The sequence below is a fragment of the Tamandua tetradactyla genome, chromosome 18 (assembly GCF_023851605.1).
Source record: "Tamandua tetradactyla isolate mTamTet1 chromosome 18, mTamTet1.pri, whole genome shotgun sequence".
NCBI classification, from domain to species: Eukaryota; Metazoa; Chordata; class Mammalia; order Pilosa; family Myrmecophagidae; genus Tamandua; species Tamandua tetradactyla.
In genome coordinates, this window is record NC_135344.1 from 46,484,920 (window position 1) to 47,544,064 (window position 1,059,145).

The following is a 1,059,145-nucleotide window of genomic DNA, read 5'->3' on the forward strand; positions in this document are numbered from 1 at the left end:
AGAAAGTGGTTACATAAACTCAATTAGGTGTAATCTACAGACCTAACTCTTGGCAGGTTGCAGGGTCTCCTGCAGAGCTTAAGTCCATCAAGTAGTAGTTGACTTATTCCTGCTTGAAAGAAAAGAGCTCCCCGTCTCTCAATCGGTGGGGATGCAGAAGGAGGGGAGACATAGTCACAGAGGCCTATGAAGTGAGCATACTATCTTTGGCTTTGCCGACAACACAACTTCATTTTCTCTCAAGGTCATGTACACCTAGAGTCAGCAGTGTGAGTCAGAGATTTTGAAAGCAAGACAGTGGAATTAGTGACCTGATGTTCTTTCACCCCTAAAAATATCTGCTGCAATAATTTAGCTTTCCCGTTTTCAGAAGCAGAAGTTCTTCATGAGAAGCCATGTGACCATAGGCCAAGGGGTTTCAGGGGAAGGGCTCTGCCCCTACCTGAGAACCAGCTTCTCAGCACTGTTCTGCTGAGAGACCCCTGAAGCTCTTTCCCTTCTGGAAACCTTAGCTCTTGATGACCTGTACTTGAGTGACAAGTGCTAAGTTTGTGATTCTGAGCTTCTCAGTAGACAAGCTTAAAATTTCCCATTTTGTTTGGTTACTTAGTACATTTTTCAGAAAATGAATTTTTTTCCTAAGAAGTGAGTTGTACAATAGTTCAGATTTTTAAAACGCCACTCTAATTTTGGCTTCAACATGACAGTGGAGGAAAACCAACCACCTGGATAAGGTATCATGCCTAATTGAATCAATTTTGGTGTTATTCCTTCTACCACCACCTCCACTAACAACAAAAAATACAAAACCCATGGGACCTGAAGGGCATTCTAAGCAAGGGTCCTTCTTTTGAAACTGAGGAAGGGGTTTTGCTGGATCAAAAGGAGATAAGCCCAGGTAGCTAAAGGCCCACACTCAGAAGAATAAATGTTTCTGGTTATGGCATTAAACTCTATTTATTTAGTATTTAAAACGTGTACATTTATGAACTTGTATAAACATTTAGTACATCTAAAATCCACAACTGGCAAACAATCTGTGCTTTCTTCTGTGTATAATTTTGGAGTTTACATCTGGACATTTTGGTGTGGTGGAGACCCAGTCCGTGAATCAAATTGCTTCGTGGTATCTTAATAACTGTGACAGAAATGATTTGCTGCTTAAAAGGGATGGTCTTTGTAAAAAAAAAAAAAAAAAGTCATCACACTTTGGAACTACTAAGCCAGGTCTCAATGAAACAAGAGAAATACAGCTGACACGATGAAGATATCATATGACAGAGACTTCCAATGATCCATGTCAATGCATATCGGGCAAAAAAAAAAGCCATCTGGTGACACCTCGACACGAGCACTCCTTCTCAGAACTGCATGATGTCATGTAGAGTCTCCCTTCCCCACTGGGGGGATTCTGTCCAGTGAGAGTTTGTACCCTCCAGGGGTACACTTCCTAGGTCACCCCATAGCTGTCACAGCTGCAACTCAGAGGTGCTGACCAGGCCCAGTGCTCTGGCTTCTTCTGGAGTTAGGCCGCTCTTCAGGGTCCTTCTCACTGCAGTGGCACCGGCAGGTCAGTCACAGGGGTGAGAGGAGAACAAGGTGTTAGCGGTGAGGCGTAGGGCAGTCAGGACCCCAATCCCCCATCCCCTGCTTGCCCAGGGAAGCCACAAGGCTCAGAGACGCTCTGCACCGTCCTGGTCTTGCTGAAGCACCCTGATAGGCAGGGCCAGCAGCTTTCTTCCAGGGCAGGAAGAGTACTGGGGCTGCAAAGGGCTGACCCCAAAATACCCCAGGGGCTGACCTGGAAGGCAGGGAGAAGGGGAATTTTAAAGAGAGGAAGAGGAGGGAGAAGCCCACCCTCATGCTTTCCGAAAATTGGGTGCAAACTGCAAACATGGGGCTGGCATATTGGCACCTCGGTGTCTTGCCAGCATAAGGAATGTATCCAAGCACAAGTAGTACAGGGCATAGGAAAATGTGAGTTCTAATGATGTAAGTTAGATAGATAGGGCATGACAGGGTTTCAGCAAGGTCTAACGACTCTGCAAATGTGCAGGAGCAGCAGTGATGCCAGTGATAATAAAGTGTTAACAGAATCCAGGGCAAGGGGTAGACGCTGGGACAAGCCCCTCCATGAGCATTGCAGGTCTTTGTCTGAGTTCATCAAAGGGTCTCTGGAGAGAATATTAAAATAACCAGTAACAACCAAGCAAAAAGCTGCCAAACTTCAGAATGGATTTGTTGGCTGTTCTCTGTGAGGCACAGGAGGTTCAAACGGGGCCAGTAGCCACCTTCACTGGGGATTACAATTGACAGTTGGAGGGACACTCACATGTAACTGACTTCAAATCTGCTTGTGTTTAGCTTGGCATGATGTTTTTCCCCATTGTTTAGTGCTGATCAATTTTGATGTCAAAATCAAGGCTGGATAAAGGTGAAAGGAGACGCAGCTACCCATTTCAAAATACATACTTTCATTTGAAAGTTCACCTCATTACGTTTCTTTAATTCATAAATTATATTTGGTCTTCTCTATATTTCTTTAAAGACAGAGTTTAGGGTATTTATTCTGTTTCTATTTTGATAAATTGTAATGTTGTATTCCTAGGTAAATCTACTTCCACCTGAAATCCCAAATCAGCCAGAGTCCCTGAGATAACTGGGGAAGCCCCAGATCAGTGTGGAGAAAGCAAAGCACACCCTAATGTCTTCCCATCTTTCTTTGCCAGACTCAATTTCCCTCTCCTTTGGCCCCTCTAGGACCAGGGGAGCTGGGTCCTCTAGGCCCCCTCCTCATCTACCCCCAGGCCAAGGTCCCGCCCAGGGTATCTCTGTAGGTAATGCCCCATATTCTATGCCTCCGTCATCCCCCAGCAAAAGCTACTTAGCCTATGGACAAAGGCTCTGAAAGATGAGGACCATGGTGGAATTAACAGCTGCTGATATCTGGTTATAAATTACTTGGAACAGGGGCCAACACCTAATCCATTTTCGATCAGTCAAATAATCTATGGAGAAGCCATTTATATTTGGATTTAACTCAAAAAACGGAAACTCTAGCAGAAGACTCATAGGCAACAAGTATGGATTTTTATAGAGACACAAGGGTCTGGAACGAGGGTTGCCCTGAAATAATGTCACCCTACACTGCTACATTTCCAAGCCCGGCTTTGGGACCCAGAGCTGTCCATCTGCAGTTGCTTTTGCACCAGTTCCATCCACCACCCACGCCTGGCTTCTTGAGCTCCAGACTGAGTGTCTAACTTGTCCAGACAAAATGCTTGGCTCCAAAGACTTGGCTGGAGCCAGATTACACTTAAATAAGTAATGGAATTTGTTCTAGGGGACAGCAATAAAAATACTAGTTTGTAATAATCTTTAATGTTCTTCAAACACTCCTTAACATGTTTTTTAAAGAAAGATAATTTTAATGGCATAAAATAAGATAAAACATCTATCATTCTTGACAAAAAGGACTGCTAAGACCTCTTAACCAAGATAAAAATACTGCCCATGCTATATTAGGAGGACATCTTGGCTTCCACCAGCTAACCTAGGAGAAGGTGGAAGGGACACGTGTCTATGAATTGTCATCTTTGTGTGTTTAAATATTCATTCATTCTAGCCCAAATGGCAACAGAAGACCGCTCAGATCAGCGGGCATCTTACCTGAGAGAGCATTTATAGGCACTTCTTTTAACGCTTCATACATTTGCTTTGTTCTATAACTGAACTGTAGTGTTTGGTTCATTAAAATAATTGAGTCAGGAACCTGGCACTTCTCCCACCTGGGCTCCTGTGTTCTCTGCTTTGTGGAAAAAGCCAGTGCAAGCTTAGTTCCCTTTGCATGCTAGACATGTCCTTGAAAAGTGGGTATTCGCAGACAAATTTGTCCCATTTATGAAATCCTACTTTCTACAGGCCTTCATGATGATCTAGCTAATTACCTTAGAAATGTAGTAATCCCTTAGCATAATGAAAAATACCTTAAGAATTATACTCCCTCCTTTGTTAAAAAGTCCAAGTTAACTCATTTTACTACTCTAAAGAATGTATGAAACGAAAGTAGTCAGTTGAAATCAGTTTTGTCCCCTAATTCAAGTCATTGCATGGTAAGGGCCTCTTTGGGTGTCCACTTATCCATCTGTCTGCTCGTCGGTTCATTCAGTCAGGAAATGTTACTTATGTGTCTACCCTGACATGACTGTGGGGATGGAGGCTCAGGGGTCACCAGCGGGGGACGCAGGGAGCTGAAGGGACGCAGTGTGAGCAGAAACAGTCAGGGAAGCAGACCCTTTCAGGACAGGAATTTGGCCCTTGCTCAGAAAGTTTCTGGAAAGCAAAAAAGTGCTCAGGAAATAAGAGAATGAGAGGACTAGCAAACAGGGGCAGGCAAGATATGGAATTGTACAACCCTAACTTCTATAGTAGAAACAAGTCTTCCATCTAACAGATCTTCTCAAGTGTTGGTGGATGTGTATGGGGGCTGGCCCCCTCCACTCCTCATTTCTGCCTCAGGCTTGAATGCTCTGGCTGAATTGTAGCTCCCTTCCATCTTTCACGGGTGATTCACTCCCCTCCCTGGCAGTTGCTCCACAAACAGCAGACAGTGGGGGTGCTTATACCCCTCGGACAGGGAGGCTCACTCTGTCTGTACAAGCAGACACTCTGTACGCCAGGCACTGGGGGCAGCACCTCGTGATGCAGCAGTGCAGGGGGATCTGACATGGGTGCCTCTGCCATAAGCCTACAGCAGTGGAGTATCTGGGGGCTCAGGGAAATCCCAAATACCCGCTTCCACTGGCTCCCCCACCTAGAAATGATAACCTTCATAAATCCTACAATGTGCTCTCAAGATGGGCCAAATCCGAGAATAGTGGCCATGGAGGCTGCTGTTAAATTTAAACACATTTAAATCCATGTGTTTACAGGGATTATTTCATTCAATCTTTACAGAAACCCTATGAGATGGGTACTATTATTGCCCTTTAATAAGTGAGCAAATACTGGAACAGAGAGGAAGTCAGTGACCCAAGGGCACAAGGCAAGTAAGTGGTAGAGAAAGATTTGAGCCAAGATGTTTGAATCACAGCCTGCCCTAGAAACAGTCGTGCCTGCTGAAGTCTTGCAGGATATTTTCCGACAATCCTTCGTCAAAATTGATGGGCATTCTAAAAAAAAATAACTGAACTGTACTTTTCAAAAGTGTAAAGGTCATGAAATGTTAATTGTTCATTGTGATTAACTGTAGTGTCATTATCCAAGGTGTTAACATTAGGGGAAGCTAAATGAAGGATATAAGGTAACCTTCTAGTTCCACAACTTTTCTATAAGTCCAAAACTTTTTTAAATTAAAAAAAAAGTTAAAGAAATAAAACCTGAACAAACAATCAAGCAAAGGTTCTCAAATCTGGATGATTTAAACTCCAACTTCCTGGATTCAACCTAGACTCATTGAACCAGAGTCTTTGTGGGAGTCACCCAAATTTGCACTCTAATCATCCCCAGGAGAGTCAGCTAGTCTGACAGGTGCAGAGGGCCCCTGCATTAAATCCCTGCCATCCAACTGAGACTCAGGGAAAGGCGGGGTACATAGGACAATGATGGCCTTTTGGTGATACAGTTCAGGTCTCCAGGTTCTGCCTAACTCAGACTCAGGGAAAGGCGGGGTACATAGGACAATGATGGCCTTTTGGTGATACAGTTCAGGTTCTCCAGGTTCTGAGATTGCTCTCAGAAATCCTTATAGTGTTGGGCCCTCTCAGTAGCCCCAGGTCTGGCCAGTTTCCTTGGCACAGCAGAGCCCTGCCACGCTTCCCTCTTGTGTCTTTGGCTACATTAGTATCCTAACCAGGTAGTCTTTGGCTACATTAGTATCCTAACCAGGTAGGAAGCAAACAGAAAGCAATTGGTTACAACGCAAAAGTAGACTGCCTAACATGAATCAAGTTGCAGATGAGGTTGGAGTTTGGTCTGGGAGGAAAGAAGTGAAACTGAAGTTCTTGAAGCAGGACAAAATAGGACAATTAAGTTCCTGGCCTCCTATTCAGATCTGAAAGAGTTAACAGACACTTGCAAGTCTCCTGTTTCTTATCTAGTTCCAAAGGAAATAATACAAACTACAAACTTCAGCTGTAAACTTCCTGGGACAAAAATTTCCCCAAAGCCCCGGAAACCTACCAAAACCATTAAAACCTCCCCAAAACCATAAAAGCTTATAAAATCCTGGGCCCAAAGCAAATTCTTAACGATAGGAAGCATAGGGTCATAAAAATTGTTAAACATTTGCCCAAAGACAAATTTTAGGTATGTGACAACAAACCACAAATTCTGCTAGCTATGTCCTTCTATAACAAAGATAACACCTAGTATTCAAAAGTTACTGTGGAAACCTGCCACCAGTAAAACTTTCCTGTAAAAGAAGCTAGACCACTCAGTGTCTGTCCCTCCCTTGGGCATGTCTGCGTTAACCTCCTTAACGTATACACTTCTCTTTAATAAACTTTACTACTTATCCCTACTGACCCTCTCCTCTCTACATTCTTTTAATGTTGAGATTAACAAACCTGGAATAGGGCTCAACTGGCACCATTGCCAGCTGGGCAATGGTTACATTCTCTCCATTGTTTCCTGGGAGAACCTAAACAATTGGGGACTTATACAGATGAGAAGGAGAGGTGGCTCAGGAATGCAGAGGATTCAGAGTTTTCAGCAACACCTCGAATCCTAGGTGAGACAAAACTGCCATCCCCCTTTCCAAACAGAGTCTAGCTCATTGGGTCTCTGTCTGGAGTTGCAAGGACACTAGACAAGTACCTAGTTCACAAGCTAGCCTCCATGCACACAGGGGCAAGCCCATTAACCTAGCACTCTGGAGAAAGGAGGTAAAGACAAGTCTGGTCTACTAATTATAGTAGGCCAAGGTGGGGCGGATCATGGTGGGTAGGGAGTACGGTCAGTGGTAGCGCAAGACAACTAGGTAGGTGTGATTTATGTGCCTAGAACCTCACGTGACTTCGACATAGCAGTCCCTGAGCATCTGCAGGCAGCTTCCTTCCCCCAGCACTGGTCCCAGGGAGGGAAGGGGGGAGGAACTGATACTTGGATCCTGAGGTACCTGCCATAAGGCACCTCAAACCCTCACAGCCACCCCAAAGCCAATACTTCTGCCCTCATTGTTCGGAAGGAGACTGAGGCTCAGTAGGGTCAAGTCCTTTGAATGGGATCCAACCTCTGCCTCTGTTGTATGAATGTGCAAATTCCCTAGCCGGGAATTTGGCAACAAAGAAAGTAAAATACTGTAACCTCCCATTGGTGAGGTGCTTTGTACTTTCCAAAGCACCCTGAAGGGAACCCTCTTCTTCAGAACAGCTCTGGGAGGCAGAAGGACAGGTTCTAGGACTCCCTTTTTTACTGATCTACCTTCTTCCTTTTGAAACTCCCCTCTGGTCCAGGCACACAGACCGACATGGGAGGCTCTACAAGCCAGTCCCTCCATCAATATGCTTGTTCCCAGTTTGGGAGGATCATGTGTCTGAAAACAAAACTGCAGAGAACCATTCAGTGCAGTGAAACAATTCAAAACTCTTCCTACATCTGTGTCTCTAACCTCGAGGCTTCTACCTGAGCCCCACATTTCTGACTTGGCACATCAGAGCACAGGGCAGCACCTCTGAGGGCTCAGGTACATGGCCTGTACGTCCTTGTTTTGGTCCATTCCCTGGGACCCAGGTGATCTGTGTGGTCTATTTGTGGTTCAAATGGTGTCTGCTCTGGCTTGGGTCTCATTTTCCTCCCCGTTCCCAGACTCAAAATATGTGGCCCTCTAACCCTCTTCAAAATCGCTTTCTGTGTCTATCATCTCCCAACCCTGGACCTCCAAGACCCTCTCAATGCAGGGCAGAGGCGGCAAATGCCCACTTCACCTCCCAGTGTTTTTATTTATTTATTTTTCTTTAGGGAAAAGGTCCTAAACCCACCACAGGCTTAGGAAGGCCCCACTGAATCACAGAACCACTGTCAGCGGCATCCTGGTCTGGTTAGTACACTCAGTAGTCTGCAGGGCACAGGATGCAGCACAGACCTCCATCTGCAAAATGCAGTGTCTCCCAACTTGGGTGTGGGGAAGACTTTCCGTTCTCTCTTGGACTTGTTTTATTTAGCTTCCTGTCCTTACGGAAGGACATGTGGGTGTGTGCCCTCAGCCATCTTTAGAGGAGGGGTCCTTTCATCTATAATCAGGTGCTGAGTAAATGTGGATGACACTGCTGTTTAGAAGACAAGAGTTTGAGAAACTTTGGTCTTTCCTCTGACACCTTATTTTGGAGTATTACAGGGTCATTTGTTTTAAAGTCATTGGCCTAGTGCCACTGTTGGCCTGCCTTCTAAAAGAACAGATAATTGGCTCAAGATAAGGAAGAATTATTTAAATAAAATTCAGGAGAACTTTTCTTCATGGGATTAGTGGGAAAATTCCTGGATATTTTCAAAAATCACTTTGAAAAGTAGAAACACATGACTATGTAGTGCACTGGTTAGGTCCAGGGCTGAATTTAATATTTCATGAGACAGATGCCGTTATCCCTAAAGGATTTCTCAGACTTGACCATTCTCTTTCTCCAGGAAATTCTACATAGCAAATAACATGGCTACATCCCTCAATATTCTATAAAAGAAATCATATAAGATTTTAGTTACATCAAAAAAATGTGAACTATGTCATGTGCCCTTCCACTGCAATGCTGAAACTTTAATAAGAATCACACAGGCAATGAAGAGGTTGAGAGCAGGGGAGTCAGGACATAAAGTCTGCCTCTGCTTTCTTTCTCCAGTAGTCTCTGGAATTGGACTTCTAGTTCTTCCCACTGAGAGATGTTCTTGTAAGGGTGACCAATCTTAAGCTCTTGACTAGCTAGGAAACTCGTCCATTATTTGTAGGTCACACCAAAATGATGACATCTTTATGGAAATATGGCCTTGCATCCAAAACTTCATGGCACATCACAGGTGACATTCAGACACCCCCTCAGAGGGAAATTCAGCAGGAAAACGGGCACCCAGCCTCTCTCAATTGTGAAAAGGCCTGGCCTTCTCCAGGAAAAGAGAAAAGGCAGAGTGTGAATCCATATTTTCAGCTCCACTCATTGACAATCACAATAGTGGCTACATGCAGGCAGCCAGCTGGGCAGAGGCCCTCTTCCAAACGCAGGTCCAAAAGAAAAGAGTTCAAGAGGAGGGGATCCTCTCCTCCCCAGCCACCACAGCCTGTCCTGCTGAATTAAACTGCTATGGCTACCTCAAACACCATTTAACTGTGGATATGGAAGGAAGGCGAACATCCAGGGAGCCTAAAAGGAGACTTGACTCTGGGGCAAAATACATACCCCAGTATGATGAAAAGGGAAACCAAATCAAGAAGAAAATAAAAAGTGAGAAAGTTCTCCCCAGTTGATTGGAGGGTCTTGACTAGAACTTGAGAGAGTATACAAGGCAAGTTAGATCAACCATCTCATCGGCTCAGAATCAACTGGGACACTTTGAAATATTTTAATTACTAAGACCCTGACTGGCACCAGTTGGAAAAGCAGAACTGAACGTGGGAACCAGTGGAAGCATTAAGATGCCTTCAGAATAGCCCCTCTGACCCCAGATTTCAGATGCTTGCCACGTGGAAGCCTAGTCATCAGCACCAAACATGAAAGCAGACATTTGATCATTCCCAAGGATCCTCAAGTCACTGGTAGGTCATAAATTTCTAGGTGATGGGATGGATTTTATTTAGTTTCCTACAATAGCCAGACTATTACTGTCTTTAGCTAAATGAGTTATGGCCCAAATATGTCAGTTGTTCATTATCCACTTGCCTCATCACCTCTATTCAAGCATCAAGTCAAACCCAGCATTGTTTCAGGGTGAATTCCAAGCTGCTAAAATTCACACTGATTTTGCAAATTATTATTTTTTCTTATTCCTCCAACCTCTTGTTAAAAGTTGGAGTGTATCAGCCTTTTATAAGGGAAATCAAAGCTTAACTTCCCTCCTCTTAAATTTCTGTTGACAGTGCCATTACTAATAAATTGAACCCATCACAAATAAACACATGCATGCAGTGCTATATTTGTTGTAGTTACTGCATCATAGAATACAATCTGTTTGGCTAAATAAAAAGAATGTATGGCTGTTTTGCACAATATTGGAATAGAAATGATACCACAGGAACTTGTTTTATGTCAACCACAAAAACAGACAAAATAGCTCTCTGGCTAGATTGAGGAGAAAAATTAATTGTGTCTGTGGTATTGTTCCCAGTAACATCATGTGTCTTTCTAAGATTCTGGCTCTCTCCAGCCCAGACGGTGGGTCCAGCACTGTTTGCCAATGCAGATGTTTAACCCGTAGGAGGAGCGCATGGTGTGGGCCTCCAGGGCTGGTCTACTTTACTGTGGGCCTCACCCAATCCCACCCACCTTCTGTGAGGGCGTCCTGGCCTGGCCCCCATTCTCTACTCCTCTGCCTTGGCTTCACCTCCTCAGAGGCTTTTCCTAGCAGCTCACACAGGGGGTTCTTGCACTGAAGTCTGCCCATTGCAGTAAGACCAGGAAATAACTGGTTACGAGGTTTCTGCCATCTGGTTACCAGTTTATTGAAGTTGGCCAGCAGGAGGGCAATAAAGGGTAACAACTGAAGATAATCTACTTAAGAGCTCAAAAAGCCTTTCAAGAATTTCAGAGAAAAATCTTTTCTTACAAAGATCTGTTATCCTGAAAAAGAAGAATTAAAAAAATGGGCAAACGACATGTACAAGGCATACATAGAAGGAGAAATGCAAAGAGAAAGAGACTCCATCTTTCTAGTACAGGGAACTGCAAATGAAAACCACAAGGAAATGCAATTTCAGGCCCTTCAGACAGGCGAAAGTGGAAGTGTTGGTTCGGCCCAGGGCAAGTGAGATCCAGCACACAGTGTGGAGTGAGTGTGGGTCAGCCCCCTCCCCAGGCAGAAGAGTTTGTCACTATCTAGGGAGGCTGAAGATGTCCCTTGCAGCAAGTCCACCCCTGACCTCACACCCTGTGCTTCCCCACTTCATTGTGCACAGGCATCACCTAAGATCTTTTTAAATGCAGATTTTGAATGGGTTGCACTGGGGTGGGGGCCCATGAATCGCATTTCTAACCAGCCCCCAGGAGATGCCCATGTACTCTCTGAGGACCACACCTTGAGTAGCAGCAGGTCCCCAGCCAAATTCTTACATTGGTGCACCAAGAGACAGGCAACATTTTCATAGAAACACTGGGGGAAGTATCAAAATTTTGGGGGAAAAATTAATGTAAAGATGGAAACTACAAAGAAAATATCAGAGAATATACAAGCCCATAGAGACAAAAATTAGAGTTGCCAGGGGAGGTGGGAGGGGGGAAGGGGAGTTTCTGTTTGGGAAAGTGGGAAAGCTTTAGTAATGGAAGGTGATAAAGATACCTTGATAGTGTAAGTGTGATTAATCATATTGAGTGGCATGCTTGGGAATACCAAGGAAAGTTTATATTGGATGTTTTTGCTTCCACAATAATTAAAAAAAAAAAACCAACCAAAGAGACAATAATAATTAAATGCAATACATGATCCTGGATGGGATTTAGCAAGGGTGGAGAGAAGGTTCCAAGGGACATTATTGGGACATATGAAAACCTTGGAATATAGACTGTAGGCTTTTTGTCAATGTTGGATTTCTCGGGCTTGGTAGCTGTACTTAGGGTGGCTATGTGGATGGGTGTCCTGCCTGGGGAATGTACATGGCTGTGTTAGGTGTTCGGGCAGCACGATGTATAAAACCTGAACTCAGGTGCTCAGTGTGTGGGTGGGTGGGTAGAATGATGCGGTGGATATGGCTGAGTGCTGCAACTGGTAAATCTGGGTGTCTGGAGGTAGTGAGGATGTACTGGAGTTCTCTGGGTGGGGTTTGCATTACTTCTGTCATTGTTCTATTTAATTTCAAAGTATCTCAAGGTAAAAAGTTAAAAAAAAAAACAGAGGAAAAATAATGGTTAGGCCTAACATTGGAACCCACAAACATATTTTGAAGGTTTAAGGCGCCGTCCCCATGGATGAGAGTTTGACATCTAAACAACAGAGTGTACATTAGAGTGGAGGGAGAGCCCACCTCCTAATGCATCTGAACACCCGAGGGGCAGGGACCCGCCTTCAGGGCCCCACCTCAGAGGTTCTGAAGTAATTGGCCTGGGTACAGGCCAGAACCTGGATTTTAAAATTTTATTTTAGAATAATCACCTATAATTTATTATGTATATTTGACTATTTTCCATATTTAAAGCAAGTTTATGCTATAGACAGCTGGATTTTTAAATGCTCTGCAAAAGAGTCTCATGTGTAGCCAAGGCTGGGAACCACTGCTCAAAGGCCTGTCACTCAGAGTATTGCCCAAGAACCAGGAGCATCGACATCACCTGGGAGTATTTCAGAAATGTAGAGTCTCAGCCCCACTGATCTTCCTGAATGAATATTTCTCCATACCCTGTGGTTTGAGAAGTTCTTTTTTCTCTCTGGCAGAGGCAAGTGTTATTTTCCTTTCTGAGGAGAAATTCCAATAAGAAACTAAAGCTGATCATGTAAAAGGAGCAGGGTCTGACAGTCTGCAGCAATTTGATTTTATCTCCTTTATTCTAGAAACAAGCCATGTCAATGGGTCAAACAGAATACTGGATCCAGTGTATGTAGTCCAAATCCCAATCATCTCCTGTGTGACTCTCAAGAGAGGCAGAATAAGCTGGGGGGTTCTCTCTCAGTTTGAGTTCTTGCTAAGATGCCCTATCACTTCTCCTTCACTTTCTGGTGCCAGAACAGGGAAGGCAAATGGGCATCTTTCTTGTGAAAGGTCACGAATCCCTTCCCTAGTCATCAGTCCTTATTACCGGAGGACACACACCCTCCCCGTGTCTCTTGAGTGGCCCAGCAGCTGGCCAGAGCTTGTGGGCGGAGCTCTCTCCTGAAACGCCCAAGGGCCACAGCTAATGCAGGCAGACATCAAAGGATTCACCGGGATCCAATCTCTCTATGGAGAGCAGTCCCTGTGCCTACAAGGCAACGCCGTACTGATCACATCAGTGGGCAAGAGCAGGTAGGAGGCTCAGAAAAAACAATCACTTTGATTTAGGTGAATTCTCTGTTTGCTAGGAAAAGAAACTAAACTGCTCAACTTGGGCTAACATTAAGTATTTTAACCATCCTAGTGAACATAAAATCACCTGGTATCTCCGTTTTTGACCTCCAACGTATTTGCGGGCAGCAGTGTAGACACAGTCTGTGACCCCTGGGAGAACAGTCTCTAGCACACTAAGGGACCCCTGATGCTGAGTGAGGGGTGGAAATAACCTCTAGCAAAGAATCTGGGGCTGCACTTGGCAATGGGCCCCACTGGGCCCACCTCTCCTTACCAGTGACATTTAAGGGCCTTTCAGATCTTCCTGGGGATAAAGTGTGGATTGAGGAGACCTCAATTGATAATCAAGCATGAAACTTTTCATTGATGAGCACACGCGGGCACTCTGGTAGCCACTGAGGATTCTTTGGCGCCGGCCTCAGGGTCCCTGCCCTTCCCTGGGTCACAGTCACTGCTCAAATGTACTTACGAGATTTCCTATTGGCCCGGGATCGCTTCCTCTCCCGGGGCACCACTCGTTGACTGGGCACCTGGGTGGCCGACTTGACAATGCGATCCATGATCTCATCAGCTGCGTCATCTGTGACATTAGGCGAATCATCAATTCCCATAGTCCATGAACTAGAGGATCCTGGAAAATTAAACAACCAGAGAGTGCAAGGGACTCAGAGAAAAACAGATCACAGAGAGAGGAAAAATATGCAGCATGGCTTCTCCAGAAGCCGACTTCTGTCAGCAACAGATTACAAGCAAAGGACAGAGTGACAGCCTTGGCCGGACAAGTCAAGAGTGCTAACCTTCCCGCTGCAGGGAGTCCCCACTGTGGCTGTCACCCTCCTGGCTCTGAGCTTCCACTCACATGTACTTGTGGTACTCATTTCACACCACCCTATAGCACAGCAGCATCCTTAACTCAGTATCATTTATCTGTCTACTCCTGGATGTGTTGTTTCCATCTGCCAGGTCCTATAATCATTTGAGGGCAGATCAGCCATGCTGTAGCCTGCTGCACACATCACAGATACCCAGTAATCAGTAATATATATTTGCATTGATGTGTTAAATCAGCTTCCTCTTCATCAGTAGTTGTATATACCAAGTGAATGCCAACTAATCCTAACTTCTCATTAAGTTAAAGAGAAACCAATGGATTTTGTAACATACAGCTTATCTTTGCATAACCAACCTTTTAAAAGTTATCACAGGATCACCTCTTAACCAGCAAATGGGAAGGTGACATACATTTTTCTTTGGTACATTCATGTGCTCCCTAACCAAAAAAAGGTGTTTATAAAAAATCATATGTTAAGACAGTCCAAGTATAGCATAATGACATCTGCCTATAGACAAGCAAGAAGGAATCACCACCAATTCATGGATTCCCAAGTAATGGTAATGATAGCGAGAAATTAATGCTATCTTAATAGATCAAGTACTATGCCTTTGCAATAGATCAACTTCTTCATAAACACTCTTCTTTAAGATGGTATATGCTTCTTTAAGAGAAAAATGTAAAATAAGCTCAAATTTGTGAATTTCCTCCATCTGAACTTCACTATGTAATAAATGTAAACTTCAAAAGCTTGTAAGTGAGGCTTCTTAAGCTCTACACCTGTGGAAGACAGGTGCTCAGGAGTCTAAGGGCCCAGTGAAGCTGAAGAACAGTCAGTTTTCCAACTTTCAGGGAAAAAACATTAGATAGGTTGGTTAGATAGATAGATAGATAGATAGATAGATAGATAGATAGATAGATAGATAGATAGATAGATAGATAGATAGATAGATGATAGATAGATAGATAGATAGATAGATAGATAGATAGATAGATAGATAGATAGATAGATAGATAGATAGATAGATAGATAGATAGATAGATAGATAGATAGATAGATAGATAGATAGATAGATAGATAGATAGATTAGATAGATTAGATAGATTAGATAGATTAGATAGATAGATAGATAGATAGATAGATAGATAGATAGATAGATGACGTTCTTAAATTTTGAGTTCTTCTCCCATACAAAACTTTTAAAAGTTTTGGTGCTTTCAACCACGTGGTAGAGTATGAACAAGAGCAAGCAGATAGTAATGGAGATAGTTGGGAACAGACATCATGGTTCAGTAGATTGTGATTTTCACAGACACATGTCTGTGGTTGAGACTTCACTGCAAGTATGTAGTACATTGTAATTGAATCATAATTTTTCCTAGTAAAATTACATCCTTTTAATATTAAAAAGTTTGTCTTCGTTTCTAAAAGATAACCTCCCTGGGTTATGGACTTCTAGGTCAGCAGCTTTTTTCTTTTAGTACTTCAAAGATGTTATTCCATTTTGTTGTGGCTTCTATAGTTTCTGTTGGAAAGAGAGCCATAAATTTTTACTGTTGCTCCTCAGAGGGTAATGTATCTGCTTTCTCTCTGGCTATTTTAAAGATTTTATCTTTATCTGTACTTTTTTTTTTTTTTTTTAGCAGTTTTTGATGTGCCTAGGTATGGTTTTCTTTGTATTTATTCTGCTTGGGATTTCCTAAGTTTCCTTAAACATGTGAGTTGATATCTTTCTTCAGCTCTGGGAACTTCTCAGCCATTATTTCTTCAAATATTGCTCCTTATATATCCTCTCCTTTCTATCCTTCTGGGACTATAATTACACACGTATTAGATAACGTGATTGTGTCCCATGTTTCTTATGTTTTGTTCTGTTCTCTCCATCTTTTCTCACCATTTGCTATTAAGCTATTTTTAGTTCACCAATCTACTCTTTAGCTGTGACTAGTCTGCTGTTAAACTCATCCAATGAGTTCCTTATTTCAGATATTTTGTTTTGCACTTCTAGAATGTCCATTCAATCCATTTTTATAGATTCTAATTCTCTGCTGAAAAGCTCTACCTTTTATCTATTTTTTGTCTATTTCTTTATTTACTATATTTATAACAGTTATTTTAAGTCCTTGCCTGCAAATTTCAACAGCTGGATCACCTGTGAGTCTGCTACTATTGTCTGCATTTCCTCTTGATTGCCCAGTGCATTTTCCTATTCTTCCCCTGGCTCATGCACTGAACTTTGTATATAAAAGACCATGAAGACTGAAGACAATGTCGTTTTCCTCCTGAGAGTTTTCACCCTTTCCTCTGTCGGGCAGAGAGGGTGGGATGAGGCACTGGATGGGTCAGGCTAGATGGCAGTTTTAGTTAAGATCAATCCATCCCTGATTTTGAATGTCTCGAGGCTGAGTTCTATATTTGTGTACTTGTTCAAGAACTTGCTATAACATGACTTTGCTTCCTCAGGACTGCAAGACAGCAGGAGATTTTCCCTTTGTCTTTCTGACCTACCTTTCCGACACTGCCCTGGCACTCAGCGAAGTATCCTGGGGGAAACTGTCTGCATTTGGGGTTCCTCTAGATGTCAATCACTTATGCCAGTTCACATGGTTATAAGATCTGCTGGTTTCTCCTCCCAATTACAGTAGCTCTACCCACAGCAAGCCCAGGCTTGGCGAATGCCCCCAGGGAAGCAAATGCCTGGCGACTTCAGCTCATCTAAAAGGTTCTTTTTGCTCTGGAATTCTAGTCTGTCTAGTCCTCTTTCCCATCACAGTTCTCTAATGTCTTTTAAAAGAAGGCTTCTGAAAGCTATCTGGGTTCCTTTCTATTTGTTAGCAGGGCTAATGGCTTGCTGCTGCCTACAACGTCCCACCAGGAAACAAAAGTTCCACTTCAGATGGGTGTGGATATGCAGAGAAAACGAACAGCTTCCCTTTCTAATCCCTTTCATCTGTCTGCAAAAACGAACCCTTATAGTACAAATCCAGCAACTTTTTTTGTCCTTTCTGGTCAGGAAGAGATGTCCACCTTCTCTTTTAAAATTAGCATGATCTATTTTCACCCCAGTAAAGAGATACAGGGTCACGTAGCTCAGGACAGCTTCCACCATACTACCTGTGCACACACTGAGGTGCAGGGGCTCAAAACCCCACAGTGCAGGCAACAGTGCTCCCTTGACCCTCCTGCTGGCCATGTTCACTGTAGCCCTCTAAGCCTGCAAGAGCTGCTGGGGTATAGAGAGACTCCCATGTGGGACGTCTCGGGCCTGCTGGGGTACCACAGGGTACGAGTGATTCTCCTTCCTGCACCCCACAAACACTGCAAAGCTGCTTCATTCTCATCCTTGTTTAACAACAGTGTCTACTGCTTGCTGTTTAACGACATTTTGTTCCTCACTTTCTTTTCTCTTCTCTTCTTTCCTGTATATACCTTTTCCCTCTTGTCATTTCTGAGAAATAAATGCTTTTTATAGACAGCACTGGCCAAGAAGAGGGTACCTTTGCCTCCAGGTAGCAGGCAATCAGAATGAACCACGCAAGACGCTAGGGCTTTGATTCCCCTCAGCTGTGTCTTTTGACTGTAGGTCACTGAACTGCTGCCTTTTCACTGCCAAAGTACATTATTAATTTATTTTCTAACTCCACATCCAAAGCTATCTAGAAGCTAGAGGGCCTGGGAAAACTGAATCCCAGAGAGCCTCATCTTTGTCTTTGATGTAATAATAATAATAATGTATGCAAGTATTTGGGGTACAGTTTGAGAATCAAGGTTGTAGTAACAGATTTGACTTTTCTATGTGTCATCTGCAATTGTTGGTTTAACATTGGGTGGGGAGAGCCCTTCTTCTGGCATATGCTTAGCCTTATATCAAAGTTAAAGGGGAAAGACAAAGGTCCAGTGTTAAGACAGAAGAAGAGTCAGTAAACCGTAGTCACATGAAGAAAACCATTCAGTAACTTTATTAAAAAGCCTGAAATTTGGATCCACCTGGGAATACCACATATTCCTTAGGGACCTGGAGCACAGCCAGGAAGCCCATCAGAGATCATCTGTGGCCTTTGGTTCACAAGAAGGTCCTAGAAACCACATACATTGCATGACAATGACCTACATCTTCTGAAGAAAACTTGGAACTGCACTTACATTTTCTTTCATGTTGCCATTCTTATTCCTATCTATTTATATATGTTTAAGAAAGTTGAAAATGGCAGGATTTCCAAACTGCTGGTCAATCAGCAAAGTCAACTAGAAGTCACTGATAGGCCATCTCAGTGTGTTTCCAGATTGTAGCCTTTAGATTCTCACTGCCCCTCTGTCATCTTGTGAGTGTGAATGTTCATTAGATGCCTGGTGGGTGATGCACTCAATCACTGCTGGGTGTCTGCGAGGCACTCGACACTTACAGGGCAAGTCCAGTGTTACATATTGTCAGGGCATAATTCTTACTAGCACCCACTCTCATACTCCAAAAACATCTCAGTTTCGGACAATTAGTCACATGGTTTGTCCTTGCTGTGCTAAGCAGGCACTAAGAGGAGAAAGCCCATCCTCCAGGGGCTTAAATCTCTCATGATACTGTGTTGCCTTTAACAGGCCTAAACCTATTAGGCCTAAATCTAAGTAAGGTCTCAGGAATACATCAAAGGGAAAGAGTGGAATGGAGAGCCAGGGACTACCTGGGCGAGGCAGCCTCTGGAGGTGAATGGGAAAAGGACAGGCAGGGGAGGGGCACTCTAAGTTAAGGTGGGGGGGGAGATGCATGAGCAACAGGGAGACTCAGAGATGCACAGGGTGTTCAGAGCAGGGTGGGGCCAATAACATGGAGACAAGTGAAAGCAAAGTTGGGAGACAGGCTAGGGGCAGACCACAGAGGGCCTTGAATGGCAGCATGGGAAGTGAGGGCTTTGTCCGGCAGGCAGTGAGGAAACAGGACGGTTAATATAGGGCAGTGTGGGGCAGGCCAGCCCAGGGAAACACAAGTCAAAATTCTTGGGTGTAAAATACATTTTCATTTTTCATTCAGTAATCTGTACCCTTTGATGGGCCTAGAAGATGAGCCCTGCCCTGATCAGGAGTTACCTCGGCTTGCACGGCTGCGCGTACGGACCCCCAGAACAGGGGTAGCATCTTCCGTGGCAGGGGAGGAGATTTTCAGCACAGCCTTCATGTTCTCATGCTCAGCCGCATCCTCAGCATAGCTCAGGCCCTGTGGCTGGCTTGGAGGCGCTGGAGAACTGCCCGCGAACTTGCCGGACTGCAAAACCAAAGGGGAGTTAGGATGGAAGGTAGACTCCCCTCAGAACCATCTGAAGCTCATAAACCTTTCAGTTCAGGAACAACTTTTCTTCTGTTTGTGTGCATTCTGCAGACATGGCCAATTAACTAAGGAGAAAACATTTGCCTATGTAGGACATTCTTCTCTTATAAAACAGAAAAGCCACTGGTCCCAGAAGGACCACCACTCCTTCCATCCATTCTAGTGGCTCTCACGTGGCTCCCCAGAGACTGTCTTTGTGAGTTCCCACTGGGGGAACTAAATCCAACTCAAGGATCAAATGTTTTACTAACACCAAAGCCCTGATATGAATGGGCAAGTACATGAGAATGGAAACACGCCTTGTTAATCCAATGTATTGACTTTCAGTTTTCTGATTTAGTGCCACAGAGCGGTCAATGTTTTTTTTTAAATATCACTTACGGTGGTGGAATATTAAAAGTGGGATTCAATCACAGCCTCATACAATGTTAAGAGCTGGGAGATGCTTTTCCAGATCTGCTTGCACAAAGAAGGAAAATGAGGCCTCCCCAAGATTAAGTGACTTGCCAAATGTCCCAAGAGGAGTTAGTGTCAGGGCCAGATCAAAACATGGTATAGAAATTTATGCTGAAACTGAGTTCAGCAACATTCACTACATATAATTGTGTCAAAAATTTAGTTTCAGTAAACATTGCAAACACATGATGGTATGCTCTAATTCTAACTGAACAAAGAGTCAGGGTACATATGAGGTATAAAACAGGTAGCTAGAACATCAGGCCATATGTGCACAATGCCAAACACCTGGATGAAAAATGAAAAGTCAGTTAAAGTTTGCAAACAGCAGCTCCACTGGCTCCCGGCTTCCTCTTTTCATTCGGTGGCTCAGTTGTGGCAGAAGAGCCCAAGGCACGCTTGGGGCTTGGACCACCTGCACTGTTTCTTCTTCATCTCCTGTAGCCAGTCACCTCCACTTTGGTCTTAGGTTCTCACCTCTGCACCCAGGCTCAGGAGAAGCACCTCCATCCCAGCACCCCACACACCGATCCCATGGGTGCCATCCAAGAATATGGACACAAGTCGGCGCTGCCCACAGGCTGGTGACAGCTTCTCTGGCCTGGCTCTTAGCCGCTGCCCCATTTCCTTTTTGTTTTAGGGCTCCTTATGTGGTTATTCTAGAATCCAGTTTTCCTATTTTAGTTGCCAAAAGGCTCAAACAAGGAGCTGGAGAGAAGCATCTTTGTCCGCTTTTCCCAGCAGTAGGGAGAGACCCACAAAACCTGTCACTCCTGACAGGGCTACTCCTCAGCCTGGGCCTCAACCCGTCAGTCTCTGGCACACCCAGCAAGGCAAGAACCCTGTGAGGTGGTTAGTGGTCACACGAAAACCAATGAGAAAATATTCATGCATGATTTAAAGCACTGGGTAGTGCTGACACTTCATGCTGCTTATGTTAGTTTAGACTCTAGCGCACTCTTGGGAAGATCAACTATGGCATTCTTCATGTTCATGAACAGTCATACCTCAACTTCATCCTCTTCATCCGTCTACCCGAGACATCAAGACAGGACAGAAAAAACAGAGGGGATTCTTAGAAGGTGAAGAAGTCAACAAAGACGAGATCATCTCAGTATTACATAAAATTCTAAATAAAGGAACCAGTCACCACAACTGGACACACCCTCTTGGTGTGGAAGCTGCCAGATCTGCCTCCATAGCCCTCCTGCCCTCATCTGGTCACTACCTCTGCAAGCTCCATGACTGGTCTTGACCCAACAGGAGGGGCACAGAAGGCTCCAGGCCAACCTCCCGGGGCCCTGTCCTCCTGGAATACTGCCCGTGAAGTGGCTAACTAACCACTCTTCCACTGCCCTGCAATGTGAGAGTCCTGGAATTTACAAGCTCGAGTTCTCATCACCCATCTAGAGTATGATGCCAGAAGAAAGGGCCATCAAAAGGGGCAGTTCTGAGCTACCCAAGTCAATAGGCCATGCCTTCGATCATGAGGTTTACTCTTATGATGCTTGTAGGTAGCGGAGAAGTTTAGACTACTTATAGGCATGCCTAAGAGTTACTTTTGGAAGACCTCTTTTGTTGCTCAGATGTGGCCCCAGTCTCTCCAAGCCCAACTGTGCAAGTGAAATCATTGCCCTCCCCTCTAGGTGGGACAAGATATCCAGAGGTGAACGACTCCCTGGCGATGTGGGAAAGGACTCCCAGGGATGACTTCAAACCTGGCACCATGGGATCAGCAATTACATCCTGACCAAAAGGGGGAAAAGAAGCATAATTAATAATGTATCAGAGGCAGAGAGACTTCAAATAGAGTCGAGAGGCTACTCTGGAGGTTGCTCTTATGCAAGCTTCACATACCTGTCACAACCTGCCAACCACCAACCAGGACCATTCCAGTCAATCCTAAAGAACACCTAGGGCAATATATAAGATTCCACAAGGGTTCCAGGCACTAGAGTAACTTTCCAGACACCTACAACCTCCAGATGGGGTCCTGGTCCAGATAAGTTGTGAAACCTAGCCTAGCCTCTCAGAACATCAGAAAGTTCCATCTGCCTACCCCATATTAGTGACAGACTAATATCAAAAACTTAGAATTGCCACGGCCCGAACAACCCCAAGGAGAGGTATGGAAAGATCAAAGATGATGGTGGAAGTATACATAGATGATAGGACTTAACAAATGAATATGAATGCTGAATCATTAAACTGATATCTCCCTTAGTCTCCAGTATTTTAGAGCAGCTAGAAGAAAAACCTAAAATTGTGAAATTTTAACCCATGTCAAAGTCTGAAATATGTTCTACAACTAATTGTGGTGCTATGCTTTGAATTTTATAGCTTTTTTTGTATATATGTTATTGTTCACAAAAAAAAAAAAAAAGAAGGAAAAATAGTCGATTGTGTTGGTAGAAAAAGTATTTAAGCCCTCTAGCCTCCTATACTCTGGAGCAGCTAGAAGGAAAAATATGAGAGGATTGTATGGTATCCCATGACAAACCCTGGAATCTGTCCTGTAACTACGTATTGAAGAGTGCTTTGAAAACTGTTGCTTTTTTATTTCTTTGCTTTGTATATATGTTATACTATACAATAAAAAAAGTTAAAAAAAAAAAAAAAAGGAGGAGTACTGCCCTGTCCACCATTTTGTTTAGAACTAGTTTTGGGCTCAAGGATGAGGAATTACTTGTTTTTTCATCGATTCTTACCTGAAGAATGGATTATAAAAAAGGAAGCTCAGAACCAGGAAGAGGAGGAGGCAGAGGCAAACATAGAGCTGACCCAGGAGTTATTCTATGGATATAGGGTCTTTAGGTTTTACCTGGACTTCTCTGTATCTTAGAAAACAATGGTTTTTCTAAAAGCATCTCTGTTTATTTGCTACTACTTTAATCCTTGTTCTTGTCAGCAACTACCATTAAAAATGATTGTGGTAGTTAGGTTTAGGTGTCAGCTTGGCCAGGTGAAGGTGTCTAGATCTATTGCTGTGGACATGAGCCAATGGCGTGTGACCCTCATCTGTTGCTGATTACATCTGCAGTCAGCTAGGAGGCGTGCCTGCTGCAATGAATGATGTTTGATTTAATTGGCTGCATACTTAAATGAAAGAGCTCAACGTAGCACAGCCCAAGCAGCTCAGCATACCTCATCTCAGCATTCGCAGCACAGCCCAGGCCTTGGGAGATGCAGAAAGGAATCACCCCATGGAAACTTGTTGGAACCCAGAGGCCTGGAGAGAAGGCCAGCAGAGATAGTGCTGTGCCTTCCCTCATAAGAAAGAACCTCAGTTGTAAGTTAGCTGCTTTTCCTCTGAAGAACTAACGAAATAAATCCCCTCTTACTGAAATCCAATCCGTCTCTGGTGTGTTGCATTCCGGCAGCTAGCAAATTAGAACAGTGATTTACTACAAACAGTTTTCTCTAAAATCTTTTCCAGCTCAATTGCTCAGGGGCTCCATAATCCTACATCTATTGCCTGGTTTTGTTTCCCTGGGTTTAAGTTGCATATATGCAATTTTACTGATGGAGTGAGACATCCCTGAGTACAAACTCATCTTTTATGGCACTCATATCTTCTTCAAAGGCCGGTGCAGTGCTGGCAAACGGTTGTTGCTTTATTAACTGAGAGCTGGGAAATGTGAGGCTGTGCATTTTGCCTTAAGTGACAATATTTTGATTCTCCAGCAGATGGCAATCTCTTTACACCCATGATGCCACTTCGAGAATGATTCCTGAAGAAGCCTGTACTGTCAAGGTTTTAATGGTAATTTTAATATTCTTGAATAAAAATCTAGAAATATTTACCTGTTTATAATCAGGAAAACCAAATAACTTCAGAGCAGACAGAATTAATAAATTAGTGGGATCTTTAAAAATCTCAAGAATGTAGCAACAAATTTGGCTGTGTTTTCATAATGACAAGCACATTGGGCTTGTTATTTTTCACCCTCCAATGTAACTCATTTTCAGAAAAATAAGTGATCCCTTTTTAAAACCTTTAAAAATAACTCTCTGAAATGAAATATGGGTCATAGTTTACCCAAGTGACTCCAATTTGCTTTCTGAATAGCTGTCCTCGGGGAGGAGAAAGATCCACGGGACCAAGCTCGGGAAAGAGAAGGAAGACTCGCAGCCGCTTACCACTGGCCTGCGGAACTTTCCGGGGAGACAGAAGGGGCCCCTTCCGTAGAAAAGTTTCTCAGCACGCCCTTAGAGTCCAAAAGATTCCAAGGAAACGGAATTGGGGAGGATGGAACAATGGGAAGATGATTTCACTGTTCTCCTCAGAACTGTCTTAAAATCACAGAAAAAAAAATGTCTAAGTGCACGTGTCTAGGTCCCTTAAGGAATCCATTCTCTTAGAGAGCAGGAACCCCGTGCCCTCTGTTTTGCCTAGAAGACAAACAGACATTTGGGAACAGGAGGCAGCCCCCATGAGCTCTTATTATTGATTTTATTCATCCTCCCCAAATAAATCTTCCTGGCTTGAGTTCTGTGGAGGCTTACAGCCCCCAGGGTGATGGTACTCAGAGGGCTGAATCTTTACTGGTTCCATTCTCTCTGTCACTGAGAGCCCATGTACTTCTCAGATATATGCAAAGATGGATTAAGTTCATGGGCATCAACACAAACAGACAAAAACATTTCACTGAAGAGTCCTTCAATAAATTGCGTGTATGGTCCATCAATGCCAAAAAAAAAAAAAAAAAAGATGACTTTACTCCCCTCAAGTCTTTCCTTGTAAAAATAAATGGAGAGTAAAGACAGTCCCCAGAAAATTTATCCCTTTTGTCTGGAAGTTACTAGTAATGGACAAGATAAGTGAGATGACAACTTGGTTTCTGCACCGTGTCTTTGTCTCCCTCTGGCAGTTTCCTGCACCCCTTCACCCTCCACGTACTGAGCACCTGCCACCTGAAGGCCCACTGCACCCGCTTCTGGGTGGCTCAGGGCTGAGGTGGGGGAGAAGGGGGAAGAGCATGGGAGCAGAGGAGACATGCAAGTGTGCAAGGTCACCCCGAGGTGCTGGGGGGCAACTCTGACTGGATTCACTGCCTCTAGGGTCTCTTTCCAGACTGCCGAGAACCCATCAGATTATCTATGAGCAATCACATCACTATCTCTCATTGAGGTGCCTAGAATGAGTCAATTCCCAAATCAGCACATTTGTTTTTCTGTGATAAGCAGCATGTTCCTTTACATTTTTTTTTCTTCTCTTCTAACTTCACCCACTATCAGAGAACTTGGAAAAGGGAATTAAGCATTTAATCATCACCCAACAGGCCAATACACCTCCACCAGCCACCCATCCAACCGCATGTCCTTGAATTTTTAATATTCTAGAAATTCTAATATTTCAGAAAATTTTAATATTTCTTAAACAGCACATTTTCGCAGGAATGGTGGAGAACAGCTTAAGACCACTTTTTTAAAGAGGGAATTTTTTTCTCCACAATCCAAAAGCAAAATGGCATCGTCCCTAAAACTGGGGTGAGGTTTTACAGCTGATCTTACTTTCAAATTCAATGGCATAAAGACATTGATTTCATGACACTTACATCGGTGATCATCTTCCCTCTGGTCTTGTTCCTCTCTCTGTGGTTGGCCCGCTTCTGTTTCTGCTGCAAAACCCTTTCCCTGGTGGTGCGATACTCTAGTGCAAATTCACTAATAATCCTGCAGAACTTGTTTATGTTCACCTCCCGAATCGCATAAGGTGGATGGCCCATAAAGAGCAAAAAGGAGTGGAATCTGTAATGAAAAAAACAGTAATGACACTCACTTCAGTTTTAAGGAACAAAAAGAAATTGCCTAAAAACCTTCAGTAAGACTAAAACAAGCTGAACTCTCTACTGAAAAACAGCGCTTCTTTATTTCTGCGGCTCTGAGGATGAAGAGTCTCCTTAAGCAAACATGCACACAGAAGTTGAGTTCAGTTCATGTTTTCACTGATGGAGGACACGTCTAGGTGGTAGAATTCCAGGAGATGAATTACATTTTTCTTTTTGCTTATCTGTGTATGCTGGTTTGAAGCTGTTATGTACCCCAGAAAATGCCATGTTCTTTTAATCCATTCATGAAGGGGCAGACCTATTGTGGATGGGACTTTTTGATGAGGTTGTTTCAACTGAGATGTGACCCAGCCAATTCAAGGTGGGTCTTCATCCTTAACTGGACTGCTTTATGAGAGGACAGAGGACAGAAAAAAGGCCAGAGTTCAGAGAGAAACATCCAGAGAAGGGTGCAGAGAGAGCTCGGAGAGAAACACCCAGAGAGGGCCCACAGATGCTCAGACAGAAAGCCACTGGAATCAGAAGCTGAAAGCAACAGAACCAGGGAGTAAAGGACCAGCAGATGCCAGCCATGTGCCTTTCCACATGACAGAGGAACCTGATGCCATCAGCCTTTTTTCAAAGAAATACACATCAGCCTGTTGATGCCTTAACTGGGACATTTGCATGGCCTTAGAACTGTACATTTGTAAACTATTAAATCCCCATTGTAGAAGCCAACCCATTCTGGTACACAGCATTTCAGCAGCGTTAGCGAACCAAAGCACTGTGTCTTAACATTTTTCTGCAATAGATATGTAAAATATTTATAAGAAAAAGTGACAAAGTACTATTTTAAGTAAAATATTATAGTTTCTAGATAATTCAAGACTCAAAATAAGAATAAAGAAATACTGCTTAGAAAATCCTTGGGAACCTGCATTAATGAATACTTGGAGAAGACATCAACAGGTTACGAATAACATGTTAACTGATGGTTTATAAAAAGATGCTGGTAATTTTTGCAGAGTAAATATTCTGAAACATTTTCTTGCAGTATTAAATACAATCTTTAGGTAATGAGTAAACAATCTGCACAAAATAAATTTATTCAGCTATTCAATTTGTAAGTTCAAATTACTGAATTGGACATTAATTAGCTTTAAAAATGTAAAAAATAAATTAAATGAGCCAAATACCTACTTTTTAGTTGCCAGGATATGAGAAAGATGATACTGGGAAACAGTGAGAACTTTTTATCTAGAATAAGCAGTATAATGATACCACTATTTATAGACAAAAGCTTTTGTTTCTGATCACTCTAATTTGTACAGTACAAATACGGGTTTTGTTTTCTTTCTTTTTGCCAAATGAAGGACACTGGCTTATTCTTTTTGTGGAGAATAAAAAGTAAGCATACAACTTTTATTTAAAGTAAAGAGGGCTACATAAATTACTGCTTAAAACCAAAAAATGCTAGCTAGAACTATAAAACTCTTAGAAGAAAACATATGTGTAAATCTTTATGACCTTGGATTAGGCAGTTATTTCTTAAATATGACACCAAAAGCACAAGCAACCAAAGAAAAAACAGATAAATTGGACTTCATCAAAATTAAAAACTCTTTGTGCTTCAAAGGACACTATCCAAAAAGTGAAAAGATGACCCCAGAGAATGGGAGAAAATATTTGTAAATCATATATCCATTAAGGAGCCAGCTTCCAGATTTATAAAGAACTCTTACAATTCAAACACTAAAGACACAAATAACCCAATTCAAAAACAGGCAAGGGATATTTCTCCAAGGAAGATACACAAATGGCCAAAAAGTACATGAAAAAATAGTTAACATCATTAGTCACTGGGGAAATGCAGGTCAAAACCACAATGAGGGAGCAAAAAGGGTGGTTGGCCAGGTGGGTGTCCTCATCTCCTCTCCCCAAGGAGGTCTGGGGGTGGGGACAGATCTGCCTGGGCTGAGAGGCTGCCCTGGAGAAGGGGGCTCCTATCTACCTGACTTCAGGAGGCCCCTGTGTAGGACAGGGTCACCAAAATGGAGCTGTTCTGGCAGAGTGAAAAAGGCAGCCTGGTGAGGTGAGAAAGTGAGAGGGGCTGGCTGGACTCACTGGTTCTCACCTGATCCTGTGGTGTATCAGACTCTGGGGAACAAGGAGGGTGCCGAGGTGAGAGCCTGCAGGACCTGAGGTGCTGGGTGGAGAGGACCACAGGCCCTGATGGAGCAGAGAGGAAGACCCAATTGCAGCAGGAGGTGGCATCAAAGAGCCAGGCAGAACCCATGCTGCCCTGTCCACGCGGGAGGCTAATGAGGTTCCGGAGGGCACCACCATCTGAGAACATGTCTCTCCTGCACCACCCCAAGGTGCAGAAATTGCCGTCCTTCCCTAAAGCCAAGTTGGAGAGGAGTATCAAGAAGAGTCCACTCCTAAAGACTAAACATTCAGGACACAAAACGTTTGGCTGTTTTGTATTATTGGCTGGGTTGGCAGACTGCTCCCTCACCAGGCAGTGGGGCATAAGGAGGTTGAGCAAATGCTGAAATAAAGCAAAGCCAACTGCTCTGCATGTCTGAGTGTCGTGAGAATAAAGGTGCAGCTTTGCTACCTGTGGAGGTGTAACTCCAGGAGATATATAGATATCTATGGGAACCCGTGAAGTAACAACTCCTTCTTAAAAATGGCTTGTGAAGTGAATTCCGAATCACAAAGATAAAAACATAACTTTCATACTCACATCTGATGAAACAAAGATGAAGGTCATGAGGCAACTGCATAACCACCTGCAACTCTCTGATCAGGAGCCTTATATTTGGGCTGACCCGCATGGCCAAAATGAATATGCTGGATCACAGCAGCCCAAGGACAGGCTCCTGGGGAATGGTGGGGCAGGGGGAAGCAGAGCACAGCCACAGGGTTTCTAAGACCCCATCCTCGCTTCAGCAAGATATCCCCACTTCAATCAGTTTTATGCTCCTGCTAAAGACTTCATTGGAACCCAGGGTTCTGTGCTTCCAATATCCTGGATTGGCCACCATGGGAATTCCCTTTGGCCAGGCCTCTTTAACTTCCCACCATAACAACAGTGATTTCCCACTGGGAAAGGATTCAGGTCAGACAGGAATGACCATTAAGAAGCATGGGACAATGTGAGCAGATGGATTACGGCTAAGGTATAGCCACATCACCCAAAACCAGCTTTCATGTTTGGGATAAAATGGTTATTGTGATCAAACACAACAGCTTTACAAGACATTCATAAAATTACTCTGGTTTCCTGACATTCCAAATGGAAACTATTTGTTTATTTTAGTTGTTTCTTTAAAGCTGGCAGTTGTTTAGATCATACAAAGTATGGAGGGCCAAACCAACTCATTCCCTGCCTCCCCTTTTCAACCATAGTAAAAGCATAGTGCACTTTGATTTCAGTAAGAAATCTGTCAAAATCTCTTAAAATTTATTTCTATACAGAGGTCGCTACGAGGTCACAATTAGGGGATTTATAGTTGAACAGCTAAATTCCAAAAGTCCTGATTAGTAATAGTTGTTAATCTGAAGGGAAGGTTCTGTTCTTTATCCTGTCCTGTCTGGTATTTTAAAATTATCCTCAGAGTCTGGATCAAGACCCAGGAAGTAAGACTACCAAGGCAGCAAAGGACACTGGCCGGGAGAGGCTCATGCATTAGATGAGAGTTAGGTTTTTTAAAGTTCTGGATGAGCTCAAGGAAGGTGAAGGAGAGGGACAAAAATAAAACACTAAAAACATGAACCATACAGGAATAAGTGAAAATCGCACATATTTGTTTACAAAAACAAAACAAGACAACAACAACAACTAAAGTGCCCCAGCAGAGGCCAGGGTCCCCTGCATCCTGGGAAAGGCCTGCTGGTCCGGGATCCCAAGCTCAGCACGAGCGTCTACACCAAGGCCTCTGGGCGGGCTCCACGAGCAGAACTAGAGAGTGGTCTTGTTCAAAAGGGTCTGTTGTCAGTGCACCTGCTCCAGGTAGACCGCAGTCTACAGGGCCGTGTGGCCCGTACACCTGGCCACCAAGCTGTAAGGCCCAGGAAAGAGCATGCAGACCCCAGAGGCCAGAGCAAGGGTCCAACAACCATCTTCTATGATGAAGCAAAGGAAAAGAAAACAGTGGCATGCGGTAGGAGATGCCCAGGCCTGGGAGGTTAGAAAACTGGGTTTTAGTCCCAGGGCAGCCACCACTCACAGATATAGAATTTCCCTGACCAGCCACTGAGCTTTCCCACACAGAGTAAGGCCTGCCCACCACTGCTGTGCATTGCAGTGCTCTCCTGGATCCTGTGATTCTGAGGACAGCCGGTCCAGAGGATGGCTATGCAGTGGATCCCAGGCCTGCCCCAGACTGGCTGTGGGGCAGAAGCGTCCAGCAGAGGATCTACCAGTTTGAAGGTTCTTAGAGGGCAGATTTCAGATCGTATAGCAGAGAAGGTCTCTAACAAATAGAGCTGGCTCACAAGGGAGTGTGCTCACTGTAGGTAAATTGTTCAAATAGATGGAGAAATGCGGGCTCAATTTGTCAGTTTATTGACTTTTAATAAATGCAATTCCTGATCAAGTGGAATTTTAGGGTCAAATTATCTCCTAGGTTCCTTCCGACTTCAAGATTCAACGGCATTATATTGTTGTATGTGTGTGTGTAAGAAAACTTAAGTGCCCATGAAATCGTTAAACATCTGCACCCGAAGTGTATTATTGCCTACCAAGAATTTATAGCAAAATTTTTGCAAAGTTAACCTTCAGATCTTGGTTTACACAATACTGTCAACATGTCATTGTAAGGATATACATAAGTTCCTTGATCCACTTACCTGTTAATTATTCGTCTATGGACAATCTTTAAAATTATAATTCGCTCTGCACAGTCTTTTAGGAATTCTGACATTCGTTGTTTTAAAACTGGTTTCATTTCATGTTTTGCAATTGCCTTGAGGTGATCCCATGAAGCTTTGCATCTTCTCTCCATCTGACATAAATTATCATGAAGTTGATCAAAGTCAACCTGAAAATCAGAGAGCGAACACTGCAAATGTGCTGAAACAACCGGACCCCAACCTGAACTGCGAACTTGACTGCCTCCGGGAAGAAACAAACATCAAAACCAAATTTACATCTTGAAACATAAACATCGTTACTGCCTAAAAATCACACACATGTATTTGTCATTACCTTAACATCAAATTATTTTATGATATAACTTTTCTCCAAATAAACCCAACAAAAGTGTCACCTATTTTTTTTTTTTTGCCATTATTTGGAAAGAAGTCTTAGGAAAGTCTTTGTGAACTATAAATTAATATGTGACTTCAAGGAACACTAGTACAAGATGAACTGAGTGGCTGTCTTGTAAAAGTTTTCACAGCACTCTTGTTCTTCAAAGATCTATTTCACTTGTGTGGAGGAACACACCATAGACATACATGGCTCTGATATGCTAGGGCCAGCCAGCTTTTTTTCATGAAGATCCCTTTTACACTGGTGGCAAATCATTTTATTCAATGACAAATTCATTCATTCAACCAATACTCATGAAGAAACTAGTGTACACCAGTCCCCATACATCCACTAAGAACACAAAGACATGAGAGCAAGTTTTTCAAGGAGGCTCTTCATTTTGACAAGTAATCATCAAGCACTGAAGGATGTGCAAAACTCACCAGCATTCTGCATGTGTGTGTGTATGCATGTGCATGCATGCTTCTCTGTGCGTGTGTGCCTGTCTGTCTGTCTGTTGGGGGAGGGGGTCTTGCCAGCAAGGCAAGCCACGTGTGCAAAGAACACATAACGTAGCACTTGCTGTGTACTCAGGGAAGTACAGATAGTTTGGATTGAGTGAAGTGGCCTGAGATGAGGTTTTCTGAAGCTAATTCTTTTATAGAATTTCAATACTAAAAATTATGTGAATCAGAGTTAGTCATGAAAAAATGTACTTGAGGATCATATTTAATGGAGGGAGATGTGGGGTAGGGGAAAAAATTGAAAAGGATAGGAGGGGAGGAAGAAATAGATCAACAGACATACAGGGAGCTGGAGGGAAGGGACTGGGGTACATGTAGAATGAGAGGTGGCAGGAAAGGACAAGAGTAAGGGAGTTAAAAGTCAGGAGAAAGAGGAGCTGTGTGCAAGTAAGCTGCTATGGCCAAGATGCCAAAGACTGTGGTCATGAGGGCAGAGTCTAGATATGATGTCCCACAGGTGACTTGCTGGAGTGACCCCAGACTTCCAACCCTACCCTCAGGACAACAGAGGGATCAAATGAACAAAGCTCGAGCCTGTGAGAGACACTGTGGCATAAAACAGGATGAAGACATGCTGGGCACAGTGGATGGCCAGAGGCCAGTGAGGATATCATGTGTCTTGGATCCCTTGGGTCCTACAGAGCCAAAAAGGAGACAAGTTTAGGCAGACCTCTGGGATTCAGGAAAGTAGGGGCTTCTTGGGACTTTGAAGAAAATGAATTTGTCTGAAGTTCAAAGGAATTCTGGGACCAGATAGAAAGGGACTCACCTTTCCCCACTATGGAACTGAAAACAAACAAAAAAGGATTTGGTCTTCAGACCGAGGGTAAAAGGAATGCAAATTTAGGCAAGAAAGGACTGTGCAGCTCGAAGAACAAGGCTGGAAGAGGACCCAAATGGCCTGGATTGGTAAGCAGTGTCAGGAGGCTGAGGAGGCTTCAGGCCAAGCAGAACTGAGTAAAGTAACTGGTAGAGCCCTAACTCTTTGAATCTGTCCTCGTTTGCATCTGGTAGCTCCCTCGGTCTTGCTAAAATAATTCACCTCCAACACGGACAGAGCAGCTCTGTGCACTCAAACCAGCTGTTGCTTGCTCAGTGCACACAGGACAGCAGGGAAGACACAAGCAAGGGAGGGAGTTGGAAGGAGAAAGTCCAAGGTGAACCCTCACCTGTGCAGATGAGAGCAACCATGCTGCCAACAGAAGCCAGGGGTTGGGCTTTGGTGGAAATGTGGGAGAAGGGTTGAGCTTAATGTGGCACCTCTCCGGAAGGCCTAGAAAGCTCTCTCAGCTGGCTGCCCACTGGGGTAAATGCACCCAGGCACCATGCTCAGCCTGGAAGGCACACATAGTCTGGTCTCCACAATAAAGTTACAAGCTCAGACTCTATTACCAGTCCCACTTCACAGGTGAGAAATGGAAGCACACAGTGGGTAATGTGTGAAGAGCCACACAGCTGCTAAGTGGTGAGGTGGGATTTGAACCCAGGTCTCTCTGGGTCCAGAGCCTAAGTTCTAAACTATCATGCCTAGGTTTATCCTAAGAAGATCCCACCCAATGAGAAAGTCCGGCCCTTGGTTATGAGAAGGCAGGCCTCTCCTGAGGATTGCTCCACTGGGCCCCTTTCTGTGTGCAGGAAGCCAGGCAGGCTGTGCTGGGAAGTAAAGCCAAGTCTTATCAAGTCAGTCTGGGATGCTGGGGGACAACTCAGGGATGAGAATAGGGGCTGTGAGAAAAATGTGCAGTGGAACGCATATGCTATGAGTAGTGTGGTGTTTTAAGAAAATGTCACAAAACCTTTGTTACTCCCTTCAAAACCGTAGGGTCTAATGCCCCCTCCATTTGAGTATAGCAGCTGCTCACAAGACAGGTGAAGGAGCTTCCAGTTCTCAGGGCAGGGCAGAGGGAAGTCTCCTTGAAGGAGACCATAGCAAAACCCCAAACCAACCCTTCCTGCCTCCATCTGCCACTCGTTCTCTCCTCTGTGCATGCTAGATGCCAATGATACTTGAAGTTAAGTCTTTCTGATTTCGGAAGCCACTCCCCAGCCTGGGTGTGTTTCCAGAAGTTTACTCCAGATTGGACTGGCTCCTCAGCTCTGTTTAAATCCCTCCCAGCTGAGTTTCCCGTTGTTCCCAGGACTTTCACAGGCTCCAGTGTTGGCGTGACTACAATCCCTCTCTTTTCTAATAAGCCATAAGCTCACGAAGAAATCAACTCCATACTAAATTTATGAGTTCACAGCTGAGGGGCCAATGCTTTGTAGTATTTACAGCCCCACAGCAGCCTTCCCTGTGCACGAGGTCTTAGGAACGGCCCGTCTGTGAGATGCACAGGCAGGCACAAACCCCATTTCTTTGTTCCACACCTCACTCAGGGTCCTGTGCAAGGCATAGGAGGAACAAAATAACGTCTCGACATTTCTGCCCACCTAAAACAAGCTGTGGAGTTGTGATGTTTTGGAGAATCCTGATTGGCAAGTAACACTGCCCAAGAGTAGATGCAGCAGTCATGACTGGGAGGGCAGGCTGCCGTATCTACCTCAGTAGGAAAGAATCTGACAGAGAACCAGAGATAGGAAAAGGGTCTGAAAAATTCATTAGAAATGGCATGGAACGAATCAGGTCTGCAAACTCTCTAGAGCAGGAAATGCAGGCAGCACTTGAATGCTCTACTTAAAAGCATGTGTTCCTCAGAGAGGACTGATAAAGATCCAGTATCTGAGGCAATGGCATGGCCTACTCCTCTAGATCCACAGACCTACCTTGGCTGACCTGGTGATGGCCCCAATCTCCGAGTACAGGTCGGAGCTGTCTGGGAAGTTTTCCACCACCATGGTGCACACATGGTGGAGAAGCGACTGCTTGTGCACTGTGTCTTTGACTTCTGGAACCTTCTCGAGGTAGCTTAACTCAAATGCTTTGGCCTGTTTGGTAAACATTAAACAAAAGATGGGAAGAACTGGTTTTAAGCAGGCTTTTGGGAGGACACAAACCTACCATGGTTAGAATCAATGCCCTGCAGTTGTAACCCAATATTTAGTTTTTCTGCAACCGAAGTTCCTCAGGCCACATGCTCCATTATCCTTAGCTGGTTACACATGGACCAGCCTCACTGAACACAAAATGAGTCTGCAGCCCTTTCACATTCCAGGGCTCCAGCCTTAAGCAGTGGGCTGCAGGGCTGGGTCTCTGTCACCTGGGTATATGCTGCTTCTTTCTTCCCTTGCCCTGCTGTTTTTCTACTTCTTAGCCAAAGCTAAGCCAAATTTAAAAGCTGTCTTATTTTTTTTAAGTATCAGAATGCATACAAGCACAAATATTTTAGTGATAAGCTGAAAAAAAAAAATAAAACCTCCAGAATAAAAGAAAATATCCCCACTGTCAATTTGAGAGTAGCCAAGCTTTGCAAAGAATAGTGCACTCATTTTCCACAGTTTGCTCATTTATAGCAAGATACAAGTTCAAATAAATAGGCCCTGATATTTTAAGGACAAAATCCCATGCTGATTTTTCAGCAAGAAGATGCAAAATTGTTTGATAGTGCTTTGGAGAACTGGAGGTATAACCTCCAACAAAATGAGGTTTTGTGATTAAAAAAAAAAAAAAGGTAGGAGGAAAAGGGATGAGAAGGACTTACATTAGTTCCATTTAGAAAGTTCCCAATGGCTAACAGAGTAGACAGGATAAAGCCCAAGGTTTTATTGTTCTCCAACTGGTCTATTCCTTCCTTCAGGTCCAAAAGTGGTTCTGCTACTTCCTTTCAGTTAAAAAAAAAAATTAGAAAAAAATAACAAATGTACATTTTGGTCTTATTCTGATTTTTCATTTCTTTTCAAGGTGACCCCACATGACAGGCATTTGTTCTCAGATGTGCAAAGTGCCATGAGGCAGCAGGGAGTCTGCTTAACCCCCAAAACCTCTCCAGCAGAAGTCAGAGGTCCAGCTGTGGTTAAAGGAGCTTGTGCTCATGTGGCAAATGCTCTTTCTCCCATTCCTGCCCATCACTCAAGCCCAGGCAGGACCCTTAGGCCAAACCCTCCCCTTTCTCTCTCCTGACCATGGCTGATTCCTATGACACTCTTCCTTCAACTGCTCCTTCAGAATCTGGACTGCAGTCTTCTTCTTCCCCCTTCTGCTTCCATGCAGATGACACTGGAAGCTGTGGCCTCGCTATCCCTAAATCACCCAAGCTCTCCTCTAGGCACTCTCTAGCCTGTCCCAACCGAGGCTCTTCCCCAGCCTGGAGCCAAGGCTCGCAGGTTTCACTTCTGTCTCTCCAGCCTAGCTTCTGCCAGTCTGGCCCTGCTAACCCACAACTGAGGCTGACCCAATAATCTATTTTCTCTAAGATGTTACCTTGCTTTGCTAGAGAAAGTCACCTGAAAATGCTGACAGGTTTGTGACCAAGTCAAGCCAGTCATTTCAGTAGACCTATGTCTTATCTCTGGTTGATTCCCTAATGAGGTAAATGCAATAGTTCCCTCCTGAAACCCCAAACCTACCACCACCTATCTGGCCCTCAGCATAGGACCTTGCTACCTTCCTTTCAGGAAGATGGAGACCATGCAGCCTCTGTACCTACGCTAATAAATCAGTCTTCCAACTCTTCTTTTTCCTCTCCATTGGTTCCTTCTGCCCAGCCTGCAAAAACACTCAGTGTCCCAGTTCCAGAGAAGAATCTGTTTCCTCCACTTTCTACTCAGGATGAGCTCCCCTATCCCCTTCGCTGTCAAGGTCCCTTTTCTTCTATTCTCCCTTCACCCTCTTGCAATCTGTTTCATCCTCAGCTCTCTACTGCAAATATGTTCTCATAATAATCATCAGAGTGAATAGCATGTGGAAAGATTATGGGTGATTTTCTATATTGTGCTTTTCTGTATTTTTCAAATTTTCTACAATAAGCATAGAGTTTAAAAAATATTAAATAGTTTTTTATTTGTTTTTTTTTTTTTTTACTAGTCATCTGGTGCTCACAATCAAGTGTCTAAGGCTGGTGTGAGGCAGATTTTAGAATAACCCCCAGCCTTTATAGGCTGTCATGACTTAGGATACACAAGCGTATCATAATCAACTCACCCTTCAAATAGTGCCTTCAAGAGTGATACATCCTACCTTCAATAAAAAAATGACTTTCTCAGCAAGGAGGAAGAAAGAATGGCTGCCCTTCTTACTGGGTGCTTACCTTTTCTGTAGTTTCATAATCCATCTTGAAGGCCCAGAGGTGGAGCCGCGCAGAGAGCTCGCTGATGGAGGACAGCGTGAGCAGGAACTGCTCTGCACTACCCAGGGGCACTTCAGGGTTGGCCAGCTGAGCTTCCTGGATCTTCTGCTTCTCCTCGTCAGTGGGAATCATGGTTAGAATTTTCTGGAAAGATGGGATAACAGTCTATTTTCTCTCAGTGATAGATCCTATCCCACCACTTTTATGTTTTCAGATCCTATTGCAATTTTTCAACCAGGTAGTAGAGATATTCTGATGTCAGTGTTTTATGAGATATAGGTGTCATGCTGTTGAAAATCAAATATACTTTAGAGATGGAAAACTCTATGAAGCATCTACATTTGCATTCATTTGGTCTAAAATTACTTTTTTTCTCTTTCTCTTTTAATTTTCTCCTGTTTCATAAATAACTTAAGAGACTTGCCCAAGGTTTGAGGGGTCTTGCACCTGAAAGACATTCTAGGCAAGTATTATGGGTTGAATTGTGTCTCCAAAAAAAAATACGTTTAAGTCCTAACCTCATCCCATGGATGTGACCTTATTTGGATATAGTGTCTCTGATGATGTGATTAGTTAAGATGAAGTCAAGTGTCCTAATAAGGAGGGGTAAGTTTGGACACACAAACAAAGAGGAGAAAGCCATGTTATGACTGAGGCAGAGACTGAAGTGTTGCAACACCAAGGCAAGGAAACCCCAGATTGCTGGCAAATGTCAGAATCTGGGACAGAGAAGGCAAGGCTCTCCCTACAGGTGTCAGAGGACCAAGGCCCTGCCAACACATTTGATTTCAGACTTCTAGTCTCCAGAACTGTGAGACAATAATACATTTCTGTCTTTTAAGCCACCAGGTTTGTGGTACTTTGTTATGGCAGCCCTAGGTAACTAATTCAGCAAGACAGGGCGATGGGAGATGGGAGAAAGTTGAAAGAATGAGAGAAAAGATTAGAGAACAGGGAAAAGGAAATAAATGTGAATATATGTTTTCCAAGCACTTCTCACGGATTTACTTAAGAGTTTATAGAAATTAACCATTTCTAAGAACTCAGATTGATTTTTGTACATAGGCATAGTTCATATTTTCATCATTTTACCTATATTTCAAAACATATATAGAAATAACACTTCAAATAATATCAGACTCAAGTCTGGTTGAGGAAAAACTGGTTATGGTATTTATAAAAAGCAATACCTACCTACTAGCCAAAAATATATAAATTTTATTTGCTTTTAGTAAAAATTAATCATGGAAGGCAGGGAAGGCAAAAAGATATCGGAATGATTAAGATTTTTATAGGCTCAAATTTCTTAGTGACAACATTTTAAACAAAGGCAAAAATTCCCAAGATATGACACTTCATATATCACCCCATTTGTGGTAGTATACCTTTTTTCTCTCCCATTTCTCCTTCTCTTCCATGAAAGCACAGAAACACATATTGTGCCGTGATTTTCAGTAATTAATGTTAATTCATTAATTTTATGTGGCTGTGGTCACTGTACAATGGCAAACATCTGGATAAAAAGTGGGAAGGAGTTCCATTTCCAGATGAGATGGAATAAGTCCATCCCAACCTGCTTCTCGCATGGAACGCAACACTAAAACCCGCACAGCGTGCATGGGCAGCTGTTTGAGTGAACGGTGGTGGTGGACTGGGGAAGAAGACTAGAAATGGAAGTACAACCAAATAGCTGCGAGGTGACCATTTTTCCTCTGGTATTCCCCAGCCTGGGCTCCTAGCAGCCCAAACCTCAAAGGAGGCAGCAAGTTAAGACAGAGAGCACTCCCGGGGAACCCTCTAGTTCCAACTTGCGGAGTGGGAAAGGAGTCTCTTGGCAGCAACAGAGAAGTGACCTAATAGAGGCAGGCACCCAAAACTCTGAGGAAGGGGAAAGAGCTTTGGTCCCAAAAGGGTGGGGCAAATCCCCATAACTTTTTTCCCTTTCTCTGTTCTTTTTGGCCTCAGGCATGGATATAGTCACAAAAGGCTTATAGTAAAGTGAGATAACGAGAGTCCAACTTCCAGCTGGAGGACCAAAAAGGTAAGCCTCATAGAACCAGAAAGTATTGGGAAAATCACAGAAAAGGAAGAGCTTGGGAAAGCAATACATAAAATTGTTTAAGAATTCCTGGAATCACCCCTAAGGTATGTGTGTGCATGAAACGAAGCTGACAGAGGGCACCTTGGAACCTGTGATCTGAACTTAAACAAGTGAGAGAATACTTCTTAACTGGGTTCGTGAGATGGCAATCACCTCAGTGCAAAAACTAGACAAAGGCAGTACAAGAAAAGAGAACTTTAGATCAATATTCCTGATGAACCTAGTTGTAAAATCCTCAACAAAATATTTAAATTTTACAAATATCACAAAATATAAGCAAATTAAGACACATAAAATATAACCACAACCAAATGGGATTTATTGTGAGAATGCAATGTGGGTTGTTTCAATATACAAAAATCAATCAATATAACCCACAAGATTAAGAGTTTGAATAAGGAAATCACATAATCATTTCAACTGATAGAAAAAAAAAACATTGAATTGATAAAAATTCAATGATTAAAAACTCTCAGTTAACTCTCAATTCATTTATGATAAATGACAAAAAAAAACCCTACAAATACAAAAAAGCTCTACAGCTAACATCATACTTAAGGATGACAGACCAAATGCTTTCCCTGTAAGACTGAGAACAAGGCAAGGCTATCCACTTATGTCATTCCTACTTAATATGGTACTAGAAACCCTTGAGAGGCATGTAAATGAAATAAGACAGACTGGAAAGGAAAAAGTAAAAACTGTCCCTATTTGTAGATTATGTGATTGTCTATATAGAAAACTGTAAAAAATCCACCAAAAAAAAAATTCCTAAAACAAGTAAATGAGTTTAATGATGATATAAGGTAAATACCCCAAATCAATTTTATTTCTATATATTGATAATGGACAGTTAGAAACTCAATTTAAAAATACTATTTACAATGAAATACTTAGGTATAGATTTAACAAATCATGTGTAGGATCTGTGCTGAAAACTAGAAAATGCTGATGAAAGTAGTCATAGAAGATCTATAAAATTGGAGAGATATGTTGCATTTATAGATCAAAGGACTCAACATAGTCAAGCTGTTAAATTGTACAGATTGAACTCAATTCCAATAAAAATCCAGCATGATTTTTTGTAGATGTAGACAAGCTTGTTCTAAAATTTATATGGTAAGGCAAAGGAATTATAACAGCCATAGCAATGTTGAAAAGGAATAACCTTGCAGGAATCACATTTCCTGATTTTGAGACCCACTATAAGGCTGTAGTAATGAAGACAGTGTGGTATCAGCAAAGGCTTAGACACAAAGTTCACTGGAATAGAGTATGGAAACAGACCACACAAATATGGCCCACTGATTTAGACAATGGGGAAAAGGCTAGACAATGGAGAAAGGATAGAATTTTCAACAAATGCTGTTGGAACAACTGGAATCCATACGCAAAAAAATGAATTTGAGCTTAAACCTCACACCTTTAAATAAATTAACTGAAAAGAATCACAGAAATAAGCATAAAATGTAATGCTTTTAGATGAAAATATAGAAGAAAATCTTTATAATCTAGTGTTAGGCAAAGAATTCTAAGTCATGATACCAATATCATGATCCTTACAAGAACAGATTGATAAATTGAACTTCATAGAAATGAAAAACTTTGCTCTGTGAAAGATACTGTTAAAAGAATGAAAAGACAAGCCATAGACTGGTAGAAAATATTTGCAAATGACATATCTAGCCATGCATTTGTGTCCAGAATACATAAAGACCTCTCAAAAAATGATAAGAAAACACACAACACAATTTATAAAAATGTGCAAAAGATTAAACAGATACTGCACCATAAAGGATATAGGGATGGCAGATAATATATGAAAAGATACTGAACATCATTAGCCACTAGGGAAATGCAAATTGAATGTGTGATAAGATACCCCTACACACCTATTAGAATGGCTAAATTTAAAAAAATCCTGACAAAACTAAGTTCTGACAAGGATGTTGAGCAACTGGAATCCTCATACCTTGGTGGTAAGAATGGAAAATGGTATAGCAACTCTAGAAAACATTTTGGCAGTTGCAGAAAGAGTTAAATATAGAGTTACCATATGACCCAACAATTTCACTCCTGGTATTTACCGTAGGAAAACAAATACTTACGTTCACATAAAAACTTGTACATGAATACTGTAGCAGCTTTATTCATAATTGTTAAAAAACTGGAAGAAGCTAAGTCTTTTTCAGTGGGTGAATAGATAAACAAACTGTAGTACACCCCTACATTGGAATGCTACTGAGCAATAAAAAAGAACAATGTATACATAAACACAGCAACTTGGCTGAATCTCAAAGACACCATCCTGAATGAAAGCAGTCTCAGACAGTTACATAATGTGTGATTCCACTGATATGATATTCTGAAAAAGACAAAACCAGGGTCATAGGGAATAGATAAACAAATGCCAACTGGTCAAGTCTGCTAGCTGCCAGAATGCAATATACCAGAAATGGAATGGCTTTTAAAAAAGGGAATTTAATAAGTTGCTAGTTTACAGTTCTAAGGCTGAGAAAATGTCCCAATTAAAACAAGTCAATTGAACTATCTAATCAAAGGTATCCATCCAGAGAAAGATAGCTTGACTCAAGAAGGCCGATGAAGTTCAGGGTTTTTTCTCTCAAGTGAGAAGGCACATGGCAAACACAGTCAGGGTTCTCTTTCATCTGGAAAGGCATATGGCAAATATGGTATCATCTGCTAGCCTTCTCTCCTGGCTTCCTGTTTCATGAAGCTCCCCGGGAGGCGTTTTCATTCTTCACCTCCAAAGGTCGTGGGCTGGTAGACTCTCTGCTTCTCGTGGCTATGTCATTCTCTGCTCTCTCAGAATCTCCTGGCTTTCTCTCCTGTCGTTCTTTTATAGGATCCCAGTAAATTAATCAAGACCCACCCAAATGGGTAGAAACATGCCTCCACCTAATCTAGTTTAACAACCACTCTTGATTAAATCACATCTTCAGGGAGATGATCTAATTACAGTTTCAAACATACAGTACTGAATAGGGGTTAAAAGAAATGGCCACTTTTACAAAATGGGATTGGGATTAAAATATGGCTTTTCTAGGGTACATACCACCTTTCAAACCAGCACACCAACATTTAGGGTGGGCAGCACAAGAATTCTGGGGGGAGATGGGACTGTTTTAAATTCTGATTGCAATGATCATTACATCAATCTATACATTATTTAAAACTCACAGAATGGTATGCCAAAAAAAGTCAATTTCACTCAATATTAATTAAAAATAAATAAATAAAAAACTGGACACCTGACAACATAATCACCAACCATGCAGATGTTCACACAATTATAGATTACATATCAGGATGTATCTGGGTGGAGTAGACTTGGCTTTGATGGCACTGTTGTAGGTAGGGCAGTCTCAGTAGCTCCTCGGAAGCCAGGGATGCAAAACTGCATTGAAGACATGTTCTGTGTTCTAGGCCGAGTCAGGTCACCAAAGGGGAGGCTAGAAAGGCCCTCAGATACTTCCTTTTCTTCATGGTCCCTATCACTGAGTTACACAGGTAGAATTTCAGCATTGGGGGAGATATTTAGGGACAGTGCTCTTTTCTTTCCCACTACTTGGTCCATGCCCTGCAAGTTCAGGCTATGGAGCCCACCTGTGTGCACAGATGGTATTAAAATATATAACCAATGGATGCACAGGTGGTTCAGTGGTAGAATGCTCATCTTTCATGAGGGAGACCAGGGTTCAATTCCCAGACCATGTACCCCCACCGCGCCCCCCCCAAAATAATAACCAAAACAATTCAATCAGATGTTGCCTCTTTAAATCCATCTATAATATGAACTCAACTAGTTTTTAAGATGACAACTCAACTAAAATTTGTATTTCATTTCAAATCATTTTAACTATGTACAAAAATACCAAAACAAAAAATTGTTAAAGCTTTTTATCCTTCTTCAGAAGGCATTTTCCTGCAATGGGTTGTGTTGCTTTTTTTCCTTGAGAAAGTAATCACTTACTTCTGTTTTTCACTTCTCTGACTAATTTAAACCATTTGTTCACTGTTAAGATTTATGAGGTTGCCATCTGCCCGTTTATTATATTTTTTACACATCACAGACAAAAAAAATAGCCGCAAGACAGTAACACAGCAGGTCAGAGCGACTCCTATGAGCTGATGGCCTGTTTTTCCATGAGATGACAAGACAAGAAGATGAATATACAGAAGAACTTTGAGTCGACTTTTACATGCCTGCAGACTTATTGATGATTTCACAATCACCACTTGGTTTCGAAGGAAGAAAAATATCAAACAAGACCCATACATAAGAATGCTTCAGACTGTTCCCTCCAACTGCTCTAACATACTCACTTTAATAACTGAAAGTGGTATTTAAGAGAAAAAAAAAAGCAGGTCTCTGTTTTTATGAACCCCAAAACTATACGGTTTGGCCTTCTCATTCCCCTGCAGATGAGACCACAAACAAGTAATTATTTAATTCTGAGAGCTTGGAACAGAATGTTGGCCACAGCTTTTGCTGAGAATCTACAATAAGGATTTTGGTGAAAACAGCAGAAAGTCAGTGTCCGTAGACCTGTTGGTTGCCTGGTCTGCAAGCATGAGAAAATGGCTTTCCATTCAGGTAACTGTCTTCAAGAACTTTTTTTTTCTTCTTTTTCACTTCTCAAGGTCCTTGATATTATCTTCTGTCATTCTCCTGACTACCCAGTGAGGCACAGGGAAAGAAATTATTGCATGGAACCTAGAGATGAAATGACTTGCTTGCGGCCAAGCTGGATCAGCAGAGGAAGACCTGGACAACAACCCAGGGCCTCCTAGTTTCCTATTCCAAATTCCACAGGCCAGTGGGCTTTGGGCAGAAATGCAAAACTGCCTGCGTTAGCTACACAACCAAATCATGGGGAAGTTCTGGCTCCCTGCTGTGGCTCCCTGCGGTCAGACTCACCTGTGCACATGGCCCAGCACCTGCATGGACACCTACGGACAGGGCTTGAGCAATACAGACTGACTGAAAAAGGTTCGTAGTTAGTACTTGCGGCCAAACTTTGTTTCTGGAATGTTGACAGATCTGGCAGCCAAACTGGGCCAAATTAATGGTATTTTGGAGCCATTCAATAGTGTGACACTTTGAACAGAGACAGAAGCCATAAAAATTAGAAAAGCAAGCAAAAAGAGGAACGTGCTCCATACTTCCATTTGTGATAACTTGATCATATTTTATGTAGGAAAATATCATTAATGCTACTATTCACTTCGTGGCTGCATGCCCCCCAAATAATTTTCTAGAGTTTAATATTCTTATAAAAAACTACTTCCTTAATTAGTTAACTATACCCTCAAGTTTTCGTGACAAGACTAAATACATACCACTGACTTGCTAAGCAAAACCTCAGTCACCATTTAATAATCTTAATCACATTCAGGTAGACAGAACCTTCAAACAGCCCTATGAAGCCGTGCTGTCATGCTACAGTGCCTGTATCCTAGAAGCAGTTTGGCACTGGGTCCTTTAGGTGCAAGCTGGAAATCTTGTTAGCAAAGATCTGTAAGTACACAACTATCACCTCTTTTTAGCCTTGATTTAACTCTTGAACAAGCCTAGAGAAAAAGCGCTGGGTGACTGGCCTCAGAGCACCCGGATCTTGGCCATCCATCTATGCCTCAGATATTCCTAAGATCAGCGATCAGAGCAGCATATGACAGCCGAATGTGCCCTGGATTCCACTTTCTCAAGAAGGCTGAAATTCCCGAGCCTTCTCTGCCATGCCTGAGAAGAGACAAGGGATCTACACAGTCCCTGGCAGTCTCTAGAGCCGTGGTTCTCACTGAGGCAATTTTTGCTCCTGGGGGACATTTGACAATGTCTGGAGACACTTTGGGTTGTCACAAGTGAAGTGGTGCTACTGGCGTCTAGTGGGTAGAGGCCAGGGATGCTGCTAAACATGACAGCCCACCAAACAAAAACTGTCTAGCTCAAAATATCAACAGTGCTGAGGTTGGGAAACCCTGCTTTAGATGAAGACTGTTTGATAAAAATAATGTAACTCCAAGTGTGGTGGTGCCTAAACGGCACCATGAATTTATTGAGGACTCACAAAACAATATAATCTCAGTAAGGAGTCCCCAGTGTTTTCTGTACCTGCGTCTTCTCACTTGTTCCATACATCAGCTACTCTCAGGGGAGAATCCCTTGGCAGCCCCCTTGGACTGCGTTGCCTTGTGCATGCTTCTCACTCCCTTTTCAGACTTCCCTACATTCTTTTTGACACACAAACCCAGGCCCATGGCCTGAATTCTGGACTCAGGCTCTGGAGCACATATTCCAGCTCAACTGCTCAGCGGGTTGTGGCCTTGGGCATGGACTGATGCCAGGGCTCCTTTTCCTCCCGTGGGAGATGGGGACATAAATGGCAGGTGCCTCATAAGGCCTTGGTGAGAATTTCTGTACTGCCCCTACCTGCCTGGACAACAGTAAGGAGACTATGACACTCAGATTGGTGCCACGTGGCTCTTCCTGTCTCCATTATCCTATCCTAATTATTATCATTATTTCCTCTTGGATCAAAACAGGTGCTCAGCTAGAAACCAGTCAGAAAAGAAAATGTAATGGCTCGATTCATTAAAAAATGTAAGTAACTTACTGTATTTGCAATTTTCCCCACCCAGAGAGAGCTACATTTCAGGAAAAAACAAAGGCAAAACTTGAAGGACTCAATCTTTCCTTGATGGACTTTTCCATTTTCATGCAAGGAGGGAAAATTGTCATGCTTTTTCTTCAATCAGGCTGGCCCTGGCCATATTTGAAACATCTCTACGTTTCAATCTGAAGCTTGTGCAATGTCTAAATGACTTTTGTAAGGGAGTAGGGCACCCAAATATGCTGTCCCCTCCACGTTGTCTCTCCCGGCTTACTAACACTTTATACCTGGCCTGGCCAGTTCAGCAGTTCCCACTCCCACAACGGCAGGCCTCTGTCCTTCTGTCCTCTTGCCCCTCTCGGGGGTGGGAGGGTGGTGTCCCACTGGCAGCCTGGCCTACCACTTTCTGCTGTGGTAGCTGCCCACTGGCCCCCTCTGTCTCTGTCTGCTGCTACCATGCTCACCCCTTTATGTCTCCTGCCCTATGCTCCCCTGCCCTGGCTGCTCCCCGGATAGATTGGCCTACTCTGCTCCTGACCTAACTCTAGGCTCGAGTCAACTTCCTCTCCAGCCAGGAGGGAAATGCATCTCTCTTTTTGTACCTGCTCCTGGAACAGGTGATGTGGTCTGTGTGTGTGAACGTGTGTATGAAAAAGCCTATGAGTTTGTGTATGTTTGAGAGCGTGAGTGTGTCAGAGCAGAACCACGTGGGCCTCTAGGAAGACAGTTCTTCTCGAGTCTTTTCAAAGTACACGGGAGGACGTAGCTGGCTGGTCTCAGGCCGCACCTCCCGCCGTGTACACCACTGCTCCCTCCCGCACTCAGAGCTGGGGCGAGCCTGTATCTCTCTGCAGTCCCGAGCCCTTCCTCACTTCCTCACTGCTGACTTTCCTGTCGAGGGTTCACTCTCCCTCACTGCAGTAAGGCTTCATTAGCAACCTCCACCCTCAAGTATTCCAAATAAGACTGTGCACAAAGGAACCCAACTATGGGGAGGCCGTAAAGGAATCCAGAGCTCTTTGCCAACAGGAAGATGGGACAGGCAGTGCCCAACGCCACCAAGCAGTTTCTCCAGACCTGGCTCAGACCCAGCAGACCCTGAGGCTATATCATCCTTCTGCTGGGCCACTGGCGCCGTTGACGCTTTCTCCATTATTTGATTATGAGATTCAAGCTGCTACAAGCTGGCCATCAGCCCACGGTGAAGGGGGAGCATGGCCTCATAGGAGGGGTCTGGATTCCTGGCAGAAAAGGGTGAACTGTAGCTCCACGCAGCCATTGATCACCACGAAGTCACCCAGTTTCTCTCCCCTTTTGACATTCGGATCAACAAATGCTAAAGATTCAGCTCACTCTGGCCATCCGGCTTATCAAATGAAACGCATTTCTACATCCCGCAACGAGTCCCACGACAGAGACCAAGTTACTGACACAGGCGTGAGCCTGTGTTGCACAGCCCACTTTTGAATCACTTGCTAACATATTTAACTTGAAACAAGGTGAGTGAAAACCCTAACAGCCTCCTTGGGAAGTTTTCAAATTCTTCTTCCATTCTCGGGTAGGCAGAGGAGTGTGGTCAGAGATGCTCAGTAAATGAACCAGAAGAGTGAGGATTTCTGAACTTCAAGGCCAAGTGAGCTCCCCCGTCCGCCAAGAACTTTAAAAAACGTGAGAATTAATCATGCTATTCAGAGTCTGGCTGAGGAGAAGAAAATGGCAAGTCACCCCGTGGAGAAAATCACGCTGGACACAGAAAGTCTGCACAATGCAATGTGTTACAGAACGAAACAACGCCCGGCAGAGCGTCTCTTACCTCAATTCCTTCTTTGTTTAAGGCATATTCATCAAAATTCAAAATGGCTATCTTGATGGTTCTCGGAGGGGGCAGCACCGTCAGACCGATATTAATAGCATTGCTTCTCTTCGAATCCAGCACCGTGACCTCCTGCCTTTTTCCATCTGCAGCCGTTTTCTGGGTGATAAAACAAGGAGAATCCAACATTCATTTATCATCGTTGGTCTTTTCTGTGTTTCATTATTAAAAGCAAACTCTTCTAACTCACTGTTCATTTAAAGACGAAAACAAATGGCTCAGATTCAGCGCAGGGATGACTGGCTAGTGCTCAGCACAGAAGAAAGAGATCAGGGATTAGCTTGGAGAAGCTGCCAAGCTTGGGTCAGCAATGGAACTTTGCAAGTCAGACATATTACAAAATAAAATTGATTTTCCTTCAATTGGGAAAAATGTGATCTTTTGCAAGAAAAAAAAAACCTGTTTTTTTCCATGGAAGCAGTAGAAACAAAACCAAGACCATTGAGAGGTCCCTTCTGTGGACTGCAAGGTGTCACACTGTGCCTCAGCCGGCCTCGGCATGAACGGCATGGCCCTGCCAGGTAGCATACAAGCAAGGGGGACAAGCCCAGCGAGGACAGCTGTCCTGGCCTATCAGCACCCCCAATTCCCAGCTGCCTCCTCTCGGGTGTTCCCTCTCACCATTACTCACCATTCAGACACCCTATGCCCCTTTCGTCAAGACAACCTTTCTTTGCTGAAACACTGAACCTCCTGTGCAGCCACAGGCCTTCCAAGGCAGGTAAAGGAGAGGGCATGTGTTGCGTAAGAAGAGGGAGAGGAGATGAACAGGTGGAGTGGCCAAGGAGGGAGATGGGATGTGAGGTGTACTTGTTTGAGCAACTTCCCTGCTGGCCTGGCTACATCTCAGGGGCAGCTTCTGTGGAGCTGGAGCTCAATAAACACGGGATGTGCTGAGCCAACACTTCACCAGGCCCAGAGCTGGTGCGACGAGGCCCCATCTTCCCCCCCATCCCTCCTTCTGCTTGGGGAAAGTTAAGGGAGGGTAGCAACAGGCTGCAAGAGGGAGGAGACCTGGCTCAGCAAGCTGCCAGCAGTGCTCAGGTTTCCCTGGAGGTAGACATGGCTGGGAGAGCACCTCTCTTTTCAGTTCATGTCACAAACTGCCCAGCTGAGCGAGACAGAGATGACTCAATACAGTGGCTCTCTTGAAGGAACAGACAGGAATACAGTGACAGGAGGGGATCTCACCATGGGAGGGGCCGGCTAACTTACCTGGTAAAGGTGGGGGAGGATGGTCAGATCTCTTCCCTGGGGCAGCAGAGAGAAAATGAAGAGATAGGAAGTGGCTTTGTTTGGGTTGCTGAGACCTGCCTAGGATGAGGCTGGCCCTTTGGTGGACTGTAGAGGGGCCCCCAGAGCCAGCCCAGGGCTCTGCTGCACAGGCAGCCCCAGCCCCAGGGCCTCACCCTCTCTTCCACTCCAGGGAAACCAGCTGTTCCCAGGAGGAATTGGGCTGTCCTGAGCTGCAACACAGAGCTGCCCACCAGGGTTTGCCAGCAAGAGGAGACTGGCAAGGAGAAGAGAACTGTGGCCTTCAGCACTGTTGTCACAGAGCCCCTTAACCTGCCATTGGGTCCTTTCCAAATTTAATTGCTAAAATTCTATTTTAGGACCTTAAACATGCATTGGGGAATAAATTCAAATTTCGTCATGAAGAAAATAACTGAAGCATCCCAGCTGCTTTGGGGCCTGCTGGCCAGGAGGGGCAATTCCTCCGTGCTGTGCTCAGCAGCTTTGGACAGCAGGCTCCCAGGGACATGTGGCTTGACCACATCCCCGCTCTACAGGCCACGCTGGCCTTCTACATATTTAATCAACTGAACTTATTCAGGAGCCCTTGGAAATTCCCAATTTACCTTTTGAATTTAATTTAAAATATCATGCTGGATATGAGATGCTAAAAATGAACAAGGACATTTTGATAAAATGCTGAACAAAGGAAACAAAGGAAGATATTACAATTTGCAAAGCCAAAACTGGGTGCTGGGGTGCCTGCTTCCCCAGGCACTGCAGGGCCCCTACCCATCACCTATCCCCTCCTCCCAGCTCACCAACATAGCACAGTGATTTTGTTCAGTCTGGTAATGTGTCCTGTTAATATCAACCACCTCCCTGAACCCCTTGTAGGAAGGGCTGGCCCTGGAACTAAGTTTTGGCATTTGTTACTGAGTTCTGGCATTTGTTTCCCTGATTACAAAGGGCAGACTCAGTAGGCCATGCCTCTTGCCTTTGCCCCTTCTTCCTGCCCAGAACATGAACCTGAGGCCTGGAGCTGCAGCGATAGACATCTTATGGGCATAAGGAACAAAGCTGCGTAAGGATGGCAGAGTGGAAAGACAGAAGCAGCCTGGGACCTGGCATGGAGAGAACTAGCCACAGTCAGGATCCAGCACAAAGCGTTTATTGGAAGGCAGAGATTCCCTGGTAATCATCAGCCCCTAAACCCTCATCCTTACAGCTACCTTACCTCTATGAGTCTGGAGAGATGCCTGAGCAGGCCCAGCTAGCCTGGTGGAACCCTTTGTGCAAATGAGAAAAAGATGGTCCCTCTGGGGACTGAGGTCCCCAAGGCAGACAGATTGGGAGAGAAGCACCACTGGGAGCTTAGCCCGGCCCCCCAGCCAGCGTCCACGCGCAGTGACAACCTACACTGATCCACCTGGTGGCTCTGTGTCCCCCAGGCCCTGTCCCCATTTCAGTAGAACTCAGCTTACACCAGGAGACGCACGTGCACGCACAAACACGCACACACACACCTCTGTAAGTCAGGGAGGGCAAACCATCAAGCATCCTGTGAGAGCAGAAGAAATGGCCCCACAGATAATCCCACACGCTTTCAGAGCACTGGCACCCACATTGTGAAGGAAAGAGTAAGAGTTAAAGAAATACCCAAAACAGAATTATTCAATCTTTAGATTTTTCTCAAATAGGTGCTTTTAAGTGCTGTTTTACATGTTTAAAATAGGCCCTCACCAAATGCTACAGCGCAGTGGAGCATTTTCCAGTCAGTTCTGCCAGAGACAGAGCCGAGCCGCGTGGGGCGCGCGCTCCTCCGCCAGCCCCTCCCACGGGGTCGGGAGGACGCGTGCGGGCGCCGGCCTGGCCATCGTGAACGCCGGCTCATTTCCATTGCTCCTCTGGGGTCAAAGCCCCGGATAAGCAGCGGGCACTCCACTGTGCCCTCTGCACTGCCCAGTCTCCTTCCATGAAGCCTCTCAGCCACCCTCCCTCTCCTTTCCTACAGCCTCCAGCCCGAGCCTTCCCCTTACTGCACTTCTGGGTGAAAGCCACAGTGATTGTCCACTGCTTGCAATTACAAAAATAGGAAATTGAGCAGTAATGGAAAAATGGATATAAGCAGAGAGAAGGGTGAGAGGAGGAAGAAGGGTTCTCATGAAGGTTAGAAATTGTAAATGCCCCTCTGGGGGTAGGTGGAAGGAAGGAGGCAAGATGTGATGGGGCAGAAGTGAAACAGGGGCTGGGAAGACGCGTCTGATTTCTAGGCAGGAAATCAGAAAGTTGTTTTATATTTAAAAGGAGACCAGAAACACCCCCAAAACAACACCCACACAAGCAAACAAAACCCATAAATATCAGTACAAGGCTACCTTGTAAATGGTAAAACTCTGGGGATAATAAAAGATATGAATACATGAGAAACATCACATACCTTGAGAAAGCGTCAATATTGTAAAGATGATCATAATTTCCCACATAAGATACAAATTTAAAATAATTCTAATCATAGTCCCAAAAGAGATTCTTTTTGGAATTATAAAAAATATTATAAGGTTAATACGAAAGAATACATGGGTAAAACAAAACAAGAATAGTCTAACAAAATAGAGTTATATGTAATTATCAAATCAGCTATAAAAACTAGAAAGCTGATGTGATTAAATTGTGTAGCTCAAGTACAGAATAGCTGGAATGAGAACAGAAGTAATTCTATACAATAATCCAGGGCATTCCAGCAGAGACACCAAGATTCGTGATTCAAGATACAACATGAAAGAATGATTTCTCACATGGAGCCAAAAAGGTTAACATTGCAACAGACTGGGTTGACTGACATCTTCCTTCTTAAGAAGAAAAAACACCAGAAGGGACACCAGCTGTAGGGGACCGGCTAGGGGTCAGCTTGGCAGGAGTCCTCCATACCACAGAAGGCCCTCTTGCTAACTAGGGCATGTCCCTGCCAGGGAAGCCCCCCAGTGACTGGGCTCTCTAAGACATCATCAATGATTGCCAGTGACATCGGGCCCTGAGGGGAAGCAGGAAAGGAAGCTGAGACAAGCTCAGTCCTGGCCAGTCTCTTCCTGATGGCCATGTCTTCACTTATTGATTGCCTGTCTTTGATATGTGTCCCATTTTCTTTAACAGATTCTTCCTGAGTGCCTGTTATGTGCCTAGCCCTCAAACAGGAGCATTTTTATGGGGATGAACAAAAAATGCCTACCTCTGGAGGGCAGGGCACCCCCTGGGACGGATGGGCGGTTTGGGGGCAATAGGAAATAAGGGATTCCATCACAATTCTTTGACAAAAGGCCCATCAGCAAAATGTCTGTCTTCTTCCTTGGCAGATCCCAAGGACTGTCAGGGAGGAAGGGATGACAGAAGGTGGCTACCAGGCACAGGGAGCTAGATTAGACATGACAACAGGATCAACGATCTCTGGGACAAGTCAGCAAAAGGATGGAAGTGATACCGTGTGGGGAAACCACTGTGGGGCTGTCTCTGGACATGCTACTTTCCCAAATACGTCTAGACATGTTTAAGAGAAGAGGGGTACTTGTTCCTTTATTGGGGAGGGGAGACCTGAGAAGAAGCCATGTTCTTTTTTAAGTTCTAGAAAGGCTGGTTAAGCTGACGTCTAGAGCTGAAACAGGCAGAAACATGGAGCATGGAGCAAAGTACCTCCTTCCAAGCTCCAAGGATTAGGGAGCCTCCTAAATGCCAACAGGAGTCCTTCTCCAACAGGGGAAATATGATCTCTGGAGAAATAATTCAGTCATGGATGCCATGTAGGGCTTTTGTGGTTTTTTGTTTGTTTGTTTTGACTCAGCCAAGCACACTGCAAGGGAGGAGGAGGGGAAGACGGCCAAGATGGGTGAGAGACAGAAGTCACCCTCTGTGGAAAGAGATGCTACCACAGTGAGCAGAGTACTCAGAGAGAAGGAGCAGGAAGGTGGTCACTAAGACAATGCAACCCTTTACTCTCAAGCTGCCCAAAAGAGTGAAGGTCTAGTTTCCAAGAGGACAGAAGTAAGACCTTTTAGGAATCTTCAAATAGACCACCCACAGCCAAAAGACTGACAGGATTTCTGGGAAGCACAAGCAGAGGCAGCAGACTTCAATAGTGATTTATAACCACCAAGACTCTGGGGAAGGGCTGGGCTGTGCCTTCTGCAGCCCCAGATTCACCTGGTGGTCAGCAACCTGGGTTGGGGTCTGATCACTAGGACCAGTCAGCCCCAAGAGACTGGTCCGTGCAACTTCAATCACACTGGGGGCAGAAAGTCTCATACAACAATAGGATTATTTTAAAGAATGGCTAAGCCAGGTATGAGGTTTAGGTTGAAATGAGGGGATCAGAGCCACGAGTGCACAACCCCATCCTCAGCAGAGATGAGTTATGTAAATGCCTCCTGGGGAGGAGACACACAGGTCAGTTTGGGGACAGAAGGAGACACACAGGTTAGTTTGGGGACAGAGCAAATTCTTGCCTCCAAGAATAAGTGTTTCAAAAACTGCATCTAAAGTACTTGGTTCTCAATGGTTACAGGGGTAGGTGAATATCACATAAAAGTAGCCACAGCCCGATGACATTCAATGTCTAGGGGCAGGAAAAGAGCACTGTTCCTCCTCACAATCATTCAATTTTGGAAAAGAGAAGGATGAGAATTCAGGTAGAAATTAGGAAAAAGTGGAGAAGAAAATTAAAATGGTAAATGACAACCATTAAGCTTAGAGGCTAATTAAAAATCTGTTGGAATTTCAGGAAAGTCGTGTGACAAAGGTTAAGAAAATCAACAGCACAAACAGGACGGGCTTGTTAATACATCTACAAGGCCACATGCAGCACACAAGCAGGTTCACCAGGTCTTACTGGATCCACATAACCACCCTGAAGTTCAGGAGTGCGGGTTCAGGACTGGTTTTTGTTTTTTTTTTTTTTTTTGACCCTATGGGAGAAACAGGTTCAGAGAGGTTGGCCAACTTGCTCAAGGTCACACAGTAGCAGAACCCAGACCAAAGGAAATTTAAAATCAGTAACAACCAAACAAAAAGGTCATGTAGGGGAGGAGAATCTTTTGAAAAATGGCAAGATTGCCCAAGGGAGGGACATGATGTGCAGAGGGCATGAAATGGAACGATGGAACATAGTGGGGACACCCAGGGAATCCTGAAGAATGACTCTAAACATTCAAAGCAGCAAGTCACACGGGTAGATCAGTGGGATCCATTTACTCACTACCTTGGCAAGTCATGAGACATCTCTGTGCTTCCACTTTCCCTCGGCACCCATCTCACAGGACAGGTTGAGGATTAAATGAGATAAGAAATGCAAAGCCCTGAAAACTTTGCCTGGCCTGTGGTAAGCTACTACAGAAGTGTTTGCCAGGGCTACTAGAGTACTATTATTGGTATTAACACAGGTAAAATGCTCAGAAAAATTGGTACATAGTTAAGTGCTGTCTAAGACAGCTATTGGTCAAGGTGAGAGAGAGGAGAGGTGATACGTTAGCCTGCAGAGCTGTCTCCAGTAACACCTTCAATTTGTGAAAGACTGAAAATAGCTCCTGGATACCCATTAGAGTCTTGGCAGCCCCCCAGGCACATGGAATTCCGGGGTGGGAAATAGATGTAGAACAAATTTACACCCTGAATATGACACTGACAATCTTCTGGCAAAGAAGATAGTAGTGAATGTCTTGGATTCTGTGTTTATGGAAGAGACTATTGGGGTGATTTCCACACTGCCAAATTCCCTTCTGGCACTAAAAAACCAGACTGCAGACCTAAAGGAAAGGAGTTTCTGGAGAAAGATCAGGGAATTCTACCTCTCTGCCAGGAGACGTGGCCACTAACTGGGAGAAATTCAACTTCACTTCACAGGTCTGATCAACCTACTAGCATCTTCTGAAGGAAAATCAGAAAATGTAACTTCTTAGACAGGTGGCTTACAGTTTTGGGTGCACAAGAGAATCCCCGAGGGCATTTTTAAGCAATAGTGCCTGGGTCCCTCCTCAGCACATTCTGATTTACTTGTTCTGCAGTGGGGCTCAGGTACCACTAATGTTTAAAAGATCTTTTGTGCAACCAGAGTCACTGATCTAGGCTTTCAGAAAGTCTAAAGACTTCTGAGAAAGGATGGTTGGGTAATTGAGAAGGTGTCAGGAGGAGGAGTACATTTTAAAAACAGGAAACGAGGCAGGGATAAGAGACCATCTAAGGATGGAAAAACAGTTACAGCTTCCCTGGATCCTGAGATATAGTGAGGACTAGTCTGGAATCAAGCCCCCAGGGCTATCGATAATGGAGGGAGGTTTTGTTTTTTCTTTGTGTGTTTTTTTAATGGCTGCTAAAAGAGCCCTGATACATACAACAAATGGTATGGCCATGGACAGCTAAGCTGTCAGGGGCTGAGCAACAGAGAGTCCTGGGATTATGTACAGCTGACTCAAGACAGGGCCACCCAGGGTGCTGCAGGTAACACCTGGCAACTGTACTGTGGGGTGGTCTCGGGAAGTAAAACAAAAAACACTGCTCCACCTTTCCCTATGGTCAGGAGGAAGGCACAAACCTCCCCAGCAAGGGGAGAGTAGGAAATAGGTCCAGTATGGAAGGGGGATATGACCCAAGGCTATGGAGGCAGGCAGACTGGGCAGGTGAACAGAGCTTGTTTTTTCCCAAAGTTTCCTGAAAAACTGCCAGGAAGGAGCAGTCCTTTCAATTTTTAAAGAGCAATTTTACTAAAATTAAAGAATATAATTTTAAAAATGGGTATTCGGCACATAGAACTTATCCCCCAGAGGGTGGGTGCTGTGATTGCAAGTAGAAACTAGGCTGAAGATATGGTTGACTAAGAAAACTCAGTGTGTCTTGAACATCCTTCACTTTAAAAGCATTTCCACGAAAGGGGACTAACCTCTCAAAACAATTCTCAGCGTCACTGTCAGAGGCCATGGGTCTGGCTCAGCACAGCATAAGTTCTAAAATGGTAAATCATTCCTCCACACACCCTGCCAATTGCCAAAAAAAAAAAAAAAGTAATGCCATAGGATATCTTCAAAACTGTCCATTGAGAAGATAACAATTACCATAATGCAATGACACAGATGCCACAAAAAGACATGATAATGAAATTTTCCTAAAGTTCTATAATAAAGGACATGGGAACACAGTAAGGCAAAACAAACAAAAAAGCTATATTTATATAAAGGCTGAAAACCCTCTAGTTAGGACTAAAGTTTCTGAGGTACTTGCCAGAATAGGCTTGGTTGGTAAACTTAAGGGAAATAAATTTTAATCTCCCATCTTTGCCCTGTGAGTCTTCTACAGCAGAGGCCGAGCTTCAAACAGGTTTCCAGTGTCAATTTAGTTTCTCTATCGTCTTAACCAGGTCACTTTTGAGAGTGACAGGGAGTACTCTAGATAATTCTATCAGGATAATGGGCATAGACCAGGACTGTCCTGGGTACACTAGGACAGGCTGCCACCCACTTATGCCCCAGCTGTGTGTGGAATTCCCATGCAGAATTCAGGTGGTCTGAGGCCGCTGTTAAACAAAAAATGACATTTCCTTACATCCCGAACTTGAACACAGTGTAGGAAGGTTCTCTCTCTTCTCCTCAGGATAAAACAAGGGGAGTCAATGTGGAGAGGAAGTGGTAGAAAGCACAGTACTCCCTCAGTGTCTCAGTTTTCACTTTGAATCAGTGGTTTAGAACCTCGGCTGTTTTTTTTGAATTATCTGGGGAGCTCTTTTTTTTTTTTTACCTCCGCATGGGCAGTTACCGGGGATCAAACCCGGGTCTCTGGCCAGGTGAGAACTCTGCCTGCTGAGCCACTGTGGCCTGCCTGCCTGGGGAACTTTTGAAACAATCTCAGGCCATAGCACAATATTGTGATTAATTCCTACTGAATGCTGTGTGGGAGTGATTGGGATGGGAAATTTTACGTTTATATATGCTTTCACAATGAAAAAGAGAGACAGAGAAACTAAGGAAATAACAGTTGAATGCAATACATGGATCTAATAATGGAGGAGAGAAAAAGTCCAAAAAGACATTATTGGGGCACAGGAAAAAACTGGGAAATGGACTGTAAGCTTTATATCAATGTTAAATTTCTTGAACTTGAACTTATTTAAAGGAGTTAAGTAAGTGACAATCTTTGGAAGTCACGTGGAAGTATGAAGTGTTCAAGGAGAATGATGTATATGACCTAATCTCAAAAATACAGAATATGGGTGAACAGATGGAGAGATAGGTAGAATGATACAGCAAAAGTGGTTTTTCGATTTGGGTACCAATTTAGGTGGTATGTTGGAGAGCTCTGTATGGGTTATGTATTATTTTTGCAATTGTTCTGTAAGTTTGAAACTATTTCAAAACAGAAAGTGAAAAATAAATAAATAAGTAACCCAGACCAGGATTCACCCCCAAACCAATTAAATCATCCTCCTCAAAATTTTTAAACAGTCACTGCTATATTTCAGAACTTCTGAGTAAATAAAGGTCAATGAATATCTCCAGATCCATTCTGGAGTCCCTTCCCCACGACAAACCTAACGACTCCAAAGACTGGGAATAAAGACAGCATTTGGTTCCTGAAGGGGAATCCAAGTCCCCTTCCCCCTTCTGACCTCTCACATTCTACACCTGTCTTGGTCTGGCTGTACTTGGGATGTAGAAGTTGCTCATGGGGAGGAAGAAAGATTATGCCGCCTCTGAACTGGCACAAGGGTTGCAGGCCACTTTTCTGGGGCTCTTCCAGGCTGATGCCAATTCCACAGAGGGTTCTCCCCGTAGTCTCCAGGTTTTTCTGGGTCTCTGGGGTCACCTTCACTGGAATCACATTTCTGTGTGATTCATCACATCTCAGACCAGCAGTAGAGACAGAACATGAAGCTTAGTACAATATTTCTTTCTCTACAAAACTTAATAAAAAGACATCCTACTGTTGCAAATATGGAAAAACAAGACAGCCATGGGACTACCCATTCAGTCTAGAAAGATCCGGATGATTCTGCACAAGTAAAATGGCTTTAGATTTCTATATACCAATTCATCAGCAGCTAACTGAGTGTTGTATGATAGCCCTTCTCCAAAGCAGAGATGGAAGGTTCTGGTTTCACCACAGATTTTCTACTTATCTCATTTTGGAACCAGCTTAGATTCCAGGTGCCTTTTATATATAATCTTGATTCTTTTGCTTTTTAAAAAATAATTCTGTTACATATTTAAATCCCTTATTTTAGTCAATGATTCATGTCTAATATTATTTGAATCATTTGCCATTATAGAAAGAGAAATACTTGTGTTTTAAATAAAACTGACGTAGGAAAAAAAAAGTCATCTTACTAAAAAGCTATATATTTTTCCTGCTGAGAAAGAAAAGTGGATCCAGTTTCTGAAAATATTTGGAAAGGAAACAAAAAAAGTGCATCTTTCTTTTCTTATTTCCATTTAGTGGTCACCCCAGCCTTGGATTTGGTGCATGAATCTCTGTTTTGGAGGTGGCTCCGACAGTCATAACCAGGCCCTATAACTCTGGTCTGGTGTAAGTTTTCTGACAGAAACTACAATCGATTCCTTTTGCTCTGTGCTGCCTTGTGAATTCTATTTCACTTTATTTTTACTGTGCTCTATTGTGTTTAATGAAAAACTTCTCATGAGGCAAGATTAGGAAGTGGCTATTTATGGCTGTGTTTTATGAAAATCACAGTCAAGGATTAGAAACAGAAGGGAAGTTAGTTCTATCTGTATTGGTAACATATGCAAAATGGATTCAACTCTCAATGTGATGTGTATTAATCCTAATTTGCATTCTTACCTTTTTGATAACATTTTGCAAATGAACCCTGTTCTTATTTACTTTGAGTAAATCAAAGGTATAGGCTCTTAGGTCTCTCATTACAGAACACTCTGGAATCATTTGGCAAATTTTTCAACATATTATTTTTCCCTTATGAGTCCATATAAGATAAACTAAGCAAACATTCATTAACCAGGCAACAAAGTATTTTAAGAGGTCACCTTCAAGCAAGACTGGAACTTTGGGCTACTGAGAGGGCATGAACCAGACTTTTATCACCATCCAAACCAGCAAGATTGTGACCAAGAGGAGGAGGGAGGGAGGTGGACTATCCATCATGTGAGGTCTTCTCAAGGTGCTATTTAATCTTGCCATTTCCATTTTAAAAATGAAGTTAGAAGTGCCTTCACTACTAAACTGCTGCTCCCTTTTCCTCCTCCCTACCCTGAGGACTGGGCTCTCCCCAACAGTCTACAAGGGTGACTTCTGGGGCCCATCCAGCCCAAAGGGCACGTGAGAGAATAAAGAAGATAAAGGAGAGTAGCCGATTAGAGTGGGTGGGCTAGTGTGGTTTTGTCCAGGTCAGGTCTTGGGGACCTCCTGGCAAGCACTGCTAACTTGCTGTCTTAATCCCAACCATTCCCCTTTCAAATGCAAGCCTAATTGTAAAGAGAATTGGAAGGTATCCTGTGGATGGCTCAGAAGCACATTACCAGTCCTGGAAAAGTCAGGATACAGAGACACCAACAGTGAGGGTCAGACGTTAATTTCTCCTTTTCTAGAGAGGACAATTGCTGGGTCTACTTTTCTTTTTTATTAGAAAGATAGGACAGTTTGGGTATGATTTTCCTTACTGGACCCCAGCACTTTGGATTTATAAACAGGAGAAAGCTTTAATTCTGACTTGGGATTCTGGAGGCTGGACATGATTTAGATTCACATTCTTACCAAGACTGGACAGAAATAGACACTGGGGTAAATGCCAACCAGTCAGGAACCACAAATAGTTTAAGAATCCCAGCACACAATTAAAAAGGAAGTCACCCAATGAAAGTCCCCTAATGGCCTTTCAGCATCACACAGTGACAACAGGCTCAAACTGCCACTTGGCTCCTTGTGTGAAAGGCTTTCTCGTCCTGAGGATGCTGTGCTCGTCAACTTTTTAATCAGTGTCTGACTGGGTAGGTCTGGGAGCCTGACTCAGCATTATACTCACTTGAAAGGATGATAAATGGAGCAACACAATGAACTAAAAATAATAAACGAAAATAAGCTCTGGCATGTTTCCTTTCAATTACAGTTTACTAACTGCTTTTCTATACCCCTAGTTCCTAACCAGAGAGGATATTCTTATACCTGTTTTAAAACTATAATATACCCAGAATCGCAGGTGATTTTTTTAAATCAGTTTCTTATAATCTATCCTCATGAGCATATGAAAGAAATTCTAATTATGTAGCAAACCATTAGAAATAAAGTCTGTGGTTCAATATCCTGGAGTTTCTTTATCAGTGTTCATTAGCGATGATTTTAGCTTTGATGCCCAATGATTTCTTCAACAGCATTTCCCATCAATGAAGTTGGATATCAGATCTCTGTTAAAAGTAACATCGAAGGAGCAAACGTTCGTGAGAAGTAAATCTAGATGCACATCTAATGTTTATGGGATGCTAACTATTTAGAAACATCTAGCTAGCTGCAGTATGCCGACTCAATCAAGGGGTTATCCAAAGAAATGTTGGGTGGATTCACCTTTGGGAAAGCCTCATGTGGTGACAGCTGAAATTCATACTGTACTATCAACCACAGCCAATGCAGGTCAGATCAAATAAACACACATAGTGGATAACACCCACATGTTTGGTCAGTCAGCAACTCCATTTTTCTCTCATTAACGTCAACACCCTCTGCTGGGCTAGCGCTAACATTCCTTGGCTGATCTTTTTATCTTTTCCTCAGTGTTTATTTGGTTCTTTGAAAACTACTTGGCCTGATGTTTTAGTAAGCTGCTGTCTGTGTTAGCTAATAAAGAATCCTTTACTTACCTTATACCTAGCATGTGGCACAAGGGGACATTCCATTAAAGATCAGATTTTTGCACCAATGGACTTCTTAGTAAATAGCAAAAGCGACATAAAGAAAGGTATTTTATATGCTGCAAATCTCTTCAGCCCTCCCCAACAGTGAAAAGTAACTCTGCAAATCAAGAAGCATGCTGGATGCTAGTGGTACCTTTGTGACAGACAGTTCCTTGGACTTAGACTCAAACAGGTGCTCCAGTCTGGAAGTGTCCACTTTTATGGGTTCCAGTTTTGACCACAGGAATTCTCTGCAGCGCTGGTTATTTTTACATGGCCACTCAAAAGGCCGAACTTCATTCCAGAACAGACGGATAGTCTTCTTTTTTTTAGCGAATGCCGGCTGCCCCTTGGGCACCTGGGGCCACCCTAAGCCCTGAGGAGCATTGAACACTGGAGGAGGAGCCAATAAATTACCGGGGACTGGAGGGGGAGGCACACTGTCCAACAGTGGTGGAGGGGGTGGGGGCGGCAAACCCAGAAAGGTGGGTGGGGGCGGGGGAGGCGGGCCCGGGGCCTCCCTGTGACCCAGGTCCATGTCCAGGACGTCAACGTCGTCCTCCTCCCCCAGGTCGGTGAAATCCATGTCTTGGATTCTGAGCTCCCTCGGATTGGCCATGAGCTGGTCCCAGATGTAGTCAGACTCTGTCTTGGGCTGCACCGGGGCCTTCTCCGAGGCCTTGTCATCGGGCTCGGCATCGGAGGAGACGGAACTTCTCCCCAGGTCCCCGCTGTTGAATTTCTCGGCAAAGGCTCTCACACTGCCCCGGCCGTCCAGACAGCCGACGTCCACCCTCCTGACACTCTCATCCTGGGCCTGAGAGTTGGCCTGTAGAGTGGAGATCCTGCTGGCGAGGCTGGCTACCGCCTCTGCCCCCTCCTCGGCCCCGCCCGGCTCGGCCTCCTCCTTCTCCTCGTCATCCGTGGGTTTTCTGTTATGGGCATACAGCATGTCCAGCATGAACCGTTTGTTGGTGAGGATGTCCCCACGCTGCTCGTTTACACTGGCATCCTGAACGCCCGCAGACCACAAACCTGCAAGGATACAGGAGGGAAGAGATGAGACAGTGGCAGGGGTCTCTACACGGCAGAAAAAACAAGTAGGCAAGAGCGGGCTTCCCAAAAAGGGGCGACTTCAGGGGAGATGCCAAAATAATGCAATCAAAGCATGAGGGCGCCATGGCTCAGATGCTCCTGGCCAGGAAGATGAGTTGCATCAGTCCCAGTGACCCACTCGAGGGTGCACAGCTGTTTCAGGCACGATGACCCCACAGCTCCCACCTCGACTCAGGTGTGAACTTCCTCACCCTTTCCCACCTACCTGTGGGAGCTGGTCAGGGTCCAACCAGCCATAGGTCACTAAAGGGCCTCTGTTCTTAACTGGACACAGGAAGGCAAGGAAGATGCTCTCCCACCCACAGGCAAAGGCTATGGGTTACTGCTAGATGTCCAAAGATATCTTCCAATGCCCCTTTTCTACCGGCATCTGAGCCCCAAGAGGTGACCTCCCACCCACTTTCTTAGTCATCACCTTATCTAGTCTTAAATACTATCCATGAATGGGTTCTTCTGACCCCCATGTCCCCATTCTCCTTACTGAAAGGTCTTCTCCCACAGTCACTTCCTATCTCAGACATGACAAACTTCATCCATCTTTCTGTCAGTTCTCAAAACCTCAGAGTCATCCTTGGTTCTTCTTGTTCTTTCATACCCCACATTGTAGCAAGGCATCCATTGTCTAAACCCTCATGCTATACCCAGCAACCAGCCACTTCTGCCATCACTTCCACTGCCACGACCCTGGTCCAAGCCAGCCTGGTTTCTTGCCTATAATATTGTAGGGGCATCCTAATTTGTCTCTCTGCTTCCACTCTTGCTCTGGTACAGTCAATTCATAATGCAACAGCCACATGATACCATTAGATATCTGATTGTATCTTTCCACTTGAAATCCTTCAAAGGTACTGTATTAGTTAGGGTTCTCCAGAGAAACAGAATCAACAAGAAATATCCATAAATAAAAAATTTATAAAAGTGTCTCATGTAACCATGGGAACATAGAGACCAAATTCCATAGGCTGTGAAGCTGATGACTCCAGTGGAGCGTCTGGATGAACTCCACAGGAGAGGCTCACTGACCGAAACAGAAAGACAGCCCATCTCTTCCAAATCCTCCTAAAAAGGCTTCCAGTGGTTAGATTAAGCATCACTTATTACAGTAGACACTCCCCTTGGCTGATTACAAATGGAATCAGCTGCGGATGCAGCGGACATGCTCATGACTTAATTCTATGAAATGTCCTCATAGCAAAAGATAGGCCAGAACTTGCCCAACCAGACAAACAGGTACCACCACCTGGCCAAGTTGACAAATGAACCTGACCATGACAGGTACCATGTCTCACTCAGAAAAAGCCAGTGACCTTACAATGTTCACAAGGCCTTGCCTGATCCCACCTTACTTTTCTATCCCTCCACGCCCACCTACATATCAGCTTTGTCAGCCACAGTGGCTCCTTGCCATTCCTTGAACTCACTAGACATGATCTGGCCTTAAAGCTTTTATCCCTCCTGTGCCAAACGGCCCTGTTAACTGCACAGTTTGCTTCTCTACCTTCCTTTAGGTCTTTGCTCAAAGAATATCTTCTCAATGAAGATGGACCCAGCCACATTATGTTAAATTGCCCAACCTTCCCCCAACATTGTCTATCATCCTTTCCTTATTTTTCATGATAGTATTCATTTCTGCCTAATCTTCCACACATTCTACTTTGTTTCCTGTCTATTTTAATCTCACCACTGGAATAATTATAATTACTTGTTAAATTGTTATCTTCACTAGCATGTAAACTCTATGAGGGAGGGGATTTGGGTTTGTTTTGCTCACGGTTGTATCCTCTGCACCTGAAATGACTGAATGATTTTTCAGGAACATTATTCCTCTGGGTGTGTTTCTCTGGGCTATGTGGAGGCGGCAGGCTCTTCAGGATGTAAATTCCATCAGATGTCCAGGGCTTCTGTAGGTACTTGTATTAGGATGGGACAGGAGACTACACTGTGGGTGTCAACATCAGAAGCTTCCATTCTGTTGTAGCAGAACACTAGTTTCTGCTCACTTGGCCCTGCCTCGATTCTGGAGGAGACACAAAGGCTCCAGTGGTGCCCAGTTTCTTCCAGTAGAGCCTTGTTCTCCAGGTTCTGATCAACAATGGCCTAACCTGACCACAGGGCCCGAAGCCCCATCAACGCCAAAGCAAGCAGTTTGTGAACACTCTTTTAGGTTTCACAGACAAAACGCACTTAGGAAATAACCACTCGCAAAGAGAGGTGAGGTGATAAAAGAAAAAAAAAGAGAGAGAGAGAAATGAGATGGTTTTTGAGGATAAGACTGAAAAACATGTTTATTTGGAGTCTCTACCACTGGTCAGATAAACAGTTTTGCTGTTTACAGTCTTGCAGCAAGGGGGCTGCAGCATGTAAGCTGGCCAAGCCATTCTCAAAAGACTGCCTTACTTTTTTCTCAAACGTTGGAAAATGTTGGCATTTTCTTATTTTGGCAATGGGGAAAAGAGCATAATCAGATAAGATTTTAAATGCTGGTTTTCTTGCTAACTGTCTTCACTCATTATGCCTTCCCAGTGAATTGATCCTTTTCTCGTTATGTTACCTCCCTCCTCGTCCCTGGTAATTTCTTTTGCTCTGAAGTCAACTTTGTCTGGTATTAATATAGCCACTCATGATTTTCTTTGGTTAATGTTTGCTTGATATATCCTTCCCCAAATTAATCTACCTAAGTCGTTATGTTTGAAGCGAGTTTCTCGTAGACCACATCTAGTTGGGTTGTACTTTTTATCTACACTGTTATTTTCTATCTTTTAATTGGTATATTTAGACCATTCGCATTTAAAATAATTATTGATATATTTTGGTTTAACTCTGACATTATTATTTGTTTTCCGATTTTTTTTGTTCCCTTTGTTTCAGTTCCTATTTCTCTTTCTTGGCTTCCCTGAAGGATATCTGAATATTTTTTAGAATTCTGTTTTGATTTATAGTGTTTTTGAGTACACTGCTTTGTATAAATTTTTTCTTAGTTACTTTAGATATTATAATATACATACATAACATCATAGTTTGCTGGTATTGATGCTTACCAATTTGAGTGCAATGTGGAAAGCTTACTTCTATTTAGATTCCTTTACCCTAAATAATTTTTGAATGTAATTGTCTCCTATATTGAATACTATACTAAATAGTTCCACAATTTTTTGCTTCAACCATCAAATATCATTCAAGAAACTCATGAGAGGAAATAAAGGCTATTTACTTACCCCTATTTTTACCCATTCTGTTTCTCTTTCCTGTCTGAAATTGCAAGGCTTTCTCTGTTACTTCATCTTTTTGGGAGAACTTTAGCCATTCATTATGGGTTGGTCTACTAGCAACAAATCCTCCTAATTTTTTCATCTAATAATATATTGCTTTTTCATTCCTAATAAACTTATTTTCTTTAATTTTCAAGTTCATTTTAACAAGTAGTTGTAGAACAGATTTTAAAGTTTGGTATGGGTTACAGTTCCATGACTTTTCTTTTTTTTCTAGTTGCTGGAAGACACTGGAGACCAACAGAAATATCAATATAATGATTCAGCAGATTTAATTCATTTGTTAAATCCTACCTTCTCTGTTATACTCTTCCTTCTCTTTAAATAGCATATTGATATAAAAGCAGTAAATGTCAAAGTACATTGCAACAATTAGTTGCAGATTTCAGAGTTTGGTATGGGTTACAACTCCATAATTTTAGGTTTTTATTTCTAGCTGCTCTAAGGTACTGGAGGCTAAAAGAAATATCAGTATACCAATTCAACACTCACACTCATTTGTTAAATCTGACCTTCTCTGTACAACTCCACCATCACCTTTGACCTTTTGATCCCTCTCTTTAGGGGTATTTGGGTTATGTCCATTCTAACTTTTTCATGTTGGAAGGGGCTGTTGATAACAAAGGATAGGAAGATGGAACTAGTTGATGCTCTGGAAGGGCTGGCCACTCTGCATTTCAGGACTTATCTGGTCCAGGGACCCATCTGGAGGTTGTAGATTTTAGAGAGTTACTCTAGTACATGGAACATTTATAGAATCTTATATAATGCCTAGGTATCCTTTAGGATTGGCAGGAATGGTTTTGGTTAGGGTTTGGCAAGTTCTGATAGGTATGAATGTCTAACTGAAGCTTGTGTAATGTGACCTCCAGAGTAGTCTCTCGACTGTATTTGAACTCTCTCAGCCATTGATATCGTATTTGTTACTCTGCTTTTCCCCCTTTTGATCAGGATTGCTTTGTGATCCCATGGTGCCAGGGCCAGGGTTTCCCTTGCAGTGTTGGGGGGAGGGAGAGAGAGAGGGAGAGAGGGAGAGAGGGAGAGAGGGAGAGAGGGAGAGAGGGAGAGAGGGAGAGAGGGAGAGAGGGAGAGAGGGAGAGAGGGAGAGAGGGAGAGAGGGAGAGAGGGAGAGAGGGAGAGAGGGAGCGGGGGAGAGAGGGAGCGGGGGAGAGGGGGAGAGGGGGAGAGGGGGAGGGGGGGGGAGAGAGAGAGAGAGAGAGAGAGAGAGAGAGAGAGAGACAGAGTGACAGGGAGACAGAGAGACAGGGAGACAGAGACAGACAAACAAAAGAGGTCTTTCAGAGGTAATTCTGAAGGCATACCTATAGGTAGGCTAAGTGTCTCCACTACCTACATAAGCTTCACAAGAGCAAGCCTCAAGATCAAGGGCTTGGCCTATTGATTTGGGTATCCCTAATGTTTGGCATATCCAGTGTTTCCCCAGTGGTAAAGTTTAACAGCTCCATAATCTTTCTCCCATCCCTCAAGGGACTTTGCCAATATTTTCTGATTATCTGCTTAATATACTCTGGGATGTATCCAGGCATTACATTAAGCTAGTATAGGATTAAAGGTTCTCATTCTTATTCTGGGCTCCCTGTGTTTGGATTGTTTAAATTATCTATCCAGACAAAAGTTCCTAATGAACTTTTGCAGAATATAGAATTATGATTGGCAGTTCTTTTCTTTCATTTTCATTAAACAACATTGTGCCCTTTCCTTCTGGTATCCATGGTTTCAGATGAGAAATATCCTGTCATTTGAATTGGTGTTTGTCCTAGTTTGCTAGCTGCCAGAATGCAATATACCAAAAATGGAATGGCTTTTAAAAAGGGGAATTTAATAATTTAATAAGCTGCTAGTTTACAGCTCTAAGGCCAAGAAAATGTCCCAATTAAAACAAATCAATAGAAATATCCAATCAAAGATGTCCATCCAGGGAAAGATACCTTGGTTCAAGAAGGCCGATGAAGTTCAGGGTTTCTCTCTCAAGTGAGAAGACACATGGCAAACACAGTCAGGGCTTCTCTCTCAGCTGGAAGGGCACATGGTGAACACGGCATCATCTGCTAGCTTTCTCTCCTGGCTTCCAGTTTCATGAAGCTCCCCAGGAGGCATTTTCCTTCTTCATCTCCAAAGGTCGCAGGCTCGTGGAATCTCTGCTTCGTGGTGCTGCAGCATTCTCTGCTCTCTACGAGTCTCCTTTATTCTCCAAAATGTTTCCCCTTTTATAGGACTCCAGAAACTTATCAAGATCCACCCAAATGGGCAGAGACTAGTCATCACCTATTCCAGCTTAACAACCACTCTTGATTAAATCACATCTCCAGGGAATGATCTGATTACAGTTTCAAACACAGTTTTGAACAAGGATTATTCTGCCTTTATGAAATGGGATTTTGATTAAAACATGGCTTTTCTAGGGTCCATACATCCTTTCAAACCAGCACAGTGTTCACTATAGGAAATGTGTCTTTCTACCCAGCCTCTTATGCAGTATTTTTTTTTTTTTTGTCTTTTGTTTTCAGAAATTTCATAATCATGTATCTTGGTGTAAATTTCTTTGGGATTATCAGGTTTGGGGTTTGGTTGGATTCTTATACCTGCAGATTTATTCTTTTTGCCAAATTTGGGAAATTTTAAGCTGGGATATCTTCAAATATCTTTTCTCCTTTTCTTCTGAGACTCTAATGAAACAGATGTTAGATCTTTTATTAGTGTCAGGTCTCTGAGGTTCTGTTCATTCTTTTTTCAGTCTATTTTCTTTGTTATTTAGCTTGGGCAATATCTACAGATGTGTTTTCAAGTTCACTAGTTATTTCTTTTGTTGTTTCCTATCTATCAATCTATTATTGAGTCCATCCAGTAACTTATTTTTTATTATTTTTTTAGGTGCATGGTGAGGGAATTGAACCCAGGACCCCGACATGGAAGGTGAGCATTCTACCACTGAACTACCAGTGTACCCTAGCAACTGAATTTTATTTTGGTTTTTCGTACCTTTTTTTTTTTTTTACATGGGCAGGCACTGGGAATCAAACCCATGATTTTGGGTCTCTGGCATGGCAGGTGAGAACTCTGCCGCTGAGCCGCAGTGGCCCGCTCATTTGTATTTTTTTTCAGTTCCATAATGTCCCTTTGGGTTATTTTTTATCTAGTATTTCTTTGCTAAGATTTGGTATTTCTCTGCTAAGGTATTTTCTGGCTGTTTGTAATTACTTGTAGACACATTTTTATGACAACTACATTAAAATCTTTGTCAATAATTCTAACATCTGACTCATGTCTGTTGATGTCTGTTGTGTTTTCTCATTCAAGTTGTTACCATCTTAGTTCTTGATATGATGAGCGATTTTTTACACTTTGGGTAAAATTTGTGATACTCTGGATATTTAATCTTCTCTTTTAGCAGGTAGCGTCTGGGTGGGGATGGGTGTTAGCCCCCTGCTGAGTCCTGCTGTCACCACACCAGAAAGTGTGCCGACAGCCTCACTATAAATGGGCAGGGTGGGAGTTCAGCTTCCCACTCAGCCCCACTGGCATCTTCCTGGTGAAAGCAGACACCAGTTCACACCGCCTCATTGCCTCTGCGTGGAGGTGGAGGCTCAGGTCCGTGCTGGTCATCACTAACCCTGGTGTGGGGGACAGGAGAAGGCTGACTGGCCCTTTCTCCCCCTGCCTCATCCCACTTTGTTGATGCTGGGTGTGTATGGAGGCTCAGCACCTTCCTGGTGCCACCAGCATCAGGGAGAGGGGACAATACACTGCTGACTAACCCTCCTGCTGCTGCCTTGTTAAGTCTTGTTGCTGCTGTGGGGAGTACAGATGCAGATCCCCACCGAATCCTAGGGGCACTACCCCAGCAGGGGATGGAAAGCAAGTTCCCCTCATCCCATCTAAGAAATCAGAGCATGGGCTGCTTCAGCCAGGTTAGGGATAGAAAACTGGCTGCCTGCTTGGCCCCACTGATGCTACTAGGTCAGGAAACAGGAACACTGCTGCTCCTGCTTTCTCAAGATGGGAGTGAGGGATATCAGCCTCTTCCTTGGCTCCACGGAACCAGAAGAGGTGGAGGAGTGGTTTTTGCAGTGGTATTTGGCTTAGGGTAGGGTTCTAATAGGCTACCCTTTTCCCAGTCCTTTGGCTAGGAGGAACAGCTTTTCTTGGAGCTTTTTTTTTTTTTTTTTTTGCCTCTGCTTGTTGGCAGCTTTAAGTTGAAGGCTTCTTCGTGTCCATCTGGGGTGTATGGAGGCAATAAGGAAATCCAGGGAACTCACTGCTATGTTATTTCTGCTGCCTTCTTTCTACCTTTCAGAATCTTCCTATGCTGATTTGTTCTATCATATCCAGGGTATTTTACTTTCAAGAGGGAGAGCTGGAGGAAGGGGGCTCCTCCACATTGACCAGAATCATCTTCCTTCCTTCATTTATTCACCAACAATTTCCTGAGGATCTACCCAAGTACATTATGTTCTTTGTACCCTTCAAGAAACTGGGGACTCATGAGGAACCAGACAGCTATTCCGTCATCACAAAGCTTATATTCAAGTAGAGATACAGGACAGTTATATGAGTAATTAAACAAAGTGTGATGCATGGTATGATAATGTCTCACATCAATGCCATAGAGAAGAAAAACCATGAAACAAAGAAAAATAAAAACTACACAGTTGAATGAAAGTTGAGTCTTTTTCAAATCCTACAAATCCATTTTGAGTGGTAGATATGATCATTACAAATAAGATTGGGAATAATTCTAATTGTTTTTAAGGTTCCTTTGTGATTTAATTGAGAAGATTCTGAAAAGCAAAAACTATCAACAAAGAGTTGCCTGGACTCCACAGTTGCCAACAGTGACTGTAAGCAGTGGGGCTTTTTAGAAAGCAATAAGCTACAGCAAATAAACATGACCAACTCTTTCAACAGTTCCAGAGTGAAACAGAAAGTAAGTGCAAAGCTCTAGTGCCTGAAGCTATTTGCTTGGACACCCCTCACTACTTAGTGGAAAGTCAATGCTTCTTAACTAGGAGCAAAGACTCTGCTTTTAGGAAAAATTTCCTTATTTGGAAGAATACTGGAAAATCTGACCCAAGAAAGTTCAGTTTCCTAGCTTATTTCTTATTGATCTATCTTGTTGATCTATTTTAGGACTGCTAACTTGAATAATTTTTTAAGCTATTCATAATAAGTCAAACATAATTCAAGGCCAAACTGATCAAAAAGTCTTACACTACACCCTGTACTGTGACCATAATTACATTAAATGTGAATAACGAGTAGTATTTGCGAGACTAAACATAACATGATTTTGAAAGAAATGAAGTATACACAAGACCACTCAGCACGTGCATCTTGAACCAAATTAATACATGCACTTTCAACATGATCATGCCAACCCAGCGGTGTCACAGATTCTATGAATCACTGATAATTCTAGAAGTCTCTGTAGCACCCACCCCAAGTCCCTGATGGGTTCCTTTCTGGTCAAACCTATAATATAACATTCTAATTGGTTCCTGATCTTCTACAGGTAAATTAAATGAATATCAGAGTATAAACCAAAAAGATAAAATTCCATAAGGGAAAGCACATACATACTTGTAGTAAAGAAAGGAGTGGGCTTGAGTATACTATGGAAAATTATTTAAATTATGCCTATTTCAGTAGAGAATGTCAAACTGACCTCAGCACGCTAAGAACTAGAACTTTTTGGAAGTGCTCATTCAATTCATTAAAAAATCTGATATGGGCTGAAATGTTGAGTCATAATGGTTTAACATACTTCATTAAAAAATATTGTAAGTGGGTAGATTATAACATGACATGTCTCCAAATTAGAAACCAAGAAAAGTTACATTTCCTAGTAACATTTAACCATTCAGAAGGAAATAGGAGCTCCTATCTCAGGACCTACTCTTCAGGCGAGTCCTCTGATGCCTTGCAATCTGGGCCCCTGCCTCCCCCTGCAGAGGTAATGCGTGCAGCAGCACGGCGGAGGGCTCAGGGCTACCTTTCCGAGGGGCAGGAAGCTGCTGGCTGGCTGGCTGACCATGAGGCCCATTCATCACCTCCAGATACCAGTGACATCCCCATGGGTGAGTTGACCCAGCAGGCCACCTCAAGGCCAGCTTGGGGACCGGTTCTGTAGCCAACCAGGTCCCCTGCCCTGGGGTTCTTTGTAGTGTGTTTATTAAGAAAAGGGGCTTTATTTACCAGTTCCCCTGTCCCTGGAGAGCTTGTCCTCCTTCTCCTCCCTCTCCAACGTACTACTGGAGGATGAGATACTGGATGCGGAGCAGTTGTCCCTCTCATTCACCTCCTCGTTCTGCCTCTCTTTCTCACTGAGGGAGGCTCTCTCTTCCGGCTCTTGCTCCAGTGCCTGATCTGCCTCGCTCTCTGCTCCCACTTGGGCAGGGGCTATGTCCCGACCGGGCTCATCAGCAACCTGCCCCACCTCGGTCTCCAGTTCCGGCTCTGCCGCGGGTTCAAGCTCAGGCTCCCCGACACGTGCTGGTGGAGACAACAATGGAGAGATAGTCACAGCAGTAATTTCTCGGAAGTGTCAAGTAAGGTGTGAAAATAGATCTGAGGTTGATTTACCTGTGATCAATGGCAGGCAGAATTCTAAAGATGACCCCCTAAGATTCCAATCTGTGGTTATTCAATCAAACACTCATTCAGGCACTGCTATGAAGGAATTTTTGCAGGTAAAATTAGTCCTAAATAAGATGACCTTAAAGTATGGAGATTATCCAGGTGGGCCCTGTCCAATCATGTATGCATTTTAAAAGCAGAGTTTTCAAACTAGTAGCAGAGAGGAAATCAGAGAGATTAGAAGCTTGAGAAGCACACCCTTGCTGACGTCGAAAACGGAGGAAATCACATGATAAGAAATTCAGGTGGTCTCCAGAAGCTGAGATGGACTCCTGGACAATCGCCAGCAAGAACGCAAGAACCTCAGTCATGAAAATGCTAGGAACTGCATGCTGCCATAAGCTGAATGAGCCAAGAGATGGAGTCTCCCCAGGGCCTCTTGTCAGAGCCTAGCCAGCCCAAATCTTGAGTTTGGTCTTGTGATACCAGAGCAGAGAACCTAGATGAGCCACGCTGGACTTCTGAGCTACAGAAACTAAGATAATAGATGCAAATGTTTTTTTTTTATTAATTAAAAAATTAACACATTTAGAAATCATTCCATTCTACATATACAATCAGTAATTCCCAATATCATCACATAGATGCATATTCATCATTTCTTAGTACATTTGCATCGATTTAGAAAAAAAAATAAAAAGACAACAGAAAAAGAAATAAAACATGAGAGAAATAAATAAATAAAAAAAAAACTATACCTCAGATGCAGCTTCATTCAGCGTTTTAACATATTTACATTACAATTAGGTAGTATTGTGCTGTCCATTTCTGAGTTTTTGTATCCAGTCCTGTTGCACAGTCTGTATCCCTTCAGCTCCAATTACCCATTATCTTACCCTATTTCTATCTCCTGATGGTCTCTGTTACCAATGCCATATTTCAAGTTTATTTTCTAATGTCGGTTCACATCAGTGGGACCATACAGTATTTGTCCTTTAGTTTTCGGCTAGTTTCACTCAGCATAATGTTCTCTAGGTCCATCCATGTTATTACATGCTTCATAAGTTTATTCTGTCTTAAAGCTGCATAATATTCCATCGTATGTATATACCACAGTTTGTTTAGCCACTCGTCTGTTGGTGGACATTTTGGCTGTTTCCATCTCTTTGCAATTGTAAATAATGCTGCTATAAACATTGGTGTGCAAATGTCCATTTGTGTCTTTGCCCTTAAGTCCTCTGAGTAGATACCTAGCAATGGTATTGCTGGGTCGTATGGCAGGTCTATATTCAGTTTTTCGAGGAACCGCCAAACTGCCTTCCACAGTGGTTGCACCATTTGACATTCCCACCAACAGTGGATAAGTGTGCCTCTTTCTTCGCATCCTCTTCAGCACTTGTCATTTTCTGTTTTGTTGATAATGGCCATTCTGGTGGGTGTGAGATGATATCTCATTGTGGTTTTGATTTGCATATCTCTAATGGCCAGGGACATTGAGCATCTCTTCATGTGCCTTTTGGCCATTTGTATTTCCTCTTCTGAGAGGTGGCTGTTCAAGTCTTTTTCCCATTTTGTAATTGGGTTGGCTGTCTTTTTGTTGTTGAGTTGGACAATCTCTTTATAAATTCTGGATACTAGACCTTTATCTGATATGTCGTTTCCAAATATTGTTTCCCATTGTGTAGGCTGTCTTTCTACTTTCTTGATGAAGTTCTTTGATGCACAAAAGTGTTTAATTTTGAGGAGCTCCCATTTATTTCTTTCTTTCTTCAGGGCTCTTGCTTTAGGTTTAAGGTCCATAAAACCGCCTCCAATTGTAAGTTTCATAAGATATCTCCCTACATTTTCCTCTAACTGTTTTATGGTCTTAGACCTAATGTTTAGATTTTTGATCCATTTTGAGTTAACTTTTGTATAGGGTGTGAGATACGGGTCCTCTTTCATTCTTTTGCATATGGATATCCAGTTCTCTAGGCACCATTTATTAAAGAGACTGTTCTGTCCCAGTTGAATTGGCTTGACTGCCTTATCAAAGATCAAATGTCCATAGATGAGAGGGTCTATATCTGAGCACTCTATTCGATTCCATTGGTCGATATATCTATCTTTATGCCAGTACCATGCTGTTTTGACCACTGTGGCTTCATAATATGCCTTAAAGTCTGGCAGCGTGAGACCTCCAGCTTCGTTTTTTTTCCTCAAGATACTTTTAGCAATTCGGGGCACCCTGCCCTTCCAGATAAATTTGCTTATTGGTTTTTCTATTTCTGAAAAATAAGTTGTTAGGATTTTGATTGGTATTGCGTTGAATCTGTAAATCAATTTAGGTAGAATTGACATCTTAACTATATTTAGTCTTCCAATCCATGAACACGGTATGCCCTTCCAGCTATTTAGATCTTCTGTGATTTCTTATAACAGTTTTTTGTAGTTTTCGTTGTATAGGTCTTTTGTCTCTTTAGTTAAATTTATTTAGGTATTTTATTCTTTTAGTTGCAATTGTAAATGGAATTCGTTTCTTGATTTCCCCTTCAGCTTGTTCATTGCTAGTGTATAGAAACACTACAGATTTTTGAATGTTGATCTTGTAAGCTGCTACTTTGCTGTACTCATTTATTAGCTCTAGTAGTTTTGCTGTGGATTTTTCAGGGTTTTCGACGTATAGTATCATATCGTCTGCAAACAGTGATAGTTTTACTTCTTCCTTTCTAATTTTGATGCCTTGTTTTTCTTTTTCTTGTCTAATTGCTCTGGCTAGAACTTCCAACACGATGTTGAATAACAGTGGTGATAATGGACATCCTTGTCTTGTTCCTGATCTTAGGGGGAAAGTTTTCAATTTTTCCCCATTGAGGATGATATTAGCTGTGGGTTTCTCATATATTCCTTTTATCATTTTCAGGAAGTTCCCTTGTATTCCTATCCTTTGAAGTGTTTTCAACAGGAAAGGATGTTGAATCTTGTCATATGCCTTCTCCGCATCAATTGAGATGATCATGTGATTTTTCTGCTTTGATTTGTTGATATGGTGTATTACATTAATTGATTTTCTTATGTTGAACCATCCTTGCATACCTGGGATGAATCCTACTTGGTCATGATGTATAATTCTTTTAATGTGTTGCTGGATTTGATTTGCTAGAATTTTGTTGAGGATTTTTGCATCTATATTCATTAGAGAGATTGGTCTGTAGTTTTCTTTTTTTGTAATATCTTTGCCTGGTTTTGGTATGAGGGTGATGTTGGCTTCATAGAATGAATTAGGTAGCTTTCCCTTCACTTCAATTTTTTTCAAGAGTTTGAGCAGGGTTGGTACTAATTCTTTCTGGAATGTTTGGTAGAATTCACATGTGAAGCCGTCTGGTCCTGGACTTTTCTTTTTGGGAAGCTTTTGAATGACTGATTCAATTTCTTTACTTGTCATTGGTTTGTTGAGGTCATCTATTTCTTCTTGAGTCAAAGTTGGTTGTTCATGCCTTTCTAGGAACCTGTCCATTTCATCTACATTGTTGTATTTATTAGTATAAAGTTGTTCATAGTATCCTGTTATTACCTCCTTTATTTCTGTGAGGTCAGTGGTTATGTCTCCTCTTCCATTTCTGATCTTATTTATTTGCGTCCTCTTTTCTTCTTTTTTTCAATCTTGCTAAGGGCCCATCAATCTTGTTGATTTTCTCATAGAACCAACTTCTGGTCTTATTGATTTTCTCTATTGTTTTCATGTTCTCAATTTCATTTATTTCTGCTCTAATCTTTGTTATTTCTTTCCTTTTGCTTGCTTTGGGGTTAGTTTGCTGTTCTTTCTCCAGTTCTTCCAAGTGGACAGTTAATTCCTGAATTTTTGCCCTTTCTTCTTTTTTGATATAGGCATTTAGGGCAATAAATTTCCCTCTTAGCACTGCCTTTGCTGCATCCCATAAGTTTTGATATGTTGTGTTTTCATTTTCATTTGCCTCGAGATATTTACTAATTTCTCTTCTAATTTCTTCCTTGACCCACGCGTTGTTTAAGAATGTGTTGTTGAGCCTCCACGTATTTGTGAATTTTCTGGCACTCTGCCTATTGTTGATTTCCAACTTCATTCCTTTATGATCTGAGAAAGTGTTGTGTATGATTTCAATCTTTTTAAATTTGTTGAGATTTGCTTTATGACCCAGCATATGGTCTATCTTTGAGAATGATCCATGAGCACTTGAGAAAAAGGTGTATCCTGCTGTTGTGGGATGTAATGTCCTATAACTGTCTGTTAAGTCTAGCTCATTTATTGTAATATTCAAATTCTCTGTTTCTTTATTGATCCTTTGTCTAGATGTTCTGTCCATTGATGAGAGTGGTGAATTGAAGTCTCCAACTATTATGGTAGATGTGTCTATTTCCCTTTTCAGTATTTGCAGTGTATTCCTCACGTATTTTGGGACACTCTGGTTCGGTGCATAAATATTTATGATTGTCATGTCTTCTTGTTGAATTGTTCCTTTTATTAGTAAATAGTATCCTTCTTTGTCTCTTTTAACTGCTTTACATTTGAAGTCTAATTTGTTGGATATTAGTATAGCTACTCCTGCTCTTTTCTGGTTGTTATTTGCATGAAATATCTTTTCCCAAGCTTTCATTTTCAACCTATGTTTATGTTTGGGTCTAAGATGTGTTTCCTGTAGACAGCATATAGAAGGATCCTGTTTTTCAATCCATTCTGCCAGTCTATGTCTTTTGATTGGGGAATTCAGTCCATTAACATTTAGTGTTATTACTGTTTGGGTAATACTTTCCTCTACCATTTTGCCTTTTGTATTATATATATATCATATCTAATTTTGCTTCTTTCTACACTCTTTTCCACATCTCTCTCTTCTGTCTTTTTGTATCTGACTCTAGTGCTCCCTTTAGTATTTCTTGCAGAGCTGGTCTCTTGGTCACAAATTTTCTCAGTGACTTTTTGTCTGAAAATGTTTTAATTTCTCCCTCATTTTTGAAGGACAATTTTGCTGGATATAGAAATCTTGGTTGGCAGTTTTTCTCTTTTAGTAATTTAAATATATCATCCCACTGTCTTCTTGCTTCCATGGTTTCTGCTGAGAAATCTACACATAGTCTTATTGGGTTTCCCTTGTATGTGATGGATTGTTTTTCTCTTGCTGCTTTCAAGATCCTCTCTTTCTCTTTGACCTCTGACATTCTAACTAGTAAGTGTCTTGGAGAACGCCTATTTAGATCTATTCTCTTTGGGGTGCGCTGCACTCTTTGGATCTGTAATTTTAGGTCTTTCATAAGAGTTGGGAAATTTTCAGTGATAATTTTTTCTCTTAGTTTTTCTCCTCCTTTTCCCTTCTCTTCTCCTTCTGGGACACCCACAACACGTATATTTGTGCGCTTCATATTATCATTCAGTTCCCTGAGCCCCTGCTCAAATTTTCCCATTCTTTTCCCTATAGTTTGTTTCTTTTTGGATTTCAGATGTTCCATCCTCCAGTTCACTAATTCTAGCCTCTGTCTCTTGAAATCTACCATTGTAGGTTTCCATTGTTTTTTTCATCTCTTCTACTGTATCTTTCATTCCCATAAGTTCTGTGATTTGTTTTTTCAGACTTTCCATTTCTTCTTTTTGTTCATCCCTTGCCTTCTTCATGTCCTCCTTCAATTTATTGATTTTGTTTTTGAAGAGGTTTTCCATTTCTGTTCATATATTCAGAATTAGTTGTCTCAGCTCCTGTATCTCATTGAACTATTGGTTTGTTCCTTTGACTGGGCCATATCTTCAATTTTCCTGGTGTGATTTGGTATTTTTTGCTGGTGTCTGGACATTTAATCAGGTTTCCCTGAGTGTGAGACCCAGCAGGTTGAAAGACCTTCCTGTGAAGTCTCTGGGCTCTGTTTTTCTTATCCTGCCCAGTATGTGGTGGTTGTCTGTCTGCGGGTCCCACCAGCAAAAGATGTTGTGGCTCCTTTAACTTTGGAAGGCTCTCCCTGCTGGGTGCATGGTGGAGACAAAGGAAAGGTTGTAGGCTGATTTTAATGGCTTCAAATTGTGAAGTCCTGGGATCTGAATTCCTTGAGAGAGGGATTCCACCTGAGTTGCGTTTCACCCCTCCCGTGGGGAAGCTTCAGGTGGTAGAGAGCCCTGAAAGCAGCCTGTTACTGCGTTTGGGGCAGTTGTAACCTGTGTAATCCCGGTGCTGAGTCCAGAGGCGACCAAGCCTCCTTAGAAACAGCCACAGAAGGCTCTGTTTTGCCCCTTTTCCTCTTTTTCAGTTAGCCCAATAGGCGACTTCTGCCTTGATCAGTTTTTCCTGAGCTGAGGGCCTATTTTTAGTAGTCAGAATTTGTTTATTAATGCACTATTGGTGTTTGGTTGGACTCAGTCCGTGCTACTGTTGGAGACTCTTTACTTTCCCTCCAGGAAGCCGCCTGTGGGGGAGGGACACCAGTCACCACCTCCGCAGCTTGGGGAACTCGCTGATCTGAGCCTCGCAGCCAGACCGGGAAGCCACCTGTGGGGGAGGGGCGCCGGTCTTCGGCTGCCGCAGCTTGGGGAACTCGCTGATCCAAGACTTGCGGCTGGTCCGGGAAGCCGCCCACAAGGGAGGGGTGCTGGCCGCCGCGGCTTGGGGAACTCACCTCTCCAAGACTCTCAGCCGTCCAGGAAGCCACCCGTGAGGGAGGGGCACCGGCCGCCAGCCGCTGCGGCCCATCGGGGAACTCACCACTGCGGAGTCTCGCAGCCGGTCCAGCCGGTCCAGACTGGGGTACACTGTGTGTCCGGTCTCTGTCGTGGCTCCGGGAGCTGTTCTGTACTGTTTCTGGTTATTTAGTAGTTGTTCTGGAGAAGGAACTAAGACGCGCGTACCTTACAAAGCCGCCATCTTGGCCCCTCCCTGCAAATGGTTTTAAATCACTAAGTTTGTGGTAATTTGTCAGGCAGCAGTAGAAAACTAATACCTGATCCTTTTGCCCCTTCAAGGCAAGAGAAAAATAATCTACAGTGAACCAAGCTAACAAGCAAATATTCTGAAATCAGTGACTAACCAATGAGGCCCATCACCTTTTGCCTAAATTACATTTGTTTGTAATATATGGAGTTAAGCCAAATTTTGAACGCTATTTAGAAGAATGACTCATGGGCCCAGAACTATGTGAAAATCTATCAAGGGCTAAGATTTGATGGCTGTACCAAGAAGAAATGCTCATGCCCCCACCTGGGTGACCCTCAGAGAGAAGGGAAATGGCAGAGTCAGGCTTTTGCCTGTTTCTGCTGAGCAAAAACTCCCAGTCGTGAGCTGATACCACAGGGATGGGCAGAAAAATGAAGGATAATGTGAAAATTTCTGAGGCAGCTGCCACATGTGCAGACCAGGGGAAGACAGAGTCACCCCCGAGAGGGAACAGAGCTGGGCCATAGCCATGTGGTGTGGAATCCCAGCAGGGCACCCTGGGAGTGAGTGCTCGAGGCCGAGGCACACACCACTGGGGCAGCAGAGAATTCATGCTGGACCTGCCTGGGCCAGGACTGCAGACATTCCCAGGCCCCGTGAGGACAAGCTGCTCAGGGTGGTCTCCCTGTGTGCAGGTATCCTGCCAGCCAGATGAGCAGGGACAGTTGGCAATGGGTGTGCAGAGCGAGTCCCCCAGCAGGCCAGGCACTCCCATTACTGTAGGGGAGAAAAGCTCAGGCCTCACTGGGCAGGGGGCCCAGCTGTCCTCAGCTTCCCAGTAAGAAATGGTTTTGTCAGGACTCACTTGGCCCAAATCATCCCCCACTACACCCCCCCAGGCTGCTCCCAGATTGCCTTTCTCTGAGAATGAGTCAGTTTGCTGTGGAGGGAAGGAGTGAGTGATGGGGATGAAACACCAGACTTCCCTCATGTCCTTGGACAACTTCCAGACATGTCAGGACAGAATGACTCCTCTATAGGAGTCCCCCAAGTGCCCTCCAGGTAGGAACTAGGCCTGGAGCGAGGGCCCCTCCCCTCCCTCAGCCTAGGCAGCTTCTGAAGCCACAGCTGGATTCCAGGCTCTGCAGGGGACTCTCAGCCTAGTACAGAAACCTGCATCCTGGGGAGAAGGAGGGGAAAAGAAGGATGCGGTACCTGCCCTGTATCCTCCAGGGGGGAGGATTTCAGAAGCAGCAGTGTGAGGACTGGGTTTCCAGGCAGAGATACACTGGCAGTACCAAGAAAGCCAAAGGACACACCACTGGGCACCCACATGCCAAGGAATGGGCATGCCACACACTTTTCCTTAAAAGCAAAAACTGGGCTTGGTAAAGGGAAAGAGTGAACATGCCTTTCAGAAGAATTCCCTTTGGTGTTGAAGGAATTTTTATGGTAATTTCTTTTTCATCTGATAATAGAGTATTTAGCCGAGAGATACAAACCCCCATTAGTTTTACAGGAATGGCAAAAGCATAGTTTAGTAATGGCAGTGTCATCCATTTGGTTGACAGAAAGCATATGTTTTTGCACACATTTACTTCAGAATAGCCACATCAAAATGAAAATGTGTTTCCAACAGCCTCGCATGTGGCATGCATTTAAGTTTTAATTGGTGAGCATATGGTGAAAGCTGGCAATGGTGCCTCTTCTGGCTTTATCACTGGTGGGAGTTGGGGTTGGGTGGTTGCCACAAGCTTGTGCCTCCTCAGATCCCCGGAGGAGACTGGGCAGGCGAAGGAAGTGGGATCCACCTCTTGCTGGTTGTTTCACTTCAGCCTGAAATCTATATACCTGCTCCTTGGTCGTGCTGCATTCCTCTTATTACACAGACTCTGCTCAAGCAGCGACTCTGGCGCCCTGATTAGCCAGTGGTGGCATGGACAGGTGTGGTAATGGACACGCGAGCTGTGGAAAAGCCACCCGCTCCCAGGAATAACAGTGCAACTGCATCCCAGTATGTTAGACCCTAAATCACGGAGTCAAAACACTAGGGTGTGTTTTTTCATCACTGCTAGGGAGCTAGTCCTCTCCCAAACTACCTCCTGACCAGAACACGACTCAACCTCAACAAGCTCTGAGTGCAGATCTGCAGCATGTGAGACTATTTTCCTAATGAACACATTAAATAACGTCCACATTCAAATCAAACACATCACCCAAAGACTGAGAGTGACAGTAACCGATGAGAGCAGAAAGGCTCCCTGCTGACTCCCGGGGACCATCACTGTAAGTCCCAGCCTAGCTCTGGGTGAGCACAAGGCCTGGCTAGGGTCTCAGGACACAAGCAAAAGGGACACAGTGGCATGGCAAGCCAGGGCATGGCATAACAGGGGACAAGGATGGCATGGAGCGAGGACTGCAGGGCCCCGGTGCTGAGCCATTCTCTAGCTATACTGATAATGGAGGAATGACAAGGGGGAAGGCTCTCTGATGATCCACGCTTCATCTCTTGTCTGCCTAGTCCCAGGGGCAGCATCTGTCCCCAAAGTTCTTGTGGACGCTCAGGAAGCCCCTCAGATGGCCCTGAGAGTCCACGTGCACTGTCTGGATGTCCCCTCCTCCTTTCCCGATGTCTTGTCAGGAACCCCCGGCCTACAACTCCCCACCCCAGCCCTTCCTGATGCTTCACTGCCCCAAGCCAGGCCTGGGGTCCTCTGGGCAGATTCAAGCAAAGAATCCTCCCTTAGCTCAGTCTGCAGGAAACAGGAGGAAGCATACAAGTCTGCAGGCAAAGTCCTAAAGGGGGCTGAGACACTTGTTAGCACCGGGCTGAGACACTTGTTAGCACCGAGCAGGGGCCAGTGTTTTCACTTCCCACTGGTGCTAGTCCCAATGGTTAATGAGCTTTTTACAGTCTGATGAGACCAGGCCAGTGGTGAGAGCCACAGTGATGAGACACAGGGAAACACAAGACGGACCCAGCTCCTGTCATCACGGAAGTTACAGAGGAGCAGGGAAAAGGGACCCCAAAATGTCACAACATGGTCTCTGTGCATGGAAGGTGGGTGAATCCTCTACCTAATGGACACAGGAATTCTAGCCCCACAGCCTCCTACCCGGCACAGTAACAACAAATACACCAAAGAGTATGTAAATGGGATGGGTGTTCTAGGATCTCAGCAGGGCTCCCTGGGAGGGTACAGTGAGAGTCCTTAGCGAGGTCTGGGAGGTGAGGTACCTGCACCAAAGCGATATTTAAACAGAGGGTCCAAGGACGCAAAGGAGTTAAAAAGGGGCCACGAGAACATCCCAGGCAGAGAGCTGGCACGCAGTGTGCCTGAGGAACTAGAAGACGTTAGTGGGCCAGAAGCTCAGGAAGCCAGGAGAGCCTGGGGGCTGCCAGGGTCAGGGAAGAGGGCTTGTAAGTGGAAGTCAGACCTGGGATGCACCCCGAGGGCAGTGAAGTCTGCATCTGGCAGACATGGGCCCCTGGTCTGAGAAGACCCCTGCGTCATAGGCAAACCGTGTTTCCTGCAGGGAAGAGCTTAGGCTGGCTGTCAGCTATGGGATGAGGCTGCTAGTTAGTGTGGAATAGAGAGTCCAGGGAGCAAGCCCTGCAGACCAAGGGCCTGGAGAGGAAGAGGTAGCTGCCAATCAACGCAAGAGAAAGAAGACTGAAAGCACAGCACCCTGGAAACTATGCATGGGTAAGTGACTGAGATTCTGGACAGTGGGAAGAATTTTTCCATCCCAGATATCAACTGGGGGAGGAATTATGCTAGCACTCACAGGGAGGAGAGGGTCTACAGGGCTGCTGGCTTCCTATGAGGAACATTTACTGAGCATGTCACGTTGAGTGTCTAATTTAACCCTCAAGACCTCCCTATGAGGAAGGTCGGGTTACTGCCCTCAGAAATCCTGGGCTGCAGAGACCAGGCCAGGGTGGCCAAGCAGGGAGGCGGGGGGTCCACTTCCAAGCCTGGGCACACACAGGTCCCAACGCATGGACCTCAAGAACCCAGCCCTGCACATTAGGCTGGCCTGGGCTCCCACACTTGCCCATGACCCCCCATGCCTGCCAATGACCTTGGATGGACAAAGGCAAGGAACTTCAACTGCATCTCTGGGGCTGAGCAAAAGAAGTGGGAACTGCAAGGACCTGAGACAAGTGCCCAGGCCCTTCTCCCTGGGGTGGGCATGAGTTTGGAAATGAAAGGAGGACATGGCGAGGAATGCCTGGCAAAATAGAAGGCATCCAAAACAGAGATCTGTCTTCCTGGAACATGTCCTGACAGAGCAGTTTGATGGGATCTTGGCATAGTCAGAATGCAGTTAGCCAAGGCCAGAAAAATGCATTTGGCCAGAACCTGTACTGACCTGATTAAAAGGGCGTTAGACCAAATTTTAAGGTTGGAGTAGAAGGAATAGAAGAGGGAAGGGAAAAAATTAAACTGCAAAAAAGAATATGATAGTGGACAATACATGCAATGAATGAAGAAATCAGAAAAGAAGAAGTCCACAGCATCCTCAGAAGGAAGTAACAAGGAACCTGGTCACACCATCGCTGTGGGGAAGTACCCATAACCAGAATGTGGCCACAAAAAGGAATTTGTTATTCAAAAGAAACAGACATTACAGGAGGTGGAGTTGGGGGGGCTGGAGGAAACTGCACAGGCACCCACCAACACAAGAAACCCAGGGATTGAGGGAAAACCCCGGTATGTTGAGAGATTATTAAGGGCTGTCCAGTCAGAGGGAGAATGTGACTGGTGCTTTTCTCATGCAGACAGCCAAGCTGGGAGGGTGATGAGGAGAGAGCAGGGCTTGAGGGGTCCAGCCAGCCTGCCCTCTGCTCCAGCTCAGCCAGGGCAGACATTCACTCCTGCTGTCTAGTGCTCTGGGTCCCTCCAAAAGCCGAGCACCAACTCCTCATCTGGTCCTGCAAACCTCACTAGAGATCAAGCTCTACTTGGCCCCTAAGTGAAGGAAAACTAAAAATGATTATGTATTGAGTGCCCTCTACACAATGATGCTGTGTGTAGAAAGAACCATACACACACTACCACACTTAGTTCTCACACCAACCATGTGAAGTCTTCACTGACTTTAATGTCCCCAAGTGAGAAATAGGAAACACATTCAGAGAGGTTAAGTAACTTGCCCAGCGCTACACAGCAGGATGGAGACTCTAGGTCTGCTCCCCCAGAGCCATTCTCTGTTCTGCTCATGTACTGGTAGGCTGACCTCTCCCAAGAACAGCTCCTGTGTTTGCTCACCCTCAGACTTGCAGATGGGTTCAGCCTCTAGGAGGTACCAGAAAAGACTGAAAGTAAGAAGGAAAGAGAGGCTGAAACTTACATGTCCCTGTTCCCTTCATGCAGGGCCACAGATGGGCAGGGTTGTCAGCCACTACTTCTGTCCCATGGTACCTTCTCATGGCTATACTTCTCAACAAATCCCAGCCATTCACCAAGTGCCTTCAGGCCTAGCGGTGGGAACACTATCTACAGCTCCTTATGCTGCTTGCTCCTAGGTGCTTCACCATCCTTGGTTGGTCCCTTGCCACCCCCACCCCCACCCCCCACCCCCTGCTGCAAATAGTCCCATAACTGAATGCCTTTGGTCACCCTCTTCGCATGCACCACCTGCTTCCAACAGGACATCATTGACAAACACATCTGATGACAACAGGGCTAGATTTGAACCTAGATCAGTCTAACTAAAAAACTGGGCTGTTAACCATGATGTGACACTGTGCAGTGGCTGACTTAAGCCTCAAAAGAGAAGTATATAATCATGTCCTCACCCTTCCCTCCTTAAAACAACAACAACAACAAACAACAAAACAACAACCCATACAGTGAACAAGACCTTTCCAACTTTGCTTTCATCTATGTCCCTGATAGATGAGTCCAGAGGGCCTAATTGGAATCTCTGGTCATCCAATTTTTCTTTGAAGAGATAAATTGCCGGTAGAAATGTCTGAACTTACTAAGTCTTTGAGTGGCTTCACCTGATTTCCTTCGGTGATGGCTGTCTCTCGATGACTTTGCCAGGACTCAGCTTTCTGGCAGGCCTTATGAAACCAGGGCTGAGCCAGCCAGTTCTATAATAGTTGCTCCAAACTGTATAGATTCCAGAGACCTCCCCAGTTCAGAGCTAATAATTAACACCATCTACTCTAAACTTGTGCTTTAAATGACATAAATCTGAAAAAGCTCCCAAGAGAAAAAACTCACAACTTTGAACATTCTTTAGACATTGCCTTTGGTGTTAGGCCAGTTCTTGCTAAGCTGTTCACTGAGATTCACTCTGGAGTAGGGTTTCTCAGCCTCAGTGCTGAGGATATTTTGGACCAGATAATTCTTTTTTGGGGAGTGGGGTGGGGGGGGGGGGGTGCTGCCCTGTTCATTGTAAGATGTACTGCAGCCTCAGGAGCCTCTACCCACAGATGCCAGGAGCACTTCTCTCTCCATCTTCTCTGCCCCACCTCCCGCTGTGACAACCAAAAATGCCTCCAGACATTGCCACATGTCCCCTGGGTGAGAATCTGTGGTCTAAAGGAACAGTTTCATTAGGATGGGCTACTCGAAACTTTACAAAAGAAACACTTTATCAGACTAACTCATCGGTCTAATTTGTCAGCCTTTAAAATTAAACCTAGTTTGTCCTCAAATCTCAGAGCTAGATTTTCCAAACAGTTTGGGGCATAAGTCATCTTTGAAGACAAAACCATACATGGTCAAAATGACCTTCAAACATCCCTGTGGAAGGGGCCACCTTATAGATTCCATACCCACCTTCCATAGTTCTACCAATCAAGTTTTGTGTTTAGTTTCGGTGGACATCTCTTTATAAGAAGTACTGGGCCATTTTCATGGACCACATTACCCTCAAATGAAAATCCATAAACTTTAAAATAATATTTGATACATTGGTCACTCTATGAGAAGCACATTGCAATCAGGAATGGCTCAAGAAAAAACAACAAAGCAAAACAAAATAGAGCCATGTCCTCTGTCTTATGCTCATTCAGAGACAAGCACATGAGTTGAATGTTGGATGGGATTACCAGCATTAAATTGTAATTTTCACTCCCTGCCTCCCACATTTATTCCACAGAGCATGCTTCTGACTGAGTTCACTTGGTTAAACTGTATGTGATATGATACAGTGCCACTGTAGTATCATATAGGATGAAAATGATAAGTCAATTTCAGGTCTAATTATTCTAATATTAATAGACATATAAACTTTATTTCATACTAAAAACAGGAAATGAAAAGTAATTTAAGATTATCAATAATTCACTGTATCATTATCTTGAATCCAAACCATATGACCCTAAACATCAACCCCAGGATAGAAAAGCCTCGTCTAGGCTCGTTTAACTACCTCTTCTGAAGTGAGAGTAGACAGGCCTTGTTTTAACTCAAACAGGGTCAAACAAGATTGACTCCACACCTCATTTGCTCTTCCATGTCCCGGATTGACTAGGCACCATTTTCTTGCAACAGCAAACAGGAAGACGAATCTCTCCTCAAGGATTAAGACACTAATTCCATCTGAACAGCACCTCTAGATCTCATCAAGTCATGGACAGATATATCAATGACATCAAAACAAAAACCTCTATTTTGGAAAATCCAGATACACTAGCATTGAAATCAATAGTCCCAAATAGTTATACCTAGCAAGTAAACTGAACCAAATGATGTAGATATATTATCTCTTGCAAAAGTTCCCTCTGTACATTAGTCCACCATCATATCTTCAGTCTTGGCAAAGGGGCTTGGATAGTCAAAGACTTGCCCCTTTGTCCATGGCCCATGTGGTCAGCTCCTCACTGAGCTCAAGGGAAACAGACGTGTAATCTGCTTTATCATTTTTGTTCATTCATTTGTTCATTCTTTCACTCATAAAGCATTTGCTGAAAGCCTATTCTGCTCCAAGTACCAGAAGATAACAAAGGTGAATATAGGCAGGGGCCCTTCCCTGAGGAAAATGCAGATGACCACTAACCACATAATGATATAATCAGCCCTGAATCCCAGGTATGCATGAGATGTAAGATAAACACAAAAGAGGATTCAAAGGAGACTTCAGAGAAAAGAAGATGCTTTGACTAGATGGGTAAGAGTTCAACGGACACCCAAGGGCAGAGGGCACTCCAAGCACAAGGGATGGCATGGACAAAGGCACAGAGGCTCGCCTAGGTGACAAAGCACATTTCAGGTACTGAAAGTGGTTTGGTGCTGATGGAGCATAACGCTGGGGAAGGAATGGTTGTGGGGAAAAAAAGACTAGCTGCAGGGACTGGATAACGAAGGGTCTTGAATGCTACAAAGGTCTGAACTTCGTGTTGTGGATGTTGGAGAACCACTGGAGGATTTTTAAAAGCAGGGTATAGATATGATCAGATTTACTTTTACAGCTTTGTTTGTCAGGGTTGCCGAGAAGAGCCTTGAAGAAGTGAGATATATTAGAAGCTACTGAAATGGTCCAATCCAGAGATGGTAAAGGCTGGGACTGAAGAAAGGGAGGAAGGCTGGTATGAGAAAGGAACTCTACAAACACTTGGCAATTGACTGACGGGGGTGGGGAAGGGTGGGGTGAATATTAAGGGAGGAGTCAAGAATTTTATGTAGACTTCCAGGTTAAATGACTGGGCCAAGAGAGAGAGTTTTAATCAAAGAAGACTGGAGGGTAAGGGCAGGTTTGGGGATGGGGGTTTTGGGTGAGGAGCGACTTCTCTGTCTGAAGGCCCCTTGAACTGGCACCTGGAAAATCTGCAGTGTCTGAGGGCCATTCAGAAGATGGATACATACAACCTGAGCTCAAGAAGGCCAGGGCTGGAGTTCAAGACCTGGCAGTTAAAACAGATAGGAGGTAGTTAAAAATCACAGGTATGCTCAGAAAGAGGGTATAGCATCCAAAGGGAAGGGATCTGAGGAAAGAATCTTAGAAAAACCCCACACTTAGAGGGTGGACACAGTGCCAGTGAGAAGATTAAGACAAGATGATGAAAAAATTAGGACAAAATGAAACGATGAGAGGGTGATACGATGGTGGCTCAGGAGGCAGAATTCTTGCCTGCCATGCCAGAGACCCAGATTCGATTCCTGGTGTCTATCCATGTCCATGAAAAAAAAACAAGAAATGATGAGAAAACATGATGAACATGTAAAAGACATGAAAGGCAAATAACACTTTGAGCCTGGAGATTATCTGGAGAATGGAGAGGGCTCAGAGCTACTGAATCCAAAAAGTTAATAAAAAGCTACCAGAACTTCTCTATGGATCTGGCGGAAGCAGCTTTCTCAGAGGGAGCTCCAGCTCCAACAGGCTCTAAAGAAGATTGGAAGACTAATATGTGATTATCTTGCCACACTGTAGATATTGTGTTATTGTGTGCAATTGTGTTATAGGAGTGATGGGATGGGGGAAGACATGGGTGCTGGTGGGGATGGAGTGGTACAGATGGTAGAGAGGAGATTAAGATACTGGCACACAGAGAAGGGTGTTAGAAGGAGCCAGAGATTCATTCTTCTATGCTATTTCCAAGGTCTCAGTCATTGACCCTGGAAATTCAAAGGACTGCACTGACTGAAGAATCCTCATTGTCTCTACACATGGAAGCATTCACCCATGGCTCCCATTGGGGTGAAAGGCACTGATGTCTCAGCAAGCCAGATGCCCTGCTAACCTCTCTGGATTCAAATAAGCTTGTTCACTCTTGGTGCCTGCTCCAGGCTCAGTCTTGATATTCTTTTGTTTTTGTTAAATAAGCTATTCAAAAGTTGACATTTTTGTTTATATTGAACAAATTTTAGGAAGCAAATTTGGGAGTAAAGAGTAGCTAAAAACCATCCTACTTTATGTTGGGAAGCAATTCTCCATGGATCTCTCTTGCTTCTGCACATCTTGAGTGCAGAGGGACTGATAGCCTTTGGTCTGGACTATCTTTCTTTGGCTGTGTGCATAGAAAGTAGCCTTTGAAAAGAGAGATAATGTCTCCCTTCACAGCAAAGGGCTGGTCTATTCATTGTCCAGTGAAACATAGATAGTCTCCTCTGGGTAAAGGGCAGGCCTGCCAAATGTTCATTATAGAAGATTTGGGTTCCCTAAGCTCAGGGTTCCTCTTTTCAGGTTTCTCACATTGTGTGCAGGTGTCACTTGGCCCTGTTTACATCATCCCATGGGAATCAGGGCTTGGGGGAATGGCACAAAGCTGATATTCTGACTGCTGCTTTTGCTATGAGCAATAAATTCCTTTTTCTCTGACCCAGGAGTTGTTTGGCTCTGCCAGCACCCATGAAATTTTGGCAAGCTAATTCATTAGCTTACAAGTAGGCTAAAGTTTGAAGATCCTTTACTGTTCTTGATACCCTGATGGCTGCCTGTGAAGACAACATGTCAATCTGATAATGCTCTTCTTTAACTACTTTATCAATGCCATTCTACGCCTTATTTTTACTTAAATTTTACACTTTGCCTACATTCCAAAGGACTCAAGGATATTTATTGTTTTAAAATACGGTGCAAGAAAACAACTCTGCAGGCAACTGTCATTCTCTACAGGGGGAAAAAGGAAGGTTTTAAGTTTTTCTATTTTTAGAGGTTGAGAAATGGCGAAATAGAAAAATTCAGCGATTTGCAAGGTTCTCAAGGTCCCACAGCAGGTGTGGCCAGCAAGGCCTTGGCCTCAAGAAGGGTTCCTGAGAGCTTCTGCCTAATTTACCAAATGGCATCAAGTCACATCAGTCAGGTGAGGTATGGTGAGATGGGGCAGGCCTGAGTCACAGACCACAAGGAATCTAATGTCCTGCCAATTCATGAAATACTGGACTGGAGGAGTCCAAAAGCTTTATGTCAGGGAACCAGCATGCATTAAGCTGGTGACTGATGATATTCCATTGCTACCATGCCAGTGGAAATAGGATCCCAGATGTTTCTGGTTTCTGCCATGCAGATTAGGTAATCTAGGAGAGTGCCTACACCTGAAGGAGAATCAAAACATGTTGCAAGAGTGACAAAGAGGTTCAGCCAATGACAAGTGACAATGACAACAGCCATGATGATGAGTATATGCCTCTATAAAAAAATGACTATTCATTAAAATGTACTGAACATCTCATAATATAATATAATACAATATAATACAACACAATACAATGTAATAATATAATATGATATAATATAATATAATAAAGAACTATCTATCTATAGTTTATTTTCAGTCTTGAGGATCGAGAGGCTAGAGAAATTGCCAAATTTACCAGTCCTTTAAATGCTTGGATCTCCAAGAGGAAATAGCAATATGCCATGTCAATAATTTCTATAAAAGCCACCAGGTGAGTAGACCATGGCCACAGAGGCCACATTTTGTATCTCTAGGACCAAATAGTGAGACACTTGAAAATACCTAGGAATCAAATTACAGATAGAAGAAAAATCACTCTTAAACAATATCTTTCCTGATATAACATTAACATAGTGTGCTGGTTTGAAAGGATGTATGGACCCTAGAAAAGCCATGTTTTAATCAAAATCCCATTTCACAAAGGCAGAATAATCCCCATTCAATACTTGTATGTTTGAAACTGCAATCAGATCATCTCCCTGGAGATGTGATTTAATCAAGAGTGGTGGTTAAGCTGAATTAGGTGACAACATGTCTCCACCCATATGGGTGAATCTTGATAAGTTTCTGGAGTCCTATAAAAGAGGAAACATTTTGGAGAGTAAGTGATTCAGAGAGAGCAGAGCAGAACAACATCGCCATGAAGCAGAGACCACCAGTGACCTTTGGAAATGAAGAAGGAAAATGCCTCCTTCATTTCATGAAGTTTTATGAAATGGAGCTTCATGAAACAGGAAGCCAGGAGAGAAAGCTAGCAGATGATGCCTTGCTCACCATGTGCCCTTCCAGCCAAGAGAGAAACCATGACTGTGTTCACCATGTGCCTTCTCAGATGTGAGAGGGACCCTGAACTTCAATCAACCTTCTTGAACCAAGGTATCTTTCCCTGGATACCTTTGATTGGACATTTCTATAGACTTGTTGTAATTGGGATATTATCTCTGACTTAGAACTGTAAACTAGCAACTCATTAAGTTCCCTTTTTAAAAAGCCATTCTGTTTCTGGTATATTGCATTCCAGCAGCTAGCAAACTAGAACATATAGTGTGGCAAATTTTTCAAATGCATCTCTAAAGTACTATTTTCTGTGAGCACTTTGGACCATACAGAGTAAGAACAGTAACTTAAACATTACGTATGTCCTCATGGCAAAAGCCACTTGTAAACTCTTGACGGAAGCTTCTTTCTATTGGAGGGTTCATTCTCTCTACCCAACATCAAGAGAGACTCAGCTGTGCAAGGGAGGGAGTGAGGAGGGGACAGTTGTACCCCCACCCACCTCCAGAGCAGGCAGTGCAGCCCTGCGACACCCCACAGGGAGCACCATCGATATCTGGTTTTCTGCTGAATCACTTTACTCCACTGCATTTTCATGAAATAGGTTACCTGGATCTGATGCCTATGGGATGACCAGTCACCTTGTGATACTGATTTTCCTTAGGAGCACACGGATTATTATTATTTTGAATCCTCAGTAATTTTACAAAGAGTCAATAAATCTACTCCAGTAAGAACACTGTACCTTTTTCTCTGATTAGTGAGAACAGCATATTTGTTTTCAGAGTCATCTGTGAGTTTCTTAGAATAACAGGAAATAAGCTTATTAGATAGACATCCTGAAGTATGCCACCAGGACTCAGAGAAAATAAGGGAAGGATAACACCAGAGCAATGGAGGAAGAGAAAGAGCCTTCCACATCTATCCAAACTTTGGGCTTACTGTCTCAGTTAACCACTGCACACTGCAAATGAAAATGCACACACGTGTGAGCCTCATTTGGTCCTGATAGTTGCGCACAGAGGAAAAACACTCAGACCATCACCAGTGAGTCCAGGCAGTATCGGGACAAACATCTGCTGTGAGCCACAAGAGGGCCAGATGGAAAAATAATTCAAGCATATGCTGCCTTGATGGTTGGGGGTGGTGGCATAAGTCATACGAAAGTTACCCAGATTTAGCTGGGAAGGTTTTGGCTGAGAGATCTGGCTGGATGGCATACCATGTTAGTGGTGTTTTGCCATTAGCCCCTTCCTCCTCTTAAGTGTAAAAGAAAAAGAGCTTTTCACGTTTTCATGTCTTCTGCTTTTAAAAGTTTTTCAAAACCTCAGTAAGGAGTATTAATAAAAGAACACATAAACTGACTTTTAAGCCTGAGGCATAGATAGTTCAATAGCAAATATCAGCTTTCCATTGTTTTGGTAAATACAATTCTTAAATCTTGGCCATGACTTTTGCAGATACTGGGGAGAGGGATGAGCAAAGGGATGTTCACAGCATTCCTAGGAACAATAACACGAATATGATGGCACCACAATTCCAAACTAAATGGCTGGAACAAGAATGAACACTGGTTCTACTTCTAGTGCTGTGCCAACAAGATCTCAAGCAAATATTCCAATCACTTTGAGCCTCAGTAAAATATGGATAACATTTCCCCTACTTAACTCAGATGCAGAATACAAGATTAAATAGGAGTGTTTGGAGAGGAAGGGACAGAGCAGTACAAAACTGCGAGGTGCATTATTATCATGATTCCATAAGGATAATGAAACAGGGAGGTGATCCCTGGGACATTTTACATAATGCCAGGTGTCTGGTGCAGGACAAACATCTGGACGTCTGATGGAATTTTTTATTCTTCCTCCAGATGTTGAGATAGTATAACTGTTAGGGGTAAGTAAAAAATTTCTTTGAACATTTGAAAATGTGACCCTGGTAAAGAGACTGTTAATTGGATGTCAACAGACCATCTTAAAGAACAATAACAAACTAGGCTGAGAAAACTCTTTCTGTTATACCTCAACTTGTATTTTTGTCACAAGTGCAAAGCTCTCTAAATCAGAAGGAAGCCTCAGCAGTTCTTTTCCAGACCACCCTCTTGCGGCATTTCTTTTAAACATTTGTAAGTTCCTATTTTATAATGCAGTCACATATTGGGACAAGGAAGTAAGAAAACATTGCTGTTTCCAACTGGCTTTGATCATAAATACTTAACATGTTGATGGACAGGCCTTTAGGTTCAAAAAGCCATTAGCTTTTTTTTACAGAAAAAAAACAAACACCACATAATGCTGCTTCATTAATCTGTAATTATGGCTACATTGAAGTCCACTATTTCTTTTTCAGGTACAGATATTGTGTGGTTCCAATCAAACATTCTCTCAGTCTCTGTTAAGTCTTTTTAACATTTGCTATTTATCTTTCTAAGAGTCTAACTGAAATAACTTCATATTTTTTCCCAAACCATGTTGTATATATATATATATATAAAACAAATATTCTCTGCTTTCTCACTGATATTTAAACTATTCCATTTTCTTAATTGGAAAGAGTGGCCTAAAGTTCAACCATAGTTGGAAGAAATACTTGAAGAATTGTCTCTTTGCAACAAACAAACATCAAGTAGATTAAACATGAGGAAAAACAGTACTTGTAAATACTGACAATCCCTTCTCAGCTCGGGGCTATTCTGTATGTTAGTTTAGACCACCATTCTGTAAGGTGCTGGAGGTACAACCCTTAGAGTTAAAAGTCAAGGTTAGTTGCTGACCTACAACTCTGCAGGGAGGAATTTTTTATATTGCCTCTAGAAATATCACGATTTAGACACAGCAGTGATATAAGGCAGAGTTTGGAAAGCTTGGGGCTCTTCGAGAACAGCCTGTTTTCTTGATTCTCAGCATCTCAGTATTTTAAGACCGACCTTATCTCATCTATGACTAAGCCATCTGCCAGGGACAGTCTTCCATGGCTCAGGGACCAGGACTCCCTGGGCCCTGAAAAACTGTGGCGGGGCCAGCCTGCTCCTGCAGCACAAGCCCGAAGGCTAGGAGAGCCAGAGGAGAATTGGACTGACGACATCATTCTGTTACATCCAGTTCTGCTGAGCTCATGGAGCCCTGCCTTGTTTAGATTAAACTTTACACCATATTTAGTCAACCCTCCTAGAGTTAAAAGTTTAGTGTCTCTGTTTTCTTCAGTTGGCTAAGTCTACATCAGGCTGCAAGCCATAACACGTGATTAAATCAAACAGTCATAGCTGCAGGGTTAATCAACACACATTGCGTAGCAGCTTGTGCCCAGGAATCATCCTCTGAGTTAATACGAAAGAAAACGGACCCACAATGCACAGAGTGATCTGGAAAACAGCTGATGCTGGAAGGCTGCAGTGTACAACATTGTCATTTTTCCCCAAATAAAGCTAAGAAGACAGAGCGTTTCTCCAGGGAGTCTGCCTGTCTGCACATAAGCATGTACACACATACTCACACAACGTGCCAGTCATTTTTACTAGTTAAAAATTTTTTCCTTCGATATTTAACTTCTATTTTCACCAGTCAGTAGTTTTCTTTACTGGCTTTCATTAACTTTATTCTCCAGCAGCATAATTTGAAGTAGACCAACATTTCCTATGGTAAGAACACTCAAAAGTTGTGACTTTAGTGGGCAGATCCGCATATCCAAATAATAAATTTATGTTCATGCTCTGTGATTCAGGATTGAATGTCAGAGTATTTTATTTGCATAGTCCCCTTTTCAATATTCATACACTGACAACCTTTATAAACAAGTCTGTCTTAATGCCAGCTGTTCTGAAGAGATCTACCCTTATACGAATGACAGCACACAGGTTGCGGACACCCCCTAAACTTAAGCTAAGTAGCTGTCTCAGCATCAGCTCGCCCGTAGCGACTGTCACTGCTGCCCCGGAGTCTGTCTGATGCTGCTGCATCAGTTTTCCCTTTAATCTCCCTGCACTCACCTTGGGAATGCCGAGGGGTCCCAGGGGAGGAGGAGGATACGGTAAGTGCCTCTCGACAGTCTAGAGATGAAGGGCTTCGGCTCAGAGGGGCGGAGGAGGCAGGCGCTGCCGGCGAGGTCAGGTCCAAGGAGAGGGCAGCTCTGCCCCGGCTGGCACTCCGGCTCCTGAGCTCCTTTTCGTGCGCCTCGGCCGCCAGCTGCTCCAAGTACTTGTATCTGAAAGTTAAATTCCAAAGGGTTTCCGTAAAAAGAAAGAGGAGCCCGTGGCTGATGCTTGTTTATGGATGAAACACCTGCAGAGTGGGCTGGTTTCCTGATGCCCAGAGCACAGCGCAGAGCTGACTGGAGGGTCAGTCTGCCAAAAACACCCAGCCAAGCCACGACGCTAATGACTAAAAAACCCGCACCATTCATAACCAAACAAATGGGGGGAAACGGCAACATCACACAGTGCCCAAAGCTGGCTCACTGCTACAGAATCCTATTTTGTTCTTTTAGGTTACATTTGTACAAATAAGCAAAACAGCAATAATGACCATCAAAACAAGCAAACAGAAAAGCCTCAGCAGTGACAGCTGACAACCAACAGCTCCGAGACCTCAGGGCTGTGATACAAGAGAGTGCCTCTGTGTGGCAGAAGGAAACAGTGGCCCCAAAGTGCCAAGAGGGATTGTTTGGACCAAGGGCCTCTCTGGATTTCTGAACCTGCTTCAATGCTAACAGCAATGCAACTGGAATTCACTTTGTTCTCTCAGTGTCTACCATGGAAACTTTTTTATATTCTAAAATATTTCTGAGCAGGACTCAGACATCCAATAGCTTGGACCTAACGTCACATATAGTTTATTCATCAAAGTCAGTTTAAAAGAACAAAGATACATCTGTTTTGCATTTCAGGCAGGCAGAACCCACTAACTGTTTATTAAGACCAGCTACCAATCACAGTCCTCATAGTGCACTTTATAGATCAGACCAAAATAACTTTGAATTATGTGCCTCTTCCAGATGTCCGCTAATTTTACCCACCATTATTTGTTCAGGAATAAATTTATGAATTCAGCTGTAGCAGGTTTCTATCTTACCCACACCTGAACTCTTAAAAAGCTTAGTCAAGACCCTCACTCTGCCTATATCCAGATTCACAGCTAGTCCTTCCCCATGGGCAAACCCCTGCCTCTGGCCTGAATGGCCCCAACCCAGCCACCACGCAGGCTGCTCCCACCCACTGGGACACAAAAGGCAGAGCACATCTTTAAAGCCTTTTAAACCAATGCATTTCAAAAACACACATTTCTTCCTCCTATCCTTAAAGTGGGTGTGTTTCCCTCAAGTCTGTAATCATCTCCCTTTCTCCCTGCCCATCCTAAAGCAATCCGCCCTGTAGGCCAAGCTTGCACACGCATCTCCCACCGTGAAGCCTGCCTTGACCACCACAGCTGGAAGTGATCCTGGCCTTGCCTCGGAACTCATGTCGGATATGTAGTCCATTCAACTCGGATGGCATTTTACATTTACTGCCTGGTATATTTAGCCATCTTTTCACATGTGCATGTCTGATTTCAACAAGCACATAATAGGATTTTTGTGAACACGAAGATTATCCTCCTTTTGTTCTTTTCTTCGGTACTTTGCATTTGTTGACTGATGGAAAACTAGCAAAGCATGCTGTAAGAAACCCACAAAGCAGCACTCTACTTGCAGAAGTCTGCCTGCAGCATGGGGCTTTAAGGGGCAAATGTACCCTATTTCATTTTCATGGGGAGTAAGCTTGCTTTAGCAGCAAGTCTCTGATAAAAGATGGGCAACGGATCTCTATATGCAAGCCCCTGAGCATGGAGTGGAAAGCAGCTGCCTTGAGGGCACAGGAAAAGGTGCTCCTCATAAAGACTCAGACTTGGGACTTCCCTTTCCCACAATGTCCCCTCTTCAAAAGGTAGGAGAGGTAACAAAAGGAACGTGTTTCTGTACTCAGTTCCAACCAGCAACATAAAACTCCCTAGCTGTGCAAGTGACAGGAGTGTGGAAGAAGGTAATCTTAAGGAAAAAAAGTCCAAGTTATAGCAGGAGGCAAACTTTAAGTTGGGTAGTAGCAAACTTGAGGACAGGAATGCTGTAGAGCTGTGAGTTTGTGAGCACAGGCATTTCTGTGTTTGTCCAAGCCTCCTGCCATAGCACAAAGGAGCAAGCAAGGAATGAAGTACAAATAAGGGGATCTGGGTTAGTCCAGCAGATCAGAATCACAGAAGGAAGGCATCACTCAAACAAAATCAGAAGAGTTAAGGAATGCTTTGTATGAAAAGGCATCATCAGGCCAGGAGGACAGTCCATTTATGATCTTCCTTTCAGCTGGCCCCGTCCTGGTCCTGGCCTCTCTACACACTTCTTATTGTGGGCAGCCAGGGCTGGCAGGGATGTGCTGGCAACCAAAGGGATCACCCCAGCTTTCTGGGGAGGGGGATGGGGGCCCCAGGGATTGCTCATCCTACAGTCTGAGCAGATGTGACTCAACGCCTATCCCTGTGCAACCTTGCGCTTACTAATGCCATCTCTGAGGAGGCATGAAATATAGGAAGAGTCAAGGGTTTAATCTAAAGTGTCCCAAAGAGTGAAGATGTTTCGGTTGTAGAAAAAAGTAGCAGGGGCAAGGAAGCATGGAGGTCAAGAGCCACAAAAACTTCCTAAAAAAGCAGCAGCAGTATTCACTTGCAATGGGTTGGAGCAGCGAGGGGGACTGGTGGCTTAAGAAGACCCACACCACCTGGAATTTAGAGCTTGACAGCTTAATAACTCCTCTAGCCGTGTGAGAACCTCTGCAACCCTAGCACAGAAGCAGGACTATATCATGATCTCAAGTGGCACTCAGGGTCCCAGAAGGACTGAAGCTGGGGAGCCCACCAGCCCACGCAATGACTTTCACACATTGCTGCTGCCATGCAAAGCCACAGCCAACCCACAGATCTCCATGGAACCTATGTGCAAAGCGCTGGGTTTTCTACCCATGAGCCATGGCCCTAAGGAAAGACTTTTCACCTCTGCTGCCTTCATCCAAACATCCCCATTCATTCTACCTCTTCCCTATATCACTGGCTTATTTGTTCATCTTTTCATTTATTGAACACTTGTCGAGAGCCCATCATGTGCAAAAAGCTGCACTGGGCACTAGGGATATAATAATAAACAAGAAAAAATCCTATCTTCACGGAGGTCACAGTTCAGTGGGAGAGAAAGGCAAATAAACCATTGGGTTGAACTCAAACATCCACTGGGGGCACAGGGGTAGGTCAGGGCTCACACGATGGAGGCAGGGGCTCACGCTTTTTCTCCAGGATCCTGTAGAAACCCTGCTTGATGGCGGGCTGATTTAGATGAACCTAAACCTAAACACTGATGACTTTCTGCCACCATCCTACTCGGAAATTCTCCCATACATTAAAATCTGGCTCTAATTTCTAGTCTGTCCTCAATCCATTTATTTAATGCTTAGAAGTCTCGATTACTGTTCCACCGAGCATTTTTATACATTATTCCTAAAATCCTAGTCAAGGCATTTCCTCTTCATGTCTTGTCATCCTCCTCAGACTAACAAACCCAAACAGAATTGATCCTTCGGCTCCCACACTTCCCTACCCAGCCTGGATCCCATCCTTACCACCACCCCTTCTGAGATGAAATAAAATGAAATGAAACAAAATAAAATATAATAAATAGCCATTCATGTCTTGATGGCCATTTATACTTCAAAACAGCAAAATGGAACTCATCTTGGACTCTTACATATGATGCCAAAATCAAATACCATGAAGATTTTGACTCTGTCCCTTCTTCTAGAGTAAGAAGCATGGAAGCCAGCAAGCATGCCCCACCCTGTCTTAAAGAATTAGTACGTGGAGTCTTCCTTATTTCTGTACTTCCTTCCACTTTTCATCTCCATTAGCTTCCTAATCCATTCCCAAATTTTCATTATAGTTGGAAACCTTATCCTTTCCTGGCTTACCAGGCACCCCCAACAATTCATTTCCAAACAGAAATGAAAATATGTCTTCCTCACTCCCATCTTGACCAGGTAATTCAAGAAGCAAACTAACCAAGAAAAGTGACTGGTCCAAACCAAAGGAAAATGCTTGGCTATTTTCCCAAACCTCCATGTAAGCAAAGAAATCCACATGGGGCTTGCAGTACACCAGCTAAGGCCCAGGCAAATGGGCAGCATTTGGCATGGGGGAAGAAGACAGGAGCAGAACAGAGAAGAGAGGAAAGGAGTGGCAAACTCATTTGCACAATTTTTCCAGGCAGAATTGGAGCCATGAGGCTTTGCTTTGGAAAACAAAGTAGTAAATATCCAGAAAGAATTGTCCTCCAATGGTTCTGGAAAATTTTAAGATTAGTCTGGGCCAATTCAGATCTTGACACAGCACCTATGACATCTCCCCAGAAGCTTCCAAGCCTCTGCAGCTTCTGTTTGTCTGAGTGGACGTAACCTGATAGCGGGCTGTCAAAAGCTCAAAAGAGCTCAGAATTCGGAAGAAGGGCTTAAAAAAAAAGTTAATTCCTTAAGCCTGATACAAAAATCTACACCATTTTCATGAAAAGTATGTCACGTCCCCCATATTAGTCAATTTGCCATACTCACCAAGGAACAAACAGATATTAATTAGAGAAAAATAAGTTTCTTATTTCCTTACCAGTATCTTTCACTCTAAATTTACCAGCCATGACTGGTTATTAGGATAGCAATAATCTAATCAAATATTAGAGCATACCAAGATTTATTTATGAGTCTGACCTAAGCTTCTAATTTTTAAATTGAATACAGGCAGTCGCCAATCTTCCCTGCCTCAGACTGACCTGATCTATTTAGCTGATGGTGTCTTAAAAATTAGCACAATTTCACTTTTCATTGGCACAGTTCAGAGGTGATTAGGTTCCCAGCAGGCTCAAAACCATCCTTTCCAGTTCTCCATGCAGTACCCCCACCTGGTGGCAGAGGGAGCAACTACAGGCTTTATGGCGCTGGGAGGTTAAAAACTAATTTTTTACGGATATACTTCCAAACAGTTTCCTTTGCTCATCTAAATTTATTAATTAGACACTGAACATATTAACTTTGTATCTTTTATTGGATTCAAAGCGTATTGTCACTGAAATTACTGATCGCTATAAAGTTTGAATATTTTAAATAAAGCCATTGGTTCATTTATTTCTTCCATATATCTTTTTCCGAGTACCTACGAGATGCCAAGCACTATGCCAGGCACTGGATATACCAAGGAAAATCAGGCATGGTTCCTGCCATCAAAGAAAAACTGTGTACAGCTCAGCAGGGGGAGGGGGGGAGAAGGGAGTCTCAGGTATGTATGGCACCCAGGGAATGCCTGGCTCCACGTGTGTGCTCAGATATTTCTTGAAGGAATGCTGAACCAGTGACAGGGAAACACAGGCAGGGGCACCTAACTCAGACTCAGTCGTGGGGATGTGGTATTCAGAAATATACTACATGACAATATTCTAATACTAATGTGCTCACTTGGAGAAGATTCTTGGAGGCAAAGGCATACATTTCATATTAAGATGATACTAAATGATAAAGTGTTACTTTCTTGGAAAATTTAGATAACCAGAACATTCTGTTCTACAAAATCCCAGTTACCCAAGGTGATAGGTGTTTTAGGTGTCTTAAGTACAAGCCATTATATTTTAATTAACATAGTCTCTGCATGCTTGATTAAAAGTGCAGTCATGTGCCATTGGATATAAAAGGAAAAAAGATATATACAAACCTTTCTTCTCTTGCTTGTCTTTGCTCCTCTCTTTTGTCTAAATATTCTCGGCTAATGGAAATACACAGAACAAAATAGAGAAAGAAAATAAAAGATTATATGCTCAGAAAATTGCCAAGAAGTCATTACCAGTTTATCATGGAAGCCTGCTATTGCCTCAGAAATGGAAAATGGTTGTAGTTGAATTTTTCAAATCATGTTTAAAAGCTGTACTTTAAAATTACTAAACACAAGGGGTTTTCTAAAAAATTGCAGGGACATCTAAAAACACAGGATTACTGGCTTCACTCAGAGTCAATACTAATTACCTCTTCAGGAAAGAAGATTGTGTGATTATGGGAAGAGTAAATAATAATGAAAAAATACATAAATGAAAGATTGGTGCAATGGTGTCTCAGTGGCAGAATTCTCGCCTCCCATGCCGGAGACCTGAGTTTGATTCCCGGAGTCTGTTCATGCCAAATAAAAGAAATACACACACACACACACACACAGATGAAATATGGCAATTACAAAGGACTAATAGCTTTAGGAGGCAACAATCATCCAGTCAAGCTCTGGTAGCTCCACAATGCCCATTTCAAGAATTAAATCTGAGTGGGCCCGAGTGTCTTGGAGATTTTATGTCGCACTCCATGGTTTGGATATTTCCTTCCATAACTCAGAATTCCTCTCTCTGCAGCCCTCCCATTCTCAGTTTTTATTCAGGGATCACTGGAAACTCTTGCTTTTGTGCATTCTCTTTTGTCTGCCCCGATGAAGTACTCAACTTTATCCAATTTTGATGATTTGTTTTTTATGTTACTGCTAGTCAGCTTCTAACTTAGAGATTTAAGACTGTGTGGTCAGCCACCTCCCAGCGGATTATTCATTTTCTTGGAGAATTCCAACACAACAGATTTCTAATAATGGAAAATAGAATAATAGAAAAATAGTAGCTTACATATTCTGCCCTTCAGTGCACTGGCAGCTTTAGTCAGGGAGACCAAAGCACCAGAGCAAATTAGGAGGAGAAGGAAAAGTAACAAAAAAATCCAGATTTGTTAAAATTTATATTTATTCTCCGATCACTTTCTACCCCAAAATAAAACATACCATATCCCATAAAACTGATACCATATTGAACAAAATAACAGATGAATAATTTTTAGATGCTTTGCAGGGCAAAAAGCACAAGGAGCATGAACAACTTAAATCAACGAAAGGGCAGATGAAAAGCGAGATCTGAGTAATTTCAGGGACCGAGTAAGATTCATCTGGGGCCAAGGGTGAATGGTAAACAGTTATCAGCTTGGACTCAACACAGGTTACTTGACTCTAATCCTTACCCCACCACTTGCTGGCTGCGTCACCCTTAAGACAACTGATTGACCTTTCCATGACTCAGTTTCCTCACCTATAATGGGATCATAGTAGTACCCACCTTGCAAAGTTGGCATGCAGATTAAACAGGTTGCATATGTAAGGTGTTTAAAAGCATGCCTGGGGTGGGCAATGGTGGCTCAGCAGCAGAGTTCTTGCCTGCCATGCCAGAGACCTGGGTTCAATTCCCAATGCCTGCCCATGCCAAAACAAAAGCATGCCTGGCCTATCATCATGGCAGGCTTGCTGTCATGGTTAGGGACAGGTGTCAACTTGGCCAAGTTGTGGTACCTGTTCATCTGATTGGGCAAGCGCTGGCCTGTCTGTTGCAATGAGGACATTTCATAGGATTAGGTCATGAGCACGTTAGCTACATCCACAGCTGATTCCATTTGTAATCAGCCAAAGGGGAGTGTCTTCTGCAATGAGTGATGCTAAATGCAATCATGGGAAGCCTTTTAAGGAGGACTCAGAGGAGACAGGTTCCATTCCTGCTTTGGCTGGTGAGCCTCTCCTGTGGAGTTCGTCCAGGCCATCCATCGGAGTCATCGGCTTCGCAGCCTGCCCTGTGGATTTTGGACTCTGCGTTCCTACGGTCACGTGAGACACTTTCATAAATTTTATATTTGCAAGTGGTCCCTGTTGATTCTGTTTCTCTAGAGAACCCTAACTAATACACTTGCCATCATTCAGCATTTCCACAAGTGCAAGTTTCATTTTGATTCCCAATTTGCTGCTTGCCCAAGCCCCTGCTCATTACTGTGTTACAGTGTGACAATGTGGTTACATGCGATGGTCTATTTTATGTCATGTCATCTATGGCATATTATTTTGAGTTTCCGTATGAGTCATGATTTTACCTTGCTTCCAATTATTTAACAATTACAAGCAATATATACTTGATCCCCAGAACTGTGCCATGAATTACAGAGTGTTAATGAGGAAAGCACTAGGCATGGCTTCTGTCCACAGGGAGGCTGGAATCTCCCCAGGATATCAGGAGAGACCACTGATGTTAGGACCCTCAGGGCAACATAGCCATGTCAAACTGCGGGCAAGGACAGCAGGGCTGTCATTACCACCCACGGCCCAAAGGAGCCTCAGAGAGATGACAGGATGATGTAACAAGAAGGCTGCCAGGAAGCAGAGGTAACCTCGTCAACTTTATCTTACAGATAAGTAAACTGAATTCCAGAGAGATCATGTTGCTAACTCAAGGTTACAGAGCTGGTTAGTAGGAGAACAAAGACTAGAATTAATAGTAATCAACAACATATAAGCAATATACACTGATACAGGAAGGTGCTCCATTGTGTGGTACAGATAGAAAGGAATAGATGGGATGGTATAAGATACTGCTGCAGTGTTAAGGTAAGAAGGCAATTCATCAGGGAAAGCTTTACAAATGAGGCTCCAGAGATATCTAGAAAAGGCAAGATACAGTGAGCAGGAAAGAGACCTGCTCTGAATTGCAGGGAGGGAGGAGCTGTTTGAATCATCATCTTTTATTTGGTGATAAGAACAGCACATCGAAGGAGGTTCACTGTATGTCTGACCTGGCCAGGCCAATATTTAGTTAAGTTTCTACTCCCTCATCAGAAGTATGCATTATCTATCACGTCCAAGCTTCGTTCTTGGCTCTGGAAACCCCTACTCTGGACGGGGCTGGAATTTGACTAGGAAAGGTGCTGCTGAGAAGCCACTTGTTCAATTATCTGATCAGACTGCCTGAAAAAAACAAACAAGGAATTGCCCCCTTTGAACATTAGCAGTTTCCTTTGCTGATCCTCAGTTTGAGAAGAAAGCACTTCTCTTGGTATTCTTTGGGGGTACTTTGAGTACAGGCCAGGTGATACCGGAGGAAAATTAGGTAAACTCTCTACTAGTTTGGTAGAATTTTGAATCTACTCTCCTTTGCCAATCCACCTGCTGCATTTTGCATTTCAGAGTTTCAGAGCTCCAGGCATTCCGGCTACAATTTATGGTCTCATTCAGTGATGCAGTGGGAGAGATGGGATGGAATACGTTGATCTCATCCTCTCCAGAACTGGCACCCCATTTTAAGAGGTTTTCAATCAAAAACTTTGCGTGTGTAAGCTAACCTTTGAATTTTCCGTCTGTTTCACAGTAAGATTCTCTGCTCTTTGGCAGCAAAATATGCAAATCTCTCAAAAAGCCATGAATCAGGAAACATTTAATCTATCCCTGTGGTTTTCCAAATTGGTCTTTCCAAAATGACAACTTTCAGAACTGGCTCACAGTGCATACAGCTCTGGGGTTTCCATATACCATTTGGTAGAAATCTGACAGCTCAGGCATATCATACAGTCAGGGAGGTGAATGATGCTGACTTACTTCATGTGGCCATTTACCCATCTTACAAAAGCTAGGACGAACATTTCCCCCAGAGGCCTGGGGTATTTGTTTCCATGTGTTAGTAAGTTAGATTTAAGGCAACCTCACAACTGTGTTCATATTTTGATCATTTCTATAAATATTCAACTCTTCCTGCCTGCTGGAAAGAAACTAAGTTACTGAACTTGTTAATCCTCATTGACAATGCTTCACGTCCTTTGTACAGTAGGAATACTAGAGAATTCGATAGAAATATTGCTTACCGAACAAACTAGGGGAGCAGGAAGTAGGGAAATAGGAGAGAAACAAAAAGAAGAGTGGACATAGAAGCTACAGGAATGACGACAGGGAAGATGAAGATGAAGAGTAGATGGAGAAGGTGGAAGGGGAGGATGGGACAAGAGGAGGCTCAGGAAAAGGAGAAGGAATGAAATGTGTAAGGGAAGACTCAGCAAGTGAGTGTAACCCATAAAATACCATACAGCATGAAGCCCAGGAGAGAGGAGACACAAAGGGACACTAAAGGACAATGGACACAGCAGGAGGCAGACAGTCAAAAGATGGAACCTGGAGTGGACTACACCCAGGAACACATCCTTGGAGCTGGATAGAAGCCAAAGTAATCAGGGGGCAATGGGCTGGGATTGATCAATACAGTGACTTTTTCCCCCATAGGAGGATAATTTTTTTTTTAGGTGGAGGTTGCTATGTGAACAGGAAGCAAACCAGAAAATGGGAAAAGCACTTTCTTTCAGGCATCCAAATGAATATGAATAATACATGAGGACCTTTAGGGGAAAATGGCAAATTAAGTTAAGGCAATTAGGCTCTTGGCATCAGGAAGGCCTGGATAAGACCATTTTAGATAATAGTGGGCCCAGGAATCCACAAGTCACTAATTGCGTTTGGCAGACTCTCTGCACTTCCTGTCATATGGTTAGAGGAAAAAAGGCTATAGCAAACCAGATCCAGACCATTTCAGGTACATCTGCTCTTCCTGGAAACAAATACATTACTTCCTAACACATTACTACCAGCATTAATCATATACAGCCATGAAGGCATATGCTTTAATTTATTACTTTTTTTTTTAATCTTAAAATTCTTCTTACTTGAATTTGTTTCTTTCTTCCCGTTCTATCCTCTGCAACCTTTCTTCTCTCTCCTGTCGCCGCCGCTCTCTCTCTGCTGCCAATGACTCTTGGTGCTGCCTAAAGGATGATGTCAGAAGACCAGTTGTTGATGACCTAAAGACACAATGAGTTAATGTTTTGATTTCCTGGCCCATGACTAAAAGTACTGAAATAGGAATCAGTTTGACCTTCATTAGAATTGAAAGTCTGCCAGTTCTTTGGTAGCGCTTGGGGGAAATTGTTAAGTCTCTCTCAGGATTTGTTTCAGGATCTTCATCTGTAAATGGAGATAAGTAACTGCTTTATGTACTGGGAGGACAAAAGGGTGGTAATGGGGAGGGCCACGGTGGCGCAGCAGGCAAGAATGCTTGCCTACCATGCCAGAGGACCCGGGTTCAATTCCCGGTGCCTGCCCATGTAAAAAAAAAAAAAAAAAAAAAAAAGGTGGTAATGTATTTAAAATACTAAACAGAACACTTCAGCATAGAAGCAGTGAAAGACATGTGTTATTATTATCTGAAACACTCCACAAATATCCACAAGTACTTCATATATATGTATCTTTGTTTAGGATAAGACTTTGATGAGCTGGAATTACCTTTCAAATCTAAAACTATTTTCTATTATACATGCACTAAAGATTTTTTTATCATATCAATTCCTCAATATATATGCCTCAAAATAATTACATCATCTTAGACAAGGTACTGGGATGACAGACGAGGAGAAAGAAGCGCAGCAGTGATCTGATATCTGTATAGAATTATGGAAATTCCATCCCACATCAAGAAGCATCCAAGAACACAGTGTGTTCAAAGGACCGCCCTGGACCCTGCTGGCACTGCCACGCCAGCAATCATATACCATGTGCTATGCCACCAAAGACGGCACAACTGGGATGGTCAGTGATGTGGTGGCCTCAGCTGGAGGCCACCGTGGGGAGGACTCATGAAAATGTTTCAGCAGGAGAATGGGTGGGAGAAGGAAAAATTAAATAATTAGATGAAAAATAAAGAAGGGGGTTAGCTGGGAAGAGGAGTATGTGGAACCTTAAGAAAACAATAATAAAGTCTCTTATGGACAACCAGGCCCTCACTTATGAAAAACTAAGATGCAAATATGTTTGAATTATAGATCGTCAGTTTGTTTATCCAGGCATGTAGCCTGGGTAAAATTCTATTTGAAAATATGCTGGCATGGTAGGGGAGATGTGTTCTTTCCATCCTAAAGCCTACAGCCTTGCTCCTGAAAGAAGACAGGTTTCCTCTGGCTATTAGTCAAAGGTGGTGTGGGAAGCAGAGGGAAGAAACCATGTCCCTAAGAAGGACAGGGAGGGAATAATCACATCCTATATTCACGGCCCTACTATGGAGCTACTCCATCAGCCTGGGACACCTGTGCAACCTTCAGAACTGCATTTAGCTTTCACATAAAAGAAGTCCAGACTGCCTTGCTTCATTTTGTATACCTTCTATCTTGATTAAGTTATTTACTGATATTTTGGGTTTTTCTGTTATATGCAGCCCAATCTAATCTGCAATCAAAGTGAAGGGATTTATGATACCTGTCACATAGTGACTGATAGAAAATGATTACAGATAGAATAGATTTGGTTAGCCTGATTAATGGGTTCTATCTAATGAATGAATGTATATGTAATCAAGTACTCCAAATTAGAGAAAGCACATTCTTCTCAAATATACGTGAACTATTAAAAAAACTGACCACAAATCCTGCTACAAAGCTCATCTCAATGAATGCCAAGAACTGGTTTTATATAGCCCACCTTTCTGCCCAGAATGCAAATGAGTTAAAAACAAATAAGGTGAATTAAAAAATACATGTTACTGGAAATTTTAAACACTTTTATATAACTCAGGCTAAAGAAAAATAAAGGAAACTAGAAAACATGTGAAAGGTATCATACTGAAAATGCTACAGATCAAGATTTGTAAGTTACTTCTAAAGTAGTATTTAGAAGGAAACTTGCTGGCTATATCACTGGGTATTCCATTGGGTTGTCTGTGGCTACATCGGGTCACAGGAACACTTCTCTGAAGCAAACATTCCTGTAATTTCCTTGTTTAAGTAGCATCCCATGTGCTCTGTCTTTCATGTACAGATGATCCTCTGCACACGTGGACCTTGCACAGGCAGATCCCACACGTAGCTCGGGGGCAGAGCACACCAGCCAGCAGAGCAGCAGGCAGCATTCATACCACTGTGAGATTCCTTGAAGACTTCAGTACAAAAGAACTGAAATATGAGTTTCTAATAGAAAGTAAAGAGGAATACTTCCTCTTTTCCTAAAATGGAGCAAAACACCTTGAGCAAGAAAAGATCCACTCTCTTCACTGCCCTAACACAGATCTCTGGAGCAGGAAGGGGAATTAAAAGACTCCTAAGAATTTAATTGTCCTCAATGCATATACGCCACTTGGATCAAACTGGAAACAAAGGGATATGAATGTAATAATAATAAATAAAATTTCTCCAGTTTTTATGCTACCTAGATAAGCCCAACATGTGAGAGTACAAAATCTGGTCCAATAAATCCTGTTTCTGGAAATAGCCTCAAGGTATAATACCAACGCTAGACTGTATTCACATCATTCAAAAGGAATTTCCCAAATTATGATCTAAAAATGTCCTCCAACTTCAAGCTAGCATGGTAAATCCTTCTCTTTATAAAGGCACCTTTAGCACATTTTTATGTTTCATACTAAGTTCTCTAGGAAAACACGCTCAGTAACTGAAAGTTGTTTCAATGTTTAATCATGGCAGGCCCTAGGAGCAAATATAGCAAAATGAAATGAGCACAGGGCATAGAATGAGTAAACTTGAGTGTGGCTGGTCACTTGACCTCTCTGAACCTCATTTTACTTATATGTACAATGGGGATAATTACACTTGCAACTAACTAGGAATCCTAAGCTTTAAATGAGAGCATTATATATAAAATTACTTAAAATAGCAGCTGGGCCGAGTAGGCACTCAGGAGATACCGCTTTATCTTGGAAATCTAAAATCTGCAGATAGGTGGCTTGCACTGCAGTCCCCAGGGCCAGATTTGGAGGATGACACTGGTAGCGCCCAACCTGAGACGTTAGAGTGGGCTGGGGGGTCTGATCTGAAACTTCCCATCATAGCCAACAGCTGGTCAGTCATCAGGATTGTGTGCTACCTGGGAATGCATCTGGAAAGCTGAGGTCATCTGATGTTACAGCAAGATAGCTGCAACCAAGTGAAGTCAGGTGAGAATGCAGGTGGTGAGAGATTTTGCAAGGGAGAAAATTATATGCTCTAAGTGAAAGGAGTTGCAATGTTTAATCTTGGCATTACCAGACCTCAAGTGTGCAGAGGATCATCTGTCCCAGAATTCTCACCTGGTTAAAGCTTCCCTGACTGGGACATCTGGAACAAGAACTTTATATCAATGAAACATGGCTGGTAATAATAATTCATATTGATGGACGTGATATGGTGTGACTAGGTACTTTACATGCACTATTTCTTTTAATACACCAATCTTTTGTGCTAGAGTCGATTATTCCTACTTTATAAACTAAGAAACTGAGGCACAGAGAAGTTAGACTTGGGCTGTAGCAGAGCTGGGCTCTAAAGAGGCCCAGCAGGCTCCAGCTAAAGCCCCAGCCCTGTGCAATCCCACCCCCCACACACACACCCTCCTCACATCATTTAGCAAAGTGCCTTTCCTGAAGCACTTGTTACATTACATGTATTTTTCAGTGCTTGCATCTCCTAGCAGTCTAAGATTTTGGATCAGGTCCTGTCATCTGGTTCATCTCTGCTCCCAGGTACATAGAAACTTCTCACCAATGTCCTGAAAATAATTAGTTCTCACCAATGTCCTGAAAATAATTAGCTATTGAATAAATAGCATATTTCAAGTCAGAGTAATCTGAATACACAATGCTCACTGCTTCTTGTGCTTTCAGGCACAAAATCTGGTTCCCTGGCAAAGGTTGAGCAAATGCAGAGAGAGTTCATGCACTGAAAGCAACCCATCCAAAGGCAGGCTGTGCAGAGGCTGAATCAGTCACAGGCAGGCACCCAGTACTTGGAATGGGGGAGAGAATAGGCACCTGGGAGCAGTAGAAGCTCTTGGTAGATGCAAATCAACAAAAAAACTGTATTAGTATTAAAAACTCAAGAAACAAATATTTCAGGGAATAAATCCCAGAGTTAACATTTTAATATACTAAAATATATAAAGTACAGCAAAAGACTACAAGAAAAAAAAATAGGAAATGACAGCCCATCCGAAGGAGGAGAATTAAAATCCAGAAAACATCAATGAAGAAGATTATAGACATACCAGACAAAGACTATAAAAAAAGATCTTTGATATACTCAAGGAGATGACGGAAAACACAGAGAAAGAACCAATGAATATCAGGAAAACAATGAATGAAAAACCTGGGAAGCTCAAACAGATAGAAATTTTTAAAAGGAACCAAACAGAACTACTGGAGTTGAAGACAACAACAACTGAAATGAAAAATGCCCAGGAGAGTTTCAGCAGCAGACTGGAATTGGTAAAAGAAGGAATCAGAGAACTTAAAGACAAGACAATCAAAATCAGTCAGGCTAAGAAAAAGAAAGAAAAAAAAAATTGTAGAAAGTGAAAATAGCCTAAGAGGCCTCTGGGACACCATCAAGCATATCAATATACACATTAAGGGATTCCCAGAGAGAGAAGAGACAAAGGGGCAGAAGGAACAGTCAAAGAGAATGACAGAAACTTCCTGAACTTAGTAATAGATGTAAATATACACATTCAAGAAGCCTAAGAAACACCAAACAAGATAAACCTGAAGAAAAATTATTAAAAAAACACCCCATCACATACTGATAAAACTGTCAAATACAAACAAGGAAAGAGTTTCGAAAACTGCAAGAGAAAAGTAATGAGTTATGTACAAGGGAGTCCCAATTATATCAAGAGCCAATTTCTCATCAGAAACCATGGAGGCAAGAAGGCAGAGGGTTGAAATACTGAAAGTGCTGAAAGAAAACAACTGCCAACCAAGAATTTTATATCCAACTAGACATTCAAAAACTGAGGGAGAGATTAAGACATTCTCAGATAAAAGCTGAAAGAGTTTATCACAACTAGACCTGCCCTACAAGCAACATTAAAGGGAGTTCTTCAGATGGGAAGGAACTACTAAGACAGTGGTTCAGAGCAGGAAAAATAAAGGCTTCCTGTAAAGGTAACCATTTGGGTAATTATAAATACCAGTATAATTGTGGGGTTTTTTTGGTATATAACTCCACTTGTTACTCCCTACAGATGCTAAAATACAAATGCATAAAAAGTAACAATAAATCTATGGTTCTGGATAGACAATTCACAAACATATAAATGGTAACAAGTACAAAAAATAGGGTGGATGGAGGAGTATAGGAAAAGTACATGTATAAGCTACTGAAGTGAAGTTGGCATCAAATCACATGACTATCATATTTAGGATGTTACATTTTAACCCCACGGTAACCACAAGGAAAATGTATCAAAAATATACCCAGATAGAAATGAGAAGGGACTCAATACAGTACAATACAAAAAAATCAAATCAATATGAAAGTAGGCATTAACAGAAGAATTGAGAGATAAAAAAATATAAGCTTACAAAGACTAAAAATAGCAAAACGGCAGAAGAAAATCCTATGTTATCAGTAGTGACTTATTTTTTTTCAAATGAGAAAAGTTTGTCAAAGAAAAAGAAAGTACACTCTCAAGGTGATGTGAGTGCGGCCATGCTCAAGGCAGAGATGCACCTCAGCAGTGACTTTAAATGGAAATGGATTCAATTCTTCATTCAAAAGGCAGAGACTGGCAGAATGGATAAAAAGTATGACCCAACTATGTGCTGATTATGAGAGACCCACCTTAAATTCATAGATATAAGTAGGTCAAAAGTAAAATGATGGGGAAAAAAATACACCATGCAAGTACAGCTAGGGTAGTTAAACTAATATTAGATAAAATAGACTTTCAGTTAAAAACTGCTACAAGGACAAAGATGGTTATTATACATGGATAAAAGGGTCAATTCAACAAGAAGATATAACAATTAAATATGTATGCACCTAGCCGAGCCCCAAAACATAACGAAGCAAATATGACAATCTGAAGGGAGAAAAAGATGGTTCTACATTAATAGTAGAAGACTTTAATACACCACTTTCAATAATTGATAGAACATCTAGATAGAAGACCCATAAGGAAATAAAAGCCCTGAATAATATCCTAAACCTACTAGACCCAACAGACATATGTAGAACACTTCATCCAACAACAAGAGAATACGTATTCTTCGCAAGTACACATGGATCACTCTCCAGGATAGGACATATGCTGGGTCACAAAACAAGTCTCAAATTAAAAAATACTGAAATCATACAATGGAATGATGCTAGAAATCAATAACAGAGAGAGATGGAAAATTCACAAATATGTGAAAATTAAACAACATGCTCTTTTAAAAAATACTTTTATTGAGAAATATCCACACACATACAGTCCAACCATGTTATACAATCAATGGTTCACAGTATCATCAGATACTATCCTCACCACGATCGTTTTTAGAACATTTCCATCGCTCCAGAAAAAGAAATAAAAAGAAAAAAATGAACTCATACATCCCATATCCAGTACTCCTCCCTCTCATTGACCCACAGTATTTCAATCTACCCAATTTTTACCCTTCATTTCCCCCTATTATTTATTTATTTTTATCTTTTTTTTTTTAGTCATCATCCATACCTCGATAAAAGGAGCATCAGACACAAGGTTTTCACAATCACACAGTCACAGTGTAAAAGTGTAAAAAGTCACTGCTGAGGTGCATCTCTGCCTTGAGCATGGCCGCACTCACATCACCTTGAGAGTGTACTTTCTTTTTCTTTGACAAACTTTTCTCATTTGAAAAAAAATAAGTCACTACTGATAACATAGGATTTTCTTCTGCCGTTTTGCTATTTTTAGTCTTTGTAAGCTTATATTTTTTTATCTCTCAATTCTTCTGTTAATGCCTACTTTCATATTGATTTGATTTTTTTGTATTGTATACTTGTGCAGTCCTCTTCAAGAATCAAGGCTATAGGAACACAGTTAAACAGTTTCAGATACTTCCCTCCAGCCACTTCAATACACCATAAACTAAAAAGGGATATCTCTATAATGCTTAAGAATAACCTATAGGCTCTATTTGAAATCTCTCAGCTACTGAGACTTTTTTAAAACAACATATTCTTAAACAACCAATAGGTTAAAAGGGAAATCACAGTGAAATTAGGAAATAACTTGAGAGGAATTAAAATGAAAATACAACATATTAAAACTTATGGGATGCAGCAAAGACAGTGTTGAGAGGGAAAATCATAGCTCTAAAAGCTTCAAATTTCTAGGAACACACAAATTACCAACAATAACTGAAGAAAAAAATGGAAGAGCTCAACAAACCAGTAACTAGTAAAGAAGCTGAATCACTAATCAAAAGACTCCCAACAAAGAAAAGCCCACAGGGCGAGATAGCTTCACAGGGGGAATTTTACCCAACTTTCCAAGAAAAATTGAAACCAATCCTGTTCAAATTCTTCCAAAACATTGAAGAGGTGGGAATACTCCTTAATTCATTCTACAACACAAACATCACCTTCATACCAAAGTCAGATATAGAGAGCACAAGTAAAGAAAATTACAAATGAGTATCTCTTATGAATATAGATGCAAAACTCAACAAAATATTAGCACACCAAACCCAACAGCACATTAAAAGAATTATATACCATGATTTTGTGGGATTTATCCCAAATATGCAAGGGTGGTTCAATATCAGAAAATTAATATAATACACCACACCAACAGAATGAAGAAAAAAAAAAAAACCATGTGATCCTCTCAATTTACAAAGACAATTTATTTGACAAAAATCTAGCATTTCTTCTTGATAAAAACACTTAAGAAGTTAGGAATAGAAGGAAACGTCCTTAATATGATAAAGGGCATATATGAAAAGCCCACAGCTAACATAATACTTAGCAGTGAAAGATTGAAAGCTTTCCATCTAAGATCAGAAACAGGACAAGGATCCTTATCCTCACCACTTACTCCAATTTGTAACGTAAATTCTAGTCAGAGCAATTAGTCAAGAAAGAGAATTGAAAGGCATCCAAATTGCAAAGGATGAAGTAAAACTTTCCCTATTTGCAAATGATAATATTCTGTACCCTGAAAAAAATCCATAACAAATCTCCTAGAGATAATATATAAATTCAGTAAAGTGGCAGGGTATAAGATCAACACCCCAAATCACTAGTGTTTATATACAGCAGCAATAAACAACTGGAAGAAGAAATCAAGAAAAAATTCCATTTAAAATAGCAACAAAAAGAATCAAATACCTAGGAATAAATTTAAGCAAGGATGTAAATGACTTATATGCAGAAAACTACAAAAACACCACTAAAAGAAATCAAAGACCTAAATGAATGCAAGGACATTCTGTGTTCATGGACTGGAAGACCAAATACTGTTAAGATGTCAATTCTCCCCAAAGAGATTTACAGATTCAACACAATCACAATCAAAATTCCAACAAATTTATTTGCAGAAATGGGAAAGCCAATCATCAAATTTATAAGGGGCTTTGAATAGCCTTATTGAAAACGAAGAAAGAATTTGGAGGATTCACACTTTCTGATCTTAAATCTTATTATAAAACCACAGTAATCAAAACAGCATGATACTGGCACAAGGACACATATATAGACCAATGGAATCACACTGAGCTCAGAAATCAACCTTCACACATATGGCCAAATGATTTTTGACAAGTGGGAAAGACCCTTCAACTAGAAAAGACAGTCTCTTCAACAAATACTGCTGGGAAAACTGGATATCCATTTGCAAAAGAATGAAGAAGGACCCATACCTTACACCTTATGCAAAAGTCAACTCAAAATGGACCAAAGACCTATATATAAGAGTTGGATCTATCAAGCTCTTAGAAAAAAATTTAGGGACGCATCTTCAGGGTTTTGTGTTAGGTAGTGGTTTCTTAGCCTTTACATCCAAAGCAATAAAATAAAAAACAGATCAATGGGGCCTCCCAAAATTAAAAACTTTTATGCCTCAAAGAACTTTGTCATGCAAATAAGATGACTATCGACCAATGGGAGAAATTTTGGGAAACCACATCTCTGATAAAGATCTAATATGCAAGACATATAAAGAAATCCTTCAACTTAACAACAAAAATACAACCAAACCAATTAAAAAATGGGCAAAAGACTTGAATATACATCTCTCCAAAGAAGAAATAGAAATGGCCATAAAGCACATAGAAAGATGCTCATCATTGGCAATCAGAAATATTCAAATCAAAACCACAATGAGATATCATTTTACACACACTAGAATTGCTATCATTAAAAAAAACCCAGAAAATTAAAAGTGTTGGAGAGGATTCAGAGAAATAGGAACATTCATTCATTGTTGGTATCAATGTAAAATGGTGCAGCAGCTGTGTAAGACAATTTGGTGGTTCCTCAGAAAACTAAGTATAGAATTACCACATGACCAGCAATCCCATTTATGGGTATATACCCAAAAGAATTGAAAGCAGGGACTCAAACAGATATTTACACACCAATGTTAACAGTGGTATTATTCACAATTGCCAAAAGATAGAAGCCACCCAAGGTCCATCAACCAATGAATGGATAAACAAAATGTAGTACATATATACAGTGAACTATTATTCAGCTGAAAAAAGTAACGAAGTTCTAATACATGCAACAACATGGATGAACCTTGAAGACATCATGTTGAATGAAATAAACCAGACACAAAGGAACAAATATTGTAAGATCTCACTGATAAGAAATAACTGGATTAAGGAAACTCATAGAGTCAGGATTTAGATAGGTTACCAGGGGATGGGGTGGGGATAGGGAACAGGGAGTTAAGGCTTAAAATATAGAGTCCCTGTTTGGAATGATGGAAACGTATTGGTAACGGATGGTGGTGATAGTAGCACAGCACTAGGAATGTAACTAATACAACTGAAATATATATATCTGTATGTGGTTAAAAGGGGAAATGTTAAATTGTACATATCGTAATAGAATAATTTCTTAAAAAAACATCTATGGTACTGCACTACATAAACAGTGAACCCTAAGTTGAGCCATGGACTATAGTTAATAGTGCAATTATAATAATATTCTTTCATCAACTGTAACACATGTACCACACCAATGGAAGGTATTAATAGGGAGGCAAATGGGTATCCTGTATTAAGCGTAAAGTGTTTTAATTATGTGATGATATGGACTTTTCCTCCTGTGTAAAAAAGACTGAAATCACAGTGGAAATCAATGGTAGAATGAGATTTTAAATATAAATAACCGTTAAACACATATTTAAGAAGTATAGTTGATTCTCATCATTCACCGCAGTTATGTTGGTTAAAGTCACAGCGAACAGTGACTTAGTGAATGGTAAACCATTGCTCCTCATACAAATACAGGGTTAGGTTCCCATGAGCCTCTGGTCACAACATTTTCATCAACTGATTGATACATACCCTTATTTTATGTCTGTTTAAAGACACCATATTTAGTATATATCATTGATTCATTACCATTGAACTCATGGCCAACAGCACTTAGAAGTCATGCCCGAATGATGTTTATCTAATACACATATTTTTCTCTGTGCGTATCACAGTCTTTTGGACAGCACTTCAGCACTATGATTGGGGAGGGAGGGCATTTTAAACAGGAAAATCACTAAAAAAATTATGGCACTAAATATACAGCAACCAAGACACTTGTTTACAGTATGAGCTCAAACAAGACGGCACTTTCTTCTGGTTCAACTTCATCTGAGAATGTGCACGCTGAGTAACTCAAACTTTTTGCCACTCTGCACGTCCGCAAATGGCTGCAAAAGAGCTGTGAGTGTTGATTTTGGGGGTACAAATAAATTTTAGCAAGTGGAATTCACAAATACAGAATATGCGAATAGTGAAGATGGACTGTATATATATGCCACAGCAGGATATCCATCCATGAAGCAGAGTGATGGAAAGAGCAGAATTCAGCGAGAAGGAAAGAAATCCCAGTTCAGCTTTGGCTTCTCTTTATCTGTCTGGCCTTGGTATTGGCCACGGGGCCTCTGTGAAGTCATGTCATCCCATGGGTTATAGTAGCAGATCCTGGAGCCCATGTCCAGACCTCAGCCCAAGTTTACAACGTCATGGTCTTCAGCCATTTCCTTCAGCTTGTCCAGCTGCGTTCTTTCTGGGAGTCTTCATTATTGTCAGAGACACAGAAAACAAATCTACTTCATGGTAATTAGCAATTAGGAATGTTTAACTTAGGTTAGCTTTTCCTAAGCTATGCCCCAGATTTTAAGGGAGAGAGGTAAAGTCAAATGACTTACACTGTTTTTCTCACAGGAATTTACTATAACTTCCTTTAAGCTGACTTGAATAATAACAGGATTGGTCACAGAAAGAGCCCAAATTATATACTCAATAATGAGAATTATTTCTTTGCTTCAGAAATAAACATTACATCTGTTCCATAACACAATGGGGTTTTTAAATACATGAGCCAAACGTCTCCTTCCTGCCTTTTCAATGCAAAAGTGATCTGTTGGAAGAACACCATCAGACAACCAGTCCAATCTTGACCTTAAGTAATGTGGAATGTCTCCTGGCTCTTAACAGAACAACTCACTGCCCAGGCTTGAGCAAAGGCAACAGAGATGACTTGACCAAAAGCTGAGGGGATGATTTTATGTCAACTACAGTCTTTCTTTTTCTATGATGGCTTGGCACTTTGTTGATTTAATAATCTGCAAATAGACTAAACATAAAATAGGAAATCTTTACAAAGATAAGGCTAAGAGAAATAGAAAAGGAGAGACTGAAATACATTAGTTTCATTTTTTAAAACATTTGAGAAGAACCATTTAAAATATAATTTGTTTGTCAGCTAGCCTGCAATTATTATTTGAGCAAAACGATAACTTTAAACCCAACAGTCAGCAGTTCAAAGTTCACTCTTTGTTTATTGCACAATACAACTGGACAGCTTATCAAAACAGACACAAAATGTTGCAGGTTTTCTTTACAAAAGTTAGATTTTCTCCATTCACTTGAAACTACAACTTGTTTTGGCCAATGTAGCAAAACAGAAATGTGATATAAGTAGAAGATTGAAAAATGCTTGCATTCTGGGGTTTGCTCCATGCAGCTCTTGAGAACCCTACAAGAAGTCTGGGCTAGGGAGCCGGATGATGATGTATTTTCCCCAATTACCCTATCAAACCAGTTGACAAACAGCCAATTGTCAGATATCAAGAAGGCTATTAAGGTCACCTAACAAGGGCCAGATGACTACACAGTAACTGCTCAAGTTTAGCCTGACCCAATTTACCAACACTTACATCATGAACTAAATGCGTGGTATTTGTTTTAAGCCACTATGTTTTGGTGGTTTCTTATGTAGTCAAAAGCTGCCTGAGATGGGTTTTGAAACACATGCTCTACCTCTATTAGAGGAAGTTTGCTACATTGTTTTTTTGGTAGGTTCCAATAAAATCTGAAATACAGACACAATTAAAGCCATCTCACAATCTGACCTACTAGCTAAACTCATCTCTCACTGATTTCCAATAGGTAAATCTCATGCCAATCAAGCCATTCATCTTCTTATTAATCTTGTTCCTTTGCCTGGTAGTATGCCTCTACCTGAAACATTTTCTCCCTACTCTTTCCTTAAGTTCTTTAAAATACCTTCCTTGATGACCATCATGGACATGGCTTTCTTTCTTTCTCTAAACTCTTAGAGGTGTCCTTTTAGCACTTCATCACAGAATGGTTGTTTCACTTTTTTTTTTTAACCTATCTTGTGAATGATATTATTTCCAGCAAGGTTGTAAACTCAGTGCATTGTCTGTGTCTTCCAATTCTCTTTCCTTCCCACCCACCCCTCCAGGGCACCTTACCTGTTATATGTCTAGCTTAGTGTCATCAGCCCACACTGACTGAATTCAGTTGTCTATGTCAGTGATTCGGGCAACGTCCAGCAATTAAATAAATGTATATCTGACAAAACCCATAATTTTTACATCACTTTCTTTTTTCTTTCTCTTCACAAATCAGTAATTTTTCTAATAAAAGTTACCCATAAAATAAATGTAAGCACATTAGACTCAACTTTTACCACAGATTTTCTATACAAAATTAGAGACTTATTTCAGTGGAAGAAAGGGTAAGTTCTTGGACTTCCATTTTCCTTCAAGATGGAGTAACAGCCAATTTACCTATACCTGAAACCACTAAAAAAAAAAAAAAAAAAAAAAAACAGAGTAAATGTATGTGGGAAAAAAGGCACTCAAGAAATTAAACATCGGGTAAAGAAGGACAGTGATTCTTAGAGTTGAGATGCAAAAGAGGTGATCCTTAGTATTGCCCAGGACTGCCTATAGAAAGTTCCCAGTGTTATCATGCAGCTGTGCATTCACCATCCCAATTGAGTTTTGAACATTTTCATTACTTCAAAAAATATAAAAGTGAAAAAGAACACCAAAGCATCCTATATCCCCTCCCTACTTTATTTTACTTATTTATTTATTTATTGTCTCTCTTCTTCTTCTTACTCATAAGCTTTTCACAATAACACAGTCACACCTTAAGAGCTCTATTGGTATTCAACCTCTTTTAAGAATAAAGGCTATTGGATTACAGTTCAACAGTTTCAGGTATTTCCCTCTAACTACTCCAATACACCAAAAACTGAAAGGGAATATTTATATACTAGATAAGAATAACCTCTAGAATGACCTCTCAGCTCCATCTGAAATCCCTCAGCCAGAAAAAACCCAGGGGACATGGCTCCAGGGGACAAGATTGGTCTGGTATATGGAAGTGAGAAAGTCTCCTGGCCAAAAGGGGGAAGAGAAATGAAACAAAGTACAGTTACAGTTGCATTTCGATCAGCACATGCATAAGAGGAAACTACCTGAGGCTGCTGAAAGAACCACCCAAAAGGATTAGAGAGATTAAAGTAAACAGTACCTGGAGATCATACAGGGCAGAGAGAGGGGCTTCCCAACAGTCAGAAAGGAAAACATCATTCAGGGGGCATCAGTTACACTTCTGAGAAAGGTAGAATACATTAGACTAAATATAGTCCTTGTCTTGTCTAATTGAGCAAAAAACAAGAGATGCAAGATCAAATTGTTTCTGAGTTATTTAATCACATCCTAGAACAAAGCTGAAGAATATTTAAAAAAAAAATACAACAGTATCCAGCACTCAACAAGGTAAAATTTATAAGGTCTGACATAACAGTTAAAAAAAAAAAAAGACCAGTCATGCAAAAAAATTAGAAAATACAACCCGTATTGAGGGGGAAAATCAGTTAATTGAAGCCAACCCAGAAATGACAAAGAGGATAAAATTAGTAGACTAGGCCATTAAGACAATTATCATGATTATATTCCATAGATTCAAAAACCTACACAAAAGCTATAATACGTTAAGTAAAGACATGAAGGAGACTAAAAAGAGCCCAGCTCAAACCATAGATTGACGTTGCAGAAGAAAAGATTAGTGAGCTTAAAGATGTAGCAACAGAAAGTATTCGAAATGAAACACTTTCAGGAAAAAAAGCTAAGAGCAGTAGTGAATTGTGGAAAACTTCAAGGGGGTAAAATATACATGAAATTGGAGTCATTGGAGAAAAAGAGAGAGGAAAAGTACCAAAAAATATTTGAAGAAACAAGTGTGAAGGTTTTCCCAATTTAATGAAAATTATAAACCCACAGATTCAAGAATAGCAACAAGACCAAAGCATAAAAAACATGAAGAAAGCTACCCTGAGGCACATCAAAATCAAACTTCTTAAAATCAATGATAAAGAGAAAATCTTAAAAGCCGGCAGAGGAAAAAAGACAAATTATAAGCAACGGTACAAAGAGAAAGATGATAGACAATTTATTGTCAGAAACAATGCAAGCTAGAAGAAAGTGGAACAAGAACTTGAAGGTACTGAAAGAAAAAATAGTCAACAAGTACTTCTTTACCTACAAAAAATATCTTTTGAAAATGAAGATGAAAGGAATGAAGACTTTTTCAGACATATAAAAACAGAAAGAATTCATCAGCAGCAACCTGCACTATAAGAAATGGTAAAGAAAATCCTTCAAACAGAAGGTAAATGATACCACATTGCCATCCAGCTCTACACAAAGGGATAAAGAGAACCAGTAAAGATAAAGACATGCATTAATAAAAAGTTTTATTTTTAAATATCTTTAAAATATAACAGTATGTTTAAAATAAAAAAAATAACAATGCACTGTATAAAATTTAAATATATAATGATACTAGCATAAAGTCTGGGAGGGCAGAAATGAAAGTACACTGTTGTAAGGTTTTTATACCATACATGAAATAGTATATTATCATTTCTGTAGATGGTAATGTTAAAAATGTATACTGTAAGCTCAAAATCAACCACTAAAATAGCACAACAAAGAATTATTACAAATAAGGCAACACAGGAGATGAAATGGAATTACAAAGAATACTCAATCAAAACAAATGCAGAAAAAAGGAATAAAAAAGATGAAACAAAAAAATTTAGCAGAAAGACTTAAATGGAATCAAACTAATAATCATATGAAGTATAAATGTTCTAAACACTTCAATTAAGAGGGAACAGTTGTAAAATTGGAAGAAAAAAAAGCAAGGCTCAACAACATGCTGCCTACAATAACACTTACTTTAAATACAAAATGTTAATATGCTAACATAAAAGGGTGGAAAAGATATACCATGTCCATACTAATTTTAAAAGGTGAATTGGTTATTTTAATATGAAATAAAATAGATTTCAGAGTTAAGTATATTATCAGCAGTAAAGAGGGTCATTCAAAAATGAAGAAAATGTCAAGTTATCAAGAGGATATAACACTTCATAAATATGTATGTTCCTAATAAAAGGGCTTATAATTATATGAAAGAAAACTGATAAACAAAGATAACAAGAGATAAACAAATCTAAAGTTATAGTACAAGGAATACTCCACTTACTCTCAATAATTACAGAAAAAGTAGGTAGAATATTACTAAGGATACAGATGACTAGAACAATACTATCAACCACTCTGATTAAATTCACATTTATAGAACATTCTACTAACAACACCAGGATACATATTATTTTCAAGTGCACACAGAGTATTTTCCACGATAGACCATATTCTAGGACTACAACAAGTAGTGATAAATATTAAAGGATTCAGTCACACAAAATATGTTTTCTGCTCAAATTGTTATTTAAATTAGAAATAAATCACAGGAAGATATCTGGAAAATTCACTAATATTTGTTAGCTAAACAAACATTCTGAAATAGTTCACTGGATAAAGAAGAAGTCAAAAGGGAAATTATGACTTAATGACAATAAAAATACAACATATCCAAATGTGAGGGAAGCAACTACAGCAATACTTAGAGGAAATTCTATAACACAAAATTCCTATATTAGAAAAGGCAAATATCTCAAATCAATGATTTCATCTTCCAACTTAAGGGATGAAACAGTAAATTTCACCCAAAATAAGCAGAAGAAAGGCTAGAAGAACAAAAATCAATGAAGCAGAAAAGCAAAAAAGAAAGTTCTTTGAGAAACTCATTCTTTGAGAAGACCAATAAAATTGATAAACCTCAATTGATAAAATTGCAAGGGTAGTTCAGTGGTAGAATTCTCACCTGCCATGTGGGAGACCTGGGTTCAATTCCAAGCCCACATACTTCCTCAAAAAAACAAACAAAAAACCAAACAAACAAAAATTCAACAAAATGGTACTGCAATAATAGGATATTAACATGGAAAAAGAATGAAATATGAACCTCGCCATACAGCATACAAAAAAAAAAAAAAATTGGGCAGTGCGATGGTGGCTCAGTGGCAGAATATTGTCTGCCATGCCGGAGACCCAGGTTCATTTCCCAGTGCCTGTCTATGTAAAAAAAAAACCAAAACAAAACAAAACAAAAAAAAATTGATAAACCTCTAACCTGACTGATGACAAAAAAAATAGAGAAGACACAAATAACCAATATTAGGAATGAGAGAAATGACATCACTGCAGAGTGCACAGATATTAAAGTACAATAAGGGAACATTATGAAAAATTTTATGTCAATAAATTCAACAACTTAGTTGAAATGTGAAAATTCCTTATAGGACAAAAAATACCATAACTCAATCAAGAAGAGATAGATAATTTAATACAGACTGACATTAGATAAACATCTATAAAGAATTTGAATGTGTAGTTTAAAAGCTTGCCATGAAGAAAATTTCAGACCCAGATGGCTTCACTGGATTCTAAGAAATACTTAAGGATACTAATTCTATACAACTCTTCTAGAAAGTTGAACAGGAAAGAATATGTTCCATAACTTTTTGAGGACACCATTACTCTAAAACAAAACCAGACAAAGGCACCATAAGAAAAGAAAATTAGAGATGATATTCCTCAAGAACATGTATAGAAACATTCTTAAAATTTTAACAAAAGAATAGTATACCTTGACTATGTGGAATTTATCCCAGGAATGCAAGGTTGGTTTAACATTAGAAAATCAATCAATGTAATTCATCATAGTAGCAGACTAAAAGAAAAATTATATGATCATCTCAACAGGTCCTGAAAAAATATTTGGAATAAAATCTATTATCTGTATAAATAGAAAGGAATTTCCTCAACTGGCTATTGGGTTCTATGAAAAACTTACAGCTCATATCATATTTAATGGAAGAAGACTGAATGTTTTCCCTCTATGACTGTGAACAAGGCAAGAATGTATGCTCTCACTACTTTTATTTAACACTCTATTATGAGGTTACAGCCAGTGCAGTAGACAAGAAAATGAACAAAATTTACCCAGGTTCAAAAGGAAGAAGTGAAACTGTCTTTATTCATAAACAACATAATCGTCTTTGTAGAAATTCCTATGACATCTATAAAATTGCCACTAGAGATCATAAGTGAATTTAGTAAGTTTGCAGGATGTAAGATCAATATATAAAACCAATGTGTTTCTATACAATAGATATTAACAGCCAGTAAATAAAATAAAAACAATTCCACTTATAATAGCATCAAAAATATGAAATATTTAGGGGTAAAGCTGACAAAATACATGCAAGACCTGCTACTGAAAACTACAAAACATTCTTGAAAAAAATTAAAGACCTAAAGAAATAGAGGGATAGACCATGTTCATGGATCATATGACTCAATATTTCTAAAGTGTCAGGTCTCCACAAATTGACCTACAGAGTGAACACAATCCTAATCAAAATCCCAGTAGGCTTTTTAAGATGTTTACAAGGTTATTCTAAAATTTATGTAGAGTATACAAGACTCGGAATGGCCAAATCATCTTAGAAAAGGAAGAACAGCATTGAAAGACTTATACTAACTTACTTCTTATAAAGCTGAAGTATTCAAACAGTGTGATGTTGCTATCAAGGCAGACAAATGGATGAATGGAAAAGAATAAAGAAATTCATATAAATGGTCAATTAATTTCTGACAAAGATGTAAAGGCAGTGAATGCACAGGAACAATTGGATTTTCAAATGCAAAAAAAACTTTTTTGATTCATACCTTGTATCATATGAAAAAAAGTAACTCAAAAGTGATATTAGACTTGGGGGTGCAAGGGTAGTTCAGTGGTAGAATTCTTGCCTGCCATGTGGGAGACTCGGGTTCAATTCCTGGTCCATGTAATTCCCAAAAAACAAACACACGAGCAAAACAAACAAACAAAAATTCAACAAATGGTGTGCAATATCAGGATACTTACATGGAAAAATAATTACATGTGACCCTGCCATACAGCATACAAAAAAAATTGATATTAGACCTAATTGTAAAACCTAAACCTAGACAAATTATAGAATGAAACACAATAGGAAATATTTTTGGCCTCGGGTTGGGCAAAGAGTTCTTAGATATGACACCAAAAACACAATTCATAAAATAAAACTTGATAATTGGACTTTATCAAAATTAAGAATTCTGGCCCTTTGAAAGACACTGTTAAAAGATGTAATGAAAAGCCACACAATAAGAGAAAATATTTGCAAATCTACTACCTGATAAAGGTCTTGTATTCAGAAAGTATAAGGAATTCTCAAAATTCAGGAAGAAACTGAAAAAGCAATTAAACACCAGGGAAAGATTTGAACAAATACTTCAACAAAGGAGATATGTGGGTATCTAATAAGTACATAAAAAAATGCTCAACATCATTCGGCATTAAGGAAATATTAAAACATGAAATACTATGACGCAGCTATTAGAACGGCTAAAATTTAAGGACTGACCATACCAAATGTTGATGAGGATGTAGAGCAAATGCAAAAAAATATTTAGCAATATATTTAAAAGCTAAATATGTACCTACCATATAACTCAGCCATTTCACTCTCAGCTATTTATCCGAGAGAAATGAAAGCACATGCCCATACACAAGACTTGAACAGAAATGATTATAGCAGTTTTACTTGTAACTTTCCAAGCTGGAAACAACTGAAATGTCTAACAATAGGTGAAGGAAATGAAAAATTGTAGTGCATCCATACAATGGAATACAACTCAGCAACAAAAAGGAACTATTGAAACAACTAAATAGATAGATCTCAAAATAACTATGCTAAATAAAAGAAGCCCTTTCTCAAATGAGAATACATGCTGCATGACTCCATTTGTATAAAATTCTAAAAAATGTAAATAATCATCTATAGTGACAACAGATAAGTGGTTGCCTGGGGTTGGAAATGGGCAGCGGGAATCACAGAGGAGCATGAGAAAAGGTTCCAGGGAGATGGCTACGTTGATTATCTTGATTGTGGTCACGGTTTCACTAGGGTATACATATGCTTAAACATCAAATTTTACACATTAAGTATCTGCAGTTTTTTGCATGTCAATTATATCTCAAAAGACTTTTTAAAAATAAATTTCATTGGTAAGCTCGAGTTAAGTAAAACCTTATTGTGAAAGAAGCAAATTTTTAATATTTTCCATTTAAAAAATAAACTATAATCTCTGGTTAATTATTCTTAGAAATCCAAATAAGCTTACAAATTATCTGTTATTTAAAATTATCATTTAACTCATAAGTAGTTCATTTACTATGAAGACTCAAAGGTAAGAAAAATAATAATAACAAAAATGCAATTGACTGATATAGAACAATGAGATTGTCCTAGCAAACTGGTTACAAAATTGGAGGTCACTTGAACTAACGATGACTACAGAAGAGGTGGCTTTGGGTTATGCCCAGCTGGAAAAGGCATCTATCTGTTAGCCTTGAAATGAGAATATGAAAGAATCTCCCTTCGCACCTGCAGGGCGACAGCCCAGCTCTTGTGATGAGGAGGCCCTGAGAAACAGACAACTTTTCTCCATTACCACTGCTACAACCTCTGGAGACATCTGCTGTCAAAGACCAGATGGGGGATTTCAGGCTTCCTCCTGCTTGTGCTTTTCCAGCTAGTCACACACATTGTGTCAGTGCAGATCTTAGCTTCCTGGCCCTGGAAGGGAAATTCAGGGCCTATGCAGTGTGCTGCAGAGACTGGTCCCACATGGAGTCTCATGTTACCGTGCTGGCTCACACGTAGAGCGTGAAGCCATTCCCCCAGGCCCCTGCTGCCATTACACTTTGGCCTGTCTGCTGGCCCTTTCTACAGGCCCTGACCCCTGGCATCAAGCAGTTTTTACCCATCCCCTCGTACTTTCCATGCTCCTGGCCAAGACCAACTGAGTCCTTCAGCCTAAAGGAGGCCAGCTCTCTGCTGTCACAGCTCCAGGTTCTCCCGTTTAGCTTCACAATGCAGCCATTCTGCTGGCAAAAGCAGTGAGGGCCATCAGCACCTCCTGTGTCCCATTGTTTCCAGGCCCTGCTAGCCCCAGAGCGAAACTCATACTTCCAGTATTCTCTCCGCCTCTCCACTCCAGGGCAACTCACCCTTCCTTCTCATGCTTGGTTCTTCTTTAAACACCAAACTTATTCCCACACAGATTCACAATTCTCCAGATCATCAGGATCTTGTTTTGAGGAAAGATTTGGGTTTACTTTATTTCCTTATTTCCATCTTCAATTTTCCTCCCCCACAGTAGCAAATCTGGGGGCAAATCGCAATTTGTCTAAACATTGGTGACTCAGTTTCCCAGACCTCTTGCTAAAGGAATCCCTTTTAAGAACAGAGCACTTGGGTTGGCTACCACTTTGACAGCCTCTCTCTTCTCTGATGGTCCATTTTCTTCAGTCTTCACTGCAGTGGAAACTGTATAATTATTTACTGATGGTTTTGTTGATAGCGACTTATCTTCCATCTCTACCACTAGAGTATGGGTCCAAGCATAGGACCCATATTATTAATAACATAATGAGAACACAATAAGTTATTTGCTGGATGAACTATATATGATTACGCAGGAGTCGCGTCTATGTGTACAAACACACACAATTTCCAAAATCAACACCAAAAACTCCTTCCATTAAGATAGTAAAAATTATTTATAATTTATTTCTGGGCTTTGAGGAAAGAAATGGGGGGAATGGATAAAGAAACACATATCAGGGACAAAGAAATACAATCTTTGGAGGAGAAACCCTCCCTCCCCTTACTCATCCCTTTTCATCTGGATCTTCGCATAATGCCAGTACAAAACCACCTGCAGCTGATGACAACTGGAACCAGGGTTGCTGGGTGCTTACCCACCAGGAGAAGGTATACGGCAGGGTTGCGGGCACACAGGGCTCAGTCCACAGCACCTAGCAGCTATAGGCACCTACAGCGCCATAGCTGCAGGTGCTCCAGGCACACTTTTCAGTGAGTAACAATTACACTTCCTTGTTACAGACCTCACCTAACTTTAAGTGTTACATATGGTATTCTCACTCGCAAATGGAATGACAAGACATACCTCTGATGGTTGTTATGTAGATCGTTTAAACAAGGATAAGAGAATTGCCTAATTAAAAAACCTAATCTAATCCCATTTTCCAAAGGAAGAAAACAGGATTCAGAGAGGTTAAAAACTACTCATGAATTCATTGACCTGGTTACTTGACCAGAGGTCTGGGAGCAACTACTCTTGGCCAACCTCTGAGCAAAATTTTGGGGAGGAAGGTAGGGTAGGCACCGTTCCTGCCCCAAGGCTCTCACAGGCTCATGAGGAAGAGACACAGAAACAGGTGGACGCTCAGTAGTGAAGAAGCCCCAAGACAGAAAGAAGACAAGGACACGGAAATGCCACATGCTGCCTCCCTACAAAATCAGCACACTTCATCTTTAAATTTCTTGTGGACACTGGATTCTTCCAAGTACAATCCTGCTGGTCTTCATAAAGATGTTTCCCAAACCTCTCAATAAGACAGCTGGTCCAGGAGGATGAATCGACTTCATCCTGTGGCTTTGTGGACCCCAAGTATACTAACAAAGACCACTGGAGGTACAGGAAGCCCATTTTAGAAATCTGTAGGTCCAACTCTGCAAGTGAAATCACTGCCCTCCCCACTATGTGGGACATAACATCCGGGGTGAAAGTCTCCCTGGTGGCATGGGAGATGATTCCCAGGGATAACTCTGGTCCTGGCACTGTGGGATCAACAACACATCCTAACCAAAAAGGGAAAAGAAGTATAACTAATAAAGTACCAGCAGCTGAGAGAGTTCAAATAGAGTTGAGAGGCTACTCTGGAGGTCATTCTTATGCAAACTTCAGTTAGACATTTATACCTATCATAACTTGCCAAACCCCAACCAAAACCATTTCACCAATCCTAAAGAACACCTAAGGCAATACGTAAGATTCTACAAAGGATCCATGTACTAATATAACTTTCCAGTAACCTACAACCTCCAGATGGGTCCCTGGACCAGATAAGTCCTGAAATCTAGAGGGTTCAGTCTCTCTAGAACATGAGATAGTTCCATCTCCCTATTCCTTATTATTGACAGTCCTTCCAACATGAAAAAGTTAGAATGGGCATAGCCCAAATACCCCTCAAGAGTGGGAGAAAGATCAAAGTGATGGTGGGGTTATACAGAGAAGGTAGGGTTTAACAAATGAGCCTGACTGCTGAATCATTAAATTGATATCTCTTTTAGTCTCCAGTATCTTAGAGCAGCTAGAAATAAAAAGCTAAAATTGTGGAACTGTAACTCATATCAAACTCTGAAATCTGTTCTACAACTAACTGTTGCACTGTGCTTTGAAATTTATTTTTTGTATATGCTATTCTTCACAAAAAAAGAAAAAAATGATAACAATATATATATTCCTTCTAGACTCCAATGTTTTGGAACAGCTAGAAGGAAAAATCTGAGATGATGGAATGGCAGCTCATTACAAACTCTGGGATCTGTCCTGTCACCATTTGTTGAAGAATGCTTTGAAAACTATTGCTTTTTTCTTTCTTTGCTTTGTATATAAGTTATATTATATAACAAAAAAGTAAAAAAGAAAGAAAGAAACAAATTGATAAACACACAATGATTCAAAGGGCTGAGGGCTGTAATAGAAGTGTATGGACCAAAGAGGATGCCACAGTACATTTTAAGGAGATCAGAGGATTTTATAGACTAGGTGTCGCCTACTTGGGTCTAGAAAGATGGAAGGAACTGGAGAGCCTGGTCTGTTCCTGGTGAGAATCTCTGTAGGGCTAGAGCACAGGGAGGAAGGGAGACATCGAAAGGCATACGGACCCATACATGAGAGATCCCACATGTGGTGGTGAGCAGGACGGGCTGAACTGGCAGGGAGGAGGGAGTCATGCAAGGTTTCTAAGCAGGAAGAGTGACCTGCTCCGATCTCTATTTCAGAAAGGCTATAGAACCTATTTTACTGCAGTCCAGGCATGACAAATAAACGAAAGCTGTGGTAGTAGGAATGGTGAGAAGGAAACAGGGAGAAAGAATCTCCAGGGTCTGTTGAGGACCCAGAATTTCCTAGCAGGGCAGAAGGATGAGGCAGAGCCCACATCTTCCCTGATGCCCACATCTTCCAGGAAGCTGCCACCAGGGAGCCAGCCTCGAATGCTCCCTTGCTGAATCAACGGGACCGGTGTTTCTCCCCTTGTGCACTTTGGATGTAACCCAAACAATTAATTAGGACCACATTTTCCCTTGCAGGGACTCTTATTGTGTGTAACAAGATTGCTATCTGGAACTGGCGCTGGGCAAGTAGGAAGAATGGCTGTTGCTGTTTGGTGTACAAGGAGCACAGGGCGTCTCAGTTTGAAGGCTCAGGTATCAATCAGCAGTGGTAATACCTCTTATTTCCTGTTGGCAGGTGTGGATTAGGCGCTAGGAACTGTGATCACTGGAAAGGCAATGCCTTTTATCAGGTTTCACATGCTACTCAAATTTCCTTCTTGACTTTTTAAAATTTACTTTGATCAACCAATTTAAACATTTCTAGCTGGTGTAAGCTTATGTTTATAGCTATAAAAATCCTTTAATTTTTAAATTCTTGAGGAATTTTTAATTTTTCTTGAGAAAATTATAACCTTGTGGTTGAAAACCAGAAAACTCTCTACACCCACACCGTCCTATATGGTAGCTACTCGTGGCTAGTCAAATTTAAACTTTAATTAATTAAAATTAAATACATTAAAAAATTCAGTTCCTTAGTTGAAACAACCACATTTCAAGTGCTTAGTAGCCACAGGTGGCTAATGACAACAGTATTTTCCTGTACACATTTAGAACATTTCCATTATGGCTCTAAGTTCTACTGGGTGGTGCTGCTCTGGGCCCCAATGACACAGTTTTTAATATCTACAATATTATGTAGATCAAGGGATGGAGCATAGCCAGTAAGTCATTGGGATCCAGAAGAGCACACAGATCACATATCTGGAGAAAAGCAGTGATGAAAAATCTAACCAAGCAAGCAGAACCTAAAAGCACATACAGATATATAAATGAGTCAGGGGAAGAACTACACTCAAAACCAAACCAGACTGGAATGGGAAGACGCAGTCCTCGGATCTACACCCAACAGGCAGTGCACCTGGGGGAGGAGACCCAGGTACAAGCGAGTTACACAGGATGAAAATCAAAAGGCCTGAGAACTAGGGGAGCAATAGTAACTGAAAATAGGCAGGAAATGCATGAAAACAGACATCTGAATTCTAAAGGAAGAGCCACCAAACAAATGGCGGAGATAGGTATTCACAGAGAGTCAGAGGAAGTGATACCCACAGGGGGAGCTACTGTGGGAGGAGAAGCCACCTCTAAGAACAGTCCCAGCTTGCCAAAATACTAACCCTTTTCTTTATTCCAGCACTGTCAAATGCCATACAGAATTTCAAAGTAGCAGATAACAGAAATAAAAGGACTGCTTCAAAGTAGCATGTGATACAGTCATAGTAAATAAACGAATGGTTATGATGAGAACTGGGAGGAGACGAGCTCTCAAAAACAGAGAATGGTAGGCCAGGGGAGGTGGGCAGAAAAAGAAACAGGAGATGCTCCTAAAGGAACAGTTTGAACGCAGAAACACACAAACAAACCTGATGCCTACTGGTCTAAGACACATTGGTTGGATCTCTACTTCACATTATATGCCCAATAATTTCCAGAGAGATAAAACATTTAAAGTGAAAAACAGAACCAGAGCACTATGAGAAAACATGGGGTAAAAGGCCTTCATCAGTAGGAACACAAAACCAAAAAGAGAAAAAAGATGAATAAATCTAACTATACAGATATTAAAGTATTTCCACAGAGCAAAAGCATCTTAAGATACACCAATGACTAAGGAAAATAATTGTTATTGATACCAAAGTTGATAAAGAACTTCTGCAATTTGGTAGAAAAAGACAACTCAGTCACCATGAAGAAAAAATTCACAGAAAAGGAAATATAAAAGGTTCCTGGACATACAAAAAAATATGCAATCAAAGTCATAATGAGAGAAATACAAATTAAAATTGTATGACATAGAATTCTCCACTACCAGATGAGCTAAGATTGCAAAGATTGACTCTTTGGTAAGGTTATGGGAAAACAAGCTCTCTCACACTGCTGCTGAGAATCTTTGAAATTGATACAACCTTTACGAAGAGCAATTTGGCAAAAATCAATCAAAATTAAAAACATGGAAGCATTCTGACATAGTAAATCCATTGCTAGAAATTTATCCTAGAGATAACCACACAGTTGCAAAATGACATGTACAAGAATGATCCTGTCATATTTGTAATAGCAAAAGATTGGTGAAGTCACAGACACACTCAATGGTCATCTCTCAGCCCTCATCGATCACCTCCTTTTCCCGGCTTGGTTTTTCACACAGGTGTTTATGTTTCCACTCTTACTTGTTTGCATGCAGGCATTTGGAATGTTTTTATTTCTTATTTGTGCAGGTGTTCTGTATATTTCCATTTTGCAAGAGATCACAGGCAGCTGGGGGAGATGTTACATCTTATCCATCCTAGCTACTTGCTGGGGACAGAGTTTGTTCACTGGCAGGGCCCCCTTCCCCTGGAGTGTATAAAAGTTCAGCACTAAGTGCAGGTGTCCCTCATCTCAGACATGAAGTGAGGCATGTATTGCAGCTGAACACTTGGGCTCCCCAGGCCACCAGCCACAATTGTTTCTTCATCTCCAGCGTGAAGTAGGGTATGCACAGCTGCCATCCACCAACCTCACCTGAGAAACTGGCCTCCCCATGGATTGGCTATGGTGGAATCTCTTCCCCTGTTCTTTTGGACCCCATATCCTGTATGAGTAATAAAGCATTCACAAAAATCTCTGCTGTGCCTAAGCTTGTGTTCCCACAGTGAACTGGTAAAGAAACTCACTCCACAGTTGGTGAAAACCTAAATGCCCAACAATATGGAACTGGTTAAATAAAGTTCGGAGCATCAGAAAAAAAGTAATGTAATAGCTACAAGTACTGCTGTGGAGAGAGAACTCAGACATATTTTTTAAGTGAAAAAAATATGGTACAGAATAATTTGAGTAGTGTGACACTATTAATGTAGAAATATATTAAATATATCCTTTTATAAACATAACATATCTCTGGAAAGATAAGAAGGAACACCACTTCTCGCTTTACACCGCTTTGTATCTTTCAGATTGTGTACTGTGTACATGAAATGCCTAAAACAATAAAATAAAATTTAAAATCGCATTCATTATCCATCCCTTATCATCCATTATTACTCCCAAGAAAGACGTCATTACTTATAACTGGGTTTATAGCCTCTCAGGAATAGGAAAAACTCTATGGGACAACTATGAGTAGCAGACAATTCCCAAACTCTCCTCAAGACCCTTGGCAGTCATCTGTAAAACAGGCATCCTTTACAAGGGGAAAAGGAACAGAATCAATGCTTAAGACATATGTGGATCCTTCAGGTTTTAGCTCAGCCTGCCACGCCCCTGGGGAAATCCTCCTGGCTTCCTAAATCGAGGTCTGAGGCTCCTGCAATATGCTCCAATCATGTACGGGCTTATCCTTACCTATCAAAGGACAGGGGAGGGGATCACACTCCTCGTATCCTCCTTTGCACCAGCACGAGAACTGACGGCTCAACAAAAGTGGTCACCTTCAGGCACCTTTGGCCCGGGCACTGGAGTTAACAGTCCTTGCAATCACCCTATTAATTGCTATTTCTTAACAACACCAAACAAGCCTCCAGCCTCCATTTCTGAAAAGGCCCACCAGATGGGGATGTATCGCAAGGATGGAAAGAGAATGTGCTCTGCCCTTTGTTTCCAACTTCCCAGAATTGAAAATTTATTTATGGCATGGCTATTGCTTGCTTGTTTGTTTCATTGGAATACTTAAACATGAATGGTTTAAATATTCCTGTAATTATGTTTTCTTTTAAAAAGTAAATATTTAGAACTTTTCCACTCAAAAAGTACATTTTCAAAAGTGAAGCATTTTTAGTCTGCTTTTATTAAACAACTACATCTTGTACCCCTTTGGGCCTTTGCAAATAGTTCTGCTTTTCTTATTTTGTTTTGTTTTGGCACAACTCATGTTCCAATTTCATGAAAATTAACGCTGCACTCTTTGTTTCTAAAAGAAAGCCCTAGAAACAAAGTTGTAATAGGAGATATGGAGACGGATTCATTTTAATACCCTTGTCTTGACTTAATTTTGTATATTGTTTCTTCAGTTCTTCCTTTCCAGGTCAATTTTTCATTCCAACACATTCATATGCTTTATTAACATCCAACACACTAATGCGCTTGGGGAGAAAAAAACAACAGGAAACTCTAGGCTCACAACGATGCCCAGTTGTATTTCCAAAGTAGGCCAATGTGCTTGAAGGGGTGTTTTCGTTGGAGTGATTTTCCTAGAACTTCACAGAATTTTGTCTCCAAATCAAGGCAATCGAGTTGTTGAGCTCCCTGATATTTCATGGGGTCCTGGAATGCTGTTGATTAGTCAGGACTGTGTTGATAGAAGATGTGACCTCTTATTGCAAAAATGCAACTATTATCATAAAACTTCAATATCTTTCCTAAGAAGAGAGTTCTCTTTTTTGGGCTTAGTTAATATATTGCCATATAAGACACCTCAACAACAAATCTTACAAACTCTACTGAAGTATAAAAACAAGCATAATATCTCATAGGGCAGAAACTTCATAACTTTTAAATTTGATGATGGATGAGATCTGGAGACTACTGAATCAATTGCAAAAAATGAAAAAAAATTAACTGCTTAAGTTTATATTATTGTAAACGAAATTGGCATAATATGTTTGGGTGAAGCTATACAAATATGATTTGGGATTGGGAGCCCCTCTTATTTATCTTTTCTTACAGTCACAACACACAAGAAAGAAAGGTGAGGATAAGAAGTGGTAATGCAGCCAGGCTTGGTGGTATCCTGGTCTTAATAATGAAACTGTACATCTGGTATTTCAAATGATTCATCACTTGCTTTTACATAGTTTTTCAAAGCCACTGATGATGACGGTTGAAAAAAAGCATGCAAATGTAAAGGGAGTAACAAATTCTTTACAGCTACTTTTAGTGGATACGGTAAATGGCAAAGGGAACCAATTTCATCTTCGTAAAAGAGAAAGGGCTACTTGAAGAAGTAGGACTTGAAGAAGTCCTACTTTTGCTATTCCCCCAGGACCTAGACTAGGTGCGCAGGTTCTCTCAGTCATTTAATCCCAGCGCCCATGATTTTCAAGTGTAGGACTGCTCCATCCATCCTTTCCCAGGGCCTCGCTGACATCCCCATGGCGTCAGGCAGACTCTCTGAGCTTTGCATGCCCAAGGCTGACCGTCTCCATCCTCAATTTGCTTTTTTTCCAGGATCTTCTTTGTCAGTTCCTGGTTTCCAACATCCACACACTTGTACAAGCCTAAGCTGTCACTCACTCTGAACTCTTTCCCTGCTCCAAGCAGCCACCAAGTCTGCCCAAACCCACTGTCTCCTCCCAAGCCTATGGCTATAGCTCTTGTTGGGTGGTATCATCTCTTTCAGACTCCGAAGAAGCTTCCTGGAGGCTCTCAGCCCTGTAGCTTGAACCCTCTGGCTGGTGTTACACAGCTGACAAATTAGATCATCACTTGCTCCAAACCCCAGATCGCTCCTAGAGTCTCAGGATAAAGCCCAGCCTCCTCCACAGGAATCAGGGCCTCCGGTATTTAGCCCCACCCTTTCTTGTTAACTCCCCCCTTAGGAGATACACCAGCCAGTCCCAGCAGGTGGAAGCTACAGATAGGAGACCCTCGGGAACCTGCACTCCTGGACCTTCTAAACTCACTCTTGGACCTGGGTTTTTTGGGGCCAGGCAGTGGGCAGAGGTAGGCTGCCCCTTTAGAAACTGGAAGGAACTTCCCCTCAATTCTCCTGGTGTTGGCAAACCTGTGGGTCTTCTGTTACTGCAGCGTCCAAGGACCTCCAACTTGCTCCCCCACTAATGAGGAGATAATTCTCCTAAGCCTTTAATAGTGTTTACCGCAGCTCTACTACAGCCAGGCCCAGGGAGTGTGGGGAACACAACAATGAACAGAACATGGTTCCAGCCCGAGAGGGCTAGCAGCCTAGCAGGTGAGAGACATGTGACATACTACAAGTCGGATTCTAAAATTTCTAACATTGGCCCCAAATCCTACACTCCACGTAGGACCAGGGGTATCTCTGTGGTGACCTGTCTAGGACCATAGGTAATCTCTGCTGTTCCCAAGATGAGATACCCGAGGGTAAAAGCAACAGCTACAGGTGGGCAAGGGTGGCTTCAGGGTAATCAGTATGTTAATTTATTACCAAGACCCAACTATGGACCATGCTGGGCTGTGGAACCTAAGAGTAAGACTCTGGAGTTTACGTGCCATCTGAAACATTAACAGTGATGGGTGCTCAGGCAACTCCCCTTTGACATCGCTTCTTCCTGAGGCTATCAGGACTTTCCTGCTTTACCTCACCATCAAAACTTCAGTCACCAGCAGCATACAGCAAAACACACTTCAGAATACACAGGACAGGATCACAATGTGGAATACAAGTCAGATTTGCATAAAATGTGGGATATGAGGCAAATTATCTTGAAATTGCTCAAGTCTAAATTTCTGATGACCCGCTGGCTACTGGAAGTTCTAACCCATTCCTCTCTACATGGCCACTTCCCACCTGCTCCAGATTGGTGTTTACCATCCTTGGTGCTGCTGCTTCCCTCTGGCGCCATCGGAGGGATTTCACACAGCACTTCCTGGCCTCCTTTTAAATTTGCTCATCAAAACAACCCTGTAAGGTAAGGGCTGGCACAATTGGCATTTCACCCCCAGGGATTCAATGGCTTCCAAGTATATGAGTTGGAATCCTAATCACTCTTTTCTTGTCTACCTCAGCCATATAAGGCTACCTGTTTTAATTGTTCTAAAATTGCAGTCTTACCTTTCCCTTGTAAACAGATCCTTGTGCAATCACTTGCTGCTAAAAGTAATAATTAGGTTCTGGTGGTCTAATTCTCATGCCAGATTAAATTTCTTCCCTGGAGCCACATAATTCTTTCCTCTTCTGGTAGGTCCTGGACTATACAACACTGTAATGGCCCACAATCCCATGATTTACACAGATTTCATTATTCAAGGGTGAAAATCGGCATGCCTTAGGCAAATCACGGGGCTTGCATAAAATCTAAAGTTGCCTTTAAGGGGTGAAGGGAAACATCTACCTTTACATATTTATAGAATAAATTTTTACGCTTTCTATAAAAAGTATGGAGGAGGATAAATAATAAAATATCATCTCTAATAAAACAGTCATGTATCAAAGAGTGTGAAATAGAAATTCTTGTCTTTGGACTCTTTCCTCTACTTCTGATTATGCCTCTTAGTTATATTTTTCCTTTAACCAATTTTAATGGAACTGAAACCCCTCACTTGAAGAAGCTAGTGAAGCCATCAATCAGCATACTTCTTATAACACCCACCTCTCTGGCCTGGCATCCTGTGGGGGTGAGAAAGACGAGGCGGGGGTGGTGGGCACACCAGTTCCCGTTGCAGGTCTTGAGGAGTGGTAAGAATTGCTGCCAAAGTTGCTGTATCTAACATGTCCAGGGTTTAAGTTGGGTGGAAGAAAGACATAGAAATGAATACAAATCAGTAAATTAATGGTATTCAGCCAACCATCCCAATTTTTGCAAGAAAAAACAGGTCTGGAAATGCTAACCCTCATAGTGATCGTTCTAATCCAAAGATTACTGACTGTTTTGTTTCGATCATTTCTCAGAGAAATTTCCCAAAGTCTGAAACTATTGGGCAGCAGGACTTGACTCAAAGGATTAAAATAAACCCTCATATTTCCTGTCTTTTTTAAAGTATATTAAAATTATTTGTTGACATAAATTAAGAATTCAAATTATATTCACTCAAACCATGAAGATTTTTTCTTGCCTCCTTTAGTGGGTACAATTAGCATTAATTCCCATGGAAGGTCTGTAAAAAATACCATTGAAGAAACATCTCTTTAAAAACTTAGCTCTACGTGCTTCCAAATCAATTTCTTCATCAAATGTAATCCCATCACTGTACCCAGTGGCCAAGGAGAAGCTGCTCCCAGGCCTTCAGGGTGGCCTGCTACTTACAGACTCATACATCCATGTTTTCATCCAATCTTTCCTCCGAACCAAAATTAAAACAACTAGGTTTAAAAGACTTTTTATCATTCCCCAGTCATCTCTAAATGGCAAATAAAGTTTCAGGATTTTTGTAAAATTCTTGAGTTCTCTTTTCATTTTTCAGAAAGGATGTCCTTTAGTGGTTTGTTTTCAGCTGTCATCACTCAACTTGCTTCTGGAAAACAAATTATTTGAAGTCCTTATGTGAAGGACAGATGCTCATGATTAGTTACAACTAATGAGGCTGGGAGAGCTTGCTGCTGGATCTGCTCAGTCATGGCGGTGCCAACTGCTTTCCTTGACCTGGTCAAGAGCAGTGTGGTGGGTATGCGGGTCCAAAGGCCATTATGGTTCATGTGCACACAGACCGTCCTGCACACAGTAAATCCAGTCCAAACCCCATCAGCAGTGGGGGGGCTGGCAGTCAGCCCTACCCCTTCTGGAAAAGAATCTAACTTCAAAATGGACATATCCTTTGATAGCATAAATCCACTTTTTTTGAATTTAAAAGAAGGAAATAACCTTATGATTAGTTATATACTGAAAATGTACTCATTGGCGCATCACTGAGGCCACAGTGGAAAATGAAACCATCCAACCAGGTGTCACTGAGGGACTGGCTAAGAAAGTACGATAGTACAATATATTCTTTACTCAGTGGAATATCACGTAACCATTAAAACTAATTACTGATTTTATTAGTGATAACATGGAAAATCTATTTATACAAAAGCTGAATAAAAAATCAGGATATGATATTATGCATAGAGCTTCTGCTCAAGTCTAAGAATATTCTCAATGGTTAAAAACTAGGCAAAGAAAAAAGCGCATAAAAAGACCATCTTTTAAAAAAGTGTACAAGTACAGAGATGAGATTTCAGTTTTCAGTAATAAATTACATTATTATAAGGAAAAAGAAAATATCTCTATTGCTTGACATCTACTCTGCATTGCCAACTCAGGTTTGCTTGGCCATGGCTCCCCTTATTTGCTCATTTGGTATTCCATGCTAGCATGTGCTCAGAACCAGACAGATGGAGACGCAGATCACACAATTTTATCCCTGTCGCCCTTCTCTGTTAACACATCCCCTTCATGGGACTTGGTTTCTTCTGAAAAACCCAAGTTCTCTATGGCCAGCAGGTTAATTGCTCCTCCAAGTGCTGGCTGAGTTGTCTAAAGGGCCCCCAAAGCACAGCATAAGAAAAGGCAGAAAAGCAGAGATAAAAGGAACATACAAAGAAAGTGAGAAACAGAGAAGGGGAAAAAAAAACACAAAAAACTAAAGAGCAAAGAAGAGGGAGAGGAAGGGCACAGCAGGTGCTGTGAAGCAGGAGGGAAGGAGCCTGCACCCACCCCCCAGTCCTCGGAAGGCAGGGCTGCCCCCAGCCACGCGGAGGGAGCCTATTACTCCAGCTGAGCAGCAGAAACAATCTCCTGACCAGAAGTGGACATCCTGCAGAATGTTTTCACAGGATTACTTCGCTAAAAGCATGTTTAAATGACATTATGGAAATAAAACAATCATAATGAGTTGTTGTTTTTTTTCCCTTCCTTCCTTTGTTTTGTTTTGTTTTTTAATGACTAAGCAATGAATTCAAATGCCTCAAAGTCCATCTGGTTATGCTTCTCAATCTCAGCCAAACTAACTGGACCATATAATTCAGGGCTCAGTTTTGTTGTTTCGTTTTGTTGTTGTTGGTTCTTTTTAATGACTAACTGGTTGGTGTCTATTATAATCCATTCATAACTGCAGTCAAATCTGGGGCCACAAAGACCCACAAAAGCCACAGTGAGTACCAGAAAATTCAATCGTTCAAATAATATTTGTATAGTCTTCAAATTCTTGTCCGACAAATGATTAAGAAATTTTAAACTTGGCTCAGTTAAACCCAAGTCAATCTTCATTTGCAAGCATGTGGTAGTTTTTCTCAATTTAGGTATATATGAATTTAGGCAATTTGTATGTGTCGACAGCTCCCATCTTCCAGGACTATAAATAATCATGGGAGGGGCCTGGAGCCCAGGAAAGTTCCATCAGAGGCCCTAGGGCTGTCACAAGAAAGCAGGATCACTACCAGAGGCTAACAACACCCTACTGGGAAAGATGAAGCTGCCAAGATGTTTTTACTCTGGTCAAATATACAGTACCTAAATTGCACATGGGTAATTGTTCTTGGAGAACATGAGAATCATGCTGAATGTGTTCCATAAAAATTGTGTGAAAGATTACAACAGTCCCAGTATTTTAGACCTGGAAGAGACCCATAAAACATTTCCGGTTTAGAAGTATTCAAACTGGAGTTTACATACTCTTTGAGGTATACAAAGTTGTTCTATAAAAAAAGGAAAATCAATTTCCAGATCAAGTTCCGTATCTGTTCTTCCTTTTCTGATGCCCCTCCACAATTGCCTTCCTTCGGCTTTTAGGAAAGAAAGAAACATTCTCAACCAGACTGATTCACTGAGGGACTTGCTTTGAGCTATTAATCCTCCAGCGTGCCAAGCAAAGGGATTACCTGGAAAAGCATCCCTACTGAGAAGGAGGTTCCTTAAGAAATACTGAGGAAGGAGAAGACGGTGCTTTTTATTATTTTTAATCCAGGGACAAGCTCAGAATAAGGCCTCAGGCCTTATCTCTATTTACTGGCTTCCCTGCTGTGAATCAGACCCCAGAAGTGAGATGGTGGTCACGGGGATGTCTAGTGCCTTGCTTACTTGAACCAAAACATGAAACTAGGATTTTTCTTTCAGAAATTTGGTCTCATCTGACTGAGGACTGGCTTTGCTAATTAGGTGTATGTAGGTATTTTTTTGTAATTTGAAAATTTCAAAAAGATAAATTTAAAGCACATGTATATTACACAAATTACATCCTTCACAATTATTTAAACTTATGGAAAAAGAAAAAGAAAAACTTTAGATGGTCTTCTTAAAGTTTTAAGGAAAGTTTCAAAATTCTTTTAGGTTGTATTTAAGAAAAAAAAAAGTAGATGACTACAACTCTAGATTAATTATTCTATCTATTAAATAGAAGGACTGACACCCACAGGGAATGGTCATTTTCATGGTGTGAAAGCGCTGTCATCCAGGACCAGGTTCCATAGGCCTTATTCAAACACAGGCTCTGGAAAAAGCATCTTGCTGACAATGACTTGCCTGGAAAACCTGCACGCGGCAGCCAGGGTTAAGGTTTGCAATTAGAAATTACATAGATGAGTCCATTCAGGAAGGAGGGTGACAGACTGCCTAAAACAGAAGCAGCAATGTAATCTACTGGACCAGAGAGATTCTAGAGCAGGCTGCCGAGCTGAAATCACTCTTCTACTTATTGCTGAGTGACTCTGGCCACATTACTTAGTCTCCACCTGCCTCAGTTTCCTCATGTGTAAATTAGGGTAAGAGTAATTAAGGATTAAGTGATACTTAAAAGCATTAGTTTCATGAAAAGCACAGGGCCTGGCTCATAACACTTGCTCACTAAATGTTAGCTATAATTACTCTATGGTGGGGTGCCCATCAGAATGAACAAATGATTGTGCAAGACATACAATGCTCTCTGCCCCATTCCCCACTCTGGCAAAAAGTTCTTGTATCAAGATGTCTAGAAGGGCAGACATACCATCAAGTACCTGTTAAAAATTTCCTGGGGAATTCTGATTTGTACACTTTCCTCGGCCCCATCTCCAATTTTTATGCTGAAAAATCACTGAAGTGTTCCTGGTAAATACTGATATTATATTAATGCCCATGAAGTGATTCAAACTGCAACTGTTCATCATCTTGTGAAAGCAATGAGCAATCTTTCAAAAGAAAAGTGCATACAAGAGAATACAAAACAGAAAGCCATAGAAAAGAGAAAGAAATAAAGACACCCACCTATTAGAAGAGAAAGACCGGAAGTTGTAAGGTTCAGAGGCAGAATACGTGTTCAAATGGGCAGACTCTGAGGAACTGTGAAAGGAAGGAAGACTCCATTCAAAATGTCACATGGACAGACGGCAAAGCTCCTCACTGCATTCTGTAGGCCCCCCAAATCTAGGCCAGATGGACGTGTGAGACATGTATAGAATTTGATGACCATGTATATTTTTTAAAATCTCACTTTCAAAAATCCATTATTTGTCATTATATCATAAAGAAATTCTTAGTTCAACCAGATGGTAATTTGCTTCTGCATCTTAATGCATGGAAGTATCTAGTCAGTGGTTAGGAAAAGAGGTGATGCCACAGACACACTCTGCTCTGAAATCCTATCCACATAAACATGGCAGAAGACATCCCAAAGGGTATAGTTAATACTGTGCTCGTCTTCCCTGGGTTGGCCTCACACAGGGCCCTGTCATGGGCCCAATCTACCTGTTTTCCTTCTGGGACTCAGCTTCATTTTCTTTGGTGGCTAAAGGAGATTCCTCAAAGTCGTAGGAGAAGAGGTGGAAGGGGCTGTGGGGCACGTAGGGCAGCTTTTCTAGGGATGGTGATGCCTTCGGAGTGCCAGCTGCTGTGGGGGAGGGCCGAGAGACCGAGGCAGGGGTGGGGGGTGACAGGAGAGCAGGTCGTGTGGCCCACACCGTGGACTCAGGCCCAGGAGACCTGCTGCCTGAGGGGTCCCCTCCTGTGGTGCTTGAGGCAGCCGGGAGAACTGAACTCTTGGGAGTAGCATCCTTTCCAGTGGGATTCTGCTCTGAGGCGGAGCTGGCCTCGCTGCAAAGAAGAGGCCAGTAGTAAGGAGAGGAAGGGAAGGGAAGGAAGGAGAAGGAAGGGGAAGAAAATAAATGTGAACAAGAGGGAAACAAAGCTAAGGAAAGAGAAAAAGACAAATAAAATTCCACTCTACTGTTAAGGTCACTTACTTCAGAATCCAGCAGAGTCTTTTCAACTGCAGCACAAAAGCCTACCCCAGCAGCTTTGGTTTGCCCAGTTGATCCTGGTGGTCTGGGTTTGCCAGTCTGGGAGGTAAGACTTGCAGAGCACAAGGAAGTATCTCTCCAGATTAAGTCTGCCATCTGGGCATTTGGAAGCCTTTGGAGGGGATGTAATGGGGTTCCAAAGGCTCTTCTCCACCCACCTTCCAACCCCTGCCAAGATTCCCTGCTGGTGTGCTGGTGCCTGAATTTCCAGTTTGAACTTTCTCTGTCCAGGTCAAATGGAGGCTCTGTCCTCTTGCTAAAAAGCTCAGCCTCGAGGAAGAGGTATCCAAAAAGCCCTATACTTCAGTAACGGCTTTCAGATCCTTTTTTGAAAGCAGATATGGATAAGAGGAAAGGAGAAGAGATGCCAGCAAGGAATGGTGAGAGCAAAAAAAAAAAAGACCTAGACAATGAAAACAAATCTTGCCCATTTTACCTTTTCTTGGGGCCTACCCCTACTACTAAGCCAGGTGGATAGGTTTAATTCTGCCACAATTAACAGTTACAAAAACTGTCCACTTCGGGGGACTTGATTTACAGTACTTTTGACACCTGCCTTTATTACCTGAGCATTTGTGTTAAACTCTGCATTTTCAAAACCACTGCTCCCTTCCCAGAGAATTTTGCTCTTATCAGTGGAAATCACCTCCAGTCATGTCCATCTGGACACTGGATGTGAGCTGATTCCTTTCCTGCCTTGTATGCCGAGCTTCACCTGGGCTGATGGGAGGACTGGGTGAGAAAGCCCCGCACCCCATTCAGGGCTCAGCCCGGGTCCTGGCACACGTGGTGGAAGCAGCGGGAAGTCACCAGGCAAACAGAATTCACCAGAGAACAAATGACGTCCACCCATCAAGGTTAATGAATGCCTTGGGTACTATCAAGATTGTAAGTGCTGGTCTTTAATAGGCATCCCTTGACTTCCTGAAATGGGAAAGCTTAACCATAGTTTCCATTCAAGGATGCTCTCATTAGTATGGTCATAGATTCTGGAGAAGGCACTTGAGACCATCAGATAAATAACGTTCTACCTGTGCAAATTACAAGCCTACGGAGAGAAAGCACGCTGCAAGCAGGCATGCCTTTGAAGTCTCCCTTTCTAGTGGATTCTTCTGTTTGGTCTGTAGGCACTGCTGCAGGGGAGGGTCACAGCACACACACTGAAGCACATATCTGGCTTCATATAAACCAGTGTATTTATCTACCTGAGGCAACTGTCAACTGAAGCCCCTCTCCTCCCAGAGCACCCCTAGCGAATGAATCACCACCCCCAAGCCCTGCAGACCAACACGGGCAAGAGGTCTGTCTGCTCAGTGCTGATCTCCATGCACTTCTCATTCTGACACACCATTAGCGCAATTCCATTCTTCCCGCTACACTAGCCCTGCTGGCTTTTTTTTCTCAGATATTTCCAAAGCGGGTAAATAAGGAATAGTTAGTCAGCCTATTCAGGAACAATTATGTGTACTTTTGGCATGGCAGATGAAGCATCATCTATAAGGAATCGCATTAACTTTGAAATTGGCCAGAAAAAAATTAATTCAAGATGTTTTTAATTTGGCTTACTTGGGGGAAAACAATGGCAATAAAAATATCAATGTACAGTGGTAATCAATTAAGTGAAGGAAACCACTTAATCTTAGAATTACTTTTGAATATTAGAAATTGAAATTATCTATGGTCAATTTTTACTTTTATACAGACTTCCATGTGGGGAAAATACCTACAAAATAGAAAAATATCCATAAGGTACCTGTATCTGTTAATATTGCCTGAAGATAGAAAGAATATATGTTGGTGAGGTGAACAGGGGGCAGCAAACTCCCCACAGGACTTTAGAGCTACGTTCCTTGTTCTAGGCATGAGAAGAAACACTGTGAATTTTTCTATGCTGTGTGGGGTGAAAAATCTTCCTGTGCATTTGGACAAACTTAAATTATTAATAGAATTCCCCACATTTTCACTGACATTGTACTGGTCATACCATTAGGAGGAAGGGAACACAAGGAATCAATCTCACTTTCAGCACTGCTGAAAGAGCTAGGATTTTCTGAGCCAATATGATAACCCTTTTAGTCACAGCCAGTCTGATGGAGCTAAAGCATTCCATGAGGAGAGCACAGTGGGAGAGAAAACCAGTTGGGTGATTTTTCCGTAAAGCGCAGTACAGGGAGGCAGTGCTTGAATAAAAAGTCCAGTACCCTAGTGTAAGCGTGCTCAGTTATTGCGACAGAACCAGTCACTCCACAGCGATACGTGCAGGGTAAGTCAAGTCTGCAGTGGGAGCCAGCGAGGAAAGGAGTAGGTTACTGTAAGGTGACGGCAAACTATCAATGAAGGAGTCTCAGGCTCTTAGCGTGAGCCCAGAGGGCCAGGCCCCCAGTACCTGTCCTCGCCCTGACTGCAGGCGTCTTCCTCGCTTTCCTCCTCTGAACTGGGCTCTGTGACTGGTGGCTCTTCCTCCACCTCGTCTTTCTCCACTCTGAGAGGTGAACAGAAAGAGGAACACAAGCAGAAACGAGATGGAAAAGCAAGATGAGCACTAAAAACAGGAAGATGAAGTAAAAACAGGTGGGGAAAAATGGCCGAAATGAAAAGAGCATGCTGAACCTGTTAAGGGAGAGAGGTCTCTTCCGAAACGGGGTACTTTAAATGTGGGGTAGAGAAGCAATAACCCAGCACAGGCCAAATTCCTTGTCAAGTTGGCTGAATGCCACTGCTGGGCCCCAATACGCAGGCAGCTCTCCTCCACACAGAAGCTTCCAGGAATGTTCTTGCTGGTGACCAGCCTCTAAGCAACCACAGAATCCTTAAGTTTTCCCTGCACCCTCTCAGTTAGAAACTGCTGAAGCTCACACCAACCTGGCACTGACTAACTTCCGGGAGGGACAAATGATTTTTGCCTACCACTCCCTCGTTCTCAGTGACTATGGCTCAGGGGGCTGATCCAGCCCCACTCCAAGGTCCAGATGGAGCCGACCTGTGTCAGCCCTAGGTACCCTCGGGAATGACCATCTGTTAGGACACCCTAAGTCTGCAGCAGCCTGGGGTCTTCATGAGAGGAAAGCTGCTTGTGAGTTAAGCCCACCCAAAGGACAGCAGGGGGAGGTGGGGTGACTAGGAGAGAAGTCCCATACTTTTAACACCTGGATCCAGCAGGCAATTATGAGACTCCTCCCCACACCCTTCTCAGGGATTTAAGTAACAGAAGGTAAGAAAGTTTCATTTTTGCTTAAGTGTGTTTTTGCCTTACTAGCTAAATAAGCAGGCCCAAGATGATAACCAGGTCATTTTGTCCTCAAGTCATGTCAACCTCCTGGCTAACTATGCCATCCGCAAAGAAGACCTACCGGGGCACTGCTGGGCTTCTCAAGTCCTAGCCTTCTTCAACTCCAGTGACCTTCACTCACACTCTGGAATTCACCATCATCTAGAACTAGTCCATCTTAGAAATCTTACAACCAAATGTCCTATCACCTGGCCACAGGCTCCCATTTACCCAGATCTGCCATTCCTTTCATCCCACTGTATCTGTTCTTCAGTCCCATGAAGAGTGTCCATTCTTTGATCCTTCCTCTACTTTCTAAATGCCCATCAGCTCCTTCTCTCTCCCTATGAACCCACTATCTCTCACTCCAGGCATCATTCTATCAAGATCTCTAACTCTTTTGCTCCCTGTCCTTCAGCTGCTCCACCCCCCACCTCTTTTACTGAGGTGTAAAATACATACTACATGCAAATAGTTGAATTTTCACAAACAAAACACATTGGCATAAGCAGCACCCTCTTAATGCTCCCTTCTGATCATGTCCCTCCCCCACCTTACATCTAATAGCATGGATTAACCTTGTCTTCTTTAAATCAGTGTACCTAGCTTCTTTAGCTCAATATCACCTTTGTGGAATTCATCCACATTGTCACTTGTGTCTGAGGATTGCCCATTCTCATTGCTACAATACTGTACTCCCTTGAGGGAAAATATTACAACTTAGTTATCCACTCTACTGCTGATATTTGGGTAGGTCTCAGTTTGAGACTATTTTGAATAGTGCTGTTCTGGACATTATAGCATATATCTTTTGGTGAACATACATATATATTTCTGTGCAGTACATATCAGTGTAGAATCAAAACATATGCTTGTGCTCACCTTTATTAGGAACTACGGAAGAGTTTTTTAAAAACGATTAGACCAACTTACATTCCTATGCGTATAGAGCATTCTGGTTGCTCCATATCCTTACCACAATTTGGTCTATTTCATTTTAGTCATTCTGGTTAGTGTGTAGTCATGTCTAACCTCCACTTTAATTTGCATTCCCTGATGACTGAGTAAGTTAGGCACACTTTCATACTTTTAAATGTCCATTTGGGTATCCTCTTTTCTGAAGTATCGACCTCCTTTGCTTATTTTTCTGCTGAGTTGTCTTTTTCTTTTGATTTTAAAGAATTCATTATATATTCTAGATACAAATCCTTTCTCAGATATATGTTTCACAAATATCACTTTTCTTTCTCTGGTTTGCCTTTGTATTCCCTTCACAGTGTATTAATTTTAATGAAATCTTATTTGCCACATTTTTCTTTGGTAGTTATGTTCTGTTTAAGAAATTTTTGCTTACTCCAAGTTCTTGAGGCTATTCACTGATGTATTCCTCTAAAAGTTTTACTATATTACTTTTCACATTTAGATTTGCAATCCAACTGGAATTGATTTTTGTATGTTATGTGAGGTAAAGTTCAGATAAATTTTCCCCCTGAATGGATAGTCCAATTAACCAAGAACAATCTAGTGAAAAGGCCACATTTATCCAAAGCAGTATTACTTTTATCATAAATCAGGTTAAATATATTAATCGGTGAATTTCTGTACTTTCTCAACAATGGTCAGTTTATTTACCCTTCCATGAATATTTAATTACTATTCATCTATCTTAGTTACTATAGTTTATGATAGGTCTTGACATCTAGTAGTGTAAATCATTGACCCTTTGTATTTCAATGGGAATTTTTTTAAGCCAGTTTGTCAGTTTCTACAAAGAGTTTGCTGAACTATTGATTTAATTGTATGAGATTTATATACATATTTGGAGAATAACTGACATCTTCCCAATACTGAATTGTCTAATCCATGATTATGGTATATCCTTTAATTAGGTATAGTCTTATGACAATCTTCTTTAAATTCTCTTAATGTTTTTCATTTTCAGTAAGGAAGTTTTACACATCTTTTGTTAAATTTCTAAGTATAACTTTTGATGTTACTATAAATATCAATTTTTAAATGTCATTTTCTATTTATGCATTAATGGTATATAGCAATACAACTCATCTTTTAAATTTACTTTATATTCAGCAACTTTTCTAAATTCATTCATTAAACAGTTTTTTGTAATTCCTTAAAATTTCCTATGTAGATGATTTCATATGTAATAATGGTTTTATTTATTTCTTTCTGATTCTTATACCTCTTTTTCTTGCCTTATTACACTGGCTATGACCTCTCATATGATGTTGCATTGAAGTGATAAGAGTAAGAATTCTCTTCTTGTTCTGAATCTCAGGGAAAAGTATAAGGTCTATTAAATTTTTGGGTGTTCTTGTTTTTTTGGTAAATATTATTTATCAGAGAAATTTTCTTACTATAATCCTAGTTTGCTCAAAATATTTATGAATTATTAAATTCTCTCACGCATTTATCAAGTTAACCATATGATTTTTCTCCTTTGTTCTGTAAATGTGATGAATTACGAAAATTCATTTTTAAAGTGTTAACCCAACCTTGCATACCTGAAATAATCCCCACTTTGTGGTAATATATTATCTCTTTTACATTTTGCTGGATCTATTTGTTAATATGTTATTGCTGGACTCTATTTGCTAATACACTATCTACCTATCATCTATCTACCTATCTACCTACCTACCCATCTATCTATTCATCTATCTTCAGGAAAGATGCTGATCTGTAATTCCTCTTTCTTATAATGTGCTTCTCAGGTTGTGGAATCGAGGTTTTTCAGGCCTCATGAAGAGTTAGGTAGTATAGAAAGGATAACAAGAAGGAACCATGGACGAAGATACGGATTTTAAAAAGATCAAAGCAGAAGATTCGGTTGACCTTGGTGAATGATGACATATGGTCAGAAAGGGATGATTACATGCATCAGGAACCTGGGCTGAAAGGCAGGTGCTGGGATTGGAAAGGCCAAAGCAGCAGTGAGGGACGCATCCCTCATGTAAAGCCATGAGCCACAAACAAATAATCTGTCCTTCCAAGCCTGGCACAACTCTCAATACAGGCTCAGTCTCTTTATTCCACCACCTTCTTGCCAGAGCAGTCAAGTTTAAACCATACTCACAACCTGCATCCTAAGGCCATCTTGGCTCAGCTTGGTCAGCAGTTTGCAGATGTTACTGCTCTGCTTTCTACCATGCCAATCCAGGGGCATTTCTTCTTTAAAACCAAAAACTGAACCCCTGCCCCCAAAATGAATTGACTCCATCTGCTCTTCCAGTTGGTAAAATCACTCAGAAGCAAACTCTGCTGAAGTTGCAGAGGCTTTGAAGCCAGGCTACCTGGGTTTGCATTCCAACCTCACCATTTACAAGCAGTGGGGTCTTGGGCCTCATTTTCCTGATCCACAACATAGGGACAATAGCAGCACCTGCCTCCTAGGAGGATCAGGTTAATACAGGGAAGCACTTTGAAGTACTTAGCACACAGTAAACAACTCAGTATATTTTATCTATTGGTTAGCATTGTCATCATCACTGTCTTTAGGGCTCTCAGGAAATCTCTCTCCAACATCCCTCACCTACAGACAGAACTTCACTCTCTTCCCCTTAAGAGAAGCACTTTGCACAAATAATGAAAAGCAAAACTTCCACTTTTATAACTTCCTCCTATGCAAGCTGACTTTTTGGTCACTCTCTCTTCCATGTAGCCAACCCACAGAGGGTTGAAGACAGCTCTCTGGACCAATATCCCAAGCTATCTCCTATGGGCTCAGCATCCTCGGACCCTGTAATAAATTTTCCCATGACTTGTATGTGTGGTAGCATTGCTATCATGACTAGGGGGGCAGGCTCAAGGGCAGGCAGTGCAGTGACTCACATGGTATCAGTGATTGGGAGGGCCAGGATGCCCAATGGTCAAAGCACTGGCCTTGTCCTGCAACACAAATGGGTGGAGAAGGAAGTGCCCCCTTGTAGGACGTAGGACTTTTTATCCTTGGCTTTATAATAAATCAGACAAACTGATTTTTTTTTAAACAGATACTACTTAAGACTGAAGAATTAATTCATACAATTTTGCTTTTTCTTAAGCTGAATTATCTCTTAAAGTATAACTTAACTTTGTTTTACTTGTTGTGCTAGTTTGAAAGGACGTATGTCCCCTAGAAAAGCCATGTTCTAATCTAAATCCCATTTCACAAAGGCAGAATAATCCCTATTCAATACTGTATGTTTGAAACTGTAACCAAATCATCTCCCTGAAGATGTGATTAAATTAAGAGTGGTTGTTAAGATGGATTAGGTGATGACATGTCTCCACCCGTTTGGGTGGGTCTTGATAAGTTGCTGGAGTCCTAAAAAAGAGGAAACATTTGGAGAATGGAGATTCGGAGAGAGCAGAGACTGCAGCACCACAAAGCAGAGTCCACAGCCAGCAACCTTTGGAGATGAAGAAGGAAAACACCTCCCGGGGAGCTTCATGAAACTGGAAGCCAGGAGAGAAAGCTAACAGATGACACCGTGCTCGCCATGTGCCCTTCCAGCCAAGAGAGAAACTGTGACTGTGTTCACCATGTGCCTTCTCACTTGAGAGAGAAACCCTGAACTTCATCAGCCTTCTTGAACCAAGGTATCTTTCCCTGGATACCTCTGATTGGACATTTCTATTGATTTGTTCTAATTGGGACATTTTCTCAGACTTAGAACTGTAAACTAGTACTTATTAAATTCCCCTTTTTAAAAGTCATTCTGTTTCTGGCATATTGCACTCTGGCAGCTAGCAAATTAGAATATTTGTGTTAAGGAATTCTGGATTTTTGGCCTTTGGCTTTCAAATGCCATGTGAGGTCTTAACCTGCTTTGGGTTTGCTTGTTTTTAATTGATAAAGAATTACTCTAGGGTACAGGGCTGTTCTGAACAACTCAGGTATTTTGCTTTTTACCACAAACAGTTCCAGATTTTAGGCCACCCCTTTCACTTTGGAAAAGCCACCCAGAGACCCAAAGTCTGACAAATTCTGCAGGGCATAGTTTCCATCAAAGCCAACCTAACTTTCTCAAGTTTGGGTTGTAAGCCCATGTCATGTTTCTTAGGCTTCAAAAAACAAGCAGAAAGGAAACTGAATGTTGCTGAGCTGTTTCAAAAGCACAGTAGAAACATTTAAAACAAAGTTAAAGCATGTTCTAGGAAAATAAATCAGTATAAGGGAAAGTCAAGCAATAAACCGAGAGAAGGCACTGTAATACATCTAATGGTCATAAACTTGTATCAGGTATATATAAAAGCTCATTTTCAAAAGATCAATAACACACTTATAAAAGTTGACAAAATACATGAACATGGCCAGTAACTTATATGAAAAGAAATTGAACCTCAATAGAAAGTAGGGAAATATCAAGACCACAACAAGATACCACTTTATGTCTATTAGGCAAAAATTCAGAAGTATAATACTATATGCCCCAAGGACATAGATCAACTGGCTCGTATATATTGCTGATAGGAGTATAACCAGTATGGCAAAACAAGTGGTACTATCCTGTAAAGTTAAACACTCACAGTAAGACCCAGCAGTTCCACTTGTAGGTGCATACCCTAAGGCAGTAACTCTGAACCAGGGTGATTCTGTTCCCTAGGTACCATTCGGCAATGTCTGGACACATTTTTAGTTATAACAGCAGGGGGCAAGAGTGTGCTACTGGCATCTAGTAGGTAGAGGTCAAGGATATTGCTAAACATCCTGCAATGCAAAGGACAATTGCTCATGACAGATAATTACTTGGTCCAAAATGTCAATTGTATCGAGACTGAAAAACTCTCACTAGGGACACTGAGTCACACGTGTACCAGTATATGAGTCCAAGGATGTATCAGCAACCTCGTTTTCATCCAGAATGCCCACCATCCAGAAAAAGGATAAATATAGATTATGGTATATTCCAGGCAACATAAATGGAAAAATTACAGATCCACTTGACGATATGGATAATGTTAAAAGTGCAATACGGAGTGATGAAAGCAAGTCCAAGAAGGCACATTCAATTTGCAAAGTTCAAAACAGCGAAACTGTACACCATAGTGTTTAACTATACCTATATGTTTGATGATACTAAAAAACAAAAGACAACAACAAAACTCCACAAGGTAACAATAAGCACACATTTAAGAGTGTTGCTTGCCTCTGAGAAGAAGTCCAGGGATGGAAGAGTTCAGAGCCCATAGACAGATGGACATTAGAAGGAATGTTCTAGTTTTTTAGTTAGGACATTGTACCAGTTTGAATCTGTTATGTACTCCAGAAAAGACCATGTTATTTTAATCTATTCGTCCTGTGGGTGCAGACCTATTGCAGGTAGGACCTTTTGCTTAGGCTATTTCAATTGAGATGTGACCCAGCACATTGAAGGAGGCCTTAATTCTTTACCAGAGTCCTTTATGAAGAGGATAAAAGACAGTAAAAGACCAGACAGCTTAGAGAGAAATGCCCTAGGAGAAACAATAGCCCACAGAAACCGAGAGAGAAAGCCATTGAAACCAGAACCAGGAGAGAAGGATCAGCAGACATCATGTGCCTTTTTACTTGGCAGAGGAACCCAGGATGCCAGCAGCCTTTCCTCAGAGAAGGCCTTCTCTTAGTGTCTTAATTTGGACATTTGCATGGCCTTAGAACTGTAAATTTGTAAATTAATAAATCCCCATTGAAGAAGCCAACCCACTTCTGGTTTTTGCATTCTGGCAGCTTCAGCAAACTGGAACTGCCATAGTCTCATTGGTGCTTATGTTAATAAATTAATATTACATAAAAATAAGGAGGGCCACACATAGACCAATGGAGACAATGTATCACAAACCCAAGGATTATGATTAATCTGATTCTGTACAATGAGCTTTTTAAATAAGTAAAACAACTTTTAAAAGCAAGTAATCTGTACTATGCGGCAGGGGCTCTATCTACTTTTATTAAACAAATGTTTTTGAAAACCTATTGTGTGCAAGACACTGGGATACAGATTTCTATAACTGGAATATACAGGCTGTTGGGGGAGGGAGACAGTAACAACTAATTGTACTAGAAAGCACTGAAACCAGGGGTCTGACATGGCCTGAAAAGTGAGGAAGGCTTCCCCAGTGCTATTAGAGCAAAACTCACAAGACCAAGGAGAAATTAGTCTGGAGACAAGACAGATTTTTCACATATTTCCCTGATCAAACAGTCTACTAACCTTAGCATCAAGTTTAATTTGCCAAGGTTGATTCTCCTAACCCCCATCACCTCTCTGACCTCATCTCCCACCCTCTCTTCATGAACCTCTCCCACCTCGGTCTTAACTGATCTATTGATCTATTGCTTTTCTACCCAGTACTGAAGGTATTTCAGCTGTGGAGTCCTTGTAGGAGCCATTCTCTTTGCCTGGAGTTACTTCCCTTGATCTGCTCTCCAAGAGACCCAGCGCAGGACCCCTCCAATTGAAGATGGAACCCTCAATTCCAGCCCACAGTGACACCCAGTTAGTTCTTGCTGCCTGCTGCAGCATTTTGGCACTGTGGGCCCAGCACAGCCCTGAGCACTGAAGCACTTGCTATAGATGGTCAAAAAACAAGACTGGGCAAAGAACTTAAAGATGACCTATATACTACCCATTTTTTTCAGATAAGAAAGATGAGGTCCAGAGAGGGCACAATCACACTGATGCCAGTAAGAACGCCAGTCTCCAGATGTCCAGGCCAGTGTCCTTTCTGCCATGTCCCATGAAATGAAGCAGATTCTAAACTGGCTTCATCATTCTATCATCACTGCTCCACTCTTCTTTTCAGCAAGTCTCCTGAGGCTGTGCTTCCCAGTGGTCTTCTCACGCTGCCTACAGACAAAATCACCCCATGTGCACAGAGCACCAGTTACTCTCAACGGACAAGGCTGTTTGGGGCCCCAGGAGACCAGGCCAGGGGCGTAGTCACCTGAGGACTGAGGGGCTCTGTCTTACCAAAGACAGGACCCATCTGTGACAAATAGTGAGAAAGCTCAGTCTTAGGTTTAGATAAACTGCTATCTTTAGGTCTAGATTTTAATGCACGCATAATTCTATAAAATGGATTTGACCTATATCATAATTAGATTTAACAATTTCATAGAAATACTTGAAAAAAATTTATGGCAGGGGAAGAGTCCCCCTTGGGCTCTGTCAGCGAATACTCAAACCAAAGCTTGAACTCACAGTGACTCATATTTTCTGTTAACTTTAAGGTTGTTTCTAAGTTACCAAGGACCCAAGATGAGATATGAAAATTTCCAATTAGTGATCTTAATCAAATTTCTGACCAATTGAAGCTGTGATTTTATTTAAAGAGTGTTTTATCTGCCAAAATTGAAAAAAAAAAAGACAAGTTCCCTCAAAAGATTTTTACCAGCCAAGAGAATGAAAAGACATCTAACAGAGCCCAGCTGTTGCTCTGATGTTTCCATGGTGAGAACCCAAAGTTAGACAGGAAAGTATTTATTGTCCCTCTAACATACAAAGTTTAAAAGGAGTACAAAGTACAGCCCATGGACGCCAAATATACCCAAGAAGCTGGACCAGAGACCATGCCCTTAACTCATGAGCCATGATTTTGCTCTATTCAGAATAAAATATCAATGGATCCAGCACATTATTCCTACTGGAAATATGGGGCGAGGGGACTTACTATAATAGAATTCAAGTCTGCAGAGTATACGCATCGATAGGACAACACATTTAGCTGGGCTGCAAGTTTATCCAAATGTAAAGGCAAATCAATCCGATGATAACTGTACATTACAAGGTGTCTTACTACTTTCTTTCCTGCACACTTCGATTTTACATTTTTAAAAACTACATTGTAAGCCATAGATATTAGTTAGTTGTATTAAACGTTCCTCAGAAGTCTGAGGCAGCAGAAGAGAACTCAGAATGAAGGTAAATTGCGATTCTCCTAAGAACTGCTGGAAATAGCTAGGAGGCCAAGAGCAATCCCAGGCTGGAGTTTCAGGAAGGTGGTTGCTGGAGGTGAAATTAGCCCTGACCTGGATCTGCTAGAAACCTCCCCTGAGGCCGTCTTATCTCACCCATAAAACAAAGTAGGAAGTGGAGTGGGAGCCTCCAAACCTGGTATTCCATTATATCTAAAGGAACGAAATTATGCAGATATTAGACAAGCTCTTCCAATTACAGTAGTAGTATAATTACTAGTCTAATATGTGGTTTTTGGTCAGGCTCACTTTAAAATGTTTCAAATAACGGCACTTCTTACTCATACATATTCTATAGTATCGCGCTTTTCAGAAATGGGAAGGAAAGGATACTAGAGTGTGTAAGACCCCTAGTTAGAAATGAAAGACGAATTTAAGAAGCAGATATCACATATAACCACCACGAAGAGTACAGACACGTTTCAGAGTTTTAGTGTGCAGCGATATCATTCTAACTCATGACCAGTTTGATTCTGGATCTTCTAATTGCCTTTTCTCATCGTTTAGTCTTCAACACACCCCAATCGACTCTTAATATGGTAATAAAGTACAGATAATTAACCTCTAAAGAAAAACCTTGCATCTTATATTTCAGCAGAGTTCTTCCCACCAACCTCATTCTCTTTTTCCCACCTCCTCAAAAAGCCATGCCCCCAAATTACCAACAGTGACCATACAGACTTGTTTAGGGAGCACTGGCTTTCTCCTTCACTGACCATCTTCTAGTGGAGAAGTCAGTGAGCAATGAGTTGTCTAAAAAGGAAGTAACAGGAAGAGAAAGTAAAGGGCCAGAATTATCCACAAAGACTATCACCAAAGGATCTGAATGTATATCACAGATCCACATGTCACCCTCCACACCCACACAGCTTCCAGGGGATCCCAGTTGGATTTGGGCTCAGCTGATCCAGGAGGGGATCCTGCGGGGTCCAGCAGCAAGAGCTACTGATTCTTTCTCTAGCGTGTCTCTCAAACCCTCCACATTTCTAGATGGCCACTAGAAACCTCTAATCCAGTGATTCTCACATCTTTTTATAAATTTAAATGCTCAGTGTCTACCTTCTATTAAACTGTTCCGGGTTGGGTCCCAGAGTGTGGGTAGTTGTAAGTGCTCTTCCGGGGTTGAGAACCACTGCCAAAGAACAAACTACCCACTTCTTCCAATAGTTCTGCAGCAATAGCCACCGGCCTGCAGCCCTGTTTCCACTCTCCCTCACCCCCAGGCTTCTCCATGCCTGGCAGCCAGGCCTCTCTTCTGGACACAGCTGACCCTTGCACAGCAAACCACGTAAGATTCCATCGTATGGTTTACAGGCCCTGCTTGACCAACCCATGCATAGTGTGCAAGCTCACTTCACTCCAGAGCCGCGCCTCTCCACCTCCAAGCTCTATAATCGTGCTTCTCAAGGCTCCTAATACTCAGATGCACCGCTTCCTCCCTTTGCTACTGAACATGGCATTCCCTCGTCCTGGGCTCATGGCCCCCAACTCTCAAAAGCTAACTTTTCTCAACTTTCAAGATTCTGCCTAAATGTCAAAAAGAAGCTTCTGGACAACCTCTCCCCATTGTTCTCCTTTCTAATTTTTAAAATTAACATTTAATTACAGGAATCCCCAGTCCCTTTGAAACAGTTTACTGCTATTGATAACATTAAGTTTCCTTCAAACAGAGAAATCTGCTATCATAAATCTAATGGGTAAAATTCCACATTTTAAAAAACATATAAACACATTATATATCGTTCTACAAACGTTTTACCCAGCAACTGAGGGGGCGAGTATGTTGGCCCTTCTGTTTGAGTTCATTTCGTATAACTGCTGGCTACATTCCATCACATGGCTATGTCACATTTTATTTATCAAGCCATTCCGTAATTCTTTGCTATGACAGGTGATGTTGTAATGACTATCCCCTGTGTACTTCTGCAAGTTCTCTTCAAGAGGATATACTTACATCCCTGTTACCCAATGCACAGCCCTGTTTGCTCCCTCCATCAGCCCTCTTCCAAAGCTAAGCACATTTACTTGCTATAATATTTAATTACCCACAGTCTTATGAAGCTCTAAGGTTCATGTCACCACTGTAACCCCACGACCGAGCATATGGGAGGCACTAAGGAAACACAAGTTGGAACAAATGAATGAAATTTTGCTCCTTTAGTTCCATGAGCTAGTATTTCTGCCTCAACAAACTCAGGTAAGTAATGATAATACCAAAGTTCACAAAATGTACAATTCCAAAGTTCATAAGAAGTCTTAATGTAAGGTTCTTCTGGGGTAACATGCTCAGAATTAAGGGTTTCTCCTCTAGGAATCTGGGGCTTGCTCATTTACTTACAGACAAAAGCTATTATAGATGTGAAGCCATGTCCCAAACATCTTTTTTTTTAACATGGGCAGGCACCGGGAATCGAACCTGGGTCTCCAGCACAGCAGGTGAGAACTCTGCCACTGAGCCACCGTGGCCTGCCTCCACACATTTTAATACTAAGATAAGGTCAGAGGCACTTCATCTTTGCTTCATGATTTTTTTTCCATTCATGGTCAAAATCATTTATCCTTCTATTTAGAAGACAATTTCACAAAACTTGTCACAGGTGAAAAAAATTTTCAGGAAAAACACTTTTTAGGTCAGTATTTGTGTCACCTCAGAAAGCTCACTATACACAGCTGTGATGGACCCACTCCATCCCAGGCCCCTGGGGGACAAATGCCTGCTTGCAGCAAGCCCTGGTGGCCACATCCTCATGGGGGTTCACGTCTGGTCAGTTTTTAATCTCTTATTTACAAGACCTGAAACACGAGGCTGCGTAAAAAAAAAAAAAAAAAAAAAAAAAAAAAACCCTCAGGAATGAAATTATTTCTCTGAGGCAATGTGAGTACTGTAATTGATTATTCATGAAGTGTGATACAATTGTCTCCAAATATCTCACTGAATTATGCTTTGAGCAATATGCTCTATCAGCATGATCAAAAGGCACTTAGGCTGCAGATACCTGCCCCAAATGTGCCTAGAGTTCTGCAAGACACTCTCCTAGGGCAAGGGGTGGGCTTCCCCCCTTCTCCGCTTTGCTCCACCTAACAGGGATCTCTTCAGGGACAGCAGGCTCTCCCTGGGAGGGCTGCATTCACCCATTTATTTTATTTATTTAGCAAACTCTCTGTCAAGCGCTCTCATCCTAGACACTTTACATGGCTCACTCATTTAATCCTCTCAAGAACCACCAAGACAGGTGCTATTATTATACCCTTTCCAGATGAGGCACATGAGGCTCAGAAAAGTTGAGGAATTTGTCCAGGGTTGCCCAGCTAGTAAGTCAGGATTTGAACACAGGTAGTCCAACATCAGCATCCATTTTCCTAACCGCTGTGCACACTGCCTCTGCCTAGGATGCTTTCTCTGTGGCTGGGGAAAAATGCCTCTCTACTTTAAGGATGAGAAGGAGTCACTGATCTTTCCTTTTTTTCAAGGCCTTTCTTGAATGCCAACAGTTCTTCTCACCATATTAATGTATAGAGGGCATCTACTAGCTCTCACTCCCCACCTATCTCCATTCCCATCTGCAACTCCATATCCACTAGGAGGGGAACCAATGCCACCCAACCTATGTGGACCACAATTATATCCCATGTTCATCCTGGCCTTTTTGAGAGGAGCATTTGTTGGCTATACTGCAACTAAAAACTATCAACCAGGAACATGAAATGTCTGGAAACAATATCATGTGAAGACTAGAAGATAAAATTTAAGAAGCTATAGATGGATGTCTTTTAATGGCTGAAAGCCTGTCATGCTCCAGAAGGCAAAGAATTGGGTGAAAATTTTAGGGAAGTAAATTTTAGCTCAACACAAGAAAGAACTTTTCATTAACTCAAACTGCCCAAGCATGGTCAGGGCTGGCAGGAAGCGGCAAGTGTGTGAAGTCCGTGACCTCCTGCCAGCTCCGCTGCACAGGACGGAAGTCTGAACTGCGGCCCATCACAAGCCAGGACCTTTGTTTCTGCACACTGTGGTTGGCTTCCTTGACCTGCAGTGACCTCAATATGGTGTTGCAGCCTTGGCTTTTTGAGAGGACAAGACCATAAATCAGGACTCAGAAAAGCCACTCCACCCTACCCTCATTCTACGCGTCATTGTCTCCACAAGGGGAGCCCACTATCGCAGTGTCCACTAACAGTCTCCTCTTCCCAAAGGCTTTATCTTTAGGAAAAGACACTTCCGAGGGCTGCAGAGTAAATTCCATTGAGTAAATGAATAAATCCCACCAGTGTGTCCAACTCCACAGGGAGAAAAGGAACAAGAAGAGAGAAAATAAAATAAATTTAGTCATATATCAGTCAATGCCTCAAATGGCTGTACAAGGAAGTAGCCTAGGTAATCATATGCTCTGGATTTTGTTCTACTCCACAAATGACTTTCCAGTTCTCAAGAAGTTCTTTTACCCCTGCCAATCTCCTGACTTAGGGCTTCAGGACCCGCAAACACCTCAGGAGATCCCTGACCCAGAGGGGAGGATAATATGGATAACGCAGCAACAGGATGTATGGGGAAAACAGTCTTTTTGCCATCATTTTGTTGCCAGTTTAAATCTGACCTCAAAAACTCAGTCATTGAGTCCACTCCTAGGTGTACACTCGAAAAACGTGAAAGGATATGTCCATGCAAAAACTTGTACATGTTCATAGCAGCACTTCACAATAGCCCCAAAACGAAAACAATCCCATGTCCATTAACTGATGAATAAACAGAATGTGGTATGTCCATACAGTGGACTATTATTCAGCCCCAAAGAAGAACAAAGAGCTAATACATGCTATCACATGAACCTTGAAAACATTATGCTAAGCAAAAAAAGCTATACACACAAGTCCACATATTGCATGGTATCACTTACATGGATTGTCCAGAATAGGCAAATCCACAGACACAGAAAATAGATGAGCAGTTTTCTAGGGCTGGGGGTGTAGAGAGGCAAAAATAAGTGACTGCAAAATGGGTATGGGATTTCTTTTCAAGAGTGATGAAAATATCCTAAAAGTGATTGTGATGGCAGGTACACAACTCTGTGCATATATTAAAAACCATCAAACTGTGCATTTTAATTAGGTGAATTGTATGACATGTGAATTACATTGCAATAAAGCTGCTATCTAAAAATCAGTCTCTGACACATAGAAATGACCTCATTTTAAATAAATGTTTTTCCAACATGAATATTATGTTTGTGTCTTTGCATCGGCTCACTGAGCACAGGGTGGGAACAGAGACTGATGCTAGGGTGGGTAAGTGGCCAGGTCAGATCCTCTGCTTTTGGACCTTTCCTCCTCATTTTCAAAGGGTTCCCTCCTGAGCATCACTGCCAGACTTCTTTACTGCTATGTCAGAACTATACTCTTCAATTACATTTTCAGGCAGTTTTTTGTTTGTTCAACTTTCATTAGTAAAGAGTTACTATCAGACTCTTACTTACAGGCAGTTACTCACTGACTCTTGTTATGTAAAGTTTCAGTCCTTCTTTCATGCCTAGATTCAATCAATTTGGCTTAGTAATCATTAGCGAGCTCCTGCTTTTTCCAAAGGTATCCTGGCGGTTGCATGAGTTACAAAGAGGGAGACACTTACTCTCTACCTGGTGCACCCACACGTGTAACCACACAAACAAGCCAGGGAAAACCGAGGCACAGGTCAATCTAAAGGGTAGGGCTGTGAACCTTCAGAACATGGGAAAAGCGTGGATACAGCAAATGTAGAAACAGGTCAAGAGGACACGAAGAGAGAAATTCTCAAAGCAAGGCAAGGGTTAAATTTTAAAAAGGAATCCTTTTCTTCTCTCTGAAGTGCCCTTACCACCACTCTCAGAGGACATGGCTTATCTCTTCCTGAAACATCACACCAAGGTAAAGCCACTCCAGCCTGGGCAGAATTTATACTTTAAGATAACCAATTTCAAGGTTCATTGACTTGGTATGCGGGTAAAGTTCTCAATGTCAGCATTTCATGAGACAGTGGTTCTATGATCTCTTTTCTAATATTTTATCCATCTACTTTTCTGCTCATTTTATTTTTTCCTGGGTTATAGCACTTCAGTCTGGGCTTCAACCATCACATGCATAACTTTTGAATTCCACATCTGAGATCCAGAAGTGCCTATACCACTGACTATGGGATCTTCTACTTTTAGTGCCTCAAAGTTACAATGCCCAATGCTTACTGAGTGTCCTTCTAGCCATCTCATCACCCTGAGTGGCCAGTGGGGTGGGAATCGCCTCAGCATTCTTCGTGTTTCTCATCATACAGTCCAGTCACGTTCTGCAAACTGCATCCTCTCTACATCTCATTACCTTCAACTGCTCCCCATCCTCCCTGCCACTGCCCCAGTCAGGCCCCCTCCACTTTTCCCTTGGATTTTCCCAACAGGCCCTCACCAGACTCTCTGACTGCAGTCCGCTCTCCTCCAGACCATGCTCCATGAAACAGAGGGGCACCAGACACCACCAAGCGTCCGCCAGACTTTAACATAACAACTTGAGGTCCACACTACACACAAACTCACCAGAAGCTTGATTCACATAATAGCAGGATAATAAGTGTGTATTACCTTCCAGCCTGTTTTCACTATTAGGGTTCAGGTATGTGTATATATATTTTTTATTTTGTCAATTTCTTAGAACCTAGAAAGATTCCCAAATTCAAATTCAGCAAAGTCCAAACTCCCAAGAAATCTTCAATCTGATCACAGTGAATCTTTGAGAAACCAGAAATCAAAAGGAACATGCCCTAGTATCTCCACCTTTATTTGGCTCTCCCATTTCCAAACTCTCTTCTCTCCAGTCCAGCCTTCACCACTCAATACTGGGAAGCCAATTAGAACCTTCTGGACATTAAGCGCCAATCGCTGGCTATATTCCAATCAGGCCTACCTCAGGAGGACATACCCCTTGTCAAAGAATCTCATTTATAATGAATCGCCTACCATCAGATAAATCCTCCCAAGCAGGTACTTGCCACTCATGGTACTGATGGTTGTTAATACGGTTATTGTGAAATCCTTTAGTATATTTATGCCAGTACACAAAATAGTCTTTCCAGTTCATGTCCATATTTATTTTGCAATTACCTTCTCTCTCTATTAGAATGATATCCAGGAAAGCTCTAGGGCACATAGTCTGATGATAATAATAATAATAGCACTGGACTAAGCATGCAATTGTGCTGTTTCCCTTAAACCTCCTACCATCCTATGAAAGAGGCATACTTATCTGAGTTTACAGATGAGGAGAGTGAGGTCGAGCCTGAGGAGGAAGCCGGGTCTACCGTTCCAAAGACCGTATCTATGCTCACAGCCAAGGCATGTGGCCTTCCACATGTAGCCAACCTACCTCCAGAAGCCAGTGCTAAGGCCACCTGCATCGTAGAACTTGCACGGTATAACTGATGACATAGCACCCTGGGGTGTGAGAAAATGTTTCTGCTTACACATCCATTGTCCATGGGTAAATGTTGCAGAGTAAGAGAAAAGTCAGGGTGCTGTGCTATTTCTGCCCCAGACCCTGCAGCTAACCCTGTGGTCCGTGAATTCTATAACCCCTGGCAATGATGTTCTGTGGCCAAGGCCTAAGAGTCTAGTGGGCAATGAACCTCCCTTAGGTATACAAACGCACCTAGCTCTGGTCAAAACCTGGTAGGGAACGTGAACTCACCCACACAGCAGGGTTCTGTAATTAGGCCCCCTCATTTTCCCATGGGTTACTGTGACTAGTGGTAAAGTGTCAACACCCTTTTCCGTTCCTGCAGGAAAACAGAAAATACCATCCTCTCCTATCTCCTCCCTCCAACCTCACCTCTGGAGCCCCAGCCTCCCTCTTACCATCACCCGCTGGGTCACCAATTGGCATGCATCAGTTTTAACACCCCAAAAGGTAGGGACAACATAGCCTCTGAGAGTTCATAGTTAATAGTGGCTTCCTTTTAACCACGGAGCCTGTTATCCACACCTTCCTTCCTTCCCGCCATCACCAAGGTTATGGCTGCTTAGTCGTTATCTGGAAAAGCTTCCTCCGATATTGTAGTTATTGCTCTGACACATTTTCAGAACTCCACTTTAGGAATTGTCTTCCGTGCCAACTTAGGAAGAAAACAAGCAAATCAGCATGATTATTTTGGGATCAAAATCAAACAGTGACTATAAACCAGCTCATTAGGATTACTAAGCTCCAATAAACATCTGGCTCTGAATGATATTTTGCTTTCTCAACAAATTTAATTCATTCTCATAAGATAAATTGTTGTCACTGAGCAACACTGAGAATGTCTGGTTCTGAGTGCAGGCTCTAGACTGGGACTGTCCAGGTAAAAACCCAGTGGGCCACTCACTCACCAGCTGTGAGATGCAGGACAAGTTCCTTAGTTCCTTTCTGCCTCAGTTTCCTCATAAAATGGGAAAAATGCTACTACCTTCTTCATGGAGTTTACAACACACATCAAACTGCTTAGCACAAAAAATAAATAAATAAATAAAAATAAAAATAAAAAAAATAGAAAAAAAAACTGTTTAGCACAGTAGCTGCCACAACGTAAATACTCCACAAATGCTGCCTTCTCCTATCACTATTGCTACTACTATTGATGCCCTAAAGAGTGAAGGAAGAACAGCAGAGCATTTTCCCAAGATGACATAAAGAGGCTGCAATTAGAAAGAGGGCACAGATTCCTGAGCAAGCTGGACACCAAAAGCCACTTAGGAAAGGATTTACAAGTTGGACACTATAACAATAGAGTTGACGCATGTAGCAAAAGATGCAATCAATTAAGTTAAAAGATACTAAGACACTTGAGAGATAGGGAGAGAATATGTGTGACATATTACAAAAAGTTAATAACTATAATGTAGAAAAATGTCTATATTCTCTATATTTTCGCATTTGAAAATTTCCATATTAAAAGAAAAAGGGGGTGTGGTGCAAGGGTAGTTCAGTGGTAGAACTCTCGTCTGCCATGCAGGAGACGTGGATTCGATTCCTGACCCACGCACCTCCCAAAAACAAACAAACAAGCAAGCAAAATAAAACAAACAAAAATTCAACAAATGGTGCTGCGATAATGGGATATCCACATGGAAAAAGAATGAAATGCGACTCCCACCATACAGCATACAAAAAAAAAAAGAGAGAGAGAAAGAAAAAGAACAGTTGGCTATCAATTGAAACAGATAGGCCATCAAGGAGACAACTGAGCAAAGAATATGAATAGGCAATATCCAGAGAAGGAAATGTCAACAGCCAATAAAGAAAAGATAGATAAACTCAGCAGTAATCAGGAAATACAAATTAAATGCTGAGCACCACTCTTCAGGATTATTAAAAAAACTGAAAATCTCATAACATCCAGTGCCGGTGATGGTGTGGGCAAACAGCCAAGCATATACTGGTGATAGGTTAGCAAATTGGTATAGCTTTTTAAAGGGAAATGTGTCAATATCAAAATTTAAAATGTTCGCGTCCTTTTATCTAGAATTCCACTTCCAAAAATCTATCCTAAAAGAAGGCTGATATAATTGTAACATTTGTGTACAATTATATGTGTGTGTATATATGCATGCTCATTATAGCAAGTTTGGTACTAGGAAAAATTGGAAACAAGGAATAGCAAAACGAACAAATGTATTATAGCATATCCACGTAATGGAGCAATAAGTCATAATTTCAAAAAACATTAATACGGAGAATCTAGAGATAATATAGAAAGACAGCATTATGCAATTAATAATTTCTTGACCAACTGCTAAATACCATATACATTTCTTTTATTTCCACAGAATCAAAGAAATAAGGACAGTTTAATGAAATGGCAAAGGGCAGGAACTCTGAAGCCAGATTATAATACCAGCCCCACCATACACTTGCTATGAGACCCTGGACAATTACATTAATTCCCTGTGCCTCAGCTTACCCTCCTGTCAAATGGGGACAAGAGTACCCACCTCATGGGCTTATGGTGAAAACAGAGGAGTTGATACACCTAAGACCTTAGCCTAACGTCCAGCAGATAAGTGCTGCTGCTAGTTAGACTTTTATCGTCTTTGAACTATACTGCCCAGCAATCTTTTCTTACATCTGTGTAGATAGTGCCACATCTTTAAATCCTATATCATGCTTCTGGTGTAGAAAAAGATTTCAAGTAAGATTTCTTACTTGCAAACAGAGTTGCCATTTATTCACCGCCTACTATGTGCCAGGGTCAAATAAATTGGCCCATAGCTATTAGTGGTGAAGCCAGGCCCTCGACTCCCCACCCTATGCCCACAACACCTCGATTTCGTCTCATCTACCACAATGATTCCAAATACCACCCAGGTGAGGATTTGTAAAGCCTGAGTGCTTCTATGCTTCTTGAGCACTGTGCTGGTTTGACAGGAGGTATGTACCCTAAAAAAGTCATGTTTTAATCCTAATCCCATTTTGTAAAGGCAGCCATTTCTTCTAATCCCTATTCAGTACTGTATGTTTGAAACTGTAATTAGACCATCTCCCTGGAGATGTGACTCAATCAAGAGTGGTTGTTAAATTGGATTAGGTGGAGATGTGTCTCCACCCATTCAGGCGGGTCCTGATTAGTATACTGGAATCCTATAAAAGAGGAAACATTTTGGAGAATGGGAGATTCTGAGAGAGCAGAACAATGTAGCCGCGAGAAGCAGAGAGTCCCCCAGTCTGTGACCTTCAGAGATGAAGAAGGAAAATGCCTCCGGCGAGCATCATGAAACAGGAAGTCAGGAGAGAAAGCTGGCAGATGATGGCGTGTTTGCCACCTGCCCTTCCAGATGAGCAAGAAACCCTGACCATGTTCGCCATGTGCCTTCTCACTTGAGAGAGAAACCCTGAACTTCATCGGCCTTCTTGAACCAAGGTATCTTTCCCTGGATGCCTTAGGTTGGACATTTCTATAAACTTGTTTTAATTGGGACATTTTCTCAGCCTTAGAACTATAAACTAGCAACTTATTAAGTTCCCCTTTTGAAAGCCATTCCATTTCTGGTATATTGCATTCTGGCAGCTAGCAAACTACAATAAGCACCGTGGCCTACTCCTGATTCCCAGGGGCAGACTGAGGGGAGGCTGAGGCCACCAAGATAGCTGGTCTCCTTGCTCTGCCCCCACACCAGATCCCTGGCCTGACTCGACCGCCCTGCAGCACAAGTGGGCTAGCTATACACTGCAGCACTCATGGCCTCCAGTCCACTCCAACTTAGTCCCAGAGCCCCTTCTGGTTTCCCCTTTCTCCAGGACCTTCGAGAGTGGGAGGGCCACATCTCTCCTCTGCTGCTTGACAGGCAACACGTCTGAAGGAGGAATATCCATGTCCATTTCTTCCCCAACTGGCTCGACACCTAGCCATAATTCTTGTCTCCTCTAGCAGCTCATTTACATCCTCCTTTCTTTGCAATTTACTAGAAAGAGTATTCCTGGGAGATATATATTAGGCAAATCTCATTTTAATCCCTAGTCTAACTTATATGGACAAAGGAGCAATTCTTGTATTTCACATTTTTATTTCTTGACTACCAGCTGCCAGTACTGCTAGCCAAAAAGAAAGCACCCATTGTTTCCTTTCAATGCTGAGTCCTCCCTTCCACCTGAATATTGTGAACTCAGGTTCCAGGGTGAGCAGAGGTAGTTCTGGTGAGATTGTATTCTGTGGTCCTCTCCCTCTGAACAGGTTTACAAAGCCTGCTGTGGATTATCACACCCTTTGCTACAGAATTCTTGTTTTGTCTTGCCAATTTTCTTACTGCTGGTGTCACACTCTATTATGCCAATTCTTTGGAATGTGATGGATGTGAAGTGGCTTAGAATCAGATCTGCTGGATATTCTGGATACTAAGAAAAGCACAAGATTTAACTGAGCCTTTGGTTTCCTAAGAGGGCTCGGCATATTCTCTGAGAATTGGAAATGTAAGACTTAAAACAAAAGGATTCTAGTGTAGAACTATCTGCGTACTAGCGGAGAGTAACCAATCAGCTGTGGAAGACATTCCAAGTCTCCTCTCTTTCTACGAAATACTGTCTCCATAACATTTGTTTGTCAAGTACCAACAATCTTTTTAGCTAGAAATATCTCCTATAGACCTGTGTTTAGCCAATTTATTACATCCTCTGGAAACATTCCACCGTAATCCAGGCTGAGAGGCTGAAAATACAAAAGGAGCATGACCAGGGAACACTGAGTTACGGCACCCAGTCTAGTGACAGGCACACACTACCACAAGCAGCCAACGAAGTCAAGCCACATCCCAGCAACAACCGACCCCAAGTAGCCAGGACATGATGACTAGCTGACAGCTTCACTAACATATGCCCCCACTTCTAACTTAGAGCCAACCAGACAAAGCCAAAGGTACGTCGCTAACCGCTCATGTAGGAAGGATGTCTAAGTTCTAGTTAGTCCACTTCCAGCTTCCCCAGGCCACGAGCCTCCAATCCAGACATACGTGACGTCTTCCTTTGCTCTACAACAGTGCTTTCCCACACCCCTGCCTGCCTTTCAGTCTCTGCCACAGCAAGTGTGGTGGTTGACTCCCTTGCTACAGCTCTAAATAAACAACCTTTGTTTGCTCTCATTGGGGTATTTTTCATTTCTCTCCACAATGTACATGAAGATTTCATGTAGATCTACAGAGTTCATATGTGCTTCTAAGAAAGTTAATCTTCCCAGCAGCTAAACCTCCAAGGAGGAAGTAAAAGTAGAACCAATTATCTTCTTTCCCTTAAGGTAGGGTTTCCCAATTTCAGCTCTATTGACATTTTGGACCAGATAATTCTTTGTTACAGGGAGCTGGCCTATGTAGGGTATTTAGCAGTACCCCTGGACTCTATCCACTAGATGCCGGTAGCAAGTCCCTGCATGTTCCTGAATCTGACTTATCACTGCACTTCCTCAAGCCCCTAAATATGACACTGTGCCCTGGAAACTCATGAGCAACCATCAGCATAATCCCTTTTAGCTTCGACCTCATGGTGCAACATTCCCTTTATTTTCTTGCTTTAACTCCAAACCTGAGGACACTGTTCCCAAAAGGCCTCTTACTGAGAGTTCCACACCTCACATAGTTTTCTGTCATTTCCAGGCCATTCCTCTTTCCACCTTCCTCAAGAATCTCAGCCCTTTAGAACAAGAGTTGGCAAACTACAGCCTGTGGGCCAAATTTGGCCTGTTTCTCTACAGCCTGTGAGTTAAGGATGATATTTGCATTTTTATACGGTTGATAAAAATAAAAATAATATTATATAACATAAAATTTTATGAAATTCAAATTTCAGTGTCCATAAATAGAGTTTTATTGGAATGCATCCATAGTCATTCTCTTAAATGATGCCTATAGCTGCTTTTGTGCTACAATGGCAGAGTTCAGTTGAGTACTTGCAACAGTGACCATATGGCTCACAAAGCCTAAAATATTTAATACATGGTCCGTTAGAGAATAAGCTTAGAAGCACGTGGCAGAAATCTATACCAACCACTCCCAACCAGTTGTCACCACCCACTCTCTGCCAGCCAGGTCGCTCTTCTGTGCACACTAAAATACACACATGACGGAAAGCTGGAAGGCACAACTGCTTGACCGAATGAAGTTCCAAATTACCTCTACTGGTTGGAATGCTGTGTGGAAATCAACAGGCTGAGATCTAAAGTTCATATGTTAAGTCTCATGCACTGTTCCACAATCAGAAAGACCAACAGACAGTACAGGAATGAGACCTGTTGTGTGTTGACAGATGCAAAAACCAGAGTGAACAGGGAAACATTTTGAGGAGGCAAATTTAGGTCTGAAGACTTTCCTAACAAGCAGAACAGTCCAAGGTTGGAATGGGGTACCTCAGGGAGAAGCGTGCCGAGGTTGGGAGTGTACCCCATCCCTCAGAAATGTTACACAAAGGACTTCTGCTTTGTGCCTGACAACCTTTAGGAACATCTCAGTCCTAAGATGATATACTTTTATCAGGGTTAAATTAGATGCCCAAAATAATTTGGTGCTTAGTAAATGAAAGCACCCAATTTTTCCTTTCTTCTAATCAAATCTGTAAATTTAAAGTGCAGAGATGAAACTCATTCACACAGAGATGTTTACGGGATAGATGACCAGCAAACACATACCATACTTGTAAGATGCTCAGTGCGAAGTTCTATTTTTTTAAGAAATTAAAGCAAACCAATCCAAGATCAGGGTTTTATTCTTAGTTCTCCTTAGAACTGAAACACAGAGCCTCACAGGCTTAAGTCTGTAGGGAATGTTTTCTCTTTTTTTCAACTTCTCTTTGAAGTTTTATTATTTACCTCAATAAAAATACATTCGCATGCTATGTTAAATCAAATTCCCTCTCTAACTGATTAGAGTCAGAAGTGTGACTCTGGCTCACTGAATATGTTTAGGAGCAGTAGCTTGGAATGTGGTTTGCATGCTTCGGGTACTGGGAGGCAAGGGCCTAAAACGTGAGTTGATGTCCTATGGCTGAGCATTTCTCTTTATCCCCATCCTACAACCCAGCACAAGTTACCTACCTTCTGTTTTCTCACTGTTCAAATGAGTTAAAGACACTTGCCCTGCCTGAATCCTACAGAGGACTACTGTGAAAACTGAATTCAAATGATGTAAAAGAATTGTCTGAATAAAGTGCTATATATATTTTATAGTCTTTTTCTGGCCTTTAATATATTTCTAGCTTCTTCTCAAAAGTTTTTGCATTAGCTGGGTCCCAGAGTTAGAAAACACAGTTTAAAAATTTATCCTAAATGGTGTATGCAGGCATCTTGCTACAAGTTTGCAGTAAATATGGTCACAATGTCCACACAGATTAAGGAAAATCTAGGTCAGACATGTTTCTTTGTGTCTCAAGGTCTAAAGGGAACGCAACACAATGAGGTACTTGATTCTAAGGTACTATACTGAGTTACAGATGTTGAGCAGGTGACTAAGCAATGCATGCAGGGATTGTTTCCCATTTTGCACCTCGTCACCCTTTCCTCCTATATCTCACTCCCACTTCTGCCAAAATTGCTTTATCGCTTTGGGACCACAGGGTAGAATCCCTCCAATAGGCTTCAGTTGACAATCATCAATCTACAAAATGTTATATAGTTTTACAAGCAGGAACGTGTATTTTCTCAAGTACATGCCACTAAATTTATGCTAAAGCAATAATTTAAGGAAAATGAAAAAAACAGTCTGAACGCATGTAGCACTGAGAGCAGCATTTGTGGCCTCCCTATCCAGATTCCAATGAGCCCAGCACCCAAGAACCATGAACTGCTCCAAATGGTTCCCTCCACTGTTGTCATCCTTGTCAACCTGGGAAGTCACAAGGCATTGTCATCTGAGCTCATAACACAGGGACCTGAAAAGTGTAACAACACATTTACTAGGAACAGACAGGGCAGACAGAGAACACCAGGTGCTGCTAACCAGTCCAATTCACTCTCACCCCTCAGCATCTTCAGTGATTTAAAATATAGATATTTTCAGTCCATTGTGTATGTTTTTCTCGAAGCTTTGCACATATTAACATCTCTGTGTTAACTTCTCCTACCGTCAGCTAGGAGCCACGCTAGCAGAGAGCTTCAAGTGTCCTTGGTTTGAGAACAGCCTGAGTTTGAGTTCATCGATCACAGTGCACAATTCTCACAGCAAAAGCTCTCATTCCTCAATCTGTTTAGACATGGGGGTCTTCTTTTCAATAAAATAGAACTTGCTGAACACAGAACACGCTCTAAGAAACAGAAAAATCTATAGATGGAAGGACCCTAGTGCTATGTAGGAGATGAGGGGTGTGAACAAACATAGGCCTCGGAGAGCAGCGCCTTCCCTTCTCCTTGCAGTATAGGAGTCACCCGAAGGTGACAGCTGGTTCATGCTCAACTGATTCCTGAGAACCAGACTGCTCAGGGCACTTCTCGGTGGTATTGATGATGGAAATTCCAGTTAGGAATGGAGAGGAAGGGATACATTTTGATAGCTCTCTTTCTTAAAGTCCTCCAACCTCTGAGTTTTCTTCAACAGGCAGCCAGTTGATCTAAATTTGACAGGTGGCTCTCCATGAAGGGGAAAAAAGTTTCAGTCAAGTGACGTGAGCACTGCTTCTGACTCGGCCAGCAGCAGGGAGTGAGGGGCCAGCTCTCCCATGCAGCAGTCAGTCCCTGTGGGCCTGGTTGGTATGGATTGGTCCACAGAGCTCCATCATGCCAGGGAACTGATAATGCCCATTTGGGAAAATACCAGACACTTGGACTCAGAACCCAAAGCAGCGTGGCCACCCTTTAGCTGCACCTCTGTTTTATGCAACGACTTCCCATAACAATTTCTCATGGGATTATCCTCCCATTTCTTCTATTGCTCCTCTATTTCTACTACCTTTCTCATTCCTACTTTCTCCCACTGCACCAGAAGTGAACTTCATAAGGACAAGTCCATACCTTTTCCATTTATTTATCTTCAGAGCCTTGGATGGTCCTGGCTTATAAGAGACACTCGATAAAAATGTTTGCTGAGTGACTCAATAAGTGATGGCATTAAATACAGGCAGATAGATAAACAGATAAAGATACAGGTGGAGAGATACACTGTTTATTCACACAGGTAGCATTTAACTAAAACCACCCTCAAATATGTTTTATCCACAAGCGTCAAAGACACTTTTATCTCACGTCCGTACTGGGACATACTATCTCTTTCTAGGCCAAAGATCTGTGTTTTGGACTCTCTTCATTTGATAAAGCATAGCTTTTATGAACATATATTAATTGAGGTGTTAAATAATATGAAAATACTACTTAATTTTTTATTAAAATTAATAGTGGCTGAAAAAGACTTCATGGGTTGGTAAAGTGAAGTCTGTGCATGCCCCAGTGGGGCCGTCTTGCCCAGGAGGTTCCATGGGATTTTCAGACAGCGGTTTAACGCCGGAGAAGAGGCAGGAAGCCAGCCGAGGGCCCTGCGGGACCCAGGGGTGGGGATGGCAGTGGGCACCTGTGGGGCTGGGGCCTGCCTCTCTCCCTCCTTGCTGCACCCCGTGGCCCTCCGCGCTGCCAGGTGAATGCTTACTTTTCGCTGGGGTCTCGCACTGGGCTGGGCGTGAAGCGGGGCGCCGACTGGGAGCAGGGGCTGGTGGGCGCCGACAGGGCGCTCTTGGCAGTCTGCACCGAGTGCCTGCGGCTCCGCCTGCGGTCCAGGCCCCGGGGCTCGCTGCCGCTGCCCGAACACACGCTGGCCCTCCTCCGGTCCCGGCGCCCGCTGGGGGGCGGCTCGGCCGCGTCGTCGCCATCCTCGTGCCTGAGCGCCACCTGAAAAAGCAGAGACGCCCCAGGGAAGGTCAGACGTGGCGCCCTGGCTGGCCCTCAGCACCCCCTCACGGTCCTCACAACCCCGAGTCCCGACTCGTGGCGGCTAACCGAAAGGTGCCCACCAACGTCATGAGCAGGCCTGGGAAATGTTCTGTAATGGGCCGGAGTTACCAGGAGCCCAGCAACTCTACTTCCTGGGGTCTGCATCTCTCCCTCCTCACTCTTTGCTCCAGGAGGCTGCATCCCTCAGCTGATTCCTGAGCTTGCTTCCCCACAGAGGGTGCTCAGAAGAGCACAGCAGGGATTCTGGTCAAAGGAAAGAGCCACAGGCTCCCAGAGACAGGGACCTGGCCTTCCCAGTAGACATTCTATGCTGCCTGGCTACCCGCATGCACACATGGATTGGGTCACCATCAGCAGCCTGCATATCCGAGGAACACACGCACACACAAACGATAGGAATAAACTTGATTCCTAGAAAAATATTACCTTTTAAAATTTCCTTTTAAAACTGATGTCTATTTGTACAGAAGCATAACTGGTTTGCATTCATCCACAACAGCTTTCTTGTGTCACAAGAACCAACTAGCACCATAGCCCTACGGCCCTACCTTCTCCTGAGGGATGTTTCAGTTCCCTCAGGGGTCCAGTTTGCCCACCCCTTATTCTCAGTCTATCCTGAATCCCATTACTCAGCTCTATTGCCCCATGTTAAAACTGACTCTGTTCTTTTGCATAACTACCCTCCAGCTCTCTTCTGGGAGCCAGCTCTGCTCCTTATCTAGAATGGCTCTTTCCAGCTGAGAGCTATACTTTCTGTATCTCTAGGCTTTCTTCTCCAAAACTGGACAGTTAGAAGAGGACATGTTTCAGCGCTGGCTAATTTCTGTGTGTGTGTGTGTGTGTGTGTGGATGCTGGCTGGGCCACTAGTAAACCAGGTGTGATCTACAGTAAATTACTCCAGCTTACCAAATGAGGATGATGGTGTTGCATTTTCAGGTTTGTAGTAAGGTTGAGATAAGATAACCTAAGTAAAGCACCTAGGGTAGGGTCTTCCCTATGGCTGTTACTCAATAAATAGGACTGCCTTTATCCTACCTTCAGGTAAAGTGGCCTAGAAAGCTTATAAATTCCTCCATGACCCAGAAATGACTGGACAGGCTGTCTCATAGCCCAGAAGAGCCAACAGACTCTATGACTTGGCAACCAGGGAGTCACACACTGCCAGCTCCACAAGCCGAGTTCTCTATCCTTGTGGGTGTCCTGAGTCACATCTCAGAATGGAGAAGTCATGAAAAGACCCAGATAGCTAACCATACTACATGGCATTAACATCAGCTACTGACAGAAGACCTTGCTACTACAAGATCAATCCCCTATCTCCACAGTTTGGGCAGCTATCTTCACCGCGCAAAGAGAGCCTGGCCGGGACAAGGCCAGGCTGGCCATTCATCAACTAGTTCCCAGGGTCCTATCAGCACTGGAGGCACATGGCCTCTTTAACTGGCTACCACCCACCCTTTCTACACCCCACCCCCAGTTTCCTCCAGTTTTCAGATAAGATCGATTCAATGAACTCTTTCATGTGCCATATGTATTTTACAACACACTGTCAGATATACGGACACTAATTAATTAATACAAAGACTACCTTATTCCCCCAGAATGTATTAGTCAGATACAATCTAGGAGTGTTTAAGGTAAGAATTTCTAAGAGTTCAGCCAAAGCTGTATCTACCAAATCTTCTTTGAAATTCCATTTCCAAGGAGTCTCTTCTGCAGTTATAACTACGAGAACTATGAAAGAAATTACGCATTTGGTCAATCACATTTATCATCACAACATTAACACCATAAATGGCATCCTCTAGGAATAGTTTAAAAATTATTACACACCTAACCAAGGATAGCATTTTCGAATATTTCTAGCCAGCTACTTTTTTCTCCATTTTTAGATATAAAAATTCAAGACCATTTGAACTTATTCTGACCTGAAGTATCATCGATTCTTCTTATTAAACACACATTTGGAATGATAAAGATTTTAGGGGCTAGAGTAGAGTTCAGATATTTCTAATTCCTTGTCTAACCTCAGAGGTCCAAGGATCAAATAACATTCCTCACACAGTTCCTTCCACAGAGGCAAGGCAGAGTGTGCTCAAAATGAAATACACTTTAACTGCCTTTTGCTGAGGAAGTAGAGATAATTAGAAAGTTTAAATAAAAAGAAAGATCTGGAAAATTATCAAGGCAACACCATAAAACAGAACTCAGATGGGTTTTTCCAAAGCTCAGCTCCTTTACAAAACATCTACCTCTTTCAAAAAAAGAGGAGAGTGCACAGGGGCTGAGGAGAGCACAGAACCCCAGTTGATGCAATGACAGCCTTAGCCTTGGCAGATTGGGTCAATGTAACATGAGATTTGGAGATGGTGTTTGCTAATGGTTTGGCTTGTACAATAAGAGTTCTAGAATCACCAGTGTCTGCTGATGACAAGAAGAGAGACTTCACTTGCACATAGAGGGCCATCATGGCATTTCCAAATTCTAAGCATCACAGCTCAGAGTCAACGCTAAAAGCTGGAAAACACTTGGAGCTCTTAACACAAGATTTATTTAGAATCTGTGGTGAGATCACTGTCCTTGAAGACCTTTAATCTCTCAAATAATGGAGTGGTTCATTTGCTAGACCCCCCCCTCAAATACCTTCTGGTCTTTCAACTAAATGTAGAACACTGCCAAGCTAAAACCTCAGGCGAGGAGCAAGCAGGCTCCAGGATCCAGCACTGATTGCTTTTACAATTTATCCCACCTTACTGAGAAATCATTTAGCCACAGCTTAAGGGGGTATCTATGACAATGTCTACCAGTCTTTGAGGCCACTAAATGATCAGAACATTCTTTTTAACTTTTTATTGGGGAAATTTTCAAACATAGAGGAAGTAGGGAGAAGAGTAGAAAGACTATGATGCACTCATCACACTGGCTCAACAATAATCAACTCCCAGACAATCTCGTTTCATCTATACTCCACTTCTTGCACCTGACCCCCATTTCCCAAGCCAGATTTTTTTTGAGATAAATCTCAGAGCATATAATTGCATCTTTAAATATTTCAGTTATGTATCCCTAAAATATAACTACCGTATCATTGTCCCGCTTAAAATGGTTTCTTCATATCATCAAATATCCAATAATCTGAACATTCTTGATGGCAATCAAAAGCTATTAACATTTCTTCTGAGTTTATAGTCTTATACTGCTGCTGACATCCATGACAGACAGGCGCCTTACATAACAGATAGTCTTTTTCCAAATTGCTATCCCACACCGTCTTTTTAATTTATTTCTATATAACCTGATTTAGCTTTTAGGTGAAGTGGATGTCAGCACTAGTGCCATTTCAAGGAACTACAGTGATGGCAGACTACAGCAGACTGCCACAATCCGCGCCCCATCCCCCACCCAAGAATCATACTTCCCTGTGTTCTCACCCTTATGTAGTCCCTCCTTGCAGAAGTCTAGGCTTGGTCATGTGACTAGCTTTGGCCACTGGGACACCAGCAAATATGACAAAGACAGAGACTTGAAAAGTCTACATGTTGGGACTCGTGCTTATGAAATGCTGTTACTATGTGAAGAAACATAGAACAGCTTGCTGAAGACCCCTGGGCCTAGCCACCAGCCAGCACCACCTGTCAGACCACATGACTAAGGTCCTCTTAGACCATACAGCATCAGAAGCAACTAGATAACTCCAGCCACATGAGCATCTCCCAGCTTAGTCCAGCCAAGTTTGTTGAGCCATAGAATCATGGGCAATGACAGTTATTTTAGGCTACTAACTTTTGGGGTTTTTCCTATGCAGCAATATTTAACTGATACATGTTTTTTTATCACTTTTGACAAGGATGGACCATAAAAAGTTGGCCCTTTAGCTAATCATTCCTAAAAGTAAGTTATTCCTCACCCCTAAAAATCTTCTGCTTTAATATGCCTTTCCAAATACTTGGGACCACATTTTCTGAATCAAAAGTTTGAACACATGATTTGACAGAAGATTGTTATTTTGATTTGTGAATTTATGTATTTGAAAAGTTATGTGAAACTATAAAACTTCAAATGAATCGAATTAAACATGGATTAAATCACCTTTCTTAAATGGAATTAAATCACATGAAGTTGGGTCTGTCCCCAGAAAGTCCAGGACATATGGTCTCCAGACATTCTCCACTTTTAGGAAGAATTCTAGAAATCCAACTAAGTTCTCTGCAATCACTTCAGAACATTCCGAGACTTGTGAGGAAAGTACTGTTCCTGCCTGTAGGCCTTCTTGCCACCCCTGCATATACTGAAGTTGGCTGCCCTGTCACAATAAATGTCACACTTGCAGAAGGAATTAGCTTTCAGAAAGGGAAAAAAAACCTAGGCTCTGCTTGCTATCTAAGGCATTCACTCTCATCTCCTCTTATCACCCAGGGCATCTGCCCCTTAAGGTAGGTGCTTTCTCATTAAATCATGAGCTGCATTTAATCCAGCATCTAGTAAACACTATCATAACACTCTATGGGAACTCTAAAAGAGACCTTCATTCAAGCACTTATTTAACTTCTACTCTGAGCAAACGCACTGCTCAGCTCTGGGGTCAGAGAGTAAGGCATATGATTTAGGGGGGGGCTCATGGACTGGAAGATATGTTCTGAGACCTACTGGGTCAGAGGTATGGACACAGGCAAAGCACTCTTTCAGGGGTTATAAACAAAGTGCAGCAGGACCAATCATGGGGAGCCCCTTTTACTTTGCCAAAGAAGCTTCATGGAGGAGCAACACCTACAGAAGGGAGAGTAGGAGCGTGCCAATTTGAGAATGGGAAGGAAGAACTCTCCAGACAAAGAAAAGAGAATGAGTAAAGGAAAGCTCCCCAAAGGACCTGACTTGAAGTACCAGGAGAAGCTCAGTGTGGCTGAAACTCAGCAATGGCTGGAGACAAGGCTACAGAGGCAAGAAGGCCACAGAATACATAGGGCCCCTGTACCAAGCTGAGGAGTTCAGGTTTCATCCTTCTGGCTGTGAAAAGATTCTTTAAGGAAAAAAATGATTTGCTTTCTTGAACAGAAGAATGGCATGGTCAGATTTGACCTTAAGGAGGATCACCCTGTTTCCAGTTGAAGGGTATCAGGAACAGGGAGTGCCCAGGAAAAGGCCCTGAAAGGCTACAGCCTGTGCAGGATGCCAACACCCCTGCTCCCACCATGCTCCCAGGCCACATCCTGCCCCCACCGTGCTCCCGGGCCCCATCCTGCCCCCACCGTGCTCCCGGGCCTTATCCTGCCTCCACCGTGCTCCCGGGCCCCATCCTGCCCCCACCGTGCTCCCGGGCCCCATCCTGCCCCCACCATGCTCCCGGGCCCCATCCTGCTCCCACCGTGCTCCCGGGCCCCATCCTGCCCCCACCATGCTTCCAGGCCCCATCCTGCTCCCACCGTGCTCCCGGGCCCCATCCTACCCCCACCCTGCTCCCAGGCCCCATCCTGCCCCTGCCATGCTCCCAGGCCCCATCCTGCTCCCGGGCCCCATCCACAGTCACACCACCCTTCCTTCTATTCTTCACACTGCCAAGCCAGAGCTCCTCCATTCTCTTTATATCACTTCCATATCACCTCAGAGAGGCCTTATGGGCCCCTGTGCCTCAATTTGTCACCCCCACCTCATCCTGTATCTTTTCTTCATCTAAGGTTCTCTGCTTACTCACATACTTGGCCACCGTTGGCAGGCCCATCTGAATGTGCTCCCTCCTGTCAGTGGCCTTGTCTGTCTGGCTCACCACCATGTCCTTGGGGCCCAGAACATTTGGTACCTGGCACATAGTAGGTGTTCAATAGAGTTTTGTTGAATGAACAAATTAACAGATAAACAAATGAAAGAGAAAATATTGCTATAGTCCAGGCAAGAAATGATGAGGGTCACAGCTAAGAGAATGACAATGGGAATGGAGAAGAAAGTATAGTTTTAATCAGACTTCTAAATGTAGGAGCACAAATTGAGAAAGGAAAAGGAGTTGAGGACACGTTGAAGTTTCTAACTCGGGAACTTTTCTGTTTGTAAAGATGAAGAACTGAAGATATCTGTTTTTGTCATGAGGGGTACACAAAGGGTTTATTTAGGGCTGATTGCATTTCATATGAGACTTCCAGGTGGCCATGTCAGAGAGGCAACTGGGCTCCCCCTGTATCTTCTGCGTCCTCTGCATCATTACATTCAGTTTCCTGGTGGAATCAGTTACCTGCTTACTTTCAGCTGCAATATGGAAGCTACCTGAGGGCAGGATCAGATCTTTTATTTCTGTATTTTCAACCCCAGCAGAGTATGCAACATTCACATGGTCCAGAATGAATGTCTAAGCAGGTAGAGAGAAAGGTAGGAAGAGAGGCAGCAGCCATGGGTCTTGGAAGGAAGCTCAGGGTCCAGATATCAGCTATCAGCCTTCAAGGTGGCTGAAATCACTGGAATGAATCATAGGGCCAGTGATTCAGATCAAAGGAGGAGGTCTGATAAGGTAATTCCAACACTCTGAGGGGAGACAACACAGAGGGAGGATCCAGAGTGGGGTGACGGCATGAGGAAGAGCAGACAGAGAGGGACTCTGCAGATGCCCATACTGTTGGCCACCAAGAGTAATGTACAAGAGGGATCAAGAATTATTTTATGGTGCTAGTGTAACACTGATATCCAAACTGAAAAAGATGGCATAAAGAGGCGGCCGCTGTTGCTACTACAGGCCAGTCTTATTTATGAATATTGGAGCAAAAATTTTAAATTAGTATCGAACAGAATTTCAAGAGTACACTTGAAGAAAAAAACACATCCTAATCAAGCAGATCATATTCCAGGAACACAAGGCTGGTGAAGGGAAGAAAAGTACAAGCGCACTCATGGTAGCACTTTTCGGCATGGCAACAAAACCAGAAACCACCTGATAGCCAGTAAGAGAAGTTTAAGATGAATCCATTGTGCTATATACATCAGCAGTGAAAATGAACAACATAGACTGCACCTAACAACATGCACAGGTCTCAAAAGATGTTGAGCTGAAGAGCAAACTGTAGAGGAACACAAATGATATGGTTCCATTTATAAAAAGTCCCAAAACAGGTGAAACTGAAACAGTATGTTGTTTAGGGATACAGACTAGGGAGGAAAGAGTTAAACTTGAGGTTTGTGATCTTTTCATTCATTTTTACTGGACAGATGCTTATGGGGAAAGAAAAAGGCAAGTGATCAGTTTAATCTCTTATAACTAAACCAATAACTAGGCCATCTAATAAAAATCCATGATATCTGCAGAGGGGAGTTCTTCTCTCTCTCGAATGTCCTTAGCAAGATATTCCTGGCTAAGGATTATTTATAGCAAATAAATTCCTGATTTATGGATTTATGAGCCATGACTCTCTGGACTATAAAGTGGAGATCTTTCATAACTGAGCATCCCTTCCCAAGCAAGCAGACCCACGAACCGCTCTCAGAGGCCACACTTATGGTTCTGGATCAGAGACCACATGTCCAACACATGAAGAAAGGACCTGAGGAGTCACGAGGTATGTTCTAGATCTCTTCTCACTCCATCTGAGGCTCTCTTTGATCTGTATACTTGAAATTCTTAGTACAGCTACATTCTGGACAAGATCTTGACTTGTTGAGTCTGATTTGATAATCTGATCCTCTGTGCTATCTCACAGGATAAGCTATTTTCAGGTAAAATTATAAAGAAAAGAGACTACTTTGGGGTAGTGGGATGACTTTGGAGAGGGCTAATTCAGGGCATGCTCAATTTACTGGCAGTATTCTAGTTCTTAAATCAAGCACATGGGTGTTTGCGCTATTCTTGTTCTTTAAATGATAGATATGTTATATTTGTGTATGATATTCTTGATGGTAAAATAGTAAGTACATGTAATATGACAAAAAGAAGATAGTACATATAGACTTTTGAAAAAGTCTGGTATGAATGGGAAAATGGAGATGGAAAAGCAGCTTAAGAGGCAGGTGGGCTGGAAGGAAAGTGTGCCTTGAAACAGAAAGTACTAGAAGGGCAGAACTGGTTTCCTGGAGGAGGATATCAAGGCCACTATTCAAAAGCCTCTCCCACTTATTCCCTAATGACAACATCATGTTGTTTGCAGGATATACACTACAGATTCCTCAGCGTTGATCATATAAACCCCTGGGTGCACAGTGTCCGGATTGGGAGTTCTGATCAGCGTGGAGATATTTGTACTGCCAAAGGTCCATCTTCTATTTCCATGTAACCCAGCTCTCTCTAGGTCTCTTTCTTCTCCATTTAGTAATCTTGCTCTAGGACATCTTACCTTTAAAAGTCATGAAAACAGATCCCTCCACTACTCAGAGGCTTCCCAATGCCGTGGGTTAACAATAATAAAAACAAAAGCAAATAATTGGATACCTGAGCAGATAACTGGGTAGCTGAGGCTTGGCTAGAAGAGAAGATGCCCAGAGCAGAGGCACAAAGGTCTAGGCAGTTATGGGAAGCCTTAAGCTAGGACAGAAGATATCTCTGGTTCAATTTCCTCTGATTTCTCCCAAGATCATATAGAGATAACTCCATTCAACTTGTAGCTTATCAAAACACTATTACCTCATTAGGAAGAGTTAGTAGCATGCCAATCTCTCCACTTCTGCCTGATAAAAATCATTTTGGAACCACTTGGCCTAGAAATATTTCCCCTAGGACTCTAGCCTAAGGAAATAGCCAGAGGTGTGTGCAAAAATTTATGAACAAAGATGTTGTCATGAAAACATATATAATTTCTGATCTAAATCTGAAACAACAGGAGATTGGTTATTTGATTATGGCACAAACATATAGCAAAATATTATCCTAATAAAATTAAGTTCCTGAGGATTTAATGACAAGAGAAAAATGGTTCTAATGTGTTTACTGATAAAAACTCAGTACACAACACTGTATGTAGACTATTACCTCCCTAGTTAAAAACATGCCTCCATGTATACAAAAGAGGTCAGAAAAAAATAGACCAAAATGTTAAACACGGTTAATAATAAAATCATTGGTGATTTTTTTCTCTTATACTTTTTGGTATTTTTTGAAATTTTTTCAATGAGTAGGTATTTTTATAACCGGAAGAAGGAAAAACTTTAAAAATATGTCACTATGAATAACAGTGATTGATTAGGTCATAAGTAGAATGATAGAATCCACAGAAAGTGAGACTATGTCTGCAAAGTACATATCTGGTAAGAGTCTAATATCCAGAATATATAAAGAAAGTTTACAACTCAACAACAAAAAAGTAAAATCCCAATCAAAAAATGGGCAAAGTATCCAAATACACATTTCTCCAAAGAAGACATACAAATGGTCACTAAACACATGAAAAGATATCCCACATCAGTAGTCATCATATCCACTAGGATAGCTATAATAAAAATATATATACCATAAAAAAAGTTGATGAGGATACAGAGAAATTGGAAGCCTCATCTGTTAGTGATGAGAATATAAAATGGCACAATTGCTTTGGAAAGCAATCTGGCAGTTCCTCTAAAATTTAAACAGAGAGTTATCATATGATCCAGCAATTCCATTCCTAGATATATACCCAAGAGAATAGAAAACAAAAATCAACGCAAAAACTTGTACACAAATGTTCATAACAGCATTATTCAGGATAGTCAAAAGGCGGAAACAATAAAAATGTGTGTCAACAGTGAAGAGATGAACAAAATATGTATAGCCATGCAATGGAATATTAGCCAGCAAAATGAATAAAGTAGTACAGGCTACAACATGGATGAGCCTTAAAAACATGCTAAGTGAATGACTTTTTCTGTTAAAGTAACACTGGTAGCTACCCAAGAGAAAACACGTGTCTCCAGATTCTATCCTCGGTCATGGAAAGAAACCGGGATGATTAAGGAGCACACTTACAAAATGTGTGTAATGCCCTAATCTTTCCCTAAAACCCAGGTAACATTCACCAGATAAGTAACATTAATGTGGGGCATTTGTCCTACAGTTAACTCACAGGAAACAGTTTGAACTCAAGTCAATAGGCTGTGAAGCCATGACATATAATCCAAAGCAGGACCAGTTGCATGCTCAGAAAGGTCCCGAGTTTGGTTTAATGCTCTGCTGCTGCCATCCTGAAATTTTTATTTGTTTTATCTTTGAATTTGTGTTTCATAAGTGAAGTCTGATTAGACAATGGAGCATGAGTGAGTGGAGGGAGATACGTATAAGATGCATGTCTGCCATTCCTTGCCACCTGGGAGCACAGAATTCTGGTTGAACCACATTCATGGTTCAGTAAGTATAAGAAAGTGTGTTGTATCTATGATTGATAAGCAGGAATCTAACAGTGGCAAGAGGCAATGCGTGCCATAGAACCAGAACTTGCTGTGAATACAGAGAGAAGGCAACCCAAAGAACCCTATTATATCCTTTCTCACCCATATTAATTTCCCGTATTAGCCAACATTTATGCTGAAAATGACAACAGAGAAGAAAAGGAAAAAAATAGTTCCTTTTCCTTTCAGCCTTTCCTTACTCATCAGTAAACTGAAGGTAAAAAGCATTAGTAGATTATGCACATATCAAGAACTGGAGTTAGTTTCTTGAAATGTTTCTAGTATTCTGGTAAGACTGAAATAATGTGTAGGAGCAACAAAAGATGAATTGTGTAATTCTGGTGATTCTACATATAAATTAAATACTTTTTATTTGCATTGTAGCTGGTATTCCACAACATAAAAAAGAACAGTAAAATTCATACTAGTAATTTTAAATTTTAATTTTTATTCACTTACGACATTAAATAGCAAATAAAAAGCAACATTTAATAAGTTGAGACTGCAGAAGAAAGTAAAAGACGTTTAGCACCTTGAACAGCACTTTCCCTGCTTTCATCAGCAAAGGACTTGCATTATTAATTTTGTACTGGACCCTACAAGTTATGCAGGCACCCTGCCTGAAGGTCCCCAGCCTCCAGCAGATGTAAGAAACTCACGTGGTCTCTCTCACTGAGTAAAGGTGCTGCTGACGACACCCACGTCCTTTAAAATAAAATCGTTAACGAGTTTCACCTAGACCAGTAATTCTCCAACTTAAATGTGGATCACTTAAAAAGCCAGAGGGCTGATTACAACACGGATGGCTGGGTCCACACCCAGAGTTTCTGATTCAGTAAGCCGGGTGGGGCGTGAGAGCTTCTATTTCTAACAAGTTTCCCAGATGATGCCAAAGCTTCTAAACCTCGCTCAGAACCGCTGGTCCGCGCTTACCCCCTGAACTTTGCAGAAGCCGTATGCATCAAAAAGGCATGCTCAGTTACCTCATAAATGTTAAATTGCTCCACTAAGTCCAGGTCAGTCCCTTTCTTGTTCAAGTGCCTCTGCGACACGGCGGCAATGCCCAGCTCCTCCAGGCAGTCCACCACGTCATAGAAGGTGTCTTGGTCTGGTAATCCTGACAGTGTCTGAAAGGAGAGAAGAACCAGACTCAGGCACGTTTTAGGGGGCTCTCTCAGGATCACAAGGCATCTTCCCCATGGTAGTCAGGGGCCACCATTATAACAATATGGGACAAAACAAGGCAGAGGACAAATTCATTTCGCTGAAGACTTCTTCAGTGTGGCAGGCAGCAGGAACCCCAAGACACTCGCCCCTGCTATGTATATATTATACACCCTCCTCCCCTCGAATGTGGGCAAGGCACTCTGTGGGTGGGATGTCACGCCTGTGATTAGGTTATGTTATATGGTAACGGTGGAGGGATTTTGCAGGTGAAATTAAGATCAAAGTCACTAGTCATCCTGGGCGGTGACATAATCCAGTGAGCCCTTTAAAAGAGGACATGGGTCTTCCTTCCCTACGAAAAAGCAGAAAAGAAAGTCTCCTGCTGGACTTGAGTTCTACAGCTGCAAGGATATGAATTCTGCCAACAACCACGTAAGTGTGGAGAGGAAAGTGGACCCTGAGCCTCAGCTGGGATCACAGCCCCAGCCGACACCATCAGTGCCGCCTTGTGAGACCCTGAGCAGAGGAACCAGCTACACTGAGACTGGAGTGCCAACCCAGAGAAACTGGGAGGTGGCAAATGGGTTGTTTTAAGCTGCTAAATTTATTGTAATTTGTTACCAGACAATAGAAAACTAATGTACTTTGTGATTCCAAACTCCTGTTAAAAATCCATATAACCATAGCTGCTATTAGGACGAATCAAGTATTCAATGTCATCTCAATTCAGTAGGTCCCCCTTTGCTCTATGAAATTTATGAGAACCGGAGAAATCTCAAAGCAGTAACCAAGAGACTGAAAGAGAAGCCAAGAAAGAAAAAGAGATCACTTCTCTTCAAAGTCTCCCTCTCTTAAAAGGAAGAAGAGATCTTGGAGCAGCCCCTGCATAGCGCTAGACTCCAGGCCAGAACACTTACGGTGATTTAGCCAAAGTCCCTGGGGCAGGAAGGGATTTGCCCAAGGTAGGGATAAAGCCCTGGGCTCAGAGCTGCTGCCCCAGTCTTCGCTCCTCACAACCCCACGTTTTCTACACAAATCGTTCTGTCTGGAATTTCAGATACAGGTCTTTACTTCCCGCTTGCTTCAGTACCTTTGCATTTCTAAGAATACTATATACCCTTCAAAATAGTTCTAAATATGGTGGCTTGCCTTGGAGGAAATAAGATCAACACTTTCATAAGGATCATTTCACAGCACCAACCTCACTTTTGCTCCGGTTTGGGGGCTATTAATACTGGAAATAAAGCCTCTCTTCATACCCCAAGTATTGGCTTTTTCCTTCCTACATTGAGCAAAGAGAATACAACTCACTGCTGTTGACATAAACTGATAAAAATAACAGTGATGTGGGAGCTTAATTAATTGGGGTTCCCAATAAGGACAGGGAAGAGGAGGTTGGGAATCCATCAGAAGCTGTCCTAAGGTGCTGGTGGTAGGTGGCTGGGAATGGAAGCCCATGTCACAGTCTGCAGGCCACTCCCAGACAGTGACAGTCACCTGAGCTGCCCCTTCTTCCAACACTAGTTGAAGAACTATGTATCCAAACAATCCTGCCATCAAAACAATTTTATCCTCTGGTTTTAGTGAACTCTAGAACTTGTTAAAAGATGAGGAGAGGGAAATGGTTATACAAGGTCCAGGCAGAGCTAACCATTGGAGAGGACTTAGCTGGCTGCTGACTCTGCAGAAAGCACAGTGTGAGGAAAGCAGTCGAGTTGGCATTTAGTGTTAGAATTTCAACCTTCTGATCAGCATGGGGGCCAGGATGTGGCTCACAGAGAGGCCTCTGGCAGACTTCTCATCTCCAGAGTCCCCTCCTTTCTTTCCCTTTCTCCCTGCTGGGACTCAACAGAGTTGCTTTCATTCAGAAGTTTCCAGGGGGTGACATTCCTAGCCCTCATCTCTATTGCCTCAGCAAGCCCAACCATAATCCAAGGGGGCGGGGGTGAGAGGATCACTATTAAATAATTAAACAGTTAGGTCTACTGAACTGAAATAGACCCAGGGAACCCTTGCTGGATAATTGGCCTAGATATGAGGGTATTAAGAAGTCATCTGTCATTTCCATGAGGAAAAAAAAAATCAGGCTTGAGCTATGTGGTTGCAGGGGAGGTGGTTTTCTGCCACCAGTTTAAACTGAACAAATACAGTGTCTTTCTCCCACACAGGGAGAGGACGACACATCCTAGAAATACACATTCGTCTATCTTCAGCTGATATTATCCACCAAGCCCAGCAAATTTCCACATTCCCATCTCTCCTTAGGCCCTGTCCCTTCCAATTCACCCCGCCACCCCTACTGCTAAACTGCCTGCTCCTGGCAAAGATGGCAGCTACTCCAGAAAACCTGTGAAGCAAATGTCTATTGAAGTCCTTTCGTCCTCACATGCAGGAGTGCAGCTGCCTGTCACCTGGTACCCCCCTCCTCCCACTCGCAGACTTTGTCTCAACAGGGCTGAACCCAAATAAGTCTTTCCAGGCATTTCTCCGAGGGGAAACTCTCTGTCCTAAGTGACGCTGTATTTTTCCCTTCCTGGGTTTTCACTGATACTATCAAATCTTTCTGGTACTGTAAAACCAGCGTGGCAAAAGCCTGCATGCAAACATTCACAGGAGAATCTTTGTGAAAGCCAAAAGCTGTAAACCCCCAGATCGCCTTCAAAGGGCAAATGGATAAACCAATAGTGGTGAAGCAATACGGTTGGGTAGAGGAGTGGAAAGGAGAGAAGGACTCACGGCAGCCTCCCAGCTGGATCTCCAAGGCACCATGCTGAGTGACAGGCCTCCGTCTCAAAGGGCAACACACTATACGACTCTCATTTGACATTCTCCATAAGACAAAACCAGAGTGAGAGAGAACAGACCAGTGGTTGCCAGGAGTTATGGGTGCAGGAAAGGTTGGTCACTATAAAAGGGAAACACCAGGGAGATTTGGGGGGAGATGGTACATCCTGTATCCTGATCGCAGAGTCTACTCTTTGCTATACGTGCACTAAAACTCACAACTACCTACCAAAAGAAAAAAATCAATTTTACTAAATAATTAAAAAGTGATAAAATTAAATGTAAAAGCAAAGGCAAACACTCTGCATAAATCCCATCCATGCCAATCCCCCAGCCCAGGGCTCCCTGGGGCTCTCTCTGCCTGGGCAGAACACTCTAAGCCAGCACCACCATAACCCCTCTTTTACTCATCTCCCCCACTCCCTGTCCGGCAAGGTGATTGACAACGAAGCTCCCAGAGATGCGGGACTCCTGCTGAGAGTTCAGGTCGATCAAAGCAGGGCGTTATGTAATGTCACCTTGGAGGGTGAGAAAATGGTCAATTTCTGATGTTCACTCAGATCTTCTAATGCAATGGGGGTGGGGCTGGGTCTGAATCTCTGGAACCACTTTAAAAGAAAGGGTAGACTTGTCTCAGAGCCTTAGGTTAGAGTTTGCTTGTCATAAAAATGCCACTCCTTTTTTCTTGGAACTCCATGTTATTAGACCATCTTTAATTTTGTTGCAAGCAAAAGTTAGAAACCACCTGACTTGAAATATAATTTCCTAGGTTGCAGAGTATGAATTCTTTCCGGGCCCATATTGAAATGTCAATTTGTATTTTATTTGGCATTTATCATCTCATTTGTTTCTTGTGGGGCCATAAGCACTACTAAATTCAACCAAACCAAAACGAAAGCAGTGTGGGTGCCAGAAGTCTGTTGACCTTTTCAAGCAAAGGATCACACTTGGAGCAACATCCTCACAGAGCTTCCTGGGGTCTCCTGGTCCAGAATGAACAGAATGAGACAGACTGCCAGGAGAGAGAGAGAAGGCGAGGAATTCCTACCCATGAAATGCCACCTGACGCCAAGCCACGGACTGCAAGGCAGCAGAGTGGCCCCGCCATGCCCGTGCTGCGATGCTCGGAACAGCCAGGTGGCCTCTGGAGATAAAATCTTACACAGGATGACGCTGCACAAGAGTGGGAATTCCATTTTTGCTGAATTCAAGGTTTTTCTAACACAATGTCAGTGACTGAAAATGACAGGCAATAGATGACCTGAATCTTTACTGGATGTGGGAAAGAGGTAAGGGTCTGGAAGTTATGCTTCTAAACCAGATATAAATGTAAAAGGAATTTTTTACATTAGATTTTTACGGGTACTAATAACTTAATGAAAATCTCTAAGTCAAAAAAAAAAGTGGAAGACAATTGCTTGAAAGTACATGGTAAAAATAAACTCAGAGATAGATTTCAAGAGAAAAGCAGAATTCTTTGGACAACCCTCCAGAAAAGGTGTGCTCATTTCCCACCAGGAATGTAGGGAGGGTTTCCATTCCTCACTGACAAATGGTGTTTCGTTAAAAAGCAATCATCACGTTCTAGAATTAATTACGGTGAGGAATGTGCAAGTATATGATGACACTGTGAGCCACTGAGCGTGCACTCTGCAGGGACTGGAAGGTGTGCAAATACATCACAGTAAAGCTGCATTAAAAAACAAAGAGCAATCACTGCCAAGGGGACCAGGGAAAATTGCCTGGCTGTTTCACTGTGTATTTCTCTTATTCTAAGTGAAATTCATGCCCTCTGTTTAACTAAATCTATTTAGGATAGTATTATTTTTTGCTCTATTTTTTGCCAACAATTTTCCAGTCTGTCATTTTTGTATTACAAATAATTTTACATAAATACTTAAGCTGCCACTTTATTTGGAATCTTTTTCATTTTTTTTTTTAATTAAAATAAACTTCACCTCTTGTTTCTTCACATTTTTATATGGTATACTACATTTAACTCTTTATCTGGGATTTATTTTGATATATGGTCAAAATATGCTTTTGTTTATTTCCATTTAGCAAAACTTTCCAAAGCTAATCCATCCCCATTGATTATAGGCATGGCGTAAGAGGCTATTCTGTCCCCTGAGCTCCTCTGCTCCAGCATCCATCCGCTGATGAATGAGCCAGGGCCACACTGTTTTAAACCTTAGGGTCTGCAGAACCTTTTTTTTTTTTTTTTCCCCACATAGGCACACACCAGGAATCGAACCCGGGTCTCTGGCATGGCAGGCGAGCACTCTGCCTGCTGAGCCACCATGGCCTGCCCTGAGTAACATTTTAATGTCTCATACGAGAAGATACTCCTCATAATTGTGTTGTGTTCTATTTGTCCCCCAGTTCATCTGGGGGATTTCCCCAGTTATATTTCAAAGAGACATCCTGGGGCTCTTCTGAAGAACCAGCCTCACTATCATTGTTCCCATCAGCTGCACCCAGCAGCCTGGAGAGGTCACAGGAAGGTCTCTGATGTGGCTGATGAGGGACCTGGGGACAGGGAAAGAAAGGAGGCGACCCCTAAATACTGAGGAGGAGGGGACTAGGCACTGGGATGAGGGAACTGCAGCGCCGGGACTGGTCCCATCCCAGGTCAATGTGTGACCCACTGCCACAGAGCAGCCCCTCTGGGGACGGGCGCTCAGGGCTGCTGCTGGCTGGCGAGGCGGAGACAGGAAAGAGCGTGGTGGGAGAAGCTGGGGCCCAGAAGTGCAGCTGCCATCATAAAAGACGAGCACCTGGTCCCACCTGGGGAAGTCTGCTCTCACCCCAGCAGTCAACCGTCAATTCACAAGACATGGACAAGAGCTTTTGCATTTCTCCCCAACTTGTGAGATTTCCTTAGAGTAAAACTTGCTACTAATATTCTTAAGGGAAATGTGTTTAAGGGGGCATCTTGACAGTAAAAATAGTCATGACATTCTCCCCGTCACCTATCTGGTATTATTAGGAAAGACTGAAGCACAGAAAGCTTGCCGACTCCCCAGGCGTCCACAGGCAGAGGCAGACCCACCTGGGGCATACCAGGGTTCGGTCCGTGAAGCAGCAGCGGCAGTGCCCATACCACCATGGGGCCCGCAGGGTGTGGCTCTTATGCAGATGACAAATTTTCACTCTACACATCAACCAACCTTGTTCACTAAGGTCATCGTGTAAATCAGCAGCTCTGTGTCGACCCCATCTTTTTCCTCCAGTATTTCCATGATATTTGTCCAGGGTTTGACTCCTAGGAGGAAAGCAAAAATCATTACAGACAGCAATATTTTTTAAAAATTAGTTTTTTTTATATTATTCATCAAATGTCAAGTTAAATGGTAGAACCATAGTTAACTCTTTTAAAAACAGAATCTTATTGTAAAGAATTTGATTAATTCAAATAAAAAACATTTGTAAATAAAACCATTATGCTACTAATCAAGAGATGACTATCAACGTTTTTGTATATTTTCAGTGCTTATTTCTTTTGAAAATTTGAATATATAACATATACAATATTTTTTGCTACCTATCATTTTATTGTAAACCTTTGTTACCTAGTCCCAAGAGCATACTTTTAGTGCATTCTATTTTAATTTAGAAAATATATTCTTTCTTTCTTTCTTTTTTTATCTTTTAACTTTAACAGGGCACAGTAAGCTTCTTCTGCTTGCTCATTTACTGGAAGGTTAGACATTCCAATCAAATGTATACATCTTATTGGTCCAAAAGTTACCATCTACCAAAACAATTAAGACAAATGTTAAAAAGATTAACTTTTACATAAATACACAGAGGCATTCTCTAAAAATATATTGCTAAAAGTTCTAAGATGCATTCTTAGGGGATTGGCTATTTGGGGTGATCATAGTGTTTTATACATCAAAGGATAGTAAGAGTACTGAAGTTGGGAACATAAGAAAGGAAAAGAAAAACCTAGGTTAGTAATGGACTTATTGCACAAGTAGTCTAAAATTTCTCTAGTATGGCCCACAGGAAGTTCATTCCCCATACAAAAAATAAATATTTCCACTTCAATCTGATTTTCAGGTAAAAGAAATACCCTTCCTCCACTTGACTAGATTTGCCAGCATTTCTTTTTAAGAATCTTAGCTTCTTTTCAGAAGCTTCCCTAAGTCATGAATTAGATTGTTGACAAGAATAGCAAGGGACTCTTTTCACTGAACTCAGAGCTTTTTCAATGTGCACATTAGGGAGAACCAAAAACATTGAAAAAAGAAAGAAAGATCTCTGAGTACAATAGCAATTGTCAGACTCTCATGTTAAAGTGAAGCAAAAGAAATGCTCAGTAGGAAAGCAAATTCTAGCTTGGTGAATATTATTGCTTAAACTAATCCTCATCCAATAAAAGATGTTGGACTTGGCAAAGTTCTTATACAATTTTTTGGCTAACAGATACTCTTTTTTTTTTTTTTGGCATGAGCAAGCCCTAGGAATTGAACCCAGGTCTCCAGCATGGCAGGTGAGAATTCTGCCACTGAGCCACTGTTACACCACCCTCACTTTTTAAGCTTCTATTTAAGTATCTTTCTATGAAGGATTATTTTATTCTTCTTTCATATCCATTGAAAATACTGGGAATCTAATCTTCTAGTAATCATCATGACCATTTAGTAATTATCATTTCTTAATTTCTAATTTTCATGGAATGCTTCATTTTATTCAAATCCAAAAAGGCAGGATTTTACAGAGGTCCAGAGTGACAGCTTTTTGTTTTATTGTTGCTTGTTTTTCAAATTAGAGAGGTTGAAGATTTACAGAAAAGTCATGTAAAAAATACATTACCATATACACTTCTATCGTTGACACTCATGCATTAGCTTGGTACATTTGTTACAACTGATGAAAGAATATTAAAATATTACTGTTAACTACAGTCCATAGTTTACATTAGATGTATTTCTCATATACCACCCTATTACTAACACTTTGAATAGTGTCATATATTTGTCATAATTCATAAAACAACATTCTCATATTTGTACTGTTAACCACAGTCCATCTTCCACAACAAAGTTTACTGTGTTATACAGTCCCATATTTTATCTTCTAATTTCCCTTCTAGTAACATACATGACCCCAAACTTCCCTTCAATCACATTCACAACATACTTCAACGCTATTCACAAAACTCACAATAATGTGTTATCACCACTATCCATTTCCAAACATTTACAATCAACCTAAATAGAAATTCTGCATAAACTGAACAGCAGCTCCCCTTTAACATGTCCTTACTCAACTCTCAATACAGGTTATTCTAGGTTGTCTCACCCAGAGTTCATTGGATCTCTGAGACTCCCAATTCCGAAGCTTGATACTATCCCCAGGGTAGACTTGAACACGCTTTTAATAAAGAATGTTTCATAATAGGCACCGCTATACAACATAATCCTTGTCGTCTTAAAAATGTACTCTTCAGCTGAAGATGTCTATCTACTTCGTCGAAAGTGTTCCTCTATGTTGAATATGTAAGTTTTAAAAATCCTCTCAGGTTCAACTTTTTCAGCCTTATGTTTCACTCTGCACATGAAGAAAACTCTTAATAAGTGTTCTCTGTATATTCATCTCAGCCTATGCACTGATCTTCTACAAGGAAAGCAATGGACATGATAGTGAAATGTCTACTGAGCATTCCAAGAACAGAAGTACATTAGGCACAAACACTGTTGAAGCATCTGCTAAGTACAAGGAACTGGTCTAGGGGAGGCTGCTCTCAAGAGGTTTAGAATTTTAATGGAGTAGTTAGGTGTACACATAAGAGCACATGTCAGCACAGAGGAAGTGACTCAGAAGAGGCAAAATCCCACCAGTTAGTGAGGGAGGTCACCTGCAGTGGAGGTGGCTTAGGGGGGCTTGGTATAAGAGGTAACTCCTGAATGGTGTTCAGCAGGAAAAGGCTCATGAACTGTTATCCCCAGGCTCCAGGAGAAGGCAGGAAAATGCTTCACCTTCCAGATCACCAAGCCATGGGCACATCCAAAAGGTGATGTGACCCTCTCACACTTTTTCCTATGACTAAGATAAATATTTGAAGTGAAATGAAGCATTGGCTTCTCCTTGCCTGGGAGCTCTTCCCTGCTTTTTCTACAAGGATCTCAAAAGTATTGCTTATTTTTCTTGGCAAAATTAAATTTTGAAATAACCTAAGACCAGTGGTTTCCAAATGCATGTCTTTGAAAAACTTATGCCATAACCACTTATAGCTTTGAGAACAGAAGTTTCCCAAGGGCAGATATGATATCTGTTTTGTCTCTGGGCTTTTATAAAGCATATCATATAGTAGATGTTCAGTAAAATGTCTGCTGAATAACTGATTGGGGAACTCTGAGAAGGCATGAGGAGGGTTTAGTCGGAGCAGTTTTAAAAGAGTCAGTGAGGTAGATACCACAATAAGTAAAGGAATGCCGACAAGAAAATTAAAAAGGAAAAAATAGGCATCTACTATGCAATGTGAAAGATACAGCTACAGTTAAACGTAGAAATCCATAGCCTCTCCAAGCAACTGAACAGAAAGCCTGTCCTGCTGACCAAGCTGCCCACCCAGTTAGAACTGGTCAATCTTCTTTAACCCTCTTTAAACATGGTAGCATGCCCCCTAGTCTGTTGACTGCTTTATTTTTTGATATTTGAAGTCAAAACCACAGTGGAACTGTTTTATTTTCTTTCTTTCTTTTTTTTTTTATGCTGTGTGGTGAAGTCACATTGCATTCTTTTTCCATGTGAATATCCCATTATTGCAGCACTGTTTGATTTTTTTTTTTTTTCCTTTTTGGAGTACATGGACTGGGAGTTGAACCTGGGTTCCCCACGTGGCAGGCAAGAATTCTACCACTGAACTACCCGTGCAAGCCAAGAACTGTTTTTTGAACTCGAGCAAAGTTGTGGTCTATGCCCTCAAGAGAATTCATCGGTCTGGTAAGTCTTGGGTCTCACTGTCGTGATGCCGTTCAAGAGCTCTGAGAGCCTCTGCTTGTGTTTATAACAGGTACGATGTATATCATCTACACTCGGCACCAAACTTCTACATAAATCACGTGTTTTAGTGGACCACCTTCATATGAATAAAAGGAAGGCTCTATGATCAACAGGCCAAGCCCTTGATCTTGAGGTTTACTCTTGGGAAGTTTCTGTATGCAGCAGAGAAGCTTAGTCTACCTAAAGGCATGCCTAAGAGTCACCTCCGAAGGACCTCTTCTCTTGCTCAGATGTGGCCTCTCTCTAAATCCACCTCTGCAGGTGAAATCATTGCCCTCCCCCCCATGTGGGACATGACATCCAGGGGTGAAAATCTCCCTGGAGGTGTGGGAAATGGCTCCCAGGGATGAGTCTTGCCCTGGCACCATGAGATCAACAATGCCAATCTAACCAAAAGGGGGAGAAAAAGTATAACCAGTGAAATAGTGGCTGAGAGAGTTCAAATAGAGTTGAGAGGCTACTCTGGAGGACACTCTTACACAAGCTTCAGTTAGACATTGCTACCTATCATAACTTGCCAAACCCCAACCAGGACCATTCCAGCCAATCCTAAAGAACACCTCGAGCAATGTGTAAAGATCCTACAAAGGTTCCATGCACTAAGATAACCTTCCACAAACCTACAGCCTCTGGATGGGTCTCTGGACCAGGCAAGTCCTAAAACCTAGAGGGCCCAGCCTATCCAGAACATCAGCTAGTTCCATCTCCCTACCCCGCACTATTGACAGCCCCATCCAATGTGAAAAAGTTAGAATGGCCATAGCCCAAATATCCCTAAAGAGTGGGACAGAAAGATCAAAGGTGATGGTGAAGTTATACAGAGAAGGGAGGGTTTAACAAATGAGCATGACTGCTGAATCATTAAATTGGTATTTCTTTTAGTCTCCAGTATCTTAGAGCAGTTAGAAGTAAAAACCTAAAATTGTGGAACTGTAACCCATACCAAACTCTCAAATCTGCCCTACAACTAACTGTTGTGCTATGTTTTGAAATTTATTACCTTTTTTGTATATATGTTATTTTTCAAAAAAAAAAAGTCAATTGGAATGATAAAAAAAATATCTATTCCTTCTAGCCTCCTATGTTCTGAAGCAGTTAGAAGGAAAAACCTGAGATGATGGTATGATAGCCCATGACAAACGTTGGGATCTGTTCTATTTGTTGAAGAGTTCTTTGAAAACTATTGCTTTTTCCTTTCTGTCCTTTGTATATATTTATATTATACAATAAAAAAGTTAGGGGGAAAAAAAAGGAAGGCTGTGTCAGGAAGAAACACTTAAGCTAACATATTGGAAATTACCAATGGCACTGGTGGGCCCAGAATCATTCCTGTTGGTTACTGTGGAGCCAAAGTTGCCACACAGAGCCCAGGGAAGGAAAAGCCAAGAAGCAAAGGCAGGCAGCCCAGACAGAGGGAAGTATCCAGGACGGACAGATGCACACGGACAGACGCGCGCGCGCGCGCACACACACACACACACACACACACACACACACACACACACACACACACACACACACCACTTTATCCTTTCAAATAAAAACACTCAAACACTGGCTTAATTTAATTGGAAAATGTATTCTTCAGCTGTGATCTACGACTCCCTAATTACCATTTAAGGATTTCTAAGTCTGGAAACTTGCATATATTCATACACCATTTGGATGAATGTTCACTTCCCTCTGATTGTTTTGGGACCAGAAAATGGGAGCTATTTGGGAGAATGAAGGGGAAGGGGAAGAAATGTGAGGTTGGACACAATTTTCAAGTTTCCCAGGAGCTGCCTCCTGTCAGAACTAAGCAATACCATGGCCAGTTTATCCTCCTTCCCTCTGCTTGCTCCCTACAGTCTTTAGAGATGGGTGGAGGGTGGGGAAAAGGGGCTATTATTGCATTAGAATCATAAACCATATGACCCTACCTCCTCACATGACAGAGAAAGAAACTGAGCCCCATAGTAGAATGAATGGAGGCTCAGGAGACTCATCTGTTAATATCTACCTTACAGGATTACTGTGAGGTTTCACTGAGATATTATACCATCTCTTTTCTTTTTTTATTAGTGCTGATGGAGTACATTAGAATTGGTGTGTAGGCTCTGGGAGAAAAAGAACAGGGATCTTGGTTTCAAGCACTTTGCTGGTACTCAAATATTTGTTGAATAATAAGTGATATACGTAAAATGCTTAGCATAGTGTCTTTTACAGATAGGCTCTCAAATTTTAGTTACTCTAATTATAAAGGTTGGTGGTGGTGGTGGTGACACCCAAGCGTACCCACTAGGTCTCCCACACAGGCTCCCAGCCCTCTTTCCACCAAACCACAGTGCCTGCCTATAAACCCGAATAAGCACCAAACGAATTGCTCAATACATTTCCCCCTGCCTTTCCCCTCAGTCTCTGCACTAAACCTAAAGGAAGATAAGATAGCGCCAATACCTTATACGTGCATTGGTCTAAACTCAAATAGAAGCTCCTTGCAGCACATTCCATGCCTTTCAACATGATTGATAAGCACTTTCTTACACTTCTGCTATAAGTAATAATGGAAGTAGAGCTTTTGTACTGTCAATGTCTAATTTCCACCATGGTTTGTGTGTTCTTCACAGGTCAATATATCTTCAGGCAGAAGTCAAACATGGGGTGGCTTGAAAGGATGGCTGGATTCTTTTTCTCCCTGCTAATCACGTGTATGTTTAAGTATTAGGTCATATCTCATCACCTTACATTCGAATGAAAAATGAAACATCTGCAAGAGCAATGCTGAATCAAATTAGGGGAACTTAAATTTGATGACTGAAATTTCGAAGTTAATCTGGTCATCTGTCTGAGAGACAAACCTGTACAGTCAGAGGGAAGGCTGTCCTACCCATGGGGGCAGGGGGCTCTCACTCAGTTTCCTGTGGACCACCACAGGAAAGAGGTCAAGGTGAGGGAGGCTGATGATTGTGCAATGTCAAAGCAGGACTCTCTCACAGGCTTCTCTGAGAGATTACTGCCACTCTCTCTTCTTGCCATCAGCCACTAGAAAGGAAAGTGACTTGAAGATGCCAGACAAAGAGAGGATCCAACAATCTACACAGACAAATGGGATGCTCTGTATATCCCACAGACTAATTCAAATCCACTTTTTCCATCCCAGACTCTCAGAAAAAGTGCCAAGTGCCTGAATCAAATGGAGCATTTTCATTCATGCAAAAATATTTATCAGTCTCCATGGTGGACTTCCATCCTTCCGGCTTTTATCCTTGCTCCCTAACTGGCCCACTCTTGGTTGGAGAGTAAGGTCCACACTAGGAAACGAACCCTCTGGTTAAGCCAGGTGCAGCATGCACATTGTTTATAAAGCAACCAGAGGAATTCATTCTGGGACAACTACTTTTGCTTTAGGCGGTAATGATTTCTGAGGACTCAAAGCTTATCTGTTGGTATTATTTGTTGAGTCTTTCAATCGGGTAATTTTCATCATTCAAAATGAATTCCTTTTTACTAAAAAAAGTATATATTTGAATTTGTCCATTCTGCACTCTTCATGCTTCTACCCTACCAGGAGAATAAGCCCAATGACACTCTGAGGGGTGAAATTTATGATTTATGTGTAGATTTCTGCAAAAATGGACATGCTTGGTTTGCCCTCAGTCACCTCTGGCATATGTCTGCTCTCACTCAGTTGAGAAGGAATTGGAGGGCTGCTTCTAAATCTGCTAGGTGGAAATGCACCTGGAAGTCATGCTACCCTCTACAGAACACCATGACATATTTATATACTTTATTCCACCCTATGATCCAGGAACAATTTTACTAGCAATAAAATAGGATGATGTTATATGTATGCCTTATAAAATCACAGCCAAGACCACACATGTCCATAAAGAAACATGCTATCAAAGCCATGTTAATAGTTATTTCTGAGTTTTTCCATTAGTACTTTTCCTTTTTTTTTTCCAGCTGCCTGTGCTTTGAATCAAACAGATGATACCAGTCACCAAAAATTTAATTTTATAGACAAAAATCTATGAAGTTGAGAAAATAATCCATTTACTTTCTTTTTTAAAAAATGTTTTACAAATTGGGGAATTATAGTCATCATTTGTCTTAGCACAGTGATTCAGGGCAGGAGAGAGGCTATGGCTGGGCTGTGGACAGAGATTTTGATGTGGAGTGTGAGGCCCTGGATTCATCTTCGGGTCACTGCTCTGACCCCAAATGTCATACCCTTCATGAACGTGGACAAGAAAGGAAACTGAACTTACAGCTCAGTGAAGCCAAATGAGAACCCCAAAGTCATGAGAAGGCTGCCCCCTTAGACAACAGCCCACAAGTTGCCTGAAATTTGATCAGGAAGATGAAGAGCCTATTAAATTGTCCTAAAACAGCGCCAGAGTTGGAGGATGAATGAAGGATTTACTTTACTATCTCCCCAAACTCCCACTTGTAGCCCTAATCCTAAAAAGCAGGCCTGGGATAAGCCAGTCCTGGTTCCCAAACCTAATAAACAGGCCTTGGAAGAGCCAGCCCTAGTTTCTGACCACTGGCAGTTTGCATTAAGGATTCTTAACCAGCTCCATGATGTTCTTGGCCAGAATATTTGCACTGGCAGCAGAAGGCAACGTGCAACACACTCCCGTCTGAGATCCACCTTCTGGACTCAGCCCCTGACCTCACACAGGGTTTGTCGCCTTCACATACCCCCACACATAGGCCTGGGTTGCCTCCAGGCCTGAGATCAACCATTCCTGTTGGCTCTCATCTGCCTGCGTGTCTTTTCTTTCTTTTTTTGGTATGCTATATGACAGGGTCACATTTCATTATTTTTCCACGTGAGTATCCCATTACTTTTTTGGGGTGGGAGGGGTGGCATGGACCAGGAATTGAACCTGGGTCTCCACATGGCAGGGGAGAATTCTACCACTGAACTACCCTGGCACCCCCTGCCTGTGTGTTCTTAGGAGAGGTACAGGAGCCCTGCTTGACCATCCTGGATGGCTTTCATTAACACGTCCTCAAACTTTCTAAGAAACTTTCAAACTGTTTCAAACTTTCAAAGTAAGCTACTTTCTCTCATCTCTGGATTCAGGTCTAGAAGGTGGGTCTCTGAGCAATGCTAAGTCAGAGACACAAATGCTTTGACTCAAAGAGTGCTATCTAAACCCCGAGTTCCTTTTTGACAGCTCTTAGCTGATTTGTGCATAAAGATACACACATGAAGCCATACACCAAGTTCACAGCATGATCTCTGTCTGATGAGATAACACACGATTTTTTTTATTGCCTTCTTTATACTGTTTTTTTATATTTTATTTTTTCAAATTTTCAACAATGAGTATCACTGTTATAATCATACAAAGAAAAAATAAATGTTGTCAAGTGTTTGTTGTTAGAATTTTTGTGGGGATAATAAAAACGGAGTCGTATTGGGCAGGAAAAAAAATTAAAAATCAAAACAACAAATTAACCAGCATTTTAGCTTCAGGCTTCATGATGTTTTAAGGGCCACAGTCTGTTGCACATTAAACCAGACCCAGAGATTATTTTTTCACCAAGTGTGTGGGGAATGACTGCCTCCTGGGGGGGCTGAGTAGGACACCAAGATGGGAGTTAGAGCCCCTGCCCTGGAAGAAGGCACACTCTCAAGGAGATACAGAGACGGTCAGCAATGACAGCCCAGCAAGGAAAGGGCAACAGGGGCCTTTGAGAGCACATGCTTTCTGACCCAAGGAGGGAGGGTGGCTGCAGAGCAGGCGGGAGATGATGGCAGGATGGCAAATAGTCATCCACTTGGTGACTCTTGCTTAAGAGGATGGGGTCTGAACTTTTTATATGCAAGCCCAAGGAAGCCAACTGCAGGTTTTAGACAGGGAATGATATAACCAAAGTTGTTTTAGAAGGGTTCCTCCAATAGAAGAGACTAGGGTAGCATTTTGTGGTGACAAAAGAGAGATAAAGGACCAGTTAAGGTGGGGCAATGACATGGAGGGATGGAAGGGAGATGGAAACGATGGAGGAGAGGATAAGGTGGGACAACCCCAGTCCAGATGGAAAACAGGAGAAGGAGCTGTTTCCATATGGTTTTAGCAGCATGGTGAGGTCTGGGGATACAGAATTGAGATAATTCTGTATTCATTTCCTGACTTCTCTAGATAAGTCCACAGTACTTTTCTTTAATTGTTATGCCACATGTTATCCCAGATCTTTGCAAACTTGCTATTCTAAAAAACACATTTCCTACAATGGGAAGTCCACACATAGGAAAAGAAACTTCCACTTAATTCTGTCTTAAACATAAGAAATGTGAAGCCTTCCTACATTAGACATTTTTACCTTATGAAACAGCAAGTAGGAACTACTTACCTCTCTTTGAGTCAACCTCAGAGACAGCCTGAATTAAAAGAGGTGCATTTGACTCCGAGTACTCCACAAAGACCAGCAGCAGCTTCAGCGCTGTCTTCACCACCAAACGGAACTGGGCAGAAAAGATAAAACCATCATGTGGCCGCAGATACAGCCCTGCACACCTGAAAGCAGCTTCCTCCTATCAGTGGCTGGCACCCAGACCTTACTTTGGCCTTGGCACTCTTATGGGTGATTTATACTGACTTCCTCATTACAGGTACCTGGGAGGAAGGTGATATTATTAACTCCATTGTACAGATCAGGAAACTGAGGCACAAAGTAACAGCTCAGGGTCCCACAGCTGGTAAGAAACAGAACCAGAATTTAAATCCAAGGCATTTGGCCCCAGAGCTCTCACTTGGAGGTCTTTCAACCACAACGTAATGTTTATTGAGTCCATGACTTCATTGTATCCGACTGTAGTACTGTAAAGAAGGAACGATTACAACTGCCATTTTTCTGGTGAACAAACAGGCACAGCAAGGCTGAAGATCACACAGCTAGCTCAGGATAAGCTGAAACCTGAACCAAACCCCCATTCTTAATGCCGGGCAGTAAAGGCATCTGGGACCTTAAAACCCAGACCCAGTGGGCCAGAGGTCTTTCTTCACGCTCCTGGGCTCTGTGCCCTCAGGAAGGTCACAGATTACTCAGACTGTGGAGAAAATATCCCCACCTCCCAGCTGAAGCTGCCAAGGATTCCTAACTTCAGTTCAGTCAGTCCTGGGGCTGCTAAAGCCTGGTTTGCTGCCTTCCCATCCCCCAGGTGCTGCTTCACCCTTTTCCTAAGTCTCCTTTCCTTGGCCCTGACCAGCTTTCTTCCCAAGGACCTGCAGGAAAAATGGTCTTAAGATTTTCCCAGCCTCACCTTCTCCTCAAGGAGCTCACAAACCATCATCATCTGTAAACAGGCTCAAATCTGTGCAGTCTGTCTGTCAGTCCCCCACTCTCCCCACCCCAGCATGAGCAGTAACCTCTTTGAAGGCAGGGGTGGGGCAGCCCATTTGCATTGTCTGTTGGGCCTGTAACTACACTTGGCACAGGATGGATGCTTGGAGATGTGTGCTCACTGAACAGATCAATCAATTAATGGCCAGATCAATCAATCAATGACAAAACAAACAGTCCCCCAGCCTCCAGTGACATGGTTTGGGAGAATCATCTTTGGGTTCTTCATTTTCTCTGCAGCCCAAGGAAGACCTAGTGCTTCCTGAAGGTATCTGCTCACATCAAAGTGTTAAGGACACATATTCAGTAATGTACAGAGAAGGCAAGGGAGAGACTGTACTGTACAGGGAGCAGCTTTAAAACAGCACCCATCCAAGTAATTTCCCCAAAACCACGTAAACACCGCTAGCCCCTTGCCCTTTTCTCCTCTGTCATCCCAACCAGCAAACCACCTGTCTTTGCTATTATTTCACACCTCCCTTGAGCCAGAGCCCTGATTCTAAGCTCCCCTTTATAGGAAAACTCAAAAGAGTTGCCATACTCCCTGGCTCCACTTTCTCATTTTCCATTTACTCCTCAACCCAATACAATAGGGCAACTTTCACCACCACTCAATCCGAATTCTCTTCTCCCATCAAAGTTGTCAAGGACCTTCACATTGTCAAATCTAATGGTGATGTCTCTGTGTTCATTATAGTTCAACCTCTCAACAGCATGTGACACAATTAGTTACTCTCTCCAGAAACAATTTCACTATGGGAGATCAGAGTCTCCTACCTTCAGTGGCCAATCCTTTGCTGGCTCCTTCTGGGATGTTCAACTGCTAAGCATGGGAAGGGCTCCGAGTTCTCTCCTATGCTTTCTTCCCTTCTCTTTCACACACTCTCTAAATAAATTCATCTAGTCTCTGTCTTAATTTCCATCTACAACCTGATGCTAAATGTTTCTCTCCAGGTCTAACCAAATTCCTGAGCCCAATGTTCATAAACCCACCTGATTCCAGACAACTCTACTCAGTTGCTCACAAGCACCTCAAATTCAATGTGATCTAAACAGAACTCTTGATTTTCACTCACATTCATTCCCTCCTGATGCTGCTCCCAGCCTGTTACGAGTCTCCCCATCTCATTAAGACACCACCACCATCCACTGAGTGGCTCAATGGGAGTCACTCTCCAACAAATCCATCTACAGTCCTGCCAGAGCTTCCTTCAAGACCTGCCCTGGGTCCATCCCCCATCCATCTTCCCTGGCCACCCTAGACCACCCTGAAAGCCCCCTAAGTGTTCCTAGTCTTACCTCCAAACTGCAGCCAGAGTGACCATGGTAACTTCCTCCTCTCCACCCTCCACACTCACACTCAGAATAAAATCCAACTCATGTGGGCTTTACCTCCTGGCCCCTGCCAAGCTCCCCCACCTCCTCCAATCACTCCTCTTGTCCAGTTCCCCCAACCACCTAGCCCTTTTTAGTCACGTATGTGGGTTTTTTGCATGGGCAGGCCTGAGAATCAAACCCAGGTCTCTGGCATGGCAGGGTTTTGTTTTTTTCACACACTGAATCTTGTTCATAATTTGGGAACATCTTATTGGCTGTTCCATCTACCTGGATCATACTTCCTGCAGCTCTTCACAAGATCAGTCTTTCTTTGTCCTTCAGGTTTGAGAAATTTCTCCTCATTGGAAATGCCTTCTCTAACCATGCCATCTAAAGGAGCCCTTTGGCCACTATCACATCATCCTGTTTTACTTTATTTACATCATTTATTATGACCTGAGACCACTATGTACACATTTCTTCACTCTGTTTCCCAGTGGCTCCCTAACAGAACATAAGCTACATGGTGGCAGACATGGTTTTATCCATACACACCTGAAACAGGACCTACTCAATTAGTACTGCACAGGTAGGACAGGCTGGCACATCCTTGTCACCCAGGCTTGGTCTTCAAATCCATCCTCTTTAAGTTGTGTAAAACAAGTCACCTTGGCCCCAGCTCTTATGTCCTACCCCATCGAAGTCCTCAGCAAAACCAAGGCCCCTTCACAATGGTGTTGAGGGCAAGCAGCGATTTGGGCTTCTGTTTCCATGACTATGTCCTTACTATACAAAAAACTGAATTCTTTTAAGAGTTTTGAACTCTTCAGAGTGTTTTCACCCTCATAATTTGAGTACTATATTTGGTCCTCTACCCTCTGACTAAGAAAAGACTAAATTCCAGAGAGCTTTCTCAACTACAAGGTTGGGGATAGAGGGAGGGAAATGTATGATACAAAAAACTGTGCTATCTTTGTGTATTAGTTGCTGAAGAAATTTCTTCCAGCAAATTAAAAAAAGACTATCCTAGCAAGTCCAAGCTTGGTGACTTCCTCAGGGAGTAGACTATTATTATGTGGTTTAAGTCTTCTAAATGCCTTCCTGGGAAAGAACCTGGCTGCTGCCCAACCTCTACTCCCTCCATTAACTGGTCTCAGCAGGGGCGCCTTATAACACCTCCTTCCGAGCATCTCTGCGATCCTGGGGCCTTGGCTGGCATGGTCCTAGGGATCTAGAAGGCTTGAGCCACACTCTCTAAAGAGGCTCTCTAATTAAGGAACCACTGTTTTCAAGCAAAACCTTTTCTTATTGGCTTCTACATGCCTGCTCATGTCTCGTTCTCCTGTGTAGTAACACTCTGTTTGGAGCTCTTTTTGGCATTGTAATTTTACTTCAAAAAAAAAAAAAATCTCCCAAGCTTTTGATTCATAATTTTAGGTCTCTATAAATTTGGCTTCTGTTGTATCTAAGTTCATGTTTATGTACATTTGGAAGCTTTACTATATAAAGAAAATAAACAGTTTGTTAAACTACTTTTAAAAAAAAAAGCATAAGAACATTGATTTTATGGAAATGCAAGGTACTAATTACAAACATGTCTTAACTAATCATCAGAATATATACAGCAGGACTCCTCCTCAGCAATACCTTGTTAGTATCACTGCATAGACTTGAAAGTCATAAAAGAATATTACTTCAAAAGAATTCTACATCAAACCCTCATTTATCCAGAAAGCATTCAAGTATCTGGAATTCGGTCAAAACCTTCCAAAGCCTTGGTGTGGCCACATGCCCACTCTTCCAAGTCTAAGCATGCTGTTCATCTCACAGCTCTTAAAAATCCTCCCTTGGTGCCACTTGCACTTATCTTAGAGACATTCTAATAGGAGCAGCTACTGAATTTCCCAGCCCATGTCTGCTGAGAAGAGGTGAACGAGAGGGCAGTAACACAACAGGCAGGAGAGGTGGGTCCCAATGGCAGCAAGCATGGGATCATGGATGAGGGGCAGGGGACGAGCTGCATAGATGCTGACAGTTTCTCAAATGGACACACCAGTACGATGCCTCTCCAATCTGAGCTGATTTCAGTTCTGCCTCACACAACTTCATGTTCTAGTGGAAGGTTCCAATGACTCATGGGTTCATTTGTCCATCTGTCTAGTACCAAGGGGAAATCACTAAGAATTGATGTTCTTTTCATGGAGCACCTGATGGCATGGCAAGACAAAGCAGACAGTCACAAAATAGTTAAACAAGGATATGTAACAAGAAAGGATCAGTTCCAGAGTGATCAGTCCAAAGATGGATGGGCTGACTTGGCTGGGGGGACCAAGTTCCCCATCTCTGGAAATTCTGAATGGCCACTTGCTCAGGCTGCTGGAGAAGTAATTCAGAACCTGGACAAGGAGTGGACTGGCTGACCCCATTGAAGGTTCCTTCCAATCCCAAGGTTTTCCGCCTCTCCTTTCAACATCTTGAATGCCTTCCAGATGCCCCACACCCAGCAAAGGTCTGTGAAGAAGCAACGAAGCCATGGCCCTGACTTCAAGGAGAGGCTCATCCAGCTGCTGAAAGAGCACCCAAACTCTCACTGCACTGCATAGGTCGAGGGGCCCTGAGAGTTGGCCCTGAAGACAGCAGTCAACAGACAGCACCTCCTAGAGACAGCTCTCAGCGTCATCAGAGCCAGCCAGGCTCAGTGCTGGACCTGGCCAGAACTGCCGGGCTTTCATAGAGTGCAAGAAATGCAAGAGATGTGAGGTGGCTCTTAGTTTAGCTTACACAAATAATCCCACTTTCTTTGTTCTAGAGAAAGTACAATAGGGGCTCTAGATTTCACCTTGGGCTACATGTTACCTCTTTTAATTTAATTACATTCTAAGAAATACTCATATTGTATTTTAACACTGTCCATTATAATAAAGGGAGAAAATTATACTTTATATTGTTCCAAAACATGCAGCTAACCATGCATATAACAGGATTCTAGTCAATCCCTTGTTTGAGGGGAAGACAAAGGATAGGAATGTGCAGCCAGCTGCAAACTGTTGTGCATCTTTAACTATTTTGTACGTTTGGGGAGTGACTGGGCTGAGCCTTAACTTTCCACTGCAGCTATCTTTCATACTCTTAGTTCCTGCTCAGCATAAAAATAGAGGTCATGAGTCTTCAGAGGAACAGAGATGTCTGGTGACAGAGGGAGTAAGATTTTTCAGGTCAAGCCTCAGTCTGGGGTCTGGTCTAGCCTCAGTCTGGGGTCTGGTCTCTGGGTCCCATAAATAACTCAGGGTCCCAATGTCACCTAAAGGCCAGGGAGGCTCTGCCGGAGTGAGGAGTAGCAGGATGATGTCAACATAGTGCTTTGTCGTTTTTATATTTTCCAGGGCAACTCACGGAGAGGGGGTGGAGTCAGCCTATGCAGAACCAGGGTGTATAGGTTTTAAAAAAAAACGTAACCCCCAGATGTATGGGAAAGGAATAAAAGATAGCTTTTCAGTAATTTTACACTTAAAAGCAAATTGGCATGGGGGTGTATGCACAACTATGGGATGATACTGTGAGCCAGTGATTATATACTTCGGATGGTTTGTGAATATATCTCAATCATATTGCATTAAAAAAATGTTGAAAATCCCTCGCATTTTACTGTAAGTCAGAAAATGTAAAAACTATACTTTGCAGGTCAAATATGCTGATCATTAAGTACAAATAAAAGTATCCCAAAAAAATCTTCAAATTCCTAAATCTCTTCTAAAAATGCAACAACCATAAAAAGAGAATTTCCAAACCTCAGGATTTAAATTACAAAGAAAGGGTTAGAAAAACATGCTTCATTCTGTTTGCTTCCTTTTCCACTAAAACAAAAACAAAAACAAATGCATGTTATATAAATGGATATTGGTTATTAAAACTGCATTCGAAATCTGTAAGATAATTTTGATATTTTAAGCTTTACCACCTTGTTGACAAGCTTCAGAATGTACTAGGCATCTAAAAAAAATTGAGTGCATTATCTTTAAGGACTCCTCATTCAAATATTTCATTCCAGTGGCAGATACTTAGCTCCAAATTCCTGAGCAAGAAGTTCTTTCTCAATGGACCCCAAGTCCTGGGGAACTGGTTATCAACAGCGCAACAGAGAGCTCAGACACCAAATCTCTCCCTTTCCAACCTCTAGGAGGTTTGCAGATTGTCTGAAAAATGAGGTGGATCATACCAGAAATAAAGTTGGTCCCCAAACAGGACTCTGGGACTTGACTAGCAGATGTCGGGGCAGGGGCAGGGGGGCATGCAAGCTTGTGCATCTGCCAAGATGGAAGTCCCCTGCACCAAAACCAGCAGCTGTGGCCTCAGAGCCTATTGGCCAACCTGCTTCTGCCTCAGTACAATTTGCAGAAAGGGAACAACTTTGTGACTGATGGAGCAGCCTAGCGTTAGGCTGGCCACCCTTTACGTTTAGACCCTTTAGTGGGTGGGAAATGTTACAGAAAGTAAAATGCAGCACACTATTTGAAATAATTAAAATTTAAAAACATAATAAATAAGGCTACAAATTAACGTTTTCTTCCACTGAGATAAAATTCTAGGGCCTAACTGGAGGTTTCCTTAAAGAACAATGAATAAAAATGAACAAGATCATTATATATCCAGTGTGTTGAAATTCCCTTAGCACACTCAAGGTAAAAACGGTCAGTTGATCATACCTAATGAAACTCGCTCTTTTTTTGTCAATAAAAAAATACCTAAAATTCTGCTCTGAAATCTTGCCTTAAGGAGCACCCTGACAGTATTTGCAGAACAAAGAAGGGTAAACCCACGGGTGGGCTACTTTTCCAGGTCACGGTATTTCCATTTTCAGATGCAAGAACTTAGCGGCTTCCTCACCTGTCTTGCAGCGAACTTCCAGAAGAAGGCAAAGAACAACACAAGTCAATCCAATTCTTTCTACTGTACCATGGAGATTCCCACCTTACCCACAGCTACAGAAATGTAAACCCCCAAAGGTGACAAATACTATTTTCTGAGTAATAATCAAGGTTAAAGGACTCCCTAGGACAAAACAATCAGCCCTGGAAACATGAGAATGGACACACACTCAACAAGCCTGGGGACTGTCAGCAAGAGGTTGGTGACCAGCTGACACCTACTTAGAGTGGGTACAGAGGGGTTGGCAGGTGAGTGCTGGCAGGTAGAATTAATTCTGGCAAAAGCAAACCTGAGCCTGCAAGGCAACCCTGGGTGAGCTCCTGAATCCTCTGCTTCTTATGTGCCCATCATCCATCCACTCTCCAAGAAGGAGGCAGCACATCCCTCCTCTCAGATACAATACACCAGCCACTCTGGAGTTTTTGCATCACCCCAAATGTTCTTCCACTAAGAGCCACCCATTCCTGCTCTCTCTGGCTGTTAGAACACAGCTGCTAACCTCTGACCACAGGCCCTACAAGGCAGAAAGGTAAGAGGCCCCCACCCTGCTTCTTGTGTGGTGGGGAGAATGTCGACGTAAGGTACCAAGCTGGCATTCTGGTTTATCAGCAAGCCTCCGTGGGAAAACCACAAATCAGCCCCCCAAACCCCAACATCTTGGGGTCGACTTAGGAAGCTGATGTTCTGGTCCTAGAGCTGGGGCTGATCCCAGACCGGGGGTCTCCTCAGCGTGCTGCCCCCTTTAAGGTCTAGAATGAACTTCTGGGCTCTTGCCCTGACATCTTCCTTAAACAACAATAAAATTTTCTTTTTTCCCCCCCGCTTTTCCTCTCACTGAGATTATCTTCAGATGGAGGTCTGAACAGTGAGCATTAGTTTCTGAGGATGCAAACCCAGATATGTTCCCAGCAAAACAGCGACAGCCCCCAAAAAAGGATCCTTTGCACCCAAAGTTTCTCTAACACAGATATTATATGAACATGCTGTTAAAATCCAAGGAATTTTAGAAATGGTCTAAGTTAACCTGGAAAAAATTCAAACACAACCTCATTTACTAAATATATTTTTAGGAAATTAGAAACAAAACAGCTCTTTAAAGATAGCATAGAATCAGAAACAATTTCATTACTTAACAAGAGAAAAGTTAAATGAGTTATAATAGAGTCACATAACTGATTATGTCGGCATTAAATAGCATGACTTAAAAACAATATAATTATACAGGAAAATGCTTATAATATACAGTTACCTATATAAGAAAAATTCAAAGAAAAATCAAAGGAAGAAAAAGTTAACCTTATATCTGTCCCAAATGAGATTTTTATTAATGACACAGAAGCTCTGCTTATTAAATTTATGTTGAATAAAGCTAGAATTAACAGCTAATATGATGAATGGCCAAAGCAAGATTCCTAATTATCTTGAGGCTGGAACTCTGGCCTGAAATTAATGGGAAAAATGCAAAACTCTGCATTTCTGCTGAAAACAAGCAATCACAGACATTGTGAATGGAAGAAACTGTGGAAACATGGAGGTGTGGGAAAAAAACTGGGAGATTTTGTGGGTTTTCAGCTTGATTTGAGCCAGCACCCGGGGATGCTGTTTACAAGGCTGATTCAGAGGTGGGACCTGTGGAAGAGCCATGTCCCAACCCAGGAGGCTACTACATCCTCTCCTCTGTACTGGTGGACAGAAAGGTTAGCAACCAGTAGGAGGAGGAATAGGAAATTATGTTCCTGAGGCTATCTGAAGAAACCATTGAGTTCAGCTTGCACACAATTGTATGATAACTACTTTCAAACACATCAGAGCCTTCACAGGGAAGTTAGCTTGTGTTGCTCCACAAAGCAACACACAAGCTTTTTTGTTAATGACAGAGAGGCAAATGTGAGTCCCAATACAGAAGGCTTTTCACCAAGTCCAGTGTCCAAGGGCAGGACTGATGGGGAAGCAGCACGCCTTCTGCCTTGAGAAGCATCAGGAGTGCAGCTGATGGATCAGGAACATCTTGACCATTACTTGTGCCGTTTCTTCAAGGTAGCACTTCAGAGCTCATCCTTGGGTGGGTCATCTGAGGGGGTCACACAACCAGGGACATGCCAGCAACTGTAAGACCAAAGATCTTACTGACTCTCATTCCTTGTCCAACGGCCAGCATCTCTTGGAACAGGGAGCACCAAGCACCTACTCAGCTCTCATTTGGGCCAGTCTTTCATCTCAAAATCAGCATGCCCAACGTTTTCCTGCCAACAGACATCTCTTTCCAGTATCTCTACTCCTGTTGAGGCGATAATATAGTCCTAGTTGCACAGATTCAAAACCATGACCCTATTTTTTTTATTCCATATGTTCTACTCATCTGTTGACAAGGTAGATAAAAGCAGCATCAGACACAAGGTTTTCACAATCACACAGTCACATTGTGAAAGCTGTATCATTATTCAATCATCATCAAGAAACATGGCTACTGGAACACAGCTCTACATTTTCAGGCAGTTCCCTCCAGCCTCTCCTTACATCTTGACTAACAAGGCCCGTAAGAATAACCTCCAGGATAACCTCTCGACTCTGTTTGGAATCTCTCAGCCACTGACACTTTGTCTCATCTCACTCTTCCCCCTTTTGATCGAGAAGATTTTCTCAATCCCTTGATGCTGAGTCTCAGCTCATTCTAGGGTTTTTCTCAATCCCTTGATGCCGAGTCTCAGCTCATTCTAGGATTTCTGTCCCACATTTCCAGGAAGGTCCACACCTCTGGGAGTCATGTCCCACGTAGACAGGGGGAGGGTGGTGAGTTTGCTTGTTGTGTTGGCTGGAGAAAGAGGCCACATCAGAGCAATAAAAGAGGCTCTCTTGGGGGTGACTCTTAGGCCTAAACTTTAAGTAGGCTTGACCTATCCTTTGTGGGGTTAAGTTTCATATGAACAAATCCCAAAACTGGGGGCTCAGCCTATAGTTTTGGTTGTCCACACTGCTTGTGAGAATATCAAGAATGCAACTTGGGGAAGTTGAATTTCTCCCTGTACTCACCAATCCCCAAAGGGGACTTTGCAAATGCTTTTCCACTCACTGATTGAATCACTCTGGGATTCACTGGGGCATCACTCTGGACAAACCAACAAAATCTCATGTCCTACCCGAGATTCCAAGTACATATGGTGTTCAATCACGCTATCTACATAAGTTATATTAGGAGATGCACTAGTCAAAATACAAATATCGTACCAAATAAACATTTTTTGCTTTAGTCTCACACATAAGGTGAAATTTTAAAATATTAATTACCATCTATTTTCAGCACCCTGCAGTAATGACGTTCCTTTGTTCTTCCTCATGCAAAAACATTTTTAAAATTTGTACATTTAGTCACTATTATTACACACTCTAGGCATTCCTAGATTACACCATCTCAATCTTTATTGTCTATCTTTCTTTGTGATTTCATTTGTGCTTCCAGCCCTCCTCCCTCTATTATTCTCACATGCAGCTTCATTCAGTGTTTTACAATAATTGTATTACAGTTAGGTAGTATTATGCTGCCATGACCCTATTTTTCATTCTTTCTTTTATTTTTCCATCTCCAGAAACAGAGTGCTGAGAAGTTATTCCCAAAAAATGTCTCCATACTTCCCATTATTTTCTGTGTCTGCTGCAGGCCTTATCATCTTACAGCTGTGACTGTACTGTGAGATGCCCTCCCACCCTCACTGTTACCTCCCCATTACTGTCAACTCTACCCCCTCCAATCCAATCTACCCACTACTTATTACTTCTCATCATCTAAAGTCCTGATGAGAAACCTTCAGCAGCGGCTGAAAGTGGCTCCCCAATGTGTGCATACAAAGGAAAGGTGGGCTATCCACTGGGCTGAGAGTGTGCACGTGTGTGTGTCTTTGTGAGAGAGAGAGTCGGGAGGCATAGTTGGGGCTCCACCCTGGCTCAGGGCAGCCGGGGCAAGGTGGGAATAGAGAAGCATGTCTATTACTCTCACACAAGTGCACAGGAAGTCTAGAGAGCTGGAATCAACGCCAAAGGAAACAGCTGGAAGAATTAGATTCAAAGGGGCCAGCAGAAAAAGAGAGAAGGGTTAGCAAATGTGGACATTCAGACAACAAGAGCAGGTTTGATGACAGTGTCAGGGGGTGTCCTTGCAGAGCTGGCAAGGAGGCTCCTCCCCGACGAGCTGGAAGAGGATGCACAGGGATAGAGAGGACCAGGCTTTCTGTCTGTCTCATGACAAAACGTGCCATACTGCAGGAGCTGAAACATCTTTCCCCAGTTAATTAAACACCCAAATGTAAGAAAACTGTAACTACATTAATAAGGGAAAAAGTCCACACCCTGAGATAAGTCAAAGGACAGGCATCTGCCTCTTACTTCTGACTGGGGAGTTAAAGATGAGCTCTTATAAATAGAATAAAACACTTTATTGAAAGCACTTTTTTCTTTCTTTTAGAAAGTAATTATTTGGCTGCAAATGCATCAGTTTCTCCTCTGGCCATGAGTCTCAAATATCTGCAAAAATGCATTGCGTAATGACCCTCTGGCAAGCTGCAAAATCACATCTTTTCGCCTTTCATGGAAAGAGAATGAAGAATTATGAAAATAAAATGACACAATTTCTCTAATGCAGGATTTTACTTATCGCCTTGGTGCCTGTTTAGGGTAAGCACAACAGGATCTCAAGGTAAACCACTGAGGGTAAGAGAAATCTGACCTTTCAACAAAAGAAAATCCCAGGACCCCTGGCTTTCTTGAGTTCTTCATTTCATTTGCACAGGGAGAGCCTATTGCGCTGTGCCACCCAATCTACGTGTCTAGGGAGGGGACCCCAGCTTCATTTTCCCAACCTAAGGTTCCAGCCTTGGCACATCCAACCTTCTTCTGGGTCACCCACTGACCAGTCCTGGGAAACAGGGGAGTGCCAGGGGAATACTGTCTCGGTTCTGTAAATCAGAGGCGATCTCATTAAAACTGCCCTGAAAATAAGTTCTGCTCTGCTGACTTCCGGCTGCTAGCCTGGAACCAAGCGCCCCCTGCAGAATTCTGCAAGGCTGTTCCCTGGCGTCACCACATCAGGGCATTGGCTGCTGGGTCACCCACCTTCTCCTTTCTAGCAAGCCTGTGAGCTCCAAGGCCCAGGGTTAACTCTTGGGTTCTCGTCTTCTTAGTGACCAGCTCAGCACTGGACACAGGAGCCAGGGGTACTGAGGGGCTTTCTTTGAAAGACTGAAAGACGGAGAAAGAAGTCAGCCCCCAATCCAGTGCTGCTACCACCCCAAAGAGCAGAGGCTGACTGATGCACAGCCCAAATCCAGGCCCTGAGGGAGAGAAAAAGTGTTTCCTCACAGCCACAACAGGATAAGCACATGTCTGTGCTATGCTAAGAAAGAGCCTGACGAACTGTCCATTCTTAGAAACTAATTCTGAGGCATTTACTTTTATGGTTTCTCCATGTTGTTTACAAATCTAATGAGAATTTTCCTGTGCGTTTCTTTTCGGGTGTCTGTTTTCCTTATAGAACGAGTCCAGAGAAGCATCACTTGGCACCGTCAACACTGAAGGCTCTGCGCCTTCCGACTTGCAGCTCTATGTCCCCTTTTCTCCTTTCCTCGTCTCTTCTTTTTCTTTCCCACCCCCGTCTTCTCTTTTTTGCACTCTTCCTCTCTGTCCTGTCCTCCCTTCTCACACCAATTCTCTTCCCTCCTCCCATCTCACCACCCCAGGTCCTGCCCTCACTCCATCCCCTTCTCATAAGGAGCTAAAACGGGGCCACATTTTCTTTCATAGGTGTGCTATGTGTTATTGCATTTTAGAATAGGGCTAGATGGGGGTTGCATCATGACCAACAGAAGCTATAAAGAGTTTTAATTCAACTGTGTCAGGTACCAAAAGGCAGTTATTACTGCAAAATCTCCTCCGATCACACTGGTTTTTGAGCCCACCGTAGTTTTCGGCTGCATCCAGAGAGCCCTGGGGAAGGAGTGGCTTCCAACTAGGCAGGCCCCCAGAATCAGGATGCTGGCTCCCAGGAGGAGAAAGAGAAACAGGATGCGAGATACAGATCTCCCCGCAGCCCGGCCAACGCAACCCGGTCAGCCCGCGTCCCACGCAGCGGCTAAGGTCAGCTACTTGACTTTGAAGACAGCCATTTCCATTTTCCATAGAAAACAAAGGCAGCCAAAAAAGTAAAAAGGCCTCAGTCCCCCGAGGAAAACTGCAGTTGTTACTATTATGAAACGAGGGGAAATTCTATCACTGATGATAAGGAGAAAAGGAAAATTAAGAGGAAGCTGTAAGGGTCCAGCAAGGAAGTGGGACCCAGCAGGTACCTTGACACCCGTGCCCTCCACAGAGACGAGGCACCTCACCACACGCGGGCAGAATCACCAGAGAAATTTGGAAAGGAAGACACAGCCTAAAGCTAGACTGTTCTCGTCACAAGGTCGAAGCAGAGCTGAGCGTTCCTGCAGTCCGGCGGAGTCCAGCGACTTCGGTAGCAGGTGATGTGGGAGGCCAGGCCGAGGAGAGGGACACACAGCGGGCCCCCAGCACTGCCGCATGCCAGGCGGGGGTGGGCAGCGACCACGGGGATGGGTAATGGCCAGGGCTCACCACGTGCTCTGCGGGGACCCCTAGAAAACTGTTGATTCTGTGAACGCTTCAAATCCCACTGATGGGCCCACGGATCCTACCTTCCTCTGGCTCCCGTCCCTTGGTCTCCTCTGACAGTTGCCCCCCTCTGCCCCCCATCCCTGCCCCAAGTTGACCTCACTCCAATCTGGGTGCATTTGTACCTGCTCAAGACAAGAGTCCTTCTTACTCCATCTTCCAAATGCCCCTCAGACCAGGTCCCTAAAGGCCCCCGTGAGACCCCAGCTTCGGGCACCCCCCACTGAGAAGGTGGATGAGCACTTCCAGAGAGTGGGGGACCTCACCGTCAAGGTGGGGCCAGACCCGCTGGGGCAAGGTCTATGTGGGAATCAGACAGAGCCTCATAACCAAGCACCTTATCTTCAAAACAGGGACAACATTACCGTACAGGGGTCTCATGAGGATTTAAGGAGACAGTGCTTGTACGACACCAGACAGTGCCTGGGACCCAGTAAATCCTTACTAACCGTTGGTTACTATAACATTAAAGTTGAAAGGCATTCTCAAATTATTTCACCTATATAGGAATACACATATACATATGCACAGCATATATGTACTTAAGTAACAACATGTATCAACGTGAAATACAGCAGGTAGGAAAGAATACTGTATCTGTGCTATAATGTTTTAATTGAACATTAAAAACCAAATGAGATAAAGGTATCTGGTCAAAGCTTGAAAGAATTAAAAATAGCAGTGCATTAAGACTTCATAAGCTATTTGCAATTTAGTAAGGTTTAGAAATCTATAAAGTAGTAGCCCTCATCCATATGTGAGGGCCTTCAACAAAGCTAAATAGGATTTCTTTCTGCAAAAGCATCTCAGAGAGGGTAACAAAAAGGCGTGTGATGTGCAAACCAAATAAGATATCCAACCGTAAATTTCTCTTACCTTGGACCCGACGAGGGTATACAGCCACTGGATGGTCTCATTGTGGTTGATGACTCCATTCATTCCATCCACGTACAGCATAATCTGGCCCAAAGCTATGGAAAAGTAAACAAGGAGATGATCGTAACGTCAATTGAGGTTTTCATACTTTAGGTACACAATGTGTTTAAGGACCAAATCTGAGCTCTGCAATGAGCTAAGTCTGACTTTAGAGAGAAACGTATTGATCACAGCAGAAGAATCAAGGGCAATTCCCAGAGTCTACAAGAGATGGCGATTAAGATGCCAAACCAATGACCGCTGTTCTTTGTGTCCTGATGCACAGAAGCACGTGTTGATTCTATATCTATGTGTCGCGCCAGACTGGGGGGCTGAGGGTAATGCCTGCAAAGTGGCCCCGGGGCTGTCGCCTCCAGCTGAGCCGTGAGAACAAATGAAATTCCCAAAAGAGCAACTTGCTAGTGCCCCAGCTTCTGTGGTATCGGCCTAAGAAAAGGCAATTTTATTCTTTAAATAAGGATCAACATGTACTTAAATATTTTTATTATTCCTTTTGAAGATTTTCAGACTAAAAAATATCAGAAATCACATACACAAAGTCATTTGTCCAACACGAAGTTCTAAACTCCTAGATTAGAAAAATATAGTTATCATATAGTGTCATGATTCTCCAAAGAGAAAATATTTTTTCCCCAAGGAGAAAAAAATATTTCATTATTTTTAAAAAATATTAACTTGATTTTTCACCTCCCCTACCATCAAAGTGAACTGGACTCTAGATAATGAACGAACAGTAGTTACATGCCCTAAATAAAGAGGTTTCCTTAAATCATGTCTTACCTCCTAAATAATATTTTACCCACACTCAACTGGCATGGCATTGACATTTTTAGGCAACATTCTTTTTTCTGGTGATGTATGACATCTCATTTTAGAAAATTAGAAAATATAAAAAAAAGTATTTTTAAGCGAAAATAATTCATATTCATTATCGAAGAATAATCATGCCTAACATATTTAAGTATTTTTGTAAATACTTTTGTGTACTATACACACACAAAATTTATATGTAGGTTGTAAGAAACAGATTCTCTGAAATGGTGTTGACTGAAAAAAGCAAAATACAAAGTAATGAGGATATGCTAATTATACATATTCAGAAATATTTTTAATGCTACAAAACCCATTATTATCCTAGCCATAAGAGATCAAATAACAAAACCACATAATCATTCTGGGAAAGATTATGCTCTTAAGTATGTAAAAACTCCAAGTTGAATAAATTAGATATATCCTTGACGCAATAAACATTCTATTTTTGGAAAAAAATTCATATCCTGTTTAATGGTAAAGCACTGGAGTTAATAGAATCAGGAATAATTTTTGAAATGATGTCTACTAATCCCATGAGTATTTAATACTGCTATGGAATTTGGGGCAAATTTAATAAGATACAAAAAATAACGGGAGGTAGAATAGTTGGAAATGAATATAAAATATTCTCATCATTAAGTAATAATATAGAACCAATTAAAAATTCATCTACAGAATTTATAATAACGAGAGATCACAATTAAATCACAGCTATTTCTCATCTTAAGGAGAAATGGGTGTATTATATAAAGAAAACAAAGGTTGAAATAAAATATATTAGATAAATGGACATAGGACAGCAACTATAGTAAACAATTTAATGACTGTTCAAACAGTTCAAACAAACTGATAATATGCAGGAAGAGAAGCAAAAGTATTTCATAAGAGACAAACTGATTTGCAACATGCAAAATTATTTATTCTGTATAATAAAAGAAACAGAAATTAGAACAATTAGGAGGTAGCATTTTCACTTAAATTGGAAGAGATATTTTAAGAAGAAATGATTAAGTATCAAATGCTCAAGGGGTTAAACAAGTAACTTCACATATTACAGGAGTCAGTGCAAATAGATACCAATCCTGCAGAATGCACAGCAAGCCAGGCAGCTGCTACAAAAGGTAAAGAAGGCAAAGTAACATTTGAGAGCCAATTTGAATTTCTATAAGCTTTTTCTCTGCAATCTGTTTCCCTGCAAAATTCTATTAACTGATCGCATTGGAGGAGGTTGGTCACCAGGAAATTAATGTCTGATAGAATTCAAGTTCCCAATCATATGATTTGTCAAAGCTTTCCCAGGATATCTTTCTTTTGTATCCTAGCCTAAGGCTAAAGCAATCCTCCTGTGAAACCCACTCCATACACAAGATGGCGCCAGATAGATTCAAGTAGATTCATGTTGTACAGCAAAACTACCAGCCTATATGAAGCTTGTGAGAAAAACCACACGCAAGCGTGAAAGTATGTATCCGAGTCCCAGGAGTCAAAAATGAGTGATTCATGTTTTTGGAAGAGTGAAGAGGATGAGACTATCAGAGTGGAGGGGAACAGCGCAGAAATAAAACAGGACTGCCCAGAGGCGATTCCTGTTCTCCCAGCCATCAAACTTAAAAGCACATCTATTACTTTCTCTGTGCCTCAGTTTCCACACCTCAGAAATGGGGATGGTACTACTACAGTCCCTACTTTACAGAGGCATTGTGGGGATTGAGTTAGAACAGTGCCTGACCAACAGTGAGTGTTCAATAAATGTCACACAATCTACCTCAACTGAAGTCAAACACCAATTACCTACTTAACAGAAGTGCATGTTGAATGTATCTCAAATACACAAAACGGGGGAGTAGGGCGGGCCGCGGTGGCTCAGCGGGCAAAGTGCTTGCCTGCTATGCCGGAGGACCTCGGTTCGATTCCCGGCCCCAGCCCATGTAACAAAAACGGAGAAACAGAATACAATAAAACAAGAAAATGTTTAAAAATGTTTCCCTTTCTTCCTTCCTTCCTTCCTTCTATCCTTCCTTCCTTCTCTCTGTCTTTCCTTTAAAAAAAAAAAAAAAAAAAAAACGGGGGAGTAAGTCCTATTTGGTCAGCAGTACTTGGCTGTTAGATGTAAGATGTAATGAAGAACTCCTTATCTGAACTGAGGACACAAAGGTTTTCTTCTAAAACTTTTTTATTCTCACCTTTATATTTAAATATATCATCAATTTTTTAGAAAATTTTTGTATAAGATATGCAGTTGAAGTTGAAGTTTTTTTCCCCCACAAGGATGTCCACTTGATCTAAAACCACTTGTTGAAAAGACCACCCTTTCTCTATTTCATGGCTCATGGGCCTTGCCAAAAAAACAATTGGCTATATTTGTGTGGATCTATTCCTGGATTCTCTGTTCTGTTCCATCAATTGCTGTATCTATCCATTTGCCAGTACATACTATCTTGAGTACGATAGCTTTATAGTAAGTCTTAAAATAAGGTAATATGATTCCTCCAACTTCATTCCTTTTCAAAACTGTTTTGGCTATTATAGTTCTTTTGATTTTTCATATAAGATTTAGACGCAGCTTATTTAAACCTACAAAAATTCTTTCTGAAAGTTTTGTGTGAATGGCATTAAATCATCTAGAGATAAATTTGGGGAGAATTAACATCTTTCCTATGTTAAATTTTCTAATCTATGAACCATTATGTCTCTCTGTTTATTTAGTTTCTTTGCTTTTTTCTGTGTTTTATAATTTTAACATACAGAGCCTATACATGTTTTATTAAATGTACAAATATTTCCTATTTTTTGGAGCGTGGTAAATACTGTTTTTTAATTCCTCATTTTTTTACTATTAGCATATAGGAATGAAACTGATTTTTACGTGGATCTTGTATCCTGCAACTTTGCTAAACATTATTTCTGGGAAGCTTTAAAAAATTAAAAAGATTCTCAGATTTTTTACACACAAAATAATGCTGTCTGTGAAGGATATATATTTTTTCCTTCTTTCCCAGTCCACATGCCTTTTCTCCCTTGCTTAATGCACCAGTTAAGACTGTGGCACAATGGTGAATAAAAGTGGTGAGAGTGGACATTTTCTCCTTCTTCCCAATATTGGGGTAAAACATTAGTCTTTTATTATTAATTGTGATTTTAGATGTAGGTTTTTGTTAAAGCAAGGAAGTTCCCCCTTAATTTCTAGTTTGCTGAGAGTTTTCTGATCATGAATGGATGTTGAATTTGTCAACTGTTTTTGTACATCAATTGATATGATCATGGGTTTCTTCTAACGTAACCAAGTTAAATTGATTGACTTTCAAACATCAAAGCAGTTTTGCATCCCCTGTTGGCCACTGTGCATATATATATTCCTGGATTTGGTTTGCTAAAGTTCTGTTGAGGATTTTCACATCTATAATCATGAAGGACATTGGTCTGTAGTATCCGGTCTTTGTCTGATTTTCATTCACTCATAATGCTGGCCTCATAAAATGAGCCAGGGAGTTTTCTCCGATTTTCTGTAAGGGACTGGGTAAAACTGATTTTACATCTTCTTGAAATGTTTGGCAGAATTCACCAATGAGACCACCTGAGTCTAAAGATTCCTTTTTCAGAAGTTTGCTAACTGAAAATTAAAGTTTGTTAATAGTTACAGTTAGTACAGTGGCAGGACTCAACAGGTTATCTATTTCATATTGGGTGAATTTTGGTTCCTTGTGGGAACTGGTCCACTTCATCTAAGAACTGGTCATCGTATTCTTTTTTGTGAGGATGCTGAATTTTTTATTGGCCACCCCGGGTCTGCTGCCTCAACGGCTCAGAACTTTGGTGTCAATGGTCTCAGACACTACTTTGCCATCCAGGATCCTGCAGGTGATGGTCTCGTGGATGGTTTGCATGGAGTAGGTGCTGTCCAGGGCGTCCCTGAGGCTGAGGTCCTGCCCGTCTTCTGGCAGGCGGCAGTAGGTGGCAATCTCAGCCTCCAGCTTGGCCTTGATGTCCAGCAGAGCCTTGTACTCTTGGACCTAGCACTTCCCCTCTGCAGGGGTCTGTGCCACCTCTGACTCCAGCTGCAACAGGACCCCATCGAGCTGCTCTGTCTGCAGAGCGTCCAGGCTTCCACCTCCCGCAGGCTGTTCTCCCAGCTGGGTTTCAGATTTCTCATGGAGCCCAAGTCAATTTCCAAGGACTGGGCAGTATATCTCAGCTCTGTGGGTATCATCTCAGCAGCTCCTATCTCAGCAGACTGAGAGGTGACCCCTGTGGAGTTCTCCTCAATCTGAGACAGGACTTATCCAGCTCCTCTCAGTTCTTTGAGGGCAACTCGTCATGCTGGGCCTGGATGTTGGCCATGATCTTGCTGAGGTCCTGAGACCTGGGGGCATCCACCTCCACAGTCAGCCCAGAGCTGGCAATCTGGGCCTGTAGGCCCTTTACTTCCTCCTCATGGTTCTTCTCCATGAAGAGCAGCTCCTCCTGAAATCCTTGATCTCTGACCACAGCTGCTGTCTCGTGCTTGACTCTGAAGTCATCAGCAGCCAGTCAGGCATTGACAATCTGCAGAAGGATGCAGGCATTGTCCATGGAATTTTCAAAGATCTGGGCCCTCAGTTCCTCAGTGGTCTTCTGGTAGCGGCCACAGTCCATGACCAGGGATCCCTTCTCTAGGTGTCCCCGAGTTTTGACCTCTAGTCTCCGATTCTCCATCTCCAGGCTCCTCATCCTGTCCAGGTAGGTGGCCAGGTGGTCGTTCAGGGCCTGCATGGTCTCCCTCTCGCCCTGGATGCCCTTCATTCCCGGCAGACCCCCAGCTATCCTGCTGGCCAGGCCCCCGGTTCCCCAGCCACCTGGGAGCTAGAGGAGCGGGAATCGGAGATCCAGGAGCCTGAGACCCTGGCGCCCACATAGACACTGGCGGCACTGCTGGTCAGCCTGACCCAGTAGCTGGGCAGCAGGGCAGAGCCCAGAGATTAGTAATTGGTAATGAAGGCGGTGGAGCTGGTGGAGTCGGTGGTGAAGCTCGAGCCGTCTGGGGAGGTAAGCAGGAGGCTGGAACTTGGGATATGGCCATCCACAGTATCCTTATTATCCCTTTAACGTTGTCGAGTCTAAAGTCTCTGCTTTCATTTCTGATGTTGACAATCAGCATCTACTCTTTCTTCATCCCTCTTCTCAATCAACTTTTTGTTTCAATGATTTTTCTCAATTATCCTTCTGTTTTCAATGTCATTCATTTCTATTATTCGTTATTTCCTCCCTTCAACTTGGGTTTATTTTTCTTTTCCTAGTTTTTTAGGGTGAGTGCTTATATTATTGGTTAGAGTCTTGTCTTCTTTTCTAATAAAAGCATTTAATACCATAAATTTCCCTCCAAGACTTGCTTCAATTGCATCCTACAAATTTTGATGTTGTATCTTCATTTTCATTTCGTTTAAATTTTTTTTTCAATTTCCTTCGAGAATTTCTCTTTGACATAAGGATTATTTAGAAGTGTGCCATTTAATTTCTGTTTGGAGATATTCCTGTTATCTTTCAGTTATTGATTTGTAGTTTAATTCCATTATGGTCAGAAATCATAATTTTACTTTCTTTAAACTTATTATTGTTTATTTTACGACTCAAAATATGATCTCTCTTTTGTTTCACACGCACTTGAAAAGAACGTGTACTCTACTGTAATTGAGTGAAGGGGTTTGAAAATGTCAATTAGATTTAGATGGTTGGTGTTGATGGTTCTGTTCAGTTTCTCTGTATCCTTGATGATTTCTACTTGTTCTATTGATTAATGAAAGAGGATCATTAGTCTCCAACTATCACTGAGGGCTACTCTATTTCTCATTTCAGTTCTGTTAGTTTTTGCTTCGTGTATTTTGAAGCTCTGTTGTTAGGTACATACACATTTAAGATTTCTGGGTAAACTGAGCCTTTATTATTACTTCTGTCTTTATCCTTCATAGTTTTCTTTACTCTGAACTCTACTTTCTCTAAAATTAATATAGCCACTTCAGTTTTCTCTAAATTAGTGGTTACATGGTCCTTATTAAAAGCAAGAAAATGCAGAAAACTACCTACAGCAATATAATTTCACGTGAGTTTCCTAGAAACAGCATTTAGTTGGATCTTGTTCTGTTTATCCATTCTAATAATCTGTCTTTCAATTGCTGTGCTAAGGCTAATTACATTTAATGTAATCACTGATATCTCTGACTTTCAGTCCATCATTTCTGTTTACTATATGTTCCCTTCGTTTTTATTCCTTTATTTTCCCTTTCCCGCCTTATTTTGGATGATTTCAACATTTTTTTTACTATGCTATTTTATGTTTCTGTTCTATTCCTTACATCTCTTTGTATAGATTTTTTAAAATACAGCTCTAGGGATTATAATATATATATAGTTAACTTTTCAAAGTCTACTTAAAATTAGTATTGTACATCTTCAAGTGGAATGGAGAAAACTTACCACTTCGTTCTCTTATCCTCCTGCCCTTTATGTTGCAGGTGTCTTATGTTTCTGTACTTTCAAGACATTAGACAATATTAATTTTTGCTTTCAATCAAATATATTTTAAAGAATTCAAGAGAAGAACAGTCTATTGTATTTACCAAGATACTTTTCTGTTTTTTTTTCATTCTTAAAGTTTCAAATTTCCCTCTCGCATCATTTCCCTTTCATGTGAAGAGCTTCCTTTAGTATTTCTTCATCTTAGAAAGTCTTTATATCGCCTTAAGTTTTGAAGGATACTTCCACTAGATGGACAATCTGACTTGACAGTTCTTTTCTTTTAGCTCCTTTTTCTCTCTGATACGTTTAGGTTCCCTGGGAGTCCCTGTTTTGGTCCTACAGCCAGAAAGCTGGAGAAACAGTTACCATGTGCTGCTACTTACTTGCTGTGAGTGCATCAGCTTATGGGGTCAGCAGTAGGACTGCACCTAACCCTGGTACCCCAGCACCTTCCAATCACAGGTTCAACCCCCCCAGACTCGTAGGAACTTACGTGCCACTGCAGCCACCATCACGGCCACTGCAGCCACCATCACGGCCACTCCCACAACCCTTTTCACCATGGGACTACTTAGAGCAGGGGTGCACGACAGCAGAAAACAGAGAAAAAAATAAAATGAAAGTCGGGGGATTTTTGAATGCTGAGTCTTTGGAGTTCCTTTTTCCTGGCTCTTTGACCCAGAACAATAGGGCTTCTTCTGGGGCTTTGTCCGCACGGGTGCCCACTTCCAGGTCTGAGCTGCTCTGGGTCCAAACCAGAGGACACCAGAGGAAGAAGAGTAAAACCACTATCAGCTCAGCAGTACTTCAACGTCAGTCTTCTTCCCTGATCTGCCTCCTACCATTTACTCTTCAGTCCTCAAATAGTTGCTCTACGCACTTTTTTAAAAAGCAGGATTTACAGTTGCATGTAGTGGAAGGGACAGGATCGTGTGTGTCCATTCCATCTCACCCAGAACCAGAACTCACTCCCCCCATTTATTTCTCCCCTCTTCCTCCTCTTACTTTTTTTTTTAAGCTAGAGGCCATTTACGCAAAAGAATCCTTAAAAGGAAGCCTAGCTGAGCACCTTCATTCTTGGGGGTCACCCTTATGAAGCTTATTCCTGCAGAGGAGAGGCTAAGCCTACTGATAATTAGGCCTAAGAGTCGGCCCTTAAGAGCCTCTTTTATTGCTCAGATGTGGCCTAAGTCTACTCAGCAGGTGAACTCACTGCCCTCCCCACTATGTGGGGCATGACTCCCAGGGGTGTACACCTCCCTGGCAATGGGACAGAACTCCCAGGGATGAGCCAGGACCCAGCATCATGGGAACAAGAAAGACTTCTTGACCAAAAGAGAGAAGAGAGAAATGAGAGAAATAAGAGAAAAAAAGTCTCAGTGGCTGAGAGGTTTCAGAGTCGAGACATTATCCACGAAATTATTCTTACACATTATAGAGATACCCCTTTTTAGTTTATGGTGCATTTGGAGTGTCTAGAGGGAATTACCTAAAACTCTTCAACTGTGTTCAGTACCCTTGATTCTTGAAGATGACTAACTATATAGCTTTTAGAATGTGACTGTGTGATTGTGAAAACCCTGTATCTGAAGCTCCTTTTAACCTGGGTAAGGATGGACAGATGAGTTAAAAAAAAAAAAAAGAATAAAAAATAAATAATAGTGGGAGATAAAGGGTAAAAAGTGGGGAGACTGAAATACTGTAGATCAATGAGAGGGAGGGGTAAGAGGTATGGGGTGTATGAGTTCTTTTTCTGGAGTGATGCAAATGTTCTAACAATGATCATGGTGACAAATACACAACCATGTGATGATGCAGTGAGCCGTGAATTATATACTGTGTATGGACTGCATGTGTGTGAAGATTTGGCAATAAAATTATTTTTAAAAAAGGGTGCACGAGTAGTTCAGTGGTTAGAATGCCTGTTTTCCACGCGGGAGACCTGGGTTCAGTTCCCGGACCATGCACCAAAAAAAAAAAAATTATTTTAAAAAGAGGAAATGGCAGTCATTGCTTGATGGGTACAGAGATTCTGTTTGAGGTTTGAAGAAAGTTTTGATAATGGATGGTGTTTATGGCAGCACAATGCAGTATTGTAAATGTAAAGAGCGCCACTGAATTAAACACTGAAAACAGTTTAAAAGAAGAAAAAAAAAAAGGAAGTCTAAGATATACAACAAATAACACCCAGATGCTTTGCTGGTCAGTTTGACCGCCTCCCACCTTAACACTTGCCCACCCCCCTATCTCCCAGCCAGAGGAGTGAGTCCTAAGGGGCCTGTAGCCTACGTAGCACCCAGACACAGGCTAGACACTGGAGCTCACTGAACGCTTGGATTTTCAAAAACCATTAGCGGGTTATAAAGTCAACTTAGGTGAGTCAAGAAAACAATAGAAAATATCAGAGCACATTGCATTTATTAAAGTAAGGATGGTTTATGTTTTTTTTCCATTTAAAATATTTTTTTTTCCTATAGGTCTCCAGACTCCTTCCCTTTCCTCACCCTCCACATCCAGTGAGTCACCTAATTCCTTCAACCTGCTGTCTGAATGGGCCTCAAATTCACCTTTGCCTTCCCTCCAGCAAGGCCTCAGGTCTGGCCTGCACATCTTTCCTGGATTACAGAAACTGCTGGTCCTGGCTGGTTCCCTTACCTCAACTTCCACAAAATCTTCTAGAGCATGAAATGCATCAGCTGAAGCTTGAAAGCCTCCTGGCTCCCCTCCTGCCTCGGGACAAGGCCAGGGTCCCTCACACCCCCAGCTGGCTGCTCCCTTTCAGCTTTTTGCCTGGCCACTGGGGCTCCTGGGGCTCTGAACTTCTCGGTACCATCTAAGGGCTTTGATTCCAAGACTTTCTATTTTTCTGTTATTTACATGTGCCTCCCATTTAAGAGAAGTCCTTATATATAAAATATATATTAGTTCTACAAACCAGAGATAGACTTTTTTTAAGAAAAAATTTCCTACACCAATGGAGAAATGCAAGAATACAATCCCAGATCGGTTATTTGCCTGCTTGTTCATGTCCTTTCCTTCAGCCAAGGATGCCTAAAATGCCACAAAAGAAGTTGAAAAATCATTCCTTCCTGGCACAGTCATCTGGCTTTTCAAACAAAGAGCTCTTAAATATTGCTACCCTGTGAAATCTTTTTAAAAAGCCCTTGTCCATTCTTTCTTCTTACTGTACATTACAATGAAATTATAGCACATGGCTCTCCTGTCAATGAGGACAAAGAGATCCATGCACTCCAGTACCTCTTGAAGGAAGTTGTTTACACTTGGGCCTAAGTATCTTTAAAGCATTGTAACTATACATATATTACAAATTTTGCCAAGAACCAGCCTTTTTTACATAATGGACAAAGCTTTGGTTTTTAAGCTAAGTATTCACTTGCATACTTGAGCCTACAGTTCAACCATGAAACAAAAGTTTCCTCCCACTGCAGTCTGAGTATTCCAGTTTGCCTTTCTGCATCGCCTTCACCCCCTGACTGGCTTTTCTTTTCATAAAAGCACCATGAAGGAAGGCCTATTCTAGAGCCAGTTCATAAGATCAGATATTCTACCACTGAGCAATGTGACTGCAAATAACTCTTATTTCTTTCTACCAGAAGTACAGAAAAAAAATAGACTAATGGTATGAAAAATAAAAGAAATATTACTGCATCATATGGGCAATTTTCTGCTATAAGCAAATATCAGAGGTCACTATGCTTTGGGGTTTTGTGGGAAGGGGGTGAACTGTGGCTTGCCCACTGGAGTGACAGTAGATCAGAGGCCTGTGCTGAGTGCCAAGAATGACACTGCTTTCTCCGACTAGAATAGAGCAGAAGGTCCGACAACCTGCAGTGAGAGTTTTTAAGGCATAGTTCTCCTCCAAAGAAGAGAAAAACAAAAACAAAAACACTACCATCCAAAAACCTTAATCTTCTGGGAAAGCATGATTCATTTTAAAGAAGGGATTTCAACCCTTCTTTAATCAGCTCATTAAAACCTACTCTTCTTAGCTCTGAAATGGATCTGCTTGTCCCTAATTTCCATTATTCACTAAAGCCCCAGTAAATATTGAAAAGAAGTTGATAATTGTGGCATTCTGGAACCGAGTGGAGACCCTGGAGTCCACCTTGTTATTCTCTCCCACTTAATTGTCTGCCTTAAAGAACAAGCCCAGGCCTGGTTTTTCCCAAGGGCAACTGTCAAAGAAATACTCTTTCAACACTGATTACTGCATGAAAATTAAGGAGAATAAGCTGCCAATTCTAGACTAAAGACAAGAATTTAATCAGCACAAAGAGCTCCAACAAGATGTCAAAGTTTTGAGTCCACGGCTGACATTTAGCAGTATTTGCAATGCAAATTTTCAAGCGCATTCTTAGAAAAATTGCCAACCTCTCCCTACCCGCAAAACACTCACGTCCCAAAAAAGGTCCCCCAGGTTACATTTTTAAGTAAGTTAGGCCTGTCTTAACCAGAGAGAGAGTCCTCCATCCAGGACCCCCTTATGTGCTTCTTTCTGATAGACCTGCCCACCAGGCCATCATGCAGCAAGTTCTCTGCAGCCTCTTCTCCCCTCTATCTCCACTCAAAGGACTGATTTGTTTCTGGCTTATTCATTTACCTTCTTACCAGCAGCAAAGTTTAAATTCCACCTTCTGATAGTAAAAGTTTAAACAAAGGTCCTCTCCAGCCACGGCCCTGGGAACAGCTTTCTCATAACCAGGCTGTTGGATCTCCAATTATACCTATGCTCCCTGGCCTCTCTCAATCCTTCCCACTCCACATTCCCCCATTTTTTAGATAAGGAGAAACCAAAGGAATGAAGAAGGGTTTAGTAGACTAGCAGGTTTTGAGCCTCTAACGTTTTTGGCAGGTTCCAGGTTTCTCTGTAGAAAGAAGAGTAGTAATTTTAATGATCTGTTCTATAATGCTCTTCCAGGACTTATAGCCAACGAAATACCGGTGGAAGTACTCAGCCTTCCCAGAGCGGCTCTCAGAGCCAGGGACAAAATGAGCCAGAAATGGGCCCTGCAGGAGCAGCAGTGGCTGGAACCCATCCTGCTCGCTCTTGTGTGTTTATTCTAAGCCTGGCTCTTCTCACAAGGGATCTGGGGTGGCACCATGAGTCAGTGACAAGGGCTTGGTCAGCAACCTGGGAGGCCTAGGGAGGTGACACACAGGAGATAAATATATGTGACAGCCACACACAAATGGCCTGCCTGCTTCCTGGTTGACAAAGGCAACCCACGTGGAGCTTGAAGAGAGCAATAAAGCCCAAGCAGAGTGGCGTAAAGCTCATAAATACCCCAAATCAGAGAAGGGCAGGGTTGGAATACGCCTGAGTAGTTAGAGAAGGTCCATGGAGAAAGGCTAAAAGAACCATACTTTGAAGAATGGGGCAAAGAAAAGACAGCTGAGCTTCTAAGACAGAAGAGAAAAGATACATGAGTGGTTCCAGCAATTTCTGTCGAACAGAGCAGCATCAAGAAAAAATCAGAGCTCAGACCCAGGGAGAAACTCGTTTGCATAGTGCCTTGACCATTTCCTAGGTCTAAAACTGCAAGCTACCCAGCTTCTGGAGCCTCAGTTTACACATCTATAAAATGGAAGGTAAATCCAACCTGAATCCCATGTCAGGATAAAACAAGACCACGTATTAGCACAGTATGTGGCTGGCAGTCAGACTTCTTGTGGATGTCATTATGTGCTAATTTCTCTGAGCTTCCATTCACTCATCCGAGACCTAACAGGGGTTTCACCTGGAGACCTCCAAGGCCCCTCCCCCCACTGCAATCTTCTATAGTTCCAAATAACAGATTACAAAGTCCTTTGCAGGATGTAATATGAAGTGATTGCACTAGGGGGCAAACTTCTATTACGTGTTTATATCTGCAATTTAAAGTACCCAGATGTGACTCCACAAATCTGGCTTTTTTTTTTATTATTATTTTTAATACACAACTTAATACAAATCAGCCCTCCCTAAAAATGAGAAACATGCTTTGAGATATTATATCCCAGTAGAATGGTCCTTTATTTCCCTCTACTTAGATAGCAGCACCTATAGAATCTTTATTTACTAAAACACCCCTCCAGCAGCTGCTGCGAATCTGAATCTAGGGACACATACCTGAGGGGATTCACTGCTGGCCACCTGCAGTCTCCAAGGTGTCCCTCCTGTGGTCCTCTGAAAAGGCCGTCTCCCTGTGTCCTGCAGTTACCTGGTTCCCAGCATCCCAGGTACCGACCCACCTCGGTGCAGGATCCTCAGCCAAGGCAGCTGAGGAAATTCATTGCCTTGGAAGCTCTAAACTACTGTCATCATCCCCTCCCCTTGGCTCCACCTCCAGCACCTGATTTAATTGGTCGAGGGCATGGACCTGACATCTGTGTTTTTCAAAGCTCCCCAGGTAATCTTCCTGCACCAGGAAAGGAATCACGGGTGGATACTAAACCAACCAGTACCCTAAGGGCTGGGCTTAGCCAAAGGCAGGCTCCCAAAGCAGCTGGGCTCTGGATCAGCAAAACCTGACTTTTTAACCAAAACTTGACTCAAAGGCAAACACATGACAAGCAGCGAGGCCCCTGCACCCTGAAGATCACCTGCCTTCCCTCCTCTGCAGCAGACAGTGGGGGCAGGTAGGAAGTGCTGATCCTCTAAGCCAGTCTGCTCCAGCCTCCACCCCCCAAAAGCTCCAAATTGCTGGCAATGGTTCCTGAGCATGATCTGGTATTTACCAAGCTTTACACAGCTGCATGTTTTGAGAGACATAGTTTCTAGCTTTTAATTTTAAGACTTTGTTTCTAAAACACTTCATGTAATACAGTAAATAATGTTCTTAGATAAACAAAACGGTCCCTAAAAGGACTTCCTTGTGAAATTCCATGGAGGCCTAATTGGGTTGCAAGGAGTTTTTAAAATGAGAACTCAGTGTCTCATCACTTGCCTGCCACACAGTCAAAGCTAAATTCTTTAGGAGTATTACAAGCTTGTCAATTGAACCTTTATGTAATATTAGGTGTATTTTATGACTTCAAACATAAAATATGCTCAATCTAGCCAAAGAATCAGAAAGCCTCCTATTGTGACCACATTCACTCGAGGCAGCCAGCCCTGACTTGATGATGTTCAAAGAAAATGAAAAATGATGACATTCCCTTCAAAAGAGAATAGCGATCAAATCTCTGTTGATTGTGAGAGTCCATTCAATAATCTGCCTTCCAAAAAATTGAAAGCAGATATGTGGATGCATTTTTAAAATCATTTCAGAAACACTATTTGGCTAAAGACTAATGGCCCAACATCCAGCACAGAAAATAATAAAAGTAAGGAAAACAATGTCTCTGGAGCCAGGTGGCCTGGGCTTGTGCTCTCTCAGTCGTGGGCATTTCCTGGGTTGTAGGTGGAAATGAGAGGGAGTCCTGCCCTCATGAGGCAGATGAGACCACCAGGCTATATGTCCATGGACTTCAAGGAAAAGGTTTATGTACCCTCTGTCTCCATGGCCGATGCATCTGGCTTCCATTTATTTAATAGAATCTCCTGGCAGCCGTAATCACGTGTTTGTTAGAACGGAATGTTTTACCATCCTAATAGTCATTATCAGCTGTCAATGACGAGAGCATTGTTTTCATTTCTATAAATACAAGCATTTCACATATCATCAGTTTCTGAAACTGAATAAATACTTTAGACCACGCAGTCTCAACAGAGGCAAGAACCAAGAAAAACTGGTTCTCGGGGACAGATAAAAACCTTCTGTGCCAGTTTGAAAAGGTTTATGTACCCTAGAAAAGCCATGTTTTAATCCTAATTCCATTTTGTAAAAGTAGCCATTTCTTCTAAGTCCTATTCAGTACTGTATGTTTGAATCTGTAATTAGATCATCTCCCTGGAGATGTGACTCAATCAAGAGTGGTTGTTAAACTGGATTAGGTGGAGACGTGTCTCCACCCATTCCAGGTGGGTCTTGATTAGTTTACTGGAATCCTATAAAAGAGGAAACATTTTGGAGAACGGGAGATTCTGAGAGAGCAGAGAAGACTGACAGAGCCACAAGAAAGCCACAACAGAGAAGCCGCAGAACCACAAAGCAGGGTCCACCAGCAAGTGACTTTTGGAGATGAAGAAGGAAAACACCTTCCGGGAAGCTGGAGAGGAAGTTAGCAGATGACGCCATGTTCACCATGTGCCCTTCCAGCCAAGAGAGAAACCCTGACTGTGTTCGCCATGTGCCTTTCCACATGAGAGGGAAACCCTGAACTTCATCGGCCTTCCTGAACCAAGGTATCTTTCCCTGGATGCCTCAGATTGGACATTTCTATAAACTTGGTTTAATTGGGACATTTCCACAGCCTAAAAGCTGTTAGCCTGCCATTTATTAAATTCCCCCTTTCTTTTATTATTATTATTATTTTTGCATGGGCAGGCACCAGGAATCGAACCTGGGTCCCCAGTATGGCAGGCAAGAACTGTGCCTGCTGAGCCACCATGGTCCGCCCTAAATTCCCCTTTTTAAAAGCTGTTCCATTTCTGGTATACTGCATTCCGACAATTAGCAAACTAGAACACATTCGCTTTCACAATGGTTTACTTTCCTCCACAGGGTAGGGTACACAAACATATAGCACGGGGTGGGGGCCACAGGGAAGGGCTAGGAAAGAACGTCAAAGGCTTCTTAGGTGGTATGCCAGCTTGAAACTGCTGTGTACTCCAAAAAGCCATGTTCTTTAATCCTGATTCATTATTGTAGGGTGGGGGATCTTTTAAGTTATTTCCATGGAGATGTGTCTCCGCCCATTCAAGGTGGGTCTTAATCTGCCTACCAGTGTCCTTTAAGAGGGAACCATTTTGGAAAAAGCTTCAGAGCTGACACAGAGACATTAGGAGATGCAGAAAGAAAACACTCCCAGGGAAGCTGTTGATAGGAGAAGCCAGTAGAGAAAGTTAGCAGATGTCCCCATGTGCCTTCCATCACCCTGAAAGCCATCGGCCCTTTCTCAAGTCAAGGTATTTTTATCTGGATGCCTTAGTTTGGACATATTTATGACCTCAGAACTGTAAACTTGAAACTTAATAAATTCTCTTTATAACGGGCTAACCCATTTCTGTATATTGCATTTCCAGCAGTATTAACAAACCAAAACAAGGGGATAAGAAGATAAAAGGTTGGCAAACACTGCTTTAGACCCTATAATTAAAGATTTTCTTTAAACCAAAAAAAAAAAGCAGCTCTTCCTCACCTAGAACCATGAAAAGAAGTTTGGATTCCCAACTGCTGTTCGGCCCGGCTGCAGCTCTCCCTCCAGTCTCTTAGCTCTGTGAGGGGTGTTACACTGCATTCGGCCCAAACCCTCTCGGTTTTTCTTAAGACTGACACCCTCACTCCCGTACACTAGCAGTGATGAGCATTTGTTCCGTGCCAGGCCCGCTGCTGGGGCTGTTTGGTGGAAATCCCCCCGAGCACTGTGCGGTCAGCAGTGGAGAATGAGGGCCCTGGCTCCACCACAGCCTCGGGGGGAGGGAGGCAGGCCAGGGAAGGGACTGAGGCATGGCCTCTGAAGCCAAGGAAAATTGTTTGAGCCCAACTGACCTTGCCACTTAAATGAGCAATTTTAAGCAAGTGATTTGAACTCAGTGCACCTCAGATTCCTCCTCTGTAAAACACAGAAATGCAATGGTTCTTCTGGAGCTGCACTGAAAAAAATCAAGTGAGAGATGATGACACACATTTGTCCTCTGCAAGTGCTAATAGCTAATTAATGCCTTCCCATGTTTAAGAAATATGGCAATATAGAAAGTACACTGTGCCCTGTCATAAAGGTGCCCTTTTCTTGCATCATTTCCACCAGTAGATGCCATGTCTCCACACCCTCCTCCTCACTCCAGGTCCTTGCAATCATCTCTTCGGATGAGCCCTGGCTTCAAGGTGAGCTTACACAAAAGGGGGCCCTAGCAAGTTAGATGCAAAACCCAGCCTCAAATATCTTCCCCATGGACAGAAGCAACTGCATACAGCATTTCTAAGTGGAGAATTTAACCAATGAGTATGCCTCTTGTTTATGCTAATTCATCTAGCTAATATGAAGCACCCCAGCTCCAGGCATCCAAGGACACACTGAAATGGGTCACTTCTTGCAGACTCAAAGTAACAAGCAGGGGGAGAAATCTGCTGCATACCGGGTATGATTTCAGGAGCCCCAGAAAGAGCAGGTCTTCAAAAAGTATGCCTCTCCCCAGCTCAGTGAAACTTTCTTTTTCAAAGCGTGCATGCTTTCATTCCACAAAGAAAAATAAGGCTCAAAAAGTGTACAATTCCTGGGAGGGGGCACAGGTTAACATAATTCATGCTAGGGACAGAGGTGTTAATAAAGCTAAAGCTCCCAAGCCTCTTGCTGCTATAGGCCCCTTCCAAGGCATTGTATGCTCCTGGCTCTAGAAGTATTTTTGTATATTTTGCAAAAGGAAGGGTTTTTAACCACAATCACTTAATTCTTAGGTCTCTAGCCGCACTGACTTCCCTCCATCTCACTTCCTCTGCTGTCAGGTGGCAGAATGGACATGGGCATTTGGGGGATCCAGTTACGGGAAGCAGAGCTGAAGTTGAGGGGATGTAAGGTTGAGGGGATATATTTACATGGTTCACAGTCCCTTCAGTGCATAGTTCACTGCTGCCCAATGTAGCAACTCTCCTGATTCTGTGATGTGAAGGAGCAGGACCAGAAGTCTCATCCCAATACAAATGTGACCTAAGTGGGAGGTATCAGTGTACAAGGAGAACCAGGACTTCAGACATAAAGAGCTAGAAGCCAGTCTGTGATAAGCTCTTGCAACTCTTGCAGCTCACAAGTGAAAGAAAATTAATAGCAGTTATGCCCACTTTAAAAAATTCTAGACATTTCTATGACATTACTATTAATGAGCTGTGAAGATGAAAGGAACAGTCTAAGCCAAGGGTTGGCAATCACAGTCCAAGGAAGCCAAATCTGGCCTACCATCTGTTTTTATAAATAAAGTTTTATTGGAACACGGCCATATTCATTCATTTACATATTGCCACTGATGGCTTTCACTCACAATGGAAAAGTTAAGTACTTGCTACAGAGGCCAGGTGCAGCATCAAGCCGAAAATATTTATTATCTGATCCTTTACAGAAAATATATACCAATCCCAGCTCTAAATTATTGATAATACAAAATAAATTTCAATCATATTAAAGAAAGGTGGAACTACCTTCCTGTTTTCTATACAGAAAATGATAAAAAGTCACTGTGAGGGCGGGCCGCGGTGGCTCAGCGGGCAAAGTGCTTGCCTGCTATGCCGGAGGACCTCGGTTCGATTCCCGGCCCCAGCCCATGTAACAAAAACGGAGAAACAGAATACAATAAAACAAGAAAATGTTTAAAAATGTTTCCCTTTCTTCCTTCCTTCCTTCCTTCTATCCTTCCTTCCTTCTCTCTGTCTTTCCTTAAAAAAAAAAATAAAAAAAAAAAAAAAAAAAAAGTCACTGTGATATGAAGAGACCAGAAACATGCAGCCAAAATAAGCAGAAAAAAATGGATCATGGAGGTAAATTAGTGAGTTAATATAACTACTAGAATTTTTTTCTGGGTTTTGTGATGTTTGTTGTATCTGTCAACTTTTTGTAATCTGTGAGTTGTTGTGATTCATTTTCTCATTCTAAGGATCTCACTTTTGTACTCAAAACTGTATTAGCTTTGGGTCATACAAAACCTGGAAATGCTCTTACTAATGTGTAAAGAATTGATACCTGACCATTCCCTGGGTCTTAGTTACGCCCAAACGGGGTTCCCTTTTGATTTTTATGGGGGAAGAAAATACTGTTAGGAAGAGGCAGTGAGGAGGCCACTGGGTGAAGCCAAGGCAGCTCAGACCAAGAGGGTGATGATAACCAAATCAGACATAACCTCAGGAACACAACCCTGCACAACCTGCAGCCGTGTTTAACCTCGGGCTCTGCTGAAGCTAAGTGCTAAAATGTGGAGAAGGACAAGGAGGAGGTGGAAGTACGGGAGTACTGGCAGGGGTATGTAATTAGTAAACAATCACCTGCAGATTTCAGCCTCTTACAAGGGAGGAAAGGAAAAAGTCAGCTGGCCCTATTTTAAACTATTTTAAAAAGCTTCCTTCTGAGTGGAGGAGGGACTGGTGTCACAGCCAGCATGGCCGCTCATCTGTTTTTTTTTGTTTGTTTGCTTTATTTGCTGAGCCAAGAAAAGCAGTGGCAGAGGGAGGAATGCCATGCCAAGGAGACAAACACCACTGTGGGGCTCTTAGTCGGCAGGGGGTCTTGTTTCAATAGAGAGGTGATCAAAAATGCAGAAGGGCTTTACAACCTTCCGGGATTTTCCACGTCATTCTGACCTGAAGATGCCCCAGAAGAATCCAACTCCATGGAAGTGTCAAGGAACACTGGAAAGGGATGCTTGACTAGTCCAAGGAGAAGTCCAAGATAGAAAAGAAAAAACTTTTCTACAGGTGAAGATAAGCGAGGTGGTTTTACCCAGGTGATTCCTCCCGTTGGCTGAAAACACTGATGGCAAGCGGATAGGATAGGTTGCCAGGGGCAGTGGGGCCGAAAGCCGAGCTGAGCACAGGTGTGGGCAGGTGAGCACCAGTGCAGGCAGGAAGCAATCAGGCACTGGAGCCCAACCGCAATGCAGCCTAAGGTAGGGTCGATGGACAAATCCCAAGGGCCTCACGATGCAGTGGCTTACACATAAGGAATCACTTCTGGGGCCAAAATAATACAGAAATTCTAAGAAAATCTCCTAATGCCAGATAAACAAGGTACACATCTCACTCTATATGGATAAACCACAAAGGTTCCAAATTGTCACTGACATCGTATTTAGTTGATTTGATTAATAATGCAATATATAGTCCTTTTCTTTTTAGGAATCACATGAAAAAATGTTTCTTAAATATGTACCTGGAGATATAAAGGAACCCTTCTTCCAGAGAACAGGTAAAACCAGAGAGGTTATGAAATCTAGCTCTGTAAAACATAATTATCCACCCCATGAGCCGACAACTTCCATCATACCTAGATACTCTAACCTAGAGAAACTCTTAATATGTGCAAAAGGAGGCATGTACAAGATATTCTTGTAAATAGGAATAACTGAAGCAACCTGAATGTCCCTCAACAGGAGAATGGATCATGAAATAGTGTGCACTCACACAAGGAAATGCCATACTGCTATAAAAATACATCCACAAGGATAAATATTCCAAATATAACACTGGGTGAAGAAGAAAGTCATAGAAAAAGCCATTTAATACAATTATGAAAAGTTTGCAAAGAAAAAACCATACTGTTGTGTTTGAATTGGCCTCCCTAAAATATGTTCAAGTTCTAACCCTGGTAACTGCGAATGTGACATTATTTGGAGACAGGGTCTTTGCAGATGTAATCAAGTAAAGTCTTACTAGATTAAGGTGGGCACTAATCCAATGACTACTGTCCTTATAAGAACAGGGAAATTTGCACATGACATACAGAGGGAAGATGGCCTAATGAAGATGGAGACAGATCACAGCTATGCTGCCACAAGCAAAAGGATGCCAAGGATGACCAACAACCACAAGAAGCTAGCAGAGAGGCACTGGATGGGACAGTTTCTCCTTCAGAGCCCCTGGAAGGAACCAACCCTGCCAACAACTTGATTTTGGACTTCTGGCTTCCTACACAGTGAGAGAATAAATATTTATTGTTTTAAGCCATCCAGTATAATAATTTGTTATAGCATCCCTAGGAAACTAATACAAAAAATATATAAGGTTTAGGGATAAATATATGTAATAGGCTAGCAGGTACCTCTGGAGAGAGGAGAAAACTGCAACTGCAGAGAACTACACAAGAGACCTTCAACCATGCTAATTTAAATTTCTTAAGGTCAGTAGTCTACCCACAGATATTTATTTTATTCTTCATACCTCTTTGAATGCTCTTAATATTTTGTACTAAATGCTTTGAGTTATCGAATTAACTCAAAATTGATGGGTTTTAATGAATGATAAACACATTTTTCAAAGTAAAGGAGAAAATAATCGTCTCTGTAAAATGCTGTATCATTTTGCTTATTTCCTTTGAGTCTTTATCCATAGGCATGCATACTTTTATGAGGTTCCAATCATTATATACCATGGAATACTAACATACTTAATGAATTTAATATTAAATATTGATCATTTTTCAAGGTTGAAAGTCTTTAAATTATCATTTGTAATAAACACCTAATATTTCACTGTGAAGCTGTCTTAACTATTCCCCATTTCTTAAACATAGATTTCTTCTAATTTCTCTATTATAAATTTAAAATGCTGTAGTGAATATTTGTGTGTATATAATTTATTTTTCCTATTTAGAATTAAGATAAACTCCCAGAGGCAGGATGATTAGGTCAAAAGTTTTATTTTTATGGGATCATTTTACACAGCCAATACATTTTAAATATAAATAAATTGTGAGGTCTCAGCTTCTGGTCAAAATAGTAGGAACAGGAGTCAAATTTCCCCTCCTGCCTGCAACTAACCAAACCTAGACTAAATTTAACAAATGTTTTCAAGACACTGGACATCAAGCAACAAAGGATATTGTTCCAGGGAATCAGGACGCAAAAGGGGTAAACCCTATGACTGAGTCAGCTTACTGCCTTGGGAAAATTTCCAGGCCATGACACAGGGAAGGGGGACCCAGGTGGAGCTCATCAGACTCCTAGAGTTGGGGGATCTGAGAAAGCACAGTGAATGGAGTTCACAGGGCCAAATAAAAGAGAGCTACTCTAACAGGGCTTTCCAGAAAAAGAGGATATATATATATATGTAAATGTCAAAAGATTCATTATATCATTACAGGTACGTGCTCACAGAACCATAGGGACTTACAAATCTGAATTTCACAGGGCAGACCCAATGGTGACACCGAGTTCCCCAGGCAAAGCCACAGGTTGGGAACTCCAATAAAGGTGATGACTCCCTAGGAGAAGCTGGCTGACAGAAGTAGAGAAAGAAATTCTTCTGACTGCTGAAATCCCCAGTGCTCCCCTGAAGGCCTGTAATTGCTGAAGGCAATCTCCTCTGTTGAGTGGAGATGTCATCAGCCATAAATGCAATCAACTGACTATTTAAATCAGCAAAATACCCTCACGGTAAAAATCAGGCCAGTGCTTGCTTGACCAAACCACCACATGCCATAACCTAGCCAAGCTGATGCATGAAATTAACCATCACAGCTATCCAGATAAAGAATTTGGAAAAAGAGGAAAATGTAACAAAGTATAGATAGGCCAAGTAGAAAACAAATAGCAAAATGATAGGTTTAAAACAATCCATATCAATAGTCACATTAAATATAAATGATCTAAATGCTCCCAATTAAAAGGTGAAAACATAGATTAGATAAAAAGGCAAGACCCCACTATGTACATTGCCCACATGAAACAAACTTAACTAAAGACACAAATAAAGAACAGTAAAAAGGTGAACCATGCTAATGTCACTTCAAAGAAAGCAGTAATAGGTGCATTAACATCAGACAAAATATTTCAGAAAAATTAATACTGCCAGGGATAAAGACTGTCACTTCACAAACAATAAAATGGTTAATCTAACAGGAGAATACAATCATAAACATTCATGGACCTAACAACAGAGTTTCAAAGTAATTAAAACAAAACCTGAAAGGAGAAATAAACAAGTCCACAATAGTAGTTCAACACTACTCTCACAGTAATTTATAGAACAAGTATACAGAAAATCAATAAAGATATAGAAGCCCAAAACAAAACTATCCATCAACTTGACCTAACTGACATTTATAGAAATTTTCACCTAATAACAGAAGCACATTCTACTCGAGTGCACATGGAACATATACCAAGGCAGATAATATTCTGACCCATATAAAAGGTGTCACTAAATTTAAAGGGTTTGATTCATACTAAGCAAGTTCTCTGACTACCAAGGACTTATAGATTAACAGGAAGAATTCGGAAAAACTCCCAAATATCTTAATCATAGATAAAATATTTCCAAATAACCAAAGGGTCAAAGGAAAATTATAAAGTATATTTTGAACTGAATGAAGTGAAAACAAAACATATCAAAATTATAGGTGATGCTAAAGCAGTACTTAGAAGGAAATTTATGGCACTAAAAGGTTATTATAAAAAAGAAAGGTCTCAAATCAATGACCTCAACTTCTCCCTTAAGAAACTAGAAAAAAAATAAATTAAGCCACAATAAGCATAATAAAGGCAATAATCAAGAGTAGAGGAAATATCAATGAAATAAGCAGAAAAAAATGGAGAAAATCAATCTGGTTCTTTGAGAAGACCAAAAAAAGTGGACACACCCTAGCTAGGTTGATCAGAAAAAGAGAGCGAGAGGGAGAAAAAAGACACATACCACCAATATCAGAAATGAGACAGACAGATGGCACTACAACAAATTCTGCCAATAATAAAATATGGGAATACTATAACCTTTATGCCAAAAATTTTGACAACTTATATGAAATGGACCAATTACTTGGAAGGCACAATGTCTCATTCAATAATATATAACCTGAAAGGCTCAAAATTCATTAAAGAAATAGAATTTGCAGTTAAAATTTTCCTCAGAAAGGAATCTCTAGGCCCAGGTGGCTACATTATGTATTGTACTAAACATTTAAGAAATAATATTAATTTAGTACAAACTCTTCCAGAAAGTTAAAGAAGAGCAAATATTTCCCAACTCATTCAATGAGACCAGCAGTTACCATGATCAAACAAGGCTACAAGAAAAGAAAACTACTGACCAATAACTCTCGTGAGTACAGATACAACAGACAAACCAAAAAAGAACAAGCAAATCAACTCCAACAAAATATAAAAAGGATAAAATGCCATAACCAAATAGAGTTTTCTCCAGGAATACAAAATTTATTTAATACTTGAATTAAAATTAATGTAATTCACCAAATTAACTAAAGAAGAAAACCTATATGTTATTTCAATAGATGAAGGAAAATCATTAAACGAAACCTAACATACATTCCTGACTAAAAAAGAAAAAGATCCCAGCAAACAAGAAATAGAAAGAACTTCCTCAACCTGATTTAAAAATCTATGAAATTCCTACAGACAACAGCTTACTTAACATTAAAGACTACATGCATCCCGCCCTTAGATGGGGAACAAGACAAGGATTTCAGCCCTTAGCTCTTCTAGTCAACATTATTCTAAAGGTTCTAACCAATGTAATAAGAAAAGAAGAAGAAATAAAAGGATCCCAGTTAGAAAGGAAGAAATAAAATTTACTTTAGAGACAGCATGATCATCTCAGTAGAAAATCCTGTGGAATCTTCAAAAATGCTCCTGGAACTGATAAGTGCATTTAACAACATTGCAGAACACCAGATCAATATTTAAAAATTCAATTGCATTTCTATGTGGTAGAAATGAACAATTAGAAATTAAAATAAAATAATATGAAATACTGAGGGATAAATATCAGAAAAGATGTGTATTACCTGTATACTGAAAATTATGATATATTGTTGAGTAAATTAAAGACCTAAATAAATGTGAAAATATATTGTGCTCATGGAAAAGATTCAATATTTTTAGAATGTCAATTCTCCCCAAATTGGTCTACAGATACAATATATTCTCAATCAAAATCCCAGCAGACTTTTTTCCTAGAAATTGACAAAATGATTCTAAAATTCATGTGGATGTGCAAAGGACCTGGTACTAGGCCTTTGAAAAAGGACAAAATTGGAGGACTTACATTCCTCAGCCTTATTATAAAACTAGTATCAAGACAGTATAGTATTGGCATCAAGAAACACAAATAGATCAATGGAACAGAGTCCAGAAATAGGCCTACAAATACAGGAACAACTGATTTTTGACAAAAATGCAGACAATTATATGGAGAAAGAATTATAGTTCTTTTCAATAAATGAAGCTAGAACAATCATTTATACATATGCAGAAAAATGAACTTTGATCCAGACCATATGCAAAGATCAACTCAAAATGGAGCAGAGCTACATATATAAAACCTCAAATGATAAACCTTTCAGGAAGAAAACCTGGGATTAAATCTTCGTGACCCTGAGTTAGCTAAAGATTTCTTACATATGATACCAAAGGCATGGGCCATAAAAGAAAAAAAACTGACTGGACTTCTGTCTTCTGAAAGTCACATTAAGGGAATGAAAAGACACATACAGGGAAATACATATTTGCAAATCACACATGTAATATCTAGAACATATAAAGAACTCTCAAAACTCAAAAAGACAATCCAATTTAAAATGGGCAGACTTGAACAGACATTTCTCAAAAAAAGATACACAAATGGCTACAAAGTACATGAAAAAGATGCTCAACATAATTAGCCACTAGGGAAATGCAAATCAAAACCACAATGAGATGCCATTTCATACCCACTAGAAATGCTACTGTTCAGAAAATTTTAAAAGTAGGATAAGACGTGGAGAAATAGGAGCACTCATTTATTGTTGGTGGGTGTGTAAAATGTACAGCCACTGTGGGAGACAGTTGGGCAGTTCCTCAGAAAGTATAAAACTAGTATGACCTGGCAGTCTCACTTCTAAGTATATACCCAAAAGACATGAAAGCAGGGACTCAAACAGGTATATATGCATGCTGATGTTCACAGCAGCATTATACACAATCACCAAAAGATGGAAGCAACCCAAGTGTGCATCAACTCATGAATGGATAAAATATGGTATATACATGCAATGGAATATTATTCATCCCTGAAAAGGAATGAAGTTCTTATACATGTAACAACATGGATGAACCCTAAAGACATTATGTTGCATGAAATAAGCCAGACAAAAATAGCAAATGTTTGATTTCACTGATACAAAATAAATAAAATAAACAAATTCATTAAGAGCTGAAAACTAAAATGCAGGTTACCAGAGGCCAGGGTGGAGGTATGAAATGAAATGGGCAGTTAATACTTAAATTGTACGGATTTTCTATTTGGTTGTTCGAAATTTTGGTTATGGATGGTGGTGATGGCGGGCACAACACAGAACATACATAACAGCACTGAATTATGTCTAAATGAGGTTAAAAGGGAAATTTTAGCTTGTATATATGTCCCTAGAAAAAAAAAATTTTTTTAAACATAGGACTGTACAACACAAACAGTGAACCCTAATGTAAACCGTGGGCTATAGTTAGTAGTACAATTCATCAATATGTTCTTTCATCAATTGTAATCACATGTATTAGGTGTTAGTAATAGAGTGGTATATGGGAACTCTGTATTTTATGCATGATTTTTCCATAAAACTAAAATGTCTCTAATAAAAAACTCAATAGTCAGAAACAGACAACCCAATTAAAAACTTGGCAAAGATTTAATGGATGCTTCACCAAAGATGATGGATGGAAGGCAAATAAGCACATAAAAGATGCCCAGTATCATTAGTCATTAGGTGAATGCAAATTAAAATCCCAGTGAGGTACCACTACTCACCTATTAGAATGACTAAAATTAAACAGACTAATCATACCAAGTATTGGAAAAGATGTGGAAGAACTGGACCCTCAGCCATTACTGGTGGGAATGTAAAATGGTACAATCCCTTTGGAAAAGTTTGACAGTGTCCTAAAAAGTTATAAACATACGTCCACAAAACAAAATGGAAATAACACCATAACAAATACATTCTCCTTTGCAAAGGACCATGCTTAAAAGAAGTTTGAAGTTTCTTACATCTCAGAACTCTTTGCACTCCCAGGGGCCAACATCGTGTCTGGCAAATTGCAAACTTTCAATTAATGCTTGTTCAGTGAGTGAACAAACTTGAGTTTCATTTTAAACACCCATCAAACCTAAATAAATAATTTTTTTATTTTTATTTTATTAGAATTTGTTTATTCTATTTATTTTATTTTATTATGATCTAGGCATTTCCTCTGAGGTATCTACCCAGAAGAAGTGAAAACATGTGTCTGCACAGACAGCTGTACAGAAACGTTCACAGCAGCTTTATCTGAAATGACCTAAAACTGGAAACACCCAAATGTCCAACTTGTGACTGGATAAGCACATTATGGTATATCCATACAATGGAATGAAACATTGACAACATACAACACAATGAATCTCAAAATAATTACCTTAAGTGAAATAAACCAAAGAATAAAAAGATATATACTATCTAATTTTATTTATATAAAATTCTAGAAAATACAAATGAATCCATGGTGACCAAAAGCAGACCAATGGTGGCATGGGGCAGGGTGGGTGGGACTGGTGAGTGAGCGTTATTACAGGGGTCATTCTAAGGAAAGTCTTTGAATGTTGGCTATACCCTCATCATCCAAATGCAATGACGGTTTCACGAGTGTACACGTACGTCAAAACTTATCAAGTTTTATACTTTATGTAGATATCATTAGCCCAACAAAATAAAAAAATACATATTCTATGAAACATAATGGAAATAACACCATAACAAATACATTCTCCTTTGCAAAGAACCGTGTCTAAAAGAAGTTTGAAGTTTCTTACATCTCAGAAATCTTTGCACTCCCAGGGGCCAACATTGTGTCTGGCAAATTGCAAACTTTCTATTAATGCTTGTTCAGTAAGTGAACAAACTTGTTTTATTTTAAACACCCATCAAACCTAAATTTTATGCCTCCACATTACACCCCTGCTGCCGCCACCACCACCAGGAACTAGCTTAAAAACTATTTCAGGGGCGGGCCATGGTGGCTCAGCAGGCAGAGTTCTAACCGGCCATGACAGAGACCCGGGTTCGATTCCCAGTGCCTGCCCATGCAAAACAAAGTAACTATTTCAGGAGGCACTTGCTTCATAGCCCTCACACTGGGCTCACTCAAGGTCATTGTAGCCTGGGGGAGAGGTAAAGGGATGTTGTTGCTGAGTGAGTATAGAGTATAGAGTTTCTATTGGAGGTGATGAAAAATTGGAGTAAATGGATGCTGGTGATGGTAGCACAGTATTGTGAATGTAATTAATACCACTGAATTGTATACCTGAAAGTGGTTAAAATGAGTTGCATATATTTTAAAACAATGAAAAGTCTATAATGAATTTTTTAAAGGCCACTGTAGGGTATAAGGAATAGAAAATGTATAAAGCTTTCAAAAGGCAAACATCTCCCACTGAGTGTCCCACAAATGTTTCTTCCCTTTCCTAATTTCTCTAGGGCTTCCTCCCCATAAAGCCCTTCCCTCCCACATTTTCTCTTTCCCCACTTTGTCTTATTGCACTGGTGGACATCATTGTTCAAGCTCCTTGTCCTTAGTTTTAAAATCAGGTGGTTAAACCTGTAAAAATTCTATCCCACAAAAAGAAAAGAACCCCAATATCCTTTTCTACATTTGGATGTTCTTCCATAAGTATTGACTACCTAGTCATGGTTGGAAGCAATGACCCTGAGGAGAAGAGAATGTGGAATCTTTTCTACCTGAGTCAGTGCATCCAACCTTGGACTCACCTGGTGCCTCGGGTTTTCCTGGGACTTGGCCTTTTCCCTTCCCCACCTCTACTCTCCTGCTCCTGCCCCCAAAGATGCCATCCCCTGCATGACTCTGAGAGCAAGTACCCACCTCCCAACCTGTCCATTCAGGTGAGGGGACGGGTGAAGACTCTTCCCAGGATAGTGGCTTAGGGCAGGGCAGCCACCAACCTCACCTTCCCAGGAGTAGCTCTGTGAGGTGGTACTGGCTGACACTATTCCAGAGTCCATGGTTGGTGGCCAGTATTGAGTTTAAAGTCCCCGGATCTCATTTCTTGCTTTGAGCTTCTATACTGGCTTCCCCATAAATGAATAAAAGAACAGATTAAGCATTTGAACCTCAAAGAGAAGCATTTAGCAAATATCTCATGACACTGCTAACTTTCTCAAGCCACACACGCCTGTCACCTTACGCATCCAGTGACTATTACATCTTAACTCACTGTGGGTAGTGGGAACACCAGCACACAAGAAAGCATAGCCCATCCATCTAAATTTACTTGAGATCCCAAAGTTTTGAGTCAGAAACAACACACTTCATCTAGCAGCAAAAGAATCTGCACTACTTAATGACCACCCCAGGCTGGCTCCTCTCCCTTCCTGGGGTTGCTTAAGGAACTTCCCAGAGTTGCCCATTAATGTCACTGTCCCTGCAGAAAACAATAGACTAACATCTGAAAACCTAATTACTCCATTCTCTGTTGACCGAACCCCAAAGCTTACAAGAGCCAACCTCCACAAACACGTTTAGTGTTGCTTTAAGGTCAACATTTAAATGAAATATCCAAAGCCAGAAGCACAAATGTCATGAACTGTTGCAGAAAAACAAGATTCTGTGATCAGAGGCTGAGTAAATAAACAGCTGCAGAAGGAAAACAGCCCCAAATGCCACTAAGTACTTTAGCAGTGAGCTCCTCTGAGGGGTAGTAAGCACTTTCTATCTGTAGTAACACCAAAAACAGGATCACCAGAAACATCTAAATATGATGGCAGTGGAATGACAGCCTACGGAAATGCAGAGTGAAATGCACCACTAAGTAGGGCGTCTCTGATGTTTAGTTCCAGCGCTTATTTCTCCATATGGGAAAACCTGACAACGCATCTGTCTAGACAGCTTTCACACTGGTTGTATTCCAGAAGGCAAGTCCTACATTACATTCAAGGGCTCTCTCTAGGAAAGAGGTTTCCAAGGCAACCCTCAGCAGCTGCTTCCAAAGAGCCTAGCTCTGTAACTTGCTTTTTTGATAGTCACAGGGGCTTTAAACTATTTTTAAACAGCATTTTTTTTTTACATGAAAGAAGCAGATTTTTTCAAGAAGCAAAAATAGGTAAGATTTTTACCCATTTCCTCAGGTCAGAGAAGCAACAGTTATTCATGACAATCTCTTAATAATAACTATCAACACTAAAAACCTCCAAATTCTTTACCTTCAGCATATGCTCTGCTAAACTGTGATGAGCTCTCCTTTCATAAAGGTAAAGTATACTTCTTACAGAGGAAAAGGCACTTTTCCTATACACATGCGTGGAGATAGACAGATTGTTTTTGGAACTTAAAAGAAAAAATTCACGATATCATCCTGGAGCTCATATGTTATCAGTGTTTCTGGTTAGTGAGGATTCAGTAACCCCCCAAATGTCTTAATTCATTCCTTTCATACTGGATACAGATTAAGTCTTTGGGGTCTCCGCTAAAATGTCACCACTTCAGAGTAGCCTTTCTTGTCCACTCTCAAATAAAATTGCATCTGCCTACCTCCGAGCTTCCACGCTCCATCCCCAAACCCTGCTGCATTTTCTTTCACGGGAGTTATCACCACGTGTGATTACTATATCCACCACTCATGTGTTCCCTGTCTGTCTCCTGGGCTGAAATGGAAAGCTCCACGAGGCAGGGCTGTGTCTGTCTTGTTCACTGTCCACCAAGGTCCTGGCTCACTGGGCACAAAATGAATCTTTATTGACCAAAGAGGATGGAGAGGGAGGAAGGCAGACTGAGCGGGGGTCAAACTTAAAATTCTGAAGCCTCAGGTAAAAAGGTGCACTACCAGTTGTGCACTCTTGCTACAGTATCTATCACAAGATCTCCTATAAGCATTGCCTCCTGGCACCCACAAAACAAGTAGTAGTAGACAGAGGTATTAGCCGACTCTTAAAGATGAGAAAGCTTGATTTAGAAAGTGTAAGCTATTTACCCAAGGCTTTAATCTAAGAAATCCCAACTTCTGAAGACACATTGTTTTTTGTCTAATTTTTGTTTGGGATTTTTTTTTTTTCAAATTTTTTTTTATTATAGCAGTTGTAGGATTTTAGAAAAAAATCATGCAGATGGTACAGAGTTCCCACACAGCCCTTATTAAAAATTTTTAAAGTTAATATCATCTGCAAAATGTCCCTACTTAAATGTTTACATGTTGCCAAAAAAGTACCCAGAACTCTGTTAAAGAAAATGTGTGGGGAAAATGTTGAAGGAGATGACAACACATTTGAGAGGTTCAGCCGGAAAAGGGGGTGAGTGGTACGTGGCTGCCAAGCCCCGGACTTGTCCTCACTCACCTGGATTTGAAGTTTCCTCCAAAACACATCGATTGCTCCACAAACCTGGCTGGTTCTCTGGAGCACTCTTCAGTCTGTGGCCAACTTTTCAGCTCACCAAAGCTTCTGTGAGTCCAGAGGCCTTGGGGTAGCTGCCACGACCAGGCACTGCGGCGCCTGCAGCCACCCAACTTCCTGGTGACTCAGGGCCCCAGGCACTGCACCCCAGAGCTGACTCAAGAGTCATCAGGCCCAGGGAATGCCTGGGCTTTGGCCCCAACTAATAAAACATTTGCCCACAGACTACATGTAATTAGACGGGAAACAAACAAGGTAAAATAAAAAGGAAAGTCAACATGGTGAGCTCACAGTGTGGGCTCTTCACCAATACCCATGAACGGGCTGAGTGTAACACTGCGATAAGAAGTGTGTGCAGGGATGCCAGGCAGGGCGCTTGTGCCAGCTTCTGGTATCTAACTCGACTAATCCACCTCTCTCCTTACAGAAGCATCTGGTCCAGGAACCCTTTCTTCAAGTGTAACATCCTACCTGATAAAAGCCACAAGGTCAATATTGCAAAGAAATAACATGCAGTGCTCTCTAGGGAGCAGCCAGAGATATTCTCATTCACGTGGCACTTTTACTGAACACCTACCATGTGCCAGGTGTCTATTAAAAAAAAAACTTCAAAAACTTTTTATGTGTTTTTATTTGAAAATTTAACTTGCAACCACTATATTCATCTCCCAAAGACTAACACTCTGCTATCTGGGGTTTGAGCCACAAAGTGCCCAGCTTTCATCCCAGGTAACTGGAAGAGAGTAAAACCATGACCTTTTCCCACAAACCAAGTTTAAGAAGCAGAACTGTTTTTGACACACCAGGTATTGACAACTGACCAGTTACCAGTTTAAAGGATTAGAGAGAACAAGTTTTGGGGAGAACAGGTATGTCATTACATTTTGGCAGCTTTCTCCATAACACTAAACTGGCCCTCACCTTGATGCCAACACACCAGACCTGTTCCTTTACTTCCACCAGGGTCCCTCATGGGTGGCAGGGCAACCAGGTAGCTTGGCTGCAAAAGCTTCCTCAGCATCTTGAAACTCCAAGCATATTCTGCTGTGCTCATACTAGGTGGACTACCTGATTAGGACCCCTTGGCTGAACACAGAAAGAAGAGTACACATGGAACAAGGTATGGTCCAAGGAAAACACCAGGCAGTTTCACTTCCTGATCACAGATTTCTCTGCTAGCAGATCTTGCTAAAAGGGGAACTAATGCACCACTTCACCTTACTTTTGTGCTTCCACATACAGTGAATGGTTTTATTTTTTTATAGAGAGAATAACATGCCTCTTAGCAATACAGGTAGGTACCCCTCACAACTCAGAAGCTTTATATACCATCATTATGTAAGTTTGCTCACTTTATAAAGGAAATCAAACAAATATCAGTTATCTTCTAAATATGCCGTTTCTTTCCTTGGAGAAAAAAAATACTAAACCTTTGAAAATAGAAAAAAAATGTTTTAATTAAGAAAAATTTCCCAATATAATTCCTTTTCAACAGATTGATTCTGGGAAATGGATAATAACTCAGAGAACACCATATATATATTTAGTAGGTAACAAGCTAAATGCTGAAGCCAAGAAATCAAATACAGAATACTCAATGGCCTTTCTTTTATCTTTTTTTTTTTTTTTCCTCATGGGCAGGCACTGGGAATCAAACCCAGGTCTCCGCATGGCAGGCAAGAACTCTGCCTGCAGAGCCACCGTGGCCCACCCCCTTTCCTTAATCTTTTGCATTTATTTTTAGAAAGGCTGCCGATCATGTACACCCCAAAGAACTGAAAACCGGTCCTCAAATACATGTCCCTGCCATTCACAGCAGCACCGCACACAATAGCCAAAGGGTGGAAACAGCCCAAATGTCCATCAATGGAGGCATGGGTAAACACATTGTAGTTCATACAACAGGATATTATTCAATCATAACAAGGGATGAAATATTCATAAATACTATAATGTGGATGAACCTAGAAAACATACTAAGTGAAAGAAGCCAGACACAAAAAGGTCACATCCTGTTTGATTCCATTTACATGAAATGCCTAGAAAAGGTAAATCCATACGGTCAGAAAGCCTCTGGTGGAGGGAAGAAGGAATAGGGAGCATTTGCTTAATAGGTGCAGGTTTCCTTCCAGGATAATGAAACCATTTTGGAGCTAGATAGAGGTGGTGGTTGCACAACATTGTACTGACCTAAATGTCACTAAATTGTTCACCTTAAAATGGTTAATTTTACGTTATGTTAATATTGTCATTTTATCAATAAATAAAGGATTTAAGGTTCCCTATCATTTTCCTTGGCAATTTATCAAAAGCTAATGGTACCTTTTTTAAGTTCTTAAAAATAAAAATATTCTGAAGGGACATATAAAAGAGATAAAGGCAACACTGATGCCCACACCCACTCTGGCATCCATGAAATGAAAAGCACATTAACTGCGGAAATCATTATAGGTTATACTTCCTGTTTGGGCTGCAGCTCTGAGCTGTCCATCTCCTCTGCACAAGACGTCTGTCTTCATAAAAAGGCAAGGATGGGGAACAACTCCACAAAGAGCTGTGGGGAAACCCTATTAAAATCATCCTCGTTATAAATAGCTCCATCCACAGTAGGCCAGTCTCCTAATTCCAGTGTCATAAACCGGGATCCAAGTTCCCATTCGTAAAACAGCTTTGATGTGCGGCTGGTGAGGACAGGACTGGCAAGGGTGGATATTTCCCAAGAACCTTTAGACGCTGACATCTTCTACCTCTCCCTCAGGCTAGTCTACTAGTAAAGGGAACTTCATAAGCACCGAATATTGTTATCTGAAGATCTCTAAGTACTTAAAAGAAAAGGAATCAATTTTCTCAGAATTCTCAAGGAGATAACCTGGAGATTTGGTTCAGTTACGTTTTGGGTTCAATTCCAATCTCGACCTGCAAGAGGCATTTCTGATAAAATGTCTATTTTTAAAAGGTTAGACTTTTAAAAGGTTTTAGGAAACTGTGAACCCTGAACTTCAACTACATAAAATCTTTACTGTTACTCTGAATTCTTGGTGCTAGCTCCACATTTTACCTGCTACCAAATTAACATTCCACTTATTTTATTGGAATAAACAAACACATACATCTGTACCTTGTTTCAGATTTCTGACTGCTAGAATTGAAAGCAAAAATATTTCATTTATAGCAACATTTCTTTAATAATCTCTTTGAAAAGTCATGCTGAAAAAGTAAAACAAATGCAACACATTTTTGGTACTGTCAAGTTAGCCTGGAGAAGAGGGTTATGGAAAGCTGGAGCCTGGAAGCAGGAATACCAGAGAAAGTCATCAGGTTGGGGACTGAGATGAGGGAAGTCAAGCCAGGGCTTCTTGCCCCTTCTGAGAAACCTGCTTTCCAGTCAACCAGCCTTTTGTGCCTTCGTTCACCCCACCTCTCCTCCATGCCTGCTTACACCACTGGGGACCATCAACAAGTAGAACCAACTGGTCAAGCACGCGTAGGCCTCTGTAAGGCAGCCTGGTCAAACCCATGGCTGAACTTCAGTTAGTCACCAAGTCCCCCTGTGTCTCTAAGTTGAAGTTTGAAAGTTCCAGCTGGGATAACCCCAGGTAACAGAGGGGCCTGTCACAGCATGGCTCAATCTCTTTTGTGGAGATGTCAGTCTTCTTGTCTAACTGGCACTCTTAGCCACCAAGTTCTGAGGGTCATGCACAAAGAACAATTAATGGAAACCATACTCGGCCCCTCGAGTGTGGGTGAATTTACATAAAGTAAATTATACACTGGTGCCTTGGCACCCCACGTCACCACCATAAATGGAATCTGGCTGAATTGGGCACACTTGAGATACAGAATGTCTTCCTTTCCTAAAGGCCCTACAAACCTGCCCAACATTTCACTCTGACTACCCCACGCCTGCAGTTGTGTGTCATCGAGGAATCTGCTTTGATCTGGGGCAAGCAGCCTTGTCAGAGCAACATAATGAAAGGGACTATTATTTAAGTGCAGGCTACATGAAGCCAGAGGCAGGAGAGAGCCCGGTCCATTCTGTGGGACCTCTCTTTGTTCAAGTCTGAGGCTTCCCAAGGATGAATAGGGCCCTCCCACAAGCTGCACCCCAGTGCCACATCAGGACCAATTCAAGTGTCCTGAACATCACTGCTCTCCATTCAGAGAGGGGGGAGACTCTAATAAGCAGGAATTAGAATTCTTAAGTTCTACCGTGCTTAACTGGTATTCTGATGGGACCAAAAAAAAAAACCAGAAAATCTTCCTATTGTGTTAACAGTCTCAAAATAGTGAAGATAGATAAATGATCTATTTTAAGGTTCTGTTTTCTTCTCTGAAGTGACATACCTAACTACACCCAGCTGGTGCTAGATTTTTTTCCATCACAACTTGGCCCACAGCCTTGGTGTGCCACCAAAAGGTGCTGAGGGGCCCCTTTTCTGCCACCTCAGGTACCCCTTGACAGCATCCCTGATGCCTGGTCACCCACTCTCTGCTTGTTATTCTAGAGCTGTGGGAGCAATGCAAGACCTGTGGCCTGTTTCTCTGGATAGTGACTAGAGTTGCCTTATCCAGAGCCCCAGGCTCACTCTGGTTACCTTTCATCTACTGACTCTGGTTGTGACCTCTGAGCCTATATGCAGAATAACTCACTGTTTTCTCTTATATATGTGAACTACTCAAATAAAATCTTAGCAAGCTGCCTCTGGCAAATCCTTCCTCAATTCCCTCAGTTGTTCACCATGGATTCCAGTCAGCTCAGGCTACAGAATCTAAATCCTAGAATAACTTCAAGACCGGCCTGATCAGCATAGTAAACGCAAAGACAGTAATGTTCCTTCACCTAAACCCGGCAAATTTATTAATGTCACCCCTGATAATTGTTTTATGCATAGTAAGCATGAGGACAATGATGTTTCTTCACCCAAACATGGCAAATTTATTAATGTCACCCCTGACAATTGTTTATTATAGGTGACATTATAAAACGGGAGTGGGTAGGTCTTCTAAGTAGCTAAATGACAAATGAAGCCCACTGACTTTTTATTTGAAATATAAACTGAAAATTGCAAAGGTCATACAGAAAGGAGCACCATATCACTTATCCAATGTTTCCCAACAGTTATATCTTACATAGTTAGAGCATAATACCAAAACCAGGAATGTGACATCGGTACGGTGTGTGTGAGTGGTTCTATGACATTTTATCACATAGGCACATTCAGATAACTACCACCGCATCAAGATATAGGACTGCTCCATCACCACAAAAGTCGCCCTCACGCTACCCCTGGCTAGTTACACCTGTTCCCCGCCCCCACTACCATCCCTAACCCCTGGCAACCCCTGTTTTCCATCTCCATAAAATTGTTGTCCCAAGAATGTTATATAAATGGAATCATATGGTATGTGACCTTTTGGGATCGGCTTTTACAAGTCCACACAATGCCCTTGAGAATTATCCAAGTTGTTGTGCATGCCACAATTCATTCCCTTCTACAGCCGTGTAGTATTCCATGGCATGGATGTATCATGGTTTGTTTAACCATTCATATACTGAGGGACATTTGGGTTGCTTCCCAATTTTTTTGGCTATTACAAATAAAGCTGGTATGAACAGTCATGTACAGGTTTTTCTGTAGACATAAGTTTTCATTTCTCTAGGATAAGTACTCAGGAGTCCAATTGTTGGGTCATACAGTAAATGTATATTTAGTTTATTAAAGAGACTGTCATGTCTGTTTTCCAAAGTGACTGTAACATTTTACATTTCCACCACCAATGTAGGATAGATCCAGTTTCTCCATATTCTCAAAAGTATTTGGTATTGCTATTATTTTTCAGTCATTCTGATAGGTGTGTAGTGATATCTCAATGTGCTTTTAATTTTCACTTCCTTAATGGCCAGTGATATTAAACATCTTTTCACAGTGCTTGTCATAAACATATCTCCATCAATGAAATGTCTCCTCATGGTTTTTGTCTATTTTTACTTGCACAGTTTATTTTATTTTAAGGAGCTTTGCAAGTTCTTTATACACTGTACAGATATGAATTCTTTGTCAGCTACATGGTGTGCAAATATTCTATCCCAGTCTATAGTTCATCTTTTTGTTCCCCTAAACCAGGTCTTTTTTGCAAAGCAAGTGTTTTAATTTTAAACAAGTCCATTTTATTAGTTTTCTTTAAAGGCTCATGCTTTTTATGTCATGCCTAAGAACTCTTCACCAAGCACTGGGGCCCAAAGATTTCCTATTTTATCTTCTAAAAGTTCTACTAAGTTTTATATTTAAATCCATGGCCCATTTTGCATTAACTTTTATAAAAGATGGAAGGTTTAGGTTAAGGTTCATTTTTTTTACTCTGTGATTATCCAACTGCTCTGGCACCATTTGTTGAAGAGATCATGCTTCCTCCATTGGATTGCTTTTGCATCTTTCTCAAAACTCAGCTGGTTATACTTTTGTAGTCTTATTTCTGGGTTCTTTTCTGTTCCACTTACCTATATATCTATCCCTCCAGCAATACCGCACAGTCTTGTTCATCTTATCTATACAAGCCTTGAAATTGGAGTGATTCCTCCCACTTTCTTCACAGAAAGAGTTTTAGCTATTTTGTTGACCTTTCCATATTTTTCCCCTATATTTCAGAATAAATCTGTCTATATTGACAAAAAGTCTTGCTAAGATTTTGATAGGAATTGAATTAAACCTGAAGTTCAGTTTGAAGAGAACAGGTATGTTTCTCCAACTCACGAGCATGGTATATTTCTCCATTTATTTAGATTTTCTTCAAGTTCTTTTATCAGCATTTTGCAGTTTTTAACATATAAGTCCTGTACATGTTTTATTAGATTTACACCTAAATATTTCTTTTTTTTTTTTTTTGAGTGACTGTAGATGGTATTGTATTTTTAATTTGGGTTTCTACATGTTCATTGCTAATATACAGAAAGTAGTTGATTTTTTTATGTTGATCTTATATCCTATGACCTTTTTGAACTCACTAATTCTCTAAGTTTTGGCTTTTTTTTTTTAAAACTTCCTTGAGATTTTCCATGTAGACAATCATGCCACATCATATAAAGACAGTTTTATTTCTTCCTTTCTGAATCAGCATAACTTTTTTTTTTCTTGCCTTATTGCACTGGCTAAGGCTTTCAGAACAATGTTGAATGAGAGTGGTAAAAGTGGTCATCCTTGCCTTGTTCCTGATATTAGGGGGAAAACATTTAGCCTTTCACCATTAATTATGGCATTAACTGTAGGTTTTTTGCAAACTCCCTTTATCAGGTTGAAAAAGTTCCCTTCAATTCCTAGGTTGCTAAGAGTTGTATGTTGTTGTTGTTTTTTTTTCTTTCAATCATGAAAAAATATAGAATTTTGTCAGATGCTTTTTTCTATACCAATTGCTATGATCATGTAATTTTTCTTCTTTAGCATGCTAATGTGGTAGATTAATTAAATTTCAAATATTGAACCAGCCTGGCATTCCTGGGATAAATCCCTCTTGGCCATGGTATATTATTCTTTGTATATATTGCTGGACTCAATCTGCAAATATTTACTCAAAGACTTCTGCATCTTTGCTCATGAGGTATACTGATATGTATTTTCCTTGTGTTCTCTTTATTCATTTTTCATATCATAGGAACCCTGGTCTTAAAAAATACATTGGGAAGCATTTCCTTCTCACGTTTTTTGGAAGCAAATATATGGAATTGTTAGATCTTCTTTAAACATTTGATAGAGTTCACCAGTGAAACCATCAGGCCCTGGAGATTTCCTTTTCAGTAGGTAATTAATTACAAATTCAAGTTCCTTACTAGTTTCAGGGCTATTTAAATTACCTTTATCTAATAGGTGAGTTGTGGGAATTTGTACTTTTCAAGGAGTCGGTCTATTTTATCAAAATTGCCAAATTTATATGTGTAGAATTATTTATAGTGTTCTTTCATTATCTTCTTAATGGCTACAGGGTCTTGCAGGGATATCTCATTTCATTACTGATAATAGTAATTCTGGATCTTCTCTGTCATTCTTACTAGACATTTGATTGTATTTATCATTCCAAATAACCAATATTTTGTTTCATTGATTTTCTCTATTGTTACACTTTTCAAGTTCATTGATTTCTATCTTTATTATTTCCTCTATTCTGCTGGTTTTCTAGTTTGAGGTGGAAGCTTAAATGACGACTTGGGATTTTTCTTCTTTTCCAATGTAAAAATGTAATGCTACAGATTTCCTTCTCCACACAGCTTTTGCTGCATCCCACAAGTTTTGACATGCTGTATTTTCATTTTTATTCATTTCAATGTTTTTTTATTTCCCTTCAGACTTTCTCTGTGACCCAGAGGTTATTTAAGAAGGACATTTTTTTGTTTCCAAAATTTGGGGATTTCCTGGTTATCCTTCTATTACTGATTTGCAGTTAGATTCCATTGTGGTTGTAGAACACACTCTATGTGATTTCAATTCTTTTAAATGTGCTGAGGTTTGCTTTACCCCAGTATATAGTCCATGGGCCCTTGAAGAGAATACACATTCTGTCGTTGGGCAGAGTTTTCTCTGTCAGTCAGACCCTGGCTGATGGTAATGTTGACTTCTATATCTTTGCTGATTCTCTAATTGTTCTACTGAGAGCGAGGGGTGATGAAGCCCCCAACTAAAATTGTGGATTTATCTATTTCTCTTTTCAGTTTTATCAGTTTCTGCCTCACATATTTTGCAGAGCTATTGTTTGGTGCACCAGGATTGCCACGTCTTCTTGGTGGACTGAACTTTCCATTGTTATATAAGGGTTTTCTCCATCTCTCGTAAATTTATTCTCATTATTACAACTGCGCACTGGTGGAAGTGCTGACCCTCCACTCAGCTTCCCCTTGCACACCCCAGAGAGGCGGAGGAAGGACTCCTCATTAATGTGGGTTGGGTGTAAAAGTCCAGGATCCCCACGTGGTCTGCACTGACTCCCTGGGAGGGTAGATGCTCCTTCCGGCCAAGCAGGGACCAAAGTCCCAGCTCCCACTTGAGGATAGCACTGAGAATTGTTAGGGGGTGGCCTGAAGTGATAGGAGATGCCCTGAGCAACAGTTTGCCATGGTGGTGACAAGCACAGACGCAAAGGAAGCTGGACAGCTTGCAAATCCCCACCCAACAGCAAGTATGAATGCTGGGGGGTCTCCGAGGACCTTGTAGGGCAGAGCTCCTACCCTGCAGTAAAAGAATGGGGGCAAGGGAGGGGAGTTGGTGCTGTATCTGTAGTGAAGACAGGCCATCCTAACCATTCAAAAAAATGAGCTGCAGCATGGAGGCTAAACCTGAAACCGGATTCAGCAGGCAAGCAGTGTGAGCCAAAGCGTTGGCTATAAAGGACAACAGCAAGGAAGGCATGGAAGCCTGCACTTAGGGCAAACCAATATCATGTCAGAGTCTAGTCAGGTCAGAATGTTTTAGTCAAGCTGTACTTTGAGTCTATAAGTTTAATCTTTCTCTACTTTTGTTTTTCTTTCCTCTTTTATTGTTATTTCTAGAAAAAGATTCCATTTGAAAAACTACGGCATTTCAGCTGAACTAAGGGGAAAAGGGAAATATTTTCCAGCCATTTGAATTGGGTCCAGGATTGTGAGAATTAGTGAGTCCCGCCTGGGTGGGTGTGATACAGCTGCTGCCTGTCACCTCTCAGGAAGCCTCTGTGCCACAAACACAGACAGAAGTGTGGGAATAAGCCTTTCCCCTCTCCTTCCTCCTTTGATCCTAGTCAGGATGCTGCTCAGACCCTGTCTGCCTCCAGCAGGGAGTCCCTGTGCTCAGGCAGCACAGCTTCCCGGGCAGGTGGCTGCAGTCAGAGGCAGGGCAGAGGGCCGGGGCCCATGTGCAGAGGCAGCTCAGGACCTTGATGGCAAAAGCACAGGGGAAACAAACCGCATATGGGAGGAGGAGCACAGTGATTACAAAATACCTAAATGGGCACAATGGGGCACTGACATCCTTAATTGCATTTCTGTGGATGGCAGGAAGTCACCAAGACTTATTTGTCAAGTTAACCCAACACATGGAGCAACAGTTTAAAATTAAAATGACCCAAAGTAGCTAAAAATTAAGAGACTATTAAATTCTGATAAAATTATTTGTATTGAGCCAGACAGAGCTGTATCAAGGCCCTACCCATGGGGAAGAGGGATGAATTTTCTAAGTAAATTATTCACATAAATCAGGGGTCAACAAAGCACAGCCCCTGGGCCAGAACTGGCTCACCACCCATTGTTGTGTTGCCTGCAAGCTAATGGTTTTTACAGATAAACATTTGCAATCAATTTAATGATAGGGAACACTGACTTTGAATCCCAATTAAGCAAAAATGTTAACTTCTCCATATTCACAAAAAAGTCTATTCTTATCATGAGTAGACCTAAATTATAAAATCACCGTATCATTATATTTTGAAATTAATAAAGAATTTGTGCAACTTTTTCTCTCTTGTTATAAAAGTACCTAAACAATAGCCTCAGTTTGGCCTCAAACTGCAAAACCTACAATATTTGCACGTTCCACTGCTGGATGGATCTTCCCCTCCAAGGGTCCTTCTGTTTTCAGGTGAAATAACTAACAGGGGACCTGATGAAAAGGGATTCCATTAAAAGCTTCCCTCATTGACCCAGACTTCTACATTTGAAAGCCTTCAAGTGTTTAGACCTTGTATTATCCCTTTACTTCTCCTTAAAACAAGTAGGGAGTAACTGTCAGATGGCAGAAGGGAGGCCAAGGGGGCAAAGCATGGGGGGGTTAGGAACCTGGGAGAGGGTGGGTAGGCTCCTGCCAGCCGGACACCAGCACGAGCTTGCAGTCCCCAGAGGTAGGCAGAGTCGAAAACCCCTGGTCTAGGGACCCATTTTGGATCTGCTAATCCGGGAGGAATTCTTCAGTGAACAAGATATGATTGGCTCTTGGAAAGCGAAAACTGCACATATAACTTAAGCAACTGACCAATCCACTGGGTGTTGTATTTAGCTCACAGCTCAGTGTCGCAGGCAGCCCAGGCAGCATGGTTTTGGTGATGCTAAATTTTTGTATTTGTTTGTAAGAGTGATTTTTTTTTTCCAGATTAAAAAAATAACAGTTTCCCTGGGGCGGGGGCAGGTGGAGTTTGAAGAAGCAAATGGGACAAGTAAGTAAAACAAGAAACACAAGAAGAAAAACATTATAAAGACTTCAAAGTAGCCCATGCTGGCTCAGTAGGGTCTCTGTGCTCCCCTCTGCCCCCATGGTGGGGTAAACCTTCACAGATGTTCCTGTTTTGAATGATCTTCTAAAACAGCAAATTTAGAGAGTAAAGTAAAGCTACACCTGGTATCGCAAGTTAGCACCAGGGAAACTGTCCTAAGGGGCTGGGACATGTCTCTGAAGCTATGTGGCTCAGTAGGGCTTTGGAAAATGGGGAAAGGTGAAGTAAGTGGACAAGATATATTTCCCCAATCTTCTGAAGACACTAATCAACAATAACAACCCACGGTGATTATATAGGCAGATGCTAGACATATGAGCCATACTTATAAAATTCCATCTCTGATGGTCACTCTGGTTGGAGAATACTCCTCCCAGAACCAGCTATGACAATGGCCCTACCTCCACATCAGCCTGTACACAACACCTCCTTCCGGTTGCCTAGGTAACAGTGATGCTTCCCAAATCGATAGGGCCTGCTTTTACGTCCCTCTGGAGTTTTAGACTCAGCTATCCAACTGCCCGCCGACACTTCCAAATAAGTGTTCTACGAGCAGCTCATACTCAAAGATAACTGTCAAACTGTTCCAACTCTGCCCTTTCCATCTAACTTAGTGAGGTCACTGCATGCTTTATGTTTTAGTTTGATAAAGCTGCTAGAATGCAATATACCAGAAATGGAGAAGCTTTTAAAAAGGAAATTTATTAAGCTGCAAATTTACAGTTCCAAGGCTATGAAAATGCCCAAACTAAGGCATCCAGGGAACGATAACTTGACTCAAGAAAGGGCAGATGACATTCAGGGTTTCTCTCTCAGCTGGGAAGGTACAACCCTCAGCTTCTTCCAACAGCTTCCCTGAAGTGTTTTTTTTCTGCAGCTCCAAACACCTCTTGCTTTGTGGACTACCTGCTCTTTCCAAAATAGTTTCCTCTCAAAGGGTTCCAGTAAGCAACCCCCACCTTGAATGGGTGGAGACACATCTCCATTGAAATAACTTAAAAAGATCACACACAACAATATTAAATGAGGATTAAAGAACATGGCTTTTCTAGGGTACACAACAATTTCAAACTGGGATACCTTAGTACTCAACCTGAACACTTCTCAGTCACCTGACACCTCCCTTTCTCTCAGCCCCCACCAGCAGGCACTGCTGATTTGACCTCTGTTTGGAAAGCTCCCCACCCCTACCTCACCGCTCCAGTTCAGGATCTTCTCATCTCTTGCCAACCTCCAAGCTTACTCTCCCCCTCTCCCCCTCCCACTTCCACCCCAATCCAAACCTTGGCCATGCCACTCTCTCACTCCGGTCCTTTAAAGGCTCTGCCCCTCCTTTTGTTCCTCTACCAGCATCCTGCACCCCACCTCCAGCCTCAGGGCTCCTCACTCCCTGTGGCCCCAGCACCTGGACGTTGTCAGTGGGCAGTGTGCTGTCCCTCACCTCTGGAGCTTGGCCTTGTCCCTTCTGCCTACCGTGGCCACACAGACCTCCCTCCCCCAAACTATCCATCCTTCAAGTCTCGAATTCTCACCTCAGGGGATGTGCACATAAGTGTCATGCTCGCGAGATGGTCCAGCTGCTCAAATGGGAGTGGGGAGGAGGCAGTGACCAAGGCAAGGACAGAGACTGCTCCAGAAACCTCCCTTTAGCAAGACTCCCAAATGATGCTCACTTGGGCAAGAGACACAACACTGTTATGGGAAAACTGTCTCAGCTTCTTCAACTCACCATTCCTGCACTCGGGGAAGGCAGGTGGGCAGATCACCAAGCCCAGCTACCAGGCTGGGGCCAGGGGATGACATTACCTGGCAGGGACCCCATTGTGGGGGGCCTTGAATGACAGTGAAGCCCTAATGTCATCACCTCTAACAACCTGAGACCTGGTAAACAACGGCAATTCATTCATGCAACGGAATACACTTGGGGAGTGAAAACGGGTGGACTGGGGCCATAGCATCAGCACAAGCGTAAACCTCACATGCTCTTCCCCCAGCACTTCCTAAGGGCCCGCGCGGTGCCCAAACCCTGTTCTAGGCATCAGAGACGTTGGCTGAATAAAGCAGGAGAAGGCCCTACTCTGTGACAGGGAGAGAGAAAAGAGCCCGCCATCAAGGCCCACCGGTGGGGTTACCGGCTGTGACCCGGCAGCGGGGCCAAGCAGGGCGGGAGGATGCGCTATTTACACAGGGGTCAGGAAAGGCCAAACCGAGAACATGTCCTGGTCACACCGTATCGCTGCAGTTGAGCTGTGGGTACACAAGGGTTCATCCGTCTTCCTTCTTAGGCCATTTCCTAAGTGGGAGAAGTTTCAGGTAATTTTTAAATTACAACATGGCTGATGAAGAAAGTAGTTAACAGATGAGGGTATAGTTTACCTTAAACTTTAACACACGTCCTTCTTCGTGTTCTCAAGGCCCCTGGCCCCCCCACCCCCACCCCCAGACCCCCTATGCTCTTCCCCGACCCTCAGCTCAGAATGGAGAGCTGGGCCCCAGAGACACACCCTGTGTCTGTGGCCCTCTGAGCCTCTGCACGCTGCATTCCCGTCCACACTCTCACCCAACCAATCTCCACGCGGGATGCTTGGCGTGTCTCAAGCAGCAGAGGCCCTCAAGGATGAGAGCGATGTTCCCAGAACCCAGCCAACCGCCACCCAGCTTGCTACACAGGGCCCTGCGGGGAGCCTTGTCAGAGAGGGAACCCCAGCATTTGGCAAGGGGATCTTACTCCCAATTGAGCTGGCTCTCCCACCGCCAGGCCACCTTAGGTTGCCTTGGTCCATCTGCAGCTCTCAAATAGGCATGACATGAAAACATGACCCCCAAATCAACATCTCTTTCATTTTTCATATTGGGGGTGAGGGAATAAAAGCAGAAAGCAAGATTCACTTGTTTAGTGAAGGCTTTACCTGCTGCAAACACTAAAGGGTTGACATAGATTATTGACGTAGATCTGAATCATGGAAAAAGACATGGCAACTGCCTTGCCACACAATACCAGCAGTCAGCTCTACAAAAAAGCACCCGACTAAATCAAATCAAATTCTGTCAGCCTGATTTTAAACCCAGGTGTCCTTGGATGTAGTCACATTCCCAAAACAACACAGGAACTTCTCATCGATAGGACGATCAGAGGTAAACACTCTAGTGTCGAGCTCCTTCTACAGAAACAACATCCAAAGCCAGCAGGAGTCACACCAATAGCTCCATCTATTTATGAGACTCCACATGAGCCATCTGCCACCTGCCCTCCAGACACCCTCTTTATAACAAATGGCAGTGGTGCCTGTCTGCGGCCAGAAATCCCCTCCCGAGAGCATGAGGCACCAAGTGTACTGCACGGCATTAGGTCCAGCTAATACCAACCCATCATCAAGGCAGTCAGTGCTCAAGGAGCGAGCAGGGCAGTAACTTGGCACAGCTGGCCCAGAAGGAGGTACAGGAATAGATGAGGTAATGAGCACCAGTCCAGCTGTCCAAAGGACAACAGCTATGCAGCAAAGGTGACTTTTTTAGCACCCAAAGTCTTCAAGGTATAATCTGACAATTCAGTTGGGTTCTCTGTTTTGATACCACAAGAAGTCTAATCATATAGATAACCCCTTTTAGTTTTCAGTGGATTAGAATAGCTAGAAGGAAACACCTGAAACTGTTGAATTGTATTCCAGTAACCTTGATTCTTGAATCAAGAATCAAGTTGTACAACTGTACAACTATGTAGCTTTTATAGTGTGACCATGTAAATTGTGAAAACTTGTGGCTGACACGCCTTTTAACCGGTATATGGACTGATGAGTGAAAAAATAAGGACAAATATTAAGTAATGGGGGGGTGTATGAGATATGTGATGTTTTGGGTGTTCTTTTTCATTTTTAAATTTTTATTCTTATATTTTTTAGAGTAGTAATGTTCAAAAACTGACTGTGGTAAAGAATGCACAACCATATGATGCTGCTGTGAACCACTGATTGTACACCTTGAATGATTATAGGTTATGTGAATTTATCTTAATAAAATTGCATAAGAAGTCTAATGAACAAAGAAAGCCAGTGACATTTGGCTGTGCCCGTGGAACTGGCTTTTCAGGAACACCACGCACATGAATCACTCAGCGCCCAGATGACCACAGAGGGGGGCTTCCCATGCAATCTACGGCTAAAAGGGAAACCCACAGAGAGGTGGGAGGGCCAGCCCTGTTCACCCGTGTTGGGTTATTTGTAACCTCAGGGGTGAGGGAACAAGGACATTCTGCAGTTGCCCTCTGGATTTCTCAGTTCTGTGCTCTCTGCATAAGAAAAAAGGAACTAAGTAATAGAAAGGTCGGCTTTATTCCTGAGAAACCAGGCCTCTGCTGAGGAAGCCAATGCACTCTGCTCCCAACAAACCATCCCAAGGGCACAGAACTGGGCTAATCATTTCCGGTTCCCATCATATAGCACAGTAGCCTAAGTGCGACAAGCCACACATGTGGCGCTTCCATCCGGTGTTCACACAGGCACAGACCCGGCTTGATTATGTCATATTCATCTGGAGGATCTTTTTTTTTTTAATATTTTTATTGACATCTTCACACACAATCATGCCATACATGGTATACAATCAATGGCTCACAATATCATTACACAGGTCTGTATTCATCACTATGATCATTTTTTTTTAAAAAACATGTACATTTGCTCCAGAAAAAGAAAAAACTCATTGTGCCAGTCTGAATCTGTGGTGGACCCCTGAAAAGCCATGCCCTCTGATCCTCATTCAATATTGCTGGGTGGGAGCATTTTGATCGTTTCCATGAAGATATGAGCCACCCAATTGTGGGTGGTAACTTTTGATAAGATGATTTCCATGGAGGTGTGTCTCCACCCACTGAAGGTGGAGTTGCTTGCTGGAATCCTTTAAAAGAGGAAACATTTTGGACCGAGTCCCTTTTGTAGAGCCACGTGAAAGCCAGCAGATGCCGCCATGTTCACCATGTGCCCTCCCAGCTGAGAGAGAAACGCTGAACATCGCTGGCCTTCTTGAACCAAGGTATCTTTCCCCAGATGCCTTAAATTGGTCATTTCTATAGACTTGTTTTAATTGGGACATTTTCTTGGCCTTAGAACTGTAACCTAGCAACTTATCAAAGTTCTCTTTTGAAAAGCAATTCCATTTCTGGTATATTGCATTCTGGCAGCTAGCAAACTAGAACACTCATACATCCCATACCCTTACCCCTCCCTCTCATTGACCACTAATATTTCCATCTACCCACCTTACCCCTTATCCCCACTATATTTGTTATCCCTATTCTTTTACTCATCTGTCCATACCCTGGATAAAAGGGGAATCGGACACAAGGTTTTCACAATCACACAGTCATACTGTAAAAGTTATATCTTTAAACAATCATCTTCAAGAATCAAGGCTACTGGAACACAGCTCAACAGCTTCAGGAACTTCCCTCCAGCCACTCCAATACACCATAAACTAAAAGGGGATATCTATATAATACATAAGAATAACATCATTTGGAGGGTCTTGCCATCTGTTTTTCCAGCTTTTGTTTCTACGACTTCTCTGTCTTATCCTCCTGGCAAGGATTTGTTCTGACATTCTCTGGACAGCAGTCATTGGTCGAATACTATTCCATAAACACTGACACACTGTCAACAACAGGCACTTTCCGCCATGCCCGCTCTGAGTGGGACACACGGGATCCAGATGCAAAGAAGAAAGTGTCTGGTCCTTATGGAGGATGCAGCCTCATCAGGGGGCCCGAGGAACTAATGGTTATGAATCCCTGTGAGGGCTCCTCAGTAGTGGTGTTACTGAAAGGGTGTCACAAGGGTAGAGAGACGCCTTGCAGTGAGCCAAAAGTGAGAAGGCGGCACGGCTTGGGCAAGGCAAAGAGATAGTCGAGTGCACAGCAGATACAGACACTTCTCATTGCTCAGACTTGCAGATACCCAAGCCTAGAGCCAGACTGGAGGCTGTGCTACTTCACTTGGAGTATAAATATTTATCTTCTCACTTCCACTGCCATGTGTCAGGCCAGCCTTCATGCTGCAGCGAAAGGGTGCTCACTACGGCAACTCTTCCGGGAGACAGCTCGGCACTCACACATCAGAGGCCGACAGGGGGCTCGGGAAGCTCTGTGTACCCACCACCCTTGCCATCGGCCACATGGGAAGGAGGACCACAAAACCACTTCTCCCTAGTGTCCTGCAGCCTGTGCAGGTCTTGCTGCCTGGCCATAAGCCTGCAAAAAATATAAAAATTACCAGAGACAAGCTAGTTGCTTTATTCGAAGAGTCCACTAGGCTAAAACACAGGTCCATTGCTACAATTTATCAAGCTTTTGGCAGAGTAGAAAACACTCACCGGTATTTGCAGCGCCTTGGAAAGACATCTCTTTCCGTGGGAAGTTACACTCATTTCTCAGTGCACGGCTGGTCAGAAAATCTTATCCCTGATGATTCAGAGGATGACATGTATCTCTCCTTTGGCTTAAAGAGCATGCATGATAGTGACAACCTTGCTCACAGCTTCCTGGGGAAGTCAGGAGGGTCTCAAGCTGCACAGGGCTCCCCGGAAGCCCTCCACCAGCTACTAGGAGAGCAGCCACAGGGCTACCCTGCTCCAGCATCCGGGCGTAGCCTCCACAGAACAGCTGCTCCTACACACAGGTAGGAACTGACAGTGTTTTCTAATGGCTTCGGAGGATCTCACCTCTAACTTACAAAAGGCTCAGCTACTCTCAGTTCTGTGCATCTTCCACAGTAGGATCTCAATTGATATGGAAGGATTTTGGAATCCACATGGAGCTCAGAAATAAAAACATAAAATCACATATTTCCTTTATTTTAAAGCCTGATGCTGCCTAGAAACCTTTTTGCAATCTTTCACCTACATGAAAATGAACAGTTGATTCAAGTACATTTATGTCTTATGAAATTCCCATGAAACATGATACATTAAGCTGATTCTATTTTTGAAAAAAAAAAAGAAAAAGCTGGATTTTGAAAAAGAATAACTAAAAGAGTCTCCTGAGTCTTTGAAATGGGTGATACAGGATGGGATTACGTGAAATCTGCCAACTATGTTTAGAAACAATGCTGATGCAAGCAAAATTGAGAGAAAAGAGATTATTTCAGGATGTTCAGTCTAAATCTCACTTAATACAGCATGTTTTTTTTACATCCATCCTTCCTGGATGGGTCCCATCCTGAAGGCTACTGACAAATTCCTTGTGTGAGGGCCAGTTCTCAGCACAGGGCACACGCTGGGTAAGTAACCAAGAGAAGGGGTGAACAGTGGAAATGCAGAGAAACATGAGCCACCTTAGAAGAAAAGCAAGGGTTGCCCAGTATCCTCATGTCCCAGCTACCAATCCCTGCCCATTACAGGTGAGGTCATCGCAAGATGACCTGAACAATTGCTTGCTAACTCATCTTCTTTTCCTAAAACGCAGCCCAATCTTCAGAAGGCTGACATTTTCTCATGACATGTCAGCATACTAGAAAAATTGTATTTTCTTCTGAATCACCACCTTCTTTATTATTCGTGTGCTGCAGAAAGACCTTTATTTGAATGAATGTGAACATCAGCAACAGGTGAGAACCCAAATGGGCAGCCACAGGTGCTTCACCACAGGTGAGGTCTGACCAGATCATATGAGGGCATCACACAAGAAGCCACAGCGGGGTTAAGGGGAACGCAACTTGATTAGATAATATATGGGGGTCTGAAAAGCCTAGGAAGAAAGTAAAGTCACTGCACTTATGGAACTTTCTCAAATTCTTACCCCCACTCCAAGATCTCTGCCTCAGCTGAGGTCACAAAGCATTTGGTACAATTTTAGTATGTTCAAATGGCTTTGCTTTGGAATATTTAATATGTATTAGTTTTCTTCTACTGTATAACATATTAAAACAGACTTCACAGCTTAGAACAACACATGCTTATCTCACAGTGTCCAGGGGGCAGGAATCAGGTATGATGTGGCTGGTTCCTCTGCTCAGGGCCCCAGAGGGATGGAATCAGGGTGTCGGTTGGGGCTCTGATCTCAGCTGAGGCTTGGGGTCCTCTTCCAAGCTTCGGAATGTATATCCTTGCAGCTGTAGAATTCAAGGCAACTTGCTTCTTCAAGGTCAGCAAGAGAGGGTCTCTGGCCTCCCTTTAAAGACTTTACTCAGTTAGGCCAGTCCTACCCAGGATACTCTCCCTTTTAATTAACTCAATCAATTGATTTGGGATTTATTACATCTGCAGAATCCTTCACCTTTGCCCTGTAACATAACCTAATCACCATGGGACACCCATCACATTCACAGGCCTTGCCCACTTTCAAAGGGACTGGTACCAGGAGGCAGGAATCTTTCAAGCCACCTTAGGATTCCACCCACCACAACATGTAAGTCACTTCCCCTACTAAATTTTAAGCTCACTCTCTAACATCTTATTTTTGAACCTAACACAACTTTTAATTACCTTTGTTTTTATTGTTCTCTGCTACCCTACACTTAGACTCCAAAGTGATTAACTCATAGAAGACAATCAAGGAACACTCACTGATGAAAGCACAGACCAATAAATCGGTGTTTGCTTATTGAGGTCACCATCTGTAGAAAATAAAAATTGAGAATGACAATCTGACAAAAAGCAATGAAATCTAGAATTTTGGGAGATCAATCTTTGTGATCCTCTAATTAAAGCCTGGAGGAGCTAAGAAAAGCCAGAAAGATGGCCTAGAAAAAAGGGTGTGGGGCAGCAAGATACATTCAGGAAGAGAAATTACTGGGAGCAGGTTGGGATTGGGGTGGATATAAAGGAAGCGAGCAAAGGTAAGGGTGGCCCTGCCGGTGGGCACTCTTGTCAGGGCCACCAACCTGCCTCTCCAGCCCTGCTTTGGTTTGACCAATGAGTTCAAGCCCATGGGGTTCCATGAGCCCTCCTGGGTTGAGTCCTCATGGAGAAGCAGCATTCATTGTCTCCTGTATTCCCAACCTCAATATCTGCACATGAATTCCAGAGCACAAAGCAATACTTGCACTGCTCATCCTTCCAGATCCTGGGGATCAACATGAATGACAGTCCTTTAATGACTAAGGGCAGTTCAGATACTCTTTTTTGAAATGGCGTGGCCGGGCCCTATGTCATATAAGCAGATTTTGAAGCCAAAACAGGATAATATATGCTTAATGATGCTAGCCTGGGGAACCTACAGCAGCTCATATAGAGTAGGTAGAAGAGGGAGAGTCAAGCAGCTCTGTTTTCTTCTCTTCTGCTTTCTACATTTTACTTAGAATCATAGAATCTCAGAGCTGGAAGGGATATAAGAGGTCATCTAATAGCACCCATCCCCCAGCCTAGCAGCCCCCAAAAGGTCATCTGGTCTCTGTTGGAGCATTACCACTGCAAAGTAGTTTATTATTCAGTAGTTGGAAAACCCTAATTGCCACACATCTGTCTGAAATTGACTCAAACATTTTGAAAATGCCTAGTGTCTTCCAGAATCAGCAAATACTATATATGGTATTCCTAGCCCCCTCCCAACCTCTCAAGCTGTTGACAATCATCACTAATCAGTCATAGGGGCACTTTTCTGCTGATGCTGGATGTGCCTGGAAATCCTTGCAGAATGCTCCAGAAAATCACCAGCGATTGGTTTATATTGGTGAGAGAAGGAAACTAATTTTCCAACTCGGTTCTTGGGAGCCTGTCTCCAGTCAAAAAGCACTTTCCTACAGCTCCTACTCATTACTCCTAGTCTGACTTTAAAAGCAACAAAGTTGTCCCCTCCTCCATAATTTATCCAGTTATATCTAAACATCTAAACTCATCCACACCCAACCTAAACCCATCCAGACTCGAGCCCAACCCCAAGGACAGAGTCACCTGGGCAGGAACAGAGTAAAGCTGTATTTCGGAGATGATCAGGGTGCCCTATGAGTGTTTTAGAGAATCTTGGGGGCAGAGACCCCTGTAGGGGTCTGAAGGGTAATATTCTGCCTGCCTGAACTGGCTCCAGAAATGGTTCAGGCCCACTGAGCACATGAGTGGCTTTGAGGAGAGGGAGGAGGGTCCAGTTTTAAGGAGCTGGGGAAAGAGAGGCGGGGTAAAGGAGGTAAGGGACAACTTGGTTGAGATAATGACACTGGAAACCAAATCAAATGGAAATATTCCAGATCACACATGATCATTTGTCATATTACTACTGCTTCTCATTTAAGATCTCCTGAAAACATGTGCCCAGTTTTTGATACAAAGTCATGCTTACCCATAACCACTTATGAAATACTGAACAGAACCAAGGAAAGAGCTCTAGGACATGGCTCTAGTTGTTCCCCTCCCACTTATTCATTCTTTAATTTCTTTTTTCCAAGTATATGCTTGAATTATCTATAAGGTGCTAAGGACCAGGCTGGTGCTGGGGCTATAAGGGATGGTTCTGACCTTCATAACCTATCTTTTTCCAGAGGCAGGTAAACAACAACTCCACATGCAAAACAGGTTATAGAATATAACCCATATTTCCATGTACTTTTTTCTGCAAAACTTGTGGCACATTTGAAATAAAGAGACACACTATCTTGATCTACTGAACTAGCAAACTTATCAAAAATTAAAATTCAGTAATTTGGTACTTTTGTCTAACTGCCAAAAACAAATCTACTTGTGCTATAGTGCTCCCAAGTAAGTTCCAGTTGGCTAACACTTCAGATTAGAGAACTGAGGCCCTTTCAAATTATTAGTACAAACTGGCAACTTTCTCAAGAGTCGTGAGTTCACTTTCCCTGCACATGTTCCATCATTCATGAATTCTCTCAGTCAGCCAGTATTCACTGAGCTCCTGAAACATGACTGGCATCAAGGACACCAGAGAACAAAGACAGAGACTGACATGCAAGCAGTCAAGTGTGGTACAGGGAATTAGCACAGGGTCCCTGGCCTATCGTGAACACTCAACAAATATTCATTTTCAGTGAGGTGTGTCAAGACCAGGATACGCACAGAGGGAGTCAGGGAGAACCCTGGAGAATGTGGTATCTGGCCCCATCTTGAAGGATGAACAAGAAGCAAGGGATGACACGTGAACCAGGTGAGGAAGGGTAAGTAAGGGTGTCCCAGGCATATGTCACAGTCTGGAGAAGAGTGCATACCCATGGACAGACATGCTAAAGCAGGACCAAGGGAGCCTCTACCCACACGGAAGGGTTAGAACTTTCTCCTGAGGATGAGAGGAGCCACTATGAAACCTGAACTGAGGCCTGAGGAAAGATTATCAGCTCCGCAGGTTTACGCAGCTCACAGGCAGCACCACAGACCAAAGGGAGACACAAATGAGAGCAGGGAGACTAACGTGGCGGCTGGATGAACAGGTGAGGAAGAAACACACAATGGCTGCAGCTCAGAAGTGGAACTGGGACTAAACAGAGGTTGAAGGACTTGAAAGGGGGTGTGGACTAGAGAAGACCAGCCTTGGCTGCTGACTGCACAGGTTGAAAGAGATGAAGATTCCTAGGACATGCCTGGTTCCAGGTCAGGCCATCACAGAGTAACCTGGGCTTCTGCAAATCAATGGTCAGGAAAGTGTCAGAAAAGAAGGGCACCTTGCTGGGAGGCTGGCCCACCCCATCGGGAGCTCTCAGGACCCAAAGTGCAGAAATTTAGGGACATACCAACTGATATTATCCCAGTAAGCCCCCACCAAGAAAATAGTTTTAATCCATGTTTGGGACTAGGTTTAAAATTTGCTTAAGACATTCTGTTCTATCATAAACCTGGATTTGTAAGTAGAAAGGCCATGTGTGAGATAAAGCTATAGCCAAGGAAATAACAACTGTGACTCAAGGTGCACTAGCCAGCAGTGCCTCTGGAAAAGTCTACAGGGCAAGAAGCAGACAGAGTGAGGAGGCACATCTTCTGTATGAACAAAGTGGAAAAATTCCTGATGAGCACACGGCAATGAGATTTGGTTGTGGAAAATTCCACACTCTGTACGGAATGGCCAAGTAACTATTTTTCTTTCCTCCTTCCCATGTCAGAGAGAAGGAAGAAGATGGAGGCTTCTAGTGGAAATCTGAATTCTGGAGAAATTTCCCTGGCTTAGACTGACAGGAATGGTTCATTAAGTTGAAGTGTTCAGAGACACCTTTTTTGTCTGCAAGCCAGGCTGAATTTCTAGAGAAATGTGGCTCTATATAGGTGCAAGATGAATTTTAAAGAAGCATCTAGTTAGTCCAGGAATGAATGGGTCGAGTTAAGGTTATGGTATTAAGTTAGATCATGAAACTTTGCCATTTTTGTAGGTTAAAAAATAAAAAGGCTAGAAATTGGCAATTACATGGTTCACTTCGTCATGCTCCAGGTTAAAGATGACATTAGCCAGTTGTACTAGCTGAGCAGGTGCAGATGGTCTTTTAAAGTGCTCTACCCAATGTGTTTCAATTATCACTTAGTGCTTGCTAGGTTCAGCACTACTAATAACCAATTTCTACTCTAGAAAAGTTAAAACTTGAAAGAAATGTCTTATTAATCATAAGCCAAAGCACCAAGAGGCAAGAGTTCTTTAACTATTGGGGGAAAATATCCGGGAAGTGGGTAAAGGAGGAGAACCAAAATCACCTTTAAAGTTGGAAGTACCTCTCTATGATTATAAACTGACGGCAAATACACTTGCTGTCAAACACAGCGAGGGGTTCAGAGACGTAGGGCCCCTCACTTTCCCTGGGAAGAGCTCCCTTGCTCACCTGACTCTCCCTGCTCCGGCAGGCCCCTATGTGGGGTGCGGGAAAGGAGAAATGTCAGGGCACAGAACACAAGTACCAGTAAATCACATAATTTAGTAACTTTCAGAAAAATGAGAACAAAAGAAGTCTCCAAACCACCCCCCCCCCCCCACCAATCTACCCAAATGACCAAAGAGAGGCACAAGCAGAACAGGGATTCCAAGAGCCCTGAGACCAGGCACCCACTCAGGCCTAGGGTTTCAGCCAGACACACTAGAAACAGCAGGAGAACACTAAGGGCCAGCACCCAACTCCCTCTCCTGGGAAATGTGGTGCTGGAAAGTGTAACGGAGAGAAGTAGGTGAGTTTGCTGCATGCCGTGGCTCCATGTTCTAGCCCTTGTAGCCCAATAGGCTAGAAGAGAAGCACACGACACAGTTCTCATCTATTCTCTGACCCACCTTTTAAAGAGGGATGCAGGCCTCATGCAAGAAGGGGGCAGCAAGAGCGGCCACAGATGAGAGGATGCTTGCCCACTCTGGGGGTAACGTTTCTGCCACCACGCACCCAGGACAGTGGATGGAGTGGCTCAGCCTCCCTCCCTTCCTTTCCCCAGATCAAACCCTTCATCGGCGTGGCTGGTTCATTGTAAAGGCCACACCCCAACACAGCAGGGCACATCAAGTGGGTGAGCAGAGTCTGGGTCAGACACAACCAGGGCAAAGAGAAAACTGGACGCTAAATGCCGAGGTTTCAACTCCAGGGGCAAACAAAATTGAAAACAGAGGCCATGTTCTCTAGCCAAGAGTGGGTCTGCTTCTCTACCCCATGGCCCACTTTTGGTGAATGCAAGTTGCCACCAAAACATGCTACTAAAAGGAAGCGTTTTAAACATGTAAACTCAGAGACAGAGTAGGCTTACCTCTTGGGAAAAAATACACTTCTCACATGAGCCTTCTGGTCTCCACCACGTGAAGGCATGTGATGGCTGAGGACCCAGGTCATAAGTCCCAGAAAGACCATTTAGGAGATGAAAATCCAAAGCTAAATTCATAAAATAAGTAAACAGGAAAAGGTCCCCAAGAGAAACCCCTTGCCCTATATGCGATAAAGAAGACCAATTCAAAAAACAAACAAAATAAATAGGACAAAAACAAATTTTAAAAGTCCTAAGGGATATATGCAAAATTTTGTAACAAAAGAGAAATATACTGATAAGGTATGCAAGTTAGACAGAGAACACATTCTTGAAAAGGATCTGTCCCAGGAAATGGAAGTATATCCAGGCAATAGTTTTCAATTCTCAAATAAAGATGTCAATTCTTCCCAAATTAGCTGACATATTTAACACAATGACAAACAAAATTACATTACTTTTTTTTATGACTATAATTCATCAATAGGAGCAAATGTGTCCTAATCACCAAGAATGACAAAGCTGATAAACAATAACCGTGAGCAGAAGCAGGCTCACTGGCAGGAGAGTAAATTCACATGGCCTTCCTGGAGAACAGTCAGTCAGAAACTGGATGTACAGGAAGCAAACGTGCAGAACTTCTCACCCAACAGCTCTACCCTAGGACTTCCACCCCGGGCAATGCCCAAATAACCCCAGAAGAGTTCTGTGCAAGGATGGTTACTGCACTGATAGCAGAGATTAGTATTAACAGTCAGAGCTACAATTCCACCCTTCATTTAGACCTTACTCTGGGTGCTTTCATCTTCATGACACTCCTATGAGGTATTCATTATCTTGCTTCTGCAGATGGAGAGAAGAAGGTTTAAGGAAATTTAAAAATTGTGTCAGTCTAAGAAATGGTATCACAAAGCCAGGACAGGGGCACAGGCTGTGGGCTTCTGTGCAAAGTCCACACTTTGCAGCCACATTTGTGCCACTGAGCTGGTGGCGGTCCCTTACAGGGGCACAATGCACAATGCATGTAAAGGGCAGTTCACTATGGAAGAGATATGCGAAGCAAGCACGGGAGCACATTTGGAGAAAATGCTCTTTATCTCTGGTTATGGGATTATGGGTAATTTTTCTGGTTTTCCCTTCTATGCTGTTTTTCACATAAGGTTCATAACTTTCACAAAAGAAGTTATAAAAGCTATTTTCACTTAAAGAAAATATCGACATCAGTTTTTATAGCTTTCTTTCCGGAATGCCTATCTTAGGTCACCTTCTTCCCCAGGCCGGGATGCTCTAACATTCCCCATCACCGGGCCCCACCTCCTCGGACACGTGGAGGGTCGGGAGCCACCGTGCTGGATCCCCAGGCACAAGATGCAGGACTGAGATGAAAGCATCGCCTCTCACACCTGTGGCTTCAACCAGTGTAGCAAGTTTCCAACCAGAATCTTCTCCACATGCTCTCGCCCTGGTCAGCAGCATCCCCCTTCTCAGCCTGTTTCCCAAGCTTGACCATTCATGCTAAAGGTCACCACTGTCCCTGTGGTGACAGAGTTTTCTATCTTTAGAAAACCATGTAAGGGCTTGGGTGGGGAAGGAGCCAGAATAGAGTGCTGGGCATGATGGTTGTTTGAAAACCATCTCAGGGGAACTCAAAACGTAACCTGTGCTGGACTTGAGCATTAAGCTTCAAAGTGGCATCACAACTTGTGTAATACAGCCGGGCTCTTCTACCTTAGATAACTAATTCCCACATCACAGACTGTGATAGCGTTAATCAGAGGTCTCAAACTTAAATGCTTACAAGAGGCAGAGAGGCAACAAAAACCAGTAGCACAATAAGGAGTGGTGGGGCCTACACTAAAAAGAGCCCCTATGCCCCATATAAACGGACCAGCTTCAACTTAATTATGGCTACGCAGCAAAGAGGGCCCTGTGTTGGTTTGAGTTTTCAGGTTTTCAAGCAAAGCCAAAAATCCATATTTTTAAATCAAATCTCCCAGTTTTAAACATGTTTGTAACTATTTTTAAATATTAGAGGAACAACAAAACACCTGCAAACAAAATTTGGCTGCACAGGCTGCCAGTTTGCCCTAGGTGACATGATCACTTACGGGGCATAGCTGCTGTTGCAGTGACTCAGCAAGAGGAGAGATATCCAGGAAAGAAGGACTCTGTCCACACTGGCCTGGTGACGCCATCGGGATGCTGTGCAACTGTGTCACCCATGCCAAAGCCTACCCACGTGGCTGCTGTTCTTAATCCCTGAAAATCTGACCAAGAGCAGAAAGCATCCTACCAAGAGGCCAAAGAGGCAAGTTTCTTCCCAGCAAGTTGGGTGCAATCTAGGACAGGTATAAGGGAAGAGAGAAGAGTTGGACTGGGAAGTCCAAGTGGAAAATAAGTCCAAGAGATCCTTGAATGTTAGCCAAGGTTCAGGCAGTTAAGAGGTCTGGTTCTGCTCCCATCTCCTGGCCTTATTGCCAGTTTGCCCCTTTCCCACCTCTACCCTCTAAAGTCTGAACCCAACCTCTGCTCTCCCACCTTGGCTCTGAAATGCCAAGTTACAAAGTATCAAATATTTCTGGGATGAAGGATGTTGCTTTAATTGCCAACTGATTATTTGGTATCATTGCCCTCTCCCAGTATAAAGTCTCTATGGTGTCTATAATATTTCTATTTCCAATGATGTCAGTGCTGTCAAAACCCATCTGATGGGAAGTCCTGATCCTCATTAAGAGATCCCCTAAATTGTACTGCATTTCTTTTTTCCCCATAGTTGAATATAGTCAAGTGATATTTAGTAAGGCACTAAGATTCTCTGGCTCCGATTCTTCCAAAGAAGACTAAAATCTGAATTTTAAAAAAAGTCTCCCAATTTTTAAATAGAAATAACCACTAAAAAGTTTTTAGACATTATGTGAGCAAACAAAATATCTGCAGTTTGCTTCTAAAATGAAAATGTGGAATTAGATGTATTCTAAGATCTTATCTAGTTCTTAATACTCTGATAAAGACTGGAGTGTTTTATGAGTAATGGGTATTTTGGCTTTAGGTGAAATCATAAAATCAAATTTCTTCATATAAAACTAGCTCTTAAGATGCCGTTTCCCTTGAGGTACAGCCAGAAAGGGCAGCTGGTCTTAACATTTCTACTTCTCTCTCTTTTCTCCCAAGATTGCATCATCTATATATAGTTTCTAAACATGTAAGACATATGCAGTACAGCACATAAAATGCTGCTTGGGTGGTATGTTGCAGGGAGCTTCTTCAGGGCAGGGGGGTATCTTAGCTTCATTGTCAAATCCTCAGCTCCTGGCACGGGCCAAGGCACACAGCAGAGGTACAGTAATGTGCGTGGAAAGCTTAAGTTCCCAGGAACACAGCACTCTAACGCCTACACTTCAATAAGAATAATTGCAAAGTACAAAATTCCACTGTAGCTTTATATTAAATACTAGCTATCACAAAAAACTTCAGATCATTAGCTATAGCCATCCAACAATAATAAGCCAGACAAATATTATTTTTACATGTTGCGCATTTAAGACCTCTTCCCAGCAGCCGACTCACATTTTTGGAGAGCACTTGGCAACACTGTAACTCAAAACCTATCTTTACATCTCAGCAGATACATCCTAACCTAACAGCAACAGATTCCTGGGCTTTAAAAAAAAAAGAGCTGTTAGAGAACAGAGTACAAAAATAAAGATAAATTAAAAGGGTTCTAAAAGCAGATGTGGAAAAGTGATGGGTTCCCCAAATGCTCATTTCATTTGGGCCTGCAGGACGTGTGTGGTCACACACAGCTGAATCCTGAGTAACCCCACCAAGGGGATGCCTCTCCAGAGCCATGTGACAATCAACCCACCTTATAGCTGGGCAAATAAAGGAGTCATCCAAAGCTAGTCCCTTGATTGCAAATGTCAAGTGGCTGCCAGCTGCAGATTGCTACCATAAAAGGTCCACATGAGAAGTTCTTCAAAGTCACCAAACAAGCAGGCTAGGAAAAGTGAGAGTTTCCTTGTACAACACCACAAAATCTGTCATTCACGTCCCTGAGCATGCACTTCCCTAGCACGGACTCAGATACATCAAAATGTGCTGATGTTACAGGTGGAGTCCCGTTTCCCAGGAATCTCCCAAGACTTGGCTGCTGGGGTTCACTGCACAGGTGGGTGCCTCTGTTCCATGGAAGCCAGGATATCTCATAGTGACCCACATGGGAGCAAACACTTGCTCACTTTCCAGATAACACACAGGGAACACTCTGGTCTCCAGGAAACAGACACTATTTAAAAAGCAAAATATGAAGGCCAGGAGCTGGCAGGGACAACATGGGTTTCTCACATCTCAGAAAGAGCCATCTGTAGCGAGGGTCTTACCTCGGTGGCATTTTCTGCAGGGTCAGAGCAGGCAAGTGACAGGGCTCTCCTCTGGCTGCGCTTGGGCACTGATTCTTAAGCATTTGGTGACTGCATTTGGCGTGTTTCTAATGCAGATCAGAACACTGAGAATTAATAAGCCACGAGGGGCTTACCAAGAAACATTTGCTAAGGTAGAAACCCTAGCCCAAGTACTCTAGACCAACATCATCTTCCACTGCTGGGAAGTACAAGCCACACAATTCACTATTTGGGAACTTTTAAGCTATTGAGCTTTATGTGTCACTCTTTCCCACCCCCAAGGGGCTCTAAGGGTTGAGGCACTCATGACTTCCCAATAGGCCAGCACACAGCTACCCCTCTAGAAAGGTCTTTCTTATGTCGTGCTGTGAGTTCTCTCTTTCTAACTCCCTGTACATGGCAGACACTGAGAACCCAAAGTTATGCCTCTCTCTCCTACAGAGTTCAGGAAGCCAAGTGCTCACTGTCCCAGCCTCCGTTGCAGCTAGAGGTGGTCATGTGACCCAGCTCTGATCCCTATGAGGGGGGCTGTTGGTGGATTTCAATGCTTTGCTTTTTTTTGATAAAAAGGGGCTAGCTGCTCCACTTTCCCCAGCCTTGGAGGTAGATGCTTTCACTAATGACCACCCTAGAAATATATACCTCTCCTCCTAAATAAGGGTCAGAAGAATAAATATATGGTAGTTATAATGCTTTTAGTTCTACAGTGTAGATGCATATGATGTGGATGACTTTTTTCTTGTAAATTAAAAGTGATACATGCTTTAAATATATTAACAAATATATATATTTGTTCTCTAATAAATGGACACAATATTAATACATACTGTCAGTTTGGACCCACAACCCAGAATTGGACATTTGGGTTCAGCTTATGAATGTCTATATTCTAAGTGACCTGGGAAATAAACTAGAAGAAGTTCTGCTCTTATTTCCATGTATTCCTTTATTCTAAGGGTTGCACCAGTGTGAATGAGAACACCAGGGTGAGAACCAAGAGTTGCACCTGTTTCTTCAGACAGACAGACAGCTGCACGCAGATGGGACGCAGCAGGCCAAATAGTTTACGGCTAACTTTTCTACACATACCACACACATTACCATATAAATGTTTTAATTATATTTAGGGCAGAAATCACAAAACTGATCAATAAAGTATTGTCATGATATCTACTGCCTGCCCAGGAAAACACTGAAAGTGGACAAAAGGACTTGCCTCTCCAGCCTCATGGACCTGGCAGCAAGAGCGGCCAGAGAACTCTCTCTCACACATTTAGCATTAATCAAAATGAAGGAAGCCAAAACGGACTTGAAAATACATCCTTAAAGAAAACAAGCCATAAGTTTTTCTCTTTTGCTTTTTATTGCTGTGGTACTTTAGGAGTGGGGGAAGGGGAAAGAGCCCAGAAAGTCAGAAATGTGGGACAGAATAGAGAAAATAATTTTGCCTGTCTCATTTAACTCTACCAACAGGCACTGGATGCTAAAATCACACAGTTCTTGTTTTTTTTATCTCCAACCAAAAGAAAAGAAGAGGGCGTTCTTTTTATTTTCTTACACAAACACCAAACACACAGTTTGTGGAGACACAGAATCTTTGTCCAGCCTCTACATGCCTGGAAAGTGGCTCTATTAAGCAAAACACCATCTTTTTCAGTCTCCATTCTTCCAACTGCAAAATGGGGATAATTATGCAATTTCTCATTTTTGTAGACTAAAACCATTGATGGCAGCAATTTTGTACAATCCAACCTGATAATTCCCGACTTGCCTGTTCAAAGTTGCTGTTTTGTTTTTTACATGATCAAATAAATTCCTATGAAGGTACACAACAAAAACTAAACAATGAGTGCTAGCTGTATGAACGCAAACAATAATCAGTGCTTTGAAGTCTACAATATGTAGCTTTACAAATCAAATAATGGACCCACCACTCAAGGACAAGCCACATGGGAATCAATTGCTCATTAAAATGCAAACTCCTAGGCCCACCACAGACACACTGACTCAGCTTCAGGGGCCACAGCAAGGAATGCCACCTTGACAAGCACCCAGATGGTAACTCAAGCTAGAGAAAATGTGTGTTCCTAAGAAATAAAGCAGCCTCTTTGGTTCTGGGTGAATCTGTTGCTGATATGAAGCTCTACCCAGGCCCACCTATTTGGTGAGGAGGGGAAGACACTAAGAGATTATAAGGAACCCAGCAAAGTTGGAGGCTGTTTTTCTTTAATAAACTGGTAGAGATTCCAGGTGAAAGTAATAAAATAAGCTCATCACTAGTTCATTACTAGGAGCTAGTCAAACCCATTGACAAGTCATTTTTTTCCATAGGATGTCTTTACCACCTTGCACCTGAATCCATATCTCTTAGGTGCAGTATTTCGGTTCCCGAAGGTGCCTCCAGGGCGGAGAAGCACACACCTAGTCGTGACTTACCCCGCAGAATGTAGTTCTGATAGTTCTGATCGGCTTCAGCTCCCACTTTAATCAGACACGTCAGACCTTCTGCCATTACAAATTCATGCACCAAATCTTTGTCATCCTGGGAGGAAAGAAAAGTTAAAAACTTCAAAATTCTTTTCCCATCTGTCCTTCATCCAGACAATATTGTTAAAACTGAATGCAAAGCTCTGAAACCAGAACAATTACATTAACTGCTGCCAGACTCACAACTAGTCTTCACAGTGTTCTTCCCCAAAGACCAGTCATCACCTCATGGGCAATCAAACAAAAATGCAGGTTCTGCTTTTCATTCTTCAAAAATTACTAGGGTCCCTGTGGACCGACCATACGAAGCTTGCTGGGTTTTAACTAGAGGAAACATTTGATTGCAACACAAACCATCGAGGGAAGGATTCAAAGTCACTCGTGCATCCCAAAAGATGGTGCTTTGGGATGCTGTTTACAGCAATGGTCTTACAAATGGCCTCCGAGCAGGCAGTCCTTTCTGCATCCGACCTCAGTAAGACAGGCCCCTTACCTGGAGCTCTGTCCTCAAAGAAGCGGTCTCTATTATGTGGCAGATCTGGCCCCAGGGGGCAGGTACAAAGCACTTTGGTGGTCCTCAGAGTGAAGTCTCCAGACTGGAAACTTGAGCCTTACCTTGGAGCTTGTTAAAAATGCAATTTATCTAGCCCCACCTCAGACCTGGTGAACAGGAAATGACAGTGGGGCCAGCAATCTGTGTTTAACAAGCCCTCTCGCCCCAGACTCCCTCACATTAGAGTCAGCTGGGGGGCTTTTAAAACAAATACGGGGCAGAACCCACCCAGAACGTTTAAACCAGACTATCTGGGGTGGGACTCAGGTTTTGCTACTCCACTCCCCAGGTGGTCCTAAAGGGCAGCTAATTTTGGGGAACCACTGCTCTAACCCTATCTTCTTACAGACTAAGACACCAAAGGTCCAGAACGACAAAATAGTTGGCCAACCTGACCTAACCAACTAAGGCAGGTCCCCAAGCCCTCTAATCCCAGGCTTAGTAATTTTCCACGTAGTACCAAGTTCTGTGGAGCTCTACAAAGATTTTTTTCCAGCACCATTTTAGATTTCCTCAATTGAACAGTGCCTTGTCTCAAATGTATCTAGGAGAAACCTGGAACATTCATCATAAATTAGAAAGCAAAAATAAACCTCAGTGATGTAAATAGTAGAATGCTTAATGGAATAATGAAAGGTTACCATCATAGAACTAGTGAGCAACCATGGTTTATCTCCAAAAGAAGAAATAAGTTAGACAAACTGGCAAAACTCTCCCAGCCCTACATGAAATCAGCCCCTTATTTTGATTTTATAACATTTTCCAAGTATATGGATGGGAGACTTGAGCTAAATGTGGGCAGGCGTGGCAGAGGCTCCCTCTGAACCAAGAAAGCACTTAATATCCTGAGAGGGCACTGGGGGACTAGGGAGCCATGCTTGCACCCCGAAGGTAATGAAAGACAGCTGTGTTAACTCAGACAGTTAAGATAATCATGGCTTTGGAAGAAATAAAATCGGACAATATCATGAGTTTTTGGAAAATTACTTTACACTCATGTAAAGAGGAAATAAAAAAATAATTCTCTCTCCATCCATATCCTTTTCCACCAGCATATGTGAAAAGTGAACATTTAGATGAGCTCATGTCTAGTCAGAAGGTTTTTCCAAGCATGTAACAAATGTTTATTACTTTAACTAAAACTAGATTCACACATGACTTCATGGTGAAAAAGTGAGAACAAGCTCTCAAGAAACCACTCAAGCTAATCACTAATATTAATATAGCAGAGAATTCACTGTCTGACAAAAGCACTAGGGAAAAATACTGACAAAGGAGTGTTTATAAAAATATTTAAAACCTTGCACACATGTAGAAAAGGCCTTTAGGAAACATATTTATGAAAAATAATTTGAGAATGCCTTCCAAATTGACAATGTACTAGATTTTAAATGCATATCTCAAGGATACCGGCACTGATTCTAAAAAAAAAAAAAAAAAAATTTGCTTTCAGCCCTGAATGAAATCAGAATGTTAACACTAGTTCATAAGTGATTTTTGAGGCATTTCAGAATTGTCTATGATAGCCATGCATTAACCTGTGATCAAGTTTTTAATGCTTCCTATTAATATTTGATATAATATTCTATATGACATTCAACTATTCAATATTATATTCAACTATTCAATTTAATATTCAACTCAATCCAGATGACCAATGTTGCCGTTTTTACACCTTTATAGCCCAGTTCCAAGAACCTCCACACTTATCAACAGGCGCCGGAGGACTTGGGGGCTTAGGAGAAGGTGGTCTTGCCAGCCAGCTGGTGGCTGCACAGTCCGTTCAGTCCCCTATTCATCGTGGCCCTCAGGTTTTGTACTGATTTGTGCACGTATGTGGTCATCCAACCAGATTATAACCTCTGGTAGCAAGCACCTTCTCGACATTTCTTTTAACTGCTCTTCTTTGCCTACACAGTGCCAACAAAGGCGACTCAAAAATACTTGTTTGATGAATGCACAGTAGAAATAACCTCCCTGAGAATTCAGAGCACTATGGCATGAGTGTGATGAAAGCATTAGCAACAATCCTTTGTTTTTCTTTCTTTTTTTTTTTTTTTTTAAGTTTTCATTATGGAAACCTTAAAACATATGCAAAAGGAAGCAGAAAAGCTTAGTGAATCCCATATGCCAATCAACTTATGCCAATCCTGTTTCTTCCGTAATCACCCCCTCCATCATACTATTTTGAAGCAAATTCAAGATATCACATCATTTATCAATATTCCAATGTCTCTAAAATGTCTTAAAGATATGTACCCAAGAAAAATAAAAAAAATAAAAAAAAGATATGTACCCATAATACCTAAATTAAAAACTAATATTTTCTTATTATCAATTGTCCAGTGGTCAAATTTCCAACTGCCTCAACAAATGCCATACTGTTTTTCACAGTTTGCAACAGTATCCAAATAAGACCTGCATGTGGTAATTAGTTGATAACTATGATGAATTAAGCACCTTTTAATTCTTAGGTTCTTCGCCATCTTTTTCTTCCTCGAAATTTGTGTGTGCTGAAGAGACTAGGTCATTTTCTCTATAGAATGTGGCTCATTGCCTGGATGCAGTTTAACCTGTGCCTCTGTCCTGGGTAATTTATAAATCAGTTATTGCTCATGGAGGCATGCTCAGATTCAGGGTTGACTTTATTGACTTGAGCACACGCCAATAAAATACCCATCAGTGGGGAAGGGTAGCTCGCCACGCATTTCTATTATTTCTGCAGCTCTTGATACTCAATATCTAGTCCTATTGATTCAACAGAGGTGGCCAAATGGTGATATTCTAGTTCTATCATTCATTCTTATGGATTAGTTAGAAAATTTCTATGAACAAAATATCCCCTCAACTACTGTTAATTATCCTAAAGCTCATACAAGAAATGTCTGATTTTTTTTAACTACCAGTTTTCAAAAAAAAGCTGATTCAGTAACATCTTCCAATAGGGACGAGCCTGTTATTTTTAGTGTCATTATGAATTCATCAATTCAAATGTATTTGATGTGTTTCAAATGCATAGCAATTAACTTCTTAATTGATGCTTATATTGTCCAATCTTTGGTCAGCCAGTGGGAGACCCTTCACCTTGCTCCCAAGTTCTTTCAGCCATGACCTTGATCACATTTGATCGAGTCCCTATCTGTATGATAGGATGTTCCAAGTTTATTTTATACATTTCCTATCCAAACCTGGAATGGGCCATTTCCCCAAGGAGCTGGTTCCTTTTTGGTATTTTAAGGCCATCACCTCCTGCTAAGCACACTTTTTGCTAGTGGGTTAATCACTACTTCTAGTTCTTTTCAGTGGTCGAGAAATGTTTGTTTGTCTGTTTATTAAGATAAACCACATCATGGGTTCATTTAGACACTTCCAATTAAATTTAGGAATACAGTTTCTTTACACTTGACCTCTTCCATCTTTCATCTTCTTTCTCCCACATACCAAGAATTCTAATCCTTAAGAACTCTAGGAATGGCAGAATTAGAATCTCTCTTATACACACCATTCTCAAAATAGCAATACCACCATCACCACCACCAAGATTACTATAAATATCTGACAACTTATTTTTGCAGTCCTTTTTGTTCTTAGGGTATATCCTACCAAGAGTGCATAGCCAAATTACACTGTTTTAAAGTCACTTGGAATAGCTCCTCTCTGTGTGGTTTTGTCACCAAGTGGATACACAATTAGGTGAATGCAGGTTTTGAAAGAAGTCAAAGCTTCACAATGGAGACAACAGGCAGGCTGAGCTACTAGAATGAATAAGGGTGGAGGGTGGCATGAACCATGCCCTCTAGCAGCACCATAAAGACTCTAACCCAGCTGAAGTTGAGGCTCTGAGTTAGAGAGGAAGAGGATGTAATAAAGGGTTATGAAGTTTTGTTTTCTTTTGCCAAGTAACAGAAAGACACACATACATCAAAAATGGAACTTTGGGACAATGAATGGCACAGCATTTACTGAATTAGAGAAGGAAAAATACCTGTTAACAGAATATTCAATTTACCCAGTACATGTATTTATTGTCTAGCAGTACCAGATACTGATAGGCACCAAACATCCAACAATGAAAACCCAGGGAGCTCACAGACTATGGACTCAGATAAATGCCCTACAGTATCTGAGTGCTATACTCAAGATAAGCACAAGCTACTATAGGGGTATTTGGATGGACCATGAATGGGGTAAAGGGATCACTTAGGGAGAGGATCCCAGCAGATAAAAATCAAGAGACATGGGGAATGATGTGGGGTGTCAAAGCATTCTTTGGTAGAAGCAATGGGTCCAAGGGCAAAGGTGAAAAGAGTAGGTATGGCTTGAATTTATAATGCAAATTGCGGTAGAATTTATGATGCAGCCAAGGACAGAGAGGTGGGCAGCAACAGCCACATCAAAAAGGGCTTCAATGTCCTGCTGAGAAATTCAAGTGTAACCCAGAAAGCAACATGGAAGCAGCAAGTGAACAACTTCCTCACATTCCTCCAGTAGGGGCAGAAGAATGGACTGGGGGCGGGGGGAAGGACAAGAAGCAGGCAGTGCCTCAAACAGCTGCTGCCAATTTTCCAAGGGAGAGAAGAAATGGCCTGAACCAAGGCAAAGCTCTAACCCCAGGGCACGTTTGAGGGAGCAAAGACCAGCCAGGTTCAAACCTGTTGCAATCGGAAGAAGAGGAAAAAGAGGGCTTGTCTCCAGAAATGTGGACACTGGGGAGGGACTGTGTTCTGGGGGAAAGATGGGAGTATGACTGAAAGAGTTTAAGGAAGAAAGGGATGAGGATGTGCAGATGGGATAGATTCTGGGCCTAACTTTGCCTACCATTTCTCAGACAGGCAGAGACAGGTGGCAGGGACTGACACTCGGGCTACAACTATCACCAACAAAGTAAGGCTTTTAAGTACGTGGATAAGAAGAGAACTGAGAATAGGAATGCAGCCCAGAGTCCAAAATCATATCAGAAAGGGATGATGAACCCAGGAGAAACTCAACACGAACGCCAGCTTGTTCTTGAACCCAACGCCTGATTCTGCTCTGGCACAGCGCCTTCTCCTCCTTCTCCCACAGCTCTTTGTTTTTCTCCTCTGTGGTCTCAGGTGGGTGACAGTCTTGGAGTCTGTCTGCACACCTCTCCCAACCCTCCTTACTAAGATCCTGATTTTCTCAGGGTAGGAATGGAGAGAAGGCTTAGGAGAGGAGGAGAAGACAGAGATCTGAGAGCGCCAGGAGATGTGGCCACAGCACCATGATTTATAAGAGCAAAACATTGGAAATAAACCAAAGTGTGTGCCAATAGGGGAATGAACAACACAACTGCGGAGCTTTTTCATACAGCTCTATCAGGGCTACCTTGATCATGATCACATCTATCCCTCTCTCAAGAAGCTAAGCTGCAGTACAAAAACATGCAACAGAATAACACATAGAGAAAGTCAATGCAGAAAAATTTACACATTGTTAGTGAATATATACCATTAATATGGAAACATGCTCATGCATGGTAAGCATTGAATTCCACATTTAGCAAAGAGAGGACCTAGGGACAGGAGAGGAAGAGGGTGACTGGAAGTGGGGAGTGGAACGCAGAACTTCAGTTATATCTGTAATACATGTTTTCCTTTTAAGAAGTCTGAGGAAAATATGGAAAAATATCATGATTTGATAGAATTGCCTTACTTTTTATTATGTTTGAAAATTTTCACATGATAATACTCTCGACATAATTTACATTGTGATTTTGAAAGATTTTTCTTTCGGTAATCAGTAGGTGACATAAACTCATCTGTATCTAGTTATACAAGCAATGCAGAAACAGGTTCCTAAGGATACATTTTTATTTTTTTTTACCTGAAATATCTGCTTCAAGGAGAAAAGAGCCCTTCTTAAATCTCTTCCATTGGAGTTATACAGTTTCTCTGAAATAAAGAAAACAAATTTTAAAATTAAACTAACTCAATGAATGGTAAAACACACAAATGATAAAATGAATGAGGAACTTCCACTGCAAAGGTGACTAAACAGATGCATTTTGATTAGGATACAGAATTTGCCTCTAACAGGCTAAAGAACATCTCACATGCAAGTCTGGGCCCTAATATGAGGGAGGGAACACATGAGATATGGAGAATGATGGCCCCTCTAGCCCCCTCTGCCCCTCACCTGCTCTCTCCAGATCTCTCTTTCCAGTTGTCTACAAACTATTTCCCTTGGTGGCCAGATAAACCCAGACAATGAACACAGCCCAAATGGAGTTCATCCCAGCTTCTGCACTAGCACTCCTTCCTGGTTTTACAGCCAGCCGCTGCACTACCAGGCTTTCAGCATTTGGGCTGGGAAAGGGGAGGTGCCTCCATCCCTCTGGGCAGGTTGCCTTCAGCACTCCTGCAGACCCAGTGCCTGGAGCCAGCCAAGGGTGGCAGAGTGACTCTAAGGCCAGTCGCCCAGAGGTGATGACCCTCAAGGCAGGAACACAGCCTCAGCTCTGCCTGTGGCCTCAGTTCTCACTCAGATTCAAGAATGGGTCCTGGCCCTGGGCACAGCATGAGACTTCTCTGGCTGGAGACTAAGAAAAAACATCTGTTACCCCATTGTTCAAATAGTTACAGCAATCAACATACACTAATTAGGCCAGGTGAGCACCACACTGAGACCTGCCCTCCAGAGGTCACAATACAACGACCAAAGAGTATGTCTCAACTACCAGTTAGCCGGTGGGCTGGAGTTACAAGGGCACACAGGAAGAAGGAGAGTCCAGCTCTCCTAACGTATGCAGGATGCCTGGAGTCTGGATTTTGCTCAGCTTCCCAGAACCCATGCTCGTCCTTGACCCAGGCAGCTCTGGGCCCAGGGTTGGGTTCCTGACACCAGATATCAGACTTCCCTGATGTAAATCATTCAACACATCTTACCGAGCCCCTTCAGGGCACTGTCCCAGGCACTGGGGGTACAGAAGGGAGTACTGGAGTTGAAAGTACAAACTATATAATGAGACTGCCTGCATTGCACATTAAGGTGTCACCACCTACTAGCGGGGCTACCCTAGGCAAAGTACTTTATCTCTCTAAGCCTTGGATTCTCCATCAGTAAAACAGGAACAGGCAACAGTAGATTTAGAGGGGAAAAATGGTTTTTACTGTAAACCAAACACTGATAAGATGAGTGGAATGCAATGCATATAAAATGCTTAGAGCAAAAGAGCTCAAAGCAACAGCATGCTGGTGTCCCACCCCTCTGACCTTCAATTCCAGCCTTTGGGGACTCAGGGGCAAAGCCACACTCTCCTCTTGTGTGAATGGCATGGATTGAGTGGAAGGGCTTATAATACATGGATCTAGAAGAATGTTTTTCAGTGTGTCACCCTTGGAAAAAAACCCAACATCCCTGGGGTGATCATTATTCCTTTAAGTTTCCATAGCTGGCATCTTGGAATGCTCTAATTCCAGAGAAATAGACTCCTTTTTGCCATTATTATTTCTAATCAATAAGAATAAAGCTATCAGTATAAAGCACGAGGCTACATGCATACAACCCAGGCCTATCCTGAAGGAGCAAGCCAGATTCATCTCACCAGAAAGAACATCAGCAGAGGACACAGTCCATTCCAGGTATGTCTTTGAAAGTTAAAAAGGCATCATTAAAATATCTTAAATGCCACTGGATGACAAGCAGGCATATGTCACAAGTGGACTCTCAATATCACAGTCATAGTCTCCCTTAGTTATTAGAGGTTTTTCATGGTTTCTGATTCATCAGAATGAAGATTATGGTTATTTGGGTTCTGACTGTTAAAGTTTTATTACTTACAGCTATAATCAAAATAATCATTTTTAAAAATAGACTATCAGTAGGATGGGCAATGGCGTCTCCGTGGCAGAATTCTCACCTACCATGACGGAGACCTGGGTTCACTTCCTGGAGCCTGCCCATGCCGGGGGGAAAAAAAAAAAAGGTTATTAATAGAAAAAAAATGTAGTGAGAATGACTAATACTCTGTTTTGGGGTTTCCCATCCATATTCACGAGGGATATTCATCTGTAGTTTTCTTGTCTTGTATCTTGTAATGGTTGTGATATCGAGGTAATGTTTGCCTTCTGCGTTGGAAATAGTCTTCCTCTTTTACTTTCAGAACAAGTTTGTGCAGACTTGGGATTGTTTCTTCCTTACATGATTGGTAGAATTTTCCAGTGAAGCCATTGGCCAGGAATTTTCTTTGTTGGAAGTTTTTTAAATTATGAATTCAATTTCTTTAATAAATAGAGGGCTTTCAGAATATCTATTTCCTGAACTATGAAAAAGCTTGAATGAGCTATGGCAGTTTGTATCTTTCCAGGAATTTACCCATGTCACCTAAATTGCCAAATGTATAGGCATAAGGTCGTTCACAATATTCCCTTATTCTTTTGATGACTGCAATCTTTTATCTCATACCCTGATATTGCTAAAGTCTGTTCTAAAAAAAAAGGTTATTTGGAAGCATACTGTTTAATTTCCAAATATTCATGGATTTTCCAGATAGCTTCATTATTGATTTCTAGTTTAATTTTTCATGGCCAGAGAACATGATGCCAAGTCTTATAAACATATTAAGGTATATTTTATGGCCCAGAATATGGTCTGTCTTGATGATTGTCTCATGTACGCTTCAAAAGAATGTGTATTTGGTTGCGATTGGGTAGACTGTTCTATAGATATCCATTAGATAAAGGGCTTTGAGGGGCCTTCTATATTGTCACTGGTTTTCTGCCTATTTGTTCTATTTTCATAAGGGGAGTACTGAAACCATAATAGTGATTTCTCTAATTTTCCTTTTAGTTCTACGAGTTTTGCTTGCCTTAGACACTTCGAAGTTCTCTTATCAGGGGCATCCACATTAGGATTGCCAGGGCTTTGTGGTGAATTGATTTTTTTTATTATGTAATTTGTCTATCTCTGGCAATTTTCCTTGATTTAAAGTCTATTTCTCTGAAATTAAGATAGCTACTTTCAGTGTGTACATGGGGTATCTTTCTTCCATCATTTTGTTTTTAACCTATCTACATAGAATTTCTTATAGGAATGGGACGTGCTCAGTCCTCAAAGAGAAATTCCAGTTTGTATAATTAGAAAGGGGGGGCATGGAAAAGTTTTTTGGAATCCCTCAAAGATATCTTTTGCATTTGTGCAAGGTTGTTTCTTACCAGAGGGAGAGAAGTACCAATTATAATTGTTTTTTATCCAACCTGACAATCTGCCTTCAACAGATGTTTTCACTTAGTAACAACATAACCCACTTCTTGATGGCCTTACTGCAGACAACCACAGGGAATCTTTGATGGTACCTTTTTCCCTCTGATAGGAAACAACCTTCTACAAATGCAAAAGACATCTTTGAGGGGTTCCAAAACACTTTACTGCACCTCCCTCCCCCTACCTGCATTTTAATTAAAACAAACTAGAATTTCTATTTGAGGACTGGGCACTCCCCATTCCTATTGTCTTTAATTTTCAGAGAAAAAAACCTGTACAAGCATTCATTTTATTTATTTAAATTGTCTATTCCAAACAAAGCCAGATATGAATAATTCTTCTGTGCAAGAGAATTATCACTACAGACTTCTGAGAGAGAATCACAGAGTTTAAGTATAGTCTGGTCTTTTTATATCAAGGCCTAAGACATCAGCCATCCTATATAAGAACACTACATATATATATATATATATATATATACACATTTTTTTTTTTTGACATGGGCAGGCACTGGGAAGACACTACATATTTTGGCTGAAATGTCATTTAAAACACTGTCTTTTTTCCCCATATGCTATAAACCACTAAGTGAGGTCTATATCAGAAATCATACCATCTGGCACCTGTTAAATTGTAACTTTTTAAAAATTGGAACTTGACTGGCAGTGAAGTTTCATTTGCATGGACAAAAATACACTTTTCTCCTAAAGCACTGCAAATCTTTTATTCTTCTGTGCAATTCGATATTTTAACAAATGTCCCATATCTGCCCCTACATCATATGAAAACAACACTGGAATCATCACCACAGTGGTTGAAATTAAAATGACCAAATATTAATTCAAAACACTGATTTTTGAATGACGACTCAACAATATAATCTCTCTCTACTAAGAGCCAGTGCCACAGTGCACAGTGAAATGACAGTGCTTAATTAAAATTCAAAACTGCCATCCATTTTTAAAAATAGTGGAACCACAAAAACCTCTATGCCCAACTTGAATTGCTCTGTTGACTTTTAACACACATTTTATGAGACACCACAGTTTATCTTGGAGCTTAGAAAGATCAGGGAGGAAGGATGCATGTAAAGGACACATGATTTGTCATTTTAAGAGACGAGCCATGAGATATCTCACCATGTTGGTCATCATGCCCAAACCAATGGCTGCTGAAAGCCCTTAGGTGTGGCTCAAGAAAGCCCCATACAAACCAGAGGCAAGACTTCTTTCCCACAGCCCAAGTCCTGGCTTCCTTGCCAGGGCTAGACACCATGGAAGGTAGAGTCTGAGAGGCACTGTGGAGTTCAAAAAACAGAGTTCCATTTGTGTTGCATTCAGGCAACCCTTTAGCTTAGCACTGAGGGCTTCCCCTTTAGCTTAGACTAGAATGTGAGGGGCTGACCTAAGCCAGCCTGACAGTTTCCCAAGGGTATGCTTGACCTCACTTTTGGGCCTGACCTTCAATCATTCCTTCTTGAGAAGCAGCCTGTGCATGCAGAATTTAGAAGTGATTCTCAATTCTAAGTTGTATGGGTGTATGCAAGGCTCCCTTGATGCAGAATGTCTGATAACCTTGGTGCTCTCTTGTTCTGTCATCAGTCACTGCAGACCTTTCCCTGTGAAGGGTATGTACATGCATATGAATGGGTCTGTTACATGCACGTACATGTGCATGCATGGCTTCAGCCTGTGGATGGTGGGGCAGAATCTGGAGATCCTCTGATCTTCCAATTATATTGTGCAGACTGTCCTAATGCGTCTTGAGTCCCAAGGAAAGAATTCCACATGGGTCCAATAGGGTGAAAATAGGCAATGCAAAAGAAAGTAAAGACTCCATATGGTAGCAGGAGGTGGGCCTGGAGCCTACCCTAAGCCAGCAAGAAGGCAGCTCCAGAGGCTTCACCTGTAGGTTATGCAAATTTCTCCCATGAGTTCACAGAGGTTCTCCATTCTCCTCTTTGTTCACGTTGGTTATGAATACACTCCAGTGAGGGTGGAACAGCCTACTAGAGAGAGTGCAGGGGAGGAGATGGTTCCTGCCACCCCAAGCCTCAGCTTGGGAGCTCAAAGACCATCAGGGAAAAGGTACCCAGGTGAGTAAGAAGTGAAATGGTTTGTTTTCCTGGTGAAAATTTTTTTAAAAAGCACAATGGTAATACTCAATGCAGAATCCTCACGTGTAAAATATGGGACTGCCAATTATCTCCAAGCTGGAGAATTTTCCGGTTATATTTCTTGTGAAGAAAACCCAAGCTGCCTTGACCAGATCTTTGATTCCTACCTTCAGACAGACACATACCTCTGCTCAAATCCATATACTCAAATCCACACAAAGCACTTGATGCTATTTCCCAGACAGCTTCCAGGCTGCCCCTTTCTGATTTAACCAGAGTCTGACCCCAGGATTTCCTTTGGATTCCTACACTCTTTCTGTCTCCCTAGACTATGGCTACTTGCCGGCTCTGCTACCTTCATATCTTTCCGAGAATTGCAGTCCCCTGTGCTCTGGGCACCAGAAACTGCAGTTAAACCTCAGAAGATGCTTCTAGCATCACCTTCCCTGGCACACCCAATACAACCACTTCTCCTTGGCCATGTCCTGTTGCCCTGTGTCCTGTGAGGCAGAGCACTTTCACACCATCAGGGTATTTTCCCTATCCACACAGACTATGTGAACTTTGCTCCCTCAGCAGCAGCGGCCAGCAATTTCTACAAAAGGGGAGCAAACTGCTGCATCTGCCATAGTTTATAGAAATCACATTAATTTGGAACATGGCATGCATGTATTTTTTTATATCTAAGGTGACACCTCAAAATATGCAACCTGTTAACAAAACATCACAAGCACAGGTTACATGTCACCATTTTCAATTTTCTGATGCTAACCTTAGGCATTTCTATGATATGAAGTACTCAATCCCACTCAAAGTACCACCCCTACTTTTTTATATGTGCAGTTAAAATTTTTATAGGGAACTTTCAATCATTTTTCCGCTCTATATAAGGAACAAAATATCTTTTATTAAATAATTTTATATTACTAAAAAAAAGTGTGGGGCTGGGATCAGTTGGAGTCCAAAGGATGACCACTTCCATGAAGCTTTAGGATTGCCAGGTGAGAGGTGTGTAAAGCAGTCATGGGGGCACAGCCTTTGAGTGTTCCGGCTATGGAAGGGCCTGTGCAAGGGGCAGTGCTGGGGGCTAGTGCTTATATCTTATTTTTAGGTCAAGCACAAGCTCAGTAAATGAATGAAGGAATGCAGGCATTTATTCTCCTGCCCTCCTTCCCAGCTGACACTACCCGGTGTGCAATCATCTATGTGGCACTTGCCTTTGAGTTCGGGGCAATCAGGAGCCTACATTTGGTGGAACAAGGAGTCATAAGCAGAACATTATTCATTAAAGTCTTTCTGGCTTTATCCCTCTCCTTCTCTATCCATGTTTCTTGTTTTCTGAAATTTGTTCCTTTGATAGATGCAATAAATGTATATACTCTAAACTAGCTTTAATAACGAGGAGTAGAGGGCAAATTAATTAAAGGCCACCAGAGACCATTCCTGCTTTGTCATTGAGAAACCTCCGACACGGCCCACAAATATCAGTACTAGAACAAAGAAAGGTCTCACCCAATCTCCTGCTCAGCCACCAGAGCACTGAAAAAATTTCAGTACAAATGGAAAAAAAAAAAAAAGACCAAAACATAAGAAGAAACCAGTTACAAAATTACAGCAGATTTACATCAGTGAAAGAATGTGGAGGGAAGACAAAATCATCTTTGGAAAATCACTCAAGGTACGTGGGAGTGAGAGAGACATCTAGAATACCATGCTTTCAGGCCCTTAAAAAATCACTGACTCTAAGACTAATTATTATAGCACACCCTTCTCTCGCCAAGCGTCAAACATATTAACCAAATGCTCCGTGAGAAAAGTTGGACCAAGACCCCAAGAGCCTCTGCTCTGTGCTGGCCAGACAATAACTTTCCTTTTAGTCTTGGGCCACTATAGAATATATCACATTTTGAGAGATTCTTCTTTGGAAAATGTCCTTGCCTACAAAAAAAAAAAAAAAAAAAAAAAAAAAAAAACCTGTTCTCACTAATGACAGAGAATCCAGCCATCATGATTTTCCAGGTGCAGCATGAGTAGTGGGTGCCTCATTTGTCAGGTGCTCAGCTACATGACCAGAGACAACTGGTAAAGAATGACTCTGTGAAATGTGACAAAGGACAGCCTCTGGAAAATCAGTGGCTTAGCTTGGATTATGCCATTTTCCCTAGCCAAGAGGCACATAGACCAAGTTACTGTCAGCACTAAGCGAGCAAAAGAATTCCTCCTGGAAATTCTTCCCACAAATTCAACTTGCCACCCAATCCATGCACAGTCAGGGCATACGGCCCATTTCAGCCTGCAACTATCGGTTCATTAGCCCATGCAAATATCTTAAAGAAAGAAAGGCATCATGAAAAACTTTAGTTTTCAGTGAACATACTGCTTGGTCAAACTTTGGAAATGTTTTTAAAAGTCCAGTGGCTTTTAAGCTTATTGCAGTCATTTGAAAATCATATAAAAGTTCTGGACAAGTGTACAGGCACACAAAATGTTACACACAGTTTCAGAGGGTCTCCTGAGCTTTCTGCAGACCTTCCAGGGATCCTATGGACTGTGGGGTAAAAATCCTTAATTTAACCTAACATCTTCATTTTACAGGTAAAGAAACAATCAAAAGAAGTGGAATGAGTGTCTCACATCAGAGTTGCTGGCCCCAGCACTGAGATTAAAGGCTTGGAGATGTGGGGAGAAGTAAGTGAAAACAGCTAAGAGAAATGGAATTGGCCATATGTTCTATTTGTACAATAAAAATAAGGCATAAAACTGAGCCACTGACACCTGTTCATACCCTAACCATTGACACATTGTCCCTACGTGAGCTCAGGGAGAAGACACACCCCTACAAAAGCAAGCGCTTTTGCTCTGGGGACTTTCTATGAAAAGTAGGGCTCATCACTTCCTCCTCTGGTGGTGATGGCGAGAGGCAGGTGCACTGTTAGCTGGAGGCAGCCCATTCAGCCTGAGGATGCAGAGGCTAATCCTGAGAATGACAATGTTGTAAGACCTTGTATAATAAGATCTCATTTAAACATGAATTCACTTGGAGTAGAATCACACTTTAAATATTATTAGTTACCCAATCCTTACAATGATCCTTTGCTGATTTATCTACTAAGCCAGAACTATGTTGGGCATTAGAGTTACAAAGGTAAATGCAGGCAGTCTCAGCCATCAAGAGTTTATGGCCTAATGAGGGAAGACGGACATGGACACAAACAGCAGCAGTGTCATGTACAAAGGGTGATGGCAGCACTGAGGGGACCAGAGGAAAGAGGTAAAACCTGTGAGCCCGGGGCTGGACAGTGGCAATTCGGAGAACGTAACATTGAAACAGGCTTGGATGGCTAATAAAAATTAACCACAGTGAGAAGTGCCAAGAAGCACTCCAAGGAAGAAAAACATCAGGTGTACAAGCTAAAGGGAAGCAAAAGGAAGTGGAATGTTTCAAGACAGCTGTCACATTAGCCTAGTCAGTACGTATAGCATGAGAGCAGCCACACTGGAAACCCAGAGAGGTCTCCAGGAGGGACTGCACCATGCCAGGCTGCAGAGTTTCAACTTCGTGTCTCATAGGCAGTGCTGGAGGGCTCTGGAGGGTTCTGGGGGCTTTTAAGTAGGGAAGGAATCTGATGAGACAGAGCTTTATCGAGTTAGCTTCCAGCATGGCCAGCCAGGAAAGATGGCATGAAAAAGGGAATAGCTAGAAGTAAGAAACCAGTTACTGGTTTGTTTGTTTTTTGTTTGTTTGTTTTTGCATGGGCAGGCACCAGGAATCAAACCCAGGTCTCTGGCATGGCAGGAGAGAACTCTACCTGCTAAGCCACTGTGGACCACCCTTTCTGGGGCTTTTGAATATTATGGGCAAGGGGTGATGGGTTTAAACTAGGACACTGAAGACAGTGAGCGGTTTATGTAAGAGAGATTCAAGAGATAGAACTGATGGAACATGGGGAATGAAGAACTCCCAGATTTCCAGCTTGGCTGACTGTGTTGGCAGGGAGGCCACTGTTTGAGAGATGGGACATTTCTTTCATCAAGCACTGCCACAGACTGGAAGAGGGCCCTCTAAGACAGTAGAATGCTGTCCTTAACTCTTGGGGTACCAATCAAGGGTCAGATGAAGCCTTGCCCTGGGGGTTTTGTGCCCCACCCTGGAACAGTGTCTTCCTGCTCTTCCACCTCGCCCCTTCTTTGCATACCTACTCAATCCTTCCTGGAGGAGCCCTCTCCACCCTCCCAATCCCCTTCTCTAAATTCCCAGCATTCACCTGTATTTCATACTCACCATGTAGGGCTGCAATGACTATTTTTTTTTTTTAATTACATGGGCAGGCACCAGGAATTGAACCTGGGTCCTCTGGCATGCCAGGCAAGCATCCTTGCCTGCTGAGCCACCGTGGCCTGCCCTGCAATGACTATTTTTTAAAAAAATTTTTATTGTGAAATATATATATGCAGAAAAATGGTAAGTTTCAAAGTACAATTTAACAAGTAGTTATGGAACAAATTACAAAGTGTGGTATGGGTTACAGTTCCACAATTTGAGGAATTTTCCCCTCGCTGTTCTAATAAACTAGAGACTAATAAGAAATATCAATATAGTGATTCAGCAGTTTCAATCATTTGTTAGATCCCTATCTTCTCTGTTACAACTCCTCCCTCTCATTTGAGCCTTCTCCCAATCTTCAAGGATATTTGGGCAATGACCATTCTAACTTCTTCATGTTGAAAAGAGGTATCAATATTATAGGGAAGGGAGATGCAACTAGTGGATGTTCTGGAGAGACTGGTGCCTCTGGTTTCAGGGCTTATCTGGAATGGGAACAATCTGGAAGTTTTAAGTTTCTTAAAAATAAACTCCGTAAAACATTTATAAAGCCTCAGAGCTCTGTGTATTCTTTACGGTCTTCAAAAATACTGTTGGTTGGGGCTTGGCACACCATGGCAATAAGCAACATCTAGCTGAAGCTTGCATAAGAGTCATCTCCAGAACAGCCTCTAGACTAGCTGAAATCTCTTAGCCTCTGATACCTTATTTTGTTACATTTCTTTTCCCTCCTTTTGGGGGTTGGTCAGGTAGATATTGTCTACCTGACAACGCCAGGGCCAAGCTCTTCCCTGGGAGTTATTCCCCATGTTGCCAGGGAGACCCACACCCTTGGAAGCTATGTCCAATGTAGGAGTGAATGTAATGATTTTACTTGCAGAGTTGGGCTTATAGAGAGAGGCCATATCTGAGCAATGAGAGAGGTTCTTTGGAAGTGACTCTTAGACATAATTATAGGTAGACTTAGCTTCCCATTACAGAAATACATTTCATAAGAGCAAGCCTCAAGATCAAGGGCCTGGCCTATTGACTTGGGAGTCCCTAATATTAGAAAGAATCAAGGATTTCCCAGGTGAGGAAGTTTAATAGTTCCACATTTTTTCCTCTAGTCCCTCAAGGGACTTAGCCATACTTTTTAATTATCTGCCCAATATACTCTGGAATGGATCAGGGTATTACATTAAATTGTACAGAATTATAAGATCTCATTCCCAATTCTAGGCTCCATGTGTTTTGGTTGTTTAAATAAAACTGGCCAGAGAGTTTGAGTTACAGTGTGTGCTGCAGAAAATTTAAGTTTGGGACAAAATAAACATCTCTTCCTTTGGTATCACACAATAAGTTCTAAAATACAGACAATATCATCCTTTACCCTATCTTCTGATTTCCTTAGTCCCAACCAGATCAGCTTCATTCTTATATCTAATTGAAGTCTGATTTCTTTTTAAGCTTCTTTAACAGTTGCTGTATGGAGCAATGCTGACTCTCAGAACTGCAGAACTCCAACTCTGAGCCTTAGGTGTCACATAGGGATCCAAAGTTCCAGGGAAACACTAAGTTATACACATAGAGCACAGCATTTCAGAATTTAGAAATAAGACCTATAGCTCAGGAATAAATGTGACTGCCATAATGAAATGACTTTTGATGGTTTGGTCTCTATTTTAGTCGTTTCCTCTTTTACCCTCCAAATCAGCCATTTTCATAAAGTATTTGTTCAGATATTCCCAATAGGTAAGAATTCTTTTGCAATTCTACTCCTTCACTAAACGGTTAGCTCACTGATGGTAGGGATGAATTGTTTACCTCTATATCCCCAATACCTAATACTGAATAAATGATTCCTTAGATTAGAGCCAACTTGATTGTTGGGCTGGAAAGAATCCAAGAGAATCCCATATCAGTCAGTTTCCCAGTGATCTAAACTTCTGGCCTGTTTTACAAGTTAGCTAAGAATATTCTGGAGTCTTGCCCTTCTCCAAATGGGTCCAGGCTCCCAAAGTCACAGCCTCACCCTGCCAAGTTTCAGGGCCCACGGTGCCAAAGAAGAGGATATGAAAATCATATCTAAAAGCAAGCCCATGAGAAGAGAGAGGCCATAAGCCTGGAGACTATGAAGACATGCTATTGTTTACAATCCCTCCTGCACCCAGGAGGTCTCAGTCCTGGGACTTGGTATATTCTACCCTGAATCACTCACTAGTCATTACTCCATGTATTCTGAATACCAGAGGGGATTCTTATCCATGCTGGCTTCCCTCTAGGCCCTGGCAGTTCTGGCATAGGGTTGGCACTTGGTAAATACAGCTGAGGCATAGATACACACACTCTCTACTGTTTAAGGTAGGGAACTGTTAACCTGGAATCCCTGAAAGAGGGCCCATATATGAATTTCAGTTATGTCTACTCATATGTTTGAAGCCTTCTCTGCATCTCCAAATGGCAGGGGACAAAGGACTTTAAGGACCCTGGACATACCAGGATGCTCCTCATAGCCTCCAGCAGGCAATTCTGACTCCTTTCCTCCTCTATCCTTCACTGGCCACTTATATGTTCCCACGGCTGTGCCAGGCAGGGAAGGGAGCAAGAGGCATGACCCAGGTTTTACGAAGCTCACTGTCATAAAGATGATGACCAGTTAACAAAGAGGACAGCCTAGCACTGCAGGGTCTGAGTTCCAGAAGAACACTGGGCGATGCCAGATGTAGGAGGAGCCCCTTAAAGGGCAGATACTTCCACGGAGTTGATTAAGAGACTGCGAAAGACTAAATTTGGCAGCTATGTCCAAGGTTCTTGCCTGACCCACCCAGCTCCACACAATTTTTGACTTGTGACCTTGAGAGCCACCCAACCACCCTTCCTTAATTTCACTGAAGAAGGCAGTCCAAGCAGATGGATTTACCTCCAGTGCTGAATTAGTTTTAGGATTTCTATCTTCCTCTTTGAATTTGAAGGAGTGGGTTAGCTTCTGGGTCCCAATTGAAGGTATTGAGCAGACTTTCATCTGCTCCCTTCTCTGCCTTTCCTAAATTGTACCTTCTCAGAGGCAAAAGGCCAGAGTCAACTAAGGTGGGCCACAAATGAACTGACTTGAAAATTTGTTAAATACTTGCCTTCTGTTTTTCCCCAGGACCAAAAAATGTTAGAGAGAGAAGGGTCCTCAGAGACCCTCCAGCCCTCCTGCCTCCCTTTGCAGAGAAGTTAAACCCCTTGCCCAATCCCAGGGAACTCATACACATGTGCCAAAGAGGTCAGCACCTTGACAGGGCCCAGTTAAAAAGGCTGCTGACCCAGGGTAATCAGATCATTAGCATCAAAAAAGCAGGAAACACACCCTGAGACAATCGGTGGTGTGAAAAAAACAGGTGATGTCATTCACTGGGGACTCTCTTCCAGGCTACAGATCCCTCCCTCCTAAAAAGGACTCAGCCGCCCACCCTCCTGCCTTCTCCCCTGGCCCACTAAGCAGGCCTCTCTGTACTTTTCTCTCATCCTTTGTTCTCGTCCCCTAATTAGGGATCTGGAGAACTTAAAATATTTTATTTATGGGCTTTTATAATTTCCTTTAATTTTAAAATTAAGCTGATACGTTTAAATACAGGTAATCTTTTTAAAAGTATAGACTTCTTTTTCTAGTACTGTTCCAGAAACAAAGAAATCTCACTACAAAGCTGGTTTTGCTCAATTTTAAGGTGTTTTCCACTTGAGCCCCACCCCCACACCCTACAGCTGGCTCCTTGCCACTGGTCAGGGCAAAGGACAGTGGGGGGGGGGCGGTCTCCTAAACAAACGCATCCAGGCTGTCTCAGTTCTTTAAAAAGCATCCCAAGCCCCTGGTGGCATCCACAGCAGACAGACCATCCCTGTCAGTCGCGTGTAAGGTACAACTTTGCTTTACTCTCATGGGAGAAAATCGAGGAGAACAGAGCCATTCCCATACAAGAGGCCTCAGCAGCAAAGGCCCAAAACTTTATGCCACAGCTCTTGCTGCTGGATGCACATGGAAAGCTATTCCATGCTCTCACCCATGTACCACCTGCAGCCAGGACTAACTGACCTTATCCTGACCTATGCCAAGCAACCCACTCTCTCCAGCTTCAGCTCACAGGACCTGCCACCCTCAGTCCCCACCCTTCTCTCTCACCCACCTTCTGGGGCATTTTTAATTCCTTCAGAGACCCTCTCCTACACTTACAGCAGGCAAGGTCCTCCCCCTGTGTCCTGTTCTGGTTTGCTCTTAGCCCTCCCTGTACCACTTTGCCATACCCTTGGACCCCACCACCATTCAGACCCCTAAATCTCCACCTGCATTACACAAGAGATTCCTCTCTGTGCCTCAGTTTTATTGTCAGTCAAACAAGATTAAAAAGACATTCTGAAGCAATGAGATGATGAGTGCAATAATGTTGGCAAAGTACACAATACCTCTTGTTATAGAAAATAACAAGTTACGTGCATGAAAATGTATCACCAAGACCCACAGCAGCTTTATACATGATGGTGTGTGCATGGACACATGCACACAAACCTACTGGAAATAACCCAAATGTCCATCACTTGGCTCTTAAAGCCTTTAGTGCCACAAAGTCTACTTTTCCTCTCCAATCTCACAGGCTTCAGTGCCATTTCTAAAAATTACCAAAGGCTCTCTCTACAGGGAAGCAGTGAGTCCTTTCCCAGGTAGAGGCCTCTCCCACCACCCATCCTATCCTGAGCATCTGATGAGAAGGTCGCCTGGGTTCAAACAGCCCTGGCTGGGCCCTGGGGGCTGGACACCTCCACAGGGCACAATCGTTCCCTTGAAGAGAGTGCCTTTTCCTCCCTGAGGTCAATGGCTCTTGACAGGGAAAATGTTCACCATCTCTGCTCGGAACGCTTTGAGAAAAAGAAGCAAATGTCTAATCCTTGGAAAGAAGATAAGGATCATTAGTCGAGGTCAAAAGGGAACACTCTGGCATCAATCATGTCACCAAGCAAGATGGCAAAACTCAGCAGTTCACCTGACCCACACCATGGGGCCAGGGCTCTTCCTTTAAGTATTTGTTAAGATGCAGAGAGCCTTTAGTTTATAGTGAGTATTATAATGTAAACAAAATTAAATCAGAGAAGAGATCAAGTTTTAAAAACAAATACTTTGATTAGAAGTTTAGTCAGTAACCAACCTATGGAGGGGTAAAAAAATACATACTTACATTTTCATATATCTATACCTGAACTGAAGGTTTATAAATATTAAAAAAAAACAAAAAAACAAGCTGCATACAAATTCTCTGACCTCCTGCCACTTTCCCTCTGTAATTTTTTCCAAGCTGTGGGATCTGTGTCAAGGAGGACTAAAGCTGAGGATGACACAGCTGCAGCCAGTTGTCACAGTGGAATCACAAAATGACCCGGGAATAACTTCATCCATCTTCCACTCTAGTTACAACTAGGTGAGGGCAACATATTTGAGAACATAATTAGGAAACAATTCGGATGTGGCTTCAAACGTCTGAGGGGCTTTAATTCCAGAAGAGAGAGAGAAAACTCTAGGGCTAGAAGCTTTCATGAAATCAATATTTCCTCACCTACTACCTGATCACTATTTCCTAATGCAATTGGCTATTTGCCTCAGTGTCACTCTCCCACTGGATAATGGAGTTGTAAAGTGACATCTTACAGAAAAGGGAGCCTTGTGATTCTGAGCTGCTTGTACACTGTCACTTGATGGAAAGGAGCCCCAGAGGAAACTGCATCCTGGCATCCAAGGCTAATAGAGCCTTCTAGCTCACCCCCAAAGGAGATTTTGGTTTCAAGGAAGTTAAGTGTATGAGGGAGTGGATGAGGGCAGAGTTGTGGTTGCAAGTCCAGCAGTGGACTATCAGCTCCAGAGTCAGGATGTCCGGGATTCTGCCAGGGCTCACCAATGACCACGTGCATGTCTTTAAGTAAGACCCTAACATCTCTGGACCGCTTGGGTTTTTTCCAGTCAAAAAAGATCAGAAGATGTTGACACATCACAGCTAGAATGGCTAAAAATTTAAAAACTTATCACACCAATTCATTTAATGTACCAAAATTTACTGAAAACAGAGCATCCAGAACTTCAATACCCTGCCGGTGGGATGCAAAATGGCACAACCACTCTGGAAAACAGTTTGGTAACTTCCTATAAACTTAAACACACACCTACCCTTTTGACCCAGCAAGTGAACTTCTAGGACTTTCCACAAAGAAAATGACAAGTTATGTGTATAAAAATATGTCGCCAAGATTCACAGCAGCTCTATATACAATGGTGTGTGTGCACATGGGCCACGCACACACACAAACCTACTGGAATTAACCCAAATATCCATCAACTGGTGAATAGATAAATGAGTTGTGGCACATTCATACAGTGGAACATTAACCAGCAATAAAAAGAAACTATCAATATACACAACATGGATGAATTTCAAAGTCATTGTGCCGAGTGAAAGAAGCCAGACACAAAAATAAGCATGTACATATAAAAATATATATTATTCCATTTCTGTGAAGTTTTAGAAAGGACAAATCTAATTTATAACAATAGAAAGCAGACCAGTGTTTGTTTGGATTGGGGATGGGGGTGACAGACTGGGAACGTACATGAAGAAACTTCTGAGAACATATTATATCTTGATTACGATGGTGTACACAGTTGTCAAAATCATTAAACTATTTAAAACAGTATATGTAGGGCATTTTATTACATGTAAATTATTCCTTAATAAAGCCGATTAAGAAAAGGAGGGAGGTTGATCCTAGTTGGTCTGTAGTTATTTTAGTTCTATAACAGATTTACATACCTCAAAAAACTTGTTTCCTTTCTACACGTCATACTCAAGATGCTATGAAAACTGATAAAAGGAATCACTATAAAATTCCTTATGGATAAAAAGCAAAACAAAGTTTATCACTGACCATGAACACATTCAGACAAAGTGCAGGTAGCATGAGCTGGTAGGCAGCAGGCTGCACTGCGAGGGCAGAGCCCACGTGCTGGGGCTGGGAAAGCAGGAGCCAGGCAGGGCTAACTTAGCAGGTGATGACAGCACCCCCAGGAGAAGCCATTGTTGCAACTGCAGCCCAGACCATGGCCACGGGAAGAGGGGGGAACAGAGGAAGCACTGCTTTGTCCGCTACCAGGTTGTTTTAGTCTGCCAAAGTTGCCAGAATGCCACACACCAGAGATGATTGGCTTTTAATAAAAGGGGGCTTACTTAGTTAAAAACGTATAGTTCTCCAGAGGAAAGGCAACTAACTTTCAATTGAGGTTCTTTCTTACGTGAGATCTCTGCTGGCCTTCTCTCCAGGCCTCTGGGTTCCAACAACTTCCCCCTGGGTGATTCCTTTCTGCATCTCCAAAGTCCTGGACTGAGCTGCGAGTGCTGAGATGAGGTTTGCTGAGCTGCTTGGGCTGTGCTACGCTGAGCTCTCTCATTTAAGCACCAGCCAATTAAATCAAACATTATTCATTGCAGCAGGCCCACTGCCTAGCTGACTGCAGATGTAATCAGCAACAGATGAGATTCACATGCCATTGGCTCATGTCCACAGCAACAGAATGAGTCACCTTCACCTGGCCAAGTTGATGCCTGAACCAAACTACCACACAGGTGCTCGGTACACAAAGATGAAGAAAGCATAGCACTCTCGTGTGTTGTTTAGAGTCCGAAAGGGGAGAGAGGTCCCTGAAGAAATAGGTTCGGTATAAGGTGGTAAGTATTATAACCAAGGTGGGGGACCTAGGAGGTATTCAGTAGTTGAGACCCACACATGGGAAGATGCATGGTAGTTACTTTGGTGAAGAAAAGCGAACAGGGCTTTCCAGGCTGAGGGAACAGAATGCAGTGGGCGGCGCCAAGGACTAAGAGTTGGATGGGCAGACTCATTTCACTTCTTGGGGCTGGACATGGGCTGTTTCCTGGGACAGCTGCAATCTTGCTCACAGCAGGCTGGCTAAGCAAGGCTTTTCTGATATTCTCCCAACCCATACCATGTTGCCCCTTGCGTGCATGCTGCACCCTAAGTTTCAGGCTCACTGAAGAGCATCTTTCCCCAGTGATGTCATCTCTTTCCAGCTCACAGCACTGCCCAGCACCCTCCCCCACCCACCCGCAAGGCCGGTTCTGGGACCGGACTCACTCTGACACCCTTTCCCCTCCAGGGACTGTGCCTCGGAAGCACCATCTCCACAATGGGTCCCACTGCTCCACCTGGCTCAGTTCAAAGAAATCCAGACCCTGGATTTTGAAGAAATGGGAGGGAGCAAGGGCTTGGAGCAGCGGAAGGAGTGGGCCATGCACAGGCTTTGGACCACAGATAACTCCCAGCCTCTCTCAAAGCGGGCTCCACTACCAATTTTGGTCCTGGGGTCTAAGCAGATCCAGCCTTTGTTTACAAGGGCCACGGCACAGGCCACTAAGGAAAGACAAGCACAGGGGCATGCTGTTATAACGGCCACAAGGTAATCTGCAGATTCTGAGGCCTAGCGGTGTTTGATTATTTCAGGCAAGGAAAGTGAGTAAAGCTCTGACCGGTACATGACAATAGACCGAGCAGGCAGGTGGAGGAGTGGAGCTTAAAGTATAATTTGCAAGAGATCAAGTTCTCCTGGGCTTGTGATGACCTGCCACGGACATCCCACCTCCAAATGCCCGGCTCAGGACCAAAGAGGTGTCCCAGTTGCTTCCCATGAGCTGTGGTCATACCAGGGATGGAAACAGGAGCCAGTGATTAAAGGGCATGAGGTTGGCTCGGCCACACCCACCGTATGAACTGTGAGCTTGGTGGCAGTGCAAGGTTGAGGGTAGGCGGCATTTATACCTGCAGGATCCAGCGAGAGAGGCAGCAGGGGAGGGCGGGCTCCCTGGGCGGCGTCCAGTGGGTTCTCTTAGCCTTTGCCCTTCTCCACCCAGGTCAGAACCACAGACGTGGGAAAAGTCTTCAGTAATCTTTGGGGTTCGACAGCAGGGACCCAGCCTTCACCACAAACCTCCAGGGGCTGGAGTTTTCTGTGGGCATGTATCGCCTCAGGGAGGGACATGAACGCCCACTGTTAGACCACTTGAAGGGTCCCTCTACACTGACTGCCGATAAGGTGCCCTGAGCACCCAAGCTGCTGCTTTACGCTGCAAGGAAGTAGAGTTTTCATCTGGCTTTTCCTTGTCTGAAACTCATGAGAAGGCCTGTTTCTTATACTCCCATGGAGACCTAAGGTGATTTGACTGTTAGCTTTAAGAAACTAGTTAATGCCTGTATTTAGAAATTATTTAAACAAAGTCAGCCTAAATTGGGGAAACACCTTTAGCATTTCCACGAATTAAATTAGGCTTTAAAGAACAACTCCTCCCTGTCCAGTCCTAATAGTGAAAAACACAAGAGTACAGGCTAGCCTACCTTTGATTGCAAAGCAGATCATCAGAAATGCAGGCAATACATTTGCAGTAAAGTGAACAGAAAAAAAGTACAAAAAAAAAAAGCAACAAAAAGGAAATTAGAAGAAGAGTAGGCCGACCACATCACATGAGAGGAGTCCTCGCCCTAAAAAGTTATCCACAGCTGGGACTGTCATATGGTTGCAATTTATTTTAAAATAGCCCAGCATAAATAGTTGGTGCTGCCTGATTTTTTACCTCTTCCCTTGGGCTGCCCCTCTCACACCTGAGTGTGCACAGGTATCACCTGGGGGCCTCATCCTGTGCTTCAGACTAGTGCAAATTGCAAAGAATTTGTGATTAGGTAGATCTGGGGGAGGGTCTGCATTAGATTCTGCATTTCTAACAAATGCACAGATTGTGCCTACTTGGCTGGCAGATAGTCTGAAGACAACACTCAAAGGACCACTGACTGTGGAGTGTTTAGTAAACGTCTGGAGTGAAGCTGAGACCACCCCACAGCAGGTGTGGCTATTCCAGGCACTTCTAATTTACTGCTATCCAGAGGGCTTATTAACCAGAATCCTAGATGACTAAATGTCTTCCCAATGGTGAAATGTATGGTATTTGAGACATAAAATTGTCTAGAAAGATTGTACAGGCACCTTCTTACTTCACCCACCCTCAGTCATCTCCAACCCAGTCCTTCATCTCAAAAAATGGAGGTAATATAAAACCTGCCTTGCTCATGTGAAAATAATTGGTAGTGAACTTTACTAGCATTAATGAGGAAGGACTCATTTCACCTGGAATTAAAGACCAAGAATGATCAACGAGGCATGGACTCCTCTGAAACATCCATGCTTTTCACAAACAATCGATAATCTCATTAACTGATCTTTCTATGTGTACAAAACACACAAAAAGATGATGGGTTTGAAAGAGTAAAGAGTGGATATGCACTGACTACCACTTCACTTTTCCTTTCTCTATTCAAAGAAACTGACTATGTTGATTGGCGCAGAGCATGTTGGTGCACTGAGCTCCATTCTACCTAGGAGCTTGGTTGGACATCTGTCAGCATCAACCAGAATGGCACCTGCTTTTCTGTCGGCCACACTGTCCTGCTGACCACCTTTGGGTTATTTTCAGATTCTGCTGCAAAATAGAATTGCTAGAGTGACTGGCCTTTGAACCAGAGGCTATCCCACCTGACAATATCCCAAATTCCTCCAGCTCCCCCACTCACAAAACTGAAGACGGTCTTTCTGGGCTGCTCTGAAGCCAGGGTGGGGAGCCTACCTTTCTTCCTGCTGCTCAATGCTCCCACCTCTATTTCTGGGACATAAGTGGGTCTGGTTGGCTCAGAGAAGATTCCAACACAGCCCTCGGCTATCATTTTTCCTGCAGGTGAGTCACGTTCTAAACTCACTGGGTCTTCTACAATGTTCTGTGCTTCTTTAGTGCTGATCTTGGAATCGAGTAGATTAAATTCAATCCAACAAAAATTTAGTGGACTCCATGAGGTGTGAAAGAAAGGTAAGAAAAGAAATAGGTTTGCCCCCAGGGAGCTTGCAAACACATGTGAAAGCAATCATTCCAGCTATAAAACAGGACGCACTGAAAGTCTTAGGTGACTGCTTCAGAGTCCACAGCAGACAGACCAAGGGATCAGATTTCAGGCTAGAAACCCTGCAGCCAGCCTTGCCACCTCTCTCTCCTACACCCTCAGGCTCATCTGGCAAGGTCTTCTACAGTGGACAGTTTCTTACTACTCCCTGTTACCCCATCCTAAGCAGTGGTCTCTGCTGAGACACTGCAGTGGCCTCATAGCTGCTCACTCTGCCTCAGACCATGTCCCCATATTGCTCACATCCTCAGCCCCGTACCCAAACATCCCCTTCTGGCTGCCCTATTTAAAATCTCAGAATGCATTCAAGTATACACTCACATTTCCAAACTGCTCTGCTTTTTCCTCATAGCATTTATCCTTACCACACTATATGTATTTTTTTCTTTTCTTTTCTTTTCTTTTTTTTTTTTTTTGCATGGGCAGGTACTGGGAATCAAACCCCAGTTTCTAGTATGGCAGGCAAGAACTCTGCCTGCTGAGCCACCATGGCCAGCCCCTTACCAAAGTATATATTACTCATTTTCCCTTGTTTATTGTCTGTCTTTCCCACTGAAGTGCAAGCCCCACAAGAGCAGGATTTTTGTCTGCTTTATGCATTGCTATGTCCCAGCACCTGAAACAGTGAGTGACACACAATAAATATCGAATAGATTTTTGTTGCGTGAATGAAAGAATCAGTACCCCCTCTTCCTGTTACTGTATGAATAGGGTATTTAGAGTCTGTTTCCATCCCCTTCTTTTTGATAATTTCTGAGAGCTGAGAATAACTTTCAGGAGCTCTGAAACAGATAAAGTATCACACACATTCACCTCTGCCTAATTCCTTAAAACTCCAACCTGTATCCTGGTGTAAAATCATAACAAGGTTCCTTTGCATTGGTTTTCATTGCCTGGAATTAAGGAAATATGAATTAATTTGTGTGTACTTTCAACTAGATTAATGGCAGAAGTCACAGGTTTAAAAACATTGCCTCTAACTTGGTAGAGTAAGGGCTTTTTCTTTAGTGAGTAGGAGGGAAAGGAATGCCTTTTAAAAGGCCAACCATCAGATAAAAATACTTTTGTTTTTGGTGCTTTATAAAAAATATGCTTAAATTGTTTCCAACATTAGTTTCGAAGTTTAACTGTATTGGAAAATGACAATAAAAATCCAGTTTTATCATTTACATTTTATGTTTATTTTGAGATGAGATGCTATTTCAAAATGTCTAGTGATGAAAATGTTTGCTTGGTATCTGTCCATGGTACCAGTGGAATACAAACACAACCCCATTTTCAGAATCTTTTAAGAAATCTCCCTGTTGCAGCCAGCTTGGATGGGGAGGGTGAAAGAGGAGAGGAATAGGGAGAAGAGGAGGAGTGGAAAAGGGCACCTTTTCCCCAGCCAACTTTCCAACTCCTTAAAGAAGTTCAGCAATCTCAACAGAAGAACCACATGATAATATTCCCTTCCTTTTCATTGTCTTCTCCCAAACCATGCAGCCCTAGAGCACATTTTGGATCACCAATGAGTTGAGTCCAAGAAGAGGCCTTTCTAGAGGAGATTACAGCTGACTGTGGAAATTCCTAGGCAATTTACTAAGAAAAGACATGCAGAAAGCAAAAACAGAGTGAAATGATTTTCCACCACTCTCTTCATTCCTTCAGTCATGTTACTTTTCTCTTTTAGTGGAAGACAAAGGCTGTGGGGAATTAAGGTTTATTTCAAGTACCAGCTAGAGAATGCCTTAAAAAAATAGGGTGAAGGGGGCAATTATTCTCTTCAAGGGAAAAAGACTCAATGCATGTCACCCCACACAACCCAGTGCAGCCCAAGGAAACTTCATTTGGAAAGAGCTTGGGTTTCCAGAGAAGATTGAATGCTTTTCTGATGCCAAGGAAGAGGAATATCTCAAGATAGGAGAGGAAAACTGTTGGAATTTCAACTCAAGTGACAAAAGTAGAGTGGGTAAATGGAGGCAATTTATGGTCTGATGAAACTTAATTGAGATTCACTAATGTCTATTTATCCACATGAAATGATATTTATCCTTAATATTGAGGTTGGTCTGTTCTATTGACCCAGGTTGCTACAAAGATATAAATTAAGGACCAAGAGCTGTTCACCTGTTACAGTGTGTTTTACACTTATCATTCAGTCACTGACAACAAACAAGATGACTAAAGTTACTTCCCCACATTTTTGGAGACTTTCAGAAACTGCTAACATCCCAAATAAAGTTAAAAAGTCAATGAGTAAAAAAGGCCGTGAATCACTGACCTGTCAACTAAGACACTGTCCTTGTAGTCATAGGTAAGGTCCTACTGCAGAGCTTAGCACTGCACGTTCCTAGGAGGAAGGAAGTGAGCATTCTCCCTTTTGAGTGTACAGTTTGGTTCTCCCCAGTTTTCTATGGACACCGCCGATGGACACTGGACAATGGACATCTCTGTGCATGTGTGCAAACATTTCTCTACAGAATAAAATAATATTTTGTCCACAGTTCTAATGTGCTTGCAACCTGGTGTTGGGACAAAGCAAATTAGAAGCAGCACATAAGGTGAGGTGTGAGGGGCAGGAGAAAGCTAGGGGGTATCTACAGCAGCACTGAGGAGTAGAAGGCATCTGGCCTACGGACCTCAGACCTGGCTTAAGGTCTTCCACTGGGCCACAAAGACAGCGCTGTGTGGAAGCAGACCACTGGGGAGGAAGTCAGTTCACCTAAACACAATGTACTCGTTGCTCCTCACTATTTATGAAGTTTTTAGCAATTGGTTGGATGCAATGGTTTTCACAGCTAATTCTTTATAGTTCTGAATGTTTGGTTTTTAGGAATGGTTAATTTGTTTCTGACACAGCCCCCTATAGCTGCAGCTCAGGGAGAATCATGGGAGAAGAGAGTTGCAGAAAGAGGGAACCCTTTTCTGGAAGAATTACAAAGGAGGGCATCAGCACCTAGCCCACCTGGACAGAGCAGGTGGAGGGGGCAGGTGAAGGCAGGGAAGATGAAGGGGGGTTGGAAATCAGTCTTGTTTACACATTTATGCATCTATTCCTTTGATTAATTACATTTCCTCCTAATAAAAACTTTTCCAAATAAAGAAATATATTTAAAATATTTATTCAATGAAGTCAAAAAGTTCTTGAGGATACATATCTGAAAATAATTAATATTAATTTTCATCAATATATAAAAAATTATATATTCCTAAAATGACCTTATGACCTTACTGATTGATCATCCCTTAAACTACTGTTATTAAGACAAATGTACAGCCAACACAAATGTAGCAGAACTCTTCAAAAGCTGAAAACTTTATACCAGTACAGACACAAATGGCTATAAGCTTCATAAATATAAAGGAAACAAGTAAACCTGAAAAAATTGACCACTAGGTAAAAAGGAACAGAGATCCACTGGACTCAGCTCTAACAAGGAACTGGAGTCCATCATGATGACACAGAAAGGATTATATTATGAATAGATTCAGTATTCTTTGTTTAACAAACAAAAGCCATATGGGAGGAAGTGTTCAATACCCATTGGGAAGATTTATACTAAATACCAGAAAAACTTCAAATTTTTGATATTTGTGAGATAATCTTCAGTTTTCTTGAAAATTAGCTTGTGTAGACAGCTCTTCCTACCACTGTAAAATAGAGGTTGCCCACTACATCTCTCATACATGTAAGCAACAAAACACCAAGAAGACACTCAAGGGATGACCACCCAAAGCTGAACTACAGGAAGTGAACAAATGAGGATAATTTGGCATGCTTATAATTTCATCTTAATTAACTTTCTGAAGTTAATAAAATACATCAAATCTGGTCTTTATACATGTAGAATAAGCAACATTTAGAATTCTTTTTGATATTTCTATTTGGAGCAAAAAATCCAAAATAACAATTCCAGTCTTTGTCTTAATAAACTAGAGTAGCAAAGAATCTTCATTAGTTTGAAGGAGTGGAGGGAAGTAGTAAGAGTTAAGGCTGGGGAGATTACCAGGGGAAATAACACGGCCAAAACCAATGGATGATATTAGGGAGAGTAGATTAAAACATAACAAAATCCACTGAGGAGTTTTAAGTAGAAAAGTGAGACAATCCAATGTGTGTTTTGCAAGATGGCTCTGGCTACATACAACATAGAGATCTATTTGGAGAGATCCAAAAGATACCTGATAAATGCTTGTTCAATGGACAGGAAGAAAGAGGGAGACCTGTTAAGAAGATGCTGCATTCATCAAAAAATGAAGTAATAGTGGCCTGGACCTAGGTACTTTGCCAACATTACAGGTGACAAGAGGACCAAGAAGAGTAACATTAAAGACCTTTAAATCATTTCAGGAACAAGCACCAGGTATTGTACACCTTCTAGAACCTTCTGCTCAAACCACCCCCACTGTTCACTGCCAACTGAATAGACCTTGCATTCTTCTGTGTCATACTTTGTCCTCTGTGATTTCCCACCTCCCCTCCCAGAGCTCTCCATTCTTTTCAGTCTGTACAAATCCTGCCCACGTGTCAAGACCTAGGAAGCAAGAGTGTTGAACTAGGGCATTTCTGCAGTCTTCAGCTCTGGCATTCTACAGTTCTTTGTCTTCCTGGGCCATTACAGGCCAGAGACTCTCCCACTTTGCCCTCACCTCCTGTACCAAGAACCATGCCCTGCCATGTGTGTTCATTATCTCTAAGTGCGTGGTTGACTTTTCACATACTTGTACCTTTTCATTGAATGGTGAGCACCTTGTGGCTAGCAGGTATTCTCATGGTTTGGTCTTTTGGTGCCTACTATAATACCTGATGTCATACCTAGCATATTTCTGGTATTAGCACACACACAAGCATATATGCACGCAGGCACTGACTGGTAATATACATACATTTTTTATGATTTCCATGTCATTGAAAAAAATCACTAAATATTTGGAGCTGAGTTACCTCCTCTGTAAATAGACGGTTTTAAGCTTAATGATCTCTTCGACTATTTGTGGCCCTAAGATTCCATGGAAAGTGATCATTATTCAACACCAATCCTTTAATATCTCTTTCATCAAGTTATTCCCACTTTCTGAACTTTCATTAACCCCTCTCTCCTGCTTCATCCAGTCCAGATGCCTCTACCCACCCAACCAGTTTGGATCTTTACATTTAGAAATGGTTGGTTTGGAAGGGAAGGAGGGTCAAGAGTTTGTTTTTCCTTGATGTATAATCTAATTTGCTTTCCAATTCCTGCTTTCCCCCCCTGCAATTTACTTTGACGTGCAAATAGACATGAAATTGCTGCTTTGATTGTGTAGATTCACTCTGACTCAGTTTGGATTCAAATTTGCCTAAGATCTGACTTAATCATAACAAGAACAGAGTATCCTACAGTGCTTTCCTGACTCCAGAGGTCCAAAATCCAGAGAAGATGCCTAAGCAACATCTTCTACAGTGAGTGCTCTGATCCTTCCCTCTTTGAAAGTCTTGAGGACTTTGAGAAAAGGACACTCAAAGAACAAAATGCTATTTTGCCTTCTTTAAGAAACTGCTGATTCTGTGGCATCTTTGTCTTCACTTAAGGCAGGTAGCCTCCAAATGGTTCACAGCTGCTCTCCCCACACACAGTTCTCAGGGCTATGGAAAAGAGGCACCCACTGGAACAGCCTTCTTAGACTTCCAGTTCAGGGCGCACTCATTCATACCTTTACAGTGCTCCTGGGTCTGTTTAGCTATCAGCAATTAATAAAACATAAAGGCTTTACCATTAGACTAGTTTTGAGGTTCACCCAGAGAGAATATGGCTTATTACCGTAGGTTCCCAGTTAGGAGATGCCATACAACCCTGACCTGGACAATCAAAGAATTTAAATCTAACCACATTATGATTAGATCACTTGATCTGGTCCAAAAGTCCTTATGAGACATTTTTCACTTAATGACCATTAACCCACAAAAACAAACACAATAGTAAAGAAAAATTTAATTTATTTCCTGTAATGAGGGATTTTTCAGAGGTAAAAAGAGAAAGCTTGCAACTCATCTGTATTTAAAATAAGTGGCTTCAATTTTTCGGTAAATGTGGCAAATAATCAAACATGACATTTCAGTGTTACGGTAACTGCAGACAAAAGGAGGGGAGAAAAAGGGATTTCAAGGGAAAGAGCAGAGAATCAGAAAGAGATGCAGAGGGAGGGAATAATAGGAGGGGAGCTTTAGTCTCCCATGGGGCTGAGACTCCCCCAGTCCAGCCCTTGCAAAGGTGACCCTCTACTAGGAGCCCACATGGAATGACATCACCTTCTTGGGTTCTCCTCTTTCCTGTCAATTGGGCCCAGTTTGCCCATGATGGAAGCCACAGCATACACCACTCCCCATTCACAATGGCTGAGCCCTCCTACTCTCTCAGCCTTGCTGCCCTGGCTGTGGTGGATTGGATGAGGCACAAGAAGACCATCCGATGTGGCAGGACGGTCTCCACCCCATAGCCTTGAACCTTGAGGCCGACAGGGGTATCTGTGGATTGGAGACAGACGCCCCTACCTGTCCACCTGATGATATCACCTTTTACACCAGTAGCAGAGATGAGATGCCTCTTGGGGCCACATGGCAGATGCACAGGTGCTCCTTACCAGCAGCATCCAGGCATAAAGGACCCCTTCACAACTTGGGGCATGTCCAGCACAGAACCTAACAAGTAAAGGGGTCTCCATAAAGGACTGCTGGGTTGGTGGATAGAATGAATGAGTGAACAAATAAAGTATGTAAGCTATAAATCACTATATTAGTGAAGGGCTTTTTAAAAATGAATTTCTATTGTCCAATCTTGGATTATATTTTTTCCTGACATACCTTGTGAACTCTAAGTCCTGATGTTGACTTTTTTTCTCAACTCGTAGGTTTTGTATAACTTTATCAAAGGCCGTGTTTTTTTGTTTGTTTGTTTGTTTAGTGTGCTATTCTCTCTGGTTAAAAAAGCAATACATTCCACTGTAAAAAAAAAGTTGCAATTTTACATTGAAAATAATAAAGCTCTACAATTACATAACTAAATTGATATATAAGGTAAAAACCCTCCCATAATCCCACCCCTGTATATTTAGGTATGTATTCCTTCAGATTTTTTAAATGATTAGAATGACATTAGATATACATTTAAACCAAGCAGAATGACTAAATAGTTCTGCACCCAATATTGTTAAGAGGATGTTTTGCTGAAATTGCTTTGTTGGACTTTATTTCCATGGTAGTTCTTTCTACTGGAATTCTCAATTGCCTGTTTCTTCTCCCCTCTCTGTGACTTGAACTGCTTGACTTGCCTATTTAAATAGCCCTCCAGGGCAGCCAATGAGGAGCGGCACCCACAGCCCTCACCAGCCCATGGCTGGGGCTACACGGGGACCACAGGGTGGCTGAGAGTGCCAGCCAGCCAAGCCACTAGGTCCTGTGGGACACCACTCCCGGGTGTGGCTTAGCGTGAGGGGCGCCACCAAGCTGCTATGGGCTCCCAGGACAAGCAAGCACTCTAGCCCATCAAGAAAAGGCAACAAATCACTTCCGAATGAGAGAGAGAAAAAGGAGATGAACTACATGGAGGCCACAGGGGATGGGAGAGTAGGACCAAGAAAGGCAGAATCTCTCACCCCATGTTGCAAGTAGAAACACTTTACAGATTAAATATCTGAGGAAAGAAATAGTCATAAATTCTTCATTTCTCCAAGTAGGAGGCATAGCCTTGTTTTGTTTGTTTGTTTTATTGAGATATAATTCACGTACCATAAAATTCATCCTTTAAAAGTATACAATTAAGTGGTTTTTTTAGCATATTCACGAAGTTGTGCAACCATCACCACTATCTAATTCAGAGCATTTTCATCATACCAAAAAGAAACCCCAAGGCCTTTAGTAGTCACTCTCCCAAGAAGATCTTGGTCCCTTGAATATTCTATTAACAGCTTACCCATCTTAGAACCTTCTGACATTCCACCTTTTCAAGAGACCCTGAAGACTTAGATGTGCTCCAAACATGCCCAAAATGCCTATAGCCCCAAGCAACTTTGGCCTTAACGGAAAACTGGCCAAACTTTCAAAAGTCCAGAGGACTTTCCTCCCTACCAGAGGAATCCAAGCTCCAGCAATCCACTCTGGCCCAAGAAGGAGAGACATCTTCTGCCCCAGAGGTTCACACTGTCCCAGGTCTGAGGCACAGTTAATGTAAGCAGTTGCTGAACCAGCTCAGCCAGACCTTAGCCACCCTTGGTTCTTCTCCAGATTCCCAGAGCTTGCTCAGAATTCTCATTTTACAGCCTACTGCTCCTTGACACCAGCCTTCCCAGGTTTATCCCTTTTAACCCTCCATATTTTCTGAGGACTGTCAGTCTCCAAGCCTCCAGCTGTAGACAGCTCCAAGCATTCAGTTTGCAGTTTCCTCCTGAAATTCAGCATCCCAACTGTGAGCACACAGATAACTGCCAGACTAGGATGAGAATGATTTTAATTGACTTTAAGGGCTTACTATAGAGGAGTCAGTAAAATAAAAAGGTAAATCTTTCAGTGTACAAATGTTTCTGTTTTACAAGATCTACCAAAAATCAAGATAGGGATCTCTAAGTCCCTTTCAAGATCTTTTTATTATTATATGATGCATAGATATCAGGGAAAAAAATGTTGTTCCCTAAAGTTCATCTTTAATTTAACTGTTTATATTAGTGGGAGAAGAAAATCAAAAATTAGGGAATATTTAAATAGAGAAATTACATGTCACTACCATATGACCATAACACAGAGCTTTAAGAGCAAGGAAGGGATTTGTGATCAGCAGTATTAGAATCAGGTTTGTTTCCAAAAATGAGTTCCAAGTATTACTAATACCCAAGGATGCTTCTTAAAAAATGTGGTCTGGACAAAAGCACTTTCTTTACCAAAGCATTCGCAGAGCCATTAATACATCTCCATGGAATGGAAATTTGGCAGACAGAGGTTAGGCAAAGTTGGCACCAAGCACCTTAAGGGATTAGCAACACACTCTAGAATGGTGAGGGATGATGCTAAATATCTTCATTTTAGTTTCACCTCTTCCATTGAGTCAATGCAGAAAAACTGTTGGTTTTTCCATATTTAATTTATTGATGCAAAGAGGAAATTTCTAATAGTTTACAGAAACACAATGTATTTAGAAAATTCATGTTCAGAGGTAATATGGAGGAGAAATTGGGAAATTAGGGCTCTATCCCTAGCTGTGTGACTCAACAGTGCTTCCCAAATTTTAATGAGTATATGTATCACCAGGGGTCTTGTCAAAATACAGATTCTGATTCAGCAGGTCTGTGGTGGTGTTTAAGATTCTGCATTTCTAACAAGCTCCTAGGAGGTGCTGGTTCTGGTGATCCAAGGACACACTTTGAGGAGCTAAGATTTGAGTACCTCATTTTCCTTCACTGGGTGTGTGTCCTGCCTTCATATGAAGGAGGTTTGGGATTAGACTCAAACATCTCTAAGGACTCTGTTGGAAAATCCTACCTTTCTTTGGAGGATGAGTGAAGTGTCAGGGAATGTCATTTGCATGCCAATAGCAAAGTGGTTAAGAGCCAAGTTCAAACTCCAGCTCCTTATGTTCACACAAGATTTATAGCTACAGTATTCATAATAGGCAAAAAGTGGAAACAACCCAAATGTCCCTTAACTGCTTAATGAATTAATTATATGTGGTGTAACAATAAAATGTAATATTATTCATCAATAAAAAAGAATGAGGGTCAAATAAGATGAAACACAAGATGTTCAGAAAAGAAGAAGAGCACCCCCACTCTTGCCGCAGGCTGATCTTCTTGATAGGAGGGCTAAACTCTGAAGGAAAGCACCCGCCAACACAGAGTCCATTTGAAAAGGCTATAAAAGATTATTTTTTTGCTTTGGCTTGTTTAGTTTTGTTACCTCCTGGCACTCAAGTATATCTCTGTCATACCACCAACTGGACACAAACTGAAGGAACAAACAGCTCAGGAACTAAATCCCTTAAAATATTAAACTATAGATAGATAACAAAAGACTACAAGACAAAGAAACGGTAAACAAGGGCCCATCCAATGGAAGAAGATAAAACTTCAGAAACCATCAATGAAGAAGGTAAGACTTTGGAAATGTGAAGGATTCAAAAAACGATTTTCAATATGACAAGGAAAACAAAACAACTAAAGGATATAAGGAAAACTATGAATGAACAATATGAGAAACACAACAAAAAGATACTGTTTTAACTTTTTTATTGTATAGTATAACATACACAAAGCAAAGAAATAAAAAAGCAATAATTTTCAAAGCACTCTTCAACACGTGGTTTCAGGACAGATCCCAGAGTTTGTCATGGGCTACATACAATCCTCTCAGATTTTTCCTACTAGGAATATAGGAGGCTAGAAGGCTTAAATTTTTTTTTTATCACCACAATAAACTTTTTTTCTTTTTTGTGAAAAATAACATATATACAAAAAATCAGTAAATGTCAAAGCACAGTACCACAATTACAGCATAGCAATTAGTTCTAGAACACATTTCACTGTATTCCATTCCACAATTCTAGGTTTTTGCCTCTAGCTGCTCTAAGAGGCTGGAGACTAAAAGAGATATCAATTTAATGATTCAGCAATCATATTCATTTGTTAAATCTTATCTTCTCTGTATAACTACACCCTCACCTTTGATCTTTCTATTTTTCTCTTTAGGGGTGTTTGGGCTATGGCCAGTCTAACTTTTTCATGTTGGAAGGGTCTATCAATAATAGAAGGTAAGGAGATGGAACTACCTGATGTTCTGGAGAGGTTGGGCCCTCTAAATTTCAGGACTTATCTAGTCCAGGGACCCATATGGAGGTTGTAGGTTTCTGGAAAGTTACTCTAATGCATGGAACCCTTGTGGAATCCTATATATTGCCCTAGGTGTTCTTTAGGATTGGTTGGAATGGTTCTGTTGGGGTTTGGCAGGTTAAGAGAGGTAGAAATGTCTAACTGAAGCTTGCATAAGAGCAACTTCTAGAGTAGCCTCTCGACTCTATTTGAACTCTCTCTACCACTGATACTTTATTAGTTATACTTCTTTTCCCCCTTTTGGTCAGGATGGAATTGTTGATCCCATGGTGCCAGGGCTGCATTCATCCCTGAGAGTCATGTTCCATGTTTCCAGGGAGACTTTCACTCCTGGATGTCATGTCCCATGTAGAAAGGAAGGTAATAATTTCACTTGCAGCGTTGGGCTTAGAGACAGTGAGACCACATCTGAGCAACAAAAGAGGTCCTCCAGAAGTAATTCTTAGGTATGCCTATAGGTATTCTAAGCTTCTCCACTACTGTTCCAGTCTGCTAGCTGCCAGAATGCAATATACCAGAAATGGAATGGTTTTTAAAAGGCGGAACTTAATAAGTTGCTAGTTTACAGTTCTAAGGCCAAAAAAATGTCCCAATTACAACAAGTTTATAGACATGTCCAATCAAAGGCATCCAGGGAAAGATACCTTGGTTCAAGAAGGCCAATGAAGTTCAAAGTTTTTCTCTCAAGTGAGAAAGCACATGGCAAACATAGTCAGGGCTTCTTTCTCAGCTGAAAGGACACATGGCGAACACAGCACCATCTGCTAGCTTTCTCTCCTGGCTTCCTGTTTCATGAAGCTCCCCAGGAGGCATTTTCCTTCTTCATCTCCAAAGGTCGCTGCCTGATGGACTCTCTGCTTCGTGGTGCTGCATCATTCTCTGCTCTCAAAGAATCTCCTTCATTGTCCAAAATGTTTCCTCTTTTATAAGATTCCAGAAACTTATCAAGACCCACCCAAATGGGTGGAGAATTGTCGTCACCTAATCATGCTTATCAATCACTCTTGATTAAATCACACCTTCGGGAAGATGATCTAATTACAGATTCAAACATACAGTATTGAATAGGGATTATTCTGCCTCTACAAAATGGGATTTAGATTAAAACATGGCTTTTCTAGGGGACATACATCCTTTCAAACCAGCACAGCTACCTACATAAGCTTTACAAGAGTAACCCTCAAGATCAAGGACATGGCCTATTAATTTGGGTGTCCCTAAAGTTTGACACAGTATCAGGGGATTTTTCCAATGCTAAAGTTTTATAGTTTCATATTTTTTTCTCTTATCCCTCAAGGGAATTTGCCAATACTTTTTTATTGTCTGCTTAATATACTCTAGGATGTATCCAGGTATTACATTAGGCTAAACAGGATTATAAGATCTCTTTCTATTCTGGGCTCCCTGTGTTTCAATTGTTCAAAATGAGCTATCCGGATAGGTTGAGTTAGATTATGTGCTACAGAAAATTTCAGTTCTAGACTGAATAAAAGTTTCTTCCTTTGGTTTCAAAGAGTATGTGTGGTTCTGAAATACAGACATTGAAAGACAGATATTTTTTAAAGGAACAAACAGAAATACTGGCATTAAAGACCACAATAAGACTTCTGGAGAAGATGGTAGCTTAGTAAGGTGCACATCTCTTAGTTCCTCCTTCAGAACAACTACTAAATAACTAGAAACAGTACAGAACAGCTCCCGGAGCCACGACAGAGACCACATACACAGTGGACCCCAGTCTAGAATGGCTGGACCGGCAACGAGACTCCGCTGTGGTGAGGTCCCTGAGCGGTGCATGATTCCCCAGGCCGCGGCGGATGGCGGCTGGCTCCCCTCCCTCCCTCCTTCGCAGTCCGGCTGAGTGACTCGGATCGGCGGTTCTCCAAGCTGCGGTGGCCGGCAACCAGAGCCCATCCCACACACGCGGCTTCCCGGGCCGGCTGGGTGCCTCAGATCGGTGGTTCCCCAAGCCGCGGTGGTCGGCAACTGGAGCCCCTCCCACACACATGGTTTCCCGGGGCGGCTGGGAGCCTCGGATCGGCGGTTCCCCAAGCAGTGGCGGCCAGTGACCAGAGCCCCTCCAACACACGCGGCTTCCTGGGCTGACTGGGAGCCTCGGATCAGCAGTTTCCCAAGCCGCGGCGGCCGGTGACCAGCACCCCTCCCACACATGTGGCTTCCCAGGCTGGCGGGGAGCCTCGGATCGGCGGTTCTCCAAGCCGCGGCGGCCGGTGCCCCTCCCCCACAGGCGACTTCCCAGAGGGAAAGGAAAGAGTCTCCAACAGTAGTAGAGACTGAGTCCAACCTAACACCAATAGTGGCATTAATTAACAACTTCTGACTACTAAAAATAGGCCCTCAGCTCAGGAAAAACTGATCAAGGTGGAAGTCGCCTATTGGGCTAACTGAAAAAGAGGAAAGGGGGCAAAACAGAGCCTTCTGCGGCTGTTTCTGCTGAAGCTTGGTTGCCTCTGAGCTCAGCGCTGGGATTACACAGGTTGCGACAGCCCCAAACACAGAGGCGGGCTGCTTTCAGGGCTCTCTATCACCTGAACCTTCCCCGCGGGTGGGGTGAAACGCAACTCAGGTGAAATCCCTCTCTCGAGGAATTCAGATCCCAGGGCTTCACAATTTGAAGTCATTAAAACCAACCTACAAGCTTTCCTCTGTCTCCACCACACACCCAGCAGCGAGAGTTTTCCAAAGTTAAAGGAGCCACAACATCTTTTCCTGGTGGGACCCAAAGACAGACAAGCACCACATACTGGGCAGGATAAGAAAAACAGAGCCCAGAGACTTCACAGGAAAGTCTTTCAACCTGCCGGGTCCCACACTCAGGGAAATCTGATTAAATGCCCAGATGCCAGCAAAAAATAACAAATCACACCAGGAAAATTGAGGATATGGCCCAGTCAAAGGAAAAAACCAATAGCTCAAATGAGATATAGGAGCTGAGACAACTAATTCTGAATATACGAACAGAAATGGAAAACCTCTTCAAAAACCAAATCAATAAATTGAGGGAGGACATGAAGAAGGCATGGGATGAACAAAAAGAAGAAATAGAAAGTCTGAAAAAACAAATCACAGAACTTATGGGAATGAAAGATACAGTAGAAGAGATGAAAAAACAATGGAAACCTACAATGGTGGATTTCAAGAGACAGAGGTTAGAATTAGTGAACTGGAGGATGGAACATCTGAAATCCAAAAAGAAACAGAAGCTACAGGGAAAAGAATGGAAAAATTTGAGCAGAGGCTCAGGGAATTGAATGATAATATGAAGCACACAAATATATGTGTTGTGGGTGTCCCAGAAGGAGAAGAGAAGGGAAAATGAGGAGAAAAACTAATGGAAGAAATTATCACTGAAAATTTCCCAACTCTTATGAAAGACCTAAAATTACAGATCCAAGAAGTGCAGCACACCCCAAAGAGAAGAGATCCAAATAGGCGTTCTCCAAGACACTTACTAGTTAGAATGTCAGAGGTCAAAGAGAAAGAGAGGATCTTGAAAGCAGCAAGAGAAAAACAATCCATCACATACAAGGGAAACCCAATAAGACTATGTGTAGATTTCTCAGCAGAAACCATGGAAGCAAGAAGACAGTGGGATGATATATTTAAATTACTAAAAGAGAAAAACTGCCAACCAAGACTTCTATATCCAGCAAAATTGTCCTTCAAAAATGAGGAAGAAATTAAAACATTTCAGACAAAAAGTCACTGAGAGAATTTGTGACCAAGAGACCAGCTCTGCAAGAAATACTAAAGGGAGCACTAGAGTCAGATACGAAAAGACAGAAGAGAGAGGTATGGAGAAGAGTGTAGAAAGAAGGAAAATCAGATGTGATATATATAATAAAAAAGGCAAAATGGTAGAGGAAAGTATTACCCAAACAGTAATAACACTAAATGCTAATGGACTGAATTCCCCAATCAAAAGACATAGACTGGCAGAATGGATTAAAAAAACAGGAACCTTCTATATGCTGTCTACAGGAAACACATCTTAGACCCAAAGATAAACATAGGCTGAAAGTGAAACATTGGGAAAAGATATTTCATGCAAATAACAACCATAAAAGAGCAGGAGTAGCTATACTAATATCCAACAAATTAGATTTCAAATGTAAAACAGTTAAAAGAGACAAAGAAGGATACTATCTACTAATAAAAGGAGCAATTAAACAAGAAGACATAACAATCATAAATATTTACACACCAAATCAGAATGCCCCAAAATACGTGCGGAATACACTGCAATTACTGAAAACGGAAATAGACACATCTACCATAATAGTTGGAGACTTCAATTCCCCACTCTCATCAATGGACAGAACATCTAGACAGAAGATCAATAAAGAAACAGAGAACTTGAATATTACAATAAATGAGCTAGACTTAACAGACATTTATAGGACATTACACCCCACAACAGCAGGATACACCTTTTACTCAAGTGCTCATGGATCAATCTCCAAGACAGACCATATGCTGGGTCACAAAGCAAGTCTCAACAAATTTAAAAAGATTGAAATCATACACAGCACTTTCTCGGATCATAAAGGAATGAAGTTGGAAATCAATAATAGGCAGAGTGCCAGAAAATTCACAAATACGTGGAGGCTCAACAACACACTCTTAAACAAACAGTGGGTCAAGGAAGAAATTAGTAAATATCTCGAGGCGAATGAAAATGAAAACACAACATATCAAAACCTATGGGACGCAGCAAAGGCAGTGCTAAGGGGGAAATTTATTGCCCTAAATGTCTATATCAGAAAAGAAGAAAGGGCAAAAATTCGGGAATTAACTGTCCACTTGGAAGAACTGGAGAAAGAACAGCAAACCAACCCCAAAGCAAGCAAAAGGAAAGAAATAACAAAGATTAGAGCAGAAATTAATGAAACTGAGAACATGAAAACAATAGAGAAAATCAATAAGACCAGAAGTTGGTTCTATGAGAAAATCAACAAGACTGATAGGCCCTTAGCAAGATTGACAAAAAGAAGAAGAGAGAGGACGCCAATAAATAAGATCAGAAATGGAAGAGGAGACATAACCACTGACCTCACAGAAATAAAGGAGGTAATAACAGGATACTATAAACAACTTTACACTAATAAATACAACAATGTAGATGAAATGGACAAGGTCCTAGAGAGGCATGAACAACCAACTTTGACTCAAGAAGAAATAGATGACCTCAACAAACCAATCACAAGTAAAGAAACTGAATCAGTCATTCAAAAGCTTCCCAAAAAGAAAAGTCCAGGACCAGACGGCTTCACATGTGAATTCTACCAAACATTCCAGAAAGAATTAGTACCAACTCTGCTCAAACTCTTCAAAAAAATTGAAGTGGAGGGAAAGCTACCTAATTCATTCTATGAAGCCAACATCACCCTCATACCAAAACCAGACAAAGATATTACAAAAAAAGAAAACTATAGACCAATCTCTCTAATGAATATAGATGCAAAAATCCTCAACAAAATTCTAGCAAATCAAATCCAGCAACACATTAAAAGAATTATACATCATGACCAAGTAGGATTCATCCCAGGTATGCAAGGATGGTTCAACATAAGAAAATCAATTAATGTAATACACCATATCAACAAATCAAAGCAGAAAAATCACATGATCATCTCAATTGATGCAGAGAAGGTATTTGACAGATTCAACATCCTTTCCTGTTGAAAACTTCAAAGGATAGGAATACAAGGGAACTTCCTTAAAATAATAGAGGGAATATATGAAAAACCCACAGCTAATATCATCCTCAATGGGGAAAAATTGAAAACTTTCCCCCTAAGATCAGGAACAAGACAACGATGTCCATTATCACCACTATTATTCAACATCATGTTGGAGGTTCTAGCCAGAGCAATTAGACAAGAAAAAGAAAAACAAGGCATCAAAATTAGAAAGGAAGAAGTAAAACTATCACTGTTTGCAGACGATATGATACTATACGTCGAAAACCTGGAAAAATCCACAACAAAGCTACTAGAGCTAATAAATGAGTACAGCAAAGTAGCAGGTTACAAGATCAACATTCAAAGATCTGTAGTGTTTCTATACACTAGCAATGAACAAGCTGAGGGGGAAATCAAGAAACGAATTCCATTTACAATTGCAACTAAAAGAATAAAATACTTAGGAATAAATTTAACTAAAGAGACAAAAGACCTATACAAAGAAAACTATAAAAAACTGTTAAAAGAAATCACAGAAGACCTAAATAGATGGAAGGGCATACCGTGTTCATGGATTGGAAGACTAAATATAGTTAAGATGTCAATTCTACCTAAATTGATTTACAGATTCAATGCAATACCAATCAAAATCCCAACAACTTATTTTTCAGAAATAGAAAAACCAATAAGCAAATTTATCTAGAAGGGCAGGGTGCCCCAAATTGCTAAAAGTATCTTGAGGAAAAAAAACAAAGCTGGAGGTCTTACGCTGCCGGACTTTAAGGCATATTATGAAGCCACAGTGGTCAAAACAGCATGGTACTGGCATAAAGATATATATATCGACCAATGGAATCAAATAGAGTGCTCAGATATAGACCCTCTCATCTACGGACATTTGATCTTTGATAAGGCAGTCAAGCCCACTCACCTGGGACAGAACAGTTTCTTCAATAAATGGTGCCTAGAGAACTGGATATCCATATGCAAAAGAATGAAAGAGGACCCGTATCTCACACCCTATACAAAAGTTAACTCAAAATGGATCAAAGATCTAAACATTAGGTCTAAGACCATAAAACAGTTAGAGGAACATGTAGGGAGATAGCTTATGAAACTTACAATTGGAGGCAGTTTTATGGACCTTAAACCTAAAGCAAGAGCACTGAAGAAAGAAAGAAAGAAATGGGAGCTCCTCAAAATTAAACACTTTTGTGCATCAAAGAACTTCATCAAGAAAGTAGAAAGACAGCCTACACAATGGGAGACAATATTTGGAAATGATATATCAGATAAAGGTCTAGTATCCAGAATTTATAAAGATATTGTCCAACTCAACAACAAAAAGACAGCCAACCCAATTACAAAATGGGAAAAAGACTTGAACAGATACCTATCAGAAGAGGAAATACAAATGGCCAAAAGGCACATGAAGAGATGCTCAATGTCCTTGGCCATTAGAGAAATGCAAATCAAAACCACAATGAGATATCATCTCACACCCACCAGAATGGCCATTATCAACAAAACAGAAAATGACAAGTGCTGGAGAGGATGTGGAGAAAGAGGCACACTTATCCACTGTTGGTGGGAATGTCAAATGGTGCAACCACTGTGGAAGGCAGTTTGGTGGTTCCTCAAAAAGCTGAATATAGAATTGTCATATGACCCAGCAATACCATTGCTAGGTATCTACTCAAAGGACTTAAGGGCAAAGACACAAATGGACATTTGCACACCAATGTTTATAGCAGCATTATTTACAATTGCAAAGAGATGGAAACAGCCAAAATGTCCATCAACAGACGAGTGGCTAAACAAACTGTGGTATATACATATGATGGAATATTATGCAGCTTTAAGACAGAATAAACTTATGAAGCATGTAATAACATGGATAGACCTAGAGAACATTATGCTGAGTGAGACTAGCCAAAAACTAAAGGACAAATACTGTATGGTCCCACTGATGTGAACCGACATTAGAGAATAAACTTGGAATATGTCATTGGTAACAGAGACCATCAGGAGTTAGAAATAGGGTAAGATAATGGATAATTGGAGGTGAAGGGATACAGACTGTGCAACAGGACTGAATACAAAAACTCAAAAATGGACAGCACAATACTACCTAATTGTAATATAAGTATGTTAAAACACTGAATGAAGCTGCATCTGAGCTATAGTGTTTTTTTTGTATGTTTTTTTCTGTTTTTTTAATATATTTTCTGTATTTTTTTAATTTTTTTCTCTATATTATCATTTTATTTCTTTTTCTGTTGTCTTGCTATTTCTTTTTCTAAATCAATGAAAATGTACTAAGAAGTGATGATCATACATCTATGTGATGATATTAGAATCACTGATTGCATATGTAGAATGGAATGATTTCTAAATGTTGTGTTAGTTAATTTTTAATAAAAAAAAAGAATTAAAAAAAAATCAAGACAAGACCCTTCACCAGAAAAAAGATTACAACTCACTGGAATCTAATGATGGCTAGCATTTTCTAGCAATAAAATGTTTTTTAATTAAAAAAAAAAGACCACTGGGGCGGGCCGCGGTGGCTCAGCGGGCAAAGTGCTTGCCTGCCATGCCGGAGGACCTCGGTTCGATTCCCGGCCCCAGCCCATGTAAAAAACAAAACAGGCAAACAAAATACAATAAAACAAGAAAATGTTTAAAGATGTTTCCCTTTCTTCCTCCTTTCCTTCCTTCCATCCTTCCTTCCCTCTGTCTTTCCTTCCCTTCCTCCCTCTCTCTTAAAAAAAAAAAAAAAAAAAAAAAAGACCACAATCACTGCAATGAAAAACTCCATAAATGATTTCAACAGGAAATTGGAGCTATCAAAAGAAAGAACCAGTGAACACAAAGAAAAATACAGTAGAAATGATTCAAGCTGTGAAGTAAAAAGAAAAAAAGAATGAAAAAAAAGAAAGACTGGGACTTCATCAAGTGTGTGAATATACACATTATGGAAGATCCAGAAGGAAAAGAAGAGAGAAAGGGGCAGAAGGAATATCCAAAGAAACAATGGCAGAAAACTTCTCAAATTTAATGAACGACATACACATTCAAGATCCCAACAAACCCAAATAGGATAAACTCAAAGAGAACCATGCCCAGACACATACAGTTAAACCGTAGAATGCCAAGGAGGAGAGGATTCTGAAAGCTGCAATAGAAAAGCAATATATTATGTACAAGGGAGATCCAATAAGTTTATGTGCTGATTTCTCATAAAAAACCATGGTGGCCAAAAGGCAGTGGGACAAAATATTTTAAATATTAAGAGAAAACAATTGCCAATGAAGAATTTTACCCCCAGTGAGACTGTCTTTCAAATATAAGGGACAGATTAAAATAGTTCCAGATATAGGAAAACTGACCTTCTCTACAAGCAATGCTAAAAGGAGCCATATGGATTGAAAGGAAAGGACAATAGACAGTGGATCAAGTGGCATAAAGAACTAAAATACCCCAGTAAAGGTAATCATATAAGTAATTATAAATATCAGTACTATTATATTACTTTTTAAATATAAATCCACTTTTTTCTTTTCAAAAGCTGCAAGAAAGAGTAATGATGAATCTACGGTTCTAAATATACAACGTATAAAGATTTGAAACAACTATAACAAAAAGGAGAGTTTAAGAAAATTTTGCATGCATTCTATTGAAATTAAATTGGTATCAAATTAAATATGATTGTACAGATTAAGGATGTTAAATTTAAGTTCCATAGAAACCAAACAGAAAAAAATCTGAAAAACATATATGGAAAGAAATGAGAAGTGATTCAAAATGGTATACTAAAAAAAATTAAATAAATATGAAAGTAAGAATTATTAGAAGAATTGAGGGACAAAATATTAAAATCAAATAAATTTGAAAATAGGCATTAATAGAAGAATTGAGGGACAAAATTGCAAAATGGTGGAAGAAAGCCTGGTATTAGCGGTAGTCACTTTAAATGTAAATGTATTAAAGACTCCAGTCAAAAAGTAAAGATTGGCAGAAAGGATTTTTAAAAAGTATGACCCAATTATATGCTGTTTCAAGACATTCACCTTAAATTGAAAAACACAAACTGAAAGTAAAAGGATGGAAAAAATATATAAATAGAAGCCAAAAGAGAGCTGAATGGCTATACTAAAATCAGATAAGACACACTTTAAGTTAAAAATTGTTACACAAAACAAGGTTACTATACACTGATACAGGGGACAATTCAACAAGAAGACACAACAATTATAAATATATATGCCCCTAACAGCAAAGCCCCAAAATGTGCAAAATCAATGTTAACAGATTCGAAGTGAGAAACAGACATTCTATGTATTAATATTAGATATTAATATCAATACACCACTTAATATCAATACAACACTTTCAATAAATGGATAGAATATCTAGACAGAAGACCAGTAAAGAAACAGAAAACAGAACAATACTATAAACCAACTAGGTCTAACAGACATATATAATACTTCACACAGTAGCAGCAGAATATGCATTCCCCTCTAGTGCACATGGGTCATTCTCCAGGACAGACTATATGTCAGGTCACAAAACAAATCTCAACAAATTTTAAAATATTGAAATCATACAATGTATCTTTCCCACCACAATGGAAAGAAGATAGGAATCAATAACAGAGGGAGAACTGGAAGATTCACAAATATGTAGAAATTAAACAACACACTTTTAAACAACCAATACATCAATGAAGAAATTAAAAGAGATATTAGGAAATATCTTGAGACAAGTGAACATGAAAATACAACACACCAAAACCTATGAGAGGCAGCAAACGCAGTGCTCAGTGTCAAATTCATAGCATTAAGCATTTAGATGCTTACATTAAAGAAAAAAAAGATCTTAAATCAAAGACCTAACATCACAAATAGAGGATCTAGAAAAAAACAGCACAAACTAAGCCTAAAACCAGCAGAAGGAAGACAAAACAAAGATTAGAGTGGTGATAAATGAAATAGAGAATTAAAACTCAGAGATTCAATGAAACAGAAATTGGTTCTTTGAAAAGATCAATAAAACCAACAAACCTTTAGCTAGACTGACAAAGAGAAAAGAGAGAGGATGCAAATAGCTAAAATCAGAAATGAAAAGGAGGATATTACTGATACCACATGTATAAAAATGATTATAAGGGAATAATATGAAGAATGGCATGCCGACAACTTAGAAAACCTAGATGAAATCAACAAATTCCTAGAAACACACAAACTACCTACACTGACTCAAGAAGAAAGATCTTAAATGTCTGATAACAACTAAGGAGATTGAATCAATAATCAAATACCTCCCAACAAAGCAAAGCCCTGAACCAGACAGATGGTTTCACTGGTGAGTTTTACCAAACATTCAAAGGAGAAATTAACACCAACCCTCTTCAAACTCTTCCAAAATACTGAAGAAGAGGGAACACTTCCTAACTCATTCCATAAGACGAACAGCACACATACACCAAAGCTAGATAAAGATACCACTAGAAAAGAAAATTGCAGACCCATATCCTTTATGAAAATGGATTTTTTTTAAATCCGCAAAACAAAAGCTACTACTAAACCAAGTCCAACGATCCATTAAAAGAATTATACACCATGATAATTTATCCCAGGTATGCAAGGCTGGGTCAACATAACAAAATCAATTAATGCAATACATCACATTAATAGAACAAAATGAAAGAACAAATGATCATTTCAATTGATAGAGAAAAACACTCGACAAAATCTTGCACCTCTTTTTGTTAAAAAAAAATTAAAACTCAGAAAACTAGGAATAGAAAAGGGATATGTGGAAACCCCACAGAGATAACATCATATTCAATGGTGAAGGTTTGAAAGCTTTCTTCCTAAGATGAAGAACAAAACAAGGGTGCCCATTGTCACCACTGTTTCTCAATATTATATGAGAAGTTCAAAGCACGTAGTCAAGAAAACTAAACAAAAGGTGTCCAAATTGGAAAAGTAAAACTTTCCTTATATGCAGATGACATGGTCCTATGCATAGAAAATCCTGAAAAATCTACAATAAATTTACCAGCGCTAATAAATGAGTTCAGCAAAGTGGTAGGGTGCAAGGTCAAAATGCAAGATTCGGTAGTGTTTCTATATATAAATAATGAACAATCTGAAGACAAAATCAAGGGAAAAAATTTCATTTGCAATAGCAACAGAAAGGATCAAATAAGTGTTTAGGGATAAATTTAACTAAGATGTCAATTGTACCCAAAGGGATTTACAGACTCAACAGAATGCTAATAAAAAGTCCAACAGCCTTCTTTGCAGAAATGGAAAAGCCAATCATCAAATTTATATAGCAAAGTAAAGGGCTGCAAATAGCCAAAACAATCTGAAAAAGGATCACTGAAGTTGGAGGACTCACACTTCCCAATTTTAAAACTTATTATAAAGCTACAGTAATAAAAACAGCAGGATACTGGCATAAGAACAGACATATAGACCAATGGAATTGAAACAAGAGTTAAAAAAAATAATCCATCACATCTATTGCCAATTGATTCTTGACAAGAACAATACATTACTCAATGGGCAAAGAACAGTCTCATCAACAAATGCTACTTGGAAAACTGGATATCCATATGCAAAAGAATGAAGGTTGACTCCTACCTTTCACCATATACAAAAATTAACTCAAAATAGATCAAATACCTAAATATAAGACTTAAAACTATAAAACGCCTAGAAGAAAACACAGGGAAATATTTTCAGGACCTTGTGTTAGGCAATAGTTTCTTATACTTTACTCCTAAAGCACTGCAAAAAAAAAAAAACAAACAAACTTGTGTACATCAAAGAACTTCATCATGAAAGTAAACAGACTTCCTATAAAATGTGAGAAAAATATTTGGAAACCACATATCTGATAAGGGTTTAATACCAGAATACATAAAGAAATCCTACAACTCAAACAATACAATTTAAAAATACCAAAGAGATATTTTTCCAAAGAAGATATAAAGATGCCCAAAAAGCACATGAAAAGAGGCTCAACATCATTAGCCATCAGGGAAATGCAAATCAAAACCATGAGATACCATTTCACACCCACTAGAATTACTACTATTTAAGAAACAGAAAATAAGAAGTGTTGGAGAGGATGTGAAGAAATAGGAACACCCATTCATTGTTGGTAGGAATGTAATATGGTGCAGCCACTATGGAAAATAATTTGGCAGAAAGTTAATTATAGAATTACTATATCACCCAGCAATCTGATACCTAAATATATACCCAAAAGACTTGAAACCAGGGACTTGAATAGATACTTTTACACTAATGTTCATAACAACATAATTCAAGTTGCCAAAAGATGGAAGCAATCCAAGTATCCATCAACCAATGAACAAATACACAAAACATGGTGTGCTGGTTTGAAAGGATTTATGGGCCCTAGAAAAAGCCATGTTTTAATCAAAATCCCATTTTGTAAAGGCAGAATAATCCCTATTCAATACTGCATGTTTGAATCTGTAATTAGATCATCTCCCTGGAGATGTAACCCAATCAAGACTTGTTGTTAAACTGGATTAGGTGATGACATATCTCCCTCCCCCCCATCAGGGTGGGTCTTGATAAGTTTCTGGAGTCCTATAAAAGATGAAACATTTTGGAGAATGAGAGATTGAGAGAGAGTAGAGCAGAACGACATAGCCACAAGAAGCAGAGTCTACCAGCCAGTGACCTTTGGAGATGAAGAAGGAAAATGCCTCCCGGGGGGCTTCATGAAACAGGAAACCAGGAGAAGAAGCTAGCAGATGACGCTGTGTTCGCCATGCATCCCTTCAGCTGAGAGAGAAACTCTGACTATGTTCGCCATGTGCCTTCTCACTTGAGAAAGAAACCGCGAACTTCACTGGCCTTCTTGAACCAAGGTATCTTTCCCTGGATGTCTTTGACTGGACATTTCTATAGACTTGTTGTAATCGGGACATTTTCTTGGCCTTAGAACTGTAAACTAGCAACTTATTAAATTCTTCTTTTCAAAAGCCATTCCGTTTCTGGTATATTGCATTCTGGCAGCTAGCAAACTAGAACACGTGGTTTATACAAACAATGGAATACTACTCAGCAGCAAAAAGGAATAGAGTTATGATACATGCAACAACATGGATAAACCCTGAAGACATCATGTTAAGTGAAATAAGCCAGACACAAAAGGACAAATATTATATGATCTCACTGATTTGAAACAATCAGAATAAGCAAACTTAGAGTCAGAATCTAAAATATAGGTTAACTAGGGGACAGGGTGGGAATAAGGAATGGGAAGTAAAAGCTTAAAATGTACAAGGTTCCTATTTGCAATGATGAAAATATTTAGATAATGGATGATGGTGATAAATGCAATTAACAACACTGAAATATATATCTGAATATGACTAAAAGAGAAAATGTTAGATTATATATATGATAACAGAATAAAAATTTTTAAAAATCCATGAACTACACTACATAAATAGGGAACACTAAGTTAAACCATGGATTTAATTAATAGTGCAATTACAAACATATATACATTTTTTTAGCTCCTTCACTTACCAAACATGTGAACTTGGACAAGTTAGCTTAATTCCTCTCATCCATAAAATGGAGATGATGTAAGAGCTACCCACATGTGATGACCGTGAAGCTGGCTGCCATTATATTACGGCCACCCGCCATGGGCTTCCCCCAACAAGGCCCTCAGAAGCATTAGCTGAAAATACCTCCAGATACTAATACACACTGAAAAGTGTGAATGGGAACCACACGGACCAAATCATTTACTTAGTTACATTTATTTATTTACAGTTCTTAAAATATGCACTGTGGAGAAGCAGAGTTTGCACTGAACATTCTTTATTCATTTTTGGTTACAGATGTCCAGTTTTCAAACAATATCATTACCTGAGTCTGAACATTTTACCCTCTGAACCAGTATTTGCTGAGGTTCTGGGAACCCTAGGTACTAAAATGACTGGAAACAGCAAATGGTTCTCCTACTGGTTTGGATTCTTTCACAGGTATTTTGCTACTACCCACAAAAACCATGAAAATCATTACTTAAACTACTTTTACTAGCTTAAGTAAAACTCCCTGGGATGGAAACAAAATTGTGCTCGGGAAGCTAAGTCCCTAAAACAAATATCCTTTTGTGTGCTGCAAAGGAAATATCACTTATACTGTGGATAACAAGGCAAGAGGTTGTGGGAGTAGCAGAAAACCAACTACCATTCAGTGGGATCATTTTCCCACAGGGAAGTTCTCGTTTACTGTCTTTGCCCTGGCGATTCTAATTTTCTACACCAAACCCTCAGGAAGAACTTTCCAAAGTCAGCAATCTGGACAAAAGAGTCTTTACTTGGAAAGGCGCTGAATAGACCATTGTGTCAATCCTAATTGCCACGGATGCTTCTTTGTTCTAAGTGAGAAGAGCGCAGGGGCCCAGGGGCCGGCACTGCAGGGCCCAGGGGCCGGCACTGCAGACGCAGCGGCTCACAGTCCACTCCTAGGACACAGGGGACCAAGGGAAGTATGAGGGCTGAGGGTGGGTTCCTACCCGTAACAGCCTTGCAGCCTTCGGGTTTCTTCCATAACAGCCTTGCAGCCTTGCAGCTTTCACATGGCTAACCATGTAAAACAAGAAGCACGCACACGGCAAAGCAGGATGCCAGGCCAGCCCAGGCAGTCAGGTGGGAGCGGGGCTGGGGTCTGCGGTGCAGATGCAGGAGCCCGCGTCTACACGGGGGAAAGGCAGCCCACCTAGCACCAGCTCATGACACTTGTACACATTCCTCACACTCCGGGACAGGGCAGCCTACCAGGGGTGGCACCCTCATCTTCTCAAATCACCCCCTCAACAGAGGAGACATTCCATTTGCTGGAATACCCTGACCACCTGGGAATTCTCGTGGGCAGGGAAGGTAAAGCAGCCCATACACATCTGATGCCGTCATCCCTCTGGCTGGCTGTGGGCAAAGACACCATGGGAAGGTGCCATCGCTTCCAAGTATAGCTGCCTACAAATGCCTCCTACAAACTACTTAGACACATTTGCTAAATGCCTATCACAGCCTAGGCTCTTTACTGTTACTTCCTGCACGAGAACATTAAGGCCCAGAGGGCATCAGTGCCTTGCCCAGTGCTCCAGAGCTAAGGAGCGAGCAGGAATCTGCACCAAGCCCAGCTAACTCTGTCCACTTCATTGCCCTCTGTGGCCAAGGTGTTTCTCTTATTTGATTCACCAAGGTATGTACAAAGATACTGAGTGGATCCAGTACCTGTTCAGATCATCAAGCATCATCCCAGTTAAAACTCATAAAATAATAAATTTTTAAATATTTTAATGACCTGTAATTATAGAACCATATGGGTGCTAGAGAGCACAATGACATGATAAGTCCCATTGGCGACAGGGAGTGTATTCTCTGCCACCCCCTCGCCCATTTCCAAGTGTTGGAGATTGAATCATGTCCCCCACAAAAGGCATGTTCAGGTCCCCTTATTTATTTGTAAATAGGACCTTAGAAGATGTTATTAGGTAAGGTGTGCCCAGACTGAATGAGGGTGGGCCTTAATCCAACAAGGCTGAAGTCCTTATAAGCAAAGAAAATTGGACATGGAAAAAGAAGTTACAGGAGAAGCAAGAGGCTGGAAGTTAAGGGAACCAGAAGAGAAAGGGGGAGATGCCACCATGTGTGTTGCCATGTGATGGAAAATCCAAGGAACTCCAAAGATTGCAGGCCAGAGAGAAGACAATATCAATAACCCTAAGAAGATGCAAGCCTTCTAGCCTCTGAAACTGTCAGCCAATAAATTCCTGTTAGTAAGCCAACCCACTGGTACCTGTTTTAGCAGCTGGGAAGTGAAGACACCATGTAAATCTCTGCCTCAGAAACCTCTCATCAGAGCTCTCCTAACAGTCACTATCAGAATAAAATCCTTTGGAATCTCTGAGCCAATCCAGTTCCTTTACATTATGTCCGAGGAACTACAGACCAGCATGATTGTAGGAGATTCATTTATATCACTAGTATTTACTGACCACCTACTATGTGCTAGGTACTTGATAGGCATTAAAGAGACAAGAGAAAGCAAAAAGGTGTAGTTTGTACTCAGTGGCAGAACAGAAACCCCACCTAGGTATCTCCTGACTTTAAAAGAGTATGCTAACACCACCCTATGTTAACATCTTTGTACTGCACCCCACTTTCCGTGTCTGTCATTTGCTGGGTTCTAGAAGAACAGGGTAGCACGGAAATGGCTTCTGCCTCAGGACATCCTACCCTCTTCTCCTACCCTTCGGAATTCCTGCCAGCCCTTCATAGCAGTGTTTCCTCGTGAACCACTCTCCTAAACTTTTAGGTCAGACTCTTGACAAAGAACAGGAACTAGTTTTCCAAAGACTCCTTCCCACACATATGCATTCCATAATTACATAGATCAGGACACAAGGGGAAATATGCATGAAAATGGCTTGATTTGTGGAAATAATAATGCTTATTCTGGCTTAGCCACAGAGAACTCAAACTTCCCCCACAGACCCACTGCCTCCCCCTTTAACCCTCCAACAACTTCCCTCAGGGCTTGCTAAAGCCCACAACTCCGGAACAATCTTAACCCCCTTAAAACCTGGTCAGAGCACCGACTGGTTTCGTCTGATGATCCAACGCGGTGAGGCCTCATAACCCCTCATCAAACCTGACATTCCTGCCAGGGTATTTCCATGCCAACATCAGTTGCCTCTTGGTCGCCCAATAGCTGAGCACGAAGGGTTTGATTTCTGGGAGCTTGTGAAGCAGTGTGGTCTCCGGGGCCTAAAACACACAACCTAAACTATGAGGAAACTGTCTCCTTAAGGTGCATGAAGACGGAGGAAACAGTCACCATCCCAGTTCACATGTCCACACATTGCATACAACCCAGTACCTGGTGACAGGGTGGCAACCGGTGACCAGGCATATGTAAAAGAGGTGGAAAAGTTCAGCCCAATTCTCAGGAAGTATCTGAGGAGTCACAATTTTTATGAGGAAACCCCCAATGCCAAGGGCCTGAGGCACGAAAAGCATCGAGTCCCACTTGTTGTCCAATTCCCTTTCTCATAATAATCACATCTGAACCTGGCCTCATCATGTGCTCGTGGCCTTGTTTACCGTCTTTCTTCCCGCCTCCCCCACACTCCAGGAGGGCACAGGCCTTAATTTCCCATAACCTTCCCAACAAGGGGCCCTTGACCCGTTGCCTTAGTAGGTGTGCAAGGATTATTTGTGGGATTGATAATGTCAGCTCAGCGGGGCTGCATTTCCCACCAGTGGGGGCAGGGGGCGCGGCAGCCCCCGGAGGGCGTGGCGTGGTGGGTGGGCGTGGCGTGGTGGGCGGAGCAAAGCCGAAGGGGCTGGAAGAGCTGGGAGGAGCGGGGGCCCTAAGCTCTGCCTCCAACCTCGGTTGCTCATCTCTAAACCCAGATTTCTCCCCCAGTCAAAATCTGAGTATGGCGTGAGGGTGCCCCAGGTGATCACTAAAATCCCGCTGGCTCTGAACCTGACGTGCTCAGGCTGCCAGGCCGCCCCTTCTTTCCGCAACGCACTCCTAGGAAGGGCTCCCGGCAGCTTCCCCCCGGTAGGCAGGGCCCGCCCCGCCCCGCCCCGCTCAGCATCCCAGCTGCGCATTCCTCTGCCGGGTCCCTATCTTATCACCCTGTTCTTTCTCCACTGCCTCCGCCTTCTGGTCCCCGACTGACGTCCCAGAGGATCTGGGTCCTTATCTCCCCGTCTAGCTATTCTTAGAACTACATTCTTCCCGGCCGGCGCTGTCCTCTCCGCTCCCCTGTCTGGGCCTCCCTGCTGCATTATCCAGACCAGAGGAGAGCTGCCCACTAGACGAGTGGCTTCGGTTTTGCAGACTCTCTAAAGTGGAAGGACATTAGAGACAGTCCAGCTCAGCCCGGGTCCCTGGGAGGGACGGGTACGGCTGCCCCCGCGTCCGCACCCCAAGTCCGAGGTTTTCTGATTCTCATTTTGGTGCTTTCCCCACCTCACCCAGAAGCTTCACTCGAGACCACCACTGTTCAGGACGCCTGGGGGCGGGGGTGGAGGGCATGGGGGAGTCCACATGTCACTGTCCAGCTGGGGGCAGGCCTGCCCTCTGCCTTCAGGCCATGCCCATCTTTCCGGGCTTCTCGTTGTTTGGATTTGTTTTGACAAATATCTCCATTTCGAAGGGACCGGCAGTGTGGCACCTGCGCCACAGGCAGCGCCCACCTGTGTGTGACGGTGCCATCTCCTCACCTGCCCGAGGGATGAGCGCCACCCATGTATTGAGCTGAACACTAAATAAGGGGCGCACGTCTTTGAGGGCCAGGAGGACGTACATTCAACAACACAAACCGCCAGGCGGGGCTGTGTGTGCGATGCCCTTGGCGCATGCTCTTAATGGAGCCTCGCAGCAGCCCCGTGGGTGCGTCATGGGGTTTTCCCTGTTTTATAATTGAGCAAACTTAGGCTAGGCTGTCAAGTGACCTTTCACCCACTGTCATCTGTGGAGTCGGGATTTCAACCCAGATAGTCAGAGCCCACAGGCTCTGCTGCTGACCCCGTGTTTCCTGGCCTCCCTCGGGTACTGGCACTGGGTCAGATTGAGCTCCCCCTCCCCTGAAGAGGAAGAGCAGTGCCCCCTCCCCAGGCTAGAGGGTCCCTAGGGGGCAGCCACAGGGTGGCCTTAACACCCTTTTCACCAGTTCCTGGAACACAGGGTACAGGGGAAAGGGCATGTCTAGCTTTAGATACTGAAGAAATTCCTCACACAATGACTTCCTAACTAGCCCAGAAGAAAAACTACTCTGCTGATGTTGGAAGACTAGCAACATGACTAGATGGCTAGAGGAGCAAAGCGAGATGGTGCTTCTGTCTAGTAAGACAAAGATGAGGGGCAAGAAGCACAAGAGGGGTGGGGGAGCATGGTTCTTATTTTCCTAGGGTCACCCCCCAAGGAATACTATGTCTTCTCTACCTACTCTGAAGAGCAGGAGCCTTGCTGATCACTGGAGTGGTCAGGGTCTGAGACAACCAGACCAGATGCCCAAACCCAAACAAAGCTTCATCCAGGGCTGGAAGGCAAATTCACGCATTTCCAGTGAGCTGTGTTTCTGTGGGTTAGCCTCGGATTCTCCCTCTCCCTGGGAAAACATGGACTGAAATAACTCATGCAGGGATATGGGCAGCTCTCAGTGGGAAGGTTAATAGGAACCCAGAGTTAACCCATCTTCATTCCTTCAGTTCCGCCAAGACAACAAGAGATTTGTAGATATAGTAGGGAAGGAAATGAGGAGAAGACAGGGGACAGGGCTTATAAGGGGGTAAAAAAAAAAAAAAAACAAATTGGCTACAAGCAACTGACAAGTGCTATCTACTTGTTCTAATTTTATGGTTTAGAATTGAGGTCAGATCCAATCTCAGATACAGTCTGAGCAGGTAAAGTGTACCTTTACATGGAGAAGAGAACGAGGAGAATGTAAAGTTAGTGTGATTTAGAAGAATTTAGGTTATGGAAGGAAAGATCACCAAGCTTGTCCACTATCCTCAAGGCAGGTAGCACAAATGGAACCCCCGACACCCAGACATAGATAGCTTCAGAATCATTCTTAACACAGCATCCCTGGGATCCACTATCAATTAATAGGTACTGGCACTTAAGATGAAACCTACTTGAAATCTGTGGATTAAGTTACTGTGTGGATAAACATTTCTCTAACATATGTTCGATGAACCTGGAAAGCTCAGGAGGATATCTGCCAAGCTATTTTCCATTCTGCTTCTGGATGGCCATGTCAGAGACAGAGCAATGGACCGGACGGATGCTCTGTGAGAGCTTAAAGGTGCTACTGCACTTTCTGTGCAAGCCCCCAGCTCCCACCCACGTGTGCGGATTTGGACCCAGGACAGAGTCTCATCCCTAATCAGCCTAGGCCTCTGGGTTTCTTAGGTTACTTCTGGTCCACATTTATTGTTTTCCTGTAAAATACTGTGATCTATGACTATTTATTGCTAAAATTGCCATATCACTTTATTATATATTTGTGTTTTACTCTTGTTTGAAGTTTTAAATATTCCACAGTAGTTTTCCTGTGTGTGCACACACATATGAGAGAGAGAGAGAGAGTCTGAGACTGGAGGGCAGCTGTCCTGTGTGTTAGGGCCTTCTCAATAAAGAATAGGAATGGGGGTGGGAGCAGAGAAGGAGACAAAGAAAAGGATTGAGAGATGGGTTTTTGTTCTTGTTTGCATTGTCAAACCACCACTGCCTACTCGTTGGGGCCTCCTTGTTTCACTGCCTCGTCCTGTTCCTCCTTCCCTCCCAGGGTCACCATCCCTCTGTCCTCCCCTGACTATGGGTCTCTGGCATTCACTCTCTTTCCCCACTTGCATACAGATCCTTTTCCACTTCTGCAAGTTATCACACTGGCAGTCTCCAAAGGAAAAGAACTGCAATGTCTCTTAACTGCTGGTTGATGGAATTTTTATCTTCTTGACCCAAGTTTCCCTGGCTGAGTCTGACTCACTTGCCAGGAGCCAATCTGTCCCTGGCCAGAGCCTCTTGGGTGCTGGGGCTGCAGCATAGCAGCCCACAGCACAGAGCATACCAAACCCGCAGAAGTATCCAGAAGTCTGCTCCACTGTGCATCTCACACAGCAGTAAGCAAGCTGCTACTAGAAGAATTTTAAGTACAGCAAAATGTCCTTCGGAACCATTCTGATGTTATTAATGAAAGGAATGTTTATTGCTCTGTAACGGACTTGTCCTTTACTAATCCTTTCCCCAGATATCTTTTATCAGAGAGGCACGCAGTTCGTTTCTTTGACACGTCAATATTGACACAATCATCTGAAAACTCAAGTACAGTGGCATGTTTCCCAAGAGAATTATCAACCTGGCCACAGATGTGGTTCAAGTTGGATGCCAGTTATTGAAGTATAAGGCTCTTTTGATTAAATAAAACAAAAGATGGTTGCTTTCTCCTATTTAATCTCATTGTAAAAATGACCTGCGTAATTACTAAATGAAAGCATTTCCAAATAAATGCACAGTATCGTGGGTCTATTTTTAGCTTAAGAATCTCTTTCTGAGCGAATTCTATGTCTCTTGCTATTTTATCAGTAAACAAAGTTACAAATAAGGAAAAATTACTCTTTTTAAAGACAATAATGGTATTATTAGTCAATCCATCTCTAAAGGACATTCATGAAGTGATTTGATTTTAATTTTTTCAGCTTCCAGTGTCTCCAAAGCCTGAAAACCCCAAGAAAGCTCAGAGAGCATGCTTGTCCCAGGTTGCAAAGCGATCAGAAATAAATTCCTATGCATTCAATTCTGACTGAGATAAGAAACAGAAAAGTAACACCTAATTTTCACCTTTTCCTGAAATTTTTCAACTCTTAATTAGTTAATCCTCTTGAAGCAAAGATGACCAATAATGAAGCTGTCAACTTTAAAAAAAAATCCAGAATTCATGTAAATCAGAGTTGAAATGGATTTATATGTAACAGGAGACAGATTACTCTTTGTTGCTTTCTTTAAACTACTAGGAACCTTCTAGGGTCAGTAACATATAATCTCAAGTAATGTGATATAAATTATTTATAGTCATCTTATACAGCAAATGTCAGAGAACTGAAAAAAGGCAGCTGAAGGGAAACCTATTTTCTAGTACCCAAACTGGCTTCACTAAAGCCACAAGGAGGTATATCTCCTTTCTTTTATAGCACCTGGACTGTTAACAATCCGATTGGGGAAATGGCTAGCATATAGAAAAAATTATGGCAGCTAGCACTTGCTATTGAAAAAAAAATAAGGCAATTTTAATGAAAACAGATTTGGAAAAATGGTCTAAAAATGACCACAACTACTTTCACTTTTGCATTTTATTCTGCAGTGGATCATAAGTTCTTGGATCTGAAAGGGATCTTTGAATCTTCTAGTCCAATTTGATTTTATTGAAAAAGAAATGAAAACCTCAAACTTTTAAGGGATTGGCTCAGGATCACAGTAATTTATGACAGATCCATGAGTAAGGCAGAAGCCTTCCAACTTCTGGTTCTGTACTCTTTCCACTACATCACCCTTTCCTTGCTGAAATACTGCTTTATCTTATACAACAGAGATGGAGAACCCCAATTCTGTAGCACCGAGTACCTATGTTCCAAGAACTTATTGGTAAATTAGTTACTTGGAATTCAAAAGAAATTTTCCCATGAAAGCAATGTTGCCAGCGTTGGATGAGCTCCTAGGTTACTCACTAAAGCTAATTTAATCTATTAGGAGCAGAAGCGGGTAGTCATTGAGCCCCCTGAGATTCCTTAATTCCACAAATATGTCTAATTAAGGTCCCAATGCCAGCCAAGTGCACTAGGTTCACTCATGAGCCAAGCCACTGTCAAACTGTAGGGACAAAGTGGGTAAGGACAATGGCTTTGGAATCAGACCAGCCTAAGTTCAAATTCAGGTTCACCTTATCTTAGCAGATAGTTAGAGATTTTATTCCCTCAAAAATATATAAGGGAAAAAAGTGGTGGGCGGGATGGAGAAAATCTTTCTACTCTTTGTGCGGGTGCCTACAGTTACTGATGGGTTACAAATCAATGCTACAAAGTTTAAACAAGTGAGGAGAGAAGAATGGCAAGAAAATGATATTCCACAGAGAGAGGAGAGGAGTTGGGCTCAAAAGCAATGGATGGTGGCGCTGGGAAGGCAGTAAGCAGCCGTGCTCAGAGGCTTGAACAGAGGCAGGCAAGCAGCTGAGGTCTTACAGAAAGGCATCTTCCAAGCCTTGCCCTCCTTTCTTCTACAGAGAAGTCCCTGATACCAGCTCTTTGGTCCTTCCTTCTCAATTCCCATTCTGTGTACCACTCCAAAGACTTTAGCTCCATCTTCACCACCTGCCAGCAACTTTTACCTGTCTACAAACAGAGGGATTGCCATCAGACCTCAGATTCAAGAGAGATTTCATTTTCCCTGATTAGCAGGTGAAGGCATGGGAAGTAGGGAATTTAATGATTCTCTGTTGCATGTCAGGTTCTTCACAGGCACCCCTTTATTTAGTTCCCACAACAATCCTCTGATTCAGGTCTTAATGTCCTGATTTTACTATTAGAAGAAGCTGATGCTCAGAGACATTTAGTGACTTGCCTAAGGTTGCAAAGTAAGCAACAGAGGAATCAGGATTCAAACCCAGAACTGAGTGATCACATTGCAGAAGTGTGTGTGTGGCAGGGGTGCCCCTGCCATCAGCCGGCACTCTCTGAATGCAAGTCTCATATAGAGATTCGGAGCTGCTGAGTTCCACTGTCCATTTAACGTGTGAAACAGACTGCTGAGCATATTCAGGGGAGCAGCTTATAGCCATGCTTCATGGGAAAATGAATCCAGTTTAGCCTTAAAAAGATTGTATTAATGTCTCCTGTTTGCTTAGTGATTTTTGGGTTACAAAGTCCCTGCTCAGAAGTAATACCAGATTATGACCCAAAGTATAAAATAAATATCCATGAATCCATACTGATATAAATACATGACTTAATGCATAAATACAAGAGGGAGAATTGACTAATTCCCGTGTAAAAGAATTCCAGTTTGGGCTGCACAATAGTGACATCCTTTTAAAGACTACAGTATGGAAAGAGCAGGGGAAGGATGACTTTGTAGTGGAGAAGCCTGATGAACTTTGCAGTGGAAAAACTGGACAAATGCAACCTCTAGGTGGTCACAGTAACATGAACCGTGTTGCCATGTGGATCGAATGTGCCCGGAAATGAGGTGATGAAAATGGCACTTGACCTCTGTGCTCCTCCTCCCCAGAACATGCTGCCCCAGCTGAATCATGAGGAAAACATGAGACAAATCCCATTTGGGGAACTTTATACAAAATGCCTGATACATACTTAACAAAACTGTCAAGGTCATCTAGAACAAGGGAAGTCTGAGAAACTACACAGCTAAGAGGAGCCTAAGGAGACGTGATTACTAAATATAATGTTGTCTCCTGGATGGGATCCTGAAACAGAAAAAGCACATTAGGTATAAACTAAGTAAATCCTGAATAAAGTATGGATTTTAGTGAGTAAAAATGTATCCATATTGGCTGATTGATTGTAATCAAAGTATCATACAATGGTAAGATGTTCATAACAGGGGAAACTGGATGCAGGGTGTAAATCTGTAAATCTACAACCATCTAAAATTAAAAGTTGATTTTTAGATGTAAATACAAACAAATAAAAATTCTGCTTGCAGACCGGATCATCCAATTCAGTGGCTTTCTGGTCACAGCTTCCTTCCCTCCTTGAAGGCCTGAGAATTAGAGATTTTGGCACAACAGGTCGACAGAGCTGTCTGAAGACCTGATCACCTTCCACGGTGAAGATCTTTAGGGAGGACGCACTGGCAGGTGCAACCAAGGACCCTCACAAGGCAGCCTAGCCAGGGTAGCAGGAATTCACCCAACTCTAAGTTGATCCGAGCGTCACTGATCCATCTCATCTGCAATCATCTTTACAGGCACTGTTCATGCTATTTATTCAGCAGCTTATTTTCCACCTTTTCTTTCTCTCTCATGTATCACTTGGGCACTTTCTCATACCTTGCCTTATTCACTCTTCCATTTAATCTCGCAACGAGACTGAAAGCTCCTTTTTAGCTGGGATGATGTCTTATGTCTTCTTTTGTACCCCAAGGGGGGCAGCAGATAAAGTGTGGACATAAAAATGCTTGCTGACAGAGAACTGGCAAAAGGAAAGGGCAAAGAAGAACAACCTTCTCACAAAGTAGAAAGATTAAACAGCCAGGAGACTTTCACTGAGCCCCTGGCTGCAGACCATAACTCCTGCCCAAAAAAACCATTCTGAGGCAAAACAGGGGTCAGGACAAAAGGCAATGGATTTAAGAAAAATTCAGTAACTGCAGGAAAACTCAGGAGTGTCTGAAAATGTGTGTGAGGATATGCAGATATAACATAGGTCAAGCTTCATAAAGAAACTGTTTTTTTGTTTAGGATAGACAGTACTAAAATATATTTAAAGATTAAAAGAAAAAAAAAGATGGGGTGGGATTCATGGAACTAGTTTGGCCAAGTCAACAGATGGTTCATCTGAGCCATTCTGGAATTTTTTGGGAGCAGGAAGAGGGGAAGAGTTTGAATTTTCCACAAACAACAACAACAACAAATGAATATGCTTTGTTATAAGATTTGGGACTTTCCCACCTCCCCTCACTGCAGCAAAAGGTCAACAGGCTGAATGAGGGGCAGGCTAAAGACCTTCAGCAGAGCCCAACACTTATTTTAATTCCAAGACAGTCATTCTTGATTCTGGTTTGCAATATTCTCTACAGTGACTAATGATACTCAGATACACCAGTAAAAGTGAGGAGGGGTAGGTGAGTGGTTGGAAGCTGCATGCTACCAAAAAATGTTTTTCTTAACTGTTCCCAGTGTTGTGCTGCCATCACCACCATGAGGAAACTTTCGGTTGTATGTATTACTAGAATTTAAATTAAAACAAAAACACACAGGACTGTACAACACAAACGGGGAACCTCACGTAAACTAGGACTACGATTAGTAGTACAATTATAATAATTTTCTTTCATCAATTGTAACAAATTACCACCCTGCACTAATGCAAGGTGCTAATAACAAAGCATATATATGGGAACTCTGTTTTCTGCATGATTTTTCCATAAACCTACAACTTCTCTAATTAAAAAAAATCTTTTCAGATATCTTTGATTTTAATTCTTATAGAACTATAAAGGGGAAAGAGGGTGAAACAACCACCTGGAAAAGTCAACTAGAGGGGACCCCAATTGTCTCACATCACCTGCTCTTCTAATTATTGATAAGTTTCCATGTTCTTCCTTCTTTCTTATAGCACCAGCTGAAAAGTTATTCTTGTGAGTTTACAAGGTTTCCTTGAGCTTTCTCAATACCTCCAGAAGGCAATTCATCTATTGGTCACTCACACCTCACTAGCAATTGCTTTAATCCAGTCTCACAGTCAAAGCACCTTTTGATACAGACGTGTGAGAAGAAATGGAACAGACGACATAGAGGCAGCCACCTGCTTTCTCTCCTTTCTCTATCTTTTTATAGATTCTCAGGTCTTCTCCTCCTTATTGGGAACTCCTTACCCATCAGTATAGTTTAGGGCTTCCTATGTTATGCAAATGTTAAGGTTAGCATTAATGTAAATAAGGTTTAACTTTAATGAAAATTTATTTTCTATAAGGACATAGACTATGAGTCTATAATCTGTCTACTTATATCTTTGCCTACTATATATCATACAATTTAAGCAGAAACAAAATTGTGTCTTATACTATCTCAAGGCTGTGACTTCCTGTTGTAAGTTAATTGCTCTAAGTTCTGGGGACCTTGCTCAGAGAAATCAAGAAAGAATCGATACTAAGTCTAAGAAAACCTCCCAAAGGCAGACACATCACTTTTCATCTGCCACAGCCACTGCTGTGGCTTTCTTCATTCTCTTCCTAGCAAGCAAAGCTGTCAAACTCTTTGGAATCAGTTTCAGCTCCACCAATAACAGCAAATCACTCAAGCTGCTCCTTTTTTTTTTGAAGATGCTGCCTTTTTACTGCAGGATTCAGACAACCTTACTATTTGAATTTAAGCCAAAGTTCTTGCATAAACCAGATGTTCTTTACAGAAGCTTGTGTTTACTATCGAGCTCCCTACCACATCTGAAGGGACTCCCCAGCAGACAGTCCACCGGTGCTGACAGCTCCGACTTCCCCCAGGAGGTCCCCAATGACCCATCCCAGGGCCCTAACCAAGTCGAGTGAAGTGCACAGCTGCACCTTACATGTATCGCATTCATAAAAAGCGCAAATCCAACAGCAAATTACTCCTCAATGGCTTTTTTAATCCTTACCGAAATCTCTTGAGCAGGCACCAACACACAGCAAAACATTTTCGAGATTTTCTCCTGCCTCTCACACCCCAATCACATGCAGCCTGCCAGCCAATCCCTGAAAATCTCGCTCCTCCTACCATACTCTGGCCCTTGCGTCTCATTTCCTGCCTCTGGGATCTAAAGTGCAGTTCCATCCTCCCTCTAGCCTGTCACCCATCATTCCAGTTCTTCTCTTCCTTGCCTCACAAAATGAAAGGTGCCAGAGCCAAATGGAGAAGCACAAAATCCACCATAAAAGGGTGATCCCTTCACGGGTGCATCCTCACACACCACCGCCTTCCTTCTCAGACTCATGCAATGGGCATCGGGTGGCACCGTGCCTGTTCACCCCTGGGCAGTGGGGCAGGGTGAGGGCCAGGTCTATGGTCCTGCTTCACAAGGGTGGGCAAGAGCTGGGTGCTGACCGCGCTCAGGAAGCCAGGTCAGCCCAGGGAGCTCCACACGGGAAGGCAGAGGAGTGAGTCCCTGTCTGACGCCTCACTAACTGCTGCCTTCAGTGCAAGTTGCCCAGGGGGGCCCATAGGCTGGAACCCCTTCCCCAGCCCTGCCAGCAGTCCGCAAGGAGCACCACGGGCCGCATGGAGCAGTCTGCACACTACAGGCTGGATGAAGTTTCCCGTATCCTCCCCTTTCACTGGCACATAGGACACAGGCTCAGACATTTTATTGTTTTTACAAGAAATGATTAACCCTGTTCAAATGCCTTCTAAGGCATTACAATCAACTGTCTTTTCTGCCTCCTTCTCTCAAGATGAGAATAAAACCAGTCAACATATACACCCTACAAACTCCTGAGCCGGTGCATCCGATAAAGTCTACAGCCCAAACTCCAGTTCTCTGGGCATTCATTTTCATTTGTCAGAAAACTACTCCTTCCCAATCACAGTCAGAATTTGGTTCGTCACAGACCATCAGAGCTTGTGCAAGGATGGAAAATCATGCATAGCTGAAGGCTGTGTTTGAGGCCCACAGTTAATTAGAATTGCACAGGGGGCCTGGGAGCTGGCCTCACCTGTCACTGTTCACTGCTCAGGACAAAAGGAGTTCAGCAGGAACAGAGGCCCCATTAACTCCAGGGGGGCCTGGCAGACACTGGAAAAGTACAGGCCCCGGGGAGTGGTGGACCCGAATGCCCGTGCGTACTCGAGGTGCACACATGCACCCGGCAGTGCTTAACTGCAAAGTCTGGGCGCTGCAGTGCAGCACCCAGGACGCGGGGCTCTGGCCGTTGACACAGCACATGGAGAGAGAGCAGCAGGGGAGGGCAGAGCCAAACTGCAGATGACGGGGGTGACCTGCCATTGTCCTAAAGGCTCCAAGCCCCCTCTGTGGACACCGTCCTCCCAAGTGGCAGCTCCGGACAGAATCAAAGTATGTGTAGCAAAGACTGCAATGTGCCCCAATAACTCCTCTTAGCCTGAGGAAGCAGGGACCATAGTGTGGCCTATATATATATATATATATATTTCTTTTACATTTATACCCATGATCCTAGACAGCTAAAAAAGGGGGTGAAAATTTAACCAATACTGTCAGCACCTGTCAAAATGGAAAACAAATTCTCAAAATAAAATGAGGTAGAGAAGTTTACCTCTGAATTCTCTGAAAGAATTGTGAGATACATTACTATAACATAGATATGATCAAAATCAAAGAGAAAGATCTAGTGTGAAACATTGAAATGCTTCCCTCTTTTTGTTCCTCCCACTCTGCCCCAAGATACTTCCCTGACAATCTTAGTTTTTTTTCCCTCAAACCCAAACAATCCATGACAAAAGACTCTTCCCTAGGCTCAAGGTTACAAGGTTGGAGGTGATCCAGCACTTTGGGTGGGCTCCCTGTCAGAAGCAGCAGCTCTACTGAGTGGAAAAGTTCTGGGATAGATACTGCAAGACATAAACTAGGAAGTCAGTAAGAAAAGGAAGTGCCTTTCAGGTAAGCATGGCAGACTGAACACATGTGTTCCAATTTCAGAAATGTTGCTGGCATCTCTAGTCTGCTGCCATTTCCTCTCCTGGATGTCTGCCTTTCTCTACTCCATAAAGAGTAAATCTCATGTTGGTGGGTTTAAAGAGCAAACAGAGGTAGGTGGGCATATGCTTTGACTTTACAGTCTAGAAAAAGCTGAAACACATGTGGGGGCAATAAGCAGCAATTCAATTCATAATGCAGAACCTCCAAAGGGCTCTAGAATATAGGAAGTGGGACAAGGTATGGTTAAAGCTGAAAACAGAAGGACAGGTACAAAGTTTTCAAAGGAACAGTTAGAAGCTGAGATACCCTCTCCCATGCCAAGGCACCAGGACACCAACTATGTCTGAATGGTAAAACCAAAAACGGGGAAGGGAGACAGCGGGGAGGGGCACACGACAAGGGGGTTTAGGGTATCTGGCAGAATGAACCCCAGGAGGAAAGTCTACAGGAAAATACTGGACTGATGAAAATTCTGGTACATCCAAACAAATTGAGAAAAGATACTTGTAACTCTGTCAGAGTTCAGTGATAAATTTATAATAGGAAAGAAAAGTATGCACATGAAAAAATAAGGCAATTATTAATTCCAAGAAAAATTCTACAAGAAAGGAAATGCAATCACAGTATATTTTGAAGTTTGGCTGAGAGTAATACTGAAATAATCCTAATAATATCAACACTAGATATTTATTAAAACAAGAAGTTCTTGGGGGGAAGCGGTACCCGTATGACTGTCTGTATCTGCATCTATGTTTGGTGGTGGAGAATGTGATGTGCACAAGTGAAAATTCTCCTTTTTATTGCAGGCAATCAAAGGAACCTTTCTAAAACCAGAAGATTAACATATTGTGGTATGACAAATTATTTAGAAATATGAAGACAAACACCATGAGAAACAGATAAATGATTTGAAAGAGGTATGTCTGGGAACTCAGAGTAGAAAAGAGAAAGCAAGGCTTGCTGATTCTCAGGGACTAGGTAATGTGTTAACAAAAATAAATTCAATTCAGAAATAAGAAACTGAGGGGAAGCAAAAACTCAAGAAAAACCATGAATTAAGGTGATTTTCAAACTTTTTTAATGAGAGAGGATTTTCTTCTACCACATTTTAAGACTTTTAATTTCAACCAAGCTCATCACTATTATCAAGTTTGGTATAAGTTCTGATCATTGAACAATAAAGTTTCAACTGTATTTATTCGATGCTCTTCCTTACCACCCATGCCTGTCACATTTAGCCAGTGCACTGAGAGATGGGAGAGCACATAGCGGTGAGGGCAAGAATTACCAACATTCGCTGAGCTCCTTCCAGGTGGAAAGGACTATATTTGGCACAATCTTCCCAAAAGCCTTACAGAGAAGCATTGTTATCCCCATGTTATGGGGAATGAAGTCAAGTCTCCAATAGGTTGTCCCAAACCCTCTTCTCTCTCAGAAGTTCTCAGAGAAGTGGGGTACAGTCAGCCCCGAATTTATGGATCCAGCCCCAACTCTATAAAAATGAAAAGAAATAGAATTTATTTTATTTCCGGCAGCTAGAATGCATATTTAACCAAGAGAAAAACCAGCACCATCATAAAAGATTTTTGCCCTGCTAACATGAGCATGTGCTACATCTGGTAATATCCTGAAAAGCTGTTGACAGGGTCAGGATGTTTTAAAGCAAAGTAGGAAGATGGGAGAATGAGAGAAGCCTGAGATCCTGTCAAGACACATCCCTCAGACAATTGGGATTTAATTGGCCTGGGGCCAGGCCAGGCATCAGGATTTTCTTTAAGCCCCCAAGGTGATTTTAAGATACAGTCAGGATTGGTAACTGTTGCCTTAAAGGGAAAAGGAGAAAGGCACTGAATTGTTCATTAGACTCCCATTTCTTTATCTCTGTTCCATCCTTTAACACAGTGCTTAGAAACATTGTTTATCTGTTCTAACTAAGAGTGATGCTTTTATGAAGAAGCTGGGGAGGGATGGCTCTGATCTGAATCACAGATAAGGTATGAGTCCCGAAGCTGAGGACACTCTCCTAACACTTACCAAGGAGTGCCCATTTCAGTTAAAAGGATTTAATTTGCTAGGAAAACACCCTTGGCTCCCTGCCATGTAATCTAGAGGTGTTCCTCTCCTCTGCTCTCCTCACACCACAAATCCCATTTAGATTTCTAGGCTTCTTTTCCTGCTTTCTGCAACAGAAGCATGAGTGGGAAATCACGGGTCATATGTTGTTAGTAGACTCTATTAGAAAATAAAGAAAAAAAATGGTGAAAGACAGAGCTGAGAATTGCCTTTAAAATAAAGGCAGAGGTGAGGGAAACTACCTCCTACCTCTAACTGTCTCCTCCCTACCATTCCCTCACTCTCCGCCCATCACCCTTCTTTCCCCACCAGGTGACAGTTGTCCCAGAGCCTGACTTTCTCCATCATCAGGCCTGGTACATCTAGAGGTCAAGAGTGGGAGCCTATTGAGAAAATACTTATAAGAAAATTGGAGTCTAGACTTAAGCTCTTATAGCATTCACATTTGCTTTGGAGTGGTAATTATTATTTCTGGATTTTGAGGAGCTGTTTTATATATGTATAACCTGATATTTAGAGATAACAAAGCCAGTCAAGTCAGGATTAAGGTAATTCAAAACACAGGGGTAAGGAAGACATTGCCTGTATTTTAAAACTTCACCTGTTCTTTGAGACCAAAGGAAGAAAGTTTTATTCTGTCCAGAACCTAAATTTTCAATAGCACATAAATCTAATTCATCCTGTCTGGATAGATCATTTAAACTATCCAAACACAAGGAGCCCAGAATAAGAGTGAGAGCCTTTAATCCTGTATAGTTTAATGTCATGCCTGAATACATCTGTGCCGATTTGAAAGGATGTATGTACCCTAGAAAAGCCATGTTTTAATCCTAATCCCATTTTGTAAAGGCAGCTGTTTCTTCTAATCCCTATTCAGTACTGTATATTTGAAACTGTAATTAGATCATCTCCCTGGAGATGTGACTCAATCAAGAGTGGTTGTTAAGATGGATTAGGTGGAGACATTCTCCACCCATTCAGGTGGGCCTTGGTTAGTTTACTGGAATCCTACAAAAGAGGAAACATTCTGGAGAGAGTTGAAAATTTGGAGAGAGCAGAGAACGCCACAGCACCACGAAGCAGAGAATCCACCAGCCAGTGAGTTTTGGAGATGAAGAAGGAAAATGCCTCCCAGCTGTAAAGGAAGCTAGCAGATGATGCCCTGTTTGCTGTGTGCCCTTCCAGCTGAGAGAGAAACCCTGACCATGATCACCATGTGCCTTTCCACTTGAGAGAGAAAATCTGAACTTCATCGGCCTTCTTGAACCAAGGTTATCTTTCCCTGGATGCCTTAGATTGGACATTTCTAGAGACTTGTTTTAATTGGGACATTTTCTCGACCTTAGAACTATAAATTAGCAACATATTAAATTCCTCATTTTAAAAGCCATTCTGTTTCTGGAATATTGCATGCTGGCAGCTAGCAAATTGGAACAACATCCTAGAGTATATTAAGTAGATAATCAAACAGCATTGGCAAAGTCCCTTGAGTGATGGGAGAAATAATATGGAACTATTAAACTTTACCACCAGAGCAAACCTGGATACTGTGTCAAACATTAGGGACACCCAAATCAATAGGCCAAGCCCTTGATCTTGGGGCTTGCTCTTGTGAAGCTTATGTATACAGCAGAGAAGCTTAGCCTACCTATAGGCATGCCTAAGAGCCACCTATGGAGGACTTCCTGTGTTGCTCAGATGTGGCCTTTCTCTCTCTAAGCCCAACTCTGCAAGTGAAACCATTGCCCTCCTCCCCACATGGAACATGACATTCAGGGATGAAAGTCTCCCTGGCAGCATGGGATATGACCCCCAGGGATGAGTCTGGCCTTGGCACTGTGGGATCAACAACAGCATCCTGACCAAAAGGGTGGGGAAATTTTAACAAATAAGGTATTAGTGGCTGTGCAAGTTCAAATAGAGTTGAGAGGCTACCTTGGAGGCCACTCTTAAGCAAGCTTCAGTTAAACATTGCTACCTATCATAACTTGCCAAACCCAACCAAAACCATGCCTGCCAATCCTGAAGAATACTTAGGTTATTATGTAAGATTCTACAAAGTTACTATGCAATAGGGTAACTTTTCAGAAACCTACAACCTCCAGATGGGTCCTGGACCAGATAAGTCCTGAAATGCAGAGGGGCCAGCCTTTCCAGAACATCAACTAGTTCCATCCCCTTATCCCATATTACGGACAGCCCCTTCCAACATGAAAAAGAATGGTCATAGTCCAAATACCCGAAAGAGTGGGAGAAAGATCAAAGGAGATGGTGGAGTTGTACAGAGAAGATCGGGTTTAACAAAAGAGTATGGGTGCTGAAAGAGTATATTGATTATTTCTTTTAGTCTCCAGTACCTTAGAGAAGCTAGAAATAAAAACCTAAAATTGTGGAATTGTAACCCATACCAAACTCTGAAATCTGTTCTACAACTAATTGTTGCAATGTACTTTGAAATGTATTGCTTTTTTTGTATATATGTTATTTTTCACAAAAATGAAAGAAAGAGAGAAAGAGGAGCGTAATAGAAAATATAGGATTTAACGAATGAATATGATTGCTGAATTGATATATTGATATTCCTTTTGATCTCCAGTGTCTTGGAGCAGCTAGAAGAAAAAGTGAAAAATCATGAAACTCTAACCCATACCAAACTTTAAAATCTGTTGTTAACTACTTGTTAAAATGTATTTGGAAATTTCTTGCTTTTTTGTATATTTTCTTTTCACAATTAAAAAAAAGAAAAAAAAAAGAGTTGGAGCTGCCTGCTTGTCACAAGCATTATAAACCACTCTGCCCAGGCTTCCATGATCCATAGTCAAACAAAACATTTGGATTTTAAAATATTGTAGGGAAGAATAAAATAAAAGAAAGAACACCATCTTGGATGAATGAATGGAATATTTTAAATTTATAACACAAAAGCTAAGAATAAGACCAACACTATAAGAATTGTTCAAACCCCACAAATGAGTGGGCAATGGTGGCTCAGTGGCAGAATTCTCACCTGCCATGCTGGGGAGCTGAGTTTGATTCCTGGTGCCTGCCCATGTGAAAACAAAAAGAAAGAAAGAAAAAGTCATAGATGCCAGCATTTTTTCAATTCCCGGTGTCTGCTCATGCAAAAAAATTTTTTTAATTAAAATTAAAATAAACAAAACCCACAAATGAGTCAAGCAACTGGTCAACCAACCAGTACATGAGCCTTAGATGATAAAACTTCCGTAATCGCACCTCACAAAATTCAACCAACATCGCAAGTCTAATCTTTTTCCTTCCTTGCTCCACAAAAATCCTTGACTCCAGCCTTGCCCATATGACACCTCCCCCTTCACCTCTGCCTGTGAAGCATCACCTTGCTCATTCAGACCCTGACATCTGCTAGCACCCAGCTCCGGCACTTCCTGGGCCCGTGTAGCTATGCCCTAACTATGAGCCCCACTTCAAGGCCATAGCAGAGTATGGGGGAGACAGAATTCAATGTGCAGTCCCAGGACTGAATGAGAAAATCCAGCTCCTCCTTTCCCACCAGCCACACATTCTCAAAGCTAATTCTCTGAGCCTCTTTTCTCAGTTCTTGCCTGGCCCACTTGACAGTGAGAGATCAAAATTACATAAATTTCAACCTTTGCTTAAAAAAAGGTATTTTGCACACAAAGTTGCATCAAGCCTGATCCTTTTATAATAATGTCTTCATGGCATCTGATCTGACACAAAAAGCTAATGGAAAATGAGCATGTGGTCGGTGCAACACCAAACTACAACTAAGCCTGACTTGTCTCTGGTAAGAGATACTTAGTCTATAAATGTAAAGAGGCAGTATCACTACCTCTGGTTTTTCTTATGACTTCACAAAATCTTTTGCCTTCTTCCCTTGATTCACACTGACAAAAAATGGTGAGTAATTCCAAGCCAGACTGGCCTGCATTTCAGGTTCACTCTTCATTGTTGTCTTAGGAAAACTAGTCATAGATCCTACAATTCTGGAAAGGTGGCACAAGTGCTGAAAAGGCTCATGAGAGAGACTTCTGGAGAAGACGGCGGCTTAGTAAGGTGCGTGCGTCTTAGTTCCTCCTCCAGAACAACTACTAAATAACTAGAAACAGTACAGAACGGCTCCCGGAGCCACGACAGAGACCAGACACGCAGTGTACTCCAGTCTGGACCGGCTGGACCGGCTACGAGACTCCGCTGCAGTGAGGTCCCCAAGCGGTGCGCACTTCCCCGGGCCACGGCAGCTGGCAGCCGGCCCCCCTCCCTCCCTCCTTCCCGGGCCAGCTGGGAGCCTCAGATCAGCGGTTCCCCAAGCGGCCAGTGCCCCGCCCCCACAGGCAACTTCCCGGAGGGAAAGGAAAGAGTCTCCAACAGTAGTAGAGACTGAGTCCAACCTAACACCAATAGTGGCATTAATGAACAACTTCTGACTACTAAAAATAGGCCCTCACCTCAGGAAAAACTGATCAAGGCGGAAGTCGCCTATTGGGCTAACTGAAAAAGAGGAAAGGGGGTGAAACAGAGCCTTCTGAGGCTGTTTCTGCGAAGCTTGGTTGCCTCTGGGCTCAGTGCTGGGATTACACAGGTTGCGACTGCCCCGAACGCAGAGGGGGGCTGCTTTCAGGGCTCTCTACCACCTGAACCTTCCCCGCGGGAGGGGTGAAACGCAACTCAGGTGGAATCCCTCTCTCAAGGAATTCAGATCCCAGGACTTCACAATTTAAAGTCATTAAAACCAACCTACAACCTTTCCTCTGTCTCCACCACACACCCAGCAGCGAGAGTCTTCCAAAGTTAAAGGAGCCACAACATCTTTTGCTGGTGGGATGCGCAGGCAGACAAGCACCACGTACTGGGCAGGATAAGAAAAACAGAGCCCAGAGACTTCACAGGAAAGTGTTTCAACCTGCTGGGTCCCACACTCAGGGAAATCTGATTAAATGCCCAGACGCCAGCAAAAAATAACAAATCACACCAGGAAAATTGAAGATATGGCCCAGTCAAAGGAACAAACCAATAGCTCAAATGAGATACAGGAGCTGAGACAACTAATTCTGAATATACGAACAGAAATGGAAAACCTCTTCAAAAATCAAATCAATAAATTGAGGGAGGACATGAAGAAGGCATGGGATGAACAAAAAGAAGAAATGGAAAGTCTGAAAAAACAAATCACAGAACTTATGGGAATGAAAGATATAGTAGAAGAGATGAAAAAAACAATGGAAACCTACAATGGTGGATTTCAAGAGACAGAGGCTAGAATTAGTGAACTGGAGGATGGAACATCTGAAATCCAAAAAGAAACAGAAACTATAGGGAAAAGAATGGAAAAATTTGAGCAGGGCCTCAGGGAATTGAATGATAATATGAAGCGCACAAATATACGTGTTGTGGGTGTCCCAGAAGGAGAAGAGAAGGGAAAAGGAGGAGAAAAACTAATGGAAGAAATTATCACTGAAAATTTCTCAACTCTTATGAAAGACCTAAAATTACAGATCCAACAAGTGCAGAACACCCCAAAGAGAATAGATCCAAATAGGCATTCTCCAAGACACTTCCTAGTTAGAATGTCAGAGGTCAAAGAGAAAGAAAGGATCTTGAAAGCAGCAAGAGAAAAACAACCCATCACATACAAGGGAAACCCAATAAGACTATGTGTAGATTTCTCAGCAGAAACCATGGAAGCTAGAAGACAGTGGGATGATATATTTAAATTACTAAAAGAGAAAAACTGCCAACCAAGACTTCTATATCCAGCAAAATTGTCCTTCAAAAATGAGGAAGAAACTAAAACATTTTCAGACAAAAAGTCACTGAGAGAATTTGTGACCAAGAGACCAGCTCTGCAAGAAATACTAAAGGGAGCACTAGAGTCAGATACAAAAAGACAGAAGAGAGAGGTGTGGAGAAGAGTGTAGAAAGAAGGAAAATCAGATATGATATATATGCTATAAAAGGCAAAATGGTAGAGGAAAGTATTACCCAAACAGTAACAACATTAAATGTTAATGGACTGAATTCCCCAATCAAAAGACATAGACTGGCAGAATGGATTAAAAACCAGGATCCTTCTATATGCTGTCTACAGGAAACACATCTTAGACCCAAAGATAAACATAGGTTGAAAGTGAAAGGTTGGGAAAAGATATTTCATGCAAATAACAACCAGAAAAGAGCAGGAGTGGCTATACTAATATCCAACAAATTAGATTTCAAATGTAAAACTCTTAAAAGAGACAAAGAAGGATACTATCTACTAATAAAAGGAACAATTAAACAAGAAGACATAACAATCATAAATATTTATGCACCGAATCAGAATGCCCCAAAATACGTGAGGAATACACTGCAATTACTGAAAAGGGAAATAGACACATCTACCATAATAGTTGGAGACTTCAATTCCCCACTCTCATCAATGGACAGAACATCTAGACAGAGGATCAATAAAGAAACAGAGAACTTGAATATTACAATAAATGAGCTAGACTTAACAGACATTTATAGGACATTACACCCCACAACAGCAGGATACACCTTTTTCTCAAGTGCTCATGGATCATTCTCAAAGATAGACCATATGCTGGGTCACAAAGCAAGTCTCAACAAATTTAAAAAGATTGATATCATACACAACACTTTCTCGGATCATAAAGGAATGAAGTTGAAAATCAATAATAGGCAGAGTGCCAGAAAATTCACAAATACGTGGAGGCTCAACAACACACTCTTAAACAAACAGTGGGTCAAGGGAGAAATTAGTAAATATCTCGAAGCAAATGAAAATGAAAACACAACATATCAAAACCTATGGGATGCAGCAAAGGCAGTGCTAAGAGGGAAATTTATTGGCCTAAATGCCTATATCAGAAAAGTAGAAAGGGCAAAAATTCGGGAATTAACTGTTACTTGGATGAACCGGAGAAAGAACAGCAAACTAATCCCAAAGCAAGCAAAAGGAAAGAAATAACAAAGATTAGAGGAGAAATTAATGAAATTGAGAACATGAAAGCAATAGAGAAAATCAATAAGACCAGAAGTTGGTTCTATGAGAAAATCAACAAGACTGATGGGCCCTTAGCAAGATTGACAAAAAGAAGAAGAGAGAGGACACAAATAAATAAGATGAGAAATGGAACAGGAGACATAACCACTGACATCACAGAAATAAAGGAGGTAATGACAGGATACTATGAACAACTTTACACTAACAAATACAACAATGTAGATGAAATGGACAAGTTCCTAGAAAGGCATGAACAACCAACTTTGACTCAAGAAGAAATAGATGACCTCAACAAACCAATCACAAGTAAAGAAATTGAATCAGTCATTCAAAAGCTTCCCAAAAAGAAAAGTCCAGGACCAGACGGCTTCACATGTGAATTCTACCAAACATTCCAGAAAGAATTAGTACCAACCCTGCTCAAACTCTTCAAAAAAATTGAAGCGGAGGGAAAGCTACCGAATTCATTCTATGAAGCCAACATCACCCTCATACCAAAACCAGGCAAAGATATTACAAAAAAAGAAAACTACAGACCGATCTCTCTAATGAATATAGATGCAAAAATCCTCAACAAAATTCTAGCAAATCGAATCCAGCAACACATTAAAAGAATTATACATCATGACCAAGTAGGATTCATCCCAGGTATGCAAGGATGGTTCAACATAAGAAAATCAATTGATGTAATACACCATATCAACAAATCAAAGCAGAAAAATCACATGATCATCTCAATTGATTCAGAGAAGGCATTTGACAAGATTCAACATCCTTTCCTGTTGAAAACACTTCAAAGGATAGGAATACAAGGGAACTTCCTTAAAATGACAGAGGGAATATATGAAAAACCCACAACTAATATCATCCTCAATGGGGAAAAATTGAAAACTTTCCCCCTAAGATCAGGAACAAGACAAGGATGTCCATTATCACCACTATTATTCAACATCGTGTTGGAGGTTCTAGCCAGAGCAATTAGACAAGAAAAAGAAATACAAGGCATCAAAATTGGAAAGGAAGAAGTAAAACTATCACTGTTTGCAGACGATATGATACTATATGTTGAAAACCCGGAAAAATCCACAACAAAGCTACTAGAGCTAATAAACGAGTACAACAAAGTAGCAGGTTACAAGATCAACATTCAAAAATCTGCAGTGTTTCTATACACTAGCAATGAACAAGCTGAGGGGGAAATCAAGAAACGAATTGCATTTACAATTACAACTAAAAGAATAAAATACTTAGGAATAAATTTAATGAAAGAGACAAAAGACCTATACAAAGAAAAAACTGTTAAAAGAAATCACAGAAGACCTAAATAGATGGAAGGGCATACTGTGTTCATGGATTGGAAGACTAAATATAGTTAAGATGTCAATTCTACCTAAATTGATTTACAGATTCAATGCAATACCAATCAAAATCTCAACAACTTATTTTTCAGAAATAGAAAAACCAATAAGCAAATTTATCTGGAAGCGCAGGGTGCCCCGAATTGCTAAAAGTATCTTGAGGAAAAAAAACGAAGCTGGAGGTCTCACGCTGCCGGACTTTAAGGCATATTATGAAGCCACAGTGGTCAAAACAGCATGGTACTGGCATAAAGATAGATATATCGACCAATGGAATCAAATAGAGTGCTCAGATATAGACCCTCTCATCTACGGACATTTGATCTTTGATAAGGCAGTCAAGCCAACTCACCTGGGACAGAACAGTCTCTTCAATAAATGGTGCCTAGAGAACTGGATATCCATATGCAAAAGAATGAAAGAGGACCCGTATCTCACACCCTATACAAAAGTTAACTCAAAATGGATCAAAGATCTAAACATTAGGTCTAAGACCATAAAACAGTTAGAGGAAAATGTAGGGAGATATCTTATAAAACTTACAATTGGAGGCGGTTTTATGGACCTTAAACCTAAAGCAAGAGCACTGAAGAAAGAAAGAAATGGGAGCTCCTCAAAATTAAACACTCTTGTGCATCAAAGAACTTCATCAAGAAAGTAGAAAGACAGCCTACACAATGGGAGACAATATTTGGAAACGACATATCAGATAAAGGTCTAGTATCCAGAATTTATAAAGAGATTGTCCAACTCAACAACAAAAAGACAGCCAACCCAATTACAAAATGGGAAAAAGACTTGAACAGACACCTATCAGAAGAGGAAATACAAATGGCCAAAGGCACGTGAAGAGATGCTCATTGCCCCTGGCCATCAGAGAAATGCAAATCAAAACCACAATGAGACATCATCTCACACCCACCAGAATGGCCATTATCAACAAAACAAAAAATGACAAGTGCTGGAGAGGATGTGGAGAAAGAGGCACACTTATCCACTGTTGGTGGGAATGTCAAATGGTACAACCACTGTGGAAGGCAGTTTGGTGGTTCCTCAAAAAGCTGAATATAGAATTGCCATACAGCCCAGCAATACCATTGCTGGGTATCTACTCAAAGGACTTAAGGGCAAAGACACAAATGGACATTTGCACACCAATGTTTATAGCAGCATTATTTACAATTGCAAAGAGATGGAAATAGCCAAAGTGTCCATCAACAGACGAGTGGCTAAACAAACTGTGGTATATACATACGATGGAATATTATGCAGCTTTAAGACAGAATAAACTTATGAAGCATGTAATAACATGCATGGACCTAGAGAACATTATGCTGAGTGAGACTAGCCAAAAACTAAAGGACAAATACTGTATGGTCCCACTGATGTGAACCGACATTAGAGAATAAACTTGGAATATGTCATTGGTAACAGAGACCATCATGAGTTAGAAACAGGGTAAGATAATGGGTTAATTGGAGCTGAAGGGATACAGACTGCCAACAGGACTGAATACAAAAACTCAAAAATGGACAGCACAATACTACCTAATTGTAATGTAATTATGTTAAAACACTGAATGAAGCTGCATCTGAGCTACAGTTTTTTTTTCTAAATTTTTTGTTTTTTTTAATATATTTTTTGTATTTTTTATTTTTTTCTCTATATTATCATTTTATTTCTTTTTCTAAATCGATGAAAATGTACTAAGAAATGAGAATCATACATCTATGTGATGATATTAAGAATCAGTGATTGCATACGTAGAATGGAATGATTTCTAAATGCTGTGTTAGTTAATTTTTTTTTAATAAAAAAAAAAAAGGCTCATGAGATGCTTTTAACATGGAAAGCCTTAATGTTCTCAACACGGACCACACAAAACATGCCAAAAGGCATTCTCATAACTCTGGATGACGAGCTGCAATTCCAGCTTGTGATGGGGGCCAGTCACTCCAGGGGTAACTAGGACCCACAGTCCCCCAGAACTTGGCTGGGGGGACAGGCAAGCAAATAGGGATGCTGACGGGTGAATGGGCTCAGTAGGCACTGACAGGGACAAATGTGGGAGAAGAACCCATGTGCAGAAAAGAAAGGAACTGGGGGCACAGCATGGTTTGAGGTTGAAAGGAGCTACCCCCAAGCCCAGATGGTGGCTGGGGTCTGTGCTGAGCAACTGGCCTCCTGAGAACCCAAAATCCATTTGTAACCACTCAAATGCATTCTGCACATGTAACATCTCTGACAGACAGGTACTACGTGGGTGATGGTACAAAGACCACTATCCTGTAAATGAGCATTCCAGCTTTCCTCTCGCTCACCCTGGAGAACCTGGACTTCGCCCTGCTCAGCTCCTCCTGCCTTTGCCCCTGAAGAGGCTCTGCTCCTACATGGTAGCCTTTCTAGACACTGGTGTGCAAGATCTAGGATGTGGGGAGGGGAAGGAAAAGTGAAGGAGGCAAAAGTCAGAGGAATTGTTTTGTTCTGGTAAGACTGGCTAAGTCAATCTACTTTCTGCTCTACTGATAAAAAAGAGGGGAAAGGATGAGGAGGGATAAGCCATGGAGGTTGGCTAGGAATGAAGGGCAAGGGTTTTTGCATTTTGACCTCCCAAGCAGCTCTGTGTCCTGATAGAACTATGCAGAAGAGAAAGAAGGATTTATAAGCACAGAAAAAGTAAGTAACCAATCTGAACTCTTGAATTTGCTTTTGGCTGCTGGATTCCTTCTCAATCACTGTATCACCTGCAGACTGGACAGGCCAAGTGCTAACTTTATAAAGTTCTCTACAACCCAGGAGTCAGTCACCTGTGAAATCTGGTTTTATAAAATATTTGTCTCGTCCCTGTACTCATCTCATTTCAACCAGTGATGACCAGCATGGCACTATGATTAACTTGGGATCAGCCACAAGAGAGTTATAAGTATTTTGTTTTTCAATTGGTTTTGGTATTTTATTTCTCCTCCAGAGGTAAAAGAAGTGAAAGTGGGTTTGCTTTGAAAATCAATAGTGTAAATTTTATAAGATATTTTTATTTTGTAAAAAGAAAGTCAAAAGGCTATTTTAGTAGTAATTAGTAAATAAATTAATAAAAGTGATTATGAATTATTTTTATGTCAGACTCCAAAGACTAGAAGCCAGGTTCGACTTTCCTGAGTTCATGCTCTCTTAGCTATATCTTCATATATGTAAAATTAATTAAAAATAAAAAATAAATGCAAATTTTCTAAATAGTCTCTTATTCAGTGAGTTTTTTTTGAAAAAAAAAAAAAGAAAAACTAGTTATGAATTATATTGGTTCAAACACCCCCCAACCTAACCACTTCGCCTTAAAGCACCATGGACAGCCTTACCTCATCTCCCCTGTACCCCACAAACATTTCCATTCCCTCAGGGAACCCCAAGGGCTGCCTTCTCTCTTACAGTAATCTGTTCATAGGTTTGTCACTAGCTGTTCATCAAATGTGGAATTTTCTTTCCTTTATCAAACCATAATTAAAGCATGACTCAAAAATGTCCCAAAAAGCAAAATATCTTCAGTCATTTTCATCATTCTTACCATCACATAAAATATTTACTGTTTATTTACCCATGGGGCTGTGTATCCCCCATAACGAATCAATAATAAAATTGAATTTAGAAAGCATTTTCCCTGAATAATTCATATATATCAAGAAAAATTTACTGAATGAAATAATTATTATATACATCACAACAATAGGAAAGGATGTCTTTTTTTTTAATTCAAGCATAAAATATTATATATATACATATATATATATATATATATATATAAGGCTTCACAGTTTGCTGTTTTAGAATGTATTTGATTATCCCTTACAGTAAAACTTTGCAGAACAAGTGGGAGAGAAAGTGAGTAAAATAAAAATGAGGAAAGCATTTAGCACTTCCACAGTTCTGAAGTCAGATGGACCTGGGTTTCAGCCTCACCATCTGGCTCAAAAGTGCCTTAAGTCCTCGGAGCCTCCATCCCACATCTGTGCTGTCAAAATGGCAAGGGTATACCCAGCACAGATGCACAGGAGTTGTAAAGAAAATAAAGAATTAAAGTAGTTATAAAAATGATCCCACCTGAATATGTAATATTTATGCCTTACCTGTATATTTTACCTTAATTAAAATGTAAATATATATATGTGCACATATATACATATATATAAACTATATATATACAAATATATATACTGTTTATATATACATATTACACATGTTTATATACAAATATATGATAATATATATAATAAATGTAGGTGGCTTCTAAGGTGAGGGTTATTTGAGGGTCACTGAAAGACCCTCAATGCACCCAAGCATCACTAGCATATCCTCACTGTGCACCCAAGCATCACTAGCATATCCTCACTGTGCACCCAAGCATCACTAGCATATCCTCACTGTGCCACACTAGGGATTAATTGCTTGGGTTAGAAAATAATCTCCAAGTGTCTGTTAAATGCAAATACCACTGTGAAGACTCGAAGTAAGGGAGTTCTTCCCATCACTCCCAGAGGGAGACCACTGAGAAATGGCTGTGCTGACGGAGAAAGAGGGACAGGGAAGACAGGGAGAACTGGGGGGGGGGGGGGGGGGGGGGGGAGGGCTTGGGTTGGATAAAGGAAGATTTTTTTGGGTGCTGCCTGTTTGACTGCAAAAGAACATGAGAAGTTGAGGCCAGAGAAGGGTCAGGGGAGCTCAGCAGGGAAAGGCTCCAAGACAATCCCCCCAATGGCAAGACCTGCTTCGGGGAGCGCCTCTGGGTGTCCTTTTGGCATCTCAGCGGACACCTGATCCTGAGCTGAACCCCAAATTCTCTCTCTGAAGAGAAGAGCTGGAAGGAAGGAGAGTGATTTGAGGTTCCTGTGTCCCAGACAGAGCCGCAGGGAAGAAGGTTGTCCAAACAAAACACTTCCTTGTGCAGAGGTAGGTGGGGAGCCTTGTGTATAAACTACTGGGAAGCGAGGTCAGCCCAGTTGCAAAGAGCTATGTGAAAAAGGCGCTGTCATCACTGCCCACCTTCAGGCCAGTCCAGAAAGAAGATGAGTCAATACTGAGATGGTTGCTGGGCAGGGCTCCCCACGGGGTCTGCACAATAGGGCTTGATCATTGCAACAAAAATAGTACTGAATTATTATAATAAATGTGTGGCTCTGAATCAAATTAAAAAATTCACTCTAAATTCTAATCAAATTATTTGTCTCCTCCCCATTGTTTAGATTGTCTATGAGATGGCTCCCACATCACCCTGATGCACCAGCTCAGGATCTGTCTACTTTGTTCAGCACTTAGCAATTTCAGGGAAATTCTTCCTGCTCTGTGTGTACTTATGCTCGCTCCTTTAATTTCAAAAAATAAAAAAGTAATATATATATATAATTATTATAGAAAGCTTGGGGATGGGGAGATGAAAATATTCTTCACGGTACCATCTAATACAACTGCTATCACCTTTTTTCTATATTTCCTTTAAGTTTTTTTACATACATATTTTTCTCTTCTTTTTCTTATTTAATTTTGAGGAAGAAACATGTTCTTATGGTACAAAAATCAAAAGGCACAAAAGCCTCTACAGTAGGCAATTTCTCACCTCTCCTCTCCCTCTGCTACCCTATTCCCCTCTGCAGAGGCAGCTAAAGTAACTATTTTCTTGCTCAACTATGCATTCTAGGGTATTTATAAATCAACTTAGTCACCTGCTTATATTTACCTTAACAGCAGCCCTTTTCCAGGGGCTATTAGTCATCCTATTAAATAACATTAATGTTTGCATGATCATCTATCAAGTAGATAATATGTTTAACCTTATTTACTTATAGCTAAACATTAAGGTTGCTCTTTCAAGTTTTTCTTATAAAAAATGCTGCAATAGGGGCATTGGCTAGCTTTTGTCATACTTTGGAGTGTTTGCTGAGACCAGACCCTCCCATCCCCTCCTCACCTCCACCAACCTTTTTGACAGCTGGCCCACAGTGCATGGAGTTCTACTACACAGTCTACACCAGCCTTGCCACCCATTTTGGTTTGCTAAATGCTGCCAGAGTGCAATATACCAGAAATGGAATGGCTTTTAAAAAAGGAATTTATTAAGTTACAAGTTTATAGTTCTAAGACCAAAAAATGTCTAAACTAAGGCATCCAGAGAAAAATTCCTTGACTCAATAAAGGCTGATGTCTGTCTCATGGGAAGGCATGTAGCTGGTGTCTGCTGGTCCTTGATCCCAGTTCATTGCTTCCAGCTTCTGATGCCAGTGGTTTCCTCTCTAAGCATCTGTAGGCCTTCACTTAGTCCTCTGGGACACAACTCTGGGTTCTGGCTTGCTTAGCATCTCATGGGAAGGCACATCTCATGGGAAGGCACATGACATGCTAGACTCTGCATCTCCAAATGTCCCTGTCTAGGCACCTGCTCTTGCTGATGGCACTCCAACCATCTCCAAATGTCTGCATCGCTGTCAGTTCTGAAGCAACTGTGTTTTCTCCAGAATGTCTCCCCTCTTAAAGGACTCCAGTAAACCAATTAAGATTTACCTTGTATGGGCAAAGTGATACCTCCAGTTAATCAAAAGGCCACACCCACAGGTGGGTGCATCACATCTCCATGGAAGTAATCTAAGCAAAAGATTACAGCAACAATTGAGTGGGTCATTCTCCATGGAAAGAACTTAATAAAAAAGATCCCACCCTACAATATTAAATCAGGATTAAAGAACATGGCTTTTCTGGGGTATACAATAGTTTCACCCGTACACCACTCCTACCCATTTGAAAGGATTTATGTACCCTAGAAAAGCCATGTTTTAATCCTAATCAATCTTATGGGAGCAATCGTTTCTTCTAATCCCTATTCAGCACTATAGGTTGGAAACTTGATCAGGTTATCTCCACAGCGATGTGACTCAATCAACTGTGGGTATTAAATTTGATTAGATGGTGGCATGTCTCCACCCATTCTATGTGAGTCTTGATTAGTTGACTGGGATCCTATAAAAGAGGAGACATTTTTGAAGAGAATGCCTTTTTGAGAACGACGAGAAAGCCACAGCAGAGCCGAGCAGTCACGAGGTCAAGAGAACCACAGAGCCCACCAGCCAGCAACCTTCGGAGATTCTGAGAGAACAGAGAAGGACAAGATGATGAGAACCGCGAAGCAAAGTCCACCAGCCAGCAACTTATGGAGACGACGGAGAATGCCCCAGGGGGAGCTTCATGAGGTGAGAGGCCTGGAGAGGAAGCTAGAAGACCGCATTGTGCTCACCATGTGTCTCTGCAGATGAGAGAGAAACCCTGACCATGTTCACCATGTGCCTTTCCATTTGAGAGAGAAACCCTGAACTTCATTGGCCTTCTTGAATAAAGTTCCTTTCCCTGGATGCCTTAGATTGGACATTTCTATGGATTTGCTTTAATTGGGACAGTTTCATAACCTTAGAACTGTAAACTAAATTTCCCTTTTTACACTTGATCTTAGCCAAACCGCCGAGAAGCGATAGAATTCCCCTTTTTAAAAACCATTTTATTTCTGGTATATTATATTCCAGCATTTAGCAAACTAGAACACCACCCTACTGAAACTACCAGCTCTATGGAGAAACAAAACCCAACAAATTAGACGGGGTCAAGCTGGTGGTAACCTGACATTGTTATCACACTCCGAGGCCAAGTCACATTCCCAGGGCAAGCCAACGTTGAGGGATGGCAGCATCTTGAGAGATACTCTGCCCTGTATCTCAAAGTGCATGCATACTCCGGGAATCCAGGGTCAGACAAGGTTAACCCACTGCTAAGGTCCACCTCAAGTATCATTTTTACTCAAAGTTCTGGGGAATGATACATTCAATTTGTGTTAATCATAGATTTTTACCTTATAAAATGGAAGGCATAATCCAAGAGTCTCTAAAAACAAAGCTAAGCAAAGAAAGAAAAGGTTTCAGTGAAGTTTTGGGGACCGCCCTGCCCCCACTCCCCCGAGGTCCCTGTTTGAGAAAAGCTGCCCTAAGTGTGCACCCCTTACCCTGACCTCTGGATTTTAATGATACTATGGTCTTGGATGGAAATTCACCTAAAATCTAAAAGGGAAGAGGCTGCCATAGGCACCAACTTGGAAATGTCCTTTAAGTGGTCACAGCAAGTCCCCAGCAAAGATCCAAGGGCTCTCTGTCCACATGCTCATCTTCACCAGCAAGGGAGGCAGGAGGCAGCATGTCCCAGGACCTCCACCCCAGCCAGTCACTCTTTACTCATTCATTTTAATAAATGCTTATCCAGCTAGACTAAAAGCCATGCAGACACCTGATAAATGGACAAATAAGGCAGTTTGTTCTCAGTAACTCTGATTCCCGTGGCTCTTAGAGCACTGATTTACACCAAGGGCTCAGGAGCACATTGGGTAGTGGCAAACAAGGAGAACTGAGTCCCTGTAGGAACTGGCCGGGGTGACCAGTCAGGTTTCCTTAGGACCAACTGGATGGAATGTGATTCCAAGGCCTCCCCAACCAACGTCTCCTGCCTTGTCCTCTCTACTTGCTGATCCTCACTGGCTTGCAGAACCTTTCTATCTAAAACGAGTTTAATTTGGGCCATGTGGCTAGTGAGGCAAAACGAGCCAATGAGGAATTATGCAGTGGCCTCTCTGGGGAGAAGTCTCCAATGCTGATGAGACAGCGATGTTGGAAAAGGAAAATGCCCACAGGGCTTTTGCTGCTGAGTAGGAGAAATCAATACGTAGATTTAAAGCTGTTAAAAGACATCCCGACTCTGCTGCAGGCTTCTCAGGTCGCTGATGATTTCAGGCTGTAACTGATGATGATCTGTTATTCTGATAACTCCTGGGTCCCTGCTGGGCTGCAGGAAACCCAGTTCCCAGTGCCTTGGACCCCAAGGACTGGGCTGAGATGAGCACAGTGCACCTGCAGGCCTGATCTTAAACACCTCGCCCCGCATGGAAAGGTCCTATATTTGCTGCAGGACTAACAGTGGACAATTCCTCTGGCAATTCTAAAGCCCTTAACATCGGCTGTCCCAGCAACAAGTTCTTGTCCTTGCAACCTAACCCAATAAAGGTCCCCGTTCATCAGCCGAAGAAGCCTAGTGGGAGGCCGGGAAGTGGGGGAAGGGATACACAGCTTTACTGCTTCAGGTGCAATGGAAAGTACCAGAGAACCCTGAGACAGGGCCACAAATTCTTTATTAAATGATTTAAAAGAAGAGGCAACTTCCACTTCAACTTGACTTATATTAAAGGTTCAGAGGAACTGCAATCACAATTACTGTGGCTAATCAGATAAAGTCTGGGTCAGAACTACCTGGAAATCCTGATGATTCCTGGCAGCCCCAGGAGCCGACCAACGGGGGTGAAAAATCAAGCAGAGACAGAGCCAGACCTTCAGAATCAAACCCTGAGCCAGGCTGTCCAATACTGAGAGGATTCAAAGCTCATTTTTATGGGAATTTTAAACATAGCTTCATGGTAGACAGAATGATTTAGAGTCCCTCTTCCTACTTCAAATAAATCGAGCTAGACCGGGAAGTAGAGAAAGGAAATAACTTTTACTGTTCACCACTCCATTTACAATTTATTTATTCCTCAGACCAACCACATCAACCCACGCAGGCACCATGAAGGGCACCTTCCATATGTTAGTATTTAGTATTCTCATTTTTCAGGGAGGTTAAATAAAACGCGTGCTTAGGAGCCATTCTCCCAAAACTCAAGCAGAGCTCAAAGCTCAAACCCAGATGTTGTTAACCCAGCCACTCCCTGACTATGCCCTTTCCCTCAAATTAAAGATCTTTTCCCTCACCACCATGAACAGGAGCCCATATGTCCCCCAGGTAGCTTAGAAAAAGCCTGCATCATCTAAATCCTTCATTGGCCGACTTTAAAGCCTATTCTCTTTCCACTGGACTGCACAGTTGCCCTGGAAGACAGGAGGAAGGGAAAAGGTAATGGGTCAAGTTCCCCACCCTCCACAGAACCACCCACGCCCATCTCTACAGCCACTAAATGTCACCGTACCCACTACCTTTGGCAAGCAGACCACGGTTTGCTAAGCCTCTCCATTTCAAATTATCCTCCTACAATCTTTTAGATGGAATTTGGCAACATCTAATCTAGATATTCACTTATCTTTTGACTTACTGTTTGACTTCTAGGAATTTACGCTGACAATACACCTCCAAGAATATAAACACACATGCATGAAGTTATTCCTTACAGCATTGTTTGGAATTACAAGGTATTAAAAGCAAGCTAAATGTCCATATAAAGGAGAGTGGTTGAATAAACTCTGGTGCATCTGCACAATGGAGTACCATGCAGCTGTTAAGAAAGACTGAGGAACATATCTACAAACTGGTAAGGAGTGATTTCCAGGACAGTCTGTTAATGAGAAAACCAAACTGCAAAAGAATATCTATTTTAGGCTACACTTCATGTAATAAAGAAGATAAGAAAATATTCATGTTTCTGCTTATTTATGCAGAATAAGCAAGAAAAACCTGAAAGAAAAACTGAATGATAAACAAGAAACTAAGAATTTTGGTTACCTACAGGATGAAAAGAAAGGGGAATGGAAATAGGGTAGTTGGGATAAGGAGGAAGCAATCCTTCTCTGAGAATGCATTCCTGTTCAGCTCAGATTTTTAAACAGATGTCTACATGTCAGCCAGAATGCCAGAGGAACCCAAAATGGAGTATAAAAAGTAGTAAATAAATCTAACCATACTACAAATGAATAACATAACCACAATGAAAAGGATAAGGAAGAAAAAGAACTAACCCAAGAAACTTTGGAACATAGTATCTTGGTCGGATCCTATAAGACTAACGGGAAAAATGATGACAATAAATATTATAGTCTAATTAAATGAGGTTTTTTCTCCACGGGGCACATGGTCTAACAATTCTGAAATTACTCTATGTATATTCAAAGAATAAGCAAACGAATCATTCTACTGATATTTCTTTTAGCCTCCAGAACCTTAGAACAGCTAGAAAAAAAAAACCTGAAATTGTGGAATTGTAACCTATACTAAACTCTGAAATTTGTACTACAACTAATTATTGCATTGTACTTTGAAACTTTTTGCTTTTATCTATATATGTTATTTAAAGAGAAGGAGGAGTATAATAGAGAATATAGGATTTAACAAATGAGTATGACTGCTAAATCATTATATTGATATTTCTGTTGGGGAGCAGCTAGAAGAAAAAACGAAAAATCATGGAACTGTAAACCCATACCAAACTTTAAAATCTGCTTTATAACTACTTGTTAAAATGTTCTTGGAAATTTATTGCTTTTTTGTATATATGTTAATATTTTACAAGAAAAAAGTTAAAGTAAAAAAAGAATAAGCAAACAAGTAAGCATATTGTGGCTAATGGGAATCAGGTTTCTCATTGGTAGAGAAAGGACTTACTGATTAGGGAAGGGGGAAAACTAAAGTAAGCCCTGTGGTGTTAGATTGCAATTGGTCATATCATACAAGGTTTGGATGGATGGATGGATAGACAGAGACATTATGTATGAGTACATTTATATATACATGTTTTTCTTCGTTCTGTCCTATGAGAAGGTGTAAAACCAATAATATCCCTGTACCAGTGAGCACATTTCATTAGCACCCAAGACCTTGGTTTCTAAACACTATTTCCCACCAAATGGAAATGTGGCTCCTTGAAGAAATGGCTGATTCCAGGACTGGCAGGGAAAGTATAAGATGAGTATGAAACATCTTAAGGTGCCAGGAAATAAGAAAGTGCTCAAAAATAAAATGATGAGGGCATATCTAAAGGACACAGTAGTCAACTTGAAAGATATCCCAAGGACAAATAAGGAACAATTTGAACAATAAAATAAATGGCAGTAATGGATTATAGCCCATTGAATAAAACAATTACCCATAAGTCCAACCTGAAACCAACAAATGAATAAATAAATAAATGGAAAAAGGAAAATTCTTCCTTACACTAAAATTCCAATTAAATGCAGAATATAGAAATAGAAAATTACCATTTGGCAAGCACTGCTGTAATGACTGTTGCAGGCAAGAATTAAAAGATGTGAAAGTATGAAAAGAAGCAGGATATTTGCATAATTGCAAAGTATCTCCTGATATGATGTTTATTAATTACAAAGGGGAAAACAGTAACTTTTCAAGAGAGAGACCTTGCAGATACCACCTTGCCAGATGATCAAAGTTCACATTAGCTGGCATTGTGTACCTCCTTATAGGAGGTTAAATAATGTCCCCCCAAAACTTGTGTCTACCCAGAATCACAGAATGTGATTTTATCTAGAAATGGTCTCTTTGTGATTATAAATAAGGTGAAGTCATACTGGATTAGGGTCAAACCTAAATCCTGTGAATGGTGTCCTTATAAGGAACGGAGAGACTCACAGGGATACCCACAGGGGAGAAAGTCCACGTGAAGATAATGGCAGACAAGGGAGGGATGCAGCTACAAGCCAAGGAGAGCCAAGGACTGCCAGGAGCCACCAGAAACTAAGAAGAGGCTAGGAAGGACTCTTTCTAGAGCCTTTAGAGGGAGCGCCACACTGCCATCACCTTGATTTCAGACTTCTCTACCTTCCAGACTGTGAGAGAAAAATTTCTGTGGTTTTTAAGCCACGCAGTCGGAGGTAAATTTTTTTTTTTTTTTTTTTTAACATGGGCAGGCACCGGGAATCGAACCCAGGTCCTCGGGCATGGCAGGCAAGCACTCATACCTGCTGAGCCACCGTGGCCCACCTTGTGTTAAATTTTTTTATAGCAGTTCTAGGAAACAAATACACTCCTTATAGGATGAAATGAGAAGGGCACAATATTTCTGTGGTATTCTTCTCCAAATGTACCACTTGAATTTAGTCATGAGGAAACTTCACACAAACCCATCTGTAAGGATACTCTGCGAAGTAACTGGGTAGTACTTTTCCAAAGTGTCAAGGTCATGAAAGATAAATACCGAGGAATGGCCCCGTAAATGGAAAAATGGTCTCCGTTTTTTCCTCTTTCCAGGCTGGAGGAAAAACAGAGACATGACACGTAAAATAAAATATGTAATCCTGGATTGAATGCTGAACTAGACCCTGGATCTGAAAAAAAAAAGATATTAAAGGGACAATTGACAAGATCTGAATAAATGCTATGAACAGTATAGCAATGTTAATTTCCTTGTACTACGGTTTATGTTAACTTAAAGACTTACATACAGAAAGTCTATTTTCTGTACTATTTTCACAACTTTTTTGGCAATCTTCAATATTTCAAAATGAAAAGTTAAAACATCAAAAAAAATTTTTAATTATCCTACCAAATTCTCATAGCTTGAGAAGGTTGTCTGTATTTTTCCTGTTCAACTATGTACAGCAAGACAAAGAAATAGACTGAATGAAATATAAGCATAACCAATATAAATCCACGTGCCAATATGAGAAAATCATCTAGAAAAAACAATCTCAGCAGAGAATCTATGAAGAAATGAGGAATAAAATCCACAAGTTTCGAGCTAAATGTGAAAAATATGTTACATTCTTCTGTATGATAACCACATTATTGCAACTATTCTTTGAAAAAAAAAAATCAACTGTTAGTCCCCATAGACTATTTTCAGCTCAAAGAATGCCACATACTTAGTAGAATGTCTGAACTACAATCTTGCAAACACATTACATGAAACAGAGCAAATGGGAAGGGGGATATGTGGGACTGGGAGTGGGGAACACATGGAATGTCCTGTGTCTGAAAGTTCTTAGGTATTCCAGTCACTAACAATGACATTTCCAAATTGTGAAAAACAATAGCACTTCTCACACCATGACTCATAGAGGAAACACTCTGTAATCAGTAATGTATTATTCTATTCCTCAGCTTTATTCCCTGACTTTCAAGAACTAAAGTTCAAAACCCTAACTTAGTTTAACTTGACCTGGCCTTTGTCATTGTTTGTTGTTTGTTGTTTGTTGTTGTTTTCCATCATGCAACATGTCACTGTAACCGACCAAGGTCCCTTCTAGCTCTGTAAAACAAAATCGAACAAGTCCACAATTGTATGAGTAGGTACATTTTGTTCCACAGGGCAGGCATGACACTGAAAATGTGACAGAAAGGTCACTTCACTGGGACATCTATAATTAAGAAGCATCGGGGCAACTATATGACAGAGCTGCTTGTGTGATGTGTCTCCTGTAACCTGTGCTTTCTCAAGGTACCAAACTGCTTCTCTCCACAATGACCTTACAAAATAAAGAAAAAGGAACCCCAAAGGTGCAAGGGTAGTTCAGTGGTAGAAGTCTTGCCTGCTGTGCTGGTTTGAAAGGAAGTATGGCCCCTAAGAAAAGCCATGTTTTAATATAAATCCCATTTCATACAGGTAGAATAATCCCTATCCAATACTGTGTATTTGAAACTGTAATGAGATCATCTCCCTGGTTGATGTGATTTAGTCAAGAGTGGTTGTTAAACTGGATTAAGGGACGACATGTCTCCACCCATTTGGGTGCGTCTTGATTGGTTTATTGGAGTCCTATAAAAGAGGAAACATTTTGGAGAATGAGAGATTCAGAGAGAGCAGAGAATGCTGCAGCACCACGAAGCAGAGAGTCCATTGGAGATGAAGAAGGAAAACGCCTCCCCGGGAGCTTCATGAAACCAGAAGCCAGGAGAGGAAGCTAGCAGATGACACCATATTCGTCATGTACCCTTCCAACTGAGAGAGAAGCCCTGACTGTGTTTGCCACGTGCCTTCTCATTTGAGAGAGAAACCCTGAACTTCATCAGCCTTCTTGAACCAAGGTATCTTTCCCTGGATGTCTTTGATTGGACATTTCTATAGACTTGCTTTAATTGGGACATTTTCTCAGCCTCAGAACTGTAAACTAGCAACTTATTAAATTCCCCTTGTTAAAAAGCCATTCCATTTCTGGTATATTGCATTCTGGCAGCTAGCAAATTAGAACACCTGCCATGCAGGAGACCCAGGTTCATTCCTGGTCCATGCAAAACCCAAACAAACAAACAAATAAAAATTCAACAAACAATGCTGCAATAACAGAATACTCACGTGGAAGAATAGTGAAATGTGACCCCATCATACAGTACACACAAAAAAATAAAAATAAAGGAGCCTACTAGGGAGCACAAAGCTAAGAAGAATCCTGCCAGCGAGGGTGCTGCCCACTATAAAAGCTTTTGAGATGTCCAGCGGTCTGCTCCAGGCTCATCGGGATGCATATGACGTCATCCACCCAATTCAGGCCTCCCTCCTCCAGGAAGTTCTCCTTCAGGCTCAGTCTCGTCCACATGGCACCCTGCGTGTCCACATAATCTGGCACTTACTACAACAAAGCACAATTGGCTGTTTCCTCTCCTCTCTCCCCTGCTGCACTTGAGCTATCTGAAGGTTGAGTCCATGCCCTCCCCTCTGAACTTCCCCAGTGTCTGACCCTCAAAGCATGTCAGTGGGCAGGTAGGAGGAACCTGTGGGAGGCACACCGGCTATCCATGGGGACAGCCGCAGAGCACATATTTGTTCACCTAACCAATTTTATGAAGCTTCTGCCTGCTGGGCAATATTCTAGGTGACGTGAATGCTGTGATGACAGAGACAAGGGTTTATCTTCTGGAAATTGGGGCTCTAGTAGAGGAGCCAGACTTAAAACAGATAATCGTGCAAATGATTATGTAAGTACGGTCTGGAAAACACTGTAAAAATTATAACAGGCCATAAGAACATGTAACTGGAAAACCTGACCATGGGAGCTGCCAATTTTCAAGCTTACCCAGGGCAATAACTCCAGGAGAAGGAGAAGATAATCTCAGCACATAGCTCCAGCCCCACCATTTAAAAGACAAAAACAAAAGACCTGGAAAAGAGCCAAGTGCCCAGCCACAGGGGAAGGGTTCCACATGGCCAACCAGGCAACATGAGGGGATTTAACTATTGAGCCTTTTAAAAATGACAGGTATGTGAATTATGCTGATAGGCAGGATGGTACTAGAGTCTGTTGTTTATTGGGGGTTTTCCTACCATAAAGGTGCCTAGGTTCCATAACAACAATTTCAAAATCAGAATTGTTGCAGATGGTGGCAGAATATGAGCGCTGGGGGTGCCAAATGCACACTGGAGGGGACTGCAGAGTTGGTCCAGTTGAGCCCCTTCATTTTACAGATGCAGAGACTGAGGCCCAGATTCAGCTGGTGAGAGCATCTCCTGGGAACAGTGCCCCAGGCCCCTTCCATCTCACCTGCAGAACTTCCCAGGAGTCCCCTGAGTAAGGAAAAGAAGCTGGAGATTAGAGGGGCAACCACACCCACCGCCAGGAAAAGAAGGCTCTGTGCCTGGACAGACAAGAAGTAAGGACAGAAGGATGTGGAAAGGCTTCCTGGAATGCTCCTGCTCCTATATAGATGACAGCTGAGCTGGTCCTCTAGTGGCTGGCTGGCTGCATCCAAATGGTACCATTATTTTTTAAAAGGTTAGTGTTTAATCCTTAGCTATTCAAAGTATGGTCCCTGGAGCAACAGCACCACCACCACCTGGGAGCTTGTGAAAAACAAATAATCTTGGTCTCCCCCAGGTCTACTAAAGCATAATATGCAGTTTAACAAGGTTCCCAGAAGATTCACGTGCACTTTATAAGATCTGAGAAGCTCTGATTTAGTCCTAGAGTGGAGGAGAACTTTTTCATTCATTCATTTTTTTTTTTAATTCACGACCCCTCTGCTAAATCCTGGGGTGCACCCAAAGATCTAACAAGGCACCAACGAGGTCTTGTGGAAGAGCCAGGGGAGCAAGTGAAACAGCTGCCCTTCTGCCACTCAAGGGAAAGAAAACCTGTGGCTCAGGATGCTAGAGGGTCCAAGATTCGGATGAATATATGAAAGTTTTTAGAAAAACTATACATTAACGACACTAAGAGAGCACCCTTAATAAAGACCATCAAGGGCTTTTGGCACAGCTTCTATTAGTAAGTAAGGCGTGCTCTGTTCCTTCGAGTAAACGTCCTGTGCTGCCTAGAAACTTCCACATTCTCTCTTGCCCAAGGTTTCCGTGAGCGGCGAGTAGGTTGTGTTTGGTTGCAGATGACCTGGATCCTACAAAGCCTGGGTCCACATCTGACTGTGTCCAGCACAGCTGGGCTCAGGATGCACACAGAGCTGTCTGAGATGAAGACCAGACAGTCAACTGGGCCAGGCTATGAAGGAGCTGGGCCAGCTCAGGATCAGAACCATTGTTCTGAGTGAAAACTCAGGGGCCAAAGTGAAGGATGAGCGAGAGGAAGAGGCTGACAGCAGCAGGATCTGGGTCCCACAGTTGTGTGCATGAGGGCGAGAGGGCCTCATGAGCAGGCAGAGGCATGAAGGACAGCAGTAACCAAGCTGGGAGATGCTCAGGTGATGGATACCGGGCACAGGTCTCCACAACCAAGAGTATGGGCAGGGAGACCTGAGAGTTGGGGGCCTGAGAGGTGGGGAGTGGTTTAGTAATAATCTGGGTAGAGAAGCCGGTCATACACAGGCATGTTGATGAGAATGGGAAGGAGATTTTAACCCACTTTTGGCCAGCTCAAAATATTAACTTCTAACTCTTAATCTAAAATGAAAGTAAATGATGCTGTGTTTTCAAAATTCATCTTCAATCCTTCAGATAATGCCAGTTCCCCAATCTATCCTATGATGTTATAGTTAAATTTGATTATCTTTGGGTGAAATAAATGGATACAAGGTTCACGAATTTTCTAAGCATGGATCTTATTTGTCAGAAAATAAGATTCAAAATGCTCTACTGAGTTCATAAAGTATTCAATGATAACTTCTCACAATATCAAGATTATTACCTACTTCACTGATAGCTGTAGTTAAATCATGGAACATAGCATAGTAATCTGTAGAATCTCTGTTCTTACAAACTTCTGACTTTTGCCTTTGCCCTTTGATCTTATCTGCCATTATAAAATGTGCTGCATTCCTTTGTTACATGGAAGTTTTAATACCTAGGGTATCAAACAAATAAGTCTGATTCACATCTTTAAAGAATTGAGAACAAGCTGGTTCCTTATCTTGAAGAAACACTAAGAGCTTGTTTTGCAGTTCATTTTCCACAGAATTTTTCCCTAGATAACAGTGATACCTCAGCATGCAATAATAGTTTATGATTTGCTTTCATGTTATCATATAAAAGGGAGGCTAATATTTAATGCATTTGCCTTTACATAATTTATAATCTTACATCATCATTAAGCACACTTTAGTTCAAAGGACAGTTTTTCATACCAAAACTTTCCCAATGAAGGAAGTAGTAAATTGATTTACATTCTGTTGCAAGTTCTTTAATCCAGGAGGCTGTTCTACAATATTCTGTCATTTCTGCTGTTCTGTAAGAACACACTCTCTTAGGCAAAATTTAAGTTCCAAATCACGTTTGTTGACAGTGTAATTCTTCATAGTTTTATTTAGTTCATAGCTAGTCGTATTTATCAGCAATAAAGCTGGCAAGAAGTCTTCCTTCCTCTCAACATCAAGTTCAGATTACACACATACTAGGATCACCACATTAGGAAATCTGTGCATTCTTCAAGCTACAATGAAAAGCTACTTGTAGCCAGAATATATGAATTCTTTAAGCACTCTATTTGTCCTATAGCTTGATTTTCTGTTTCATTATCTGATTCCTGAAAACAACATTGGAAAGTGATACTTGGGCAACCTTTTTTGCTGCAGTCATCTAACATTTCCACATAAACATTTCTGGTACAGTCTTTCACTACTATCTCAACAGTTGCAGAGTGGATTTTTATTACTAGCAAGCTAAAATGCTACTTAATGAGAAGTTCACAAAGTACTAATGTTTGCTTGTGAAATAATGAACTCCTGCATCTGTGTGCTGGTTTGAATCTGTGGCAGATCCCAGAAAGACCATGTCCTTTCATCCTCATTCAATATTGCTTGCTGGGAGCTTTTTGATTGTTCCCATGGAGATGTGACTCACCTGATTGTGGGTATTAACTTTTGATTAGAAGGAGATATGACTTCACCCATTCCAGGTAGGCCTTGACTGGAATCTTTTAAAGAGGAAACATTTGGAGAGAGTTCCTTTTTAGAGCCACGAAAATGATGAGAGCCAGAGTCCAAGCTGCCACCAGAGACCTTAGGAGATGAAGAAGGAATATGTCCCTGGGGGAGCTTCATGAAACAGGAAGCCTGGAGAGAAAGCTAGCAGATGCTGTGTTTGCCATGAGCCTTTCTAATTGAGAGAGAAATTTTGAACTTCATCGGCCTTTCTTGAGTGAAGGTAACCTCTTCGTGGTGCCTTAATTTGGACATTTCATAGACTTGCTTTAATTGGGACATTTTCACAGCCTTAGAACTATAAACTAGTAGTTTATTAAACTCCCCTTTTAAAAGGCCATCCCATTTCTGGTATACTGCATTCCAGCAGCTTGCAAACTAGAACAACCTGCCAGCTTTTTAATGCAATATTTTCTCCCAAAGACTTCTTTTTGTTTTTCAATTTATTGCTTTGAGTTATATGTAAGTGCTGTTTGAGTCCTGATGGTCTTATTGCATCATCAATCAGTACATTCTCATAAAATAACCCACTGTGGTTATAACATTTTATCTTGGCTAATTACACCTACAAAACTGAGCTGAATTATGAAGGCTAAAACTGCCAAGTAAAACTAATACAAAAATCTTCTGATCGTGAAATCACTTCCATTGCCATCATTTAGCTTACTAACACTGACGATTCAGAAGAGGGGTGTTTTCTTGACAGGGAAGATGTCCAATTAAACATGCATGGCCATCAGTAAATTATAGTTAAAAATAAATAATATATATTTGCCTACAAATAATATTTAGCTAATAATATTAAACTATAATTAAAAAACTCTCCTTATTCACATATAACATGATTATGCATTTAGAAAATCCTAAGAAATCTGTCCCCAAAAGTCCCTAGAAATAATGAGTGAGTTTAGCAGGACTGTAGTATATAAGGCCAATATTCAAATATTAATTTTATTTCTGTCTACTAGAAATAAAAATTGGAAATACAAATAAGCAATAGCATCAAAAGTTGAAATACTTAGGGATAAATTTTTAAACTTTTTTTACTGTGAAATATAACATATATACAAAAAAGCAATAAATTTCCAAGTATTTTGTAACAAGTAGTTATAAAACAGATTTTAAAGTTGGGTATGGGTTACAGTACCATGATTTCTCATTTTTTTCTTCCAGCTGCTCCAAGACACTGGAGACCAACAGAAATATCAATATAATGATTCAGCAGTAATATTCATTTGTTAAATCCTATCTTATCTGTTGTACTCCTCCTACTCTTTAAGTAGCATATATACATAAAAGCAATAAGTTTCAAAGTACATCACAACAATTAGCTGTAGAACAGATTTCAGAGTTTGGTATGGGTTACAATTCCACAATTTCAAATTTTTACTTCTAGCTGCTCTAAGGTACTGGAGGCTAAAAGAAATATCAGTATAATGATTAAACACTCTTACTCATACGCTAAACCCAACCTTCTCTGTATAACACCACCATCATCTTTGATTTTTTTACTACCCTCTAGGGGTATTTGGGCTATACCCATTCTAACTTTTTCATGTTGGAAGGGACTGTCGATAATATGGGATGGGGGATAGAACTAGATGATGTTCTGGAAGGGTTGGCCCCTCTGCATTTCAGGACTTATCTGGTCCAGGGACCCATCTGAAGGCTGTAGGTTTTGGAGAATTACCATAGGGCATGGAAACTTTGTAAAATCATATGTAATGACCTAGGTATTCTTTAGGATTGGCAGACATGTTTTTGGTTGGGATTCGGCAAGTTATGATAGCAGCAATGTTTAACTGAAGTTTGCACAAGAGTAACCTCCAGTGCAGCCTCTTGACTCTATTTGAACTGTCTCCACCACTGATACCTTATTTGTTACACTTTTTCCACCTTTTGGTCAGGATGCCATTGTTGATCCCATGGTGCCAGGGCTAGGCTCATCCCTGGGGGTCATCTCCCATGCTGCCAGGGAGATTTTCATCCCTGGATGTCATGTCCCACGTAAGGGGTGGGCAATGATTTCACTTGCAGAGCTGGGCTTAGAGAGAGAAAGGGCTCATCTGTGCAACAAAAGAGGTCCTTCAGAGGTGACTCTTAGGCATTGCTATAGGTAGGCTAAGCTTCTCCACTACATACATAAGCTCCACAAGAGCAAGCCTCCAGATCAAGGGCATGGCCTATTGATTCGGGTGTCCCTAATGCTTGGCACAGCATCTGGGGTTTCCCCAGTGGTAAAGTTTAATAGTTTCATAATTTTTCTCAGATCCCTCAAGGGACTTTGACAATACTTTTTTGTTATCTGTTTAATAAACTCTGGGGGTATATCCATGCATTATACTCAACTATACAGGATTAAAGGTTCTTATTCCTATTCTGGGATCCCTGTGTTTGTATTGTTTAAATGATCTATCCAGACAGGTTGAGTTAGATTATGTGCTACAGAAAACATAGGTTCTAGATATAATAAAACTTTCTTCCTTTGGTCTCAAAGAGTAGGTGAAGTTCTAAAATACAGGTAATGTCTTCCTTATCCCTATATTCTGACTTAATTAAGGATAAATTTAAAAGTATTAAATTTTTATTTAATACACTGAAAACTGTAAAACACTGCAGAGAGAAATTAAAGAATACCTAAATAAATGGAAAGATATACCAAGTTCAATTCTGTTAAGAAGTCAATTTTCAAACTGAACTATAGATTCACTGCGATCTCAATCAAAATCCCAGATAGCTTTTTTGTGGAAATTAACAATTTGATACTAAAATGCATATGGAAATGTAAAGGACATAGAATAGTCAAAACAATTTGAGAAATAACTGAATTTGAGGACTTACACTACTTAATTTCAAGATGTACTATGAAACTACAGTAAATGAGACAGTGTGGTAGAGGATCAAATACGGACACCTAAGAGCAGTGGAACAGAACATACAGGCCATACCTAGAACCACACATGGATGGTTAAATGATTTTCAACAAAAATGCCAAGGTAAATCAACAGGAAAGGACTGTCTTTCAACAAATGGTGTTCTAACAACTGATGATATCCATTGCTCACAACATCTACAAAAATGAACTCAAAATGGACCTCAGATCCAAACATAAAAACTAAAACTACAAAACTTCTAGAAGAAAATAGAGGAGAAAAATTTGTGACCTTGAGATAGAAAAAAAAAAAGATGTTTAATAGAACACAAAAAATATAAACTTTGGACCTCATCAAAATTAAAAGCCTCTGTTCTTTGAAAGTCACCATTAAGAAATGGAAAAAAGCAAGCCACAGAAAGAGAGAAAGTATTTCCAATGTGTACATCTGGCAAAGGACTTCTATTCAGAATATATAAAGAGTTCTTACAACTCAATAAAAAGACAAACAATCGAATAAAAAATGGGCAATGACTTTGAACAGGTACATTAGAGAATATAGATTATATCCAACTCGAGGTATACCTATTTCATATACCTATTTGAAGGACTAAAATTGAAAACACTGGCAACCAGGTGTTGTCAAGGGTATGGAGCAACTAGAACTCTCATACGTTGCTGACACATGTTATGTTATAATCAGAAAAAATTTGGTGGTTTCTTATAAAGGTAAACATATACTTATCACATGATCCTGCAATTTCACTTCTAGGTATTTATGCAAGAAAAAGGAAACATATTTAAAGACTTCTACACAAAAATATTAACAGCACCTTTGATAAATATGTAGGCAAACTATGATACACCCATACAATAGCATATACATGGTAATAAAAAGGACTGAACTATTAATACCCACAACAACATGGGTGAATCTCAAAATCATGCTGAATTAAAGAAGCCAGACAAAAAATAAAATACACATATATAGAGAGAGAGTGAATGAGTTCATTTACGTGACATTCTAGAAAAGATACTCTAATATATAGAGGTAGAGAGCATAATGCCACTCTACATATCACCTTTCTCTGTTTGGTGACAGACACCAGAGACCATCTTTTGCTGAGGGGCTGAATCAGCTTTGTTCTGTGTCACTGCCCTCAAGATTCAGATTTCAAGGAGAAAGAGTACCCTGGCTGGACGCAGACCTGGGGAAGCTCAGTTGTCTCGATTCACAGACAAGCCCCCACCACAACCTCCCTGCAACGACATGCCATGGGGAGAAGGGTGGTCCTTCAAAAGAAAAGTGCTGCCATCAAAAGGTAGGCAGGTCTCAGCAGGTGGAGACAGCAGAGGGCCACTACACTCCTCAGAGAATGGAGAGCATTGAAAAAGGTCCTTGTATAAGACAAGCGCTCAGAAAGAGCAGCCTTACCACCCTTGTCCAAATTGCAGATGGCTCATAAAATGCTGGGAGGATAAAATAATGTATTGGGGAACATACCTCAATTACACATAAAGTTATATGCTGCTAGGCAACACTTGTTAGATTTTATAATTTTCTGGTTGCCTTTCTGGCCCTGATTTCTGTGTTCTTCAAAAAGTCCCATGACATATCCTAGAAGAGGCATGCAGTTTTCTCTCATCCATATTACCGTAAAAAAATTTTTTCTCCAGTTTTGTAAATTTGAAGTTTAACCTGTCGATGGAGTCTTTAAATTAATTAAAGCAATTAAATTAATTGCTATATTTTTATTTGATTTTTTTCAAGTTTATCTAGTCGTTTTACACAACCTCTTCTTATTATCCTTATGTTTTACATGCCTTCATTTATCTACCTAATAAACATATTTCTTCCATATTCTCCTTTCAACAGTCAGTTATCTAACTTTCCAGCCCTCCAACTCCACCATTGATTGTTACCCTGAGTTGCAATTGTGGTGGACAGTTTTCTTAGCAGATCTGTAATTTTGGACTGGAACCCCATCTTCAGGAGGGTTTTATATGGGGGAATCCTGTGCAACCTGAGTTTAAAATATGTCCCAAGAAAGGTATTGCCAGCTTGGGCTCCTTTTTATGTCAATATATCAGCTTGCGGGTTCTTCCACAGTAATGTGATTTCAAACCCCAAACCCAACTGTGTTTGGCCTGTGGCTACAAATTCTACCACCCCAGCCCCAGGCCCAGGCCAAAGTTAAATCCAGCACATTTCCTGTTATCTCCCCAATCTGATGGATAGTATTTTACGTGATCCATTCTTTGAAGGATATAGTTCCATGGAGACCTGGCTTTAAATAGGGATTCCCCTCCCCTTGGGTCTCATCTTGTATCCTTAGGTCAACAAGAGTGGCAAACTTTCCCAGGCATGCTCTAGCATCAGCTCACACAGTGCTTACTCATGAAAAGGTTTCTGCCCCTGGGGTCTGACCGTGATTTCTTGTCACCTCTGCCACCCATTTGAAAGGAGGTTTGCATCCAGCAGTACTAAAGTGTTCTGTGAGAGGACGGTTTTCAGGGTATCTAGGCTACCATATGGCCAGGCACACAAGTCCCAGGGTAGACATCAAGTCAATAAGCATGAGATATTTCAAATCAAGCTGTCTTTAATTACATAAGATGTGCACGCAAAATGATTTAAAGCCCATGTAGTCCAGCCTCTCATCTGTAAGAGATGTGCTCCTAATTGGCATCCACTATCCATTGAGAAGATAAAATTATGTATTTGGGAACACACCCCAACTATACATTAAAGTGATATGCTGCTATACAATACTTATTTGCTTTTATAATAATCTGGTTGTCAGATTTAACAATGTTAAATACAGATTTAACAAGAGGCTAGAATATGCAGACAAGTAGAAAGAAGAAAAAACTCAAATTTTCCAACTTTTAGATATATAGTTAAGTTTATTCACATATTTATCACTAATTCATTAGTATAAATTATGCTCTAAAATGAATGGGCTTTTGAATTTTGTAAGATTTCTTTAGGATTGAGTCCTAGAAGTTAAATGACTAGGACATAGAGGAGAAATTTAAAATTTTTTTCTAAATAATGATGATGATGATAGGTACATTCGTGTTGCTTAACTGATTTTCTGGGAATTTCTGCTTTACAAGGTTCTGTCAAGTCTGGGTTGAGTAAACTATTTTGTTCAAATTCAATGCATGGGCTTAAGACACTAAGACATTTGAGCAATTGAAGAGAATGGAGAAGAAAAAGATGAGGTTTAATCTTAAAAGGCAGAAAATAAAATTTAAAAGAAATCCCCTTGCTCGCCCCCAAAAAGAAAACACTACAATACAAAGGAGTGAAAATATGGTGAAGACCAGTGAACACAGTCAAGGGGCAGCCATTAGTAAGTATGAGTTGAGCATCTGCTTTACAAAAACAGCAGGAAGGTGTCCCTTTCTGTCCTCTGTGGCCAACAGTGGCCAACAAGGCAAGCACTGTCCTCATGCTGCCTGCCTCCCTTCCACGTGGGACCCTGACACATCCCACAAAGGGCACAGAGAGCCTCGCTGGGCACCTCACATCCACTCAAGGATCCCTGAGATCACAACTCCCCAGGCTACCATGAGAAGTCTAATTCCAGAAGCCCACTGGTCCTTCCCTCATCTTTATAGGATTATATTGGCTGGGGTACTCCCACCTTCTTTTCTAGGAAAAAAAGGTCTTTCGCCTCAATCTTAAACTGGTGGTTTTGTTTTCAATCTCCTAGTCCATTGAAGTTAATTAAATTGAAAGATGCATCCCACCACGTTCTAAAGAAGAAACTCCAAAATTTGACGGTCCTATTTAAAATAAGTTATAGAGTGAAAGTAAAGAAAACCTTGAAACTAGCATCCAGCTGGCGTTCTGTAGACTCTTTGCATGATGGATTTTAAATTACAGATCAGAGTAAAACAACATGGGCAAAAATAAAGAGTAATCAGGGTCTCTTTCTGAAGAACGTCTCCAGGACAATCATCAGCCCGATGGTCCTCATGCCAGCTGTAATAACCGCCCAGAAAAACACAGGTCACTGACAGAGGCAGAGCTTTCTTGCTAAATCAAAGCTATGATTACTGGAAAGCGGAAATGCTCAAAACGGATCACCAAAGGGGGAAAAGGAATTTTTTAAATGCTCGTTTTTATCAAATGGAGTCCCTCTTTACTGATTAAATGTAAAACATTCTTGGGGCCTGTACTTCCACAGGCTACATGTTGCTTTTGCACTCTCTTCAGTTACAGTGGGTTCTTCAAGTCACGAGTTTATTTTATCGTCATAATTACATTCAACAAAACTGCCTCTCTGCAAAACAGGCGTGGTTTCTCGTGCTTCTCTGGCAACTTCTTTGAGCCTTCCCACTTAAAGGACAGTCATATCACAGTATCCTTTTATAGTGCTACATAACCCAAATTACAATGATAAACCCATCTCTAAACCATAAGTTAGTGGCTCTAAAATTAAAACAAAATGTAGATGGTCCAGCACAGCCAAATCCAAGATTGTCAGAGGCCAACAAATTCAAATGTCCACCCTCTAAAAACACACCCCTGACCCAGCCATCAAGCTTGTCCCCAGTAACCTCTACTCATGGAGGCTGTACCATCCCAGGGCCCATCCACAACAGGCTGCCTCCCTCAGGACAGGCCTGACCATCAGGAAGGGGCTTTGCATAGCCAGTTTCTCCCTGAGCCCTCTTAGCCATCCAAAACTCTCCTCCCACATTCCTCCAAACAGTCTGGGTCCTCTGAAGATAGAGCATGCAAAGCATTGCAGCTGTGGGCACTTCATATTCCTCTAACAGAATAGAAAGCTTTATAGGCCATCTCATATTATACAACTTTAAATTCTGTAGATGTAGTCAACTAAAACACATAGTCTTCGATTAAGGGAAATGTGTTTTTACAAGTCTCTTTGTATACTCATGTCATTTCATTTGAACCCAAGAGGCAGGACATGTATCTAGATTATGTTTCACCTATTTAGTTAATTTCAACCTACTGAGATCTGAACCTTGTCATATAAAATATTAGGTATTCCTAACAACCTGTGTCACTTGAACTCTGTTTTGAGTATGTCCTCCTGATGTAGGACAGTGATTCTTTTTTCAAATGAAGACATGACATACTTATGGCATGCAGTGGGTCTGCCCATTCCATACCGATGGCTTAGAAGCTGAGGGGCATGGGGGGAATAGGATTTCACACAATGATAACTTCATCAAGCTAATACTAACATCTAACCCACAAGGATATTACAAAAGTCTCTATCAACTCCATTCCCCCAACAAGATGTACCAGCTCAAACTTATTCCCCACCTGAAATAGGCCTAGCATGATTCACTCTTAGCTAACCCATAATGGTTCCTAGTAATTCTGCAATTATTTGGAAATGCTTATAATGTGCTTAACACTAACACTTTGCCTCAAAATTTTACTCTGAATGAAAAATTACTAATGTTCTACTACGTACTGGGTGGTATAGGTTTTATCAGAGATTGCTGTTGGACTTCCAGGAATCAACCGTTTTAACCTTGTTTTCTTTTCCACTTTAAAAACCTGCTTTATTCCCTTTCCTTTTGGCATGCCGCCAAAGATCCAGGTGCCGCCATGGGCTGCCACCACACCTGGTATTACCGGTATCATAAGAACAAGCCCTACCAAAGTCTCGTTTCTGCCTAGGTGTCCCTGATGCCAAGATCCGCGTTTTTGACCTGGGTCAAAAGAAGACAAAAGTGGATGAAGTCCAACTCTGTGGCCACATAGTGTTGGATGAATATGCCCAGCTGTCCTCCGAAATCCTGGAGGTTGCCCGTATTTGCGCCAACAAGCACATGGTGAAAAGTTGTGGCAAAGATGGTTTTCGCATCCCACCACCTCCTACACGTCATCCACATCAAGCGGCTATCCTCGCCAGGGCTGACAGGCTCCAGAGAGGCATACAAGATGCCTCTGGGATGTCCCAGGGCATAGTGGCCAGAGTCTACATTGGCCAAGTCATCATGTCCACCCACATCAAACTTCAAAACAGGAAGCATGTGACCAAGGCACTGTGCAGGGCCAAGTTCAGGTTACCTGGAGACCAGAAAATCCACATCTCCAAGAAAAGGGGTTTTACCAAGTTTAATGCTGACAAATTCAAAGACATGATGGCTGAGCAGTGCCTCACCCCAGGTGATTGTGGGGTCAACTACATCCTCAACCATGGCCCTTTGGACAGGTAGTGGGCCCTGCACTTGTGAAGGCTCTGCCAGCATTGCCCTGGCCAGACTTGTGTCCTCCCAATAAACTACTTCCTGGCTGTCTAATAAAATAAAAAAAATTTTTAAGTGGCTTATTTGCTCACCTCCAGTCTTCTGACAAATGGAGATCATTCACGACAAAACAATCTTTAATACAGAGCAATGGCATAAGCTGTCAAAGTCTTGTATCTTTGTTCTCTTTCTAATGAAGACTCTTCAACTGCAAGAAGAGATGGCAGTATCTTCTGTGTTCTGAGATTGTTCAGTGTCACACCAGAACTTCAAGGCCCTAGATAAGCCCAGAGGTTTAGTGCCTGCACAAGGCAGCAGGCAGTCCTTCCCATCAGCAGCCCTGCAGGGCCCAGTCAAGCTCTCTGTCCATCATGAGAACAAGTAGACACACAAGTCGGCTACCAGCTCAGCCCGTCAGGCCTGCTTCTCTTCCCTTCCTTCTGCATAGCAACAGAATTTCTTACCAATGCCCTAAATTCTAGATGTTCTAAGGAATAGGAGAGACTTCTTCCCAAGGTGTATTTTAGCATCTGCCCCAAGAAGCACCTCATTTTTTTCCCACAGCTCACTGGTGCAGAGCTTCTTCTCACCTGGCTCTGCTGGGCCCTCCCCACTCACCCCTTACCTGGCCTTAGGCTCTTGTGAGGCCTGGGACTCCTTCGCACCTTGATCCCCTGTTTATTTCTCCAATCCTAAGAATTCTCTACCTGCATTAAGAGGGTTCACAATGTAAAGGGAGGCACTGAGAATTTAAGGAGGGGCATTTTTATGGCTATTCCTTTTGCCCATAGTAAAGAAATTAGCTTCCTTTGTAACAGATCTGACTGATGACTCCTTCAAAGCAAAAAGACAACAGAGAAGCCCCTCTGTAGCCACTGATTGTCTACAAGAACTAAGAGTCTTGCATGGCCCCCCTGGAGCCTGCCATAGAAAACTGGGGGTTTTATCCACCTGTCACTGGGGTTCTGAATCAATTATGTATACAACTACTTAGTTCTCCTCTGTTTCCTCACTGAAATCTGCTAATATTTTAGGGATGTTAGAAATTAGTACTATACAAGATACTCTCCTATCCTAGTCCCACAAATAGACACAGCTGACAAACCTATGCTCTAAAGATCCCTAGCTCTCGCAGCAGAGTAAGCTACATAAGTGACACACTAGCCACTGTTGCTCCGATAGCTGCTGGGAAAAACAATCTTCAGCTTCTAAAGGGAAGTCAACTCTTCTTGAGGTGCCACTTCCTAGGCCAAAGCTTGCTGTGCCCATATGGGTACATCCGGATCTTTATCCTAAGCAATATTGGTATGTGGCCCCTTAATTAATTTAACATTCTCATCCCAACTGACCCATGCTAAAGCGTACGTTAAGTTTCACTGGACATATGTGGCAAGCCTAACCAGCCCACACCAACTTCTGACGATGTGTTTCCAACCACTTGATAAGGGCTGACACCAGGGGGGACACCTGGGGGGCCGGGAAGGTGACTAGAATCAAGACAGGCAAAAAAAAAAAAAAAAGCAAATGTAAACAATTTAAGATTTCCTAATTGTGATCCACCAGAATTTAAACATATTTAAATTTAAATATTTAAATTTAAACTTGTCGTGCTCAAAACCTTTTTTCCTCCAGATGGGTCCCTGGACCTGTAAGTCCTGAAACCTAGAGGGCCCAGCCTCTCCAGAACACCAGCTAGTTCCGTATCCCTACCCCATGTTATTGACAGCCCCTTCCAACATGAAAAAGTTAGAATGGCCATAGTCCAAATACCCCTAAAGGGTAGGATCAAAAGATCAAAGATGATGGTGGAGTTATACAGAGAAGGTAGGGTTTAACAAATGAATATGATTGCTGAATCACTAATTTGATATTTCTTTAATCTCCAGTATCTTAGAGCAGCTAGAAGTAAAAACCTAAAGTTGTAGAACTGAAACCCACACCAAACTCTGAAATCTGTTCTACAACTAATTGTTGTGCTTTGAAATTTATTGCTTTTTTGTATAGATGTTATTTTTCACAAAAAAAGAAGGAAAAAAGTCCGTTGTGATGATAAAAAAATATTTATTCCTTCTAGCCTCCTATATTCTGGAGTAGCTAGAGTTAAAATCTGAGAGGATGGTATGGTAGCCCATGACAAACTCTGGGATCTGTCCTATAACTACTTGTTAAAGAGTGCTTTGAAAACTATTGCTTTTTTCTTTCTTTATTTTGTATATATGTTATATTATACAATAAAAAAGTTTAAAAATAAATAAATATTTAAATAACTATTTTGCATCATAATTCCTGAAGATACTTTTCATGATTTCAGAAATTATGAAAATTTTAGTAATTACATTCATTATGGACAAACCATTTGTCCACTGACAGTGGCTGCAATCATTCCTAATTTAAAATAGCTTATTAAGCATACATCACAACTTTTATGGAATCATTCAAGCATTATATCCTTTCATTTATCCATCCAGCTGCTGCCCATTCCACAAACACTGACTGAGTGTACCAGGCTCTGGGCCAGGCACTGGGAGAGGAGACGGGGTATGAACGTGGCTAAGACATAGCCTTAGCCCATGAAAAACCTTTGAACTATTTGAAGAGTTAGCCTTATGAGCCAGTTATTGCAACCCAGTGTTCTGAACCCATGAGAGAAAAATCAGCAAAGATCTGGAATTACAGAGAATGAAGCAACTAATTTTGCTTGAGGGATGTGGAGAAGGCTCTCCCAGGGTCATAGAATGTGATCCAGATATTGCAGGAAGGAAAAGGGGTGGTGTCTTTTGGGAAGAGGGAAGGGCACTACTGCTTTATTACATGAACACACACACACACACACACACACACACACACACAGCGTTCAGGGCTGGGGGAGAGGGGTGCATCACAACAGCCCATGTGCCAGAATCACATCCTGCAGGCAATGGGGACCAGGAAGGATCATTTTTGAAAGGAGAGAGCTAGGAGCTGATCTGGTTTTAAGAAGAATCCCTCTGCTGGCCTTATAAGCTTCCTTGTCAAATAGTTACAGTATTTAAAATCTATGTCTTCTGTATGCTGTGACTACTTGTCATACAATTTGATGAATGTTTTTCTTCTAAATAGATCTCCATTATTCTAAGTACATACTTATTTTTATTAAATCTTGTAGGAAATTAATCACTCTGTCTGAAATCTCTCCCCATATTTTTTCCAGAAAGATAATGCAATTCAATATGCATGTTATGTATAATGGAAAGAGCAAAGGCTGTGAATACAGACCTGGGTTCAAATCCTAACTGTGCCACTTCCTCGTGTGGAAGTTTAAATAAAAAAAGTTTAAAGAAAAGGAAAAAAAAATATTCAGAATGATGATATTAGAATATCATCCTCATCTCTTATAAGAATTTTTACCTACCTGGTTGGTGAATGAGGACTAAACAAAACCTCTTAGTAACTGTGTGACTTGGGGCACAGGGCTGTGAGTTTTATGAAAAATGAAGATAATGACAGAACCAGTCTTGGGAGTGTAGCAAAGAGGAAATGAGACAGAGCACGTGAAAGCACTTACCACAAAGTTCAGATTTTTATCTGACTTTATCTGACCAAAATTATCAATTACCAATACAATATTTTAAAAAGCAACCAGTCCAGTGCTGAGATGAGATAGGAAGCTCCGTACATGTCTATGAGTTCTACTTCTTTTGTATTTTGGCTCCATTTGACATAGATGAGCACCTAGTCGATAGATGGGAAGCCCATGTAAAGCAGTTAAATGCCTGCTCCCCCAAATTCCTCATGTTCTGCTTACTGGTGGTACCAGTGACACTTATTTTTCCCTTACTCCATCTCCCCCTCTTTGTCTTAATTGGTATCCCCAGGACATAGTGCAATGCCCTCAACACATGGACGTGTGGGCTCTTCATCCAGAACCCCAGTCTCACACTTAACAGATGCATCTTTCTCACTAAGGTACTTAGCCTCTCTATGCCTCAGTTTCCTCATTTGAAAGATGAGAAAAATAATAGCACCTACACTGTAGGTTTGTTGTGAGGAAGAAATGAAGTAATGTATGTAAAAGCACTTCCTACAGTTGCAGCACAGCTCCATGTGTATATGTGTGTATGTGTGTAGATATACACATAGGTATATCTACAATTCTAGCCAACAGTTAAATGTATACACTCAATGCATGCCTTCATTTATTGACCACCAAGCATATACATATAAATACTTATGACACATATTAAAACAATGATTTAATGACATAAGAATTTCATTAAGTAAAAAAAAAAGTTGGATTCATCCTAACAGCTGATGATAGCCTAATATCATCATTCTGAATATTTGTTTCCTTTTCTTTAAACTTTTTTATTGTAATATATATATATACACACAAAGCAAAGAAAGAAAAAAGCATTAATTTTCAAAGCATAGTTCAATAAGTAGTTACAGAACAGATCCCAGAGTCTGTCATGGGCTACCATTCCATCATCTCAGATTTTTCCTTTTAGCTGTTTCAGAATACTGGAGGCTAGAAGTAGTATTAATATAGTGATTCAGCAGCCATACTTGTTTGTTAAATCCCATTTTCTTTTATACCTCCTCCTTCTCCTTTAATCCTTCTCCCAATCTATAGGGATATTTGGACAATGCCCGTTCTGACTTTTTCATGTTGAGAGGGGGTGCCTACACTAAAGGATGGGGGATGTAATTAATTGATAATCCTGGAGAGGCTGCTCCCTCTGAGTTTCAGGATTTATCTGACCTGGGAACCCTCTGGGAATTATATGTTCCAGGAAGGCAAACCTAGTGCAGGAAACCTTTATGGAGTCTCAGTTTGAGCCCTAGATGTTCTTAAAGTCAACAGGAGTGATGTTGGTTGGGGTTTAGCAAACCATGGCAATCAGCACTATCTAACTGAAGTTTAGACTAGCCTCCAGAATAGCCTTGTGACTCCATCTCTCTTGGCCACTGATGCCTTATTTTATTACACTTCTCTTCCCCCTTCTGGTCAGGAAGACATTGTTGATCCCAGTGCTGGGGCCAGATCATCTTCAGGAGTTACGCCCTACATTATCAGGGAGATTTTCACCCCTGAATGGCCTGTACCATGTAGGGGGGAGGGTAATGATTTTCCTTGCAGGGTTGGGCTTAGAGAGTCAGAGGCCACATCTGAGCAACAAGAGGCTTCCTGGAAGCAACTCTTAGGCCTCCTTATGGATAGTCTTAGCTTTTTCCCTATAGAAATATGTTTCATAAGGGCAAGCCTCAAAATCCAGGGCTTGGCCTATTTTCTTGGGAGTCCCCAGTGGTTGAGAGGGGATCTGGGGTTTCCCAGATGGTAGAGTTTAGTAGTTCAATATATATATATTTCCCCCCTTTGGACCTTCAAGGGAATCTACCAATACTTTTTAATTACCAGCCCACCATAGTCTGAGATGTATCCAGGTATTATATTAGGCTATACAGAACTACAAGAACTTGTTCCCATTCTGGACTCTAGGAGTTTGGGTTTTTCAGTAAGCTACCAAGAGACATTGATTTAGATTATGTGTTACAGAAAATTTAGGTTCCAGACATATTAAACTTCTCTGCCTTTGGTTTCATACAGTAGCTGAAGGTCTAGAGAACATACACTATCATCTTTTACCCTGCATTCTAATTTACCTTAGACCCAGCCAGATAGGCTTCATTTTAAACTCTAATTGAGGCCTGATCTCTTTTTTGGTTACTTTAACTGTTATTATATCTAGCTATGCTAATTTTCAGGGCTGCAGTACTCTATTTCTGGGTCCTAGATGTCACTCATAGTTCCTGGGGAATACCACCTGATACATGCATAGCTCAGTGTCTCAGAATCCAGAAATACATCTACAACTTCAGATTAAATGTGGCTGCTTTAAAGGCACAATCTAGGCTCCCATTTTCTTACAAGTATTTTCTGAGCTCATATAATCAAAAGGACATATTTGTTCCTTTGTTTTTGGATTACTTGGCACACATTGTCCCCAAAATTTATTCAGTGTGTTGTGTGCCCCTCAATGTACCTCCTTTTTGTAGCCGTACCGTATTCCATACTATAAATGGATCACTGTTCACCATTGTGCTTCCCAGTCACTGTATCCTTCAGCTCCCTCCTTCAGCTCATGGATAATGTCCAAAATAAAGAAATCATGTTTTACAGAATCTTCACTGGTTGTCCAATCTGCAGCTCTCCCAATTTTAGACAATTTTCATTGGTCCATAATGACAGAGAACTGGCAAATATAATGTCACCAACTATCAAATAAAAAACTACCCATTATCACTTGTCATTCTGAATATTTTTTAAAAGTTCCTTTTTCATTAAATTAAATTCTTTTCGAATCAGACATCATCATTCGGATCTGTTCTTTTTCATTGATTTTTAACAAATTAATATAATCCCTTCCATGAATCTGGCCACTTTTGCCATTATTCTTTTTCTTTAATTGGCCTTCAGTATGTTATTAGGATGTACGATTCTTCTTGAATTCAAATTTTAAAAAGCTATATATCCTATATTCCATATTTTCATTCCTGTCCTCCCTTAATAAACTATGGTAGCTAAAAAAGCCAGATATGTTTGCAACACTCAACCACTACACTATATTCTTTAACAGCAGTAATTTTAACAGAAAGTAATTAATTTACAACAGAATATGGCTAGATTATTCATTTACAACAGAATATGGCAAAATCATTATCTCCTGTAAAAAGGTTGATGATTCATTCATTCAACAAACATTTGTTGAGCCCCCATTCTGTGCCAGAGCCTGTTCTAAGTGCTGGAGGCTGGGGACATAACAGTGGAACTGACTTTCTAGTAGGGTAGAGAGGGGGAGGAGAAGACAACAAATAAACACTACTAATTTGTGCTGGTTAACATTATCTGTCAACTAGACTAGGCTATAGTACCCAGTTGTTTGGTCAGACATTAGCCTAGATGTTGCTGTGGGGTATTTTGTACATGTGATTAGCATCTACAACTAGTTGATTTTAAGAAAAGGATATTACCCTCAAAAATGTGGGTGGGCCATTCAAGCATATGAAGGTCATAAGAGTAAAGAACCGAGAGTTTCCAAAGAAAAAGAAGTTCGGCCTCAAGACTACCATGCCCTCTTGTCTGAGTTTCTAGCCAGCCAGCCTCTCCTAGAGATTTCACACTCAAAACAGCAACATTAACTCTTGGCAGTTTTGCCAGCCTGTTGTACCTGTCTTGTGGATCTCAGACTTGCCAGTGCCCGGAATCACATGAGCCAATTCGTTAAATAAATCTCATTTTACATATATATGGATATGTATATATGTGTATGTATATATATATGTGTATATATATACATACACATACATCTATATCCTGTTAGCTCTGTTTCTCTGGAGAAATCTGATGATGCATCAATCATGGAGAAATCTGATGATGCATCAGTCAGTCACTTCTGCTATAACATGGCATAGGCATTCCAAAAAGTCACCATGCTATGCAAAATCATGTAATAAAAACCACAAGGGAAAAAAACCAGAACTCAATGTAATGCAATTTTTACATGCTAAACAGTTAGGAAGTACATAAATTCTACAATAAATGTGGCATGTTGCTGTGGAAAAAAAAATCCTTGAAGTATACTGTGGGAGCGGGGAGTGTCCGAGGGATGGCAGCGTGTGAGTTATTGTGGAATGGCCGAAGGAGGATGGCCAGAAATTGGATGGAAAGTTCTAACTCCAGCTGAGGACAGGGGTGGTTCATAAAGCAGACATGAACTGATGAAGCAGGTAGACGAAGCTGGTAGATACTTGACGTATGTGTGTGTGTGTGTTTTGTGTGTTCCCGTGTGATCTGGTTCAGATGGGTATAGTTTTCTGTGTTTACCTAGGGTTTTTGGGGACAAAACCCCACACAAGCAAATATGAAATCCATGTAATTCTCAAATTGCTCTTTAATTGTTTCCCTTTCTATAGGGCCTTCAGGTATCTTCTACTATTATTTACTCGTTTAAAGCACTATTATTCTCTGATTAAAACCACACAGATTTTTTCCACTGCTAAGGCCCTCCATGTGGTGACTTAGAGAATACCCTTGCGGTCCACCACCGTTCTGTTCTCACTGCTCAGGAATTCTCATCAGGCTCACCCTGACAAAATGCTGTCAGGTCACTAGCTTTCCATGGTTTCCCAGTGGTCAACATGTGTTGAGATCATTTCAGCTATTCCACATACTTCGAGAACTTCACCCAAATTGAATTCAGTCCATTTCTGACCTCCTTTTCCACACATGTTCATTCCTTATTCAAATCTGACCTGACCTCTAACAAGATTCCAAAATTGTAATCACAGCTTTAAATCAAAAGCATCACAAGTGTTCCATCATAAACACGTTTTGCTTTTATTATCAGAAAAAAAGTTTGCATGACTCAAATTTTAAGATTCGGACCTGAGGCCTCAGCAGGAGAGAAACCAGCAGAGGAGAGGGGGCGAGTGTACAGCAAACCTGGGGAAGTGAGCTCTGTGGCAGGAATGTCAGAGAAGCTGGGGGCAGTGGGAGGCCCAGGAAGGAGACAACACAAGGCTGCCTGGGCCCTATTTCTTGCCATTTCCCAACCTACTATCCCTTTGCTTCGTGGTTTCATTTCTCATGTTAAAATGATAGAAATGTTAACTCTTTTCTGCTTGATTTCAAAAATACTAAAATTCTAAGCTGATTCCTCATCTCCCTGACACACAAAGACAGCTTCAGTCAGTGCTTAATTTAATCATATTCAGTTACACTCTTTCTCAGGGGACACTAATTAATGTTAATGAGAAACAAGATCCTCTTTGTTTCTCCAAAGTCTCCTCAGTCAGAGCTGCTGCTGTGGGATTAGAGAAAGCCCCTCTGGGCTGCTCAGACTGTGAGCTGGAGCCCTAGGCCCCACTCACGCTCCTTGGGCAGGACACAACCAACACATCTGTACGGGGTGGCCTGTTTCCCACAGTGAGTCCTCAGGGGCTCCTCCGCACTGTCCCGAAGCACTGCTGTCACTTTACTGATGCTGACAGACCCACCCAAAGACTATGCTTTACCAATCACTATTTGGGCCCAAGAGTTATTCCAACACATTTGAATTAATCAACCTCAAATTGCTGATGGGAAAGGAAATTAGAATAAGCCCTATGGAAGAAAATTTGGTACTATCTATCAAAATGATAAGTGCACAGACCATTTGACCCAGTAATTCCACCTCCTGGAATTTATCCGACAGATAAATTTTCACATATGCAAAATGGCACATAGATAAGGTTACTCAATGCAGCCTTGTTTACTATGGCCTAGGAGAGACTAACTATCCATCCATAAGGGATGGATTCAATGAAGATTTATTTTTTTGTTATCTAAGCATAAAAGTTAGATTTCATTCAATTGTATATATTTCCTCACACATGAGAATCACATGGCAAGTCAACGTAATATACGTCTTCATTTTAAAAAAAAAATTTTTTTTCTTTATAAATTCTAGTACTAAGCTAACAAAACCTTAGTGAAAACTAAGAATAGTTGACAAGCCTACATGCCAATTCTAACAAATCCTGTGACAGTATCTTTCCTACTAGGCTTCAACTCAGCAATTGGCTGAGTCATGGCCATATTTAACCTCACCATTTGTCTTTGGGGAAGAAAAGGAGAGCATGAAAAAGACAGTGATAAACATCAAAACTGCTGCAGCTACTGTGGAGTCATCAGCTGAAGAGCAGCAAGACATGTCTGCACTTACTATTTCTACTTCCAAAACTGTAAGACTTCCTACTTATTGTCCTTACCTGTCACATGGCAGTCAGACCCTGTTGGGTATAAAGATGCTGAAATAGGAAAAGAATTTATCAAACATCTAAACTAATCACAAAATAAGCTAAAGGACACTAGCCAAGCTCTAGGCTCCCACCTGACCTTTTCTGATAAGCTGGCCAGAGTCGTCTAAAGGCTTGCTATGAAACCAGTTGACCTGAGCTAACAAGGGCTTGGCACAGGTAAAACTGACCATTTGATTGTTTAACAGACCCACTCCAGCCTCACCCTTAGGTCCCACACTGCCACCCCCTGAGCAGGGCATTCAAACACTGCCACTTTACCATGTGTGAACAGACAGGCACTTACAAGTTCTTCAGTCACACCAGAAGGGGCATGGCCATGCCACGTGGCACGCAACAGATACGAGTCTAGATCAGCTAAACTGGTACCATTCATTTTGTAAGTGTTCACAGCTGGTTCACAAACCTAAGTATGATGGTTAGGCTCATATGTCAACTTCGAGCCCAATTGTTTGGTCAAGCAAGCACTGGTCTAATTGTTACCTGAGGATATTTCATGGAATTAAATCATCATTAAGTTGATTGCTTCTATGGCTGATTACATCTACAATCAACTGAGGAGCTTGCCTTCAGCAAGGAGAGCCATTTCATCCAATCAGTTGAAGGCTTTAATAAGGAGAAATGATGATTTCAGCAGTCAGAAGAGAGAATTTTCATCTCTACTTCAGCCAGCCAGCTTCTCCTTGGGAATTCATCAAAAAACCTTCATCAGGGTTTACAGCGTGTAGCCTCTCCTGTGGGATGTGGACTCGTGCATCTTCACAGTTGCATGAGATAGTTTTATAAAATCACATAATATTTACAGATATCACCTGTCGGTTCTGTTTTGCTAGTGAACCCTAACTAATACACCAAGTAGTAGCCTAAGCCCACGTGATGTTCGGCTGTGGTGACTGCATTGGTATTTACAGAGTATACTCTCAGATTCCAGCTGCTCTGCTTCCAAGTGTGCACCACAATTAACTCAATAGATGATTATCGAGTGCCTTCTCAGTGCATGGCAGTGTCACAGAGGTCAAGGGCATACAGACAGGCAGAAACAACACAGGTATCCATCAACAGATGAAGGGATAAACAAAATGTGGGATATACATACAATGGAATATTATTTGCCCAGAAAATGGAACAAAGTTCCGATGATGCCATAACACGAAGACATCATGTTGAGTGAGTGAAATAATCCAGACATAACAGGACAAATACTGTATGATTTCACGTATATGAAATATCTAGAATAAGCAAATTCATAGAGACAGAAAGTAGATTATAGGTTATCAGAGGCTGGCAAGAGAGGGAATGGGAAATTATTGCTTAATGGATGTAGAGTTTCTGTTTGGGGTGGTGAAAAAGTTTTAGTAATACAGGGTAGTGAAGGTAGCAAAACATTGTAAAAAAAATTAATGCCACTGAATTATAAACTTAAAATGGTTAAAACAGCAAATTTTATGTTTATATATATGTTACCAAAATTGAAGAGAGAGAATATAGATGAATTAGTATAAGTTCATACAACTATAAGGAATGCCCAGGGCTCACACCTCCCTTTTCAGGCTCTACACTCACAGAGAAACACCACTTCATGAAATATGAACACCTTTTGAGCACCACTTCATAAAAATATCACTGAGCCCAGAAAGAGACAGAAGAGCTAATCAAATGTAATTTAACATGATGCCTCCCAAAAGTCATCAAGACCAATATCTCCTTCAAGAAAAGGGTCAAACAGTTTCTCAGCCCTATTTTTAGCACTTCCCAGTTGACTTCTCAGTTGGCCAATATTCCTCAGCAGGCTAAATCCATACATCTGCTCTTCTTGATATGGAAAGAAAGGCAAAACAGAGTAGAGTGTACCCCATTTCCCCAGCCATGTTCCTCCCCAGTCACTTGAAGCAGCACCAGCCCAAGGGGGCACTTGTATCTCCGGGATCCATCCAACACATTAATTCACTATTTAGTCTTACCTCACTCACCCCCCTACTCAGTGCTTAAAGAGCCCTGGTGACCCCTAATCCATTATCAGCACAGATGCAGGTTTGCTTTCACATTTGCTCTTACATTAAACCAAAAATTATAAGTGGCAAGCTATAACAGTATTCTTGTTGAATACCAGCATTCTTTCCTTCCATGATGTGGTGGTTTGGAGATATATACCCCAGAAAACCAGGCTGTCAGACTTGGTCCATTCCTGTGGGTGTGAACTCTTGTAAACAGGACCTTTATTATTTTTTTTAATTTTTAAAATATTTTTATTGACAAATCTTTACACACATACATTCCATACATGGTGTGCAACCAGTGGCTCCCAATCTCATCACAGAGCTGTGCATTCATTACCATGATCATTTCTTAGAAGATTTGCATCACTCCAGAAAAAGAAACAAAAAGAAAAAAGAAAAAACTCTTACATGCCATACCCCTCATCCCTCCCTCCCATCAATCACCAGCATTTCCATCTATTCAATCCATCCTATCCCCATCCCCCCCATTATTTATTCATTTTTCACTCACATTTTTTTACTCATCTGTCCATACCCTGAATAAAAGGAGCATTAGACACAAGGTTTTCACAATCACAAGGTCACATTCTAAAAATTATATCTTTACACAATAATCTTCAAGAATCAAGGCTACTAGAACACAGCTCAACAGTTCAGGTACTTCCCTCCAGCCACTCCAATACACCATAAACTAAAAAGGGTATCTACATAATGTATAAGAATAACCTCTCGACTCTGTCTGAAATCTCTCAGCCACTGAAACTTTATTTGGCCTGATTTCTCTCTTCCAGTGAGACCTTTTGATAAGGTTAAGGTGTAGCCCAGCTGAGACGAGATGAATCTTAATCCTATATACTGAAGGCCTTCTAGGGAAGGTCACACAGAGGGAGCAGCCAGAAGCCAAAAGCCCACGGAACCTGGAAGAGAAGGGAGAGGCTAGGAGAGGCTGCCATGTGCATTGCCAAGTGAGAGGCTGCCATGTGCATTGCCAAGTGACAGAGAAGCAAAGGACCAAGGAACATGGGCATCTAGCGCCAGAATGTTACTTACTCTTTGGGAAGAAAGTATCACCTTGATGATGCCTTGATTTGGACTTCTAGCCTCAAAACTGTGAGCCAGTAAATTCCCATTGTTTAAGCCAATCCATTGCATGGTATTTGCTTTGGCAGCCAGGAAACCAAAACACATGGTTTATGTCAACTCATAAAAACATGTGTGAAGCATCTGCCTTTTTACTTAAACAGAAAGCAGTGGCTCAGATTGCTATGCTGTGGCATTTTATGCACAAACCCAACAGCTAAATTGGGAGCTCCATCCACGGAAGCAAGTCAGGTTGGGTCACCACAGCTGCCCTGGCCACCAGCTGTCCAAGAGGCCTCCACTTGAACTGAAGAGCGGAGAGTCAACCACAGAGTAATAGTTCCTTAATGAATGCACATAGAGAAAATCAGATTCTGAAGGCCCCCTGACTAAGTAGAAAACTATAAATTATGATTATTTAAAAATTCCTTACTGCATCCAGTGCTATTTCACAACATTTTCCTTGAAACTGATTCTGGGTAAGAATTTAACATGTCTACAGCCAGAGTTATTATATAACCAAACCTTAATTTTAACATTATTATAAATTCTTTTAGCATATCATGAACAGAAAGAAGTCTTACACTTTTTACTACCTTCCGTGAATTAGTGAATTCTCAGTGTTAAGTTAAAAACAAAGTATTCAAATTAATGTGGGCTCCCTTGAAACTGCTCTTGAAAAGGCAACAAATGTGTTTTTCTAGAAAACTGCAACAGGGGATAAAGATAAAGCACTTTATTCACACTTTCTACCCCTAAAACCTTCATTTGGAATCAGACAAACATTCTAAATGCTAATCTTCCTTTCCAGAATAAATGAAAATGTGAAGCTGTTATGAAAGTCAATATTTGGAACTGGGCACCATCACTCTGAACCTAATCAGAAATGGCTATTTAGACAAAAAGAAAACAAAAACAATTTTAGCTGTAGTATTTCCATATTACACATGGTAACCAGCAAATCAATGAGGTAAAAACTGACAAATCTCATCTTTGGTTGGAAAAACAAAAGAATATGACTGTATCTTACAATATGCCTAAGGCTTTCCTTTTTGTTAAAGGAAACAGTTTCAGCCTAAATTTCTAGAATTTTTGATTCTGGAAATTAGAATCAAAAATTGGAAATGGAAAGTTAGCAAAAGAAATGAAAGCCAACATTATAATCTTCTCCAAAGCAGTTCATTTGCTTAATGGCTTTGTTCCTAAATATCTGGAAAAGGGTTGCTTTTGGGGGCTCCATATTTTCCCCCATCTTCCTTTCTTAACAATCTTTCACTGGCTCAGAAATATACAGAACAGCTATATAAAGACAACACCTGAGATTACCGTAAGAGGGTTTTAAGGTATACAATCTCCTGAAATAAAGACCCATGTGCGGGTATATACACACATGCATGCCTGTGTATGATTGTGTGGATGTAGTCTGCTTTCCTCCAGTGTTCCCCACCCAAGGAAGAAATTAAAACAGAATTAAAGAAGTACTCTTCAGCTGTGGACTTCTTCTCGAAAGGCAAGGGAAAACTGAACAAGCAAAGGCAGGAGGCGAGGTGCCACACCAGGCAGAGAGAAGGGCATGCACGGCCTGAGCTGCCCTGGAATCCCAGGAGAGGGGGCCAAGGAGACAGGCAGACAGGAGGAGGTTCCCGTACACTGTGCTATGGGCATGGAGTGTGCCAGGTGAGGGCTGGGGGTGGTGGGCTTTGAAAGGTGTTTTTTTTTTTTTTTTTTTTTTTTATTAATTAAAAAAAGAATTAACAAAACAATTAGAAATCATTCCAATCTACATGTACAATCAGTAATTCTTAATAACATCACATAGTTGCATATTCATCATTTCTTAGTACATTTGCATCGATTTAGAAAAAGAAATAAAAAGACAACAGAATAAGAATTAAAACAATAATAGAAAGAAAAAAAACAAAAAACCTATACCTCACATGCAGCTTCATTCAGTGTTTTAACATAATTGCATTACAATTGGGTAGTATTGTGCTGTCCATTTCTGAGTTTTTATATCCAGTCCCGTTGTACAGTCTGTATCCCTTCATCTCCAATTATCCCTTCTCTCTTTTTTTTTTTTTTTTAATTAACGGAAAAAAAGAAATTAACCCAACATTTAGAGATCATACCATTCTACACATGCAATCATTAATTCTTAACATCATCACATAGATGCATGATCATCATTTCTTAGTACATTTGCATTGGTTTAGAAGAACTAACAACATAACCGAAAAAGATATAGAATGTTAATATAGAGAAAAAAATAAAAGTAATAATAGTAAAATCAAAACAAAACAACACAAAACAAAACAAAAACCTATAGCTCAGATGCAGCTTCATTCAGTGTTTTAACATGATTACTTTACAATTAGGTATTATTGTGCTGTCCATTTTTGAGTTTTTGTATCTAGTCCTGTTGCACAGTCTGTATCCCTTCAGCTTCAATTACCCATTGTCTTACCCTGTTTCTAACTCCTGCTGAACTCTGTTACCAATGACATATTTCAAGTTTATTCTCGAATGTCCGTTCACATCAGTGGGACCATACAGTATTTGTCCTTTAGTTTTTGGCTGGATTCACTCAGCATAATATTCTCTAGGTCCATCCATGTTATTACATGGTTCATAAGTTTATCTTGTCTTAAAGCTGCATAATATTCCATCGTATGTATATACCACAGTTTGTTTAGCCACTCTTCTGTTGATGGAGATTTTGGCTGTTTCCATCTCTTTGCAATTGTAAATAATGCTGCTATAAACATTGGTGTGCAAATGTCCGTTTGTGTCTTTGCCCTTAAGTCCTTTGAGTAGATACCTAGCAATGGTATTGCTGGGTCGTATGGCAATTCTATATTCAGCTTTTTGAGGAACCGCCAAACTGCCTTCCACAGTGGTTGCACCCTTTGACATTCCCACCAACAGTGGATAAGTGTGCCTCTTTCTCCGCATCCTCTCCAGCACTTGTCATTTTCTGTTTTGTTGATAATGGCCATTCTGGTGGGTGTGAGATGATATCTCATTGTGGTTTTGATTTGCATTTCTCTAATGGCCAGGGACATTGAGCATCTCTTCATGTGCCTCTTGGCCATCCGTATTTCCTCTTCTGAGAGGTGTCTGTTCAAGTCTTTTTCCCATTTTGTAATTGGGTTGGCTGTCTTTTTGTTGTTGAGATGAACAATCTCTTTATAAATTCTGGATACTAGACCTTTATCTGATATATCATTTCCAAATATTGTCTCCCATTGTGAAGGCTGTCTTTCTACTTTCTTGATGAAGTTCTTTGATGCACAAAAGTGTTTAATTTTGAGGAGTTCCCATTTATTTATTTCCTTCTTCAGTGCTCTTGCTTTAGGTTTAAGGTCCATAAAACCGCCTCCAGTTGTAAGATCCATGAGATATCTCCCAACATTTTCCTCTAACTGTTTTATGGTCTTAGACCTAACGTTTAGATCTTTGATCCATTTTGAGTTAACTTTTGTATAGGGTGTGAGAGATGGGTCTTCTTTCATTCTTTTGCATATGGATATCCAGTTCTCTAGGCACCATTTGTTGAAGAGACTGCTCTGTCCCAGGTGAGTTGGCTTGACTGCCTTATCAAAGATCAAATGTCCATAGATGAGAGGGTCTATATCTGAGCACTCTATTCGATTCCATTGGTCGATATATCTATCTTTATGCCAATACCATGCTGTTTTGACCACTGTGGCTTCATAATATGCCTTCAAGTCAGGCAGCGCGAGACCTCCAGCTTCGTTTTTTTTCCTCAAGATGTTTTTAGCAATTCGGGGCACCCTGCCCTTCCAGATAAATTTGCTTATTGGTTTTTCTATTTCTGAAAAATAAGTTGTTGGGATTTTGATTGGTATTGCATTGAATCTGTAAATCAATTTAGGTAGGATTGACATCTTAACTATATTTAGTCTTCCAATCCATGAACACGGTATGCCCTTCCATCTATTTAGGTCTTCTGTGATTTCTTTTAGCAGTTTTTTGTAGTTTCCTTTATATAGGTTTTTTGTCTCTTTAGTTAAATTTATTCCTAGGTATTTTATTCTTTTAGTTGCAATTGTAAATGGGATTCGTTTCTTGATTTCCCCCTCAGCTTGTTCATTACTAGTGTATAGAAATGCTACAGATTTTTGAATGTTGATCTTGTAACCTGCTACTTTGCTGTACTCATTTATTAGCTCTAGTAGTTTTGTTGTGGATTTTTCCGGGTTTTCGACGTATAGTATCATATCGTCTGCAAACAGTGATAGTTTTACTTCTTCCTTTCCAATTTTGATGCCTTGTATTTCTTTTTCTTGTCTAATTGCTCTGGCTAGAACCTCCAACACAATGTTGAATAATAGTGGTGATAGTGGACATCCTTGTCTTGTTCCTGATCTTAGGGGGAAAGTTTTCAATTTTTCCCCATTGAGGATGATATTAGCTGTGGGTTTTTCATATATTCCCTCTATCATTTTAAGGAAGTTCCCTTGTATTCCTATCTTTTGAAGTGTTTTCAACAGGAAAGGATGTTGAATCTTGTCGAATGCCTTCTCTGCATCAATTGAGATGATCATGTGATTTTTCTGCTTTGATTTGTTGATATGGTGTATTACATTAATTGATTTTCTTATGTTGAACCATCCTTGCATACCTGGGATGAATCCTACTTGGTCATGATGTATAATACCTTTAATATGCTGTTGGATACGATTTGCTAGAATTTTATTGAGGATTTTTGCATCTGTATTCATTAGAGAGATTGGTCTGTAGTTTTCTTTTTTTGTAATATCTTTGCCTGGTTTTGGTATGAGGGTGATGTTGGCTTCATAGAATGAATTAGGTAGTTTTCCCTCCACTTCGATTTTTTTGAAGAGTTTGAAGAGAATTGGTACTAATTCTTTCTGGAACGTTTGGTAGAATTCACATGTGAAGCCATCTGGTCCTGGACTTTTCTTTTTAGGAAGCTTTTGAATGACTGCTTCAATTTCTTTACTTGTGATTGGTTTGTTGAGGTCATCTATGTCTTCTTGAGTCAAAGTTGGTTGTTCATGTCTTTCCAGGAACCCGTCCATTTCCTCTAAATTGTTGTATTTATTAGCGTAAAGTTGTTCATAGTATCCTGTTATTACCTCCTTTATTTCTGTGAGGTCAGTAGTTACATCTCCTCTTCCATTTCTGATCTTATTTATTTGCATCCTCTCTCTTCTTCTTTTTGTCAATCTTGCTAAGGGCCCATCAATCTTATTGATTTTCTCATAGAACCAACTTCTGGCCTTATTGATTTTCTCTATTGTTTTCATGTTTTCAATTTCATTTATTTGTGCTCTAATCTTTGTTATTTCTTTCCTTTTGCTTGCTTTGGGGTTAGCTTGCTGTTCTTTCTCCAGTTCTTCCAAATGGATAGTTAATTCCTGAATTTTTGCCTTTTCTTCTTTTCTGATATAGGCATTTAGAGCAATAAATTTCCCTCTTAGCACTGCCTTTGCTGCGTCCCATAAGTTTTGATATGTTGTGTTTTCATTTTCATTCGCCTCGAGGTATTTGCTAATTTCCCTTGCAATTTCTTCTTTGACCCAGTCGTTGTTTAGGAGTGTGTTGTTGAGCCTCCACATATTTGTGAATTTTCTGGCACTCTGCCTATTATTGATTTCCAACATCATTCCTTTATGGTCCGAGAAAGTGTTGTGTAAGATTTCAATCTTTTTAAATTTGTTAAGACTTGCTTTGTGACCCAGCATATGGTCTATCTTTGAGAATGATCCATGAGCACTTGAGAAAAAGGTGTATCCTGCTGTTGTGGGATGTAATGTCCTATAAATGTCTATTAAGTCTAGTTCATTTATAGTAATATTCAGATTCTCTATTTCTTTGTTGATCCTCTGTCTAGATGTTCTGTCCCTTGATGAGAGTGGTGAGTTGAAGTCTCCAACTATTATGGTATATGAGTCTATTTCCCTTTTCAATGTTTGCAGTATATTCCTCACGTATTTTGGGGCATTCTGATTCGGTGCGTAAATATTTATGATTGTTACGTCTTCTTGTTTAATTGTTCCTTTTATTAGTATATAGTGTCCTTCTTTGTCTCTTTTAACTGTTTTACATTTTAAGTCTAATTTGTTGGATATTAGTATAGCCACTCCTGCTCTTTTCTGGTTGTTATTTGCATGAAATATCTTTTCCCAACCTTTCACTTTCAACCTATGTTTATCTTTGGGTCTAAGATGTGTTTCCTGTAGACAGCATATAGAAGGATCCTGTTTTTTAATCCATTCTGCCAATCTGTGTCTTTTGATTGGGGAATTCAGTCCATTGACATTTAGTGTTATTACTGTTTGGATAATATTTTCCTCTAACATTTTGCCTTTTGTATTATATATATCATATCTGATTTTCCTTCTTTCTACACTCTTTTCCATATCTCTCTCTTCTGTCTTTTTGTATCTGACTCTAGTGCTCCCTTTAGTATTTCTTGCAGAGCTGGTCTCTTGGTCACAAATTCTTTCAGTGACTTTTTGTCTGAGAATGTTTTAATTTCTCCCTCATTTTTGAAGGATAATTTTGCTGGATATAGGAGTCTTGGTTGGCAGTTTTTCTCTTTTAGTATTTTAAATATATCATCCCACTGTCTTCTAGCTTCCATGGTTTCTGCTGAGAAATCTACACAAAATCTTATTGGGTTTCCCTTGTATGTAATGGATTGTTTTTCTCTTGCTGCTTTCAAGATCTTCTCTTTCTCTTTGACCTCTGACATTCTAACTAGTAAGTGTCTTGGAGAACGCCTATTTGGGTCTAATCTCTTTGGGGTGCGCTGCACTTCTTGGATCTGTAATTTTAGGTCTTTCATAAGAGTTGGGAAATTTTCAGTGATAATTTCTTCCATTAGTTTTTCTCCTCCTTTTCCCTTCTCTTCTCCTTCTGGGACACCCACAACACGTATATTTGTGCGGTTCATATTGTCCTTGAGTTCCCTGATACCCTGTTCAAATTTTTCCATTCTTTTCCCTATAGTTTCTGTTTCTTTTTGGAATTCAGATGTTCCATCCTCCAAATCACTAATTCTATCTTCTGTCTCTTTAAATCTATCATTGTAGCTATCCATTATTTTTTCTATGTTTGCTACTTTATCCTTCACTTCCATAAGTTCTGCGATTTGTTTTTTCAGTTTTTCTATTTCTTCTTTATGTTCAGCCCATGTCCTCTTCATGTCCTCCCTCAATTTATCGATTTCATTTTTGAAGAGGTTTTCCATTTCTGTTCGTATATTCAGCATTAGTTGTCTCAGCTCTTGTGTCTCATTTGAGCTATTGGTTTGTTCCTTTGACTGAGCCATATTCTCAATCTTTTGAGCGTGGACAGTTATCTTCTGCTGCTGGCGTCTGGGCATTTATTCAGATTTCTCTTGGTGTTGGACCCAGCAAGGTTGTAATATTTTTCTGTGAAATCTCTGGGTTCTGTTTTTCTTATCCTGCCCAGTAGGTGGCGCTCGTGGCACCCGTTTGTCTGCGGGTCCCACCAGTAAAAGGTGCTGTGGGACCTTAAACTTTGGAAAACTCTCGCCGTCCTGGGGGTTCGCTAGCCGAAGCGGCTTGAGCCGGCCCGGGGTCCGAACGCAGGGAGGGTTGCTGGTCGCCGCAGCCAGGGAAAGAGCCCGTCCGAATTTCCTAGTCGGCCCTGGGCAACAAGCGTGGCGGGAGGGCGCCAGCGGCAGCGGCCCGCCCGAGAGAGTGCACGTTCCCCGGGAGTCACGGGTTTGGAAGGGGCCTCCCCCACCCGTCACCGTTCTCCGTGGCCTGGGGGTTTCCGATCCAATTCTCTCAGTTGGTCCGGGGGCTGCGCGTGGTGTGGGCGCCAGCCGTCTTTGTTTCAGGGGACCGCCTCTCCAATTCTCCCAGCCGGCCCGGGAAGGGGGAAGGGAGTAACTCCGGCCGCTTGCCACCCCGCCCGGTAAGGCCCGCGCGCCTCGGCGATCTCACCCGAGCTGCTTCTCTCAGCCAGCCAGCCGTTCCAGGATGGGGTACGCTGTCTTTTTTATCTCTGTTGTGGCTTTGGGCGCTTTCTGTATCGTTTCTACTCCCCTAGTAGGTGTCCTGGAGAAGAAACTAAGATCCGCGCGTCTTACTAAGCCGCCATCTTCCAGGAAGTCCCTGAAAGGTTTTAAGTAGCAGAATGTCCAGGTCAGATACGCATTTCAGAACAATCACCCTGGGAAGTGTAGAGAGAGGCTGGAAGAGATTCCCAGGGAGGAGGGTGACAATAAGGAGAATATGGTAAAAGTCCAAAGCAGAAGAACTGAGGGCTCCAAATTAAGATTGCAGCAATTGGAATGGAGAGAAAGAGAGAAAGGGCTCCTGGCTACAACCTTTTCAAATTGAAATTATATATTCTTAGTACGTCAATATAGTGATCAAATGAAATAAGTGCTGTTAATCAAACATCTGTGGAGGGAGGTGTCCTACTGGGTGGATTGTGGCTCACACAGTGCGGTGTATCTGGGGTACAGGCTACAGCTCCCCGATGTGAATGAAGAAGCCCAGGAAATGGGTTAAGAACTTGTCACACTTTCTAAATGAAGTCCCTTGTCATCTTTTCATGCTCAGTGTAACGGCAGATGGTTAAGAAATGACACCTATGTCTATAATACCCAGAAATTTAAGAACTACCACATAGGGCTTGAAATGCAAAGTTCTTTCCAACGGATCTGGAAGTTAGGCAGAGATATTTGGTTAGATAATCAGACTTCATCAAGAGGCCAGATTCCTTTCTCTGTGTCCACATGCATGCTGTGGAAAGAAGAAACGCCACCTTTATGTGGTCTTGGAAAAAGAATCACTTGATAATGGAACATGTTTCAGATGTTTTAACTGAAAGTAAGAATGTAAAAACTGAATGTACTGAAGAGATTAGTATTCCTTTTTGGATTTTAGAAACACACTGATAATGTTAATCCTACTGGCAATGACTTGCAATGTACTGGGGTTTGTGCTAAATATAAATTTACTGCAGCTTGTTAAACTTTAAAACATCAACCAATTAAGTATTTATTGCCTGAATAAAGCAGTTCAAACAGGAGTGAAGCTGAAACAAAAAAGGATCATTTGTCTTCAAGGACAGACCGAATCATACAATTAAAATTTTAACAATGTATGGATAAATCTTTGCATACTAAGAATTCTTCAAAAAGTCTATTTTTCTTTCTCTTAACCTTCTTCCTCATCCTATACCCTTATCTTGCTGCTGTCATTGTCTACCTTAGCAGCCTTGCCAGTTCCCTGATTCTGCTCATTTGTTGTGAACTAAGAAATGGGATCTTAAAGTTACTAGAAACGTATGCCCGATAAGAGTAAACAGACATCAAGTGAGGACCTTTCCTATGTGGAAAACGAATTAGCACTAACACAGGATTTTGACAGCTGATTGGCTTTCATTCCCCTATTGCCCTGGCGGCCAGGGCCGGCCCCACCTCAGCCTCCACTGTCACAGTTCCAAGTGAGCACTCAGCAGAGGGCTTCATACCTCCCCTAAAAATGCAGTGAGGCTCTCCCAGGCAGGGGGTACAAAATACTCCCTCCCCTGAATCCCAGCTCCCCAGATCCCAACCCACTCCCTCCTGTGGTCAGATCCTTTGGCTACATTTGTCAATGTCTTAAACAGGAGAATGGCCTGGGAACAGGACCACTGCCCTTCCCCCTGCAGAGGGCTGGGCAGAAGAGAGGAGGTTACAAGTCAGCCAGCCCTTCTTGAGCCCCAAGCTGCCGGAGTGCTCTCCTGACACCTTCAACTTGACCTCTGTGAGCTTCCATTTCCCCACCACTACCTCATCAGTGGCTGGTGCAAGTTAAAGAGAATGATGTGGAATGCCTTACCCAGGCAGCTGCTGCTCTCATCTTTATTGTCACCATCACAGGCAGCCAGTGGGGGCTCCTGGCTCATTTCCCAGGGTTCAGCACTCTGATTGGGCCAATGAATGCCTGGGGATGAGCTGACACAGGTGAACAAGTGGCCAGGCAGCTGGTGGCCTTGGGTAAGGCAGGGACTCCTTTGGCACTATTGGTGGCAGTGCTTGGTATTGCTGGTACTTTTGGCTCTGATTAATATAATAATGGATAGAAATACATGGCTCACCTTTCCATGGATAAAGTGGGTCCTTTATCCACTGTGGAAGGTGGAGTAGTGCAATAGAAAGAGCAGGATGTCTTGAGGGCAGAAGGATCTGGTTTTCAATCTTCTAGTGGTAGGAGATTTAATTTCAACGAACTTAACTTCAACTTAAAACAGGAATAAGCTCACCCACTTGTTAGGCTACCACGCAGTGTAGATGAGATCATGGACATTCAGACAACTGCTCTTATGCGTGGTACTCAACAATTTACTCACCTCTCTTTCCACCTTCAGTTTGTCTCTCTTGGCAACTGGCTAAAGTACAAAATAAAGTGGACCTACAGACTGAAATGTGCTCAGTTGAAAGCTAAACCCTGAGGCACTCTCTTGAAAATCTGAACTCTTCTGTAAAACTTTCCTCTATGCCCAATTTTAAATAATTTTTTTAATGAAATTATGTAGGGTGCTGAGTACTGGAGCACAACGGGAGCATAGGTATTTGGATAAATGTAAACTTTTGCGCAGGCCTGGAACAAAACACATAAATCCAGGCTGCCAAACATGATGGAGCATTATCTTCTTGATAAATGAAGATCTGGGTGGGATGGCCAATCACTGCTCCAAAAGCAATTCACCATCCACAAGGTATGCAGCCACCATCACCCAGGCCTGCCAGGTGACAAGGGGCTCCCTGCTCCAGAATTCAGACTGGGTAACAACCTGATAAGCCATATTCCTAGGTTCCAAGTGAGGGTGTGCCATACTTCCTACATTCTTATGCAGGAGAAAAAATAAAAGAAACCTCTGGGATGGGGTCCCTGCACATGTGTTCTGGAGGTGGTGCTGAACACAGGGTAGGTCGGACACCTTTTCTTAAGGTCTCTTTTTCCAAATACAACCTGACAACAATTTTTTACTGATGTTGGAAAGCTGGAGGAACAGTCAACCTTTTTTGACAAGTTTCTCATGACTGTTGTCGAAAACCAGCTGTCTACATCATGCAATTGTAGTTTCTAGGGAAGGTGCAATCCTCTGGCCCTGGCCGGCCCTTCACTGGCTCTTCCTTTGTATCTTCCATTTAACAAAGGTTCACCGTATGCCCACAGCAGGCAGTGGCTCAGGCCAGGCCCTGGGGACCCCCTCACCCCACACGTCATCCAGGAAGCACCTTCCATGGCAATGTGTGACGGGGCAAATGAGAAAATTCTCATATCATTCATTCTTTGTTTTTTGCTTTTTTTTAATATGGGCAGGCACTGGGAATCGAACCCGGGTCCTCTAGCATGGCAGGCAAGCACTCTGCCTGCTGAGCCACTGTGGCCCACCCATATCATTCATTCTTTTTTACATTTTGGCTTTTTAATTCTCTGTTTAATATTGGACTTCTGTACCTAACCAGATTTTTTTAACCTTTACTTTATTTCATAGCAGATTTCTTCTAATAAAAACAGAAAACCTGAAAGGATTATGGCAAAGGCTATTTTGACTTTTATAAAACTGCTTTAAGAGCAAATTCTTCTCTCTACCTTAAATCTTGCTTTAGGGGAAATAAATTCATCTCTTCTCCAGCATCATATTTACTTTTACATGGGAAAATCTCACAGTTACCTTCCAAGACACACAGATAGCTTTCCCAGATGTTTAAAAATAAATCTGATTTTACTCCTGGTCATCTGTCAATCACACTGATTTTAAACTATATGCATTTAGCAATATTTTTAATTTTGTTTTAAGAATGGTGTCCTTTTTCTCCATAGATTTAGCCACATTTCTATAAGTTTTAGTTTAATTTTAAATACCAGAAGTAAAAGGGTTTTTTTTGGGTTTTTTTGGTTAATAGCTTTTTTTAAATTGCTCTCCAAATACAAATATGCACATATATCTGCAAGGTCCTTGCATCTGTACAGAACACTTATCATAGCTGTTCTTAAAAAGCTACAGAAAGGATGTGGTTTGAGCAGCTTCTCTGTTCCCCATGCCTCCTAACCAGAAGGCTTTTAACAGCCCCACCTTGCTGCCTGTGGGGAAGAGAGGGGAAAAGGGAGTGGGGAGGGAGGGCCAAGCCTGGTTATAATTAGGCAAGCACAAAGCACACAGCATGTATTAGATGAGAAGCTCAAATCCTATTCCTCCATTCTAGTGATCCATTTGTCATCTTGCAGATGGCCTACCAGGGCAAAGTCTATTTTAAGAGTATCTGAGTGGGGATGAGAAAATACAGGTCAAGAGTGAGCAGCTACTGCCTGGAGCAGGTGGTCTTCAAAGGGAGAAAGATGGCAGGCAGACCACTCCTGAAATGGCAGCCGTGTTTTAGGATCAGGGCAGGGTGGGGATGGGAGAGTGCCAAATAGGCTGGGAATAAGTTAGAGTGCTGTCATTTGGGGATGAGGACACAGAATCATGATTCCTCTCCCACTGAGAAAATTAACCAAGAAATGTAGCATTCTTGTGGTCTGCTCAGGCCAGGTGGCTGAAATAAACCTACAGGGGTGTGGTGGCTGGGAGCAGTATGAACCTCCAAAACTACATGTTCTTAAACTTAATCCATTCTTGTGTGTATGAATCCATTTAAGTATGACTTTTTGAGGAGTTTTCTTCAGTTAAGGTGTGGCCTGCTTCAATCAGGGTGGATCTTAACCCTATTTTTGAAGTCCTTTGTAACCAGAATGAAATTCAGACAGAGAAAGAAAGCCACAGGAAGCAAGAAGCTGAAATTCAATGGAATGTGGAAGTGAAGGGAGAGGCCAGGAAAGGCCACCATATGCAATGTAATGTGACAGTGAAGCCAAGGACCAAGAATCACCAGCAACCAACCCCAGAATGCCAGTCTTCAGGAAGAAAGCATTGTCTTGATAATGCCTTGATTTGGACGATCTTTTGACCTCAAGACCATGAACTAATACATTTCTATTGTCTAATCCAATCCATTGCATTGTATTTGCTCGAGCAGCCAAGGGAACTAAAAGTCCATTTTACACTCCAAACATTTTAAATGTGTGTACTCTGTATTATGTCAACAAAAAAAAAAAAACAAGCAAGCAAATAAACATAGGAAACTAACCATGGATAAGATGAAAACCAACCATTGAAAACTAGGAACAAGATGTCTAAAACCCAGAACTTGTGGTCTTTAAGAACTATATTTCAATTGTTAAACATATATTTATGAATATTTGTCTCAAATACAGACAAAATAAATTCATTCCTCATTCTGGATCACATAATAATAAATATTCCCCTTTGAGGAGTTACATTATTTTTAATAACTCTCTTTAAAGCAAAGCCCAAGGAAATTGACAAAAGGATTTACAAGTTTTAGTAGCAGAATTTAAAATATATTTATAAGTTTTCAAGGATGTATGAGGCTAGTCTTTTCAACAAGTGGTGCTGAAACAATTTAAAAAAATAGACAAATTGGACTTCATCAAAATTTAAAACTTCTGTGCTTCACAGGACACCATCAAGAAAGTGAGAAGACAATGCACAGAATGTGAGAAAATATTTGCAAATCATATATTTGATAAGGGGCTTATATCCAGAACATGTGAAGAATTCTTAAAATTCCACAATTTTAAAAAACAAGATAACCCAATTAAAAACTGGCAAAGAATTTGAACAGACATTTCTCCACAGAAGACATACAGTGGCCAATAAGCACTTGAAAAGATGCTCAACATCATTAGCCACTAGGGAAATGCAGATCAAAGTCACAATGAGATACTACTTCTCACCCAGTAAGAGGATATAATAAAAAAGACAATAGTAAAGTGCTGGCAAGGATACAGAGAAATTAGAACCTTCAAACATTGCTGGTAGAAATGTAAAATTGTTCAGTTGCTTTGGAAAATAGTCTGGCAGTTCTTTGAAGTGTTGAACATGGACTTATCATATGACTCAGCAATTCCACTCCTAAGTAGAAGCCAAAAATAAATAAAAACATATATCCAAACAAAAAATTATACATGAATGATAATAACCACTTTATTCATAATAGCTAAAACATGGAAAAAAGCCCAAAGGTCTATCAATGAATGAATGGTTAAAAGAAACTGGTATATCCATCCAGTGAAACATTATTTGTCAATAAAAAAACAACAAAGTATTGATCCACGCCTCAACATGGATGATCCTTGAAAACCTTATGCTACATGAAATAAGTCAGACACAAAAGGACAAATACTGTATGACTCTATTTACAATGAAATGTTTAGACGAGGCAAAGCCATCAAGACAGAAAGTAGATTAGTGGCTCCCAGGAACTGGGGAGGTTGGGGGGAAATAGGGAGTGAATGCTAATGGGTACAGAGTTTCTTTTTAGGGTCATGAAAATTGATTGTGGTGATAGTTGCACAACTTTATGAATATACTAAAAACCATTGAATTGCATATTTAATGAGTAAATTATATAGTACTGTATTTGAATTACAGCTCATTAAGCTATTTTAAAGAAAGAATGTATAAGGTTGTACTTCAGGCAGGTTTACAGCAGCACAGCAGGGATGGTGGGGTGGAGGGTCCAGTCAGTACCCCAGCCCTTCGAGTCATTCCTCTCTCATGTGCATAGTTGCTCTGACACTGTCTTTCTCCAACAGCAAAAGTGCCAGGTCAACAGGGACCTTTAGAGCAGAGGGGATATTTAATTTTGAAGTTTGATTAAGAGTGGGACAAGCCATCACCAAAACCGCCTTCCAAGCAGTAAGTATTGCTTTTACTCCAAGCTGCCACCGTGACTGCCAGAGCAACCCAAACCAGGCCACGCCAGCCAAACCCCTACACAAATACCAAAGTCTGTGTCTGATGCTCAATTCTTGAGACTCACTGAAACACTCATTCACTCAGAAAACATTTATTGAGCATCAACTGCAGATCACACCCTGCAGTGGACACAGTGTCTCACACTGACAGCACAAATGTGAGGACAAGGTCAGGGAGCTCTGAGACTGGGAGAGGAGAATGCAAGCCAACAATAAACACAAGGGACTGGGGACATTCACATGGGGCACCCCAACCAGACTGACTAAATGAAGACGGTTTTCTGAAAGAGTAAGCACTGAGCTGAATGGTGAAACATAGAAAGTGGTTAACCAGGTAAGAAGAGTGGGGGAGGTTGATCAGAGTGGTACAGACATGACAGACATAGACTCTTGGAAGTCCCAACTTGTGCTATCATTGCTCCTTAGAATAGCAACTCAGTCTTGTTTATGGATATTATGCCTAGCATCTTAACTATTTAATAAAAATCCCTTAAAAATCAAGGGCTAAAGAAGATGAGTATACTCCCCAGCCATACTCAAGGAGAAGTAACTCCCAAGAAGGTTTCCCATGGACAACAATGGGTGGAGATCCTGGTGGCCTCCTCCCAGGAGGGGAGGAAACTTTCTAGGCTACAAGGAGAAGTTCTGAGGCAATAGCTCTGAGGAGCTCTGAGGCAGGAGCTTCGAGGCCTGAGTTCAAGTCTTTTTCCTTTCAGTAGCTGGTTATGTCACCTCAATCCAGACACTGAAGTTCTCAGGCCTGGCTCCCTGGAAGAGTCTCAGGACACTCTCCCAGTGATAACAATTAATGATTCTATGACCTTGTCAACTTATCCTCTTTCTGACCATTTGCCTCAATCATCTCTTGTTCACTTTCAACTTACACAGCCCTTTAATAAGCCCCTTGAATGTCAGAGTTATGAGGCTCACCCTCTCCGAACAGACAGTCCACCATACATCCTGGCCTTAGCTCCTGGCTCTGAATAAACTTTGGCCTCCCGGGTGATGAACACCCTAAAACCCTGGCCAAATCCCAATATTTCTACTTGTGGGTCCTTCCTGACCACTACTGGGCTATGTTGGCACCCATCCCCAGCTATCCAACCCCCATTCCAAGTAACCACTGGCACTATTCCTGGGTGTAAGCCAATCAATATGTTGGTCTTGGCCTCATTCCCTAGTGATGGCATCACCTCTGTCTGCCAAGGAGTCTCTGGAAGACATCTTCCAACTCTGCTGCCATCCTCCCCTCCCCACATCCTTAACACCTCGTTCTCCGCAACTATCTGCTGACCTATAACTTCTGTTAGTCCTATCCTCACCAGTCCCACCTAGAGGGTTAAACCCTTACCTTCTGAAACATTTTTCTCTTGTACCAACCCAGGTGGATCCAGGACCTGCCCTGTGCATCCTATCAACTGAAACTGAGTTTTACCAGGCTGAAGAGTCCAGTTTGGGCAGCCCTCCTAGTCAGTGGCCATGACCATCTTTGAGATTCTACACTGATATTCCCAAAATCTTGTACACCATTCTTTTCCTTTCTTTTTCTTTCCCCCACGGTTAACCAAAATAATGAACAAATAAAACCTTGTCATTGATTTTAAAGGTTGGTAAATGGACAAGACGGGATTGGAGGCTCTAGAGAAGGTGTCATCAAGTGAACCTCTGTGAGGTGGTCTCAGGATCACAGGTACCCTTTCTCCACAGGAAGCTGATCAGCCAAGACCTCATGTCTAACCCCATAGCCTCAACACAACAGTTCCCACACTATCTGCCTTACATCTTTGCTTCCCCAGTAAGACATCAAATGAAGAATGAATTGTGAGTTTTAGGAAATACTTGACAATCACAGATTGGCCAGTAGCCTCCTCTCAGTTTACAACAACCCTACAAGGTAAGTTTTATTATTGTCATCATTTTACAGATGAAAATGCTGAGTTTAGAAGGATATTCAAGGTCCTAGTCAGTGAATGGCAGAGCCAGTCCAAACTCTAAATCCCCGATCTATGTTGTTGAATTAATACAAAGTGTCGGAGTAGCTCAAAGTAGAGTTAGATGAGAAAGCCTAACATACAGAAAGAATGTAGCTTTGGAGTTAGATCTCAATTCAAGTTCTTACTCTATAACTTATATTTAGGTCTAGGAAACATTTTGAGCCTCAGTTTTCTAATCTATGAAATGGGGGTGGTAATATCTATTTTGCAAGACTGTGATGTGGATTAGACAGACTATTGAGTAGGAGGCTCATAACCCAGTGGGAAGCTGGCAGCGGATGTACTACTAAATCCTAAGGGCATATGATGATGTGCATTAGACAAAACTATTGAGTAGGAGGCTCTTACACTAGTTGTAGCGGATGTGCTACTGAAGCCTCAGGGCAGTCTGATATAATGAAGTCCCGATATATGCAACCACCCTGATAACTGCTCATGAGCACAAAGGGCAAGGGGATGTTGTTTAACAGATGCAGAATTAGGGGGGACCAATGAATTGGTGGAGATGCGGAAAGGAGAATTTGTAAAGTAGCAATTCTTCATTTGGCTGCACAGTAGAAAGCTCGGTGGCATCACAAGAGTCCCTCTGACCTTGTCGTATATTTGCCTCTTTACAGAGCCCCACAAGTCATTCTGGACCATGCTCCTGTGCAGCTGAAGAAGGGGAGCAAGAGCGGCCCCCGGAGGGGTGAGAGGAGCAGGGTGGGGAGGGAAACCAGAGAAGGGCAGGCCTGTCTTTATCACTGTGTGAGCCCCTCGGATCATACACGTGTGCTGTACACCACTGGCCCCAGGGGGCCTCCTATGTACAGAGCCGAGACTCAGACACAGCCTCAGTTCTCCAGAGATACAGAAGCCCGTGTCATAGTGAGTGTTGACTGCTGGGTATGTGGTGGGTGGGCAAGTGGGTGATGGGATAAGCCCAGATGAGGACTCACCAGAAAACTGATTATGGCCAGTGAGTGCTGCAGTGAGCCGACCTTTAACGAAAGGCTTCCTGCAACAGTCCTTCCTCATTACCAGCCAGTGAACGTGATTTAAAGGCTGTTTTGACTCTTGAGCTGGCAGCCAGAATATGCAACATCAACTCCACAATTCCCAGATGATGCCTCTCAAATAAGCTTGGAATCTGTACAGGTGGCAGATTTTAGGAGAAAGAAAGGCAATCTGAGCAAATTAAATCATTCCAAGGGGAGAATGGCTGACCAATTGGAAGGGGCAGATTTACAAAAAAGGGAGTTTGCACATTCCAGCGCAGCTCCTCCAGGTGTCACGGGTAAGAAGCATCTCGGGCCCTGCTGCGCACACCTCCCGCTCCAAATCCTGCCTCAGGGGCTCCCAACAGAGACGGCCACCCTCTTCCCCACCACGCCCAAGACTGCATTTTCAGACACACAAAGAAATGCTCTAAGGAAAATTCTTATAAAGGTTATACAATTTGGCTCTCAAAATTATAAGGATAATAAACCAAGGCAAGAGGTGTGATGGGATGGCGAGCTATCCAGCTCGGAACCTAAATCCATATCTCAGCGAGTCCATTTGCAGCCAGAACGCCTGTTAAATGCCATGCATGAGTGACATGTGACCCAGCCCCAGGCACTGCGAGCATTCCACGAAAGCAGGTGTCCCTTTCCCACTGCCTCTGAAAGCATTTGCAGGGACATTTGGCTTTAAAATAATAGACAGGCCTATGACATGAGCTTGGGGTACAGCAAAGCCCATCAAAGTCTGCACTCCCTCGATGAACTTCGCATCTGGCCATTATCAAGAACCTACTACGTGGGAGGGCCACAGTGGCTCAGCGGCAAGAATGCTTGCTTGCCATGCCAGAGGACCCGGGTTTGATTCCCGGTGCCTGCCCATGTAAAAAAATTTAAAAAAATAAAAAGAACCTACTACGTGCTAAATGCAGCTGGACACCGACCCTTGGGCAGCTGATTCAACTTCTAGACCCCACAGGCAAACATGCCATACCACATTTTAAACAGAAACAGAGACTCACTTCATTTAGCCAACAAAAGAAGAGAAAAAGGAAAATAATTATTATGCAATTCCCAGTATACATGAACCTTACAGCCACAAACAAGACTTAATCCCTCCATGTGGGCAAGAAGCACATCTGTTGCATATTTTGACATGTTCATAGGCATATAAAAATGTCCTCACAGCTGCCTCTGCGGGGACCTTCTGGAGCATGTATTCTTTGTTCATCCTGACTTCTGTAAATATTGGTCCTTCTTCGGCTTTATTCCTATTTCTGTTTCTTTTTTAAACATGATCTTATTTATATCTGCATTTTATATCTTCACAAATTCCAGATTAAGATGTCATATATCTAGCAACCAATATAGATGAAAAAAAAAAAGAAAACTAAAATTTAAATTGACTTAATCAATATCCTTTATGAGGACGTGGCAAGCATTTCAGGCCTGTAAATTTGGCTCACAGCATGACACTTTCTGCCACCTCCACCACCAAAGAAAGCAGGTGGGACAAGAAATAGGAACACAGTGAAACCTACATAGAGAAATGTGATCCTATATATAAAGTACTTGGCACAGGTGGACAAGGGCTCAGCTACAGTTACCCGAAGGCATGGGGCGTGAGTCCACTCAGGGCACTGCACAAGATGTTTAAGGACCCAGGCCCCGCCCCCAGAGAGTCCCAGTCCCCTGACAGCAGTGAGGACCAAGCCCTAGCTCCTCTCATCACCTGCTTGGCTATTCCAGTGATGGTACTAACATTCCTACCTTAAACTAAAGTGTCTTTGAGTGACACTTGCTAGAAAAACTCTTAATGCTAGACCAACTTACAAAGCAAAGTATTCTAATGAAATATGTAATAACTTTACTAGCCTTTACATATGACTATTTTTGTGTTTATTTTTACTAAAATCTACAGTGGTTTTTAATGATGATTGAATGTTTAAAAAAACTCTTTACTGAGCCATGTATTTTATTATAAAGATGAAAGCCGAGTCCCTAAATACTCAATTCCTCTTTTAGATCATGCATTTGTACAAATGCTCTGACACCTGGAGGCTTCTAATGTTTCAATATTACCAGGTGGCACAAACAGAAGATATGCTAGTCCACTGCAGACAATCTCAGAGAGACATTGCTTTAAAAGGTGGAAAAGAATTATGGGGCTTTGTGAACTAACCAGGACTCTTCTTTCTACACTGACACACTCCTTGGTACAAGTGCCTTAAGCCACGCCCACTGTGTTCCGCAGTCTCATTCTAAAGGTGTGCTGGGGAGGCTGCGGAGGGGACAGTCCAACCCCAACCATCGCCTAGAGGAGAGGAGGGTGTGCCTGTTGGAAAGGATTTATACCCTAGAAAACCCATGTTTTAATCCTGATCCAATCTTGTGAGGAAATCCGTTTCTCTTAATCCCTAGTCAATAATGTGAGCCGGAAACTTGATTAGGTTATCTCCACGGAGATGTGACTCACCCAATTGTGGGTACTAACTTTTGAATGGAGGGAGATGTGACTCCACCCATTACAGGTGGGTCTTGATTACTTTACTGGAATCCTTTAAAAGAGGAAGCATTTTGGAGAAAGCTTGAGGTTCTCAGAGAGCAGAATGACAGCCACGAAGCAGAGAGCCCATGCTGCCAGAGACCTTTGGAGATGAAAAAGGAATATATCCCCAGAGGAGCATCATGAAACAAGAAGCCTAGAGAGAAAGCTAGCAGATGTTGCTGTGTTTGCCACTTGCCTTTCCAGTTGAGAGAGAAACCCTGAACTTCATCGGCCTTTCTTGAGTGAAGGTAACCTCTTGTTGGTGCCTTAGTTTGGATATTTTTATAGCCTTGATTTAATTGAGACGTTCTCTCAGCCTTGGAACAGTAAATTAGCAACTTATTAAATCCCCCTTTTAATAGCCATTCTGTTTGTGGTGTACTACATTCCAGCAGCTAGCAAACTAGAACAGAGATATTCTCCCAGAACCTCCAACTTGTACAGGACTTTTCTGGCCAGCCAGGGCCTACTCCATCTCTGGACTTGGAGGATTTCTACTAAGCAGGACATGAGAAGCTCAGGATTCTGTACCCTGCACCACCACAGCACCTTCCCAAAAGAACTGTCCTCAAAGGTTTTCACTTCATTGTCATGACTTAGCAAAGTCCAACCAAGGAGAGCTTTCCTACAGCCTGGCCAGCTCAAGTTTCTAACCTGTGTCACTACTGACCACAGTTTTAGCCCAGGCAAACCTGCCTCTCAGTTGGTGTGAAACAAAAGATACTGCTGTATGCAAACATTTAGTTTTCTTCAGCTGATGGAAACTAGCTTGGATACTCTGAAAACTGGAACATGTTTGTAAAGGCCTTCATATTCAGAAAGATGTAAAATTCCACTCCGCACAAAGCCATTGCTTTTGTAGACACAGAGTAAGCGGATAGCACAAAGGGGACCCCACCATGCCACATCAAATGAGAAGAAGTGTGCTGTTGTGGAAAGCGGCTTCTAGTCCTGGCTGTGCCAGCTGCTAGCTGTGGACCAGGACAGGTCATCTCTCCTCTCTGGGCTGTTTCCCACATTCCCATAAAGGACAGTGGTCAAGTTGAACACCGGTCTTCGCAGTCCCCAGAGATTCCCAATCTGTGATGAGGAGGACATACTCACATAGGCCTCTTTGCTGCCACGGTGAAAAAGAAGACCAAGAAAAGAATGCCTTTCCTCCCTCTGGAGGTGCTTCAAGGTTCCAGATTTTGAAAACAAAAAGGCAAAGTCTGGCTGACTCAGTACTCCTCTCCCACGTGCCACAAAGCCCGACACTTCTTGTCGCCTTCTCCTGATCTCAGAGCGAGAAGTGAACAATCACGACATCAAAGGTGCCATGATTAAAAGATTCCTGCCTAGAGAAGCCAATGGATTTTTTAAATAAATTTTTTTAAATGAGTATATGCAAGAGAAGTGAAAGCATATGTCCACACAAAAACTTATATATGGATGTTCACAGCAGTACTATCCACAAGAGCTGAAAAGGTGGAACCAACCTAAATGTCCATCAACTAAGGAGTGAATGAGCAAAATGTGGTCTAATCCATATAATGGAATATTATTTGGACAAAAAAAAGAGAAAGAATTACTGATGCATGCTACAAGATGGAAGAGCTTTGAAATATTATGCTAAATAAAATGAGCCAGACACAAAAGGCTATATATTGTATGATACCATTTATGTGAAATTTCAGCAGATCCATAGAGACAGAAAGAATCATGGTTGTCAGGATCTTGGGGAGGGCATTGGAAAGTGACTACTAACAGGTATGAGGTTTCTTTTGTGGGAATTGAAGAAAATGTTCTGAAATTAAATAGTAGTGATGTTTGCACAACTCTGAATATACTTAAGACTATGGTGAATATACTGAATTTAAAAAGGAGGGATGAATTTTATGTTATGTGACTTATATCTCAATAAAGCTATTGTAAAAACAATTAATGGATGTGCTGTATGTGTGATGTGTAAATTTCCACACTCCTGCTGGCAGCATGGCTAAGGTGAAACCTGCTGTAGCCCCCCAGCCTCCAGCCTCCAGCCCCTGTGGCAGAGTCAGACTGGTCCCACTGGGCTGGTCACACTCCAGTCTGATGCCATCAGATATCTGAGTCACACAGCTAAGGAGTGTCCCCCCTCACATCTGGGGATGCCTCAGCTTCCCCCGCCCCTCCACCCGGGCTGCCAGAAGGGAGCAGAGTTGGCCATGTCCTGAAAGCATCATCTCCCACGGGACTCACATATTCTTAATTCTCCCTCATCAGACATACTCAGGGGCTCAAACACATCCCTTCAGAGGGGGCCACAAGGATGCCAGGTACACATGATACATTTATAACAGAAAGGGGCCATACTTTTACCTTATTTTGGTAGAAACCTGGAGCAGAGGTGAAACACGTGTGGGTGAGGGGATCACAGGTGCCACCATCTCAGAGCTCTGACCCGGACTCCCTCAACAAAAGCAATGTCTGCAGTGCCAGCCACACACCAGGCTCCATGCCCTGACCCGGGTACCTCCTAAAGGGGCCATCAGAACTAAGCAAGCCACCTAACTCCCTGGGAGGCCGCACACCTGCTCCTCTCCCCTCAGGCTTCCCAGCACCCATTGCCACTGAAATCCAAACCCATACTGGCATGACTACATGATTCGCCTCCAAAAGGAGTGGTCCAAGGAAGAGACCATCAACAACTTCCTTGCAAACATAGAAAGCAAATGCGGAAAAAGTTCTGCGGTCTAAAGGAGAGGGCGAATTTAGAATGTTGAGCTTTCAAACAAGCAAAAGGAAAGTTCAGGAAGGACAGAGAACAAGGGAAAACGACAAGACAGCAGAAGCAGTGGAGAAATTGAGGGCCTAGACTATTGCTCTATTAGAGATAAATTGTCTACTTAGGAGAGAATGATTTCTCTTGAAAGCAAAGATTCTGAATGTTTCTGACCAAAGGACTTAATTTGTGTTTCCACAGACAGACCTAAACAAACTCCTTCTGCTAAAATGGTAACAAGATATTAGTTACATTACTGATTTTAGTTGGGAGGAAATCAGATATAGGTAATTACAGCATCCAGACCTTAGTATGTCTTCCAATTAAGCATTATTTCTATTTTTACCCTTTGAAAAACACGAAATAATTCTGAAACAAAACATTCTTTGAATTAAAAAAAAAGGAGTCAAAAAGTTTTTCCTATGTTTCTGAGGACTGCATAGGAAGGCAATTCATTTTAGCCTCTATGGTGCCACTCTACTTTATTTTTTGGAAGGTATATTAGTCAGGGTTCTCTAGGGAAACAGAACCTACAGGAGGTATCTGTAAACATGAGATTTTATAAAAGTATTTCATTCACTATGGGGACACACAAGTCCAAATTCCATAGGGCAGTCTGCAAATCAACAACTCCAATGAAGGTTTTCAGTGAATTCTCCAGGAGAGGCTGGCTGGCTGAAGTAGAGACAAAAGTTCTCTCTTGTGACTGCTGATGTCCTTATCTCTCAAATGTCCTCAATTGATTAGATTAAATCCAACTGATTGAATTCTCTCATTGTGGAAGACATTCCCCTTAGTTGATCATAGATTAACCAAGCATAGATGCAATCAACTGATTGATGGATTTAAGTTCACGAAATGTCCTTACAGTAATGGTTAGGCCAGTGCTTGCTTGACCAGACAACTGGGCACCATTACCTGGTCAAGCTGACACATGAACCATCACAGAAGGGATAAGAGCTAACAGCACAAATACAGTGAAGTTAGACCTTTCAGCACAAGAGTTGAGCAAAGGACTCCAAGAAGTACAGAGAGCACTTCTCTAAGTCCAGGTAGTAGTGCCTGGACCACCTGAAACCCTCCAATGTTCCAAAACAAATACCCACTTAATCCATAAAGAATGGCTTAGAATTTCTCCATTTAGAATAAAGGCAAGAACACAAAAATAAAATGGCAAAGTGAGAGCATACCTTTTCCTCGTCCCAGCCACCCAATACCATGAGAGTGGGTCCGTTACTGATGTTTCCAACTCAACATCAGACTTGGACTCAGTCCAATTCTTTGATTCTAGTAAAACAGGGAATTCCAAGAACTCTCATGAAGACTTCTTAGCCTCAGTCTGAAAATGTAAAAGCCTCACCCTTCTGCCCCCGACTTCTCTCCACTGAAGTGTGTTTTAAAGGCTACGTGAAAGGTCACCTATCAAAAAAGACGAAGTTAATAAGCTGATGAACTCTAAATCTACACTCATCACAGCTTGAATATAGTCAGGGGGTTGGCGCTTTTACCATATTTGCAGGCAGCGTCTCAGGAAGTACAGCTGGAGAGGCAGAAAGGAGAGCCAGCTCTCCCCTCCCCACCACACCACAGCCAAAAGATTGAAGATCTGCACTGAGCAAAAGTTTAATTCGTAGCACTGAACTGTTTTTATTTGCACAACAGCACAAATTTAATAAGGAAAATGTTAAGATTAAAATCATACTCAAAATGTCCTTTTAGCTTCCTGCATATTTATTCACTTTCTGTAAGTTTACGTTCAGGCACATAGCAAGGAAAAGCCATTCATTTCTGGGTCATCTCCTCCGATATCTACTCTCCTTTTTTTCCAGGAAAAGAACCCCAGTTTTACTTAGGGTAAAAGAATTCATTTTTCTGACTCAGAAACTACATGTAGCTAGCTGCAGAACTAAATTGGGCCAATTCAATGTAAGCACAAAAGGACTGTTGGAGACTTCTGGACAGAGGATAGGGCAAGCCCTTTTCCAGCCGTCCCTCCACCCTGATGCCTAGAATACCGATGTGATGACTAGAGCTCAAGCTGCCATTCTGGATTGTGAGGCAATGTGCTAAGACCAACAGAGCAACCAGAGAGAGGGAACCATGTCCCTGTTGACCTCAGAACTGCCATGCTAGCCCTGGATTATATATCTCAGATTTCTTTTACACCACAGTGAAAGAAGCTTCTATCTTTAAGCCATACACTATTGGTTTGGGGATTTTGTTATAAAACAGATGAACCTCATTCTAGTTAACATGATTCTAAGGAAGTTCTTTTCAAGATCACCAATAGGGAGAGGATTCTAGGATGATGGGGGCAGTGGCAGTGGCAGTGGCATGCTTTCTGAATATCTCAAAAACCCCACAGAGAGATAGCATAACCAATGGGTGAAGGGCACACACAGGATCTCTCTGAATTATTTCTCACAACTGTGTGTAAATCTACAATTATCTCAAAAGTTTTTCAAAATTTAAATTATTAAACCATCTTTAAAAAAACACAGCAAAACAAAAACCTCATAAGCAACATTCACAACAAAAACGCCAATGTCAAAAATAAATGGGGGGTGGTGGATCAGTGGCAGAATTCTCACCTGCCATGTCAGAGACCCGGGTTCAATTCCCAGTGCCTACCCATGCCAAGAAAAAAAACACAGGTAAGATTAAAGTTCACAAACACCAAAATACAAGTGGGTGAGAACAAATCACTAATAGCCATAAGGCGTGCATAGTGGTGCTTTCTGTACAGCAGAGAGTAGGAGGAAACAATGAGGCACTGATAAACCTGAGAATAGGAGAACCCAAAATAGCTAACAGCTATTCACCGGAAAGTGTGATGGGCTGTTTGGGAACTGCAGCTGAAACTGGGAGGGGTACTACCCAATCTGACATGGGTAAGTCCATGAGCCCGTGTTTCTGCCTGAAAATGTCTAGGCAGGCAGGTCTGTATGAACTCTTAACCTGGCCCTTAGGACCCCCTTCCAGTATAGGAGAAACTTCAGGGTCTAGAATCAAAATTGAGCAGGAGAGAAATGAGAAGACAAAGGAAAGAGACAGTCCAAATTAAAGTACAAGATGGGAACAGGGCCCAGATATCTTCAAATGCAATCAGCCACGTTTCTGAATACCATACTAAAACACTGGATGAGGGGGCTCTATGAAGTTCGAAAAACAGCTCTGAATCAAGTCTCCTTCTGAAAGTCTAGGAGAACAGTTTCCCATAAAAATAAGCAACATTAAAGTATCAAGGTCAGATCCCATGCAGAATGTATTATAAGAAAAAAGAGACTAACGAGCTGAATAACAATATCCCTACAGACAACGAAAGTATGTCAGAAAGACATACCTAAAGAACACATCAAATCTGTAACCTACTATTTCAAAATGAGATAAAAGATAAAAGAAATGATACAACACAAGAAAGGAAAATATAAATCAGAATCAGGAGAACTCAGGAATGAGTTGACAGAACTCAAGAATTTAAAATAAAAGAAAAAATCAGCTCAAAAGTGAAGATTAAAATACAAAGAGCATAAGAATAAAGAAGCACAATAGCTAATACCTTAAGAGATGTAGAAGGTAAAGGTCTCTTTTTTTTTTAATAAAAAAGAAATGTTAGGGGTGCACAGGTGATTCAGTGGTAGAATGCTCGCCTTCCATGCAGGAGACCCAGGTTCGATTCCCGGACCATATACCCACCCCCACCTCCCCCCAAAAAAAGAAATATAAGAAATGTTAGGAAGGTAAAATAGTACAATCACTGTAGAAAAAGGTGGGTGGGTCCTCAAAAAGTTAATGATAGGGGTGCAAGGGTAGTTCGGCGGTAGAATTCTCGCCTGCCATGCAGGAGACCAGGGTTCAATTCCCAGTCCATGCACTTCCCAAAACACAAACAAAAATTCAACAAAGGGTGTTGCAATAACGGGATACTCACATGGAAAAAGAATGAAATGTGAGCCCACTACACAGCATACCAAAAAAAAAAGTTAAGGATAAAATTACCATATGACCCAGCAATTTCACTGCTAGGTAAATACCCAAAAGAACTGAAAATAGGTGTTCAAACAAAAATTTGTACATGCAAATTCATAGCAGCACTATTCACAAAAGCCAAAGTTGTAAACAACCAAAATGCCCATCACCATATGAATGGATAAACACAAACTGTGGTACAATACAATCTTTCAACTTTAAGAAGGAATGAAGTACTGATATATGCTACGGTATAGAGTAACCTGAAAACCATTATGCCAAATAAAAAGACACAAAAGGTCACATATTGTATGACTCCATTTATACGAATTATCCAGAATAGGTAACTCCTATGAAATAGGTAAAGCAGATGGGTTGTTGTCAGGGACTGCCAAGATGGGGCACTGAAGATTAACTGTTAATGGGTATTGTGTTTCTGTAACTAGAAAGTGCCAACAGTTTGTACAACACTATGAATAAACTAAATGCTAATGAATTGTTCATTTTTAAATGGTTAAATGGTAAATTTTATGTTAAGTATATTTTACCACAATAAGAAAGTATTTCAGCGAATGAATTAAAAATAAATGATTGAAGTAGAATTTCACATTTTACAACCCCGGTGAATTAGTGAGTCTAGGCATTGAGCATCAACAACTGCCGACAGCACAAAAACAGAGACTCCACATATTAGATGCATCCTGATGAAAGAGCACACACACCCTCGAGCCTTCCAAAGGGATCTAATTAAGCCTCTGGAATCAGTGGTCAATTTGCAGAAAATACAGAGGACAGAAGTACTATTAAATTACATCTGGACAAACTTACAGGTCAAATACCCCTGATTCTTCAAAAGATACATTGTTAGGGGCAGGGGGAGGGAAGGAGGGAGAAGAAAACTGAGACTTTTTGTAAATATTTCATTGGGCAATACTAAACTATCAGTATCAATGGATGCATATTTGAGTGATAAAACTAAAAAGAAACACAGGAAATGATTATTATGCAAGTCAGGATAAAGGTTCCTTTTGGAGAGAGGCAGGAAATTGAGATGGGAATTTCTGAGAACTTCTGGGGCGCCCAGAGTGGTTGGCAAAGTTCTTTTGTGACTTGGGGTAGTTGCAAGAGTTCACCTTATAATAAAAAGCTATACATCTGTTTCGTGTGGTGTTCTGTATCTGGGTTTCATTTCACAAGGAGATTATTCTTCAAGACCACTTGTCCTCCTCCGTGACGGGCACCCACCCAGCTCCCCGGTCCCGCTCCCTCCCTGCCCTCGTCCCCCCTCGCCAGGCTCCAACACGAACATTTCTCTCAACATCTGCTCTGCGGGCCCCCACAGACCCGTGGCAGCATCTAAAGCAGCTCAAAGCTCCCAACCCAATTCTCCCTCCTCACAGGCCTGCCAGTACCCTCTGCCCAAGCAAATGATTCTTGTCTTTACCCTAAGCTCAACGTGCCCAAAACTGAGCTCAGGACCGTTCCCCCGCCCCTCCCAGGTCCCCCCTTTGTTGTAGATATACAGTCATTCTCCTACCAGGCTGGGTTGGAAGCCACAGGGCTTTCAGAGAAAACTGTTTTCTCTTTTCTATGGCCAGTGTGAACACTCATAAAGAACATTATCTTCACTGTTCTCGGCATTCATTCGAAGCTTATAGACCCTCTTCATCAACAATTCACTAGCGCTGTATGGATCTAGGAGGGGATGTTTAAATCAGTCACCACACAGTGGAGCACTCTGTGTGTACCTGCAGTGTTCACGCACTTGTTCACACAAAAATCATCCCCGGAAAGACAGACAAGAAACTGATGACAACGAAGGTCTGGTGTAACTGGGGAGAGGAAGGGCAGTGACTGTTACCTCTTTGTTCTTTTATTTCAATTCCCAAATCATTACGTCGCTATTCCAAAGATGGATAAAAGTATACTTTAATTTCTAAATTATACCGATATTTATTAAACGTTATGATCCTACACATCTAATGAATATGTTAATAATTCTGGGGACACTTTAATTTATAAATAGCCGACAAAACACAGAAGTAGCTTTTAATTGTTAGAAAAAACAAAGACCATCCTTAAAAACCCAAGCCATCCATCAAGGTTCTGCTCAGCTCGTAATTGCCCCCAGAAAGGCGGTGGCCCATGCCACATCCAAGCTCCCTTGCCACCAGCCAGGCTTAAGAGAGAGAGGAACCATTGAACTCACTCTTCCTCTCAGCTTCTCTGAGCCCCATCTGGGCCTCTTCACGCCAGGGCTCTGCGGGACAGCCTACATCCACTTCAGTAAAACACACCTGCACACTGGTACCTCCCCTCAACCCTTAGGGAGCCTGCAAGGCTCAGAAAGGGCCTGGCTAAAACAGAAATGACACCACCGAGGTGAGATTTTAAAATATGCCCTCATTTTTTCAAAGAGGCTCAATATAAGAAACACCCTTATTCACAAGGTTTGGGTGTTTTTTAAAAACCTGGAGCTTTTGTGCCTTCATACAATGATCTAAATAATACTTCGATACAGAGTCAAAAGATGGTTTCTTTCTTCCAGACTCTCTCAAACGGACATCCCATCAAGCAAAGAGAAATTTCTGGGTTCTAAGTCAACAGTCTCCCTTTGCAACTAAGCTACCAGAAAGTTCAGTGCTAAGGTTTAATGACCAGCTGCGGTAACTAATTCATCCCAGATGCCTGGTAACATCTACTTCTTTATTCCTTATAAATCTGTCGTGATCCACATTTGCTTGTTTAATGCCCTGTTTTGTGTTGTTCTAATACTGTATATCACTTCGAATCATTTTGGATGCCAGAAGGTCTAACTGTGGTCCATTAATCATAGAAATCGGGGCCAACAATGCTTCCTCCAACCACGTTCCCCTCCCAACTGCCGGCACCCCTGAGTCCTATGGGGAGAGGGGAGCGGGTCGGGCACACCTGCCTCTCCTCCACTCGACCTGTCACTCCTCCCTCTTAGCTCCTTGCTATCCAACTCATCCTAAATACCATTTCCAGAAAACGCTTCCTTAAAGTCTATTCCCACATTATTCCCCTGCTCAAAATCTGACTCCAATGATTCCCTTATTTTCTATCAAACAAAGTAAAGGTCCCACTGCCTATAAAGACTATCCTCACAGGGACCTTAGCAATAACCTTCTTTGGAGCAGTCCAGCATTTTTCAACTGACATCGTTTCGTGTGAACCTAATGGAGGTGGACAGCATTTTCCCAGCTGAGAGCTCGCAAAACCCGGGTCTACAGCATTTAGTTGGCATTTCTCTCCCCACTGTACACACACACACATGCCAATCTTGTTTCCTGCTTTGCTCTGCTGCCCAGGCCAGCTGGTCTCATTCTGCTCCTGCTCAACCACATCTACGTGTCTTTTCTCCAGTTGCTGCCTCAGCCCCCTCCTCATTACCTACGTAGATCAATTAAATGAAAATTTAAAAACTAAATAAAACCCGTTAAAGCCTGGGAGGCTTTTAATCAAGCCACTCACCTCCCAAGTCCTTCCCTAATACGGACCCCAGACCTGTAGATCCAGGTGGATTAGCTCTCTGCCCACACCTAGGACACCGTCAGACCCAGATTCTTTCAAAGGTTGGGGTCACACTGTCAACTGTGGAGGTGGGAGACCCAGTTAGTACAATTTAAGGGGAAGCCATCTGGCCCCAATCAAAACACCCACTTCTTTGAGCTGCTTAGAAGAGCTAGGGTCATTTTCATTCACCTTTGCATTCTCCAGCTCCAACACAATACCAAGCACACAACCGGGGCTTCAGGATTACAGGTTTACTAAGTGATTTAACCGTCAATTGCCTTTGTGTAGATCAGTCTAATCAGATTACTCTCCCACCATCTTGCTCTGCTGTGGGGAATATTTACAGCTTCTTCATCTCTCTGTCTCTTTTAGAGGCAGCTCTAGAGTAATGGTTCTCAACCAGGGCCAGTCCTGCTCCCCAAGGAAGATTTTGGCAATGTCTGGAGGCATTTTTGACTGTCAAAACTGGGGAGCATGCCCCTAAGTGGGACATGACATCTAGGGGTGAAAGTCTTCCTGGCGGCATGGAGATGACTCCCAGGGATGAGCCTGGCCCTGGCACCATGGGATTAACAATGCCATCCTGACCCAAAAGGGGGAAAATAAGGTTTCAGTGACTGAGAGAGTTCAAATAGAGTTGAGAGGCTACTCTGGAGGTCACTCTTACACATGCTTCAGATAGACATTGCTACCTATCATAACTTGCCAACCCCCAACCAAAACCATTCCAGCCAATCCTAAAGAACACCTAGGGCAATAAATGAGATTCTACAAAGGTTCCAGGCACTAGGGTAACTTTCCAGAAATCTACAACCTCCATATGGGTCTCTGGACCAAATAAATCCTGAAATGCAGAGGGGCCAGCCTCTCCAGAACATCAACTAGTTCCATCCCCATATCCCATATTAACAACAGTCCCTACCAACATGAAAAAGCTAGAATGGGAATAGGCCAATTACCCCTACAGAGTGGGAGAAAGATCAAAGGTAATGGTGGAGTTACATGGAGAAGGTCAAGTTTAACAAACAAATATGACTGCTGAATCATTATATTGATATTTCTTTTCATTTCCAGTAGCTTAGAGCAGCTAGAAGTAAAAACTTAAAATTGTAGAATTTTAACCCATACCAAATTCTGAAATCTGTTCTACAACTAATTATTGCGATGTGCTTTGAAATATATTGAAATATATTGCTTTTTTCCATCTAGCCTTCAGTGTTTTGGAGCAGCTAGAAAGAAAAATCTGAAATAGTGGAATGGTAACCCATACCAAACTCTGAAATCTGTTCTGTAACTACCCGTTGAAGTGTACTTTGAAAATCATGGCTTTTACTTTCTTTTCTTTGTATATATGTTATATTTAACAATAAAGATCATTTAAGAAAATAAACTGGGGAGCATGCTCCTAACATCTAGGAGGGAGAGGCCGGGGAGGGCAACGCCCACAACAAAGAATTATCCAGCCCAAAGTGTCAGTGGTGCTGAGAAACCCTGTTCTAGGGAGAACAAAATGAGAAAGAGAGAGTACCCCCAAAAGACTAAAGTGACGGACACATCACAATGTTAGCTGCCAAATCCAGTCCCACCATAAATGCTTTCAGCATTATATTTAATTACTTAACTCTAAAATTAAGCAGCACAGCCTTCCGCCCTGCAGCCCTCCCAAAAGCATGTGGCAGGCATGGCAAACGCTCCGGGATGACCACATCACAGACTACTGGAGCTCGGCTGTAGCTCCTCTGCCTACTAATTTTAACCTCTCTTTCTCAAAGGTCATGAATATTTTCAGACCTCTTAGCACAAGCATATTGTGGCAGACTGGATATATGTTGCTTCCAGTTGGCAGCACACTTCATTCGCCGGCATCCCAGGCTGAGTTACAGGTTTAATTTTATCCATGTCACTATCCAAGTCTCTTTTTGTGACCATTATCTTTAATTGGCAAATGATATGTAAGAACTAGAAGGCTGTGTGTCAGCAATTATATTTATAATGGAAGCTTAATCTCCCAAAGAAAACAGTAATTCATTAAAACCGCTCTCCCCATCTGCTATTACAGTAGCCAACAGAAAAAGAATCTGCTGCACGATGAGGTACAAATTGGCTGCCTAAGCATGACACATGGACAGGCCAAAGGAGACATGCATCCTGCTTGGTCCCAGGAAAGCTTTCTCCTCACTCCATGCAGCCTTGTGGCATCCTTAGGAAAGGGGTAGGTGGGGAGACAGCAGCTTGAGGGCCAGAAACAGGAAGGCTGGAAGCAGGTTTTCCCTGCCCACTGCATTTTTAGCAGACCCCATTCAGTTTTGGCCACTGTATCTTATCAGCACTTCAGGGAAACCTGAGAGGGTTTCTGGCAGAAAAAGAAGATGACTCCAGGGTCTGATATTTCATCTCAGCTCTCACCATAATCCCAAGCGCTGCTGCCCTTGTTATTCATATAGATAAATTAAGGCCCACCATGTGTTGGCACTCTGCTGAGGAAGCCAATAACAGCTGCCCCACACAGAGTGCTTGCTGCATGCTCCCGGGTTCTAAGCATCTGCCATAGATGAACTCATTTAACCCCCAACAACCCTATGACTATCTCATTTTACAGGTGAGAATATGGAGACAGCGAGAAGTGAAGGAATGGGCTCAAGGCCAAGCAGCCTGTTAGGGGCACAGGCACAGTATGGAGCAGGGGGACTAGCTCCACCACCACCCTTGTAGTGGTCCAGTGCCACTGCAGCAGGACAATGACAGGGCACCATGTGCCAGGGGCTAAGAAGAGGGTTTTACATCTTATCCATGAGGGACACAAGGCCATATGTCCTCTTTCCTGTGGTGTGGCAGCATATTTGAGCAAAGCCTGAAAGTGTGAGTAGGAGTCAACAAAAAGAAGGGCTCCAAATCCAAATTCATAGGGCCACATGGCTGTCTGGATAGCTGGAAGGTGGAGGGGCAGGAAGCAGGCATCTTCTCATCCACTGTTCCCACCACCACTCTCTTTATAAGAGAGGCACCTGAAGCCAAGGGAGATTAGATGACCCACCCACAGTTGCAGAGTAGTACAGCCAGGGACCAACCTGGGCATGTCTGGCTAAAAAGCTTGGGTCTCCAAGAATCTTCCTAAGATGCAGGATGTGCCACCCTCTAGGATACTCCCCTGTGGCTGGAAGCCTTGAATTTTCCATTGAACATGACATCCCCTATCTCTCACCATTGTCAAGGCTGCCCCGACCCAGCTGGGGGATCTCTATCTAGATGCCAAGATACCATCCAGGGACACCCACCACCACCCACAGCATCCTTCAGGTACAGGACCCTGGTGCTTTCTAGGAATAGGGCCAAGCCAAGGCAAGAATGGCCTCTCTCTACCTGCTCCATGCCTCCTCCCCCTTAAAAGAAGCTATACTTTGTCCCCCAAGTACCAAATGACCCCCAGATCTCTCCATGCTCAAAATCTATGCCATGGAAAGGATCTGAACCTCTGATGTCCTGGTCAGGTCTATACCTGATGATGTTGGCATCATCATATGAAACCAGACCTCATGCTCATGGGAAGGTGCTCTCACAACAGAAAGGAAACCTTGACTGATGACTAAAATTTGAATTCTTGGGCTCCCTGTCCTCCAATTCCTAATTTCCCATTGCATAGGCAACAACCAATTTCTGGCAAATATCCATGGACTATCATTCATGGACAAGAGGAAAGAAAGCTAAGACAGACTCATTTCCTGTCCATACAGGTGAACCCTTGAGCTTTCCAATTTGGTTTCATTCATGAAGTACATTCATGGACCATGATCTAAGTGGTCCAATCATTACTGTCACTCAAAGTTTCCATTCTGTCCTTCCATAAATTCCTATTATATGATTACTCCAAGCCCCAGAGTGGAAGAGTTTAATAACTTCCTACTTCCCCTTCAGAATGCTCTGGGGAAGGGGGTTGTGGAGAATCATACCACGTGTAATAGAACCACCTCTGTGCTGTAGGCATATGTCCTCTGCTAGAACATTTGGTCATGTAGGTCTTAAAGCAACTTTGCTGCACATATACTCATCTCAAAGCCATCTCTTGTTCACACCTTGACACACCAGGGCGCAGAGGCTGGAGTGTGATGTCATACAGTACTGTCATTACATTATTCAAAAATATCAAGGTACAGAATGTGTCCCAGAAAATCCCAACAGGCAGAGCTCAGCGCGATGACTGTCATGCATGTTAGAGCAAGGTCCCTGAATGGAATAGAAGGCCTAGCCTCCTCTGAGCACAAAGAAGGCGTCTATCTAGTTACACACCCCAAACAGAGTTACCTTTATTTCAGACTCACTCCCGATCTGTAACCTAGAATTCTCTAGCCCTAAAAACAACAAGGACCAGGGCACCTCCGGTTTTAATTTAGGTGCTCCAAGCTGGAATCACTGCAGAGGAAATAAAAGCCAGAGCAGCTGCCTGTCATCTTCACTCTGGATATGCCACCTCCTTCACCTGTGTACACAGTTCATCTGTCTAAGCAGCTTGACAGGTCAGCTCCTACGACCAGGAGCAAGGCTGGAGCTAAAATACCCACATGCCCAAGTCCTGAGTCTAGCCTGCAGAGAAACTTTCAGTGGGTCTTGAGGGGTCAGGAGAAAACACTATGGTCTTTCCTTCCTAAGTTCAGACCCACATGGGAAAAGAGGAAGGCGGGCTGGAGGAAATCAAATCAAAACATCAGCCTCACCACTGTTCAGCTTCAGAGAGAACTGGCCTTGCACCTGCACCCAGACAGACGGCCTTGCAGTGCAAGAAATTACTGTTCCCACCAAAGGGTCAGGCTGCTCATCCATGACTGAGCAAAAGATCTTGAGAATCCTCAGATTAGGACACTTAAAAAAGAGGGAGGGGCTGAGCCTCAGCTATTTACCGTCTCTTCCCAAATTCACCAGCTTTCCTCGGGCAGGAGTAAAGAGGGAGTGGGGAGAGGCCACAAGCATCCTCCTGGGGACCTGACTGAAATTCCCTGTTCTATCTGGAAATAGAAAGAGCAGGACATAAGGGTTCCCTCAAGATGTACACACATCTTGGGAAAACGAAAATACACGCCACATCATCCTAGGGTCTATTCGTATAGGGAGCACACTTACAAAAATCAATGCCCTAGGAAAGGATAGGAGACAATGAATGGATATATTCCTTGAGAAGTAAGAGGGTAGATTCTTCAATTCTTGGGTCCAGGGCTCCTAGAGGATAAGAAAGGGAAAAAAAAAAAAAAAAAGAAACACATCTCTCAGGAACAGACAGAAGCAGAAGCCCCCTGCCCTACTTTGACTTCCTCAGCCTTCTCATGTGACTGACCTACGGTCCCAAGAAAATATTTTGTCAATTTTCTTACATGTGAGAAACAAGGGACGTGGGGAGGCTCGTACGGAGGCCTGCTCTTTGTTACTCTGCTTAACTCAGGCCTTATATCTACTTCAACTTAAGAAACAGGGCAAAGTCAACAAGACATGATGTGTTACAGAATCAGAAGGAAAGAAGTGTGTAGTCTAATTCATATTTTATACTTGGAGAAAAACAAAAAGACAGCGATTAAAGGGAAAACCAACAGAACCACACTTTTAAAGAAAAAAAAATTTAAGGTATATAAAGAATTCAATTGTAAAATAAACTATATCTCAAAAGTTCATCTGGGGAAGCTGAAGCCCATGAGAGTTCCACGACTGATTCCTGGAAACCCCAGCCTTCTTCCTCCTTTGGGGCCCCCATTCCCCTCAGCCTCTGAGGGAGGAACAGACTCCTCCCCTTAAGGAATAGCCTCCTCACTTTAAGGAATAGACTCCTCATCTTAAGATCTCCACCCTTAAGCTCACACAGTCTCTCTGGGAAACAGGACACAGGTGCATCACACAACTGGAGAAGAGAGAGGAATGAGCAGCACACGGTACTAAAAGCACTGGGCACGTGTAGAAGGGGCGGGCTGACCCCCTGCACCCAGGGAGCTCACCATGTAGAAGAGACAGGATGGGGAGAGTGGAAGGTGGCTCATGGATTGAGGGATGACTATCAGGCATCCAGCATACCAACCTTCTGAGTACAAAACTCGAGGAAGAGGTGGAGACTCCAAGCCTGCAGCTTCTAGTTAAATTCATGGGAGCGGATGGCACTGCCTCATGTTTGTACCCCTTATATATGTCACACTTACATACCCAGTCAGTTCCTTTCTAGCATCTAACGTAGTGCTTGCACACAGTAAGTATTTAATAAATGTTGACAAATTATTTTTCATGTCATCTGGAATTCTGGACAGTTCTCACATTACAGTAACACAAATGAGAGGGATGTTTTCAAAGCTGACCCACTAGAAATGGATTAAACGGGACAGTAATGGCAACAAAGCTCATGCTGGAAAATCCTGCAGGACTACCAGGTGCCGGGTGCATGGCTCACAAGTCCTTCTGGCCGCCCTTAAGAGCAGCAGAAAGTTCCCCATTTTTGACGTTGGTGCCATGTCCCAGGTCTAGGTGCCTGGCAATGTTGGCTCCAGAATTAGAAACCCACTCTGCCACTCCTGCCTCATCCACCATCTCCCCTCAAGTAGGACACCGTCAAGTGTAACCAACACCTTCCAGTACTATCCAGGTCCCAGACCTGAGCAGGTCCAGGCACTTGCTTCTGTTGGCTCCTAAGTCATTTATTAAAGAAAAAAATGAAGACATGCCAGAGAAGAGTGATGAAAACACAGGTGCATTTTAAATATTTCATCTTAGGCTTTGAGCATGGCCACACTTGGAGGAGACATCAGATATCCTGCCATAAGGCGCAGGTCAGTAGTCTCTTACCCCACTCATGAGTGAGGTGAAGAACCCCAGAAACTCAGGTTCCCCAAGCTGCCCTGGGCCTGATGCTGCAGCCTAGCACACCCAAGAGTCCTGACGAAGGCCAGGTCTCAAATCAGGCCCCAAAAAGCACTAAATCTCAAATTTGGAGGACAGCCAAGGGGAGGCAGGGCTACAGCTGGAACCCCAAGGCAAACTGCCTTCTGGGTATCACCACCCCAATACCCCATAGTCCTGCCCTCAGGAAGCAGGGCACAAGCTCTTACAGGCACTCTGTGAGGCCAACTCAACCAGCACGCCTATCTTGATCCCCTCTCTTCAAGATGTCCCCACTTCCGTCTAAGGAAATTCACAGCATGCATCAGTAACTAGCCTTAGCAGCTCCTCACTAGGACAGGACAGCTTTGTGAGGCTTCTTTTCCAAGTCCTTAATGGGCTGGTAATTATTTTTATGGCTTTCTGATGAAGTGCAAAGGGTTCCATGCAACACTCCCTTGCTTCCTGTGGCCTCTGAGGCCTCAGAGCCAACCCCTGGTGAAGGGGAGACATGCCTGCTCAGCCAGCCCATCCTCATTGCCCTCTCCAACCCCAGCACCTATGCACCCTACCAAGGGTACTGGGAACCTCCAGTTCGCTGCAAGGAAATGCACCAGAGAAGTAGCCAACATAGGACCCAGTGAGACAGATTTTAAGGAATGCTGGGCCAAAAAGATCATAAAAGAAATCCTCTGGATACTGAACCAGCTGATAAACTACTTTTATATGTGTAGTGAAAGCTTCCATCACTAGTGTATCTGCTTGCCTAGACAAAACAAATATGCAGATTGGTTTTTTTTTTAGATGTGATGTGAACAGTTTATCTAAGCATTCTGTAAAAACCAACTCCCACAGAATATTTGGATTAATTTTATAGTGCTTAGAGCATAATTTTTCAACTTTAAATTATCACAGAATTTAACTGGCACTTGCAGTCATTTTATGGTCCTTTCATTCCTTTTCATGCATTCAAATGGCTTGTTTAATGCCTGAGTGCACATGCTCAGGAACATTACTTTCCATTTCAGCTGTCCCGTGAGGAGAGCACAATCTGCAAACACACAGAGGGGTAGCAGGAAACCTGTCTGTGGTCTCCCAAAACCCACTTAATTTCAGTAAACGTGACAGTGTTTCAGAAAACATGTTGACACTCATATCTGGACTACTCATGCCTGACTATTCAGAACTGGAGTATTCGAAATTGTATCAAAAACAGGATTGCTAAAGAAAGGAGAACCACAAAAATTATTCCAATGCCACTTGCTAATCAGGAATCAGGCCTTCGGCTGGTCAACTCCATTTTGTAACATTAAATAAAAATTTAATGGAAAGATCTTGACACAGAATTTCAAATCCATCACTCAATGAAGGGTAGCAGCGAAAACATCTGAATTGTGCACTGCTTGGGCTTCATAATTAAGAGTTTAACAATTTATTACCCCAGGTTGATATTTAATACAATCCTGCATAATGAAAGTAGGATCTTTCAAGAACTGGAGGTGTGATACACTCCTCATCTAAAGTTCTCTCTTGAGGAATGATTTGACACTCTAAAGGTGCATTCCTCCCCAGCCACTAGATAACCACATTTCAATATTCCTCTAGCAATTTATAAAGTAATAAAATACAAAACTTCTTCGTGGTGCTGGTGTTGGTGATGCTGATGCTGATGCTGGTGTGCTGCTGGTGGTGCTGGTGGTGGAGGTGATAACAGTGGTGGTGGTAGTGATAACAGTGGTGGTGGTGTTAACGGTGGTGGAGGTGATAATGGTGGTGGAGGTGATAACGGTGGTGGAGGTGATGACGATGCTGGTGGTGGTAGTGATAGTGGTGGTGGAGGTGATAATAGTGGTGGTGGTAGCGATAACAGTGGTGGAGGCGATAATGGTGGTGGAGGTGATAACGGTGGTGGAGGTGATAATGGTGGTGGAGGTGATAATGGTGGTGGAGGTGATAACGGTGGTGGAGGCGATAATGGTGGTGGAGGTGATAACGGTGGTGGAGGCGATAATGGTGGTGGAGGTGATAACGGTGGTGGAGGTGATGACGATGCTGGTGGTGGTAGTGATAGTGGTGGTGGTGGTGATAAGTGGTGGTGATAACGGTGGTAGTGCTGGTGATGATGATATCCAACCCCATTTGTCCAGGACTCAACACATTCTGCGCTTGGGCCTGAACACACACTCTCTCCTTGAATGCTTACGTGACCACCAGGAGTGTGGCTCCAGGAACCCTCATCCTCATTGTTATCCATAAGCAGGCAGACCTGCCTGAATGGGTTGAGTAACTTGCTGATGGTCACACAGAGGCAGGGCTGGGATGCAAACCCAATTTGTCTAATTCTAAAGCACACACTCCCCTAATCTGCCTGTTCTTTGAGGCTACAAATCAATAGCTGGTACAAGCACTTTATTTCTTGAAAATTGATGAAACACAAGTGAAATGTACACTTAATCCTCCCAACCATCCTACGAGGAGATCAGTCCCTTTTAGTAGTTGAGATCACTGAGGCTCAGCAAGGTGAGGTCACTAGTCTAAGGTCAATCAGCTTCTCAGAGGCAGGTCAGATTCTAGAGCCTGTGTTCTTAGTCCAGAGCTTGGCTAGTAACAGGCCCAGCCAGAGGCCGGGAACACAGAAAGTTCCCAATCAAGGGCAGCTTCTGTCATTTGGAGGAGAAGAACACAGAGGTGGAACATGATGCCCAGCAGTCAGGCCACCCTGCGTGTGAATCTCGGCTCTGCCATATATTCCCCACAGGACCTTGGCCATGAAATTGGTCCACTGGGGGCCTCGGTTTCCTCATCTATTAAATGGGAACTGTAATTCCTACTCAATGTTGTCGAAAGGATTCAAGGAGACACTATCTACAGAGTGTTTCGCTCAGCACCTGGTAAAGGAATGAACATTAAGGGCTTCACAGAAATATCCCTTTCTGCTTTTATAAAGATACAACTTTTTAAAAAGTAAACATGCATTGTAATACGACAGGACTTTTCTTTTAATAGTGAGATGGTTGTGGATTTTAATCCCAGCTCTGCCATGAAGCCCTGAGTTCCTGGGCAAGCTGTCAAACCTCTTTGACTCTCACTTCCTTCTTCTGTGAAGTATGGATAAAGCACATGCTGGGAGAATAAAAGAAATAACCTGTGTTTGGTGCCTTGCAAAGAGCAGGTACTCAATAATGGAGGCTGACAGGGCCTGAAGGTGGCCTGGCTGCAGCCCAAGACCCCAGGAAACCCCGCAAGTGAAGCCAGCACTTGTCCTCTGCCTCTGACCAAGGGCAGCCAGGGTGGAGAGAGAATGAGGACTCGTAGTGATGCCAACTCTGCTTTCAGAAAAAATCATCAGAGCTAAACCCCTGAGTTCCCTCCATTCATCCCCCCATCCACCCGAGACGACATTCTGGGGCACACGCCTCACCCAGCCAGGACAAGGCCTGCTAAAGGACAAGGGGTGGCCAGGCTAGACAGGTTCTCAAAAGCCTTCATGACCACTGTAAGTGTAAGCAAAAAATGTGAGTGTGCATGCGGCTGAAAGAGGAAGGCGGGGGTTGTGTATGTCACCAGAAGGAAAGCCAGAGGATAACAACTGGGACTGTTTAACTTAAGGAAACCTAGAGTGGACGATGGCAGTGGTTAATTGTACAAAATAAGAAAACTCTTACATGAACTAAAACAAATGTATATCACTATTAACAAGGAGCTCATAATAGGGTGGTATATGGGAAAAATACAATTAATGCAAACTAAGGTCTATAGTTAACAGTAACACTGGAACATTTTTCATTAATTATAACAAAGGCTCTACCAAAGCTAGTTGTCAGTAATAGGGGGATACAAAGGGGTTGGGGATTTTTTTTTCAGAAGAAATGAGAACATTCTCATATTGAATGTGGTGTTGAATGCATAACGATGTGATTATACCAAGAGCCACTGATGGCACGCTCAGGATGGATTGTACGGTGTGGGAACAAAACTGTTTAAATGAAAAAAAATAAAAGCTTCCCAGACCAGCAAGGAAATGGTCACCTACTTAGGTCTCCCGCCAGGCCTTGGCCTCGGGCCCCCTCTGAACAATCGAACCAGAACTTCCCATCAGGCACTCACTTCCTCACGCTCACAGGAAGTCACAGTCTACCCTTAATGAAGCATCCGCCCACTCCTACGCAGACTCAGGCCACCTAGTTTGTCATCAGTTTGTTACAATTGGGAAAGACAGCATGCCACCCCACTCCCCCAAAAGAAACGAAGCAGGACCTCGACAGAAAGGCCACCAAGCAGTTCTGTATCAGGGCACAAGCCCAAACCGCCACCATCCTACCACCAGCCTTGGGACTAGGAGGCTGGCTCCACAGGCCGCCTCCAAAGCCGTAGGCCCGGGGCCTGGAAGCTCAGGCCACCCTAGGGTGGGGGGGGCATCCAGTGGTCCCCCACACCCCACCCCAATGCCTTGCATCCCTGCAGCTCCGCCCAGCCATGAGGACCACAACACTCACAGGCAGTGTCAATCCGGAGTCTCCCGCCACCCCACAGGCCCAAAACACTCTAAAATGACACTCTATTTGCTTTCACAACTTTTTTACTTTCCCTTTATTTTCATCTTCTCTTTGCTGCCTTTGATTCTTCTTCATGAGAAAATACCAAGGAAATTCATTTCTAAAGTAAATGAACTAAACTTAAGAAGCCCTCATCAGTACCAGGGTTCTTTAGGTACTTTCTTTAATCAATAAATAATCTGAGGCCTCCTGTGGACCAGATGGGGCTGTGCAGGACACAAACAGGTCACTCTCAAATGCTCAAAAGCAAGCTGTGGGGCGGGCCGCGGTGGCTCAGCGGGCAAAGTGCTTGCCTGCTATGCCGGAGGACCTCGGTTCGATTCCCGGCCCCAGCCCATGTAACAAAAACGGAGAAACAGAATACAATAAAACAAGAAAGTGTTTAAAAAATGTTTCCCTTTCTTCCTTCCTTCCTTCCTTCTATCCTTCCTTCCTTCTCTCTGTCTTTCCTTTAAAAAAAAAAAAAAAAAAAAAAAAAAAAAAAAGCAAGCTGTGACCTGGCTACAGAATCAATACCACTGGCTCTTCCCTGCTAAGTAAGGACCAAGTCTCCAAACCAGGATTAGGCAGACTTGCAGCCTCCAGGCCAGAACTCTTTTTCCTTTTGGGCAGCCCCAAAACTCAGGGGCAACAGTGTGTAGTTCTAACTGGTTAAGAGCCATCATTTCCAGGGGCTTCCCAACATGAGGCCGGAAATGAGGACCCTGTGTCAAGCTGGTCAGGACAGAAGCCGTGAAAGGATGATTGAAAGCTCTCTAAGGGAGAATTTTGAGTTTTTTAGGCTGGCTTGCTTTCCTCTACAACAATCTAAGAACCACACCAGAACTCAGGCAGAACAACATCCTTCAAAGCCTGAGGAAGCTTCACTCAGAGAACACTTGTTGAAAGCCATATATTTAAGTGTGTTGGCAGTACTTAGAATTTTCAAACCAAAAGGGTTGCATGAGCCTTTCCAATCACATACCTAGAAAGGAGCTGAAACTATATAAAATTGCCTAAAAAAAGAAGCAGCTACCTACTGCATGCCAGCATGGTACCCTGTCCCATGCACAGCTGTCTAAAACACCTGTGAGGTGGGGTCTCTTCTTGCCCACACACGACAGACAAATCACGTCACACCTGTGTACGATTAGTAATGGAATTCATCTTCTTCTTTCCCTTTATGCTGAAAAGATAATTAATAAAACCCTTTACGTTTTCTTCCTTTCTGTTCTATTGCTATTACTCCAGTATGTGAACTTGAGAATACAGCACTTGTAAATAATTCTCCAAGCATCCTTTTTCCTCCTTTAAATTAAATATTGAATTGGTTGCACATCTTGCTGAACTACCAAAACTTGCCACGTGCATTTTTTTTTTAATTGAAATACTTCCTATTAGGGAGCTATAATACAACAGAAATCAGTAAAATGCCCAAATCACCCCCCCAGGGTTCCATTTCTCTGAGCCTTTCAGCAAGACCCATAAAGTACAGTGATGCACATCTAAGCCTTAACCTCCATTTAGCAAGACATTCACAGGCTGTCCATCCTCCTTTTCAGCTACCATGTCCTCTGATCACAATATTTCTAGAAATGAGATGAGGCATTTTGTCTTCCAACATACACTGCTGGTTCACGGGGACAGCCAGAGGCAGAGAGGGCCAGTCGCTATAGAGTTTGTGTTACACCTGACAGGCAGGGCAGATCTGTCAAGCAAAAGAGCATTTGCAAAACCTCTCCAGTAGAAATCATTTCGAAGCACTGTGGTTTCCTTACCAGGAGTTGTCTTCTGGATATAGCTAAAGTTTTCACTGAATAGCAACTTCGAACGTGCAGCCAGCACGTGATTTAACTTGTCTTGTAACACCTGAGATAGGTGTCTCCACCAATATGACTACATTTTCCATTATTGATCTTTTTTTTTTTTAGCCAGCATTTCATGTTCCTTGCTAAGTGATCAGGATATGAAAACAATTATTAGGACAATACAAAGCAAACACATTAATTATGGTTCTAAGGCAATGCTCAAATTCCCATATTCAGTCTCTGTAGATCCTTAGAGATGAAAGGTAACAAAGTCCTAAAGAGGAAATGAAATAATTTAACTAAAGTAAAGCAGTAAGCAAAGCACAAATATGAAACAGAACTGCTATAAGAGACCTTTACATATCTGCTTTTCTTTTCTATGGTTCAATTCACATTTGCCCATATCCATATTTCTTTTCTTGATGTCTCTTAATTTCCATAGTTGACATGAGTTTCCAACTTTCTGGAAATTTTTAGCACTAAGAAACTTCTTCTCCTTTCCTTTATTTATCCTCTCTATTAACGTTTAGCTGCATGTCTAAATAGAGTAGAAACATTCTTTAAATCCATTCTATAATTTTTTCTTTCCATTTTTGGTGAGAAATCACTCCTGACTTATATTATATACCAAAAGATTATAGCATTTGTGGAAAGATAAACAACAGACCTAAATAGTCCACATCTTAAAGACTAAGAGCTCAAGGAGTTTAACAAACCTGGTAGTATTTTGCTTTGTTTTTGTTTTCTGTCTGTTTTTTTTTTAATTATGAAAAATAACATATTCAAAGAAGCAATAAATTTCAAAGCACACCGCAATTAGTTGTAGAACAGATTTCATAGTTTGGTATGGGTTACCAGTCCACAATTTTAGGTTTTTACTTCTAGCTGTTTCAAGACACTGGAGACTAAAAGAATATCAATATAATAATTCAGCTATCATATTCATTTTTAAAACTCTACCTTTTCTGTAAAACTGTATCTCTTATGATGTTTCTCCTTATCTTTTGGGTTATTTGGGCTATGCCCATTCTAACTTTTTCATGTTAGAAGGGGCTGTTAATAATATGGGATAGAAGGATGGAATTAGCTGATGTTCTGACTGGCCCCTCTGGGTTTCAGGACTTACCTGGACTAGGAATCCATCTAGAGATTGTAGGTCTCTGGAAAGCCTGGTAGTTGTTTGCCATCTTTCCCATCTCCTTTCTTCCATTTGTTTTTGGGGGGAAGAGGGACATAACTGTCAATCACTGTTTCAAAAGATATTTGATGATAGGCAACTTAGAGCTAGCCACCCACAGGGAGTGATGAGAGACTGACAGGTTGACCTGCCTAAGGAATCTCCTTCACTAGCCCAGACCCAAGGACCTTCTAGATACATGGACCCTCTTTGGGGTTTACCACCTGGGAGCTATAGCAGATTTGGGGAATGTGGTTATCTGATTCGGATAACCACAAATCAGTCTCCACCCTCTGAAAACAGAAGCCCAGGGCCCTCCACACTACAGCTAGAGGGGAGAGGGTTCAGACACTGGACAGATTCTGAGCCCCTGAGCCAAAGAGCTTTATTTTTACATAGAGAACAGAACTTCAGACAAAAACACATGAGACTTGATGGTGCAAGACAAGAAGGAGAAAAAAAAGAAAAGAAAAGGCCAGCATTGGAAGTCTCCTGCTTCAAGTGGGAGAGGTGGGGGTTTCAAACCCAAGACCATCTCATGCTGAGGCTGCAGCCAGGCACCCAGGGGCTCTGCAGGAAGGCAGACACCCTTCAAGGAGTGGGATATGGGGTCCAAACTTTCTGGAGAAACCATGTGTATCCCATATCCAAGGGACAGAAAATAAGTAGTATGACCCCCTGCACCCCACAGCACCAGGGCTGAGCATGGCCAGGATACTGTAGCATGGCCACAGTGATGACCAGGGGCACAGCAAGGAGGAACTCCCTGCCACCATGCCCGAGGCCACAGTGGAAGTAGCAGGACAGGAACAGACGCAGTGTCCAGTGGGAGTGCAGGACAGAGTGAGCGAGAAGCCCAGGTCCCAGGCCTGGAGTCAGAGAGAGGCAGACAAGGGAGCCAAGAGGAAAAAGAAGGGCAGGGGCTTCTCCTGTGGTGGACATGTGGGGGGCTGACACCCGACACCGAACGGACCCCACAGGGCCAGCAGCACCTGTGTGGGCCCACGAAGCCCAGAGGGGACAGACGCCCAGGCTTCCACCACTGCACAGGCCTCGTGCACCTAAGCACCCACAGGGCCAAGTAACGCCTCATCTTTTTCAGGTAACACAGAAATATCGCCGAGGTGCTGTGAGGCCCCAGGGTATCAAAAGGCATTTTGCTGTTACCTGAAGGAAGCCTCCAGTTTTAATGGAAATTCAAGAGTCAAGAGGCAGTAAGGTCCACACTGGAACCCAGACAATGCTCCAAAGTCCAGTGTCACCCAAGCCCACCCAAGGGGTCAAGTGTAACATCAGGAAGAGAAGCTGGATCACAGCTGGCAGGTACCAGACACACAAAATCAGCTCCAAGACACTCAGAGGGAAAAGACACTCAGAGGCAGGGGGAGGTGAGACACGGAGCCTGGTCCTGAGGCTCAGCAAGAAGGGAGAGAAGAGAGGAGCCCTGTTCAAACTCACAAGGCTAAGAAGAAAGGCAGGAATTGGGGAATAAAATGCCGGGCAGGACAGAGAAGGAAGGCAGGGGTCATGAACTCCAGCTCCACTCTCCACCCTCTGAATACAGAAGCCCAGGGCCCTCCACACTACAGCTAGAGGGGAGAGGGTCCAGACACTGGACAGATTCTGAGTCCCTGAGCTGTGTCCCCACAGCACACAGACACTCCCCACCTCCATCACGTCCACTGAATGCTGGCACTGTCCCTTTACGACAGTGGATACGGCCTCAGGATCCTTCTCAACACGTCCTGAAACCTCGTTCTGTTGATGCTTTTCTTGCTGTAAATTGACTACTTCTCTGCATCGAAGGATGAAGCTGCCTTCTATGTTGTTTTCATCTCTTCGATTTGACTTTGAATGAGCAATGCATGAAGGCCACGGCATTCTCAGCCCCCTTGCCAGCTTCTGCCTCCCTCACCTCTATCTTCATGGGCTATTCTCATCATCTTATAAGTAACTGACTCTACAGACCTTTTGTGCCAGTGGCTCTTTCACAACTACAAGCTTAACTGACACTTTGGTACTCTCAGCCACTTTTTTTTTTTTTTTTATCTTTTGTTTAACTCCAATGCTGGGTACTTGAACATGTAGGTCTTTTGGTTCCCAGAGAATTAATACACAGTGTTTATTTTTTTAATTGGAAGGCAAGGTCTGCTTCAGAAAACTGAAGCACAGAGGTTTTCAGCCAAACAAAAAGCCAGTCGAAAAGATTCACAAATTAACTTTAGGATCCTAATGGCTTCAAACCTTATTTTTTGAAATCCTAGATTCCATTCTCTACCCCACAGCTCTTCATGATGAGATGCTGTGATCAGAGCCAATTGGACTCTGAACATTGCCCTGGTGTCTGGAAATAGGAGCATTTGCAGGAACCAAAAACTTTATTTTTCTCTTGCTAACCTCATAAAATGCGGACTTCTCATGACTACCAGATTTTTTTCATTCATATCTGTAAGTCCACATCCACAGTATAACCATCAATACTTTTATTTCTTTGAATGATCAGAGCTAGATTAAGAAGGCAAGTGAGGCATTGCTTCGTTACAATATTTTATGTCTTGTGGTCATATAAAAATGTGCAAATAAAAATTACAGTGGAGGTGAGCATAGAGGTACCAAAGCTTGGGGCCACTTTCTATACCGAAATCTCATTCCAACTTCCTGCCAGATGCTTCAGAACTGCTGCACTATCAGAAAAGACCTGTCTCAGCTGCTAGCTGTGACCATCAAAGTAGAGCCTCCTTTGTCTTCCTTTTTCATGTGATTTGCTCTGAAGTTGCTAACCATGAAGTCTCTACTCCACTCTCAGCCCAATGGGCACAGGGTTCCAAAGTTAACACTGGAGAAATCCAAAGGCATGTCACCTCCAATTCATCATGCAGTCCTGGATTCTAAACATTCCTATTTTCAATAAAAACAGGAATGAAGGGAAAGAGAACTTTATTTTGGAGAAATTTACTTGACAGAATTTTAAACCCAGGAGACAAAAACTGCTTCTGGATCCTTACAGTCCATTCCTAGAGTGGGGAGTCAGATATGGTGCTAGGCCTAAAACAGCAGCTACTGTTTCCAATGCCTGCAATATATCAACTATTTACTATACTGTGAATAGGGAAAATCATTTTAAAAAGAAATAGGAACTCAAACAACTGATATGAAAAAGTTTTTCCCCCTTGCCACTTTTCCTTTTGTCATTTTAACTAGAGATTATTCCAGGTTTGTTTTTTCCCCATCCCAAAGAAATCCATCTAATTTGCCATTTGGAAAGAGAAAGCATATGTCACAATAGGAGGAGGTACTTCATAAATATGTTACATACATTCCGTTATATATATATAACCAAAGGATAATATTTAGTGCCATTATAATAAATCTATCCCAGATCTGGCCAATAATAGGAAATGGAATGAGAAAGAGGGTTTTCAATCAAAAGAAAAAACTTTGCCTGGTTGGGTGCTGCAGCTAATTTATCCAGTCAGACCCACTTATCTGACATAATCAAGCCTAAGTTCAATTAATGGTAAAAGCTAATTCAAGAAGAGAAATCTTAAAAAAAAAAAAAAAATACACATTTATCCAGTCAAACCCACTTATCTGACATAATCAAGCCTGAGTTCAATTAATGGTAAAAGCTGATTCAAGAAGAGAAATCTTAAAAAAAAACACATACACTTTTAAGATGTTGCAAAGTTGTAAAGTTGACTTTACTTACAGCCACAGTCAAGTTGCCTATGATGAGGGCCAGGTGATTAATCACCTTCATGGTATGGAAAAAGACATGAAATACTTTCCACGTATTTTCAAAGAAGAAATTATTTTTCTACTCATATTAACCAGTGTATAAAATATCTATTAACTGTTTCATTAAGTTACACAATTCCAATAACAAGTGCAACTGGCATAAGGGGGTATGGGAACAAACACACTGACTTTGTGAGCACAGAGGTCAACTCCCAGGAACAAGAAGACATGCATGTGAGCTTGCCCGGCTGCCTGGGCTGGGCCAGCCACGGGGATGAGGCATGTGTTTTACATGCATTACGGGACATCCTGAATACATAAGCTAATACGGCAATGTTTATGGAAGTTGGTCAGGAAAACTCCTCTACTTGGAATATTGAAGCACATGCTACAAAAAAAGACTGAGCTTTCTTAAAAGGACCTAGTTCATTAGGATTTTGATCTAATCAATTTTAGTGTATCTGCTTTTCACTCCCTTCTTATTCCTGGGAAATGCCCATTCATGCTCCCGTCACAGATTTCTAATGATTATCAGCTATTTTTCAACTACTATTTTACTTCATCGGTATTTGGCACATGCTATGTTACCTGCATTTGTTCTAGATCTGGGATGAAAGGGAGGGTGATTACACCCAAAGCCACAGGTCACAGGTTTTTTCACTAGGCAGGCAGGATTTATACATTCGAGATCACTAGAAAAATGTAAAACAGGTAATACAAAAAGTGACTGATTAAATGTAATCAAGTGTCCATATTCTCAGTGCTACAGCGGTTGAGAAACAGAATGGTCAAGGTCAATGAAAGGTCCTATAGGTCTTACTTTGTTTCCAACAAAATTACAAACCCTTCCCTTGCCCTCACCTTCCAGCCCTGAGGTTTAGGTGTCTGGCACACAACCGCTGTCTGCATCAATTGAGATGATCATGTGATTTTTCTGCTTTGATTTGTTGATATGGTGTATTACATTAATTGATTTTCTTATGTCGAACCATCCTTGCATACCTGGGATGAATCCTACTTGGTCATGATGTATAATTCTTTTAATGTGTTGTTGGATACGATTTGCTAGCATTTTGTTGAGGATTTTTGCATCTATATTCATTAGAGAGATCGGTCTGTAGTTTTCTTTTTTTGTAATATCTTTGTCTGGTTTTGGTATGAGGGTGATGTTGGCTTCATAGAATGAATTCAGTAGCTTTCCCTCCACTTCAATTTTTTTGAAGAGTTTGAGCAGAGTTGGTACTAATTCTTTCTGGAATGTTTGGTAGAATTCACATGTGAAGCCATCTGGTCCTGGACTTTTCTTTTTGGGAAGCTTTTGAATGACTGATTCAATTTCTTTACTTGTGATTGGTTTGTTGAGATCATCTATTTCTTCTTGAGTCAAAGTTGGTTGTTCATGCCTTTCTAGGAACTTGTCCATTTCATCTACATTGTTGTATTTATTGGCATAAAGTTGTTCATAGTATCCTGTTATTACCTCCTTTATTTCTGTGAGGTCAGTGGTTATGTCTCCTCCTCCATTTCTGATCTTATTTATTTGCGTCCTCTCTCTTCTTTTTGTCAATCTTGCTAAGGGCCCATCAATCTTGTTGATTTTCTCATAGAACCAACTTCTGGTCTTATTGATTTTCTCTATTGTTTTCATGTTCTCAATTTCATTTATTTCTGCTCTAATCTTTGTTATTTCTTTCCTTTTGCTTGCTTTGGGGTTAGTTTGCTGTTCTTTCTCCAGTTCTTCCGCACAACCGCTCTCTAGTCACAAAGTCAGATGACGGTTTTACTCCAAGACACTCACCACACTTAACACCAAGTGAACTGAAATTACGCCAACTGCCCCGGTCCAGCCACTTCGTTCCCCATCCCTAGACCTCCAGCAGGGAAAGGGACTGAGGAAGAGGGTCTAGAAACAATTTTTTTACCCCACTGATGAATACTGTGATCTATTTGTGGCCTGGGATCCAACAGGATGATTGAAACTTTCATCTAATTATCATTATTGCTGCTCCTAATTAGAGTTCTGAATTGGGACCACAACAAACATGAAATAAAAACATAGGAAGAGCTTCCATGAATAAAGTGATTTTTAATTCTTTTCTTCTCTCTTTTAAGATATTACACGTTTGTCTCTACATGGTCCAGTGCCAGGAGGAAACCTGCCACAGCCTAGAGTCCATTCACACAGAGGTTTTCAGCGTAACATAAATAATTCATGTCACTGCTCACGTGTGCAGGTGGGGAACCCACGGGACCAGGAAAATTAGGGGCTGCAAAATGGCCCCCGTGGGATCTCTAACCACAAATACACTCACTCACTAAACACCATTTTGCTCTGTTATCTGTGTGCCTCTTTCCGCCTTCCATGCTGACCCCAGATTTTCTTTTCAGTCCCCTAACCACGACCTCGGGTCTCAGCCTGCACTTCCCCACTGGCAGCTTCAGGGGGGCACCAGGTGGCCCCCCAGCAGGCTCACTTCAATCTACATGCAAGGGAGGGCTCAGAGGACGTCCAGCAGCCCCTGGACCCCAAGTCTCAGGGCTGGGGGTGCCTGCAGGCACCCCCACGGAGAACTGCATCTTCCCAGCCTCGCCAAGAAGAATCCCATTCAACAATCTTAGCTCAAGCTCTATTCACTAGCCAAGCAGCTAAGAAAGTCAGAATGAAGCGGGGCTTCACAAGTTATTGCTACGAATTGCTTTGCTAAAAACCTCAACAATCCCTGACAAGCACATGGCACAACAGCAGATATTTCATTTTATTCCCCAGAATGGCTGTTTGTCATGTGTTTCAACACAGAGGCCGAGGGCAGGCGTCCCCCACTGCGGATGCAACTCACCGATGCAGGCGTGGACCCTCACTGACAGCTGCGTCCTCAGGATGATGCTGTGCTTCTTGCCCCTCCTGAAGGAGACAGAAGACAAAACGTGGGCATCAGAGGAGCCGTCCACACCCCCAGAGAGATGCTCCAGACACGCAGGGACGCTAAACCGAACAGAAACCCATCCTGAAGTGATGGCATGTCCCAGCGCTTTAAGGAAAATGAAGTAGTCAAGTTTGACCTTGTTGGACTGGCGCACACGTTTCGTTGCCCCAGCCGCTGATTCCATCCACAGGGCCCACCTGTAGTCATGCTGGGCCATGTTGGGGAAAGTTTTCAATTCTGTGCCCATGAAGGGAAATCCCTCCATGTGACACACAAACCTGCTCGATCACTTCCTCGGCCATTTTTGCATTTTTAGAAAATAGGGAAAGGGGACACATAGCGGGATGACGGGGCAGAGCTGTGTTGTTGTCCATCAGGTCAAGAGGGCTATGCTTTCCCCCTTTCCTCTTCCTCCTCCAGAGTCTGCCAGAGAGGGCATGTGATTTCTATCAGGTCTTGTCCTACCTTCGCTTCCTTCTCTCTTCATTTCTTACAAGGAAGAAGAAAGGACGGCCTTCTCTCCATTTCTACTGCAACTGGAGCTTACCTGCCTTATGCAGAGAGGACCTAAATAAAGCACAGAGCAGTTGGCAGGAGAGAAGGGGGAGGAAATCTGAGTTCTGGCTACCAGGGAGTAACTCAGTGTGGGCTCTGAGGTTTGAATGGGAGGAGAAGTTGGAGGGAAAAGGGATACAGAGTCAGCCAGCCAAGAAGGTAGCAACATGCTGGGTCGCTCATTGGCTGAATACCACCCCCCACTTCTCCCTGGCCAGTCTCATCTCTCTCCATCAGGGCTGAATTTATAACAGAATGTGGCAGGGCTTCTCTGCTTTCTCGTTGTGTTGGAGGGGAAGGTTGTGAGTACGAATTCACAGTAATGAACAAAACAATTCTATTTTTTATTCTTGAGATCGGATCAGAGGGGAAAGAATGGGTTGTTTTTTTTTTAATGTTTTTTCTAAATTCTTTTAAAGGAAGAAGGAAAACCTTTTTCACCGTTCTATGAAAGCATACAGTAGTCTCCTGCCCAGAATCCATATTCACAGGCCATTCAAATCCCAATAAGCCATCCCCTTTTAATTTCACTTGTCTTTATGCTTTTTAGTTTTACATTAACTCTGTGCAGGGCACTAGCCTCAAGGAGCCTACATCAAATACGCAACCCTCAGCCCACCTTTGGAAGGCATGGTCCAGATTCCTTTAGCACAGATTTCTCCCAAACTTCGCTTCTCTGGACAATCCTGCCATTGAAGCTCCTTCAACTCTTGTGATCATACCCGAAAGAATGCTCCAATTAACCTTGAACTTGATTAGTGAACAGTCTCCTTTAACAGCCTTTTGTTTGAAGTGGGGTGGTGGAGGCAGACATCGGGCATGTGGTCCCACCCAAGCTAGGCAGAGGCCAGGCTGAGAGTAGAAATTGGTGAACGCCTGCCAGGGCCCAGGTCTAAATAGTAGAAACAGCAGATCCTAAAATTTTCTATAACTCACATTATCAGGAGTAGTGAGCCAATGGTAAATGCCAAATGAACAGTAGAAAAAATACATGCGTTACAGACACCCAAAGGGGTAGCCAGGAAACATATTTCAGAATACGGGAGGTTCGGGAGAATTTCAGAAACTGCCCATTGATGGCCCCTACTTTTATCTTCCAACTACTACAAAGTTGCATTTTGAATAAGCACTTGCTTCCTACAGAACTCTCAAGTTCCCCAGAACTCAAGATGGAAGGGGGACAGTCCCTGTAAGGAAGCCACGGGAAGGCCCTCCACTCTAGAGGCATCAACTTCTCTGGGCTTGTGCTTCGAGAAACCAAGCAATGGGTTTGGATAAGCTGAATACTAACGGGATGCAAGACAGCCTCAAACCCAAAAAAAAAGCTTACTTTTTAAAGTAATTTTACCACTTGCAATCCTTCTACTTCAATATTCTTACCTCCTTCCCTGCCTGGCCCTGTACAGGAAACACTTTGATTAAAGAAACCTGTGCAGAAGTAGGACACAAAGACTACTGAAGCACATTGACAGGGAAATGGCTCCAGATCCCAGGGGTTCAGGCCAAAGGAGAGGAGCCAGCCAAGGAGGAGGCAAGGGGACAGGGAGGGTAGCCAGAGTTTGGCCAGTTCCATAGAGAAGGGTGTCCTTCATCTCGCACCACAGTTCTTGTCCGCCTTTGAGGTGGGAACTATTTACCGATGAGGAAAGTAAAGCTTGTAAAAATGACAAAACTTGCATAATGTCACATGGCTGATGGAGACAGACCCAGAACTGAAAGCAGAGTTGTCCAACTCCATAGTTGCTGCACTATCCTGCCTTTTGCTGTACAAGTGAATCTCTCTATAACCTTCTCCAGGGCTTATATAGGATAAAAAGAGCCATAGCTTCTTCATGGAATTGATGTGCCCTCAATACTAAAACCTAATAGAAAGGACACACCCATAAAACTAGGCTGCAAAACTCTGTGAAAAGGTTAGCAAACCAAATGATGCAATATGTGAAAATAACACAAGAGGACCAAATAAGGTTTCTTCTGAGGATTCAAGAAGATTTACTTACAGGAAGACCAACATTACGTCAATCACATTAGGTCCCTTTAAATTTGATCACTTCTCTCCCTCCAACACTGTTTTTTCCAACTGATTGTTACTGACATATTGGAAAGAACTTGATTTTTATGTATTTCTTTTATATCTGTTGCTCCTACTGCCACTATTGATTGTTTTGGCTTCTTTTAGTAAAATAATCACATAATTTGCTTAATGAATAATTATTTTAGCCACATCTTTCCAATAAATATGGCTTTTTCTTCTGTTTCATAGGTATTTTGTTTTTTCAGAGGAAAATAAAATAATCATGCGTATATCTTTCTCTCCCCTCCCCCACCCCCCAGTGGGCTACTATGTCAGTTTGGGTTTGGGAAAAAATAACCACGGTAGTTGCTAACATTTATGGAATGCTTTTATGCGCCTGACAAGGTTCTAAACACTTTGTACAGATTTACTCAGTCTTCACAAAATTCCTAGGAGCTAAGCAACATTACTGCCATTTTAAAGATGAGAAAACTGAGACCCAGAGTTGCTGAAGTCAGACAGCTAGAAAGTAACAGAGCTCGGAGGTGAGCCAGAGCCTGTCCCCCAGCCCCTCTCGACAGCCGCCTCCCAGGTAAGCCTTCCCTCGTTTCCTCATTCAACACGTGCTTAATGGGGCTCTTGTACAAGGCGCACAAAGCACACAAGGATCTGCCCTCATGGAGCTTTCATGCTCCAAAGATGAAACCAGAGAGAGGCTGTCACAAGAATTCATTGTCAGCACTTTAATGACCCTTTTCCCCTTGGTCCTGGCATTCTGCAACAGTCTGATACCTGCCAGTCCCTCTGAGCCCATGTTTTTTGCAGCAGAATGAAACGGGAATGTATCCAGTACTCAGACTGGCGATCCAGAAGGCAATGGCAGTTTGGCTTGACCTGAAACTCTACGGGGAGCACCGGGTTCCACTCCTATCAGCACAGCCAGTGCCAGGCAAACTTCACTGGCTTGTACATCCAGCCACCCTTCCAAATCAGCAGCCACAGCCCATAGGCTGCCCACATCCAAGGCCAAAGCTACCCAAATGACAGGGGACCTAGCTAAAACAGACACTCAATTTGAGAAGACCTCATTTGAGGCACACATACATGCCAGGGATATGATGATACCACTGAAGGAACTTTCCAAAACTTCCTGGTCTCTCAGAATACACAAGTTTCTCCTATAGTAAGGTTTAAGGCAGAAAAATAACTGGTTTTACTAAAAAAGTCTTAGGGAAACCGGTGTGTTTCTACCCTTGTCTCCCAAGAGAATATTTTTATAAGCATAATATTTAAGAGGTTTTTGACACTGTAAGAACAAAGTGTTTATTATTTCATTGAGTTGTATAAAGTCAAAGGCTTGATGACTTTTTCTTACAACCAAAAGTAAAATTGATGCCCCCAAATATTCCTCCACTCAAACTAAGCTTTGATTTCAAGCAAATAAAAAATTTTAGGCACCTTAGTTTTCCATCTATTAAAAGGGGATCTAAGGGCTCCCTCAGCAGTTGCCCCAGGAACAAATTTCATCTGGGTAATCTCCCCAAAATAAAGTATTGGGAAAGCACAGACTCTAAAGCCAGCTGTGAGATCTTGGAAGAGTTACTTAACCTTTCCGAGCCTCAGCTTTCTGGTCTGTAAAATGGGACCAGAGTGCCTATCTCCCCTCCTAAGAGCACGAGGGTTCAATGAGTAAAATACTTTTTCCTGTTATAACTGCAGTAAAAACATTATTGTGGACTTGCCCGGCACATGGTAAATGCTGGATAATATTAGGCAATATTTTTATCAGTAATAATATTATTGTTCTTTCAGCCATTTCCTCTCCTTCCCCTTCATGAACTAAATGCCTGAATACCCTCTCATTCTCTGTCTCTCTCACGTCTTTTTGGCCTGACTTATCTCATTTCTCCCACCTCTCTACCCATCTTTTTCTCTTTCCTTTTTGCTCTCTCTCAAGAATCTATAACATAGTTATTATTTGATACTTTTTTCCTGTTTTAAATGAAAATTCAAGTGAGTTAACATTCTAATTTTTTTGTTGCAAGCCTATATTATTCCTCCTGTGTGCAACCTCTGGCCTGGTGCACGCTGACGACTGGGTCACCTCTGTAACTGGAAGACATGCGGACCCTCATGATGCACGGGGCATCCGTTCTAGGGAGTCCCCTGGGGTCCCTGCCCTGTGACCAAAGCACCGAGCGTGTGGACATGAGCAGAGGGTCAGGGGGAGGCCCCCGCGCTCTGTCCCCCGCATGCCAGACCCCCTGGCTCCCTGCCCTCCCCCCCTCGTCCCCTTCTGCTTCCACAAGAAGCCCTGAAGGAGGGAGAATGGACCTTGTCATTTCACTCAGTCCACGTTCCCCTCATCTGCCGGGTCCTCGTCACAAAAGCTAGAGCTTCTCCTTGTACCCCCGGCCACCTTCTCAATATCACCAGCTCAATATCGCTTTGTCACAATCGTTCCCTTTTAATTAAAGTTTTAATGAGGTGTGATTTAAATACCATAAAATTCACCTGTACTTAGTGTACTATTCACTGAATTTAGTATTTTACAGAGGTGCGCCACTATCACCACAATCTAATTTTAGAACATTTCTTCCAACCCCAAAAGGAAACCTCCTGCCCAACTGTAGTCATTCCCTGCTCCCACACCCAGCCCTGGAAACCGCTAACCTGCTTTATCTCTGTAGATAATGCCTTTGGATGTTTAATAGAAAAGGAATTATATGATATTTGACCTTTTGTCATAGATGACCTAGCTGCTTTCACTCATCATAATGTTTTCAAGGTTCACCCATGTTGTCTCCTGTATCAGTATTTCATTCCTTTTTGTTGTCAAATAAAAATATTCCATTGTAAGGATGGACCGCATTTTATTTATCCATTCATCAGTGGGTGAATGTTTGGGTTATTTCTACTTTAGGGCTATTATGAATAAAGTCTCTATGAACATTCACATAAAAGTCATTATGTGAACACATATTTTCGTTTCTCTTTGATATATACTTAGGAGTGGAATTGCTGGATCATATGGTAACTCTATGTTTAACATTTTAAGATACTGCCACGCTGTTTTCCAAAGTGTTTGCACCATTTTACATTCTTACCAGCAGTATATGAGGTTTCTAATTTCTCCACGTTGCTCCAACACTCATCAAACGTTTTCAACATTTTTTCATAATAGCCATCCTCATGTGTGTGAAATGGTTTCTGATTGCGGTTTTGATTTTCATTTCCCTAATAATTAATGATTTTGAGTATCTTTTCATGTGTTTTATTGTCCATTTGTGTATCTTCTTTGGAGTAATACCTATTCAAATCCTTTCCCCATTTTTTAATTGGGTTATTTGTCTTTTCATTATTGAATCATAACAGTCCTTTATATATTCTGGTTAAAAGACCCTTATTGGATATATGATTTGCAAATATTCTCTACCTGCCTGTCTACCGTGTTTTCACTTTTTAGATGGTGTCTTTCAAAGTCCAAAAGTTTTTTGGGTTTGATGACATCCAATTTATTAATTTTTCTTTTATCATGTGTTCTTTTGGGGTCATATCTAAGAAACCATTACCTAATCCAGAGTCATGAGAACTAAACCCTGTTCTCTTGTAAGAATCTTACAGTTTCAGCATGTACATTTAGTTCTAAAATCAGTTTTTAGCTAATTTTTATATGGTAAGAGCTCGGTAATATCTTGACCATCTCCCTCTCCTCTTCCATCCTCAGGTCACCCATAAGTGGAAAGAAGCCTTCGTTCAACTCTCTTACAGCTTCAGCTCCTGTGCAATCCTGCTGCCTTCCTTATCTCAGCACCCCACGTTCCCCTTGACCTGCCTCTGCCTGTCTCCACCCTACTGCTTCTACTCTCCCTCCTGGAGGGTACCCTAGATCTTCTGTTTACCATATCTCTGGCCTCACCTCGGTCCTTGCCCAAACTGACTCTTCTGCAGCATGGCGTCCTTAACTGCCCACTCTTTGAAACTGTCTCCTCCTTGCTGAGGTAGTTACTGCTGGTTATCTACTAAATATCCATTTTCCCCATCTGCCTTATAAACAGAGCCCAGTTTTGTTTGGAGTAACAATGCAACCTACTTAAAAATTATATTCTCTAATATCCTTGGCCACTAAAGGTGGCCATGGGACACAGTTCCCATCAGTATGCAACAGGTGGTAGCCGCTAGGTAGAACATCTAGAAAAGCTCTTTAAAAGGGGCAGATTCAGCTAACACCAACATTTTCCCTTCACCCTTCCCATCTAAGGCAGGCACCACTAGTGGTCACCCGAAATCCAGAGGATTAGAGGCTTAGCTGGACTCAAGCCCGCTTTTCATGGTGTATCATCTGCAAGCCAAGGAAAGCTGCATGCACAAGGAATGGACATGCACTCCCACTGTCCCTTCCTTTGTTGCTCGTGGCTGGGATGCAGATGAGAGGGCAAGAGCTGAAGCAAATACCCTGGACTGAGAGATGAAATCCTCACTTTGAGGATGGTATAGCTGCTCTACCAAAGAGGATTGCCTACATCTGGACTCTGCAAAAGAGAAACTTTTATCTCATTTGATTTCCCATAGTGGAAGAGGGTCTTTGTTGCAACAGAAAAGACTAGACCCTAACTAATACAATCCTTCTTGACTTGATGTGATGCTGGAGAGGGAGCAGCCATCTTGCAGCCATGAAGAAACATGAAAGATGGGAATCACACCCTAAGGATGGCAGTGCAGAAAGATAAACTAAGCCTGGGTCCCTAAAAGCATCATGAAATCAAGGCATTGTCTTTGAAAGTACCTAATTATCTGCTTCTTTTTTCATGATGAAAATGCATAATCTTAAAATTTTTAAACGATTGTTACGTGGATTCTCTGTCACACGCAACTGAACCTAATCCCTTACTGAAGCCCACTACTTGGCTGTGGTTTCCGAGTCATTTGGGTGCTGCTACCTGGTAAGAACCAATTCTCCGGTCCCTACACCCAGGTCCTAGCCACCTCATCTCCCTCCTGTGGCTTTCCCTTAGGACTAAACTTGCAGACTCACTTTCTCTCTTTCCATTCCTTTCCTTCAAGGGATCACTTCCAGCCTCTCTGGTCCCCTCCCCATCTATGGGAACTCTGAACTTTCATGTGATTTTTTCGTAAACTTACAACTACTTAAATCTAAAAAAAGAAAAGAAAAAATCTCCTCCCTCCCCAAACTGCTCCCACTCCTCCCTCCCCACTTCCATAAACAGTGTACCGTATGGATACTATCCATGGAATATCATGCGTGCACTTTATCCTCCTGTATCCCTCTACTTGAGCTCGCACCACATATCTAGAATCTCAGCTTTCCTCCCCTCTCCCCAGGGGATTCCAGGCCCCACTCTACCCACCTTCTTCAGTCACACATCAGACCCATCAAACCACTCTGTTCCCCTCCACATAGTTGGCCACATCTGATCCAGCCTTCCTGCTCAAAGTTCTTTCTACTCAGGCCCTTCCCCACTTCCCCTGTTATTTGAGGAGTTCTGGGGGCAGGGGGCGGTTTCTTTGCCAGGTCATTTCTCTTCTGCTTGACCTCAGTCCATCCCTTCAAGTCCAGCCCAAGCCCTCACTGCTGAGGCTGCCTTTGTCCCACTGCACCATTTGGCTCTGTTTTGCTAGCATAATAATTACCTCGTCCTTCCACTTTTGAAGGTCTTTCTCTTCTCTGATTAGCCATAGCTGGAGTGATGATAATCCCTAACATCAAGTGAGTTAATTTTTAGACTTGGCATAAAAGCGGGGTAATGGACAAGAACAAAGAAACAAACTCCTCCAGCAAGGAAAACTTACTCAGTACACACTGTACAAAAACACACCATTATTTTCACAGAGCCTGCCATATAGCTTCACGTGGCGGTCACAATATCTCGCTAAAATTTACAGAAAGAAATCAAGACAAAGATTTACAAAACGGTAATTCGATTGCCTTTTCATACCTTAAAAGGGCAATTCTTAACTAGGAAAAATTATATTTTAACTCCCATTTGTGGGAGCCGTGAGTTCTCAGAAATGCAGACTTTGCCAAATGTCACACTTCTAGGAGAGAAGCTGGGAGGGACCTTCATGCAAGTGACAAGGCCCCACCTGTGTAGGAGAGGGTTTGGCCTCCAGGCTTGTTCCATAACCAGCTCCAGGAATTTGCCCATATGCACTTCCAGTGCTCAGCAGTTGTAAATCAACTGGGGATAACTAGATTGGCCTGACACTTGCATGACAGCGTCATCCCAGCATGTCTTCTGAAATGCAGGCCATCAGAGACAGGCCTCCCACCAGGGAGATCAGCAAAGGTGGCTTCTTCACACTCCTCAGGACAAAGAAGTTTCCAAAGGACAAGAGTCACTGCATGGCTTGAAACTATTATGTACCCACGAAAAGCCATGTTTTAATCCTGACCCGGTCTTATGGGGCCAGACCTATTGCTTAGGTAGAAAACTGTAATTGGACTGTTTCCATGGAGATGTTATACACCCAGTTGTGTGTGTGGCCTTTTGATTAGATGGAGATGTGGCTTTACCCATCCAAGGTGGGTCTTGATTAGTTTACTAGAATTCTTTAAAAGGGAAAACATTTTGGAGAAATCTCATATGCAGACGCTCGGAGGATAGTTACTTCAGAGGCATGGATGTTTGGGGAGGCTTGGCATACCAACAGAGAGATAAGATGCCTAGATACAGGCAGAACCCATCAGACGTCACCATGTGCCCTCCCATGATATGCTAAGCAAGCCAGAACCCAGAGGTGTGTCCCAGAGGAGCTAAGTTAAGGCCTACAGATGCTTAGAGAGGAAACCAACGGCAACAGAAGCTGGAAGCAATGGAACTGGGAATAAGAACCAGTAGATGCCAGCAATATGCCTTCCCATGTGACAGATATAAGCCTTTCTAGAGTCAAGATATCTTTTCCTGGATGCCCTAGTGTGGACATTTTTATAGCCTTAGAACTGAAAACTTGTAACATAAACTCCCTTTATAAAAGCTCCTTATGTCTGGTATATTACATTCTGCAGCTTTAGCAAACTAAGACAGTCACCATGGACAAAGATATTTCAAAGACATAAAGCCTCACTGTGGGGTGAGTTTGGGGCTCACCTATCAGATTTGTAGCTACCCAACATCCTTTGGACTACCTTCCCCTGTTTGCAGTTTCCCAGGTCTGGAGTCCCACCTTCTCATGGTGTCATGATTCATCTCCCAAGCAGCCCTCGCTGTTAGGGTGCAGAAAGATCATCTAGGCACCACCTATCAGCTGGACCCAAGACCAGATGATGTATCAGAAAGGAACAAAGTGAAAAAGGAAGCACCAAAATCTACTCTGGTGAGCTGACATCTGGAATTGGGGCTCTTAGGAGCAGCTGTGGAGGAGATTCTGTTGGGATGCTGATGCCAGCAGTGTGCCACCAGAGGGTGGCAGCAATGGCGTCTTTCCTGAAGCCACCTACAGTGCGGTTGGGGGCTATGTCAACTCAGGGCAGTGTTTAGACTGGAACTGATATCTTTGCATGAACCAACCTCACGTTAACAAAGGTGTCAATGTACATTCTGAATAGAACCTGAAATACCTTTACCCAGAAGCTCCCAGGAGGTGGCTGAGATGGTACTGGAATGCAGGCTTGAGAATCAGTCACACATTTGTTCACACCTGACTCCACCGTTTATCAGCTCTGTTGTTCTGTATGTATATTTAACTCCTGACACTCAGTTGTCTCAAATGAAAAACAGAGACAGTAAAATCCAATCACATGACAATTATAAGAATTAACTATTAAAGAAGATATTGAGAAAAACATGCCTAGTATAGTGTTTGGCATATAGATGTTCCATCCTTTACTCTTGATACCGCCATCTAGGATATTAGCTTTTTTTTCCCCAGAGATGCCATGTCCAAATTATTCAAGTTTTGATAAGGAAGAAAAAGGATCAAACAGGACAAGGTCTTTAAGGTAACACCCCTATGGGATTTCTCAAGTTGACAATAACATGCTCATAACATACTTGTAACCCCAGGAGTCTGTTTGATCAATGAGCCATGAAGTCATTCAATTATACTGTCATCCAGCCTGCATTTTGACATCTTGTATAAGGGGCTATCACAATCAAATGCTTAGGTAAAAACTATAGTCATGATATTTCCCTAAGTCCATGATGAGTAGAAACAGATACAACTGAATAACGATACCCGTTCATGTGTGTACAGCCTTCAGTGGTTTTGGGGTCATTCTTATACACTGTTGGTGAGGTCCTTGCAACCACTCTGAAAACAGGAGGGGGTCTTTGGACCTTGCTGGTTCCTACCAAGGACATGGTGCTCTCGGTGCTCACAGCCACACCGTTCGGGGGTCCACTCCGGGAGTCTGCCATTCATTCACCAGGTCATCAGTAGTCAAAAAGTGCCTGCGATAGACTGAGAAAGTCCTTGGGGCTGGGCATTTGGACCTCATGGAGGTCAGAACAGCAGGGAAGAGGTACAATTAAAGGAACATGACCATAAGTTGCTTTGAGTGTTCTAACGGGAGAAACCCACGAAGATATAGGTGCATGAATCTAACACTGAAGATTCCAAGTTTTCCCCATTCTTTCAGATATTCATGAAAATCCAATAATCTCACTCATTTGCACTCATCTGACTATAGTCTTTTTTTCAATCAGGCCACCAAGTCTGGAGTCACTAACCAACAGATTAAGATAGTTCAGCATTATTTGGAAAGTTGACAGGGAGCTTCTGAAGGTTTCTAAGGAGGAAGGTGACAAGATCAGAGATATGCTTGGTACAAGATGAATGACAGGTAGAAAGGGAGGCAGGGGCCCCGCCACGAGGCTATTTCAATAGTCTAAGAAATATTTGTGAATGATTAACTGAGTATAATTCTGCAGAGATTTTACCTTCTATTCAGATCTTGACTTTTTACATGTATACTGTTTCATTCAGACTCACAGCAACCAGAAATGCTAAACAATTATAAATGTAGGCCTAAAATAAATTGTGCTAGTTAATAATTAATAATTATTCTCTCCAATATAATGAGTTTAAAAGATGGCAAGAGTATGAAACTATCTGCCAGGGCATCTGCCAAGAAAACTAAATATCCAATAAATTATCATTGTAAACAATGCTTAAAGCAGTTGCCAATCACTAAAACCTGGAAAATGTCCACTTAATTGTTATGTTTGGTAGAATGTGAATACCATGTGCTTGATTAAACTATGCCAGAAATTTTCCTAGGGCAGGTTATACCCAACTAGCTTTATCAAGAGAAGTTACTCAACCATGACTGCTCCTGTCCCCACTGGTGAGAAAACTTGCATTTCCCTTCTTTTTGTGTGATTGTGAGTGAAAAGAAGGTCAAAGATGGTGATTTCTCAATAGTACTTTAAGGCCTCAATATACCCCCACTCCCTGCTTGCTGGGAACCCTTCAGCAGGGACAACTGCAGCTCTTACCCCGCATCATCCTGGAAGCCTTCTAACTCGTCTCGTTGCTCTGCCAGGGTCGCTTCCAAATCCAGGTAGGTGCCATTGTGGGAGAGTTGTAGGGTGCAGTCATCAAGCTGCAAGAGAAAGAGCCCCAATTAAGAAAGCCTGCTCCTCAGAAGGGGACTTGTACGGAGGTTCACTTCACACCGCCCTTATGGGTTTCTTAAAATCAAGCATTATTCTGAAATTTGTATCATAACTAGAAGACGTAGTGTGATAGTTCAAAGAGGTTGGGAATCAACTAGATACTGACAGGTATGACATCTGCTAAGGGATGGCACTGACAGGTCCCAAAGGACATGGCCTGGGCATAGCAACTCTGTACCATCATCCACCCTTCTTCCCTCACCTACAGCCAAATGCAGAGGGAGGTATTTCTCGGGCTGTAATGGTGACTCATGATTCACCTACTCAGGTGATTTAAGGCTCTCATCACAGAATAACAAGAGATTGGGGGAGAACAGAGACAAATAGGGGCTACATAAAAATATCCAGATAAACGCCTGATAACCCTCGTCCTCTAAGTGAGATTTCAAATGAGGAATTTGCCTCTTTTGATAGAAAAGCTTTGCATATTAACCTTAACAAGAAAAATGTAGACTGTCATCTTGTTTAGAATGGGCATCTGTAACAGGCTGTTGCTTCTTTTAGAGACCATGGAGTTCCTTGTTTCTGATTATCCCTTACGGAATGAAAGGAATTTGTTCTTTATTATTTGTGAACAACACCTATTAAATCATTTGAAAGGATTATTTCTATTTGATACACTTGTTTAATTTTGCTAATAAAACACTGCTCTTGGTAATGACCAAAGATATGCTGGTGAGTTTCACCACTCATGAGTGGCATGTTAGAGAAACCATTTAAACATAGGAAACAAATCAGTCACAGCCACTGTGCTCTAGTGTCAGAGGTATGCCCAGGGCTTGGGAGCACCTCCCCCAGCCTAGGGAAGGAGCAGACAGGAAGAGTTTCCGGCAGAAGGCATCTCCTGAGCCGAGGGTCACCTATGGACTGAAATCAGACCATATCACCCCTAGGTGATACACATACACTCAACCAGGTACATCGGTGCGATCACTGGCAGTGCATTCTTGCTTGTCATTTCTATTACCATGAACTTTCAGAGCTGACTTAGTGTGTTCTGGTGATAGCATCACCACTTCGCATCTCATACATAGTCAGCAGACCAGCAGGCAGGGAGGAGTAAAACTCTTTAATCGGTAACCATTTCTCTTGCCTTGGCCCCTGGAAGTATCTGAGACCAGAGACAGAAGCTTTTGCATGAAGGGTTTCTGCTTCGCCTCAAGGGTACGTGAGGCACCCTGAAGCCTACTGGAAGAGAACCACACACGAGAGGAAGGGCTGCTCTGGCGTGGAGAGAGGTGCCAGGCTGTGCTGGTGGAATACAAGCGGCATGAACAGTCCCACCACCGCCGACTTCAAGCTACCAACCTGCACCTACCGCGCCCGGGGCTGGAAGACGCACAGGGCGTCCTGACTCCACCCACAGAAACGACAGTTGCAAACAGCCTCACGGGCACAGAAAGGAGTAAAATGAGGTAAAAGAATTAGGATGCAGTGTGTTTGGGATACTCACCACCTTCGTTTTTAATATAATTATTTAAGTGTACATGTATATAATTTCATGTTGGATGATGGCTGTGTTGAACACTCAGCTCGGCGCATTGCTGAGACTCTTAACAACTGGCGCGCGGGGGCAGCCAGGCTCCCGCACACACTGCCCTGGCCAGTCCAGGTCATTCATTATTTGGCAGCACGTAAGGTGCGGGGTGCAGGGAGTGGAGCAGAAAGCTGTCTTGGGCTTTCTCCCACCTAAACCCGTGCCCTTCTGCTGGGCTGGGGCCATGGAGGTGAGGATCTCCCAGGGACTGGCAGAGGGAGTCGAGTTCTCAGTGGCCAGGGGAGCTTCGTGCTCATTTCCACCCCACCCCTCCCGGTTTCATTCCCAGCAGCCCGCGGCGGATATGCTGCCCGCCTGGGCACTCACCGGCCTGCCCCGGCCTGCCCGGGCCTGCCCCAGCCTGCCCCAGCACGCTCCAGCCAGCCCCGAGGGCCAGCAGGAAGCCCCACAACTCTCCCCAGCCTTCGACAATCGAACCTTAGCATGACCGTCCCTACCCACCAGCCCTCTCACAGTCAGGGAACTGTTCACTGCCACCATTTGCCTGGTTCAACTGTAACACAAGTGTATGGCATGGACAGCTGGGCACCAAGCAACACATAAAACATCATTCCCTCAACCACACTATCATTTCGTTCGGTACATATGTTATGCAGCTAGAACATAGAGGACAATAAAAAACCAGTTAAACTGACCATCCACAAGTGTGGCAGTTCATCCTCAGTTATATTCCTTGTGCATTAAAATGAATTAGCAGCCCTAGTCTTGTTGAGACCCACGCATCCTCCATAGAACTGCCCAAGCCTCGCTTCCAGGAGAAAGGCTGCCAGCGCTTCCTTTCCCCATGGGTGTTAAAAAGATGTACATATCCCATTTGTGCCACAGAAAGGACGTGTAGACGGCTCGCACAAGGCAGGTGGAACGGTGGCACCCTTGGGGAGACAGAACACATGCAGAAAGGGATCCTAACAACAGAGCAGCCTGTGAAAAGGCCATGCAGGTCCACACACTCTGCACACCCACCCGAAAACACAAGCCCGCCGCTTTCTATACTCTGACACATGAGATGAATGTTCAAACCATCACATGCGCTTGGAATGACAATTTACAAAAAGGGCGTCTTTGCTGAATTGACATGCTGAAAGGGTCAAATCCCCCTAAGTTTTCTGGGGGACGGGGGTCAGCTTTATGTATCACGTTGATACACAAATTGATGAATACACAAAATTAATTCTCCAATCTTGTCAGTGATAGCTAAGTAACAGCTATAAACTTCAAACTGCGAAAAGAAGGCAAAACCATACAAGTAGGCAGAGGGTGGAGGTTAATTCTAATCTGGTTATTAGAAAATAAAGATTTAGACAGAAATCAGAGCAAGGGACTCGGCCACCTCTAGAGCAAGGGACCCAGCCACCTCTCTTCAGACCAGTCCCTGACCGAGAACCTCAATTCCAACTTACACTGAGGGAACCTGATCCCCTCCCTTGGCCTTCCTTGTCAAACGTCTTCCTGAATGACTTATGGGTCCCGGAATTTCCTGACGCCAACAATACTCATGTCGACTCTGATCCCCTGGCAACCCATCCCCTCCACTCCTTTCTGGGCTCTAGATTCGGTGGCCAGGACACTGCCGGGCACTTCAGGACATAAGACAAAGCTGGGAGCCACTGGGGGGAAGATAAGGTTACAGAGCTATTATAGAAGTGCGGCCGATTAGGGAAATTTAGGGGCAGTGACAGTGGCCCAGCAAGAAGCCTTTGGATCGGGTTGCAGGCTCCTTGGCACAGGGCAGGGCTGCAAATCTGTGGCCAGCAGTCGGGTGGGGGGTGGGGACAGCCACAGAGCCACATTAAATTCCCTGACATTTTGTGTTGCCTCGCCCAGACCAAAGCAGACCATTAAAGCGACCCCTCATTCTCCTGAGACGGACAAGGAGCCCCCACTCTTCTCAGAACCACAGCACAAGGTCACTGTGGAGTTCTTTTACCACCTCTACAAGGACACTGCAGTCAAACAGAGGGCAGACCCACCATCCTGGGAAAAACAAACCAACAAATACCTAAAACAAGGCTGATATCACATCTCCCAATTCATATATATTCTTTTCTTTCCTTAACCCAGTGAACTGGTGTGTTACTGGGGTGATATGAGGATTGTCTGGGTTTGGACAGCAGGTCAATGGTGACGCTTAATCTAGGCAAGAAAATTTCTGGGTAACCTGAAATAGATTTGCATAAAACCGTTCTAAAAATATACACCAGGGCTATCCTTTAACTGATTTTGGTAGTAATTCAGAAGTGGGAAAATACATAGTGAGTTTAAAAAGGAAAGAAACCTAAGTAGAATAAACGTCATTTGTTTTCTGCCATTTAATGGGCATGACAGACTACAAACACGCAGCAGCCCTGCAGCCACACACTTGCCCTGTGGCGTTGCGGCTCCTCCCGCGGGGCGGGTGCTTTCTCTACCTGGAATCTGGGCTGGCTTTGTGTCTTGCTTTGGCCAATGGGACAGCAGCACATGTGACATGGTAGAGACTACAACAGTCCCTCACTGGGGCTGCCCTGTCTTGCTGCTTTTGGAATCCTGTCGCATGTGAGAAAGCCCAGTTAGCCTGCAGGAGGACGAGAGACACGGGGCCCTCTTGCTCCTCTGTCTCCTCCAACAGCTGGCCACATGCCACCCATCTGAGGGAGGCAGCCGCCAAATGGCCCATCAGTGAGTGATACAAAAGAAAACCCAGCAGACATTGGCCAAACTGGCCCAATTCAGAAGAACTGCCAAGCAGATCCACAGATGGGTGAGGGACAATAAAAGAGTTGCTGCTTCGTGGCTCCCCTCTTCTCACAAGTCTGTGATCCCAACCCACAGAGGGCAGGTAACCCCCAAGGGATTGCAGCTTTCATACTCGGAAGTACTTGGTGTCCGGATCAGTGTGGGGTGAGAGGCTTGCCCCTACCGAGGTGCCCAGTGAAAGAACCATGACACTGCCGGCTCAAGGCGGGGTGCCCGCCTCCCATGCTGCCCCAAGATGCTGCACAGCATGCCCACCTGACCCTGACCCTCCCTGAGTCCAGGATCCCGCTGGGGCGGAGAACAGCAGCATTGCTGTGTGGGTTCTGGAGAGTCAAGGAGCAGAGAAGCAGTCAGCTGAGAACCCCTCCCAGGGAGGTGAGGAGGCAGCAGACGATGGAACTGTGTATGACTCGGGGCTCCACGTCCCCAGCACATGTTCCCTTGTCCCCATCTTACTTCACCTACAAAACGCAAATTCAGAGACAAGAGTATGGAAAATTTTCAGACAGCACCTGCAAGCATGGAGCTCTCGAGAGCTTGGAGGCCTGAGCGACGGCACTGGGTGCTCATCCAGAAGCTGGCCTTGCTACTGGCTCTGAAATTAAGAGTTGCTGTGGGTCCCCTCCCCCCAGAACCAGGTATACTATGGTCCCCCAGGGGCCTCACTTTGGGCTCATCATGGCTCAAAGTGGCACCGAGGCAGTCAGCATGTCTCAGTTGGTCAATTCTAAGACAGCTATGTCCAGTTTCCCCCTCAAATGGTGTTTCTGTTGCTAGGCAACCATGAAGCTTTCGGCTTCCCTTCAACTTTGTGGTTCTTTCTAAAGGCAGCAGAGACAAGGAACTGGATTTAGAGGACAAGCAAAAAAATGAGTTAGGAAAGAGAGCTTTCCAACAAGCAGTGCCACGTGTCCCTTTCACAATTCTTGATAAAATCTATCCAAACCCGGGCTCAATCATTTGAGCCTTTATGCTACGATCACTGAAAAGAGACAAGGTCGAGGGACACGCAGCCGTGGTCGCTCTCTGCCATTTCCTAAGCGAGGGAGTGAAGACGTGGCTATTCGCTTTATTATCCTTCAAACTACACATACCCCTAATATACATCCCTTTATATGTATAATGGTATTTTAGAACAAAAAGTGATCTTACATATAAAGATACCACTAAGTTTACAAAATTTAAAAAATACAAGTAATACTTGGTCAGTTTACTTAAGGGAAAAGTCAAATTAAACTGATTTACATGATATCAGAAGAAAATAAGTCCTACTGGCCAACCTCTACTTATCACATTTAAAATTTTAAGTTCCGAGGGGTCTATTTTGCCTCCTTGGTACAAGCACACACAGGTGCTTTAGGATATTTGTAACAATCTGTCATATCTGGGTTATGAAATAATATGATGTATTTACTTTGAAAATGACTGGATTTTACTCTTCCTTAGAAACATTTAATAGCCTATGTTATTTGTGGTCACCAACCTCAGCAAAAGAAGTAATGTTTGAAATTGATCTAGGCAGTTTCCAAATCAAGTCCCAAATTTCCACGTAAGTCAACAAAATTGCACAGCTCATCAACGAAAGGCAAGACCGCTGCTGAATTCTACGAGTAATAATAAGACAAGGTTTCTCCCATTAAGAACTTAAATTTAGTGGAAGTGATAATCTGGTAAATATTCAAATATATGAAATTTATATACCACCCATATACTACTTTATTATTAAATAAACAGCCAAAAAAAATACATTGAACTTTTCTCATTAAAAAACTGTAATTTATTTACTTCTGTTTTTGGTACCCTCTCTATTTTGTCTCTCACTTCATGCCAGTTGTAAAACAGTGTCAGTACTATGTTTCAAGGCTATTATGGATTGTCATTCATTTAGTCACTCATTCAGATTAATAATCCCTTCCCGTGCTCCTCTGTCCCAGGCCCCAGACTGTGTCCTGGAGAGACAGCTGTGAGCAAGGCAGACCGGGACCCAGGGGGCACTTGGGGCTGTGGAGAGGGACATCACCAAACAGCTGATCAGGACCCACTGGAGGGAGGAGGACAATGAACTGGTCACTTTCCTTGTTTCTCTTCTTGTTTTCACTGGGGGGGGCGGGGAATGGAGCAAGGTGCATACAAAAGCTCTGGCATACATATAAAGAGCTTGAGTAGTCAAGGAAGTGAAAGAAGGAAGGCCAAGGACTCAGCAGGTAGAGCCTCCTGGCCACAGTAAATTTTTGACCTGATCATAGGGCAATATTTAGCCATGAAATGGGTGTAAACCCTACAGATTTGCCAAGTAGGGATGGGAAGGGAAGGGAAGTAAAGAGGCCTCTGCTGGAATCTGGCAACGATTTGAAGGTGGCCTGGACAAGAGTGGGCCCGTGGAAACGGAAAGATGAAAAGGGAAAGAAGGAGGGACGAGAGAAAGGAAAAGTCAGCAGGTCTTGGTGATTGATCAATGTGGGGGTATCCGGCAGAGAAAAGCATCAACGATAAATCTTGGATTTCCTGCTGGAGCAAAATTAATCAATGGCAGTCCCACTTACCCACATGGGAAATATTAGATAAGCTGTTTGGGAGCAGGGAGGCAAATTGAGATTGTTTTTAAACATATTACATGTCAGACAAGTGAAAATGAGTAGAGAACCGAATAATTGGGTTTGGGCTTGAATAAAAATGTGGCTATATTTTTTAAAGTACAGTTAGTATGTTTAAAGGTAACAGCTAACATTTTGTGCCTTGAGGATCTTCAGTGGTATCCCCTTTTTCAGTCCTGACATTATAATCTGTGCTTTCTCATTGTTCTCTCTAATAGTTTAGAAAAGGTCCTGTATCTATTTCTATTAGTCTTTCAAAGAACTAACTTCTGATTGTACTGCTTTTCCTCTATTTTCATTTTTTCTACATAGTTAATTTCTGTTCTTATCAGTTATTTTCTTCCTTCTACATTCCTTGTGTTTAATATGCTCTTTTTATAATTCTAAAAATCTTTCTTCTTTTCAATTATGTGCATTTAAGGCTGTAATTCACTTAATGAGATTTATCTACAACCCACAAGTTTTGATATGCTATATTTTCATTATCTTCAGTTCAAAAGATTTTCTGAATTCCACTAGGATTTCTTCTTTCACCCACAGATTATTTTAAAGTGCATTACATCATTTCCAAATATGCAGGAATGTTATAGTACCCTTTTTATTGTTGATTGCTAGCTTAATTCACTGTGATCAGAAAATATACTCTATGTGATTTCAATTATTTGAATTTTTGAGACGTGTTTTGTGGCCCATAAATGGAAGAGTTACACATTTAACAGCTGCAGTGTTTGTTTTATGGGGTCCTCAAATCTTCTCTGTCCTTACTGCTTTTTATCTGCTTGTTCTTTAGAGAGATATATCAATCTCCCACTACAACTATGGATTTTTATGTTTTCCCTTTCAGTTTTTTCACTATTTGCTTTATTTATTTGGTTACTAGATGCAAACAAATTTAGAATTGTCTTGTCATCCCAGTGGACCGACTCTTTTAGTGTTATGAGATTTCCTCCTAATCTCTATAACATATTTTGCCTTAAAAACTACATCGTTTGATATTAGTATAGCCACACTACTTTCTTATGGTTAGCGTTACATAGTTGATCTTCTTTCAGGCTTTACTTACGTTTGGTGTCTATAGTGTCTCTTGTTGTGGAATACATTTTTAAATCCAATCTGGTATTCAAAGTCTCTTCATGCAAGTATTTAATCAAAGTCTGTTAACCTAAATTTGACTGCTGATAGGTTTGGGTTCAAATTTATGTGTTTAGTATTTGATCTACATGTTCTAGTTTCCTCTCCTCTCTCCTTTATTTGCCATCTTTTGGCTTAATCTACTGTTCTTTATTATATCATATTTCCTTTTGGTGTTCTATCTATTATTCTATTTATTCCTAGTGACACATTCCTTCATTAATTCTTTTAGTGATTTACCCTATAGACACTAATGCCTTCTTGACTACAGCAGCACCCAATATAAGTTAGTGCTACCACTTAGCAAACAATTTAAAGGCATCAGACCATTTTAATACCACCTTTTGAGATACTGAGAAATGTGTTTTAAACTCGATGGAATAGTATTGTTTTGGATAGTCCTATTCATTAGATTTCTTTTTGCCTAAAGATCTCTCTTTAATATTTCTTTAGGGAGAGTCTGTGGCAATAAATTTTCTCAGTTTCTGCTTCTAGAAAAGTCTTTATTTCACCGCCATTTGTTTTGGCAACAGCTTTATTGAAATATAATTCACCACAGTATATAATTCACCCATTTAAAATATACAATTCAATGGTGTGTAGCATATTTACAGAGTTGTACATGCATTATCACAATCAGTTTTAGGACATTTTGACAACCCCAAAAACAATCCTTATACCCACTAACAGTCACTTTCCATCCCCTCACACCCTCTTCAGCCCTCGGTAAGCTATAATCTACTTTCTGTTTTTATAAAATTGTCTTTTCTGGACATTTCATATAAATGGAATCATACTGTATGTAATATTTTGTTTCAGGCTTCTTTTTACTTAGCATAATGTTTTTCAGATTCATCTAAGTTATAGCATGTCAGTACTTCATTCCTTTTCATTGCTGACTAATGTCCACTTATGTATATACTACATTTTATTTATCCATTCATCAGTTAATAGTCATTTGACTTCTTCCCACTCAAAGAACAGTGAATAGTGCTGATAAGAGCATTGGTATACAAATTCTCATGCAGATATATACTTTCACTTGTCTTAGGTAGATATCTAGGAATGAACATTTAACTCTATGTTAAACATTTTAAGAAACTGTCAGACTTTTCTCCAAAGCAGGCACACCATTTTATATTCTTACCAGCAATGCACAAGGGTTCCAATTTTCCACATCCTCATCAAAACTTGTTATTGTCTGACTTTTTTATTACAGCCATCTTAATGGATGAGAAGTGATACCTCATTTTGGTTTTGATTTGCATTTCCCTGAAGACTAATGATCTTAAGCATTTGTTCATGTACCTGTTTGCTGTTTTTGTACCTTCTTTGGAGAAATATCTATTCAGATCAAGTGCTCATTGGGTTATTTGTCTTTTTGTTGATCTGTAAACGTTCTTTATTTATTACGGATACAAGTCCCTAATCAGATACATAATTTGCAAATATTTTCTCCCATTGATAGGTTATCTTTTTACTTTCTTGATAGTGTCCTTTGAAGCACAGAAAGTTTTCATTTTGATGAAATACAATTTACCTATTTTTTCTCATTACTTATGTTTTTGGTGTCATATTGCCTTTACTTTTGAGGGATATTTTGATGGATATAGAATGCTAGATTGACAATTATTTTTTAGAGCACTCTAAAACTGTTCAATCCACTGTCTTCTGGTTTACATCATTTCATCTGAAACATAATCTGTCAGTCTTACTCCTGCTCCTTTGAAGATTATTTGCCTATTTTTTCCTTTCTGCTTTTAATATAGCTTTGTCTTTGATTTCCACCAGTTTTATTATGATGTGCTTATATATGGTGTATTTTGTATTTATTCTGCTTGGATTTATAGCATTTTCTGAATTTGTGACTTGATATAATTTATAAGTTTTGGGAGACTTTAGCTATTATCTCTTCAAATATCATTTCTGCCCCATTCTCCCTTTTCTCCCATTCCAGAACTCCAGCACATGTATTTTAAATACATGCCCCATACACCTCATGCTATTTTCTGAATTTTCCACTTTTCCTCTCCATACATTGGTCTTAATATCATCTACTGACCTATCTCCCAGATCATTAATTCTCTCTTCATCTGTGTCTAATCTTCTAGTGAGACCATCTACTCCATACTTGATTTCTGTATTTTTTATTTCTATAATTTCCATTTAATCCTTTGTATTAAACATAGTTGTTTTGTTTTGTTTTAAAATTCTCTGTCTGACCTATTTTCCTGAATGTGTTTATCACAATTGTTTTAAATATCAGGTCTGATAACTATAGTACCTGAAGCACCTATAGATGTTTCTATGGCTTTTTTCTGCCTTGGTCATGTGTCTTAATATACCAGCTAAATTTTTACTGACTGCAATCATTGTTTATGAAAAATGTTAAAGGGTTCTGGATGATATCTTCCTCCAAAACGGATTTTCCTTAACTTCTGGTAACTTGTAGAAATAGATCATCTTAATCCAAGGAAGGACTGAGCTCAGCCAGACTGGGTTTCAATCTTTATAAAGCCTAGTCCATTTTCTAGGAGGAAATCCTTAGGGGTCCCAACTGATCTCCTGAGATGTTTGTCAGGATCCATCTACCATGGGGACCCCTAATTACCACAGCACTGTTAAACTGCAGACATCTCTGTTTAACTTAATCCCACAGTTTCTTTCTGCTTGTTTCTGAAATCTCTGCACCTGCCACTGATGAAGTGGTAAGTGCACCAAGGAGAACAGCAACTTAGAATGTCAGACCAATGGGTCGCCTGCCTTTCTGGGATACTAGCCTCTCAAGTCCTGGCTGCCTTGTAGATATCTGGGGTCCTTTGTCTAGTTTTTGAATTGGTTCTGGGGAGGAGGATTAGTCCACTGCAAGTTAGTTATTATAATGAGATGCAGAATCCCAAACAGCTATCTTTTAACAGCCAACAGCATTTACTATTCACTTGACATGAATTAATTAACATGAATTATTTAATCCTCACACAAGTTTATGAGGAAGGCACTATTATAATTTTCTTCTTACAGTTAACATAAAACTGCAGGGCACAAAATGAAAGAAAACTGTAACTTGCCCAAATAATTTGCCCAAACTCACCAATTAGTAGCAACTAAACTCCAGAGAACATGGCTCCTGAGACTGTGTTCTTAGCCACTGCACAATAAAATATAGAATGAAGAGAGGGAAAGGTACAGGAGTAAGCCCTCAGGAGAGCTAGCATTTAGATTTAGGGTCACAGAAAAGATTGAGAAAAGGCAGGCAGACAGATGGGAGAAATCCAGGAGAAAGCTATATAAAAGCCAAAAGAAGAAATAATTTCAAGGAGAACATCAGCAACTGACAAATGCTGAAGAGGTCAAGGGAAATACAGACTTTCATTTAAATAAATTGGACCTAGTGTTATCAGCTGCTCATACTTTCAAAGAATAAAAATAAAAACCCTCACTGCAACACAGAGCACAACCAATCATAACAAACTATCCTTCTGCAAATGTTCAATGAGTGAATCCTGTTCCATGTGCATCCTATTTATTTTGCCTTCCAAAGGGAGGTAGTTCAAAACACTCAACAACTTAAACTAAACTTCTTAACCAAATTTGCACAGTTAAAATTGAACATTTAATTATTGGAGAAACCATGCAAATATGGTAGGTCTCAATGATTCTCATTAAAATCTTTAAATCTCTTGCATAAAGTTTACAAGGTGATTTAATATATTATTGCTGTATTCTTCAAAAATCCCTGTTGTTAATGTTAATTGGAAGGCAAATACTAGGATGGATAACATAAATCAACTTGGAAACATATGGAAAACTTTGGAAATTACCATCAGAATGACAAATTGGTGAAAGAGGGAGAAAGAGAAAATCTAAGGGAAGGAGCACATTATTTCCTAAACGTAAGCCAGCAATAACATAGATCCACTGAGAATGGGATTTTTCCATAGGATTGCCAAGGCCACTATCAAATTCGTGGGGCCCAGTGCAAAAAGAAAATGTGAGGCTTCATGTTCAAAAAGCAGAGGACCCTCCTCCCTATACAACACAGGACATCCAGGGGTGAAAGTCTCTCCGGCGACGTGGGAGATGACTCCCAGGGATGAATCTAGACTTGGCACCGTGGGATCAACAATTTTATCCTGACCAAAAGGGGGAAAAAGAGAGTGAATTATAAAGTATCTGTGGCAGAGTGAGTCCAAATAGAGTCGAGAGGCCACTCTGGAGGTTGCTCTTACACAAGCCTCAGGTAGACCCTGCTACCTATCATAACCCGCCAACCCCCAACCTGGACCATTCCAGCCAATCCTAAAGAACACCTAGGGCAATATATAAGATTCCTCAAGGGTTCCATGCACTAGAGTAACTTTCCAGAAACCTACAACCTCCAGATGGGTCCTGAAACCTAGCCCAGCCTCTCCAGAACATCCCATAATTCCATCTCCCTACTCCATATTAGTGACAGACCCTTCCAATATCAAAAATTTAGAATTACCATAGCCCAAACACCCTTAAAGAGAGGTATAGAAAGATCAAAGGTGATGGTGGAGTTATACAGAAAGATAGGATTTAACAAATGAATATGATGCTGAATCATTAAATTGATATCTCTTTTAGTCTCCAGTATTTTAGAGCAGCTAGAAGTAAAAACCTAAAATTGTGAAATTGTAACCCATGACAAAATCTGAAATGTTCTAGAACTAATTGTGGTGCTGTGCTTTGAAATTTATAGCTTTTTTATATATATGTTATTGTCACAAGAAAAAAAGAAGGAAAAAATGTCGATTGTGATGATAAAAGAATATTTAAGCCCTCTAGCCTCCTATATTCTGGAGCAGCTAGAAGGAAAAATCTGAGAGGATTGTATGGTAGCCCATGACAAACTCTGGGATCTGTCTTTTTTATTTCTTTGTTTTGTATGTGTTATACTATACAACAAAAAAAGTTAAAAATCAAAAAAAAAGTGAAGGAAAAAAGATCCTTCTTTTTCATCAACTCTTTCCCTTTCAACCTGACAAGGTGGGGTTCTCATCATTTGCTACTGATTATTGTACTTCCTTGGGCACAGGGGTACTTGCTGGGTGAGGTTAAGCCCTCGCAGGTATCGCAGCCCCACTCCTCAACTTGGCACACTGGGCATGCGTGTGAACCTACCTGAACCTAACCCTGCCTACTCCTGCCCAGCGGAGGGGAGGAGCTGTCACTGGAGAGGCTGGGGAGCAGGCAGCAGAGAACCCATCTGGAGAGAAGGGGGTAGGGGCATTGGAAGGGGACATGGCAGGAGCAGAAGCTCCAAGCCTCCAGCATCCGCTCCACTGGCCCAGCAACCTTCACTTACAAAGCAAACATTTAACAATAAAATTAAGAATTTCAAGACAGTGTTCATAGAACATCCATCTCCCCCACAGCCCAGGACCCCTTCTGAGTGTGGAGCCTCATGCGACTGCACTGGTCACAGGCCCACGAAGCCGGCCCTGGGGCTACCACCTAACGCTGCCCGCCGGGCTCTGGGCTGTGAGCCAGACCGGGCCAGCCACCTCACGGGCCCCTCTGATGGGCTGGCATTTCCGCGTGGTGGGGCCTGGAGAACCTGACTCGGAATCACCATGTCCTATTGCCCAGTGCCTCTAGCATCCCTAGGCCAGTGGTTCTCGGACTTTAGCGTGCACAGTAATCCCTCGAAGTGTATGTTGACAGTGGCGACTCTTCTGTTAACACCCCAAGATTCTGATTCTGCAGGTGGGGCCCAGCATACTGCTCATTTCCTGCCATGAGCTCAACCAGGGGCCTAAGGCCCCAGGCTGGGAAAAGGTGCCAGAGATACCACGGAACTCCCCGAGCAGAGGGCAGAAGATTCCGGTTGGGGCTGAAGACTAAGAGCAGAAACTGGGGGGACTCCCATCTCTTCAGAATGTGCTTCTATACCCGGACCCCAGCAGCAACTCCTGGCTCCCCTGTACTTTTCTCTGCAGTGTTCTTCATGCAAACCGAGTATGTCTCAGGGTCCATGTATGGGGTAATAACTGCCGCCCCGGGCAAGGGCCACTGATAATCCTAGGAAAACACACAAATGGGCTCCACCTGGCATCTGTGATGGAGCACTCAGAAGCAATCACCGCACCACAGGGGAGGCCAGCTGGCTGCGACTGCGGATTTCTAGGAAGAGCTTTCAAGAATGCTAAAGGCTGGGCTGCCCGCTAGCCAGGAAAACTCCAAGCCCACTAGCCATCTCAGAGGATCCGCAGAAAATGGCCCTTAGGGAAGAAAAGAAAACAAGTCTCAGAGGCAAGAGACCCGTCTCCAGCCCTCGCACTGTCACCAAGCCAGGAGCGGCAGCTGGGGCCAGCCCACTACTGCATCTGTAAAATGCCGGAGAACAGCAGGTGTCAGAGTGCAAACTGGCAGCTCATTATCATGCTCAGTTTAGCCTTTGTGACATTTTTAAATACTTTTAGCTGATTATCCATATTTAAAAGTAAAGAGGCTTTATGTAAAAAAAAAAAAATCTAAGTTTCCAGCTTCTGAGAAGTGGGAAGATCCCCAAAACCCTGGGTCATCCCCTCTGGGCACAAGGAAGCCAGGCTGGGCCACTCTTACCTCTCAAACAGGGCACCTTGCTCTCAGGTGTGCAGGCCTGCCCGCTCAACTGGCCCATTTCCACTGTGTCTGCAACCAGCCTCAGGTAGCTCAAAGGTTTTTCCTCAAGCCACTATGACTGACAAAGCAGTTTCTTCATTTAGTTTCTACCTTATAAAATCCTAGCATTCTCTGCCTAACAAATTCTCAATAACCAGAGGATATCACAATCAGCAGTGTAATATCAGTGGTGTATTTCACTCTGTTCTGTTTCCTTAATTACTCATTAAATATGTTACCAGACAGGCCTAGTTTACTGACCAGTTGAAATCCCTCCACAAAACAGCTCTTCTCTTTAGGAGCTCACTGAGGTTTCTGTTGCCTGTAAGACCCTAACACTCCCAGGTACCTAAGTTGCCATCGCTATCTTCACACCATCTCTTCTTTTGTGTGTCCACAGCAAAGAGCCAGCACCATCATGGGAAGCCTGAAGTTCCTGGTTATGAGAGCCCTGTTAGCTGGTGATGCCTCTGCCCACCTGACATGACAAAATAGAGGGCTGGTTAAAGTTCTAATTAAAGACTGGTCCCTATACTCCCTGCCACAACTTTATAAATCCTATTTAAAAATCCACAGGCAACTGTGTATTTCTAAATTATAACTTGAGCATTTTTAATTGAAAGAAGAAAAAAAAAAGTCCCACTGCCTTTGCCCCTGCTCATGAGAAGACGACACATCTCTGGGCTGGAAGGCTAAGGTACCCGTGACCACCTTATGATGAGCTGGGCCACGCTCGAACCCAGCCACATCTGGGGCTGCAGCAACATCCTTGCCAGCATGTTAAACATCTGGGGATGATGACGCCCCACCTGAAACCAAGCTGAGTAGCAGTCATAAGAAACAACACATTTAGGCAAATTAAGAGAATAAGCAGGCAATTGTGCTTATGCATGTGCCTCCATAAAGGTGGCAGGTGTGATCTGTTTTCCAGAAACTCTCCAAGTCTCTTACTACCGAGGGCCTGCCAGAAAGGTGCCACTGCCCGGGACCTAAGTCACTTGAACCATTTCTGAATTCAAATTTGGCTTTGACTTTTCTTTTTTAAGCCAACATTGTAGTAAACTTTTTCCGCTGTAAAGTATCTCTAGATTCCAATGAGATGATATCTGACTGTGAATTTGAATCTCATAGAAGATAAACTATAAATTCAGAATTTCACAGTGGGTTCTTAATCACCAGAAAAATATTGTCTAAAATTTTCATTGATTCCAAAAGTTTTATCTTCAGCCATCTTGGATTGAACATTATTGTTGTATGAAAGGTCAGATTCTCCAGACTCTCAAATTAGCGAACTGAGAACATTCCTAGAGTTGTGGATTGATACATTTTACTTTGTGTCCCAGAAATGCACATCCTACACAGTCAATAGGATCCCCAAATACCCCAGGTGGGGTTTCAGTGACACCCCAGCTCCCCTGTCTGAATAATCCCAGAAGAGGCATCAACTCTTCCCTCTAAGCATTTCTCAAACACTAATTAAAACTGACAATGCGCTTGGGGTTTTTTTCAGGAGGTATTTATTTGGAGCACATGGCATTACACGTGGAATTTTTCACTTTGGTCATTCCCCCTATGTAAGGCTTTTTGGTAGGGCCGTCCCTCCTCTTTCTGCAGCTCTGGGTGATGGTCAAAATGGCGGAGCCGTTCACATGTTAGTTTCCCTGGACTGACTGCTAAGGGCCGCCACTCTCAGGTAACAGAGGTCTGCAGAGGGTAAAGAAGCGCCCACGAGTCTGCACACCTGGAGGCTGGGAATGGTGATGTGGGCCGCGGCATCCACATGCGGCAGGCTGGGCACGTCCCCAAGGCAGCCAGCTGTCTCTCACTCCAACCGAGAAATAGCTTTAGCAAAGCTGGACACTGGGGACACAACTAAGAAACAACAGACATGTCTGGACCCTTGAGTTTATGACTCCAAGGTCACAATGGTTTCTACTAGGTGACTCTTGTGAGCATCCACAGACCCGGACCGGGCCCCACAGACTTGTTCCAAGGCCCAGGGGTATAAAGATGTGTCTCAAGGTAACCTGTGGAAGGTCAGGGGCAGAGAGCTAGGGGTGCTGGGCTGAAGGAAGACTCTGGAATGCCTCAGAAGGCCTCTTACCAGCTGCCAGGGCTCCTCGCAGGATTGGTCAAATCCGTCCTAAGGCTCTGAGCCAGATTCCCTCTCCCTGCAAGCCTCCTCTCATTCACAGTGGAGCATTCTAATAAAGCATGCAATCAGATGATCAGTTACAGCTCTCAGAGCAAGTCAGAAGGTGTGTTTCTTGGTACAGAGTGGTCTCTGCACCATGCAGGAAGGTTGCATGCAGTTTTCACTTCAATGTCCCTCAGGGAAAGTCAATGATGGGGGTTCCAGACTGAGACACTGTGGTCACCACATCAAGAGTTTGCAACCATGAAAAACACAGCCAAAAACAGCCAGGATCTCCCACACTAATATCTTCAGGAATTCAACTTCTAGAAAGGGGACAATCCCTTTATAACAGCAGAGAATTCTAATTCTCTCCCCTGTGTCTCTGAATATTTACTAAAGCCTGCTTTATGCAAGACATGGTGTTAGCAGCTGTTTAAAGAATGGCTTCTGTTCCAAAAGCAAGACGTGCCTCCTCCTGAAACAGAGGTGGGTCAGGGACATTCACGACCACCTGCGGGGCCCTTGTTCACATCAGTGGAGAAGGAATGTGTCACCTCTTCTTATCTTGGGTGTTTTTGCTTCTTTTGGTTTTCTGTATGTCCCTTTTTTTTTCTAACGAATCAAATTGTTAATGTAATCAGTAAAAATTTTATTTCTTTTGGAGCAACTAGGGATAGTTTAAATAATGCTTCAAAACCTCTAAAGAGAATACGAATCACCTACAGATCTTATTAGATGCAGATTGTGCTTCAATGGGTGGGGCAGGGCCAGGATTCTGCATTTCTACCAAATGCCTAGAGATGCTATTGTTGTTAAAGGTTGACCATAGGCTGAATAGCAAGGGTAGAGGTGCAGGTCAGGGTGAGGGACCTGGGCAAGAGGGGCAGGGTAGGGTGGAGAGAGTGGTTCAGGCAAGGCCTCACAAAGGAAGCAACTTTCCAACTCCAGCAGGAATACGAATGTGATTTTCAAAAGTTACAAATAGAGGGATCAGTAGGAGTAAAGCCTTAGAAGTTAAAAAAAAAAAAGAAAAAGAAAAAAAAGTGCAAGCTGGGATTGTGGGGAAGGCATCCATCCAGTTTAACTACAGGGCAGGGCAGTAGTTCTCAAATTTGGTGTATATCACAGTCATCTAGAAGGCTTCTTACAACACAGTGCTGAGCCCCACCTCCAGAGTTCCTTAATCAAGAGATGGCACGCATTGGGGGAGAAGACAATAATTTGTATTTCTAAAAAGTTCCTAGTCGATGAAGCTGCCAGTTCAGGAACCATATTTTGAGAACTGCTAGGGTATGCTTTGTCAAGCAAAAATAGAGGACTCTGTCACATCTCCCCAATTAGATTCCAGGGAGGAAAAATGGACTGTCTAAACAAGGTAGGCTATTCACATGTGGAAATAGCCTTCATAGCTCAAGTTAGGTCCTGCTAAGGTAAAATGGTCACAAATCCAAAAGGGTAAAGTCGTACATTCTTTCCGATTGGTTTTACAATGGTATGAATCCATTCCATAAAATTAAGAGAGAATACATGGATTCCTTTCAGTTTATAAATGAATGCATGGGGAATTCCAGCTGGCAAGCCACAACCCCTACATTTTGACAGCAGGTAAAGAAGCCAAGACAGAGTTAGCTAGTGGTAGGTGTCTTTATCCCATAGCAATTCTCTCCAAGACTAAGTTTCCTCAATTTCCTCTTTAGGTAAATACAAAATAAACCCTGATAAAGCCTAGCAAGTCAGATTTCATAGGTGGAGACAAGGAGCTCCTGGGCAGCCTATGAAATAAACCTGGAGCACTATCTACTGCATGGACTCCAGATCCCTGGCGACACCACAGGCTGGCCAATGCAATATAAGCTAACGGAGAGGCTGCCTCTCAGCAAGGACTATGTAGGGGACAGACATACACAGAGGATGAAAACAACCGCTGCCTTCAAAATGTCCCCAGTCAGCAATCAAGTGAAGCACACAACAGTGAACACAGACATTCACAAGCCAAGAGGTGGCCCATCCTAAGAGGCAGAGATTGGCTCAACTCAGGGTTCTCACCGGGGCTACACTTTAAGATCACATGACAGGACTTCTGGATGACCAAGATGAGGGCTTAAGATGCTCCAGGGTGCTGCTTCCCAACAGAATCTTTCAACAACTAGCAAAAACTGGCAGAGCCATTTTCCTCAAACCTCTAGAAAACAGTTTAGGAGCTGTAGTAACCGGAGAAGTGCCAATTCAAGAAAAACAGCTTTAAAAACAGTAGGAGAAGCTCATGGCACCTTTGCAGGCCCCTCCCCCAATCCTTCCCTGGCAAGGTGTGGAGCCAGCCTCTGCTCCCATTGTGGATCGCTGCCCTGATCCAGAGGGAGCAGAGGAACCCCCATGTGCATTGTGGGGTGCCTGTATATCAGTCCCAATCTATCGGGTGGCAGTCTGAAAGACTGGACCAAGACACTTGACTCTAGCTTAACCTCCCAGAACTTGCCCTAGAGGCAGAGGTAGTGTACTTTACATTCACTTCCAGCTGATTTTCTTGTAAGGAGCGCTAACTCTGAAGGAGAGCATCAGCCAATGCTGAACCAGTTTTCAGACTGTGAAAGGTGTTTTTTGCATTTCCTAGTGGGTTGTGTTAGGATGTGGGAGGAAGAGAGGAGTCAAAGCGGACTTCAAGTTTTGGCTTGACAGCTGGAAAGACAGAGCTAAGCTTTGCTGAGATGGGAAGACTGTGAGAGAGCATGTTTGTGGGGAAGATGAGCTCAGGATGTGTTAATTTGGGGTTGTCAGTTGGACATCCAAGTGGAGATGCCAAATAGGCAATAGAATTTCAAGTTAGGAGTTTAGGTTGAGCTGTACAATGTGGGGTCAGCAAAGTGTAGATAGTCTGTAAAGCCAGTGACTGGCTGTGATTGCCCACAAAGTGAGTGCTGGGAAGGGGTGGACAGGATTGGAAGCCCTTGCCTCTCCCCACCCCATTCCCCTGACCCTGCTGATTCTTAGCTCTTACCTAAATCACATCAGTAGCTTCCTTCCCAACCTGTTATCACACATCTACCAGGGCACCCTGGAGCTCAAATACCAGCTATGTGAAATCTTTAGAACACCTGTACAGGCTGTAGAAGAGCTCGTAGGAGTCTCTTGTTGACTCCCACCACTTTTCACCTTCTCTCTACCTACTGTCCAAGCAAAGTGAAGCACTTTTGCTCTTTGCATCCATCCTGAGTTTCCAGACTCCACCTCCTTACTTGCTATTATATAATAAAATGTAGCCACTGTGCTTTAAAGACTTGAAAAGATTCTGGAGAGATGTAAATCATTGTAGTCTGCAAATTACACCTTTTAAAAATATTCCATCAAGTGATGGAGGAGGTGTAGGAGATGGGATCACAGACCTGCAGTGGCTTTTGCAGTCCGATGACCACTGAGTTCAGGGCTGGGGTAGGGGAATGGTCCCGTCATGAAGATTTACTCGGAAGATGTAGAAAGAGGGAGTAGATGAGTTGACTTTTAGCTGTGAAGGAAAACAGGACTGAAGAACTATTGTAGCCAGGTGGTACTGGAGCCCTGCCCGGTGAGGAGCAGGTTGCAAGAGATCTGACAACCCCACAGGAGAGGGAACCCCAGGGAAGAGCCCAGGGCACTGTTGGGGGCCCCCTGGCAGCCAGAAACTTAGTCAGGAGTGGCAAGGAGCTTTCCCTTGCATGTGCCAACATAAATCAACTGATAGGCCTGCCTGGTATGAAGTCTTGAAGTCAGTTCTCTGAAGAAAGAATGTGGTCACATCTACTAGGGAGTGTGTGGAGCCAGCTGCTTGCCATTCCCATCCAGGAGTGTGTTTCTGAGCTGACCGAGAGTGGCCCCAACCACAGGAGGGCTCGGAGTTTTCTCATCCTTGGGCAAGGAACTGTGCTGCGGGAACCAGACACCTGCCAGTTAGATGTGGCTTGAAATTAACCAAATTAACTGCAAATTAACAAAATCTATTCTCTTTTTTTAATGGAATAAGGCAAAAGCCACAGGCTTTCTCCTCTTGCTCTGGAGGTCACCTTACATTGCTGTTTTCTGAGAGAGAAACTTGGGCATATCCCAAATTTTCCATCACAGCGTGAATTACAAAGAAGCTCCTAAACATGTGAGAGGAAGAAATGTCTAAAGGAGCAGGAGATGTCCTTCACCAAAAGGAAATGTTTGTGAAAGTATTTTGAGCACTGTAAGGTGCCATATAAATGCAACGACTTTTTATTATTCGTTATTTGAGAGAAACCAGCTCGGCCATAATGTTAACAATTAGGGAACAGACTTTCCTTATTACTTTCCCTTCCTACAGTCAAATTCTTCCTTCTGGACCTTGACGAGAACACCTGAAGATGGGCTTTGTCTGAAGGGGTATGGTGGGGATGAGCCGGTGGGTGTGTGTGTGGGGAGGGGGGGGAATGTAGCCTTGCAGGGCCGACCAGCCATCATTTTGAGGGTCAGTTTATCCAGCATGGATCTAGAGGCCGCTTCAGCTTGTGTGAGTCAGCTTCATATTTGGAGGTCCACCTGCAACTGAAGAGGATTCTGCCTGCTGGGCAGCCTCCTGTTTATGGAGGCCATGGGCACATCCTCCTCCCAGCAAGGGGATCTCCTTGAGAAGCCCCATCACGAGCAGCAGGGTCCTGGTGAGGCAGCATCAGAGCATGCTCCTCTCTCCATCCCCACCCACCGGACGCTCAGTCCATGTAGACGAGTGAGTGGGTGAACACGGATTTGAAGCAGTGAGGTGGCCCCAGCATTGACCAACCCAGGACAGAGTAAGGAGGAGAGCTGGTCTCACTCTAACCCTTGCTGTCTTCTGAGCACCTCCCAACTGCCCTCTCCATTCTGATTATGTACAGATCACAAATGCTTCTGGCTGCTGATCTCTCTGTAAGGTTTTGCTTTTTCTCATGTTCTCCAAAGAAATGTGTATCCAAATATTTCCTACTTTCTTTTGTTAACAGATGAAAATTAGAAATAATGAGATACAAATAATTTTCCTTGCTGGTGTTTGTAAGAAAAGGCTGTAGAATAGTCATTGTTAGGAAGCATTCCAACAACTTTGGGATGGATGGCTAATTTAAGAGCTTTCTAGAGGAGAGTTTGAGTCACTGTTGTTGACTTCTCTATAGCTCAGTTGACAAAGGAAGAGGATCGATTATTACAGGCTACACTCGATTTTAGTCTTTTTACTTTCTATGAGGGCTCTTGGTCTGCTGAGTGCATCAGTATCAACAGATGAACCTCAGGGCTTTGCTGGCCTGTGTGCCCACGCCTATAACTTAGGGCTTCTGTGGAATGGACATGAGGGACAGTCCTCTTGGTGTAGCAGCCTGGATCCAATCAGGAGATGGACAGCACACTGTGATTTAAACAAGTCTACTCTAAAGAATTATTAAACTATGCCAAAAGAGTAACTATAGGAGATCATAAAACCCTACAGGGTTATCCTAGGCCCTGAGAGAGAGTCCCTAAGGAAGGACAAACTTGGAAAGGAGCTCCCTCCCCAAGGCTTGGGGGTCAGACCTTGTTGGAGAAGGTGCAGTTGCACCCACTGGGTGGCAGAGAGGTCTATTGGTTTGCAGCTGCTGGGCAGCCAGGAAGCAACCCTTCCAGGGCCAGGCAGGGCAGGTGAGCTGGGACTGGTGTGTGAGTGGCAGCAAGACCAGGGGCCCAAGGGGAAAGAGGCCTAGAGCACCTTGTGTCTCTATTGGGAGGATGTGAGAGATGAGGCTGGAGTCTGGGGGTGCAGGGGACATGTAGATAAGAGGGCAGATGGGGCCAGGGTGCCAGTAGGGACAGGAGGCCTGTAGCACTAGATGTTCGTATTCAGAGAAATGCAGGAAGGTGATTCCACTTCTGTGCAGGGGCTGCGAGGTTGCTGAGAGACAGCATGTTCTGGTTGCATGGCTGGGGCAGAGCCCCACTAGATGTCCTCACGCCATACCACCAACCTGTCCGTGACGCAGCCCCTTCCTCCTGCAGCATTCCTCTGGGGTCTTCTCAACATTCCCCACTGTAAAGGAGAACAGCCAAAGGAATTCCATCCATTATTGCAGAGCACACATTGAAAGGTACATTGGCGGTGGGAGGTAATATATTCCAAGAGGCTCACACCCCAGTTTGAGAAAGGTCATAGAGAGCACAAGGTGGCTGTGGAGAGCAAAGACTGGGCTTGCTCCCCAGCTTTGTCATTCACCACCCGTGCAACCTGAAGCAAATTAACAAACTACTCTGAGACTCTTCTTCCTTATTAGTAACATGAAAATACCAACCACCATGCGGAACTATTGCAAGGATTCAAGATATGGTCAGTAAAGCATCTGGCAGTGGCTAGTGAGCTCACAGAACAGCTATACAACTAACCATTTTTTGAGAATGCTCTAGATGCAAATCCATGTATTAACTCAACTAATCCTCAAGAAAACTCTAATATGGCTGCACCGGAATGCTGTGGATTGTATTCACTGCTGAGGAATACAATTTTTAAAAGTCAAGGAGATTAAGCCAGTGGCTTCAGCATTGTGGGGGAAAAGATTGTTTCTTGGGTAACCAGGGAAACATCTGTGATGCCCTGGGGAGTAGCAAGGGTCCCATATGATCCCCCGGGCCTCTGCTTCCCAAATTAGCAGAAATTAGCAGGAATACCTCCAGATTCAAAGAAACTTCATGACACACTTTCTGGAGATACCACTGAAAGCAACTGATTTTTATGCCTATTTTTGGTTCACTGGAAGATAACTGGTCCCTGCAGGGACAAAACTCTTGAATCGCTGCATTTAAAATGACACAAGTCAGGGCTGAGAAACCGCAGGGCGCGGCACAGGCAGACCTGGTTGAGCACCTGCTCCCGGCTAGGTTTCTGCTTCCTAAACCAGTGACGTTCTTCTGACTTTATCACAAACCAAAGAAGTCTGCATTATTTTCTCAAGAGGTATGGTCATTTGAACTACTTGATTATCGTGAAAATTTAAAAATGTCATCCCCTAAATCCGTGCAAAGAATTTTCAACTCCAACTTGATACAGGAGAAGCAGCACTAATCAAGAACCAAGAGCAAATACTTTTATGGCAACTTTTTTTGTAGGAGCAAATAAGGCTTTTAACCTATAGGATTAGACTGAAAACAAGAGAATTTAAAGGGAATCCCTAATTCTGAAGGCATCTAATTATGCCTCTGGCATGCATATTTGTTTGAATCTTTCTGTTCCCATAAGCTTAAGTGTTTTTTTCCTTGACTTTCCCATGACCAAGATGGAGCCAGAGCGATAAATGCACCTCAGTGCTTGCAGAGGGCATTTTTTAAGAAATCTTGGCTCCACCAGAATGCTCAAAAAGGAAGGTGGATGTGGGAGTGGCTCCGCCAATACCACTCCACCAATAAACCAGCTCAGGGAGGGAGCCACGGTGCCCTGGTATGCAGGAATCACGTTAAACCAAATGAAGTTGAATTTCCATGAATAAGACAAATCTAAAATCTTTAAGCTTCTGACAATGGATTTCTTGCCTGCTCAAAAGAGGCTCTCTCCACTGCCCACTGGGTCTCCATCAGCTATGGTCTGGAGCCTCAGCATTTCTAAGTCTCAATTTACAAAATACTGTTTTATATCTGTCCTATTTATAAAGGTCTTTGTCTTTTTAACCTGTGGATGTGGACCCCTCCAGCAAGAATTCTGACTGCAAAGGATAAGCAAAGAGAAGGGAGATGGAAAGGGAGACAGAGCATGAGGAGGAGGCTTTGGTTTTCCACCTTCTGCTCACAGCACCCTGCACGCTGACAGCAACCCCTATATAGTTAAAGCAGAGAGAATGCAGCTCTGTGTCTCGGAAGGAGAGAAAAGGCCAGGAAACAGCCACTCACCAGGTGCTGGTTGCTGGGCTCCTCAGAGACAATGGAGCTAAAGTACTCAGTGTGCTCAGCAATGAGGATACATCTGCCACTGTAAAAGTTTGACCTGAGATTATCTGGGAAACTTCTAGGACCTCATCATCACCTTTCCCCTTTTCCAGAAAGCCAATTCCCAGATGGCAAAAACCAGCTGCTTCCAATCATCTGTTTTTAAAAAAGTAAACTTATTATTCAAGTACAATACATTTAGAAAAGTGTATAAATCAGTGAATTATCACCAATGTAACCATCACTCAGATTAGAAATAGAAAATTATCAGCCCTAAAAACCAGTCCCCATCAAGCAGTCACTAAAACCCCCTTCTCACCAAAGGTAACTGCTGTCTTAACTTCTAAAATCATAGATTACATTCCCCTGTACTTGAATTTGATATAAATGTACAGTGTGTATTCTTTTGTATCTACTTTCCTACACTCAACCATATGTGACATGCAACCATGTTGTTACATGCAGGCAGCAGTACGTTCACTTTCATTGCTGTATGGTATCCTATTGTATGAATATACTATAATTATCCATTCCATGTTGATGACCATTTTTGCTGTTTTCCATTTTTTGCTATCTTACAGATTGCCACTGTGAACACTTCTATAAATTTCTTTTAATAAATGTATACATATATGTATACATTTTCTGTTGAGTCTCTATTTAGTTTTGGAATTGCTGGGTCATGGTGCATGCAGGTATCCAGCTTTGTATTGCTGTCATAGAGTTCTTAAAATTGGGTACATGAATGTTCTTTTGTTCTTTATCTTAGCCAACTGTATTAGCTAGGATTCTCTAGAGAAATAGAATCAGCAGGAGATATCTGTAAATATAAAATTTATAAAAGTTTCTCACATAACCATGGGAATGTAGGGCAGGCCACAAGCTGGCAGCTCCAATGAAGGTCCTCAATGAACTCTCAAGAGAGGCTGGCTGGCTGAAGCAGGAAGAGTGATGGTCTCTTCTGAATCCTCCTTGAAAACCTTCCAGTGATTAGATTAAGCATCACTCATTGCAAAAGACACTCCCCTTAGCTGATTGCAAATGCAGTCAGCTGTGGATGCAGACAATGTGATCATGATTTAAATCCATGAAATGTCCTCATAGCAACAGGCCAGCCCTTGCCTGACCAGACAACTGGGCACCACCACCTGGCCAAGTTGACACATGAACTTGACCATGATACCAACTCTTAGTTTTATCAGGCTTCTCAATTTTAACCATTCTGGGGTGTGTATAATGGTATCTCTATGGTTTTAATTTGCATTTTCCTAATAAATAAAATTTATTCACTATTTGCATATCCTCTTGAATAGAGTATCCATTCAAATCTTTTGCCCATTTTCCTATTGGATTGTCTGTCTTTTTCTTATTTATCTATTAGGAACAGAATTTTTTATTCTGCATGAGTCCCTGTTGAATACTTTCACACCTACAAATACATAGAGGGCATGTAAATATCTTTTTTCCCATTTTGTGGCTTGCCTTTTCACTCATATTGGTGTCTTTAGATGAGTAAATGATCTTCATTGTAATGTACTCCAAATTAATGCATTTATTCCTCTGTGGCTAGTGTTTTTTGTATCCTGCTTTAAAATCTTTCCCTCCCCAAAATTGTGAATATATTTTCTTTTATCTTCTAGGTGATTTATTTTTTACCTTTCACTTTTATATCTATAATCCATCTGGAATTGATTTTTGTATAGAGTACAAGGTAAGGGTCAATATTCATTAATTTCTATGTGGCTATCCAACTGACCCAGCACAATTTCCTGAAAGGACAAATCTTTTCCCACTGTACTGCAGTATCACCTTTGTCATTTCAAAAATGTGTGTGGGTATATTTCTGGATTTGATTATGTTCCAGAATTTTTATTTATCTATCCTTGCAACAATACCACAATGCCTTGGTTACTGTAACTTTGAAACAATTCTTGATATCTGTCTCATAATGTAAGTCCTCTAAGTTTGTGCTTTTACAAGATTGTCTTGGTTATTTTTGTCTTTTACATTTTAACCTAAATATCAGAATCACTTTGTTAATTTCTATCAAAAATAAACTTGGAAGGATTTTAACTGGGATTTCATGAACTCTATATATCGATTTGACAGTAAAACTTGACAAACATACAAACATATATATATATATATATATATATCGATTTGAGAATAAATGATATCTTACAATATTGAGTCTTCCAGTTTATGAATTTTGTATATCTCCCCATTAAATTGGGATTATTTCTGATTATTTCTTGCAATAATTTTCTATGCATAGGTCTTAGAAATCTTTGGTTAAATTATTCCTAGATACATTTGACCTCTGCAAATAACAGTTTTATTTCTTTCTTTCCAGTATTTATGCTTTAAAATATTTCTTTCCCTTACCTAGTTAGACAGAAGTTAGAACCAGAGCAAGTTCTAACTTCTAGTGTCATGTTGAAAAGAATTGGTGATAGGTAACATCCTTATCTCAGTCCAATTTCAGGGATTTCAATATTTCATCATTAAGTATGATGTTTGCTCTACTTTAAAAATATATAAAATTTATCAATATCTGTGGTTTGCTGATGTTCCAAGTTTGCTAAGACTTTTTATCATAAATTGGTACTATATTTTATCAAATTCTCTTCCGGTATAATGAAAATATGACTTTTCTCTTTTATCGGATTAATATCATAAATAATGCTGACTTGTTTTCAAATATTAAGCCAAACTGGCAATCCTGGAATTAACCCAACTTGGTGTTCAAACTTATCCTTATTTGTGACTTGGTATCATTCATTAATTTTGAAAAATTCTCTGTTAATAACTCTTAAAATATTGTTTCTCCCATTCTCTTCCTGGGGCTACAGTTCCATGTATATTAGACTTTCTCATTTTGTACCATATGGTTTTTGTGCTTTTTTCTATATTTTCATCTTTTTTACTCTCCATGTTTTGGGTGGGACATTTTCTGCTGACCTATCTTCCAGATCACTAATTCTCCCTTCAGCTGTGTCTAAGCTGCTATTAAACCTATCTACAAAATATTCTATTTCAGTTCTAGAATTTCTATTTGATTTTTAAAATAAATATATTTTAATTTTCTGGTGAAATTTTCCATCCTGTCATCAATTTTCTTGAACCTATAAATCACTGATATTTTAAAGTCCATATCTGACAACTTCAGTATCTGCAGCATCTGTGAGTCTGTTTAGAATTTTTTCCTTCTCTTAATCCTACATTTTTTATATATCTAGAATTGTCTAACTCAATGGTGATTTATTTTCTAATTTTTTTTTTAGGTGTATGGTCCAGGAATTGAACTTGGGTCTCCCGCATGGAAGGTGAGCATTCTACCACTGAAACACCCATGCCCCCTGATTTATTTTACATTTTTTTAAATACCAAGGGTCTAGAAGATCTTACCATGATTTCTGATTCCTTTAGTTTGTGGCAGGCAACTAGAATACTAACAGATCATCTAAAGCCAATCAGGGGTTGAGCTGAGTTGAGGCTTGGTTTTGGTCTTTCTAAACTTGTTCTATTTCAAGTTAGCTAATTTAAGATTGGGTTTCAGTCTTTATAAAGTTGGCCTATTTCTCTAGGATGTAGTCCTTCAGAGTTCTCAATTGAAAGTTTGGGGTATTTAGCTGGACCTCTCCCCATATGTAAACCCTCAGCTCCAATTTTTATCTCCTCAGCACTAAGAAACTGCTTATAGTTCTGCTCAGCCATTCAACCTACCAGCTTGCATTGTTTATGAATCAACACGTCTCAAAGGAAAATCAACACATCATGTTGGGCTCGCCTCAACTAATTTTTATTTTTTCCATGGTCTTGACCCTGCAAGTCCTGGCTGCTTCAATGTATTCTTACATAATTTTCATAGTTTACTCAGCTTCTTCTTGTTATTTCCAGTAGGAGGACTGGTCTACCATAAGCTAATGCTTCACAGCAAGAAGAAGTCCTTTTGTGTCAACTTTATTAAGGCATAATTTATACTGAATAAAAATGTACAGTTTTCAAGTGTGTAGTTTAATGAGTTTTGACAAATATATACACCCATGTAACCATCACCACCACAACCATGGTACTGAATATTCCCATCACCCCAGAATGTCCCACTCCTTTGCTCAGTCCTTTGCTTTTCAAAGACAAATGAAACTTTTTCATATTTTACTTTCTTCATGGTGTGAAACCTGTGCTAAGTTGCTTAGATTGTTATTCTCCAGGACAGGGGTCAGCCAAATCTGTCCCCACCCACTCGTTTATATATCCTCTATGGTTGCTTTCATGTTCCAAGAGGAGAATAGGAGAATAGTTGCACCACAGTTGAAAATATTTACTACTTGGCACTTTACAGAGGTTTGCCAACCTCTGCTGTAGAATGAGCAAAACCAACCTATAACAGCTGTTGATCAAAGTTTGCTTGGACAGGATGGATACAGCTGCCGAAAACCAAGTTATTTCATGTATTCCCAAATCTTCCTTCACAAATGTCTTCAGTTTGGGTAACATATGAAGATACAATATCCCAGGATCATTATCCCTTTGTTTACTGCCAGGAACCTCCACTTATGGAGTGATATGGTACAATTAGATATAGAAAAGATGGATTATAGAGAGGGCATTCGTTTGGGGGGCGGTGGGGGGAAAGGACATTCAGAGACTAGATAGAACCATATGAGAAATCACATTTGAAGTGGAACTGTCCTTCCAGTTTTAATCTTCAGGTCACTTCCTAAAATACACACTAGAAACCTAGAACCAGGATAAATAACTCATCAAAAAAAAAATGTAATACCATATATCTAAAGCAAAGAAAAAGAAAGGAGAATGTAGAGAGAGTATGGAGGTCTAGTGTCAAGCACTTCAGATCTGAAGATGGTTGAGAGCAGGGGTTGGGGTGGGGGAGAAGGAATTCAAATGTATTTTCACAGTCTACAGGGATAGGGGAAATCTGAAATATGCGGACACCCATCATGGGAAGGTGAGAAAGTTCCAGGTTACTTCTACCCACAAAGAGCAGAGCAACCCTCCTGGAGGCTATGGAATCTGTGCAGTCCCCTGAAAACAGGGAGGGCAATGGAGAAGGGGAACAACTGAGCAAGGGTGTGGGGGCACAGAAGGTGGCTCAGTCAGAGAATAGCTGGTAGATCGATGTGTCAGGGAACAGTGGGATGGAAGACAGGCTGAATTCAGGCTGGGGAGGGCCATGAGCCCCAAATTTAGGAATCTGGCCTTTGGCCCCATGGTCCAGAGCAAAACTCTTCTAACCAGACCACACTTCTGCTTTCAACTCAGCTCAACACAATTCTCTCAAGGGCACAGACAGTCTCAGGCCACAGAAGGTGGAGAATTGGTAACAAGAGTAGAAGTAGATGGTAAGGAAAATTTGGAACACAAAAGCCAGAAATAGCCCACATTGCTAAATTCCTCCACTTAACCCCATGGTGTAGACCCCTTTTTTTTTTCAATAGACTGCACTGAATGGTAATATCTGTCAGGCAAGATTTCAGATAACAAGAAGCCTTTGAAATGGAAATGCCTTTTAGGTATGCGGCACCCCTGTGCCAGTTTGGGTGGCTTCAGCCCCAGGCACATCAGAATGCTTCACCCCACCCATACAAGCATCCCCAGAGTTTCCTTGTGACCAGGGGACATGAAACCCTTACTCCCAGACTTTACTGCTGGCCTCAGGGCCTGCACCATGGTTCCCACCTCAGAGGAGGGTGGGACCCCCTGCCCTTAACCCTATGTCCTCTCAGAATGAAAAAAAGACCCATAGCAGCCCTGTCAGGGAAGTACTCTGAGGATGCTGAAATTATTTCTCCCCCAAGTACTTTTACCCCTTGTTGTGGGTTGAACTGCGTCCCAAAAAAAGATACATTAAAGCCGTAACCCCTGGTACCTGTGACTATGACCTTTTGGGGACCAGGGCCTTTACAGACGTAATCAAGTTTAAATGAGGTCAAACTGAATTAGGGTGGGACCTAATCCAATGGCTGGTGTCTTTAGAAGGAGAGGGAAATGGCACAGAGTCATATGGAGAGTAAAACATATTGTGAAGATGGAGTCAGAGATTGCAGTGATGTATCTACAAGCCAAGGAACACCAAGAGCCAGCAACCATCTGAAGCTAGGAGAAGCCTGAGCAGATACTTCTTCAGAGCCCCCAGGAGAACCAATCCTGATGACACTTTGATCTCAGACTTCTGGCCTTTAGAACTTTGAGAGAGTAAATTTCTGTTGTCTTAAGCCACACAGGTTGTTGTCATTTCAACAGTTCTAGGAAACACACCCTCAATCATAACATATATCACAAGGGATCACAACCGCTGGTTCAACTATCCTTCCAGATTATGAATTACCACAGGTGAGTGCTGTGGCTACTACCACTCTAGATAGTTAGTCCATATTTGACACTCAAAATGCAAGACTCTAAATTTGCTTGAAAGCCCTGGAACTTGATCCCAGGTCTACTGATCATAAGGGCTCATCATGGATAGACCAAATCCTGGTGACAAAAACCAAATACCTAGGTGCGTTACCCCCTCACCCACCCAGCCTTCCTAAACTGGCTTCTGCTCAGCTCACATTCCCCCTCCCCAGCCTCTAACCTACCATCCCCTTTCCCACCCATCTAAACTCATGTCTTTTTTCAAGACTTGGCTAAATCCTACCTCCTTCTTAAGGCCACCCATACCCCATCTGTTGTCCCTCAGGGGAGACAGCCCAGTCAGAGAATCCCAACCCTGAAATAAAACAAGGAAGAGAAGCAGCAGCAGGACGCCTCCATTCTCTAATTGCCGAGCCCTGTGCTAAATACGTTCCAGGTCTAATATGTTTGAGGTTTGCAACCACCCTTTGAGAAAGGCATTATTTATCCCCATTTTACAGATGCAGAAACAGAAGCTCAGAGAGATTGAAAGCATGTCTGTGGGACTCAAGAGCCTGTGCTTTCAACCATTATGTGCACGGTACAGGAAGCCAGGAGGGCCCCGGCAGCCTAGGTGGACAGTGGGTGGCCGAGCCAGCTGGCACAGTGCCCAGCACTCACAGGCAACAAAAATGTCTATGGAAGGAATGAGTGAGTTGATGCCAGAGCTAATGGTTAAGAGGACAAGGATGAGCCAGCCAGAAGTGACATGGGAGGAAAGGGTGCAAGAGGGGAAGGCAGAACCAAAGCAATCAAACACAAAGCAGCAAGGAACGGGAGAAGCCATGGCCATCACAGTGTTGAAGCAACAAACTCAACGTGGAGACTGCGGTGGGACGGGACTGGGCAGGTGGGACCCTGCTAGGGCACCGAAGGTTGGAAATACCTCACAAGGGTGCTTGGATTTCAGGCTGTAGGGGCTGAGTAGCAATGGAAGGGGTGTGGCCTGTTGGACCCTGCAGCTCCCACTCAATGTCCCCAACGCTGACCACTCCAATCCCTCCATGAATCAACCACTTCTGGCACCTCTACTCCTGTCTTGCCCCTTCATCCATTCCTCACCAAATTGCAGGGGCCCCTGCCTGGGATTCACCAGTGAAGAAAAGAGGCACAAAAAACTGCCCTCCTAGAGATTCCCCAAGGGTGCTCCTTCCCCTTGTAACCCCCTCAAGAAGAAGCAGCATGGTTCTCCTGGACCAGAGCACCAAAGATCCAAGGTGGGAGGTAGGCAGGCTTCAGCCACCCACTTCTTCACCTTCAAAGTTTGTGCCATCCAGCTCTGCCGTCACTCCTCACCCCTGACCACAGGACCCTGGCATCTGCTCACAGTGTTCCCTCCACCCCAACTTCTGCCACCATCTGTGCCAATTTGAAACAGTTGTGTGCCTCCCAGAAAAGCCACATTCTTTAATCCTTGTCAATAACTGTTTGGTGGAATTTTTTATTAAGCTGTTTCCGTGGAGATGTGACCCACCTAATTGTGGGTGGGACCTTTGGATTAGGTGGTTTCCATGGAGATATGTCTTCACCCATACAAAGTGGGTCGCTCACTGGAGCACTTTAAAAGGGAAGCATTTTGGAAAAAACTTCAGTGCTGACAGAGCCCACAGAGCTAGAGACCTTATAGATGCAGAAGGAAAACACACCCAGGGAAGCCTTATGAAATGAGAAGCCCAGAAAGCTAGTAGACGTCAGCATGTGCCTTCCCAGCTGACAGAGGTGTTCTGGATGGCAGCAGCCTTTCTTGAGTGAAGGTATCCTCTTGTTGGTGTCTTAATTTGGACATTTTCATGGTCTTAGAACAATACACTTGCAACATAATAAATTCCCCTTTCTAAAAGTCATTCCCTTTTCTGGTATATTAGATTCCAGTAGCTTTAACAAACCAAAACACCATCCAGAAGACCCTCTACTCCATCCCCCAGCCTAGCATCCCATTTCTCAGCTGAAAGGGAGGGAAAAGAGCCACACACAATGAGTTCTATCTATTACCCTCACAAACTCATCCAGAAAGATGACAAATGCACATTCAAAAGTCCCCAACAGATAGTCACAGAGGCAGAAGCACCCACAGCTAGCAGTTGTTGGCATGGATAGAACAAGGCTTCACTTTCTCTCTGGCATTCCAACTAGAAGAGGCATCCAAGAACACCCAGCATCAACCACAGCTCCACATCCTACTCTCAGCTCACAGGAAAATGGCAGAGTCTCCACAGGAAACAGAAGACAGCTCCCCTCCTCTGTGGATGGGCAGCTACTCCTCCCTGAGCATGCCATGCCTGTTCTCCAGCTGCTGTAGACAGCGCCTTGTGCACAGAGGGCGGGCAGAGCCCCAGTCACTGTTTCTGGGCACTGGGTAGTCCCCCAAATCAGCAGGCTGTGGTACTTCCTGCTTCACATCCCCTGTACTTGGCCCAGTGACTGGTGTGTGGTGGCCACTTCGTTAACATTTTGATTTAAACTAAAGGGAAATCAATAGCTCTATATACTGCAAGTGCGATACATCTTAATAAAGATTCACAGCAGCCCCATTTTCAGGAAGCCATGAGGCAGGAGGGAAAAGACAAAAAGGTCTCTCCATGGCCCCATTATCCAGAAGTGATGGAAGCTGAGCTGAGTCCCCAGAAAAATGGGGTCCCTCCATCACCCCCTGGCTCCAGGCTCCTGCATATACCCCCAGAGAGAAGGGCATCCATTTCTCCGACTGTCTTCTTATGATCCACACATGGGAGTACTGGTTGTAGCAAAAACCCACAGCAGCAGGGATCGACTCTGCCCTCATCCTACACAGAACACAGAGTTATATCCACATGGCCTTGTGCACCTGGGGAGACACACAACCACTGTCATTGGAAAAACACAGAACCATGCTGTTGGAAACATTTCTGTGTTCTGATTAAGGTTACCTGCAGATAGGAAAGACTACTGGATTTCCTTATGAAGCAATGCAAAGGAAATCACAGAGAAAATCTGGAAGGAAGGAATACTGAAGGTGTGGCCCAGTTTGCTCATTTTGCCAAATGCAGAAACTGAAGCCTGCAGCTAGATGTTGCTAAGTGCCACAGTAGGCCAAGCCCCAACCAACAGTATTCCTGAAAACCCTAAAGAACACCCAGGGCTCTATCTGAGATGTATAAAAGTTTCACTCACTAAGTTTAGTTTTCAGAAACTTAAAACTTCAAGATTGTTCCTATGCCAGTTAAGCCCTGAAACCCAGAGGCACCAGTCTCTCAAAAAACATCAATTAGTTGCATTCCCCTTCCCCATAATGTCAATGCCCCATTTCAGCATGAAGACGTTAGAACGGTCATTGTCCAAATATCCCTAAAGATGGAGAGAAAGGACAAAACAGGAAGGAAGAGTTGTAACAGAGAAGATAGGATCTAACAAATGATTGTGACAACTGACTCATTATATTGATATTTCTTGCTAGTCTCTAGTGTATTAGAACAGCTAGGAGGAAATACCTGAAATCATGCAACTGTAACTCCTACCACATTTCAAAATTGGCTCCACAACAATTTGCTATACTGAACTTTGAAATTTATCATTTCTCTGCATTTAAAACAACAAGAAACTGGAGACTGGCACTGGTCACCACCTAACATTCGATATAACTTGCTTATTTGTTTCATCATCTCTCTGCTCCTCTCCACTAGAATATAAGCTGAGTGAACGCCAGGATCTCTGTCTGTTTTATTCACTGTTGTTTCTCCTATGTGCTTAGGACAATGCCTGGCACATAGCAGGCGATCAATTAAAATCTATTGAGTGAACATATGAAGTAATAAACAACTAATTACCCTGGATCATGAGCACTGTTCTTGGAGAACATTATGCCACTTTTCAACACGCTGTCTGTTATTGACCCTAACCTGAAAAAGTGAAGCCCACAACCTGAAAGGGGCAGGGCTGCAGAATAATCAGGCAAGGGGGACGCAAGGAGAGGAGAATATAATTTATCTTATTGGTTCAGTCCTCACTTTACCTATTACTCAGGGTCTTATGCATACTGACTGGAAACCATTAAAACACTCGTGAGCTAAAGTACTGACCAATCTGACCAAAATACACTTTGGAATACGTACGGATAGCTTTGCAAATTCAGAGGAGCTGACCTCTCCTACCATCCAATGGACTTCTAGCCCCACGACTCGTGCAATAGGATTAAAGCCACCCCATTATTGCTGGAAAACAAATGAAATGTGAAAGAGGCTCTTCGGGGAGCACCCGTTCTCTCCCCACACATTTTGGAAAGTAGAAGCAAAGCAGTCCTGGGTGTGCGGAGAGGGAAAACCTCTCTCTGCCCCTCCCAGACCTCATCCTGCTTTGGCAAACTCCAGTCTCCAGAAAAACACTACCCAGAATAATGAAATTTAAACTGTTTAGACTTTGCAAAGCTGCATGCGTTAATTTAACGGAGCTGGCATGTTCTGCAGTAAGGGACCAGGCAGGCTGAGGAAATGTTTTTAAAGTGAAAGAAATGGCTTCTCCAAGAGAGTGGGGGAAGAAAAGAGGCTTAAACATGCCAGAGCCCTGAGACAAAGAAACCTCAGGCCTGGGGCGCGGGCCCCTCCTCTTCTCTTCCCGCTCCTCAGCCTAGGATTAGCTGTCATCTTACTCAGGGCTGTCTCGCCAACAGCACGGCGTGTGCAAGGGCAGGCAGGGAGCCACCACTGCAGGGCCCAGCAGGTCACAGCACTGAGGGGCAACTCACCAAAGAAGAGTCGAGGAGACACATGTGCACACACACAAACACACACCCCGAATCAGGAAACCAAGATCATGTTTTCAAAAGTAAGAGCACAAATGATGGTTTGCTTGGTTACTGGAGTTCCCTGGGACATCACAGCTCAGGGGAGGGCCTCGCTCCGGAGGCACAGGGCAGTCTATAGAGAGGAACTAACGAGGTGCAATGTTAGCACTGCCAGGTTCTAGGCTTTTATCTGAGTCCTCCCTCACTGCTGACACGAGGCCAGCCCATTAACTGTTCACAAACTGTAATGCTACAAGCAAAGCTCAAAACTTCAGGAAGTTCTGGCCCCCAGCCAACCTTAACCCACTCACCCCTTCTACAGGAGTTCCCCCACTTTACCTACAAGGAAACCATGTGAACAAGAGAACCCAGAGATCAAGGGTTAGGCTGACACATCAAAGAGGAAAGACTTGGGTCACAGGTGGCAGATTATGGACTATCAAGCTCTCGGGGGCCGAGGAAGTAAGCTAGGGTCAAGAAAAGCCTGAAAATAGAGAGAAAGAGCATGATGCAATCTTCCTAGGAAGGCAGCTAAGGGATGCTGTCCTAAGCATCTCGACACAAACCAAAGAGTCTAATGAAACACAACTAAACATAGGCCAATAACCATTTCCTGCATAAGCACAGTCTCCAACGTACACACGATGGCATTCCAAGAGTTCATTATGACCCAAGTGTTTGGAACTCTAAATGCATTTTTCAAAGAAATAAAATGATCCCTATGGTTAGGATATCAGCCTGGCCTGTCACCACTGTAGCCTACGAGTTCTTGGCAACAAGACCCAAGCCTTATTCATCTTTGATTTCCAAATGCCTTGAAGAGAACGTGACACAGAACAAGAACTCAATATAAGTAGAGTGAATGAAAAACTGCTGCTTAGGTCAGGCATGATTGCACATTTAACTTCCTTGTGTATTTCTAAAGAATGCACATGCTGGCCACCTGAGGTTTTAAAGACACTTGGAGAACTGCACAGAACTCCCCCCTTTAGGGCCTTGACCTAATTCAGGTACTATGATGACCTAAGGAAAGTAAATGTCTCCGGATAAGCCTGCAGAATAGAAACGGAGCTAAAAGGTAAACTCTGGTTTTGCATTTCAGGCAGGTCCCCTGGCTGGGAATCTCATCCAGCCAAGCACAAATGGCATGTACAAGAAACCCTGAGAAAGGAGCGTCCAACGGGGCCACCCCAGGGCTTTTGCAACCTGGATGCAAGGCTCTCCCTCAGTAAAGAAAAAAAACTCATTCAGAAATGTTTGGGGAATGGATGGTGGTAAAGGTTGCACAACTTGGTGAATATAATTAGCACCACTGAATTGTATATCTGAAAGGAGATAAAATGGGAAACAGTTGTATATATGTCACCAGAAAAAAAATTAAAATTAAAAAAAAACAAAGAACTGTACCACACAAAGAGTGAACACCCTAATGCAAACTACAGACTACAGATTACAGCATAATTATAATAATACTGCTTCATTATTTGCAACAAACCATACTAATGCAAAGTGTTAATAATAGGGAAAAGTCCATGTTCCCATATATGGAAACTCTATATTTTCTGCAGGATTTTCTTTTATAAAGCTAATAAATAGCTTTATAAAAGCTTTATGTAACTTTAATAACAAGAGAGAAAAAAATCCATTCAGAACTTTCATATTCTAGCCTCTGAATTTCTTAAATATTTCACCCCCTCCCATTGTTTCCACCACCAGCTCCTTCATTTTAGATCTATTCTCTGACTTGACAGAGGAAGAGAAACAAATCCAACCAGCCCCCGTAACCTCCAGTACTGCCTGCTTCATCTCTGGGCTCAGCGATCAAAGCGCATTTTTCAGTCTCTAGCATCCTCCAGTGCTGCTTGCTGTTTCATTTACTGATGGTCCTTTGCCAATTGATTTTTTGAATTTCTAGTGATCTGCTCCACGTGGTCTGAAAAAACAACTCCCACACAGCTCTGTCATGGGCACTGCCCCTTTGCAAAGTTGTGGGATGAGAGTATAGAGCCAGTGCAGGCAGCGGCGCGGGGGATTTGTCTCGACTCCACTGCAAAGAGGCCTTGAAGGCTTAAGAATAAAGAATAGGCAAATCACTGTGAACAAATATTTTTTAATGAATGGTCTGTGGACAGTGTTTTGGTTTTGTTTTGCTTTGTTGTGCTTTGGGCAGTGTTGTAGACTCTATTCACACCCTAAAGTCCAAGGACTCCAATAACAAATTCTCTTAGCAATGCGCAATCTGCCTAACAAGCAAAAACCTCCAAACAGTCCTACTAAGGAGGGAGCCAGGGAATGTTCTGCCCACCACTGATCCCATTTCTAAGCATTTATCCAGAGAAATGAAAGCTGGCATTCACATGAAAACCTGTACACAAATAATAACAGCAGCTTCATTCCTAATCACCAAAAAACAAAGCAACCCAGATGTCCCTCAGTGAATGAATGGATACACAAACTGTGGTATATCCATACAATGGAATACTACTCAGCAGAAAAAGGAAGGAACTATTGATGCAAGCAACAATTTAGATGGATCACATGAACATTATGCTGAGTCAAAGAAGCCAGTCTCAAAAGTTTAATAGTAATAGAACTTTCTCTATGCTGCAAGAACTGTACATAGAATGGGGAGAGAAGTGGATGAACTCTAAAAAGCAGCAGTATCAACAGAATATGGTGGCTGATGGGTGGGAGACCCATCCATGGCTGGGTCTGTGGGAAAGACAAGCTGCCTTCTGCTGCCGTGAGTGTTCAGCACCTGTAGGTTATCCAACAGGAGCTGTCCAGTGGGCAGCTGGATATTTGGTCTCAGGGTCCAGAGAGAGACCTGGGACACAGATACGAATGAAGGGGTCATCAGAGAGCTCAAAGGCAGAGCCCAGATAAAGGAGTCAACTGCAAGGAGGAGGAGGCGGTATCTTGCGGCAGGGCCCCGAGGAGGCATAACATTCAAAGGGTGGGAGGGGGAGGCAGAAAGACGGAGAAGGAAAGAGAGAGAGAAGGTGAAAGCCATGCCACCAAACTTACAACAGCAAACATGCCTGAGAGGGAACGATAAGAAATCACAGTGCTACTAAGAGATTACGTGTAAGAAAGAGTCTGCTGGATTTAAAGAGAAGCCCCTTAGAGTAGTTTTATTGCAGTGGTGGGAATGGGTGTGGGATGGAGCAGAAAACAAAATGAAGTAAGAGAGCGGAGATCCTGAGCTTAGACCAGCCCTAAGACACTAGGAGATGAAAGGTAGAGGAAATAGCCTTGACCCAGGGGCAAGGGAAGCAGGGATTTCAGGATGAAAGAAGTTTTAGCTCATCTTAATGCAGGAGGACAGAACCCATAGGGAAGTTGAGGTTGGAGGGGGCCAGGAGTAGGGGCAGGACACGGGAGCAGGTAAACAGGCAGACACAGGTAGGGGCAAGCCTCAAGGGGATGCATGTGAAAGTTCTCTTTTTTTCTGCAGTCAAAGGTGAGGACACACTAGGAGTGGGGATGCTGTGGTGGCTGCACAGGCGTGGGCACAAGAGTGGAGGTCCGACATCCCAGCTATGGAGAAGGAAAAACGTCAGCTGGGAAACAGGAGCACACACAGGCCAAGTGGTAGATCCTGGACATGCCACAGGGGTGTGCTTTTTTGTTTTTGTCCGCAACTGCCCTTATTGTGCAAAGGTTTTAGGAGAGGAACAGAGATTGTGCAGGCTGGGCGGGAGCTGGAATCCAGGCTTGTTGATGCACAGCCCAGCGCCATTTTGCAGACACTTGGTCTCTTGTATTTTTGTCATTGTACTGGGCACAATCCCATAAAGGTTTGCAAAAGACAGGAAGAAGGCAAAGCCCCAGGAGCAGGTCACATCTTAAGCCCTCATGGACTAATACCTGAATAATCAGCTCATCAAGAATTAGGGGCGCCCAGGGCCTGTGCACAGTGGGAGACCCTGCCCAGGCCAGGGCCGTCCTGCAGTCTGTTTCTCTCTTACTCTTCCCACATCGCCTCATACTGGGCTTCTCTGAGACTGCCCACCCACCCGTCCCCTGCTTCTTTTCCTCGTTTTCCTCCTCCATTCATCTTCTCTTTGTCATCATTTCCTTCCCATCTTTCTGCCTTTCTCTCCTCTTTTCTTCCTTTTCCCTTACCTGATTATTACATGGAACAGAAGTAACTTTTTCAGCAGTTTTGTGTTCACTGATGGCAGCCCCAGCTCCCCGGCACCCCAGCCCAGCCCGCGGCACACGGCTCTCCCACAGCCTTCAGCACTGGGCGCTGACTCCAGGCCCTGTTCACACTTGTGGGGACTGCCCTTCACCCCTCCTTTCACCTAATCAAACCCCATCCTCCTGCTATGGGAGCTGATTTTTCCCATTTCTGAAATTTCTATAGTCCTGGTCGCCTATATCATTCCTTGACATGAGTCATATGCTTCCTTCAGTTGTTACTTCGCTTTTTATTATGCTTATGACTTTTTCCTGCAACCAATAATAACAGAGATTGCCACGTTCTGAGATTAGCAGCACTGATGGAAGTATAGCTTCCTCCTCAACCTGCTCTTTTCCCCAGGCCATGTGAAAATCATCACCAACTGTTTACTTTAATGTTATATAGACCCACTTGACATTTTTCCCTGATGGTATTCACTCAGCAAACGGAAGCAGTGAGCCGTTGGCAGAAAGAACTGGGGCACGGAGGCCAGAAGCTAGGGGCCTGAGTTCCAGCCCTGACGCCCTGCAAGAGGCTGTTACCATGCCTCAGCCCTGAAACCAGTCTGAGGTTCGGTTGGACTAGCCTACATCTTAGTCCCTTGTAAAGTGCACAGACATGCCGTGGTTCTATTACCGGCATATTCAAGAATGAATCATTGTCCACAAAAATGCTCCCAGTTCTGGGAACAAAAAACCACTCATATCCTTGACTATTGTTCTGGATAGGCTGACCTGGTGGCTCTCATTTTCCCTGCTCAAGGGGTGTTGGGCTTGAACGGAGGACTTCCAGGGAGCACAGACACAACCTCCAGGCACTGGCTGCAGGTTCTGACTGCAGTCACGTGGGTAACTGGCAGGTCCTGCAGAGGCCAGAGAGCTGATGACTTAGGGGAGCAGTGACCAGGAGCCAGACTGAGAACTCCTGTCACTTTTCCATTGTTGCAATCACCACGCACACGTATAGAAATACAGACTCTACTTTTTCCAATTAACATTCTTTCAAATAGTAAAAATTTTATGTTTATTAGCACTTATGTATCGAGCGCCGTCTGGGAATGCTGAACCCAAATGTGCGTGGAGGTGCACTTCCTGCTGGTGGGGGGGCTCACCCCCAGCAGGAAGGCGCAGCCATGTAGTGAGATAAGAGCCACAGCGGTTCCCAGGCCAGCGAGCACCCAGAGCCCAGCCCAGGGACTGCGAGAGGGCTGAGAAAGCACAGCACAAGTGACGCTTACACTATGTCTCCCCCAGGACGCAGCGCTGGAAGGGCAGTCTGGGTAGAGGACACAACTTGAGCATCAACCCCGGGCCAGCTCAGGTGGAGAACCCAAGCATCTCAGCAGAGTTCAGGAAGGGCAGACGGAGGGGCAGCTGGGGGTGGCCAGGACGTGGCAGCAAGAAGCCCAGCCACGGAGAGCCCTGAGTGGCATCCTGAAGATTTGTACCCTGTAAATAAAGAGGAACCATCAGAGGGCAAGGCATGGTAGCCGGGAAAGGGGGAGGGTCTCAGAGTACAATCCAGAACCAGGAGTCAGAATCAGAGCCCAGATATCTTGGCCATGGAAAGGAGGGTGTAGATACAGGGTCACTTCTACAGGGGTCGGGGACTGGATTGGTGCAAAGACTCAAGGCCTTAGGGTGTTTCCAATAAGGAATGGGGAGCAGGTCTGGGAGAAGGAAATTGCTCATCTTATCTTTGACCTTGCTTATATGGATGTCCATGTGCACAATTTTATGATCCATGTGTTATTTTAACAGCTCCCCAATATCCCATCCATAAGAAAGCATAATATACTTAATATTTTCCTTGTTGTTGGACCTTGAGTTTTTCTGGATTTTTACTATAAAAACAATCCACAAACATCTCTGTACATGCAGCATTTTATTTTTACTTATTTCTTCAAATAAATTCTTGTAAGTGGGATCACTGGGTCAAAAATAATTATTTGTATCACTCCGTATGTGCTGCCAATTGTCTCCAGAAAGGGATTGGGCCCGCAGCATCGCAGCATCGCAGCATCGGAGAGCCTCTGTTTTCTCAAAGCATTAACAACTATTGACATGTATCCTTTTCTTACCAGTATAATATTGTTACTTGTAGCATGAGATGTTAAGAGTCCCAACTTTAACACTGACTTTTCAAGTATAACCATAACTTTTGTCCTTCACACTAGGGAGAAGCAATGGGAGCCATAAGCAATTTATTCCAGGCTTTTAATAATCATCTCTGAGTGAGGACCTGGGGGTACACTCAGGATTCAAATGTCACTCTTGACAGTGACACTGCGACACCAGCTGCACTCAACACTAGGGGATCAGGCTGGGCTGCTCCTCACCAGGAGAGCCCAGCCCTTCACCCACCCCACCCTGACCTAAGCACAGTCTTACCAACCACCTGCAGTGCTTACAATGAGTGAAACTGCTCCTATCAGGATGGTAGGAAATCTTTACACTTCAGCTCAGCCAAAAGACATCTAGGAATTCATCCTAAGGAAATCATCAAGGATGAGCACAAAGACTTTTTTCTTTAAAAGTATACACATTACAGCATTATCTGTACTTTTTTAATTGGAAACTGCCCAATGGTTCATTTATGCATACACTTTTTTTTTTTTTGGCATGGACAGGCTCCAGGAATTGAACCCAAGTCTCCGGCTTGGCAGGGAAGAATTCTGCCACTGCACCACCATTGCCCGTCCTGCACATACACTCTTTTAATGAAGTTTACTAAGTGCTAAGCACCAGGGAAATAAATCCTGGAGCAGACAGCGCCCTGCACCTCACAGACCCCAGTGTAGGGAGGGATGGTTATGTTGGATTATGGAACCTCCATGGAGAAGATTCTCATGCTGTCACTAAACATGACATACTCCAAGAACAGTGAACGGCTTGGGAACGTATTCAAGAAATTATTATATTTTAATATGCCTAGATGTTAAAATATTAAGAGGGCTCCTTTTGGGTGGTAAGAAAAATGATTTGTATTTCTTCAGATATACACATTTGTGTAGTCTACACATGTATCCCTGGGCTCCATCTGTGATGAGAAAATGCTTTGTCTGTGTGCATCCATTTGTTCTGTAGGGTAGAGTCCCTGCTTCGTGGCTTTCTCTCGTTGAGTCCAGCATCATCGGTGGGAACCTCTTCCCCACAAGGTCGCCCTGATTCCACACCTATAGTTTAAACTCACAGCAACACGGAACTGCAGTGAGAGGTGTTAGGGTGGGAGATGCACAGATATACAGATTTAAGCCATCAAAACAGTCCATGTGGCTCAGCTTCAACATAGAAGGAAACTGGCTTCTCACTTCTGCCAGCATAGGTGAACATAACACAGGTTTGATACCTCCAGCAACCTCCCGGCCCCTGCCTCAGGTACCACCTGTGGGTCCTCCCTTCACCAAAGCCCTAGGGTCGTGGCTCTTCTGGCTTATCCATCCTTTCATCCTCTTGGGCCCAATCAACCATCCCTGCCAATCTGTGGGGATGGGAGGATGTATCTTTTCAGGTCAAAGCTAGGGAGGCATGGTCTTTTAACACATAAAGTTCAAAAATGGGAAAGGCAGGAGGAAGCAGTCACTCTCATATGGAAGAAGAAGCTGGCACGAGCTTTACCAGAAGGTTTACAGAAGCATCTTCTGCGTGGAGACAGCTTGGAGGAGGAGCCCACTCTTTACCCCTCCAGTTGTAAACTGGTTCCCTCATTCAACCAGCATTTACTGGGCAGCCTCTCTGTGCCCTGTTCTGTTCTAAGCTCTAGGTGGATGTCAGTGGCAAAAACAGACCAAACTAAACTTTGTATATATGTTATTTATACAACAGAAAAATTAAAAAAGGAGAAGAAGAAAAAGAAAGCCCTCTGCCTCCATAGCGCTGTAGGCAGCCTCTGGAGTTTTCCCTGAATGAAAAGGTTCAAGGGAGACTGTGGGCAGAGGAATGGCATGAGCTGACCCTCATCTTTAAATGTCTCTTTCCACTTTATCTGATCACAGAGTCCTGTTATTAAATTCCACTGAATGAGCCATATCTGGTCCTACCTCTTTCTTTTCCCTATTAATGTTCCAAGGCAGGGAACCTCTACCACCACCGCCGCCACCCCTCCTGAGCCCCTGAGATCAAGACTTACTGTAGAATGACAGCAGTTAAGATGCTGTGATATTAGCATGAGAACATGTAAACAGACAACTCAGTAGAGACCCCAGAGTGGCACTGAAGACTGCAACTTGCCCCACGTCCCCACCACTCAACCATTTCACAACCTCCCGTCCTTGGTATCCTGCCTTGTTGCCCACAGCTTTCGCACAGTTCTGCATGCAGCATACAGAACTAAATAAGAGGCCCTCCATGGGGACTCACCAAAAGGAGCCTCTGCATGGGCTGAAAGCAAGGCTTTCATGGCATAACTCACTTGACAATATTTAATTTTGCTTTCATTTAAAATTTTCATTGATATAATTATAGAAAGAGGAAGGGGGAAAGCACTGTTTAAGCCAGTTGTCTCAAACTCAGTGTCACCCTACATTCATATTTTAATGAGTGGCAAGGGGCTTTCCCATCCTCTCTGACTGAGCAATTATAACTAGGGGACAGTTGCAGAAGGTAATCCCAATTCATAGAGAAAATAATACTGGTGTGAAAGTGGCACTGAATGTAATTGCCATAAACTTCTTTAGCCAAAACAGTGGTCAGTACTAGGTGGTCACAGTGAATGGCCCTGGGTTTTGCCAGTAGTACCCTCTTCCTCCTTCTCTCCACCAAGCACCCACTGCTTAGAGTCTCCAACCTGTTTTAAACACACCACATCTAGCCACTCTCTAGTGTTCTCCCATCAACTCATTTGCCATAAACCTCAAGCCACTCTATGGATCTGATGAACCAACCATTCAGAAGATGCCTCGGTTATCTTCCACTCTGAGGACTTCAAAAAAAATCTTTGGCTTGTCCCACACATTGTGGTTAGGCCTCTGGCATTTCATTCTCTGCTATAGAAACCAGTGCGTGATGAGGCAGAGTTGCCTTAATAGTAGCAAAGAAGCCTTCTTCTTGGTTTTCTTCTTTTCAAGAAAATATTCAATGAGGTGCTCAAGAAACTAATCTGGCTGTTTCTGCTTGTCAATTCTAGGAGCACTGTTATATATTGAACTGCAAGTTGTTTAAATTTTCCTCTTTTTCCTACTTGTTCAATAATTTGGACATTTTTCCCCTAACATTAAGTTCTAAACATTTTCTTTTGTAGACCAACATTTTAATTTCAAGGTTACAAATCTAACTTGCAAAGAGGAGGTTATATTCCCAAATTGTACGTAGATACAATATAGAGTCTGTTTGTTACCACGTGGCTCTAAAAAGTAAATTTCTGAATACGTAGATATTTTTGGCTGATTCGTGGCAATTTAATTTTTTTAATGAGCTATCTTCTGCCTCCCCAGTAGTTAGCCCACAAATAGGCTCATCTGCACACAGAAAATCAAAAGTTGACAGCAACAGTAAGCATGTCAAGGTATACAACTTATATTTTCATAGAAATCACAACCTCCCTGCCATTTGTTGCATTCCAGATGCCCTCTTGACACATAATTAAGGTGGAGTAGCTTCCTGGGCATCAGGCTACACCTCAACAGCCATAGGGAAACTGATGTTGTAGGGTACAGATAGCATTTATTACAGCCTTAGCAACATCTGAATTTAGTTATAAAAACTTAGAAGCATAAACTCAGGAGTATAATGTCTCCATCTTAACATTTCCCTTACTAAAATAACAGTTTATATAACTGATGATTGCTAACTCTATGTTAGCATTGACTGAGCTGTAAAGAGACCCTGAACCAAGACTGATGTCCTATGCTTCTTTTTCTAAGAACGGAGCTGCAAGGGAGAGGAGAAAATTATTAATAGAGGCGCAAGAAAAAATGTGTGGCGGTTGCCAGCTCAGCCCTAGCAAACACGTGCCGGGCACACTGTGACGCTCAATGATTAGAGCTCTGACAGAAAAGGAAACACTGAAACTCATAGCATTTTTAGCTCTTTCATTAAAAATGTCAACATATGCAAAAGTATACAGAATGGGATAATGAATGTCCACAGACCCATGACACAGCTATAACCCACAGCCTGTCTTTTTCTATACTCTCACCCACCTACTTGCCCCTCATCCTGGATTATTTTGAAGCAAATTCTAGACAGCATAGACTTTCATCTGTAAATATTTTAGTATGTATCTCTGAAAGACACCACAATACTATTACCACATTTTAAAAGCAATTATTTTTAATATCAAATACCCAGTCACTATTCATGTTTCCCCAATTATCTCAAATATTTATTTACACTGAATTTGTTTGAACTAGTAATTATACAGTATCCAAGTAAGAACCACACGTTTCAACTAGTTGATCATTCTCTTACAGCACTTTTAACTTCTTTCCATCTCTTTTTTTTCCTCTTTGCAATTTATATGTTGGAGAAACTATAATTTCCCACAATCTAGATTTTGCTGATTACAACCCTGTGGTGAGGTTTAACAGTCATTGTAACTTAATTTTCCCCCATTCTTTCTTACTTAGTTCAGAACAAAGACAAGAAATACTTTCCAACAAAATAGCTAAAAACAGTCTGGTTGTCTCCATAAAGGAGCAGAGCCTCTGAAAATGTCCCGCAGACATGGAACCAGCTCTGCTGATTAGAAAGCCAGTTTTAAGTTAGAGACATGCCTCAGCTAGCCTACAAGGTAGGAGCATTATTGCGGGACGCCAGGACTGGTGACTGTCCTCCATCTGAGGACAGAAAAGAGCCCAAGAATTCAAAAAGTTCCACCTTTAGAGAGAAATAAACCATGAACAAAATGGAGGGGGGAGGGAGGAGAATTAAAGGGAAAACTGTTTCTGAGTTGGCCTCAGCACATTATTTGGTTTTAAATCTGCCACCATTAAGAACTAACATTCCTGAGCCCAGATGGGGAGGGCAAAGGCAGCCCCGTTGTTTTCCAGCGGGGTGCAGGTTGGACTCTGAGGACAAAAGGCACGAACTCACAGCGGTCGGCACTGGGAGAAACTTACCAGGGCACAACCACTTAAGCCACAGACCTGGGACAGGCAACCTTGGGCAAAGGCAATGCAGCTGCCCCCTGCTGCACAGAGAACATGTGCTCTGCTGGCTTTCGAATAATGGGTCACCAGTCTTGGAGAGAAAAAAGACTTGACCTTAAATCCCAATTCCTCCACTTACAAGCTGTGTGACCTAAGGCAACCTGTTGAAACGCCCTGTGCCTCATCTGACACTCCCTGTGCCTCCCTGTTGAAACTCCACGTGCCTTATCCTTATTTGTAAACCAGAGACACCACCATCGGCCTACTGGAGTGTTGTGAGCTTAAAATGCGGTTATCCATGGAGGTCTATCGTGCAGTGTCCAGCACAGGCTCAGTACATCATCGCCTCTTCGCCCCAAAGATTTCTGCAGGTCTGTGCTAACCCTACCTTTCAGGGAGACAACCTGCTGGATGCTTAGCTAGGTTATCCATGTAGGCTGTGGCCATGCATGAAGCAAAGCTAACTGACCCATAAGGGGTTCAATCCCATGATCCTGATCTCAATAGCACAGCTCCAGCCAACTGAGATAATTACGATAAAGTCAGATTCAATTCTGATTGCATGGAGATGCGTGCAGCAGCTCATACAACATTCTTAAATAGTGTTACTCCAAACTGTTATGACACAACACACTTGCCAACTTTACTAATTATCTCATCTTTTAAACATCTTAATGTAATGTAGCAAACTGATGTGTCCCTTAAAAGGATTAAGGTGGAAATTCATTAGAGCAATAATATCAGTGGATTTGCGTTCTAAAAATAACACTCATCAATCAACTTAGTATACACTCCATCTTAACAGTACTCAGCTTCAGGGGAAATACTGGAGAACTGCACAGCCAGGTCTCCATCCTCAAAGAGCTCTCACTAGAGCTCCCATATACTGAAAACCCAACTTCAAGTACCTCTAATCCACGCCACTCAGGCTGTCGTGTACCCACAGATCACCAGAGCATCTTAGTAAAACGCACATGCTGATTCAGACGGTCTGGGGAGGTCTGAGTGTCTGCATTTCTAAGAGCCCAAGTGATGCCATGACTGCTGGTCCACAGCCCACACTTTGAGTAGCAAGGTTCTGGTCCTCACTCCTACCGGCTACGATACAGGCAGGATTGCCAAGGCATTAAGGTGACTAGGAAGGCAAAGGTGGTGAGAAAGGAATGAACAGGCCATACCCAGAGTAAGGAGGGACCCAGCCTAATCCACTGAGATACACAATGGAATGAGACAGGGTGCCTGGAAGGAGAACAGAAGCAGAGTCGTTAAAAGCTCAGATCAGGTATCAAACGCCAACTCTGAAATTTCCACTTGTGGAACCAAGTGCCTGCCTTCTGTTCTTGGCTCCTTCTGCTGTGAGATGCAACTATACCACTACGCGGCCCATGACAGTCGTGGGCTTCCTGTGTAGGGCAGCACTAGTGGCTGGGAAGCGGTGGCTGTTACTACTCCAATCTGTCTAGCCCACAGCAGGCAACAAGACATTTCCTGAATTACCAAGTCATAATTGCCATTTTGACACATGTGCTAGGCATCATTTCTTTCGCAAATATATTCTACAATTCTAGTTTTGTCTATGAGAGGAGGAAAAAAAGAATCCTTAAATGCCTTTAGCATCAATTAATCCAAACATGTTTTATGTTTTAAATTTTCTATTATTCTATTAATTCTACCAAATAGCTTTTTATAAATTAGAATTCCTATAATTTTTCGCTTAAAACATTAAACTCAGAAATAAACACTTGGTTATGAGCATTTAAAAAAAAAAAGAGGCCTCACCTAGTCCAGACAAAACACATAACTACCAAAATGAACATTTTGTGAAATACAGCACCAGTTTTTATCTTTCTATTATCAAACTAATAGTTTATTGAATCATCCTCCCCAGAACTATTACTAAAAGCTATGTTTTTAAATTTGCATATTTAATTTGAGAAATAAAAGATAAAGTACAATAAGCACAACATACTGTTTTTTGTCCAACACAATTGTTTTGTTAAATTTCTAATGTAGTAGGCAGACTACATTATATATCAACTAAATTAATATAACACTGGTTAAGAAAAGATGCACAAACTCAAATTTTGCCCAGGAAGGGCCTGAGCAGTTTTCCATTTCAGAGGTTCCCAGCATGCAGAATCGCTAGGGAAAATTTAGAAATTAGGACCATCTCAGGGAGCCTTCTAGTGGCTGATCACATGGGTGTGTACTCTGTTGTGAAAAGTTCATTAGCTACACACTTAAGACCTGTGCATTATACTGAACATATGATCTACTTCAGTCAAAGTTTACTCCCCCAGGACCCTGAGTGTGCAGAAGGGCTGAGAATCCCACAGTGTGTGTGCATGTTCCACGTTCACGCTTCTCCCTTCTTTCCACTGCCCAGAATGCCCTCCCTCCAAGGAGCTTCCCTCTTGACCAGGCCAGGCTCAATGGGACCTGGGGAAAGCACTCTCATGGCCCAGGAAGTCTTGCCCATGGAGGGGGCTTGGGGCAACAGTCCACCCACGAGCGCCTCACTGTTAGCTCACAGCCAGCTTGGCAACTATTTCCACCTCTCACCATGAACTCTACCAGGCAAGGAATTCTCCCTCGAGGCTCTTACTCATGTTTATGCCATTCACCTGCCCCCAGGCCAAAAGTGTCTGGTACATGACGGTGAGCTGGCAAACTCTCTGAGTTCATGGAACTGAAGCCCCAGGAGGCTGGCTTCTGCCCAGAGCCACACAAGCAGCACAGGCCTGATCTGAATCTCAGCTCCCGGCTCCTAGCTGAGGAACTAAGTTAACTGCTCTCTGCCTCAGTTTCCTCATCTGTAAAATAAGGATAAAAAAGTCTTGATCTCAAGGAGCAGTATGGCATTAAATGAGAATAGGCATCGACAGCCCAAGCAGAGCATGCACTACGTGCTAAGTGTTCAAAAATCCTTAGCTATTTCTATCACAGGTGGATCATCCAATTTTGAGATTCCCTGCTGGAAATTAATCACCATTTAAAAACTATAAATGTGCACCTGGGCACATAGGTGCCCTGAATTCTGCTTTAACAGTCCCCTGGTTCTTAGAATTAGTGATCCACTTGGTTCTCCATGTGAAAACCAAAGCCAAATATCTGAACATGAACTACAGGGGTCTTTGGGAAAAGGACTCTGAGATTGAGGGCAGGTGGCCCACAGGGCAAGGGCTCTGGCATCTCTGAGGAACATCTTCTGGTTCTGTTAATTTATGAGGGACATTCAGAAAGTTCTGTGAGCCTGTGCAGTAACTGTGCTGTGGCTTCTAGCTGGCAGCTGGGTGGGGGGGTGGGGAGGGGGAACAGTGCTGGAGCATCAGGCCTTCCTCCCATCAGAAAAAGAACTCTCAATCAAGACTATCAGGCTATTTCATGGAAAAACTTCAGCCCCCAGTCTGAAAGGTCAACCCTTGTCTACAGGGTTTGTAATCCAAGGAAACCACTTGAAGGTCACAAGGCCACAATTATGAGTCTTCCGTGGTTTCCAGAGAAGATCACTATAGTCAGAGCACATAAAGAATGCAATACTCATGATGAGAAAGAAGCTGTTCCAGAACTTCTAACTGAACCCACTGATTGAGAAGAACCAAATGATTTTCAAATGTAATTCTGATAAACTGAACCTCCATCTCCCAATCCACACAGGCTTTTACAACCAGACAGGTTTCCACATACAGTGACTATCCAACTTGCACCAACACAAGGAGAGAATGAAATGGGAGTCCCCCATTCCTCATTCCTGAGGATGGGTTACTAATTAAGTAGAAAAAGAAGCACTGATGCACTAACAGAAGGAGAAAAACACCACTTTGTCAAAGTCCACCAATTTCCACACACACACACACACACACACACACACACACACACACCCCTTAACTTCTAAGGTAGGAGAACATCATACAGAAATCTGAAGAATCTCTAAAAATCAATTTTGTTCCTTTTGACAACAAGGGTTATCTTTTCCAAATATTTATCAGTGTTAGTCCTTAAGATATAAATCATTCCAAAGCTTTGATAGAAACCCTAAGCAAAAAAAACGTACCGGGGAGGTAATTATTCAAGGTGCAATCTGCTTTAGCGGGAGGAGGGTTCTCCTGGGGAACTAACTGATTAGATTACAGTGCCCAGCTCTTTGCAGGATGCCTGTTGTCCCGCAAAGGTTTAAAAAAAAATGCAAGCTCTCTATCTTGTGGACTAAGAAGCCATTCTTCCCAGGGGACACTCATTTGAGGCTGTGAGGCTGAGGCTTTGTGCGCGCGCCGCCACTCTGCGCCCCGGCCCCTCCTCCCACAGCGACCGCTCCTCCGAGGTTCCCAAGGCCACCTGCTTCTCCTTAGAAGAACAAGGGACTACTCCGAGAGCTATGGCAATGCGAGGTCAGCGTCCTCGGTGGTGACCCCGGGGGAAGGAAGGAGATGCTCCCGGGAAGCGTGCTTTGTCGCGAAGGTTGCGGGGCGGTGCGCAGCGGCCCCAGAGGCCTGGGAGAGGTTTCGTCCCGGGGCGCCACTCGGGGTTCTCCTCCCGCGGGGTCCTCCCGATCCAGCTGGCTGCCGGCGTCACAGTCCCACCCCACCCACCCCGCCGAGCTAACGGCGCGGCGCCGGGGATCCTTCTCCATTCCGCCTCCGGCCGGCGCGGCACCTGCTCGGCCGCGGCCGCCCCCGCTTCTGGGCCGAAGCACGAGACTGTGCTCCTCGCCAGCGCGCTAGAGACCCGCGGCAGTGGGCGGTTGCCCCGGGTCCTCCGCCTAACGGGGAAGGGGGTCTCCCGCAAGCGGCCGTCCCGGAGGGCCGCGCCCTGCCCAGCGCGCCCGTGGAGCCCCCGCCTCGGCACCCACCGCAGCAGAGGCGGCATCCGAGGGGCTCCCCGCCCTCCGGCTCGTACCTTGTGCGGCGCCCGCAGCAACCGGTGGACCCCGGCCAGTTGGGTGCCGAGCGCGAGGTCCTCCCGGAACGTGAAGAGCGGCGGCCGGCTGGGCTCGGGGAAGTTGGTGCTGTTGAAAGGGTCCGTGTCGTCCAAGAACTGCACCCGGCAAGCCAGCGTGGCCATGATGCATCCCTGCCGCGGGGAGCGCGGGCCCCGAGATTAGCGGGGCCGCGGGCCGGGGCGCCCGGGTCGCAGCGCACAGGGGAGGCCGCCGCCGCCGCCACCGCTCGCTGCTGGCTCGCGGGCTCGAAGGCTCCAGCGCGCCCCGCTGCAGCCCCGGCTTCGGCCGCGGGGGGCGGGGCGGGGGCGGGACCGGCGGGGCACCCTCCTTTCCCTCCTCCCCCTACTCCTCCCCTCCACCGTCTCACCCCCTGCACACACCCGGAGCTCCCACCCCCCGCAGCCGGCCGGGCTGCCCTGACCGCGGCGATTCGCCGCGGAGAAACGGAATGGAAGATCGGTTCTCTCGGCGCCGGCAACCCTGCGCCAAGTCCCGCGGTGGAGCAGCGCGGCCGCGGGAAGGGCCACCAGCTGCACGTGCGCCCCCGGCGCCCTGGCCAAGCTGCACTCTTTGGAGTCTGGGGGGCCCGGGGTCCAGGGCCTCCCTTCTGCTTCATTCCTGCCTGGGAAAGCGCTTAACCCAGATGGAAACCCACAAGTGAGCATCAGGAGGCGAGCGAGCTGGCGCCGGTGCCAAGCCGGGTAGTGGCTGCGGCAGCGAGCCCAGGGGAGGGCTACCAAGGAGGTTTCCCTTGAGAAGAAGAAGGCTGAGGAGAGGGACGGGAGCCGGGGAGTCGAGGCAGCCCTTCTCAAGACACAAACTCAGGGGACGCCGGGCCAGAGACCTGGGGCGGGCGTGGCCGGGGGTGGGGGGGATTAGGGGGGCGTTTGCTGCAGGCCCCCGCCCCCGGGTCCCCGGCGGGCGCTGAATGGATTTTACATCCCCACGCTCTCCGAAAGCCCTAGCGGGGCCTTGTGGGGCCGCAGGGAGCCAAACTGCGGAGGAGCAGTAGAGAACCACTGGTAACCCAGGGGCTTGGAGGGAAGTTTGCAGCCTGCCGGCTTCGGCCACGCCCCAGCCCCGACGCTCGGCGCTGCCTCCCACCGCTCTACACGCTGCTCACGGGCGACCCCCTTCGTTTCCAAAAAATTCACGGTTTTCTCCATTCCAAGCCACCGCCGAGTCCCAGGTTCACCATACCTCATATAGGTCGCACCAAAAATTCTAAATCGCTCTTAATACACACGACTTTACAAGGAGGCTGTTTAAACCACCTTTCTCCCCTTCCTCGGGATTCAAGAGGAAAGAAAACCTTGTCCTATATTTAGCCGCTTCCTCCCCTTTCAATGGAATCTGTCATACACGCACATTGAAGCCTGGTTTTAAAATAATAGTAATCCCCTGACACTTCTGCTCATTCCAGAAGAACTTCTAGCTCTCCTTATTCTTGCCATTTAACTCCTGAATGAGTTCTACAGACAAACCCTACAAAACTCCACTATTTCCTCATAGCTACAATTCTAAGCCAGTGAATTCTACTCCTTTGACAACACTGCCTCCTATCCTTCTACTTTCATTGCCACATTCCCTCCTCACTGAGAGCCTCCAGTGCTCCCCCCACACACACCCATTTCTCATCACCCCATCCAACTTGGATTTCAGCCCATCTTCTCAAGTGTCCCCTTGCTGTACCTCTCCATTGGTGTGTTGAGGGCCCCTGCTCTGGCTTGCTCCTACTCCACCTGCCAAGTGTCTGCTGGTGGTGGAGCCTATCCAAGTGACCCATTTCTACCCCAAGGCCCCTCAGCACTGTTCAATGTGCCCTCCCATTCCCCTCATACTCAAACTTCTGCTGCTCTCCTCCACCCACAGATTATTCCATAACAAAAATAATCTCTCCAGCTTGAACTCCAATTCTGGCACCCCCTCTCCATCCTCAGTCTACCTCTCCCATCTTAGGAGATGACCAGAGACCTAGTTCTGCTTCTACTCAAGCCTCTGTTTCCACCTGGACCTTGGGTCCCTCCCTTTCCACTTGCTCAGGGACTCTGACTGATCCTGCCCCCTTCTTCCTTCCTCCCTGAGCTCCTTCCCAAGAATCAGGGCTAGCTTTCTGGCCATGCTGTGCAGTCACATAGTGTCCTGCCCTTAGAAGGATCCACGCTGATTTAATGCTCTGCAGTTGTCGCCTTGAAATTCTTAATAACTTTTTAACAAGAGACCCTGCATTTCCACTTTATACTGGACCTCACCAGTTGTGTAGCTGGTCCTGAGAAAAACAAACATTTACTCAAGTGTTTCTCATCCTAAAAGCTACATCTTTATGAAGCCCACCTCTCACTGTAGCTCACTGGCTTCTCTCTTCTTCACTTCCTAACTGGCTTCTGAAAAACACCATATTAATTTCTCAGCATACTCACTGCTTCTTTAGTCCACGCTCCATGGAATCTGGTGGGCAATCTTTCCCTGCTGTTTTAAGATCATCAATGTGATTCTAATGGCCCAATCCAGGGGATAACTTAGGCCTGCTCTCCACTTCCTTGGCAACCTCTGCCACCATGGACTATCCATTTCCCAAACTCTCTTCCCCTCAATCTCAATAACTGTCCACTCTGGGTTCTCCTTCTCTCCTTTTGGTGACTCCTTCTCAAGTCCTTCTGGGCTCTGACTTCCTCTTGACCCTCTTCACATTTCCTTTGGATGCCCCTGACTTTAATACTCCTCAACTTCCATGTCTTTACACACAGAGGCATCCACTCTCTTCACCTCTAGACCCTGATTTTCTCTGGCTGACAACATCCCCACCCTGGTTATAACACCATAGTAAAGTCACCCTCAACCCAACACCCTATCCTGGCTGTCCCTACAAAACCTCTTCTGCAAGGTTGCAACCAACCAGGCTACTTTACCTACCTGTCTGCTAATTCAAATGCTCTCGGGGTCTCTGCTCTCTTGGGAGCAGAGAGTATCGCATCTACAGTTACTATTACTTTATTCTCTGTGCTCCCACTAAACTGAAAGCTCCTCTAGGATAGGGACCCTCCTGTATTCAGCTCTGTACCCCCTAGCACAGAGAAGGCACACAGCAAGTGCCTGAAGAAGTGAACATCAGAGTCATCTTTGATTCCTACAACCTATTCCCACTAAATCTACCTCTGAAATATTTCTCAATTCCTTCCTTCTCTTTAGTCTTCTAGTCTAAAGTATTCTAGTGGTAGTCTTCTAGTAAGTCTCCCTTCTCCAGTCTCGTGTCCTGCTTTTGTTCTTGCACTTGCTTCCCCAGAGCTAGTGATCTAAGAGGTTCATTTGATGTGTTACACTTAGGGTAAAATTTTTATGTGGCAAACCCCTCAGCCTGATTCACAAGGCCCTCCAAAACCTGCCCCAGCCCACCGCTCCAGGCTCATTGCTTGCCATTCTCCACTTCATGCTGCTTTCAAGCTACAATGAACTGCTTACCCTTTCCTAAACATGCCAAGCTTCTCAACCTAAAATGACTTTCCTTATCTAGTTGGCCAGCTGAAATCACTTATCCTTCAACACTCATTTCTAGAGTCTCCTCTTCTGAAAAGCCATCTCCAGCTCCACCCCAAACAAAGATTGTCTCTCTTTCCTCTATGGTCTCACATAACTTCAGACATGCCCCTATTACAGGACTTCGCACATTGCAGTGTAAATGGCTGCTTACCTATATGCCTACCCCCAGTAAACCATAAGACTTTCGGGAACTGGGATTTGTCTTCCTCATATTTAACCTTAAAACTTCAAACAATGACTGGCACCTAAAATGAAACATTAAAAATTTTTAATCATATAGACTATACTAATTCCTTTAATGATTTTTTATTGCCCTGACAACTCTCTTGAAAATGCTTTTAGTAATAATTTTTTCCTTTGATTAACAACCAGTGTTTTCTTCATAGCCTATTTGGGGGAGGGGGGTGCCAAATTCTTTTTTTGAAAGAATGGTACAAATAAAGAAATTGGTGAATGGTGATACAACTTATAAACAAGGTAAAGGTAAACCCAGCACGCATACATTGCTGTGATGCCCACACCAGTGACCTCTGTGGCTGTGGGGAAGCCAGCCCAAAGCTTAGCTATCATCACTCAGATTTCAGGGCCCGCATCTTGTGTAAGTTGGTTACGTGGTCACCCCAATCCTTCAATGATTTTACCTACTCATTCAGATAATAAGACTCAGTGAAGTCACATTAATGGAGAAATTTTTGTCAGTGGCAAGTTTTTGCAGTTCCAATGATGACAGATTCACCTTTTCTCCAGGTATAATGCACACTCCTTTGCATTCAGTCCCCAAGCAAAGCATTAGGTATTCTTGATATCCTGAAGGAAGATTCAGCCACCTCATCGGTCCTGCAGCTTCATGAGTTTCTCAGCATGTTCCCTCTCCTTATGAGATTGGTAAAGAAAACACCTGGCAGAGTTCTTCAAAGTCACAGCATCAAGACATGGACAGGTAGACATAAGAGGCATAGAGCTCCAGGTTGATCTGGAAGTTGATGGGGATGCCCCTGTAAAATCCTCAGAAGTAGAAAGTTTTGGAGAATTTTTATGCCTGATAGCATCTTTATTTTATCTTCACACTTGCGTTGGTGTGGCAGATTTGTTGGCAATAACTCCTCTTGTCCTCTGTATTCCCACCATTTTGCAATGTTATTTTGCCACTCCTCCCATCAAATGGTAGAACCTATTTTCTGACTTCTTAAATTGAGATGGTTTTGTGACTTGATTTGACCAACAAAATATGGTAGAAGTGATGTTTTGACTTCTGAGACTAACCCTCAAAAAGCCTTAGAGCATCTATTCTTACTCTCTTAGAATGTGAAGAAGCCAGGTATAACCTAGGAAAAGTGGCAAGAAAATGTCTACTGTGGACTAGAAAAATGGGTACCTGTGTTGTATAGTTATGAAACAATTGGCAAACCAATTGCCTGCAGTAACATGGAAAATTGAAAATGCATCTAATGAATTCATAGATTTAGCTAAGGAAGACTATAGAAAGTATGTTGAAAGTGCCATTTGGATGCTGCTAGCTGTATGTGATAAGCTATTCTGTTTGCAAGCAGAATTTAGAGAATATACAGAGGGCCTAGGACTTAATGGGTTGAAAAATATAATTAATTTATATCCCTAGTCTGTCCAGCCAGCAAAAGAGTATGAAAGTAAAAAATAATCTTGGTCTTTTTCTCTTTGGACCAATGAAACTTGTCTAAAATTGAGAATGCTGCTGACTGTACAACCAAGTGAGGACACTGTAAGACATGGTTTGTTTATTTTGGACATTATCCATGATGCCCAGTGGATGGAGGGGGCTGAAGGGTACAATGACTGACAAGCCAAAAGGCAAACTGTTATTGATATATGTTTATCATGATTATCAATATGAATACTGTGCAGATACAAAATGGAAGGATGTCATGAGGTACTCAATAAACTGAATGAAACTTGGGGACAATGTATTGTACAAAATAAGCCAGAAACAAAAGAGCAAATATGCTATGGTCTCCTTCAGAAAATACTTAGAAGAAAATTGGAGCCTAAATTGTAAGCTCTTAGAGCAAACACACTTAATCCAAAATTGTGTTTTTCCAGATTCTGAGACACTGAGCTATAGGTATAAGTTGGTATTTCCCTGGAACTTTAAGAATCTCTGTCACACCTAAGGCTCACAAATAGAATTCTGCAGCCCTGAAAGTTAGCACTACTACATAGTTTAATAGTTAAAGTAACAAAAAAGAGATAAGACTGCAATTAGAGATAAAAACAAAACCCATCTGGCTGGGACTAAGGTAAATCATAATACAGGGTAAAAGATAATGGTATATTACTCTAGAGCTTCATCTACTCAGTGAGATCAAAGGCAGAGAGGTTCATTTTGTCTAGAACTTAAATTTTCTGTATCACAATCTGAGTCAACCTGCTAGATAGCACATTTAAACAATACAAACTCATGGAGCCCAGAATAGGAACAAGGCCTTGTAATTCTATATAACTTAATGTAATACCCACATATATCTTAGAGTATGGTGGGCTGATAATTAAAACGTATTGGTAGAGTCCCTTGAGGGACCAAAGAAAAAAATATTGAACTATTAAACTTTCCCATCTGGGAAATCCCTGCTACACACTCAAACTTTGGGGACACCCAAGAAAATAGGCCAAATCCTTGATTTTAAGTCTTGCCCTTTTGAAAAATATTTCTGTAGTAGAGAAGCTAAGACTGTCTATAATAAGGCTTAAGAGTCGCTTCCAGAAAGCCTCTTCTGTTACCCAGATATGGCCTCTCTCTCTCTAAGACCAACTCTGCAAGGAAAATCATTACCTTCCCCACTACGAGCAACATGACATTCAGGGGTGAAAGTCTCTCTGACAACGTAGGACATGACTCCCAGGGATGAGTCTGGTCCTGACACCACGAGATCAACAATGCCTTCCTAACCAAAAGTAGGAAAAGAAGAGTAACAAAATGAGGCATAAGTGGCTGAGATAATTTAAATAGAGTTGAGAGGTTGTCTGGAGGCTACTCTTATGCAAACTTCAGCTAGACACTGCTAATTCCTATGGTTTGCCAAACCAAACCAACATCAATACTGTTAACTCTTAAGAACACCTAGGGCTCTAACTGAGACACTATAAAAGTTTCATGCACTCACTATAGTAACCTATAACCTCCAGAGGATTTCTAGGCCTGATAAATCCTGAAACCCAGAGGGACCAGCCTCTCCAAGATTATCAACTAATTCCGTCCCCCTATTCCTTATTGTCAACACCCCTAATCAACATGAAAAAGTTAGAACGGGCATTGCCCAAAGATCCCTATAGAGTGAGAGAAGGATCAAAGGACAAGAAGGAGTTATAACAGAGAAAATAGGATTTAACAAATGAGTATGACTGCTGAATCACTAGATTGGTATTTCTTTTACCTTCTAGTGTTTTGGAATAACTAGAAGGAAAAAATCTGAAATAACAGAATGGTAACCCATAACAAACTTTGAAATCTGCTCTGTAACTACTTGTTAAAATGTACTTTGAAAATTGTTGTTTTTTCTTTCTTTTCTTTGTATATACATATGTTGTATTTTACAATTAAAATGTTTTTAAAAAAACAAGAGAATGAAGATTTGGCCCATGGGCCATGGTTTGCCAACCCCAGGTCTACAGATCATCTACATAAAGAGATAGAAAACAAAATTATTTACCTGATTTTCTAAGTAATCTATGAAATTCCAACATCAGTTTATGAGATGGTACAAGCTGTTACAAAATCTAGAAGAAAGAATGATGTCATTTTTACATACTCCAATGAAGGCATTTTTCAAATTTCAGCTTATTTTCAAAGAAAGTTCTTTTTGCCTAACATGGTTTCAATAAATATACCAAAGATTTAAAAGATAGTTTGCTTTTATACAGTTTCAATTTGGATAAAGTGATAGGAATTCTCTGTAAAGCTTTAAATGAAAAACCCATTCTAATAACAAAATAGTCAAGAAATTTGATGGAAATAGATGATGACTTTTAATTTTCACCTTCACCTCTTTCTCTATAGATTACCACACTTAAAAACTTAATTTATTTTCAGAAGTCAGAACTGAGGAGAAAAATAAAGAAAAAATATCACAGAAAAATATTTAATATATATTGATCAGAAGAGGCTAGAGAACATTTATGTAAAACAAGAGAACTAAGAAAACAGAGATAACTATTTTGGAAGATTGTCTTCAAGAACCCAGTACATTAAGGATATGTGAAGAAATACTTTGAAGAATAAGAAAAACAATTTTTAAGAAATTGTGCAAATAAAGGATTTAAAATAAATTTATATTTCTCATTTCAACATATTTAATATTAGAGATAAATTTTCTACTTGCTGGAGTACTTTGATCTTACACTGAAATAATTTTCCACAAAGTGAAATATAAGTTTCATTAATTTCTCTCAAGTTTTTTAAAAGCTCAATCAACACCAAAATACCAATAAAAAGGAGTATTTTAAAAAACTCAGTTCCTATGAAAATCACATATGTGTTATGATTTATGGAATTCTGTATCTGGCTTGATTCACTTAGTCATTTAAATACTTTTTACTGAAATGTACTCTCTTCTCTCCCTCTGATATTCCGATTACAAGTATGTCAGACCTTTTCACCAAGTCTCTTATACAATCTTCTCTGCACATTTCCTCCTTTTTTGTTCTCTGATACTTTAGCCCAATATTTTCTGTACAGTTCATTAGTCTTCTCTTCTACTATGTTCAGTCTGCGATTAAATACAGCTACTGAGTTCTTAATTTCAAATAGCACAGTTTTCAAAAGGAAAAACCAAATTTTCTCAATTCATGTTGTCTTAAACATAAATAAGAATGTGTACCAATATAGCTATTTTCTATAACCAGTTTAATTTTTTTCAAAACACCATTACTGTTCAGTGAACCCTACTGCAAAAAAAAAAAATGGACTACAGTTAATAGTACAATTATAAAAATGCTTTCTCATGAATTGTAACAAATGTACCATGCTAACAAGGTGTTAATAAAAAGATGATGTTCTAGTTTGCTAGCTGCCAGAATGCGATATACCAGAAACAGAATGGTTTTTAAAAAGGGGAAATTTATTAAGTTACAGGTTTACAGTTCTAAGTTCAGGAAAATATCCCAATTAAACCAAGTCTATAAAAATGTCCAAATTAAGGCACCAAGAAGAAGTTACCTTCACTCAAGAAAGACCAATAAAGTTCAGGGTTTCTCTCTCAACTGCAAAGGCACATGATGAACATGGCAACATCTGCTAGCTTTCTCTCCAGGCTTCTTGTTTTATGAAGCTCTCCCAAGAGTGTTTTCCTTCTTCATCTCCAAAGGTTTCTCCAGCTGTATGGAGGACAGTTGAGAATTGTTAGGTGAGGAGAAAATGTATCTGCTGTTGTTTTCTATTTAGAGATCAAATACGGTTTAAGGTAATGTGTATAGCTGCCAAGTTGTCAAGGGGTGGACTGTGATGGTCAGGTTCATGTGTCAACTTGGTCAGGTGGTGCCCAGTTGTCTGGATGGGCAAGTGCTGGCCTGTCTGTTGCTGTGAGGACATTTCATGAACTTAAATCATGACCACATTGGCTGCATGCAATGTGAAATGCAATCAGCTAAAGGGAGTGTCTTCTGCAATGAATGACACTTAATCTAATCACTGGAAGGCTTTTAAGGAGGATTCAGAAGAGAAGAGACTATCATTCTTTCTGTTTAGCCAGCCAGCCTCTCCTGAGAGTTTGCTGAGGACCTTCATTGGAGTTGCCAACTCACGGTCTGCCCTATAGATCTTGGACACTTACATCCCCATGGCTGCATGAGATATTTTTATAAATTTTATATGTGTAGGTATCTCCTGCTGATTCTGTTCTCTAGAGAACCCTAGCTAATACAACTGGTATTTGGGAACTCTATTTTATGCATGATTTTCCTGTAAACGTGCAGCTTCTCTAATAAAAAAAAAATTAAATTAAAGAATTACTGGAAAAAACCCACCCTGTTAGTAATTGAAAACCTTGGTGAAGTCCCATCCTGCTTTTGTTGTCTTGTTTTTACTATAACTATCCTTAATTATTTTGTTGTACCAATGGGTAAAATGAAATTTTGAAGAGTAAAATTAAAATAGTAACCTTAAAAGTATTACATTTAGTAAAACAAAGACTCTTGAAAATTCAATAAATGTACATTTTTTACAAAAAATATGATCTTGGTAAATATTAATTCATAAATGTGGCTGTAAGCTTCCTTGTTAAGATCTCAGAGATATTTACGGCCATGCCTAGAAGATCCTCTCATTTATACAAAAGGGTTTCTAACGACTTTAGGGTATGGCTCCACTGCACTCTGACATGTCCAAAGGAGAAAGAACTATTGATGTATTTGTCAAAACATGGATTCTGTTTGAAATCTCTCAACCACTGAAACTTAGTTTTGTCTAATTTCTCTCTTCGCCTTTTTGGTCAAGAAGGCTTTCTCAATCCTTTAATGCCAGGTCCCAGTTCATCTGGGAGTCCTGCCCTATTTCACCCCTCGGAGTCATGTCCCACGTAGTGGGAAGGGCAGTGAGTGTGGCTTAGAGAGACCACATCTGAACAACAAAAAAGGTTTTCGGGGGGGGGGGGGGGATGGCTCTTATGCATAATTGTAAGTAGGCTTAGCCTCTCCTTTGCATGAGTAAGTCTCATAGGGGCAGACCCCAAGATCAAGGGCTCTGCCTATTGATTTAGTTGTCCCCACTGCTTGCATAAATACCAGGAATTGTCCAAATGGGGAATTTGAATATTTCCTCCTTTTTCCCCAGTCCCTCAAGGGAACTTTGCAAATACTTCTTTATCCACTGCCTAAATTATTTGGGGATATATGAAGCATCACACTAATCTGGACAAACCAACCAATTCTCATGCTCTATTCAAGATTCTATGTACTTGACAGTGTTCAACAAAACTGACCATACAAGTTAAATTAAGTAATGTGCTACCCAAAATATAAATTTTTCATCAAATAAACATCTCTTCCAGGAAAGTTCTTACCTGTACTTCCCTTAGCTTAGAGATGGAAGAGTCCTGCCTCATACTCTCTGCTTTAGAGGCTCCATTTCTACTGGTTGAGGCCATGCCTATCCAGAACCAAGCCACCCACCCTATGCCATTCTCTAGGCACCTGGGACCACAGAATTCCGTGCCTACATGGCTCTGAGCATGTTTCCAAGGCCTGTACATATCTCTTCCATGGATCATCCCCCTAAGAGTACACCCTATTTCACCCTTAGCCTGGAGAAGAGGCTAAGGAATGGATGTTTAATATTCAGGGATGTAGATGGAGTTTGTAATCACACATGTGGGGCTCATGGCTCAGGGACCAGAAGGGAGAGGCTGCAGGCCATGCTGGCAAGCAGGGGTCAGGCCAGCTCTTCCTACACCGTCAGGTTTCTGCACAGAGTGCCAAGGAACCAAGGTTCTAAATGTACAGCTGTCCTTCCAAGTTGTTATAAAGGTATGTTTGTCAGGGTAAGAAGCTATATATTTCTTACCTAACGATGTGTTTATTTGATTTATATCTTATTACATAACTTTTAGTATTTATAACTTTTAAATAATTAGACATATGGCATGTGAGCCTCCATTGGAACTTTTGTCCTGGGGCCCACAGATTCTGGGAGTGGGCATGCATTTTCCAAACTCCTGCCCTGACTCCAGGCATTCTGGAACTCAGTGGGAAAGGGGTGGCATCACTTGTTCAGACTGTACACTCCTACCTTCTCTAAATCTAGAAGCCACTCTGGTTATTTTCTCTAGACTGTATTTGCCACCTCCTTGGGATGAAAAAAAAAAGGTGCTATAAACACAAGAGGCTCAGATATAGCTACACTAAGGAGGAAATGGAGTAGACCTTCTTTATGCCATGCCTGGAAGCCCAAGTTCAGGGAATCCGAACTGGAGGGGTATGCATGCTATTATTTTATTACTTTAGCTTGTTAAAGCTGAAGAAATGCAACTTACCAGAAATATGTTGGCTTGTATTAACAATGGGGATTTATTAACTTACAGAGTTACAGTGCTGAGGCCATGAAAATATCCAAATCAAGACCTCAGCAGGTGATGCTTTCTCCTTAAAGAAAGGCTGTTGGCAATCTGGGGCTCCACTGTCACATGGAAAGACACATGGCCAGTGTCTGCTGACCCCTCTCTTCTGGGTTTCATTGTGTTCAGCCTCTGGCTGCTTCTCTCTCAGCTTCTCCCAGACTCTTATGCCTAAGCTTCTCTGGGGGTTTTTTTCTGTGCCTTTTCTCTGTTTTTTTTACCCTCATATAAAGGATTCCAGTAAGAGGATTAAGGCCTACCCCGAATGAGGTGGGTCACATCGCAAGCTAAGATCCTACTCACAGTGGGTCCACACCCACAAGAATGGATTAACTTTAAACGTGCTTTTTGTTCCTAACATGGGCAGGCCCTTGGAAATGAACCCGGTCTCCGGCATAGCAGGTAAGAACTCTGCCACTGAGCCACTGTGGCCCGCCCCTGATATCTGCTTTTCAACCCTTTTTCTTAAGGTGACAACACCTTTTACCTTCAAAAATTTTAGCCAGGCCCTATCAAGATGACAGAATGAGACACTTCAGAGTTTCATCCCCAAATGGAAGTTTTGAACAACCAACAAGACTGTCAGAAACTTCTTTCTCAAAGCTCCAGAAAAAAAGAATTTTAAAAACTACAGTAACAGGGTGAACACTGAATCAAGAAAAAGGCTACTTAAAGCATAGGATCTCCTGGCGCTTTAGATGGCCCCTCCCACACTCTCTCCCTGGCTTAGCAAGGAGCCAGCCCACACTCCCAGTATGGATCCTTGGTTCTGGTTGCAGAGGGAGCAGAGTAATTCTCATGCACATCCTGGAAACATGTATGTCTGGCTCAATCTTTCTGGAGGTGGCTTGAGGGAATGAATCACGACACTGGTCGCCTCCTTGCCATCCATCCCTGAATCTGCTCTGCTCACACAGATCTCTTACAGAATACTGCAGAAGAGCAGTCAAGAGGTTACCTGGGGCAAGGGATTGCTGACTATAGGACATACATTACATTGCCCAGGACTGGGAGGAAACTGTTTATTAGAGAAGAGAGGACATGTGTATCCATGTAAATGGAGGAATTCCTATGGCCGCACATACATACCCAAGACAAGACAAAACTCATGCACAGAAAGGATCAGTGTGGCCCTACACTTTGGCCTTAAACTCATTGTATAGACAAACTCTGAAGGAGCTCCCTCAAACGGGTCAATCTGCAAAGACTGAGAAGGTAGTTTCCTTTTCTCTTTTTTTTTTGTATATCCTAGCATTCCAGGAAAACTCTATCAAACACTAGCTAGGTACAAGCTTAAGGAACAGATGCCCCAGAGTCTAAATTCCAGCAATAACAAATTAAAATGTCAAAATGTCCAGGATTCAACAAAAGATTACAAAACATACAAATAAATAAGAAACTATGCCCAGGCAAAGTATAAGATCAAGCATTAGAAACCATCATTGAGAAAGAACATACCTGGGACATAACAAAGATTTTTTTAAATGGTCTGAAGTGTGCTCAAAGAGCTAAAGAAAAATGTAGACAACAAAATGAAGTCGGAAAAACGATAGGCACACACAAAGAGAATATCCGTAGAGAGATGGAAATTATGAAAATGAGCCAAGGAGAAATTTAAAGTTCCTTTGAGGGTCAACAGATTAGAGCTGGCAAAGGAAATTATCAGTGAACTTAAAGATAAGATCACCGAAATCATCCGGTCTGAGGAACAGAAAGAAAAACGAATGAAGAAAAGTAAACAGAGACCGCAGACCCTATGGAATGCCATCAAGTGTGTCGATATACGTTATGGGAATCCAAGGAGAAGAAAGAGAGAAGGGAACAGAGAGAATATTCAAAGAAATAATGGCAAAAAAAACTTACCAGATTTAACAAAAGACATGGGTATACACATCTGAGACATTCAACAACCCCCAAACAGGATAAAACCAAATAGACTAAGACCTTGCGATTTTATAATCAAACTGTCAAGTGCCAAAGATAGAAAATTCTGAAAGCCACCAGAGAGAAGCAATGTGTCACATAGAAGGGAGACTCGATAAGATTAGGTGCCAGTTTCTCATCAGAAACCATATGAGCAAGACGGCAATGAGATGATGAAAGCAAAAGATCGCCAACCAAGAACTCTATATCCAGCAAAACTGTCTTTCAAAAATGAGGGAGAGATTAAGACATTCTCCAATAAACAGAAGCTGAGGATCTTCACCACCACTGGCCCTATAAGCAGTGCCAAAGAGACTTCTGTAGGTTGAAAGAAAGGACACTAGACAACAGATCAAAGCCACATGAAGATATAGGATCTCTGCTAAGGGTGACACCATGGGCAAATAAAAATGCCAGTATTATTGAATTTGGGGTTTGTAACTCCACTTTTTTCTTCCTATAGGACCAAAAGACAAATGTATAAAATGTAAGATAAATCAGTGGTTTTAGACACATAAAGTATAAATATGCAATTTATAACAAGAACTACACAAAGGTGGGGGAATGGAGGGGTATAGGAACATAGTTTGTGTATACTATTGAAGTTAAGTTGGTATCTAAGCAAACAAGAGTGCTATAGATTTAAGATGTTAAATATAAGCCCCATGGTAACTACAAAGAAAAGTTCAAAGAATATGCAAACACACAGAGACAGATATTAGAGTACAAGTTGCCAGGGTGTAGGGATGGATGGAGGGCAGAGTGATAGGACAATAATGAGTGTAGGGTTCTGGGGAAATGGGGAAGTTTTAGTAATGGAAGGTGGTGCGGTTATTGCAACATTGTAAGCACGAGTAATTCCTCTGAACGGTATGCTTGGAGTGGCTGAAATGGGAAAGTTTATGTGTGTATGCTCCCACAAGTAAAAAAAGAATAAGCAACTAAAGAGACAATGACAATTAAATGATCCTAGGCAGGATCTATCAAGGGAGGAAAGACTCAAAAGGACGTTATTGAGGCATATGAAAAAATTGGAATATAGACTGTAAGCTTTATACCAATGTCAACTTTCTTGAACCTGATGACTGTATATCAGGTGGTTACTTACATTAATATCTGTATTAGTTAGGGTTCTCTAGAGAAACAGACTCAACAGGAGATATTCGTAAATATAAAATTTGTAAGAGTGTCTCACGTAACCGTGGGAACGTAGACTCCAAAATCTGTAGGGCAGGCTGTGAAGCTGATAATTCCGATGGAGAGTCTGGAGGAGCTCCAGGTGGAGGCTCTGGAGGAGCCTATAGGAGACGCTCGCTGGCCGAAGCAGGAAGACAGCCTGTCTCTTCTGAATCCTCCTTAAAAGGCTTCAGTGATTAGATTAAGCATCACTCATTGCAGAAGACACTCCCCTTGGCTGATTACAAATGGAATCAGCTATGGATGCAGCTGATGTTATCATGATTTAATTCTATGAAATGTTCTCATGGTAAAAGACAGGAAGCACTTGCCCAATCAGACAAACAGGTACCACCACCTGGCCAAGCTGACACATGAACCTGACCATGACAATATCCTTGTTCTTTGGAAAAATACATGGCAGTAGTAAGTATTCAAGGAGCAGGAGCATGGTATGTACAACCTACCCTCAAATGTTCAAAAAATGGATTAGTAAATAGACAGACCAGCCTATGGGTGGATAGATAAATGAATTGGCAAACTGACAAATAGTTAAATAGAATGATACGACCAATGTGGTAGAATTAAAATTGGTGGATCTGTGTATTTGGGTGATGGGGTAAGTTGGAGTTCTCTGTATGAGGTCTATATTATTTATCTAATTGTCCTGTGAGTTTGAAAATATTTTTAAATATTTTTTTTTAAGTTTTAGCTTGTTATCTAGTTAGCAAAAGTAATGCTGCATTTTACCGAACTGTAGAAAAGCATGTTTCCTTGTGTCCCAAGGAGAGATGAGAGAGTAAGAATTGTTGACAACTGCACGTTTCCTGCAGCAAAGACTTCCGACATCCATGTGGAAAGAACACCTCAGTCTCAGAAGTGGGCTGTGTCCCAGATGGAGCAAGCAGTGTGCAGGGCGAGCCGCCACCTCAAATCACAGCGAAACCCACAGGTGGCAGAAAGAGGATCACAGCAGATCTTCAAATGGCTGTTTATTTTAGAAAGTGAACAACAAGTGGTTCATTCTGTAAAACTGCAACAACAACAACAAAGAAGCAGGACCAAAGTGTCCCTTGAGTGGCTGAGTGGTGCTTAGAAGCACCAGGAAAGGAGAGCAGCAATAAAGCCAGACAAAGGTGGAGTCATCACAAAACTAGCAAAGCTGAGGCTCAGGGCTCTTCACCTGCACAGATGCCATCCAGAACCCCTTCTTTTCTCCTGCAAGTAGCCATCTTTTTATTTTTATTTTTTTGCCTGATTTTTATTTTTGTAATTGTGTATTCTTTTCCTTAAAGATGGCTTTAAAATTGTACAAGCTTCAGGCCCACAAAACCTAGATCTGCTGCTGAGACCAGTTAATATACATTAAAACATTCACTCTCTTTGACCTTCTCTCTCTCTTTCTCTGTCTCTCTTTCTGTCATCTCTATCTCTCATTTTATTCCTGTCTCTATTCCTGTATCTCTCTCTCTTCCTGGAAAAAAAACAGCCAATGTGAAGCAACATCCTTAAAAAAAATCCTAAGAAAAACAGAGGACCCCCAAAAGAATGGTTGACTTGAATCTAACCAAGAGATAATGCAGGACCTAACTAGTAAAGGACTCCAAGATGAAGGGTGAAAAGTACCTCATACCTGGGCCATTCAAGAAGACGGGCAGAGTTAGAGGAGCGGTCCCTGTGGTTAGGATATGCTGACCCAATTCAAACTTTTCGTCTCCTGGAGTATCTGCAGTAACTTGGCGTTGCCACCAGGTGGTAGACATGGCTTACCCAGGCATAATTATTTTTAGGCACCTTCCTAAAATAAGATGTTTCATTTAATTCTCAATCCACTATGTGTAGTCGGTACCACGGTTGTCCGCGCTTTTCAGATGAGGTTTAGAAATGTTCGGTAACTTTTTCATATACGATGATGTTCGCCACGATTTTAATTTTGGGATTTATCAGGTGAGATAAGTTGACTTTGATTCTGGCAGCACAAGAGGGGAATTGGAAAAAGGTAGGCTGAAAGTCCCCGTCTAGGTGGATCCTAGCTTCCTTTCTTCTGCCTCCATGGGCACCCTGAACCCTGTCCCACGGGGAAAAGAGCCTCGGCATTCCTTGGAGCTATTGGGTACTTAGAACTTGGCTTGCCCAATGAAGTTTTCTGCTGCAGGACTCTAGAGGCCTCTCCTCAAGTGGTAGCAGACATTCGGTTCTAGCTCTGGATCTCTGGATCCTCCGGATGCCTGTTGCCTGTCTTAGCAGCTCATAGCCTCCCTCATGGAGAAAGGAACACTGAGAAAGATGGGGCACGGTTAGTCCCGATGGCTTCTTCTGATCAGGGCATAGTCACCCTAATGAGCCAGTACCACTCCCTGGAGCCAGCCTTCCAGTACCTAACTTCTGTCACCTCAGCAGGAGGTGGGGGGCACGTCCTTCCCCTGCCACAGGCCCTGGAGGCCAGAGACAGTTGTGGATGGGAATGGACACGGCAGCACCTGCTTGGACGGCTTTCTGTCGCAAAAGCAGAGAAACCAAAGGAGATGCTCTGGCCATATTTGTGGGGCTTTCCCTTCCTCCCTGCGGGAAGAGCTCATCAGTCCTAGATATGCCCTGCCCCCTGGGCCTCCATCAAAGCACTGTGGTCTTGTGATTGTTTGATAAAGAAATACGAAGCTCACTGATCACAGGAGCCGTGCCTTTTTCTTTTCTCAAGATCACCATCAGGTATAGTAAGAAGCACACGGTGGCCTCCATAGATTGTGAATGAATTATTTATCAATGCTTATTTTTATTATTTTTTTTACCTGGATCAAAAGAAAAGCAATTTGTTCAATGAACAATGGTGGCTTTCTTTGAGGGATGAGAACATGGACTTCTAAGTTAGACAGCCTGGTTTCAAATCCCAGCCCTGCCATTTATCAGCTCTGGGACCTGAGGCAAGTGTCTTAGCCCCTATGTGCCTCATTTTCCTCATTTCTAAAGCAGAGATGATGACAGTAATAGTGGTAGATACCTCATAAAATTATGAAAGAGGATTAGATAATTTAATACAAGTTGAAGAGCTTTGAACAGTGCCCACAATTATTATTCAGAAGTTTATCCTACTGGTAAAGAGATAGAACTGGGCTCCAATATTATCCTTGCTAAATACTAGTTCTCTAATCTGGATCAGGTATTAACCTCTCTGAGCCCCAGTTTCCTTACTTGTAAAATCTAAATATCAACACTTATTCCATACGGTCATGGTGAGAATTAAAATAATTTACGTGATGTACTTAGTACAAAGCCTGGCCTGTAACATACATTCAACAAGTATCACTTATTTTTATTAAGAAGCAAGTTTTAATATATAAAGAAGTATAATCTTATTTTAATAACCCTCCTCCTCTTCAGTCACTGTGATCAAAGTCCAATATTTAAATACTGCTCTACCACTAAATCACTTAGTAGACTGCTTGCTTCCACCTTCTTAAATAAAGAGTGGGAAGCCACCATACTTCAGCTGTTAGGAATTAATTATCTAGGTACTACTGAGTGAATGAATGACTTAGCATGACTAAGCAACTCGATTTTTTTTAAAGGTTAGTTTGAACCACAAGCAAAACATGTTAATAGGACCCGAAAATGATAAAAATCAACATACATATTTTAATTCCATTGAGATTTCTTAGCTGAAGCCATGTTTCAGCAAGTTTTATTAGTTTTTTTAAATTAGGGACCAAATTCTGCCTGTAAGATCATTTTAAAAATTCACACTGAAATCTAAATAGCAAGTAGTAGAAAAGATGATTTTCCCCCATGGGAAGAATATTGTAATTAACGATTAGATCATTTGAGTGGTTTCTGTTCACATGTCGGAAACTTCTCTGGAACCTCAGTCAGTTCCATAAGGGCGGGGGCCATGTAAAGTTCATCTTTATGCTTCCAGCACCAAGCATGGTGCCTGGCACAGAATAGGTGGTCAATTAAGGTTTGTAAACCAGAATTAGTGAAGAGGGCTGGGAGAGACAGAAGCAGAATGTGGTCCAGCTAGCATCCAACCACGATCTCAAAGGGATGGCAGAAGAGTGCCCTTAATCCCCAGTGAGCTGCCAAGAAACCCCAGGACTGAGCTTATGACAAGAGCCCTGGAGACAGGTCACCCTTGGCATTTCCATCGATGCAAAGAGCAGAGTCACGGAGCTCTAAGAGAAAGTTCCCTATAGAGCACAATGTTATTAGATACACAGGAATAATCGAGACACCTATGCATCAAAACATTCAAGGTTAATTGTGTCTCTGGTGTGCCGGTTTACAAGGATTATGTACCCTAGAAAAGCCATGTTTTAATCCTGATCCATCTTGTGGAGGCAGCTATTTCTTTTAATCCCCATTCAATACTGTAGGTTGGAAACTTGATTAGATTATTGTCATGGAGATGTGACACGCCCAATTGTGGGTATTAACCTTTGATTAGTGGGAGATGTGACTCCACCCATTCCAGGTGGGTCTTGATTAGCTTACTGGAATCCTTTAAAAGAGGAAACATTTTGGAAAAACCTTCAGAACCACAGGAACCGCAAGAGCCTACGCAGCCAGAGACCTTTAAAGATGAAGAAGGAAAACGCCTCCCAGGGAGCTTAATGAAACAAGAAGCCTGGAGAGGAAACTAGGAGACTCGCCATGTTCACCATGTGCTGTTCCAGCTGAGACAGAAACCCTGAGTATCATCGGCCTTCTTGAACCAAGGTATCTTTCCCTGGATGCCTTAGATTTAACATTTCTATAACCTTGCTTTAATTTGGACATTTTCACAGCCTTACAACTGCAAACTTGCAACTTAATAAATTCCCCCTTATAAAAGCCATTCTGTTTCTGGTACGTTGCATTCCAGCAGCTTGCAAACTAGAACATCTGGTAAGATAAGAGGTTATTCTTCATTTTACTCATCTGTATTTTCTACTTTTCCCATCATGACCTTATATTTCTGTATCAGTCCATGTGTTCTCTGCGATCTCTTGGATCTTCCCCTCAAGAGGTCTTTTCTTTTTCATAACCTCCTTTGGCCACTTCTACAAAGGGCACTGCAGAATGTGCCCTTTTGGATGGCTGAATAGCTTTCTCATCCCACTCTCTGCACATAGTAAGTTGGGAGCCTAAAGATGTTTTTACATCTTGAACACCTGGGATTCTTTCAGTCCAGGCTGATGGTGCTTTTGCCAACACAGATCTCTCAAAAAATTGAGGGTTTTAATTTCAATCAACTCCGTGTATTAAAAGCCATACAACAATTCTTGTCAACAATTATGAGTTATTTGGGCACATCAGGCTTCTTATGGTACTATATTCTGAAGCCTTCTAGAAGCCCTTTGTCCACCTCGCTTATTTCAGAGGTGTTAACAAATTACGTGATGGCTATGCCCGTGATTTGGTCGTTTTCTAACCTAAGTTTCTCTCTCTTCTGTAGAGTTTGCTAGAACCTGCATAACAGAGCCCTAATGTTGTAAATTTTTCCTACTCTTTCCTCTAACACTATACCATATGGTTGGCTTGTAATTAGTATCTCAAAAACAACAAGCAGCACTCAGCAAACTGGGAACAGAGGGAACGTCCTTAACACGATAAAGAGCTTTTATTAAAAGACCACCACTAACATCATATTAAATGATGAAAGACAAAAATGTTCCCCCTAAGATCAGGAACAAGACAAGAATGTCCAGTGTCACCAATGCTATGCCACACCATACTAGAAATTGAAAAATGAGCAATTAGGCAAGAAAAAGAAATAAAAGGCATCCAAATTGGAAAAGGAAAAAAAAAATTTCCTATTTGCAGATGAAATGATCCTTGTTCTAGTTTGCTAGCTGCTGGAATGCAATATATCAGAAACAGAATGGCTTTTAAAAAGGAGAATTTAATAAGTAGCTAGTTTACAGTTCCTAAGGCTGAGAAAATGTCCCAATTAAAACAAGTCTATAGAAATGTCTAATCAAAGGCATCCATCCAGGGAAAGATACCTTGGTTCAAGAAGGCCGATCAAGTTCAGGGTTTCTCTCTCAAGTGAGAAGGCACATGGTGAACACAGTCAGGGTTTCTCTCTTATCTGGAAAGGCACAGGGCAAGCGTGGCATCATCTGCTAGCTTTCTCTCCTGGCTCCCAGTTTCATGAAGCTCCCTGAGAGGCATTTTCCTTCTTCATCTCCAAAGGTCACTTGCCCATGGACTCTCTGCTTAGTGGTGCTGCAGCATTCTCTGCTCTCTCCAAAATGTTTCCTCTTTTATAGGACTCCAGAAGGTAATCAAGACCCACCCAAATGGGTGGAGACACATCTCCCATAATCCAGTTTAACAACCACTCTTCATTGGTTTATATCTCCAGGGAGATGATCTAATTACATACAGTATTGAATAGGGATTATTCTGCCTTTACGAAATGGGGTTTAGATTAAAACATGGCTTCTCTAGGGGACATACATCCTTTCAAACCAGCACAATCCTATATATAGAAAAATTCTAATAACTCCATAATAAAACTATTTGAGCTAATAAACAAGTTCAGTAAAATGGTGGGATTCAAGATAAATGCACAAAAATTGGTGTTGTTTCTGTATACTAGTAAAGAGCAATCTGAAAAGGAAATCAAGAAAAATATTCTATTTACAAAGCAACTAAAGTGTCAAATATCTAGGATTAAATTTAACCAAGGACATAAAGGACTTGTACATAGGAAACTACAAACATTGCTGAAAGAAATTTAAAAAGACTTAAATAAATGGAAGGACATTCCGTCTTCATGGATTTGAAGACTAAATATTGTTAAGATGTCAGTCCCATCCAAAACAATTTACAGATTCAATATAACCCCAATCAAAATTCCAGTAGCCTTCTTTGGGGAAAGGGAAATGTCAATCACAAAAATCATATGGAAGGGTAAGGGGCCCTGACTACGCAAAGCCATCCTGAAAAAGAAGTACAAAGTTGGAGAACTCAAAATTCCCAATTTTAAAACTTATTACAAACCCACAGTAACCACAGAGGTGCTAGCACATGAACAAAAATATAGACCAATGGAAAAGAACTGAGAGTTCAGAAATAAACCTTCACATCTACAGCCAACTGATTTTTAACAAGGGTGCCAAGTCTACTCAATTGGAAAGTAATAGTTTCTTCTCTTCTTTTGCTGGGAAAACTGGATATCCATATACAAAAAAAAAAAAAAAAATGAAAGTAGACCCCTACCTCACACCACATGCAAAAATTAATTAAAAATGGATCAAAGGCCTAAATATAAGAATTAAAACTGTAAAATTTCTAGAAGAAAATATACAGGAATATCTTCAGGAACTTGCATTAAGCAATGGATTCTTAGACTTTACACCAAAAGCATGAGCAACAAAAGAAAAAAATAGATAAATTGGGCTTCATCAAAATTTAAAACTTTTGTGCATCAAACCACATTATCAAACCACCTTTTTAGTTAAGGTGTAATGGAGAAGCTGGAGGGAACTGCCTGAAAATGTAGAGCTGTGTTCCAGTAGCCATGTTTATTGAAGATGATTGTATAATGGTATAGCTTTTGCAATGTGACTGTGTGATTGTGAAAACCTTGTATCTGATGCTCCTTTTATCTACCTTATTGACAGATGAGTAAAACATATGGATTAAAAATAAATAAATAATAGAGGGGAAAAAAGAACATTATCAAGAAAGTGAAAAGACAACTTATGAATCAGAGAAAATATTAAGAAATTATATATCTGATGAGAGTTTACTATCCAGAATATAGAAAGAATGCCTACAACTCAACAAGAAAAAGATAACCCAATTTAAAAATGGGCAAAAGACTTGAATAGATGTATCTCCGAAGAAGACATACAAATGGCCAATAAGTACATGAAAAGATGCTCAACATCATTAGTCATTAAGGAAATGCAAATCAAAACAAGCAGGTACCACTTCACACCTACTAAAGTGACTATCATTAAAAAAAAGGTAAATAACATGTGCTAATGAAGATGTACATTGTGGGAATGCAAAATGGTTAGGCCACTGTGGAAAACAGTTTGGTGGTTCCTTAGAAAGTTAAATTTAAGTTACCATATGACCTGGCAGTTCCATTTCTAGGTATATACCCAAAAGAATAGAAAGCAGGAACTCAAATAGATATTTGCATACCTATGTTCAAGTAATATTATTCACAATTGCCAAAAGATGGAAGCAATCTATGTGTCTACCAATGGATGAAGGGATAAGCAAAATGTGGTATATGCATACAATGGAATATTATTCAGCTGCAAAAAAGAATAACGTTCTGATACATGCAACAACATGGATGAACCCTGAAAACATCATGTTGAAGAAAATACACCAGACACAAAAGGATAAATATTGTATAATCACACCATATGGAATAATTAAAATATTCAAATTTATAGAGTCATTAATTAGAATACAAGTTCCCAGGAGAATGGGAAGTTATACGTATATGTTATAGATTCTGTTTGGGATGATGGAAAATTTTGGTAATGGATGGTGTTGCTGGTAGCACAACACTGGATATAATTAACAATACTGAATTGTATACTTGAAAGTGGTTAAAATGGGAAATTTGATGTTGTATATATGTTACCAGAATTAAAAATATTTAATTAAAAACCCACAGAACTGTACAACACAGTCAACCCTAATGCAAACTATGGTCTACAGTTAATTATATAATTATAACAATATTGTTATAATTGATACAGCAATTATAACAAAGATACCACATTAATGCAAATAGTTAATATAGAGATAACTGGGTAACTGGGGAGCAGGTGGTACAGGTACTCTGTATTTTCCTCATGACTTTTTGTAAACCTACAACTGCTCTAATAAAAAGAAATAATAAAATAATAAAAAATGAAAAAGAAGCATTGGTTTCATTTTTTCATTCCCTTGTCTAGAAATATCTGGAAAAAAAAAAGTAGACGTAAATGACTTATTTTTACCCCAACACAGCTGTGAAAAGATCTAAATTAAAACATAAAGCTGAACTAAAACTAGAGATACGTAGCCCATCTTTCAAACTGTGCATCAAATCATCCCGAATGTAGTGGCTTGAAGCAACAACCATTTTGTTATATCTTATGCTTTTGAGTGTCAAGAATTCGGCACGGCTCTGCTGGGTAACTCTGCTTTGTGCTATAGCGACTAAAGTGGCTTGGTGGTATTCAGCTGGCACACAGCCTCACCTAGAGGGTGCGAGATGGCTTCACCCACATGTCTAGAGCCTCGGCAGGATGGCTGGAAGGCTGAACTCAGCTGGGACTATCAACTGGTGTCCACATGTGTGGGGTGGCCAGATTTAGCAAATGAAAATACAGTATACCCAGTTAAAGTAGGCTTTCAGATAAAAAAATTCATTTTTTAGTGTATGCCCCACGCAATACTAGCAACATTTCAGGACAACTTAAAAGAAACATCTATCAGTACATACATACTGTTAAAAAGGCTTACAGTTTTAAAGGAATGAATTAATTTGTCCAAATATTGCATGGGATTTCCTCATATTTTGAAATTATTCATTGCCTGAAATTCAGGTTTAACTGGGGGTCCTATGTTTATCTGACAGCCCTGTACATGTACCCTCTCCAGCACAGCTGTATCAAGATAGACTTATCTAGAGAATGTTCCAAGATGCCCAGGCAAGAGCTGCAAGGCTTCTTATGACCTAGCCACACAAGTCCCTGAATGTCACTTCTACATTTTATTCTTCAGTCAAGTCAAGAAGACTAGCCCAGATTCAAGAGGAAGGAAATTAGACTCCACCTCTCATTGGGATGATTAGCAAAGAATTTGACACCATTTTTAGTCTACCACAGACAAAAATTCACATTAAGAAAAAGTACATACGTTTCTATTTACAGTAATAATAAGCAATATGATTTCAGAATTTAGAAATAACCTCAAAACCTAGGACTTCAGCTTGGCAAATAGTTTGGGTTCCAAAACTAATTCGTCTCTGTTATAAATGTAGGCCCTTTAAACAGAATACATCTGTATTTATAAATATCTTAGAGAAGCAGCCTTATTGTATGTGTGTGTGTGTTTAAGTTGTCCTGAAATGACCCTAATCTCAGCCTCATTGGCAGGAATTAGCCAGCTTCGTGGTCTAAGGCTAATGTGGTGAACATCATGTGTCTAAAGCTAGGAAGGAACCCTAAACTGGAAGGATAAAAGAGAAATACAAAGACCTTCCTAGGAGTTGGCAGCTAACCTAGAAATTGCCCAAAGGCAGCCAGACTTTCTTATCTTTTTAATTCTACATTGATTTTGGCAGCAGAAGACATGCTTGTTCTTGAAATTTTCTTAAGAACCTAGACCAAAGGAAGGCAAGCATTGTCTAAGCTTAGGTGGTTTAGTTTCTTAGCTGCTAAAACAAATACTATACAATAGGTTGGCTTAACCACAGGTATTTGCTGGCTCATGGTGTGAGGCTAGAAGTCCAAAATCGAGGCATCAGCAAGGCAATGTTGCCTCCTCAAAGACTGTGGCATTCTGGGGCTAACTGGCAGGCGATCTTTGGTCCTTGGCTTTTCTGTCACATGGCAATGCATGTGGCAGTGTCATTTCCTTTCTCTACTGCATTCTGTTAACTTCCAGCTTCTGGCTGCTCCCCATGGCTTCTCTTCATGTCCAAATTCCTTTGCTCATAAGAATTTCAGCCTTATTGGACTATGGCTGTCCTCATTCAGTCTGGGCATACCTTAACTAATAAAATCTTCTAAGGTACTATTACAAATGGGTTCACACCCCAGGATCAGGGCTTGGGACCTGAACATGCCTTTTGTGGATGACATATGTTAATTCCTGACATTAGGTAACATGTTTCCCTAAGGTCAGTCGGGGTCAGCTTCCTGGACTAGCAATCTGTGCAGGTGCCCAGCCTTAGTTTAATACTTTGCTGGTGCCATGTCAATATATATATACACATATAAATACATATACATATATATACATATAAAATATATATACATATATATTTTAATCATTTAACTTGTTTTAATGTGTCTTCACAAATGGAGGAAAATACTAAATACAGAATACAGACAAGGAATAATCATAATGTTGTGACCAATATTATAAATATGGGATTATAAATTAAAAATAGCTTCTATTTTAAAAAATAAATCTTGATCATGATGATGAATATGCAACTATGTGAATATGCAACTATATTGTGAATTACTGATTACATACGTAGAATGGAATGATCATATGTTAAGGATGTTTGTGTTTCTTTCTTGGCATTTTTTTTTAATTTAAAAATTAATAAAAAATTTTTTTAATAAATAAATCTGGTAGTCAATGCAGCTCTGCAGGATCTCTGTATCCAGTAGGGCCAGTTTTTGCATTTCTGACGGTGCTCACATATATCCATCTTTCCAGGTCCTCCATGGCCAACTCTTCTTCCTCCCATCTGTTCCATCAAAAGTCTAGGAGACCCCCAAGGGTCACCTCATCTTCCCCCACCAAAGTTACCTCAGTCTGTACCCAGCCACCATGGAAACCACCTCGGTCTCCACCACAGCTACCTCTGAACATTCCACCAGAACACCCAGGATCCATGAGATCATCTCTTCCTTTCCACATGCCACCAGAGCCACGTCTGCCATGGTCCTGGTGGTGGAAATGGTGGTGGGAGGAAGCCTTCAGGCTTAGGAGCCTTACACTGCTTATGTTCTGTCCTCCAGGTGAAGTTCTGGTTTCCACATCCCGGATTGAGGCACCATCAGTCTCCAGCTCAGTGTTGGACATTTCCTCCCCAGATGGGTTCCCTGGGGAACTTCGGGGCCCTCTTGGGGAGAAGCCTCCTCTGTCTCCTCCACAGCCTCCCATGTGACCCATTGGTCCTCCAGGACCTCCTGGGCCCCCAGGACCTTCACAGAGTGGGGGCGGCATTCCACCTCACATGTTATTCATTGAAGGCTTCTTCTGTGCGAAAAAGATTTTAGGTTTGTTCCCTTGAAAATCTTTCCCATCAAACCACTCCACGGCAGCCCTGGCAGCCAGTGGCTCTTCATATGACACTGTGGCATCAACTTTTGGCTTCTCTGTTTCCTTGTCCACACAGATGTGGATCATGAGTTGCCTGGTTCTCTTCTTCATCTTCACAACCCCACACTGCTTAAAGAAGTCTGCCAGGTCATCTAGAATCATGTTCATTTAATCCTTGCACATAAATTGCAGTGTGGTCAGAGTCCTCATCTGAATCTACAGGTGGGCCTAGATCAAGATCTGGTTCTTTATCCATGGGTCCACCAGTCTTATTGAAGCCACCTCGCTCTCCAGCACCCAATCCACCATGTCCTCCTCCCTACCCACCTCTGCTCACGCCTCCATAATCAAATGCCCCTCCTCCTTTACCCAGGTTATAAGGGCCCCTCATGCTCTGGTTCTCTCCTGGCACAGAAAATCCTCCAGACTCCTGCCTATAAACACCCATGCTACTTGGGTGGTCCTGTTGGAATGAACTCTGCAGCCCATAGCTGCTGCTCTGTTGGTTATACTGACTCGGAGCCTAGCTATAGGATCCAGCTTGTGGGGACAGCTAGAGGGAGGCTGCTGCCCACAGCTACTCTGTTGACCATAGCTACTCTGTTTCCATAGCTGCTCAGCTGCCCATAGGTATTCTACTGAGAGTAACTGCTCGCATGATAACTAGTCAGTTGTCTAGGGGAATAGTTGGTAGGAGGAGAGGATGGAGGTGTGGTGACAGTCTGCATGGGGTAGCTCCCAGGTACCTGAAGATAACTGTAGTTACTCTGTCCATATCCTAAGCTGGACTGGTTGTAACCCCCTGTGCTAGACTGAGGTTGACTAATCTCAGCAGGCTTCTCATCATCCTGCCATCTTGCAGGTGCAGTGGCTGCTGGCTGCTGCCTGTAGGTTGGGTAAGCAGAGTGTTACCCATATGCCTGGGTGGTTTGTGCATATCCTTGAGTGGGCTGGGCAGTATAAGAACTGTAGCTCTGCTGGGATGCAGCTTAGCTGTAGATATTGTAATCTATTTTCTCTCCTTCCGTAACTGTCCCTGCCTAAGATGCCATACATGCCCTGGCTCTTATCCTGGGTTTCATGTCCTTGAAGTCAACATAAGCTTTACTACTCGGAAACTGTGAAGTCCTTTGCTCTGAGATTCTGCCATTAAACTTGTAGGGTTCTTCAAAACCATATCAACCAAGGACTGCAAAGGCTAACGGAACACCCATTTTGCTACCCATGTGCTATCCTCTCATGGCTCCAAACTCCTTCTGTCCCAATGCATCCAGGCTGCTCTCAACAGCTCATATACTGCTGCTCTGCTACTGATCACACATGGCTTTATGTATGATTCATTGCTGACAAGATCACAACTGGAGACCAAGTAGACTGGCTGAATCTGTTGGTGAATGCCAACTTATCCTGGCTGTACCTTCTGACCACCACCAGCTGGTGGCTCCCCTTGCTGAGGTTGCCCACCAGCCACAGCCCATGGTCAATGGGCAGCTGCCAGGCCTAGCCAGGCTCACAGAAACCCTCTCTCTAGCCCAGCTCAGGATGTGTGCCTGGCAAGCTGAAGGCTGGAGATTCTCTAAGAGAGCTAGTCTGCTTAGGAGCAACACTGCACCAGGGGCCCATCATGTTCCTCCAAGTAGAGGCTCTAACCACAGCCCTTACTCCCTCTTAGTTTCCTTGTGTTTATTGTATTTTTTTAACTTCTTGGTATGGAGCTTAGATAATTAGTCTTCTCTCTTTTCTAAAATATGCATTTAAGACCATAAACTTTCCTTTAGTACTGCTTTGGTTGAATCCCACAAGTTTTGATGTGCAGTATTTTTGTTATCTTTCAGCTAACAAATGTTTTCTAATATTTCATTGTGATCTCTTCCTTGATCCATGGATAATTTAGATGTATATTTTTGTTAATTTCCAACATATGAAATTTCTTTAGTTATATTTTTGCCAAGTTCTAGCTTAATGGTATTATGTCCAGAAAATATACTGTACGTGATTTCAATCTTTAAAATTTGTTGATGCTTGCTTTACAGCCCAGTCATTTAAATGAAAACGGTTTATGGTTGGGGGGAAAAGCGGTTTATGATCCAGTCGTAAAGATCAATGCTTTATACATATCCCATGTGCTTGAGAAGAATATGTATTGTGCTCTTACAGAGTTTGGTGTTCTATATATACCTATTAAGTCACACCTGTTAATCACATTATTTAAATAGTCTATAGTCTCACTAATTTTGTCTACTTATTCTATCAATAATTGAGAAAGATATTTGTATATTTGGATTTCCCTTTATGGTTGTATATCTGTTTGTTTCTCTTCTTAGTTCTGTCCATTTTTGCTCTGTATATTTTGAGTTTATTAGGATCTGTCTCAGTTTGTTAAAGCTGCCAGCATGCAGTATACCAGAAATGGGGTGGCATTTACAATGGAGATTCACTAACTGACAATTTACAGTTCTTAGGTGGTGAAAATGTCCAACTCAAGGTATCAAGAGGACAATACCTGGACTCTGAAGAAAGGCCGTTGGCATGTGGGACACCTCTGTCACATGGAAAGGCACACGGCCAGCATCTGCTGGGCCTTTGCTCCAGGGTTTCATTGCTTTCAGTTTCTGGCTTCTTTTCTGAACCTCTATGGATCCTTTCTTCGCTTCTCTGGGGCTTTTCTGTGTCCTTTTTCTGGGCTTCTTCTGTGTCCTTTATCCTCTCATAAAGGGTTCCAGTAAAAGGATTAAGACTAATCTTGAATGAGGTGGGTCAAATCTCAATTGAAATAACCTAACCAAAAGGTTCTACTACCCATGACAGGTCTGCACCCACAGGAATGGGCTAAAAGAACACGGGTTCTTTTTTCTAGGGTACATATCAGCTTCAAACTAACACAAGGTCATACAAATTTTAAATTTTTTCTTACAACTTACAAAAATCTAGATTGAATCTGTTAATTTATTCCCTTTCTCATTCCTCATATTGTTTACTTGTGCTGCCCCTTTTTTTCTTGCCAGAGACTTATACTATTTTTATTTAGTTTTTTAGGTTGTTTGCCCTCTTGTTTTCTATGTCAAATTTTGTGTTATTAATTCTTCTTCCATTTTCTTATGACTTGTTTTGTTTCAGTTCTCTAACTTTTTTAAATGAGTCCTTATATTTTAGCTTTCCTTTTCCCTGATATAATCATTTTAGAATGTAAAATTTGTTCTTGATATCATTTTAGCTAAATTCCACAAATTTTTATATGTAATATTTTTAGCATTCTGTTCTAACGTTTTTTAATTTCTATTGTGAATTCTTCTTTGGTCTAAGAGTTACTCAGAAGAGTGTTTTAAAATTTTTCCAAATACACATATATCTTAGCTGTCATTTTTGTTTTTATTTCAATCTGGTTTTATTATAGACAGAGAATGTGGGCGGTAAGATACCTATTATTTCAAATTTGTTGTGACTTACTCTCTGGTCTAGTTAGTATATGGACAGTTTTCATGAATATTCCATGTGAGTTTATGAAAAAATTGTGTATTTACTATTCCCCATAAGCTTCTTAAAAAAATTCATTCAACTGAAACCAGGCAACTTGTATTGCAAATAGGGGACTCTGGGTGTGGGTGCAGCATTCATGCTTACTTTGCCTGGTGGAAAGCACAGAGGCTCTGACCTGCTCTCCTGACCTTGGCCTGCACAAACATAAATGGTAAAAAGGAATCAGGAGAGAGCCAGTTTCTACCTCCAAAAGGAAAAGAACTGTCCTGATTCAAAGAGTAAGTTTTTCTAAACCAAATTACAAATCTTAATAATAGTAAAGATAGCTGTAAAACAGAAATTCCAACACAGGCTCAAAAACAATTTTAGGAGATAATATCCTGAGGTTTCTCAGAAGCAGGTAAATCATGGAATTCTACGTTTTCTTTCAACACAGGGACCAACTGAGATCCCACAGACAGGAAACAAGGAGAAGATAAGTCCAAAGCTGTATGCATCAGGTACACTCCAAAGTTCACCTGCGAACAAAACAACAGCACTTTACAAACTAGATTATTTTAGCAGTTAAAATAATTTAGTAAATAAAAATGCTCAAAAACATAAAGTCAAATGTATAAAGGCATGTATTGGAACTTGCTATGTCCCTCTCAGTTACATAGCAGGAGTTAACAGAAAAGGAGGAGAGTGTCCTAATTTCAGACACTACAGATTCTCATTTTAAGGTGTCCTTTCCTGACAGTCACCCTGCACCTCTTTATTGCTAGACACATGTTTCTGACCTCTCTCCCGCATTCCCTGAGTTTCTTGCATGAGGGACCATCTTCCTGCTTCTGTTCTGTTTCCTCCAGGCCACTGCTTGACCACGGCCAGGCCAAGTTCTGCTCTGTTCGCTGATGTAAAAGACACTTTGTGAAGTTAAGGGTAAAACCCTATGTGGTGGTTTGGAACTGCATGTACCCCAGGAATCATGTTTTTAAAGCTAATACATTCCCAGTGTAAACCCATTGTGACTACTTCAGTTAAGGTGTGACTCACCTCATTCAAGATGGGTTTTAATCTTCTTACTGGAGTCCTTTATAAATGAAATGAATGCAGAGAGAGAAAGAAAAAGGCATGGGAGCAAGAAGCTGAAAGCAACGAAACCTGAAAGAGAAGGGAGAGAACAGCAGATCCCAACCATGTGCCTTGTCATGTGGCAAAGGAGCCAAGGTAGAGCCAGAAGCTGGTCTTCAGGAAGAAGATATCACCTTGATGATGCTTTGATTTGGACATTCTCACAGCCTCAAACTGTAAGCTAATAAATTCCCATTGTTTAAAACCAACCCATTTCATGGTATCTGCTTTGAGCAGCCTAGCAAACAAAAACATTCTGCATCGTCCTTGTGAATATGTGATGCAAGTTAGATTCCCCATATTCTCCAGAGTAAAGATAGAAGGTCCAAAATGAAGAATTAAGTAAGTCTACTCAAGATTTGTTATAAATTTACACGAGCCAGCACAGGACCGTTGGAAGATGTGCTCCCAGATTATACGTCCTGTGAAAACATCTGCTGGACTCCACTGTGTTCCAGGCCCTGGGTTGGGACTTAATAGTGAAAAGTGCAGCCTTTGCCCTCATGAGCTCAGTTTGTGGTCAGAAATAAAACCCCTACTCTCTCCTTCCCAAGAAGGCTAGAGGAAATGTAGGCAGTAGGGAAATAAATTATTCAATATTGGCTGCAAAAAAGTAGGACAAATTCATTCCACATTTAAGGACAGATGAATTGGGCTGCTAAATGGAGAATCAGTGGGAATAATCACCCTTCTCTAAACAGGTCTTGTGTACAGGGTTTCAATCCTTAAATTCTCCTTTTTTAATTTACATCGAGCTGTATTCACTATTTAACTGGGGAATGGGAGAGTGCGGAGGTACGTAGGGCCCCATTTAGTCAAGCCAGCTCATAACTACTGAAGATTTCATTTGTTACTCATTGGGTCAGAGCATCTATGGCCAGTTTGGGAAAACTGAGGGCAATGAGTGTATAGCTAGGGGAATTTAGGCACGACAACAGCCCCAATGGTTAAGGTGAGGCATACCATTCTGTCCTCTATTCTCTGTTCTGTGACCACCACTACCGCCAAGAGTATATGGTTTAACTTGTCTAAATTTAGTGGGCTTGCTAGGTGTGCTGGTTTGAAATGATGTATGCATCCTAGAAAAGCCATGTTTCAATCCTAATCCCATTTTGTAAAGGCAGACGTTTCTTCTAATCCCTATTCAGCACTGTATGTTTGAAACTGTAATTAGAACATCTCCCTGGAGATGTGATTTAATCAAGAGTGTTTGTTAAACTGGATTAGGTGACGACATGTCTCCACTCATTCGGGTGGATCTTGGTTAGTTTCTTAAGTCCTATAAAAGAGGAAACATTCTGGAGAATGAGAGCGATTCAGAGAGAGCAGAGTAGAATGACATAGCCACGAGAAGCAGAGTCCAGCAGCCAGTGACCTTTGGAGATGAAGGAAAATGCCTCCTGGGGAGCTTCATGAAACAGGAAGCCAGGAGAAGAAGCTAGCAGGTGATACTATGTTCACCATGTGTCCCTCCAGATGAAAGAGGAACTCTTACTGTGTTCACCATGTGCCCTTCCACTTGAGAAAGAAGCCCTGAAGTTCATCAACCTTCTTGAATGAAGATATCTTTCCCTGGATGCCTTAGATTGGACATTTCTATAGACTTGCTTTAATTGGGACATTTTCTCAGCCTCAGAGCTGAAAACTAGCAACTTAGTAAATTCCCCTTTTTAAAAGCCATTCCGTTTCTTTAAAAAGCCATTCTGGGTTGGGACTTAATAGTGAAAAGCGCAGCATTTGCCCTCAGGAGCTCAGTTTGTGGTCAGAAATAATACCCCTACTCTCTCCTTCCCAAGAAGGCTAGAGGAAATATAGGCAGCAGGGAAATAAATTCTTTAATACTGACTGCAAAAGAGTAGGACATACCACATTTAAGGACAGATGAATTGGGCTGCTAAATGCAGAATCAGTGGGAATAATCATTTTGCATTCCAGCAGCTAGCAAACTAGAACACTAAGCATAACTGTAATTTAAGCCCCAGGATTGATTGAAGACATGAAAGGTTTGCCAATCGGTGCATTTCAGTAGGTGTTGAAATTAATTCAGAAACTCTGTTGTAAAGGCACAAAAGCCAAACAGTACCCTTTATCTTTTTGCTATATAAATTCTTTTAGTAAATTTTGGGTTTCTGATTAGCTAAACCAAAAATATTTGTCTTAAAAGTAAGGCAAGAGGGAAGGCCACGGTGGCTCAGCAGGCAGCATTCTCGCCTGACATGGCAGAGACCCAGGTTCAATTCCGGGTGCCTGCACATAAAAAAAAAAAAAGGTAAGGCAAGAGGAGGGGCCATAGGACAGCCGGGATTTTTGTTTTCTTTGGCAGCAAGGGGAGACTCCAATGACTGGACAAAGGCCTGAGGAGCCAACACTGTCTTCTGGCAGAGCAGCAGTGGAGAACAGAGGATTAAAAAGTAGGCCTGCCCAATATATAAGATTCTACAAAGGTCCCATGCACTAGGGTAACTTTCCAGAAACCTACAATCTTCAGATGGGTTCCTGGACCAGATAAGTCCTATAGGATCTAACCTCTCCACATCAGCTAGTTCCATCTCCCTACCCCATATTATTGACAGCTCCTCCCAACATGAAAAATTTAGAATGGCCATAGCCCAAATACACCTAAATAGCAGGACAGAAAGATCAAAGGTGATACTGGAGTTACACAGAGAAGGTAGAGTTTAACAAACGAGTATGATAGCTGAATCATGGTATCGATATTTCCTTTAGTTTCCAGCATCTTAGAGCATCTAGGAGTAAAAACCTAAAACTGTGGAATTGTAACCCATCCAAACTCTGAAATCTGTTCTACAACTAATCGCTGTGCTGTGCTTTGAAATTTATTGTTCTTCAGTATATATATATATTTTTCACAACAAAATGATGATAAAAAATATATATATATTCCTTCTAGCCTCCTATACCCTGGAGTAGCTAGAAGGAAAAATCTGAGATGATGGTATGGTAGTCCATGACAAACGCTGGGATCTGTCCTGTAACTACTTGTTGAAGAGTGCTCTGAAAACTATTGCTTTTCCCTTCTTTGCTTCATATTTATGTTATATTATACAATTTTAAAAAGTTTTTTTAAAAAGTAGGCCTGGCCTCAAAGGGCTGTGGAAAAATATATGGAAATATTGAACTTCCACACCTCGGGAATTCCTGATATTCTCACAAGCATTAGGGACTCCCAATTTAATAAGTCAAGTTCTTGATCATGGGCCTGCTCTTATTAAACTTATTTCTGCAGAGCAGAACTTAAGCCCACTTATAATTATGCCTAAGAGTCACCCCCAGGAAACCTCTTTCGTTGCTCAGATGTGGCCTCCCTTCCTAAGCCACCTCTGCAAATAAACTCACTACCCTCCCTATCATGTGGGTCAGGACTCCCAGGGATGAGCCTGGGCCTGGCATCACGGATTCAGAAAGCCATCTTCACCAAAAGGAGTAAAAGAAATGAAACAAAATAAAGTTTCAGTGTCTGAGAGGTTTCAAACAGAGTTGAGAGTTCACTCTGGAGGTTATTCTCATTCATTATACAGATAATCCATTTTAGTTTCTAGTATATTAGACTAGCTAGAAGGAAATATCTGAAACTGCTGAGCTGTGATCCAGTAGACTGGATTCTTGATTATGACTGCATAACTATATAGCTTTTATTGTGTGACCGTGAGATTGCGTAAACCTTGAGACTGACACTCCCTTTATCCAGTGTATGAGCAGATGTGTAATAAAATAAAGACTAAAAAAATAAATAATGGGGGGATAAGTGGTATGAGTTGTTCTGGGTGTTCTTTTTCTTTTTATTTTTTTCTTGGAGAATGAAAATGTTCTAAAATTTACTGTAGTGATGAACGCACACCTGTATGATGATATTGTGAGCCACCGATTGCGTACTTTGAATGGATTATTTGGTATGTGACTATATCTCGATAAAATTTCATTTAAAAAAAGTAAAATGCAAAACTTTTTTTATTCTTCCACAGTCTTTCTCTCAACTTGTCATGGTGTTTTTTTTTTATTTACTATTTTAATAATGCTTATTTTAAGAAAAAATAATTTTTTTTAGGGGGGTGGTGCCTGGTCCGGGAATCGAAGTAAGGTGGGCATTCTAACCACTGAACTACCCATGCAGTCCAAGTTAAACTTCATTTGTTTGTTTCTTTTTTGCATGGGCAGGCACCAGGAATCGAACCCAGGTCTCCAGCATGGCAGGTGAGAACTCTGCCTGCTGAGCCACTGTGGCCCGCCTAAAATTTCGAATTATAAAAAAAAAAGCAGGCCTGCCTAAGTGGGTGTTCTTCTACCACATCAAAGCAAAGAAGCCATATCAACTACAAAAACAGAATCCTAGAACTTGAAGCCCAAAGGGAAACTTTAGTACAGATCTAGAGACTGTCCTCTCACAGACGTTTGGAACAGAAAACAGCATAAGCTGCAGAAGATTTCAGAAGCAGAAGAGGACCAGCTGGGCAGAGGCACAGCACCAGCCACACAGAAGCAAGTAGAGGCAGCACTGTGGAAACTAATTTAGCCCTTTCTCTATTAGTCAGGGTCACCAGTATGTGTCCATTCTTTTTGACCTCATGTTTTGAAGGCTAGAACTCTAGCCTAAGAAAATAATCCTTGGTACTAGAAGTTCATTGTAGCATATTTGGCATCATGAAAACAAATAAATAAAAAAAACAATAGGGGAAGTCTTTGATAATCCATGGTTTATACTCTACATAGAATATCATAGCATTTAAACAAAGTATTGAAGACCAGGTATTATGTGTATGGAAATGACAGTGATATATTAAATGACAAAGCAAGGTACAAAAACATTTTTAGAGTAAAATTATAACTATATAAAAATATGCAAAGTAAAGGAACTGGAGGGGAATTTAGCATAATTAAAGACTGTCTTATTTATAGCTCTATCTTTGGGATTCAACATACTATCTTCCTGTAATAGTAACTAAATAAATTATTAAATGAGTAAATGAACTGTGTTAAAACTGTAGGATATAGACTTTTCTCCCTTATTTTTTGACATTTAATTTACGTCATTTTTTAAATGTTTATAATTAAAAACATTCCATCTAGACCGAATTTATCAGGAGGGGAGGAACAAATCTGTATTGTTTATTGCAGAATGTTGTTTACTGTTGTACGTTCAGCGCCTCCTGAAGTACCTGGCATTTGTTAAGTGCCTAATTAAATATTTGCTAAGAGAATCAAGGAAAAGATTTAAGCGACAAGTTTTTTAAAAATCATTTTTTAAAAATATACATGCAACCTAGAACCATGACCCAGACTATGGGCACAGCGTCAGCACAGCTGGGTTCAGCCCTGGCCCGGCCACCCCTGACCATATGGCTCAGCTGAGTCCTCCTCTCCCCTGTGTCTGCGCTGCCTCATCTGTAAAACTGCAGCAAAATCAGCACCAATTTCCTAAGGCTGGTGAGAGGATTAAATGAATGGTCAGCCCTCAGAACAGGGCCTGGAACACGGCAAACATTTGATAAACATCAGCTAATATTTTAGCTAATAATTCTCCACTAGGGTGAGAATACAAACCTGAATCTGCATTCTCCCCAAGAAGATACTGGGTCCTTACTCCACTTTTGTGTCACATCATGCTCTTTTGTACAGGAAGGGAGCCAGGACCAATCTTCGATATCCAAGAGGGAACTGTAGGAGTCCAGGGAGTGGGGACAGGAGGCTGCCTGGGGAATCCCCCTCGTTCTGCCCCACCCCTGCCCACTGTGCCTCCCGGCCACCTGTCCTCTGGGTTCCAGGTCTCGAGGCCACATCACTTGCATATCTCATCCGCCTGCTGGACGTCTCCAGCTGAGGTCCAAGTACAACTGTAGGACTGCTGGCATGGGGCTGCCCTCAGCCTGAGAGCCCCCCTTCTTCACTGCTGACTCTGGGGTGACTGGATGCTGACAGTCCTTCCCCCCCACCCCCAGTTCTGCCCACTGAGGCCCAAGCCCAGGACGCCGGCCCCTGGAACACCCTGGGCTCCTTGCTGAAGAACAGGGACGCGCCTACATTCCTCTGTTACCTGGAGGCAGGTGAGCCCTTCTGTTCCAGTCCCCGCTGCACTAGAATAAACAAAGTCCCTTCTAAGTAATCTGACGTATAAAGCAGTACTCCTTTGAAGTTTCCTTCATCTCTCTCTGAAGCGCCTCTATTGAAACACAAATGGCCCTTAAACTTCATGCATCTTCTTGGATGGGAAAAACAGCACACCTGATTAAGGCTGCAAGGGTTTATTTTACACCTGTGTTATTTATACCTTCAATTCATTCCAAACAGATTTGGGTCAACATAGCTTATGCAAAGACAATAATCTGTGGCTTTAGTGACTTATTAGGTCTTTCAGCAATGTATACCAAATTAATTCCTTAAGAGTTGAGCACATGTGGGAGAAGAGTACATGGGAGCTCTCTGGACTATCTTTGTAACTTTTCTATAAATCTAAAATTATTCCAAAATTTAAAATGAAGAATAAAAAAGATTTGTGCACACGAGAATTGCAGTGATGCTGAGAAATGTTACTTGCATACCCCCTAGTATTTGTACTCATGCACCCTCTCTCCTGGAAATCTGGATGGGTAAGGTCAGGGCCCCACTGACACATGGACATGCTGCTAACACTCGTACAGCTCCTCTGCAGACCACAGGAGACATGAAGATCAAATACCATGAAATGAAAATCTGGTTTCAGGAAAATAATGCAGAACATTGTACCATGAATTACAATTTATATTAGAAATAGATGAAATTTTTGCTTTATTCCTGTTAATTTTCAAGAATTGTTCCATGAAGCCTGACTGCCTATTTGGCTTCCTGCAAACACAAAAGCCCTAAGAGAAAGTGTAAACCTGAGAATAAATCATACTAAAGGGTCAACAAGTTCAGCTTTTATAATCTGGAATCCATAACAACAACAATTAAACATTGTAACCCTCAAGAAGATGAATTATAGGCTTAGTGTAAAGCAATTTACTTAATCTTTCTATGCAGCTACTCTATTTACCAGAAGGCATTTTATTCTTCATGAGATTTGTGTTTGAAGAAACAAACGAATTAATTTACTCATTTACTTAGTCATTTCTTATACTCTGTATCTCTTCAAAAAGATTTGAAAGCGTAAAAACTACATGTAATAAAACAAATAACAAAGTGAAGAGTTGGATAGGAAGGAAAAGTAAGATGGCGTCACAGGAAAGGTCAGAACCTTAATGGAGCTTATCAGCTTCAGGAGGCACAGCAGTCTCTCCTTTCTAAAAGTCACTTGGCACTACTGTGAATGCAGTTCTGGCATAGCTAATGCACCAGGCACTTTACAAAAGACGTCCTATTTTTCAGTCACGCTTACCTTTCTCTTTCGACTCTCAGAAAGCTTTTGGAAAACATCTTGATTTCGTTGCCCAGTTTGTTGGTTAATGCAAATCATCTGGCATCTGTGACAAGGCCCCACAACCTAGCAGGTTAGAAAAGACAGCATTGCCATGAGACTGACCAGACCCTTGCACTTTGTAGGGAGGAATTTGGGTCTGGAAGGGATAGATTGTAGGAAGTCAATTTCAGCCTTGCACAGAAATGCTCTATACTGCACTACAAGTCTGAGAAGTCGGAAAGGGCATATCTTCACAATGCTGGGGAATCATCCACATTTGTTTGTCAGCTGAGTTCTTTTTTTTTTTTTTTTTTTTGGAGTAAGAAAAGAGGAGTTGTGAATTGCAGATGATTATCACAGAATGTTGGGGATTTGCAGAAGGAAAGAATTCAGTGACTGGAGAAGGATAAGCCGAGAGAAGATAAAACAGCCACAGATCCAGCACTGAGCCACGTGAGAAAGTTATCAGAAAGAACCCTAGTGTGTTCATGCCCTTTGACCTAGCAATTTCACTTCTAGAAATTTAACCCAAGAAAAGAATTGAAATATGAACACCAATTCACATACAATGTTTTCATCACATTGTATATAATAGGGAAAATTTGGTAACATCCTAAATGTCCAATAGTAGAGAGCAGTTAAGCAAATCATGCTACATCTACATTTTGAAAGGTTTTAAATAAAATGGGAAAATATTCATTTTTATAATTGAAATAACCAGGAAACAAAATTATATATGTATTCTTATAAATGTGTATGTGTGTATATATACACACACACATATATATACACACACACACACACACACATAATACATAAAACACAGTAGATACCTTAATAGTAATCATGCCACATAAAAGAACTTCTTTTCTGGATTGTCTGCATTGAGCACGAATTGCTTTTATAACAAGAAAATCTCCCATAAATATTAACATAAAAAAAACAAAGTACATGGCTCAACAGTGACCAGATGACTCTTTTATTGTGCATGTAAACGGTGCAAAGGTACTTGATTTTCTCATAATTGTTTTCTCCTTTGTTCACTCATGGGCAACACAAATTGTGCTTCTGAAATTAGAAACACTCAACAAACCCTGGGTATCTCTCGGCCTGCTCCTATCACTCACATTCTAGCTGGTGGGCATTACGCCACAGTATATAATGGGCATCTCTCCATGTCAGAACATAGAGACCTATTTCATCCTTGGATTTTGCAATTTTCAGTGGCCTGGCATTCACATGGGTTGATGCACTTAGCCATTCCTCTTTGAAGCCATGTAAATAGTTTCTAATGCTTTGCTATTATCAGTAATACAATTCACATAATTCTTTCCTGTTTGAAATTATTTCCTTAGGATCACTCTCCCAAAGTGAGATTATAAGGCCAACGGGTAAAAAAGCTTTTATAACTCGAAAATATACTTTCCAAGAGATGTGCTAGTTTCACTGCAACTGCTTCAGCACTGAGTGTTCTCATCAATGAGCATGTTTTAAGCATCTACTTTCTAAAAGACACAGTATTAACTATACCTTATATATTTTAATGCTTGCACAGCATTATGTTGTATGACTACAACATAACTTAACCAACCTTCTTATTATGAACATTTAAGATGTCCCCCAAGTTTTCATACTTACAAAAATACTGCTGTATAGTAAAGTATTTGGCCTTACCCAAAGAGAAGTCTGGCCTTTGTCCCTAGCTCCTCTAAACCCTTGGAATTTCTCAAGTGATAGACGCGTGTTTAGCATTCATGGTGGGACCTCTCAGACCACAAATGATAGTTAATGCTAACAAGCTGACTCATGGTGAGTCCCCAGACCTTGTGGTAACAGCTCAACCTCTGGGGAGGCTGGGGCTGGAGACAGAAATGGTATTCCACCACGTAGGCAACAAATCAGTAAGAAAACTCTGGACCGATCAGGTGAGCATGTACTGTTAAACACTGATGCCAGGAGGGTAACATATTCTGATGACAGTGGATGCTTTGTGTGGGGATCCCTCTCAGACTATGCCTCATGCGTCTCTTCCTTTGGCTGGCTCTAATTCATATACTTTCCCTGTAATAAACTGTACCTATAAGTATAGTATCTATCAGTAAGTTCTGTGAGTCTTTCAGCAAATCATCAAACCTGAGGATGATTTTGGAAAACTTCCAAATTTTCAGTAGGTGTCAGAAGTGATGTTGGTTTTGTGCGACTCTTCTCTCTAGCTTTGAACTCCTAGCAGTTGAGGTCAGAAGTCTTGGGCAGACCTGACAGTCTGGAGGACTGTGCCCTTAGCCTCACAGTTAGGCCAACTCTAGGTAATTGAAATAAATTAAATTAAACTAATAAATGGCAAACATGTATGAGTATTTTCTATGGGATAGATTTCTACAACTGAAATAAGTGGGTCAAAGGACATGCATAGTTTAACTTTTATTAATTGCTGTAAAGAGTTACCTAAAGAAAGTAAAGCATATTAAGAAGTGATCTCAGAAATGGTCCTTTTGTATTTATGATCCCAAGAACATGGAGAGACACAGATGATACTACTGCCAGGCGAGTTTCTGATATTAATTCTCATCTAATTCTAGTTGTCTTTCCTTCCTTCCCTCTTTCTTCCTCCCCACTCTCTCCATCTATTCAGCAGTGTATATTTACTGCTTCCTTTGTGCCCAGTAGGATATGTAAGCGCAGACATTTCTAAAACAGTAAAGGCAGAGACAGAAATAGAAAATAAAGAGAAGAGCAGTCAGTCTGGAAGGAGGAGGGGGCATAGTAGGAGAGTTCGGTTGCAGAGAGAGACTTGTAGAAGAGAATTTGAGAGGAAGAAGGAATTGATTTTCAAGGGGGAGTGGCTGCCAGGATAAGAGGAGGTATGAGAGTTCATGGATAAATAAGATCTTTGGGGTATTTTATTGCGCCTTGTAATTTGTCCAAAATCCCTCCCACAAGGTCTCTAAATTATTCAATAAAGATTTAAATTATTGTTTATAATTTTTCTGGATGCTGGAATGGTGTGTCTTTTGAGTACAGAGCCTGGGCATCAATAACCCATTATTGTCAGTTTATACCACTGGCTAATTTACTACTACTGGCTATATACTACTCTTACGAAAATAATCACACTTCCCACTGAAAAACTGGGCACATTTTCTGCATGTCTCCCACTCTTCTGTCTCTGTCTATTTCACATGTTTCCTGTCCATTCATTCCCTCAATAATGACTTAGTGAGCACCAACTCTGGGCCAAAGCTATTCTAGCCTCTAGATCAACAGCAAAAAACATAACAGGCTTGTTCCTCACCTTCGTATGCTCTGATGGAATAAGCAGGCACCATGCAGAATGTAACTGTGCAGGAGGTCAGGGACACCTTTCCTTGGGGTGACATCTGAGCTGAGACCTTGGAGCAGCTGCAGGGAGAACGTGCCAGGCAGAAGGGACAGCAAGGTCAAAAGCGCTGAGGCAGGAAGCTTGGCTTATTTAGGGAATGGAGAGAAGATCAGTAAGACAGAGGCAGAGAGGGGAGGATGATGAGTTCAGAAAGCTCAGTGGGGTTGGGTCTCCTGGGGTCCTGTCAGCCTGCATGAAGAGTAGAGATTTTAGCCTAAGACTTCTCCTCTTTTTGACATCTTTAAAGCCCACAGCAAAGGTTTTAGCAGCACAGGGCCTGGAGAGAAAGGACATCCGGTGGCTTTGCCTTTGACTACAAGCTCCTCCCAGCTGCCAGCAAGGCCAGAGCATAAAGAGTTGAACAGCAATGGACACTGAGGGTCTGCCAGATTTGGGAGTCCTGCCTCCATGAGCTCCAGGCTGCCAGAAATTAGCAATCTTTTGAGGATGAAGTTCACAAAGACGCAAGCATTCCAAGAAACAGAAGTTAAACCCATACATAATGATGCGGTAGAGGAAGCACTGAGCCCTAAAATCATCTGTTTGGGGCACATTCTCAGTGTCCACGTGGAGCAGTGAAGGATCCACACAAAGAGTGTTATAGAATGCAGATGTCACACACCCTCCTGGCTGAGATTCTGTGTGTAAGAATCAAGGACGGGGGAAGAAATCCCTGCTCACTACTTCCAGGCCTGGATTTGAGGTCAATCTTCATTGAAGAATAATAAAGCCCCTTGAAACTTACCTGAAAATGCAAGGAATCAATTGAAATCTCATCCCATTTCTCTTCTTCAAAAGGCCTTGTGCCATTAGTAATAATATTGGCACGGAAACGCGAGATGAGATCTTCCATTGGGAATAATTCCTCCTTTCCATTCTCATCACTGTTTAAGACATACCAAAAAGGGGTTAAGGTGGAGAGGAATAATTGCACTGCTGTAGTATTTCAGCATGTCTGCCAGGTCATGCAATGCCTGACTTCATCAATGCTACTCTGGACTGAGGCCTGGATGATCAGAAAAAGCTATGACCTTTCACAAGTGTAAGGTCAAGGGACACAAATATGTTAAGCAGATATTGATGGCATCCTCTTGGGATTTGGTTCCATTTCCAGGGAGAAGACCACCAGAGACTATGGAAAATGTGAATAGATCTTAGCTGAAGAGATGAAGGACTTTGGAAACCAGGTGAAAAGGGGAACAGAAGTGAACTAACTTCTAAGAAAATACTAGTTCTATAAGGTGGATCAAGGCAAAGCATTTAAAGAGCTGTCAGCAGGCTTAATTGTTAAAGACCTGAAAAGCACGGGGAACTCATTGTTTTTGGATATTAAAATGTCATAAAAAAAAATAGAGGGGGGGGGTTGATACTTCCTAACTTCAGTGCTATTGCTGTTTTAACTAGCATATGCTATTTTTTTTTAATTCTTAGTTTAAATTTTTTCTTACTAGCTTGAGGTTCTGCAAAATGGCTCTCCATAACTCCATATGCTCCCCACTAGAAGAAGTCACTAAAGTAGAGTCTTAAAACTTCTCCAACACTATATGATCTCATATTAATTTCAAAACAGTGAAACTATCTATGGTAAAACAAGTCACAATAGTGATCAGAATAGGGGATTGACTAAGAGAATAAAAGGCAGGAGTCTGGGGTACTGGAAATGGTCTCTACTTGACCTGAGTAGTGATGACAAGCAGGTACACATCTGTAAAAATTCATTGAGCTGTGTACATACAATGTTGGCACTCTGTTGTACTTCAGTAGTTGGAGGAAAAATCCTGAAGCATGACTGGAATTTTCCCTGGAGACAATGTGACAGGCTCTGGATGGGGGTGAAAGGAGATTACAAGGGAGTGGAGGTTTCCCACCAACGGTGGACAACTCCCACGATCTCTGAGGACCACAGTTACCACCTTCCAGTCCTAAAATCCTCTGTTTCTGGATTTACATCCTGAATTATAAACATTTCCTTTGTGCTTTGTAAAAGGGGAAGTTAATGTCCAAAAACTGTTGTGGTCAGCACGTGCATGATAAAATTGATCAAATTCACAAACAGAGCATAGAGAAACACCTATCGGGGACTCCAGGGACACTTGGGGCCCGGTCCTAGCCACAGGACTGTCCCTCCTACCTACCTTCAGCTCTGCCTGCCCCCTACCTGTCAACCTTGCTCTAAACCACCCAGCAGGAAATGCGATACCCTCCTGGTAGGAACCACTGCTGCAACAAGCCTATCCCCAACTCCTACCTTTCTACACCAAGAATCCCAGAAACCTGATTGGCTGTCTCCAGGGCCCACGTGCCTGAGGAGGGTCCCTTGGTGCCAGTAAAGAGTGCCAAAGAGGCAGCGAGCTGGACCACAGCAAGGGAATGCTGTTGTACAGTATTGCCAATTACTGTAAACTAGAATTATTATAAACAGGAATTACTATAAACAATCCATCTTTGTAAAGAATGAAGGGGGGTCCTAGGTCATTTTTTTAAGCTGTATTTGCACATGTTTGTGAGTGTGCACACACATGCACATGGCCCCCCAGCTCACGGTGCTGACAGGCATGTGCACACTTCCCTGGCCTGGAAGAGAAGCACCGGGCTGAGATTGAGGAGCCCATCCCAGTCATGCTCTGGCTAACAGCTGGGTGAGTTACCCTAGTTAACTGACTACCTCGGGACTTCTGTTTCTGCTGAAATATAATGAGGGGGTTGGACCAACCAAGACCATTTCTAGAGCTGACCTACTAATACCATCAGGAAGTACTGGGAGAGCCCTGAGGAGGAGTGAAGAAGCAGAGCTGCTAGTTCTTTCTGATGGTACACCTGACAGATAAATAATATCTGTAATTGCAATTTTAAATGCTTTCATAAACCCTCTTATTCAGCCCTCAAAATGACCGTGTGAAGTAGGGTAGGACTCCTGGAGAACATGGGACATTGGGGGTGGGCAATAAAACTGGGTCAAGTTTTGGCACTTTAATTAAAGCAAATGCTAAGGAAAGGGATGATTAAAAAGGGAGAGCTAGGGGATCTCCACCAAATCTCTTTAAGGTGTCAAGAAGTGTTCTTGGAAGACAAAAGAGAACACTCAAAAGGATTAATGGAAGCTGGCCTGAGGGTGTCTGAGCCTCAGTTTCTTATCTGTAAATGAAGAGCTTGGACTCAATAACTCTCAGATCTGTTCCAGTCAGAGGTTCTCTAGTTTTAAAGTGCTCCCAAGGTAAGTATAATCAGTCCCAGGGGCAAATGGTTTTACCTGTATGCTATTCCAAAGCTAAGAGATTTTACCTGGTGCTTAATTGCTGCTGAAGTTCCTTAACACTTGATCTGTTTATCAGCAGATACTGTGCTTCATTCACCAGAGAAAGGATGGCTGTTGAACCAGAAGACTGATCTGAAAAATGACAGAGCCATCAAAAGAAGAGTTGCTTTTTTGGAATGCAAATGAATCTTGCTTCCAATGACTTCCATTTTTAAAAGGTAGGGACTTCGCAAAGGAAAACAGTGGTGTCCTGGTAATAATAAACATTTCCAGGGAAGTGAGTTCCTAGAATACTGTTTAAAACAATCTGAAAAACAAATAAACAAACAATAATGAAATGCTGAATTGAAATGGTGCCAAGCAAGAAGACTCAGAGGCAGTACTTGGCAGAGGGAAGACGGAATTGCTGGGTGGAGCAGGGTGGGCTTCCCCAAGACAAGATACGTAAGAGGATCTCATCACAGGAGAGCTTATGGACCTAGTCAGCGAAAAGCTGTGTGCCCTTGGTCAAGTGCAAGATACTAACTTTATAAATCAGTAACACATGTTTTAGAATGAGTCCAGCCCTGGCACTGTGTAATCAACAATTCCATCCTGACCAAAAGGGAGAAAGAAGTGTAACTAATAAAGCATTAGGGGCTGAGCGAGTCCAGAGACTACTCTGGAGGTCACTCTCGCGCAAGCATCAGTTAGACATTGTTACCTATCATAACTTGCCAACCCCCAACCAAAACTACTCCAGCCAATCCTAAAGAACACCTAGGGTAATATATAAGATTCTACGAAGGTTCCATGCACTAGGGTAACTTTCCAGAAACCTACAACCTCCAGATGAGTCCCTGGACCAGATAAGGCCTGAAATGCAGAGGGCCCAGCCTCTCCAGAAGGGAGTTCCAGCTCCCTACCCCATATTATCGACAGCCCTTCCAACATGAAAAAGCTAGAATGGCCATGGTCCAAATATCCCTAAAGAGTGGGATAGCAAGATCAAAGGTGATGATGGAGTTATACAGAGAAGGGAGGGTTTAACAAACGAATATGATTGCTGAATCATTAAGCTGATATCTCTTTTAGACTCCAGTATTCTACAGTAGCTAGAAGTAAAAACCTAAAATTGTGGAATTTATTTTATTGTGGAACAATTAATTGTTGTTCTGTGCTTTGAAATTTATTGCTTTTTTTGCATAACTGTTATTTTTCACAAAAAAGAAAAAAAGTTGATTGTGACGACAAAAAAAAATACTTATTCCTTCTAGCTGCCCATATTCTGGAGCAGCTAGTGGGAAAAATCTGAGAGGATCATATGGTAGCCCATGACAAACTCTGGGAACTGTCCTGCAACTACTTATTGAAGAGTACTTTGAAAATTATTGACTTTTTCTTTCTTTGCATTGTATATATGTTATATTATACAATAAAAAAGTAAAAAATTAAAATAAAAAAGAAATCGGTAATACATGTTTTAGAAGTACTGAAAGGAAAACAAGAAATTATTGAAAGAAAATACCAAGTGCCACTTAGAACTGCTGGCAGCTTATGACGTGGCTTCTATCTTCAGTTTAATAGGTGCGTCATTGCTAGCCTTGTCCGAGAGGTGGGTAAAAAGGGTCTGCCAGGACAGAGCCTAGAGAATCATCCACAAACCAGGGGCTGTGGACTCCACAGGCCCCAAGAGTGGATCCCTCCCCAGATTCCTCCACTTCCAGCCTTCACTGCTAAAATGGTTCTGCCCGTGAATGAAGCTGAGTCCAGCCCCATACTCGGAAGGCCCTTCTCCCACTTCACAGGGAACGGCCACACCTCTTCCGGGGGCTAAAAATCCCCAGATCGGAAAACAAAAGCCCCACTCATAACCCTGGGGTCTATGCTGAGAAAATAACAGACTCTACAGCCAGAGTGAATGGCATTCCTGTAGGTCAGCTGGCTTCCACTTCTTTGCTCTCCTCAAAACTGCAAAACCTGATTAAGTTGTGGAGTAACAGATGATTAAAAGGCATCTTAACATTAGTTCAGAAGAATGGTTTGAGTGACAGGGTCTCACTCAATGACAGTGTGTTAACCAAACTCCTTCCATTCTCAGCACTTTATTTATGTAAACAAGGTTTCTCCGAAGAGAACTGAACCGAGCACCAGCTCATTCTGGCCAGAGCCACAGTCCTTCACGGATACGGGAACTAATAAGAGGGAGCTGACCTATCTCATTAAGAGATTCATTTTCAACAGTTTTTTTCTCATCATGTTTAATACCTTTTTTCAAAATGGACACTGTATCTATGTTTCGTTGATCGACTACACATTAGTAGAAATTATAACTCCATTCAGAAGAAATTTCCTAACACTTAGACCCTTACGATCACAGTAAACTTTAAAAACTTTTATATATCTCAATTTATATATATAGTTTAGCTTCAGGGAAGTATGATAGAATGACCAATAAAAGATTTTTAAGCATAAAATATATAACACTAAGATAAAATTCTATCAAGGAAGTAGAATGGAAATACCAGTTCAAGAAGAAAAAGAAAAGAAATAAAATTTCGGACCATTAGAACACAGTTTATTCGTATACATACTTTCAATGATACTCATGAAAATCAAATCACTTTGGTGTTGACATTCCACTGGCTATGTTTAAAAGGCTATGTTCAAAAGATGTACAAGCTTTCATTTAAAATGGCAATATTCACAATATACTAGAAAGCATATTCTTAGCAAATATTTATTTTAAAAATTTTGATAGTGTAAAAATGTAAAAGCAGAGAATGTAGCTTTAAAAAAAATTCTTTGAAGGGGCCGCAAAGCAAAAATGTTTGAAGACGAGCGGCCCAGACCATCAGAGACCTAGCCACCCTAAGTGGTACCCTTTGGGCATAAATCCTACAAGCTGGCACTCAGTCTTTGATCCTATATCATGCAGGTCACAGACTTTCTTCTATCCTCCATGTTCACCACCCTTGCCTCCCCCAGCCCTCCACCTCCTCCCATGGGGACAGTCTCAGCCACCTCCCACCCCTTTGCCATCTCTGTCTCTCTCTCTCTCTTGGATGCATCTTCTCATGACACCCAAGTGTCTTTCTGACAAAGCTGTGTGGTGGAGCTCCCCAGGTCAGACTTCTCCATGTGTCCCCACAACCAGCTGATGAAGTATTGGCTCCTCAATGGCACAGTCACCCCCTCTCCCCAGATCTCCCCAACTACTGCCCTGCCTGCATCGACCCCCCCAAAACCCCTCTCTGAGCCCGGGAAATGCTAACACTGCCACCCTGCCCCTGAGTAAATGTCCCCCTGTGCATAGAAAACTCCAAATTCACCTTTCACTGAGGTGACTCACTCCAAGCACAGAGGACACCTTCCTGAAGGTGAGTCCTCTCCCCTAATCAGAGTCCTGGCTAACAATCTCAGCCAACCTCCTAGGGACCCAGCCCAGGGAGCTAGGAGATGCTATGGAAGTTTAGAACTTACAGATTTCAGGGCCGCTCCTTTCTCCACATAGTCTATAAGGCTGGCAGTGATCCTGATGCATTCCATCCCTTCATGTCTCTGACCATAGAAATGCCCATTTCTCTCTCCCCTTTAACTGTGTCTCTAAGCTTATTTACACCCAAACACCACCACCTCCTTAACAAAATGAACCTACATTTATTCTCCTTCTCTATCACACAGAGACTCAAATTCTCTGGTCATGACAGGAAAAATTGTCAACTTTTTAAAAGTCCAAGTCAACTACATCACTCGGCTCCCTTCCATGCATACATTTCCAGGGAGGCACAGGTGACCCCATGCTGGTCCCTGGACCCAGTTACTGTCTGTGTATGATACAAATGCTAATTGGGACTTACAAGCCAGACTCTCTGGGAGCCAGTCACTACAGCAGGTCATCCTGCATAAACTGATAATGCAGCAGTGATTCATTCTTTCATTCCTCTAATATTTGCTGACCAACTACCATATGCCAGGAGCTGTCATAAGCACTCACTAACGATACACCACTGAGCAAAACAGAAAAACTCCCTGACCTCACACACCTTACATTCCAGTAGATAGAAGAAAGAACATAAACAAAATGAATGAGCAAAATATATTATCTGTAGGGTGTGAAAAGTAGCACAGAGTAAAATAAAATGAAGAAGGGAGCTAGGGAGTGTTTGGTTGGGGGCTGCAATTCTAAAGAAAGTAGTTAGGCAAGGCTTCCCTGAGACAGTGACATGTGAGTGGAGACCTGAAATGACCTTTTCTGCACATATGGTGCTGTCACCTTTCAAAGCACTACCATCTCTACTATACCATTTCATCCTAACAACAGCACGGATAAGGAAGTCGAGGTACCACTGGATTGAAGGATTTGCCACGGTCTCCCCATGATTTGGTGAAAGAGCCAAGACTAAAGACCCAGATCTCTTTGCTCCCAGATCTCACCTGAGGACCCAGCAGGCTACCAATGTCTTTATTTAAGCACAATTTAGAATTGTGCTTCTAAACATGCAGGAGTGAGGCCGAGGGCTTGCACAAAGGCAAAGCAGCTGGCCTGAAGACTTCTCAGCCTCCTCGAGATCACTGAGGCTACTACATGTCCTGCTGACTTTGGGGTCACTGTAGACCTTTCTGCTAAAGGCTGGCCACCCTCATTGTCTGTGCATGAGCACATTCCTCTGTAAAATCTGCAAATCTACTTCATGGTTTTGGGATACATGTTTTTGACACACACAACGTTAAGCCCGGGTTCCTGTTCTCTGAGAACCAATCCAAAATGTAATACCTTTTCCATGTTTCTTCTTTGCATTTCTTTGAAAGTTTGAATTTTGCTTGATCAAATGACACTGACGGCCAAAAAACTTTGACAACCAGTTGGAAACTTTTTCTCCACAATCGTAAGTATTTACTCTGGGGAAGACAAAGGGTAGGGATGGAGGGAGTATTAGTATTTCTTTAAATAAAAATAAAACGTGCAAAAAGCTAACTTACAAAGTAAAATAAAATTACATCGCATGAGCCCCCAGGGAGAAGGAAGTTTAAAGTTACAGGTGCATTTAGGAAGCCCAAGGAGATTTCCCAAACACAGGGAGACCTGCAGCTGAGGCTTGTATGAGGCTTTAAAGTTCCTCTGGAAAGATCTTTTTTATGTTAAACATAGGCACTGAGAACCTCAAAGCTTGGAATTTGAGACCATACAGAGCAGCCCTTTGCTTTAGGAACACGTCATGACTTTTTCCTATGGTCCTGACTAATACTTTCGCTTCCTGCCACACCATGTGAACTGGTACTAAGCCCATAAATTACAGATAAAAGTACATTTACTGATCAGGTTTGTAAAAAAATATGCACTCCTGTAGAATTTTCTTAAAGTGCACATTACTAGAATTTATAATGCAAATCCCAAGGTATTACAATACAGCCATTTTTTAAAATCTACCTTTTTTCTTAATTTTAACTGGAAAAACATTTAGTTGGCCTACTGTCTAGAAGGAGAATGGGAGCATGAAGCCTCATTTTGTAACACATTCACTCCTCTCTTTTGAGGGATGGCTCCAAAGTCCATTTTCATTATCCTGAGTACATAAGATAAGCGTAAATAAATCTGACTTCTAGCTACCTGAAAACTTTATTAGACAGAAAATTGCATTCCTCACAGATGCCATAAAGGGCATAGTACAACCAGGGATGAGCTTAATCAATAATTGCAGGTATCTCTTAATGTTTATATCTCTAGCTGAAGATCTGCTAGTCATGTGCAAAAATATTACCCAAAACTCATCACCTTAATTGAAAGTGAGCTCTAGTGAATATTGAAATTGGCAAAAACATTTAAATTGGCTCAAGTGCTAGCAAGTAGATGAAGTGTGCGCAACCCTTTGGCCTCCAGGATGGGGTTCAGCGTCCATGACAACTAACTTTGCTCAGTCATCACCTACGGCCTCTTCCCGGAAGGGGGAGCCCTTCAAGGGTCCAGGGTGATTCCTCTGCGGGCACCAGGGGACACTAGCTACTTAGATCCAATTACATGTAATTTTACTATTTAACATTATTTCATGACTTGCATGATAGTGTATATTCACAGTAGTACAGAAGGAAAAGATACTATACACAATCCCCATCTACTGAGTATAAATATACACATTAATGAGTCATATGAATTGACTGCTTTTATATTGGGAGAGGAAATTGGTTGGGATATTAGATGAGTTGGGAACCCATTGGAAAAGTTGCTGTTCCACAAGTTTTCAGGTATAGATTAGATTTAGATAACAAGGAACGCAGAGATTTGATACATTCAATGAACAGATTTATCATAAATAACCAATAACAATCGAGAAATAAAATAGATATGCTACTGTACTCAACTTCACTTTCTACATTTCCTTTAACTTGGCAGATGACTAATTATCAACAACTTAAATTAGGTAATAGTCCAAACTATATGGAATATAACTTATGAATTATCACCTGAAAGTTATACTTCAGAAACCTGGGAGATATCTTAACACCCCCTTACTCTCAGCTCTTACATCTAATCCATCAGCTAGTTCAGATGATTCTTCTGAGAATACATATCTCACAGCCACCTAATTTCCTCTCTGATCCCAGTCCAAGTCTCCACCATGTCTCATCTGCCTTATTAGCTGCCCTTCCCACTTGCATCCTTACTCTCTTCCAATTACTCTACCACCACCACCACACCCCCCGCCAGTCTTCAGAAACTCTGAATCAGGTGTCTCCCCTCACCACTTCTACTGCGACCACTCCATCTGAGCTACCATCTTGCCTCAAGGGCTGTTCTCCCTGTTTCAGCCTGTCCCGCACACCACACACCTCAACTCGGTGCTGTTCCTGGCTCTATAGTGAGCAACATAAAGTTCTGCTCTCTCAAAGTCGACATGCTAGTGGGAGGGACTGAAAATAAATAAATAAGCAAATACGCAACATGCCAGAAGAACACAGCAGGCAACAGATAGGGAGAGGCAGATTTCTGTGGGCGGTCAGGTAGCCCTCCAAGAAGGGGCTTTTGGGCAGAGACCTGACAGAGATGAGGGAGCGAGTCTTGTACAGGTACAGATAGGGGAAGAGCATGCAAGGCAGAGGGAACAGCAAGTGCAAAGATCTGAGGTGGGAGCATGCCTGGTAGGTTTGAAGAATACCAGGGAGCCAGCATGGTTAGTGGCATGAGCAAGGGAAAGGCAGCAGGATTTAAGGATGTGGCAGAGGCTGGATCATCTGGGGCACTGTTCTCTTCCCCTCTGGGCCAGACCTGCAGAAGCATCAGAGATCTTCATCTGTTTCAGAGTCTCACCTGTCAGCACAGACCTTGCTTCGGCAAATCTGAGCCTGTTCAACGTTTTCCTCAAGAGGCACCTCTATAGGCTCCATCCCTAATGTAAAAAGGTTAGAAGCAAATTTATTATCATACAAAAAGAATAACTATGTGAATGAAAGCCCGTTATCTTGAAGTATACATGAATTTTAATGACACTGGCATTTGGTTGAGTCAAATAAGTGGCTGGGTCATAGAAATCATTTTATAAGAGATTTTCTTCATCATTACCAGTACCACCAACAGAGTGTTCATTGAACAGATTTTTTCATGGAAGATACCTGCACTGAGCCAGTCATATTCTTTTCCCAGAATATAAAAGGAACTTTTACAACTCAACAACAAAAAGATATATGACCCATTTAATAATGGGCAAAGGATGTGAATAAACATTCCAAAAAAGATATATAAATGGCCAATAGACACATGAAAGGTGCTCGACATCATTAATCACGGGTTAAAATGGTGCAGCTGCTTAGAAAACTGTGTGGCAGTTCCTCAAAATGCTAAACATAGAGTCACCATATGACCCAGCAATTCCACTCCGAGTTATATATGAAGGGGACTGAAAAAGATGTCTATAAAAAAATTGGTATGTGAATGTTCATAGCAGCATTATTCATAATAGCCAAAAAGAGAAAATAACTGATGTCCATCAACTAATTAATGGATAAACAAAATGTGGTATAACCATACAATGAAATATTATTCGGCCATAAAAAAAGAACGAAGTACTAATATAGCATAAAACGTGGATGAACTTTGAAAATATGATGCTAAATGAAAAAAGGCAGTCACAAAAGGTAATCTGTATGAATTTATTCATATTAAATGTCCAGAATAGGCAAATCCATACAGATAGAAAGTAGATTAGTGGCTGCTAGAGTTGGATGTGAGGGTGGAAATGGGGAGTGACTGCTAATACATATAAGGATTTTCTTTTGGGGTGATGAAATATTCTAAAAATGATTGTGGTGATGGTTGCACAACATTGTGAATCTACTAAAAACCACTAAACTGCACACTTTAAATGGATAAATTTTATACGTGAAATAAATCTTAATAAAGCTGGAAAAAATAAGTGTAAAAATGGAAAATAGCACATGCAAACACTAATCAAAGGAAAGCTGAAGTGGCCACAAAGAATTTCAGACTTTACATTTCAGAAGAAAATTATGAGGTATAAAGAGGGACATCACTTAATGACAAAGATATATTGATACACTTTCATCAAGAAGACGTGATAATAGTAAATGTACTAAAAACTAACAGAACTAAAAGGAAAAATAGACAAATCCACAATTGTAGTTGGAGACAACATTCCTCTCTCAGGAACTGGTAGGACAAGTAGACAGAAGAATTAGCCAGAATAAAGAAAAATTGAACAATTCCATCAGCTACCTGCATCTAATTGACATTTATAGACCACTCCACCCAACAACAGCAAAACACACATGATTTCAAGTACACATGGAACATTCACTGAAATAGATTATATCCCTGGTCATAAGCCAAACCAATTAAAATGAAGCAAAATCATATAAAGAATGTTTCTTCCCAAAATGGAATTAAACTAAAAATCAATAACAAAAAGAATGCAAGAAAATTTCCAAACATTCAAAAATTCAACACACTTCTAAATAATCCATGAGTCAAAGAGGATATAAGGAGGGGAAAAAAATACATGAAAAGATGCTAGGCATCATCAATCACTAGGGAAGTGCAAATTAAAACTGCAATGAGATATCTTTACCCACCTATTAGAATGACTAAAATAAGAAATACGAACACCACCAAGGTCTAGATGGCAGGTGGAGCAACTGGAACGCTCATACATTGCTGGTGGGAAAGCAAAATGCTATAGCCACCCTGGTTTGGCAGTTCCTTATAATGGTAAACATACATTTACTCTATGACCCAGCAATCTAACTCCTAGGGGTTTATTTCAGAGAAATGAAAGATTATATTCACCCACAACCTGCACATGAATGTTTATAGCAGCTCTATTTATAATCACTCAAATCTGGAAATAACCCAACTGTCCTTCAACAGGTAAATGGATAAACACCCTGTGGTACATCAGTACAATAAAAAGGAATGAACTATTGATACACAACAGCTTAGATGGACCTCAAAGGCATCACGCTAAGTCTCAAAAGGTCAAACAAAGTTATATGACATTCTCAAAAAGATAAAACTCTAATGGTGGAGAACAGATCCATAACCATGAGATGTTAAGGATGGGTGAGGGTATGACTACAAAGAGATAGCCTGACGGCGATTTTGCTTGTGGAGCAGGGGTGGTAACAACGGAGCTGTTTTGTTTCTTTATTGTGTGGGTGGTTAAAAAGTTATAAAACCAATACCAAAAATGTCAACTTTAAGGTATATTAATTTTAAAAGTATAAGATGAAAATCCCAACATGGTTGTTGTGGAACTTAACATGCTTTTCCTGAAATTCATACAGGAGAGCCAAGGGCCAAGAATAGCCACGATAATTTGGAAGAATGGGATCAAAAGACATGGCCCACCAGACAGTGAGACATTCCATAACTCTAACAACAGTGGAACACTATTGCTTCATGGACAAATAAACCACTGGCACAGAATAGAATACTTAGAGCCAAGAAACACAATCATGAATGCTGAAAATGTGATACGTCATAAAAGTACAGTTACAAATTGGGGAGAAACTAGACTATTCATAAATGATGGTGGAGAGGAAGTAAGAGGAATGAGGCTGGAGAGAGGTATGCAAGCAGTTCCAGTTGAATCTGTAGTGTTTTTAATCCTTAGAAGAAGGAGGAGGCAGAGAAAGAGGAAGAGGAAGAGGAGAAGGAGAAAGACACGTCAAAATAGAAGGTGATGGAGGAGGAAGAGGAAATGGATAAGGGAGGAGGCAGAGGAGGAGGAAGCAGCAGTAGCAGCAGTAGCAGCAGCAGCAGCAGCAAATATGGCCAAATGTTAAGACTTGTTACAACTAGATAGTGCTCTTGAATGTTCATTATATTATTCTCTATACTTGTGTTGTTGAACACTATAGCCACTAGCCACACATGGCTATTTAAATGCAAATTAATTAAAATGAATTAAAATTTAAAATTCAGTCCTCATGTCCCACTAGGCACATTTCAGGTGCTTAATAGCCACATGAGGCTGACAGCTACCCAACTAGAGGGTGCAGCTATAGAATATTTTCACTATCACAAAAAGTTCTGTTGGACAAAGCTGGTCTACTGTTTTCTATATATTAATTCATAATGACAGTCAACAAAGTCTTCAAGCTTGCAGCATATATTATGAAGAGTAATGGAAATAAAAGGAATGGAAAGTGAAATTTACATCATATAATTCCAAAATTAAAACCACTTTCCTTTCTTGCTGGACTGTCAGATCTTTCCCTCTCCCCAGAGATTTCCCAAACCTTCGTGTGGCTACAATCCTGCTCAATCACTGCCTGGGAAAAAAAATTAGGAACGTATCAGCCACTCTTGCCACTGCTTTGTGATGATGAACCCGGTTTTCATACCTGTGGCTTTGATGACCATGATCCTTTGCTGCAGGTCAATGAAGGGTTGGATCAGGCAGAGCTGGGGCTCCTGCTTCTGACTCAGACAAATGCCATTTTGATTCACAACCATCCAGCTCCGGTCATACAGAAGTCCTTGCTCTCCTATAGGCCACCTGGTCACCTAGACAAAGAGGGAGGTGTATTTTAGGCCAGGGCTCCTCAATAATGACCTTTATATGATTGTGCAATGGTTGCACAAATATAGATGGACTTCATGAATTCAGCACATACTCTTAAAGGAAAAAAAAGGAGGAAAAGAGAAGAAAATAAAACAGGGGACAATGAGGAAGAGAAGGTATGTGAACTGGTTATCTTCATTTCAACCTCCAGATGCGCTTCGCATCCTTCTCCACTTCAACCCGACTTGTAAATAGATAATGCATATGCATAGTACAACTAGCCACATTCCAAGTGCTTAATAGCCACATATGGCTGGTGGCTACCCAAGCCATGAATAAAAATTAAAAGTTATTCTCTGTCCTACCCGTTCCCCAGGACCCTTCCCACAAGTGTTCAGCCCTTCTGCTTCTTAAAGCTCCCTCCATAGTAGTGGGTGCCTAAGGCTTATTCTTATACTACAGACATATTTCTCACACAAGTGGTGGCTATACTGAGTCAATTCATGTTAAGTGCAAAATTTTCCTGAATTCTTCACATTTTTACAAAACTAAATTTTGGTTTCTAATATTCTCCAATAAAAGAAACCAGAGCTCTTTAGAAAAATGGTTGATTCTAGAGCTGGGGCAGGAAAAAAGAGACTAAAGGACTTTGCTGACCAAAGGAAAAATATACTAGAGGCACACAACACCAGATGTGAAGAGACAGAAGAAAGAATAAGTGATATAGAGGACAGGATAACTGACTCCGAAGACTCAAAACAGCAAATAGCAAAAAAGATGGAAAAAACTGAACTGGATCTCAGGGAAATGACAGACTAAACAAAGTGCATAAGTATAAGAATCACTGATATCCCAGAAGGAGTAAAGGGCTAGGAAGAGTAACTGAGGATATAATGGGGGTAAACTTCCAACCCTTATAAAGGACATAAACATACAAGTCAAAGAAGCCCAATGAACTCTAAACAGAATAAATTCAAATAGGTCTTCCCCAAGGCATATAAAAATCAATCTGTCAAATGTTGAAGAAAAGCAGAAAATCCTGAAAGTGGCAAGAGAAAAACAATCTACTACATACAAGGGAATCCGAGTAAAACTGAGTTCAGACTACTCAACTAGCAAAAGGCAGTGGTATGATATACTCAAGATCCTGAAAAAGACTTCCAGCCAAGAATTCTGTACCCAGCCAAATTGTCCTTCAAAACTGAGGGAGAGATTAAAATTTTCAAGACAAAGAAGTCCTGAAAGAATATGTCAACAAGAGACCAGCCCTACAAGAAATACTAAAAAGAATTCTGCTGGCTAAAAAAAAAAAAGACAGGAGAGGAAGGTCTGAAGGGAGGCACAGAACTGAATAGTACCATTAAGGGTAATTTAAAGAATACAAAGAAAAAGAGGGAAAAGAATATACAGATCTGACAAATAAAATAAAAAAGATAAGATGGTGGAATCAAGAAACACATTTTCAGTAATAACTTTGAATGTCAACAGACTAAACTTACCAATTAAATGATACAGACTGGCAGAATGGATTCAGAAACATAATCCAGCTATGTGCTGCTTACAAGAGACTCATTTTAGACAAAAGGATAAAAATAGATTGAAAGTGAAAGGATGGAAAAAGATTTTCCATGCAAGTTGTAACCAAAAGAAAGCAGGAGTAGCTATACTGATATTGGACAAAATAGACTTTAAAGGTAAAGATATCATAAGAGACAAAGAAGGACACTATATATGAATTAAAGGGTCAACTCACGAAGAAGATAGAACAATCATAAATGTTTACACTCCCAGTCAAGGAGCTCCTAAGTATATGAAACAGATAGACATTGGCAAAAATAAAGAGAGCATTAGACGTTTCAACAGTAATAGAAGGAGACTTCATTACACCACTCTCCTCTATAGAGAGAACAATCAGACAGAAGACTAACAAGGAAACAGAAAAGTTAAATAACTTGATGAATGAATTAGACCTAACAGACATATATAGGTTATTGCACCCCAAAGCACAAGGATATACATTCTTTTCTAGTGCTCATGTAACATCTCCAGGATAGATTAATATATGCTGCAGCACAAAACAGGTCTTTATAAATTTTAAAATGCTGAAATTATTCAAAGCACTTTCTCTGATGACAATGGGATGAAGCTGGATCTCAATATGGATCTCAATAACCACCAAAGAATGAGAACATTCACAAATATATGGAGATTAAATAACACACTCTTAAACAACCAGTGGGTCAAAGAAGAAATTGCTAGAGAAATCAGTAGCTCTCTGGAGATGAATGAAAATGACAAAACAACTTATCAGAGCTTATGGCAGAAGACAAAGGCTGTGCTGAGAGGGAAGTTTATTGCTCTAAATGCCTATATTAAAAAACAAGAAAGAGGAAAAATTGAGGACTTTACAGCCCACCTGGAGGAAATTGAGAAAGAACAGCAAACTAACCCCAAAGCAGATAGAAGAAGAGAAATAACAAAGATTAAAGCAGAGACAAATGAATGGGAGAACAAAAGGGCAATAGGAAAGAATCAATAAAACCAAAAGTTGGTTCTTTGAAAAAATCAATAAAATTGATGGGCCACTAGCAAGACTGACAAAGAAAAAAAAGAGAGAGGATGCAAATAAACAAAATCAGAAATGAGAAGAGGTGCATTACCAGAGACCCTTAAGACAAAAAAGAAATCATAAGAGGACACTATGAACAACTATACATTAACAACCTAGACGACTTAGATGAAAAGGACAAATTCCCGGAGACACAGAAACAAGCTACACTGACTCAGGAAGAAATAGAAGATCTCAACAAACCAATCACAAGTAAAGATATTCAATCAGTCATCAAAAATCTTCCAACAAAGAAAAACCCAGGGCCATATGGCTTCACAGGGAAATTCATCAAACATTGCAAAGAGAACTGACACCAACCTGCTCAAACTTTACCAAAAAAATTGAGGAAAAAGGAACTTTACCTAACTCATTTTATGAAGCTAACATTATTTTAATACCAAAACCGGGTAAAGATGCTATAAGAAAGGAAAACTACAGGCCAATCTCCCTAATGAACATAGATGCAAAAATTCTCAATAAAATATTAGCAGATTGAATCCAACAACACATTAAAAGAATTATACACCATGGCCAAGTGGGGTTTATACCAGGAATGCAAGGATGGTTCAACACAAGAAAATCAATTAATGTAATACAGCACATTAACAAATCGAAAGGGAAAAATCACATGATCATCTTGATTGATGCTGAAAAGCATTTGACAAAATTCAGCATACTTTCTGATAAAAACACTTCAAAAGACAGGGATCAAAGGTAACTACTTCAATATGATAAAAGGAATATATGAAAAACTGACAGCCAGCATCATAGTCAATGCAGAGAGACTGAAATCTTTCCCCCTAAGATCAGGTACAAGACAAGGATGCCCACTGTTACCACAATTATTCAACATTGTACTAGATGTTCTAGTTGGACCAATCAGGCAGGACAAAGAAATAAAAGGCATTCAAATTGGAAAGGAAGAAATAAAACTCTAATTATTTGCAGATGATATGATACTATATTTGGAAGATCCTGAGAAATACATAGCAAAGTTCCTTGAGTTAATAAACAAATTCAGAAAGGTGGTAGGATACAAAGATAATGTGCAAAAATCAGTAACATTTCTATACACAAGCAATGAGCTGAGAATTCAGTTAAGGAAAAAATTCCACTGAAAATAGCAACTAAGAGAATCAAGTACTTAGGAATGAACTTAACTAGGAATGTAAAGGACTTGTACACAGAAAACTACATAACATTGTAAAAGAAATCAAAGGAGATCTAAATAGGTGGAAAGACATTCCCTGCTCATGGATAGGAAGGCTAAATATAGTTAAGACGTTAATTCTCTTCAAATTGATCTACTGATTCAACACAGTACCAATCAAAATTCCAACAACCTTCTTTGACTATTTGGAATAGCTAATTACAAAATTTATCCAGAAGGGAAAGAGACCCCAAAAATCCTAAAAAAGAACAAAGTGGGAGGATTAACACTTCCTGACCTCAAACCTATTACAAAGCCACAATGGTCAGAACAGTATGGTATCGGCACAAAGTCAGAAGCATTGACCAATGGAATCGAATCGTGAGTGCAGGAATAGACAACCAATTCTATGGTCAGCTGATTTTTGACAAAGCCCACAAATCCTCTGAACTGGGACAAAATAGTCTTTTCAATAATTGAACATGGAAGAATTGGATATCAATAGCCAAGAGAATGAAGGAAGACTCCTACACAAAAATTAACTCAAAGTGGATCAAACACCTGAATATAAAGAAGCACCATAAAGCTTCTAGAAGTAATGTAAGGAAACATCTTCAAGACCTAGTAACAGGAGGTAGCTTCCTAAACTTTATACCCAAAGCACAAGCAAGCATAAGCAATAATAATTTATCTATTATTATTAAAAATAGATAAATGGGAACTCCTCAAAATCAAATGTTTCTGCACCTCAAAAGACTTTGTCAAAAGGTGAAGAGGCAGCCAACTAAAAGGGAGAAAATATTCAGAAATCACATATCAGACAAAGGTTTGATTTCCTGTATATGCAAAGAAATCATACAACTCAACAACAAAAGAACAAGTAACCCAATTATAAAATGGACTGAAGATATAAATGGGCATTTTTCTGAAGAGCAAATACAGATGGCTCGAAAGTACACGAAGAGATGCTCATTTTCATTGGCTATAAGGGAAATGCAGATCAAGACTACAGTGAGATTCCACTTCACACCTATAAGAATGGCTGCTATTAAACAAACAGGATACTATAAATGTTGGAGAGGATGTGGAGAAACTGGGACACTTATGCACTGCTGGTGGGAATGTGTAATGGTGCAGCCACTATGGAAGACTGTTTGACAGTTTCTTAGGAAACTAAATATCAAGTTGCCTTATGACCCAGCAACAGCACGACTTGGTATACACCCAGAAGAGCTGAAAGCAACAACATAAACAGACATTTGCACACCAATGTTCATAGTAGCATTATTCACAATTGCCAAATGCCCATCAACAGACAAGTGGATCAACAAAATGTGGTCTACACGTACGATGGAATATTATGCAGCAGTAAGACAAAATGACAAGATGGACGAGTCTTGAGGACATAATGTTGAGTGATATTAGCCAGACACAAAAGGATAGATACTGTATGATTCCACTTTTAAGAACAGCATAAAGGTATAACCAGAGGCTTATAATACAGAATATAGGGGACTTAAAGATAATAGAAGCTAGAGATGGGTGAATCGTTAGCTAATGAGGTTGAATTCCAATGTAAGGGAAGATAGGAGTGAAGGTGGTTCTCTAGTGGGTCTATAAGTAATATTACCACATTGAAGATGAACAAGATTGAAAGGGGTTGTATAGACCTACATGTCCTACTGATTAACACTAGAAATATGAATTAGTTCTCCCAAGAATTATTTCAAAGATATGATTCCTGTACAAAGAATGTTAAATCCAGGGTACAAGTGCTATGAGCTATGTACAAACGGAAACCATCAGCACTACCACAGCAACAGCAGAGATAAATAATGAGGGGAGGGACAAGAGTTAAGAGGAGGTTGAGATTTCCCATTTGGCAAGGTTGTGTTTATTGGTTTTCTTTCTTTTGGGAACAATGAAATTGTCTAAAATTGAGAATGCTGAGGGACTGTGGACTTTGGGCCCTCTACACAATGCCCGATGAATGCAGGTGGCTGAAGGATGCATTGGCAGAGAAGTAAAACGGTGAATGATGGTGTATACTTATGAATGAAGGTGGTGCTGCTACAAAAAGGAACAATGTCGTGAGGCATGCAATGATGTGAATGAACATGTGGGACATTCGGTGAGACAAAATAAGCCGGAAACGAAAGAACAAGAATGGGATGGTCACCTTTAGAAAATGCTTATAAGAAAACAGGAGCTTAGATTGTGAGCTTTTAGAGCAGGCACACTAAGTCCTGAGTGGTGATCACTATTTCTGGATTTTGAGAGGTTGTTATATATATATATATATATATATATATATATATATATATATATATATATATATATATATATATAAAACCTAATATTTAGAGATAAGAACAAAGCCGAACAGGTTGGGGTTAAAGTAATTCAGAACATACCGGTAAGGAAGACAGTGTCTATATTTTAGAACCACACATACTCTTTGAGACCAATGGAAGAAAGGTTTATTTGATCTGGAACTGAAATTTTCTGTAGTACATAATATAATTCAAACTATCTGTATAGCTTATTTGAACAACTGAAACACAGGGAGCCCAGAATAAGAAAGAGGTCTTTTAATCCTGTATAGATTATTGTAATGACTGGAAACATCCTAGAGTGTATTAAGCAGATAATTAAAAAGTATTGGCAAAGTCCCCTGAGGGACAGGAGAAAAACTATGGAACTATTAAACCTTATCATGAGGGAATCCCCTGTTACTGTGTCAAACTTTAGGGACACCAAAATCAATAGGCCATGCCCTCAATCAGGAGTCTTACTCCTGTGAAGCTTATATAGGTAGTGGAGAAGCTTAGAATACCTATAGGCATGCCTAAGAGTTACTTCTAGAGGACCTGTGTCATTGCTAAGATGTGGCCTCAGTCTCTCTAAGCTCAACTCTGCAAGTGAAATCATTGCCCTACCCCCTCCGTGGGACATGACATCCAGGGGTGAAAGTCTCCCTGGCGAGGTGGGAGATGACTCCCAGGGATAAATCCAGACCTGGCACTATGGGATTAACAACTCCATCCTGACCAAAAGAGGGAAAAGAAGTGTAATAAAGTATCAGTGGCACAGAGAGTTCAAATAGAGTCGAGAGGCTACTCCGGAGGTTGCTCTTACAAAAGCTTCAAGTAGACCCTGCTACCTATCATAAACTGCCAACCCCCAACCAGGACCATTCCAGCCAATCCTAAAGAATACCTAGGCCAATATACAAGATTCAACAAGAGTTCCATGCACTAGAGTCACGTTCCAGAAATCTACAACCTCCAAATAGGTCCCTGATCCAGATAAATCCTGAAATCTAGCCCAGCCTCTCCAGAATATCAGATAGTTCCACCTCCCTACCCCATATTAGCGACAGACCCTTCCAATATGAAAAATTTAGAATAGCCATAGTCCAAACACCCCTAAAAAGAGGGATAGAAAGATCAAAGGTGATGGTGGAGTTATACAGAGAAGATAAGATTCAACAAATGAATATGAATTCTGAATTATTCAATTGATATCTCTTTTAGTCTCCAGTATTTTAGGGTAGCTAGAAGCAAAAACCTAAAGTTGTGAAATTGTAACCCATGTCAACTCTGAAATGTGTTCTACAACTAATTGTGGTGCTGTATTTTGAAATTTATAGCTTTTTTGTATAGATGTCATTTTTCACAAAAAAAAAAGAAGGGAAAAAAAAGCTATGGATTTAACAAATGAGCACGATTGCTGAATCATTATGATATTTGTTTTAGTCACCAGTATCTTGGAGCTGCTAGAAGGAAAAACCTAAATTGTGGAACTGTAACCTATACCAAACTCTGAAATCTGTTCTATATCTAGTTGTTGTGGTATGCTTTGAAATGTGCTGCTTTTTTGTATATATGCTATTTTTCACAATTAAAAAAAAACAAAAAGCAAGTGGGTCACACACACAAAAATGTATATGACTGCTGAAGCATTATACTGATATTTCGTTTAGCCTCCAATGTCTTGGAATAGCTAGAAGGGAAAGGCTAAAATTGTGGAACTGTAACCCATATCATACTCTGAAATCTGTTCTATAACTCCTTGTTACAATGTACCATAAAATATATTGCTTTTTTGTATATATGTTATATTTCACAATAGAAAAAATGTTTTAAAAAAAATTAAAAAGGAAAGAAAGAAACCCCTCTCAGGGGCCAGAACTACTTTGTCAGCGTGAATTCCTCAAGTTGGTACTGCATAGCTACAGAAGTTGCAGTTTTATTTTTGTATAGCTTTTTTCCTAAAAATGATTTGTAGTTATGTGTGCAGTAGTTTGCCTTGATATATGCATTCTACAATAAAAACCAAGGCATGCTGAACTACTTATGTGCCACAATGACCTCCTGATGCCCCAGCAGGCCTGCCCCTCCCCCAGTCAGCAACATCACCATCGACCCTCTGAGATGCTGCCCTCCCTGAATGCAGGAATCATTTCCATTTTGCTTGTCACTGTATTCCAGGTGCTGGCACAGGGCTAGGTAGGTGGTAGGTGCTTAGGACATAATTTCTGAATTAGTGGATGGAAGAAAGTTATGAAATCTCTGAGCCTCAGTGTTCTTACCTATAAAATTTGGACTTTAATTCCTGCTGTGCTATCTGCGTGACATGGCTGTCACTATGGAACATGACCGATCTGTGAAAATGGAATCCTATGTCTGCGGGAAACAGACTGTCTCCATTCTGGAGTGGGAGAGAGCTGGCAGACAGGCTCATGTGGGAGACGCTGAAAAGCATTTGACAAATGGCCCTGACCTTCGTATGTCTGACCAGAAACCAGAAAGCCTACTGTCCCAGAGACTCAGAAGCTTGAGGCCTTTGCCTGGGACTTGGGACATACACACAAAGTGTATAAAGACTGTCCTCAAATTGGCCACAGCAGGGAAGAAGGAGTCAGGGGAATTAGGGCAAACTGGCCAGCCAAGACAAGAATTCATCCCTGCCAAGCTCAGTGATTGCCCAGCAGCACTCCTCGATAGAATGTGCTTCCATTCTGCAGGGAGAACTGAACTAACTGAAGGGAACAAATTGCATGAGAGCCTGGACCCAGGGGTCAGCAGACCGGGGTTCAAATCCTTGCTGTATCATTCACAAGCATGTGACCTGGAAAAAGTGCTTAATCTCAATCACCCTCAGACTCCGTAATCATAAAACGGGGATAACATTATGATCTACCTTGTTTGACTGTTTTAGGTACCAAATGAAACAAAACATGTCAAATGCTACAGCACACAGCCAGCAACTCATTCAGTGAAAGTTGCATCCATAATTATTGAAAGGTAAGTAGGTAGTGACCCCTCAGAATCAGGACACTCTCGGTGGTCACCATAAGCAGAGCCAGGTTCAACAGTCAGCCCAATAAAGTCTCAGTTGGCTAAGAGTTCAGATAGAGTTGAGAGGCTATTCTGGAGGCTACTCTTACGCAAGCTTCAGCTAGACACTGCTGATTACCATGGTTTGCCAAACCCCAACTAACACCATTCCTATTAACCCTAAAGAATACCCAGGGCTTTATTTGAGATCCTACAAAAGTTACGCACACTAAGTTTATATTTCAGAAACGTGAAACCTTCAGATGACTCCTAGGCCAGGTAAGTCCTGAGACCCAGAGGGGTCAGTCTCTCCAAGAACAGTTCCATCCCCCTCTCCCATAATGTTAACACCTCTTTTCAACATGAAAAAGCTAGAACAGGGATAACCCAAATACCCCTAAAGATTGGGAGAAGGCTCAGTGGAGAAGGAGGAGCTATAATAGAGAAGATAGGCTTTAACAAATGAGTATGACAATTGAATCATTATATCAATATTTTTAGTCTCCAGTGACTTGGAGCAGCTAGAAGAAAAAAACCTGAAATTGTGGCACTGTGATCCATACCAAACTCCGAAATCTGTTCTACAACTACTTGTTAAATGTACTTTGAAATGTATTGTTCTTGTATATATGTTGTATTTCATAATTAAAAAAAAGTTAGCCCACACCACAGAAATGAGATTGTATATCACAATACTCTGTTATCACAATACTCTTGACAGATGACTTTGATTTTTGGCATGATTTCCTTCACTTCTTGCACTATTTTCTTGACTTTCTGTTCTGTGCGGCGATGAAACGCTTACCTCAAAGGCGGCGCAGGATTTGATCGGGTACAGATAAAGGTTGGTGACAACGTGCGGCCCCGGGCCCGCATCCGGGACTCCTGCACTTTTCCCTGAAGGGGTCTCCAGGGCTCTGCCGGCCACGCCCAAAGGTGGGCACAAACCCACGGCATTCGCAGGGGCGGACGAGGGGTCCCAGGGCGTAAGACCGCGTCCGGCGGCGCCAGTAGGCGCGCTCCGACCCTGGCGCGCTGCCGGCGCGGGCCCCGTGCCCCGGGCGCGGGTCTGCGGGCGCAGGCGGGTTGCTGTGATGAACCCGAGGAAGGCCTGGGCGTCCTCCAGCGTCGACATGTATCCGAAGGAAATCCTCACAGATCCCGTCGGCTGCCCATCTACGAGGTCGACGTCATCTCCACAGATGTGACCAGCCTGGAGGAGAAGAGAAATACGTCGGCCAGAGTGGCTCATGTCTCATGGGTGTTGTAAAACAAAATCAGCCCAAGAGAACGCAAGGGCAACGCTGAAGTGTGCTGTGCGCCCGAGGTGCCACTACGAGAAGCTAAAAGCAGAGCGAGTGTAAACATTCCTGCCAGGAGATGAGGAGAGGCCGGAGTACCTGGGTCCCCAAGCTCTGCTGCCCAGTGCCAGTCACTGTCAGAACAGTGGGTTAGGCTGTGCCATACACTTCCCCCCACGCTAACTCCAGCCACCAAAGAGATGGGGCCATGGAATCCCACAGGGCCAAACAGTTCATCCAGAACTGCAGTTATGTGCATTCTGAGCACCATACTCTCTTTAATAAAAATCAGTTTATGGTTTAGTTGGATCTTGTACATATAATACGGAGTGGCAACCAAAAGAAACTCAGGTTATAAACTATTCAGAAATAATAAGGACTGCATCATTCAAACTATTCTTATGAAATGGTTCAAAACAGGCTGAATCCTGAAGTGAAAAACCTTGGGCTAGAGAAGAGGGAGGGAGTAGAGGGGAGAGATTCTGAAAGATGCAGAAACCCCCCCAAGAACATTTCCACTCACCACCCAACCCAATGATCAGCTGACTCTAGCTTGAAAATTTTCCCCTGTAGGACTGGTTTAGCTAAGTGACCTCTGTGTGCACAAGCACACTGCCATGCATACACCTCCCTTCAGGACATCCTTTAAACATCACCTTTAATTTTTATTTAAAAAATGAATCAATAATAATCAATAATATTTTGAAGTGTTTTCTATTTTTGTTGAACTTTTTGTAGTGGGTTACATGGTGGTCTCCAAAAATTATGTCTACATGCCTGGAACCTATGAATGCAAATATTTGGGGAAAGGGCCTTTGCAGGTGTAATTAAGTTAAGGATCTTGAGATTAAATCATCCTGGATTACCCCCTGTGGGCCCTAAGTCCAATATGACTGGTGTCCTTTCAAAAAGAAGGAAATGTGGACACAGAGACACAGACAGAGGGAAGAAGACCACATGAAGACGGAGGCAGAGTTTAGAGTTATGCAGCCGCAAGCCAAGGCACACCTGGGGCACCAGAAGCTGGGTGAGGCAAAGAAGTATCCTCCCCTTGAGTCTTTAGAAGAAATACAACTCTGCTGTCACCTTGACATCAGACTTCTGGCCTCCAAGAGAATACAGTTCTGCTACAAATCACCCATATTGTGGCAACTTGTTATAGCAGTTCTAGGAACCTATACACCCTTTTTTCTTGGCACATATTCACAAGACTAAGAAAAATGAACCTGCAAATCCAGCCCTCACCCCAGCCAGGCAGCCCTAGGCACATGGATGGTTGAAAGCAGCCACCATTGAGTCTTGCTGGCAATCACTGGGGCCCCAGGGTGCAGTACCAACCTGAAGATGCTTCTTGACCATCTCATCACTTATGCCCAGGTGCCTCTGACAGGCCCCAGTGTTACAGAAGCAGCCAGTCCGCACCTGGATGTTGTAAAGACTGGCCATTTTATCCACCTGAAAATTTAATATGACATGGAACCAGTGTTAACAATTATCCAGTTTCACTCTGATCGCCTGGCATAGAATTTCAGATCAACATTTTGACCTCTGCTTCCCAGCAATAAAATGAAAAAATGAGTCTCGGATTTTGCTCTAAAATGATCTATCACAAATGTATTAAATATATTTCATAAAATGTTACTGAAAAGTGAAAACGTCAAGTTTGGAGCAAATTCCAAGTTAAGAGCACACATACGTCAAGTGGAAGTCACGGGAATAAAATTTTAGTGAGGCTGACTAGGGATTTGGGGCACCTTTTGGCTTCAACTGCCACAGGGTTTGACCAGCAGAGTGGGTCCCACCTGGGCAGGCCACTCAGCCTGGAACACAAAGCATCGCTGGTGTTCCAGCGATGCTTTGTGTGCTAGAGATTTGCTTTTCAAAATTTCCCTAACTTTGGGTTGAACTGCAGAACTGCTGTTCAACTCAATCCAAAAGTTTCCAAGGCTCTTTCCCGCCCTCTGGAGGCTCTAGGGGGTGATTTGCATGCACTCAAATCTCCAAGGTAGTTCCAGCACCAGGAGACGTATGTCTCAGCTCCTTTGGTTGTGGGTCAAGGACTCCATTCCCCCAAGGAGTTGGGGGGCCAGTCAGGGTACTCAACCCAGGTGGCTCAGGCTGACCTCAAGGGAAGGAGCCAGGAAAATACACATTTCTCCAGATAGGTAAAGCTTTGAAACTTTTCTTTCTAGGAAGTCACAAAAGGAGTAGCCAGCGGCAGCACAAGGAATATGGCGTCCTCTGCAGCCTACCAGGCACATGTGATCAGCCTGAGCGGGGCACGTTAATGATGTTTCCCTCACATCCTTTTCAAGACCATGGCTGAATTGACTTTGGCCATCTTCCTGGACTGTCAGAGTGAAAAGAAATCATTCTCTGGGCCTTCCTGAGGGGTCTCAGGAAAACAACCCTACCCCTTTGTCCTTGGCAAATACTACCATGACATAGAAACCTATTAATAAAATTCACAACTTCCTTGGATCTCTGAGGTGAGACCTGGTAGCACCACCAGGTCTGGCCAACATCTTCCAAACTTATCTAATCATCCAATCCACTCCTTGTGGGGCTTCTCTGAGCACACATGGTCTGGAAAGGCTTTTGCCTCCCCCTTCTCAGTCTATGATGCTGTTAGGACCACTTACCATCATGTCAGAGTTCTGTATGACTCTGAACTCTAATTGACCAACTCCTCAACTGTGACAAGGACCCAAGAAGTTCCCAAGCTGAAAACCACTATTTACTTTGTTTCCATGGGAAAATACATTCAGGGAGTATTTCTGCCCAAACCATGTTATAATCATCATAAGCATAAATTCTTTGAACTCATCATATGCATAAACTATGGCAGAAATAAAGGTTTTTGTGATGCTAAGGGTATCATTTCTATTTCTCATTTTTAAAAAGGAGTTCGGAGTTCCAAACAAGATGCAAACAAATGATGGTAACATGATTCTCAATGCTGGGCAACCCTAGATGATGATGCAATATATCACCAGGGTTGTACACAAAATGACCTCAGGTGTGGAGTTTTTCTGTGCTACCTTTCTGTCTACACTATTTAGTGGGTTTTCCCTTGCTGGCAAGCTGTCACCTTCCACCACTATCAGAGAATCAGTCTCTCTGCACTTTAAATTTACCACTGTGGTTGTGTAAAGAGGGCTGAAAAACTAAACCGCGTGACTTGTTAGAATTGTGTGTAAATGAAAGTAAAGAGGCTCTGAGCTAGGACCTGGTGGTGCTTCCAACAGAGCCTGGGTTTCACTTTCGCTACTTCAAGGGCACAGCAACCTTTCATGCAGATTTTTCAAGGCTCGGAAAGACTTCAGGATTCCAGACGAGAGAGCTTCTGCTATGAACAGGTCAGGGAAATGGAAAGAAAACCCACCTGGGAGTAACCAATGATGTCCCCTTTGTCATCCAGCACATTAAAACTGATGATTGGACCTTGAACCTCGGGGCTGCTGAACTCGGAATCACTATAAATCCGCACCACGGGACGTCCGTTGGGGTACTGGAGGCTGGACAGGGCAGTGTAGGTATACTGAGCCAAGGCGAAGGTGTGCTGCTTTATATTCTCCATTCCACCTCAAAAACAATCGTGAATTCATTTTAAAAAAGGTCATGGACTTTACATAAAATTCACTCACTCATTTTTAAGTAAATAAGATCATATTAACTAGCAAACCTGGACTTCACACTAAAATCACTGTCCATACAATGTGCATGTAGGTCTTTGATACTGAACAATTAATTATTAGTCTGTAGAATTTTTCTTAGGAATTGTTCTCATCCTCTTTTTGTTATAATGTTACTTAAACATTCAGATAATTTAGACCCTGTGGTAACAGACTGCAAAAAAAAAATGTTTGAGAAAACCCTCTTGACCAAAAGGGGGAAGAGTGAAATGAGACAAAGTGTCAATGGCTGAGAGATTCCAAACAGAGTCAAGAGGTTATCCTGGGGGTTATTCTTATGCATTAAGCAGATATCACCTTGTTATCCAAGAGGAAATGGAGAGGCTGGAGGGAACTGCCTGAAAGTGTAGAGCTGTGTTCCAGTAGCCATGTTTCTTGATGATGATTGTGTAATGATACAGCTTTCACAATGTGACTGTGTCTGATACTCCTTTTATCTACCTTGTCAAAAGATGAGTAGAACATATGGAATAAAAATAAATAATAGGGGGAACAAATGTTAAAATAAATTTAGTTTGAAATGCTAGTGATCAATGAAAGGGAGGAGTAAGGGGTATGACGTATAATTTTTTTTTCTGTTTTCGTTCTATTTTTCTGTTGTCTTTTTATTTCTTTTTCTGAATTGATGCAAATGTTCTAAGAAATGATCATGAAGATAAATATGCAACTATGTGATGATATTGTGAATTACTGATTATATATGTAGAATGGAATGATCACATATTAAGAATGTTTGTTTTTCTTTCCCGCAATTTTTTTAATTACTAAAAAAAATTTCTTTAAATGTGCAATTGTTTTTCTTTAGAAGTATTGGCTTTTTTCCCCTTTTTTAATGTTTAAGTTATTTTCAAATTTTAAAAATCAATTAAGTAGGAAAAATCAGGATTTGCCTTATCGTGAAGTTGATAGTTTCAATATTTGCTGTCAAAGGTGCCCCTGGCCCTGCCATACCCTGTCACCCAAGGTTTGGTGTGCTGTTCATTTCTCTCCTTGGGAAAGGTTCTTTTCACGTCTTTATTTTCTCCTTCCTTTTTCCTGAACGATGCCCAGGCACCTCCCTGCATTACAGCCAGGATAACTGTCCCTTCTCCTTTCTGCCCCCAGTGTCAGGTAATGGCTGAGGACCAAAAGTGACCTGTGGGTCCGTCACTGCGACAAGAGGGAGAGAGAAGGACTGACCAACGACCACGGCCATTCCCATACGGGTGGAACAAGCACTGCCACCAGGTTTGGGAGCTCAGCCTCTGGAAGGAGCACCTAGAAGGACAGTGCAATGGAGGGACGCCCGGCTCACCAGACAGAAGCCCCTCCACTGTGTACGTTAGTGTCAGGCCATGTGGGATCGGCAGTGGCATCTGTCCATGTGCCGGCCTCCAACAAATGCCCCCCATCGAACCACACACCCCAAATACTTGTCAGGAAAGAGACCGTGCATCATGCAAAGGCCACAGGCAGAGACAGCAGTTAATCCCAAGTAGTATCCCAGTTACCAGCTTCCTGGCCCTGGGGAAGGCATTTAAACTCTTCGTGCACCAGTTCCTTCCTGTGCTAAGTGGGCTCATCATATAGCTCTTTCGTGGGGCTGCAGAGAGGATTAGCAAGGTAAAAGCTTGTAACCATGACCAGACAAGGGACCAGGGATGGCTCCCCTGTTTCTGTGAAGCTTTTAATCTACTTAGTTGGACTCTGACCCATTAAAATCTTCTTTTAACTGACAAAACAAAACAACTTCGTCTTTTGCTCTCAGAAGTCATTTTGAAATTATCTAGAATCAGATTCAACTACATTCACGTACAGCTACTGGGTACCAATGACTTTGCTCTTCCTTCCTCTGAATCACAACCAGGCCAGGTCTCTTCCAGGGGCACGAGCAATGAGTGCAAATTCGACACGGATAAAACGTCCTCACCTGTGAGGCGCTCCAGGGCGTCAAATCCATGCTTCAGCGCTATCACGTCAAGGAACGAGATGGTGCCGTCTTCAAACCTACAGTCACAGTGAGGGGAGCACGGTCAGGCTGCAGCCAATATCTCCATGTGCATTTTGTACGTAATGAGATTTTTTTTTTTTTTCCGCATGGGCAGGCACCGGGAATCAACCTCAGATCTCTAGCATGGCAGGTGGGAACTCTGCCTGCTGAGCCACGTTGCCTGCCCTGTGATGAGATTTTGATTTTTGGTTTAGCCATGATCTATTAACACACAACCTTGTCCTCTGCAGCCTGACAGGGGAGAAGGCTTCACACTCCAAGACACGCCCAACTGCCTCAAGCCCTAACCAGTTCTGCAGCTTTCTCAGGCTGCTCCAAACCTCCTAGGATGGGCTGGCAGTGATGATAAAGGGCTTTGAAAAGCAGTCACCACCTTGAGACACTAAGAAACAGAAAGACTCTTTGCAGCTCCCAGGAAGACTTTCGACTTGACAAAATCTCGAATGTCTTGCGCTCCTGACCTGCTGCCCTTTGACCACCCAAATGGCACCACCAGCAGAACACATCAGTGTGATCAACCGTGCAGCTCAGATGTTCTCAACAAGAGAAGGCCCACATCTCTGGAACCGTGGATTGATAAAATTATAAGCTCTCATTAATACAGCAGATGAATAACTTCCCGATTATCAAAGCATTCATTATACTTGCATTTATAAATACTTATTTAGTCAGAAAACTCATCAAGCTTTTATTGACCACTATGTGCCAGGCACCATCCTAGGTGCTGAGGATACAGCTGTGAACTCCACAAGCAAAAATCCCTGCCTGCCTAGTACTCCTCACATTCCCATGAGGACATGGAAACAAGGAGCAAAAACAACAACAGCACACACACAAAAACCAAAGATAGAACATGCCAAGTGGGATCAGTGCAACGAAGATGAATGAGGAGCAAGGGGCTACCAGCTACTTGAGACAAGATGGTCAGGGCAGGTCCTCTCAGAGGACATGGGAAGTGAGGGAGTGAGCAGCAGATTTCGGAAGGAAGCAGCTTTCCAGAAAGGGGTGTGCAGCCAAGGCCCTGGGTGCGAGGGGGCCTGGCACACTGCAGAACAGCAGAGGGAACAGGGAAAGGGATGGGTAAGGGAAGAGAAGTGGAGGGTGGTATGGTCTGATCGAGAAGGGACTTGCACCTAAAGAGTGGAAGAAAGATCAAAGGTGTTGGTGGAGTTATACAGAGAAGGTAGGGTTTAACGAGTATGATGTTGAATCATTATATTGATATTTCCTTTAGTCTCCAGTATCTTAGAACAGCTAGAAATAAAAGCCTAAAATTGTGAAACTGTAACCCATACTAAACTCTGAAATCTGTTCTACAACTAATTGCTGTGCTGTGTTTTGAAATTTATTGCTTTTACGTATATATGTTATTTTTCACAAAAATTTTTTTTAAAAAGTCAATTGTGATGATAAAAAAATATTTAAACCCTCTAGCCTCCTATATTCTGGAGCAGCTAGAAGGAAAAACCTGACAGGATCGTATGGTAGTCCATGACAAGCTCTGGGATCTGACTTGTAACAACTTGTCGAAGAGCTCTTTGGAAACTATTGCTTTTTTCCTTCTTTGCTTTGTACATATGTTATATTATACAATAAAAAAAAATTTTAAAAAAAGAAAAAGAAGAAGAAGAAGGGCCCTGCAGCCACAGTTGGAGCTCTTGCTTCCACTCTGAATGGCATAGGTGGCTGGAGGGCTCCAAGCAGAAGGGTGACAGGATGGGACCTCTGTTCTAGCCAGACCCCCTGGCTGCTGGGGGCAGAACTGACTGCAAGTGTGGGGGGTTGGGGGGATGGGGGGAATCAGGAAGGAGACCAAAGAGGCTGTAGCAAGGATCCAGGGGAAGGACAGTTTGGGACAAACAGCTGCCTTATGCAAGTTGAAACTTTCAATGGAAATATGGTGTTTAGTATTTTAATACTCTAGGAATAAAGTGTGCTCAAAACACTGTTACTGCAACTTTAATTTCTTTGTAAAACTAGTATTAACTGATTCACATACAGAATCAGTAATCAATCAATAGTGATCTCTTATAAATCAATCACTAAAAAATTTATTACTCACTGAAGAGTTAAGTGTTAATAATGACTGAAGATATCAATTGGTCAAGAATAAATAATTGCTTATTGATCAATAATTATTAATAGGATTTTTCTTGCAAAAAAAGGAGGGATTTTGTTTCTATCAAGGGTTGTATCTCATAAGGTTATAAAATACTAGAGGTTATGAACACAGTTTGAGTTGGGTATTAAATCTCTTGCATTCTGGTCCTAGGTTCACACACAAAAAAATTAGGCTCGTAATGTTATGTGAATATATTCTGCTGTGTGGGAATCTTGGTGAGACACCTGCTGCAAGGTAATCCAGCAGGAAGCAAAGGAAAGGTCTGGCCCAGGTCTGCCCATTGTGCTTTGCCCACTTAAGGAGCTGCCCCACCTTTCTTGGCCTGCAGGTACCACTACTGGCCAAATAAAGTTTAGGGAGTCACTTTATTCTGCTTTCAATTTATATAATTCTATACTTGTCATTTTTTTCCTCTCTTGGTTAATTATCATACTTGGATACAAAAGAGTTTACATTAGCATTCCTGTTTTAGAATCCAACAAATATGGAAAAATTCCCAAAAAGAGAGCCCTCCAACAGCCTCAGAACAGGTATTGAATGCTTTCTTCATCCTGGCGCTTTGCCAGGACAGGGTCTTCATCCCCACTTTACAGAAGAAACATGAGGTACAGAAAGGTCAAGTCACTTGACCACATTCCCACAGCTGATATATTGTGGAGCCAAGATTCATCCCCCAGTGGCCCAGTTCCAGGGCCTATACTCTTAGGCTGTGTCCCTACCTGCAGAACCCTTGAGTCCTCGGGGATCCAATCCACTGTCCTTTCTAGGCCCAAGGCCCTCTCAGGCACCAGCAAGATGATTAGCAAACTGCCCCACCCCCTGAATAACACACAGACCATGTGCCCCCTGCTGGTCCACACAGCAGAAACCTTGGGTCATCTGCCATTTTCACCCTCTCACGTGTCTAGCTCATGGGTCCCAGTCAGCCCTATGCTGAGGAAGTAACAGATGCCAGCAGAGCCTGTGCCGTTTGAGGGCAAGAAGCAGCCTGCTCTCAGATGCTCTTTGGAACTCATAGCCGGCCAACAGAGGCTGTCCTTAACAGTGCCCAAAGTCTGGAGGCCTTGTGTTTAACTGATTCTTCTTGCTAACAAGGTGCCAAGCTGAGCAGACTCTAACTGCTGACAAACGGGTTGTGCTGTCAACGTGTGCGCACACTTGTTTCAACAATGCCACTGAAGCTGCTTTAATCTTCCACCTCTTGTTGGTGCTCTGAGGCAAATGCCTGGTGGCCCACCCTCCTTCTGTCCCTAATGGTCTTTGATCTCTGCTTATTGGCTTCACCTGCAGGCCATGGCACTGCCACAACCGTGGAGAAGCCCAGAAATATGGACAGAGTTCACGGAGCCTTTGGTTAGCTGACCTCTGCCTCCCAGATCTGAGCCCTGTGCAAGCTTCTGGCCCTGCCAGCAACACCCAACAGCCCTGACCCCATGGCCCAGACCAGCCCCTTGTGCAATCCTACAGGCGGCCACTCCCCATGGCGAGGTTACCTTTCAGCCAGTGTCTGTCTCGGGACATAGAAGTCCTCTCCTGCAAGGTATGCAGCAGCTGTGCCTCCCCCAAAGTAGGTTTTCCTCAGGAGAGGAGCCATACGATTATTCACCAGCAGAGCCCCCAAGCCAGTGGGGAATCCAAAGATCTTATAGAAGGAGATGGGGACAAAGTCAGCAGGGTGAGCTGACAGGTCCAAGGGTGAGGTGCTCACGTAGGAGGCGGCATCCAGGAGCACCGACCACCTCCCAGGCACGCTCACCGGGCACATCCGCCCCGACTGGATCTCTTCTACCCAGCAAAGGGGGTACCTCGTTCCAGAAAAGTTACTCTGAGCTGGATAACAGAAGAGATGTAGAAGCTGGCTGTCAGGGGCGCTGGTGGGAGCCCCGCGTTTCTCTGCCAACTGCATGTCCTCTGGGCTGACCGGGACGGAGGTGACCTTCATGGCCCCGACCACCTTCCTAATGCCCACCACAGAGGTGTGGCTGTCGGTGAGATAACAGAACCGACTCACGCTGCTCTCGGGGCCCTGGGGCGCCCACGGAAAGGCCTCCGCCACTAGCTTCAGTGCAGCCGTGGTCCCAGATGTGAAAATCACACTGTAGACTTCTGGGGAAGTGTGGAAGTGCGCCAGGATCCTGCAAGAGGCACAACATCACTCCTTGGTCTCAGCTCAGTGGGAAATGCTTGGAATTAGTTTTGTGTCTACTAAATATGACAGCTCTGCCTTGAGAGCCAGAAAAAAAACCCACCTTATGGTTGATGACGTTGGTAAATAATATCCAATTTAAGTCCACTTACAAGTTATCTGCCTGCAGTGCCACAACTTTGCAGTTTGGGTTGGGGTAGAGGAAGTCATGAATGGATGACAAGCAGGTTCAAATTGGCAAAACCACTTTGCCACCCAAACCCCCACCTCCACCTAGATAAGACAAAAATCCCTCACATCCTTAATATGCAATAATTCTGAATTGTACACTTATAAATAGCTAAAAGAGGAAATTTTGTATTTTATATGTTGCCACAAGTTTAAAAATATACATGTAATTATCTTAATTGAAAATACTCTCTCCTTGGTCTATTACCTGGTTCTAGCATAACAAATTTTAGGCCATGGACCTGTTTCACATTGCTTTTAATTCCCACAAACCTTCAGCAAAAGAGTAATACTTTCAAACTGGAAATAATGTAAAATTGTATTGGTTTGAGTAACTTTAGCTACCACCTGATAAGATGGCAGTGTAGGGAAGTGTAGAATTTAGTTAGTCCTCTAGGGCAACTAGTAAATAGACAGGAACTGTCTGGAGCAACTGTTTGGGGGACATCCATGACAGGACACACATTGCACACCAAAATGGAATGGATAGAAGGTCTGAGATCACAGTGCAAAACTGTAAGTAAAGTCTCACAATAATGGAGCTGGCTGCCTCTCTTGGAGTCACTTCCCCATGGGAGATGAAGCAGGCTGTACTAGGAACAAGGCATGGACAGCTTAAGCAAGCTCCAATTATGGATTTAATTAACAAATGCAGACTGTTGAATACAAGCTCCAAGCACAGATAAACCCAGACCATGCATAAAAGGAACCAGGAAGTCTTTCCCAGCGGAGATGAGGTGGGGCTAACAGAAAAACAACAACAACAACTAAACAGAGGCTTTTGGACTTGGCCAAGCTCAGAATACTGGAAAAGGGCTGTGCCCCAAGAATAGGGACACATAGAGTTGGGTACCAACTCTGACTCTTGATTGGCAAACCTGGGGAGCTAGGGACTGGCCCTGAAAAGGATTTATTTTTCCTCTTCTTTCCTTTTATTGTTATTATTTTAAACTATTTTAGTAGACCATTTAAGAAAGCTCCAGGCATTTTCAATTGTCAGCACTGACTCAGCATGGGGTTAAGGGATGTCTGAGAGCAAAGTAACTAGTCAGGTGAAGGAGATAATTTCATAAAGGGCATATCTTCCCTAAGAAAGGGAGAGGGCATGGTCCAGCACAAGTAATGGTCTCATTCAGAGAATTCGGATCCCAGAGGCTGGAAACAAACTGCTTAAGCCTACCTGCCTCAGCCCCTCTCTTGACCTTGCCTTTGGCAGGGGAACAATCTGCTGAGAATTAAAGGCACTGCACCACTTTATGCTGGTGAGGTGCTGCAGGCTGACAAGTGCCAGTTGCTGGGCAGGATAGGAAAAGCACAGAATCATAAAGACTGACACCTTGCTGAATCTCATCCTCAGGAAACTCTTATACTGAGTACACCCCCTTCTTAGCCCTGGGTCTGTCTTGTCTGGAAAAATCTGATTGGGGTTGATTCTATCTAGTAGGGCAAGAACCAGAAAAACAAGAGCTGAAAAACTTTGATCAGTTAAACAAAAGCTATGCTAGAGGTCTAGAGTAAGTTGAACTGAATTATAGACAAGGCCAGCCAACAAGAAAACCCTAGGTAAAAAGAGAGAAAACAACCTCCAGAATAAACTAAACAAGGAAAGCAGATGTCTAGACACCAACAAAAAAATCACAAGTCACACTAGGAAACACAAAGATATGGCTCAAAGGAACAAACTAACACTTCAAATGTGATACAGAAGTTGAAACAACTACTTAAAGATGTTCATACAAATCTTCTATATCAAATCAATGGGTTGAAGGAAAATATAGCAAAAGAGATGAAGGACATAAAGATACTGGTGACCATACAGAAGAATTCAAAAGCTTGAAAAAACAAATGGCAGAATTTATGGGAATGAATGGCACAATAGAAGAGATGAAAAACACAACAGAGACATACAACAGCAGATTTGAAGAGGCAGAAGAAAGGATTAGTGAACTAGACAACAAGACAGCTAAAATCCTACACATAAAAGAATAGATAAGGAAAAGAATGGGAAAAAATATGAGCAGGGCCTCAAGGAATTGAATGACAACCTAAAGTGCATGAATATATGTGTTATCAGTGTCCAAAGAAGAGAAGGAAAAGGAGGCAGAAAGAATAATGGAGGAAATAATCACCTAAAATTTCTCAACTCTTATGAAAAACATAAAATTACAGATCCAAGGATCACAGTGTACCCCAAGCAGGATAGATTCAAATAGACCTATTCCAAAACATACACTAATCAGACTGTCAAATGCCAAAGATAAAGAGAGAATTCTGAAAGCAACAAGAGAAAAGTGATCTATCACAAAGAAGGGAAGCTTGGTAAGCCTATTTGCAGATTTTCCAGCAGAAGCCATGGAGGCAAGAAGGCAGTAGTATGATATATTTGAGATACTAAAAGAGAAAAATTGCCAACCAAGAATTCTATACCCAGCAAAACTGTCCTCCAAAAATGAGGAATAGTTTAAAATATGTTCAGGCAGACACTGAGAAAATTTGTGAACAAAAGACCTGATTTACAAGAAATACTAAAGGGAGGCAGATAAGAAAAGACAGGAGAGAGAGGTTTGGAGAAGAGTGTGACTATGGTTGAAAGAGGAAGGCTAGGAGTATGTATGACACCAGAAGGAAAGATAGAGAATTAAAACTGGGACTATACATCTTAGCAAAACTTAGAGTGGACCATGATGGTAATTAAATGCAAAAATATAAGAATGTTTTTACCTGAGGGAGAGCAAACAAATGTGACTATTGCAAGTTGTTGAAAATGTAATGATATATGGAAAAAAATACAATCAATGCAGGCTAGGGTCTACAGTTAACAGTTACATTGTAATATTATTCCATTAATTGTAACAAAGGCAATATACCAAAGCTAAATGTCAATAGGAAGGGGATATGAGGAAGGGGTATGGGATTCTTTTTTTTAATACAGTTTTATTGAGATACACTCATACACCATACAAACCGTCTGAAGTATACGCTCTCTAACTCACAGTATCATCATGTAGTTGTGTATACATCCCCATGATCAATTTTGGAGTATTTTCATTACTCAGAAAGGAAATAAAAATAAAAAATAAAACCCAAATCCTCCTTATACACCTTATCCCTCCCCTTGCCCACCCAATGATCCATAGTATTGGTGTAGTACATTTGTTAACTGTTAATGAAAGAATATTAAAATATTACTGTCAACTATAGTCCATAGCTTGCAATAGGTACATTTTTCCTCATGTATCCATCTATTTTTTTTAACATTTGTTCCCCCTATTATTTATTTTTAATCCATATGTTTTACTAATCCATCCATACCATATATAAGAGGAGCATAAGACACAAGGTTTTCACAATCATACAGTCACACTGTGAAAGCTATATCATTATACAATGATCTTCAAGAAACATGGCTACTAGAACATAGCTCAACGGTTTCAGGCACTTCCTTCTAGCCTCTGGAATACACCTTGGACTAAAAAGGGGATATCTATACAATGTGTAAGAGTAACCTCCAGGATAACCTCTTGACTCTGTTTGAAATCTCTCAGCCACTGACACTTTATTTTGTCTCATTTCTCTCTTCCCCTTTTTGGTCAAGAAGGTTTTCTTAGTCCCTTGATGCTGAGTCCCAGCTCATTCTAGGATTTCTGTCTCATGTTGCCAGGGAGGTTTTCACCCCTGGCAGTCATGTTCCATGTGGAGCGGGGGAGGGCTATGAGTTTGCTTGCTGTGTTGGCTGAGAAAGAGATAGGCCACATCTGAGCAACAAATGAGGTTCTCTGGGGGTGACTTACGCTGAATTTTAAGTAGACTTAGCCTATCCTTTGAGGGGATAAGTTTCATATGAACAAACCCCAAGATTGAGGACTTGGCCTATTGCTTTGGTTGTCCCCACTGCTTGTGAGAATATCAGGAATTCTCCAAATGGGAAAGTTGAATTTTCCCCTTTTCTTGTCATTCCCCCAAGGAGACTTTGCAAATACTTCTTTATTCACTGTTCAAATCGCTCTGGAATTTATCTGGGCATCACACTGGACAAACCTACAAAATTTCATGCCCTATTCAGGGGTATGGATTCTTGTTGCTGTTGTTATTTCTCCTTTTTATTTTCTTATTTTTTATTTTTTATTTTTTTCCCTTCATTCGTTGCAGAAAAAATGGAAATGTTCTCATATAGATTGTGGTGGTGAATGCATAACTATGTGATTATACCAAGAGTCAATGATTGTTTATTTAGGATGGATTATATGATGTATGAATAAAACTTTATGAAAAATACAGGTGTTGGAGTGGATGTGGAGAGAGATATATTCCTATTCACTATTGGTAGGGAAGTAAATAGGTGCAGCCCCTTGGAGGGCAGTGTGGTGGTTCCATAGAAGGCTAAATATTGGGTTACCATATGATCCTGCAACCCTATTATTGAATATATACTTGGAAGAACTGAAGGCAAGGACATAAATGATGATTTGCACACTGGTGTTTATGGTAGCATTATTCATGATTTTCAATGGAAGACGAGGGCCCTGGATACATCAACTAATGAATGGAAGGGCGGACTGTGGTATATACATACAATTGAATATTGAGTGGGTGCAAGAAAGAATGAAGTTGTGAGGTATGTAAATAGCTGAATGAACCCTGATGACATTACACTGAGTGAAATGAGCCAGAAATGAAAGGATAAATATTATAGAGTGTCACTAGTATGGACTAACTATAATAAGCAAACTCGGATGATTGAATTGAATGTGGGCAGAGATCGGGATAACGTTCAATAAGGCTTATTGTGAAGGTTCCTAGATTGTAAGCTCTTACAGCAGTCATATCTATTCCTGAGTTTTAACTGTTATTTCTAAATTCTGAGATGCTGAGCTCTTTGTGCATAACCTGGCCATTCCCTGGAACTTCGGGCATCTATGTGACACCTGAGACTCAGAGTTACAGCTTTGCAGCTCTGAAATGACTTTCATACTCCACACAGCAACTGTTAAAGAAGCAGAAGAACAGGTCAGACTTCAGTTAGAGATATGAATGAAGTGGACTTGGTTAGGACTAAGGAAAATCAGAATAAAGGGTAAAGGATGATATTGACTGTATTTTAAAACTTCAACTTCTGTGAGACCAAAGGAAGAGATGTTGATTTGGTACAAAATTTATATTTTCTGTGCACACTATCTAATTTAACCTGGATGGTCAGTTATTTATTTATTTTAATTTCTTATTTTTTTAACTTTTTATTTGTGTTTATTCTCTAGCAGTATGTGCAGATAGAGAGAGTGCCTGTTCCTTCCTTATTGGGGTAATGATTACGGGACCAAGAGCATGTTTTTGCTCTATCTTTATTGGAATGTTAGCCAAGTGGATGCTTCTTAACTTTGGCTGACTTTAGTGTTCTACAGTTAACGTTCCATCACAACCCACAGGTGTCAGGGTTCTGAGCCTGCAGATGTTTCGCAAAGCTGTTGCTCTGACTTCTCTTATTTTTCTCTTCATTTCCCCCTTTTTGTTTTAGAAGGATCAGGCTAGGGACCAAGAGGAGCTTCCTGGGTCCTAGATATCTTTATCACAGTACACCTCCTTCTGGAGGATAGCCAGTCCTTCCAGCTAGAGTGCACATTTAACTGTTTCTGACCAAGGTCACGCAGTAGCAGCATCAGTTGCATGCAACGGCAACATCAGGTGGACAGAACAGACTTCACAAATCTTTCCCTTACATTCGGCCCTTAGATTCTGATTTGTTCACGATGTAAGCTATGGTTATTTTGGGGGTTAAATTTAGTTTATACAAATATTTATAAATACAGGACAAAGCATTAAAATATTTTTATACATGCTTAAAGGAATTTAGGTATCTAGATGATTTGAACATCACTAAGCCAGTACATCAAGAGTACACATTAAGAACAAATCCACTTACAGCAATATTACTTTAGATTACTAAATTAAGCCACCTTGTTTGGGGCAAGAAAAAGAAACATTTTCCAGCCAGTATAACATTTATAAAACAGAAAAGAAATATTACCCAGATTTGCCTAGTTTGAGGCACCCAGTACAATATGTTAGGAGACAGACAAACACATTGATGGTCAGTTTATTTAAACAATATAATTACATGGAACCTACAACAGGGAATAAAATTCTGTTATTCTGTGCAAGTTAATGTAATACCCCAATATACATCACAGAATATTTTGGGTAGAAAATTTTAAAACATATAAACTTCCCACCTGGGGAATTCCTGATCCCACCTGGGAAATTCCTGATATTCTTGCAAGCATTGGGGACAACCAATTTAATAAACCAAGCCCTAGATCTTGTGGCTTGCCCTCATGAAACTTATTACTGCAAAGGAGAAGCTAAGTCTACTTATGATTATGCCTAAGAGTCACTCCTAGAGAACCTCTTTTGTTGCTCAGATGTGGCCTCTCTCACTAAGGCAACTATGCAAATAAACTCACTATCCTCCCCACTATGTGGAATATGACTCCCAGGGGTATAAATCTCCCTGGCAATGTGGGACATGACTCCCACGGATGAGCCTGGCCCTGGCATCATGGAATTAAGAAAGCCTTCTTGACCAAAAGAGGGGAAAGAAAAGAAATAAAATAACATTCCAGTGGCTGAGAGATTTAAAATAGAGTCAAGAGGTCATTCTGTGAGGTAATTCTTAAGCATTATATAGAGATTCCTTTTTAGTTTTTAGTGTATTAATAGCTAGAGAAACTGTTGAACTGTAATGCATTAGCCTTGATTCTTAGTGATGCTTATACAACTATATAGTTTTTATGATGTGACTGTGTGATTGTGAAAACCTTGTGATTGATATTCCCTTTATCCAGTGTATGAGCAGAGGAGTAATAAAATAAAGAAAAAATAATAAATAATGAGGGAGAGAAGGGATATGGGATAATTAGGGTGTACTTTTTTATTATTATTCTTTTCTTAGTAATGAAAATGTTCTTAAATTGACTGTGATGATGAATGCACAGCTATATGACTACTGTGAGCCACGGATTGTATACCTTGGATGGATTATATGGTGTGTGAATATATCTCAATAAAATTGTATTTAAAAAAAAAAAAACGGCAAAAAAAAGAGATCAAAAGTTACCACCTAGAAATTATTTGCTAAAAAGTAACAACGTAGAAAAAAGGGCTGTTTAACATGAAAATACTTATAAAAAGGAAAGAAAACCTGAATAAAACAAGGCCGACTATCTAATGAAATATCTTATGAAAGAAAAACATAGAAACTGCTTTTCTTCTCTCTGAAATCAAGACTCAGGAGTCTGGGTCACTCTCCGCCCTCTGGCACCAGCCAGGAGCCATGCAGAACAGCCCTGTACACACCTCAGGCCTGCCCACCTATGCTTCTCATCTCCTCTGCTCTGAATCCACTCACTCTCACCTTCCTGTCCTCTGATCCTGATGTCTCTCATTACCAGTGAGCTGACATTTCACTGAACATGGTTTTCCTGAAATCAATTCTGAACCTTTGTGCAATGCAGGGAGGTGCAGGAAAGAGGCCTGTCACCCAGAGGTGCCCATGCAGGCTGGTGTCCCCACTGCTTACCTGTAGCGCACCTGCTCCACAGTGTCATAGGTGAGCTTGCTGCTGATGTTCTGGCTGTGGGGGTTACCTGGCAGGTACAAAAGCAAAGACTGAGTCACTACTATGGTCTCTCCTTTGTGTTTGTTCAAGACCCTCTCCCTCAGTTTCTCTAGAAGTTAAACATAATACTCCCAATGGCCCAGTAATTCCATTCCTATCCTCAAGAGAAATGAACAAATACATCCACACAGAGACTTGCACGTGAACCCTCATAAGCATTATTCATAATAACCAACCTCTGGAAACAGCATAAATATCCATCAATTGGCAAACAGACAAAATGTGCAACATTCATAAAATGGAATAATAGTCAGCTACAAAAAGCAATGAAGTGCTGATTCATGCTACAATATGGATGAAAACTGAAAACATGCTAGTGATAGGCTAAGTAAAAGAAGTCAGATGTAAGAGACCATGTATTGCATGATTCCATTTATATAAACACCCAGCAAAGGTAATTGTACAGTCACAGAAAGTAGATTGGTAGATGCCTGCAGCTGGGGGTGGGAGTGGGGATCCACTCTAAATGGGTGTGAGGGATGTTACTGGGGGGATGAAAATGTTCTCATTTATGGTGATGGTTAGCCCACTAGGTAAAATTACTAAAAACCATTTAATCAATAACCTGAAATCAGTGAATTTTATGACATATAAAATACAACTCAAAAAAGCAGCTACAACAAACTCCTCTTGCTAATAAAATAAAATGGGACACGGGAAGAGCTGGAAGTTGGCTCAGAGGCACCCAAGCCAGTGCAAGAACCTTATCTACAAGTTCCCTAACAGGTGGCCAGTTGACTCTGTTATTTAACTCCAAGGAATCAAGTACACAGTCTCAGAGGCTGCCCTATCTTCCAACCATGAGACAGTACCATGAATGCTACCAAATCAAAGTCCCTAGCTGTTGTCCACCATTTCCACCACTGCTGCTGGCCCCGTGCCCATAGAAACACAGCCATGTCCTCCTCCAAATGTGTGAAAGGTGTCACCTATTATCAAGGCAAGTCTCCCTTGATTTTAGCCTTCCTCTTAAGGATTACTACTAGTTGTTCTTCCTTCCTTGGGACACCCTGAATATGTCCTGGAGTATCACCATCTCCTATAATACACAGTCCCCAGACTTGAACACAGATCTCTGGAAAAGCCTAACCTGCAGAGGCCAAGTACCAGCATTTTTCATTAGCAAGGCCTGGACTATGTTGTTTTAGGTTATCCCCACTCCACACACCCCAAACACCAAATTGCACAACTGTCACTACCACCAAGACCACCAGATGTCCGTCTCCCATCAGCCTGTAACCTTCAGGACTGGGTGCATTTCCTGGTTGCCTTTCACTTGGTGGTTTTTAGCCTGCATCATCAGGACCACCAGCAGTCTCGATCCTGCCATCTAGCAAGCCAGCACCTTTCCCATGATGAGGATTCCTGAAAATGCTAAAGAAGCATAACTGCATAATTGCAAAAGCATAATAGATTAGAATCAAGATTAAGTTCCTCATTGGCATCTTCCGTGGACACTGTTCCCCAGATATCATCTCTGCTGGTCACCAGAGCCCTCTGGACAAGATCCAAACCCCTTATGTGGCATAACAGAACCTCCATGAACTGCTGCAGCCAGGTGGGGGGTTAAGGTTTGCACCGTGGAGCAAAACACCTGGTTCTAGCACTTCCCAACTGTGTGGCCTCTGGCTAGTTACCTGCCCTCTCTTGGGCCCATTTCCTCAATAGGGTGATAACAGAACTTATACCTCTTATAATGTGTTGAGAATGAATATACGGAAAGCATTTGGAACAGGGTAAATCTTGTTTATTGCTATTATCATTACCACTGCTATGACCCCTACTACTGCAGTTATTTCAAACTCCCTTTCCAAGGTTATCTTCTGCCCACTGTTCCTAAATAAAAAGCAAAATTTTCAGAGGGCCCCCAGTATCCTCCATGGACTTGACTCTATCTGTCTCTCCATTCATTACTCTACCACAGTCCTGCATTCCCTCTGTGCCCTCCTCAAGCTGGACCTTCTGGAAGTAACCTGTGTGCCCCTGAGGCAGTTTCCATGCTGGCCAGGCTAGTGCATTATAAATAAAACCCCAGGGCTTGTCTTCCCCCAGCACCCAGCAGAGTCCCGATCTATTCATCGAACATAAGCATCAAGATATCTGGTGAGTACAGTTGGCTGGTGTTCAATAAAAAAAAAAAAAAAAAACAGTTCTTTGGGTTTTTGGTGTATTTCTCTTTACCATAAACATTTTCCATGAGATCATTAGTGAAGCTTGTGAGCTGGCTCTGGGGGAACAATGTGGCTCCTGCGTGGTCAAGGTAAATAGTTCCTGAAACAAAACACAAAATAAAGCTGCCTGTTATTTTTCAGTAGTACTTCAGTCACTTTCCCTAAATCTGGACTCCGAACCTGATCAATACCCATTAGATGCATTTGGATGTATCGTTAAGCCTCTGATTTCTCCAAGCTTCTTGATATGTGCCTCAACTCAAGAGCGGGCATGGGCAGGAGGAAGAACTGTACCTTTCGTATTTAATGACCTTTAAGCCCTTGGTTAGCCAATTGTCTTGTGCACCTGGCACCACCTCCCATACATAGGGGCAGCCCAAGAGGCATCTGTGGTTACTGATGGAAAAGATATTTCACATTATAATGCACACCCTGTTCTGGAGGGACTCCGTGCCATTTCCCTGGCAGGAAAAGCCTTGATTCCACCTTCCCACTGTGAGAGCTAGGGTCCTTAGCCCTAGAACAGCCTTGAGACCATCAGAGAACGCTAGGAATGTAAACGATCTTTCCAGCCTCTCTATTAAGACAGAAATGCACATTTAAAACAAGAGTGAGCTACCAGGGTTTACCAATTGGGATAGGTGGAAAGGTTGGGTAACTCCCCGTGTGGGTAAGGGATGTGGGGAAAGCAGCCCGCTGGTACGTGACTCGTGGAAGGGTAAATTGGTTCAACTTCTGTATGGAGAACAACTGTTCACACTTTAAAGGAAATACGCCTGAACCTAGCAATAATTCATCTGGGAACTTCTCTTACAAATACCTGTGCTTTTGTGAAATACAGATATTAGGTGCAGCATTGTCTGGAAAAGCAAAAGATTGGAAATGCCCTAAATTTCATCAGTTTGTATTTAAGATAAAGAATTATTGTACACCCACCCAGTACTTTATAATTATTGACATGGAAGAAACTCTGAGATGCACTTTTTGGGGGATGCATGGTCCGGGAATCGAACCCGGGTCTCCCACATGAAAGGCGAGTATTCCACCACTGAACCACCTGTGCACCCTGAGATACACTTTTATATACATACAATGTGAATAGATCCATTCAACTTTTCATTTATTCACAAATGTTTTTTTTTTTAATTTTTTTATTAACGGAAAGAAAAAAAAAAGAAATTAACACAACATATTCACAAATGTTTTGTGTTTTTTTTTTTTTTTTTTTTGCAGGATGGGTTTTGTGGATTTAGAACAGCCTATTGAGATATAATCCATGTCATACAATTCACCCATTTAAAGTGTGCAAATTCAATCGTTCTTGATATTTTCACAGAGATGTGAAGCCATCACCATATCTAATTTTAGAACATCTCCATCATCCCAAAAAGAAACCTTGTACCTATTAACAGACACTCCCAAGTCCTCCCACTGCCAGCCCCTGACAACCACTAATCTACCTTCTGTTTCAAAAGATTTGCCTGTTCTGGGCATTTCACATAAATGAAGTCAAACAATATGTGGCCTTTTGTGTCTGGCTTCTCTCGGCATAATGTCTTCAAGACATAATATAGCATGTATCAGAATTTCATTCTTTTTATGGCTGAATAGTATTCCATTTATGGATATACTACATTTAAATATCCAGTCATCAGCTGATGGACATTTTGCGTTGTTGCCACATTCTATCTGTTATGAACAATGCTGCTATGAACACTGTGTACAAGTTTTATGTAGATGTATGTTTTCATATCTCCTGCGTATATACCTGGGGTAGAATTGCTGGGTCATATGTTCACCACATGTTTAACTTTTTAAGGAACCACCAGCTTTTTCCCAAAGCAGCTGCACTATTTTACATTAGCATCAGAAGTGTATGAATTTTCTAATCTTTCCACCTTTGCCAACTTTTTACTGTTTTTTTTTTTAATATAGTCAATCCTACTGGGTATGAAATAGTATCTCATCATGGTTTTGATTTACCTTTCCCTAATGACTAATGTTGTGGGACATCAGTTGTTTATTGGCCACTTGTGTATCTTCCCTAGAGAAGTATTTATCAAATCCTTTGCACAATTTTTAATTGGATTGTCTTTTTACTGCTGAACTATAAGTTTTTTATATTCTGCATAGAAGTCCCTTATCAGAATATGATTTGCAAATATTTTCTCCCAATCTGTGGATTGCCTTTTCACATTATTAATGGTGTCCACTGAAGTACAAACCCAATTTAACTATTTTTTTCTTGTTGCTGCTCACACTTTTGGTGTCATATCAAAAACCCACTGTCTAATCCAAGGTCATAAAGGTTTACACCTATGTTTTCCTCTAAGAATTTTACTGTACTAGTTCTTATATTTGGGTCTTTGATACATTTGAGTTAGTTTTTGAATGCTGTGTGAAGCAGGGGTCCACTTCCCTTGTTTACATCTCGATGTCCAGTTGTCCAAGCTTTATAGTTCTCAGTAACTGAGTCATACTTATTTTGATCAGTTTATTCCTTTGTATTTTATTCTTTTTGATGATATTTGTGTTAGTTTGTTTGCTGCCAGAATGCGATATACCAGAAATGGAATGGCTTTTAAAAGGGGGAATTAAGTGGCAAACTTACAGTTCTAAGGCTGTGAGAATGTCCAAATTAAAGCAAGTCTATAAAAGTGTCCAAATTAAGGCACCAACAAGAGGTTACCTTCACTCAAGAAAGGCCAGTGAAGTTTAGGTTTTTTCTCTCAGCTGGAAAGGCACATGGTGAACATAACAACATTTGCTAGTTTTCTCTCCAGGCTTCTTGTTTCATGAAGCTCCCCAGAAGGCATTTTCCTTCTTCCTCTCCAAAGGTCTCTGGTTGCATGAGCTCTCATCATTCAGGTCACTTCCTTACTCATGGAGCTTTCATTTATCTTCAGGCCATTAGAAAGCAGCACTCCCACCTTTTCCAAGGGTCTATGCAGCGGCCCATCTTTCCCTGAATGCAACCTTGGGGGACACTGGAGAGACCACCTTTTTCCTGGCTCCACCCTCTCCAAGCATCGGGGCCACACCCAGGCTCTCTGCCATCTCCAGGGCACACGCTCAATCCCACCATGTGGTGGCAGCCAGGCTCTCCCCAAGCCCCAAGGAATGCGCTCCAACCTCCCCAAAGTCTGAAGTGGCACAACACTTTCACTTCAACAAGATGGAAGACCCATCCTCTGCCATTGGGGCAAACTCACCCTCTTTACATGCTTGGGTAGGTCCACTCTCCTGGCTCCCGGCTTCTTGACTGTAGACTTTAGTTTCCATAGTTCTGCCTCTGAAGTTATTTTACCTTCACATTGTCCCTTTTCTGAGCCCCGCCCCCCCCAGTCCAAAGTGGCAGCAGCTTCATTTATACTGGTCCCAGAGCACTTCTGCTGGCTTTCTATATAGCAAGCAAGGATTGTGCCCATCAGACAGAAGGAGTTTCCACAAGTCTTTCCTGGATAACTCCATCTCCAATCCTGGCTTTCTCTGAAATGGCTGACTGATTCCACATTTGGCCAAATCCTCACACAGGGCATTGTTCTCTGGGGTCTCTCTTCCTGGAAGCCCAGAATTTTCCAGAAAATTTCTGGTTTCTTTGTACCTGAGAGCTCAGTTCTCAGCTTGCCTCTTTCCTGTCACATTTCACTATAAGCTGCAAGGAGAAACCAGGCTGCACTTTCCACATTTAATGCAGAAATCTCTTCTGCTAAATATCCAAGTCCACGGCTTTTAAAATCTGCCTTCCAGCCAAAGCCACTAGTCAAATTTGCCAGATTATCTGCTATTTTAAAATAAGGATCACCTTCCTTCCACTTTGCAGTAACATATGCCTCATTTCTGTCTCAAACCTCTTCAGAGGTATCTTTAGAGTCCACACTTTTACCAAAAGTCTCTTCAAAGCATTCTAGGCCTTCTCTATCAAGCTCCTCACAACTCCTCAAAAATCCCCTCCTTATCCATTTAAAAAGCCATTCCAACATGTTTAGAATTTGCAAACTGCAGCAGCACCCCACTTCTCTGGTACCAAAATCTGTTCCAGTTTGCTAGCTGTGAGAATGCAATATACCAGAAACAGAATGGCTTTTAAAAAGGGGAATTTAATAAGTTGCAAATTTACAGTTCTAAGTCTGTGAAATTGTCCAAATTAAAGCAAGTCTATAGAAATGCCCAAATTAAGGTACCAACAAGAGGTTACCTTCACTCAAGAAAGGCCAATGAAGTTCAGGGTTTCTCCCTCAACTGGAAAGGCAAATAGCAAATATGGCAATGTCTGCTGTCTCTCTAGGCTCCTTGTTTCATGAAGCTCTCCTGGGGGCATTTTCCTTCTTCATCTCCAAAGATCTCTGGCTGGTGGATTCTTGGCCTGGTGGTTCTGCTGTGGTTCTGTGGCTCTCTCTTCATTCTCAAGCTTTCTCTAAAATGCTTCCACTTTTAAAGGAGTCCAGTAAACAGTAAATCTCCATGGAGATAATCTAATCAAGTTTCTAACCTACATTATTGAATAGGAATTAAGAGAAACAGCTGCTCCCACAATACTGATTAGGATTAAAACATGGCTTTTCTAGGGCACATAATCCTTTCAAGCCAGCACAGTGTTAAAAGTATTCTGAGAAAGAAATATGAAGTGGAAGGTCTCACACTACCTGACTTTAAAGTATACTATGAAGCTACAGTGGTCAAAACAGCATGGTACTGGCATAAAGATAGGTACACTGACCAATGGAATTGAATTGAGTGTTCACAAGTAGACCCTCTTATCTATGGACAAATGATCTTTGATAAGGCAGTTAAGACAACACACCTGGGACAGAGCAACCTCTTCAATAAATGGTGTTTAGAGAACTCAATATCCATATGCAAAAGAATGAAAGAAGATCCATACCTCACACCCTATACAAAAATTAACTCAAAATGGGTCAAAGACCTAGACATTAGGGTAAGACACCTAAAACCTGGATGCCAGGTGCCACGACCTCCCCACTCAACCTCTGGCCCCGCCCCTACATCCCGCAGGAGGCTCTAAGACTCACCAAGATTCTTCCACCAAGGTTCCAGCTGAAGTCAAATCTCTAACCGGTGCCCACCCCCTCCAATGCCCAACCCCAGCAGCAGTGGGCTGGGGGTCGGCCACTGGGCCACATGGAGTTGAGATGATTTCTAATTTAACTAGAGACCCTTCATCTGGAAAACTAAAAGGCATGATGTGATCCCCGTCCTAGCGTCCAACTTAAAGGTTCACCCTGTACTTAAAGCTCCTGTTGCACAGTTTGCTGATTATTTAAGTCCCCCAACAAGCCAGCGTTCAGAGGCATTGTTCAGACTCTACTAGACTGAGCAAAACAAGGCTCTGGACATAAAAACTGCTTGTGGGCAATCTCTGGGTCTCAACGCTAAGGGCTGGTCGCCTACAAGCGCTCCTGCCGCTGAAGCGGGCATCCTAGCAGACACGGTCGCTGGACGTTCCTGCACTTTGCAACCTCGTCTCCGGCTGGACCTTTAGGGTCGGGGGGCCTCGGGGCAAGAGAAGCAAAGAGAAACCTAGGCTCTTTCACGGAGGGTGGGAAAAAGTGAAAAAGAACTAGATTGGTCCTCCGCCACTGGAAAGTCAAAAGCGAAAGGGTAGCAAGAAGTCCAGGGGCTCTTTGAAAATTACTGCTTTTTCTTTCTTTTCTTTTTATATATGTTATATTTCACAATTAAAAAAACATTTAAAAGTAAAAATAAAAAACACACACACAAGAAAAGAAGAAGTCCTGGGCTGCAAGTGTCCCTCCCGGTCCTCCGATTCAAAACGCGTCCCAAACAAGATAGCTCGATTCTCAGCTGGAATAAAAGCGCTTTCCACCGGGCTGCAGAAACCCCGTAGCCCCCACGGCCCCGCGCAGCTGCGCCCGCCGGCTCACCTGTGGGTCTTACCTTCCAGTCGGCCGAATTCGCGCGCCCGCAGCTCGCGCAGGCTGAGCTGGCCGTAGCGGTGGGCGAACTGCGGCGCGCTGGGGTCCTGGAAAAGCGCGAAGGCGGCCAGCTCGGTCCCCGGCTGCTCTGCCCCGCCGGCCATGGCGCTGCCCGCCCGCTGCGCCTAATCCTCCCGGCGGCGAGAAGTGCCGGCCCGCTGCGACTCCGACTCCGACTCGGTCCGGCCGCGCCTCCTCCTCGGCCAAGGCGACGGGGTCCCGGCCGGGGGCGGTGCCTCGTGGGACTGCCCGGCAGGCCCAAGGCGCGCTGAGTCACGGAGTTTCACTCCTTTCCTGCCCTTTGTGCCACCTGAGGGCGGGGACAGGGATGCCCGGGTTTTGCTTTCTTTCTTTCTTTTTTTTTTTCTTTTAAGGTATTTTTTTTAATTATGGAAACATATATACCACAAAAAATTCCCACCTCAGCCACTCCCACGTTTTTGCTTTCTTTTTGAACAGCTTCCTAATGGGTCCCACGTAGGTGCCCCCAGACACTTGAGTACAAAGTTCTCGTTTATCTGGTTCTTCTGCGGAGTGAGCGGTGGCAGGAGCAGCGACATGCTTCTGCAGAGCTCGGCATCCTGGAAAACCCGCGCGTCTCCCCGCCCGGCCATCGCCCGCTGCGGGCCGTTTGCCATCGAACTTCGACTCCTCGGGCTGCTCCTCTGTACCGGGGCATGTGCTTGGCGATTCTGAGAATGCAGCTGAGCAGAGGCTAGGGGAGGGAAAAGACTGGGGAACCACGAGGTTGCGTAAGAAGGGCTCGGCGGCTGCGTACCGCAAGAACCGGGAAGCTCGAGTGTCCCAGCGCGCCTGCTAGGGGATGGCGCGGGCAGAGCGGCTCTGTCCCGGGGCTCCACCGCCTCAAGCATGGAGCAGCTGGTCAAACCCACGTGTGGGAGGTGAGGGGCTGGATGGGGGCGGGGGGAGAGTAGATACGCCTAGCCCGGGACGGGGGCCTTCACGAGGAGGGGGAGGGGTTTCAGGTGATCCTAGATACGAGGCTCCTCCCGCGGATGAGTTGGAAAGGGTCAAGTACTGGGAGACGGGCGAGGTGTTCATTGTGGAACCAAGTCGGGGCTTGAGGTGAGGGGGTGTTGGAGGGTTGCCCAGCGCTAGAAGGTACTTGCTGTGGAGGCCTTGGTAAGGGGTCTCTGATGCAAGCCCGGTGGGAGCCCCAAAGATGGGTTCATTGGCTCTCGAAACACTCCGCGCTGGGACAGATCCTAAACTCACCTTCTGGGTGGCAGTCATGCCCGCGTGGCCGCCTGCAGACACCTAGCAAAGCATGATGGAGATGCAAATTACCGGGCCCAGCCTCTGTCTGTTACAGGGGTCCTGCTGCCCTGTAACCCTGCTTGAGAGCCGCTGGAGGACCCGCACAGCTCTGCTGCTCCCTGCCCAGCCCTGAATGCCAGGCCTGGGAAAGGCATACCAGCGGGGGCTTTTCTCACCCTGGCCAGAAGTGTTCAATCCTAGGGCTACTGCAGTAAAAGTGGTGCCCGGTCACATGACCAGCATACCACCCCAGCTCTCTCCTCACTGCCAAATCCCAGGACTTTGCTGGACAAAGCAATTGTTCTGGAATGAATAAATGGATTGATGAATGAATGTTAGTGTACCCTAACTAACCCTCATGTGCATACCTTCTGGCCATACTGTCAGTAGCCTCCTTGAATGCTCTTGCCATCTCAGCCCCTCTGCATGGGGTCCTGTGAATGTGGCTTTGGGAAATAATAATAAGAGCTAGCATTATGGAACCCTTGCTATGGTCCAGGCACTGCCCTGGGCACATGTACTCTTACCTATACTAATCACTCAGTAATTCATCAGATCTGTGAGGTGGTCCAAATCACCCCACCCTGCCTCTACTACAATTCTACACCAGCATTCTGAACCAACAGTCTGGTACCTGTCCGACATCGCCTTGTGCCTGCATGTTCAGTGGTTCATTTCCCTCCTTGGCTGTAGGGACAATATCTTCACATCCCCATCAGCATACCGTATTCTGGGCATAGCCAGGTGCACAAAAATATTACTTGGTCCAGGCAGAGAGAGATAGAGTAACTTCCTTAAGGGGCCACAACTAGAAGAAGACTGAACAAGACTGGCACCTGATGCTAGCCACTGTGGCTTTCAGGCCATCTGTAAGATGGTGGGGTTTGTCCTTCCTGCAACTGTACAGTGTGTTTGCTCCCCATCCTTCTTTTAATTCCTGGCCTCCCTGTGTGTATCTCCTCTAGGCCAGGCATCTCAGGCTGAAACTTGTACATGAATCACCAAAGGATCCTATCAAAATGCAGATTCTGATTCACTGAGTTTGGGGTCACACCTGAGATTCTGTTTCTAACAAACATACATGATGCTGGTGCCCCATCCATTGCATGCTGAAGAATGAGGGCCTGGGAATTTCCCCAGGGAATGTAAAGATGACCTGTCCTCAAGGTGCAACAAATCACAGATCCCCAGGGGTGCTGCTCTAGGACCAGCTTGCCTAGTGAAAGATCTGAATGGGCCATGTCAGTGCAAAGCTCTTGAAGGTTATGAAAAAGCACTGAGCTATCATTTAGTCAAGTAATATTTTTGTGTACCTGGCTATGCCCAGAATACGGTATGCTGATGGGGATGTGAAGATATTGTCCCTACAGCCAAGGAGGGAAATGAACCACTGAATATCCAGGCACAAGGCGATGTCGGACAGGTACCAAGCTGTTGGTTCAGAATGCTGGTGTAGAATTGTAGTAGAGGCAGGGTGGGGCGATTTGGAGTTATGTACTCCAGAAAAACCTGTTCTTAAACTTAATCTGTTCTTACGGGTGTGAGCCCATTGTAAGTGAGAACTTTTGATGTAGTTGGCCCAACTCAATCAGTATGGGTCTTAATCCTATTACTGAGTCCTTTATAAACAAAATTAAATTGAGAGAGAGAGCGAGCCACAGAGGGAACAGGCAGAAGCTGATCATCAGTGGAAACTGGAAGTGAAAGGAGTGACCATGGCATGTGCATTGCCATGTGACAGAGATGCCTAAGAGTCCAAGCAGCCAGCCCCAGAATGCCAGTCTTTGGGAAGAAAGCATACCCTGATGACTTCTCCTAGCCTCAAAACCATAAGCTAGTAAGTTCCCATTGCTTTAGCCAACCCATTGTATGGTATTTTCTTGAGAAGCAAAGGAAACTAAAATAAAGGGGCTACTTCCAACCTGGGGGTCCAGGAAAGGCACCCAAAAGGTGCCTTTGAACTGGGACATCACAATGGACTTGCAACGAAGAAAGACAGACTTAGGAGGTATATGCGGACACTGGGAGCCTCAACCTTTAATTGGCCCCCTCAGTTGCATTTAATCAAGCTCCCTTGGGCCTTCTTTTCTATGGGGCCTGGAGTTACTTACCCCAGAGGAAAAAAAAAAAAAACATGTTCCTAATCCACTTCTGTAGGTTGGAACCCATTGTAAATAGGACTTTTTGATAAGGTGTGACCCAACTGAATCAGGATGGGTCTTAATCCTATTACTGGAGGCCTTTTAGAGAAGACCACAGAGAGAAGTTACAGGGAGCAGCCAGGAGCTGGAACCAGAAGAGAAAGGAGAAGACTCTACCATGTGCCTTGCCATGTGACAGAAAAGCCAAGGAACCCCAAAAGTTGCTGGCCAGCCAGAAGATAACAACCTCAGTAGGAAGTAAACCTTCTAGACTCTGAAACTGTGAGCCAATAAAATTCCTGTTGTTCAACCAACCTTTACACTGTATTTGTTTTAGCAGCCAAGAAACTAAAACAGCTGTCAAAAAGAGATTGCGAGAAATCAGACTGCTTGACTTTCACCCCTGTTTGAAGCAGATCCTCCAGCCCCTACCCGTGAATATCTTACACATTCTTCTCACCATCCCATGAGCTCCCAGGTTCTGTGCTACAGTCTTGCTACTGCCTCCTCTCACCTTGTCAAGCTGCTGGCCCTGGAGCCTTGGAGGACCCTGAGCTAGTCCAAGCTGAGGTCCTGGGCAGCCAGCGTCCATTCCCAAAATGTACATCCTTGTAGGGAAACAGCTCTTTCATTTCCTACCTACAGATCTCTCTCACCTAAGAGCCTGAAAAAAAAAATGTATCTATGGCCAGATTGGGCCAGATATGGGTCCAATTTTGTACTTAAAAATCTTTTCCCCTCAGTGAGGTTGTGTGTCTGGTTCAGCTTGCTGAATCTGGTTCCTTGCCTCAGGATGATAATCTCTCCAAATCTCCTTGCTCCCCAATTAACAGAGTTCAATAGGACCCCACCCTGCAGTGACCCCTAGCAATGGGCTCAGTTTGTAAGAACCCCCACTCTGTATAAAGGGAATGTATACTTTCATTCACTCATTTGGCAAAAGTCCAGTGAGTGCCTCTCAGAGTTAAGCACTAGGCAGGGGTGAGAAGAAAGCAGAGCAGGTTTGGCGTAAGGTTATAGAAAGCCTTAAATCAGGCTAGGCGACTGGAATTTCATTCTGAAGTCTTTGAGCAACAGAGTGACCCCAAGAGGTGATTTAGGCAAAGTTATCTAATGGTCATGACCAGGCTGGTGGGGGTTGTGAAAATTGGGGGCAGGGAGACCTGTTCTAATCTCTTGAAACTGTACAGGCTTGAGTCGCTGAAGATGAAACCTGGGGCTTTGGCAAGGGCATTCATTCAGTGTTTGTTGGGCACCAATTCCCTGCCAGGCCATGGTAGAAGCTGGGAGGTCAACAGTAAATTAGGGAGTCTTTGTGAATGCCTGAGAGGTTCCTGGGAGAATGAAGGTGATGGATCCTCAGTCAGATAACTCTCCATGCTACAGAGTGCTAGTTAAGAGGGTTTCCCAGTCTGGGACTGCAAGGGCCCTTCCCAGAGGGTCCTGGAGGAAAAGCTGTGGGGTAGAGTGAAGCAGGACCTTCAATGAGGCTGGAACACAGGCTTTGGTTTTGTGGAGATAAGGGAAGGGTCAGAGAGTGAGGGAAGCAAGTGGGGTCAGACTCTGTTGTGCAGTAGGGACAGGAAGACACCAGGGTGTCTCAGCAGGAGAGTGACTGAAGGAGAGGTGGGTCTGAGAGCCCTGGCAGTACCGAGGAGGGGCTGGGGTATGGAGGGGCTACAGGCAGCACTTCTGGTCAAAAGCTGGACAGAGTCCTGGCAAGGAGTGATGAGGGCTGGATCTGAAGCCCAGGTGGTGCAGTGATGAAATTCAGGAGCAAATGGGGACTCACTCAGGATAACTGTTTTGTTATCCTGGTGGGGATGGATGCTCCATTATAATAGTCCTCTTAAATGGTGAGAAACGCGGAGGTTTTCCCACTGACTAAACCCTCCAGGACGTTGGCCTGGGGGCTGCAAAAATGACAGGTCAAATTTCCTGCCAGCTGTTGGGGTTGGGGGTGAGTGGGTGTGGATGGTTCAGAGAAGGCAGGATTTGATTTGAATAATGAAATAACTTGGCATTTCCTGCTAGAGTGAAATGCACACCTCCCTAACAAGGAGAACCTGCTGATCTAGATATTCTGGAACCTAGGAAATCAGAAGAGGACCCGCGCTGCAGGAAAAAGAGAGATACACTGGAGCAGGCTTCTCTGCAAAGCCTGGCAGCAACAACTTAGAGCCGTGGAAAGAAAGATCAGAAACCCCAGGAAGCTCCCCCACGAAAGTGAAAGGAGACCTTTTCTGTGAATAGAAGCTGAAAGGGCAGCTTGGAAACATGATATAATTGGGAACAAGGCTCCATTATGTCTAGACGCAGAATGTTAAACACAAACTCCACCAGAACTAGGCAAACCACGACAGAGGGGGAAGGACTCAGAGCAGCAAGCTTCCTGTTGCTGCTCAGCTGGGGCTCCCTTCTCCGGGTGTTCATTCAGGGGCAGGTCGGCTGGGCCAAGCCTCCCCCTTCTCTGCTCCTTCTGTATGGGCCACTCCCTCCCTCCTATACTTTGCCCCTACTCTTACCTATCATCAAGATATGGAAAGGATCAGGTGTCAGTTACTCTATTTATTGACTGGTGGATCACATTGGAGAAAGCTTCCTCCCCCAAATTTACTCATCCCTGGAATCAACTAATATTTGACCCTCGTACGTGCAATACACTATACTAGATCCTGTGAAGAATGGAGAAATAAATCTGAAGGCAAGAGGCTTAGGCTTTAGATGGCTTGTATAGTAGGCCTTTACTGGTTGCCTACCTAGCATCCATTGCCCCTCAGATATTTTTTTGAAAACCACCCCACATAAAGCAGTCCAGTGGTCTCGGTGAGCCCCACCCTGCCTCCAGCTCCCAGACAATCTCAGGGCTCTTGCCATAGCAGACAGGCAGCCCAAGCCACTCAATGTGTGGTTTTCCCCTGCCCACTATGATTACTTCAGGGATGTTCCAGTCAGAATAAACCTAGGGACTTAGGCTTAAAGGGTTTATTTCCTTTGATATGAGCAAGGAAATATATTACCCCAAGGACTGCTTGCACCCATCTTGCAGCCATGACAGAGGGCAACTAAAGAGAAAGCTGACACACGGAGGATGCAGAGCAGAGAGAATTAGAGAAAGGAAACAGAGCCCAGATCAAACTATTCTTGAAGTTTATTCTACCACTGGGTGTTTTTCAGTTATGCGAGTCAATAATTCCCTCTGTCAACTGGATATGATTTTATGACAGAAAGTATGCAGTTTAGCTATGACATATACATAAATAGAAGATAGAAACTAGCAAAAGTCATAAAAGAAAATCAGAAAAAAATACTATGAATTCAAAGAAAGGAAAGAATACTTGAAGTTAGGAAATTAGTTAAGGCCCTGTGAAGGTGACGTGAGCAGAGCTTTAGTCAAATATAATAGTAATAGCTATCAATTTTTGGTGTCTTTTACCCCAATACTGGGCTAACATTTTTTTCATATGAGGCAGTACTTTTTATGAATTGAGACTAATAGTTTCCTAATACTTGTTCTTCTTTTCTTCCAGAGTAAAGCACCCCAATTTCCATCTGTGCACATAGCCACCTGGAATAAATATTTCATTTCTTAGCTTTTCTTGAAGCTAGGTATAGACACTAGATTAAATTCTGGCCAATGATACTAAGCAGAACTCTGTGGGACTTTCAAGAATTTTTCTTAAAGTAGTGGCAGGGGTCGGGGGTGAGGGTCTTTCCTTAGGCCAGGCAGGCTTCCCAGACAGTGAGGCGGGAGCCACACGCTGGTATGGCAGACAGCAAAATGAAGAGTCTGGGTCCCCTGATCATGTTGAGACATCTCCCTAAATGTTCTGGCCTGCCTACTTCGACTTCTTTTACTTGAATGAGAAGCAAATTTCTACTCGGCATGAGCCAGAAAGAAAAGTTTGCATTTCCTTTCACACAGAGTAAAAATGAAGCCAGATGATATGCCAATATCATCCCCATCACATGGTTGAGGAAAAAACTTGCCAAGATTCAAGATTCAAGGGCGAATTTTTTTAGTGATGTACTTCCAAGGATATTTAAGCATCAAAGCGGGTGCCCAAACCTCTACTCCAGCCTTCCACCTTCAGTGATCCAGCTGCCGACTCAGAGAGCCCTCCCAGCTGAGCTATCTCCCTGCCCTTGTCTCCATAAATCTGGGAGTGGGCACATTGCGGGGAGCAGCAGCCCTTTTCTCCATAAATCTGGGAGGGTGGGAAGGGCAGGTTGGTACATGGGGACCAGGGCTGCTCCCATCAGCAGCAACAGCCTTGTGTTAGCTTGGTTCCAACTTGACTGTAATATGCCAAAGCCATTTTCCTCAACATATTATGATACTGAAAAGTTGAATTATAAGGAACACATATATTCATCACCCAGATTCTACCATGAACATTTGCTATGCTTTCTTCACCTGTCCATGTAGCTATCCATCAATTCATCTTATTTTTATACATTTCCAAGTAAGTTACAAACCTCAGTACACTCCCCCCTAAACAATAAACCACCATTTAGTGGTCTAGTGCTACAAGGGATATGTAACAAACCTTTACTTTTGTCATTCAAACCCTCAGGATCACACCTATTGAGTGTCTAGTGATTAATCTTCAACTTGTCTTTCTCCACTGAATACCCATCAGTTGTGGTCCCAGATTCCCCGGTTAATCATCTCCAGGGTTTCAACTCTGCTTTTGCTTTCCTGTTCTTTGTACTGATCTTAAATACTTTGTTGAGTTGAAACCCTTACGTTAATGTAACCAGTGGACCTGCTAAGTAGCAGCAGGTGGCCTGCAAACTGTCCCCATGTCCACCATGGTTCCTTTTCCAGACACTCACTCCCTGGTCCTAGAAAACTTCTCTTCGTGAATGTGGTTATTTTATCTGGGCATGGCACAAGGATTGTCCCTCTGTCACTAGAGAATCCTGAATTCACTTCCTTAGTTTCCTAACCTCTAAATGTGTTTCATAACCATTGAAGAAAGGACAAACTAAGTGAACCAGAAAATCTACAAAATTAATACAGGCATCAGCAGCAGCAGGGTAGACACAGAGCCACCTGCTCCAATTAATCTATATCCGTGGAGTCTTTTACCACAGGGATTCTGGGACCACTGTTCTGAGTATTATATCAAAAGGGATTTAAAAAAAACTTTTACTGGATATTAGACTTGACTTCCGGGTCAAGATGGCAGCTTAACAACATGCACATTTTAGTTCGTCCTCCAGAACAACTACTAAATAACCAGAAACAGTACAGAACAGCTCCTGGGGCCACGTCAGTGACCAGACACACAGCATATCCTAGTCTGGACCAGCTGGACCAGCTGCGAGCACCCCCCAGAACCATGAGTTCCCAAAGCTGCCACAACCAGTGCCCCTCCCCAACAGGCCGCTTGCCAGAGGGGAAAGGAAAGGAATTTATCAGCAACAGGGACTGGGCACAATCAAACGCCAATTGCGTAATTAATTAACAAATTCTGACTACTAAAAATAGGCCCCCAGCTTAGGTGAACCTGATCAAAGCAGAGGTTGCTCATTTTTGACCCCGTGCCAAGGGGGCAGGACTGACAGAAAAAGGGGGGGAAAAAAAAGAAGGAAACAGAGGTTTTTGTGGCTGTGTATCTACAAAGGCTTGACTGCCTCTGGATACAGCAGCAGGACTTTTCAGGCTGCAACTGCCCCAGGCATAGGCAGAAGTGAGCTCTTTTGGGGGCTTATTGGGAGCCTGTGCCTTCCCCAGGGGAGGGGTGAAGCCCCACCCAGGTGGACTCCCTCCATCAAGGAATTCAGACACCAGGGCTTGGTTATTTGAAGCCATTAAAACCAGCCTACAACCTCTCCTCTGTCTCCACCACACCCCCAGCAGGGAGAGTCTGCCAAAGTTAAAGGTACCACATCATCTTATGCTGGTGGGACCTGCAGTCAGACAAGCGCTACATACTGGGCAGGATGAGAAAAACAGAGCCCAGAGACTTCACAGGAAAGCCTTTCAACCTCCTGGGTCTCATCCTCAGGGAAAACTGATGCAGATGACTCTTTCCTCCTGATAGGAGGGTAGTTTGGTCTGGGAAAATCTGGCTGGGGTCTATAATATCTAAGTAGACTCTCCTAAGTGTCGGGGGTGGGGGGTGTGAAGGCACCACACAAGCAGGGCAAGAAACAAGAAAACAAGAACTGAAAAATTCTCCTCTGTTAAACAAAACTTAAGCTAAAGGTCCAGATAAAGCTGAACAGAATGTCAAAGAACAGATAGACAACAAATTCATCCAGCAAGAAAACCCTAGATGAAAGAAGTGAAAGCAATCTCCAGAATAAACTAATTAAGGTAATTAAATGCCTAGATGCCAGCAAAAAATAACAAATCAAACTAAGAAAATTGAAGATATGGCCCAGTCAAAGGAACAAACCAACAATTCAAATGACATACAGGAGCTGAAACAATTAATTCAGAATGTACAAACAGACATGGAAAACCTCATCAAAAACCAAATCAATGAATTGACGGAGGATATAAAGAAGGCAAGGAAAGAACAAAAAGAATAAACTGAAAGTCTGAAAAAACAAATCACAGAACTTATGGGAATGAAAGACACAGTAGAAGAGATGAAAAAAACAATGGAAACCTACAATGGTAGATTTCGAGAGACAGAACATAGGATTTCAAAACTGGAGGATGGAACATCTGAAATCCGACAAGAAACAGAAACTATAGGGAAAAAAATGGAAAAATATGAGCAAGGACTCAGGGAATTGAAAGACAATATGAAGCACATGAATATACATGTTGTGGGTGTCCCAGAAGGAGAAGAGAAGGGAAAAGGAGGAGAAAAACCAATGGAGGAAATTATCACAGAAAATTTCCCAACTCTTATGAAAGACTTAAAATTACAGATCCAAGAAGTGCAGTGTACCCCAAAGAGAACAGATCCAAATGGACATACTCCAAGACATTTAATAATCAGAATGTCAGAGGTCAAAGAGAAAAAGAGGATCTTGAAAGCAGCAAGAGAGAAGCAATCCATCGCATACAAGGGAAGCCCAATAAGACTATGCGCAGATCTCTCAGCAGAAACCATGGAGGCGAGAAGACAGTGGGATAATATATTTAAATTATTAAAAGAGAAACACTGCCAACCAAGAATTCTATATCCAGCAAAACTGTCCTTCAAAAATTAGGGAGAAATTAAAACATTTTCAGACAAAAAAATCACTGAGAGAATTTGTGACCAAGAGACCAGCTCTGCAAGAAATACTAAAGGGAACACTAGAGACAGGTACGAAGACAGAAGAGAGAGGTGTGGAGAAGAGTGTAGAAAGGAAGACTATGAGTAAAGGTAAAAAGAAGGAAAATTAGATATGGCTTATAAAATCCAGAAGGCAAAATAGAAGAAAGTACTACCCATGCAGTAATAACACTGAATGTTAATAGATTAAACTCTCCAATCAAAAGACATAGTCTGGCAGAATGGATTAAAAAACAGGACCCATCTATATGCTTTCTCTACTCAAAGGATACAAGGCCAAGGACACAAATGGACATTTACACACCAATGTTTATAGCTGCATTATTAACAATTGCCAAGAGATGGAAACAGCCAAAATGTCCATCAACAGACAGTTGGCTAAACAAACTGTGACATTCACATAAGATGGAATAGTATGCAGCTGTAAGACAAAATAAAGTTATGAAGTATGTAACAACATGAATGGACCTTAAGGACATTATGCTGAGTGTGATTAGCCAGAAACAAAAGGACAAATACTGTATGGTCTCACTCATATGAATTGACATTAGTGAATAAACTTGGAATATTTTGTTGGTAACAGAGACCCTCAGGAGATAGAAATAGGGTAAGATATTGGGTAATTGGAGCTGAAGGGATACAGATTGTGCAACAGGACTGAATATAAAGACTCAGAAATGGACAGCACAATACTACCTAACTGTAATACAATTATGTTAAAACACTGAATGAAGCTGCATATGAGAATGATAGAGGGAGGAGGGCTGGGGCATAAATGAAATCACAAAGAAAGATAGACAATAAAGATGAGATGGTGTAATCTAGGAATGCCTAGAGTGTATAATGATAGTGACTAAATGTACAAATTTTTAAAATGTTTTTGCATGAGGAAGAACAAAAGAATGTCATTACTGCAGTGTGCTGAAAATAGATGGTACTTAATATTTTAAAATTCCAACTAATGTGTGAGACTAAAGCAAAAAATGTTTATTTGGTACAAATCTATACTTTGACTAGTGCATCTCCTAATATAACTTATGTAGATAGTTGATTGAACACCTTAAGTACATGGAACTTTGTATACGACATGAGATTTTGTTGGTTTGTCCAGGGGATGCCCTGATGAATTCCAGAGTGATTTGATCAGTGAGTGGAAAAGTAGTTGCAAAGTCCCCTTTGGGGAATGGTGAGAACGGGGGAAAACTCAACTTCCCCAAGTTGAATTCTTGATATTCTCACAAGCAGTGTGGACAACCAAAGCTATAGGCTGAGCCCCCAGTCTTGGGGTTTGTTCATATGAAACTTAACCCCACAGGGGATAGGTCAAGCCTACTTAAAATTAAGCCTAAGAGTCACCCCCAAGAGAACCTCTTTTGTAGCTCAGATGTGGCCTCTCTCTCCAGCCAACACAGCAAGCAGACTCACCACCCTCCCCCTGTCTACATGGGACATGACTACCAGGGGTGTGGATCTTCCTGGCAGCGTGGGACAGAAATCCCAGAATGAGCTGAGATTCAGCATCAAGGGATTGAGAAAAACTCTAGAATGAGCTGAGATCCAGCATCAAGGGATTGAGAAAACCTTCTCGACCAAAAGAGGGAAGAGTGAAATGAGACAAAGTGTCAATGGCTGAGAGATTCCAAACAGAGTCGAGAGGTTATCCTGGAGGTTATTCTTATGCATTAAGTAGATATCACCTTGTTATCCAAGATGTAATGGAGAGGCTGGAGGGAACTGCCTGAAAATGTAGAGCTGTGTTCCAGTAGCCATGTTTCTTGATGATGATTGTATAATGATATAGCTTTCACAATGTGACTGTGTGATTGTGAAAACCTTGTGTCTGATGCTCCTTTTATCTACCTTGTCAACAGAGAGGAACATATGGAATAAAAATAAATAATAGGGGGAACAAATGTTAAAATAGATTTAGTTTGAAATGCTAGTGATCAATAAAAGGGATCAGTAAGGGGTATGGCACGTAAAATTTTTTTTTCTGTTTGTTATATTTTTCTGTTGTCTTTTTATTTCTTTTTCTGAATTGATGCTAATGTTCTGGGAAATGATCATGATGATGAATATGCAACTATGTGATGATATTGTGAATTGCTGAGTGTATGTGTTGGGAATGTTTGTGTTTCTTGCAATTTTTTTTAATTAATAAAAATTTTTTTAAAAAATTAAAAAAAAAAAACTTACTGGGGAAGACTTCTAAAGATAGGAACTTCATCCACAGGTATTACACAACTCAAGGTAGTCATCAAAAAATTGTTTGTTGTAGTTTATGTTCTAATAAATTACTAGTTGTGTTACAGTAAGAGGAAAGTGCTTAGCAAACTTTAGGGTGCACAATAATCTCCTGGAGATCTTTAATTAAGAGTCCTGACGCCAGTGATTCTCATTTACTAAGTCTGAGCTAGGGCCAGAGAAGTAGTGTCATCCTGTGATGCTGCCATCATGGAACCCTACTTTAGAGCAATGGTGTCATCAGTCCCTGGACCAGCAGCACCAGCAATACCAGGGAACCTGTCAGCCACGCAAGTTCTTAGCCCACCCCCCCGCCCCAGATCTACTGAATCAAAAAACTCTAGGTTTGCTTGTGTCTGATGCTCCTTATATACAGGGTATGGACAGATAAGTAAAAAAATAGATAAAAATAAAAATTAAATAATAGGGGGGAAAAGGGTAAATAAATTGGGTAGAAGGAAATGGGCAGAAGGAAATACTAGTGGTCAATGAGAGGGAGAGGTAAAGGGTATGGTATTTATGTTTTTTCTTTTCATTTTTCTGGAGTGATGTAAATGTTCTAAAAAATGATCATGGTGATGAATATGTGATGATATTGTGAGCCAGATTGTGCACCATGTGTAGAAAGTATATGGGTTAAGATTCCTCAATACAAATATTTAAAAATTAAAAAAAAAAAAAAACCAGTAAAAATTCTAGGTTTGGACCCCAGTAATCTGTGTTTTAGAAAGCCCCCAGATGATTCTAATTCTGATGCACCCTAAAGTTTAAAACGCAGTGCTTGAGAATATCATATTCTGAAGCCATACTGCAGGAGGGAAAAGTCTCTCCCTTTTCGTAAACCACTACATGCGGTCAAGCAGGGACTGCAGTAGGTAACATGGAAGGTCTCTTACAGGCAATCCAGGATTTGCTAAGACTACCAGGATTACTAATTTTAAAAAGAGAAAAAAAAATCTGTGCTTTATTCTTTATTTCTGAATTTGCAGTCTCCTCCAAATCCCATACTCTCCCTTTGGAATCAATAACCAATTCTACTTCCCCTCAAGTTGGCGGGGAGACACTGTAGTGATTTGATTTGGCTCCCTGTTGTCCAAGATGAACATGGACTTGGAATAGCAATTCCCTCACCTCTCCTCTGTCTAGGAAAGCCATATAGGTCAGAGGATAGCAACTACTTAAGCTGGTGCTTTCTATCAATCTGAAATAGGATGCTGTGAACTGATCAGAGAAATGTGATGCTAAGAGGAATGGGAAAGAGCAGGTTGGGGATTTTGAAATACGTCTCAGCTCCTCTAAAGTGCCAAATACGGCCTTTTTGCTTTAGATATCATGAATCACTACAATATGATACAAATAGTGCTTCTCTGGCAGATTAACATGTGTAAACAAACATGAAGTGCTACACAGACTGCCCAAACATACAGCAAGTGCTCTGCATGGTTTCCAGGCTGCATTACATCAGTGATTAACAAGGACGATGAGTTTAGAATGACTTTGGAAAATTGTGTGTATACAAACTAAATGAACAAATTAATTTGGGAACAACTGGGAATTTTATCTTCCAACTCTAGGTCTGCTTTCAGATGGCATTACAGGGTTTAGTTCTGTGCTGGAAAAGGAACTATAGGACTAGCCTGCTCTGAAGACTGATTCTGGAGCTACGTCACAAAAAACCCAGGCCACTGAGGCCTGCATGCACTGGGATTGAAGCAAACCCCCAGGTGCCTCCATTTAGGCTTTGCAAAACATCATTTAACTCCTTTTGAAGCAAAATAGACCCACACTCACCAGCTGATAAGCAGGTAAAAGATAATACAGAGTGTTCTGTTCTCCGTGGTTGGGAAGCTCAGATGCTTACTACCATGGTGCTTACACTTTCTCTGTCTCTCTCTCACACACCCATCTCATTAAAGGCCTAAGACAAGTTTACACACTCAGTCTAGAGCTGCACTGCTCAAATATGGATGGCCACTAACCACATGCAGCTACTGAGCACTTGAAACATGGCTAGCTTAGACTAAGGAGCTTTAACTATAAAATATATTATATATGTAAAATGTTAATTTTAATACTGATTTATGTTGAAACTATACTTTGGAGATACTAGATTAAAGGTAATGTTATTAAAATAAATTGCACGTTTCCTTCTACTTTTTATGTGGCTAAGAGAAAATTTGAAATTATATATGTAATTCACATTGTATTTTTTCTGAACTACAAATATTGGACAGCACTGGTCTAGAAAACTCCATTTAGCCACTGCAAAATATCATTTAACACCTTTTGAAGCAAAATATGTTAGATAATGGCATAAACTCCTATCAAGAAAATCTCATCTCTTCTTTCAGTATATCATGTACAGTATTCATTTAATTGCCACTTTGCAGTAACTCCATGTTCTAATAGGGTGTGGGGCAACCCTCCACTCTCACAACCAGTGTTCGTCACTATCTGTCACATCAGCCCTTAAGCTCTCTACCCAACTCCCAGCTGCCTGACAGTCCTGGCCCTCCTAACCCCCGGCTTCACAAGCTAAACTTCCATCTCCGGTACCCTCTTCTTCCACCTGCACCAGCTAGACCTTGTACCTGGAGGACATTCTTCACGTTGACTTTGTCAGATAAATGATTCAGAACTCAGTTTTTCAGCCCCTATCTATATCTATCAATTTAAGTATCAGGATATTCTACCCTAATTAACCCCTAAAATAAGAACCTATGTACTTCTAAAGAACAAAGGAAAGGACAGACTGAATTTCTAACTTACAACTGCCTGCCTAACTCCTCGAATGATTGGTGTGTACTGAGAAGAAAAGGTTAAGAGAGGGTTAGAACACTTTGTGTGCTATGCTTATTTACAAAAGCTTAAAATAAAAATCAAGTAATCTGGATTTCCTTCTTTTATTTTCTATGTCTTCCTTTTAAAGAGAGCAATAAACACTGGCATGTCCCAAAGAGGAGCATATGGGAAAAAAAAAGACCAAAACTAACACAAAATTAGAAAAATCTGGTCATGAATAAGAACGAACAGACGTTCTTAGTTTGGGACTGATGATGCAGATCTGAAGGTCTGGGAATCTCTGAGAGAATGTGCAAAGTTCAGGTGTATGTACATACATAATAATTCTGAGAAAAAGGTCCACAGCTTTTACCAGATTTTCAAAGGGTCCATGATCCAAATAAGGGCTACTGCTTAAAAATGAAGCTCCATTAAATTATGATGCTAAAGAAAGGTTATCCATTCACATGATAAATATTTTAAGACATCAAAGACTGTATTCCTTAAGATACTTGTAGTCAAGTCCATTACAGTGCACGTATGTTAACTTTGTGTATCTTCACAGTATGATCTTCACCACAACTTGCAAAGTGTAACCATTCAGCACCTTCTGCTTCATTCTGTTCAGTTTTCCCACTGTAATTCTTCCAGCATAATTTTTTGATAGCGAGTGTATGACTTTGGCTAAAAGAAAAATAAAGAAACAATGAAATGAATGTACACAATGACTACAAAATATTTTACAAGGTACTCACCTAAATATTAATTTAATCAGTATGCTCTTCCTATTTTAAACACCTTCATTAATATTCTAGCAATTTTATCTATCTTACCCTTAAAAACATCTTATTCTATTTATTTAAAACTGCCACACTAAATACCTACTGGCCAATGACACTACCAAAAAGAGCAAGAAATAGACAATGGACTTCTGTCAGATTTTATTATAATGATCAGAGTGGCATTCAGGAAATGGACATTAAAAGTAGCCTTTCAACGGGAGAAAAAATATGGAACTATTAAACTATGCTACCTGACATTGTGTCAAACATTAGGGACACGCAAATCAATAGGGCAAGCCCTTGATCTTAAGGTTTGCTCTTGTGAAGCTTATGTACGTAGTGAAGCTTAGCCTACCTATAGGTATGCCTAAGAATTACTTCTGGAAGGCCTCTTTTGTTGCTCAGATGTGGCTCTCTCTTAGCCCAACTCTGCAGGTGAAATCACTGCCCACCCCCACTACATGGGACATGACATCCAGGGGTGAAAGTCTTCCTGGAGACATGGGAAATGACTCCCAGGGATGAGCCTAGCCCTGGCACAGTGGGATCAACAATGGCATTCTGACCAAAAGGGGGAAAAGAAGTGTAACAAATATGTTATCAGTGGCTGAGAGAGTTCAAATAAGAGTCAAGAGGCTACTCCGGAGGTTACTCTTACGTAAGCTTCACTTGGACACCTATCATAGCTTGCCAAACTGCAACAAAAACCATTCCTGCCAACACTAAAGAACACTTATGGCAATATATAAGATTCTACAAAGGTCCATGCACTAGGGTAATTTTCCAGAAACCTACAACATCCAGATGGGTCCCAGGATTAGATAAGTCCTGAAGTGCAGGGGGCCAGCCTCTCCAGAACACCAATTAGTTCCATCCCCCCATCCCATATTACTGATAGCCCCTTTCAACATGAAAAAGTTAGAAAAATACCCCTAAAGAGTGAGAGAAAGATCAAAGGTGATAGTGGAGTCATACAGAGAAGGTAGGGTTTAACAAATGAGTATGACTGTTGAATCATTATATTGATATTTTAGACTCCAGTACCTAAGTAAAAACCTAAATTGTGGAAATGTAACCCATACCAAACTCTAAAATCTGTTCTACATCTACTTGTTGCAATGTGCTTTGAAAGTTATTGCTTTTTTGTATATACGCTATTTTTTACAAAAAAGAAAAAAAAAGTAGGTTGTAACGATAAAGGCACACTAAATATAAAAAACAAAAATAGAGGAATTCCAGTCCAAAATAAACAAATAAAATAAAGCAGCCTTTCAGAAAACTATTAAATATGATTTTTTAAATTAAGAATTCTAATTTCACAACATTTTTATATTATTTTATTCTTTTGGATATCTCTCTTAGATGTTTGGACTCACATTTTTACTGCTGAGTACAGAAAGACAACAAAAGGTTAATGAACTGCCTAAAGTCACAGTGTGAAAGAATCCTGGTCTTCAATGTGACTTTTAATTGTATGACCTTGAGCAAGACACTCAAATTATTCTCCAGCCCCCCCGGAAAAACAGATAAAGAATGCTGCCAAACATAGACTAATAAATTCCCATGAAAATACAGCATTCTCTACATATTTAATCTACAAATTAGCAAAGACTTGTTTTTGTTTTCTGGTTACTAAAATAAAACCATACAATGTGTTGTCTTAAGAACAGGAATTTACTGGCTCATGGTTTCAGAGGTGAGGAGGCTTGTTCTTCCCAGAGTTGGCATGTTCTGACTAGCTGGCAACCTTTGGGGTTCCTTGGCTTTTCTATCACATGGCAATGCACGTAGTGGCGTCTTCTTTCTCTTTCTGATTCTGCTAACTTCCAGTTTTTTGCTTCTTCTGTGGCTTCTTCTGTGTCCAATTTCCTTTGCTTTTAAGGGCTTCAACCTTGATGGACTAAAGGCCACCCTTAAGGTATGCCCGAAATATCTCTATTTTGGGCACACCTTAACCAACAGTATCTTCAAAGGTCCTATTTACTAATAGATTCACAACCCTAAGACCAGCAGTTGGGACCTGAACATGCCTTTTTGTGGGGAACATGATTCAATCCCCAACAGTCCGCCCTCTGGACCTCCAAAGACATATTCTTCCCACATGCAAAATACATTCACTCCAACACAACATCCTAAAATCCTTAAGTCATTTTAGTAACAATGCTAAGTACAAAGTCTCATCAAAATCAATTATGGGTGTGGTCAATCCTGGGACAAAATTCCTCTGTCTGATGGACCTTTGAAATCCAGACATCAGGTTATCTTCTTCCAGTATACAATGGTGGGACAGATAACCATTCTTATTTCAGAAAGAAGAAATTAGAAAGAAAAGAGGGTCATGGGTCCTAAACAAGTCTGAAAACAAGTAGGACAAACTCTATTAGATCTCAAGCTTTGAGAGACATCTGTGGCTTGATTCTTTGTCATCCAGGCCTGATGAAGCTGCAGCCCCACTCCCTTCTAAGCACTTGCACAGCAACCATGCTCTCCCTGAACACTATGGTGTAGATCCCATTGGGATAGGCTCTTCTCGAATGCCAGGATATAGGCCCCACTCCATGATCTCCAAGCATCGGGATAGCAGCTAGGCTCTTCATGAATTGCAGGGTGCAAGCCCCCACCATCTCTTGAATGTTGGCATAGCAGCACTCTTCCTGAACAAAGGGGCACAAGGCCCACCTCCTCTAAATGCCAGGGCAGATGGTCTGCCCCCTCCAAGCTCAGGGGTGGACCTGCCCTTTCCAAATGTAGATGAGCCTGCTCTCTTGGCTACATATCTCTTTGGTCCCTACATAGGCTTTCATGGTTCTCACCCTGAAGTCATTATTCCTTCAGTTTAAACCTTCTCTGTCTCTTTCAGTCCAGGCTGGCAGTGGTTCTGCTCATACAAGTTTTGCAAAAATCTTGTTGGCTTTGTGTACAGGTCACAAAGGTTCAAATCATCAGACAACACAACTTTTCACATATTCTTTCTTCATAACTGCATTTCCAATCCTGACGTCCAATGAAATGGCTGACTAGATCTATGTTCAGTACACCATCTTTAGCAAAGGGTCATTCAGTTATATCCTTATAGGGAGCCCTATCCTTGGGAGACTCACTTTCCAAAAACTCAGGAAGGTCCCTGATAGAGTCAGTTCTGGCCCTACTAATAGAGCATAGTATCTGGATAGGCTCAGAATTTTCCAAACCATCCATTTCTGGCTTCTTTATGCTTAAAAGTTCAGTTCTTGGCTTATCCCTTTCCTCTTGCATTTTACTATAAGCTGCAAGGAGAAGGCAGGCTTCACCTTCCATACTTAGCTTGAAAATCTCCTCAACAAAATATCCAAGTATATATCACTTACGTTCCACTTTCAATCTGACATCAGGACACAATTTTGCCAACTTCTCTGCCATTTTATAACGGAATCACCTTTCTTCCAATTTTCAATAAAACATCCATCATTTCCCTCTAAGGTCTTACCTGAAGTAACTTCAATGTTCATATTTCTACTAAGAGTCTCTTCAAAGCAATCTGGGCTTTTCCATCAAGTACCTCACAGGTTTTCTAGCCTCTACCCATTAGAGCAAAATTCTAAAGTAAAATTCCTATTTGAGTATTTGTCATAGCAACCTCACTTTTCAAAATCAAAAACTATTTCAGTTTCCAGGATGCTAAAACAAATACCATGCGATGGAATGGCTCAGAGTTTCAAAGGCTAGAAAGTCTTGCTTCTTCTCAGAGTCAGTATCTTGTGGCTGGCCAGCTATGTTTTCTTTTTTTTTGAATTTAAATGTATTCTTATTTTCAGACAACCTACAAATGCTTTTCTTAAAAACACTGCCTCCACTCCAAATAAATCAAGGTCAAAATAAATGAGTTCAAGATGGCATAGGTCCATCTGTCTAAGTCCTGGTATTGTGTAGATAAAAAGTAGCAGCCAGTTATCATGATAGGTGCTAGATGCAAGGAACTGCGAAGTTTGTTAACATTTCTGTTTCTAAACCATCTTTAAAGAAAATCATATATGGGTCACAGCATTCTCATGGTAGACAAGGAGAGTAACCATACCATCTGGATTCATATTTTCACCCATATAGAACCGGTAGTTTTTGAAATTAGCAAGGATGTGCTTGATTTGCACTGTAGCCTCTGTCATAAAACGTTTTACTCTTTCTGATCTCTGTTTTTTAGGTTTGCCTTTGATTGATTTCATGTAATCTTTGATGTACTTCTTGTAGGCTTCTTTTGTAAAGCTGCTTTCCTGCAAGTGATGGTTCATGACAATATCAACACTGGTGTTAACTGTGCTCTTAGTACCTTCACCCTAAAGGCCTTCAGCAGAGGCATTTCCACCAATAAGTGTGTCATCAATGTCACTCTCTGTCCTACTGACCATCATCCCCTCCACCTCCAAACACAGCCTATCTGTGAACTTCCGGATCTTGTAAATGTCGGAGACCATCTCATCATGGCTGAGGAAGAGGTCCCAGTAGATGATCGTGATGGTGGCTGCAGGGCAGCGGCGATGCTGGTGTGGCAGGAGCTTGGAGTTCCAAGCAGCACTAGGGAAAGGAAGGAGTGGACAGAAAAGCTGGCCAGCTATCTTTACAGTTCGTAGGCTTTTCTGTCATATGGCAATACACATGGTGGTGTCTTCCTCTTTCTCTTCAGGGTTCCACTGACTTCCAGCTTCTTGCTTTTCCTGTGGCTTCTTCTGTGCCCAATTTCCTTTGCTTTTAAGGACTTCAGCTATGTTGGACTGAGCCCACCCTCATCAGTCTGGATGCACCTTAATTAATAAATATTTTCAAAGGTCCTATTTACAAATGGGTTCACACCCACAGGACCAGGGGTTGGAACTTGAACATGCCTTTTGTGGAAGACATGATTCAATCCCCAACAAAACTTAAACCAAAAAAGCAATAAAGTGAAAATATTAAGCAGGTTTTAAGGCAATAAATCCTGAAAATACAATATCAGAGCACAAGTCAATTACACTTCAAATCTGTCAACAGAATGTGCTTTTGGCTAAAAATCTGAAAATTTAAAGTACAGTATTCAAGTAATGAAACACATTTTTAAAATCCACACACAGAAACAAATGCAAACAAAGGACCCTGCAAGTGGTCATTCTGGGAAGTTACACAAATTTCAACATACTGCTGCACCTCAATGTTTTCTGAAATTCTTCTAAAGGAAACACTTCCACATTAGACAGACTATGACACTGACTGTTCTCAATAATAGCCCATCTTCATCCTTAAAGAATGAATTTGATTCCTGAAAGCATCCAAGAGACATCTGGAGCTGAGCTTTAGAAGTAAAATAAATGCCAAGCTAAATAAATAAAGTAAATGATAAAAATGGATAAAACTATAAAAGGCTTAAGACTGATTTTCTTGTATCACTAAAAGTTCTAAGAACATTTTAAGTGATAGCAACATCAATGGGATCTCATTTACTACAGATCAATATTAAAGTTGCCTCATTTCATTAAAAAAAAGACTGGAAGTAGTGACATCACTGGAACAAGTGTATGTAGTGTATTCTTCCCAGGAAAGTCACTCTGAGGTATAGTACTTACATGCTATTTAAGCTTTGAAATGATGGGTTTCTTTTTTTTTCCATAATGCCCTTTAAATCCAGCATGTTAACATGTAACATTTACAAGCTACAGAGTTGGAGAACCAACCTAAAAAGCAGTGCTTGTTTATATTACCACATTATCTCATTACTAGCGAAAACTAATTAAAAAGGTATTTGAAATTTGGTAATGGATTATTAGCTAATCAAATAACATAATATGGTAGGTCAGGAATTAGTACCACTTTGCAAATCTTAAGTCACCGTAAGTGACAAAAAAAATCTTAAAACGAAAATCTCAAATTCTGTGCATGTCCTCTTCCTGTGATTTCTAAGGCGCTTCCCGTGAGTGTCCCACATTTAGGCAATGCAAGTGACTTGGAAGAGAGAAGGGAGGGGAGCCCAGGAAGAAAGAAATTTCCAATACCCAGAATATGGAATTTCATTGGTGTTCTTCCCCCTACAGAATGCCAACAGCACAAACTTTTTCAATTGCTAAACCCATGATCAGAGAAGTGGAAGAGAAGGCAATAAAGGTAGAGTATTATTTTAATGAGTACAACTAGAATGATCACTACATGCTTTGCCCACATGGAGACATGCTCCCCTAGATGGAATATATTGTAAAAGACATGTGCTCACAAGTCCCACCACTATCCTAATCATCCTCGGCATGAGACTGTTATCTGGAACTGTATTTGAAATTTTATTTTGAATAGTATTAATCCTAAGAAATAAGATACAGAATGATGTCAATTACTTTTTCAAAGTTTAGACGGTTTTTTAAATAAGATGGGTAAAAAAGTAGATTAAGATATTATCCCTGGAGTCTAAGTAGGTTGGTGGGGGTGGGGATGTTGTAAATGACAAGCCCTCTAAACCAGCTGAAGCGGCAAAGGTCCTGGGAAAGGTTCAGGGAACGTGTATTGTGTTTGAAAATCAGTCATGGTGCTTTGAGGGGCCACTGACAGTTTACTCCATTAGGGCATCTGAGCCGAAGTGTTCAATTGCAAGCATAAAGTTACAAAACATTATCTAGACCATTTCAAAGAACCACCAATATATTTTTTTTTATTAATTAAAAAAAAATTAACTAACACAACATTTAGAAATCATTCCATTCTACATATACAATCAGTAATTCTTAATATCATCACATAGATGTATGATCATCATTTCTTAGTACATTTGCATCGATTTAGAAAAAGAAATAGCAAGACAACAGAAAAAGAAATAAAATGATGATAGAGGGAAAAAAATAAAAATAAAAAATTTTAAAAAAACTATAGCTCAGATGCAGCTTCATTCAGTGTTTTAACATAATTACATTACAATTAGGTAGTACTGTGCTGTCCATTTTTGAGTTTTTGTATCCAGTCCCGTTGCACAGTCTGTATCCCTTCAGCTCCAATTACCCATTATCTTACCCTATTTCTAACTCCTGATGGTCTCTGTTACCAATGACATATTCCAAGTTTATTCTCGAATGTCGGTTCACATCAGTGGGACCATACAGTATTTGTCCTTTAGTTTTTGGCTAGTCTCACTCAGCATAATGTTCTCTAGGTCCATCCATGTTATTACATGCTTCATAAGTTTATCCTGTCTTAAAGCTGCATAATATTCCATCGTATGTATATACCACAGTTTGTTTAGCCACTCGTCTGTTGATGGACATTTTGGCTGGTTCCATCTACAAAGAACCACCAATATTTTGAATCAAGTTTTATTACGAATCTACTGTACTCAAATGGTTACTGTTTGTAAAGACAATTTTCTGCAAACACAGAATTTGATCAAGCAAACTTTTTTTTTTTTTTTTTTTGGCATGGGCAGGCTCTGGAAATTGAACCCGGGTCTCTGGTACAGCAAGCAAGAATTCTGTCACGGAGCCACCAAGCAAACTTCTAAAACAAGCAAACGTCTAAAAACAAAGTGCAATATAATAAGACAATTTCAAAAGAGAGACTCATGGGACAAAGAGATCCCACCACTTAGTGCTGAGCACATGAACAAGAGATCTGTATCCCTCTCTCTGCAAATATGGCATGAGATGGGGTGATAAAGACTTCATGATTTCTATCTAATCTGATGAAAACAAAAGCAGGAGGAAAATACCTTTGACTTGTATCTACACAGTGGGTCCAGTCATTTCTTTCTGGAACTTGATCAGTTTTTCCCCAGGTGTACAAACATATCTTTCCACACTCTAATCCAACTGCAAGGATGTATCTGTTTTTAAGAGGGAGGGTGAGGAAAGAGAACCATTAACTTAGCATGAATTTCTGTCATCTCCATCATGACTCTAAAGGAATTCTTCAGTGTTCCCAAGTGTTCCTGGCTTACAAAAGACTTTGTTTAAACACGCCAGCCCAGGATATGGCACATTCCTCAACTGTGTCCTCAAGGAGGCTCCTCTCTACAATGTACACACAGGTTTACCTCTGACCTCGGCCAGCAAAGCCAACAGCAAGTGTTTCTTTGGTTGGCTGCAGGGACCCTCATTGTATGAAGACACTTGTTAAAGAGAAAGCACTAAAATCCTGTACTTGGTTGAAATAAGAGTCATACTCCCAATTCTTTTCATCATCACTCTAAATCATCCCATTCCATTAATTTAAAAATTTTTATGAGAAACATAAGCATTATGAAAAGAACAGCAAGTCAGAAGCTAAGAGAACCCCAAGGGAAACTATAAGGTGGCTAAATATTGAGAACCAAGCTGTCTTCTTAAAGAAAACGTAAGTCTAAGTCCCACACAGAGACTGACCGTTGGGAAAGATCAAGCACTGGGCAGATGCTGACAGCTGTCACAGCCCCACCCACATCCAGGACTGAGGAGCAGGGGCCGATGCTGTGCTCGATGGAGTCTTCGCTGGAGTCACACTCACCCCAGACCACCACCTAGCACAGAAGATCAAACTTTGTAAAGTTTTCTCTTTGTAAAGATTTCTAGCAATGCATCAGGGAGGGTTTCAATAGCACAGTAACACAGAATATTTGCTCTAGTATTCTACTTTTAAAACGCAGCATACATTTGTGAATGATATCCCAGGACTTGAGCATCTCAAGCATCAAAGAGAAGCCACAGTTGTGAAGACAGGCATCTCTGAAACCATAACTACCTAAGTATGATGATCTACTAATGAACTATCCCTGCCCAGAGACCAGAGGGTGGTCTTTATACTCATGCTCTTTATACTCATGAAACCAGTTCTTATCCAGTGAGGTTCCATTAGTCATATCCTCACCAAGGGGCTCATGAACCTACCTGAGAAGTTATCACAAAACGTATGGGGACCAATCAAGTCCCTAGGTCTGCTCTATACCACACTGCTGAGAGAGTCAGATCAGCTGTCAGGAGGTACCTAAATTTGATGATCCCTCTTCTAAGAAATGAGGTTTCCTTGGAAATTCACACCTCAAGGGCATATGATGGGTTATAAAGAAATGGAGAGGGAAGTGAAGCAGACAACAGTCACAAAATGCAGTACCAAAGCAAGATTCTAAACAAGAAGCTGTGTCCAAAAAAGCAGAAATGCATGTGGTGGTTTGGAAGTGTTGTATAACCCAGAAAAAAAGCCATGCCCTTTAATCCTGATTCATTACTGCAGCGTAGGAACCTTTGATTAGATTGTTTCCATGGAGATTGATGCACTCACTTGTGGGTGTGACCTTTTGATTAGATTACTCCATGGAGGTGTAGTGTGCCCAATTGTGGATGTGACCTTTTGAATATATGGAGATGTGACTCCACCCATTCAAGGAGGGTCTTGATTAGTTTACTAGAGTTCTTTAAAAGGGGAGACATTTTGGAAAAGCACAGTTGCTTGAGAGCCGACAGGGATGCAGACATTTGGAGATGCTTGGAGTGCCAATAGCGAGAGTCGATGTTTAGACAGGGATGTTCACAGATGGAGAGCCCCTCAGACGTTGGTATATGACTTCCCATGAGATGCTAAGCAAGCCAGAACCCACAGTTGTGTCCCAGAGGAGCTAAGTGAAGGCTCACAGATGCTTAGACAGGAAACCATAACATCAGAAGCTGGAAACAAAGGAATCTGGAACAAGGACCAGCAGATACTAGCCATGTGCCTTCCCAAGTGATAGACATCGGCCTTCTCTGAGTCAAAGGAAAGCCTTAGTTGGACATTTTTATGGTCACACAACTATAAACTTGCAACTTAATAAATTCCCAACCCATTTCTAGCATACTGCATTCCAGCAGCATTTAACAAACCAATACAATTCATTTTAGCAAGCTTGCAGAGAATACTGTTTTCTCCATTTTGGCCCTGACAAATCCCTGAGAGGAAAAGCTGTCCTGCTTCCTTAGCACCTAGCACGGTGTGGGCAAATAATTGCCAGGGAAGAAGTGTATAGGCAAAAGAATAATGATAGTCTGATAGAAAGATCTTTTAGAAGCTGACATTTCAGTGTTTACCCTGAGTGATTCCATGCCCATGCTAGTCAGCTGCTTTTGTCATTTGTACATGTCTAAGACTAGAGGGAGCAGGGCGAGAAAAGGTGATGCTCAACTGCCTCACCACCTTTGGTCTCAAGGAACTGCAGAAAAAGGAAAAGACATTTTAAAGAGTATAAATATAGAAGAAAGACCAGAGGCCAGGCAGAGATTTTCCCAGAGAACTCATATCTTTTCCAGGGCAGGGATCATGTTCAAGGACATACTGCTAGTTCACTTATTTTTTAAATTTTTTTGAAGCTTGGGTTCCCTCTACTACCACAATGAAATACAGTGGTAGTAATCATTTATTATAGAAAATTTCAGAAATCCATAAAAGAAAAAGAAACATAAAAATCACCCACATTCCTGCCATCCTACATTGTGCAATATAATTTTGCATTTTTTACTTATTATGACATGAGGCATCTCCCCTGTTAACCATATTCTGAATTAGAAATTGTTTTTCCCTTATGCTTCCTTTTAGCTTCTTAGTTTTTCTCCATTTCATTTACTACTTTTCTTCCACTGGAGCAATCTTATGAAAGTTATGTATCTGAATGTCTTTTCTTCATATCTTTGATATTTCAAAGAAATGAACTTACAGATTCTAATGTAACTTCATATACATACGTATACAGTTCATACACATATGTATGTGTATATAAAAAACAGAAGGGAATATATAAATTGATTTTATAAGTTGTGTCAGAGAGGCAGGATCATGTGCTTTTTATTCAAACATTCTTATAATAATATTACTTTTCACATTTGGAAAAATGTTAAGTTTTTTTTTTTTTAATTACCTTTTTGTCCCGACTCCCCGTGAAGAAATACTTGCCATCAGGACTCCAATCACAAGACCAAATAATTCTACTGTGCACAGCAGTGACTTTGTTGGTGAAGGCAAAGAGACTGAAAACTGGCTCTGAAAAAAACATGCATACAGCCCTCATAAACCAGAGAACAATTTTTTTTTTAATGTTTTGGAAGCTCACATTTAAGGACTATATTCATCATGTCATTTATAACTAAGTTGACTTTTGCAGTAGATCAAGGTTAAGCAACTGACCCCTCACCAGAAGGTAGCATACAGTTATTTTTCTAGCACGGGATACTTCTATATTAACCAGACACTCTTTAGTGACAAATGACAAACACAGTCTTCCAGATACTCAACAAAAGGTGTTCATTATACCTATGGAAGAAGCCTGAACCAATTTAATTTAGCCCTACTCAGGAATGAGTCACTTGCATATTGAACTATGGGGAAAAAATAATGTACCACTTAAATAATATAAGAACAATAGCTTTTCTCTAAAATTTAAATGTAAGAAAACTTCTAAGCCCTTATATACATTAAACCTAAAATGCCTGCTTACTAGGAGGGAAGGGGAAGATATCTATCATTTGTAAAGATACAAGAAATTAATGGATGTAATCAGCATCACTTTAACTTTTAAAAAGTAAACACTGTACATGAGGAAACCACTAATGATGTAAAAGAAAAGAACCTGTACTATCTGCTGAGTATGTGCTATAGTCCCTGAGTATTCTCTAAAACACAAGAAAATTAGGGGCTAGAAATATCATAAGATCAAAATGTATGCAAAAATATTTTGTAAACCTGCTGAAAAAAACAAAGGTATCTTCTTTTCTGTAATTTATTCTAAGCTTAGAATGCAGACAGGTGTATAACTTGCCAGAGGTCATGTTATTCACAGATGGACGACTAAAATATCCTTCCCTGTTTATCAGAGTAAGATGGCTAGGTAGGAAAAGTCTAAGGATGACAGTCTAAGTTTCATAATTTCAAATATTATTATCTTTGTAAAATAGTTCAGAAAGGAGAATCTACTCAACCACAAGTTTTAGTTGTATCTTCATTATTCCTGTCCTATAAAATACTAGCTCAGAATATAGGAGCTATATGATTTTATCGTTGGCTTGTGTAAGCACCTGTGAAAATAAAAATTTCCTATAAATAGATGCTCAACCTATTATTTCTACTTCTCTTGTCCAACAGCTGCTCAATGTGGATAAAATGGATACAACTGTTTCACTAACAACCTTTTGTTTTACCTAACTCAGGTGAGATTGTTTCCTGCCTTTTCCACAATGACCAGGTCCGATCTCTGGAAACAGCAAGTAAGAACTTGTCATTAGGTGAGAAGGCCATCTGTGTGACAGTCAAACTGTGGAAAACTAAATTCTGCACTTGTTTCCAAGATGTAGTGCTCCAAAGAATGATAGCTGCATGCTCCTTCTTAGCTGCCTGTTGGATAAAGATGAAACAATGAAGCAACTTAAGTAGAAATAACCTGGAAAGAAAACATTCCAAAAATAATATAGTGTTTCTACGGGTATATTTGGTATGCATCGTTTGTATCTATCTGTGTAAATGCAAGAACAAGGTCTGGAACATACTACTACCAGATGCAATCTCTGGGAATAGGGAGAGATTGGGAATGTGAATCATCAAAGAATTGTGCTGCAATCAGGTTTTAAATTTTTACAAGAAGAATACATTTGTGTGTTCTGTATAATTAAAAGTTAGTTTAGGGACTTTCGCTTCTGGTCAATATGGACTAGATTTATTCTCTCATGTAAAACAATTAAAAAAAACCTAGATAAATACATGAAAACCTGGTATTCCAAAATATTGGATATCTGTCAATAAAGAACACTGATCCCTGAGAGACAAAATGAAACACAGAAAGGGAAAAAAAAGAAAATAAAAAGAAGAAATGAGCATCACTAAACTATGAAACAACTACAAGCAGTCAAATATAAGGGTAACTGGAGTTTAAGCATAATTGGATCCAAAAAGATCAACAAATTCCAACCATAAGAAAAATGAAGAAAACTTTACCTACAATAATCAAATCAGTTAAAATCAGTGACAAACAGAAAATTATAAAAGCAGCCAGAAAGAAAAAATACAAGAGGAACAAACAAAAATTACAGCAGAATTTTCATCAGAAACCGTAGAAACCAGAAGACAATGAAGAAGCATATTTAAGGCACTGAAAGGAAAAAAAAACCTAAGCCAAAAATTCTTTACCGATCATAAATATAATTTTTTTCAGACAGGCAGAAGCTGAAAAATTTTATCACCAGCAGATCTACATTATAAGAAATATTAAAGAACATCCTTCAAGCAGAAGGAAGCTGATGAAGGAAAATGGACAAAAAGGCCTTTTTTCCTTTTATTTAAATCTCTTTAAAAGATAACCAGTTTAAGAGATAACCGACTAGGCTATCTCTTTAAAAGATAACCACACCTGGCACCATGAGATCAACAATTACATCCTGACCAAAAGGGGGAAAGAAGCATAATGAAAGTATCAGGGGCAGAGAGAGTTCAGAGTCAAGAGGCTACTCTGGAGGTTGCTCTCACACAAGTTTCAGGTAGACTTTGCTATCATAACCTGCCAACCATCAACCAGGACCATTCTAGCCAATCTTAAAGAACACCTAGGGCAATATACAAGATTCCACAAGAGTTCCAGGTACTAGAATAACCTTCCAGAAACCTACGACCTCCAGATGGGTCACTGGTCCAGATAAGTCCTCACACCTAGCCCAGCCTCTCCAGAACATCAGATAGTTCCATCTCCCTACCCCATATTAGTGACAGAACCTTCCAATATTAAAAATTTAGAATTGTCATAGCCCGAACAACCCCAAAGAGAGGTATGGAAAGATCAAAGGTGATGGTGGAATTATACATAGAGGACAAGACTTAACAAATGAATATGAACGCTGAATCATTAATTGATATCCCTTTTAGTCTCCAGTATTTTAGAGCAGCTAGAAGTAAAAGCCTAAAATTATAAAATTGTAACACATATCAAAGTCTGAAATATGTTCTACAACAAAGTGTGGTGTTGTGCTTTGAAATTTACAGCTTTTTTGTACATATGTTATTATTCACAAAAAAAAAAGAAGGAAAAAAAAGTCAATTGTGATGATAAGAAAGTATTTAAGCCCTCTAGCCTCCTATATTCTGGAGCAGCTAGAAGGAAAAATATGGCAGGACCGTATGGTAGCCCATGACAAACTCTGGGATCTATCCTGTAACCAGTTTTTGAAGAGTGCTTTGAAAATTATTGGTTTGTATTTATGTTATACTATACAATAAAAAAAAGCTAAATAAAAATAAAAATAAAAATAACCGAATAGGCAGTCCAATGGTGGCTAGGTGGCAGAATTCTCAACTGTCAAGCCAGAGACCCAGGTTCAATACCCGGTGTCTACCCATGTGAAAAAAAAAAAAAGATAACCAACTGTGAAGACACGCCAAGTGAATTAAAGCAGTACAGGACATTGCATGAATCCACACATATGAAATATCTAAAATATGCTAATTTACAGAGGCTAACATAGAGGTTACCAAGGAATGTAGAGAGAGGTAATAGAGAGCTACTGTTTAATGGATAAAGATTTTGTTTTGGGTGATGAAAAATTTTTAGTAATTTTGGTTAGCACAACAATGTATAAGTAATTAACACCACTGAACTGTACACTTAAAAATGGTTAGAGGAGAAGATGGCGGCTTAGTAAGACGCGCGGGTCTTAGTTCCTGCTCCAGAACAGCTACTAGGGAAGTAGAAACAGTACAGAACAGCTCTGACAGAGACCAAGAAGACAGCGTACCCCATTCTGGAATGGCTGACTGGTGGGAGAACCCGCTACGGTGAGATCACCGAGGGGCGCAAGCTTCTCCAGGCCGGGGTGGCAGGCGGATGGAGTCCCTCCCTCCCTCCTTCCTGGGCCGGATGGGAGAATTGGACAGGCGATCCCCTCAAGCCACGGCGGCTGGCGCCACCCCCCCCCCCCACCACCACATGCAGTGCCCCGGACCAGCTGGGAGAATTGGATCGGAGATCCCCCAAGACGCGGAGACCGGCGACCGGGGTCCGTTCCAGACACGTGGATTCCCGGTCCGGCTGGGAATGGTGGATAGGCACTCCCCGAAGCCGCGGCGGCCGGCGCCCCCCCACCACGCTTGGTGCCCCAGGCCAACTGGGAAATTTGGACAGGTGCTCCCCCAAGCCGTGGAGGCCGGCGACCCACCCCACGCGCAGATTCCCGGGCCGGCTGGGAGATTCGGATTGGCACTCCCCCAAGCCGCTGCGACTGGCGACCCTCCCCTACAGCGAGAGTTTTCCAAAGTTAAAGGAGCCACACCATCTTTTACTGGTGGGACCCGCAGACAGACAAGCACCACGAGCGCCACCTACTGGGCAGGATAACAAAAACAGAGCCCAGAGATTTCACAGAAAAAATCTTTCAACCTGCTGGGTCTCACACCCAGGGAAATCTGATTAAATGCCCAGATGCCAGCAGAAGACAATGGATCACGCTCGGAAAATTGAAGACATGGCCCAGTCAAAGGAACAAACCAAGAGTTCAAATGAGATACAGGAGCTGAGACAACTAATGCTGAATATACAAAGAGAAATGGAAAACCTCTTCAAAAACCAAATCAATAAATTGAGGGAGGACATGAAGAAGACATGGGCTGAACAAAACGAAGAAATAGAAAACCTGAAAAAACAAATTACAGAACTTATGGGAGTGAAGGACAAAGTAGAAAAGAAGGAAAAAAAAATGGATACCTACACTGGTAGATTTAAAGAGACAGAAGCAAGAATTAGTGAACTGGAGGATGGAACATCTGAATTCCAAAAAGAAACAGAAACTATAGGGAAAAGAATGGAAAAATTTGAACAGGGGATCAGGGAACTGAATGACAATATAAAGTGCACAAATATACGTGTTGTGGGTGTCCCAGAAGGAGAAGAGAAGGGAAAAGGAGGAGAAAAACTAATGGAAGAAATTATCACTGAAAATTTCCCAACTCTTATGAAAGACCTAAAATTACAGATCCAAGAAGTGCAGCGCACTCCAAAGAGATTAGACCCAAATAGGCGTTCTCCAAGACACTTACTACTTAGAATGTCAGAGGTCAAAGAGAAAGAGAGGATCTTGAAAGCAGCAAGAGAAAAAAAATCCATCACATACAAGGGAAACCCAATAAGACTATGTGTAGATTTCTCAGCAGAAACCATGGAAGCTAGAAGACAGTGGGATGATATATTTAAATTACTAAAAGAGAAAAACTGCCAACCAAGACTTCAATATCCAGCAAAATTGTCCTTCAAAAATGAGGGAGAAATTAAAACATTCTCAGACAAAAAGTCACTGAGAGAATTTGTGACCAAGAGACCAGCTCTGCAAGAAATACTAAAGGAAGCACTAGAGTCAGATACGAAAAGACAGAAGAGAGCGGTATGGAGAAGAGCGTAGAAAGAAGGAAAATCAGATATAATATATATAATACAAAAGGCAAAATGGTAGAGGAAAATATTATTCAAACAGTAATAACACTAAATGTTAATGGACTGAATTCCCAATTCAAAAGGCATAGACTGGCAGAATGGATTAAAAAACAGGATCCTTCTATATGCTGTCTACAGGAAACACATCTTAGACCCAAAGATAAACATAGGTTGAAAGCGAAAGGTTGGGAAAAGATATTTCATGCAAATAACAACCAGAAAATAGCAGGAGTGGCTATACTGATATCCAACAAATTAGACTTCAAATGTAAAACAGTTAAAAGAGACAAAGAAGGACACTATATACTAATAAAAGGAACAATTAAACAAGAAGACATAACAATCATAAATATTTATGCACTGAACCAGAATGCCCCAAAATATGTGAGGAATACACTGCAAACACTGAAAAGGGAAATAGACACATATACCATAATAGTTGGAGACTTCAATTCCCCACTCTCATCAATGGACAGAACATCTAGACAGAGGATCAATAAAGAAATAGAGAATTTGAATATTACTATAAATGAGCTAGACTTAACAGACATTTATAGGACATTACATCCCACAACAGCAGGATACACCTTTTTCTCAAGTGCTCATGGATCATTCTCAAACATAGACCATATGCTCGGTCACAAAGCAAGTCTTAACAAATTTAAAAAGATTGAAATCATACACAACATTTTCTCGGATCATAAAGGAATGAAGTTCGAAATCAATAATAGGTGGAGTGCCAGAAAATTCACAAATACGTGGAGGCTCAACAACACACTCTTAAACAACGAGTGGGTCAAGGAAGAAATTGCAAGAGAAATTAGTAAACATCTCGAGGCGAATGAAAACGAAAACACAACATATCAAAACCTATGGGACGCAGCAATGGCAGTGCTAAGAGGGAAATTTATTGCCCTAAATGCCTATATCAGAAAAGAAGAAAAGGCAAAAATTCAGGAATTAACTGTTGACTTGGAAGAACTGGAGAAAGAACAGCAAACTAACCCCAAAGCAAGCAAAAGGAAAGAAATAACAAAGATTAGAGCAGAAATAAATGAAATTGAAAACAATAGAGAAAATCAATAAGACCAGAAGTTGGTTATATGAGAAAATCAGTAAGATTGACGGGCCCTTAGCAAGATTGACAAAAACAAGAAGAGAGAGGATGCAAATAAATAAGATCAGAAATGGAAGAGGAGACATAACCACTGACCTCACAGAAATAAAGGAGGTAATAACAGGATACTATGAACAACTTTACGCTAATAAATACAACAATTTAGATGAAATGGATGGGTTCCTGGAAAGACATGAACAACCAACTTTGACTCAAGAAGAAATAGATGACCTCAACAAACCAATCACAAGTAAAGAAATTGAATCAGTCATTCAAAAGCTTCCTAAAAAGAAAAGGCCAGGACCAGACAGCTTCACATGTGAATTCTACCAAACATTCCAGAAAGAATTAGTACCAACTCTCCTCAAACTCTTCAAAAAAATCAAAGTGGAGGGAAAGCTACCTAATTCATTCTAGGAAGCCAACATCACCCTCATACCAAAACCAGGCAAAGATATTACAAAAAAAGAAAACTACAGACCAATCAATCTCTCTAATGAATATAGATGCAAAAATCCTCAACAAAACTAGCAAATTGAATCCAACAACACATTAAAAGAATTATACATCATGACCAAGTAGGATTCATCCCAGGTATGCAAGGATGGTTCAACATAAGAAAATCAATTAATGTAATTTATTAACAAATCAAAGCAGAAAAATCACATGATCATCTCAATTGATGCAGAGAAGGCATTTGACAAGATTCAACATCCTTTCCTGTTGAAAACACTTCAAAAGATAGGAATACAAGGGAACTTCCTTAAAATAATAGAGGGAATATATGAAAAACCCACAGCTAATATCATCCTCAATGGGGAAAAATTGAAAACTTTCCCCCTAAGATCAGGAACAAGACAAGGATGTCCATTATCACCACTATTATTCAACATCGTGTTGGAGGTTCTAGCCAGAGCAATTAGACAAGAAAAAGAAATACAAGGCATCAAAATTGGAAAGGAAGAAGTAAAACTATCACTGTTTGCAGACGATATGATACTATATGTCGAAAACCCGGAAAAATTCACAACAAAACTACAAGAGCTAATAAATGAGTACAGCAAAGTAGCAGGTTACAAGATCAACATTCAAAAATCTGTAGCATTTCTATACACTAGTAATGAACAAGCTGAGGGGGAAATCAAGAAACGAATCCCATTTACGATCGCAACTAAAAGAATAAAATACCTAGGAATAAATTTAACTAAAGAGACAAAAAACCTATACAAAGAAAACTACAAAACCTGTTAAAAGAAATCACAGAAGACCTAAATAGATGGAAGGGCATACCGTGTTCATGGATTGGAAGACTAAATATAGTTAAGACGTCAATTCTATCTAAATTGATTTACAGATTCAATGCAATACCAATCAAAATCCCAACAACTTATTTTTCAGAAATAGAAAAACCAATAAGCAAATTTATCTGGAAGGGCAGGGTGCCCCGAATTGCTAAAAGTATCTTGAGGAAAAAAAACGAAGCTGGAGGTCTCACACTGCCAGACTTTTAGGCATATTATGAAGCCACAGTGGTCAAAACAGCATGGTATTGGCATAAAGATAGATATATCGACCAATGGAATCGAATAGAGTGCTCAGATATAGACCCTCTCATCTATGGACATTTGATCTTTGATAAGGCAGTCAAGCCAACTCACCTGGGACAGAACAGTCTCTTCAATAAATGGTGCCTAGAGAACTGGATATCCATATGCAAAAGAATGAAAGAGGACCCGTACCTCACACCCTATACAAAAGTTAACTCAAAATGGATCAAAGATCTAAACATTAGGTCTAAGACCATAAAACAGTTAGAGGAAAATGTAGGGAGATATCTTATGAAACTTACAATTGGAGGCGGTTTTATGGACCTTAAACCTAAAGCAAGAGCACTGAAGAAAGAAAGAAATAAATGGGAGCTCCTCAAAATTAAACACTTTTGTGCATCAAAGAACTTCATCAAGAAAGTAGAAAGACAGCCTACACAATGGGAGACAATATTTGGAAATGACATATCAGATCAAGGTCTAGTATCCAGAATTTATAAAGAGATTGTCCAACTCAACAACAAAAAGACAGCCAACCCAATTACAAGATGGGAAAAAGACTTGAACACACCTCTCAGAAGAGGAAATACAAATGGCCAAAAGGCACATGAAGAGATGCTCAATGTCCCTGGCCATTAGAGAAATGTAAATCAAAACCACAATGAGATATCATCTCACACCCACCAGAATGGCCATTATCAACAAAACAGAAAATGACAAGTGCTGGAGAGGATGTGGAGAAAGAGGCACACTTATCCACTGTTGGTGGGAATGTCAAATGGTGCAACCACTGTGGAAGGCAGTTTGGCAGTTCCTCAAAAAACTGAATATAGAATTGCCATACGACCCAGCAATACCATTGCTAGGTATCTACTCAAAAGACTTAAGGGCGAAGACACAAACGGACATTTGCACACCAATGTTTATAGCAGTATTATTTACAATTGCAAAGAGATGGAAACAGCCAAAATGTCCATCAACAGGCGAGTGGCCAAACAAACTGTGGTATATACATACGATGGAATATTATGCAGCTTTAAGACAGAATAAACTAATGAAGCATGTAATAACATGGATGGACCTAGAGAACATTATGCTGAGTGAGTCTAGCCAAAAACTAAAGGACAAATACTGTATGGTCCCACTGATGTGAACCGACATTCGAGAATAAACTTGGAATATGTCATTGGTAACAGAGACCATCAGGAGTTAGAAACAGGGTAAGATAGTGGGTAATTGGAGCTGAAGGGATACAGACTGTGCAACAGGACTAGATACAAAAACTCAAAAATGGACAGCACAATAATACCTAATTGTAATGTAATTATGTTAAAACACTGAATGAAGCTGCATCTGAGCTATAAAAAAAAATGGTTAGAATGGCAAATTTTGTGTTTAAACATATATGATCATAATAAAAAGAAAACTGACCACTTAAATGCATGATTTTTCAGTAAACCTACAACTTCTCTTACAAAAACACATTAAAAATAATATATTGTGGAGTTTCTATTAAAAAGCAAAGTGTACTAGAAAAATATCACAAAATTAGGAGAAATGGAAGAATACTTTTGTAACGTTCTTAAATCGTATGTCCAGTAGTATATTATCTGAAAGTAGACTGTGTTAAAATTAAAAATATATAGTATAAAATGAGAGCTATGCTTACTAACCAAATAGAAGAAATAAAATGGAACCACAAATAAAATTCTGAGACAGCCACAAGAAAAAAATGTGTAATGTACAAGGGGGCCTCAATAAGAGTAAGTGCCAATTTCTCACCGGAAACCATGGAGGCAAGAAGGCAGTGAGATAATATATCTAAAGTACCAAAAGCAAAAAACTGCCAACCCAAATTCTATAACCAGTAAAACTGTTTCTAGGAAATGAGGGGCAGATTAAAGATTTTTCAGATAAACAAAAGCTGTGGGAAATCATCACCACTACACTGGCCTTACAAGGGATGTTAAACAGAGTATTCTGCAAGCTAAAAGGAAAAGACAATTGATTAAAGCCATACAAATAAGGATCTCCCGTATGGGTAAAAACATGGGTAAATATAAATGCCAGTACTACTGTATTTTGGGTTCTAACTCCACTTTTTACTTCCCATAGGATCTAAGAGCCAAAAGCATAAAATGTAAGGATAAATCAGTGGTTGGTTTTAAATATACAATATAAAAACATGCCATTTCTGAAAAGAGCTACATAAAGGTCTTGAGGGGGAAGAGGGCAGAAGGATAAAGGAACAGAGTTTGTTTGTGTATACCATTAAACTAACAGATTTAGGTTGTTAAGTTTAAGCCCCATGATAACTACCATGTCAGAGAATATGTAAGCTCACAAAGACAGATATTAAGAGTACAGATTGCAGAGGTGGGGGAGAAGACATAGAGTTAATGCATAATGGGTGTAGGGTTTCAGTTTGGAGAGATGGAAAAGTTTTAGGAATGAAAGGTGATTCTGAGGGTCCTGCGATATTGTAAATGTGATTAATACTGCTGAATGGTATGTTTGGGAGTGGCTGAGATGGGAAGGTTTATGTTATTTATATGTTCCCACAATTAAAAGAAAGAATGTTAACTAAAGAGGAGAAAATGACAATTAAATACATGATCCTAGACAAGATATATCAAAGGAGGAGAAAAAACACAAAAGGATATTATGGGGACATATGAAAAAACTGAAATAGAGACTGTAAGCTTTATATCAATGTTAAATCTCTTGACCTTGACAGCTGAAATTAAGGTAATTACATACATGAATATCTTTGTTCTTAAGAAATGTACATGGCAGTAGTAAGTGTTCAAGGAGTATAACGTATATAACCTATATCCAAGTGTTCAGAAAATGGACTGATAAATAGACGATAAAATAGAGATAGATGGACTGACGAAACTGATGGATAGGTTGAGAGAATGATACAGACAACAATACAGTAAAATGCTAAAATTGGTGGATCTGGACATTGAGGGAGATGGGGATATGCTGGAATTCTCTGTATGGGGTTTGCATTATTTTTTCAACTGTCCTTATAAGGTTGGAAGTACTTCAAAAGAAAAAAGAAAAACAAACAAAAACCAGAAAAAAATAGGATATGCAAAAAGAGCAACACCCATTCATTGATGTTGGGAATGTAAAATGGTGCAGACTCTATGGAAAACAGTGTGGCAATTTCTCAGAAAGTTAAGTATAGAGTTACCATATGTCTTGGCAGTACCACTTCAGGTATATACCTGAAAGAACTGAAAAGTAGGGACTCAAACAGGTATTTGCACAATGACGTTCATAGTGGCATTATTCACAAATGCCAAAAAAAACCTGATAAAACTCAAAAGTCCATCAACAGATAAATGCATAAAAAAATGTGGATACATATATGACAGAATATTATTCAGCTGTAAGAAGGAATGAAGCTCTGATACATGTTACAGTATGGATCAACCTTGAAGACATAAAGTTGAGTAAAATAAGCCAGACACATAAGGACAAATATTGTATGATCTCACTGATATAAAATAAGAAGATATGCAAATTCATAAAGTCAGAAACTAGAATATAAGTTACCAGGGGCTTGAGTGGGGATAAGGAATTGGGATTCAATGTTCAAACTGGTACATAGTTTCTGTTCAGGGTGATAAAATGTTTTGGTAATGGATGGTGATGATGGTAGCACAACACTGTGAATATAATTAACAACACTGAATTATATATTTGAAAGCTGTTGAAAGGGGGAGATTTAAGGTTGTATGTTATCAGAATAAAAAAATTTTAATCCATACAACTGTACAACACAAAAACTAACGTTTTTGTGAACGTTAGTGAATACTAACGTAAATTATGGAACTACAGCTAATAGTATAATTATAATAGTATTGTTTCATCAATTGTATTACCTCATGCAAAATGTTAACATAACAGGGAAAACTAAGTGTGTATGTGGGTGTGTATATGGGAACTTTGTACTTTTTTTCATGATTTTCCTGTAAACCTACAAGAGCCCTAATTAAAAAAAAAAAAGTATTAAAAAATCTAAACGTAAAACTTGGAATCTATAAACTCACATAATATAACATAGGAGAAACTCTTTGTGACCTTGGGTTAAACAAAGATTCCAAGATACAGCATGAAAACCAAGACCCAATATAGAAAAAATTGATAAACTGGTCTTTTCTAAAATGTAAAACTTTCTGTTAGGAAATTGAAAATGTAGCCACTGGGAGAAAATAACTATCAAAGCATATATCTGATAAAGGACTCATATCGAGGGTGGGCAATGGTAGCTTAGTGGCAGAGTTCTCGCCTGCCTTGCCGAAGACCCAGGTTCAAGTCCTGGTGCCTGCCCATGTTAAAAAAATAAAAATAAAAGGACTTGTATCCAGCATCTATAAAAACTTTTCAGAATTCAATAATAAGTAAACAAGCAATTGAACAAAACAAAAAAAAGGCAGAAGATTTTTACCAAAGACACATGGATGGAAAATAAGCATATGAGATGATGCTCATTACCATTAGACATTAGAGAAATGCAAATTAAAGTCACAATGAAAAACCGCTATACACCTATCAAAATGGTTACTGTTAAAAAGACTGCCCACATCAAGTGTTCATGAGGATATGATGCAATCCGAATTCTCATACTGAATGTGAGATTGCAAAAGGTACAACCACTTTGGAAAATAGTTTTGCAGTTTCTTAAAAAGTCAAGTATACATCTATGATTTCATCCAGCCATTCTACTCTAAGGTATTCCCCAAAAGAAAGGAAAACATAAACCAACACAGACTTGTATGTGAATGTTTACAACAGTTTTATCCCTCAAAGCCCCAAAGTGGAAACAACCCAAATGTCCATCTGTAGGTGAATGCATCAACAAAACTGGCATTTCTACACAAGGGAATACTACTAAGAATTATTGATACATGTAAAAACATAGATGAATCTCAAAATAATTATGTTAAGTGAAAGAAGGCAGAAAAAAAAGTACACACTACATAATTCCCATTCATATAAAATTTTAGAAAATGCATATTACTCTATCATGACAATTAACAGATCAGTGGTTTCATAGGGATGAAAGCAGAAGGAAAGAGGGAGGGGGAGGAAAGAGGAATTATCAAGAGGCATAAGGAAATTTGGGGAGTTGATGGATATGTTCATCATCTTAACTGTAGTAATGATTTCATGAGTATAAACATATGTCAAAACTGACTGAACTTTTGACCTTAAACATGTAATATATAGTATGCCAATGATACCTAAATAAAGCTGTTAAAAAAATGTTAGTTTACAAATGAGTATGGCTGCTGAATCATTTATACTGATGTTTCTTTTAGTCTCCAGTATCTTTGAGTAGCTAGAAGCAAAAACCTAAAATTGTGGAACTGTAACCCATATCAAACTCTGAAATCTGTTCTACAACTGTTGTGATGTGCTTTGAAACATAGTGCTTTTTTGTATATATGCTATTTTTTCACAAAAAGTCAATTGTGATGATAAATGCCCAGCTATATGATATTGTAAACCATTGATTATATACTTTGGATGATTACAAGTTATGTGAATATATAATATATATCAATAATAAAACAAATTAAAAATAAACAGTTAATTTAAAAGAAAGAGGTACACACTTGCTAGAGGTGGGCTAACTTGAAAAGGAAAAAAAAATCAGTTACACATTGTACCCTAACTTAAAAAGAAATTAGTTGCTAATTAGTAGAAGCACAACTGTTCTCAGGGCTGAGACCTATTCTTTCCATAGGCCCCTGTAAACAGAAGACATCACTTTTAGTACTATCCTTGCAGAGTGGGCAACAAGAGTGGGGGGGGGGGGCAGTAAAGGCAGTGGCAGGCACAGAAATACAGTAATATTTCTTATGAAGCCCCTCAATGCAGGCCAGTGGCATGAAGCTACAGCAAAAGCAAGGACACAGGGGCCCTATCTAGGTGAGCACTCTCATCTTCACACTTAAAGCAAGTAAATAAATTTTAGAAAATTTAGAAGTAAGTGTAGGGTTCAGACAATCTTCCACAAACGTATTTTCCTCTCATAGAGTGCAGATAAACACTGAATAATGAGTTCAATATCATTCACCCAGGTAGATGTCTGAAATGGACTATTCTGTAGTGCCATGTGCTGTGATGTTTAGATGCATAGAATACCATTCTACCTCACCCTGGCATGCAAGGGACTACACTCACTTTGTCAGTGCCTACAGTGTCCTCAAGAAACGTCCAAGTTTCCTTTCTCAAATTCCTGTGTCTCCAGGACACCAATAATCTTAAAATTCACTTACACATTTTTAGCTATCATTCTAAGATAACTGATTAAATCTTTTTTGACAGGGGCATAAATAAGTTCAAACCAAATACTTAAGGGAAAAAAAATAGGCAGCTGAAATAGATCGGAAATGCAAATGCAAGCTTCTGGAAGGAGAGAAGGGAAAAGGGAGATTGAAAAAAAGCAGGCACCAGTGTCATTTTACGTAGAGTCTTTTCTAAATCACTACCAAACTTGCCAGAGCCTAATGACCCAAATACACTGTAATTACCAAGTAGAATAAAAAAGTAAAATTCCCTACCTTACATGCTGAGGCAAGCAGAGTCTTTGAATTGCTACAAGCAACACAAAATATTTCATAACCATGTCCATATCTAAAATTTAAAAGGAGAATATATGACTCATGTTTTCAGTAAAGGTACTTACACTCATTCTGTAAAATTTTAAAGTAAAAAAGTCAACATCAATCCTTCCTACCTAACGTACAGTAATTTTCAAAATATTACATCTTCTCTGGGCAAACATTTGGGGAAAAATGTGGGGAGACTGGAGAAATGCAAGCTTCCTAGAAATAACACAACTCATTCAAACAATGAGATTAGCATACAAATTTTTATCTCTCATCCTCAATTAGTAAAATAAACAATAATTTATGTAAAGATTTTGATTTACGTAATCAAAATCACTGAAGGGGACTCACTGAGACAAAAAAAATAGTAAGAATAAAAAAAACTTAAAACTCTTTTTAGGAAAGGACAAATGTTATGCCTCTCTACTTTAAAACATTAAGAATAAATAAGCATAGTAAATAAAGTACTTAATTTAAAAATCAATGTGAGATTTGCTCTCTTATCTTACATAAAGCCTTTAAAAGGTCTATTAAAGCAAGGGGAAAATGTAGGTAGGAGGAAGGCAAAGGAGAAAATCAGGTTATGGGAGAAAAAAATCACAAGTTAAGACAAGAGTCAGATGAAAGAGCTCAGTCGAGTTGAACTTACAGTTTTTGAACTTCAGGCCACAATGTATTCTGCAAAAGATGATCCTCAGTGGGAGGTTCTATAATAAATTTATAGTAGCAATTATTTTTGCTAATACATTCTTTTTTTTTTCTTGAGTGTATGAGCTGGGAATCGAACCCAAATCTCCCACATGGCAGGCAAGCATTCTACCATTGAACCACCCATGCACATTCTAATACATTCAAATAAAAAAGTGAATTCTAGGGTCAGAGTTAACAGATAGCACATTATGGGTATTAGTGATTTTAATAAGCCATCCTTTTGTCATTTCTTACCAGTAAATGTGGAGGGTTGAAAGGCCATTTGGTGATACTCAAAACCAGTACTAGTTAACAGTTCTTCTTCATCAGAAGGCTGAGAAGTTATATCTCCTAAAGAAACATACAAACATCACGAATGTAGTCACTATCTTTTTATTTCTTATACTTATTTCTTATAGTTGTTCTACTATTAAGGTCATCAGTTGCAACCGGAATTCAAAGTTGCATCCATGATTCCAAAGCCAAAGGTATTTCCACTACTACGGTATTTTACAAAAGTGTTCCTTGAAGCATTGTTCAATTTCATAAAGATCCTTTCCTTTTTCCTTTGACCCAATACTTCTCAAACTTTTTAAACTAGGGAACAGATTTTTTCATGTTGTCCCACTAACATCCCAGAGTTGTGATGCTCTATGATGTATACTTTGTGAAAGCTGCACCTATTTCACTCATCTGTGAATGAGTACTTATGAAATATTTGATAAAGAAAATAGACATATATATTGTGATAAAATAAAAATCAGCTGTGATATACATTAAGTACATGTTATACAAGCATGTAACTGGGTTTTATGTACTGGTGTGGTTTTACGAATTTTGGACTCTAGAGTCTTACCCTGAAAGACAGCTTTATTTGATAGTCCCAAAGCAGGGACAGTGGCTCCTTCTGGAAGATCACTCTCTTGCTGGAATAAGAAGTATGAAATGTTAAGTTTTAAAAGCTAAAAGTTATTATTTTCTTAGGCACTGCACAAAAATTATGCCCATAAATGATAAGCAGTTTAAAAGACCACCTTATACCCATGTCTGCCCAAAACTCATTGAGTTGACAGATTTAATGCTAAGCAGCTACTCTCCATCAACAGGCCCCACCTAACCCCTAACACTCCACCCAATCCATAAAATCAGGCATCCTCTCATGCATGAGTTCATCAAACCCTAACAGCTGAACAGCTTTCTAGGTCTGTCAAACCTGCAATGGGCTGGCATCAGCCAAGGGAGGCTGAAACTGGATGGACCAGAGCTCTACATCCAGGAGACTCTCACAGGTACATCCTGATGATGCTCATACAAACATAGGTGTTTTCCCAAAAGTTTCCCAAAACTTAGCATTTTCATTAAACATATTCAAATAACTGAGCATTTTAAAACTTTGTAACACAATGTCATCAGAAGTGACAATCTGCTTATATTTTGCAGATTATAATCAAATTACTACATATGAAAATACATGCTATCAATATTGGCACTATCCATAAGCTAAAAGCATATCTTCCAATTCAGACTTTTATACATGGGCTGGTAACAGATACAAATCTGAGCAATGGGAATTAAACCACCATCAAGAAGGCTACTGAGGACATAAAAGATTGAATGTTTTATCTTATAAACCGAAAATTGTAATAGCATGAAAAACAGCTATAAGCATTCCTACATACCTATCCCTACATTTAGTGGGAAAGCAAAATTCAAAATATTGCAAGAGGCTCTCCAGGCATAGGATTCCTGTATTTTGGGGACACAGAACTGAGTGTATACCTGTAAGCCTCTTAGGAATACTAAAACCACCTTTCATTCCCAAGAACTGAGAGATCCTGAAACCAATAGTCTCTGCCATGCCTCATAAGCTTAGCTTTATATAATAACCACTATTAAGACCACCCTTCAGATCTTGTTACTATTGTCTTTTATTAGAAGAAACAAGAAGAGAACCTTAAATTCTCTTCACATAATCAAGAAAGCCTGTGGCACAAGGGGTTCAGTATAGTCCAAGAAATTTAGCTGAACATTTCAACCCAAATGACTTTCAAATCCTCACTTTCTTCTTGTTGGTAATCAGATTGGCGCTGGTTTTCTTGCCTTTTGAGTCTCTGGGCTCAAATATATTCTACCACTAGGTAACTCACTTCATCCAAAAATGCTTAACATCATCACTTTCTTTGCTTAGGGGCCTCCAATGGTACATTGGTCTGAACTAGGTTTGCCTCCCAAGGCCCTCCACCATTTGATCTTTCCCCATATTCTCCATTTCCCACTATAAACTCTTCGTGAAAACAAGCACCCCAATAGCTCCTGCCACCCCCACTGCTCTTTCTCCCTCCTTCTGACCATTAAAGGGTATTTATCCTCCTTAAGCTCAGAACTAAATTTGTGACCCAAGTCTAAGTCCAGTACAGGATTCTATCATGTACACTTCTGTGTAATATAACTACTTATTTTCCTTCAAAACTACTTTATAATCTTAATATTCTGTATAGAATATTTATATTTGTAGAAGGGGGTATAAACATATACAAAAATCTATTCTTACAAAACCCAACTGAAGCCCCATTAAACACTGTATTACTCTAGTACAGAGATTTATTTCCTCTATAAAATTTACTTTAGCACCACAAAATTTAGCCATAATCTTGTCTCATCTAACAATTACAGGTACGTTAGTTCCATTACACGCCCCCTAACCCTTAGTCTACAGTTAGATGGTAATCTCCTTGAAAATAGGACCCATCTTTCATATTTAGTTTTATCCTAGGTATCCAGCATAGTGACGATTTACATTTTGGTGTGGTTTTACAATATCTTGGGCTAATCTGTTACATGGAATTGTTGGTTTTAATGTTTAAATCACCACATGCCACACAGGGCACACAAAAGTCTGTCAAGCCAATAATAAACTATTTGCCTTTCTTTCTACCCACATACTCCATTTAATAGCCTGAAGCAAAAGTTGTTTTAATTTAAAATGAAAAGACTAGTTTTAATTAAAACATTTAGGGGAATACTCACATTACAAAGCACATGATCCAGTGATTGGCCAGTAATGGCACAAAAATTTTCCACAAAATTTCGAGGTGCAGAGAAAACTCGAAGAACTTTTTCATCTGCTCCGGATACAAACTGAAACCGATTAACCATTGCCAAACATTTCAAGTCATATCCATGTATTTGAGGTCTTGCAATTTCATGCCAAGTCACCTGGGTATTGAAGTAAGATAAACTCATAACAACCATGTTTCAAAAACCTTTCAATAAACAAAATATCAGACTCAAAATTATATACCATGCCACTGAAATCTGACTAGAAGCAGATTTATCCATACTGTGTGTATCAACAGTTCAGTCTTTAATTGCTAAGAATTCCCTTGCAGATAGGTGACAATTTACTGATCTATTCACCTACTGAGGGACAACTGGACTGTTTTCATTTTGGCTTTAACTGATAAAGTTATTATGAATAGTCATGTTATGAACTCTTAGGTTATGAACTGTTATGAATAGTCCTTGCCTTGCATGGAAAGATGCTTTCATTTCTCTTAGATAAGCGCCTATGAGTGAAATGGTGGATAAAATGTTAAATATTAAGAAATTGTCAAAACTATTTCCTATCATCAGTATATGAGAGTTCCAGTTGCTCTATATGCTCACCAAACTTGGGTATAGGCAGTTTTATTAGTATCAACCATTCCAATAAGTATGTAGTGGTATCTCATTGTTGCTTTAATTTGCATTTCCCCTAGCAACTAATGGCGTTCAGCACCTTATGTTATTTTTTCATCCATATATCTTCTTGGGAGAAATATCTATCCAAATCCCCACTAATTTCCCTCCCACCCCACCTCTTTATTGTATTGTTTTTGTTTTCTTATTATTGAGTTCTGAAAAGTTCTTTATACACTCTGGATACGAGTCCTTTATCAGACATATGCTTGGTAAATATTTTCTCTCAGCTCGTGACTTGTCTTTTCATTCTCCTAAGAGTATCTTTCAAAAAGTAGAAGTTTTAGGTTTTGGTAAAGTCAAATTTATCAAGTTTTCTTTACTGGATTGTGAGGGAACAACTGAGCTATATTGGTACTATATGTCAACTCATTAAGATCCATGGAAAAACCTCCTAATAATTTGCCCTGTTATCTAACTGCCTACAAAGGTTGCTCCCAATGTCCTCAACTCTTATTTGAATCTATCAAGTTTGTTTGTTTGTTTTGGATGGATGGGCTAGGAATCAAACTTGCATCTCCTGCATGGCAGGCAAGTATTCTGCCACTGAACTACCTGTTCACACTCTTTTTTTCTGTTTTGAATCTATCAAGTTTTATTGAAGCAGTAATGTCAGTAGTGAACTTCAATCACACTCATGAACTGAACCAACCAGTTCATGAATTTTTTTATCAGACATTAAATCTAAATATCCTCACTTAGCCTATCACATAGCAATTCAATGGCTTACCGGTGGTAAAGCTTTACTGCAAATGTTTTAGCTCAATAACAAGATCTGAAAATTCTCTGAAGAACTGCCCTCAACCATATTAGCTTTTACTTCATATTTGATGTTTCCTAATGAATTCAATGTAAAAGTATAAGGCATAAGGGTACTTTTATATGAAACTGAAGTAATTACATGTAAAATATTTGAATAAGAAATGTCCCCACTGCTTTATATACTTCCATGCTGCCAGAAATTAAAACAAGAATGAAATTTCCATTCCCAGTAGATATATTTTCAAAGAACTTAAGAGAATTATAAATGTCTTCAAAGCAATATATATGCGTAATCAAAATCATACACTTATAGGCTGATATTAGTATCAGACAGTGTCTATCTGTGTGAAGACATTTTTTATTTTCAGAGATAAAATATATAAAATTTCATTACAGATCACCATTAACCAGTTAACATTTCCAACGGATTTTAATGATAAAATCACTAACTTTGAACCCCAATTAAGATATATATTTTTCATCCCCCCAAAAAGAATTCCATTCTTCTCAACAGACCTTTGTTACTAAATACTATAGTCAAATATTATATTTTGAATTTTGCCAATAAGAATTTCGTGCAGATTCGTCTTCTCTTTTGTTGCATAAGTACCTCCATCATAGCACTGATTTTTCACAAAAAAATTGCCAACCCCTGGACTGGAGTTACACACAGAATTATGGAATTAAAAATGGGTAGAGCAGGGGTTCAAGGGTAGTTAGTGGTAGAATTTCTGCCTGCCATGCGGGAGACCCAGGTTCACCAGCCCATGCACTTCCCCAAAACAAACAAGCAAATAAACAAATGAAAAATCAAACAAAACAAAAAATCAACAAATAGTGCTGCAATAAGGAGATACTCACATGGAAAAAGAATGAAATGTGATCCCTGCCATACAGCATACAGAGAAAAAATAATGGGTAGAAACATTTCCTTGGAGGTGGTGGTATTTAAAAGTATTTCTTAATGAACTAGAAGGAAATAATCTAAAATAATAATTCTTCATTCACTGTTTTCTTCTTTAAAATATAGTAAGTAAAATTAAATAATAGTATTTCTTCTACAGTAAGTACTATTAAATAACAGCACATTTTCTGAAATTTTTTAGCATTAAGTATAGCTTTATAATTTAAGTGGACCTAAGTACAAACAATAAAGGTAACAGAAATGGACATTAGGAAAAAATGAGTCAATATAAGATGGTGTGAACCCTACCTAGAACTGTTATAACATTTTAGTTTCTATAAAGTCAGAGGACTATATTCTTAAAATACAATGATAGCTATTTACTGAGTGCTTTCTATGACCCAGATACTATTTATATGCTTTAGGTGCATTAACTCATTTAATTTTTATTAATCTAGATCAAGAAATTATAAGCAACAATCTCCATTTTACTGGTTTGAAAATGGGCCACAGAGAGCTTAATAATTTGATTAAAGTCATAGAAGGAGAGATAGGAAACAACTGGTTTCAAAGACCACACTTCTATCCACCAAGCTAAACTACTTATTTTCTTTATGCCTAGTAACAATATTGTTATAACAATTCATCACAGTCAAAATCTATTTGATTCCCAGATTGGTCTGGATTACAAATTAAGAGTTGTATTATCTAAAATTATTTGATTACTGAAATGCAAGTAACAAGAGTTTGGATAAACAGGAATTTAATCAAAAGATATCTTAATTTAATGTATTTCCAAATATCGAAAGTCAAAGATAATGAGGTTCCCCTGTATTTATGAATAGGAGACTAGAATGAAAGGAAAGGGAGGGAGAATGCAGAGTGGTACTTAGGATGGCCATTACTAAGGGAAAAGATCTTGATTTAATTTTTTAATTGGACTTTTAAATTAAATGCAGTTTAATTCAAATGCAGTTGTTAGAAATAACAGATCCTTTGTATACTTTACCCTGTTTTCCCCAAGGATGACACCTTGGCAAAACCATAGTACAACAGCAAACAAGGATATTTATACTGACTTTGTCAAGATAAAGAGATTTCCGACTTACATTTAAGGATTCTGGGATCTCTAAACTTTAGTTTCCTTTAGTGAACTTTACTTTTTAAGTAAACTTATTTTTTTTTAAAGCCTAACATGCAGAGAGAAACGTGCCTACTTAACAGGTGCACAACTGGATGAATTTTCACAAAGGGACCATACAAGCACCTAAATGGAGAAATAAGCATTATCAGCACCCAGAAGTCCCCACATGTCCCATTCAGTCACTCCTTCCCATCGTCCAAGATAACCACTAACATGATCTCTAAAAACAACTTTAAATATCTGCTTACTAATATATACATTCACAGTAAAACTGACATTTTCTGGCAGACATAAAGGTCTATGAATTTTAATACATATACAGCCACCACCACAATCAGGATATGGAATGGGCCCATTTTTTCTAAACCTCCCTCATGAGATCCTTTTAGAACCACACTTTCTCTCAACACCTAACCCCTAGTTAACTGCTGATCTGTTTCTTTCTCCCTGTGATTTTTTTTTTTTTTTGGAGGGGGTGCATGGTCTGGGAATCAAACCCAGGTCTCTCACATGGAAGGCGAGCAGTCTACCACTGAACTACCCATGTACCCTTCTCCCTGTGATTTTAAGTTTTTGAGAATGTCATACAGATGGAATCATACAAAATGTAACCTTCTAAAGCTGGTTTCTCTTACTCAGCACAATGTCTTTAAGATTTTTCAAGTTAGACTGCATATAATTCATTTTTATTCATTCTTATTTATCACTGAGTAGTATTCCAATGGAGGATTTACCACAGTTTATTCATTCACCCACTGTAAGAACATCTGGGTTGTTTCCAGTTCTGATAATTATGAATAGAGCTGTTATAAGCATCTATGTACATGTTTTTTTAATGAACATAACTTTTCACTTTTTCTCCATGGTATATACCCTAAAGTGGGATTACAGTGTCTTATGGTAGGCATAAGTTTTAAGAAAATGCCATACTGTTTTCCAGAATGGCTATACCCTTCTGCATTCCCACTAATACTGTATGAAAGTTCCAGTCACTCTACACCCTAACCAGAACTTGATGTCGGTATTTTCTACTTTAGGCATTCTAGAAGATATGTATCTCATCATAGTTTTAATTTGCATTCTCTAATGGCTAATGATGTTGCACTACTTTTTTGTGCTCATTAATGTGTTTTCATGTGGATTAGCTAAGTGGGAAGACATTTTACTTGTGATTGCTCTTGTCTTTTCCATGGAGCAAAAAGTCGAGTTGTCTGGTCAGTACCAACAGTGATGATAAATTCTCCTTCTGGATCCCACATTAGGTCTTGGACACCATCAAAGTGTCCTGAAATGACAATCTCTGGAATCCACTCTCTCTGCAATGAAAATATTCATGACACACATCAAATAAAAAGTCTACCATTACTAAAAATAAAAGCACTCCTGTCTGATAATGAGAAAGACTAAAGCTCCCTAGCAGGGTGAAAAGCTAAATATATGATATGGGACCATAAAATAATAGGATCTACTTTCCCGTCAAAGACATTAAAACTTAAGCTTCAAATACGTGTCAACGCTTTAAAGCAATAATCTTGGGAACTCTCCGTCTATTGAACATTTACTGACTGCTTCCTAGAAGTCAGACATTATTTAACCTTTCTTTGCCTCAATGAATTCTTTTGTAAAATAGAGATAATTACAGCATCTATCTTATAGGGTTATCATGAGGATTACATGAGTTTACAATTATTTGTAAATCACACAGAACAGTGCTGGCACATATGAGGCACTATACAAGCATATGTTAAAGTAAATATAAAAGAGTATTGGGTAAAATGAGCCAGCAGATTCTGAATGCGTTCCTGATGGCTTTCTTTATTAAGTAAAAGGAGTCGTAGAAGTAGAGGACTGAAAGGTGAAGCAGACCTAGTTGGTCCAACTACCATACAGAAGCCTGTAACAGCCAACCACGTAAACAAAGAATGGCAATAAAATATGGAAAACATCGTGTGCCTGGTCCACAGAGCACTACTTTGAACAACTCTAGTATAACTACAGGATAATTTCAACAGAAAGAAGTAATGTCACACTTCTGTTTCTGAAATGTTATAAGTAAAACAACACTGTTGAGCTGGATTTCATTTAGGACTCAAACTAGTTAATCAGAAATGCTTTAATTTAAAATGGTTCTTACAGGATTAGATGAATTCTGCTTCCAAAGGTGCAATGCTCCATGGAAAGCATGTGCAACGATCATGGAGCCATCTTCATTGAACTGGCAATCATAAAATCCCAGAGTATTCCCACCTACTTCACCTACTCGAACCTATGCAATATAAGACAGAAAATAGTTCTCAATCAATGGTCCACATTTCTCACAAACGAAGCCATTTGATTCTAGAAACTGTTAGTTTCTACTCATTTAACATTACACAAGAGTGAAAATTTACAGCTATAGGAATACAGACCCGGGATTTACATTTTCAATTTATAAAACTCAATTTTCTATTCCATAAAGAAATAGCTACAGTTTTACCTGTTCAAGCCAAACTCCTGATTCTTCATCTGGAGCCCAGAGAATCATGGTTTTATCCATTGAGGCAGACAATAATCTCATTGGCTGCTGTAGAATACCATCTATGGAAAAAAATCTTCAGGTGATCAACAAACATCATGTTTGCAGAACATTGAAAAACAAAACAAGATTACTGCACAAATATCCACAACAACATTGTATGTAAGAACCAAAATCTGAAAACATCATAAATGTCTACAATTCGAAGAACAGAAAAACAGACATATTTATGGTCTTCAGACCATAAAATATTATATTGTATTAAAATTAAACAAACTGAATTACATGGCTCAAAATGGATACATCTCCATTTTAAACATGTCAATTTTAAAAGTTGTAAAAGTATAAACACATATTGATGTATATTTATATCAAATGCTTTTTAATTGCGGTAATATGTAGATAACATAAAATTTGCCATTTTAACTATTTCTAATCATTCATTCCATTTATAATGTGTCCTACCAAATGTTATCTACTACCAAAACATTTTCATCACTGAAAAACAGGTCTGCAGTACTACACTTTGCCAACTGGACAATGTCTTATATATGAGATTTCTAATTACACTCAAAAAAATTCTCCACTTCATCTGGGCAGCTCAAAATGCTACATGAGGAATATATGTAGTTTTTCTTCCTACCTTGGTAAAATGAAGATTGCCAATGAACTGCATTTACCCAATTTTCATGACCAGCTAGCACAGTCTCCAGAGTAACCGCAAATGTTATTTTAATACCTACAACAAAAGTAACGTTGAACATATTCTTTCCTCAAAGCTCTTCTAAACAGAACATTTTCATAACCAATTCAGTTGTGCAGATGATGTAAAAAAAAAAAATCAGAACAAAACAGAGTCCACAAGAAGAATATGCATTCTAAAATGTCATTAGCTCACTGTTCAAAATTACAGAAGAAAATTCTTAAGATATATTTCTTACTCTATCTGGTCATAAAAAAATATTAAGGTATATATTCCATTTTTACAATTTCCTAGGACAGTAACCACTATACCACAATTAGAAGGCAAAATCAGATACACAAACCTGTTACCTTCACCTATTATTTAAGTGCAATAGCCAAAAATACCATTTAAAAAGCTTCATATAAATGCAAAAATAAAGGAAATCAAATCAATATTATTTTAAGACATTTTTTATTGTGAAATATAACACATATACCAAAAAAAGCAATAAATTTTGAAGTACATGGTAACAAGTAGTTATAGAAGAGATATCAGAGAAATCAGTATTATTATGAACTTTCAAACAAAATAATGAATGAAAATATCACTAAAAATTTCATATTTGGGTATAATCAGTCGTATATGCTAGTTATGTTTCACAATTCAGTTGAAAGAGCTATAATGTTATGAGAATTTCATTTTAATAGGCTTCACAATGAAGAATAAAGAACAATATATTGGGTAGACAATGCTCACTGAGGACTAACTTTATAATTGAGATACATATCCAAAAAATCTCACACAAATACAATATTCCAACAGAAAAAATATACTATACTGGGGTGCTGTTGTAATGTAAGAAAAATTATGGGAAAAAAACATAATTTACATTATTTCTTTATGTTTACTTAAGATTAATGGGTTTTCAAAAAAGTGTATCTAAATAAAGACAAAAATAAGATCTTTGAATAGTAAAACTACAAATTTAGTAACATTTTACAAATTAATTTGAAAACATTAAACATTATTTTTGGCAAGTTTTAAAAATCTTACTAATATGGTTTAGAAAAAAAATTAGTTCTGTATGTGAAAAATGACATTTTCACATAGGAAATAAAAAAAGGAAAAATTCATAATATTAGTTTCAGAAAGGAATCTGACACTTCTGCAAAACTAACTTTCAAATAAATATATGGTGAAAAAAATAAATGAACCAGCTAAGAGATTCAACTATTATTAAATCAAATATTTTCATTATTACTTACTTTCATTTTCTATAGTAAAAGTGTTTTCCTTCAGTCTTAAATTATCATCATCTTGTGTTTCTAAAGATGTTGATTTTATATATAGCCTCCATATTCTTATCAGGCTATCTTGTGAACAGCTTGCTAGGAAAAGATTTCTACCTAATTAAAAAAACAATTATTTTTAAAATATTAAAATTCTTAAATTTAGGTATGACTTTCTCTAAAATTTGTGCATTTTTAGATTATTCCCCCAAATTATCCATTACTTCCTTACCCTTCATTTACTTGACCTATATTAATTTTTAATGAAATTTCAATGTCAATAAACAATGCTAGTAAATATTTATAACATGGTATTCTTAAACACAGTCTAATCAATTCTTCAAAGTACTTTTCAATAATGTCTGCATGGGGAATAGTCAACTAGTGTTATAAATACTAGCTTTCTTTACCCTCCACCACCTCAACTGTAGTTAACAGAAGAGATAAGTAATTGGGACAATAGAAAAATGTAACATGCAAATAAAATTTAAGATTAAAACAAAAGAGGCTGCTGCTTTCTTGGAAGTTATATATATACTTGTCCTTATCATATGTGCTTTAGCAAAATTTCATACAAACCAAAGGCTGCCCATTCCACTCCTCTTATCCAATCCTCATGTCCACGGAGATAAAGCACTTTCTCAAACTAGTAAGATAAAAATAGTGGACTTGACATAAGAATTTAATATTTTCATTTATAATACTGACTGCATTTGGTCTTAGCCAGCCTAAATGCATAATTCTGTAATGAGAGTACAGAGGATGACACAGAGGATAAAACACTCAATTGGGAATTAAAAACTTTGTGATCTAGCTAAGCAACCCTAAGTAAATAATATAGTATCTGTAAACCTCAAATGTTTATGAGCTAAAATAACGTATGCTATGAATACAATATAGAAAAAGTTGGATAGCTGGAGAGTCACTCCTTTTTTTTTTGTTTTTCACATGGGCAGGCACCAAGAATCGAACCCGGGTCCTCTGGCATTCTTGCCTGCTGAGCCACCGTGGCCCGCCCCATTCAGTCATTTTTAACTTTCGTATAGAATGCAAAGAAATAAATATCTCCACTATTAAATAAATAAGTAAGATTAGAGTTAACCAACCTCCTTTTTGCAACAAATGATTCCCTTCTCTAGTTTTCTCAAAGTGTAGGTTAAACTCAGAAAAGCAAATAAACACAATCGGGGCACTGTGCCGTACATACATTATACTTCATTTAAAAATTTTAAGGGAAAAAACACTACCAAGGCATCCTTCTCCTCTCCTTCCCTGCCTAATGACCCTTTTCCCTCTAAGAACTTGGGCCTGGTGGCCAAGGCTGCAGTTACTTTCAAAGAGGGAGCAGAAAACTATCAGAGGACTGCCAAAAGATTCTCTTATTGGAGTATTTACTTTAGTTTAAGAAAGACTTAAGACTTTATAATCTGGAAACTGTGTCTATTAAGACAAGTAATTAAGCAGAACATAATCACCTGATTATCTTGTTGAACGAATAAGTGAATTTTGCAGTCATCATCGCCGCATGCTAATATTGGTACTGGAAGAAAAGAATAGAAGTGCCAGTGTAAGTACTCCATCATAAGTTATGAATACCTACTGTCTATGCTGGATTCCAAGTGAAGTATTTTGATTTCTATTTCCTTCACCATTGAGCAAAAATAATTGGAGGTGCTCAAAAAACATCTTTAGAAATAAAATGAACACTAAAATGTCTTATGACATGGTTACTTGGCAAAGAATGACTATTAACTCAGTCATTTCCTCCATTATTTGTGGTTTATGATGGAAAGAGCAGAGAGAAAGAAGCTCAGGAACAGATAAGGAACATTTTTACTGTGTCAGCCAGAAAATCAATGTGGAAAGTCATTAGTTCAACTGAATAATAAGATGTCTGTTACTTTGAGGAACTTATTTTTTGTGTGAAAATTCAATACTAAAACAAAATTTGTAAAAGAATTAGAAGACAAAATAAAAACAGCATTAAACATGTGGTTTAAAAGGTATGAAAGAAAAAAAAGCTATGAAAGGTACAGCTGTGTAACAGTTTTCTTTAACAAGACAGAAAACTAATTCACATTACCAAAGGACAGCACTAAAGACTCTGGAATATAGATAAAAAAGGGGACTCTTTATCTAAGTAAAGAAATTCCTTGCTACCAAGTATGTTTTACAAAGATTTTCTCACTCCAAGCCAACCAAAAGGAAAGAAACAGCTATGTTAAGAAATCAGACACATACAGTTTTTCCTCCCAGGTAGCCCTCACATAAAGTGGAAACATAAAATGAAACTATGGAGGAATAAAAAAAACTGCAAAATGCAACAAGAGGTTAGGGTTTCCAGTCCCTACCTCTCTCCAACCAGCCCTGGTCCTCAGGTAATTGAACAGGCAAAAAGACTGCTGAACTTGCATTAGCTATCTCCTTTGTGTGTGTGTGTGTGGGGGGGGGGATTAAAGATACATACAGAGAGCTTTCATAGCAAAAGGGAAATTGTTCTGTTTGGAAATTTTAGGTGGTGTCACGGTTAGGGACATGTGAAAACTTGGCCAAGTGGTGGTCCCTGTTTGTCTGGTTGCGTAAGTGCGGGCCTGTCTGTTGCAATGAGGACATTCATAGAGTAGCTCATGATCGCGTCAGCTGCATCCACAGCTGATTTCATTTGTAATCAGGTAAAGGGGAGTGTCTTCTACAGTGAGTGATGCTTAATCTAATCACAGGAAGCCTTTAAAGGAGGATTCAGAGGTGACAGGTTCCATTCCTGCTTCGGCTGGTGAGCCTCTCCTGTGGAGTTCATCCAGACCCTCCATCGGAGTCGTTGGTTTCACAGCCTGCCCTGTGGATTTTGGACTCTGTATTCCTGCGGTCATGTGAGACAGTTTTATAAATTTTATATTTGCAAGTGTTCCCTGTTGATTTAGTTTCTCTAGAGAACCCTAACTAATACAGGTGGTCTTAGGCAAACGGTCACTATGCAGGATATGAAGGGAAATCTTGAAAAAAATGCTTGAGAAAAATACTCACATGGTTCATCTTCAGCATTTTTTCTTTTAAAATGTATGCCACATTTTCTAAAGAATTAGAAAACTTCCCCAAATATGTACATTCACAATATAGTTGACATTGTATATTAAGTCATTTAAATTTTCAACAGCTACCAAAATTCCTAGTAGCCTCCCTTAACTTTATATACTATCCTCAGATTATTTGAGAACTGAGAATAAAAGTATGTTATCCACATCTCAACTTGTTTTACAGCAACATTTATATTCATTCGGTCATATGGAAATATACAAATATTCTGTACTTGTAATATATACTTGGCAAGACACTCACCATCAGTATCAGGCAAAAAACATAAGGAGAGAGCCAGAGCAAATCCATTTCCAAAGTTCAAGGTCTGAAGGCATGTTACTAAAAAATAAAAAACATCATGAACAACTAATGCTGAGCTTATCCACAGGGGTGTTTGTAGCATCACCATAGCTATAGGAGTCAACAGAAGATGATATATTAATCCTGAGCTGACAGGCAAAAAAGAAAGCCTAACAGCTCTCTGTGAGATTGGGATTTCTCACCACAATCACAAACTCCATTAATCATGTGAATTAAAGTAGTCAATTTTTAACCAGGTTACACTGAGCAAAACAACTTATATGAAAAAAACTTGGAGGGAAACTATATTAACAAATAGTTTGGTATACAGGAATTTTGAAAAAGTGCAAAGGAAACAAATACTTAATTTAGAATTATAACAATTTTAAAGCTGCTTGAAAGAGAAAAAATGATATGAATTCTCTTCTAGTTGTCATTCATTTTGATAATTACTACTTCATTTGTCTGGATTATAATCTGTCCTCAAACCTACCTTCAGAATCCTTTTTAGACCAAATTCGAACAGTAGAATCGGAAGATGCAGAAACTATCAGTGTATATAATGGGACATCTGATGCCCTCCTTTGGTAAACAGCACACACTGCATAAACAGGTCCTTCATGGCCTTGCAGATGGATTGCTTTTAAAAGCTGAACCAGAAAAGACAAAAATTTTATGATTAAAAAGGGAATTACCAGTTTTACCCTTACTTAATTGAAATGGCATGATTAAAGAAACTACTAAATCTCCTGACCCAGAAATAAATACTCTCAGTTGACAGGAATATTTTAAAAAGTACAATCTTTCAATCAGATTTTCTAACTAACATGTAAAATGTGCATACGTTGTGAGACAACAACCTCACATCTAATATATTAGATAATATATATAAAGAGATACAATAACACAAGTATAAAAAGTAATAATAAAAGATACATACAGAAGGATATTTATCACATACAACTTACAACAGTGAAAAACTGCAATCAACCTAAAATGTTTTTAATATGGAACTGATTAAATAAATTATAGTAGAGATACATTGCAGCCAATATAAAAGATAATACAGATTAAAAAGTAAGTCTTTTTCTACACGGAAAGATATTCATGGTCTTGCTGAATTAAAAAAATAAGCTCAAAAACCATGTAATTGCAGTTTTTATTTTTACATTATCTGATACTCTGTACTGCTCAAAATTTACATCAGATGTCCCCCAGGCCCTACTGATGCCAACTGTCTACAAACAATGATGGGAGTTCTATCAAATGTGCAAAAGAGACAGGTAAAAATAAATACCTCCCACTGATCAAATCTAGGACAATATAAGCATCAAAATGAATAATGATAGTAATGGATCTTAACCTACTGGAAAATAAATAATTCATTAGTCCATACTAATATTAAACAAACAAGGAGAGGGCAAACAAGTCCTCAGAGTAGTATTCATTACATTTAGTTGCATGTGACTCTAGTCTCCTTACATATGAAAGCGTTTCTCAGACTTTGTCTTTCATGACATATACAGTTTAGAAGCATACAGGCTAGCTTTGTAGAATACCTCTCTTCTGATGTTTGTTCATGAAAAGATTCAGGATATACATTTTGCCAGTAATACTACTATCAAAATGTATCACATCACTTTGGATATTTTTATGACACCTAAAACTTAGAGGTAGAGTTCTGTAGCTCTGAAAGTCAGCATTAGTCCGTACAGCAACTGTTAAAGAAACTGAAAAAGAGATATTCAATTACAGATATGAATGAAATGGACTTGGGTAGGACTAAGGTGAATCAGAATACAGGGTAAAGGATGATACTGACTGTATTTTAAAATTTCAAATTCTATGTGAAAACAAAGGAAGAGATGTTTATTTGATAAAAATTTATATTTTCTGCAGCACACTACCTAATTTAACCTGTATGCTCAGTTTATTCAAACAACATAATTACATGGAACCCTGAATAGGGAATGAGATCTTGTTATTTTGTGCATATTAATGTAATACCCCAATATACCCCTGTCATGGTAGGGGACAGGTGTCACCTTGGCCAAGTTGTGGTACCTGTTCATCTGATTGGGCAAGTGCTGGCCTGTCTGTTGCAATGAGGACATTTCATAGGATTAGGTCATGATCACGTCAGCTACATCCACAGCTGATTCCATTTGTAATCAGCCAAAGGGGAGTGTCTTCTACAATTAGTGATGCTAAATCCAATCATGGGAAGCCTTTTAAGGAGGACTCAGAGGAGACAGGTTCCATTCCTGCTTTGGCTGGTGAGCCTCTCCTGTGGAGTTCATCCAGGCCATCCATTGGAGTCATCGGCTTTGCAGCCTGACCTGTGGATTTTGGACTCTGCGTTCCTACGGTCACGTGAGACACTTTCATAAATTTTATATTTGCAAGTGTTCCCTGTTGATTCTGTTTCTCTAGAGAACCCTAACTAATACATCTTGGTACCAGGAGTGGTTCTTAAGGAACAGAATCTTAAAAATGGGTTTTTATGAATGGTTTTCTACTCTGACTGGGCTCAGAGACACTAAGGACTCTGATTCCCGTAATCAGAATGACACTCCCAATCCATGGACTGAGTTGGCAAAGGAGATAGTCAAAATATCATCATTCGATTCTCCTAATGCTTCGCTTGTACGAAGCCAGACTCTGGGGGATAATGTTTTTGACACCTTTACAGAGTTTTGTAGAAATAAGAGTTATAGAGATGTTGGTTGGTTGTTGTTAGATACACTGTCTACATTAAAGGGTGAAAGGGATGGGCTTAAGGCTTCAAACAAGAAGCTTAAGTGCCGTCTGAAAGATGTAGAGGTTTCTATGAGTATCCTGAAGGAAAATTTTATTTCCTGTAGCCGTAGACTTGAGATCTCTGAAAATCAGACGCAGAATCTTATTGTTAGAGTAGCAACTTTACAATGTAAACTGAAATCTCAGTCTTGCATGGTGTCTGCCGTTAAAGTGAGGGCATTGATTGGAAAGGAGTGGGACCCTGAAAAATGGGATGGTGACATATGGATTGATAATGATGTTGAGGGTGAGGTTGAAACCCTAGACCATGCTGAGCCTTCTTTAGATAACCCTGTAATAGTCTGCCCTGAGGACATAGCCGCCCCACCTCCAGCCTGCCTTGAGGAATTGGCCACCCAACCTCCTCCTGAAGGGATTAGCCCTAGAGTTATTAATCCTGTTTCACCAGATGAAACCCCAAATGAAAGCCCTGAAGCAAATGGCTTGGAAGATATTTCTAATTCTTTTCATGACCCACCCCCACCACCCCTCATTTCTTCCAGACCTATAACTAGACTAAAGTCCCAACAGGCCCCTAAAGGTGAGGTACAAAGTATCACACACGAGGAGGTACGTTATACTCCAAAAGAACCGTGTGAGTTTTCCAATTTATATAGACAGAAATCAGGAGAATATGTGTTGCAATGGATTTTAAGAGTGTGGGATAATGGTGGGAGGAATATAAGGCTGGATCAGGCTGAATTTATTGATATGGGCCCACTAAGCAGAGATTCTGCATTCAATGTTACAGCTAGAGCAGTTAGAAAAGGTGTTAACAGCTTGTTTGGGTGGTTGGTTGAAACATGGATCAAAAGGTGACCAACATTACCTGAGGTTGAAATGCCAGAACTGCCCTGGTATAATGTAGATGAGGGGATCCAGAGGCTTAGAGAGATTGGGATGTTAGAGTGGATTTATCATGCAAAGCCTGCTCTTACACCCCAGGAATGTCCAGAGGATGCACCTTTTACCAGAACAGTGAGAAATAAATTTGTGAGACTAGCACCATCATCCCTCAAGAGCTCTGTGGTTGCACTTCTCTGTAGGTCAGATATTACTGTAGGAACTGCCGTCACTGAGCTGGAATCCTTAAACACAATGGGGATGACAGGATCCCGAGTTGGCAGAAGCCAGGTGGCAGCACTTAATCACCAAAGACAGGGTAGACGTGGGTATTATAATAGACAACAAACTCAAAGGAGGCATCAAAATTATATGACACGCAGAGATTTGTGGCATTGGCTAGTAAATCATGGGGTGCCTAGAAATACAATAGAAGGGCAGTCTACTAAATTCTTGTTGGAGCTGTATAAACAAAAGAGTTCTAGGTCAAGGGAACAGAAGTCTAACCTGAATTACAAAAACACAGAGTCACGGCCCCTTAACCAATTTCCAGACTTGAAACAGTTTACAGACCCTGAGCCCCTTGAATGAAGGGGAGGCCAGGTCCCTATGGGGGAGAAACCTGTTACACTGCCACAGATTTATACTGTTAACCTTCCTCTAAGTCTTCCCCAAGGAGACCGACAGCCTTTTACCAGGGTAACTGTGCATTGGGGAAAAGGAAATGATCAGATATTTCAGGGATTATTAGACACTGGTTCAGAAGTGACATTAATTCCAGGGGACCCAAAACGTCACTCTGGACCACCAGTCAGAGTGGGGGCTTATGGAGGCCAGGTGATCAATGGAGTTTTAGCTCAGGTCCGTCTCACAGTGGGTCCAGTGGGCCCACAGACCCATCCTGTAGTTATTTCCCCAGTTCCGGAATGTATAATTGGCATAGACATACTGAGCAACTGGCAGAATCCCCACGTTGGTTCTCTAACTCATGCAGTGAGGGCTATTATGGTGGGAAAGGCCAAGTGGAAGCCACTAGAACTGCCCCTACCAAGCAAAATAGTAAATCAAAAGCAATACCGTATTCCTGGAGGGATTGCAGAGATTACTGCCACTCTTAAGGATTTGAAAGATGCAGGGGTGGTGATTCCCACCACATCCCCGTTCAACTCTCCTATCTGGCCTGTGCAGAAAACAGATGGGTCTTGGAGAATGACAGTGGATTATCGTAAACTCAACCAGGTGGTAACTCCAATTGCAGCTGCTGTTCCAGATGTGGTATCATTGCTTGAGCAAATCAATACATCCCCTGGTACCTGGTATGCAGCTATTGATCTGGCAAATGCTTTTTTCTCAATAGCTATTAGTAAGGACCACCAGAAACAGTTTGCTTTCAGCTGGCAAGGTCAGCAATATACTTTCACTGTCCTACTTCAGGGGTATATCAACTCTCCAGCCCTATGTCATAATCTTGTTCGCAGAGACCTTGATCGTTTCTCCCTCCCACAAGACATCACACTGGTCCATTATATTGATGATATCATGTTGATTGGACCTAGTGAACAAGAAGTAGCAACTACTCTAGATTTACTGGTAAGGCATTTGCGTGTCAGAGGATGGGAGATAAATCCAACAAAAATACAGGGGCCTTCCACCTCAGTAAAATTTCTAGGTGTCCAGTGGTGTGGGGCATGTCGAGATATCCCTTCTAAGGTGAAGGATAAGTTGCTGCATCTGGCCCTTCCCACAACCAAAATAGAGGCACAACGCCTAGTTGGTCTTTTTGGATTTTGGCGACAACATATTCCTCATTTGGGTGTGCTACTCTGGCCCATTTATCGAGTGACCAGAAAAGCTGCTAATTTTCAGTGGGGACCTGAACAAGAGGAGGCTCTGCGACAGGTCCAGGCTGCTGTGCAAGCTGCTCTGCCACTTGGGCCGTATGATCCAGCAGATCCAATGGTGCTGGAAGTGTCAGTGGCAAATAGAGATGCTGTCTGGAGCCTTTGGCAGGCCCCTATAGGAGAATCACAACGCAGACCCTTAGGATTTTGGAGCAAAGCCTTACCATCTGCTGCAGATAACTACTCTGCTTTTGAGAAACAGCTTTTGACCTGCTACTGGGCCTTAGTAGAGACTGAACGCTTAACCATGGGCCACCAAGTTACCATGAGACCTGAGTTGCCTATCATGAGTTGGGTGTTGTCTGACCCACCAAGCCATAAAGTTGGGCGTGCACAGCAGCACTCTATTGTAAAGTGGAAATGGTATATACGAGATAGAGCCAGAGCAGGTCCTGAAGGCACAAGTAAGTTACATGAAGAAGTGGCACAAATGCCCATGGTTTCCGCTCCTGCTGCCACATTACCTTCTCTTTCCCAGACCAGAGCTATGGCCTCTTGGGGAGTTCCTTACAGTGAACCGACTGAGGAAGAGAAAACTCGGGCCTGGTTTACAGATGGTTCAGCACGATATGCAGGTACCACCCGAAAGAGGACAGCTGCAGCATTACAACCCCTTTCTGGGGTGTCCTTGAAGGACAGTGGTGAGGGGAAATCCTCCCAGTGGGCAGAACTTCGAGCAGTGCACCTGGTTGTTCATTTTGCTTGGAAGGAAAACTGGCCAGAGGTACATTTGTATACTGACTCATGGGCTGTTGCTAATGGTTTGGCTGGATGGTCAGGGACTTGGAAAGACCATAATTGGAAAATTGGTGACAAAGAGGTCTGGGGAAGAAGTATGTGGATAGACCTTTCTGAGTGGGCTAAAAACATGAAGATATTTGTGTCCCATGGGAATGCACACCAGAGGGTGACTTCAGCAGAGGAAGATTTTAATAATCAAGTGGATAAGATGACCCGTTCTACGGATACCAGTCAGCCTCTTTCCCCAGCAACTCCTGTTATTGCCCAATGGGCTCATGAACAAAGTGGTCATGGTGGTAGGGATGGAGGTTATGCATGGGCTCAGCAACATGGACTTCCACTCACCAAGGCTGACCTGGCTACAGCCACTGCTGAGTGCCCAATCTGCCAGCAGCAGAGACCCACACTCAGCCCCCGATATGGCACCATTCCCCGAGGTGACCAGCCAGCTACATGGTGGCAGGTTGATTACACTGGACCATTCCCTTCATGGAAGGGGCAGCGATTTGTTCTAACTGGAATAGACACATACTCTGGATATGGGTTTGCTTTCCCTGCACGCAGTGCTTCTGCCAAAACTACTATCCGTGGGCTTACAGAATGCCTTATCCATCGTCATGGTATTCCACATAGCATTGCTTCAGATCAAGGAACACACTTCACAGCAAATGAAGTGCAGGAATGGGCACATGCTCATGGAATTCTCTGGTCTTACCATGTTCCCCATCATCCAGAAGCAGCTGGATTGATAGAACGGTGGAATGGCCTTTTGAAAACTCAATTACGGTGCCAACTAGGTGGCAAAAACTTGAAAGGCTGGGGTAATGTTCTCCAGGAAGCTGTGTATGCTCTGAATCAGCGTCCGCTGTATGGTGCTGTTTCTCCCATAGCCAGGATCCATGGGTCCAGGAACCAAGGGGTGGAAATGGGTGTGGTGCCACTCACTATTACTCCTAGTGATCCACTAGGAAAATTTTTGCTTCCTGTCCCTGCTACCCTGAGTTCTGCTGGTCTACAGGTTTTAGTTCCAAAACGGGGTGTGCTTTCTCCAGGAGAACAACAGTGATACCACTGAACTGGAAGTTAAGATTGCCACCTGGCCACTTTGGGCTACTTATGCCTCTGGATCAACACACCAAGAAGGGAATTACATTATTGTCTGGGGTAACTGACCCTGACTATCAGAAGGAAGTAGGACTGCAACTACATAATGGAGGTAAAGAAGAGTTTTCTTGGAATATAGGAGATCCCCTGGGGCGTCTATTAGTACTACCATGCCCTGTGATTAAAATCAATGGAAAACTGCAACAACACAATCCAGGCAGGACCACTAATGGTTCTGAGACTTCAGGAATGAAGGTTTGGGTCACCCCACCAGGCAAAGAACCACGACCAGCTGAAGTGCTTGCTGAGGGGAAAGGGAACATGGAATGGGTAGTGGAAGAAGGTAGTGATAAATATGAACTTCGACCACGTGATCAGTTACAGAAATGAGGACTGTAATGCTGTTTTGTTTGTGTTATACTATTCGAGTTGTAAGATATCAAGTTTAAGAATGAATGTTGCCCAAGGATTTGCACGCTATTCTGGAGAGATTTAATGTGTTTCCAGTTATATGCAGGACAGTTGAGTATTGTCAGGTAAAAGAAAAAATGTGTGCTTATTTGTTTTCATTTGGAAATTAAGTATGGTCTAAGGTGATATATATATATATATATATATATGTGCCAAGTTGACAAGGGGTGGACTGTCATGGTTAGGGACAGGTGTCAAATTGGCCAAGTTGTGGTACCTGTTCATCTGATTGGGCAAGCGCTGGCCTGTCTGTTGCAATGAGGACATTTCATAGGATTAGGTCATGATCACATCAGCTATATCCACAGCTGATTCCATTTGTAATCAGCCAAAGGGGAGTGTCTTCTGCAATTAGTGATGTTAAATCCAATCATGGGAAGCCTTTTAAGGAGGACTCAGAGGAGACAGGTTCCATTCCTGCTTTGGCTGGTGAGCCTCTCCTGTGGCGTTCATCCAGGCCATCCACTGGAGTCATTGGCTTCGCAGCCTGCCCTGTGGATTTTGGACTCTGCGTTCCTACGGTCACGTGAGACACTTTCATAAATTTTATATTTGCAAGTGTTCCCTGTTGATTCTGTTTCTCTAGAGAACCCTAACTAATACAACCCCAGAGCAATTTGGGCAGAAAATAAAAAAGTATTTGCAAAGTCCCCTTGAAGGGCTGGGGAAAAATGTGGAAATATTAAACTTCCCCACCTGAGGAATTCCTTATATTCTTGCAAGCATTAGGGTCTATCAATTTAATTAGCCAAGCTCTCGATCTTAGGGCTTGCCCTTATGAAATTTAATTCCCATGAAGGAGAAGTTAAGTCCATTTATGATTATACCTAAGAGTCACCCCAGAGAACCTCTTTTGTTGCTGAGATGTGGCATCTCTCTCTAAAACTGCTCTGCTCACCTTCCTTCCTCCTAAGTGGGACATGACTCCCAAGGGTGTAAATCTCCCTGGCAATGTGCGACAAGACTCCCAGAAAGCCTTTTGACCAAAAGGGGGAAAAGAAATGAAACAAAACAAAGTTTCAGTGGCTAAGAGGTTTAAAATAGAGTCAAGAGGTCATTCCAGAGGTAATTCTTGTGTATTGTATAGATTTTTTCGTTTGTAGTGTATTAGACTAGCTTGAAGGAAATACCTGAAACAGTTAACTATAATCCAGTAGCTTTGATTTTTCATGATTGTCTAACTATATAGCTTTTACAGTGTGACCATGGGATTCTGAAACTCTTGTGACTGACACTCCCTTTATTCATGGGCAGATGAGTAAAAAAATAAAGACCAAAAAACAAATAAACAATAGGGGGTTATAAGGGTATGGGATATTTTGGGTGTTCTTTTTAAATTTTTTTTTGAGTAATGAAAATATTCTAAAATTGATAGTGGTGATGAATGCCCAACTATATGATGATACTGTGAACCACTGATTGTATACTTTGGGCGATTATGTGGCATGTGAATATATTTCAATAAAACTGCATTAAAAAGGAATCAAATTAGGAGACACATGATTGTTCCGTTTTTAGTGAAGCTAACCTTGATACCCTTGTCAAGATGGTGGTGTCTGCCAGGTTTCTTCACTGTGAAGTTAACATTTTTTTTTGGTAATAAGTAACACATGAAAGTATACTTTGAGACTATATAGACACTCTGTTCCCCATCGAAATTGTGACTAGTCCTTTTAGAATCCACTCCTCATACCTGCCTACATCAGGGACTAAAAATCACAGTTGCAAAATGATGAGCTGCCATTTTCGTCTTAGAAAAATGGCAAACAGAAATGGGAAATCCCATTTGCTTGTTAACTCTGCTTGCCAATGTAAGATTATTCCCTGTGGCATCATTTCTACCTCTATTTTGGGTCCATTTTTTAGAGTTTCATGTGTGTGAGATTTCCCTTAAGAGGAATCTTTTGTAAATTATAGTCTGTTGTAATAGAGGTGTACCTTAAATGTCTCCTTAGTTGTTTTCGCAACTACATGGCAGAACTCTGAAACATTCAGGAAGGCAAAATACTTACTTTTAAGGGTCAACACAGCAATTTCCTTTAAAAATTAATCTTTGGCTTCTTAGAAAAAAACATTAGGAAAAAACCATGTACGGTATAATTTCTTTTATGCATAATCATAGATACTTTTAACTAGAACTCTGGAATGATGTTCACCATATTGTCAACTGTTGATATTTTCTATAATTTTTCTTCATATTTTTCTGTATTTATATTTTTACATGAATCTGTATCATTTTCCCCTAAAACGTTAAATCTATCAAAAATATTCATTTCACATCTTCAAGCAGGGTAATATTGCAACCATTAGAGAATAAAAAAAAAAAAAACACAAAACAAAAGTCTCAGGTTCACCAACTTTTTAAACAGTAATGCTCACTGTTCAAAGACCCAAACCTCTCATTATACCAGTGTAGATCCCATTTGCTTTTATCAGAAATCAAGGTGTTCTGAGCACCTGTCTACAAAGAAATGTCTAAGTGTGGGAAAGAACTTATAAGCCCTTAAGGAGCTTAATGTGTGGCCCCTTCCCCTAAATCCTTATTTCTTTCATCCTTTTTTTTATGCCTTTCAGTCTTCTTTTCTTCTCCTGTCTGGCCCTTGTGGTTTCTCCCTTGACACCACCCTATCTACGGTGGCTATCTGACCCTCTGCCCATCAGTCATTTTCTTGGTCTGCAGTCCTCTCTACTGACAGAAGCTTGGGACAGCACTGAGGAAGTCTCCCCAGTCTCACCTCAAGGCTTCAAAAATGAGAGGTCAAATACTTCTCTTTCTGGATTCTTCTGCAAGATCAGCCAAAGGGAAGTCAAGTTCTCTATACTTCCATTTGGTGCACCTACACTCCCATAGGTCTAGGTGACTGCAAAATCCTACCTCCAAGCCTGTCCTCTTTTTCTGAGGACAAGTCTGGGTATCTGGCAGGAATACAAACAACATGTCTACAACTGAGTTCTACATCTTTCCTCTTACTCATCCTGAGAAAGTAAGACTTGTCTCTTTCTCTATTCTCTTCTTCCATGGTTGTAAGCCAGACTTCCACTGTCTTTTGATTACTCACCAGCTCTCCTCCCCTTTGAAAACTATCTAGTCAATGTCAAAGTCATTTTTTCTTCAAATATGTACCTCAGACCAAGATGGCGGCTTAGTGAGGAGTGGGATTTAGTTAGTCCTCCAGAGCAGCTAGTAAATAGCCAAGAACAGTACAGAACAACTGCTGGGGCCACGTCAGTGACCGGACACACAGCATACACCAGTCTGGACAGGTTGGACCGGCTGCAAGTCCACGCAGAACCATCAGAAAAACCAATAACCAAATTTATATGGAAGGGCAGGGTGCCCCGAATAGCTAAAAATATTCTGAGAAAGAAAAATGAAGTCAGAGGTCTCACACTACCTGACTTTAAGGTGTATTATGAAGCTACAGTGGTCAAAACAGCATGCTACTGGCATAAACATATATACTAACCAATGGAATCAAATAAGAGTGTTCAGATATAGTCCCTCTCATCTATGGACAATTGATCTTTGATAAGGCAGTGAAGCCAACTCACCTGGGACAGAATGGTCTCCTCAATAAAAGATGTCTAGAGAACTGGATATCCACATGCAAAAGAATGAAAGAGTATCCCAAAGTATCCATATCTCATACCCTATACAAAAAATTAACTCAAAATGGATCAAAGACCTAAACATTAGATCTAATACCATAAAATTTTCAGAAGAAAATGTAGGGAAATATCTTACAAATCTTCTAATAGGAGGTGGTTTCCTAGATCTTACACCCAAAGCACAAGCACTGAAGAAAGAAAGAAATAAACAGGAACTCCTCAAAAGTAAACACCTTTGTGAATCAAAGAACTTCATCAAGAAAGTAAAAAGACAGCCTACACAATGGGACACAATATTTGGAAATGATATATCAGATAAAGGTCTAGTATCCAGAACATATAAAGAGAATGTTCAACTCAACAACAAAAAGACAGACACCCCAATTACAAAATGGGCAAAAGACATGAACAGACACTTCTCAGAAGAGAAAATACAATTGGCTAAAAAGCACATGAAAAAATGCTCAACTTCTCTGGCTATTAGGGAAATGCAAATCAAAACCACAATGAGATATCATCTCACACCCACCACAATGGCTATTATCAATAAAACAGAAAACAACAAGTGCTGGAAAGGACGTGGAGAAAGAGGCACACTTATCCACAATTGGTGGGAATGTCAAATGGTACAACTGCTGTGGAAGGCAGTTTGGTGGCTCATCAGGAAGCTAAGTATAGAACTGCCATATGATCCTGCAATACCAATGCTAGGTATTTATTCAAAGGACATGAGGGCAGGGACACAAACGGACATTTGCACACCAATGTTTATAGCAGCATTATTTACAATTAACAAGAGATGGAAACAGCCCAAATGTCCATCAACAGACAAGTGGTTAAACAAGCTGTGGTATACACATATGATGGAATTTTATGCAGCTGTAAGACAGAATAAGGTTATGAAGTATGTAACAACATGGATGGACCTTAAGGGCATTATGCTGAGTGAGATCAGCCAGAAACAAAAGGACAAATACTGTATGGTCTCACTGGCATGAACTAACATTAGTGAATCAACTTGGAGAATTTCAATTAAGAACAGAGACCATCAGGAGACAGAAATACGGTAGATATTGGGTAACTGGAACTGAAGGGATACAGACTGTGCAACAGGACTGACTGTAAAAATTCAGAAATGGAGAGCACAATACTACCTAACTGCAATATAATGTTAGTACACTGAATGAAGCTGAATGTGAGAATGATAGAGGGAGGAGGGTTGGAGGCACAAATGAAATAAGAAGGAAAGACAGGCAATAAAGACAGAGATGGTATAATCTAGGAATGCCTAGAGTATATAATGATAGTGACTAAATGCACAAATTTAAAAATGTTTTTGCATGAGGAAGAACAAAGGAACGTCAAAACTGCATGGTGTTGAAAACAGATGGTAATTAATATTTTAAAAACTTATGTGTGAGACTAAAGCAAAAAATGTTTATTTGGTACAAAAGGAAAAAAAAGGGGGGACTTACAAAGTCCCCTTGGGGAAATGGCGAGAAAGGGGGAAAATTCAATTTTTCCATGTAGAGAATTCCTGATATACTCATAAGCAGTGGGGACAACCAAAGCCAATAGGCCAAGCCCTCAATCTGGGGGGTTGTTCATATGAAACTTATCCCCACAAGGGATAGCTAAGCCTACTTAAAATTAGGCCTAAGAGTCACCCTCAGAGAACCTCTTTTGTGGCTCAGATGTGGCCTCTCTCTCTCTCAGCCAATACAACAAGCAAACTCACTGCCCTCCCCCTGTCTACCTGGGACATGACTCCCAGGGGTGTAAACCTTCCTGGCAATGTGGGACAGAAATCCTAGAATAAGCTGGGATTCAGCATCAAGGGACTGAGAAAACTTTCTTGACCAAAAGGGGGGAGAGAGAAATGAGACAAAATAAAGTGTCAATGGCTGAGAGATTTCAGAGTCGAGATGTTATCCTGGAGGTTATTCTTACGTATTATATCGATATCACCTTTTTAGTTAAGGTATAATGGAGAGGCTGGAGGGAAGTGCCTGAAAATGTAGAGCTGTGTTCCAGTAGCCATGTTTCTTGAAGATGATTGTATAATGATATAGCTTTCGCAATGTGACTGTGTGATTGTGAAAACCTTGTGTCTGATGCTCCTTTTATCTACGGTATGGACAGATAAGTAAGACAGATAAGTAAAACATATGGATTAAAAATAAATAAATAATAGGGGAAACAAATATTAAAGTAAATTTAGTAGACTGAAATGCTAGTGATCAATGGAAGGGAGGGATAAGGGCTATGATATGTATGAATTTTTTTCTTTTTTCTTTGTATTTCTTTTTCTGAAATGATGCAAATGTGAGAAATTATCATGATGATGAATATACAATTATGTGATCTATTGTGAGTTATGGATTATATATCAAGAATGGAATGATTATATGGTAAGAATGTTCATGTTTGTATGTCATGTTTTAAAAATAAACTGATTAATTTAAAAAAAATGTGCCTCATCCTTTCTTTCATATTTTTTCCTATTCCAATTTGGCATACTGTTGCCAGATTAATCTTCTTTTGATATTCATACTCCTCAGCTTAGAAATCAATGACTCCTAAATGCCTGCTAGTAAAGAACAAACTCTTAAAGCTAGCATTCAAATTCCCAGACAATCTCAGCTTATTCTACTTCTCTAATATTATTATTACCCCTGTATTATCTAGTAACATTTCCCAAACTGTATTATTTACACTGCAAAGTAATGCCAGCCAATAGATTTTATTTTGGATTTTTTGTTTTTTTATTTTGACAACAGATTTTAAAGGAAAAAAACTGTTCAAACATGAAATACATTTGGGAAAGGCTAGCAAAGGTTAAGTAGGTTCCTCCACATCACAACTTTTCAGAGGCTTCACTATACTCATGTGCGTTGTGATTCTCTAAGAGGGGTAGGTATATAATATGCACTGTTTCCAAACTTGGTTGTCCACATATTTCTTTTTCACGGAATTTCAAGAGAAATAAATAATCCTCTGAAAAACATTAGAAAGCCCTGCTTTAAAGACATTAAGGTTCTATTAAACAGGATATCCATAATTCCTGAAGCAGACAGTCTTCTTTCTCCTTGAGCTTTTATTCATGTCATTTTTTTCTACCTGGAATCCCTGCTCCTCTGATTCCTCCCAAGGAAACCATTCTGCATTTTAAGTTCAACTCAGAGGCCACCTCTTGAATCTCTTAACTCCCTCTACAATCTGGCTGTGATACAGCAGTTCAGAGCACTTACCCATGGAACTACCCTTGTACTTTAGTTATTCAAATACATTTTGCTTTCAAAACAACAAACATTATTTCATGAATGCAAGCACTCTGCCTCACCTACATTTTCTGCACAGAGATGTTCAAATACCTGATGTACTAACCGTTCACTTTTAGCCTTTGGTCACAACTAGAAATGACCATCATAAGTCTACCCATACCATGCACTGCATACTACCCCATCACTCAGAAGTGCATAAATCGGCTTCCGGAGAAGATGGTGGCTTAGTAAGACGCGCGGATCTTAGTTCCTCCTCCAGAACAGCTACTAGAGGAGTAGAAACGATACAGAACAGCTCCCGGAGCCACGACAAAGATAAAAAAGACAGCGTACCCCATCCTGGAACGGCTGACTGGCTGAGAGAACCCGCTCCAGTGAGATCGCCGAGGGGCGCAGGCTTCCCTGGGCCGGGGTGGCAAGCGGCCGGAGTCCCTCCCTTCCTCCTTCCCGGGCCAGGTGGGACAATTGGACAGGCGGTCCCCTCAAGCCGCGGCGGCTGGCACCCGCCCCACGCGCGGCCCCCCAACCAACTGGGAGAATTTGATCAGAGATCCCCAGACCGCGGAGAACGGTGACCGGGGTCCCTTCCAATCACGTGACTTCCCGGTCCGGCTGGGAATGGTGCACTCTCCCGGGCCGCGGCGGCTGGCGCCCTCCCGCCACGCTTAGTGCCCTGGGCCGACTAGGAGATTCAGACAGGCGCTCTCCTGGGCTGCGGCGGCCGGCGACCGTCCCCGCGTTCGGATCCCCGGGCCAGCTGGCACTCTTCCAAGCCGCTTTGGCTGGCGAACCTCCCCCAGGGCGAGAGTTTTCCAAAGTTAAAGGACCCACAGCACCTTTTACTGGTGGGACCCGCAGACAAACATGTGCCACGAGCGCCACCTACTGGGCAGGATAAGAAAAACAGAACCCAGAGATTTCACAGAAAGATCTTTCAACCTGTTGGGTCCAACACCCAGGGAAATCTGACTATATGCCCAGACGCCAGCAGAAGATAACGGATCACGCTCAGAAAATTGAAAATATGGCCCAGTCAAAAGAACAAACCAATAGTTCAAATGAGATACAAGAGCTGAGACAACTAATGCTGAATATATGAACAGAAATGGAAAACCTCTTCAAAAACAAAATCAATAAATTAAGGGAGGACATGAAGAAGACATGGGCTAAACAAAAAGAAGAAATAGAAAAACTGAAAAAACAAATCACAGAACTTATGGAAGTGAAGGATAAAGTAGAAAAGATGGAAAAAACAATGGATACCTACAATGATAGATTTAAAGAGACAGAAGGTAGAATTAGTGATTTGGAGGATGGAACATCTGAATTCCAAAAAGAAACAGAAACTATCGGGAAAAGAATGGAAAAATCTGAACAGGGGATCAAGGAACTGAAGGACAATTTGAACTGTACAAATATACGTGTTGTGGGTATCCCAGAAGGAGAAGAGAAGGGAAAAGGAGGAGAAAAACTAATGGAAGAAATTATCACTGAAAATTTCCCAACTCTTATGAAAGACCTAAAATTACAGATCCAAGAAGTGCAGCGCACCCCAAAGAGAACAGACCCAAATAGGCGTTCTCCAAGACACTTACTAGTTAGAATGTCAGAGGTCAAAGAGAAAGAGAGGATCTTGAAAGTAGCAAGAGAAAAACAATCCATCACATACAAGGGAAACCCAATTAAGACTATGTGTAGATTTCTCAGCAGAAACCATGGAAGCTAGAAGACAGTGGGATGATATATTTAAACTACTAAAAGAGAAAAACTGCCAACCAAGACTCCTATATCCAGCAAAATTGTCCTTCAAAAATGAGGGAGAAATTAAAACATTCTCAGACAAAAAGTCACTGAGAGAATTTGTGACCAAGAGACCAGCTCTGCAAGAAATACTAAAGGGAGCACTAGAGTCAGATATGAAAAGACAGAAGAGAGAGGTATGGAGAAGAGTGTAGAAAGAAGAAAAGTCAGACATGATATAATACAAAAGGCAAAATGGTAGAGGAAAATATTATCCAAACAGTAATAACACTAAATGTTAATGGTCTGAATTCCCCAATCAAAAGACATAGACTGGCAGAATGGATTAAAAGACAGGATCCTTCTATATGCTGTCTACAGGAAACACATCTTAGAATATAAACATAGATTCAAAGTGAAAGGTTGGGAAAAGTGCATAAATCTATATTCACATGGCAACAGCACAGCAATATTAATTTCTTTCTATCACTGAAATCAGAAAGAACAAACAGCCCATGTATGAACAGTTTGAAAATTATTCCAAAATGACTGGAAACTCACAGAAATGACTGACGGTATATGAAAAGCAGTGTAGATATTAAATAGATAAGTACAGGGCTTATGAAGTTCAGAAGATACAGTAGCTGAGTTACTAAGAAGCAAGAATAAGGGAATGGCATCAAGGAAAAACAGCAGAAATGAGAAAAAATGCAAATGAAAATAAAGCAGATACAAGTCATTTCTTATAACTATATAAATATGTCCACCTACCTGATTATTCTCTATTTCCCAGTGAATCACTTGATTATCAGACCCTCCAGAAACTAATTCAGTAGAAGAAGCTGAAAAATAGTATATATCCTTAAATATTTTTCTTTTATTTTTCCTCATCATTCAGTCATTTTGAAAAAATTTCAGTTACATAAAGTTTTAAGAAAGCCAAACACCCTTTACCTAGATTCACCAGCTGTTGACATTTTACCATATTTGCTTAATATCTTGCTCTATCTTTACAGGTCTACACAAATATTTTTTCCAAGCCAATGGATTTTGGAAAATCTGCCAACCCATTTAAAATTGAATTGAATAGTTGCCGGAGACCGGGGTTCGGTTCCCGGTGCCTGCCCATGCAAAAAAAAAAAAAAAAAAAAAAATTTGAATTGAATATCAAATACTATACCATCACGTGGGACATTCTCCTTCATCACCGCTATTCAATTACTGCATTCAAAAATTGTAATATACAGTACAATTCTTATTACAATTTACCCAATTGACTCAATAATGTCTTCAACTTTTTTTTTTAAGATCCAGAATCTAATCAAAGACTGCATATTATGGCATTTGGCTGTCATTTTTTTTTAATTATTTTTAAATATTTTTACTGAGATATCTTCATATACATTCAGTCCATCCAAAGTATACAGTCAATGGCTCAATATCATCACATAGTTGTGCGTTCACCATCATGATCATTTTTAGAACATTTCCATCAATCCAGAAAAATAAAAAGAAAAAAACCCATATATTTCATACCCTTTACCCCTTCCTCCCTTTCATTAACCGCTAGTATTTCAATCTACCCAATTTTTTTTATCCCTTATCCCCTCCCCATTCTTTATTTATTTTTTTACTCATTTATTCATATGCTGGATAAAAGGAGAATCAGACACAAGGTTTTCACAATCACACTGTAAAAGCCATATAGTTGCACAATCACTTTCAAGAATCAAGGCTACAGTTCAACAGTTTCAGGTATTTCCCTCTAGCCACTCCAATATACCATAAACTAAAAAGGGGTATCTACATAATGCTTAAGAATAACCTCAAGGATAACCTCTAGACTCTGTTTGAAATCTCTCAGGCACTGAAACTTCGTTTTATCTCATTTTTCTCTTACCCTTTTTGGTCAAGAAAACTTTCTCAATCCCATGATGCTGGGTCCTGGCTCATTCCAGGAGTCCTGCCCTACATTGCCAGGAGATTCCACATAGAGGGGAGGGTAGTAAGTTCACCTGCCAAGTTGGTTTGGAGAAAAAGGCCACATCTAAGCAACAAAAGAGGTTCTTGGGGAGGGGTGGAGTGAGTCTTAGACATAAATATAAATGGGCTTAGCTTCTCCTTCCTATCTAATTTAATCTAGAATAGCTTTCCAGTCCCCTACTCCATTATTAGTGACAATGACAGTCCAGGCCAATTATCTTATGGAATGTCCCTCAATTTGGATTTATGTGATTTTCTTCCTCATGCTTAGGTTCAGGTTAAATATTTATGGCAAGAATAAGATATACGAGATATTGACAAATTAGATATGTCTCACCTTATTGAGACTTAAGGATGCTTTATATGTTATAGTTAATTCTGCTATCAAATATATGATACATATTTTTGAAATTAGATACATACTTAAAATAGCCCTTTCAGGGAAAATTCAACTTCCCCAAGTGGAGAATTCTTGATATTCTCACAAATAGTGGGGACAATCAAAGCAATAGGATGAGCCCCCAATCCTGGGGTTTGTTCATATGAAACTTAACCCAGCAAAGGAGAGGTTAAGCCTACTTAAAATTAGGCCTAAGACTCATCCCCAAGAGAAACTCTTTTGTTGCTCAGATGTGGCCTCTCTCTCCCAGCCAACACAACAAACAAATTCACAGCCTTCCCCCTCTCTATGTGGGACATGACTACCAGGGGTGTAAACCTTCCTGGCAATGTGGGACAGAAATCCTAGAATAAGCTGGGACTCAGCATCAAGGGATTGAGAAAACCTTCTCGACCAAAAGGGGGAAGACTGAAATGAAACAAAGTGGCAATGGCTGAGGGATTCCAAACAGAGTTGAGAGGTTATCCTGGAGGTTATCCTTACGCATTAAGTAGATATCACCTTGTTATTCAAGATGTAATGGAGAAGCTGGAGGGAACTGCCTGAAAATGTAGAGCTGTGTTCCAGTAGCCATGTTTCTTGAGGATGACTGAATAATGATACAGCTTTCACAATGTGACAGTGTGATTGTGAAAACCTTGTGCCTGATGCTCCTTCTATCTACCTTGTCAATAGACAAGTAGAACATATGGAATAAAAATAAATAATAGGGGGAACAAATGTTAAAAAAAATTTAGTATGAAATGCTAATGAAAGCGAGGGGTAAGGAGCATGGTATGCACAATCTTTTTTTTTTTTCTGTTTTCGTTTTATTTCTTTTTCTGTTGTCTTTTTATTTCTTTTTCTGAATTGATCCAAATGTTCTAAGAAATGATGAATATACAACTAAGTGATGATACTGTGAATTACTGATTATATATGCTGATGTTTTAGTTCGTTTGTTAAATTTTTTTAATTAATACATAAATTTTAAAATATTAGTAAGAGGGACTATTCCACACTTCTGCAGATCTCTTTAATGTCTGACTTTAATAGAACACAGCTCATTTTTACGATTCTGCATTTAATGTGTCAATATCACACATCAATGTGTTCTCTTGAAAACTCCTCTGTACAGTCATAATAAAATGAGAATGAACATAATGAATAATTTCTTAGTATTATGAAAATAATTTTTATCCCTTAGAACTCACAGATTCCTAAGGGTTCCCTGATCTAACGCATTATTTCACTTTTCAGATATTACTGAGGTGCAAGCTGGGATCAACAGAGATGCAATGTCTTGCCAGAAAAAGCAGTAGCTTGGCCATGGTAGAAAGAGACTTGATTCCCAGCTGTGGCCTGAGCATGGGGCCCTGCTTATAGGATTTCCATCAAGAGCTTCGAGGCCTTCAATCAAGTGAAGGTGTGGCCACTGAGGGTCTTGCAATAATCAAGGGCTGCCTCTATCTTCATCCTAAGCACTGCTGTGTTATCCAGGCTTTTGTAAAGTAAATTTCTGTAAAGTAAAATAATTTACATCTCATTGGGCATAAACAGGGACTTTTCTTTACTGATCTACATTCTAATTGCATAACATCAGAACATTCTAATTGCATAACATCAGATAAACTAATGCTAAATTAAGAGCAGTGATCTAAGAAAAATGGATAGTTGTACTTTATCGGAAACAACTGAGATCAGCATTAATAATCAAAAGGATACTTACAACCATCCTGTTTACAAATCCACTGTAGACAATTGACTCGAGCAGTGTGACCATTCAAGTTCGTAAGAACAGCCCTTTTCTTTAGAGAGAAAAACAATGGTTAGTAAATTAAAACTTATCCTCCAGAGAAAGTAACATTAATAAAATCAGATTTCAGTGTGTAACACTAACAAGAGATCAGAATTACTTCAAAGAGATTCGCTTCCCTCAATTCATAAATTTTTAACTGCAGCTGAGGCCATCTAGTCACTGATTCATTCCTGACTTTCTCACTACTCTTCACATAACCACATTGCTCTCTGGGGTCTTTACCTGCTAGCTCCTGTTTATCCTCTCAAAGAAAGGATAAAAAAATCCATCGTCCTTCTTTCTCTACTCCAACATTTCAGGCTAGACAAGGAGCTCAATTTGAGGGTTTTGTTGCCAAAAATCCCCTTAAGTAGAGGACTTCATGAATGGGTACAAATTTTCAGGTAACAGTAATTTAAACCACTTCGCATGTCCTGGTTCTTCCACCCTAGTGACAAAAGGTCAGGAGGCCACAATTAAAGTCCTCACTTGAGATCCCTGCAGGGCCTACAGCCAGGCTCCCAGCAGACCCTCAGACTGCTGCTTTTACCATCTCACTCCACAGCTGAGCTTCCAGTACTTCTCCCACTAATGAAGATTTGAACTCTATGACCTAAGGTTTCCTCTTTACCATCTCTTTCTCTACTTGTTGCCAGCAGCACTGGCTTCATATCTGCTTACGTGCATGCCAACCAGAATTCTCACAAATAAAGAAAAAGTAACTGTGCATAAACTAATACAATTCATACCTGAGTTTTTTGAGATTGGGAAACAATTTATTTCATTTCATTGTTTCTCCTATTAAACTGAGAATTCCTTGATGGACTAGAGTTATTTCCCACTATCTTTGTATCATCACTACCCAGCCTAGGGCTAACCCAAACAGGGTCCTCAAAACTTTGCTAAATGAACATCATCCCCAAAACTTCATTTTAGGCTCAATATACTTTTTTTTTTTTTTGCATGTGCAGGCACTGGGAATCGAACCTGGGTCTCAGGCATCACAGGCAAGAACTCTGCCTGCCGAGCCACCGTGGCCCACTTCTTTTCTGTTGTGCATGGTCCGGGAATTGAACCTGGGTCTCAATGCCCGCTTGGAAGGTGGACATTCTAACAGCCCACTTCTTTTTGACACGTTAAAATCTCCTAACATGCCCATCAAGTTATCATTAAAATGAAAAATGTGACAGAATGCACAGGCAGAAATCCATTAAACAGCTGTCCAAAGATGGATCTTCCAGACCTGAGTCAGCCCTTGGTTGGTGGTCACTGTGAAATTTACTCTTAAAATTTTATTGCTTTCTAATCAGCTGAGCCCCCAATCTTGGGATTTGTTCATATGAAACTGAACCCCACAAAGGATAGGCTAAGCCTACTTAAAATTATGCCTAAGCCTAAGCATCACCCCCAAGAGAACCTCTTTTGTTACTCAGATGTGGCCTCTCTCTCTCTCAGCCAACATGATAAGCAAACTTACTGCCCTCCCCCTCTCTATGTGGGACATGACTCCAAGGAGTGTGTGGACGTTCCTTGCAACGTGGGACAGAATGAGCTGGGACTCAGTACCAAGGGACTGAGAAAATCTTCTCAACCGAAAGGGGGAAAAGTGAAATTAGACAAAATAAAGTTTCAATGGCTGTGAGATTCCAGAGTCGAGAGGTTATCCTGGAGGTTATTCTTACGCATTAAATAGATATCAACTTGTTTAGTTAAGATGTAAAGGAGAAGCTGGAGGGAAGTGCCTGAAAATGTAGAGCTATGTTCCAGTAGCCATGTTTCTTGAAGATGATTGTATAATGACACAGCTTTCACAATGTGGCTGTGTGACTGTGAAAACCTTGTGTCTGATGCTCCTTTTATCTACCTTATCGACACATGAGTAAAACATATGGAATAAAAATAAATAATAGGGGGAACAAATGTTAAAATAAATTTAGTAGATTGAAATGCTAGTGATCAATAAAAGGGAGGAGGGGTAAGAGGTATGGAATGTATGTTTTTTTACTGTTTTCTTTTTATTTCTCTTTCTGAATTGATGCAAATGTTCTAAGAAATGATCATGATGATGAATACACAACTATGTAATAAAAAAGAATGATACACATATGTCAAAAGGACATAGGAACAAAAAATAAATTAAAAAGGACATAGGTCTAATTGTAATTAAAAGAAAATTTTAAAATATTACTTAAAATGAAAATAAAAGATATTTTCCAAAAAAAAAAGGACACAGCAACCAGCTAGAAGGAGATTCCAATGGCCAAATGTGGAACAAGTTCAGTATCAAATCAGTTAATGTTGATGATTATAATCCACTGAATAAAGCAGAAAGCCACACGTCCATAGTGATGTAAATAAATAAGAACAAAGGAAAAGCTACTTCTTACAACAGAATACCAATTGGTAAATGTTTTAAAAATGCTGGATATTACAAAAAACTATCACTTGATAATCATAATAGTAATAATTCATTCAGTTGAGAATCATAAAATAAGTGAGTAAAAGTTGGTTAAAGAACAGGATGTTTACATAGTCTCAAACTATCTCCCCACAAAATGATTATTAATTATAAAGGGAAAAATAATAACTTCACCACAGAGAAACCTGACAGCCATCACCCTAACCAACTGATCCAAGTTAACCTCACCAGCAAAAAGACAAACCAACATTGTGCATTTCTTTATATGATGCACTGAGAAGAACACAGTATCATTTCTATCACATTCCTCCCCAAAATGCATAATCTGGATCTAATCACGAGGAAACCCAAATTGATAAATCCAAAACCGAGGGACATTCTACAAAATAGATGGCCTGACTTCTTCAAAATATCAAGGTTACTAAAGACAGGGAAGGACTCAGGAACTATCATGGATTAAAGACTAAAGAGACATGAAACTAAACACAACTCATGATCCGGGGTTGGGATCTCCCAATTTTAAGAAAAAATTTAATTTTTTCCTATAAAGGAAATTATTGGGACAAAGGGAAAAATTTGAATGAGGTCTGTGGATTAAATAGAATGATTCCATCAACGTTAAAAAAAATGTTATTGCTTTCTCCTGTCATGCACAGCAAAATAAGAAACGAAAAGTAAGCTCAAGATATGGGAAAAGCAAATTAAGATATTTCATTTAAAAATTTGGATCTGCAAAAAAAGTTCACTTGAAGATAATAAAAATCAATCACATTAACAAAGCAGTGCAATAAGAAGTATATAATAGTCTTCTGCGCTGAGTTTTAGTTTTCAGCATTTCAGTTTTTACACTGAGATACAATATTACATTAACTATATAGCTCAATATTAGACAATATGAATAGGGCCATAACGAACTCTGGAGAGCATGCAAAAACTACCCACTTGAGAAGCTTGGTAGAGAAGAGCCAAAAAAAGAAATCAACTGACTGGATGAAAGGAAGCTAAGTTCAGGGAATAGGTTAAGTCCTCCTTACAAATAGTGTTTAGGACTCCCATCCCCTAGCACCCTTTTCCCAGATGGCACTTTTTAAAAAATGCCCACTCCTGTAGCTAAAATACAGGTAATAGTTCTTTGAAATTCATTACAACCAATGTTTATTACATACTGAGAGAAAAACAGAAACGAGATAGTATAACCAAAATTCATACCCAAATTCAAACCCTTTAAAATCCAAACTGACTTTTTAAAAATTTTTTCTGACTCTTAACAGAACTACAATCCCCACGGAAGGTGGCTTCAAATAAATTATCGTGGTTCGGGTTTCCGCGTGGGGCTATCAGGCCACTGATAGGACATGGGCCGCGATGACCCCAGGCTGACAGCGCGAAGGACCGCGAGGGACCAGTCCGCTGTACCTACGGGAGGCCCCCAGCCAGGGAGGAGCCAGCGGTGTACACGGCCTCCTCGGTCCAGAACGTCATCCTCTGCCCACTCCGCGAACGCCCAGCAGTGGGCGTCGGGAGAAGCGACCGCTAGCCCGCCTAGGTTCCCCCAGAAGCGCGGAGGTCGGGCATCCGACCACCCCTCTTACCTGAGGATCATAGAGCACGACGGAACAGGACGTGCCAAAGGCCAGAAGTCCTCCTGGCCCAGGGCTCCAGCTCAGGGCTCCTCGCACCCGATTTGGGCAGCAAAACACGTGAGATGTCTCCAGCACAGAGGCCACCATGCTGCTGAATGGTCAGTGGCCAAACCCCTAGCGCGCACTTCCGCCCTCCGAGCGGAACTACTAGCACGGCTGCCTCCCACGCTGCCGAAATCCAGTCCGCGTTCCGTAGGCGGCTGAGGGCGGAGCAGAGAAGGGCTCGCCCCTCGCCGGCCCCGCCCCCCACCCCCCCCTGCACTGCCCCACTCGAGCTGATCTAGCGCTATTACCGGGTTTCCGCTCCCATTTCCCCGACCGTAGCTCAGCACTCGAGCAGGCCCTCCGTCCCAGGAGCGAAGACCAGACCGTAGTGCTCGGAACCCTCGTGGAGAACCCGAGGCTCGCGTGCCAGGGCGGCGTCACACGGGGCTGGCCCGGTGACCCTGGCAAGCGAGTCTTGGCCCTCAAAGAGGTGAAGGGTCGCGCATGGGATCGAGGTAAGGTCTCCCAGCAAGTATCAACCCTCACAACTCGCCGGGACCGCGCCACTGTTTCTAGCTCTGTTTCCCCACCCCTTCCCGCCCCTAGGTGCCCCGCGGCTCCCTCGAACACACGGAGACACGGATCCACCTACTGGGGACCGGGTGCCGGGGCGGTACTGCGCATGCCCCGCGGTCATGGCGGGCGGAGGCGGTGATTCTGTGTTGCCCGTTGCGCGCGGCGGTAATTAGTGATAGTCCTCGTGCTCCCGGGAGGCGCGGGCCCGCGGGGCGCGGCTTCCCCGTGGCTGCTCGGCGGTATCCCGGATCGTGGGGAGGCCGACCGGAAGAGACTTGCGCTTCTCAGTGCCTTATAGAGGTTTCTCGGAGGGAGAAACCCCTCCGCATGCTCGGCGTCCGCGGGACCGCCTGCGGGGAACGGAACCAGCGCTTGGGGCGGAGTGATCGGACCGCGAAGCCGCGGATGAGTGAGTCCCGCAGGCTGACAGCGGAGCCCCGCGGGCAGGGTAAGGGGACCGCGGAGCCAAGAGGCCGGCTGTAGCGCGCGGCGGGCGCACGCTCGCCTTGGAGAGCCGCCCTTCCAAGTCTGGGATGCACACATAGGCTTCGGAGTCCACGAGGACTTATCAAGGTAATGGTCTATTCATTCCATACCATATTCGGAGAGGATACGGGCGTGTCTGAAACGAAAAAGCCCTTCAAGCAGAGTTGTGCCCTCTTCTTGCTTTGTTTTGTTTTTCCCCTCGCCGTTTTCTCCAGCCCTTTAACTTCGGCTTTCTTTTTCCCTCCAACGCACACCGACTTTCAGGGAAGGAGATCGCAGCGGCGCCAAGAACATCCTCTCTTTAGAGTCATGCAGCTGCTTGGAGCTGCCCCCGGCGCCATACGTCAGTTCTTGTCTTTCCCACCCATCCCGCTCCTGAATGATTTCTTAATGTTTATCTTGAAATAGGCTTCTCTCAGGGGTCTAGCTCTATGCTATTTTTTTTCTTATGCTATTTATGTACTTCCATTTCCCGCTGCTACCAGGATAAGCAACCAATGTACAGCACAACAGTTTGCCGAGCTTTTCCACGTAGTTCCCCTGGCTTTCTCAGTCACGCAGCAAAATAGGTATTAGCGGATTTCCAAATGAGTTAGCAAATATGAGAAACTGGTCCAAGGAAGGACAGCTGAGAGTGATAGAGCTAGGCTGCCATAAGCTGTTGCTGTCTCCCTCCAGAACCCTACCTAGAGGTCTTTTGTTTGTAGTAAATGAATTTGGTCTGCATTACCCTGTCACTAATATAGACATCTACTGGGTCATGGGCTATTAATCGATCCTCTTATCTGATTGCCCCTTCCTCTGTTTAACCGAATTCTGCTTTTCATGACCCAATTCTGTTCTGTTTCCTCTTTGGGGCTTAAGCCATTGATTCCAATCACTGTTGTGTGAACGAGTGATAGTCCGCGATAAATTTTTCACTGTTTTGTAGCAAAATGAGAACGGTATAGTGAGTTTTTACAACATTTAATTTCCTTAACTTTGAGAACTATTCTTTTATGGTGCAATCACTCAAACAAATGAGATTTATTTGTACAGACATGGAAGGATCTCTGATTCATTTGTTCAGTGGGGGCAAAAAAAGATTCCAGTTGTGTGTTTAAAGTGTATGTGTATTTGAGCATGCATGAAAAGTATCCTGAGGAATACACAAGAAACTTGCAAAATTATGTACCTTTAGGGAATGGAATTCAGGGAAAGGGCCCATACATTGATTTGTTTGCAAGGAGAGTTGTCTTTTTTTTTTTAACTTAAAAAAATATAATGTGAATTATTCTGAAATTGTCCTTTCTTACTTATTTTGGTGTTTAGAAGATTCTTTTGTGAAATTAGAATGTTGGTGGAGGTAGTTGAGTTTTGTTAAAAAATGAAATCATTGTTCTCAACAGAGTAAGAAATTGCCAATGTGGTTATGCCACCATGGATATCTCCTGTGTCTGAATTAGTGTTGCTTTTATGGTGCTAATGACAGCGTCTTTAGCGCTTAGCTGTTCTCAGGTTGTTTTGGCAATGCAAGAGTAGAACCTAGAACTATAGTTCTCTATCCATCACAGTACTTAGTACTGTACTGATTACACCAAATGATGCTCTGTAAGCTGTGATTATTTTATATGACACCAATTTTCAGCATGAGGTTTCTGAATTCAAATTGTTTTCTTAAGTAAAGGCAAGACTTTTTTTCTGTCTTCTCTAGGAAGTTGCAATGGCAAGAAGTTTATCTGTGGCCTTGATCCTGACGTTCACCCTGTCGGTGTGGTGTGTCACAAACCCCCTTCATGAACCAGAACCACCAGCTGCTTTCCCTCAGACTGCTGAGAAAATCCTTCCAAATTGGGAATCAGGCATTGATGTTGACTTGGCAGTGACCACGCAGCAACATCATCTACAGCAGCTTTTCTATCGCTATGGAGAAAATAATTCCCTGTCAGTTGAAGGGTTCAGAAAATTGCTTCAGCATATAGGGTTAGATAAGATTAAGAGAATCCACATAAACCATGACCATCACTCTGACCACAACCATCACTCTGACCACGACCATCACTCTGACCACAACCGTCACTCTGACCACGACCACCACTCTGATCACGACCATCACTCTGACCACGACCATCATTCTGACCACGATCATCACTTGCATCATAATCGTGCTGCTTCCAGTAAAAATAATCAGAAATCTCTTTGCCCAGACCATGACTCCGATGGTTCAGGTAAAGATTCTAGAAAAAGCCTGGGGAAAGGCGCTCATCGACTAATCAAGGATGGTGTTGGTGCTAGTGAAGTGACCTCAACGGTGTATAATGCTGTCTCTGAGGGAACTTACTTTGTAGAAACTATAGAGACTCCAAAACCTAGAAAAGTTCTCCCTAAAGATGTGAGCAGTTCCACTCCACCCAGTATCAGAGAAAAGAGCCGAGTGAGTCGGCTTGCTAGTAGAAAAACAAATGAATCTGTGAGTGAGCTCAGAAAAGACCTTATGTATTCCAAAAATGCAAATGAAAATACTCAGGAGGTAAGATGAGTCCTGTTCATTATTCTAGTAAATGTGCATACTTGTCTGTCCTGTCATTAACACCTCTGTCTTGTGAGAAGTTTAAAATAAAAATTGTAAGGTTATTGAAAAGGGAATTTTTTTAAAAAAATGAAAGATAAGATTTGTTCTTAATTAAAGAAAAGGGAATTTCTACCTTCTTTGCAAGGCGCTTGACTCAATGTGTACCTTTTATGTTGTAAATATTCCTGATTTTAAAGTTTGGGTATTAGTTCTTTGATAAGAATAGTGCTACTTGCTAAGATTTTTTTCTATGATAGAATTTTAAATTTATATGATAAGCAGATATAAAGGTGGGTTATTTTTGCGGAAATATTTCAAAGATGAATATTAATAATACAAAATGAAAAACATAAGCATTAGAATCCATGTTTTAGGGATTGATTGGTGTGGCAGAAGGGCTAAAAAATAGTGCCACTTCCTTGGAAGAGTGATCGTGACTTGAAATTAACTAAATTTACCTAAATTTGGAATGCCTACCAAGAACATCATTCTGGGTAAATGAAAAGGCTAGGCAGTGAGGGTCAAATTTCATGTGGTTTTAGAAAAGAATGGACATCCAGACCGTCCACCAAACGCCTTGGTAGAGATGTCAAGAATATCGAGTTGGTATATTTTTTTTTTTGCATGGGCAGGCACAGGAATCAAACTCGGGTCTCCAGCGTGGCAGGCGAGAATTCTGCCACTGAGCCACTGTTGCACTGCCTGTGTTGGTTTACTTTAATAAGCAAAAACTCATTCACACCAGCATATGTCCTAATTCTGGAATAATCCTCATCATTAAACCATAGCCACACCGGTGATGAAGATTGCTCTGAGTAGTATTAGCCAAGAACTGGGAGAGTTTAAAATATTTTTATAGAAGATGAAAAACTGGTCTACAGCCAATTCTTTTTTGTGGGGAGGGGGAGAGTGGGTTGCATAGAAGAGATTCTCTTCAAACTAAGCTTGTCATCTAATTAAATCATTGAAAACAATTACCTGCCAGTACAGGTTTGTTTTATTAACTAGCTTTGCCCTCCAGAATAAGTAATCTGCATTGCTTAATATTCTCTCATTGTAGGTCATTATTTTGCCAGGTATGTGGACAGAACTGAGCTAAGTTTTTGCAAGTAGAATCCTTGTTGGAAGAGCAACACGTCTTGGGCTTGTTTAGGCCAAGTACGATAGCATTAGTACTAACAACATATTTCTCAATCTCTAATGAACACCATCTGAAAATTAAAGCTCATTTCCTTAATAGGTTTATACAATGAATTTATGGGCTTGTGAATGTCCATTTATCCCCAAGCTTTTTCCACTTGAGGTTTTTCCCCTGAACATGACTGGTGATGTAATTACTTCTTCCAAGAAGTGGGCAGGAGATGTGGGATACCACCATGGTAACATCATTTCTCCAGGTAGCTTGAGGCCAGTTGCAAAATTCTAAAACAGAAGTTGATTTTAAATTGCAATTAAATAGCTTCGGTAAGGAAAGGGTGTTGTGTTATCAAACGACTCTTTTTGAATTCTGTAGTGGGAATGCCTTTTGGTGATTTTTCACTGCTTTGTTTCCTTCAGTGTTTTAATGCGTCAAAGCTGCTTGCGTCTCATGGCATGGGCATCCAAGTTCTGCTGAATGCATCGGAGTTCAACTATCTCTGCCCAGCCATCATCAACCAAATTGATGCTAGATCTTGTCTGATTCACACAATGAGTGAAAAGAAGGCTGAAATCCCTCCAAAGACTTACTCTTTACAAATAGGTAGAGTTACCTTTTTTATGGAAAAATAATTTCCAGTAGATACATTTATGTTGTGATTTTCTTCATCTCAACCTCTTTATTATTCAACATAATTTCAAATATATCAACAAAATTGATAACTGCTCTGAATGCACAGAAAGCAAGTGTTAAACCCCTGCTCTTTTTCTTTTTAAAGCATAAAACTTAAATTACAACTTGTCTGTCATTCATCCCACAGGTAGTGTCAGGGTCATCCAAAATTTGGATCTTTTTTTAGATGATGTTTGGAAAGAGGGTTAAAGTCAGTCTCTGCTGCTTAGGGCCCTGATTCTGGTATGGTCTTACTGATGAGACACATTGTTCAAAAAGTATGAAGAAGAAATAATTGCTTTGTTTACTAGTGAAATTAATGAGTACCTGGTTTCTTTCTCTTTTCTCCATCTTTTTCTCTGTTTTAACTTTTCTCTTTTCTCATTCATAATTTAACTGTTATGGGAGTTTGAAAGCTCAGTTTCCAACTGAGCTAGAAACTACCCCCTTCCCCCTTTTATCCCATTACTGGCCTGAAGAATTTTTCACTGGGCTTATTTTCTTTTCCTGTGGGGTTCTTAAACATCAATTAGATTGCCAGTTCTAGCCAGCAACAGGTTTCTTAGTTATTGCTCTATTGTCAAAGTCCTATTCACAATGAATCTGTAACTCTTGCTTCCCTGCTTTATAAGTTATTTTACGCTGCTTTCCAAAATAATCTCTTCCAAAGTTTATCAAGCAAGTGACTTTCCTTTACTCTCTTTTGTTTTGTTTGACAGCTTGGGTTGGTGGCTTTATAGCCATTTCCATCATCAGCTTCCTGTCTTTGCTGGGTGTTATCTTAGTGCCTCTCATGAATCGGGTGTTTTTCAAATTTCTCCTGAGTTTCCTAGTGGCACTAGCTGTCGGAACATTGAGTGGAGATGCTTTTTTACATCTTCTTCCACATGTAAGTACAGTAATTTGATTAGTGTATTTTCTAATTTTAGGATTGGAAATATATATACTTTTTGGTTTGTCCTAGGATTCTTTATATTGATATAAACAAAAGGTTAAAAATTTGATGTAAGGAAGCTGATTTTAGAATATATATGGTAACTGAAAGCTGAGTTTTGTTCTAGGTCTCAGTACATGTTCATGTTTTTTAGCTTTTCTTTTCAAGAGAATTTACTAAGTCCAAACCTAATTTGACTTTTGGAACCTTATTAATAAAGGAAGACAAGTTCTGCTCAGATATTAGTACTGTGACAAACTGCAACAAATTAAGTTAATTATCTGCTTACTTGTTATTAAATGTGAAGAGTTTTGCTTGAGTTAAATTCACGTGTATATTTAGAGAGTTACACTAATAACTCATAATAATATGGATGAATTCTTGAATAAAGCAGTTCTGGTAAAGTGAATCTACTTTTCCATTAAATATGTGGGATAGGTGCTTAGGCAGAAAATATTTAGATCTCGTTTTTTTAATTTCCATAAGAGGTTTGCAGATAAGTGGGAAAAGGAATTCACTCTGTTCCTAGAGCATTACAAATCGCCTCACACTCCATTTAGTGGTGAAAGAAAACCATTTTGCTATGTCATATTCCCTGACCAGAAGGTGTCGTGTTCAGCAATACCTGCTGCCTGAGACCACATGTGTGGGGGGAGTGTACCCTGTGACACTATCTCACCTCTCTTAGTGTGTTTCACACCTTATTCCCCAACAGCAAGGCTCTTGGGGACTAAGAGACTAAGTTTCTTGTAAGCAATCCGATATTACTGGCATGAGCTTTTCAGTTGGGGCTAGATGCCATAGGTACTCTGCTCCTGTTCGTGTAGGAGTTCCTTGTTATTTGTGGTCATGGTAGCTTGTCAAATATTGAAAATGCCCACATCATTATGTTATAAAAGTCGTTGGGGAATGTATCTGTGTTTACAGTAAACAGATCTACTTTAAGTGCTGTTGTACATTATACACATATTCTGTATAACTAGCTGTCCTGTCCATTAGTCATTTTATTTTTTAATTTCCTATACTTTTCTTCAGCTCTGATGCATCCCATTATTTGCCTAATTCTAAATGATTTCAAATTTCTTATTATTTTAGCCATTTCTGCTAACATATGAAACTAATTAATTTATAAAATACATATTATTTTGCCTTTAGTCTCATGCAAGTCACCACCACAGCCATGCCCATGAAGAACCAGCAATGGAAATGAAGAGAGGGCCACTTTTCAGTCATCTGTCTTCTCAGAACATTGAAGAAAGTTCCTATTTGGACTCCACATGGAAGGGTCTAACAGCTCTAGGAGGCTTGTATTTCATGTTTCTTGTTGAGCATTTACTCACATTGATCAAACAATTTAAAGATAAAAAGAAAAAGGTAAGAAAAAGTACACTGAGTATTTACTATGCATCAGACATTTATTCAGAGTAGTACTGTTAAGTAGATTGTTAGAATTGGTTGTCCAGTGTGTACGATCCTCATTTGAAAGGGGATTCAATGCCCTTTGAGCTATTTTTTGCTCTAGAGGCATTCATAGAAAACAATTCTGTGTCTTGATAACTCTGGAGCGTTCAGCCTTCAGCATTCCTTTCAAATACATTGAAGGGTAAAAAATGCAAGGGTAAACATCTGTATGAATGACCAAAGAAGGTATAGGCAGGGCCTTGAAGAACAGAAGCAGTGTGCTATACTGTCAAACTTTATTGGTGGTTATGATTTATTATTGTGTGATTAAAACTACATAATAACTTTTTAAGTTATAGTTACAGTAAGTTGAAATTATTCACATAATAACTGAATATCCTGTTTTATTTCAAAGGTTATATGACTTTCAAGATTTGCCCCTTTGTACACTGCTGCCAGAAAATAGGGTGAAGCCAAACAATAGGCTCTTTATTCTCTGGTAAAAATACCTTTTGAGTTGTCTGTGGTTGTCTCCTTTTATCTGATGTGATCAGGCAAGTCAATCAAAAGAGTCCTTCATAGTGGAGACTCTTAAATATAACACACATCTTAGGCATTTAAATTTAACATATTTGAATGCACATACTCTTGTCTTTGATCTTGACCAAGATTTTCTTTGAGTTGGAGTATTATATCATTTTTATTCTATAGCCATGTTACTTCATCTACAATTTCCAGGTTTTTTTCTTTAAAATTGAGCAAGAGGCTGTACACTTGTAAAACCCTTAAGAGTGTAGATACTAGATTTTTTAAAATATTTTTATTGAGAAATATCCATAAACCTATAGTCCAACCATATTATACAATCAGTGGCTCACCATATCATCACATAGTTGTGTATTCTTCACCATGACCATTTTTGAAACATTTGCATCACTCTAGAAAAAGAAATAAAAATAAAAAAAAGAACTCATACATCCCATTCCTCTTACCCCTCCCTCTTATTGACCAACAGTATTCAATCTATTCAATTTTTACCCTTTATCTCCCCCTATAGTTTATTTATTTTTTGTCTTTTTTTTACTTATCTGTCCATACCCTGGATAAAAGGAGCATCAGACACAAGACTTTCACAATCACACATTCACACTGTAAAAGTTATATAGTTATACAATCTTCTTCATGAATCGGGGCTACTGGAACACAGCTCAACAGTTTCAGGTACTTCCCTCTAGCCACTCCAATACACCTTAAACTAAAAAGGGATAAATGTATAGTGCATCAGAGTAACTCCAACATAACCTCTTGACTCTGAAATCTCTCAGCCACTGAAACTTTATTTTGTCTCATTTTTCTCTTCCCCCCTTTTGGTCAAGAAGGCTTTCTCGCTCCTATAATGCAGGGTCACAACTCACCCCAAGAGTCCTGTCCCGTGTTGCAAGGGAGATTTATACCCCTGGGAGTCATGTTTCACGGAGCAGGGAAGGCAGTGAGTTCACCTATCAAGTTGGCATAGAGACGCCACATCTGAGCAACAAAAGAGAGTCTCTGGAGGTGACTCTTGGGCATAATTATCAGTAGGCTTAGCTTCTCCTCAGCAGGAATAAGCTTCCTTGGAATGAGCCCCAAGATTGAGAGCTCAGCCTATTGAATTGGTTGTCCCCACTGCTTTAAGAATATCAGAAATTCTCCAAATTGGGGAAATTGAATATTTCCTCCTTTCTTCCCATTCCTCCAAGGAGACTTTGCAAATACTTTTTTATTTTCTGCCCAAATTACTCTGGGATATATCGGAGCATCACACTAACCTGGACAAACAAGATCTCATACCCTATTCAAGATTCCATGTAATTATGCTGTTCAAGTAAACTGACTACAGCAGTTAAATTAGATACTGTGCTACCCAGAATATAAATTTTGCACCAACTAAACATCTCTCCCTTTGGTCTTGCGCAGACGGTGAAGTTTGAAAATATGGGCCGTATCATCCTTTACCCAGCATTCTGATTTACCTTAGTCCTATCTAGGTCAGCTTTATTCATATTTCTAGACAAAGTCTGATCACCTTTTCAATGTTTTTTAACAGTTACTGAATAGGGTAATGCTGACTTTCATAGCTTCACTGCTCTGTCTCTGAGTCTCAGGTGTCACATAAATGCATTTTCAGAGAAGAACTAAGTTATATACAAACATCTCAGATACTAGATTTTTGAAATTGTAAAAATTGTTGCCTTACATAATTTGGTACTTTTCTTTAGCGCTTACCTTCGAGTCTTTCAAATGCAATCAGATTAGTTTTCATAGTAGTAACTATTTTCATCATTTTGTAGTTCAGGCAACATATAACTAAATTGTGCAATTATAATAGTAAAACTGGTATGAAAAGATTTGAGAACTGCCACAGCTGATTCTGAGCATAAAGCCTCATTATGGGAAGCAGAAATGCATATATGAACTAGATAGTGGCTTCCTGATCCATCCTATGAATATTTGCACTTGGGATTTTACATTCACTAAAATTCACATTGTAGATTTTGAGCCCCATCTTTAGTGGATCTAAATTTATAGAGAAGAAATAAAATAAGGATAGCTATTCATTGTTGATCTATGACATTATGTTCTTTGTGTTCGTTGTCATAATTACTTCACTTGGACTGGTTTGAAGATACATCCTACTTTATGGTCCCTGGAATTATTCTCACCTTAAAAGATAATCAATTTTAGTTTTGGGGGGTTTGCTTTGCTTTTATTTTTAACTATTTTTCTGGTTCTAATGCCATAATTTATTTAACATTCTTATTTCAGTTTGGTTTTTAAATTTTGCTTAAAGATAACTTTTGTTTAAACTGGCATTCTTTAACCTAGAACTCTATCAGATCTCTGTCTAATACAGGACAGTTCTAATTAGTGGGTTGTGAAATCAATTAGTGGCATGACCAGTATTTTTAGATATACAATGTGTTGTAAAGTATTATTTTATAAGATTCACTTAGATTATTTGTATTAAGCATGCATATATGTTTGTGTATGTTTGGAGTGAAATATAAATTTATTTATGACAGTGGCTCGTAGTCAAAGAAGTTTGATAATATCTACACTAAAATAATTATCTCCTAGCCCTTAAGAATCAGGACTTGTCTGTCTTGTTTACTGCTTTATTTCCAGTGCCTAGCATAGTGGCTGGCACAGAGTAGATGGTTGATAAATATGGGTAAGAAACATTGAAGAGCAAGTAAGCATAATTTGTGGACGAAGACTGACCATAGAATTTTTGCAAACATTCCATGTTCTCTTCCCTTTTCAGAACATGTTGCGTTTGTCTTTGGTCAAGGGCATCCAGATCTTAGTGTTACTTAATTAACAGTTTTTCATCTCAATTTTATTCTCTTAAAAAGAAGAAAATATTCATTATATGGTGAGTGTTGGGAGCTCTTCAGGCTCATAACAAGGCATTTTACATAGAATTTTCCTTAAGAGATCTGTCCTGTACGCCTGTGAGATTCTCTGTATGGTATTAGGTCACCTGTCCCATAAGTCAATCTGAAATCTGCATTCAAATTAGGATTCCATCTCATATTTGATAAATGTAGTTAGACCTTTGTATAGTTCAGCCTCAAACTTTCTACAAGTAAAAGTTATTGCTAATGCCAGAAACCTAAGAATCATCTGTGATGTCACCCTCCTTGTTGCTTGCTGTCATTCTAGCCAAGCTGTGATTATCTCTCACTTGGACAACAGCAGTTGCCTATTAAGTTGCCTGACCTTGCTGTTTTATTTTCCCCTTCTCCCAATCCAGTTTTCTGAGACAGAATGATGTTTACATGAAAATTTAATGAGGTTATACTCTACTATTTCCTTCAATGACTTCCCGTTGCTTTTAGGGCAAAGTCCACAACTCTTAACCTGGTTTGGATGGTCTGGTCTTCTTGAGTGCCTCAAGCTCATCTCTGGCCACCCTCTCTCTGACCTACTCAGCAGCCACCTTGCATTTCGTTCCCCTCCAGAACAAGGCTGCCCCTTTTTGCGTCAGGGCCTTCCCACCTGCTAGTCTTCCTGCCTGGAAAACTGCCTCCCCCAGCAAACTCCTGCACATTTTTAGGTCTTATGTAAATATGACTTTCTCAATGAGGCTTGTCAGGTCTTGTTATTATACATTTGTTTTTACACATTTTCACAGTACTATGTGGTTTTCCTTTATAAAATGTATTGAGTATTATACTTGAAGTGTATAATCATTGTCAATATTGTGGATAAGCTCCATGAGAACAGGGACTGTTATATTTTGTTTTATGTTTTCTTGACAGCGCTTGGCATAGGGACATTATAGGCCTTTAAGCAATACTTACTGAATGAGAGAATTGGTTAAATTATAAATTCTAAAGAGAGACGTTGCCCAAAGAGAAATAAAGCACCAACAAAAGTGATTTAAGAAACCCTAAGTTCATTTATTTACAAATGTTTAAGTACTTTCTCTGTTTAAGACATTACAGTAGGTATTATGCTAGGAGTATAAAAAATTGTCATTACCTTTAAAAATTGTCACAACCTAGGAATGTACAGATACATGCTGTTAGAGCTGTAATCAAATCTCAAGTCGGGTAGTGTGCCAGTTTTAAAGTATTATGTACCCCAGAAAAGCCGTGTTTTAATCTTGATTCGCTCTTGTCAGGGCAACCATTTCTTTTAATCCTGATTCAGTACTGTAGGTTGGAAGCTTTTGATTAGATTATTTCCACAAAGATGTGGCGAGCCCAGTTGTGAGGTGACCTTTTGATTAGATGGAGATATGACTCCACCCATTCCAGGTGGGTCTTGATTAGTTTACTGGAATCTTTTAAAAGAGGAAACATTTTGGGGAGAGTCAGAAACAGCAGAAACCTCAGTGCCCACAGAGAGCCAGTAGAAACTTCAGAGCAGAGCTGACACAGATGTTGACACTTAGAGAACAGAGACACAGATGTTTGGAGATGCTTGGAGCCCAACAGACGTCACTATAAGATGTTGAGCAAGCCAAAACCTAGAGAGAGCCAAGCGAAGCCAAGAGATGAAAGCCAGCCCCAGAGAAGCAAAGCAAGGAACACCCACAGAATCAGAGGCTGAAAACAGCAGAGCCCAGGAGCAAGGGACCAGCAGATGTCAACCACAGTGACTTCCCAGCTGAGAGAGCTGTTCTGGACAGTATCAGCCTTTCTTGAGTGAAGGTAGCCTCTTGTTGGTGCCTTAATTTGGATACTTTCACTTCCTTAGAACTACAAACTTGTAACTTATTAAATTCCCCCTCTTTAAAAGCCATTCAATTTCAGATATATCACATTCTGGCAACTTACAAACTAAGACTGATTTTGATACTGGAGAAGTGGGATGCTGCTGTGGTTTGCAAATACCAAAATGTTGAACAGCTTTTTAAATGGCTAAGGCGAAGATTCTGGAAGAGTGTAAAGATTTTGATAGAGAAGGCCTGAATTGCTATGAAGAGACTGTAGGTAGAAATGTGGGCTCTAAGAACACTTCCTAATAAGGCTTTAGACATAAATGATACACGTGTTGTCAAAACTTGGAAGGAAGGCGTTCTTTGTAGATGGAAGGCAGAATTTGAGAATGAAAATTTGGATATTTAGCGGAAGAAATTTTCCAAACTAAACGTGGAAAATGCAGTCTGGCTGCTCCTTGTAGCTTATAGTAAAATGCGAGAGAAAAGATATAAGTTGAGAACTGAACTCTCAGGTACAAAGAAAACAGAAATTGGTGTTCTGGAAAATTCTGGGCTTCCAGAAAATGAGACCCCTGTGAGTAGGGCCTCATGTGAGGATTTATCCAAACAACCATTTACAGGACAAGCAAGGTTTTGAGATAGAATTATCCAGGAAGGATTTGTGAAAATCCTTTTGTCTAATGGGCGTGATCCCAGCGTGTACTGCATAGAAAGCCAACAAAAGTGTTGTGAAATCTGTTTAAACCAAACCATTGCCAGTCTGGACTAAAAGGGGCAAATTGAAGGAAAAATAACTTCAGATGCAGAACCATGGAAGCTAAGAGCTAAAACCAGGAAACCTAGGACCAGGAGAGTGGACCCACCCAAGTACTTGGAGAGAGTGTGTTTGCCCTGAAGGCAGGGAGGTGGGCCTTCCACCTTACTATTCTGGAAGAGTTTGCCCCATGCCTTGGAGAGGGTGAAGCACATTCCTTTGGGGATTGGGGAGAGCCTGGCTGCCACCACATTGTTCTGAACGAGGGGTTGAGAGTGTCCCTGGAGATGGCAGAGAGCCCTGGTACAGGCCTGATGTTTAGAGAGGTGTAGAACCAAAAAAAAGGTGGTTTCCCCAGTGTCCCGCAGGGTTGCATTTAGAGAAAGTTGGGCACTGTGTAGGCCCTTGAAAAGGGAACTACCACTTTCTAAAGCCTTGAGGATAAATGACTCTCAGACTTTGAAATCTAATGGAGTTTGCCCTGCTGGTTTTAGGAACTATTTGCGTCCAGTGACCCCTGTTTTCTCTTGTTTCTTCCTGTGGCAATGGAAACATATATCCTGTGACTGTCCTCCTTTGTTATATTGGAAGCGGATAACTTACTCTGAGTTTTACAGGTTCAGTGCCAGTTCTCTTTCAGAGAAGATAATTTTTTGCCTTAAGAACAGACCATGCCTATAACTGACTTTGATGAAATTTTGTACTGGTTTTAACTTTTGTATTGTATTTGTAAATTTGTAACTTATTAAATTCCCACTTTTTAAGAGCTGTTCCAGTTCTGATATATCACATTTTCCGGCAGCTTACAAACGAACATGGGGTGATTTCTTAAGTAATACTCAGAGATACCACATATAAAAAAACACGTTATTTGTATGATAATTTTTACTATGGTCTTCTACATAGTAGATAATACGCAGACACCATTGTTCAAACAGTGACCTTTATGCATTGTAAACGTTGTTTGGATTTGGGGAAGGATGATTGATACCTCAAACATGTTTTTGGGGTGGTTAAAAAGTCTAGTTTTCCCAGAGGATTCTATGTTACCTTTGTACAATCCATACTTAAAAACCTAAGCAACATTCAGGAAAATTAATATGTGAATTTTCTATATCTATTTCATATTATTGAGGAATTAATTCTTTAATTTTCTAAGCAACTACTATGCCTAAGATACATACTAGGTGCCGTGCAAATAAAAGTACTCGCCTTGCCTTTGAATGGTTTTTGTTCCAACAAAGATCTTGTATTCTGTTACCTTTTTCTGTATCTTTTGCTTAACTGCTTATTTAAAGCTATACACATAAGCAAATCAAAGTTTTTGAAGTATTGCTTTCTCTTCTTGTTTTAGAATCAGAAAAAGCCTGAAAATGATGATGATGTGGAGATTAAGAAACAGTTGTCCAAGTATGAATCTCAGCTTTCAACAAACGAGGAGAAAGTGGACACAGATGACCGTAAGTCTTCGTCAGTCAGTCTCGGGTCAGGAGGGAGCTTTAAAATTGCTCTGGGATTTGCTGGCAGCTTGGACTATCTGGAAGAGAGGGACCATTTCCTTTTTTTTTTTTTTTCCTGTAATACCTCTTTTTAAAATTTTTTAAATTGCTAATAGGTTTATTTCTATGTATATTTCTTTTTTTCTGTAATTTTTATTTTGATGTAAATTCAGGTTTATAGAAAAGTTTAAGACTAGTACAAAGGATTCCTATATACCTTTCACTCGGATTCCCCAGTTATTTTATCACATTTATTTACCCTTTATTTTCTCTTTGTATACACAATCACATTTTTTTCCTAAACTGTTTGAGAGCAAGTTACATGATGTTCCTTTGTTCCTAAATACTCCAGTGTGGATTTCCTAAGGACATTATCTTGAATAACCACAGTGCAGTTATCAAAATCAGGAAATTGACTTTGATAAGATGCCATTCTCTAGTCTACACATCTCCTTAGCAATATTTTTACAATTCTCTTAATAATTCCCATATAGCTGCCCCCAGAAAAAAATTGATCAAGAGTACAATACAGGATTAAATCTTACATTTAGTTGCCCCTCATTCTAGATGTCTGGGTTTTTTCATTATTAAATTGATGATTAATTGGATTAGTTTTAGCAAGAATACCACATAATGGTATGTACGGTCCTTGTTCTCATAGTGGTATTGTGTCCTTTTCGGTGATGTGATGTACAACCTGATACGATCCTCCTTGTCTCGTAAGATTGTCTACCAGGTTTCTCTATTGTGCAGTTGATATTTTTCCTGTAACTTAATGGTTAGCTGGGCATCTCTTGTGGTATAGGCTCAGTTAAGGATGAAGCTCCTCATGATAATCTTTGAGATCCTGTTGTGCCATCCACTGTCCCCCATTGTTCACTCTGCTCCACCCATGCTGGCCTTTTTATCCTGTGAGCATGCAAAGTTTGTCTCAGGGTCTTTGCATTCACTGTTCTTTCTGCTTGGAACCTTCCCCTTCCAGATTCATGTAAATTTCTCTTCCTGTCATTTAGATCTCAACTCAGATGTCTGCCCCTCTGAGGCCTTCCCTGATAACCCAAATACAACAAGTCTCCCAGTCACTGTCCTTCATAGCATTCTTTTCTGTTTTCTTCCCATGTTACCAGTTCATCACACTGCTTTTACCATATATGTGTTTCTTTGTTGAGTGCTTATCTCCCCACGACAACATAAGCTCCTTGAAGGGAGAGGGTCATACTGTACTATACCTTGAGTGCCTGGTGGAGTGGCTGGCACAGAATAGGTATGCAATAAGTAGTTGCTGGCTGAGGGGAGAGAAAAATCATATTGCTTATGCTGCCTTTTTATAGGGCCTCTGGTTCAACAGACTTTCTCTAAAAAGCAAGAAAAATGTTCTCACTATTCTTCTTGCATTTAGTCCCTCTTCAACATTTTTAATGGATTCCAGTGAAATGTATAACAGTAAGAGAAAATAGCTGCCTTAAAACTGGGCCACGGATCTTAGGAATGTTCCCAAGAAAATTGGTACCAGTGTACAGGAAAAATTTTAAAACTTTATTGTTGCAGTTTACGTTTCTTTGCACAAATAGATAATAAATGCTTCTTGGTGATGATTTCAGGTTCTTCTCTTTTTCATTGAATTTTGTATTCAAAAATAGGATGCCAGGTGGGATTATGCATGTTTACTTTTAGTTCCACTTCTCGATACTTTATAAATTTTTTCTTGAGTAAACACATGCTGCTTTTATAACCAGAAAAAAAAGGTCATCTTTAAAAATGTAGGGAACCCTCCCCCCTACATGGGACATGACTCCCAGGGGTATAAATCTCTTCTGACATTGTAGGATTTAAAAAGACTTAAAAGGGAAAGGTTTTCTTCATGTGAATATATAATACATCTCCATAAAGGCAGAGGGTTAGGGCTCTTGAAGAGATACTTAACATATTATTTTTGTCAATTAATATTCCAAATTGAGGATTTCCAGAACAGATATACGAATTAAGCGTAGTCCCAGGGACATGATTCCGTCAACTAGAACTACTAGTATTAGATTACCTCCTGAGGTAGTGCCTCATTATCTTACTCAACAGGAAGCAACAGATACAGGATGAGCTGTTCCCAAGGTGTTCTGGGTAAGGCTCCAAGCAGAGAAAGTCTCTGGGGAGAGAGCATGCTGGGCCCTGCCCACTGCCTTCCTACTTTATCTGTTTAATAATATGAATGAGACTTATTAAGCATGTTTTTTGTGTCAGCTGCTTTCAAGTGTTTTCTCACTTAATCCTCATTCCAGTTCTGAGGGTAGGTTATTATTAACCTAATTTTTCAGAAAAGGAGATCTCACTTCAAAGAGGCTAAGCCATTTGTCTGTGATTGCAGAGGTAGGAGTAGGGCCCATCTGATCAATGTCTGCGTTCTCTTCATTCCCTGCAAGAAGTGCTGAAATCAACAGGAGGCATCTCAAGGAAAGCAAAGAGAGAGAAAAGAAATTTGTCTCCTTTTCTTTCTCCTTTCCTTCCTTCTTTCCATCTTTCCTTCCTTCCCTCCCTCTTTGATTCCCTTCTCTCCCTCTTTCATCCCTCCCCTCCCTTTTCCCTCCTCTTCTTCTCTTTCTTCCCATACAATTCAACTTTTAAGTGTCAAGTCTAAGGAATTTTGGCAGCATATAGTTACATAACTATTACCACAATCAATTTAGAATATTTTCACAACCCCCCAAAATTCCCCTATGCCTCCTTGTAGCCACTCCCCATCCCTAACCCCCAGCCCATGGTAACTACCAATCCTATTTTCTGGCCCTGCCATTTTCTCTTATAAGATGTCATATAGATGATATCACACATTATAAGTCTTTTAATGTCTAGCTAGTTTTACATAGCACCATGCTTTTAAGGTTCATCCGTCCTTTTGCATGTATCTGTAATTTGTTCCTTTTTATTGCTGAGTAGTATTTCATCTGCATGGATGCACCATAATTTGTTTATCCCTTCCCTAGTTAACAGACATTTAGAGTGTTTCAAGTTTTGTTTTACTATTATAAATAAAGCTGCTAACATTAAAAAAAATGTTTCAGAGGCTGAGAGATTTCAAATAGAGTTGAGAGGTCATTCTGGAGGTTATTCTTACGCAGTACATAGGTAGCCCTTTTCAGCTTTTGATGTATTGGAGTAATTAGAAGGAAATATCTAAGACTGTTGAACTGTAATCCAATAGCTTTCATTTTCTAAGATGGTTTAGTAACTGTGGAGCTTTTAGTGTGTGTGAAATAAAAGAAAAAATATAAATAATGGCCAGGGGTGGGGGAAGTATGGGATGTTTTGGGTGCTCTTTTTTCCCTTTTTTTTTTTTTTTGGAATAATGAAAATGTTCAAAAATCAATTGTGATGACAAATGCACAGCTATATTATGATAGTGTGAACCACTGATTATACAATTTGGATGATTGTGTGGTATGTGAATATGTATTTCCATAAAATTGCATTTTAAAAAAATATAGAGAAGTAGAAGAAATTAAGGGACAGTCTGAGGGGAATTACTACAGGTTAATGTCTAAAATGTATTCTTAATATCAATTGATGAGACCATTTAATTTCTAAAATTCGTTAAAACCTATTGATATTTTTCAGCAGTAATGTTCAGTTCTTAAGGTATATGTGAGAGAGTCGCCATACTTTAAGAACTTTGTTGACTTTCTCAATAGAAATGTTTGAAATATTTCTAAGTACGTTAACAAAACCTTCTGACTTTTGTTAAGATGTCAGTTCTACTCAAATTTATCTACAGATCCAACAAAACTATCAAACTGCCAAAAAATTACTCTACAGACTTGGAAAAGTTAGTTAACAAATTTATTTGGAAGGGAAAGGCGTCTCCGATAGCAAAAAACATCCTAAAAAAGAAGAATGAAGTGGGAGGCTTTAACACTTCCTGATTTTAAAGCTTATAAAGCCATGGCAGTAAAAACAGCATGGCATTGGTATAAAGATAGACATATTGATCAATAGAATAGGTTGAGAGTTCAGAAATAGATCCTCAGATTTATAGTCTTTTTATATATCTATATTTTTTTTATTGAGAAATCTTCACACACATACATTCCATACATGGTGTACAATCATTGGGTCACAGTATCATCACATAGTTTTGTATTCATCACCATGATCATGTTTTAGAACATTTGTATCACTCCAGAAAAAGAAATTAAAATGAAAAATATTCATACATACCATACATCTTTCCCCTCCCTCTCATTGACCACTACTATTTCCATCTACCCAGTTTATTTTACCCTTTCTCCCCATATTATCTATTTATTTTTTTATCTGTATTTTTTTACTCATCTGTCCATACCCTGAATAAAAGGAGCTTCAGACACCAGGTTTTCACAATCACAGTCACATTGTAAACATATCTTTATACAGTTGTCTTCAAGAATCAAGAGTACTGGAACACAACTCAACAGTTTCATGTACTTTCCTCCAGCCACTCCAATACACCATAAACTAAAAAACGATATCTTTATAATGCGTAAGAGTAACCTCCAAGATAACCTCTCGACTCTGTTTGAAATCTCTCAGTCAGTGTAACTTTATTTTGTCTCATTCTCTCTTCCCCCTTTTGATCAAGAACGCTTTCTCAATTCCTTGATGTTGGGTCCCAGCTCATCCTGGGATTTCTGTCCTGTGTTGCCGTATTTACCCCCCTCGGAGTCAGGTCCCATGTAGGAGGGAGAGCAGTGAGTTCACCTGCCAAGTTGGCTTAGAGAGAGAGACCACATCTGAGCGACAAAAGAGGTTCTCTGGGAGTGATGTGTAGGCCAAACTTTAAATAGGCTTAGCGTATCCTTTGAAGGAGTAAGTTTCACTGGGGAAGATCCCCAGATTGAGGACTCAGCCTGTTGATTTGGTTGTCCCCACTGTTTGCAAGAATATCAGAAATACTCCAGATTGGGGAAGTTGAATATTTCCTCCTTTTCTCCCCATTCCCCAAGGGGACTTTGCAAGTACTTCTTTATTCACTGCCCAAATTACTCTGGGATATCTTGGGTCATCACACTAACCTAGACAAACCAACAAAATCTCACACCATATTCAAGATTTCATGTACTTTTGGTGTTCAGCTAAACTGACCATACAAGTTAAACTAGGAAATGTACTACCCAAGATACAAGTTTTGCACTCTCCCTTTAGTCTCACACAGAAGTTGAAGTTTTAAAATATGGATGATAATATCCTTTACCCTGTGTTCTGATATATCTTAGTCCTGTCCAAATCAGCTTCATTCATATCTCTACTTGAAGTCTAATTACGTTTTCAACTTTTTAAACAGTTCCTGTATAGGGTATTGCTGACTTTCGTAGCTTCAGAGCTCTAACTCTTGAGTCTCAAATGTCATATAAATACCCAAAGTTTCTGGGAACAATCATGTTATATACAGTTAGCTCAGAATTTAGAATTAACAGTTACAGCTCCTGAATATATGTGACTGCTGTAAGAGCTTACAATCTAGGACCCTTACATTAGGCCCCAACCTGACAACCCATGCTCTCAACTTTAATTTACTGAGTTTTTATATTCTAGGTAGTCCATATGATTGAGGCATAATATTTGTCTTTTTGTTCCTGACATTTCATTCAACATGCAGTCCATAAGGTTCAGTCACCTAGTTGCATGCCTCACAACTTCATTCCTTCTTGCAGCCACTCAGTAGTCCATTGTATGTACACACCATAGTTCCCCCTTCCATTCCTCAGTGATTATACCCTTCATTGTGGATTCAGGAACACTGCCTCCACAGATACCAGTGTGCAAATGTCCATTCTTGTCCCCACACTCAGTACTTCCTGGTATAGACTGAGGAACAGGGTTTCAAGGTCATATGCCAAAGCCGCTCGTAGCCTACTGTGGAATCACCACACTGTCCTCCAAGGGGCTGCACTTCTCAGTTTCCCTGCCGACAGTGAATAGGTACATTTCTTCCTCCACATTTACTCTCGCACTTGTTTCTGTTCATTTTTTAATGGTTTTTTTCACATATCATACATCCAACCTAAGTGTATAGACAGGTGTTCACCACCATACTCTATCTGAAGACATTTCCTTTTCTTCCACAGAGAGTCCATATGCCTTTCCTATGCCTCCCTCCTGTTGACATTTAGTTTTGGCATAATGCCTTTGTTAAATTCAGTGGAAGTATATTACAGTGTTACTGTTGACTATAGACCCTAGCATGCATTGATTGGACTTTTTCCCGTCTACCATCTATTTTCAACACCCTGCAATATTGACATTCATTTGTTCTCCTTCATGCAAAAATGTTTTTTAATTTGTACATTTAATCATCATTGTCCACTCTAGGCATTCCTAAATTATACCATCTCTGTCTTTATTCTCTGTCTTTCCTTCTGGTTTCATACATGTCCCCAGCCCTTCTCCCTCTATCATACTTACATTTATCTTCATTCAATGTTCATATATTATTGTGCTACAATCAGGTAGTATTGTGCTATCCATTTCTGAATTTTTACAATCAGTCTATAGCACAGTCTATTCCTTTAGCATCAATTGCCCGATCTCTACCCTATTTCTATCTCCTGATAACCTGTGTTCCTAACTTCAATTCTCCAAGTTCACTCATTAATGTTAGTTCATATTAGTGAGACTGTACAGTTTTTGTCCTTTTGTTTCTGGCTCATTTCACTCAGCATAATGTCCTAAAGGTCCATCCACATTGTCACATGATTCATGACTTTATTCTGTCCTATAGCTGTGTAATATTCCATTGTTTGTATATACTGTAGCTTGTTAGCCATTCATCCATTGATGGACATTTGGTGTGTTTCCATCTCTTGGCAGTTGTAAATAATGCTTTTATTAATGTTCGTGTGCAAATGACCATCTGTGTCCTTACCCTCATGTCTGCTAAGTGTATAGCTAGCAATGGGGTTGATGGATCTTATGGTAATTCTATACTTAGCTTCCTGCGGAACCACCAAACTGCCTTCCAGAGCAGTTGTGCCATTTTATATTCCCAGCAACAGTGGATAAATGTGCCTCTTTCTCCACATTCTCTCCAGTACTTTTCATTTTCTGTTTTTTTTTATAATGGCCATTCTAGTGGATGTCAGATCATATCTCATTGTGGTTTTGATTTGCATTTCCCTAATAGCCAGTGACATCGAGCATCTTTTCATGTCCCTTTTAGCCATTTGTGTTTCGTCTTCTGAGAAATGTCTGTTCATGTCTTTTGCCTATTTTTTTAAATTTGTTGTTTGATTTGTTGTTGTTGAGTTGAAGAATCTCCATATATTCTGGCTACTAAACCCTTATCTGATATGTGGTTTCCAAACATTGTCTCCCAGTGCATAGGCTGCCTTTTTACTTTCTTGGCAAGGTTCTTTGAGGCACAAAAGTATTTAATTTTGAAGACCTACCATTTGTCTACTTCTTTCTTCAATGTTCTTGCTTTGGGTGTAAGGTCTAGGAAACCACCTCCTATTATAAATTTTAAAAGATATTTCCCTATATTTCATAATAAAAGTTTTCTGATCTTAGCTCTAATGTTTAGGTCTTTGACCCATTTTGAGTTAATCTTTGTATAGGGTGTAAGATATGGATACTCTTTCATTCTTTTGGATATGAATATCCAGTTCACCAAGCACTATTTATTGAACAGGTGCTCTGTCCCAGGTGGGTTGTCTTGACCGCCTTATCAAAGATCAATTGTGCATAGATGAGAAGATCTTCTTCTAAATACTCTGTTCAATTCCATTGGTCAGTATAGCTGTCTTTATGGCAGTACCATGCTGTTTTGACCTCTGTAGCTTAGTAATGTGCTTTAAAGTTGGGTAATGTGAGACCTCCCATTTCATTTTTCTTTCTCAAGTTATTTTTAGCTATTTGGGGACACCCTACCCTTCCAAATAAATTTGGTTATTAGTTTTTCTATTTCTGCAAAGCAAGTTTTTGGGACTTTAATTGAATCTGAATCTATTTGGATAGAATTGACATCTTAACTATATTTAGTCTTCCATTCCATGAACATGGTATACCCTTCCATTTGTTTAGGTCTTCCATGATTTCTTTTAGCAATTTCTTGTAGTTTTCTGTATATGGGTCTTTTGTATCCTTAGTTAAATTTATTCTTAAATATTTTATTCTTTTGTTTGCTATTGTAAATGTAATGTTTTTTCTTGATTTCCTCCTCAGATTGTTCATTACTAGTATATAAAAACACTGCTGATTTGGGGGTGTTAACCTTGTACCCTACCACTTTGTTGTATTTGTTTATTAGCTCTAAAACTTTACTGTAGATTTTTTGGGATTTTCTATCTTTTGAAATGTTTTCATCAAGAAAGGATGTTAGGTTTTGTCACATGCCTTCTCTGCATCACTCAAATGATCATGTGGTTTTTCTGCTTTGATTTGTTGATAATGGTATATTACATTAACTGATTTTCTTATGTTGAACCATCCTTGCATACCTGGGGTGAATCCTACTTGGACATGGTATATAATTCTTTTAATGTGCTCCTGGAGTCGATTAGCAAGTATTTTGTTGAGAATTTTTGCATCTATATTCATTAGAGAGATTAGTCTGTAATTTTCTTTTCTTGTAGTATCTTTGTCTGGCTTTGGTATGAGGATAATGTTGTCTTCAGAGACTGAGTTAGGTAGCTTTCCAGCTTCAGTTTTTTTTTTGAAGAGTTTGAACAGGATTAGTACTAATTCTTTCTTGATGCTAGGTAGAATTCACATGGGAAGCCATCTGGTCCTGGGCTTTTCTTTTTGGGGAACTTCTTGATGACTGATTCAGCCTCTCTACTTGTGGTTGGTTTATTGATGTCATCTATTTCTTCTCAAGTCAGTGTTACTTGCTTTTCTAGCAAGTTGTCCTTTTCATCTGTGTTGCCTAGTTTATTAGCATATGTTTGCTCATAGTATCCTCTCATTACCTCCTTTATTTCTGTGGGGTCACTGGTTACATCCTCTCTTCCATTTCTGATTTTTTTTATTTGCATCTTGTCTCTTTTATTTTTTTATTTTTTGGTCAACCTAGCTAGGTGTCCATGGATTTTATTGATTTTCTCAATGAACCAACTTCCGGTTTTCTTGATTTTCTCAGTTGTTTTCATGTTCTCAGTTCCGTTTATTTATGTTCTAATCTTCATTATTTCTTTCCTTTTGTTTCCTTTGTGGTTGCTTTGCTGTTTGTTCTTTTTCTCATTCTTCCAAGTGAACAGTTAATTCCTCAATTTTTGTTCTTTCTTCTTTTTTGATATAGGTATTTAAGGCAGTAAACTTCCCTCTTAGCACTGCCTTTGCTTCATCCCATAAATTTTTATATGCTGTTTTCTTTTTCACTTATCTCAAGATATTTACTGATTATAATTTCTTCCTTGACCTCCTGGTTGTTTAAGAGTATGTTGTTTAGCTTCCATATATTTGTGAATTTTCTGGACCTCTCCCTGTTATTTATTTCCAACTTCATTCCATTATGATCCGAGAAAGTGTTTTATATGATTTCAGTCTTTTTTAAATTTATTGAGACTTGCTTTGTGACCAAGCATGTGGTCTGTCTTTGAGAATGATCCATGAGCACTTGAGAAAAATATGTATCCTGCTGTTGTGGATTGTAATGTTCTGTAAATATCTGTTAAGTCTAGTTCATTTATTCTGTTACTCAAATTCTCTGTTTCTTAATTGATCCTCTGTCTAGATGTTCTGTCCATTGATGAGAGTGGGGAATTGAAGTCTCCAGCTATATAATAGAGGTGTCTGTTTCTCTCTTCAGTGTTGTCCATGTTTGCCTCCTGTACTTTGGAGCACTCTGGCTCAGTACATAAATATTTATGATTATTGTATCTTCTTGTTGAATTGTTCCTTTTATTAATACATAGTATCCTTCTTTGTCTCTTTTAATTGTTTTACATTTGAAGTCTAATTTGCCAGATATTAGTACAGCTACTATGGTTCTTTTCTGTTTGCATGATATGTCTTTTCCTAACCTTTCACTTTCAACCTGTTTTTGTCCTTGCGTCTAAAATGAGTCTCCTATAGGCAGCATATATGTGGGTCTTGTATTTTAATTTTGCCAGTCTGTGTCTTTTGATTCAGGAGTTTAATCCATTAACATTTAATGTGATTAGTGTAAAGACAGTACTTCTACCGTTTTGTCTTTTGAATTTTCTATGTCATATCTATTTTTTTTTCTTTTTGTCTTTATTGATAGTCTTCATTTCTACACTCTCCTCCAGACCTCTCTCCTGCCTTTACCTGTCTGCCTGCAGTACACCCTTTAGTGTTTCCTGCAGAGCCAGTCTCTTGGCCACAAATTCTCTCAGTGATTATTTGTTTGAAAATGTTTTAATCTCACCCTCTTTTTTTGTGGGGGGGGGGGGGTGGTACAAGAATCGAACCCAAGTATCCAACATGGAAGGCAAGCATTCTACCACTGAACCACCCGTGCACCCTCCCCCTCAATTTTGAAGGACAGTTTCGCTAGATATAGAATTCTTGGTTGGCGTTTTTCTTTTAGAATCTTAAATATCATACCACTGCCATCTCACCTCCATAGTTTCAGCTGAGAAATCCAAACATAGTCTTATTGGGATTCCCTTGTATGTGATGGATTGCTTTTCTCTTGCTGTTTTCAAAATTCTTTCTTCGTCTTTGACATTTGACAGTCTGATTAGTAAGTGTCTTGGAGTATGTCTATTTAGATCTATTCTGTTTGGAGTACGCTCTACTTCTTGGATCTGTAAGAGAGGGGAAATTTTCAGTGATTATTTCCTCCATTAGTGTTTCTCCTCCTTTTACCTTCTCTTCTCCTTCTGGAACACTACAACATATACATTCATACGCTTCATGTTGTCATTCAAATTCCCTGAGACCCTGCCTATATTTTTCCATTCTTTTCCCTGTATTTTCTTTTGTGTGTTGGATTTCAGATATCCAGGCCTCTAGATCACTAATCCTTTTGTCTGCCTCTTCAAATCTATTGTTGTAGGTTTCCATATCTCTTCTGTTTTGCCTTTCATTCCTATAAGTTCTGTAATTCATTTTTTCAAACTTCAATTTCTTCTTTTCGTTCACCCAATATCTTCTTTATATCCTCCTTCAACTTGTTGATTTGATTTTTGATGAGATTTTCTATGTCTGTTCGAACATCCTGAATTAGTTGTTTCAACTCATATATCTCATTTGAATTGTTGTTTTGTTCCTTTGACTAGGCATAGTATGACTTGTTATTTTTTGTTTGTGCCTGTGCATTTGATTTCCTTAATTAATTTATTCTGGAGGTTGTTTTAAGTCTTACCTAGGATTTTCTTGCTGGATAACTTTGTTCTCTATGTGTTTTTTAACATTCAGTCCAACTTATTCTAGACTCCTAGCACAGGTTCTGTTTAACACATCAGAATTTTTCAGTTCCTGTTTTTCTGTCTCTTGCCCTGCCTATATGGAGCCTTTTTTTTTGAGGAGGGTCTCCTCAGATATTATAGACCCTAGTCTGATTTTCCCAGACCAGACTGGCCTCTCTCCGGAGGAAAGAGTCCCCAGCATCAGTTTTCCCTGAGGGTGAGACCTAGCAGGTTGTCACACTTTCCTGTGAAGCCTCTAGACTCTACTTTTCCTATCCTGCCCAGCATGTGGTGCTTGTCTGCCTATAGCACCCCACCAGCATAAAGTGATGTGGTGCCTTTAATTTCAGCAGACTCTCCCTGCCAGGGACGTGGTTAAGACAGAGGTGAGGTTATAGGTTGGCATTAATTGCCTCAGTTTTCCAGTTCCTGGGGCCCAAATTCCTTGAAGGAGGGATTCCATTTGAGCTGGGTACCACCTTTCTCTTGGGGAAGGTGCAGCCCTAAGGGAATTATCTCCTTTCAGCTTACTAGTTCCTTTATCTCTCAGACAAGCTTAATTCCACCCTTCCCTTGGGCAGTGCTGGAGTCTGAGGCTTATAGTTCTATCTAATGAGCTGTTAAGGAGTAGAAAAAAAGCAGGGGGTTGGGAAGCCCTTTTCAGAGCAGGACCCCACTCCTCAGGTTTGTCAATCAACAGCTTAAGGTGGTACATAACTCTGTATCTCCAAGCTCTATGTACCCCATTTTCTTGGGATCCAGCCTTTTACCAGTATTTTGTGCTGCCTAGTACAAAAAGCTTCTGTTTTTGTTTGTTTGTTTCCCATCAGCCATGTCCCCTCTGCTGGGGCAAAAAATCCTAGTACTGTTAGTGCTTATTCCATGGTTATCTGTGCTTGGGGCCTATTTTCAGTAGTGAGAATTTGTGAATTAATTCCACAATTGTAGCTTTATTTAGCTAAACTCTTCTTTTTTTTTTTACACGGGCAGGCACCAGGAATCAAACCCGGGTCCTCTGGCATGGCAGGCGAGCATTCTTGCCTGCTGAGCCACCGTGGCCTGCCATATTTAGCTAAACTCTTGCTGCTAGTAAAGTCTATTTCCTTTCCCCTCGGGGAACCAGCCTGCTGTGTCTGTGGGGGAGGGGTGCCAGCCTCCATGGCCTTGGGGACTTACAGTTCAATGTGGGGTCTCAGCCAGTCCGTCTGGTCCAGACTGATGTGTGCTGTATGTACGGTCACTGATGTATCCCCAGCAGTTGTTGTGTATTGTTCCTGGCTATTTTCTAACTGCTCTGGAAGGTGAACTAAATTCTATACCTCACTAAGCCACCTTATTTCCCCTCTAGTCATTTGATTTTTGACAAGGCCACCAAATCCACTGAACTGGAACAGAATGGTCTCTTCAATCAATAGGGCTGTGAGAACTGGATATCCATATCCAAAGTAATGAAAGAGGACTCCTACTTCACACCCTATATAAAAATTAACTCAAAATGGATCAAAGAACCAATATAAGAGTCAGTATCATAAAACTCCTAGAAGAAAATATAGGGAAACATCTTTAAGACCTAATGATAGGAGGTAGTTTCTTAGACCTTACACCCAAAGCACAAGCAATGAAAGAAAAAATAGATAAATGGGAACACCTCAAAATTGAACACTTCTCTGTGTCAAGAGACTTTGTCAAAAGGGTAAAAAGGTAGCCAACTCAATGGGAGAGAATATTTGTTAACCATATATCTGATAGGGTTGATATCCAGTACCTATAAAGAAATCCTACAACGCAACAATAAAAAGGCAAACAGCCCAATCATAAAATGGGCAAAAGATATAAATAGACATTTCTCTGAAGAGGAAATCCGAATAGCTAAAAAGCACATGAAAAGGTGTTCAACATCACCAGCTATTAGGGAAATGCAAATCAAAGCACAATGATATATCATCTCACACCTATAAGAATGGTTGATATTAAACAAACAGTAAACTACAAATGTTGGAGAGAATGTTGATAAATAGCATATTCACTGCTGGTGGGAATATAAAAAAAGCCACTGTGGAAGACCTTAGTCCGGTGGTTCCTCGGAAAACTAATTTTTTTTTTTGTTTTTTAAGTTTCATGTGAACAAACCCCAAGATTGAGGGCTTGGCCTGTTGATTTGGTTGTCCCCACTGCTTGCAAGAATATCAGGAATTCTCCAGATGGGAAAGTTGAATTTTCCCCCTTTCTAATTTTAGTTTTTTAGAAAACTGAATCTTGAGTTACCCTATGACCCAGCAATTCCACCATGCAGTATATACCCAAGGGATCTGGAGGCAAGGACATGAACAGACATCTGCAACCAGTGTTCATAGCAGCAGTATTCACAGTTGTCAAAAGTTGGAAATGATCTAAGTGTCCATCAGTAGATGAGTGGATAAATAAAATGTGGTATATACTATGATGGAATGTTATGCAGCAGCAAAAAGGAATGAGGTCCTGAAGCATGCAAAAACATGGATGATCTTTGAGGACATAATACCAAGTTAAATTTCATACACAAAAGAACAGATATTGTATGATTTTACTAATATGAACTAACTAGAATATGTAAACTCAAAAGAGTTTTTAAATGTAGAATATAGGGTACCTAGAGAGAGAAACTAGAGAAAGGATAGCAGTTACATAATATGTACAGAATTTTTAACAAGGTTGAACTTAAATGTTTGGGAATGGATAGAGGTGAGGGTATGTCATTATTGGGATTAAAATAATAGTGCTGTATTGTAGGTAAATTTGGTGTAAAGGAGTTGCTTAGAGTCATGTGTCACTGATTAACACTACAACTATAAATAAGTTCTTCCATGAACTACTACAAATGTTCAACACTTGTACAAAGTTAATAATAGAGTAGTATACGGGGAAAAATTACCTATTGCAAACCATGAACTGTACTTAATGGTGATACCTTAATATTCTTCTCTCAACAGTAACAGGTGTATCATGCTAATACTAGGGGTCAATAATAGGAGAATAAAGGATATATGGGGTGTTCTGGGTTTTCTATTTTTTGTGTGTCAATCTGATACTTTTCTTTTGGGGGCAGTGAAAATGGTCTAAAATTGAGAGTGTTGATTTCACAACCAAGTGATGATATTGCCAGACATTGATTGTATGGTTTGGATAGAAAATATGGTATGTGAATATAACTCAGTAAAATCTGCAAATTAAAAATTTTTACTCCTGAATGGATTTAAAAAAAAAACTTCTGACTTTTTCCCAATATCTTTTATGTTCATTCCTAGGACCTGAAAGTTATTTACGAGCAGACTCTCAAGAGCCATCACACTTTGATTCTCAACAGCCAGTAATCTTGGAAGAAGAAGAAGTCATGATAGCTCATGCTCATCCACAAGAAGTGTACAATGAATACGTACCCAGAGGGTGCAAAAATAAATGCCATTCACATTTCCATGATACTCTTGGCCAGTCAGATGATCTCATTCACCACCATCATGACTACCATCATATTCTCCATCACCACCATCACCAAAACCACCACCCCCATAGTCACAGTCAGCGCTACTCTCGGGAGGAGTTGAAAGATGCTGGCATTGCCACCTTGGCATGGATGGTGATCATGGGTGATGGCCTGCACAACTTCAGTGACGGCCTAGCAATTGGTATATATCTAGACTTTTGTTCCTTGTTGGCTGACTCAAAATGTCTCATTATAATTACTAAACTTTAGCAAAGAATAGATTGGTTTAGAGAAGTCTCTCATTGACTCTGAAGATTGTCCAAGTGCTATTTTTTCTTTGGCTATTTTGATAATGAAGTACTCAATAAGTGTTAGAGGTTATTAAATGCTAGCATCTATGCCTGACCTGTTACCCAAATTGTAACTATCAAAAGTTGGTCTTAGGCAGGCCATGATGGCTTAGAGACAGAGTTCTCACCTGCCACGCCAGAGACCTGGGTTCGAGTTCTGGTGCCTGCCCATGCCAAAAAAAAAAAAAGTTGGTCTTAATTTCCAATGGCCTAAGATCTGGCTTTAACTAATATGGAGAATACATGACATTTTTTTTCCCCTGTGCATTTTAACTTTCTTTTTTTTTTTTTTTTTGAGTTTTTTTTTTTTTATTAATTAAAAAAAGAATTAACAAAACTATTAGAAATCATTCCAATCTACATGTACAATCAGTAATTCTTAATAACATCACATAGTTGCATATTCATCATTTCTTAGTACATTTGCATCGATTTAGAAAAAGAAATAAAAAGACAACAGAATAAGAATTAAAACAATAATAGAAAGAAAAAAAAAAAAAAACAAAAACATTTTAACTTTCTTTATCTGTAGTATAAACTGTATTTTTAAGGTACTTAAGATATTTAAGGAAAATTACCATGATTTTCCATTATCTTTTGTGCCAAAAGAGTCTTCGTATATCCAATAAATTCGGTTACCAATCTTTATCCAAAGAAGAACATATTATAATGCTTTTGCTATTAAATAGTTACACCACAATTGGGACATAATAGCATGTTTACAAATTCTAGTAACTCGGTGCCGGAAGGAACCATAGAAATAATTACAGGTGAGGCAGCTGAGGCCTGAAAAAATGGAAGCCAGTTGTCCTAGGAGGCAGTGCAATTTTGTAGCCAGACTGAGATGAACGCAGGCCTCATCTCCCAAGGATAGCTTTTCTTCCTCTACAGGACTGTACATAGCATAAACAGACAAGGAGGAATGTACAAATACAGTCAGGATTTATAATTGATCGTTCATATGTTAGAATTTTTTAAAGGGGGAGCTATTTGTCTTAGACTCTCCTTATAAAGTAGTGAAAGAAGTCTAATTACATAGTGAACTCCTCTGAGGCAAGTGAAGCATGTGTATACTCTTTGCTGAGTTTTTCTAAACATTTTAAATTAGTTTATTTTATATTGTTGAATAAGCATTTTAGATGGTAGCCATTACGTCTCAGGTTTGTGTAAGACCATCTAATCATTCTAAGGCATAGGTTAACCTTCCGTTCTGTATCATAGCTGTGTGCCCTCCTGTGGAAAAGTTAAACTTAACGGAATCTAAGATTACGTACAAAAAATATATAGAAGGCGGGCCATGGTAGCTCAGTGGCAGAGTTCTCACCTGCCATGCCAGAGACCCGGATTCAATTCCTGGTGCCAGCCCATGTTTGAAAATAAAAAAACAAACATATAGAGGTGAGTTGGGAAAGTTGTTTATTCAAAACCAGAGTGTGGTTTCTTTCCTTTACCTTATTTTTTTATATGTTGATGTACTTTTTAAATGTTTTTTTATTGTTAAATATAACATATAGACAAAGAAAAGGAATAAAAGCAGTGATTTTCAAAGTACACTTCAATAAGTAGATATACAACAGATTTCAGAGTTTGTTATTGGTTATCATTCCACTATTTCAGATTTTTCTTTCTAACTGCTCCTAAACCCTGGAAGCTAGAAGAATTTTTTTTTCTTTTTTGTGAAAACTAACATATATACTAAAAAGCAATAAATTTCAAAGCACAGCACAACAATTAGTTGTAGAACAGATTTCAGAGTTTGGTTTGGATTACAATTCCACAATTTTAGGTTTTTACTTCTAGCTGCTCTACGATACTGGAGACTAAAAGAAATGTCACTATAATGGTTCACAATCATACTTGTTTGTTAAATCCTATCTTCTCTGTGTAACTTTACCATCACCTTTGATCTTTCTCCCACTCTTAAGGGGTATTTGGATTATGTCCATTCTAACTTTCATATTGGAAGGGGCTATCAATAATATGGGATAGGGGGATGAAACTAGTTGATGTCCTGGAGAGGATGGGCCCCCTGCATTTTAGGACTTATCTGGTCCAGGGGCCCATCTGGAGGGTGAAGGTTTCTGTAAAGTGGCCCTAATGCATGGAACCTTTGTAGAATCTTATATAATGCCCTCGGTGTTCTTTAGGATTGGCAGGAATGGTTTTCATTGGGATTTGGCAAGTTATGGTAGTTCTTTTCCCATGCCTCAAGGAATTTTGCCAATACATTTTGATTACCTGCTTAATAGACTCTGGGATGTATCCAGGCATTACATTAAGCTATACAGAATTAAAGGTCCTCATTCTTATTCTGGGCTCACCTGCGTTTGGATTGTTTTAATGATCTATCCAAACTGATTGAGTTAGATTATGTGCTACAGAAAATTTAGCTTCTGGGCAAAATAAACCTTTCTTCCTTTAGTCTAAAAACGTAGATGAGGTCTAAAATATAGACAATGTCTTTCTTAGCCCTGTATTCTGAATTACCTTGATCCCATCCTTTACCCCATTTTGTATTCTAGTAAGAATTAAAACACACACACACATACACACATTGATACATTCAGAAAATAATGTGGCCAAACTTTCTGATTGATTTTTACACAGGTGCTGCTTTTACTGAAGGTTTATCGAGTGGTTTAAGTACTTCTGTGGCTGTGTTTTGTCATGAATTGCCTCATGAATTAGGTAAGGAAACCGTATTAACTATATTTGCCAGGTGGGTGAAATATCGTAGTGCCATTGGCTTCTGCTAATGATGGTTCTGGCAAGCTTCCTCATAACTTTCATGCCTACTCATAAGTCTGCTACCCTAGCTGCCTGTTTTGTTTTTTTTTTTGCTTGCTGAGGCCAAGTTTGTTTCCAGCCAGCCTTCTGACCCAACGAGTATATGAGTACTCATCTGCCTGTGCGTAGTCATCAGTAAGGCTCCTGAGACCCCTCCCTCTCTCCTTCCCTCACCAAATAACTTCCCATGATTAAGACCACAGAGTACAAAGGAATCATCTTCCATTTATAGAAAACTTGAGAATCTCATTGGAGCTGAAAAGAGGAAAGTTCATGAGTTGTGTTTTTAATATTGTATTCTCTATTACTACTTTTAATATTGTATTCTCTATTATGAGTGCCTTTACCTTACCAGGTTGGCTTTATCCCTCACTGTTTCCCAGAATTGTTCTGGATCCCAGTTCATGTCTTTATTTTTCTTCTTATAGACACATATGCATTCACAAATAACCTGGACATCATTTTCACTTTTGTTCCTTGTCATGTTTTCTGCCATTCAAAAGGCCTATTAATCTGCCTCCTTAATACTTGTAATCCTTCAGCATCTGATTTGTACCCTGTTCTAGGTCCTTTCTTCCCTATGAAGCCTCTCCTCATTGTTTCCGGCTTCATTTATCTCTTCTCCTTTTATAACTAACTATAAAAGTCTAACTATAAAATTAAACTCTTTAGCTCTTCATTATTAGATGTTGCTTTTATCATTTGCTGATAACTTCCTGGGTATCCTCTATCCTCCCACTTCCCTTTACAGCCAGTTAAATGTTCCTCAGAGACAGTGCAGAGCACAGTGATAGCAGGTTCTTGACATTTATCATTCATTGGCAAAGTGGAAACCTATTAAAAACTTTGAGTAGAAAATGCATTAGTTTATAGAGCTGTTAGGTTAATTAATACTAATTAGCACTGCATTAGCCATGGGTAATTCTCAGTGCCCTCCCCCTTTAGAAGTTGGAGAATTTCCTTAAATCTAGGAAGTCTCTTGGGTATGTATTCTAAAAAAATTATTTTTCAATACTTTTTTCCCTTTTTTTGTTTTCTGTTAAAGGTGATTTTGCTGTTTTACTAAAGGCCGGCATGACTGTTAAGCAGGCTGTTCTTTATAATGCTTTGTCAGCCATGTTGGCATATCTTGGAATGGCAACAGGAATTTTCATTGGTCATTATGCTGAAAATGTGTCTATGTGGATATTTGCACTTACTGCTGGCTTATTCATGTATGTTGCTCTGGTTGATATGGTAAGTTTTTAAGAAGTCAAATTAAATTATTGGCGGTAAAATAAAATGTTCATTAAAGCCTCATTTTTAGGAAAGATTTTCAATTAAATTCAGTGGTGTTGGGAAGTGGTTTTTTTCCTATACGCAACAGAGTAAAGTATAGAATGTAGATCCTTTATAGAGTTTATCATTTTAGATTATTGATCACAAGCACTTTTTTAACCCACCTAACACTTCTGATGTATCTTTATGAGGATAAAATCTCAGTAATCAGGTGTTGAATTGCTTATAGAGTTTGGAGGAAACCTAACAAAAGCCAAATATTGTTGACATGATTATATGTATTCAAGAATGTTAAAATTTTCCTTATTCATGGACAACAGAGGCATACCTTCTTGTCATCAACGTCTACATAACAACCCCAGCTAATGTAATTGCAAGAATTATATTTTATATAGTGTAAGTTTTCTAGATCTCTGAACTCGTGGTGAACCACACATTGTGTTCAGTTCAAACATGTAGGCAGTAACATAAGCTGGGTAATCAGTGTAGCACTCTGTTTTACATTGAAGGAAATTGGACTAATATAAATTTTGATTTGCTTACCCGCCATAATTAATGTCATAACTAATCGTTAAACTACTGAGAGGGCGGGCCACAGTGGCTCAGCAGGCAAGAATGCTTGCCTGCCATGCCAGAGGACCCAGGTTCGATTCCCGGTGCCTGCCCATGTAAAAAATAAATAAATAAAAATAAACTACTGAGAAATGCAGTGTCACTAGCTAGAGTTATCATGTATATGGTCATACAAGTACAAATTAAGCTAGTATACCATCCTGCAAATTCTTCCCTCAAAAATCAGTTGTTCTGGAAATTTGAATGTTGCTCTTTTTTTCTTTAAGGTGCCTGAGATGCTCCACAATGATGCTAGTGACCATGGATGTAGCCGCTGGGGATACTTCTTTTTACAGAATGCTGGGATGCTCTTGGGTTTTGGAATTATGTTGCTTATTTCTGTATTTGAACATAAAATTGTGTTTCGTATAAATTTCTAATTAGAGTATAAACGCCAGAGTAGCTTATAAAACATTGGTATCTGCAGTTTGAATAGGTCATAGGGAGACAAGTTTATATGCTGTGATGTGCAGCTTTTAAGGTTAGTGGATTTTGTGAGTTTCGTATTGAATATTGTCATTCGTTATGCTTAAAAGGTCAATTATGATGGTAACTTAAAGATACATTTTAATATTTAAGTTATTCTGTTTGGGGACAATAAGCTGTATGTGCAATTCACCAATATTGCCAGTTTATCATATAAACAAGAGGTTTGGCATGACATGTTCTGTATGTTTCAGGAAAAATGTCTTTAATTCTTTTTCTTGAACTAATTTAACACAATAATTTACATGCTGGATTTTAAGCCTCTGAAGAACTGCTGGTATTTAGAAGTAAAAAATGTGCCTGAAGCCTGAGATACCAATGAATCTTGTTTGGTATCTTCAAACAAGGTATTTAAGCTAGGATATAAGAAGAAAATAAGAAGAATCTGCTGGAATTGAAGAGGCATTGATTTCTTATACCAAACCATGAAACTGTTTATAAAATAGAAGAGTAAAACATTTAGATTAGAATGAAAATAGGCAAAATTAGTTAAGTATAGAGTGCATTCATAAATTTATTAAGGATTAAATTTCCCATTAAAAAAAATAGCACTTTTCATATGCTAATTTAGTTGTACATTTAACTTTGTATAATAGTGAAGTCTAAATATATTTAATGAGTTCAAACAATAAATCCATTGACAAATTGGAATTTAACGTATTTGTGTGGAAATATATCAGATGAGTATAATAAGTTTATGTATCACCAGGAGACTTGAGTGATGAGTTACATGATTAATTGGGTGGTCTGGTTATCTGGTTTAGTAAATGTCAGAGTGTTAGAACTGTGAAGTATGTGAGGCCATTAAAACCATACTGATTATAATTTGACTTCTTGGATTCAGAAAGTACTTTGGTATCTTTCAGTGCTTCAGTGTTGTTGTTTTGAGCAATTGTCATTTTATAGTACTGTAGATATATTAGGGCCATCTGTGGCATTCTCTAGATGTTGTTTTTCTAAAAAATAAATTCTTCATCTTAGCGTGATAGCAGATGTGTGATTTTCTTAAATACAACCCAGATTATAATATCAATTCTTTTATACTATTGTATTGGGTGGCCTTATTCAATTTTTTTTTAATTTAAAGCAGTTTATTTTATATGTTTTTATTGAAAAATTCTGGATAAGCCCATCCTAGTTGAATCTCTCTTCCCCTCCTCTCTCTCTCTCTTCCTTCTCTCTACTTTTTTTTTTTTAATATTTTCATTGAGAAATTTTCACACACATACAGTCCATACATGGTATACATTCAGTGGCTCACAATATCATCACATAGTTGTGTGTTCATCACCAAAGAAAAAGCTCATACATCCCATACCTCTTACTCCTCCCTCTGATTGACCACCAGTATTTCAATCTATCAATTTTTAAATTTTTTATCACAGAGGGCACTTCAAAAAATGCCCGTCTACAGTTGTTTCAAGTTGTCCCTAACTTTTTGTTTGTTTTAAAAACCAGGGGCTAAATCTGCAGGAAAAGCATTAATACTTTATATTTGAAAGAGAATCAGAAACTACTGGATAAAATCTAAGATTCCAGCCCCCACCAAGGATCTACAGAGAAATAGTTGAACCAGCATTCCTATTCCCCAAACCAAATGAAGAGATAGGAGTAACATTACTTAGATTGGGGTTGCCTGCAAGGATGAGATGAGGCATCCTTTTCTGACTAAATGATGACTCTGCTTTAGAAACCCAAAGACTTACCCTAATGCCACTTCTACATCAGTACAAGTTTAAGAGTTTCAGGAAATAGCTGGAGATGTTCCTCTAGCTGTTTGGAGAACACAGAGACTTACATGTAGTTCTGTCATAGTGATCCTGGGAGGTGGAAAGTGTGCAGTGCCTGCCCACAAAAATAAGATGAGTAGAGCTCATGGTTCCCACTCAAGTTCAATCCTCTTAGCATGTGGAAGAAAATTTAAGCAGTTTCCATGCCTCCATGTGGCGGAGCATGGACATGATGGGAAAATACAAATGTTCAAGAAAAAAATAGAAAAATAATGACTTAAAATTATCACCCCTCCCCAAGCCAAGGTACAAGGCCTAATTTACAGTGAGTTTTGCCAAACATTCAAGGAACATATATAAATCCCAAGTTTATCCAAGTAATTCCTCAGATTAGAAAAAAAGAGAAAGCTCATCAAGTTAAATGAGGCTGGCATGACCTTGATACCAAACCATGATGGGAGTTAAGTGAGCTTAGCATAGCCATGAAACCAAACCTATGTCTTGTGCCACAAGAGTTCCTGTGCATTCCTGCTTCATTTATTAAGAATTTAAGGTCCTAACCACTCTGGCTGGGCCATTATTCAGTGAGCAACCCTTGAAGGATAAAGTAAAGTTGCCTTCTGAGATAAAGAGCAGCCTTTATTTAAAAAGTGGATTTCCCAAGCCCAGCGTTTGTAAACTGCTCCCCAAACTTACAGCATACATGTCAACCATCTGGGACCTTTCACATTGTTCCTGTGGGGCTTGGGGGCCAAGAGGAACAATTAGAAAATGATTATACTGTGAGAAATTTCTGTCTTTGACCCAACGGTCTCATGTCTGAAGTCAATATCCATGAAACAACAGGGTAACTCAGAGTTTGTAAGTAGGATGCAATCCCAGACCCTGGCAAACAACAAAAGGATATTATTTGAAAAGGAAAAATAAATATAGATGGAAGACCTTCAGGTAAGATAATAAATCAAACTCAGCAATGTATTATAATCAAGTAAGGTTATCCCAGGAAAGCAAAGATGGTTCAGTGTCAGAAAATCCATTACTATGATTTACCATGTTAACAGATGAGTTTTTAAAAAACATAACTGAATCAAAAGTTCACTTAATAAAATGTACCTCTCATTCAGTATTAAAGAAAAAAAAACTTCTAGAATTAAAGTAATGAGTATAACTGCTGAATCATTGTGGTATTTCTTAGTCTCCAGTGTCTTGGAGCAACTGGAACATAATACCTAAAACCCATACCAAATTCTGAAATCTGTTCTATAACTGATTGCTGTGTGCTTTGAAATTCGTTGCTTTTTGGATATAGGTTATTCTTCACAATAAAAAAAGAAAGTAAATGTCTGGAATTTAGAAAATCTACCAAAAATCTGTCTCTTGAATACCCAATCCTATAAAGTCAACAGCTTAAGAAAGAGCAGCAAAGGAAGAGAGGGAAAATGTGGTGCAGAGAACTAATGGTGGATCAGAAAGAAACTAAAACTCGCTCATCAGAATGGAGCTTGACACTACCAAATTGGCTGCTTCTACATATTCATTACAGTAAAAAAATGTAGGGAAATAGCAATTTGCCAATACTCCCGTGTTACCATGAGTATGTTTGTGTGAATGGATTTTTAAAAAATATTTTTAAATTTACATACTGTAAAATTCACTGTTGGGTACAGTTCCAAGATTTTTTGTTTATATTTTTTTATTAAAAAAATTAACAGCAAACAAAGCATTAAGATATCATTCCATTCTACATATATTATCAGTACAGCTCCAAGATTTTTGACAAATACATACTCAGGGCAACTACTGGTCTGTTTTCCAACTTTATAGTATTGCCTTTTTAAAAAAAATTTACAGGTGGCGTGCCCTCGGCTCAGTGGCAGAATTCTTCCTTGCTGTGCTGGAGACCCGGGTTTGAGTCCCAGAGCCTGCCTATACCAAAAAAAAAAAAAAAAATTGCTATGATAGTGGTAATTTTCAAACTACTCCCAAGCTTCTTCAGCCTAATTAGCTACAAAGAATGAAATTGTACAGAAGCAAAAATTGAAAGACTGGCAGTGTCCCCGAGGGGGTTGAACTTAATATTAGAGATCTAGATTTTACTAGATCCATAAACGACAATTTTTAAAAGCAGTCATAATATAAAATAGCAGCTCCAACTAATTTCAAGTGCTGTCTTCTTCAGAAGTTGACTCAATTCAGTTTACCTTATTCTTGGAAGCCTTATCAAAATTCTCCACAAGACCTGGAACAGCATTATCATTATCCTCTCTAACAGCAAGTGGTATTTTTCCATCCACAATTTATTGGGGTAGAGCTTCAGCCCGTCTCCTTAAACTAGTCAGGCTGTGTACACTGAGCTGGTTTAAGAGTGGGTAGAATTGCTGACAACTGCTTGGTCTCAGCATGGCCTATAATGGTGAAAGTGTCCATTGACGAAGATGCCTGAACTTTTGGGGTTGTTAAAGTGGATCACTGCTCCTTGGTTTGTAAACATATTAACCTCTTCAGTACCAGAGATATTGCTTACCCCTAACGTCTTCAAGGCAAACTGAAGTTTTTGATCATCTACCATAACTGTTCTATAAACCCTTTCTGTGCTAGTTCCTTTCACACCAGTGTACACTTGTGCCTGCAGTTTGGTGAGTTTCTTCTGGTTCCTGATACTGTGTTTCATCTTGTCTGAGCAGAAATGATGCTGTGTGGGGAACTAGGGTTGGCGCTCAGGGAGTCTCGGGCAGACCAGGTGAGACTGGGCAAGCACACGCACAGGGATGCTAGGTGGCAGGTAGAGGGCAGCTGCTAGAACTTTGATAAGGATTACATTGAATCCATATATCAATTTGGGTAGTATTACTATCACAACAGTACTAAGTTTTCTGATCCATGATCCAAGATATCTTTCCAGTTCAGATCTTTAATTTCTTCCAGCAGTGTTTTTTCGCTTTTAGTATACATCCTTCATTTCCTTCTTTAATTTATTTCTAGATATTTTATGCTTTTAGATGCTGTTGCAAATGGGGTGATTTTCTTAATTTCCTTTTTGGATTGTTCATTTCTGATGTAAAGAAGCAGCACTGATTTTTGTGTATTGATCTTGCATTCTACAATTTGATGAACGTGTTCTATGAACTTTTTTTCTGTGAGCAGTTCTTTTCCCACCAATGCATGCTTGTGCCTACAGTTTGGCAGGTTTCTCCTGGTTCCTGATAGTTTATTTCATCTCGTAGTAGCTTTTCATGATTCTTTGAGGTTTTTTATTTAGAGAAGATCATGTCACCTGTGAACAGAGTTAGTTTTACTTCTTTCTTTCCAATTCGGATGCCTTTTACTTCTTTTTCTTGCCTTAATCCTCCAGCTAAAATTTCCAATACAGTGTTGAATAACAGTGGTGAAAAGTGGGCATTCTTCTCTTTTCCTGAACTTATAGGGAAAGATTTCAGTCTTTCATCATTGAGTTTAATGTTAGCTGTGGGGTTTTCATATACACCCTTTTTCATGTTGAGGACGTTATCTTCTAGCCCTACTTTTCTGAGTGTTTTTATCAGGAAGTGGTGCTTGTAAGTCTCCAATCTTGGGGTTTGTTCATATGAAACTTAATCCCACAAAGGATAGGCTAAGCCTACTTAAAATTAGGCCCAAGAGTCACCCCCAAGAGAACCTCTTCTGTTGCTCAGATGTGGCCTCTCTCTCTCACCCGACACTGCCCTCCCCCCATCTACATGGGACATGACTTCCAGGGGTATGGACCTTCCAAGCAACGTGGGACAAAAATCCTAGAATGAGTTGGAACTCAGCATCAAGGGATTGAGAAAATCTTCTCGACCAAAAGGGGGAAGACCGAAATGAGGCAAAATAAAGTGTCAATGGCTGAGAGATTCCGAACAGAGTTGAGAGGTTATCCTAGAGGTTATTCTTAAGCATTAAATAGATATCACCTGTTTAGTTAAGGTATAATGGAGAGGCTAGAGGGAACTGCCTGAAAATGTGGAGCTGTGCTCTGGTGGCCATGTTTCTTGAAGGTAATTGTATGATGATATGGCGTCGCAGTGTGACTGTGTGGTTGTGAAAGCTTTCTGTCTGATACTCCTTTTGTCTACCTTATTGGCGGACAAGTAAAACATATGGATAAAAAAGAGATAAACAATAGGGGGAACAAATGTTAAAATAAATTTAGTAGATTGAAATACTGTTGATCAGTGAAGGGGAGGGGTAAGGGATATGGTATATATGAATTTTTTTCTGTTTTCTTTTTATTGCTTTTTCTGAATTGATGCAGATTTTCTAAGAAATTATCATGATGATAAATATAAACTATGTGATGATAGTATGAGTTATTGATTATACAACAAGAATGCAATGATTATATGATAAAAATGTTTGTGTTTGTATGTAGTTATGTATCATAAATAAAAAATAAATTAATTTATAAAAAGAAGTGCTTGATTTTATCAAATGCCTTTTCTGCGTCATTTGAATGATCATGAGGGTTTTTTTTCCTTTGTTCTGTTAATGTGGTGTATCACAGAAACTGACTTTATGTTGAACCATCCTTGCATAACTGGGATAAATCCCACTTGATCATAGTGCGTAATTTTTTTAAGGTGCTGTTGAATTCAGTTTGCTAGAATTTTTGCATCTGTATTCATAAAAGAGAGTAGTCTGATACTCTCTTTTCTTTACCTGGCATTGGTAAGAGGGTGGGATTGGCCTCATGGAATGAATTAGGGAGAGTTCCCTCTTCTTCAATTGTTTGGAAGAATTTGATCAGGACTGGTGTCAAGTATTGGATTATTTGATAAAATTCCCCTGTGAAGACATCTGGTCCTGGGCTTTTCTTTACTGGGAGGTTTTTGATGACTGACTTAATCTCTTGTAATTGGTCTGCTGATATCATTTATTTCTTCTTGAGTCAATATAGACAGTTTGTGTGTGTTTAGGAAATTATCCATTTCATCTAAGTTATGTAATTTGTTGGCTGACAGTTATTCATGCTATCCTCTTATCCTTTTTATTTCTGTGGGCTTGGTAGTAACGTCCCCCCTTTTACTTCTGATTTTATTGATTTATATTCTCTCTTTTTTCTTTGCCTATAAATAAAAGTTTGTTGATTTCACTCATCTTTTTCAAAGAACCAACTTTTAGTTATGTTGATTCTATTGTTTTTATATTCTCAATTTCATTTTTTCTCCATTCTAACCTTTCTTATTTCCTTCCTTCTGCTTGCTTTGGGTTTAGTTGCTACTCTTTTTTTAGATACTCTAGTTGTGATGATAGGTCTCTACTTTGAGATCTTTTTTCTTTTTTAATGTAAGCATTCAGAGTTATAAATTTCCCTCTTCAGCACTGTGCTTGCTGTATCCCGTAAGTTTTGGTAGGAAGCAATTTTCATTTGCTTCAAGATATTTCCTAATTTTCCCTGTGATTTCTTCTATGAACAATTGGTTGTTTAATCTATATTGTTAAATTCCATGTATTTGTGGATTTTCTAGTTCTCCCTCTGTTGATTTCTAGCTTCATTCCCCTATGATTAGAAAATATACATTCTATGATTTCAATATTTTTAATTTATTGATACTTGATTTGTGATCTACCATAAAATCTGTCCTAGAGAATGACCCATGTGCACTAGAATATCATATGTATTCTGCTGCTGTTGGGTGAAGTATTCCATATATATCTGTTAGGTCTAATTGGTTTAAATTATTGTTCAAGTCTTTTATTTCTTTATTGATCTTCTGTCTAGATATGCTATTTGTGCTGGTTTGAAAGGATTGTGAACCTCAGAAAATCCATGTTTTAATCCTGATCCAATCTTGTGGGAGCAACTTTCTCATAATCCCTATCCAGTACTTTAAGTTGGAGCCTTGATTAGATTATTTCCATGGAGATGAGACTTGCCCAATTGGGGTTATTAATTAGAGGGAGGCATAACTCCACCCGTTCTAGATGGGTCTTGATTAGTTTATTGGAATCCTTTAAAAGAGGAAGCATTTTGGAAAAGGGCAGAGCCTCTAGAATCACAGAGCCCACGCAGCTAGAGACCTTTGGAGATAAAGAAGTAATACGTCCCCAGGGGAGCTTCATGAAACAAGAAGCCTGGAGTGAAAGCTAGCATACATCACCATGTTCGCCACATGCCTTTCTAGCTGAGAGAGAAACTGAACTTCATTGGTTTTTGAATGACAGTTACCTCTTGTTGGTGCCTTAATTTGGACATTTTTGTAGACTTGCTTTAATTGGGACATTTTCGTGGCCTTCGAACTGTAAACTAGTAACTTAATAAATTCCCCCTTTTAAAATCTATTCCATTTCTTGTATATTGCATTCTGGCGGCCAGCAAACTAGAATACTATTCTTTATGGGAAATGGCATATTGAAGTCTCCAATTATTAATGTTTATTTCTCCCTTCAAATCTGTTAGTATTTGCTTCATTTTTTTGTTATATACATCATATATTAGGTGCACATATTTGTATTATTATGTTTGGTTGTTGAATTGATGCCTTTATCAGTATATGGTGACTGTGATGGTTAGGTTTATGTGTTAACTTGGCCAGGGGATTGCGCCAGTTGTCTGGTCAAGCAAACCCTGGCCTAAACATTACTGCACTGATACCATGAATTTAAATGTCAGTTGATTGTATTTATGGCTGATTACATCTACCCAAGGGGGTTATCTTCCAGAATGAGAGATGTTTAATCCAATTAGTTGAAGACATTTAAGGGAGAAGTGATGACTTCAGCAGGTAGAAGAAAGAACTTTCATCTCTACATTTTTTTTTTTGAGCCTCTACTGGGGAATTCATCCATGACCTTCATCAGAGTACCAGCTTGCAGTCTGTCCTAAGGAATTTGGACTCACATATCTCCACAGTTGCATGAGAAACTTTTATAAAATCTCATACTATTTACAGATATCTCCTGTTGGCTCTGTTTCCCTAGAGAACCCTAATACAGTGATTTTCTTTGCTCCTCATAAAAATGTATTATTTAAAGTCTTTATCTGATATTAATATTGCTGTCCCAACTCTCTTTTAGTTGCTATTTGCATAGTATATTTTTTCCCATCCTTTCACTTTCAACCTACTTGTGTCTTTGAATTTAAGGTGCGTCTTTTGTAAATAGCATGTAGTTGAGTCATGTTTTTTATCCATTCTGCCAATCTCTGCCTTTTGACTGGAGAGTTCAATCCATTTATTTACATTTGAAGTAACCACTGATGATACAGGATTTTTTTCTGCCATTTTGCTATTTGATTTTTATAAGTCTTATACTGTTTTTGTCCCTCAATTCTTCTGTTAATACCTTTCATATTTATTTGTTTTGTTTTGTTTTTTGTATTGTACCACTTTGAGTCCCTTCTCATTTCTTTCTGAATATAGTTTTCATATATATTCTTTGTCGTTATGATGGGGATTAAACTTAAAATCCTAAATCTATAACAATCATGTTTGATTTGATACCAACTTAACTTCAATAGCATATGCATGCACTATTCCTATATCCCATTTGCCCCATCTCCTTTTTTTAGTTGTTATAAATTATGCCTTTGTACATCTGTATCCAAACCCATAGATTTAATATTACTTTTTATACTTTTGCATTTTAGAAACTGTAAGAAGTAAAAAGTAGAATTACACACAATAAGGCAAAAAAATGTAATAAAGATGTACACAGATTGGAAAGGAAGAGATAAGATTGTTCCTATTCACATATGACATGATTGTCTACATAGAAAATCCCAATGAATCTACCTATAAACCTCATAGAACTAATAAATGAGATAGCAAGGGCATGGGACACAATGTCAACACACAAATTAAATCATATTTCTAAATACTGGCAATAGTTCAAAACTGAAATTTGAAAATAAATGTCTTTTACGATAGTTCCAAAAATATAGAATCTGTAAGTTTAACAAAATATGTACAGAATCTTTTTTGCTGAAAACTATAAAACAGTGATGAATGAAATGGAAAATGAAAAAATGAATGAACGCTAAGTAAATGGAGAGACTTAACATGTTTATTTTATATATGGGCAAGCTGACTAAAAAAATTATATGTAAAGCCAAAGGAACAACAATTCTGAAGAATAACACTATTGGAAACCCATGGTGCTGGTTTGAAAGGATTTATGTACCCTAGGAAAGCCATGTTTTAATCCTAATCAATCTTGTGGGAGCAATGGTTTCTTCTATTCCCTATTCAGTACTATAGGTTGGAACTTGATTAGTTTATCTCCATGGAGATGTGACTCAATCAATCATGGGTATTAATTTTGATTAGATGGAGACGTGTCTCCACCTATTCTACATGAGTCTTGATTAGTTAACTGGGATCCTATGAAAGAGGAGACATTTTTGGAGCGAATGCCTTTTGAGAACGACGAGAAAGCCACAGCAGAGCCGAGCAGAGCCATGAGGCCGAGAGAACCACAGAGTCCACCAGCCAGCAAGCCTTAGAAATTCTGAGAGAGTAGAGAAGGATGACAGGATGATGAGAGCCATGAAACAAGAGGCCTGGAGAGGACACTAGCAGATGTTGCCATGTTCGCCATGTGCCTTTCCACTTGAGAGAGAAACCCTGAATTTCATCAGCTTCTTGAATCACGGTATCTTTCCCTGGATGCCTTAGATTGGATGTTTCTATAGGCTTGCTTTAATTGGGACATTTTCATGGCCTTAGAACTGTAAACTTGTAACTTATTAAATTCCCCTTTTTAAAAAGCCATTCCATTTCTGGTATATTGCATTCTGACAGCTAGCAAACTAGGACACCCACCATAATCACTGCACTTGTTTGAAACTATTGTATACCACAGAAAATACATATTCTTTAACTCTGATTCAGTATGACTGAGTCGGACCTTTTGATTAAGTGGTTTCCATAGAGATGTGTCTCCATCCATTCAAGCTGGGGTTGCTTTACCGGACTCCTTTAAAAAGGACTTTCCTTTGGAAAAAAGCTTTAGAGCCCACACAGACAGAGATCTTTGGAAATGCAGTAAGAATATGCCCCCTGAGGAAGCTGTTCAAAGAAGCTGGCAGAGAAAGCTAACAAACTCACCATGTGCCTTCCCAGCTGATAGTGAATCCCCGAATGTCATTGGCCCTTTCTTTGGAGTTAAGGTATCTTTCTCTGGATGCCTTAGTTTGAACATTCTGTGGCCTTAGAACTATAAAGTTGCAGCTTAATAAATTCCCTTTTTAAAAGTCATTCCATTTCTGGTATATTGTATTCTGGCAGCTTTCACAAACAAATACAATCACTCTGTATTGATCAATGGATAAAAATGTAGATCAATTACTGTTCTAGTACGCTAGCTGCTGGAATGCAATATACAAGAAACAGAATGGCTTTTAAAAAGGGGAATTTAATAAGTTGCTAATATACAGTTCTAAGGCTGAGAAAATGTCCCAATTACAACAAGTCTATAGACATGTCAAAAGCATCCAGGGAGGGTGGGCCACGGTGGCTCAGCAGGCAAGAACACTTGCCTGCCATGCCAGAGGACCCGGGTTTGATTCCTGGTGCCTGCCCATGTATTAAAAAAAAAAAAACTCAACATTTGCAAAAAAAAAAAAAAAAAAAAGCATCCAGAGAAAGATACCTTAGTTCAAGAAGGCCATTCAGGTTTCTCTCTCAAGTGAGAAGGCACATGGGGTGAACACAGTCAGGGTTGCTCTCTCATCTGGAAGGGCAGATAGCAAACACCGTGTCATCTGCTAGCTTCTTCTCCTGGCTTCCTGTTTCATGAAGCTCCCCGGGAGGCGTTTTCCTTCTTCATCTCCAAAGGTCGCTGGCTGGTGGACTCTGTTTTTGTGGCTATGTTGTTCTGCTCTGCTCTCTCTGAATCTCCTTATTTCTCCAAAATGTTTCCTCTTTTATAGGACTCCAGAAACTTGTCAAGACCCACCGAAATGGGTGGAGACATGTCGTCACCTAATCCAGTTTAACAACCACTCTTGACTAAATCACATCATCCAGGGAGATGATCTCATTACAGTTTCAAACATACGGTATTGAATAGAGATTATTCTACCTTTATGAAATGGGATTTACATTAAAACATGGCTTTTCTTAGGGGGCATATATCCTTTCAAACAAGCACAAAATTATTCCAAAGATGTGGAACAACTGGAACTCTCATATATTACTGGTTAGTCTGAAAAATGGTACAGCTACTATAGAAAATAATTTGACAATTTCTTGTAAAGATAAGCATATAACCTACATCATGACCCAGCAATACCACTCCTGACTATTTACCATGGAGTAATTAAAACTTATGTTCACACAAAAACCTGTAGAGCAGCTCTATTCATAATCACAAGAAAGTGAAAACAACCCAAATGTTCACTCAATTCTTGAATGGACAAACAACAGCTTTTTATATTTGTGCAATGCAATACAGCTCAGCAATAAAGAGCAATGGACAGATGTGGGAAAAGAAGTGTAACAAATAAGGTATCAGTGGCTGAGAGAGTTTATCAAATAGAGTCGAGAGTTTACTCTGGAGGTCAGTCTTACACAAATTTCAGTTAGACATTGCTACCTATCATAACTTGCCAAACCCCAACCAAAACCATTCTAGCCAATCCTAAAGTACACCTAGGGCAAAATATAAGATTCTACAAAAATTCCATGTACTAGGGTAACTTTCCAGAAACCTGCAACCTCCAGATGGGTCCCTGCACCAGATAAGTCCTGAAATGCAGAGGGCCCAGCCTCTCCAGAAGGGAGTCCAGCTCTCTACCCCACATTATTGACAGCCCATTCCAATATGAAAAATTAGAATGGCCATGGCCAAATATCCCTAAAGAGTGGGATAGCAAAATCAAAGGTGATGGTGGAGTTATACAGAGAAGGAAGGGTTTAACAAACGAATATGATTGCTGAATCATTATATTGATATTTCTTTTAGTTTTCAGTATCTTAGAGCAGCAAGAAGTAAAAATCTAAAATTGTGGAATTGTAACCCATACCAAATTCTGAAATCTGTTCTAGAACTAATTGCTGAGCTGTATTTTGAAATTTATTGCTTTTTTGTATATATATTATGTTATAACATATTATATGTATGTTATTTTTCACACAAAAAATGGTTATATATATTTCTTTCTAGCCACCAATGTTCTGGAGCAGCTAGAAGGAAAAATCTGAGATGATGATATTATAGCCCATGACAAACTCTGGGATCTGTCCTGTAACTACTTGTTGAAGAATGTTTTGAAAACTATTAATTTTTTCTTTCTTTGCTTTGTATATATTATATAATAAAATGTTAAAAAAAAAAAAAAGTAATGGACTATTGCTACACACAACTTCCATGAATCTTAAAGGCTCAATGCTAAGTGAAAAAAGGCAGACTCAAAAGGGTATGCATTGGATGTTTCCATTTAAATGACTTTCTCACAAAGATACTACAATAGAGCAAATCAGTAGTTGCCAAGGGTCAGTTATGGGAAGGGTATCACTATAAAATGGTAGCATAAGGAATTTTTTTGAGGTGATGGAACCTTTCTGTATCTTGATTTTGGTGGTGGTTACACAAATCTGTATATATGTTAAAGCTCATAGACTTGTAGAGCAAAAAAAGTCAGTTTTCCTGTATGTTAATTAAAGATTTTTTCCCAAAAAAGGATGAAATGGATTTTTCTCTTGATTTAATTGTATCATTCATAACATTGAGTTATTTATTTATACATGTGTATGGGTGAGCACTTAAAGATATTTTGGAAAGGTAATTCAGTAAAGGGGGGACTTTGGTGTCCTTTGTAAATTTCTTGACTTGAATTTTATTTTCTTTACCTTGACTTTAAAGCCAATAAAGATAAAGATATTTGCATTTGGGTAAGAATTATATAATTAACTATGTTACTTCTTAAGTGTAAAATTCTATGATTACATTGCAACTACTTCAATGTTAAGTAAGAATTGTAAACTAGTTAGGTCAACCCATATATTATAGGCTAAAGATGTTTCAAATTTTGGACCTTCTGCTGGTGTTTCAATTCCACAAGATTTCTGACTTGACTGTGACAGCAGAGGTGGGGCTGTAGGTCCAGGCACCACCTGATACTGTTTTCACACAGGAACCACAGTGCTGGCGTCCTACAGCTTGTGTCTTCATTTTGGTTTTGCCACAGAAAGAGCAAGTACACTTGGAATGCTGACTGATTTCAGTTTTTGTCACCATTTTCTTGAGGGATGAGCCCGAATGGGTCCTGTATTTACGGATGATTCCCACTCTCTAGGTGCTTTTTTCTGATGCTGCAAACTAACTCCAAGCCCAGAGAGCCACCTGGTGACATTTTAATGCAATTTCAACTTTTACAAATTTATAGCATGACTATAATTTAGAAATGAGATCACTTGGTTTCAACTATTAGTTATTTTTCTTCAGTGTCAATTTAAATTAGATCTATATAGAAGAAAACTTCAAATGCTGCTACTGCACACAAGTATTTGAATAAATGTAAAGATATTTTCTAATTTTAGAAAGGAGAAAGGGATCAAAGACATAAATTGAGCAGTCACAGAAAAAAATACAAATGATTTTCCATTATATAAAAGGTTACATATTGCAGGATTCCAGTCTCACTTATAATGAAAACGCATTTTTAAAATATACTAGTGGGGTGGTGCAATGGTGGCTCAGTGGCAGAGTTCTCGCCTGCCATGCCGGAGACCCAGGTTCGATTCCTGGAGCCTGCCTATGCCAAAAAAACAAACAAAAACTGATATACTATTGTTACCTTTCTAATCAACAATGATCAAAAAGATCGAACAAACACTTTCCATGATGATGTGGAAAAACAGGAACTTGTATAAATTGGTGTAACCTCTTTCAAAATTTCAAAAATTTAAATGCAGAAACTCTTTGATCAAGGATTCTACTTTAGGAATGATTAAAATGTGCGTCATAGTTCAGAAAGCAAGAGAAACAAACATTTTCTAACTTAAGGTGAAGGATTTGGGTGGGTGTGGTAGTTAGATTAAGCTGTCAACTTGGTCAGGTGAAGGCACCTAGTTCTGTTGCTGTGGACATGAGCCAGTGGACGTGAACCTCATCTGTTGCTGATTACATCTGCAGTCGGCTAGGAGGTGGGCCTGCTGCAATGAATGATGTTTGACTTAATTGGTTGGTGCTTAAATGAGAGAGCACAACGCAGCACAGCCCAAGCAGCTGAGCCTATCTTATCTCAGCACTTGCAGCTCAGCCCAGGCCTTTGGAAATGCAGAAAGAAATCACCCTGGGGAAATTTGTTGGAACCCAGAGGCCTGGAGAGAAGGCCAGCAGAGACCATCCTGTGTCTTCCCATGTAAGAAAGAACCTCAGATGAAAGTTAGCTGCTTTTCCTCTGAAGAACAAATGAAATAAATCCCCTTTTATTAAAAGCCAATCCATTTCTGGTGTGTTGCTTTCTAGCAGCTAGCAAACTAAAATAGTGGGGGACAGGAAATGAGACTCACAGAAGTAATGAAAGACTGATGAAAATGGACAGTACCAAGACACCTAAAGGTTAGAGAGCTGAAAGTACAGCAGCTGACTTTTTTTTTTTTGACATAACTTCACACACATACATTCCATACATGGTGTACAATCAGTAGCTCAGAAATGATCATTTTTTAGAACCTTTGCATCACTCTAGAAAAAGAAATAAAAAGAAGAAAGAAAAAACTCATACCCTCTCATTGACCTCTGGTATTTCTATCTACCCAATTTATTTTACCCCTTATCCCTCCTATTATTTATTCATGTCTTATCCAAATAATTTACTCATCTGTCCATACTCTGGATAAAAGGAGCATCAGATACAAAGTTTTCACAACCACACAGCCACATTGTAAAAGTTATATCTTTATACAGTTGTCTTCAGGAACCAAGGCTATTGCAACACAGCTCAACGGTTTCAGGTACTTCCCTCCAGCCACTCCAATACATCATAAACTAAAAAGGGATATCTATATAATGCATAAGAATAACCTCCAGGATAACCTCTCGACTCTGTTTGAAATCTCTAGCCACTGAAATTTTATCGTGTCTCATTTCTCTTTTCCCTCTTTTGGTCAAGAAGGCTTTCTCAATCCCTTGATACTGGGTGCTGGTTCATCCAAGGAGTTCTGTCCCACGTTGTCAGGGAGATTTACAGCCCTGGGAGCATGTCCCACACAGGAGAGAGGGCAGTGAGTTCACCTGCCGAACTGGCTTAGAGAGAGAGGCCACATATGAACACAAAAGAGATTCTCCAAGGAGTGACTCTTAGGCTGAATTTTAGGTAGGCTTAGCCTATCCTTTGCAGGAATAAATTTCATAGGGGTGAACCCCAAGACAAGGGTTCAACCTATTGATTTGGTTGTCTCACTGCTTGAGAGAATATCAGAAATTCTTCACATGGGGAAGTTGAATATTTCCTTCTTTATTACTTCTTTATTCACTGCCCAAATTACTCTGGGATATATCGGGCAACACACCAATGTGGAACTTACAGTGTTCAACTAAACTGACCATACAGGTTAAATTAGGAAATGCCCTACCCAAAATATAAATTTTGCACCAACTAAACACCTCTCCCTTTGGTCTCACACAAAATTTGAGGTCTTAAAATACAGCAGCCGACTTTTATGCTGAAACAGACTGGTCAGCAAGGATAGAATGGCGCTCCCGTTGCTTTCAGCCTTTTGATTCTCTGGCTCAATATGACTTGAATCATATAGCTAAACAAGGGTCAGCCTAACCACAGCTTCACCAGACTCTATCTAATAGGAAGAGATAATTCCTTAAGGAAGGAAATCAGAATGCTAATATAAAGGGGAAATAGATCCTAGGTAATCATAAAAGTCAAATGATTCCTAACAATATGTTTGTGCCAGTGACTTCTTTCTGTCCTTGCTTTTCTATTGCAGTTCTTTATACTCATCAGACCTTGTGTCCACAGATGCCTGTACCATTTTCTTATCTATCAATCTTATCTTGTCCCTTTTCCCATATATCTTAGAGCCCGTACTCCATCATCTCAATAATCTTCTTGCCAAATCTAGAAGCTCTTTGATGAAGTCCTTGATCTCCAGTTCTGCTGGAGAAAATTCTGCCACTGTGTGGGCTCTCCCGCCACTGTAATTTCACCATCATTGACCTCATCAAGGCTTCCACACTGCCCAGTTACCTCTCTTCCTTCTCTCTTCAGTGCTTCTGAAATCTCAGAAATCACAGCTCGTCTCTCCTGTCTGCTGTTCCCAACCGGTTTGCCCATGGCACTGCCAGGAAAAAAAAACTTCTCTTTAAGCCAAGAGAAGCTTAAAAATCACCAACTTTCAAAGTGTCAATGGCTGAGAGATTCCAAACAGAGTAGAGAGGTTATCCTGGAGGTTATTCTTATGCATTAAGTAGATATCACCTTGTTATACAAGATGTAATGGGCTGGAGGGAACTGCCTGAAAATGTGGAGCTGTGTTCCAGTAGCCATGTTTCTTGATGATGATTGTATAATGATACAGCTTTCACAATGTGACTGTGTGATTGTGAAAACCTTGTGTCTGATGCTCCTTTTATCTACCTTGTCAACAGATGAGTAGAATATATGGAATAAAAATGAATAATAGGGGGAACAAATGTTAAAATAAATTTAGTTTGAAATGCTAGTGATAAATGAAAGCGAGGGGTAAGGGGTATGGTATGTAAAATTTTTTTTTTCTGTTTTTGTTTTATTTTTCTGTTGTCTTTTTATGTCTTTTTCTGAATTGATGCAAATGTGTGGGAAATGATCATGATGATGAATATGCAGCTATGTGATGATATTGTGAATTGCCGAGTGTATGTGTTGGGAATGTTTGTGCTTCTTGTAATTTTTTTTTATTAATAAAAAATTTTTTAAAAATCACCAACTTCCCACCTCCAAATCCAGCTTCTCCTGATCCTCTACTTCCCTCTTTTTCCTATGGGGAGATGTCCTTCCTGCTAGTTCCCTCCCCGGATCTCATCCATTCCAGCCTTCTCTGGAACTTTACAGTACACTGTCTTCTCTACCGGATCCTACTATCATCATTAAAACAAGCTTAAGCTCTCACCTTGAAGCAAAACAAACAAGCCTTCCTTGAATCCACATCTGTTTCTTGCTACCACCTGATTTTCTCCACTTTTTCTTAGCCGAAGGTCTTGAAAACAAACGAACAAAACAAAACCCCTTGTAGTCACAATCCTGTTTCCTTATCTCTCTTTCCTCATCCAAGGTAAGCAGGCCTCAACACCCACCCTTACCACTATACTGAAACTCCTTTTCATCTGTTTCTATTCAACGTAATAGATAATTTTCTATTCTTACCCATCTTGTTTTCTCATCAGCATCTGAAATGGTTAATCCCTCCCTCCTCCTTCACTCTCCTTGCTTTGGCTTCCAGAACTTGGTCTATTCATCCTTCTAACCAGCTTCTAAATGTTGCAGCTCCTCAAGGCTAAGTTATAGGGCCTCATATTACTCTATGCACTCTTGCCCCAAATTTCTTTCTCCGGTCAGATATTTCTTTTGAACACAACTGCTTTCCCAACATGGCATCTACTGGCTAATGTTTCACACGCAGCTCCTTTCCACTTTGCACCCTCAGTTATATCGGGATACTGGCTCACTGCTTCCCCGTGTGGGAAACTCTATAGAACAAACATTTGCTTTGTTTTAGCCTGTCTAATCTATCCTAGTTTGGCTCCATTCATTTTATTTACTTTATCCATTACATCCGATTTTCATTTATCTTACTTTTCCTGATCATTTCATGTTTCATGTTAACTGTCTCATTCTCAATGGGGAGCCTTCCCCCTAGAATAGCTGAGGTACATAATCAACTTCCAAGTATCGAATTTTTTATGAGTTGAGAACTGTAAAGATGCCCCCAGAAAGATATCGTGGAGTTTCTGTGTTTCAGGAGGAGAAAGCTCTTTAGAACATGGAAAAGAAGGAGGAAAAGGAGATGTTGGCTCGGAGTTAATTAGCTTTTGCTTGTGACCAGAGGAAGCCATTTGTCTGTTGTCCTGCCATGGAGAAAGCCTTGTTTTTATGCTAATTATTATACTAAACTAAAGAAAAATGCATAGAACTATTTGATGATTTGGGATTGGACAAAAAATATTTCGTTGCCTACTCATAGGACCCAAGAGGATGTTTGGGATCAAACTTTACAGCAATTGTCCAGGAACACTGTTAATGCCTTGATCATACTAGTTCAAGACTTAAAGCTGTATTAATAGCAGTCAACTCTTTGGTTTTCTCTTCAGAGGTTTTCACATCTCCACCTCATTAGTTATTCTATTACTGCATAACAAATTACTGCAAACAATGGCTTAAAAAAAGCACAACAGGGAGAAATTCAACTTCCCCAAGTTGAATTCTTGATAGTCTCACAAGCAGTGTGGACAACCAAAGCTATAGGCTGAGCCCCCAGTCTTGGGGTTTGTTCATATGAAATTTAACCTCACAAAGGATAGGTCAAGTCTACTTAAAATTTAGGCCTAAGAGTCACCCCCAAGAGATCCTCTTTTGTTGCTCAGATGTGGCCTCTCTCTCCAGCCAACACAACGAGCAGTCTCACCACTCTACTCCCCTCTCTACATGGGACATGACTCCCAGGGGTGTGGATCTTCCTGGCAACGTGGGACAGAGATCTTGGAATGAGCTGAGACTCAACATCAAGTAATTGAGAAAAACCCTAGAATGAGCTGAGACTTAGCATCAAGGGATTGAGAGAACCTTCTCGACCAAAAGGGGAAAGAGGGAAATGAGACAAAGTGTCAATGGCCGAGAGATTCCAAACAGAGTCGAGAGGTTATCCTGGAGGTTATTCTTATGCATCAGGTAAATATCATCTTGTTATTCAAGATGTAATGGAGAGGCTGGAGGGAACTGCCTGAAAATGTAGAGCTGTGTTCCAGTAGCCATGTTTCTTGAGGATGATTGAATAATGATACACCTGTCACAATGTGACTGTGTGATTATGAAAACCTTGTGTCTGATACTCCTTTTATCTACCTTGTCAACAAAGGAGTAGAACATATGGAATAAAAATAAATAATAGGGGAACAAATGCTAAAATAAATTTAGTTTGAAATGCTAGTGATCAATGAAAGCAAGGGGTGAGGGATATGGTAGGTATACTCTTTTTTTTTTCTTTCCTGTGTTCGTTTTATTTCTTTTTCTATTGTCTTTTTATTTCTTTTTCTGAATTAATGCAAATGTTCTAAGAAATGATGAATATGCAACTAAGTGATGATATTGTGAATTGCTGATTATGCATGTTGATGTTTTATTTTGTTTCTTAATTTTTTAATTAATAAATTTAAAAAAAAAGAGAAACAAACAAAAGAACGTTCCAAAAGTCAGGGTAGAGTAATAACAGTTACAAATTCAGATGTTCAACAAGGAATGAAAAAGCACTGGAAAGGGTAAATATATGGGTGTACACAAATGACAATTTGCTCTATTTCTCTCTTAATATAATACATATAACCGATTAAAGCAAACTTTATAACATCATCCACTGGGGTTTACAATACAGAGACATACAAAGCTTATTACAACCACAGTATAAAGCAGAGTGGGCAAATAGGAAATCAATAATAAAATAGTAGACACAGATTGAACTAAGACATTAATTATATTAATGTTAATAGACTGCAATAAAAAGGCAGAAATTGTTATAAGTGAGTAAATAAAAAGACATAACTATTTACAGTCTACACGAGATGCACATTAAATAGGAGCCCATGAATAGGTGGGAACTAGAAGGATGGAAATCTATATACAATACAAACAGTAAGCATAAAAAAAAAAAAAGCACAAATGCTTTGGGTTCCAAGGGTCAGGAGTCTGGTAATGGATAAGGTAGGTCCTCTACCTAGAGTCCCATCAGGTTGAAATTGAAGTGTCAGCTATGCTGTGATCTCATCTGAGGTTTGGGATCCTCTTCCATACTCATTGATTGCAGAATTCATTTATTTGTGGCTGTTGGCTAAGGAACACTCTAGTTCCTACAGGCCACTCTCAAGTCTTGGCCAGATGGCCCCTTCCTCTCACAACATGGCAGCCCACTTCTTCAAGGCCAGCAGGACAACATCTGTTGCTGCTGTTGCTTGTCTCTTTTAAGAGTTCACTTGAGACCCGGGCCCCGTGGGATCAACAATGCCATCCTGACCAAAAGGGGGAAAAGAAGTGTAAGAATAAGGTATCAGTGGCTGACAGAGTTCAAATAGAGTTGAGAGGCTACTCTGGAGGTCACTCTTAGGCAAGCTTCAGTTAGACATTGCTACCTATCAGCTTGCCAAACCACAACAAAAACCATTCCTGCCAATCCTAAAGAACACCTAGGGCATTATATAAGATTCTATAAAGGTTACATGCACTAGGGTAACTTTCCAGAAACCTACAAACTCCAGATGGGTCCCTGGACCAGATAAGTCCTGAAATGCAGTGCCTCTCCAGAACACCATCTAGTTCCGTGCCCCTATCCCATATTAGCGACAGCTCCTTCCAACATGAAAGAGTAAGAATGGGCATAGTCCAAATACCCCTAAAGAGTGGGAGAAAGATCGAAGGTGATGGTGGAGTTATACAGAGAAGGTAGGGTTTAATAAATGTGTATGAGTGCTGAATCATTATATTGATATTTTGTTTGGTGTCCAGTGTCTTAGAGCAGCTAGAAGTAAAAACCTAAAATTGTGGAATTATAATTATAACCCATAGCAAACTCTGCAGTCTGTTCTACAACAAATTGTTGCGATGTGCTTTGAAAGTTACTGCTTTTATATATATATATGTAATTTTTCACAAAAAAGAAAAAAAAGTCCATTTTGATGATAAATGCACAGTTATTTGATGATATTGTGAACACTTTGGAAGATTACATAGTATATATGAATACATAGTATATATCAATAAAAAGATTTTTTTTTAATGGAAAAGAAAAGAGCCTACTTGATCAGATGAGGCTCACAAAGGATAATCTTTTGATGAACAAAAAGCCAACTAATTGGAGACCTTAATTACATTAGAAGAATCCCTTTTACCATATAACATAACATAACCATGGGAGTGATGTTCCATTATATTCACAGGGCCATCCGTACTCAAGGGGAGCAATTAAACAGGATATGTATACCAGGGGACAGAAATCTTGAAGGCCATCTTAGAATTCTGAATACTATGTTCATCCTCTGACCCCCAACAATTTACACCCCCCCATACATGCAAAGTACATTCAATCCCCAACCCCCAAGTTTCCTGAGTCTCAGTCTATTAAAGTATTAGCTTAAAGTCTAACATCTCATCATGTAAATCTAGATCTCATCATCTCATCATTTCAAAACCCCAAATCCCATCATCTAAACCCAGTATGAATGAGGCTCCTGGATGTAATTCATTATGTACAGCTGCTGGAACTGTACTTTCTCTCCATCTGTGGACATATGAACTTAGAGACAATCTATCTACCTTCAACACTCCCCAAATTAGCTGGCATAGAATGACAGCTTTAGACATTTCAGTTCAAAAGAGAAGGCAAAAAGGAGCCACCAGTTTATAAAGTTATGAAATCTAGCCAAGCACCGGTTGGACTTTTCTTGACTAAATCTAAATGTTTGGGGATAACCCTCTGTGGCTTGCAACTCTGCCCTCTGGATTCTCTGTCCTGCCCTCTGTATTATCCTCCCTTTATTCATAAAATGTCACTTGTTTGCAGATGAGTCTTTTTATCAGCCTACTTCAGGCTAGGAGAATTTGGGTGGGGTGGGGAGGGAGTCCAAGAACCACCTTTCATTTTGCACTCTCTCTGTCCTTTGCAGTCCAAGCTGGTATTACTACTGCAAAATAACTTTCTGAAGAACGTTGTGAGCCTTGTGTATGCTACATTGTTTTTTTCCCCCATACCAGAACAAAGTGTATTATTTTAAAAAAAAAATGTTTTAATCAGAAAAGTGGTTAAATTCAATATTAACTCAAGCTTTTAAAAAAGTTTTAGGAAAACCAACAGGGTCAAGGAGAAACTCAAGCAGCTACTAGCAAGTCTTTGGTGGAAAAATAAGTTTTATACTTAAACAAGCTGCCCTTATGATTATCAAGCCCAACTTTATATTAGTTTCGTTTTCCAAAAACAGGTTTCAAGATACATTGAAAATATATATATAGATACTCTTTAGTAGTAAGATATTTAACCATTAAGTTTAAAGAATAGCAAAAGCCAAACATGACAATACACAAAAATAATTTCTAACATAAGCCTTTTCAATCCCAGAAAACCAACATGGGGAGATCTCACTGAATGGTAACTGTGGGAGGCAGGAGCAATAAATCAGGCCCGAGTAAGGAGAAAGTATCTGGAGCACAAGATCCAGGCCGGAAAATCCCCAAGAGTTAAAAATAGAACAATAGGGGTCAAGGGTGCGCATTTTAGTTCATCCTCCAGAACAACTACTAAATAACCAGAAACAGTACAGAACAGCTCCTGGAGGCATGATAGTGACCAGATACACAGCATATCCCAGTCTGGACCAGCTGGACCATCTGCGAGCCTCCCCAGAACAGTGAGTTCCCAAAGCTGCTGCGGCCAGTGCCCCTCCCCAACAGGCTGTTTCCCAGAGGGGAAAGGAAAGAACTTTACCAGCAGCAGGGACTGAGCACAATCAAACGCCAATTGTGGAATTAATTAACAAATTCTGACTAGAAAAATTGGCCCCCAGCTTAGGGGAACCTAGTCAAAGTGGAGGTTACTCATTTTTGCCGTGGCACCAGGGGGGCAGGGCTGACGGAAGAAGGGGAAAATAAAAAAGAAGGAAACAGAGGTTTCTGTGGCTGTGTTTCTACAAAGGTTTGACTGCCTTTGGATATAGCAGCAGGAATTCTCAGGCTGCAACTGCCCCAGCCATAGGCAGAAGTGAGCTCTTTTGAGGGTTTGTCTGGAGCCTGTACCTTCCCCAGGGGAGGGGTGAAACCCAGCTCAGGTGGAATCCCTCCCTCAAGGAATTCAGACACCAGTGCTTGGTAATTTGAAGCCATTAAAACCAGCCTACAACCTCTCCTCTGTCTCCACCATGCCCCCAGCAGGGAGAGTCTGCCAAAGTTAAAGGTACCGCATCATCTTACACTGGTGAGACCTGCAGAAGACAAGCGCCACACACAGGGCAGGATAAGAAAAACAGAGTCCAGAGACTTCACAGGAAAGTCTTTCAACCTACTGGGTCTCACCCTCAGGGAAAACCGACGCAGGTGACTCTTTCCTCCTGATAGGAGGCCAATTTGGTCTGGGAAAATCTGGCTGGGGTCTATAATATCTAAGTAGACCCTCCTAAGTGTGGGGGGGAGAAAGGCACCACACAAGCAGGGCAAGAAACAAGAAAACAAGAGCTGAAATATTCTCTTTTAAACAAAACTTAAGCTAGAGGTCCAGATAAAGCTGAACTGAACGTCAAAGAACAGATAGACAACAAATTCATCCAGCAAGAAAATCCTAGGTAAAAGAAGTGCAAGCAACCTCCAGAATAAACTAATTAAGGTAATTAAATGCCTAGATGCCAGCAAAAAATAACAAATCACACTAGGAAAATTGAAGATATGGCCCAGTCAAAGGAACAAACCAACAATTCAAATGACATAGGGGAGCTGAAATGATTAATTCAGAATATACGAACAGATATGGAAAACCTCATCAAAAACCAAATCAATGAATTGAGGGAGGATATAAAGAAGGCAAGGAGTGAACAAAAAGAAGAAATTAAAAGTCTGAAAAAACAACTCACAGAACTTATGGGAATGAAAGGCAAGGTAGAAGAGATGAAAAAAACCAATGGAAACCTACAATGCTAGATTTCGAGAGACAGAACATAGGATTTCAAAACTGGAGGATGGAACATCTGAAATCCAGCAAGAAAAAGAAACTATAGGGGAAAAAAATGGAAAAATATGAGCAGGGAATTGAAAGACAATATGAAGCACACGAATATATGTGCTGTGGGTGTACCAGAAGGAGGAGAGAAGGGAAAAGAAGGAGAAAAACTAATGGAGGAAATTATCACTGAAAATTTCCCAACTCTTATGAAAGACCTAAAATTACAGATCCAAGAAGTGCAGCGTACCCCAAAAGAATAGATCTAAATAGACATACTCCAAGACATTTACTAATCAGAATATCAGAGGTCAAAGAGAAAGAGGGAATCTTGAAAGCAGCAAGAGAAAAGCAATCCATCACATACAAGGAAAGCCGAATAAGACTATGAGGAATGCCTGGAGTGTATAATGATAGTGACTAAATGTACAAATTTTAAAAATGCTTTTGCATGAGGAAGAACAAAGGCATGTCATTACTGCAGTGTGCTGAAAATAGATGGTACTTAATATTTTAAAATTTCAACTTATGTGTGAGACTAAAGCAAAAAATGTTTATTTGGTACAAATTTATACTTTGACTAGTGCATCTCCTAATATAACTTATGTAGATAGTTGACTGAACGCCTTAAGTACATGGAATTTTGTATAGGACATGAGATTTTGTTGGTTTGTCCAGGTGATGCCCTGATGAATCCCACAGTGATTTTATCAGTGAGTGGAAAAGTATTTGCAAAGTCCCCTTTGGGGAATGATGAGGATGGGGGAAAACTCAACTTCTCCAAGTTGAATTCTTGATATTCTCACAAGCAGTGTGGGCAACCAAGGCTATAGACTGAGCCCCCAGTCTTGGGGTTTGTTCATATGAACCTTAACCCCACAGGGGATAGGTCAAGCCTACTTAAAATTGAGCCTAAGAGTCACCCCCAAGGGAACCTCTTTTGTTGCTCAGATGTGGCCTCTCTCTCCAGTCAACAAAGCAAGCAAACTCACCACCCTCCCCCTGTCTATGTGGGACATGACTCCCAGGGGTTTGGAACTTCCTAGCCTCGTGGGACAGAAATCCCAGAATGAGCTGAGATTCAGCATCAAGGGATTGAGAAAAACTCGAAAATGAGCTGAGACCCAGCATCAAGGGATTGAGAAAACCTTCTCGACCAAAAGGGGGAAGACTGAAATGAGACAAAGTGTCAATGGCTGAGAGATTCCAAACAGAGTAGAGAGGTTATCCTGGAGGTTATTCTTATGCATTAAGTAGATATCACCTTGTTATCCAAGATGTAATGGGCTGGAGGGAACTGCCTGAAAATGTAGAGCTGTGTTCCAGTAGCCACGTTTCTTGATGATGATTGTATAATGATACAGCTTTCACAATGTGACTGTGTGATTGCGAAAACCTTGTGTCTGATGCTCCTTTTATCTACCTTGTCAACAGATGAGAGGAACATATGGAATAAAAATGAATAATAGGGGGGACAAATGTTAAAATAGATTTAGTTTGAAATGCTAGTGATCAATGAAAGGGAGGGGTAAGGGGTATGGTATGTAAAAATTTTTTTCTGTTTGTTTAAAAAAAATAAAAATAAAATTGAACAGTAATCAATGTTAAGAAACTAAAAGAACGGGATGAATTTTGCAAGAGCTAACGGCATTTTTCTGCTTCTGTAGATAAGCTTGCTTGCTTACAGCTGCAAACCAAGATGTGGCTCTACAAAGATAATGCCCCTTTCCTGCTTCTGTGGATAAGCTTGTGGTTTTTGCCTTTATAAGCCCCCCTTGAGAATCTCTCGGGGCTGCTCTCCAAATCTTCTTCTTGGGGGTTTCTGAGGCAGTCGCTGGCTGGCTATTAAAGACTCCAAATTGGCTTGCAGATTTCTTTGAATTGTGTGGTCTCTCTTTTGGTGCACTCCACAATGGTAACATACGTAAAACAAGAGCTAATAACAGAATCCTAAACATTTTCCCAGCGACTAAGCCACAAAATGACAGTTTAAGATAATAGCAGGTAGTGCTTCTTCTTTCCCACCTAATTGTTTTATTTAGATAAACCTGACTATCAATGAACACAAGTATAAATCTGGGTAATTTTTTCTTACTCAATTGCTATCATTTCTTCTTGTTTACCATTAATTTTCTCTGGTAATGTTTTTCCTTTGGTTTGACCTGTTGAACTCAACAGATTTGGAACATAATATGGTTATCAACTTTTATTGAAGTAGCACTTGGGAAATGCAATCCTAGACAAGGCAAATTTTAACAGCTTCCGTGACCTGACAAAGTTAAGCATCAATTTGCAATGTGACAATGCCCCATGTTGAATGGGCTCGGGACCAAGAGAATGGCTTCTCTTGGCCCAGTAGGGTACTGGTGTGTTTCTGGGTGAGAACTATTTGTGTAAACCCTACCCATTTAAGCTTTCACTAAATACAATGCACCATTTAAAACTATTTCAGTAGAATAAAAAACAATTGCATTTTTATTGGCCTGTTTTGCTTCTTGAACTGGCTTGGAAGGCTGTTCATAAAGGAGAAGATAAAACAGTTAAGTGGTAGCTACTCCAAGTTCTAAAGACTTCAGCACTTCTGGCTCTTCAATCCTTGGCAGATTTTTCGCTGCAGTAATGGTATTCTTCATCAGCCTGGCCATTTTCATGGAACCACTACCCTCAGGGAATGGAGCGATGTAATCAGTTTTCTTCCTGACTTCGAAATCCACATCTCCAACCAACTTGAGTTTAAAGGTTACCAGATCTTCAATTTTCTTTATTCCCACAGCAGTGATTGCTGCTCCTTCCTTGATTGTATCTGCTCTGATCAGATTTGGAATGCCTGTAGCAAATACCACAAGATCTGCAAGAATTGTACGTTTCTTCAACTGTTCTTTGGTAGTGTAGCGATGAGATATTGCAACAGAGGCCTCACTTCCAGGATGTTCATGGCACCCTGTCTGTGTGTAGTAACATTGCAATGGGCATTTCAACATTCTTTGACCTTCCAGCCACAACCACATTCTTCCCTAGTGTTGGAATTACAGTTAGCTTAATTATTTCCCACACACCCCATGGGGTAGGGGGAAGCCTGGAATACTGGTCAAAACACATTTGCCCTACATTAATTGGATGAAAGTCGTCAACAACCTTGTCTGGAGAAACAGCCTTGCAGACATTTCTCCCATCAATGTGCTCTGGAAGAAGCAGCTGAACCAGGAAACCATCTACATTGTCATCATTATTTAGCTTATGGATCAAATTCAACCATTTTTCCTCTGAAATTGAAGCTGGTTTAAAAATCATTTCACTCATGATTCCAAACTGCCTAGAGGTGGAAGGGGCAGTGGTAGAGGCAGCAGCTCTGTGAGGGCCAGGGCAGCTGGACGGTCAGTGTGGACATGAGAGAATGCAGCCATGGCTAGTGCCATTGCCGGTGCCATTTTATTTCACTGGATGTATTCCCTTCAACAAAAGCCACATCCACAGATCTTTTTTAGACAATTCCATCTCTATCTTATCTTCCTGGTAGATGACTGAGAGACAATGTCCTTATGCTTCTTAGAGGACCTCTGGTTTGGTTGAGAAGATCTGTGAGACACCTTCTTAATCTCTTTAAAGGGCCCTATTTGTGGCTGAATACAATGATCTTTCAGAAGTTTTAACAAAAGGTGGTACAGTTATACACAACCTTTTCTCTATGCCATGCCTTCAGCAGCCTTTCTAACTTTTAGCATTTTTGCAATCTGGAGAAGCTGAGTATTTTCAAAATCATCCAGTCCTGGTTCGTTTTTGTCTAACAGATTTTCTTTCCCCTTGTCTCTCCTCACATTTTTACTATAAGCAGCAAAAACCAAACCAGGCAGTACCTTCAGCATTTTGCTTGGAAATCTCCTTAGCCATGATGAGGTTTGTCTCTCATAGATTTGATTTCTACATGACTATAGGACGCAATTTTGCTAAATGTTCTGCCTCTACATAACAAAAAATGCTCTTTCCTCTAATTTCCAATTATATGTCCTTCACTTCTTTCTGTGCCCCCACTGGCAGTATCCTCAATGTCCACATTTCTACTAATAGTCTGTTCATGGCAATTTAGGTTTTCTCTCTCATCTTGCTCCACATTCTGCTGGTCTTCACCCCCTGTACAATTCTAGAATTACCTTCATATTTTAGGTATTTGTTATAGCAGTACCTGAAAGGTTTAGGAGGCGAAAGGGTGAGAAAGAAGAAAGGTAGACCAGGAAATTTAAAGTGTGTGTGTGTGTGTGTGGGGGGGTTATTTCTGCACTCCCAGGCAGAGCTCACCAAACCCAAGATGGAGAGAGGTGAGTCTGCATGCGGGCTTCGGGACGGGCAACTTTTAAGGATGGAGGTCAGGTGACGTCCGGAAGGGGCAGTTCATTAGTTCCGGAAGCCATGTTGGGAGGGGTGACACAGCCTCTGCAGCTCCAGTTGAAGTGCCCTTCCCAGTTCCCCCGACCTAATAGTACCCATCTTCCATAACCCCACATAGCAAAATCTGTATGAGTTTTCTGTTGGCACATAAAAGATTACTAGAAACACAGTGGCTTAAATCAGTACTCATTTATTATCTCACAGTACCATGAGCCAGCAGTCTGGGCACAGTCCTCTGCTCAGAGCCTTATGAGGCTGCAACCAGTCACCCCGGGCTGTGGTCCCAGCTGAGGCACGGGGGTGTCTTCCATACTCATGTGGCAAAATTCAGTTTCCTTTCAGCTGCGGTACTCATGGCAGTTTTCATCTTTTTTTTCCAGACCAGCAGGAGAGTCTCTCTCTATTCTTTTAAGATGCAGTGTTATGTAAGGTAATGCCACTGAACTGACTATCTCATCACCTTTGACATGCAACGAAACCTAATCAAGAGTGACTATCTCATTACATTCACAAGTCCCACCCAGACTTAACAGGAGAGGATCATACAGGATATGTATTTGGTGCGGGAATCTTGCGGATCACTTATGATTTTGCATACCACACCCCCTGAATTTATATTTCTAATGGCAACAGTTTTGGTTCTGAAGTTCACTTGGCCACTGGCAGCTCACATAACGTATAACGCATTTGGAAATGCTTTGTAAAGCACTGCATCTTCCTGACTGGATTGTATTATCATAAAAATTAAGTTCTCTACTCCCACTTTATCTTAGCTGAAAATATTTGGCAAATGTGAAGAAGTCATGAAATAATTATAATCACTTTTAGTAAGGTGTCCTGTATGCCAGGTGCTAAGCAAGGCTTTTATACATAATCTACTCTAACTCTGACAAACCTGTAATATTGACCATCTTAGTTCCATGTTGCAGATGAGAGAATGAAGCTCAGTGAGGTTAATTGGTCTTGTGAAGTTCCCAGAAGTAGTTGATGGCACAGAAGAGATTTAAACCCCTACCTGTCCCCAAAGCTGAAGAATTTGGGAATTCAAGTTGGGCATCCCTACCTTAAAAAAGATTTTCCAATCTAGGGTCTGATATCCTTTTTCTCCATCTCCTTTGAGAGATGTGATTCTACCATTCAACATGTGGCATATACTCTGAGTTATGAGGGGCCGGCTGATCCTGATTTTTTTTTTTTTTTAATTCACAGAAAGGACATAGGGTTCTGTGCTGGTCTGAAAGGATGTATGGACCCTAGAAAAGCCATGTTTTTTTCTTTTCTTTTTTTTTTCTTTTTTTTTTAAGCAAGGTGACTCCTGAGACGTGCAGTGACTGCAGATGCAGAGCTGGACGGTGAAGACATGGTATGTTAAAAAAAAAAAAAGATGTAAAATATACCATTAATTTTTTAAAAAATTGATTACACATTGAAATAATATTTTAGATATACTGGGTTAAATAAAATAAATTTTTTTAATTAATTTTACCTGTTTCTTTTTGCTCTTTTTCAACACAGCCATCAGAACATTTACAGTTACATATGTGGCGCACATATTTCTATTGGACAGGGCTATTCAAGGGCCCGGTCTGAGTATTATCCATGAACGATCTCACTTTGGCTGTATAGTCTTAACCGCTGAATCTTTAGCTTGCCCTTCCTGGGACTTCCTTCTTGCCCCCCAACTTACTTCACGGGCATTTTTCACTCCAGTCATAGGGCAAAATCCCTGAGAAGGGGCTGTGTCAGTCCATGCCCTTCTACCATCACAACACAAGATGTGGTCACCTTCACTTGTTGGAATCTGTCCACAAGCATTCACAAGCATCTTGATGGGCTGTTTTTGAACTGTCTCCTTCTCCACATTCAACCCACCTTGAACGTGGCTGACGGCCCCGCCAAGGGCTAAGGTTGGTCACGTGACCCAGGCCTGGCCAATGAGAGCACACCAGTTCCAGAGCTTTGATTGGGTCAGGCACAGCCATGTGACCTGAGCAGGCCAATGAGGCACAGTCCCTAACTTTCCTGGATCTTCCGGGAGATATTTATTGGACTCGAAACCTGGAGGATGCAAATCAAGAGGTACCTGGCCACCCTGCTGAGTGAGCCCGCCAGAGGATGAGGTCAGTACTGAGAAGAGAGCTGAGTGGAAAGAGCCCTGTTTTTTTTTTTTTTTTTTTATTAATTAAAAAAAATTAGCTAACACAACATTTAGAAATCATTCCATTCTACATATACAATCAGTAATTCTTAATATCATCACATAGATGCATATTCATCATTTCTTAGTACATTTGCATTGATTTAGAAAAAGAAATAGAAAGACAACAGAAAAAAATAAAACGACAATAGAGAGAAAAAAAATTTTTTTTTAATTTAAAAAAATAATAAAAAAAAACTATACCTCAGATGCAGCTTCATTCAGTGTTTTAACATAATTACATTACAATTAGGTAGTATTGTGCTGTCCATTTCTGAGTTTTTGTATCCAACCTTGTTGCACAGTCTGTGTCCCTTCAGCTCCAATTACCCATTATCTTACCCTATTTCTATCTCCTGATGGTCTCTGTTACCAATGACATATTCCAAGTTTATTCTCGAATGTCGGTTCACATCAGTGGGACCATATAGTATTTGTCCTTTAGTTTTTGGCTATTCTCACTCAGCATAATGTTCTCCAGGTCCATCCATGTTATTACATGCTTCATAAGTTTATTCTGTCTTAAAGCTGCATAATATTCCATCGTATGTATATACCACAGGTTGTTCAGCCATTCGTCTGTTGATGGACATTTTGGCTGTTTCCATCTCTTTGCAATTGTAAATAATGCTGCTATAAACATTGGTGTGCAAATGTCCATTTGTGTCTTTGCCCTTAAGTCCTCTGAGTAGATACCTAGCAATGGTATTGCTGGGTCGTATGGCAATTCTATACTCAGCTTTTTGAGGAACCGCCAAATTGCTTTCCACAGTGGTTTCACCATTTGACATTCCCACCAACAGTGGATAAGTGTGCCTCTTTCTCCACATCCTCTCCAGCACTTGTCATTTTCTGTTTTGTTGATAATGGCCATTCTGGTGGGTGTGAGATGATATCTCATTGTGGTTTTGATTTGCATTTCTCTAATGGCCAGGGACATTGAGCATCTCTTCATGTGCCTTTTGGCCATTTGTATTTCCTCTTCTGAGAGGTGTCTGTTCAAGTCTTTTTCCCATTTTGTAATTGGATTGGCTGTCTTTTTGTTGTTGAGTTGAACAATCTCTTTATAAATTCTGGATACTAGACCTTTATCTGTTATGTCATTTCCAAATATTGTCTCCCATTGTGTAGGCTGTCTTTCTACTTTCTTGATGAAGTTCTTTGATGCACAGAAGTGTTTAATTTTGAGGAGCTTCCATTTATTTATTTCTTTCTTCAGTGCTCCTGCTTTAGGTTTAAGGTCCATAAAACTGCCTCCAATTGTAAGATTCATAAGATATCTCCCTACATTTTCCTCTAACTGTTTTATGGTCTTAGACCTAATGTTTAGATCTTTGATCCATTTTGAGTTAACTTTTGTATAGGGTGTAAGATACGGGTCCTCTTTCATTCTTTTGCATATGGATATCCAGTTCTCTAGGCACCATTTATTGAAGAGACTGTTCTGTCCCAGGTGAATTGACTTGACTGCCTTATCAAAGATCAAATGTCCATAGATGAGAGGGTCTATATCTGAGCACTCTATTCGATTCCATTAGTCGATATATCTATCTTTATGCCAGTACCATGCTGTTTTGACCACTGTGGCTTCATAATATGCCTTAAAGTCAGGCAGCGTGAGACCTCCAGCTTCGTTTTTTTTCCTCAAGATACTTTTAGCAATTCGGGGCACCCTCCCCTTCCAGACAAATTTGCTTATTGGTTTTTCTATTTCTGAAAAATAAGTTGTTGGGATTTTGATTGGTATTGCATTGAATCTGTAAATCAATTTAGGTAGAATTGACAACTTAACTATGTTTAGTCAAAAGCCATGTTTTAATCAAAATCCCATTTCGTAAAATGGCAGAATAATCCCTATTCAATACTGTATGTTTGAATCTATAATTAGATCATCTCCCTGGAGATGAATTCCAATCAAGAGTGGTTGTTAAACTGGATTAGGGGAGGGGTGTCTCCACCCATCTGGGTGGGTCTTGATTAGTTTCTGAAGTCCTATAAAAGAGGAAACATTTTGGAGATGAGAGATTCGGAGAGAGCAGAGAATGCTGCAACACCACGAAGCAGAGAGTCCGCGAGCTAGCGACCTTTGGAGATGAAGAAGGAAAATGCCTCCTGGAGAGCTTCATGAAACAGGAAGCCAGGACAGAAAGTTAGCAGATGATGCTGCGTTTGCCATGTGCCCTCCAGCTGAGAGAGAAGCCCTGACCTGTTCGCCATGTGCCTTCTGCCTTGAGAGAGAAACCCTGAACTTCATCAGCCTTCTTGAACCAAGGTATCTTTCTCTGGATGCCTTTGATTGGACATTTCTATAGACTTGTTTTAATTGGGACATTGTCTTGGCTTTAAAACTGTAAACTAGCAACTTATTAAATTCCCCTTTTTAAAAGCCATTCTGTTTCTGGTACATTGCATTCTGGCAGCTGGCAAACTAGAACAGGTGCTGAATAAAGGATGCATGAAGTCGCAGAGAACCGCATCTGCCAAAACAGGTTTGCTTGCTGGGGTGCACCATAAAGTACCAGCCTTTAAACAGAGGAGAATAATTTTAGTATCACAGGACGTAGCTAGAACATTTTCAGTGAAACACTGCCAAACTGGAGCATGTTCACAGTTGTGAAAACAACACTGATGGCTCTGAAAATCACTCATTCAAAAAATACTTATCGAGCCCCTACTATGTCCAGATACCTTTCAATGCAGTTTTTTTATTAATAACAAAATAGACTAAAAAAAAGTCTCTTCCATAATGGGGCTTACACTTAGTAAGATTAGGCAGGCAGGAAGTAAAACAAATTATATAGCATATTAGAAAGTGATATTTCACGAACAATTATTAAGGAGTCAGGATGCTTCTACTGGAAAAGAAAAGGCCCAAGGAAGCTATTTCTAAATGCAATAGTCAATTCTCAGTCCTCATCTTACTTGTTCAGCAGTATTTGACATAGTTGCTCATTTCCTTCTTACTATATAATTGGGCCAAAGATGGCCTCTGTGTTGGCCCCAATGTTGTTTACTTCTTCACAGCAGGCTGGGACTGTTAGTATAAAGTCTGCCTACACCAAACTCAATTTCTTACACATCTAATTCTTCTAAAAAATGGCCCCAAATAGGGGGAACAAATGTTAGAATAGATTTAGTTTGAAATGCTAGTGATCAGTGAAAGGGATCAGTAAGGGGTATGGCCTGTAAAAATTTTTTTTTCTGTTTGTTATATTTTTCTGTTGTCTTTTTATTTCTTTTTCTGAATTGATGCTAATGTTCTGGGAAATGATCATGATGATGAATATGCAACTATGTGATGATATTGTGAATTGCTGAGTGTATGTGTTGGGAATGTTTGTGTTTCTTGTAATTTTTTTTAATTAATAAAAAAATTTTTTTAAAAAAAGCATATTTTTAGAGACTGCCTGCTTTGCATGCCCTGTGGAACTGCACCCAACATCTGCTAGCCATAGAAAAAACAACCCCCAGGGCTATATGAGACCCCAAGCCTCTGCTGCCCTCAGGAGCTCTCTGACTCAGAGTCTCTCCACTGTGCTGCTGTTTGACATCACCTACAAATACATAAGCCAGATCTCTGACTCTCCTCTTTCCTGGGAGCTTCCCTGGCCCTCTTTTCCTTCCGACTGGGGGTCTTAAGCTGCTGTCTCTGGAAGTCACCTGCCTAAGTGACCTAACCCTCACAGGCAAACCTATCCAAATGATGCTCCCAAATAAAGCTTGCTGGGTGTTACTGCCCTCTAGTGGTCTTACCTTTTTCCTAGATCATCCCCCAGATCTTGGAATTCACATCATTTCTTCAAATGCATTTTTGGGTGGGTGGGTGGGGTTTTCCAGGATTCCATACTTCTGGTTTCCCTCTATCTCAACGGCTATTCCTTTGATTCTTTTAGCTAATTTCTTCTCATTTCTGCAACCTCTAAACATTGGAGTGTCCTCAGCTTAGCTCTTGTTCTTAGTACTTGATCTGTATTCATCTACTTGATGACATCAACCAACCTCGTGACTTTAATACTATCTATAGCCAATGACTAGAAAAGTTGTAACTGTAGCCCAGAACTTCCCCTAACTGTTCACTTATCGATTCAATTGCCTATCCAATATTTCCACTGATAATTGCAAATCTAATATGAATTCCTATTCTTTCCCCCCAAAACCTTCCCCTCCCATTGTCTTCCCCATCTAATGGCAACTTCAGCCTTACAGTTTTTGCTTGGTCTGAAAAATCTTAGAGTTTTCCTTGACTTTTCTCTCTTCTACCCTTGTCTGTTTTTCCAAATACTTCCAGAATCTACCTGTTTCTTACCTGCTGTTTTAGTTTGCTAAAGCTGCCAGAATGCAACACACCAGAGATGGATTGGCTTTTAATAAAGGGGGATTTATTTAGTTAAAAAACGTATAGTTCTTCAGAGGAAAGGCAGCTTACTTTCATCTGAGGTTCTCTCTTACACTGGAAGGCACAGGGCGACCTCTGCTGGCCTTCTCTCCAGGCCTCTGGGTTCCTACAGCTTTCCCCAGGGTGATTCCTTGCTACATCTCCAAAGGCCTGGGCTGAGCTGTTAGTGCTGAGATGAGGTATGCTGATCTGCTTGGGCTGTGCTCCGTTGAGCTCTCTGATTTAAGCATACAGCCAATTAAATTAAACACCACTCAATGCAGGAGGCCAACCACAGACGTAATCAGTGACAGATGAGCTTCACATGCCAATGGCTGGTGTCCACAGCAACAGCACTGGGCACCTTCACCTGGCCAAGTTGACACCTGAACCTAACTACCACACCTGCTTTGTTTCCAATCTAGTCCAAGTCACCATCATCTCTTGCTGAATAATTATAAGAGCCTATAACTTGTCTCTTTACTACCATTCTTGTCCCCCTTACCCAATCTCTTCTCAACACCGTGGCTTGCTATGTGAAGAAGCAAGTTCGATCATGTCATTTTTCTGCTCAGCACTTTCCAACAACATTCCATCTCACTCAGAGCAAAAGCCAAATCCTTGTCATGTTCTACAAGGTCCTACATGATCATTCTTTCCCACTCACCCACCCTCATCTTATCCTCTCGCTATTTCCTATATATACCTCTTTGACAGTTCCACTCCAGATACATGAATTCTCCTTGCAGTTCCTTTGTATTTGCTGTTCCCTCTGCTTGGAATATACTGAAATATCTACATAGCTATTTCTTCACCTTCTTCAAATCTTGAAGGGTCACTTCAGAAAGACTGTTTCTGGATAATTGATTTAAAAATCGCAAATTCCTACCCCCTTTCCCTCTTTATTTTTCTCCCTAGCACTTACCATAATCTAACGTGCCATATAATACATTTATGAACATGATTCATTCTTCACCTCCAAGTAAGCTCCATGAAGGGCAGGATTTTGTCTGTTTTATTTGTTGCTGCATCCCCAGTACCTGGCTCATTTTAGCTGTTCGGTATGTCAATGCCATCCAGGAACACACCTGTGGTTGACAAGTTGGTTGTTCTGCTCGTTGCATGAGCATAATATTACAATGGGGGAACCATGGAGCATCTCAGTAAGAGGATGTTAGAAATTATTTAGATATGTTAAGTGATTTTGGAGGTTTTTCAAGGAATTGGGGTTTTGCTCTGAATTGTATACTGTCAGGAAGCAGGATTAAGTCTATATTCAGGTATCTTAATGAGGGAAGAAAAGAGCAATGCCAAAGCTGTAATTAGTAAAGAAGTAGCATCACCTATAGTAGCAGGGAATGGGGTCTGTTTGCTTTTCTGTGGTTTATGCCATGACTTGATTTTTTCTGTTCTTAGATAGACTATGAAGTGATTTTTGGGGGTGTGTGTGAGACTTCTTACTTTAATGAAGTCAAACAGCGATCTTGTCTGATGTAGGTGTTCCCTGAGATTATGTTTAAAGGACAGTTCCATTGACTTCCTATCAGTGAATGCCAGGCCAACTCCTGACAACACCTTATCTAGCTGAGAGAGCCAGACCAGTTCCCAATGTCAATGTTGCTTTTCTCTTTTACAAATATATATTTGTTGACTGGCTGATTGAATGAATATAATGTCAGTTTTCATGTATTGAGGAGCTGTCATATGGAAGTAAAATTAGACTTTTTTATAAGTCAAAGTGTGAGCAAGCTTCACCTCACCATAAGAACTTTAAGAAAATGAACCCCCTGCAGGAGAAGCGAGCTGCAGAGATTTGACTTCTGGACAAAAGGTGGAGAAATAGTAGACAGGGCAATTGTGTAAGGACTATGGCACTGCATGAAAGGCTGGACAAAGCTTCAGATTTCTGTGAAGTTCTAAGATCTGCAACATTCACTTGGTCTTCCAGCTTGTTTCTAATGAAGTGCCCAGTAAGAATCTGACACTGGGTAGATGTGCCGGTTTGAATCTGTGGTGGACCCCAGAAAAGCCATGCCCTTTAATCCTCATTCAGTATTGCTGAGTGGGAGCATTTTGATTGTTCCCATGGAGATGTGACCCACCCAATTGTGGGTGGTAACTTTTTTTTTTTTAGAGATTCTTGGAATGGAACCAAGCCTATGAGTTTAATAAATGATAATACAGTGTGAAATAAAATAATCAAAAAATACCAATGACTAAACAGATTATTGACAGATTCATTATCATGTACAGTAAATTTCAGTAGATTCAATAATTTGATTTTTTTTAAAAACCACCAACTTTAGAAAAATTGTAGATGAGATATGATGGTGGTTCTTGAAACAAAAGCCTAACTCATTATTGGCAAACCAACAGCCAAAAACTGTTCAACAAAAGGCTAAAATAAAAGCAATGAAAAGTTATTCCTGATGAATATGACAAACTTAAATCTTAGACATATAAAAACCTTATATAGTTATATAAAAAGTGATGCCCTATCTCCATTTGTGCAAGTGGGTAGAGACGTTACCCATTCATTCATATTCTTTGGCAGACTTTACTCATCCTCCAAGACTTAACTTGATGTCACCCTTTCTGTGAAGCCTTTTTTTTCCTGCTCTGAGTAAAGACAGCAATATTCTCTACTTGCTCCTAAAGACTTAGTCATATTGCTGTAACATTTTTAAATTGCAATCCCTTGTAACTTATCCTTTATATGCCTGTTTCTTTTTCTAATTCATCAGCTGGTCATCTCTTACTTCCTGAGCCTTAGCAGGATACCTGCCCCAAATAATGGATGCTAGACAAATGTTTAAGTGAAAAAAGGAAATCCACACAGAGCCAACAACTTTATAATTCCTTAAGAATCATGATTCCTCACTATCAGGACTTTTCTAAGCACTACAAAGGAAGGATAGGAAAGGTGAAATTATAAGAATACATAATCAGAACAACTGCTTCTCAAGAGGGCAGGGTAGAAAGAAAAAGTGAATAGGTACAAAGTAAAATCCTACTTATTAAGTATTTTAGTTAAGAGTGAGGCTATTTTCTCTCGCAAATAAACCTACGGCTCAAACATGATAGACATTTGTTCCTTGTTCACATAAATTCCAAAATGAATGTTCCTAAATGATGATGTTTTAGTTTCCTAAGCTGCTTAATGCAGATACCATGAAATGGGGTGGCTAAAACAATGGGCATTTGTTAGCTTATAGCTTGGGGTTGAGAAAATGTCCAAATCAAAACATCATCAAGGTGATGCTTTCTTCCTGAAGACCAACTGCCAGCAAGGCAAGGCATATGGTGCTGTCCACTTGTCTCTCCCTTCCCTTCTGTGTCTCATTGCTTTCAGTTTCTTGTTTCCATGGCTTCCTCTTTCATTCTCTCTGGACTCATTCCATTTATAAAGGACTTCAGTAATAGGATTAAGTCCCATCCAGAATGAGGAGGGCCACACCTTCACTGAAGTAGCTTCATCAAAGGATCCTAGTTACAATGGGTTTATACTGTGGGTGGTAACTTTTGATTAGATGATTTCCATGGAGGTGTGTCTCCACCCACTGAAGGTGGAGTTGCTTACTGGAATCCTTTAAAAGAGGAAACATTTTGGAGAGAGTCCCTTTTTGGTAGAGCCACGAGAAAGTCAGCAGGCACCACCATGTTCACTATGTGCCCTTCCAGCTGAGAGAGAAACGTTGAATGTCACTGGCCTTGAACCAAGGTATCTTTTCCTGGATGCCTTAAATTGGACATTTCTATAGACTTGTTTTAACTGGGACATTTTCTTAGCCTTAGAGCTGTAAACTAGTAACTTATTAAATTCCCCTTTTTAAAAGCCATCTTGTTTCTGGTATATTGCATTCTGGCAGCTAGCAAACCAGGACAGTAGATAAACTAAGAATTGGAAGAAGAAGTTCAGACTTAAGCATTTCATAGTCTAGAAGTGGAGACAGACATGGAAACAAACATCTACAGTGCAGACCTGAAGAGAGTTTTAAAGAAGTGATTCTCACTGAGGCCAATCTTGGCCCCTAGGGGAAATTTGGAAATTTCTCAAGACGTTTTTAGTTGTCACAGCTTGGGGCAATGTGGGCTGCGGGTTACGGGCGTGCTACTTGCAGCTATTTGGAAGGCACAAGTGATGCTGCTAATCATCCTACTATACTCAGGACAACCTTACACACAAATAATGAGCTGACCCAAAATGTCAATAGTGCTGATGTTGAGAAATCCTGTTCCAGAGGGACATATAAGGAGGAATGAGTCATACTGGCTTCAAGAGAAATGGAGAAGGGTTTTACAGAGGAGCTAATAACTTGGTTGGATCTTGAAAGGAGGAATAGGAATTCCTTGGTGAAGAAATGCTTAAGTTCTTTTAGAGAAACATTCTGAAATATTTACAGATGAAATCATAAATGTCTGGATTTTACTGCAAATAGTCCAGTATATATGTGTATGTGAAGGGATATAGAATTTTGTGATGAGGGATTGGGGTATAGGTATAGGTATAGGTAATAAATGTTTGGCTTGGAGTTAATAACCGTTAAAAGTGGAGATGGATACATGGAGGTTTATTATATGTATCATTCTCTTAATTTTTACACATTTATAACATTTTCAATAACAAAAATTCAATTTTTAAAAGGAAGTCATTTTGTGTGTGTGTGTGTGTGTGTGTGTGTGTGTGACATAGCAAGAAGAATATTGTTTGTTTAAATGGTTAGAGGCTAGTGGATAAATGGAATAGTACGGGATTTGGGACATGACTAGAGAAGTTTAGCACTACTGGAGCTGCAAGTGCACAGACAGGGGAGCTGTGACAGATGGGACTGAAAAGGATGGTAAAGCTGGATTAATATAAGCTTTGTATGCAATACCAAGGATATGGACTTTATTTTATAGGCAAGGGGAACCAATAAAAAAATCTTTCTCCTGTCCCAATAAAAATATGTTATTTTCCTTATTATACAACCAATATGCTTGTGGTAAAAAAAAATCAACAATATATTGGAAAGAAGAAATTACCTGTAATCTTACTGTGCCGGTTTCAAAGGATGTACGAACCTAGAAAAGCCATATTTTAATCCTAATCCCATTTTGTAAAGGCAGCCATTTCTTCTAATTCTTATTCAGTACTGTATAGCACTTTAATTGGAAATTTTAATTAGATCACCCCCCTGGATATACGATTCAATCAAGAGTGGTTGTTAAACTGGATTAGGTGGAGATGTGTCTCCACCCATTCTGGGTGGGTCTTGATTACTTTACTGGAATCCTATAAAAGAGGAAACATTTTGGAGAAACTGAGAGATTTGGAGAGAGCAGAGAAAGACAACAGAATGCTGCAGAACGACACAGCCATGAGAAGTAGAGAATCCACAAGCCAGCAAATTTGGAGAAGAAGGAAAATGCCTCCCAGGGAGCTTCATGAACAGGAAGCCAGGAGAGGAAGCTAGCAGATGACGTTGTGTTCGCCATGTGCCCTTCCAGCTGAGAGAGAAACCCTGAACTTCCTCAGCCTTCTTGAATCAAGTTATCTTTCCCTGGATGCCTTGATTTGGACATTTCTAGAGACTTGCTTTAATTGGGACATTTCCATGGCCTAAAAACTGTTAACTTGCAATTTATTAAATTCCCCTTTTTAAAAGCCATTCCATTTCTGGTTTATTGCATTCTGGCAGCTAGAACTAGTACACTTACTCATAGAGCTCCTAGTTTTTATCTAGGAGGACGGAGGATTAAAGTGGAGCTAGAGATGTGGTTGGTAAATGAACTGTAGTAATTTCTTTTACCTATAAAAGTGATGTATTGGCAATCTTTGTGTTTTCAGCATGGCCTTGATTCTTTCTCACAACAGGTATAAAATGAACTTGTCTGGTTATTGTTTATATTCTGTGGGAGTAATTACATTGGGTTTTTATTTATTTATTTATTTACATGGGCAGCCACCAGAATTGAATCTGGGTCTCCAGCATGGCCTGCGAGAACTCGGAACCACCGATGCCCGCCCACATTGATTGATTTTTGTATGTTGAAACACACTTACATTCCTGGGATAAACTCCACTTGATCATAATCCTTTTAATATGCTGCTGGATTTAGTTTGCTAGTATTTGGTTGAGGATGTCTGCATCTATATTTATAAAGGATACTGATCTATAGTTTTCCTATGCTCAAATGAAAGGAGCACAATTTTACATTACTTTTACAAGTTGAAAGAGCACATTTTTTTTATGAGTTAAAGGAGAACATTTAAAAATTACTTGGTGGCTTCCCAGGAGACTCAAAGATAGTTTATGTAAAAAGTGCAGTATTCTGCTAAGATATCCATTTTACGTGGTTAAGATTTTCATACGTTGATTATAAAAATATTTGTATTTTCATGTTTTCCTGAAATCAGGAAAATATTTAGTGACATAGGTCATTATTATAGAATGCAGGTATTTGTAAGAACTTTCTACTTGATATTTTGAGAACATTCACAGTTTCGACAGCTGATAAACTAGTATCTAAGTTAGTGTTTAATAATCAGAATTTAAGAACTTCCCTACTTGAATTTTTAGATTTGCTCCTCGTTGCATTAATTTTAAGTTGATTTATGAAACTTACTGCACAAACACAGGTTTTACAATGGTTATATGGATACTTTATTCAAATATGCCTATGGTTAAGCTAACTTAAATGCATTTTTGGTGGTTCTAAATGTATTGTTTATTTTCTTAAATAAACACATTTGAAAAAAAAGCATTATTCTGAATTTGGGAAGACAAAAATCAAGAAGAGTTGTCAGAGAAGACAAGATATGACCATAATTTATAAGGGTAATAAATGGTGCAGATAATATTGTCAATACACAGCAATAAGGCACAATGTTAATTAACATGGATTCTAGCAGCATAGTGTGGAGAACCATGGTACATTCATGCACAGAATACTGTGGGACCCCACAGCAGGATTAGCTAAATCAGACCCAAAATGTGCTGGATTACTTATGAAATTAGTTTTTAATTATAGGAGTAATACGTGAATGTTTTCTCCTTCATAAAAAACACAGACGCTTAGGTGTTCTAATTCTGATCCTCTCCCTGAAGAAAATTCTATTCCTATGGGGTGTATTCTCCAGGTCCTTTTACCTTGCATTTTCATGTTTGTAACTTTAGGTAAACTACACCCTGTTACAAAGCCAATGTTACATTGTAGTTTTCCTCCTACAACTTAATAAAACGAACCCACCATATTTTGGGTTTATCACAATTACTGTTACTGCGCTGGAGGGAACACCTTATACAGATACGCTGGTGTATCTCTAACATTGTAAATCAATTAGTGAAATTTCAGGAACCCAGGGAAAATACATTTTAAAATTTAATTGATCACGCCAAACAGTCTTTCAAAACGCCTATAACAATTTACAGGTCCATGTAGAGAGATTTAATCATTCCTTCGTTGACGGTCACAGTTCTTCTGCAGTAAGGGAGCAAGTCCGAGAACCCGGCGGTCCGGCCCCGGGGACACCCCCCAGCCGGATTTCCCAGCCCTTGTTTCACTTCCGCCTCTTCCGGCCAGCGCCACGCCTCTTCCGAGGGCTCGAGAGGGAGAGGCGGGGCAGGGGGCGACCGTGACGTCACTGCCGGCCGGACGCCATATTGCTGGTTTGCAGCCGGTCTTGGATGTGGAGGCAGTGGTGGTGAGGGAGTGGGGAAGGGTGGGGTGAGGGGGCGAGGCCGCGACGAGGGCGGTGAAACTCTCCTTCTCGCGGCCCCAGCGTGTGGGACGGCGTGAACGTGTTGTCGGAGGGATGTCCGCCTTTTCTGAGGCGGCGCTGGAGAAGAAGCTGTCGGAGTTGAGCAACTCGCAGCAGAGTGTTCAGACCTTGTCCCTGTGGCTCATCCACCACCGCAAGCACTCACGGCCCATCGTCACGGTGTGGGAGAGGGAGCTACGTAAAGGTGAGCCGCCCGCGCTCCTCGGTCGCTCCTGGCCACCTGGCCCTTTCCCTGGCGCCACCGGGAACCCCTCCTCCCATCCTTGGAGCCCGGCTACCGCAGCGCCCCAGGCTCTCCCCCTACCCCCGGCTCCCGGGCGTGGGGAGAGCTCGGCGCCGGCGCGCGGTGGTCCGTGGGTTAGGAGGAGCAGTATGCATCGCGCTCCCTGCAAAATAGCCGCTTAGTAGGTATTTATTAGAGGAACGCAGGATAAAATCAAATTTCAATTAACATTAATTTGTAGATTTTAGAGGACCGGAATTGGGCACATTTCTTAACTTCTGAATTGTAGTTCCCCACACCTAAAAATGAGGGAGATAGAGTAAATGATTTCAGGTGCCTGCGTGCTCTAATGATGTGACTAATACAGCGTCTTTCTTTTGCAAACATTTGATAGCGTCCCTGCAAATGAAGTAAACTTTTGAGCTTTGAACATTTGTCTGTCACTGAAATAATCCAGTGATTTAACTTCTGTCTCGCAGTTCACTTTTGCAAAAGACTGATTGTATGTTTATGAGACTGAAAAATTGAAAATTTTCATTTACTTAGTCTGAATTTGTATCTTTTCTTTTTCCGTGTTTTTATTTTTTCTTAGAGAAATTGTAACTTCATTCACTGATTATATTAGACGCTTTTCATTGTTTCAGACATCCTAATAGATATGATGGCTACTTATTAAATGTTAACAGTTATTACAAACTGTTGTTAATCAAAATATATGTTTGTTTATCCGTATGAATGCCATACGATGTATTCACCTGAGAGCCAAAATATTTCATAGACAATTTTAAGTGGAGACATGCCGTCCTTTTCCTACAATATGCTCTTGTGTGGGGCGGTGCAAGGGTGGCTCAGTGGCAAGAATTCTCGCCTGCCGAGCTGGAGAGGGCCGGTTCGATTCCCCGAGCTGTCCATGTTCAAAAAGAAAAAAAGATGCTCTTGTGTGTTCACATGTGGTTAAGAAGTTATGTCATACCTTGAAAGAAATTTATTTAGAGCCCCATTTTTCAGTTTATATAAGTGTATGTATATTGGCTCTCATTGAGAAAAAGGTCTTCTCTGAGTAACCGAAAAGGTTTAAGAAACACTGGAAAATAGTCAGTTGTGAACTTTGAGAAGTCAGGAATTGTCTGCGTTTTTACACTTTCTTAGATTTTAAAATCAACAATAAGTTGATACTTTTTTTTTTGCAAAGTACATCTAGAAACACATGTAGTCCATAAATATATTATTTAAAGAGGCACAACACATTAATGAGACAACCCAATAAAAAATGTTAACAAGCGTTTCACATAAAAGCTTATCTGAAAGGCTAATAATTGAAGCTTAACCTTATTTAATCAGGAAGAAATGAACAAATGAGGTCATCATTTTCATTAAACTCATCAGTTGGGCAAAATTAAAAAGTATGACAATACCAAGAATTGGTGAGTATGAGGAGAAACAGGAACTCTCCTGGTGGGAGATCAATTTGGCAACTTCTAGTGCTGTTGACAGTATATATCCTTTGGCTAACAATTCCTGTTCTAGGAATACATCTTAGAAAGTAGTACCCAAGCTCAAGGAATTATGTTTATTGCTTTATAAACATCTCATTTGTTAGAGACTCAACCAATAAATTAAAATATTCAGAATATAAAGCAGTTTTCATGAATGAACTAGAACTAATGAAACAGCATGTCTGAATTAAAAAAACAAATACCCAAACAAAATTTTGAGCTAAGAAAGCAAGATATAAAGCACTATACCATTTAGTTAATATACTGTGGTGGCTTGGAGTTATGTACTCCAGGGAAACATATTCTTAATCCTAATTTTTTTCCTGTGGGTGTGAACCCATTATAAATAGAACCTTTTGATGCATTTACTTCAATTATGTTGTGGCTCAAATGAATCAGGTTGGGTCTTAAAAACTATTACTGGAGGCCTTATAGAGAAGGTCTCAGAGAGAGAAAAGGCCACAGGAAACAGCCAGAAGCTGGAAGTCAGTGGACCTGGAGGAGAAAGGAAAAGATACTGTCATGTGCACTGCCACGTGACAGAAAAGTTAGGGAACCCCAAAGATTGCCAGCCATCTAGAAGATACCAACTCTGGAAGGAAACAAGCCTTGTAGTCTAGTCTAGGAATGAGCCTGTACGGTTGCTGTTGTTAAGCCTACCCATTGCATGGTATTTGTCTTAGCAGCTGAGTTACTGAAGCATGTACCATTTGATAAAATTTGAAAACATGAAAAACAGTATTCTATATTGTTTACATCTACCCATAGTTACAGTTAAAACATGCATAGAAATTATTAACATTGTATCCCAAGATAGAAGTTACTATAAGGGAGAGAGGAAATGCAATGAGATCTTTGATATCTAGGATTTAATTTTTTTTAAACAAATATTTGATACAAATGTGGAAAAATGATTGGAAATATTAGCTGGGTTTTGAGGTATGCTTAAATGCTTCAAAATTAGAAAAAATTGAAGTCATAAATGGAAGAAGAGAATAGTGGTGGGATGATGGTGATAATACTGATGGTATCACACTCTTTATTATGTTTTCTTATTTGGTAGGGCATCCTTCTTCCCCCTTGTTTTTTTAAGAGTTTTCTTGTTTATTCCTGTTTTATTTTTGCGTATAAACTATAGAATCAATTTATTATTTGTAGGAAAAAACATTTTGGTATTTTTTTAGGGTATCATTTTAATTTATACCCTAAAGATAGTTCACATCTCTATGATGTCGAATCACCTTAACTGGAGAGCTTTGCAAGTCTAATTCTAAATATTACTTTAAAAATAAAATAATTTTTAAATTATTTATAAATATGGTTAATAACTGTAAGTAATTTAAATTATAAATTAAATTATTTATGATTATTGTTTAAATAATTGGTTCTCAAACTTGTGCACATCAGTTCATGATGCTCTGTAAAGCTCTGCAAGGAGTATTGTGAAATGCTCATATACTTTAAAGACAACTACCTAACTCTGCCAAATGTATCTTAAATCTAGTACAAGCAAATAAAAGGTAGTGTCAAAGGATTGTCACATTATGAGAGAAGACATAAAATTAAAAATACATAAATTAATTAAAATTTTTTATGTTAGTTGGGAAAATGGTTTGTATTGATTGATTTCTCTAATGGCCAACTTTGGTCCAGCTTCATGAACCTCATTCTGCTGCAAGAATGTGGTTTAAAACCTCTATTGATTGTAAAAAGTAGAAAAGATAACATTTAAAACAAATTATAAACCACATGAAAAAATTATTTATATTTTTATATGTGCTAGATAGTGATTCATGACACCTACTAAGAAAAGACAATTAAAAAAAATATTTTTATTATAATCAGTGAACCGACATACCAACATTCTTGACGTGAACATTCTTGACATGGTTACAATCAGTGGCTCACAATATCATCACATAGTTGTGTATTTGTCACTATGATCATTTTTTTGAACATTCGCATCAAAAAGAAAGAAAAAAAACTCATACATGCCATACCCCTTACCACTCCCTTTCATTGACCACTAGTATTTCAATCTACTCAATTAATTTTAACCATTGTTCCCCCTATTATTTATTTTTTATCCATGTTTTGTACTCGTCTGTCCATACCATACATAAAAAGAGCATCAGACACAAGGTTTTCACAATCACAGTCACATTGTGAAAGCTGTATCATTATACAGTCATCTTCAAGAAACATGGCTACAGGATACAGGGCTACAGTTTCAGGCACTTCCCTCTAGCCACTCGAATACACCATAAACTGAAAGGAATATCTATATAATGCATAAGAATAACCTCCAGGATAGGCTCTCGACTGTGTTCGAAATCTCTCAGCCACTAACACCATGTTTTGTCTCATTTCTCTCTTCCCCTTTTGGTCGAGAAGGTTTTCTCAGTCCCTTGATGCTGAGTCCCAGCTTGTTCTAGAATTTCTGTCCCACATTGCCAGGGAGGTTTACACCCCTGGGAGAAAAGACAATTTTTTTTAACAGGTAGTCCTTGACTGCCCAACAAATTTCACCCATTTTGAAGAATGAAACATGGTACATATTATGATTTGTGTAAGCTCTAAAGAACAAACATGGTTTGCTAACTTAAAATGTCTAAGGTTTTAACTTTTAAGTGTGTACTTCAGTGGCATTAACTACATTCACAGTGTTATGCAACCGTCACCACTAGTTCCAAAGTTTTCTTCACTCCAAACAGAATTCTGTATCCATTAAGCAATAACTCCTCGTCCCCCTTCCCCCAGTTCCTGGACAACCTCTAATCTATTTACTGTCTCTATGAATTTAACTATCCTAGACATTTCATATAAGTGGAATCATACAATATTTGTCCCTTTGTGTCTGGCTTATGTTGTAGCATGTATCAGAACTTCATTCTTTTTTTATGTTGAATTCCATTGTATGTTTATACCACATTTTGTTTATCCATTCATCTATTGATGCACACTTGGATTGTTTCTACCATTTGCATGCAAGTTATCTGTTACAGTCCCACCCCACCCCCACCCCCACCCAGTTCTTTTGGCTATGTACCTAGGAGTGGAATTGCTGAGTCTTATGACTACCTTATGGTAGTTTCAAGTTTTAACTTTGGAGTAACCACCAAAATGTTTTCTGTAATGACTGTACCTTTTCATATTCTCACCAGCAGTATGTTTCTCTATATCCTCTCCAACACTTATTTTCTGTTGGTTTGTTTTTTTCAGTAGCCATCTTAACAGCTATGAAGTAGTATCTCCTTGTGGTTTGGATTTGCATGTATGCAATGACTGATAATGTCGTGCATCTTTTCATGTACTTATTGGCTATTTGTATATTTTTCTTGGAGAAATGCCTATTCAAATTATTTGTCCAGTTTTAATTCAGGGTATTTGTCTTTATTGTTGTGTTGTAAGAGTTCTTTATATATTCTAGATATGTCTCATATCAGATATATGATTTCCAGATATTTTTTCCTATGGGTTGTCTTTCTACTTTCATGATAAAATCCTTTGTTGCACGAAAGTTTTTAATTTTAACAAAGTGAAATTTATCTATTTCTTCCTTTGTTGCTTATACTTTTGGTGCCATATCTAAGAAGTCATTGCCAAATCCAAGGTCATGAAGATGTCACAGCTGTGCTTTCTTCTAACAGTTTTATGGTTTTAGCTATTACAATTTGAATTTTAATCCATTTTAGGTTAAATTTTATATATGGTAAGAGGTATCGGTCCATGAATGTTTGCACGTGAATATTCAGTTGTCCCAGCACCATTTATTGAAAAGGCTACTCTCCCCATTGTCAAAGATCAGTTAACCATACATATAAGGATTTATTTCTGGACTCTCATTTCTATTCCATTGATCTGTATGTCTGTCCTTTTGCCTGTATCACAGGAAAAACCATTCTTCCATAAAAAGTTTTGAAATGGGAATCATGAGTCTTCTTACTTTGTTCTTCTTTTAAAGGATTGTTTTGGCAGTTCTTGGTCTCTTGCAATTCCATGTGAATATTAGAATTAGTTTGTCAATTTCTACAAAGAAGTCAGTTGGGATTCTGATAGAGATTGCATTGAATCTATAGATCAGTTTGGGGAATGTTGCTATTTTAATATTAAATCTTCCAAGCCATGAAGATGGAGTATTTTCCCATTTGTTTAAATCTTTTATTCCTTTCAAAAAGATTTTACAGCAAAATTTTGCATTTCTTAATACATTTTTTCCCCGAGTATTCTATTCTTTTGAATGTTATTGTGAATGGAATTGTTTTCTTAATTTCATTTTCAGGTTGGTTATTTGCAAATGTAGAAAATTAGAGTTGATTTTTGTATATTGATTATGTGTCCTGAAACTTTCTTGAACTTTTTTATTGGTTGTAATATTTTTTTAGTGGCTTTCTCAGAATTTTGTATATGTAAGATCATTGTCATCTGTGGACAGAGATAATTTTACTTTTACCTTTATAATTTGTGTGTCTTTTTTCTTTTTCTTGTCTAACTGCCCTTGCTAGAATCTTCAGTACAGTGTTGAATAGAAGTGGCAAGTGGACATCTTTGTCTTGTTCCAGACCTTGAGTGGAAAGCATAACATTAAGGATGATGTTGGGTGTGGGGCTTTTGTATAAGTTCTTCATCAGGTTGAGGAATTTCCCTTCTTTTACTGGTTTTTTGAATGTTTTTTTTTATCATGAAAGGATATTGGGTTTTATCACATGCTTTTTCTGTGTCTCTTGAGATGATTACATGATTTTTTTCCCTTCATTCTGTTAATGTGGTATATTACATTGCTTTTCATGTGTGAACCACCCTTACATTCCTGTAATAAAATCCACTTGGCCATTGTGTAATAATTCTAAATGTGTTACTGAATTCAGTTTGCTAGTATTTTGTAGAAGGTTTTTGCATATATATTTGTAAGAGATACTATTCTGTATTTTTCATGTTATGTCTCTATATGGTTTTGGTAACAAGCTAATTCTGGCCCTGTAATGAGTTGGGAGATGTTTCTTTGTCCTTTCTGTTTGTTTGCAAGATTTTGTGAAGAATTGGTATTCTTTAAATAGTTGGTAGAATTGAGAGGTACACCCGCCTCAGCCTGGATTTTTTTTCTTAGGGTAGTTACTTGATTAGTTCAGTCTCTTCAGTTGTTATAGTTCTATGTAGATTTTTTTCATCAATCAGTTTCAGTAGTTTGTATCTTTCTAGGAATTTGTGAATCTTTGTGTTTAGCCTGCTTGGAATTTGTTGAGTTACAGTTTTTCAGTTAATTTGGGAAGCTTTCTGTCATTGTATCTTCAAATATGTTTTCTGCTTCTTTCTCTCCTCTTCTTCTGGCACTTCTTTTATGCTCTTTATGTTGGTGTGCTTAATGGTGTCCCATATTTTTTTGTTTGCTTCATCTTGGCTCCTGTCAGTTCATCAGTTCATGTGCACTGTTGAGCCCCTCTGGTGAGGTGGTTCTTTTTTTTTTTTTTTTTTAATATCTAAGCAGCAAGAATTCATTAACTCAGTTTTGAACGGTAGGAGAAATCTAAAATCAAGATGGAAACAAGGCAATAGTTTGTCCCAGAAGCTGGCATTCTGGGGCTGATTGCCAGCAATCTTTAGTCCTTGGCTTTTCTGTAACATGACAGCCTCTTCTGGCTTCTCTCTTTGATGTTTTTTTTTTTTAATGCAATTTTATTGAGATATATGTATTCATATACCATATAATCATACAAATTGTACAGTCGGTGGTTTACAGTATCATCATATAGCTGTGCATTCATCACAATAGATTTTTGAACATTTCATTGCTTCAAAAAAATAAAATAAGAATAAAAGTAAAAAAGAACATCTAAAACATCCCCCACCCTGTATTATTTATTTATTTTTTGTCTTTTTTTTTTTTAACCTCGTATGTCCATACTCTGGATAAAGGGAGTGTCATTCACAAGATTTTCACAATCACAGGGTCACACCTTAGAAGCTGTGTAGTTACTTAGTCATCTTCAAGAATCAAGGCTGTTGGATTACAGTTTGCCAGTTTCAGGTATTTTCCTCTAGCTACTCTCAGGTATTTCTCTGTAGCTATTCCAGTATACCAAAAACTAAAAAGGAATATCTATATACTGCATAAAAATAGCCTTTAGAATGACCTCTACTCTGTTTGAAATCTCTCAGCCACTGGAACTTTATTTACCCCTTTTGGTTAAGAAGTCTTCTCAATGCCATGATGCTAGGGCCAGGCTTATCTCCAGAAGTCATGATCCATGTTGCCAGGGAGATTTACACGTATTCTTGGAGTCGTGTCCTATGTAAGGGGGAGGGCAGTGAGTTCACCTGCAGAATTGGCTTAGAGAGAGAGGCTATATCTGGGCAACAAAAGAAACTTTCAGGGGGTGACTCTCAGGCATAATCGTAAGGAGGCTTAGCTTCTCCTTTGCAAGAGTAAGTTTCGTAAGGGCAAAATCCAAGATCAAGGGTCTGGCCCATCAAATTGGCATTCCGTAATGTTGTGAGAACATCAAGTCTTCCCCAGGAGGGGAAGTTTAATATTTCCACATTTTTCCCCAGTCCCTCAAGGGGACTTTGCAAATACTTTTTTTTTTTTAATTTGTTATTAATTAAAAAAAATTACAAGAAACAAACATTCCCAACACATACACTCAGCAGTTCACAATATCATCACATAGTTGCATATTCATCATCATGATCATTTCCCAGAACACTAGCATCAATTCATAAAAAGAAATAAAAAGACAACAGAAAAATATATCAAACAGAAAAAAAAAATTTTACAGGCCGTAGCCCTTACTGATCCCTTTCATTGATCAGTAGCATTTCAAACTAAATCTATTTTAACATTTGTTCCCCCTATTATTTATTTTTATTCCATATGTTCCTCTCATCTGTTGACAAGGTAGATAAAAGGAGCATCAGACACAAGGTTTTCACAATCACACAGTCACATTGTGAAAGCTGTATCATTATACAATCATCATCAAGAAACATGGCTACTGGAACACAGCTCTACATTTTCAGGCAGTTCCCTCCAGCCCATTACATCTTGGATAACAAGGTGATATCTACTTAATGCATAAGAATAACCTCCAGGATAACCTCTCGACTCTGTTTGGAATGTCTCAGCCATTGACACTTTGTCTCATTTCACTCTTCCCTCTTTTGGTCGAGAAGGTTTTCTCAATCCCTTGATGCTGAATCTCACCTCATTCTGGGATTTCTGCCCCACACTACCAGGAAGATCCACACCTCTGGTAGTCATGTCCCACATAGACAGGGGGAGGGTGGTGAGTCTTCTTGCTGTGTTGGCTGGAGAGAGAGGCCACATCTGAGCAACAAAAGAGGTTCTCTTGGGGGTGACTCTTGGGCTTAATTTTAAGTAGGCTTGACCTGTCCCCTGTGGGGTTAAATTTCATATGAACAAACCCCAAGACTGGGGGCTCAGCCTATAGCTTTGATTGTCCACATTGCTTGTGAGAATATCAAGAATTCAACTTGGGGAAGTTGAGTTTTCCCCCGTTCTCACCATTCCCGAAGGGGACTTTGCAAATACTTTTCCACTCACTGATCAAATCACTCTGGGATTCATCAGGGCATCACCTGGACAAACCAACAAAATCTCATGTCCTATACAAAGTTCCATGTACTTAAGGTGTTCAATCAACTATCTACATAAGTTATATTAGGATATATACTAATATATATCCTAATCTATACTTTGATGCACTAATCAAAGTATAGATTTGTACCAAATAAACATTTTTTGCTTTAGTCTCACACATTAGTTGAAATTTTAAAATATTAAGTACCATCTATTTTCAGCTCACTGCAGTAATGACATTCTTTTGTTCTTCCTCATGCAAAAACATTTTTAAAATTTGTACATTTAGTCACTATCATTATACACTCTAGGCATTCCTAGATCACACCATCTCAATCTTTATCGTCTATCTTTCTTTGTGATTTCATTTATGCCCCAGCCTCTGTCATTCTCGTATGCAGCTTCATTCAGTGTTTTAACATAATTGTATTACAGTTAGGTAATATTGTGTGCAAATACTTTTTAATCTTATGCCCAGCTTACTCTAGGATATATTGGGATATCACAACAACCTGTACAAACTAACAGGATTTCACTCCATTTTCAAGGTTCCATGTATTATGGTATTTGAATAAGCTGGCCATACAAGTTAAATTAGGTAGTGTGTTACTGAAAACATAAATTTTGCACCAAATAAACATCTCTTCCTTTGTCTCACACAGAAGTTGAAGTTTTAAAATACAGTCACTAGCACCCTTTACCTCTGGTGATTTTTAATTTCAGTTATTATATTTTTCAGTTCCAGGATTTCCATTTTTTTTTTTAATAATTTTTCTTCTTATTGATATTCTGTTTGATGTGGTATTGTCAGTATGCTTTCCTTTACTTCTTTAGTGTGCTTTCACTTTGCTTGGTGAACATGTTTGTAAAGGTACTTTGAGGTCTTTTTTTTTTTTTTTTCTTAACAGAAATCCTACATCTGATTGTTCTCAAGGAAATTTCTTTTACTTGCTTTTTTCCAGCATGTGTCATACTTTCCTGGTTTTTTGAATGCCAGTTTTGTTGGAAACTGGACTTTTTAGATAATATAGTTACACCAGGAAACTATATTACCCTGGTCTACCCTGTATAGAGATTGTTACTGTCGAGGTTTACAATAATCCAGAGGTTGTTATTGTTACTTATTTTATTATTTGTTTACTGTTGAGCAGGATCATTTTACTGAAATCTATTTCCCACAGTATTAAGACTGTGATATTGCTCCTCAGGAAGGTGGGCAACTTGCAGTATGCCCACAGAACCTGGAATGACAGTGGTGGTATTGGTTGGAAGAGCCACTAATTCCTGGCTGATTCCTCTCTTAACAGTATCCTGTGGCATAAATTGTTCTACAAATGAATCAGCCAAATTGTGCCTCTTTTGAAGGAATGGTTTCTGAAGTCAGTGTTCCCTATTTGTTCTGACCACAGAAGGGCCCCTTCCAGCTGTCTGATTCCTAGATCTGTCCTGCCAGTTAGCCTTCTTACAAGGCTAGGCTGTCATTAAATCCATGCAGCTCCCTCCTGATTGCCTTTAACCACACCCTCTCACTATTCTTGAGCATACCGTTAGGCAAGTGAAGTGGATTCCTTTGGGAAGACATTAGGAGCTATCTGTTTGAAGGCCTTGTTCCAGGCAAGACTCTAGAGCTGGAGGTGGGGACAATGGCAAACTTTTCTCTGAGTAACATCCGCACTCTCAGTTTTCCTCCCCTTTGTGGAGCCTACACCTCATAAGCCAAGACAAGGGCTATTGGGGTTTCAGTTTGCTCTGCACTCGGCACTTGAGTTAGAGCCCTAGACTTAACTTACTGGTAACTGGGGTTAGAGGGAGAAGCCCCATATTCTTGGCTGCAGTAGTCTGTAATGGAGTCTTCTGGGAGGTGGGAAAGAGGGAATAATGGCCTTAGTTCAGATACCACAAACTTGTTTTTCTTTTACCGAATTTTCATAGATTTTCCTTGAATAGATTTTTCTCACTTGATGTTTACACTTAGGGCCATTTCCAAAGGCTTTAAATGGTTGAATTTTTTTTTTCCCTCCATAATTTTCACCAGTTTCACTAGTGAGTGGGTCATTGGAGCTTCTCACACTACCTTGCCAGCAGTTTATCTCCTGAACTGTGTGTTTTTTAATCCATAATCTGTGGTTCTCAGATTCTATTTTATAGAAGCACTTTCTTAGGTTTTGAAAGATAAAAGTATTAAAGATTTGAAACAACCTGTTTATCATGTGGCTAACTAGCTGTTAAAAGCAGTGAGGCATTAGAAAGTTTGCTAGCAAATCTATATAAATACAAAAAATTTCTGTTAAGGCTATTTGTAAAATAATATTTGTAGCATAATCTCATTTATGAAAAAAGTACTGTGTATGTCTGTGTATAAATGTATCAATATATGTTTACAAATGCACTCAAAGTGTTCTGTAAAGAATAAACACACCAAATTATTAACACGTATTTATTTATGACAAGGAGGTGGAGATGAAGTGGTACTTCAGGGTTAATATACTCTCAAATGTTATTTAAGTATTCTAATAAACTTCTTTTTTTCGCATTAAACAGTTAATTACAGCACTATGTCTATTGTAACCAAAGTGGTGCTGTTTGCAGACATTACTGTATGAACATTTTTAACAAGAAGAAACTACTATAAAAACAAGCATTTACTTGACTTTTTTTCCAACTGCTTGCACATTGTGATAGCCAGATGTATATAACCAGTAATAAAGTTGCAAAGCTATAACTTTTTTTTTTGGTGCATCTAATTAACTTCTTAACCTTATGCATTTTTTTGTATGTGGTATGGTAGGGTCACATTTCATTATTTTTCCATGTGACTGTGTCATTATTGCAGCAGCATTTGTTGAATTTTGTTTGTTTGTTTTGCTTGTTTATTTTGAGAACTGCATGAACCAAGATTGAACCTCGGTCTCCCGCGTGGCAGGCAAGAAGTCTACCACTAAACTACCCTTGCACCCCAATCATAGGCTTTTAAAATCATGCGTGAAAGTAGAGAAAACAAGACATTGAACTTCTCCAAACCTGTTACCCAGATTCAACATTTATTAACATTGTCTTTCTGTTTTATCTAAATCTGTTCTCATCTTTCACCCCTCATTATTTAAATTAAATCCTAGATATTAAACCATTTTGTCCGTAATGTATCAGTATATATTTATAAATTTTATGTTATAAATTTTTTAAAAATCTGCAATAATCATACTGCTCTTATGTGTGATAATGCTTATCACACTTAAGAAAGTTAACTATGATTCTTGATGATCTTAAACCCAGTCCATTTTCGGTATTCTAGGTTACCTCAAAAATGTCTTTCAAAAGAAAAAAAAGTCTCTTTATAGTTAATGTTCAAATTAGGTTGCAGCAAAGTCTCTTAAATTACTCTTCACACCCTACCAATTTTGTTTGCATGTGAAATTTGTTTTTGAGGAGACTGTCACATGGATTATAGAATTTTCCACTTTTCTGCTTTTGGCTGCTTCCATCTTTATTATGTCATTCCCAGGGATATTTCATTGGAGTTGTGTGCATTTGTTGTAATGCAACAAAAAGTGCACAAGAGATATATGATGTCAAGTTATTTTATTTTAAGGAGGTTAAGATTGATAAGTGGGGGCCAGGCCTTCCCCAAGCCGCCGCAGGACACCATGAAGCAGCTGCCAGTCTTGGAACCTGGTGACAAGCCTAAGAAAGCAACATGAAACACACCAGTGGAATTTAGCTACCTGGGAGGGCCTCTTACCTTGGTATGAACATGCCAGCTTCATTCCTTCGTGCACACCTGACAGCATCTGGGTGTTTGGAGGTGCTGACCAATCAGGAAATCGAAATTGTCTACAAGTCCTGCATCCAGAAACTAGGACCTGGACCACTTCAGAGGTGACCAGCTCCCCACCACCTCCAAGAACATTCCACACATCATCAGCAGCCATTGGAAATCAGCTGTATGTCTTTGGAGGTGGAGAGAGAGGCTTCCAGCCCATGCAGGATGTGAAGCTGCATGTGTTTAACGCAATGGCTCTCCAACCACCACCGTGCCCTCTTCCGCCTTCACCGGCTCCTCCGCCACCGTCCTCGACAGCCTTGCCATCCTCACCTTTCCTCCTCCAGAACAGCTACTGGGGGAGTAGAAACGATACAGAACAGCTCCCGGAGACAAGACAGAGATCAAAAAGACAGCGTACCCCATCCTGGAATGGCTGACTGGCTGGGAGAACCGCTCCGGTGAGATCGTCGAGGGGCGCGGTCTTCTCCGGGCGGGGCGGCAAGCGGCCGGAGTCCCTCCCCTCCTCCTTCCCGGGCCAGCTGGCAGAATTGGGCAGGCAGTCCTCTCAAGCCGCGGTGGCTGGCGCCCCCACCACGCGCGGCCCCCCGGACCAACTGTGAGAATTGAATCGGAAATCCCCAGGCCGCGGAGAACGGTGACCGGGGGGTTCCCTTCCAAACATGTGACTCCCCGGTCCGGCTGGGAACGGAGCACTCTCCCAGGCCGCGGCGGCTGACACCCTCTCGCCATGCTTGGCGCCCCGGAATGACTAGGAAATTCGGACGGGTGCTCTCCCGGGCTGCGGCGGCTGGTGACCCTCCCCGCGTTCGGACCCCCAGGCTGGCTGGCGCTCTTCCAGGCAGCTTCGGCTGGCAAACCTTCCCCACGGTGAGAGTTTTCCAAAGTTAAAGGACCCACAGCACCTTTTACTGGTGGGACCCGCAGACAAACGTGTGTCACGAGCGCCACCTACTGGGCAGGATAAGAAAAACAGAACCCAGAGATTTCACAGAAAAATCTTTCAACCTGTTGGGTCGAAAACCCAGGGAAATCTGACTACATGCCCAGATGCCAGCAGAAGATAACGGATCACGCTCAGAAAATTGAAAATATGGCCCAGTCAAAGGAACAAACCAATAGTTCAAATGAGATACAGGAGCTGAGACAACTAATGCTAAATATACGAACAGAAATGGAAAACCTCTTCAAAAACGAAATCGATAAATTGAGGGAGGACATGAAGAAGACATGGGCTAAACAAAAAGAAGAAATAGAAAAACTGAAAAAACAAATCACAGAACTTATGGAAGTGAAGGACAAAGTAGAAAAGATGGAAAAAACAATGGATACCTACAATGATAGATTTAAAGAGACAGAAGATAGAATTAGTGATTTGGAGGATGGCACATCTGAATTCCAAAAAGAAACAGAAACTATCGGGAAAAGAATGGAAAAATTTGAACAGGGTATCAGGGAACTGAATGACAATATGAAGCGCACAAATATACGTGTTGTGGGTGTCCCAGAAGGAGAAGAGAAGGGAAAAGGAGGAGAAAAACTAATGGAAGAAATTATCACTGAAAATTTCCCAACTCTTATGAAAGACCTAAAATTACAGATCCAAGAAGTGCAGCGCACCCCAAAGAGATTAGACCCAAATAGGCGTTCTCCAAGACACTTACTAGTTAGAATGTCAGAGGTCAAAGAGAAAGAGAGGATCTTGAAAGCAGCAAGAGAAAAACAATCCATCACAAACAAGGGAAACCCAATAAGACTATGTGTAGATTTCTCAGCAGAAACCATGGAAGCTAGAAGACAGTGGGATGATATATTTAAATTACTAAAAGAGAAAAACTGCCAACCAAGACTCCTGTATCCAGCAAAAGTATCCTTCAAAAATGAGGGAGAAATTAAAACATTCTCAGACAAAAAGTCACTGAGAGAATTTGTGAGCAAGAGACCAGCTCTGCAAGAAATACTAAAGGGAGCACTAGAGTCAGATACAAAAAGACAGAAGAGAGAGGTATGGAGAAGAGTGTAGAAACAAGGAAAATCAGATATGATATATATAATACAAAAGGCAAAATGTTAGAGGAAAATATTATCCAAACAGTAATAACACTAAATGTCAATGAACTGAATTCCCCAATCAAAAGACATAGATTGGCAGAATGGATTAAAAAACAGGATCCTTCTATATGCTGTCTACAGGAAACACATCTTAGACCCAAAGATAAACATAGGTTGAAAGTGAAAGGTTGGGAAAAGATATTTCATGCAAATAACAACCAGAAAAGAGCGGGAGTGGCTACACTAATATCCAACAAATTAGACTTCAAATGTAAAGCAGTTAAAAGAGACAAAGAAGGACACTATATACTAATAAAAGGAACAATTAAGCAAGAAGACATAGCAATCATAAATATTTACGCACCGAACCAGAATGCCCCAAAATACGTGAGGAATACACTGCAAACACTGAAAAGGGAAATAGACTCATATACCATAATAGTTGGAGACTTCAATTCCCCACTCTCATCAATGGACAGAACATCTAGACAGAGGATCAATAAAGAAATAGAGAATCTGAATATTACTATAAATGAGTTAGACTTAACAGACATTTATAGGACATTACATCCCACAACAGCAGGATATGCCTTTTTCTCAAGTGCTCATGGATCATTCTCAAAGATAGACCATATGCTGGGTCACAAAGCAAGTCTTAACAAATTTAAAAAGATTGAAATCATACACAACACTTTCTCGGATCATAAAGGAATGAAGTTGGAAATCAATAATAGGCGGAGTGCCAGAAAATTCACAAATACGTGGAGGCTCAACAACACACTCTTAAACAACGAGTGGGTCAAAGAAGAAATTGCAAGAGAAATTAGTAAATACCTCGAGGCGAATGAAAATGAAAACACAACATATCAAAACTTATGGGACGCAGCAAAGGCAGTGTTAAGAGGGAAATTTATTGCCCTAAATGCCTATATCAGAAAGGAAGAAAAGGCAAAAATGCAGGAATTAACTGTCCACTTGGAAGAACTGGAGAAAGAACAGCAAACCAATCCCAAAGCAAGCAAAAGGAAAGAAATAACAAAGATTAGAGCAGAAATAAATGAAAATGAAAACAATAGAGAAAATCAATAAGACCAGAAGTTGGTTCTATGAGAAAATCAATAAGATTGATGGGCCCTTATCAAGATTGACAAAAAGAAGAAGAGAGAGGACGCAAATAAATAAGATCAGAAATGGAAGAGGAGACATAACTACTGACCTCACAGAAATAAAGGAGGTAATAACAGGATACCAAGAACAACTTTACACTAATAAATACAACAATTTAGATGAAATGGACGGGTTCCTGGAAAGACATGAACAACCAACTTTGACTCAAGAAGAAATAGATGACCTCAACAAACCAATCACAAGTAAAGAAATTGAGTTAGTCATTCAGAAGCTTCCTAAAAAGAAAAGTCCAGGACCAGACGGCTTCACATGTGAATTCTATCAAACATTCCAGAAAGAATTAGTACCAACTCTCCTCAAACTCTTCAAAAAAATCGAAGTGGAGGGAAAGCTACCTAATTCATTCTATGAAGCCAACATCACCCTCATACCAAAACCAGGCAAAGATATTACAAAAAAAGAAAACTACAGACCAATCTCTCTAATGAATATAGATGCAAAAATCCTCAATAAAATTCTAGCAAATCATATCCAACAACGCATTAAAAGAATTATACATCATGTCCAAGTAGGATTCATCCCAGGTATGCAAGGATGGTTCAACATAAGAAAATCAATTAATGTAATACACCATATCAACAAATCAAAGCAGAAAAATCACATGATCATCTCAATTGATGCAGAGAAGGCATTTGACAAGATTCAACATCCTTTCCTGCTGAAAACACTTCAAAAGATAGGAATACAAGGGAACTTCCTTAAAATGATAGAGGGAATATATGAAAAACCCACAGCTAATATCATCCTCAATGGGGAAAAATTGAAAACTTTCCCCCTAAGATCAGTTACAAGACAAGGATGCCCACTACCACCACTATTATTCAACATTGTGTTGGAGGTTCTAGCCAGAGCAATTAGACAAGGAAAAGAAATACAAGGCATCAAAATTGAAAAGGAAGAAGTAAAACTATCACTGTTTGCAGACGATATGATACTATATGTCGAAAACCCGGAAAAATCCACAACAAGAGTACTAGAGCTGGTGGATGAGTACAGCAAAGTAGCAGGTTACAAGATCAACATTCAAAAATCTGTAGCATTTCTATACACTAGTAATGAACAAACTGAGGGGGAAATCGGGAAACGAATCCCATTTACAGTTGCAACTGAAAGAATAAAATACCTAGGAATAAATTTAACTAAAGAGATAAAAAAAACCTATATAAAGAAAACTACAAAAAACTGTTAAAAAAAATCACAGAAGACCTAAATAGATGGAAGGGCATACCGTGTTCATGGATTGGAAGACTTAATATAGTTAAGATATCAATCCTACCTAAATTGATTTACAGATTCAATGCAATACCAATCAAAATCCCAACAACTTATTTTTCAGAAATAGAAAAACCAATAAGCAAATTTATCTGGAAGGGCAGGGTGCCCCAAATTGCTAAAAACATCTTGAGGAAAAAAAACGAAGCTGGAGGTCTCGCGTTGCCTGACTTTAAGGCATATTATGAAGCCACAGTGGTCAAAACAGCATGGTATTGGCATAAGGATAGTTATATCGACCAATGGAATCGAATAGAGTGCTCAGATATAGACCCTCTCATCTATGGACATTTGATCTTTGATAAGGCAGTCAAGCCAACTCACCTGGGACAGAACAGTCTCTTCAATAAATGGTGCCTAGAGAACTGGATATCCATATGCAAAAGAATGAAAGAAGACCCATATCTCACACCCTATACAAAAGTTAACTCAAAATGGATCAAAGATCTAAACATTAGGTCTAAGACCATAAAACAGTTAGAGGAAAATGTAGGGAGATATCTTATGGAACTTACAATTGGAGGCGGTTTTATGGACCTTAAACCTAAAGCAAGAGCACTGAAGAAGGAAAGAAATAAATGGGAGCTCCTCAAAATTAAACACTTTTGTGCATCAAAGAACTTCATCAAGAAAGTAGAAAGACAGCCTACACAATGGGAGACAATATTTGGGAATGACATATCAGATAAAGGTCTAGTATCCAGAATTTATCAAGAGATTGTTCAACTCAACAACAAAAAGACAGCCAACCCAATTACAAAATGGGAAAAAGACTTGAACAGACACCTCTCAGAAGAGGAAATACAAATGGCCAAAAGGCACATGAAGAGATGCTCAATGTCCCTGGCCATTAGAGAAATGCAAATCAAAACCACAATGAGATATCACCTCACACCCACCAGAATGGCCATTATCAACAAAACAGAAAATGACAAGTGCTGGAGAGGATGTGGAGAAAGAGGCACACTTATCCACTGTTGGTGGGTGTGTCAAATGGTGCAACCACTGTGGAAGGCAGTTTGGCGGTTCCTCAAAAAGCTGAATATAGAATTGCCATACAACCCAGCTATACCATTGCTGGGTATCTACTCAAAGGACTTAAGGGCAAAGACACAAACAGACATTTGCACACCAATGTTTATAGCAGCGTTATTTACAATTGCAAAGAGATGGAAACAGCCAAAATGTCCATCAAAAGAGGAATGGCTAAACAAACTGTGGTATATACATACGATGGAATATTATGCAGCTTTAAGACAGGATAAACTTATGAAGCATGTAATAACATGGATGGACCTAGAAAACATTATGCTGAGTGAGTCCAGCCAAAAACTAAAGGACAAATACTGTATGGTCCCACTGATGTGAACGGACATTCGAGAATAAACTTGAAATATGTCATTGGTAACAGAGTCCAGCAGGACTTAGAAACAGGGTAAGATAATGGGTAATTGGAGCTGAAGGGATACAGACTGTGCAACAGGACTAGATACAAAAACTCAAAAATGGACAGCACAATAATACCTAATTGTAAAGTAATCATGTTAAAACACTGAATGAAGCTGCATCTGAGCTATAGGTTTTTTGGTTTTTTTTTTTTTACTATTATTATTACTTTTATTTTTTTCTCTATATTAACATTCTATATCTTTTTCTGTTGTGTTGCTAGTTCTTCTAAACCGATGCAAATGTATTAAGAAACGATGATCATGCATCTATGTGGTGATGTTAAGAATTACTGATTGCATATGTAAAATGGTATGATTTCTAAACGTTGGGTTAATTTCTTTTTTTCCGTTAATAATAAAAAAAAAAATATACCAGTAAGATTGATAAGTGGGTTCAATTGTTATCATATCATCTGTTATTAAGTTCCTATAACCTCTCACCCAGTGATTTTATTGGCTACTGGTTGCTAGTTGCTTAAATCCATTATCTTATTAAGGGTTGCAAAATTGTGAATTTCAAATTCTGTCATTTTTTAGCATTTATTATCCAGAATTCTTCTGTAACAGTGGTCCTCAAACTTTTATCCTCACACTGGCAGCATCAATATCACCTCAGAACTTGTTGTAAATGCATATTCTTGGGCCCTACCCCAGATTTGAATTCAACTATATGGATGGGATCCAGCATTTTCTTTTTTTTTTTTTTTTTTTTTTTTTTTTTATGGGCAGGTACCAGGAATCGAGCCTGGCTGTCTGGCATGACAGGCAAGAACTCTGCCTGCTGAGCCACCGCGGACAAAGTTTAGATTCATTCATCCTTGGGGCTTTATTTATTTTTATTAAAAATTTTTTTTTTTTTTGCGTGGGCAGTCTCCGGGAATTGAACCTGGATATCTGGTATGGCAGTGGTGAGAAGTCTGCCTGCCGAGCCGCTGTGGCCCACCCCCATTCTCTATGTGTTTTTATGTTGTTGTTGTTTTTTGGTGCACGGTCCAGGAACCCATTCTGTTTTTTAACAAGCTCTCCAAGTGATTCTGAGGCACACTGATGTGTATCTGTTTTATAAGAAGACTTTCCTTTATCAGCCAGTCATTTCTTTGAAACATATTCCATATGGAAAAGGCAGGATAATTGCTTATTTTTCCTCTTTTGTCGATTTTGAGAATAATGAGTTCATTTCCTAGCCATCTCCATTTTTTAAAAAGTATTATTATGAACTCCTGAATTTTTGTATGTTTGTGTTTCAAGCCATTGTAGTCATTATTCTTTTTCATGCTCTCTGGCCAGAGGCGCCTCTTGGAGGTTTGCTTGTGTCCTTTGGATACAGTCCCAGTCATTTTTTTGTTTTTGTTTTTGTTTTTTGCACGGGCAGGCACCAAATATCAAACCCAGGTCTCCGGCACGAATCCCAGTCATTTTTAAATAGCTTCCTTTGCTTTCTAGTGTGACTAAATGGCCCATGCTCATCTTATATATTTATTACTTTTATTAGAGATTAATATAATGTATTAAATAATACACGATAAGCTTTTAGAGTAGTGCCTAAATGTAAAAAACTGTAGTCAATATTACTTTGTTAATATTTTTCCTAAGAGAGTGAAACTATATTAGTCTCAGTCCTACTCTAGAAACATAACTGGTATAAATGGTACATTATATATTCTTCCAGAGCTCTTGCTTGACAGTGGTCAGATGGCCTAGAATGAAGTTGTTCTTTTCAAAAATTAAAAAATTTCATCTGTTGTATATACTGAAATCAAAGCCTTAAAAATTAATGCATTGGATGGTGCAGCAATGGCTCAGTGACAGAATTCTTGCCTGCCATGTAGTGACCCAGGTTCGATTCATGGTGCCTGCCCATGCAAAAGAAAAAAAAATTATTGCATTTATGAAAACCTTTTAGGAATTTGAATTGCACTTGGCCTTTTATAAGGGAGAGATGTCTCTTTGCTTGGTCATCTGACACTTGTATCTGAAACCATGGACAGATGCACGTGCAGGACAAAATCAGTTGGAGGAGGGTAGTGCGACAGTGGCTCAGTGGCATCCCATCAAGGGTCATGTATTGCATTTAATTTTCATTGTCCCCTTAGTTGTTCTTTCTTTTTTTTAAATTATGGAAACATATATACATAAACTTCCTCATCTCATCCACTCCCAAGCATGGTATTAATCACATTCACAATATTGCTATACCCTCATCACCTTCCATTACTAAACTTCCCCATTTCCCACAACAGAAACCTGGCACCCATTATGCATGAATTCCCTGTTCCCTATGCCTCTGGAGACTTGTACTCTAAGTTCTGTCTCCAAGCTTCTATATTCTCTGATATTTTCTTTATAGTTATTACAGTACTTGAATTTAATATCCTATATCTGTAACAATGTCATTTGCTTTGATGCCAACTCATCTTCAATAGTATGTATAAACTATGTTCATATAACCCTCTGTCCCTCCACCTTTAATTAGTTCTTGTCACAAATTACAGATTTGTGTATTATGAGTCCCAAATCACTGATTTATCATTACTCTTTATACATTTGCATTTTAGATCCTGTAGGAAGTAAAACGTGGAGTAACAAACTAAAAAACAGTAGTACTAGCATTTCTATTTATCCATGTTATTACCCTCATTGGAGATCTTTATTTCTTCATACTGTAGCTTCAGTATGTTTTCTATAGTCCTTTCCTTCCAACCTGTAGCATTCTCTTTAGCATTTCTTGTATGACTAGTCTGGTGTTGATGAACTCCCTCAGCTCTTGCCTATCTGGGAATGTCTTTTTCCCTCATTTTTGAAAGACAGTTTTATTGTAGGGTATAGAATTTTTGTTTGTCAATTTTTTGCTTTCAGCACTTTAAATATGAAATCCTACTCTCTTCTAGCCTTCATGGTTTCTGATAAGATATGAGGCACTAAATTTTATTGAGGTTCCCTTGCACATAACACACTGCTTTTCTCTTGTGGCTTTCAAAACTTCTCTCTTTATCTTTGAAACTTGACAGTCTGATTATGATATAACATGGTGTGGGTCTGTTTGAGTTTATCTTGTTTGAAGTCTGTTGAGCATCTTGGATGTTTATATTCCTGTATTTTATTAAATTTGGAAAGTTTTCAGCCATTATTTCTGTGAATATTCTTTCTGCCCCTTTCTCTCTCTCCTGGGACTTTCAGAGGGTGCATGTTAGTATTTTCGATAGTGTTCTGTGGGTTTCTAGGTCTCTGTTCACTTTTCTTCCCTCTTCTTTCTGCTCCTGAGACTGGATGATTTCATTTGTTTTATCTTGAAGTTGTCTGATTCTTCTGCCAGCTCCAATCTGCTGTTGTACTGATTTAGGGAATTTTAAATTTCTGTTACTGTGGCTTTCAGTTCTGTTTCTTTTTCATAAATTTCCTGTGCTTTTTATTGATATCCTCTTTGTTTTCATCTCTCATTTTCCTGATTCCCTTTAGTTCTATGTCTGTGTTTTCCTTTGGCTTTCTGGACGTATTTATAACCATTTTTTAAGTCTGTTCCTTCTCACTGGTAGTTTCTAATGCTTGAATTTCCTTTGCCTGAGATTGCGTCTTGTTTTTTATATGTTTTATAATCTTTTATTAAAACTGATTTTGAGGCATCTAGTTCTTAAGCTTGCATCCAGCTGGTGGTAGAGCTTTCCTTGAATGCCAGAAGCTAACAAAAACAAAAAGAAAACAACACCTTTCCAGTCTCTGAGATTGACCTGCATGAATGCACTCGTTCAAGGCTTATCCATACGTTGAGTTCAGAGAATGTCTCCAAGTCAAAGCACAGGGGCTTTCCTGATCCTGTCCACACATACATCTTGTATTGGGCTTACGTGTGCAGTCCTAGGGATTCCCCTGTTGCCGTAGTTATAAATGTCCCACTTTCTTAGGAAGCAGTTTCTTCATAGTTCTTGGCACTGTTCTGTACGTTTTGCAGCCAGCAATCCCTTGCTTCTGGCTTTATTGCCCCAAGCAGTAAGGATTCTGTAGGAGAGCTTGGTGAGCTGTCTTCTATAGGACAAGTTCTGGGACAGCAAATCCCTCAGTCCATTGCCCCACAGATTTGGCCACACATACATGTTCCCAGTATGTGCACAAGGGTTACTTTGTTCCCTCTGGAACTGGAACCAGAGATTCACACTGGGAGTGTGGGCCACCTCTACACCAAGCCAATGAGAGGAGGTAGAGGCACCAGCCCGGTCTCTACAACATCCTACCTCTTTTAAGTGGCCTTTTTCTTGATTTGGTGCTTATTACTGCAATTCTTTAACTGTTTTCTAGAGCTTGAAAAAGATGTTTCTGTCAGTATTGCTGGTTGTTGAAAGCTTCTATAGGGTGACAGAGCCCTGAAACATCTCGCTCTGCCATCACTGTTCTGGTCTTGATTGGTTCTAATTATTTTAACATTTGTATTTCTTTAAATTTCCTCTTCATGTTACTTTCCTGTTTTTCTCTAAGTTATTGATTTGTATGAACTCTAAAATGGAGGGGAAAGTAAAAATACCTTGAACTCAATACATTGAAAATAAGCAAGCATAGCTAGATCTGTAAGAAAGTTTGTCTTTCATAATTGGAGTTTGAAGTTTTTGAGATTTTTGAGAGCAGTGTAATTTTACATGTGTTCCCCTCTCAGCATAGCTGGGAGACTGAGAAGCCAAGTTAATGAAACAAGTAATTAAAGGCACAGGTCTAAGCCAACATTTATTCATTTAGTAAATGCTGAGCAAATAATGAACCAGCTGCTGGGCTTAATTCCATATATTGGTTGATGAGACTGGCAGTTCTTGCTGTTATTGTACTTAATTTGGCTTGGAAGTCCTACATTAAATAAAAACAATTAAAGTTGGGTAGTGCTTCATAGAAAAAGTATGGGGTGCTATAAGAGCATATCAGGGCTGCCTAACCTTTATGGACTGGGTGGTCAGATAAAACTAGAAGAACCTATTTAAACTGAGATCAAAAGGATGAGTAGAAATTGGCAAAGCTACAGGGTCATCAGTTTTGGGTATGGCAAGCAAGTGGTTAGAGGGTAGCAACAAATCTTGTAGGGCCTTATGGTTCACATTAAGGATTTGAAATTTCATCTGGAGAACAATAGAAAATCTTTGAACACTTGTAAGGAAAAAGTAACATGATCAACTCCTAGTGGTTAGTTTGAAATGAGAACCTAAACTCTTCCATAGGATGGGCTGCCAAAATTGAGGTATCTGATAGTGGTAAGAGGTAGCACTATTCATTTTTCACCCATCTCAACTATTGAGGAGCAGCCTGCAGTGTCTGACTGAACTCTTTTGTTCTGTCTGAATACATTTAAAGAATCATCTGTTGTTATTCACTTTCTGTGGCAAAGAAAATTACTAGGTTAAAAGCAGATTCTGCCTTACAACCACCTCTCTACTCATGGGAACATGTCCTCTTCCCCATGGTGCTGGCAGCAGAAGGAAAGAAAACTCTTGAAACTGTTAGAATCTGTAGGTTTTGGAAACAGACTGTTTCAGGGAACACATTCTCAGAGAAAAGTACAAGCACTTGTGTACTATACAGACCTTTCTTTACTGTGTCTGAAAATATCCATGCCACTAAAAATGAAAATATCCATTCTACTAAAATGTCACTAAACATTAAGGGGCTGAATTCGATCCATCTCCATGCTTTCTGGAATTAAAACAATGAGAGTTTAGTTGGGAGACAATCTAGTAAGCTGGAGAAAGGCATATTAATTGCTGTTGTGGAACTCAAGACGGCATAAAGAAACCAAAGAGTCTGGACATAAGGTTCTAGAAAAAGTGGAAGAAATGTTCAAAACCTTTCTTTTAAAAGCCATAGTTGTGCTCATTGTACATAGGAGAAAATGCTTTATAAGTAACTCCTTGTTTTCAAGGGCAATAACTGGAGATTATTATAGAAAACACTGTTATTCACTTTCTTAAAATGGAGGCAATAGAATTAATATTTGGGAAAACCTGAAAATTATCCACATTATTCAGTTGGAACAGGTTCTTTTTGATTAATTGTTCTAGTATAGTAAAATATTTAAAGACTGTCATTTAGTGTCATGATATTTGAACTGCATACCAAATTCTTCCCCCTGGTATAAGGCTTGTCCTTTAGAATATATTGGAAAATATATTTTGGGGTTTTGTAAATGTTTAATGTATATATTAGAAGCTAATCTGAATTATTTTTTAGAAATTAATACTCTATTAATTTAAAGACATTCTTTAAATATTTTGATTGAGCTGCTACTAAATCTTCTCAATTGGTAACATCCTCTTTCATTTATCGTCTAGTTGTTGAGAGGAAATGCTTTGGAATTGAACTAGTTGGATTCAGATCATGGCTGATCCTTTTTTTTTCTCATTGTGAAAAATAACATATATACAAAAAAGCAATAAATTCCAAAGCATAAGCAGCAATTAGTTACAGAACAGATTTCATAGTTGGGTTTGGGTTAGTTCCACAATTTTAGATTTTTCCTTCTAGCTGCTCCAAGACACTAGAGACTAAAAGAAATATCAATAAAATGATTCAGTAGTCATACTCATTTGTTAAATCCTGTCTTCTCTGTTGTAACTCCACCTTCTCCTTTGATCTTTCTCCCAATCTTTAGGGGTATTTAGACTGCCTTTTCTAACTTTTTCATGTTGTAAAGGGCTGTCAGTAATATGGGCTAGGGGGATGGAACTAGTTGGTGTTCTGGAGAGGCTGACCTGTCTGAGTTTCAGAACTTATGTTGTCTAGAGACCCATCTGGAGGTTGTAAGTTTCTGGAACGTAATCATAGTTCATAGAACCTTTGTAGAATCTCACATAAAGCCCTAGGTGTTCTTTTGGGTTAGCAAGAGTGGTTTTGGTTGGGGTTTGGCAAACCATGATAAGTAGCAATATCTAGCTGAATCTGGTGTAAAAGTATCCTCCAGAGTAGCCTCTCTACTCAGTTTGAATTCTCAGCCACTGATTCCTTATTTGTACTATTCTTTTCCCTCTTTGGTCAAGAGGCATTGTTGATCCCACAGTTCCAGGGCCAGGCTCATCCTTGGGAGTCATATGCCTATGTTTGCCAGGGAGACTTTCACCCCTGAATGTCATGTCCCATGTAGCGGGGAGGGTAATTATTTCACTTGCAGAGTTGGGCTTAAAGTGGGAGTGGACACATCTGATCAACAAAAGAGGTCCTCTGCAAGTAACTCTTGGGCATAACTGTAAGTAGGCTTAGCTTCTCTGCTACATAAATAAACTTGACAAGAGCAAGCCTCAAGATCAAGGGCTTGGCCTGTTGACTTGGGAGTCCCTAATATTTGAGACAGTGTCACGGGTTTCCCCAGTGGTAAAGTTTAAAAGTTCCATATTTTTTCTTCCACGCTTTATCCTTTTCTAGCTATTTCACTATGAGCAAAGGATATTTAAACTTTTTGATGTCTCTTTGTTCAGCTACCCAGTAGACATAATAATGTTACCTCAGATTGTATGGATTACTTTAGGTAATATAGGTGAAGTGCTTAGACTAGTATGTAGCACATACTAAAAATTCTGTAAACATCATCATTATTATGAAAAGGAATTTATTGGTTCAGGTAACCATTCAAAAGCATTGCAGGGTGTCTCCAAATTAGGCAATTATACACATTTGAAATTCTCAAATCATTTTGACTGTAGGAAGGCAAATGTTTGAATTGAGTAATAACAGCGTTACTTTTCTTTTCTTTAATTTTGTTTATTGTGTAATATAATGTATATACGAAGCAAAGAAAGAAAAAAGCAATAGTTTTCAAAGGACTCTTCAACAGGTTACAGGACAGGTCCCAGAGTTTATCATGGGCTACTGTACCATCATCTCAGATTTTTCCTTCTAGCTGCTCCAGAACATAGGAAACTAAAAGGAATATATATATATATATTTAGCTTTTTTTTAATTGTGTAATATAACACATATACAAAGCAAAGAGAAAGGATAAAGTAATAGTTTACAAAGCATTCTTAAATAAGTGGTTGCAGGACAGATCCCAGAGTTTGTCATGGGTTACCATACCATTATCTCAAATGTTTTCTTCTTTCTGCTCTAGAATATCAGAGGCTAGAAGGAATGAATTTTTTTTTCATCATCACAACCAACTTTTTTTTCTTTTTTGTGAAAAATACCATATATACAAAAAGCAATACATTTCTCAGCATAGCACAACAATTAGTTGTAAAACGGATTTCAGAGTTTGGTATGTGTTAACAATTCCATAATTTTAGGTTTTTACTTCTAGCTGCTCTAAGATACTGGAGACTAAAAGAAATATCAGTGTAATGATTCAGCAGTCACCTGGTTTGTTAAACCCTATCTTCTCTGTATAACTCCACCATCACCTTTGATCTTTCTCCTACTCTTTAGGGATATTTGGGTTAATAACAGTGTTTTCTTATGGGTGGATGTTCAAGTTTGCTAGCTGCCAGCATGCAATATACCAGAAATGGAATGGCTTTTTAAAAGGGAAATTTAATAAGTTGCTAGTTTATGGTTCTAAGGCCGAGGAAATGTACCAATTAAAGCAAATTTGCACAGATGTCCAAATTAAGGCATCCAAGAAAAGACACCTTGGTTCAAGGAGGTTGATGGAAGTTCAGGGTTTCTCTCTCGACTAGAAAGGCGCATGGTGAACATGGTGACATAGTCTAGCTTCCTCTCCAGGCCTCTTGCTTCATGAAGCCCCCCCAGGGGGCATTCTCCTTCATCTCCAAAGGTCACTGGCTGGTGGACTCTGTAGTTCTTGTGTCTCTGTTGTTTTCCTTATTCTCAAGCTTTCTCCAAAATGCTTCCTCTTTTAAAGGATTCCAGTAAAGTAATCAAGACCCACCTGGAGTGGGTGGAGTCACATCTCCCTCTATTCAAAAGTTAATGCCCACAATTGGGGGGGTCACTTCTCCATGGAGATAACCTAATCAAGCTCCAACCTATAATACAGAATATAGATTAAAAGAAGGGGTTATCATAAAATTGATTAGAATTAAAACATGGTTTTTCTAAGGTACATAAATCCTTTCAAACCAGCACAGTGGAATTAAGTGAATAGGAGGAGGTAAGAAAGAGACACGGTTCAATATTCGGAAAGTTTCCCTTTTTATTCTCTTCTCTGTGATTTATCTAAGTGAACAAGGAGCCAAAGAACCATAAGTTTGTTTCTGCTGTTGCTATCTCTTCCTTATTATTCCATGCTAATGACTTTCAAAAGCATGAAAATTTAGACAGATCAAGTTATGCAGTGATATGGCAGATGTTTGTGAAGTCTGATCAGTTGTGATTCAGTATTTTTGTAGTTTCTTATGATAAGATTGAGTGTCTAGTTTCCCCTCAAGAAAGATGTGAACTCAAAAGTACCTTTTTGATATTTTGAATGCTTCATATTTTAAATTGAATACTTAAATCTAAAGAACCAGATATATAGCTTTTCCAGTATTTTTTATCTTTAAATCCAGTATGCTGGCTCTCATGAATAGTTTGCTGGCTAGCTGGACCTACCCCATTGCACAATGGATGTCACAAGGTATGATGTGTATTAATATAATTGTATTATTTGGAATGATTTAGGTTTAATTCTAGTAAAATTATATTATGAATATAGTCAATATAAAAGATTATGTTTAACTAAATACATTTTTCTTAAGCCTGTGATCTTGGTTGAGTCATATTCAGTGACTATGCCACATTACATTGTAATTAGTAAAAATTAATTCTGTCCCATAATTGTTGAAATCTTGTCTGCTCTCTTAGGATAACTACACTCACAGAATATAGTGAGTAGGGCATATTTTTGTCAACGTGAATTTGTTTATTTGAGGCTGTGCCATCAAAAGAAAGGAAGAAATTCTAAGCTTTGCCCAATTGGTTGATATCTCTAACATTTATTCTTTTAGCTTGGCAAATATATATTGCATAAGCAAAAAACGTTGATTGAAATTATGTCTTTTTCAACCTATTTTACATTTTGTGCTTTTTTTCCCCCCACAAAAACTTAACATTCATATTGAATCAACGTGGGCATTGAAACAATTCTAAATTCAGAACGAAGTCATGAGGCATGCAACGATGTGAGTGAACCTCTGGGACATTTGGTGAGGCAGAATAAACCAGAAACAAAAGAACAATTATTGTATGGTCTCCTTTAGAAAATGCTTTTAAGAAAACGGGGGCCTAGATCGTAAACTCTTATAGCAAACACATTTAGTCTGGGGTGGTAATTATTATTTAAACAATCAAAATACAGGGAGCGCTGAATAAGAACGAGAGCCTTTAATCCTGTGTAGTTTAATGTAAGGACTGGGTACATCCTAGAATATATTAAGCAGATAATAAAAAAATATTGGCATAGTCCCTTGAGGAATGGAAAGAAAAATATGGAACTATTAAACTTTACCACTGGAGAAGCCCCTGATACTGTGTCAAACATTAGGAACACTCAAATCAGTAAGCCAAGCCCTTATGTTGAGGCTTATTTTTGTGAAGCTTAGCCTCTCTAAAGTATGCCTGAGAGTTACTTCTGGAGGACCTCTTTTGTTGCTCAAATATGGCCTCACTCTCTCTAAGCCCAACTCTGTAAGTGAAATCATTGCTCTCTCCCTACTCCCAGGCATGAGTCTGGCCCTGGCACTGTGGGATCAACAATTCCATCCTGACCAAAAGGGGAAAAGAAGTGTGACTAATAAGGTATCAGTGGCTGAAAGAGTTCAAATAGAGCCGAGAGGCTACGCTGGAGGTCACTGAAGTTACACAAACTTCAGTTAGACGTTGCTACCTGTCATAACTTGCCAGACCCCAACCAAAACCATTCCAGCCAATCCTAAAGAACACCTAGAGCACTGTATAAGATTTTACAATGGTTCCATGAACTGGGATAACTTTCCAGAAATGTACAACCTCTCGATGGGTCCCTGGACCAGATAAGTCCTGAACCCTAGAGAGCCCACCCTCTCCAGAGCATCAGCTAGTTCCATCTTCCTACCTCATATAATTGACAGCCCCTTCCAAAATGAAAGAGTTAGACTGGGCATAGCCCAACTATCCCTAGAGAATGGGAGAAAGATCAAAGGTGATGGTGGAGTTATATAGAGAAGGTAGGGTTTAATGAACAAATATGATTGCTGAATCATTACATTGATATTTCTTTTAGTCTCCAGTATTTTAGAGCAGCTAGAAGTAAAAACCTATAATTGTAGAATTGTAACCCATACCAAACTCTGAAATCTGTTCTACAACTAAATGTTGTACTGTGCTTTGAAATTCATTGCTTTTTAGCATATATGTCATTTTTCACAAAAAAGAAAAAAAAGTCAATTGTGATGATAAAAAATTATTCCTTCTAGTCTCCTGTGTTCTGGAACAGCTAGAAGGAAAAATCTGAGATGATGGTATGGTAGCCCATGACAAACTCTGGAATCTGTCCTGTAACTACTATTGAAGAGCACTTTGAAAACTATTGCTTTTTTCACTCTTTGCTTTATATATATGTTATATTATACAATAAAAACTTTTTAAAAAATCCTCAATTCAATTTAAGATTTAAGGTGCCATCTTATTGAAATGACAAATCACCATCTTATTTTAAGTGGCTATATTATAGTCTGTAATTGTATTAATAAAATTTACTATAGAAGAGAGTTGCATAGATGTGTTTTTACTCAGACATATATATGGGTTTCTGTATGTAAAGCTATTGGCTTATGAGTGGTAAATGGTGCTAACCAGGGATAAATTGGGTGATTTAATTAAACTGCCAAAAAGACAGATCTTTCATTGATGTTACTTCTTACCTCTTTGATTCTCTTTTTTCTCACATGATCGATTTCCAGAAGGCAAAGTCTAGTTTTCCTGCTGAGTTTAGCAGCAGTGATTTGATGTTTGGTAATAGAGTGGAAAGCTAGGCTTAAACGTGATACATAAGGGTTAGTAGGTTTATTGTGGTTCTCAAACTTGATTAATTCAGGGATTGAGAAAGTTTGTCCAAATTACGTGAGGATATTTTAAGTAGATTAAAATTTTTTTATTTTTATTTTTCAGCCAAACCAAACAGGAAACTTACTTTTCTCTACCTAGCCAATGATGTCATTCAGAACAGCAAAAGGAAGGGGCCAGAGTTTACAAAAGATTTTGCACCAGTTATAGTGGAGGCTTTTAAGCATGTTTCAAGGTATGATAATTGTTTTGGATACTAGGTAATCTGTTTTAAAAGTACAGTTTTCTTTCTTTTGCAAAAATTTGCCTTAAACCATTAAAACAAAAACTGAGGGAAGGTATTTTTTGAAGTTTTGTTTGAAGAGACTTACCTTTTGTAAAATGTAAATGACATTTTTAAATGTGTTAAATGCTTTCTGTGAAGGAAAATGAAATTTTCAACTATTGCTGAGTTGGACATTTAGAGTACTTGAAGTATAGCTTTCCTTTAAGAGACCAAAGTAACGTCCATATTGGAATAAGCTTCATTAAGAATATGAATGAAGGTGTTGCACTGAAAATTTATGTTTTTATAAAGCTATTTATTTTCCAGCTAATATTTGGATAAACTCAGTACCCTTTTCCTTCATATTGATATATGTCATAGCATTTAATACTTTGGAAATATACAGTATTTATTTAATATAGTCTTAAACCTGTTAAAAATTTTTATTATAGACAGTTCTGAGGATGGAAGCCTATACTTTGGCATATGTCCTTTTTATATGCTTAATTCCAAAGATTATATGCAAATATGTAGTATATTACTGGGTAACCATTAAATTGGGGTAGACTATTAAATCAATCTAAATTATGAAATTTGGTAATGAATGTTGCTATCTTAGTATTATTTACTCTTCAGTTTAGGTATTGTCTCCTACCACCTTTTCAGATTTTGGCATTTATCTTAATCTAGACCCTCTACTGTTATTCTTCTCTTGCCCTATGGTTGATTTCTTACAGTGCATGTTTTTAATTATCTGTATCTTAATGACTCACAGTCTTACACACCAGTCCAAGTGCTTTTTCTTTCTACAGACATGTATGTCCAATTACCTATTGCCATATCTTATTAGTAATATGTCATCCCAAACTCACTGTCTTATTCTAAACTAATTACATCCTTGCTCTCTGTCAGAAATTCTTCTTTCTCCTTCACTCCTCATATCCCATATAGTACGTGTTCCCTAGGTTCCTTGGATTTCTTTCATTCCAATTACCATAATGTTTTTTCTATATAATTGCGGCATCTTCCAGCTGGGCTTTCTGCTTCTGTGTTGTTTAATCCATTTTAAAAACGATAGCCTGAATTGCAGAATTGATCTTAATACTCCTTGCTTTTGAGTAGTTCTTATTTGTCCTAAAGATCAAGTCTAAAGTCCTGAACTAAGCATGATATTCCTTCATGGCCCTGCCTCTCTCTCCAGACTTAAGTTTCACATCTCTTGCACACACATTCCATAATCTGCAGTTTAAGCTAATTGAACCTCTTTTAGTTCTTCCTGCCTTAGAGCCTTTTTTTTTTTCAAGTTATGCCTTCCTATAATGTAATAAAATGTTTACTGAGTACCTGCTATGTGCTAGGCCCTGAGGCTACAGTAGTGAACAAAACAAGAGTTCTATTCTTGTGCAGTTTACATTTCAGTGTGACAAAGGTAATAACTAGATAGATAAGTTAATATATAGTATGTAATGTCATCTGACACGTTGCTATGACAAGCATACATAAAGCAGGGAAGGAGTTAGAGGGTATAAGGTACCCAGTTATATAGTGTAGTAAAGAGTGATACTTTGGGAAAGTGGCATATGTAGGGAGACTAGAAAAAAAAAAGGGATGAAATGAGCCATTTGACTATGGGAAAAGCATTCTAGATAGAGGGAATGCTTGCAGAGAGAAATGAGATAGCTATGTGCTGGGCATGTTTGAAGATCAGCAAGATTAGTATAGGAGAAGGTATTAGTGAATGCCGACTGAGAGCCAGGAAATCGGGTATGTCGGGCTTATGGCCCAGGGTAAGGATTTAGGTTTTATTCTTGGTATGATTGATAACTGTTGGAGGATTGAGAGCTGCAGTATTTGATTTACATTAATAGGATACTTCGTGGAGAATGGAGTGAACGAGAGGCTGAGAGACCAGTGGGACTGTTGAAATAATCCAGGAAAGAGCTAATAGTAGCTTAGTTTACAGTGATCATGATAAAAGAGGTGGGAAGTGGTTTGGAGTAGTCTCCTATTTCCTGCTTCCTGTATATCCAGTCTTCAGATTTCAGATTAAATATGACATTATCAAATAACCTTTGAGAACCCTTTAAAAAATTGGGCTATGCTCTTCCTTAATCCCTTATTCTCTTTCGTAGCATTTATAAACAAAAGCTGCTATAAAGCTCATTTGTCAGTCCTATTCACTTTTTTTTTTTTACATGGGCAGGCACCGGGAATCGAACCCGGGTCCTCTGGCATCACAGGCAAGCATTCCTGCCTGCTGAGCCACCGTGGCCCGCCCAGTCCTATTCACTTTTGTATCCCCAGTGTCAAGGATAGTGCCTTGATCAGTAAACATTTGTTGGATGAATTAAAAAGTCACCTATTAGAAAGGCTCCCCTTAACCTTGATTAGATTAAAATATCTTCTTTGTAAGCCCCTAAAGTACCTGGTACTTACACTTTTACAGTTTATTGCAGTTTTTTTGTTTAATATGTCTGCAAGTTCTATAAGTGAAGCAGAGTGAATGTCTGTTTTGGTCATCTCATTCCTGAATTTCTGGCTACATAATGGTGCTCAGTAAACATTTAAAGGGTTTTTTTTTTTTCAGAAATGAATGTTTCATTTGTATTTAAAATCACTGTTACCTTTTCAGTAGCACTATGTTGTTGTTGTTGTTTTTTAACCGTTAATAGTTTCATTTTTTCTTTAGTGAAACTGATGAAAGTTGTAAGAAGCACCTTGGAAGAGTGTTATCTATTTGGGAAGAAAGGTCTGTTTATGAAAACGATGTATTAGAACAACTTAAGCAAGCTCTGTGTAAGTATGTAGTCTTTTATCATGATCACTTCAATAAAATGTATTATTTTATTGAAATTTTAATGTTCTTTCAATTTAGATGGTGATAAGAAACCTAGGAAACGAACTTATGAACAGATAAAGGTGGATGAAAATGAAAACTGTTCCTCTCTGGGTTCACCAAGTGAACCACCACAGGTAGAAGTCTTTTTCTGTTAAAAATTATTTTTACTTCGTTTGGCCATTTGGTTTTATTAATTTTGAAGTTTTACTTCTGTAAATTGATTTTTTTAAATTTCAGGTTCAAGCTGTATGAATCTATATTTTCTGGTTAACAAATTGCTTGTGCTTAATGCAGTATGTTCTGTATATTAGACTCAATCATTTTGCATAGGAAGTGTGATTGGGTCTACTGAGAAACCCATTATTTAATCAGTTTACTTTTAAAGAAATAAAACATTATATAATATGGCTCTTTTTCTCATTCTTAAAGATAAGTACTGTCCTTTCTCTTTTTGATTTTAAACATGTAAAACAGTGCTAGAGTGACAATATATTCATACAGTTGTGTGAATTATATAGAACCATAAAGTTCTATGGAAAAATAAGAAGGATTAGAATAATTATTTTAGTACCTCACATCTTCCCAGATTGGTACAAGATAATATTCCTTAACCATCAGATAGATTCTAGAAAGATATTTTGAACTTTTAGGCATTGAATCACTCAGCTTCCTCCTCTATTTCAAACATACTGGAGGGACAGGTAAAATTTAAAAGGTGAAAATGAAGACGTAGCCATATTCTAAAACAAGGTAAATATCATGGGATAAAAATGGTATAGAAATAATACAACTCAATATGCTGGGCCAAAGCCTGTTTCCTGTTGAGTTATGGTCCAAACACAAACATGGATTACCAAAAATCAATATAGGGTAATAAAAACTCAAAGTGCTGCATAGGATTTGGAGGACTGGACCTGAAATCACTGCATGAAACAGGACGCTGGTTGGAGCTCTTTTCCCCATGAAAGGAGCTTGAAAGAAAGATACATCCAATTACTGCCTAGAACTGTGGCTTTATATCAATCCGAATGCTTGGGAGGCAGAGAGTAGACCAACACTCTCAACCAGGACCTGAGCCAAGCTACCTTTTTGCTCAGTGACTAGAATGCTGAAGTCCACATGGTCACCATGGACAAGTGCTTGTATTGCCACTCTAAAACTGTTTAAATGGTGGAACTGGGGAGCTAAGTTGAGGCCAACATGAAATCTGTGGGCAGGGAGTGATTAGCAGCAGGGGGGTGAATTGGGCTGTCTTTGGAGGGAGGGGAGAGAGAGCTCAGAATGAGACTATAAACTGAAAATCCAAAACACCTAGGAAAAAGTAGATGTTAAGAAAGCCAATAAAACTGGGAGATTAATTTAGTTCAGACAAAATGAAAATAAGAAACAGTGAAAATGACTTAACGTATATGTTTTTGAATTCTTAAATCAAATATCAAGAAACTTAAGACAAAAACTGAAAGATTTAAATATAAACCTATAGAAATTTTTTATGTTGAAAAATATGGTCTTTGAAATAAAAAGTGATTTGCAGGACAAACTCTAGCCTGGATCCTTAGGGACAAAGGAATAATGGATTAGAACAAGGAACTAGCCACCTAAAGCCCACAGGCCAAATCAGACCCACTATCTGTTTTATATGGCCCATGAGCTAATCATGGTTTTTATATTTTTAAATGGTTGGGGAAAAAAATCCAAATAATAATAATAAATGTATTTTTAATTTTGAACTACTTTCAAACTTACAGGACAGTTGCAAAAGCAATATAAAACCCATATAGGAAACTCCAACAGACCCCTATCCCCCCCATATATCCATATCCACCAGTTTTAACATTTTGCCACAGTTGCTGTCTCATTTTGTCTATTCACTAGTCTAGCAATCCATCTATCTATCTATCATCTATCCATCTTTCTGCCTAGCTATTTATAGTCCATTAGAAGAATATTTTGTGACATGAAAATTATGTTCAGATTCCATTGTCCATGAATAAAGTTTAATTGGAACAGAACCACACATTCTTTTACATGTTCTCTGTGGCTGCTGTTGTACTACAAAGTTAGAGTTGAGTAGTTGCAACAAGGACTCTATGGTTCACAAAGCCTAAATATTTACTCTGGCTGAAAAGTTTGTCAGCCCTTATATTACAAAAAAGTAATGTGGGATTTATCTTGAATACAGTATGGAAAAACAAATTAGAAAGTGAACTTAAAGTACATAATATGAAGGCTAGATCAAGAGTCTTCAAGATCATTTGGGAAATTCTAGAAGCCATATTTGAGGAGAGAATGGCTGAGATCTTTGTCAGATTGGAGGGCGGTGAGACAAATTTTTGGATTCAGAAGCATACTTAAGTGCTAGGCATAATAAGTAAAAATAAGTACGTCCCTCAACACATCAAAAGCAAATGAGAAAACATAAAGGAAAAAAAGGCCGTTTGTAAAGCTGCTGTAAGGAAAGACATTACCGACAAAGAAATGATAACTGATATCTCAGCTTGTATAAATACCAAAAGATAATTGGGTAATATTTTTAAGTTTTGAGGGGGGAAATACTGTCTTAAATTTTCATGCTCAGCTTAATTATTATTCAAGAATCTTGGTGGAATAGAACAGAGATATACATAGAGTAAGAGATAAGGCCATTGCTGAAAGTATATTTCCAGAAAGAAGAAATGGGATGTAAGAAAACAGTGTGAACACAGAAATGGAGAAAGAATGACCCCACGTAATAATACAGAGACTATTTCATCATAAAGATTTAAAAATTAAGAACTTGTATGTACCCAGCAATCTAGCTCTGATATATATGAAGCCCAAACTAATAGAATGACAAGGAGAAATTGAAGTAGACTTTAGCATATGTTGGTCAGAAGGGGATATTAGACAATGAATGAGTAAGGACATAGATTATAATTACCCTTAATGAAACTGAATTAATAGATAATATAGATATCTTATATCTATATTATAAAGTAAATATATATTCTTTTCAAGGAACATAAAAAAATTTCACAGGGAATGTTATATACGCTAAGTGACCATATACAGGATCATAAAGGAAGTCTCAGAATTTCAGTGGATCTATTATAAACAGGCTGCTTGCTCCCTTACCACAGTGCAATTAAATGAATAGTCAACAGTAAGAAGATAGTACACAACCTGTTATATATTGGGAAACCAGAATGTCTTCCAGATATTTCATGGCTAAAGGTTAAATCACAATGAATTACATAATATTTAGATTTTGATGAAAACTTGATAGATTGTAGCTAAATTGACTTAGAGGTAAATTTATGGTCTATTATGCATTTTATTAAAATATTAAAAACAAATAGGGTAAAAGTAAAAATGTATACAACTGAAGAAACTAGATAAAGAACCAAAGAATGTAGGAGGAAAGAAATAATAAGGAACATAAATTAATGGAGTAGAAAACAAAACAGAGTGGAGATGATCAACAAAAGTTAAAAGTTCATTGTTTGAAGACATCTGAACAGTCTTACAAAGGCTACCTACCATATCAAGAATTGATAGGATGAGATGGGCAATCTCTGCCTTCCTTGTTAAGTTGTCAGAACTAGCAGGTTCAGAGTTAGAGAACAGAAAGTGAGAAAATAAGTGGCATGATATTTAAATTGTTATCTAGGGAAAGCATATACATGTTAGTTGATTCTTACCAAGAGATCAAAAACTTTCTTTTTTTTTTTTTTTAAAGTTTTTCTTTTAATTAAGAAAAAAGAAAATATATAGAAAAGTAATAAGAACATAATGTTTGGAACAGCCAAATGCTAAAGTTTATGTTTCTTCTTACTTTGGTGATAACTCAAGACAGATAATCATTTTGTGCCAAGAGCCCTGTTTTGGTTCAATGAACAGTGTTTTATCCTAGTTCTAGAAAGGATATATATATTTATTTTCACACAGTTTTATAAGCCCTGCATAATGCAAGACCTCAAAAAATTGAATATAAATTCAGAATTCCTCCACGGAAATCTTTAGTAAAAGGTTAAAGATTTATACTCTAACAGAAGCCAGAGTATCTAGATAGGATATGTTTTATACCAATTAGTTGGAGCACTGTGAGAAACAAGCTTTCTCGTAGTTGTCATTGCTCTAAAACTTCACTTTCATTGCAGGGAGACATATAACAAAATTCTTATTAAAAAATTAGAATTTTAACACATCTAGGATTGTCTGTTTCTTATTAGATTGATGTAATCTTATTTAAGTAACACCGCTGGTTATTTGTTATGTATTAAACATCTGCAATAGTATTTTTGTAAGGGAATAGCTTAAAGAAAAATTAGTAATGGCTGTTAGTGTCATCTTAATATATTCATAGAATTAGTACTATCCTGTATTTTAAGTATGTATGCAATTTCCTAGTGTCCCAGAATCTAATCTTAGAAGTTTTTTTTTGTTTTTTTTTAAAGGGGAGGTAGGTGGGGGTGTGGACTAGTAGAAAGAAAATTTATTCATTTTTCTTTGTAATAACTTTATAGACATCTGTGTGAAATCAGCAGCAAAGAATTGCTCTTCTCTTCCATTCACAAATGATTTGAAAACAGGAGTGCAACTAAAATATATTTTTTTTAGTTTTTAATTTTTATTAATAAAACCAATCAACATACAATATAAACATTCTCTTTTTTTTATCACATAGCAACTAAAATATTTTAATGATAAAATAATTTGTACACTGGATAAGCATTATGTAAATATTAATCATTAGATATATGGAACTTTGTAACATTTCAGTGATCTTATTAACAAACTGTAAGACAGTTGAAGATCTATATTTGAGTCCAAAACCACATTTCTCTTGTGCTTTAGTTACATCGCTTAGAAATACTATATGGGAAGCTTTTGTACTTTGTAGATGATTTATATTCTCCTCCCTTCCCCATCCAATTTAATATCAAAACAGATTTTTCTAATGTGCAATGATAATGTGAATATATCAAACCTTAATTTTCTCTTGTTCACATTAACATTATAGCCTACCTTCCCTTTTACCACTGCATACATTTGGCATATAAATCAATCACTTACTGTATTATCAGATAATTATTTTTACATTATCTTTCTCCACTACTGGAGTGTGTGAACTCAAGGCTTAGAACCTTATCTCAGTTATATTTCCAATAAATACTGTGATGTAGCCTCTGTTTCCTAATATATAAAATAAATGATACTTTTCCAAAATGGTTTATATTTTAAACTGTGGTCTAGTTATTGCCTCTTAAGGGTAAGGAATATAAGAAAATTCCAAGACTTTTGTACTTGTTTGTGCTTCAGTTATGTTGATTCTGAAATTGTGTAATTTTTTTAGACTCTAGATCTCGTTAGAGCATTGCAAGATCTAGAAAATGCAGCTTCAGGTGATGCAGCAGTTCATCAGAGAATAGCTTCTTTGCCTGTTGAAGTCCAAGAAGTATCCCTACTAGATAAAATAACAGGTAAGAATAGAAAATGTTACCTAGACACTTTTTTGGGAGTGTGGTGAGCGAACAGCCTATGGTCTTATTTTTATTGTGTAACATTTTTTTTATTCTGTGCTTTCCTTAGATAAAGAATCTGGAGAAAGGCTTTCTAAAATGGTAGAAGATGCTTGTATGTTGCTGGCAGATTACAATGGCAGATTGGCAGCAGAAATAGATGATAGGAAGCAACTCACTCGAATGTTAGCAGATTTTCTTCGTTGTCAAAAGGAAGCCCTTGCAGAGAAAGAGCATAAATTGGAAGTGCGTAACCTTTTCCTTCTTTAGTGCTTATTCATTTAATTTACTTTTTAGTAGGAATTTTAAAATATCTTAATATATGTACACATTTTGCACATAGACTTTTTGAGACAGAGACCCAGGTAAGCTGCTTCTTGCATTAATGTGTTTCCTTCTATTGGATCAAATCAACTTGCCTAAGTAAATTAGAAATTTGGAGGTATAGGGATTGGTTGCATTTTTAAATTATTCATTTTGAAATTTCATGCAATAATAATTTATTTTATCAGTTTAAATAAACCCTTATCTTCACAAACAAGAATAATGAGAAAATAGCCGTTGGTTTAAAGTCTGAAATTAACTTATAAATATAGTTAGGTTTATTAATTTGTATTCTGAGTACATGGAATCTTTTAGGTATACAATTAAGAAGTGAAAAGATTTTTGGGGGAACATTGGATTTGTTATGAGTATACTAGTCCCCAATCTCCCTGTCCTGTACAGATTGATTTTGCTGGGGAGGGTAGTCGTCAAATGACTTTTTGATCCACTGCTGATTTTGATGTTTAACTACCTCCACCGTGCCTGCTAAGCCCTGGGTTGACACACACCCTTAAGTACAATATCATTGTCCCTTTAGCTGAATTGAGTAATGATTAATTCTTTTAATGTGAAGTCTGGGATGCAGGGGATAAAAAGAAACACTCTCATGTTTCCTTTGAGCACAGTAGCCTTGGTCAGGGATGAAGAGCTAGATTTGGTCCTGTTTAAAAGAATCTTTCCATTGCCTAATTTTCATTTAAATTGTTTTGTTGCTGTAGCAGTTTCTTATTCTAATAGTATGCAGGTGAATTTCTAAATTGTTTGGATCCCTTTAGAGACAGTTCATTGTAAATTTATACAGATTCCCATTACTACCTGTAAGAGCAGCCACTTGATTAAGTATCAACAATAAAGGTTCCCCAACCCAAATTCTCATCTCTTTAATTGTTCCTACCCTGCTCACATATAGATACTCTGAGGATAGTTGTTGATACTATACTTTATCTTTGGAGAAGTTGCCCACGTCTATGAAGAAAGGAAAAGATGGAATTTTTTTTAAAAGATGAGTGTAATAGTTAACTTGCCAGTTTTTGATCTTGTGATGAAACTATAATCTTAAAATAATATTGTTACTTGTTTTCTTGTTAACAGAATTAAGGGTAAGTAATGTCATATACAATTTTTGTCTTGAGTTTTTTGGTATGGTTTCTTTAACTTCTGTTGAGCTTCTGTTGCAGGTATTGGACATGGGCGTGTCTTCTAATGATGTCATCACCATTAGCATATTCTTCCTGCTAAAAATAAATATCAAACTCCAAAGCCTGTATTGTCTCATGTTTTTGAAAATTGAAGAGAAGACTGAAACTTTTTTGTTCTACTCTATATTGATTTCTCACTTAAGATGTTGGTCTGTGTCACTGGTTACAAAAATAGAATTTATATTTAAAGTATAAGCATGGGAAATCCCATCCTCCCACTCTTTCCCTGATGCCTTTCAGCCAGTTTGCGTAATCGATAATGGTGATAGATGGTGAGGCTGCTGATGATGATGATAACAATAAATTTACCATGTTTCAGGTACTGTTTTAATCACTTCTTACTCGTTTTGTACTGATGCCAACCCTATACAGCAGACAGTATTATTATCCCCATTTTACAGCTAAGGAACCTGAAGCACAGGGAAATTAAATAACTTGTCCAAAAAGCAGTGAATTGTTTAGAACTCTGGGAATTTGGCTCCAGTCAGTGCACCATGTCAAAAAGACATATTTGCTTTCAGTTTTTACTTAAAGATATGAATGATAACAGCAAAATCTAATGCCCTATCTCTTCAACCCTTCCTCAATGCTTACTGCTCCCTCCCTCCTCAGAGGTAATCATTATCTTGAAATAAAGTGATCTAGGAACTCATGGGTATTTTTTCATATTATAAAGAAATAGCCTAAATTATGTTGAACATTTTTTACATGAAAGAAACATATTGATCTCTACATAAATTTAGAATTCATTACATGAAGCACTTGATTGCTTGTTAGATGTGAAAATTATGTGATTTGATTGTATATATTTGTAGATTATTTGATAAATTTTTGACTTTTTGTACCAAGTAGGTGGCATCACTTTGTAGTTGAAGCCAAGAGGTTTATATTTTCCATATTAACTGTGATGTCATCAAATAGTTTTCTGTTATGCATCTTTGAATATGAGCTGTTATTAAACATGTATTGATGTCATTAATTGCTCTTTTTTGAAAATGGGTCATAAATTTGAAGAGTCGATTAGGAATTGGCTAGTTTATACTTCTTACTGAGGCCAAAACATGTATATAGTGATTGAAAGCATGATTTTGAAAAATGTTGGAAATCATTAGTTATTTTTTTAAAAAATATTTTATTGAGAAATAACCATACATGTACAGTCCAACCATATTTATGCAACCAGTGGCTCACAGTATCATCACATAGTTGTGTATTCTTTACAATAACCATTTTTAGAATATTTTCATCACTCCAGAAAAAGAAACAAAAAGGAAAAAGAGAACTCATACATCCCATATCACTTAACTGCTCCCTCTCATTGACCCACAGTATTTCAGTCTACCCACTTTTTTCTCCTTTATCTCCTCCTTTTTATTTTTTTATCCTTTTTATTTTAAATTCATCTGTCCATACCGTGGATAAAAGAAGCATCAGACACAAGGTTTTCACAGTCACACAGTCGCGTTGTAAAAGCCATATAGTTATACAGTAGTCTTCAAGACTACTAAGAACACAGTTCCACAGTTTCAGGTACTTCCCCCAAGCCACTACAATACACTATAGACTAAAAAGGAATATTTATATAATGCATAAGAATAACCTCCAGGATAACCTCCTGACTGTTTGAAATCTTTCAGCCACTAAGACTTTATTTTGTCTCATTTCTCTTTTCTCCCTTTTGATGAAGGAGGCTTTCTCATTCTGATGATGCTAGGTCCTGACTCATCCCCAGGAGTCCTGTCCCATGTAAATGTCCCAGGGAGATTTACAGGCCTGAGAGTAGTTATTGTTTTTGAAATTTGTAACTAACTAGTTGTTACTTAGAGATGACTTCTAAAGTAGTCTATTAATTCAATTTATATTAATTAAATCTTTTTTACTAGATTGATGTGGGAATCATTTCACCATTCGGAAGTTGAAAGTACTTCCTAAATATATTGTTCTTCTAGTTTATTAGAAGGCATCCATGGATAGGAAATTAAAATGACATTTTGATTTTGATAGTTTTGGAGAGGGAGCATTATGGAGATCAGAAATGGGTGCATATTTGATAAGTTAATATACTTTCTCTGTTGCTCAGTTTCAGATACTTTTTCTTGATACAGTTGCTATAAAGAAACCTGCTTTTTAATTAAGTATCACTTTTCATTAGAGACATTTCATTTGAGACATTGTATTGTTTAAAAGGTATAAATATTATTTAAAAATCCCCTGAACCATGTAATGGAGAGGCTGGAGGGAACTGCCTGAAAATGTAGAGCTGTGTTCCAGTAGCCATGTTTCTTAAAGATGATTGTATAATGATATAGCTTTCACAGTGTGACTGTGTGATTGTGAAAACCTTGTGTCTGATGCTCCTTTTATCTACCTTATCAACAAACGGATAAAACATATGGAATAAAAATAAAGAAATGTTGAATTTAGATTGAAATGCTAGTGATCAATGAAAGGGAGGGGTTAGGGGCATGGTATGTATGAATTTTTTTCTGTTGTCTTTTTATTTCTTTTTCTGAATTGATGCAAATGTTCTAAGAAATGATCATGATGACGATTATGCAACTATGTGATATTGTGAATTACTGATTATATCTGTAGAACGGAATGATCATAAGAATGTTTGTGTTTGTTATATATATTCTTTAATTTTAAAATTAATTTAAAAAATCGCCTTAATCTTCTAGCGCATTGATCTATTTCACATTGCTTGACTATCCATAGAAAATTGGAATTCAGTCAGCTACTCTAAAGAGGAAATCAAATCATAGTTGCAGGTTCTAGGCATGAGAATGAGAGAGCATGTCAGAGTACAAATGTTTCTAGTTTGCAATTTTTTATCAGTATATTTAGAGCCACCTTATTTTGTATAGTATGAAAATAATATAGTAATATTTAAGCTTATTCCTCTTCTGAAGTAGTCATGTTGCTCAGAGTTTGTGCGTTATAAGGAATGCTACAGGAACATTCTGGAGATGCAGAATTTGCGTAGTTGTGCAAGTATATCTGCAGGATTGAATCTCAAAAGTAGAATAGCTTGGTCAAGGGAATAAATACTTTAGGTTTTGATAGTGTATTCAAGCCCTCCAAAAGATTTGCCATTTTATTTCTGCTGAAAATTCCCTGCGGATAATCTTTTGACAATTTTTATATTTGGTTCTAATTTTATGTAGTAAAATCTGCCTTTGCCTTTACAAATTCTGGGCTTTCTGGATATACTTATGGTGGCTTTCTCAATTCATAAAGATGCTTTGCTATTTTTGTAGCTTTTTCCTTATAGAATAATTTTATTCATTTGGAATTTTTGTTTATGGTATGTTATAGGGATGTAATTAATTTTTTTCAAGTGATAGTAAAATATCCCCTCACCATTTATTGATTAATGATTTTTCAGTTAATAACTTATTCTGTCTTTTACTACAGTTGTGAAATACCATTTCTGTCATATTTAGTTCCTGTGTATGTATGCATGGGTCTGTTCTACTTGCCCTTTTGTCTTAACTTTACACAGTAGATTTTCCTTTTATTACTTTCTAGTATTTATAATTTTAGTTAATCATGATTATATATATGAATTTTTACATCCTGTTTTTCCCCCCACCAATTTTGTATATATATATTTCTATAATACCTAATATTTTAAATGACAACATTCTTGTCAAGTAGAAATTTCCTGGTGTACTTAACCTTTCCCCTGTTTTGGAATGTATTGTTTGCTTTTGTTGTCTGTCCCTCTCTTACATTTGCTAGATGGTGTTTTCCAGGTATTTCAAGAATGCTTACTTTTATAATGCATTTCTTTTCAGAAGTAAAGTTTAATTCCCATATTTTAAATGCTTGTATTAAGATAAATTTTGTTTTACCTGAGATATATTTAATTCTTAGAATTTCCTAATGTGTTTTCTTAAAATAGGAAATGTGAATGATTTAAATATACAACAATAGAAATGCAGATCTATTGCTGAAGGTATTCTCTGAATATAGATTTTTTTAATGGTTATTGAGTAATCAGCTTACTCAAGGTGATAAAGAATATGGAGAACTATGGAGTCTTTCATCTGTGGTTCAGCGACACTTTTACATTTTACTCTGTTTCTCCATTGAAACCATATTGATTTGACTTAAACTTAGATGCAGTTTGAGAAGATGGATCTATATGGATTTTTCAAAGAAACAAATGTTATCTGTTTCTTAATGTTTTTATTTTATTTTTTTTACATCTATATATCATTAAGACTATTTTATGGTCAGTTTATCCTTTTTCAGGAATCAATCTTTTAAAGTTTTACTGACTATGCTAACAATCTTTTCACTTTAGGAAACACACTGCAGAGGTAGAAGGCTTGAACCTGTGTATTGGCTGTATTTACTGTTTGCATTCTTTTCATCTCATTACATGCATCTTGTCATTTTTTCCCTTTCTAGTATAGGGATATATCATTTATTTAACAGCTCTGTTCTTTATGACTATAGGTTGCTATAGGAGTGTATCACAATTCAGAACTACCTAAACTATTATTCATCTAGCATATTATCTTAGCAGGAATTGATGGATAGGGGAATTAAAATGATATTTGATTATGGTATTTTTGGAGAAGGGATTATTGTAATTGTTTCCAGTACTTTGTTATTAACAGTATTGCAGTGAACATCTCTTCAGCTAATAACTCTTTGCTCACACATATCATCAATTCTTGTGATAAATTCCTAAAGATGAAAATGCTGATACATGTTAGACTTGATAGTTGCTACCAACCTAACTTTCCATTACATTATACTAGATGATTGTCTTTTCTTTGGTGATTCTCAAATATTATCTGTAAGTCTTCTCTTTTGGACCATTCATTTTCTCCAGAGAAAATGCTTGAGATTTGCCTGGAAGAAAATACAGGACATCTGTGACTCAGGTTCTCAAATGCAGCTCTTTTTTAGTTCAGTTTCTTATTTCCCACATTTCAGCTCTATTGAATATGCGTTTGACAGATTCATGTACAGATTTTCAGTTGAACTTCAGTTGTCAAACTTATCACTCACCCTTACTTTTCAAGTCTGGCACCTCAAAGTCCTGAATTTTTCCACAGTTCCCCAGTATGTATTGCATTGCTTTTTGCATTATCCTCTGTTTTCATTTTTTCTGTCTTCCAAAATCAGTCTTGACAGGTTTTGGATACTGTGGGGTTTTAACTTAATATAATTGCTTTATTATTTTAGGGGCTTTTTGGGAAGGGAGCAGATAAAAGTTAACTCTACTTGTTAAGTAGAATCCTAATAGATGTTTTACATAACTTCTGCCAAGCCACCTTTTCTGAGTGGATTGTCATATATTGCCTGGATTGTTTACAACTGATCTTCCTCCTCCCTCTCTTTAATGGTTAACATCACTGCAGCTAGTATAGTCTTTTAAGAAGAAATCAGGTCCCATCCACACCCCTGCGTAACACTCTCCGATGCTTCGCATTGCACTGTTGGATCTTAAATTAAGACCCAAAATGGATTTATGACCTATGGCATAGGTTTTCATGAGTCTCCATTTGACCTTATCTTCTCTCTCATCAGCATCGTTTTTGTCCTTCAGCATATGAAATCTGTCCTCACATTAGGATGCTTGTTTTTCCGATAACTGCCAGTGTGGCTGGAATGTGCCTGCCTCCTGATTTTGATTTAGCTGGTTCCTTTTATGCTCAGGTTTCTAGTCCTCTGCCACCCTTCAAGGAGTCTTTTTCTATCCCAGTTTTTTGGTTTTACCCACAATTTCTCCTTCACTTTCCTTCCACTATGTTACATTTTGCTTATTTCTTCATGGTAATAATTACTTGAAATTTCAAAACTTCATTTCTTACTTATCATCTGCATCTGACACTACAATATGAGAGGAAGAACCTCATTTTTTTCTTATTGCCATATCTTCAATGCATAGTGTGCAGTACCTGACACCTAATGGGGGTGGGTGGGTCTCTAATTTCTAGCACATAGCGTATGTGCAGTAAATGTTGTTTGTTGTGTGAAGGAATGAGTGAAGGTACGTTTTAAGTATTTAAAGAGTTCTTTGCTAAAAAACAAACAAAACTGAAGGGGTTGTCAAACAGAAAGGAGTGGGAAGTTATGGGGGCCTTGAAAAGATATATGGAATATAGATTTAATGGAGAACAGAATTCTAGGCAAGCAGTCAATATAAACGAAGCACAAAGCTATAATGGCTATGAAATGAGACTAGATAATAGAACTGTGGAACAAGTGGGATTTCTTGTGAGATTTATTAAAACATTGTACTAGTGGAATTTAAACTTATGTGGTAAGGCAGTGTCACAATTTTACAGAAAATGCATTCTTTAGAATATGTATGAAAATCTATTATATAAAATTTCAGCAACAGAATTACTTACTATGAGGGGCAGTTTTCATTCCCAGAGAGGTTTTATTTTCTTGTGAGTTTATTTAGCTTTATAATACTCCTCCAGCAATATGCCCAGAAAGTCTTTAAAATGACAAAATTTTTTACGATAATTATTAGTGCTCTTTAAGCCTCTGAGTATTAGTCAAGATATAAAATTAGCATGATCATAGATAAAATGTTATTATAGACAAAATAAAATTTAAGAATAGTATGTATTCTTAAATGGGAATATAAAAGTCTGTTTAGGATTATCACTCTTAATGTGAACTTTGTGTGAAAGTTGAAGATGACTTGTAGATAATGCAGAGCTTCTGAGAATTTCACAGTACAGTTGTTAATTATGAAAGTGTTGTTTAAGAGTTTCCTTTGACAGCAGAACACAGGATGAGGCAAGGTAAACTGAAAGGAAAGAAAAGAGAAAAAAAATTATGAAAGAAGGAAAACTGGGAAAAGAAAAGAAGATAGAGAGGAACAAACAGTGCAGCTTTCTACAGCCTTGTCAGAATTTATTTCCCCATCCTGTAGCTGGTGTTATATTTGCCAGATGACCCCACTCACCCTAGAACTGTATTACAATTTAGTATCTGCAGGGAGTAGTGGAGCATCTGGGTGACTAATTCTAGTGAGCTAGGTTGAGTTCAAGGTTGTAAACTCAGGCTCTGCCTGCTAGATGTTGTTCTTTTTATCTGCGCTTAGACATTGTGGCCCTTTCTGGCTGAGCATTATGAACCATTTCCATTTGTATGACCTCTCATAATGGGGGGAGAAATGAATCTACTACCATCAGGAAACTCTGCCTTTGAAGCCTCTACTTGCTTACTATTTTTGAGGTCAGAATTCGTAGACTTTTTAAAAGAAACCTTTCCCCAATACTGCATAAAGGAAATGTTCCCACCAGTGAAGAATTATCAGTGTCTTTATAGCTACTCTGGAATCCTATTAAACTTCATTGTAGAGGAAATAATACTTTAAAATTTAAATTTTTGTCATAATTAATAAGGCTTAGCATTTACGAAAAGGCACAGTTCTAAATATGTATTTACTTATATTTATTAATATCATGACTGAGGTAGGTACAATTATATCCATTTTATGAATGAGCATATTGAGGCACAGAGGTTGCTAAATAGTATATTATTTGCAAAGGAAATCTGAAAAATACTGGTAATATATTGATATATTGATGTCTTTTTCCCTGAAATTTTCCTGTCCTAAAAACAATACATGCTAAGTCGAAAATTTGGAAAATACTGATAAACTGAAGAAAGGAAAACCAATCAGGTTTACACCAGCCCTTGAAGACAACCATTATTAATATTTTGATACATTGCATTGCATTGCTTTGTTTTTTATTTTAAATAGTTGCCTATTTGCAGTTTCACCTTTTAAAAAATATTTGTGAAAGTAATCTTTTTTTTAACTTGACATAATAGCTAGCTAGAATTGATTGCAATTTCCACCCCCTTTCATTTCAAACAGGGATAGTACTTTTTTTTTTTTTTTGCTAAAGACTAATCCACATGGGGATGTATAAATCATACTTGTTAGAGTCATTGAAAAAATTAGGTTGGCATGACAAATGACGAGGAAAATTTTAATATAAAAAATTTGGAAGTTATCTGTTTAATAAAAGTCCTCATTGTTTCTCTATGTCCAATTCTTTCAGTGCGCCATTGTAATATATTGGTGAAATGATATTACCATTAATTATGCTATCTAATTTAACCCTCCTGATTTGAGGTAAGGTTCATACTAGAACTAAAATTTAAGTATTGATAATTCTTGTATGATTGCACACAATATATAGTAGTTATAACAATGAAAAATTTTAGAGAAAGCTTTATGCTATCCAGAGTAGTTTAATCACATAGAAAGAATCCTCTGAGGCTTAAATTTCCTAAAACAAGAATTCTTTTTTTGACACATCCTGCAAATCTGCTCATGTTTAGATCAGGCTATGGAGAAACTTGCTGCTTCAGAGCAAATTCTGTTCCATTCATTAAGCTTTTCTAAGCTTGAGGCATCTTACTCCAATATAAACTAATATTCTGGGAAATTTTTTAGGGCTAATAAACTTTTGATACATCTTTAAAACGATGATTTACATAAAATACACAGATATTAAGTATGCAGCTTATCAGTGAATTTGATGTCAAATTTTGGTAACATGCTAGATAGTTTTTATTGCAGTAAATGCCTTTTATTATTTTAATTCTAATTCCTAAGGAGATTTTTGTCATTTGACTTTTGAGAATATAGCCAAATAAATTGTTTCCTTCAATTAAAAATGTATAATCCATATCTATGTATAATCTGAAATACCCAAGATTAAGAATGTGGAGAATCTTTGAAAAATGCACATATGTACACAATTTTGCTTAGAAATTCAGTTGATTTATGGCTGCCCTCTGAAATTCATTCATGGCTCTAGGTTCAGATATATCGTCTAGATTTAAAATTCTTAACAGGTCAGTCTATTGGTCCGTAACTAGCGCAAACTGAGTGGGGATCATTGTGAAACTCTGTAGTACTTTCCTCATTCCCTTTCTCAGCTTAAACTCTTGAGTATTAATTCTTACATTTAGATTCCCCTAAATTAAGTACATAAACATGATTAGGACCTGGCTGGCAGCACTTTGGAAGAAAACACTCATGCATAGTAGGTAGTGTAGTGATGGAGCTAGTATAGAAAGTGTTAAGCTGTGCAAATAAACTTAGTGTTCAGAATATGGGAAGTAAGTTCTACCTTATCAGTTGCTGGTTTAAACCATAACTGGGGTTTTATATTCACCTCTGCATTCCATTAGAAAAAGCGGTTAACCCAATGTATTCAAAGGCCAGGACCAAGATAGCAAAAGATACAGGAATAGAATTCCTTGGAGAATCGCTGAGGAAATGGAATATCAGAGCTTGGAGTTGGGAAAGCGCATGATTATGTTCTAGCTATTTTCAGATGCTTCCAAAGCTGTCACAAAAGAGAAATTGGAATTACTTCAGAGGTCCGAACTAGGATTAGTGAACGTGTTATGGGTGAGAAGCAAGACCATTCTGCCTGTTGTAATTGTGTAACATGAAATGGCTCCTTAATAAAGTATTGAGTTTTATCCCTTGGCATCTATAGCTACAACAAAACTTAAACACAATTCTACTCTTAACCAGATAAACATAAAATGCACTGAAGGCTTATTCATTTCAGTTCCTAGTACCCAATATTCTCATATCTGACTTTCAACAACAAAAAAAATTGCAATGTATCCTAAAAGACAAGGAAAAACACAATCTGAAGAGACAAAGCCAATGTCAGAATCAGACCCAAATGTGACACAGATTTTGGAATTATCAAGCAGGAAATTTAAAATAACACATTAAGCGATTTAATGGAAAAAATACACACTATGCAAGAACATATGGGTACTGTAGGTAGAAAGGTGGACGTGCTAAGGAAGAATTAAAAGCTGAGAACACTAACAAATGAAGAATCCCTTTAATGGGCTAATCAGTGGATTGGACACTGCTGAGGAAAGAATTGGTGAGCTTGAAGAGAAGTGAATAGAAGCTTCCCAAATCAAAATGCAAGAAGAAAAATGAATGAAAGGAAGATAAGAGTGTCCTCCAACTGGGGCGATTTCAAGAGGTGTAATATACATGTAATTGAATACCAAGAGAAAGAAAGCAGAAGAACTACTTGGAGTAATAATGGCCAAGAATTTTCCAAAATTAATGACACATACCAAAGAGCAGATCCAGGAAGCTTAGAGAAAAAAGGATAAATAACAAAAAACATATACATAGGCATATCATATTAAAATTTAAGAAAACCAAAGACAGAAAATCTTTCTTGGAAGAAGCTGTGGTGAGCTGGGGGGATACTTTACCTATAGAGGAGCAAGGATAACAATTATAGCGACTTCTCATTAGAAACGATTCAAGCAAGAAAGTGGAGTGAAGTAATTAGTGTTGGGAGAAGAAACCACTAACCTAGAATTCTATATTCATGGGATTATTTAAAAGTGAAGTTTCCTGTTGCTGGAGATATTCCAGAAGATGTTGGATGATGAGAATGGAAGAAACGCTGGATTGAGTGTTTGCCTTAACCATATTCTATAAATAAGCCATTAGTTCTGGGAGATGGCAGAACATGCTCAGAAAAATGTGTTTTAGTGATTTTGAGGAATTTTGCAAACCAGAGTTCACTCTTAAAGCTACACACTCCAGGCATTGACATTAAGGATCTGAATAGACCTGTAGAAAAAAATTTTTTTAGTTTTTACTCACAAGCATGAGTTCAGAACCCTTGTTGTGTGGCCTGCTTGTTAAACACTTCATAAGACACCGAACTGGGGAAACACAGATTAGATGTTAGGTCATTTATGACCCTGAGGTACTGTGATTCTTTAGTAACGATAATATATATACTAGGGTGGTGAGGCTAGAAAGTCACATAGAAAATATGGAAGCAATTTTAAAATAGCATAATTAAGCCAACTTCCCCATTTGACACAAGAAAAATTTTGATAGTTGATTTTCTTTTTTTTTTTCTCGCAACTTGATTTTTGAAGCCATTTAATTATCAGAAATTGCCAAAGTGAAATGCTGCCTACAGCTCCTGGCTTAAACCCTAAGGGTAAAACTGATGATTATCAGTAGATTAAGCACACCTGAAATATTGGGCACCATTTCTGCTGAGCCCTTTGCTTTTTCTTCCTGTTTTTTCCCCCATATATTCTCTATGATCTTGTTTGCTTTCCACTTGCTTGTTAATCTAGAAAGCTAATGAAACTTTGCGATAATAAATTATAAAAGTAATGTGGCAATTACTTATTCCAAGGATGTTTTAAAAGTAGAATTCAATCTGCTTTTAGAATAGTCTTTGTGAGAAAGTGACAGCACTGAAATGAACTAAGAGAAGTAGGACAATGTGTTAGATGACATTCATTTACACTAAAGTGATTCCCATTAGAAGGAAAAAAATGATGTCTCCCTCAGAGCGGTACAAGATAAACAAAGGAAGATTTAATATGTTGGATTTTATAAGTTAGAGGATTATCAATTCCAGTGTTAGAGACCTACCTAATAAATTTGGCATTTGTTTTCTGGAAGGCAAGTTAGGGCAGACAACTGATAACATCTTTACCTAATCTGTATTCTGTCCATGAGAACAATAACAGACTTGACTGATCTCCACAATGACAGAAACTGCCTGACATGGAGCTTCCTGGTCTTGTTAAGGAAGTTGCGTAATTTTGCCATGTAATCTGGCAAGAGTCCTAATCAAAGGCCAAGGAAAATGAAGTAAAAAAAAATGGTGGAATCTGAAAAGTGAGACCCCAAGCTTCATAATAGTTGTATTGAAGGCTTGGATATTTGTTAATTTCTTAAGACAGGCAAAAGGCAGTGAAATATAAAATGTCAAAAAGTGAAAAACATTTAGTGGTCTGCAGGGGAACAAATAAAGAACCAGGATTGTCAAGATTATCATCAACTTTAAGTCTTCTTTAATAGACTCTACAGCGTTCCCATATACCACAATATTATTAACACCTTGAATTAGCATGTTACATTTGTTGTAATTCAAGAACATTTTAATAATTGTACTGTTAACTATAGTCCATTTACAATAGGGTTCACTTTTTGTGTTGTATAGTCCTACAGAGTTTTTTTTTTTTTTTAATATATAGAACCTAAAATTTCCCCTTTCGCATTCACGTAAATAATTCAGTGCTGTTGATTATGTTCACAATGTGAATGTCACCGGCATTCCTTACCAAAACTATGATCGACCCAAATAGTAATTTGGGTTATACAATTTTTTTTAACTTTTTTTTTTATTAATTGAAAAAAAGAAAAGAAATTAACACAACATTTAGAAATCATTCCATTCTACGTATGCACTCAGTAATTCTTAGTATCATCACATAGGTGTATGATCATCATTTCTTAGTACATTTGCATCGATTTAGGAAAAGAACTAGCAAAACAGCAGAGAAAGATATAGAATGTTAATATAGAGAAGAAAATTAAAATAATAAAAATATATATATATAAAAAGGAAAAAGAAAAACAAAAGATACAAACAAACAAAAAACTGTAGTTCAGGTGCAGCTTCATTCAGTGTTTTAACATAGTTACATTACAATTAGGTATTATTGTGCTGTCCATTTTTGAGTTTTTGTATCTAGTCCTGTTGCACAGTCTGTATCCCTTCAGCTCCAATTACCCATTATCTTACCCTGTTTCTAACTCCTGCTGGTCTCTGTTATCAATGATATATTCCAAGTTTATTCTCGAATGTCCGTTCACATCAGTGGGCCCATACAGTATTTGTCCTTTAGTTTTTGGCTAGACTCACTCAACATAATGTTCTCTAGGTCCATCCATGTTATTACATGCTTCATAAGTTTAGTCTGTCTTAAAGCTGCATAATATTCCATCGTAGGTATACACCACAGTTTGTTTAGCCACTCGTCTGTTGATGGACAATTTGGCTGTTTCCATCTCTTTGCAATTGTCAATAATGCTGCTATAAACACTGGTGTGCAAATGTCCATCTGTGTCTTTGCCCTTAAGTCCTTTTAGATACCTAGCAGTGGTATTGCTTGGTCGTAATCCATTCTGCCAGTCTATGTCTTTTGATTGGGGAATTCAGTCCATTACCTTTTAGTGTTATTACTGTTTGGATAATATTTTCCTCTAACATTTTGGCTTTTGTATTATATATATCATATCTGATTTTCCTTCTTTCTACACTTTACTCCATACCTCTCTCTTTTGTCTTTTCGTATCTGACTCTAGTGCTCCCTTTAGTATTTCTTGCAGAGCTGGTCTCTTGGTCACAAATTCTCTCAGTGACTTTTTGTCTGAGAATGTTTTAATTTCTCCTTCATTTTTGAAGGACAATTTTGCTGGATATAGAAGTCTTGGTTGGCAGTTTTTCTCTTTTAGTAATTTAAATATATCATCCCACTGTCTTCTAGCTTCCATGGTTTCTGCTGAGAAATCTACACATAGTCTTATTGGGTTTCCCTTGTATGTGACAGATTGTTTTTCTCTTGCTGCTTTCAAGATCCTCTTTCTCTTTGACCTCTGACATTCTAACTAGTAAGTGTCTTGGAGAACGCCTATTTGGGTCTATTCTCTTTGGGGTGCGCTGCACTTCTTGGATCCGTAATTTTAGGTCTTTCATAAGAGTTGGGAAATTTTCAGTGATAATTTCTTCCATTAGTTTTTCTCCTCCTTTTCCCTTCTCTTCTCCTTCTGGGACACCCACAACACGTATATTTGTGCGCTTCATATTGTCATTCATTTCCCTGATCCCCTGCTCAAGTTTTTCCATTCTTTTCCTTATAGTTTCTGTTTCTTTTTGGAATTCAGATGTTCCATCCTCCAGTTCACTAATTGTAGCTTCTGTCTCTTTAAATCTACCATTGTAGGTATCCATTGTTTTTTCCATCTTTTCTACTTTGTCCTTCACTCCCATAAGTTCTGTGATTTGTTTTTTCAGATTTTCTATTTCTTTTTGTTCAGCCCATGTCTTCTTCATGTCCTCCCTCAATTTATTGATTTGGTTTTTGAAGAGGTTTTCCATTTCTGTTCGTATATTCAGCATTAGTTGTCTCAGCTCCTGTATCTCATTTGAACTATTGGTTTGTTCCTTTGACTGGGCCATATCTTCAATTTTCCGAGCGTGATCCGTTATTTTCTGCTGGTGTCTGGGCATTTGATCAGGTTTCCCTGGGTGTGGGACCCAGCTGGTTGAAAGGTTTTTCTGTGTGATCTCTGGGCTGTTTTTCTTTTCCTGCCCAGTAGGTGGCGCTCGTGGCGCTTGTCTGTCTGCGGGTCCCACCAGTAAAAGATGCTGTGGCTCCTTTAACTTGCCAATCCAAATCTCGCAGTCGGCCTGGGAAACCGCGCGTGGAGGGGGGGTCACCGGCCAACGCAGCTTGGGGGAGTGCCGGTCCAAATTGCCCAGCTGGCCCGAGACGCCAAGTGTGGTGGGAGGGCCCCGCTATCCAACGTTCCCAGTCGGACCGGGAAGCCACGTGTGTGGAAGGGACCCCGGTCGCCAGCCGCCCCGGCCCGGGAAAGTGCGTACCCCTCGGGTATCTCACCGCAGCGGATTCTCCCTGCCCGTTCAGCTGTTCCAGAATGGGGTACGCTGTCTTTTTGGTCTCTGTCGTGGCTCCGGGAGCTGTTTCATATTGTTTCTGTTTCTTTAGTTGCTGTTCTGGAGGAGGAGCTAAGACCCGCGCGTCTTACTAAGCCGCCATCTTCTCCCTGGGTTATACAATTTAAGCTTTAAGTTCTTGTTCTCTACGTCAATTCTGGCCCCTGGTAACCTCTATTCTAGTTTCTGACACTGAGTTTGCTTATTCTATTCATAGCAGTGAAATCATACAATATGATATTTCATAAAACATGGTGTCTTCAAGGTTTATCTGTATTGTCACATATATCAGAACTTCATTCCTTTTATGGCTGTATAATATTCCATTGTATGTGTACCCCACATTTTATTTATTCATTGATTGATGGACACTTGGGTTGGTTACATCTTGGCAATTGTGGATAATGTCCCTAAAAGCATCAATATGCAAATAACTGTTTCAGTTCCTGATTTCAAATCTTTTGGGTATATACCTTATACCAGTCTTGAATGTAGGTGATTGGGTTTTGTTCTTTTCTGATTCAAGAACCCTTTTATTCTAATTCTCAAATATTTACTTATGGTTAATATTGGTAACAATGATAAAATACATCAGTTTAAAGTAGACAGAAGTGAAGAAGTCAGGTTTCAGACTATGGGCACGTATGTTGAGGTACATGGAGAAATTGCTTGTATGTTTGCATAGACTGGACTTCTGGAATACTATGGAAAGAAAGGTGCCATAGAAAACATGATGCCACTATTTCTGTCTTTAAAAGTACTGTGTGTGGTTGTGTGGTTCTTTAACTATCATACTAGTGTGCACGTATTTCCTTCGCTGAAAAGAAATCTTACTCCTGGTGTTGCCCAGCCCAATCATTATACTTGAAAAGGACCAAAGGAGATTTGATTTCACAAATGATAACCGTGGGAGTGACTTAAATCTAAACCCTGTTTTTCAGGGCATTCTGAAGACTTTATTATCTGCTCAGATTTGCTTCCTACAAAAGATAAGCTTGTTCACTGGAATGAGGATTGGACTTCCTGGCTTGGTGCAGTCTTTTCTGCTGTAGTTCTCTTTCAGGAAGTGAATAGGAAGCCATGTGTGCTATAACAGTATGGTAGGCGTGATGCCTGGAATTACTGGCTAGTCTTTGATCAGCCACTAAAATTCCCGCATGTTAATGTAGTTGAAATTATTCTCCAAGCGTTTTTTTTCTCTAACATGACAGTAAAATGTATGAGAGAAGAGAGCAGAATTATTAGCAATATCTGCAAGAAAAAAAAACAACAGCCATAGAAATATTTAAATCCAGAAATATCTTAGTAGTTAAGACATTTATTTAAAGCAATTAGAATTTTAGAACTCTATCTGGGTGAGCCCTAAAATGGGTAATTACTCCAAAATACAGGAAATTCATTCTCTTGGGTCATGTAGGTGAAATATGGTCCTGAGACCGTCCTAGAGTGATAATCACAGGTATATAGTGCTGTATAATTTGAAATTTTCTGCATTAACTTTACTTGAGCCTCAAAACCCTGTAAACTAGATATTCCCATTTTATAAATGAAGTAGCTGAGGCTTAGATAATCTGAGGGAATCCTCGGCCAAGGTCTCATAAGTAGTAAATTGGAGGAGAGAATACTTCAGATCTTCTGACTTTGTCCCCAGGTGTATTAACTGGGTAGCTGCTAATACCAGCCCTTTGCTGGACACTGCAAGAAATATAGTCATATGGAAGTGTGTTTTTCATTAATGAATATGAAGATGAGAACAATTTAGTAGTACTTAAATTAAGAAATAAATAGAATAGTAACAAGTCATAGGAGGTTAGTGTGAGGCTAGAGTAAGAAATGTTTTAGTGATAGTGCTGTGCTGGTGCTTAAAGGTCATACATAAAATTTGGACACTTGAAATATACTGGGTATTTGCTGTCAGGGCTTTCTAGAAGTGGCTTAGATTTCAAGCTAACTCTAACTCACTTGCAGTGCATACAAGACAGACACACCTAATTCATTAATGTTGAAATGTAGCAATATAAAGAAGGCTCCCATTCTTAGGAAGATGTATGTCTTAATTGATTATTAAATGTCTTGGAGTATGTCTGTTTGGATCTATTCTCTTTGGGGTACGCTGCACTTCTTGGATCTGTAATTTTAAGTCTTTCATAAGAGTTGGGAAATTTTCAGTGATAATTTCCTCCATTAGTTTTTCTCCTCCTTTTCCCTTCTCTTCTCCTTCTGGGACACCCGCAACACGTATATTCATGCGCTTCATATTGTCTTTCAATTCCCTGAGTCCCTGCTCATATTTTTCCATTTTTTTCCCTTTAGTTTCTGTTTCTTGTCGGAGTTCAGATGTTCCGTCCTCCAGTTTTGAAATCCTATGTTCTGTCTCTCGAAATCTACCATTGTAGGTTTCCATTGTTTTTTTCATCTCTTCTACTGTGTCTTTCATTCCCATAAGTTCTGTGATTTGTTTTTTTCAGGCTTTCAGTTTCTTCTTTTTGTTCTTTCCTTGCCTTCTTTATATCCTCCCTCAATTCATTGATTTGGTTTTTGATGAGGTTTTCCATGTCTGTTTGTACATTCTGAATTAATTGTTTCAGCTCCTGTATGTCATTTGAATTGTTGGTTTGTTTCTTTGACTGGGCCATATCTTCAATTTTCCTAGTGTGAGTTGGAAACTAGGCATCTAGGCATTTAATTACCTTAATTAGTTTATTCTGGAGATTGCTTTCACTTCTTTTATCTAGGGTTTTCTTGCTGGATGAATTTGTTGTCTATCTGTTCTTTGACATTCTGTTCAGCTTTATCTGGACCTTTAGCTTAAGTTTTGTTTAACAGAGGAGAATTTTTCTTGTTTCTTGCCCTGCTTGTGTGGTGCCTTCCCCCCCACCACGCTTAGGAGGGTCTACTTAGATATTATAGACCCCAGCCAGATTTTCCCAGACCAAACTGGCCTCCTATCAGGAAGAAAGAGTCACCTGTGTCGGTTTTCCCTGAGGGTGAGACCCAGCAGGTTGAAAGACTTTCCTGTGAAGTCTCTGGACTCTGTTTTTCTTATCCTGCCTTGTGTGTGGCACTTGTCTGACTGCAGATCCCACCAGCATAAGATGATGTGGTACCTTTAACTTTGGCAGACTCTCCCTGCTGGGGGGGCGTGGTGGAGACAGAGGAGAGGTTGTAGGCTGGTTTTAATGGCTTCAAATTACCAAGCCCTGGTGTCTGAATTCCTTGATGGAGGGATTCCACCTGAGTTGCTTCACCCCTCCCCTGGGGAAAGCACAGTCTCCAGACAAGCCCCCAAAAGAGCTCACTTCTGCCTATGACTGGGGCAGTTGCAGTCTGAAAAGTCCTGCCACTGTATCCAGAGGCAGTCAAGCCTTTGTAGATACACAGCCACAAAAACCTCTGTTTCCTTCTCCCCCCCCCCTTTTTCTGTCAGTCCTGCCCCCTTTGTGCTAGGGCAAAAATGAGCAACCTCCACTTTGATCAAGTTCACCTAAGCTGGGGGCCTATTTTTAGTAGTCAGAATTTGTTAATTAGTTCCACAATTGGCGTTTGATTGTGCCCAGTCTCTGCTGCTGGTAAAGTCCTTTCCTTTCTCCTCTGGGAAGCGGCCTGTGGGGGAGGAGCTCTGGCCGCCACAGCTTTGGGAACTCACGGTTCTGGGGGGTGCTTGCAGCCGGTCCAGCTGGTCCAGACTTGGGTACGCTGTGTGTCTGGTCACTGACATGGCCCCAGGAGCTGTTCTGTACTGTTTCTGGTTATTTAGTAGTTGTTCTGGAGGGTGAACTAAAACGCGCACGTTGTTAAGCCGCCATCTTGACCCGTAAGTCCTGTATGTCTTAATTGTAGAGATAGATTTAGCTGGAGCCTGTAGAGGAGTGAGGATGAGGATGGCAGCGATGAGGGAAGGGGTCTAGATGAAGTGAAAATTTGCTTGGACTTTAATATGGGTAAATTTTGAAGAGTTGACAGGTTTGGATGTGACCAACTGAAGTGAGCCTTGGTGTGAAACTGGAACTTGACAAAGCTAGTCTGATTTGAGGGTTGGAAGAGGCTGAGGTGATACTGGCAAGTGAAAAGTAAATCACTGTTCCAAGGATGGAAATGTGAGCTTTGTAGAATGAGAAGAGAAGAGGAAGAGAAATAAAGTGACTCATGTCAATGAGAGTTGAGAAGAGTGAGGTAAAACAGTGGTTCTCAAAGTGGCACCCATGTTATGGTGCTGCCTGAGATTATTTAGGTGGCAAGTAGAGGAGCATTTATTCTACTATGTTATGTTTATTTTAATGTGCAAGTCAAAACTAAAATTAACATGACAAAACTTTAATTATGTGGATGCTATTCCTTCAGAGTTAAGCGCTTAAAAATGAGTTGATTTATGTAAAAATATCAAGTTAATTTTTTGGTCACTCATGGTAAATCAGTTATGTAGGATGGCATGTAGCTAATTGAGATTTGGAAAATACCATTAAAATTTGAGAAAGGTGATGTGAGGGAGACTCCTAGGATTCTGAAAAGCCTATGTCTTGATCTAGATATTGGTTACACAGATGGATACACATACATATCCACTAACTGAACTATGCACATTATATTCGTGGCCTTGACAATGTGCTTTAAATTAAAAAGATTTGAAGTAGCAATTGGCCAAAGAGGTGCATAGAATTTATAGAGGGAAAAGGTGCAAAGTTTGTCCTCTAGTTAAGTTTAAATTCTTCATCTTTGTCAATAATAGAAAAGATGCAGGTGAAATCTTTACTTACATCCTCTTCTTTCCAAAAGTAACCTTAGGAAAATATGTAGTTAAACCATTACATGAAGAAAAATTTGAAGATTCTCTTGCTCTTGACTGTTGCATTTAAGAAAGATGTGTGCGTATGTGTGCATGTGAAAAGGTTTCAGTCATACAATGATTAGATTTTTCCCATTATTTTGTGGCTTAAACTCCACTCATCAACTTTTAAAAAAGTATTTCCTTATGCATAATATATAATTAGTTAATGGAATATCAAAGCAATAATAGACCATTACATAGTTGATTAGTAGTGAAAGTTCAAATTTGGGAGAACTTGGGATTTAGCTAACGCAAGGAATACATAGGCATTGGATGAGGATCTTGAACAAGGAAGGGAAGAATAATTTGAGTAAAAGATCCTCTAAATAGGAATTTATGTAATTCTTTTTTTGCTTCAAGTGAATTTTGTGTTTCTTTGTTCAGTAGAGGCTTAATAATTCAAAATTCATTATTTTTTTGGAAAAATTACTTACCAGCCTTCATTTTGAAAAAAGTAACAAAACACATTTGTGAACAAGGTCCAGGAATTCCCTGCATTTTAATAGTAGTGTTTCTAAAGAATTTGACTATTTAAACATTAATAGTACATGATAATTTTATAGTTCCATGATTTTAGGTTTTTACTTCTAGCTGCTCTAAGGTACTGGAAACTAAAAGAAATATTAATATAATGATTCAGGAGTCATACTCATATGTTAAACCCTACCTTCTTTGTATAATTCCACCGTCACCTTTGATCTTTCACCCACTCTTTAGGGGTATTTGGGCTATGACCATTCTAACTTTTTCATGTTGGAAGGGGTGCTCAATAATACGGAATAGGGGAATGAAACTAGTTGATATTCTGGAAAGGCTGGTCCCTCAGCATTTTAGAATTTATCTAGTCCAGGGACTCATCTGGAGGTTGTGTAAGTTTCTGAAAAGTTACCGTAGTACATGGAACCTTTGTAGAATCTTATGTAATGCCCGAGGTATTCTTTAGGATTGGCAGGAATGGGTTAGGTTGGGATTTGGCAAGTTATAGTAGGTAGCAATGTCTAACCTGAGGCTTGTGTAAGAGTAGCCTCCACAGTAGCCTCTTGACTCTGTTTGCACTCTCAGCCACTGATACCTTATTTGTTACACTTCTTTCCTCCCTTTTGGTCGGATGACATTGTTGATCCCATGGTACCAGGGCCAGGTTCATCCCTGGGAGTCATCTCCTAAGCCACCAGGGAGACTTTCATCCTTGGATGTCATGTCCTACATTAGGGGAACGGGCAATGGTTTCACTTGCAGAGTTGGGCTTAGAGAAACAGAGGCCACATCTGAGCAACAAAGAAGGTAGGACCATTTTTTAATAGTCTTTTCTGCTATGTCCTAGATCTAGTCCTCCTTGTTGATGGTTTCTGATGCTTATATTTCCTTTGCCTGGGCCATCACTTCTTGTTTCTTTGTGTGTTTTGCAAACTTTTGTCAAAAAATATTTTGATATATTCATGTATTGTTTTTGAAATTTAGATTCTTTGAATGTTCTGTCATTTGACCATGAATAACTAAGATCTATTAGCTTATTTGCTATTTATGTTGAATGGCATCAAATACAATGTGTTATGCTATGTCATATTAATGGATATCCAGTTGCCTAAGCCTTGGTGTTTTCTTTTATAATATGGGCATAACTGTAACCACGTTGCCAAATTCTTGTGAGAACTAACATGTTAATGGATAATTGAACAGTTTATATCCATTTTTCTAAGCCTTCATGTTCTCATTTATAAAATAGGCATAACTGTTACCATGTTCCCAAATTCTTGTGAGAACTACGAGAATGTGGGCAGTACAGCTTGGATAATTTGGGAAAATTCTCAGTTAATATATCCCTTCACATTTTTTTTGAAAGAATCACCATTTTATTTTAGAACAGTTTTAGGTTTACGAAAAACCCGTGGAGATAGTACAAAGAGTTCTTATTACTCCATAGCCAATTTTCCCTGTTAATAAAATCTTACCTTAGTATAGTACATTTGTTACAATTAGTGAGCTGATATTGATACATTATTATTAAAGTCCATCCTTTATCCACATTTCCTTAGTTTTTAATTTATAATTATAAACTTAATCATTGGGATGTATGGCATTATACATCCCCTTTCAGTAACATTTCCTTAGTCTTTAACCATTGTCCTGATTCTGTTTCAGGAATCCATGTAGGATACCACTTTACATTAGTTGTCATGTCTCCTTAGGCTTCCCTTGGCTGTGACAATTTCTTAGACTTTCCTTGTTTTTATGACTTTGACAGTTTTGAAGGTTTTGAGGTTACTGCTCAGATATTTTGTAGCATGTCTCTCAATTGGCAGTTGTCTGATATTTTTCCCACAAGTAGATTGGAGTCACGTGTTTGGGGAAGGAATACCACAGAGCTGAAGTGCCCTTCTCATCCCATCCTGTCCAAGGGTACATAATGTCAAAATGATTTACCTGTTGATTTTGACCTTGATCACCTGACTGAAGTTATGTTTGTCAAGTTTCTCTGCTGTAAAATTAGTCTTTTTCCCCTTTCCATACAATACTCTTTGGAGAGAAGTCATTATGTGCATCCCACACTTAAAGAATGGGAATCCATTATTTTTTCAAATATGAAATTCTCTAAGTGAATCATTTCAAATATGGAATTGCAGTGAATCTGTTTTGAATTCTATTTCAAGAACTTGCTTAACAGATATTCTATGGTTTAGGATAATTTCTTATTTCTTCAGATAATGGGTTGAACAGTACTGTTCTCAATGAGTTGTATTATAGTCACAGCACCCAAGCATCTTTTATGAAAGCCAGTATTTTCCTAAGCAAAAAGTTTGAAACTTTCCAAGTAATGCTTCTCTTTCCTGGTTCTTTTTACTGCTTTTTTCGTCTTTCTTAACAATTGGGACTTTCTAATTTCTGTTGTTAGCCCACTTGTCTTTCTTCCTGGATGTTTATTATTCTCAACCAGGAGAAAAGGGATATTCCATCCTCTTTGGGGATGTGGTGTGGTATAGATAATTTACAAAATCAGGTTTTATCTATAAATTTGACAATCTTGTCTGATGGACGATGTACAGAAGATGGAGTAGGGGGAAGGGGAGGCAGATGCCTTTAAATGATTATGATACACTGCCTGCACACATTCCTAAAAACCTATTTAGCTCATACACATCTCATGGTTTAGCTAGACTTCATTTGCTAATGATAAAGTCCAAGTCTTCCAGCTCAGAATACTAGAATCACAGTTACATATGCTTACTAGATATTCTAAGGGTAACTCACACTTAACATGTTGAATTTCCTTATCCCGAAGGAATTTCTACCCCTGCATTCGCTATTTCAAATAACAGCATCTCAGGTAAAATATACAGATCCTACTGGACATATTAAAATAACAACAACAACAAGAATAACACCTCCATCCACCATCATCAAGCGTAAAATCTAATCAACCATTTGTTGCTAATTTTTTTAGTAAAAATATTTTACCTTTTAAATTAAGATATTATGTACATACAGTGTGGTTTATAAAGTGCGTTGCTCTATTCCTGCTGCTACTGACTTGATTCAGGTCCTCATCATTTCTTTCCTGGATAATTGCAATAATCTCTTAGTTGAGTTTCTTCTTCAGTTTCATCATCTTCTATACTGTGGCCGGGTTGACTCTTTCAGAACCATGTTTGTTAAATGAATGAATTTATTTTTACTTTGTACCATGCACCTTGGTGATGGTGAATTGCCATATGCTTACTGTACTCTATCCATTCTGCCCCTATACTCCTGCTGTTTCCTGTACCTGTCATGCTCTGTCTCTCCTCACTTCTGAGAATCTTTCCTAAACTCCCAGTTGGGTAAAGATCTCCCCACATCCAGTTCTTGTTATGTTGTAGAACTGGTCTTCACCTTGGCATAACACATCATGCTTTATTATAATTACTTATTTATGTTTGTCTTATCTGTTAAATTGCATGTTCTTTTGGACAAGAATTATGATTCATCTTTGTGTTCCCCAGCACAGTGACTGACATTACTACAACCTTTACAGAAAAAAAAAAGCAACTAATCTAGAAGTAGGTAACCTCTAAAATGATGGCATTTTCGTAGACTCCTAGAAGCAACAGTTTGTTGGCAGTATTTTATTCTCCATCATTCATTTCTTCTGGCATTCTCAAATTCTGGGTTTTTATGTTTACTTCATGTTTCTATATTTTCCCATTCACCTTATTTGTTTTCTTTTCTTTTTCTCTGTTTATTTTCCCTGCCCAAAGGAACAAAACTCTCTATGTTTTGAACATCTGATGTATGATTACCCCCTAACAATGCATATTGTCTCTTCATATTTCCACCCTTTCCAAATCACCATGAGTCTCTATCCTGTTACAGTTTTTTTAAAAACTTTTTAGTTTGTATAATATAACATATATATATACAAAGCAAAGAAAGAAGAAAAAGTTTTCAAAGCACACTTCAACAGGTAGTTTACAGGACAGATCCCATTCCAGTTTTTTTTTTTTTAATATTTTTTATTAATTTATGAAACATAACCACATACAAACAGAAACATTCTTACCATATGATCATTCCATTCTTGTTTTATAATCAATAACTCACAATATCATCACATAGTTGTATATTCATCATGATAATTTCTTAGAACATTTGTATCAATTCAGAAAAAGCAATAAAGAGAAAACAAAAAAATTCATACATACCGTACCCCTTACCACTCCCTTTCATTGATCGTTAGCACTTCAATCTACTAAATTTATTTTAACATTTGTTAAAATATGTTCCCCCATATTTATTTTTAATACATATGTTTTGCTCGTCTGTCAATAAAGTAGATAAAAGGAGCATCAACACAAGGTTTTCACAACCACACAGTCATATTGCGAAAGCTATATCATTATACAATCATCTTCCAGAAACATGGCTACTGGAGCACAGAGTAAGAACCATGGAAGCTCGGGTCTGAAGCCAAGAAACCTCGGCCAGGAGAGTGGACCCATCCATATACATGGAGAGGGTGAGTTTACCCTGAAGGGTGAGGATGAGTCTCCCCTCTCATTGCAGTGGAAGACTGATAGTCTTCATTTCTACACTCTTCTCCACACCTCTCTCTCCTTTCTTTTCCTTTCTGTGTCTAGTGCTCCCTTCAGTATTTCTTGCAGAGCTGGTCTCTTGGTCACAAGTTCTCTCAGTGATTTTTTTGTCTGAGAATGCTTTAATTTCCCCCTCATTTTTGAAGGACAATTTTGCTGGATATAGAATTCTTGGTTGGCAGTTTTTCTCTTTTAGTAACTTAAATATGTCATCCCACTGTGTTCTCACCTCCATGGTTTCTGCTGAGAAATCTACACATAGTCTTGTTGGGCTTCCCTTGTATTTGATGAATTGCTTTTCTCTTGCTGCTTTCAAGATTCTCTCTTTCTCTTTGACATCTGACATTCTGATTGGTAAGTTCTTGGAGTATGTCTATTTGGATCTATTCTGTTTGGGGTATGCTGTGCCTCTTGGATCTGTAATTTTAAGTCTTTCATAAGAGCTGGGAAATTTTCAGTGATAATTTCCTCCATTAGTGTTTCTCCTCCTTTTCCCTTCTCTTCTCCCTCTGGGACACCCACAACACGTATATTCGTGTGCTGCTTCATGTGGTCATTCAGTTCCCTGAGTCCCTCCATATTTTTCTGTATTTTTTCCCTGTATTTTCTTTTGCTTGTCAGATTTCAGATGTCCCGTCCTCCAGTTCACTAATCCTAACTTCTGCCTCTTGAAATCTAACATTGTAGGTTTCTGTGGGTTTTTTTTTCATCTCTTCTACTGTGCCTTTCATTCCCATAAGTTTTGTGATTTGTTTCTTCAGACTTTCAATTTCTTGTGTTTGTTCATTCCTTGCCTTCTTTATATCCTCCCTCAATTCATTGATTTGATTTTTCATGAGGTTTTCCATGTCTGTTCAAACATTCTGAATTAATTGTTTCAGCTCCTGTATCTCATTTGAATTGTTGGTTTGTTCCTTTGACTGGGCCGTATCTTCAGTTTACCTAGTATGATTCATTATTTTTTGTTGGCATCTATGCATTTAATTAACTTAATTAGTTTATTCTGGAGATTGTTTTCTTTTTTTTTTTTTTCTTTTTACCTGTGATTTTCTTGCTGGATGAATTTGTTGTCTATCTGTTCTTTGACATTCAGTTCAGTTTATTCTAGTCCTCTAGCTTTGGTTTTGTTTAACAGATCAGAATTTTTCAGTTCTTGTTTTTTGTTTCTTACCTTGCCTGTATGGTGCCCTTTTATTCCCCCGCTTCCCCGCTTAGGAGGGTCTACTTAGGTATTATAGACCCCAGCTAGATTTTCCCAGACCAAACTGGCCTCCTCTCAGGAGGAAAGTCACCAGCATCAATTTTCTTTGAGGGTGAGACCCAGCAGGTTGAAAGGCTTTCCTGTGAAGTCTCTGGACTCTACATTTTTCCTGTCCTGCCCAGTATGTGGCACTTTCTGCCTGCAGGCACCACCAGCATAAGGTGATACCATACCTTTAACTTCAGCATACTCTCCCTACTGGGGCATGATTGAGACAGAGGAGAGTCTGTAGGCTGGCTTTAAAAAAATTGCTTCACTTTTCCAGGCCCTGGGGTCTGAATTCCTTGAGGGAGGAATTCCACCTGAGCTGGATTCCACTCCTCTCCCTGGGAATGCACAGGCTTCAGACAAACTCTCAGACAAGCTCAATTCTGCCTATGCCTGAGGCACTTGGAGCCTGAGAAGCCTTGCAGCTGTATCTAAACAGCAGTCAAACCATAGAAACACAGCCACAAAAAAGAAAAAGAAAAATCCTTTTCAAATCAGGACCCTCTGTTCTTCGGGTTTGCCAATCAAGAGCAAAGTTGGTACATTGCTCTGTGTATCTCCAGGTCCTATGTGCCCCCACCTTTTGTTCAGGGCCCAGACCTTTTCAAATAGAAAAAAAAAAAAAAACCTTGGTTTTTTGTTTTTTTTTTTCTTTTTTCTTTTTCCATCAGCCCTGTCCCCTTTGTGCTGGGGCAAAAACCAGTGATACCAGCTTTTACTCAAGATTCAGCTGAGCTAGGGGTCTATTTTTAGAAGTCAGAATTTGTTAATTAATTCCACAATTGGGGCTTGGTTGTGCTCAGCCCCTGCTGCTGGCAAAGTCTCTTTCCTATCCCCTTTGGGAAGCAGCCTATGGGGGAGGGGCACTGGCTGCCATGGCTTGGGGAACTCACAGTTATGGGTGGGCTTGCAGCAGGTCCAACAGGTCCACACTGGTGTACACTCTGTGTCTGTTCACTGACATGGCCCCAGCAGTTGTTCTGTACTGTTCTTGGCTATTTATTAGCTGCTCTGAAGGACAAACAAAATCCCACACCTTGCTAAGCCGCCATCTTGGCTTCTTTCCCAACTTGTATTCCCCCATTCCAGTTTTTATGCCAGCTATGATAATGTTCTTGATTTATTGTACCATTTGGAGATCTGTAGAGAAATGTCTGAGAATACCTCCATTCTTCTGTAGACAGTATATAATTGAGTCACATTTTTTTTTACCCAGTCTGATAATCTCTGCCTTTTGATTAGATTATTTGAGCCAGTCACATTTACAGTTATTATTGATATATGTCTGCCAATTTACTTTTTGTTTTCTATATGTGCCATGTCTTTTTTGTTCCTCTGTTCCTCTTTTATTGCTTTCATTAAGTGACTATTTTCTGATATAGCATTGTAATTTCTTTAATGATTTTTTTCAGTATATACTTTTTATGGTTACTCTAGGATTTGCTATATGTATCTTAACTCATCCAAATTAGGTTTAGATTTATGCTAGCGTAATTCCAGTGACATTAAAATGTTAACCTATATAGTTTTATTCCCTTTCCCACTGTTTTGAAGTGATACTATTATACATATTACATCTATTAATGTTACCAATCAAACAATACCTTATTGTAGTTATTATTTTACCATCTGTAGTTATTTTCGTATCCCAGTATAGGTTTGTGCCCGCCTACCTTTTTTATGCTATTGGCAAATATATAACATACATATTTGGCATGGGCAGGCTCCGAGAATCGAACTCAGGTCTCTGGCATGGCAGGTGAGAATTCTGCCACTGAGCCACCCTTGCACTGCCCTCCTATAGCTTTTAAAATAAGTTAAGAGACAAATAGAAAAATATTCATTTAAATTATTTTGTTTTTGTAATTATGTGGTTGCTTTTACTGGTGCTCATTGTTTGTTTATGTGGATATGAATTACCATCTTGAGTCACTTGCTTTCAGCATGAAGAATTTCCTACAGCATTTCTTGTAAGGCAGGTCTGCTAGCAGCAGATTCTCTCAGTTTTGGTTGTCTGGGACAGTCTTTATTTTGCCTTCTTTTGAAAGAGAACTTTGCTGGTTATAGGATTCTTGGGTAACAGTTGTTTTCTTTGAGTATTTTGAATATGTTATCCCACTGCATTCTGGCCTCTTGTCTGTTCTGAGACACGAACTGTTAATTTTTTTTAGGTTTCTCTTGTAAGTGACATGTTGTTTCTTTCTTACTACTTCTAAGACTTTCTCCTTGTTTCTGACTTCATCATTTTTACTATGATTTGTCTGCAGATCTCTCTGCATTTATCTCCTTGGAGTTCATTGAATTTCCTGGTTGTATAGGTTATTGTTTTTCAGTATATTTGGAAAGTTGTCATCTGTTATTTCTTCAGACTTTTTCCTGCTTCTTTCTCTTCTCTCCTGATATGAGAATGTTCATTATACATATTTTGACATGCTTGGTGTTGTCCCACATTTCTTTGAGTCTCTGGTCAATTTTCTTCATCCTGTCATTTCTTTGGCTAGCATAATCTCTATTAATCTATGTTCAAGTTCACTTTCTCTTTCTTCTGACAGTTTAAATCTCCTGAGCTCTCAGATTTTTTAAAATTTCATTTGTTGTACTTTTCAACTCCAGAATTTCCATCAGATTCATCTATAAATAATTTCTATCTCCTTATTGATATTCTTTATTTTCTGCAACATTGTCATCATCCATCCCTTTATACCTTTAGTCTTGGTTTCATTTAGTTCTGTGAGCTTGTTTATAATGACTATTTTGAAATCTTTTCTGATAAATTTGACTTCAGGTCACTCTCACTGACAGTATCTGCTGCCTACTTTTTTCCTATATATAGATCATACTTTCTTGTTTTCTTTGCATACCTGAGAATTTTTTGTTGGAAACTAGACATTTCAGATATTTTATTGTAGCAACTCTGCATACTCGTTGCCTCCCTTCATATCACCACCACGACTTGTTATTGTCATATGCTTGATTATTTATTTAGTGACTGGCTGGGATAGTTTTAATGAAGTCTCTTTCCCCTCCCATAGTGTTAAAAGTCTGATTTTATTGCTGAGGGAGATGTAGTTTTGGGTATGCCCACAATCACCTGAGATGACTAGGGATTTTGGTAGGAGACTCTTCCTCTCCTTCCATGAATACACCAATTATTAAATTATACTAATTTTCAGCTGACTGCACAATTGTTTTCAACAATTCCCTGGGACATAAATTGTCCTGTCAGTTAATCCAGTCAAATTATGGCCCCTTTGATGGAATGGTTTCTAAGGTCGTGTTTAATATTTGTTCCAATTCCAAGAGGGCTCTCTTTCCAGCTACCTTATTCTCCAGTTCTCCCCAGCAAACCATCTGACCTAAGGTTTAGCTTCTATCTTATATCTCCTTCCAGTTGCCTTTCACCACAACCTCCAAAGGTCTTGAGAGTCTTCTTAGGTTTCAACTTCTTGAAACTTCACAAACCCTATTCTGTTGTAAATGAAGTTAGTTCCTTTCTGATGAAATTAGGAGCTGTGAGTTTTATGGCCTGTTGCTCCCTCTACTCAAAATCTCTGAGCCAGGGTTCTGGTGCTGGCAGTGGGAACAGTAGCAAGCTTCTGAGTGAAACTCCCACTCTGAATGCAAGGGCTTGTTGGAGGCAGGGGTATGCAGTGGTCTTAGTTTCTCTCTGCCTTTCCTGGCATGGAATCACCATATCACAAGCCAGGATGAGTGATATCAGGACCTCAGTCTTCTTAGTTTGCTGCATTCTGTGTAAAGCCTCTGTCTCAGAAATGTGGGCTGGGCAGTATATTTGGTGCCCCTTTCTTTCAACTGTGCTTACCCAGGACTTAGTCTTAGCAACTGATAACTGGAGTTAGGATGAGACAAACTGACAGTCTGCTCCTGCCCAGAAGAAAGTTCTGCAACCAGGAGCTGGGGTAAGAGTGAGCCTTGTGTTCCTGGCTGCAGTAGTCTAGAATGGAGTCTGCATCTCACTGAGCTGCAGTGAGGAGTGGAACAGTCTTATTTTAAATTCCACAGACTCTAGTCTTTCTTACTGAATTTTCATACATTTTCTTGAATAGATGTTTCTCCATTGGTGTTTGTACCTTGCATTATTTTCAGATGGTTTAAAAAAAAATTTTTTTCCCACCAGTTTCATTGGGAAGCAGGTCCGTGGAATTTCTCATGCTGTCATGCCAGAAGCCTATCTCTTCATCAGTGATTCTTAAAGTGAAATTTTTGAACTCTTTATCCCTTGATTTTTCATTTTTTCTTGAAGTAGCGTAGACACCCCCTCACTGCTCCATTTTATTCTCCTAGTGCTCAATTTTATTTTTTTCATAATTATGTTTTTATTCCCCCCCCCATAGAAATGTTAGGTTTATGAAGGCAGGAGACCTCATCTGTTTCGTTCAGTTTATTCCAGTGATGAATAACTATGTACCTGCTATGTGCCAAGTATTGCCATCACACTTAGAGTCTTTCAGGACAGAAAGGAGGGTAAACAGTTAGTCATCAATACTTCTCAGTATGTGCTATGAAAGAGGAGAGTATATACATGGTGCTGTGATGATTTTCATCTAAGATAACTGCTGTTATTATTGTATACCAGAATTAAATAGCATGTATTACTGTTAGCATTGTTTCCATAAGAAACCAGGCTTATGGTATCTTGAAGTTTCTTTCTAGACCACCACTGAGGCAATTTAAAACTTTGAGGAATATAGCCTAGATCATACAATCAGGTAGTGATCAGGTTGTCATCTAGTTTCTTCTTCATGCTAACATCAGAAAGTTAACAACAGCTACTAAATCTTTCTTTATGAAGATGGTTTTCCTGTGGCAGCATCAAAAACCTTTTGACTACTTTTGCTCATTTTTTGGGAAACTGATTTCATGTGTTTGTTTAGGACAAGCCCTGTTCTAATAGGATTATTGAGAGGAATAAATGAGTCCATGTTATAATGAATGGCATATTATGGGCATCCAATTAATGGCAGTTTTTATTTATTGTTACTGATTTTTGTTTGCAGTTTATATCAGTTGGTTGAAGGTTTTTAATTACCACCTATAATTTGAAACAAATGGCTAAGATATATTGTGCTGATGCCAGAGTACTTTAGTCATTGTGCTAGTTTGAAAAGATGTATGTCCCCTAGAAAAGCCATGTTTTAATCCTAATCCCATTTTGTAAAGGCAGCTGTTTCTTCTAATCCCTATTCAGCATTGTATGTTTGAAACTGTAATTAGATCGTCTCCCTGGAGATGTGATATTATCAAGAGTTGTTAAACTGGATTAGGTGACGACATGTCTCCACCCATTTGGGTGGGTCTTGATTAGTTTCTGAAGTCCTATAAAAGAGGAAACATTTTGGAAAATAGGAGATTCGGAGAGAGCAGAGAATGCTGCAGCACCACGAAGCAGAGAATCCATGAGCCAGTGGCCTTTGGAGATGAAGAAGGAAACTGCCCCCTGGGGAACTTCAGAAACCAGAAGCCAGGAGAGAAAGCTAGCAGATGATGCCATGTTTGCCATGGGCCCTTCCAACTGAGAGAGAGAAGTCCTGACTATATTTGCCATGAGCCTTCTCACTTGAGAGAGAAGCCCTGAACTTCATCAGCCTTCTTGAACCAAGGTATCTTTCCCTGGATGCCTTAGATTGGACATTTCTACAGTCTTGCTTTAATTGGGACATTTTCTCGCTTTAATTGGGACATTGTCTCGGCCTTAGAACTGTTAACTAGCAACTTATTAAATTCCCATTTTTAAAAGCCATTCCGTTTTTGGTATATTGCATTCTGGCAGCTAGCAACTAGAACAGATTTTGGTACCAGAGAGGGGTGCTGCTGCAGTTTGCAAATACCAAAGCAGTTTGCAAATACCAAACATGTTGGAATGGCTTTTTAAATGGATAAGGGGGAGTTTTGTAGGAGTTGTGAGGAGCTTGATAGAGAAGGCCTAAAGAAGAGACTGTTGGGAGAAATGTGGGCTCTAAAGATACCTCTGGTGAGGCGTTAGACAGAAATGAGGCACGTATTATTGCAGAATGGAAGGAAGGTGATCCTTGTTTTAAAATAGCAGTTAATCTGGCAAAATTGACTAGTGGCTTTGACTGGAAGGCAGATTTTAAAAGCCATGAACTTGGATATTTAGCAGAAGAGATTTCTAAATTAAATGTGGAAAGTGCTGCCTGGTTTCTCCTTGCAGCTTATAGCGAAATGCGACAGAAAAGAGATAAGCTGAAAACTGAACTCTTGGGTACAAGGAAACCAGAAATTGAAGTTCTGGAAAATTTTGAGCCTCCAGAAATGGAGACCCCAGAGAATAGTGACCTGTGTTAGGATTTAATCAAATGTGGAACCAGTCAGCCATTTCTGAGAAAGCCAGGATCGGACATGGAGTTATCCAGGAAGGATTTGTGGAAACTCCTTATGTGTGATGGGCATGATCCAAGTCTACTGCATAGAAAGCCAACTAGAGTGCTCTGGGACCTGTATAAACAGAGCTGCTGCCAGTCTAGACTGGGGGGTTCAGAGAAGGGACACACTGGAGGAAAAATAATTTCAGAGGCAAAACCATGGAGGCTGAGTTTTGAAGTCAAGAAGCCTCGGGCCAGGAGAGCGGACCCACCCAAGCACATGGAAAGGGTGAGTTTGCCCAGAAGGCAGAGGATGGGCCTTCCACCTCATTGCAGTGGAAGAGTCATGCCACCTCAGGCCTTGGAGAGGGTGAAGCACATTCCGTGGGGTTTGGGAGAGCCTGGCTGCCACCACATGGAGGGGTTGAGCGTGTGCCCCAGAGATGGCAGAGAGACCAGGTGCAGCCCCAATGCTTGGAGAGGGTGGAGCCAAGAAAAAGGTAGTCTCCCCAGTGTCCCCCAAGGTTGCGTTTGGAGAGAGGCAGGCCTCTGCATAGGCCCTTGGAAAGAGTGGGACTGCCAGCTTTCAGAAGCCCTGAAGGTAAATGACTCTCAGACTTTGAAATCTAATGGACTTTGCCCTGCAGGTTTTCGAAACTATGGGTTCGGTGACCCCTGTGTTCCTTCCTCCCTATGGAAATGGGTATGTGTATCCTGTGAATGTTCCTCCTTTGTATGTTGGCAGCAAATAACCTGTTATAAGTTTTCAAAGGTCCAAAGCCAGAGGATAATTTTGCATTAGAAAGACAATGCCCATAACCAACTTTGATAGGAGTTATAGTACTGTTTCTAATTTTGTATTTCATTTGTATTGCTAGTGAAATGGTTTAAGGTTCTCTGATATTGCGATGGAATTAATGTACTCTGTATATGGGAAAAACATGTCTTTTTTAGGGTCCGGAGGGTGGAATGTGCTGGTTTGAAAAGATGTATGTCCCCTAGAAAAGCCATGTTTTAATCCTAATCCCATTTTGTAAAGGCAGCCGTTTCTTCTAATCTCTATTCAGCATTGTATGTTTGAAACTGTAATTAGATCGTCTCCCTGGAACTGTGATATAATCGAGAGTGGTTGTTAAACTGGATTAGGTGATGACATATCTCCACCCATTTGGATGGGTCTTGATTGTTTCTGAAGTCCTATAAAAGAGGAAACATTTTGGAGAATAGGAGATTCGGAGAGAGCAGAGAATGCTGCAGCACCACAAAGCAGAGAATCCATGAGCCAGTGGCCTTTGGAGATGAAGAAGGAAACTGCCCCCTGGGGAACTTCACGAAACTAGAAGCCAGGAGAGAAAGCTAGCCTGTGATGCCGTGTTTGCCATGTGCTTTCCAGCCGAGAGAGAAACCCTGACTGTATTTGCCATGAGCCTTCCCACTTGAGAGGGAAACCCTGAACTTCATCAGCCTTCTTGAACCAAGGTATCTTTACCTGGATGCCTTAGATTGGACATTTCTATAGACTTGCTTTAATTGGGACATTTTCTCGACCTTAGAACTGAAAACTAGCAACTTATTAAATTCCCCTTTTTAAAAGCCATTCCATTTCTGGTATATTGCATTCCAGCAGCTAGCAAACTAGAACAGTTATTATTCAAGAGTGGTTCAGCTAAGAACAGTGGGACTCTAGTGTCATACAGAGATACATGTTTGCCACCAGGCCGTTGTGTTCTGAGGAAGAAAGGTATGCTAAATATGGAGGTGCATGATGAGATCCTCCTAGGAAATGTGCATCTAGAATATGAAATGCCCTAGTGCTTATCTGTTGTATGCTACTCTGAGCTCAGCAATACAACTATACCTCACTGGTTGCGTTCATTTTAGGCAGAAAATAAATGGGTAGAGAACTGGTTCACAACTCAAGCTATATATTAACATCCTCTTAGGAGCTTTCACAAAAATTTGCTCTGTACTACTTCCTCAGATTGTCATTTAATTGATTTGAGATGGGGCCTGGACATCAGAATTCTCTTCATAGATTTCCTGATGTGTAGCCAGGTATAAGAAATGTTGATGAAGGAGGGCTCTTTTGGAGAGAGGTTGTCTACCCAGAATGTAAATCTTATCACTCACCTATTCTGTCTTGTTTGTGAGATCAGCATTGATAGGGCATGAAAAGGGTCTAATCTTTCTAGAAGAAAGAATACCCATTTCCTAGATTCTTTCGTTTACCCCATCCATCTCCACTAGATGGTGAGAAATAGAGGAGACCTCTACCCTCCTATGTAGAGGTCTGGAATTATCAATTAAAAGAGTTATCCCCACTATAGAGAATGGACCTTTTTCCTCTAAGCCAAACATGGTTTTGACTGGCTGCCAGTCTTTGAAGCCACTGTTTTTAGGGCTACTGTCTGTAGGATTTCTTAACTGGTTTCTTGAAAATATGCCATTGTATCCTTTGGTGACCAAAGGTGGTCTAACAAAGCTGTGAATCCCTTCTCAAATTAATGTTTTAAAATGCATAAATAAAACATAGCATTTCAAAGAAAACAAGTTATATTGAAATATAGTTATAAAATAATAAAATTTGCATAATCATATATACTTCTTTATTAACACATTAAATAACATATTGTGGTAGATCTGAGAATTACCATAATTTCAAAATAGTGATAAATGTAAAGTGTTTCAAGATAGCTGCAAAAAATATAATGGAATATGAAAACAATTGATTTCTATTGGTGATTAAGTCACAAGGACTGAGAATACTCCTGTGGAGTAACATTCACAATTGAAAACAGTGCTAAATTTCAATGTATGTATGTGAGAAATTTGTAATTTTTCTTATCTAAGCTCAAGGATCCCTGGAAATCTTATTATGAGGTTAAGTGTATTAATGTTACTCTTCTTTCTACAGGTGGGGAAAAAACAGCCAAAGATTGTGCAACTTTCAAATAATAATAGAGTTCACCTAGTTATATATTTCCAAAGTCTGTCTTTTGACCCTAAAATTCACACTGTAATGAGCTTTATTTATTTGGTATTATCCTATTGTAGTACCAGATTTTATTCAGAGTGTTAACTACATAGCTCCTCTTTGAACTCCCAGAATGCTAATGAAAATTATTTAACGTTACAGGAATACAAGCGCAAGTTAGCCAGAGTTTCCCTGGTACGCAAAGAACTCAGGTCCCGGATCCAGAGCCTCCCAGACTTATCTCGATTGCCCAATGTCACAGGCAGCCACATGCACCTGCCCTTTGCCGGGGACATCTACAGTGAAGATTGATGACCAGTCTCTTTCCAGGGCCCCGGGACTTTGCAAGAGATGGAGACAGGTTAGGTGGCTAGCCCTGTAGCATTATTTTTGTATATTGTTGAGAGAGTAACACTAACAAAAGAAATGACAAGTAATTTATAAAATTGTTTAAAATGTTGGTTTGTTTACTATTTTATTGGTAAGTTACATGACTTAGTTAAACAAAGTGATGATCTCTGTGTATTAATAATCTCACAAATAGTGATTATTTTCAAAAGATCTCTTTGTAAATTTTTTTGATCCAGGGCCTTGTGAGAAATTCCATATTTCTATATCATCTTGTATTTTTGAATGTTTCTCTTTATTTTCTTCAGTATCTAATCACTGTATACTATGTAATTTAAAGAGAAAGGACTAATCAGGAGTTGGTTGAGACTTTATTATGGTGTAGTTAGGACTTGATTGTAGAAGGGACAAATGTTCCAACTTAATCTTCACCCTTCTCCCCATCAAAATATCAGTTCTGTGCCCTCAATGCCTTTGACTCCTTATTTCCTGGAGGTCAGTAATTTAACACTAAACATGTATGTCACTTCAAGAGTCAGATTAAAGCTTTCAGATCGTTTTCCACAGTAACACTAAAGGGGATTCCATTGCAACTACCAGTGCAGGAAAAAAAGGGTTAAATAGAGACTCATTTGACTAAGCTATTAGAATTGAGTAGATTAATATGAAAACGCTTTGGAAATGTTATAAATTTCACATTCTACCAAAAGGACAACTTTGACTCTGGAGCCGATTTCTACTTGTTAAATCAGCCTTTTAAAAAATATAATTGATCCCTTTAACATAAATCTGTGGGATGAAAAGAAACATGAAATTTTATTAGTCCCTTAGCCATCCATATAAGTGAAAACCATAGTATTTTTAGCTCTGATATTTCAAGAACACACTATTCAGTAATGTTCAGTAAAGTAGCCTAGAACTTTTTAAATGTTTCCCCAAGGTTTTTGGATTACAGTATATTCGGAAATTAAGCAGTGCTACACAACAGTGTAGATCTGGTAAATTTTATATTTGTTCAGAGTTGCCAAAATGTACTTTTAAGTTTTGTTTCTAGTCCTGTGTTAGAGCAGTTGCATGCTCTCATGCTTTCTTTTTAAGGCACATTGTTAAGTAGTGGATTTGTATCCAGTAATGATTTAGTATGTTTTTTCATTCTTTCTTTTACATTTTAGTTTTTTCTTTTCATTGTAAGCAGATTCTGATTAGAATAGTCAATAAAACATTTCCTATTAAATTCCGCTAACTAATTCTATCTCACTAGTCTGAATGACTTCACTGTTTCTTTCTCAGTATTGGAGGTTATAGTTAAAATGAATTTACATGTAAAGAAAAGGCAAACCTTTTTATTAGCCACTGTTCCAGAAGCTGTGCTACTAGCAGTTTGATCTTTCCTCCAGAGACACATATAAGTAGTCATCATTCATATATTTCAAAGTTTTTTAGTCAACTTTTAGGAATTGGGGCACATTTTCTCACAGAAACAGTGGTAGTTAGATTCCCTGTAGACCTTATCACGGATAGATTGCTTGGAAAGCTTATCAGTCCACTTAACCACAAAAGTACTTAACCTGAGTGTAGCTGGCAAATTACTAATTGTAGATACTGACCGGCGTCTGCAACATCACCCTAACTAAGGAAATGGTGTGCACAGTCAAACTCACACATTGGGGCATATCAAAGTTGGATCTCCCTGTGCTGTGTACCTCTGTCCCTAGGTGTAGGAAACAGGAGATTCAGTATGGGGGTAACAAATGTACAGTTAGAAAACCTTTATAACCTATTATAAAAGTATATCAAGCAAGTCTTTTGTTGTTGATAATGTGAAAGCAAAAACTTGTTAGTATGTCAACTTATCTTTAACATCTTGACCTTATTTATGATCTACTAAAGTGGTGATTTATAATTCAAAAATTTTTTTCCTTTTAAAACTACTGTGCAAACTATATATTCCTGGGGAGGTTTGAAATCTATTAGGAGTTTGTTTAAATATTTTCACCTTACTTAGATACTGATTTTAATGCCAGTATGTTCTCTAAATATTTATGAGAAATATGCATTATTTTTTTAAAGAAGTTGATGAGATTTGTGATACCTGATAGTACTCAAGAACCTGAAACCCACTTCCAATACCATTCCCTGACCAATTCTTCACAACCCTCAGTTTTTTTGTTTTTGTTTTTGTTTTTAGTTAACTCACTAACTGTATACACAAACGATTTGGTTTGTTTTAGAAGTTATCTTTTCAGCCTTATGATAATTAACATGGTAAACCTTTGCAGTAGATAGTCTTCAATTGTAAAAGGAAGGCTACATTTTCTCAAGAAATGAGGTTAGATGGGGTATTATAATACCAAATTTTAAATCATGACCTTTTTCTCCAGTATGACATAAGGCAAATATGCATTTTTGAGTGCAATGAGAAAAGCATGTCACCAAAGTTACAGTAGGGATACTGTGGTTTGAATGGATACCATCACTCTTTTCTCTACAAACAGTGCAGAGAGCTGTCTGGAGTGACATTTTGAGCAGATTCCCTGATGCTCCCTCTGCTCCTTCCACCACTACAGTAAGTAAAAGAATCACATGGGGAACCCGGGAGTCTGAGAAAAATCAACTGTACTCAATAGCCAGTCTCTCCTTCTAGGGAAACCAATCCAGATGTAGCTGTTTTGGTACCTCTTCTTATTTACACTCTGAATCAGGTTTATTCTATAAGAAATTGTAGAGGATCAGCCAAAGCTTGGATGACCCAGTCATCTTGATTTACAAAATTAAAAGAACAAAACTAGGTTGTCAGTTGTTACTGTAGATTAAAGTATAGTTATTGAACTGGTTCTTAGAAATCTTTAGAAGGAAAAAAAACTCAAAGGTACAAATGAATTATTTTGGAAAGTAAGATTGCCCTTTCTGAATTTCCCATTCTTAAAGTTAACATCATATGAAATAATATAAAACTACTAAACTGTTTTATATTCTATTAAGAAACAGAGCATAAAGATGTAGTCTTGTTTCATAGTTGTTACACTATAGCAAATGTTTTTAAAATGCAAACTCAGTTCTCTGTATAGAAGGGGAACATTGTGTTACTTACCGAAGTCACTTAATACAGAACATTTGTTGCCAACTGTAATTCTAGCCATCCATACCTAAGTCTGTTCTGAAGTGGCAGTAGCACATGGGAAGGTGACATCTCCCTGTTGTTTATCCCTTTTCCTTCAGCTGTATCCGATGGCAGTATAAGATTTCATAATAAAGTTTAATGTTCTTTTTGAAACGTGTAGGTTATTTTTGTGAATCTGATTAAATGGATGTGGGGTGGGGAAGGAAGAGATTAATAGACTGGAAGGGAAACACAGTACAGGTAGTTTTCAGTGACTTCACTGTAGAAAAACTGCTGAAGGGGAGTCCTATTGCTTGACCAGTTCCCAAACTTGAGAGGGAGCATCATAATCATCTGGAGGGCTTATTAAAATACAGAGAGCTGGTTCCAACCCCCAGAATTTCTGATTCAGTAGGTCTGGAGTAAAGCCTGACAATTTGCATCTCCATCAACTTGTTGCTGGTGCTACTGGATTTAGGAATCACATTTTGAGAAACATGGTTGTAGCCATGGCTTGCTTTGCGATTTGAAATATTTAAACAATTCAGGTAATAAGATAATAAAGTATAGATTTTACAGTTCATAGCACTGTAAATTCCTTTTAGACCGAGAACAGGACCACATCTTCTTTTGTGACATATTGCTCAGTAGCGCTAAGTGCTTTTTTTTTTGTTCCTCCTATTACTTGTTTATTTTTAATCCATATGTTCTGCTCATCTGTTGATAAGGTAGATAAAAGGAGCATCAGACACAAGGTTTTCACAATCACACAGTCACATTGCAAAAACTATATCATACAATCATCTTCCAGAAGCATGGCTACTGGAGCACAGCTCTACATTTTCAGACAGTTCCCTCCAGCCTCTCCATTACACCTTTACTAAACAGGTGATATCTATTTAATGCGTAAGACTAACCTCCAGGATAACCTCTCAACTGTGTTTGGAATCTCTCAGCCATTGAAACTTTATTTTGTCTCATTTTGCTCTTCCTCCTTTTGGTCGAGAAGGTTTTCTTAATCCCTTGATGTTGAGTCCCAGCTCATTCTAGGATTTCTGACCCACGTTGCCAGGAAGGTCCATACCCCTGGGAGTCATGTCCCATGTAGAGAGAGGGAGGGCAGTGAGTTTGCTTGTCATGCTGGCTGAGTGAGAGAGGCCACATCTGAGCAACAGAAGAGGTTCTCTTGGGGGTGACTTTTAGGCCTAATTTTAAGTAGGCTTAGCATATCCTTTGTGGGGTTAAGTTTCTTCTGAACAAACCCCAGAATTGGGGGCCTAGCCTGTTGCTTTGGTTGTCCCCACTGCTTGTGAGAATATCAAGAATTCTCCACAGTGCTAAGTGCTTTTGAGTGAAGAGATTCAATTGGTACTCCAAGCTCCTCCCTAGAGCACAGGCCCCTTCTCCACACCTTGGATTTGAAGCAAAATTGGGGAGTACTTGAAATCCATGGGAGCCTCTATAGGACAGTGTTGGTCAAAGTTCTTTGAGTCACTTGCAAAAAGGGCACGTACCAAGAGAACCAAGGGAAGGTGAATGAGGCTCTCCAAAAAATAGAAAGCTTTCTTTCACTTAGAACACTAAAAATTATCACATTCTTTCTGGGGTGAAATGACCTAATTTAGTGGTTCTTAAAGTCTGAGCCAAAGACTTCTGGAGGGCCCTAAGTCTCTTTCAGTGGATGCACAAGGTCCTCCTTTTTCCAACTACTTATCTATGTTAGGCTGGGTTTTCTTCATATATTTCAACCAAAACAAGGTATCACAATGAATTGGATGCAGAAACAGGAGAATCCCCCTACCTTCCATTAAGCCAGACATGAAAGAGATTTGCAAAAACACAATGCTATTCTTTATGGTAAACTTTCTTTTTTTTCCAGAAAATAAAAATTTTCATTTAAAATATTATTTAGGTGAACATGTAATGGGTTTATTTTTATTTTTTAATTAATATTAAAAATAATTTTTAAAGGGCACATACCTACTGAGTCAAAATTTTCTTTAATGTAGGTGATTTTTATCCAGGAAGTTTGGAGGATATAGTCCTCTAGCCAGTACCCCAGGTTTTCCAATCCTGGAACGCATCTGGTCATTTTACCTGAATTCACATGCCTCCCATTCCCATCTGCTTTCCTTCTTTGCATCAGTAGGTTTTATACAGTGCATGAGAATGATCTGAGTTGCTCATTAAGTGCACACTCCTGAGATCTATATTTAGAGATTTTGTTTCAGAAGACTTGGAATAGATCTAGAAATCCATATTTTAAACAAGCTACAGAGAGATTCTAGTGCAGGTTATTCATGGACTACATTGAGAAACAATGCCCCTCAAAGCATACTATAATCTATAAAATAGAATGGTACCTTATACTTACTGTGCACCAGAAACTATTCTTAATCACTTCACATGTCTGTTTATTTCAGTTTTACATATGAGGAAATTGAAACACAATGTAATTACTGTATGTGACCCTGAACAAGTCAAATGGTGAAACTGGGATTCAAATCCAGGCAGTTTAGCTCCTGAGCCCATGTTCCTTAACTACTACACAAGCTTCCCAGATCACCAAAATTCACATTTTGCATGACATGTCAGGTTATAGTGAAATTGTAACATTATCTACGTATTCAAATTCAATACTTTAGCTAAGCAAGCACTATTGAAGGATGGGAGAGTGTAGGGGGCTTGTGGAAGGATGCTGCAATAAATTGTTTTTCAAAACAGTTTTTGTATTCACATCAACAGAATAGTTATAGGGATAGACTAGATAACATTTGAGAACCCACAGTATTTAAAGCATTGTCTTCAGGCTTTTTGAGGGAATATAGCAATTACCCAACTGCATTTCTGCTCTCACAGATTTATAATCTACTGGGAGTGGAATATAGGATACTTCTTTAGAATTGACCAAACCATAATTTTTTTTTTTTTTTGCATGGACAGGCACAGGGAATTGAAACCAGGTCTCTGGCATGGCAGGCAAGAATTCTGCCTGCTGAGCCACCATCACACTGCCTCCAAACCGTACTTTTATTTTTAAACTAGTATATGTCTTCTCAGCCAGTGCTTCCTAGGTCAGCAGGATTATCCTCAACTGGGAATTTATTAGACATGCAAATTATCGGACCCCAGACCTACTGAATCCAAAAATCTGGGTGGGGACCAGGAATGGCTTTTAACACTCCTTCTAGGTAACTTTGATGCACATTCAAGCGCCAAGTCTTTCTTAGGCACAGCTGCCCTAGGCATGCAGCACTTTACCTCAATTAGATTTCTTCTCATGTATGGAAAATCTTTAGAGGGAGTAGAAGAAGCTACACCAAAAAAAAAAAAAAAAAAAAAAAAGCAATTTTAATAGCGTGCCTTCCTAACAAGACAAGAACTTTATTTCTTCTGTCTTATTTCAACTCTTGTGAACCCCATTCCCTCTACCCTGTTGACTTCATCTATATTTTCTTACTTCATTTCTCTGCCTAGCATATCTCTGATAATTTTTTTAAGGAAGGTAGAGTGAAGGTGGAACAGAAATATAGTATGGGATCTGAGCATCGTCCTGTCTTACCCGAAAGACTTGGTATAATTTGACCACTGGAGATTAAGCCACTTTAATTGCTGAAATCCATGTGATTTTTATTTCCAACTTTTTGATAATATCAGAAATGGAAACTATTTTTTGTCTTTTTGATAGATGGGTCATTGACTAAAGTAGAATATACAATGAATTTTAGAATTAGATACATGACATTTGAATTCCGTGCCTTAAGGAAAAGGTATAAAATTGAAATTGTGAATTAATTTAAATGAAATTGTTATACAGCGGCATTAGCTTTTATCCATTCATATTCATAAAATTCAGTTGTATGAGTGTTGTTTGGTTCATCATCTCTTTAAAGTCGTTTCTTTGTCCAGCCAAGAAAAGTTCATTTCACTTATGGAAGTATAAACTAAATGAGAGGTTTTAAGAGGTTTAAATAATAAATTAATACATGGCTTTTTCAAAAATAGCATTTGTATTTATCCACTGTCTCCTTTTTCTAGCTTTTGCTAGTTAGGTTATAAAATCTTGTATTATTTTTATGAAATCAGGTTACTAGCTGAGTGCTCATGATGCTATTCTTTGATTCTCTTTACATTCTCTGCATGTAACTTTGTTATATTGCCATAAGTTGATAAGTGGTACCTTTGTTTTGTATTCGATCAGCCAGACTGTAGCTGGAGTATATTTAATTGAGGGAAATGAAACTCCTATTTTCATTCTTCTTTTTGAGTTGGTGTTTGAACTCTGTAGGACCTCGGGGCAGCTTCATGTCCAATTCCTTGTAGGTTTATTTAGTCGATAGCTGTGGCTGCGCTAATGTGAGGGAAATGTCGTTGATCTTTAGCTTTCTCCCTATTTGAATTGATGGTCTCTCCATGTCTTGGCTAACATGAGGAAGAAAGACTCCAACTTTTTTCTAGTTCCTTTCTCTTTGCTTTCTAGTTTTTATATTCATTGACAGAACAGACTGATTATTTATATCAACAGCATAAAGTTGTTTTCCAGTTGGGCATAATCCAACCCCCAGCCCCTGCCCCAGGAATCAGTAGAAAGCTAACTGCTAGTGATTGATTGAGACTATCGGTTATTTAAAACACAGTTTTCACTTAGCCAGCAGTTTTTGCAGTATGGCACAGAGCTTGAGCTAAGAAAATATTGTTTTCCTTATTTTGAATAGGGCTAATATTTCTTTCAAAGCATAGAACTTATAAATAATATTTAAACAGAAAATGATTTTTTTTTAATATAGGGAAATTTTTCAGTAGGAACATTAAAAAAAAACCCTATATTAGTTTTCAAAGCCTATGATTATAAAGTGAAACAGTTACTAATTTAGATACCCTAGGGCAGTAGGCATATAATTTTATTTTTAGATATTACTCAGTCACAGACATATTTGAAATAAAATATGTGTGAGATATATTTTTGCAGCTAATAATAACTTTGGAATGAGGACAAATACAATGAGGAGATTTCCTAAGTGCTTGTTTTCTTTCATTTTAGAAGTTCTAAATAGTCACTTTATTCCAAAATATTAAAGCCAGTATTTCAACATTGTTTGGTTAAAATATTCCTCTATTTAATTTTTATTTTTGAACTTTGATTTGGTTTCCATTTTTGTTATCTTATTACCCAGTGCACTGCATGGATTCGGATAACATTCTGTAAGCATTTTATAACTTCTTTGTACTGTACTAGAAATCTCATTTATTTTTTATTAAAATATAGTGATAAAGATGTACAAATTTGTTTCACGGTATGCTACTTAATGAAATTGTAATTTTAATTTAATGCCCTCCAAGAATGCTTCTGCACAATGTACTTTTATTTTCTAAAGGATAGAATTGAAAAATGGCTTCAGTAATTGTTTGCAAAGGATTCAGACTGAAAAAATTAAAAAATTTACTCTCTACACAGACATATCATTTAAGCTGTCAACAAAAGCCAACAAAATTTAATTACAAGCTCAAAATTGTATCATTTTCAGTTCTTCTATTCCTGGGAAAATAGTGTATCAAAGAACGCTATAATTATTCATTATATCTGAACCTTTGCCACATTCTCTTAGAGCAGAAACAAGTATATGACATATATACCTTTCTGATGTTTCTCTGACTCTTCCTTATGACATATATTCTAATTCTATCCTCAAAATCTAAGCTCCAGGCAGCCACCACAGATGACTGGAATTGGAACAAGAATTGATATACGTTTCTTTGCTATCTATCTGGGTGGAAAGTTTGATGGGTTGCTCGCAGCTTCTAAAATGGTGCCATTTGGAACTATAGTGACCAATAAGATGAACATGTTCTCAAAGTCTCTGAGTTTCCCAAGAATACCCATCCTGAAACTCTTCTTCAGCTTTCAGGGTTTTTGAAAACCTAAGTTGTCAGAAGCCTAATTAACAGTGACCCATAGTATCTAAATAAGCACCTATTTTCCATTTAATAATAGCAAGTATAGTTTCTAAGGTTATTGAATGAACATGTTGAGCCTTAAAAATTGGCTATACCAGAGGTTGAGAGAATTCAAAGATGAATAAGATACAGCTAGTTCTTATAAAATGCAGAATTTTGATCAACAGATGCTAACTGTATTACATAATAGCATAGGTTCTAACCTATAAGAGATAAGTTCACACCAGTGGTATGAAAAAATGTTATAAAACAATGAGGAAAGATGTCTGTGGGGCATAGTTGGATATAGCTTCATAGAAAAGATTAATGACATTAAAATCATCTTTGAAGTTTGCTTGATTGACCATTGACCATGGGTTGAATAAACTATGAAAAAGATTTTTTAAAATGTATTCTTTACTTGTATCTCAACAATTCTGATAAATTAAAGAAAAATTAAACTAAATGAGTTAAACATAACTTTTGCAAACTAAAAAGTTAAACACAACTTTTGCAAACTATAAAGTACTATAAAATACTTTCACTGCTCTTCACTCTGTGGAAGTCTAAAAGCATTAAATTTATTCATGTTGCATAACATAGCTAGATAAGCCTATGGTAGTCAGTGGAAAGAAGGGTGAGTTTTAAAGAGCAATGTAGTTGCCTGATACTAATGCATATGACGCTTGGGCAAAATAATCATAAGCTCCTCCCTCCAAAAAATCAAAGCCTTGTATTTTGTTTTCTCTTCTATGTAGCTAAAAGGGTGATACAATTTTTTTTCTGTTCCCATAGGAAATGCTGTGATAGCTAGAACATGTTGTTTAGTTTCATAAAACCTGATTCCATATCTGAAATCTCTTGTAACAATTGCTAGAATATTGATCAGTAAAATAAAGACCCTAATAGATGAAAATGAAACACGATGTACAGTCTGATTTCTTTCACTGTTTTGGTGTCATAGCTAGGGTTGACTATATTTGACAGAGGGAAATTGAGACCTGTGCTTATCTATCTTAACTCTACCTCAGGACCATGTGTTCTTCTTGATGCCGCAACTACTGGATTTACACTTGGGTAAATGCGATGCCAGTGTGTCTACCCACGTAATTCCATTTCAGGAGGAATTCCATTTCAGGCTATTTAGTCTCAAAGGCAATAGCCAAAACTGTGTATTAACAGAAGCAAACTATTTGAATTCTCTTGAAGGAGCAACCCTCACCCAGCTTTGACTGTGTCTCATAGAACCTGGACCTTAGAGATAAAAACTTGAGTGAAGGTTCTGTTCACAGTGAAAGACTTGACCAAAGGACTGACTAGTTGGACTGTAACTCAAAGCCATATTAAGAAATAAAGAACACTGGAAGAGGTAACTACATAGGTAAATAAAAAGCCAGTATTGTATTTTGGGTTTGTCCCTCCCCTTTTTCCTGTATTATTTTAAAGGCAAATATATTAAGCAATAAATAAATCTATGTTAATGGGTATGCAATGTACAAAGATGTAATCTGTCAAAATAACAGTGTAAAAGGGGAGGGGCAGAATTGTATAGGAGCAGAGTGTATACTATTGAAACTAAGTTAGTATTATTCAAACTAGGTTGAATAAGATGCTAACTGTAATTCCCAAGGTAACCACTAAGAAAACAAACAACTTAAATACATACAGAAAAAGAAAGAAGGGAATCATAATAGTACACTACAAAAACTGGACTAAATATGAAAAAGATAGTAATGAAGAAATTGAGGAACACAAAACATATGACATACAGAAAACAGCTAAATTGCAGAAATAAGTCTTTTGTTATCTGTAATTACTTTTAATATAAATGGGTTAAACTCTCCAATTAAAAGGCAGAGATTGGCAGAATGATCAAACTATCCATCTATATACTGTTTACAAGAGCTCCTTTTAGATACTAGGACACACAGGTTGAAAGTAAAAGGATGGAAAAATATATTAGACATTTGTATGTGAACATTCATAGATGCATTATTCACGATAGTAAAAAAGTGGAAACAATCCAAATGTCCATCAGCAGATGAGGGAATAAACAAAGTGTGGTGTATACACGCAACAACATATTATTCTGCCATGAAAAATAATGAAGTTTGAATACATTCTACAACATGGAAACATTATGCTAAGTAAAATAATCCAAACACAGAAGGATAAATATTTTATTGTATGATTTCATTTATATATCTAGAATAAGCAAATTCATAAAGGCAAAAAATAGATTGGAGTTATCAGGGGATAAGAAGAGGGGAAAATGGGAAGTTAATTCCTTTATGGGTACAAAGTTTCTGTTTGGGGTTGAAAAAGTTTTGGTTGTGAATAATGTAGGTGGTGGCACAGCATTGTAATTGTAATTATAGTGTTGTGTCTTTATACGTTTTTTTTTTTTTTTTTTGCATGGGCAGGCATCAGGAATCGAACCCAGGTCTCCGGCATGGCAGGCAAGAACTCTGCCAGTGAGCCACCATGGCCCACCCCATTGTAATTGTAATTAATATCACTGAATTGTACACTTAAAAATGGTTAAAATGGGAAAATTTCTGTTATAAAATTAAATATGTATATATTTTAAAATGACTTTGTGGTCTGTGGTGATTGTGCAATAATAATACAATACAGAATTGGGGATACAGACATATCATGTTTTAATCCATGCAACATTTTGGACATTTTCTCTAAAACTCCATTAACTGAAATATTCTGTTTTGGGAAATATAAGTGTTATGTGAATTGAGTGAACATAAGTGTTATGTGAATATATGTTCCCTAGAAAAAATGTTCTTAAATTTAATCCATTTCTGTGGGTGTGAACCCACTGTAAATAGGACCTTTTGATGAGGCTCCTTCAGTTAAAATGTGACCCACCTCAGTCAGGATGGGTCTTAATCCTATTATTGGAGGCCTTTATAAGGAAAAGTTACAGAATCAAAACAGAACAAAACCCCCAAAAGAAGGGAGAGATCATCAGATGCCTCCATGTGCCTTGCCATATAACAGAGAAACCAAGGATTACCAGCAGCTGGTCTTCAGGAAAAAAGCAACAATTTGATGATGCCTTGATTTGGGCATTTTCCTGGCCTCAAAACCATCAGTGAATAAATTCCCATTGTTTAACCCCACCCATTTCATAGTATTTAAGCAGCCAAGGAAATTAAAACAATTAGATTGTAATTTAAATGTATTATAATCCAAATAGCATTCAGTCATTCATCAATTGTTTCTTGTTAAATCCAGACAATTTATAAAATCATATTGCCCTATAGAGATTGTTTTATACAATTTGAAGTAATTTCTAATCTTACTATTGTATTTCAATATCAATTTGATTATTTTAAAAATAATCTTCATTAGTTTTGGGGGCTTTGGATTCATCTTATAATAAATCAATGAATGTTTGTATTAATAACTTGGGATTTCAATATAAAATTGCTTTTAAAAAGATAAAAACTGTTGCTAATAAATAAGATAGGTCTTCATTCGGCCACAAAATTTTAAAATTAAAAGAAAATTTTACACCTAATGTAAAAACTTATCTTTTTATTAATCACATACAATTCTATTTTAATACCAGGTATCCTTCCTGGTGTTTCACTGAGGGTAAATGAAGAAAAGTACATAGTAATCTCCTTAGATTATTATTTTAGTTTGCTGAAGCTAATGAAATGCAATGTGCCAAAAATGGGTTGGTGTATTAGTTAGGGTTCTCTAGAGAAACAGAATCAATAGGGAACACTCGCAAATATAAAATTTATAAAAGTGTCTCACATGTCCGCGGGAACGTAGAGTCCAAAATCTGCAGGGCAGGCTGTGAAGCCAACCATTCCGATGGAGGGTCTGGATGAACTCCACAGGAGAGGCTCGCCAGCGGAAGCAGGAAGAGAGCCTGTCCCTCCTTAAAAGGCTTCCAGTGATTAGACTGAGCATCACTCATTGCAGAAAAGACACTCCCCTTGGCTGATTGCAAATGGAATCAGCTGTGGATGCACCTGACGTGATCATGATCTAATTCTATGAAATGTCCTCATTGCAACAGACAGGCCAGCACTTGCCCAACCAGACAAACAGGTGCCACCACTTGTCAAATTGACACATGAAGCTGACCATGACAGTTGGGTTTTACAGTGGAGATTTATGAACTTACAGGTTTACAATTCTGAGGGCATGAAAATGTTCAAATCAGGGTATCAACAGGCCATGCTTTCTCCCTGAAGACTGGTTACCAGTGATCATCAAGGCACATAATGACATCTACTGGTCTCTCCCTTCTCTTCTGGATTTTTTTCTTCCAACTACTGACTTCAGCGGCTTCCTCTTTGTTTCTGTGGTTTCTCTTTGCTTTTTTCTGTTTGTTTGTTTTGTTTTGTTCTGTTTCTGTGTGTCCTTCTCTCTCAATTTCTCTGGCTTTCTTTTTTTTTCTCTGAGCTTCCCTGAATTTTATCTCTTATAAAGGACTCCAGTGAAAGGATTAAGACCTATCTGGAGCACACCTCAACTGAAATAATCTAATCCAAAGGTCCTACCTATAATAGGTCTACATTCACAGGAATGGATTAGCTTTAAGAACATCATCTTTTCTGGGGTATATACAGCTCCAAATTATCACAATTATGCTAACAGGATTATTTAGATCTATACCTATAAATGGAACTCAAAGACATTGAAACCAAAAGCAAAATAAGGATACTTAACACCACTACCCAGTACTCATTGAGTTTGCTCTAATCTTTTCTTAAACCCAACCCAAGATGAAATGGTAAAATAACCAGTGTAAAAGGAATATTATCTAATGAATGACTTGGATATTTTATTTTATTTTTAAAATTAAAGATTTTTTAAAATGCTTTAAATATTGTAAATTTAAACATATAACTTGGCATCTTGATATGTATATAATTGCTCATTAAAGTAAGTAAAAATGTGTTCTCTAAAACTGATAAGTCTGAAAGATAAATTTAAAAGCCTACATATAGGGGCACTGCACTTAGAAACAGTCCTAGAACTGCAAATGCACCCGGCCCTCAGCCATACTTCCAAAATCACAGAGTGCTGACTTGCGCAGCTAGGTCACATCTGCTTCCAGGCCATGAAGGCATAATTCCAACCTGTTGCCACAGCTCTACGCATGCGCGCAAAGGGCCCCATGCCTTAGACTAGCGCACACAAGGCTTACACCCCCAGACTGGTGCACCTGCACAGCTATATCCTCCCTGGCCACTGGGCACCCACATTCACAAGCATCAGCATAACATCCCCAACCTGTGCCCATACTTGCCCTGAAGTAAATCTCCACACTAAGTGCCCACCCCATGCCCTACTCCCTGCTGTACAACCATCCTGCAAACAAAAGGCCTTAGACCACTGAGAGAAATCAACTACCGAAATAAATCAGTCAAGATATTTACATGCCACGAAGACAGCAGAAAATCACAAGCATATTACAATACAGACAGATATAGCCCTGCCTAATGACCAAATTAAAACACCAAAGGAGACACAGACGTTGAAACAACTAATCCAAGATGTTCATACAACTCTGCTTAATAAGTGGGATAGCATATGACAAAGGAGATCAAGAAGATGGTAGAAGAGTATAAAGACGAATTTGAAAGAATAAATAGAAAAATAGCAGATATCAGAGATTAAATACTGTTGAACAAGTGAAAAACATAGTAGAGGCACATAACACCATATTTGAAGAGACAGAAGAAGAATAAGTGATATAGAGGACAGGATAATTGACTTCAAAGACTCAAAACAGCAAATGGCAAAAAAAAAGATGGAAAAAATTGAATGGGAACTCAGGGAAATAACAGACAAAACAAAACGCACAAATATAAGAATCATTGCTGTCTCAGAAGGAGAAGAGAGGAGTAAAGGGCTAGGGAGAGTAGTTGAGGATATAATGGAGGAAATTTTCCTAACCCTCATAAAGGACATAAATATATAAGTCAAAGAAGCCCAAAGAACTCCAAACAGAATAAATCCAAATAGGTCTTCCCCTAGACACATACTAATCAGTCTGTCAAATGTTGAAGAAAAGCAGAAAATCCTGAAAGCGGCAAGAGAAAAATAATCTACTACATACAAGGGAAATCAAATGAGTTCAGACTACTCCACTAGCACCCTGGAGATGAAAAGGCACTGGTATAATATATTCAAGATCCTGAAAGAGAAAGACTTCCAGCCAAGAATTCTGTACCAAGCCAAATTGTCCTTCAAAATTGAGGGAGAGATTAAAGTTTTCACAGACAAAGAAGTCCTAAAAGAATTTGTCAATGAGAGACTGGCCCTACAAGAAATACTAAAAGGAGTTCTCCCGGCTGGAAAAAAAGACAGGAGAGGGAGGTCTGGAAGAGGGCACAGAATTGAAGAGTACAACTAAGGGTAATTTAAAGAATACAAAGAGAAAGAGGTTAAAGAATTAATAGATCTGACAAATAAAAAAGATAAGATGGTGGAATCAAGAAACAAATTTTCAGTAATAACTTTGAATGTCAATGGAATGAATTTACCAATTAAAAGATAAATATTGGCAGAATGGATTAAGAAATATAATCCAGCTATATGCTGCTTATAAGAGACTCATCTTAGACACAAGGATACAAATAGGTTGAAAGTGAAAGGATGGAAAAAAGATTTTCCACACAAGTTGTAACCAAAGGAAAGAAGGAGTAGCTATAAAATATCGGACAAGATAGACTTTAAGTAAAGACATCATAAGAGACAAAGAAGGACTCTATGCTAACTAAAGGGTTAGTTCACCAAGAAGATATAACAATCATAAATGTTTATACTTCCAATCAAGGAGACAGATAATGGCAAAATGGAAGGGAGTAATAGATGTTTCAACAATAATAGTAGCAGACTTCAATACACCACTCTCCTCTGTAGATAGGACAGCAAGACAGAAGATCATCAAGGAAATACAGAAGTTAAATAACTTGATAAATGAATTAGGCCTAACAGACATATACAGGTCATTGCACCCCAAAGTACAAGGTTATACATTATTCTCTAGTGCTCATGGAATATTCTCCAGGATAGATCATATGCTGGGGCACAAAACAAGTCTTTATAAATATAAAAATACTGAAATTATTCAAGGCACTTTCTCTGATCACAATGGGATGAAGCTGGATCTCAATAACCATCGAAGAATGAGCACATTCACAAATATATGGAGATTAAATAATACACTCTTAACCAACCAATAGGTCAAGGAAGAAATTGCTAGAGAAATCAGCCATCTGGAGATGAATGAAAATAAGAATACAACTTATCAGAACTTATGGGATGTGGCAAAGGCTGTGCTGAGAGGGACAAGAAAGAGCAAACAAGAAAGAGCAAAAATCGAGGACTTAACAGCAAACCTGGAGGAACTTGAGAAAGTACAGTAAACTAACCCCAAAGCAAACTGGGGAAGAGAAATAACAACGATTAAAGCAGAGGTAAATGAATGGGAGAAGAAAAGAACAACAGAAAGAATCAATAAAACCAAAAGTTGGTTCTTTGATAAAATCAATAAAATTGATGGGCCACTAGCAAGACTGACAAAGAAAAAAAGAAAGAGGATGCAAATAAAATCAGAAATGAGAAGGGGTGCTTTATCACAGGCCCTGAAGAAATAAATCATAAGAGGATGCTATGAACAGCTTTATGCCAACAAGCTATACAACTTAGATGAAATGGACAAATTCCTGGAGTCACACAAACAAGCTACACTGATTCAGGAAGAAATAGAAGATCTCAAAAACCAATCACAAGTTAAGAGATTCAATCAGTCATCAAATATCTTTCTACAAAGAAAAGCCCAGGGCCAGATGGTTTCACCGGAGAATTTTATCAAACTTTCCAAAAAGATCTAACACCAATCCTGCTCAAAGTTTTCCAAAAAATTGAGGAAAAAAGACTCTACCAAACCTTTTTTTTTTTTTTCGCATGGGCAGGCACCAGGAAACAAACCTCAGTCTCTGGCATAACAAGCAAGAACTCTGCCTGCTGAGCCACTGTGGCCCACCCTCTACATAACTCATATTATGAAGCTAATACCATTTTAATACCAAAACTGGATAAAGATGCTATAAGAAAGGAAAACTACAGGCCAGTCTTCCTAATGAACATAGATGCAACAATTCTCAATAAAATATTAGCAAATTGAATCCAACAGTACATTAAAAGAATTACATACCATAACCAAGTGGGGTTTATACCAGGAATGCAGGGATGGTTCAACACAAGAAAATCAATTAATGTAACACACAGCACATTGACAAATTGAAAGGGAAAAATCACATGATCATCTCTATTGATGCTGAAAAACGTTTGACAAAATTCAGCATCCTTTTCTGATAAAAACTCCAAAAGATAGGAGTCAAAGGTAACTACCTCAATATGACAAAGGGAATATATGAAAAACTGATAGGTAGCATCATACTCAATGGAGACAGACTAAAAGCTTTCCCCCTAAGGTCAGGTACAAGACAAGGATGCCAACTGTCACCACGATTATTCAACATTGTGCTAGGAGTTCTAGGTAGAGCAATCAGGCAGGACAAAGAAAAGGCATCCAAATTGGAAAGGAAGAAATAAAGCTCTCATTGTTTGCAGATGGTATGATATTATACTTGGAAGATCATGAGAAATCTACAGCAAAGTTCCTTGAGCTAATAAACAAATCCAGCAAGGTGACAGGATATAAAATTAATGTGAAAAAATCAATAACATTTCTATACAGAAGCAATGAGCTAGCTGAGGAGTCAGTTAAGGGAAAAAATCCATTCAAAATAGCAACTAAAAGAATCAAATACTTAGGAATGAGCTTAACTAGGAACGTAAAGGACTTGTATACAGAAAACTACATAGCATTGCTAAAAGAAATCAAAGGAGATCTAAATAGGTGGAAAGACATTCCCTTCTCAAGATAGGAAGGCTAAATATAGTTAAGATGTCAATTTTCCCCAAATTGATCTACAGATTCAACACAGTACCAATCGAAATTTGAATAACCTACTTTGAAGATATGGAAAAGCCAACTACCAAATTCATCTGGAAGGGAAAGAACCTGAATAACTAAAAGCATTCAAAGTGGGAGGATTAGCACTCCCTGACTTTGAAGCCTATTATAAGGCCACAGTGGTCAAAATAACATGGTACTGGGACAACGACAGAAGCATTGACCAATGGAATCGAATCTAGAGTGCAGAAATAGACCACCAAATTTAGGATTAACTGATTTTTGACAAGGCTCCCAAATCCTCTGAACTGAGACAAAATAGTCTTTTCAATAATTGGGCATGGAAGAACTGGATATCAATAGCAAAGAAAATGAAAGAAGACCCCTATCTTACACCCTACACAAAAATTAACTCAAAGTGGATCAACACCTAAATATAAGAACTAACACCATAAAGTTTCTGGAAGAAAATGTAGGGAAACATCTTCAAGTAATAGGAGGTAGCTTCCTAAACTTTATACCCAAAGCACAAACAACAAAAGAAAAAATAGACAAATGGGTACTCCTGAAAATCAAATGTTTCTGCACCTCAAAAGACTTTGTCAAAAAGGTGAAGAGGCAGCCAACTCAGTGGGAGAAAATATTTAGCCTCCAGCTAATCCAGTTTAACAACCACTCTTGATTAAATCACATGTCCAGGGAGATGATCTAATTGCAGTTTCAAACATACAATGCTGAATAGGGATTAGAAGAAGCGGCTGCTTTTACAAAATGGGATTAGGATTTAAACATGGCTTTTCTAGGGTACATACATCATTTCAAACCAGCACCAAATGTGATGGTGGAGATATACATAGAAGGTAGGATTTAACAAATGAATATGAATGCTGAATCATTAAATTGATATCTCTTTTAGTCTCCAGTATTTTAGAGCAGCTAGAAGTAAAAACCTAAAATTGTGAAATTGTAACCCATGTAAAAGTCTGAAATATGTTCTGCAACTAATCGTGGTGCCGTGCTTTGAAATTTATAGCTTTTTTTGTATATATGTTATTTTTCACAAAAAAGAAGGAAAGAACATCGATTGTGATGATTAAAAAAAAAAAAGTATTTAAGTCATCTTGCCTTCTATATTCTGGAGCAACTAGAAGGAAAAATATGAGAGGATCATATGATAGCCCATGACAAACTCTAGTGCATGCTATGGGCTATGTTTAATAGGAAGACATTAAGAGTACCACAGCATTAACCAGTGGTAAATAATGGTGATGGGGGAGGGGAATGACAAGATTTAAGGGGAAGTTTGGATTTTCTTTTTGGTGAGGGTGTGTTTATTGGTTATTTTTTCATAGGAGCGATGAAAATTGTCTAAAATTGAGAGTGTTGATGGACTGTTGACTTTGGACATTATATATGATGCCTAATGGATGGAGTTCACAGGATTGTATGGTAGCCTATGACAAACTCTGGGATCTGTCCTGTAACCACTTGTTGAAGAGTGCTTTGAAAGCTATTGCTTTTTTATTTCTTTGCTTTGTATATATGTTATACTATACAATTTAAAAAGTTAAAAAAAATTCATTCAGAAAAGTGCACAAATAAAAAATAAAAATAAAAAAATTCTGTGATTTTATGAATAGGTAAGGGAACAAGAACTGCTAGCTATAACCATAAATTGACATTAGCTATAAGATGTCTCTCGATTTCAAAGTTGGTAAAATGTGAAAAATGTTCTTTTTGGAATCAACAAAATAGGGTGAATGCCATTTATGCATACTTATATTAAGTTTATTTACTTTTCAGTATATGACCATTTCACAGTAAAAATTGAATTTTGTAACAAGAAAAAAAGTATCATCATGGTATATTTACTCTCCTATTACCATTGGCTCTTCACATTTTGTCATTTTTTCACCTCTTTTGTTCACTGACATATCTGCCTGGAAGTCTGAGTAAGAACTGATATTAGTAGACCTGTGTAAACTTGTATCAAAATGTTTATCTGAAATGAGCTAGTCTTTGAATTATCTGATAAACCCCATGTAATTAAAGAAGGATTATTATTTTTTAAAATAATAAATAAATAAATAGTATTATATGCAAATTGTTTCTTATCCAGAAAAAAAGTACTTTATATTTAACTGTAAGTTTAGTCTTAGGACAGACAGAAGTATATTGAACACTTTCTAGTTGAGTTAGGCCCTGGGCACAGAGCCCACAGGCTGGGGAGGTACACAGACAAAGGTTGTCACCATGTCCCTATACTAAGGAGCTGTGCTGGGCAAGTACAGGGTCCCTCAGAAGCCCAGCAAAGAGACACTCGCTCAGACTTTGATCAGAGATTTGAGCATTTCTCTGTTATACATCAATACATGGTTTACTATAAAAGAAAAAGGTGCTGAAAGGAAGGATCCAGTGGAGAGTATAGATGAAGGAGAAGACAGGACTACTCCATACACCCAAGGCCCTGAGTCATCAGAGGAGGGGTAGGATCCAGGACCCCTGGCCAGACTTCTAACAGAAGAGAAGGAAGAGAGGCATTGGTGAAAAACCTAGAAAACTTGGTTTTAGAGTAGGGCAATGTCTCAATCTTCAATTGTAGTCTGAATCTCAGTGAATTCACTGGCACTGTCCCTCACATAGACCTCTGAAACATTTCTCAGAGTTCTAAAATCTAAGTAGGGACAATATTGGAATTCACCATTGTCCTACTTACAGTAAAGGCCAGAGAGGCTGTGCTGAGGAAGAGAACAGTGGACAGCATGGAACTGAGGTCATTGAAGGTAACTTGAGCTTACCAGTTGTCATCAACTCTCAGATGCCAAAGTCTTTGATTCACTCATGAAGCAATTATTTAATCTTTGTCTTTTCTTGCCACTTTCACACCTATTGCTGTTGGTATGTCTTTTTCTTTTAGTTAGGGCCCTGCCCCACCCTGTCCCTCTCTGGCTGGTGAAAGCCTCCTTTTCATTTGAATCATGACTGCCTTTAACATAGGCTGGTTGCAGACCGTGGGATCAGTGGTGCTCTGGTCACGTGTTCCAGGTTCCGCATCAACCCATGACTAGAGCTAGAGCCCAGAGCTAAGTGCAGCTATCTTCAGGAAACTGCAGTAGCAGGTAGGATGCATAATAATAAAGACATGATGTGTGGTGACAGGCTGGAGGGCCTGGAAAGGCATGAAACTAGAGCTGCTCATTTGGTCCCCTATTAGGTAACTTTACTGCTGCTCTTTATAAGACTTCTATTTTTATATAAATCTAAAAATTCACATTGTAATTTTTTCTGAGGTAATGTTTTTATTTTGTTAAAGAACAGCTTTTTTGAGATGTAGTTTACATCCCATAAAATTCATTCTTTTAAAGTGTATTCAGTGGTTTTTAATCTATTCATAATTGTGCAACCATCAACACTATTGAGCTATAGGCTATTTCCTGAACATTTTCATCATCCCAAAAAGAAACTCCATACCATTTAATAGTCATTCCCTTTCTCCTTCTCCCTCTTCCTAGCTTCTGGAAAATCTCTATGTATTTTTCTGTTCTGGACAGTTCTTAATGGAATCATACAATATGTGGTCATTTGTGTCTGGCTTCTTTCACTTAGCATAAAATTTTCAAAGTTCATTCATGTTGTAGCATATATGGTTACTTCACTCTTTTTTTGGCTGAATAATGTTCCATTTATGGATATACCACATTTAAAAAAATCCACTCATCAGCTACAGGCATTTTAGTTGTCTCCTCTTCCTGGTTATTATGAATAATTCTGCTATGAACATTGAGCTACAAGTTTTTGATTGGACACCTGTTTTCAATTCTCTTGGGATTATATCTAAGACTGGAGTCAGTCGTATGGTAATTCTATGTTTAACTTCTTGAGGAACTGTCAAACTGTACCATTTTGCATTTCCACCAGAATGTAGGAGGGCTCTGATTTCTCCACATCTGTTCCAGCACTTATTACTGTCTTTTTGATCATAGCCATCCTGGCGGGTCTGAAGAGGGACATCACTGTGGGTTTGTTGTTGTTGTTGCTGTTGTTGTTTTTCAAATGGGCAGGCACCAGGAACTAAACCCAGTTCTCTGGCATGGCAGGCGAGAATTCTGCTCCTGTGCCACTGTCTCAGGTGACCCATTACTTTGGTTTTGATTTGCATTTTCCTAATGACTAATGATGTTGAGCATTTTTTCCTATGCTTATTGGCCATTTATACCTCTTATTTGGAGAATAATCCATACCTTTTTATGGGCAAATATTGTATCTTATATGTTGAAGGATATTTGGGTTGTTTCCACTTTTTGGTTATTAAGAATAATGCTATGCAGATAACCAAAAAGTATTGGCAAAGTCCCTTGAGTGATGAGAGAAAAAATATGAAACGATCGAACTTTACCATCAGGAAATCCCCTGATACTGTGTCAAATGTTAGGGACACCCAAATCAATAGGCCAAGCCCTTGATCTTGAGGCTTGCTCTTGTGAAGCTTATTTATGTAGTGGAAAAGCTTAGCCTACCTACAGGTTTGCCCAACAGTTACTTCCAGAGGACCTCTTTTGTTGCTCATATGTGGCCTCTCTCTCTAAGTGCTACTCTGCAAGTGAAATCATCGCCTGAACCCTACATGGGACATGACATCTAGGAGTGAAAGCCTCCCTGGCAGCATAGGAGATGACTCCCAAGTGTGAGCTTGGCCTGGCACCATGGGATTGACAATGCTATCCTGACCAAAAGAGGGGAAAGAGGTGTAAGAAATAAGGTATCAGTGGCTGAGAGTTCAAATAGAGTTAGAGGCTACTCTGGAGACTACTTTACACAAGCTTCAGGTAGACATTGCTACCTATCATAGTTTGCCAAACCCCGACCGAAACCATTCCTGCCAACCCTAAAGAACATCCTGGGTGTTACATGAGATGCTACAATGTTTCCATGCAGTAGGGTTACTTTCCAGAAACCTACAAGGTCTAGATGGGTCCCTGGACCAGATAAGTTCTGAAATGCAGAGGGGCCAGTCTTTCCAGAACATCAACTAATTCCACCCCCCTATCCCACATTTTCGACAGTCCCTTACAACATGAAAAAGTTAGAATGGGCATAGCCCAAATACCCCTAAAGAGTGGGAGAAAGATCAAAGGTGATAGTGGAGTTATACAGAAATGTTGAATCATCATCTTGATATTTCTTTAGGTCTCCAGTGTCTTGAAGCAGCTAGAAGTAAAAACCTGAAATTGTGGAATTGTAACCCATACCAAACTCTGAAATCCATACTACAACTAATTGCTGCAGTGTTCTTTGAAATATATTGCTTTTTTGTATATACGTTATTTTTCACAAAAAAGAAAAAGTGATGACAAAGAAAAAGTACATGATATTGTGAACCACTGATTGTACACTTTGGATGATTACATGGTATGTGAATATATATCAATTAAAAAATCACCTCAAAAGAAAAAAAAAGAATAATGCTATAAATTCACATACAAATTTTTGGATGGGCATGTTTTCAGTTCTCTTGAGAATATATGCCTAGGAATGGTTGGGTCATATGATAACCGTTTAACTTTTTGAGGAAATGCCAAAATCTTTTTCAAAATGGCTGCACAATCTTAGAAACCCATGAGCAGTGTGAGAGGGTTTGAATTTTGCCACATCCTTAAAAACACTTGTTACTGTCTTTTTGTTTTAGCCATCCTAGTGAGTCTGAAGTGGTATCTCATGTGGGTTTTGATTTGCATTTTCCTAATAACTAACCTTGTTGAGCACCTTTTCATGTGCTTGTTGGTCATTTGCAGCTCTTCTATGAGGTACTATCTATTCTGAACCTTTGTTGTGTTTTTATTACTGACTTGTGAAAGTTCTTTATAATTCTGGACCCAAGTCCCTTATGAGATGTATAAATGACTTGCAAATATCTTCTCCCATTAAGTAGTGTTTTGGTTTGCTAAAGCTGTTGGAATGCAGCATGCCAGAAATGGAATGGCTTGTTAAAAAGGAAATTTATGAAGTTGCAAGTTTACAGTTTTAAGGCTATAAAAAAACTAAGGCATCCAGAGAAGATACCTTACTCAATAAAGGCTGATGGGTCCAGAACACTTCTGTCAGCTGGAAAGGCACATGGGACATAGCTTGCTTTGTCTCCAGACCCCTCATTTCAAGAGGCTTCCCTGGGGGCATTTTCTTTATCTTCAAAGGTTTCTGGCTGTGTGGGCTCTGAAGCTTTTTCCAAAATAACTGCCTCTAAAAAGGGCTCCATTAGGTGACACATCTATAATGGGTAGAGACACATCTCCATGGAAACCACGCAATCAAAGGTCTCACCTAGGGTGGGCCATGGTGGCTCAACAGGCAGAATTCTTGCCTGTATGCTGGAAACCCAGGTTTGATTCCCAGTGCCTGCCCATGCAAAAAAAAAGCAAAAAAAAAGGACCTACCCACAATTGGGTGGGTCACATCTCCATGGAAACAACTTAATCAAAAACGATCCCACTCAATAATACTGAATCAGAAATAAAGAGCATGACTTTCCTGGGGCACACAAGTTTCAAACCAGCACAAGTAAGTTGTCTTTTCACTTTCTTGATGGTGAAGACAACTTGAAGCTCAAGTTTTCAATTTTGACAATATCAAGTTTACCTATTTTTATTGCTTATGCTTTTGGTGTCATATCAAAGAAACCCCATTGCCTTATCCAAGGTTACAAAGATTTCCTCTCATGTTTTCTTCTAAGTTCTATGATTTAACTCCACACTCTAATTTTAATATTCTCCTTAGAGCTGTCCAAAGACCCTTTTATCAAACAGAATAGAAACAGTCAAGAATCTGTGGTGTCCTTCACTTGCATCTGAGGTTATATAACTCCCCATAAATGAATTTCAGTTTTTATTACACTTTTTATCTACTTTCCAGTCCCATGTCCAGAAGGACCTTAGTTCTAAACTAAGCAAATGGGGTAAGTAATTCAAATGTAAATGCAGTAGCTTAGGAAGATTTGTAGAGCATGGCTACATGCTGGACAACAAACTACGTGCTGGGGGCACGCACAAGATTATTCAGACCTGCAAAGAGCTCACAATAAGCTGGGAGGCCAACCAGAAACAGAAAATTAGAGCGTCATAGTACTGTGACTGAAAAGTGGCTCCTCATACTGCAATGTTTTGGGGTTGGAGGTAGTCTCCTAGTTGAATCCTAAAAGGAATTGCATATGCCCAAAACTGGAAACAAAGTGATCTGAGAAATGCCAAGAGCTTGGTATGACTCAGTGCTCAGGGAGAAAGGTAAGCAAGCAGAAGAGCAAGATAGTTTGAGAGAAACGTGTTAGTGAGAAGTTTGCCAGAAAGATGAAGCATCCATCATGACCAAGATATTGTGCTGTATACTGCAGATGCAGAGGTAAGGCCTGGTCCTTTAGCCTGTGGTTCATAGTCTAAAGTTCAGAATGATCATCCTCACCATCCCTCCATGGTGCTGGCATCAGCATATTTTCACTTCACACTACTGTAAGGCCAATTGGTTATCCGTGGCCTTTCATAATTTGCCAACCTTAATGAAAGAAAGTTTAAGTTTTAAACCTTTAAGAAGAGGCTTGGAAGCATTATAGTTCAAGTATCTACATTATTTATTTAAAGAGTTTTGTAAAAGACAACTTAAATACAATCCTAGCTTATCATTTAAAAATATATACAAACATGCGTATGTATTTCTGTCCCAGAAAATATATAAGATAGCTAGATTGTTGCTTACTATGTTATATTCTGATATAATTTTTAGACTTATAAGTAAGTCTTTACTAGAGCAAATTAAAATATCACTAAGGTGAAATATTATTATAGAAACAATACATAGTGGTAAAAATGAAAATTTCACTATCCTAATGAATCATCTGTAATTCAAGACTGCCCCAGATATTTACTTCTGCACTCAAAATAGGAATAATGTCAAATTTTACTATTATACAGTTATGTAGGTGATGGAAGGAAAATAAGGACACACATAATTGATCCTTATTTTGAGTTAGCAAAAAAGCTATAGAAACCTGGAAGAAATCTTCATTAGTGAGTAGACTCATCAATTTATGTCTTAAGTTTCTTATGAAAGAAAACAAATAATAAAAACTGCTAATTAGGACAGGCAGTGGTGGCTCAGTGGCAGAATTCTCGCTTCCCATGCCAGAGACCAGGTTCAATTCCCAGTGCCTGCCCATGTTAAAAAAACAAAAAACAACTGCTACTGAAAGGAAGGAAAATAATAATACTCAATATCTGTGTATTTATATATTACAAGGACCTTTCACATACATTTTTTGATCCTCACAACCACCCTTTGTGGGGCAGATTTGTTATTCATTCCAATGAGGTATCTCCATAGACACTGAAGGATGCCAAGAAAAATTTGCTTTTGGACTTAGTTTTCATGTATTCTAAAACTTAGTAAAAAATGTTTTTTTCTAACTTTACTTTCAGAAATTACATTAGAAATTTCTTATTTTCAAAATCCATCCTTCACAGAGAAGACAAGAAATTTCTGAAGTCCACTTTTGAATTGTTTGGGGATTCCTTCTGACTAAGTAACATTTTGAGTTGAGAGAAGCGTTTCTTTGCTTTGCTCCCATTTTTTGAAGAGGAAATGGGTGTCAATTGCCCAGATGAAGGTGTTCTGAAAAGAAACATAAAACCACACACTTAGTTATACTGACAAATGTGTTCTTCCTGCTTAGCCCATATAATTGCAGTGACTGCATTGGATTCCTCTCAGCACAGTCATTTCCTTTTAGTTAAAAATGCTATAGCCAATGTTTGGGAGCTGTGTTTAGTGGTTCTGGAAGCTCCTAGCATATCTGAAAGAGAATGCTAGAAGTAGATAGTATCATCAGGTCTAAAAGTTCCCTCTAAATCTGACCTAGATTCATAACAATCCTAAACAAGGCTTTAAAAACATGTTCTTTCTTCACAGCTCAAGACCAGTTCATTTCTCAAAAGCAAAGGATCTCAACCCATACACTTAGTAGTTACAGTTCAATGTATCTTCCCTAGTAGAATGTAAGCTCCATGAGGGCAAATACTTTGTACTAATTATACATTCCAGAGCCTAGAACAGTGCCAGGCACATGGGTGTTTTTTTTTTTTTTTTTTCAGTAAAAATCCACTGAGTAAATTACTGTCCATCAGGGATGTATGTATTTGTGCTTCTTTCTTTCTACTTCATTCCCTCCAGTAGTGTTGTATTCCTTCTGAACCCTTACTTGGGGTTTACCAGTCTGACCTCTACTCCCCATTTATATATAATAAATGTGAACAGTCTTTCTCATTTCTGCATATATCAACAATATGGTTTAAATACCACTAAATTATTTTTAATTAATTTAAAATAATTATTTTGTCTCTGAAAGAAAAATGAGAATTACTTCTGATCTTTTTTCCTTTTAATTATAAGCCAAATTATCTTTTATCTATGTTTATCCATTAAAGTAGAACTTCTATGAATTCTTATATCATTTATTAAAATAGTTAAATCAGGAATAGAGAATTTAAAAATGGTCAGAGAGAAACAAGTACTAGAGAAAATGCGGAGAAAGAGATGTACTTATTCACTGTCAGTAGGGAAATTAGAGGTGCAGCCCCTTGGAGAGCAGTGTGGTGGTTCCACAAGAGGATGGGGGTAAGTTTGCCAAATAATCCTGAAACGCCATTGCTCAGTATGTACCTGGAAGAACTGAGTGTAGGGCACAATGGACATATGCACACTGGTGTTTCTGGCAGCAGTCATCATGATCCACAATGAATGGAAGTGGCCTAAGGGTTACAGTACGAGGAATGGAAGGGGGAACTATGGTGTATACATACAGTGGACTCCTGAGAGCGGCAAAAATGAATGAAGTTGTCAGGCATGCAACTATGTGAATGAAACTTAAGGACTGCAAGTTGAATGAAATGTCAGAAACAAAAAGACGTATTATCATGCTTCGATTATTAGGACTAACTATAATATAAAAACTCAGTGAACTAAAGTCAAACACGGGTTATCAGATTGGGGCTTATTGTAAAGATTGTAAGCTCTTACAGCAGTCACATATATTCAGGATGTGTAATTGTTTATTCTAAATTCTGATACTGAGCTGTTTGTATATAACCTGGTCTTTCCCAGAAACTTCGGGTATTTATGTGACACCTGAGACTCAGAGTCAAAGCTCTGAAACTATGAAAGTCAGCAGTACCCCATACAGGAACAGTTAAAAAAATTGAAAAAGTGAACAAATATCGAGTAGAAATATGAATGAAGCTGATCTGGATAGGACTAAGGTAAATCAGAAGACTGTATAAAGGGTATTAGCATCCATATCTTAAAACTTCAATTTCTGTGTAAGACTAAAGGGAGAGATGTTTATTTGGTGCCAAATTTGTATTTTGGGTAGTCCATTTCCTAATTAAAGTTGTATGGTTAATTTAGTTGAACATTATAAGTCCAGGTAATTTTGAATAGGACACGAGGATTTTGTTGGTTTGCCCAGGTTAGTGTGATGCTCCAATAAATCCCAGAATGATTTGGACAGTGAATAAAGTATTGCAGGGTCCACTTAAGGGAATGGGGAGAAAGGGGGAAAGATTCAACTTCCCCATTTGGAGAATTTCTGATACTCTTGCAAGCAATGGGGACTACCAAATCAATAGGCTGAGACCCAATCTTGGGATTCACCCCTTTGATACTTATTCCCGCAAAAATAGACTAAGCCTACTTAAAAGCAGGCCTAAGAGTCACCCCCAGAGAACCTCTTTTGTTGCTCAGATGGGGCCTCTCTCTCTAAGCTGACACAGCAAGGGAATCCACTGCCTTCCCCTCCTATGTGGGACATGATTTTCAGGGGTATGAATCTCCTTGGCAACATCGGACATAAATCCCAGGATAAGCTGGGACCAGCATCAAGGGATTGAGAAAACCTTGACTGAAAAGGGGAAGAGAGAAATGAGAAAAAGTGTCAGTGGCTGAGAGATTTCAAACAGAGTTGAGAGGTTATCCTGGATGTTATTCTTACATCTTATATGGATATCCATTTTCAGTTTATGGTGTATTTAAGTGGCTAAAGGGAAGTACCTAAAACTGTAGAGCTGTGCACCAATAGCCTTGTTTCTTGAAGATGATTGTATAACGTTGTATAATGTTTACAGTGTGACTGTGTGATTGTGAAAACCTTGTGTCTGATGTTCCCTTTACCTAGGGTATGGACAGATGAGTAAAAAATATGGATAAAAAAATAAACAAAGGTTAAAATAAATTGGGTAGAAGGAAATATTAGTGGTCAATGAGAGGGAGGGGTAAGGGTTTTTTCTTTTTATTTCTTTTTCTGAAGTGATGCAAATGTATTAAGAAATGATCATGGTGATGAACACACAACTATGTGATGATATTGTGAGCCACTGATTGTACACCAAGTATGGAATGTTCGTATGTTAAGAATGTTTGTTTGTATGAATTGTCAATAAAAATATTTTTAAAAAATACAGAGAAAATTAAATTTGAAAATTTAATTAGCCAGGTTCGCAATTTTGAAGCCCAGTATAAAAAGCTCAATTCAGTAAGCAGAGATAACGCAGTCCCTGTTGAGTTTTATTATTTATGTTCAATATCCTATGAGACTAAATTTCTACTTTATAACAAAACAGTCAAAGATTCATTTCAGTTTCTAGTAGTAAGTTTAACATATATTGACTACCATGGTATAAAGAGTATTGAGGGAGTATTAAAAATAAGACACGTGCCCTGTTGTATAGTTAACTAACCTAATATGTTTCAATGTATCTCTAATCAATTAATTAAATTTCTACAGGAATTTCTGGTAAAGGAAAGAGCAAAAGCAACAGGTTAGTTAAGAGCAGTTCAGTTTTGCTGGCACATAGGATGAATTAAGGCAAGGTAAGACAGGGAGACAGGCTTGTGCCAGATAATGAGGGCTAGAAAGCTATGTTGTTGCATTTGATACCTCTGCTATAAAGTGAGGTGACAAAGGCTTCTGGTCAGAGCTGTGCTTTATGAAGATGATCAGACTGGAAGGGTGTGAAACTAGAAGGAGGATAACCCCTTAGGAAAATTATCGTAGAGTCCAGGCAAGGGGTGAATAAGAACATGAACCAAGATATAGCAGCAGTAAGGAGCAAAAGAAAACAGGTGCAAACATCATCAAAACAGAATAGAGAGAAACTGGCAATCACCTGGATAAAAAGACCAAGGGAGAAGACATTAATTACATATGCTTTTTGAAACACAACATCTACAAGGATATGATCATTCACAGAATAAGGAACTTAGGAGGATGGTTAGGTTTGAGTGGTTAGTTTTGTATATACCTGGGGTTGAAGTAGAGATAATTGGCAAACAGTTGGGAACAGGCCCAGTGAGAAGTTGGATGTAGAGGGATATACATGGAAGTCATATACATTGAGGTGAGAACTGAACATAGACATTAGAAGAGGAAAAAAAAGGGTATGGAGAAAAAAAAAAAAAGACCAAGGCCTGAACTGCATGGAATATTTGGGGACTAGTCTATATTCAACAGGAGAAATATTCAAGAGTTAACACTGGCAATTCAAATGAAGTTAATGAGTAAAAATACCTGCAAATCAATGCTGAACTCTTGCCTTTGGAACCAACCATATCATGATTTAGGTTTGCAGAACACTGAGTCTTTTTCCCTGGTGTCTTCAGGCTGGGTTTCTTTGTAGGAGTGGTAGGACTGTTCTTCAGTGCTGACAGAAAGCTTCTACTTTTACCAGGATGTTTAACTGCTCTGTTGCATGTTTTACAAGTAATCAACTACCATAAAAAGAACACATATCAGGCCTATTATTTCTCTTCTAATTTAATCCAGGAAACTACACACACAATCTTAAAAGGGACTACACCAAATACTAAAGGGTTGCCCTTGGGGAGCTTGTTATTTAGCAGCAGTAATTAGACAAAACACAAAAATAAAATTAGAAACTCTTCAATAAAAATAATGCCTAAACATTTGTACTCAATTAACTAAATAGCTTTTTAAAGATAATAAAATGCATTTGGGAGATCAGGGAAAGAACCTTTAACATCTCAATGTTAAACATCTCAATTCCACCTTATTGGATAAAATGAGTCATTAGAATATCATACTTTATATCCCCTCTGATTAGCCTTGTTTGACATATGACCATCAGTAAATATTTAATGAATGAACACAAGATGGATTCAACTTTATTGGGCATAAACTTCAATCCACACTCTGTCATGAGGTGAGGAGGAGGGATGACTGAAGAAGTGATGGTATATCTATATACTACTATCTGAAGCAAAGGACAATTAACTGAAAATTTAATTTAGTGATCACTGCAATTCAGATGAAGACATACTGGTAAGTTAAAAAAAAAATCCCCAAATTTGTGAAACTGTGTTCCACAATGTGGACTAGACAAGAGTTTTAGGAGCTTAAGGTGTTTGGTTTTAGGTCATCATGAACGGAATGTACTTTTGATAAAACAGAAATTACTGGAAAGCTTTTTAATGTATGAATTTTGGTAATCCAAACATGTTACTGCAAATAAGAGTACATTCAGGCTGATTCTTAGCCTAAATTTAATTCAAAGAAAAGAAAATTCTAGTTTAGTTCATACATGCTGAAACTGAAATCTTACCAATACACTTTTGGAGTCTTTGTACTTTTTCACAATTTTTGCTTCTTTAAAACTGAGTGTATAATTTTTTGCTTCTTGATGAAGAAGTTTCTGTGTTTGGGGTGTCAATTTGGGCTTGGGTTTCAGACGCACTCGAGAGTTATCCAGCACCAGCAACTGGAAACAGTAGGGACATGTTTCTTCAAAAGTGCTTTTATCATCTAAAATTACACAAATGAAACTGACAATTTAGCAAATTAGAATATAGTTACTTCAAACTTTATCAGATACACATTCTCCTAAAGCAAACTCAAAATATGAAAAGTTATAAAAAAATAAACTCTCAATAATTAATTTTGACTATAGTTCCATTTACTCATTTCAGCAACATATAGGAAGTCCTCACTCTTTGCTACCTTGCTCATTATTTGCTACTGAGTAAAAAAAGCTGTTATGTCTCATTAATTTTACACTTACAACAAAATAAATTGTACTGTGATTGTTTTTGTTTTTATAAACAATTAGCACAATTATGTGGATTGTGGGCTACATGGGCTCTGCCCTCATGTAGCTCTCTGAGTATACTGTAACATGACAAGAGACTTTTCCAGACCCTTTATACAAGAAAGCATTCATTGACCATCTACCATACTAGTTTGTGGAGACAAAAATATGGAAGTGAATGAGTTCCTGTCTTTAAAGAACTTATGTTCTATGAGAACTAATGAGGGCTATAACAGATAATATTAAAATATCGTGGAAAATATTAAACTCTGTATGGACCAGCCAGAAAACACGTCAAAGAGGATGCCTGACAAAGGTCATCATAGAACCAAAAATTATGTCCATATTTGGCGATGGTACCAATTATTGGTAAAGGACTTTCAGGAAGTACTACGATGAAAAAATGAAAGAGCATGGCTATTTAGGGAAAGGTTAGGGTATGAAGGCAACAGAGCTGCAGAGGAAGGTGGGCACTCCATTTATTTTTTTCAATGAATATTTACTGGCATCCTACTCTTGAGCACTGCTAAGTGTTACAGACACAACAGCAGTTCAAAAAAGCTGGGAATCATGTCCATGTTTGTAACTTAGCTCTGCCAAATGTAAAATTCATTCATATTTACTGAGTGAGTACTATGTGTCAGTCACTGTTCTGGATGCTTGAAAAACAGCAATGGACAAAGGACAAACATTAATGAAGACAATCACAGTAACCGTATCCAATGTTAAGTACTGGAAAGGAAAAATAAATAGGAAAAGGAAATGGGGAGTGGTGATGGAGCTGCTATAATTTAAGAACAGGGTGACCAGGAAAAGCTTGGGTGATAGTTGCACATCCCAGAGAGAAGTGAACAGTGAATCCAAACAGATATTTAAGGCAAGAATTTCAGGCACAGAGAAGGGCAGCTGCAAAGGCCCTGAAACAAAACAGCAAGGAGGTCTAGGATTGGAGTTGAAACAGGGCTCCTGAACTGAAAACAAGACTATAAAAATACATAGGTACTACTACAATAATCCAGGAGACAGCGGTGATTTAGACCAGGATGGCAGCGATGGATGCGGTTAGTGGCTAGACTTCGAACACAGTTAAAGCCGACAAGATTTGCTGAGGGTAGGGTGGGGGCGGGGTGGGGAGGAGGTTGTTAGGGAATTAAGAAACTGGCTCTAAGGTTTTTGGAAACTTAAGTTTGAAATGCCTGTTAGACGTTCAAAGTAAGTTGTCAGGAAGCATTTGGGTATGTGAATCTAGAATTCGAGGGAGATACAAAATTGGGAGTCCTTGGTATACAGATGTTATTTAAAACCATGGGAACCGGATGAAAAATAGTCACCAAGAAAGAGCAACTAGAAGCGATCCAAGGCCGAGTTCTGGGACACTCCAAGATTTAGAGGTTGGGGAGATTAGAAGGAACCAATGAAACAGATCGAGAAGCACTGGCCAAAGAGGTAAGTGGTGAATTAAGAGTGTTGATAAGAAGTCAACTGAGGAAACTATTTCTATAAAAATGATCATATATATAAATTTTGCTGAAAGATTCAGCAGATTGAGGTACATTAAAGAACCTGGGTTTTTAACAAACTGAGGTTTTTACTAGGTGCCATCGAAATTTCTTTCAGATCATTCCGAGTGCTGTGCGGAACGGAGGGGAGCGGGTGTTTTCCCTACCGTGTGACGAACCGTAGGCCCAGCTGTAAGAGAAAAAGAGACTCGTGAAAAGAGTAAAGAAACGCCTCCTCGCCGCTCACCTCCCGGTTCCCCTCCCGTCTTTCTCTTACAGGAGATAGCGGGCCTGGCCGGGACAGCTAGGTTGCAGTTTCCGTGCGGCAGCCTCAAGGTAGTGTTTCTGCCTCATCCCAGCAGCCGCTGCCGCTTCCACTCTGCGGATACCCAGCGAAAAAAGAAGACGCCGGAAGTCGGCTTCCTAGCGTCACCACCTTGGTCTTCCGGACCCACGCACCCTCCGGAAACAACCGCCGTTGACTGAGGAGTTCCGGTATCCTTCGCGGCCGGCCTGACGCGCGAGTGCGTCCCCAGACAGGAGGCGGCCCTATCCCCGCCTTTGGCCCCGCCCCTCGGCCTGCCTCGTAGCCTTAGGTCCCTGCAAGAGTGCAGGCGAGGTTATCCTTCATTTTTAAAAAAAATCAGGTGAAATTCACATAATATAAAATTTACGATTTTAAAGTGAACAATTCAGCGACATTTAGTAGATTCGCAATGTTGTGCAACCACCACCTCTGTCTAGCTGGAAAACATTTACATCTCCCCAAAAGAAACCCCCTACCGTTAAGCAGTCACTTCCCCTTTCTTCCCGCAGCCCTTGGCAGCCACCAATCTGCCTTGTGTCTCTGGATTTATCTATTCTGAATGTTTCATTTTAAATGGAATTATACAGTATGTGTTCTATTAAGTCCACTTAGCAGAATGTTTTGAAATATATCCATGTTGTAGCATGTGTTAGTACTTCATTCCTGCTTGTGGCTGAATAATATTCTATTGCATGTACATGTCACATTTTGTTTATCCATTCATCTTGTTGGTGGACAGGGTTTTCCACTTTTTGTCTACTGTGAATAATGCTGCTATGAATATTGATGTATAAATATCTGAGTCCCTGTTTTCAATTCTTTTTGGTGTATACCTAGAAGTGGAATCACAAGATATTTGGTAATTCTATGTTTTACTTTTTAAGGACTGCAAACTGTTCCAAAACAGCTGCACCATTTTACATTTTTACCAACAATATCGGAGGGTTCCAATTTCTCCACATCGTTGCAAATATATCTTTTTTTTTTTTTCCTAGCTCTCTTAGTAGGTATGAAGTAGTAACTCATTGTGGTTTTGATTTGCATTTCCCTAATGTCTAATGCAGCTGAGTGCTTTTGGACATTTGTGTATCTTTTGGGGGGAAATATCTACTTAAGTCCTTTGCCCATTAAAAAAAATTTTTGTCATTGAATTGTAAGAGTCCTTTATATATTCAGGATACCAGACCCTTATTTATACTTCATTTTTAATTTCAAAAAGAAATTGAATTATAAGTTTTGTAAAGAAAAGTATATATCTACATGTATATAGATGTATTTTAATTTTTCCAATAGAAAATTTAGTACCTCTGCTCTTCCTACTTTCCCGTCCCTCTTCTCTGAGGTAATTAACATTAATAGCTGGCTGTCTTGTCCTTCTAGGTCCTTTTGCACATAAGTACATGTATAAAGGTATAAAACCCACAAACAACCCCCCCCGCCAAAATCACACAATAAAATAAAAACAAATAGAATGTAGTTCTTACTACAGAACTTGCCTTTTTCTTCAACAACAAATCACAGACATCTTTCCAGATCAGAATATATGGTTGTCATGAAAGCTTTTTAATAGCAGACAATATTACAAAGTGCTATGAGCCATAATTTACTTAACCATTTTCCTTTTGGTGGATGTTTACAAATTTTTCAGTGGTTTGCTAGTCAGAATAGTGCAGCAGCAAAAATCTTGTATATATGGTGCTTTTTTGTTTCTTTTATCCAAATTTCTACAACAGAGATTACTGAGTGAAATGATATGCACATTTTTATTTGCCAGATCATCCAAAAACGTTGTAGCAACTCACATTTCCAGCATCAGTGTCTGGAAAAAGCCAGGTCCAATTGGATGGGTGAAAAGGCATTCACCTAAATAATAGTGAGATAAAACTCTTTTCATGTTTCTTGATGAGTGGATCATTCCACTCAGTAATCTCTGTTGTAGAAATTTGGATAAAAGAAACAAAAAAGCACCACTATATACAAGATTTTTGCTGCTGCACTATTCCGATTAGCAAAGTACTGAAAAATTTGTGAACATTTCATTTCTTGATGAAACATGAAAAGCATTTTCTCTTGTGAAGCATTTTCTCCTGTGAAGTGCCCAGTTTTCTGGAAATGCTTTGTATTTGGGGGGAAATTCACACTCTACTTGTCATATACAATGCAACCTTTTCTTATATACTTCTCACTTATCTCTGGCATGGTTTATAGCATCTTTTGCCATAAAGAATTTTGTTAAAAAAAAAAGTCAAATTTTTCCATTTTTGGTTCTGGGCCTTTTTCATTTTAGCTTAGAAAGTTAGTTTATGCCAACGTTAGACAACTATTCATACAAATGTCCTTCTTATGCTTTTTTTAGTTTTGATTTTCCACACACATCTTTCATATGAAATGTATTTTCACTTAGGGTGTACGGTAGAGGATCTACCTACATTTTTTTACAGCTGGATAGCAAGTTGTTATACAAAGATCCCATATTTGATAAAATATTCTTTTTCTACTGAAATAAAAATAATAAGCAACGAGCATTGGATTTGTCCCAGGCAATTTTTAAGCATCCTCCATGTATTAATCTAATTCTCATGACAACTCCATTGCATAGGAGAAATTTATCATATTATGTTTTTTAAATATTTATATTAAACAAAACATTTATGTCTGTTTCTAGACTGTACTGTTTCACTAACCAAATGAAGTAGAAAAAAAGGGACACTATGTGTGCAACACCATGTGTAATCTCCCTCCCCACCCCCTACTAAACACATGTGCCCCTGTACTTCCCTTCAGCTGTTCCTTTTCTCTCTACTCTGAGCAGCACAATCCTCTATCAGATACCCCCTCAGCTTCTCTATTCACATCTCAACTTGTCTTCTCAGATACAATGTGGCCAAAATTGCATTCTTGATTTCCCCCACAAACCTGCCCTACCACCCAGGTTTCTTCCATGTCACTCCCACCAAGTATACACCCACATGTCCTGCTGGCTTTCCTTCAGAAGCAAACTGTGTCCCTGCCCACTTCTCCACACCACTATGGTCACCCTCCTTTTTCGCCTATGACCCCTTCCTGGGCTCCCAAAATTCTTTTCCTGTTTCCTCCCTGACCTTTGTCAGTCCATTCCTCAAATGTCAGACGGAGTGACGTCTCTGTGCACAAAGCCTTTCCAAGGTTCCTCCTTGTACTTTGAACACAAGCAACCAGTCGTGCTCTCTGGAGCCATGCGTGGGCTGGTCAGACCTCATCCTGTCTCAGTTGCCCACCCCACAATACTCCTGCCACACTGGTCTTCCTTTTATCCTGCAAACATGTCCTGCTCAGACCTGCCCTGGGGCCTTTGCTGTTCTCTTTGCTTTGCATGAAGGTCCTTCTTATGGCTGCTTTTACTCCTCATTCCAATCTTGGCCCAAACATCTCCCCCTCAGAGAGGCCTTCCTTGATTACCAAAGTAAAGAAATTCCCCTTTCATCTCTACATCCCACCTGCCAAGACACTCTCTGCCATTACCGTTGATGCCACATAACCTCTGCATCTCACATTGTTGTATTTATCTACCTTCTACTTTGTTCCCCTGCAGAATGTAAACCCCACAGCAGCAGAACTTGAGCTGCCCTGTTTGCTGCCCTCTGCATGGTCCCCAGCCTGGGGTCTGGCCGGAGGAAAGGCTCAATGAGAATTTGCTGAGTGCTTTAGCTCTCAGCCCTGGAGGCAGGCTTTGGACATCCCCATTTCACAGGTGAGAAGACTGAGAGTCAGAGGGATGAAATCACTTGCCCAAAGGCACTTAGGGTCAGAGAGATGAAATCACTTGCCCAAAGGCACGCAGAGTTAGGCAGGTCTTGGTGTGGGGCAAGATTAGAAGTTGACCAACCTCCCCTAGCCCCAAAGTCCTTACTCATCCTGTTGGCCCTCTCTGCACCTCGTTCACCTGGTACAAACCTCCCGGCAGCTTACTAGCCTTCAAAGGAGTGATGTGCATGTTTCTAAGCCCTGATTTTGGGGGCAATGATTTTTCTTGCAACATTTCCTTGCTCCAAAAGCTGCAATAGGAGTCTAGTCAAACCCCTCTGACCAAAATACCAAGCTTTCCCTTTTTATCACATCAGCACCAGCACTACTCCTCTCTTCTACAGAAGTCCTGCACTGTATTCCCTACCCAGAAATAATTTCAGTTCAATAAGAAAGCAAGGCAATGAGTACAAAGAGCACTTGCATTCTGATCTGTTCCTAATTGGTTTTGTGACCCTGAACAAACTTTACTCAGCTAGATGTGCCTCAAACTAATCATCTAAAAATTAAGTGGATAGGACTATAACTAAAAGTGGTCCTAGATAATTTTGAGTAGCAATTGTGCATTTGCCATGTACATGGAACATGGGGGTGGGGACCCAAAAGGGATAGAAGCTTGCCTATCTGTGTTTGTTCCCCATGACCCAGGAAAGGCCTGGAGATCTGGGGTCCAGAGCTGCTCCCCATATGTCCACCCAGAGGCTGAACTGCAGTGCTCATCCCGGCAGCCAGGACCACTCCCCTTCTCTCAGGAGGTATGATACTGTTCTTAGGATCATCGAGATACATTGACCTTGGTTTTATAAATAACACCAGCGGATCTCATTAGGAGAATGGAGTCTTAATTATAGGTACAAACATGTAGCGGGATCATATCAGTAATCGTATAAAGCATGGGAATTACCATAGTGAATATTTGATGACAATGGGGAGGAAGGAAAGACATGAGGAGGCAAAGGAAAAAAATCACACTTCCATGATTTTATGATATGGGAAGAGCACCAGTACTTTCTTGAGTCTCCATTCTAGTTCCCCTAAGACCCCAATCCACACAGTTGAATTCTTTTCCCATCACGTTGATTTAACACCTATTCTTGTCTGGGTGTATGTGTTAGTTAAGACCCTTTTAGTTGCAAGTAACACTCACCAGGTTGAGTTGGCTAAAGCTGCTCAAAGGAATGAACTTCAGTTCTATTGGGCCCAAGTCCAGGCCAAGAGAAAGCTCAATCCAGACACAGCCCAGTGGACTTGTGGGGGTACAAAGAGCTCAAGGTCCTGGGCAGAATTTGAGAGACAGAGATAGCTATGCCTATGCCAACATGGATTCAGGTTCGGGGGTCACTGGTCAGAGAGGGGCTGTTCAGATAACCCAGCTGCATAAGCTGGTCCTACTGTAAGCTGTCAGTTTGGGCTGCTAGAGTGTTTTACTTTGTGAGCTATTCGATTAATGACTCATGTATTGCCTGTAACAGTAATAGTAGTTTGTTTTGTTTCCAATTTCATTCATTTTGCCCCTTAAAAATAATATTTTATTGTGGAAAATTTCAAATATATGCAAAAAAGAGTGAGAACAGTGTGATAAACCCGTCATCCAGCTTCAACCAGAATCAATAAACGGCCTCTCTTGTATCCACACCTCCAGCCACTCCTCCACCCCCTAGTACCACATCTCCTTGCCGGATTGTTTTGAAGTAAATGCCTGGCTGTTTTAGGGGGGAGAAATCAGAATGATTTGTAGAGACAAACCAGAGTACTGCTGGAAAACTTAGCACAGCTAAATAGAGAGTTACTAGTTTCAAATGTTCTGCAGTCCCTTGTCATCTCAACCACTCCCCTAAAGCAATTCTGACCCTCCTCCTTGCCTTGAACATCCTCTTCTCACTTGCTGCTTCACAGAAAAACTGTAGTTCATCATCTGTATGTAATTTAGGAAGCATCAGCAAAACCCACCGAGGGGCTCCAACGAGGGAATGGGTTAATCGTCTCACAAATGAGAAGTCTACAGGGAGGCATCCAAGATCCAGGCTGAGTGAGGTCACCAGACACACGATCCTTCTGTCTTCCGTCTGATATCCCTGCAATGTAGCTTTCATCCTCATGGTTGCAAAATATTTGCGTCACCTCTGGGCATGGTGTCTATTTTCCAGGCAGAAAGAATGAAGCCCAAAAGTTGCTGCTTTAAAAAAAAAAATCCTTGATTTTGGAGTTATGGTTCTGGGTAAAAGGATGGAGTAAGCACACTCCATCCCGTCTTTCCCACTGAATGCAACTATGAAATCTGAACAGAATGCATGGAAACATTTGCAGAAGGACTCTGGAAAGTAAATAGTAGCAGGCTTATCAGAGAAGAAGATCAAAACTTGAAGTATCAATGAACTGGTGGTGAGTTTACCATTTTTATTCTTCTGGTTTCCTCTGGCCTGAATGTAATGCAGTCTGAAGCCAAGACATGGACACTTTATTTCCCATAAAGAGAGCTCCAGAAACCCTTTAGTTCTGACTTGAGTAGCAGGAAATTCCTAACACCCCAAGTGTGATATTTCCCATTGTTTCTTCCTTCTTCCTTCTTTTTCTTTCCATTTTCTTGAGACCCAGCTCCCAAGCTGTCCCATGGTGGCAGTGGCGAAGGTCACACTGAGCATCAGCAGTAACTAAAACTCTGAGCAAGGGGTACCTTCCTCTCCAATTGACCACCGCAATCTGTTCCCTCTTTGTTTTCTGCTGCTTAGCCACAGGTGTCATAGCAGGCTCAGAATTGCACAACCGTGGAGTATCTTCCCGGCCTCAGCTTTCTGACCATAGAACTAAAAAGGGGAGCCATAGAAAATGGAAAGCACTGGGAAGATTGTGGAGAGAGAGAGGAACTTTTCTTAAACTTCATGGGAAACTCCCATAGTTCTGTATGAACTTATGGGCTCACCTTTAAGCTGTGTATGTGTGGAGCTGATCCCATTCAGTATGCCAAAGATTTTGAGGTTTGAACTAACAGACAGATCACTGTCCAGGTCCCAAGCTGGCCACTGTGTGGTATATCTTTGGGACCTATCCAAATGGCCTTGCAAGGGCATTGAAAATGGAGCTGATATTTGAACCACAACCTACAGAAGGTGGGTTGCACTTGTGGCCTGAACCTAAGCAAATCTATTACCTAAAACAAAAATATTTGTATTCTCCATGGGATTTAAATAAGACCTAGGGCCTCACTATGTAATATCTTAAATGTCCAGGATTCAATCCAAAAATACTTGGTATACTAGTTTGAATCTATTATGTACCCCAGAAAAACCATGTCCTTTAATCCTCATTCATTATTGCTGGGTGGGATCTTTTTTATTGTTTCCATGGTGATGTGACCCACTTAATTGTGGTTAAGATGGTTTCCATGGAGACGTGTCTCCACCCATTCAAGGTGGGGTTGCTTACTGGAGCTCTTTAAGAGGGAACCATTTTGGAAAAAGCTTTAGAACCAAGAGAACCTACAGCCAGAGACTGTTGGAGATACAGAAAGAAAATGCCTCTGGGGAATCTGTTGAAGGAGCCTGGAGAGAAAACTAGCAGATTTGCCATGTGCCTTTCAGCTGAGAGAGAAACCTTGAATATCATCAGCCTTTTTGAGCCAACATATCATTCCCTGGATGCCTTAGCTTGGACATTTTTATAGCCTTACTTAGTTTGGACATTTTCATGACCTTAGAACTGTAAACTTGCAATTTAAAAAATTCCCCCTTATAAAAAGCCATTCCGTTTCTGGTATATTGCATTCTGGCAGCTTTCACAAACTAAAGCACTCGGCATATGAAGAACCAGGAAAATCTCAACTCACGTAGAAAAAGATACTCAACAGACACCGACACTGAGACTGACACTGATATTGTTTACCAGACAAAGACTTTAAAGAAACTATTATACAAATGCTCCAACATGCAATCATGAACACACTTGAAATGAGTGGAAAGATAGAAAGTATCAACAAAGAAATAGAAGATAGAAAGGGGAAGCAACGGGACATTTTAGAATAGAAAGATAAAATAGCTGAAATAAATTTATTGGATGGGCTCATTGGTGGAATGGAGATGACAGAAAAAAGTCAGCGAACTTTAAGATAGGATCAGGAGAGATCATTCAATTTGAACAACAGAGAGGAGAAAGTGAAAAACAATGAGTACATCCTCAGGGCCCTATAGTATAATACCAAAAGGTCTAATATTCATGTCATCAGAGTACCAGAAGGAGAGGAGAAAGATTGTGGTGCTGAAAAAATATTTAAACAAAGAATGACTGAAAAGTTCCAACACTTGGTGAAAGACAAAACCTACAGATTCAAGAACCTCAGTGGACCCCAAAAGGATGGATTCAAAGAAATTTGTGCTCAGAGCCATGATAATAAATGCCTGGAAACTTAAGACAAAGAATACATCTTGAAAGCAGCCAGGGCAAGCCAACATATTACCTTTAGGGAATGATGATTGAAATGACTGTGGGTTTCTTTTCAGAAAGAAAAGAGGCCAGAACGAAGAAGGAAAACACATTTTTTTTCAAGTACTTATCTTTTTTTTTTACTTTTTTTATTAATTAAAAAAATTAACAACAAACAAAAACTTTAACATATTCCATTCTACATATATAATCAGTAATTCTTAATAACATCACATAGTTGCGTATTCATCATCTAGGAAAACACATTCTTAAAGTGTTAAAAGGAAAGAGCTAGCAATACAAAATTCCGTATTCAGTGAAAACCTGTTTTAAGAATAAGGATGTAATAAAGACAATCTTAGATGAAAGAAAATTAAGAGAATTAGTTGTCAGCTAAACCTGCTGCTCTAAAAAAATCATTAAAGGAAGTTCATGGTCCCCAAAAGCTGGGACTGACATTCAACTTACAGCCAGCATGAAAGCAGTGGGCTCAGAGCTACAACTGTAAGGAACTGAATTCTGCCAGCAACCCAAATGAGCAGAAAATGGATTCTCCTCTAAAACCTCCAGAAGGGAATGCAGCTTGTCAGCAACTTGATTTCTGCCCAGTGAGGCCTGTGTAGGACTTCAGACCTGTACAACCACACCCAATAAATTCGTATTGTTTTAAGCCACTAAGTTTGGGGTGATTTGTTTTGGCAGCAATAGAAGACTAATACAAAATGTAATTGGGGCTTCAACTCCTCCATAGATTCCTCCCTTCCTGGATTACCCCACTAACTCCCCAATTCTTCTACTAGTCTCAAATTTTGTTTCTTGTTCCCTTAGAGGCAGTAAGACTGTGGCTCTCTGCAGCTGGAGCGGCTTGTAGATTGGAGACTGTCCTTGGATTTGACGATTGCCAAACTCACAAATTTTGCTCTCAACAATTGCCATTAATCTTTCACTTGTCAATTTCTACCGTCATTAGTTAATCTCCAGTGCATCCAAATACTTTTAAAAAATGTTTTGCCAAGATATAATAATTATTATCCACAAAAACATTAGTCTAATATTGCCAAAAGCTGGCCACCCCTTATACCTTTCTGCTTGCGGTTTTTTTATTAAAGAAATTGTAAGTTTATAGAAAAATCATGCTGAAAATACAGACTTCACATGTACCCCCTCTCATACATGATATTCCTTCTTATTGATACTTTGCATTAGTTTGATAACTCTGCTACAATTGATGAAACAATATTATTATAATTCTACTAGTTTACACTATGACTATAATTCATAGTTTACACCATGACTCACTGTATTGACAGTAATGTGTTTTTATTTTTATTTTAATTCTAATAACTTATACACAACATAAAATTTGCCCCTTTTAACCACGTTCAGATGTATAATTCAGTAGTGTTAATTGCATTCACAGTATTGTGCTACCATCACCACTATCCATTACCAAACACCCCAAACAAAAAATGATAGTATGAGATGTCTTCGTTTTTCTCATTCTCATTATTCTGAAGCCTAAAAGTAAGGTTTTCTCTTAATATGGCAATTAAGATAAAGTAGAATGAATAAATAGCTAAGTTTTCAAAACTTTTGGTATGGGAAGGAAAAAAAAAAAGACTCCAATTTTAGCTGCCTCGGGAAAGCAGGAAACCTCGCTGTGGGTGTGCTCCACCGCAGGCAGCTCCTCACCATCGCCAGCAGGGGGAAAATGTAGTTTTCTGTTTCGGATGGATGCCAGAGCCGCCAATTCCCTAACCAAAGGGAAAAGGGGGAAGAGCGCCGAGATCCCGCTCACTATACTAGGAGAAACTGGCTTAGAGGGGTCACTCCGAAGGCCAAGACGCAGCCAAACAGAGTAGACATATTCCCAACAGCCATCTCTTTCGAGACACATAAGATAAGTTGGCCGGAACTCTCTGCTGACCACTCAGCCCGAGACTCAGGACTGCAGCCGCGCAAAACCTCTTCCAGAGCCGCCGCAGCGGGACCGGCAGGAGGGTCCCAGGTGAGCCCGCGCCCATATCCGCCGTGACCAGGTATGCCCGCGCTCATATCCGCCGTGACCAGGTGAGCCCGCGCCCGTGTCCGCCGTGACCAGGTGAGCCCGCGCCCATGTCCGCTGTGACCAGGTGAGCCCGCGGCGAGTCCGGGACGAATCCAGGTGAGCTCGCGTCCAGCGACCCTGGAGTCCAGAGTCTTGGTTTGTGTCGAGTCATGGGACTCAAACAGTGGGCGGGTCGAAGCGCAGAAGCCCGCTCACGGTCCAGGATTATGGGCCTGGGCACATTTGTGTCTTCAAGGGCTGGTTCAGGCGACGGGTGAAAGGGCCTGCTGCCAAGTGGGTTCCCAGTATTAACCTATGAAAAGAAATCATGCTAATGAGATGGTGAGTGTGGGAGGGGGTGGGGGAGAGGTCTTTTTTTTTTTTAATCAGAGCTGAGCATTAATAATTCCCCTGATGACTTTTGCTAGGCTAATTATTTTGTACCCATTGGTAGAGATGGCTCTGTGCCCCTGTATTTTGAATAAGTGCTTGGGTAAATTACTACAGACTTGGAGAAACAGCAACCACTTTAGGAGCATTTTTAGAAAAAGAAAGTGGTTGCTGAAGCAGTGAGCTAGAGAGATTGAAAATGGAAAGTAAGGAACAGAAAGATAAGGAGCGAAGATTTGTGAAGCCAAAAAAGGAAGACCACATGGAGACAGAGCCAGGTGGATTGGCACTGCACTGTGGGGTGCATAGGTTAGCAAGTAGCAGTCCTGGTGTCTTGACTGATATCTGCCTGGAGCAGAGGTGATCATTGGTAGAGATCATTATTTTGAAGTTATGGTGGGAATAGATAGGTGCAGTGTGTAGGAAACAAGTTTTCTTCGGATAAATGATAAGATGCATTCACTTGTAGTAGGTGATAAATTGCAAGCTGCTGTGCTTTTCTATGCCCTGCCGAACATTCAGACAGGAATCTCTAGAAAAGCTTTATGTGTAAACGTTTAGACATTAGGTCTGAAGTGTTGTGAAGTAGCATAATAAATATTTATTTACTCTAGGTCTTAGAGTACTGTGTATAGCTCTTTGCAGTAGTAGTATTCCAATGATATAGAAATGTGTTTCAAGATTATACCCATTTGTTTTAGATAGTCATCCACTAGTTTAAGATAGAAAAGAATATGAAATATTCCAATAATTTGAAATATATGCAAAAGTCAGCTGAAACATTTACCAAACTGCATATGAAAATAAATGAAATAATAGCATAGCATAGCCAGCCTAGGTATTTTACAAAAGAAATATATTGTGCTACGAAGCTGGCTTTTCTTGTACATGGAGGTGAAGGGGTTTGTCATTGCAGACTCACATCTGAGTGCCCCAGTTTGGCAGGTGACACCTCCTGTCCTTCCTGCTTCCAAACTTACTAGTTCTAAGGGTCCGCTCTGCATATAGATGAAAAACAGAACAAAACAAAAAAACACCCTATTCTTGCATTTTAAAATTTGCCTACTTTGCTGGGGGAATGAAAAGGCAGCTTACCTTTGAAGAGAGAAACCATTATAAAAATCCATGAATCAGATATGGCAATAACGCCTCAATTATTGGAGATGGATTGTTGAGTAAGGAGAAATGAGGGATATGATGCCCCCCATTTGAACTTTGCCTGTTATTTCTTAAAGGGTAGAGTATTTTTTGTCTTTTTAATCAAGCAATGTTTATAGGAGAGTAAGGAACCTCTTAACCCTTCCTCATAAGCACCCAGGAATGGACTCCTAGTAGCCTAGATGCACTTATCACTAAATCTTTAGCTTGAATCTTGCTTAATATATTTTATATAGGTCTGATGGAACTTAGTGATAACTAGAAATATATGTAATTAGATATATATATATATATATATTTAAAATAGGAAAGGTGGGACATTGTGGGGTATGTGATCCCTTCTGTTAGTTGTCTGCATCTGAGCCTGTACCCACTGTGTTTTGTATAATGGAAAGGCCTACTCTGCAACTCAAGTAAAGTAGAGGTCTATGTTTTTTTCAAATGTGAAAAACCTCCAGAAGCAGCAATCCATGGATGGTGTGACAACTCTTCTATCTTATCAGAAACCGAGACTCCTCTCTTTCTGCTCCACTATTGTCAGGGTTTAATTTCCGTCTTCCGAGTTGCCTCACACTTGTAGGACAGCTGAAGTTCCAGGCATCACACCCACATCTTAGGAAAGAACAAGAAAGAAAGGAAAAAGGAAAGAAAGGCACCTGGTCGCTAAGACTTAACCATTTCCACTTAAATAATGTGATACATTGTCTGCAAAGATGATTGCCAACAATTCCTGTATGCTCATGCCACTTTCTCTATCAAGTGGTTGAGTCTACTTCTCTTCCCCTTGAATCAGGACTGGCCCTGTGACTTCCTTTAACCAACAGAATGCATTGGAATGCCTTTCTATGTTTTCCTATTTCTGTTTTTGCCTTCCCGGGATCCAACTGCCATGTACAGAAGCTTGGACTAGACTCCTGAATAATGAACAACCACGTGAAGAGAGGCCCAGCTGAGGTGTCAGACATGTGCATGATGTCATCTGGGATGTATCAGCCCCAGCCCAGCTCTCGCTGACATTATGTGAAATACAAGAACCACCCAATGGAACCCCACCAACCTACAGCATTGTGAGAAATAATAAATCATTACTGTTGCAAGGAACTAAATTTTGAGGTGGGTTGTTATGCAGCAGTGATCCCTAAAACACACTTAATTGGCTTCCTGCCCCCCTCCCCCTCCCCTGATACCAGAGTGGCCAAGAAATGAGGTTCATTCACTGGGCCTCTTGCCATTTGGACATGTTAGATGTCAGAGAGAAAGGGGAAGGCTGTCTGGAGTAGGGAGGGGATGGAAAGTGGAGGTAGCCATTAGCCACAGTCACTGGTCACCTGGTGGCAGCTTGGGACAGGAAAGGTATGATGGGAACCTCAGAAGTGGGGTTCTATGGATGTTACTCTCATGCTTTGGGGGTGGTGGTGCTCCTGTGTCCTGCCTCTGCTCTTCTTCCTCTGCCCAAAGCTTCTGCTGACTTGTGGTTTCTGTGCCTGCAACGCCTTAGGCTGCCCACAGCACCCCACTGCTGTCAGGCAGCCTTGCTCTGTCCTCGGAGAGGAGGTCCGATTGGATCAGTTCATCTTCCCAGCCATGGCAAAGGTCGCCACACTCTGGAGGCTGCACATCCCTTATCTGGCTGTACAACTGGCAGGAGAGGGAAAGGGCTATGAGAGGGTTTTGCTAATAATAGGGACCATGGTGGGGGGGAGCGGCGGACTCTCGTGGAGAGCACTGTGGCTATGGCAGCTATTGTCCTCTTCCAGTTTTGTGAGCAGGAATGAGTCAGGGAAGGAAGATGGTGTGACATGGTGACCAAGTCCTTCAGCTCTGGGAGAACTTGGTTAAGTCCTGGCCATATCCTTTACTGGTTGGTGACCTCAAGCAAGTCACTTATTTGCACTTTTTCTCATCTGTAAAAGAGGGGCAAAGGGCTATTATAAAGATTTTATGAGATAGTCCAGGTAAAACATGTAGTATGTACTCAATAAATGTTAGCCGTTGCTGTTGTTGCTCTATTTGAACTTGCTTAACCAACTGTGTGCTTCCTTTGTGGAATCAATGTTTCTTGAAAAGTTCAGCTATCAATTCAATGATATTTTCCCATGGATGTCCATCATAAAATTGAGGGTTCATTATCACTGAAAATATTTCCATGATGTTGCCATATTTAAAAGTTTCTTTTAAAATACGGCAAATCAGATGTGACCTCTCTCTCTCTAAGCCAACTTGGCAGGTGAACTCACTGCCCTTCCCCCTACATGAGATGACTCCCAGGGACATAAATCTCCTTGGCAACGTGGGACAGGACTCCCAGGATGAGGCGGGACCCAGCTCAAAGGATTGAGAAAGCCTTCTTGATCAAAAGGGAGAAGAGAGAAATGAGACAAAATAAAGTGTCAGTGGCTGAGAGATTTCAAACAGAGTCGAGAGGGTATCCTGGAGGTTATTCTTATGAATAATACAGATATCCCCTTTTTAGTTTATGGTGTATTGGAGCAGCTAGAGGAAAGTACCTGAAACTGTTGAGCTGTGTTCCAGTAGCCTTGATTCTTGAAGACTACTGTATAATGATAAAGCTTTTATAATGTGACTGTGTGATTGTGAAAACCTTGTGTCTGATGCTCCTCTTATCCACGGTATGGGCAGGTGAGTAAAAAAAAAATAAGGATAAATAAATAAATAAATAATGGGGGGTGGATAAGGGGTAAAAAAATTAAGTAGATTGAAATACTAGTGGTCAATGAGAGGGAGGGAGCAGTAAGGGATATGAGAGGCATGAGTTTTTTCTTTTTATTTCTTTTTCTGAAGTGAGGTAAATGATCTAAAAATGACCATGGTGATGAATGCACAACTATGTGATGATATTGTGAGCCACTGATTGTGTACTATGAAATGACTATATGTGTGTGAAGATCTCTCAATAAAAATATTTAAAAATACAACAAAAGTTTTTTTTAAATCATATATTAAGAAGAAAATTATCTGATAATGTACTAAAGATCATCAAAAGCCTTCCTGCATTGTATGCATCTATTTTTGCTCTGTCTGGGAAGAGTAGGGTGGGGGTGGGAGGTGGGAAGAGCACTGGATTTGGAGTCTAGGACTTTCAGACCCTCCTCGCCATACAAATCACACGATCAGCCAGTGCTGTTTTCGGGTGGAATTTAGACGGCTCCCTTGGGGTAAGGGTGGTGTGAGAGAAAAATTGGTGATTTTTGATGCTTTTTTTTTTTCTTTTTTGGCATGGCCAGCTCCGGGAATTGAACTCGGGCTCTGGCAGGGCAGGTGAGAATTCTGCTGCAGAACCACCATTGCACCGCCCATCTGGGTGCTTTTGAAGGTACAATTTCAGTTCACTCTAGGCTGTGCCTTAAGCCAAGGTACCTGTGCTTTTTCAAAGTGGAGAGGGCTTTTATAAACTTCTTAAAGTGGATTTGTTTGAATTGCATATTTAATAGCTAAAAGCAGGGATGTTACAGATTGTTGATGTATTTATTTGGTTTCTTTGCTGTGTATTTATGGTGAGGAGTGGCTCTTCTGCTTATGATGTACCTTTAAAATCACTGCTTGCATAATGTATTACTTCCATGAAGACAAATTCCTCGCAGAGGACTTTTTGCCCTTTTCTAGACCATAAAGCACTATATAAATATAGACATCACTATAATTCTTTACATTGGGCACACCCTTACTTTATTGTGATATTTATTTTTATAATACTTAAGGGTCCGACGGAACTGTATGTAGGAAATGATGACTGATTTTGTGTGCTTAGGGATGGCACGGGCTTTGTATCTGCTGCTTAGAAAATATACTCTCATCTGGTGTAGCCTGTCCATACGAGGCAAGAGAAACAAGTGTTTTTCTTAAAAGAACTAGTTGTACTTATTTGTAACCTAGTATACTCCTATAAAGTTAGGAGAGTGCAGGAAGGTGTGAGGCCTCTGGACATGTTCCCCAGGTCAGCATCCAAGGCTAAGAGTCTCTCTTCCTCCTTCCAGCAATTTTCTGTGAATGAACGAACATACATAGGTGCGTCTTGTTTCTATTTCAACACAAATGGGGTCACATTTGGAATCTTGTCTCCAGTTGGAATGTATTTCCACTGCGGTGTATTTAGCTCAGTTTTTTCTTTCTAATTGCTCCATGGTATCTGCTTGACCAAACTTGTATGGTGATCATTTCCAAATAGCTAAAGCTGACAACTTCGTTAGATTTTCTTTATAATTACAGAAAAAAAAAGTGTGCACACAAAAAAAGCAAGTGTAACAATTAAGAAAAATGCACTAATCCTTTTTTTTTGTTTTACTTCTAACTGTACCATTTCAGATAACTAAATCAGAACAGTTTGATTTGCAAACATCTACATTTTTCTCTCTGCAGAAATGTGTAGATGTACATGAAGTTTTTTTCCCCAAAATAAGCTTTTGTTCAAAAATAAATTTGTCTCCTATACATGTCCCCATAATTTTATTTTCTCACCTCCCTCTAAACAATACATCACTGGTATATTTCTAGGCAGATAGAGAAAGAGATAGAGAGATGTATGCACTATTTTCATGGCTATATAATATTCCCCAGTTACAGCTATCCTAATTTAGTCAACTAATCCTTTAGAATGAATATTTAGACTGTTTCCAGTTTTATTTTCCTTTTCTATCTTAAACAGCTCTGACAATTTTATTCCCTTAGGAGAAATTTCCAAAGTGAGACTCTGTGACAAAGGTGATATGGATTTCTAATTTCTATTGAATCTGATTATTGCCAGATTATTTTCCAAAAGATTGCAATGATGCCTACCCCACCAGCCATCTATACGATGTGCATTTCCCCACAGCTGCATCTGTGCTAGAGGTTAGCAGTCTTTAACATTTTTATCCATGTATTGGCATTGATTTAATTTGCGTTGTTCTTACAACTAATGGCTGTGGACATTTTTTTTGGTAGATATGTGGGTTGGTGGCTCATATCCTTTGCCCGTGTATCTAATGGGTTTAAATATGGCAGGCTCTCAAAGGCCCCCTTCCAAGGCTACAGAAGCACTCAGCAGAATGGAACAGGCAGTAAATAGTGGACGGGATGTAGGGTCCCATCTTCTGGGCAGCCAACATCCTCACAATATGATGGCGATCACATCAGAGCACCTCCTCTGCCCATCTGTGGGCTCCTAGGTCATGTCAAGAACTTCTAGGTGCACAACTCCAGGGGATATGTTCTATGGTGTCTTAGTTTGCCAGGGCTGCTATGACAAATATCACATAGTGGGTCGGCTTAACAACAGGGATTTACTGGCTCATCGTTTGAAAGACTAGAAGTTCAAAATCAAGGTGTCAGCAAGGTCATATTTTCTCTCCAAAGTCTCTTGTATTCGGAGCTGGCTTGCCACAGTTCTTGGGGTTCCTTGGCTTGTGTCTCTACTTTCTATCACACACGGATCTTTCTCTCCTGTGCCTACTCTTCTGGTTTCTGCTGATTTCCAGCTTCTAAGTCCTTCCTGTGGCTTTCTCTGATGGACTGTGTCTGAATTATTTTTGCTTATAAAGGACCAGTACTATGAAATAAGGCCCTCCATGATTCAGTTGGGCCACACGTTCACACGTCGTCAAAAAGTTCTGTTATAGATAAGTTCACACCCACAGGAGCTCAGATTTTGATTAAGAACCTTCCTTTTGAGGGGATGCATTATTCAGTCTAGCACGCACAATGAATGGACAGTGGAGGGGGAGGAGCAGAGATCTCCACATTCTCCCATAGATTGTGACCCCTTGTGCAGTGCTTTGCAAAGCCCCTGGTCCTGCTTTGGTGACGGCACTAGCAGAGTTGCATTCTAACCCCCATGTATGCATTTGTCATCTTTTCAGACTATGTGCTTATAAAACTTTGATTTTATATGGTCCCTGGCAAATAATCAGGCCTCCAAAGTGTCCGCGGGTTGACTGAATAATGTCTGCAAGATCCAGCAGGCCTCAGAAGGCGGTGGAAAGGGAACTGGTGTATGATGGGGATATAGGTCAGGCATTGTTACTGGCTTTCTGGCAAGGGCTGCCACCAGGAAGCTCAATCTGTACATGGAGGTTAGGGGCCCAGTAGGCTGGAGCCCTTCTTCCTTTACCAACCTCCCCCTCAGATAGTGGTCTCTAAGACTCCTGCTGTAATTTCCTCTTCTTCTGAAGACGTAGGGGTCACTGTTCTTTGTCCTGAGTTCTCCTTCCCTCCCGTAGCTCAAGGGGCCTTTCTCCACAAAGGCAAGGGGATTATGTTAGATGATGTCAATCGTTCTCCAAAATACTACACCCAGAGAATAAGGGATCAGCAGACCAACCTTTGATCTGTGTGTGGTTATAAAGAAACAGTTCCAACCCAAAAGCCAGAGCTCAGAAAAATCATGACCAACTATCTATGATTAAAGGAGCTCCGTGTGTGTGTGTGTGTGTGTGTGTGTGTGTGTGTGTGCGCGCGTGCACATGTGGGATGGGGGCGTGGTGAGGCTGGTGGTGGTAGGGATCATAATTTGAATGGACAACAAAAGCCAGACATAAAAACATTTCATTCATTTATTCCTTTTCTTCCATTCATTCATTCATTCAACAGATTTTAGACAGACTCAGATTTTAGATAGGTTCTTGACCTTTTTAATGTCAAAAACTTTTTCTCTCAAAAAAGCACCCTTTCCTTACACACAGAGGTTTACATACAATTTTGGGGTCTTCACCGATCCCCTGAGGCCTCTGGGTTCCTTGGTTCTTTGCCTGAAGCCTCAGAGCAGAACAAATACCCTAGAGGTATCTAATTTCTTAAAGGGCTATTACCACATTATAATTGCTTTTTTTTTTCCTCAAAAGCTAATTAAAGTTCGCACAAAGCATTGAGGTTTATTTAGTCAAGTTGAGTTACACAGAATAGTAAAGGAGGCAGGTGATGGAAGCCTCTGTAGCCAGATTGCATGAGTGCCAGGTGAAGATTAGAAAAGGCCTTATAAGAAAGATAAAAGGCATAGTTTTCACTTTGAACTTGAAAAACAACCCCGCTGAAAAGCATGTGGCCAAAATTAAATGCGACAAAACAAGTAGCAGAAAGAGTTCAGAACTATAATCACAAGCATTTAAAGCTATGGGGTCTTTTTAGAAGGTGCATAATGTATTTGCCTTCAGGGCATACTTTTGTGCATTTACTCCATAATTTTGTCTCTCTTCCTCTCCTAAACTTTAAAGCCTTTTTTATGACCGTTTTGATAGAGAAAGGACTTGTACAGTAACCATGCCAGAGGCCGCACTCCCCTGGGTGACGGCAGGCAGAGCAGGGGCTGACGCAGCCAGGGAGGCCTCTGGGAAGGGGGGCAGGGGAAGCAGAGGCAAGTGCCTCCCCCCCACTGAGGGCTGTGCGTTCAGCCCTGAGGTCTTCTCAGATCTTCTCAGAGAACCTTAGCATTTGTTGGTTTTCTTCTCTCAACTGTCAGCAACACATCGATAATTCAGACTCTTTAGCATTAGTTTTCTGGATTAATGAATACATGTTCCCTGCACCTCTGGACAGAAATCTTTCCAAAAACTTCATGCATGTTTAACCTTACTGAATTAAATGGATTGACTTTTTTGGTTTGGGGGGGCTCAGTGGTGACCCCAGGACCACAATCAGTTAACACCTTGGGAGGCAGCGGCTGTAGGCTCAGAGGAGCTCCATGTATTGGCCGGCTTTCTGGTTTCCCTTCTTCTCTGAGAAGGGAAAAGAGGCTGTGGGTGCTCAGACCTGCGGCTAGTTTAACGCGTCTGATTTCTTCAAAACTAATTAATCAGTTACAGACAGAAGCCACCTTTTCCCACAATGCACAATATTTTCTCAAATACCAAAAAAGAAAAAAAACAACCTCTGTTTATTTCTTTTCTTCTGCCATTTTCTGTGTCCTTTGATGTTCAGTCCTGAACGCTGTCTAATGTTTTTGCGTCTCTAACACAATGTAACCCTTCAGCCTACTCTCCTACCTCACTGATATCTAAATTGCTAAAATATGCAGGAGACGCATCCCTCACTGTTTTTAGGTTTTATCCAAGGTCCACATTGTTAGCTGAATGCTCTTTTGCCAACATAATACTAGACTACAGTTTCTCCCCAGCTTCCTTGATATTTTCCTTCCCCCTGAATTTCAGACTCTGAGACTGAAAGCCTTGCAGAATGTAGGACCAGTTACTAAGCTGTTTTCACTCAGCTACCAACCTCTCTTCTATGCTCTGCTCTGTGATTCTGGGAATGTGGCTCTGCAGACCTCATTCCTGCTTCTTTTCCAGCTGATACCCCATGAAGCTGACCCAAAAGGGGGTACTAGAGGGAGAGAGCAGGGCTGGAGGAGGGAGAAGGAACTTGCTCTTTTCTTTCTGGTTGTGGTTTCTGTGACATCACTCAACCATGCTTCTTTGTCCTGCCATGGCACCTCCTCTCCTGGTGGCAGCTTAAGGTGTTTGTAGTTTTTGAAACACTTGCAAAACCAGCCTCATTATGCCCTTCCCACACTGGTCTAGCTGAAGGCTGGCCAGCACCTCCTCCTCAAAAGTTGGGATCTTATGCCTACAGGTCCATTTTCCTCTGAGCAGCTCAGAAACACTGGCTCCAGTGGAAGAACCTTGCCACCTTGTGTCTGAGAAAGTAGGTCTTTTACTATAGAACCTTCTCATGTAATGTCTTCTTTAATAGCATTTTATTTTCTAAATAATGCCTTGGTCCATCAGCTGAATCAATGAAGTAAGAGCGATGGGTAGAAAATAATAAAAATGTCCTTGGACTCTCTTGGTGCTCAGGGGAACTCCACATCTGTCTGCCAGTAGACTCATTTGCTATCCTCCGGCAAAACCCTGCTTCTGCCTTGACCATTGGATATAGTTGCACAAATAAAATGCAATCATGAAAAATCTTTCTCAGCCACCTTAGCTCATTCTTTGCAAACAGCTGGTATAGATGTGACACCTTGAGGCCTTGGAGAAGATTAGATTTATTTCCAGGCAGCAAGGATTCTATTTTTAAAAATGGGTGCCCATAGCATTAGAATATGCAAGAATAGTCAGTGTGTCCCTTTTTTCTGCTTAAAATCAGGGACATGTGCTCCACATATGAGGAAATTGGCAAGTAACACCAAACAGACCCATTGTATCAGCCTTCTACAACTGTTCAAGAGGAAGAGTGCTTCAAAATGCATGTATCAGAGAAATCCATACATTGTCTGATAATTCCATGACTTCTTTTGAAATAGACAGTACATAACTCACTCAGATGGACTTGTTCATTAAACTCTTTTGCCTTCTGGCTGAGCACCGAACCAAGATGCCTCCCTGCAAGCTTTCCCTGCAAACCTCTTCCTCCTCTGCCTCCCCACTCTCTAAAGCCGGATAGTCATGGCTTTAACAATGAAAGCATGAATTTGCTGAGATTTTGATGTGCTGTCCTTTCTGAGCTCTGATGCCACATAATGTTGATGTCTCCTCTTGATTTAAGTTTCCTTGAAAGGGGAGCCAGAGTCAAGGGCTTTGCTGAATGCAGTTTATTAGGGAGGTGATTCCAGGAGAAGGGAAGTGAGATAAGAAAGGAGGACAAGCCTACAAGAATGTGTATGAAGGTTATTCCTGAGTGAAGTGGGTGCTTGATTCTGCCAAGGCCTCTGGGGCATACTAAAAGCCTCTCAGAATTGTCCAACTGAAGGCCAGGAGGCTGGACCATTTCTCAAGGACTCCCACTGCCCAGTGGTTGAAGGCTGACCTGGGGCTGCTGAATGTCTTGTGCTTCTGGGGCTGCAGATCAGTTGGGTTCTTGTGGGAATGCAGAAAGGCACAGCACAGCTGAAGGTGGACCTTGTCATCACCCACATGGTGCTGTCCCCCACAGCTGCAGCTCCAATCAGAGGGGACCTCCAAGGGGATGGACATGGAGCATCAGAGGGGAGCAGGTGGCTTTGGAGTCAGACCACTTTGGATCAAACTCCTAGTTCCATTGCTGAGTAGCTGCGAGAGCTTGGGCTAATAACTGAACTTTATTTTGTCTTAAGTACAATGGGCATAATAACAGTACTTGCTTTGTGAAGTGTTGTGCTCAGTGAAGATTATTTATGGTTGTCCATCAACTGTCTCCTGTCGTGTCCTTTCTAAATTGGGTGCAGCTCCCTTTGCTTTTTTAAGGTGAGCACAACCTCTCCGTGCCTCTCCCTTCCACACTTCCCTGGGTGGTGGGGAGTCCCACACCAGCACACACTGATGACAGCATGCCCTTTCTTTCCTGCAAGGTTCACCAGAGTTTTGCAGCTTAACTGTTCCACTGGGGACTCCACTACATGACCCCACTCTCCTTCATTACTAACTCTGCCTCTCCGCCCTCCTGTCTTGTCCATCCTGTATGACATTGCACTTCCTTCAAAAATTCACTGCAACCCATTTGTGCTTTCTTGCAAGTGCTGATGTAAACATTTCTCTGCCAAAATCTGGTAACACGCTAACATTCCCAGCACTTAGATTAACATTGACGCTTTTGGTGATGCTCTAAATACAGACATGCGGAAGAGGTTCCGCTGAAGTCAGCAGCCTTCTGGGGCTTCAACTTCCCAAATTGACTACAGTTGCTTTGGAGCTTACAGCTAGGAAAAGCTTCATCTCTCTTGCCAAAAAGATATGTTTTCCTTAGCTTGGCTGCCAGGATGCTCTGAGCTAAGTTGTATATATGCCAGTATAACAATTGTACTTCACTGATGTTTTCTGATATACCTGTCTTTTCCCATGGCTATTTAATTCTTATTTTAATTGTCCTAATCTGTAGTTCTTTTATTGTAAGTTGACTCAAATCTTCTTGGAAGTAAGCAGTGTGGAGTAGAAAATGGTGCATGAATTATTAGAAGTGTGTCATTGCCTCCCAATATATGCAGTCAATGTTGGTTGACCTGTTCTGGTTGTTCCTAAATATAGCACCTTTCAAAGCCAGGATTCTAAAGGCTGTTATACAAGAAGTCGGTTGTTTCAGATATACTAATTGTTTACTAATTCAGAAGAAACATGGTATTTTAGTTATGTTTTTACACACAATATTAAGAGAGATTCACTGGGGTTTTTTGTTTGTTTGTTTTAAAATTATTTATTTTTTATTGATATATATTATATATTCATGTTACCATGTAATTATCCAAAGTTCACAATCAACGGTTCATAATATCATCATATAGCAGTGCATTTATCATCAAAATCAACTTTTTTCTTTTTTGTGAAAAATAACCTATATACATAAAAGCCATAAATTTCTGAGCACATCACAACAATTAGTTGTAGAACAGATTTCAGATTTTGGTATGGGCTACTCTTCCACAATTTTGGGTTTTTACTTCTAACTGCTCTAGGATACTGGAGACTAAAAGAAGTATCAATATAATGATTCAGCAATCACATTCATTTATTAAACCCTACTTTCTCTGTATAACTCCACCATCAGCCCCACACAAATCCCTAAGATGCTGCCCTGTAGGGAAGTGGGAAGGTGGAGTGGAAGACAAGGGGGAAGATTGAGCTCAATCCATCTGTCAGGGCTACTGAAAGGAGGACATGGCAGGATTTTGACCTACCATGGGGAGGGTTACTATAATCCTGTCTCTATATGAATTTATTTGGGATGGAAAATGCCTGATTGTGCCTTGATGGGCCCTGTAAGTGCTGTCATCACCACTCTTTTGTGGGCCTCCAGGAAGAATCTGCCTTGTGATTGCTCTAGGGTAGAACAGATGGGGATGTTCCTGCAATTTTATTCATCATGTTACATACCTCGGCAGAGATTTGCAGTTTTTTAGGGTATATCAACCAATCAGCAGCTGTTTTGAGATTAGCGTTTAGTGCACCATATTCCCAGGCAGCAGCCCGCTGCTTGGCTTGGTGTGCACTTTAATAGATTTGCACCAGAAAGATCTTAAAGGAATTAATATATCCCTGCTCAAAAAAGGTTCTGGACACCTTTTTCTTTTGATCAACTAAATAATATTATTTATTTATTTGTATATCCAATTCTTTTTACAAAATAACCTTTTTCTTTCCAAGTTCTTATAATATAATTGTGTCTGAAATAAGTGGGCTGTCAGAATTTAAGGAAAAAAAGAAACCTACGAACATGTGAACTCACACAGACATAGATACACTCACAAGCACTCCGGTGATCATTCCTTTACCACCAGCTTCTTTATCACTGCTGACCTGGAGGGAGAACGCTGGTCTCTGTAAAATGCCTTTCTGGGGCAGTGCTGTGAGTGCGGTTTTGAGTTCACCTTGCAGAACCACAGTTGGCATATGCTTTAACTGTAGGCAGCACTAGATTTTAGAGTGAAATGGCCCAGGGCAGAAGAACTGTCATATTGGCCAGGCAAGGATGGAAAACACCATGGGAGACAACCTTTGTGACTTCTTAACCCTGACTCATGTCCTGAGGGCCTGCCTGCTTGCATTTCTCCAGGGTGTGGGTGGGAGAAGTAAGAACCTCATGGCTTTTCCATCCCTAACAAGGAAAGCAGGCCAAAGTGACCCAGGGCTCTCTTTATAACAGGAAAGGTGTTATGGACTTGAGATGTCATTGTCATCTTTTCCGTAATTACCGTTGAGGTGTAATTAACACCTCTCCCCACCTGCCTTCATCTCTACCCAAAAAAGCAAGAATGAAGAACTGTAAAAGTTCATCTGTTGAATCCAGTATGTTTTGGGGGATGGCGCAACAGAACAGAGTGAACCAGTACGGTTTCTTGCTCTCAGAAGCATGGTCACAAGTCCTTGCAAAAAAAAATGAGCCTTCCTGCCTGAATAGATCTAGTTGGTGGATGTGTGTGTGCAGGTGCTGCTGTGAGCTTGGCCACTGGCTGCTCTAGGAGGACAAAAGGAAGGCGGGTCAGGACTGGGGACCACACTAGTTCAAGGGCTCACCCTCAAAAGGTGGTCTGTCATCCAAACAACAAGGCTCAGAGGGTCATGGGTTGCTCTAGATCAATCTGGCTGGAACAGGGCCATACCTGTCATTCAGGACCCTGAGGCTGAAGTCCCATCCTATAAATCTGTCAAACACTGAGATTTCTAGACCCACCCTTGACACATGGGCTGCTTGCCAAGAAAGAGAGATAGGGCTGCAAATGTAGGTTCTGCCCTGGTGTGGGTTGGCTTGGAAGAAGCTAGAGTTTGGTCCATGGTTGCAGACCCTCAAGAACCCATGCTTCAAAGCTCTTGGTAAGACAAAATGATTAGGGCTGTGAGTACAATTATGCATTTCTGCACTGCACAAAGGCCCCTGACTGAGGAGTGAGTGGGGGCTAAATTCCAACAAATATTTGGTACCCAAGTACATGTATAAGGTTATGCAGTAAGAATGTTTCTTTATAATCTTTACAAAAGCATGGTATGGACTAGTGATGGCCCTGGGGATGGACACTCACTTATAAGCATCTCCATTTCAGGGACTGTGTCCTGACCTTGTTCTAGCCCTAGAAACTAATGGCTCCCACTATACTTAAAGATGTTGAGCCATGTGCTTCTTGGGTGCTCCATTCAAGCTCTCTTTTGACAAATATTGTCATTCTCTTTAATTGTAGTCATTCTCTTAGGTATGTAATTGTATGTCATTGTGGTTTTAATTTTCATTTATCTGTTGACTAATGGGGTTTAATACTTTTTCATATGTTTATTAGTCTTTCCTTTGTTTCCTGATGTGAAATATCTGTTCAAATATCTTGCCCTTTTCTCATTGAATTGCTGGTCTTTTTATTATTGAATTGTGAAATTTCTTTACACATTCTGACTATGACATTTGTGTGTGTGTGTGTGTTTGTGTGTATGTTTTGTGAATATTTTAGTTTATGTTGTAAATCTGCTACTCACACAATGAGGCTCTGTGCCTGGTTTTCAGAGATGTTAAGTCTGCAACCACACAAAATCAGATTTTCTTTCAGGGCACACATGAAAACTTTTACATCTTTCATAAGGCACTAAAGTTGCAAATTTGAAGCCTTCAGCTCTTCCCTTTCCCTCATCACTGTATCTAGTATATCTAACAACAACCAGCTAACATCATTATACCTCTTAATTCACAAAACTCCATAAATGTGTCAAAAACACTCTCACCCAGAGCCTTGCCTCATATAAGCATACAACTAGCAGAATCTCATGGTGATATTTTGTATATCTTTTTTGCCAACTCACACCATAGACTGTCAGTACCATCTTGATTACTGGAAACAGAGTCATTAGTGCCTTGAGTCTAAATAGAGTAGAAAAACAATTGTAAAAACCCATTTTTAAGATTTAGCTTCTCAAGAACCACTCCTGGTACCAAGTTGTATTAGTCAGGGTTCTCTAGGGAAACAGAACCAACAGGAGAGATCTGAAAATATGAGATTTATAAAGGTGTCTCATGCAGTCATGGGAATGGAAGAATCCAAAACCCATGGGACAGGTTGTAAAGCTGGCAACTCTGATGAAGGGTCTCAACAGACTCCACAGGAGAGGCTCACTGGCTGAAAAAGTAGTAAAAAATATCTCTCTTCTTCCTTAAAAGTCTTCAACTAATTGGATTACCTCCTTTGTGGGAGATGCGCCTGTTCTAGTTTGCTAGCTGCTGGAATGCAATATTCCAGAAACAGAATGGCTTTTAACAAGGGGAATTTAATAAGTTGCTAGAGTACAGTTCTGAGGCTGAGAAAATGTCCCAATTAAAACAAGTCTATGGAAATGTCCAATCTAAGGCTTCCAGGGAAAGATACCTTGGTTCAAGAAGCCCGATGAAGTTCAGGGTTTCTCTCTCAAGTGGAAGGGCACATGGCAAACACGGTCACAGTTTCTCTCATCTGGAAAGGCACGTGGTGAACACAGTCAGAGTTCTTCTCTCATCTGGAAGGGCACATGGTGTACACGGCATCATCTGCTAGCTTCTTCTCCTGGATTCCTGTTTCATGAAGCTTCCCGGGAGGCATTTTCCTTCTTCATCTCCAAAGGTCACTGGCTGGTGGACTCTGCTTCTCGTGGCTATGTCATTCTGCTCTGCTCTCTCTGAAACTCTCACATTCTCCAAAATATTTCCTCTTTTATAGGACTTCAGAAACTAATCAAGACCCACCCAATGGGTGGAGACACATCTCCAGCTAATTCATCTTAACAACCACTCTTGATTAAATCTCATCTCCAGGGAGATGATCAAATTACAGTTTCAAACATGCAATGCTGAACAGGGATTAGAAGAAGCTGCTGCCTTTACAAAATGGGATTAGGAGTAGAACATGGCTTTTCTAGGGTACATACATCATTTCAAACCAGCACAGCACCTTAGTTCATTACAGTTGTAATCAGCCATAGCTGCAATCAATTGACTGATGATTTAATACTCCAGTCTTCTGGTTAATCAACCAGCCACAAAATATCCTTGCAGCAATGGTCAGGCTAGTGCTTGCCTGACCACACAACTGGGCATTATCACTTGGCCAAGTTGACACCAGAACCTAACCATCACAGCTACCAACACCTTCATTTCAGATTTCTAGCCTATGAAACTTAGGAATAGTAAATTTCTAATCTTTAAGCCACCCAGTTTGTGGTGCTTTGTTATAGTAGCCCTAGGAAACTAGGGCAGTATTTAATGTTAGAGATATTTTAAATCAAATTGGTATTAAATTTTCATTTTCCAATTTTCTTTGATGGTAGTATATAGAAATGCAATTAATTTTTCTTTCTTTTTGGTGCATGGTCCGGGAAACAAACCTGGGTCTTCTGCATGGAAGGTGAGCTTTCTGCTGTTGAACCACCTGTGCACCCAGAGATGCAGTTAATTTTTGCAGACTGACCACGTATCCTGTCATCTTGTTAGTTCTTTTATTCATTCTAGTAGTTTTATGTAAATTCTTGAGGCTTTTCTAGGTAAACAATGATGTTATCTGCACACAAAGAGAGCTTTACTTCTTTGTTTTTTATTTTATGCTTTTCATTTCTTTTTTCTTGCTTGATTGTGCTGGCTAGGACCTCCAATGCAATGTTGGATAGAAGGGGTAAGAGTGAACATCTTTGGCTTGGATCTGATAAGAAGGGAAATATGTTCAGTATTTCACCACATTAAGTATGATGTGAACTATAGGTTTTTCATTCTCTCTGTTCCCGATTTATTGAGAGCTGTCATCCTGAATGACAGTTGGATTTAGTCAGATGTTTCTGTATATAAAATGATCATGTGATGGTTTTCTACTTCATTTTATTAATATGGTGGATTGTATTGATGATTTTAATATGTTAAATCAACCTTGCATTCTTGAGATAAGCCATACTTGTTTGTGGTATATTATCTTTCATATTTCATATTTTTGTATTTGATTTTAATAGTTTGCTGAGGATTTTTGCATCTATATTCATGAAGAATATTCTTCTGCAGTTTTTAAAAAATATTTTTTGTCAAACCTTAACAAACAAACATACAAACATTCCTGACATATGAACATTCTATACATGATACACAATCAGTGGCAAATAATATCATCCCATAGTTGTGTATTCATCACTATGATCATTTTTTTGAACATCTGCATCACTCCAGCAAAATAAAGAAAAAAGAAAAATGAAAAAACTCATATATACCATACCCTTTACTCTTCCCTCTCATTGACCACTAGTATTTCAATCTACTCAATTTATTTTAACCTTTGTTCCCCCTATTACTTTTTAAGTTTTTTACTCATCTGTCCATACCCTAGATAAGAGGAGCATCAGACACAGGTTTTCACAATCACACAGTTACATTGTAAAAGCTATGTCGTTATACAATCATCTTCAAAAAACATGGTTAGTGGAACACAGCTCTATAGTTTCAGGTACTTCCCTCCAGCCACTCCAGTACACCATAAAGTAAGAAGGGGATATCTGTATAATGCAGAAGAATAACCTCTAGGAGAGCTTCTTGACTGTGTTTGAAATCTCTCAGCCACTGACACTTTATTTTGTTTAATTTCTCTCTTCCCCCTTTTCATCAATAATGTTTTCTCAATCCCTTGGTACCGGGTCCTGGATCATCCTGAGATTTCTGTTCCATATTGCCAGGGAAATTTACACTCCTGGGAGTCATTTCCCACATCAGGGGGTGGGGGGTGGGGGGGCAGTGAGTTCACTTGCTGTGTCGGCTTAGAGAGAGAGAGGCCACATCTAAGCTGCAAAAGAGGTTCCCTGGGGGTGACTTTTAGGTCTAATTTTTTTCTTAACTTTTTTTTTTAACTTTTTAAATTATATAATATAATGTATATACAAAGCAAAGAAAGAAAAAAACAATAGATTTCCAAGCACTCTTCAACAAGTAGTTACAGGACAGATCCCAAAGTTTGTCATGGGCTACCATACCATCATCTCAGATTTTTCCTTCTAGCTTCTCCAAAACATTGGAGGCTAGAAGGAATAAATATTTTTTTATCATCACAATCGACTTTTTTTTCTTTTTTTGTGAAAAATAACGTACATATGAAAAAGCAATAAATTTCAAAGCACAGCTTAGGCCTAATTTTAAGTAGTCTTAGCCTATCCTTTGCAGGGATAAGTTTCATAGGGGCAAATCCCAAGGTTGAGGGCTCGGCCTATTGATTTGGTTGTCCCCATAGCTTGCGAAAATATCAGAAATTCCCCAAGTGGGGAAGTTGAATATTTCTCCCTTTCTTCCCATTCCCCCAAGGGGACTTTGCAAATACTTTTTTATTCACTGTCTGAGTCACTCTAGGATTTATCGGGGTATCACACTAATCTGGACAAACCAACAAAATCTCATGCCCTATTCAAGATTCCATGTACTTATGGTGTTCAATTAAACTAACCATACAAGTTAAATTAGGAAATGCACTAGCCAAAATATAAGTTTTGCACCAAATAAACATTTCTCCTTTAATCTTATACAGAAGTAGAAGTTTTAAAATATGGATGATTCATCCTTTACCCAGCCTTCTGACATACGTTAGACCTATCCAGATCAGTTTCATGCAATTTTCTTTCATTGCAAAGATTTTATTAGATTTTTTTGGCATCAAAGTTATATAGAACTCATAAAATTATTTAGGCAATTTTCCTGGATCTATTTTCAGAAAGAGTTTGTCTGAGTTTCTTATTTCTTCCTTAAATATTTGATGGAATTTACCAAAGAAGCCTTCTGGGTCTGGAATTTTCTTTGTGGGAAGGTTTTTGATAACATATTCGATTCAATTTCTTTAATAAATATAGGACTAGTCATATTTTCTTTTTTACCTTGTTTTAGTTTTTGTTACATGTATGTTATATTTTCTTTTAAACATAACACATATGTTATATTTTTTAACATAACAGGCTATTTTTCCCCCAATCCATTCCCCAATCTCTTCAGACTAGTATTTTTTCTCCAAATTCACAGACTCTTTCTTATTTCATCTCCAATGAAATACTGTTAAGTCAATGTAGTGATATTTTAAAAATTTTTAGATGTTATGTTTTTGAACTTGGTTCTTTTTTTTTCAGTTTCTGTTTCTCTGCAGGGATTTCTCATCTGTTCATTCATTGTGAGCCTATTTTCTTCTGTATCCTTGAATATAGTTTTACTTGCTACTATAAAAATCCTCCTTTGTTATATTGGAATCAGTCTCCATTGATTGCTTTTTCCATTGTATCTCCACTGATTGCTTTTTCCCTTGCATGTGGATCCCATTCTGTGCTGTTCTTGTTGTTGTTTTTGTATGTCTATTAACTTTTTATTGCATTCTGGACATTATAAACAACATATTTCATAGGCTATAGATTCTGTTATTGTCCCTCTGAAGAGACTTAGATTTCTGTTTTAGCAGACAGTTAACTCAGCTGAATTCAAATTCAAAAATCTGTCTTAGCTGTGATATGCAACAGCTGAAATTTCTAATTTTTTAAGGTTTAATTAGGTTGCTTGGAGTCTGCCTCATACACACATAGTTCAGGGGCCACAAGAGATTTACAGAGTTTATATTCTGAACTTGGCTGTCTCCTTTTCATTATTTCTCTCCTTACTTTTCATGTGTGGCAAAAAACCCTGAGCTCCATTTTTTGATTCCCCAAGCCAGTAAGACTGAAGTCTTCTCCCTGAGTTCTAGCTGCCTTGGAAGATGTTGACCCAAGTTGGCCCTCAGGTGAGAAGCAGTGAAAATAGGAAACTCATCTGGTGTAGGTCACTTCTACCAAGGGTGGATTCCTATCCAATTTCTGCTTGCATTCGTCCACCCCACCATGCCTTCTGATACTTATTTTTAGACATTTAAAAGAAAAAAAATATATATATATATATATCCCAGAGTTTATACTTATCTGCAGAAGATTTGGCCCGATATGAACTACTCTGCCATTACTCTGTCAATTGTCTTCGACTTTGTTTATGATTTTTTTTTTGACATGCAAACATTTCTTATTTTATAAAGTCAAATTTATCAATCTGTTTTTGCGTCTGGATTTTGTGTCACAGTGAGAAAGCCTTTCTTTATATCCAGGTTACATAGAAATTCACCTGTGTTTTCTTCAAGTACTTATATGGTTTTATTTATAAAATTTACATTACTTCCTGGTTGCATTTTGAGTTTATTCCTGTATAAATGATAAGGTATAGATCTGATTTAATGTATTACACATGACTAATAAGTTGTTCCAGCACTGTGTTTTTAAATGTCCATCTTGGTCCCAATGATTTAGGATGTCATCTTTGTAAAATTTAAGGTCCATATGTAGTAGGGTCTATTTTGGACTTTATATTTAATTCCACTGGTCTGTCTATCATGCTTCAGTACCTCCTTGTTCTAATCATAGAAGTTTTAAAGTATGTTTTAATATATGATAGAGTTAGTTCCTCTTGTTTCTTTCTTTTTTATTGCTTTTTAATTTTTCCATATAAATTTTTAAAAAGCTTTATTGAGATATTTACATACCATTCAATTCACCCATGTAAAGTGTACAAGTCAATGATTTTTTAGTGTATTCACAGGGTATTGAAATCATCATCACAACCCTAATTTTAGAACATTTTTGTCCCACCTGATAAAACCCTATCCCCATTAGCAATCAATCTGTATTCCCCCCACCCCTCCTCACAGCCCTAAGCAATCATTAATCTACTTTCTGTCTGTATAAATTTTGTCTATTTTGGGCATTTCATATAAGTAGAATTATACAGTATGTCATCTTTTGTGACTGGTCATATAAATTTTAGCATCAACTTAGCTTTATAAAAAATGTGTACTGTTATTTTTTACTGGAATTTCATTCACTCATTTAAGGAAAATTGGCGTCTTTATGATATTGAGTTTTCCTATACAGAACAAAGGATTATCTTTCTATTTGCTCAAATCTGCTTGACTATTTCAGGAGTTTTAAGTTTTTCTCACTTAAGTTTTACGTATTTCTTAAGTTTATCCTTATATATATATTTTTGTTGCTATTGTAAATGGGGTGTGCTCTACTATTGTATCTTTCTTTTTTTAACTTTTTTTCTTGTATAGTATAACATATATACAGAGCAAAGAAATAAAAAAAGCAATGGTTTTCAAAGCCCTCTGCAACAAGTTGGTACAGGACAGATCCCAGAGTATGTCATGGGCTACCATATGATCTCTACTATTATATGTTTTAACTTTATTGTTTGTATTTAAGAAGACTATTCCTTCTGAAAGTTACTTTCACATCCTTTTACCCTATTGGGTTATTTTATTGAGTTACTTTTATCATTGATTCTCTAGGATTTTCCAGACACACTCATATCAATTAGAGCTAGGATTCTTCTTCTTTTGCAATTCTTGTCTGTAAGTGATTTTTCTTGTCTGTATGCTTTGGCTACTACCTGCAATACACTGTTGAATGATAGAGGAGCTGGAAGTCATTCTCACTTTGTTCCTTACCTTAATAGAAATGCTTCTAATGAGAAACAAATCCTTTCACTAGTACACACACCTTGAGTGACTTATTTTTGTTTGTTGAATGAATGAATTAGCAAATTTTTGTTCCTCTGCCTCTAGGGCTTATGATTAGCCTCAAATCATTTCTTTGAATTCACAGATCTACTTGTTTCATGGCTTCAAAACATTTTTGATGATGCTAGATTGAAAGAGTTGTGTTACCAGCTATATATTAATATACCAAATGTGTCACAACTTCTCCAACTTTAGACGCTACAGCCTAAAATATTTTGCTAATTTAATATGAGTAAAATGTTACCTTTTGGCAGAACCATTGTGGAAAACTTCACAGCAATGTCTACTAAAGCACTACCTTATGATCCAGCAATTCCACAACTGTGTATGTACCCAAGGAAGGATCACTATGTCCACCAAAAGGCATGTACCAAAAAAAAAGAATGTTTACAAATGCTTTATCCATTATAGCCCCAAACTAGAAAAGTCCAATTGCCATCAAAAGTAAAATGGATATGTTTTTGATAGATAGATGGATATAACGGAATACTATACAGCAATAACAATGAATTGTCTCTATCAGCCCGCAAACACGTGGATGAATCTCACAAACAGAAAGATTGATGAACAAAACATACATTAAAATATTTCTTATTTTTTAGTCCATTAGCATAAATTTCAAAAGCAGGCAAAGTAATCTAGTGGTTTCCCTTGGACGGAAACAGTGCCTGAAGGGGGGTATAAGGAGGCTGGTGTGAGCAGGTAATGTTGTGCTTCTTGATAAAGGTCTTGGTGTCCTAGTTTTCTTTGTGAAAATTCTTTGACGTGTATACTTATGATTTCTGCATGTATGTTATACTTCAATTAAAAGTTTATTTATTTTTGTTTAAAAAAAGCTTTGCATCAAACACCAAATGCCAGGGATGTTAAGGTGTAAGACTTAGATTAAGTTTAGCTTTCACAAAGGTGACGCAGGCAAGGAAAGTGGAGAGCCTCTGACACAAGCTTAGAACTGGTACCAAATCCCTAAGGGCCAGTGTCATTAAAATGTAAAACATAATCAAAGGGGGACCTTTCAGTGGGAAATTCAAATTCGTTAGATTTCCCGGATAAGCCTCTGGAATATCCAATCAGTGGAGAAACAGGGGAGGGTCTGCGGGTCAGGCACAAGGATAACCGTCTTGGCTTTCTATGGTTTGGTGTTCTAGCCACCATTTTGTGTTCGGCTAGGTGCTCGTTCTTGCAAGATTGTGAATAAATTCTTTTCTCTTCCACAGTCGGATGAGCGTTTGTTCTCCTTCAGGTATGGCATTCTTTCTAACATAAGATGATCTTTTTTCTTTTATGGACATTGGGGAAGGGGCCTGATAAACCAGAGGAAATTCCCAATTCAGTGTTGAATTGTCATTCTTTCCCTTTTTCTTGGACCTAGAAACTATTATGCCAACATTGATCAGAATTGAAATGTTTCATGTTTGCACTTCCTATGCACCCTCATTATTGTTTCAGGAATTACCCACTTCCAAGTAGACAAGACAAGGCCTCCTACGGTATCCTGAAAGGCACCTCTGTTTTCCATAGGGAATGCCATTCTTACCTGCAGAGCTGGTCATCAGGTAGGACACATGGTTTAATGGCCAGTAACTGTGTTTCAGGAAGGAGATCTGTTTGGGAGAACAATTTCAAACTTGCCAGTCTGGTATTAGCAAAAGCCTGGAAGATTACTCATGGAATATATCCACAGCTCAGCCAGCCAGGAATTAAGCTGGGGTTATGGGAATGCTGGTCCCTGGACACTGACTGTGGGCTCTGCATCCTGTGGAATTACTTTCACCCAATTACAGTTTCAAGGTCAGTGTTGATGAGGACATTCACCACGTGACACAGTCTTTGCTTTATAGGGCCCATCAGGAAATGTGACCTACTTGAGGATAAGGAAACTGGCACTTCTCAGCATGTGACTTGCTTTTATCTTAAGGACACTGTGAACCAGGTAAGGTTCTCCTTTCAGTGTTGGAGGTTTATTCAAGCCAAATGTAAGTATCATTTAAACTGGTGTATAAGGCTATAGAATTTACATTTTTACATTTACTGATTCCTGGCTTCATTTTATACCTCGATCCTTGTTTTCTTCTTTCTCACCTACTTTTTATTTACGTTACCTTAATGCAGTTTCTGTATCCTTTTGAGTTACCTGCCAGTGGTGTGTTAGAACCATTGGGGTTGTTAAATAGCTTGAAATCAGCCATAGTGGGAATATTTACACCATGGATATTGACAAACACTACAAAATAGGTGTTTTCTTTTCTTCTAGAGAGCTAGTTTACCAGCATGTCACTATTCATGTCTTTTCTGGAAAAAATGGAGTCTAAATAAACATGCTTTTTAAAAAGTATTATGAATTCATCTCTAAATAAATGTGCTTTATAAAAAGTATTATGAATTCATCTATCTTATTTCAATATTGTATATAATTTTAAATATTTCCCTTATTCTTAAGAGCAGTGGCACTATGTTGGGCCCAAAAATGTTTCATGGGGAGTAATTTTATGATATTTATTTTTATTGGTGGCAAGGGGAAAATGGGATTCATTTAAAATGTGCCGTCTAGTCAACTTGTCTGTAGTGCAACTACTCTGTAAGAGAGGATATTTATATATGTGGAGGTAGAGAAAGCTGTTTACATTTCTTTTTATTTCAAGTTGGGTTCTGTTAGAGCTAAGATTTTGGTAAATCTAGCAGTATTAGAAGCGAGTTGGCATCAAATTCAGTATGAAATGGTTGCTAAGGGACTATTCAATGCAAATTAGAAGTAATAATAGCTCTGGCCTAAAAGGGCAATGAATTAGGACTGGGAAGGAAAAATGACTCCCTACAGAGGACAAGTGTTTTGCACTGACAAATGTGGATGCTTGCTATACAGCTCTTCTTTCTTTCTGCTCTTGTCAGAGAACAGAGAGCCAAGGAAGGGTGGGGATAGGGTAAGGATAAGGAAAGCTGCAGTTACTCCTGGCAGGAGCTCGGGCTGCTCTGCTCTTGGAGAAATCAGCTAGCCTTGGAATAGGTGCAAATAACTATCAAAAAAATGTGTTTGTTATTCAGAATTGGCACCCAGCAATGTCAAACTTCTGCCACAGCACAAAAGAAAGGAGAGTAAAATAGCAATCCCTGGGCCACAGACAATGATACTGAAGGCAGCTGAAAAGTGCTGCCTTCCAACCTTCTTCTAACCTGAAGAGCTCCTGAAGGCATTGCAATGGGAGAGCTGGTAGAACAGGGAAGGGCTAACAATGACTGCACTTACTGCCAGAAACATGACCTACTAAACATTTTGCTTGGTTAACCCATTATATCCTCCCAACAGTTGAGGAAATCAAAGCATAGAGAGCTAAGGTAACTTGCCCTAAGTGCCCAGTGAGTAAGTGAAGGAACCAGGATTTGAGCCTCTGTTCCCAACTGCTCAGATCACAAAGAAAGAAGGATTTGTGTTGATGTTGATGGTCTGAAATGCCAGTGATCAGGAGACAGGCAGCAGGTAATTGAGGGGAGTGGATTTCAGTAGCAGGAGAACATTAAAATGAGAGGCCAGTGACAGATTGCAAGGTAAGGAGCAGTTCAGGAGACCTATATCTGAAAAGGAGCCATGAATCAGAGGGAAACCTGTTATCTACTGGCCAAAGAGCTGATATATTCAGACCGTCACTGCACTTCCATACTGTTAAGGGAAGCCAGAGTTGGTGGAATTTGAGGGATTGGGGCAATCGGTGAAAGTGCAGCCAGTGCCGATTTCTCCCTTTCAGGAGTTGGGAGATGTCACTGGGAGCAGAGAGCACCTGCTCGGGTTCAGGCAGTTTTCTGGAGGAGACTGTGCTGAGCTGCACGTCATGTGTAAGGCCCTAGAATGTGAGGGAGGAAATACCATTGTTAGGGACCCACCTGTGAAGGGATCCAAGCCCCTGAGACTGTCAGGAGGAAACCTATATAAACATTGAGCTAGTCTTAAGGGAGAAAATGGAAATCTTGGAGTAATTGGAAGAGAATGAATATAAATAATTTTGTTGGAAAAACCCAGTGTGAGTTTTTCCTTGTGAACGTCATCTGTTCATAGCTGAAGACTGTATTAGAAAGCAGTAATTCTCCTTATTGGCTGATAAAAGTCTCTAGATTCCTGGTCAAGAAGTTATAGATTTAATCACCACACAAACACACTGTGGGGGCTTAAGCCTGTGTTACTGCAGGAACTCTTGTCTGTTCACTGACTCTTGCTCGGTGCCTTTAGTGTTTCCACACCTAACAGCACTGAAGGCAAGCTCTGGCTTCAAAGAAGTGAACAAGACGCCCTAGAGCTGGAGGTTAGCATCTTCTACAGCCTCTTCCCGCAGGACCCATGTTTTCTTTGAACATTTTTTTAAAAAACTTTATTTAGATAAAATTTACATCCCATATAATTCACCTGTTTTAAGTATACAATTCAATGGTTTTTAGAATATTTACAGAGTTGTGCAACTATCACCCCCATCTAATTTTAGAACATTTGCATCAACCCAAAAAGAAACCTCTTTTCCCAAAGAAACAGTCTACAGAGTAGGGCAGATAATTTTGGATACAAAATTAGTTGCAAAATTATTTGTTTAGAATGGGAAAAAAAACTCAACAAATTGCAATGTTTAAAAAGCTGAAAATACCTTAAATTGCAAAAAAAAAAAAAAAGAAAGAAAGAAATCCAGGAAAATAATCATATAACCATAACCTAATATTTTTTTTTCATTATTCCATTTATATGAAATGTCCAGAATAGAAAAGTCTATAGAGACAGAAAATGGTTGCCACAGCTGGGGGTGGGGATAACAGAAATTGACTGAAAATCACTAGAGGGTTTCCTTTGGGGTGATGAAAATATTCTGGAATTACATAGTGGTCATGAGTATACAGCCTTGTGAATCTACTAAAAACCATTCAATTGCTTGCCCACTTGAACAGGGTGAATCATATGGTGTGTGAATTATAGAGCAACAGTAAAAGGATGTATCTTAAAAAGTCCTTATTTTGCATAACCTAATATTTTTATTCATCAATAACTTGACACACGTCTATATTTTTCCCGTTTTTTTTTTTGGCTACATACTCTTAAACCACCTGTCATAGTCTATAGAGAGAATAAAAAGAAAATTCTGTGTTTCCTCTAACATGGTTGATCAAAATTAATTTTATCTGAAATCACCAGACTTCATCAGGACAAGATGCATCAGATTTATGAAAATATGACCTGCTACGTTGGGTGACAAAAACATACAGTGTCACACATAGATAGATACACTCAGGGTTGGTGGTAGTTTATACATTCATGTGACAGTGATGGTGAGTTTCAAAAATTCTGAAAAGCTGATGCAGGAACTAATCATTTTGGTGACTTAGAGGAGAAGGGCAGCACTTCTGAGAAAACCACAGCGTGACTGCACAGCATGACCCAAGTAATGCTCATAAGAATGATTCTGAGCAGTAAATAAAAGGGTAAATTATGTTGAGAGTTTCACCTTTAGCACCTTATGTTTTTTGAGTTCTGGTTCTTGTTTGAGCACACTTCAGTTATCTCAAGACCTGTGCATTGGTGGAACTCCTTCACAGCAGAGAGAGAAGGCTCTGCAGTGGTGTGTGTGTGCACACACACGCACGTGATGATGGCAGGATGGGAGGAGAGGAGGCTGAATTCTGACATTCAGAACGATTAATGCTGCCCCTCCCTCCCCGCCAGCATTCAAGGCTGCTGCTAATTGTCCCCCATTTCAGCATACTCGACCTTCCAAGCTTTCATCTTCACACCTCTTCATGCCTCTAGTGACAGATAATTATGGTTGAGTGTAAGCATAGACAGGAAGGCAGACCTCTTAAATTCATGTAGGGTACTTAAATGAGCATTTTAAGGCAAATTATTAATTACTGTGCTAGATGAAATGATATCAGCAAAAGCTTCTGAGGTATTGAACTGTCATATTATGACTACGGAAGAAAAATGCTATTTCAATGATAAATAGGGGAATTTTTGTGAAGTGATTAAATATTAATTTATCCAGCAATGTTTGTTGCATGCCCTCAATATTCAAGATCTTATCAGGGACCACAGGATACACAAAGTCATAAATGATTCAGTTTGGATCTAACAGAATTTACAATCCAGGCATTTACAAAAGATGTAGTTTTAAAAGATCTACAATGTTAAGAAGTGTCAAATATAGTACACTTTTAGCCCCTAAGGAGGTGGAGCTCTGATGAGAGGGGAACCCTTGGCTGCCCCTGGAAGGATGGGCAAACAGTCACAGGAAGGAACAGGAAAGGCTGCTTGCTGCCCTAGGGAGGGGATGGTATGGGCGGGGTTGAGGCAAGAGGAAAGCAAGGAAGTGGTTGGTTTTTCTGGACTATGAAATACCCATAAGGGAGTAGCTGGAGATGGGGAAAGACTACACTACCAAGCATTTTAAATGCCAGTGAAGTTCAGCTGTACTCCTTGGGAAAGGGAGGGAATAGCAGAGGGTGTGATGGGCAACAGTGAGAAGGCAAGGTCAGTAGGAGGCTGCTGCAGGGGCTTAGGTAGACGTTCTGGAGAAGGGAAGAGGCAATTGTTAAACAGTACTAGAGAGTCTGGCTACACTGTGAGTGTCAGGTAAGGTCTGGAGGAGAAGAAGCCTCACTTAAGGTCAGAAGGAAGCAGGTCAGAGCCAGCAAGTCACACAGTCACCTGGCCCTGGCCTCGTGCAAAGCATTTGATAAGGCTGTACAGGTCAAAGCACGGAGAAGAGACCCAGCCTCCAAGACATCTGCTGTCTGCCCAGGAGGAATTCTGCAACTTAAATATTTTGAAATTAATTTACTAAATCTGTCTTATCTGCAGGTTGACATTTTGGAATTTCGAACAGATCCCATGGTCTATGGTTTTGTAGGATGTGCCTTGAATCTTCCAAAGAGGTAATGCCACCTGGTTGTAAGTCCCAAACTTTTACTAGAGGTGGTCAAGACCCTTCTCCCTTGCTAGAATATGCCTGACACACAAAAGGTGCAAATGCGAAGGTTTATAATCATCGTTTCCACCAAAAACCTAGCTCAAGCGATACCTTCATTTACTTGTTTGTTCTTTCAGCCAAGTATGCCGAGCCCCTTTTGTGTCAAGGACTCATGTCCCTCTGTGACCACCAGCCATAGTGGCCTCTCCCTTCTCTGAAATCCTGCTCTCAGGACAGTGGGTGATGCATCTTTAGTTCGCCTTCCTGGCAAGTTCATCCTTCAGGAGGTAGAGGAACTATAGTCAAGAAGGGCTTTGAGAGTTGCCTCTGTGGGACTAAGCCATCATGTCATTTCAAAATCTGTCACCGAGAAGGATACAGAAGTGTGGGTACGTATGGCAGCAATAGCAGCTACTACCCTTGGGGGACCTATTCCAGGTACTGCAGCCAAGAACTTTATGGACATTAACCTCATCTCCCTTCATGGTCATCCTGTAAATGTGGCACTGTTATCATCCTCATTTTACAGACATAGAAACTTGTTTTCAGAGGGAGAATGTTCACCAGGTCACAAAATTAGTAACCGATAACACTGGATTTGAACTGCGAATAATCTGGTTCCAAAGCTCAGGCCCTGCTCGGACCATACCTTTAACCTTTGGACTGTCCCCTTGTATAGTAAATAGAATTGCATTTGGCTGCAGGTAAGAGAATTCTGACCAACATTCCCTAAACAGGTGAGGGCTCACCATATTTCCAGCTTTTATCACAGCACTTGGCACATACTAAGGGTGCAACAAATATTGGTTAAATCAATATAATTGCAATTTCCTTGGTAATTCTTGCACATCTCTAAAGTTTTATTGTGAATGTTCACTTTCAGGAGTTTCTGGTAGGAACTGCATTCTTCTTTGCTGTTCTACCTGTGAAGATAACTCTGTGCAGTGGCCAGGACCAGCTTTCATATCCCTGCCTTACAGAGGGGGAAACTGAGGCTTAGAAGGATTAAGTGGTGTGTCCAAATCTCAGAGTAAGAGCTTCACTGAAGAATCCAAAAGTCATGTTTCTGATTTTGAGTATAGCACCTCTTCTCTTTCACTGTAATACCTCCCCGCTTAGATAAAGTGGTAGAAGCTAAGATGCATACCCTTTCTCTTCTCATTAACATTCTTTTAAAAGGGGGTGGAGAGATTTTTACCCATGTGCCAATTTTATTAAATAATAAGCCAGGTGTCAGCTTTGGGAGGACTGTGGGTGCTTCACAGTAGCTCCCATCTGTACTTTCCAGCTGTAGTCTTTAGACCCTACTTTGGAAAGCTTCTGTGAGTGCTGTGTTCTGAAGGCAAGGGGAGAAAATGTATTAGATTCTCCAATATGATAATAATGTAAAAGAAATTTAAGGTGCCCCAGAGGGAGAGAATTACAAATGGATGAAAGGTGAGTGTTGAAGGTAGAGTTTTTTCTGGGTGTAAAAATAAATAGAGGAAAATAGAATGCAAAGAAAACCTGCGGCAAATGGGCCTGTTTCACTGGTGCTCCTTCTGTGAGCCACCACCCTGGATAATGATGACCATTTTTAACATTTCCTGCTTTAATTCTTCAAATAGCTCTACAGATTCTCTCTTACTTGCCAGTCTTCAGAAGGTTTCTAAGGCTCCCAGAGAATGGAGGGTGTCTTTGACCCTGCCTTTCCTTTCCCTTGGTTCCTGGGGGTAATCCAAATCATCCCGCTTCTCCCCACCCCCCAGGGATACTCCTCCAGCTCTTTCTTTCTTTTTAATTTTTTAAAACTTTTTTATTGATTAAAAAAATTAACAAACAAAACATTAAGATATCATTCCACTCTACATATACAATCAGTAATTCTTAATATCATCACATAGTTGCATATTCATCATTTCTTAGAACATTTGCATTGATTTAGAAAAAGAAATAAAATGATAACAGAGAAAAAAAAAGATTATACATACCATACCCCTTACCCCTCGCTTTCATTTACCACTAGCATTTCAAACTAAATTTATTTTAACATTTGTTCCCCCTATTATTTATTTTTATTCCATATGTTCTACTCTTCTGTTGATATCGTAGCTAAAAGGAGCATCAGACACAAGGTTTTCACATTCACAGAGTCTCATTGTGAAAGCTATATCATTGTTCAATCATCGTCAAGAAACATGGCTACTGGAACACAGCTCTACATTTTCAGGCAGTTCCCTCCAGCCTCTCCGCTACATCTTGAACAACAAGGTGATATCTACTTAATGCATAAGAATAACCTCCAGGATAACCTCTTGACTCTGTTTGGAATCTCTCAGCCATTGACACTTAGTCTCATTTCACTCTTCCCCCTTTGGTCGAGAAGGTTCTCTCAATCCCTTGATGTTAATTCTCAGCTCATTCTAGGGTTTTACTCAGTCCCTTGATGCTGAGTCTCAGCTCCTTCCAGAATCTCTGTCCTACATTGCCAGGAAGGTCCACACCCCTGGGAGTCATGTCCCACGCAGAGAGGGGGAGGGTGGTGAGACTGCTCGTCATGTTGGCTGGAGAGAGAGGCCACATCTGAGCAACAAAAGAGGCTCTCTTGGGGGTGACTCTTAGGCCTAAATTTTAAGTAGACTTGACCTATCCTTTGTGGGGTTAAGTTTCATATGAACAAACCCCAAGACTAGGGGCTCAGCCTATAGCTTTGGTTGTCCACACTGCTTGTGAGAATATCAAGAATTCAACTTGGGGAAGTTGAATTTCCCCCCACTCTCACCACTCCCCGAAGGGGGCTTGCAAATACTTTTCCAGTCACTGATCAAATCACTCTGGGATTCATCGGGGCATCACTCTGGACAAACCAACAAAATCTCATGTCCTACCTGAGATTCCAAGCACTTATGACATTCAATCAAACTATCTACATGAGTTATATTAGGAAATGCTCTAGTCAAAATATAAATTTTGTAACAAATAAACATTTTTTGCTTTAGTCTCACACATAAGGTGACATTTTAAAGTATTAATTATCATCTGTTTTCAGCACCCTGCAATAATGACATTCCTTTGTTCTTCCTCAGGCAAAAACATTTTTAAAATTTGTACATTGTACATTTCACTATTATTATACACTCTAGGCATTCCTAGATTATACCATCTCGATCTTTACCATCTATCTTTCTTTCTGATTTCATTTATGTCCCCAGCCCTCCTCCCTCTATCATTCTCACATGCAGCTTCATTCAGTGTTTTAACATGATTGTATTACAGTTAGGTAGTATTGTGCTGTCCATTTCTGAGTTTTTATATTCAGTCCTGTTGCACAATCTGTATCCCTTCAGCTCCAATTACCCAATATCTTACCCTATTTCTATCTCCTGATGGTCTCTGTCACAAACGAAATATTCCACGTTTATTCACTAATGTCAGTTCATATCAGTGAGACCATACAGTATTTATCCTTTTGTTTCTGGCTAATCACACTCAGCATAATGTCCTCAAGGTCTATTCATGTTGTTACATACTTCATAACTTTATTCTGTCTTACAGGTGCATAATATTCCATCTTATGTAAATGTCACAGTTTGTTTAGTCAACTGTCTGTTGATGGACATTTTGGCTGTTTCCATCTCTTGGTAATTGTTAATAATGGTGCTATAAACATTGGTGTGTAAATGTCCATTTGTGTCCTTGGCCTCGTGTCCTTTGAGTAGAGACAGCATATAGATGGGTCCTGTTTTTTAATCCATTCTGCCAGACTATGTCTTTTGATTGGAGAGTTTAATCCATTAACATTCAGTGTTATTACTGCATGGGTAGTACTTTCTTCTACTATTTTGCCTTCTGGATTTTATATGTCATATCTAATTTTCCTTCTTTTTACCTTTACTCATAGTCTTCCTTTCTACACTCTTCTCCACACCTCTCTCTTCTGTCTTCATATCTGTCTCTAGTGTTCCCTTTAGTATTTCTTGCAGAGCTGGTCTCTTGGTCACAAATTCTCTCAGTGATTTTTTGTCTGAAAATGTTTTAATTTCTCCCTCATTTTTGACGGACAGTTTTGCTGGATATAGAATTCTTGGTTGGCAGTTTTTCTCTTTTAATAATTTAAATATATTATCCCACTGTCTTCTCGTCTCCATGGTTTCTGCTGAGAGATCTATGCATAGTCTTATTGGGCTTCCCTTGTATATGATGGATTGCTTTTCTCTTGCTGCTTTCAAGATCCTCTCTTTCTCTTTGACCTCTGACATTCTGATTATTAAATGTCTTGGAGTATGTCTATTTGGATCTATTCTCTTTGGGGTACGCTGCACTTCTTAGATCTGTAATTTTAAGTCTTTCATAAGAGTTGGGAAATTTTCAGTGATAATTTTCTCCATTAGTTTTTCTCCTCCTTTTCCCTTCTCTTCTCCTTCTGCGACACCTGCAACACGTGTATTCGTGTGCTTCATATTGTCTTTCAATTCCCTGAGTCCCTGCTCATATTTTTCCATTTTTTTCCTAAAGTTTCTGTTTCTTGTCGGATTTCAGATGTTCCGTCCTCCAGTTTTGAAATCCTATGTTCTATCTCTCGAAATCTACCACTGTAGGTTTCCGTTGTTTTTTTCATCTCTTCTACCTTGCCTTTCATTCCCATAAGTTCTGTGAGTTGTTTTTTCAGACTTTTAATTTCTTCTTTTTGTTCATTCCTTGCCTTCTTTATATCCTCCCTCAATTCATTGATTTGGTTTTTGATGAGGTTTTCCATATCTGTTCGTATATTCTGAATTAATTGTTTCAGCTCCCCTATGTCATTTGAATTGTTGGTTTGTTCCTTTGACTGGGCCATATCTTCAATTCTCCTGGCCTGATTTGTTATTTTTGCTGGTGTCTAGGCATTTAATTACCTTAATTAGTTTATTCTGGAGGTTGCTTGCACTTCTTTTACCTAGGATTTTCTTGCTGGATGAATTTGTTGTCTATATGTTTTTTGACATTCCGTTCAGCTTTATCTGGACCTTTAGCTTAAGTTTTGTTTAACAGAGGAGAATTTTTCAGTTTTTGTTTTCTTGTTTCTTGCCCTGCTTGTGTGGTACCTTTCCCCCACACACACTTAGGAGGGTCTACTTAGATATTATAGACCCCAGCCAGATTTTCCCAGACCAAACTGGCCTCCTATCAGGAGGAAAGAGTCACCTGTGTCGGTTTTCCCTGAGGGTGAGACCCAGCAGGTTGAAAGACTTTCCTGTGAAGTCTCTGGACTCTGTTTTTCTTATCCTGCCCTGTGTATGGCACTTGTCTGACTGCAGGTCCCACCAGCATAAGATGATGTGGTACCTTTAACTTTGGCAGACTCTCCCTGCTGGGGGCGTGGTGGAGACAGAGGAGAGGTTGAAGGCTGGTTTTAATGGCTTCAAATTACCAAGCCCTGGGGTCTGAATTCCTTGATGAAGGGATTCCACCTGAGTTGGGCTTCACCCCTCCCCTGGGGAAGGCATAGGCTCCAGATAAGCCCCCAAAAGAGCTCACTTCTGCCTATGCCTGGGGCAGTTGCAGCCTGAAAAGTCCTGCCGCTGTATCCAGAGGCAGTCAAGCCTTTGTAGATACACAGCCACAAAAACCTCTGTTTCCTTCTCCCCACCCCCCCTTTTTCTGTCAGTCCTGCCCACTTTGTGCTAGGGCAAAAATGAGCAACCTCTGCTTTGATCAAGTTCACCTAAGCTGAGGGCCTATTTTTAGTAGTCAGAATTTGTTCATTAGTTTCACAATTGGCGTTTGATTGTGCCCAGTCCCTGCTGCTGGTAAAGTCCTTTCCTTTCCCCTCTGGGAAGCGGCCTGTTGGGAAGGGGCGCTGGCTACCGCAGCTTTGGGAACTCACGGTTCTGGGGGTGCTCACAGCCGGTCCAGCTGGTCCAGACTTGGGTACGCTGTGTGTCTGGTCACTGACGTGGCTCCAGGAGCTGTTCTGTACTGTTTCTGGTTATTTAGTAGTTGTTCTGGAGGACGAACTAAAACGCGCATGTTGTTACGCTGCCATCTTGACCCGGAAGTCTCCCCAGCTCTTTCTTAAATTCAACCCTGGCCAGGCTGGCTGGGACGGGCCGTGGCCGTGCTGCTTTCCTCCCCGCCGGCCTCTCAGACTGTGCACACCGAGCCGGCGGCCATGGGCAGACCTGAGGGGGTTGATGAGGTCCAGGGGCCCGTCCCACAGGGAGGCCAGGCCTTTGCTGATGCTCCCATGTCAGGGTCTTTCGGGCCCTTTGGTCTTGGGCACGTCCTCCCGCCTCCCAAATCACCCGACGGGTCATCTTGAATGCCCCCCCCAAAGGGCGTGCCAGGAGCCTGCATCCCGCTGCAGAGCCCCGGCCAGCCCAGGGGTTCTGCCACTGCCCTCCTGCGGGCCTCAGTCCACCCGGCTCGCGCCATCCCAGCCTGACGGGTGGGGCCCATGTCTACCCTGCAATCCAGCGGCACCTTTCCAGAGCCACTGGAAATGAATAAATTCTCTTCTTTCCCCAGTCCTACCACAGTCCACATTCACCATCTCGAGGAGGCTCCTGACCCTCAGCCTGTCACCCCTGCCACGAAAGCACTTTGACTTAATAACCCAAGCTTTCTTCTCCTTCCTCCTCAGCCTGCTGCCCCCCCCCCCTTGTCCCCCTGTCACACTGGTGAGCACGGTGGGCTTTGAGTTCTGGTCTAAGCTTCTCTTTCCAGGCCCCCTTCCCTCTTCCCTCTGGCCTCTCAAGCCAGGTGGCCCCATCTCAGCACGGGCAGAGGGAGGCATGGAGGTCACCAGGACTTTGGAGACCATGCGGGGGTGGGGTGAAGGGCCGGGACGGGGAGGCTGACCGGAGGCTTGGCTTGTCCTCATCGTCCTACAGCGCCACCGTGCCCTCGGGCTTGGTCCCCTTCAGCCTGCTGGGCGCCGGCCCCATGCCTCGTGGCGTACGCGCCTCCAGGCTCAGGTTCTGGCTGGCCACCAAGTGTTCCGGCACAGTCCCCCCCTCCCCTCAGGAGGAAAGTGCTCGGGGTGCAGAAGGCCCTGCCCACAGCATCTCCTGGGGAGGACGAGCCATGAGACAGGTGCGGAGCTGAGGCTCTGCCACAGCCGGGCCCTCTCAGCTCGATCCTGGGAGCCCTGGGCGTCAACCAGCTCCCCAGGCGTCGCGCCCACAAGGAGGCTGCGCGGGCAGTGGCTCAGCACGGGCTTCTGGGCTTCAGTCGTCCTGCCGTCCCGCTCAGCTGCTGCTGGTCTCCCAGCCCTCACCCCCCACCCCCCCGCGAGGCTCTCTTCTCACTGTTTCTCAAAACGTGCCGTCAGGGCCGCCCACGCTATGGCGCCGAGAATGTGCTGGGAGGGAAACTGGATGGGCAGCCAGCAGTGGCAGAGTCTCTGCGTGTCCTTTGTGGCTTCTCCAGCACCTGAGGTGGTTCTGGGTAATGATTGACTTGTGAGGGAAGTTCTGGAAGGAAATAACTTCTTTGTGGAACTTGTGCCTCCAAAGCACGACACACACTTAGATACAGGGCAGATTATCCAGATCATCAGAGAAGACTTCCTTCCTAAATCTTTTAGATAATTTAGGCAGAAAGGGATTTTTTCCTCTCACTCTCTAAATATCTCCATTTCAAGTTCCCTTGGAACAGAAGTAATGGGTTATTCATTATTGCATTCCTGCAAAGATTTATACATGTTCAATCGATGTTTACTGGATCCAACAGTTAAACTGTCAATGATTATCTACTCAGCCAAGGCCTTGGAAATAATTGAAGTCTCCAGTAGACACTGGCTGGGTGCTGCTTTGCACACCTCCCAGGGTGCTAATCACACAGTGTGAAGGCCCCTTCCCCTGGAGCTGAGCCCCATTACTATTATTTCTCTTTCCAAAATGGATGCATCTGTTGTAAATACTAATGGCATTTAGCACCATTAGGCCAGATGCTTTGCTGCAAAATAAGTAGATGAGGTCTCTGTAATTTGGGTTACATTTTAAAATGGCAAGATGAACACAGAGTGTGCTTGCTGATTGACTAGGCTGCTGTTAAAGTGTCCATGTTAGCCCTTAGCTGGGGTGGATTTGTAGGAAGAGCTTGGGCTTGAGGTGTCAGCCAGGAGAAGGAAGGATGACAGCATCTGTGAGCCCTGGGGAACTCTGGTTTAAGTCCGAACCTCCAAGGCAGACATGTGTCAATGTGGTTGTCTTTGGAAGCCCCAGTGGGACAACCCAGTATCTACTCTTGAGTGGAGAATCTCCTGCTGATGGGCCACATTTGGGAAACTCTTCCTTGCTACTCTCCCCCCTACTGTAAAAAGGCCCTGAGTTCTAAAAATTGTGCAGTTTGAATTGTTCCTAAATTATTTCTGAGTTTGTTTGTTTGTTTGTTTATCTCTTTAGGTCTTTGGGATTCAAGTAAAGCCTGATCTTAAATGTCCAGTCTACAGTAGGCTAACATTACACTTGATTTTAAATCAGAATGATGACAAGTAGCTTGCTCTTTTTCCCCTGATAGCCAAAGCCACCTCTCCAGCTTGCCTGTCATCTGAAGACTGTATGAGTCATTCAAAAGTTGGAGCTGGTAGCCTGCCAGGCCCTGATGGGGATGACAGATTTTTTTACTTTTTTTATTTCCTGCCTTTAAGAGGCTTTGGATTTAAAATTTTGTGGTGGATTAATATTTGAAGTGGATCTCAATTCTCACTCTCAGCATTTTGTTTACCAAGATGCAACAACAGCCTAGAATAAGGGAAGGAGGCCAGCAGTGGCCTGGATTTTGGCAGCTTGGATTCCCTTCAACTCACGTCTCCTCTCTGGGCCTGTTTCATGACCTGTTCGGTGGCCTTGGGGCATGGGTGATTTGCATACATTAAAGCAGAGTACAAATTTGGGCATGAAGTTGTTGTTCCTCCTTTCCCTACTTTTTGGGTCTGTGAAGATCTCATTATTTTCACTAGCAGAAAAACCCGTGGTTCTTAATTTCTATATTTTTGTTTAATGTCTAATCTGTGCTCAAAGTCTACTGCCTTCTCAAAAGACTAGATGATCAAAACTGCTGGGACTTCTTTACTGGCGGTAAAGGAGAGTAATGCTACAGTTTATTCCTCAGTCCAGAAGCCCTTGAATTCTATAAAGAGTTTAACCAATTACCAGTCTAGAGGAAGAAACTTCAATAAATCTCTATTCTAGTTTGCCAGCTGCCAGAATGAGCTATGCCAGAAATGGAATGACTTTTAAAAAGGGAATTCAATAAGTTGCAAATTAGCAGTTTTTAGGCTATGGAAATGTCCCAATTAAAGCAAGTCTATACAAGTGTCCAAACTAAGGCATCCATGGAAAGATATCTTGATTCAAGAAGGCCAGTGATGTTCAGGGTTTCTCTCTTGGCTGGAAGGGCACATGGAAAACATGGCATCATCTGCTAGCTTCCTCTCCAGCTTCCTGGGAGGCATTTTCCTTCATCTCCAAAGGTTGCTGGCTGGTGAACTCTCTGCTTCGTGGTTCTGTGGTGTTCTCTGTTGTGGTTTTCTCATGGCTCTTTCTTTCTCTGCTCTCTCTGAATCTCCTTTTTATAGGATTCCAGTAAAGTAATCAAGACCTACCTAGAATGGGTGGAGACACGTCTCCACCTAATCCAGTTTAACAACCACTCTTGATTGAGTCACATCTCCAGGGACATGCTCTAATTAAGGCTTCAAACATATAATACTGAATAAGGATTAGAAGAAATGGCTTCCTTCAAAAAATGGGATTAGGATTAAAACATGGCTTTTCTAGGGTACATGCATCCTTTCAAACCAGCACAGTCTCCTTTGGAAGAATGTATTTGGAGCATTTTTTTTTTTATTCTGGACTGAGCTCATGTAATTTTGTAAGAAAAAAGCAGAAATGACTTACCAAGAATCCACATAAAAATGATAGACAGGGGTTTTGAATAAAAATAAGCTGTTAATAAGTAATAAATCCTTTATAGGCCCATTGGAAACAGATAGCAATAATGTTGTGCTTACTGCCTTACTCCTGAAGTGCACATATTTATTGTACTTCAGGGCAATTCGTTGTGCTAGTTTGGCATTTATAAAATTCTCATCATAGTATTAGAGTAAAAACCCGAAATGGAAGTATTGTTATAATAAACTGTAATTAGTGGTTTGTAAACAGCCATAGTTCATTTTGTAAAGGAGAAGGAATGTAGACAACTCAGTATCTGTGTGCAGGATCTCCTCTCTTCTCTGGGCATTTCCATCTGGCTCCACTGATCAGTTGGAGCCTGACCAGCCATGCTCGAGGGCAGGGCTTAGAGCCCAGCACAGCCGGACCCTCAGTCCAGGCGCCCCCACACTGAGGCCATTGGCTTTTCCTCTACCACAGGGCAGCCCCAATACTGATGCTGGCCTCTGTTCTTTTACAGCTCCCTTGTTCAGATGTACAGAGTCTGGTTCCCACAGCAGAAGCCAGGCAGCCACCTGAAAGATGGAGCTGGGCAGGTGCCCTCAGGCTGGGCTCACCATGACACAGTGTGAGACCTCAGGCTACAACACAGGACCCGGGCGCTGCTCCGACCCCTCGTGTCTTGTGTTGCAGCCAGAGGGACGCAGGTCCGCAGCACAGCCTGCTCCAACACCCCCGAGGACTGGACCCAGCGACCACGTAGCAGAGACTGTGGAAAAACCTGGGCCCTGTCAGAAGGTGGGCGTGAGTACCTGGTGAGTGACTTGCTCTGGCCACCCTGGGTAGCCCTCGCCCAGCCCCTTCCTTGGCTTTACTCCATCTTCTGTGCACAGATTTGCTTTACCCCTAATCTGCTTCAGCTAGCTTGTTCCAGCTGCCGGGATGGGGCAGTCCATTTGGACTGGGCTTTGAGGATACCCTCTGCTCCTCACCCCTTGAGCCCCTGGCCAAGTGACAGGTTCCATAGTGAGTGAGGTCAGCAAGGAAGGCAGTTAGTTAATCCCCAAACATCTCCCCCATTGGGAAATCCCATCATTAGACCTTCATTACTTTTTGCACAAGCACCACATTCTTCAGAGCTGTCTGTTAAAATGTGGGTATTTTCTGCAAGGTGGCAAATTAAGCAACTGGCAAGCATTAGTTGGGTTTCACCTATTCATTACTTTCAAACATGACAGGGTTCCCAGGGGGAAATTAAATCACATCATAAATTTCAATAGGGAAGAAGCTCTAAAAGAGGACTTCGAACTGGAGGTAGGATTGTCAAAGACAAGATTCCTTTACCCATTCAGTCGTCACAACACTGGGCTGGGGGCTGGGGGACACAGCATCAAGGAATGAGCCCTGCCTCCCTACTGGGGTCCCTAGGTCATGTTTCTGGCCTCGGTGACCATCTGGGTGTAGATTTTCCACATCTGCTCTGTTTCCATATTTAAACTGGAAAACATTAGTTTATTCCCCACTTTTCACCAGCCTCATGGTGTTCACAGTGCCTCCTCTTTAAGAAGAATATTACTGGTTTTTAAATGTAATTGGTTGAGTGTTTTTCCTTCTCTTGAATTATTTGGAGGGGAGTAGAATGAAACAAGAGTCTGTGGCTAGAGGGAAACTGGTTGGGGAAGCCAGGAAATTGAGAGGGTTGAGATGAAGTGAAGGTCTCTGATTGCAAGTCACCTCCACGACGGACAACCCAGAAGCTTCTGCCACAGAACTGATAATGGTCAGGTTAGGCAGCCATGGCTGTCTCATATATGGAAAATCTGGAAACTGTCCTTATAATGTCCTGCTTGGTAAAAACTACCAGGAAGCTAAGAACCAACTGGCACATGTGGTGAAATTACAACTTAGACAGAACTAGAGGGTGTAAATGAGCATGAACTAGGTCCAAACCACCACGGAGGTAAACTCTATTATATGATGATGATTTGTTTTTCACAAAAAAGTTACTACTTGTTCTTCTTCTTTTCCTTCTCTGCCTGAAGAGTTCTGTCCCAAAGCTACTAGGTGAGGTGGGCAAGAGAGGCCTTGATGCAGGGAAGTCTCAATGGTCCAGAGTAGGAAGTCAGAACACTGGTGGGTGAGATGGCATCCACTGGGGGAGCCTCTCAAAATAAAAGCTAGTATCTTACTGCCAAAAAAGGAGATAATAATGAAATGGAGAACACCAGAATAAACTCTGTGGTGTTGGATTAGAGTTGGAAGTATTTGTGTGAACTTATGGTTTTCAATCTATATATATGTACATAAAAATGTCTGTATGTACATATGTACACACACAGATATATACATATTGTCATACACATATTTACGTATTAGTTCTGCCCACTGAGAGAGTCTGGGAACTATGATATCCCAATAAAATGAGCACACCTAATGCCCCAATCTTGGTTTCTAAATACCATTCTCTAGTAAAAATGACCAGAGCTAATTCCAGGACTGACAGGAGACATGCAAAGCAAGCCTGAACATCTTTGCATCAGAAAAAAAGAATCTCTAAAAAAAACTGATGCGGACTTGTCAAAAGGACATAAGAGCCAGCTTGAAGGGGAACCCCCTGGCCAAATCTGGGACAATTTGATCATCAAAATGCATATTGATGGGGGCGGTCCACGGTGGCTCAGCAGGCAAGAATGCTTGCCTGTCATGCCAGAGGACCCGGGTTTGATTCCTGGTGCCTGCCCATGTAAAAAAAAAAACATATTGATGGTAACATTATAATGCACTGAATAAAGTAGAAAACTATGAGCCCATGCTGACATTGAAAAGTGAATAAATTGAAAGTTTGGTGTGGAATAGTACATTTACATCATCTCAAAGTAGCTCCCCACTAGTTATAAAGGCAAAAAGTAACTTTGCCTCATGGTTATACTCTCAGGTCAAGTAATCAAAGTGAACATCATCCCAGTGGGACAAACTAACATCACGACCGCATGCTGAGTACTGAGAAGCCAGCAACACTTCTGGGATCTTCCTGTTAAAGATGCATAATCTGGAACTATTCAGAAGAAAATATCAGATAAACTCAAATTTAGGAACATTCTACAAAATAGTTGGCCTGAAATCTGTAAAAGTACCAATGTCTTGAAAAGCAAGGAAAGACTGAGAAACTCTTTCAGATGGTTCCAGAGAGACATCATAACCAAATGCAATCTGTGGTTCTAGACTAGATCTTTTTGTTAATAAGGACATTAAAGGGACACTTGGTAAAACTTGGAATCTTGGATTGTATGTTAGTAATGTATCAGTGTTAATTTCTTGATTTTGATGGTTATATTGGGATCATATAGGAGAATGGCTTTGCTTGTAGAAACATTCTGAGATATTGAGTGTGATGGGATGTCTTGTTAACACCTTATTACCAAATGGTTCAGAGGCAAATGTTCTTTGTGTCATACTTGTAACTTTTTTATTAGTTGAGGTTGTTTCAAAACATATTTAAATGCATGTAAAAAAATAAAATTCTTGCTTATTAAAGAAAATCCAGAAAATGATGAAAAAAAGAAAATAGAATCATCCATGTTTTTACCAAAACAACCACTGTTAATATTTTTACTCTATTTTCTTCCAGTCTTTTTCCTGTTTGAAATAAGGAGGAAAATGTTATTATTTCAACAGCTGGTACTGGAATTCTTAGGCAATTGCCTTTTTTTTAGGTAAATTCCTTGGAAAGGACAATGAAATTCTGGAAGTGTGGTTTAGCAGAAGTCAGAGAAACATTAAGAAACATCTGAATTGCTTTTTATTAGAAATGATCAGTGATTTGGGGAGAATAGAAAAGGGGGAGAGAAGAGAATGTATCAGAATGGCAGAGATTCAATTGTGTACTTTGAAGTTTGTGACGCTATCTCCCCAGATATTCACTAAAATTTGTTACACCCACAGACTCCTTGTGTGAATGGGATTCTGTTGGTTTGTTGATTTTGATGGAACTTGGTGGGAGGGCCGAGTTTCATATTAACGTTACATGTGAGGTGGTCAGTGATTCATAAACCAAACTAGTTTAGCAGAAATATTAGTTTAGAGACCATATAGATGTTAACCCTTCTAGAAATTTAAGAAATCATAGTAGGAAGCAGATGCTGGATTTCTGAGTCTAAAAAATGAGGGTTTGAGCCAATCTCACTAGATCATTTGGGGCAGGGAGACCCTGCTGACATCTAAGTCAAGACCTCTTTTGTTTTAAAAAAATGATTTCTGGTTTAATTCTATAGTGATCAGAGAACATAGTCTGTATATATGCAGTTTTTGAAATGTATTGAGACTTGTTTAGTGGCCCAGTATATGCTGATAAATATTCCATGTGCACTTGAAAAGAATGCATTCTGCTATAGTTGGGTGAGTGTTCTATAAAGGAAGTAAACTTTGTGAATGGTGTTGTCCAAATCTATGTATTTACTGATTTTTTTGTCTGCTCATTCATCAGTTATTGAGGGAAGAATTTTTAAATCTCCAGCTAAGATTGAGGATTTATTTGTTCCTATATATTTTTGCTTCATGTATTTGTACGTGAAGGCATATTATTAGATACACGTATTTAGGATTGTTACGTCCTGTTGAATTGATCCTTTCACTTCATTATAAAATATTTCTCTCTCACAGGTAATAATTTTTGTCTTGAAGTCTACTTTGTCTGAAGCTAATACAGCCCCACTAGCTTTCCTATGATTAGTGTTTGCATAGCATATATTTTTGACCCTTTTACTGTCAGCCTCTTGTAAACAGCACATTGTTGGGTCTTTAAAAAAATTGCAATGACAAGCTATATGTCTTTTATTGAAGTGTTCAGTCCATGTACAATTAACATAATTACTGATATGATTGGGTATAAGTCTACTAGTTTGCTCTTTGCCCCATCTATCCTTTTTCCTTGTTTCATGCTTCCTTTTGGATTAATCAAGTATTTTTTAGTATTCCATTTTATCTCTCATATTGGCTTTTTAGCCATACCTCCTTGTATTGTCTTTAGCAGATGTTTAAGGAGTTACCATATACCTCCTTAATGTGTCATAATCTACCTTGAATTAATATTACGCAGCTACACAAACAATGTAAGAATCTTAGAACAGTATTTAACTCCATTCTTTGCTTTATGCTGTTTTCCTTGATATTTTACTTTGTATATGTTATAAACCCCTCCATGCATTGTTATTGCTTTTGCCTTAAACAGTCAGTAGTTTTTTAAAAAGCTTATGGTTTTTGAACTAATTATAGACTTATAGGATGTTGCAAAAATAGTACAGAGAACCCTGTGTGTCCTTTACCCATCTTCCCCCAGTGTAACATCTTTATAACTATAGTACAATATCAAAACCAGGAAATTTGGCATTGGTTAGGTGTTGTTTGCTGGGTCTTATTCGGATTACATCAGTGTTCACAGATTGAGTGTATGTGTGTATATATCTCTCAATGTGCAATTTCATCCTGTGTACAGATTTATGTTACCTCCACCACAATCAAAATACAGGATTCTTCCATCATCACAAAGAAACTGCCTTGTACTACCCATTTATGTTTTCAGCCCCTTCCCCATCCCTAAGCATTAATTTGTTCTCCCTCTCGATAAGTCTATCGTTTTGAGAATTTATCTAAATGGAACAACATAATTTGTAATCTTTTGAGACAAGTTTTTTCTACTGAAAATAATGCCCCTGTGATTCATCCAATATGTATCATGTGTCAATAATTTGTTCCTTTTTGTTGTTGAGTAACATTCATTGCATGGATGTACCAAAGTTTGTTTGTCCATTTTTCCATTGAAGGATATTTGGGCTATTCCCAGTTTGGGGCTGTTATAAATAAACCTGCAATGAACATTCAGGTACAGTTTTTGCAGGAACACAAGGTTTCATTCCTCTGGGATGTATAACCAAGAGTGTGAGTGCTTGGCTGAATGGTAAGTGTAACTTTCCTTTTTCAAGAAACTGCCAAATTATTTTCCAGAATGGCTGTCCCACGCAGCAATGTATGAGAGCTTCAGTTTCTTTATATTCTCACCAGTACTTGTTATTATTTTTTATTTTAGCCATTTTAATGTTTTGTAGTGATATCTCTTTGTAGTTTCAGTTTGCATTTCCATAATGGATAATGATGCTGAGCAACTTTTCTTGTGTTTATTTATCATTCGTTTACATTCTTTCATTGAAATGTTTATTCATATCTTTTGCTCATTTTCTAATAAGATTGTTGTTTATTTTACTGTTGTGTTTGTGGGTTCTTTATATTTTCTAGATGCAAGTCTTTTGTCAGGTATGTGGCTTGCAAATATTTCCCCCCAGGCTGTGGTATATCTTTTCATCCTCTTAAAGGCTTTCACAAAGTTTGATGAAGTTCAGTTTATCAATTTGTCCTTGTATGGATTGTGCTTATTAAAATGTCATGTCTAATGGCTAATGATGTTGAACTTAGCACTAGGTTCCAAAGATTTTCTCCTGTATTCTCCTCTAAAATTTACATTTAAATCTATGATTAATTTTGAATAAATTTTATATAAGATATGAGGTTGAGATTGAGGGCCCACCCCCTTTTTTTGCTAGTTATCACATTACCACAATTGTTTAATTGCTTTTTCTGGAGTTGTAAAAAATTTCTGGTGTATTTGTGTGGGTCTATTTCTGGTTCTCTATTCTGTTTCATTTATTTATGTGACCATTCCTCCCTCAATTCTATTCTATCTTGATTGCTGTAGCTATCGAGTAAGTCCAAAAGTTGGTAGAGCGATTCATCCCACTTTATTCTTCTTTTCAAAGTTGTTTTGGCTATTTGAGGTCCTTTACCTTTCTGTACACATTTTAGAGTGAGCTTGTCTTCAATCATTTTAAAAAGAGAAACATTTTGTATAGTTTTTTATGTTTACCCATATCTTTACTATTTCCTGGGCTCTTTATTTCTTCCTAGAATATGGGCCTTTATTTAGGATTCTTTCCCTATAGCATTTTTCTTATAGTGTGGGTCTATTGGTAATGAATTCTTTCTATTTTTATTATCTGAAATGCTTTTATTTTAACTTCATTTTTGGATGATATTTTCACTGGATATAAAATTCTCAGTTGACTAATTTCTTTTAGCACTTTGAAAATGTCATTCTGTTGTCTTCTGGTTTTCATTGTTTCCTATGAGAGGCCAGTCGTTACTGATACTGTTGTCTCCTGAGCGGGATGTGTCCCCTTCTTCTCAGTAGCTTCTTATAAGACATTTTCTTTTTATCTTTGGATTTCTGAAGTGTGCTAGTGTGGTGATTTGAGTGTATTAAAAAAGTCTCTCTCTCTCTGTCTTTCTTTCTCTCTTAATATGTATATATATATATATATATATATATATATATATAGAGAGAGAGAGAGAGAGAGAGAGAGAGAGAGAGAGAGAAAATGTTATCTCTAGCAACTGGGACAATGGATATATATATATATATATTTTTAGTATTTTGCAATAACCATTGTTTTAGTTTCCCAGCTACTAAAACAAATACCATAAAATGGGTTGGCTTAAACAACAGGAATTTATTGACTCATGGTTTGAGGTGAAGAGACATCCAAAATCAAGGCATCAGTAAGATCATGCTTCCTCCCCAAAGACTGTGGCATTCTGGGGATGGCTGTCCTTGCCTTTTCTCTCACATGGCAGTGCACATAGCAGCATCTGCTTTCTCTTCTGGGTTCTGTTGACTTCCAGCTTCTGGCTGCTCCCTGTGGCTCCTTCTTCTGTATCCAATTTTCTTTGCTTATAATGACTTCAGGTATATTGGATGAAGGCCCACCCTCATTCAGTGTGGGCACACCTTAACAATAACATCTTCAAAGGTCTTATTTACAAATGGGTTCACACCCATAGGACCGCGGGTTGGGACCTGAAAATGCCTTTCATAGGGGGACATCATTTAGTCCCCAGAAACCATATATTGCTTTTATCATCACAAACAGCAATTACATGTTTTCCATTCTAAAAAATGAAATGCATCAGAAATGTTTCTGTACTGTCATTTTAACATTATTAGGTGAAACAAAATTAAATCACTGCATAAATACTTTCAGTTGCCAGAAGTGACCATTACTATAGGGAAATATATCATTATGAAGTAACTTTATTTGCAGAAATTTCCTGCACCTTATAAATAATCTCATGAATTCATGCCAGATTCTAGAGAAGGCCAGGAACCAAATCCCTTACTGCATTCCGAAAAAGGAAATCTCAGTGCATGGTGCTAAATGATCTGAAAGCCAGAAATAGCTAGATAAGGTGACTGAATGAGGTATTTGTCTCCCTTGGCACTTCAAATTCCAGTCATTTAAGACCACTTAGTTCTGATAACTCCACTGTGGATTAACCACCGAAGATTTCAGGAGTCTGGCCTGCTTTGAGACTGTCATGCTCTGTTGTTCATTTGTAGGCATTTCCCATTATGAATTCAGATCAGCCATAAGCAAAAATACTTTACTCTGTCCCCTCCTTCATCACTGCCATGCTGCCTCTTCCCAGCGCTGCTCAAAGAACAAGAAACAGGAAGAAATGCTTACCATATGCCAGGTCCTGGCCCAAATGCTTAGATGATACTCAAACTTCACAAAAACCTGTACACTATAGATATTATCATCCCCATTTTATAGATAAGAAAATCGAGGCTCAGTACAATCTTCAGTACACTTTGTACTGTTAAATGAAAAGAGGTCTTTTCATTAAGATCCATGATTGAAGCATGCTGGTAAAGCTACACATTCTAAATTCCTGCAACCCAGAAAGAGCGGCTGCATTGGAGAGCCCTCTGTAATGCACAACAGTCATACATTCTATCTTAAGGTAAAGGCATAAATAAATACATTAACATTTTAGGATAAAAGGTTTCCTTCTAACTTAGAGAAAATGGCTGATATAACTTTAAGAGATTTCTTAAGACAAGGAAAGAAAATTACTAAGAAATATTCAGCTCAAAGTTGAGAATGCTCCCATAACATTTTGAATTTATGTCTGATTGAGAGTGAAGTTACAAGGAGTGACACAATCTGAACAAGTGGATTGAAACTAAATGAACAGTTGCTCTGTCCTACTCCTCAGCAGTTAATTATAGCAAGAATCTTGCTTCCTGGGAAGTATTGTTATAATAAATTATAATTAGTGGTTCGAAGCAGAGATAATTCTTTTTTTAAAAAAAGAAAAAGTCACATACCAGAGTAAAGAGTTTTGTTGGAGCTGTAAGCATTTGAATTAGAAAAGAGCTGTGGTAGAAAATTGGTTATTCTTTTGGCAGCTGAGAAAATACTATCTGTCAGTCAAGATTGAGTCAAGAGCCCCTGATATTATTCAATCAGGAAAGAATGAGCCTTGCAAAATGCTCAGGTGTGAGGAGGCCCTTGGAGTCTTGGAGAATGTTCTTTATTGCTTAATGCCGAATGCTAATTGATGGGTCTCTGCTGATTGCTGCTGGTTGTAAAGCTGCATTCAGATTAGACTTGCTCTGCCTTGGAAAATATGGCAATTAAGAAGTCCTAGAATGGGCCCAGGAGCAGCAGGGATGGCTCTGCGAGCACATCCATAGTAATGACAGATGGGGGTTGTTCCAAGTGTTGAAGGTGAGTTTAACAGCTCAGGGTCCGATTTTTAAACAAGGGCTCCCACTTAGTCCTGTGATAGTTTGACAGCAGAGAGCTTCCTTCACCCCGTTACTCTTCCACTTCCCAATTTTGCCTTGAACCTCTCTTTTTTCCCTTTCTGCGGCCACTCCTTCCCTGTTTTCTTGGCACTTCCAGCCATTTCCTCAGTCCTGGGCTCTAGTTCTGGCTACTGGGACTTTCTGTGGCTGCCATCCCAGCAAAGAGCTTTACCAAATCCAGTGATTTATAGAACTTCTTAGAAATGGGAACAAACCAGAGGCGGGTAGTGACTGGACATTTTCTGTTTGCTTCCCCAAACTCCTGTCCCTTCCTTCTCTCCCTTTCTGTGTCCTAAAAGACTGACTTCTCTGGGTTGTGTGAACTGGGTCTTCTTGCCCTCTGTCTTCTGTTTGATTAGTCAGTTCCTCTAGTGCAGGAGGGACAAAAAGAGGTTGAGATACTCATTCTCCAAACCCACCCCCAGTCTGGCTGCACAACTTCTGGTCAGGCAGAACCCCCCTTGTGGCCACAGCTCTCACTGGGTTCCACAACAGCCCCCTCCTTTTCAGGCCTGGGGGTTTAAGAGCTTCTCTCTATACCCCTCCATGCTTCGCTATGCTTCTGAGTTCCCTTAACCCTACCCATTCCTCTGATAAATGGTCTCTTCTTTAAATTCTCTTCACCTACCCTTTTGAGCAGCCGATCCGTTAGCTCTGGGACCCCAACGGATAAATGCAGCGCTGTAAGGTCATTTCTGCAGAAATGATTAAAGCAAATATCAGATACTCTAAAACACAGAGTCACTTGTCACCTGCACAGTCAGGTAGCTGTTTTCTGCCTGCAAGCCCAGGCTCCAGCAAATCTCCATTCAGGAATATTTCCAGGTTCCAGGCTAAATATATGTTGGGCTGTGAACTTGGAAAACACAAAAGGAACAAACAATTGGGGGAAAGAGTTTCTACCTACAGTCCTGTTTCCTTTGGTAAATTTTGGGATAGTAAGTGGTCTTCAATAGACCTTCGTTTTCTTGCCTCCTTTTCAATTTTTTACTTCTGTGTTATTTGACCACCATCAAAATAACTTTACTGAAGCCGCTTTTTAAGTCACCAGGTTCCAGGACACAAAATCCAGGTAAGCTACTTAAAGCTGGTCTTTGCTCCTCTTGTGCTGTGAATAACTTGTATCTGAAACCCCTGATTCTGACCTACTGTTTATGAGCGTGTGTACATGAGCGTGTGCATGTGTGCTGTATAAGTAAAGATGTGTGTGTTTATGTATTCTCTAGAGGCCTATAGTCTCTCCGCTCAATCTCTATTTACTTTGGGGCACTATAAAGTCTCATTAAATGTAAATTGGCTCTGTGGGAGGTAGGATGAACACTCAGAATGTGTACATCCTAATCCCAGTAACCTGTGAATATGTTCCATTACATGGAAAAGGGGAATTAAGGTTTGTTTTGGTTTGTTAAAGCTGACAAAATGCAACGTACCAGAAATGGGTTGGCTTTTATGATGGGGATTTATTAATTTACAAACTTACAGTTCCTAGGCTGTGAAAAATGTCCAAATTCAGGCATCAACAGGATAATACCTTCTCACAACTACCAGTGAGCTTGGACTCCTCTGTCAGATAGCAAGTTACATGGCGACGTCTGATGGTCCTTCTCTCCTGGGTTCCATTGCCTCCAGCTTCTGGCTTCAGTGGCTTCCTCTCAGCTTGTCTGAGCCTTTTTCTGTGAGCTTCTCTTGATTTCATCTCTTAGCTTCTGTATGTGCTTTATCCTCTTATAAAGGACACCAGTAAGAGGATTAAGACCCATCTTAAAGAGGTGGGTCACATCTCAATTGAAATAACCTAGGCAAAAGGTCCCACCCACAAAAGATCTACACCCACAGGAATGGATTGAAAGAACATGATCTTTTCTGGGGAGCATACAACTTCAAACTACCACAAGGATGAATGTGGAATTAAGGTTGCTAACGAGCCAATTTTAAAATAGGGAGCTTATACTGGATTATCAGGTGGGCCCAGTCTAATCACAAGGGTTTTTAAAAGTGGAAGAGGGAGACTGAAGAGAAGGTCAGATTGATGTGATGTAAAGAACTCAATCTATTGTAGTTGGCTTTGAAGATGAAGCAAAGGGGCCTGAGCCAAGGAATGGAGGTAGCCTGTAAAGCTGGAAAAGTCAAAGAAGTAGATTCTCCCCTGCAACCTCCAGAAAGAAAGCTGTGTTTGTTTTAGCCCAATAAGATCTGTATTTGATTTATAACCCTATGGAACTGTAAGATAATAAGTTTGTATTTTAAACCACTGTATTTGTGATAATTTGTTGCGGTAGCAATGGAAAATGAATAAAGCTCAATTCAGACCTATATATAGGATAGGAATTAGCATTAGAGAGAGAACCAAGGTGACTCAGTCATGAGTGCAGCAAAGGGACTTAACTTCTCCAAGGGTTTGGCCAGAAAACCAGAGGGTAGTCAGATTATAAGAGAGCAGTTTAACTCCTTTCATCCTGAGGGGAACATCACAGCAGGTAAATGTGATCTGTGTTTGCACATGGGGTTGAGGGTGAGTGTTTAGGAGTGGGTGTGCTGTGTGGGAGGGGCATTCCTCAGGATGATCACCACATTCACCACACCTTTAAGAACAGCTGCTTAGTGGCCCCATGTGTTGCATCATGCACCCCCTCCACCCACGCCTCCCCAGTCTATGGGTGATGGGGCAGGATGGGCGCAAGACTTAAGGCAGTCAGTTTTCAGGCTGTCTGCAACTCTGGAGTGATATAACATGGGGAGAAGAACTTGTCTGTGAAGACTCTTCCCCGATAATCTGAACTAAGAAATGCTGAAGAAATTGAGGCGTGAGGGGCAAGCAACAGGGAAAAGTGAAGCCATTGAAAGCTAAAGTAGCGTGCAAGCGATGATGGAGCAGAGGGATCTGGCAGGTAAGAATGGAGTAAAGAGGAGCGGCAGAGCCCAGGTGGTCCACTGGGGAGCCAGAAGAGCTATCTATCCCTCAAGCTACCTCAGACCTGAGGGCTCCCACCTCTAACACCTGTGATGACCACCTCTTCTTTGGTTCTTGTTTTTGAATTCCCATATGATTGCTGTTTTCCCTAATGCACTAACCATACCCTAAGAGTAGAAGACTCTTTAACAGATCAATATTGTTTGGATCTCTGATCTTCACCATAAAACCAAGCCTAAGTGAAATATGCATATGTTCCCAAAAGTGGGTAGCACACCTTGCCCAGGACCTGGATAGACTAATAGCAGGTATAAAAATCCTGAAGACAGTAAAGAAGTTGAAAAGGAAGGAATGGAATAGAGAAGAGGTTCCCCAGCCCCTATGCCTTTTATACTCTTTTGTCCGTGGTTTCCACAAACGAGAACCTGGCTGTCCTCTGTCGTCTCCTTCGGTATGGCAGCTCCACAGTTTAATACTTAAGGGATGTGGCAAATGCCATGACTTAGGGTGATGGCCCTGGAATCAGCCTGCCAGGGTTTGAATTCTAAATCTTTAAATTACTAGATGGGAAAACTTGTGGAAGCTTCAACGTCTTCATTTGTAAAATAATAGTATCTACCCATAGTGTTGTGAGTTTAAAAAATACACTGATCTACATAAAGGTTCAGCACAATGACTGGCATCTAACGAAGGACGAGTGTATGTTTTCTTTTGTTATTTTGAAAGGGAGTCATGTCCACATCCACTGAGGAGGATAAGTGTCATGTTCTGATGCAGCTAGGGAAAGTTCTGGAGTTCTTGTTGCCTTATATTCACTTATGAGAGAAGAGTGGGCAGGCAGGGAGGGAGACATTCACAAAACTGGCCTTAGTTTTTGATTCTTGAAGAATCTCAGACTCTGCAATGGCAGACTAGATGGAATAACTCAACCTTGGACTGAGGGCATACTAGAAGAACTGGACAAACTAGAAAAATATATATATTTGAAGGTATCAGAGAACTACCAAGGGAGCGAGAGATTACAGGGCCAAGGTCTGGGGGAGGTTGGAAGCTCAGAGAGGCAAGCCTGAAATCTACTTAAACTCAAGCTGTTTTTTGATTCTGAAAGTGCAGCTGAGAGACTGAGAAACTGGAGAACAGCAAACTGACCGACTTCAGGGAATGAAAACTGGAGTTCAGAACCCCCAGGCAGGAGAGACCCTGCTAACCCCCAAGCTCTGGTACAGGTCTGAATGACTACATCTTAGGGGTGGGAATGAGCCAGAAATAGGTCAGTCATTATATGACCTTAAACCATTTCAAATCATCTTCATCCCTTACTTGATTGAAGTGGTCTGGATTTGAAAGTGCCTTTAATTGCCTATCAGAAGCAAAAGTAAATCCTTTCTGGAGGAAAACAACAACATCCAGGTCTCAAATTATCTGTATAAGTTTTCATATACCATGTCTAGGACTGAAAAAAAAAAAAGAAAGAAAGAGTACCGGGACACAAGGAACCAAAACCACATGACCAAAAATAAGAGAAGCAATAGGCAGTAGAAACAGATCCATAGGAGATCCAGATAACTGAAATATCAGATATGAACTTTAAAATAACTCCAGGTAGCCCCCAAAAAGTGCAACTGCGTTAATCTGAATCTGTCCACATTTCCCCCCTCCATCTGCACAGATAAAGAAGACAAGAAGAACAAATAAAACTACGCAGAACACATACTTTTAGGATGACTAGAAGATGGAAAAGCACTATAAACTTCAAATAATCTGTAAGAAGAAAAGTAAACACTAAATTACAGCAGGGCTCTCTCGAGCTCCCATAGCAAGCCTAGGTGGAGCGCAAGGGGGACTTGGAAAAAGTTTGTGGAAGACAGAAGCAGAGAACACAAAAGCCTAAACTCAACGGAAATCACCCTGAGATAGAGAAATTCCATCCTGCTAAATCAAAGCAGTCACTTCAGGGAAGGGCTTAGAAATGTGTGGGATTTGAAATGGGCAATTTTGGAGAAGCTTCTGGGAAAGATGAGGGTAAAAAGGAAGGGAGTAGTGTCCCTTTGTTAACTGAATGATGAGAAGTAAAAAGAAGCAACAGGGGGAATTTAGAATCTTAGAAGACCAAAGAGAATAAAAAACTCAGAGGAAAACAGTGACTCCCATCAAAAAAAGCCATCGATTAAAGAAATTGCACTTTGCTACACTGACAGAAGAGGGTGCTCTTGCTACAGAAATCTGAAAAATTACCCTTTCTATGAAATGAGTATATGAAAAGTCACCACCTATATAAAGCAATTACTAGAACACAAAATAAGAGTCAAAGTGTTTCAACTTAAAAAGTTGCTTCCTCTTACTAACAACAAAGGAAAAGAAAATTGAAACAAAACTTCAAACTGAAATAATATCTTCAAACAAACATTTGAGGATATGAAAAGCTGCCTTTAGTAAACAATTAAAAAATAAATTAAAATGGACAAAAACCAGAAAGAAAGAAAATAAATTTGGTTAAACTCAGAAAGAAATGGAAAAAAGATTTTAAAAATCTCAGAAATGAAAACTAATCTATAAGCTGTTTAAGAGAAAATAGATTCTAATAAAAATTCAAAAATGAATCATTGAGGAGGAAAGACAGAAAAACAATTAAGAAAATGAAAATGAGATAATGAAAAATGTAAAAGGGATCATAGAGAAAAAGAGTGAAATAGAAGACAGAAAAAGCAGATCCAACATGCTTGGAATCCCTGAAGCAGAAAAACAAATAAAACTAATGCTTAAACATATAATCTAAGAAAATATTTTGGAAATAAAAGAAAGCCTGAATCTACATATGGATATGTCCCACTGGATACCTGGAAAAATTCCCCAGAATGATCAATTCCAAGATATATTTTAGTAAAACTACTAGACTTTAATGATAAAGAAAAAAATCCTTAGGGAAAATAAAAGACCAAGTAACTTTGGGCAAGAGATTTAGGCTAGTATTAGACTCCTCCAGATTAACATACAAAGAAAGTGTAAATGGAGGATGTTTACAAGTAACTCAAGGAAATCAAGTGTGAACCACAGATCCTATGTCCAGCCAAGCTGTTCTCCAGGTATCAAGGCTATAGAAAACGTTTAAAACATGCAAGAACTCCGGAAAGTATGTCAGTATTCAGTGAGGCCTTCTTGAAGACTCTATTAGTATAAAGGATAAGTTTCATCAAAAAGATGACAGGAAAATCTCCAGCAAAAGACCTGAAATGAATATGGAATATCTTTAATTGTGGATCTAAGATGGAAACAAAGATGGCGATAAAAAGGTATAGGCTAACACAGGAGTGTTACATATTCCAATAAAGTAGATAATATACAACTAGGAAAAAAAAGGAAAGAAAAGGAAGAGGAGAAAAGGAAAATAAAATAAGCTCATTAGTTGTTATTTATGCAGAAAGTAGGAATCAAGGGATAACATTAAACACAGATGAACCAGCTGGTAAAAAAATCAAATCAGAAACTAGGAAATCACAGACATTTAAAAAGGACATAAATACAAATATAACCAGTGGAACAAAATACAAACCTTCCTTGATACTAAAGAAAACTAAAATATAAAAGAGCAGAGACAACATACCATATGGAGAGAAACACAGTAAAATGTAACCTGATACACATGTAATTATAACAAAACAATATGATGGAGTTGAAATGAAATATAGCACTCATTTTACTATATATGAACAGGCTTAATTAACACCACGGTTAAAACAATAATTTTGCATTTGGTTCACAAAGCAAGATCCAACTCTGTGTTATATATAGAAGATACATTTAAAGTGATTTAAAAGGTTTGAAAAGGTATACTGGGTGTGGTAGATTGAATCATGCCCCCCACAAAGATATGTTCAAATCCTAATGCCCTCCTATGGGTGAACGCATTTGTAAATAGGATCTAAAATTCTATTTAGATGATGCCAAATTGAACCAGGGTGTGTCTTAATCTGGTATGACTGGATTCATACAGCAAAGGAAATTTGGACACTTTTTAAAATTCAGAGTGGTTACAAAAAATAATAATAGTAATATCAGCTCTGGGCTGTATATGAGGCATTCTAAAATGAAGTCTTAGAAAAAAAAAAGCCAGGTAAGTGTTATCATATATACATGTGTATATATAACAATATTAATATCAGACAAAATAGAATTCACAGCAAAAAGCATGTTCTGGTATAAAGGGGGTTATTTCATATTGATGAAAGTTATATTCCAATAAGAAAGTATGAGAATCATACATATTTGTATACCTAAAAGTGTAGTTTCAGAATATAAAAATAAAAAATGGATAGATCAGGGAAACAATGCAAATCAAAAACCCAATGAAATACTACTTCATACCCAGTAGTATGGCTATATTCAAAAACAGTATGGGTGAGGATGTAGAAAAATCAGAAGCCTTGTTGGTGGGAATGTAAACTTGCACAGCTGCTTTGGAAAGTAGTCCCGCACTTCCTCACAAAAATAAACATAGTTATCTTATGACGCAGCCACTGTGCTTCTACACCCAAGAAAAATGAAAACAGATATCCACACAAAATTTCTACATCAATGTTTAGAGCAACATTATTCATATGGTCAAAAAGTAGAAACAACCCCAATGTCCATGGAATGATGAGAGGATAAAATGTGGTATATCCATATGTTCTGGTTTGCTAGCTGCCAGAATGCAATATACCAGAAACAGAATGGCTATTAAAAAGGGGAATTTAATACACTGCTAGTTTACAGTTCTAAGGCCAAGAAAATGTCCCAATTAAAGCATTCTATAGAAATGTCCAATCTAAGGTATCCATGGAAAGATACCTTGGTTCAAGAAGGCCAGTGAAGTTCAGGGTTTCTCTCCCAAGTGAGAAGGCACGTGGTGAACAGGGTCAGGGTTTTTCTCTCTCATCTGGAAAGGCATGTGGTGAACATGGTGTCATCTGCTAGCTTTCTCTCCTGACTTCCTTTCACAAAGCTTCCCGGGAGGCGTTTTCCTTCTTCATCTCCAATGTGCTAGCTGATGGACTCTCTGCTTCTTGCGGCTATGTTGTTCTTCTCTGCTCTCTCTGAATTTCCCTCATTCTCCAAAATGTTTCCTCTTTTATAAGACTCCAGAAACTTATCAAGACCCACCCAAACGGGTGGAGACATGTCTCCACCTAATCCAGCTTAACAACCACTCTTGATTAAATCATATCTCCAGGGAGATATCTGATTACAGTTTCAAACATACAGGGTTGAATAGGGATTAGAAGAAATGAATGCCTTTACAAAATGGGATTAGGGTTAAAACATGACTTTTCTAGGGTACATACATCATTTCAAACCAGCACACCACACAACGGAATTTTATTTGGCAATAAAGAGGAATGAAGTGCTATCTGCTACAACATATACTAAATGTGAAAGAAGCGGTCAGAAAAGACTATTTATTGTATAATTCAATTTATATGAAATCCATAGAAACAGAAAATAGGTTAGCAATTACTTAGGCCTGAGGGGCAGGAGTGAGTGTTAGAGAATGGAAAGTTACTGCTAATGGGTATGGAAATTGGGACAATAAAATGTTCTAAAATTGATTGTGGTCATGGTTGCACAACTCTGAATATACTAAAAACCATTGAAATGGGTGGATTGTATGGTGTGAATTATTTCTTAATGAAGTATTTTTTTTTAAAGAAACCCTGATAGAAATACAAAGAGAAATTGACAGATTAAAAATGCGATTGTGAAATTGTTTAATTATGGACATACAGCAGATTATTCTGTGGAGTATTAAAAATGCCCATATAGGTTCAGTAATGCTATAAAAAAGGGTGGGACCTGGCCTCTCTAGCTTTAATATAGTTCCCACTGGTGTGTGGAGTCCTTGGTTTTAGTCCTAGATTCTGATGCCAACCTTGTCTGGGCCCTGCAAAATCCTTCTGTCTCTCTGGGCCTCAAGTTTCTTCACCTGTAAAAGAAGAGAGGAGACTGTGTGGTCACTAAACCTCTCTGTTCGCACTCCCTAAAAGTTTCTCTTGATGTGCTGTTCCTGGTGGGCTCTCAGGTCCTAGCATCTCTTCCCCATTAGGAACTAGAGCCCCAGGCAATCAGTAGCAGAAACCTGATAGAAAACCATGCAAAGAGAGAAGATAATATATATTCATTTTCCTCTGAAGGCCATTGTCAAGCTGGATCTATGTTCATTTGAGTGTTGAAGCAATGTATTTTCTCTTCTATGTGAGATATTTTCTTTGTATTTGCATTCAAGAAATTTGACTCTTAGGGATATTTATTTGCATTTTCTTTGCAGTTGTCCTATGAACTCTTTCCAAAAAAAAGTATGAGCGACTTTGATCAGAGGTAAATAAAGCAATGAGGGGACTTACTATTCTGGATTTCATTCTGACCAACCAGGTGGAAATGATGGGAACCACAGGAAAAAGTGAACTGGCAGGTCTCATCCTGGCATAATGGAAGGAATGTACAGTTTAGAGTCATGTCTGGATTTGCATCTTGGTTCATCTAACTAATAGATGTAGGACCTTGGCCTGTGAAATAACCTCTCTGAGCCTATGTTTCTCAGCTACAAAATGAGAACAATAAGCCTTACCTGATAGAGTGGCAAGAATTAACAATGGTAACAGTAGGTGTTATCCTTTCCAAGTACTAACTGTAGGAACCATTTAGGACAGTTAGCCTCAACTCATACAGTGCTGAAGGAGACCACATGCCACATGAAAACCTGTGTCTTTGTGGCTATCTGTGATTTCTAGAAATCTCATCTTTATACTGAGACAAAATATGCATCTCTTGAATTTCCATCTATTGACCTAGATTTGCTATTCGAATCATTCTCTGTCATCCTTGTCACAGACCTTTGGGTACTCCAGCATGTCCCACCCTTGGCACCCAAGTGTTCTCTTGGTTAAATTCTCCCTGTTGCCTTGATTTTTCTTTAGAGAAGCTTTCCACATTCCCCATCCCCCACCCTCCTGGATGTCAGTTTGGTGACAGCCACTGTGATTTGCATTTAGGAACAATGGTCTGATTAGCCCAGAAAACATTGAGGCTGTTTCCTCTCTTGATACTTCCAAGGCAGCTGGCGTGAAATGGCTTCTTTAGCAGCTTAGTCACCTCCTTGGTTCCTGTTGAATTTGCATTCAAACTGAAACCTCCAGATTTTTTCAGATGGGTTTTTTCAGAGGTCTTTAGTTCTCTTCATCCTATAGTTATCTGTACATTTCTAAACCACATATTTATTTGCTAAGTGTTTATCTATGTCATTAACATGAAATTTTTGAAAAAAAATACTAAACACAGTATGTGAATAATAGTTAACATTTATTGAAAACTTGCTATGAGTGGGGCACTGAAGAAGAACAGAGAGGTTAACTAGCTTGTGTAAATTTTCCACAGCTTGTGAGTGTCAGAGCTGGGGCCAGAGTCCATCCTCTTAACCACTGCTTTCTAATGACTACCACCATGTTACCAAACACATACACCATTGATGGGGAAAGCACTGAATTTAATTAGGTTATAGGTCTCTCTGGGCCTCAGCCTCTTATCTGGACCTTTAGTGATTGGGTTAGATCATTTCTTAGGTTTCTCTGAGTCCTGAGATTCCACAACTGCACTAAGACTGATGAAAGTGTAGAAGAGAAGTCAACCTTTTTATTTTCTTACTCAGGGGCTTCTGCATATTAACTTCTGCATATACAAGTTTTCAGCTGGATTCTGCTTGCATCTGAGCTTAGTATAGAAATTCACATTCATGCCTATAGAATTTCATCTTATTAGATTAGTTTGGGGTATAAGCACTGACCTAACATGAGCGTCTGAGATGGGCATTTCTTCAGGCAGCAGCACTGCTATCCCTCCTACTCTGCAGCATCTGAGGGCTGATACTTAGGCCCTCTAGCCTTCTTCCAAGTCTCTGGTCATATGCAGCAGCTCGCATCTAGCCTGTGAGGGCTTGCACTCCTGCTAGAAATGCTTCTTGAATGTAGCGACAACTTGGCACACTGCTCTCTCCAGACCTGTGGGGTTTTTGCTTTTTTTTTTTTTTGGCTTTTAAAAATGGAATTTATTATATTGCAAATTTACAGTTCTAAGGTCATGAAATTGTCCAAATTAAGACACCAACAAGAGGCTACCTGCACTCAAAAAAGGCTGATGCTGTCCAGAATACCTCTTTCAGCTGGGAAGTTATGTGGCTGGCATCTGCTGGGGTCTTTAACTTGTGGACACCTCTGTCAACTGGGAAAGCACATGGCAACATCTGCTAGCTTGCTTTCTTGGTTCCTCATTTCATAATGATTCCCCAGGGTTGTTTTCCTTCTGCATCTCCAATGGTCTCTGGCTCTGTGGGCTCTGTTGGCTCTGAAGCTTTTCCCAATGGTTCCCTCTTAAAAGGCTCCAGTAAGCGACCCCAACTTGAATGGGTAGAGACACTTCTCCATGGAAACCATCTAATCAGAAGGTACCACCCACAACTGGGTGGGTCACATCTTCATAGAAATAATAAAAAAGATCCCACCCAGCAATATTGAATGAGGATTAAACAATATGGCTTTTCTGGAGTACACAACAGTTTCTGCAGAACTCTTTTAAAGAAGGGTCCCAAAATGTCATTTCCTTGAAATAACCACTTGTGGTACAACAGAGCTGAGATATGATCACAGACCGTGGGTCAAATTATATGGCCAGGAGCGTCAGCAGTGAGGGGACCCTGCAAGCTCTCGGGTAGGGGTCAACGAGGTTGAAGAGATGTGGAGCAGCGTCACCTGCACCCCATTCCTATGTCCTGTTCTGCATGCTCGATTCCACAGCACTCAGTTGAGCCACTTTCCCGTCTTTGGCACGCTCTCTTCTACCACCGAAGAAAACATGTTGGGTCTATTTCTGGCCCTTTTTCCCGTAACCCCCAAATGTAAGCAAGAGCCTTGTCTTTTCTTGGTCATCTTACATCCCCTGTTTACACGAAGAATTATTCTTATCAAATTGTTTTTATTTGTCAATTCCCAGTCTTTGGACTACAAACACAGACTAAGAGGACATAATAGTTGACTGATAGAAACCTCAACAGTGTTATGGGAGACCTTGGAGAAAATCCCCTTTATGGTGCTGGGGATTTTTCGCTCATTAGCTACAGATAGGATGAATAGAATTGTACATCTTCAACAGTGAAAATAACATGCAATTTTGCACATTTCCAGTTAATTTTCCCTTTGTTTAGAAATTATGCTTGCTTATTTAAAAATATTTCTAGTCAAGACTGGGGGAAGCTTGCCTCATAATGTCCCACATAAGATAAGGGCATTGTGATTAGACGTCACCATTAACCCAGAATTTCTGCCCTGAAGAAAGAAAGAAAAACAGGTCAGCATTCCTCACTGTGCAGGAAAGGGTCAATTCAGCAGATCTAGGTTTCTCAAACCCTGCACTGCCCAAAGAAAGGTCTGTCTTCAGGACTAGCCCTTGACTGTCAACTCAGAGATAACCTCTGAGCCGTTGGAATATCTTGCCTGAGAAGTTTTTATATGCCTGAGGCCCTGGACCACACAGTTTCATTTGACCTCTGTCGGGGGAGGTGGAAGGGTGGTGGCTAGAGACTGAGTAAAGTTAGTCCTGTGGGTGTTAGAAGCCTATGGTGACTGAACCTCAATAAAAACCCTAGACACCAAGACTTAGATGAGCTTCTCTGGTTGGCAACACTTTGTACATTTTGTCACATATAGTTACTGGGAGAATTAAGTGCTGTGGTTGCCACTCCAATGAAAAAGGACAACTGGAAGCTTTACCTTCTTTCCTCTAGACTTCACACGTGCCTTTACTCCTTGCTTATTTTAATCCATTGCTTTTTGCTGTAGTACATTGTAACCCTGACCATAATAGCTGTTCTGAGTTCTGAGTCTTTCTAGTGAATCATTGAAGCTATGGGAGGACTTGGGGACCTCTGACTCACTGGACCCCAGGACAGAAGGCAGAGATACAGTTTCAGTTGTAGCTCTCAAAGAAAAGTAAATAGAGCCAGCTCTGGAGCACTTGGTGAAGTGAAGAATCCCACTTTCAGGCAGAGGAAGGAGAATCCAGATAATAGGTGGGTTTTATAGAGTTTGCCTTTCAAAGGGATTAAGAGAATGAAACCCTTTTGTCTGTTATCTGTTTCTTGGAGTCCTGCGCTGTCTATCACATTGCAGTAAAAGGAATCAGAGTATGACTTGGCATGCTCATGTGACAGCATCCCAAATTTTGGCATGCCAAAAGATTAAGTGATTAAGTGCCTTAGCCAGGGTCACTCAGGTCTCTTCCTGACTCTAAGCCCAGAATTCTTCCTTAGCATCAAGGACCAGATTTCATTAAACTGAAGAGCAGATTCTACCTAGGGCTGGATTTCTAGGAAGGGTCTCCATTGACTTTGCACCTCCTTTTTAGCTTGGGAGCCTAGCTTCAGGGGCTTAGGGAAAGGAAGACTAGAGGTAAATGAGAAAGACTTTCCTGCCAAGCAAGCTAAGTCTGAGTACAATTTGATAGGGTTTCTCTAACTTGGAGAGAAGAATAAGGAAGGACCTGAGTGTCCTTTTGGTCAGTGTGTCTGGCTGGATGACAGTCAGTGACCAGCTGCTGCCAAGAGCACTTTTGTCATTGACCATCACATTGCTCTGAGCAGCCTGAGCTGAAACACAAAATGGATTTTCTTCCAACTGAGCCAACTGTGACGACTGCAAACTATTCTGATTTTCTTCCTTTCCTTGGTTCACTTCTTCTGTTGATTGAACTGTCTTTCATTGTTGGACCTTCCTCCAGTTCTGTTTCCCCAGTGTCCCCAGGTCCCTTGGACTGGCCAGCTGGCTATATGGAGACAATCAGCTTTCAGACCCCACGCCGGCCTTCTCCTCGTCCCTGACCCATTATGCAGGCTCTTGCTGTCTTGCCCACACCTGGCTCTGATGACAGCATGGGCACCACCACTGAATGTGCTGTGTGATTAAAAGGCCTCCAAATGAAGCAATCTGGAGGCCTGTTGATTTAGAAGCCCTAGAGAGGCACTAAGGCAGCTGTGCATTCTCAGGCTTTCAGATCACAGCTCACAACCCCAGTCCTTTAAATGCCTGGTAGCAGGCCTGAGCCACCCTTTCTTAGCATAGCCAGATTTCAGCTTCCAGGTTTTTGGCCATGCTGTGAGAAAGAATTTAAGGGCATAGCCCAAAGACTAAGCAGATAGAAAATTGAATGAAAACGCATGTATGAGGACATGTGGGCACTCTTGCAAAGACAGATGTGAGGAAGGTGAGAGGCAATAGGCAATGTGGGCCATTTACATTCATAGATCAATTTTACTTATTCCCCCTCTGACTTACTTGTTAAGGGCTTTTTCTTTTACCCTCCCTTCTCTCCAGGGTGGTGCCTGGTGGTAGATAGTGCATTTGGGTTGGTTGGTTGACTCTACTCTTCTCTATAGATGACTCACACAGGTAGGGGTCATTTGGCTTCTGATGGGTTGGCTGCCACTGGGTGTTTCCTGAAAGTGGATAGCCCCTGGGCAGGTTGTCTGTTCAGGCCATGAGTCGTCCTAGTCTTGACTGGCCATTCTTGCTTAAGGTCTCCTTCATGGTTTTTTCCTCTGCCCTCTCTCTGTTCTAGCCTGCCTCACTAGTGACGGTGAGAGTGGCATAGAAGGGGTCCCTCATATGCTATTTCAAGTATAATTGTAGATGTTCCTAAACTACCTGACATTTTTGCTCCTGCTTGATGGAACTCTTACTATAATACAACAACAGTTCATTACCTCTGCTCAAGCTTAGTTTTGTGGTAATATATGACCTTGGTGAGAGACTGAATATACAAACTAATAATGGCCAGCCCATATATGACAATGGAACTCTGTTGTACAACCTCTGCAGTAACCAGTTCAGGGAGCAAAATCACAACTTCTACCTCAATCAGCCCAGGATGTTCAGGACTTTGTCAGTGACTGCCAGCTTCCCTAACGTTGTCTCCCACTACCAGTCCCCATTCTTCCCTACTTCTAACTCAGAAAAAGCCAGAAAAATCTAAAGATTGCCCCAACCAATCACATAGGCTGCCTGCTTCTAGTTAACCCACCCCTGGCTTCCCTATCTTAACACACTCCAATCAGACCACATGTGAAATCTTTCTTTCACTATAAAGCTTTTTCCCTCCCACGCCTGCCTTTGAGTCTCTGCCAAATGCAAGTGAGAGTGGCTGATTCCCTTGCTGTAGTACGCTGTGAACAAAACTCCTGTTTGTTCTTATTGGATTGGCCTTCCTTACCACACTGGGTAAGCCATTTCAGCTCTTCAGCTTCCAGCCCACCTTCTGTCCCCAAATGCTCAAATGGAAAATATCCTGAGTATTGAAAAGGGAGTGATTTTAGGGTGATGGGCTCTATTTCCATTAAAAGAAGACAATAAAATGACTGTAGAGAAACAGGGAAAGCATATTTATTCTTCATGTGTGGAGTTGTCTCTGCATTAACCACATGGATGAAAAGGAAAGTTGCCAACCCGGGGGCCCAGGCGCCACTGTGAATGGAAAAAACAAGTTCTGCAGAGACTCAAGCTCTAAGCAATTGGAAATTCCCTGAAATAAGGATGCTTTTCCTACTTAAGGCTGAAGCCCTACCCCATCCTGCAGATAGCTCGTTTGCTCCCTCTAGAACCTCCCATTAGCAGCAATTGAAAAAAGGTCTTCCAGCAACTTGACACTTTTTGAAATGCTAATTGATGCTAAACAGAACCATCAGGCTGTCATTTCACACCTACTCACTCCCTGCCCTGGGCTTTTTTGCATATTTGAATCAATAACTTTTTCTAAACCTGGCAAGTGTGAGGTATGCAAACAGACTGCTCCTAACATCCTAGCTGAGATCTGCACCTGTGGGGCCCCAGAAAATCCCACAGCAGTCCCAGTTGACAGTGTTTTAACTCTTCTGCAGGTGGAATGCTCAGATTATCCCAAAAGTGACTACTATCAGAGCTTTGAGTATTTATATAAACTGGTTGAAAAACACTAATCAACTCTGATGCTTAAGCAGTGAAACAGTTTGAAATGAAGGCAGCATATATAGACAGTAAAAGAAAGAATGTAGGGAGGAGATTGCCAAGTTAGGTACAAAACTGGTTAATGTTCATAGGACAAGAAAACCATAAACTTTGAGGTTATCTTCTCCACTGGATAGAAATAATTTGTAACAGCAAATGACCCTTAGGCTTGTTAGACAATGCTACAGTATGAGTTTAATTGGGCATACCTTAATTTTGGATATTTCACACTGTTATGGGTTGTTACCCAGCCCCAGGGCAGCCCCATGACCTTTATATGGGTATATCCACACCCTGGGATAGTACTGTATAAGTGTCATAAATTGTCATAAAATGACCTAAGAAATGATCTCAAGTCAAAAGCAGGTTCAACATGACTCTAGTTTGGATATTCAATGCAATTTATTTGTTTACTTAATCCGAGATGCCAAATGCAACCAACATGCAATAACTATGTCAAGGGCACAAAACACATTTAAAGGTGAAGGATACCAGAGTCTCGAAAGTTCGTAGACTAGAGGGCCAATGCAAGGCAGGAGGGTACTGTAACTGAGATGTTAGGATTTAGGGGATAATTTTGACTACTGAATCATTATATAGATATTCCTTTTTGCTTTCTAGTATATTGGAGTAGACAGAGGGAAATATCTGAAATCTCTAAATTGTAATCCAGCTTCCTTAATCTCCGATGATGATTGTATAGCCTTCATCTTTTGCTGCTGTGTTCGCAAAAACCTTGTGACTAACCTTTTTCAACTTCAGAGTCTTGTAATCACTAAAGACAGCCGCTACTGAAAGATCTTGGGTCAGTTCAGAGCTAACTCACTCCAAGTCCAACGTTATCTTGATAAACGAGACTGGAGCTAACCAAAGTGGGCTCACCTGACATGTGTAGTACCTTAGACTTTAATCTACAAGTCATTTATACCTCATTGTAATACTAAAAATCTCACTCATCATCATATTAAGGCTGCCATTTTCTTACATACATTCTGTGACTAAGCGTGTAATCAATCTGCACATGCTCAATAATCAGATCACCTCTAATTGCATCACCTGGGGTGACTGTGATCATTATCCTAAACCTGCCCATCTTTTAATTCTATAAAACTTTCAAAATAAACTGCAGTTTGGGGAGACAGATTTGGGCTGATAGGCCATCTGATTTCCTGCTATGCACCTAGTAATAAATGTTTTCTCTCTTTGAAGCCCGGGTGTCTCGGGAATTGGTCATTTGAGCTCATCGGGCAAAAGAATCCACTGCCTTTATCTGGTAACAGTACATATAATGAAAGGTCTTGAGAGCTGGTCCAATGTGGCAGCAGTCGAGAGCCCAAAGCCATCAGTGGGAGGTGCTGGCCGTGGCAGTAAGGGCTGCATAAACCTTGTAGGCACAGCATGTCTGTTGGCCTCGATCTGGTGCTGCTTCAGAGGTCTGATTAGCATTATTTTTTATCATGGAAGTGTCCATGCCAGTGCATAGTGTATCTTCCATGAATGCCTGGTTATCACTTGTTACCAAAACATGTTTTTTCCCAATCTGTCTACATTTTAATTGTGGTTAACAAGTTTACAATATTTTTGAGATTCAAAATTGTTATTATAATTTCAAAACAGATGGCACTCCCAGGAGCATTTTCTAAGCTAGGGGTAGTCCTTGCAATTGATTTTGCCCCATCAAAGAAAAAAATTGCATCAGGCAAAATTAAACAGACACTGATGACTTTATTCAGTTATATGCAAGAAAGAAGAGAGAGAGACCAGAAGGCTGTTGTGAGAGAGACCAGAGACTACTGTTAAAGAGACTAAAAGGCTATCACAATAGGGGGAGAGAGGTGAAAGCAGAGGGCCAAGAGGTTTTGAGGGCTGGGGGGAGCTAATAGAAGGGGACTGGAGACAGAGATCAAGCAATGGTGTGTGTCCATTTCAGATGTCACCTCCTGAGTTTGCATGTTCCGTCTGAATTCTGAAAGGTCAGGGGCCAAGAGTCAAGGAGAAACCTGTCAACAATTTAGTCAAGCAAAGGAGAAGTAAGTCCATCTTAATAACACAAAAGGTGGAGAATTTCTTAAGGCATGTGTTTTCCAGGACCATAGGGTTTAGGTAAAACTCACCATTGTCACCTGAGCAGTGGAAGATGAAGCCCCTCTTAACTGGAGCTTCTTACCCTCAAGCCCCATTTTGGGCACTCTGGCATAGTCCTTCTGCCAGGGCACAGTGCACTGGAGGGCTGGGGTTTATAGGGTGTACCGTAGTGGAGCATGGCATAGCTAGTGCCTTTGGCCACCACAGGTTCCTCTTCATGCTCAGTTTGTGGTACCTCTCCTGGGCCCCAGGGTGGATACAGGATTCAGGGCTGGGCCATTCCCTGGACACAGGCTGGGCCTTATACACAGATGATGACAGAAATAAGATTTTTTCTGTTTGCCAAACTAGGAGGATGTTAAATTGGGGCTGTCCTCTACCGCTTCAGTGGGGGAAGCTCTCCTGCAGTTGATGAAAATGAAGCTAAAATGTAGAGAGCAGCAGCGTATGAGAAGGAATGTGTCTGAAGATGCCCTGAACCCCCCAGAGACTCCAGATGGCTCCTCACTGCCCTCAGCCAGGAAATTCCAGTAAAGATTGGGATATCTGTCACCAGCACTGAGTGTCCTCATACTCCTGACACTCCATACCCAGCCCACAACCATTCAGAGGTAACTCCAGTACCAGTTCCTGGTCACTCTCTTGGGTGGCAGTTATATTGAGCATGTCTGAACTGGAGTCCGGCTTTCTCTCTCTATTTATAGCTGTCATGACAATACATCAAGGCAGTGTTTTTCAAATTTGAGTGGGATACAGACCCCCACCAAAAGAGAAAAAATCAACAGATCCCCTGTGTACAATTAAATTACTTTTATGGAAGTACAAACATATAACATATGCCCATAGCTATATAAAACTAAAATTTTCAAGTATAATACCAACAAAATTCAAATTGAAAACAATAGTTTAATGACATTATATTTTGCTAAAATCACATTGAAGAAATTGAGTTTATTAGACAATGTCTCTAGTTCAGAATTTTGATAGGGAATAAATTCTGGGAGAAACCTTTGGACCGATGTTGGATTTGATTTGCAAGTATTTTTTTTTTTTTTTTTTACATGGGCAGGCACCCGGAATCGAACCCGGGTCCTCTGGCATGGTAGGAGAGCACTCTTGCCTGCTGAGCCACTGTGCTCACCCAGTTTGCAAGTATTTTGTTGAGGATTTTTGCTTCTATATCCGTTAGAGAGATAGGCCTGAAGTTTTCTTTTCTTGTAGTATTTTTATCAGGCTTTGGTATTGGGGTGATGTTGTCTTCATAGAATGAGTCAGGTAGTGTTCCCTCTAGTCAGTTTTTTTGGGGGGAAGAATGCAAGCAGGAATGGTATTAATTCTTATCAGAATGCTTGTAAAATTAGCCTGTGAAGCCATCCAGTCCTGGGCTTTTCTTTGTTGGAAGTTTTTTGATGACTGATTCAGTTTCTTCCTTTGTGATTGGTTTGTTGAGGTCTTCTACTTCTCAAGGCAGTGTAGGTTATTCTTGTGTTTTTAAGAAGTTGTCCAGTTCGTCTAAGTTGTCTAGTTTGTTAGTAAAGAGTTGTTCATAGTAAACTCTTACCATCTTTTTTATTCCGTCAGAGGCCATGCTAATGACCCCCTCTCATTTCTGATTTTATTTACTTTCTCTCTGTCTTTTACAGTCTACTTAAGGGTTTGTTAATTTTATTGATCTCAAGGAACCAACTTTTGGTTTTATTGATTCTCTCTATTATTTTTTTTATTCTCCATTTCATTTATTTCTACAGTAATTTTTCTTATTGCTTTCCTTCTGCTTACTTTGGGATCAGTTTTCTATTCCTTCTCTGGTTTCTACAGTTATTCAGTTAGGTCATTGGTTTTAGCTGTTTCTTCCTTGAATACAGGCATTTAGGGCTATAAATTTACCTCTCAGCATTGCCTTCAATGTGTACTATAAGTTTTGATAAGTTGTGTTCTTGCTTTCATTCTTCTCAAAATATTTACTGATTTCTCATGCAATTTCTTCATTGACCCACTGATTGTTTAACAGAATGTTGTTTAACCTCCATGTATTTGTGAATTTTCTGGTTTCCCAGTTTTTATTGATTTCCAAATTCATTCCATTATGATCAAAGAAAGTGCTTTGTATAATTTAAATCTTTGAAAATTTATTAATACCTTTTTTGTGTCCTAGCATATGGCCTGACCTGGAGAATTTTTGATGAGCACTTGAGAAGAATGTATACCCTCCTGTTTTGGGGTGTAATGTTCTATATATGTCTGTTAGGTATAGTTCATTTATATTATTTAGGTTCTCTGTTTCCTTACTGATCCTCAGTTTAGATGGTCTATCTGTTGAAGAGTATGGTGTGTTGAAGTCTCCCATTATTATTGTAGAGATGTCTGCTCCTCTCTTCAGTTTTGTCAGTGTTTGCCTCGTGTACTTTGGGTACCTTGCTTAGGTACATAAGTATTAATGATTGTTATTTCTTCTTGGTGAATTGCCCTTTTTATTAATATATGCTATCCTTCTTTATCTCATAACATGTTTGCATTTAGAGTCTATTTGTTTTGATATTAGTGTAGCTACCCCAGCTTTTTTGTTTATTGCTTGTGTGGAATAACTTTACCTACACTTTCACTTTCAGTCTATTTGTATCTTTGGGTCTAGAATGGGTCTCTTGTAAACAACACATAGATGGATCCTATTTTTTTATCCATTCTGCCAATCTGTGTCTTTTGATTGGGGAATGTAATCCATTCACAGTCAATGTCATTACTGTAGAGATAGTACTTCAACCATTATATCCTTTGGCTTTTTGTGTCAGATCTATTTCTTCTCTCTTTTTATCCTTGTAGTTACCATTTTTTTATTTATACTCTTCATTTCTATACACTCCTCCAGGCCTCTCCTGTCTTTATTTTCAGCCAGCAGACCTCCCTATAGTAGTTCTTGTAGGGCTGGTGCCTTGCTAGCAAACTCTTTCAGCTTCTGTTTATCTGTGAATATTTTATATTCTCCCTCATTTTTGAATAACAGGTTTGCTAGATAGAGAATTTGGGGCTGACAGTTTTTCTCTTTCATTATCTTAAATATATCATGCCACTTCCTTCTTGTCTCCATGGTGTCTGATGAGATAGCAGCACTGTCTTATTTGGCTTCCCTTCTACATGATGAATTGCTTTTCTCTTCCTGTTTTTAGAATTTCTCCTTCTCTTTGGCATTTGACAGTCTGATTAGTGTACGTCTTGGAATAGGTCTATTCAGGTCTAATCTGTTTGGAGTACGTCGGGCTTCATGGGTTTGCATATTTATATCTTTTATAGGGGTTGGGAAATTTTAAGCCATTATTTCCTTGAATATTCTTCCTGTTTTTTTCCCTTCCCTTCTCCCTCTGGACCACCCATGTTGTGTATGTTTGTGCACCTTGTGTTGGCAATCATTTCCATGACAGCCTGCTCAAATTTTTCCATTTATTTTCTCCATTTGTTCTTTTTTCTGCTTGAATTCAGTTGCTTGGCTTCTAGTTCACTGATCCTTTCATTGGTCTCTTCAAATCTGCCTTTGTGTGTGTCTAGTATATATGTATTTTTATCTAGTATAGTTTTAATTTTACCTGCAGTATGTTTTATTTCCATAATGTCTGTTATTTTTCTATGTATTTTTTCCAATTTTTCTTTATGCTTCCATACTGTCTTCCTTTTTACTTTTTTTTTTTTAACTTTTTTTATTATATAATATAGTATATATACAAAGCAAAGAAAGAAGAAAGCAATCTTTTTCAAAGCACTCTTCAACAAGTTGTTACTGGACAGATCCTAGAGTTTGTCATGGGCTACCACAGCATCCTCTAAGATTTTTCCTTCTAGCTGCTCCAGAATATATGAGGCTAGAAGAAATAAATATTTTTTATCATCACAATCAACTTTTTTTCTTTTTTTTGTGAAAAATAACATATATACAAAAAGCAGTAAATTTCAAAGCATAGCACAATTACTTGTAGAGCATATTTCAGAGTTTGACATGGGTTACAATTCCACAATTTTAGGTGTTTACTTCTAGCTACTCTAAGATACTGGAGACTAAAAGAAATACCAATTGAATGATTCAGCAGTCATATTCGTTTGTTAAACCCTGCCTTCTCTGTATAACCCCACTATCACCTTTGATCTTTCTGTCCCTCTCTTTAGGGGTATATGGGCTATGCCCATTCTAACTCTTTCATGTTGGAAGGGCTGTCAATAATATAGGGTAGGGAGATGGAACTAGGCTGATATTCTGGAAAGGCTGAACCTTCTAGGTTTCAAGACTTATATGGTCCAGGGACCCATCTGGAGTTTGTACGTTTCTGAAAAGTTACCCTAGTGCGTGAAGCCTTTGTAGAATCTTATATATTGCCCTAGATTGCCCTAGGATTGGCTAGAATGGTTTTGGTTAGGGTTTGACAAGTTATGATAGGTAGCAATGTCTAACTGAGGTTTATATAAAAGTAACCTCCAGAGCAGCCTCTCAACTCTATTTGAGCTCTCTCAGCTACTGATACCTTATTTGTTACACTTCTTTTCCATTTTTTGGTCAGGATGGAATTGTTGATCCCACTGTGCCAGGGCCAGACTCATCCCTAGGAGACATCTTCCATGTCGCCAGGGAGACTTTCACCCCTGGATGTCATGCCCCACGTAGTGGGGAGGGCAATGATTTCACTTACAGAGTTGGATTTAGAGAGAGTGAGGCCACATCTGATCAACAAAAGAGGTCCTTCAGAAGTAACCCTTAAGCATAGCTATAGGTAGGCTAAGCTTCTCTGATACTTACATAAGCTTCACAAAAGTAAGCCTCAAGATCAAGGGCTTGGTCTATTGATTTGGGTGTCCCTGCTGTTTGACACAGTATCAGGGATTTCCTGATGGTAAAGTTTAATAATTCCATATTTTTTCTCCCATACCTCAAGGGACTTTGCCAATACTTTTTGATTATCTGCTTAATATATTCTATGCTGTATCTAGGCATTACATTAAGCTATACAGGATTAAAGGCCCTCATTTTTATTCTGGATTCTTTGTGTTTCAGCTGTTCAAATGAGCTGTCCAAACAGGTTGAGTGGGATTATGCGCTACAGAAACTTTAGGTTCCAGACAAAATAAACCTTTCATCCTTTGGTCTTACCTAGTGTCTTCTTAATATCCTTGATCTCTTTATGCTTAGTTTCCTTAATTTCTTTGAATTGATTCAGGAGGTATACTTGAACATGTTTGATTAGTTGTTCTAGATTCTGTGTCTTCTCTGACTTTTTGACTTGTTCCTATGACTGGACCATTTCTTCCCGTGTTTTAGAATGCCTTGTGATATTTTGTAAATATCTAGTCATCTGATTATCTTGATGAGTCTATTCTGAAGGTTAGTTTTTCTCTCTTGTCTAAGACTTAGATGTTGCCTGGGTTTGTATTAGGGCACTGCTTTTATAGTTGAGTCATCAGTATTTCTCAGCCAATACAGGGCTGGGCATCCATGCAGGGGGTGTAGACCAGCTCCAATGGGCCTAGGATAGGGTCTGGAGAGGCTCTAGAAATCCCCGTGCTTTTCCTCTGCACTGGCTTGTCCAGGAGATGGCACCCTTCAGTTATTTATTTGTTCCTTTGTGGAACCCAACAGTGTCTGGATGGGCAGGGCTGAAACTGCATTGTTCCTGTGCTCTCCCTTCACCGTTCAATATCTGGTTCAGTGTCCTCCTCTGTACTTGCAGCAGAGGACTCTCACTGCTGTCCCTGTCCACAGCAAGGATTAAGCCTCTTGTTACTGTTTCTCTCAAGGGTAGGGAATGGGCACCAGGAGTCATGGCCAGAGTTATAGTCTCTGTCCACATTTTCTCAGACTCTTCATCTCTCACTGGCCTTAGCCTTTGAAATGTCCTCCCTCGTCTTCTTGGTCACCAAACAGTTGATTTGAATTATTTTTGCCTCAGTACTTGCAGCTTTTGAGAATGAAGTAGATTTACCATTCTCTCCCTAGTCCTCCACTTTGAGAGTTCCTCTTTGGTGCTCTTTTATTTTCTGCCCTCTTCAGCAGCTAAAGTCCTGCCATTGGTCCCTGTGGACTTGGGAATCTGTGACTGGATAGAGGTGGGGATCTGTCTCACTGCTGTGAGAGATTTTATAGTCTATGTCCCTGGTGGGAAGAGGGAGGGACCAAGGCTGCTGCTCTGGGCACTTCCCAAGCTGTGTGGGACTGAGTGAGGGGGAGGGAAGAGGATTAAGTCAGTCTGGGACAGAAGTTTCCTACCTAATATTTTTACTTTCTTCTATTCAGCATTTGTGGGATCCTTCTCCAGTCTTTACCTTCCTCCAGGGTTCTGAGCAAGTGATATTTGTCTTTTTTGGTTGCTGAATCTCTGGGGATTTTCAGTAGGTGTCTTACATCGCCACGCTGATGATGTTTCCCATATCTTACTTTTGCCTCTCTTTTTATCCTTTTAGTTATCCTTACTGATAATTTTTATTTCTGTACTCTATTCCAAGTCTCTCTCTCTTGTATTTTCATTTGAGACTGTAGGACTCCTTTTAGTATTTCTTATAGGGCAGTGTGCTGGTTTGAAACTGTTATGTTCTCTGGAAAGGTCATGTTCTTTTAATTTTAATCCAATTAATTCTAATCCATTGTTTAGGGTGGAACCTTTGATTGGGTCATTTCCATGGAGATGTGAAGCACCCAATTGTGAACAGAACCTTTTGATTAGATTATCTCCATGGAGGTAAGGCCCTTACCTTTAATTTTCAAAGTTCACTCATTAATGTTAGTTCATATTAGTGAGACCATACAGTATTTGTCCTTTTGTTTCTGGCTAACTTTACCCAGTATAATGTCTTCAAGGTTCATCCACATTGTTACGTGCTTCATGACTTATTCTGTTTACAGCTGCATAATATTCCATCATATGTATATACCACAATTTGTTTAGCCACTCATCCTTTGGATATTTGTGCTATTTTCATCTCTTGGCAATTGTGAATAATGTGCTATAAACATTGGTGTGCAAATGTCCATTTGTGTCCTTGGCTGCAGCCCCTACAAATATATACCTAGTAATGGGATTGCTGATCATATGGCAATTCTATATTTAGCTTCCTGAGGAACAGCAAAACTGCATTCCAGAGTAGTTGCAACATTTTACATTCTGACCAACAGTGAATAAGTGTGCCTTTTTCTCTACATCCTCTACAGCACTTGTAGTTTTCTGTTTTTTTTTTTTAATGGCCTTTCTAGTAGGTATGAGTTATCTCATTGTGGTTTTGATTTGCATTTCCCTAATAACCAGTGAGATTGAGCATATTTTCAGATGTTTTGAACCATTTGTATTTTCTTTTTTGAAAAATGTTGGTCCTTGTCTTTTGCCCATTTTTAAATGGGGTTGTTTGTCTTTTTGTTGTTGAGTTGTAGAATCTCTTTATATGTCCTGGATATTAAGCCATTAACTGTATTTGGTGTTCTAATTTGCTAGCTGCCAGAATGCAATATACCAGAAACAGAAAGACTTTTAAAAAGGGGAATTTAATAAGTTGCTAGTTTACAGTTCTAAGGCCAAGAAAATGTCCCAGTTAAAACAAGTCTATAGAAATGTCCAATCAAAGGCATCCAGGGAAAGATACCTTGGTTCAAGAAGGCCGATGAAGTTCAAGCTTTCTCTCTCATCCAAGAAGGCACATGGTGAACACAATCATGGTTTCTTCCTTGGCTGGAAGGGCACACGACAAGCACAGAGTCATTTGCTAGCTTTCTCTCCTGGCTTCCCGTTTCGTGAAGCTCCCCAGGAGACATTTTCCTTCTTCATCTCCAAAGCGCTAGCTGATGGACTCTCTGCTTCATGGTGCTGCAGCATTCTCTGCTCTCTCTGAATCTCCTCTTCTCCAAAATGTTTCCTCTTTTATAGGACTCCAGAAGCTTATCAAGACCCACCCAACTGGGTGGAAACATGTCGTCACCTAACGCAGCTTAACAACCACTCTTGATTAAATCACATGTCCAGGGAGATGATCTGATTAAAGTTTCAAACATACAGTATCGAATAGGGATTATTCTACTTTTACGAAATGGGATTTTGATTAAAACATGGCTTTTCTACATCCTTTCAAACCATACATCCTTTAAAACCAGCACATTTGGTTTCCAAATATTGTCTCTCATTGTATAAGCTGCCTTTGCATTTTCCTGACAAAATATTTTAATGCACAAAAGTGTTTAATTTTGAGGAGATCCATTTATCTATTTCTTTTTTCATTGCTCATGCTTTGCATGTAAGGTCTAGGAAACCACCTTCTATCACAAGATCTATAATATATTTTCCCTTAAAAGTTTTTATGGTCTTAGTGCTAATGTTTAGATGTTTGATCCACTTTAAGTTAATGTTTGTATACTTTGTGAGATATGGGTCCTCTTTCATTCTTTTGGATATGGATATCCAGTTCTCCATACACAATTTATTTAAGAAGCTGCTCTGTCCCAGTTGAGTTGGTTTGATCACCTTATCAAGGATCAATTGTCCACAGATGAGAGGGTCTGTTTCTGAACACTCCATTTGATTCCACTGCTCAGTATATCCATCTTTATGCCAGTACCACGTTGCTTTGACCACTGTACCTTTGTAATATGCTCTAAGTTAGGTACTGTGTGACCTCCCACTTCATTCCTCTTAAGACCTTTTTAGCTATTCAGAGCACCCTGCCCTTCCAAATAATTTTTTTTATTCATTTTTCTATTTCTGCAAAATAAGTTGTTAGGGTTTTAATTGGTAATTGCATTGAATCTATTAATCAATTTGGGTAGAATTGACATCTTAACTATATTTGTCTTCCAATCCATGAACATGCTATGCCTTTCCATTTATTTAGGTATTCTTTGATTTCTTTTAGCAATTTCTTGTAGTTTTCTATGTATAAGTCTTTTGTATACTTGGCTAAATTTATTCTTAAATATTTTATTCTTTTTACTTGCTATTTTAAGTGGAGTTTTTTCTTTATTTCTTCCTCACATTGCTTATCATTAATGTATAGAAACACTACTAACTTTTGGGTGTTGACCTTGTGGTCTGCCACTTTGCTGTACTCATGTATTGCTTCATTAGCTTTGCTTTAGATTTGTTTGGCTTTTTGATATATAATATCATGTCATTGGCAAACAGTGAAAGTTTTACTTCTTTTCAGTTTGGATACCTTATATATTTTTTCTCGTCTAATTGCTTTAGCTAGAACTTCCAGCACAATTTTGAATAGCAGTGGTAACAGTGGGCATCCTTGTCTCTTTCTTGATCTTAGAGGGAAAGCTTTCAGTCTTTCCTCATTGAGTATGATGTTAGCTTTGGGTTTTTAAATATATTCCCTGTATCATGTTGACAAAATTCCCTTTTATTACTATCCTTTGAAATATTTTCATCAGGAAAGATGTTGAATTTTTTCAAATGCCTTTTCTGAATCAATCAAGATGATCGTGTTTTTTTTCTGCTTTGATTTATTGATGTGCTGTATTACATTAATTGATTTTCTTGTGTTGAACTAGGCTTGCATGCATGGAATAAATTCCACTTGGTCATGGTATATAATTCTTTTAATGTGCAGCTGGATTCAATTTGCAATTATTTTGCTGAGGATTTCTGCATGTATATTCATTAAAGATATTGGTTTGTGATTTTCTTTTCTTGTAGTATCTTTGTCTGATTTTGGTATTAGGGTGTGCTGGCTTCATAGAATGAGTTAGGTAGCTTTTCCTCCTTTTCAATTTTTTTTTTTTGAAGAGTTTGAGTAGCATTGGTACTAATTCTTTTTTTTCTCTCTAATGTTTTAATATATGGGAGGAACAGATGAAGCTGAAGGAGAAGAAAAGTATGGAGGCCAATACTCTGGAACTGACTGACTGGATATCTGTGGCTCAGAGAGGACTCTAAAACAGAGCCCTATGATTCATTACCATCCCAGCTAAAAGTAATGATGAGCAGCATTTACATTCATACAGGGTTTCCTTTCAAGAAGTTCATGATTCACCTACATCCCTTCAATTCTTATGACATCAAGGTAGAGAATAGGGGCAAAAAGGAGGTCACGTCAGTTCCGTGCCTTGAGAGCTATTTGTCAGGGCCCAGTCTCAGCGTGAAGTTGGGTTCAGTACATGGAGGCAGGACCACTGGCTGGCCTAGCAACTTGCCCACTATGTAATGCTAGCATCTTGCTTTTTGATGTTCTCATAAGGAGTCCAGGACAAGTCATATGGACAACTTGTTCCCCATTCCTTTGAAGAAATAATGAAAAAATATTGCTGACCACTCTTCTGTTTATAAAGGTAATAAATGTTGCCAGTTTTCCCCACCATATTACAAGCTATATGGTGCAAGTTGGCATCTCTGCGAGCATCTTCCAGTATCTTCTGGCTTGTTCTTGCAAATGCTGGATTTGCTCAACTATGACTGTCAGCTTGTAGCATTTGCTTGGATGAATTCATCAGCCGCACAGGGCTGTCCAAGTGAAATAATGAACATTGAAAGTGCTGTGCAAAGCCTCTCAAGAAGGGATATTATAGGTACTCAAATTGCAACTGAAGGAGCCCTTGGTTTTAGAAGAATAGGCTTTGAGTCAGGTCACCAGCTCATAATGACAATCGGCTTTCTTCACTGATGCTGATTGAATCTCTTGATTTTCAGTGACTTCTAACGGCACTGGTGTTGCAGAGGCCACTGTAACAGCACTTTGGCCTCCCCACACTAATTCTTTCTTGAATGCTTAGTAGAATTCATATGTGAAGCCATCTGGTCCTAGACTCCTCTCTCTCTCTCTCTTTTTTTTTTTTTTCACATGGGCAGGCACCGGGAATCGAACCCAGGTCCTCTGACATGGCAGGCAAGCATTCTTGCCTGCTGAGCCACCGTGGCCCGCCCCTAGACTTCTCTTTTTTGAGAGCTTCTTGATGACTGATTCAATCTCTTTACTTGCCATTGGTTTGTTGTGGTCATCTATTTCTTCTTGAGTCAATATTGGTTGTTCATGCTTTTCTAGGAAGGTGTCCATTTCATCTACGTTGACTTGTTTATTAGCCTATAGCTACTCATAGTATCCTCTCATTAGTTACTTTATTTCTGCTTGATCAGTAGTTATGTCCCCTCTCCCATTTCTTATTTTATTTATTTATTTTCTCTCTCTCTCTCTTTAAGCCTAGCTAAGAGTACATCTATTTTATCGATTTTCTCAAAGAACCAACTTCTGGTTTGGATGATTCTCTCTATTGTTTTCATCTTCTCAACTTAATTTATTTCTGCTATCATCTTTGTTATTTCTTTCCTCTTGTTTGCTTAGGGGTTAGTTTGCTGTTGTTTAAATTCTTCGGGTCAGCAGTTAAATCCTCGATTTCTGCTTATTCTTATTTTTTAATATAGGCATATAGGGCAATAAATTTCCCTCTCATAACTGACTTTGCTTCATCCCATAAGTTCTGATAGTCATATTCTCATTATCATTCATCTCCACATATTTACCAATTTCTGTAGCAATTTCTTCTTTGATCTACTGATTATTTAGAGTGTGTTTTAAAATTTCCCTTTATTTGTTAAAACTCTGGTTCTTTGATGATTATTCATTTCCAGCTTCATTCTGTTGTAGTCAGAGGTAGTACTTTGGATAATTTCAATCTTATTAAATTTGTAAACACAGTTTGTGTCCCAGCATATCTTCTATCTTGAAGAATGTTCCACGAGCACTAGAGAAGAATGTATATCCTGTTGTTTTGGGGTGTAATTATCTCTCTATATATTTGTTACATCTAACTCATTTATCACATTGTTTAGGTTCTGTATTTCCTTGTTGATCCTCTCTCTGGTTGTTCTATCTATAGTGGAGAGTGTTGTATTGAAATCTCCCACTATTATTGCTGAAACATCTATAGCTCCCTTCAGTTTTGCCAATATTTGCCTCATGTACTTTAGAGCTCCTTGAATGACAGCATAAACACTTATGATTATTATTTCCTCTTGGTGAATTAATATATAGTGTCCTTTTTTGTCTCTTATGATGTCTTTACATTTAAAATCTATGTTATTTGATAATAATATAGCAACTCCTGCTTTCTTTTGGTTACAGCTTGCATATAGCATCTTTTCCAATCCTTTCACTTTCAGTCTCTTTGTGTCCTTGCATCGAAGATGCATCTCTTATAAACAGCATTTAGATAGACATTATTTTTTTTATCCATTATGTTAATCTGTATCTTTTAATTGATGAGTTTAGTCCATAACGTTCAAAGTTATTACTGTAAAAGCAGATCTTGAATCTACCACCAAATTATTTACTTTTTGTCAGATCTATATATTCTTCCCACTCTCTCTGTTTATCTTTTAATTTGCTATTACTGATACTCTTAAATTCTGTGCCCTCCTCCAGGCCTTCTCCTGTCTTTTTTTGTCAGCTGACAGGACTCCCTTTTTCTTGTAGGGCAGGTCTCTTGTTGACTAGTTCTCTCAGTCTTTGCTTGTCTTCATAGACTTTAATCTCTCCCTTAATTTTGAAGGATAACTTGGCTGGATAAAGAATTCTTGTTTGGAAGCCTTTCTCGTTCAGGATCTTAAATATATCATATCACTGCCTTCATGTTTTCATAGTGCCTGTTGAGTAGACTGAACTCAATCTTATGTGTTTTCCCTTGTATGTAGTAGATCGTTTTTCTCATGCTGCTTTCAGAACTTTGTTTCTCTTCAATATTTAGCAGTTTGATTAATATGTGCCTTGAAGTGGCCTATTTGGATTTATTCTATTTGGAGTTCATTGGGCCACTTTGATTTATTTATGTCTTTTATAGAGTTGGGAAGTTTTCCCAAATTATATCCTGTGTTAGGGTTCTCGGGAGAAACAGAACCAATCGGAGAGATCTGTAAATATGAGATTTATAAAGATGTCTCACTGCACCGTGGGAATGGAAAAGTCCAAAATCCACAGGACAGCTGTGATGCTGGCAGCTCCAATGAAAGGTTTGGATGAATCTCACAGGAGAGGCTTGTTGGCTGAAGAAGCAGTGAAAGTCTCTTTTCTTGTTTAAAAGCCTCCAACTGAATTATCTCATTGTGGAAGATACGCCTTCTACAGATTGCAGATATAATCAGTCACAGATGCAATCAACTAACTGATAATTTAATTCACCACCCTTCTGGTTTATCAACCAGCCATGAAATATCCTTGCAGCAATGATCAGGCCAGTGCTTGCCTGACCAAACAACCGGGCATCATCACTTGGCCAAGTCGACACCAGAACCTAACCATCACAGCTCACCCCTTGTCAACTTGGCAGCCATACACATCACTTACTTTCCAAATAGAACATAATAACAGACATATAATTCACCTAACAATACTCAACTTTCCTGTGTACAACTGGAAATGCACTAAATTTCTCCAGAATACGGTGCAAGTCCTTAGGTAACATTCACTCCTACACTTCATATCCTATGTCTTAAATACTATAATATGAACAATACAACGTATTTCATATGATAAGAGGAAAACAAGATGTTTGCTTATGTACAAATGCAAACATACTCATAGCAAAACAGGGAGGAAATATTCATGTAATCACCGTCCTTGTTTCTGTAACTGGTCACATGATTGTAGTTGTGTGTGAAGTGATTGCTCAGCAAGCGCTTCAGTTGGCTATGGTTCTTTGCCAGGTTGGGTAACCCAGACCTTGATTCCTGAACTTTCTGGGCCATTGGTAGTTCTGCCTGGATTGGGTTATTGCAGTTTTCCATTGACTTCAATCACAGGGCATGGTAGTACTAAGAGATGCCTTAGGGAACCTCCTGTGTTCCAGGAAAACTCTTCTTTACCTCCATTATGTAGTTGCCATCCTATTTCCCTTTAATAGTCAAGATCAATCACCCCAGACAGAACAGTAATCCCCTTTCATGCCTGTTGATTCAGTGGCATGAGAAGCCCAAAGTGGCCAGGTGGCAGTTTTTTAACCTTCAGTTCAATAGAATCATTGTTGTGTCTCCTGGTAGGATCACTCCTCCTTTTGAAACTAAACCTGTAGACCAGAGAGCTTAAGGTTACAGGGACAGGAAGCAAAAATTTTCCTCCTGGATCACTAGAGGTGATAGTGAGTGCTGTCACTCCCATTTCCACCCCTTGATTCCTGGACTCATGAATCCTGGCTATGGAAGAAATGGCACCATATTGTGGACACTGATTCAGAGCATACACAGCCTCCGGGAGAACATTGCCCCAGCCTTGCAAGATATTGACATCTAGGTGACACTGTAATTGGGACTTCAAAAGGCCATTGCACCATTTCATCAACCCAGCTACCTCTGGATGATGGGGAACATGGTTAGACCAGAGAATTCCATGAGCATGTGCTCATTCCCACACTTCATTTGCTGTGAAATGGGTTCCTTAATCAGAAACAATACTGTGTGGAATACCATGATGATGGATACTGTATTCCATAAATGTATGGATGATAGTTTTTGCAGACGCATTGCATGCAGGAAATGCAAACCGTATCTGGAGTATGTGTCTTTGTTCCAGTTAAAACAAATCGCTGCCCCTTCGATGATGGAAGTGGCCCGATGTACTCAACCTGCCTGCAGGTAGGAGGCTGAGCACCTTGGGGAATGGTGCCACCTTGTGGGTGTCAGCTGCTGGCAGATTGGGCACTCAGCAGTGGCCATAGCCAGGTTGGCCTTGGTGAGATGAAGTCCATGTTGCTGAGACCATGAATTACCTTCATCCCTACCACCATACCTACTTTGTTCATAAGCCCATTGAGCAATGGCAGGTATGGCTGAGGAAATAGAATGACTTGTATCCATAGGATGGGTCATCTTATCTACTTATTAAAACCTTCTGCTGAAGTTACCCTCTAGTGAGCATTCACATGGGACACAAATATCTTCATGTTCTTTGCCCACTCAGAAAGGTCTGTCTACAAACCTCTTCCCCAGACCTCTGTCACCAATTTTCCAATCTGGTCCTTCCAGATCCCTGACCGTCCAGCCAAACCATTAGCAATAATCCATATGCCAGTATACAAATACACCTCTGGCCAGTTCTTCATCCAAGCAAAATGAACAACCAGGTGCACTGCCTGAAGTTCCACCCACTGGGAGGATTTCACCTCACCTTGTTCTTGAAGAACATTCCAGAATGGGGTTGTAGTGCTGTAGCTATCTACTTCTGGCTGGTCCCTACGTATCATACAACACCATCTGTAAACCAGGCCTGAGTTTTCTCTTCCTCAGTCAACTGGCTATAAGGAACTCCCCAAGAGGCCATAGCTCTGGTCTGAGAAGGAGACGGTAATGTGACAGGTGTGAGGGACATGGGCATTTGAGCCACTTCCCCACGTAACTTACCTGTGCCTTTAGGACCTGCTTGAGACCTGTCTCTAATACACCATTTCCATTTTATGATGGAGTGCTGCTGTGCACACCCAACTTTATGGCTTACTGGGTCCAACAACACCCAGTTCATGATAGGCAGCTCTGTTCTCAGGGTAACTTGGTGGCCCATGGTTAAGCATTCAGTCTCTACTAAGGCCAATTAGCAAGCTAAAAGCTGTTTCTCAAAAGGAGAGTAGCTACCTGGGGATGGTAAGGCTTTGCTCCAAAATCCTAAGGGTCTGCATTGTGATTTTCCTATAGGGGACTGCCAAGAGCTCCAGACAGCATCCTCATTTGCCACTGACACTTCCAGCACCATTGGATCTGCTAGATCCTATGGCCCGAGTGGCAGACCAACTTGCACAGCAACCTGGATATGTCACAGAGCCTCCCCTTGTTCCGGTCCCTATTCAAAACTAGCAGATTTTCTGGTCACTCGGTAAATGGGCCAGAGTAGCATACCCAAATGAGGTATATGTTGTTTCAAAGATCCAAAGAGGCCAACTAGGTATTATACCTCTTTTTTGACCATAGGAGGGGACAGATATAGCAGCTTATCCTTTACCTTAGAAGTACTCTCTTGTCATGTCCCACACCACTGGGCACCTAGAAATTTCACTGAGGTGAATTTTTGTTGGATTTCTCTCCCATCCCCTGAGATGCAAATGCCTTACTACTAAGTCTAGAGTAGTTGCTACTTCTTGCTTTCTAGGTCTAATCAGCATAATATCACCAATATAATGGACCAGTGTGATATATTATGGGAAGGAGCTGACTGCAAACTGTTTCTGAAAGCTATTGAGAAAAAAGCATTTGCCATATCAATAGCTGCATACCAAGTACAAGGCAATGTGTTGATTTGTTCCAGAAATGATATCACATCTGAAACAGCAGCTGCAATTGGAATCACCACCTGGTTGAGTTTATGATAATCTATTGTTATTCTCCAAGTCCCACCTGTTTTTTGCACAGGCCAAATAGAAGTGTTGAATGGAAATGTGGTGGCAATCACCACCTCTGCATCCTTCCGTTTCTTAAGATAGGCACTAATCTCTGCAATCCCTCCAGAAATGTGGTATTTCTCCTGATTCAGTATTTTGCTAAGTAGGGGCAGTTCTAATGGCTTCCACTTGGCCTTTCCTACCATAATAGCCCTCACTCCATGAGTCAAAGAACCAATGTGGGGATTTTGCCAATTGCTGATTATGTTGATTCCAATTACACATTCTGAAATTGGAAAAATGACCATAGAATGGGTCAGGGGACCCATTGGACCCACTATGAGATGGACCTGAGCTAAAACTCCGTCAATCACCTGACCTCCATAAGTCCTTCCTCTGACTGGTGGACCAGAGTGACAGTTTGGGTCTCCTGGAACTAGTGTCTCTTTTGAGCCAGTGTCTAATAATCCCCCAAATGTCCCATCATTTCTTTTTCCCCAGTGCCCAATCACCCTGGTTAAAGGGCATGGGCCTCCTTGGGGAAGGCTGTGAGGAAGGTTAACAGTGCAAATTTTGGAGAATGTAAAAGGGTTGTTCTCCAAGGGTATCCAGCCCTGCCCTCATTTGAGGAGCTCTGGATCTGTAAACTATCTCAAATCTGGGAATTGATTAAGGGGCCATTATTCTCTGTTTTTGTAATTCCAGTTAGACTTCTGTTCACTTGACCTAGAATTCTTCTGCTTATACAGCTCAAACAAGAATTTAGTAGACTGCCCATCTATTTTATTTCTAGATACCCCATGATCTACTAACTAATGCCACAAGTCTCTGTGAGTCATATTATTTTGACTGCTTCTTTGAGGCTGCTGTCCATTATGTTGGCCACAACTACCTTGTCTATAGTAATTAACGGTTGCCACATAGTTTCTGCCAACTCAGGATCGGATCATCCCCATTGTGTTTAAGGATTCCAGTTCAGTGACAGTAGTTCCCACAGTACAGAGAAAGGTGACTACAGAGCTCTTCAAGGATGGTGAAGCTAGTCTCACAAATTTATTTCTCAAAGTTCTGGTGAAAGATGTGTCCTCTGGATGTTCCTGGGGTGTGTGAGCAGGTCTTCCATGATAAATCCACTCTAACATTCCCATCTCCCTAAGCCTCTGGATCCATCTTCTACATTATACCAGGGCAGTTCTGGCATTTCAACCTCAGATAATGTTGGCTATCTTTGGATCCATGTTTCAGCCAACCATCCAAACAAACTGTTAATGCCCTTTTTAATCCCCTGAGCTACATCACTGAATGCAGAATCTCTGCTTAGTGGGCCCATGTCAATAAATTCAGCTTGAACCAATTTTATATCCCTTCCACATTCCCACACAAATTCCCCTGATTTCTGTCTATTTAGATTGGAAAACTCATGCAGTTCTTTTGGAGTATAGTGTACCTCATCATGGGTCACACTTTGCACCCTACTTTTGGAAGCCTGTTGTGACTTTAGTCTAGTTATAAGTCTTGAAAGAAAGAGGGGTAGTGGGGGTAGGTCAATGAAAAGAAATAGAAGTGTCTTTCAAGCCAGTTACTTCAGGGCATTCCTTTGCAGTTTCATCTGGTGAAACAGAATTAGTCATTCCAGACAGAAGAGTGACAGTTGTTTCCCCCAAAAAAAGCTGGTTACAGGGTTAGCAGGCACTAAAGCGTTAATCTCATTAGGTGAATGTTGGATGGCAGACCCCCCCTGGGAAGACTGGAGGCTGGGAAGCTGTTTCCTCAAGGCAGGCTGGAGGTCCTGGACCTCTTTCCTCAGGGAAGTCCATTAGAGGCCTAGGTAACAAAGGCTCAGCAGATTCCAGAAATCCCATCTCCCCATTGCCTTCATTATCAAGCCATATATCACCATTCCATGTTTCAGGATCCCATTATTTATATCAACTGTGTTTTTTTTTTTTTTTTTTTTTGCATGGGCAGGCACCGGGAATCGAACCCAGTTCTCCAACATGGCAGGAGAGAACTCTACCACTGTGCCACCATTGCCTCCCCTCCAGGATCCCATTCTTTTCCAATCAAAGCCCTTACCTTAACGACAGACATTCTGCAAAGTTGAGAGTTTATGTTGTAAATCTGCTACTGACACAATGAGACTCTGTTTGGTTTTCAAAGATCTCAATTCTGTGACCAAAGGAAATAAGATTTTCTTTCAGGGCACACATGGAAACTTTTACATCATTCATCTGGTGCTTAAGGTGCAAATTTGAAGCCTTCAACTCATTCCTTTCCCTCATTTCTGTATCCAGCATTTCTCATCATTATACTTCTTAATTCCACAAAACTCCATAAAGATGTCAAAAACATTGTCATCCAGAGCCTTACCTCATATAAGCATACAATTAGAAGAATCTAATGGTGATATTTTGAGTATTGTTTTTTACCAACTCACCCCATGGACTGTTAATGCCATCTTGATTACTGGAAACAGAGTCATTAGTGCCTCTGAGTCTAGTCAGAATAGAAAATCAATTGTAAAAACCCATTTTTTAAGGTTGTGGTTCTCAAGAATCACTCCTGGTACCAAGCTTTGTTAGTCAGGGTTCTCTAGAGAGGCAGAAACAACAGGAGAGATCTGTAAATATGAGGTTCATAAAGGTGTCTCACACAACTGTGGGAATGGAAGAGTCCAAAATCCATATGGCAGGCTGTGAAGCTGGTAGCATTGATGAAGATTCTGGACAATCCTTATAGGAGAGGCTCACTGGCTGACTAAGCAATGAAAGAATCTCTCTTTCTCCTTTAAAACCTTCAACTGATTGAGTTATCTCATTGAGGGAAACACACCTTCGTTCATCACAGATGTAATTAGCTACAGATGCAATCAACTGATCGATGATTTAGTATACCAGCCTTCCAGTTTATCACCCAGCCATAAAATATCCTTGCAGCAATGGTCAGGTCAGTGCTTGCCTGATCAAACAACTGGGCATAATCACATGACCAAGTTGACACCCGAACCTAACCATCACATATCCAGTTCATTTTTTTCCATCTTTCTTGCTATTTGTTCTTTTGTGTAGTCTAGTTCAATTATTCTCTCTTCTAGCTTACTTATTCTTCCTTCTGCTTCTTCTAATCTGCTATTTTGTGTCTCCAATATATTTCTAATTTGGTCTACTGTATCCTTCATCTCTGATATCTGCCACTTTTCTATTTAATCTTTTAAATTCTTCTTTCTGTTATTCTAGTGCCTCCCCAATATCCTTTGTGTTTTTCTATTGTAAGATTCCATTGTGTTTTCTATTGTCTTTCATTCCCATAAATTCTGCCATTTGTTTTTTCAAGCTTCTGAGTTCTTCTTTATTGTTATCCAATGTCATCTTTATAGCCTTCATCTCTTTTGCCATATCTTCCCTCAACTCATTGATTTGATTTTTTACTTGATTTGCCATGTTCAATTGAACATTAATTAGTTGTTTCAGCTCCTGTAATTCATTCAAGATTTTAGTTTGTTCCTTTGACTGGGCCATATCTTTGTTTTTCCTGGTATAACTCATAATTTTTTGTTGATGTCTTGGCATCTGATTTCCTTGAGTAATTTATTCTGGAGGTCATTTTCACTTTTTACTTAGGGTTTTCTTATTGTTTGGTTTTATTCTCTATCTGTTCTTTAGCACTCAGTACAACTTATTCTAATTCTCTAGCATAGTTTCTATTTAACTGTTCAGTTTTCCAGCTCTTGTTTTTCTGGTTCTTACCCTGCCAAAATGGAATCTTTTTTTTTAGGATGGTCTCCCAGATATCATTGACCCTAGTCAGGTTTTCCCAGACAAGACAAGCCTAGGAGGAGGAGGAGGGTGTAATCAGTGTCAAGTTTCCAGTTCTGTGGTGTGATCTCGGCTCTTCCACCTGTTCCAGACTGACTGGTGTATGATGTGTGTCTGGTCATGGAAGCCCCCCAAACAGGTGTTCCAGATAGTTCCTGGCTATTTACTAGTTGCTCTAGAGGGAAAACTAAATTCCACACCTCCTTACCCTGCTGTCTTGCCCTGCCTATGTTTTTTTAAACTTTCAAAGTTTCCTTTATGCTCTCCCATTGTCTTAATATACTTTATCCCTTCAGCCATATTTTACTTCATCTTGAATTTAGAAGATTCGTTTGAACATCATTGATTAGTTGTTTCAAATTCCGTGTTCCTTCTAAAGTTTTAATTTGTTCATTTAACTGGGTCATATATTCCTAAAGGACTTTTAATTTTTTGCTGATGTCTAGGCATCTGATTATCTTGATGAGTTGACTCTGGAAGTCAGTTTCTATCTCTTGCCTAGGCTTTTATTGTTGATTGGCTTTGTGTTAAGCCTTTTCTTTGACAGTCAGTTCAACTTATTCTAGACCTTTAGAATTGCCCATGTTTGATCAGATTTTTACAGCTCTTATTCTTCTGATTATTGCCCTGGGTATGTGGTACAGTTTTTAAGATTGCACTGTTTGTGCAATTGTTTTACCTCCAGGAGAAATCTTCCTTTTCTCTATTCCTTCTCTAGGAATTTTGATCTATCCCACTGTTTTTGTTTTGCCTGTCCTTCATTGCCCTTTGCTACTTTTGGTTGGAGGTCAAACTCTTGGAGAAGAGCCACTCTGTAGAGCATTTTCCCAAACCAGTATTTTCCAACCAAAACAGGGCCAGGGACCCACAAAGGAGGAACAGACTGGCTCCAAAGAGCTCTGGGTAGAGAGTCAGGAAAGATGTCAAAAGCTGTTTTGATGACTCCCCAAAGCTGCACTTTCCTGTCTTGCCCAGCAGATGATGTATTTCAGCAAACAGTTCCCTGCAGCTTTAAGGAAGTATTGTGTCTTTAAACGTCCACTGTTTCTGCTCCTTGAAACAATGGCTGCCCCTGTCTGTGGCAGGCTGACACAGAAGCTCAGAGCCAGGGCCCAGCAATCTGATTCACCATCCAAAAGCCATGATTAGTGCTCAGCCATGCCCCACCCTGTTCTAAGGAAGAAGGCTTCCACATCTATTTTAGTTTGTTAAAGCTTCCAGAATGCAATATACCAGATATATACCTTATATAAAGCGAATTTATTAACTTGCAAGTTTACAGTTCTAAGGCTGTGAAAATATCCTAATTAGGGTACCAACAAGAGGTTACCTACACTCAAGAAAGGCTGTTGCCATCCAGAACACCCCTGTCAGCTCAGAAGGCATGTGGCTGGCATCTGCTGGTCTCTTGCTCCTGGGCTCTGTTGCTTTCAGCCTCTGTTTCCTATGGGGGTTCCTCATTTGGGGCTCTGTGTGACTGGGACTGGGTTTTATCTCTTGGTTCCCTTGGCTCTCTCCTGGTTCTGGCTTGCTTAGCATCTCTTGGGAAGGGATATGGCAATGTCTGCTGGGCTCTGCCTCTCTCTCTCTGTCTAGGCATCTGCTCTCTCTGTCAGCACTCCAAGCATCTCCTTCCATGTCTCTTTCAGCTCTGAAGCTACTATTCTTCAAGCATCGGCATCTAAGGTTTCTCCCAAATGTTTCCCCTTTTAAAGTACTCTAGTAAACTAATCAAGACCCACTTTGAATGGGCGAAGTCACTTCTCCATATAACCAAAAGGTCACACTCACAACTGGATGTGCCACATCTCTGTGCAGATCATCTAATCAAAAGGTCTTCTACCCGTTGAATGAGGATTAAGAGAACATGGAAAAATATTTTCAAACCAGCACAACATCCCTGTTTCTCAAGAAGAGTTGGCCAGAGACTGGAACCCGAGGTGGCTCGCCCTAAGAATGGGGGATGGGTGTTGGCTGCCACCACAGAGCAAGGTAATCACAATTCTTTACCGTAGCTTCTCAGCCTCTTCCTCTTGCTCCCCACTGGATGCTGTACAGTGCTCCCCTGGCCTCTGGAGCCTCAGAACAGTTTTTTTCAGACAGTTCCTGCCTGTCTACTAGCTGTTTTAGAGGAGGAATGATTCCTGGAGCTCCCTACTCCACCACCTTCCCAGTTTCCCCCCCAGGCCAGTTTTATTTCCCTGCTTCCTAGCACCTCCATTTCACTGGGCCAGTACTCCCTTGAGACTCTGTGAGTTCAGTTTGGAGATGCCAGGCTGTGGAGATTTGGGGTGCTGTTGGTGTCCCTATTCGGGCCCCTTGACTTGAGGGGGCTTGAAATAGACTGCTTGGGAAGCATGTGGCCTTGGACTCTTAAAACACCCAGTACTCTGGTCCTACCTGTAGGCAGGTACTACATAGAGAGCTACCCCAAATCATGCTTGGCAAGCAATGGGAGTCTTGTGATAGTTTAGCGCTTGGAAGAAGTGGTAGAAAAATATGAGCATATTGAAAAAAATAATATGGTAAAATAGAAAAAGAGAACAATGTCTATTTTCCAGGAACATTTGAATAATAGCATATTGAGAAGAAACTGAAGCCTGTGGTCCTGTGCCAGGAAGCTGGGAGTAGAAAGCAGTTACACCAGGACCCCAGGTCCTCAGCTTTGGTTCTTCCATTCTAACCTGCTAACCCCAGAAACCCCCACCTGGTCTCCCAGGGTCACCTCCTGGGTCTCCAGCTCTAAGCTTCAGGCCCCTGCTCCTCGATTCCATTGAATTTTCCCAATAATTTTATTCTGTCATAAAATGCATATGCTTTTTTGATCATCCAATATATATTTTGTAGTGAAAATATGTATAATAATTAAAATAAAAACTTAAAAATTTTCCTGTGACCATAATGCCTACATTGATTGTTTTGAAAGCAAATAAAAGTAGAAGTACATTATTGGAAATGCATTCTTAATTTTCCTGTTTTAGTAATTTTAATAATGGCTTAACAAAATGTATGATACATAAAATGGCATATCACTGTAATAAATTACACACTGCAAATAATTGTAATCTTAATTCAGTCAAGAAGTAGTTTGATACTTGGAACATAATGATCATGAGAATATTTTTTAAGTTTTTAATTTCAGTTGTTTGATGATATATTCCTTTGGGATCTTTGAAATAAAATTGGAGGGAATTCAAAGAATTGAATCAATTGCTGTAATAAATCTCTTTTCATTCCCATCTATTCTTTTATGTGAACAAGGGTACTTAGTACTTACATCGATAAAATGCAAAGTAGGAATAGAATTGTTATTGAACTCTGTCTCATTGCAGCAATAAGTATTATCCACACATGAATACATGATCTAATTAAAAAAAGAAAGCCAGCTGGGGTGGAAGGCTGATTGGGGCTAACTCAGGTGGGCATTCCTGGCTGGGTTAAAATAGCATTCTCAAGAGACTGGCACCTACGGAGGGTGCATTTCCCAGACACAACCACAAGGGGATGTGGGGGACCAGAAGTGGTCCCTGGAAGACGGTGGAGAACTGGCCAGATCAAGGCAGACAGGCCGGAGTCTCTGGGGACTCTGGGGGCCAAATCCCAGTGTGGTATCCACCTCGGAAGAAAAGGAGCCAGGGGCATCCATTCATTGAGCAAACCTCTACTAACTCTCTACATGTACCAGGAACAGTGTCAGCAGGCAGGGCATTCTCTGAGTTGAACAGGCAGGGAGTTCTTTAGTCAAGCAAGCAGGGTGTTCTCTTAGTCAAGAAGGCTCATGAAATCAACAATTACAGCATGACGTGACGAGGGCTTCCTCTTCATTCCATGTGGCTTGTAGTAAGACTTGCTGTTCTATTTTCTTTAGAAGTGTTTTAGCTAGTTTTGGTCCTTTGGTCTTCCATAGGAATTTTCAAATCAACTTAAGTTCCACAAAAAAATTCTGTGGGAATTTTGATTGTCATTATTTTGAAAGTATGGAATTATTTGGGGGTCAATACTGAATTTTCCTTCCATGGGCATGGTGTATTTCTTTGTTTCTTTAGGTTTTATATCCTTTAGTAAAATTTTATAACTTTTTTTCCGTAGGGATTTTGGACATTTTTTATTAGATTTGTTCCTAGATACTTTATGGTTTTGCTATTTTTAAAAAATCGTATCTATAAATTGAAATATAGGAGTTTTATAATCTCATTCTTGTATCTAGCAAAGTTGCTGAACTCTTTTATTATTTCTAATAGTTTGTTGATTTTCTTGGTGAATCTTTATGAAGATAATCATGTTAGAATAATAATAGTATTTTTTTTCCTTCCAAGCATTTTCCTAGTTTTTTTTTTTTTTTTTTTTTTGCATTAGCTAGGATCCTAGGATAATGTTGGTTGGATAATGTCCTGGTTCAAAAGGTTAGCTTTAAATACTGTACAACAAAAAATAATATATGGTTTAGGAGATTGGTTAATGCTGTACAACAGATTAAGGAATCTCATCTAATTCTGATTTAAAAAGTGTGTTTATCATCAATAAATGTTGAACATTATCAAATGATTTTTCTGAGTTTATTGAGATGAGCGTATGTTTATTTTTAAATTATTTGTTAATGTAGTGAATTATATTAATAGATTTGCTATATCACGAAGCATCCTCATTAGCGTTACTGAGATAGACCGCATTTGATCAGGTTGTAAGTGTGAAAGGCAGCACCATGCTCCTCCCCCTTTCCTTCCAGAGTGTCCCTAGTCTCTGGAGTCTGCAAATGTGCTACCTTACATGACAAAAGGAGCTTTGCAAATGGAATTAAGGTTACAGGCCTTAATGTGGAGATTATCCTTGATTATCCAGGTGGGCCCAATATAATTACGTGAGTCTCTAAAAATGGAGGAAGAGTGAAAAGTGGGTCAGAGAGATGTACTTGGGAAAGACTTGTCCTGTGGGTGCAGGCCTTGGAGACGGTGAAGAGGGCCAGGGGTCAGGGAATGCGGGCAGCCTCCAGTGGCTGGGAAGCCCCCCTGCACTCTCCACCCCCCCACCCCCACCACCCCCACCCCGCTCAGAGCAGCGAGAAAACGGGCCCCTGGTGCTCCACCTGGAAGGAACTGAATTCTACCAACAATCTGAAGGAGCAGGAAGTGCATTTTCCCTTGGAGCTTCGAGAAAGGAACATAGTTTTGTGGATATCTTAATTTTAGCCCAGTGAGATCATACCGGATTTCTGACTTACACCTATGTGATAAAATATATTTATTTTGTTTTAAGCCACTAAATTGGTGGTAATTTGTTATGGCAGCAGTAGAAAACTAATACACACACACTTATCCACATTGCTGGATTCAGTTATTTAGCTTTCATTTTTTTGCATATTTGTTCATAAGTAAGTTTGACCTATAATTTCTTCTTCTTGTCTAGTTTACTATCACAATTACACTGACTTTATAGAATGAATTGAGGGAATTCCCTCTTTTTCTACTTTCTGAAGCTGTTTGAGAATATTCCTTGAATTTTTGCTATAACAGTTGTAAAATTACCTGGATCTGGTATAATTTTTTGGAATTGGATTCTCATTTTTATTATAGTAATGTAATAAGTACACATTTAAAAAATCAAATGATATCACCAACCATAATAAAAATCATTCATATTGTATCCCATCCTGCCCTGGAATCACTTCCCTTCAATTTTTTACCTGATATTTCTGATGTTCACCTTCAGATTTCTAAATAAGTGCTGTGTTAATTTATTGTTGCAGTTGCAACAAATTCCACAAACGTTGTGGCTTAAAACAACAGAAATTTATTCTCTTACAGTTGCCGAGGTTAGGAGTCCAAAATGAGTGTTAAGGGGCTACAATCGAGGAGTCGGCAGACCTGGTCCCTAGTGCAGGCTGCAGGGGAGAAGCCATTGCTTGCCTGTTCTACTTCTAGGTGTCGCTGGCACTGCGTGGCTCCTGGCTGCGTTACTACTCCAATGCCTGCTTCCATTGTCACATTGCTTTCTCCGCTACTGTAGTCAAATCTCCTTCTACCTCCCTCTTAGAATAACACTTGTGATTATTAGGGTTTACCTGGACAATCAGATGCCCTCCACATCTCAAGATTCTAACTCAATCAGACCTGCAAAGTTCCTTTTGCCATTATGAGGTAACAGTCACAGGGTCCAGGGATTAGGAAAGGGTATCTTTGGGGACCATTACTGAGTTTGCCCCATTTAGCTTTTCTAATATTTCTTGATTTTTCAGTTTTAGAATTTACGGATTGATTTCCTACTATGGTAAATGACTATTTGGTTCTCTAACCTCACCCCTCCCAACACACACACACCCTGCAGAATCCCTTTCTTCCATCTTCTCAACTGTTATATTGTCCTTTTAAATTAAATTGATATTCAGTAGAGTATTATGACAAGGTAAATATTATTCATGATTGAACCAACAATGGACTATGCTTGTATTTCCTTTCTCATATAATGATGTATTTTCCTGTTTCTTAGCTTTCTATATGGTTATCAGAAAGTCAGTCCCAAACTCTATTATAGAATTGAAAATCTGCTCTCAACAGATCAAATGCATCAGATATGATATAACACCACTTTTTTTTCTTGGAGACATTCCCACTTCTACCTCTGTCCCCCAATTCTCCTGGTCCAACCTGGTCTTAGCTCCCTGACCTGCTGCATAGTTGCATCTGGGGACCCATCTCCACATCACCCTGAGGGGCATCCTGTCCCTCTCCTGAGCTGGAGCACAGGTCTTGGGTCTCCTCCACTGTTTGGGTGGAACACATCCTCCTTAGCTTCCCATGAAAGGGTGCCAGGCGAAGTCTTTGGTCTCTGCTAGGTCCAGATGCTGATTTATAGGAGATGGAGAGGACTGAAACCTTGAATCAGTCAGCAAAACAATCTAGAACTTGGGGAATGTTACAGGTCACATAGTCCAGTTCCTTCAACAGGTAAATTGCAAGAGAAAAAAGCATTTGCAAGAAAATAATTTGCAAAGAAAATAGATGGAGGGAAAAAATATATAGATTAAAATACTTAAAGAACAAACCTTTTACAAAGTGTGGTCCCTACATAGATCCTGATTCAAACAAAGTACTTTTTTTCAAAATGTGTGACATTTGTGACCATATGAAATTTGAACATTGGATCTATGGTGACATTGTCTTTATCTTTTAAAGAAAAACACTGTTAGGATGTCTGAATTGCTCCAAATAATACAGGACAGAGGTATGGAGAGAGGGTGTAGATGAGACAAGATTGGCTATTATGCTGGTTTGGAACTCTATGTACCCCAGAAAATCATTTACTTAAAGCTAACTCATTCCTTGGGTGTGGACCCACTGTAAATAGGATCTTTTGATGAGGTACCTTCAGTTAAGGTGTGACCCACCTCATTCATGGTGGGACTTAATCCTCTTACTAGATTCCTTTATAAGAGAATGAAATTCAGATGAAGAGGGAGAAAGCCACAGAAGCAAGAAGCTGAAAGCAATGAAACCCAGAAGAGAAGGGAGAGACCAACAGATGCCACCATGTGCCTTGCCATGCGACAAAGGAGTCCAGGACCACCGGTAGCTGATCTTCAGAAAGACAGCATTATTTTGATAATGCCTTGATTTGGACATTTTCACAACCTCACTACTGTAAGCTCATAAGCTAATAAATTCCCATTGTTAAAAATCAACCCATTTCTGGTATATTGCTTTTGGCAGCCATGAAAGGGTAATTGTTGAACTTGGGTGATAAATAACATGGGATTTTATTATAATCTCTACTCGTAAAAATGTTGAAAATTTCCACAATAATTGTTTGTTTTTTTTTTTTAACGAGGAACAACATTAAGAAGTTATTGTTCTATTCCCATTCTTGAGTGAGAACTCAGCTGGATTTGAGTTCTAGGATGAAATTTCTTCTTCCGAAGGAATTTTGAAGGAGTGTCTCCATTGTCATATTCTAACCCATTGGCATCCTCTAACCCACTTATCACAGATAAGTGATACTGGTTATTCACGTTATGCATCTTTGGCAGTAGAGAGATCCAAGTCCTTTCTAATCCTGATCCTTTGTTGTATGTCATCTGTTTCCCCTTTCTTTAAGCTTTTAAGCTCTTTTTTATTACTTTTGTTTTGTAATTTAAAAAATCACATGCTTTGCTGTGGGTCTTTTTCTTCTTTGTTTATTGTACTGAGAATTCAAAGGGCCCATTTAATCTAGAAAGTTCCACTTTAAAAAGTATATATTTTTCTTTGATAGTTTTTCCTACCATTTCCTTCTTCCTAGAATTCCTGTAATTGGATGTTGAACTGATTCCATTTTTATCAGGATCACATTCAATTTATGGATAAAATTGGGAGAATTCATATCTTTTAGAAAGTAGATTTTACTGTTTTGAGCATTTATTTCCATTTATTTATTTCTTTTAGTTCTGTCAATAGAGTTTTAAATTTCTTTAATCCTACACATTTTTTTTAAATTTTTTTATTAATCAAAAAAAAAGAAAAGAAATTAACACAACATTTAGAAATCATTCCATTCTAAAAATGCACTCAGTAATTCTTAGTATCATCACATAGATGTATGATCATCATTTCTTAGTACATTTGCATCAATTTAGGAAAAGAACTAGCAAAACAGCAGAAAAAGATATAGAATGTTAATATAGAGAAGAGAATTAAAATAATAATACTAATAAAATATATATATATATAAAAAGGAAAAAGAAAAAAAACAAAAACAAAAGATACAAACACACAAACAAACAAACAAAAAACCATATTTCAGGTGCAGCTTCATTCAGTGTTCCAACCTAGTTACATTACACTTAGGTATTATTGTGCTGTCCATTTTTGAGTTTTTGTATCTAGTCCTGTTGCACAGTCTGTATCCCTTCAGCTCCAATTACCCATTATCTTACCCTGTTTCTAACTCCTGCTGGTCTCTGTTACCAATGATATATTCCAAGCTGATTCTCGAATGTCGGTTCACATCAGTGGGACCTTACAGTATTTGTCCTTTAGTTTTGGGCTAGACTCACTCAGCATAATGTTCTCGAGGTCCATCCATGTTATTACATGCTTCATAAGTTTAGTCTGTCTTAAAGCTGCATAATATTCCATCGTAGGTATACGCCACAGTTTGTTTAGCCACTCGTCTGTTGATGAACATTTTGGCTGTTTCCATCTCTTTGCAATTGTAGATAATGCTGCTATAAACACTGGTGTGCAAATGTGCATCTGTGTCTTTGCCCTTAAGTCCTTTGAGTAGATACCTAGCAGTGGTATTGCTGGGTCGTAATCCATTCTGCCATTCTATGTCTTTTGATTGGGAAATTCAGTCCATTAACTTTTAGTATTATTACTGTTTGGATAATATTTTCCTCTACCATTTTGGCTTTTGTATTATATATATCATATCTGATTTTCCTTCTTTCTACACTTTACTCCATACCTCTCTCTCTGTCTTTTTATATCTGACTCTAGTGCTCCCTTTAGTATTTCTTGCAGAGCTGGTCTCTTGGTCACAAATTCTCTCAGTGACTTTTTGTCTATAAATGTTTTAATTTCTCCCTCATTTTTGAAGGACAATTTTGCTGGATATAGGAGTCTTGGTTGGCAGTTTTTCTCTTTTAGTAATTTAAATATATCATCCCACTGTCTTCTAGCTTCCATGGTTTCTGCTGAGAAATCTACACATAGTCTTATTGGGTTTCCCTTGTATGTGACAGATTGTTTTCCTCTTGCTGCTTTCAAGATCCTCTCTTTCTCTTTGACCTCTGACATTCTAACTAGTAAGTGTCTTGGAGAACGCCTATTTAGGTCTCTTCTCTTTGGGGTGTGCTGCACTTCTTGGATCTGCAAATTTAGGTCTTTCATAAGAGTTGGGAAATTTTCAGTGATAATTTCTTCCATTAGTTTTTCTCCTCCTTTTCCCTTCTCTTCTCCTTCTGGGACACCCACAACACGTATATTTGTGTGCTTCATATTGTCATTCAGTTCCCTGATCCCCTGCTCAAGTTTTTCCATTCTTTTCCCTATAGTTTCTGTTTCTTTTTGGAATTCAGATGTTCCATCCTCCAGTTCACTAATTGTAGCTTCTGTCTCTTTAGATCTACCATTGTAGGTATCCATTGTTTTTTCCATTTTTTCTTCTTTGTCCTTCACTCCCATAAGTTCTGTGATTTGTTTTTTCAGATTTTCTATTTCTTCTTTTTGTTCAGCCCATGTCTTCTTCATGTCCTCCCTCAATTTATTGATTTGGTTTTTGAAGAGTTTTTCCATTTCTGTTCGTATATTCAGCATTAGTTGTCTCAGCTCCTGTATCTCATTTGAACTATTGGTTTGTTCCTTTGACTGGGCCATATCTTCAATTTTCCGAGCGTCATCCATTATTTTCTGCTGGTGTCTGGGCATTTGATCAGATTTCCCTGGGTGTGGGACCCAGCTGGTTGAAAGGTTTTTCTGTGAAATCTCTGGGCTCTGTGTTTCTTTTCCTGCCCAGTAGGTGGCGCTCGTGGCGCTCGTCTGTCTGCACGGCAGTCGGCCCGGGAAACCGCGCATGGAGGCGGGGGTCGCTGGCCGCCGCGGCTTGGGAGAGTGCCGGTCCTAATTGCCCAGCTGGCCCGAAACGCCAAGCGTGAGGGGAGGGCCCCGCTATCCAACGTTCCCAGTCAGACCGGGGAGCCACGTGCGTGGAGGAGACCCCAGTCGCCAGCCACCCCGGCCGGGAAAACGCGCGCCCCTCGGGTATCTCACCGCAGCGGATTCTCCCTGCCCGTTCAGCTGTTCCAGAATTGGGTACGCTGTCTTTTTGGTCTCTGTCGTGACTCCGGGAGCTGTTTCATATTGTTTCTGTTTCTTTAGTTGCTTTTCTGGAGGAGGAACTAAGACCCGCGCGTCTTACTAAGCCGCCATCTTCTCCGGAAGTCCAATCCTACACATTTTTAATAATTTTGTTCTCAGCAAACTTTTACTTTTTTGTGGGTCATTTTGAAATAGGATATTTTACTCTGTTATTCTGTTATATTTGTTAACTGATCATATAGGAAAGTTATTTATTTTGTTTATTAATTTTCTAATGTTTGTCAAATTCTCTTATCATGTATAATAGTTTTTAGGTTATTTTTTCCAGGTATATATACATATATATTTTTTATTTTTTTATTAATTAAAAAAATAACAAACAAAACATTAAGATATCATTCCATTCTACATATACGATCAGTAATTCTTAATATCATCACATAGTTGCATATTCATCATTTCTAGAACATTTGCATCGATTTAGAAAAAAATAAAAAAAACAACAGAAAAAGAAATAAAACGATAACAGAAAAAAAGAGATTATACATGCCATACCCCTTACCCCTCGCTTTCATTTACCACTAGCACTTCAAACTAAATTTATTTTTAACATTTGTTCCCCCATTATTTATTTATTTATTTATTTTTTTATTAATTAAAAAAAGTAACACAACATTTAGAAATCATTCCATTCTACATTTGCAATCAATAATTCTTAATATCATCACATAGATGTATGATCATCATTTCTTAGTACATTTGCATCGATTTAGGAAAAGAACTAGCAAAACAACAGAAAAAGATATAGAATGATAATATAGAGAAAAAAAATAATAAATTATATATATAAAAAAACAAAACAAACAAACAAACAAAAAACTATAGCTCAGATGTAGCTTCATTCAGTGTTTTAACAAAATTACATTACAATTAGGTAGTATTGTGCTGTCCATTTTTGAGTTTTTCCATCTAGTCCTGTTGCACAGTCTGTATCCCTTGAGCTCCAATTACCCATTATCTTACCCTGTTTCTAACTCCTGCTGATCTCTGTTATCAATGACATATTCCAAGTTTATTCTCGAATGTCGGTTCACATCAGTGGGACCATACAGTACTTGTCCTTTAGTTTTTGGTTAGACTCACTCAGCATAATGTTCTCTAGGTCCATCCATGTTATTACATGCTTCATAAGTTTAGTCTGTCTTAAAGCTGCATAATATTCCATCGTATGTATATACCACAGTTTGTTTAGCCACTCATCTGTTGATGGACATTTTGGCTGTTTCCATCTCTTTGCAATTGTAAATAACGCTGCTATAAACATTGGTGTGCAAATGTCCGTTTGTGTCTTTGCCCTTAAGTCCTTTGAGTAGATACCTAGCAATGGTATTGCTAGGTCGTATGGCAATTCTATATTCAGCTTTTTGAGGAACCACCAAACTGCCTTCCACAGTGGTTGCGCCATTTGACATTCCCACCAACAGTGGATAAGTGTGCCTCTTCGCATCCTCTCCAGCACTTGTCATTTTCTGTTTTGTTGATAATGGCCATTCTGGTGGGTGTGAGATGATATCTCATTGTGGTTTTGATTTGCATTTCTCTAATGGCCAGGGACATTGAGCATCTCTTCATGTGCCTTTTGGCCATTTGTATTTCCTCTTCTGAGAGGTGTCTGTTCAAGTCTTTTTCCCATTTTGTAATTGGGTTGGCTGTCTTTTTGTTGTTGAGTTGAACAATCTCTTTATAAATTCTGGATACTAGACCTTTATCTGACATGTCGTTTCCAAATATTGTCTCCCATTGTGTAGGCTGTCTTTCTACTTTCTTGATGAAGTTCTTTGATGCACAAAAGTGTTTAATTTTGAGGAGCTCCCATTTATTTATTTATTTCTTCAGTGCTCTTGCTTTAGGTTTAAGGTCCATAAAACCGCCTCCAATTGTAAGTTTCATAAGATATCTCCCTACATTCTCCTCTAACTGTTTTATGGTCTTAGACCTAATGTTTAGATCTTTGATCCATTTTGAGTTAACTTTTGTATAGGGTGTGAGATACGGGTCCTCTTTCATTCTTTTGCATATGGATATCCAGTTCTCTAGGTACCATTTATTGAAGAGACTGTTCTGTCCCAGGTGAGTTGGCTTGACTGCCTTATCAAAGATCAAATGTCCATAGATGAGAGGGTCTATATCTGAGCACTCTATTCGATTCCATTGGTCGATATATCTATCTTTATGCCAGTACCATGCTGTTTTGACCACTGTGGCTTCATAATATACCTTAAAGTCAGGCAGCGTGAGACCTCCAGGTTCGTTTTTTTTCCTCAAGATACTTTTAGCAATTCGGGGCACCCTGCCCTTCCAGATAAATTTGCTTATTGGTTTTTCTATTTCTGAAAAATAAGTTGTTGGGATTTTGATTGGTATTGCATTGAATCTGTAAATCAATTTAGGTAGGAGTGACATCTTAACTATATTTAGTCTTCCAATCCATGAACACGGTATGCCCTTCCATCTATTTAGGTCTTCTGTGATTTTTTTTAACAGTTTTTTGTAGTTTTCTTTGTATAGGTTTTTGTCTCTTTAGTTAAATTTATTCCTAGGTCTTTTATTCTTTTAGTTGCGATTGTAAATAGAATTTGTTTCTTGATTTCCCCCTCAGCTTATTCATTGCTGGTGTATAGAAATGCTACAGATTTTTGAATGTTGATCTTGTAACCTGCTACATTGCTGTACTCATTTATTAGCTCTAGTAGTTTTGTTTTGGGTTTTTCCGGGTTTTTGACATATAGTATCATATCGTCTGCAAACAGTGATAGTTTTACTTCTTCCTTTCCAATTTTGATGCCTTGTATTTCTTTTTCTTGTCTAATTGCTCTGGCTAGAACCTCCAACACGATGTTGAATAATAGTGGTGATAATGGACATCCTTGTCTTGTTCTGATCTTCGGGGGAAAGTTTTCAATTTTTCCCCATTGAGGATGATATTAGCTGTGGGTTTCTCATATATTCCCTCTATCATTTTAAGGAAGTTCCCTTGTATTCCTATCTTTTGAAGTGTTTTCAACAGGAAAGGATGTTGAATCTTGTCAAATGCCTTCTCTGCATCAATTGAGATGATCATGTGATTTTTCTGCTTTGATTTGTTGATATGGTGTATTACATTAATTGATTTTCTTATGTTGAACCATCCTTGCATACCTGGGATGAATCCTACTTGGTCATGATGTATAATTCTTTTAATGTGTTGTTGGATACGATTTGCTAGAATTTTATTGAGGATTTTTGCATCTATATTCATTAGAGAGATTGGTCTGTAGTTTTCTTTTTTTGTAATATCTTTGCCTGGTTTTGGTATGAGGGTGATGTTGGCTTCATAGAATGAATTAGGTAGCTTTCCCTCTGCTTTGATTTTTTTGAATAGTTTGAGGAGAGTTGGTACTAATTCTTTCTGGAATGTTTGGTAGAATTCACATGTGAAGCTGTCTGGTCCTGGACTTTTCTTTTTAGGAAGCTTTTGAATGACTGATTCAATTTATTTACTTGTGATTGGTTTGTTGAGGTCATCTATTTCTTCTTGAGAGAAAGTTGGTTGTTCATATCTTTCCAGGAACCCGTCCATTTCATCTAAATTGTTGTACTTATTAGCGTAAAGTTGTTCATAGTATCCTGTTATTACCTCCTTTATTTCTGTGAGGTCAGTAGTTATGTCTCCTCTTCCATTTCTGATCTTATTTATTTGCATCCTCTCTCTTCTTCTTTTTGTCAATCTTGATAGGGGCCCATCAATCTTATTGATTTTCTCATAGAACCAACTTCTGGTCTTATTGATTTTCTCTATTGTTTTCATGTTTTCAATTTCATTTATTTCTGCTCTAATCTTTGTTATTTCTTTCCTTTTGCCTGCTTTGGGGTTAGTTTGCTGTTCTTTCTCTAGTTCTTCCAAGTGGACAGTTAATTCCTGAATTTTTGCCTTTTCTTCTTCTCTGAGATAGGCATTTAGGGCAATAATTTTCCCTCTTAGCACTGCCTTTGCTGCGTCCCATAGGTTTTGATATGTTGTGTTTTCGTTTTCATTCGCCTCGAGATATTTACTAATTTCTCTTGCAATTTCTTCCTTGACCCACTCGTTGTTTAAGAGTGTGTTGTTGAGCCTCCACGTATTTGTGAATTTTCTGGCACTCCGCCTATTATTGATTTCCAACTTCATTCCTTTATGATCCGAGAAAGTGTTGTGTATGATTTCAATCTTTTTAAATTTGTTAAGACTTGCTTTCTGACCCAGCATATGGTCTATCTTTGAGAATGATCCGTGAGCCCTTGAGAAAAAGGTGTATCCTGCTGTTGTGGAATGTAATGTCCTATAAATGTCTGTTAAGTCTAGCTCATTTATAGTAATATTCAAATTCTCTATTTCTTTATTGATCCTCTGTCTAGATGTTCTGTCCATTGATGAAAGTGGTGAATTGAAGTCTCCAACTATTATGGTATATGTGTCTATTTCCCTTTTCAGTGTTTGCAGTGTATTCCTCATGTATTTTGGGGCATTCTGGTTCGGTGCGTAAATATTTATGATTGTTATGTCTTCTTGTTTAATTGTTCCTTTTATTAGTATATAGTGTCCTTCTTTGTCTCTTTTAACTGTTTTACATTTGAAGTCTAATTTGTTGGATATTAGTATAGCCACTCCTGCTCTTTTCTGGTTGTTATTTGCATGAAATATCTTTTCCCAACCTTTCACTTTCAACCTATGTTTATCTTTGGGTCTAAGATGTGTTTCCTGTAGACAGCATATAGAAGGATCCTGTTTTTTTAATCCATTCTGCCAGTCTGTGTCTTTTGATTGGGGAATTCAGTCCATTAACATTTAGTGTTATTACTGTTTGGATAATATTTTCCTCTAACATTTTGCCTTTTGTATTATATATATCATATCTGATTTTCCTTCTTTCTACACTCTTCTCCATACCTCTCTCTTCTGTCTTTTCGTATCTGACTCTAGTGCTCCCTTTAGTATTTCTTGCAGAGCTGGTCTCTTGGTCACAAATTCTCTCAGTGACTTTTTGTCTGAAAATGTTTTAATTTCTCCCTCATTTTTGAAAGACAATTTTGCTGGATATAGAAGTCTTGGTTGGCAGTTTTTTTCTTTTAGTAATTTAAATATATCATTCCACTGTCTTCTAGCTTCCATGGTTTCTGCTGAGAAATCTACACATAGTCTTATTGGGTTTCCCTTGTATGTGATGGATTGTTTTTCTCTTGCTGCTTTCAAGATCCTCTTTCTCTTTGACCTCTGACATTCTAACTAGTAAATGTCTTGGAGAACGCCTATTTGGGTCTATTCTCTTTGGGGTGCGCTGCACTTCTTGGATCTGTAAATTTAGGTCTTTCATAAGAGTTGGGAAATTTTCAGTGATAATTTCTTCCATTAGTTTTTCTCCTCCTTTTCCCTTCTCTTCTCCTTCTGGGACACCCACAACACGTATATTTGTGAGCTTCATATTATCATTCAGTTCCCTGAGCCCCTGCTCAAATTTTTCCATTCTTTTCCCTATAGTTTCTGTTTCTTTTTGGATTTCAGATGTTCCATCCTCCAGTTCACTAATTCTATCTTCTGTCTCTTTAAATCTACCATTGTAGGTATCCATTGTTTTTTCCATCTTTTCTACTTTGTCCTTCAATCCCATAAGTTCTGTGATTTGTTTTTTCAGTTTTTCTATTTCTTATTTTTGTTCAGCCCATGTCTTCTTCATGTCCTCCCTCAATTTATTGATTTGGTTTTTGAAGAGGTTTTCCATTTCTGTTTGTATATTCAGAATTAGTTGTATCAGCTCCTGTATCTCATTTGAACTATTGGTTTGTTCCTTTGACTGGGCCATATCTTCAATTTTCCTGGCGTGATCCGTTATTTTGTGCTGGCGTCTGGGCATTTAATCAGATTTCCCTGGGTGTGGGACCCAGCAGGTTGAAAGATTTTCCTGTGAAATCTCTGGGCTCTGTTTTTCTTATCCTGCCCAGTATGTGGCACTCGTGGCGCTCGTCTGTCTGTGGGTCCCACCAGTAAAAGATGCTGTGGCTCCTTTAACTTTGGAAAACTCTCGCTGTGGGGGAGGGTCGCCAGCTGAAGTGGCTTAGGGGAGTTCCAATTCAAATCTCCCAACCGGCCCGGGAGTCTGCGCGTGGGGGGGGCGCCGGCCTCCGCGGCTTGGGGGAGTGCCGGTTCAAATCTCCCAGCCGGCCCGGGAAGCCAAGCGTGGCTTGGGGCACCGGCTGCCGAGGCTTGGGGGAGTGCCGATCCAACGTTCCTCACCGGAACGGGAAGCCATGTTTGTGGAAGGGACCCCGGTCGCCGGTCTCCGCGGCTTGGGGGACCTCCTATCCAGTTCTCCCAGCTGGCCCGGGAGGCCGCGCGTGGTGGGGGGGCGCCAGCCGCCACGACTTGAGGGGACCGCCTGTCCAATTCTCCCAGCTGGCCCGGGAAGGAGGGAGGGAGGGACTCCGGCCGCCAGCTGCCCTGGCCCGGGGAAGCGCGCGCCCCTCAGGTATCTCACCGCAGTGGATTCTCCCTACCATTTCAGCCATTCCAGAATGGGGTACGCTGTCTTTTTGGTCTCTGTTGTGGCTCCAGGAGCTGTTCTGTACCATTTCTATTTCTTTTTTTTTTTTTTTTTTAAAGGAAGGAAAGACAGAGAAGGAAGGAAGGATAGAAGGAAGGAAGGGAGGAAGAAAGGGAAACATTTTTAAACATTTTCTTGTTTTATTATATTTTGTTTGTTTGTTTGTTTTTTACATGGGCTGGGGCCGGGAATCGAACCGGGGTCCTCCGGCACGGCAGGCAAGCACTCTTGCCCGCTGAGCCACCGCGGCCCGCCCCATTTCTATTTCTTTAGTAGCTGTTCTGGAGGAGGAACTAAGACCCATGCGTCTTACTAAGCCGCCATCTTCTCTGGAAGTCTCCTCCAGGTATATATTTATGTCATCTTCAAATAAAAATAATTTTGCTTCTTCTTTCTTGTTGTTTAACCACCTCACCCCTACCCCTGCTATTAAAAAAAAGAACTACCTTGCTTAGTCCTTCTAGAGGCAGTAACACAGGGTGATGTACTGCCGACTGGTTTATGATTTTTGCATGAATTCTCCAATTTCATTAATTGTGTGGGTTTTTTATTTAAAAAAACAACAGGCTTCCTTCAAAGTTATGATAAGAAAGTATCCACCTATTCCTATTTCATTCAGACTTAACAGTAATGAAAGATTACTTTCATATAAATGTTTTTAGCATGCATGGATATGTTTTTTCTTCTTTTACCATTAATATTAATAAATTACCTAGTACTGAGTTAACCATACTATCATAAGAGATGGTGGGTATTATTATTTCTTTGCTAGTTTTTTATTGTGGAGTTTTCTTTCACTATTGGTAAATCCTACTGGGTATTCAGGTTATGTATCTTTGGTAGGAATATCATAGAAATGATGCTGGCTTGTTTAGTGCATCCTATAAGGCAGCACATGATCCAATCTACCCCAGTACTGATGCTCTCCCTTTAATCCCTTGACTATGGTATGTCTTTCTGACTTCACCGTAAAGTTACGCTTCGACTCCTTATAATTATTAAGCATTTTGTGGGGAATGTAATATAATGACAAACTTGGCTGGCCTTTGTCCCCAGTTCCTGAGAGGTATCCTCTATATCTTTATAATACCCAGTGACAGGAGGGTCTTTTTTTATTCATAGTGGGCCCAGGACCATTCCTGATCGGTCATATGCTAAGGAGATGCCTGGGTGGGGCCAGTCGCACCGCGGGGGAGGCTCACCACTGGGAAAGACCAACTGTAGGGTTGGGCCTTGGAGCCATGCTATGTCAGCCCCATGTCCCTGGGCCCTGGAAGGGGAGAGGGCCTGGAGATTGAGTTCAAACGTACTCTGTCAATCGTGCTTATGTAACAAGATCCCATCTAAACTCAGGTCACTTAAAGCTCAGACGAGCTTCTGTGATTGCTATTGACATCCCTGTGCCAGGAGGTGACTGATGTGTTCTGATTCCACATGGAGAGGACGTGGAAACTCATGTTTGACACTCTCCCAGACCTCTTTCAATACAACTCTTCTTTTGGCTTCTTCATATATGCATCCTTTTACCATAATAAAATTATAATCATAAATATAGCACTTTCAGTGAGCTCTGTGAGTTGCTGTAGTGAATTATTGAACCGAGGGAGTTCCCCAAATTTGTTTTGAGGGAGAACACCAAATGTGTGCAAGATGATCAAAATGCTCATGGTCTGGGCCCCTGAACTTGCTATTGGTGCCTGAATAAGCAATCTTGTAGAGGATGTCCCCTCACCTTTGGGGTCTGGCCCAACTCCATAGTTAAAGACAGGATTGAATTAAATTGAGTTACTTGTATTTGTAGTTGGTGTAAGAAGCTGGTGCAAGTTTATAGAAGTTTTCAATACTCAATTAGAGGGAGGTACTTAGAGACTAAATAAAAATCCCATTCTCTATCGCCCCCCCCAATTAATTAATTAATTAATACCTGGTAGTATTCATAGATTCTGATTTTATTCAATGGGTTATAATCTATTATTACTGAGAAATCAGAAAAGTAGCTCCTGATATCTGGCAACTGGTCTTGTCTGGCACTCACAGTTAAGCTCCAGTGTTCTTAGAAGTTGGCCTGGCACTCCCAGATAGGCCTGGTGTATTCTTCTGATGAATATAAACAATCTCACAGAACACCAATATTACACAAGGTCACTCTGAGACAATGGTAAATTGAGACAAAGAGTTACTTCATAATTTTATCTATGCAAAGATAAGAACAAGGTGCAAGCCATAAAATCTCAACCATCTCTCTCTCCCATCTTACATGTGTGACTGCTCTTTCTTTACCAATTATAGCTTTTTTCCCACTCTAGTCAGCCCTGCTATACATAAGATTTATTGAGATACCAGTAAAAAAGTGTCCCCCCTTTCTGACATTGTGAAATCTGGAGTGAGCCTCCAACTTCTTGGATACCACCCCCCACATCCCAAGTCATCCAACAAAAGCCAAAATCCTATAATAGGTTCTTTCTAAGACCCTCTTCCTGAGCTGCCCCAAGGTTCCCGCCCTGTGCATTCTCCTTCCCTGCAACAAGGGACAAGCCAACTGGCTCAACTACAGGCATTGACTCTATGATTGCTTATTATGATGTGACTTTTAGGTCTTTTAGGAGCCTCTTTAAATTCTTTTTGGACATATCCCCATTGTTCTTTGAGTGCTTTCTTACTATCTGGCACCAGAGATGCTGGGAGACCCTTATATCAGGCCTACAAATCTCGGCCGTGGGCCACGCAGACAGGAAGTTCAGGAAAATGGGTGTTTGTGGAGAGTGTTGGCAGGGGGCGCAGGGAAGGGGTGTCTAGTAATCCTTGCAGAATCAGGCTGGTCCCACAAGTCCTGTAACTTCCTCTGAGCCTGTCACCAGGGACTGTCTTCCAGGGTCCCCTTTGCTGGCTGTAGCACGATGCCGCTCCATGGTCCTTCTTCACAGAGAATGCCTGGGAATCTCCAGTCAGATGAGGATCAAATTCTTCCACCCACCTCTCAAAGAATCAATAAAATGAATATTTATGGAGCCTGAGTTACCTATTACATGTTAATATTAAGTCAGTGTATACCAGCTAGTGGAAGATGCCTCCCCAGATACACTCACTCCAGACACGTCCGAATGGCTTCCTGTCCCCAGAACCTGCTTTGTTGTCCCACCTCTGACCCTTTGCTGAAGCAGTTCCCTCCTTGAGACGCTCTTACCCAGCCCCCATCTCTGCCTGCCACACTCAAGACTCCACCCAAATCCCTCCTTGGCCGAGATGCTCCACCAGGCTTATCAGAGTTATCCTCTCCCTCCGTCATGCTCAGCAGGCTTGGAATCTCAGAGCATATATCTCATCTTTTTATTTTTTTTAATTGTGAAAAATAACATATATACAAAAAAGCAATAAATTTCCAAGTGTGTTTTAACAAATAGTTATACAACGGATTTTAAAGTTTGGTATGGGTTACACAGTTCCACAATTTTTCATTTTTTCTTCTAGCTGCTCCAAGACACTGGAGACTGAAAGAAATATCAATATAATGACTCAGCAGTCATATTCATTTGTTAAATCCTATCTTCTCTATTATGTTCTTTCTTCTCTCTTTTTTTTCTTTTTTGTGAAAAATAACATATACACAAAAAAACAATAATTTTCTTTCTTTTTTTTTTTTGCATGGGCAGGCTCCAGGAATCGAACCCAGGTCTCCAGCACAACAGGCAAGAACTCTGCCACTGAGTCACTGTTGCCTGCCCTATAAAAGCAATAATTTTCAAAGAATATTGCAACAAAAAAGATTTCAGAGTTTGGTTACAATTCCATGATTTTTGATTTTTATTCCTAGGTGCTCTAAGGTACTGGAGACTAAAAGACATGTCAATGTACTGACTCAACACTCATACCCATATGCTCAACCCGACCTTCTCTGTATAACTAACTCCACCATCACCTTTGATCGCATCTGGTTTTAATCACAGTTCCTTGGGGTTTCCTGTTTCCAATTACAGGCGGGGAGGGACAGGCCTTGGCAGACCTACCTGGTGATTTCACCCGGTGGCGCCCAAGGGAAGTTTGTAAATGGTATTGATTGACCTCTGCATCATGGACTCCAGAGACCACTGTCCTCCTTAGCGCTTCCAGAGCCTTCTCTCCTGTCTCCATGTCCCAAGAACTGTAGGGCTTTTTGTTTGTTTGTTTTTGTTTTTCAATGGTCATTATTTTAGACAGAACTGGAGACCTACCCTAATTGTGCCTGGATGGTGGGAGGTGGGTTCCCAGTAAATGGTTCCAAGTACATAAGATCCAGTCCTAAGATCAGAGCAGGCCAAATTCTGTGTGAAGTGACTCATCTCTTTCAGGAAGGCTGAAGTAATTGTGTGTCCTACTAGCTGCCCTTGCACTCACTCCATTGAGCTAATGGCTTACTCATCCACTGGTCTCTGCAGACCTTTGCTTCCTCTCGCCCAGCTCCATCTTGCTCCCTGCCTCCTTCCCCTCTGTGCACTGATTCCCCCAACCTTTGATATAGACTATTTACGTCACTGACTTCCAGCCTCCTCTGCTTTCCTCGAGGTCACCCCTGTCCAGTGACACTCTCCTGGTTCCTTTGCTGCCACAGAGGCCAGACAGGGAACCCAAGACTCTCAGAGATAACTGACCATCTTCTCAGACCCATTGGCTGCTCCTTTACTCCCGGTCAGCAGCTACCCATCCTCCGGGGTGCCTGGGCCCCTGGTCCACAGCCGGCCTCTTCAGCAGGGGGAACAGAGCACTAGGGCTTCCCCTGTCTCCATGAGGGTCTTTTGCTTTCTGTTTTTCAACCTAACAGTTCAAGCTGTGCTGTGGGACTTTCACGGGCATCTGAAGGCTGTAAATTTTGCCAGCAAAAGTACATTCTTCTGATGCCTTTTTGCTTCTGGGCCATCTTGACAGGCTGTGATTTGTTTCCTGTGGGTGAGGAGCCACAGGCTTGGAAAGTAATTTGCCACCTTCTATCCTGCTGTCCCAGCTCCTTTATCATCCAGCTGTAAGGGCAGGTGGTAAGGAGGCTATCTTTGCTGTGGTTCTTACGGGTACAGCTTGGGATCAGAGCATCTGGGAATCTTGTCGATGGGTGGTCCTGCCGGGGCTGCGAGAGGATTCCCTTCCCTGCAGACCAGAACCACATTATTTGAGCACATTATGGGACCCAGGCTCCATGCTAGGTGCTTTATGTTCATTGTCTCATATAATCCTGGCAACAGTTCTGTGAAGCAGGTATTACAGATCCCATCTTCCAGAAGTCCAGGAAACAGAAGCCCCGGAAGGTTAGATAATATATAAATGACTGCAAGTAAGCGACAGAGTTAGACTTCTAGCCTAGGCCTGCCCAGACACATTACCATTACACTGCCCCATCTCACCCACCACTGGACTTATGAAGTATGAGGATTATTTTATTATAGTGCAAAGCATTAGCGGTTCAAATAACATAGGTTTGTCAAATGCAAGTACATGATAAATCACCTTTATATGGCTGGAAGCCCCGGTCTGATTTCCCTCCCTCTGCTTTACTATGGACCTCTTCTAGGCCAGGTCCCCTAGCAGAATGTGGGAATTCAGATTTCTGCTGCTTTTAAGACAATCTATTTCTCTCAGCTTCCAATACTCACCCCATCCTTAGGAACCTCAGCACCCTCCTTATTATGGCCCTCTTGGCCCATACGTTTTGTTCAAGATTCAAAGAATTTTGGTATTTTCTTGTTTCCCCACATCTGAAAAGGCTCTTCCTTTTGCACATTCTTACTCTTTAGTCCAAGGATGTTGTTTCAGTTTCCTTGGCTGCTAAAACGAACACCATACAATGGAGATTTATTGGCTCAGTGGTTTGAGGCCAGGAAAAGTCGACGAGGCAGCAACGAGGTGTTGCTTTCTCTTCAAAGCCTGCAGTATTCTGGGCCTGGCTGCTGGGGCTCCCTGGTCCTGGGCTTTTATGTCACGTGGTAATACCCATGGCTGTGTCTTCTCCTTTCTCTTCTGGGTTCTGTTGACTTCCAGCTTCTGCTCTTCCCTGCGGCTTCCTCTCTGTGTCCAATTTCTTTTGCTTGGAAGGACTTCACACTTCAGCCACATTAGGTCAAGGCTTACCCCCATTACATTTGGGCACATTTTTTTTTTTTGTATGCTGTATAGTGGGGTCACATTTCCTTATTTTTCCATGTGAGCCCCTGTTATTGCAGCATCATTTGTTGAACTTTTTTGTTGTTTGCTTGTTTGCTTTTTGAGAAGTGTGTGGACTGGGAATCAAACCCAGGTCTCCTGCATGGCAGGCGAGAATTCTACCACTGAACTACCCTTGCACCCCCAGTTTGGGCACACTTCAATGGCATCTGTAAGTGTCCAATTTACACATGGGTTCGAATTCATAAGCTAGGTGTTGGAACCTGAACATGGCTACTGTGGGAAATAAAATTCAATCTCCTACAGGTGTGATGGTGCCAGAAGGGCTAATGAGATAAGCAGTTTATTTTGGGATGGCAACCTAACTTTTTGGTCTCAGCCTTGCTGGTCAATAAACCAGAGCATAAGGGAAGATTGGGTGCCCCATGTGCCTTAGACCTACTCCGAGCCCTCCCTCCGCGCCTCTTTTGATCACAAGGGCCCCTGTTTCCCAGAAGCCCCTCTGCCTCTGCTTCCTGAATCTCTGCAGTGGCTGTGTTTCTTCCAAGACTCCAGCATCTGCCAGTCAGCATCCCCTGTGGTGCCAGCTCCCACTGGGCTGTCCTACCACCGTTTTGGCATCTGCCGGAAGACCTGATTCCAGGGTCAGGTAATGCCCCCTGCTCTCTTGGTCTCGTGGGCCCTGGTCTGTTAGTGGCTTCCTGCTGTGACTAATTCTGCCTTTTCCCACTGTCCCCTGTTTAAATCCTCTGTCCCCCCATCACCTGTTATCAAATCCCCTATATGAAATTCTTCCTTTCAAAGACCTAGAGGGATTTCTGCTTTCTTAGACAGAACCCAATTGTTACCAAGTGCTTTGCAAACTATCAAAACCGTCAAAAAAAGGGAAAAGGTTCTTATTCCTATGTCCTTCTCTGCCACACTCACAGGTGCTAAAGCCAGAAGACATTTCTTTCCCTTTTGAAATCTATATTTGTTGCGATTATGGAAAATATCTGTTACTAAGGAGAGCCCTGAGCAGCAATGATGGTCTCAGCTCAGACTGAGGGGACCAGCCTCTCCTCCCCCGAGACTGTGAACACCAGGACAGGGGGGCCAGATGGAGCTCTGAGGTCAGTGCGGTCCTCCCTCCCCCACCTCCTGTGGGGGTCAGGCTGCCCGATGCTTCATTCACCAGGGATGGGCGGAGCCCTGCAAACATAGATGCATAGAACCAAATCTGGGCAGACAGGAGTTGTGGGGGTATGGGGTGGGAAGGTGGGGGTGAGGTCCTGCGTGGGAATCCACAAACACATTTACTGAGATGGGGACTTTGTTAAAAGGGTCTCCAGGAAACACAGGAAGGGATAGGGTGGAAAGGATGAAATCTGCAGCAGTCTGCTGTTACCTTGGAGATCCATGTGGTTGATTCATTCAGCAAACGCTGCAGCCTTCTTTCATCTATGTTAAGTTTATTTCTTCTCATGTATTACTATTTGACACTATAGTAACTATATATTGTCAAAAAAGATAATGAAAAGGAATATTACATTTGAAGGAGAAGATTTAGCCAGTTTTCTGATGGTAGGGTTACAGAGAATAATGTTGACAGAAGACAATCTCTACTTTAAATTTGACAGATGCTGCTGAGGTTGGCTGCCCTGACATTACTGCAATGCTTCTCTCCTGATGCTCTGATGGAGGGAATTGAGATATTCCAATTCTTTTATTCTTTGTTTCAGAAGAGTAGGAGCTAATTATAGGATATCATTCAATCTATTCTGTTTTGAAGGGTGATAGCTAATATGTTTTTCTCATCTCAAATGCAGAAGCAATTGATACATTTCATTACCTGTCCCTTGCTGTATAACAGTCTTTCTTACAGTTGAATATTATGGTGGCTAACTTCTGTGCTTCTCACAGCAAATTCCCTTTGATAAAGTGTTTTCCAAGTAGGACATGATGCATCTTTTGCTTTTAAGGAACAGTGACATGCAGCAGAGAGAACTGGAGCTGGAAGAGTCCCCTCCCTGCCTTCCAACTCTGAGAATAAGTTCTCATGGGCTGACCCTTACAGAGAATGGACTGGGGAGAAGCCACCTTCCCAAGACCTCTAATCTGGCCCAAGGTGAAGAGCTTATGATTTCAAAGCCTTGATGTGGTGTTTGATATCAAAAGCTCTCAGCTGCTTGATACAGGGTGAGGAAAAGAACCATATCCTGTGTGCCCTGGGTATGGTCTGGAAAGAGGAGAATGAACAAAAGGGCTCAGCTAGTCCCCAACATAGCATTGAAAAGGGCCAGTAGGGTAGGAGTTCTCAGGAAAATACTTTCTTCCTTACCATTGTGAAAATTTTGCTTCTGAAAGCATTGTTTATCTTTGGGAAGTATGCTTGTGTGTCGGGCTGGGGGGTCCATTAACCTCCAAAGACTTTTTGTGGGGGACTGAGGGGAAGAGGAACCTCAAGCCAGCACGGTGGCATTACTGGTGTTTGTGGAGGACAGCACTCCCAGAATACCAAGTGGTGGTCAGCAGTGGAGGAGGCCATGGGAAGCTAAGAGCCACTTAAAGAGGCCCATGTAAGACCAACGTCTCTGCTCCCAAAAACACGACAAAAAATGAACGGTGCCTGGTAAGGTCGATGTACAATTGTCACAAGTTGTTCTAGAATATAACTATAAAAGTTCAATAACTTCTGGCTCCAACTGCAAATACTGCACTAACTCAATTCTTACTCGAACTCCGAGGAGTCAGACCAGACCCACTGGGTAAGAGCCATCCTCTACAACATGGCCCTCAAGGACAAGTTGCGAGTTCTGGGGCCCAGGCCACAAGCATTGCTGAACAACAGGCTACAAAGTCAGTGGTTCCCACCACCCTCTTGGGACCAATCATTCACTAGAACAACTCACAGAACTCACTAAAAGTGCTATGCTTAAGATTATAGTTTTATTGTAGTAAAAAAAAAAAACTAGAAATAAGAAGCTAGAAGAAGAGACATGTTGGGTGAGGTCTGGAGTGAGGATTGGGGCTCAAACACCAGCTTCGGTGTCCTTTCCATATGGAGTCAGAAGGTGTAACCCTTCCAGCACAGGGATGTATCTTTTCAATTGTGGGATCTCATTCGAGCTTCGAGTATCCCGAGTTTATATGGGGTTTCATTACCTAGGCACAGAACGTGGTTGAACCCAACCTTCAGCCCCGCTCCCCTCCCAGAGGATGGGAAGATACGATGTGGCTCACAAACCTCCACTCCCTCATCACACGGTGGGGTCTTTCTGGGGTGCCCAGTCCCCGACCCTAAGACTACAGGTGTGGCTGGCCCCAGTCTGTCATTTTGTTAGAATATGGTCCTGGGCCCTCTGCGAATAACAAAAATCATTCTCATCTCAGGAAATTCCGAAGGTGCAGAGGTTACCTCCCCAGGAACTAGGGACAAAGACCAGCCAAGTTTTTATTATGCTACAGCAATGATGGGCTGCTCTAGATTCAAGTATTTGTCACGTATTTTCTCCATAGAAATCCCCAGCACCCACACAATTAAGAAATCGAGTTAATGTAATAAACCACTGAGGAAAAAGTTCTACCCCACATGTGACAAATCATTACTTGGAAGGTTTGAAGTATGGTAAAGAAAAGAAATTGAACAAAAATTAAAGCCTTAAGGAACCTCAGGGGACAACATAACACTTAGGAAATCCTCACATCTTTAAATCTCATTCACAGAATTTACTAAGAATTTTGCCCTAAGGCCAAAGGCCTAAAACTAGTCCAGTATTGGATGGTCATCCCTCCAAGCAGGAGTGTTATGCAGAATATCTCACAATCAGCGGGGCACAGGCGTCAACCACTTGGAGTGTGTCAGCGTGGAACACCGTGTAGATGATAATCCTTTATTTGGCAGATTGTGGAAAGGCCTGAGGGTCCTAGGGGAGAAACCAGGGCAGCCAGGACAGCAGAGGGTAAGGGGGCACTTGAGGTGCTCAGGGCAAGAGCTCTTTACCAAGCAACATGGAAGTACTAATATTCTAACAATATGGATTGTCCTCACTGGTGCATACCATCTTGGCCCTGCATCCATTCATCTGTCCATCCATCCATCCATCCATCCAATGGTTCATCTATTCATCCATTCATTAAGACATCCGTCTATCTATTCAGCAAACATTTCCTGGGGCTCTTACTTTGGGAGATATGTGTCACAGTTGTTAAAATAAAATATTAGATAAGATATCATGTATAAAATTTTAAAATGTTCATGCAGGTGGAACAACAAAGGAATGTCAGTATTACAGGGTGTTGAAAATAGATAGCATATGGGAAAAAAGTACAATCAACGTAAGCTAGGGTCTATAGTCAACAGTAACATTGTAATATATATCCACTGAATGTAACAAAGGCATTATGCCAAAACTGAATGTCAACAGGCGGGGACATTGGGAAAGGTATATGGATTCTTTGTGGAAGAAAAGGAAATGTTTTCAGATAGAGTATGGTGGTGAAGGCATGACTAGACACTTAGGCTGGATTGTATGATGTGTGACTAAAACTATTTAAAAGTGGTCAGAGAGAAACAAGTGCTGGAGAAAATGCAGAGAAAGAGATGTACCTATTCATTGTCGGAAGGGAAATGAGAGGTGCAGCCCCTTGGAGCGCAGTGTGGTGGTTCCACAGGAGGATAGGGGTGGGGTTTCCATCTGCTCCTGACCCGGTTTCTAAGTATATGCCTGGAATAGCTGAGTGTGGGGACACGAATGGACATTTGCACACTGGTGTTTCTTATGGCAGTGATCATGATCCACAATGAATGGAGGTGGTCTAAGGGTACAACGACTGAGGAATGGAAGGGGGAACTATGGTGTACACATACAATGGACTACTGAGGCTCTGCAAGAAGGAATGAAGTTGTGAGGCATGCAACTCAATGAATGAATCTTGAGAACTGTATGTTGAATGAAATGTCAGTGTATCAGTTAGGGCTCTTTCAAGAAACAGAATCAACAGGACATATCTATAAATATAAAATTTATAATAGTGTCTTACGTAGCCATGGGAACACAGAGTCCAAAATCTGCAGGGCAGGCTGTGAAGCTGACAACTCCGATGGAGGGTCTGGATGAACTCCACAGGAGAGGCTCACCGGCCAAAGCAGGAAGACAGACGGTCTCTTCTGAATCCTTCTTAAAAGCCTTCCATTGATTAGTTTAAACATCACTCATTGCAAAAGACACTCCGCTTGGCTGATTACAAATGGAATCAGCTGTGGATGAAGCCAACATGATCATGATTTAATTCTCTGAAGTGTCCTCATAGCAACAGACACACCAGCACTTGTCCAACCAGACAAATGGGTACCACCACCTGGCCAAGCTGACACATGAACCTGATCATGACAGTCAGGAACAAAAAGACAAACATTATCATTCCTCAGTTATATGGACCAACTGTAATATAAAAACTCGGTGAACTAAAGTGGAGAGCATGAGTTATCAGGTTGGGGGCTTACTGCAAAGGGTCCTAGATTGTAAGCTCTTACAATAGTCACATATATTCAAGAGGTGTAATTGTTAATTCTAAATTCTGAGATGACTGATCTGTTTGTATATAACCTGGTCTTTCCCAGAAACTTCAGTTATTTATGTGAGACCTGCGACTCAGAGTCAGAACTCTGAAGCTATGAAAGTCAGCAGTACCCCATACAGGAATGGTTTAAAAAGTTGAAAAAGTGATCAGACATTGAGTAGAGATATGGATGAAACTGATCTGGATAGGTCTAAGGTCTATCAGAAGACTGGATAAAGGATGATATCATCCATATCTTAAAACTTCAACTTCTGTGTGAGACTAAAGGGAAAGATGTTTATTTGGTGCAAAATTTATATTTTGGGTAATGCATTTCCTAATTTAACTTGTATGGCCAGTTTAGTTGAACACCATAAGTATAGGGAATTTTGAATAGGACATGAGGATTTTCTTGGTTTGTCCAGATTAGTGTGATGCCCAGATAAATCCTAGAGTGATTTGGATAGCGAATAAAGAAGTATTTTCAGGGTCCCCTTAGGGGAGTAGAAGAAAGGGGGAAAGTTCAACTTTCCTATATGGAGAATTACTGATACTCTCACAAGCAGTGGGGACAACCAAATCAATAAGCCAAGCCCCCGATCTTGGGGTTCACCCCTATGAGACTTTTTCCTGCAAAGGATAGGCTAAGCCTACTTAAAATTAAGCCTAAGAGTCACCCCCAGATAACCTCTTTAGTTGCTCAGATGTGGCCTCTCTCTCTGTGCCAACATGGCAAGGGAACCCACTGTCCTCCCCTCCTATGTGGGACATGACTCCCAGGGGTGTGAATCTCTCTGGCAACGTGGGACAGAAATTCCAGCATGAGCTGGGACCTGGCATCCAGGGATTAAGTAAACCTTCTTGACCAAAAGGAGGAAGAGAGAAATGAGACAAAATAAAGTGTCAGTGGCTGAGAGATTTCAAACAGAGTTGAGAGGATATCCTGGAGGTTATTCTTAAGATATCCCTTTTCAGTTTATGGTGTATTTGAGTGGCTAAAGGGAAGTACTTGAAACTGTAGAGTCGTACTCCAGTAGCCTTGTTTCTTGAAGATGATTGTATGAAGATATAATGTTTACAGTGTGACTGCGTGATTGTGAAAATCTTGTGTCTGATATTCCCCCTCAGGGTATGGACAGATGAGTAAAAAATATGGATAAAAATAAACAAATAATAGGGGTAACAAAGGTTAAAGTAAGTTGGGTAGGAGGAAATACTTGTGCCAATGAGAGGGAAAGGTAAGGGGTTTGGTATGTATGAGTTTTTCTTTTTATTTCTTTTTCTGGAGTGATGCAAATATTCTAAAAAATGATCATTGTGATGAATATACAACTATGTGATGATATTGTGAGCCATTGATCATGTAAGGAATGTTTGTATGTTAAGAATGTTCGAGTTTTATCAATAAAAATATGTATAAAAATATGTATAGGACTTTTTCACTTTTTGACCAGTTTATAATTCACGAATTGGATGGCACCCAAACATCACGTGGAAAGGAGCTTCATCCAGGGACCAAAAAGAAGAGAAGCTTATATCGGGCAAATGAGGAAGCAAATAAGGGAAAGTTCTGACCGGCTGATGTTAAATTTCCATTTTACAGAGGGAGGATTTTATAGAGTGGGGAGAGGGTGATATGGCATGCTTATCCAGTCTGATAAGCTACCTCTGCTGTACTGAATCTGGTTTATTACCAGGTATTGCTTATGTGAGGTTCTCTAAGTTGCATTCCATTGTCTCAGAAAGCCCCTGCAGCTCAGTCATTTTTGTCTTCTGAAAAATCCTCTCTCTGAGAGGGGTCCCTTTCGGCAATGCCCAATATATGTGGCTATTTTACTTTACTTAACACAGAGAATATACGGATGAGTGGGAAATGACTCCTATCCTCCAGGAGCTCACAATTTATTCCTGCTACTTGTAGGAAGAATGCATTTTAAGTTGCTGCCATTTTATCCCACTGTGATATAATCATGGTGAGAGTTCATGAAATAACAAATTAAATAAATCTATGAAATTTCACAGAGAATATGTTTGCGTATCATTTTTTATCTTTCAAAACAATTTTGCAAATAATTACTCATTCCTCTCACTTGTGCAATCCCATGAGATAGGGTGGAGTTACATTGCCAAAACAAGGCTAAAGGGAGATGCAAACCTCTTAAATGACAGCGAGGAAGATAGAGCCAAGAATCTGGACAGCGAATTATTTTCCAGGGTAGAAACACTTTGCTGAGTTTTTGTGGCTTCAAAGCATAGATTTCATTTCTATATTGACACTGACATTGTCTGACAAAATGTACAGCCAGGAAAGGATGATCCAGTTTATTGTGGTTGAGTCAATTAGCCAGTGATTTTGGTTCAGTGCTAGTTTGATAGAGGAAGAAGGAAGGAAGGATCTATTGAAATTAAAAAGTCCTCTGTGATTAGTAATAATCATTTTTCATTATTTTAAACAATGCAATTCAACACCCTCAAAAGAAGCAAGTGCATTCGTATTTTTTCAAAAACCAATTGAACCGAGACAAATAGGTGTTCCCACAAGGATTTCCTTTTTTCCTTTTCATAAAGCCAGTATGAGTGGTTGCTTCCAGTCATCCAAATCTTTTTCTAGCTGACTTTGACAGATCCTGATGAAGTGGCTGCCTTTGGCTTTGAGGGTGATGGAAAAACACATTCTTGTGGTTGAGTGAAATAATACCTCCTAGAAGTCGGTTAAATGTGAGTCAATCTTTAAACTGTCAGTAAGAAATAGCCTATAGAGTATTCATAGGAGGAAGATAAGATTTACTGTCCTTCTTTCTTCTGTTTACTTCACTGAAGACCTTGGCTAGTAAAGAAGTGACTGTAGGAAGTATCACCTGACCTCAGGAGATTTATGGCCCGAGTCTGACCAGCAGTGATTTCTGTTCAAAACACTTGGTCAAAAAGCAGCAGAGTTCAATCTTGGGTTGTTGCCATTCATGAGGTAAAATTATTATTTTTCTCTCCAAGAATTATTACTCTCCAGTCATACCTCCCGCAAATGGGTCAGCACTTACTGTACACAGAAGAACAAGGGCAGGTAAACCTTCTACCGAAAATCAAATAGGCTCTGCTATTATTCATGATAGCTGAACCCAAAGAGGTCTCTGTGAACAGAATGCACTGCTCATGCACACACAAATACAGGCTTTCCTATGCCTATCAGAAATGTTAACCAAGAAGAGGTCCTGGCAGTCTCCCCTGGCTCTGCTGCCCCCTCAAGTCAGGAGTGGACTCTGGATAGGGAGGGGCTGGGAAGGGAATACAGAGAGTCATGTTTTGGTCCTAGGAAGTAGCATCTGAAAGAGGCTGAGCCAGGCTCAGAGGAGGAGGTAGACATGCCTCGTCTGCTGCCGGGTGTGTGGCCCCCTCTCTGGGGCCTCTTCTCGTGTTTTGTCCTTGGCACGTTCTGTTCAACAGACCACACCTGCCTACCTCCTCCACTCAGAATCCCACTGATTTGGACCTTCTAAATATAGCTTCAGAGAAATTAGAAAGAACGCACAGCACTTTAGGAATTATAAAGTTCCCATAGGAGTTATCTATTGCTGAATTACCACCACCCTGAAACATAGAGGCTTAAGACAAACATTTTCTTTGCTCATGATTCCATGCAAGAAAGTGAAAAAATGGCCCCACGAGCCAGCAGCTGGCAGCTGGAGTGTTCCTGAATGTGCATGAGCAACTTTCACAGAATACAAACAATCCTCAGATAAAGCCATTCTTTGACTATGATGGAATAAGACAGAGATAAGACTACTTTGTGATCATGCCTGAAACTCTACAGAGTTTCTGCAAACTCTGCAAACACCCCCCCAATAACTAGACAATCCCCTTTGTCCAGCAAACATGCATTACCAATGAAAAATCTAGTCCCATTTTAACCCTCCTGCCTCACAGATAAAAATTACCAAGAGTTCCAGTCACCAAGTTGCTCCCACTTCCTGCCAGCACCCCAGCAAAAACTGTCCTCTGAGCCCTTTATAGAATCTCTCAGTAGACCCCCAGAGTTTGTAAAAAGCCCCTCCCAATTCCCTCTTACTGGTCCTGCTGGCATATACTCTCTCTTGCTGCAATAAGTTAAATAAAGCTAAGTTTGTTTGACTACAAGTATTTTCCTGGTGATCTGACTTCTAGGCAGGCACTGAAACATGGGTCAGCAATTTGGGCTAGGCTCAACCTGATAGCTCTCAATGAGACCAGTTCACTTATTTGGCTGCAATTATCTGGCTGCCCAACCAAATAGACTATGGCATGGAGACGCCCAAGGTTGAAGCAGGGAGACAAATTCAGAAGTTATTATAATAATCCAGACAAAAGGTGCAAATGGCTTGGACCAGAGTGAGAGCAGGGGAGGTGGTGAGACAGTAGAGCCGCTTGGATTTGTTGCTGGGTTGAGTGTGGAATAAGAAATACAAAGGAGTCAGTGACCCCACTGAGCAGCTGGAAGGGCAGGGAGCACTGTGGAAGCAGTGTGGACAGGCCTGTGAGGTCAGGGATGAGTCACATGGAGGGTGGTGGTCTTTGGGGATGTGATGAGGGGGGCAAGTCCAGCAGCATCATTTCATTTTCCCAATGGTGCCTCTTCCTCTTCATCTCCCTGAGTTCTTCCATCTTGACACTTATTCCTTTAGGGATGCCATCCAGAGTTACATGTGGTTCCTATCCCCATGACTCATCTCTTATTTATGCATTTTACTGGGGCAATTTGATAGGGAGGCATAAAAATCTCAATCTAAAAACCTCCCTCTCTTCACCAGGTTAAGAGGTGAGACCTGCCCCAGGGGACAAGGACAGTGAGGAGAGGGAGGAGTGCAAGGTTTGGTGACATTGGGCCTCTCCAAGGGCCTTCTGGAGCAGTCCTGCCCGCATGCAGAGGGTTTCCCACGGGACCCCATCTTGGGTCAAGTTTCTCACCTCAAGGGTGTAGTTTTACAGCTGGAATATCTGACACCTCATGTGTTGCCAAATACGGATTTCTTTTGCCATCAGATCACTAATTATGGCCCTAACACAACTAGGAAAAGACACCCTAAGAATATAAATTCAACCGTTTTCCTTACTACTTTAACAGAAAAATTCTGGGGTGGGGGGTGAAGTAAGAGGATAGGAAACAATCTCTTTCCCCAAAGCTACTCCACCTCAGACAGGAAGGTGGGGAGGCTATGAACGCTGGCGAGGCTGCAAAAGCTACGATTGATTGGAAATGGCCGAAACTGAGTTGACTCTAAAAGAGAGAATGCACGCAGCAAGCCACAGGCACATTTAGAAAACGTGTTGCTAGAATTAATCTTAAAAGGTGGTGATGAAAATGGCTGGCTGCAGGCGATTGGAGGCCTCGTGGATGGGCTGAGCTCCAACTGCCCGGGGGTCCCTGGAGCCACTGCCTGGGGGTCCTCGCTAGTCTCCGAGGGGGCCAGAAACCCAGCCCTCAACAGGGGCTCTGAGTGGCTGCGGCAGGTGGTCTGAGCCCCCATTTCCAGAAGCAACTATCTCAGAAGCCACCTCAGGTCTCCCTTTCTTGATCGTAACATTTATTTCTAAACATGGAAGTCACAGAAGGAGAAAGGAGAGCTTTGGAGTCTTTGGGAGTGAAATGGATTAGTCCTCATCTATCTGGAAAATTTAATTAACCAGTATATTCCACTTAAAATCCACGTAAAGAAATATTTTTAAATCAGTTAGATTTGCTTAAGGGGGTTGAGAAAAGTTCTGGGGTGGGGGCAGGTGGCAAAAACATACCAATTGATGGATTTTCACAGGTCAAATATGATATTTCTTATTTAAAAATAAAAAGGATGGGTGCAAGAGTTTTTCAGTGGGACAATTTTTGCCTGCCATGCAGGAGACCCAGGTTTGATTCCCAGTCCATGCACTTCCCCAAAACAAAGAAACAAGCAAAGCAAGACACACAAAAATTCAACAAATGGTGCTACACTAAAGGGATACTCACATGGAAAAGAAAGAAATGTGATTCTACCAGACAGCATACAAAAAAATAAATAAATAAAATAAAGTAAAAAGGTATCTAAATGTACTGTATTGCTTTTAACTTAATTAAACCTAGCAAAGGACCCTAAGTAAAGAGATTTCTAAAAACATACCCCAATATCTAGAGTAGATAAATTCTAAAAGCCAGAGGGGCCAAGCTCTCCAAGAATATCAACTGATTTCTTCCCCCATCCTATATTATCAACACTCCTTTTCAGTATGAAAAAGTTAGGAGGAGCATTGCCCAAAGATCCTCATAGAGCTGGAGAAGGAGTATACAGAGAAGATAGGATTTACCAGATGAGTGTGACTGCTGAATCACTAGACCGATATTTCTTTTAGCTCCAGTGTTTTGGAGCAGCTGCAAGGAGAACCCTGAAACTGGAGAACGGTAACATAAACGAAATTATACAATCTGTTCTGTAGCTGCTTGTTGGAGTGTACTTTGAAAATTATTGCTGTTTCTTTTTTTTTTTGCATATATATTTCACAATAAAAACGTTTAAAAAAAAGATACCCCAATGTTGTACTTTCTCTCAGGCTGGCTGGCTGGCGCCCTCTCCCATCCCGCCATCTCTATCCTGCATCGTCATGCTATGACTCTTCCGAAGTTTGTCTCTGCCATCGGGCTGTGGGTTCCTGAAGCTAGGAACCCAGGCTCTGCTGTTTGCCCAGTACCACCAGCTCAGGATGGGCCTGGCACATAGCAGGTGCTCAATAGGCCTTAAAAAAAGAGATGGGGCGGGCCGCGGTGGCTCAGCGGGCAAGAGTGCTTGCCTGCTATGCCGGAGGACCCCGGTTCGATTCCTGGCCCCAGCCCATGTAAGAAACAAACAAACAAACAAAATATAATAAAACAAGAAAATGTTTAAAGATGTTTCCCTTTCTTCTTCCCTTCCTTCCTTCCATCTTTCCTTCCTTCTCTCTGTCTTTCCTTCCCTTCCTCCCTCTCTCTAAAAAAAAAAAAAAAAAAAAAAGAGATGGGCTGGATATTTTAGTGCAGGATAACGGTATGTTGGCTCCACCCCACCCCTTACCACCAATCTCTGTCAGCACAGGTTTAGGGTTGTTGTATAAGCTTGTTTTGACAAATTAATATGAAGTGTTAGAAATTGTCAATATTTTTGTGGGAGAGAGGATTTGAACGAAATGAAACTATAAAATAAAATTGTGGCAAATGACTAATAAAGAAGAGGCTCAAGTTAATAAACAGTCTTTCTACAGTTATTTTATTTTGACATATTGTGGCAGAAGCTTCTGATTTATAACAGGCTGATTCTAATCAAACCCGGCTCAGCTTGTGATAAAGAAATATAACACAATTTTAAATACAAAATACAGCTTTTTTTTTTTTAACCAAATGTCATTAAGACATTCTGAAACATGTTAAAATACCTTCCATGGATGGTTTTTCTCTGGTAAATTTAAATCACAACAAAATATGCAACAAACAAAATGCAGTTATTTTCTCCATAATTAAATGGACTAAATTCGCAAGTTCATCCTACTAATTAAAATAGCACTCACCCAATTGTGAAATTACAAATACCCAGCATTCTCTTAGGCTTCAGATAGTGGGCTTAGTTCATATATTTAAATACATCCAGCCTATCATTTGTCCCAAACTGTTTTGGATTTGTTACTTTTGCAACAAACCTTTTGCTAGAAAACAATAAAATTTTCAGTAAAATTTGGCCTTTAACCGAAGCCTACATTCATACTTGGTACAACATTCTTTCAGTAAAATGCCAGCTATAGCCCTATAAATAAAGCTTGTTACCAACTTCAAAATAATAGATAACCTTGAACTTTGAGAGAGAGAAAAAAAAATGTTCAATCTATTCTAGCCTGGATATAAATAATTTCAGGACATAATGGTAAAACACCCAATATTTCCAGAAACTGATTACATTTGACTCTAAAGACCCAGTGCTAATACAACATAATTAAGCATGTGGTGTGTGCAGTGTCCTCGAAATGTATTATCTGCAGAGTGGATTAAAAAAAGAAATAGAATTTTTTTTAAATGGGATTTTAAAAATGCAAATCTGGTTACAGAATGTTTGAATAAGTCATCCCCTATCTCTCTCTCAAATCCCATATGAACTTGTTTCGTAGACCCAGATTTGAAAGCTCTTGAGTTTAATTCCCAGCTAAGCATCAGACTCTCCTTTGTGTTGCTCTAAGGTCACGCAGCCTCTCAGAGCAGCCTTTCCTCTGACGAGCTGACTGTTGGAAATGTCTTCCTCATGCTGTTAGAGTCTTCAACCACGACTGGGTAATGCCCCTTAATCATTAGTCCTCATTCTTCCCTGTTACTGGACTATAGAAACACCCATCTCACTCCTAGAAATGCCCTGAATCCTGCTCACCTTGTACATCTGCCACTTTGCTCCCCATTTTGGATACCATATTCTGGACTAACTCAAATTTGTCAATACCAGTCTTTTTTTTTTCTTTTTTCTTTTTCTTTTTGCTTTTCAGGTTAAACAATAGGAATTTATTTGCTCACAGTTTTGAGGTTAGGAAAAATGCCACATCAAGGCATCATCAAGGCAATGCTTTTTCCTCAAAGACTGTGGTGTCCTGGGGTTGGAGGCTGACAATCTGTGGTCCCTCACTTGTCACGTGCAAGACACACGGCAGCAAATCCTGGCCTCTCCCTTTCCGTCCACGCTCTGTTGATGCTCGGCTTCTGGCTGCTGCCTCTGTGGCCTTCTCTCTCTCTCTCTCTCTGCCTGAATTTCATTCTGCTGATAAAGGAATCCATTAATAGGATTAAGACCCACCCTAATTGTGCTGGGCTTCACCTTAAGTGAAGTAACCTCATCTAAAGGTCCTACTTGCAATGGGTTCACACCCACAGGGATGGATTAAGTTTAACAATGTGTTTTTCTGGGGCACATATGCTTCAAACCACCAAGAGACCTTAAAGGATTAGGAGTTAATTTTCCAAAGAGGCAGAGAAGGGTGGGGCTTGGGGTGGAAAAGGAAATATTCTAGACGCAGATGACTTGCGCCCTGGTCCTGAGTCAGGCAGGCAGGGGCCTGGCCTTGGAGGAATACTGAGTGCCCGCCTAGAGAGATCCCGAGAGGAAAAGAAGGCACAAGTTCAACCTCCCCTGCTTTCCCCCTCTTTCCCGAGGAGAGCACAGGTGCTCGGGGAAGCAGACACCAAGATGGAGTTGGCAGCGCAAGAGATTTGGGGCCGGGGTGGGGGGTAGAGAGGCATCTGGGAAGGATTAAGGGAGAGGGAGCAAGAGTGAGCAAGAGAGAACTTTGGTCCTGACACCTGAGAAAGGAGAGAGGGAAGGACCGAGGATGGGAAAGGAAGAGCCTCAGACTGCAGAGCGATTCTGAGTCTCTGCCTGGTAGATGAGGAGCCCCAGCGCCCATCAGAGGGTCCCGCATTGGACAGGAACGCCGGAACCCCATATCCACCCACCATGCTCAGTCATTGGCTGAAAGCCGCCAGGGGAGGGCGGGGCCTTGCCGGGGGGCGTGGTCAGTCCTGAAGGCGCCGGCGGGCACCCATTACAGGTTCTCTCTCGAAGGAACATCTGACTTACATAAGCGTATAACTTACATAAGGTAAGTTATAAAGACTAATAACCAAATGAACTCCCATGAGCCCACCATGCCAGGAATTTAGTGTTGACTAGAACACTGCCAACAGCCTCTTAGAGTCCACTCTCTTCCTCATCTCAGCTGCCCGGAAAGACCCTTCATCCGAAAAAAAAATTTTTTTAATCTTTTTTTTGTATGCTGTACGGCGGCGGTCACATTTCATTCTTCTCCCATATGAGTATCCTGTTATTGCAGCACCATTTGTGAATTTTTTGTTTGTTTATTTTTTTGGAAATGCATGGGTTGGGAATTGAACCCGGGCCTCCCGCATGCAGGTGAGACAATTCTACCACTGAACTATCCTCGCACCCTCCTACATCCTAAATTTTGATTGTAGTCATTCCCTCGTTTATAAAATATAGTTTCATCATATTTGCATATATCCCTAAACAATGTATGGTATAGTTTTGGTTTTAAACTTTATAAAAATAATACGGTACTGAATATGGTTCTCTGGGATGCTTTTGCTTCACTCAGTACTGTGTTTCTCCAGGAAAAACAGAGAAAAATGTGGATTTGGGGGGAGGGGAAACTGGGCTAGAATCCTCTCCAAGTACTCCAGCTGTGTGATTGCTTGCAAATTTCTTAACCCCACCAAGCCTCAGTTCCTCATCTATATACATGGGGCTCTCAATTTCCTTAAAATGTTATGGAGAGGATTAAATGAAATGCTTTATGTGAAATGTTCCTATTGCAGAGCAGGTTCTTAAAAATTATTGTGAGCTTCCTTTTCTTCTTTCATTTTCCATCTGGCTCAGGGATGAAGGATCGTTGATGCACAGGGGAAAAATATTTACCAAATTATTTCTCCCTAGATAATAAAATCAACTATTTTTTAGATTGAAAATGTGCTTGAGCTATGGAGGGGTAAGAAAAACTAGTGGGAGAAAGGGGATGACAGGAAGAGAGGCATTTTAGAAACCATTACTGGGAGGTCACTCTACTTTTTGAAATGTCACTTAGCCATTTTTCACAGTTCTTCAACTGCTCTAATCCTTAAGCTTATTTAAAAAAAAATACTTTTGCTGAGAAATTTTCACACACATATATTCCAGACATGGTGTACATACCATCAATAGCTCACAATATCATCACATAATTGTGTATTCATCACCATGATCTTTTTTTAGAACATTTACATCACTCCAGAAAAAGAAATGAAAAGAAAAAATTCATACATACCATGCCTCTTACTCCTCCTTCTCATTGACCACTAGTATTTCCATCTACCCAATTTATTTTACCCTTTATCTCCCCTATTATTTATTTGTTTATTTATCCATAGTTTTTACTCATCTGTCATACCCTGGATAAAAGGAGCCAAGCCAGCCTTAAATTGTAAAACACAAATTCAGTTCTACAATGTTGGTTGAGTATCATGTGCCAGGCACATGGAATTACAAACAGATAATTTGCAAATGTATGCAATAATATTCCTGCCCTTCAGAAGTTCCCATAGCTTCTCTCTTGTGCTTCTGTTTCTGCCCCACCCCAGTCTGCCCTTTAGAGGGGGAGTTGCTCCTGTGGTTAGTTGGAATCTAGGCCAGTCATTGGGCCATACGTTACCGGAGGATGCAGTGACTGCATCTGCAAAAGATCCTCACCCACTGTGGCTGTGTCTCCCATCTTCCTGTTCCACAGCAAGGCAAGTCTTGGAAGCTAGAGGCAGGTGAGCCGTCCGCCATTTCTCCTTCAATTGTCTTACCTGAGTGGATGCAGGGCTCTTGTGGACTACCTCCTCACTTGTTCTCTCATTCTCTCTCTCTCTCTCCCCCTTCCTCTTTCTTCTTCCCTCCCTCCCTCCTTTTCCCTCTGCACTTCGGGTGAGGGTAGGAAGAATGAGAGTCCCACTTTGACTTTGAGCCAAATTACCTATTCTAATTTAATTTTATTAGTTGAGACTGTTTTGTGGCTCAAGGGCTTAGGTTCACATCTAATTAAATTGTACTTGACTCTCATTCTGCTCTTGCTCTTTATAAATAGATTCCTCAGGCTGAGACCACATGAGGAGAATGGAGGAAGAGAAGCACGGCACAGGCGTTCCTGGGACCTTTTGCCCAATTCCATCATAGAGCACCAGAGCCCCACCCAGAAACCCCAACAGTCACAAATCAGAAATGATAAAACGTATATATGCATAAAAGAAGGGCAAAAGTAGTTATGGAGCTTACGTGGCAGGGTGGTGGGGGTTGAGGTGGAGGTGGTAAGGAGGGGTGGAAGAGGACCCAGAACCGTCAGCAGGTAAACCGGAAGACTGTGGAGGGAGATGGCATTCTATTAGGGGTAGAAAAAACTGGGAAATATTCAGGGAATGGTAAGATCTTAAATTAGAGTGAACTAAGTAGAGCGAGTTGGGAGGAGAATGCTGGAAAGAGGAGCTAGCCAAATACAGAGGCTTTAACTATCAGGCCCAGATTTTTTGGCCAAGGTTTGTATTGATCTGGTACGCGGTGGGAAGGTGTTGGGGCTTTCACTGATCTGGAAAGCCGTGGGGAGTCACGGAGGGCTGGGCATAGGACGTAGGAGTGACCCCAGCACACAAGATGATGGAGCTGGCTGCAAGGGCCAAGCAGGAGGGGAACAGGAGGCCAGTGCTGCGAGGTCAGTGAGGAGGCTGGGGAGTAAAACCTCTAGGCAGGCCGGTTTCCTGTTTGCTGGAGAGCATGACTGTAGTCCCAGATGGACGCATCTTTTTATCTGCCACGTCACGCTATTGGTTGACGTTGGGCCTGACCTTGACAGGGATCACCAGGTCTCTTTTACACAAGATTCCCCAAATCGTCCCCACCCACAATCTGCAGATGATTTCGGGGCTGTCTCTGTAAAGTCTGCCCTCCACCCTTGTGGAAGTGAATCTTTTTTAGTGTTGACTTGACATTCCTGAATCCCAAGATAATCCTACATTTTGACTCTATCACTTTGTCTCTTCCTCCCAACAGTTGTGTCAGAAAATAGGAGAACCGTTAAAGTTTTTGTTGAAAATGTTGCCAAAATAAGGCTAAAGATAGACTCCAGGAGCCCTTATTTGGAGTCTTCTAACAGCATTAAAGCCACTGATCAATAGACTGTGGGGACCATTGCTTCCCTGAAGACAAATTTGCCCATCACCCTCTTCATGCGTCTCAGCATTCGTCATTTCATCTCCAAAAGACTCAGCCAAAATCTAGGGGCTCTGTACATTCCCCTTGGCCTCCTAACTCTCTGGCACCAATGTGACGGAAAGAAGGTTCATGTGACACTACTGGTCTGTTACACCTACAAAAGCTGCTCTTTCTTATTTTTATTTTCAAGATGTTTTCAATTTTTCTTAAACAATCAGCTACTGTAATTCTATATTAAAGAGTATTAACAATAACTGGTAACATAGCATAGATATTATTGATTTCATTACTCATAAGACTTCTTTGTGACAGCTCTGGAAATTCCTGTTCATTATAATATTCCAAAGCCTGACAGTTCCTACATGACTAAAGCTCGTGTTTAAGGACAAGCAAGAAGAAATTTGATCCCAAGATAATAAATTCTGCCAATTCTTTTCCCTGGTCACTTCAGGAACTGTTCTTAGGGGGAAGTTGCCCGGCGGCAGAGACTCTGGGTCATCTGGTTTTTAGGACAGTCAAACCTATTTTTGGCTCACAAACTCCTTTGAAAATATGATCAAGCACCATTCTGCATGATTCAACCTCTGCAGGCCTGACACTCCTCAGCACATTTGGGCCAATCCCCAAACCCTGGTTCAGCGCCCCTCCTGGGCCCGTTTGATGCCTGCTCTTCATGGGACGGCTTGGGAGGGGTCCCATGGATCAGCCCCATGGGGCAAGCAAGCTGTAAGGTGGGGGAAAAGGAAGTGACTAATACGGCATATTTAACATTTTTGAGGGCTAGGACCCTCTCTAGCAATAATGCTGGAAACAAGATGAAAGGCTTCTGGTTGTAATGGGATCAAGGGCATAGCAAGTTAGATGTCATGGTCTATTGTTAGAAACAGAAGTTCCTGGAAACGCGACGTGTGTCTGTGGCTCTTGAAGGTGACAGTTTGGAGAGTCACTGGCCCAGGCGCTGCGCTCAGCCCCGAGATACATTAAAAGTCTCAGTACTCATAAAAATACAGAAAAGACATTACTTTAAACATGCAGGGTAAAAAATGGGCAAAGGTAGCAGTAGCAATAAATCCAAAGGTAGAAAATCAAACATTCTTTATCCCTGCAGCATCAAATACATTTAGGTCTTCATTAGTATACTAATAATGATCCCAAAATATAAAATTTCATGTTCTTTTTTTATCTTAGAAAGACCTGCTTGAAACCTAGGAGCATCTGGGATAATGGGGTGAGGTTGTTGGTGTGCATGGCACAGGCCTACTGCTGTTAGGGCTGCGCAGCGGATGTACTGGGTCATTTCCAGCGCTGCCGGGGCTGCCTGAGGCAAGGGCAGCGGTGTGGCGCAGCGTTTCCTGGCCACGGCTAGCCCCTCTGGAGAAGAGAGGAGCGGCTGAGAGTTCCCACCCCCATCCTAGCAATGCTGGGCTCCCCTTCAGCTGGATCCTGAAATTAATCTCTCTACCTTCCACTGGGACGACACACTCAAGATGCGCCCTCACAGGAAGTCCATAGTGGGGCTCATCCCTGGGTTATGCAAACCTTGAAAAACGAATGCTCTGAAATCCAACTACAGCATTTCTGCCAAAAGGTCTGCATACAATTGCTTGGAGATGAAAAAAGGTTAGGAAGAGGCAATATAGACAGAAGGGCAGCCAGCTTTTCACACACCTGGAGAGAAAGTGTAGCAAAGCTAAAAGGAGAAAGGTCTCTGGAGCAGGACCCTGTTTCCACCAAGCACCAGCCCACTGGACACCTTTATTTTAGCCTTGTGAGACCCTGAGCTATGCATGCTGGGATCACTGTGCGATATAAAAAAATGTATGTTGCTTTAGGCTGCTACGTCGGTGGTAATTTGTTATGCAGAAACAGAAAATGAACATACACACAAAAGTAGGGAGAATAGCACAGTGCAGTGCTATTCAAATTACCATGGACCCATGTTGGTTCATAATCTGTTTTTTCCCCATCCGTGAGGAAATAAGCATAGAAATTGAGAGTAAGCATCGAGAAACTTTTACAGCACTTGACATTGCCACACTTATTCAGCACAAGAAAGTGGGCTCATTTCAAAGAGTCTGAGGACCAGTATGAATGTGTTGAATTCACATGATAAGTTGTGTGATGTGACTGTGTACCAGATAGAAGTTACAACAGGTATAATTTTAACTTTAGTCTGTCATCTGAAACTCAAAAGTGCATAAAAATCTGAGAAAATGTAAGCATTTATTTTTATAACTTGTTAAATTATTAATCAAACTTGTTTGTTTTTTAAATGAGCAAATTGTTAGCTAAGTTAGGAAAGTAATTGTTCAATTATTTATTTATTTTTCAACTTTTTAAATTGTGCAGTATAACATATATGCAAAGCAAAGAAACAAAAAAGCAATAGTTTTCAGAGCACTCTTCAACAAGTGGTTACAGGACAGCTCCCAGAGTTTGTCATGGGCTACCATACAATCCTCTCATATTTTTCCTTCTAGCTGCTCCAGAATGTAGGAGGCTACAGGACTTAAATAATTTTTTTATCATCACAATCAACATTTTTTCCTTCTTTTTTTCTGAACAATAACATATTGGAGATGTGATTTAATGAAGAATGGTTGTTAAACTGGATTAGGTGACAACATGTCTCCACCCATTTGGGTGAGTCTTGATAAGTTTCTGGGGTCCTATAAAAGAGGAAACATTTTGGAGAATGAAAGAGATTCAGAGATTTGGAGAGAGCAGAACGACATAGTCACGAGAAGCAGAGAGTCCACCAGCCAGCGACCTTTGGAGATGAAGAAGGAAAACACCTCCCAGGGAGCTTCATGAAACAGGAAGCCAGGAGAAGAAGCTAGCAGATGATACTGTGTTCACCATATGCCCTTCCAGATGAGAGAGGAACCCTGACCGTGTTCACGATGTGCCTTTCCACTTGAGAGAGAAACCCTGTACTTCATTGGCCTTCTTGAACCAAGGTATCTTTCCCTGGATGCCTTAGGTTGGACATTTCTACAGACTTGTAATTGGGACATTTTCTTGGTTTTAGAACTGTAAACTAGCAACTTATTAAACTTCCCTTTTTAAAAGCCATTCCGTTTCTGGTATATCACATTCCAACAGCTAGCAAACTAGAACACCTGGATACCTTTGATTGGACATTTCTATAGACTTGCTGTAATTGGGACATTATCTTGGCCTTAGAACTATAAACTAGCAACTCATTAAATTTCCCTTTTTAAAAGCCATTCTTTTCTGGTATATTGCATTCCAGCAGCTAGCAAACTAGAACACATCCCATACCCCATACTCCCCTCTTATTGACCCACAGTATTTCAATCTACTTACTTTTTGCCCTTTATCTCCCCCTATTATTTATTTTTTTACTCATCTGTCCATACCTTGGATAAAGGGAACATCAGACACAAAGTTTTCACAATCACATAGTCACATTGTAAAAACTATATAGTTCTAGAGTCTTCCTCATGAATCAAGATTACTGAAACACAGTTCAACAATTTCAGGTAGTGTCCTCCAGCCACTCCAATATACTATAAAATAAAAAGGGATGTCCATATAATGCATAAGAATAACCTCCAGAATAACCTCCCCACTCTGTTTGAGATCTCTCAGCCACTTAGACTTTATTTTGTCTCATTTCTCTTTTCCCCCTTTTGGTAAAAAATTCTTCCTCAGTCTGATAGTGTCAGGTCCAGGCTCATCCTGGGAGTCCTGTCCCATGTTGCCGGGGGATTTTTGCTCCTGGGAGTCATGTCCCACATAGCGTGAGCTCACCTGCTGAGTTGGCTTAGAGAGGCCACATCTGAGCAACAAAAGAGGCTTTCCAGGGGTGACTCTTAAGCACAACTATCAATAGGTTTAGCCTCTTCTTTGCATGATAAGCTTTATTAGGGTGAGCCTCAAGATTGAGGGTTCAGTCTATTGAGTTGGTTGTCCCCACTGCTTGTTAGAATATAAGGAATTTCCCAGGTTGAAAAGATTAATATTTTCTCCTTTCTCCCCAGTTCCCCAAGGGGACTTGGCCAATACTTTTTTATTCTCTGCCCAAAGTATTCTGGGATGTATCGGGACATCACACTCACCTGTACAAACCAACAAGATCTCATGCCCTATTCAAGATTCCATGTAATTATGGTATTCAAGTAAACTGACTGTACTAGTTTAATTAGATAATGTGCTACAAAAAATATAAATTTGTACCAAATAAACATCTCTCCTTTTGATATCAAACAGAGGTTGAATTTTGAAAATATGGGCCCTTTACCCTGGTTTCTGATTAATCTTAGTCCTATCCATATCAGCTTCATTCATATCTCTAGACAAAGTCTGATCACTTTTTCAGCTTTTTAAACAGTTGCTGAATGGGGTAATGCCAGCGTTCATAGCTTCAGTGCTCTAACTCTGAGTCTTAGGTGTCACATAAATACCAGAAGTTTCAAGGAACGACAGGGTTATATTCAAATAGTTCAGTATCTCAGAATTTAAAAATATCAGTTACAACTCCTGAATATATGTGACTGTTATAAGAGCTTACAATCTAGGACCCTTTACAGTAAGCCCCACCCTAATAACCCATGCTCTCAACTTCAATTCTGTGAGTTTGTATATCCTAGCTAGTCCAAATGAGTGAGGCATGATAATATTTATCTTTCTGTTTCTGCGATTTCATTCAATATACTGTCCTTAAGATTCATTCACCTAATTTGCCAGTATTTTGTTGAGGATTTGGAGCTTGACTTTCAATAGTGATCTTTTCTATGGTGACTTCATGATGTTTTGCAATATAAACCATCTTTCTTTCTCCCAGCACTCATAGTCTTAAAAATAACTCTTCTAACTCTGAAGACATAGATATTTATTGCAGAACACATAGAAAGAATACAGAATGAAATAAAATTAAAACAGAACAGAAGTAATGTTACCCTCTACTCAGAATTAACCTCTATTACATGGCAGTTTATGTCCTTCCATTCACAGAAAGACTTCCCAGCTTTGAGTCTGGGCTTTCCAACTTTTGGACATGGTCATCAGTGGCTGCAGAAATTTCTAGCTTATATCTTGCTCAACAGTTCTTTGTCAAAGAAGGAGTTTTGTGCTGAGCTATGGGGTATACCTATTAATTTGAATTCTCCCTTCAGACCTAGTGGCACAGCTAGAGTGCTCTGTACCTCCATCCTTCCTTTTCTCCAGGGTATGTGCCATTGGGTCCTGCCATTTTTACATTGCCAACCAGTTCTTAACTCTTGGTAAGGTACACATGACAAAAATCTATCCTTCTTCATGCCAAAAGAGGTTATGTTGGGATGGAGATAAGGCAAGCAATAGTTCAAAGGCAACAATGAAGGCAGAATTTATTTATTTTGTTGTTATTCTTTTAACTTTTTTTATTGTATAGTATAACATATATACAAAGAAAAGAAATAAAAAGCAATAGTTTTCAGAGCACTCATCAACAAGTGGTTACAAGACAGCTCCCAGAGTTTGTCATGGGCTACCATATGATCCTCTCATAGTTTTCCTTCTAGCTGATCCAGAATATAGGAGACTAGAGGACTTAAATACTTTTTTATCATCACAATTGACTTTTTTCCCTTCTTTTTTGGTGAACAATAACATATATACAAAAAAGCTATAAATTTCAAAGAACAGCACCACAATTAGTTATAGAACATATTCCAGAGTTTGACATGGGTTACAATTTCACAATTTTAGGTTTTTACTTCTAATTGCTCTAAAATACTGGAGACTAAACGAGATACCAATTTAATGATTCAGCATTCATATTCTGAATTTGTTAAGTCCTATCTTCTATGTATAATGCCACCATCACCTTTGATCTTTCCATACCTCTCATTGGGGTTGTTTGAACTATGGCAATTTTAAATATTTGATATTGGAAGGGTCTGTCACTAATATGGGGTAGGGAGATGGAACTATTGATGCTCTGAGAGGCTGGGCTAGGTGTGAGGGCTTATTTGGACCAGGGACTGATCCGGAGGTTGTAGGTTTCTGGAAGGTTACCCTAGTGCCTGGAACCCTTGTGGAATCTTATATATTGCCCTAGGTGTTCTTCAGGATTGGCTGGAATGGTCCTGCTTGGGGGTTGCCAGGTTATGATAAGTAGCAAACAATGGAAGCAGAATTTAATGTAGATCAATTCTTAAAGGGAAGGATTTATTTTGGTGTAGAATAGAGTTTCATTTACAGGGTTTGCCTTTGTTTGTCTGAGGCCATGTGTGTCCATTTTGGGAAATCTAATCATCAGTTATCTGAACACTTGTACATGAGAAATGTTCTTAACATAAGTAGACAAGTACGGAAATAAATGTGGACCACCCAAATGAGAACTTGCTCTAGCAAGGAACGCAGCCACCATCACTTGCATTTGGCAGAGAATCAGAGGCAGGCAGTGGAGTGGGAGAGCTTTATAGTGGGAAGAAGGGAAGGCTTCAAGTAAGCCGCCATTAGAGGCTGTTGGTGTGGGGAAGCTGGAGGCAGGTGTGATGGGTTTGGGTGTCATGTTTGGCTTTCTCTGGTTGTATCTGAATTGGGAGCATGGCAGGGATAAAAAAGAGGGAAGCTGTGGTCACTGACTGAGTCATCACTGCTCTGGGCCAATTTTTGCAGAGGTTGTGGTTTGGCTTCCCAGCCTGTTTGCTACAGAGGTTGTGGGCCGGAGTTCTATTTCTAATATACGGTCTGGCCAGTGTATGTATATATAGTTTCACTTCTTTTTCAAAATGTCCTTTTGACGCTGTGAATGCAGGGTTGGAAAGATACTTCCCTCCAGAACTGAAGGGACAAGGGGGTGCGGGAGAAACAGCACAGTCCTTAGAAGCCCAAAGTTTGACTCCCACTTCAGTGACCTTGGGAAGATGATTTCCTTGTCAGTAAGAGAGAAGAATATCATACTCATCTCCTAGGAATGCTGAGAGAATTAGAAATAGAAATGTGAAAGGCCATATGCCATGCCGCATAAAGTAGGCCTTCAATTAGAGCTGTGCATTAGAAAGAGGCGGCTGACATCTCTTGAGGGTCAGTTGAGGGGGGAGCGCGGGTTGAATTTAGGGGACTTGGCAGAGCTAAGACTCTTGACCCCACTTTGCCTCAGGCTCAGAAAAAAATTCCAATAAGCACCATTTGCTTCCAGCCACAGGATGACATTTGCCATCACTTGGCAAGTTTGCAAGGCCTTCCCTGGCAGGCCAGGCATTGCCCCTGATTGCTGGTCTGCACTGTCAGACATGACGGAGTTTAAAGTGCAGCAGAGAAATGGACTGAGGCCCCCAATGGTGCATGTCCTCTTCATCCTCACAGGCAGCACTGCAGCAGTTCTTAGGAGACACAAACTGGAATAACACCTCGTTATTCCAAAGCTGCTCACGTGCCACCCGGCCCGGATGCGACCCATTGGCTTCCCGTAGCTTTCCTGGTGGTGCATTTTCTGCACAAGTCCTTGCACCCTCCTCTGAGGATGACAGGATTTAGCAATGTCTACTCGGCCTGTACTTCTCCCCCACCCAACGCTGAGGCTGTGCTTGCTTCAGGGACTCCTGAGTGATTGACTGGGCTTGGACTGAAGACCTTCTACATTTAATCTAAGGCCCAAGGTTGGACAGATGCTATTCTAGCCTCCCCTGTCTTTGTTCACCTCACCAATGAGTTTGATCTGGAGAGGATCTGAGCTCCAACCTGCATTCCATCAGCCCCCAAAGACTCTCAGCCCCCAAGATGTTACCCAGAGTTATTAATAAAATGCGTTTTGCACCAGTTCAGCTTTAACTGGAAATTGCACATACACCAGCCTAATTAGCCATATACCATATTATAGAAAGCAGTCTATACTCTGCAAAGAAAAGGTTTCTTTGGAATGCATACCTAGATACATTTAGGTACCGTGACACTAATGAAGAGAAGCACTTTTGAGAGTCAGCAGTACACAGTGGTTAGGAGAGGGATTCTGGCACCCGCTTGTCCTGATTCACCCCCTGGCTTTGCCACTCTGCTGGAAAAGACACTTAGAGATGATGGTAATAAAACACAGCACTCACTGGGGTTGTAAGAGGATCAGGTGAGTCAGCCCCCGTGGCAGGAAGAGCGCATCCAGCAGGAGCTGAGAGCACGCTGGCTCTGTCATTGACCAGATTCGATTCTGAGCTCTTCATATGTAGTAATCGTCTTAATTTTAAAAACAACCCAGTGAAATAGGAACAGTTGTCTTCTCCTTTTTACAGAGGGTCTAACTGAGGCTCTGATGACTTAATAACTAGGCCACACCGACAAGGGCACAGCTGGAATCCAAACCCAGAACCTGTGTCCAATACAATTCTCACTGCTCATTCTACCCGGCGTTCCCAAGGAGGAAGTGTCTTTCTCCTCCTCATGACATAGACTCAAGTGGATATGGTTCCAAGCTTAACGTGAGGGTTCTCAGCCTCCCTCGGCACTCTGGGGCACCGCTCTTGTTCTGGGCTGTCTTTATCTCACCAGTGGCACGGACCTTTGGCCATCATGGCCACTTTCCTGGTCCCCTCCTGCTTTTGCTTATTTGCAGGAAGATGTCAGCAGGAGCCCAGTTAAAACACACCTCTGTGCAGAGGGCTGACCTCAGGGAGCTTTGCTGTTTATTCATACTTTGTCTGTTTTGTTCTAATTTCAGAAAACTCTCGGCCCCATCACCTGTCCCATCATGCTTTATTCATCTCTCTCTGAAATGAACCCCTTCACAGAGCGCTCTCCTTCCAGGTTCCCAAAAACATGAGCTGAAACCTGCACAGGGAGAGAGCGCAACGCCTGGGCACAAAATGGGGGGGGGGGGAGGGGGCGCGGAGGCAGCTTGCCGTGGGGTTAGTTTCACAATATATCCAGAGGCTGCTCTGGGCTGGGATAAATGAGGGAGAAGTTCACAGCATGATTTTGTGGTCTAGCAAGTGGAGCAAGGCCCAGGGGTAGGAAGTAAGCACCAGATGGAGGGTGTGGAGCCGCCTGCTGTGGCCGAGCTGAGAAGGGACCCTCCAGCTCAAAGTCACGGAAGGTTTCCTGGAGGAGGGTGGCCTGAGTTGCGTCAGAACTGGGTTTGAGCCCAGACCGCATCATTTATAAGTGTGTGACACGCTATCGGCCTCTCCAGCCTTCCTTCCTCACCTGCTAAGTGGCTTGTGAAAATGGAAAGGGTGCCACGCGGGCCACGCCAGGACTGCCCTCTGCATTGCAGCGGGTCGCACTAGTCTTGGCATTATACCCAACTATAATACAAATGCTTGTTTTCTAATAGCTTACCTTCCTTTGCAGAGATTTTATTCACTTACAGTAACAAACTCAGACTACATGAGAATACAGCTCATAACATTCGATTATATATATAGGCACAAGATTCTTTTTTTAGGTGCAAAAATGGATTTTACCACGGACATTTTTGCATGCTCCCCTACCTCCACATCCCACGCGCACCTCGACGGTCTGCCGTGACCTCCATCCAGCATTCAGGGGTTTGCAGGGCCTGCATCTAATGTTCCCTCCCCAACGCTGACTGCCCTCTTGAGTGGTATCAACAAAGATGTTTCCTCCACCGTTTGCACATTTCCAGGGATGTACAGCTGTGTCTGAGGTGGAACATTCTCGGCTCCCAGGGGTCGCATCCTAGTGATGATTCTTTTGTAATGTTGTTGTTATTTCTCCACAGAGTACAACTCAGGGAAGCCAAGCTACCGAGCCTAATGGGAGAAGCATGTCATTGCATTAAATGGACGCTTCCCCCTGTGGCCTTTGGCAATTTATACCTTAAAGAAGGAGAACGGGAGCTGCTGAAACTAATTAAAGATGCAAAGTCTTACAGATTAGAAGTATGGTTCTTATTAAAGCATCTGTTTGCTACCTTTGACAGTTTCTAAGAAGCAAATATTTCTACCCCTCCAGATATAAAGGAACAAAGTTACTCAACCATAGACGATCCGCCTTGGCACACAAATGAACCCATGGAACTTCCTGGTGATAACACGTCCCTTGGCCTGCACGAGGAACACCTGCAGAAAAATACAGTTCTAATTAGAGAGGGACTCAGACCTTTTTGATCCCAATATTAGCATATGATCCCAATATTAGCATATGATCCCAATATTAGCATATGGTCCCAATATTAGCATATGGTCTGCACATTTCTTCCCATTTGATCAAAGAGGGAGTTTGTGGAACACAGTTTCAGGCATGTCTCTTGCAAGGGAGAGAAAGGGCTTGCTGAGAAACAGTTTCCTGACGAGCTGGACTGAAATAAAATCACAACTGGACAGGCATCCAGTTAATCATGGCCCTGGGGACACAGTGACCTGCCTCTGCCCTCTCCCCAGAGTCCTGTGAAATCACAGTAAAGGGGATAAGCCCCCACAGCAAAGATACTCAGTAAAGAGACCAGAGTGGAGAGAGGGGCTGATATCGTTTGGAAGACCCTGAGTAGTGATTGGCATAGCAAACCAGGGAAGCTGAAAGCTGGAGGTTGCCAGGAGGCAGGGCGCAAAGCCGAGAAGCCAGTCAGTGCCAACCCAGAGCCCGGAAGGCATCCGTGAATTGAAAACACACGTGCAGCCAAGGCCCGAGAAAGAACGAGACAGCCCCGGTGGCTGGGAGCTGGCCTGGCACTCTCGGCTGGGCCGTGGTGTTCTCCTGTTGAACTCAGACAACGTCACAGAACACCTACAACAGACAGGGCCACGCTATGTCCGCCGTGGAGCAAGACAAAAACACCACCATCCAACACCCCCTCCTCCCCAAAAAAGCACCAGTAGAGACCCCTTTCCGGGCCAATATGAGTGACTGATTGTAGCTTTAGCTCTACTTCATTCCTCCAGGCTCCTAAATGAAATTCATTGTGGGGTACTTCTCATGTCCAGACACTACCTAATCCAGAGACAACCCCACTTTCCTGATCTCTTCTCTGAATCCCCTAACTCAAGTCCGAGTCTTATTCTATGTCTTTCCCACCACCTTCTGTTTTGGTTTGCTAAAGCTGATGAAATGCAACCTACCAGAAATGGACTGGCTTTTGACAGTGGGGATTTATTAGCTTACAAGTGCACAATTCTAAAGCCATGAAAATGTCCAAATTAAGGCATCAATAGCACGATACCTTCTTTGAAGAAAGGCTGCTGGCGATCTGGACTCCTCTGTCTCATAGCAAGGCAGAAGGCGATGCCTGCTCCACCTTCTCTCCCGGGTTTTGTTGCTTCCAACTCTGGCTTCAGCGGCTTCTTCAGCGTGTCTGGTGCTCATCTCTGTGAGCTTCTCTTAACGTCATCTCTCTTATAAAGGACTCCAGTAGGAGGATTAAGACTCACCTTGAATGGGCTGGGTCACGTCTCAATTGAAATAACCTAATCAAATGTTCCCACCCTCAATAGGTCTGTGCCCACGGGAATGGATCAAAAGAACATGACATTTTCTGGCGTATGTAACAGCTCCAAACCACCACACCCTCTTACTGAGACACCCCACATTCTCTGTGATATTGCAACAGGCAAAAAGCCTACCTTTGCTTGCCTGCAAGTGTGCTGCTTCCTGGTGATCTCTGACCGATGGAATCAACAGGCCCCAGACGATCCCCACCCCCCAGTCCAGGCAGATAGGGTTGGGAGGGTACCCTGGGGGCCAGGGGAGAAGTAGGCACTGCTGAAGAGGGGGTGCATTCTCCCAAACAGGAGGACTAAGTGAATGATGATGTAGCAGTCAGACTCCTGAGAAAAGCTGATTTTCAGGCACACCTCCCCTTGGCAGGAACTGAAGGGTTGTTCTCTGAGAAAACAACCAGCTATGAAGAAAGTCTTCTGTGCGCTCTGAGAAGCAAACTCCAGACCTGCTACAGCAAAACCCAGCAGCCTCTGAGCCCAGCAGACCCACAGAGCCTCCAAAAGTCTCCTCAGTATCTTTCTCTCTAAATAAGTCAAGCACTCCCAGACACTAAAGGAGAGTGTTCTAGTTTGTTAGCTAACAGAATGCACTATACCAGAAACGGAAAGGCTTTTAAAAAGGGGAATTTAATAAGTTGCTAGTTCACAATTCTAAGGCCGAGAAAATGTCCCAATTAAAACAAGTCTATAGAAATGTCCAATCAAAGGCATCCATCCAGGGAAAGATACCTTGGTTCAGGAAGGCCGGTGAAGATCAGGGTTTCTCACTTAAGAGAGAAGGCACATGGCAAACATAGCCAGGGCTCTTCTCTCATCTGGAAAAGCACGTGGCAAACAGCATCATCTGCCAGCTTTCTCTCCTGGCCTCCCGCTCCACGAAGCTCCCCGGGAGGCAGTCTCCTTCCTCATCTCCAAAGGTTGCTAGCCTGTGGGCTCCCTGCTTCTCAAGGCTATGTCATTCTTCTCTGCTCTCTCTGAATCTCTTTCTCCAAAATGTTTCCTCTTTTATAGGACTCCAGAAACTTATCAAGATCCACCCAAAGGGGTGGAGACATGTTGCCACCTAATCCAGCTAAACAACCACTCATGATTAAATCACATCTCCAGGGAGATGAACTGATTTACAGCTTCAAACATACAGTAGCGAATAGGGTTTTATTCTGCCTTTATGAAATGGGATTTAGATTAAAACACGGCTTTTCTAGGGGACATACATCCTTTGAACCAGCACAGAGAGGCAGAGGCAGAGCAAAGAAAAAGCAAGACTCTTAGAGAATCAAAGAAAAAGCAAGAAGCAGAAGCAAAGGCAAGGACTGAAGAAAACTTCCAAAGCTGAGGCCTATTCTTCAACAAATTAATTACAAAGAAAAAACAAGAGCTGCAAGGGAAACTATACTTTAAAAGAGACAATGTGTTGGAAAAGATGTGGAGAAGTAGGCACACTCATTCATTGTTGGTGGGAATGTAAAATGGTGTAGCTACTGTGGAAGACCGTTCAGCAGTTCCCCCAAAAGTTTAGAGCTACCATATGACCCGGCAATCCCACCATTTGGTCTATACCCCAAAGAATCGAAAGCAGGATTTGAGTAGATATTTGCACAATGGTGTTCATAGCAGCATTATTCACAATTGCCAAAAAAAAAGATGTAACTCAAGTGTCCAACAGCAGATGAATGGATAAATAAAATGTGGTATATAGATACAATGGAGTATTATTCAGCTGTAAACAAGGAATGAAGTTCTAAAACAAAATTTAAAAAAAGAAAGAGGAAAAAAAAAGGAATGAAGTTCTGACACATCTACAACATGGATCAACCTTGAGGACACGTACTGAGTGACGTAAGCCAGAGAAAAATGACAAACATTGGATGAGCTCATTGATATGAAATAATTGGAATAAGCAAATTCATAGAGTCAAAAACCAGGATATACGTTAGCATGGTGGGGGTAGGGAATGGGAAGCTAGCATTTAAATTGTACAGAGTTTCCATTTGCGTTGATGGAAAATATTTGGTCATGGATGCTGGTGATGGTGACCCCACATTGTGAATATAATTAGCAGCACTGAATTTTATATATTTGAATGGGGTGAAAGGGGAAATTTTAGGTTGTGTATATGTTATTAGAATAAAAAAAAGTAGTTGAACTGTAGTACTGTAAATGGTGAACTATAGTTAACAGTACAATCATAAAAGTGTTCTTTCATGAAATGTAACAAATGTACACACTAATACACAGTGCCAATAATAGGGTGCTATATGGGAACTCTGTATTTCATGCATGATTTCTTGGTAAACCTACAACTCTTCTAATTAAAAAAAGAAAGAGAGACTTAAGAAATATATCAACCAATAGTAAAGTGGGGACCTTACTTGGATTTATAAAGATAAAACCACTCACTAAACAATCCGGAATCAGGGAAAGGTGAATATTGACCTATATTTGATGATGTAAAGGAATTACTGTCAAAAAGTTTTAGATATGATCATCGCATTGTGATTATGTTTACATAAAAGATTTCTTATCTTTCAGAGATGCCTATAGGATACTGTAGATAAAATTTGCTTCAAAATAATCCTCTGGAAGTGGGGGTAAGGATGAAACAAGATTGGCAGGAATGGAATTGTTAAAGCTGGTGGGGGAGACAGGTATAGAGAAGTTTATCATTCTATTTTCTCTACTTCTGCATGTTTGAGATTTTCCATAACAGAAAGTGAACAAAAACAAGAAGGAAACCAAATAAACACACAAAAAAGCGAACACCCCCCTCCTCCATACCCCCGAATATACCCATCTTTAAACGTGAGGCCGATGTGGAAACGCCTCAGCTCATCCAGTCCTGCCCGGGAGCCCCGAGCCAGGAAGATCTCCAGCCGGTCGGTCCGCGGGACGGGCTCGGGGACCCCTCTCCAGAGGGCTGTGCCCTTTCTCGAAGGGCGCAGAGGTAGGAGACCAGGCCCTGGCACCCTCCTCAGTTGAGGCCAGGCTTGCATCTCTGCTCCTCTTCCTGCTTCCTCCCCGCACCCCTTCCCACCCCTGTGGATGGCCTGCCGGTGAGGCGCCTTCCCTACACCAGGAGTCACCTCGCTGGGCAGCTTGGCTGGGGGGTCTGGGGGCAGCAGGTGGGTGGCAGCTGTGGGGGTCAGACTTGGCCCCGGGGCGGGGCGGGCGGGGGAGCCTGTCCCTCCCCCTCCTTCTCCGGCTTAGGCGCCAGGCTGCTCTACCTGCCCTCCCGTGTCCCCACGAGGAGGCTGGGGGCGTGGGGTCGGGAGGACACACAGGTCCACAAGCTGGGAGGGCACCAGGGGCAGTGGGCGCCCAGGAGGCGACACGACGGCCGCCCGAGCTTGGGGCAGGCTCCCGGGCAGGGTCCGGGGCAGGTGCAGGGGCGCCTCTGACCGCAAGGGGGCGCAGGAGTGTGGCCGGAGCCGGCCTTTGGCGCCAGGGAAGGCCCAGACGTGCCTCCACTGACTCAGGGGACAGGTGGGGGTGGAGGGCGAAAGGAGGCCACGACCCGATGTGGGGCACCAGAGGCGGCGGCGGCGGCGGCGATGGCGGGTCCTGACCCCGAGACGCAAGGACTCGAGCTCGGGTTTTGCTCGAAGGGTTGCTGCGTCGGGGGCGGTGACGTCTAAGATTTCCGTCTCCACAGTTTTAATCTTGGGGGTTAGAAATCTTCAGCTGAGACCAGGTAAAGTTCACTCCGGGACCCAGAAGCAGCTTGAAACTCAGATTGCTCTCTTTTCTCTAACAGGAAATCTCCAAGAGCTCTGTTTTTCGGCAATTCATCTAGCTTTTCATATTTTTATGAGACTTGCCTGCTTTCAGCCTTTTTGAAGTGCAGTGAAAATAAATATAGTTTTCCATCTTAGTATTAGAAAGTGCTTTTTTGCTTTATATATAAGGGTTCTCACCAAGTACATGAAACTAGTGAATCATTCAGTGATGGCCAGATGGATGTTTGTGGCTAATAAAGAGATGTTTTTTAAAAAAATAGGCAGTCAATGTAAGAGAGTCGCCAGGAAGAGGCCCCATGGAAACAGTGGGGACGATAGGGACAGAGCAGAGCCAGGCCTCCTGACCTTTTTGAAGGAATGCGCCTCTTCTAGAATCTAATAGAAGACGGGAACGCCTCAGGACGTGCACAATCTGTGTGCACCCACGCTTTGCATATGGTTCTAGTGGGTTTGTGAACCCAAGGAGAAGGCTGGGCAGCAAGAGCAGCCAAGAGCTGGGAGAAAGCGATGGGCCTTTTACATTACAAAAGAATGCTCCTCTCTAAAAAAGGCTTTGCTATGGGCTCCAAAATGCTTCCTGCTATATTCCAGTTGGTTTATTTGATTTGCAAATATTCCATTTCTAGGAGACTTTACAGATAAGACATTGTTTTAATCAGCTCAAGCTTCTTCCCTCCACAAACCTGTCAATGAAAGTAAAATTCATTTGTTTATTCTTTCAACAAATGTTTACTGCAGCCCTTCTCTGTGCCAAGCCTGTGGGCATCAAAACAGACCAAGTTTCTGTCACATGGGGTACCTGTGGCCGAGCAAGGGACCAGGTCTGTTTGTTCCTTGTGATGTCGTTGGCAATGAGGAGAGTTCTCAGTAAGATCTGTTGGATAAATGACTGAATGAATGAGAAGAAAGCAAAAGACTACACAGTACAAAGTGCCATTAGGAAAACTGAGTGCTGCAATGGAGTCTAAGAGATGGGGTGAAGGAAAGAAATCTTTATGGAAGGTGGTGGGCAAAAAAAGTGTCCCCTGGGAGGAGAAATTAAAGTTGCTCCCCAAAGGATGAGACAGGGCTGGGGGTCGGGAGGGGGCATTTCAGCTGGGAAGATCAGGACATGCAAAGTGTGCCATATTGAGGACAGAGGAGGACAGTCACGGGGAGGATGGTGCTGGGGAGGGCACACAGTGGCCTGGAGTACAAAAAGGGATGCTGCAGAACCCCTGAGGCCAGGGTGAAGAGCTACTGCTTTTATTCTGGGTGCCGTGGAGGCAATTGGCTTAAGCCATATGTACTGACTTGAAATTGTTGTGTACCCCAGAAAAGCCATGTTCTTTAATTCTCATTCAATATTGTCGGGTGGGATTTTCTTGATTAAGTTTTTTCCATGGAGATGTGACCCACCCGATTGTGCATGGGACCTTTTGATTAGGTGGTTTCCATGGAGATGTGTCTCCACCTTACTGGAGCCCTTTAAGAGTGAACTATTTTGGAAAAAGCTTCAGAGCTGACACAGAAAGAAAACATTCCCCAGGGAAGCTGTTTGAAATAAAAAGCTGAGGGACTAGCAGAAGTCGCCATGTGCATTCCCAGCTGACAGAGAAGGCCTTTCTTGGGTCGAGATAGCTTTCTCTAGATGCCTTAGTTTGGACATGTTTATGGTCTTAGAACTGTAAACTTGTAACTTAAATTCCCTTTATAAAAGCCAGCCCAGGATGGACCACGGTGGCTCAGTGGCAGAATTCTTGTCTGTCATGCTGGAGACCTGGGTTCGATTCCCGGAGCCTGCCCATGCAAAAAAAGAAAAAGAGAGAAAAAAAGCCAACCCATTTCTGGTATATTGCATTCTGGCAGTTTTAAACTAAAACACCATGGGGCAATATGACTGATCAATGTTTTAGAAAAATCACACAGGCTGCTGTATAGAGAATAAACTGCTGGGAGTAGAAGGCAAAGGGGGCAGCTGGAGACTCTTGGCACTCGTCTACAGAAGAGATGCTGGTGGCTGTTCGTGCGGTGAGTGGGTTGGGGGTGGTGAGAAATAGGTAGTTGGAAGCGACCCTTTGGAGGGACCATCTACCAGGTCTGGTGATAGATTGTACATGCAGAAAGGACGACTCCCTGGCTTAGGGCTGAGCAGGTCAGGGTGTTACTCATTGCGATGAGGAAAATGAGAGAAGAGCAGGGTTTTAAACTTAATTTTACTTTTTGATCAGTTGTATGTTTGCAGAAAAATCATGCAGAAAGGACAAAATTCCCAGTATGCACCCCCCACACACATGGTTATCATTCTGCATTACTCTAGTAGATTGGTTACAATCGGTGAACCACTGTTCTTATAGTTATGTTATAACTCAAGTCCATAGTTTACATTAGGGCTCCCTCTTTGTGTGGTTCAGTTGTATGGGTTTTGTTTTTACCTTTTTATTCGGGTAACATCCATCCATCATGAGACTTTCCATTTTAACCCCCTTCAAGTGGACGATTCAGTGGTGTCAGCTGCATTTATGATGTGGTGCTGCCGTCATCATCCTCCGTCACCAAAACACTGCCACCCCCTAAGCAGGAACTCTGTGCCTGTTAAGCACCAGAAGGTTTTGCGGGAGGAATCGTGAGTTTGGACTTGGCTGTGCTGGGTTTGAGAAGTCGAAGGGGCGTCGCAGTGGAGATGGGAAGGAGGCAGGAGAAGGAGAGGAGTCCAAGGATGGCCTATGAATCCATGGCTGCCAGCAGAGGGGCTGGTGAAACCATGAGAGGCACCTGGCATTGGAACCAGGAGGGTGCTGGCAAAGGAGACTCAGCAGGAGCTGAGAGCAGTCGGGGAGAGGGCTCCGACCTGGCAAAGGCCTTCCCTGATGCTCCTCACAACCGCTCGGACAAGCCCTCTGCGTTTCAGCCAGGCTGCCAGCCCCTCCCCAGCACGGCCTCTGCTCTTCCACCCAGGACACCCTCCCTGACCCCCTAGGCTTTCCTTACTTCTTCCTGCCTTTTGGGACTAGCTCACTTTGCCCTGACAAACCCTGGGTGCACACTCTCATCACCCATCTCTCCTCGGCTCTGGGCTCACACCCATGGGGCAGCCTACCTCTCACCTGCACATTTTCCAGGCAGCATCAGACACCAGTCTGTGGTGCGCCACACCATGGAAAACCTGAGTTTGGAGTTGACTGTGCTGGGTTTGAGAAGTCGATGGGGTGTCGCAGTGGAAATGGGAAGGAGGCAGGGGAAGGAGAGGACTTCAAGTGTCCTGCTGAAGCCCCATGCAGTACTTGAGGTGAAGGGGAACCCCCCACCCCAACTGCTAGTCCCTTTATGCCTGTAAGGAGGTGAGGGGTGGAGGAGTCACAGGGCTTTGGGATAAGCCCTGCCTCAGGGGATTGGCACCTCACCCTCGAACATCACACCCTGTGCAGTTTGGTGCCTCTGCTAAGACTGCCTTTTTTTTAATTATATAGTATGTAACATATTACAATGCAAAGAAATAAAAAAGCAATAGTTTTCAGAGCACTCTTCAACAAGTGGTTACAGGACAGATCCCAGAGTTTGTCATGGGCTATCATACAATCCTCTCATATTTTTCCTTCTAGCTGCTCCAGAATATAGGAGGCTAGAGGGCTTAAACACCTTTTTATCACCACAATCGACTTTTTTATCCTTCTTTTTTTGGTGGACAATTACGTATATACAAAAAGCTATAAATTTCAAAGAACAGCACCACAATTAGTTGTAGAACATATTTCAGACTTTGACATGGGTTACAATTTCACAATTTTAGGTTTTTACTTGTAGCTGCTCTAAAATACTGAAGACTAAAAGAGATATCAATTTAATGATTCAGCATTCATATTCATTTGTCAAGTCCTATCTTCTGTGTATAATTCCACCAAACCTTTGACCTTTCCATACCTTTCTTTGGGGTTGATTGGGCTGTGGCAATTCTAAGTTTTTTATATTGGAAGGGTCTGTCACCAATATGGGGTAGGGAGATGGAACTATCTGATGTTCTGGAGAGGTTGGGCTAGGTTTCAGAACTTATCTGGACCAGGGACTGATCTGGAGGTTGTAGGTTTCTGGAAAGTTACTCTAGTGCATGGAACCATTGTGGAATCTTATATATTGCCGTAGGTGTTCTTTAGGATTGGCTGGAATGGTCCAGGTTGGGGGTTGGCAGGTTATGATAGGTAGCAAGGTCTTCCTGAGGCTTGTGTAAGAGCAACCTCCAGAGTAGCCTCAACTCTATTTGAACTCTCTCTGCCACTGATACTTTATTAATTACACTTCTTTTCCCCCTTTTGGTCAAGATGGAATTGTTGATCACATGGTGCCTGGTCTGGATTCATCCCTGGGAGTACTCTCCCATGTCACCAGGGAAACTTTCACCCTGGGATGTCATGTCCCACATAGTGGGGAGGGCAATGATTTCACTTGCAGAGCTGGGCTTAGAGAGACTGAGGCCACATCTGAGCAACAACAGAGATCCTCCATAAGTAACTCTTAGGCATGCCTTCAGGTAGTCAAAGCTTCTCTGCTACCTACATAAGCTTCACAAGAGTAAGCCTCATAATTGAGGACATGGCCTATTGATTTGGGTATCCCTAAAGCTTGACACAAGAGTGCCTTTTACCTAGGCCATTGCATGTGTATTTATGCCCTTTCGTTTTGAAAGGGCCGAAGGACTGGAGATGGTTCTGGCCTCTGTGCAGGGAGAGGGAGGAGGCCCCGTGGCATGAGCCTAGGTCCCTGAGACACATAAAACGGGAGACAATGGGGTGGTGCACACAGGTGCTTGGCATCTGGGCCACCTCAGTGATTCTCTTTTTGACAAAAATGGTGTTTGCCTCAATGACATCAGAATGGCCAAATGTTCCATTATTTACCCAATCTCTACCCTATTTCTTTCTCCTCATAACTTGTGAACTTGTGAACAATTCCAGGTTATTGGAATTGTTTCCTTAATTTCACTTTTCGTTTTCATTGCTAGTGTATAGAAATGCAATTGCTTTTCTGTATTAATCTTATATCCTGCTTTATTTGGACCATTTCTCAGGATTGTTGATACAGCTCGTAATATCTTTCTCTCCTCAAAGAGAAGGCTTGCTTACTGCTTCTGTAAAGCCAGTGGATTCCCCCAAGTCAATTGCTCCTGTCCTGCCACACAACCCAATGTGTGTACAGGTATCACGTGGGCCCCTGGGACTTGGGGCCAGGGGATAAAAGTACATTATGTTGATGCTCACGTTACTTGCGGTGCCATGAAACAATGTCCTCTGGCTACCTCAGGAATCTTTTGTCTTTTGCCAACATCTATGAACAGTAATGAGCTAAATCATTAGCTTGTAAGGAGGGTAAAGTAAAAAGCCCCACCCAAATGTTCTGGTGAAGAAGACCAGATGCTAACAGAGAGGTGGCTTTTTGGAAGAGGAAGCTCGAGTGCTCCATGGTCCGGGTTAAGGGACAGGAGAAACTTAGAACCTGATGGAGAGTGCTCTGGCTGCTGGAGTGGGTGAGGCTCACAGTCTCTCATTGTCCTATCTGTCAGTGAACAAGACTTGAATTAGCATTTACAGGTCGAGCAGCAAGAGTAGGTGAAACAAGCTTCCCAGACTGGGTCTTGGTGGTTCCTTCACTCTGCTCCAGGTGGACAGAGGTGGGAATGGTCCCATGACTCCGGGCTGCAAGCCCCGAGCCCATAGCCGAAGGTCAGTGTGGCTGTGGCTGCAGAGTCAAGGATTCCCCAAAGCCGAAACAAATGGTGTCAACTATAAGGACCTTGCTCTGGGTGAAGAAAAAAATATTAGAAGTTTGGTTGGTTGAACCACAAGTAGGTGTTTGCTCAAAAGCGAATGTGAAGGCAAAGCCCAGAGCCGGTCACGTCTGCGTACCTGGCTTCTGCCACAGCCCAGTCTGGTCAGTGGTGAGCACAGACTGAGGTGGAATGCGATGGCAGCAGGCGTGGAGGCAGGCATGGACTCGGGTGCTGGATGCTGGGAGGAGGCTGCGACGGTGCTCAGATGTGGACCCTGGAGCAAGGGACCAAGGGTGGAGAAAGGCCAACGATTAGTCACCCCGACCATTCCCCAGGGGCTAGTGTCTCTTGGCGCCTGCCTGCTCCAGCTCCTGCCCTGTGGTAGGTGACATCTCCTCGTGGTTGTCACTGTAGCCCCTGGCACATGCGCGTGTCAGACTCTTGTGTCCGCGTCCCCATAGAGAAAAATTCTCCCCATAGAGAACTGATGGGGTTTGGGTAAAGTTTACAGAGGGAAGGAAAGTTTGAGTGACCTCGTGGGCAGGTCCCCCAGCCAGGGCCTTTGGACAGTTGTGGCTTCTGCTGCTGAATGTTTAATTGCTGTTGTGTCCCTGTCCTGTAAGTGTAGGAGGGGCTTCTCCCATTCGGGGACTGCTGCGTATACAGAGTGCTAGGGGAACATGCAGACTGCTGCACCCCCAGCCCATCAAGGCCCTCCCTGCTCCAGGTGGTCCAGCGGAAACAATACAGAATCCCACATGAGAAAGAAAAATCAAAGACTGGATGGCCGCTGGTGTACTGGGAGGCCATTTCCTAGTATACCAGCGCCACCTGCCGGACAAGCTACCAAATGCACCCACGGAGACGCCTTGTGACTCTGGCCTGACATCTCCAGTTTGGGGTGGATCAACTCAGACTTGATGACCAACAAGGTGGCAACAGACCTCACTAGTCAGAAGGAAATGGTGTTTTCAAGAGTGCACTGGCCAGGCTCTAGCAGCACCTTGGTTTTGCATGAAAAAGTGACAGCTGCCACCACTCCACTGCCTAAAGCAAAGCCACTGGCTCAATGGGATCCTCAGTGCACAAAAATTGCCCTGAATGCTTGAGTCTGGTTTGCTGGTGATTAGCAAAGTTGAAGCCCAAGTGTGTTCAGTGGGCTGCAGCCTCTGTTTGGCCTCAGCACCATCTCCATCAGACAGAAAGTGAACGTGACTGCTCTGCTTAACGGGCAGAACTCCTGATAGCCCTGGCCAACAGTCCCTTGATGGGTCTGCTATGTTTTTACTAACTCTTACCTGTTACCAAAGGCATGTCCTTCTGGTCTACCACTTGGAGGACTCCAGACTGGCAGGTTATAGACACCCCTCTCTGGGACAGCAAACTATGGAGGCGAATCAGGGCTCCTGATTGGACAGTTGGAGTCGCTGGTGGAGCTGCGTTGACGGAGATGCATGCTGACGGGACCTACTGATTCTACCTACAGAATCTAACTGGGGATTGAGCCTTCCCTGACCAGATCCCAGCCCAGATCCCAGCCAGCACTACCTGCACCTTCCTCCATGTTTCAGGCTGCATCGAGGCCAGCCAGACGGATCCTGAGAGAACGAGGTGGTAAACTCACTGTGATTCTGTGGGACTTTGAGTTCCTTTCTCCTCCAATCCACCTGCCACTATTTACATCCCAGAGTGCTTGCTGTTCCTGCGTGCCGTCCAGGTTTATAATTGCCTTCAGCAGGAGAGACATATGGAGTATGCGCCATCTCACCCAGAGCTGGAGCAAGGGGGAGGATTCCAACAGGTGGAGTGAGAGGAGAGAGCATGCTTCGGGGAGCCCAGCCCAGGGGCAGAGGCACGGAGGTGGGGACACAGGACAGGCTCTGGGAGCACAGACAGCCCATTTGACTGGGGCTTGAGCTCTGAAAGAGAGCTGAATTTTCTGCAGAATCTGATGGGAGCGCTGGGGCCAGAGCACAGAAGGCCTTAGCTGAGGGGTTGGGCTTGGCTGGGCAGAAGTCACGGGAAGCCACTGAGCTAAGCAACGAGCTGCGTGTGCCTCTGTGCCTGCTGGTCTCTCCATCTGGAACGTTCTTTCTTCTGCTCATCACCCAGCTAACCCTTTCTCACCCTTTAGTTAGGTCTCAGTTTAAATCTCGCCTTCCTGGGGAAGCGTATCTGACCACTCCTTGACTCCCCAGCTCAGATTGCAGCTCCCACAGAATTCTGAATTTTTCCTCCCTGGTCCAGCAAGATAGCTGTCAATTGTTTATTTTCCAATAGTTTTCCCTGCTATACTGTGAGAATTTTTTTTTTTTACCTGAGCCACCTGCAGCAGTATATAGTTGCCTGTCAGCAGCTGAGAATTTTTTTTTAAAGATACTTTTGAAATATTTAATTTAAAGCCTAGAAATGTTTTAGGAACTGTAATTCTACCACCGCCTTCCAATGAATAGAAACTTGGGGGGAGGGTGTGTGGGAGACATGTTAAGATGTAACCAGTACCAATCTCAATCACTGCCGCCATCATCACTGGTGTGCCAATGTCCATTCGTGTTCCCAGCCTCAGTTTCTCCAGGTATATACCTAGCAGTGGAGTTGCAGGATCATATGGAAACCCCACCCCTAGCCTCCTGTGGAACCACTCTGGAGGGGCTGCACCTCTCAGCTTTCCTACCAACAGTGAATAGGTACATCACTTTTTCCACATTTTCTCCAGCACTTGCTTCTCTCTGTTCATTTTTTTTTTTGTATTTTTTCTTTGTTTATTTTTACTCTGCTCATTTTTAAATAGTTTTATTTGCACATCATACAATCCAACCTGAGTAAAAAAAAAACAATGGTTCCTGGTATAATCACATAAACACAATCTATATGAAGACATTTCCTTTTCTTCTGCAAAGCATCCCATACCCCTCCCCCATACTCCTCCTCCACCCCACCCCCTGCTTTCTGATATTTAGTTTTGGCATAATGCCTTGGTTACATTCAGTGAAAGCATATTACAATGTTACAGTTGACTGTAGACTCTAGCTGCATGAATTGTATTTGTTCCTGTATGCCATCCCATTTTCAACACTTGGCAGTGTTGACATTCATTCGTTCTCCCTCATGCAGAAATATTTATATTTGTACATTTAATCACCATCATTGTCCACTCTAGGCATTCCTAAGCTTTACTGTCTCAGTCGTTATCCTCTGTCTTTCCTTCTAGTGTCATACATGCTCTCAGCCCTTCTCCCTCAACCATACTCACATTCAGCTTTGTTCAGTGTACTTGCATTATTGAACTACCATCAGATAGTATTATGCTATCCACTTCTGAAGTTTTACAGTCAGTCCTTGTTCTAGTTTGCTAGATGCCGGAATGCGACACACCAGAGACGGATTGGCTTTTAATAAAAGGGGATTTATTTTGTTGGTTCTTCAGAGGAAAGGCAGCTAACTTTCCACTGAGGTTCTTTCTTACGTGGAAGGCACAGGATGGTCTCTGCTGGTCTTCTCTCCAGGCCCCTGGGTTCCAACAACTTTCCCCGGGGTGACTTCTTTCTGCATCTCCAAAGGCCTGGGCTGAGCTGTGAGTGCTGAGATGAGGAATGCTGAGCTGCTTAAGCTGTATTACGTTGCATTCTCTCATTTAAGCACCAGCCAATTAAGTCAAACGTCAGTCATTGCAGCAGACACGCCTCCTAGCCGACTGCAGATGTAATTAGTAACAGATGAGGTTCACGTACCATTGGCTTATGTCTACAGCAACAAGACTAGGTATGCTCACCTGGCCAAGTTGACAACTGAATCTAACTAACACAGTCCTGATGTACATTCTGTACTCCTTCAGCTCCAAATGCCCATTATCTACCCTCTTTCTATCGCCTGATAACCTGTGTCCTTAACTTTAACTCTCAAATTTCACTTATTAGTATTAGTTTATATTAGTGAGAGCGTATATTATTTGTCCTTTTGTTCCTGGCTAATTTCTGCATAATGTCTTCAAGGTTCATCCATGTTGTTACATGCTTCATGACTTTATTCTGCTTACTGCTGCATAATATTTCATCGTATGCATATATCAAAGCTTATTTAGTCACTCATCCATTCATGGACATTTGAGCTGTTTCCATTTCTTGGCAATCATAAATAATGCTGCTATAAACATTGGTGTGAAAATGCCCGTTTGTGTCCTTGCCTTCAGTTCCTCTGAATATATACCCAGTAATGGGATTGCTGGATTATATGGCAATTCTGTACTTAGCTTCCCGAAGGACCACCAAACTGCTTTCCAGAGGGGTTGCACTATTTTACATTCCCACCAACAGTGGATAAGTGTACCTCTTTCTTCACATTCTCTCCAGTACATGTCATTTTCTGTTTTTTTTCTTTTTTGTTGTTGTCTTTTATAATGGTCATTCTAGTGGGTGTGAGATGATATCTCATTGTGGTTTTGATTTGCATTTCCCCAATAATCAGTGAAGTTGAGCAACTTTTTCGTATGCCTTTTAGCCATTTGTATTTCCTCTTCTGAAGAGTCTCTGTTCGTGTCTTTGCTCATTTTTAAATTCGGTTGCTTGTCTTTTTGCTGTTGAGCTGTAGAATCTCTTTATATATTCTGGATATTAAGCTCTTATCTGATATGTGCTTTCCAAATGTCTCATTGCATAGGTCGCTTTTTTACTTTCCTGACAAAGTTCTTTGATGCACAAAAGTGTTTAATTTTGAGGAGATACCATTTATCTATTTCTTTTTTCATTGCTTGAGCTTTGAGTGTGAGGTCTGGGAAACCACCTTCTATCACAAAATCTACAGGATACTTCCCTACAGTTTCTTCTAAAAGTTTTATGGTCTTAGCTATAATGTTTAGGTCTTTGATCCATTTTGAGTTAATTTTTGTTTAGGATATACGGCATGGATCGTCTTTAATTTTTTTATATGGATATACAGTTCTCCAAACATCATTTATTGAAGAGGTTGCTTTGTTCCAAGTGGGTTGGTTTGACCGTCTTATCAAAGAACAGTCGTCCACAGATGAGAGGCTCTATTTCTGAGCACTCATTTCTACTGCATTGGTCAGTATCTCTGTCTTTATGCCAGTACCATGCTGTAGCTTCATAATATACTTTAAAGTCAGGTAGTGTGAGACCTCCCACTTCATTTTTCTTTTACAAGATATTTTTAGCACTTCAGAGCACCCTGCCCTTCCAAATAAGTTGGCTATTGCTTTTTCTATTTCTGCAAAGTAAGTTGTTGGGATTTTAATTGGTATTGCATTTAATCTATAAATCAATTTGGGTAGAATTGACATTTTAATTATATTCAGTCCTCCATTCCATGAACATGTTATGTCCTTCCATTTATTTAGGTTTTCCATGATTTCTTTTAGCAATTTTTGGTCATTTTCTGTGTATAGGTCTTTTGTAACCTTAGTTAAATTTATTCCTAAATATTTGATTCTTTCAGTTGCTATTTTTTTCTCGACTTCCTCCTCATATTGCTCATTACTAGTGTATAGAAACACTACTCATTTTGGAGTATTGATCTTGCATCCTGCCACTTTGCTGTACTCATTTATTAGCTCTATAGCTTTACTGTAGTTTTTTTTTTGGATTTTTGGACATATAGTATCTTGTTATCTGCAAACAGTGAACATTTTACTTCTTCCTTTTCAATTTGAATGCCTTTTATTTCTTTTTCTTATCTAATTGCTTTGGCTAGAACTTCCAGCCCAATGCTGAATAATAAACAGTAGGCATTCTTGTCTTGTTTCTGATCCGAGGGAAAGCTTTCAGTAATTCCCCATTGAATATAATGTGAGCTGTAGGTTTTTCATATATTCCCGTTACCATATTCCTATCCTTTGAAATATTTTCATCAAGAAATGACGTTGAACTTTGTCAAATACTTTTTCTGCATCAATTGAGATCATGTGGTTTTTCCACTTTGATTTATTGATATGGTATATTATATGAATTGATTTTCTTGCATTGAAGCAGCCTTGTATACCTTGAATAAATCCCACTTGATCATGGTGTATAATTTTTTTAATGTGCTGCTGGATTCAGTTTGCAAGTGTTTTGTTGAGGATTTTTGCATGTATATTCATTAAAGAGATTGGTCTGTAATTTTCTTTTCTTGTAGTATTTTTGTCTGGCTTTGTTATTTGGGTGATGTTGGCTCCAGAGAATGAGTTAGGTAGCTTTCCCTTCTCTTCAAATTTTTTGAAGAGTTTTTTAGCAGAATTGGCACTAATTCTTTCTTGAATCCTTGGTAGAATTCACATGGGAAGCCATACGGCCCTGGACTTTTCTTTTTTGGGAGCTTCTTGATGACTGATTCAATCTCTTGTGATTGATTTGTGGAGGTCATCTATTTCTTTCTGATAGACTGTGAGAATATGAGGGCAGTGGTGACTTGTATCTTTTTTTTTTTCAAAATTGCATCATAGGAATTTATCATTAAAGTAAAAAGACAACTTACATTTGGAAACTACATATCTGATAAGTTTTTAATATCCAGAATATATAAAGAAATCCTACAACACAACAACAAAAAGACAAACTAATTGAAAAATGGACAAAAGACTTGAATATTAACGATGATATCGTCTATATTTTAAAATGTCAACTTCTGTGTGAGACCAAAGGGAGAGATACTTACTGGGTGCAAAATATATATTTTGGGGAGTGCATTTCCTAATTTAACTTGTATGGTCAGTTTAGTTGAATACCATAAGTACATGGAATCTTTTCTTTTTCTTTTCATTTTTAATAGCTTTATTCACACATCATACAATCCAAGCCTAAATGTACAGAAATCATGCCTTCACCGCCGTACTGTATCTGAAGACATTTCCTTTTCTTCTGCAAAGCATCCATACCCCTTTCCCAATCCCCCCATCTGTTGACATTTAGTTTGGCATAATGCCTTTGTTACATTCAGTGAATGCATATTACAATGTTACTGTTGACTAAAGACCCTAGCTTACACTGACTGTACTTTTTTCCCATAACCATCTATTTTCAACACCCTGCCATACTGACATTCCTTTGTTCTTCCTCCTGCAAAAACATTTTTTAATTTGTATGTTTAATCGCCATCACCGTACACTCTTGGCATTCCTAAATTACATAGTCTTTATCCTCTATCCTACCTTCTGGTGTTATCTACGCCCCAGCACTTCTCCCTGAACCATATTCACATTCAGCTTCATTCAGTAAGTGCAGAGAATCTTGAATAGGGCATGAGACTTTGTTGGTTTGTCCACAATATATCCCAGTGAATTTAGGCAGTGAGTAAAGAAGTATTTGCAAAGTTCCCTTGGGACACTGGGGGGAAAGGAGGAACTACTCAACTTCCCCACCTGGAGGATTTCTCCTATTCTTGCAAGCAGTGGGGACAACCAAATCAATAGGCCAAGCCCTCGATCTTGGGGTTTGCCCCTGTGAGACTTATTCCTGCAAAGGATAAGTCTATATCTAAGTTAGTGTCTAATATTTAGAATTTTAGAACTTTGCTATCTGAATTTGTAGATTTTTCCCCCTTGTTGCTTAAAGTTTAAATTGGTTTATGAAACTTACTGCACAAACACAGGCTTTACAATGATTATATGGATACTTTATTTAAAGAAGCCTATGGTTAAGCTAACTAAGGTATCCATTTCTGGTGGTTCCAAGTGTATTGTTTGTTTTCTTAAATTAAAAAATTAAGTAAATGAAAAATAATAAAATAAATCAGTAGGCAGGTAAGTATTAGTACAAGTCTTTTGGCATTATAAAGACCATTTAAAAATCACTGTAGTCTATCTTTAGAGGGTTGATCAACGTTACATAAATAAAGGCTGGATTAAACGAAAAAAAAAAAATTAGGCCTAACAATCACCCCCTAAAGAACCTCTTTTGTTGCTCAAATGTGGCCTCTCTCTCTAAGCTGACACAGCAAGTGAACTCACTGCCCTCCCTCCTACGTGGGACATAACTCCCAGGGGTATAAATCTCCCTGGCAATGTGGGACACAAATCCCAGGATGAGCTGGGGCCTGGCATCAAGGGATTGAGAAAGCCTTCCTGACCAAAAAGGGAAAGAGAGAAATGAGACAAAATAAAATGTCAGTGGCTGAGAGATTTCAGACAGAGTCAAAAGGTTATCCTGGAGGTTGTTCTTAGGTGTCACATAGATATTCCTTTTTAGTTTATGGTGTATTGGAGAGGCTGGAGGGAAGTAACTGAAACTGTAGAGCTGTGTTCCAGTAGCCTTGTTTCTTGAAGATGATTGTATGATGATATAGCTTTTGTCATGTGACTGTTTGATTGTGAAAACCTTGTGTTTGATGCTACTTTTTTCAGGGCATGGACAGATGAGTGAAAAATATGGACAAAAAATAAGGATGACAAAGGTTAAAATAAATTAGGTTGATGGAAGTGTTAGTGGTCAATGAGAGGGAGGGGTATAAAGGGTATGTTAGTGGTCAATGAGAGGGAGGGGTATAAAGGGTATGTATGAGTTTTTTCTTTTTTATTGCTTTTTCTGGAGTAATACAAATGTTCAAAAAAATGATCATGGTGATGAATACACAGCTATGTGATCATATTGTGAGCCACTGATTGCATACCATGTATGGAATGTTTGTATGTTAAGAAAGTGTATATGAATATGACTATGTGGTTGTGAAAACCTTGTGTCTGATGTTCCTTTTATCTAGGGTATGGACAGATGAGTAAAAAATATGAATAAAAATAAACAAATAATAGGGGGAACAAAGGTTAAAATATATTGGATAGATGGAAATACTAGTGGTCAATGAGAGGGAGAGTAAGGGGTATGGTATGTCTGAGTGTTTCTTTTTTCTTATTATTTCTTTTTCTGGGGTGATGCAAATGTTCTAAAAAATGATCATGGTGATGAATATACAACTATGTGATGATATTGTGAGCCATTGATTGTACACTATATACGGAATATTTTTGTGTTTGTATGTTGCTTTGTCACTAAAATATTAAAATAAATAAATAAATAAAGATGAGGAAACCCATCTACTCAAAAAAAAATAATCAGTTGTTCTGCCCTCCCGTTTCCTTATTCTTTCTTCTGCCTCTTCAAATCTGCTGTTGTGTTTCTCTAGCATATTTTTTATTTGGTTTGCAGCATCTTTAATCTCTATGATATCTGCTGTTTTTCTATTTATTCTTTCAAATTCCTCTTTATGCTCTTCTAGTGTCTTCTTGATCTTCTTTATGTCATCAGTCATCCCACTGATATTTGAATTCCAGGTGAATATAACTAGATAGATATATTCCCTTACCCCCACAAGGAGATATTTGATACAAAGGAACAAGAAACATTGATATCTGTATATAGATATTTTGCATATATGCATAAAATTTATACTAATATCTGCATTTCTTTTTACACCTATATCTGGATTTGGTTTTCGTGTCAGTATTAAGAAGGTGACTCTCTCGTACTTTTATAATCCTGATAGGCTTTAAATAAATTCCAAAATGACTTACTAAAACTCCCCAGAATTGCAGCACCAAATTTGCCCTGTTTCACATATTGACCATTTGTGTATCGATTTGCATGGACTGCTGTTACAACCAGTACAGAAGTGCCTGTTGCGGTTGGTGCTATTTTCAGTGTTGCCTGATTTCCTGTTGCTGCTGTTGCCTGGCCTTTCTGAGGCTGCTTTGGGGCTGTGTACTGGAAGAATTCATTTCCATGGCCAGCAGTTGCTTGATCCAGTGCAAAGAAAGAGGCCAATCTGGCACTGCTGCTGGGTAAGAGGAAGTCAGTGTCGTTCTCATCGCCTGCACCGAACATCACGCTGGCTTTTGCCCAGCTGCGGGGAAGAACTCAAGAGTCTTTTCCGGTGACATGTATCTCGCCAAGGTCATTTGGTTAGTTTGTCCGTCAGCAAACAAGTAGAGGTTCTTGCTCTGCGCTCAATGTGTTGGGCCTCAACCTTCCTAAGGGAAGGTGTGTGGACCTTATCCACCGTTGTTTGCCCCTTGCCTGCTCAAATGGGAGTCCAGTACTAACAACGCCTGGCCAAGAGTGGGTCTGGCGGCCCAGTGGTGTGTGTGCAGTGGCTGGAGAAAGGAAGTGGCAGAAAGTCTGGGCCAGCAATGGGTATAATACCTAAAGGAGGTCCCACCCTGGTGCAGCTGGACTCAAGGCACAGCGTGGGAGCAGACAGTGCCCAGAACCTTTTGACACACTGTTCTAGTGTGCTAGCTGCTGGAATGCAATATACCGGAATCAGAATGGCTTTCAAAAGGGAGAATTTAATAGGTTGCTAGTTTACAACTCCAAGGCCAAGAAAATGTCCCAATTAAAGCAAGTCTATAGAAATGCCCAAACTAAGGCATTCAGAGAAAGATACCTTGGTTCAAGAAGTTGAAGTTCAGGGTTTCTCTCTCAAGTAGAAGGGTACATGGCAAACATAGAGTTTCTCTCTCATCTGGAAAGGCACATAATGAACGCGGTCAGGGTTCCTCTCTCATCTGGAAGGGCACATGGCGAGCATGGCATCATCTGCTAGCTTCTTCTCCTGGCTTCCTGTTTCTTGAAGCTCCCCGGGAGGCATTTTCCTTCTTCATCTCCAAAGGTTGCTGGCTGATGGACTCTGCTTCTCGTGGCTATGTTGTTCTGTCCTGCTCTCTCTGATCTCCCATTCTCCAAAACGTTTCCTCTTTTATAGGACTCCAATAAACCAGTCAAGACCCACATGTTGTCACCTAATCCAGCTTAACAACCACTCTTGACTAAATCACATCATCCAGGGAGATGATCTGATTACAGTTTCAAACATAACAGTATTGAATAGGGATTATTCTACCTTTATGAAATGGGATTTTGAATAAAACATGGCTTTTCTAGGGGGCATACTTCCTTTCAAACCAGCATGCACACACCAAGGAACAGGGAGCCTCAACATGGAAACTTGCGATATTTGCCATCCTGCAAGCAGCCGTGAGTGAAACTGCTGTGGTTGTCGGACAACCCTGGGATGCCTATCAGGGCTTGATGAAGAGGGGGAGAAGAGTGCCCAGAGCTGGCATCATTATTTCCCATCTGGTTCAGCAGATGAAGCTGGGGCTCAGAGAGCTGTGGGACTTGCCCAAGGGCTGCTGACATGGACAAACACCCAGGCTGTCTTCTCGGAAACTCTTCTGAGCCCGAGAAGGGCCCCTGGTGCCCCTCAGGGCCCACCAAAAGGAGAGAGTCTGAATGGGCCGGGGGCCTCAGCCCAGCTCCTTCATCATCCTCTATCTTCCACATCCTTATGCCACAGCCTTGGAAGAAGGACCCCAGGTGAAAACGCAGACTGCAAACCAACCGGCTGCTGGGTGGGCCATGGAAATGGACCTGGGCAGCCTCCTCCTGCTGCCATGCCTAGACTGTGCCCACCTGCAAGAGGCCTGCCTGGAGCCCTGGCCCACCATTGTAGGGTCATCTGGATGGAATGACTACAGAGGGGAGGTCACTGCAAGGTGCCAGTCACCACCTAGTCCTGGCTCCAACACCAAAGGCCCTGGATGTGGCCCCTGATTCTCCAGAGGCACCAAACCCCAGGCTTCTAAGGTCAGCACCCAAATTCCTTGTCTCCCTGGCCCATTACTAGCCCTCCCTGTCCCCGACTCTGCCCTGTGCCCTCTGGACCTCACAGGCTGCCCCAGGTGTGAGTCTTCCCACCCCCTCCACATTCTGCCTCTTCTTTCACAACGCTACAAAGCCACGGTCACCCTCAGCCTCCAATCTGCAGCTGCTAGCACCCGCCCCTGCAGCTACCCCTTTTCTTCTGTCTCGGCCACTTCTCCTCTGCTGGATCATGTGAGCAGCTGCACACAGGTCATGCTGGCTGCTCTTTCACCCACCCCCACCTTACATTCCTCTTCAGATAAAAAGTCTTTTCTCTGCTTCTTTAACTTCTGAGAGGGGCTATCCATGCCCCTGTTCCCCAGCACCTCGGAGAGCATTTCTCTTGGCTGTTCCTCCTGCACGTACTCCCCAGCACTCTTTCCCAAGACTGTCTTTTCAAGGTCAGCAGTGACTTCCATTTTGCCTCAAACAGAGGTCCACAGATGTTCAAAGGAGAATTCATAGATCAGGAATATTGGAACAAATGTACAAATGGAGGGAAACTGGCTACTTCCATAATGAAGGAGGGGGGTTAATTGAAATTCCAGCAGGCAATTTATTTTCTTGCACCAGACAAGAATTATTTTGCATTGCTATCGGCCATCTACAATTTAGAGTTCTAAAATCGCCCCCAGGAATTTCCTGCAATTCCAGGAAAGATGTATTTTAAAAATGTGTGGCTTTCCAATGAAGCACATGTTTTCTCTTATACTACCAATGCGCTGATTACTCAAAACATACTCTCTTTTGGTTCTCCCCTAAACTCTAGCCTAGGACATCACTTGACCATTTGGTGACTACCTGGGTGTCATCACCAGCCCAGACCTCTGGACCCCACCAGCTCCTTCCCCACCGCTCTCCATTACAGTCAGGGGTACCATTTGTCTTAGCTTCCCAGGGCTGCCGCCACAAATAACCATACTGGATGGCTTCAAACAGCAGAGATTTACTGTTCAGGAGTCCAGTAGTCAGAAATCCAGGTACAGAAGTCAGAAATCCAAGGTCCCTCTGAAGGCTCTAGGGGGAGGATCCTTCCTTGCCTCTTCCGGCTTCTGGTGGCCCCTGGAGTTCCATGGCTTGGGGCAGCACCCTCCAGTCTCTGCCTTGGCTGCAAATGGCCATCTCTCCTCTGTGTCCGTGTGCCCTTTCCTGTCTCTTATAAGGACACTCCCACTGGATTAGGGCCACCCTGATCCAGCACCCTCTCATCTCAATCCTTACCTTAGTTACCATCTGTGAAGATCTTATTTGGAGGTAAGGTCACATTCTGAGGTTCTGGGTGGACATGAATTTGGAGGTGATACTCTTCAGCCCACAACATCATCACACAAAACATTGACCTTGATGCCTGTGTTTTTCCCACATCCCACATCCAATCCATCAGCAGGACTGTTGGTTGTACCTTTAAGGTCTCTCTCCATTTCTGAGCCCTTGTCCCCAGCCCCATGTTGCCACCCTGCTCCAAACACTCTTACAGACAAGATTCCTAAAATACAATCTTCACTGGGCCTCGAGCTGCCACTCTTAGCCTCCATCAACGAATCTCTAAACAATATAGCCAGAGTAATCTTTTTGAGACTTATATCAGCTCATTCTGTTCCCAGGCTCAAAAATACCCTTCCCATTGTACTCAAACTAAAATCCAAGACCTTGCTATGGTCTACGAGGTCTGCACAATCTGGCTTCTGCCTGCTTCTCGGCCCTCTCTTGGACCCCTTTCCCTTTCCCTCACTATGCCTGGCCGCATTGTTCTCTTAGTCTTTCAGTTTACTGAGCTTGTTCTTGCCCCAGGGTCTTTGCACTGAAACAATGCCTAATTGCCCCATGATTTGCTATTTTACATCATTTGGGTGCTAGTCAAATATTTCCTCTTCAAGTAGGCCTTCTCTGTCTACCTGCTCTAGAAAGTCCTCCTTCTTTTGCACTGCTCTCTTTTTCTTCCAGGCACATTCTTTATTGGTTGTTTATTATCACACACACACACACACACACACACACACAATTCCATGAGGATAGGGAGTGTGGTATTTTGAGTCTCTAGCGCCTTGAGTGACGTGGAACATAGAGGAGGACTTCAGTGCACACTTGGTGAATTAACGAACACAAAAATGACAATCTGCAAATAATGAAAACACATTGTTTTTCTTGATGATATTTTTGCCCCTCCTTTCTGTTTCATGTGCTAATGCATTGCCCAGAACTTCCTGAACACTATTCAGTAGTAATGATGATAGCAGGCATCCTTGTTTTGTTTGTGATTTAAATAGCAAAGTCTCTAGGGTTTTATCTTAAATAAAATTTTGGGTATTGTTTGAAATGTTTTTTAAAGTATAAGAGTACTTTTTTTAAAAAGCATGTTGAACACATGCTTTTGCAAAAAGTTTTTATAAGAAATGTTTTATCAAGTATGGTCAATATATTAAATTTTCTGTGAACCATAATTGCATTTTAAGACAATCCCAACTTGATTGAAGTGAATTATTGTTTCAATTGCATGTTGAATCCTTTTCTGTTCATATTTTATCTAAGAGTTTTGAGTCTGCACTCATGATGGGGATTGCCTGAGTCTTTTCTCTTTCTCTCTTGTGGACTTCTTTCTTGGTCACTTTCCATTGTCCAAGCTGCCTGTGGTCTGTGGACCATTCTTCCCGGACTCACATTTAGGGTGCAGGATGGAATCCTGTTGACCGGACTCAGAAGGAAGTACAGAAAACAGAGGGCAGGTCAGGATAAACAGTCCCTTCTATTATACATTGCCTTCTGTTATACATGGTTTCTCTACACCTTTTGCAGTTTTAAATGTTTGTTTGGTGGAGTTGAATCAAGTCATGTATTGGTTAAATGGGACCAGATTTATGTTTTTCTGGACTAGATCCTCTTCCAGTTGCCCAACTGGAGAGCCTTCCTGGTGTATTTTGCTACCCAGCTGGCTGAAGGTGCCCCAGCCCAGGCACCAGCCCTAGAAGAACAGAAGAAGGGAAAATCGTTTCCTAAATGCCACCTTCAACAAGGCATTGAACTCCTCCAGGAGGCAAGAACTTTAAAGATGACAAGATTAAAGCCCAATGCGGTTAAAGACTGTGATGGTTTGAAGCTGTATGCACCCCAGAAAATCATGTTCTTAAAACTAATCCATTCCTGTGGGTGTAGACCTATTGTGGGTGGGACCTTTTGATTAAGTTATTTCAGTTAAGGCGTGTGCCTCAGCCAGCTGGGTCTTAATCCTTTTACTGGAGTCCTTTATAAGAGGATGAAAGAGGGGAAAAGACACAGAAGCTTAGAGAGAAAGTCACAGATGAAGCAGTCAGAAGCTAAAGGCAACAAAACCTGTGAGAGAAGGACCAGCAGATGCCATTATTTGCCTTGTGACAGACGAGTCCCGATGCCAATAGCCCGCCTTCAGGAGTCCAGGTATTGTCTTATGATGACTTGATTTGGACATGGTCATGGCCTCAGAACTGTAAACCTATAAGCTAATAAATCCCCATTGTTAAAGGCCAATCCACTTCTCGTATATTGCATTTCGTCAGCTTTAATGAACTGAAACAAAGACACTGCTTGTTAAAGGTCACTCAGCTGGTCAGTAGCCCACTTTGAACCTCTGACCATCTCACTTTGAAGCTGGTGCTCTTGTCCACACCAGCCTCACCCCGGTGTCTGAGCTGGGAGGGTTAGGAGGTGTGAGAGGAGCCAGCCCTTTAGAGAAGAAGTCAGCCTCTCCCCTTCCCCAGAGTGTGTCTCTCATGAAGCCAGGACCGGGATTCCCCTGCTCAGACAGACCAGGTTCCTGTATTAAGGGGAGGGTGGCATTGGTGCCCACTCTCTGTTTGCCTTCTTAGGCTATGGACTTGCTGAGCCCTCTGCTCTAGTTTGCTAGCTGCTGGAATGTGACATACTAGAAAGATGGAACAGCTTTTAAAAGGGGGAATTTATGAAGTTGAAAGTTTACAGTTCTAAGGCTGAGAAAATGTCCCAATTAAAGCAAGTCTATAAAAATGTCCAAATTGAGGCACCAACAAGAGGTTACCTTCACTCAAGAAAGGCCAATGAAGTTCAGGGTTTCTCTCTCAACCAGAAGGGCACATGGTGAACGTGACAATGTCTGCTAGCCATCTTTCCAGGCTTCTTCACTTTATGAAGCTCCCCCGGGAGCATTTTCCTTCTTTACCTCCAAAGTCTCTGGCTGCATGGGCTCTACAGTTCTCGTGGCTCTTAGGGATCTTGTCATTCTGAAGTTTTCTCCAAAATCCTTCCTCTTTTAAAGGTTCCAGTAAATTAATCAATACTCACCTGGAATGGGTGGAGTCACATCTCCCTCTAATCAAATCCTACAATTGGGTGAGCCACATCTCCATGGAGATAATCTAATCAACTCTCAAACCTAAAGTACTGAGTAGCTGTTCATACATGTCATAATATGCATCAGAACATTTTTTTTAACTGCCCAATAATATTCTATTATTTGGATATACCACATTTTATTTATCCATTCACTAGCTGATGGACATTTAGGTTGTTTCTACTTTTTGGCTATTATAAATAATGCAGCCATGAATATTTGTGTATAATTATTTGTGTGGGCATATGTTTTCAGGTCTTTTGGGTTTATCTAGTAGTACTCAATGTTTAACTTGAGGAGTTTTAAAATTGTTTTCAAAGTAGCTAAACCATTTTACATTCTGAACACAATGTACGAGGGTCCCAATTTCTCCACATTTTTTATAGATCTGTGTTCACATTCACAAGTTCTTTCTTTTGTTGTATCCAATCTCCTGTTACTCCTGTTCAATGGATTTTTAAATGTTTTTTAAAATTGTGAAATATAACATATATACAAAAAAGCAATAAAATTCCAAGTACATTTAACAAGTAGTTATAGAATAGACTTTAAAGTTTCATATGGGTTGCAGTTTCATAATTTTTCATTTCTTCTTCTAGCTGCTCCAAGACACTGGAGACAAAAGAAATATCAATATAATGATTCAGCAGTCATACTCATTTGTTAAATCCTATCTTCTCTATTAGACAATTCCTTCTCTTTTTTCTTTTCGAAAAATATCATATATGCAAAAAAGAATAAATTTCAAAGCACATCACAACAATTAGTTGTAGAACAGATTTCAGAGTTTAGTATGGGTTACACTTCCACAATTTTAGGTTTTTACTTCTAGCTTCTCTAAGGTACTGGAGATGTTAAGAAATATCAATATAACGATTCAGCACTAAGACTCATTTGTTAAACCCCACCTTCTCTGTATAACTCCACCAACTTTGATCTTTCTCTCGCTCTTTAGGGATATTTAAACTATGCTCATTCTAATTTTTTATGTTGGAGGGGGCTGTCAATAATATGGGATAGGGGATGGAACTAGTTGATGTTCTGGAGAGGTTGGCCCCCCTGCATTTCTGGACTTATCTGGTTCAGGGACCCTTCTGGAGGTTGTAGGTTTCCAGAGTTATCCTAGCGCATGGAACTTTTGTAGAATCTTATATAATGCCCTAGGTATTCTTTACGATTGGCAGGAGTGGTTTTGGTTGGGGTTTGGCAAGTTATGATAGGTAGCAATGTCTTAACGAAGCTTGCATAAGAGTGACCTCCAGTGTAGCCTCTCAACTCTACTTGTACTCTCTCAGCCACTGATACCTTATTTGTTACATTTCTTTTCCCCCTTTTGATCAGGATGGCATTGTTGATCCCAGGGTGCCAAGGTCAGGCTCATCCCTGGGGTTCATCGCTCACACTGCCAGGGAGACTTTCATCCCTGGATATCATGTCTCACATAGGGGGGAGGGCAATGATTTAACTTACAGAGTGGGACTTAAAAGGAAAGGCTATATCTGAGCAACAAAAGAGGTCCTCCAGAGGTGACTCTTAGGCATACCTGTAGGGAGACTAAGCTTCTCTGCTACATACATAAGTTTCACAAGAGCAAGCCCCAAGATCAAGAGCCTGACCCATTGATTTGGGTTTCCCCAATGTTCAACACATTATCTGGGTTTTCCCAGGTGGAAAAGTTTAACAGTTCCGTATTTTTTCTCCCATTCCTCTAGAGACTTTGCCAATACTTTTTGATTATCTGCCTTATATACCCTGGGGTATATCCAGGCATTACATTAAGGTATTCAGTATTAAAGGCTTTCATTCTTATTCTGAGCTCCCTGTGTTTAGATCTATCCAGACAGATTGAATTAGATTATTTGCTACAGAAAATTTAGGTTTTGAACAAAACAAACCTTTCTTCTTTTTGCAAAAAAAGTAGGTGACGTTCTAAAATACAATTTCTTCCTTACCCCTGTATTCTGAATTACTTTAATCCCTACCTGATTGGTTTTGCTCTTATCTCTAAATAGAAGGTTATACATATATAAAACAGGCTCTCAAAATCCAGAAATAACAGTTACCACACTTGGCTAAATGTGACTGCTATAAGAGCTTACAATCTAGTCCCCAATTTTCATATAAGTGTTTTCTAAATGAGATCATATAACATTTGATCTGTTGTTTTTGGCTTATTTTGCCTTGCCAAAGGTCTTACAGGTTTATTCACAACGTTGCATGTCTCACCACCTCGTTTCTTTCTGCAGCAGCACAACGTTCGATCATATGTGTACAATATTGTTCACCAATCTACTTTCCAGTCAGTGCATCTTTCAGCCACCTCCATCTACTGGGCCTCATGTATAATGTCCAAAATCAAGAGTCCATCAACACTCTCAATTTTAGATAATTTCATTGTTCCCAAGAGAAAGATAACCAACAAACACGCTCTCACCAAACAGAAAATCCAAACCTCCCCCTAACTCGTCTTGCTGTGATACTGTGGATGCTTTCCTGTAAACACAGCCCATAGCATGCAATAGCAGTTTTCCCCCATATCACAAAATTATACGTTTTGTACAAGATTCATAACTTTGCAGTAGTTGATGCAAGAACTTATTTATATTTCTAGTGTTAATCAGTGGGGCATGAGTCTATATAACCCTTTTCAATCATGTTCACCTTCAATATGGTAATATTACTTATAGATCAACTAGTGAACTGTCTTCACTTCTATCAATTCTGTTACAATTAAGTTCAACCTCGTTAGCTAACTGTTCACCCATCTCAAGCTTCTGTGTATCTCTATGTCCCCTATATTCTGTATTATAAGCCTCTGATTTTACCTTTACCATACTCATAAAAGTGGAGTCATACAGTATTTATTCTTTTGCTTCTGCTTATCTCACTCAGCATTATGTCCTCAAGGCTCATTCATCTTGTCATGTGCTTCATTCAGGACGTCATTTCATCTTACTACTGCATAATATTCCATCGACCCTTCTTGCTGCTCCAGAATATAGGAGGCTAGAAGGCTTAAATATTTTTTTTATCACCACAATCAACTTTTTTTCTTTCTTTTTTTGTAAAAAAATAACAGACACAAAAAAGAAAAAAAAGCTCTCAGACTCTCTCCATTGAGTAAGATGCTGGCTATGGGTTTTTCATATATGCCTTTTATCATACTGAGAAAGTTACCTTTGAGTCCTATCTTTTGAAGTGTTTTTATCAGAGAAGGATGTTGAATTTTGTAGAACGCTTTTTCAGGATCAATCGAGATGATCATGTGATTTTTTTTCCTTTCGATTTGTTAAGTTGCTGTATTACATTAATTGCAATACAATAATTATAATACAATAATTCTTTTTTGTATTGTTGGATTCGATTTGCTAGTATTTTGTTGAGAATTTTTGCATTTATGTTCATAAGGGAGATTGTTCTGTAGTTTTCCTTTATTGTAGCATCTTTACCCGGTTTTGGTATTAAAGTGATGTTAGCTTCATAAAATGAGTTAGGTAGTGTTCCTTTTTCATCAATTTTTTGGGAAAAGTTTAAGAAGGATTGGTGTTAGTTCTTTTTGGAATATTTGATAAAATTCCCCTGTGAAGCCATGGCCCTGGGCTTTTCTTTGTAGGAAGATTTTTGGTGACTGATTAAATCTCTTTACTTGTGATTGGTTTGTTGAGCTGTTCTATTTCTTGAGTCAGTGTAGCTTGTTCGTGTCTCTTCAGGATATTTGTTCATTTCATCTAAGTTGTCTAGGTTATTGGCATATAGTTGTTCATAGTATCCTCTTATAATTTTTAAAAAATTTCTTCAGGGTCTGTGGTAACAACTCCCCTTTCATTTCTGATTTTGTTTATTTGCATCCTGTCTTTATCAACCTTGCTAGTGGTCTAACTATTTTATTGATTTTCTTAAAGAAGCAACTTTTGGTTTTATTAATTCTTTCTATTGTTCTTTTGTTCTCCCATTCAACTCTGCCTTAATCTTTGTCATTTCTCTTGTTTGCTTTGGGTTTAGTTTGCTGTTCTTTCTCAAGTTCTTCTGGGTGCACAGTTAAGTCCTTGATTTTTGCTCTTTCTTCTTTTTTAATATAGGCATTTAGGGCAATAAATTTCCCTCTCAGCACAGCCTTCACTGCATTCCATAAGTTTTGATATGTTGTATTCTCATTTTTATTTGTCTCTAGATAGCTACTGATGACTCTAGCAATTTGTTCTCTGACCCACTAGCTGTTTAAGAGTGTGTTATTTAATCTCCACATATTTGTGTATGTTCTCATTCTTTGGTGGTTATGGATTTCCAGCTTCATTCCATATGTTCAGAGAAAGTACTCTGAATAATTTCAATGTTTTTATATTTATAAAGACCAGTTTTGTGCCCCAGCATATGATCGATCCTGGAGAATCACTAAAGAAGAATGTATATCCTGGGATTCAGTGGGTTTTTTTTAACCCACTAAATTTTGGGGATGTAGTGAACTATATATGTCTGTTAGGTCTAACTCATTTATCAAATTGTTTAACTTCTATATTTCCTTGCTGATCCTCCGTCTGGTTGTTCTGTGTATAGAGGAGAGTGGTGTATTGAAGTCTCCTACTACTATTGTTGAAACATCTATCGCTCCCTTCCGTTTTACCAGTGTTTGTCTCATGTACTTTGGAGCTCCTTGATTGGGAGCATAAACATTTATGATTGCTATTACTTCTTGGTGAATTGTCCCTTTTATTAACATATAGTGTCCTTCTTTGTTTCCTGTGATGTCTTTACATTTAGTCTATTTTGTCCGATATTCATGTAACTACTCCTGCTTTCTTTTGATTACAATTTGCGTGGAACAACTTTATTCATCCTTTCACTTTCAATCTATTTGTATCCTGTGTCAAAGATGAATCTCTTATAAGCAGCATATAGTTAGATTATATTTCTTAATCCTTTCTGCCAATCTGTGTCTTTTAATTGGTTAAGGTTAGTCCATTAACATTCAAAGTTACTACTGTAAAGGCACTTCTTGAATCCACCATCTTATCCTTTGGATTTTATTTGTCAGATCTATCTATTCTTTTACCTCTTTCTCTTTTTATCATTTAAGTTGCCCTTACTGGTACTCTTCAATTCTAGCCCTCCTCCAGACCTCCCTTTCCTGTCTATTTTTTTTTCAGCCAACAAAACTCCCTTTAGTATTTCTTGTAGAGCTGATCTCTTGTTGATATACTCTCTCAGCCTTTCTCTGTGAAAATTTTAATCTCTCCCTCAGTTTGAAGAATAATTTGGCTGAGTACTGAATTCTTGGCTGGAAATCTTTCTCTTTCAGGATCTTAAGTATATCACATCTCTGCCTACTTGCCTCCATAGTGCCACTTGTATAGTCCAAACAGTCTTATGTGGTTTCCCTTATATGTAGTAGATTTTTTTCTCTTGCTGCTTTCAGAATTTTTTGTTTCTCTTCAAAATTTGTCAGACTGATTTGTATGTATCTTTGGGGAAGGCCCATTTGGATTTATTCTATTTGGAGTTCATTGGGCTTCTTTGATTTGAGTATTTGTGTCCTTTATAGGGTTGGCTATTTTCCCCCATTATATTCTCAACTAATCTACCTAGCCCTTTACTCTTCTCTTCTCCTTCTGGGACACCAATGATTCTTATATTTGTGAGCTTTGTTTTGTCCCTCATTTTCCTGAGATCCAATTCAAAATTTTCCATCTTTTTTGCCAGTTGTTCTTTTTTATGTTCAAAATCAGTTGTCCTGTCTTCTACTTCGCTTATTCTTTCTTCTGCCTCTTCAAATCTGCTGTTGTTTCTAGTATATTTTTGATTTGGTCTAAAGCATCTTAATCTCTGTGATATCTGTTACTTTTCTATTCATTCCTTCAAATTTTTCTTTATGTTCTTCTAGTGTTTTCTTGATCTCCTTTATGTCATTAGTCATCCCATTATTTTATTTAGCAGAGTTATATGAATATCTTTGATTAGTTTTTCCAAAGTTTGTGTCTCTTCCGGTGTTTTAATTTTGGTCATTAGGCTGGATTATATATGTTTGCATCTTGATAGGCTTAGTGTCTGTTGCCTTCGGGGCACATAAATGTCTTGATAGGGTTACTTTGGAAGTTGATTTCCCTCCGTAGTCTAAAGCCCTGTATTTGAGGGATGGATGTGGAGGAGGATGGGGGCATGGGGTGGGGCACGACAGTGTGGTGATGGGCTGCAGTACAGGTATAGGCACAGGCTGGTGATGCTTCGCTCATGTCTGTGAGCATGGGGTGTGAGGCGCAGGGTTAGGGAGGTGCAGTGTGGGGGCCGTGGGGGCAGAGTGAGCACAGGAGCAGGGTGTGGTGTGGTGGACACAGAGGTAGGGCGTGGGGCGGGGTGAGGAGGAAGGTGGATGGGAGGGTGGTGCGAATGCCTGGGTGGGGGGATGCTGGCAGGATGTGTGCCGGCATGTGGAGTGTGGGAGTCATTGGTATTAGGGTGTAGAGTAGGTGGTAAGAGATCTGGGCATTGGGAGATCAGGGCATGGGAGTGTCCTTCCTCAGGGCAGGGAACCAGGGGGCCTGGAATGTGTGATGTGGAATGTGTAGAGTTGGGGCACAGGTCATGGGAGCTGCAGGATGCGGGTGATGTCAGGTGGGTGTCCTGGTGCAGGTGCACAGGTGCAAGGTGGGGGCACAGTTTAGGTCGGCGTGCACGTGTGCAGTGCGGAGACTAAGCAGCACCAATGCGCACGTGAGCACCTGCCAGGTGTGGGGGCAGGCATTTGTCCTGGGGCTGTGGGGCAAAGGTGCACATGTGTGGGGCAGGGGGTTGGGATGG

At 40.8% G+C, this 1,059,145-nt stretch overlaps 6 protein-coding genes, 3 long non-coding RNA genes and 7 pseudogenes across 30 annotated transcripts; 5 read left to right on the forward strand and 11 right to left on the reverse strand.

Moving 5' to 3' along the window:
- Positions 1-749: 749 nt before the first annotated feature.
- Positions 750-512,556, reverse strand: FHOD3 (formin homology 2 domain containing 3). Of its 4 annotated transcripts, XM_077135588.1 has the most exons (29): positions 512,318-512,556; positions 460,105-460,211; positions 447,991-448,055; positions 283,547-283,614; positions 277,099-277,204; positions 213,881-213,975; positions 199,100-199,211; positions 188,905-188,999; positions 182,767-182,910; positions 171,158-171,396; positions 144,227-144,322; positions 141,290-141,634; positions 140,810-140,884; positions 136,244-136,357; positions 104,652-104,786; positions 99,823-99,873; positions 94,047-94,261; positions 70,892-71,188; positions 60,448-61,328; positions 47,110-47,268; positions 36,522-36,704; positions 34,977-35,096; positions 34,102-34,263; positions 30,412-30,602; positions 25,339-25,531; positions 20,788-20,811; positions 19,087-19,261; positions 13,644-13,805; positions 750-1,552 (listed from the first exon to the last, which is right to left on the reverse strand). In XM_077135588.1, exons 1-29 carry the CDS (start codon positions 512,480-512,482, stop codon positions 1,470-1,472), a joined length of 4,857 nt encoding a protein of 1,618 aa, XP_076991703.1. In that variant the 5' UTR covers positions 512,483-512,556; the 3' UTR covers positions 750-1,469. The 4 variants fall into 4 exon arrangements, with proteins under 4 accessions (XP_076991703.1, XP_076991704.1, XP_076991705.1 ...); XM_077135589.1 differs by lacking the exon at positions 20,788-20,811 and having other exon boundaries at positions 751-1,552; XM_077135590.1 differs by lacking the exons at positions 20,788-20,811; positions 136,244-136,357 and having other exon boundaries at positions 752-1,552.
- LOC143662756 (keratin, type I cytoskeletal 18 pseudogene) lies at positions 218,548-221,775 on the reverse strand (annotated as a pseudogene).
- LOC143662757 (large ribosomal subunit protein uL16-like) lies at positions 382,881-383,494 on the forward strand (annotated as a pseudogene).
- Positions 512,557-538,364: 25,808 nt separating the features above from the next.
- Positions 538,365-538,981, reverse strand: LOC143662149 (RNA-binding protein EWS pseudogene; annotated as a pseudogene).
- A 6-nt stretch (positions 538,982-538,987) lies between these two features.
- LOC143662148 (RNA-binding protein EWS pseudogene) lies at positions 538,988-539,805 on the reverse strand (annotated as a pseudogene).
- A 2,535-nt stretch (positions 539,806-542,340) lies between these two features.
- On the reverse strand, positions 542,341-605,239 carry MOCOS (molybdenum cofactor sulfurase). The gene is made up of 15 exons (XM_077135605.1): positions 605,037-605,239; positions 599,128-599,217; positions 596,848-596,914; positions 588,394-589,035; positions 584,698-584,774; positions 582,479-582,678; positions 580,432-580,548; positions 578,598-579,005; positions 568,529-568,691; positions 564,978-565,056; positions 562,449-562,573; positions 557,719-557,824; positions 555,182-555,320; positions 551,037-551,141; positions 542,341-543,072 (listed from the first exon to the last, which is right to left on the reverse strand). Exons 1-15 carry the CDS (start codon positions 605,176-605,178, stop codon positions 542,920-542,922), a joined length of 2,613 nt encoding a protein of 870 aa, XP_076991720.1. The 5' UTR covers positions 605,179-605,239; the 3' UTR covers positions 542,341-542,919.
- A 15,632-nt stretch (positions 605,240-620,871) lies between these two features.
- Positions 620,872-687,270, reverse strand: ELP2 (elongator acetyltransferase complex subunit 2). Of its 3 annotated transcripts, XM_077135606.1 has the most exons (22): positions 686,987-687,267; positions 682,907-682,985; positions 679,587-679,657; positions 662,817-662,973; positions 662,285-662,362; positions 660,424-660,488; positions 659,528-659,594; positions 658,925-659,065; positions 657,618-657,713; positions 656,936-657,036; positions 656,594-656,725; positions 655,626-655,775; positions 650,939-651,127; positions 648,768-648,837; positions 648,167-648,262; positions 647,871-647,928; positions 647,174-647,246; positions 633,661-633,853; positions 632,385-632,506; positions 629,887-630,020; positions 629,235-629,348; positions 620,872-621,449 (listed from the first exon to the last, which is right to left on the reverse strand). In XM_077135606.1, exons 1-22 carry the CDS (start codon positions 687,122-687,124, stop codon positions 621,293-621,295), a joined length of 2,481 nt encoding a protein of 826 aa, XP_076991721.1. In that variant the 5' UTR covers positions 687,125-687,267; the 3' UTR covers positions 620,872-621,292. The 3 variants fall into 3 exon arrangements, 2 of the variants coding, with proteins under 2 accessions (XP_076991721.1, XP_076991723.1); XM_077135608.1 differs by lacking the exon at positions 658,925-659,065 and having other exon boundaries at positions 686,987-687,268; XR_013165173.1 differs by lacking the exon at positions 629,887-630,020 and having other exon boundaries at positions 621,338-621,449; positions 686,987-687,270.
- LOC143662641 (translationally-controlled tumor protein-like) lies at positions 622,941-628,150 on the reverse strand (annotated as a pseudogene).
- Positions 687,271-687,332: 62 nt separating the features above from the next.
- SLC39A6 (solute carrier family 39 member 6) lies at positions 687,333-723,545 on the forward strand. Of its 3 annotated transcripts, none has more exons than XM_077135610.1 (10): positions 687,333-687,537; positions 689,778-690,593; positions 692,193-692,376; positions 693,165-693,334; positions 694,535-694,753; positions 702,101-702,206; positions 716,869-717,246; positions 720,002-720,082; positions 721,227-721,417; positions 722,299-723,545. In XM_077135610.1, exons 2-10 carry the CDS (start codon positions 689,787-689,789, stop codon positions 722,449-722,451), a joined length of 2,289 nt encoding a protein of 762 aa, XP_076991725.1. In that variant the 5' UTR covers positions 687,333-687,537; positions 689,778-689,786; the 3' UTR covers positions 722,452-723,545. The 3 variants fall into 3 exon arrangements, with proteins under 3 accessions (XP_076991725.1, XP_076991724.1, XP_076991726.1); XM_077135609.1 differs by lacking the exon at positions 687,333-687,537 and adding an exon at positions 687,713-688,171; XM_077135611.1 differs by lacking the exons at positions 687,333-687,537; positions 721,227-721,417 and adding an exon at positions 687,713-688,171 and having other exon boundaries at positions 722,299-722,413.
- A 26,144-nt stretch (positions 723,546-749,689) lies between these two features.
- Positions 749,690-751,037, reverse strand: LOC143662421 (bifunctional methylenetetrahydrofolate dehydrogenase/cyclohydrolase, mitochondrial pseudogene; annotated as a pseudogene).
- Positions 751,038-765,777: 14,740 nt separating this feature from the next.
- On the forward strand, positions 765,778-861,767 carry RPRD1A (regulation of nuclear pre-mRNA domain containing 1A). Of its 13 annotated transcripts, none has more exons than XR_013165174.1 (9): positions 765,782-766,053; positions 796,972-797,101; positions 799,821-799,927; positions 800,007-800,104; positions 805,306-805,432; positions 805,542-805,717; positions 842,170-844,921; positions 852,599-852,770; positions 853,820-853,984. XR_013165174.1 is itself a non-coding variant. In XM_077135615.1 (8 exons), the coding sequence occupies exons 1-7, from the start codon at positions 765,903-765,905 to the stop codon at positions 842,317-842,319; spliced, it is 939 nt and encodes a 312-aa protein (XP_076991730.1). In that variant the 5' UTR covers positions 765,782-765,902; the 3' UTR covers positions 842,320-842,368; positions 861,713-861,767. The 13 variants fall into 13 exon arrangements, 4 of the variants coding, with proteins under 4 accessions (XP_076991727.1, XP_076991730.1, XP_076991729.1 ...); XR_013165175.1 differs by having other exon boundaries at positions 852,599-852,758; XR_013165180.1 differs by lacking the exon at positions 852,599-852,770 and having other exon boundaries at positions 842,170-842,368; positions 844,851-844,921; positions 853,813-853,984.
- Positions 803,905-804,013, reverse strand: LOC143662869 (U5 spliceosomal RNA; annotated as a pseudogene).
- A 6,172-nt stretch (positions 861,768-867,939) lies between the features above and the next one.
- Positions 867,940-876,456, reverse strand: RMP24 (ribonuclease MRP subunit p24). 3 transcript variants are annotated; one of them, XM_077135616.1, is made up of 5 exons: positions 876,272-876,454; positions 876,162-876,184; positions 874,013-874,212; positions 872,962-873,161; positions 867,942-869,012 (listed from the first exon to the last, which is right to left on the reverse strand). In XM_077135616.1, the coding sequence occupies exons 1-5, from the start codon at positions 876,346-876,348 to the stop codon at positions 868,859-868,861; spliced, it is 654 nt and encodes a 217-aa protein (XP_076991731.1). In that variant the 5' UTR covers positions 876,349-876,454; the 3' UTR covers positions 867,942-868,858. The 3 variants fall into 3 exon arrangements, with proteins under 3 accessions (XP_076991733.1, XP_076991732.1, XP_076991731.1); XM_077135618.1 differs by lacking the exon at positions 872,962-873,161 and having other exon boundaries at positions 867,940-869,012; positions 876,272-876,456; XM_077135617.1 differs by lacking the exon at positions 876,272-876,454 and having other exon boundaries at positions 867,941-869,012; positions 876,088-876,184.
- Positions 876,457-912,562: 36,106 nt separating this feature from the next.
- Positions 912,563-926,660, forward strand: LOC143662642 (uncharacterized). Its single transcript, XR_013165509.1, has 3 exons — positions 912,563-912,579; positions 915,863-915,936; positions 926,349-926,660. It is a non-coding gene; the product is annotated as an uncharacterized LOC143662642 (long non-coding RNA).
- Positions 926,661-944,220: 17,560 nt separating this feature from the next.
- On the reverse strand, positions 944,221-979,773 carry LOC143662156 (uncharacterized). Its single transcript, XR_013165185.1, has 3 exons — positions 979,500-979,773; positions 971,962-972,054; positions 944,221-944,398 (listed from the first exon to the last, which is right to left on the reverse strand). It is a non-coding gene; the product is annotated as an uncharacterized LOC143662156 (long non-coding RNA).
- Positions 960,238-1,015,752, forward strand: LOC143662155 (uncharacterized). Its single transcript, XR_013165184.1, has 4 exons — positions 960,238-960,289; positions 1,013,906-1,014,079; positions 1,014,394-1,014,537; positions 1,015,350-1,015,752. It is a non-coding gene; the product is annotated as an uncharacterized LOC143662155 (long non-coding RNA).
- Positions 1,015,753-1,059,145: the final 43,393 nt, after the last annotated feature.

Bases quoted from the DNA above. Each gene is read 5' to 3' on its own strand.
- FHOD3 (XM_077135588.1), bottom strand. From the start codon at position 512,482: ATGGCCACGCTGGCTTGCCGGGTGCAGTTCTTGGACGACACGGACCCT. The intron at 19,262-20,787 runs GTATGACTGTTC...TTGGTTTTGCAG, and splicing joins ATGAAGAGGATGAAGTTGAG to TCCGGCAAGTTCGCGGGCAG. The intron at 13,806-19,086 runs GTAACTCCTGAT...TTAATTTTCCAG, and splicing joins GCGCAGCCGTGCAAGCCGAG to GATCCTCTAGTTCATGGACT.
- MOCOS (XM_077135605.1), bottom strand. From the start codon at position 605,178: ATGGCCGGCGGGGCAGAGCAGCCGGGGACCGAGCTGGCCGCCTTCGCG. The intron at 580,549-582,478 runs GTGGGTTTTCTT...TTAAATTTTCAG, and splicing joins ACATCATTGGTTACTCCCAG to GTGGATAAAATGGCCAGTCT. The intron at 551,142-555,181 runs GTAAGTTTCAAG...CTAACCTGCTAG, and splicing joins TTGATTCCTTGCATTTTCAG to GTTGTGGGGCCTTGTCACAG.
- ELP2 (XM_077135606.1), bottom strand. From the start codon at position 687,124: ATGGTGGCCTCTGTGCTGGAGACATCTCACGTGTTTTGCTGCCCAAAT. The intron at 651,128-655,625 runs GTAAAATGTCTT...TTCAATACCCAG, and splicing joins AAAGACAAGAGCAATCACAA to GTGACTTGGCATGAAATTGC. The intron at 633,854-647,173 runs GTAGGGAATTTT...TTTATCCAACAG, and splicing joins TGCTTGCCTCAGCATGTAAG to GCAGCTAAGAAGGAGCATGC.
- SLC39A6 (XM_077135610.1), top strand. From the start codon at position 689,787: ATGGCAAGAAGTTTATCTGTGGCCTTGATCCTGACGTTCACCCTGTCG. The intron at 693,335-694,534 runs GTAAGTACAGTA...TTTTGCCTTTAG, and splicing joins TTTTACATCTTCTTCCACAT to TCTCATGCAAGTCACCACCA. The intron at 721,418-722,298 runs GTAAGTTTTTAA...TTTTTCTTTAAG, and splicing joins ATGTTGCTCTGGTTGATATG to GTGCCTGAGATGCTCCACAA.
- RPRD1A (XM_077135612.1), top strand. From the start codon at position 765,903: ATGTCCGCCTTTTCTGAGGCGGCGCTGGAGAAGAAGCTGTCGGAGTTG. The intron at 797,102-799,820 runs GTATGATAATTG...TTTTTTCTTTAG, and splicing joins GCTTTTAAGCATGTTTCAAG to TGAAACTGATGAAAGTTGTA. The intron at 799,928-800,006 runs GTAAGTATGTAG...CTTTCAATTTAG, and splicing joins ACAACTTAAGCAAGCTCTGT to ATGGTGATAAGAAACCTAGG.
- RMP24 (XM_077135616.1), bottom strand. From the start codon at position 876,348: ATGAGGCAGAAACACTACCTTGAGGCTGCCGCACGGAAACTGCAACCT. The intron at 876,185-876,271 runs GTAAGAGAAAGA...TTTCTCTTACAG, and splicing joins GGCCAGGCCCGCTATCTCCT to CTGGGCCTACGGTTCGTCAC. The intron at 873,162-874,012 runs GTAAGATTTCAG...TTTTTATGGTAG, and splicing joins AAGACTCCAAAAGTGTATTG to TTGATTACTTGTAAAACATG.